The 1,131,399-nt window shown below is 43.4% G+C and overlaps 17 protein-coding genes and 1 long non-coding RNA gene across 66 annotated transcripts; 10 read left to right on the forward strand and 8 right to left on the reverse strand.

Annotated features, from left to right (window-relative positions):
• Positions 1–556: 556 nt before the first annotated feature.
• On the reverse strand, positions 557–17,806 carry LOC140909506 (putative deoxyribonuclease TATDN3). 3 transcript variants are annotated; one of them, XM_073338943.1, is made up of 10 exons: positions 17,667–17,806; positions 12,182–12,214; positions 8,332–8,405; positions 7,361–7,445; positions 6,639–6,701; positions 4,425–4,534; positions 3,970–4,025; positions 2,764–2,876; positions 1,169–1,246; positions 557–780 (listed from the first exon to the last, which is right to left on the reverse strand). In XM_073338943.1, exons 1-10 carry the CDS (start codon positions 17,724–17,726, stop codon positions 637–639), a joined length of 816 nt encoding a protein of 271 aa, XP_073195044.1. In that variant the 5' UTR covers positions 17,727–17,806; the 3' UTR covers positions 557–636. The 3 variants fall into 3 exon arrangements, with proteins under 3 accessions (XP_073195044.1, XP_073195042.1, XP_073195043.1); XM_073338941.1 differs by having other exon boundaries at positions 1,169–1,249; positions 17,667–17,800; XM_073338942.1 differs by lacking the exon at positions 1,169–1,246 and having other exon boundaries at positions 17,667–17,800.
• Positions 17,796–34,594, forward strand: NSL1 (NSL1 component of MIS12 kinetochore complex). The gene is made up of 6 exons (XM_073338939.1): positions 17,796–18,071; positions 20,436–20,520; positions 26,055–26,185; positions 27,748–27,802; positions 31,745–31,812; positions 32,506–34,594. Exons 1-6 carry the CDS (start codon positions 17,847–17,849, stop codon positions 32,779–32,781), a joined length of 840 nt encoding a protein of 279 aa, XP_073195040.1. The 5' UTR covers positions 17,796–17,846; the 3' UTR covers positions 32,782–34,594.
• Positions 34,595–53,991: 19,397 nt separating this feature from the next.
• Positions 53,992–60,037, forward strand: BATF3 (basic leucine zipper ATF-like transcription factor 3). Its single transcript, XM_073335287.1, has 3 exons — positions 53,992–54,392; positions 56,787–56,891; positions 59,383–60,037. The coding sequence occupies exons 1-3, from the start codon at positions 54,321–54,323 to the stop codon at positions 59,566–59,568; spliced, it is 363 nt and encodes a 120-aa protein (XP_073191388.1). The 5' UTR covers positions 53,992–54,320; the 3' UTR covers positions 59,569–60,037.
• Positions 60,038–91,861: 31,824 nt separating this feature from the next.
• ATF3 (activating transcription factor 3) lies at positions 91,862–103,441 on the reverse strand. The gene is made up of 4 exons (XM_073338944.1): positions 103,133–103,441; positions 98,085–98,328; positions 96,631–96,738; positions 91,862–95,118 (listed from the first exon to the last, which is right to left on the reverse strand). The coding sequence occupies exons 2-4, from the start codon at positions 98,322–98,324 to the stop codon at positions 94,921–94,923; spliced, it is 546 nt and encodes a 181-aa protein (XP_073195045.1). The 5' UTR covers positions 98,325–98,328; positions 103,133–103,441; the 3' UTR covers positions 91,862–94,920.
• A 29,488-nt stretch (positions 103,442–132,929) lies between these two features.
• LOC140909522 (uncharacterized) lies at positions 132,930–280,082 on the forward strand. Of its 5 annotated transcripts, none has more exons than XR_012158253.1 (10): positions 132,930–134,123; positions 166,998–167,133; positions 191,960–192,214; positions 192,825–193,006; positions 202,558–202,611; positions 208,042–208,217; positions 267,830–267,942; positions 273,544–273,807; positions 274,046–274,328; positions 279,843–280,082. It is a non-coding gene; the product is annotated as an uncharacterized lncRNA (long non-coding RNA). The 5 variants fall into 5 exon arrangements; XR_012158252.1 differs by lacking the exon at positions 279,843–280,082 and adding an exon at positions 275,723–278,927 and having other exon boundaries at positions 273,544–273,915; XR_012158249.1 differs by lacking the exon at positions 279,843–280,082 and adding an exon at positions 275,723–278,927.
• On the reverse strand, positions 257,560–264,280 carry NENF (neudesin neurotrophic factor). Its single transcript, XM_073338945.1, has 4 exons — positions 264,053–264,280; positions 259,473–259,533; positions 258,680–258,783; positions 257,560–257,968 (listed from the first exon to the last, which is right to left on the reverse strand). The coding sequence occupies exons 1-4, from the start codon at positions 264,215–264,217 to the stop codon at positions 257,792–257,794; spliced, it is 507 nt and encodes a 168-aa protein (XP_073195046.1). The 5' UTR covers positions 264,218–264,280; the 3' UTR covers positions 257,560–257,791.
• Positions 280,083–290,349: 10,267 nt separating the features above from the next.
• On the forward strand, positions 290,350–340,078 carry PACC1 (proton activated chloride channel 1). Of its 8 annotated transcripts, none has more exons than XR_012158246.1 (9): positions 290,350–290,580; positions 297,319–297,418; positions 301,041–301,256; positions 303,574–303,728; positions 306,295–306,437; positions 320,757–320,898; positions 325,664–325,768; positions 326,869–327,220; positions 340,006–340,078. XR_012158246.1 is itself a non-coding variant. In XM_073338985.1 (9 exons), exons 1-9 carry the CDS (start codon positions 290,545–290,547, stop codon positions 326,894–326,896), a joined length of 1,017 nt encoding a protein of 338 aa, XP_073195086.1. In that variant the 5' UTR covers positions 290,350–290,544; the 3' UTR covers positions 326,897–326,979. The 8 variants fall into 8 exon arrangements, 7 of the variants coding, with proteins under 7 accessions (XP_073195086.1, XP_073195083.1, XP_073195089.1 ...); XM_073338985.1 differs by lacking the exon at positions 340,006–340,078 and adding an exon at positions 323,313–323,404 and having other exon boundaries at positions 326,869–326,979; XM_073338982.1 differs by lacking the exon at positions 340,006–340,078 and having other exon boundaries at positions 326,869–335,039.
• PPP2R5A (protein phosphatase 2 regulatory subunit B'alpha) lies at positions 330,805–427,280 on the reverse strand. Of its 2 annotated transcripts, XM_073338974.1 has the most exons (13): positions 426,400–427,280; positions 387,009–387,205; positions 373,106–373,207; positions 362,929–363,021; positions 360,448–360,578; positions 359,585–359,644; positions 358,105–358,213; positions 345,862–345,915; positions 337,548–337,598; positions 336,260–336,379; positions 336,035–336,162; positions 332,505–332,606; positions 330,805–332,110 (listed from the first exon to the last, which is right to left on the reverse strand). In XM_073338974.1, exons 1-13 carry the CDS (start codon positions 426,548–426,550, stop codon positions 331,975–331,977), a joined length of 1,434 nt encoding a protein of 477 aa, XP_073195075.1. In that variant the 5' UTR covers positions 426,551–427,280; the 3' UTR covers positions 330,805–331,974. The 2 variants fall into 2 exon arrangements, with proteins under 2 accessions (XP_073195075.1, XP_073195076.1); XM_073338975.1 differs by lacking the exon at positions 362,929–363,021.
• Positions 426,826–493,746, forward strand: LOC140909520 (uncharacterized). Of its 5 annotated transcripts, none has more exons than XR_012158248.1 (4): positions 426,826–427,276; positions 485,997–486,074; positions 489,579–489,744; positions 491,850–493,746. XR_012158248.1 is itself a non-coding variant. In XM_073338989.1 (4 exons), the coding sequence occupies exons 3-4, from the start codon at positions 453,262–453,264 to the stop codon at positions 454,957–454,959; spliced, it is 813 nt and encodes a 270-aa protein (XP_073195090.1). In that variant the 5' UTR covers positions 426,826–427,276; positions 443,373–443,742; positions 452,401–453,261; the 3' UTR covers positions 454,960–455,278. The 5 variants fall into 5 exon arrangements, 3 of the variants coding, with proteins under 3 accessions (XP_073195090.1, XP_073195091.1, XP_073195092.1); XM_073338989.1 differs by lacking the exons at positions 485,997–486,074; positions 489,579–489,744; positions 491,850–493,746 and adding exons at positions 443,373–443,742; positions 452,401–453,817; positions 454,703–455,278; XR_012158247.1 differs by lacking the exon at positions 426,826–427,276 and adding an exon at positions 427,624–427,798.
• DTL (denticleless E3 ubiquitin protein ligase homolog) lies at positions 489,578–522,648 on the reverse strand. 3 transcript variants are annotated; one of them, XM_073338963.1, is made up of 15 exons: positions 522,614–522,648; positions 521,512–521,637; positions 518,090–518,188; positions 517,647–517,708; positions 517,436–517,556; positions 516,314–516,379; positions 513,999–514,114; positions 513,116–513,189; positions 511,197–511,300; positions 510,019–510,123; positions 505,027–505,139; positions 499,579–499,668; positions 496,959–497,097; positions 491,848–492,710; positions 489,578–490,308 (listed from the first exon to the last, which is right to left on the reverse strand). In XM_073338963.1, exons 1-15 carry the CDS (start codon positions 522,630–522,632, stop codon positions 490,240–490,242), a joined length of 2,166 nt encoding a protein of 721 aa, XP_073195064.1. In that variant the 5' UTR covers positions 522,633–522,648; the 3' UTR covers positions 489,578–490,239. The 3 variants fall into 3 exon arrangements, with proteins under 3 accessions (XP_073195064.1, XP_073195062.1, XP_073195063.1); XM_073338961.1 differs by lacking the exon at positions 522,614–522,648 and adding an exon at positions 522,372–522,471; XM_073338962.1 differs by lacking the exons at positions 489,578–490,308; positions 522,614–522,648 and adding exons at positions 491,277–491,353; positions 522,372–522,471.
• Positions 522,649–522,794: 146 nt separating this feature from the next.
• INTS7 (integrator complex subunit 7) lies at positions 522,795–591,818 on the forward strand. 6 transcript variants are annotated; one of them, XR_012158241.1, is made up of 23 exons: positions 522,799–523,053; positions 525,947–526,076; positions 527,571–527,717; positions 528,908–529,045; positions 530,935–530,981; positions 531,771–531,970; positions 533,025–533,147; positions 535,030–535,147; positions 536,678–536,809; positions 537,460–537,557; positions 538,397–538,636; positions 539,667–539,804; positions 540,543–540,749; positions 545,238–545,432; positions 546,410–546,513; positions 546,921–546,989; positions 551,052–551,184; positions 553,849–553,947; positions 555,742–555,927; positions 556,926–557,958; positions 578,303–578,445; positions 582,463–582,588; positions 591,715–591,818. XR_012158241.1 is itself a non-coding variant. In XM_073338956.1 (20 exons), the coding sequence occupies exons 1-20, from the start codon at positions 522,963–522,965 to the stop codon at positions 557,217–557,219; spliced, it is 2,889 nt and encodes a 962-aa protein (XP_073195057.1). In that variant the 5' UTR covers positions 522,799–522,962; the 3' UTR covers positions 557,220–558,398. The 6 variants fall into 6 exon arrangements, 4 of the variants coding, with proteins under 4 accessions (XP_073195058.1, XP_073195059.1, XP_073195057.1 ...); XR_012158240.1 differs by lacking the exons at positions 578,303–578,445; positions 582,463–582,588; positions 591,715–591,818 and adding an exon at positions 559,819–561,017; XM_073338956.1 differs by lacking the exons at positions 578,303–578,445; positions 582,463–582,588; positions 591,715–591,818 and having other exon boundaries at positions 556,926–558,398.
• Positions 591,819–596,152: 4,334 nt separating this feature from the next.
• Positions 596,153–730,131, forward strand: LPGAT1 (lysophosphatidylglycerol acyltransferase 1). Of its 9 annotated transcripts, none has more exons than XM_073338978.1 (10): positions 596,153–596,391; positions 597,072–597,248; positions 598,673–598,940; positions 647,794–647,912; positions 660,845–660,940; positions 666,282–666,326; positions 668,295–668,568; positions 690,550–690,676; positions 713,965–714,071; positions 718,535–726,156. In XM_073338978.1, exons 3-10 carry the CDS (start codon positions 598,703–598,705, stop codon positions 718,684–718,686), a joined length of 1,158 nt encoding a protein of 385 aa, XP_073195079.1. In that variant the 5' UTR covers positions 596,153–596,391; positions 597,072–597,248; positions 598,673–598,702; the 3' UTR covers positions 718,687–726,156. The 9 variants fall into 9 exon arrangements, 5 of the variants coding, with proteins under 5 accessions (XP_073195079.1, XP_073195078.1, XP_073195077.1 ...); XR_012158243.1 differs by lacking the exons at positions 596,153–596,391; positions 597,072–597,248 and adding an exon at positions 726,440–730,131 and having other exon boundaries at positions 718,535–718,999; positions 722,740–722,775; XM_073338977.1 differs by lacking the exon at positions 597,072–597,248.
• On the reverse strand, positions 626,783–628,563 carry LOC140908217 (uncharacterized). The gene is made up of 2 exons (XM_073335171.1): positions 627,984–628,563; positions 626,783–627,394 (listed from the first exon to the last, which is right to left on the reverse strand). Exons 1-2 carry the CDS (start codon positions 628,561–628,563, stop codon positions 627,231–627,233), a joined length of 744 nt encoding a protein of 247 aa, XP_073191272.1. The 3' UTR covers positions 626,783–627,230.
• A 50,530-nt stretch (positions 730,132–780,661) lies between the features above and the next one.
• NEK2 (NIMA related kinase 2) lies at positions 780,662–793,886 on the forward strand. 2 transcript variants are annotated; one of them, XM_073338946.1, is made up of 9 exons: positions 780,662–780,838; positions 781,367–781,584; positions 784,022–784,262; positions 785,857–785,939; positions 786,222–786,348; positions 786,530–786,749; positions 787,837–787,891; positions 787,972–788,042; positions 792,932–793,886. In XM_073338946.1, exons 1-9 carry the CDS (start codon positions 780,743–780,745, stop codon positions 793,147–793,149), a joined length of 1,329 nt encoding a protein of 442 aa, XP_073195047.1. In that variant the 5' UTR covers positions 780,662–780,742; the 3' UTR covers positions 793,150–793,886. The 2 variants fall into 2 exon arrangements, with proteins under 2 accessions (XP_073195047.1, XP_073195048.1); XM_073338947.1 differs by having other exon boundaries at positions 781,367–781,476.
• A 62,512-nt stretch (positions 793,887–856,398) lies between these two features.
• SLC30A1 (solute carrier family 30 member 1) lies at positions 856,399–864,850 on the forward strand. Its single transcript, XM_073338949.1, has 2 exons — positions 856,399–857,097; positions 859,217–864,850. Exons 1-2 carry the CDS (start codon positions 856,488–856,490, stop codon positions 860,119–860,121), a joined length of 1,515 nt encoding a protein of 504 aa, XP_073195050.1. The 5' UTR covers positions 856,399–856,487; the 3' UTR covers positions 860,122–864,850.
• A 106,182-nt stretch (positions 864,851–971,032) lies between these two features.
• Positions 971,033–1,001,419, forward strand: RD3 (RD3 regulator of GUCY2D). 2 transcript variants are annotated; one of them, XM_073335288.1, is made up of 3 exons: positions 971,033–971,096; positions 987,245–987,565; positions 1,000,827–1,001,419. In XM_073335288.1, exons 2-3 carry the CDS (start codon positions 987,264–987,266, stop codon positions 1,001,122–1,001,124), a joined length of 600 nt encoding a protein of 199 aa, XP_073191389.1. In that variant the 5' UTR covers positions 971,033–971,096; positions 987,245–987,263; the 3' UTR covers positions 1,001,125–1,001,419. The 2 variants fall into 2 exon arrangements, with proteins under 2 accessions (XP_073191389.1, XP_073191390.1); XM_073335289.1 differs by lacking the exon at positions 971,033–971,096 and adding an exon at positions 971,559–971,725.
• Positions 1,001,420–1,045,121: 43,702 nt separating this feature from the next.
• On the reverse strand, positions 1,045,122–1,084,100 carry TRAF5 (TNF receptor associated factor 5). 6 transcript variants are annotated; one of them, XM_073338954.1, is made up of 13 exons: positions 1,083,898–1,084,100; positions 1,072,209–1,072,330; positions 1,070,821–1,071,154; positions 1,056,816–1,057,035; positions 1,054,775–1,054,832; positions 1,053,321–1,053,422; positions 1,052,322–1,052,486; positions 1,051,492–1,051,569; positions 1,051,029–1,051,103; positions 1,050,675–1,050,767; positions 1,049,148–1,049,288; positions 1,048,406–1,048,574; positions 1,045,122–1,047,092 (listed from the first exon to the last, which is right to left on the reverse strand). In XM_073338954.1, the coding sequence occupies exons 4-13, from the start codon at positions 1,057,028–1,057,030 to the stop codon at positions 1,046,515–1,046,517; spliced, it is 1,674 nt and encodes a 557-aa protein (XP_073195055.1). In that variant the 5' UTR covers positions 1,057,031–1,057,035; positions 1,070,821–1,071,154; positions 1,072,209–1,072,330; positions 1,083,898–1,084,100; the 3' UTR covers positions 1,045,122–1,046,514. The 6 variants fall into 6 exon arrangements, with proteins under 6 accessions (XP_073195055.1, XP_073195052.1, XP_073195051.1 ...); XM_073338951.1 differs by having other exon boundaries at positions 1,071,012–1,071,157; XM_073338950.1 differs by having other exon boundaries at positions 1,070,821–1,071,157.
• A 3,444-nt stretch (positions 1,084,101–1,087,544) lies between these two features.
• Positions 1,087,545–1,122,739, reverse strand: RCOR3 (REST corepressor 3). 9 transcript variants are annotated; one of them, XM_073338973.1, is made up of 13 exons: positions 1,122,460–1,122,639; positions 1,121,840–1,121,896; positions 1,114,814–1,114,891; positions 1,113,449–1,113,490; positions 1,112,982–1,113,040; positions 1,110,919–1,111,080; positions 1,110,393–1,110,517; positions 1,109,300–1,109,378; positions 1,101,081–1,101,299; positions 1,099,540–1,099,617; positions 1,098,785–1,098,842; positions 1,091,008–1,091,249; positions 1,087,545–1,090,576 (listed from the first exon to the last, which is right to left on the reverse strand). In XM_073338973.1, exons 1-13 carry the CDS (start codon positions 1,122,599–1,122,601, stop codon positions 1,090,238–1,090,240), a joined length of 1,680 nt encoding a protein of 559 aa, XP_073195074.1. In that variant the 5' UTR covers positions 1,122,602–1,122,639; the 3' UTR covers positions 1,087,545–1,090,237. The 9 variants fall into 9 exon arrangements, with proteins under 9 accessions (XP_073195074.1, XP_073195065.1, XP_073195067.1 ...); XM_073338964.1 differs by lacking the exon at positions 1,113,449–1,113,490 and having other exon boundaries at positions 1,112,982–1,113,034; positions 1,122,460–1,122,738; XM_073338966.1 differs by lacking the exons at positions 1,113,449–1,113,490; positions 1,122,460–1,122,639 and adding an exon at positions 1,122,181–1,122,329 and having other exon boundaries at positions 1,112,982–1,113,034.
• Between the last annotated feature and the right edge of the window lie 8,660 nt (positions 1,122,740–1,131,399).

Below are 1,131,399 nucleotides of genomic sequence, written 5' to 3' on the forward strand. Positions count from 1 at the left end.
ATACATGGAAGACATGGGCCCAGACCACAACGCTGGGATGCAGATTTGAACTTGCCAGAGTTTGGAGCGTTCGGACACAGGGTTTTGGTTCAGGTCAGGTCCAGCTCTGGTGTAGAAGTGTAGAGTGGCCATCGTCTGGGAAAGGAGAACAGATTTTCTCTCGCTGTCCTGTTTTAACACAGTAACTCCACAGAGACCCCACATTCTGCCCCCTTACTCAGCTGGGCCCTAGGAGTAACAATTAGGGTACTATGAAGATAATATCTCTGACTATTGGGATGATATCCTGAGCCTGTTGAAGTTGATGGGAGTTTGGCCATTGACTTCAATAGGGCCAGGATTTTACTTAGTGTTTAGTTAAGTCAGGCAGCCATAGTATTAATTCACCGATATAAGAGAGACCCTTCTTCCATATTTATTTAGTCAACTAATATGAATCTATATCTGGACCAGATATCAGAAGGATGAGTGTGTAACAAGATATAAGAGAGATCCATCATACTCATAACTTTCATTTAAATAACATGTATATTTTCTGAATTATTTGACAGCAAAATTATGCAGGACAGACAGATTTTTTTATTGCACGTTAGCTGTTGGGGCATAATGTAATTGAAAATTTTAAATATTTTTGGTCTATTTCAAGAGACATTTCTGAAGTTTGGGAAACACTTTCAGTGCATTCTGCGTCGTCACTTCTATAACTTCTTCCACTGGGATTCCTTTCATTTTGGCAATATACTCTGCAGCAATGAAAATATTCTTTGGTTCATTTCTCACCTGCAATATACAAAAACAGAGAATAAATTAAAGAATCTGCAATGACAGTGTCAGATTCAATTTATCTTCAGAACCAGTTGTTACAAACAGTTTCAAATATACCATTGATAGGGCTTTAAATGTAATTTCTCTGTTATATTTGTTCATCCTCCACCAGTCCCCTCTCAATCTATTCCTGCAATTGGCAAGAGCCTTCTCCTGTGTAGTCCCTGCCTTTTGGAACTGGCTCCTTGTATCACTCTGCCTTATCAACCTGCTTTCTCTTTTCCAATTTCATTTGACAATGTCTTTCCTTCCTTGACTCTGCCTATTTAATTTTTGCTCTCTGTTACTGTTCTCAGTAAGCTACATTTTTAGAAATGCAGATCTGGAAAAACCAACAATTTACCTGTTTTTCAGGACCTAGTGCAGGAGAGTCGGTTTCTAAGCACATACATTCTAAGGGCAACTGTTTCACAAGCTTCTGCTTCTTAAAGGAAACAAGAAATCTATTAAATGGCTCATTCACTCAACTAGGAAAAAAAGCAGAGAGAGAGAGAGAGAGGGAGGGAGGGAGGGAGAGAGGGAGGGAGGTATGTTTCATGTTAATGGCATGGCAGTAATACACGTGGGGATCTTGTAAATATATTTTTGCTAATTGCACAATTAGGAAGTAATAAAAATGGTCAAGAATATATGAACTACTTTATAATGAAGTCTCCATAAAATACATGATGCCACCCTTACTGAAGCACTCAGCCCATTATTATCTATTAAATCAAGTAATATTATTGCACATTTAAAAAAAAAACTACATTAGGGTTACAAAGTAAAGCACTCAAAAGCTCAGATATACCAGAATCAAAGTTGCCTTTGCAACCCTAATTCATCCTCTTGTGCAAATGTCTTACAATACAATATTTAATTACATGCTTGCAAACTATTTTTTTCTCCTCCAGTCTTGTCCCACCTCCCATCCCCAGGGTTCTTGTCCCAATCTATTCCCGCATCCTAGTCTGGCTCTTGTCCTTTCTGCATTCAAATCAGGCAGCTGCTTCCTCCTCCAACTGCCTGGGCCCAGTGGGGGGTTACTAGAGCACAGGAGAGACAGGCTCCCTGCTCTCATTTCAGGTGACCAAACCCAGCACAACCTCCAGCGATCCAGGGAAAGTCCTGCTTGGCCTGGGGCTGGAGTGTGCCTAGTGTGGATAGGATCTCTGAAGAATAAAATCTAAAGTCTCTGCTGAGCATGTGCAAACTGCAGTTCTTCATGGACACATAAGTTGGCCAAATTAGGGTGGATTTTCACAGGAACAGCATAAGGCTCATTCCTGGCACACAAGTCTCCCCTTGCCAAATTCTGAGTCCCTACTCCACAGCAAGGGAGCACTAGAGCTTTCCAAAGAAAAGGTCACCAGAAGTTAACATGGGTGAAACTACATATTATAGGGCAGTAGTCGGCAAACTTTGAGAAGTGGCGTGCCAAGTCTTCATTAATTTAAGGTTTCGCATGCCAGTAATAAATTTTACATTTACAGGGCCCCCCCCGACGGAATCCTGTTCCGGCAGCAGGCTGAGCAGTGCCGGTGGCTGGGACCCCAGCTGGCAGGGGCCGGCAGACAGAACCCCAGACAGGCAGCGCAGGTGGCAGATGGAACCCAAGACCAGCAGCACACGGAGCCTCTCAGCCCACTGCCAGTCTGAGGTTCTGGCCGCCAGCCCTGCTTAGCCCACTGCTGGCCCGGGGTTCTGTCCATCCAGGCCGGCAGCGGGTTGAGCAGGGCCGGTGGCCGGGACCCTGGCTGGCAGCAGAGTGCCACTAAAATCAGCTCGGGTGTTGCCCTTGGCACACGTGCCACAGGTTGTCGACTCCTGTTATAGCGGTTTTATTAAACAAAACAAAAAATCAGCATAACAGAAAGTAATAGTTTCTTTGTGATAAACTGAGGGTTACAGGCTGCAATCCCCAAATACTGAGATAGGACTAGCCCCTTTGAACTTTACCTGTTCACTTCTTATAATGGAAGGAGGAATGGAGAAGAAATATCCAGCCTTCACTCCTTCCATCGCCACAGATGGCCTCCCGTCAAATGCATGGAGCAACACCTTTTCAGCGCCTACAGAGAGCCAAACCAATGAGGAAGTAACTATATTCATGGTAGGACTAGGATGTCACCTCCTAGTACTAGAACCCATGGTCTCACTGTACTCTAGGATTACAGTGCTTTGAAGAGGAGCAGAGTCAGAACTGCTGCTGGGATGCCAGCATAGCTGGTGCTTACGGTGTCAGACAGTTTATAGAATAGGTCAGGTGGAGGGGCGGATGTGGAGAAGAAGAGCCAGTTACAAGAGGAGCCATGTGGGGAGATATGATTGGGATTGCAAGCAGAGACAGCCGAGGGAGGGAGGGAGATAGCACCATGGGAACAATTCTAATCTCTTTCTCTTGAAAGCATTGTAGTTTGAGGAAAGCACAGTTGGACCAAGGAGTTTCTGTCAGGAGCGGACATCATCATTCTAACATAATAGAGGCAAACAGAAATTACATTCACTTTCCCTCCTTTCTTATTTTTACAGGTTTCCCCCCATTAAGTAAGGCAAATAGAGCAATAATGAAGAGATGAAAAAGAAGACCTATTAAATCACCGTAGTCCATTCCCCTACCAGTGCAGGATACCATCCCCCAGGAGTGTGAATATTTGATATTAAACTGATACAACACTTGATCTTAGTTCAAAACACAAGAGATACCAGAGCCTTAATTTTTTTATCAATCTGTTTTAATAATGCCATGATTCCACTTCATGAGCTCCAAGACTTAAGCTGTAGAAGTATCATATCAGTTAATTGCCTGTAACACTATTTGAGATGTATTTAAAATTTCCACCTTTTAAAAATAAAGTAAAATGTTAATGCCAACCTGGAGAGTTTGATGTTCTGAGCAGATGCTGAGCATGGATATGGATCTGTCAGAAGGTGTATCTGAACTGACAAACTGCTAGTCGCTAAGGCAATCTGAACTGTTCTTCAAACAAACAGTAAATCCCATAAATCAAAATTACAGTACTTTGAGAAGGACCTCCATAACTGTACCCATCCAACTTTGTGTACGCAAACTGACATGCATGATAAGGAGATATGGTAAAACCAAAGAAAGGCTGCTGAAAAAAACCTGAATTTTTAATAGCATGAAGTGACCCAAAAAAGTACCTTGTTCTTTTAGGAGGTTAATGGTTGGTCTTCCAGCTGAACGAGAATGGACGTTTCTAGTGAAGAAAAGAAAAGCTAGTATGAGGAAATTAAGCAGAGTATTTTTTTAAAATAAGATTAACTGATTTGACAGCAATTTTTATAGCACCATTCACCAAGAAAGATTCCCTAAGAACTTTACAAACTTATATAAAGAAATTACTTCAGCCATCATGAAAATACAGTAGCAACAGTCTAGGACAAGAAGAGAAGAAGACTACTATATACAATTGAAACTACAGGGGGTATCCCAAGTAGGCAGAATGTAATTACCATGTTGTAATTTGGCCAAGACAATAAAGTCAATACCTTACTTTTCTAAGTGCTGTGGGCTCTTTAATAACTACAGATATGGAGGAATTTGATTTTAGGTCTCCTCTGAAACACAATAACCTGTCAATATAAACAAGACCTACAAAGGCAAATCCAGTCTTTTCGCTAATTGAATCTGTTTGGTCAAGACTTGTCTTTGTTCTTGCTTCTGTTCATCCGTGCTGGCAAATCTGGGAGTGAAATCTAGTCCAACCTACAGCACAAGAGGAGACATAAGAAAATTTCACCAACCTGGTTCCTTTACATACTAGTCTGCAGTTCAGTAAAGAAACTGTTTTTCAGTCCTGCCAGTCAATTTTAAATGTATACATTTGGGAGAGATTGCCATTAAAATGAGCTCTATAGGAAACGGTCTTATCAACTTAGCTTCAACATTCAATTTATTTTCAACTCTGAAGGTGTTTGAGAGACCCAAGAACTTTATTCAACATTTTAACCTATATATGATTTTTGTGCAGCTATAACCATTGTTTAACAATGATTTCCAAACTAAAGCCCCATATCCAGAGTCCTCTGAATTCCAAGGGAAGTTTGGATTCAGATCTGAACCTGTAGCTCAAGCGCATTTCTAGTGAAGTCAGCCAGCTGTATAGTATTGGAATTAAATATTTGAAGTTGATTTTTAAGTTTGTGAAAGGTTCACAGCTGTACCAGCCGAAGTCCTTGACTTATCTACAGAACAGGTGCATCATGACAAATTTACCTATACTGACATGTCAGTGTGACTCAACTCTGTACAGGGTCAGAGGGTAAACCAAAGGGCATCCAGGTATAAGAGGATCCTTCATACTTATTTAATTCTCTCTGCTAAGACTGCAGGCAAGATTGTCATTTGTTGTGGTGGTTTTGAGATATGACCATGTGTCTGAGCCCACTTCCTGCAGGCTCAGATATGACCAATCACCTGTCACACAAGCCACTGTACAGCTATTCTCCTTCATGTCCTGTAATAAACTGTCATGTAGCATTACCTGTGCTCTCATGTTGCTCTGCTGCATTCCACCCTGAATTTCAGTGGCGATTCAAGTGAACACTATGAATTCCCTATCTATTACACTGTGTTTTGAGGGTCAGTAAATTGACATTTTTAGTTTTATTTCAATACATTCCTACATACATGATTTCTGAAGCACTGTGGAATCCACTGAGAGGAAGTAATAACAGCTTTACTTACATTAATTAAGCAAGCCTCAAACCACAACAGCATATAAAACCACACTACAGTTTAGGACAGGAAGTAAAGGAGAATCCCAGCCAAACAAAACTGCTGAGGCAAATTAGGAAAGCAGAATGCAAGTACCTCAGTGGGAATTTGGCCAGGACACTGAGGTGGACACCTGTAATCTGATGAAACGTGCAATGGGATCTTTAATGAACCAAGTTCGTCAGGACCTTGGTTTTATATCTCATCCTAAAAACAGCAGCTTCAGCAGCAGTGTCCCTGCACCATACCTCAGTTCAGTACTGAGTCACAGGTAAGATATCAGCAACTGAACCATGGACACTGCTTTCCATAGTCCCTAAATGGTCAGTGGAGATCTCCCATCCAAGAACTGACCCAGCTTGATCACACTTTGCTCTCAAAATCACCACACAAGTTGGCAGGGCTGCAAGTGAAAGGTAGTATGTATATTTAAGATATTTCATACCAAGTCCACACTATTAACTAAATATAAAATAAGAAGTAGCTAATAGCTTTTAAAATGTCCTCCTTTTCAGTCAACCTTTACTATCAAGTTCCATTGGCGCTTTCCTATTGGGCTGAAATCAAAATCTTGAGTTATTCTTAGCAGGAAAAGGCAGCTGCAAGGAGCAGGATGGGTCAGGAAACTCTAAAAATGAGAAGTACAATTGAAAAATCTTGAGAGAAAAAGTGGGGGAACGGGAAAGACTGGGGGCAGAAGAGAAGGATGATAAAAATGCTATTACTGTATTTTTCTTCTATTTTTTTCAGGCTATTCCCTTACTGCTGTGTGAATGGTAATTCCCTTCGCCAATTTATTTATTTGAAGGGCATTAATGGCAGATTCAGAGGTAGACAAAAAAATTTCCCGTTCAGATGAAAAATTAGCACTGCAGAGTAAATGGAAGCTGGGGGAGCAGGGAGCTGCATCAGTGAAGTATATAAAGGAAAACATTTTCAGTGCTGGAATGACAGGTCAGGTTCTCCAGCTGCTCAGATTATTAGTATCACTTTTTGTTTCTACAGAATTGATGATGTGCTAAGTGCTTGTAACTCAGAGGACCTATGCTGGCAAAAAAAGAGGATTTAAACAAACCACAGAACTTCTACTTACCTCTCCAACTGCCAACAATCTATCTTTATAGAGTTCTATAAGTGGCAATGCAGCATCCAGGTCCTGCAAGAAGAAAAACAAAGAAATTAAAGAAACAACCCTCTATCCTTGCAAAGCAAGATCAGGATGAATTCAGTTCCACTGTGATATAGAACCACGTAATCTGTTGCCTGTGTACCTTGAAACATGCTCCTACAGTAGGCTGGGGGGGGAGGGAAGGAACAGGCTGTCAGGTTTTAAGATCCTGCAAGGCCATTGTGCCTTAAAGTTTATTTTTTAGATGAGTGGAACATGTAATTATCTCTTCAAGACAAGATCTATTAATATCCTGAACATGCCAGCTGTTAGTCTGAGTGCAAACAGTCACCAAATATGGTCAGGGCATGGACACAGATGTATACATCTCTCTTTAGTCTTCCACTCCCCATGGAAGTGGAGGGACAGCTAAATGTGCATGTTCATTATGTTGATTGTAAGCAGATCATCCACTCCACTGGAACCCTCTGCAAAACAGAGAGCCAAATGATTTCAGTAGCATTTTGCTTGAGTATTAACAGAATCAAAGACGAGTAAGGACCTTGGGATTTGATCCACAGTGTTTTCTGTATTATGGCAACTTGTACAGTTTAGGTTGGATTTATTTTAAATGTTAAATGAGTCAATTCTGAATGCCTGCTGCTTGGCCCAATCTGGACATGTGGCAATTAAGAGTTTATTTATACCTTTAAAGTAACACTGCATTGTTCCTCTGGGGGAATACCTTGAACTGGATGAACTCCCAGACATGGCAAGACGAACGCTGGGTACCTAGAAATGAGAAATACATTAACAGTGGGAAAGATCACAAAGCATGCTACATCATGACTATTGTAAAGAACTAGAGAAAAAAATATTAACTAATCAATTAAGGCTACAGTACATTCCTTGTCATTCCAATAACCAGCAATCCACTTGAGCAGCAGCACATCTTATGCCTCGTGCCAGAGAATGAAAGTCAGAGCACCTGGGTTCTATTCTTGCCTCTGACTGGACTTGCTCTCTGACATTGAGCAAGTCACAGCCAGGCTTTCAAAAGTCTTCTCTGATTTTTGGATGTCCAATTTGACACATGTAGTGCCTGATTTTCTAAGGTTTGGGTGCTGAGCACCTCTGAAAATCAGACCACGAGTGTTGGATCCGAAGAAATTGAAGAAACTGAAATCAGTAGTCTCTCTGAAAATTTTAGCCTCAACATCTCTGGGTGTCAATTTCCCTCCCTCTGTAAAATGTGGGAAAATAGCTCCTTCACAAGGATGTTGTGAAGTTTAATTAAAGTTTATAAAGAACTTTGAGATCCTCAGTTGAAAGGAACTACAGAAAAGCACATAGGAGCTTCAGTCACAGACCTGGACCCCATTGTGTTAGGCATTGTTCGAACACAGAACCAGAAGACAGTCCCTGCCCCAAGGAACTTACAGTCTAAATAAGGCTTTGCTGCATCCCATGAACAGCCCTTAATCCTGCTCTGTCCTTTGGGTACTGCTCATGTACAGTCGCAACCTGTGTTTTCTTTTTCTCCCTTTCCATAGGACGTGCTTTCCTTGATGTTTTGAATCCCACAGACCGACCTTATCTAACTGCTCTGCAGTCATTTAAAAATAACTATTGTTTTAATCACATGCAAAGACGACAAAGTCGTTGGAATAAACAATACCTTTCTGAAAGATGGATAATTTTTTCAAATTCTCCTGAGTGTTCAGCAACTGCCACAAGGGCCAAAACTTTAGCCTGAAACAATAGGAAATAAAATCTCTGTAGCATAGAGGAGCAAATGGAAATCCTAGATTAACTTCCTCACTTGACAGAACTTCCAGGCTCTCTCATAGTCTGCATTTAATTGATAAAAATTAGGTGGGGATATTTCATGTAAAATGAACCCTTCTCAGGAAAGCTTAGTGCTGGGGTGGGATTTGGGAGAGAAGGTTTAAATTCCATGTGTTCCTAGCAACCAGCCCTGTGCCACCTACTGGTACAAGTACTGAAAACAAAAATCAGAATAGTTTTGAAAAATGTCCATGAATTCAGAATTTTTTAAAGACAACAGGGTATTTTTAAAGAATAGGGTAGGTTAGGTATTTAAGAGTCCAAAACAAATTAATGAGCCCTGTGCTTTTTGGCACATCTAATGTAGGTTAAACAGGGGGAACATGACATCTCAGGGTTTTGGTAATGAGCTATGGAACATTTCAACTCGAGACCACTATCTCAAATACAACTAGATGGAAGCAAAAGCATGCCCGTAAAATCAATGAAAAGACTCCAGTTAATGTCAATAAGAGCTAGGTCAGTAATAAGTGAAAGTTTATTCTATCTGATGGCTGTCATGGTGGTCTAGGTAATAGCCAAATGGTAAACCAACACATTTATTACTTATTGATAGCCTTGTGGCAATCTCAGCACCAAGGACTGAATAGCCATGGAAACTGAAGTACCCAATTGCTCCTAGAATTGGCAGCTCTAAAGTCAGGATGAGAAATGCCAGCATCATACCACAGGGAAGTTTGCATGAGTGCTGCTCCTATTGTAACTCTTCTGTGATAAAGGATTTCAGTTTACTACACTGGCACTAAAGCAACCTGTACCAACATTTATATGAATGATATTAGAAAACCATTACTACATGAAACACACTCAATTTTGACTAATAAGTAAGACAACGAAATAAGAAAAAATAGGTGAATTAGAAAGAAACCCTGCCCTCCTAATAAGGATTTTTCCATAGGATCTATGAAGAAACAGAAATGACAGTTGATTTTCCTGTCCATATAATGCTAGCAAAAGCATCTTAACCATAAATAGTTCCTTTAAGAATGACATGCTACATACAAAGTCATGGCTTCAGAAAAATATAATGCATTCAACAAGATTTGTCTTTCTCAAAATATAACCCCAACTATTTGCCTGCAAAAGACTAGACCTTGATCCTGCAAGTTACTCCATGTAGAGAAACCACTGCACCTGCCCAGAGTCGGTTAACTTCACTGGGGCCGGGTACAAACTGGGTGGTCCTTTAAGGCAAGCTGGGCTCAGCTTTGCCTCTAACCAGACAACTATCCTCAAGCTGAGTGTGATGGAGACTTAATTATGACTAACCCCAGCTGCAAGGAAGGAGGGGAATCAGAGAGAGGACTCCTTAAACAGATCTGGGAACTCAGTCTGGAGAGGAGGAAAAGGGGTTTCCGTTCTATGGAAATCAAGCTGGAAAAGATCTACAGGAAGTAGGTCAGGCTCCTGTGAGGGTGAGCGGAGGCCCTTGGATAGGGCCTGTAAAGAGCAGGGAGATTCCTGAGATGTGCTGGTGCTGCCAGAGTATCTAGCAAGGCAAGGCAGTGGCGGGGAAGCCTGCTGAGGAGATGTAACATAGGAGAAACTCTGTAGGGCCCAGAAATAGGGGCAAAAAGGCAGAGAACTTCAGTGTAGCCTAAGAGGTGCAAAGTATTATTAGTGTAAATATTTATTTGGACTTAGTTGGACCTCTTGTTACCCCAAAAGGGGACTGAATTTTTCAGTGTTCTGGAGGACCCAACCAGACAGGCCCTGGTGGGGCTAAGGAAGTGATCACTAGAGGGGCTAGAAATGAAGACCCCTGCCACCCATCATCCAGGCATGAGGGGGAAACCTTGAGGTGAAGACATGCAATTACAGGGTTCCATTCAGGCATGAGTTGGCCCACAAAGAATGGTAGAGAAGTCAGTGGGGCTCTATGGGAAGTCAGTTGGCCTGGCTGTGCAGAGCAGTTTGCAGGATCAGTCCCCAAGTCACTAAAGTTCCTGGACAAAGCACAGCCAGTGGAGGCTTTTACTTTATTACTAATAGACCCTAAGCCGGGCTGTTGTCTAGCTTGTCCTTCTTCTCAGATGAAATAAACACAGTTGTAACACTCCAGGCCCCCCCCAGGGGGTCCCCATGGGGGAGGCAGATTAGCATTGTATATGCACTGTCTATTGCTAATGCTGTTGCAAGCATTGCAGGGCAATTTGGGAAGGGTTAAAGGTGGGAGTGGAAAATTCTTTTGCAGGCTGCAAAAGGTTAAAGAGGAAAAAAAGAGAGGGCAAAAAACGGGTTAACTTAACACTGCAGCTAGCAAGCTTAGTCCAACAATAAGACTCTGGCCCCAGTCCAAGGTCACAGCGCTAGACAAAAAATTATTTTACCCAGCTACAGCCAGCCATAAAAAAAGAAAAAATACACCGAACCAGGGCTGCAGAAATGGAAAACACTGGCGAGACGATGAAGGGGGAGCAGAGCTTTGCGTCCCTGGAGCCATTGTGTTTTGGGAAAGCGGAGAAGACCACAAAAAGCTGGTTTGAACTGGCACAAAAAGCACCAGAAACAGAAGTCCCTGACCAAGATGCCCCCAAAGAACCCTAAGGTTTAAAACCCTCCCGAGAGCTAAAGCAAACTGGAGATCACAGCGGACTCTGGACAACCTGTGCGCACAGGACAAAACTCCCGTCCACTCCTCCCTCTCTTCTTCTTCTGTTACACCCAGGCCTGGCCAGCCTCGGGTAGTGCGGGTGTGAGTATTAAAGTAGGTTAGGACTTGGGGCACTAACGCTTTCTTCCTTCCTCTGAGTGATGTGAGGAACGCCCCTCCCGCTCCCCAGCACTCTCCGCTGTTATTTTATCAATAAAGCTTTAAAACTCAGTTACGTGGTATGCTCCGTCATCTCCTCCCTAAAAATCATGCGGCCTCAGCCTGATCACCTGACACCCCAGGCAGATTGGTAACTTAAATCTGTCACAGTTTTGGTGGAGAATATGGTCACTGTCACAGATGACTTGAGATCTGTAAATCAAAATCTCCCAAATTCTAATCTCAGCTCTGACATGGACTCCTATTGTGAAGCTGAATTCCTCACTTCACTTCTCTACCTCAGTTTCCTCCATCTATACAATGGGAATAATAATGAATACTGTGAAGATTACTTCATGTTTGTATAGAGCAGTGGTTCTCAAACTTTTGCACTGGTGATCCCTTTCAAATAGCAAGTCTCTGGGTGTGACCCCCCCTTATAAATTAAAAACACTTTTTTTATATATTTAACATCATTATAAATGCTGGATGCAAAGCAGGGTTTGGGGTGGAGGCTGACAGCTCGTGACCCCCCCATGTAATAACCTTGTGACCCCCTGAGGGGTCCCGACCCCCCAGTTTGAGAACCCCTGGTATAGTCTGGAAGTGCTGAATATTCAGACTTCATTAGGCTTCCTATAAATTCCACCTTTAACCAAATGTTGTGTTGCTAGCCATCCTGTATTTTAAAATATAAAACTTTGTGCTCAGCTAACAGGAAACGTGCAATGTTGGTATAAGGCCCAGATCCTGCAAACACACAAGCTCATGCATAACTCTAGAAATGTGGGTAGCATTATTGACCTCAATGAGGCCACTCATATGCCTAAACTTAAGCATGTGTGTAAGTGTTGACAGGAGCAAGACCCATGTTTAGTAAATAGCAAATACTTTGCAACTATGGAAAAATGCCAGTATAGTTACCCACCTTCTTTGCTTCTTCCAATATGTCCTCAATATCCTGAAAGAGATTATAATGTTTTATTGGAAACCTGAATCAGAGGGGGCAACAAAATTTTTAAAATGACAAGTGTCTACTCTTTTAAGGGCTCTGCAAATAGAGCGAGAGCTGAAGGGCTACAGTGGAAAAGTCATGGATGATGCCACAGGGCTGGAAAACACCCATCTGTGAGATGCAAACCTTCCACTTGGGGGAAAAGCAGCCCCAGCAATCCCTGAGCAGCCCCTCACACACCAAAGCAAGGGCCCCTGATGCAAAGCATTGGGGGTGGGGAGCAAGGTGGAAGGGGTGAGCAAGGGGCAGGAGGGGGTGAAATCCAAATGGGAGGGTTAAGAGTGTAGATAGGCTGGGGGGGGAGAACCTGATAGGGTAGGGAGGGGTAATCAGGGGCAGAAGGGGGTCCCAGTGGGGCAGACCAAGGGGCAGGACAGGGGGACTGGTTGGGCAAGGTCCCAATAGGGTACAAAGGGAAGTTGCCAAGAGGCAAGAGGGGGGTGCTGGTGGAGTGGGGAAGGGGGTGACCAAGGGGCAGGGTCCCGAGGGGGGGTGACGGAGGGGCGGGAGGGGGGTGCTGGTGGAGTGGGGCGGGGGTGACCAAGGGGCAGGGTCCCGAGGGGGGGTAACGGAGGGGCGGGAGAGGGGTGCTGGTGGAGTGGGGCGGGGGTGACCAAGGGGCAGGGTCCCGAGGGGGTGTGACGTAGGGGCGGGAGAGGGGTGCTGGTGGAGTGGGGAGGAGGGTGACCAAGGGGCAAGGTCCAATGGGGCACGGAGGGGGGTGACCAAGGGGCAGGGTCCCGAGGAGGGGTGACATAGGGGCGGGAGGGGGGTGCTGGTGGAGTGGGGCAGGAGTGACCAAAGGGCAGGGTCCCGAGGGGGTGTGACGTAGGGGCGGGAGAGGGGTGCTGGTGGAGTGGGGCGGGGGTGACCAAGGGGCAGGGTCCCGAGGGGGGGTGACGTAGGGGCAGGAGAGGGGTGCTGGTGGAGTGGGGCAGGAGTGACCAAAGGGCAGGGTCCCGAGGAGGGGTGACATAGGGGCGGGAGGGGGGTGCTGGTGGAGTGGGGCGGGAGTGACCAAAGGGCAGGGTCCCGAGGGGGTGTGACGTAGGGGCGGGAGAGGGGTGCTGGTGGAGTGGGGAGGGGGGTGACCAAGGGGCAAGGTCCAATGGGGCACGGAGGGGGGTGACCAAGGGGCAGGGTCCCGAGGAGGGGTGACATAGGGGCGGGAGGGGGGTGCTGGTGGAGTGGGGCGGGGGTGACCAAGGGGCAGGGTCCCGAGGGGGTGTGACGTAGGGGCGGGAGGGGGGTGCTGGTGGAGTGGGGAGGGGGGTGACCAAGGGGCAAGGTCCAATGGGGCACGGAGGGGGGTGACCAAGGGGCAGGGTCCCGAGGAGGGGTGACATAGGGGCGGGAGGGGGGTGCTGGTGGAGTGGGGTGGGGGTGACCAAGGGGCAGGGTCCCGAGGGGGGGTGACATAGGGGCGGGAGGGGGGTGCTGGTGGAGTGGGGCGGGGGTGACCAAGGGGCAGGGTCCCGAGGAGGTGTGACGTAGGAGGGGGTTGGTGGAGTGGGGCGGGGGTGACCAAGGGGCAGGGTCCAATGGGGCACGGAGGGGGGTGACCAAGGGGCAGAGTCCCGAGGGGGGGTGATGGAGGGGCGGGAGGGGGGGGCTGGTGGAGTGGGGAGGGGGGTGACCAAGGGGCAGAGTCCCGAGGGGGGGTGACATAGGGGCGGGAGGGGGGTGCTGGTGGAGTGGGGCGGGGGTGACCAAGGGGCAGGGTCCCGAGGGGGGGTGACGGAGGGGCGGGAGGGGGGTGCTGGTGGAGTGGGGCGAGGGTGACCAAGGGGCAGGGTCCCGAGGGGGGGTGACGGAGGGGCGGGAGGGGGGGGCTGGTGGAGTGGGGCGGGGGTGACCAAGGGGCAGGGTCCAATGGGGCACGGAGGGGGGTGACCAAGGGGCAGGGTCCCGAGGGGGGGTGACGTAGGGGCGGGAGGGGGATGCTGGTGGAGTGGGGAGGGGGGTGACCAAGGGGCAGGGTCCCGAGGGGGGGTGACGTAGGGGCGGGAGGGGGGTGCTGGTGGAGTGGGGCGGAGGTGACCAAGGGGCAGGGTCCCGAGGGGGGGTGACGTAGGGGTGGGAGGGGGGTGCTGGTGGAGTGGGGCGGGGGTGACCAAGGGGCAGGGTCCCGAGGGGGGGTGACGGAGGGGCGGGAGGGGGGGGCTGGTGGAGTGGGGCGGGGGTGACCAAGGGGCAGGGTCCAATGGGGCACGGAGGGGGGTGACCAAGGGGCAGGGTCCCGAGGGGGGGTGACGTAGGGGCGGGAGGGGGGTGCTGGTGGAGTGGGGCGGGGGTGACCAAGGGGCAGGGTCCCGAGGGGGGGTGACGGAGGGGCGGGAGGGGGGGCTGGTGGAGTGGGGCGGGGGTGACCAAGGGGCAGGGTCCAATGGGGCACGGAGGGGGGTGACCAAGGGGCAGGGTCCCGAGGGGGGGTGACGTAGGGGTGGGAGGGGGGGGCTGGTGGAGTGGGGCGGAGGTGACCAAGGGGCAGGGTCCCCAGGGGGGGTGACGTAGGGGTGGGAGGGGGGGGCTGGTGGAGTGGGGAGGGGGTGACCAAGGGGCAGGGTCCCGAGGAGGGGTGACATAGGGGCGGGAGGGGGGTGCTGGTGGAGTGGGGCAGGAGTGACCAAAGGGCAGGGTCCCGAGGGGGGGTGACGTAGGGGCGGGAGAGGGGTGCTGGTGGAGTGGGGCGGGGGTGACCAAGGGGCAGGGTCCCGAGGGGGGGTGACGTAGGGGCAGGAGAGGGGTGCTGGTGGAGTGGGGCAGGAGTGACCAAAGGGCAGGGTCCCGAGGAGGGGTGACATAGGGGCGGGAGGGGGGTGCTGGTGGAGTGGGGCGGGAGTGACCAAAGGGCAGGGTCCCGAGGGGGTGTGACGTAGGGGCGGGAGAGGGGTGCTGGTGGAGTGGGGAGGGGGGTGACCAAGGGGCAAGGTCCAATGGGGCACGGAGGGGGGTGACCAAGGGGCAGGGTCCCGAGGAGGGGTGACATAGGGGCGGGAGGGGGGTGCTGGTGGAGTGGGGCGGGGGTGACCAAGGGGCAGGGTCCCGAGGGGGGGTGACGGAGGGGCGGGAGGGGGGGGCTGGTGGAGTGGGGCGGGGGTGACCAAGGGGCAGGGTCCAATGGGGCACGGAGGGGGTGACCAAGGGGCAGGGTCCCGAGGGGGGGTGACGTAGGGGCGGGAGGGGGATGCTGGTGGAGTGGGGAGGGGGGTGACCAAGGGGCAGGGTCCCGAGGGGGGGTGACGTAGGGGCGGGAGGGGGGTGCTGGTGGAGTGGGGCGGAGGTGACCAAGGGGCAGGGTCCCGAGGGGGGGTGACGTAGGGGTGGGAGGGGGGTGCTGGTGGAGTGGGGCGGGGGTGACCAAGGGGCAGGGTCCCGAGGGGGGGTGACGGAGGGGCGGGAGGGGGGGGCTGGTGGAGTGGGGCGGGGGTGACCAAGGGGCAGGGTCCAATGGGGCACGGAGGGGGGTGACCAAGGGGCAGGGTCCCGAGGGGGGGTGACGTAGGGGCGGGAGGGGGGTGCTGGTGGAGTGGGGCGGGGGTGACCAAGGGGCAGGGTCCCGAGGGGGGGTGACGGAGGGGCGGGAGGGGGGGCTGGTGGAGTGGGGCGGGGGTGACCAAGGGGCAGGGTCCAATGGGGCACGGAGGGGGGTGACCAAGGGGCAGGGTCCCGAGGGGGGGTGACGTAGGGGTGGGAGGGGGGGGCTGGTGGAGTGGGGCGGAGGTGACCAAGGGGCAGGGTCCCCAGGGGGGGTGACGTAGGGGTGGGAGGGGGGGGCTGGTGGAGTGGGGAGGGGGTGACCAAGGGGCAGGGTCCCCAGGGGGGGTGACGGAGGGGCGGGAGGGGGGTGCTGGTGGAGTGGGGCGGGGCGGGGGTGACCAAGGGGCAGGGTCCCCAGGGGGGGTGACGTAGGGGCGGGAGGGGGGTGCTGGTGGAGTGGGGCGGAGGTGACCAAGGGGCAGGGTCCCCAGGGGGGGTGACGTAGGGGTGGGAGGGGGGTGCTGGTGGAGTGGGGCGGGGGTGACCAAGGGGCAGGGTCCCCAGGGGGGGTGACGTAGGGGTGGGAGGGGGGGGCTGGTGGAGTGGGGCGGGGGTGACCAAGGGGCAGGGTCCCCAGGGGGGGTGACGTAGGGGCGGGAGGGGGGTGCTGGTGGAGTGGGGCGGGGGTGACCAAGGGGCAGGGTCTCGAGGGGGGGTGACGGAGGGGTGGGAGGGGGGGGCTGGTGGAGTGGGGCGGGGGTGACCAAGGGGCAGGGTCTCGAGGGGGGGTGACGGAGGGGTGGGAGGGGGGGGCTGGTGGAGTGGGGCGGGGGTGACCAAGGGGCAGGGTCTCGAGGGGGGGTGACGGAGGGGTGGGAGGGGGGGGCTGGTGGAGTGGGGCGGGGGTGACCAAGGGGCAGGGTCTCGAGGGGGGGTGACGGAGGGGTGGGAGGGGGGGGCTGGTGGAGTGGGGCGGGGGTGACCAAGGGGCAGGGTCCCGAGGGGGGGTGACGTAGGGGCGGGAGGGGGGGCTGGTGGAGTGGGGCGGGGGTGACCAAGGGGCAGGGTCCCCAGGGGGGGTGACGTAGGGGCGGGAGGGGGGGCTGGTGGAGTGGGGCGGGGGTGACCAAGGGGCAGGGTCCCCAGGGGGGGTGACGTAGGGGCGGGAGGGGGGTGCTGGTGGAGTGGGGAGGGGGTGACCAAGGGGCAGGGTCCCGAGGGGGGGTGACGGAGGGGCGGGAGGGGGGTGCTGGTGGAGTGGGGCGGAGGTGACCAAGGGGCAGGGTCCCCAGGGGGGGTGACGTAGGGGCGGGAGGGGGGTGCTGGTGGAGTGGGGCGGAGGTGACCAAGGGGCAGGGTCTCGAGGGGGGGTGACGGAGGGGCGGGAGGGGGGGGCTGGTGGAGTGGGGCGGAGGTGACCAAGGGGCAGGGTCCCCAGGGGGGGTGACGTAGGGGCGGGAGGGGGGTGCTGGTGGAGTGGGGCGGAGGTGACCAAGGGGCAGGGTCCCCAGGGGGGGTGACGGAGGGGCGGGAGGGGGGTGCTGGTGGAGTGGGGCGGAGGTGACCAAGGGGCAGGGTCCCCAGGGGGGGTGACGGAGGGGCGGGAGGGGGGTGCTGGTGGAGTGGGGCGGAGGTGACCAAGGGGCAGGGTCCCCAGGGGGGGTGACGGAGGGGCGGGAGGGGGGTGCTGGTGGAGTGGGGAGGGGGTGACCAAGGGGCAGGGTCCCGAGGGGGGGTGACGTAGGGGCGGGAGGGGGGTGCTGGTGGAGTGGGGCGGGGGTGACCAAGGGGCAGGGTCCCCAGGGGGGGTGACGTAGGGGCGGGAGGGGGGTGCTGGTGGAGTGGGGCGGGGGTGACCAAGGGGCAGGGTCCCGATGGGCAGGGGGTGAGCAAAGGCCGCCCCCGGGCTGCTCCGCACCCGCTCGAAGTCCGGCGCCGCGAGGTGGCAGTGACAATCCACCGGTCCCGCGGCCCCCATCCCGAGCGCCCCAGGCCGGAACGGCTGAGGGGTGCCAGGTTTCCACCCGGACAGGTGACCTGAGGCGCCGGTGCACGAAGGGCGGGCGGGTTCCGCTTCCGGCGGTTTGGAAAGCGGGAAATGGCGGCAAGCCCAGCCCGGCCGGGAGTGATGGAGGCGGCGGCGAAGGGGCCGGAGCCGCCGCCTTCCCCGGCCCTCCGGGAAATGCGCGTCCGCTGCTGCTCGAAGCGCTGGGTGGGCGAGGTGCTGGGGCTCTGCGCCCCCTACGTGCGGGCGCTGGCCGACGGGCAGCCCGGCGAGCTCGGGGCCCAGAGCCGGGAGCGGGCGCTGCGGGACGCGCTGTGGGTAAGAGCCACCGCCGCGGGGGTGAACGGGAGCCGCATGCTGCTCCCGCTCGCCTGGGGGAGGCTGGGCCCCGTCCCCGTGGCGGAGAGACTAGAGCACCGCCCCGCCCCCTAGGGCAAAGCGCCGAGGCGGGCAGGTGCCCCTGGTGAGGCCGAGGCACCCCAAAATATTAGCCTTTATTTGCAACTACATGACATTGTTGACTCTCGTTCAGTTAGTGATCTGCTATGACCCCCAGGTCCTTTATAGCAGAGCCACCACCTATTCCAAATTTATAGTTGTGCATTTGATTTTTTCTTTCTTTCTAAGTGTAGTACTTCGTACTTGTCTTTACTATTTCATCTTGTTGATTTTGGACCAAATCTTAAATTTGTGAACTCCATTTTGAATTCTAATCTAAGAACGGTGATAATATTAGACACTGCTGCCCTGCTTTACATCCCTTGATCTCAGCTGCTTCTAAAGTCTGGAGGGGGAAATGTCTCTGTGTTTCAGCCTTTGTCTTGTACATTTTAGTGTGTTTTGTGTATAGTCAGTGTCATTGTTATTCCTGTGCAGTCAATTAGGCCCTGATCCGGCCATCCAACCAGTTGTGTGCACACAGAGCACCATTGACTTCTTTGGGGCTCCAAACTTGCTCAGGAATCTGCCTGTGTGGCTCACATTTCAGGATTGGGGATTGGTCTTGTTTCCCCTATTGCTTGTATGGGTCTTTCATGCAGGGACAGGAAAAGAACAAATACAATCACATTCTCCTTTTTTGTAAGTCCATAAAAACTTGTCAGAAGAACTCAAGGAAACATCTAGTACCTGAAACTAATTTAACTCACTTTTTTTTTTAAACTCTAGTCCACGTTGTTGGTATCCCCTTAAATAGGTTAATGAAACAGGAAAACCATCCTTTTTTTATTTTTGTGGTTTTCATGTTCTGAGAAGTGTCATAGACCAGGGGTTCTCAGATGTTTTCTTTCTGAGATCCCCCACCCCAACATGCTATTAAAAACTCCAGGGCCCAGGGGGAGCAAGGGTGGACGCAGGGCTCTGGGCCGGGGTCGGACCCTTGGGCATGATGTTGTTTGACTTCTATTTTGAGGAGGCAAGGGCCGGCAGGGCTTCGGCCAGCTCCGCACAGCAAGGTCCAGGGAGGGAGCGCCACCTCCACACCCGGACTCTCCTCAGCAGGCCACTCACCTGTCTGGAGCTGTGTGTTGGTGTCTGCTCCCTGAGGGCTCTGCCGGCCCCGGAGCCAGCTCCCTGCCTGGGCAGCTCTGACCAGCTGCATGAGCAGTCAAAGGGGGCTGGGAGCTGAGGAGCAGCCGCAACCCTGGGCACCAGCAGCAGATGGGGGAATGCCATGGCTGCCCACTCCATTGGCACCACCAGCCAGAGGAGCAGCTGCCCCGCACTGCCTGGCTCCGGCTTCCCACCCAGGATCTGGCCAGAGAGTGGGGGTGAGTTGCCGTGGGGACTGCCCCACTATGGGTAAGGAACTACAGTTTTGGGGAGAGGGGAGCAACACCCTTGTGCCCCCTCAACTCTGCCCATGGGCTCAGGGCTTCAGCCCCTGCTGCTCCCAACCTCAGCAGGGGAGAGGGTGGAGCTCGGAGTTTCAGCCCACCCATCCCCCCGCCGCTCCCGGCTTCGGGATGGAGCTCGGAGTTTCAGCCCAGGCCCCCCGCCACTCCCGGCTTTGGGAGAGAGCTCGGAGTTTCAGCCCCCCGCCGCTCCCAGCTTCAACCCTGGGGGGGGGGTGCCCCTGGCTTCAGTGGGGCGGGCCCCTCTGCCCTTCTGAAAGGGCTCATGGACCACCAGGAGGTCATAGACCCTGGTTGAGAACCACTGTCATAGACCATAAAGAAGTGGCCAGTACCCAACCTCCACAAGAGAAGTAATCTTCTTTAGAGGTGAGAATTTGTAAACTATAGACAAAGGTAGCTGCATGGCTTCCCTCCTTATCCTCACTAACTCCTCCTGGTGCCAAGTCCGGGAGAGGAGGCCAGCGCTTCTCCTTACTCTGCAGCAGTTTCTATTTCTGCCAGACAGGGGGATGGGCTACAGCATGCTCTCATAATTCTACTTTCTTTCAGTTTTTTCTTGCCAGTCCCGTCTTCCTGGATGTGTAGAACAAATGATGCTCCTAAATAAAGAGACCACATTCATGTGTTTTAAACTTGAGTCGAGGTACCACATGGGTCACAGAAGGAAAAGGGGAAAAAAAAAAACCTCAAGGGAACGTGGACGGAATCCTTGCCTGAATGAAAATGCTGAACAAGTTCTTTAAATTCAGTTGTTAGCTGTGTTATATTACATTGTTAGGGTTAGTAAGCATAATATTTCAAACATTTTGATCTGAATTTCTTACAGAACTTTGAAACAGCAGTTCAGGAGAATATTACCATTAATGGACACCAATGGCAGGAAACTTCAGATGATGCTGAGCTTCAGAATGGTGTGTGTTTGGTTTTTAATAATGTCTTCACTTTAGTCTAAGCACTTAGCATATTAATCAAGCAATTGTTCCTCCTGTTGTTGCTAATATATGTGATGCTGTGGGAAAAGATCAGACTGAACCCAAGCTTATGTGTGTTCAGATTAATGAGTTACACACACCTTTTCAATAAAACCTTTCCCCTAAAACAACCTCCCTATATAAAAAGAGAAAAAATAATCCATGAACATGTAAATTCCTGTATCCCTGTGACCTGGAAACAAATGGGGGTGGGGGAGAGAACTCAGTTTGTTCTGAACATTTCAGTTTTGTTTAATACTCAGTTATCAAGATGATGGGTGATTTATAAATAATAGGTAAATCGCATTTCAAAATAAAGAAGTTTAAGTTTATATAACCAATGTCCAGGGTAATTATCCTGCAAAAGGGTTCATAACAAAAGGACTAATGCAATATTTACAAAATAAGATTTAGTTTGAAAAAATAATCCTCATTTTACATGATCGCTTGTTTTACAGTCCCATTCACTTAGTCTTGTTTCTTCTTATTTTTTACTATCTAAATTGAATAGGACAAATGGAAGGGATGTTATTTTTTAAGCTTTAATGCAAAATAAATCAGATTTAACAAAAAAATGAAACTAATGTTCTTCCTAGTAAACTCTCAACCTTTTTTTACTTTGCAATTTTTTAAATCATGGCACCCCCAGCCTATGATGTAACTCCCTCACATTGATCGTAAGAGAAATACAGTAACAGTTAACATATAATAGAGCAGGGGTTCTGAAACTGGGGGTCGGGACCCCTCAGGGGGTCACGAGGTTATTACATGGGGGGTCGCAAGCTGTCAGCCTCCACCCCAAACCCCACTTTGCCTCCAGCATTTATAATGGTGATAAATATACAAAAAAGTATTTTTAATTTATAAGGGGGTCACACTTAGAGGCTTGCTGTGTGAAAGGGGTCACTAGTATCAAAGTTTGAGAGTTTCCAATGGATGCAAAGTAATGAAAGTCCCACCCCTGCAAAACCACCAGCCAAAGATTAATGACAAGCTAAATTCCTTGTGCATCCTAAGGGAGCAAAATTGATGTTAGGTAATACTACTGTAATTTCCTATACTATCTTGATGGTTGTTTGGTGGTATCTCAAGCCAGTTCTTGTGAGAAAAGTCTGTTTACATCACAGAGATTGGCATCCTTGATTATATCCAGAGACACAAAAGTGGGTGTAATGAATAGATGAATGGGAAAAATGTTTATTTTGCAGTGTAACGGTGCTGCACTCACCTCTTGCGAGCACCCCCTGGCTGAGTGCATATGCCTATGCTCTCTCGGTTTGTGGTGGGTCTTTGCTGACTCAGCCCTCCGGCCAAGTCATCTGTGAGATAAAAGCAACTTGAACCCATTTTGGGGTACAAGTCCAACAGGGGCTTCTCTCAGTGCCCTCTGATGTCTCTGTTTGTCCCTGCTCCGGAATAGAGCAGTGGCTCAGGGCTCCTTCCCTGGAGGCAGTGTCTTCACCCTCTTGGGGCTTCCTGGCTACAGGTCTCCAGCTGGGCCACTATAGTTCAGTTCCCTCCTTCGGGATGTCTCACTGTCCACGCCGCTTCCCCCAGTGGCTGTTGGTAGGGTTGGGGGAGGACCGGGCCTGTCCACTACTCCAGGTCCCAGCCCAGGGATCATGTAGATAGCTATCAGCCTTAGATAAAGGGACACAGCAATGTCTACACTACCGCAGTAAGTCAGCCTATGCTACGCAACTCCAGCTACATGAATAACGTAGCTGGAGTCGATGTACCTTAAGTCAAGTTACCATGGGGGGTCTGCAGGAGAAACTCTCCCGTCGACTTACCTTACTCTTCTCGTCACGGGTAGAGTACAGGGGTCAACTGGAGGGCGATCTGCTGTCAATTTGGCAGGTCTTCACTAGACCTGCTAAATTGACCACCGGTGGATCAATCTCAGAGCGTCGATCCTGGCTGTAGTGTAGTCCTGCCCTACCTAAGTCATGTTGCTGCTCTAATTCCTTGAGCCACTTCACCACAGCCCTGTGCTGTCTTCACCCTTACGTCAGGACCTTGTCCTGATGGAGTCCCCGCAATCAACTCAGGGCTCCTTCTCACTCTGCCTGGCTTCTGGCAGCACGACCTCATCCGAGGTCCTATAGCTCTGTCAGCCACCCACACACCATGCACATTCCTACAACTCCAGCAAGGAACTGAACTTGTTCTGGCTCTGCAGGTCTTCTTATACTGACCTGTTGGGCCCTGAGTGTCTGCTTCCCACACAGCCACTCTAGGCAGCGTGGAGGACCCCTCTGCTGCCCTTTTCTGGAGTGGGGTGTGGCAGGATCACAAGGCCTCCAGCAGGGGGCCTCAGGGCCTAGTCCACCCAGTCACATGCAGTTACTGCTTTTAATATCTTTTAATTTGTAATAATGGGGATTCTTAGCATCCTCTAGTGTTCACAGAAAACAGTCAGTATGGTTCAGTTGCATATACCTGTTAGTGAGTGTCAGGTATTCTTCCTCACATGCAACTTAATGGTTGAGTGAAATTGGAAACACAGGTATGGACTTGAATGTGGAGGAAGAGTTCCCTGAGCTGCTACTTGGTCAGCAAGCTCTAAAAACGCTGCAACTGATGACCTAGGCTGAGGAGACAGCAAGCTATGTTCTGGAATCACTTCCTCTTGGCTGAAAGTTTGGATTTGAAGAAATGGATTCTGTTTTAGAGAGTCTTGACTTAAACCATTGTAAAAATAGTGTTTTTCAAGTTTGCATCATCTTGGAAACTTTCTTTATGGAAGGATATTTTTGTTTCTATTTTAATGTGGATCAGTTTTTATTGGAATACATTTTTCTTTATGGAAGACTTTTTTCCCCTGTTTTTAAAAAAAAATCAAACAAAAAAGGTTTGAATTTAAAAAAAAAAAAATCTGAAAATTCTTACAAGTAGGTAGAGAAGATTCACCCTAACCCACTTTGGATCATTTTGAATTAATGTCAGTGCTAGTTTCTTATTGGAATATCAGTGGAAACATGCCAGAAATGCTCAAGTCAGCATTTAAGTTTGCAGTTAATACAGTTGTAGGAGAAATATTTATTTTAACATGTAAACTATTGATTTTCATTACAGTAGTGCAAAATCTGTTACAAAAATTCTTATTTTATAAGTCTTGTGAATTTTGTGTGTGTGTGTATAAATAACCCACTTATTTTGATGGGAAACAAGGTTGGAGCACAACATTGGTTGTTTGCTCTCAACAAATCAAAACTTCAGGGTCGGATTTAGAGCTATTCCACTTTGTATAAATAAGTACATATTTATTGGACCAGAGACAAACTGATTTATGTAGCCAAAGTAGAACAGTTCCAACAGGAAAGATTGAAAGAGGAATTCCCTCCTCTACCCCAAATAGTCGTCAGCCTGGTGGTCAGAGCACTCGCCTGAGAGGGAGGTGTCTGTTATTTTGTGAAAATGTTTGGAAGGACTTGGTTTTGTCCCAGTGCAGAACAGGAAATGTTTTGAAATCTCATAAATTTTCATGGGATGGGAAAACAGTTTCCCACCCTCTCTATTGTTTTGCTTATTGACATTTCTTCCACATCCACTGATGCTGCACAGATTGATCAGTAGAGGGTGCTGAATATCCATCTTTCCCTAATACACTAACATCTAAAATGTGCTCAGCCTTTGGATCACATGCATTCTAGGATACAGGAATGGAACTGTTACAAAACAGAAGGAAATGGGGTTAGGGTAACTCTAGTTTTCATAGTCTGTAATGATAGAGGATATGACTTTAAATAACATAGGCAGCTGGTTAAAGTTTGTCTGAAGCCTCAGACAAATCTAATAGTATTTAGCTTTAAAAATTGTCAATTGCAATATTTGAGAAGCTAAGAACTTATTTTGGACACTAATACTGCAAACACTACTCACATAATACTTCTCTCCGTACTTTACAGCCAAAGGAAAAATGCCTTGCATATTTTGTCTGATACTTTTAAGAAATTGCTCTTAGAAAAAAAATTTTGTATTACAGAAAGATCAACTCGTAAGTGTGTGGTGTCTGTATAAGTACAGAGATAAAATATAATTTTTCTATATTTCATTGCATAGCTCAGTGTCAAGATTACCACCCTTCATCTCCTCAGAAAATTTAATTATTTTTTTTAAATGTAGTGAAGAATAGCCGCCATTACTGCTGGAAGAAGAGCATTGTCTTAAAAATAGCCAGCCTTTGTTCTGAGTCACAGTATAGTTACAGCACACCTTGTAATAATTCTCAAGGAGTACAAAATTTGTCTGAAGTCTAGCATGTGTCTTCAGGCTGAATACATGTCTGAAAGGGCTGCCACAAATATCAAAGTAATGGGGTTTAATAGATCTGACAAAATACTTGTCAAGCTTGAGGTCCTGATTCAATGCCCATCGAAGTCCATGGGAGTTTTTCCATTGAGTTTAATGGGCTTTGGATCAGTAATCACTTCTAATAGCTAGTTGCTCCAATGTATACTATCTTTGCTGAAGGGAGCTGTTTCTTTCATGAGAACTAGCCTCTTAGAACTTGTCTACTCACAGAAGTTGAATTGCGTTAACTATACTAGTATAGTTATAGCAGAACAATCCCCCTAGTGTGGATGCAATTATAGTGGTATAAAGGAGCTTATACTGGTATATCTTACTCGCAAAAGGGAATAACTAAGGGCTGCCTTGCTATAATTACTTCGGAATAAAATCCCACCCCTGACCGAAATAGTTATACCGGTATAAAACTACAAGATGTGTAGCCCATCTCTTAGCAACAACCAATGCTCTCATAAATCTGAAGCTTCTCAGAAGGATTCAAGGCATCCAGGAAATTAGTATCGTGTAAGATCTTGTCTATACGCAGTTATAATATTAAGCTGACTTTCAGTGTTAGAGTTCTAGAAAGCAGTTACTTTTGGGCAGTCCCACGTCATGTTTGCCTGTGAATCAGTCTCTATTTATATTATATTCAGTGTGGAATCTGAGCATTTAGCACATGTACCTTTAGCAGCTTTACACTGCCAGCATGGCTTCGCTGTATTGTATACATTTATGAGGGGATGGGGCATCTCTCTTATAGGCTCACTTTACGTGATTTAGACTAATGGATGCTAACTTCTCCAAAAAACATGAAACACAAACCTGACCCCACCCTCTGTAGCTAACTAAATTTACTTAGATTGTAAGCAGTTCAGGATAGAGATCATCTTTTCATTTTACATTTGTACAGTGCCTAGCGCAGTGGGGCCTGATCCCTGATTGGGCTCTCTAAGCATTGTTCCAGTACAAATAACACTTGTTGAGCCAGCTACCCTGAAACGGGATAACAGTAAGGAGACTAAATGCCATGAGAAATTTCAATGCCTGCTGTTAGGGGGAAGGACTGAGCAACATTTTGCTTTATTTTTCTTTAGTTTCCTGTAATAATTTTAGTATTTTTTTTAAAGACACTTAAAATAACTGTGTACTGTGTCACCTTGTTTTTCTTGTGAATTTAGGTTCTGACATCAAAATCCTCGAAGATCAGTTTGATGAACTTATAGTAGAGACAGCTACGAAGCGTAAGCAGTGTCCCAGAAAGATATTAGTACATGTAATCAAAACCATGAAAGCAGAGCAAGAAATGTTGGTAAGTATCTTTATTTTGCACTTTGTAAAGATGAAGTCTTAGTAATAAGACTTTATCGCACTCTACTATTAAATCTTTGCTGAGATGCAGCAAGACTGTTAAGTTTTTTTGGGTTTTTTTGCAATAGTTAATGTTTTCAGGTTACAAAGTTAATGTTAATTATGATTTACGGTAGTCCTCAAGTAATTTCCCCAAAGAGACCTCTCCTCTTACTTTTGTAACTGGTGGTCCTTTCAGATTTTGCAGTAATACTAATTAAATTATTCTGTTCTACCTAAATTTTTCAGCAAAAATTACGAAGTTGTTAAAATGTGGCATCACTATACATCACTTTCAACCACTTTTGAGCAATAGTTTTTTATATTTTCCTCATCTTTGGCTGTAAGGCATCCTCATGGGCAGCACAACTCCCGCTACCGCCACTGTCTCAAGATATGTGTCTCGAGGCAGTGGCTTCATATAATAGCCCATAGCAATGGAGATTCAGGGCTTCCTTACACTTTTCTCCAAAAACACTCCTCCTGAAGAACAGCTAAACCTGCTCTGCACAAGTTTCAATCTCCTACATCTGCTAAAGGGAGGCTGCCTTCTTTAAGGCTCTTCAAGTCAATCCATTAAAAATGCTTGAGCAGTGCAAGTTTTATACTTCCCTCAGTTGGGACTGTTGCCTTCTGTATTTCCAGACTTGCTAACAAAGTGTGTGAGCCACAAGAATTTTGTTCCAATAGTGACTAATGACACAAAGAAGTGACTCTCTTATCCTGATCTGCTCACAATTTTGAGAGGTGACTTGTAGTGGGGAAAATATTGTATGGGTCAGACTTGAATATAAATGTTATTCACCTTTCCCTTGTATTATAAAAACGAAAAACATTTTCTAACTGTTGAAGATGTTAGTATTGAAATAAGTTTGTTTCCTCCCTCATAGCCTCATCACTCAACCTGAAGTAAAATCCTAATGCTGAATCTACTGTTACATTCATTTCTGCTACAACTGTTTGATGTCAGATCACAAGATTCATGGCAGGGTCAAATAGCAGGAGAACCTGAGTTTTGAGGGAGAATGTTCTTATTCATACACAAATACCTGCAAAGATGGAACAGTGGAAACTGACACTGATTGGCCATATTAATAGCTTTCTGTATAAATGTTCCCTTTGTTCCAAGTTTATCCAGGCTCCATGAAGGGTTACCTAAGAGTTGCTCTGCAGTTCTATTTCCTAAATCATGTAGAAGATGGCAATGCTTCTCCCAAAATACCTAGATTTCAGCTAAAAATCTTGCTTTCCTCTGCACTAACAACTGAGTTTAGAGTTTGGCAAAATAAAGCTTAATATGGTGACTGTGTACATTTAAATAAGAAATGGACTGACAAAGCTAATTAGATCACTGTTTCTAGCAGTTCTCTGTATTGGATGTAGAGCACTAATCCCACTAACCATTTTTATTACAGTAGTAACTTGTTGTGCTAGGTACTGTGAAAGACATAGATTAAGACACTACTTAAACCAAGGAAATATTTCAGAGTGAAAAATATTTTGAATATATTTTTGTGTATGCAGAAGCTCTACCAGCCTGTTGTAAAGCAACAAGAGATAAAACCTGAGCCTTCTCAAGGTAAGTGTTTGTCATGACAATGCAAATGTATAGAGATAACACTACCTAGCACAGGGGTTCTCAAACTGGGGGTTGGGACCCCTCAAGGGGTCATGAGGTATTACATGGGGGTTTGCAAGCTGTCAACCTCCACCCCAAACCCTGCTTGCCTCCAGCATTTATAGTGGTGTTAAATGTATTAAAAAGTGTGTTTAATTTATTAGGGGGGGTCGCACTGAGAGTCTTGCTGTGTGAAAGGGGTCACCAGTAAAAAAGTTGGAGACCCACTGACCTAGCAGAATCACCAAATGCAATTTTTTAAATAAACACCAATAAAATTACTCTCTTTCAAGTGTGACTTTCAGACAAAGTTCATTCTGTTGGCATAGTTATACAAGTGAGAACTTGGTTATTTGAATACACTTCTATTCTGGATGTAACTGTGCAGACAAAGAAGCTTGTAGTAGCTGAGCATACTACTACATTGCTTTATTAGCACACATCTAGTTCTCTTGTCCTGAACCTTCATGCTATTACGGGCAGGACTTTAGGGCAAAAATCAGCCACTAAGAAATTATGGGGGTTTGGCAAATATTTTCTGTGGGTCAGATTATCCAATAACTGTGGCAGAGTTCCTTGCATCTTCCTCTGTCCACTGTTGTAGACAAGATACCAAACTCAATGAATCACTGGCTTCATCCATATACGGCAATTGCTGTGTTCCTATTCATGTCTTGTGAGACTACCACTTGGTTCTCAACATCAGTCAGTAGGCAAGCAATTGCTAAGAACTGGCTGACCTGGTAAAGAAGCATAAAGTACACATGTTTGGACATGCTTTTATTATTCAGTACTGAGTGGCATAGAGTGGATTTTCTTCTTAAAAATTATAACACTCAAGTCACCTTTTAAAAGTATAACATCAGTGGGACACATATGATATATAAATTGTAACTGTTAAAGCAGAAATTAATTGTTTAATCAGTGTCCTAAGTTTACTAGGTACAGTACTTTTGTAAACAGGACACTGTCCCTGCCCTAAGGAACTTACAGTTAAGAACAAATAAAACATTAAGGGCCATGAGTAGGATGAGTCTTTCAAGGCTTGTCTTTATAAGCTGGATTATCTTCACTACCCTATTTTAAAAGGGTATTGGTTTATTTCTAGCATTTTGAATGCAGTAAATCATACTCTGTGGTTACAAGGTCTTCAGTGTGTTTTGGCGGCACAATGTCATTCACACAATATAAAAATATTTAAACAAATTGAAACATTAACTAGAACTGAGGTAAAGTTTTGATAGAAGCTTTCAATTCTCAAATTGCTGATCTGACTTTACTTTAGGCAATGTTTCCTTTTTGTAACTGAGAGGAGATTGCTCTCAGAAATGCCAGCTTTTGTAGCTAAGGTGACAGCAGAAGCTGTAAAGAACTTCACTCCATAGTTGAGGGTTTTTTTCAGTGGTGGGGTTAGTGTCCACATCTACAGGTTTAAGCATGGATTAACTTTTTGAACAATAGGCAGTTTTTATTTTGTTGCCCTTTTTAAACAAAGCAACAGCAAGTTATTAACAAAAAGCATGTAGTTTGTGCTGAATCTTAGTATTTGCATAGTTGCTGGGAAGTTAATGCATCCCAGTTTACTAAGTGCAGTGGCCAGAAACCAAAAATGTTTAGATTACTCAATACCTTTCATATCCTTTTTTCATTTCCCTGTGTTTTGGAAAGCCTAGAACAATGAGGAATATAATACTCTCCTTGTAAACCTAACCTTTAACCAATAGTGACATGTTAAATGTACTCAATGTGCCATTGTTCCTGATTACCTAGAGGGGTCTCAAGTAACTGCTTTTGTCTTCTCCCTCACAATTTGGGGGAGTCCTTACTTTGTTCAGCCTTCCATCACTCTGTATCCTGTCATCAAAACTTCCTATCATAGATATACCAGCCTTTTGGATGAGTGTCCATTCATAGTCCACTGCTCTTTCTTTAGTTAGAGGGGTTGCTGTGCAATTACTTTCCCTCCCAAGGTCTGAATAATCCTGCCTTTTGAACATCCTTTGCCATTCCTGAATTATGCAGCCTGACACCTGGATAGGGAATCAGATTAGGTCTCCACTAGTAATACTCTTCCCAGGACAGAGTGCTCATTTTCCTGCTATAGCAGACAAGAGTCCAGAATTGCTTTTGGTAGACTGATGAGGAGCTTGATAGGTCTATTATTCTAGCTTGCAAATTATTCCAAATTTTTTATTTTCCTACTTGTCAGAGTGATCACAAGAACTAATTTTGCATAGAGACTTTCATCCTGTTTTTGCCACAGTACGGTAAAATGAAAACGTTTCCTGCATTCTTCATCTACTGTGCAACTTCATTTCTTCCAAACTTCTCTCATCTTTCCAAATTTATCTAATAGAACACCTTCCCATTTTGTTTATAGTGAGTTCTTAATTTTTCTGGAGTAACACTTATCACTCCAGTTTTGCTGAGTGGAAAAGGATAACTGTAACTCTGAATTCTGAGGGCAGCAATTCCAGTTGTATAGCAACAACGAAACCTTTCCTCAAACCTGCTACTTTTGTCTAACTTTCCATTACTGATCTCTTCACATTTGTTGTCTTCTGCCCTACCTTATTGTCTAATATAATGCAATCTTTTAAGCTTCATAAACATGTCACAACAAATAAAACCTAGAAACTGTCTTCCTTCCTTCACAACCTTGTGTTGTCATTGTTTCCTGTGTTTGTCTAATTTAGGTTGCAGACCTCTGGGGCAGGGGCCTTGTATCTTGCTTTTCCTGTCTGCTCCTTGGTGAGGCCTTCAGGCAACATAAATGAGTAGGAGTAATAATGGCAACATATAAAACTTAGCACAGAGAGTTATAATTTTAGAGGTGGAAGTTGGTAAATGACCATCCACATCCAGGTTTTTAGTATTTGCATAGTCGCTGGGAAGTTAATGCATCCCAGTTTACTGAGATGTAAGACCTATGCTATAGGTGAGTTTAAAGACATTTATGCAAGGCCATACTATATTTTCAGTTAGTAGCTCTAACTTTATACAAGTTGCTTACAAGTATTGTGGTGCATGTATGGTAAACAGCAGCCTATCTATACTGGTGGATAAGAAACAATAGAGAGTGCCTCTGGACTTCCTTTGTGGTTTCATGGAGCACATTTACTTACACATGTTTATCAAGAAATCCTAAGATACATACCATTACTTAGCCTTCTCTGGTCTCTCAAAAAATGTTTAAGAGGCTTCAGTCAAGGAGACTTTGAGAACATGGGGTGTGTTGGTTATTTCTCATAAGGTAGCATAAAAGGTGAACAGATAAAAGTAATAAGTGTGAAAGTAAATAGCAAAATATTTCTCATTTTGTAGGCTCATATTCGAAGACCCTAGAACCATAGCCCTTAAAAATCTTTAGTTCAGTTCAAAATTAGTTCAGTTACAACATCTGCAAATGTATATAACTAACAGCTCCTGGGTTTGATGTCAGTGAGGGAAGATTACTTGTAAACATTTCTTGTATATTTTTCCTAAGTGAATAACGCTGTGACTGGCTTGTGGCAACCCTCTGAATGTGGAAACAATATTCTTCTCTAAACACTAAATGAGAAAAATGGGTTGTACAATATGACATGAAGCAGTACTGGCTTTAAGTGACGGGAAATCTGAGGGCTGCATATTTTTTTTTCCTGCTACTGGATAACCTATCAAACTATTATTAATGGGATCACTAAATTTACAAAGCAGTTTATTCTTTCAGTTCCCTGTTATATAAAATACTGAATCACAAAATGCCTTAGAAAGCAACAAAGCAGATGTTTAATAATTTTTAGAAGTATTTTTACAGTTCCCCTTGGAGATATTCTCCTGCTCTTTTTTTTTTTTTTTTTTTTGGGTCACTTCATGATTCTGGGGGAATATAAAATTTTTGATGTTTGTGTTTCTTTGCAGCTTCTCACATGGCAAATCTTAGGCAGGTAACAGGGGTCACATCCAAGCAGATTAGTGAAGCAATGAAGGTAAGATTTCTGTGTGCCTGTTGGGAAGAAATCTTTCATTTAGATTTTTGTCATTTAACATTTTCCATCAATGCTGTAAAACGGCCTGATGAAGCAGAAATTCTAACTAGCCAATATATCCTTTTTTTTTGCCATCTCTATTTGCAAAATTACTGACTCTACATCTTTATCAGTCGTAAGTGCAGTAGAACCCTTGCTTTGGACTAGGTTTCCTTTAAGACTCTCTCAGTGAAAGACCTGTAGAAGTATTCTTGTAATTTGGAATATCCACAGTGTTGGAAAGATTTAAAGATTTCTGTGACTGCAGTGTTTGGAACATTTAAACCATCATTTTAGAATAATGGTATTGCCTCTATCTACTAAATAGCATTTTATCACTTTGGTAAGAAATTTGAAATGAGCGATAGTATTTCCACCTTATTTATTCTTGATAAACTGTTCATATGTTCTTCTCTTTAGTCTTTAAACTTGCACTGAAATTTCCTTACATGAGCTGCTAATGCAGACTCTTGCTATTATTGCTGTATGAATTAGTGTTGGTAACTCACAACTATAATTCCAAAAGATTGTGTTAGGTGGGGATTTTATGGATGTCAAATTCTAGTTAACATGTTTTTTCTACCCATAATTAATAATGTTAGTTTAATTATGTAACTTGGGATTGGAGATGCTTTGTTGTTTTTTTCTTTGTAGTCCCTACCAGCATTGATAGAAAGAGCAGAGGGATTTTCCCAAGCGTTAACTTTGCAGCCCATCTTAGAACTATGCAAGCTTCGCCAAGAAGTCTTTGCTGGCTGTGAGGCTAAGGAAGAAAATAAAATCCAAAGCTTTATAACACAAGTGGAAGTCACACCAGCAGAGGCTGCTGCCAGTAAAAATTCTAATCTTATCCTGAAAAGAAAGAGAACCGCAGATTCGCCACAGTTGAAATACTACCCATTGAGACGAAGAATTACGTTGAATACGTGAAAGTTTTTCTTACACTTACTTTCAAGCTTGAAAATCTACTCTCCCCATTTCCACAGTATAGTTTAACTCTGTTCTTTTCTGACAGTGAATTACAGGTTTTTCAACAAGAGAATTCTTAGTGGCTGTGTAGCATTTAATGTTTTTCTATATTTTCTCTCTTTACTGTTACATCCTAGTCATGTGAAAATGTGTACATTAGCAGTGATGTTCATCAGAGTGCACTCATATTCCTACAAATTTTTCTCTGTCCTTCAAAATAGTAAACTCTATAGATTAGCCTATAATTCTTTCTATATTCTTTTATTGTAGGGATAAACTCTGGTCTTGATCCTTCAGTTGCTTGCACAAGTGCATAACTTTATGCATGTGAGTAGACCTATTGTGTTCAATTGGATTATTCATGCATAAAGCATGTGTATAAAAGGATTGGAGGATGAACCTATTGTATTGCTCCTTAAATATAGCTAGCTAGATAGCTGTTGATTTCTTTAATTGTTGAGGAAAAGTAATTTTAAAACACGTCCGTCTCTGTATAGCAGAAATAGTTTTCATTTATGAAATTCGTGTGCAATTGCAAAACTGGTCCTTTTTTTAGTACAATTATTTTTATTCTAAATTTGGGTGGGTTTGGCTTATTTTTTTTATAATCCATGTTATACTAACATGGAATTTTAGTAAAATTTGTATGCATTTATGTGGTATAGTTTTTGAACAAAAACCAGGCCTTTTCGGTCTTGTAATCTGTAACATATCGGTATTTTCATGTCCTCCTAACTACAAGTGTTTAAGTGCAACTACTTTGGGATCCCTAGAGGACACTTCTTCATGTTAGAGGATCTCCAAGCAGAGTGAGTGTGTGTGTGTGTATCTGTAACTACAGTATTTTTTACTAGACTTTTAAATCAAAGTAGAGTAAAATTAAATTAATATCAAGCTGAACTGTCCCACATCTGAGTTTCTTCATATTATAACAATAACTAGAAGATCGCAGAGTATTAAATTGAGCAACTTGCCTTAATAATTTATATTTCAGATGTTTCAGAAGTCAAAGCTATTAATATAACTTTTTCCTGGCTTACGCTTGCAATATAACCTTATCTCTATTGCATGCAAAGTGCTTTCTCATACTGAATTACTTTAATTACTCTTTATTGGAGAATTTCACTGATCAAGTAGACTCAGTAAGAGGGAAAGGATAGGCCCCACATAACCCTTCAGAGACTGAAAATCTTTAAGAAAAAATGTGTGGCAAATTTTAGTTTAAAATATTGTAACTAATGCATATAAACTTAGTACAGAGTGAGAATTTGTATGTTGAACATTTGTACATAAATATTGTTTTTATGACTTGTATATTTATAAATAAACATTTGTGGTATTGTACAAATCAAATAAAACTGTAGTTAAAAAATACTATATGAAATCTCAATTTAGTTTATTTACCAGTTCAAGAGTAATTATCTAATCTGGGAATATGTAGTGACTCTAGTGGGCTAATGTATTAGTACCTTTGGAAACTAGGTTCAGATTTTGTCTTGGGTACCAGTAGGTGACCAGATAGCAAGTCTGAAAAATTGGGACCAGGGCACAGGGTGTAAAATAGGATCCTAAGACAAAGCCCCTAACATCAGGACAGTCCTGATAACACGCTAGGTACTGGTCCCATTCTGGTTCTTATTTATCCTCTCCAAACCACGCATAACTCAGTATGGACAGAAGTATCTACTTGAGAGGCCCAGGACTGGGATTGCAAGAGTGTTGGGATTATTTTAGCATGTAGAATATAGATAGGAAAGAAGAATACAATCCACCTGCATTATGCAGGCTTGTGTGCTTTTTTTTTTTTTTTTTTTTTTTTTTGGTGGGGATGAGAAGACACCAACCGCCCCATTCCTTCACCCAATCATTGATCCACACGTATTCTTTTCAGTTCCTTCTGCCCCTTTTCCCGCAACCCCTCAGATAAAAATCTTCCTTTTCTACTTGTAAGACCGATATGTGAGCACTATTTATTTTAGGATTTTGTATTGGCATATATCCCTAGTATCTATGCATCTCCTAAGTTAATAGAATGGCATAAGAAAGTCTCTAGTTGGTTTCAGGAAGCCTTTGGCTCTTCTTCCTTAACAGTTGTAGGTAAGCACCAACAGTGTGTTTGATTTGTACAAATCAACAGACTTGACCCCTGACCCAAGGAACAAGAATTCTAAAAGTCAAAAATCAGGTAAACCCCTTAATAGAACCTGAGCGAGGCATCTTGGAGCTACTTTTATAAACGGATCTGAAGATGGCATCATATTGACAATGTTTGAAGGTTCCATGAAAAGTGGGATTTCAAGAGGGATATGAATTAAGTGAGTATGGATGCTTGGTGTTCTGCAGCAGGGAGAACATTCCAAGCACAGGATGTGGTGTGGAAGAAGACCCAAACCTGAGTGGTAGGGGAAAAAGAGGTTAAAGGGAAACTTGGTAAGAAACAAAAATATCACTTTAAGTCTTGTGGATAGGCTCCGTGTCTGAACAGGGATGCTCTATGAAGTTCAGGATATCCGATGACAACCATGGGCCAGACTTACAGGCAGAGGACATGACAGAGGCAGAATGTTCCGAAAGGCTTCTCTTTGGAGTGGATGTTGTGGTAAGATGAACTACATGGTAAATATGTTGCTGTTTATAAATATGGAAAGCTTCTTAATGCGAACCAAAAAGTGACCCATCATATTCTTTTGCAGCGTTCCTTGTGCATGGCCTCAATATGCAAAGTGCTTCATTTTTCTGTCTAAGATACTTTTTCCCTTCAGTGAACTTTCCATACTTCCAACTTTCCAGTGTTGCAAGGCAAGTGTCTGAAGCGTGCATTTACTGAAATGTCACAACAGTCAAACTTTTATTTTTAACTTAGGGTAAAGTGGTATTGCATCAGGAGACGTCTGGCAGTTCTTAATATAGCCTCTGAATTCTGCAAGAGATACCTACTCCATAAAGGAAAGACTGTTCTTGATAGTTATAAGTTCCAACCACATTTCCATTATAAACTGGATTTTTGACCCATTACATTTTTCATTTTAGATGTAATATACCTTACATCTCTCAAGCAGCAGTAGATGTGGGGAGGGGCTGCAGATCCACTCCCCATTGGAGGAGAAATCAGTGATGCAGAGTCTGGGTTTATTTTTGTGGTAACTCGTTTTATTTACGCTTTACATACTGGTTCTTGAACAGAGGTGATCACAAAGAGCATGTAAGTAAATTCCCTTTTCAGAAGTCTCTACCCAGTTCCTAAGAAGCAACACTTCCACAAGAATTTACTCTAGTTGGAGAGGTTAAGAAAGAGAGCAAACTCTTGCTGGTTGCCACAGCTCCCCCAAAGAAAATTAACAATACAACATTTCTGCAAGGACTACGTACTGCTTGCACACTAACCGCTGGTCTGCATGGTGAGGTAGAGTGTGGCGAGGTAGTGTGTGGCAAGCCAGAGCGTGAACCTACAGCATATTGCTAATTCATTGTGTGGGTCCTGCTAGAGCACAGTAAAAGTTCTTTTTTAAATAGATGCAGCTTAGGTGTGCTTACCGAAGCTGGAGAAATTTGTGTAGCGGTACTGATAGAGGGATGGTGCTTATGACTTGCGGCCATATCCCCTCCCCAGGCTATATGAGGCAGTACTGTCCTGACCCCCTCTCAGTTCCTTCTTACCACTCCTAGTTGGAGATGGAGCTCTGTGTAGTAGAAAAATTGTGAGGTTAAGAACTATTGTTTAGTGTATTTCCTAGTTGTATGTAGTTAGTAGGGAATCTGTTAAGTCCAGTACTGATGAGAGTGATGCTGGCACTGGCTTTTTTCACACCAGCAGACAGCCTTTGCCTTTCCATCCCAGCCTCTCCCTTGGTCCAGGACTTTGCCAAGGCTACATAGTTTATAGCGTCATTGGTTTATGGGCTGCTGAACTTTTGGGTCTGTCGGCACCACACCCCAATGTTCACCTTCCGCAGTCTGTGCAAGCAGAGCTGGTGCTGGGCTTGGTGCAAGGGACTGCCTCGGCACCATTGCATTAGGCATCACTGATGTTTCTGTGGTGGCTCTCACCACACTCCACTTCAGCATTGTCACGTACTTTGCTGCTGCTGCTGACTTTGGGGTCAGCAATGGGAACAACGGAGGGAACAACTGGGAACAACAGAGGTGTACTCAGTGCTGACAGTACCATTTCCACTGTCAGCTCCAATGGACTCCTTTTTGGGGGACAGATGAGTCAGACCAGTTACTTGCCCCTTCAGGGCTGGCTCCACCATTATCCGCAGAAACTCAAAGCTCCTTGGTGTCGAGGCTGGGCTCTTCCTCCTCCCATTCTCCACTGCCTGGCCCTTATCAGGGGCTGTTTATGGAGCACCATGGGTACCAGAATTGGCGCTCGTCTCACTGTTGGGACGGGGGGGCCCTGGCCCAGCACCTACTGGCCACGAATGTCTTATCCTTATGCTTAGTGACCTCCAAGACTGCGCTGGGCTTTTAGGCAGAGTTTCTGCAGAACACCCCTAAGTTGTTGGATATCCTGCAGCCGTCTGCTCCTGGGAAAGTGGCCCTCCCTATAAATGATGTGCTCCTAGAGCCTGCAAAGGTTCTTTGGAGCATGCCGGCTTCAGTACCACCTATTGTGAAGCACATGAAGAAATGCTACTTAATTTTGGTGCAGAAATTGGAGGGCTTTTACTCCCAACAGATCCCAAATTCCCTGGTATTAACCACAGTGAATGATCGAGCCCAGCAGGGTGGATTAAAGTCCGCTCCCAAGGACAATGACTGTAAAAGATGGACTTAATGGGAAGGAAAATTTACACCTCCTCCTCCCTGCAAATACAGATTGCGAACCAGCAGGCATGTCCAAATACAACTCTGTAAAATGGACTGCTATGTCTAAGTTTGCAGACAGGCTGCCTGAAACCTCAACAGAGGAATTTTGGGTGTTGATCACTGAAGGCTGCTTGGTGGAAAAGATGTCGTTGCTGTCCACAGTGGATGTCGCAGTCACTTCATCCGGAGTTATGGCCTCCATGGTGACCATTAAAAGGAAGTCCTAGCTGCAGAATTCGGGCATTGCTCCCAAAGTGCAGCAGACTGTAGAAGATCTGCCCTTCAATGGCTGGGTGCTTTTTTTTGGACAAGACTGATGAGACTGTACTCCTTCAGGGATTTCAGGGCTATCCTATGTTCCATGGGGGTGTATGCACTGTTACTTCAAAGGTGCCACTATGATGGTTAACAATACATGTAATGACATCCGCAATGCATCTGTGGGCAGCTTTTTCCTCTCCCAAGACAGTGGGACTACCCCAGAAAGGGGCGTAGGGCCCAGAGGAGAAGGAAGATGAGTCCAGGGTTCAGACAGTCCACATGCTCTCCCCGAATGTCCCCCAAGTGCCCATTTTGATTCCTTGGTCCAGAACAGTGGTCCCAGCCATCCCTCCCTGTACCCCTCTTCTGTTCAAGGACAGGATGTCTTGCTTTTACAATGTTTGGGACTCCATTACAACCAACATCTGAGTCCTAAGCACAGTCAGTTCAGGCTATGCTATCCAATTCCTCTCCACTCCTCCTCCTCCCCACCTTTCCTCCCCATTCCTCATCAGAAACCTCTCTCACAAGATACTACTCAAGGATACTACTCCTTGAGCATGTCCATTCTCTACTGGCTTTGGGAATGGTGGAGGAAGTTCCTCTGGAACACCGGGGCCAGGGCTTCTATTCCCAGTACCTACTAGTCCCCAAATCCAAAGGCGGGATAAGACCCATTCTCTACCTTCACAGACTCAATAAATATATCCGGTACATGAAGTTTGGAATGGTCACCCTATCAACTATACTCCCCATGTTGTCTCAGAACGACTGGTATGCTGCTCTGCACTTTCAGAATGCCTATTTTCATGCAGCAATTTTGCTGAACCACAGAAAACTCCTCCAGTTTGTCATGGCAGAGTGCTATTTTCAGTACGCGTTGCTTCCTTTTGGCCTGTCTTCTGCCCTCTTCTCCCCCCCCCCAGTTTTTTAACAAGTGTATGGTTGTTGTGATGACATACCTCAGAAAGAAGGGTATTCATATCTTCCCATATCTGGATGACTTGCTGCTAAGGGACAGGTCCAGAAAGGAAGTTCTTTCTTTCTCACGTATGCACTACACTGTGCATACTTGATTGTCTGGTCTCATCCTAAACACCGGGAAATCAATGTTGGTTCCCACTCAGAAAATCAAGTTCATTGGGGCCCTAATAGACTCTACAGGTTTGAGAGCATTTTTGCCAACCTACCATTTTCAGACGATTGACCACCTTTGCTTTGATCTGCAGTCCAGCATTCCATAACAGTTCATATATGTCTGGGGCAGAGGCAGATTAGGGGTTTGTGGGGCCCTGGACCAGAGCAAGTGGGGTCCCCTCCCCACCCCTTCTGCCTGCAGTCCCTCCCACGCTGCACACCTACCGGGGGGTCTGGGCAGGGGTGCTTGCCGCCCCCCCCACTTCCCTTGCCCAACCAGCACTCCTGCCTGGGAGCGGGGTCTGGTTGTGGGGGCTTCCTCTGTTCCCCAGCGGGAGTGCTGGGTGGAGCAGGGCAAGCCCCCATGCCCCGACCCCGCTCCCTGGCAGGAGTGCCGGTGGGGAGGGGCAAGCCCCTGTGCCCCAATCCCGCTCCCCAGCAGGAGCGCCAGGCTGGGCAGGATGCAGGGCACCCATTTTTCCAGGGGCCCCCAATTGGCCAGAGCTCCAAGGCACGGGCCCCATTGGCCCAGTGGCTAATCTGAAACTGCTCTTGGGCCATGTGTGTAGTTGCGCGTAGGTGGTCCATTTGCAAGGTTACATCTTCGACCCTTTCAAATGTGGCTTAGGACAATTTACTCTCCAGTTCTTCACTCTGTGGACAGATTGGTCCATATCCCTCAGTTGGTCCTAGACTTCTTGCAGTGGTAGATGCTTCTGGAAACTGTATGTCAGTTGTTCCCTTTGTCTTGCCCCTACCAACTAGGTCTCTTGTCACTGATGCTTCCCTGATAGGCTGAAGAGCACATCTGGGGTCACTGAAAGTTTAGTGTCTGTGGTCAGAGCAGGCAATCTCACTGCATATCAAAATGCTAGTGCTTCAGGCCATCTACAATGCTTTTGTCATGCTTTTCTGAACCACATTAGGGGCTGATTTCAGAGGAGCAGCCATGTTAGTCTGTATTCGCAAAAAGAAAAGGAATATTTGTAGCACCTGCATCTGATGAAGTGAGCTGTAGCTCACGAAAGCTTATGCTCTAATAAATTTGTTAGTCTCTAAGGTGCCACAAGTCCTCCTTTTTATTAGGGGCTGAGTGGTTCACATACTTACTGACAATAGCACTGTGATGTATTATGTGAACAGGCAAGGGGGAGCACACCAGGGTGCTCCGCCAAGAGGCGATCAGGTTGTGGCAGTTCTGCATTGACAAAAGTATCACTCCAGTAGCTGAGCCCTTGCCTGGAGCCCAGAATCATCTCATGGACTATCTCAGTAGGAATTTTTCCCTAAGGCATGAGTGGTTCCTGAAGACAAGCATCCTGTGGGTCATCTTTGCAGCTTGGTCCATTCTGACGATCAGCCTGTTTGCTGCAAGAGACAACACAAATGCCATCTGTTCTGCTCTCAAGGGGCCCTCGGTCTGGGCTCCCTCACTGACACCTTCCATCTCAGTTGGCAATCGGCTCTTCTGTATGCATTTCCTCCAATCCCGATCATTCGACGCATCATCCTCAAGTTGAAAGTGGATCGGGCCACACTTATCCTCATTGCCCCCAGCATGGCCAACAGAGTGCTGGTTCTCTGATCTTCTTGCACTGTTGATTCAGCCTCCCATGTTCCTTCCTCTCCCTCCTGACCTACTCAAGCAGAATCCTAATCACACCTTGCATCTTGCTGCGTGGCTGCTTCATAGTTGAATGAGGAGGAAAAGTGTTGATTGGTGGCCATTCAACAGGTTCTATTCAACAGTAGAAAATTCTCTACCAGAGTTGCCTATTTGGCAAAATGGAAGCAGTTTTCGGTGTGGTCAGCGGCCTGCGGAATTCAGCCAACACTGGCCGCTATTGAGGACACATCCTGGAGTACTAGCTGCATCTTCAGTCTTTGGGCCTTGCACTTAGCTCATTGAGGGTGCACCTGGCAGAAATGTCAGCATTTCATCTCTCCATTGATGGAAGATCAGTCTTTTCCAATGCCATGGTAGCAAGAGTCTTAAAAGGGCTTCTTCGTCTCCATCCTTCAGTCTGAGACCCAGTTCCTCTGTGAGACCTTAATACAGTGTTGGCATAATGGGACCTTCATTCAAGCCTCTATCATCTTGTCCCTTTCTGCTTTTGTGTCAGAAAACTGCCTTCCTGGTTGCAATAACATCAACTGGGAGAGTCTGTGAATTGCAGGCTGTGATGGCAGAGCCTCCTGATACGCAATTCTCCCAGGACAAAGTGACTTTATGGCCACACCCAAAATTTTTATATAAAGTAGTCTGAGTTTCATTAGAACCAGATGGTATATTTACTCGTGGTCTTCCCAAAGCCACATTCATCTCCAGAGGAGCAGCTTCTCTATGCATTAGATATCAGGCACTGTCTTTTATCTGGACAGGACTAAACCATTTTGTGGTTTACCTCCTCTGTGTCATATGCAGCTTTTATGAAGGGGCAAGTGGTCTCTTCCCAAAAAATGGCTAAATGGATGACATCCTGTATCAAGTCTGCATATAAAATAGCCTCGATCACATCTCCTCAGCAGGCACGAGCTAATTCTACAAGAGCTCAAGCTATGTCAATAGCGTTCCTCAGTGACGTCTCAGTATTGGACATTTGCAGGGCTGCCACGTACTTTATGTACTTTTACAAACCACTATGCCATTACTGCATCTTCCAGAGCCGATGCAAAATTTGGGAGGGCAGTCCTGCTATCCCTGTGTAGATAGATGCTGAGCCCCACCTCCTGTGGGCATTCCTTGTGAGTCACCTAAGTGGAATACATAGCTGCATCTACTCAAAGAAGAAGAAATGGTTATTTACTGCAACAGTGGTGAGATGCAGAGATGTGATGCAGACATGTATTCCATGACCTTCCATCCCCTCTGTATCGGAATCTAGTGTGTGAAGGAACTGAGGGGAGTTGGGGCACCACCGCCTCATATAGCCAGGGGAGGGGATATGGCCATGAGGCACAAGCACTGCACCTTTATGCCTAAGCAAAATTCTCCAGCTCCATTGTGCTGAGTGCACATACCCCTAAGTGGAATACACGTCGGCATCACATCTCAAAGACCCACAGTTACGATAAGTAACCGTTTCTCCCGTAACATGCTTTCTGTACTTTTAGGTCAAATACATTATGGATCTTTTATAGACAAGTAATTAGAAAAAGAATTTGTAAGACCATTAACAATGCCATCTGGTGTTCTCCTGCCCTAACAATACTTTCATATGGCAGGAATACCAGTATTTTTCATTGAAAACATTCTTTAAAAAATAGCAAAACAAATATGTCATTAAGGTGAAGTTAAGGTTATTAAGACATAGAAATTGTGTGTGTATGTAAGTGTAAAAATCTTACTGGAATGTTGAAGTTTGAAATAAGGTGAAAAATTTAAATTATTTTAAAATTACTATATACTATAAACTTTACTATTACTATATTACTATTACTATATATTATATATAATTACTATATTAACTTTAAAAAAAATTTAAAGTCTGAAAATATGGAATTATGTCAAACTTAATTCTGCCTCCCTCCAGATCAGCCATTGCATGTGCATTGCCTATAATACTTCAGCGTTTCTCTCTGCATACTATAGTGTGAATAGTTTGCAAGTTAACTCTTTGTAAACAAATTGCTGCTAAACTTTCACAATAAAAGTTTGTATGTTGTGTTGTAAACCCAAATGACTAGTCTTTGCTTTCTGGATTCCCTTTCTCTTTGACAAGTTTTCTCATGCACATGGGCTTCTGCTAAAACAGTACTTCCAATCCACAGCAGCAGTTCCTTACGTATTTTTGTAGATGTAGTAAAGATGTTTTTAACAAGTCCTAAAGCACTAAACAGAAGCTTGCTCTGCAAAGGAAGTTTTGACCCCCTTCATTTCCTGTGTTGTTGTGAATGAAGGAGACCTTACGCAGCCAGATTTCTCAAGGGGATTGTCTCTTGCAGTATTGTCTGACCTTCTGGAACCTCTTGAAAACTCTCCATTGTCAGAGCTCCAAAGGATTGTTAGTCTGCCAGATTTGGTATGGGTTGGCTGTAGCAGGGGACTAACTTCTCTCCCTATTATGTTCACAGCCAGAGCCATCCCTTGGGTGGGGAAAATCAGGGCAACCACTCCAGGCCCTGCGCTTTGGGGGCCCTCACAAGCCAGTGCAATTGGCCAAATCTGTCACTTCCGCCCCAGGCTCCAGCAGCCCCCTAGGGATGGCCTTGTTCACAGCATACATACACAGAAGTTAGATAAACATACAAAATGCTCTTGCTGAATGTTTGTACTATAACACTACTTTTTCTCATAACTCAGAACCCTAACTCATAAGAACCCAAAAACAGAGAGGCACAGCTCACCCCACCGTACTCTAGGCTGGCTTATCTGCAGACTGGCTGCACAAGAGCGATGCAGATTGCGCACACTTACAGAGCCCCCGAGGCTGCTGGCAGGATCAGGAAACCACTTACACTTAAAGTGATAGCTTGCAATTTTGACTCCATTTTAAATACACCACACTCCTCAGCACTATTGTCTCCAATAACAGATTGGGTATTAATTAATTAGTGCAGTGCTAACTTTTGCTGGATCCCCGCTGCAACTACATCTCTACCCCCCAGGGAGGACCAAAATCAACAACAGCATAACTCCTGGAAAAGATGTGCTGGTGGAGAAGCAGGAAAGCACCGTAGAGGGAGGAGTCCAGTGTGTCTCTGCATCCTCAATAAATGGGGCTTTCCCCTACAGACCCACATATATTAGTCCAATTACTTACTTACACACACACACACCAGGACAATCCCTTGGAAACTCCTCAGGGTTCTCTGTCCAAATAACCTATGTGGATTTCTTCACAGGAGGGGATAAGTTTGTCCTCTGTTTTAAGACAATACTGTACTAAAAAGAGTGCACCTATAATAATGCTTCAGTGTGTTTGATCTCATTCTTGTACCTGTAGCTCAGAAAACCATCATGCAATCTGGCATAGCTGGTATTCTCTGCTCAAAGTTGGAGTCCGGGACTACCCTGGCATAGTATAACCAATGTCTGCGAAGGTACATTGATGCAGTTACATATGTAAAGCATAAACACTGCTTGCTTGAAACAAGCATGTTTCATGTCTACTACAAGCCCCTTGCTTTCTTGAGCAGCAGTTGTCCTTGCAAATTTTAAGGAAAAAAACGTTGCAGTGCAGAGCAGGTGGTGAGAATAGAATTGTTTTAAAGTCAACCCTCTCATCTCTTTATGCAGTAAAGTAGCCTTCCTAGTGGGTTTGGTAATTCTCAAGTAAAGCTAGTAAAATATTGACAGATGAGCACAATTCTCAGGAGGACAGTTGGCATCAATATTTGATTATCTTAGATTCATGGATTTTAAGTCCAGAACAGAGCAGTATGATCATCTAAACTGAATTCCTGCATCATACAAGCCAAAGAACCTCACCCAATAATTTTTGCAGAAAACCCAAAACTTCTGTTTAAGCCATTTTACCACCCCCCGTAACTTAACTGCTAAGAGGCTTCATAACAGGTCACTGGAGGTCAAACCAGGAACCACCATCTGTGTGGTGTTTAGCTGCCCACCAAACAAATGTTCTCTGGCTCATCCTTTTTGGAGGCCAATTGTAAAGATCTTTGGCAAACAGCAGCAGATTGGCAGTGCTGAGAAATCAATCCTGCTGCCAATTGCCTTTATGAGAGTCTGCATATAGCATTACACACCACTTTCCCACAACATTTCAGATTTTTCCTACATTTGCTAATCTAGCTGTGTGTTTATACTGATGTTAGTTTACAAAGGGCTGAATGCGTTTTTAACAAGTAAACATCTGCTACAAAGTTTGTCTCCATCAGTAGAACGTGGTTCATTGCTTCAGTCTATCAGCCAAATTTAAAAGCTCCATCCTGCCCATTAAATATGCTATTGGCCTACAGTCTCTGTACAATGTGTACATAAGCAAGATCTGAACAGCTCTGCCCATTTGAGTAGAGCTAGGGGAGAATGAATGTGTTCCATATCCTTGGCATTCAGAATATCCCACCCCATTGTGGAACAATCTTTTAAAATGTCATTCTGAAGAACTACAATGATTTTCACAATTATTAAAATATATTTTCTATTTTCCTTCTTAGAGCCACAATTTATTTGTTCCCCTGTTGCATGATTTTATGTGAAATCTGAAGGTCTTGTCTGATCTTTATTTCTCAGTTTTTGCTTTTGAAATATTACAAAATAAAATCAGCTTTACAGTTTCAAAATCCCCATTTAAAATACTTGAACTGGATTATAATAATTCAGGGGCTTTTCTGTTATTATTTGGGCCTCAATCCTACTCTCAGGTAAGTCAATGGAAGTTTTGAACTGACTTATAAAGCAGCAGGATTCTTGTGTGCTTAGCCAGAACTCCTAAAGAAAGAGGATTGACGATGTCTACATTAACAAAAAAAAGTCCCCTCTTAGAATTTACAGTGTACTAGGTGTGTAATATAAAAGTTTTCCCCCAGTTTTAACCAAACCAAATTCTTCAGTGCAATTAAGGGTATGTCTGCACTGCAGCTGGGATGTGTAATTCCCAGCTCAGGTAGACATATGTGCTCTAGTTCACCTTGCATTTGGATAGTGCAGCTCAATACTTTTAGCATCAGTCATCTGAGGTTCAAATGTTGTGACACCACTTAGGTTCTTTGATACAGCTATGTGTTGGTGCAATACCCATTTTGCAGTTGGGTAAAATGAGATAAGGGATGTTTAAGCTGCTTGCCTGAGCAATACAGTAAGAGCTGGGAATAGAACACAGGACTTCTCTCTCCTAAAGTCTACTTAACTCCCTTAAAATCAATTTAGTTAGGTGTCTAAATACTCTTGAGGAGCTGGGTCAAAGTGACTTGCCCAGAGCAAGGAGTTGAGTCTGGGTCTCTAGGGTCCCAAGCTAATGCACTAACCAGCCTTCCTTCTGACTTCCATGAGTCCTGGATCAAGCCCCTAGCCTTCTACCTTTAGCCATTAGAATATAATGCTTTATATTCCATATAATTGAATTAATATTTTACATTAATTTGTGAGCTGTATAATTTAATATTAATTTAAATTGTATGAATCATGTGAAAAGATCTGGGAATACCAGAAAATGTAGATGTACACAATTAAAAATGTAGACATACCCAATCAGATCATTATGATAGATTAGCTGAGGCTTTACAACTACAGCATCTATTGGGTTTTTTCTTGGGCTTGAATCTATGAATTTCATAGCTGAACAAAATAATGTGTACTACTAGTAAGATATTTAGATATTCCTTCTAAATATGCACTGGATGTGCATAGACATTTTAACCTATACAAATATCCATTGCCTAGTTTAAAGAGGTGTGGGAAGAATCAATATGTTAGTGTCTGAAAAATAATTTGAAGATGAAAAGAAAAATTTAAGTGTTAAGGACTAGTGCTCCATAATGTTGTTAAAATATTATTTGGATAATAAACATGGAGTAGCCTTTTAATCTTGAAACAAAAGGAGTGCATGTTTTCAGCAATCAGACTAGATTTGTCTCTAAATGAAAAATGTGCTAAGTACTTCTTATAAAGGAATATGACTAGTGCATGTGGAAAAATGGCTTTTCAAACGTCTCACTTCATGATCCCTAGACAATACATGCATAGTATTTGGCCCACATTTATCTCTGGTATAACTGCACTGAAGTCCACTCCACTTCTGATATCAGTGTTGTTACACCAGGGATTAATTTATTCCACTATGCATAAGGAGTCTGATCCAAAGTCCACTGATGTCAGTGGAATCCTATCCATCCCCATAGTGAATATGAGATAATGTGGGAGGTTTAGCTGGGATGAGGTTGAAATGGCTGTATTACCCATGAGGGGTGAAGCCACAAGTGAATTATTCAGATTATCCCAAATAGCAGTCCATACAAAGGTAATATCACATTACGTCACCATATCTTCAGTATCCACCCCTCATGTTTAGAAAAACTACTTTAGAAATGTTTGAGTTGTTTCATATTCCTCCACTCATAAAGCCAGTCTGCCTTAGGTACCATGAGACCAACTGCACTGTTCTCTGATAAATGAGAAAATTAATCATACATTTTGGAAACCTATAAAAGTGCCCTAAAATAGCTTTTCTATATATATTTCTGAACCTACTGAAAATAGAAACAAATGTAGGTTTCTCTTTGCAAAGCTGGGGATCTTCCCTTTCAGTAATACCAAGCTTCCATGTAACCTTGAGGGATCGCAGAATATCAGACCTCAAACCTGTCAGAAGTGCAAGAATTAATATTGCTTATCTTGAGCCTTGGATCAGTGTATTTAGTGGGGAAAAGAATTTGGGGGAAACAGAGAAACATTTTTCTTCTGGTTATTTTTAAAAGAGAAGCAAAACTATTGACTCAGATGCTCAGGAAGGAGTTTGGAATGTAAAACCAATATATCTTCCTTTTAAGTAGCATGAAACATCTTGCATCTGTAGTAGTATATCATCACCAAGTTTCATATAGGTCATGATAAAGGTATATTAAATTTAACCTCTTGAACTTTTGACTTGTACTAATAATTTTTCAAGAAAAACATTCAGGGAGCTACAGCAATGCATGTGTTGATGAAAGGAGATCCTCATGAATGATGAGGCCAGAGGTAGCTTCCAGGCATAGCAAGATATCGATTGTCCCTACATAATCTTTGTCTTTCTAGTTAGATAAGGTGCAAGAGGTAATATATTTTATTGGACCAGCTTCTGTTGGTGCAATAAACAAGCTTTCAATCTCTTCTTGTCTGGGAAACTGAGGCCTTGTCTACACTACCAAGTTTTGTTGAAAAAGGTGATGTTGACACTCAGAAGTTGGCATAATAAAAATCAGAATGTCCTGTTCACACTCGCTCCCTCTGTCAGCACAGCACATCCACAGTTGAGGCACTATCATTGACAGTGTGAGCAATGCATTATGGGTACCTATCCCACAGTCCAGCTTCACACCTTCTGTCACTAGGTGGCATGGGAAGGTGGAGTGGATAGCGGCGCATCTTGGAACTGAGCTCCATGTCCCAGTTGCTTTCTGTCCCAGCACTCCATGGACTTTTGGCTTTCTTTTGTGGTATTTTTCAATGGCCCTTCTTTGCTGTGCACCCCAGCATCTTTGTGAGAAGGGATGGATCTTGCATAAGCCCTGTTAACTGTCATGAAGACATTGCAGATGGCAGTGCAGTTAATCACGAAGTTCCTAACTGAAGCAGACTCCCAGTTGCCTGACATGCTGTGTGATATGGATAGGAGCAACTTTAGATTGCTTTTGGCATTCACAGAACAGCTGCATAGGGTACACCATTGCTTTTTGGCTCAGGAAGCAAGCACTGAATGGTGGTATCATATAGTCGTGCAGGGGTGGGATGACGAGCAGTGGCAAGCCACCTTCCTGGAACTGTGTGTAGAGCTCACCCCAGCACTGTGTTACAAGGACACAAGAATGAGAGCTAACCTCTCAGTAGAGAAGCGTGTGGCAATCGGTGTGTGGAAGCTGATGATTCCAGACTGCTACTGGTTGGTCACGAATCAATCTGGAGTTGTGAAGTCCACTGTTGGTGCTGCGTTAATGCAAGTGTGCAGGGCAATTAATCGCATCCTGCTACAAAGGACCACGACTCTGGGAAATGTGTGTGAAACAGTGGATGGCTTTGCAGAAATGGGTTTCCCTAACTGTGGAGGGGCAATAGATGGCACACACATTCCAATCTTGGCATCAGACCACCTTGTGACGGAGTACATTAATAGGAAGAGGTGCTTCTCCATGGTGTTGCAGGACACGGGGTGGTCTGGAAAGGTGCATGGTGCATGCATCTTCAGAACACCGGCCTGTATAGAAAGCTATAGAAAGCAGTTTCTTTCCAGAAGATTACATTGGGAGATGTTGAAAAGTCATAGAGATCCTGGGAGACCCAGCTGTGACTTGTGAAAGCTTACACAGGAAACCTGGACAGCAGTAAGGAGTGGTTCAACAACAGGCTGAGTAGGTGCCAGGTGACAGGGGAATGTGCTTTTTCCAGATTAAAGCTGCACTGGTGGTGCCTTTATGGCAGGTTAGGCCTTAATGAGGATAATGTTCCCATAGTCATAGCTACGTGCTGTACATTGCATAATATTTGTGAAGATAAAGGTGAAAGGTTTGCTCAGGGGTGGAGTGTTGAGACAGACTGCTTGGCTGCTGATTTTGAGCAGCCAGATACCAGGGCTGTCAGAGAACCCCAAAGGGGGTGGGGGGGGGGAGGAATTTGAAGCAGGGAGGCTTTGAGGTAACACTTTGAAAATGAGAACCAGTAATGTATATTTCTGATTGGTGCTGCAATGTTACATTACATGTTGTTTTCCTTGGAAGCAATGGTGACATTTGGGGCCTTACAGTCAAGCAAGCACATGAATTAACTGCCCATGTATGTATTGGTAGTGCCTGCTATCTCAGTGTGTAGAAAACAAATAAAGATGAGTTACCTTTCAAAAACTTTGCTTTTATTGCACAAGCAACAACACACACAAAGATGCTTTGTGGGAAAGGAGGTCCCAGGGAAGGGCAGACTTTCATCATTAAAGTTGGACCTACACAGAGCTCTGAAAATTGTCTGAGGGGGTGGAGCAAAGGCGAAACCAAGAAGTCCCAGCGAGTGGAAAGGACTGTGTGGGCGGAGTTGTGGGTGGGGGGCATGGAAAAGCATTCTGAATGTGCGGCAGGGGAGAGCGGGCCCGGATCTGCTCAGTCTGCAGCATTATTAAGGACTTCAGCATCTGCGTTTGCTCCTCCATGACTTTAATCATCTGCTCACTAGCGTCCTTAACAAACTCCTGATTTTCTTTTCTGTCCTGCCTTTTGGCTTCCCACCACTCCAAAGCAGAGAAAAGGGAACGCAAGGAGAAGTGCAGGACCTCCCGGAACATGTCATCTTCGCTCTGTCATGGGGACTTCCTTATGTGGCAGAGACGCTCGGCTGGTGTGTGTGTGTGTGTGTGTGGAGCGGTGTTCCTGAAGGCCATATCTGCCAAAGCACAAGGAACAATGCACAGAAGCATGATTTTTAAATTCACGCACAGCATTGAAACATTACAGTAAAATACACCTTTTGCAACATACGCTCACTTTCTCACTGATCCTTGGCAAGCACATATCTCTGCGAACACCCAAAACATGGTGAGTGGGGGTGGGGGTGCTGCACATGGGGAAAAGACCACTCATTCTGCAAGGGTTGTGATGCAGCTGACTAGGAGAAAAAATATAAAATTCTCCCACGCTTTTCCACAGGCAGGGGTCATTCTAGCAGATATCTCACTGCTATGGGTAAGCAGGGAAACGCTTGTGCCTTCCACCCTGGTCCCTATGCTGCTTGTTTGTGTGCCGCTTTGGTTCCTATACAAGTGATTGCCGAATGGTGTGGGAAAGTTTCCTACAATGGGGGAAGGAACAAAGCAGCTCTGCCACGGAACCGTCAGCAGAGGATTATTGAGTACTTTCAGGAAACTTTCCTGGAGAGCTCTCTGGAGGATTCCCGTGAGATCTCAGCATTCATCAACATCCTGTTCCGCCACAGTGATTAGCTACACAGGGAAATGTCCAGCTCACAGAAACACAGCTAACCTCCCACATTTCTATACCCTGAACCTACCTTCGCACTACACAAACCAAGCCATTTACCAGGCATCTCTTCTCCTGCTTCTTGCTTGCCGGAGAGCAACTGCTGAGACTGGCTAGATGCCTCTGGAGTGGTGAACAGTTCCTGGCTGCCTGCCTCACCGGCAGACCCCCCCTGGGAGTTCCACATCATCATCTAACTCCACCAGGAGCGGCGAGTTGTATGGGCCTGTGGCACCTGTGCTCCATCAATATGAGAGCACCGGGCCCTGGCTCCACCAAAGTTCACAGCTGGGTCTCTCCCCCGGCCCCGCCTGCCGCCCCCGTGCGCCTCCCCTGGAGCATCCCCCCTGGCCCCGCCTGCCACCCCCGGGAAATTTAAAAGGGCCCGGGGCCCCCACTGCCACCATTGGCAGTGGAACAGGGCTAAGGCAGCTTCCTGCCCACCCACTTGCTCACCTGCTCGCCCGCCTGCTCTGCTTCCAGAAGCAGCCGGCACATCCCTGCAGCTCCTGGGGGTGGGGGGCTTGTCTCCGAGCATGCCTCCGCCCTGAGCTGCAGCCAATGGGAGCTGTGGGGATGGTGCCTGTGGGTAGCAGTACATGGAGACTCCTCCAGCCCCCAGCCTAGGAGCTGCTGCCAGAGGGGGTGCAGGTCACTTTTGGGAGCTGCCCGAGGTAAGCACTGCACCCCTCACCCTCTCCTGCACCCCTGCCCCAGCCCAGATCCTGCCCCTAAACTCCCTCCCAGAGCCCGCACCCCACACCCCCTCCTGCACCGAAACCCCCTGCCCCAGCCCAGACCCCACACCCAAACTCCCTCCCAGAGCCCATCCCCCGCACCCCATCCTTAGGGTGACCAGAGGTCCTGATTTTATAGGGACCGTCCTGATATTTGGGGCATTGTCTTATATAGGTGCCAATTACCCCCCACCTCCTGTCCCAATTTTTCACCCTTGGTATCTGGTCACATACCCATCCCGCACCCCAACCGCCTGCCCCAGCCCAGACCCTGCACTCAAACTCACTCCCAGAGCCTGCCCCCTGCAGCCCAACCCCTTGCCCCAGCCCAGAGCCCGCACCCTGCGCCCAAACTCCCTCCCAGAGCCTTAGGCAGGTGGGAGGGGTGATGGGACTTGGACCTGTTCTGGGCACCACCAAAAATTATACAAACCTGCTGCCCCTGAACTCCACTTCTTCATCAATGACTTCGTTCTCCAGGGTAGGTTGTCTTTCCAGTGTCTAGGCCCACCGAAGTATCCATGGGGCTCTTGGTGATGGAGGTGGGGTCACCACCAAGGATACCATCCAGCTCCTTATAGAACGGGCAGGTCTTAGGTGTAGCACTGGAGTGATGGTTTGGCTCCCTCACCTTATGGTCCACCTGCCTCGGCTCCTTTATCTTTGCTCTGCACTGCTGTGTGTCCCGATCATAGCCCTTTTCACACAAGCCTCGAGATATCTGCCCGTAGGTATCAAAATTCATACGGCTCAAGCACAACTGGGACTGCACAGCCTCCTCTCCCCATATACTGAGCAGATCCAACAGCTCTGCAGTGGTCCAAGCGAGGGAGCGTTTGCTGCGATAACCTGCCATGGGCACATGGGAAGATGCAATGAGACCTCTCCAGGCTGTGCAAACAGGAAACGGAATTTCAAAAATTCCCAGGGCTTCTAAGGGGGAGGGGGGTGGATGGTTGTTTTCCTGGTTGCAGGGCAGTGGAGTCCAAACTGCTGACCAGAGCGGTCACCATGGGCATTGTGGGACACCTCCTGGAGGCCAGTTAAAGCGGTAAAATCAAACGTGGTGTCTACACTGCCACTTTCAGCACTATGACAGGTTTCAGAGTAACAGCCGTGTTAGTCTGTATTCGCAAAAAGAAAAGGAGTACTTGTGGCACCTTAGAGACTAACCAATTTATTTGAGCATGAGCTTTCATGAGCTACAGCTCACTTCATCGGATGCATACCGTGGAAACTGTTTCCACGGTATGCATCCGATGAAGTGAGCTGTAGCTCACAAAAGCTCATGCTCAAATAAATTGGTTAGTCTCTAAGGTGCCACAAGTACTCCTTTACTTTCAGCACTAAAACTTTAGTCGTTCAGGGGTGTGAAAAAGCACCCCCTGAGCGACAAAAGTGTTAGTGCTGAAAAGTGCCAATATAGACAGCGCTTTCTCACCAGAAGTCGTGCTCACGGCGATAAAGCTACTACCCCTCATTTGGGGTGGTTACTTTTTATTGCCAGGAGAGCTCTTCCCACAGCAATAAAGCATGTCTATGCTGCCCATGTCACAGCGCTGCCATGGCCGCACTGTAACGCGGGCAGTGTAGACATACCTTAACCTCTCCTTGGGGTGGTTATATTTTATTGCCAAAACAGCATTTTTGCCACCAAATGTCGCATTGCAGTATGTACGCACTCACTGTTTTGTCAACAAAAGCTGCCTTTTGTCAACAAAACTTTGTAGTACAGATAAGGCCTAACTCAAAGTGTCACAGCTAAATACCAGAGTTGGACAGATTGTTTAGCATAGGTAGTTAACACATTGCAAGGGCCCATTCAAAGTGAATTGGCCTGTTAACACCCCCCCCCCCGTGGGAGGGAAGGAAAAGTGGGGTTCAGGCAGCTGGGAGGGTTGTTAGTGCCTTATACATTCTTATAATAAGCCACATATCCAGTGTGTCTATTCAGGCCATGATTTTTAGTAGTTAGCAAAGTTACGAATTTAAAACTCATCCTTCTTGCTAAGCATTTATACTGGTCTCATCACTGTCCTGGTGGCGGGATAGACCCTTTTTATATACAGGAAATGGTTGTTTTCGCTGTCCCACTAAAGAATCCATCTAATCCAACGTATGGCGGTGCAGGAAGGAGTGTGTTAAGGATTGTGATCCTGTTTCCTCTTCCTCTTTTCACTCCGCCTCCTAGACCTTAAAAAATGTAATTGTAGAAATGGGCCTCAGTCCAAACTCCGGATCTGAGCACCCCCTAAATCCCTGTCCCCCTGCAGAGCGGGAGCTGAGTTTTCTCTCTAAGGAGCTGAACTAAACCCTCCCGTCCAGCCCCCTCTGACATGTTCTCTCTTTACTAGGTAGTTAGTGGGTGGGGAAGTTTGGCTCCCATCGCCAAGGAATCGCTTTCCGGTGCGGGTGTAGCCTTCAGTTCTTTCCCAAATTGCCCTCCCCCGCGGTGCTGGGGTATCTATCGCTCGGAGTATCGCTCTCACACGCCCGCCGAGGCGTGCGGAGGAAGGGAGCTCTGGCCTCCCCCCGCCTGGCTGTGCTCCGTAGCCCCTCTCGCTTCCCCACGCAGCCACCCTTGCGGTTTCGCAGCTAGTTCCCTCCTAAGTTTCAAAGGGCGCCACGTGACTTCCATGAAATTGACAAGCGAGAGCTGCCGCCGCCGTGAGTGCGGGACTCCCAGGCTCTGCCTCCCGGAGGCTGCGGCGGCGGCCGGATCCGGGCAGAGGGGGCGGCTCCTCCCCGGGGGCTGGGGAAGCACAGAGAGCGTGCGAGCCGCTGCAGCCAGGTGCTGGCTGCCGGGATGCCCCGGGCCGGAGTTTCCCCCTAGCGAGGCTGGGGACAGGAGTGCGCTGGCAGGGGCCGGGGTGCGGGGAGCGTGGCTGCTCTTTGGGCTCCCGCCGCGGCCCTGGCCGCTCAGCAGCTCCCGGGATGTCGCACGGTGTCCCGGCTTCGGGCAGCGTTCTGCAGAGAAGCGCCTCTTCCGATGGGAATCAGCCGCAGGTACCGGGCAGGGGAAGGGGAGGATGAAGGGTGCAGGGCAGCGGCAGCGGTAGTCAGGGTCCGAGTGGCACAGCAGCCGGGGCTTGGGGCGGGACACCAGCCGGGCAGGAGCAGGCTGTGGAGAAGCACTGGAGGGCGTGGGCCGGGATGTCAGAGCAGCCTTTCCCTGCTCTCATCCCATTGCCCCTGTACAAAGGTGGCTGAAGCCCCTTGTGTGCGCCGAGTGCTTTTCTTCAATTTGGCACCGACTTGCCTCTGGTCCTCTCTCTCTCTCTTAATTTGAGCAATTGTTGCTTATTCTTTATGGACTCCCTGCAAATCACATCACAGGAGGAAATGTTTTCCTCACTACCATAGGTGGCATCCTTCACCCCCACGTTTCTGAGGCTGTAGATCCGGGGTCCAGCATGGGGATCACTTTTGACAGGACCATGTCCTGATCTATGGCACAGCTGGAACTGGGTCCCAAATACATAACGCTGAGTCCCCTATAACATAGTGACCACAGTCAGGTGGGAGGTGCAGGCAAAGAAGGCTTTTCTCCTCTTCTTGGCAGGGCAGATTCACAGGATGGCAGCCAGGATCAGGATGTACAGGTAGGAGACAGGATGATCAGAACTGTAGGGCTGCCAGTTTTAGCTGGACATATTCCTGGAGGTTTCATCACATGACATAACCTTTAATTCCTGGAGATTCCAGGACAATCCTGGCGAGTTGGCAACCCTAAGAGAAATGGCTGCTTCCCTGCTTCCCAAGATGAAGAGCAGCATCTCATTGATGTTGGTATTGGTTGTCCTGAGCTTGTCTTGGGACACTAACTCCTGCCTGGAGATGCCTGTGCTGTAATCTCTAAGCCCCTAGGGAAGATGCAGAACAGAGCAAGATGCCCTCTTTCCATGGATCTGTAATTACCATGGGCGCTCCTCTTGCCCACTGTAGCCCTTTCTTTCATGAAACCACACACAGACATATGTCTCTCCTGAGCATGTCTGACACATGGGGTGGAATTCATCACTGGTGCGACTCCACAGTGTTACCTCAGAGATTAGTTCAGTTCACGGACTTTATCATAAATCTTCCTTGTAAGAGAGGAAACAGTGGTTAACTTGACGTACTTTGGAGTAAACATTGCTAGGAGCAACAGCAGCCACCGCTGCCAGCAGCCTTAACACTGTCATTGACATGCTGGGATGAACTCTGTGTCTTCTTTCTAAACCAACATGAAAGGCAATTGATCATGTCCTGTTACAGAGCTGTAGGGAAATACTTGCAGCATGCATGGGGAACTCCTCCCCCTGCTCTCCAATCCCTGCTCACTCTTCTGCAGAATTTGCTGCAGCTTGGTGATGAATGTTCTTTCTCTGGACAATAAAAATCTTATTGTCTTCTAAGTCGAATGTGACTTAGATCTGCAGACAACTGTTGCTGGGCATTGTTAGCTACCAGGAAGGCTTGTTTACTCGATTCCTTTAATGTATATAAAATTCTGCTCTAGCCTGAGAGGAAGCAAATGAAATTTCAGACCACATGGAGAATTTTTCAGGTATGCAAGGGAGGGTTAATCATTGGATTTATAATGAAAAGCCTCCTGAAGCCTCCACAAACCATGATCAAGACTCCATAATGAAAACAGAAAGTTATTTTCTAGGTTGTGAGTGGATTTTGTGTGTGAACAATACACGAAAACATTAATCCAAAACAGGATCTCTTAGTAAGATATTTTGTATAGGAGATTTTCCTTTCTAAAAAGCTAAAACATCTGTGATGGTGTAAATTTCAAAGATACTGTGGCATGTGTATTATATGCTATTTATGTAATCAACAAGGTTGTTTCTGGAAGACCACATGGTCTACTGGATTAAATGGACATAAACGCTATTATTCTGATTGGTAGAGTTAGGGCAAGATACAGGCAGGGGTACTGGAATAATTTTTATAGTGGGGGTGCTGAAAGTGGAAAGAATGAATTTGGTTGTTATTACTACTTCAAGCCAGGGGGTGCTGCTACACCTTCAGCACCCCTAGTTCTAGCCCCTTGGATGCAGGGTACCGCAGAATCAGGCCTCTCTATTTTTTAGTCCTGGTTGTGCCATTGACTTGCTCAACAACCCCAGCTCCCACGGATGTCAATAGGAGCTACAAATACTCAGCACTTTTGAAAATCTCCATGCCTCATTTTCCCTGTCTGTGTAATGGAGATAATGCTACTTACTGACCTTTGCAAAGTGCTTTAAGATGTGTGGATGGAGAGGATTATGTAAGAATGAAATATTATTATTATGAAGCACACCAGATTGTTTGCTTATTTTCACTAAAAGTTATTTCCTTGCTTTTTGAATCTCAGTGCACTTTTTAAAAAAACAGCAACAAGATGTGTTTGGTTTGGTTTTTCAGAGTCCTGAAGAGGATGATAGGAAGATAAGACGGAGAGAAAAAAACAGAGTCGCTGCCCAAAGAAGCCGGAAGAAACAAACGCAGAAAGCAGACAAACTCCATGAGGTGAATGGGTACTTCATATGTTGCTGTTGTCTTTTGAGCGTTGTGTGCGGAATTTAACCATACTATGCATTTCTTAAACAGGGATATGAAATGATTTTTGTACTAATCCAGCATGAGGAAGTATGGGTTTGGTGTAAAAACATATGAATTACCATACTGGACCATGCTGGTGAGCTGTCTAGTCCAATATTTTGCCTACATTGAAACATCTGGAACTTGCCAACAGTGTTAGATCTTTATACTGAACAATTAAGGAATAAGCTTCCCATAGGGGAAGCTTCTCCTAACTCCAATAAGTCACTGAAGTATGAGGGTTTAGACAGTTTATATATATTTTATCCTATCTTAAACTGTGGATGTTTCCATTGTGCATATAAATGTCTGATCCTTTTTGAAATCCTATTAACAAGCCCTCAGCATCAATAATATAATATGGTAGTCCTATTGTCTGTTCAGTTGTAACTCTAACAGGGCAGGCATGTCTCTTTTCAGTGTTTGTACAGCAGCCAGTACAATGGGGCTTCCGGCTCGACTGGGGCTTTGGGCACCACCATACTATAAATATTTACTACTATGCTACTAATGCCTTTATGTAAGTGATGCAGCTTCAGGGCCCAGTTCAGCACAGAATTATCTCTATCTTCTACATTGTGAAAATAAAATTTATCCACAGAAGACAATTTTTCATGTCTTTTGTTCTTGCAAAACACTGTGAAGTGCAGGAAATACTTGTACTAGGGTCACCATACCTGGGTTCCACGATACCAACTTCTAGAGATGAAATGCCAAATTTCTGAGCTTTTCTTCCCCTGGTGTCTACTACAGAATGCCTCCAAACTCTTCAATAATTCAGTTCAGTTAATTCATTCCCAGAGGCAGTCTCTGCTCAGGTAAGAAGCAGGACTGGAATAACAGGAGTGTGGGTCAGGATTGATGTGGGTGCAATGGCAGAGCTGTGTTTAGAAACCAACATCGAACCTACCTGCATATTTGATTCTTCATAGTGCTCTTGTGAGCATTAAATTCAAACACATTTTAAAGGGGGAACAATAAAGATAACTTCAGAGGGAAACAGTTTGTTACACTTGCTGGATTGTGGGATATTTGCATTTTCAGATAGGAAAATATGATGAATGATTATTTTCTTGCAATATAAGCACACTGGTCATGGTGGTTGGACAGCCTGTGTTGATCTAGATATGAACTTCTGTGGAAGTTAACCCTGCTAACACACATTCAGTTGAAAGTGAAAACCAGAGAATAACTGCAGTTGCACTGAAACAGTGATCCCACAGCCTTTTCATGCTGATCAATATCATCTCACTGTATTCCCTCATCCGTCTGTTGTCTCTTGTCTTATATTTAGATTGTAAGCTCTTTGGGGTAGGGACTGTGTTATTGTTCTGTGTCTGTACAGCACCTAGCATAGAGGGGGTACTGGTCCACGAGTGGAACTCCTAGGTGCTACACTAATACAAATAATAATAATAATAAATTAATAATAATACCCCTCTCCCCCAGCATATATACCAGTTCAGTTTATATTACAAGGTCTCTAGCAAGTTAGTCAAGTCCCAGAAGAGCGGCAGGTGACAGCAGAAAATGAGGGGCTCACAGATGTTTTCCAATTTTGTAATCATTATTTTATGTAGTAGATAATGTAGAAAGAAAGTAGTGCTTAGTTTCGTTCTGAAACATAAATGCAGAATGTAGAGCTGAGTTAGCTGCTCTCAGGGCCAGACTTTGGGGTCAGTAGCTTTCATGGCATTACATGGCCAATCTGGGCTTCGCAGCCACACAAGTCATTGTACACCTGAAAGGGAAGAAACTCCAGGCACAGATTTAGCACTTTGGCAGTTGCCCAACTACTCACGTTTCCCAAAGCAGACCAAGACTCTGCCCAGTCTAACTTAGGTACTTTTCATTTTTTTAGGCAATACAAAACTGCCTTTTGCAGCCTGCAGAGGATGGTGTGGAACTCCTAAACCACCCCATCCCTTCAACCAGTGCAGAGGATATGGTTGGGGAAAGAAGCTGGGTATCCTGGTCACAGCCCACACTCCTGAAATCCCTGGTTCCCAGAATGGTCCCTTTGGGCCATTGCCAGCAAGCACAACCTAGAGCACCCTTAGGCTACAACAGTTTGTGATGGGAGAACTAGAACAAAATAGATTAGCCCAGGATCAGGAGAATGCAAAAGTGGCTAAATGCTAGCTTTGCAGTCCCCTCCTGAGTGGGACTACATGCTTCGTGGCCACAGCTCAGGATCTGGGCCCACAACAGTAGCTCAGTAAGAACATGGATAGTAACAGTTGTATTGTAACGAACATCTGTATTTATTAGGCTAGTTCAGTATTTTGATTCTTACATTAGATTTCAAAACATTAAATAAGCAGAAATAACAATTTATTCTGCTATCGTTTGATTAAAAAAGGTGAAGGCACCGAAAGGAATGTTTTTATTAGCAGTGGGCTTCCTTTTTTCATTCCAGGAATATGAGTGCCTTGAACAAGAAAATACCTCCCTGAAAAGAGAGATTGGGAAGCTAACAGATGAGATGAAACACCTGAGCGAGGTGTTGAAGGACCATGAAAAGATCTGCCCTTTATTGCACTGCTCCATGAATTTTGTGACCATACCCAGGCCTGATGCCCTCACCAGTTGCCTGCCAAGATGAGAGCTCCTCCTTATTGCCTTTAAATGCTGGTTATTGTTGCACGTAAATAGGAGAGATTTAAAGATCCAGCTTCTTTTTTTTTCACCACAATGCAGGTATATCCTCCCTTTTGCAGAGGGATGGACTTGATCTAATAGGCCTTTACGTCTCTAAATCCTCTGAATATCAAAAAGGTCAGTGTGGGAAGAACAAGACTGAGCTACAATTTATTTCCTAGAACCTGTAATACACTGTTTCATGTTCATAAATGGCAAAATATGATACAATCTGCTTTTACAGGATGGAAACTCTGGAGAAAAATAGCAGTCTAGGCTAGGATATGATTTACCCCACACTATGCCAGCTATTATTTCTGAGTTGTTAGGTTGTCATCCATAGTTCTTATATATATAATATCCTGGCTGCTCATTTTTTGTTTACACTCGGGTTTGGCTAATAAAATCAATGTGCTCTTTTTCTCTTTATGGTGTCTCCCACCTTCTTCGATATCCAATGCCTTTTGAACACCTTTACATTTGCTCATTTGTCAAATCCAAAGTCTAATGCTAATCTCCCTGCTTTCAGTGTGCCTTATTATTTGCTTATCACCAGCTTCAGGATGTTTGAAAAGCTTTATTGGCTTCCCTTCTGAAGGTTGTGTAACAACTGAGTGTAGATCATCTTCACTTCCCTAATCACCAATCCTCAAACCATCAATCCTCAAAGAGTTTTATTCCCATTCTTGCATGACGTGTGTGCCCACTTTCCAGGGAGTAAATGTAGAACAGGCAGTTTGGGGTCCAGTTTCATCCCAAGAGCAAAGCCACTGTAGCCAGTGGAATTCTACCAGGGGGAATTCCCTTTGGGTTTTTTTTGTTTTGTGGTTTGTTTGTATGTTTTGTAATTTACTAGTTGCCCTTTTCCACATTATCCATTACACATCTAGGGCTAGATTCACCAGGGTGACTTTTAGGTGCCTAACTGCCACGTTAGATGCCTAAGCCCAACATTTAGGTGTCACTAGCATTCACCATATCCCCAAGGTGCCTACATTTTGGCAACAGGTGTGCACAGCTGCCTCAATCCTGCCCCCATCCAGTGTTTAACTTTCACCTAAGCCCCAGCATGATGGATCAACTAGGCATTCCCCTGTCTATGTTGCCTTTGGGGCCTGATCCCATAGGTGTACTGATAGCATGCCTAAACCTGCACAAAAGATGCCAGCGGAGATGGTGGTGGTTTCCCCCTTTTGCCCAATAGCCCAGTGGTTAGAGCACTCACCCAGGATGTTGGAGACCTAGGTTCAAATCACTGCTGTACTGCCTCCTGTCTCCACAGGGAAGTTGGTGGTATGGTCGGTAGATAAAAGCATGGCTGCAGGATGGAGACCTGCCTGACTTTTCAGCCGCTGAACAACCAGCTGGCTGCAATGTGAGCCTCCTTCCAGCAGGGGATCCCTTGTACTGTCTGACCAGAATTACAGGTATCTAGGACAGGGCACTGCTTGGAAGGGAGTTGGCTGCTGAGGAGTAAGAGGCCTAGAGCTGAAGCTGCCTGATGCCCAGGTTTTCCCAGACGTGACCTTTTTTTTGGTAGCCCACCCTCCATCCGGGCACATTTTTCAAATAAGAGGCAATGTCCAGGATTTTTCATTGCGGAGCAGACATCGCTGCTCAGAGAGAGCCATCTCCACTCCCCGATTGGTCCCTCCCCTGCATCCACAGATGCCAGATCCTGCCTTCCCTAGCCCAGCCTGCCAGGTAAGTGGAGCCGCCAAGCGGCTCTCGGCCAGGCCACCTGCCCCACCGCGGGGCTTCAGAGCCTGTCTGGGAGGGGTGACAGGGCCAGGCTTTGGTTCCCTGCCCTACAGAGGGGGGAGGCGCTGATTGACAGGCTGGTGCTGCTCTCAGGCCTGGGCAGCCTCCCTGCCACTGTGATAGGGAGCATGACACTGCTCCCCACCTCGACAGTGAGACCTCAGGTACCCCCTCTAACACTTCCCAGGTACTCCTCCCAGTACACACACACCCCTCCAGCACCCCCAAATACCCACTCCCAGTACACATGCACTCCCCATATACCCCTTCCATCACCCCACAAATACCTCCTCCTAGAACACACACCCCTCCAGCAGCCACAAATACCCCCTCCCTGTACACACACCTCTCCAGCACCCTCCCACACGCCCTCCCAGTACACATACATGTCTCCAGCACCCCCAAATACCCCCTTCTAGTATACACACCCCTCCAACACTCCAAAATACCCCCTTCAGCACCCCCAAATACCCCCTCCCAGTACACATAAACCCCTCCAACATTCCCAAATCCCCTTCCCAGTACACGCACCCCTCCAGCACTCCCAAATACCCTCTCCAGCATCCCCAAATCCCCCTCCCAGTAAACATACCCCTCCAGCACCTCCAAATACCCCCTCCCAGTACACACACACTCCATCCAGCACCCCAAATCCCCCTCCAGCTCCTCCTTTCCCTCCCTACCCCCCAACAGTGTCCTCTAGTTGGGAACTTGAAATATGGTAACCCTATGCCCAGGTAAAGCCCCCATCCCCACTCTTGCTCCCCAGCAACACTAGCTTGTGTTCAGCAATCATCCAGAATCAAATTAGCAGGAACTCTGATTTTAAAAGCCAAATTAAAGAGTCAGGCCAGGGATCTTGCTCAGCCACACACACCAAAATAGATCAAGGCATCATTTATTGAATTGTTTCTGCTAATTTGAATAACAATTAAGTAGTAATGGCTGCTTCATTGTTTCTCTTTGATACACTGTCAAAAAAGCAGAGATGTTTATAAAAGGACATTATAATTGAACATTGTAGGCTTCCCTTTGGCATTTATTTACTATGGAATCCAGAAATAGAATAATAGACTCATATAAATGAAGGGCTGGAAGGGACCTCAACAGGTCATCCACAGCACCCCATGTGCTGAAGCACGGCCAAGTATACTTAGACTGTCCCTGACAGGTGTTTGTCCAAACTGTTCTTAAAAACCTCCAGTGATGGGGATTCCACAATCTCCTTGGAACTATTATGTTCATTATGTAAAGACCAAAAGGCACAATAAGTGGCAGACAAAATGGATTATTTTTCCAGCTCTGTCACCAAAAGTGTGTATGATATTGTTGACATTGATGTTGATGCATCATCCTCATATTTAATAATAGAATGGCAACTTACCAAACTTTTTGGTGCCCAATATTCAAAGGCCTTTGGGCATCTTAAAAATAATTAGTTAAAATGAACAACATTCCACAAATAAATTCAACATTGCTGTCTGTTTATAGTTAGTTTGACGTTTGAGTCCACACCTGGCAAGAACGGAGCTGAGCTAATAAAGCAAAGTCTCACATGGGATAAATAAAAAGATCGACATTGGGGCTACACTGATTACAAAAACCGAATGAATTGTTCAGGAGGTATAGGTTTGTAATGTATTTAAAAATAGAAATTTATTCTAGAGGCTGGGATAATTGTATTGTTACAATAGAACAAGAAAGAAGAACACAAAGGAAAAGGTTCCTTTGTAAACTAAGCAACAAAAATATCTTGATCAAATCCAAACCTCCCCCTTTGGAGCAGACTAACTCACCATTGCAATATATATTCTAGATCTGTGTATGTGCTAAAATGTCCTGTCCTAGCTAGTCACGTCCTAGCTTTAGAAAACTTCCAAAATACTTTATTTGTTCCCTGTGAATCTGAGTTATTTTGTTTTCTGATGTACAGTATATGTGAGGGATGTGTAGTAAGTGGGAGCTGTGTTATCTTCAGTTGTATGGCATATATGAGGGTTACCATGTAGTCATAGCCTTGTTGTATATGGATGTACAATACATGTGAGGGTTGCCATGTGAGTTTGATTGTGGTTTTCAAATGCACAGTGAAGTTTGCCATCTGTCCAGATTTGGCTATTATGGTCGTGAGTCTTATGTTCTGTTTATCACAATGAAGAAGCAAAATGCATGATGATCAAGTCTACCAAAGTTAAAAAACATGCTATCAATTAACCAATTGGGCCCAATCCAGCGCAGTCTTTCTATTAATTTTGGTGATGTCCAGAATGACTGAAGTTTCTCTCAAAACCAATTTTAGCCTTAAAAGGTGAAAAATCAACAGAAAATAGTAGTCAAGCCCTCTGAAACCTTTAATTTGATAATAATAGATGCTGACTCTGTACCTTGAGCTAGACATTTAAAGAGAAAAAAGGAAACGACTTCTTCCACTGATCTTCTATATGTATATTTATGAATATTTACAACCTTCTAGATGCGATTTCAGTGCAGCTTCTTGTTGACTGCTCCAGAAGGTGATGGGGGCATATAATGGATCAGTTTTTATTGTGCAGAATTCAGCAAGGAAAAGTGCTGTGATAGTCACTCTGTATTCCATAATGAACTAGGGTCAGGAGAAATATACTATCAGGGTAGTTTTGCACAGCCATTAAACACCCGCTGCTGGCCTGTGTCAGCTGACTCGGGCTCCCGGGTCTCAGGCTGCAGGGCGGCTGAAGAAGAGCTCTGTGAGGCTTGAAAGCTTGTGTCTCTCACCAACAGAAGTTGGTCCAATAACAAATATTACCTCACTCACCTTGCCTCTCTGAACTGCAGTGTAGACATTCGGGCTCAGGCTGGACCCTGAGCTTTCGTAGCCCATGTGTGGGGAGTGTCCCAGAGCCTGGGCTCAAGGCTGAGCCCATACATCTACACCACAGTTTTACAAACCTGCAGCCTGAGTCAGCTCACTTGGTCAGCCACAAGTGTGTAATTGCTGTGTAGACATACCCTCAGTGGCCTGTGATCTAATTAGCTACATTCTTGAACTCACCCATCCCTGTGATATCGGAGCACTGCCTTCCCCTGCAAAAAGCCCTGTCCTTCAGTCATCTCTGTAGCTTTGTAAAATTGCACCTAGACAGCACTTCCGACTGTGCACAGTTGAAAAGGGGGAGGTGGGGGATGGGGAACACGCATCACTGCTTGTAATGTTTGATGTCCTCGTGAGTACATTTTTTGTAAATCAGAAGGCAGCTATAACATATTCCCCTCAGTGACATTTCTCTGACCTGAACTGCTCCTCTGGGTGAAAATAAAGGAAAACCTTTGAGTCTAGTATAGTATAAACTGTCATGAACAGTAAGAAAAAGAAGGTGGCCCTTCCAGGCTCAGGAGGACATGGCTATATCAATTTACACTCTCTTCATGTTTTCAAAGGTACCGTCATAACCAGGAGCCCTAAGAATATATTTTTGAAAATTAAAACCCGGACTCTGAAGCACAGTGCTGTTGCAGTGGACGGGAGGGGTGGATTCTGTAGCTGTGGAATCTTGGAATCAGGGAGTCTTGCTGTTGATACTCTGCTGTACATAACAATATCCTAGTGTTGCTCCTTTTAATGACTCCTCCCTGTCCTGCCTTGATTGGCTGACCTGGAGCTCCATTTCGACTTCTTTCAGGTAAATGTTTCAAAGACGGCAGGGCTTCTTTTGGGAAAAAGAGCATCCTTAAATCCATCTCTAGCTCTTCTATCTCCCTCCTTCACTCAGACCTTCTATTTGGGTTCAGAGTTTATAATCTTTGTGTTATTCTTGATTCCAAACTTTGCTTCCCCTCTCACCTCTCCTCTTTCAGCAAATTTGCCTCTTCTATCTCTGTAGCTTTGCCTGTGCACACTCTCTTGACTCCCCCTGTGCTGAAATCCTCATGCATGCCATCATCTTCTCGAACCTTGGCTATTGCAATTCCCTTCTTAATGGCTTCCAAAACCCCACCCTGTTCACCCTTCTGCATGTGCAGAATACTGTCTTCACCCTGTCACATATACAAAAAGTCGTAACCACATCACACTCATTCTCCACTGGCTGCATAATCATTTCAGTATCCAGTTCAGAACTGCCCTCTTTATATAAACCCTCCATGGAGCAGCCTGTCCCACCGACTGTCTCTCTCTCTCTCTCTCCTCCCTTCCTTGCTATCTCTCATAGATTAGCACTGGTCTACTCTCTGCTCCTCCTCTAGCCCCTGCTGGTGTGAGAATGTTCTCCTCTGCAGCTGCTATCATCTGGAAAGCCTACCTGTATCTCTCCATTGAATTTCAGATGTAATCTTTTTGCCTCTGCTTGTATCTCTTAATTGCTTTTTGGTCCTATACCTCTGTAACTCTATTACTTTGTCAGTAATTTTGGAACACAGTTATTCTGAAGGACATTATACAAAGTAGAGTTTTATCATCCAGGTTGTACACTGTGATGGCAGGTAAACGTGTGCAGTTGGTGCTTGTCACTTGGGTGTTGAAGGAAGAAGTCTGAGAACTTGCACTTCCACTCAGTGTAGAAATATTTAGAAGTGGCATAACCTTTAGCCTATAAAACCACAATGCTTCCTGTCCAAAGGCAACAACTCTAGTGCACCACGCTTGGGGTTTCCGTTTGTGAATCAGTCTAGAATTTCTTCCTAAGCGCCTCAGTGAAAGTGATGAATAAAGCAAACATAAAAAAATCCCTTCTCTCCTCTTCCCATCAGTGTAGTGGTATCATTCCTGTCACAGGAAGGAAGCATGTCTGATAAGCAGGAGAACTGGTGGGTTTGATTTACTGTTACACAGACTGTTATTCTCTTGAAGGAAGGTTAGCAGATTACTGTATGTATACCCTGTGTTACTGTCATACAGCCGTAGGAGAAACATTTTACAAAACTCTGGAGAATTTACACACACACACAAATTAAGCAGTGTGTACGTGTGTGTGTGTGAGAGAGAGAATTTAGAGTTTAATCCTGTGCAAAGATGTGGGGTTTACATTTACTTCAGTGGAAGAGGGATCAGACCTGTGAATGCTTCAGAAGGGTCCCAGGGCTCCTGCTAACAAACTTCAGGCTAGGTAATATTTAAAGCAAGAATAGTTACAAACTAACTTGGAGTGAGTGCTGCTTAATAGAAAAACCATAGTAAAAGTTAGCCCTTTGATTACCCAGGAATGAGCCGGATACTCATTTGCTCTTTCCCAGATGGTTCCTTATGGAAAAACTTATAGAATTTAATAGGAAAAGTTTTTTCTCGGTAGAATTTTTAAACTATCCTGTAGAATGTAATAGAGAATGGCAGCCCTGCTATAGAGATCTATACATGTAGGTTGCTTTAAACATTGTATAGAAGTGATCTCATTATCTATTGAATTATATAAATTTATTACATTTCTGTAGAACTTCTTGATCTCGTTCCTCTTATATTATACAGGATATTTCCATCAGGATTAGATCTGCCCTATACTGACCTCTCAGCTATCTCTCACTGTGAGGGAACTCTCTCATTTACCTCCATGCCACCCTGACCTGATGTTGTCTAGGTTTTGTCACTGTAAATTTTTATATTCAAAACAGTAGATTCATGAAATGGGCATCAGAGTCCAGAAGTTCTAAAGCTGGAGTCTTAGGAGACTTTCTTGGGAGCAGAAAAGTGCCTGGATTTTTTAATAATAAAAAAATAACATTTTGCAAGGTCTTCATAAATGTATTTGACATAGACTTGCAATGTTTTTTAAACAGCAAGACCACATTAAAAAGACCTGCAAACTACAGTTCTCCCCTCATTGTCCACAGGCTCATTTTGATGGGGGAACTAGGATTGGGGCTGAGGAGTGGGGAGAGGTAGTACCTCTTGTTAAATTAAATCAGTTAGTTTAATCTGTCTAAGGAGAAGACAGAAGAGAGTGGGGATTCTTTTTGTTAACATGGTTATTATTTGAACCATGGTGGAATAAATTACATTCCTTGGTCAGTAAACCTTTCACAGGCAAAACAAAAGCAAACAAACAAACCAAAAAAAGTCACAAGAATTTTGTGAATTTCTCAAACTGTGTTTAGTTGCCTACAGTCAAAATGAACAGTTGTTCTCATTCCACTTGTGGGACATACAGTCTTATAGAGGACTGCAGGCAATTTCCTCAATTTCTCTTATGTCCAGTTCATTGATTAGATGTGTAAACAGGATGCTGTATCTTTAAGAGTAGAAAGCTCTAAAACAGGATTTGATACTAAACAAGAGTCAGTAGTTCCCTTTTAGCTGTTAAAGTTTCATCTTCACTTATAAGAACTGTTTTAGGGGACAGTAATTTCCAAGTGCAATACTGGGTTTGTGGGGTAAAGAATCTCTAGAGATGAATATTCTTTTTCTTTCTTTTTTACAGTAAATGACCATGCTATGTAGTGCTAAAAAATTCCCCATGTGAATTCTGGTCATCCCATGTATTCACTGGGTTCCAGTATGGACTCAGGACTTGCTCTGTCAATGTGTAGAGGAGTTATGCTTCATCACTATGGCCCTACCAAATTCACAGTCCACTTTGGTCAATTTCATGGTCATAGGGTTTAAAAAATCATAAATTTCATGATTTCAGCTATTTCAATCTAAAATTTCACAGTGTTGTAATTGTAGGGATCCTGACCCAAAAAGGAGTCATCGGGGAGGGGAGGCGAGGGAGGTCACAAGATTATTGTAGGGGGGTTTGCAGTATTGCTACTCTTACTTCTGCGCTCTTGCTGATGACGGTGCTGCCTTCAGAGATGTGCAGCTAGAGAGTGGCGGATACTGGCCGGGATCCCAGCTCTGAAGGCAGAGCCGCCACTAGCAGCAGTGCAGGAGTAAGGATGGCATGGTCTGGTATTGCCACCCTTACTTCTGCACTGTGCTGGTGGGGCACTGCCTTCAGAACTGGGCGCCCAGCCAACAGCTGCCACTCTGCGGCTGCCCAGCTCTGAAGGCAGTGCAGAAGTAAGGGTGGCAATACCGTGACCCCCCCTCAAATAACCTTCCAACCCCCTTGCAACTCCTTTTTGGGTCAGGACCCCCAATTTGAGAAACACTGGTCTCACCTGTAAAATCTGTATAGTATAGGATAAAAACACACGAAAGATGAGGTTTCATGAGAGGAGACCAGATTTCATGGTCTGTGACACACTTTTAATGGCTGTGAATTTGGTAGGGCCCTATCCATGCCTATCTAGAGGAGAATTGACCATTAACTGTGTTTGAGAACTTGGCTAACGGCTAAAGTGCAAAAAGTTTGGAGAAGACTTCTTATAGTAATGATAGTGATAGTAGTGATTTTAGGGTATTCATTATTACTCTTTATTATTTTTACAGTACACAAAATGTGGAAAGGTTCTGCTTTACAGACAAATAAAGTATATATAGCACCTGCCTCAAAGAGCATGTAAACTAAGGCCTTGATATTGCAGACTGCTCCATGTAGGCAGACCCCTGCTCCTGCCTGGAGCTCTGTTGACATCAATGGGGCTCAGAACAGGTGTAGGGGTCAGCCCAAATAGAGCAGCTTGAAGGATCAGGACCTAATTATAGACATGATTCAAACAGTAGGATATAAATAAGGGTAATGGAGGATGAGAATCATAATAATAGTTACAAAATGGTTACTTAAGTTTGTTATGGATTTTTGTAGATGACATTTACAGGCACACACACACACACATCATATACATATTTACCATTATGTTAATAAACTAAATAATCAATAATTTTTTCTTTTCTGTAGCTCATATTCTTTCCCTAGTTGTTGAATTTTGCCTGATAATTCTTTTCAATATTTCACTAAATTTACAGCTAAACTAATTTCCATATTCTTCACTGATTGATTTTATCCCACTATTTGTTTCCATTTTTTTTCCATTTTCCAACTTTAAATGGAAAATAACTATAAAATTCCAGGGGACCTGTGTATAGTTCTAGATGAGTTTCCATGTAAGTGATTATTATTTTTTAAATTTCATGTTTGTAGTTTTTATTAGGGTTAGTGAAAATGAGATTTTTATGAAGAAATCTTGTTACTTTAAACAGTTTAATTTTTTCTATTTAAGGTTAGACATAAATGATCTGTGGTGTGTTTGTCATTTTGTTTTGTTAACAAAGTATATCATGCTAGGATGGCACCTCACGTACCCATTCACTAAATTCAGGCTTTTAGTGGCTTTGTTGTATTGTACAGTGTGCTACCAGAAACAGGGACACTGTGCTATTATTAAACACTAAACTGTTTCTTTGATCTCTTAATAAAAATTTCATTAGACAGCCTACTTACCTGTTCCATTAAATAAAGAGTTTCAAACTCTAGGGCTGTAATTCAACTACTGAATTAATATTTTAAAAAATTATCAATTCTGAATCAATATACAACATCTACATTTCTCCTATATCAGTGGTTTTCAACCTTTTTCATTTGCGGACCCTTTAAAATTTTCAAATAGAAGTACAGACCCCTTTGGAAATCTTAGACATAGTCTGTGGACCCCCAGTGGTCCACAGACCACAGGTTGAAAACCACTGCCCTATATCTGTAAATTTTGGTATCATGACAAATAATAATACTTAGCATTTTTAGTATAGAGGTTTATAAAGTTCTGTTTAATTATGTACTGGGGGGCATGGATTCATGTTCAGGTTGCATGCCCCATCAGTACCTGGGCTGGGCCTGGCAGGGAAGCAAATGCTCCAACCAACGGACCGAATTCAGTATGAATCCTGGTCACATGCCATCTGAGGCATGTTGCACATACGCTAAGAAGAATTATGTACTAACTCATCCTTCCAACACCTTTGTGAGGAACATTATTTTGTGTTATTAATCATAAATAAATGCTTACCAAATGGACAATTAAAATTCTTACCCCATTAATTTTTTTTTAGTGTCTATGCCTGAAGTATAAGCTTTATCTATAACTCTTTCCCTTACCCTACATCTGTCTTGTCTGTTTGCATGGTGAGTTTTTTGGAGCAGGTACTGTCTACTATTCTGTGTTAAAAAAGTGCCTAACACAACAGGGCCCCAATTTTGGTTGGTCTCTAGGTACTACCATAATACAAATAATAAATAAATACTTTGATTGTAGTATTAGTAAGGAAAGCATCCTCAAATAACTACTGTACTGGAGCAATTTCAGGGTGATTTCCTAACTTGCAGTGCTTTCCTGGTTTGTCCATGCATTGATCCATTCTTGGAAAATTTCCCTTTCATTATTCATGCTTGTTATGCTATTGTGAAGAAAACCGCAACACCTGAGCTGTAGTCCCTTGTTCTGAAATGGTTAGCCATATGTTTTACTGGTAGATTCTAATAATTCAGTTATGATTTTTAAATCTATCTATCTATCTGATCATTAACATGCCCATCAAATATGTTCCTGTTAGTTTTTCTACTGTGCCATACAATACACAGTCCCTGTTTTTACAGTGGTTAGGTTATCTGAGGTGCGTTATAACAATTCACTATTATTTCATTTTCTTCTTGTTGAAATATTTTCTTAAATACAATGTAATAATATCAGTGCCATATATTTCTAGAACCAAATTCTGTTCTCACAAACCCTGTGCAACATCACTGAAATCCAAGAGGCACTAGTCATCCACACTGATGTCAAAAGACAGACTTTGCACCAGAATGTCTTACGCACAAATATTTCCATATGTATCAAAAATAAGGCTTTGATCCTGTAATATGCAGCATTCAAACTGACTGCTGTGCCCGTGCAAAGCTCCACTGAAGTCAATGTGGCTCTGTGCAGGCACAGCAATCTGTCTGCAGGCTGCTCATTAAAGGATAAGGTCCTACACTGATATCCTCTTGATCCGAGAAATGAGGAGATTTCATTTAGGGGATTCCTTTTTGTTCAGATGGCATCCTACATGATATTTGCTCTTTTTCAAACACTTCTATAGTATGACATATTTTCCTATATATTTTTAAATGGTCCCCATATGATATATAATTTGTCTGTCTTATTTTTTATACTATGCATCACTGTCTCATTATTCAGGTTTCAGAGTAACAGCCGTGTTAGTCTGTATTCGCAAAAAGAAAAGGAGTACTTGTGGCACCTTAGAGACTAACCAATTTATTTGAGCATGAGCTTTCGTGAGCTACAGCTCATTATTGCTTACTAGTGCCAGTAATTCATTCCCTCCAGAAGGCCCAGTTTAAGCCCAAGTAATAAAATACAGATAGAAGAGTATTAGGATTGATGACAATTCATTTAATGAAACTCTTACCAATACTCTCCAGAGTATAGAAAATTGGCAGAATGCTATTAATGGTAAGTTTGGGGCTGCTTTCTGATGTCATTCAATTAACAACTAATGGGCTATTCTCTTGGGTTATCATTTCACAATTTAGTGCAATGCAGGCAGATTTCTTTTTAGTCTTCAGTTTTCATGAGGAATAATAACAGTTGATTTAATTTGTGTGTATGTGATTTGAAAGTGGATCTTCTTAGATTACAAATCAAGGACCATATTATCCTCTAATCATAAAAAAATAACATTTTGAGATGTTTACATAAACATTTGACATGAGACCTGTAGTGTATTTTAAATAGCAAGACGTATGTATGTATGTTTTTTAAACTACAAGATGTATGTATGATTTCTGCATACATATCTCAATTTGATTGTTACCACAATTAGTAATAGCTGAACTGCTGGTCATAAACATTTGGATATTGGTGGCAAAATTGCAACCACTGATTTCCTGAAATTACCACTTTCACAGATTAAGATGATAGCATGATTTCTCAGCACTACATTACTAATATTTGTCATTTCTCTGGAACTTTATTGACTTACATGTGGTATCCTGGAATAAACCTTTCTACCTTTCTGATCAAGGCTTAGGAACAACCAAAGTAGAGACAGCCCTGAAAAAAATCCATCTCGGGTTTTACACAAGACCAAGTGTATTTAAGGACAGGATTTTGTGAGTTATCAATCATTCAGTGTAGAGTTTCAACAAAATTGGATTTTTATCCATATGAAATTGCTAGTTCTTTATCCTAAAAGTGAGTCTTAATATATCAGTTCTAATTTCCCAGTAGCTTTGCACATACCAACAATATGAGCAACAAAAAGCAAATTGTAAATTGTCAGGATCATGTGTGAATTTATAATTTCTATGTTGTGTTTGTGGATTTCTCTTTAAGCCTTTAAATATTACTACTATTTTGCATTTCTGCCTCCTAGCCCTAATCTTTAGCCTCAGAGTTTGAAGTTTTAATGGTGATTTCTTGGTGTAATATATAGTAATAGGGCAGTATCTCTTTAATAAATAAATAAAAACTGCTAGAAACCAGTCAGAGCAGCAATCTGTATGTAATTAGGCTTTGCAGGTTTGTGCATATACACTGGCCAAACCAGACGGTCTCTACGCAAAAGAATAAATGGACACAAATCAGACATCAAAAATTGTAACATTCAAAAACCAGTAGGAGACCACTTCAATCTCCCTGGACACTTAATAACCGTCTTAAAAGTGGCAATTCTTCAACCATAAAACTTCAAAAACAGACTTCAATGAGAAGCTGCAGAACTGGAATTAATTTGCAAACTGGACACCATCAAATTAGGCCTGAATAAAGACTGAGAGTGGATGGGTCACTGCAAAAAGTAATTTTCCCTCTGCTGATACTCACACCTTCTTGTCAACGGTTGGAAATGGGCGACATCCACCTTGATTGCACTGGCCTCGTTAGCACTACAAAAGCAATCAACTGTTGAGAATAGGCCACTTCCATCTTAATTGAATTGGCCTCGTTAGCACTGACCCCCCCCCCACTTGGTAAGGAAACTCCCATCTTTTCATGTGCTGTAATATATATACTGTTTACTGTATTTTTCACTCCATGCATCTGATGAAGTGGGTTTTAGCCCACGAAAGCTTATGCCTAAATAAATTTGTTAGTCTCAAAGGTGCCACAAGGACTCCTCGTTTTTTCTGATACAGACTAACATGGCTACCACTCTGAAATTAGTAAACTTGATTATTTTGGAGCCAAATGTACACTTGTGATTTCTTCAAACTGTTGTTGTAAAAAGGGCAGAATAATGCACAATAGCAGGAAAAGAACCTCTTTCAGAGCATCAGAGTGCTTCATGTGCTAGAGGAAGGCCACCATAAAGAACCCTTAACACTTGGCCCTGAACCTTGCTTACTTTTCATTTCCCCTATATTCTGCATCTTTCTTTCTTCTGGCACTTAAGAAACCTGCTGTACATCTAAGCAAATGCTAATGTCCTGGGGATCTGTCCTTCAGATTATTGACCAGGATTTTGCAACACTGGAAGGAGAAACCATGCCCAGGAATCATTCCAGAATTTTCCCTGAACCCACTGTCTGCTGGGACAGGACTTTGGGAATTTGTTCAGTGAATACTCATTACTCATGCAGAGCAGACACAATAAATACAACTCATAGTTTATAGGCCTCACTATGAAGGCCCAGGTCCTCAAAAGTATTTAGATGCCTAAACTCTTATGGGAGTTAGGCATCTAAATATCTTTGAGGATCTAGGCCTCAGTACCTTGATTTAAGGAGCTCCCCAGTAAATGAGAACTAACCAGTGTTAGCTACAGATGTGGCAATACCTGTACAAGTGACATACTCAAAGTTGTCGGATGAGATTGCTTGAACTTAACCACTTTTTTGAAAAAGAGATGGCATCTTGTGTAGTATAATAGCCATTTCCAATGATGAGAGGAAGATTTTTAGGTAAAATTATTAAAAGTGCTAAAGTTACTTAGGAATGTAAGGACCAGATTTTTAAAGGGATTTAGGTGATGCTCTTCTCAGCGTTGCCAGGCCTACATGACTTAGGCTGCTAAGTCCCATTTTCAAAAGTGACTTAGGCACTCAGGAGCGTAAGTCTCATTGGAAGTCAGTAGGACTAAGCCCTGTTCTACACTAGGAGTTGAGGTCGAATTTAGCAGCGTTAAATTGATTTAACCCTGCACCCATCCACAAGCCCTGTTCTACACTAGGAGTTGAGGTCGAATTTAGCAGCGTTAAATTGATTTAACCCTGCACCCGTCCACACGACAAAGCCCTTTTTTTTGACTTAAAGGGCTCTTAAAATTGATTTCCTTACTCCACCCCCAACAAGGGGATTAGCGCTGAAATCGGCCTTGTTGGGTCGAATTTGGGGTACTGTGGACACAATTAGACGGTATTGGCCTCCGTGAGCTATCCCAGAGTGCTCCATTTTGACCACTCTGGACAGCACTCTCAACTCAGATGCACTGGCCACGTAGACAGGAAAAGGCCCCTTGAACTTTTGAATTTCAATTTTCTGTCTGGCCAGCGTGGCAAGCTGCAGGTGACCATGCAGAGCTCATCAGCAGAGGTGACCATGATGGAGTCCCAAAACTGCAAAAGAGCTCCAGCATGGACTGAACGGGAGGTACGGGATCTGATCACTGTATGGGGAGAGGAATCCGTGCTATCAGAACTATGTTCCAGTTTTCAAAATGCCAAAACATTTGTCAAAATCTCCCAGGGCATGAAGGACAGAGGTCATAACAGGGACCCGAAGCAGTGCCACATGAAACTTAAGGAGCTGAGGCAAGCCTACCAGAAAACCAGAGAGGCGAACAGAAGCTCCGGGTCAGAGCCCCAAACATGTTGCTTCTATGATGAGCTGCATGCCATTTTAGGGGGTTCAGCCACCACTACTCCAGCCGTGTTGTTTGACTCCTTCAATGGAGATGGAAGCAACACGGAAGCAGGTTTTGGGGACGAGGAAGATGATGATGATGAGGTTGTAGATAGCTCACAGCAAGCAAGCAGAGAAACCGGTTTTCCTGACAGCCAGGAACTGTTTCTCACCCTGGACCTGGAGCCAGTACCCCCCGAACCCACCCAAGGCTGCCTCCCGGACCCGCCAGGCAGAGAAGGGACCTCTGATGAGTGTACCTTTTAAAATACTATACATGGTTTAAAAGCAAGCATGTTTAATGATTAAAGGGGGGCCTGACGATATGTACCCAGAACCACCCGCGGCAATGTTTTAGCCCCCTCAGGCACTGGGATTTCTACCCAGAATTCAAATGGGCAGGGGAGACTGCGGAAACTGTGGGATAGCTACCCACAGTGCAATGCTCCGGAAGTCGACGGTTGCCTCGGTACTGTGGACACACTCCGCCGACTACATGCACTGAGAGCATTTGTGTGGGGACACACACAATCAACTGTATAAAAAAGCTTTCTACAAAACCGACTTCTATAAATTCAACCTAATTTTGTAGTGTAGACATACCTACTCCTAAGTGCGTATGTCACTTTTTAAAATGGAACTTAAGTTCTTAAATTGCATATGCAGTTTTTGAAAATTGTCTCCTTATCCTTTTTCTTTTTTATTTAAAATATATGTTTTTTAAATTGACCAATGCTGTAAGAGCTCCCTTGTCTGTATCTTTCTGACATTGTTAAGCTTTTTCACTCACTGTTTAGGTCCACCAAGACTGCTCATTTATGGTTCAGAGTCCTTGGTATCACTCAAATAGCTCATGAGACTATTTCCTACCCTTGCAGTAGAGCAGACTCAGTGATCATACAGGTTTTGTCCCACTGCAACCAGTATAATCCTGTGATCTTATTGTCATAATTCATTGACAACATCTTTGGTTATAGCTGAAAGTCATGAGAAAAGACCAATGAACATATTCTATTAGTCATGAAATGTGATCACTGAAGTATCATTAGGGGCTATCCATCTAGTTAACACTGGTAAGAGCTTTCATTTACAAGCTCTGGACTTGCTGAAATAAGGGGAAATCCCTGTAATCAAGTCTTGGAAATCTACAAATCATTCATTGTGACTGGAAGTTACTGTAAGTGCCAAATTCTGCCCTGATTTACACCCCTTGCATCCATATTGATGTGGAGAGGGCTTCATGGGTTGTAAGTCAGGGCATAAGTTGACTCTTATTCTGTAGCTCCTATTCTTATTCTGTGGTCAGAAGAAAACATGGTATCAAGTTCTGCCCTTAATTACGCATGTAAAACCCCACTTAAGTCAATGTGATTGCATTGGTGTAACTGAGAATTGGACCATAAGTCTAAATCACAATGAAGCTGCAGAGAGTGAATTATAAATAACGTTTAAAACATGACTGGCGGGGTTTGGTCATAGGTACCCAACATTATACCAGTGGAAGTGTGGCATACGTATAAAACTATATGCATTTCAATGAGCATTGCTGCCAGTTATGCCATAACAGAGCATTAGGTTTACTCACCCCTGAGTAGTCATCCCTGGAGGATGAGAACTGAGATCAGCCCAGTTTCTCCTATGGGGATTTCTGACTGGCAAGTGGGGCCCCAGTTGACTGGATGAGGAAAGCAGAACTCTAGGTGTCTCTCCTCACTCCAGGTGAACTGCACAGCTGTCACTTCAACTGCCATGGAACATTCAGGCCCCAGCATTCCAGCCAGAAAATCTTCAAATCCCCATCCAACTGCCACAGAACCTTCAGGCCCCAATGTTCCATCTGACATGACACCTCCCCATTTCACCCCTGTCTTTAGAACTCTTTGAGTGGTTTTTAAGCAGCAGGGCAGAGGGAAATAATGTTATCCACGTTATCCCCTTTTTTCTTTTTGGCCTTTTATCTCTTTCCCTTGCTCTCCCTAGCTCCTGCTTCCTCATTATGGCCATAAATAAGGGAGAAAGGGAATATGACTAGTTCCACAGCGATCTCTTCTATTCTGACAGACGTACATGAGTAATAAAAATATATGTAGTTTATACACTTATGTTATAGGGGTGGTATACATTTTTCAGATTGGTTTCATGTGAGCTCATATATTGATTCATATATGAACTATTATGAAAGTGTCCCTTTACAGTTATTACTGTCTAGAGTCATATGTATCATATATGAAACATATGACATATCTATGTAGATTAAAGACAACTCTGTTAACTTCATTAAGCAAAAATTCACATGACTTTCATTGCAACCTTTAGAACCTTATACTGTTAGCTCTGTAAAGGTCAACGTTACAGAACTATTACGTAGTTGATGAAAAATGCCTTCTCTGTGTTTTGGAAAATACTTCTGTGTCATTCCATTAGTTCTCATTATATCATGATTAAAAACGTGACTTCAAGGAGCACAGCCCAAAGCAAGGTATCCTGAGTTATAGTGTCATCTAGTGGCAACTGCTATGTAAGTGCTTGAGCTTGACAAAAAAGTGAAAGTGTTTCAATTCAAGTCTAGGGTTTTGAAATTACAATAAAAGAATCTGATTTTTACCTAAGTACCTATTCCTGATGAATCAGAGCAAAACACACACACAAAGGCCCCAGTCCCACAATCTGATCAGTCTGAACCTTGTATCAGCACAGAGTCTCATTGAAAGTCCATGGCAGTCAAAGTGCAGGAGCGATGACAAAGTTATTAAATTGTTGTCAGACAAAAATAGAAAACTCTTAAATGCTTTTCCAATTTACTTGATTTGGCTTATAACTTTTGGAAACACTTTTGAGTTACAAAAAGTTAATTTTTACAAGATTGTCAAGCCTGTTAAAAGCAGCCAAGACCAATACTAGCTGAGCAGTTAGTCTGGGTGACTGTTTAGTGTTGTTTTACAGTTAAAGGGCCAAATTCTGCTCTGATTTACCTCTCATGAAACAATATCCCATACTGACAAAAGTTCTAGGATCCCCCGTGAATGGTGGAAGGCTTGCAAGGATAAATTATTCAAGGTTTAATGCAAGAAATATGCAAGGATCATGACTCGCATATTACATTCATGATCCTTGCCTCTTCGCTTCCTGTACATTAAGTACTTGGACTTTGCTGTATGAAGTTGATGTCAGTGGAAATGTACAGGATGTAAAATCAGTGGAGAATTTGTTCCAAAGAATTGTGCTATTGTTTGGGGGAGGGTAGTACTTAGTTATTAAGGGAGAAGGCTGCTGTGAGCAAAGTGCATTAGGGAGTTTCTGTTTCAGTTCCGCTCTGTGCTGCCTGCCATCCACCAAGCAAGTGTCTGGTTGCAGCTTTTGAACAGTTCACAAGAGCTCATCTAAGGACTGTTTGGTAAAAAGTGTGTGGTTGAAATACCACATTTCATAGAAGGAGATGCTGAACGGAAACTCCGCATTTGGACTGTTGTCTGCTGTGTTTCTTATTCACCACAGAAGGAATGGTAAAATACCTCCACAGCTTTACATGATTCATGAAATGCTACTCTCAGATAAATGCCTACAGCTCTTGTTGAAGTCAGTGGGAGACCCATGCACATACGTGTATTAAAGACTCTCAGAGTCACAGTTATTAGTATATATTTTCGAGTAATCAAATTATATATCAGAAATAGATTAGCCACTAAATATGAGTAAAAGACATGGGTTCATGAACTGAATTCTGCCCTCAATTATATGCCTGTTAAAAATCTGCTATCAATTTCACTCCTATCGAAGTCAGCCATTGTAAGTGAGGGCTGAATTTGGCCCCTTATCATTAATACCAGCTATGAGAAGAACTAATTCAAGAATGTGTTTTCCCCAACATATTCTCCAATACTCCAGCAGAATCCCAAGGATTTCTTGTGTTCCCTTCTTTATTCCAACTACCCTCATCCATATGCAGGATAGCTATCCTTCTGATAGAAGAAGATGGCATGTAGTTTCTCAGGTCTATCAATGTCACTCCTGAATCAGCCAGAAAGGTCACTAGATGCAAGAAGCTCGCTCTCTCTCCTCCCACAGGATGAGTGTGTTGTTGCCCAGTGATTTATTTGAAGTGAGGGTAAACCAGGGAAATCCCCTCTTCTGAATGATCTGCTTCCTGGCTGTAAATGTTCATTTGTTTCCCAGCCCCAAAGGATATATTTTCCCCCAGGTCATTTTTATATTTTTCTGTGGTTTGTATTGTCATTTGCTGATTATGACATGTCATTGATTTCTGACAATTGACTTAAAATGTTGTATGGCATTTCTTCCTTTGTCCCTGAAGAATTTCACACAGGAATAATTTATACTACCACTACAATGCTTCCCATCTCTGCCAGCCCAGGATATTAGGACCTGACCCAGTCCCAAACTCAGATCCTGGTCCCAAATCTTTTAATAAATGTTACTGGGTCTCTCTGACAGAGATGCTTGTAACAATTTGTCCTTGTCTTTCCCAGGTACAATAAAGCATCTTCTTTCATTTTATTACTCAAACAGAGATTCATGACAATGGTGGTGAAAAGAAACTGGCTAGCTCAAGTTTATGAAAAGCTAGTTACGGTTTTCTGACTCAGTATTTAGTTTGAAGCTGCATTTCTAGCTCACTAATTGTTGTTCATGTACCAATCTAAAATATTACCTGTAGGAGACTGTGTCTAGAACATTTTAATGAGAAGATGGCAGAAGCCCCTGGAAGATCAGTTAAGCCTTGAACTCTCCACGTTAAAAAACCTCACCCGGAACCTGTTTAAGTCTGAGGGTCATTACTTTGTCTTGACTTGTTTTCTTAGCAGGGAGGTGAAGAAAGGGTGGTAGGAAGAGTATTGAATGTGTTTCCAAGACCCCAGAATCTTATTCATTCTCCTATATACAGTCCCAACTCCCTCAAGGACCTTGATCATAGTGATTTGTTTGTTTCTGTCTGGTGAGAAAACAATTATGTAGCAATCAGAGCTAGTCAAAAAAAATTGAAAACTAGTTTAGTAAATATACTTAAAGTTATTTTCAGTTCAGAGGATATGGAAAAGACGCATTTTCATGACTTTTTATTAATTGTTTTTCAAAACATTTGTGAAAACCAAAAAATGTTATCAAACTTATTTTCAAAATGACACCCATTGAATACTTTAATTGTCCCCCAAGCAGATTTCATCTATCTAAAATAAGAAAACCACTTCTTGTACAGTAAGCCCACCCAGTGGGTCACTAGAGAGTAATACAAGGCCCTCTCTGGTCCCCACGTGTAAAATGGGGATAGTAACACTCCTTTCTTCCACCGTTTGTCTCTCTATTCTACTTAGATTATTAGCTCTTCAGAGTAGTGGCCTCTCAGGATGTGTTTGTATAATGCCTAGTACAATAGGGCCTTGATTTCAGTTGGGGTTTCTAGATGCTATTGTGATAATAAATGAAAATTATAATAATATTTATTACTATATTATTACTGTATTATTAAGCATGTTGGGCCACATTTAATGGTGACTTAAATAGTGTATGAGTTACTCATGGGGGGAAATTGGTCCTAAAATGAGTGTATGTGATAAAATGCAGTAACGTGAGTTGATTTGGTATGCAGTGGGTATGCAAAACAAGCCTAACAGATACTAAAGTGGAAGAAAGGTGGTAAAGAGGGACATCAGCTAATGGGGGACTGTAATATACAGAGTGTGTGTTTAGTGAGGACTTTTCTACTGCCAATCTCCTTTTAGTGGAGGTGGCTGGTTACTAGCCACTAATGGGGCTAATCTGCAACAATAATGCTGCTAGCCACACTATAGGCACCGTGTAGCAAGGCAGCATGCAGTAGCACCTGCTGCCACAGGGGGACTCCTGTTGGGGCTCTAGCAGCCTGGCTACCATTCAGAGGCAGCAGGCCCTCCTCATAGTGACTGACTGCACCTGAAAGGGAGGCACACAAGAGGGAATGCAGCCTCTCTGCAGGGGCTCCCTGCCATTAGAAGACCTGGTGTCCATGGGCTGAAGGTAGAGGCAGGGGGAGAAAAGGGCTGAGGGTGGGAATGAGCTTCTTGAGCCTGCAGAGTGGTGGGTGTGCTCTAAGTTGTGGTGGAGCATGTGGACAAGGGTGCAGTGCTGGTGGGGTGGAATGGTTAGAGGTTCTTTCTCCCAGTGTGGGGAGGATAGGATGGTGTGCGTGGGGTTTGAGATGGAGGACAATGGGGAGGTTCTGGGTTGAGTGCAGGGGGGAATGGTGTATGTATCAGAGAGAGATGGTAGACCACTACACTGCAAGGGGAGAGTGGGGACCAGTATAAAACAGTAAAGGGTCACAGAGGGATAAATACTGTTTTCTCCTACACTGCTTTACTGAAAAGTGTCCCAGTTTTTCCTTTGGAAAGGCAGAGCGGTGGGTGCCCCATTCTCCTCCCACTTGCCCTCTTCTCTTCACCCTCATCTGCCACCAAAACGGTTCCTTATAATGTCCCTGGTACAGTGTCACTGGATTTGACTTTGAAAGTATGATCATCCTGCAGGGGAGGGCAGAACAGTGTATTTGGAAGAAGATAAGGACAATGTGCTACCTGCAGCCACATCACTTATTGACACCTGCCATTACTGCCAGGGCCGCCTCTAGGTTTTTTGCCTCCCCGAGCAAAAATTATTTTTTGTTTTTGTCCCGGCGTTTTAGCCCTATAACCGCTGGCACCGACGTGACACGGAAATTGGCGTGAATGGCGCCGATAGGGTGGCACAGTACACACAAGTAATCGTGATTCCTGATTTAATTAATCAATAACTGTTAACATTTACACATTTACTCATGTTCACATTATGAGTGACCATGTCACGATGTGACATGATATTTTTCACGTCACGATCCTGTCACACTACTGGGGATTTTTATGATCTTCATGTATTTTTTTTTGTTGTACATTGGTGGATTTTTCTGAATGCCGCACCTGGAAATGTGCCGCCCCAAGCATGTGCTTGCGTTGCTGGTGCCTAGAGCCGGTCCTGATTACTGCCTGTTATATCTCCACTTTCTGCCCCTTGGCATATAAATTACATTCATGTTGTACCCCAACAAACGGCAGATTTGTGCAGGTTACTCTGCCCTTTCCATGTGTTTATGAGCAATGTATAACCAGCAGGCTGATTCCAATCTTTCATACTCAAGTAAGACCACTTAAGTCAATGGAATTACTAGGCTTGCCAGTTTTGGTTGGACGTATTCCTGGAGGTCTCATCACACAACATAATCTTTAATTAAAGATTAATCTTTCATTCCTGGAGACTCCAGGCCAATCCTCGAGGGTTGGCAACCACCCTAGGAATTAGCCCTGATTTACTACAGTCTGACATCAGGATCAAGCCCAACATATAACTTACCCCACCATTTAGTCACCATTTAACTTGGCCCAGAGACTTCCAGACCTGTATGCTTACCCCATTTCAGAATTTGGCCCACTGTCTCCACTGTTGTCATGGGGGCTGGGTGAACAAGAGACAACTTTCAGAGATTGAATCTAGCTCACTAACACAGTGTAGTGCAGCACAAACAACACAGACTCACTCGCCAAACTCGGAATTTTATTTTAATATTTTAATTTGAAATCTGATTGCACCAATCCCTGGAGTTATTTTTAAATGATTAACATTATTCATGATAGCTCATGCACATTTAACAGTTGTATCTCTGAAAAGGTTTATTATTCTAATATTTCACATCTCTGGCAATAATTCTGTGTTAATTGCCCAGAACAGTTAGTCACTTGGGGATTATAAATCAAAATATGACACTTAATGTTTTTTCAATTTACATATATTGAACGTTCAATTAACCTGACATTACAGAGCACACAAGATAGTCGGTGAGTGTCCATTTTACTCGATGAATGTGGATTTATTACCATGATTTAGAGAAACAGAATTACCTTTTCATAAAGTTTGGGTAATCTGTCTTTCCATGCAAGATGCTGCTATGGTCACCTAAGTGATGTTACGAGAGTGACCCAATAAAATTAATTGGGTCCTTTTATACAGAAATAATTTTTAAAGGAGTCTGGGCATAATACTCACCTTCCATTCTTTTAATAATACATGTACTCATCTATCTAAAATTAGAAATACTTTCTAATTTCCCAATTCTTGTTACTTAGCATTCAGATGCCGTTTTAATACTGTTTCTTAACAATATTTAACACTTATTTAGAGATTTTTATCTCCAGAAAACTTCACAAACTTTAACTAGCCAAACCTCCTGTAGTCTGATTTTATAGATGGACAAACTGAGGCACAGAAGTGACTTGACCAAGGCTGCCATGTTAGAACTGGATTAGAATGAAGAAGTATCTGGTGTCGGGTCCTGTACTCAGACAACTAGATTATGAATGTCTCTTAATTCTGAACTCATGTACACAATGGCTTGTGCTTTTGATGCTGATGGTCCTGGTTCTGAGCCTGGTTCCAATGCTTTTGGAATCTGTAGATATTCATGGCACACACAGGGTGTGGAATCACCAATGTGGCCTTTTAGTGATCGGTCCTTCAATTCGTGCAGACGAACTGAGAAAGTTCCACTGGATTACAGCTTTCCATGACCTTGGAGGAAGTGAGGACAGCATTTATTTCTTCATTATTATAATTATTTTACTGTCATTAAAGTAGAATAAGCAATGGCACAGTTACATTATTAGCAATAGCAGGTACAACTCAGAATTTTAAAAAAGATAGGACAGATTCTTACCAGAATAATAACTAGTAATGGCAACAACTGGCTGTTTTTAGTGGCATTATGTATATTTTTTCTTTTAATTTAATTTAATTAAGTGTGTCGATGTCACGTGTAATGATGCAGACAGAAGGTTTTAAGAGCTCATCAGGCATGTAGTGTACGGGCAGTCATGTCACCTGGCTGTATCTCAGTTACCCCATCTGTAAAATGGGATACTGGTACTTGCCCACTTTTATAAAACATTTTGAGATCTGTGGCACTTAAATAAAAGCAGACTGGTTTTTCAACGGTTTAGAGTCCCAGCAGTTCCCATTGTCTTCATTAGGATTCATGGGTACTCAGGACTTTTGAAAATCAACTGACCCATCCAACCCACCCTGCTCCTTGTCCCCTGACCACCCCCTCCTGGGACCCCCCGCCTCTAACCACCTCCCTGCGACCCCACCCCCTATCCAACCCCCCCCCGCTCCCTGTCCCCTGACTGCCCCGACCCCTATCCACACCCCTGCCCCCTGACAGGCCCTCCAGGACCCCCGACCTACTTCTTGCCCCTGACACCCTCTCCCGGGATCCCCGTCCCTAAGTGCCCCCCCAGGACCCCACCCCCTATCCAACCCCCTCTGCTCCCTGTCCCCCCCCACGGGACCCCCCAACCCCTATCAAACCCCCCCGCTCCCTGTCTCCTGACTGCCCCCCTCCCTGAACCTCCGCCCCATCCGACTGCCCCCTGTCTGCCCCTGGGGACCTCCTGCCCCCTTGCCATGCTGCTCAGAGCGGCAGGACAGGCTTATTGGAAAGCCTGGGAGGTGGGCGGGTGCAAGCCATGCTGCCCATGTGGCAGCGTAGCTGCAGGGACTGGGGGACAGCACGGGAGGGGCTGGGGGCTAGCCTCCCCAGCCAAGAGCTCAGGGGCAGGGCAGGACAGTCCCGCGGGCTGTAGTTTGTCCACCTCCGGTCTAGAACCTTTGAAGTTCATCTCTAAGAACACAGGCTTTTCCCACTCCTTTAGTAGTAGTAGAGAGCTCCTTTAGTAACAGGTTCTATTTTCTATCTGTAGGACAGCCACATCACTCTCATTGACACACACAAAGTTGCCTAGCTACTCCTGGGAGCAGGAATCTGAGGCAATGTCAGGAATGGCAGACTTAACTGAATGTCTTCCCAGCAGCCAGCTCACTGTTCACGTGCTTGTGCTTGTGGAAGAAAAGAATTCGAGGCTTCCAGCTGATATACTAGAGTAGAATCTTATCTCCCATTCAGTATCAGTGAGCTTTCATAGTGAAGGGGCCAGCTATAGTAGTGGCCAAACTGTCCTCTTTTTGCTTAAGACAAACTCTGGTTTATCATGTTGATGCTTCTGCAACTCAGGGATGGTTGCAGGTGCCTTGAGTCCCTAGGCAAAGATGGAATTTGAACCTCCTCATAATCCCAGTCATTCCCTGTTCTACCCACCCAGTCACCTGTGACATTTTTTCACCAAGTCATTTGTCTCTGTTTCCTGCCCAGTTATCTGCGACAGGAACCTTTCGTTCCCAACTGCATCCCAGAATCTTTCCATTGACTGCCGTGGTACCACTGCAACCAGTGCAGCCGGATTCTGGGGCTCACCTGAGACCCAGAGGAGCCTGCTGCTCATGAGTAAACAGGATGCAAGGATCATAGGCGGCGACGTCTATGGGCCCATGGTGCCTGGGCACCAGGAATATTCCTGGCCCGGGGCCCAGCTCCAGCACTGTTTGAGGTCAGGTCTCTCCCTCGGCCCTGCTTTCCACCCCCGGGCGCTCCCCCCCGGCCCCGCGTGTCCCCCAGATGATTTAAAATGGCCCCAGTCCCCCACCCACCATGGGTAGTGCAGTGGAGCTGAGTGGCTTCCTGCCTGCTTACTCCATGTGGCTGCTGGCCCCTCCTTGTGGCCCCTGGGCGGGGTGGGTTGGGTCTGTGTCCACGTGCGCTGCTCCCACCCCGAGTGCCCCTGCGGCCAATAGGAAGCTGCGGGGGCAGTGCCTGGGGGTAGCAATGCGCGGAGGCCCCCTGGCCAGCCCTGCCGAGGAGCCCCAGGTAAGCACTGCACCTCCCCCATCTCCTCCCAGAGCCTGCATCCCTACCCCTTTCCCACACACCCCCTCCTGCCCCCAAACTCCCTCCTAGAGCCTGCACCCTGACCCTTCGCACTCCCTCCTGTCCCCAAACTCCCTCCCAGAACCTGCACCCCCAGCCCAGCCCAGAGCCTGCACCCAAACTCCATCCCAGAGCCTGCACCTCTCAACCCCTCCTCCTGCACCCCCACCCCTTGCCCCAGCCTGGAGCCTGCAGCCCTCACCCTCTCCTGCACCCCCACTCCCTGTCCCAGCCCGGAGCCTGCACCCAGCACCCAAACTCCATCCCAGAGCCTGCACCCCTCCTGCACCTCAATCCCCTGCCCCAGCTCTGGGCCTGCACCCTAGACCTCCTTCCCCCACCCAAACTCTGTCCCAGAGCCTTAGGCAGGTGGGAGACAGAGTTGGGGGGGGTGGAATTTAGGGGGGGGCCTCTGGGTGTTCTGGGCACCACCAAAATTTCTACAAACCTGCCACCCCTGGCAAGGATAACACATTTCTGGGAACAGGGAGGATACTGGGTACACAGAAGCTCCACAGACAGATATGTTCAGAACTGTCCTGATGGTCTGGCTGTGGCTATTCCAGTGGTGATCCAGTGCCCCTTTAGACCTGGTGCTATAGACATCCATTTACGTAGCCTATGCTTAAAGCTGCTCCTTCTGATACTGTGGAAGTGGTAGGGAGAACTTGAGGGTTTGGCTGCAGTGCGGAGAGGGGAGAAGAGGAAGAGTGAAGGAGGAACTGAAGAGAAGGAACTGCTTTTTTTGCAAGGGAATTGAACGTTCATTTGCTGGAGAGATGTATGTTTAGTTTAGTTCATTGTTAGGAAGGACTTTTTTCACATCCTCATCTTCTATCTCCAATCCCCATTCAACAACCTCTATCACAGCGAGGTATCCTGGCCAAGGAGGGCTGGATATGTCTCCTCTGGAGTACATCGATATAGCTTTTGGCTCAGCTGGAGGGGAATCAGTTAAGAGCCACACAAGGAGCTTGCAGGAACTGAATGCACTAACCTCTGCAGTCCTTCCTTTCCTCCATCGCCCTGGGGTTGTATGCATGACCTCCACAGTACGTACAATGATATGTTAACTTGCAGTATATTATTCAACCATGAGATGTCTCTATGCTATACAGTTTCCAACGAGGTGTGGTCATAGAATCATAGAATCATAGAATATCAGGGTTGGAAGGGACCCCAGAAGGTCATCTAGTCCAACCCCCTGCTCGAAGCAGGACCAATTCCGAGTTAAATCATCCCAGCCAGGGCTTTGTCAAGCCTGACTTTAAAAACCTCTAAGGAAGGAGATTCTACCACCTCCCTAGGTAACGCATTCCAGTGTTTCACCACCCTCTTAGTGAAAAAGTTTTTCCTAATATCCAATCTAAACCTCCCCCACTGCAACTTGAGACCATTACTCCTCGTTCTGTCATCTGCTACCATTGAGAACAGTCTCGAGCCATCCTCTTTGGAACCCCCTTTCAGGTAGTTGAAAGCAGCTATCAAATCCCCCCTCATTCTTCTCTTCTGCAGGCTAAACAATCCCAGCTCCCTCAGCCTCTCCTCATAAGTCATGTGTTCCAGACCCCTAATCATTTTTGTTGCCCTTCGCTGGACTCTCTCCAATTTATCCACATCCTTCTTGTAGTGTGGGGCCCAAAACTGGACACAGTACTCCAGATGAGGCCTCACCAATGTCGAATAGAGGGGAACGATCACGTCCCTCGATCTGCTCGCTATGCCCCTACTTATACATCCCAAAATGCCATTGGCCTTTTTGGCAACAAGGGCACACTGCTGACTCATCCAGCTTCTCGTCCACTGTCACCCCTAGGTCCTTTTCCGCAGAACTGCTGCCTAGCCATTCAATCCCTAGTCTGTAGCGGTGCATGGGGTTCTTCCGTCCTAAGTGCAGGACCCTGCACTTATCCTTATTGAACCTCATCAGATTTCTTTAGGCCCAATCCTCCAATTTGTCTAGGTCCTTCTGTATCCTATCCCTCCCCTCCAGCGTATCTACCACTCCTCCCAGTTTAGTATCATCCGCAAATTTGCTGAGAGTGCAATCCACACCATCCTCCAGATCATTTATGCAGATATTGAACAAAACCGGCCCCAGGACCGACCCCTGGGGCACTCCACTTGATACCGGCTGCCAACCAGACATGGAGCCATTGATCACTACCCGTTGAGCCCGACAATCTAGCCAGCTTTCTACCCACCTTATAGTGCATTCATCCAGCCCATACTTCCTTAACTTGCTGACAAGAATACTGTGGGAGACCGTGTCAAAAGCTTTGCTAAAGTCAAGAAACAATACATCCACTGCTTTCCCTTCATCCACAGAACCAGTAATCTCATCATAAAAGGCGATTAGATTAGTCAGGCATGACCTTCCCTTGGTGAATCCATGCTGGCTGTTCCTGATCACTTTCCTCTCATGCAAGTGCTTCAGGATTGAGTCTTTGAGGACCTGCTCCATGATTTTTCCAGGGACAAGGTCCCTGGTAAACAAGGGAGACAAAGCTGGAACACAGGTTATGTGGAAGCCTGTTTGTGTCTGTAGTTGTAGTTTTCTTTTCGAAATGTCTCCCGTGTAAGAATGTCTTTGATTCCTTATATCATGACAATGAGTTGCTTCTTGTAAGAAGCCCTTGCCTTATTTGCTTCACATCTTGTGTGAATATATATATGTTCATGGGCTTCGTTAGTGTGGCATATAGAGAAGTACAAAAGTCTACAAGACACTGCATATGTGTATAGGTGGTGTAATTATTGTATTATTTGAGAAATAATAAGTGATCATGTAACTAAAAACTATTGTTTGGGATATACAGAGGGGGGCAAGGTTAAGCTTCTGCTTGCAACTTAATCATTGACATTTCCTGACTTTTGAATGCTTGATTATGCAACCTTAATGTTGTTTAAACTTCCTGTGGAATGGCTTCTAAACATGATGGGATGGGATGGGATGGTCATAAGCAAACACTGAAACATTCTGTTCATTCAAGTAACAATCTCTAAAGTGAAGTGAAGCGGAGGGTCAGTGCACAAAGAGACAGGAGGCTCAAGAATGCAACTGAATGCTGCTATGGGAAATAAGATAAAAATAACTACTAAGATAAATGTACAATGAAATAACTTTTCTCACTGCTGTTGGTGCAGAGAGCAGCATGATGTTTGCATGTTACTTTAAAAACAAGTATAAATCTTTGACAACACCCAACTTTCCCCCCCTCACTTTTAGCTGTGAAGTCTAGTCTTTAGACACTTTCAGAATCTCCACTGATAACTGATTTTTCTAACAGCAGCATCCTTAGGATGTGTCATGCAAGAAAGAGCATAGAGTGCCTGCTTGTTAGAGCAGGAAATGTAGCATGGACAGCCCCAAGCACTCTAAAATCATGAGTAAGGCCCAAAAAATCGTGAGATTTACTTACAAATAATGAAATTTTAAAAATATATATATATTGGGTTCATTTTATTTGTCTTGTCATTTCTAAGCCTTTATGATAACTCTGGTCACATTGTCAAGCTTTTCTCTGCAACCATGAGCACTGAGATGCTCACCTAATTGCATGCTTGTAGGATCTGGAGCTTTAAGAAGAACACTCGTGATAAAATCACAAGAGTTGGCAATACTGGGACTGGGAGTTAAGACTTCAGGGTTCTGCTATTAAATCCACCACTGGCTTTCTGGATTTCTTTGTGACATGGAGCAAGTCACTTACTCTCTCTGTGCCTCAGTTCTGATTAGGTTAAAGTAGATTTAAATAGGATAAAGATCTCTCACTACACCAGCCAAGGAGGAGTGGGTGCAATGGGAGAGCACTGTTTACACAAGCCAGGGAGAGCACGGTCCCAGTGGATTGCACTCCAATCCACATGTGAGTTCCATTGAAGTCAGGCATTTGCAGAATTTAGGCCAATGCTAGTAATATGGTCCTTTCTACTGAACTGTGTTTGACAGTATTAGTGAATGTCAGTTGCAAGCTCTTGCCACCTGCTGCGTAAAATAAGAGAAATGTAGCAGCAAGTCCACAGTCCACATTGTCAACTGCAATCTCAGGGCCCAGTCCTGCAAACACTTGTACGTTAGCTTAACTTTACTTTCACAAGTAATTCCTTTGATTTGGGGATTACTCCCAGTAATAAAGTTAAACACATACATAAATATTCACAGGATTCAGGGAGGGGAGGAGGAGAGAAAAGGACAGAGAGGTGCCTAATTGTGCGCCTTTTAACAATTTCACAAGATTTGAAGATGGCATGTGAAGTTACTGCTAACCACCACTAGGTGATCTCCATCAGTAACATTTAAAAAGCATAGTATAACCATAACTAGTTATTCTGTTTTTTGCTTTTGTTCATTTTAACATAATTTAGATTGTGTTTCCCTCCTCTAATTACATTTGTGCGTGATTTCTTTCTATGAGTTTTGTAACCATCTATAAGATCTTTCTTCTACAAAAACATCAAGACCAGAACATCTGCTATCTGTGATCTTTTAAGATTTTAATTGGTAAAGCTACAAACTTATAAAATGCCAACCTATACTCTTAAAGTCTAAAATAGCCCCTTAATTTGTTCTAAAACATGGAATTAATGGTTATTTTTATTCAGTTTATGGGAGCTTCTCCCCTTTAATTAATTTAATTGACGTTCTGATTATTTATCCCAGTGTTGTTGAACTTGCTTTCTTGGGCAAAGTGTGTAAAAATAGGTTATGAGGATAGAAAAGACACAGAACAAAATACACTCATTAGTGGGTCTTAGTCATAGTGAGCCCCATCAAACTTTTGGAAAGCCCCCATTCTGCAATGCACAATTAGATTTTTTCAGATCATATGTTTGAAAATAAATATATAATATAAATACAATTAACATCAGCAATGTCTAGTCTGTTGATGAGTCTTTTTAAAACAAACCTGTGATTAATAGTTTGTGTTGAAGGTAAGTCAGAAGACAAGAAGGTGGCTTACAAATTTACCAAAGATAAAATGAGACAGGAAGTCAAAACCATACTAGCTAAAGCATGATTGCAATCCAAATAACAGCAGATAGAAGAAAATGGGTGAGACTGAATATATACATGTTGGCTGGTGCAAGTCTTTTAAAGGGATATATTGATAAGGAAGTTCCATTTATAAAGAAAAGAGATGCTGTTGAAATTGGTAGCCACAAATTCCACCTATCTATCCAATGTCTTTCCTAGTAGAAAGTCCAGTTGAAATTTTAAGCTGGTTTCAGTTGGCCAACTAGGTTTTGGAATGTTGCAATGGATCTCTTAGTCTACTGGATTCTGGGGCTACTGATATTTAAATAACTCCAATCTACTGGAATTTCCACTGTGTTGAGGGTTTTGCTTATTTGCAAAGTAATCAAGCTAAAATTTTTGGTCAGCACGAGTAAGTGCCAGTACACTTTCATTTAGAAACTGTAGTATGGATGTAGGTGCTCAGTTCTGAATATACAAGCTTGCATATTTTAGCCATGATTCTTAATGTTTTCCCAAATAAACAACCAACAACAAAATCCCCAAATCCTCAACCTGCAGTTTAACAGTTTGCACTTATATAACACATTCCATTTTATCATCCTAAAGCAATCTATAAATATGAAGATCTATAGCAGCCCTCTAACATATGTATGATCCCAATTTGGCAGATGAGTAAACTGAGCCATGGAGAGCTAAAGTGACTTGCCCAACACCTCACAGCATATAAGTTCTGGCTACGAATCCCATGATGCAACTACTATGCTATGTATAAAACCAGCAGCCTAGCATTCCTGGGTAATCCTACAATAACAAAACAGTGTGTATACCTGGAGGAATACAGAGTTCAGTAAACCATGCCAGTTTCAACTTCCAAAAACTTGTTGTAAACCTAGAAAACATTTTTTAAAATAGCTTATTGTTCTTCTAAGAAAAGAAATTGTTTCCAGACTTTGAATGAATCTTAGAATGAAGTCACACATGAGCAAATGTATATTAATTATTTTTTATTAAAGTATCAAAACATAACCTTGAGAATAGAAAACAAATTGCTTTTAATGCTGTTTTAAAGATTCTCCTGAATAAAGTAGACATTTACTAAACCCATGCAATGCATTCCTCATGTCTAGACATTTTTGTAGACATTGCTTTCTTGGGTATATTCAAATTAACTTCAGTACCATAACTTATGAATTATACTTGCACATACACACGGGTGCACGCACGCACACACACACACACACACACACACAGTGCAAAGCAGCTATGACCAAAGAGTTAGACATAAAAGCAGAATATCTTCTGACAAAAGTAGTGATACCACATTAACATTTGGCATGCTAGTAAATAACATTTATGTTTAACTCAAGCAGCAAATGCAGGACGCCTGCGTCACCATAATACAGTTAAGAGCAACTGTACAAAATTCCTAAAGAAGAGACAAATTTTGTGATTATATTGAACAGTAAATGAAGCCAGTCCCTATACTAATACCTCATAACAGCATAAGTGACAAACTTTTTTTTATTTAGCCTTTGCTGATATTTGATGCACAAAGGACAAAGCCAAGGAGTTTGTATCTGGATTATGCCTAGATCTACTGCTTCTATATTACAGAAGTCAAATGCTAACGAAAATTCATTTGACAAGGTTATTGAAATACATTCTATGTATTTCCTGTGTCAGACAAACAATGGGCCAAATTTATCCATTGTGTAACTCCAGTTAAGCCAGTGGAGTTGCATGAGGGGGCTCTGTTCTCCAGCCACAGGATCTGAGAAACTCTCATTGAAGTCATTGGAAGTTCCAAATAATATGCAATGAGAGACTTGGTCCCCAGGACTGAACGTGGCCCAATATGTTGTATTTTATACATTCACCTTTCAGGTACTTGAAGTACATATTTGAAACATAATATAGGACATTACAATATAGGACATTACAATATCCAGATCTTAGGAAAGTGTATTAAGAAGTTCTGTTGCAGAATATAAAAATAAAAAAAGGATCTGGTATGATATCTGTTTTACCCATCTGGGGCTTGCAAAGTAAGAAGCTGATGGTTGAGGTATCTATTGGTTTAGCCTTTAATTTGAAATTGTATTTAACACTGCAGAACTGGTGTAAAATATTATGTACTGTAAGCTCCATTCTTATGGTTTACTTCATTTAAAATGCATTATTAAGCAATTAGACACCACTGATTGAGATATGAACTCTCTGAACCCAATCCTGCAAGATGATCAACACCTCATGAGAGGCAAGGATCAGGCACTTATACTTTTTAAAAGTGGTGTCCCAAATAGAAGCGTTGAAGTTTAGAAATATATAATATTAGACACCAAAAAGTAAAAATAAAAAAACAGTACAACACTTGTGTTTTCAGTTTTGTCTTGTTTGCAATATTTATTATTTCAACTTCTTAGGAATATTAGTGATAAATAAGGATAATATTTTCTTTTACAGAAAACTGTAATGATAATATTGAATAGGATTAAACAATCTGAGGATTTCACAGAAACATCAGAATTTAAACAAACACTCATAACTCTAGCTCTTTAGTCCAGCAGCTCAACTAATAGTTCAAAACATCTCAGGTTAGATTTTTAAAAAAGTAAAAAATAGTTACTCACTACATCACCAAGTTCTAGGCTATTCTTGGATTCTAAATAGCATTTTGGTTGGCTACAGTTACCACTCAAATGTGAAAGAAAATTACTACAATCAGAATTCTTTCCCCTGTATAAATCTGGCAATAAGAAATAATCCTGACAGGGTGAGAGACTTCAAACTGTTGCTCACATGAGTAAGAGCTACCTGTGGGACTACTTGTGTGAACAGGATTGCTAATTTGAGTAAAGGTGTGCATAATCAGCCCCTATGTGATCTAATGCAGTAAGTCTTTTCCATTTCTATTTTCTGAGATTCACAAACTTGGGGTTCAATCCTGCAGTCCTTATTCAAGCAAAAGTCTTATTGAAGTCCCTTCCTGGTTAGTTCCCTCTTCCCAAAAAGTGCAATTCACCCATGTGCAGAGGGCCAGCACAAGGTGGATGCATTATTTAAATTACAGTTATAGCGTCAAAATAGGGCTTACATGATGTATAGCCCTTGCACCTGCCCTCTGCACAGGGGTGAATTTCACCCAGAATGAATGATAAATGGGAGTTTTGCCTGAATAAAGATTGCATGCTCAGAACCTAAGACATCAGGGAATCATTATATTTTTCAAGTCTATTTTTACTGTAATTTTGTTTCCATAAAGTTCTTTGAAATACCACACATATGAGATATTATACTTTGGGTGCGCAAAGGCCAAGGTGCTTTCCTATTTTTCATGGCAAAATTGCAATTCCTGAAGAACAGTGAGGGACGTTCCAGTTCAGTAATTGCAAACTTAGTTACATGGACATCTGGCAAGAAACTGACACTTGTCACAACTATCAGATTTCTCAGAATCTGCTGCTGAGTCATAAAAAAATCCACACAAGTGTTGTGAAGAAAAAAAAAAAAGTACAATGTTTAGTTTGAAACTAAAGTCTTTGCAGCATTACGTTAGACTACAGTCCCATCACATAGCAACACATTCTGCCAGAAAGCATCATTCTGGAAACTGCAACACTTTAAAAACAGTCTGAGTGTGCTTTCCCTACCAGCAACAAGGAAAGATAGTGTCCATCCAGCACAGCTGTCGGTACAATGTGCATCACTGGAAGTCATAGTGTTCTAACACAAACATCATGAGTGCAGGCACTGTACACTAGCAGAGACCTAAAACTTCCGGAGCTGTTGTCTGTAGCTTCTAGGAACACCAAGTATGACAAGTACTAAAACCTAGAGTTGAGGCAGAGGACTCTGACTTGATGGAGACCAAATCTTTGGAGAGGAAGAATCACAGCTAAGCCAACATGATCCTTCCTGCTTAACAAAGCAATCTCCCCTGCCTAATGGTTCTAGGCTAAAAGGATCCTACAGATACACAGAGTCAAATCCTCCATGGTTTCTGTTTTTTTGGTGTAAAGATGCACTATGAGAACTCTTGGTTTGCCTTAACCCTGCAATGTTCCTTCTTTGATCTGTTGAATAAAGAGGTTTCTTTCATCCTCAGGTGTCCTCCCGTTCTGTGCTCGAACTATGCAAGTGGGCCTGTGGAGATTGAGCATGTATATCAAATGTTGCTTCTCGTTCTTTAGCTCTTCAATCTGGGCCTTTAGTTCTGCGTTGATAGTTTCCAACTTTTCTGATTCCTAGCCACAGAGCACAGACATAAGTATTGCAGTGAGTATTTTACATAGTTAACCATAATGTTATTGTGATGGTTGCCACCCTTTATTGGCAGCAAAGCATGATGGCTGGGTTGGAAAGAAACTACCTGCTTCTCAATTAGTCATAATTATGCAGCTGTACCTCACCAGTATATAATGGTCTAGAGAACAGATTCAGACAATGGCCCTCTTTGCCCTTTAAAGAAATATGACAGTGGTCACAAAGCCAAATTCAATAGAGCTACCTGCCAAACATTGCTTTGGCCAAAAGGAAGCTTACTTGCCACCACACACACACAGACACAGAGCCATTATGAACTCACTCGGCCAGTCCAACGGCCAAGTGGAAGTTCCAGTGAGCTGCACCCCAGGATCTGAATCCTTGCTTCTAGCCTGGTTCCTTGTTCCCAGGCCAGGAGGGACTTAGAGCATGGGGAGGCAGAGCGTTCATTTTGGGGTAGGATGATAAGAAGCGGCACCCTGCTTTTCTCTGATAAGCCGCTCTGACCAACACAAGGAGTGATGTTAATGGGCTCCCCACGCTTTTCTGAAGAGACAGTCACAGATATGGGGCCTTTGAGAGACTGTTTAGTACTCTTAATGCACTAAATACTAAACGCTTCTAATCACAAACTTGCTAATGGAGACAGACATTAGAACCGTAAGGGATACTTTGTGCCTATTCTTGTGTCCTCTGTGCTACCATGTGTAAATGCTCTTGTCTATAGGACTTTTATGACATCATTACTGTTTTGCAGTGGCATAAGCTTATGGTATCAATAAGTAATAGTAATAGTACATAAGCTTGTGATTTGTAAAAGTTACTTCTCTGAAAAGTTCAATCAGAAGTGTTAATTATAAACCAAATGAGATGCAGCTTTAATTTGTTAAGCTGCTACATCAGTGATCATTTCTAACTGGAGAGCCATTTCATAGAGAAATCAAGTTTTGGTGCATGGAGTAAGCATAACTTATTAGAATCTATAATGTACATTATGTGAAATGTAATTTTAATTCCTCATGTGTTCCATTTACATTTTCAGATTAGTATTATCCACATATATAACATTATCACTCACTAAAATTGCAACAATTTTTTCTTCTCCTTCCACAGTTATTTTTCATCTATCTTTCATTGTTAATAAAATGTGATCTAAAGGCATTTGGGTGAAATTTACCCCAGTGCCCTAAGATTTTGCACAGGCCTTGTGCCAGTCTGCTTCACAAAGATGAATTTAACCCATTGGTGAATTCAGCTTTCCAACACTCAAGTGAGGTGGCTAAATATCTCCACTTTACAGTTGGGGAAAAGAGGGCAAATGACTTGTCCAAGATCACACAGGAAGCCTGTAGCAGAGACAGGAACAGAGTCCACATCTCCTGAGTCCCAGTCCTGACCTTTAGCCCGAAGACATTGTCCAAATAATGGAACATTATTGTTCCAAATAATGGAAAGAGGAAATAGGGTGAGAACAGTCAAAGTCAGTAACTTACTTTCTGCAAACATTCTGTTTTCTCCTTCTTTTTGTTGCGGCATTTTGCAGCTGCAATTTTGTTCCTTTCCCTTCTTCTCTTTTTCCTTTCATCTTCTTGGGGTGAAAACTAGCAAGATTCAAGATGCACATACTCAGCATGATGCAGTAAATGCAGAATAATCATGTTGATAATTGCCGACTTTTAAAATAATGGTAGCACTAATATGTTTGTGACCAAGACAGAGCATCAGACACCCTAGAGGTATGCTTCTGATCTCACAACAGTGTAAATCAGGAGTAACTCCTCTGAGGTCATCATTGTAAACCTGGTGTAACAGATCAGAATGAGGTCCTCTATGTGTCACATTCTGAAGATATATTTAAGCCAACATTTTTAAATTAAAAATATATTCAGATTTTATTCTACTGACTAATGTTTAATTCCCTGAAGTCAGGAGGAGTTTTGTCTGAGTAATAATGATGTGTAGAATCAGGCCCCTAGTCTGGTGGTTGGATAGCAGAGTACTATGCCAGTGTCTAAGATCTACTAGCTGTACTCAACCCAGCCATCTTTACACATTGAACGCCCTCTGACGCCAACAGGAGTGTGGAGTGGGGATCAATGGTTGTGTATGGAATTCACAAAAAGTTCCACTCTTTGCACTCAATTCTGCTCTCAGTTACTCCAGTGTAAACCCAAAGTAACTTTGGCCCTACGGACCAGAGTCTCATCTCACTTGGATTTTACACTGGTATAACTCCATAGATTTCAGTGGAGTTACTCAAACTTATACCAATGTGCATGAGTTCACAATCTGGCCCCCCACGAGGCTAGGAATGGCACAACTAGTTTCTTCAGAAGAGGAAGAATTATACAGCTTATTATACAGCTTAGTGCTTTCCTTTTGGCCACCTGGTAGGTTCACAACCAGAAAACTGGTTTACAACCAATTCACGGCTACTGACCAAACTTAAGCTATGTCTTCACCACAATAAAAGGTGTCTTTTTATATTGAGATAGTGACCTTGATATAAAATCCTAGTGGTTGATTTTACTTCGCTGTAGCGAGCTGAGGAAAGTCAACCCTTTACCTCCCACCTGCAGATGACCTCAACTAACTAAATCAAGGTTAAATTGCAGTGACTTGCTCCAGGCCCTACAGCAAGTCAGTAGTGAAGCCAGATCCAGAGTAGCCTCTAGAGATACTCCCTTCCATTAATAAGGGAAGTTATTACTTGTGTCAGGCTAAAAATAAACTGGCCCTAACTGAAATGAAAAGTGAAATTGTGTTTCACAGTAGCACGTAAAGAAAACAGAAATAAAGAAACACTAGAGCACTGAACACAGTGACAGATTTAGTCCCCTGAGGACTGCCTGTGTTTGAGTTTATATCATTCTTGGTCGTTGGTATATTTAGTGGTCCATTAAATCAGAACACTAATCAAACGGAATTATCATCGAAGGAAAAATACCTCTGCTTTCAGAACAGACATTTCAACAGGTCTTTCCAACACTGTCACTGTATCCAATGTGGAAGACATCCTGTGGGATAGGCACTTATTTTGGATGGCAAATCTCAATTCTTCCTTCACCAGTGGGGTTAGATTTGTGAAATCCTCAAACCCCAGTGATGCTGTAGGAGACAAACAGGGAACAATTGCGGAGGCGCTGACTTCTGATGCAGATACCTGGCTTGGGTTTTGGAGCATCATTTTGCTGAAAAGGAACAAAATAAAAACATTGAATAGTCTTTCAATAATCTTAAAAAGCCAAACAGATTTGACAGAAGAGAACTGCATTTTCCATAACTATGAACCAATCCCTGCATATTTTTTGCATAGGTTGAGGTGACATTCTTACACTATTTATACACATAAATAGTGTATATGTATACACACACATTTATAGATTTTAGAGTCTCATGGAAAGGTGTGTGAGTTGACACTGTAGTTCACGATGGTTGCAAGAGAACAGTTACTGTCTACTTTATAAGGAGTGATCATGCATTCCTTGAGCAATTCAAACTTCCATTGAAATCAAGCAGTGTAGGCTCAGGTCCTAAGTGAATGCATCTATATTTAATCAATTTTTAAATGGATGTATGTTTTTTAGATTCTATCTCATTATGCAAGTCCATTTTCAGGATCTTTCTGCAAAGTAAAATGGCATTGTGAATCCTTCAAGCATGGCAGGCTGTGTGACAATAATATTGGGGTGTGAGGGAGGAAAGGAGAAGGACCCGTAGAAGGAAAATGGCAATTGAAGAGGTTTTAAATTTTAAAACTGTAAAAAGACAAAATTAATGGTTCTCTCATACTAAGAGCTGTACCTCTATATTCGAGCTTGGAAGGAATGGGATAGATCCTGGCTTCAGTTACACCTGTGTAAATCCAAAGTAACTACACTGGATGCCTAGATTTACATGGATGTGACTGAGCGAGATTAGAACCTGGTCCACAGTTGTTCAGATCAAAAGATAAATTCCTGAAAAGCAGTTTGTAATAAAAGTTGGCACAAGCATAAAGAGCTATATATGCTCAGAGGTATCAAGCCAGAGGTAGAGTTGGAGGGAAGGAATAATGCAAAATGTGAAGTATATTTTATTCTTTTACTCTTGTGAAATCTGAAAGTACCCTTGCAGACCCTTAAAATTAAGGTATTTTAAATGATTAAACATTTATGGCCAGATCCTCCATCACTGTAAATTGATGTACAGTAGCTGTACTAAGTTCAATGGAACTATGCCAGTTGACACCAGTGGAGGATCTGACCCTTATTTTTTAAAAATTGGATAAAATTCAGATTATTTTACCATCTTGCTTTTTCTACTTCCTCACAGCATGCAGTCAACTGTATATCTTGTAGTCATGGGGTTACTATAGTATTACCTGTTCTTGATTCCTTTGGTAATTATAGTAAAATCAGTTGCAATTAACTCCCTAGCAAGTAAGTAGACAACTGCCTCAGGGCATCTCTGTACGTAAGTGAAGGCTCTATGTAGTCAGCCTAGATTTGTGCACTCACCTTTATGTCAGTGCTATAACTTTGCAGTTTTGGGTGTGGTTGAAGATTATGTACTCTAGCAAAAGGCCAGATTCCTCTCTCAGTTATCCAGAAATTTACTCTAGATTTACACTGGATAATTGAGAGCAGAATCTGGGCCAGAGCTAAATATTTGAAAAGGGTAAATACAAAATCCTAAGGTTAGTGAACTACCAATATGTAGAATTCCCTTGCCCTGGCCACCAAATCCCAGGTTTGGAGGCTTTCCAAAAATTTTCTCATTTTCAATAAAACTAGAAGAACTGAGGAGTTCCCAAATTCTCCACATGAAATCCTGGCCCTACTGAGGTCAATGGAAAATTCCCACTGATTTCAGCGAGTCCAGGATTTCACCGTCATTTATTAAAGAAGGGAAAATTCCCTGGAACTATTTGTTATTCCAACAGACCTTGGGAAATTTATGTAAATTTATTCACTTCAGGAAGCCCCTGCTCATGAGTCACATCTTAAGTATTGATACCCATTAATCCTATAATCTCAGAGAGCTAGAGGATACTCATCTCCAGCAAGTTGGAAACATCCCTCTGATTTCCAGCTGACAAACCAACAACAGCATTTACCATTTAGCATTTCACCAACACATTCAAATAGGTTCTATTTTCCAATGGGATTGAACCCATCATTGTCTGTGGATAGAGGAAGCCTTAGCCATGTGCATTAGCTGTCACTATTGTTTTTGCTCATGGTGATAGCTTAATTCTATATGGGTAATTCTGTTTAATTCACTCCAATCAGAGATCTAAACAAAGCCATTTCTCCAGCCCACCCCAAATAATTAATTGTGCTAATAAATTTTCAGTGCTGGTGGTAGGTCTGTTTTTCTTAAAAAATAAGTGGATAAACTTTTAATTAAAATCAGCATTACCACCAAAAGAAACCAAGAATATTCAGAGCTTTCACGGAAAATATCTTGAGAAATATTGTCCATGCTGGATTTCCATTAGTAATTTAAGGAGTTATTTTCAAATATCCACTAGCACTAATGAAATTCTGCTAAAATCCCTTTGATAACCCTATTTGCTTTTACTGGTGTCTCCTTGATTTAAGAGTGCTGGGGAAGTGTTCTCTATGGGCACCCTTGACTTTAGAACTTGCAGCTCCCCTTGGTCTGAAATAACCCAAGTCTGTTGACCTTCAAAACGGGCTGGAAAGCATCTCTACTTACTCAGGCTTTAGGAAAGAGAAGTGTTCGAAGGGGCTGAGGTCTGTGGGTGGGTAGGTTTGTGGGAGTACCGTTTTGGGTCAGTTTTGCTTTAGTGGGGTTTGCTGCTAGTTTCCGCTTGTTTTTTGTAACCAATTTTGTAAACTCTTTGGGTCAGGGACTGTCTTTTTGTTCTGGTTTGTACAGTGCCTAGCACAGTGGAGTCCTGCTCCATGCCTGGGGCTCCAGACGCTATGATAATACAAATAATTATAAATCAGAACTACAACAGAGGTACAGAGAGTGCTAGATAGATACCTTTTGTATACTTGATAAAGCAACATAAAATTGAAATGTTGCTATTTTCTTCTGTTCAAAAACATTTTTTCTTCAAGATGAAACATACAACTTCCTATATTACACTAGTGTAATAAGAGTTAAAAACTTGTTTTGCCTCCCTTTTTTCCAGTCATCTGTCTGTACATTATCTTAGGCTGTAAGTTATTTGGGGCAAGGGCCTGGTTTACTCTGTAAAGCAACTAACACACTTTGGCTTGTTCTATAATTAGCCCAAGAAAACAATCACATCTAGACCTTTTTGTTTAACTACAGTTCCATACAACTGCATGGATCCCAATCTGGTGAGGTGCTGAACACCTTCATCTCCCATTGAAGTCATTGGGAATTGGAGGTGCTGAACACCTCACAGAATAGCACCACAGAGGCTCAATTCATCTCTGACACAAGAGCAAGCTACTCCATCAGAAGCTTATGATCAAGAAAAAACAGTATGTTTCCTGATGAAGATCCCATTCCACAGTTTGTGTAATGGTATTTTTCTCACCACTTTTAGTTTTCACCTCTCACATTCTGACATTTTATGTGTCAGGGCACATTCTCCATTCCAAAGTCCAAACTCAGCCTTTATGTTATTTAAAGTGTCCTTCAGTTTAATGCGAATATTAAAAATGAACACTTCAGGTCACCCTCACTCCTAACTTTCCTTTAATTTAACTGCAGATGAATGATTTAATTGTATTTCCTTAGATGAATTCATTTCCCTCTGCTGCTGACGCAATAAACCCTGTGAGCCATACCGGTTAATCTGAAACGGCATTAAGAGCAATTATAGTTCACAACCTCTGCGCACTCAAATTGACCTTTAGGATTCTGATATCCCTTATCATTTCTGCCTCCGCATCTGCTGGCTTCGAACTTCTCTGCTGTTGTTGCTACCAAGTAAATCGATTTCACACAGGAAACTCGTTCTGTGTAACAGTTTTTCTGTTGCGTCGTCACTCAACCCTGCTCAGTTAGGCAACAGGTCAGCAACTGATCTTGTTCATGTCAGTCATCGGAGGGGGGGGGGGAAGAGACTATTGTTATCTAATTATTCCCCACCTTGCAGGATGATATTACTTCTCGTCTGTGTGTCCCCTAATCAAATCATCCAAAGAGGTCAATATTTCCCCCAAAATAACATCAAGGAGAATAGCTCCACCTGGGACCTTACAACACTTCTGTGTAGCCCAGCCCAGGCTCAACAGACACAGCCATTGCTGGGTGACCCCCCTTAACAGAAGGTGCTTTGAGCTCTTGGTTCCTAACTTTTCTCTCTAGTCTGAACGACTGTATCGCAGCACAACCTGGGCCGTAGCTTGCGGGCGCCGGGCGCGCCGAGGCACGGGAGAGCCGCGCTCCCTGCTGCCGAGCAATGCGCCGCCCTGTGGGCTCGACCGCTACCCCCAGCCCCAGAGAAAGGAATGAATCGGGCACTAAAGCGACCCGGGCCGCCCAAAGGGGAGAAACCCGGTCTCGCGAGTGAAGGGGTGGGGGGCAGATGCGCAGCCCCCCCCCCAGCGAAGCGGCGCCCCTGGCCCCAGCGAGAAAGCGCCCGGCGGGTCAGACGCGCGGCTGAGCGCCCCGGGTGAAGCCGAAGCGGCGGCGGCTCGGGCGAGCCGCGATCGCCCCGTCCCAGCGGGCTGCGGAGCGTGTCAACCGGGGGCATGTCTCGGGCGCGTGTCAGAGACGCCGAAGCGGGAGAAATGGGGGTGGCGGGGCGTGGAGGGGGGCTTTTTTTCTTGCGCGGGGCCCCAGCCGGAGTCAAAAACTTCGCTCTCCCGAGCGCACTTTTGCTTTCAGTTGCGTGCTCCGCGAACTGCCCAGCCCAGCGAGCGAGGCGAAGAGGAGGGTGTCCCCCCTCCCCCCGCCCCGGCTTTCCTCGCCACTGTCAAGTTCCTTAGCAAAGTCCTGCCTCCCCCGCGGCGAGCCGAGTCCCCGGCTCCCCCCGCCGCTCCCCTTTCCAAACTCACTCACCTTTCCCCCGCCGCTTCTCACGCTGCCTGGCCGCGGCTGGGAGAGGCGGAGTGGGACCGAGCAGGAGCGAGGCAGCGCCGGGGAGCAGCGGGGCGGCTCGCTCGGTCTGCGCGGCTCCCTGCCGGGCGCTCTGGCTGGAGCGGCTCCCTGCCGGGCAGTTCCGAGTTTGCCGCTTGGAGAGCTGCGGCGGCTGCTTCCCGGTGTGTGTCTGAATCTCTGGCTCGGCGAGAGGTTGCATCACCCTCCTTATATAGGCGAGTGGGCAGCGCTGGTATTTACTCTGGCGGCGAGTCCTGGGCTGATGTCATGCTATTAATAGCTTCGCCGAGAGAGCGAAGGAAGGGGGGGCGCAGCGAGCAGGGGGCGGTGATGCAAGGCTCCCCCCCGTCCCCACCAGGAGGAGGAGCAAGGGAGCTGGCTCGCCTGCACACACGCTCCATAACAGGACTGCAGCCGCCTGGGCTAGCCGCCAGATGTGAACTCCTGCAGCTGCGTGTCAGCCTCATGAGCCAATGGTGCCCAAGCCAGCTGCATGACTCCAGATCGCTGGCATCCTGCTGCAACGGGGATGGGCAGTAACGGATCGGGGGGGGCGGCGGTGGACTGAGGGGGCAGAACTGGTTCGCTGAAGGGACCTTTTAGGAAAGGCTTTGTCGTTTTTCTGTAGCTATTTAAACGGCTTGAAAATCATCCCCCCTCCCCCGCTTAGATCAGCCTGTGTGTGTTTGTGTAGGGGGGAGAATGTGTAACTGTGCATCAGGCATCTGTGCCGGCCCTTTTGGGAGGCAACAGTGTGAGACTCCCTAGCCCCGTGTGTGTGGTATTGTGTGTGTGTGTGTGTGTGTGTGTACGCGCGTCAGCCTTACCGGGCTGCCCCTGTGCAAGGGGAACAGCGTGAGCCTCGCGCGTTGCCACAAAACTACTACAGCCCGCCCCGGTGTGGCTCTCCGAAGAGTTCGTCTCCGCTGGAGATCCAGCGGACGGGATGAGAGGCGGGGACGGGTCTGTCCGTAGCATGTGGGGATGGGGAAGGGGCATTTCTAACAGAGAACCGAATTCACTTTGGAACGTAAGCCTCCCCTCAGAAAACTGTCCGATCCGCGGGTGAAAATTGAGAAGATTTCTAGAGAAAAATCACTTCCCCATTCTCTTTCCCCCGTACGGCGCAGATGTGCTTCCTGAGATATTTTCGGCATGATCTGCTGTTTGGAATTCCGTACATTTACAGGCTTTTACTAGGAATCGGGTGCGTAGGTGAGTGGGGCTTTTTAGTAATAAAGGCAAAGCCCGTTTTACGGTAATGTTTGAAGGATTATGAAGTTTTCAAAAGAACTGAAAATGTGACCCCGTGTCACTGAGATGTAGTTCCCCCAATTTCAGGTGCCACCTAAACGTTCAGTGTACAAATTGCGTGGGCTGACTTTAATTTTTACCCATAAAGATTAAAGATCTCTTTGCTGACACATCAGGGAGCTTAAAAATACCTTTCCTTAAACAAAGCAACTAACAATATCAGACGAAGCCAGAGGAGGAGGACTTAAGGGGAGGAGAACGTTTTCCTTTTTTTCATTTCACATCATGCTAATTTCTTAAACAACAAGAATTAAATTCTAACAGCCACAACACAAAGCTGGGAGACAGAGTGTTTAATGTGCTTCAGTATTCACAAACACACACACACACACACATATACACAACATAATATAATACTTACATAATACATATAATAATAGCATGAACACAACTTTCACTTGCAAACTCAGGCACTCAAGCCATGTTGACTCAGCTACTTTGTGTACTGAGTGTGTACATGCATATCATGATATACATCAATAAATATATACAATGCATTAACAAGCAAGAGTACTACTTTAAGGTCTGAATTTAATAAGGGGCTATATATGTGCATTTGGGACAATCTAACCCTGATAATAGCCTTAAATCTTGAAATGTCATGACTTTTGCATGCTTGATCTCAGAAACTTAACACTTCATTAACAACGGCATTTTGTTAATTTCCTACTTTTTTTAAGGAGAAAGGGTTGGGAACAGAGAAAGAAAATCCGGCTTGCACAGTTTAGAAGATCATATTTGCGGTGTGTAGGGACAGTTTGTTCCTCGCTCAGCACTTATGTGGTGTGTTCAGTTTATAGATTCTAACGGCAAGTTCTTTATTCCACACCTGATCAGTCTTTAGACTCCTAGCAAGTTCTAAAACACTGATTGCTGCACACTACCTAACTATGCACTCACACAGTGGTCACCTCTCTTTAAGTGCACACCTACAGACACTGGGAAAAAAATCTCAGCCAGCTCACACCCTTCAAAGGATTTTATCTTTGTAAATCCAAAGCAATTATCCTGACACCAAGCAAAAAGACATTACTCTTTAATGGGGACTGTGGGGACTTGTCTATGACAAACTTCAGCTCCGTTTTCTGGGGTAGCCCTGTCGTTAAATTGTTTACACAGCAAAGGGGTATTTTCTTCACTCATGCCATATCCGAAAACAGCTGGAAGGACTTTGCTCAGACTTACAAAAAAAGGCAGAGGCAAACATGGAGAATTTCATCCCAAAATGTAAATGTTATGGAAAGTTTTGAGCAGGTGGAAACAGGGAGTTATTAATGGAAGCTGTTTTGCAACATTAACTTGAGTGGTCATGACCAGGTGCTTTCTGTAATACAGACAGAGAGTTTTAGCAACTATCCAGGGTTATTTAACTACTTGTATTATCCATGGAAATTTATTTGGAGCATTTTTAATTAAATAGAGCAAAGTCACACAAATAAATAGGGGCAATTAGAAAGATTAAATACATTACTTCATCTTTCAGATTGGTTAGAAACACCTCACAAAGATAAATATTGTTAATCTGTTTTAAGTGTCACTAAAAATTACTTCATGATCACAGTGTTTCACAGATATAATATAGTACTAATCAGACAGATGCTTATGCTTCATGTATCTTCATTACTTCTAGTATTATCATTGACAAGGAACTATGTTTAATATGAAAAATGCTGTTGACAGTAAAATAGGTGTGTTATTTACCAAATCCTTGATATGAGAGAGCTCCTCCCCTGAGAATAAACATAGAAATAGCAAACGTGCATGTTTTAAAATGAGCCCACTGTAAAATGTCATGACATGACATTCCTCAGTAAGAAAGAAAATGAAACTATAATAAAAATGAAACCAGAGTTTTACCTTTAGTTTTGTTAACATACAGGGCCCCATTCTGCTCCCATTTCAATCGATGTCAAACCCTCATTGACCTCAGCAAGGGACGTAGGATTGGGACCAGATTCAACTTAATACAAACGAATATAGCTATCAAGAATATCAGGAAGTAAAAGCAAACAATAGATACACAAGATGCTTAAAGGCTTTTGGTAGTTTTACTTTTCAACTTTTCAAAAAAAAAATTTCCACCTTCTCTATGTATCTCCACCTGATCCTTTTAGATTTCCTCTCTCTAGTGTTACCAGAAACTGCAGGAAGGAATCTGACTGAAACAGTAATAGTTTCAGTGAGATGAAGTCAATTTTAATTATTACGGCTGTGTCTTGATCTAGGTGCAATATATGATCACCAGAGCACCTACAGTATTACTCATTGGGTATTTCTACAAAGAACAATAACCTGCTGCTCTGTTATTGTGAACTCTCAGAAAATCTCTAACCTGAATTGGCACAGAGAAAAGGATTCTTTCATTCACCATCTTCTGGGCCAAACCCTGCCTCCTCCATCCCCACATCTCTTCATTTCCAGTGGGTATGTCCGTAAAGTAAAAATATGGCCTCCAGTAATATAACTAAGCAATAAGGCTTAAATTCCTGCAGCAAAAGCTTTCTGTATTCCCCCTTCTACTAAATTTATGGAGCTGTGGGATATCTGCCAGGGAAAAGCTATATAATCTAGGGGACCAATTCTCATCTCTCACTTGTTTTCTAGTGGTGTAACTCCATTATGCAGTGAGGTTACCTATGATTTCCTCTGGTAAATATCACAGGCCTCATGAAATATAAATATATAACATTTACTTTCCTAAGTATCTGTCCTGCTTAGTGACTTCTTAGGTGAAATTTGGTTTCCTGAGTCCTTTGTGGTTTTACTGCTGTTAATATTTGATATTACTATAAACATAACAGGCCTAAATTTCCTCTCAGTTGCACATGCAACTGAGGAATAACTTTGTTGAACTCAGCAGGGTTACTTACAGCAATGTAAAACCATTACAGAACTGGGCTCTTTGACTGTGCCAGCAGAGCTATTCTAGAGTTCCATGCCAAGCAATCACTTTGCTATGATTTTTCCTATACAATATATTTCTGTTCCAAAGCTGTATTATGAGATTCCTATATTTGCTCTTGCATTTGTATTGGCATAAAATTCCCACCTCAGATGCTTATGCATGTGTTGTCAGCAGCATAAACCTGGATCCATTTTTCTCTGTATCACAGATCTCTACTGCTTGGCCGAAAGTAGTAACTCCTAATAGTAGCAGTAACAACCATTAAGAAGGCTATGTCTACACTGCACATTAAGCCCTGGCTCTGATTCAGGTTTGAGCCTAAACCCCCCTTCCGTCCCTGCACATCAGTCTGACTTGGGTCAGCAAGCACTCAGGACCCAAGCACTAGGACCCCTGCTAAGGGGATGGGTTAAAGCCTGAGTCCTTTGATGCTGGTCCAAATCATTTCTCAAGCTGCAGACCTGAATCAGAAGATGTATTTGGTGCAGTATGAACATATTAGCATTGCTGTGAGACCCGGGTCCAGTAACTGTAAGCCCAGGTTTATATGCAGTGTGGATGCTCAATTGCAGTCTTGGAAAAACCAAGTCCATAAACCTGGGTCCCACAGACCTGGGTTTACAATGCAGGATAGACATCTCTTAAAGGATCATGCAACACAAACACTGCCAATGTGCTACATACAGTCCTACTGAAGTCAATGGGATTTGTGTATGTACACCTCAGGGGGAACGTTAGCATGTAATAAGTAAGGGATTATTGCCACTTGTATTATTAGCAGTAAAATATTTAAAAACAAGATTAGTTCACATCAGTTTTGTGGGCATCTTCTCTTGCTTTCCTCCTGCTCCCTCTGTTTATGTTTCTTTATTCACTGTCTCTACTTCCATCTCTATTTTTTATTCTCTCCAACTTCATTTTCCTCCGTCCTGTCTTATTTTATCTCCTTTTCATATATTCTCTCCTTTCCTGGTCTCTGTTTTGCCTTATGTTTGAGCAATAGCACTCCTCCCTATTTCCTGACTACAGAAACTTCTCCTTTTCTCTTCACCTCTTATCTCTTCTCTATTTTCCCTCCTTTCACTTCTCTCTTTTCTCCCACTTGTGCCCCAACCTCTCTGTCATTCCTCTTTCGTCTTCTTTCTGTTCCCTTTTTCCTGTTATTTTCTCCCTTGGTCCTTTTAGTCCTGCCTCTCGAGCTTCCGAGCTCCCTGAGTGTTGACAAATAATTTTACCCTGTGTTCCTCAGTTTGCCCATCTGTGAGATGGAGATAATAATACTGTACTTACCTACCTCACAGGGATGCAAGGAGACTTAATTACTAGTAGACCAAACGAAAATTGTGGCCCAAAATTCGTATTGACTTCAGTGGGAGTTTTACTCAATTTAAAGACACCAGATTTTGGCCCATTATTATTATATGAATGAGTGCTTTTGGGTATTTGGGAAAAAACAGTGCTGATGGTCATGCTCTTTGGCTGAATGAGCCAATTCACTGTTTCCTTCCTTTGAAACCTTCCTGAGGTTTTTATCACATGGACTTAGCATGCTTGCATAGCAGCTGGATTATCACAATGGACTATGAATACTCCTTTGGAGCTGATATGGTCTATCTAGTCAGTAATCAGCAAAGAAAATTTAATGTGATGGTCTCCTCAGGAGTTACTAGGGTCCAGCATAGAAAAGATCCACTTCTCATAAAGTGACCAAATAAACTATATTAGCTCCAAAAGAGCCATTGTGTCCACTGAATAGGCAAAATAGGAAGCCAGATGCACCAATGCTTATGCAGGCCAGTATAGATTACACCTCCTACATCTGCTGCCATTGGATCAAGTCCTCAGTTACAACCCTGCAGCATTGTTCCCCCCAAGGGAGAGAAAGCTATCCTCACTCGCTACGGTCACAACTCCTCATCCCCAGCAGATTTTACATTATGGGGTCCCACATTATAGTTTAAATTGGTGGAAGCAGTAATAAACCCAGATTGAGTTTGGCCCAGGGATTATATGTGTACAAAAGTATCAGTAGTGAAACCTGATTTAATCAACTACCTAAATGTCTGATTCAACTGTCATTGAAGTAAATGGAAAGATTCCCATTGACTTCAGTGGGAGCTGGATCCAGTAGAGATGGTTCTTAGCTACATACCAAAGTCTCCTAGGGCCTTTACTGTAAAGGAGTATTTTAAGATAGGAGTTGCTTGTTGGAGATCCAGGTTTCACTGTAGTGATCTGATATAATAAGGGATCCAACACATTTGTAATCTACCAGATAAAATACACCCACCACACATGCACTCTCTCCCACATACAAAGAATTTTTGTATTTTTACACAATGTAGATTACAAATGCTTTGGACTCATTATGGTATCAGTCACACCCATGATGAGGTATATTCCTACCTGTCTGTAAATGTATACTTTATAATCTTCTCTGGTCATTACAAATATATATTTTAAGCATTAAAACAAGTTCATTTCTCGACAGATACTCATCTTAAATAACAGTAATCTCCAACACAGATTTACAATCTCCAGCAATTTCAAAGTCAAGGCTGACATTTTATCTTTCAGTCAGATGATCATAGTGCCCCTTCCCCCACAGTAGGTGAGAGTTTCTGCAACAGGGACAAGTGGGTGAGTCTTAACTTTCAGTTTCTTGACAGTGCTGACTTGTTTTGTGGCTTTAATTGTACCGTAACGTGTCCAGACATGAAAGGACAAGGCATAGGAAAATGAAACAAAAATGACTGGATGAGTTTTTAAATTGGAAGACCTTAATTACAAATGCAAAAGCATTCTGCTATCATCTGCACAACATGGCTAACCCTGACCCCTCTCCATGGGCATGAGGAGCTCTGGACACAGTGGTAAAATGAGGGCAAGTCTACTGAATAGGCAGGAGGAAGCAGGGTTTATGGAGCCCACACTGGCAATGCAGATCCTCAACATGCCATGCTGTAGGGTCTCCCTGGGCGTCACAATAGACAGATTGGCAGGGATCAGGCAGGAGTTTACCAGGGACGGGAGGAGAAAAGAGTGCACATAAGTTGTGAGGGCTTCTGTGGGGACTTCTGAGGTTGCATTAGTGGTTATGGAATGACTCTGCAAATGCTCCTCAGTGTGGGAGGATGATTCCAACCACCCTGCACCCTAACTGCCCACTGCAGAGCCCCCATGTCATAGCCAGTTGCTTTGTCTATGCAATAGGTCAAGGAATGGGCCCTAAATATTTTAATGTTGACTAGTAGAAGCAGTCAGACAGCATTGAACACCGTATAGGGCACTGCAGTGAGAGTCAGAATTTCTGGGGTCTGTTCTTACCCCTGCCACTGATCTGCTGTGTGGCCTTGGGCAAGTCACTTCCCATCTCTGTGTCTCCATTTTGCTATGGTGAGACAGGGATAATGAGACTCAGGGTATGTCTACCCTACACAGCAAAGAAAAACCCATGGTTGGCCCATGGTAGCTGATGCTGGCTCGCAGGGCTCAGGTTGCGAGGCCGTTTCATTGCTGTGTAGACTTCTGGGCTGGGGCTGAGTCCTGAGCTCAGGGGCCCTGCCACCTGCAGGGTCCTACTGTCTGGGCTGCAGCCCAAGCCTGGAAATCTACACAGCAGTGAAACAGCCCCACAGCCTGAGCCTATGAGACTGAGTCAGCTGGCACAGGCCCGCTGTGGGTTTTCTTTGCTGCATAAACATACCCTTACTTTCCACTGTGAAACATCTGGAGTGCCACATATGAAAAGTTATGTAGTTAAATATTTTATTGTTAGATATCATTTTAATTATGTTAGTAACTTAGTACCCAGAGGCCCAATCAGATGGGGGCCTCTCATTGTGCTGGGTGCTGCACAAACATATTGTTATTCAATATTTGTATTGCCGTAATATCTAGAGCTCCCACGCAGGAATCAGGGTCCCATGGTGCTACACACCGTACTCATATCTAACAAAAAGACAATCCTTCCTCCAAAGAGTTTACCTGGAAGAGACAGTCCCTGAAGTTCTTATACTCTGTTTTAGATTTAGTTTTCTTATGTGTAAACATTTGATATGGAATTTGGAAAAGGATCGGTAACACCCCAAAACTTTAACTAACTAATATAGGACCAGATTCAGCAAAGCATTTAATTGCATGCTTGACTTTCAGCTCATGAGTTGTCCCAGTCCACTTAAATGCTTTGCTGAATTGGGGGTCTTACTGTTTAGTAAATAGCTCAAAAAGTCCTCTATAAATATTACTTCTTATCACTGTGATTTAGGTTATATATTTTTTTCTCAGGCATTTGGGAATGGGGTGGTTCATGGGGTGGGATATATTGATTTTGTGTCAGGATCATTATTTTTGGAGCGTCTATCTTTATTGTACATATGGGCTGATCAGTTAGTTACAGATGTTTGTAATATTGTAATAAATATTTTTTTAAATTGTGAAATGCCTGGAATTTGAGGCAGATGCTGATCAATTAAAATAAATAAATAAATAACAAGGCTAAAAGTTGTTTTCTTTGACATAAAGAAAAAAATCATGTTTCCATCTATATAAACACTGGAAACTTTTTGTAATAATAGTGGACACAAGAGATGTACCTAGTTATTCAAAAGTAAGTTAAATTGTATCCTATGTACATAAATATACATAAGTATATATTCTGTACCCGGAAGAATAATGGAGCAAATAATTAAGCAATCAATTTGCAAACATCTAGAAGATAATAAGGTGATAAGTAACAGTCAGCATGGATTTGTCAAGAACACATCTGTGTCAAACCAACCTGATAGCATTTGACAGTCTTTGACAGGGTAACAAGACTTGTGGATGGGGGGAAGCGGTATATCTTAACTTTAGTAAAGCTTTTGGTACTGTCTCGCATGACCTTCTCATAAACGAACTAGGGAAATGCAACATAGATGGAGCTATTATAAGGTGGGTGCAAAACTGGTTGGAAAACCATTCACAGAGAGTAGTTATCAGTGGTTCACAGTCATGTTGGAAGGGCATAACGAGTGGGGTCCCTCAGGGATGAGTTCTGGGTCTGGTTCTGTTCAATATCTTCATCAATGATTTAGATAATAGCATAGAGAGTACATTTTTAAAGTTTGCGGAGGATACCAAGCTGGGAGGGGTTGCAAGTGATTATAATTCAAAATGATCTGGACAAACTGGAGAAATGGTCTGAAGTAAATAGGATGAAATTCAATAAGGACAAATGCAAAGTATTCCATTTAGGAAGGAACAAGCAGTTGCACACATACAAAATGGGAAATGACTACCTAGGAAGGAGTACTGTGGAAAGGAATCTGGGGGTCACAGTGGACCACAAGCTAAATATGAGTCAACAGTGTTAACCCTGTTGTAAAAAAAAGCGAACATCATTCTGGGATGTATTAGCAGGAGTGTTGTAAGCAAGACACGAGAAGTCTTCTGCTCTACTCTGTGCTGATTAGGCCTCAGCTGGAGTATTGTGTCCAGTTCTGGGCGCTACATTTCTGGAAAGATGTGGAAAAATTGGAGAAGAGAAGAGCAACAAAAATGATTAAAGGTCTAGAAAACATGATCTGTGAGGGAAGATTGAAAAAATTGTGTTTGTTTCATCTGGAAAAGAGATGACCGAGAGGGGACATGATAACCATTTTTAAGTACATAAAAGGTTGTTACAAGGAGGAGGGAGAAGAATTGTTCTTAACTTCTGAGCATAGGACAAGAAGCAATGGGCTTAAATTGCAGCAAGGGCGGTTTAAATTGGACGTTAGGAAAAACTTCCTAACTGTCTGGGTGGTTAAGCACTGGAATAAATAGCCTAGGGAGGTTGTGGAATATCCATCATTGGAGATTTTTAAGAGCAGGTTAGACAAACACCTGGCAGGAATGGTCTAGATAATACTTAGTCCTGCCATGAGTGCAGGAGACTGGACTAGAAAACCCCTCGAGGTCCCTTACAGTCCTATGATTCTAAGATAAGTTGTCTGTAGGACCTGATCTTGCAGTTCTCATGCATCCAAAATTTCTAATGACTTGTTTAGAATTGTGTGTACATGCAATTAAATGTGTATACACAGGTCTAGTTAGACCTGTACCTGGCTATTTGCACACACAATCTCAGTAACTGCATGCACAAATGAATGCACATATTTCTGAAAATGGAGGGTTTGCTGATTGAAGTACTGTTGGAAGCTTTGCATTCTGTAGTGACTCCCACTCTAGCAGCAGGGATACCTAACATATATTATGTACAAGCAATAAAGACCGATGAGAAAAGCATTTCCTGGTGTAATCATCAGCTGACAAGAAATCCCCTCCCTCCCTGTCAGTCATTATAACTATGATAAATTATGGGACTATACAAATATATAAATATATAAAAATATAAAAAATAAATGGCCCAGTTCTGTGCTACTTATGTGGGTGGAACTCCCCTTGCAGCAAACAAGGATTGCCCCCATGTAAGTAGAAATAGACCTAAGCCAAAAGTAATGACAGAGGAACTTCTTTAATTTCCTCTGTTGACTGGGAGAGCTACTGCTTATGACTGGATTTTGCACATTAATAAGTAAATGAAGAAAACGAAGAAATTAATTAATGCAATTGCCACACAAGATAGGCTTTGCTTGTTTTGTCAAGCTTAGTTTTAATTATATTATTAATTATTTTTAATTCCACTGTCTTCATTGGGAGCAGACTCAGGCTCTTACAGTAGATCAACAAATGTATGGTAGTACGTTTTGTAAAAATAAGGCATTCTCAGTTACCTGAAACTTTGCTGTAGCAGTAAGCTATTAAATCTTTGCTGAGAAGTGAAGCGAGCTGGCTGGTTTTCTAACCTATTTGTCTGTTTATATAAACTGTCTATGATCCTTACTCATAAGTTCATAATACTGTTTTATCAGTGCTCCAGTTGACCATTAGGAACTTATAATGTATGCAGATCACAGACAGTAAAATTCTGTCTTAAGCTACTGCTCAAGTGATCAGCAAAATTTAAAAAATATTGCTTAACAGAGGTAATCTTCTAATAAAGGCGGACCAGAATTTTAGTCACTGTATTTGAGAGTACTCTGGAGGTAGTTTCTCAAGACAGAAGGCTGCCTAGTAAAGGTGACCTCTTGTATATGTTTAGACAGATAGGCAGAGTAGATACTTTTCTCCCCTCCATGAAGCAAAAAGAAAGAAAGAAAAGGTTTAAGAACCAGTTCTGGAGTTCTTACTCAGACACAACTCCTATGAAGTTCAATGTGACATTTGCCTTGGATAATTTTGCAGGGTTGAGCCCATATAGCCTGAAGGATAATTAATCAGAATAACATATTGTGACTTCCATAATTTATCTGCTTTTGCATGTAAACACTGAAGGTTTTTTGGTGACACTTTTTGTATCAATGACACTATACTCAGGGCTAAAACTGCTCTCTTCTAAGTGTGCGAGCACTCCCTCATGGAGAGAGGGCATTATGTGATCCATAAATTTAGAAATTGTATTGTAATTTACAGTTGAACACCAAATGTGAGAAAGAAAATGTGTAAAACATAAACTACTAATTTGAAGGGCCTCTTGGAACTGTTTTGCAGATCTCACACTGACTTTACTGTGAGGTTTTAAATCTATGTTCTGTTCCAGAATTCAGTTCTCTGCAGCTGCATGTTTAATCACATTCCCACTTTTTCTCTTTAACTTCTGTTTCTAATAAAAAAAAGTTTAGATCCAACATACTTATATTTAGCAATTTTCCCATGCGTGAAAGCTGATCAAAGTAAAACATGGAACAGTATCCCATTTTAAGTATGGCAGATGTTTGCCATGCTAAACAACTTTCAAGGAGAAGAAAATCTTTTCATTACAAACACAAGAGCATTTAGACAGAGGGTTGCCTAAGTGTAGGCCAAGATGTATGATCCTTGCATCAGAGAAATTGTAAAACGTTTAGTTAAATATACATTGAAATTACATCAGGGTTATAGCACAGTTAAATGCCAGGAAATTCACGGCATTCCATTCTTAATTTATAGTGTTATGGTCAGTGTTTTAATGGGAGTTTTGCTTGAGAAAGGACTCTTTGCTTGTTTGAGAATGGAGGGGCTCAACTTGACACTTCCTGTCTTTGGTGGTCCTGTCTTCTAACATTACTCTTACAATTACGTGACTTTTCCAACCATATAAAAATCAACTTTTTGGTATTTATAGCAGACACTAGAGATGTGCCAAATTACCAGAGACTAAAGACCAGCTAGTGTAAATTGGCACAGCTCCACCGATTTCAATGAAACTACACTGATACCCACCAGCCGAGGATCTGGCCCCTGATTTTTTAGCTGCTAATTTTTTTTTTAACGCTGAGTTTGAAGCAAAGGACATTTAAGGACATTTACAAATTAACAGTCAAATATGTATTTGATGGGTCATATTTATAGCTGATTTGACCCCTGTTCAAAAAGGGGTGTTTAGAGTTTAACTTCTCTAAACAGTTTCCCTTATGTTCTGTGCAATCCTCTCAAAATCAGGTTGTATGTCAGCAATGAGTTGGGCATTCATAGTAAGCATTCATAGTAAGAATGGGCATTGGGCATTGGGCATTCATAGTAAGAACATTCATAGTAAGCATAAAATGCATCCTATTTTGTTTTGTTTTGCCTGGGTGAAATATGTATTGAGATTGTTTGTGGTTTTACAGTATTGTAGGTCACTGTCATTTCTTTGTTAATGTTTATTTCATTTATGCCCTGATCCTTAAAATAGCCATGCAGGTGCCCTAGTGTTTGCAGATTGAGGGCTTTAATCACCAACCTGAATATATGGTATTAATCTTTTTTAAAAATATGCATCATATATACCTGTATGAAAGGAATTGTAAAAGCAGCGTCACAGGGCCCAATCCTGCTCCTACTGAGGTCAACAACAGATCTCCCATTGATTTCAATGACAAATGGATCGGGCCTTCTATTTTTCTTAAATACAGCTTTAGGGCTGAGCCTGCAGTCCTCACGCACAGTGGAACTTTTGAATTGGAACCATAGATAGAATATTGACATCTCCAGGAACTTTTACACCATCTTTCCCTTACTTTATAGGTTTCCCATTGACCCACTGGAACACTGCTATAGTGAGGCCTGAAAATGGCTGCCACAGGCATGGAAGTTAAGCAGTATGCACTGACAGAATTCATCTATAAAAAGGTGTAGCTAGTAAAAGGCTTCATGAGCTGATGCAAACAGCCTAGCCATGATTTGGGAGATCTGTGTCAGCAACAAAATATGGGAACTCTGAAAGAGCTGAATGTGTCCTTAGAGAAGATCTATAAAGGAATAAGTCCTGATGGCCTGGATGCTGCTCTAGACTGTGCTTCTGTGTTAGCCCATTGGATCATAAAGCTGCTCCAGGTCCACATTAATTTTGAGCAGCCTTATCCCATATGAGGACTAAGGGTAAGTTTATAAGAACTTTGCCTATCTGCAGGCAGGACATGAAGCAGCCAAACAGCCCTACCATAGCCACTATTCCAGCTTCTAAACTGGAGCTGGGTCTGTATGCCTGGTACCTCATCCTAGGCAGGTGTTTATAGCCACTGTATGCATATAGTCATGGACAGACAGGAGACCTGAGTCAGCATAAAAAATATGAGTGCTCCTACTCCAGTGTATCCCTAACCCTAACCCTCTCCCCTCAGGTCTGGGCTGTTGTAGAGAGGGCACGGAGACCAGTTCTGCTGTGCACAGACAATGTGGAGTCCCTCTGGGCACCTGCTCAGCCGTCACCTTCCCCCAGTGTGGCCGAACCACATCAGCCCTCCACAGTCCCCTATGATGCTATCTTCCCCCCACTCCAGGAAAAATAAGCTAGGAGATACCCCAATGATCACAAAATAAATATGAATTCTTCTGTTGTACTCAGGGTTTTAGTGAATACCTATAGAATGCACAAGAAAAACGTGCATGAGTTTTGATCTTTTCTCCATTATTCATTTATTAATTCAGATTTATTTTGACAAGTGCCCACCCCAATAGACTGCTTACAAAAATTGGGGAAGTGTTAATGAGTGACTCCCCTGGTACTACTCCAGTTCAAGTCCTTATTTGCCCTTCACCACTTCATCTGCTCACCTAACTGAGCTAGATACAGAGGGGACTGGGTGACATGCAATGTCTGTGACATGCAGGAGGTCAGACTAGGTGATCTAATAATCCCGTCTGACCTTAAAATCTATGGGTGAAGGAACTGCAACTCAGCTTTTAATTCAGGTTATGAACCCCAGGGTGCTAACCCAAGTTAAAAGCCAACTAAACTTTAAAAGGTAAAAGCCAGCTGCTACATCTAGTTAACTAACTCAAGTTAGCTGACCCAAAGTAAGAACGCACCTTCTTTTACAGGGAAGACATACCTTATGAATCTAACATTGGCCACCTATTTTAGGCCATGTCTACACTACAGGCACTACAGAGGCATAGCTATGGTTCTGTGGCTATGCCACTGTAACCCCATAATGTAGATGCAGACTACAGCAAATGAAGGGGTTTTACCATTTCTGTAGGAACTCTGCCCCCCCAAGCACTGGTAACAAAATTGACAGAAGCATTCTTCCATCAATCTAGCTGTGTCTATACTGAGGGATAGGTTGGCGTAGTTACGGCACTCGGGTGTGAATTTTTCACAGCCTTGAGTACTGTGGCTATACCAACCTAAGTTTTAAGTATAAGACCAGGACTTACACAATTGTTGGTGCAAAAGGCTTTGTCCTTGACTTTCCATCTCACCTCATATCCCAATTAAAACTGTGGGCCTCATTCTCCTTTCACAAACAACAGTGTAATTTCAAAAAGAAAAGGAGTACTTGTGGTTAGTCTCTAAGGTGCCACAAGTACTCCTTTTCTTTTTGCGAATACAGACTAACACGGCTGTTACTCTGAAAAGTGTAATTTCATTGACTGTAAAGGGGTCACTGCTGATTTATGCTGGTCAGAGGAGAATCAGGACCAAGGACTTTTTCTCCCTTGCTGTAATTCCCAATTTTCTCACTCTCCTGCTATTAATTAACTTTGTAATTGTATTAATTAACTTTGAAGAGCAGTTTGCTTTAGAGTTTGTATGAATTAAAGTTATAATGTATTCTAATTGAAGTACAAGGAACCACTAGTAATAGTACTCTAAAGGGTATGTCTACACTACGAAATTAGGTCGAATTTATAGAAGTTGTTTTTGTAGAAAGCGTTTTAATACATGCTGTAAGTGCATGTAGTCGGCGGAGTGTGTCCACAGTACCGAGGCAGCCATCGACTTCCGGAGCGTTGCACTGTGGGTGGCTATCCCACAGTTCCCGCAGTCTCCGCTGCCCATTTGAATTCTGGGTAGAAATCCCAGGGCCTGATGGGGCTAAAACATTGTCGCGGGTGGTTCTGGGTACATATCGTCAGGCCCCCGTTCCCTCCCTCCCTCCATGAAAGCAAGGACAGACAATCGTTTTGCACCTTTTTTCTTGAGTTACCTGTGCAGATGCCATACCACGGCAAGCATGGAGCCCGCTCAGCTAACCGTCAGCGTATGTCTCCGGGTGCTGGCAGACATGGTACTGCATTGCTACACAGCAGCAGTTTATTGCCTTTCGGCAGCAGACAGTGCAGTATGACTGGTAGCCGTCGTCGACGTAGTCCTGGGTGCTCTTTTAACCGGGCGCCTGGGCAAACATGGGAGTGACTCAGCCAGGTCATTTCCCTTGTTTCGTCTCGTGGTGATTCAGTCCCACACTGTCTTTTAATCTGCAGCTAGCAGAAGATGATGGCCAGTAGTCATACTGAACCGTCTTCTGCCAAGCACCCAGGTGTTCACGATGGCTAGCAGTTGTACTGCACAGTCTGCTGCCAGCAAGATGTATAAAGATAGATGAAGTGGCTCAAAACAAGAAATAGACCAGATTTGTTTTGTATTCATTTTCTCCTCCCTCCTTCCCTCTGTGAAATCAACGGCCTGCTAAACCCAGTTTTGAGTTCTATCCTTGAGGTTTTGAGTTCTATCCTTGAGGGGGCCATTCAGTTTCTCGCAAAGCCACCCCCTTTGTTGATTTTAATTCCCTGTAAGCCAACCCTGTAAGCCATGTTGTCAGTCGCCCCTCCCTCCATCAGGGCAACAGCAGGCAATCATTCCGCTCCTTTTTTCTGTGCAGAGGCCATACCACGGCAAGCATGGAGCCTGCTCAGATCATTTTGGCAATTAGGAGCACATTAAACACCACACACATTATCCAGCAGTATATGCAGCACCAGAACCTGGCAAAGCGATACCGGGCGAGTAGGCGATGTCAGCGCGGTGACGAGAGTGATGAGGACATGGACACAGACTTCTCTCAAAGCACAGGCCCTGGCAATGTGGGCATCATGGTACTATTGGGGCAGGTTCATGCGGTGGAACGCCGATTCTGGGCTCGGGAAACAAGCACAGACTGGTGGGACCGCGTAGTGTTGCAGGTCTGGGACGATTCCCAGTGGCTGCGAAATTTTCGCATGCGTAAGGGCACTTTCATGGAACTTTGTGACTTGCTTTCCCTTGCCCTGAGGCGCAAGAATACCAAGATGAGAGCAGCCCTCACAGTTGAGAAGTGAGTAGCAATAGACCTGTGGAAGCTTGCAACGCCAGACAGCTACCAGTCAGTCGGGAATCAATTTGGAGTGGGCAAATCTACTGTGGGGGCTGCTGTGATGCAAGTAGCCAACGCAATCAAAGATCTGCTGATATCAAGGGTAGTGACCCTGGGAAATGTGCAGGTCGTAATGGATGGCTTTGCTGCAACGGGATTCCCTAACTGTGGTGGGGCCATAGACGGAACCCATATCCCTATCTTGGCACCGGAGCACCAAGCCGGCGAGTACATAAACTATAAGGAGTACTTTTCAATAGTGCTGCAAGCACGGGTGGATCACAAGAGACAGTTTCACCAACATCAACGTGGGATGGCCGGGAAAGGTACATGACGCTCGTATCTTCAGGAACTCTGGTCTGTTTCAAAAGCTGCAGGAAGGGACTTTATTCCAGACCAGAAAATAACCACTGGGGATGTTGAAATGCCTATAGTTATCCTTGGGGACCCAGCCTTCCCCTTAATGTCATGGCTCATGAAGCCATACACAGGCAGCCTGGACAGTAGTCAGGAGCTGTTCAACTACAGGCTGAGCAAGTGCAGAATGGTGGTAGAATGTGCTTTTGGACGTTTAAAAGCGCACTGGTGCAGTTTACTGACTCGGTTAGACCTCAGCGAAACCAATATTCCCACTGTTATTACTGCTTGCTATGCGCTCCACAATATCTGTGAGAGTAAGGGGGAGACGTTCATGGCGGGGTGGGAGGTTGAGGCAAATCACCTGGCTGCTGGTTACGCACAGCCAGACACCAGGGCGGTTAGAACAGCACAGGAGGGCGCGGTGCACATCAGAGAAGCTTTGAAAAGCAGTTTCATGACTGGCCAGGCTACAGTGTGAAAGTTCTGTTTGTTTCTCCTTGATGAAATCCCCCGCCCCTTGGTTCACTCTACTTCCCTGTAAGCTAACCACCCTCCCGTCCTCCCTTCGATCACTGCTTGCAGAAGCAATAAAGTCATTGTTGATTCACATTCATGCATTCTTTATTCATTCATCACACAAAATAGGGGGATAACTACCAAGGTAGCCCAGGAGGGGTGGTGGAGGAGGGAAGGACAAGGCCATACAGCACTTTAAAAGTTTAAAACTTTAAAACTTATTGAATGCCAGCCTTCTGTTGCTTGGGCAATCCTCTGGGGTGGAGGATTCTTAGGCGTCTGGGTGTGGAGGCTATGGAACTTCGGGAGGAGGGCGGTTGGTTACACAGGGGCTGTAATGGTGGTCTGTGCTCCTGCTGCCTTTCCTTCAGCTCAACCATATGCTGGAGCATATTGGTTTGATCCTCCAGCAGCCTCAGCATTGAATCCTGCCTCCTCTCATCACATTGCCACCACCTTTCAGCTTCAGCCCTCTCTTCAGCCTGCCACTTACTCTCTTCAGCCCGCCACCTCTCCTCCCGGTCATTTTGTGCTTTCCTGCACTCTGACATTGTCTGCCACCATGCATTCGTCTGTGCTCTGTCAGTGTGGGAGGACAGCATGAGCTCAGAGAACATTTCATCATGTGTGCGTTTTTTTTGCCTTCTAATCTTCGCTAGCCTCTGGGAAGGAGAAGATCCTGTGATCCTTGAAACACATGCAGCTGGTGGAGAAAAAAAAAGGGACAGTGGTATTTAAAAAGACACATTTTATAGAACAATGGGTACACTCTTTCACGGTAAACCTTGCTGTTAACATTACATACATAGCACATGTGCTTTCGTTACAAGGTCGCATTTTGCCTCCCCCCAGCGTGTGGCTAGCCCCTCCCCCCTCCCTGTGGCTAACAGTGGGGAACATTTCTGTTCAGCCACAGGCAAACAGCCCAGCAGGAACGGGCACCTCTGAGTGTCCCCTTAAGAAAAGCACCCCATTTCAACCAGGTGACCATGAATGATATCACTCTCCTGAGGATAACACAGAGAGATAAAGAATGGATGTTGTTTGAACGCCAGCAAACATACACTGCAATGCTTTGTTCTACAATGATTCCCGAGTACGTGCTACTGGCCTGGAGTGGTAAAGTGTCCTACCATGGTGGATGGAATAAGGCTGCCCTCCCAAGAAACCTTTAGCAAAGGCTTTGGGAGTATATCCAGGAGAGCCATGAATGCCAGGGCAAATTAATCATTAAACATGCTTGCTTTTGAACCATGTATAGTATTTTAAAAGGTACACTCACCGGAGGTCCCTTCTCCGCCTGGCGGGTCCGGGAGACAGCCTTGGTTGGGTTCAGGGGGTACTAGCTCCAGGTCCAGGATGAGTAACAGTTCCTGGCTGTCGGGAAAAATGGTTTCTCCGCTTGCTTGCTGTGAGCTATCTACAACCTCATCATCATCATCTTCCTCGTCCCCAAAACCTGCTTCCGTGTTGCCTCCATCTCCATTGAAGGAGTCAAACAACACAGCTGGGGTAGTGGTGACTGAACCCCGTAAAATGGCATGCAGCTCATCATAGAAGCAACACGTTTGGGGCTCTGACCCGGAGCTTCCGTTCGCCTCTCTGGTTTTCTGGTAGGCTTGCCTCAGCTCCTTAAGTTTCATGCGGCACTGCTTCGGGTTCCTGTTATGGCCTCTGTCCTTCATGCCCTGGGAGAGTTTGACAAATGTTTTGGCATTTCGAAAACTGGAACGGAGTTCTGATAGCACGGATTCCTCTCCCCATACAGCGATCAGATCCCGTACCTCCTGTTCGGTCCATGCTGGAGCTCTTTTGCAATTCTGGGACTCCATCATGGTCACCTCTGCTGATGAGCTCTGCCTGGTCACCTGCAGCTTGCCACGCTGGCCAAACAGGAAATTGAAATTCAAAAGTTCGCGGGCCTTTTCCTGTCTACCTGGCCAGTGCATGTAAGTTGAGAGTCCTGTCCAGAGTGGTCACAATGGAGCACTCTGGGATAGCTCCCGGAGGCCAATACTGTCTAATTGCATCCACAGTACCCCAAATTCGACCCAGCAAGGCCTATTTCAGCGCTAATCCCCTTCTCGGGGGTGGAGTAAGGAAATCGATTTTAAGAGCCCTTTAAGTAAAAAAAAAGGACTTTGTTGTGTGGAAGGGTGCAGGGCTAAATCGATTTAACGCTGCTAAATTCGACCTCAACTCCTAATGTAGACCAGGGCTAAGTACCATACCAGGTAGTAAATATTTGCAGGATTGGGCCCTAATTTGTATTGCAGTTTGATAAGAAAATAGACATCTCCTGTGTAGGGGGTTAATACATAGTACTAAAAGCACCTCAAAGTTTAACCTTTATACATTTTTTTCTTTTATGAAAATGTTGACAGATTTTTTTTTTTACAAACTGGAAATGTTTGCAAAGACCCTTCCTCTCAGTTCTGGATAGGGACCTTCCTAGAGACCTATTTGGAGTAGAGAGAACATGTAGAATCCTGGGAAGAGGCTGGCAAACAGAAAAGGAGAGTAGAGAAACTGTTCTTTTCAAAATCTCTTGGCTCATAGCTCAGGAGGATGATTTGGTAACTGCCCATTAAACAAAGGATTTAAGTCTTTTGAAGTATAACATTCAATTTAATTTTGAATCTTTCTGGAAACATCAGATTTAATATTAGCATAACAATTTGATTAATATGTAAAAAAAAAAAAAAAGGCCAGAATCTCTATGAAACATAGACTACAGCCTATCAAAGCAACTATATGATCTTATTCCTGTAGGATCTCCATTTTACATTTCCTCTTCCTTACCCTGCTCGAATGTGTGAGCATCTCTCAAAAAGTTATATTTCAACCACCTGCCATGTGATCCACTAGGACAGACACCCACACTCATGAGGAGTCTCATTTGTGGGTTGTGTCACAGAATTAGGATCTAGATTGTAAGTTTTCAGGATAACTGTCTTTTATGTATCTGTCAAGCAACATGAACATTTATAGCATTACATACATAAAGCAATAAGAATACAAATAATGTTAATCTTCTCTTGGACTTTACTAGTTGATAACAGCTCATTGTGGAGAAACATCTTCCCATCCTTCTGGCATTGGGATGGATGAAAATTCTCCATCTGAGTTGAACTTTGTTGTGTTTGTATATTATAACACTTTTGCACTTCTTTAGCACCTACCATCCAAAGCTCTCAAAGGACTTTATAATTATTGATGAATTAAGACTCACAACACCTTTGTAAGAAAGGTATTACCCCTTTGTAGATAGAGAAGCTGAGGCACAGAGAGATTATGTGACATGCCCAAGGTCCTGCAGCAAGTTTGTGACATGACTCCCAGGTCAGTGCTTCCTCTCCCTTGTCTGCAAATGAAATTACTAGGGCGATACTTTTGGTGATGTACCATGCATAGGCAACTGGTACTCTTTTCAAGTCAGTTCCAACGCCCATTGAAGTCAATGGAAAGACTCCCTCTGTGTTCAGTGGGCTTTGGATCAGGCCAAATCAAGCCTTCTTCCAAATAATGACAAGCAGTTTTCCCCTGTTGCATAGAGATATCTCTCTTTTACTAGAAGGTTCAGCCACTTGAGCAATCTCATTATCTGAATATTGCACTATATTTAATTTGATAAGACACATACTTTATGTGACACTTTATCCGTCAAACTACAATGGGTCCTTTAAAATAAATAGTGATTCACATAAAACTTGTGAATTTCTTTAATATTTTTACTGTTCATAGAAGGTGATAGCATTCTAAACTTTAACATACTGACTCTGCAAACACTTAGACATGTGCTTAACTTTAATCATGTGAGTAATCTCAGTGGTTCCAAAGTTACTATTCATGAGCTCAGAATGAAGCACATGCCTAAGTGTTTGCAGAATTAGGCCTGAATATATCACTCGATTTAACATCTGATTTTTCAAAATTCAAAGCGATTTGACCAAACAGCTTGAAAAATGTTTATACAAAAATTGTTCTGTATAAAACCAATGACAAAAATGCATTAGAATCTAATAAAGCCTTTGTCCCAAGAATATTTTTGAAACTTTATTTTTTATAGTTTTAAACATTTATATACAAATGGATATAGTGTATTCCTGGAGGACCAATTTTCCAGCAAACATACAATAAGGCATAAATCAAGGACATAATTATTCTTATTGTTTGGGTTTTTTTTATTTTTTTGTAGTATGGTAGTGCCTCCAGCCTGTAACTGAGATTCGGGCCTCATTGTGCTAAGCACCATGCACACACTTAGTGAGAGACAGTTCATGCCCCAAAGAACTTAGAGTATAACCAACTCGAGTATGGTAATACAGAACTCACTGTAGACCACATAACATAAAATATGTTCAGATCCATCAGCTAGGCCAGATCATCTGAAAAATCCATGGGGGTGATTAAGGAAGGAAAACTCTGAGGTTCCTTTGCAGAGTTCTATTAAGTCATTCTGTTGTAGAGTTTTCCATCCTCCCACAGAACAGGTCGGGGGTTCAGCTCCAGAATCTGTAGGTCTCCATGAACTTGCTAGAGACCAGATCTCTCCACACAGATGCCTCTGCACTACGCCTAGCTCTCAGAATCCAGGAGGCCAGATCCCACCATACAGAAATCCTTCCTGTGTCTGCTGTGACTATCACATACCCCTCTGTCAGTACAAATTTTGTAGATAGGCTTTTTCTGAGGGCAACTATCTTTGGTCTCCCTGAGGATTCCCTGTATGTTACCTGGGACGAATTATGTTCATAACACATTTGTCCTTCCTCCCTGGTTGTGGTCTGACCCTAATGATCATACTTGCAACTTCCTGTGCAGCTTCTTTTGCATGGAGCTATAGTGAAGGAGCTTCCATGTGGTTCCAAGGTACTAGCATGGTGACACTAAGACAGTACTCCCCTCCCGCCCAGATTCCATTCAGTCAAGGACAGGTCCATGGATGCAGGGATCCCAGGGAAACTTTTTGAGTCACTTTTTGCAAGTTGGAGGCCTAATTATGTCTTATGTTTACTTTAGCATATTAAAAAGAGACATCTTATATATGATCTATACACTCTGTAGACAATTCTCCAACTGTAAATTCACACTGTTACAATCAGAAAATTAAATTAAATCAGGTGAATCTGTTCACTCATTCTCCCATGGTCTCGAGCACCCTCACAACATTTAACACCAAAAAACTGTCTCTGACTATTTTGCTCACTAAGTCAGTTCACACAGAAAGAAGAACAAAGTTGGCAAAGTTCACAAGATTTAAAAGCGGTGGGACTTTATTTGAAATGGTTTAGTTTTGTTAATCACAATTGGTCACACATGTCCTGCTTTACTCCAAATTATTTTGAAGGCTGACTTGGGGACAGCTTTACAATTTTAAGAGCCCCAAGTAAGAACACAAATTAGATATGTGGAATTTTCACAGGATGTGTCATGGCAGAATTTGGATTTAAGTATTATTATTTTATGGGAAAGAGAAAGGCCATCAAGATGGATGCTGCACAGAGCCACCTCTAGAGAAATAAAACAAAGTACTGGTGCAACCTCCCTGAGAGCTAGAGCAGGAAGGAAATTCCACTGGAATCAAGTACAGTATGAGGAACCAGGGGTTAGAAGTGAAGGATCTTGCAAGGAACTCTTCAGAATTAATCGCAGGAGTACTTGACAGCTGGGCCTCAAAAAGCCACTGTTCTTAAGGTTGGATCTGGGAAGAGCTATTATAATAATAATATAGAATTAAACAAGTTTTTATTATAATGAAAGCGTTGACATCATCTTAACGATAGAAGAGTAACCTGCCATTCTAAGGGTGGGACATATTTCCTAACAATTTGATAGGTGAGCTTCTGTAATTCCATTGGGGTTTTTTGCCCTAATCAACTGAAATAAAATGTAAAGACAGTTTCATCTGATATTTCAGTGCAGTGGTGTAGCGTAATGAAATGAGAGTACAGAAATTGTGAAAATCACTTGATGCATCAATAATTATAAATCTGCTGGATATATTTACTGCAAAGCAGGGTTGGTTTCTGACTGCAGGGTTGTGCTTTGGAAAAAAATGTTTTAATTTTCTTTGACCAAATGACACTGTACATACATGATAATAATGCTTTTCACTTCTGTCATTCAAGGATCTCTATGCGCTGTGTATACAATAAACCTTACAATACACTTGGGATGGGGAATTGAGGCAGATGGAAGTGAAGTGATTTGCCCAATGCCACACAACATATCAGTGGCAAAGCAGGACGAGTCCAGACTCTCAGTCCCCTGAAACATGTTAATATTATCAGCAGCAGATGACACCATTGCAATATTTTTTTCTGCAACTTTTCCTTCCCATATGCTTCTTTTTTTGCCAGTTCTGGTACTGCTCCATCTTTGCAAGAGGCCAGTGGAGATTAATGTCAGCCTATTAAGTGTCTGGTTGGGTCCTGAGCAGCTTTTTCATAGCGAAGTGAGTGGCTTAGGTGAAGATTGGAGTTCCTGATTTTTTAAAATTGTTTAGAGACCCTCTGGTGCCTCACGGTAAACTTCTATTCTATACATATTTCCTGTATTGCTCTCCCTTCCCTCTTTTTATTACTACGGACACTTTTACAAGAAAGCTGTTTGCTGATTACTGTAAGTTACAGTCCTCTGTAACTTACTTCTCCACAGGAGCAACTGTGTTTGATAAGCCAATCCTGGGAGGTGCTGAGTGCCCTCAACTCTTGTTGAAGTCTGAGGAAGTTCACGGTGCTCAGCACTTCTCAAGGGATGCTCAGCACCTCACAGAATCAGGCCCTGTGTGAGAAACAGTAAGGCAACATAGATAAACTTCTAAGCAGCAAGTGTCCCACTTTCATTCAAATGTCTATTGTAATAAAAACCAAGTTACAAAAAATCAACAGAAGAAATATCGTCAAGATTGTTTTTCAATAATTTTTTCTCACATTTCTACGAGGTGTCTATAGTTTTTTAAACAGAGCAGAATTACATTTGAATGAAGTAGGCACCACTATTTTTTAATTTTTCCTTACATTTAATCTATTTAGCAGACACCATTTTAGTATTTATTCATAATATGCTCAGCATCATAAACCTTTCAGTTAAATATTTTTATTACAAAGCAAAGATTCTCTTTTATACTAGAACTAAGCTTGTACTTATTTAAAAATAAGTATCTTATTGTTGTCTGTTTTCATCCTTTGAGTCAATTCACATTCATTATAGACTCAAAGTATTTGTGGGATGACCTCATTTTTTTTTTTGGTTTTTGATCCTTTCTAGTCTTTGCTGACAGGATGCTTGTCACTTGCATTTTGAAATGAACTCTGTGTACACAGTCACTTCTTGAAAAGATCAGTGCTATCATTTGAACACGACTTTTCCATAAATATGCAAGTGGGAAGAAATGTAGGGAAGAATTCTTGTGTGAACTACCCACAGTCTCAGTCTGATCCTGATTACAGTATAATGTCGGTTCTGGATCCTTCTTCAAAATACACTACCTATCTCATTTCTGTACATGACTCTGAATTCCAAAGAAGGATAATATGACTGTAAGACTTTTTAATTCCCTAACTTACTTCAGCAGTTATCAGCAGCTGGTTACTTCAGCTAGTTGATATGTCTTGCTGTCTTGTAAACACTCTCTCTAGTATTGTGCATTACTCATAGTTTGAAAACCACTTTGACTTCTGTAACATAATTATGTTAATGTCAAATGAGTCACAGAGAAACAGCAAACTCCTTGTATCAGAGCCTCACCTTGGTGCCAGTTTCTGAATACTGTCTACTCCTGCCGGCATGGGAGGGGTAAGACAGGAGGTTTAGGGGAAAAAATCCTTTCATTTAACTGAAGTCATGTGAAGTTATGATAATGACACACAAAGGAGAATGAGTGACCATCAAATTCAGATTCACTGGAACATAAATTTACTATTAAGAGAAAAATATCTCCTGATCTTTCTTTATTAGAAAAATTAAAAAGTAATGAGGGCAGCTTGGCAGATATCTGTTGAACATAAACAACTTTTGCCATTGCTTATTTAGCTAACCTGCAATGATTGACTTACACAATTTGACATTTTAATCATTAAATTTCAAAATTGATCATCTTTGATGTCTTATGAATTTTACTTCTTTGGGTATTTCTTATCTTTTAAATATCATTTGCAGTTGTTAAACTATTTTAGCTCATTTTTTGGGCCATCAATTGCCAGGACCTAGAAAGTCCTTGAAAAGTTAAGTTACTGCACCAACTTCTGTTCTGACTTACTTACAACACCGTTAATAGGTGTCAGAACAGGACTTGGTCCAGTATTAAAAAAGAAAGGATTCTAAATTTGTGAAACACTGGACATCTCAACTCTAAACTGTGGAATTTCTTCTGTAGCATACAATAGGCAGTTACTAATTATTTTGTATTTGTCTAACCAGGATTTTATAAATTCAAACATAAATTATTATACAAATTTACCAGACCTTAACAGTCTGATAATGAACAAAATTTATCATCTGAGTATAAATGAATGCACTTTTTTCAGATAATACATGTTTTACTCTTAGTACATAGGTGCTTTTCATTGTTTCAATAGAACCCACTGTGCTAAAATAAATCAAAATAAAACTAGTGAGCTAAAAAACTAGACAACAGATAACAGCTGAAATGACAGCACTAGTAAAATACTTTAAGCATTAGTAAAAGCAATTCACACAAACATTATGTATAAGATTGATTGTAAATATATATGTATATTAATGTATACAGCCCTAGTTGAGAAAATTATGAGACAAGACTTACATTTCTCTGTGTTAAAATCCTTAAGAAACTCTATGTCCCTTTCAGAATATTTTCCCTTCACATCCCGACTTCTCAGATCAACCCTTTAAAATCTTTCTGCTCACTTACCCTAGAAACTCTGTTAATAAACTAAATCTCACTTGCCCCCTCTAGAACCAACTGTCATTACTAAATTAAATGGAAATATGAAGTCATGTCATAGGTGACTAATTGTATCCTAGATTTATCTACTAGCCACGATCTAAATATGAAGCCACAGCATCATCTCGACCTTAAAGTGAGTGAGGGGCTTTATTTCACAGCACATCTCCCAATCAAAGATAGCCTACTATGGACAATACCTGTAGTTTGAAATCAGCAGAGCTCTGAGTTATAATTATTCTTGTTTGATTTATTACAGCCTTTAACACAGTAGAACCAATTTATTATTTCCTCAATGGAAACTTTTTTGGAATATTCGGTATTTCTGTTTTTCAACTAAAGAACATTTATGAAATACATTTTAATAGACTAATTTACAAAAGAAAAAGAGTCTATATTTTGTTAATTATTTATTTATAATTTTAAATTAATCCGTACACAGATGCCCATACACAAATATACATAAAGGGATGCTACCTAGATTGAGAGCTTTTAGGGCTGGGACTGTCTCTACATGTACAGCATATAGCAGAATAGGGCTGTGATTCCTGACTGAGGCTTCTAGGAGCTACTCTAAATAAATAAATGGTTATTAATAATAATAATGATAATTAATAATAAACTATTTAAACCCATCTTGTTTTTGTCCATTACACACAGTTAGGTGGAAGAGGGGAAGAGAGTCTCATATAAAATTCAGTCTGTTAGCTAGTTTAGACTCCCAAATAGAGTGATTACAAATAAAACTGGACAAATACATCCCTGATATCATCCCAGTACATCCATGGAATGAAATTTGGGATGAAGATGGCCCATGTTTATTCATGTAAAACTTAATTTACTGGACTCCTCTATTTTAATGATTTTTTCATGTGTCCATGGTCATAGCACCCAGATGCATGACCTACATTAAAAAGCAAGATGTAAAATCAAACTGCCCACAAAAGGCAGCTGTAATCCAAAACTCCCTCTTGACCAATTCTCATTTACATCCCCCAGCACAAAGCACATACAGCAGAAGGTGGAGTTACTGGGTCTTTCCCCTCACAGTTATCCAAACCCCTGTTTATCTGAATGTTTACTGTGTTCCCAGAATTGTTTTTTATAAACAGGATTGTATTGAAACCACCAGAACAGTTTTCATGCAGTCACAGTTCCTACATATTATTAAGCCATATCAGCCCTCAGCCTCTGATCCCATCTCATGTACTATCTAATTGGTCACAACAAATTCCTGATGCCCCCGTCAGTTAAACATATAATCGTATCATGTGACAGGGGAATTATGTATTTGAACAAAAAATAGTGTTATCTGTTTGTCTGTCTATCATTGGTCCGTCATTCTCTATCAATCATCTGTCTGTCCCTTTCTTTCCATCTAGCTAGGCCTCATACACTATATGTATACACTATACTCTGTCTGCATGTCTATTTCTCAGTCTGTTGTCTCTAGCTGTTTCACTATCTCTCATTACCCTAATCTCAGCGAGGGACTTTGGAAACAGGAGGGGTCGGAGGTGAGGAAGCTGTGGAGAAATACGGTTGAAGAGACCTTGAGGTCAGGTACAAATAAGGACCTTGGGGAGGAGGGACCTTGGGATAGTTACAGGGGAGGACTGTGAAGAGGGAGAGCTGAGGAGTATGGGGGAATCTTGGGCAGATGAGGGAACAGGTACTAAGTAGAGGGGCCTTGGGGAGAAAGAACAGAGCCCAGGAGAGGGAGCCAAATACTTAGGGGACACTTGGAGAGAAAACTGAGGGGAGGAGGCAGAGGCTTGGGAAGACACTTGGGGAGAGGGGATCTGGGAGTAGCAGAAAGAAGACGGGAGCTGGAGTGATGGAATAGAGATGTAGGAAAGGCACAGAAAGGGAGATGGGTGACGTTGAATGGCGGAGAGTGGGACTGAGGGGGCATAGAGATCTGGGAGACAGAAGGATATTGGAAAAGATGGAGAACAGGGAGACGCTGGAGAAGCAAACAGAAGAGGGATGTTTCCAGAGAAGGAAGACTTGGGTCTGTTAGGGAATGAAGGGGGACAGAATGGGAAAATGTGAGGTTGTTTGGGAGGGAAACAAGAGAGTGTAGAGTTTGGAAAGGTGGGATGGTTAGGGCACTAGCCCAGGACTTGGGATGCCTTGGCTAATTTCCTGCTTCTGCCACAGACTTTCTGTGTGACCTTAGTCAAGTCACTTAGCCTGCTTGTTCCTCAGTCCCTCATCTGTAAAATGAGATAATAGCACTTCCCTACCTAACAGGGTGTTGTGAGGATAAATACATTAAGAGAGTGAGGCCCTCACATACTATGGTGTTAGTGGCTGAATAAATACCTTACCTAGAGCAGGGAGGCAGTGGGATTAGAGGAGATGTGTTACTGGGAGCCTTGGGAAGCAAGACCCCACTATGAGGGAGGGGGTTTGTCTCTCCCCCACTCTGTAGGCAAATCGAGGACTGAGACGCAGCACTGTGTAACTACATCAGTGTTTCACCCCTGACTCTAGCTGCCTCCCTCCCCATCTTCTGGCACAAGTTCTAGTGTGGGGCTATGGCTGAGGGGTTATAACACGCCAACCTGCCCACCACAGGGCCAGTAAATGTGATTCTTATTGTACAGGGGAAACTGAGGCACGGAGGGGCAAAGCGAGCTGCCCCTGTGGCGCTGACATTAGAAGCTGCGTCCCCGTGCCTCCCAGTCACCCCTGCTCTAACCACCGCACCACGCTGCCTTCAGGCTTGACCAAGGGGAGAGGGAAGAAAACGGGTCAATGCCCCTTTAAGGAATCGAAACCCCAGTGAACATTCCAGTTGACATGTCATCGTTCCTGGAAACGGATGGCGTCATCGCGTCCCTTCCGCCCTTGACGGGTGGCGGCTGACTGAGCAGCACGGACCTGAAACGAAGGACTAAAAATAGCACGGGAAGGGTGGGGGAACAAGGCCAGGCCACGGCCAGTCGGCTACGAGCCACGCCGGAGTACGGTGGCCGGCGAGGGATGTTCCCTTCCAGTCTTCGCGGGGGGGAGGCACTGGGCTGGCAGGGGGAGATGACTCAAAAGGGTAACCGCCCTCCTTAACTCACCGTCCGCCACGAACACCCGTGCACATGCGCAGTAGACCGAACTATTTGTAGCCGTCTCTTGGGGGATGATGTAACGCGGGGAGCAGCTGAGTGGGGCTGTGCGCGAGGCGTCACCGGCTCGCTGCCTCGAGCTGTTTACAGCAGGGACTGTCGGTTACCTAGCAACGCAGGGAGACACACTGAGGAGTAGGGCGGGAAGAAGAGCATCGTTCCGGGCCCTCCCCACCGCAGGAGCATCGACACGGGCCCCAGCCCGAGGGGGGAGGGGCAGCGCGCCCGCCGCCCCGCCCCAGGACAGCAAGGCCCCCAACTCCGAGCGCATCCACGCGGCCATGCAGGCAGGGGCCCATCCCCCCATCCCGAGAGCACCGATAGGCCCCCGCCCCCGAGCACAGGCATCATCCCCTCACCCCAAAAGCTCTGACACGCCGCCCCCCGCCCCGAGCACCGACATCCTCCTGAGATAGAGATGCCAACCTCCCAGGGTTGTCCTGGAGTCTCCAGGAATTAAAGATACAATTTTAATGAAAGATTATGCCATGTGATGAAATCTCCAGGAAGAAGTCCAGCCAGAATTGGCAAGCCTACAAGAGCGCCGACTGACTTGGGGCCCCACTGCAGATGCTGGTACAGGACCTCCTGCCCCACTCCAGATCTCTGACAAAGATGGTGTCCAACTTCAAGGGCATCAACACAGTAGCCCCTTGGCCTCCTGCCAGGCCCAGACGAGCATTCACATGGGCTCCCCAGTGTTCACGTACAGCTAGTGTAAATTGGGTGCTAGGATTTTAGTCCCTGTGACACCGCAGGCTTGGATGGCAGATGTGCAAAACGCCAGTAGCCTGCATACCACCGACCACACTAGAGTGCCTGCCACTGCTACTAAGAGGGTGCTAGACCAGCAGTGGTACATTGGGAAATCTGAGAGGAAAACATCTCATGTAGATAAGGCCTGTTTTTGTTTACTTGGATCCACAGCTTTGTCTAGATTTCCCTCAGCCTCAAATCATCACCCACAAATCACTATGATCCACAGTCCTCTTGAGTGTTTGACAAAGACCCTCCCAAATGGCAGAAACAACACAAAACTTCTGAGGAGGTCTGAAATGCTGTGGGGTTATCTTTTTAATCTCTACAGACTTCTTAATCAGTTCAGGCTCAAGATTTCACATTCCTGATGTCAGCATGAATAGACACCGAGACAGCCCCAGGTTTCTGTTGGATGGAGGTAAATGAGTGACGTAGCTTTTAACAGTGAGAAGTTCTGTATGTTCAAACCTGTTTTGCTACTTAAAAACTATAGCGGGGATAATAATCTGGGGCTAGACAGATCTTACTGAAGTATTACGAATCTGTCAAATAGTATTTTCCAAGCATTTTGAAAGGACAGAGATTCGCCTTTCAACCTTAGAAAATAGTATTGTTGAAATCTTTTTTTTTTCTTTCAGTTTGATTGGTTTTCAGTCTTTTTTTAAAAAGGAAGTCTCTTTCTGGTGGGAATCTGAGAAGGTGTTAAATTCTGTTTGTGGTCATGTCTATGAGTTATCCGGGTTAACTTTACTTGATTAAATTTAGAATTTTACCGCAAGAGGGGGAGGCTTCTTCTTTAAATGCCATCACTTTTTATTTGCCTTCCAGCATCTTCAAGGGAGTCTACAAAATTGCTTATCCTAATTTCTGTGGGATTTTATTTGAAAGAATGAAATTCAGTTATGATAAAAGGAAAAGAAACCCTACAACCAAGTTCCATTTATTTCAGCAACAGTTTCTGGGTTCTTTGTGGACAAAGCAGCAATGAACACTTGGGTATTTGCCATTCAAGGTAGAATGAAAAAGTCATGCCATTTTTGGTTGGGGGATCATTTACCAAGAGTGACTCTCATTTCATCATGCTTAGTTTGTTTCTGTCTCATATAGATAGCACTTTTAATTAAAGGATCTCAAGGAGTTATTTCTCTCAACACCTCTGTCAAGTAGATAAGCATTAGCCTACCCAATGTATGGATTTGAAAACTGAGGCACGTAAGAGGTTCAGTCACTTGCCTATGGTTCCCCGGGGAGCAAAGCTGGTAACTGAATCCAGGAATTCTGGCCTCACAATTTTCTATTCTAACCCTTAGACCTATTGCCTCCTTGTTTATATTACTCTACCTTATTTGGTTGGTTTAGTGACAGTATAATGCAGCGTCATGCTTAGAAATCACAGGCTAGAAGGAGTCTCTGGAGTAGATTGGGAGAGAGTAATCTTTCTGTCAGCCCACAGAGAGGTGTTTTCAGGCTCCACGGGATCTCTTGTTTTCAAGCGTAAGAAGTAAAGGCAACTGTGTTTCTCATCTCCTACGTTTCCTTTAATTATAGGGTTGAAGGTAGGGACAGGAGTGGTTATTGTTTCCAAGTGTAATATTTCTGAATTAGTTCAGTCTGGAGGAGTTGCTATTTTGTTGGCACATTATAATTGCCGCTTTCCTGCCCTCAGCTACTTGGCCAGGAGAGAGATTTCTGTATGTGGCACTTCTAATTTCTGTTTGATCTGCCCTTATATAGGAGCTTTTCTTAAAGGTAAATTAAAGCTTTGTCTCTAGTAAGAGAAATTTTTTTCTTTCTGGCTCCTATTTCTCCCTTTCACGATCAGAACTAGGAGTTCCACTTGCTCAAATATCAGGAGCTAGAGTTGAACATTAAGCTGGTTCTGACAATTCAGCTTTTTCATTCCAGACAAAATGTGACCACCTGGAATACCATTATCCCATTAGATCATTAGGTTATGCAAGGTGAGGGACAACATTCATTGCTGAACCTTAGAACAAATACCAGTTAGTTTTCATCCCACTATACTTGAATCAAATGAGCAGAGACAAGACTCAAGAAAAGGCATGATAGCCTTTTTGTAAATATAGGGACTATCTGGATGTTAAAGATATATGAGAAAGTTACTATAATGTAGGGTTTACATGTCCTTTAGTGCATACAGTTTACCATAACACCTGAGCACTTCTTATTCAAATATAGACTCAATAGCCAATGGCTTATTCTTCATGGAAAGATTCAGTGGTCTCCTTCCATCTTCTATGCATGACCAAAGGCCCTTAGACATCATGACTTCATGGACAAAGATAAAGCAATTATTTAATTCAATAGGTTGTGGCAAGGTGATGATACTTCTGCCTTAAGCAATTATAAGCAAAATTGGCACTGCCCTTGGGCTTTATTTCTTCTAAGAGAAGAAAGGATGGTCTAGTCATGGTTAGGGTGCAAGCCTGGGACTTAGGAGACTTGGGTTTAATTTCTATTCTGCCACAGACTTACTTGGATAAGTCATTTATTCTTTCTGTGCCTCAGTTCCCTATTTATAAAGAGGGAGATGATAGTGCTTTCCTACCACACAGAAGTGTTGTGAGGGTAAACACATGAAAGCTTCTGAGGTAGTCAGTTACTATTGGTATGGGAGCTATATAAATAGCTAAAATAGATAAAGGGGTGTCAGATTAGAAGGGGTTTGGGTATTTCATTTTACTTTTACTCCTAGTGGTATGGTTTTTTTCTGTTTCCTGCAGAACTAAAATCTCCATATTGTAGGGCCACAAGGAATTAACCAAAACATGACTTTTCATAGAATCAGCTTCTAGTGCATTAGCTTCACAAATCAATTTGCATGTTCTTACAGTCTTGTTTCTCTAACTGGCAATGGAGAATTGTATTTTGAAGGTACGTAATTGGTCAAAAGAAAACCCTTTAAAGCTTTTATTTTTAAATGTCAACCACATTTCAGAATGCTTCACTTTTACAGACTTTGTCATAGGTGCCTGTAAATTAAATGTTTCAGAGTAGCAGCTGTGCTAGTCTGTATTTGCAAAAAGAAAAGGAGTACTTGTGGCACTTTAGAGACTAAGAAATTTATTTGAGCATAAGCTTTCGTGAGCTACAACTCACTTCAATCCGATGAAGTGAGCTGTAGCTCACGAAAGCTTATGCTCAAATAAATTTCTTAGTCTCTAAGGTGCCACAAGTACTCCTTTTCTTTTTGTAAATTAAAGGTTATTGTTAATAGTCATAGTTTTGGGATTAGCTTTAAACGAGTATATTATAGAAATTAGAGATGGAAAGACCTATTACATCATCCTGTCCATCCCCTGGGGTCAGTCCAGGATTGATACCTATACAGTATGGTATACTTTTTAGTGCTTTGTCTAGTCTTGTCTTAAATGTTTTAAGTGAGGGATGTCCCTCACTTCTCTTCCAAGATGATTCTACATTCTGAGATCTCACTGGCACAACATTTTTCCTGGTATGCAGTCTAATGAGTTCTTTTTTATTATTATCTCATTACTTCTAGTTATATCCTCCTCCTCCAATGTTCTAGAAAGGGAAAGGAACCATGGTCTAAGTGTTGAGGAACAGGACTGAGGAGTATGGGGTTCTTTTCCTGGCTCTTTCAGTGACTTGCCTAAATCATTAATATCTGTAAAGCACCTGGAGATCCTGAGATCGAATGAATTATACAAGTGCAAAGTTATTGTTATTATTATTTTTGTTGTCACTGCTATTTTCCAGGTGTATGACTTGAAGGGTTACATTAAATGTGATCTTCAAAGCTCAGAAAAAGATTAAGCCCCATAGTTTCATTCTCCCTTTTGAACCTTCTGTCACCCCCCCCAATCCAGGTTTCCAACACTTTCAAACCAAAAAGTACCACAAAAGCCCTTCTGATGCAGCTCCAGCTCTTTGATACTCTTGTTTTTTCTGTCAGTTCTGGAACTTCCTGTGTCATTTCCTCCACATCCGCAGGTCTTATTTTGTTTGCACTGAAATGGTGTGTTTATGTTTACTTGGGCCCAGGGCCAGATTAACTTTTTGTGGGCCCGGCACCAAACATATTTGTGGGCCACCATTGCGGAATTAGGGCATGTGATGGGGGGCGGGTCCGCAGAGCAAGGGGCCAGTTGGGGGCAATGAGACGCAGCACATCGGGAGTGGCCCCACTCAGCTCAGCACAAGGGCACTGTTTACAAACCCATAACTGCTAGATGCACACTTGCCCGCCCAGCCCTGTGCTGCCAATGTGGCCCTTCCACACTGCCCCCCTGCCCAGTGCCCTGCCTTTATGCCCAGCACCCCCTCGCCCAGAGACCTCCCCAGCAGATCCCAATGCTCCTGGACCTACTATGCCCAGCACCCCATGCCCAGAGTCCCCTCCCGATGACCTCCCACCACAACTGCACAGCACCCTGCACACCATACCCCCTGCCCAGCTCCCCCACCCACAGATCCCCTGCTGTCCAGTATCCCCTTCACAGTCCCCCTGCATAGCTGTAGAGCACCCCATATTGCTGATGGAATTCTGCATCAAATTCTGTGCATAATATTTTAAAATTCTGCAATTTTTTTTTACAATAAATAAATGTGGAAGCTCCACCATGGCAGTGGGGAGCACAGGCCACTGGGGAGGTGGGAGAATACCCTGCAGCCTCCCCCGCCCCACTGGGACAGGGACTTGGCAGTGAGGCTGAACCTGACCCTAACCCAGCACAAGGGCCATGCCTGCCACAGAAACACCCTGGGGCTCTGCCCCTTTTGTGCCAGGCACACCAGATGTGGGCAGGGAGGATCCAAGTGCAGAGGGACTTAGTGTAGGGGGATCCAGATGGGGGTAAGAGGGTTCTGTGGCAGGGGGTAAGAGAGTTCTGGGGGGGAGGGGTAAGAGGGGTCTGTGTGGGGCAGTCTGGATGCAGGCAGCTCAGTGGGGGATCTGGATGCACAGGGAGGTTCCAGGTGCAGGGGCAATGAGAGTCTGCAGTGGGGACCAAGTGAAAGTGGTTGGAGCTCAGCAGGTGGGGGGAGGTGTGGGTGCAGGGGAGGTGGGATTCATTTGGATGGGGTCTAGGTGTAGGTGGTTGGGGCTCAGTGGGGAGGGTGTCTCGTGGGGCTCATCGGAGTGGTACAGATGCAGGGGAGGTAGGACTTGTCAGGGTTAGGGTTTGATGGGCCTGCTTAACAAGGGAGGCCCAGCTGCTGCCAAGGGGATCCACATGCTGGGGCCCCGCTTTTCCTATCCCCTTCTCTTCCCCATCCCATGCCGCTTCCCACTGCTCCATCTCCTCCCCATCCCACCCCACTGCCTCTTCCTCCTCACCCCCCGCTTCCCCATTCCCTTCTCTTCCCCATCCCATGTCCCTTCCCCACCACTCCATCTCCTCCCCATCCCACCCCACTGCCTCTTCCTCCTCACCCCCCGCTTCCCCATTCCCTTCTCTTCCCCATCCCATGCCCCTTCCCCACTGCTCCATCTCCTTCCCATCCCACCCCCTTCTTTCCCCACTGCCTCTTTCCCCCTGCCTTGCCCTGCCCTACCGCGTGGGCACTCACTGTTGTACAAAATGAAGGATGGTTCCCAGCACACAGAAGGGAGCTCAGCCATCACTAGGACCCAGAAGGTGGTGTCCAGCTGCAAAGTCCAGGGAGCTGAGCAGCACCTTCTTTTTTCAGCTGAGCTGCGCAGCAGCTCTGCGTTCACAGACAGTGGGGGGGGGGAGCAGTGGCACGTGACCTTGCATGCCATGTGGCCCCCACCCCTCGCTTCTATTTGGGTGGGAAATGCCCCCAAACTATGCCAGGAACATTCCAATCACACACCCTTGTTCCTCCTTCACTTTCTGCGGGGAGCAAAGAATGCTGCAGGAGGGGGACCTGGGCTGTTTTAATTCCCCCTGGGGCCCAGGAGTACCTCACACAGACCTCCACTGCCCCCAGAGACCCACTCCCCCCACCCTGCCTGTCCCCCAGCCACACTCACCAGCTCACTGGGTGGGGCCTATTTGTCTTGCCTGGGCTGAGCCAGCATCACAGCTGGGGCTGGTGGGGGATCAGAGTGGGAGGGGCCTGTCTGGGCCAGGCTCCCTCAGAACCCCCTTGCCTGGGGCCCACACGAGCGCCCGCCATGCTGGCCAAGAATGACCTGGCCCCTGCACTGGTCCCAGGTGGCTCAGCCCCGGGAGGTGGCAGGCAGAGCAAGACCGCTCGGAGCCGGAGCCGCACTGGGGAGCGGGGCAGGCAGATCCTTGTGGGACATGACCCCCAAGAGCCCCCCAGCCCAGCCAGCGGCGGAGCGAGTGGGTGGAGGGGACGGGATGGGGCAGGGATACCTGAGCTGGCCAGACAGCCAAGAGGAGCATGGAGGAGGGGCTGGAGAGGTGAGGAGCCAGCCTGCGGTGGCCCCTTGGCTGGCAGCGCAAGTGAAATGCAGTGCCCAGCCAGCTGACAGGCCCCTGTTGAGCATGGGCCCAGTGCTAGGGCACCTGTGACACCATTGTAAACCTGGTACTGCTTGGGCCTAATGTTGCTAGTGGACTGATCGAATGTGGGCTTATTATTTTCTTCAGGTATTAAATGTTTCAGATGATTTTATGCATTAAAGTCAAACAGTTGTGATTAGAAACTTCAAATTTAGCATGGATTATGTGTCGTCCGGAATATGCTTTGTTGTATATGCCATATGTTTGTAGATTGGGGGAAATGTGTAAAAAGTTATCAGCAAGTTATTTTCCTTAACTGCTCATTGTGTATAGTTATTTAGATTCAGACCCTTCTGCAATTGGGCAGCCTATCCCTCCTCTGAAACCTTATCCCAGCATTAAATGTGGTAGCAGAAGAAGCTCAACAGGTCTGTCTACCTTCCAGCTGGGCCATGATGGCTCTAGTTTCACACCATCTATAGGGCACAGCACATTCAGGAACACAGCTGCAAGGTGCACACAGTTTGAAGTAAATCTGTGATCTGGTGATCACACATTTAATTAAATGTCCAGCAAGCACAACACAGGTACTTTGAAAATATACACTAATAGATGCATAGATTCCAAGGCTAGAAGGGATCATTGTGCTCCTCTAGTATGACCATCTGTAAAACACAGACCATAGAACTTCCCCAGAATAATACCTAGAGCATATCTTTCAGAAAAACATCCACTCTGGATTTTAAAATTGCCAGTGATGGAGAATCCACCACAGCCCTTGGTAAATTGTTCTAATGGTTAATTACCCTTGCTGTTAAAAATGTATGTCTTATTTCCAGTCTGAATTTGTCTAGCATAAATTCCCAGCCATTGGATAGTGTTATACCTTTCTTGGCTTCATTGCAGTCCATAATCCAGTATCTGTTCTCCATGTAGGTACTTATAGGCGATAAATCAAGTCACCCCTTAACCTTCTCTTTGTCAAACTAAATGGATTGAACTTCTTGTGTCTGTCACTATAAAGCATTTAAACTAATCCTATAATCATTCTTGGGCCTCTTCTCTGAATCCTCTCCAATTTATTAACATCCTTCTTGAATTGTGGACACCAGAACTGGACACAGTATTTCAGCAGTGATCGCACAAGTGCCAAATACAGAAGTAAAATATGTTAGAGTTGCCAACTTTCTAATCGCACAAAACCGAACATCTCTGCCCTGCTCCCTGCCCAGCCCTGAGGCCCTGCCTCTGCCTCACCCCTTGTCCAAGGCCCCACCCCCACTTGCTCCATCTCCCCTCCCTCTGTTGCTCACTCGCCCCCACCCTTATTCACTGTCACTGGACTGGGGCATGGGGTTGGGGTGTGGGAGGGGGCAAGGGCTGGAGGTGCAGGCTCTTGGATGGGGCTGGGGATGAGGAGTTTGGGGTGCGGAAGAGGGCTCCAGGCTGGGGCTGAGGGTTTTGGAGTGTGGTGGGATATGGGCTCTGGGACGGGGCTGTGGACTTTGAGTGGGGCCAGAAATGAGAGGTTCAGGGTACAGGGGAGGGCTCTGGGCTGGGGCGGGGGGTTGGGGTGTGGGGCCATGAGGACTCCGGCTGTGGGTGCAGGCTCTGGGGTGGGGCTGGGGATGAGAGGTTTGAAGTGCAACAGAGGGCTCCGGGCTGGGGCTGATGGGTTTGGAGTGCGGGCTCCAGCTGGGGGTGTAGGCTCTGTGGTGGGTTTGGGGTGCAGAAGGGGGCTCCGGGTTAGGGAGGGGTTTGGGGCACATGGGGTGAGGGCTCCAGCTAGGGCTGTGGGCTCTGGGTTGGGGCCAGGAATGAGGGGTTTGGGGTGCAGGAGGGGGCTGGGACAGGAGAGGGGATTGGGGTGTTGGGGGTGGCTCCGGGAGGGAGTTTGCCTGCGGGAGGGGACTCCAGGATGGGGCAGAGGGTTGAAGTGCGGGAGGATGTGTGATCCTGTAAAGGTGTCCTGTTTCTCCCCGCACCCAAAAGTAACGTAAATAATGATAAAAGCTGATTTGCTAATAAAGGGTTTGAACCTGTGCCCACTGAAGTTAATAGCAAAGCTTACATTGACTTCACTCGTTCAGGATCAGGTTCAAAGCTAGCTTTCTCTTGTGATGTTTTTTTTTTCATATTTATGGATTTGTGATCAAAAGCCAGAGCTTTGGCGTCTAAAATACATGTTTAATACACGCCTCTAAATCATGTTTAAAAGTGAATATCAGTGTTTAAAGCTTATATATTTCTTTGCCTGCCTCCTTTGAGATTTTCAAAAGTACTTAAGTGATGTAGGGGCTTTTGAAAATCTCACTCTTAGTGGAGGCTATCCTGCTCCCATTAAAGTAAAAGTTCCCACTGATTTCAGTAGGAACTAAAGTAGCTGTTGGCTACAAAGATCTGTTTTTACTCAGAAAATGGGATTATCTATTCACAGCACATTTAACATAAAATGAGGTAAATATGAAACGGGTGTTAACAGTATATTTTTGTAATACATTTGGTGAACTATGAAAACTAACTGACCAGTTTTAAAATAATCATTTCTAATATCTATGTTGAGGAACTGTATATTATGATAGATACAGTACTCGGTATCATTGCCATATTTTTATTTAGCAAATTGCTATTCAGTTACAGAACATAACAGAATCTTGCACAGCGCTAAGTGCTGTATATAAAACTCTAGATTAAAAACTAGAATGAGCCTGTATGTAAAAGAAGCTTTAAACCATCCTAACCTAAAAAACAACAGGGTCTCCACATTCTTAATAAAACAAATTCCAGTGTTTAGGTATATAGCACCCAGAAACCTTAATTTCAACACTCATCAAACATCAGAGAGGGTACAAACAAACAGTCCTTTAGCGGATGACCTGAGATAAGAAACAACTAAGGCCGGGTCTACACCTAAGGGCGTGTGCAGGGCACCTTAAAACTTAAGTTGAATTAGCTATGTCATGCATGAGTATGAAAAATTCACACCCCTGTGAGAGGTAGTTAAGCCAACCTAAACTCCGGTATAGACATTGCCACATCAATGGAAGAATTATTCTCTCAACATGGCTATTGCCTCTAATTACTGGGATGGAAAACTCCCTTCTGTTGCTGTAGCAGGTGTGTACACTACAATACTACAGCAGCACAACCCCTCTGGAAACTGATTTTATGCTTTGGAGAAAAGGTATCTACGGAGCTCTAGAGAGGATGTAATTTTTATTAAAAGAAAATATTCCATACATACTGTACCTTGCAATGAGAACAAAATGATAGTGTGGAAATGGGTGGAATATCAGTTTTCTCAGTGTGTGACTGCTGTTCTTTCATTCAGTTTGCTTAGCTATAAACTAGGGGCACAGTTCTGCAAGGTGCTGAGTGCCCTCAACTTCATGATTTTGGCACCTTGCAGAATTGGACCCAAAGTGGGGGTAATCCTGCTCCCAGTCAAATCAATAGCAAAACTCCCAGTGGCTTCAGCCTTTGCAGCATTGTGTTACTATATGAGAACCACACAGTGAAACTGTCTTTCAACAAAATTGAAACTACTCGCTCATTTTAATTGTCTAAACTGAAGATAGTGCAAAAGGTAAACAATTTAACTGTTGAAAAGTAAAATAAATCTAAGAATTCTTAAATTAATAGTCTAAGGCCAAGATTTTGAAGAGTGACAAGTGGTTACAGGTACAGTGATTTGTGGTTGCTCCACACTGAAGACCCATAAAGGAGCCTGATTTTCAAAAGATGTTGAGCAGTCTTTTCTGAAAATCAGGCTCCATTAAGGTGTCTGTTAAGGTCAAGTTGGACACCCAAAATCACTACTCCCTTTTGAAAATCTTGGTCTAATTTATTGCTAAAATGGGTAAGAGACTTTTAGGGGGAGGAACAGGGAGCAAAATATAATTTTTAACTTGATGGTGTCCCTTTAAGATAAATCCAATAATGAGTCTAGTCTGACCATAAAAGCCTAATAATTACATGAGCCTGTGTTTTCAGACCTTGATACTTAAAATGAAATATCAAAATCCATATTTAGACAACTAAATACTATAAAGCTTTGTCTATACAGTTCAGCTGCACAAATGTTAGTAACTTCGGGAGCTCTAGTGTAGATGACTTTCCAACACTGACAAGGGTTTTCATCACTGTCAATTAAACCTCTTTACATAAAGTCAAGATTGGGGCTTCTAGATTCTACAGTAATACAAACAAATGATAATAATAATAATAATGAAGCTGATGATGGCTGCGAAGGCTACTAACAAATGAACTCATTTTCAATGTTGCTACACTTTCCATTGAAGTCCATGAGAGTTGTGAGTGCTCAGAACCTTGAAAAATCAGACCACTCACAACCTAAATATGGATTTAGGTGACTAACTTTAGTCATCCCATTTGAAGATGTTGGTCTTGAGTCTCTTTTTGGGGGTACGCTTTCTGCACCGTGGGCCTGCTTTAAACCTCACTGAGTTCAATGAGAGTCTTTCCAATGACTTTGGATGAAGCCCCATGATAGTGTGTTAAGCATTGTTTAATCTAAATTGTAATTGAAGTGTATTGATAATTCTCTGTAGTTCATAAGTACCTACGCAAGATAAAGGAGCACTATTGCTCATTATTCTCACTATTAGTCAGCTTCCAACAATATCGCAGTCAATTTATTTTCAGGATGAAACTCCAAATCCTCCACAATATTACAAAGAAAATATATACCAAAGAAGCTCTTACAACACAAAGTGAGCAGGAAAAATAATATTTTCTACACTTGGAACTTTCCCCAAATCATGTTTTCAAATCCGTTACCTGTGTTACTAGAGTTGCTTAACTCATCATTTGTTTGTTTTTTGAACGTGACTGTCAACCTGTTGGCAGCCGAAGGTTGCAGCAAACCATAGATGGAAGGACACAAAGGAAAGTATGTTGCATAGTGAAATGGAACTGTGACTCAGCTTTTTCCAAAAGTATCATTCAGTTGTTTGTTTGTGCTACTTCCTCTTGGCTAGCAAGAAATGCCCTAACGCACTGGAATAATAAAATGTTCTGAACTTTTCAATAGGACTAGCTCTTGAAATCTGCTAAGAAGCATGAACAGCAAAAAATAGTAAATAGCAATGTAGTTCCTCAGATGTAAATCTGGTGTAGATTTCACATGGTTGTGTAGTAATTTTAAATGTAGGCACAAATTTTGTTTTTCTGGTCCATTTAGATAGTGTGTGACAATGTGAGGTGAGGCAGAAGCTTTCTTCCAAGATTTTCTGTCTCCCAAAACCTGTATCAGTGCTGCTTTGCAGGTCTTCCATAATAAGCTCCACAGAGGGGTGTTGGAAAGGTTTGGAGATTTTCTCTACATTAATGTGCACCCCGCTGCCCTGACAATGCTCCCCCATGTGCACTCCATCTCACCCTGGATGAAGATTATTAGTGCTCCTATTGAGAATGATCTACATGAGGATGTCTGTGCAGCGAGCCATTTCTGATAGGATTAATAGTATTGCTTTTGCAGCATATATGTGCATCCATTTGGGGGTATTTTTGTGGGTAGCCAGAATTCGATTCAGTCAGTGGTAGTTATGTTATTTTCTGTTATCAGCAATTAGTACTGATGCTGCCTTGTGCTAGAAGAAGAAATATATAGATATAGATTGTAGAGGGCCTTTCTGTTTAGTGTCTGTTGTCCACGGTTTCATATTACTTATTCCTAAGAATCTATTAATACGGGTATGTTTATATGGGATGTTTTAATCACTGAAATCTAAACACATTAATGGCAACTGTTTAAAGTTCCAGGAAGGACAGAGTTCCTTGTAAATGCGTCACATATCTGTACTGTTCTTCTGGTTCTCTTTCAGCCAATGAGAATAAAGAAAATTGTGGTATCCATAATGGAGAAAATTTTTAGTAATTTTAGATTTAGGGCCAGTTTTTGTCTGCCTGGTCCTATTTGGCAGATGCCAGACAACTGATGGACTGATGGAGGCATGTAAGGTTGTTAGGAATAGAATTTAATTTATCTTCTGAATTAGAAGCAAATACTTGGAATACTTTATTTTTCTGTACAAAGATAAGCCAGCACAGTTGGAGGAATTCACTAGTAATGTTGGTGCAAGAGAGCTTCAGAGGGGCCATAAGATTTCTTCCCTCACCTCTTTTCCAGAAATAAACCTGGAGCAAGAGGTCCTTTGCCTGAGCTGCAGGACAGCCATAGCTAGCTCTGAATACTTCCTTCCCACTCCCAGGCTCCACAAGAGGCCTCAGCACAGGAGACATTCTGGAGGAGAGAGGAAGAGTAACCAGAATGCTTTATGCTCCAGCTGTTCTGTACCCCTGCAGTGATCCATAGAGACCATTGCAGCTAGGGTACAAGTTAGGGCAGTCCTCATAGCTTCTGTAACCTGTGCTGGGAACCACGTTGGACCCTGACAGGTCCTGAATGTGCAAACCACATCTCCTAGGTCCTTGTACCAACCCTATCACCAGGAGAGGCATGAATCTGGCTTGGTGTTGACAGCCATGCAATTATCATGAGCAACTGTACAATAACAAATTGTGATCTATGTGGTTGTTGTGAATTTGTTTTCTGTGGACTATGGAGACATCTTCATTACTGTGTAAACTTGAGTTATCTACACCTGAGTTACTTCTCTTGAGCTGGCCTAGTTCAAGTGAGAGGAGCCACACTGTGAAATAACACTTGGGCTGCTATGTTCACACTGGTGCTGCACTCAGCACTTCTGGGGGCACATCTTATGGTGTGTTGTGATGAAGTAAGTTGAGCTGCTGTATGAATTCTTTCCTGATGAATTGGGGAAGAATTTGTCAAACCTTGCTGGGCATATGGGCCAAGTGTGGAAAGGCACTGCACTCGAGTGGAGCAAGCCTGCATCCATATTGCAGAGTGGTTACATTCAGGGATTTGGAGCTGTGCTCCGGTTCCGCTCCAGCTCTAGGCAAAAACCTGCAGCTCCACTGCTCCGGAGCTGCTCCATGTTTCAGCTCCGGGCTCCACTCCAAAGCCCTGGTTACATTAGCAGCTGACAGGTTGTGTGAACTCCGGTATTAGTCTATACCCGGTGATGGCCAGCCAACTCAAGTTAAAAGCATCACCACACTTGAGTGAGGGATTAAAAGATATAAGGCTTGTTTTCCATGAAAAGTTAATGTCTAAGGGCAGGTCTACAGTATGGGGTTAAGTCAACCTAAGTTATGCAACTCTAGCTACGTGAATAACGTAGCTGAAGTCGACGTAGCTTAGATCGACTTACTGCGGTGCCTATACCGCGCTGGGTCGACAGGAGAAATTCTCCAGTCGACTTACCTTACGCTTCTCGTTCCGGTGGAGTACCAGAGTCGACGGGAGAGCCATCTGCTGTCAATTTAGTGGGTCTTCACTGTGTCGATCCTCGGTAAGTGTAGACATACCCTGAGATATCTTCCTGTGAGCAGGAAGAGCAGCCATTTTTTGAGGCAAGACTTGATCTAACATGTTATAGAGTACACGCACTGGTTTCCCTCATGGGCCTTGTCTTCACTAGGAAGTAAAGTTGTGTTCTTAAGTTAGCTGACTCCCATTAATTAACTCAAGGTAAAATCTTGAAGTGAAGACAAGGTAGTTTATAGTTTTGACATAAATAGGTAGGTCAAATTAAAGATTAAGCTTCCTCATAATCTTTAACTTGACCTACTAACTTGTGTGAAAACTACAAACTTGTCTTGTCTTCCCTAGGATTTTAACTCAAATTAGTTAAGAACACACCTTTCTTCCTAGTGAAGATATAGCCCATGGAAACTTTATTTCTTTTCATTCTTGTTTTGTTGTTTCCCTTGATCTATAAAATAAAAGCCATTCAGCCATACTGACTAAAAATATATAGTTGCTCTTTATGTATGGAAAAATGTAGTTCACAGTAGTGTGAACATGTCTTACAGGTAAAAAACCTAAATAAGTCAATTTCAGTTCAAGCTTTTAAAGAGTTCTAAACAACAGTGTACAAAAATGGTTTTAAAATAATTTTAAATATATCTTAATGGTGTCTAATGTGGCAGTTTTCAATTACTAGTTAATGGTGACAAATATCACTGCATATATTGGATTGCAGGATTTTTTCTGTGCAGATGGATTTAGTCAGATAGCTATAAATATTAGCTTTGACATTACAAAATATACAACTGAAATGGGCTATGCTGAAACAATCTTCAGGGCCTGACTTAAATCTAAAAAGCCAGGAAATTTAGTGTTGAGACTGAAACGTGTTCACTCTTCTCAACATGTAGGATAGGCAAGAACATTACAGCTTCCTTTTTTTTTAATCATAGCAAAGAAATATATATTGCTCAAATGCTATGCGGTCTGAGCCTCCTTGGAATGGATATTATCAGTGGATTAAAAAAAGTTGACTGAGGTTTATAAAAAGTACAAACCACTTACTCAGGAAATCCCTTAACTAGTGGACAGAATGGCTAATGGGGAACCAATTTAAAGTAACATATTCTATTCTGTTTGAGTGTCATTAATTTAGGATGTAACCCAATTTCTTAAAACAATTCTATAAACATATTGTTCATTCATACTGTAATAAAATGTTAGAACAATTCTAGATAACTTGACGGAACCACAGTTATTCATGTAGTGTAGATAGGGCCCTGCTGATGTAAGACCTCACACTCTGGTCTTAAATCTTTGCCAGGAAGTTGAGTGAAGCCCACCAAATTTTATGTGAGAATTAATTGGTTTGTGGATTAGCAAAGTGAGATTAGCATAGTTTTACTCTTTATATATTTTCATTATGGGCCTCTCCATGTGGCAGTGGAAGATCAATGGGAGTTCTGCATGCAGGGTGACTACAGGATCAGGCCCTTTGTATTGCAATAGCAGTGGCAGCAATGTCTGTAGTTAAATTCACATACAGTTTCCATTCTAATCCCATATTTTCAGTGTGCATATGTATTAATTATTATGATACAATCTTTAATTACATGATCACATATAATTTCTGATATAATAAAATATAATATCATGCAATTATGTAAGCACTTAGCACGCTGTTTTGAGGTTAAAAATTTATATATGTATATGCAAAAAACCCCACCAAAATATCAACTTTAAAAGATAAATACTTTGAATACCAGTGACTGATGGTATTTGGTTATTTTATATTATTTGTGGTTATAATTAAATATTGACAAAACAAATTATTTTTTGTTACAAACTGTCTTCAGTTTGACCTCTATGACATTTTCATCAAAAGACAAGCATACATGAAAACATTTGAGTCTAAAATCGAGGACAATTAATAAAATTGGAATGAGTTATTTCTTAACAGTGAGGTAACATTTTTAATTGGAAATTTTCCTTTAGTGCCATTTGCCCCTAATTGGCATATGTAACTGACATCTTGTTACAGCTGATTATGAATGCTGAATAGCATGTTACAAAAACAACAAGGGCATTTATTATGAATCTTTAATTTTCAACCTTGTGTGCTAGTAAGACTATTTGGAAAAAAACCAAGTATTGGGATTTTGTGTGACTCACTGTGGTAAGTAATTATTAATCCCCAGATAATGTATATTCAACAAACCTCGGAAAGTACATAGTTGATTACATAGGAGGTATGTGTGAATTGCTTACATATTGCCATGATATTGGTTAGTAATCTCTTGCGTAAATTCTCTTGTAGAGAAATTCCATGAAGTACAGTACACCGCAGATTTAATCAGTTATTGAGAATATATTTGCATTCCAGAAAAAACTGCATAGTAGGGAGATGAGCTATGTCAGAAGTTCTTGGCAAAACCCAAAACTACACAAAACAAACTTGGTTTTAAGTTTTGTTACAGACATTAAACTCAGATGAGGCTCATGAGTCAATTTATTTTTTACAAATTTATTACGATTATTTTTCTTTATTTGTGATTCCTAGAGGCCTCAGTCAGGAAGGGGACTAGTGCTAGGGACTGTACATACATGTACAAGAGACAGTCCCTGTGATGTTCTGAGTATTACCCAGACCATAATGGTTCTGTCACTGCCTGCCTTCTAACTTTGGGTGTGTTAATGCTATTCTGTTATGGCTCAGAACTCTGACACCAGTAGCCAGCCTACAAGCATAGAGATCTCAGATCTGGCTTCCACTAGCCTAGTTACTCCTTGCAGGATGATCTCAACAACCCGTTCTGCTCCCAAATTCCCCCAAATCCATCTCCCCAAGTACTTAACTACCAGACACTTGGACTTTTCCCCTCTGGTTTGTCACCTCTGAAGGGGTGAAACCTGGCCCCAGTTATCAGTTTACTTTGGCCCACACGCTCCACACAGTTTGCACAATAGAGACCTGCTTGGGATTAAAATAAACAAAAAGTTTATTTAATAGAAAAATCATAGTTTCAGAGATGAAACAGTAAGGAAAACCAAACACATACAAGTTATGCAGAAAATAAACATAAAGGTGCAAACTTGGGCTTTACGCATCTATATTAGCTAAATTTCATTTTCTAATACAAATTTCCTGTTGTCTCTGAACGGTTTCCTAGTATGCCCTCTATCATAGAGGGGATCGATCCAGTGTTTCTGAGCACCCCGCTTAGATGCTGGTGCTCAGTTTCTGGATAAGCCTTCATTCCCTCTTCCCTTTCAACAGGTTTTGCAGGGGTCTTTCTTTCTTTCTTTCTTTCTTTCTTTCTTTCTTTCTTTCTTTCTTTCTTTCTTTCTTTCTTTCTTTCAGACTATGGTAATCAATGGTTACACTATAGAGCAGGGGAAACTTCCTCCTTCCTTAAGTTTTCCAAGACTGGGTTTTGTTGTTTGTTTGTTTCAGTCTTTCCATTATCTTTAATTATCTGCCATTGTGTCTACCTGGGTTGTACAGAGCTAAGTACTTGGAGTTAGTTTTGTGTAAACAACTAGCCTGGGAGGTGCCCCTCCCTGTCTGATTGTTTCCCCTCACTGCTGTGAAGTGAGGCTGGAGTTGCACCATAGTTACAATTACAATATTCTACACATGCATATATTCATAACTATAAACCTGTATATTCATAACTATAAAACTGGGGTTCCCAGACTTGGCTTGTGGCTTGTTCATGGTAAGCCCCTGGTGGGCCACGAGACGCTTTGTTTACCTGAACGTCCGCAGGTACAGCAGCTCGCAGCTCTCAGTGTCCGCAGTTCGCTGTTCCCAGCCAATGGGAGCTGTGTGAAGCTGTGGCCCGGCTCACGCTGCTTTCCGCAGCTCCCATTGGCCGGGAAGAGCGAACCGTGGCCACTGGGAGCTGCGAGCGGGCGTACCTGCGGACACTCAGGTAAACAAAAAGTGTCTCGTGGCCCACCAGGGCCTTACCCTGAACAATCCGCGAACCAAGTTTGGGAACCCCTGCTGTATACATATCTCCTAAGTTCAGAACATTACAAGCTTTCATGAAAGATCTTGCTTGAAATATATTTACACACAATAACATTTGTATACAACTAGTTGATTCAGTTGCTTATTCTTTGGTGTTCAGAAACTCTGTTCTCCCCTTGGGGTGTCTGGAAACCTTAGTGTCATAGTCCCTTATTGAAATTATACAAAATTCGTGAAATGGAATGGAGTTTGCTTGAGCCCTAAATTGTGGGCTTGTGGGTTATGAACCCTTTTTGATCATTCAAAAAAACATGTCCACAAACCTTTGTGAAGTGAATCTGCTGTTTTCACATAGCAGAGATGTGCATTTCTGCAATAGAATGTAGAGCCGATATTATAAATTTATTCAGAATATTTCCTATCACTATAAATTATACTGTATGCTTTAAAATAAACAATCCTAATATATATCTTCATGTGTACGGTATGTATATATATTTTATCATCTATTATTACTGTAGTTTTTCCCTCTTTATAAATATGCGGTATAAACATTTACTAGAATTCTCATGCAGTGTCTTTTTTCTTCACTAAATGCTGTATCACATTTATTCACTGATTTCAGTGGGACTGCTCATGCTTAAATGCTTTGCTGGCTCAGAATCTAAGGGCTTGATCCCACACTACACCTATACAGAATGTTGCTTGTGTACATGCAAGATAAAAAGTGATAAATAGGACAGGGAGTACAGATCCTGCATTACTGAGGGTGCTGCTGCTAGAAGCAGAGTGCTTGTAGCTAGGTGCCTCAATAGGTTGATGAGAAGTGCACTTAAACTCATCTCCACAGTCAGGTACATTCTCTACCCCTTCCCTGCACCTTTTTATCTTGAACTTTTGAGAATAATTAAATTAAATGTGGAAGGAGGTTGAGAACAAGATTGTGCTCCCTGCTGCATAAGGATTTGCCGGATCAGGGTCTACGGGGGTAGAATTCCAGAAACCTACATAAAGCCAAGTAATTAAGCTTTATTTGGGTGCCAAATGTAAAGGCTGGGGGAGACTAAATCCACTCCTCAACCTGAAGACAGTTCCATAATGCCGTTCATGCAAGGGTTCCTGGTCACTGTCTGAGCATAGATTCATGAGGCTTTCCCCTCATCCACATCCAGCATTCCCTCATGCCTTTGCCTATTTACCTTGATAGGCATGTGGGAATTCTTTTAAAAAGGCCATATTTTTGGAGTTTAATGTACCCACCCTGTACACACCTATATTATATATCATTTGAAAGCTTATTTTGTGTATAATTAGTTAAGGTATAATGTGGATCTGTCAAGTGGTGCTGTAAGCCTGTAGGCGAGGTGAAATAATGGTTCCCAAAATGAGAACGTGTCATTTTTTACACAGTTCCAGAAACTTGACTATGACTACAGTTTTTACTGTTTAAGTTAATTTTAACAGCTTGATGTGGTGTTTATTGGTCAAAGCCACCAAATGACAGTGTATTACAAGATTTTGATTGGGTTTGCATGAGCAAGTAGTTTTTTTCCAGAAATTATGAAACTTTAGAACGGGGCAAAAATGGTGAATATCAACATTTTGCAGTATACTAACATGAAATGTTTTCAAATTGCATGTTCTTCATTGTCAAAGTATCACACAAGCAATTATAATAATTGTCTATATTTTCAATTGAAATTTGGTGACCAGATCAATCTCACACTGAAGGTTGTGCACCAGTAGCAGTAGATTGCATGCCCATCATTGTGTACTGCATCACAGATAGATAACCATGATTTGAGGACTTCAATAGCTCAGACATAGGTGAGAGGTTTATTGCAGGAGTGGGTGGTTGAGATTCTGTGGCCTGCATTGTGAAGGAGGTCAGACTAGATGATCATAATGGTCCCTTCTCACCTTAATATCTATGAGTCTATGAGATATAAATGTATGTGAATTCCTTATGTAATACTTCTCCATTTGTAAGCTTTTGAACATACAACATAGCATCTAGTCTTCCTAATAAAAGGGTTTAATTTGTAAATGCATGTAGTACTAGATATGAAATATTCTAGAAACTAGCTTTTTAATGTAGTGACACTTATGCGCAAGTCAGTATGAGTGTTAGCGATGACAATACACAGCTTAAATTGGGCTTCAATCAAAGTGCTCACTGAACAAAAATGGCAGTTTTGATACTAACGTATAGATCTAGTTTAGCACTAGTTTGGATACTTGTACAAAATGAAAAATGACGGTAGTGGTGGTGGCTATGCTAATGATATACTTTCAGAATTTTACCTCTATGGGGAAGTTATGGTATATGAAGACATGGAGGATACAAGCCCTTTAAAGTTTACATCAAAAAGAAAAAGACTCTACAAACTTCGAGAAATGTGTTATTTGTCAAGAAAATAAAAAAGAACGCAAAACTGTCAAAAGCCACTGGTGCTGGATGGAATTCTGTAGTTGCTGACTGTAGAAGCCAGCAGAGATGAATTGTATTGGCAGCTACTAGATGAGTTTTCTAGTTTAGATGTTGTGACACCACTTCTGTAGCACAGGGGTTGCTGTCAGAAATACACAAGCAAGTCAAATTGGGCACATCAGAGTTGTATTGAATCCAGGAAAGACAGACTTGGATCAGAGAGCATCATGTTCACCTGCTTCTATAGCCATCGGAGGAAGCACATACTCCAGTAAATGGTCCTGTTGCATTGTTTGCGTGAGACAAAAACACAAGAAAGTCAAGAAACTTCATAAAATAGAAACATTTGAGAGAGCAACCAGTCTAAGGGAGGCAGCACTTCAAAGAGGAGGTGATGACATGTTGTACAGAATATCTGTGGAAGACTTGATTGCTAAGGATGCAGTTTATCATTCCATGTAACTTTCTTCATACTTGAGTAAAACAAATTTTAAAGCAAAACCATCTAGTTACACTGCAACAGTATAGTCACCTTAGGACATTGCATTTTATTAACTGGTTGAAGAGATAGCCAATGCTCTTATGTACAAGATGAATTCTTTTATTCTGTCCATGCTGCTACAAAGACATAAAGTCCTACTTCCCTCAGATGTAGAAACTGGAAGCTGTTCCAAGAGCAAATTACAGGCAAGGTTAGAAAAACACAATGGTTCTGCAATTTCATTTCATGCACAGCATGGACAAGGCAAGTCTACCAATGTTCTATGCAGCGCAATAACATTAGCCGATGCTATCCAAGATGCTAGTAACCTGAAGCAATAGCTTAAGTCATCCAAATACTTTATGGCTGTTCTTCTGGCAAGTACGCCTGATGAATAGCTTTCAAATGAACAAGTGGTTTTTGTTCATTTCCTTTGTTCTGAAATAGTCAAAATGAAAACCTCAGAATATTATCCAGAGCCAGGTGATTGTCGTTTGCAGAGGTCAGCTACTTTTGTGCCCTGGTTGGTGCGGGAGTTCATCCTTTGGCTGATAGATAAAGAGGCATATAATTTAGCCAGCAGTGAGCATTATCCTTCAGAAGATATTAAAAGAAGGACACCTCTCAATTGCCAAGTGCATAGTATTTAACAGTTCCAAAATTATCACACCTCTACATGTAAACATTGCTGCACAGCTACGCCATGAGTTTAGGTCTCACAATTTAATTGACATATTACATCTTCATGGATTCTGCATCACCTGTGAGGAGCTGAGGCGGTTCATAGAATCATAGAATATCAGGGTTGGAAGGGACCTCAGAAGGTCATCTAGTCCAACCCCCTGCTCAAAGCAGGACCAATCCCCAATTAAATCATCCCAGCCAGGGCCTTAAAAACTTCTAAGGAAGGAGATTCTACCACCTCCCTAGGTAACGCATTCCAGTGTTTCACCATCCTTCTAGTGAAAATTTTTTTCCTAATATCCAACCTAAACCTCCCCCACTGCAACTTGAGACCATTATTCCTTGTCCTGTCCTCTTCTACCACTGAGAATAGTCTAGAACCATCCTCTCTGGAACCACCTCTCAGGTAGTTGAAAGCAATCAAATCCCCCCTCATTCTTCTCTTCTGCAGACTAAACAATCCCAGTTCCCTCAGCCTCTCCTCATAAGTCATGTGTTCCAGACCCCGAATAATTTTTGTTGCCCTTCGCTGGACTCTCTCCAATTTATCCACATCCTTCTTGTAGTGTGGGGCCCAAAACTGGACACAGTACTCCAGATGAGGCCTCACCAGTGTCGGATAGAGGGGGACGATCCCATCCCTCGATCTGCTCGCTATGCCCCTACTTATACATCCCAAAATGCCATTGGCCTTCTTGGCAACAAGGGCACACTGCTGACTCATATCCAGCTTCTCGTCCACTGTCACCCCTAGGTCCTTTTCCGCAGAACTGCTGCCTAGCCATTCGGTCCCTAGTCTGTAGCGGTGCATTGGGTTCTTCTGTCCTAAGTGCAGGACCCTGCACTTACCCTTATTGAACCTCATCAGATTTCTTTTGGCCCAATCCTCCAATTTGTCTAGGTCCCTCTATATCCTATCCCTGCCCTCCAGCATATCTACCACTCCTCCTAGTTTAGTATCATCCGCAAATGTGCTGAGAGTGCAATCCACACCATCCTCCAGATCATTTATGAAGATATTGAACAAAACCAGTTCACCATGAGTACTGCAAAAACTGATGTAGAAAGATTCCAAAGGAACTGTATCACTTTATGCTGGCAGAAATCTTTTCCATAAAGGAGATGATCATATAGACATCAACGAAGAGACCACTGATGGAAAGAATACCTTCCATTCAATGGCTAGACAGCTGTAGTGGCACAGGAGCTAGCAAACAGAGCTGTAAACAGGGGAGTTTGAGTGGGAGTTAGTTTGTATTATGGTGCTTGTTTGGGGTTTGTTTTTGCTGTGGGTGGTGGTGTTTTGGTGTGGTTTGTGTTTCCCAGATTAACAGGATTTAGGTGGGAAGGCAATGACAGATACAGAGGCAGCAGTGGGAGTGACTCATGTAGCGGAAGACACAATGAAGATGACTGGATGTGGAAGCTGCGGTATGTACATGATCCTGGAGGGGGCACCTGGTAAGAGTTTTGTCTGCATGAAATGCCATCTGATAGAGCTGATGGAGGAAAAGATCCGAGGTTTGGAGATGCAGGTGGAAAGTCTGGTTGAGTTTAGAAAGGGGTTTGAGCAGATTATGGATCAAAGACATGAGGTATCTGAAGGGAAAAGCTCAGACTTGCAGATGGAAGCAGGACTGAGGAATTCTGAGGGGAGACTGGGTGAGGAAAGTGGTCAATGGAAGCATGTGACTAAAAGAACCAGGCAGAGGAAAAGACGGGCTAGTGAAGGAGAAATAGAGCTCAAGAACAGGTTTGCAGAGTTGGAAAATGAAGAAGGGGCTCACCTGGTAGTCACTGAAGGTGGAAGGGCAAGGAAGAAGAGAAGAGCGGCTAGTCCTATAGGAAAAGGGGAAGAGTCAATGGAGACTACACCAAATATGAGCCCCAGGAGGATACAGGATGGGTTGAAGAGGCTTACAAGGGAGAATAGGAATGGAAGGAACTTGCAGCCAGAGGGAACAGGGGATAGACTGGAGAATAGCACCGTCACCAGGAAAAGGCAGGTCCATGTGATCGGGGACTCTTTACTGAGAAGAATAGACTGGCCTGTAACCAGAGCTGATCCAGAGAATAGAAGGGTATGCTGTCTTCCAGGTGCTAAGATACAGGATGTAGACCTGAGGTTGAAAAGGATCTTAAAGGGAGCAGGAAAGAATCCCCTAATTATCTTTCATGTGGGAACAAATGATATGGCTGGATTCTCGCTGGAAAGTATTAAGAGAGACTGTGCTAGGCTGGGGAAGACGCTTAAGGAAATCGAGGCTCAGGTGATCTTTAGTAGGATTCTACCTGTTCCTAGAGAAGGGCAACAAAGGTGTGACAAGATTATGACTATCAACAGATGTCTTAGGCAGTGGAGCTATAAGGAGGTCTTTGGGATGTATGGCCACTGAGAGGCATTCATGGACAGAGGACAGTTCTCTCGGGATGGACTTCATCTGAATAGGGAAGGAAATAGACTTCTAGGATGGAGGCTGGCACAACTGATTAAGAGAGCTTTAAACTAGGAATTTGGGGGAGATGATTGGGAGATGTCGATGTAATCTCCACACCGGATTTTAGCATTGAGAGTGAAGAAAACAAAGTAAGAAAGGATACAGCCGTGGGTAGGAGCATGTATATAAGGAGGAAGGGCAGTGTGGAATCCAGTCTAATAGGTTATACTGGCTGTAGAATGACCATGCCTAATAAGGTACAGAATGTGAGTGAGGCCAAACAGCAAAAATTAAGATGTTTGTACACCAATGCGAGGAGCCAAGGTAACAAAATGGAGGAACTAGAGCTACTGGTACAGGAAGTGAAACCAGATATTCTAGGGATAACAGAGACCTGGTGGAATAGTCGTCATGACTGGACTACGGGTATTGAAGGGTATGTGCTGTTTAGAAAAGACCGAAATAAAGGTAAAGGTGGTGGAGTAGCGTTGTATATCAATGATGAGGTAGAATGTAAAGAAATAAGAAGTGATGGAATGGATAAGACAGAGTCCGTCTGGGCAAAAATTACATTGGGGAAGAAAACTATTAGAGCCTCCCCTGGGATAGTGCTTGGGGTGTGCTAGAGACCGCTGGGATCTCATTTGGATATGGATAGAGCCCTTTTTAATGTTTTTAATGAAGTAAATACTAATGGAAATTGCATGATCATGGGAGACTTTAACTTCCCAGATATAGACTGGAGGACGAGTGCTAGTAATAATAATAGGGCTCAGATTTTCCTGGATGTGATAGCTGATGGATTCCTTCATCAAGTAGTCGCTGAACCGACTAGAGGGGATGCCATTTTAGATTTGGTTTTGGTGAGTAGTGAGGTCCTCATAGAAGAAATGGTTGTAGGGGATAATCTTGGTTCAAGATAATTCAGTTGAAACTGAACAGAAGGATTAACAAAAATAAATCTGCAACTAGGGTTTTTTACTTCAAAAGGACTGACTTTCAAAAATTAAGGAAATTAGTTAGGGAAGTGGATTGGACTGAAGAATGTATGGATCTAAAGACAGAGGAGGCCTGGGATTATTTTAAATCAAAGCTGCAGAAGCTATCGGAAGCCTGCATCCCAAGAAAGGGGAAAAAATTCATAGGCAGGAGTTGTAGACCAAGCTGGATGAGCTATTACCAGCAGGAGAGTGGGGTGGGAGGAGGTATTGTTTCATGGTCTCTGTGTATATAATGTCTTCTGCAGTTTCCACAGTATGCATCCGATGAAGTGAGCTGTAGCTCACGAAAGCTTATGCTCAAATAAATTGGTTAGTCTCTAAGGTGCCACAAGTACTCCTTTTCTTTTTGTGAATACAGACTAACACGGCTGTTACTCTGAAACATCTCGGAGAGGTGATTAAGAAAAAACAGAAAGCATACAGGGAGTGGAAGATGGGAGAGATCAGCAAGGAAAGCTACCTTATTGCGGTCAGAACATGTAGGGATAAAGTGAGAAAGGCTAAAAGTCAAGTAGAGTTGGACCTTGCAAGGGGAATTAAAACCAATAGTAAAAGGTTCTATAGCCATATAAATAAGAAGAAAACAAAGAAAGAAGAAGTGGGATCGCTAAACACTGAGGATGGAGTGGAGGTCAAGGATAATCTAGGCATGGCCCAATATCTAAACAAATACTTTGCCTCCATCTTTAATAAGCCTGAAGAGGATCTTAGGGATAATGGTAGCATGACAAATGGGAATGAGGATATGGAGGTAGATATTACCATATCTGAGGTAGAAGCGAAACTCGAACGGCTTAATGGGACTAAATTGGGGGGCCCAGATAATCTTCATCCAATAATATTAAAGGAATTGGCACATGAAATTGCAAGCCCATTAGCAAGAATTTTTAATGAATCTGTAAACTCAGGGGTTGTACTGTATGATTGGAGAATTGCTAACATAGTTCCTATTTTTAAGAAAGGAAAGAAAAGTGATCCGGGCGGGTAACTACAGGCCTGTTAGTTTGACATCGGTAGTATGCAAGGTCTTGGAAAAAATTTTGAAGGAGAAAGTAGTTAAGGACATTGAAGTCAATGGTAAATGGGACAAAATACAACATGGTTTTACAAAAGGTAGATTGTGCCAAACCAACCTGATCTCCTTCTTTGAGAAAGTAACAGATTTTTTAGACAAAGGAAACGCAGTGGATCTAATTTACCTAGATTTCAGTAAGGCGTTTGATACTGTGCCACATGGGGAATTATTAGTTAAACTGGAAAAGATGGGGATCAATATGAAAATCGAAAGGTGGATAAGGAATTGGTTAACAGGGAGACTACAGCGGGTCCTACTGAAAGGTGAACTCTCAGGCTGGAGGGAGGTTACCAGTGGAGTTCCTCAGGGATCAGTTTTGGGACCAGTCTTATTTAATCTTTTTATTACTGACCTCGGCACAAAAAGTGGGAGTGTGCTAATAAAGTCTGCGGATGATACAAAGGTGGGAGGTATTGCCAAGTTAGAGAAGGACCGGGATATCATACAGGAGGATCTGGATGACCTTGTAAACTGGAGTAATAGTAATTAGGGATTAATAACAAGAATTTTAGTTATAAGCTGGGGACTCATCAATTAGAAGTAACGGAGGAGGAGAAGGACCTCAGAGTATTGGTTTATCATAGGATGACTATGAGCCGCCAATGAGATATGGCCGTGAAAAAAGCTAATGCCATCTTGGGATGCATCAGGCGAGATATTTCCAGTAGAGATAAGGAGGTTTTAGTACCGTTATACAAGGCACTGGTGAGACCTCATCTGGAATACTATGTGCAGTTCTGGTCTCCCATGTTTAAGAAGGATGAATTCAAACTGGAACAGGTACAGAGAAGGGCTACTAGGATGATCCGAGGAATGGAAAACTTTTCTTATGAAAGGAGACTCAAAGAGCTTGGCTTGTTTAGCCTAACTAAAAGAAGGTTGAGGGGAGATATAATTGCTCTCTATAAATATATCAGAGGGATAAATACCGGAGAGGGAGAGGAATTATTTAAGCTCAGTACTAATGTGGACACAAGAACAAATGGATATAAACTGGTCATTGGGAAGTTTAGACTTGAAATTAGACGAAGGTTTCTAACCATCAGAGGAGTGAAGTTTTGGAATAGTCTTCCAAGGGAAGCAGTGGGGGCAAAAGACCTATCTGGCTTTAAGATTAAACTCAGTAAGTTTATGGAGGAGATGGTATGATGGGATAACATGATTTTGGTAATTAATTGATCTTTAACTATTCATGGTAAATAGGCCCAATGGCCTGTGATGGGATGTTAGATGAGGTGGGATCTGAGTTACTACAGAAAATTCTTTCCTGGGTATCTGGCTGGTGAATCTTGCCCATATGCGCAGGGTTTAGCTGATCGCCATATTTGGGGTCGGGAAGGAATTTTCCTCCAGGGCAGATTGGAAGAGGTCCTGGAGGTTTTTCACCTTCCTCTGTAGCATGGGGCACGGGTCACTTGCTGGAGGATTCTCTGCTCCTTGAAGTCTTTAAACCACGATTTGAGGACTTCAGTAGCTCATACATAGGTGAGAGGTTTTTCACAGAAGTGGGTGGGTGAGTTTCTGTGGCCTGCGTTGTGCAGGAGGTCGGACTAGATGATCATAATGGTCCCTTCTGACCTTAGTATCTATGAATCTATGAATTTCAAGAACGGTCTTTAGACAGTCCAGCATCACAAGAAATATCACTGAAGCATGGGAAAGTAAACTTACTTACTCTGCCTGGGCAATCAGAATCTCTTATGCATTGTGCAGCATTTGAAAAACATATAAGATATCCAGAATTGAGTTGCCCTGAAAAACTACTTGAGAAAATATATTCTTGTCACCTACAAATAAATATTGTCTGAGATCTCTCCTGTTATCTTTTAAGACGACTACCTTGAGATGTCTTACCAATACCAAATGACACTGATATCGTTGTTTGCAGTGTTGTTGTAGCCATGTTGGGTACCAGGATGTTGGAGAGATGAGGTGTGTGACATAATATCTTTTCTAGGACCAACTTCTTTTGGTGAGAGACCAGCTTTCAAGCTACACAGAGCTCTTCTTCAGGTCTGGGAAAGATACTCAACGTGTTGCAGCTAAGGGCTTGTCTACACTTACATTTTATAGTGCTCTAACTTGCTCAGGTGTGTGAAGAATCACTCCCCAGAGTGCAGCAAGTCTGAGCACTTTAAAGCACTAGTGTAGACAGGTTCCAAGCGCTGGGAGCTAATCCCCTCGTGGAGGTGGATTACCAGGAGCGCTGGGAGACCTCTCTCCCAGCCCTCCCGCGCAACCACCCTTGCACTTCAAAGCGCTGCCGCGGAAGTGCTCCCGCAGCAGCGCTTTTAAGTTGCCAGTGTAGCCATGCCCTAAATTCACGATGGAACAGATTGTATAGCATAAGCAGTTAACACATATTCTAAGAGGCCATTCAAGGTGAAGTGGCCCTTTAACACCTCTGCAGTGATAGGACAAAAAAGGGAAGTTAGGGGTTTATAGATTGTTGTAATCAGCCATTAATCCAGTGTCTTTATTAAGACCATGATTTTTAGTGTCTAGCAAAATTATTAATTTAAATTCCTAGGCTCATCTATTGTAACCTAGTGGCAGATAATGTTGAACTCAGCCAGGAGGGACTTAAAGCCGGCATTCCACGCGATCCGTAGTCTCAGCGGTCAAGAGGTAGTCACTGTGAACAGCATCTTGAATGACAGCCAAGGCCTTCCGTGTAAATCGGATGATGATATCCTCTCACGCCGGGTGGAACGTTATCACAGCACCCTGAACCACCCTCCAGTTGCCGCTTGCTCCGAGCTGGATGATTTGTCAGCCACTGTGGTTTTGGACCCAGATGCTTGTACTAACGCACTAACATTAGATGAAATGAAGCATGCCATCAATCAGGCTTTACAAGGAACAGATCTACATTAGATATACCATTTTGGCCCTCTGCTTGTTGTCGGAGATACATTGTGAGTTCAAGAAGCCCCTGCTTGTGGCATATGTCAATCTTAAGGCTGCATTTGATTCACTTGACAGTTGCGCGAAGGAAGGCCTGAAAGAACGTAGGTGTTCCAACCACTCTGCTGGACTCGATTAACAAGCTGCATAGTGGAACCACTGCCTGTGTACATCTTGGGAATCGGATGTTGGCACCTTTTAAAACAGTATCTAGTGTCAGGCAGGGCTGTGTCTTGACCCCTGCACTGTTTTGTTGGGCAATGGATTTCATAATGCATAGGGCTCTACCAAATTCACGGTCCATTTTGGTCAATTTCATGATCGTGGCCAGAAGAGGGCTTTTGGGAAAGATGTATTTAAGGATGTGGCCCCCATCAAGAATAGGTTATAATAGTTTAATGATACCTCTGTAATTGAAGGCTTTGACAGATGTAACAACAATAACTGTGCAAATTGCAGAAGAACAGTGCTGGACAGCACCTAAAAGTTGGATGCAAGAAATAGTAAGTGATTGGTGGACACCTTGTGCCACCATGGAAAAAGTTTCTACATGTGGCATCCAACATGGCAGTCACTTGTAAAATTCTTCTGTGAGTATATGTTCTGTGAGTATATGGTTCAAAATGCACCTGAGACCATAGGAGCACACCCAACATAAACACTTCTTCTAGCTGGAGGCTTTTCCGAAGGATGAAGTAGCAAAGTCTGTCATCAGTAGAGGTGTTGAAGAAGCCCAAGACATGTACAATATTCAAGAGGAGACAGACACAAAGATGTGTTTGCATGCTGTATGTGCTAGTATGACTTTTGGGTCTCTTGGTGTCAAAGGAACCATAATAATTAGATCATCTGATACATATGTTTGGTCCTTGCTGTTCAATACTTTCCAAAAATAGAACACGTAGATAACATGTGGATTGAAACAGGCACCATTACCAGCACAACTGACAACCATCACTTCATACCTGTGCATGCAATTTTTGATGGAATCATTCCTGACTTCTGCAACATACTTGCTGCTGTGCACTCATTAACAGATGTGACTGTGTGTCATCCCTAGTTGGTATTGGGGAAAAAATTGTGCTTAATGTTGTCAAAACAAAGGGAGCTTACTGTTTCAGAGATCTTGCCAAATTGAGAGAGTGTGACAGATAATCCACAATTTCTGCAACAAGGAAGTTGGTTGCAGTGTTGTAATGACCAGCGCGAGAAAGAAAAGGAGACCCAAGAGACCTGCATTGCTTGTGCCTCAATCTAGCCATCCAAAAGGAGAAGTCCCCGGCCAAACTCCCACTATGGGAGGACAGTTTTGAAGAGCGTGTCAAAATAGCGTCTTGGCAACAAAGATTTGGATGTCTTTGCACATAGATAAACCAGATATTGGATCACCATTGCAATATGGATTGAAAAATATGGATGATGAACTACTTCCTGTATTTTTCAAGGGCTCTATGGCATCTGAACGTCTACAAGACCTTATTTGTGCCTGTACCAGGAAGGGTCACTGAACAATCAACTGTATGTGTAGCTAGGACAGTCTTCCCCCCACAGAACTGTGTACATGTCAAGGCAGTAAAGACTATGGAAACCCACACACTCTCGACAGGATCATAATGATGAACAAAATGATATAATGATGCTGACCAGAAATGTCACCAGTGCTATTACATTTCAATACCTGTACAAACTTATTAGATTTTGTTTTACCCTTTAGATTCTTATTGTGATTCTTTGAGTTCACAAAGAAATCAAATTTTATGTCTTGAAATAAAACATAGAGTCATTAAACTTAGAGAAACGAAATGAAATGAAATGAGAAATGAAAATATTTCAAAGTGGTTATTTTAATGTGTTGATGGTGTCATTGTTTATCCTCATTTCTATGGTAATGGCACCACTTGACAGCTCCAACTCATACCTCATCTTAAAGCAGACATCATAATCTTTCAAATTATGTATGGGGGGGAGGTAGAGAGGGTACACTAAATCGACCAAATTGGTGGTATCTGACACTTGGCTGTGTCATCTTCACAAAGGAAAGGGGTGAGGAGTTTGCCCCAGCACAACTACTCTGGCTGCCCTTACACACAAATACCACAAGATTTCTATGGTTTGCAAGGCCTGCTGCACGGCTGCTGGATGCATTTCATCCTCAGGGCATTTAATCAGCCATATTTATTAATTCTAGAGAATCTCAAAACTCTGAATTGGTCTTGTGCCTTTATGTTTCTGTGTTATTCAGGAGGTCAAACTAAATTATCACAATGGTTTCTTCTGGCTTTGGAATCTATGAATATAAATGTTAATTGGCTGTGAAATGAACACTTAACAGCATTTCCTGTTTCTGACACAATAACTGTTGAAAACTCCATCCAGTCAATTCCAAAATTTCAGGGAATGTTCTGAGTATGATAGGAAGAACCTTGCTGATTTTGGTACAGTTGAAAAATTGGAAAAGCCTGATTTCCACTAAAATCAGGTGATTGGCAGATTTGCCTCTTATATCTCAATCCCACTAGGGAGCTTCTGGGTGCTGGGGAGGGGGGGGGGGAGGGGAAGGGGCAGGAAAGAGGGACACACAGAGCCCTAGCCAGGGAAGGATGAGGTAGGGGAACACAGCCCAAATTGGTGTGGAGGAGGGCAGAAAGAGGGGGACACAGGATTAGGAGTACAGCTCATTGGAAATTTTCCAACAATATTTTTCTATCAGAAAATGCTGATTTGTCTGAATTGAAACATTGTGTGGGAACAGGTTGCTTTTGAAATTTTTTTTGCTGGAAACAAGGCAGGCTTCCAGCCAGCCAGGAACCCCGGTGTGTGCGGTGAGCTTGGCCTATAGAAGCAATGAAGTGTACAACCCTCTAGTTTATTACTATTGTTTGTCTGATTCCTAAAGACCTTGCTGTGCAAGCTGTTTCCAGCTTTGAGGAGCAATGTGGGCTGCTTCACATGAACCGAAACCAAGGAAATATTCCAGAAATGCAGTTTTGTAACATGATGCAGCTTGGTTCTAATTTACAGTCTTCCCATAAACAGGGTTTAACTCCACCAAAGTATTTGCTGTGAAGAGAAGAGCCATTAGGCCTGTAAGAGAGCAGGCTTGGTTTGATCATGATGATGACTGTGACTGTTATAAATGAACATAACCTCTAACACTCTGGTTAGGGAATTATGGAGCTGTGTAAATTGGAAAGTAACACCATACTAGTCCTGTCTTCCAAAAGGAAAATAGTTCCCCCTTCCCATAACACCCACATCTCAAGCATTGGTTTACTGATAAAATGATGGTAAATATCACTGGTTTCAGTCAAGGCATCATATAATTCCTTTCTGTTTCCGTATGCCACAAGTTGTATACTGTTGTATATGATCAGTTTCTAACAGAAAGTATTGATGGAAAATGTGAGTAAATTGACAGCACAATCATTCCTTGTGAGACAGGTCTGCAGGAATTAAAAGAATATGTGACAACACAGACATGCAGATATTGTTTGGCACCCAAACATCACAGTCAATATTATTAAATGCTCTGATTTCAATCACTATGTTTATAATGAACTAGCTCACTACTTCCATGCCACCTTGTGCTTTGATCCTATCAAATATCACGAGGTAAGGGGCATTAGGTTGGGTTAGTATGTGGATCAAACATTCACTGAACATCTCTTTGCTCTAGGAACTGGTATTAATAGTTAAGTAGGTAGCACTCTTCCCTCTAGCATGGTGTAATGTAACACTGCTGTAGGAGGTGCTGTCTTATGGATGAAACGTAAAAGTGAAGCACTACTCTGTGTATTAATTAAAGGTCCTTTTCACAAGAGCACAGCTATTAACCCTCAGTGTCCAGTTTTTAGTTTAGGTAGCTAACTAAATTCCTTTCATTTGGATAGTGTACTTCCTGTCCTGAACTGTTGTGTAATGTTGGTGTGCTCTATTATACAACTGCTACCTTTTGCCACATGGTGGTTGCATTTCAATGATGGACGAAGTAATCCCTGAGGATAGTTTGTTAGTAAATTGCTTTTGGGTGAAAGTAACTATACGCGTGTGAGTTTCATTATGTTATGTATTGAATAAACATTACTACAAGTATTATTATCACCAAATTCTGCCAAGACACAGGAGGGTTGCTGAGGAAATCCATCTGTTGGCTCGGGCTTCTTCCTGAGGCAGATTAGCTGTGATGGGTGTTTTGTTTATAATCGCTTAGGTAACAGGCTGGGATGTTACTGTTTTGCCTACATTTTTACAATGTGTGTGGGGGTGTTTATTGCAACTGCTGTTGGCACCAGGGTGTTAAATTCTGTGTAATTTTGTAATATAAATGGACCAGGAGGCTATGCCAAAGGCATGTTTTTAAAAATAATGATAAAATAAACTTTTGGATTCCAGTGCATCTATTAACATATGAACACTTATGTTGTTAGGGTGCCTGCATATGACTGTAACTTGTTTTGTTTCATATTGTGTTGCAGGTGATAAAACATTCCCTCCCTTTCTCACTCATTTCTAATCTTCTACAGATGAATGACACATTAATGCTGCCAAGTTTGTCATGTAAGACATAGCTGTTTCTTCAAAGGTCTCTTATCAAAAGGGAACCAATTTGATGGTGCCAGAGAGCAGCAGAGTGTGGAGATGAAGCAGTGGGAGTTTGTGGTAATTATAACATCTTCTCTGTCTCTACAGTCCTTGTTTGGGTCTCAACCTACTGCATTCTCCAGTCAAATGTTTTCCCTCACACTATTGTGTATATAGGGATATTAACTCTTGTTCACTTCAGCTGGTCAAGTGATAGTATAGTAAATATACATCCCTGCTAATGCTGGATTCCAATCTGCATCCATCTCTGGGCAACTTGAAGAATCCATTTCTCAAGATATGCACATATGTCAGATTAGAACCAAGTCCCAAGAGACTTCTTCATCCTAAGAGAATGACATTAGGGTTGGCTTGATTTTACAAATGCAAAGTCTAGAACTGTATAGAAGTCAACCCATGTCTTCCTTTGACTTCATCTTATATGTGTTAGATTTTAGGAACATAATGATTCTTCTTCACTCCCCTGTGAGTGCTCGACTATAGGTGTCGCTGCGTCCCTGCAGATCAGAGATTTTAGGTCGCGGTGCTCGGTTGGGGCGCGCGTGCACCGTAGATGTCTCACGGCGCTGTGGGCACCTCTTGTAGCGCGCGCACGACCCAACCCTGTTAGTTCCTTCTCAGTCGTCCTCGGCTACAGGCGGAGCTCAGTGGCAGTGCTGCCTCTAGAAAAGATAACAGTTTACATATTACTCTTAGATAGTTTAATTAGACTCTACTTAGCCAGTTATTGAAAAAAAACCTCCCCTTCAAAAAACCCCTCTTTTTTCATTTTGGTTTTAGTTTCTTAGCTTAGTGGTAGAAATAGAGTTTCCTTTAACCAATTTCTGTATATTTTCTTTTCATCTCCCTTCCCAGTTGGGAAAATATTAATGGACACAATGCCAGGTTCACCTTGTTTTAAGAGGGGCGACTCTTGCCGTGAGGCAATGCTGGTCTCTGACGGCCACACATCTTGTGTCCATTGCTTGTAGGAAACTCATATCCCCTAGAAATGGTCTCACTGTATCAGTATAAAGGTAAGGGCACAGCGAGACAGAGATCTCCACCTTAAAATGATGGTGGAAAAGTCCCTCCAGCCATCTCAGGAAAAAACATCAGCTGAGTCACAGAGAAGTAAAACTTCTGACAAGGGCAATGCTCAGCCTTCCAAAACTTCAAGGAAGTGAGCTGCGACTTCCCTGAAACAGGGCACTTAGAGAAAGAGAAGTTCCCCAGTGAGGTCTTTGCCCTCGGTGCCAAGCTCATCCAGAGAGAGCACCTACAAGACCTCAGGCACCTCTGGCACTATCTCCTTGTGTACCTCTGCCAAGTCCCACCGACAGACTGACTTAAAACGGCACCAACTACCTCCACGAAAGCTGACCACAGTACAAACACGGCTCTGGCCACAGCAGCTCCAACACAATTTTTGCACCAGAGGGACATAGCAGTCTCCTCGATACCACAATCTCCCCTACTCAGCACCGAAAAATCTCTGGGCCAAAGAACGGAGCAGCTTCCTGCATCTCCCACCCTTCAGTCCATATATAGTGATGAGGAAGGGGATGCTCAGGGCAGCCGTTTCTCCTCTCAACACTCCACACTGACAGAGAGGAGACCACCATGGGGGGCTGCCAGAACCAAGCCTCACCACTGTGGACAGATACAGCAATGACATGGGCAACCCTGGCCCTGCCCACAACCACCCTTCCCAATGCAGTGGGATTGGGCTGTATATACAGCCCACGGGATTCATGGGCTGTATATAGAGCCCAATACTCCAGATCTTCCACCCCAGCCAGACGGGAAATCAGATCACCTCCACTTTCACCAGGCAGGGAAACATCTGAAGTTCCCAACGGGGAAATAGAGGAGGAAGAAACGATTTCAGAGATTGAGCAGGAAGACACTTCACCTGCCCATAACTCATCCTCCTCACCAGGTGAGGCTGTTATACCACCAACTCCAACGACATCTGATGACCGAAAGCTCTCTTTAAGAGAGTGGTGGCCAGCCAACTGATCACACCAGAGGATGTGCAAGAGAAACAGCACAAGCTGCTTCAAATCCTCCAACCATCTACCTCAGCCAAGATTGCTATCCCCATCAACTAAGCAATAATGGAGCTGGCAGAGACCATATGGCAGATACTTGCATCAGCCCCCCTACCAGTAAAAGGGCTGACAGAAAATACTTCATCCCAGCTAAAGGGATAGACTGTCTTTTCTCCCACCCACAGCCCAACTCCCTAGTGGTGGAAGCTGCCAATCACCACAGCAAACAACCCCAGTTATGCTCGACACTACAAGACAAGGAACATAAAAGGCTAGACCTCTTTGGTCGTAAAATATACTCCTCAGCCACACTGCAATTCAGGGTTGCCAACTATTCCGCCCTCTTGGCAAATTATGACTTCTCTAACTATGGCAAACTGCAGGAACTCTTAGAGGATCTTCCTGAAGAGAAACGTCCCCAGCTCAAGGCCATCATGGCCGAGGGACAAATAATAGCCCACGCGGCTTTACAGGCCTCCATGGATGTGGCAGACACAACCGCACGAACAACAACCTCAGCAGTGGTGATGTGACGACCATCCTGGCTGCAGGTGTTGGGAATTCCGAAGGAACTACAGATGGAGGTGGAGGACCTTCCTTTTGACCGCGAAAGACTCTTTTCCTCTAAAACAGATGAGGTCTTACATACAATGAAAGACTCTCAGGCCACACTACGTACCTTAAGCATATACACCCCGGGTCCCCCCGTAATAAATGACGCCACCATATCAAAGAACAAGAGACACATCTTTCCACTGCCAACAACAGCGGCATTTTGACCAAAACCGGAATAAACAATGCCCCCAAAGACATAGAGCCCCGCAACATCAGGCCTCGTCTTCTCAACCATCAACAACCAAGCCTCAATTTTGAAGTCTAGGTTGAGGGTCTGAACAACCTCCCCCAGACTATAGCACTATTGGACACTCCTACCCAAACTTTTGGCCACCACTTATTACCATTTTTTACCATGCTTGGACAGCTATAATAACAGACCAATGGGTACTGGAGATCATAAGATCTGGTTATGCCATCCCGTTCCTCTCCATCCCGCCCACCCTCCCTCTTTCCCCATCCCTCTTCAGGGACCCTTCTCACAATCACTTCCTACAACAGGAAATGGACTACCTCCTACAGCTGGGTGCCATGGAACGAGTTCAAAATCAATACAAAGGGAAGAGTTTCTACTTAAACTATTTCCTCACCAAAAAGAAAAGTGATGGATTGAGACCCATCTGAGATCTTCAGAAGTTCAACAAATTCGTACACAATCACAGGTTTAAAATGGTCACATTGGCCACAATCATACCAGCACTAGACAGCGGGGACTGGTTTTCAGCCCTCGACTTTCAAGACACATATTTTCATCCGTCCCACAGATGATTCTTGAGATTCATGGTAGGATCCAACCACTACCACTACTGAGTACTATCTTTTGGCCTTTCCACAGCCCCTTGAGTTTTTTCAAAACACTTGCAGTAGTAGTGGCACACTTATGACACAGAGGAGTAATGATCTTCCCGTACTTAGACGACTGCCTACTGAAAGGTGCAACCTGGGAAGAGGCAACACACATACTTCAAACAACCATTGCACTATTCCACAAGTTAGGGTTGCAGATAAATACAAAGCAATCAACTCTAACCCCGACACAACACCTGGAGTTCACTGGGGCCTACCTCGACTCCATACAGGCCAAGGCAATACTATCAAACCACAGGTTTGTGACAATGAACACACTCATTTCCACGATCATCACCAATCCACAAACCTCAGTGAGGACTTGCCTTCAGCTCCTGTGGCATATGGCAGCCATGATGTTTGTCATAAGGCACGCAAGACTCCATATGCGCTGTCTTCAGGGCTGGCTGAGCACCGTGTATATGCCCAGCAAACACAGCCTAGCCAAAAGAGTCACATTGCCCCCAAAGGCCATCACGTCACTACACTGGTGGACAAAACCAGAAAATGTCTGCACAGGGATCCCCTTTCAACAGGACCCTCCATCACTCATTATCACGACAGATGCATCTCTGATAGGTTGGGGCACTCATTTAGACCACCACACCATACAGGGCAAGTGGTCAGTGCCGGAAACTCAACTTCACGTCAGCCTCCTAGAGCTCCGAGCAGTACACAAGGTGCTATGTCAGACACCACAGTTGGCCTTACTGTGCTCTCGACCACTGCATATATAACTCAGAAGCACCTACCATCCACAGTGGAGCACTGCTCTACAGACACCTAAAGTGGAGCACCCACAGGGACACTACTCGAAGAAGAAGTTACTCACCTTGTGCAGTAATGATGGTTCTTTGAGATGTGTGTCCCTGTGGATGTTCCACTACCTTCCCTCCTCCCCTCTCCTTTGGAGTTTTTACTATCAGGCTTTGCGGTAGAGAAGGAACTGAAAGGGGCAGGGCGTGCACACACTACAAGAGGTGCCAACGGCACTGCAAGACATCTACTGTGCATGCACACGTTGACTGAGCACTGCTACCTAAAATCTCCAATCTCCAGTGCAGGGACACACCGACACCTAAAGTGGAGCACCCACAGGGACACACATCTCAAAGAGCCATCGTTACTGCACAAGGTGAGTAACTCCTTCTTATCTCGGTATAAAGGGCCGTAATAAATCGTAACATACAATTTAGGATAGTACAGTTTGACCTCCCCAAAGTTGTTAATAAAACTTAGCTGCGAAATGCTGTTTCCAGCAAATCAGAGTAATTTGTTGGGGACTCCACCTCCTTTTGCTGGTTGCAAGGTCCAAGATTCAGTATGCTGCTTTCGTTGGCCCGGCCCAAACTGCTCTGCTATGCCACCTAGGAAGAGTGAGGAAGAAGTAATGTGTCCACATCTGGTGCATGTTTTGGTGGAGGGAGTTGAGGGAATAGTGGCTAGAGCAGAGGTGGGCAAACTATGATCCATGGGCCACATCTGGCCCTCGAGACCACCCTGCCCGGCCCTTGAGCTCCCGGCTGGGGAGGCTAGCCCCCAGCCCCTCCCCTGCTGTCGCCTCTCCCTGGCAGCCTCAGCTCGCTGTGCCACCAGTGCTCTGGGCAGCGGGGCTGCGAGCTCCTGCCAGGCAGTATGGCGGCGTGGCTGGCTCTGGCCAGGCTGCATGACTGCCAGTCCTGCTGCTCTGAGCGGCATGGTAAGGGGCGGGAAGCGGGGGCTGGTTTGGATAAGGGGCAGGGGATCCTGGGGGGAAGGCAGGGGACAGGGAGCAGGGGGCAGTTGGATGGGGCGGTGGTTCGGGGGTGGTGGTCAGTGGATGGGGAACGGAGGGGTTGGATAGGCGTGGGAGTCCCGGGGGGGGCGCTGTTGGGGCGGGGCTGTGGATAAGGGTCGGGGCAGTCAGGGGACAAGGAGCAGGAGGGGTTGGATGGGTTAGGGGTTCTGAGGGGGGCAGATAGGGGGCAGGGCCAGGCTGTTTGGGGAGGCACAGCCTTCCCTACCTGGCCCTCCGTACAGTTTCGGAACCCCGATGTGGCCCTCAGGCCAAAAAGTTTTCCCACCCCTGGGCTAGAGGCTTCCCCATTAAACAGGAGGAGACTGGAACTTATGATTTATCCCAGCCAAAACTGTGATAAATGAGGAGACCCCCAATTCCTCAGGAAGGCTCAAGTTATGTCAAAGCTCTGTTATTCATAGAGCAGCTCAGATTCCACACCAAGTGCTGCTGGAGTATGAGCAGTGAACATCATGCTGGCATTTAATCTTGTCCATGAAGGGGAGACTTGTAATCTGAGGACCCTCTGCAGCTGCAGGTTTGACAGCGTTTTCTGAGGCCTTGTATACACTACGAAATTACTCTGATTTTACAGAATTTGATTTTTGGGAACAGATTGTATAAAGTTGAGTGCATGTGTCCACACTAAGCACATTAATTTGACGGTGTGCGTCCACAGTACCGTGGCAATCATCAACATTCCGAGCTATGCACTGTGGGTAGCTATCCCACAGTTTCTGCAGTCCCCGCTGCCCATTGGAATTCTGGGCTGAGCTCCCAATGCCTGATGGGGCCAAAAATTTGTCACGGGTGGTTATGGGTAAATGTCATCAGTCAACCCTCCTTCTGTGAAAGCAACAGCAGACAATCATTTCGTGCCCTTTTCCCTGGATTGCCCAAGCAGATGCCACAGCACGGCAAGTATGGAGCCCGTTCAGCTCACTGCAGCAGTTATGACCATTGTAAACACCTCGCGCATTATCGTGCAGTTTATGCAGAACCAGAACCTGAAAAACCAGGCGAGGAGGCAATGGCAGCGCAGTGACGAGCGGGATGAGGACATGGACACAGATTTCTCTAAAACCATGGTCCCCGGCAATTTGGAGATCATGGTGTTAATGGGGCAGGCTCATGCTGTGGAACGCTGATTCTGAGCCCGGGAAACAAGCACAGAGTGGTGGGACCTCATAATGTTGCAGGTTTGGGATGATTCCCAGTGTCTCCAAAACTTTCTCATGCGTAAGGGCACTTTCATGGAACTTTGTGACTTGCTTTCCCCTGCCCTCAAGCGCCAGAATACCAAGATGAGAGCAACCCTCACAGTTGAGAAGCGAGTGGCAATAGCCCTGTGGAAGCTTGCAACGCCAGACAGCTACCGGTCAGTCAGTAATCAATTTGGAGTGGGCAAATCTACTGTGTGGGTTGCTGTGATGCAAGTAGCCAGTGCAATCTTTGAGCTGCTGCTATCAAAGGTAGTGTCTCTGGGAAATGTGCAGGTCATAGTAGATGGCTTTGCTGCAATGGGATTCCCTAACTGTGGTGGGGCTATAGACAGACCGCATATCCCTGTCTTGGTACCGGACCACCAGGGAAGCCAGTACATAAACCACAGGGAGTACTTTTCAGTGGTGCTGCAAGCACCGGTGGATCACAAGGGACATTTCACCAACATCAGTGTGGGATGGCCGGGAAAGGTTCATGATGCTTGCATCTTCAGGAACTCTGGTCTGTTTCAAAAGCTGCAGGAAGGGATTTACTTCCCAGACCAGAAAATAACAGTTGGGGATGTTGAAATGCCTATAGTTATCCTTGGGGACCCAGCCTACCCCTTAATGCCCTGGCTCATGAAGCCATACACAGGCACCCTGGACAGTAGTAAGGAGCTGTTCAACTATAGGCTGAGTAAGTGCAGAATGGTGGCAGAGTGTGCATTTGGACGTATAAAGGGTCGCTGGCGCAGTTTACTGGCTCGCCTCAGTGAAACCAGTATTCCCATTGTTATTGCTGCTTGCTGTGCGCTCCACAATGTCTGTGAGAGTAAGGGGGAAACATTTATGGCGGGGTGGGAGGTTGAGGTAAATCACCTGGCCGCTGAATATGGACAGCCAGACACCAGGGCAATTAGAAGAGCACAGCAGGAAGCGCTGCGCATCAGAGAAGCTTTGAAAACCAGTTTCATGACTGGCCAGGGTACCGGGTGTCACTTCTGTTTGTTTCTCCTTGATGAAAACCCGCCCCCTTAGTTGACTCTAATTCCCTGTAAGCCACCCGCCCTCCCCTCTTCAATCACAGCTTGCTTGCAAAGGAAATAAAGTCACTATCGTTTAAAAAGCATGTATTCTTTATTAATTGATTATAAAAATAGGGAGATAACTCACAAGGTAGCCCTGGTGGGGTGTGGGAGGAGGGTAGGAGGGAAGGAAAAGGCCACTTCAAAACTTGTTGAATGACAGCCTTCTGTTGCTTGGGTTGTCCACTGGGGTGGAGTGGTTGAGTGCCCGGAGCCTCCCCCCCGCGTTCCTGGGCATCTGGGTGAGGAGGCTATGGAACTTGGGGAGGAGGGAGGGTGGTTAAACAGGGGCAGCAGCGGCAGTCTGTGATCCTGCTGCCGTTCCTGAACCTCTACCAGACGCCGGAGCATGTCTGTTTGATCCCATAGTAGCCCCAGAATTGCATCTTGCCTCCTCTGATCTTCCTGCCGCCACCTCTCATCTCGATCATCCCTCCTGTCCTCACGTTCATTGGCCACTTTCCTGTACTGTGCTACTGTGTCCCTGCACACATTCTGCTGAGCTCTGTCAGTGCCGGACAACTGCATGCGCTCAGAGAACATTTCATTGCGTGTGCGTTTTTTTCACCGCCTTATCTGAGATAGCCTTTGGGACGGAGGAGGAAGGCTTGAAACATTTGCAGCTGTGGGAGGAAAAAAAGGGAGTGAAGTATTTAAAAAGATACATTTTACAGAACAATGGCTATACTGTTTCACGGTGAACAACACTATTCACATTACATAGCATATGTGATTTCAGTACAAGGTCACATTTTGCATCTTATATTGAGTGCCTGCAGCTTTGGTGTTAGAGATCACACACGCAGTGCCGAGCAACAGAATTTGGCTTGCAGGCGGCCATGGTAAACCATAGTCTTTCAGCTTCTGCAACCTTCATAACAGCAGCATCCTCTTTTCCCATACCAAGCAAAGCCCGTTGAGTTGGCCATTTAGTGCTGCGGTTTTCGTGTTAATGTGCAGCAGCAGAAACTAAACTAACGCCACCCCATCCAATTCTCTGGGATGATTGCTTTACCATGGAGGACGGAATAAGGCTGCTCTCCCCAGAAACCTTCTGCAAAGGCTTTTAGAGTACCTCCAGGAGAGCTTCATGGAGATGTCCCTGGAGGATTTCCGCTCCATCCCCAGACACGTTAACAGGCTTTTCCAGTAGTTGTACTTACCACGATTGCATCCCAAGTCCTCAGGGCAAATTAATCATTAAAAAACGCTTGCTTTTAAAACATGTATTATATTTAAAAAGGTACACTTACCAAAGGTCCCTTCTCTGGCTTGGTTGGGTTGGGAGGGTATTTCAGTCAGGATGATAAAAAGATCCTGGCTGTCGGGGAGAACAGTGTGCTGTGGGCTCTCCTCAAGCTTGTCCTCCTCATCCTCATCTTCCTTGTCCGCAAAATCCTCAGGCATGGCGGAGAGTACGCCATCATCGGAGTCCATGGACAGGGTGGGGTAGTGGTGGCGGCCCCCCCTAGAATTGCATGCAGCTCAGGGTTGAAGCGGCATGTCTGGGGCTCTGTCCCGGAGCGTCCGTTTGATTCTTTGGTTTTCTGGTACGCTTGTCTGAGCTCCTTAAGTTTCACGTGGCACTGTGTTGCATCCCTGCTGTAGCCTTTGTCCATCATGGCCTTGGAGATTTTGGCATTTCGTCTTTTGGAACGTAGTTCTGATAGCATGGATTTGTCTCCCCATACAGCGATCATATCTCGTACCTCCTGTTTGGTCCATGCTGGAGCTCTTTTTCGATTCTGGGACTGCATGGTTACCTGTGCTGAGCATGGTCACCTGTGCTGATGAGCTCACCTGGCCAAAGAGGAAATGAGATTCAGAAGTTCCAGGGGCTTTTCCTGTACACCTGGCCAGTGCATCTGAGTTCAGAGTACTGATTACAGCGGTCACAATGGAGCACTGTGGGATAGCTTCTGGAGGCCAATACTGTCGAACTGCATCCATACTAACCCTAATTCAAAATGGCGATGTCGATTTCAGTGCTAATCCCCTCATCGGGGAGGAGTATAGAAATCGATTTTAAGAGCCCTTTAGGTTGACAAAAATGGCTTCCTTGTATGGATGGGTGCAGGGTTAATTTGATTTAATGCTGCTAAATTTGATATAAACTTGTAGTGTAGACCAGGCCTGAGCTAGCCTTCTCTATGGCATGTGCTAAAAGACAGTGTCCTATGTGACTCCTTTTCCATGTGGGAAAGGTTCATGCTGCTGAATTGAACTTGGGTCACCCCTCCAGTCACAGTCATGGTGGTAACTAGTTATTCTGACTGACTGCTTTTGCACCAATGGCAAAATATTGCCATGGGTCATGCTACTGGGAGCAGTCATTTCCAGGGCAATGAAAGGCATTCATCACCTCACAGTATGAGATAATAGAGCAATTACCTCGTGTCAGCACCATGTTTCACTTCCCCTATGTCCCTATGACAATGTTTAATTTTCAACAGAATTTAGGTTCCTGATCCAGACTGGGTTGTTCAGTAGGAACCTCTTGAAAGCCAGATGAGTGTAGGAATATACTTTGTGGTGAGCAATTTTTAATTCCCTTATGGTTGAAAGTGAATTCTGTGCTGTGCCAGGCCTTTTATTTAAATGGCAGCTAAAGTTTATGGCAGTCTCTCTTTTAGTGATCATATTGTGGTATTGTATTTAATGATAGGTGTGTGTGGCCAGAGGAGGGTGGCTTAGTAGTCTACACCTCAGTTATGTAATTCATAGGATCCCTGAAGTCACCGATTCAAGTTCTGGTCAATTCTGTCTTTTATTCTCTGAGGAAGATAAACTGAGAGCCATATGGTTATCCTTTCGAAGAGAAAAGTAAAGAGTCTGCTAGAAACTATGAAGAGCCTAGGTCTTGTAACTAGAAGAGTCTATGAAAGATTGCAGAATTAGCAAGATTATGACATCAAAGATACCAAGCAAGTAAAATATGATTAATTGAGAAAGCAAGTGATTTTAATTCTGACTTTTTAAAGCATTTTTTTTCTTTTGTTGGCAGCTATTTGATTCAAACATCCTATAAACAGTAGGAAGAAAAGCTCTTGTTAAAAGTTCAACACAGTCTTCATTTAAGGGTTGAGAGTGCTCCAGATCCACATGTCTGGGTCTTCCAAGGACTTGTCTTGAGTAAGATTTAAAAGTATGCCCTTAGAATGTGCTAGCTAGCACATTCTAAATCCTAGTGTAGACAAGGCAATTTGTATTTCAGTATGTGTTAAGTTCATTGAGTTGAAGCCTTGGTGGGAAATCAGGCTTCAACATCAGCAGCTTAGCTTGTATGAAAATGAGGTCTGTCTGGACCATGATTTTATGTGCTCACAAATTCCTGGCCTTATCTTAAACTACTGTGTTTCACAAGCTCTGCATTCAAGCAAAATGGCAGTCTTCTTTTTAGTTCAGAGGTGGGCAAACTATGGCCTGCGGGCCACATCCGGACTGTGGGACCATTCTGCCCGGCGGCGCTGTGAGTTCCTGCTGCTCTGAGCTGCATGGTGAGGGGGCGGGGGGTGGGGGTTTGGATAAGGGGCAGGGGGTCCCGGAGGGGCAGTTAGGGGATAGGGAGCAGGGGGCAGTTGGATGGGGTGGAGGTTCTGGAGTGGGGGGGCGGTCAGGGGACAGGGAGCAGCAGGGGGCGGTTCAATAGGTGTGGGAGTCCTGGGGAGGCTGTCAGGCGGTAGGGGTGTGGAAAGGGGTCGGGGGGGCAGTCAGGGGATAGGGAGTGGGGGGGGGGGGTTGGATGGGGGGTGGGGTTTGAGGAGTTTGGGGCATGGGGTCCCAGGAGGGGGTGGTCAGGGGACAAGGAGCAGGGGTAGTTGGATGGGTCAGGGGTTCTGAGGGGGGCAGTCAGGGGGCGGGAAGTGGGAGGGGGCGGATGGGGGCAGGGGCCAGGCTGTTTGGGAAGGCACAGCCTTCCCTACCTGGCCCTCCATACAGTTTCACACCCCGATGTGGCCCTCGGGCCAAAAAGTTTGCCCATCCCTGCTTTAGCTGTTACTTCAACCTGTACTGCCATTTAGGTCTAGGAGATGCACTAGCAAGTGCACCTGCCCCTTTCCATTGACCCGTGGAGTTACCACCACAAAGCATCCCAACCCATTGCAATCCCAAGTTTAGCCTCAAACCCAGGTTTCCTCAAAGACAAGGTGGTGCTTTATACCAGGCCATCAGACCAGCCTGAAAGAGGGAGAAAGCTTTCTGTGATATAAAAATGAATCAGGAAAGGGTTAGGCATATACTGGACTCAGATCCACCAAAACTTTGGCCTTTCCTCCCCATGCACCCAAAGAATGTGGGAACAGCTGGCAATATGTGCAGTGTATGCTGGCCAAGTCAGAGTCTCACAGCTTCCAGCTGCTGCCTCTCACTTTTCTCCAGGTCATTTCATGTTGTGATGTAGAAGAGATGAGGGAGGCCCACCCAAAGTTTGTGGTGCACCTCCTAAGTCCTGTCCTGGCAGCAATCAGTTGGCTAGCAGCCATCGATCAGTTCTTTGTTGCATTGCCTGCTGTTTACAGAGGCACTTGTTCATGTGGGCCCCTCCAACTATGATACCAAGATACCTGCAATCCACATACCAAGTATTCTGCCTTAATCCTCCCCTGAATAAATCTTACTTGGCATTTATTTGTGATTTAACTGGAACTTGGAATTCTTAGAACACAATCATTTACGTGTAGCTATGCTTTCTGTAAGACATTTACAGTGTGCTGTAAATGAAAATGAAAATGCATCATCTTGGAATCAGGAGTCATGTGTTTAATTGCAAATGACCTCAGTTTACTGCATTTTATAGTAATCCTGTGATGTCCTCACCAAAGAAACAACACATGACTCTTTGTAAGCGTGGGTACCTAAGAGGAAATTTGATAAAGCTCTCAGGATCTGTATTGTAAGGGTAGTAATAATTGCTCTGATCCAATAAGTGAGCCCTCTGGAGTGGCATCACCAGAGAGAAGGAGCATGGTGTGACTGTTGCTGACTTCTCGGATCACGGTGTCCAATGAAAGATTAATGAGAAGGTGAGGTTTTATAGCCAACATCTAATACTGCCACCAGGTCATAAGTTTGATTTGAATCAATCAGTATAACTCATCCTCCTGAAAGTAGCTAATGATAGCATGTTTATGAGAAATAAAATGGTCTGCAATCCAGGACAAACCTCCAAGATCTCATTATGTGTCAGCTTTAAAGAAACAGTATCCATTTTAAAACATTACTCAAACCTCAAAATGTAATATCAGTTTAAATTCAGGAGGACAATAGTAACGAGTTTGTTGTTTTTTAATTTAAAACTCAAAATATTAACCCTCTGAAAAGCAGGAAAAGGAGGCAAAAAAATTTGTCATCTCAGAGTCAGTAGTTTCTGAAAGAGAGCAAATTAAGGTAGCCTGTGTATTGGATTTGACCTCCTGTGCATGCAGCACTGGATTAACCTATTGTGAGCCCAGTGCCAAACATATTTGTGGGCCCTCATGGGGGCAATGGAGCATGGCACTGGGGGTGGGGTGGGGGTTGGTCCCTGGAGCGAGGGGCTGGCCAGGGCCAATGGGGCATGACGTGGTGAAGGTGGCCCTGCTCTGCCCAGCGCAAGGCCACTGTTTACAAACTGGCAGCCACCAGATGCATATGGCCCACCCAGCCCTGATAGCATGCCCCTTCCCCACAGGAGTGGGCCTGCACCGTGTGATGTGCCACACCATTCCCCCACCCAGAGCCCCCCCAACTCCCTAATCCCAGCACCCTTCTTCTCAGAGCCCCCCCAAAGACCCCTATGCCCAGCATCGTCCCTCTGAGATCCCCCATAACCCTCCCACCACAATTTCACACCACCTTCACACCACCACCCCTGCCCAGTGCCCCCCCTGACCACTGCCCCCCCTGCCCAGTGCTCCACTACACCCCCCCACCACAACTGCACAACACCCTCCACAGACCTGCCCAGTGCCCCCCCACCGATCCCCCTATGCCTAGCACCCCAAAACACACAAACCTCCCCCACCCGTTACTGCCCAGTGACCCTCCACAGACCCACTCCCCCGAGCCCTGGCCACACTCACTGGTCCCACTGGGAGGTTACCGTGTCTGCCAGGCTGAGCCAGCAGCATGGCCGGCTCCAGTCCTGGGGCAGGGATCATTGCAGCCCCTCAGGAGCAACATGATCAGCTAAGCTGGAGCAGGAGTGGGGCCTACCTGGGCTGGGCTCCTCATAGGGTGACCAGACAGCAAATGTGAAAAATGGGGACGGGGGTGGGGGTAATAGGAGCCTGTACAAGAAAAAGACCCAAAAATTGGGACTGTCCGTATAAAATCGGGACATCTGGTCACTCTAGCTCCTCAGGACCCACTTGCTTGGCAGGGCCGGGCCGAGGCCCCTGCGCTGCCCCCCATACACACTGGCCAAGACTGGTCTGGCCTCTGCACCGGTACCAGGCAGCTTGGCCCCGGGGAGGTGGGAATGGCCTCACAGGTGGTGGGCAGCGGAGACCATTCAGAGATGGAGCCACGCTGTGGAGCGGGGCAGATTCCTAGGACACGACTCCCAAGAGTCTTCCCAGCCTGGCCATGCCCACTGGCCCTGCAGCCAGCAGCCCTGCCCAGCCCGCATGGTGGAGCCCAGCTGCTGGGTGGTGAGCCTCCTACAGTTGAGCGGGACCTGCTGGCTGGGTGAGGGGCCAGATGTGTCCATAATGGGCCCCTACCCAGTTTGGGCCAGGAACTACGGTGCCATTGTAAACCCGGTACTGTTGCACGAGGATCAGGTTGCCTAACTGTAGGGAGTATATAAAGTCTGTTTTTTATGCATGTGACCTAATGTCTGGTAGTGACTGATTAGCCTGCAGAGGACAAGGGCCAGATCCTCAGCTGTGTCCAATTCAAACTTGGTATAGCTTGTCGTTTAGCCATCTAATCTGTGCTGTGCTGATCCTGGGACAACCGGGGCCAAAATGGCCCTGACCTAACTCAGAGCAGTCTACAAATTACATTAAATTACACTTGTAGTGTTCCCATAAAGCAAACATAGGGCAGCAGGATACATGATTTGGGAGCTTCCTGGAGGAGGAGTCAATCCTCCTATAATCTCTTATGATAGGCAGGTTAGTCCAGGGGTGAGCAAGAGGGGACTAGGAGCCACAGAATCTTGGTTCTCTTCCTTACTCTGTCACTGAATCCCTGTTGACCAATTTTTGCCACTCACTTCAGTGGGGCAGCCTGTGGAGTAAGGTACAGCTAAACATGAGTAAAGGTGGCAGAATCTGGAGCTATGTGACTTTGGGCTGGTGTGCCTCAGTTTTCCCAGCTGCAAAATGGGGATAAAATTTCTCCAGCTTTGGTAAAGCATCTTGAAACACTCTGATAAAAGGTTCTGTATTGTATAAGTGCACAGTACTGCTGTTCTCTAGGGACAGTGCAAAGCTATTGTGACAGGATCGGGCCAGATGGCTATAGGAGAGTAATAGAAGGCAGATAGATTAGCCCCAGGCTAAGTAGGTCCCTTTTCCCTGGGTAAGGTAACAGACAAGGTTCCAGAACAATCAGGAACCTTCTGGAGACAATTAAGACAGGCTGATTAGAACACCTGCAGCCAATCAAGAAGCTGCTAGAATCAATTAAGGCAGGCTAATCAGGGCACCTGGGTTTTAAAAAGGAGCTCACTTCAGTTTGTGGTGTGCGTGTGAGGAGCTGGGAGGAAGAGGCACTAGGAGCTGAGAGTGAGAACGCGGACTGTTGGAGGACTGAGGTGTACAAGCATTATCAAACACCAGGAGGAAGGTCCTACGGTGAGGATAAAGAAGGTGTTGGGAGGAGGCCATGGGGAAGTAGCCCAGGGAGTTGTAGCTGGCGCACAGCTGTTCCAGGAGGCACTCTAGACAGCTGCATTCCACAGGGCTCTGGGCTGGATCCCAGAGTAGAGGGCGGGCCTGGGTTCCCCCCAAATCCTCCCAACTCCTGCTCAGACATAGGAGGAGTTGACGTGGACTGTGGGTTCAGAAAAACGGCCAAGCTGAGGGCTGCCGTGAAGCTCCAAGGCGAGCAAATCCGCCAATAAGCGCAAGACCCACCAAGGTAGAGCAGGAACTTTGTCACACTACCTTAAGTCTAGTAGCACCTCAGGAATAAAAATATTTCAGAAAAATCATATCTAAACATTTAAAAAAGAGATTTTATTAAAAACAAGATGGTTGCACCCTATATTTCCCAGAAATGGGAAAAGTAATTTTTAACATGTGCTAAAGGAATACTAGTTCATATTTAATACTTTGGGGGCCTCGGTTACCTGCCCGTTGTGTGGTTTCTTTTCACCTGGATCAGCATATCATTAAAAATTGAATATTTTTCCAAATAGATGAAAACAAAAGAGTAGAGCTAGTTGAAAAATGGTGTCAATTTTTCACAAAAAAGTTAAAATTCTGAATTTTTGAAAAATTTTAACCTGTTCTAGAAAGGAATGAAAATGACCAAATACACGATAAGATTGGGAGACCCTTAGTGCTAACAAATCCTCAAGGTTTTGTATGCCTTCAAACTCTCTCATATATTAAGGGCACAAATTTACCATGGCAACCCTTTGTCCTCCTAGGCGTATCAGCTACTTCTAGGGTATGGAGTAGTTTCTTAAGCAGTCACACTATCTCCAATAGATTGTGAACTTTTGCCACTTTTACAGTCTTGTAAATGTAACCCTTCTGCCCGTCAGAGTTGGCAGCAACAAGGGCCGGGTTCAATATCTAGGGGATCCATTCCAATAACACAATGCAAACCGGCTCGAGCCCCCACCCAGTGACCTGGGACAAATATATACCACCCCCGCTGGGCGCCTCCAAGAGGCAATACGTCCCCTCTCGCAAGCACATAGTCTGAGTGTAGCAAAAGTCTTTTAATAACAGAGAGAAACAATGTGGCATTATGTTGGGGAAACACCACCAACCGGATTCATAACACAACCCATGAGCAAAAGCAACCCCACCCCAGGCAAATTGGGGCATGCCCTTTTCCCTTTGGTTCTTGAGTCCAGCAACCCCAAAAGTCCAATGCCCCAAAAGTCTCTGTCCCTGGTCAGGGCAGCCCCAGAGTTCGAAAGTTTATCGGCGGAGCTTTACCTCCCAACCTGGGTGGAAGTGGGACGGGGGTAAGAGGCACCTTACGTGATCTGAAGCTGACCGCCCCATAGCTCCATAGCGGCGCTCCGCTCCGCTCCGCCAGCCGCCCCACAAAACTCCTTCGCGCAGCTGCACTCCGCTCCGCCAGCCGCCCCACGAACTCCTTCGCTCAGCTGCGCTCCGCTCCGCCAGCCGCCCCACGAACTCCTTCACTCAGCTCCACGGCCCACAAGCAGCTCCTGCCATCCACACACTGCTCTGTGTCGAACTGCTTCACCAGCCGTCCCGCAAACTGCTCCACAATATATCTTCAGGCTCCCCCACTGCTTAACACAACACTCAGTGATTTCAGCTCTTAGGTGAATTCAGCTTGTAGTAGGGGAGCCCCAGTGCTAGTGCACTGTCAGCCCAAAGTGAGCTCAGCAGCCTATAACTAGACTTCTAATGAAATCAAAATTAGCTCTGATATTCCACAGTGGAGAGAGGAGGAAGTGCAATTAGCATGTAAGGCCCTCACCAAGGGGCCCATGCCACCAAGTATTAATACTTGTCCCCAGCCTCTCTCTATTCACACAGTTTTGGAACCCATGACCCTTGCCTAGCGAGTGCTACTTAGATGATGGTGAATCCCTCCATCGTAACAAAAGGCCAAGTACAGTTCCAAGCACAGTTCCCATAATCAGGGTAATAACAATTTATTCTTCCTGCCCCAATAACAGAGACACTGGGGATCCCACAGCAGCCAAAGTGACCATTTGGGCAGCTATGGTCTCATTCTAGGCGTGGTGGGTGTGCCTATGCAAATGAGATCGGCCCCTGAAGTTCTTTTCCACAACTTGCCACACCTCACCACCAGATGTCAGGGTGGAGCTCATCCTGACACTGCTTACATCCTCCCCCCAGCCGAGACTTTGTCGTCCCGACAAATCACACTCCCTTTATACCAACTCATTGGTTTCCTCCAAAGGGCCTCAGGAAGCCCACTTTAGCTTCCACAAGCCTGTGTGCTAAATGTATTGGCTCCTCACTAGTCACCCCAGGTGCATCATAAGTTAACCGTTTCACTGGTCTTATCACCCTGTCTCGTCTATTGAGAATCTCTGTTGCCGAAGTAAGGGGAACATCCTCTTGAGTGATGGATGGAGAGGCTTCCCTGGAGGGTCCCTCGGCTACTGGCGTAGGCCCCTGCACTCCTAGTTCTAACGCTGGAGGGTCCAAGGTGCCCAGGACATCCTCTACCTGTCTGTCCCCATTGTCCAATAACCTGTGTGTGTCATCACAGGGGGGTCTCATCAGCAGCACCGGGGTATCAGAAAGGGGCCTAAATAGTTCCGCCATTGGGTTTAGGGCGGAAGAGGGAAAACTCTCGTTTGGTTCAGCTGATCGAGACTGAAATCTTGTCTCCATCCCAGGATACACCAGGGTTGTGTCTTCCTCCTCAGACTCACTCTCAGATGTGCAGAATAGGGGTAAGTTAGCTGCAGGGGGCCCACTGTCTGTGTTGGATGGCGGCTTTGGTCTAGCACCTCTGTTCTGCCCGGCGGCCCTGCCGTGGCCCATCTCACAAGGGGTGCTTACCAATTCCCCCACAGGGAGCAAAAGGTTTCTATGCACCGTCTTTATTTGCCCTGGACCGTCTTCAGGTTTGATCTTGTAGACCGGCAGATCTCCCAGCTTTTCCATCACCAGGTAAGGTATTGCCTTCCATCTGTCAGCTATCTTGTGTTTGCCAGCAATACCCAAATTTCGCAGCAGGACTCTGTCCCCCGGCTGGAGCTCCTGCGAACGCACTCTAGCATCATATCGATGTTTGTTGCGGTCTGCGTTCTTCCGAGCCGCAGCGGTAGCTAAGCGATAAGCATCCCGCAGCTTTTCTCTTAGTCGGGATACATATTGCTGATGAGTTTCATAGCTATCTCCATCCTCTGATACACCAAAGCACAAGTCTATGGGTAATCTTGGTTCTCGCCCAAACATCAAGAGATATGGGGTGACTCCCGTAGCATCGTTCTTTGTGGCATTGTAGGCATGCACCAGAAATGCGACATGCTGGCTCCAGGTTGCCTTCTGCTCTGGTCGCAAAGTTCCCAACATATCTAATAGGGTTCGATTGAACCTCTCTGGCTGAGGATCACCTTGGGGGTGATAAGGCGTTGTCCTAGACTTTTTAATTCCTGCTATCTTCAGCACCTCCTTCAGAAGGTGACTCTCAAAATCCCGCCCCTGATCAGAGTGTATCCGAGCCGGGAATCCATAGACTGAGAAATATTTGTCCCACAATACTCGAGCAACGGTGGTGGCCCTCTGATCACGTGTGGGATATGCTTGTGCATACCGTGTAAAATGGTCAGTCACTACTAGAATGTTTCCAACATTCCTCTTGTCTACCTCTACAGACAAGAAATCAATGCATACCAACTCCAAAGGTTTGTTGCTGGTGATGTTCTTGAGATATGCAGCCCTCGTGGGCAGAGTTTTCCTTTGAACACATCGAGCGCAAGTCTCACATTTCCTGTGAACATCTTCAGCCATTCGGGGCCAATAGAACCTACTACGAATAAGTTCCAGGGTCCTCTCCATCCCTAAATGCCCAAAGTCATCATGCAGGGCCCTCATGGCCAGGGCTCTGTACTTTTTTGGCAGTACTAGTTGTGCTCGTTGTTTTTGTAAAGGGTCAGTGGTCATTCGGTGTAGCACTCCCTGAATAAGTTTTAGTTTGGTCCATTCTCTCAATAGTAGTTTACCCTCCGGGTTAGGTGGGACAACCGCAGTTGGGCTTCGCCCCTCCCTTTTGGCAAGTAGTGTATCACGAATGTCAATATCTTGCCGCTGGGCTTCTTGCCAGTCAGCCGCATTGAGCATGGGCAAAGGAGATTGGTCTAATGCAATATAGTTCACCGAAGCAGAAGGCATGCATTCAGGGGGCAGGCCCAAAGCTTCTGCAACACATCCCTGAAAGTCTTCACGGGCCTCTGGCTCTCGGCGACTCACACTGCAAATAGCTCTCACTCCATCTGTGGGTATCACAGCAACTTCTGGAGCCTGCGGGCGCCTGGACAATGCATCTGCATCTACATTGCTTCTCCCTGATCGGTACTGAATGCTGAACTCATAGCTAGCCAAGGCGGCCACCCATCTCTGCCCTGTAGCATCCAGCTTAGCACTTGTTAACACATAAGTCAGTGGATTGTTGTCTGTCCACACCTGGAACTGAGCACCATACAAGTAGTCTCGAAATTTCTCAGTGATGGCCCATTTCAAGGCCAAAAACTCCAGCTTGTGGGTGGGATAGCGAGTTTCACTATCAGACAATCCTCGGCTGGCAAAGGCTACAGGTTTACATTTGCCTTCCACTTCCTGGTACAGGACTGCTCCCAGACCCTCCAAACTGGCATCAGTATGCAGGATAAATGGTTTGCTTGGGTCAGCAAAAACTAGGACTGGAGCATGAGTTAGGCAAGTAATGATTTCTTGAAAAGCCCTTTCACATCTCTCATCCCACCGTGGCCCAAATGGTGCAAAGGGGCCATTGTGTCTCTGCACAGGAGGCTTTGGGGACCTCCCCTTATTCTTGGACTTAGATTTGTTCTTGCTGGACTGATGTCCCCTGGTAAGATCATTCAGAGGCTTTACAATCGTAGCATAGTTTTTCACAAATCTGCGGTAGTAGCCACTAAATCCAAGGAAGGTCTTGAGTTCTCTGTAGTTACTTGGACGTGGCCATGTAGTGAGTGCTTCTATTTTATCAGGATCAGTACTCACACCTTCTTGGGACACAATGTGACCCACATACTTCACTGAGGTTCTGCAGAACTGGCATTTGTCAATTGAAAGCTTCAGACCATAATCCTCCAACCTATCAAGCACTTTAAGAAGTCTTTCTTCATGCTCCTCTAAGGTTCTTCCAAACACAATCAGGTCATCCAAATAAACTAACACTTGCAGTAAATTCATGTCTCCCACAACTTTCTCCATGAGACGTTGAAAGGTGGCAGGTGCTCCAGAAATCCCTTGGGGCATGCGTTCGAACTGATAAAACCCTAATGGGCAGATGAAGGCTGTCTTCTCCTTATCTTCTTCTCCCAGAGGGATCTGGTAGTATCCACTTCGAAGATCCAACACAGAGAACCACTGGCTTCCCAGCAAACAGTCTAAGGCGTCTTGCACTCGAGGCATAGTGTACTGGTCGACCACCGTACGGCTGTTTAGGGTGCGGTAGTCAATACACATCCGGATTTTCCCATTCTTTTTGCGGACTACCACAATGGGTGAGGCGTATGGGCTGCGGGACTCTGTAATGATGCCATTCGCAGCCAGCTCCTGAAGATGATGTCGCACATCTTCCATCTCAGAGAGAGCAATCTTCCTAGATCTCTCCCTGAAAGGTCGAGAGTCATGTAGTCTGATATTGTGCTCTACTCCTTTTGCACATCCCACATCCCACTCATGCAGTGAGAACACCTTGGATCTTTCACAAAGTTTCTTCCTCAGGCGATCTTTCCAGTCCTCGGACACTGGTGAATCTCCAAAGTCAAACTTTGCTGGGTCTATTGCCGGAACTGGAGTTTCATACTGGGGTTTTACAATCGACTCAGGCTCAAAGAGGTCTGCTATCTTTTGTCCTTGCTTCACAAAAATATCACGACTTGTTTCATTAGCAATCAGTATAGTCACCCTTTCCTGGGCTTCAGCAGGTAGGGTTATGACTCCACTGGGGACCAGCACTCCTTCAGGGAGCTCTCCTCCCATCGGCTGCTCTATCATTGCTAACGTCCCTTTACTGCCTTTCAGACAGGTACTCATGACAAGCACTTCTTGCTCCGTCCTTGCAGGCACTACTAAGGGGGTTGTGCCCGCGTACTTCAGTGCCCCAAGCGGTAGCTCAGATGTGTCCCTTTTAGCGCTCTCAATTTTCCTATAGGCTTCAGCACAAAGCGTATGGATCATCAGGGTATTCAGGTACTGGTCCCCAGCCCGCCTTCTGCAGTAATCCGCGAGTACCTTGAAGAGACTGGAGTTGGTCCCTATCAGCACAGACACATCAGAAGTCCCTTTAGGGTCAGGGCATATTAAGGCAGCTGTGTCTACCTCTTCTCTTACCCCAGCAACCTCCTCTGGGAATTCCAGGTGCACTATGACATACCCTTGATAGGGGTATTCATCCATGCTGAGGCCACATAGGCCAAGGCCAGTCAGTGGCTGTATAGGCAGGTGCATAAGCATCTGTTGGTAGAATGACTGAAATATAATAGTCACTTGAGATCCAGTGTCAAGCACTGCTTTACACTCCACCCCTTCGATCCTCACCATGACCTCTGCTCGAGGCCCTATCAGTCCTGCAGGGATCCCAGCTGGACAGTCTTTTCTGGGGGAATCTTCAAATCCTGCAGACCTGGGGGGTCCCCGTCCCCAGACCCTCTGGCAGCTACCGGATCTCTCCCTACTGATCCTCAGCTTTCCATACACTAAGGAGGGGTTTTCTTCATTACGGCACTTGGCAGCACTGTGTCCGTCCTGACCACATCGGTAGCAGAAGAATTGACCTTTCCCCCTTCGCCTGGGGGGGATGGTGGCTCTAAGTGCGGGCTTCTCAATCGCCACAGTTTGAGGCTTCTTATTCCTAGAAGTCTTAACTCGGTCAACGGTACTTTGCAGCTCAGCTATCCGTTCCGTCAGGACCTGCATTTGTTGGGCAAGTTCCTCTCTGGTGCTCACCATCAGTACACTGGCCATTTGCAGTGGTGTTGTGCTGGCTGGCTCCGATGTTTGGGCTTCCCAAAACTCACTGGCAGCCTGCCTTTCTTCCTCCTCTCGGACCTCTTTTATCAGCTGGGAGTGACTTGGGGGATGTTCCCGTCGTTCTCTTAGCCGGAGATGAAGTAGAATCGGGTTCTGATACTGAGTTCCTCTTACAATTTGAGCCAGTCTGGTCTGATCCATCTGCTCAGCAGTCACTGCTCCCCTCATGACAGCTCTCTGAAGCAGTCTCTCCAGTCTCTGTATGTAGGCTGAAACCTTCTCACCCTTTTGTTGTCGGGAATTAAGGAACTTACAGTAGCTGTCTTCAGGGCCCTCTACGCTCCCAAAGTTGTATTCAAGGGCCTCTAGGCAGTCCTTCACACTGACCCCAGGGTCAATGAGCTTCAGGGTGCGAATCACATCTAATGCTGGGCCGCCAAGGCTCTCTATAAGGCATCTTCGCTTTTCTGCATCTGGTACGGCCCACTCTTGCAGCATTTCAGTGGTATGCTCTAACCAGGGTTCAAACTCCTCCTCCCCAGCAAATAATCTTAACTTACGACAAGAGTCTGACTCAGCATGGGGCAGCACAACCTTTTCCAATATTTGCCCCAGAGCTTTTGTCCAATCATCAGCCGAGGCTGCAGCCTCCGAGCTAGAAGCTGCTGAGCCAGGGCCCAACAAACCTGACATATTAGCCATTATACAAACAGTAATTTCCTCAAAATATAAGCACAAACAAACAAAAAATATAAATTGTTTCCCAATGTAGTGGATCACTCAACAGGTGCTTGCGAGGGGTACTGACCCAGGCGATCCCGGACGAGCCCCCAAAAATGTAACCCTTCTGCCCGTCAGAGTTGGCAGCAACAAGGGCCGGGTTCAATATCTAGGGGATCCATTCCAATAACACAATGCAAACCGGCTCGAGCCCCCACCCAGTGACCTGGGACAAATATATACCACCCCCGCTGGGCGCCTCCAAGAGGCAATACTTCCCCTCTCGCAAGCACATAGTCTGAGTGTAGCAAAAGTCTTTTAATAACAGAGAGAAACAATGTGGCATTATGTTGGGGAAACACCACCAACCGGATTCATAACACAACCCATGAGCAAAAGCAACCCCACCCCAGGCAAATTGGGGCATGCCCTTTTCCCTTTGGTTCTTGAGTCCAGCAACCCCAAAAGTCCAATGCCCCAAAAGTCTCTGTCCCTGGTCAGGGCAGCCCCAGAGTTCGAAAGTTTATCGGCGGAGCTTTACCTCCCAACCTGGGTGGAAGTGGGACGGGGGTAAGAGGCACCTTACGTGATCTGAAGCTGACCGCCCCATAGCTCCATAGCGGCGCTCCGCTCCGCTCCGCCAGCCGCCCCACAAAACTCCTTCGCGCAGCTGCACTCCGCTCCGCCAGCCGCCCCACGAACTCCTTCGCTCAGCTGCGCTCCGCTCCGCCAGCCGCCCCACGAACTCCTTCACTCAGCTCCACGGCCCACAAGCAGCTCCTGCCATCCACACACTGCTCTGTGTCAAACTGCTTCACCAGCCGTCCCGCAAACTGCTCCACAATATATCTTCAGGCTCCCCCACTGCTTAACACAACACTCAGTGATTTCAGCTCTTAGGTGAATTCAGCTTGTAGTAGGGGAGCCCCAGTGCTAGTGCACTGTCAGCCCAAAGTGAGCTCAGCAGCCTATAACTAGACTTCTAATGAAATCAAAATTAGCTCTGATATTCCACAGTGGAGAGAGGAGGAAGTGCAATTAGCATGTAAGGCCCTCACCAAGGGGCCCATGCCACCAAGTATTAATACTTGTCCCCAGCCTCTCTCTATTCACACAGTTTTGGAACCCATGACCCTTGCCTAGCGAGTGCTACTTAGATGATGGTGAATCCCTCCATCGTAACAAAAGGCCAAGTACAGTTCCAAGCACAGTTCCCATAATCAGGGTAATAACAATTTATTCTTCCTGCCCCAATAACAGAGACACTGGGGATCCCACAGCAGCCAAAGTGACCATTTGGGCAGCTATGGTCTCATTCTAGGCGTGGTGGGTGTGCCTATGCAAATGAGATCGGCCCCTGAAGTTCTTTTCCACAACTTGCCACACCTCACCACCAGATGTCAGGGTGGAGCTCATCCTGACACTGCTTACATAAAGAAACAATATGTTGCCATAGACTGATTTATTTCTCAGGGTCCAGGCTTTTGCTGTCCCGAGTATAGTGGAAAAGAGACAGAAATTCATTAGTGCAGTGTTGGCACAGCTGCAGCCTGTAGTTGCAGCCAAATCCTAGTTTAAATCATATAATGTCCTGGTGCTTCTCTGATTAGAGTTTAATGTGATCTCTTCCTCTTCCTACACAGCTGTATTCTGCCTCCAAATTGCATCTTGACCTGCCCACCTGAGTTTCTAAAGTAGTGTCAGCCTGGGTTCCCCACTTTCATGTCTGAATTTTTCTGTTTCCTTTTCCCCACCGCAGGGAGAACTTTCTATTCTGTGAATTGTGACATATCTGTCAGTAGCATCTCTTTGCATACAACTCTGAACTTGCTAGGAAACCTTCCTAGAGAGGCAGCAAAGCTTAATGGACCACACACAAACCAGAGAAACAGGCACTGCTGTGCTCTAATCCCAGTTGACTCGCTCTGTGGCTGCAGGTCTCCTAACTACCTATCTATCAGAGGTGTTCTGAGGATTAATCGGTTAACGTTGCACAGCACTTTGAGGATGCCAAGTAAGTACTAAACATTACTATTTGTAGTGTGTGACTTCAGAAATACTGTACATTTACAGTCAGTCTGGAATATAAACAATCTGTGATGTTAGTGAAGAAGATTATGTTTCTGCCAGTGAAACATTTGATCTTGCCTGAAGAATGACAGTAGAATTTCTGGTTCTGGTAATATGAGCTCATAATTGCACAGAGCTGCTTTCCAGGATGAAGCAGAGCTTTGTCATTCCTCCTTCTGCTAGCTTGCCTACATTTCTGATACAATTTCTTGTAAAGTTTAAGGGCAATAAACATTTTTATCTGTATTGTGAGAACCCCCACTGAAATAAGTTATAGAGTTGCCACTGTCTTCAGAAAATGGAGAAGAAGGACATGTCTAGAAGACAATTATGCGAAGTTTGACACCTGGAAAAACAGAGGCTAGAATATAATGCTGGCAATGGAACATTTTAATTATTTACATATGATAGATACCATAGGAAATATCCAAAGTAGGGAATGCTGTCAGCTTTTCTGAACTATGATCAGATGGTTCTCTCTTCTTGCGTAATGGACACATTTTCTCATCATTTCAAATTTCTATTATTAATTAATTTATTTATTTATATTGCAGTTGCACCTGAGAGCCCCAGCTAGGGATCCGGCCTACATTGTGCTAGATGCTGTACAAACCCAGAACAAAACTATAGCACCTGCTGCCCCTGAGATTACATCCCAACCTCACATACGGCAGGACTGGGAGGAAGTTGTGTACTGTGGGTTGAACACTGGAAGTGTAGGGTTCAGAGCAAACGTGTAAGTGAAACTATTTCAGAGTCACAATGTACCATTAGTGTCGGCTTGATGCTCCTGATAATGGTGATAGTGGGTGATGACCAAGTAATTAGAAACAGCAGGACGGAACAGCCACTCTTTGCAAGGCAGTTGTGTTACATTTGTGATGTTTGTTCAGTTCACTTTTCATAGGAAGTAGACCAATTATGCTGCATAGTATTACACAGGCTGTGTCTGTGTTAGTCTTTTTCTAAGTTTCCAACTGGTGCAACTCCCCCTGTGCTAGTGTTCATATAGACAGCTGCCGGAAGTGCTGGCACTTGAGCTCCCGCGTTATCTAACCCTGCTCAGAGCAGAACTAGGCAACACAATTGTTAAAACACCAACAGTCTGTCTACATAAACACTTTCATTAGTGGTAGCACTCATGGACAATTTTAAGAATCAAGTCTGTTATAGAGAAGGCCTCAATGTGATGTGTATGCCTGCCATTAGCTGCATACATCAGGAAATGATTAACTATTATAAATAGAGCAGTTTTCACCACAGGACTCAAACTCAAATATGCTCCATTCACTCTGATGCTCATGGCAAAAGGTGGCCATGGTAACCCTATGCTCACTTGCATGACATTAGGAATTCAGGGAGGAAAGAGGTAGGAAATGGCATCTTTTTACTTTGGCTTTTGTGGATCGAATTCTCCCTCTTCTACAGATTTAAATGAAAAAACATCACAAGCAGTGCTCAAGCTCAACTAATCTATTACATATTATAAGAAGTCCTCTAACCTTCTCTGTGCTCATCTCTAAAATGGGGATAATAATACTTTAACCTTTGCTGTGTATTTTGTGATTCATGAATCAAATGCTTTATATAAATGCAAAATATTATTTTGATTTATACTAGAGCTTCTGGGCCAGATTCTGCTCTCATCAGCACTGGTGCAAATTATAACTAATCCCACTGAAGTCAGTAGAGTTACATCAGTGAAAATGGGTGTAAGGGAGAGCAGAATCAGGCACTCTCTCTAGTGTTCCAGCAATATTCAAGAGCTCTATAGTACCAGCAGCCCAGCCTTAGAAAGAATGGGTGAAATCCTGGCTCCATTGAAGTCAATGGAAGTTTTGCCATTGCCATACAATGGAGTCGGTACTTTATCCCATTTGTTCAGGTTTTGAAACCCTTCTTTCTTACCTTTAGAACAAAGCTAACATATTGAGAATTAATGGAATCTTCTTTTCCTATCCTTCCATCCCTCTCTACATTAGATAAGGCTAAGATGAATGGTTCTAAGCTGCATGTTAATTACCAGTCTGGGCATATATTTCCAAATGTAAGCAATTTTAGGAATAAACTGATAATGGAATCTACTAGGCCATGATCCACAAAGGTACTTAGGCACCTAAGTTATAAGGTTGACACCTCCATCTCCTTCAGACATTTTGTGTGGAGTGAGCCAAGCCCTTACTCATTCTCACAAGAAACGTCTTAGGCACCTAAACTACCTGACCTGACTCCAGGAGAGGGGTTCCTAGTTATGGATCACTAGCAAAGACACGCACCTCCTTGCAGTCCTGGCCTTAGGTGCCTACCTCTGTGAGAGGGGTGGGGCTTAGAATGCACACCTGTTCCCAGAATCTCCCTTGGCTAGCTTTGGTGGCTCCCCACCTAGTGTACTGACTTTTGTGGATAGAACTCTAAAATGCGTGTCTCTCCCCATGAATTGCATAGGGAGCCTAGGCACCTAACTCGGGTTTTGTGGATCACAGTGTTGTTCCTGTGATTTTCTAGACTTAAATGTTAAGTGCTGTGACACTGAGCATTGCAACACCTAATTCCCTTTGTAGATCTGGGCCCTCGTAACTAGCTTGCTCAAAATCTGAGCCTCTTTTAGGGCCACATTCTCCAATCCAGCCTTATCTCTACACCTGTGATTTTGCACATATAAATTATGTCATTTAGAAACCTCACTATCTGATGGTATCCACAAATCAGCCAGATGTTTAAATGACCTAATTTATACCCATAGTAATTTGCAGATGCAAAATGTAAGCAAGACTAAAGCCCCTTTATAAATCAGGCCCTTATTGTTATCTGATCATATTGGGCTTGATTTTTCTCCCACTGAAATCTATGGAAATTGACTTCCAAAGGGAGAAAGATGAGGCCTGCTCTCTAGAATGAGAGCATGTACCTCTGTCAAGATTCCTTCCCCACTCTGAACTCTAGAGTACAGATGTGGGGACCTGCATGAAAGATCCCCTAAGCTTATTCTTACCAGCTTAGGTTAAAAACTTCCCCAAGATACAAACTTTGCCTTGTCCTTGAACAGTATGCTGCTACCACCAAGTGTTTTAAACAAAGAACAAGAAAAGAGACCACTTGGAGACGTCTTCCCCCAAAATATCCCCCCAAGCCCTATACCCCCTTTCCTGGGGAAGGCTTGATAATAATCCTCACCAATTGGTACAGGTTAACACAGACCCAAACCCTTGGATCTTAAGAACAATGAAAAATCAATCAGGTTCGTAAAAGAAGAATTTTAATTAAAGAAAAGTTAAAAGAATCACCTCTGTAAAAGCAGGATGGTAAATACCTTACAGGGTAATCAGATTCAAAACATAGATAATCCCTCTCGGCAAAACCTTAAGTTACAAAAAGACACAAAAACAGGAATACACATTCCCTCCAGCACAGCTTATTTTACCAGCCATTAAACAAAAGAAAATCTAATGCATTTTCTAGCTAGTTTACGTACTAACTTAACAGGAGTTGGAAGGCTTGTATTTCTGATCTGTTCCCGGCAAAAGCATAACACAGACAGACAGAACCCTTTGTTCCCCCCCCCCCCTCCAGATCTGAAAGTATCTTGTCCCCTCATTGGTCATTTTGGGTCAGGTGCAAGCGAGGTTATCTTAGCTTCTTAACTCTTTACAGGTGAAAGGGTTTTGCCTCTGGCCAGGAGGGATTTTATAGCACTGTATACAGAAAGGTGGTTACCCTTCCCTTTATATTTATGACAACCACATAGACTGATAATTCTGCAGTGGATCTTAGCACAGCTGCCTTATTCTCATTGGAATCTCTAAATGGTAAAAGGCTTGCCTGAAATCGCTTCCAGTATTAGTTCTTGTTCTATATACAGTACAGCATATAATTAGAGAAGCATGTTATACACCAAACTCACTTTGATAAATGGATTTTTAAAGCATAATAAAGGCAGTGACAGAAGTCCTGCCAAGCTGCATAGGGTACTCACATGTATTATATTGTAAATATAATATGGTTATACTGTATGTTGTCATAATAATTGGCAATGGTCTAGGAGTCAGTCATTGAGAGCTTTGTTCATGTGATAATAAATGACAAGGACTACAATGTTGGCAGCAAACTTGTTTTTCTTAGTAAATTAGTTTCAAAGAAGTTTTGTGTTTTTAAACCCACTGTTCCTGTCCCCAGATTGCTTTATGTCTTTGTAACAAGATTTGGGAAGCTCTCTTTGTAAGTGGTTTTCACTCAGTGCTGTCACAAAGGCGATCTTGTTCATTTTTCACAAGGTATGACACTCTCACATTAGAGATCTATCATACATACTATACAGCACAGAGGGGTGGATTAAGGCAGAGTCTTTGGGATCCAAGGACCCAAATTCAGCAGTGAGTCCCATGCAGAATGGAACATAGAAATTGTGGAGAAATTGTGACTCTGGGGTTCAGCAAATACTTTTCTCAGATAAACTAGCAGGGATAGTTTAACTGGTAGTGATATTTTCTTTGTAGGCCTAATTCTTAAACCTTTACTCATGCTAAATATATCATGTAACTCCTCACTTAACATGTAGTTATGTTCCTGAAATATGCTACTTTAAGTGAAATGATGTTAAGTGAATCCAATTTCCCCATAAGAATTAATGTAAATAGGGGGAGTTAGGTTCCAGGGAATTTTTTTCGCCAGACAAAAGATTATATTTTATTTATATATATATATACACACACACATATACATAGTATAAGTTTTAAACAAACAATTTAATACTGTACACAACAATGATGATTGTGAACCTTGGTTGAGGTGGTGGAGTCAGAGGATGGAAGAGGGTGAGAGATTTCCCAGGGAATACCTTACTGCTAAATGATGAACTAGCACTCGACTGAGCCCTCAAGGGTTAACACATTGTTATTAATGTAGCCTCACGCTCTACAAGGCAGTACAAATGGAGGGAGGGGAGACAGCATGGCAGAGAGAGACAGAGACACACACCGTGTGTGTGTGTGTGTGTGTGTGTGAGAGAGAGAGAGACAGGTGTTGCCCCTTTAAGTACGCTGACCCCACTCTAAGTACATTGCCTTTTGAAGTAGATCAGCAAGTTAAGACAGTAGCTGATGCCAGCAAGCTCCCTCCTGAGCCCTATCGTGTCCCCCACTACTCTTGGAGATAGGGTACAGGAGTGGGGGGCAGGAACTGGGGGAAGGGGACACCCGGACATTATCACCCCTCTTCCCTCCAAACAAAGGGGACACCCAAACATTATCACCCACTCCCCCTTGCACAGCAAGCACGAGGCTCCCGGGAGTAGCTCCAAGGGCAGGAGCAGCCATAGGCGCTGACTTCTGCTCCCATGGGTGGGTGCTTGACCTCTCTCTGCCCGCAGCCCCGCCCCAACTCCACCACTGCCCCACCTCTATTCCAACCCCTTCCCCAAATTCCCACCCTGGCCCCGCCTCTTCCCCACCTCCTCCCCTGAGCGTGCCATGTTCCCGCTTCTCCCCCTGCCTCCGAGCATGCTGCCAAATAGCTGTTTGGCGGTGGCAAGGCGGGAACCACTGGGAGGTAGGTGGAGGAGCGGGGACACAGCACGCTCGGGGAAGAGGAGGAGGTGGGGCGGGGAGCTTGGCTGCTGTTGGATGCAGAGCACCCACTAATTTTTCCCCGTGGGTGCTCTAGCCCTGGAGCACCACGGAGTCAGCGCCTATGGGAGCAGCACATGGCAGTGGGGGGAGGGACAGCTGAACTGTCCAGCAATTGATAGCCTGCTGGGCTGCTAGGCACAGGGAACTTAGGGGAGCTGATGGGGAGGCTGCCGGTCCACCCTGGTTCCAAGCCCCCACCAGCTAGTTCCAATGGGCTTCTCTCTCTCTGCAAGCTGTGAGACAGCTCCCAAACAACATTTTAAGGGAGCATTGCGCAACTTTAAACAAGCATGTTCTCTAACTGATCAGCAACAAAACAATGTTAACCTGGACGACTTTAAGTGAGGAGCTATTGTACTAATGCAAGCGGTCCCAATGGCTTCCAGATGACTACTTATTAATACAGGCTAATCAATGTGAGTAAGCATAGCAGAATCAGGCCTTATATTTGTAATGGCTCTAGAGGGGCAGATCTTCCAACTGATACATCAGACTCAACAAGATAAATAAGAACTAGGAAAAAGCTATTTATTGCATTGAGGGGATTTCAGTTATCCCAATTAGAAATGTCTTGCTGGTGCTTTACAGCATAAGCCTTTCTCCTATGAAGCCTCAGGATGTCTATGGTACTAAGGAAAATATCATGACAGATTTACGTGGCATGGATCACAAAACCCTTATTGTGAGGGTATTTGTAAGGCGCACAGAGTGATTTCCAGCTTAGTCAAGATTAACATAAATCTGGATTGGCCCAAGGGAGGAGGCTTCCTGCGTTGGCTTCTTATCTTCCATCACATTCAAACTTAGACTCAACTTCAGGGTCCTGCACAGCTCCACCCCAACCCACATCCTATTTATCACCAGACTCTACCCCTCTTTACATCCTACACCTTTTGCTAGCTCAAGGCCTGATCGTGCTCTCATTGAAGTTAATGACAAAAATCCTATTGATTACGCCCTTGTCTCCATGCCTTTTCTCATGCTGCCCATATAGTTGGAAAATCATTCCTGATCCTGTGCATCAGGCAACCTCAGTCTTTTCTTTCAATTCAAATCCCTCCTCAAAATTCACCTCTTTCAATTAGATTTCCAGCTCTGATCTCTTCCCCAACTTTGTTCCCTTGTATTGTACTGTTAGTAATTCATAAAAAAGGAACTAAGGAGATGTATGCATAAAAAAGCAGATCTCAACTTCTTCCTTTTGTAACCCTTGTCCTTCCCTTAACCCACACTTACAAATGTCCTTTGTTATCTTCCTTTCCTGTATTATGTCTAATTTAGATAGCAAGCATCTTGGGGGCAGGGATTTTTCTTTTTTACTTCTGTGTAAAGAACCATGCACAACTATAGTGTTATGTTAATAATAATAGGTTCACCTGGCAAAGCTGATGCCTGTTGGTCATTAGGGCCTCATTTGAGTGCCAACTGCAGGCTGCACACACAGGCAGTCCAGCCAGCAGCTGTGGGATTCTGCAGTAGTAGGAGTAAGCGTTGCAGAATCAGGCCATTGGGATGATTCTGTAGTAATGTCTGGCTACCAGCAGAAAAATATAACATTATTCTGTACTGCACTCATGTTCCTATAGCATCTTTTGTCCGGAATCCCAGTGTGCTCAACAATCTTTTCCAAAGTGTTTATACGGGGTGGGGGTCGGGGTCGGGGGGATTTTCTTCACCCACCACTAAATACCTACACTTCTATTCCAGCCTTTAAACAGCATTTAGGATTAGGAATACTGCATAGAAGTGTAGGGCTGGAAGGGATCTCAAGAGGCCATCCAGTCCAGCCCCTCCTACACTGAGGCAGGTGTCCGTCCAACCTATTCTTAGAACCCTCCGAAAACCTCTTCAAAATATTGTCTCCAGCTGCTTGGATTCTCTGGGATGTTTGCTATCAGGCAGGAGTTTCTTAACATTCTCCAGACATCCAGTGACCTGTAACGTACCCACCACCAGCAAGTGAAGAATAGTGTGGTGAGTTGGAGCTTCAAGGAGAATTTTAGGTTGGCAGAATGTTAGTACCCAAAGTGGACTTTAGCCAGGTCTCTACCATCCTTACCTCTGCTGAAAATGCCACTGGATCTATAACCTCCAGCAATACAGCACTCTTCTAACAGCATACTAGGGGATTTAATCTAGTACAGTACTGACTCACATAGAAGAGTGCCATCTATTGAAGCACCAGTACTATTCCCAGCAGTGCCTGCGAAGTACCTTGGAGGTCTCCCATCCACGTACTGACCAGGCCTGACCCAGATTAGTTTATGAGATCTTTTAAAATTGCAGCCAAAGGTGGTATAGCTGCCTAGGAGGCTGCTTAATAAACTAAAACAAATTAAATAGTTGTTTAAAACACATTGATGTAAAATGGCTCTGACAAGAAAATAGTGAAGTTATTTTCAAACATTGTAAAGCTCTTATTTAGTGCTACGATTTCATCTGACATGATGACACTGCTGCTGTGTTTCCCCCACTCAGAGCTGGTGAGACATGCCTGTACATATTCTTTGACACAATGGGTCCTCAGTGCAGATATTGTGATGATTATAAGCTGCAGATGTTTCAAGTGTTTTTCTCTTCAATATCCTGATTGCTAGTTATGTGGTTAGTCAGCTTTTGAAAACAAGGTTTGGACATAAAGACCCCCTTCAGCCAAATGGGACATGTTGACATGTTTTCATTTTTACACAAGTACTTTGAACAGCAAGATGTGCATTGACTACACGGTGAGCAAAACAAAATCCCGTCAGAGGGGTTTTAATGGCATCGGGGATAGTTAAAAATTGCCGCTAAAACCTCTATGAACTTGCTCCAACCTACCTAACAAACTTTGTGGGGGGATTCACACTGAAGGAGGTGGCTTTTACTTCCCCTATTTAGGGGCTGCTGGGGGCCAGTCTGGTCTGTGGTACAGGTTAGGACAGCCCTAAAGGCTCCCATGATTTGTGTCCCCCGCTGCCATAGCCCTCATGAACCTTATGTCAGTGGAAAACCATGGAGTGTAGGGATGCACAGCCACATCTCCTCCTGCTACTTGTTCTAGAAGACCTCTGACGCGACCCTTTCAGGGGGAAGGGGGCAGATACAAAGAGGAAAAATCCCCTGTACCAGTGTTATTCATCTGGGGATGGGGGAAAGGCACGGCCTCTCCCTGTACTTGCTCTGGCAAATCCACCAAAGGCCAGACTTTATACCTCTGATATTTCTTGAAGTTAAAAAAAAAAAAAAGAGGGGGAAAAACAAAATAACCTTTAGTCCAGGGGAAAAACATCTGTCACTAAACTTTTTTTTTGCTTCTTTATGATGTATAGAGAAAGCTTGGAAGGGGCGTGCACATATCCCTTTTTCCTTTGTAAATCATCTTAAATTCTCACAAACCCTATGTGAAATGGTTATCCTCATGTTAATGGGGAGATGGATAAACTGAGGTACAGAATTTAAATGACTTATTCCAAAGTGACACTGTACAGTAGGTCAATGGCCGAGCCAGGCACTCAGGCCCCAAAGCCCCCATTTTAACCACAAGGATACACTGTCATATATGTGCATGTCTTGTTTCAGAGGTAATACAAAGGGAGACAATGTTTATGTGGGTGCATGCACCAATGTTAGGGAAGTATTAAGCCATTTCTTTTTAGGGGAATAATAATGTATTCGATGGACAAGCGTTGTGTTGGCTGTAATATTGTTAACAATGCTGTTTTTGCACTTCTCTTTCTATCTATCCAGGAAAAGATCAGTGGGTTTGGACAGTATTGTTTTTAGTGCAGCTGATCTATAAATATGTCACAAGGAAACCACTGTATATGAGCAACTTAGTATGAGGCTTTATTTGGTCTTGATGTCTATAAATATATAAAACAAGGAAGAAGCAGCGTATGACACGGCTATTTATGGAGAGGCTGGATGTCATTGTTACACCACACTGAGAGTCAAGCAGCTGCTGCTGAAGAAATCATCAATGGTGTTAAGTAATCATAAATTAAAAAATAAAAAAAACCCTCCATGCTGGTGTGCACACTTTGGCCCAGATCTTGCCTAGATGGAAGTCAATGACAAAGCACCTGTTGACATCAATGGGAGCAGGCTCAAGCCCTTTGTCCCCTTTTAAACCCTCCTCTCCTTCTTTTATAGCACTTCTGAATGGACATTTTTTTCCACATTAAAATCCACACTGTGATCCTAAGCCTGAGGAAGTGCAAATTTTGAATTTCAGTGACTGTTGGCATAACATGATATAGAGTATTGCCAGAATGATTAGTGACGTCATTTCACTTCAGTGCATGGGGGGAGTAAAATACACTCCCTGCATGAGCAGGGGCACCGCACCCCACAAGAGAAGGCAGGCAATACCATCTGGGGTTCTTCTGGGGAGGGAAGACTTAAGTTGCAGGTGGTGCATCATAAGAGTCCTGCTGATGGAGGCTTCCCAGTGTTTTGCACTGATTCAACACATCTGCTACCTGACCTGGCAGCACTCCCTCCTTGGCCACTGTGGTGTCAACCCTTCTGGGCCATAAAGCGGTCCAACAACAACCCCAGTAAAAGTGAGGCCTCTAGCACTTTATATCACTGCACATGCCCTCTGGGTGGACATCAGTGTTGCCAACTCGTGATTTTGTTATGAGCCTCATGATAATTATTGTTTTCCTTAAAACCCCAGCTCCTGGAGTCAAGTGGATATGTGACGATTTCAGCCTTCGTTCTTAAAGAAAAAGTAAGTTTTTAGCCCTCATGGCTGTGGAGAAATGTGACACCAGTGGACCCTAAAGGCTCAAAACTCAGAGCGCAAATAAAAAGAACAGCAAATCTATTATTTTTTACATAATCTTTTGATTTTAAAGCCAAACTCATGATTTTTGGTGAGCCTGAATCATGATTTTTGAACATTTGGGTTGGCAGTACTGTGGACTTTTCACCACCATGCCCTGCACCCCAACGTACAAAGCCAAAACCAGAAGCAAATCTAGCCTGTTGTCTGTGCCTAGGCTGGTTTCACACTGATAATGGGGGTAAGTCCCACGTGTCCTTTTTTATTCTTGTGCATTCTGTTTTAGTGCTCTGCTGTCTCTTTTTCTCAAGATTATGCTCCATTTTGTTCCAGGATGGGGAATAATAAAATCCCATAGGGTGACATGAGGGACATTGAAGGAACTCTTGGCACCAAACTGAGTTGTTAGAGGACAGTGATTGCACTCAGGGCAGTCCCTAGCCGTTTTGGTGCCCTACGCAGCCCCCTGATGGGGGGACTGTGTGGGGCCCCAGGCCTCCGCGGGGCTGGGGGGCTGTCCCCAAGCCTCCTTGGGGTGGGGCGGAGCAGGGGCAGGGGCTTTGGGGAAGGGGTGGAGTGGGGGCAGAGCAGGGGTGGGAAGAGGTGGGGCTGGGGCGGAGCAGGGGTGGGGGCCATGGGGAAGGGGCGGAGCAGGGGCTGGAGAAGCACACAGCTGTGTAGGGCACCAGGAAATTTGGTGCCCTACGCAGCTGCATACTTTGCGTATGGGTAGGGACGGCCCTGATTGCACTCGTGGGGCAGAGCACACTGCATGTGTTTGGAGCGAGCATTCAGTTTTGCTCTGCATCTATATGCTTGGGGGTAAATAAACTGAGAAGATGCAGTTTTAGAAATAACCACATTGCTTTAATGCTTTAAATCAAATACTTGCAGAAGCTAGGGCCACTGGAGCAGTTCTTCCCTTTGTTCCCTCCCAAATATATCCTTTGTCACCTGATCTGTCACCTCAAACACTCCATTCTGCAACCGAGTACTCCTTGGTTCTCCTAACACAGGTATTTTGTAAGGGTAACTCTGGAATGTGTTTTGTTTCTGTCACTTAGATTCATAGGTTCATAGATATTAAAGTCAGAAGGGACCATTATGATCGTCTAGTCTGACCTCCTGCACAATGAAGGCCACCGAATCTCACCCACCCACTCCTGCAATAAACCTCTCGTCTATGTCTGAGCTACTGAAGTCCTCAAATCATGGTTTAAAGACTTCAAGGTGCAGAGAATCCTCCAGCAAGTGACCCGTGCCCCATGCTGCAGAGGAAGGTGAAAAACCCCTAGGGCCTCTTCCAATCTGCCCTAGAAGAAAATTCCTTCCCGTCCCCAAATATGGCGATCAGCTGAACCCTGAGCATATGGGCAAGATTCACCAGCCAGATTCCCAGGAAAGAATTCTCTGTAGTAACTCAGATCCCACCCCATCTAACATTCCATCACAGGCCATTGGGCCTATTTACCATGAATAGTTAAAGATCAATTAATTGCCAAAATCATGTTATCCCATCATACCTTCTCCTCCATAAACTTATCGAGTTTAATCTTGAAGCCAGATAAGTCTTCTGCCCCCACTGCTTCCCTTGGAACGCTGTTCCAGAACGTCACTCCTCTGATGGTTAGAAACCTTCGTCTAATTTCAAGTCTAAACTTCCTGATGGACAGTTTATATCCATTTGTTCTTGTGTCCATATTGGTACTAAGCTTAAATAATTCCTCTCCCTCTCTGGTATTTATTCCTCTGATATATTTATAGAGAGCAATCATATCTCCCCTCAGCCTTCTTTTGGTTAGGCTAAACAAGCCAAGCTCCTTGAGTCTCCTTTCATAAGACAGGATTTCCATTCCTCGGATCATCCTAGTAACCCTTCCCTGTACCTGTTCCAGTTTGAATTCATCCTTCTTAAACATGGGAGACCAGAACTGCACACAATATTCCAGATGAGGTCTCACCAGTGCCTTGTATAACGGTACTAACACCTCCTTATCTCTACTGGAAATACCTCATCTGATGCATCCCAAAACCGCATTAACTTTTTTCACAGTCATATCACATTGGCGGCTCATAGTCATCCTGTGGTCAACCAATACTCCGAGGTCCTTCTCCTCTTCCGTTAATTCTAATTGATGAGTCCCCAGCTTATAACTAAAATTCTTGTTATTAATCCCTAAATGCATGACCTTACGCTTCTCACTATTAAATTTCATCCTATTACTATTACTCCAGTTTACAAGGTCATCCAGATCCTCCTGTATGATATCCTGGTCCTTCTCTAACTTGGCAATACCTCCCACCTTTGTATCATCCGCAAACTTTATTAGCACACTCCCACTTTTTGTGCCGAGGTCAGTAATAAAAAGATTAAATGTGATTGGTCCCAAAACTGATCCCTGAGGAACTCCACTGGTAACCTCCCTTCAGCCTGACAGTTCGCCTTTCAGTATGACCTGCTGTAGTCTCCCCTTTAACCAATTCCTTATCCACCTCTCAATTTTCATATTGATCCCCATCTTTTTGAATTTAACTAATAATTCCCCATGTGGCACGGTATCAAACGCCTTACTGAAATGTAGGTAAATTAGATCCACTGCATTTCCTTTGTCTAAAAAATCTGTTACTTTCTCAAAGAAGGACATCAGGTTGGTTTGGCACGATCTACCTTTTGTAAGACTGTGTTGTATTTTTTCCCATTTACCATTGACCTCAATGTCCTTAATTACTTTCTCCTTCAAAATTTTTCGAAGGACTTGCATACTACCGATGTCAAACTAACAGGCCTGTAATTACCCGGATCACTTCTTTTTCCTTTCTTAAAAATAGGAACTGTGTTAGCAATTCTCCAATCATATGATACAACCCCTGAGTTTACAGATTCATTAAAAATTCTTGCTAATGGGCTTGCAATTTCATGTGCCAATTCCTTTAATATTATTGGATGAAGATTATCTGGGCCCCCCGATCTAGTCCCATTAAGGTGTTCGAGTTTCGCTTCTACCTCAGATATGGTAATATCTACCTCCATATCCTCGTTCCCATTTGTCATGCTACCATTATCCCTAAGATCCTCATTAGCCTCATTAAAGACTGAGGCAAAGTATTTGTTTAGATATTGGGCCATGCCTAGATTATCCTTAACCTCCTCTCCATCCTCAGTGTTTAGTGGTCTCACTTCTTCTTTCTTTGTTTTCTTCTTATTTATATGGCTATAGAACCCTTTACTATTGTTTTAATTCCCTTTGCAAGGTCCAACTCTACTTGACTTTTAGCCTTTCTCACTTTATCCCTTCATGTTCTGACCTCAGTAAGGTAGCTTTCCTTGCTGATCCCTCCCAGCTTCCACTCCCTGTAAGCTTTCTGCTTTTTCTTAATCACCTCTCTGAGATGCTTGCTCATCCAGCTTGGTCTACAACTTAGGCCTGCTAATTAGACAGAATGTCTAAAGAGTGATCACAGTAAACAGACCGTAGAGGGAATTGGAAATGCATAGCGCCCACTGTTATCCAGGGCACAGAAATGATGATAGGATTAAAAGAAATAGTCTGCTAACAGAGAAACAAAGCTGCAGTCACCCCTGTGATATTATAGGCTGCTTTGCAAATGAGGAAGGAGAGGAGCATTTAACAACAAAAACAAACCAAAAACCGGAACAGCCAAAGAATTAAAACACAACAATCCTTCCTTTAATTAACACACATATTTTGTGCTACCTAAAATGCTTGTTTTGATCATTTTTCTAAAGAAATATTTTGCCCTAATGAGAAGGTAGGAAGAACTATTTCTTCTAATTTAAAGGCCCTGGGACTACTTATAGGTTGTACTATGTTAATGTGATAAATATCAGAGGAGGAGCCAGCAGGAACTGCAGTTTGCTGAGCCACAATCCTTTTGAATCCAGACTCTGTTGTTTCAGTCTTTTGGGAGAAAAAAAATGTTGTCACATGACTGCTGATTACGTAGTGACTGGATTGTTTTTAACTATGGTGTGTTTTGGGAGAGAGACTCTACAGCTGGGAAATCCCCAGCACATGACTCAGCGCAGATGTATTGGATCATGTGATCAAGGTTTACTGTAGACCAAAGCATTTCACAGTGTTACATCTGTAGGTATAGATTTCCCACATGTTGCAGCATTCAAGTGATTGCCAGTCATTCCTTGTCTTTCAGAATTTGCATCAGAATTGGTACATCAGTGCAGTTTTTAACCTATTTCTGTTGTGCTGTTAACAGCAATAAAAACAGATGAAGTGTTATGAAGGGAGAGATATAAAAGGACTCCTAAGACTGACAAGAAATTTTGGCATTAAGGACCTGCATCTTCAGGTCATCCACTTTTGTGCCGTGATGTCAAAGTGCAGTGAAGGTTATGAAGAAATGGTTAGGGAAACAAGAAGCCATGATTTCAGCTCTTCTGCTAAACTCTGCTTTATTGCTACCTCATACTCCCAACCCCTGTGGCCACCACCCTGTTTGTTTATTTCACCTAGTTGTTGTGTCCTGTTTGAAGTTAAGATTGTGAACACTCTGGGGCAGGAACTGTTATTTGTCTGTACAGTGACTAGAACAATAGGAGCTGATTCTTGATGGGTTTCCAGATGCTACTATAATGTAAATAATCATAAACCAGTCCACCAACATTTTGACACCCTGTCCCCTAAAAGTCAGCATTCCTGCTAATACTGTACCCTGAAGAGACCCTCCCTCATAATATTCCTTTCAGTGGACTTCCGTCTCCCTATCAAGTGAGGTATCAAGACCATAGGCACCAACTCTGTGGGTGCTCCGGGGCTGGAGCACCCATGGAGAAAAATTGGTGGGTGCTCTGCACCCACCGGCAGCCAAACACCCTGCCCCCCTGCCCCAGCTCACCTCCGCTTCCTCCCCTGAGTGCGTCATGCCTGCTTCTCCTCCCAGCACTTGCTGCTGCAAAACAGCTGTTTTGTGGCGTAACAAGGTGTGGGTGGGAGAAGTGGGAACACGGCGTGCTCAGGGGAGGAGCTGGGGCCAGGGTGGGGATTTGGGGAAGGGGTTGGAATGGGGGCAGAGCGGGGGGATACGAGCACCCACCAGCACTAGGAGAAGTTGGCACCCATGATCAAGACCACCTTAGTAGGCATCTGTCATCTATGTCACCTAAAGTGACCACCTGTCCTGTATTTTAAGGGATGTTGTTTTTTCGGTGCCTAGCATCCTGTGACCCATATCCAGTAAGAAGCTACCAAGAAACATTTGACCTGATAAAAAGGCTGCATTCAGGCAGCTCTCATGCAAAAGATCACACATTATAGGACAAATGCATTTATTTTGTACCATAGTAAAATATTGTGGGCATGGCGTCCCTTGAAAATAAACTTGTCCCTTATTTTTCAGAGTTGTCCTTCCTTGTGTAGGTGGTCGATCTATTACCCATTGCAAGTCTGACTCACTGCTCCATCTGGACCTAGCTGACCAGAGGCTTGGATTGCAAGGATCCTGCTTTAACCGTCCCCTTCCTAGGCTTTGCGAAATGTTTAGGTGTCTAGCTAGTCTCTCCTTATTGTGCATGGGTAAGTCTCAGTCATTGCTTTTTAAACAGTGCCCTCTATGACCAAGTCATCACTTCTTCCTGATGTTGTGATACTGGATTAATTATTTTAAAGCATCTCAGAGGTGAAAAATATTATTAATGTTGGGTCAGATATTTGAACGGACGTCAGTCTGGTGTCTACACTTATGCCTGTAATTTTGCACCTTCAATCTGAGGCAGTCAGCTGTAGGCAAACACTGGAGCATTTAGACCTCTACTAACCTGACTGCACGTGCAAATCAAATTATTAGACAGGTGTTATACTTTGTGCTCAGAGTTGATTGTACCCACTGTTTTACACCTGCAATTGACAAAGTGCACAATTGTGGGTACAAAAACAGATGTCGTTTTAAAAATGTGTCCCTTCTTTCTCTAAGAAGCATATCTCCAGATTGGTTTGTATTATTCTTAGAGCACTAGTGGTATACCTGACCCCTTTAAAAAGACAAATCCCTGCTGTGAGGAGTCTAAGGGCTTGACAGAGTGAAAATCTAAGCATTCTCTACTCTCACTGGTTTTATTAGCTAAAGGCAAATAGATTCATTGATTTTATTAGTTGGTCAAAGGACAATGAGAGATGGCAAAAAAAAAAAGGTGGGTGTGAGATATGGAAAGGATAAAGGTTACAGCAATAGATCATGAGATGTGATTTTATTATGCACCCAACTTGTTGGTTCCCAATTTTAAAAATTATTCTTTTTTATGGACATTTTGAGGAAGCAAAGTCAGGCAAGAGGTCAGGATTGATTTATCAAAGTAAGAAAGCCCATGCCCATGCCAGGCAGTGTGAGCCTGGTAGGTACTTACATTGGTTCTGAAAGGTTTGGTATTGTGCATTTCCTTATGTCCTTTCCAACTCATTTCACAGTGAAATCTGACTTAAGCATCTATTTGGGATGAAGATCAGTTATTTAATGTAAGTGGTGTTCTAATACAGTCTTAGGGAAAGTACCTATTGAATTTAGCAGAAAATTATATCCCTATGGTAGAATTTTAATAGGGTGGTTCAAAAACACCCTAGAAAGGTTAGCATTTTCGGTTAAATTCCATAGAGGAATTACTATAGAACCTTCTTAGTTTAATACTTATTAAGTTGTATATGATAAGGAAAAGGAACAGATTTATCTTCAGTGGGCCAAATTCACCATGGTATTATTTCACTGAAAGCAAAGGAGTAACACCAGGGATGAATTTGGCCCATTATGTGTGGGGGTACTTTGGGAGGGTCTCTCTAAAAAGGAGGTTGCCGAATAAGAGTGGTCTCTTGTGTAGATTCCACTGTATCATCTTTAATTCTAAAATTTAATTCTAATTTCTCCTAACATATCAAGGCCCTATCCTCATTGAGGGCTAAACTCATGGCAAGTCTGAGTTTTAAAAAATTAAACCATTTCTTGAGTTATCAGATTACAAAAATAACATCTGGTCAGTTTCTTAAATGGAGAACACCCACTCCAAACACAAAACTCCAAAATGGCCAAAAAGAACCACAGTGTCATATTTCTGCAAATTATGTTCTAATTAAAGTGCCTCTATAGCCTTAACTTCAGCAGAGAATTTGGTCAGTTTCTAATTCTCTGGTTAAATTCTGACCTGATCTATAATCTGTGCAACCCCCCTGGATTTATGAGATTGTTTGTGGCGTGAGGATCCAATCCTGCAGGTTGTGGAGTATCACTGGTAGAAGTCAGTGGAGGTGAGGGTGCTCATAACTTCCTGTCTGGCTCTCAGCACCTCATAGGATTAGGTCCTAAATCAGGGTGGAATTTGGGGACTGTCCATCCTGCTTCTGTTTTGCCATTGCCTTCAATGGGAGATGCTTGGCCCTTGATACTGGAGAATGGAGACACGTATGTACAGTACATTAGCTACAAATACATGCCTTCAGGAGTCCCTTGTATTTTGCTGTCTACTTACATTTATTGGCCATGGAATGTTCTGGGAGCAGTCAGTTAGGAGGAATGTTTTATGGGTTCTGCACTTTTCAGAATCCCAACACATTTTAAAAATGCCTCCCTCTGCACCATCCACTTGGCTAATATGACAGATGTGCAGTGCCTCATAGCAGTATCCGCTAGATTATATAATGTGATGGGACTTAGGCAACCTCACATGACTCAGCACAGTGTGATGGGTCAGTTGACAGTTTCAGGAACAAAATGCAGTAATTAGGGAAACTTTTCTTTCCTCTTTAAAAAAAAATTTTTTTTTTAGAAAATTGCATGGTGAGTAAAAGGTGCCAGATTTTCAGCACTGGAAACTGAAGTATTTTCTTTATCCCTAGGATAGGTACAGCATAGACAGCGACAGCACACAATAGCTTGCCTTTTGGTGCCCTGACAACATGTCTCAATTCAGATATAGAGGGACAACCCACAGGAGTGGCAAAGCACTTCAGGGCCACCATGACCTAATCCTTAGTCTCCAAGCCTTTTCAAGACCAGACCTCTTTGCAGAGACTAGCAGCAAGGGCCTGATTCCACTCCCATTAAAGCCAGTGGCAGAACTCCCATCAACTTTCAGTCGGAGCAGGAGCAGGTCCAAGATGTCCATAATGATGCTAGTAGTTGTTATGCAAACCCCTGTTTTGCTACAGAGCCTACACCTTAGTTGAAACAACCAGTTTTATTTCACCTAGATCACTAAAGCCAAAATGTTCAAACCTTGGAGTCTATAGTTCAAAAGCCAAATCCATAATTAGGCCCCCATCCAGCAAAGTACTACTTGCTTTATTAACGGCAATGGGACTACTCACATGCTGAAAGATATGCACTTACTTAAGTGCTCCACTGGACTGGGACTGTTGGGCACTGTAGCGAGGCGGTGTGGCTCCCCGCTGCCCCGGAGAGGGTCGAGCCCCTCCAGACACCAGAGTGGGCAGAGCCAGGAAGCTCTGAACCTGCCCCTCAGAGGGACAGGCGGGCAACCCGGAAGTAGAACGGTGCAACCCGGAAGTATAAAGTTGGGCCCTCAGAGCTCACTAGAGGACCAGCTGCCGGGGAGGACAGATGTAGCCAGCCTAGCCTGCAACTGGGAAAACCCCGTGGCCCCAGGTCCCCGCCAAGACTGGCCTGACCTGCCCTGCGCCCGCTATCCAGGGGAATTACCGGGCTTGCCGCTTGTCCACTGCCCCGAGGAACCCCTGGTGCTGGACCCCCCGGAGAAGACCGCCGTGACCCAGGTACCAGAAGGAGGGGAGTTAGAAAGTAGCCTGGGGACAGCCTACCTCAGTCTGGCTGTAACTCTGTCAGAACCCATGTCAGTGTGTTGCGGTCAGGATCCCCACTGACCCAGTTGGCCGCTGCTAGGGCCCCGGGCTGGGATGCAGTGGAGTGGGTGGGCCTGCGTCCCCTCTGCCACCCAACTCGTGGGTGGCAGTCCCCCCCTCTTCCAGGTCCTTGGAGGCCTGGGCTAATTCACACATGCTGTGTTGCTTAGCCCCTGCCTCAGGGCCTGAGCTATTGACTGTTTCGGGCTCCGCCCTGACCCAGGACCTGGCCTGCTAACATTGGGCTAGTTGCTCAGCCCCTGCCTGAGGGCCTGAGCTACTGAGTATTAGTGCCCCGCTCTGACTCAGGGTCTTGGCCTACGGTGTTCATTCCAGTTACCGCAAGGGCTGCCGAGGGAGACTCCGGTAGCCAGACAAATTCCCCCAAAGTCAACTATGTGTAGTGAGCCGGTGCCCCGGAGAGGGCCGAGCCCCGGCCTAGCCCCTTTACAGGCAACTTAAATAAAGGGTGTGGTTTTCAGAGATGCTGAGCATTCACAGTCACTATTGAGGTCAGTGGATTTAGGTGTCTACATTTAGGCCCCCAAGTGTGAAAATCATGCCCTAAGTCACCATCACACATTGTGCATGTGGTATTTTAAGCTTGTTTTTCTCAGACTGCACCTACTATTGGAATTCTAAGCGAATATATTCAGTAATAAAAATAAATACTGCACAGAACAAACAGGAACATGATTAAATAGAAGGGTTCAGTGTAACTCTGACACTAGGTAACTCTATTCTCTTATTACCATCAGCAGGGTCTTTTGGCAGCAGTGTCGCTAAAATCTTTTTATATATATTTGTTTTTCTTCTTGTGGCAATCTAGGAATAAATGTTGATGGGATTGAACAAACTTTCAGATATTTTGCTGTGAATGTCTTTGGAATTACCTTACTTTGTATCTGTGCTTTGCAGTGTTGCTGCTCTCTAGCAGACTCTGGGTTTCCTGTGGCTATATCTAGATTTTCAAAATTGATTTGCAGTATGAGCTGACCAAAAGGGAAAGAAACATGACATTGTAAGGTTCGACCCTGAGGTTTGTAACTTCTTATTAAGGAATGCAACATAGGATCCTTCAAGTTGTTGATTACTTCCTAAGAGGTGCTAAATACCCTCAACTCCATTGAGATCAGCATCTACTTTGTTCAGGGGAAAAAATAAGGGACATTTGTTCTCCTGTGCACGTGTTTCTGTCTTTCTCTGTGTATGCTCCCTTCCCTCTGTGCTTAGGAAAGTCACTTTAGCTATATATAATACATCCAAGGGCAGGATGCAACTGGGTTAAAGGAATGTGCTTGTAGGTACAATTTGAATATTCAGCCAACACACTATGATGATGCCAAAATGCAAGGTGCATAAACAGTGGCTATCAGCCAGATTCTGGCCCCCACTAAGACTGTCTAGTGCTGTTTTGGAGGTGCAAAGCAGCCCTAAAGGCATTTTAGCCAGCTTCTAGGGATTCCGACAGACTGGGGGATTGCCAGGTGGGTGCGGCCAGTGTAACTTGCTCTGTGCCAACCCTCTTGCAGTCCCTGAGGTAGATTGTGATTGGGGAGCCACAACCTCTGGCCAGTCCTCAACTGTTGGTACAGCCCCTGGGTGCAGAAGCAGCAGGATGCAAGATAAAGCATCTTTGGGGTTGTGCCAGGTATTGGACTTCAATGAAGTTACTCCTGGTTTACACAAAAGTAACTAAGAGAAGAATCAGGGCTTTACAGTTTGATACAAGCTAAGTTTTTAATGATATTACACCAGCGGAAGTATTAGAGATGAGCCCAAAGTAGAAACCCAGATCCAAACACCCATGAACTTTGGGAAGCTTGCTCCTGCATCCAGTTCCCAACTTTGCAGCTGGTCCCTTTTTCAACTGTAGGCTGAATCTGAACCCAAACATGAAAGGAAAAGTTTGTATTAGCATCTGGTTCTGGATTGGAACCATCTCTGTTAACTATGGATGTAATTTTATCCTTTGACCTTGACATTTTAATTTAATAATATGACTGTGCTGGTGAGCAAGACTTGCCTACATACAGAATTTGCTAGTGAAAAGCATAAACCATTCAACAGAACAAGATTTATGGAAAATATGAGTTTAAACCCACATGGCATTTCAAAATTCATTTCCATTTCACATGATCCATGACTGGGCCTTGTTATATTGAATGGATACATTTAGAATTGTTTCCTGCCATCTCACACACAGGAAAGAAATTCCAAACCAATATAGTTAATATGTCTCTCCAGGAATAACTATTGCTTAAAATATTGGGCAGTCCTGGAATCTGTTCTTTTTCTACCATTTGTTTTAGAATTAAATCCTCATTGCTGCCTGAGTGAACAAGGAAGGGGCAAGGAGAGGAATTCTCTTCCCAGGCAGTGGTGCTATAAGGAGGGCTTTGGGATCTATGGCCATTGGGAAGCATTCATGGACAGAGGACTGTTCTCTCGGGATGGACTTCACCTGAGTAGGGAGGGAAATAGACTTCTAGGATGGAGTCTTAATAAACTGATTAAGAGAGCTTTAAACTAGTAATTTGGGGGAGATGGTTGGGAGAAGTAAGAAAGGATACAGCCGTGGGTAGGAGAATAGATAAAAGGAGGAAGGGTAGTGTAGATACCAGTCTAATAGGTGATACTGGTGGTAGAATGTCTGTGCCTAATCAGGTAAAGAATGTGAGAGAAGCCAGACAGCAAAAATTAAGATGTTTGTACACTAATGCGAGGAGCCTAGGTAACAAAATGGAGGAAGTAGGAAAATGGAGGAAGTATTGGTGCAGGAAGTGAAACTAGATATTATAGGGATAACAGAGACATGGTGGAATAGTAGTCATGACTGGACTACAGGTATTGAAGGGTATGTGCTGTTTAGGAAAGACCGAAATAAAGGCAAAGGTGGTAGAGTAGCATTGTATATCTATGATGAGGTAGACTGTAAAGAAATAAGAAGTGATGGAATGGATAAGACAGTCTGTCTGGGCAAAAATCACATTGGGGAAGAAAGCTACTAGAGCCTCCCCTGGGATAGTGCTTAGGGTGTGCTATCGACTGCCGGGATCCGATTTGGATAAGGATAGAGACCTCTTTAATGTTTTCAATGAAGTAATTACTAATGGGAATTGTGTGATCATGGGAGACTTTAACTTCCCAGATATAGACTGGAGGACAAGTGCTAGTAATAATAATAGGGCTCAGATTTTCCTGGATGCGATAGCTGATGGATTCCTTCCTTGCTGAACCAACAAGAGGGGATGCCATTTTAGATTTGGTTTTGGTGAGTAGTGAGGACCGCATAGAAGAAATAGTTGTAGGGGATAATCTTGGTTTGAGCAATCATGACCTAATTCAGTTCAAACTAAATGGAAGGATAAACAAAAATAGATCTGTGACTAGGGTTTTTTTACTTCAAAAGGGCTAACTTCAAAAAATTAAGGAAATTGGTTAGGGAAGTGGATGGGACTAAAGAACTTGTGGATCTAAAGGCAGAGGAGACCTGGAATTACTTCAAATCAAGGTTGCAGAAACTATCCGAAGCCTGCATCCTAACAAAGGGGAAAAAACTCATAGGCATGAGTTGCAGACCAAGTTGGATGAGCAAGCATCTCAGAGAGGTGATTAAGAAAAAGCAGAAAGCTTACAGGGAGTGGAAGCTGGGAGGGATCAGCAAAGAAAGCTACCTTATTGAGGTCAGAACATGTAGGGATAAAATGAGAAAAGCCAAAAGCCTGTAGAGTTGGACCTTGCAAAGGGAATTAAAACCAATAGTAAAAGGTTCTATAGCCATATAAATAGGGAGAAAACAAAGAAAGAAGTGGGACCGCTAAACACTGAGGCTGGAGTGGAGGCTAAGGATAATCTAGGCATGGCCCAATATCTAAACAAATACTTTGCCTCAGCCTTTATTGAGGAACTTAGGGATAAAAGTAGGATGACAAATGGGAATGAGGATATGGAGGTAGATATTACCACATCCAAGGTAGAAGCCAAACTCGAACGGCTTAATGGGACTAAATCGGGGGGCCCAAATCTTCATCTAAGAACATTAAAGGAACTGGCACATGAAATTGCAAGCCCATTAGCAAGAATTTTTAATGAATCTGTGAACTCTGGGGTTGTACCATATGACTGGAGAATTGCTAACATAGTTCCTATTTTTAAGAAAGGGAAAAAAGGTGATCCGGATAACTACAGGCCTGTTAGTTTGACATCGGTAGTATGGAAGGTCTTCGAAAAATTTTTGAAGGAGAAAGTAGTTATGGACATTGAGGTCAATGGTAAATGGGACAAAATACAACATGGTTTTATAAAAGGTAGATCTTGCCAGACCAATCTGATCACTTTCTTTGAGAAGATAGCTGATTCTTTTAGACAAAGGAAATGCAATAGATCTAATCTACCTGGATTTCAGTAAGGCATTTGATACAGTTCCACATGGGGAATTATTAGCTAAATTGGAAAAGATGGGGATCAATATGAAAATTGAAAGATGGATAAGGAATTGGTTAAAGGGAAGGCTACAACGGGTCATACTGAAAGGTGAACTGTCAGGCTGGAAGGAGGTTACTAGTGGAGTTCCTCAGGGATCAGTTTTGGGACCAATCATATTTAATCTTTTTATTACTGACCTTGGCACAAAAAGTGGGAATGTGCTAATAAAGTTTGCAGATGACACGAAGCTGGGAGGTATTGCCAATACAGAGAGGGAGGGACCAGGATATCACACAGGGAGATCTGGATGACCTTGTAAACTGGAGTAATAGTAATAGGATGAAATTTAATAATGAGAAGTGCAAGGTCATGCATTTAGGGATTCATAACAAGAATTTTTGTTATAAACTGGGGACACATCACTTGGAAGTAACAGAGAAGGAGAAGGACCTTGGAGTATTGGTTGATCTCAGGATGACTGTGAGCTGCCAATGTGATATGGCTGTGAAAAAAGCTAATGTGGTCTTGGGATGCATTACGTGAGGTATTTCCAGCAGGGATAAGGAGGTGTTAGAACCATTATACAAGGCACTGATGAGACCTCATCTGGAATATTGTGTGCAGTTCTGGTGTCCCATGTTTAAGAAGGATGAATTCAAACTGGAACAGGTACAGAGAAGGGCTACTAGGATGATCCGAGGAATGGAAAACCTGTCTTATGAAGGGAGACTCAAAGAGTTTGGCTAACCAAAAGAAAGCTATGGGGAGAGACGTTTGCTCTCTATAAATATATCGGAGGGATAAATACCAGGGAGGGAGAGGAATTGTTTAAGTTCAGTACCAATGTGGACACAAGAACAAATGGATGTAAACTGTCCATCAGGAAGTTTAGACTTGAAATTAGACGAAGGTTTCTAACCATCAGAGGAGTGACGTTCTGGAATAGCCTTCCAAGGGGAGCAGTGGAGGTCAAAGACATGTCTGGCTTCAAGACTAAACTTGATAAGTTTATGGAGGGGATGGTATGATGGGATTAATTGGTCTTTGACTATTAGTGGTAAATATGCCCAGTGGCCTGTGATGGGACAATAGATAGGGTGGGATCTGAGTTACTGCAGAGAATTCTTTCCTGGGTATCTGGTGAATCTTGCCCACATGCTCAGGGTTTAGCTGATTGCCATATTTGGGGTCGGGAAGGAATTTTCCTCCAGGGCAGATTGACAGATGCCCTGGGGGTTTTTTGCCTTCCTCTGCAGCGTGGGGCACGGGTCACTTGCTGGAAGATTCTCTGCACCTTGAAGTCTTCAAACCACGAGTTGAGGACTTCAGTAGTTCAGACATAGGTCAGAGGTTTGTTACAGGAGTGGGTGGGTGAGATTCTGTGGCCTGCGTTATGCAGGAGGTCAGACTAGACAATCATAATGGTCCCTTCTGACCTTAAAGTCTATGAGTCTATGAGCCATGAGCATCGGCAGAGCTGCTCTGTGAAGGTTGTTTCCCTATATTCCCCTTATTCACCTCTGCTGCGGGATCTGTTCCACAGCAGATCCTCTGATCTCATCAACTACCTGCTCTCCCGCTTTCTTCTCTCCCTGAATGCGGCCTTGCCAGGAGCTTCTGCAGAATGGCATGTGTTGTCAGTAGCTACAGGTGATGTGCTCTGCTCTGGTTCAATGATGATAACAGTCGGCTGCATGCGTGTTCCCTCTGTGTGCTGCCCCAACTCTGCGCAGATAGCTGACACAGCAGACCCCAAGGGAACCCCCAAAGACTACAGACTCTAATAAGGTACGAAGGCACCCGGCCAGGTTTATTGTCAAACGAAGCACAGTAATAGATTCCTATAGACTCTACAGGACATACTACGAATATGTGCCCCCTGGCAATGGACACAGCTCAGTCAGTGGCGGGACACTTAACTGCCCCCTACGCTGGACAAAGTTATGCACTCTGGGACCTATTTTTATACAATTGCAGGACAGATTACTCATCCCTACTGACGTATTGAGGTATAGCCCCTTGACTCATTAAGGTGCTGTCTCCCCCTTCGATCATGTTGGTTCAAACAAACAGATCTGTCCATCATGCTGTCCTTTTGACCCTGTCTTCGTGATGCACCTGACTGTTCCTTGTTATCTCTGTGAAGTGTCCTCGTATTGGGATGTCCAGGTGCCATCTTGGCACACGTTCCTCTTATTACTACTAATATCATTAGTGCGTGCTTTCTCGGAGCCCTTTTCTTGCCAAGTTCTGCAGTTAGGGCCTGCCTCTGGCTCACAGCCCTACTTTGCTTAGCAATGCCTGGAAGTACTTTGGTTCAGGCTTTAGGCCTCAGACCAGGCTTTAGGCCTCTCTGATACAAGCGTTTATGTTTCAGGACCTCTTACTACAGCATGCTATCCCATGGAGAAGATGTGTGTCTCCTATGTGAATCCTTCAAATTCTGCTACTTCCTTGGGCAGCAAAATAGCATCAGGGAACCCTCATGTGGCCACAGAGGTGGAGGCAGTACTTGACCCTTTAATGCACATCTTGTAATTTCCTTCTGTGGATGCAAATGTAAAGAGAGAAAATTCTCTCAAATAAAGAGTGTCATTTTCCCCTTTTATCCTTTCTTTGCAAGCTTAGTAATAAGACTTTACTCTCTAGGGCTTTCCACCGATGTCTCTCAGAGCACTTCACAAAGATGAGTAAATATCTCCCTATTTTATAGATGGGGACACAGGCCCAGGGAGGTCAAACGACATACCTAAGGTCACACAGCAGGTCAATGGCAGTCAGGAGGAGAACCTAGCTCTCCTGGTTCCTTCCCACTGCCTGATCCATCTCATTCGGAGAATGTTTTTCTGCATGATCCCATTAGCTGCATTAATGGCCTCTCAGTGGGTCAAACCCTTAAGTCCTTCCTCAGTTCACTCAATCTTTACTTGGACTTGCAGTTTTTCTTCTGAAGCTAATGAGAGTTTGCCTGAGTCAGGGCAGAAAAAATGAGAGAGCATTTTAGGATTTGTACCAGACAGCAACGTTAGAGCCATGTGAACTGTTTCTCTCCTCTATTACAAGATGAGGAGAGTCGTGTAAGATCCCTGTCTGGCACTATTGAGCCTTCTCACTAAGTGCATTATCCCACTAGTGGTTATGCAATGACACCCCTATACAGTGTCCCAGTAAATCAATAATTCTACATAAAGAATTGCTCCATTCCTTCCCACCTGCCCACTTCCCTTCACTCCACTGAGACCTGCAATTAGATGGAACCATCTTATTTGTATTAGATTTTCAAACAATAGTCAGTGCCATGTGTGTGTATTTGTCAACTTACCATATATACCACAATATAAGCCACAAGAGTCTCTTCCATTGTTTGAATTACACTGTCCTCTAGTGGCACCAACCTTCTTTTCTGTGCAGCCTTGCCGTCACATACAAATAAACCTTTTCAGATGTATTCTTCCTCATGTATGTTATGTACTAATGCAGAAGACTCTTCCTACAGAAATGGTCTGCATAGTAACAATAACATTTAGCAAGAAGCTCTCCATAGAGGAAATGTGTTTGTAACAAAGCTTTCAGGCAGAAGTTGTAAGCATGAGTGGTCATGTTACAGAGCTAACCAATTCAGTTCCAGATTTGGGCTATAGGTTTCGTTTGGCTGTCCTTTCACTCTGCCCCTTGAAGATGTGAAAAGAATAGTCCAGTCTTGGGAGACCATTCTCCACTAGGAGTCATGAGATCTGGGTCATCTTTCTGTCTATACCACAGAGTTCCTGTGAAACCATGGTTAAGTCACTTACGTCGTCTTCTCCTTCAGATCTCCTATCTGAAAAATGGGGGTGATAATAGTACCTTACCTGACCAGGGTGTTGTGAGGGTCAATTCATTAACGGTTGTAAAGTGCTTTGAGTAGCTCAGGTGGCAGGCACTACAGAAGAGAAAAATAATACTGTTTATTGTGCTAGCACCCAAAATGTGCTAGGCACTTTCCACTGGAGACAAAGTCCTTCCCCAAAGAATGTACAATCTTTAAAGACAATCCTTATACAGTGCCTAGTCCAACAGGGCCCAATCTGGTTGGAAGAATCCCATTTCTGATATGGGTTCTCTGTGCAAACAGGAGCATTCTCCTCTCTGTTTGTATCACTCAGATCCCCAAAAAGAATAGCTCTTACCAGAACTAGATTCTCCGTTCCTAGGCTCCTTTTTTCAGCCTGAAATATTTACCACTGATGCCCCAATGTGGCACTGGGATCTGTGTTGGTGGACTGCTGTATCCATGCCAATCACAATGCAGGATCAAGGACTTAGAATAACCTCTGTTTGCAAATGTTCTCTATCCTTTATGTGGATACAGTAAAAATGTTTTGCTGAAGTGTTTGGGATGAGTTTATTAAGTTGTCATAACTTGTGTAAATCATTAATAATGACTCATTTTATTAAAGAGACTAGGTGGGTGAGATAATATCTTTTATTGGACCAGCTGGGACTGACTAATGTTTTGGGACTGACATGGCTACAGCTACACCTCATTTTATTAAAGATACTTGAAAGAAAAAATAATTTAAAAGATGCTTTGTTTGGTGGCCTAACAGTTATGTTCAGGAAATGACTCACAACCAGCTATTACTATTTGACTGCCTATAGGAATAGGGCAAAGTAAACAATACATATTTTTCTCTCCTGTTGTGTAACTTATATGTAAATAAGCTGCACAGAACAATTCAAACTCCCAATCTTTATGGGAAGCGCTCTCACTGTTCATGTTGCGGACTATTTGCTAATGTTCACACAGAGAAAGGGAGAGAAAAAGAAGATGAAAAGGCATTCACAAAAAGAAAAGGAGTATTGTGGCACCTTAGAGACTAACCAATTTATTTGTTAAATAACAGTTTATTTGGATTTGTGCTGGAAATGGCCCACCTTGATTATCATACACATTGTAAAGAGAGTGGTCACTTTAGATAAGCTATTACCAGCAGGAGAGTGGGGTGGGAGGAGGTATTGTTTCATGGTCTCTGTGTATATAATGTCTTCTGCAGTTTCCACAGTATGCATCCGATGAAGTGAGCTGTAGCTCACGAAAGCTTATGCTCAGATAAATTGGTTAGTCTCTAAGGTGCCACAAGTACTCCTTTTCTTTTTGCGAATACAGACTAACACGGCTGTTACTCTGAAAAGGAATTCAGTTCACTATACAGTTTCAGTTTGCACTGGTGAGAAATCCAGTTGAAATGTATCTGAGAATATATCCCACAGCCAGCCTTTTCAAAAGGTTTCAGATTATAAAATAGGTTTGTGGCATGTCTAATAATTTTCCATATTCCTTGCCTTGCTCATCCATTCAAAACACAGGAAGAAAAGCATTTAGTGGTTTTTAGCCTGTTTAAATTGACTTATTTTGTTAATGAAGTTTCCAAAAAAGTTACATATCTATTAACATACTTCCTCTTCTTTTTAAGTGGCAAATGCAGTAGCCCAGATCCTCCCGTGGACATGACACAAACCTGTTTTGCTGTAAGATTGCTGTAAAATCATTTAACTGACCACAGCAGGATTCCCCCAGCATAGGGAGATCCTCAGGTGGCATAGAGTGACCACAATAGTTTCTGTATCAACCCCCTGCCCTGTCACTGGTGCAGGGCTTGTGAGTGGAGAAAAGGGAGATTGGGGAAAAGGGAGTATGGTCAAGTCATCCATACACTTTTGATTCCCAGCTGATGTAATGGCTCCTTTGGGCCATTGGCAGCTGGTTTAAGCTAAAGGAGACTGGCCCTGTGTAGAGCAGGGGATTATAAATATATTCAAAGCCACTTTTGTACATGCCCTCCTGACTCGTACGGAGCTCTCCATGGCCAGAGTCTGGCCCAATATCCTTTTAATGCTTCTTGGACGTGTGAGAGACTCCTTTTCACTGCAGCTCATTCTGCTTGTTTTAAGTGATGTATTAATTCTTGATATTTCAGTAGCTGCCTTTTAGCCAAAAAGCCCTAATTGCTTTACCCAGTATTAACTAACTAAGCTTTATCATGTTCCTTCCTCTGAGATAAATAAATATTATTAAATCCATATTATAGATGGGGAAACTAATACTCAGAGATTATGGTGAACATTTTAACAAAGGTATCTAAAGTTAGGTGTTTTAGACACTTAACCTCATATTTAGGTACCTAAATAAATGACTTGATTTTCGGTGTGGTAAGCACTCATTGCTTGTGTTGGCTTCACTGGGAACTGCAAATTATTATTGCATTACAGTAGTACCTAGAGGCCCCAACTGAGATTGGTGTCTTATTGTGCTAGGCACTGTTCACACACACAGTAAGAAACAATCCCTGCCCTGAAATACTATAATTACAATCTAAATAAACAGGACAGACAATGGAAGTATTATTATCCTCAGGTGGGGAACTGAGACAGAGATACATTAAGTGATTTACCTGAGATTACACAGGAAATGTGTGGCATACCTAGAAATAGAATACTGCTCTCATGAGCCCAATTTCAGTACCTGAGCCCCAAAACCATCTTTCTGCTCTAGTACTCAGGACCTCCAAAAATCAGACCTCATATTTAGCTTCAGGCACCGAAGTTTGAAGATGTTGGTCTAAGTGACTTGTTCACGATCACATACAAAAATCCACTGCAGAATGAAGAACAGAACCATTTGCTATCGCCCTCAGCTACAGTTTTTATTCCTGTGAATAGTGGTCCTCTATCAGTCAGTACAGAACTGTTGGCATGACATGACAAAGGATGCACCACACTAAAGGCTGAGTCCTCAGCAGATGTAAATCAGCCTAGTGCCACTGATTTCAATAGAGCTGTGCCGATAGACATTAGCTGAGGATCTGCCCCTACAGGCCTAGTCTGGCATTCCTTAGTTACCCCCAAAACTGTGCAAGGAGTACAGGATTGGGTGTTAATTCTCTACCTATTATTTTAGTCAGGGGTGAAAGTAACTTAAGGGGCTTACCGCTATGCAGCGCGGCCAGGGTCCTGAGCAAGGTGGGGGTGGGGTTTGACCGGAACGGGCGGGGCTGGGGCCAGACTCCCCCAGCCAGCCCTTCAGTGCGGCCAGCAGCAATTTAAAGGGCCTGGGGCTGCTGGCCGCCGCAGCTGCTAGAATTACCCTGGGGCTCCAGCAGCAATTTAAAGGGCTGGAGCCCTGGAGCTCTCGGCCACCGCCACTTCCTGGGGCTCTGGCAGTGATTTAAAGGGCCGAAGCCCTGGGCCCTTTAAATTGCCACCAGAGCCCCGGGGCTCCTGGCCACCTCCACTACCCTGCGGCCCGAGAAGCAATTTAAAGGGATGAAGCCCCGGGCCCTCTAAATCACCGCTGGAGCTCTGAGGTTCCCGGCTGCCACTGGTTCCCCAGGACTTTGGCAGCAATTTAAAGGAGGGGCTCCGGCTGCTGGCGCGGTAGTGGCAGATGGGAATCCCGGCCCTTTAAATCACCACCGAAGCCCCGGGGCTCTTTGCCACCACCAGTACGGTTGGCTGTGTACTGGCTCTTACCGGTACGCTGTACGGGACCAAACCGGCTTACTTTCATCTCTGACTTTAGTACTCAATGTTGTGTGCATAATCTTTATATCGGTCATACTATGCTAAAATATATATATATATTTTATTTACAAAGCCACCAAAACTGTTTTTAACAGTACCAGGTGCCACATTTCATAGGAAAATCCTTCACACACTGGTCCAGATTTTGAATATTAGCCCTTTTCAGGTCACTTGTGCTCTCCTTTCTACCAACATACTTTTTTCAGATACATGTTTTAATTAGAAAGATATGTATTATTATTTATTATCGTCACTACACAAAGATATGCCAGGCACTTCTCTGTAGATTTAGAAAGCTGCAGTCTCTGCCCCAACAAGCTTACATTATCTGTAATTTAGATATGGCACAACAAATAGGGATGTGGAATGATCTTCTAAGAAAAGCTCTACATGGTATTGATTTACATTGATAGATTTAAAAGCCCTTTTTTTTTTTTTTTTTTTTTTTTTTACTTTGACACAAACATTAGATCATTGGGCCCATCTCAGTATTTACTACATTTATTCTGTGGTATTTTATGTCGTTAAAGATTGTACAGTAAATATAATTCCCAGACAGAAATACATTGTTAAAATGGAGATAACTGTGCTTTTTACATCTAAAGTTCTAGTCGAGTAGCTTCAAATATCTGAAAGGCAGGAGATTTAGGAGGAGATCCTCAGCTGATATCAACTGGTGTAGCTCCATTTAAGTTAATAGAACGATACCCTTTTACACCAGGTGAGAAACTGGGTCATGAAGTTAAACCTGGGGGTGGGGGGGTGAACAGATATAGGAACTGAGACATGGAGAGGTAAAGTCACTTGTTGTAGATCACAGAGAAAATCTATGGGAAATAGAATTCAGATCCCCTGACTCCCCATCCTGTGCCTCAACCAGTGGATGATCTTTCCCCAGGTGCTTTAATGTCATAAAGCAGGGGTTCTCAACCTTTTTCTTTCCAAGATGCCCCTCCCTCCCCGCCCCAACATGCTATAAAAACTCCATGGCCCACATGTGCCACAACAATTATGTTTCTGCATATAAAAGCCAGGGCCGGTGCTAGGGGGTAGCAAGCAGGGCAATTGTCCAGGGCCCCATGCTGCAGGGGGCCTCACGAAGCTCAATTGTTCAGACTTTGGCTTCAGCCCCAGTGGCAGGGCTCAGGGCTTCAGCCCCAGGCAACGTAGCAGCGGGGCTCCAGGGCTTTAGAGTCTAACGCTGGCCCTGCTTGATGGACCTCCTGAAACCTGTTCATGGTCTCCTGGGGGCTGTGGACCCCTGGGATTGAGAACCGATGTCTTAAAGTATACATATGTACATAAGAATGTGGGGTATACACACAAATCTGGTAGCATATCTCGTTATACATAAGAAACCTGCAGTTTAACCAGTCAGACACTGGATGTCTCTGTTGTTTCAAAAAAGCAAAGTGAAGATCCTGTTGTCTTTCGGTCTGAACAAGTGAATCTCAGAAAGATAAATGGGTCACCACTATGAAAAGACCAGCTGTCAGACCACTTGACCTGCTGTGATATCATTCCTGGAACTACCAACTCCCAAAGGGACCCATAGTGACTGACCTACAGTGGGGACAAATGTATTTATCTATGTTTCAGCTCACCAGAGAGCATTTCCTATCAGCCCTATTCTCCTCTAGATTCAAGCAGTCAGCAAAACTGAAACTAGAGAGTTTAATACTGAATAATCTGCTGCCAGCAACTGAATATAATTTAGGAACTTAAACTGAAATCACTGGTGCCTGTTTCCACAAATGGCAGCTTTAAATAAATGTTCACTGTCCAGCTGGGCATGAATGGTAACTGCTGGTAATGCGTCAGTTACATTTTTGTTTTAAAAAAAAAAACCCCATAGAAGTCAGGTTCTGGTTTGGGAATTGGATAAAGAGCCTTCTACCTTGAGGTTGCTGGTTGAAGTCAGCTCAGGTTGGTAGTGACTTAAACTTGTTGCCATTTCATCACTGTGTGGCAATCTATAGATAGGAAATTAATTGTGTGGTGTTAGTCCATTTCCCACTGGAAACGTTCCTACTTCACAAAAATTACCCCACCATTGGCATTAATTGGCCTGCTGGCTGGCAGCTTTGGTAGAGAGGCCAAGGACTGAATTGGCAAGATGTCTTGCTCCAATTTCTTTAGGCCTGATTCTTCTCTCACTTGCATCAGTGTAGATCAGAAGTATGTCTGTTGAATTCAGTAGAGTCACACTGGTGTAAAAGTGGTGTAAATGAGATCTAAATAAAATTCAGATCTGAATTGGACCTTTTTTTTTTTTTTTCTTTTGCAGCCCTCCAGGTGAGAATTGTGGTGTAGTGTGGAAGAAACAGGTGCTACCTGTTCTGTGGATAAATAAAAGACTTTGTTCTCCAGAGCTGTTAATTTGGCACCTTTAACCAGCAGCAAATTCACATGAAAAAAATCAAACCAGCTCCTCACAGATATATCTTAAGAGATAGAATTGGTCAAAATTGTATGTTTTATATAGGAAAAATTAATTTTAATTTTCCTCAAAATGTTAACAAATATCCAAAACTTTCTATGAAAAAAATTGAAACCATTTTCCTCCCTCCTTTCCATCCTTTTCTTTCATCTCTCCTCCCCCTATTTTGCTAGCAAAATTGAAGAAAATGGGGGAAAGAGAAGAAAAGGGGAAAAAGGGAGGGGAAAGGTAAAGAGAGGAAGGGGGGGAATGAAAACTGATTTTTTTTCAGGTTTGGGGGGATTTTTTCCTAAAAAGATAAAAAAAATAAAAAAACAGATTTTCAAAAAAGTTAAATTTCCTCTACAGTTTTCATATTTGAAAAAGACCATTTATCGTGGAAAAAAAAATTTTGAATGAAAAATGTTGACAAGACCTATTAAGAGACTTATGGAAAGGAAAATAGACTGACAGTTTGTTCCATAGAAATACATTTTATTTAATGTCAGAGTGATTTTATGTTTGAATTTGTTTATTAGATTTTGGACTCCGAACTTGTGTCTGGATAAGATGGTTTAAAACCCTTCTGTGAAACTGATAATTTTCACCAGTACTCATAAAATTCTATGTAACACTGTAACTATATCTATTCAGTCTGCCTGATAGAGGGATATCAGTAAAATAAAAAAATTTAGGATTCTAGCAGTTTTCTCTAAAAATATTGTCTTTTTAGTTAAAAAAAAAATAGCAAAACTGATTTTTCTATTAGTAATATAGATATTGTCATACCCAATTATACTAGTGGTCTGTTTAGTCCAGTATAATGTCTCTGACAGTGGCCAGTACTAGCTGCTTCAGAGGAAGGAGTCAATTATAGAATACCAGCTGACAGGGAAGTTTCTTTCTAACCTCTGTCAGTTAGTGGTTGTTAAACCTTCATCCTTTAGGGTATATATAGGTCTGATCCAAATCTACTGATCAGTGGAAAGATTCCCATTGACTCCAGTGGGCTTTGGAGCAGGCTTTATAGTCTCTTTCCACTTGTATTCCAATTTATGTAACTGTGGATATTTTTGTTATCCATATAAATATCTAATCCTTTTTAGACTTCTAAGTTTTTGAACTCACTGATACATTATGGCAGTGAGTTCTGTGCTGTATGTAGAAAAGTGTTTACTCTCCCTTTAAATAAAATCATGGGTTTAAATTACAGAAATGCTTATAAACTTGAACTAGATTTTGCTAACTCCAAACTATCTTGGAGCCGATGGGAGTGAGCCTTCCAGCCTGGGTCAATAGACTCAGGCTGGTAGGGCTCGCGCTCTAAAAACATCTGTTGCCAGCACTTTGAAGTTGTGGCTTGGCTGGAGCTCAGGCTCTGAAGCCTACCCCACTCCCTAGACTTCAGAGCCCAAGCTCCAGCCCGAGCCACAACTTCAAAGTGCTACCTACACAACTATTTTTGGAGTAGTAGTGCAAGCCCCACTAGCCAGTCTGTCTCACAGGGTTCGTCTACATGGCAATAAAAGACCCATGGTATGGCCAAGGGTGCTCTGCATCAGCTGACTTGGGCTTGTGGGGCTTGAGCTGTGGGATCAAAAATTGCAGTGTAGATGTTCAGGCTCAGGCTGGAGCCCAGTCTCTAAGACCCTGTGAGTGGGGAGAGTTTCAGAGTGTGGGCTCCAGCCTGATCCTGAATGTCCACACTGCAATTTTGAGTCCAGTAGCCCAAGCCCCACAAGCCCAAATCAACTGACCCAGAGTCTGAGACTCGATGCTGCAGGTTTTTTATTGTAGTGTACCCACAGACTCATAGGCTTTAAAGCCAGAAGGAACCATCATGATCATCTAGTCTGACCTCCTGCACATCACAGGCCACAGAACCTCACCTACCCACTCCTGCAGTAGGCCTATAACCTCTGGCTGAGTTGCTGAAGTCCTGAAATCATGATTTAAAGACTGGATGTTACGGAATATCCCCCATTTACTTTAGTTAAAACCAGCAAGTGATCTGTGCCTCATGCTGCAGAGGAAGGTGAAACCTTCAGGGTCTCTGCCAGTCTGACCTAGGGGAATTCCTTTATGACACTAGCAGACCAGGTGCCAGCTCATGCCAAGGCCCCAGGACTCACTGAACACTGACAAATGCATAGCTGCAAACCAGTCTGTCTTACCTGTGGGTGCGCATAGTTAAAATAGATATTAGTGTTATAAGGATGTGTTCAGACTTTATGGAATGCTTGTAGGATGCTACATGAATTAATCCAACCTATAATATCTGTATCCCATGCTTTAAGGTAATACTTAAGTGTTTGCTCCATAATTGTAAAATGTTTGTTCTGAAACTATGGGCACATCTTCACTGGCAACGTAGTAACGGCAGAGCGCTGGGAGAGAGCTCTCCCAGCGCTCTAAAAAAATCACCTCCCTGAGAGGCATAGCTACCAGTGCTGGTGCACTGTCTATACTGGCATGTTACAGCGCTGAAACTTGCAGCACTCAGGGGGCTGTTTTTTCACACCCCTGAGCGAGAAAGTTGCAGCGCTGTAAAGTGCTAGTGTAGACAAGCCCTATATAAAACTCACAAAACAAGGGAAAAAACTTCACCTAATGTAATATGCTGGATTCCTACAGTTAATTAATAGGAATCAGCTAACTTAAGAACAAAACCTTACTTTCTAGTGAAGACAAGGCCCATGAGGGAAAACAGTGTGTCCTCTATAACATGTTACATCAAGTCTTGCCTCAAAAATGGCTGCTGTTCCTGCTCACAGGCAGATATCTCAGGGTATGTCTACACTTACTGGGGATCAACGTAGTGGAAATCCACCAAATCGACCGCAGATGGCTCTCCCATCGTCTCCGGTACTCCACCAGCATGAGAAGCACAAGGTAAGTCGACAGAAGAATTTCTCCTGTCAACCCAGCGCAGTGTAGGCACTGCAGTAAGTCAACCTAAGCTACGTCGACTCCAGCTACGTTATTCACGTAGCTGGAGTTGTGTAACTTAGGTTGACTTAACCCCGTAGTGTAGACCTGCCCTTAGACATTCCAAGATATAAGGCTTGTTTTCCATGAAAAGTTAACCTGAGTTATAACTCAAGTCCTGTCCATGCACAAAAATCCTTCACTCAAGTGTGGTGGTGCTTTTAACTTGAGTTGGCTGGCCATCACCGGGTATAGATTAACGCCAGAGTTCACACAACCTGCTAATGTAACCACTCTGCAGTGTGTATGCAGGCTTGCTCCACTCGAGTGCAGTGCCTTCCCACACTTGGCCCATCTGCCCAGAAAGGTCAGACAAATTCTTCCCCAATTCATTGGGAAAGAATTCATAGAGCAGCTCAATTTACTTCATCACAACGCACCATAAGATGTGCCCCCAGAAGTGCTGAGTGCAGCACCAGTGTGAACATAGCAGCCCAAGTGTTATTTCACAGTGTGGCTTCTCTCACTTGAACTAGGCCAGCTCAAGAGAAGTAACTCAGGTGTAGATAACTCAAGTTTACACAGTAATGAAGACATCTCCATAGTCCACAGAAAACAAATTCACAACAAACACATAGATCACAATTTGTTATTGTACAGTTGCTCATGATAATTGCAGGGCTGTTGACACCAAGCCAGATTCTCTGTCCCGGTGATAGGGCTGGTACAAGGACCTAGGAGATGTGGTTTGAACCTCCTCTATTCAGGACCTGTCAGGGTCCAACGTGGTTCCCAGCACAGGTTACAGAAGCTATGAGGACTGGCCTAAATTGTACCCTAGCTGCAATGGTCTCTATGGATCGCTGCAGGGTTACAGAACAGCTGGAGCATAAAGCATTCTGGTTACTCTTCCTCTCTCCTCCAGAATGTCTCCTGTGCTGAGGCCTCTTGTGGAGCCTGGGAGTGGGAAGGAAGTATTCAGAGCTAGCTATGGCTGTCCTTCAGCTCAGGCAAAGGACCTCTTGCTCCAGGTTTATTTCTGGATGGAGAGGTGAGAGAAGAAATCTTATGGCCCCTCTGAAGCTCTCTTGCACCAACATAGCTAGTGAATTCCTTCCACTGTGCTGGCTTATCTTTGTATAGAAAAACAGGCCAACAAAAATTGGCCCTAAATCTAAAATTACTACATTTTTTTCTCCATTATGGATATCAGTTTTCTTTGTTCTCATTGGCTGAAAGAGAGAACCAGAAGAACAGTACAGATATATGAAGCATTTACAAGGAACTCTCTTCTTCCTGGAAATTTAAACAGTTGCCATTAATGTGTTTAGATTTCAGTGATTAAAACATCCCAAGTCTTACTATACCCATATTAATAGATTCTTAGGAATAAGTATTATGAAACCATGGACAACAGACACTGAAGGGAAAGACCCTCTACAATCTATGTCAGGGGCAGCAGGTTTGTAGAAATTTTGGTGGTGCCCAGAACTCCCAGAGCCCGCCCCCCCCCCAAATTCCATCCCCCCAAACTCCACTCCCCACCTGCCTAAGGCTCTGGGATGGAGTTTGGGTGGGGGGAGAAGGTCTGGGGTGCAGGCCCTGGGCTGGGGCAGGGGATTAGGGTGCAGGGTTCAGGCTCTGGGAGGGAGTTTGGGTGCAGAAGGGGTGAGAGGTTGGACTCTGCAAGAGAGTTTGGGTGGGGGAGGTGGTCTAGGGTGCAGGCTCTGGGATGACATTTGGGTAATGGGTGCAGGCTCTGGGCTGGGGCAGGGTGAGGATGCAGGAGGAGGGGTTCAAGGGTGCAGGCTCTCGGAGGAAGTTTGGGAGCAGGAGGGGATGTGTGTGGGAAGGGGGAGGGGGTGCAGGCGCTGGGAGTGAGTTTGCGGGAAGGAGGGGGTGTGGAGGGATGGGATGCAGGATCTGGGAGGGAGTTTGGGGGTGGGAAGGGGTGGGGATGCAGGCTCTGGGATGGGGTGGGGGTGCTGCGCTTACCTGGGGCTCCTAGGCAGGACAGGCTGGGGGGCCTCTGTGCACTGCCCCCCTAGCTTCCTATTGGCCGCAGGGATGCTTAGGGCAGGAGCAGTGCATGTGGACACAGACCCAACCCACCCCGCCCAGGGGCCACAGGGAGGGGCCAGCAGCCACGTGGAGTGAGCAGGCAGAAGCCGCTCAGCTCCACTGCGCTGCCGGTGGTGGGTGGGAGCCCTGGGGCCGTTTTAAATCACCTGGGGATGTGCGGAGGGAGTGTGCAGGGGCGGCAGGTGGGGCCAAGGGAGAGACCTGGCCTCAAACAGTGCTGGAGTCGGGCACTGGGTTATATACCTGGTGCCAGGCACCACAGGCCCATAGAACTCGCTGCCTATGCGACCCACCCATGAAAAAGTTACTGCAGAAGCGCTTGTCCCATCAGCTTGGACTCTAGGGAGCTGGGTATAAAACCCTAATTCCTTCTGGTCAGGGATTTTTATGCTGTTTGCATTCTAAAGGACAAAGATTCCAAAACATAAGAAAGAGATCTCCAAGGTGCTTGGCTTAGGTTAGCCCCAAAGAACTTAAAAGCTTGCTTATTATAGAAGCTTATATTACTTTTTGAACCTATAATTATATTTTATTTGTGTGTGTATGCTTACCTGCTTTAACCTTATGAATAAGTCTTTTGTTTCTTTTTCCTAGTTAATAAACCTCTAGTTAGTTTGTTGCAGTATTGGCTACAAGCATTGTCTTTAGTATGAGACCTAAGGTGCAAATTGACCTGGAGTAAATGACTGATCTCTTGGGACTGGAAGTAACCTGAATATTTTTTGATCTTTGGTGTAAAGTGACCATCTATCACAGAGGAAGTGTGCTTAGGTAGCAAGATAGATCGAAATGCCCAACGGGACTGTCTGTGACTCCATGTTAAGACTGTATAGAGACAGAGGAGTTTATACTTGTTACTTGGTTGGTGAAATCTAAGTATAGCACTCACAACCAGTTTGGGGTTTGTGCCCTGCTTCTTAACAGGCTGCCCTAAGGTTGGTATTCTTACTCCTGAGCCACTCCAGACAGCATGACATCCTTCTTGGCCCCAATTATGGTGATCAGATAGACCTTGAGCATGTGGGCGAGACCCACCAGCCAGACACCTGGGAAAGAATTCTCTGTAGTAACTCAGAGCCTTTGCCACCTCATGTCCCATCTCTGGCTGTTGGCGATAGTTGTTAATAGTTGTTAATGCAGATAGGCCATATGCCACTGTAGGCAACCTGGTCACACCATTCCCTCCATAAATTTTTATCAAGATCAGTCTTGAAACAAGATAGCGTTTTTGCCTCCACTACACCTCTTGGAAGGCTGTTTCAGAATTTCTCTCCTCAGATGATTAGAAACCTTTTGTCTAATTTCAAGCCTAAACTTAACGGCCAGTTTTTATCCATTTGTTCTTGTGCCAATATTGGCCCTTAACTTAAATAACTCCTCTTGCTCCCTGATGTTTATTCCTCTGATGTGTTTATAGAGAGAAATCATCTCTCCTCAGCCTTCGTTTGGTTAGGCTAAACAAGCCAAGTGCCTTAAGTCTCTTCTCATAAGGTAGGTTTTCCATTCCTTGGATCATTCTAGTAACCCTTCTCTGCACCTGTTCCAGTTTGAGTTCATCTTTCTTAAACATGGGAGACCAGAACTGCACACAATATTCCAGATGAGGAATACTGTCGACCCTGACTGGTCCCACTCCAAAATACTGTGTGGACATACCCTAAAGTCCCAATTCTGGAATTGATAATGCACAGGCAGCGTGCTATGCCTGTGGGGAACTCCCTGATTTCAGCAAGGCTGCCCTGGAGGACAGTGTCAGTTACAGGATCTGGGCCTAAACCTATTCACCGCATATAAAACCACAATCATCAGAATCTGATATGCACTTTAAGAAAGAAGTAGATGTTTATTCATTCTGATCGCCTGGGAGACTCATTGTGGCTTACTGAATTTTGCATATTAGCATGCAAGTGAACAAAACCCCATTTTGTTTGTTTGTTTTTGAAAATCAAGAATAGATAACATCACAAAACATGCTTTGTTCATGTAGCATTATGGCTACATTTAATAACTTTTTAAGTATTGGTGATTATTCTATATTGTATTTTGCAAAAATAACTGTTTTAGTATTATGAAAACTCACTGCAATGCTGAGCTATTAAATCTTTGCTTGCAAAGCGAGGTGCTACCACCATTTTGTGAGTGGATTATAAATGTGCAGATTAGCAAAATTCAGAGTTTTATTCTATTTTCACTCATCAAGAAATGTCTTTATGACTAAAGAATTGTGGCAAGAGGTGGGTCTGTGGTCTAGCTCAGAATGGCCATAATAAGTGAGATCCTCTTTTGGGGGTTAAGCCACAGGATGTGGAATTTATAGACTGCTGAGCTATTCTAGTATGTCAATTTCTATGCTCCTATGATAGCAAACCTGCTGTGCAAAATATTACAATGGCATATGGAAAGGACTGTAGATCAGATTCTAAAATTGTCAAAATCAGTGTAGTTCCGTAGAAGCACTGTAGCTATGTTGACTTACACCAGTCGAGGAGCTGGCCCCATGACTTCCGCTTGGATAAGAGCAGATGACCTTTTACAAAACAAAACAAAAGTTTTCATGCAGTTGCCTTAATGGTAAAGAATGAGGGAAGAAAAATACTGTGGGAACAAAAATATTTCTAAATTGAAATTCTACTAAAGTTTCCTTGGAGGCATTGCGAGTTTTGGAAAGTGCACATTGATATGTGAGGCAGCCCTTTGATTGCTGTTTGTCTGTATTGTGATGTTATATTTACTGTAAGAAGCAATATTTATTTTTCATATTGCTATACTGCCTTTTTTGAACATGCCCTGTGGTTCATAAACACCGTATGTGCCATTTGCTATGGTTGTTGCTAAGGGAGCAGTTTAATATTTTCATGACTGTCAAAGTTAATAGGCTCATAAAACCAAGTGAAATTCTCCATAGGTGATTAATTGCTGCTCTAGTACTGAAATAATGTAAAGTCTGAACTCTCTGAGTTTCAAACTTTGACTTATAGTTTTTGTGGGACTAAGGTATTGTAATAATATGTATTGTACTCCTTCCTTCCTACTCCATTCAGTACTTTTGAGTCAGTTATGTTTAATTGCAGCACATAAGTGAAGAGCACTAAAGCACTGAAGATAAAAAGTGGCTTGGCAAATTATTGGAAATAGTAAACAACCTGGGGACAGGGCTGGCCTTACCATGAGGCGAACTGAGGCAGCTGCCTCAAGTGCCAGACTGTGGAGGGGCGCCACTAGGACTCAGAGTGTAGAAAATTGTGTCTGCTGCTGGTGTATATGTATTCTCTCTGCTCTAGATGCACAGATACGGTGGAGTGCCGTGCTGGAGGAAGGAGGGCACAAGAGACATAACAGGCAGGCAGGAAAAAAGATGAGAGGGAATAACAGGGAGGAGGAGGAGCCTCTTATGTACCGCTCTAGCACCCCCAGGAACCTGGACTGATTAACACCAGCCTCTCAGGGAGCTTCCTGTTTCCTGCTGCTTCCCTGAACCCACTTGAGGAGAACAGGCAGTCAACTGAAGTAGTAGGAGCCAGTTAGGCCCTTAAGACAGTGATATCTTCCCTCACTCAGGCCCTGCTACCAGTCTGCGTATTTGTCCCCTTCAACTGAGTGTTGAGAGCCACTATAGCTGGCACAGAACAGCAGTCATGAGTGAAAGAAGAAAACGCCCCTCTGGGGCAGCATTCAGAAAAAGAAAGAAAGCAAAGGAAGCTTTTCAATCTAAGCAGGAAGGAGCTCTTCTGAGATACAGACACAAATGTTCACGCTGAGCCTTCCGGCTCCAGTGAGGATGTGAGTGGTGAGGAAATGCCTGATCTTCCAGTTAGTCAGAGTGCAGGTGACCTGGCAGCTACTGCAGCATCCATATCTCCATCTCAAATGGATGTAACCATGCACATTCCTGAAGAAAAGTTTAGATCAGAGAAGAGTGTGGTGGAGGCTCAAGAAACAGCTGCTGCTGAGTTTAGTTCCTTAAGTCTAGATGATCCAGGACTATGGACCCACTTGAACAGTAGCCTGAGGGACTTCCTTGTACTGCATGGGCCACAGCAAGTGAAAAACTTCATGTTCCCCAAAGACAATGAAAATAGAAGTTTCCATCCAGCACATTACTGGCGTGAAATCCCCAATGGTGACAAAGTGGAGAGGCCATGGCTTATGTACTCAAAAACCCAGAATGCTGCTTACTGTTTTTGTTGCAAACTTTTCCAGTCTAATGTTCCAGCCACATTGGGTTCTACAGGAACAAAGGATTGGAAAAATCTGCCTAGAAATCTGGCATGCCACGAAAAGGCAGCAAATCACCAGAGAGCATTCCATAGGTGGAAAGAGCTTGAGATGAGACTAAGGTTAAAGACCACCATAGATGATCAGCATCAAGAGAAGATTGCATCAGAGTCTCTTTACTAGCAAAATGGTCTGAAAAGGCTCATTGCCATTGTGAGAATGCTCGCTACCCAAAACCTAGCACTGTGTGGCACTTCAGATCAGCTGTATGTGGCAAACAATGGAAACTTCCTTAAAATTGTGGAGCTGATGGCTGAGTTTGATGCTATACTCCAGAAGAATCACCACCCACAAAATGTACACACACCACTACCTTGGAAAAACAATTCAAAATGAGATCAGACAGTTACTGGCACAAAAGTCAAACAGAAGATTGTGGCAGATCTGAAGTCAGCAAGATACTACTCTGTTATTCTTGACTGTACACTTGACAACAGCCATATGGAACAAATTACTTTAATGGTGCATTTTGTAACAACAACAGAACCTAGTGAAAATGTCCCTGCAATGGTGACTGTCAGAGTATTTTCTAGAATTTATTGACATTGATGATACTACAGGAGCTGGTATGAGAAATGAGCTTCTTAAAAAGCTGGAAGATACGGGAATTGCCATAGCTGACATGAGAGGTCAGGGCTACAATAATGGTGCCAACATGAGAGGAAAGAATAGAGGAGTGCAGTCCCGGATCCAAGAGTTAAACCCTCAAGCTTTTTTTTGTCTCTTGCAGTTCTCATTCATTGAACTTGGTGGTCAGTGATGCAGCAGGAGCGTCTAGTGAGGCTGCTGAATTTTTTAATGTAATTCAAAGCATCTATTTTTCTCTGCATCAACTCATCAGTGGCAAATATTAAAGTAACATCTGGGAACATCCTCTCTGACACTGAAACCACTGAGTGCCACACGATGGGAAAGTCGAGTGGAGGCGATAAAGCCTATCAAACACCAAATTGGGAAGATGATGCCATAGTTGCCATTATGGAGGATAATGAAATGACAGGAACTGTTTGTGGGAGAACAGTGGCAGAGGGAAATGGAATCACCTGAAACATACATAACTTCAAATTTCTGTGTGGCTTAGTGTTGTGGCATGATGTAATGTTTGAAATGTTGTAAGCAAGAGACTCAAGGTGTTGACCTTGATATATCTGGAGCAATGGAACAACTGGACAAAGCAAAGTCATACCTACAGTCTTACCGGTCAGACGAGGGATTTCAAAACGTTCTGAAAGAGTGGACAGAAGTTGTCAGAGGAACTTCACACTGAAGCTATTTTCCCACCCATTCAAGAATACAAGGGTCTCTGAAGAAGACGACATTTTGATTACGAGGCATGGGATAATCCCACAAGAGACCCCAAACAACAATTCAAAGTTGAATTCTTTAACCAGGTGCTAGATTGTGAAATACAGTCAGCTGAACGTTTCATGCAGCTCAAGGAACACAGCAATATATTTGAGATGTTGTATGATATTCCAAAACTCCTCACTGTACCTGAAGAAGACCTACATCAGCAATGCAGGGCACTAGAGACAATGTTGAAACATGATGACATGCGTGATATTGATGCAAGTGATTTAGGTGATGAACTAAAAGCCCTTTCAAGATACATTTCAGCAGGATCAACTCCAAAGGGTGTTCTGGAATATATGTGCACAAATAAAATGACCACCCTCTTTCCAAATGCTTTTGTTGCTCTGCGCATACTTCTAACATTTCCTGTAACAGTTGCCAGTGGAGAATGCAGCTTCTCCAAGCTTAAGTTAATAAAAACACATCTATGCTCCACAATGACACAGGAGAGGCTGGTCAGCCTTGCAACCATCTCAATAGAGCATGAGCTGGCCCAGACTGTGGACCTTCAGGAAGCAGTTCAAATCTTAGCAACCAAGAAGGCACAGAAAGCACCACTTTGATTATTCAAACATAAAGATGCCAGTGTTTACTATGCAGACAAGAAAAGTTAACTTTCAAATGCCTGAACAGCAAATGTAAGTGTCACTTAAATCTTTTGAACAAGGCATTTTAAGTTGTTAGCTCTCCTTTATTGAGGTAGGTAGCAGAGCAGTACCATGAGAGGAGTAGAACAGGAAGAAGGTAGAATTGAGGCCTTTCAAAGTTTTGGCCCAAGCGAGGGGGCATGGGGGCGTCATTTGAGCTCCCCGCCTCAGGTGCCAAAATGTTGTGGGCCGGCCCTGCCTGGGGGAAGTAGCTCCTGTCCACAATGAAATCAGAACCAGCCTAGCAGGGAGCTAATAGGGCTTTACAGTCTAGTGGGAATTATTTTTTCTGAGGATGCTGATAGCCAAGTCATACAGCCTTTCTCAGACAAACTATCGCTGACTATGGTGGTCTGGGAAATCATGCTAGAACCTGTTAGTAACTATTGTGTTTGAACATTGCTTTGACTAGAACAATCATTGTGGCCCAACAGTTTTTGTTGTCCTTCACTAAGACCATAAGAGGTTGGGTGAATGGTTGATCTGGGGAGAAAAATCCAAACTCATCCAAACAGTTTGCCAGATGGAACCCCAACATTGTGGGTTAGGGTGATGCAGCACTGCTGTAGCCTATAAAAACCCATGCTGTAAGAACCCATCCAAGCGTCATAGAGACCACTATATCACGTAGAACGGGGATGGCAACCCTTCCTGTTTCTTGACCAGATTCCTCAGATAGGTAAAGGCATTTAAAATATTAATTTCTGGACATTTAAAATAACATTGGGGTTGCAATCTCTCCTGATAAAAAGCCAGTACACATGCACAGGCACACACAGTATCATCAGTGTCGATCAAGGACAGAATGTATTCCTTGACTTTAAACACTCCCACCAATGCCACTTTGTCTTATGGTCCTGATGGTATACACTTTTTTTGAGAGGAAGGCTAATTTTTCTATTTAAAAATAAAATAAGTCTGAAATACCTCATGTTGGTTGACCTTCAGGACCCACAGCAAAGCCTGTCTTTTCCAGAGGGCATTTGAGGAGGGTTGAAGGACTTTTGGGCATGAGGCTTCCTTAAGGAATCTGAAGGTAGAGATCAGGACTGATGAGAGAGGAGAAAAGGAGGGATAGTTATACCATGGCTCTCAGCTCAGGGTCCCTCCCAAAACTTCTGTAACTGGGTTGAAATGGGAGGGGATAGGAACCCAGCAAACATGATGTTCCATGGCCCCAAATTTCTCTCCGCGGACCTGGTAGAGACACTTCGTACTGTTTCGTTGAGGGACTGTTTTGTATGGGGTAGGATCTGCTGGTGTTTTGTTTCGTGTAATGGTGTGGAGGTCACCCTAATATTCCCCCCTGTGGTCAGACATGATGCTGCAGGTGAGCCCCTGCCCTAGTTTTCTCTCACCCCAGGTATAAACAAGTCCAAGCAGGCTTTTCCAGTATGAAAGAGTGCCCGCCTTGGAACGTCTACTTTATTTAACAAAACAGAGCAGCGAAGTACAAAACATAAACAAAAGCTTTACATCTTGCCCCTCTAGCCCTTCAGCATTCTCAGGCTGAATTCTCTGCCGGGAGCTTGGGTCTTCGCTGACTGTTTAGCTAGATGCCTATTCTCCCCCCACCCCCAGTAGTGTATTGCTCTTTGCTGAGCCAGTCTCAAGAGGTCCCACACCTAGATTGTTCTCCTGGGCTGCTCCAGTCCCTTGCCTGGGAGTAGTTTCCCTCTGGGCCTGTTTCATGAACCTCTACTTTCTAAGGAAACACCACTGAGAATAGCACTGTAACCAATTCTCCTGAGGAATTATTCTCCTGAGAACAGGGGTGGGGAACCTATGGCCTGCGGACAGGATCCGGACCACTGGTTAATTTTATCCAGCCTAGCTTGTGGGGCTGGAGCCGCAAGCGCTAGCTCATCTCTCCACAGGACCTTCCTGGCTGATGCCTCGTAAGCCTTTATTAGGCTTAGGTGCTTCTATCCCAGTTGAGACTGCCACCCAGCTACTTAGACAATTAACTATTGGGATCTGGATTGACTCATTCTCCTTAGCAGAGCCTGTCACTGTAGGCTGGGTCCTGACCCCCTCAGGGGCCAACTCCTGTGACATTCTGTCATTACTTTTATTGCTCTGGATTGTAATTTTGGGTGTCAGGGCTCCAAGAGCCTGGGATAGGCAGCTTTTAAAGTGCTGAATTGAAATATATAAATCAATTCTTTCTCCCACAGACTCAAAGGCCAATAATGTGTGTATAAGCCTCAGACCTGGAAGGTTTAAAGGGAACAAGAGTTCTTTGCTCCCCATATAGATGAAAGGAGAAAATCTAGCTGCTGGCAGGCTTAATTTACATGCAGTATCATTTTGCTTCCTTGCAGTTCTGCATAGTGTTTTGTGTTGTATTATTTGGAGTTTATAATCTGCTTTTAGGAATGATATTAAACTGTTCATATAACTGTATTTATGTAAATTATGGAAGGCATACTTGGGAGAAAATGTGTTACCCTAAACTGATGAATAGTGAGTTTGGATTGGATAATGAGCCCAAAATGAAGAAGAGGAGGGCTTGCCTTAGAACTCATACCCAGAGCCCTAGATCCTGAACCCAGCAGTAGACTAGCTGAGCTGACTCTGCTCAACCAGGACCTGCTAGTAGCAGACCTGGTGAAGATAACTACTGAACAGACTTTAAAGCAGCAGATTAGGTAGATTGGATTTTGCTGAATCAAAACTGGCTGCAGAAGATCAGAGCAAGCTCTGGTCATGCTGACTTTAGCAGATGAAAGCAGTCTCAGAGGATCTACCCCCTACCTTACTACCAGCACCCACTTGACTGCCATGGCATCTAATTGGATCTGTGAGTGGCAGGTGAGTGTGGATTCTGCTGAGCAGGAGTTCTGGCCTCCACACTTAAATCTTTTAATAACAACTAGGATGGTGAGGACTCTTCTACCCCTTGCACTGTTCCTGGGTTTGCTAATTTCATGTGTGAGACAGCTGATTATCTTGTTTCTTCAATAAAAAGTGTTTGTGTTTCACATTCCACAGTGCTTTGCCTATGGGGAAGAATGTTTATTTTTAAAACAGGTGGAGGTTTGTCAAATATTTTACTTATTTTATACAAGGACCCCTAGATATCTTGTTGAACCAGGCCCTTGTTACTGCTAATGAGCCCTGGCAGAAGGGTTACCTATGTAAAATGCATACTGACTCAGAATGAGAGGGGCACGTTTTAAGGTGTTAGTCCAGAATGTATAGAGCGCTCATAATCTGCCTTAGATGCCATTTCTCTTCAAATCCACCTTGATGTGTAATGTCTACAGTATGTAATAATAACAACTTTCTTTTTCTCCTTCTACCAACAAGGAGTCTCAGCATTTTAACTTCCTTTTCCTCCTTCTAAATGAGGTTAAACAAAAACCCTTGTCAAGACTGAAAGGGAAAATATGATGTGATTTAACTTTTTTCCAGTCACTTGGTCCAATACAAATTATGACTAAATCACTAGTACATATTTATTTAAAATGTTCATGCTGTCTCCCTATTATAGAAATCTGAAATAACGAGGCAGGAAGCAACCACATTATCAGTTTGGCTTTGGCCTTCTCTATTTTGCTGCAACTTGTCACGAAGATTTCCAACCACCTTTCCCTAGCTAAGTCACAGGGCTTCCTCTTTGTCCTCAGCCTCCTTTCTCTTTCTGTTGCTTTCAGTAATATTGATCACTCCCTCTCCTCCTCCTCCTTTTCACCCTTGGCTTCCTTGGTTCTGTCTTATCTTAGTTCTCCTCCTACCTTTTTAGTTTGTTCTGGTTTGCAGGGTTGGATCCATTGTGTGTTCTTTTCTTTCTGATAAGGGATGCTAATACATAGCATCCCTCAAATTTCTCAGGCTGCTGTGTAATTGGATTCTGTGTATAACACTAATCATTGCTTGATTATTCTGACATTCTCAGTAAAGAAATATGGACATTAAAATCCTAATGTAATTACACTCTGGCCTCTGGCATGAATATATTTCACTCTGACTTCTCACTGACATTGAAAGCATTTAGAGGCCCCAGTGTTTATCTTATTTTGATATACATGTAATGGGCTTGAAGTAACTTTTTAAGGTGAAATTGTGTGCCTAGTGCTACTTACAGCCAAGGATTCTGCTTCCTGCTTGATGACATATCACAATTGTCAGCTTTTTATTAGAGCTTCTTGCGTAGGATTAGACATTTGACTTTCTCTGTGAAATAAGCTGCTAACACTGCTGAGCTGGCAGGTTAATGGTGAGATTTCATTAATATTAAAGGCTAATTCCAAAACAAAACTCCCAGAGAGATGCCTGTGCACAGATTTAAAGAACCTGGGGTCACCAGCTGAGACAGTTGGCTCTCTATACACTTCACTTAGGAAAAAAAGAAAATAAAATTATGATGAATAATAAGATGATGTTATAAACCAGAAGATCAATTTGTTTTGCAGCATCTGAAAGCTAAAGATAGTGATTTAAAGCCTAAACAGTAAGCGCTCTGGTTTCTGAAGTAGATAAAGACATGTACAGTAAATGGTCGTTGCTTTTCCCTCTCCTTTACTTTGTGTTTTGAAAGAATTTCCAAGCAATGTGAACAGTAAAGATGTGTACCAGCAGTGGGGCTTAGCTTTAGTGGTCATCCTGACTTCCTCCTCATGACTGCAACCGTCTTCCCTCACTCTCTGTGATGCCTTTCCTAGTCCATCAGTTTCTCTTATCTTTAAAAAGGCTATGTTGCAAGTTTATTACACTTGCAATGTTGCAGGTGTAATAAACTGGCTTAGTGCATGTGCTTATTTCTTCCTCTCATGACAGAGCACTAGACAGAACAAGAGCCCTCTGCTTAGAGTGTTCCTTCTCTTAGTTCAAAAGGTAGAAATTTGTGCTTTGGGTGGTGAAGGTCGGAAGTTCAATCGCTGAGGATAACAGTGGTGGCCTTATGTGTAAAGAGATTCAGTTCATTACCATAGTCTATTTGTCTCTTTGCGAGAGCCAGTCAGCTAATCAACCCCAATATGCTTAGGAATCTTCTTCATTAGATGCACAATGTATTCTAGAGCATGTCCTTAAGAAAATCCTTTGGTTTAATATGCTATAACTGCCTATTCTAAATCACACATGGAAAAACTCTTCAAGGCAAATTAATAGTCAAGGGTCTTAAATCTGATCACAGTAAGAGAAATGTAAATCTGAGGTAATTCCATTGACTACGGTGGAGTTACTCTGAATTTACATCAGGGTATTTAAAAACAAAATGTTATCAATGATCTAAAGAGTAATTTCTGTTGTTCAGTAATAGACATATTTCAGAACTGTGGGCCAGATCCTCAGTGGGTGTAAACCGCCATAGTTTCCTTGACATCTGTGGAGTTATGCCAGTTTATACCAGCTAAATATCTGATCCAATGTCCTACATCCGCCTAGAGGACTGAAATTAAATAACTAAGAAACTTGTCTCTTCTGAGATATTCTGTCTAAATACAGTTCCATTTTTATGCCAACTTCTGTTCTGAGGGGATAAAAATGTAAGGTACAAGCTATTTGTGGGTGCAATGAAAGTCATTTAAGCAAATTGATGGAAAAAGATCTAACTGAAGGAACAATAAAGTTAAAGGAAGTTATGGATGTAGTGTTTTTATATAAACATTTCGCAGTTTGTTTAGATCAATGTTTCCTTAACTCTGATAGGCAGATACTGATGATCTAAGGCAGTGGTTCTCAACCAGGGGTTTGGGGACCCCTGGGGGGCCACGGGCAAGTTTCAGGGGGTCCGCCAAGCATGGCTGGCATTGGATTCGCTAGGGCCCAGGGCAGAAAGCCAAAGCCCCACTGCACAGGACTGCAGCCCAGGGCACCAAACCCCACCACCCAGGGCTGAAGCCGAAGCCTGATCAACTTAGCTTTATGGTGTCCTCTGGGGTGTGGGGCTCCAGGCAATTGCCCTGCTTGCTACCCCCAACACTTGCCCTGGCTTTTATATGCAGAAAAATAAGTGGTGTGGCACAGGTGGGCCATAGAGGTTTTATAGCATGTGTGTGGGGGGGGTGTCTCAGTAAGAAAAAGGTTGAGAACCCCTGCGCTAGGGAGCATTTGATGATGGCTTAGGGAAAGCTGGCTGGCGATATGGTGCTGGCTGTTCTCCTTATTCCCAGCGAAGTTGCATTAAAAACAGACAACACATATATTGTTTCTTAATATGACTTTCCTATTTAAATAAGTGCTGTAATTGCTATAGGGATGTTATGTAATTGGGAATGGTCTGTGCTACCACAAATAGAAAGGGGAGTGTGGTCTGCGTGATCATAACTGTGAAGGTAAGCGATCCATGAGCAAATCTCTGTATTAAGATGTGGTCTGCATTATGGAAAAAAAAAAAGGAGAGAGAATACCTGGTTGAGATGCTTTGCAGTGAAATACACCAAGTGCAGTGGGATGGGAGTGATTCTTAAGGGTAACAAGTACTGGATGCATCAAGAAAACAGCTATATCTCGTTGTGTTTGCACTTTTACAGCACACACAAATGTATGTCAGTATGGTAACACTAGGCTTGCAATGAGGAGAGCCACATACTGAGTAAGATTTCAGAATAGCAGCCGTGTTAGTCTGTGTCTGCAAAAAGAAAGGGTCTACTTGTGGCACCTTAGAGACTTACAAATTTATTTGAGCATAAGCTTTCGTGAGCCACAGCTCACTTCATCAGATGCATCCGATGAAGTGAGCTGTAGCTCATGAAAGCTTATGCTCAAATAATACTGAGTAAGCATTGTGAATATTGGCCTGTGCATTAAATGCACATATAATCATGTTGGCCTTCAACTTGGGTGACATTCTAATTGGGTAATTTTGTAATTATTTTGATTAAAATCTTGCTTATTTTTAACAGTGCTTCCTCAGTCATTGGAAAGATTATCAGACCTCTTTCAGACATTGCCGCCAATGAAAATTGATTAGTCCACTCAGGGTACAGGAATTACAGACAGTTTTTATAGAATTTAGAGACCTTTTCTTGTTTATCTGAGATCGTTCAAACTTACCTTTTAAAATATTTTGATTATGGCTAGTAGATGAAACTTTTAGCATCAACCTCTGTCTTATCCTTCTCTCCATACTCTCTACCTTCATTTCTTTCATTGTTTGGACTTACTGTATCATTTTGTGTCTCTGTCTTGTACATGGTGAAAAGTATTACCATATAAAACATGCTTGCAGGTAGCTGAGCCAGGAATGCAGGACGGGGCTCATAATTATTTTAAAGCAATATTTCAGTAAATAAGTGAGTATGGATCCAGCCCACACATGGACATTGACTTCATTAGCTAAGTAAGGATGGCAGGATCAGAATTCATAATGAATTTCTAAAATACCCATCCCATTTGCGTGCCTAAATAACCAACCCTCCTAATTTCAATCTGTAGCTTGTTCAGCAGATAAACACATAGCAGCTGCTTCCGCCCAACCAGTATGGGCAGTCTGGATTTAGTCATCAGTAGAAAAAGTATCTTGATTTCACCTCTCCAAAATCCATTATTGATCTCAGGGAAGTTACACCACTACTATTTGCACTTGCAAATCACATATCTGTGGAGACCAAACTTCATGCCAGCTATAGGAGGCATCCGGTGGATGGATGTAATAACATCTTCCAACTCTAACTAAAAGAAATAACACAGATTCTGTGGACCTGTTGAAGAAATAACATGGGAAGCTCTTAATATTATTTGTATTACAACTGCACTCAGGTCCCTGTCATGGTAAGTGCTGTACGTACACAAGAGATACTGCTGCCCCAAAAAGTTTACAGTCTCAATGGGCAAGACGGACAAGGTATTATCTTCATTGTGCATCAGTTCCCTATCTGAAAAGAGATTGTGACATGCTCAGAGTTATGCAAGGCGTCTGTGGTAGAGCTGGGGATGATGCCAGATCTTGAGTCCCAGACAAATCCATCAACCACAAGACCCCAACCTTCCTTCCTAAATTATAACATTTTTTTTAAATGATGTAATGTGAAAAATCCCAAAATAATGACTGGACAGCAGTGGCCTGCTTTTCAGAGGGGCTGAGTACCTGCAGCTCTCATCCAAGGCAAATGGATTCAATATTTTTGGAAAATTAGGCTAGGATATCAAGAAAAGAGCAGGCAGAGATCTGTTTAATTCATGCTGTTTTTCACAGAACTGTATCTGCAGAGGGGGTCACACTTTTCCATTCTCAAGTTTAGCCTGTTCCTCTGTTTCACCACTTCTGAAACCATACTCTCCTCTGGGTTATTTATAACCTATTGCTTTTCAGCAAGTAGCATTTCACTTCTTTTACTCCTCTCTACCCCAAACTCTTACATTCCACTGGCATACTGCTGATTTGTATCCTTAATCCTTTCACCAGCCAGCCTGTCTTTCTCCAGCACCAGGACCTACTAAATTCAAAGGGGTCTCTTCATGCAATAAGAAGTGAAGCATTTATTGTAGGCTGCAGCACTTCAGGAGTTTGTGTAATATTAAGTGTGCAGAGTGTCAAACTCAATACATGTTTCTAAAATGTCCCTACATGTCTGGAGATCATATCACATATTTTTAAAGCCTTAACAAACCCACTAAATTGACATGTTGGTCTTTCACACACTACAATAATGAGAGCTTTTCTGCAGTCCTGAAAGTCTAGCCACCCCTTCTTTTTTGTCCACCATTAGTGCTGTGGATCATATTTCTGACCTGTACAGATTCAATTTAATTATAAGAATTTTTCTTAGTCATAAAGGTTAGATTTTCCCCTCAACGTAAACTGCTAAGTGTGTGCGTGCGCGTTTATACCTGTGTCTGGTCAATTATGTGCATGTATCTTTGTGTAATGTACATACATGCACAAATGCATTAAAATTCCAATTTTCCCATCCCTAAAAAATAATCTGTAGCTATTCTAAAACCCTGGTGCATGGCTAAACAATGATTAAGGAAAAATAAGAGGTGTGGTTGTAGTGAGGCAATCTAGAACATAATGTAAGGTACTGCTAAGTATGTCTCTTTTGCCCTAAGGTTATCCTCAAATTTTTAAGCATACATTCCCTGGAATCAACACTTCTGCCACAAAGAAACCTATTTCCATATGGGAGAAATGTTGGCAATGAAAGATGACTCTTGAAATTAAAATGAACGCTCTCCCTCTGGCAGAGTAATATTTATTTCTTTAAATGATGCATGGCCCCCATTAGCTGGGTGCCAGCCTCACGCTAATTAAAAATAAATACAAATGTAGTAAACCTACTGTATGTTTGATCTACTCCATTTTTGTCTCTTATCCGTATCCTAGCATTAAAATGTAAAACAAATTATCCCTTTAATGGACTAGCCTCCACTCAAAAATATAGCTATACTGGGATACTCTTGAACACTTGTAAGTGCTTTAGGGACAGGAGTCTATCTAACTCTCTCTTAAGTACTCCACAGCATGGTATCTTGGCTGCGTACATCTAACACAGCTGTGCTCAGATAGCCTTGAAAAGGGGCATGAGTTGACCAAACATGGAGGTATTAGCCCTACACATCAGCGAACCCCTTGTGACTAGTATCTGTGGGGGAACATTTCATGAATCTGAAATAATTCACTTATTGGCTGGAACAAATGCCACACATGAGCTTCCTCCTCGGATATGTAGACAAGAGAGAGCTTTCTAACTACCAAATATGGGCTCACGCCATGAAATTCAGGTCCAGATTCAAACTTTTCCCCAAGCTCAAGCTTGTTTGGATTTAGAGCTCTAGTTCCACCTGTTATGTAGTGTCTGTATAACTGTAAAAAGAACAGGAGGACTTGTGGCACCTTAGACTGACCAATTTATTTGAGCTCAAATAAATTGGTTAGTCGCTAAGGTGCCACAAGTCCTCCTTTTCTTTTTGCGAATACAGACTAACATGGCTGTTACTCTGAAACCTGTATAACTGTAATATCTATAATAGCCGAATCAGATATGCCAGGAAGTGGATCAGAACTTCTGTAAAGTTGGGGTGGGGGTAGATCAATGTTTCTGCTTCAGTTTCATTCTCTGCTGTTTCTGCAAATGATTTTACCGGGTTTTCAGCAAAGTCTGATCTAAATACAGAATCCAGCACATGGGGATGGGGAGTTGTGATGCTCTCCAGCGGAGTTGGATGTTTTTTCAACTATGATCTATACAGTGTTGATATTTGAATGTAATCCAATTTGTAATTTGGTATAATTTACTAATATAAATTAAAAAGTTTTCTGAAACAGCTATTGAAAATGAACACCTTGTATGGGACAACTGAGCAGCACTATGTACAGTGTGAGATGTCACAACTTAGAGGAAATACTTTATGAAACTGTGAGAAGAGACAGTAGCCCTTGGAGAACATGTGGCCTTCTTCTCGGAGGAGAGAAAGGCATTTCACACTCTGGTTTGTCCTGAGAAGCAGGTCACATAGGCTGTGAGGTGTCTCTGCTGAAGAACCAACCTTATGCTATGTCTTTCACTTCTTTGAGAGACACAGAATTATAGAATCAGAGGACTGGAAGCGAGCTCGAGAGGTCAAATAATCTAGACCCCGGCACTCATGGCAGGACTAAGTATTAAGTGAAAAGTGCCTGAACAACCACATGTTCTAAAGGATGGCAGCATTATGACAGGGTCCCCAGCGTGCAACCTGGAGTGTGGGGCCACTTAGCCCTTCAAACCCATCCACCAGACCTGGCCCTCATACTGTGATGCTGATGTCAAGCTACAAACCTTTGGCAGCTACTGCACTTACATAGACATCCACAGGCAGGGATACACCCAACTGTGCCACATTAATGATTTCCCAGCCACTCATGAACCATCAAGAGGGAGGCTCCAGACAATTCCCCCCAACTCCCCAGTCTTGCACCCCAGAACTGTACGGTCTTACACTGCTCAAAGCCCCTTGGGGCAGTGCAAGATCATTAAGTAGTTCACCACTCCCTCAATGTGGGATGGACTGAACTGAGATTTCCCAAGCACTTTGACCAAAACACAGTTTTAGGTAAAACAGGCTTATTAACTACAGAAAGATAGATTTTAAGTGATTATAAGTAGCAGGCGTAGAGATCAAAGTTGGTTACTTAAGAAATAAAAATAATTTCATAGTTTAAGTTCTACAGACTAAACAGGATTTGAATCAAGCAGTGTCTCACCCTGACAGATGGTACAAGCAGGTTACAGATCCTCAGTACACAGGCTGGCACTACCTTCCAGCCTGGGACCACCCTTCCCCCAGTTCAAAGTCTTTGTCCTCCAGGTGTTGAGTTGGGGGGAAGGGGAAGAGAGACCAAGTGATGATGTCACTCTCCCGCTTTTATAATTTCTTCCATCTTGCTTGAAAGATCCTTGCTGTGACGTGAGGATTAGGCAGCCCCCATTGGTCAGGTAGTCTCCATTGCCTATTTGCTCTCTCTGAGAAGTCTCTGGGATGGCTGTTGAGAGACTAGATTCCCTTTAATGGGCCATCAACACATGTCTGGCTGTCTTTTGTTGAAAGCACATACAATAAAACAGGATATTAATATTCAACAGATCAAGACTTAAAACGATACCTCAGTAGGCATACTTTGTACAAAACATATCCTAATTTTATGACAGTGGTGAATATGGGCGTTCCAGGGTGCTACTTTGAGGTAGAGTGCCACAAGCCCATATTAATCTGGTAGTATTTCTTGGGACTGGAGAGTTTGTGATGGCAACAGACACAAATAGCCAAAGAGAAATAGTGGCAAATATTACATATTGCATAGTATTTCCTATGGCTCTGCTTTTTGAACTCAGCTGTTCCAGATGCATATCATCTTGGTTTCTATCTATTTTATTTGTCGTAGGTTTTCATAAAGCCCTTGCCCTCTGGTAAACAAGATATGAGGGCTTAAGTTTAGGTCCAGTAAACACACCAAAAGGACTGACATCCTGCACTGAACAGCAAGAATGAGGCACACAGAAAGGAAAATATTTTAATAGAGACCCATTTTTGAGGATAGATCTGCCAAAACAAGCCAAGCAGTATAAGGTGTCTTCATAGCACATGGATACACCTGCTCTTCCCACTTAATCCCCCCCTCTTTTTTTTAAACACCAAGTTAAGAATCACACTCCTTAGTATCCCTGTTCCCAGTCCCATCATCTGAGCAGCTTTCAATATCTCCCATGCACTTTTGTCCTTTCAGACACCGATTTAGTGGAATGAAAACATTCTTATCTGTTTGACATGGACCTGCTCACTGACATGAGTGACAGATACTTTAAAAAGATTCAAAGGTATGCTATAAATAGCAAATTCTGACTCAGCTATGGTGCTAGCTGGGTGAACTACTAATTACAAATATAGCCACTCAGTAATGAAATATTCAATATTTGTTACAAATTCAGCCTTTTTTTAAAATCAACCCACTCTCACAGACCCAATCTGATTTTCTTTGAATGTATTGATTATTTGTAAGTATTTGCTGAATAGTTTGGCTGAATAACTTACAGACAACTGGTTGTTAAGGCACTTTTCACTTGGAGTACATGTATGTTTATTACTGATGTTGTGGTGCTCATTCACCTGCATCACAGGTTATGTCTTATTTCCTGATTGGATGACAAACATTCTAGAAAGACTAAAAAATAGCAGATAATACCCTTCCTGTATGAATTTTCATAATTCATACAGCTTTTGGGAGTTGCAGACATCTTTGTGAATATCCACTAGCCATTTCATTCACAATGAATCAGTTCTTTTACAGTTTGACCAGATCTGCTCAAAAATCACTATTGGATTTCTGCATGCAACTCTTCAGAGCACTCCCATTCCCTTTACAACAAATGCAAATTGGTTTGAACAGGTTTCAGGCAAGTTTATTTATAAATAAGTGCCAGATTAATTTTTTAAAAGTCAGCTAAACAGTTTTCTTCCTCTTTCCCTCCTGCCACATCAAGTGATTCCCCCCCACACACCCAGTAGTTTTGCAAAAAAACAAGCTGTAGCAGCAGAACGCCTTTTCAAAACCAAACACAAGACAGAGGAGTTGATTACTGCTCCTGGTGAAATTTGTACCTCACCTCCAATGTACTGTAGCTAAATAGAGAAGCATCCTCTGTTCTCACTATTCTTAGTAAGATAGCCTTTCCTACTTAGCATTGTTCCCAAACATCTAGAGCTATTCCTGGCCTGAAATGTGATCTAAGATTGGTTCCTATAGCACTACAGATATACAGTTGATATCCTTGGATCACAAAGACTCTTGGGTAGCATGGCTGCAATTTTCAAAGAAACCCAAGGCCTTATCTACATGATAAAACTGTACCAATTTAATGAAATTTGTGTAGAAACTGATGTTAAATGGATGGAATTCTCATATTAGTTTTGAGTCATGGAAATGAGTACATTCACCCAAAGAGGCACTGAAATGCGTCCACACAAAGGTGTTGTAATGACTTAATGACATCCGTTTCTAAACTGAAAAAATGAGGAGTCCTTGTGGCACCTTAGAGACTAACAAATTTATTTGGGTATAAGCTTTCGTGGGCTAAAACCCACTTCATCAGATGCATGGAGTTGAAAATACAGTAGGCAGGTATAAATATACAACACATGAAAAGATGGGAGTTGCCTTACCAAGTAGGGGGGTGGGAGCTGTCAGTTCTAACGAGCCAATTCAATTAAGGTGGAAGTGGACTAGTCTCAACAGTTGACAAGAAGGGGTGAATGAATACCAAGGGAGGAAAAAAAAATCACTAAACTGATATAAATCTAAACGGATTTAGTTTAAAATGTATAATTTTCTCATGTAGACAACACATAAAGGAGTTAGGTTCCCAACTCCCATTGAATTTCAATGTGATTTGGGCACCTCATTCCATCAAGCTTCCTTTGAAAATCCCAACCCTAGTGATTAGAACTAGGATTCAGGTCTCCTGGGTTGTATTCACAGCTCTCTTCAAATTTAGGTATTGCCTAGATTAGAAATTAAAAGATGTGCTGTTAGCTTATGTGCTAGTAACACATTTTATATTCTAGTCTAGACAAGGCTTTAACATGAATTCACTTTAATCTGTTTCCAGTCTGCAAATGGAGATAATACTCATCTACCTCCCAGGGGCGGCGTGAGGTTTAGGCCAGATTCTGGAGCCCTTCTACTGAATAGCAGTTACCTCAGCAACTAGTACCATTGACTTCAAACAAGTGGCACTCAAAGTGAGGACTGCAGAATCTGATTAACATACATCCAGGTCTTCAAGCACTTTGTGTGTAATATAATCAGCATTTCTAAAGTGCCTGTTGCCATAGTATTTAGTTAAATGTACTAGGATAAAAGATAGATTATTTGGAGGGGAGGGGAAGGTCATAAGAGGGAAACATAGCAGTGTTGTGTAAATTATTCCTCTGTAAAGAGATCCTTAGGTGAGTTCTAGGGTTTTGACATTAGTTCAGCTCCCTTTGGTAAACTCTTTTGCATCTTCTCAACAATGAGAGGCTCCTTGAGATCCTCACCAATAGTTCACTCCACAATGTAGAGTAAAACATTATGAAAGAATAGAAAAGGAGTACTTGTGGCACCTTAGAGACTAACCAATTTATTTGAGCATGAGCTTTCGTGAGCTACAGCTCACTTCATCGGATGCATACTGTGGAAATTGCAGAAGACATTATATACACAGAGACCATGAAACAATACCTCCTCCCACCCCACTCTCCTGCTGGTAATAGCTTATCTAAAGTGATCATCAAGTTGGGCCATTTCCAGCACAAATCCAGGTTTTCTCCACCCCCCCCCCCCCCCACAAACTCACTCTCCTGCTGGTAATAGCCCATCCAAACTGACCACTCCCCTCACAATGTGTATGAAAATCAAGGTGGGCCTTCTCACCCCCCCGACCCCCTTTTTTTAAAAAAAAAAAAAAACCACACACACAAAAACTCACTCTCCTGCTGGTAATAGCTTATCCAAAGTGACCACTCTCCCTACAACATGCATGATAATCAAGGTGGGCCATTTCCAGCACAAATCCAGGTTCTCTCACCCCCCCACAAACTCACTCTCCTGCTGGCAATAGCTCATCCAAACTGACCACTCTCCTTACAATGTGCATGATAATCAAGGTGGGCCATTTCCAGCATAAATCCAAGTTTGACCAGAACGTCCGGGGGGGGGGGGGGGGGGGGGGGGTAGAAAAAAACAAGGGGAAATAGTATCCAATTTGCAAATGAATTCCAATTCAGCAGTTTCTCGCTGGAGTCTGGATTTGAAGTTTTTTTGTTGTAAGATAGCGACCTTCATGTCTCTGATTGCGTGACCAGAGAGATTGAAGTGTTCTCCAACTGGTTTATGAACGTTATAATTCTTGACATCTGATTTGTGTCCATTTATTCTTGAAGGATCCTGAAGGATGACCCAACACTCTCACAAATCTTGGGAGACAGGCCAGTCCTTGCCTACAGACAGCCCCCCAACCTGAAGCAAATACTCACCAACAACCACATACCACACAACAGAACCACTAACCCAGGAACCTATCCTTGCAACAAAGCCCGGTGCCAACTGTGCCCACATATCTATTCAGGGGACACCATCAAAGGGCCTAATAACATCAGCCACGCTATCAGAGGCTCGTTCACCTGCACATCCACCAATGTGATATATGCCATCATGTGCCAGCAATGCCCCTCTGCCATGTACATTGGTCAAACTGGACAGTCTCTATGTAAAAGAATAAATGGACACAAATCAGATGTCAAGAATTATAACATTCATAAACCAGTCGGAGAACACTTCAATCTCTCTGGTCATGCAATCAGAGACATGAAGGTTGCTATCTTACAACAAAAAAACTTCAAATCCAGACTCCAGCGAGAAACTGCTGAATTGGAATTCATTTGCAAATTGGATACTATTAATTTAGGCTTAAATAGAGACTGGGAGTGGCTAAGTCATTATGCAAGGTAGCCTATTTCCCCTTGTTTTTTTCTACCCCCCCCCCCCCCCAACGTTCTGGTCAAACTTGGATTTATGCTGGAAATGGCCCACCTTGATTATCATGCACATTGTAAGGAGAGTGGTCAGTTTGGATGGGCTATTACCAGCAGGAGAGTGAGTTTGTGTGTGGGGGCGGGGGGCGCGGAGGGTGAGAAAACCTGGATTTGTGCTGGAAATGGCCCAACTTGATGATCACTTTAGATAAGCTATTACCAGCAGGAGAATGGGGTAGGAGGAGGTATTGTTTCATGGTCTCTGTGTATATAATGTCTTCTGCAATTTCCACAGTATGCATCCGATGAAGTGAGCTATAGCTCACGAAAGCTCATGCTCAAATAAATTGGTTAGTCTCTAAGGTGCCACAAGTACTCCTTTTCTTTTTGCGAATACAGACTAACACGGCTGTTACTCTGAAACCTAGGAAAGAATAGAGTAGGTTCTCTCCTGTTATGGCAAAGTCATTAAAACCTTCTTGAATCATGCAGACACCCACGATAAATTAACAAGAGGTAGATTAGAGGCTGTAGAGTAAATACAGTGAGTCATTTTCTGGAGGATACAAGTGGATTACAAAGAAATACATCACCCTTCAGGGTGTTAGAGGGCTTATTCCTTCACCTACTTACTTCCCTGGTCCTTCTCCCATGAACAGAGAGCAACAATACCCGAAGTCCAAAAGTGCAAACAATTCGATGTTGATTGGGGTGAACTTCCAGCAAGCATGATTCCAGTTTCTTTCCTTAGTATCCTCCTTCCCAGCTCTGACACCATAGAGCCTTACACCTGTGTCCCTATTCCCATTCCTGCCCTTAGCAAAACATTATTCCAATTTCCTTATCCCCATTCCCTGTTCCCATTTCCCCCTTTAGCAAAGCATGATTCCAATTTCCCCACCCCTATTCCCATCTCCCCCCACCCACACACCCACCCCCTCAGTTCCTGATTGATTGCAGACTATATAGTAAAACTTGAGTTCGGTTTAGCTATACCTTAACCAATCATTTTCCTGAAATTTAACTAACCAATCCTAACATATTGTAACATGATTATGTAACCAATTATATCCCACCACCTTAATTAGTTTACACCCAGCAAAATTAATTATACAGCAGACAGGAACAATCACAGAACCAGACAGAGATTATACAAACAATAGCAAAGTGGGAACTATAATGACAAAACAATACAGAAGTGAGGATTTCACATCCCAGTATTGATAAGTGAGTTCTTGCCAGACAGGATGCTATCAAACTAAGTTTCCTTTTACATCTTCTAGGCACTTCCCTTTCTCTGGAGGTGATAGGCACTATCAGGACAGGATTGTATTCCTAACAGCCCAATAGCACCTTATTTCAATGTGACTAGTTTGGAACGTGAGGATGTGACCGTTCACTTCCCAGCTTATGGCTGCCTCTGTTGCTTAGCCAAAGGCCTTAATCTAAGAACAGGGCCGCAGACTGTCACAGTAAGAGAAGGACCTTACACTGGCAGACAGTGATTTTGATTCTCTCTTTTATACCTCTAACTCGCCAAGTGATAAGAATACACCTAAATTCTTAAAGTACAGGCCTTTGCAGACAGGCCTGAATATCTATATCCTAACACAGGGTAAGTCAGGAGCCTGTAATGGGACCTCTCACTGTCTGCTTGTTTAAGTGCAAATTTCAGATAGATCAATGGTCTGGCGAAATGATGCAAAACTCAGGGTAACAAAACCAGCTCTAAAGAAGGGGTGACAATAAATGTGATATTTTTAGGAAATTTTTTTTAAAAATGTACAGTTGACATCATACACATTTGTCTCCAAGGCAAATGTTACCTTTCAGCAGTGTAAAATTCAGCCCCCAATCAACTCCCTCACCACACCAAAAAAAGATATCTTACAACATATGACTTGGCTGTTTTTTAAAAGGTTACACTCTCGTGCTTAGCATACTAGAGTGGGACTCAATGGTTATGACATTGGGGGGTGTTAGTCAGGGGGTGGATCAGGGGTGGGGGCAGGCTGTTTGGGGAGGCACAGCCTTTCCCACTGGGCCCTCAATACAGTTTCACAATCCCAATGTGGCCCTTGGGCCAAAAAGTTTGCCCAATGCGTCTTACACTATACTGCTGAATGGCTATAAGGGAAAAAAGGGACTTAAGGCACAAAGCAAATTTAGAGTAAGTATTGATGTTATGAAAGGGATAATTTAAAAAAAGTTTTTCTTTGATTATCAGACAATTGTCCTTTTCCCACAATATGCTATATAGTGTACAGATCCCAGGAGAGGGAGAATAAATGATTTAATCATTTACTCTTTGAAAGAAAGCAGCCAGGAGCTTAACCTAATGAAGCAAATTATCTTTAAGAAATTGGAAGCAGCTGCTCAATTTCTCAGTGCTAATTCAAACTGTCATGGTGGCAGGTAAATCCACATACATGACAGTTAGCATTTGACTTCAGTTAGTGGAAGTCAGTAGTTAGCAGCACTTGGTATAGCACAAGCATTTAATGTTCTCTGGTTGCTATGTAAATTAAAAGCAGCCTGAAAGACTGCCAAGAGAAATCTGACAGAGGAGAGGACTCGTTTTCCCCCCAGCAGGACCTGGAGTTGTAAATTAGGTTAAACAGAAAAAAAAACAACCACACACACTCACCTCTTTCAAGTGAGCTGGAGTGGCAATGATCAAGCTAGCAAAAGTAATAATGCAGAGAACCTGATAGTGCTTTTTCCATTTTTAAACTCTGGTAGACAAGGGTGCTGGAACAATTTGTGTAGGGTGGGGTGCTGAGAGCCCTTGAACCAAACTGTAAAGTCTGCATATGATGATAACCACTTCAAGCCAGGGGCTGTGGCAGCACCCCTAGTTCCTGTACCTATATGTAGAGTCAACCAGAGAGTTTAATTGACAGCATAAAGAAGCTGGGAATATTCGGGTCAGACAAATAATCACAGTAAACTTATACTTTACAGTATGTGAACAAAGACTTTATGATAACCATAGGTCCTAGGTTATAATTTCTCTTGGTTTGTGGGAATTAGGCGTTGATACTAAGGAACCATCATGACCTAATTTTAAAGTGACAAACCCATGTAAATGTATAACAAAAAAGTGCTATTTTGCTGAAACTACTGCAATAATAAGAGTGAGTTAGGCCATGTCTACACTACCACTTATGTCAGTATAACTTAGGTCACCCAGGGATGTGAATAAGTCACCCCCCCCCAAGCAACATAAATTACACAGACCTATGTGCTGGTGTGGACAGCGTTATGGTGGCAGGAGACCTTCTCCTGCTGTCACTTGTTGGGGGTGGATTATTTAAGGCGATGGCAGACATCTCTCTCGTCAGTGTACAGCTCCACTAGAGATCTTGCAGCAGCGCTGCTGTGAGCTATTGAGTGTAGCCATAGCCTATACCAAATCAAAAAGGTAATTAAATATTACATTTCCCAGAAAAAAAAATAGTCTTTGTTTTGTAACACTGGGCTTTGCATAAACATACAGCATTTAAGGACTGTGGCAAATTGCCGGCTCTACTGTGATGGGTCTCGCGCTCTCTTCTTGGGGGTGGTTCAGGTTACCGTTTCTTGCCCGTGAACTGGGATATTAACTGCCCCACTAGTGTCCTAGAGGAGAGAAGTTGAGAGGGAAGGACCTGGGCCCGTCCTCTACTCTGGGTCCCAGCACAGGGGCCCTAGGGATAGCAGTAAACCACTTGAACTAGCAGTTCCTTCCCCTGGGCTACTTCCCTCTCCTGCCCTTCAGCTTGTGGAGCTTTCTGCCCTCCCTCTGCACAAACCAGGGGTCCCTTTACCTAGAGTCTTGGTCTTCTTAGCCCACCGCAACACTTCTCCAAACTCTCCTCTGCTTCCCTCCCAACTGCTCTCTGCTTCAATGCCAATCCACTCTGCTTCAACTCCTCCTCTTATCTGATTGAAGCTGGGGTTTTTTATCATGTGACTGGCTTCATGAGCTTTAATTAATCTATAGCAAACTTTCTTCCCTCTACAGGGACTAAGGCTCCCTTCTAACACTCTCCTGCTGCCCTATAGCCATGCTGTATCACAGTACATTTCAGGGAAGTCAGTATTTATATATCCACTGTAATCAAAGAGGATGAATATTAAGCTCCACACCACTCCTCTGAGATAGGAAGCCTTATTACACCTATTTTACTGATGGAGAAACTGAGGCACGGAGAAGTGAAGCAAGACGACTCACGTAATAGAGCAAGTTTGCATCAGAACAAGGAACAGAACTCAGAAATGGCAAAACCCCTAGTCTGATGATTCAGTTATTAAAGGACACTTTCTCCCCTTTAGAAATGAGTCTTTAGTTATCCAATTTTTCTTTTTATATTAAAAAAGAAAAATCAAGATATTGGCAGTGAGAATTTTATTGAATTAATTCTCCTCAGTCCACAAATATGTGCCACTGATTAAATTTTATTTGGTTCACTACTTGAAGGAATTCATTACATTAGTAATCAGTCATTATCCTCGTTTGTCAGGGGGTGGGGGCTGCTGATAACAAAAATACAAAAGATACATAATTCATAGAAACTGTTCTTTTGCCTTAGAAACAGTCAATGTTTCCCAGTCATACAGTGTTGTTCTACAATGTCCATCTGGGGATTTTCAGGATGCTAAATCCTTCATCAAAATTCATCTCTAATGCTGAAATGTGGCTGATCCTCAGGTTTAAAGTTCTGATTGGGGCTGCCATCCTCATTCAGAATTCTTTGAGAAGTGTAGCCCACAATAGGGTATTTGGCTTTGTACACATCATTGAAGATATCATCCAGGGATTTTAGCTCTTCATCCGTGAGTCCTGTCTATATGAAACATGGGCAAGAAAAAATGGCAGGTGTTTACATATGTCTTTATTTATGTTGATCATCCTACCCTCAGAACCAGCCTTCAGATTTAATTTGCAGGGCACACAAACAATAGAGGGCTTAGTAACTGGCAATGGGTTATTTATCATGGAACCTTTAACCCCTAGGTCATTTATTCAAATTCAGCCCAGTAGTGACAAAGCCTGACATCCTCAGGTAAAGTGAGTTGTTGGGTTCAATTCATTTCCAAAAAGCACCATCACAGTTGGCCCATTTGGTATTCTCAGCAGAGACACCAAGGACTGAATTGGTCAAGGAAACTGAACTACACATTTTTAGATGCTATCCCTTGAAGGTATGTTGATGGGGCAGCTGCTGTTCAGGCTGCGTCTGTTCTACTGATGGAGAACTTCTCTCTCTAGAGCTCTCAGTTTAGTAGCTTTCACCAGTCCTAAATGCACTTTTTTTTGTTTTAAATTTAAAGAGTAGCTAAAACCAATGTTAGAGGAAAACGTGTAAATCTATATAATGGAAGGTGTCTCAATCAGATCAAAAGGTATTACGGCATTTCTTAGAAAATAAATATTTTCCTTATTCATAGGATTGGGCTTTGCATAAATATACAGCAGGGGAATATATTTTAGGAAAGCCAAGAAAATGATTGAAATTTTGCAAAGAAGGAATTAAACAAACAATCTCATTTCTTACTGTGTCATGAGTGAGATCTTCTGGGTCAAGTGACATCTTTGCAACTCCTCGTGTTGAGTCCTTCCCAACAAGGGCGTTGTATGGGGCACCTTTCCCATAAAATTCTGTTCAAGGAGAAGAAATCTAGTAATGCTCAGTCTATTGATAGTGAAAACAATGGGCCAGATTAAGCATCTGCTTATACTAGCATGACATGAGCCCATTATGCTCCTAAATCAGTCAAAACCAAGGACTTGAATCTGAGCCCTTTTCCTCCCAAAACTTTAATGAAGTCTCAAGACAAACTAGCTTAACTGGACTAGTTAACGTGGCCTAAAATGGCAACTGGCTGTCTTCACTTAGATTGTAATACAGCTGCTGCCCAAGTTGTGTCTGATCTACTGATGGAGAATTTCTCTCTCTAGGGCTCTCAGTTTGGTAGCTTTCACCAGTCCTAAGTGCACTTTTAAAAAAAATTTAAAGAGTAGCTAAAACCAGTGTTGGAGGGAAATGTGTAAATCTATATAATGGGAAGGTACCTCAATCAGATCAAAAGGTATTACAGCATTTCTTAGAAAGTGATAGGATAAGAAGAGGATCTATTCCGTTCCAGACAGAGGTCAGCATGAAAGGGGGTGTGAAGCTGTGAGTGGGAGAAGGCACCTTCAGAGGAGGATGGTTAGGAATTAAGAGCAAATGAGTATGTTCTTTGTATTTAAATAGAGTTTGAAGTTTTCTAAAGGTTTAGGATGTTTAAGAAGAAAAATGGGATAATGTGAAAGGGGAAAAACCCCATGGGGAGAAGCCAACTCACCTTTTCCAGAAGTGACATCAAATACTACTCCCTTCACGGCCATGTAAATAGGCTGGCCCTCCTGGAAAGAAAGAGAGGCCAGCAGGTGCTCAAAATGAAGCCAGTATGTGTACAGCACATTGAGGAGAAAATGAACCCCTTACTGTGTGTTCTCTAGCAACTTAAATCATGATCAATGCACAGCCTGGATTCACAGGCTCACTCAAGATTCACAGCCTGGAGTTTTCATTCATCCCCCAATCCATCACATGCTGTAAAAAAAAAAAAAAAAAAAAAAAAAAGATTTCTCTGTGGGTCTCTGGGCAACAAGAAGCTGGTTTTCTATACTTTGCCATTATGACTGTTGTCAGTTGCCAAACAGTCATGCATCCCTGTGTCAGCTGCTGGCACTATACAGTAAAGAGGCCATATTCTGAGTCAATGGCAGGGATGGGGGAGGGAACAGAGGCTGCAAAGCCTCCAGGTCACTTGCAGGTTAGTGTACAAAAAAATCAGTATTCATCATGTGATAATTACATGAATAATTTCCACTGGTATCCAGTGATGTGTATTTCACTGGTATCTAGCTGCGATGCCAAGTTCTGAGTGTCTGCATTATGAATACCATGTTGTACATGGAGAAGATGTAGTCTCCTGTTCTCACTATTGGAGCTTGTTTTCACTATTAGGACACCAAATACTAGTGGAATCGGTATGTTAAAGCCCTGTTTATTTCTGTGCTGCATCAGTCTGTCTCTTGCTCCCATAGATGACTATTCTTGTAATTCCTAGAATAAACACTCAGACTATTTCAAGTGCCAATCTTTATGGATTTAACCCCAGAAAATGATGGAAGTTCAAGGAAGAAACAATTCTGTTTGGAATCTAGTAGTCAGACAATACACTTCCCCTTTCTATGCCTTTTTTGGAGTCAGTTCATAATACTTGTTTGTTCCAAGATGATTAAGTAAATCATTCTGGAGGTGGATGTTTTGTGAAGTGAAAGGGTGTATGGCAGATGGTATTCTGCTTTCATCAAGAGGATAAAGTGCAAACATGCACACACAAATCTGATCTTCTGCTGACATCTGTTTTGCTTAATAAACCACTGATTCCACTTTGTCCTCCCCTCAAAATCTATTCTCTCTGTCCATGAGATGCTGGTTAGTGTTTTCTTAGTTTCTGGAGACAACCCCAAGAAGGCCAACCAGCAATCGCTTCAGAGAAGAGATCTGTATAAATTTAGCAAAGGATTTTATCATTTTGAATTTGTTAGCTAAGATTTGTTTTCACCATAGAAAGCTAAAACTTCTGGAGATTGAATTCCTGTATTAATTCTATATTTTTAAAAACTGTCTATATACTTGACTTAATGAGCTAGAAGAATACATTAAAGGAAGATTTTGAATCCATTGGCCTACTCTAATCCTGGCAGGCAAGGATTAGAGTAGGATGGATACTTCATTTAATCCCTACACATCTCTGAAGGCTATGGAATTAGCTCAGGTGAGAACAATAACTTTGTAAATGGAAAGAATTTTCTTTGAGGATTACCTCATTGGAGGGATCACCACAGGTTTTGGAAGAATAAATAGGTAGCTATGATTCTGTAAAATTTTGAGACATCGGTAGTTATAGTGCTAGTGATGAGGGAGAGAGTGAGGGAGAGTTGTGTATTCCAGTAGCCTATTGAGTGGTTTGGTATTTATGGAGAAACACATTCTACAGATCTCTAAAACTGAGGAACTGTCTGTAAACACTCAGATGGGAGCAGATATCTGGTATCTGTTCGTTTTCTGTCAGGAAGGAAACAGGAAAAATATCCTGTTCTACCATTGTGGTGTTCATCCTGGGGAAAAGGGGAGATCTGACAAACAACTAGAGACTTTGGGCCCATTGCCTGATTATTTTGATGGTTCTCTTGAGCAGCCTGGGAGAAACTGACCTGCTTGGATAGATGTTTAAGAACCTTGCCCCTACAATACCCGAGATATCCTTGAAACTGACTGTACTATTTGTACACTATGATTTGAAAAGGCATTTCTATTATTATATGTGCCTGAGATGGGTAAAGGACTGTTTAGTGAACTTGGCCTGTCTCACTAGACAAAATCTCAAACAGGGCTATCTATAGAAGAGTTTCCACCAGTTGCACATTTTTGATCTATTGTATAAGAACTGATTAGAGAAAGAAATTAGAGTTAGGAAACCTGGATTCTCCTCCAAACTATTCACTGTGTGACTTTCAGCAGCACATCACTTAACCACATTTGTTTAGTGTTTTGAAAACTTTGGTTGACAGATACTTGCAAATTATTATTATAAGGCAATACAATTACCTTAAAGATAATACAGCTCTCTTTCCTCCTTCTCTAAAATTCTTTAGAATAGTGCTAGGAAGAAAAAAATTACTTCAGAAATGTTGGTGTTCTGAAGTTGTTAAAAAAAAAAAAAAAGGAAATTCACACACATGCTTAGTTGAGAGTTAAAGTTGTCAATAGATATCTATTTTATCTCATTTTTAGTTTAAAATAAAGTCAGGAATTTAAGATCCCAGTAGAAACCTTATCTCTAGTCCTTAGCGTCTCCATCATCCCCATTCTAACCTTCAGCTATGAGTCACAGATGCCCAGTATCTCAGGTTAAAATTCTGGCCTTCAAACTATTAATATGCCACTAAACAGCTGTGACCAGACTTTCTGAAGTGCCCAGCAGCCAGCAGATCCTATTGAAATCAATGGGAGTTTTGAGGAGCCGAGCTATTTTGAACCAGACTTTCCCCCTGCCTTCACTGTACAGGACAAGACCAAAACATGTAGTTACATCCATGGCTGACAGCTGACCATTTCTGCTATGCTTATTGAATCTTTGCCTTACTGATTCTCACCATCAATTGCCATATGATCTATCAGTTCCTTCCCATTAATATATTGATCACTAACCTTTAATGTGCCTTGCTGACTTTTCACTTACTGACCATATTAACTAATCTCACCAACCTCTGCCTCCTTTGCCATGCCTTCTTTTGTGCCCTCATTCCACTCTGCTACTCTTCTCTCTCTTCCTCCCACTACAGTCTGATCCCGTCTACCGTCCTCATGCACACAACACAACAATCTTCTTCCAGCCCCAGTTCTGCCCCCTGTCCACTATTAACCTCCTCTCCAACTCTCTTGACAATAAGTAGAGAGAGAAAAAAATTAATTTTGCACTAAACAATATTAATTTGTTAACCTCCTCCCGTGCCATTACTTATGCTATTTCTAAATGTAGATTGTAAGATGGTTAGGCAATATCCTGTAATTCTGCATCTGTATGTAAAGATCCGTGTACTCCTAAGGCCATGTATAAGTCTGATCACCTTGGACTTTATAGCTGTCACTATACAGCACACCCCAATTACTCAGAACTTCATTGCAAGAGTACAAATACAAGTTGGATCCTCCTGCTCCAAAATCATAGGCCCTTATTATATGGGCTAAAAGGGCATCACAATAAGTTGTTAAAAATATAGGACCTATGACAGATACTTGAACAGTTCTACTGTTACCTAGTAGAGAGCAATGGTACGTACATATACACACTAGCCAGCTCATTACAAAAACATGTCATATTAGCCTCTACATATGATCCATAAGAGCCTGCTGTGCCCATCATCCCACAATGTCCTTGTCTTCACTGCAAAATTTTAACTCAAGTATTGCCCCATCCACACATACAGACCCTTAGTATGAGGGCTGTAGTGCTTTTAACTCTTATGGGCCAGCCTGCCCAGTGACACAGACCAAATCTCAGGTTAGCACAACTCATCAGCTGCTAACACAACCGTTCTGTAATGTGGATGCAGGCTAGCACCTTTTTCATCTGCTTTAGTCACTTTTCTGATCATACCAGGTGTGGTCCCCTCATCCTCACTATAAATTTCACATCCTTGTAAGACAGGTCTCAGATCTTGTATAAGTATAAACTGGAAATGTGCGTGTTGAGTGAGGGGAACAGAATGCAGGTTATATCTCCATATAACAAAAGATCATACCACTGAGATTCATATATACAATGGGGAAGACTTGTGTTTCTTTCATGTGGCAACAAGTGGTGTTCTTAACTGAAAATGTCCAGACTGTCCGATGTTTGTCATTGTAACTACACTGTTCTAATATCCTGGCTCGCACAAGTTGGTTTCTTTTATCACTGTCTCCTCCTTTGTTTCCCAGCAATGTTTTTAGTCTGAGAGTGGTGACTATGCTCCCCAGTTGGAGAGAGCTGATTAGGTAGCTCCACTGTGTGATGACACTTGGTCTCCTTTGACATGAAAAGTTTTAAAGTCTCTAGGAGAGAGATGGTAAAGTTGGCATCAAAGTGCTCCAGACACAGCAGGGCTGTGGCTAGTTTCTGGTGGGGGTGTCACGCATCCGGTAGTAACAACTCCGCCCCATCTCCGCAGGGGCAGTGCCCTCCGCCCATGCAGCAGCGCCTTCCCCCACCTAGTCATGCCCCCGGGGCCAGCGCCCATGGCCCCCAGGTCCCCAGCGAGCGGCGCCCCCTCCCCACCCGCCTCGGCGACGCCGCTCTCCCCGACGGGCCCGGCGGTGCCCCGGTACCTCCTGCCCGCTGTATCTGGCCAGCTCGGACTCGGTGAAGAGCCGCACCGGGCTGGGGGCCGGGGCCGGGGCCGGGGCCGGCTTGAAGCGCAGCTGCTGCTCCGCCAGAGCGGCCCAGACGGCCAGGCAGCCCAGGGCCAGCAGCCGCTCAGGCCCACCGGCCATGGTGCAGCGGAGGCGGCCAGGCAGCTCCGGGGCGGGGCCAGGGGCCTGCGAGGCGGGATCCGGGGTGGCTGTGGGCTAACACCCTTTGTCCGTCCCACCCCTTCAGCTGCCCCGCCCCGGCCCCAGCTCTTCCCAATCACCTCTACTCCCATCAGCCCTGTAGCTCCCCAGCCCCAAACCACCCCTCACATCTCCTGCACTGCAGCCCCCCAGCTCCCTCCAAATCACCCGCCCCAAACCACGCCTCACATCCCCTGCATTGCAACCCCCCAGCTCCCTCCAAACCAACCACTCCTTACACCAGCCCCAGCTCCCCCAAATCACCCGCCCCACACCTCCCCTGCCTCACACCAGCCCTGCAGCTCCCCTCCTCCAAACCACCCCCCCCCACATAGAATCATAGAATCATAGAATATCAGGGTTGGAAGGGACCCCAGAAGGTCATCTAGTCCAACCCCCTGCTCAAAGCAGGACCAATTCCCAGTTAAATCATCCCAGCCAGGGCTTTGTCAAGCCTGACCTTAAAAACCTCTAAGGAAGGAGATTCTACCACCTCCCTAGGTAACGCATTCCAGTGTTTCACCACCCTCTTAGTGAAAAAGTTTTTCCTAATATCCAATCTAAACCTCCCCCACTGCAACTTGAGACCATTACTCCTCGTTCTGTCATCTGCTACCATTGAGAACAGTCTCGAGCCATCCTCTTTGGAACCCCCTTTCAGGTAGTTGAAAGCAGCTATCAAATGCCCCCTCATTCTTCTCTTCTGCAGGCTAAACAATCCCAGCTCCCTCAGCCTCTCCTCATAACTCATGTGTTCCAGTCCCCTAATCATTTTTGTTGCCCTTCGCTGGACTCTCTCCAATTTATCCACATCCTTCTTGAAGTGTGGGGCCCAAAACTGGACACAGTACTCCAGATGAGGCCTCACCAATGTCGAATAGAGGGGAACGATCACGTCCCTCGATCTGCTCGCTATGCCCCTACTTATACATCCCAAAATGCCATTGGCCTTCTTGGCAACAAGGGCACACTGCTGACTCATATCCAGCTTCTCGTCCACTGTCACCCCTAGGTCCTTTTCCGCAGAACTGCTGCCTAGCCATTCGGTCCCTAGTCTGTAGCTGTGCAGACATCCCCTGCATCGCAACCCCCTAACTCCCTCCAAACCAACCACCCCACCCCCTCAACTCCTCCTGCCCCACGCCACCCCTTACACCTGCCCCAGCTCCCCCAAATCACCCAGCCCCCTCACCATCCCCAGATCCCCGCAAATCACCCCGCTCCTCACCTCCCTAGCCCTACACCAGCCCGGCAGCTCCTTCCAGCTACCCCATCCCCTCACTTCCCATGCCCCACACGACCCCTTACACCTGCCCCAGGTCCGCCAAATCACCCAGCCCTGTCACCATCCCCAGATCCTCCCCCAAATCACCCTGCCCCTCACCTCCCATGCCCCACACCAGCCCTGAAGCTCCGCCACCCCAAACCACCCCATCCCCTCACCTCTCCAGCCCCACACCAGCCCTGCAGCTCCTCCGCTGCAAACCACCTCATCCTGTCACCTCCGCTGCCCCACAACACCTCCAGCTCCCTCCAAACCAACCACCCCACCCATTCAACTCCCCCTTACACCCACCCCACAGCTCCCCCATCCCCAAATCACCCCATTCCCTCACCTCCGCTGCCCTGCAGCTCTCCCCACCCCAAACCACCCCCATTCCCTCACCTCCCCTGCCGCACACCAGCCCTGCAGCTACCCCAACCATCTCACCCCCTCATATTCCTCTGTTCACACCATCCTCATACCACCACCCCCAACAGCATCTTATCCCCTCAGGTCCCCTGCCCTACACAACCCTATGTCCCCCTACTCCCACCCTGCATCTCCCCAACTTCAAATCCCTTACTTACACCTACCCCACAGTAGCCCTGCATCTCCCTTCAAACCACTCTCCTAACTCCAATTCTTCGCCTTCACTCCAATTCCTACCTCTCATCAGCCCTGCATCTTCCCCCAGACCACGCTCCTAACTCCTATTCACTCCCTACCCCTACCTCTGCCCTTCCTTGCATCTTCTCCTAATTCCAACCCTTCATATCCGCCCCCAACTGCTGTCCCTCATTGCCACCAACCACCATCCCCTCTCCAGTCCTGCATCTCTGCAACTCCAGCCCATCACCTTCTCAATTCCAACCATCCAGTCCTATACCTTTCCCACTACCCCCATCCCCCATACTGACACCTTCATCCCTGATTTAGACCTCAATCCATTGCCTGGACCCTAACCCAACCCTATATTCCTCCTAACTCACAATGTAATCTCAGATCCACTGTTTTCCTTAACCTAATTTCAGCCTCTGGCTTTTCTTTAACCTCCCCCTAACACAGCTAACCCTTCCTCTCATCTCAGGGCCTAATCTTAGCTGTTTGTCATTTCTTTTACACCACACCCTAGTTCCAACTCCCCCTTTTCCCCTATGAGGTATATGAATTAGATAAGGATGTGGACAAATTGGAAAGAGCTCAGAGAAGAGCAACAAAAATGATTAAAGGTTTAGGAAACCTGACCTATGAGGAAACGTTGGGAAAAAAACTGGGCATGTTTAGTCTTGGGGAAAGAAGACTGAGGGGCAACCTGGTAAGTCTCTGTTATGTTTTTATAAAGGGCTTTTATAAAGAGAAGGGTGATCAGTTGTCCTCCAGGTCCACTGAAGATAGTACAAGAAGTAATGAGCTTAATCTTCAGCAAGGGAGATTTAGGTTAGGTATGAGGAAAAACTTTCTGACTTTAAGGGTAGTTAAGCTCTGGAATTGGCTTCCAAGGGAGGTCATAGAATCATACAATCATAGAATATCAGGGTTGGAAGGGACCTCAAGAGGTCATCTAGTCCAACCCCCTGCTCAAAGCAGGTCATTGGAGTTCCCATCATTGGAAGTGTTTAAAAACAAGTTGGACAAACACCTGTCAAGGATGATTTAGGTTTATTTGGTTCTGCCACAGTGCAGGGGGCTGGAGTCCCCAGACCTACATTTCTATGATTCTGTGAGTAATGCAGGTATTTATATATAGCATTCTGACAGTGCGTTTGATATTCCTGTTTAAACGAGTTGATGTATTATTTTTGCAAAAATACAGGGGAAGAGTTTAAGCAAATACATATATGCATAAAAATTAAACAAGGATCTGTAAAGTGCCTGTTATTACTCTGAGGAAGAATAATTAGTGGTTCACATCTGTAATTGACAGAGTGGTATTCCTTGAGGTATAAGCAGCCAGAATTGTAACAGACAATAGCTAATAAAAGATTCTTTCATTCCATTCTCTGAAGTTTCTCTGCTTGCTGTCTCAGATGATTATGCAGAAAACTGGGGAAAATAAGGATGGTTCAATCTTTGTGACTTAAAAATGCTAAGATTTTCAAGTTAAGGAACAAGTGGAAAAATATGAATGGAGATGGATTCCAATTCTCACATGTTGTGATTTCTCCCTGCTAGAAAGTATATTGTAGGGAAACATCCTGCACTGAAAAGGGGATTGACAAAATAAATGATCTAATGTCTGTGATTCTGTGTAGAATGAAAATCAGGTTAAACTATTCTTTTCAATTCAGGTTCTGGTACCTCCCTCATCAACATAGAATCTGAGTGCCTTCTAGTAGTAGCAGTGTGACTAACATCAGTCGTGTGGACTGGTTTTGTGGAACACAATCTGATCTATCATAAGGTATTCTTGTAATTACTGATCCTACTACAGTCATACTGTGAAATGCAGAGTTTTCTATAAATATACATGTAAAAAACTAAAAGGCATTTTCATTACCATTTTATGTGTACTTGAAAGTTTTTTAGATATGGTCTAAAGCTTGCTAAAACCAAGTGTTTCATATTTGATTTTAGTACAGTTTTCCCTTATCCTGTGAAAACTGTATGTTTCTTGTTTAAACCATGTTCATTATTAAAATTTTTGAATAGTCTTGGGCTGAGAACTTTGGTACCATGTTAGAAAACCCCCAATAATTGATAATTCCCTGTTGACAGGAAATTTGATCATATTTGATACTGGGAAAATGAATGGAGAGAGAATTATTTTTCCTCTTGAGAATTTTTCAAGAATCTTGTAATATATTGGCATTTATTAGTAGAGCACTGAAAACAGAACATAAATTTTCTATTAAGTTAGCTCTCTGGAAAGGTTAATATAAAACTGATCCTGAATATCAACATCTGAGAAAAGTGGGCCTGACCCTGAGGTTATATCTTCACTGCAGAGTTTACCTAGGTCCAGACACTCAAGTAAGGGTATCTGAGCTAGCCAAGACTACCTGCAAGCATCCATACCTTGAAGCCACACTTAAGTCGTGACGCATACCTATCAAGCCACATTTACATTGGTCCCGCAATAGCCTGAATTATACACTAGGATTTCCGGGACCATAGCCGATGGTTCTTAGTGCTCCACTAAGCTGAGCCTCTCTATGAATTGCTTCACAGGGTATTGTGGGGAAACTTGTCTTTCTTTTCTGGGTCTCTGTTGAGAAAGGAATCTCTCAGCAAACTGTACAGTCTCAGAGGCTTTTAAAATGGTTTGGTTCTGTCCAGATAGAAGGCTAACATAAGAACAGGCATACTGGGTCAGACCAATGGTCCATCTAGCCCAGTATCCTGTCTTCTGACAGTGACTGGTGCTAGATGCTTCAGAGGGAATGAACAGAACAGGTTAATTATCAAGTGATGCATATGCAGGCATCCAGTACCAGCTTCTGGCTGTCAGAGGTTTAGGGACACCAAAGCATGAGAGTGCATCCCTCAGCATCTTGGCTAATAGCCATTGATGGCCCTATCCTCCATGAACTTACCTAATTCTTTTTTGAACCCATTTATACTTTTGGCCATCACTGTGTATACATAGTTGGAGTTATGTTTTCCAATATGCATTACTTTGCACTTATGAACACTGAATTTGTTGTTTTGCCATTTTATTGTCCAGTCAACCGGTTTTGTGAGATCCACTTCACGGTCAGCTTTGGACTTAAGTATCTTGAGTAATTTTTGTATTGTCTGCAAATTTAGCCACCTTATTGTTCACCCCCTTTTCCAGATCACTTATGAACATGTTGAACAGCACTGATCCCAATACAGATTCTTAGGGGACCCCACTATTTACCTTTCTCCACTGAAAATTGGCCATTTATTTCTATCCTTTGTTTCCTATCTTTTAACCAGTTACTAATCCATGAGAGGACTTTCTCTCTTATCCCATGACTTCTTATTTTGATTAAGATCCTTTGGTGAGGGACCTTGTCAATGATTTTCTGAAAGTCCAGCTACTTATCTGGATCACACTTGTTCACATGTCTGTTAACACCCCCAAAGAATTCTAATAGATTGATGAGGCATGATTTCACTTTACAAAAGCTTGTTGACTCTTTTCCCAACATAACGTGTTCTTCTATGTGTCTGTTAATTCTATTCTTGACTACAGTTTCAACCAATTTGTCCATACTGAAGTTAGGCTTACTGGCCTGTAATTGCCAGGATTGCCTCTGTAGCCTTCTTAAAAAATAGGCATTTCATTAGCTACTCTCCAGTCACTGGGTATGCAGGCTGATTTAAGTGATAGATTACATACTACAGTTAGTAGTTCTGCATTTTCATATTTGAGTTCCTTCAGAAACCTTGGGTGAATACATCTGGTCCTGGTGACTTATTACTGTTTAATTTATCCATTTAGACTCAGAGACTTTAAGGTCAGAAGGGGCCATCATGATCATCTAGTCTGATCTCTTGCACATTGCAGGACACAGAACCTCATCCACCCCGTCCTGTAATAGACCCCTAGCCCCTGGCTGAGTTACTGAAGTCCTCAAATCTTGATTTAAAGACTTCAAGTTACAGAAAATCCACCATTGACACTAGTTTAAACCTGCAAGAAACCCATGCCCCATGCTGCAGAGAAAAGCAAAAAAACCCCAGGGCTCTACCCATCTGACCTGGGGGGAAATTCCTTTCTGACCCCAAATCTGGTGATCAGTTAGACCCTGAGCATGTGGGCAAAACCACCGAGCCAGACACCTGGGAAAGAATTCTCGGTAGTAATTCAGAACCCTCCCCATCTAGTGTCCCATCACCAGCCATTGGAGATATTTGCTGCTAGCAATCACAGCTTGGCTACATGCTACTGCAGGCAGTCTCATCATACCATCCACTCTATAAACTTATCAAGCTCAGTCTTGAAGCCAGTTAAGTTTTTTGCCCCCACTGCACCCTTTGGAAGGCTGTTCCAGAACTTCACTCCTCTGATGGTTAGAAACCTTGGTTTAAGTTCAAGCCTAAGCTTGTTGATGGCCAGTTTTATCTATTTGTTCTTGTGTCCACATTGGCGCTTAACTTAAATAACGCCTCTCCTTCCCTGGTATTTATCCCTCTGATGTATCTATAGAGAGCAATCACGTCTCCCCTCAGCCTTCTTTTAGTTAGGCTAAACTAGTCAAGCTCTTTGAATGTCCTCTCATAAGGTAGGTATTCCATTCTTCGGATCATCCTATGCCGGTTACTGCATCCTTCTCTGCACCTGTTCCAGTTAGAATTAATCTTTCTTAAACAAGGGCGACCAGAACTGCACATAGTATTCCAGATGAGATCTCAGCAGTGCTTTATATAATGGTATTAACACTTCCCTGTCTCTACTGGAAATATCTCACCTGATGCATCCTAGACTGCATTAGCTTTTTTCACAGCCACATCACATTGGTGGCTCCTAGTCATTCTCGGAACAACAAAAACACTCAGGTCTTTCTCTTCCTCTGTCACTTCCAACTGATAAGTCCTCAGTCTATAGCAAAAATTATTGTTATTAGTCCTTATGTCAGTGGTGGACAACCTGCAGCCCGTCAGGGTAATCTGCTGGTGGGCTGCCAGACAGTTTGTTTACATTTGCATGGTTGCCTGCAGCTCCCAGTGGCCGTAATTCGCTGTTCCCGGCCAATGGGAGCTGCGGGAAGTGGCGTGGGCCGCAGGGAGGAACGTGCTGGCTGGTGCTTCCCGCAGCTCCCATTGACCGGGAATGGCAAACTGTGGCCACTGGGAGCTGCAGGCGGCCATGCAAATGTAAACAAACTGTCTGGCGGCCTGCCAGCGTATTACCCTCATGGGCCGTGTGTGGCCTGCAAGTTGCCCAGCACTGCCTTATGTGCATGACTTTGCATTATTACATTTTATCCCATTTCTATTACTCCAGTTTACAAGGTCTTCCAGGTAATCTTGTATGATATTCTAATCCTCCTTTTTATTGGCAATACTTCCCAACTTTGTGTCATCCGCAAATTTTCTTAACACACACTCACTTTTTATGCCAAGGTCAGTACTAAAAATGTTAAATAAGATTGGTCCCAAGAATGATCCCTGCGGAACTCCATTAGTAACCTCCCTCCAGCCCGACAGTTCACCTTTCAATATGACCTGTTGTAGTCTTCCCTTTAACCAGTTCCGTATCCACCTTTCAATTTTCATATTAATCCCTATCTTCAATTTAACTAATAATTTCCCATGTGGAACTGTATCAGATGTCTTACTGAAATCTAGGTAGATTAAATCTACTGCATTTTCTTTGTTTAAAAAAATCATTTATCTTTTCAAAGAAGGTTTCAGAGTAACAGCCGTGTTAGTGTGTATCCGCAAAGTGAGCTGTAGCTCACGAACACTTATGCTCAAATAAATTTGTTAGTCTCTCTAAGGTGCCACAAGTACTCCTTTTCTTCTCAAAGAAGGAGATCAGGTTGGTCTGGCATGATCTAGTTTTTGTAAACCCATGTTGCATTTTATCCCAATTACTGTTCACCTCTACGTCCTTAACTATTTTCTCTTTCAAAATTTGTTCCAAGACTTTGCATACAATTGAGGTCAAACTAAAAAGCCTGTGGTTTCCCAGATCACATTTTTCCCCTTTTTTAAAAATAGGAATTATATCAGCAATTCTCCAGTCATTGGATATGACCCCCAAATCTACAGATTAATTAAAAATCCTTACTATTGGGCTTGCAGTTTCACATGCCAGTTCCTTTAATATTCTTGGATGGAGATTATTCAGGCCCCCCAGTTTAGTCCCATTAAGATGTTTGAGTTTGACTTAGACTTACAACTTGGATGTGGTAATTTCTATCTCCATATCCTCATTCCCATTAGCCATCCTGCCTCTACCTCTAAGCTCTTCATTAGTCTTATTAAAAACTGAGGCAAAGTATTTGTTTAGGTGTTGGGCCATGCCTAGTTTTTCTTTAATCTCCACCCCATCCTTAGTGGTTAGGGGTCCCACTTCTTCTTCCCTAGTTTTCTTTTTATTTATGTGGCGGTAGAACCTTTTATTATTAGTTTTAATTCCCTTTGCAGTATCTAACTCTGCTTGGCTTTTGGCAGTTCTCACTTTATCCCTATACTTTCTGACCTCCATGAGGAAGCTTTCCTTGCTGATCCATTCCATCTTCCATTCCTTGTAGGCTTTCTGCTTTCTTTTAATCACCTTTTTGAGATGCTTGCTCATCTAAGTTGGTCTGCAACCCTTCCTTGTGAATTTTTGCCCTTGCTTGGATACAGGGGAAACCACCTCTATTGAAACCTCAATCTGAGACAGTTCCTCAGATTGGTCACCTAAAAAAATGATTTGGATGTGGGATCTCTCCGATATCCTCTGCAGTGAAGACCGCTGCAGAGAATTCATGGAACTTCTCTGGAATGGCCTTGTCTTCCTTGAGTGCTTCTTTAGCATCTTGATTATCAAGTGGCCCCACTGGTTGTCTGGCAGGCTTTATAGTGTCTGCTTGAAGGTAAACCCTAGCTGTTACGGTGTTCAGAGAAGCCCCTATAAAGAATATCTATTGTACTGTGCTCAAAGTGGACTTAGTGTTGACTTGGAGACCTAGCCTGTGGAACAGGGATATGGTTGTCTGTACTGCAGAGAATGTAATTGTATGACTGGCCCTTGAGCAGCTAGTCATCAAAGTAGGGGAAGACTATTATTCCCAGCCACCGGAGGTAAGCAGCTATCACTGCTCTGATCTTTGGGAATACCCTTGGGACAGAGGAGAGGTCAAAGGGAAACACTCAGTACTGGAAGTGACTCTGACTGCTTGTAAAACAAAGAACCTTTTGTGAGAGGGGTGAATTGTGACATGAAAATATGTGTCCTGAAGGTTGAGGGCCATGAACCAGTTCCTGGAATCTAACTATGGAATAATATCTGTGGAGTTACCATCCTGAATTTCTGTGATTCCACAAAGGTGTTTATCAGTCCGAGATCTAATATTGATTTCTCCATCCTCTGTTCTTTTAGGGTACCAGAAAATACTTGGAGTAGAATCTCTTCCCTCTCCGCTGGAATGCAACTGTTTCTGTGGCTCCTATGCATAGAAGAGAGATGACTTCTTGTCTCAGTAACTGTTCATGAGATAAACAGGGTCGGTAAAGAGGGCAGGGTGAGCGATGGAGGTGAAATGGATTGAGTAACCTGATGTTAAGGCCTCCAACACCCATCTGTTAGACGTAATCTGTTCCCAAGCAGGTTGAAAATGGGAGAATCCTCTCCAAAGGGAGGGAGGTGAGTGCAGCTGAACATTCATGAGGTGTGGATGTTCCAAGCTCTCAACCAAACCATCAGAATTGACGGTTGGATGAAGAGGACAGCTGTGTGGTGGTAGTAGTAACAGTAGGTAGTCTCTTCTTTTGACACCTAGGCCTGCCTTTCGATGGTTCAGTAGGCCTAGGGTAGGTAAAGAACTGAACTGGACGAGATCTCTGTGCCATTTGTGATCTGCTAAATTTTCTTTTGTTTGCAGGCATGTATATGCTAAGGGCTCTAAGTGTGGCTCTGGAATCTTTCAAAGTCTGGAGAATTGACTCATAGGAGAATTTAAGTCCATCAAAAGGGAAGTTTTCTACAGTATGTTGGACCTCCCTAAGAAAACCAGATAGCTCTAGCCAAAGTTCTCTGCTCATAACAACATCAGTGGAGGTACAGTGGCCTACTGTCACCTGAATCTAGGGAGGCTATCAAAGAGGCTCTTGCTAAGAACTGACCTTTGACTATGATGGTCTTGAACTGCTCACAGTGTTCTACAGGTAAGTGTTCACTAAAACTGTTGAATTTGTCATAATTGGAATAGTTGTACTTCACCATTAGACCTTGTTAATTTGCAATCCAAAATTTTGGAGTGGCTGAAAAGTAGCTCTTACAACCAAATAGGTCAAGGCACTTCTGGTCTTTATCACAGGGTGTAGACTTGGAAAGATGTTGGCTGCCATGCTTGTTGACAGCCTCCACCACTAAAGAATTTGGTGGAGAGTGGGAGAACAAAAATTCCACATATTTTAGTTGGGATATAGTACCAAGAGCCTGCTTGCAAGTGGGTGGTGTGCTGGCTTATGGTTTTGGCAGGATCCAGTAGAGCTTTATTCACTTGTAAAGTCACTCAACCAGAGGATGTTCTATGCAAAATGCCAAAAGTTTGTTGCAACTCTTGGGCCTTCTTTAAGGGAATCTCTAGCAAGTCAGTATGCTTCATCAGTTCCTGACACTATTTAAAATCACTAGCCAAAGAAGGTGGAGGAGGCATTACAGCCTCATATGGTGATGATGATATTTGTTTGAGGTGTCCCCTCCTTGTCCACTCTGACCTCTTGCTCCTCAAAAGTTTCCTCTCGAGGTTGAGGTTGTTGAGGAGAAAGTGATGGAACAGACAGGTGTCGTCTTCTGTATTCCCCACGAGTGACACTAGGAGCCGTTGAGAACTGATGGTAATAGAGAGTCCATGGGTCTTAAGAAGGGCATTGAGGGGGCCCATAAGGTAGAGGATGGAGCATCCACTGCTGGTCATACCAGTGAGGCAGGGCTTATGATAGTTTCTCCCTTGGAATTTCCCTTTGAGGGTAGGTATCAGGGAAGAAGTCTCTCCTATGGAAGGTAGGAGATCCCTGGACAGAGATCTGGGAATCAGAGGACTCCTCCTCAGAATAGTTCAAAGGTGGGGTGAACACTGAAGATAAAGATAGTTGTCCACCTGGTGTGATATGTACCGGAGAGCTGGTCACTGGGGCTGGGTCCAAGAGATACAGGGAAGTAAAGGATGCTTTGTACACCCACACATCCTTGCTTTCTGTGAGGAAATGCATGGATAAATTCAGATGTACACTACAACATCACATTGATCTATTTGCTATTATTATGAGAATTTGGTTTAAACCTCCTGCCTCCTCTTTGTTTCCCAAGTACTAACACCCCAATGAATTGTACAACCAAGTACTTTATTAAAAACGAATACAGGTGTTCCAGCTGCCAATACTAGAGAGTACAATTGTTAATAAAAGTGAAAGTGCAACGAAAACCAACAGTGATGCCAATCTGTGTAATGTCACTGGAAATGGAAATGCCACCACCAGTGTAGCTGTTCTCTACCTGTGGCTGAAAGGGGACAGAGTGAACAGGGTACATCTAATCATACACACTTCAATTCCAGGAGTTCATCAACTGAATCTTTGCCTACCCTGCCCCCTACAATTGTCCAGTGGCTACATTGGTTGCAGGATGTGCAGCATGGAGGAGGGTCCTCTGGGGATGGTGTTGATGCAGGTATTAGGGTCTGCTGCTTGCTGACCATCACACTGAGCAGTCACTCAAACATTTGCTCCTCCCAGTCTTGCTCAAGTTCCCTGTGTTGCTGTCAGCTCCTGCTCCATTCTCACCCTGTCATGCTCAAAGTACTCTGCCACCAGTCGCTCCTCCCTCTCCCTGTCTGAAACCTCCTTTTTCCTCTTCTGCTTCATCATTTGCTGCTGGAATTTCAGCTGTTGGTTCAACCTGTGGTCAGAATCCCTCTGCATGTCCTGCAGCAGGTAGTCTCTAACCCTTGGTCTTTTCTCCTGTTGGTTCAGGGTCCTTGCCCAAAGGGGCTAGGTGGCTGTCTTGGTCCAGCAAAGACAGAAGGCCCTGCCAAGGCAATGAAAGAGGATATTACTTTTTTGTCCAGGAAAAGAAAAAAATAAGTTCCTTCCCTTTTCATGTTCCGCATCAAAGTAAGGCCACAAGTTAATACTTTTATCTACCTGGTAGCATGCCTTGATTCCATCTGCCCTGTCAGGGTTCCTTCCCCACTCTGAACTCTAGGGTACAGATGTGGGGAATCGCATGAAAGACCCCCTAAGCTTATTCTTACCAGTTTAGTTAAAAACTTCCCCAAGGTACAAACTTTGCTTTGTCCTTGAACAGTATGCTGCCGCCACCAAGCGTTTTAAACAAAGAACAGGGAAAGAGACCACTTGGAGACGTCTTCCCCAAAAATATCCCCCCAAGCCCTACACACCCCCTTTCCTGGGGAGGCTTGAGAATAATATCCTAACCAATTTGTTACAAAATCATCAAAGGCCCAAACCCCTGGATCTTGGAACAACGGAAAAATCAGTCAGGTTCTTAAAAGAAGGATTTTATTTTTTAAAAAAAAAAAAAGAAAGGTAAAAATCATGAAATGTTCAAGTTAAAGAAATCTACGTTCTGTCAACTAGTGACAAATTGTCGAAGTGTCAAAGGAGGATAACCACCCCACAGCCATAAAATCTGTGTTTACTCTGAAATGCAGCTTTTATAAGTTCTATCGTGCCTTAACTTTCTGTGTTATTTTCTTTTGTTATGTTTTGAAAGATGTATGTAAACCTTGGTTGTTAGGATTTTATGTTTTCTATAGAATGCTTTACTGAAGTTTTTAACTGCAAGTTGTAAATGTACTACAAATGGCAGATTTTAAATCTAAGGGTCATTTTGGACAAAGGACCAAAGCACATCTGGTATGAGATGCAAGTCTACTATAGAGATGAGTTTTATCTCAAGCAAAGGACTTTGTAGGCATGTTTACTATTGTGTCATCAAGAGCCATAAAAGTAGGCCTTTTACAACCCCCACTCTCTTTGCAAGAAAAAAATGTTGGTTTCAAACACACAGCAAATATGCTAGAAAAAAATCCTATTAAAATTAACCCCTTTTATAAACTCTTTAAAGACTTAATTATTCAAATATTAAGGAAAACATTTATGGCTGGGGAATGTTTTGTAGCAGATCTTTGTAACTTCTAAGTTCATGTTCCACTTGATGGTGAAAAATCTATGCCTGTCTCTTAAATGCTTAAGAGTTCGTCAGCTTCTTTTGAGATGTATATTTGCAAGTGCTTTGTCTCTAACTGCAAACCTTCTAATGTAATTTCCTTATATCATTGTATATGAACAGTGGCATGGTTTACATGCAATATAGTAAGGTCATTTGATGCTACAACTGGTTACTCATTTAAAAGCCATTTGAGTATAGAATATTTGTATTAAATAGGGAATTTATTTGATTATGTGGCTTAAACTACTTTCTTACCAAACTCGGAGAAACAAGTCACCTATCCAAAGATTGTTAAGAAGGGACAATAACTTCTTTAATGACTATTCAGGTTTAAAAACTTTCTTTAAGGAGTAATAAAGTTTAAAAAATACTTTTGAAAACTGAAAACCATTGTATACGACATACAGGTATTTGCACCCTTTTGAAGCAGAATTTCAGCTCCAGTAAGCTAGAAAGGAACTAATGGGATATATCAGAAAATGGACCGAATAAAAGAAAACTCAAACTTCGAAGATGTTCTGATAATCTCCAACAACAAAGGCAGTATAACTATCAAGTTGAGGAAAAATTACAACCCTGCTGCATGTGTTGTAGCAGATCATCTATGCATGAGCTGAAACTGCTGATAACCTCAGAAAGGTGCTGAGCCAATGAAAGAATGACAGCTGCTAATTTTTTAATTCAACCAAGCTCTGAAATAGGCTTGCCTTCCTCTTCCAGTAAAACTATGAAAGGAAAGGAATATAAAACTTGCTGAATTAAGTAAACCAGCAGCACAGCCTGCTCCCATTCCTCAACTTTACAGTACTCCTCACAGCTCCTCCTGTTCATCTCTGCAAGCAAACAAGTAACAGCAATTAGCCAAAGAGCAAAACGGAGCATAGAAGAGCATCAAGAAGAAGCAGCAACCTTCCAGTTCAGCACTATTCCTTCAGCATCAAGGGCTAGACTAAGTTAGCAAAGCACCCCAAGGAATCAGATATAAATTTTCTTGTAGTGATTTTAATAGCATATTGAAATGCTATTGTAATTTAAGGTATTAACAGCATCTGTTGTTAAATACCAGATTGTTTTACATCATGTATTTCTGGAGAGGAGACATAAGATCACTTGGTAAACAGGCAGAAATTGTGGGATTTAATTTGGATTTAAGATGCTTGATATTAATTTACTTGTCTCAAGACAGCTCCCTGAATAACTTTTTTTTAACGGAGTTAAATATTTTATTTGGTTTCATAGGACTTAGTTAAGATTGCTCACTATTAACTTAAATAGCTTATTAATCCTTATCAATAATATTGATATTATGGCTCTGGGAGCACTCATGTAAACTAGCTGGATGTGGGGCTCCACATGTGGTTGTGCTGAGTGATAACAGTGTCTGGAGGGGTTTGCTCTTGTTACTATCAAAGCATTGTGAGAGACAGCTCAGGCTGGAGAGTTAAGGGGGCACAGTTGTTCCACAGTCCCAGGCTGAACCCTGAGGATCCTGTCACAATATATCAAAAAGGATTCACCAATCCTTAAATTAAATTATTTTGCCCATCTATAAACTGCTGTAGTTATCTATGACAGAACCATTATTGCTTGTTTGTGTGTTTTCTTTTTTGCTTTAATCATAATTATTACCTGTGACTGTATTATTATTATTATATTGCTTGGTTTTAATCATGGTATCCCTAAAGTATGGTGTAACCCATACACCTCCTGGGTGTAGTGTTCTGTCCCATCTAGTGGCACCGAGACCACTTAGGCCTGGTCTACACTGGGGCGGGGAAATCGATCTAAGTTACGCAACTTCAGCTAGATTAGACGCGATAAATCGACCCCTGATGGATCTATCACTGCCCGTCGATCCTGCAGGTAATGTAGACAAGCCCTTAGAAAGAGAGAGAGAGAGAGAGAGAGAGAAAATAAGTCTGCTCTACCACTTTAACTAACAGCCTGTTGTCTTTTAGCTCTTGCAGTAGAGGCTCATGCACTAAGCTCCAGAGGTCCCCGGCTCAATCCTGCCCGCCGACAACCAGGGTCTGTTGGCGTTACAAGTGGGGGTTCGTCCTGGATTTCAACTGGGAAGTCTCTGAACCTCAGGACACGCTTCCTCAGCTATGGGAAGTATGTAACCCACACACTTCCTGGGCTTCTGTCCCATCTAGTGGTTCTGAAACCACTTAGAGAGAGCTAAAATTAGTCTGCTTTACAGCCTTAGCTAACAGCCAGTTGGCTTTTAGTTCATGTGGTAGAGGCTCATGCACTAATCTCCAGAGGTCCCCACTTCGATCCTGCCCGCCGATGACCAGGGTTTGTTGGCATTACAATGGCAAAGAATCCCATGTGACTAAAGTAGTGGGAGTCCCACTGAGAGACGATTACTAAGATTTGGCCAACAGTTTCTTGTTTCTCTAAACTATAAATTTTAGTTGATTTTTGAGATAAAATCACTTGGTGCTCTACAACTTGGAACATTCCTTTCTACCCTACAGGCAGCATTAGAAGGTGTTAATCTGCTGAAGACTCCAGATTAGAAGGAGGAACAATTTTTCCAGGCCTTTGGTAGAAGACAACCATCTGTCTATGCCAAGGAGATATTTTATTGCCTGGTGACCGATCAGCATATCAGTGACTGGAGAGGACTATGCAGTGTTGTTGTAGCCGTGTTGGTCCCTGGATATTATAGAGACAAGTTGAGTGAGGTAATATCTTTTATTGGACCAACTTCTGTTGGTGAGAGAGACAAACTTTTGAGCTTACACTACTATGCTACTGGGGTGGAAGGAAGGGCATGGGGAAAGCTTTGCCCTACCCAGGAATATCATAGATTGTCTTCAGTTTCTTGAAAGAGAACTTGAAATGATTGTATGTCAGCAATTCCTCCCAACATATTTTTGTGAGCTTCTAAAGTGATTTGGGATGGCTCTGAATGAAAACTATTATGTAAAGGCTAGATGTTATATTCACTGCCCAAAATCTTTAACACTAAAATAAGTTCAGCTGGCAATGCCTCATGCCCTTGCAGAATGGGAAGTGCCCCTATACTTAAACCTCTGAAAATATGGAAGTGCACACACCTCAGCCTTGCAACTTAAATTTTGGCTTCCTGGAACTAAGGATATACTGTATATTTCAGCCTGGACTGTCCTATAATCAGGCATAAGGAATGACTAAGTAAATGTGCTATTTCATATGATGTGTTGTGCCCCACAGAATTGTATTCTCATTTGTCTGCATGCACTCCCAACTGCTCTTCACTGTGGAGGGGACAACTGTACTGACTGCCACAAGCTTATTTGCAGCAGGTTGCCACAGCTCACATGGCAATATGAGAGGTTCATCCATGCTCAAAGGAATCACAACACAGACCCCTTGTTTCTGTGCTGTTACATTGGTTGTGCAAGCAGAGGAGCACAATAATCTATCATGATTACAGGGCAGAGGTTAGTGCAAAGGGGCTGTTCCAGAAGGAATCCTTAGCACAAAGGTTGGGGGTAATAACATCTGGTAACTGTGGGGTGGTTTGGGCAGAGCAGGTGAAGTGGTCTAGTACAGGTCAGGTGTAGCCAGCTGGTGTTCACTAAGCCTGCCCTCTACAAGAGACGTTTGCCTTACTGAGGATATGGCTGACAGTTTCTCCTGTATCGATACGGTGCACGCCCATGGTGCACTTTATGCTCTGAAAGGATGGAGTACTACTTTGTCAGTGAGGAGCGGTGTTGATAAGTTGCGTAGTCAATTGCTTGACCACACTGGTTCATTATGAAATATATTCCAGATGCCACATAACCAACATCAGTCAGATTTATTGGTCTAAGCCAATAATAATATAGAAAAGGGAAAAGGTTCTATATCAGCAGTTCTCAAACTGGGGTCCACGGAGCCCCGGGGGGTCTGCGAGAGAACTCCAGGAGGTTCACAGGCCCCGCTGCTCAACTCCTCTCCCTCCCTCCCAGGCAGGCTCCCTACCTGCCCTGGTTCCACGTGGCTCCCAGAAATGGCCACCAGGTCCCTGCGGCCCCTAGGTAGAGGGGTGGCCAGGGAGGCTTCACGCACTGCCCCCACCCGAGTGCTGGCTCTGCAGCTTCCATTGGCTGGGAACTGCAACCAGTGGGAGCTGTGGGGGTGGTGCCTGCAGGCACAAGGGCAGCTCTCAGAGCCTCACTGGCCGCGCCTCTGCCCAGGGGCCGCAGAGACCTGGTGGCCGCTTTCTGGGAGCCGCAGTAAGTGCCACCGGGACCCTTCACGCCCCCGCACCTCAACACCCTGCTCCAGCCCAGAGTCCCCTCCTGCACCCACACTCCCTCCTGGAGCCCATATTCCCCCATCCCGGAGCCCCTTCCTGCAGACCACAACCCTCATCCCTGGACCCAGCCCAGACCCCAGATCCCCAGCTGGAGCCCTCAACCCCCGCCGGATCCCAACCCCCTGGCCCAGCCCAGAGTCCCCTTCCACACCCAAACTCCCTCCCAGAGCCCACAACCCACATCCCGGAGCCCCCTCCTGCACCCCAAACCCCTCATCCCTGGCCCCAGCCCATAGCCTATACCCCCAATGGAGCCTTCACCTCCCCCTGCATCCAAACCCCCTATCCCAGCCTGGTAAAAGTGAATGAGGGTGCGGGAGAGCGAGCAACAGAGGGAGGGGGGATGTAGCAAGCGGGAGCTCGGAGAAGGGGTAGGATGGGGTGGGACCTCGGTGAAAGAGCAAGGGGTCTGCGAAAAATTTTAAATCAAAATGGGGGTCCTCGGCTTGCTGAAGTTTGAGAACCACTGTTCTATATGATACCAGTCTCAGGGAAGCTATCTCATGTAGTGATGTTACATTCACCTTATGTGGAAGGTGGGCTCCCAAAGGTATATACCACTTAAAACCCTCTCTTTATATCCTACTTGTTTACCAGTAAAATGTACTATATACATCCATCTGAAACTAGATTTAACCAACTAGCTTTTTACCTTGCTTTTCTAGTACCATGGTGTACCCTTTATCTTTGTTCTGAACATATGCAATTCCAGGTACTAATGGGCATGAAAACACCTCCTACGTCTGTCCCAGAGTAGATAGGCTTGTGAGGGTAACTCCCTTTCTGTTGCTATGATAAAGTAAACTTATGTCCTGATCCTGACAGCTTTCCTATCTCCTTAAGCCAAAGCTTACTTTAACTAATGCAAGGTGTTATGGGATACTTAGCATAAGTGAACAGATTATAAAGGTAGAGGCCAATTTAGACTATGTAACTGCTATATTTATGCTTAATATGTAGGGTGCAGATAAAACATACTATCAGTATAACATATATATACTATCCAGCATATATTGGTCAACAGTAGGTTGAGGCATGACTCAAAGAGGGCAGAACTAAGGTTGCGAGGGGGGGGGGGGAGGAATGTACTGGTTTTCAGAGGTTCAAGTTTGTTTTACCATAACTGTTTATTCCCTGGTTTTTAGAGATTTAAATATAGGTGCCTTTGTTCTAGAAGGGTATTAGTAGGCTTGGAAGAATTAGATTTTTAGCAATGAATGTTGATAAACATCAGCTTCATTGTACACACACACAACCCAACAAAAATATTTCCATCAGTAATAATCAAAATTTACAGATTGCCAAATTAAGAAAATGCTACTTGAGAATTTGATTTAAGGATATTTACTTTGTATATTTTAATGTGATGTTGACAACTTGTGTTTTAATGGTTATAAACCTTTAACTTTTTGAATCTTAACTGACGCTCCAAACACCAATAATTTCCCACAACTCTGAAAACTTAAATATAAAAAAATAAACACCAGTCTTATTTGGTGAAATTACACAATTGAATTCTGCCAAGCCTAGTTATGAGGCACTGGCAGGCAGCCTGAACTCTGCATTAATAAGTTTTGGGGCCAATTCCATATTTTTTGAGGAAGAGTGTGTGTGTGTGTGTGTGTCACACAAAGAGGCTTCTTGGGAACACCTCACTGCCTCTTAACTACCTGCTGTGCCCTGGTCCTGGCCTCTCCATGCACCCAGCAGGGCTGGAGGCCCATGGGTGGGGGGAGGAAGAGGGAACCAACAAGCTGTGAAGAGCCTATCTACCCGTTGGAGGCAGCAAGAGAGAATGAAGGGCTGTTCCAGACTTTTGTACTCCACTTTGGGGCTAATGTAGGGGGAAAGGCTCAACAGAATCCTCTACAGTGCGGAACGATTGCAGAAGTCTGAGGTGGCTCATTCATCTCAAGGATGAATATCATTTTGAAAATGTTTGTTGCAGTTTATGCACTGATTGTTTTTTTTTTTTTTTAAGGTGGCTATTCGGGGGTTATCACTTGAGGATTAGTATGGCTATTTTAAAAGAGCCACTAGGGAAATGCAGCCTAGATAGAGCTACTATAAGGTGGGTGCATAACTGGTTGGAAAACCGTTCCCAGAGCATAGTTATCAGTTGTTCACAGTCATGCTGGAAGGGCAGGGATCAATTCTGGGTCCGGTTCTGTTCAATATCTTCATCAATGATTTAGATAATAGCATAGAGAGTACATTTTTAAAGTTTGTGGAGGATACCAAGCTGGGAGGGGTTGCAAGTGCTTTGGAGGATAGGATTATAATTCAAAATGATCTGGACAAACTGGAGAAATGGTCTGAAATAAATAGGATGAAATTTAACAAGGACAAATGCAAAGTACTCCACTCAGGAAGGAACAATCAGTTGCACACATACAAAATGGGAAATGACTGCCTCGGAAGGAGTACTGCAGAAAGGGATCTGGGGGTCATAGTGGACCACAAGCTAAATATGAGTCAAGAGTGTAACACTGTTGCAAAAAAAGCAAACCTTGTTCTGTGATGTATTAGCAGGAGTGTTGTAAGCAAGACACAAGAAGTAATTATTCTGCTCTACTCCATGCTGATTGGCCTCAACTGGAGTATTGTGTCCAGTTCTGGGCATCACATTTCAGGAAAGATGTGGACAAACTGGAGAAAGTCCAGAGAAGAGCAACAAAAATGATTAATTTCAGAGTAGCAGCTGTTAGTCTGTATCCGCAAAAAGAAAAGGAATACTTGTGGATTAAAATGATTAAAAATCTAGAAAACATGACCTATGAGGAAAGATTGAAAAGCTTGGGTTTGTTTAGTCTGGAAAAAAGAAGACTGAGAGGGGATATGATAACAGTTTTCAAGTACATAAAAGGTTATTATAAGAAGGAGGGAGAAAAATTGTTCTTCTTAACCTCTCAGGATAGGACAAGAAGCAATGGACTTAAATTGCAGGAAGGGAGGCTTAGGTTGGATATTAGGAAAAACTTTGTGTCAGGGTGGTTAAGCACTGGAGTAAATTGTCTAGGGAGGTTGTGGAATCTCCATAATTGGAGATTTTTAAGAGCAGGTTAGAAAAACACCTTTCAGGGATGGTCTAGAATAGATAATACTTAGTCCTACGATGCGTGCAGGATACTGGACTAGATGACCTCTCAAGGTCCCTTCCAGTCCTATGATTCTATGTGACTAATTTTTATCATATCTGACATTTCATTTGGACCCTTCTTTCACAGAAACTATACCACTTGAACAGTAAAATTGATATATATGAACTTTGGTTTGTGTAGATGGTTGAAATCTGTTTATTTTTCACAGGAAGTATAGGATACTGTTATCAGTCAAAATAGTACCTCAGCATCACATTAGTCATTGTTAACTTTATGCATGTCCTTGGAATATGGCTCTTTTTTGGGGGGAGGGGGTGTTTCCTAATGGTCTGAAACCCCTTTATCAGGCTGACATTGATGAGAGTGACAGCTGTTTTCTTTTATCACACTCAATCATATGATTGTGGAAATGGGTAAGGATTATGAGGCATTATTACATTACCCTAATATATTGCTTACTAGTGTCTTTCATTTTCCCTCTGTTTATTTAATGCTATTTTTTCACAATACTTCTAAAGTAAAATCTGAGTATGGCTATGGATTTCAGAGCAATTTGAAATATTGGCTCATACCAAAAATTTTGCTCTGAGAGCAAAAATTCCAGAAGAAGCCCCTGCACAATGAAACTAGTATGCATGGCAAAAAAAGCTGCCACAGATAGGACTCAAATTCTAAGTTCATGGGTGCTGCTTAGGTACAATGGCCACAGCATGTCACCTGGAGCCACACCCTTACTCTGTTTACCTGTCTGCAAACAATCTGGCTTTCACCAGAGTCCCAGTCCTGCTGTGAAATCCTCAAATAACTTTCTCTGGCTCATCAGCTTGGCTTGAGCTACATTATAGATCCAACTTTAACCCTAAATAACTTTTAAAATAGTGATTCCCGTGGGAGCAGTGGGTTTTGGACACTAGGTGAGATCAATTCCTAGCAGGTGATATCAGTATGAGGAGGATCAGAGCCCTAGTTTGAGCACTAGGTGTGCACAGAAAAACATAAGAACTGTAAAATGTTGGTTTCAGAGTAGCAGCCGTGTTAGTCTGTATTCGCAAAAAGAAAAGGAGGACTTGTGGCACCTTAGAGACTAACCAATTTATTAGAGCATAAGCTTTCGTGAGCTACAGCTCACTTCCTCAGATGCATATCGTGGAAACTGCAGCAGGCTTTATATATACACAGAGAATATGAAACAATACCTATTCCCACCCCACTGTCCTGCTGGTAATAGCTTATCTAAAGTGATTTCCAGCACAAATCCAGGTTTTCTCACCCTCCACCCCCCCACACAAATTCACTCTCCTGCTGGTGATAGCCCATCCAAAGTGACAACTCTTTACACAATGTGCATGACAATCAAGCTGGGCTATTTCCTGCATAAATCCAGGTTCTCACATCCCCCCACCCCCATACACACAGAAACTCACTCTCCTGCTGGTAATAGCTCATCCAAACTGACCACTCTTCAAGTTAAAATCCAAGTGAAACCAGAACATCTGGGGGGGGGGGGGGTAGGAAAAAACAAGAGGAAACAGGCTACCTTGCATAATGACTTAGCCACTCCAAGTCTCTATTTAAGCCTAAATTAATAGTATCCAATTTGCAAATGAATTCCAATTCAGCAGTTTCTCGCTGGAGTCTGGATTTGAAGTTTTTTTGTTTTAAGATAGCGACCTTCATGTCTGTGATCGCGTGACCAGAGAGATTGAAGTGTTCTCCGACTGGTTTATGAATGTTACAATTCTTGACATCTGATTTGTGTCCATTTATTCTTTTACGTAGAGACTGTCCAGTTTGACCAATGTACATGGCAGAGGGGCATTGCTGGCACATGATGGCATATATCACATTGGTGGATGTGCAGGTGAACGAGCCTCTGATAGTGTGGCTGATGTTATTAGGCCCTGTGATGGTGTCCCCTGAATAGATATGTGGGCACAGTTGGCAACGGGCTTTGTTGCAAGGATAAGTTCCTGGGTTAGTGGTTCTGTTGTGTGGTATGTGGTTGTTGGTGAGTATTTGCTTCAGGTTGCGGGGCTGTCTGTAGGCAAGGACTGGCCTGTCTCCCAAGATTTGTGAGAGTGTTGGGTCATCCTTTAGGATAGGTTGTAGATCCTTAATAATGAACTTTGTGACTTTGTCCTTACCCATAACTACTTCACATTTGGGGACAATGTATACCTTCAGATCAGCGGCACTGCTATGGGTACCCGCATGGCCCCACAGTATGCCAACATTTTTATGGCTGATTTAGAACAACGCTTCCTCAGCTCTTGTCCCCTAAAGCCCCTACTCTACTTGCGCTATATTGATGACATCTTCATCATCTGGACCCATGGAAAAGAAGCCCTTGAGGAATTCCACCATGATTTCAACAATTTCCATCCCACCACCAACCTCAGCCTGGTCCAGTCCACACAAGAGATCCACTTCCTGGACACTACAGTGCTAATAAACAATGGTCACATAAACACCACCCTATACCGGAAACCTACTGACCGCTATTCCTACCTGCATGCCTCCAGCTTTCACCCTGACCACACCACACGATCCATCGTCTACAGCCAAGCTCTGCGATACAACCGCATTTGCTCCAACCCCTCAGACAGAGACAAACACCTACAAGATCTCTGTCAAGCTTTCTTACAACTACAATACCCACCTGCAGAAGTAAAGAAACAGATTGATAGAGCCAGAAGAGTTCCCAGAAGTTACCTACTACAGGACAGGCCTAACAAAGAAAATAACAGAACGCCACTAGCCGTCACCTTCAGCCCCCAACTAAAACCCCTCCAACGCATTATTAAGGATCTACAACCTATCCTAAAGGATGACCCAACACTCTCACAAATCTTGGGAGACAGGCCAGTCCTTGCCTACAGACAGCCCCGCAACCTGAAGCAAATACTCACCAACAACCACATACCACACAACAGAACCACTAACCCAGGAACTTATCCTTGCAACAAAGCCCGTTGCCAACTGTGCCCACATATCTATTCAGGGGACACCATCACAGGGCCTAATAACATCAGCCACACTATCAGAGGCTCGTTCACCTGCACATCCACCAATGTGATATATGCCATCATGTGCCAGCAATGCCCCTCTGCCATGTACATTGGTCAAACTGGACAGTCTCTACGTAAAAGAATAAATGGACACAAATCAGATGTCAAGAATTGTAACATTCATAAACCAGTCGGAGAACACTTCAATCTCTCTGGTCACGCGATCACAGACATGAAGGTCGCTATCTTAAAACAAAAAAACTTCAAATCCAGACTCCAGCGAGAAACTGCTGAATTGGAATTCATTTGCAAATTGGATACTATTAATTTAGGCTTAAATAGAGACTTGGAGTGGCTAAGTCATTATGCAAGGTAGCCTGTTTCCTCTTGTTTTTTCCTACCCCTCCCCCCCCCCCCCAGATGTTCTGGTTTCACTTGGATTTTAACTTGAAGAGTGGTCAGTTTGGATGAGCTATTACCAGCAGGAGAGTGAGTTTCTGTGTGTATGGGGGTGGGGGGATGTGAGAACCTGGATTTATGCAGGAAATAGCCCAGCTTGATTGTCATGCACATTGTGTAAAGAGTTGTCACTTTGGATGGGCTATCACCAGCAGGAGAGTGAATTTGTGTGGGGGGGTGGAGGGTGAGAAAACCTGGATTTGTGCTGAAAATCACTTTAGATAAGCTATTACCAGCAGGACAGTGGGGTGGGAATAGGTATTGTTTCATATTCTCTGTGTATATATAAAGCCTGCTGCAGTTTCCACGATATGCATCTGAGGAAGTGAGCTGTAGCTCACGAAAGCTTATGCTCTAATAAATTGGTTAGTCTCTAAGGTGCCACAAGTCCTCCTTTTCTTTTTGTAAAATGTTGATCTCACTCTTTTTTTAGAGCAAAGCTGTATCTCAAGTACCCCTTGCTCAAACCATCTCATATTTGGACCACACTCTCTACCCCAGATCCTCATTAGGCACAGGAGTTTTTAAGACAATGCACTTAAGCATTTGGATTTTAGAAAAAGCTGTTAAGCAGTAAGCTATTCTATAGTGGTACTGCTGTAATGTTAAGTTAGTTCATTAGTTAGTACCTCTTACAGTTCTGGCATTTAGGGCAGTGACGAAGCTCCTCCACTCCTGTCTGTTTCTGGCACGTCTTTCAATGGTTACCCAGCTGTGCCCCAGGTTTTTTCAGCTCAGCTTCCACAGGTCTTTGCCATGTTGTTTTTGGGCAACCTCATATTTGCTTACCTTCAGGTGTTCATCTTATTGCTATTCTCATGATGGAATCAGTTTGGATGTAATGTTAGGAGTGGTTTGTGTATATATATGTTTTTGAATTTCAAACGTAACAGTCAGTTGCATGATAGGAGAAGCAGCACTAATGCTATTTAGAATGTATTTATATATTATTTGCATATGAATAGCTTGTCAGTCTGCATTTATGTAGCACCCTTCATCTCCAAAGCATGTCACATATATTGGCTCTGATCTTCCAGTCAGATCTATGTGGGTGGATCTTTGCAGAGCCCCACTGAGGTCTGCGGACTCCATCTGGGTCTGACTGCAGAATCAGGGTCCATTAACTGGATATTCTATAACACCCTACAAGTAAGTAAGGAATTAGAAATGGTGTGCACCTTAGACAGAGACTGTAAAATTGTTTTTCCAGGCCATTTTCTGAAAAGCAGCACATCCGGCATTTAAAAATATTTAATTAAAACACACGCTTCCTATCTAACCTGTGTATCTTTACCAGACTGAGGCACTTATTAAACCTTCAATATTAAAAATATTTTAAAATAAGTCTGACAACCTCTAAAATGTAGCATTTAAAAAGGTGTGTAACTCTCTTTAGTCTGTTGCAATTGTATTGCTGTGTGATGACTGTTTGTTCCCATCTTCAGCCCCAAAGCAGGATTCACCAGCAATTAATAAAGAGGTTTAGAAAGTAAAATCGCTGTTGCCAGTTCTTGTGATGGTTATTGAAAGTCTTGCAGTATGTGGTGTATTTATTAAAGCCCCAGCTCCCAGAATTCTGTGATTATGTGATAACCTCACCTTTCATTTTTAAAAAAGCAAGTTGCTAGCCCTCTTAGAAGAAGAGAAAAACCTGAAACTCTGAACTCTAAATGTTCAAAAACCAGAAGGCAAATAAAAAAGAAACCATAATTATTATTTTAAGCCTCTCTCTTGATTTTGCGGGGGGGCCTGACATTTTTGAATTCCTGGGGCTGGCAGTTCTAGTCTTCCCACATATCACTCCTCTGCTCTGCCTCTCCTGGTGCTCCCGCACACGGAGACCCGTGGGTTGCTGTCTCTCGTGGAGAAATCCTGTTAAACATCGTGGTGCTCACCGCTGACATGCACAGAAAATGCTGTTTCCCTGCTGGACAGTCCCCAGGCGGCTTTAAATCGTTCGCGGCTTCCGTGAAAAGGCTTCTTGGGTAGCCGTAGGTCAGGATAGAGCCGGGGCCCTGCGTGGTCGGTTTTAAACTACATTCCCCAGAATCCTGCGCTTCTCACGCCTGCGCTGCAACTGCTCCGCCTGAGGGAAGGGGGTGGGGGCAGCCGCGGCAACGGCCGCAGGCGGAGAAGACAGAGGGTGAGGCGCGCGCGCCTGCGCCGACAGCCTGCCGCGGGGGCGGGGAGACAGGGTCCATGAGGGCTCGCGCTGGGGTGGCAGAGCCTCGGGCTCCTTGCTGTCGTGCGCCTGCTGTTCCCCCCTCTCAGCCCTCGGGGGCTGCCGCCGAGGCTGGTTCCCGCGCTCTTCGCTGGTGCCATGCTCAGACAAGAGAGCGCCGCGTCTTACCAGGAGGTACTGAGGGGCGGCGGGGAGGGGAGAAGGTTAATTCGGTCGGGCGAGTGCCTCGGCGTCAGGAAGGCAGGCGGCGCCGCAAGCCGGGGGGGGTCTTTTGTTTGCCCAGCCGACTCCGTAACGGGGGCTCAGCAGCTGTGCACCGGCAAATGGGTTGCGGCCGTGGCTTGAAAGCTGCAAGACAGCGACGGCGATAAGAGCAGCACGGTGCCGGACGGCTTCGCAGCAGCCTCTGAGGGCGCAGCCGTTTCCAGCTAGGTGCAGCAATCCGGTGACGTGCACATTAATGGTAAACCTCAGATCTACGGTGAAATAGCGCTGCGGCTGATTGCCCTGGACCTGCGCTCAAGCTGAACACCGCTATCACTTGGGCGTATGTGTGTTGTTCCCCTTCAGTCTGTTTAAAAGCAATTGCAGTATCTTCGTCTTGGCGCCAGTCCCCGCGCTTATTAAACAGTCATCTTCTGGTTATCCAGATCTTCAGTGACTTTGATAGGTCACCTAGGGCATAGAAAGTCAGAGCCATAGCAAAACCGGCTGGCTGTTGGCTTTATGTTGCCCTAGGCAAACTGTAAAGTGTCCATTCCTTCCAACCTGCAGTCACTCAGAGAGATCGCCTCATGAATGGTTTTGCTGCCTAAGGCATCCACCTGCTTTCTCTGTATGGTAGAGCCCTGATCCCTAGGGTCCTTGTATTTAAATACATAGGCACGAAAAAGGATGATCTCTGATACAGGCAAATACATGTTTGTATTTAAAAACAAGGAAATGTCAGTGAAAATACAGTCCATTGTAAATTGTAGAAAGTATAGGTACATACAGTGGGCAGGTGACTTTATCACTTTTATAGCAAAGGAGGGGTCTGTCAGACATGAAAAGTGATACTGAAGGCCCAGTTGTAATCGTGCCAGAAGCCTGCATCTAGTTTGCATATCAAACTCTTATATAAGCATAATATTATACTTGCTTGTACTTGTATCTTTCTTGGTAGGTGCATAGAAATTGTCTTGTTCAAGTTAATCGTCACCTTTGCCTTCACCACACAGCTGTTTACCTCATTTTAGGAAGTTGCAAGCTACATTTGGCCTTGGGCTTGCGCCGTAGGAAGCTCTAGTTTAGCCTATCGGCATTTATCAGTTCTTCTCCCATTTATCATGTTAGACTAGAAGACATTAAAAGATTTAAATAACCTCATGTACAAACAAGTGAAACAGAACATTTCTCCCTTTATTCATACCCCCCAGCAGGGTTTTCTCTGACTGGATGAAATTCACTTCACTCACATAAAGGTAGGAAGTGGGTGAAGAGCAGGTGGTGCTGCTATTTCTGTAACCAGCCCTGAACTGAAGTATGGGTTTTGTATCTCCCCTGATCTGCCCCTATCTCCCAAGTCAGTGTTGACATCCATTAGGGCCTCATCCTCCCTGATTGAACTAACCTCGTTATCCCTAGCCTGATTCTTACTTGCATATTTATACCTGCCTCTGGAAATCTCCACTACATGAATCTGATGAAGTGGGTAGTCACCCACAAAAGCTTATGCTCCAGTATGTCTGTTAGTCTGTAAGGTGCCACAGGACTCTTTGCCGCTTTTACATCTGTGAATAGTTTCATTCATATGGGCATATACTGGTACATTTGAAGAAACTGGAATAAACTTGCATGGTAATACTGCTCCTGCTATCCTGTTATTGGTGGACTGTAGCTTTTAGTGTGTATGCAGATGGGACTGGCTGTGAAATAGGTTTTGTAAGGTTGCATACACTCATTCTGGATTGAATGCTGTGCTCCCAAGATGTAATGGCTTACCCCATGGTTGAGTTAAGCTTTTAAAGTCCAGTGCTATATGTGATTCTTAGTGGTTTGGAGTGAATTTTGTATGCACGTTTGTGGTCAGATGAGTTTTCTGGACTTCCAGTGAAGTCAGTTGTCCTTACAAGCATCAGACCACCAGCACAGCTCACCTAGTTACTAAGGGTGCGATCCATGAAGGGACTTAGGTGCCTACGTCCCTTTGTGGATCTGGGCCCAAGGGTTAGTGCTTCTTACGCTTTGGGCTGACAGCCCTGTGATGGTTTTAAGTGTAAGAGGCTTGTAAAAATAGAACTGTCTCACCAGTGCAGAACTCCAAATGTTATATTTTGCTTCTGAAGTGCATTGAAATGCTCTATATTTTGATTTTTCCTCTTTCTTCCATTCCAGCATATTAAAGAAGGGTCATTGTAGATTTACCCTGAGAGTGTAATAAATGTTGTATCATAATATGTTTTCTACTTTTGATATTACACTGAAATTTATTGCAGTTATTTTTTCCATTCCATTTTTATTTTAATTTAATTTGACATGGAAGTTCTCTCTCACTGCAATTTACATATTGCTGTGAATTGGAAACAATTGCGGCTTATTCAGCTTCTCAAGTTCCACTCTGCTCAAAACCTCTCATTGCACTTGGTTTTCTTTGTTTAGACCTGATGTGACCAAGTTGCAGGTTTAAAGAAAGAATGAACCATCTGTTGTTAATTATATTCTGTGCTTCTGTAGGACCTTTCATCTGAGGATTTCAATGCATTTTATGTTGATTAAACCTTCAAACACCTGTGAAGAGTAGATAGTAGTATTCTCATTTTACAGAGAGCTAAACTGGGGCATTGAGAGGTTAAGTAATTAGTCCATAGTGTCACAGTCTGGCAGTGGTAGAGCCCAGAATACCGAATGCCTTTAACCCCCTAACTAGACAATATAGGCAGATGAAGTGTCTGTGTGTTAGGAGGAAGAGTGTCTAATGGTGAGAGAAGATGAGAAGTCAGGAGCTGAGGAAACTATTTCTGGTTCTGCCACTGACTAGGTCTGTGACTTTTGATAAGTCCCTTAGGTCTTTTCTGCATGAGGAAGTTGCACAAGTATAACTTGAATCAACTTTTAAACTGTAAAAGGCCTTGTCTACAGCAATGATCAGTTCATGGCAAGCAGCGGTGTGACTCTACCCTGCAGTAGTCTGTGAGGATCCATCCATGTGAACCCAGCTGAAATGTATTAACAGTTAGTTAGTGCCATTTGATTAGCCACATTTCAAAGGAGACTAAATCAAAGGTCACTAATGAATTATTAATAGGAATCAGCAGAGTCTGCACACACAGTTAGTCCCACAGCAGTCTTGTGTGGGGTAGAGTCACAACTCGCCTTGCGCCAAACTAAATGTTCCTACAGTCTAATCTTTAAGTAAACTGGTGCTAAAGGCTTTGCAGACACTTTTATTTCAGCATAAGAGTGTCTTATTTTGGTTTAACTAAACCTGTTCCTAATCCAGGAGTGGTCAACCTGCGGCTCCGGAGCCACATGCGGCTCTTCAGAGGTTAATATGCAGCTCCTTGCATAGGCGCTGACTCCACGGCTGGAGCTACAGATGTTAATTTTCCAGTGTGCTGGGGGGTGCTCACTGCTCAACCCTCTGCTCTGCCCCAGGCCCTGCCCCCACTCCATCCCTTCCCCCAAGGCCCCTTCCCCTGAGCCTGCCACCCCGATAGCCTCCTGCACTTGTAAAACAGCTGACTGTGGGGGAGGGGGAAGTAGGCGCAGATTGGTGGGGGCTGTCGGCAGGCGGGAGGCACTGGGAGTGGATTGGGGGCTGCTGACGTATTATTGTGGTTCTTTGGCAATGTACGCTGGTAAATTCTGGCTCCTTCTCAGGCTCAGGTTGGCCACGCCTGTCCTAATCTATTCAAGTTAACCTGCAATAATCCACTCTTAAACTGACATAAGAATCCACACTGCTTTGCGTATCTGTTTAACTATGGCCATGTCTACACTACCACTTTTGTCAGTATAATTTATGTTGCTCAGGAATATGAAAAAACACCCCCTCCCCTGAGCGACATAAGTTACACTGACAGAAGAGCCGGAGTGTACAGCGCTATGTTGGCGGGAGAGTTGCTACCGCTGACCGTGGAGGTGGTTTTGTTATGTCAACGGGAGAGCTCTCTCCCGTCAGTATAGTGCGGCTACATGGGCGATCTTACAGCAGTGCAGTTGTGCCCCTGTAAGCTTACTAGTATAGACATGGCCTTAATATGTTGAAATTCACACCTTAAGTTATACTGGGGCAACAAAACCTCTGTCGACAAAACCTTTCTCTCTCTGCTGGTCTGAGTCTCTGCTGCCTCACACCCTGAGAAGTCAGTCACACCTGTGCAAAGTGTGTGTGAAACAGCGGTAACATTTTGCGCTCGCTTTGTGCAGGTGTGAATGACTACACAAAGTTGCAAGAAGAAAGGGGAGCATCAGGCTCTTTGCCTAAGAAGATTTTGCATCTGTAAAATGAATAATATTTGAGAGCTGGAATATAAGTCGCTAAAAAGTGAAAATGATCAATCAGTATATTTTATTACAATGTTTAAAATAAAAAAATGTATATTTTAAAATGAGATAGACAAAAGTTGGTGCAAAGGAAGGATCCTTAGCCCTTCAACTTCTGTGAGGGACACCTGGGGAAAAGATGATAGGACTTTTTTCTTAAACAAAAGGAAAACCAAGTTTTCATTGTTTGGATTCCATGTGTTCCCCAGTTCTTTGTCTAGATGCTTTGTGGTATATATTGATGCCTATCTCATGTGACAAGCTTACGACATTGACCAAAATGTCCTGGCAGTTTGGGCTCTGAGTTGGAACAAGAAAACGCGTGATCGCTATTACTTCTTTGCAAAGCCCTGATTTGTTTGTTAGCAGCTGCACTGAGCTGAAAAATAAAGAGCAGCGATTTGTCGACTTTTTGACTGTTCATTTGTAATGACACATCCGCTGAGGTGGTTTGGGCTGCGCTCTGGAGTAACTTGCACTAATATCTATGTTAAAAACAATAACATTTCTTGCATGCCCTTCTGATGCCCATCCGATGAAGTAAGCTGTAGCTCACGAAAGCTTATGCTCAAATAAATTTGTTAGTCTCTAAGGTGCCACAAGCACTCCTTTTCTTTCTTCTGATTGTAAGCAGTGTCATGATGAGCTCCACCCTGACATCTGGTGGTGAGGTGTGGCAAGTTGTGGGAAAGAACTTCAGGGGCCGATCTCATTTGCATAGGCACACCCACCACGCCTAGAATGAGACCATAGCTGCCCAAATGGTCACTTTGGCTGCTGTGGGATCCCCAGTGTCTCTGTTATTGGGGCAGGAAGAATAAATTGTTATTACCCTGATTATGGGAACTGTGCTTGGAACTGTACATGGCCTTTTGTTATGATGGAGGGATTCACCGTCAACTAAGTAGCACTCGCTAGGCAAGGGTCATGGGTTCCAAAACTGTGTGAATGGAGAGAGGCTGGGGACAAGTATTAATACTTGGTGGCATGGGCCCCTTGGTGAGGGCCTTACATGCTAATTGCACTTCCTCCTCTCTCCACTGTGGAATATCAGAGCTAATTTTGATTTCATTAGAAGTCTAGTTATAGGCTGCTGAGCCCGCTTTGGGCTGACAGTGCACCAGCACTGGGGCTCCCCTACTACAAGCTGAATTCACCTAAGAACTGAAATCACTGAGCGTTGTGTTAAGTAGTGGGGGAGCCTGAAGATATATTGTGGAGCAGTTTGTGGGACGGCTGGAGTGCCTTGTGGACCGGCTGGTGAAGCAGTTCGACGCAGAGCAGTTTGTGGATGGCAGGAGCTGCTTGTGGGCCGTGGAGCTGAGCGAAGGAGTTCGTGGGGCGGCTAGCGGAGCGCAGCTGAGCGAAGGAGTTCGTGGGGCGGCTGGCGGAGCGGAGCGCCACTATGGGGCGGTCAGCTTCAGATCATGTAAGGTGTCTCTTACCCCCGTCCCATCTCCACCCAGGTTGGGAGGTAAAGCTCTGCAGATAAACTTTCGAACTCTGGGGCTGCCCTGACCAGGGACAGAGACTTTTGGGGCATTGGACTTTTGGGACTTTGGGTGATTTGCGGTTGCCGGACTCAAGAACCAAAGGGAAAGGGGCATGCCCCAATTTGCTTGGGGTGGGTTTTTTTTTTTGCTCATGGGTTGTGTTATGAATCCTGTTGGTGGTGTTTCCCCAACATAATGCCACATTGTTTCTCTCTGTTATTAAAAGGCTTTTGCTACACTCAGACTATGTGCTTGCGAGAGGGGAAGTATTGCCTCTTGGAGGCGCCCAGCGGGGGTGGTATATATTTGTCCCAGGTCACTGGGTGGGGGCTCGAGCTGGTTTGCATTGTGTTATTGGAATGGATCTCCTAGATATTGAACCCGGCCCTTGTTGCTGCCAACTCTGACGGGCAGAAGGGTTACATGATTGCAGTGTGCTAATGCTTTGTCCTGTGGCATGGGTTGTGATTTGTAATAATATATATGCTGAAACATGGACCTACTTCACTCAAGAACATGTTGAGATCATGAGACACTACCTTAATTTTGAAGGTTCAAGTGGGCTGAAGATGCTGTTGAAAAGTGCTGGTTTTTAAAGGGTGTTGGTGTGCTGGACTGTGTTGGTGTGTGAAAAATCTGGGTTCAATTTCAGGCTCCCACACTTCCGTTGTTGCCTTGGCAAGTCATTTAATCTCTCAGAAATGGGGATAATACTTCCTTTCTCCCATCCTTAGTCTTGTCTCTTTATGTCGTAAGCTCTTTTCCTGTGTATTTGTGTAGCACCTAGCACAATGGGGCTCAGCTAGATCCCACTGCACTACTATAATACAAAAAAATAATCATTATTGTGGTGATATAAAAGTACATTTGAAAATGGGATGTATTTCCTCAGCTGAGTGAGGAAGTGGAGCATGGAGCTGAGCATCCAGAGCCAGTGGAGGAGGGGGAAGTGGACGACGATCAGGAGGATACCAGTTCAGCTATTTTACCAGGTGAGAGCTGCTGTTCCAGAAGTCCTCTATCAAGTGCCTAATAAAAGCTGCTTGTTTTGAATGGCCTTTTGGGGAGCAATTGAAACAATAAATGGCTCACTGTCAGTAATGAAATACTGTACCAAAGAAGAGCTGAAGAGTTCCTTACCCATGAGACCACATCACGGTATCTCCTCTGCTACAGATATTAACCTGGTGTTAGAACCAAACCAAAGAAAATCCAGCAAAATCCATTTAAAAGGAGATTGTTTCTCTGCCTTAGAAAGGTGAAGTGCTGAGCTGACCCTGCTGGGATTTGAATGTGCAATTCCAGGGAGCCGGTGTATTGCAACTTAGCGGTATAGGCATTGTCTACCTAAGCAGGTTGCACCAGTTAAACAGAAGGTGTGGTTTTAAACCAATTTAGGCCTTGTCTACACTACAGAGTTTTGTCAAGAAAAGTTATGCTGCTTTAATTAAACTGCTGTTGCATGTACACAGTATGCTTCTTGTGTCAGTAGAGCACATCCACACTAGCAGCTCTTGCGTTGACACAGAGAGCAGTGCACTGTGGGTAGCTATTCCACTGGGCAACTGGCTGCAGGGTGCTTTGGGAAGGGTTTGCAATGCCTCATGGGCAGGGACAGTGTCACATGATGATGATTTCTCAACCCCATGGTTCCAGGGGCATCCTGTACATTGCCAGCTGCTTTTCAACTGAAATGTATGGGGGCAGAAGAGTGGGGAAAGGAGAGAGTGTGTGTGTGTGTTGGGGGGAGACAGAAACTGTGTGGGTTGGTGGAGAGTGTGTCGGCATGCTGTCTCTTTAAGGTCACACAGCAGCCTGAGCAACCAATCCTGAGGCAGGAGGAGGGGGACACATCAGCCCGGCTCTGCACAGCAATCTCTCTCCCCCAGTACCCCCCGACTTCCCAGAGCTTTGAAAGGGGAGCGGTGCCTGCCTTCGAAGTTAGATGCAGAGCAGCCAAATTCAAAACAGTGAATAGAACAGTCTCGGTGGGAATTGTGGGATACTGGGAGAGGCCAGTTATGGTGACATAATGAATGGCAGCATCTACACTGACACTTTGTTGCTTTAACTTTGCCCTGAAAAGCTCTATGCCTCTTGTCGAGGTGATCTTATTTTGTTGGCAAAACAGAAAGAGTTTTGCTGCCAAAAGTAGCTTTGTAATGTGTACCCCTCCCCTGTTTTGTCAAAACTGTGTAGTGTAGACAAGGCCTAACTTCCGATACAGTAAATACTGTGTGGATGTGCATTTTGGTTTAAATCCGGTTTATTGCAGTGTTGAGTAAGAATAGGTGTAAACTAAGTGTCCATACTCACTTTTGCACTTGTTTAAAAAAACAATATAAGTTTAATTGGTGCAATTTTCTTGTGTAGATAAGGCCCTGGTTTTTTAGGCTGTCCTCTCCTGGCAGTAACTGTGTGGGAATGGCCTGTGTGACCGTGGAATCCCATTATTTGACTAGGCACATGTTCACTGGGAGCTTTTAAAGGGTCAGTATTTACTGTGGTAGGGAACAAACATCTCAGCATACTCCTACATTTGAAGGATAGGACATATGGTGGCATGATAAAGGCTGATTTTTTTTTTTATATGGCCCCCGGTGTAAAAGACCAAATTGGCAAAATATAGCCACCACTTCTGGCACTTCTGCATGTGCCATTTATAACCCCCATTTGTGTGTGCAACTATATAGTGCACATAGTTAAACCTCCTTGTGTGTAAGTCAAGTGTTGGTTCTTAAAAGTTGTGCAGGCAAGTCATGGGTGGGGGTGTCTACACATATGAAGGGAAGCTGATTAAAGGACTTTGACAGTATTACCCATCCTGTTGATAAAGATAGTGAAAGTGTTTGAGAGAGGATAACTTCAGATTTTTTCTAGAGTTAACTGGAATCCTTCTCATGTGCAACTTTATATAATATGCATACGGAGTTAGATGTTAGACTTTAGTCTTTAAAAATGTAGGGATAACATATAACTGACTGACTTCTAAGCTGGGGCATGCATAGGGTTGCCAACTTTCTGCTCGCACAAAACCAAACACCCTTGCCCCACCGCATCTCTGAGGTCCCTCCCCAACTCAGTCCACACACACACACCCATTACTCACTCTCCCCACACTCACTCACTTGGTCATTTTCACTGGGCTGGCTCAGAGGGTTGCGGTGCAGGATGGGGCGCGGGCTCTGGGGCGGAGCCAGAAATGAGGAGTTAAGGGTGCGGGAGGGGGCTCTGGGCTGGGGCAGGCAGTTGGGTGCAGGAGGGGGATGAGGGCTCCAGCTGGGGGTGTGAGCTCTGGGTTGGAGCCAGGGATGGGGGGTGCAGGAGGGAGCTCCGGGCTGGGGCTGAGGGGTTTGGAGTGTGGGAAGGTGTTCTGGGTTGAGGTGCGGGGGGTGGTGTGAGGGCTCAAGCTGGGGATGGGTATGCAGACACTGGGGTGTAGGAGGGTGCTGGGGGGTGGAGCTGAGGGGTTCGGCATATGGGAGGGGGCGCTGGGCTGAGGCAGGGGGTTAAGGAATGGGAGGGGGGTGAGGGCCCTGGGCTGGGGGGGTGAGTTCTGGGGGAGGGCAGAAATGAGGGGTTCAGGGTGTGGGAGGAGGCTTCGGGCTGGGACCAAGGGGTTCAGAGGGTGGGAGGGGATTGCGGCAAGGGTTTGGGGCGTGGGAGGGGGTCAGGGGTGCAGGCTCCGGGTGGTGCTTACCTCACCCCCCCTCTTACCTCCTGGCGGCGCTTACCCAGAAGAAGCAGCATATCCCCTGTCCAGCTCCTATATGGAGGTGCGGCCAGGCGGTTCTGTGCACTGCCCTGTCCATGGGTGCTGCCCCCCTAGCTCCCATTGGCCATAGTTCCCAGCCAATGGGAGCTGTGGAACCGGCACTTGGAGCAGAGACAACGTGTGGAGCCCCCTGGCTGCCCTACGTGTGGGAGCTGGAGTGGGGACATGCCGCTGCTTCAGGGAGCTGCGCGGAGCCAGAGCAGGCAGGGCGCCTGCCTTAGCCCTGCTGCGCCTCCGACCGGACTTTTAACTGCCCGGTTAGCCGTGCTGACTGGAGCCACCAGGGTCCCTTTTCGACCAGGTGTTCCCATAGAAAACCAGACACATGGTAACCCTGTGCATGCACGCTGCTGTTAGCTAGCTACATAAGAGCACTACAGTGCCGAAAGCCTCTGTGTTGATGCACAGATTAAATCTGGTCAGGATCAGTTGGTTCAGACTTGGGAGAGATGAGTCTTTTATGCTGTGGGGGGGGAAAAAGGCTCCGTCAGGGAACTTTTCGCTGTGAACTCTGAATTTTTCAGCTGACCTGGCCTCTTTTTTTAATGTATTTTTCTTCTGCCTGTTGTGTCCCTAGGCACTATCCGTAATGTGGGAGGTAAAACAAAGACAGAACCCTCCCTCTCCTTACTGATTACACCTCGTCATGTTCATGGGAAGTAACAGACGACTGTTCGCTAGTCAAAAAACATTAATTTGTTTTTGTATTTTAAATCAAACTAAGCCTGTTGTTCCCTCTCATTGCAAATGGTTCATCTTGAAATAAACACTCTGCATGATTCAGTGTGGAAGACTGTAAGTAAATATACTTACAAATTTTAATCCCATATTTTGTTCAGTCCTAGATAGTGAATCAGGTACCAGTAGCCCTTCTGTGCGTTTCAGCAAGACCTGCCTAAAGAATGTCTTTTCAGTAATTCTCCTCTTCATTTATCTGCTGCTCATGGCTGTAGCTGTGTTCCTTGTCTACCAAACTATCACTGACTTCAGGGAAAAGCTCAAACACCCGGTGATGTCTGTCTCTTACAAGGAGGTGCCCTTGTATGATGCTCCTGGTAAGTCTCTGGAAATAAATCATCATAGTGGTGAAGTCCAACTGTATCTCAAGACGTCATTCAAATCTTTGCATGTGTTACTGACAGCATTTTGCATGTAACAAGTGCTGGTGCCGTTTACTCTCCAAGTCGGTCCAAGTGATGCAAAAAATGCTTTGGGCTTTGCTTCTCTTTTTGTTTAACACATGGTGGTGGTGACTTCAATGCATGGAACCTTTTCTCCGTTATTATGAGACAGACTTGATGAATCTGAACGTGTATAATGTTAATACGAGCTTTAGAGGCTCATGCAGCTCTTCAGTAGCTCATATGAGGCTTTTTTTGCAGAGTCCATAGACTTGAATAGGGTCATCTTGATCTCTTGGGAGTGAGAAGAGAATTGATCACCGGAGTGCTCCTTAAGCTATTTAACCTAGCCAAGGCAGCACATCTGACTGCTGCCAGGATCCCTGCCCCTTGAAATATCAAGAAATAATGGTCAAAAGAAGGCAGAGCTTTCGTATTAAAAGGATTTTATAGGCAGCCACAAAATCATCATACTGTCATAGTTTGCTGTTGCACTGCAATATTTACATTATAGCATTGCATCAGTAGGCAGTGACAATGAAACAGCTCCACCCTATCAATATCACAACACAACATCAGAGCATCATATGGCAGTCCTTTGGTGACTTCATTGTTCTTTTTAAAATGCTTTGGAGTAGTGTGTGTGTGTGTGTGTATGTGTGTGTATATATATATGTGTGTATATATATATATATATATATAAAATGTGTGTGTATGTGTATATAAAAAAAAATTAACCAGTTAATGTTCACAGTGTGGTAGAGCATGCAGTTCAAATCAGCACTTGCAGCAGCTTACTCAAAGGGACACAGTCAACTTAAAAATCACACTTTTTTGTCTGAAAATTTTACCCACCTACTCTTGTTAGGAGTAATCCCTCCCATGACTATTGTTGAAAGATTAGAGAGAAAATATTTGGGGTTTTTTCAGCTATACTGTGTGCATTTGACAGCATTCTGTGTAAAGTTAATTTTAATTATTTCCTCTGTAGTCAGTTAGGCCCCAATTCTCCAATCAGATCTTTGTGGGGAGCTGCATTCACAAGCTCAGGTGTCTACTGACAGGGATCTGATGTAAGGTCCCTTGATGTAAGCCTTTGTCTGTTTCCCCTATGATTTGTGTGAGTCTTTCACACCGTGACAGGGGAGAAAAAGACATTTTAAAAAATAAAAATCTAATTGTAAAACCACAAAAATTGGCAGTGGGCCCACAGGAAGTTGTAGGATCTGAAATTACTTTTTAACTTTTTTTAAAACTGACCAGATTTTTCTTCCAAGCATGGAACACTGGAGATTAGCAAAATGTATTTTAGACGCTCTCCACTTTCCTTTTTGACTTATGAGAGGGCATACAGGGTACTTCAGTAACTGGTGTAGGTTTATAAATCACATGTAGCATATTTTTACTTTTCAAGTAGTTGATCTATATTGTCTTCAAGCAAATCTGTGTTGCCCAGACTAAATGTGGCAAAAGAGCTTTGCTGGTTTTCATGAGGGGGAAGCCAGAAAGAAACACATGAAGTTTTTATACCCACCATTGGACTTAAGCATTGTTGTACTTTATGCTAAATATATTAATTGCAGCATAGGTGGGGAAAAAATAGCTTGCCTCCCTGATGACAAAAGTGATGAGAGAGGATAATTTGTTGACACGTGTTTTATATCTTTGATTTATCTTGATATAGTATTTAGTAATTTTAATGTCTATTTGTTGCCATAGGAAGGAACATCTTTTCGCTTTTATTTTGTCAGCCAGTGACTTTAGAGATTCCGTAGACAGTACATTACTTCTGTTGGATATTCCCAATATGGGTTTATACACTATGGTTTAAGGGCTTGATCCAGTAAAACAGTTAAGCACTTTAAGTATTTGAGGAGTCCCATTGACTTCAGTAGGCCTATCCACCTATGCTTAGGTGCTTCTCTGGATTGGGGTTTTAGGGCCTGATCCAGCAGCTTCTGATGTTAGTGGAAAGATTCCCGTTGACTTCCGTGGGCTTTGGATCAGGCCCTGAAAGAGAAATAGGCAGAGTTTTTGTTTTATTTTTTAACCTGCTGCTCAGAGCTCAATCCTGCAAGGTGCTGAGCAGTCTAGCCCTGGTCCAGCGGAGCATTTAAGCACGTTAACTTGGAATGCTTTGCTGGATCTGGGAGCTCAGCACCTTGCAGGATTAAATCTTAGAATGATAATCCACTTGGGCAAGAAATCAACTCTCATTTATGTTTCTTCCAACTTTTTTCCCCTGAAACAGGTATTGCACTTTACCCAGGCAAGGCTCAGCTGCTTAGCTGCAAGCATCATTACTATGATCACATTCCGCCTCTGATAAACCCAGGTCAGCCAGGAGAAATTGAGTGCACCACTCAGAGAATCAACTACACAGATCCTTTTACTAATCAAACCATGGTAATGATTAAAAAGACAAAGGAACAGAATTCAGCGGATGGGGTGGTTTTGTGCACTGCAGCATTCCGGAGTAGCAGTATATGTTATCCAGGAACTGCTGTGAAAGACTTGCTTTCTTCTTTCTTAACTTTTTTCGAACAATCAGTCCTTATTTTTAGAAATGTAAAAGACATCAGTTGGTTTATTTTGTTGATAGCTGAGCGATATGTGTGTCATAAGAATCTGAATAGAATGGAACGGAATAGATATTTTTGACAGTGCAACTTTTGGTTCATTTCTTATAAAAATCAAAACTGGCATGCAACTTTAGATTGTGAGATATGTTCAATTTGTTGAATCCTGCTTCAGTTGAAGGCAGAAGTTTTTCCATGGACTTTCAGTTGGAGCAGGATAGGTCCTTAGATTCCCTTTTTACATATTCCATGTGTGGATGTACATACATATATTGTAATGTCACTTTTACCAAACTTGCTGGAATCTTCATGTGAATTTGGCACCCAGCTAAACTGATTAGATTAGGAAGGCACTCTGAATATCGAGTGAACCAATAGTGGTGATGCTCATGTAAGAAAGGAATTGAGTTGTAGTCCACCTTTATTTGCTGCATTTGCAAGAGCAATTTTTGATCATATTTAGATAATTTTTATTTAAAAAACAGGCTGAAATGTGTCAGTTTGTTGAGTTTAAAATTGTTGTTCATGTTTAATTTACTCTTTTTAAAGCAGTCTGTGTAAACACCCCTTCATGCCAACCATTTTTCCTCTTCTTTGCTCTTCACTTCTTTCTGGGGAGCTGCCCCCCACCCCTCTTCTTTGTGTTGATATTTATTTAAGAGCAAAGGCAATGTTAGGTTCATTTGTAATGTGTTCTCTCTCTCTGCTCTTGTTATGATTGCCTGTTTCAGTGTGCTAAAGTCCTGCATTTTGTGCTGCATGTATTAGATACATTTTAAGAATCTTTGTGCTCTTGTAGCTCTGATTTTGCACTTGACTCCACACTGTCAGACCTCTGCCCATGCAGAGTCCCACTGGAGTCAATGGGATTTCTCCTGCGGGCAACAAATTGCAGGATCAGGGATCTATACTGAGCATGCTGTCTGGTATGCAACTTCATGTACAATATTATGTTTTCTCTGCTTAAAGTGGGGTTCTGTTCCCCGACATCACTTTTCAAAGCCTGTCAGTCAAGGTTTGTCTATCGTCAGTGTTGGATCTTAGAATTATATTTATGTGAGATGTTTGGGCTAGATGAGTGACCGTCTGTTTTGCAGGGAATCCCCGCCTTTTCCTTAGGTAGACTCTCAAGTCATCCGGGGCTGCTGGAAGAGGCTTGTAGGATCCAATCCTCCATTCCTTGTGCACACAGAACTCCCAGTGACTTCAAGGCAGGTTGGAGTCAATTGGAGGTGTGATTCCATAAAGAATGTATGATTGGGCCCTGAAAAGGTACTGGCCTTTATAACATACTCCCCCCAGCCCTCTCTCGCCGCAGCAGCTGGGGCCAGGGCAGAGGTGCCTCTCCCTGGCAGCGGCAGCTCCAGTGGGCCTGGTCTGGGCCGAGGGAGGGTCTTCTTTCCCCGGCAGCACTGGTGGGCCTGGAGAGGGGCTTCTTTCCCCAGCAGCTCTGGCGGGGCTGGGCCAGGCCAGGCCGGGCCGAGGGAGGGGGCTCCTCTTCCCTGGCCGTGGCAAGTCCGGGACAGAGCAGGTCCATGTTGGGGTTGGTGGGGAGGGGCTCCTCTCCCCGCCGCGGCAGGTCCGTGCAGGGGGAGAGGCATCCCTGCATGGGGCTTATGAGGCAGCTGCATGGCTGCACATCTTAGAGGGAGCTTACACTCACACCCCCAGCTTGAAGTGTAGACGTGCTTCTAGACTAGCCAGGATCACTCTCCAGGTTCTAAGAGCTGAAAAATCATAGATTCACAGATTTTAAAGTCAGAAGGGATTATAATAATCTAATCTGACCTCATACATAATAGAACAGAACCTCGCCCAGTAACTTCTGTATCAAGCCCAATGATAGTAGTGAAACTAGAACTTTTAAAAAGACATCCAATCTTGATTTAAAGACTTCACTTTGCAGTGCAGACACTGCCTGAGATTTGAAGGTGTGATCATAGTATGGGTAGGCATCCCTGAGTTAGTTTTAATCGAGTTAATTCGGGTAACACAGCATACACATGGTGGCCCAGGCTCCAGAGTACAAGCCCTCCAGGGACCCAGGGTACTTATTTGGGTTGCTAGCCCATGCTACTATGTCTACACTGCTGCTTTACCCATGTTAGCTAAATGTAAAGCTAACATGACTATGCCTACCTGTGCTATGATCACACTTTCTCTTTGCAGAGTACATATACCCTTAATCAGCAAGTAGGAATTTAGGTATGCCCAACCATTCTCACTGGATATCTTAATTGATGTGTACTTACCAAAGGTATGAAAATGCCCATGTATACTAGATTTCTGTCATGCATTAGTGACAGGTGACAAGTTCAGTGACAGGAAATGAAGATTCCTTTACTTTTTTCATAGTTCTATCAATAACTCTCTTTCTTTCTCTGTGCTTATAGAAACATGCTTTGATTGTCCAAGGACCTCGAGATGTGAAGAAAAGGGAACTGGTGTTTTTGCAGTTCCATTTAAATGAAACAGACCAGGATTTCAGTGCAATAAACTATCTTCTGTTCTCTTCTTTCCAGGAGTTCCTCAACAGGTATGCACAGGAATAAAGGGTGTGGCCTAGTAAATATACTGTAAGATACATATTGTTACTAGTAGAATGAATTTAGGGCTTCTTGTTTTCCACTTCTGTTTTTACCGATTTTTAGGTGTGTGTTTGGGCTAGCTTGGGGCACTTTCATGCCTTGGAAAAATTGGTTTCTAGTCATTAATATTGGTGACTGAAGAATTTTGAGCTGAGGAAATGGTTTTCAGTGGCAAAAATCACCTCTGATCAATGTTGCCACCACTCATCACTTAACTTTGCACCAAAGATACTGAATGACCAGTCTGTGTTGTTGGTATGGATGACTTGGAAGTGAATGTCAGCAGGCAGCACAAACCGGAAATACATTTTAAAGAATTATAATTTTTCTGTTTTTATTTCTGTTAAGGGTTTTTTAAATCAATGATTAAAAAGAATCAGTGATGTTTTATCTGAAAGCTTAAACATAGTTACTCTGGACCCTTGTGTAAGGCTCTACAAAACGATTCACCTGTTTTGGGTGGGATTTTCAAAAGCACTCAGCAACAGACAAACTCCGCTTCCACTGAAGTGAATGGTAAAACTCCCACGGTATGTCTGCACTGCAGCTGGGAACAAGCCTGGCTTGTGCTCCTGGCGCTCATGCTGGTGTGCTAAAAATAGCAGTGTAGACGTTGCTTTGATGTTGTGGCTTGGTCTCAGGAGACCCCCCTTCTCTGCTTGAGAGCCTAAGCTCCAGCCTGAGCTGCAACATTGGCTGAGCTATTTTTAGTGCACTAGGAAAAGCCTGCAGACCCAGGCTTGCTCCCAGTTGCAATGTAGTCATATCCTCACTGACTGTAGTGGGAGCAGAATTAATCCAACACTGAGCATTTTGAAAATCTCACCCTTCTATTAACCCTCCCTTACCTGCAGGGGGCAGATTTTATTTTTATTCAGTCTTTGCACTGAATTACAATTAGTTGGTTCTGCTGTTCTCTGTGGCCCTGATCCAAAGCCCACTGAAGTTAATAGGAGTCTGCCTTTCTATTGATTTCAATAGGCTTTAAATCGGGTCCTAAATTGGGAAAACCAGTAATATTCACATATGTGGTAAGAGAAGAGAGCAGAGCCAGAAAAATCACACACCACGGCATAGTTCATATGGATTATGGGGACAGCCAGTCCTTTGAGGTAGGGAGGGGAAAATAATATTTTTAGTATTATCATCCTCAACATTTGTATTTCAGTAGCGTCTAGAGGCCTCAGCCAGGTTGGGGACTGATTGGACAGCAGCCAGCACAAAGAGAACAGATACCTCAAAGGGCTTAAATTGCAGGTGCTTTTTGGTAACAAATGATTGATTTTTCTCAAATTTTCCACAAAGCATTTGTCCTTCAGTGAGAAAGGGAAAACTTTCATACTTCATACTTTCAGTACTTTCATAATAAGTACTGATCTTCTGTAATCTTACTTAGTGCTAGAACATCCCAGAAAGTATCGTTGTCCAGGTATTTAAAATGTACCATTACTATTTCAGTACAAGAAAACACTGTTTTGTAGCTTTCAATAGAAATTAAGCTTAACATGAATCATCTGTTTTACAATCCGCTTTCTTTTTCTAGTTTTTATGTAATATATGTTGCTATCTTGGTAACTTACAATTAGCTACCGCATAGAGTTGGTCAGCCAGTCATTCAATACCTGTCTCTTGCTGACAGTGTACAAAGTCTGAATACTGGCCCCTCCAGATGCCTGCCTCTTTTGTGCCATATTCAAGCTCTGCAAGGGTGGGTATGTGTCCAAGTGAGTAGGTAGGAACTGCTTAAAAATGAACATTAGAAAGAATTCCCAGTGCATTGCAGGATTTAAGCAGAGTTTACATAATGGCACTGTGTGTGTGACAGCTTATAGGCACAGTAGCTGGGAATTGTTTGAGGGAACCGGATTCTACACCCTGGCCCCCAGGCTTGCCATAATTAGGCAGATCAGAGATGACATAATTGCTTAACCAATGGGAAGTTGCTCCACTCTTAAAGAAGCTGCCTGCTGACCAACCTGGCCCTCAGCACTGGAAGGCACCAGAGCTGCAAAGGTCAAGAAATCAAATGGTTTAAATTGGATCCACACATAATCGGGTTGATGCAGTGACAGAGCTAATAGGGGGTGAATGCCCCCTCGGCAGACTTTGGGTGCGTGTGGTGCCTTTTCACATGGGGCTGGTGAGCAAGTGTGCACTGTGTTCCCCTGGAAGGGGTGGTTCCTGGGGGGCTGGTTCCAGCTCCCTGCTCCAACTGTTGCAACATGGTGCACAGGATTGTGTGACAACGGTTGCAATGCCACTCACTCAAATTTGGTCCGGCCACCCCTGGATGGCAGTGTGATCCCATGCACCGTTGTGCCATGGCTGCAGTGGAGAGCCAGGCCCAGCCCCACAGGACAGGAGCTGTAACTGCCAGGTGACTGTGGAGTGGGCTCACTTCACTCTCCATCTCACCACCAACGACCCATTGCACCTCCCTTGCCCCCGGTTGCAAAATGTGACTCTGAAGAGCCTTGTGTGTCCATTTGCAGCAGTAAGACAAGCGGGATTTGGCATAAACTTTGAACAAACTAAGACATACAGTCCTTTAGTAAACTTGGCAGTATATGATGGGGTCACTTAGGGTGAACAGAGCCTTAATACAGTAAGTGTTCTAGCTGAGAGGCTGGGTTTAAATGAATTTTGGGTAAGGATCTGATTTGTAACTTTCAATATAAATTAAGCTTATCATGAATCATTTACTTTATAATTAGCTTTTCTTTTTATTCCGGTTTTTCATGTACTATATATTGCTGCCTTGGTAACCTACAATTAGCTACAATATTGAGAGCTTTATAAATGAAGTGGATTGAATAATTGAAGAGTCCAAGCTTGACCATGAAATAAATTTAAAAACCTTATAGATTCACATGTGGAATGCACTTGCTCTGACTTGGTCAGATTTCCAGTAGATGTCTATTTAAGCCAGGGGTGGGCAAACTTTTTTTGGCCTGAGGGCCGCATCAGGTTTCTGAAATTGTATGGAGGGCCGGTTAGGGGTGGCTGTGCATCCCCAAAAAGCCAGACATGGCCCGGCCCCTACCCCTTATCCAAGCCCCCGCACTTCTCACCCCCTGACGGCCCCCCCAGGGACCCCGGACCCCTGCCCCATCCTACCACCTCTTCTCCCTGACCACCCCCGGACCTCTCGCCCCTAACTGCGCCCTGCCCCTAACTTCCCCCCACCACCCCATTCAATCCCCCCCTTCCCGGCTTCCCCTCCCGGGACCCCTGCCCCCATTCCCTGCCCTCTGACCGCCCCCCGAATTCCCCTGCCCTCTATCAAACCCCCCCTGCTCCCTGCCACCTTACCATGCTGCCTGGCACACGGGTGGCAGGCAGCCGCGCCATGCAGCACAGAGCACTGGGCTCTGCCGCCCAGAGTATTGCGCTGTGTGGCTGCGGGGGAGGGGAGACAGCCTCCTGGGCCAGGAGCTCGGGCTGGGCAGGACGGTCCCACGGGCCGTAGGTTGCCCACCTCTGCCCTACTGCATATCTGACTTCTTCTAACTGCATCAATGACCATGTGGCTGCTTCATACATTTCCTCATATACTGCATGCAGTTCTGGAACCAAGGTTACTGCTATTGTTCTCAAGGAATGCACTTTTCAAAGTGGAAAAACTATTTCAGCATTCCGAAATCAGACTTCTGATATACACCAGAGGAGAATCCTGAACACTTGAAGAGAATTTAGGTAGCTCTGCTGCCTCTAAGCCAGGGTGGGCAAACTTTTTGGCCCAAGGGCCACAATGGCATTCAAAACTATATGGAGGGCTGGGTAGGGAAGGCTGTACCTCCCCAAACAGCCTGGCCCGCACCCCCTATCTTCCCCCTCCCACTTCTTGCCCCCTGACTGCCCCCCTCAGAATCCCTGATCCATCCAACACCCCCAGCTCGTTGTCCCGACTGCCCCCTCCTGGGACCCCTGCCCCCCCAGGACCTCCGCCCCCCCCGTTCCACATTCCCTGACCGCCCTGCCCCCCAAACCTCCACCCCATCCAACCGCTCCCTGTCCCCTGACTGCCCCCCACCAGAACGCCCGACCCATCCAACCCTCCCTGCTCCTTGTCCCCTGACTGCCCCGACCCCTATCCGCACCTCTGCCCCCTGACAGGCCCTCCGGGACTCCCATGCCTTAACCAGTGCGGGACCCTCCACCCACTCCCTGTCCCCGACTGCCCTCCAGGACTTCCCGCTTCCCCATGCTGGAGCCAGCCACACCGGCGGCACTGCGAGGTGAGGCTGTGGGGGAGGAGGAATAGTGGGGGAGGGGCTGGGGGCTCAGGGGCTGGGCAGGGCGGTCCTGCGGGCTGAACGTGGCCCACAGGCCATAGTTTGCCTACCTCTGATTTAAGCACGTATCTTGTTTAAATAATTTCCATAAAATTCACTCCCCTCCCTCCAATTACCAAGCTTGCACTCTGATGCAGGAATGAGCACTGAGATGTTTATAAAACATCTTTTGTTTTATTAGTGTCACATTATACTGTCTCTTAAAACTCTAGTTATTGGCTCTTGCTCAGTGTTGTTAATATTCACTCACTGTAATGATAGGAGGTGATACTAATTCTGATGAGAGAGGATGCATTATCAGTGACATGCACAACAGTTCACATAAAGTAACTCCTGTTAAAGACACTGTGCAATATGATTGCTGATGGTTGTATCATATAGAATTCCTGTGCTGTGGCTGCAGTTAGCTTTTGAGTTGCTTTGGAGAATAACTGATTGGCTGTTGTGAAATGTTCTCCGTTCTTAGGGGCTTTTGTCATCTATGGACATGATCCAAAGCCCATTCAAGACAGTGGAAAGACTCCTATTGACTTTGGTGGGCTTGGATCAGGCCCTACATTATTGTCTTTGGACAGAAATTCCATGGGACAGCATCTGTCTTTATTCTATATCGTATGTCTATGCTTAATGTTCTACAGCAAACGACATCAGTGAAGACTGTCGTGGGCCTCTGTTGTGTCTGGAGAATTGTACAGACGCTCCCCAGGTTACGGAAGACCTGACTTACGCAAATTTGCATTTAGGAAAAAAGTTCCGTAAGCTAGAAATAGGTTGTTGTTTTTTTTTTTGGCATAATGTTCAGGTATATGTTTCCGACTTAAACAAAATTTGAGTTATGCATGGCTTTCCAGAACGGAACGATTGTGCAAGTTGGGGAGTGTCTGTATCTCAAGTCTTGTGATTAACCAAGCGTAGAAACCTGTGCTGGGCCTGACTGTCTCTAGATGAGTTTAACCAGATGTCAGAATCACAGATTTACTCACTGCTTGCTGTGCTCTTTTGGCTTTTGTAGACTGTATGCTGTTTCTGGAACCTGAGTGTGTGCGTGATTTTTACGGTTGCTGCTGTACATGCCACTGTTAATTGTAGTGAGGAAAATTAATGAAACATTTATTTATAAAAAGTGAAACTAGAGAATAGAGTTTTTCTTTCCTTTATTATTAGTTTAACATCTGGGTTAGAAGGAAGGAAAACAAAACTTCACCGAAAATCTAGAAGTTAGGTAACATCTTAGCAAATCTAAAATAAAATTATTTCCTTATCTCTGTAGTGTTGCAAGATGAACAGCAGTATTAAATCCTAACTGCCCACTTGGGAATGGAGGCTGTGCTATTCAATGACCTAATTAGAGTTCACCACTGGTCCCTAGTGCCTGGATTGCCATGCACAGAATTGTGCAGATTAGTGAATTACAACACACAAGTAACAGAACTTCTAAAAATATGGCATTCCCATGTAATTGACTCTGTGTGTTGTACCTTATGACTTGCTGACTTTAAAAGAGACTCTTACACTAGAGCAATAATGAAAGGAATCCATAGAAATTTGGTTCGGTATATTGGCATTTTTGGGCCAGGATCTTGCATCAGGATTTGCTAGTCCAGACCCTTGTGCTCTGCTGGATGCCTTTGACTTCAATGGGACTCAATAGGGCTCCAAGTTAGAAGATTCTAATGCAAGATGATTCCCTTAGTCATGAAATATTTTAGGCAGTATCCCATGTGTCTAGTATTTGTGGTCAAAGGTTAGTCAGTGTCCATCTAAATAAACCCATAGTAAGCAGGTGTATTATCACTGGAAGTATTGTCCGGTAGCCCAGCCATAACACCAGCAGTTGGGAGAGCAAGTATCTGTGGCTCTGGCACTGGGCAAGCCACAACCTTTTTGTGCTGCAGTTTCCTCAACATGTACAATTGTAATGATGATTTACTTTACACGGGAGAGGTTCAGTTAATATTTTTTAAGTGCTTTGATAGCCTCAGCTGAAGGGTGCTCTAGGAATTGTAGGATAGAGCACTGGCAGCAAGTTCCAGGTTTCAAAGTTGTAATGTGTAGAAAACTTTAATTGGCAAAAACTGAAGCCGGTGCTTAAAGTGTGGGAAATAATACTTCTCAACAGCGGGCTGGGGGTGCCGAGGGGCACACCATTTTACTATTGTCTTATTGACTGCTTTCCCCATTGGCCTGTCTCATGGGGAAGAGCATCCAGTCAGGATTGCTGCAAGATGCAGACGGAGCTCTCTTCTCCCTTCTCTCCAGAACAGACACCATTCGCATAGGAGCTGGGACCAGAAAGAGCTCAGCTCAGAGCAGCTCTGCTCCTCCTTTCCCCGTCCTAGGAGCAGCAGGGATGTGATGGTTCCTCTGCCCTTTCCCCTGCAGCACTCAGCCTTGAAAGGGATGAGGGCAGAGTTAAGAGCCCCAGAACTGCTTCTCCATCCTGGAAGGGGGAAAAAGAACTGCAGAGCTTCTGCCCCTCCCCCGCAGCCAGGGAGAGTGTGATAAAGAAATCCAGGAGCTGCAGGAAAAGCAGAGGTGGTGGCAGAATTAATTTGGGGGGTGGGATGGGCAGACGTGGGGATGTCAGACTCCCCCCATACTTTTCTGTCCACTTAACCACTGACTGAAGCAATGACAGTGCGGCCTTTGCAGCAAATGTACCATAGGAGAGTCAAAAGGGAAATAGTTTAAATTATGTATTTAAAATACCACAAAATTTTACCTACCTCACTAAATACAGTTAAAAGTGAATTAATACCCCCCCCCATTTTCTCTTCATTTTTCTGTAATTTGAAGCAACCTCTCCCCCCTCTCCGCCGCCCCCCCCCCCCCCGCCTGCGTGAGCTTGGTCTGGTATTTTTTTTAGTCAGTTTCATTTTCTGATTCTAATGCTCGTACAGTGCTACAGGGGTCTGGATTGGAAACACGTGCAGGAGCATAGATAAATGCTTTCTCATTGCTACTCCCAAATTCTTTGAACTGAACATTTTAAAAGCCCACAAGTGCTACTTTTGGGCCTAACCAATCTATCAATGTCCCTTAATTATTAAAAGTTAGGGCTGTAGGATTCAGATTGGTTTCATAACTTACCGCCTAGATTTTCCATTTCCTTGTATGATTTGTCTTGGAAAGTTCTTCCAGGACAGTGTAGGTTACTCATTCCTCAGGCTTGTGGTGAGCCTGTTTGGTTGGTAAACTTCTAATTATACATTTTCCCCTGCAGAGTGGTAAGGCACTGGACTGTTCTGGATTTGTCCCCATGAGATATGGCTGTGCTGCTCATTACCATCTCTTATAGCTATCAGAGAATGAGCCATTGCAAGACCCAGTCTCACTTGAATTCTGGTTTTTCATTTGCTTTTTCTTTTTGTTTGATGTTTTGCCCATTTCCTTTTTGTGTGGGTTTCTTGCATCCAAAGCTTGGTCCTTTTGTCTGAGTGCCTTAACAAACAGCTAGCTGCTCTAAATGTTCCCAGAGCCACTAAAGACCCTGGGATTTGATCTGCCAAGGTCGGGGTGGAGATAATCTAAAGCTTTTCCTTTGAGCAATATTTTCTTTCCCCCTAGTTCTGCTTCTTTCATGTATATAATGAGGTTTGAACTTGGGTTTCTCTTGAACATTTGAGCGTATAACCTCACCTCCCTGGCAGGGATGTCACTTTTGGATAGGGCACCCCCTTCCATGCACACTTGAATATTCATGTTAAGCCAAAGAAGGGCTGATCAGACACCACAGTGTAAGGCAGCCATTACCAAGCCTGGTCAGCTGCTGCTCTCCCCAGGCTTAGCTCCCAGCACACTGCAATCTGAGCTTATGGGTCAGTGAGAAGAGAAACAGGAGCCCAGCTGCTGAGTGTGCAGGGAAAAGAGCTAGGCTTTGGAGTGGAGTGCAGAGCATCTCTGGAGCAGTGGAGCTGCAGGTTTTTGCCTGGAGCTGGAGCAGAGCCGGAGCACAGCTCCAAATCCCTGGAAAAGAGGCTTGGACTCAGCAGAGGACACTCAGCAACAGTCCTCGGTGGAGAAATGCAAGTTGGATTGGCTAGGCTCCTGCGCTTTAATGGAGTGCTCAGAGCCTTTAAGGCCAGAAGGAACCATCATAATAATCTAGTCTGTCCTCCTGCACATTGCAGGCCACAAAACCTCACCCACCCCTCCTCTAATAGACCCCTAACCTCTGGCTGAGATACTGAAGTCCTCAAATCATGCTTTAAAGACTTCAAGTTATAGAGGATCCACCATTTACACTAGTTTAAACCTGCAAGGAACCTGTGCCCCACACTCCAGAGGAAGGCGAAACCCCCAGGGTCTCCGCCAGTCTGACCCAGGAGAAAATTCCTTCCTGATCCCAAATATGGCGATCAGTTAGACCCTGAGCATGTGGGCAAGACCCACCAGCCAGACAGCTGAGAGAGAATTTTCTGTAGTAACTCAGAGCCCTCCCCATCTAGTGTCCCATCACCAGCCAGTGGAGATATTTGCTGCTAGCAATCACAGATCAGCTATATGCCACTGTAGGCAGTCTTGTTGTACCATCCCCTTCATAAACTTATCAAGTTCAGTCTTGAAGCCAGTTGGGTTTTTTGCCCCCACTGCTCCCCTTGGAAGGCTGTTCCAGAACTTCATTCCTCTGATAGTTAGAAACCTTTGTCTAATTTCAAGCCTAAACTTGTTGATTGCCAGTATACATTCATTTGTTCTTGTGTCCACATTGGTGCTTAACTTAAATAATGCCTCTCTCTCCCTGGTATTTCTCTCTCTGATGTATTTATAGAGAGCAACCATAGCCGCCTTTGGGTTAAGCTAAACTAGCCAAACTCTTTGAATCTCCTCTCATAAGATCATCCTAGTAGTCCTTCTTGCACCTGTTCCTGTTGGAATTCATCTTTCTTAAATATGGAACACCAGAATTGCATGCAGTATTCCAGATGAGGTCTCACCATTGCCTTGTATAATGGTACTAACACATCCCTGTCTCTGCTGGAAATACCTCGCCGGAAGCATGCTAGGGCTGCATTAGCCTTTTTCATCACTGCATCACATTGGTGGCTGATAGTCATCCTGAGATCAACCAATGTACTCAGGTCTTTCTCCTCCTGTCACTTCCAACTGCTAATTCCCCAAATTATAGCAAAAGGTCTTGTTGTTAGTCCATAAGTGCATGATCTTTCACTTTGCACTATTAAATTTCATTCCATTCCTATTACTCCAGTTTACAAGGTCATCCAGATCTTGTATGATATTCTGGTCCTCCTTTGTATTGGCAATACCTCCCAACTTTTTGTCATCCACAAATTTTAGTAGCACATACCCACTTTGTGCCAAGATCATTAATAAAAATGTTAAATAAGTCTGGTCCCAAGACCGATTCCTGCATAACTCCACTACTAACCTCCCTCCAGCCCAACAGTCCACCTTTCTGTATGATCCGTTTTAGTCTCCCACTTAACCAGTTCCTTATCCACGTTTCAATTCTCATATATCCCCATCTTCTCCAACATAACTAATAATTTATAATAATATAATATTTAACATTCCTGTGGTGGGAAAAACACCTCAACAGCCCAACACTGGCATTTAGTTTCAGAAAGGGGAACTATGCCAAAATGAGGAGGTTAGTGAAACAGAAATTAAAAGGTACAGTGACTAGAGTGAAATCCCTGCAAGCTGCATGGACACTTTTCAAAGACACCATAACAGAGGCTCAACTTAAATGTGTACCCAAATTAAAAAACACAGTAAAAGAACTAAAAAAGAGCCACCGTGGCTTAACAACCATGTAAAAGAAGCAGTGAGAGATAAAAAGGCATCTTTTAAAAAGTGGAAGTCAAATACTAGTGAGGTAAATAGAAAGGAACATAAACACTGCCAAATTAAATGTAAAAATGTAATAAGAAAAGCCAAAAAGGAGTTTGAAGAACAGCTAGCCAAAAACTCAAAAGGTAATAACAAAATGTTTTTTAAGTACATCAGAAGTAGGAAGCCTGCTAAACAACCAGTTGGGCCCCCCTGGACGATCGAGGTACAAAAGGAGCACTTAAAGACGATAAAGTCATCACAGAGAAACTAAATTAATTCTTTGCTTCAGTCTTCATGGCTGAGGATGTTAGGGAGATTTCCAAACCTGAGCCGTCTTTTGTAGGTGACAAATCTGAGGAATTGTCACAGATTGAAGTGTCACTAGAGGAGGTTTTGGAATTAATTGAGAAACTTAACAGTAACAAGTCACCGGGACCAGATGGCTTTCACCCAAGAGTTCTGATAGAACTCAAATGTGAAATTGTGGAACTATTAACTATGGTTTGTAACTTGTCCTTTAAATCAGCTATTGTACCCAATGACCGGAAGATAGCTAATACAATGCCAATATTTAAGAAGGGCTCTAGAGGTGATCCTGGCAGTTACAGATGGGAAGTCTAACGTCAGTACCGGGCAAATTAGTTGAAACAATAGTAAAGAATAAAATTGTCAGACGCATAGAAGAACATAAATTGTTGCACAAAAGGCAACATGGTTTCTGTAAAGGGAAATCGTGTTTTACTAATCTATTAGAGGTTTCAGAGTAGCAGCCGTGTTAGTCTGTATCCGCAAAAAGAAAAGGAGGACTTGTGGCACCTTAGAGACTAACATTTATTTGAGCACAAGCTTTCATGAGCTACAGCTCACTTGGGGGGGGGGGGGTCAACAAACGTGGACAAGGGGGATCCAGTGGACATAGTGTACTTAAATTTCCAGAAAGCCTTTGACAAGCTTCCTCACCAAAGGCTCTTACATAAATTAAGTTGCCTTGGGATAAGAGGGAAGATCCTTTCATGGATTGAGAACTAGTTAAAAGACAGGGAATAAAGAGTAGGAATAAATGGTAAATTTTCAGAATGGAGAGGGGTAACTAGTGGTGTTCCCCAAGAGTCAGTCCTAGGACCAGTCCTAGTAAAATTATTCATAAATGATCTGGAGAAACGGGTAAACAGTGAGGTGGCAAAGTTTGCAGATGATACTAAACTGCTCAAGATAGTTAAGACCAAAGCAGACTGTGAAGAACTTCAAAAAGATCTCACAAAACTAAGTGATTGGGCAACAAAATGGTAAATGAAATTTAATGTGGATAAATGTAAGGTAATGCACATTGGGAAAAAATAACCCCAACTATACATACAATATGATGGGGGGCTAATTTAGCTACAGCTAATCGGGAGAAAGATCTTGTAATCATCATTGATAGTTCTTTGAAGACATCCATGCAGTGTGCAGCGGCAGTCAAAAAAGCAAATGGGATGTTAGGAATCATTAAAAAAGGGATAGAGAATAAGACGGAGAATATCTTATTGCCCTTATATAAATCCATGGTATGCCCACATCTTGAATACCGCATACAGATGTGGTCCCTGCATCTCAAAAAAGATATACTGGCATTAGAAAAGGGCAACTAAAATGATTAGGGGTTTAGAACAGGTCCCATATGAGGAGAGATTAAAGAGGCTAGGACTTTTCAGCTTGGAAAAGAGGAGACTGAGGGGAGATGTGATAGAGGTATATAAAATCATGAGTGGTGTGGAGAAAGTGAATAAGGAAAAGTTATTTACTTGTTCCCATAATATAAGAACTAGGGGCCACCAAATGAAATTAATGGGTAGCAGGTTTAAAACAAATAAAAGGAAGTTCTTCTTCAGTCAGCGCACAGTCAACCTGTGGAACTCCTTGCCTAAGGAGGTTGTGAAGGCTAGGACTATAACAGGGTTTAAAAGAGAACTGGATAAATTCATGGAGGTTAAGTCCATTAATGGCTATTAGCCAGGATGGGTAAGGAATGGTGTCCCTAGCCTGTGTTTGTCAGAGGGTGGAGATGGATGGCAGGAGAGAGATCACTAGATCATTTCCTGTTAGGTTCACTCTCTCTGGGGCACCTGGTATTAGCCACTGTCGGTAGACCGGATACTGGGCTTGATGGCGCTTTGATCTGACCCAGTATGGCCATTCTTCTGTTCTAATTTCCCATGTGGAACTGTATCGAATACCTTACTGAAATCCAGGTAGATTAGCTCTATTGCATTTTCTTTGTCTAAAAGAACCAGTTATCTTCTCAAAGAAAGAGATCAGATTGGTCTGGCACAATCTACTTTTTGTAACACCATGTTGTATTTTTCCCCAATTACCATTTACCCCTATGTCCCTGACCACTTTCTCTTTCAGAATTTGTTCCACTCTCTCTGCGGGGAGTAGTTCAATCACAGAGGTCCTGCTCTTTTGTCTCTCCCCTGAATGATTGTAGACTTCCCTAATATCTCCCAGCAGAGCTGGTTGTTAGTCGCATGGTTTCCTTTCATGTGACCCAGCTGCGCATTCTTTTCACCCCAAGAGGTGAGCTAAATCTGGCACTGGTGTGTCGGAGCCCCAGCCCTCTTGAATGGTTGGGTTACCTTATATCACGCTCTTCAAAAATTAGCTGTCCCTGGTTAGTAAAAATGCTCAGTCTGTGTCTTAACAAATCATTAGTGGGGTTCAGCTGCTCATTACTCATGAAAATGTATTAAAATTCAGGGATTGGCACAAAACAGAAAGGGGCTAGACGCACAGAGGTGTTCAGCCCCACAAAAAGATATTTATTGTTGGACCAACTGACAAGAGGTTAATTTCTTGATCTCTTTATCTTTTTGACCAGAGGTTGGGTGGAAAACAGATGCTATACGCAGAAGAATTAGGCCTTCTTTCCATTCACTGTCAAAGAGGTATCAGCAGTTTAAGAAAAGTCAAGCCCATAGTATTAAAAAGTACCCTATGTTGCTGTGAGGAGTCACTGCAGTCAGGTGGTAATGCCTTCAGTTGGGAACAGTCAGGTTATGAAAACAATTGCTAGTATTGCAGAATGCAAGTTTCATTTTAAAATCAGGTCTTTGGTATATATTCCAGGAACAAACAAAATGTGAGTTTCACAAATTACAGTAACTAAGTGACAACACCATACTTATCCTATCACATCGCCAACAAAAGCCAAGAACTTAAAAGCAAGGAAATGAGAAGTTATAGACAACAATGTAAAGACATAAAACACATTCTTATCAAGTACACAGAGTGCACTGCAAGCATATGAGAGGAACCTCCACTTTGCACATACAGAACCTAGCCTGAGGGCATGTCTACACTTACCTCTGGAGCGATCGATCCATCAGGGTTTGATTTATTGCGTCTAGTGAAGATGCGATAAATCGACCGCCGCGTGCTCTCCCGTCGACTCCGGTACTCCACTGGAGCGAGAAGCGTAGGCAGAGTTGACGGGGGAGCGTCAGCAGTCGACCTACCACAGTGAAGACTCAGTGGTAAGTAGCTCTAAGTACGTCGACTTCAGCTGCGCTATTTTCATAGCTGATATTGCGTAACTTAGACCAACTTAGCTCGCTCCCCCCACACCCCCTAGTGTAGACCAGGCCTGAGTAGGGGGACTCGGATTCTGACTGAGGTCTCTGGGGGCTGCAGTAATATAGATTAATAATTGAGTGGAGACTTGATTGCTGAGCATCCTGGAGGTATTTTACCAAGAAGGATTGACAAGCAATGTTAATCAGAGAGGAAGGCTGGTCTAGTGGTTAGGGCCATAGCTGGGACTTGGCTTCGAGTCCTAGCTTCATCCAGAATTTCTTCTGTGACTTTGGGACATCATGTAATCTGTGCTTCAGTTCCCAGTCTGTAAATTTGGGATAACAGCACTTCCCTACCTCACAGGGCTGTTTGTGAGGGGAAAATACATTGCAGACTGGATCAAAACAGGTGTATAATAAGACAAAAATTAAAATCTTAGCACAAGTTATGTTTTAGGAGTTCTGTATCTGGAGCCCAAACAAGCAAATCCTAGTTAAAAGTAACTCTGCGGCATTTTAAAAGGCCTTCAGTTTTGCAATTTGAGCATCCTGAAGTAGTAAAATATTTTGGTCCAAATTATTTCAGAGAAGTAACACTATCTCTTTTCCCCCCACCCTCTAGTCCAGATAAAGGAGAATTCATGAAAGATTGCGAAAGCTCATACTCCAGCTGGAAGTTCTCTGGTGGTTTTCGAACCTGGATCAAAATGTCCTTGGTAAAAACAAAAGAAGATGGGAGTGAGACTGTGGAGTTCAAACAGGAGGTAAATAGTGCTCTGTAAGGGTTTTCTGAATGTGGCAGACCTTAGCTGATTGTCATTCTGTAGTTGCTGCGAGAAACATTCAATACATACAGTGCTGCAATAGTAACCTTGTCTAATAGAGCTTCTCCTCAGAGCAAAAGGCAGCATGGCTTTGAAGAAGCTTGCTGTGATGCATAGTGGCAAATACGACTGACTTTCATGTTTTCATTGTTCCCTTATTCCAGCTCACCAGCAAGCAGTTTCAAAGTCGCTTTCCCACATTTCATAAAAACATAACACAGCAAAGAGTTTATATTGCCCTTATGGCTTTACTGATGTGGCCTGGAAAAACCTGACTGGACAGAGAAGCCAGAAAGCTGATTGTCCTTGTTTGTTACACTGGTGAGACTAGACCTAGAATATCAGAGTAAGGAGCTGGAGCAATTGACTTATTTGAAAATATTAACAAACTTTAGTTTAAGGCTGGGACTTTCAAAAGGAGCCTATGATACGACGAGCACCTACAAATATTTTCAATATTGAGAGGCATTGTCTAGGTTTGTCCTAGGGATGGAAGTCAGAGTAACAGGAAAGGAAAATTGAGGCTGAATTTTAAGAAACAGTTCTTAAAAAGATCATCAAATAAACTGTAGAGTAGACAAAGGAAATTAAGGAAGCTTGGGTCATTTAGAAGTAGAATAGACAGTGCAGTTCAGAAAACTTGGAAGAGAACACCTGTTCAATGGTGGAAGATGACTACTGATGTAGTTATTTTCATCTCTGCCTATGGAATGGTTTTACCCTGAATTTCTCCCAGCAGAAAGACACTGAAGGGGCTGAGTTATAATAAAGAGATAAGATAATTAGATAGTTATAGATAGATAACACTAGATAATTAGGTTGATTTAACTATATCCCTCAGGGGTGTGAAAAACTCACACCCTGGAGCAGCATTGTTAAGCTGATCTAAGTCCCCTGGAGACAGTGCTAGGTCCATGGAGGATTGTTCTGCTGATGTAGTTACCGCCTCTCAGGGAGGTGGATTATCTAAACCATGAGAGAACCCCTCCCATCTGTGTAGATAGTTCCAAGGCTGAAGTGCTACAGCAGCGCTGGCTGTGCTGCTGGAGTGTTTTAAATGTAGGCAAGCCCTAACTTGTCTCACTCCGTGTTGTTTGGAAGGAGGCATCTGCAAAATCAATAGAACTGCAACTGCCTTGTAGGAAACTATTGATTTGGAGAAGGACAGCTGTGACTAGCAGGCGAAATGTTTCTTTGCTAAGAGCAGGAGAAGATTATCCATCTGTTTTTAGAAAAGCATGTGTTTGTTAACCTGTTGCACACTTGGAAAGAGAAATGTTCATTGTAACATGCTGTTTTGCTCTTTTAAGGGCGTCTTCCAGTTCTCACACTTAGCTCCCTTAGCAGAAGCAGCATGGGGGCAACTGCAAATCAGTGATGTCAGGAGGGGCTCCCCAGGAATACCCTACAGGAGAGGAATTCTGAAGTGATACAGTCAGAATATAGTAACAGTTTAAAAAAAAAATTGAGCAATATCCCCATAAATGGGATAAAACTCAGTTAACCAGAAAAGCCATTTTAGAAAGGAATGAACTATGTAGAAGCAAATCATGGGTTCATAAGGATAGATGGTGTGGGTGTTAATGACTAAACTGAGCTTCCGAGAGAGAGATCCTTACACTGGAGGATGAGTGAAGTTTATTTTTCTTAAGAATCTGGCTATGAGATAATGAGAAACAAGACTCTTCCTCTCCTTATTGAGATGTAAAACACTAGATGGGTGCAAATTAGACCTTGCTACAATTTATACTGAGATTCTAGAGAAATAGTGTGATCTATTCATCCAGTAATGGTATTTGCCCTTGCTTTGAGGGTCCTTCTGGCTGTTTGTTCTCTTACTAACAATAGTACCTGAACGCAGGGGTGGTTTGATTTAAATCAAGGAGATCTGCCATGAAGCTTTTTGCCTAGTAAACCTCCAGAATCTGGTCTTGCAGCATCTTGAATTTCTGCAAGAGAACAAGAAAGCCTTTTGGAGGTGGAGTCAACTTGTGACCTTTCGTGACCATGCTCTGAGCTGGGATCAAGGAATTCTTTTCCATTTTGAACCCATGTTCCTCAGAGGGATAGAAAACTCTTGAGGTGGTTTCCACTGACTCCTGGAATGAGCTTTTTATTAAACTGTCGTCTAAATAAGGAGATTTATGCCCACTATTTCGAGGGCTGCTATTACAATTATATATTCTTCTGTATAGCTGCTTATACTGCCCTCATTACTGTAGTATGAGTGTCTAATAATGCATTGAGATGTGACTACTTCTGTCCCGTGTGCCTTGTACTGCCCATGCAGTGGAGAATGCAGCAATTCAGTTTGGTAATGTTATTTTTATATACATGCTGCTATGGTGTCAAAGAAGGCAAGGAGTGCTTGGAAGGTGAGGTTTGTGATGGAGGAGTTAATTCCAGTTTCAGACTGGCCTCTGAGAAAGTTCTGTCTCTTGCACAGGTAAGATTTACCTTGGTGTTCAAAAATGTCATTGTGCCTGAGCAGCAGAGTTGCTGACCACAATTGGCATGGTGGAGCTTTAAGGCAAAGTTTTAGAGATCCTTGGGCCAGGCCACAGGCTGAGACCTTGATTCAGTATTATATGGGAAGGTAGCATAAGGAACGAAGGACAGGTCTGATGTGCTCATGGTAGTCATGTTGTGAGATGGGCTGCTTTCTGTTCTAGTTGGAGTTTCTTAAGGGCTGATGTCTTCACGCCCAGGTATATCGCATTGCTGTAGTCTAGATAAGAGGTAGTCCATGAAGGAGTGTATAACTAAGGCTAGGTCAGCTGCCAGAATGGGGTGGAGTCTCTTAACCAACTGCAGAGGGTATAAAACATTACTTGTGGATGCTGCACTGAGAGACTTTAGTCTGAGTGCTCTTTACTGATGCTACAGCCTAAATTGACTAATTGTGGGCATGTACCTTCAATCAAAGGAAGCTGCAAACTCCTCCAAGAACTTTCCTCTGCCCAGTAGCTCAGCTTCTGTCTTGCTCAGGTTCAACCAGATGTTCTCAATCCATCAATGAATCTGATCCAAGCATGGGGTGGCAGCAGTATAGTCAGATATGGTGAGGGATATAGAGAGATGTCTCATCTGCATAGTGTTAGCACTTAACAAGTTTTATTTTTTGAAGTCCTTCTTTGAGACACTTGAGCCTATGAAATGCACCAATTAGCAATGAAATCTCCAACAGAAAAACCTGTGTGTCTGTGAGAGTAAGAATCCCTCTGTCCAAAGATGTCATATAGTCTCTGACCACCTGTGTTAGCGGAACTCTAGCCCCTGTACTAATTGTAATTTGTACTTATTTTGTGAGCTGAGCTTAGCATATGGAAAAACAAACTTGAGAGCTAACAGAGTTAAATATCAGAGTTGTACATTGTGTCTGAAGTAACAAATAGAAAGCACTTGTCCCATCTCCAAGCCTCCAGTTTAGGCTAAAGTCTTGACATGTGCATAAAATACTAATGCATGACAGACAAGTTTGTACATAATATACATTATTAGGGTTAATTTTTTTGCGGTCAGTACAGTAGCTTGTATTAGAAATTTGAAAAATATACTAGAGCCAAATTCAAAGAATTTTCCATTATTAAAATTCAAAGTTACTAGCAGCCAAGGTATTTAATAAAATAGCTTATGTATTTTAATTTTTTCTTCAGAAATACATCAAGGCTGTGACAAATAAGCATAGTCTGTGCCTTACTAAAAACTACCGAGTGTATAGTCTGGGTTTACAGGTTATAAAAAATAGATGTTTAAACTGTATGGGGGTTGACCACACATTTTTGCTACAGGCTAATGAGAACTACTCATTCCAGTCCACTACAATCTCCTGTCCAATTACAGAAGTGTACTTCCAACTCCACTACTGTCAGTCAAGAAATTTGTACGACAGGAAAGGAGTAGTACAGTAGAAATCTAAGTCAAGGAAAAGGAAAAAGAGAGACAACCTAAAGAAGATGAGACTAGTTCCTCACTTTCAGCAGGCCAGAGCAGCTATTCTGTTCAGTATTGCATATTCTACATGTTATGTCAACAGAAGCTTGCAGGTTGTAACAGACCGGTTGCCATGTTCCCATCAGTCACTATTTGGTTGAGGCAAAATAGGTCACCTTGTCCACATTGGGAAGTGACAAAATTCTAATAGAGCTTTTTTTGGCCTGGCATTGGGCACTTGAATAAGCATGGTTCTTCCCCCTACAATGGTGTAGTCAATTCTACCTCAATATTCATTCCTAGTAACTTTACATCCCACTTTTTCAAACTACCCAATATAGATCTATTCCTTCAGGTAGACCAAAATTGCACACAGTTTGGGGGAATCAGGACATGCAGATAAGTGAGGTTTGCCTTTAGGTTTGAAAATGACTACTGGTAAAGTATGGTTGCATTTAATGATAGTGTTTCTTGACCCTTTTGGAACAAACTTAGCCTTTCTTATTGTGGTACTTGGACACTCAAAGATTAAGTAGCCACTTTTTTTAAAGTAGAAAAGAGGAGGTATATTAGGTTAAGCTTGAAACAGGGATTGTATGAGTAGAAAGGTAAGGTTCCTACAGCTAACAGTTAAACCAGACCAATATCGGTTCAAGTCATTTAAAAGCCCCATTTAAAAATCAACTCTTCCCTCACTCCTCATTTAGTGTAATCGCAGGTTGGACTTTTGATGGAAGAGAAAGTTAACTGCCTTTTTTTTCCCCCCCCCCAGACTAGTGTGGTTAACTACATTGACCAGAGGCATAAGCCGGCAAGTGACCAGTTGTTTTTTGTGGTATTTGAATGGAAAGATCCTTTTATACAGAAAGTTCAAGATGTAAGTAAATTCTAGTCACTCCTCAGCCTCTTGCATGACTTAATTTAAAACTAAGTTGGAGGAAGGCTGATGTCACTTTGAGAATTTCAACCCAATCATTCCAGAGTTCTCAAACTAATCTAAATGTTGCTGAGGTCAAGACCATCTTCTGCCTCTCTTTGACCTTGTAATTTGCATAATAATTACAGTACTTCCTACTATGGCTGTGCACCTGCACACAGCTTAAGACAAAACTTAGTTAAAATTATCTAGAGCATATGGGAAGCAAGTCTAAAGTTTTGTTTGAGAATAGATCTCTCCTGAGATCCGTGTTTTCTTCCTGGCTAAAGGATAAAACACCAAATCAGGAAAATGCTTTTAGGAGACTAGGAGCTAATACTGTATAAGGCAAAACACAATTACAATTTGAAATGGAATTTAATAGCTGTAATGTAAGTTGAGTACAAGTGATAAAAGAACAAATGGATATAAACTGGTCATTGGGAAGTTTAGATGTGAAATTAAACAAAGGTTTCTAACCATCAGACGAGTGAACTTTTTTGGAATAGCCTTCCAAGGGAAGCAGTGGCAGCAAAAGACCTGTCTGGCTTTAAGATTATGGAGGAGATGGTAGGATGGGATAACATGATTTTGGTAATTAATTGATCTTTAAATATTCATGGTAAATAGGCCCAATTGCCTGTGATGGGATGTTAGATGGGGTGGGATCTGAGTTACTACAGAAAATTCTTTCCTGGATATCTGGCTGGTGAATCTTTCCCATATGCTCAGGGTTTAGCTGATCACCATATTTGGGGTCAGGAAAGAATTTTCCTCCAGGGCAGATTGGAAGAGGCCCTGGAAGTTTTTCACCTTCCTCTGTAGCATAGGGAACGGGTCACTTGCTGGAGAATTCTCTGCTCCTTGAAGTCTTTAAACCACGATTTGAGGATTTCAATAGCTCAGACATAGGTGAGGGGTTTTTCGCAGGAGTGGGTGGGTGAGATTCTGTGGCCTGTGTTGTGCAGGAGGTCGGACTAGATGATCATAATGGTCCCTTCTGACCTTAGTATTTATGAATCTATAAGAGAAACTATGACTTTGTCTCAACTCTTTTGCAGATTGTCACTGCCAATCCTTGGAACATGATTGCTCTACTGTGTGGTATTTTCTTGGCTCTGTTTAAAGCAGCAGACTTTGCCAAATTAAGTGTTAAGTGGATGATCAAAATCCGCAAGAGACACCTGAAAAGGAGAAGTCAAGCAATGAACCACATAAGCTGAGGACTAAACCACCTTTAAAACATTTTTAGTACACTGGATAAAATTTCAACCAACAATGCAGCAGTTACATAAACTAAAAAGAGTTGTGCATTTAAGGAGAACTACTTACCTCTGCTGAAGTGACAGCATAAATGAACTTTAGTAGGCTTGTTCTACAGAGTTAACCTCTTAAACGCATCTTTTTAAAAATGTAAGTTATGAACTTCTTTACCAAGCTTGTTTCAATGTATTGGGGGTGGAATGGAATTCATAAAGTAAGGTTCAAAAATGTCAGCATTTTAGAGCAGAATACAGACATGTTTGTATTTAGTTTACGTCTAGACCGTTTTTAAGCTTTTCTCCATGAGCTAAATGGACTGCCCCAGTTCCCATAAGAGTGCCCTGAATCAGTAAAATGTCATCCTCAGTCTGATCTTCACAGGCATAGTTACTATCTATGAACAGTAAAGAGCAAAGCACTTGTGAGATCAATGTAAAAATAGGTCAAAAGGTTTAATATCTTAAACCTCCAACTTATTACATAGAATACCTGGGATTTTTATCAAACATTTCACATTTGGTTAAAATGCACTGACTGTGTATTAAAGCTACTAATGTGGAATGTGTCATGGATCACTGCCAGTTACTACTTCTTAAACAAAGCTTCTTGCCTTAATACTTCACCTATAGAATGATTCTTCCATAAACCAGATTCTCAAAACTTATGTACAACTTTTGTTGAAGTCAATGAGAGCAGAATTTGATGATAAAATTAAGTTTTGACCATTCTAGTACCTAACACAAGCAAGACTGTGGAGTTCTCTCCAGAAGAAGGTTGGGCACAGCCCAAAAGGTTTGTAGAACTCAAGCTGATGAGTTACTGAACCTAATTGCTGGGGATAATAATTTAGGAAGGAGAAAAGGAAAGTGAGCCTATAATAGTGTAGGACAGTAAAATCCTTAGTCCATGTTTTGAGAGGTATAGTTTTTCTGTTGTGCTTAGAGCTTAAAAAAAAATCACAGCTTATTATACTGCTTAAGTCTAACCTGACCTTATGTATACACATTTTATTTTTCTTGATAAAACCCAATTCCTCTTTCTCCTAGTACACATTTTTGAGGGGGGGGTATAAAAGAATTTTCATAAAACCAAAACATGTAGCTGACTCCAAGTCAGAAAGAATATCAAATGCTGGTTCTTCACTCTAAAAAGGTACAAAGCTTTTCTTGCTAGGACTGAATTCAGCTCCCACTTGTGCCTTGTGCAATTCCAGTTTGTTCTGCCTTCTAGGAGTCTTGGGCAAAACCAAGCCAATTCCCTGTGACTAACAGTTCTGAGGTACCTTCTAAGCAGCAGGAACAGATTTGCAATTGTAACACTACTTTTTCTTTAACTATAAGGGAGGAAGGAGATCATCAATAGAGCCCTGCAAAGGTATAGATACCAGTAGACCATGTTTGTGAATTGCAGATGGATGGGGATCCAAATTTTATACCTAGAGCCCTGCATAGCCACAGACCATGTTTGTGGGTGGGATACAGATACAAATTTTATTTCCATCCAGGGCTCTGATTATCAGTACCAAGTGATCCAGCTGGTTAGTATAAGCATTTAAGCTGGAAATCGTGAAGTCAGTTTTGTCAAGATTTCATCTCATTTCTTTTGGAACAATTGCATAGGGATAGAAACCAGCTTTTTTTCTACTCTGGAGCTGTACTACAGCAAAATCTGAAATTTAAATATTCAGGCAGTTCGATTGTTGTGAAATGGAAGTGAACCAACAAAAGAATCTCTGGGGATGACATCTAGACAAACACTTGAGTAGCCTTTTCTTAAAAAGGAAGCAGTTTTGGAGAAAAACTCCCTCATTACTTCTGTATTTAATAATAAGCCCTTTCTAATGCATGGGAGATGCACAGGTAAGTAGAGCTCCTCCTTGCTCTGATGCTGATTTCAAGACCTCCCTCCAAATTCCACTAACACAGTGTATAGCTGTTAGCATTAATTTGTTGAAACATTGGGGATGCATGTCTTCTACCTTAGCCTAGTTTGCCAAATGAGCTATCTTTTGTTAACATTCTTATGGTTTTAACTACCTTGGTTGATTGTGGTTTCTGGAGTCTTGAAGTATCTCAACCAAGAATTTCTTCTATGAGGTCTCAAAAATGTAACATTTAGCTGCAAAACACTGAGTGGTACAAAATCAACTGCAATGAAAAAGGAACCAATGCTGGTATGAAATTGTCCCTGTTTAGGTAGTAGGAGCATAAAAAAAAGGTTAAAAATCTTATACTTGAAACCAATTCCATTCCCCCCTTCAGATGACTAAAAGACTCTCCAATACATCATGAAAGAAATTAGGCATGATATTTGCTCTAAATATAAACTTTCTATAAAAGAAAACATGTACTTAAGTTTCTTGAAGGTCAGTTTGTCTTCCATAGACACATCTGAGCAACTACAGCATATTTCTGTCTCCTGTTTTTGCAAGTCTACTGTTACTTTTCTTTGAATCAATACAGAGCATTTGCTTTGTAAACGTGTTGTCCATTTTAAGATTTGCTGTGGTGTATACTGCTAAAGAGACTAAGGCCTTGTCTGGGCTGCAACTGTCTCGCTCAGGGGTGTGAAAAAACATACCCCTAAGCGCTGCAAGTTTCAGCACTGTAAAGTGGCAGTGTGGACAGTGCACCAGAGCTGGTAGCTACTCCCCTCATGGAGGTGGGTTTTTTTTGTGTGGTGGTTTTTTTTTTGTTTGTTTGTTTGTTTTTTACAGTGCTGGGAGAGCTGCTATGCTTTGCCTCAGTGTAGTCATGGTTCTCAAGAAAAACACTACTCACACATTTTTGAACTTCAAGTCCACCAAATCAGCAGTCATTCTAAGGGAGCCCAGACAGTGCACAAGCACTTATCCAGGACCAGGCTGTTCAAGGAAAACATTCTTTGGTAGATCCTGCATCCCACTGAGTCCTTCCCCATGCAATTAGAGATCAGGGTCATGTCAGTCAGTTTTAGATCTCTTGAAGCTGCTGCACAGTCCCATTTCCTTTCTGAAATAGAACAATCCAAGACAAAGAAAGGAGTAAGTTTCTCTACAGAAAAGCAGCACACCTAATTCAAATATTGTACAGACTTGCCTACTGAAGCCTGTGTGCACCTTTCGCTTTTTTCTTCAAACTGGAACTTACAAGCAGCAAAAAAATCTCTTTAGAACTAATCAAGGAAAACAAGTAGTTACCTTCTCTAGATGTCGAGCAGTTCTCGCACCTAAGCAGATACACAAATGAGACCAATGCTTTTAGGAATATATCACCTACTGGTGAGGTAGTTCAACAGTTAAGAACAGGGCATTGAACATTCAATACTTGATCAACTGCAGGGCCTGGACACAAATGATCTGTAGAAATACACCATTGGTCAACAAGCTTTAATTCTACTCCGGATCTGGAGTTTAGCTAGCTTACGGCACATCTTCACTGGTAACGTTAAAGCACTGCAGCAGCACTGGGAGAGAGTTCTCCCAGCGCTGTAAAAAACCCACCTCCACGAGGGGCATAGCTCCCAGTGCTGGTGCACTGTCTACATTGGCACACTGCAGTGCTCGGGCGGGGGGGTGGAGGTGTTGGGTGTTTTCACATCCCTGAGCAAGAAAGTTGCAGCGCTGTACAGTGCTACTGTAGACAAGCCCTTATGGCTATTCATTCAGGCTGAATATTGCACACATTCCTGCATAACTCACTTAACATAAGCCTTCTGGTCATCATGGATAGACAAAAAGAAGGCGATATACAGCATTAAATACAAACATAAAGACTTTATTGTATGCTGCTCAATCCCCTAGTGAAGATTTTATTACAAAACAACAGTTTTCACATAACTGCAATTTAAGAGATTGGAATGGTACGTCCGATAAAAGATGTAAGCAAGACTTGATTAAGTAAAACAAAACAAGACTTCTATAGTCAGCTTTCTCCATATTTAAGAAGCATACTGCATTTTCACTAAATAAAACAAGGCATTTGTGGTTAGTGCTCTGCACTTCCATAGAGAAACCCTGTTTGGAATGCCAGATTTCATCTCACTCCCCAGGCCAGCAGAAGCTGAAAGTGCTGCAGAAACAGCTCCATCAGCCCCTGAAGGAGAGAACTGCATTGTTCCACAGAGATTCCTTGGGCTGACATAAGAGCTTCATTGATGGGCTCTAAGGGAAGCTCCATCCTCAGCTATAGGATGAGAAAAACTTAAACAGACCCAGCAGAGAGAAGCATGGAGGGGGCACGTGAACAGCAAGGCATTCATCAAAGTGGAAGGTCAAACACAAGATATACAGTAATCTGTTCAAACTAGAGTTTTATTTTATGTTTTCATACTTCATCTTATTTCTAACTTGTGCTTTTCATAATTAAAAATTTAAACCCACTGCATAGGCATCTTCACTCAGTGGAATTCTATACAATATCTTTGAGATCTGTAATAATAAGGGACACAGAGTATCCCATCAAGTTACAAGTAAAAAGTAATGTACCTTAGTTTTATTTGAGAAAATACAGCAGAACTAGGAGCCTTTTCTAGAATCTCAACCAAGGTTTGCAGCAATGTAAAAAGCATGTATAAAACAAGGGGAAAATTTACATAGACTACACCACCTATGTGCAACACAATCAAAAAGAAAATTCAAGTCATAATTCTCACCACTCCCATAATTCTCACTCATATTATGGATAAAATTAATCTTTGTGAAACTTCAGAAGTGACATATCAATGATTAGACAAATTTACAAGATGTGGTAATGATATATCATTCAACTATTGTATTTAAATTCATAGATTTTTTTCTTCCATTTACATTTTGCCAGAAAAAAAGTTGGCCATTTCTACTATACTGATGAAGTTTGCTTTGCAATTTTTACATATTTCAAAAATGTGTACAAAAGTATGTCTATGAAGCAGAGGTCATCATTTCTTTATTTGGCACTTGTATTGTTGTGTGCGTTTAGCACGTTCTGAGCACTGTTTTGCTTTTCAACCAGAGTCTTCTTTAGCTTTAGCTCATCTAACTTTCTCCACAACTCTTCACGTTCCAATTCCTTCTTTTTTTCTCTACAGAAAAAGTAAAAGGATTAGACATGGCTAAGTTCCACATGCAATGTGCATTATAATTACTTTGAGGAAACAGTATATGTTATTCTTGATTATTATAAATTCCTCTTGTAATTTTTTTTTTACAATTCTTTTACTCCTATAAAGGAGTCAGGATTTTCCCCATGCCAAATATCAAAGTTCAACTTATTGATTCTCAGTGGCAGAATGTGACATCTGTCTTTGAGAGATTATATCATCCTTTTGCTAGTTGACTGATACAGTTTGTCAGTCTTCTCTGAGCAATTAATTTCACTATTAATACTGCAATTTTATTCACATTAATAAATTCAGTGCATACTTTTTTTTTTTTCAGGTGATGCATTTCAGAAACACAAACTAATAAAATGATTACCTTTGTCTTTCTGCTTTGTATGAGCTTGTAAGTTCATCAAATAGCTTGCCATTCATTTCCATCAATGTTTTCAGCACATTATACACCAGTGCTACAATGGTTCTAAAGCAAAAGGAAGGCACTGTAAATTATTGGATATAAGATTTGTTTACTAGTATCTGTTTTAAGTGTCTGACTTCCTCTTTCTGTTCCAGCCCTACTGCATTTAGACAGTATTGTAACTAAATTTTAAATGCAGATGTTTACTCTAGTCTCCTGTATGCATGAACGTGAGGATTTATTAAACATGCATATAGTACATTTGGCTCATTGCCTTGGTTTATAAAAAATTAAAACTGGAAGGCTTCACATAAACCAGCCATAGTAAATGATTTTTTAAATGTTATCCTCCAAAGCTGCAAAAGGCTGGAATCTGATTAAGGTAACTGTCACAGTGTTTTAATAGAATAAATTACATTAAAAAGTAAAATGGGTGATATAATACTAATGTCCATAAAGAGAAAGGTGGCAAAGATAAAATCCTCAAACTATAGACTAATGAGCCTCAAGTAAGGGAAAGAGTTTGACACAGCTGCTGATTACACTACAGAAAATGCTTCATGGAGAGGGGAAGTTATTTTGGGGTGATCTGTGCCACTCTCCCTGTTAGAAAATTGTTCTAATGTATAATCATGGCACCAAGACACCGGCTTCATGTCTGATTTTGTAGGTAAAAATGTAAAAGCAGAACTCAGAGAGATGTCTAGGCTGCTCATTTATTTTCTTGTATGTCTATCAATAATCCAGTTTACGATTATGCTCTTCTACCAATACCAGGGAGAAAGATGCTATTCAGCTATATTAAGACCCATCTCCGTTAATTCCCCTCCGGAAAGTTTAAATTAGGTACTACACTTGAAAGTTAACTAATAATCCTTCAAAGGAAATACTGGAACATTTTCAGGGTAGAACTGGATATACTTTAATTTATGAAACGTCCAAGATGCATATATTACTAACTCAAGCAGCAGGGTGATCTAGTTGTTATAACCCTTACCCTCCCCTTCTCACTTTCTCCACTAAAGTTCATCTTCCTTTGTCAAGTTACATCTCAATTTAAACTACAGCCAAATAATAGTCCCAGCCCTGAAGAGCTTAGAGTGCCATATATACACTTATGACACTGTATATACTGTTAAATAATTTCAAATATTTACACATAAGTTTCAAAGGAAATAAAAAGGTATGACAGGTTTTCTGTCTTCACCACACTATGTCCAGTTATAATTCACTGTTAAGAAGTGCAAACAGCAAGTCTATCATACTAAACAAACAGGAAGCCAAAATTCACCATACTTTGCTTGCTTACCCCTGACCCTCCCAAAGTACTAGGATGGAAACATGTCCCAAACCACAGCACCAGCAGATACTTTAAAGTCCAATTCAAATACTTAGTAGGTTTACTGACTGCATCCCCACACAAGTTTCCTCGGAGCATAAACTCTCTCCTTCAAGATCACATTAAAGCTGAGTAAGCTTTTATTTTCGGTTAGGGGAAAAAATCATTTTGAAGTATGTAATTCTGAAACATCTGTATCAGGGAAAGTTTTTCCTTTATATCTATTATCTGGATGGAAACAGAATAAATGAAACCTTTCTGAATTTACTAGTCCTGTAAGTATACTTCAGTTATTTGACTCATCTAGTTTATGGAATAACTTATCTCATGAGAAGAATTGGGGCAAAAGAGTGACTTCTCCTGTGACTGATGAAAAGGGGGATTCACTTCAGGTCTGAATTTTGATGAGGTCCCAAGAAACACAAAGGACACAGAAATAGTCTTTTGTTTAACATTGATAGTTCAGTCTCACAGATTATGCGTTTGCAGCTAGATATACCGTCTTAATAAATGTGGAAAGATCCATTTCATAAACTCAAATATTGGACTTAACAGCCCATATAATCTGGTTCAAAGTTTATACTGGTCATTTGTGATGATTTAACAGGTCTGTCCGCACAGACTTTGTACTATGTGCGTGAACTAATCTTACACGTTCATCAACTCCTATTACACTGCACCCTTCACATACCAATGCAGAGGCCCCAAAAGTAAATTAGTTTTTTCTATAAAAGTAATTTCACCTCCATGTTAGAAAAGGGATCTATCAGCTTTGAGTAAAATGGATCCTCCAACTCACACACTATTAGAACTAGATATACTTTTGTTTCTCTTTAATACCAGAGTATGTTGGGTAGCACCAGTTTTTACTATCTGCTTGAATATTTGTAGGTGAAGACACATTCTCCTTGAAGCATGACTGGTTCAATCCATTAGCTCAGATTTAGTAATTCTGCTTTTCATATTAAATCAAACTACAGCTATAACTTTTCAAGTGAGTTCTTTGTAACTCTTGCATCTCTAGGAATAAAGTTTCAGCATTTAGAACTTATTTAACAGTTCTGTTGATTAAGCAGGAGCCAGAACAGAATTCAGCTCATTCTCCCACAATTGTACAATTCTATAGTGGCCAACAGAATAAAGATATATACAACCAACCCTCTGAGCAGCTTCCTGTGTTTATTTGGTGTCAGTTGCTTATGCTATGATTAAAATAAGGTTTTACTAGTCAACACTGAGGGTAAGGGTATCATTTAAAGATGGCAGAATACTGAATAGCTCCAAATCTGTTATTTCTAAGTCATCTAACATGTAATCTTCTCATTCTTCCACTCCAAAACCTTTCACTAACTGAAAAAGAAACACTTTGGTATCTTAATACTTAGGTGCAATAGTGATTTTACTTTTTAAGTGAAACTTCACACTAGGCGTCATTGTTTAACATTTAGGAATTATAAATGACAGCATTCAACAGTCACTTCTCTTCTCATATTTTTGTATAACCAGATGGTGGGCACCATTTTACATGCCAAAAAATAACGCCCCCCCCTTAGAGTTTAAAATTTTCCTTCATTACCCTGGACAACAATAAACTTACTGATGTAGATGTTGCAAGAATACTGTGGCTCATGGTCCGTTCCTTGGATTTTGATGCATCAGGGTGTATCAGAAGTTTCCTAATGTCAGTTACTATTTGTCATTTACAAATGATACACAAAGTCAAACCTGTGTAACAAGCACACCACCATCTAATTTCCTTGGACATTTTTTCATTAAATTCCAACTTTTCACCATAAGGGTACAAACCAATGAAAGATGTAGACGTGAATGAAATCCAATACCTTAATTCAAGTAATTAGAAAACATCTTACTCACTTCGGCTAAAGTAATTATTTGTATCTGTGGTAAGTGGTGCCTGGGAGAACATAAATTCCTCTAGACATTCTACCTCAAAGTATGCTTATTAATATAAAGACCATTCTCTTAGCACTTCATCTCATTTTGAAATCAATGGGATTATTCACCTGTATCAAGTTAAGCATCTGCATAAGTGTCTGCATGATCACAGTCTAAGACAGGAACGTAGGTTAATACAATTTATTACTGATAATACTTTAAAAAAAACACCACCACCAGAATAAGCAATACATACGGATTCCAGTGTTCTTTGGAGATCTTGTATAAACTACCAAACATAATTGGTAGAATTTTGTCAATGTTCTCCTCAATCAGACTAAGAATGTACTCATTATTCCAGAAATACAAAGCCCTTTCCGCAACCTGAAATACACATTTCAGAATCAGAACCACAAAACATGATAGTACTAATTAATGTAGAAGTCAAATGTGCAACACTATTGAAAATGCTATTTAATACCTGAAAATGGGAACTTGACACACACTTGGATATCTGCTTAAATAGAGGTTCTTCTATTTTTTTGAACTGGGTTGGTTCTATTACATCTAAGATTTCTTCAATTTCACCTAAAAACATCACCTGTTTTAAAAAGAAAAGTTTTTATTATACACATACACACACACACGCGCGCGCCATTGAGAAGGTATATAGAAAGTTTATATCTATCACATAGCTAGACTGATGATACCAACTGAATAATCAGTAAAATAGGGTACACACCGACAAGTATGCTCCAAGAAACATGTGCAAGTTTCCTTATTGTAATTTACTATTTTTCTTCTTAATTTTGTAAGAGGACTTACTTATTGGTTTCAGTTACCAGAATATAACCATCATCTTTTACTGCCTCTTCTTCATGGTTGCTTTTAAAGTTTTTAAAAAGTCATTTGATTTTAAATGATGCTTTGAAGAAAACCAGAAAAAAATTATTTCTTCAGCTTTGGCTGCAGAGACTCATTCTTCTCCACTCTGGATTCTTTTTACAAATGCTTCATTTCAGTTTTAAAATGCGAGGAGTATAACAGTATGTAGGTAACACAGAAAATTCAGGAAAACTGACGCATACAAGAATCTTAAAGGACACTGCTTTCATATAGAATTAGAAGGTTTCTTTGACAACTGAAGCCACCAAGCTCCCAACTATCTTAATTTTAATGACACGGGACAAAGCCAATCAGAAAAACAGATTTCACAAGACAATTTTAAAAGTACATTTTAAGAATGAGATATATTGTACCTACACATGAAATTACAGTGTATAATATTTTTTGTAATAAAGTAATGAACGTTTTATTTAATGCTTTAGCCAGTGACAAAGACCTGGTCAAACTTTCATAGTGTTCAAAGTCAGCACTCACTGGCGATGGACTGCACTCACTGTAACTACTAAAATGCTTTTTAAAAAAAGCTTTAAATGTTTCTTTCGAAAAATTATACTAATGCCTACCAAAGAACAGGACTTAACTAGAACATTCCTCTCAACGATAATACATTATCCTAGGAATCTTTAGTGACGAACATATACGAGCATTTACTATTAGCAGTGCTGTCAGATTTAAAATAAAGTCGTAAGTTTGCACAATTTGTACAGAGGACTTCAGTGCCCTAAGAAATCATCAAGAACCACAAAAAACCCTGCGAGATCCTACAGACAGCACCACAGCTGCAAAACACCTCTGAGCCTGCAGCATTTTTTTTTTTAAATCAGTTACAAGAGAATAATTCATTAAAACATAACAAGACCAACCTCTTTCTGACTGCAAGTTTTTGGCCAAAATTTGAGCAATCCTCTGATAACCTGTTATAAGAATAAAATTAAAAAATTAAAATCAGAACAAGTTTCCAGTATGTATTCAACTAGATTTTTAATATTAAGATATTAGAATCATATTAATATTATACTACTTATCCAAAACTGTAGTTCAAAGGAAATTGAACCATTTTGGGTCATCTGACATGGGTTTTGCCTTGTGTTCAGAATACTTCAACAACTTTACTCTCAAATTTACACTGCTTCAAAAAGTTTCCTGAGCATCCAAACAGCCCCACAATCGCATGTAGCTAGATCTCCCTCTAAAGATGGATTCTTTGGGGAGAACTTGCCCCAGCAACTCAAGACCTGGAACCATCTAAAAAGTTGCAGCTGTTGGACCATGCACTCACTCTCTCAGATCCAAACAACTCTTACAAGGCTAGATAGAGGAATCTGAGCCCCAAACACCTTTGATTCCTTTCTATTATCTGAAATGTCAAAAGACACAAACTGGAAAAGGACGACTATCTATAGAGAAAATGTATTCAGATAGCTCTGTTGGGAGTTACTGTTTTGAGATTGGTAGAGACCCTAGTAAGAATTAATTAGAAGTTATAGCCTGCTCCAGATGGTTGAACAATAAATTTCAAAGAGTAGTCCTTCAATTTTTAAACAAACATCTGACTTTGCCTCTTAATTGAGAGAGTAGTTCTGACTAAAAGCGTAAACAGGAGTTCCATGTGGCAATTTTACATATTTCAGAGATGGAGACATTTTAGGCATGACAGACTCTGGCCTCAAGAAAAGGGCCCCCAATCTTCTGCTGCAGTCAGACCAGGTTGATCAAAACAGGACAAACAAGAGCCTGATCTACTTGGACAATCTTTGAACAGAGACTGATTCCCCCACTGGATTTGTTCCCAGTGGCAGCCAACTTGGAGGCTTTGTGATTTTTTTGTTTTGTTTTACTTAGATGATAACGCAATCTTTTGTAATTCACTATGTTGTCTGCAGCTTGGATTCTCCAAGTAAATTGTGAGTTTTAGAAAAGACTGATGAACTGTTTGAAATAGAAATTCAGAGAATCTCTTCTTTGGAGGTGTAATTCTTCCTGAGGTCGACTGTGGGCACATTATTATTTTGTTGTATTTTTAACAGAACACTGAGGATTTTTCATTAGCAGCTGGATGTCACTTTCCTTCTCAATGCAACACTCATGCAGAGGTAGTACAGAGAAAACTGTCCTATGACCTCAATGGGAAAGTTAGTAATTTTAAGTCCCTAAAATAGACAGTACCACAGAAAACAGATGTGGACCAGATCACTAAGAAATATGTATTTTGGGTAAATACAGACAGAGATTTTTGCATGGAAGGATAGTTGCAGCAGCAGCAAGAACTAGTTCAGATTGTAACATATAAAGCAAAAGCAAGCATTCCAAGATGTGTGAAAAAGGGACTAATGGAGACAGATGTAAGAGGCCTTAAACCCAGTCCTCTGGTCTGGCCAAACTCAGGAGCTTTGTGGCAGGGGGATTGTCAGAGCACAGGATGTTCCCTCTTCTCTTCTCATAAGGGAAGAGGACGGTGTATGACAAAAAAGGCTAACTTCCAAGTTATCTTGGAAAAATGCCAAATTCAGCAACCACTAAGTCTATATGACCTTGTTTGAGATGAAACAGGGCAGGTCACATCTCTTAGAACTATTCAGATAGTCTGGCATGTATCGCTGCACTGGTTCATATTTTCAACATTACCATAGCCTCTGACTTTGAAGGTCTATTAAAGCCCTCATTGTAGGAGGGAAGCACATGCTGCTGTTGCAGAACTGAGTATCACTTCAATGAAAAGTGATTGAGAGTGAACATGATCACAGTATCAACCAGGAAAGTCCCAAGTTCAGATTCATGAAAAGGAAGCAAGTTATATACAGAGAACAATAGTTCCCTTGTGAAGACCAGCCTTAATGGGAAGCTTAGGGAATGGGGGTGGGCTTCAGAGCCTGAGCTCCACCCCAACCTGCAACTTCAAAGCACTGTCTACATAAAAGCTATTTTTAGAGCACTAGTGCAAGCCGTGCCAGCCCAAGTCTATCAACCCAGCCTGGGAGGCTCACTTCTGTGGGCTGTGTAAACTTACCCAATAATCAGCCACCTAGAAAGGGCAGACATGGACAACATGACTCCTGAAACAAGCAGCCATCACTGTCAGACACTTGGTAAAGAAATGAGGGGTCTTAGCCAAACCAAATGGGTTTACAATCCTGCAACCTGAAGTGCTGAAATGAACTTTAAGGGCGATCTTGCAAGGTACTAGTCCAAATGGCATTACTTTTTAGAGGATTCTGAGCTCATCTGCTACTTTTCCAGAGTGGGAACAGTAAAGACAACAACAACAACAAAATTAAACTCCTAAATTTTACTGAGACTAACCTCTGATTTTCCTTCACACAGATCTTCATTGGTTTCCATTTATCTGCTTTCCCACCACACTCAAGAGGCATGGAAAGGGAGTCACGCTTATTAAAACTAGCTGTCCCAGTTTTGCTGGATTTACAGTGTTAAGCAGTTTATTTACATAAATACATTTTCTTAAAATGAAGTCTTGGTAATTTTTCTGTTGCTTAATTAGCTTACAGCTTAGTTTCTTAATTATATAATTATGCTGAGACTTTGGTTTCTTGGTTACATAACTGAAAATTTACAAGCATAATAGCTTATTCTCCTGACTGCCTCCCCAGGCACAAAACCACCTGAGCAATGCAAGAGAAAAACAGATAATATTTTCAGACAGTTAACATTTGCAAAACAAAACAGAATAGTGAGAAATTACTATTTGCACCTCTACTTGGAGTATGAATTCATTAAGCTCAAGTCCTCAGGTGCATGAAACTAAGAGTTAACTAAAGAGTCTAAAGTTTCCATCATTTCCTGGAATCAAAGTGTTAAGGACACTTAATTGTGTCATTTAGTATCTTTAAATATCTTCTTTCTCAGCTGGAATGAGTAAATGTGTCATATCCAGGCCTAAGAAGTAAGGAAGTTAGGTGTGTCCCTATGGGGATATGACCTTCAAAGAACTCCAGCTGCATAAAGAAACAGCTTTTTTTATTTTTCAAGTATGCATCAACTAGATACCCATGCCTAGAAATTACAATGCTAAGGAAGCCTACAAAGAACAGGAACCAGTTACTTAACATGGACTGCATATTTTAAAAGTGCTGCTTAAGCATTACTGTTTAAATATTTTCTTCAAACAATACTAAAACCCCACAAGTCTATTTACTAAGGCTAGCATACAAACATTTGACTTAGTGCTCACACTAGACAAAGCGTTTACGAAATTTGGATAGTCCAATCTTGACAGCTGCTTTAGACTTCACAGGAGTTCAACTACAGCCATATGTACCTGTTGGACAATCCCCATTATTTATAGGAATTGTGTATCGAGCTTGCTGCTCACAGAACCAAGCATTCCTGAAGTGTCAAGACTACAGCGCAGTGACACTCAAACTGTCTCCTATGGCTCTTTGAAGCACATGATTTTAAAACACTGTGATTTACTATATTAACAACCAATTAAGTTATCAACTTGCATTATGTTGTTAATCTGGATACAAGACAACCTAAATTCCCTCAGACCTGCCGCAGCAGGGAGTGGTGCCCCTCCCCGCCAGCCCCAACAGGGACCTGCCCCGGACTTGCTGTGGCCAGAGGAGAGGAGCCCCTCCCACAGCCTGGAGCTGCTGCGGCAAGAAAGGGCTGGGGGGAGTCCTCTCCCCCCACTGCAGCCCCAGGGCAGCCTGCACCTCAAACCCCTCATCCCTGGCCCCACCCCAGAGCCTGCACCCCCACCCAGAGCCCTCACCACACCCCAACCCACAGCCCCAAGCCCCCTCCCACACTCCAAACCCCTCGGCCCCACCCCCACCACATGAATTTTGTTATGTGCACCAATATGAAGGCAATGTGTCACACTATTGAGAGTTTTAACCACACTGGAGGAGTTGATTTGGGAGCAAGCTGGAACAAAAGGTTTAATTTATAAGATAACTACAGTTTTGATTGAAAAAGATATTGCTAGGAAAACAACCGAGATGAAAAGATGGGAGAGGGATTTGGACAAAGAAATTGATCTAGATCGAGTGGGTCTCTGCATGGGAAAGGGGATATACATCTTCAATTTGTGTAGCTCACAAAGAAAATGTTTATAAATTATTGTATAGATGGCATTGACTCCAGACTCCCATCATATTTTTGCTATTCAGAACATACTCTGTTGGAGGGGATGCACAGAAAAGGGAGCATACTTGCACGTGGTAGTTGTATTGAGGTATAAGATGGTTTTGGGAGGAAATGATTAGAGATTCATTTTATAAGAAAATGCCAGCTTCCTAGAGATCCCCTGAACTGCTTACAAAATGGTCCAGTAAAGGATCTTAACTTTAAACAAACTGACAAATTAATTTTTTTTTATTGTTAGCAGCAAGATTTTGTATTGCATAATACTGGAAAAATGTGACTTCACCTATGGATTTGTGGTATAGTAAAATATAGACTGTCTTTGTAATGGAAAAGCTTTCACACCAAGTACGTAAACATGAGAAGCACCAAACAGAGGATAGGTATTCAGAAATTTAGTCACCTTTTTAGTGTACTCAGGAGAGGAAGGGTCCCCAGCCAGCAAGCCAGAATCTTCTGCTAGGTGCTTTGAATATTAACCTGATCCTAAGTAATAACTAATTTATGATGTAGTATGTTAATGTTTTATTATAACTTTGCCGTAACAATTTAAAAAAAAAATAAAAGAAAATGACAGTACTTTGTTTAGGAAAGTGGATCACTGCATATGCACAATTTTCAATTTAAAATACAGTTTTATGCAAAAATAGGGTCTTCTCACTTAATGCATCTGTTCCACATGTTCAGTCAAAATCATATTTGCTTATTTAAAGCAGTAAGAGTAAGTTTTTAACTACGTTTTATTCTTGCTAGCAGATTGAGCTGGATTCTGTTCAGACTCATGCATCTTTAAAATCTAGTTAAAATTATTTTGATCACTGGGCTAAATTCTGCCCTGTGTTACATGTGTGCACATTCTTTGACAACGGCAGGACATGAACTGAAAGCAACAGTATAACATGATGGAAGTTACTGGGTTTTTGTGCTGCTTCATCTACTGTGGAGATTTGTAACCTTTCAAAGTTGCTTTATATTTCTGATCTCTTTCTCCTTTAAGCTGTTGCACAATTCTGTCATCTAGATCCAGGACCTTGTGATCCCACTTCTGAAAAACTGTACTCCAGAATCTCAGCTTTTTAATGTATTTCTAGCCCTAACGGCTGCAAAAGTGTAAGCCAATGTTGTCTTGCTGAATATACAAAGAACCTGAAATAAATCTTCAAAAGGAGTAAACTGCTCCATTCAGCTCAGGGTACATCTACACTGAAATTCAACACTTGCAGCTGGCCTGTGTTAGCCGACTCAGGCTCACGGGGCTGTTTGATTGTGGAGCAGACGTTCAGGCCTGGGATGCTCCAAGCCCAAACGTCACCAGGTGTTGAATTCCAGTGTAGACACACACAGAGTCCTGTGGATTGTCTGGCCATGGAATTGAACATTTTTGCCACCGAAATTTGACATTATGTTGAAGCCAGGTGCCTGATACTTTGTTTTCAATCTCTTTGCCTTGCTGGGACCTGCCTACAGCTGCTTCTTGCTTTAAAACTTTTCCCACAATGAGGAATGAATTGGATTGTAGTGCATGCTCTCTGCACTGTTCTGTGGAAACAGACAGCAGGGAGTTGGGGAACCAGAACTGGAATGTGGCTTGCACCTGTGGAGCAAAGAGAATGACAGTGTAGTCTGGCTAGCAGGGCTACCTGGAGCCTAGGGCTGCAGTCAGGGCCTGCTGCAAGCCCTGTCTTCCGTGACATATCAAATCATACAATATGATGGTTGGAAGGGACCTCAGGAGATCATGTAATCCAACCCACTGCTTAAAGCAGGACCAATTAAATCATCCAACAGATTTTTGCCCCATATCCCTAAATGGCTCCCTCAAGAACTGAACTCACATCCCAGGGTTTAGCAGGCCAATGCCCAAACCACTGAGCTATCCCCCCAAAACAGACATCATCCATTGATCTGAATAAGGCAGTTCACACCTCTTCTTGAGTTATTGTTTCAGTCTGACTGTAGACCCAGGAAGACAACACTGCATTGATTTGCAATCTGTTTTGCATGTTTTCAAGGTTTTCTTCAATCATAAGGCCAGAGACAACTTTTTTTTAAAGTTTGGATTCTGGATTACAGTTTGTATCCATAGATTCTTATATGCCAAGAAGTTCTAACTTTTGTCATTTGCTCCAACTTTTTGGGGCACCTACACAACCATATCTAAAGAATATTTGCTGTGTACATGTCAATATTATTGTCTAAACACGATTCATTTTTCTTTTACTGAGAAAAACCAAGCCTAACTGACCAAGTAAACAATCCTGCACTGGTCAGTAGATAGAGCTGGTCAGTAATTTTCTGTTTTAAAAATAAAGCGGTTTCAACAACATTGAATTTTTTTGGTGGGAAAATTTCAGTTTTATACAAAAAAATCAATTTTCCACTGGGGAAAAACAAGAAAATTTTGTTTTGGATCAGATCATCCAAAATCGAAACATTTCAGTTTGTTGGCTGACCTGCTGCTCCCTATCATGGGAGAGGGAGTCTGGCCAGGCCCATAGAGGAGAATGGGGGAGAAAGGCACCTGAACTGCAACTCCCAGGAGGCACTCTGGCTGCTCAGACAGTTAAATGTTGCACTGACCTCAAACAAAACATTTTGATTTTGGAATCAGAGCAGGTACTAGGCTCTTGGGGACTGATCTTAAGATGGAATATTTTTGTGGGGGCCCCCACACAGTAAACAGGCAAGTTCTTATAATAAAGAGTGAATAAGGGACCCTCTTGAGGTGCTCGAGGCCCTACGCAATTTCTTAGTCTGTTTATGCCTAGTGCCTGCTCTATTTAGAATGTCACCAGATAGGGTTGCCAACTTTCTACTCGCACAAAACTGAGCACCCTTGTCCCACCCCCTGCCCCGCCCCTCCTCCTAACATGTCCCCCTCCCTCTGTCACTCGCTCTCCCCACCCTCCCTTGCTCATTTTCACCAGGCTGGCTCAGGGGTCTGCGGTGGGGGAGGGCTGCAGCTGGGGGTGTGGGTTCCAGGGTGGAGCCAGAAATGAGGGGTTCAGGGTGTGGGAAGGGGCTCTGGGCTGGGGTGTAAGGGCTCCAGCTCGGGGTGCAGACTCTGGGGTGGGGCTTGGGATGAGGGGTTTGGGGTATAGGAGGGTACTCCAGGCGGAGACTGAGGGGTTCAGAAGGCAGGAGGGGGATCAAGGCGGGGAGGGGAAAGGGGGGTGGAGAGGAGTGAGCGCTCCGGGCAACGCTTACCTCAAGCAGCTCCAGGAAGAAATCAGCATGTCCCCCCTCTGGCTCCTACACAGAGGCACAGCCAGGCAGCGCTGCCCCATCCGCAGGCGGCACCCCCGCAGTTCCCGGCCAATGGGACCTGCGGGGGCAGCACTTGGGGCAGGGGCCTCGTGCAGAGCCCTTTGGCTGCCCCGATGCATAGGAGCCGGAGTGGGGGACATGCCAGATGCTTCCTGGGAGCCGCACGGTGCAGAGGCTAGCAGGGAGCCTGTGCGGCACTGCCAAGTGGACTCAGGCAGCGGTGCTGACTGGACCACCAGAATCCCTTTACAACCGGGTGTTCCAGTTGAAAACTGGACACCTGGTAACCAGATTTCATTTTCTTGAAATGAAGATTTCAAGATTTTGTGTTTCAAAGTTTTTCAGGATCTTTCATTCCATGAAACATTTCAATATTTTTACTTTTTGTCCCAGTTAGGGATGAAAACAAAATGTTAAAATATCAGAATTTCCAGTTGGACAGAAAAATCTAATTTCTGATCAACTAACTGGGAAGGCATGGCCAAGAACACTGAGGATCTTTTCCCTATACTGAGGTCAGTCACATGATCTCAGCAATGTAACTATTTTCTATTCTATATTCCCATTTTTGTCACAAGTTATTACCAATAGATATAGCTGTGCTTTCAAAATCAAACATTATTTCTCTTTTTTGGCAAGTGTCCTGGATATACAAACCCTAATTTTTCCTGAAGTGTCTACAGTTAATTACTTAAAATTAGCATTGGCAAATAATGCTATCACTGATGTGCGAGTTGCACTGACACATTTTAGTTCAGACGGGAAATTCAAAAATAAAATACTCAGTTGAAAAATACTTACTGGTTCTGTTAATGTCGTATCTTTTTCCAGGAACTGTACAACACAATAGGCCAGCTAAAATGTAAGTAATACAGTTTAACTATTTTTAATTGACACTATTAAGACAACACAACATAACTAAATATCACAAATGATAATGGAAGCACTTTAATCAGCAAAGTATCTTAGCCTTATCAGATGTAGGCCTTTTTAATTTTTCTTCCTAAGTGAAGGATATAGCTAAATTTAACTAAAAAAGCTAAATATATTTCAAACTATTGTATCTTTTAAAAGCCTTCAGTATGTCTGGAGGCTTAGTTTCTTATCCTAGAAAAGGCTTCATTTTTTATTAACCAGGAGATTTGATTGCTGTAATGCAGATTCAGCATTTAGACAAACCGTCTTTTCTTGACTTCAGCTCCTCAATTACCAATAAGCTGTGTTTCAACGTCATGCACATTCAAAACTATTGCTAGCCCAAAAGTTAGGTTAACACTGAGTTAAGGTTGAGAATACAGATCACCAATTTAATGGTAAAATCTAGGAAACTGGAAATCTAGGAAATGAGGTGGGTGAGGTAATATCTTTTAATTGACAAACTTCTGTTGGTGAGAGAAACAAGCTTTTGAGCTTAATACACAGAGCTCTTCTTCAGTTCTGGGAAGAGAACTCAACGTCACAGCTAAATACAAGGTGGAAAAGATTGTTTAGCATAAGTAATTAACACATATTTCAAGGGACCATTCAAGGTGAAGTGGCCCGTTAACACCAGTTGGAAGCTGGGTGGGGAGGTGGAGGTTGTTAGTTATAGATTGTTGTAATAAACCCTCAAAATCCAGTGTCTCTATTCAGTCCATAATTTTTAGTGTTTACTAAAGTTATGAGTTTAAGCTCCCAGGCTCATTTTTTGAAAGTGTCATGCAAGTTTCCTTTGAGGATGAGGACTGACAGGTCAGATACAGCGTGATCGCTTTGTGAAGAGCGGTCGCCCACAGGAGATACAGCGTTTCTGTCTTATTTTTTGTGGAGTGTCCTTTTTCTGGTCCTCTGGACAGACAACTTAAACTGCCTCACAGATATCCACCGTAACTTCAACAACCAAAACCCATCCAATAAACTCTCTCTGGAACACACCCACACTAGCATCAACTTCCTTGACAATAAAATCAGAGTCAACAATGGAACCCTACAGACAACTACATATAAGAAACCAAAGGATCATCCCACACCTACCTTCATAGATCCAGTGCCCACCCCAAACACACCAAGAAATCTGTTATCTACAGTCAAGAACTCAGATACCGCAGAATATGTTCCTACAAGAAGGTCCAGGATATATATCTTAGCACACTCAAAACTGCCTTCAACACAAACCTCCTCTGACCACACACCCCTAGTTGTCACCTACAGCCACCCAACACTGGAATCAATATGGGGTATAAGAACAAAAGAACAGCCATAGTGGGTCAGACCAAAGATCCATGTAGCCCAGTATCCTGTCTTCCAGCAGTGGCCAATGCCAGGTGCCCCAGAGGGAATGAACAGAACAGGTAGTCATCAGGTGATCCATCCCGTTGCCCATTCCCAGCTTCTGGAAAACAGAGATTAGGGGACACCATCCCTGCCCATCTTGGCTAATAGCCATTCATGGACCTATCCTCCATGAATTTATCTAGTTCTTTTTTGAAGAACGATCTTGGCCTTCACAACATCCTCTGGCAAGGAGTTCCACAGGTTGACTGTGCGTTGTGTGAAAAAATGCTTCCTTTTGTTTGTTTTAAACCTGATGCCTATTCATTTCATTTGGTGTCTCCTAGTTCTTGTGTTGTGAGAAGTAAACAACACTTATTTATTTTCTCCACACCAGTCATGATTTTATAGACCTCTGTCATATTCCCCTTAGTCATCTCTTTTCCAGACTGAAAAGTCCCAGTCTAATTAAGCTCTCCTCATATGGAAGCCGTTCCATACCCCAATCATTTTTGTTGCCCTTTTCTGAACCTTTACCAATTCCAATATTGGAATTCCATCTTTTTTGAGATGGGGCAATCACATTTACAAGCAGTACTCAAGAGGTGGGTGTACCATGGATTTATACAGAAGCAATATGATATTTTCTGTCTTATTATCGATCCCTTTCTTAATTATTCCTTACATTCTGTTTGCTTTTTTGACTGCCGATGCACACTGAGTGGATGTTTTCAGAGAACTATCCACAACGACTCCAAGATCTCTTTCTTGAGTGGTAACAGCTAATTTAGACCCCATCATTTTAGATGTAGAGTTGGGATTATGTTTTCCAGTGTACATTACTTTGCATTTATCAACATTGAATTTCATCTGCCATTTTGATGCCCAGTCACCCAGTTTGGTGAGGTCCTTTTGTAGCTCTTCACAATCTGCTTGGGACTTAACTATCTTGAGTAGATTTGTATTATCTGCAAATTTTGCCACCTAACTGTTTACCCCTTTTTCCAGATCATTTATGAATATGTTGAATAGGACTGGTCCCAGTACAGACCCATGGGGGACACCACTATTTACCTCTCTCCATTCTGAATACTGACCATTTATTCCTACCCTTTGTTTCTTATCTTTTAACCAGTTTCAATCCATGAGAGGACTTCCCTTTTATTCCATGACAGCTTACTTTGCTTAAGAGCTTTGGTGAGGGACCTTGTCAAAGTCTTTCTGAAAACCTAAGTACACTGTATCCACTGGATCCCCCTTGTCACATGCTTGTTGACCCCCTCAAAGAATTATAATACACTGGTGAGGCATGATTTCCCTTTACAAAAACCATGTTGACTCTTCCCCAACAAATTATGTTCATCTATGCGTCTGACAATTTTGTTCTTTACTATAGTTTCAACCAGTTTGCCCAGTACTGAAGTCAGGCTTTCTGGCCTGTAATCGCTGGGATTACCTCTGGATCCCTTTTTAAAAATTGGCATCACGTTAGCCATCCTCCAGTCATTTGGTACAGAAGCTGATTTAAATGATAGGTTACAAACTAGAGTTAGTAGTCCTGCAATTTCATATTTGAGTTCCTTCAGAACTTCTGGGTGAATACCATCTGGTCCTGGTGACTTACTACTGTTTAGTTTATCAATTTGTTCCAAAACCTCCTCTAATGACACCTCAATCTGGGACAGTTCCTCAGATTTGTCACCTAAAAAGAAAGGGAATCCCAAACCTGAGCCAATCACATCCTCAGCTGTGAAGACCAATGCAAAGAATTCATTTAGTTTCTCCACAATGGCCTTATCGTCCTTGAGTGCTCTTTTCACATTTGCATCTTTCAGTGGCCCCAGTGGTTGTTTAGCAGGCTTCCTGCTTCTGATGTACTTAAAAAAAAGAATCAAATAACTACAACCCATACTCGATAGAGACCCCATCCTGAAACCAATCTTACCTGAACCCTCTTTTCTGGCCTTCAAACAACCCCCCAACCTCTCCAAGCTCATCATCAGAAGCAAGCTCCCTACAGACCAGAACACAACAACTCAAAGCAACACCAGACCCTGCCAGAACAGATGCAAAATCTGAAGACATATCTCCACTGCTGCAATGATCAAACCCTCCACAACACACCTTTCAAGATTGATGGGAACTACACGTCTATCATAATGTGGTGTACCTCATCCAGTGCACTAAATTCCACAATAACGACTACGTGGGTGAAACCAGACAATCACTATGCACTTGAACGAACTCACACAAGAAAAATCACAAAAGACAGACAAAAACACCACATCACCTGTGGGTGAACACTTTTCACAAAGCGAACACGCTATATCTGACCTATCAGTCCTCATCAGGAAACCTGCACAATACTTTCAAAAGACGAGCCTGGGAACTTAACTTCATAACTTTGCTAGAAACTAAAAAATCATGGACTGAATAGAGAGACTGGATTTTTGCCTTATTACAACCATCTGTAACCCTCCAACTCCGCCCCACCCCAGCTACCTGCTCCTCCTCCCCACCTTTCCTTCAACCCCCCACCCCAGCCTGTGACTTAAGAGGTGTTAACAGACCACTCCAGCTTAACACATATTTCAAGGTACTGTTCAACTACTTATGCTAAACAATCTGTTCCACCTTGTGTTTAGCTGTGACACTGAGTACATTTCCCAGATCTGGAGAAGAGCTCTGTGTAAACTTGAAAGCTCACCCACCTTTTCTCTCTGCAACACTGATTTCAAGGTATAGAAGCATCCAGTTAACACATTCAAACAACTAATTCTGTTGTATATTGATACCATGCAATAACCACGTAACTATGACAAAGGCATTTTAGTGTTTGAAATCCCAGATTTGATTAAAACGATTAGACACAGTTCCCGCTGAGTATCTTAATTGTGCATTTCCATAGTTAATATGTTTGGATTTCTTTTAAGTGTAACCTTAATTCTGAATTTCCTGGCTTTGTAATGCTCGATTTTGGGATAATTATAACATCTCTAATGTTGTTTTTTACCCTTAAATTGTTGATACATACTCTCAACATTACCTCCATTTTAACAAAGTTTTTGGCTGGAAATTTCTTTAGTTTTTTTTAATTAAATGTCATATATGAACACTATACAAGAAGCCCAATTAGAATATTGCCATGTGAGATTTCCAATTATTTGAAGAAACACAGCTTCAACCTTAAACTATGTTTTTAAATTCTAACTTGTAAGGACATATTCACCAGTGCAACATAAGTAGGGCCCTACCAAATTCACAGTCCATTTTGGTCAATTTAATGGTCATAGGATTTTCAAAATCTTAAATTTCATGATTTCAGCTATTTAAATCTGAAATGTCACTGTGTTGTATTGTAGAGGTCCTGACCCAAAAAGGAGTTGTGGGGGGGAAGGCGGGGTCACAAGGTTATTGTGGGTGGGGGGGCCTGCGGTGTGGCTACCCTTACTTCTGCGCTGCTTCTGGCACTGCCTTCGGAGCTGGGTAGCTGGAGAGCGGTGGCTGCTGGTTGGGAGCACAGCTCTTAAGGCAGAGCTGCCGCCAGCAGCAGCACAGAAATAAGGATGGCCTGGCATGGTATTGCCACCCTTACCTCTGCACTGCTGCCTGCAGAGCTGGGCCCTCAGTCAGTAGCTGCCACTCTCTGGCCACTCAGCTCTGAAGGCAACGCAGAAGCAAGGGTGGCAATACCACGAAGCCCCTAAAATAACCTTGTGACTCCTCCCCCAACTCCGTTTTGGGTAGGACCCCCACTTTGGGAAACGCTGGTCTCCCCAGTGAAATCCGTATGGTACGGGGTTGGCAACTGGCGGCACGCGTGCCAAAGGCAGCACGCGAACTGATTTTTACTGGCACGCTGCTGCCAGCCGGGGTCCCAGCTGCTGGCCCAACTCAGCCCGCTGCCTGCCTGGGTGAACGGAACCCTACACCGGCAGCGGGCTGAGCGGGGTCGGGACCCCAGCTGGCAGGAGCCTGCAGACGGAACCCTAGACTGGCAGCAGGCTGAGCCTGCTTAGCCCCTCATGGTCTGGAGTTCTGGTCGCCAGCCCCTTGCCAGCCGGGGTCTCGGCTGCAGGCCTGAGTGAACGGAACCCCCGGCTGGAAGCGGGCTGAGTGGGTCCAGCGGCCGGGACCCCGGCTGGCAGGAGCCAGTGGAACCCCAGACTGGCAGCAGGTGAATCGCTGCCAGTCTGGAGTTCTGTCCACCACCCCGCTCAGCCCGCTGACAGACTGGGGTTCCGGCCGCCGGCCCCTTGTCAGCCGGGGTCCCGGCCATCGGCCCCACTCAGCCTGCCGCTGGCCCGGGATACCAGCTGCCGGCCCCGCTCACCTCGCTGCTGGTCTGGGGTTCCAGCTGCCCGGCCCCATGCCAGCTGGGGTTCTGGCCGCTGGCCCCACTCAGCCCACTGCCAGTCTGGGGTTCTGTCGGGGAATGTAAATGTGAAACCTTAAATTAATGAAGACTCGGCATGCCACTTCTCAGAGGTTGCTGACCCCGGTATAGCATAAGGTAAAAGCACACAAAAGACCAGATTTCATGGTCTGTGATGCGTTTTTCATGTCTGTGAATTTGGTAGGCCCCTAAACATAAGGCAGTCAGAGTGCACTAGGTAGCGAACCCAGATTTACAGCTACTTTGCCAGAACAGTACAAAGCAGCCAAAGTGTACTGGTGAATCTATCCCTTAATTTGCAAGTGACTTATTGCTTTAGAGGGCTATATTACAAAGACTGGCACTATTTGAAAGGATGGGCAGGAGAGCCCAGTCTGAGTGTCCCAATGTCCCTGTACTTTTAAAAGCTTTGCCTATGCTCCTGCCTCACTTCCCCGGCAGTGCTACTTCAGTGTGCATCACAGCTGAGGCACTAGTACCACAGAGTGTCTTTCAGGCATTGATGTCAAAATAGCTGGCAGTCATGGAACCTTTAAAAAGTAGGGACATTTTGGCACAGTAGTCTACTAACTTGACGTGTCCAGTCCCCGTGCTTACAACCAACGGAACTGTTGCGTGCCAATCAGCTATTGAGGAATGGTGATTGGTTAAATTACCTCTGATGCCCAATGACCCAATTAAAGAGTTACCTCAGCTGTTGAGCTGACCCTACCTGTAGCCTGTATAAACAATTTGATTCAAATTGTAAACAAATTGTTAACCATTTAGCTTAATTACAACCTAAGGTCTTCAGATATAGTCTAAGCCCAAGATTTCAGAAAATTAAATACACAGAAAATCTGAAGTTCCTATTATTTTCATATCATTCAGGACAAAGGAAAGACTAACAGATACTAGCTTAAAGGAGCCTGTTTTTAAATTGCCATAAAACTAAATTATCAGATTTATTTGTAAATTCACAAAGTTTGGGGAAGATACGCTGTATTTTTCAAAATATAAGAAAGAGGTTGAATCCTTGCAAAAACAGAACTCAATCTTAACTATGGAATTGAAACTGGCACTCCATAATTAACATTAGAGCTACATAATTTGTAACAGATCCAAAAAGCTATTATATATCACTGCTTTAATATATTTTTTAAATGTACAATATTTATTAGGCAGAGTAGAGCAGTTTTATCTGAACTGCTTAAGCCCATACAAAAAACGGTTACTCTCCTTCTTGTAACTGTTGTTCTTCGAGATGTATTGTCCATGTCCATTCCAAACAGGTGTGTGCACACGCACATGCACAGTAGCTGGAAGATTATTCCCCAGCAGCATCCGTGCGGTTGGTCTGGGAGCCCCCTGGTGTCATGCCTTCACGGCGCCCAATAAAGGGCCCTACAGACCCTCCACCCCCTCAGTTCCTTCTTGACGGCTACTACAACAGAGGGGTAGGAGGGTGGGTATTGGAATGGACATGAACACCACATCTCAAAGAACAGTTACGAGAAGGTGAGTAACCGTTTTTTCTTTTTCGCGTGCTTGTTCACATCAATTCCAATCAGGTGACTCATAAGTCCAAGTTCAGGAGGTGGGGTTGGAGTTGTCCACTGACTGGAGCACTGCTTGTCCAAAGGCCGCATCCTCTCTGGACTGCTGCATAATTGCATAGTGCATGGTGAAATTATGAACAGAGGACCACGTTGTCACTCTGCAGATTTCCTTAGTGGGAATCTGGGCCAGGAACACTGTTGATGAAGCCTGCGCCCTGGTGGAGTGAGCAGTGATTGGAGGTGCAGGAACCCCCGCCACGATGTAGCACTCACGAATGCAGGACATGATCCATGACGAAATGCGTTGCGACGACACAAGCAGACCTTTCATTTTGTCCATCGCGGCCACGAATAACTGGACCAACTTTCTGAATGGCTTCGTTCTCTCAGTATAAAAGGCTAGCGCCCTGAGGACATCCAGGGAGTGAAGTCTCTGCTCCCTGCTGCTGGAATGCGGCTTAGGGTAGAATACCGGGAGAAAGATGTCCTGGTTAATGTGAAACTGTGATACAACCTTCGGTAGGAAAGCAGGATGAGGTCTGAGCTGAACCGTTCGGGGCTCAGACTGCGGTGTAAGGGGGCTCTGATGTTAGGGCCTTAAGTTCAGACACCCTCCTGGCCGAGATTATCGCTCTCAGGAACGCAACCTTGTAAGAGAGGTAGAGCAGGAAGCACAACGCCAAGGGTTCAAAGGGCGGTCCTATGAGTCTAGAAAGGACCAAACTGAGGTCCTGAGCCAAGACAGGTTTCCGGGCTTGAGGGTATAACCTGTTGAGACCTTTTAGAAACCGGCTGACCTTTAGGTTAGCAAAGACAGAGTGGCCCTCCGTGTCTGAGTGGAAGGCCAAGATAGCAACCAAGTGAACCCTTACTGACAACATTGAGAGCCCTTGCTGCTTCAGATGGAGGAGGTAGTCCAGAATAAGTGGCAATGAGGCGAGCATTGGGAACGAATGGTGCTGTGCCGACCAGACTGAAAATCTCTTCCACTTGGCAAGGTAGGTAGCTCTTGTAGAGGGTTTCCTGCTGCCAAGGAGGACTTGTCTAACCTGGTCTGAACAGGAAACCTCCACCAGATTCAACCATGGAGCTTCTGTGCCGTGAGGTGCAGCGACCCGAGGTTTGTATGTTGGAGACTACCATGATCTTCTGTCAGAAGGTCCAGGAAGAGCAGCAGGGTCACTGGAGCTTCCACGGACACATCTAGGAGAGATGTATACCAGTGCTAGCGGGCCAGGTTGGAGCTATCAATATGACCTGAACTCGTTCCCTCCGGATCTTGAGGAGTACCTTGTGAACGAGCAGTATGGGTGGAAAGGCATATATGAGACAATCTCCCTATGGGAGGAGGAACGCATCCGTGCTTGATCCCGGGCTGTGATTTTGGAAGGAGCAGAACTGCTGGCACTTCCTGTTGCGTCGCATGGCGAAGAGGTCTATCTGGAGAAATCCCCACCTCTGGAAGATCGAATTTGCGACATCTGGGCGAAGGGACCACTTGTGGCCGTGAAAGGACCTGCTGAGGTGGTCTGCCAGCTCATTCTGTACCCCGGGGAGTTACAACGCTTGTAGGCGTATTGAATGTTCTACACAAGTTCTACAGCATGAGGGCTTCCTGGCACAGGGGAGAAGAAGAGCATGAACCCCCTTCGTCGATATAGAACATTGCCATGGTGTTGTCCATCATAACTGATATACATTGTCCTGTTAAGTATGCCCGGAAGGTCTGGCATGCCAGGCGCTCCACTCTCAGTTCTCTGACGTTGATGTGGAGAGCCAGATCTGCCTGAGACCCTGAGTCCTGCAGTCTCCTTGACGTGCTCCCCAGCCCAAGTCTGACGCGTCCATCATTAGCAAAAGAGATGGCTGTGGACTGGTGAAGGGGACCCCTGAGCACACCTCCTGAGGGTCGAGCCACCACAGAAGGGAATCGAGGACTGGGCGAGGCAGGGTCACATTGATGCTAACCGCTGAGGAGGCTGCGGATGGAAGTGTCTCCACTGAGTTGATGGCATATAGAGGCCCAGGGACCTGAGGGCAGCTCTGAAGTCCTTCAGGCTGGTTAGCCTCTTGTCCATTTTCTTCGAAAAAAGTCTCATCCTCAAAAGGCAGGTCTTGTATGATCTGCTGGACCTCATAGGGGAGACCAGAAACCTGGAGCCATGAGCCCCTTCTCATGGCTTCTCCTGTGGCCATAATCCTAGTGGCAGCATCTGCCCCATCAAGTGCGGCCTGCAGGGACGCCCTGGAGATCAGTCCCCTCCTCAACCAAAGCCGAAAATTCGGCACAGGAGTCAGAAGGGGGCAACTCTGTGAATTTAGCCATCACCGAGCAGATATTGTAGGAGTACCTGCTCTCGATGGCCTGCTGGTTAGATAGTCGGAGTTGTAGTCCCCCCGTTGAGTACACCTTTCTCCCGAATAGGTTTAGTTTTTTTGGAGTCACTATTCTTGGGGGAAGGGCCCTGAAAGCCTTGCCTCTACCACTGGTTAGCAGCGTCCACCACCAGAGAGTCAGGCTGGGGGTAGGAATATAAGTGTTAATAACCCTTGGAGGGCACAAAGTACCAGCGTTCGTTATGCTTTGCGGTGGGTTGCAACGAGGCTGGGGTCTGCCACAGGGTATTAGTCATGTCCATAATTGTCTTTCTAAACGGTAAGGTGATACTGGAAGGGCCAGAGGATCTGCATCATCTACCACTTCCTCCACCTTAATGGCCAGATCCTGGGCGACCCGGCGCAGCAACTGCTGCAACACCCTGGAATCGTCCAGAGCTGGGGCTACGTAAGTGCCCGCCAGTGCCTCCTCTGGTGAAGACGAGGAGGCCGCCATCAGAGGAGGTGGTTGCTCTCTTCCATCCCTACCCGAGGGATCTCGTGACCCTGGGGGGACTGTGGTTGGTGGGCACGGGTATTGGTGCCGACGTTGGGTCCCATGCCGGTACGGACGTCTGGTGTAGCGTCTGTGCCGGGGTCTTCATCAATGCTGTCACAGCCAGTGTCGATGTCTGTGCTGGTGCTGTCGTTGGTGCCGAAAGCACAGCCAGCACCGTAGCAGCAGTCTGAGGTGCTGATGCCTCTGGGGCCGATGTTGGTGACAGTACCACGGTCAACGGCATTGACACTGGAGGGAATGGCTCAGTTGCTGGTCGTGGCGGAACAAATGTTGCAGATGCCACTGATGCAGCTCCTGAGCAGGATCCTTGGCTCCGACCCTGGCCTTGATGGAAAGCCCACGGAGTCCAAAAGGGCCACTGAGCTGGCTTCTGCCATTGTGAGGGCCACTGCATCGGGTGAGACCCTCTATGGCGCCTTGAGCTGGACCTTCTGCTCCTGCTATAGTCAGAGTGGTACGTGTCCGACACTGATGATTCAGAATAGGAGGACCAGGGCGGCGCTGCACCTCTCAACATAGAGCATCGGGAGCCTGGGGACCAACTGTGCTCCCTGGATGGAGGCACTGGCGTCGGGGGGTGCCAAGGTGACGGGGATCAGCGTGACATCATTGCCAGCTTTCCCTTTGACTGAATGGGGTGCGGGGATGGAGCCTGCGGTGCCGGCGCATCCTCCTGCTTCGGGGGTGAGAACAGCGCCGCGAGTCTCAGCGGGTCCTGCACTGCCGCAAAAGCCCCTGGGGTGGACGGGAGCAACAGGTGCTCTGAGGGGTTCAGTGAGCACGATGGGCCTGTACTCCTCACATGGGCAGGAGTCAATGTAGCCCCACTCTGAGCCTCAGAGCCGTGGCCCAACTAAGGTGCCACTGATGGGTGGTCCCTGGATCTTGCCGAGGAGGATCAGCCTCTTTGTCGTCTTCTGCGCTGGCGATTGGGACTGGTGCCGAAGGCTGGAGTGCCCCTGGGAGGCTCCTGATGGTGCCAAGCCTCCTTGGCAGGGTCTTTCTTAGATGCTGGATCTCTCAAAGACAGCACTGGACTGCTCCACGCCAAAGACAACGTACTGGGAGCGGGATCCTTGGCACCTGGGTCCGACTGAGGTTAGAGATCTGCCTCCATGAGGAGGCTTTTAAGCCTCTGCTCTCTCTCTAATAGTTCTTCGTTGGAATCACAACAGATCTTGCAGCAGTCTTTTTGGTGACCTTTGCCCAGACACTAAACAGGAGGTGTGGAGTCACTTTTAGGTATGCGTTTTGTGCAGTCTTGGCTAGTCTTGAAGCCCGGGGATCACGGCAGGCCCCGGTGCCAAATAAGGGGAGGAGAAAAAAGAGGGGGGAACCCCCCATAACTAAAACTTGTAAGTGAACTAACTATGCTATACTAACCAACTAGAACTAACTATCTACAGCAAAAACTTGAAGAACTGCTCAGCTGCTTGCCGAAGCAAGAGCAAGGGGAAGTTCCAGCTACTGTCACTAGCAGTAAGAAGGAGCTGTGTCTGTGTGGGAGGGGGGTGGGGGGGAGGAGGGGGCGTATCGGCAGGGCCCTTTATTGGGCGCCATGAAGGCATGACTCCAGGGGGAGCCCAGGCCGATGCCATGGATGCTGCTAGGGGAAAAAAATCTTCCAGCTACTGTGCATGTGCACGCACACACACCTGCTTGGAATCGACATGAACAAGCACTCGAAGAAGAACAAGAAAGAAGTATGCTTCTCAAAGAAAAACATTCAAGATTCCTCTATTCTTTTGTAAACAGTATTTGTTACTTGAAGATGACAATACAAAAAGGTACCAAGCTTAAATAATGTCTGAGTTGTGATAAACCAGTAAAAACCAAAAAGTTTTCAAATGCAGGCTATGACTTCTCAATTTCTTTTTCCCAAGTATAGAAAACATTTTAAGGTTTATTTATACTTATATATTAATAAAATATATTCTGTTCCAATAATTTTTCAAAAAACCTACCTGTGCATGAAACAAAGCTAAACCCTTAGCAGTATGCATAGGAATCAACACCTTCATAAGAAACTGTTTGTGTTCTGCTTTCAATGGCAGTGCAAAACCATTAATAATGCTGAAAAACATGAATAAGCACAGTTATTTCATCTTAAAAAAATGGGGGAACTGTCTCTTTTTCTTGGTAGATTGAGAACTACTGTACTCAAATCTATTTTTATATGTATTTTACAAAATGTGCCTATTACTTTAGGGACTGGGAAGTGGGCAGGAAGCCCATCCTCAGCTATTATCAATAAGTATAATGCCATACCTCAGTTATCAATGTCTGCAGTAGACAAGTTCAGTTCTTTTGTGATCTCTGGTGATAATCTAGACTCAAATTTCTAAGATTTTTCCATTTTTAAATCACTGTGGAGCTTAGCAAGGCACATTAACCATAGAGCTTAGTGAGGTTGACACACTGTCCACCCACAATAATTAAAAGGTGACCTTGAAAGAGAAGAGATAGACTTGTGTCCTATTTTACTACTTTGACACATAAATAAGACCTGAAAGTTTATTTGTTTGGGTGGCTTTTTTTAAAATGGGGGCTAGGGAGGAGGTAGTAGTTTGCTTTTTACCTTACAAATTCAGGTCTTGCTTCTTAAGGGTAGACACCATTGCCATATGTACACCAGTGAAGTTTACCAAAAAATCCTCAATGACTCAGCTAATCCTGTATATGGGAGCCCTGCTGTAGACATGCTCTTGCAGGAAGAATCAGTGTTTTAGTTAAGCCTGCTAAAAGGCAAGTCTAATTGAAGCAGTAATAAAAATGATCATTGAAGCTCTGTCTCCCTCCAGCTCTCATTAACTTTAACAAGTATTCAGCTGAACCTGTGGGAATTTTTTTTGGTAAATTTCACCAGTGCAGAATAGATCTATGTCAGCTGTGGAGTACCATCACAAAAATCTCAGAGTGGGAAAGATAAGCAACTGTGAGGGGAGAGGATATTCAGTCAGACTATTTTAACACCTACAAAGCTTTAATGACTAACATGGTAGAGAAGGAAAAACCTGTTAAAGATTTAATATCTTCAATTTAGATGTAAGAGCTAACAATATTCTCCTCTGAGATACACAATTAGTCTCTTGGCAAAGCCATGATTGAGAAATGTCAATATTTTTAAGATAAAGCAAGGGAAAACAAAGCCCTTTTTAAGGAAAAAGCTACCTTTCATGCTTTTCATGCATCATGCCAAAGCCAAAAAGAGAAGCCCAATTTAAAAAGAAATCTTTTGCAGATCATCTCTAAGATTTACACAGAGAAAGTGCACTTTTCTAATTCTACATTTGCACAGCAACATGGAAATATAAAAATACCAATGACCTCAGTTCATCACTATAAGCATCAGAACAATTCTTTCACCCCACCCCCAAAATAATTGGATAGGAACACAAAAAATAATGTTCAACTGTTCATTTTATATTATCGAACCAAACTTACCTTCCCAATATCTCAAGTAGTTCAGCAACACCATTAAAGTGTTCTGTTTCATATATAAACCTGTTAAAAAATAAGATGTAATAGCAATAAATACACGAATAAAATGAAACTAAGAAGGGAAAAATAATTTCTAAATGTGAAACTCCTTCTCAAATGTATTTTATTTTATTTCTAACATTTGTTTTTCTTCAAAGTTAAAAGTCAGTTGGCTCTTTTGGGGTTTATGGTACATCTTTACAGCAAAAGCCAGACTAGCCTACCCAAGCTAGCTTGAATCCAGCTAGTGTGGGTAAGAACAGTAGCGAAGTCAGAATGAACTAGCGAGCCAAACACCTTCCCAGGGTCTGTGCCAGGCTTGTAATATCCACACTCAATCCCACAACAGCACTGATTTCACTGCTTTTGTTACCCATGATAGCTAGATTCAAGCTAGCTCAGGTAGGCTAGCCAATGCATAGCTTTTTCTGTGCAGACATATGCTTAAGAGTTCATTCTTCCTTCACATTAAGCTAAATCAGTTAGTGTGATTTAAACTTGTTTAAGTAAGTATATTAGGGATTTGAACCAGTGTAACAACATTAAGTTTTACATTTTACAACTAGTGAAAGTTTTCAAGCATAATCAAGTCCTAAAATAAAGACCTGATCCTGCAAGGTGCTGAGCTCCCTCAATTCTCATTCATTCAACATCTTACAGACCAAGTCTATATAACGGACAACTATATGACTTCCCTGTTAGCTAGATAGCACCTGCTATGACAATTTTGCTGGCTGTTTCAGGTACAACCTTTAAAAACGAGAATCTTTGACTTAAGGAAAATATTTATCATCTAGGCTATATAAAGAACTAAATCTATAATGCACCTGAGGAAAATGTTGTTGATTTGTTTTCTGATGAATGCCCTTAATCCAAGGAATTTTCCATAAATTCGATGAAGGACTGTCTTTAGGAAATCACGCTCTCGTGGGTCTTCACTATCAAAAAGCTCCAACAGCTTTAAAAAAAAATCTGAGATATTACTTTTTAAAAAGAATTAAACTGTCATTTTGTTAATTCTAATTCACAAATCATTAAAGTATTATTAGATGCAAACAACATTGTTACTTACAATTCTGTTCAAATATTCAATATTAAATAAATTAATATAACTTGTTAACTCAGATGCTTTATTTTTACTGTCCCATAGCATTTAATCTTCTAAAAATTACATTCAAACCCAACAGGAAACTTCTTATACAATGCCCTTAAGTTAAGTCATTTAAACTGGGATGAAATGTCCTTACATTAATCATTTTGATTATAGTTTTATCTAATAACTCAACATTTAGAAAGCGCTGCACTTTATAGCTTCAAAAAATTGTAAACAATTCTCACAAATGACAGTGAGGTATTTATTTAAGGCCCCTATCCTCAAAGATATACACATGCTTAAATAGGCACAGGTAGCCTACTGATTTCAACAAAACTCATGTGTTTAAAGTTAAGCGCATATATAAGTCTTTGCAGGATCAGGGCCTACATTCTGTAAAATGAAAAGATAACAAGCATTATGTACATTTTCTCAGGAGAAAGAAAAGAGTGAGGTTCTGACAGAATTATGGTGCTTTTATAAAGAAAGCTGTAGAACAAAAAAAAAAAATCTCACAGCCATCACAATTATGAGTACTTTCTGTCTGAATCTGATATCAGTAGGTAACAGAAAATATATCTGCTCTAAATGACTTCTCATTTCAAAATAAATATGATGCATTACACATTTTATATACTTTTTTGCTTATACTAACTGGTTTCTTGTTCATAACTTGTCAAGATTCATAATCCCTGTGAGATGTAAGTACAGGTAATATTTAGAGAATAATGTATTTATATCGAAAGTATGCTTTAGGGACTCGGAGTAAACATTAGTCACACGGGGATACATATATCTCAGTGATGGCCCACTCAAGAAAGAGTTGTCACCCTGCCTTGGTTAGCCAGTGATGGAATGAAAGGCTCAACTGTCTAGCCTTGCTCCATTCCAAGACTTTCAATGGAAAACCATCAGAGACAACTGCAAGTAATCAAAACCACTTGGAGGTAAAAAAGAAACATTACAGCAAACAGAGAATCACCCTGCCTATGAATAAAGACAAAAGACTGTTTCAGCATAACACAGTGAGGAAAAAGGAGTACTTGTGGCACCTTAGAGACTAACAAATTTATTTGAGCATAAGCTTTCGTGAGCTACAGCTCACTTCATCGGATGCATGCAGTGGAAAATAGCACTGAGGATAGCAGTGAGGAAAGGCACTTTGGATCCTTTTATTGAGGAGACATCCTGAGGAGCGGGGGTGTTCTCATGAAAAACTGGATCCTAGTTCCTGTGAAGGTAGCCAGCTCCGCAACAGACTGAACTTTGGGAGGAAAACCTATTTTTAGATATGAAAGATAAATATGAAGTGTTGACCCAGGTTTGAGTTTTATTATTTTGTTATGTACTGTAACTATTTGTTTCCATCTCTGCTTCTTGTTCATAGCATAATCTCTCTCCTTTCTTAAATAAATTTTCTGTTTTATTACAAGTGCTGTGTGTTATACAGGAGCGGTGCTTTAAGGTAAAACTGGTAAACTTGGGGTACTTTTGAGGCAGAGGACCTGGGATTTCTGTGAATAACTGGTGTCAGGGGCTGGATATCACAACAGAATATTTCAAAAGGGACTTGGGGACTGGGATGCATCTATTGTTAATATGCAAGGCAAATACAAGGCTGGCAGAGCCCAGAAGAGAGTGCTTGAGTGGCTGAAAGGCTGCTAGTGTTACGGAGTCAACAACCAGCTAGGCACAGGCAAGTCTCCCTCATGTTGGATGCTGGGGTAACAAGACGACTCACAGTCCTGGGTGCCCTGAGAACCATCACAAAAATATTAGCTTATGTAGTGAGAGTCACAAAGCCATTACAATAGAACAGCACTGAGGATTATCTATTTCATGGGAAAACATTAAAATACAGTATAGATCACTAAGAAACTTGAATTTGTTCCACAAATTGAAACTACTGTATGTTAAGAAAAAATAATTGCAACAGAACTCAGTATTATCCCTATATTTTATATGTTTCTGAATTCCCAGATTACATGTAGTCTATGTAGATGTTCCTCTGCTAATATAAACAGTTGGCAAACAAAGGATTCTCATGTTACAATACAAAGAATTACATTTTAATAAAGCTGGTTATTTTATGACCTGCACAAGTAAAATTATGCTGTATTATTTAGATATTCAGCTGTGCAATACAAACCAACACCACAACATCCCTTTTAGTTAAGAGTTAATTGACTATTAAATATAAAAATGTTACACTCACCTGCTGTACAAATTTCTGATCAATGTATCGCTTTGCAATACTAGGCTGGAAATCTGGGCTCTCCAAAAATCTCAGGAAAAATTCATACACCAACTACAACAAACATTAAAATGAAAACTTTGAAGAAGTTACCACTACTCTTTACTAAACTAGTAAAAGGTTTAAAGTACCAAATATACTCTTATTTCTAGTTATTTTAAATGGGGAAATAGGATACTGAACATATTTTAGCATCAGAAGGTACAATTAAAAACCTGTATAACTTACAGAGGCAAGGACTCAAATATGAATACAAACAGACCTGTGTGCATGATTAGAAAATTCGCTTTTAAAAAAAATACACATATTAAAGAAAGTTTGCCTCCCAGAGATAGATATAAACTATAATTTTTAAAAATTAATCTGTATTTTAAAAAACTGGACAAATGCACTAAAGTTTAATCTTTACTATAAATTAGGGTTCTGTATACTTGATACCCCAACCCAAACAGCAAAGTCTTGTTGCAGACTTTAGACCAACATGATACAGCATATATAGAATTTTACCCCTAAAGTGTTCAGAAGTGCTGGTCCCCATCCCATGGGCCTTGGCAGATCCACAGGAGGGAAGGGACTGAGGGGAGCAAAAGACTTGTAACAGATCAGAGAGGTATTGAGGGGCCAGAGTTCATGCCTCACCCTTGAGATCCTGAGAAGCTCAATACAGAAAATGGCATACTTCAAGTCATAGTAGAAGGGGAGCGAAATGCAGGGTGGCAACTACAATCTGACTCACCTCTCCCAAACCACTAGATGTACAAGAGTGGGGCCTCTTTATGCAGTGAGACCTGGGGGTGGAAATGTGTTTCATAGACGTAAGGTATGGCACATAAATTTAGGCATACAGTGTCATTGGAGATATGAGGCCTTGGTTGTAACCAACTACCATTTTAGCACTGCTGTGTGTATTAAAACCCTGTTGAAATGCTATTGTATGGCCACTATTGAGTGGGCCTTAGAAACCTATGAGGAGTAATACTTTTATTCACATATTCAAACTACATATGTGCATATGTACATATATACAGCCTTAAGAACATCTGGTGATACATGGATGGAATCCTACTGAAGGCTAGTCAAATCCTTTTAAAGGACCAATACCTAAAAAATTGACTAAACTTCCTAAATAAAGAACAAATAAGGCAGTAGAAAAATGCCTGTGATGCACCATCATGAAATACATGATAAATGCATAAGTGCCTGTATCTGTGTTTGTGATTATCATAACAAATTATAAATTAAGGGGTTTTGAATCAGTGCACCTGATAGGCCCAAGAAAGGAAATTTCCAGTATTTCTCCCAATATTTCTCCTCTTTTTCCCCTCTGACAAATTCCTAGATTCTGACAGAAGGAATTTAGCAGTAGCCATTTAAGAGGCATTTGAAACTATACATATTACATAAAACAAAATTATATTAAGAGAGAAAACATTGCAAAGTCAAGCATACAAAAAGTTAGGAAATGCCAGAATAAAGTTTGCCCATGCAATTCTAATTCTACTCCCCTGTGTATATGCATTTTAATTACATGGTCACATAATATTTTTGTGATGGAGACACTAGAGCTTCTCAAAGAACCTTACAACAAATTTGTCAACATGGTTAGAAGAATATATTTTTCTTAACATTCTTGTAAACAGCTGAATAATTTTTGCTGAAATTCCCACCCACGCTTCACCTTAAAAAAAAAAAAGCTTCAGGCAGATACCTGGCATGAAAAATTCCAGCCACAACTGTTCAAGTGTGAAAGTTATATGGTTTTACAATGGGTAGAAGTAGGCAACCTGAACTATAGGTGTCATTACATGTGCTGCCTATAAAACAAGACTGATGCTAATGGAAGATGCATGGCACACCCGACTGCATGTCTGACTTCTACTAACTGCATCAATGACCATGTGGCTGCTTTATATATTTCCTCATATACTGCATGCAGTTCTGGAACCAAGGTTACTGCTATTGTTCTCAAGGAATGCACTTTTCAAACTGGAAAAACTATTTCAGCATTCCAAAATCAGACTTCTGATATACACCAGAGGAGAATCCTGAACACTTGAAAAGAATTTAGGTAGCTCGGCTGTCTCTAAGCAATCTTCAGGTATCTAGGCAGTCTTACCATTTGCTGTTTCTAGGACACAAAGCTGAAACTTGGGCTTTCTAGAATGCTTTCTTTGGAAACTCTCGGAAGAGGATTATACTGCAGAAATTCTAGAGATCTATTGCTTTTGTGCCTTGATGTTTTTTCCTTGGAGACCACTAGTATATTGCAATTGGGCTTTGATGCGAATAACTCCACTGTCAGCAAGTCCCACAATTTCTTATGCCGAGAAATAGTTATTGGTGTCATCATCAACCTTCTTGATCTAGACCATAACAGTTCAACCAAACTATCTCAGAACTGCTTTTGACTTGTTGCCTATTTTTACAGCTATGCCACATCTGGGGCAATTGTGTCTTTAATACTGATTTTATTATTTAAAGATTACAGCCTTTTGGATTGTGTGCTAGCAGGCTGGTGGTATAAATTACTACACCATTACCTCTGTGGATAACTGCAAACAGGCACAATAAAATGACAATTTGGGACAGGTTGCTGCGACTCACACAGACGAATCTGTGAGGAGACAAGAGAAATTCAGGCTTCCTTTTTTTCTGCAGAGCCAAGCTATTTGAAAGGTCTGTGGTAGAGAAACTGCAACTGTGGGCTAGAACTCTGCTATATTGTTGAAGGAAGCCAGTCATGGGTGGGACAGGATGCACTGAGACACAAAGCACAAGAAACCAGATCCTCAGACTATTCTAAAAGCACCAGCAGGTTCCAGTTACTGAAAATCCAATTCATTTGATTCTCCGAGCAGTCAGAGCTTCTTCGACTCGAAAGCACTCAGTTTTAAAGAACAGCAATCCTAAAGCTGCGTTCTCGTTGAAAGGCTGTTTAGGCTGGTGTTAGGGCTCAGTGCTGCTGCAGTCCAGCAGTGGACATCTGAACTTAGAAGAAGGGAAAGAAAAAGCCAAATTGCTTCCATTATGGTGGAATGAACAATTCTAACCAAAGAGCAGCATCCAAATCTAATGAATGACCATCTACAGGAAAAATAATGAATCAATAATTAAGTTGCCTGGCCAAAACCTGTTCATCAGGATGAGTGGACAACAATTTCAAATAGTATCTGTGGAATTCAGACTTCAACTGATTCCTCCTAGACAAATATACAGCACAGAAGGAGAAGTTACTCACCTAGTAGCACAGAAGGAGAAGTTACTCACCTAGTAACTTGAGATTTTTGAGATGTTTTGTCCCTGTGGGTGCATCACCATAGCATGTCTGTGCACTCTCCACTGGAGAATGCAAAGCAGTATTTGCAGGCCTATGCAGACCAGCACCTCATGCTTCCAACCTAGGGAATATAAGCAGGCGTGGACCCAACTGTTCGACCACAGCCAAGCGGAAAGGAGGGTGGGAAGTGGAGCCCTCACAGAGATAAAGCATCTCAAAGAACTCAAGTAACCTCTCCATCTTTTTCGAGTATGTGTCCCTACGGATGCTACTCTGTAGGAGACTCCCAAGCAGTAAACTCAGTGAGAAGGTGGGTGCTGAGAAGGCAAGTCCAAGACGGTTAGGAGGACTGTGTCACCAAAGGTAATATCTCTGGAAACAGGTAAGCTGGTGTAATGCTTGGCAAAAGTGTGACTGAAAGACCAAGTTGCACTCCTACAGATTTCTGCTACAGGAACATATTTCAGTAGAGCTACAGATGTAGACTGAGCCTTAGGTGAAGTGTGCTATCAACTCCAAGGGGGCTACATCCCAGCAGATTCACAACACGTTAAAATTAGGGCTGTCAATTAATCACGATTAACTCAAAAAAATTAATCACACTGTTAAACAATAGAATACCAATTGAAATTTATTAAATATTTTTGGATATTTTTCTACATTTTCAAATATATTGATTTCTATTACAACCGAATACAAAGTGTACAGCACTCACATGTTTATTACAAATATCTGCACTGTAAAAATGATAAAAAACAGTATTTTTCGTTCACCTCATACCAGTACTGTAGTGCAAGCTCTTTATCGTGAAAGTGTAACTTACAAATGTAAGATTTATTTTTTTTACATAACTGCACTCAAAACAACGTAAAACTTTAGAGCCTACAAGTCCACTCACTCGTACTTCTTGTTCAGCCAATTGCTCAAACAAGTTTGTTTACATTTACAGGAGATACTGCTGCCTGCTTCTTATTTACATCACCTGAAAGTGAGAACAGGCGTTCGCATGGACCTTTTGTAGCAGGCACTGCTACAAGGTATTTACGTGCCAAATAGGCTAAACATTCGTAGGCCCCTTCAGGCTTTGGCCACCATTCCAGAGGACATGCTTCCATGCTGATGACGCTTATTAAAAAAAATGTGTTAATTAAATTTGTGACTGAACTCCTTGGGGGAGACTTGTCTGTCCCCTGCTCTGTTTTACCTGCATTCTGCCATATATTTGATGTTACAGCAGTCTTGGATGATGACCCAGCACATGCTGTTCATTTTCAGAACACTTTCACTGACGATTTGACAAAACGTAAAAGAAGGTACCAATGTGAGATTTCTAAAAATGGCTACAGCATTTGACCCAGGTTTAAGAATCTGAAGTGCCGTCCAAAATCTGAGAGGGACGAGGTGTGGAGCATGCTTTCAGAAGTCTTAAAAGAGCAACACTCAGATGCAAAAACTATAGAATCTGAACCACCAAAAAAGAAACAGACCTTCTGCTGGTGGCATCTGGCTCAGATGATGAAAATGAACACGCGTTAGTCCACTCTGCTTTGGATTGTTATCGAACAGAACCCATCATCAACATGGACGCATGTTCTCTGGAATGGTGGTTGAAATATGAAGGGACATATGAATCTTCAGCAGATCTGGCACGTAAATATCTTGCGACGCCGGCTACAACAGTGCCATGCGAACTCCTGTTCTCACTTTCAGGTGACATTGTAAACAAGAAGCGAGCAGCATTATCTCCTGCAAATTGTAACGAAACATGTTTGTCTGAGTGATTGACTGAAGTAGGACTGGGTGGATTTGTAGGTTCTAAAGTTTCACATTGTTTTATTTTTGAATGCAGGTTTTTGGTTTTTTGTTTTTTTACATAATTCTACTTTTATAAGTTCAACTTTCATGATAAAGAGATTGCATTACAGTAATTGTATTAGGTGAATTGAAAAAATACTATTTCTTTTGTTTTTTACAGTGCAAATATTTGTAATCAAAAATAAATATAAAGTGAGCATTGTACACTTTGTATTCTGTGTTGTAATTGAAATCAATATATTTGAAAATGCAGAAAACATCAAAAATATTTAAATAAATGGGATTCTATTAACAGCATGATTAATAGCATGATTAATTTTTTTAATCATGCGATTAATCATGATTATTTTTTTAATTGCTTGACAGCCCTAGTTAAAATGCATCCTGAAACCCGCTTTGACAGTCTGCATGGAAATAGGCTGTTCCTTCACCATCTCTGCAAAGGATACAAATAATCTGGAGGCCCTGAACATCACAGTCCTGTCAAGGTAGAAGGCAAGAGCCCTTCTGACATCTAGAGCATGTAGGCTAGTTTCCTCTCTGGAGGCATGAGACTCTGGGTAGAATGCTGGTAGATGGATTTCTTGATTAATATGGTATTTCGAAGAGACCTCAGGGAGGAAGTGAGGATGGAGACATAGTATAACTTTATCTCTATTGAAGGTAGTAAATGGTGGGTCTGCCATGTGAGCACTGAGTTTTTCCCTTTGTCTAGTCAAAATGATAGCTATAAGGAATAAGATCTTGAAGTGAAGGAGGGAACAGGTAGCCACTGGTAAAAGGGTGGTTTCCTCAGAGCACTGAGAACCAAATTAAGGTCCCACTGGTGGGCCGGGTTCCATACAGGGAAAAACAAGTTATACATGCCCTTGAGAAAACTGGCTGTAGTACTGTGGACAAAAATTGAGATGCCCTCAGTGAGTGAGTGGAAGGCTGTGATAGCAGCCAAATGTACTCTGAGCTCACTGATAAACTTGAGTCTTTAAATCGAACAGGTAATCTAGGGTTTTGGACAGTGGAACTGATGCTTAAGAAAAGTGAAGAGAACACCGGGAATAGAAGTGTAAGGTAAGTTTTGCAAAACTAAGGTTTCCTGCTAGATAGGAGAACTGACTGGACTTATCTAAACAGGTTAGCTCCAGGCTCAAGAACCATTCTCTCAGGTTCAGGGAGGAGCGGTTTAGATGGATAAGGGTCCCAGAGTTCTGTGACAGGAGATCCTTTCTGAGAGAGGAAGACAGAGAGGCCACAGATAGATGAAGGAGGTTAGAGTACCACACTTGTCTTGGATAGGGCAGCACTATGAGAATAACCCTTACCCAAACTGCAACAGGAAAGAGCAATGTCTTGAGAATGAGGGGTAGCGACGGGTAAGCATACAGCCGGATACGGGACCATGGTATTAACAGGGGATCTCTCAATCAATTGCAGCCCTGTCCTCCCTTAGAACAGAAAAGGTGACATTTCCTGTTCTTTGGGTTGACAAAGGTCTGCTTCTGGGAGATCCCAGGTCTGGCAGATGCTGTGAAAGACAGAATCATTGAGCTCCTATTCATGGTCCTGAAGGAATTTTCTGCTCAGGGAATCAGAAATTGTATTCTGTAGGCCTGGAAGAAAAAATGCAGAGATTTCCATCTGATAGAAAATGCACTTAAGGACTTGGCTCTTGGCTTCACCCTGTTGGTCGCTATATTATATTGCTTCCCTGTTGTCCAGCATTATTTTGATGAACTGGCCCTGTATGGTGAATAGGACGTGCTGATAAGCATAATGAACAGGATTACTGAGGTGGAGTGAGACCTCTGGTGTGGACCACTTGCCCTGGGCTGTGGCTTCTTGGAGGTGAGCTCCCCCCGCATCTCATAAGAGAAGAGAGATTTATCTATTGAGAGGATTTTTGAGGGTTGGGGGTGGGGTCTGATGAAGGGGTTCTTATGGAGACCTTCAGTGGGTCCTTCCACTACCTGAGAGAGACCAAAACTTTGAGATACTGTGATGAGTTTGGAGTCGCTGTTTGGGATGTACAGCGTTAAGCCACGTGTGAAGGCACCTGAGGTGCAATCTCATTTGAGGTGTGACAAACGTGAAGGCCAACACGTGGCCCAAGTTGTAGGCAGATACTTGCAGTTTGCAGGCTGTGCTGTATTGCTGAGATTAGACTAGACAGAGTGGAAAATCCCTTTGGGGAGATAGGCGGTTAGGGAGTCTACAGTGGCTCCAAAAGAATCTACTCTTTGGACTGGGGTCAATGTAGACTTCTCCTGATTGATACAAAGGCCCAGAGACTGAAATAGGGTTAGAACCTTAGAAGTTGCCAACTGGACCACTAGAGCTGATTGACCCCTCAGGACCTAATTGTCCAGGGGGTATGGGAATACTGCTAAAGCCCACTGAGCCACCATTGCTGAGTGCAGCTTTGTAAAGACCCCCAAGGCCATTGAGAGCTCAAAGGGAAGGACTCAGTACTGGTAGAGTTCTGAGCCTATTATGAAACATTTGTGGGATGGGTGGATGGCTAAATGAAAGTAGGCATCCTGGAAGTTGAGGGTGATGAACCAGTCTCTCAAATCTATGGATGGAATTACGGTGGCTAGCATCACCCTCTTAAAGTGCTACGATAGGATGTGTGTGTTCAGGTTTCTGAGGTCAAGGATCAGTCTCCATCCTCAGCCCCTCTTGAGGACTAGGAAATAGTTGAAATCGAACCCCCTTCCAACAAATTCTGGGAGAACTTGCTCAATCTCCCTCAGGAGTAAGAGGGACAGGACCTCTTGTTTTAAGAGCTCTTTGTGAGAAGGGTCCCTGCAAAGAGATGGGGAAAGGAGGAGGGAGAGAAATAGAGTGGAAGCAAATAAATAGCCCATGCTGATCACCTCCAATATCCATCTGTTTGAAATAATGTGTTCCCATGCAGCAAGTGGCTAGTATGCCTCTAAAGTGGGGATGGAGTCATGCAGAAAAGCATCTGGGAAAGTAGGTTGCTCGAGGCCCTTGACCCCTTGAGAGATGCAAGATCTCACTAGTGTGGGATTTATGGTGTGACCTTCCTCTCTGCCTTGTTTCCCTTGCAAGAGAAAGAGGCTTCTTCTTAGATGTCCTAACATGCGAAGGTGCTGCTGGAACTGCAACAGCTACCGGAGCAGCCTGGGACATTGAGGCCAATGTACCGGAGGGCAGGGAGAGGAGTGGATCCCGCTGGGACTAGTAAGCTTTCCATTAGAAGGTTCTTAAGTCTAGCCTGTCTGTCTTTTCTAGACCTGCCTTTAAACCCTGTGCAGACCATACATTTTGGGTAGGTGTCTCCAAGGCAGTGGAGGCATCTCCAATGCCCATCACTATGGGGCAAAGACGTGTGGCAAGTCTGGCAGGGCTTAAACCTCAGGGTCTTCTGCATAACCTGTAGTGCTAAAGGACTAAAAACATGGGTTTTAACAAGAAAAAAAAAAGGGGGGGGGGCAAAGCCCCCTCTAAACAGAACAGGAGTGAAGAAATAAAATAACTGAACTAGAGAAAAAAAAGAAAATATCTATGTTAAGAAAAGTGGGAAGCTGAGAACAGTGGAGATGCAACTGCTTTGTCTCAAGCCAGAGGTGGTTGAGAAGGAGGTGAGTGGAGCAGCTTCGTGACTGCTTATACGCCCTTATTTGGAAGCACAAGGTGCTGCTCTGCACAGATATTGCTTTGCATTCTCTGGCAGAGAGCACAAAGGCGCGCGCACACACACACCCCCCATAGGGTGGAGCACCCATAGGAACATATACTCTAAGAAGAACTGAGCATGTCAAGAGAAACATCACTTCTATAGGGAGAGGTAGATCTCTGTCTTATGCCTGCAAGTGAACTTCACAGGCCTTTCTAAGTTCTAACTCCTGATGGACCAAAGTCCTTTGATATGGCTGATCTATGTGCTTACTGTATGTAGGAGTCATCTGCTCTAATCTCCTTCCTTTCATCAAGCCTCTGACTCATTGCAATTATAGCTATTTCTCATGCAGGTAAAATTCAGTCAAAGACATTTTCCTTTCCCCCAGGGGGTTAATAGTTATTAGGAACCTTAGGCTGAATGGTCAGTGCTCAGGGAAATTTGTATCTTTAACATGACTAAGCATCCAAATACTGCCTTGAACAGGTACTTTTTGTAGAGAATATTCATGGCACTATTCTCTGTAATTTAACTAAAGTAGCACAATTATGGATTATAGTGTCAAAAAGTGGCATATGAAATCACCAAATGATTTGTAGTGGTGCGCACCAGGTAGTATAATTATCTGCTCCCTATTGATTTAATGCAAGAGGACTCCCCCCCGCCCCCCCAAACCAAGCCAATGTACGGTCACTACATGCGATCAGAACCCTGCTGACTACAACCTATGTTTGCTTGTTCAAATAAACAGTTATGTGAAAAAAAACAGTATCACAAATCAATCGTGATTAATAGAGCACTGCTACAAAGTCACGAGGTTGGTACAGGAGTGAAACAATGAAATAACTCGCCAACTGTTATCCAACTACAATGCCTGTATTGTAGGCTTTTGGGGGCAGGGGGAGGGGAAGAAGAGGGAGATATTTGTCTTGCTCAAAAGAAAAATTAAGTCTATTGCTTTTTTTTTTTTAAACTATCAAAAAGGAAAACACTCATTTGTGGATATACATCTGTACTTTAGTTAAACCATACAGAAAACCCACTATTAAGTGTACAAAATATGCAATGCTTAAAAATGATTGTGATAAAAGTGAAGCCAAAATACTGCTATATTGTACATGAAACACATATGCCAGGTTTTCAGCTATGATAGGATAATAAAAATATAGGGGCTTGGTTTCAAGAATCAAAACACACCTAACTCCTTTCTGAGGGGCTCATGTGTGTGAGTGTGGCAGAAAGATGCATTTAAACTTTTTCAAAAAATAATCCAACTGTTTCTAAATTTAGAAGGGGGAATGATAAGCAGATGCAATAAATTGTTCTTTTTGAGAAATATCCATAGGAATACATCACCATTTAGTTTCTACATTTCAAGATTGGTTGAAAAAGTAATCCCATACCTGTATGTGAGGCCAGGAGGCTTCAAGAGTAGGTTCATCTTCTTCTGGATCAAAATCTGGATTATCACTTGGTGGAAGTGTTCTGAAAATATTAGAACTAATCTGCAAAGAAAAAAAATTGATTACTTGTAGTGTGGCTCATCAAATTTCAAAAGCCCATGCTAAACAATTGCCTCTATCTAATATCAAGATGAACTGAAACAAGAATGTTTTTAAACAATTGTTTTGCCCTTTTCTTTTCACCTTTGCATTATCATCAGTCCCAAATATTCAAAAGTCATGAGTCAGGCCACAGAAAAATCACAAGACTTTTTAAAAATTAGGTTAATTTTGTCTTTAGGTTTTCAGTTTTCTGGGCATTTGGGCTGCATTTTCAAGCTGTTATTTGCAAACATGAGAACTAGAAACGTCTTTCTTTTTAATTAAAAGCTGAAATTTTCACATAATTACTTGATTGCAAGAACTGGGCTTTAAGTAAAACATCAAACTTACATAACTTGCAATAAAAATTGTGAGTTAGCAGCACTACATTTGAATGTAAGGGAGACCCTTCCACAAATATTTCTACTTGTTATTACATTAGAAATATCAAATCCTTACTGTCTCTTTGCTTGAAGATCTTACAAAGTTTGAAGAATGCCAAAAATTATGTTACACACAGCTGTAAGTCTTAGTTTTAGGACAGACCTCAATTTAGAAAAATTAAAAGATGCAGTTTTACAAGCATTTTCAGATCTAAGCCAGTCATCTTACAGAAGGGACAGTGCAAGGACCTTTTCAGAAACACAAGGAATCTTCTTCAGGAATTTTCCCAAGCCCACTGAAGTTTAGACAAGAGAACAAAAATGTTTCGGCAGTCAAAAAGAAAACATATCTTTGTTTGCCTGAGGGAATCTGCTTCACACTGTTCATGATAAATAGTATTTTTGAAAATCTGCTAGAGAATCCCAAGTTGATTTTGTATTTTGCCCTTTCCATTATTCCTTCAAGGACCATTTGGCTCAATTTTTCCAGGTACAACTTTCAATTTTCTTTACCCTATTGGGTCCAAGGAAATAGAGATTTTCAAAAGGGACAAATAGCAGTCAGGCACCAAAAGCCGCCACTTATGCCTTTGAAAAAGTGCCCAAAGAGATCAGACAGATTAATCTCTCCAGTTCAACACCATGCCAACATCAAATTCCCCCTCTTTTCAGTGATCCTTCTTCCAAGGCATGACTGTGGAACGAGCAAATCCCCTTTTAGAAACTGGAGTTATACAACTTGTTCGAGTCTTACGCAGGAAAAAGGTTTATAATACACTGGAAATAAGAAAATTGAAGAAAGTTGTAGGAAAAGGATGTCCAAATTTGATTTCACAACTTTAAAAAAAAATCTCAGAAAGATTAGTTAGTACATGAGAAGTACTCTTAGGTATATTATCCCAACCCTAAACTCTCATTCTTGGTTCAGGGTTCACAAGAGCATTTAACTTCAAAAAGGGGAACTACATAAAAATGAGGAAACTAATTAAACAGAAATTACAAGGAACAGTCACAAGAGTGAAATGACTGCAAGCTGCATGGAAACGATTTAAAAACACCATAAGAAAGGCTCAAACGAAATGTATACCCCACTTTTAAAAAACAAAACAAAAAACAAGAGAGCCAAAAACGTGCCACCATAGCTAAAGAGAATAAAAGAGGCAGTTAGAGACAAAAAAACACCCTTTAAAAATTGAGAAAAATACTATAAAAAGAATAGTCCCCAGTCTAAAAGAAAGTCATTCAAGATGGACTCGTTATCCACTCCTACCCTGGAGCAAGACCGCCAAAGTTTGGAGCTAAGTCTTGCTGCAAATATATCTATTTCCAGATAAACTCACCGGGAGAAAATGTCATTTACTACAGAGTTCTTGAGTGCTACTTCTGCTGATCAAGTAAAATCTCTGCTCAGCTAATCTGCCAGTAGTATATATTTTCCTTATCTGCAAAGTGGAGAGCTATAGGATAAGTTTGCTGTACTATGCACCTTTCCCACAGTCCTCACCCAAGTACGTTCATGTAAAATACTGCTGTGACGTTATTGATAGCTACCTGAAACACTCTCCATGTCGAGGGCGAAAGGACTTGAGATACCAATATATTGGTCGTAATTCTAAAACACTGATATGGATTTTTCCTCCCAGAAATTCCACTAACCATGAATAATCAAATTCTTGTAATGAGTTCCCTAGCCAAAATTGGAAGCATCTGAGATGACTGTGGCCAATGGAGCCAGGGAGTTAATGCTGAAATGTCTTAAAAGAAGTTACATTCAAATCCATCATGAGATATAGGAACACAACTCTAGAGATAGTGGCAATTTCATAAACATGCTGTCTATATTTGGAATGGTCTTGCTAGCCAGTGTTGTAGAGGCCTCGTTTTTAGACGTGCATATGGAGATATGTACATCAAGGTCATAAGGCCCATCAGCTTGAGGAACATCGCTGTTTGACGTGAGTTATTATGTTGGATCATATTAAAGAAGTTCTGTATTAAAATCACAAATGAGTTTGATTCCCCATAGTTTCAATTCCAGGGTATTACTAATTAAGAGGTCTCTTGGTTTTTGGTACTGTTTCTCTCCCTCTATGTGTGAAACTTGCAAGCTGCTAATTGTGTTAGTACATTCTAAGACAGAGTCTGTTCTCAAAGCAGTTCACAGAGAGAGAGACTCAAAACAATACTCTAACAACAGAAACAATACCCAGAGGCTCCCCGCCCTTTTGTTGTATTAATAATTGTGATTAAAATAGAGATAGAGGATGTATGTGGATGGATGCTTGGTGTGGATAATAACTGAATGATCAGGGAGGTGCCAGCCTAAGAATCCAGTGTCCATCGGCTGAAGAAGGCGTCAAGTGGAAATAACCAGAGGACCCCCCCACCCCCGGAGGGCAGACTGGAATCCACCCAACAGCCTCAAGAATGGGAGAACCAAAGAACAAGATAACATCTTGGAGCCGTCAGGAATGTGCTATCTGCTGATTGATTCAGCAACAGCATGATGAAGCAATTCCCATAGACTGGCATAGGAAGAAATTCCTATAAAAATAGACTCTAAAAAGTGAGAACTTTGGGGTCTGATTCTGCAAACCAACTTCCAGGAGCATCAGATGAGCATCTGACAAGGCCCTGCTCCCTCCTCATGTCCAGGCCACCTGGCCAGTGGCTTGGCATGAGCAACTCTAAGGCTGGTAACTATGATAACAACCTTGCAGAACCTGTGTGTGTGTGTGTGTGTGTGTTTGTATGAATGAATGTGTGACTAAATATGAGATTGAATGGCATGTTATAGCTATAACTAACTGCTTACTGTGATTCTTTCTGTATTCACAATAAATGTGGTATTTTGCCTTTTTCCCTTTAATAAGATCCTGCTGGTTTTTATTTTATTGGTACAACACTCCTGAGTATTACTATTACTCTAAACATCTTTCTTCTGGCAGAAAAAAAGCTGCCCCAACAAAATTGTCATCTGGGTTGTAGCGGTGTACGACATCTTCCAATATATCTTGAATCCTAGTGTTTGGAAATGTGTTGTCTGTATCATAACTTTTGCTTGATTCTCCTAGAACACCTCAATGAATCAATCATCCAAATAAGTGTAGACATGGATACTCTGACATCTCCTATGTGCTGCTGCAAGGTACTTTATGAATACTCAAGATGCTTTAGATAGGCACAATGGAAGCCACTTATTAATGATCTCCTCTAACACTAAGCAATCTTAGTCACAACAGTAATTAACCTTTTCAATTAGAAAGTGTGATTGAGATGTGAAAATATGTATCCTATAAATCAAATGCCTCAAACCAGTGCTCTGTAGGTAAGACAGACATGACAGAGACTAGGGTAAGCATGTGGAATTTGAGCTGATGAGTAAATTTAACTTCTCTGAAGGTCTAGAATGGGTTGGAAGCCTCCATCTCAGGGGTCAGCAATTACCTGAAAAAAATTCCTTCCTCTGAAATTTGCTCTATGGCACCTGACTCAAGTAGAGAAACTTTTGATCTTAGTAAATTCCCGTGAAGAGGATCCCTGAAGAGAGATAAGGAATGAACAAGGGGTGATGGAGAAAAAGATGGCGTTTAATTGAACGAAGCAGCACTACTGGATGATCTCCAAGATCACTGGATGTGGTGATAGTCATCTAAGAAAGTTCCCAAATTTAAGGGGAGACAGACAGGTTTATATCTGGTCTGGGATTCTTGTACATCTTGTCAAACCTGAAGCTGGTGCAAAGGAAGATTATGCAGCAGATCTCCCTTTAGCTCGTTGTTTGTAGGGGGTGCATGTCTGCTGATGCTGAACATGGGCCTCTTACAATTGTTTCTTTTGAAATGAACAGGGAATAGAGACACAGTTACCCCAAATCTTTTCCGAGTCATCTAAGAAATCCTATAGATTTTGCAATAGACCTGATGTCTTTCAGTTTCTCTAGAACTTCATCTGATATACAGCTGAACAGCTAGACACCATTAAATGGTGTCAAGTATCACAGGGGTACCTGTGTTAGTCTGTGTCCACAAAAACATCTGAGGAAGTAGCTTTTTACCCATGATAGCTTATGCCCAAATAAATCTGTTAATCTTTAAGATGCCATGTTGTTTTTACCATTAAATGGAGATCTATTTGGGATTTTTGTTTTTGGAGTAACTGCAGGAGTATTCACAAACATGGTAAGGAGAAGCCCCTTAAAGTAATTGTGAATGGTGCATCAAAAGTACAGAAAGATGCTCTTAATATGTGCTAAGCAGGTAATCGATCTTTGATGAGAAGGGCTTTGGCTAGTTTTCTCTGGTCTTCCAGCAGTGACTGGGCAAAACAGTATTATTTCCTCCCATTGGTAATATTGGTAACTGGACACTAGTGCTTCATAGTTTCCAATTCTAATAGTGCCTGGTGTAGCAGAGCACAAAACTTTTCTACCCAGAGTATCTACCACCTTCTTACTCTGTCTGAAAGGGTAGAGTGGACTCAACCCCCTTTTGCTCTTAGAATGGCAGTTTCCACTACCAATTAATTTGAAGCTGAGTAGGTCCGGAAGAACAAGAAGCCCTGAAGATGTAGATTGTATAACTTGTCTGATTTCTTAGCAACTGCTGGTTTAGATGATGGATTTAACCAGGTTTATTTAGGTATACTTAGTGTCAAGAAAGCAAGGTATCTTACTTCTGGAAGGCGAACCCAGAATATCCAGAACTGGGTGTGTCATTGTCTCTGATGTTACTGAAAGGATCTTTAAGATAGTAGTTATTTCTAAGCTTTCCAGGAAAAGGAGATGATGCATACCCACACATTTGAAGATGTTTTATCATCAAGATCTGGATCTGTGTACAGATGTTTGATAGACACCTCTAGTTCTTCAGATAGAGTATCTGGGACAAGTAAAAAGAGAGACTGTTTTCTTGGTACCAGCAAGAGTGATTTATCTGGGCAGGATGATTCTGGGGAGGGTCATTTCCCTTGAACCACTTTGGGAGAAGGCTCCCTTTCTTCAGGCCTTTTAAATTCAGGGGAACACACAGGGAAAGGCCAATATGGCCTCAATAGCCATGACAATATCTCCTCAGACTTGCCAGTATTCAGTAGGGAATTCCTTAATATACTCCGTATGGGAGGGAGGGTAATCTCGCAGTCGGAAACAGAGCGCCTCAATAACACTCATAACACCATCTAGTTTCCCTGATCTACTTCCTGGAAAGGGAACAACACTGCCTACTACCCTGCTTTAACTGCTAGTTCATTCTCCTTCCTACAATGCCGTGCATTATTAACATAAGAATGGCCATACTGGGTCAGGCCAATGGTCCACCTAGCCTAATATCCTGTCTTCTGTCAGTGACCAATGCCAGATGCTTCAGAGGGAATGAACAGACAGGCAATCATCGAGTAATTCATCCCCTGTCATCCACTCCTACCTTCTGGCAAACAGAGGCAAGGAAAAAGCAGAGCATAGGGTAGCATCTCTGACCATCTTGACTAAAAGCCACTGATGGACATATCCTCCGTGAACTTATCAAGTTTTTTTGAACCCTGTGATAGTTTTGGCATTCACAACATCTCCCGGCAACAAGTTCCATAGGTTGACTGTGCGTTGTGTGGTTTTTTGTTTTGTTTTCTTTAAACCTGCTGCCTATTAACTTCATTGGGTGACCCCCAGTGTTCCCTCTAATTTTTTATGTCCATGTGCATAATGAATTTTGTTGTGTGTACCAATATGGAGGTGATGTGTGGTGGGGGTAGGGTTGAGGGCTTTGGAGTATGGGAGGGGGCTCAGGGCTGGGACTGAGGGGTGAGGGCTCTGGGGTGGTGCCAGGGATGAGGGGTTTGGGGTGCAGAAGAGGGCTCAGGGCCAGGGCAGAGGATTGAAGTGCCGGGGGTGAGGGCTCTGGGGTGGGGCCAGGAATGAGGGGTTTGGGGTACAGGCTGCCCCAGGGCTGCAGCAGGGAGAGTGGACTCCCCCAAACCCCCTCTCACTGCAGCAGCTCAGGGCTGGGGGAGGGGCACCTCTCCACAGCCTGGAAGCTCCAGCAGGGCTTGGCCAGGGGTGCGGCACCCTCCCAGTGTGTGCCGCCCTTGATAGCCTGCTGCATGGCCGCGCAGCTTAGAGGGAAACTTAGGTGACCCCTGTTTTTTGGGTTATGTGAAAGAGTAAACACCACTTCCTCCACACCAGTCAAGATATCATACGCCTCTATCATATCCCCTCTTAGTCGTTTCTTTTCCAATCTGACATGTCCGTATGAGGAGATATTAAAAAGACCTTAATAATAATATTAAATTAAACATTGGTATTAATTCATTATTAATATTAATTGATTAAATAATAATATTAAACATATCCGTATTAAACATTAAATATTAAATGGGAGATATTAAAAAGACCCTAATCATTTTTGCTGCCCTTCTCTGTACCTTTTCCAATTCTAATACATATATATTTTTGAGATTGGGTGACCAGAATTGCACATAGTTTTCAAGGCTTGTGTGTATTATCAATTTATATAGAGGTTTTATGATATTTTCTGCCTTATCTATCCCTTTCCTAATGGTTCTTAACACTAGGAGCTGCCTTTTTTTTTTTTTTTTTTTTTTTTTTTTTTTTGAGACTGCTGCTGCATATTGAGAGGATGTTTTCAGAGAACTATCCACAATGACTCCAAGATCTCTTTTTTGAGTGCTAACAGCTAATTTAGACCCCATAAATTTGTAAGTATAGTTGGCCATGTCATTACTTTGCATTTATCAGCACTGACTTTCATCTGCCATTTTGTTGCCCAGTCACCCAATATTGTGAGATCCTTTTGTTACTCTTCACAGTCTGCTTTGGAATTATCTTGAGAAAAAGACTGAGCACCTGCCACCAAAAGTACTGACTGTGGACATTACCACCATCCTGCTGGTCATTCAGGCCTATAACATGTGCATTATCTTCAATTCAGGCTTCTTGCTAGATCCTCACATCCAGGCTATGTCTAAATCTTGCTGATTCTTTCTGAACTGCTCAAAAAAAGGTCTCTCATATCCACCCATCCATCCAGTTAAAACTCATCCAAGCTCTCATCATCTTGTGTCTTGATTACTGTAACTTTCTTTTTTCTGACCTTGACAAATGCAATCTTGCCCCACTCATATCCATTCAGAATGCTGCTGCAAAGATCATTTTCCTAGTTTGTTTTAATCATTTCACCTTTGTGATTTCTTACACTGGCTCCTGCATTTCTATCATATCAAACATAAGCTGCTTGTATTCACTTTCAAGGCCTTTCATAGTCAATCCCCATCCTACCCATCATCTCTCATTCACTACTGAGCTGTGGATGCTTACCTCTGATCGGCTCACAATACCGGCCTCTATCGTTCACTTGTTACATTTTCCAACAAGCAAGCACCTTTGTGCTTTTTCCCCATGATTTCCCACATGCATGGAGCTGCTCCCTGTAAACCGTTGCAATGCTACCTCATTACCCAAATTCAGAACCTTCCTCAAAAACTCTCCTTTGCCTACAAAAATACTTGATAAAGGTTAGACTGTGGGTATGTAGAGCCCACTGCCTACATTACTGACCAATACTGCCTCACTGTTCACTTGTACTCCCCCATGTGTATCTATCGATTGTCTCTTGCTTTATATTTAGATTAGGCTTGGCAAATCGGTCAACTGACCAGTCAAATGTCAACTGACAACCTATTATTTGACCGCAGTCAAATATTTCAGCAACAATGCTGATGCAAGCCATGGCCTACCATTTTGACTGCATCATGGTGCTATCTGTTGCTAGCTTACCTAAACATCTTGATCACTCATGTTATTACATGCTAATGCTATCTGTATTGAAAAAACTGAACATCTTGATTGACTGGAATCTTCTAGAATAAGCATTGTATGTATGTATGTATGTATATCTTTATTTGTATACCAGGCCATTAACGTACATGGTGGTTTACAAAGCACATTAAACAAGTTAAAAGACGCGGTTCCTATCCTGAAGAGCGTACAGTCTAAAATGACTAGATAAACATATTGTAATTAACTCAAAAAGGAATGGGGAAGGGATAGGAGGGTTCACAGTTATTAAACCTCCTTCCTCCAACACACAACAAAAAGATGCAAAGCTATTAAGCTGCCTACCTCAGATAAGCACATTTTAAATGACTTTTCTTTAAATGACTTTTCTTTAATAGTTCCTCTGTGTTTGGTTTATTTCTGTTTAATTTTATTTTTCTTTTTTTGTAACTGTTCAGTCTTGAATAATGTTAACATTTAAATGATAACCTAAAAAAAAAAGTAGTAATTAAATCTTCATTTTTTAGATCATTTCATTATGTTTTGCATTTTTCTGAGTTTACAAAAACTAAATTACTTAACTTATTTTATTAGGCATAAGTATCTAAGGCTAAGCCTACTGGAGACCATAAAGTCTTACTCTTTGTTACTGTTCTAATAAATTAGTGCTTTAAAAAAGTTGACTATTTTTGACATTCGACAGTATCTGACCAATGTCTGACTGGCCAATTGACTGATTATTTTTGGACCGGTCAAATGCCCAACCAATGCCGAGTACACTTAGATGGTTAAATTACTAGCAGCCACCTGAAATCCCATCTACACTAACACTGCTATTGTTTACTGCAACCAGCAAGGCTGAAATGGCAGTGGTAACAGTAGAACATTATTGGCACAAAAGCCTAATGCATAAACACCCCTGGTATCACTAATGTTAAGGTCACTAGAATACAATACACTCCCAGTTCTTTCTGCTAACAAAAAACAAAACAAAACAAAACAAAAAAAAACCACAGTACAGGTAATGCCAGCCAACGACATATACTATGAATTCAGTCTTCTGTCTGAATCTTCATCTGGACTATTTACACCAGGTTTTATCAAACTATGTGGCAATTCTCACTGGTGGGGCATGATGGATAATAAGATCTAATACGGTTAGAAGTTCATTTAGACAACCTTTAGGAAGAAATGGCTTGACCCTTAATCCTGTCTGCAAAGGCTACAGACAGTATTAGGGGAGCTTCCGAATGATTTGGTCTTGTCCAGGTAGCATGAAAGAGCCCTGACTACAACGAGAGAGTGCAATTGTGTTTGCCCCTTGTTTCAGTGGGGTTTGGGGAAGAAAACTGAGAAATCAATCAACTGATTTAAATGAAAATCTGACACAATCTTCAGCAGGAACTTGAGGTGAGACTTAAGAGTCACCTTATCTTTAAGGAACACTGTAAAATGGACCTGCCATAAGGGTCTGAATTTCCCTACCCTGTAACAGATGTTAGTTATGGATACTAAAAAGTCAATATTCACAGACCAATGAGGCGGAAGAGGGAATAAAGGCAGTTTGCTAGGGGTTCAAAACAGATCTCCATTAAGCCCGATAACAGTCTGTTGGGGTTTTAGGAAAGAATAGGCTCTCAGATTGAAGGAAAAACAAAATCATAGAAATGTAGGGCTAGAAGGTCATCTAGTCTAGACTCCTGAGCTGAGGCAGGGCCACGTATACTTAGACCATTCCCTACAGCTGTTTGTCTAACCTGTTCTTAAAAAGCTCCAGTGACAGGGATTCCACAACATCTTTAGGAAGCCTATTCCAGTGCTTAGCTATCCTTAAAATTAGAAAGCTTTTCCCAATATCTAACCTACACTCCCTTACTGCAGATTAAGCCCATTACTTCTTGTCCTACCTCAAGTGGCCATGGAGAATGAATGATCAAAGTCCTCTTTAGAACAGCCCTTAACATATTTGAAGATTTATCAGGTTCTCCTCTCAGTTTTCTTTTCTCAAGATTAAATTGGCCTCGTGTTTTTAACCCTTCCTCACAAATCAGATATTCCAAATCTTTTGTCATATTTGTTGCTCTCCCCTGGACTCTACAATTTTCCCACATCTTAAAGTATGGCACCCAGAACTGGACACAATACTCCAACTGAGGCCTCACCAGTGCCAAGAAGAGTGGGAAAGCTACCTCCCATACCTTATATATGACACTCCTGTTAATATACTCCAAAATACTAGCCATTTTTGCCACCGACACACAATGTTGGCTCATATTCAATTTGGGATCCACTTTAACTCCCAGATCCTTTTCTGCAGTACTAGTGCCTATCCAGTTATTCTCTATTTTGCACAAGTGCATTTGATTTTTCTTTCTTAAGTTCACAACTTTGCACTTATCTTCATTGAATTTCATCTTGTTAATTTCAGACCAATTCTCCAAAATGCTTCCAACCCCTCCCAGTCAGTGTCATTCACAAATTTTCATCAGACTCTCCACTCCACTCTCCAAGTCATTAATGAAAATGTCTGGCCTGGGTCTGGCCATTGACCCTGGATCGATTAGATATGTCCTCCCAGTTAGACTGTGAATCACTGATAACTCCTCTGAGTATGGTCTTTCAACCAGTTATGTACCCACCTTCGAATAATTTCATCTAGACCACATTTCTGTAGTTTATGAGACTGTCATGTGCGACTGTGTCAAAAGCCTTACTAAAACCAAAATCTATCAAATTTACTGCTCTCCCCCGTCAACTAGGCCAATACCCCTATTAAAGAAGGATATTAGGTCAGTTGGAATGATTTGTTCTGACAAAGTCATGTTGGCTATTATGTTATCTTATGTCATCTCTAGGTGCTTACAAATTGATTGTTAAATGATGCGTTTCAGTCTCTTTCCAGGTATCAAAGATAGGGTGACTGACCTATCATTCCCCCGTTCCTCTTCCCACTCCCCACCCCTGTCTTTCTAGATATATGTACTATGTTTGCCCTTCTCCAGTCCTCTGGCACCTCACCAGTCCCCCATGAGTTCTCAAAGATAATTGCTAACAGTTCCAAGAGTTCTTCAGCTAGTTCCTAAGTACCCTAGGTTGATTCCATTTTGCCCTGTGGCAACTTGAATATATCTAACTTATCTCAATATTTAACCTGTTCTTTCCTTGTTTTGGCTTGTGTTCCTTCCCCCTTCTTAATATTAATTGTGTTAAGCATCTAGTCACAGTTAATCTTTTTAGTGAAGACTGAAGCAAAATAGGCATTAAACACCTCAGCCTTCCTGATATCGTTATTAGCTCTCCTTCCCACTAAGTAGTGGACTACGCTTTTCATCTTTCTCTTGCTTCTAGCATATTTAAAAACTTCTTACTGCTTATGTCCCTTGCTACATGTAACTCATTTTGTGCCTTAGCCTTTCTGATTTTGTCCCTATATGCTTGTGCTATTCTTTTGTATTCATCTTTAGCAATTTGTCTACATTTTCCCTTTTTGTACAATTCCCTTTTTGATTTTCAGGTCATTATAAATAAATGAGACCTTTGAGGACTCTAGCAACTGGAGGTGGGGAAAATATAGTAAGACTTTGCATGGGCGAATGTGCAGACATTGCTGATAAATATATACTTAGAGCTGATAAAGTCCAAAATGTTTTTAAAATAGTTAATATTCCAAAATAGCAGAAACAGGGGCTTCCACACGAGACAAGTGACACTGCACTGCACAAATAGAAAACCTCTTCCATTCTCCTATGTGAATCAGTCAAGCAGACGTTTCTTCTGCTCTTTACCAAAGTGAAGAAAGGGATTTTTCTTGCACTACTTCCACTGGAATCTCCAAGTAGCCTGTCATGTGTTGCAGGAGGTCTGGAAAGTTCCTAAAATCAACCACCTGTCTAGGAGAAGAAGGGATGACTGCCTCTTTGGTCAAGGAAGAATATATTGTTGTCGGATTCCATTTCCTTCAGGTACTCTTCCTTACTGCCATGTTCGTGCAAGTGCAGTCTGAGGCTGTAGACGCTGATCCTCTTGAGTAGATCTACAATGTCTCATGAAAGAGGAAGATTTAATTGTACAGGTGGGCAGTTGAGGAAGGTTTCCTACCTGGTTGTCCCCAAGGAGCCCAATAAGGCCAAGACAGTATGTTTTAAGGATAAGTGGCTAGGGGCTATATTGCTGGAAACCAGGGTGGATGTTTCTTATGAGATCAAAAAAGGGTGGAGGAGATACTCTACTGAAGATGCTTCTTCTTGTATTTCTGGGTGACTCTCCCAGATCATATCTTCAGTAGATCTCCAGGAGTTTCTGATTCATCATGCTGTCTTCTGTCTCAACTTTATGAGCTCAATGCCTTTTTCCCTCTGACTACTTTTCAATCAACTTTTCATTCTACTCCCCTATATACCTGTCCTCCACCCAACAGTCTTCCTAATGGCCACTTCACTATACTTGACCCTCTTCTACTGCCTAATGCCAGTTTTCTTCACCTTAAACACCCAGCTAGAATCTCTCAATTGTTGAGGAGAGAAAGGAAAATTTAGCTAGTTTTACAGCAGGAAAGTGGAAAAAAATTAGGTTCAACAAAGTATGGGGAAGAATTATTCTATAACTGGATGGTAGACCATACTTATGAAGTTGTTGTCAATCTGTCAGTATTACTACTACATTTCAAAGTCAGAATGACAGACTGATGTTTTACAGATCCCTGTATGCGAGACAGAGCTAAGAACATTTTTTTCTCCTATATTAAAGTCTTCAAACTGTTGCTCAGAAGACTATAGATGGGTAAATTAAAAGAGCTATCAGTCAATCAAGATTTAAATACATGCAATATGTACCTCAAAAACAAAAAGTGAATGAGAAGCACAGAGATTGCTTTGAAACACAAACATCTCTTCCTTACATAAGAGCAGAAAAAACAGAAGTTACTGTAGTTAACAACTGTAAATAATTTCTTGTTTGTTTTATAATCACAGTAATTTACAGAAAGGGCTCTGCAGTACACATCAGTTTATGTTGACTCTAGACTATACAGTTACACCTAAATGATTTAAGGTAGTTGTAAGTGCATTTACTCTGAGTAGGACCAGTTCCTTCCTCCTTGTAGAGAAGCTTCCTTTCTATTGATTCTAACTTCAGTAAGAATCTCTCCCTGAGTTTTAGCTCCGATACTCACCCTTAAGAGTCCATACATCTATTGCAATTCTCAAGTAAGGAAGCACAGGCAGAACAACTCAAAATGTTCTCATTTTCTGAACCTTGTGGGATTTTTTTTCAGCTTGTCCAGAGCTAACTTTCTTCATACATCACATCTAAAAATTTAGCTATATTGCATTTACCATGCTATATCAAATAAAGCGACTTTTCAGATTTGACAAATTCAGCAAAGCTTTCTAAATAATTCTTTAGGCTGTTTGAGTTGATTACTTATGAACTATACTAAATTTACAGGTAGTGTCAGCCATGGCAATGCTCTACAACTATTATGTAACAATATAAATTCAGACAGAAGCTAATGATCAGTAAGAAATGTTTTATTTAGTTTTAAATATATCAAATAAATAAATACCGTTCAACTCCAGTTTTTACTTACCATTTTCACTATGTCAGCATATGCTGACTCAATAATCACACCACGAGTTGTTGAAACGTATTCAACCAGTTCATTCAATGTGGCTCTCTTAATTTCTTTGCTCCTCAGGTCTGAAACAGAGTCCATGAAGTCAAACAGTATACAACACTGCTGTAACTTCTGACAAAAGAGATTTTGCTGTTCATTTGAGGTGGCATCTATAAGCAGAAAAAAGAAAAAAAGCCACTTACGTTTTTAGAAATTGAAGCATTGATTTCTAAATATCTTATCAGCCATAACTCAGTATTAATAAGGAAGACTAGTTTTGGGTGGCAAGCAAGAGAGATTAATGTTCAATACTGTCACATCTAAAATCAAAGTTGTTTGTGCCACTACCATGAAATTTAACTGAGGGTTTGATAATATATCCACAATGAGTAAGAGATTTTAAATGGGGAATATATAAAATGTAATTAATATAGAGAGAAATTACACTTTTAAAAACTAATGTATTCTACACAAAAAAAACTTAACACAAGTACCAACCCTCCCACCATCACCATGGAACTAACCACTCAATCATATGATTTGTTGCATTCCATCCACTAATTCTTTATTACATTGTCTATTTAAAAATTAAAAAATTTGCAGGGCCGATACCTTGTTTTTTTTACCAATATATAAAGCTCTTGCCATCATAGGATGAATGTCTCAGTGGAGAATTGACCCCGGTATTTCACAGAAAATATTTTATCCTGGATTTTCACATCTTAGACTAGAGAAATTTAATTAGTAAAATTAATTAACTTATTAAATTCTCCAGTTTGAACAATTTGTGATCACTTAAGACCATATGTCTGTCATGACTATGACAGCATTTTCATAAAGCATCAGTCTTTGTATGCCTTCCCAGCCCACTAACTGGGCGAAATTCTTCCATTAATGCTACAATTTGGATCTGTGGCAGAGTGATTTTAATAGCTTTAGAGTATTAGTTAATTACTAAACCATATTAAACTTACTGGAAAATAAATATTTTTTGCTCAAAATATTGTGACCCTCTGACTTTTGCATACAAAGTCACAACAAAATCAGGCAGAGTTGTTATGGTTATCAATAAATCAATTCAATTTCACATCACTTAACTAAATTCAACAAAGGGAAGAAATTTCCCTTTTCTCACTAATTGTTGTTTGTATTCTGGCAACACCAGTATGAAAGAGTCCCCTCATCTCTCAGACATTTAAAATACTATGCCAAGCTGCAGAATTTTCACTCCCATTTCTCTCTCTGAATACATAGGCAGGCTTACCCAATTGAGAGTTTTCAGAAATGGAAAGCAGCTGTAGTTAGCCTACACTACTTTGACTATCTGATCAATATTAGTAAGTCCTGTGGAGTGTCCAGACTGGTATTGCCACATCATAAAATAAAAACGAGTCAGGAGAAGGAAATACCTTGCTAGAATACCTTGTCAGAATACCTTGCTAACTGCTTCGCTGAAGATATACAGAATTTTTACTCGTGACATGCTAGCAGAGTGAGCCATGAAGGAAACTCCCCTTGCTCTTAAGGTTTTTGGCCCTCTGCAATTAGGCCAGCTGAAGGGCTTTAAGGACAGTCTTAGATATCTCAAAAGCCCCAAAATATTTCCATAATTCTTTTTAAAAGTGAGAATTAAGAGTTCTCCTAAACTCCAATTACATACAAATAAGTTGTACAGACACCATCATTGCAAAATTCACTCTTGAAAAGTAAGTAGTGATATCCCAATAAATGTGAAATAATAAAAACTGTAGAGAGTGAAAATAGTTAAATCCAGTGAGGGATAAGAGTGCAAACAACTTGTTTCTGCCCCCCACCGTGGCTCAGTGCAGTAGGAGTCATTCTGAAAGACAACCCCTGAAGGTGGAAGAAGAATGCAAGCTCCACATTCTTCAGAAATAGATTCTATGGGAAGAAAATGAAGTGGGATTCCTTCCCACAGGTCATGTCTGAATAATAATGCTTGAAAATGTATTTAGCACAGATAACATGGCTGACTGAAATCTTCCTGTGACAAGCAACCGGAGCTCTCCTGTTTAGGATTACCATTGACCTCCAGACCAAGACGCAACTATATCAGATCCAAGGACAGCTATATCACAACACAGACACCCTCTCAGGCGTGTCCTCTTCTAGTGACAGAATTTCCATAAAATAGATGTTTAAAAAAAAAAAAAGAAAAAAAGAAGAGAGCACCCGCCCGTTTGTGCTTTTGAAGTCTGTATTTTGCTTCAAGTAGAATCCACAGGTTCTCTTACTGGTTAAGACCCTATTCTTGTGATGGAAGACTCAAAGATTAAATGAATCACCTTGGCCATGAAATTTTGGACAAGTCCATGGCATCATCTTTTACAGTAAAAACTGGTCCGTAGAGCCTGAAGTCACTTCCACCTTGAAAATTATCTTGTATGTAAAGCACTTAATATTAAGACAAAGCTCACCTCAACCATTTTGTCAGGCACTATTTGTCATCCAGGACTCAGAGGCCTTTTTAATGCTGGACTCAAATCCCTGTCTGAGCTTGGTAACAGGGATTAAAAAACTGCCAAATTAAACTAGAACTATCTCCATAAATTGTAATCTGACAAGTAAAGACTGATAGTCTGTGCATGCAAAAGAAGGGTCCCCAAGACCTGTTCAAACACCATTGCAGATGGTTCACATTCAAAACCATGCGACTCTTGTAGACTCCTTCCAAGATGTCAGGAGTTGGGAGACCCGACTGGGGATACCATATCTACTGTCCTGTACCCTATTTGGACTTAATTACATTCATGCACCGAGATGGAGTGAAGCACTCTAATTGTCCAAAGCAACATTCTCAGCCTATTAGGATGGGACTCCGCCATGCAAAGGAGAATAGGAATCATCCATCTGGAAACTCTAGAATAATAAAATCACGCCCCACAACCTTGACCAAGACTTTGATACCAGAAGTACAGGTGAATTGCTACACACTCCTCCTTTCCCAGTGAATGGAAAAAGCATCCCTCACTAGCAGAGTTTTCCCTCAAAGAGAAACAAAGATCACTAGTGGTGCATCTTTAGGTGAGTGGCATGCCTCCGGTCACTATTCTAAGACCAAGAAGCCATCAGCACAAGTCTACCACAGATCTACTCATTCTGAGAGATATTTCTTGTCCACCTTGCTAAGTAAGTAGTCACAAGAAGAGTTTTGAGAGTGTCCATTCTCACTCCTGAGGGGTCATCTACATAGGTAGCACAGACCAGTATCTGTGAAAGATATAGAATACAGAAGTCTAATGACCCAATGATTCTCTTGTTTTGTGATCAAACATACCCCCTTTGTGCATCTATGGCTGCCCCATTTTCAGAGTCTTGATGTACAGTTACAGTTTCTGGAAACCCTAGGTGATCTCCAGAAAAAAGAAAATCCCTTCTGTCTGAGCCTCCCTCCTAAATTGAATGCATATGAGATACAATAGTCTGAATGAATGGGCATGTGAGTGTACAAGATATACTGTGGTAAAAGCACTGGTGGCCATCTGAACCTATCTAAACTAGTATTTCCACCACTGCCACCACATGTTAAATCACGGGGAGAATTGTTTCAGAAAAGACAACGCCTTAAATAAAAAAGGGAAAAAACAGATATGCATTTATTTTAAGGTAGAGACGGTCAACGGAAAAAAAATTTCAATTTAATGTGTGGGTTAAAAATTTGAAATATAATAATTGGGGCAGATGCTTCTAAAAAGTGAAAGTAAAGCAAAAAGTAAAAGACACCACATTGCTGCATTCTATTTTTACTGTCAACTTATTTTGGTAGTAGGCTACAAATATCTATTTACCTTGATGTATAATGCATTTTGTACTGTTGGATCATATTAAAGAAGTTCTGTATTAAAATCACAAATGAGTTTGATTCCCCAGAGTTTAAATTCCAGGGCATTACTAATTAAGAGGTCTCTTGGTTTTTGGTATTGTTTCTCTCCCTCTATGTGTGAAACTTGCAAGCTGCTAACTGTGTTAGTACATTCTAAGACAGAGTCTGTTCTCAAAGCAATTCACAAGAGAGAGAGACTCAAAGCAATACTCTAACAACAGAAACAACACCCAGAGACTCCCTGCCCTTTTGTTGTATTAACAATTGTGATTAAAATAGAGATAGAGGATGTATGTGGATGGATGCTTGGTGTGGATAATAACTGAATGATCAGGGAGGTGCCAGCCTAAGAATCCAGTGTCCATCGGCTGAAGAAGGTGTCAAGTGGAAATAACCAGAGGACCCCACCCGGAGGGCAGACTGGAATCCACCCAACAGCCTCAAGAATGGGAGAACCAAAGAACAAGATAACATCTTGGAGCCGTCAGGAATGTGCTATCTGCTGATTGATTCAGCAACAGCATGATGAAGCAATTCCCATAGACTGGCATAGGAAGAAATTCCTATAAAAATAGACTCTAAAAAGTGAGAACTTTGGGGTCTGATTCTGCAAACCAACTTCCAGGAGCATCAGATGAGCATCTGACAAGGCCCTGCTCCCTCCTCATGTCCAGGCCACCTGGCCAGTGGCTTGGCATGAGCAACTCTAAGGCTGGTAACTATGATAACAACCTTGCAGAACCTGTGTGTGTGGGTGTGTGTATGTTTGTATGAATGAATGTGAGAATAAATTTGAGATTGAATGGAATGTTATAACTATAACTAACTGCTTACTATGATTCTTTCTGTATTCACAATAAATGTGGTATTTTGCCTTTTTCCCTTTAATAAGATCCTGCTGGTTTTTATTTTATTGGTACAACAGTACGCTACCAAGTTACTAAAGTGTTGAGCTTCCTAAATATTTTGAATACACAGATGAACTAAATTACTTAACTCACTATTAAAATAATTTGTATTGACAGTGGTTTAACGGTTTTTAAAGTAAAAATTCACGATACAAACTTTTCACCTGACTTATTTCCTGATATGAGGCTAAAGTAACTAGCTAGTTTAAAATAACAAAAAACAAAAAACACAAACTTATATTAGTTATTGAAGCCTTTCCTTTCTAGAAGAGTATTTACCAAATCAGGCTTACAATTTTTATTATTTGCTCAGAGCTTCTGTTTAAATATGTCCTCAGGCAGGTAATTAAAAGTTTGCTCTCCTGCAGAGGTAATGGAGTAACCATCCATCAGCTTCAGTTAACAGTTGATCCATAAAACTATACTGACTGGAAGTATTACACTAGGCAAGTACAGTGTAAGCCACCCTGCATGTTTGAAAGAAAAGGTTGCCAAGCCTCCCCATTTTGCTGGGAGTCTCCCAGAATCAGGCTCTATCTTCCATAGGCTACTGAAGCCAAACCAGGAGATTTTAAGTGCTAAAAGTCCGGCAGCACAGCGAGGCTAAGGCAGGCTCCCTGCTGCTCCCGGAAGTGCCTGGCACGTCCTTGGGGGTCTCCCCGCGTTGCACCTGCCCCAAGCCACCAACTCCACAGCACCCATTGGCTGGGAACTGTGACCAATGGGAGCTGTGGGGGTGGTACCTGCGGGCAGGGGAAGAGTGCGGAGAGCCCCTGACCCCCCTTGCCTAGGAGCCACTGCCAGAGGGATATGCGGGCTGCTTTCAGAAGCTGCCTAAGATAAGTGCTGCCTGGCTAGAACCTGCACACCCCTTCCCGCACCCCTGCCCCAGCCCAGAGCCCACATCCCCTCCTGCACCCAAACTCGCTCCCAGAGCCTGCACCTCAACCCCTGCCCCAGCCCAGAGCGGGCACCCCCTCCCGCATGCAAACTCCCTCTCAGAGCCCACATCCCGCACTCCCTCCCACGCCCCACCCCCCCTCCAAGGGCCTTCACCCAAACCCACTGCCACAGGCTGGTGAAAGTGAGTGACGGTGGGGGGGAGTGAGCAATAAAGGGAGGGGGTATGGAGGGAGCGGGGGCAGGGCCTCGGAGAAGGGGTGGGGCAGGGATGTTTGGGTTTGTGCCGTTAGACAGTTGCCATATTGAGAGAGGATGACTTAACATCTTGAACACCATTGTGTATCACAGGGAAAAAAAAAATTCTTAGATTGTTACTGAAGATGACAGTTCAAACAAAACTATCAATCTGAAAGCCTCAACAGTTCTCAGAATAAGAGGCAATTATGAGAGAGTAATTAGAATGAGTTTTTAATAGCATATGTATTAAAATGAGTCAAAGCTACAGTTTCTATTACAGAGTTGCAAAATATTATAAACCCATTTTCAATAATGCCCAAGTCACTGTTAAATTTATCTGCAAGCAAAAGGCAAATCTGATCTTAATTAAGTCACACATCTTAATATAAGTAGAACATTTATTTTTAGTTCTAGAATAGCACAAAGTCTGCCTACCCTTGTGGTTTTCGTTATCTCCCACATCTCCCAATAGAATATTTCTATTGATAGAAAACTTCTATACATAATGTTTGAACAGTTTACCAGACACATATTAGCTAGATGCAGATACAAAAAGATCTAGGGGCATGGGGAGACACAACCAAGATCCAGGAACAGTTCTTGGAGAAGGCCAGTTTAGTCCTCGTCCAAGTGCTGAAAAGGGAAAGGGGCTGGCATTTTACCAAGAATCCTGGAACCCCTGCTTGGGAGTTAAATCTATCACTCTGGCAAGATTACATATAATAAAGCTGAATTACAAATATAATCGGCTTCTTAAAAACAGTTAAAGGAACAAACCCACTCACGGTTTGTCAGACGCATGGAAGTGGAAAAGTGTATAATAGATTTAGAAAATTTCTGAAGCAGATTGTAATCTAAACAGAATTTGTACAGAGAAAAGATGACTATAGGGAAATAATTGCATTTTGTCTCCCAAGGATAGAGGGCCAACCTACTCCTCAGTTTCAAGTAAAGAAATGGAAGGTGAATTTTAGAAAAGGAGAGTTATGATTAGTTTATCATGTACTTGGATTCTATAGTGATAATGCTGTACAAATGCCTGTAAGTAAAGAACAGCCATGTGCCTTTTTGACTCTCCTTGCTACCATGTCTCACACACCATTTTTTATTTTATGTATTTGCCATATTCGCAGAATCTCTTATTTCTGTGTATATGCTATTACAAAATCCTCATTTCAATTTCTACCCTTTTAATTTCTCACTCCCTCATTTTTACTTATTCATATTTCCTTTCCCATCCCACACCACATGATGCTGCCACCTCCACCACACTTGTGAATGCTCCAGAAAGAACCAGTAAGTAAATGGAATTTGTGCTCCTAAAGTAAAAGACTTCTGAAAATCCTCCCCTAAAACCTTCAAGTTTTTTGTTGCTTCAGCAACCCTGCAAAACTCTGAAAAAGACAAGGTTCAGAGAGATGGTGAATCAAATGCACGATTCCTAACTTTTCAAGAAACAGCTATTCACCTCTGTTTGTTTATAGACTTACCGTATATACTCGATCATAAGCCGATTTGTTTATAAGCTGACCCCCCCCCAGATGGATAAGTAAAAATGGAAAATGTTTATGACCCCTTCATAAGATGACCCTATAATTCAGCGTCAGCAAACGCTGGCTCCCGGGCCATCAGGATAAGCTGCTGGCAGGCCGAGATGGTTTGTTTACCTCGAGCCAGAGAGGTAAACCTAAGTAAACAAAGTGTCCCGGTGTGCCAGCTGCTTACCCTGACAGGTCAGGACAGCAACTGGTGGGGAATTTTTTTTTTGGGGGGGGGGGGATGGAGGGGGGGAAGCTGGGGGTCAGGGTAGTAACCCCTGTAACCACCCCCCACATGACCCCACCCCTAGCCCAGGACCTCCATACTCTCCCCATCCCATCCCTTCCCACCTTATCGGGGGAGGGCCGGGGAGGATGTCTCTGGCCTGGCTGAAGCTGCTCCAGCAGGCCAGACTGGGTGGCGCAGCCGCAGCATGTTCCAGTGGGCTGGGCTGGGCGGCATGGCTGCCGCGTGCTCTGGTGGATCGGGCAGCATGGCCACAGACAACTCTGTGGGGCGGGGCTGAGCAGCATGGCTGCAGCCTGCCAGCCGTGGAGCTACAGCTCCTTTGGAGGCTGGAGGGAGAGCAGCATGGCCAGAAGTGGAGAAACTCTGCCACCCGCCCCCCCCCCCCGCCCTCCCTTCTGGCTCTGCTGCCTCTCCTTGCTCCCTCCGTTGGGGGGAGGGGCTGTGTCCCATCTCTCCCTCTCTATACCCATTCATAAGCCAACCCCTTCTCTGGTGCTTCCCTTTTTTACTAAAAAAATTCAGCTTATGAACGAGTATATATGGTAAGTACTCTTGGTAGAAAAAAATGTAAATGTTGATTTAATGTTGCTGGACTGTATCAGTCAAGCATAACTTGTATCTTGTATATAAATTTTTGCTAAGCACAGCATGAGGTAAAACCCCATAGTTTAATAAGAGTATTCAGTTGAGTAATCTGATATACTTGAAAAAATGGTAAACAATACAATTCCCTTCATTGTTTTGCTTTGTTCTAAAGTAAGTTTCCAACTTCAATCATTTTAAAAACAGCAACATCACACCAACCATTTGATATTAATTAAAAAAAGGAAGGAGTTGCCTCTGTTAGAATGCTCTCTGTTACCATTTAAGCAATATGCATACTAAGTTTGTGGACTGAAATGTCTCTGGGTTTATCCCAGCTTCTCATTTCACCCTGAAAGTTCAAAAATCAAGGTATTAGTATACGGTGTTCTCTTTTTGCCATCTACCAATCTTAAGACCTATTAATTCATCATAAGCAGAACATTCAGTAATTTTTTTAGAAGGCTCACTATCATCTTTTAGAAGAATTTATCCTACACTTTAGCAATGTTAATTCTACAATTTATTTACAGAACAAAATTTACAGGATTTGTATACAAAAAGGCTGAGTTTAGAATAAAAGTACAGAGTAACTCCTATTAGTGTTACACATAGTTAAGTAGGGCTGTCAAGCACTTAAAAAAATTAATTACAATTAATCGCACTGTTAAACAATACCATTTATTTAAATACTTTTGGATGTTTTCTACATTTTCAAATATATTTATTTCAATTACAACACAGAATACAAAGTGTACAGTGCTCACTTTACATTTATTTTTGATTATAAGTATTTGCACTGTAAAAAACAATAGTATTTTTCAATTCACCTCATACAAGTACTGTAGTACAAGCTCTTTATCATGAAAGTTGAACTTACAAAAGTAGAATTATGTACAAAAAACTGCATTCAAAAATAAAAAGTAAAATTTTAGAGCCTATAAGTCCACTCAGTCCTACTTCTTGTTCAGCCAATCGCTCAGACAAACAAGTTTGTTTACATTTGCAGGAGGTAATGCTGCCCGCTTCTTGTTTACAATGTCACCTGAAAGGGAGAACAAATGTTTTCAGGGCACTGTTGTAGCTGGCCTCGCAAGATTTTTACGTGCCAGATGCGCTAAAGATTCATATCTCACTTCATGCTTCAACCACCATTCCAGAGGACATGCATCCATGCCGATGATGGGTTCTGCTCAATAACAATCCAAAGCAGTGCAGACCAGTGCATGTTCATTTTCATAATCTGAGTCAGATGCCACCAGCAGAAGGTTGATTTTCTTTTTTGGTGGTTTGGTTTCCGTAGTTTCCGCACTAGAGTGTTGCTCTTTTAAGACTTCTGAAAGCATGTGCCACACCTCGTCTCTCTCAAATTTTGGACGGCGCTTCATATTCTTAAACCTGGGATCAAGTGCTGTAGCTATCTTTAGAAATCTCACATTGGTGCTTTCTTTGCGTTTTGTCAAATCTGCAGTGAAAGTGTTCTGAAAAGGAACAGCATGTGCTGGGTCATCATCTGAGACTGCTATAATATGAAATATATGGCAGAATGCGGGTAAAACAGAGCAGGGGACAGACAAGTCTCCCCCAAGGAGTTCAGTCACAAATTTAATTAATGCATTATTTTTTTAACAAGCATCATCAGCATGGAAGCATGTCCTCTGGAATGGTGGCCGAAGCCTGAAGGGGCATACAAATGCTTAGCATATCTGGCATGTAAATACCTTGCAATGCTGGCTTCAAAAGTGCCATGCAAATGCCTGTTCTAAGACTTGTTCGTCTTAGCCATCGGCTGAACAAGAAGTAGGACTGAGTGGAATTATATGCACTAAAGTTTTACATTGTTTTGTTTTTGAGTGTAGATATGTAAGAAAAAAATTTACATTTGTAAATTGCACTTTCACAACAAAGATTGTACTATAGTACTTGTGTGAGGTGAATTAAAAATACTATTTCTTTTATCATTTTTACAGTGAAAATATTTGTAATATACAGTTTGTATTCTGTGTTGTAATTGTAATATATATGAAAAAGATAGAAAAACATCCAAAATAGTTAATACATTTCAATTGGTATTTTATTGTTTAACAGTGCAATTAAAACTGCAATTAATCTAGATTAATTTTTTTAATCGCGATTAAATTTTTTGAGTTAATCGCGTGAGTTAACTGCAATTGACAGCCCTAATAATAAAGAGATCCAGGCTTTCGGTTGGTATGCCACCCCAGGCACATCTTCAAAAGGCCTGCCGAGGGCCCAGCGGTTGTCTCGACGACCCCAACCCCTGGTTGTTAGGGGGTTGAGACTGGCGACACTGATTCTGGTTTCTGCTCATTCTCCTATTGTAGTCCTGCCTAGAATGCCCTTGATACAGCCAAGATATAGGCTGGGGCTTAAAGCGTTTATGCTCAGGGGCTGGTGTATGCCCCAGAGATTTCAGAGTGGCTCGGGAGTCGTTTAAGCTATGCAGCTTCGAGTCCATTTTCTCTGAAAACAAAAGTGGAGCTCTCGAAAGGGAAGTCCTGAATAGTTTGTTGACTCTCCCTCGGGAGGCCAGAGCCTGCAGCCAGGAGCAACGGCGCATTGCAATCCCTGAGGACATGATGCTGGTTGCTGAGCCCGCCATATCCATCGCGGCCTGCAATGAGGTCCTCGCCACCACCTTGCCCTAATCCACCAAAGCGGAGAATTCAGACTTGGAGTCTACTGGGACAAGCTCCATAAATTTAGACATTGCATCCCAGGATTTAAAATTGTAGTAACTGAGAATTACCTGCTGGTTTGCAATACGAAGGTGGAGCCCTCTGGTGGAGTATAACTTCCTCCCAAAGAGATCCAGCTTCTTTGTGTCCTTTGCCCAGGGAGTGGGACCCTCCTGCCTTTGCATCTCCCGCTCGTTGACCACCACCACCGAGTCCAGTGGGGAATGCGTTAAAAGATATTTGCACGCTTTGGAAGGCACAAAAATATTTCCTTTCAACCCCTTTCGCTGTGGGGGTCAGAGAGGCCAGTGTTTGCCACAGGGTATTAGTAGTTTCCTGAATGGTCTTAATCAGGGGAGCGCCACCCTGGTGGGGCCCACGGGGGATAAGATGTCCACCATAGGGTCCAACACCTCGGTGACCTCTTCCATCTGGACACCTAGATTCTGCGCCACCCTTCTCAGAAGTTCCAGGTGGGCTCTACTGTCTGGTGGGGGAGGCCCCAAAGAGGTTCCCGCCACTGCCTCATTGGGCAAAGATGATGAGGAGTCCTGGGCTAGAGGGGGCTTTTCTGCCCATCCAGCTCATCAAAACGGTCCCAGTCATCTGCAGCTGTGCCTGACTTGATTCTGTATGCGGCGCTGGCTGTGGTGATGGTGGCACACGCAGTGGCGGCACTGGTAGTGGTAGCCATAGCGGTGCCACGAGAGAGCTCCCTGGTCCTGGATGCAGCTCGTCCATCAGATGCGGCCAAGAAGGATCATCTGGAAACGGAGCCCTGGGATTGACAGTATGCCTATGGGGTCCAGAAGGGCCACTGCACTGGCCATGGCACAGGTGGAAAGGTCTGTGGCATTTCCGGTCTCTGGGATTGTCACTGTTCCTGGTGCCAGCTCCTCCTTGACACATAGGAGTCCGCCTCAGAGTCAGACACCAAGAAGTTCGAGTGCAGCGACCAAGGTGACATGGTGCCAGGCGGTGCCGGGGAGAGGGCAAGCGACGTCGTGTCATCGCCGGTTTACCCCTGGCCGGCACTGGTGGTCTCTGCAGTGCCAGAGGCTTCAGGGCCAATGATCTCTCACACTGGTCGGGAGAGTGCGGACCTGTCAGGGCTATGAGGTCCCTGGCTGCCTTGAAGGTCTCTGGTGTGGACGGAAGGTCTAAGTCTTCCACTTGACCCTTTTCCATTGGCAGTGGACCCCTCTGTGGGCCTTAAGTCACCAGTGCCAGCTGCTGTACAGGCAAGGAGGAATGGCCCGGCACAGGTCACACTTTTAGCAAACTCATGCTCAGGCACTCGAGCAGGGGAGAGCCCCCTGTCAGTCTTCCTGTGTTTCTTGCATGGCACCAGTGCCTGAGAGCAGTGCTAAGATTCCGACCGCAAGGCAGTTTTCGGTGCCTGGGAGTGTCAGTGCTCAGGGTCTCTAACCCCAGAGTCCCTCTTCGGCACTGCATCCATGATTGAGGCTGGTGTGCTGCACACGGATGATGAGGAGCCCGGTGCCGGGTCCATGGGGTTTGACTCCAACTGTGGCTATATCAGCCTCCATCAGCAACAGCTTCAGCCTGTGGTCCCTTTACTTCCTAGTGTGAAGGCAGAATCCTCTACAGATTTTACACCTGTCTGTTTGATGGGATTTCCCCAGGCACTTCAGGCAGGATGTGTGGGGGTCATCCCTTGGCATCAGTTTCTGGCAGACCCCACACAGTTTAAATCCCTGGGAAAGAGGCATGCTCCAGCCCTGGGAAAGGGAAGGGAGTGGGGGAGAAACCCTCGCTCACCAAGATTCAAACACTTATAACTAATGGATTAAAGAAAAACTACTAGGGGATCACTCGAAATGAGAGAGAAACAGAACACTCCAAGGACCATCACTGGCGGTAAGAAGGAACTGGAGAGGGGGCAGGTCGGCGGGGCCCTATATGCAGAGCCACGAAGGCACGACTCCAAAGAGTGCCTGGACTGACCCGATGGGTACTGGTAGGAGAAAAACCTTCCAGCGACTGTGCATGCAGAGCGTGCACACCTACTTGGAATCGACATGAGCACACACTCGAAGGAGTATTTTTACAGCTATTTGTAAATTAAAATTTATGTAATTAGGATCTCCTCTGTTATTCTACAATGGGTTGTTTGAGTAAGTATCCTATCATAACAGCACAGCACTACCACATCACAGTGACATGCTGAGGATGCAATCCAAAGAGGCTAAATTAGGAAACTGGCAGAGGAGTACAGGACATGTAGCTTTTCTTGGCATTGCCCCTAAAATGATAGCATTCCTCAAATGGGAATCTGTTTTCACTTGCAGTACCTAAAACATAACAAGGCTCTTATAAAATAGTTTAGAAAGCACTTAAGAGCTGTAACTGTAATCCAGCTTACTCATTTGAACTTTTCAATGAAGAAACTGAGTTTTAATTCTCAAATTGTAATTTAATTAGTAACAAAAAAGCAGATAAAGACATCTGAGCAGTCCCAGTGGTTTAACTGTCAAGACTAATTGTTACAGTGCACAAAAAGCCAACTTCAGAAGCAACTTTCAGAAAGTCAGAAAAACAAAAATATTTGGTCATCTTCCCTAAAATATTAAAGAAGCCTTGAAAAAACATTGTGCTAACATCCCTAACTCAGACAATAATAAAAAACAGTTAATCACCTTGGTAACTGTTGTTCTTTGAGATGTGTTGCTCATATCCATTCCAATTAGGGGTGCGTACGCCATGCGCATGGCCGTCACAAAGTATTTCCCCTAGCAGCATTCGATGGGTCAGCTGTGGAGCCCCCTGGAGTGGCACCTGCATGGCCCTCAATATATGACCCTGCCGACCCAGCGCCCCCTCAGTTCCTTCTTGCTAGCTACTTCGACAGAGGGGAAGGGCGGGACTGGTTTGGAATGGATATGAGCAACACATCTCAAAGAACAGTTGCAAAGATGAGTAACCGTTTTTTCTTCTTCGAGTGCTTCCTCATATTGATTCCAATTAGGTGACTCCCAAGCCTTACCTAGGCAGTGGGGTCGGAGTGAAGGAATGTTGACTATAGTACTGCTCTACCAAAAGTCACGTTGTCTCTGGCATGCCGGACGATGGCGTAGTGCGAGGAAAAAGCATGCACGAGGACCAAGTCACTGCCCTGCAGATTTCTTGGATCTGTACCTTGGCCAGGAACGCTGCTGACAAGGCCTGGCCCCTAGTGGGGTGTGCAATGAGAGCTGGGGTCGGCACACTGGCCAGCTCATAGCAAGCGTGGATGCAGAACGTGATCCAGGAAGAAATTCTTCGAGAGGAGACTAGACTAGGAGGCCCTTCATCTGGTCCGCCACCACAACAAAAAGCCGGGTTGATTTCCTGAATGGCTTTGTGCGCTCCATGTAGAAAGCTAGGGCTCTGAGGACATCAAGACAATGCAGTCACTGTTCCCGTGGACCAGCATGAGGTTTCAAGTAAAAGATGGGCAGGAAAATATCCTGGCTTGTGTGAAAGGCTGACACCACCTTAGGGAGAAAGGCTGGGTGCGGTCTGAGTTGTACCTTATCCTGGTGGAAGACCATGTAAGGCGGTTCCAAGGTGAGGGCCTTCAGCTCAGAGACGTGTCTCACAGACGTAATGGTGACCAGAAAAGTTGGCCACTTTCTCCCTCCTGTATCTTTCCTGGAAGACAACGGTTCGAATGGGGCCCCCCCAGGAGTCACAAAAGACCAGGTTAAGGTCCCATGCAGGGATAGGCTGCCAGATCTGAGGATAGAGATGGTCCATGCCTTTGAGAAAGCGACCAAACCGTCGGGTTGGTGAAGACAGAGTGGCCAGACGCACCCGTGTTGAAGGCCAAGATGGCCGTGAGGTGAACCCTTACGGAGGACACTGCCAGGCCTTGCTGTTTCAGGTGCAAGAGGTACTCCAAAACGAAAGGCACCGGTGCCTGGAGAAGGGGAAGTGTGGCGCTGGTCACACCAACACGAAAATCATTTCCACTGCGTCAGATACGTGGCTCGAGTAGAGGGCTTCCTGCTGCCCAGCAGGACTTGCCTTACTGGGTCCAAACACAGAAGCTCCGTGGGTTTCAGCCATGCAGCTTCCAAGCTGTGAGGTGGAGGGACTGCAGGTTGGGATGACAGAGGCGACAGTGGTCCTGAGTGAGGTCGAGAAGAGGCGGCAACGGGACTGGAACGTCCACTGACAGCTCTAACAGCGTGGTGTACCAGTGTTGGCCTATCAGAATCACCTTTGCCCCTCCCTGCAGATCTTGAGCAGGATGTTGTGCATAAGGGGGAACGGAGGAAAGGTGTATAGCAGGTGACCTATCGAGGGAAGCAGGAATGCATCCGTGAGGGAGCTCAGGCTGCGACCGGGGAAGGAGCAGAATGCTGGGCACTTCCTATTGCTGTAAGTGGAAAACAGGTTGACCTGGGGAAACCCCCATCTTTGGGAGATGGGGTGGATGTCATCCACTCCAAGAGACCACTTATGCAAGTGGAAGGACTTGCTGAGGGGGTCCGCCAGCATGTTCTGGATCCTGGGAAGAAAGGATACAACCAAGTGAATGGAGTGGGCTATGCAGAATTCCCACAGCCGAACGGCTTCCTGGCAGAGGGGAGGAACGGGCCCCCCTCACTTGCTTGATGATGTAGAACATGGCCGTGGTGTTGTCCGTGAGAACTGCCACACAACTGCACAGGTGCGCCTGAAAGGCTTGACATGTAAGGCACACCGCCATCAGCTCCCTGATGTTGATATGGAGGGATAGCTTGGACTGAGACCACGGGCCCCAAGTCCGAAGGTTCTCCAGATGAGCGCCCCACCCCACAGCTGACGCATCCATGACCAGGGACGAGGAAGGCTGGGGGCTGTGAAAGGGGACTCCCTTGCACACCACTCAGGGGTCAAGCCACCAGTGGAGGGAGGCAAGGACCCGCTCTGGGACAGTGACCACCGAATTCAGGCTGTTGCGCCCCGGGCAGCAGACCAAGGTGAGCCATGCTTGTAACAGCCGGAGCCTGGTGAGCTGGGTCACGTATATACACGAAGACACATGGCCAAGGAGACTCAAGCATCCCCTTGCTGTTGAGGTTGGGAAGCGCTGAAGGCCTCGAATGATGCCCACGATAGCTTGGAAACGGGAGTCTGGTAGGAGGTCCCAGGCCTGAACTGAGTCCAGGACCGCCCCGATGAACTCTATCCTCTGGGTCGGTTCTAGGGTCGACTTCGCTACGGTGAGGAGGAGACCCAGCCATTGGAACGTATACCTGACCAAGAGAAGGTGGGACTGCACCTGTTTTCTAATGCAGCCCCAAAGCAACCAGTCATCGAGGTAGGGATACACTTGCACCCACTGTCGACGGAGGAAGGCAGCCATGACCAACATACAGTTGGTGAACACCCGGGGGGCTGTGGAAAGGCCGAATGGAAGGGCCATAAACCAGTAATGTTCACAGTTGACCACAAAGCACAGGAAGTGCCTGTGCGCTGGATGAATCACTACGTGGAAGTACATGTCCTTCATGTTGAGGGCAGTATACCAGTCTCCAGCATCCAGGGAAGGGATATTGGTACCCAGGGAGACCATGCAGAACTTCAACTTGGCCACGAATTTGTTGAGCCCACGCAGGTCCAGAATGGGCCGGAAGCCCCCTTTGGCCTTGGAGATGAGGAAATATTGGGAGTAAAACCCCTTGCCCCTTAGCTCCTGTGGAACCTCCTCTACTGCCCCCATGGCGAGGAGCACCTGAACCTCCTGAATAAGTTGCTCATGAGAGGGGTCCCTGAAGAAAGACGGGGAAAAGGGGTGGGAGGGCGGGAAGGAACAAAATTGGAGAGAGTATCCTGCTTCCACCGTGCGAAGGACCCAGTGGTCTGAGGTTATTTGGGACCACACACGGTGGAAGTGAGATAAACGATTCAAAAAGGGTGGGGAAGGATCCGGAGGTAAGTCTGGTACACCATCTTCGGGCGTCCCTTCAAAAGGCCTGCTTGGAACCCAACGATGGTTTGGTCGGGCCCTGGCCTTGCCAAGATGGGGGAGTTGGAGGGCTTCCTATTGCCATTCTGCCCCCGCTGCCTGTAAAAGTCCTGCCTCGGCTGAGGAGGGTAGGAGCACTGCTGCGGCTGTTGGGGCTTGAAGTGCTTCCGCTCGGTTGTTGGAGTGTGCATACCCAGAGACTTCATGGTCGCCCTCAAGTCCTTAAGGCTATGCAGCCTAGAGTCAGTCTGCTCCGTGAACAGGCCCTCCCCGCCAAAGGGCAGGTCCTGCAGCATCTGCTGAACCTTAGGGGGCAGGCCAGAGGCTTGCAGCCAGGAGGTGCGCCTCATGGCAACCCCCGAGGACAAAGTACGCGCAGCCGAGTCTGCAGTGAGGCTTGCAAGGAGGTCTGCGCCACCATCTTGCCCTCGTCAACAACGGCCACAAAGTCCTCCCTGGACTCAGGAGGCACAAGCTCCTTGAACTTCTGCATGGAGTTCCAGGAGTTAAAAGTTGTAGCAGCTCAGAAGTGCCTGTTGATTGGCAATCCAGAGCTGGAACCCACCCATGGAGTACACCTTGCCAAACAAGTCCAGCTGTGTGGCGTCCTTCAACTTGGGCGCTGGGGCCAGATGCCCGTGCCTCTCCTTCTCATTCACAGCCGCAACCACCAGCAAGCAGGGCTGTGGGTACGTGAACAAATAGTCGTACCCCTTTGAGGAGACCAAGTATTTAAGTTCAACCCCCTTGGCCATAGCAGGAATGGAGACCTGGATCTACCAGATGGTTTTGGCATTGGTCCGGATGGTCTTGATGAGGGGCAGGGCCACCATTGACGGACCTTCCGGGGCCAAAATGTCCATCACTGGGTCCTCCGATTTCACCACCTCCTCGGCCTGCAGGTTCATGTTGCGTGCCACCCTGCACAGGAGGTCCTGATGAGCACAGATATGTAAGAGGGGTGGCCCGGAGACGAAGGCGCCCGCCACAGCCTCATCGGGGGAGGACGACAAAGAAGCCATGGGGCAGGGGAAGAGGGTCATCCTGACCCCCATGTGCTATGGGGGCCTGATGCCCTGCATCAATGACCGCAGGCCCAGGCTCCAGAACCAGAGTCGGAGGAGGTCCCAAGCTGGGAAGGGGGCACGATATCTCCTCCATACCCCCAGAAGCAGGCTGACTGGCAGAGGCTTCCGGCACCTGTGGTTCAGGGGGGCCCGACCGGGTAGCACCATACTGTGCACCAAACAACTATCTACCAAAGCTAGGGAAAAGTGGAGAACTTGCAGAACAAGACACTACAGTTCCAACGACCATTACAGGTGGTCAGAAGGAACTGAGGGGGCGCCGGGTCGGCAGGGTCATATATTGAGCACCATGCAGGTGCCACTCCCAGAAGCTCCACAGCTGACCCGATGAATGCTGCTGGGGAAAGACTTTCCAACGGCTGTGCACGTGGCGTGCGCACACCTAATTGGAATCGATATGAGCAAGCACTTGAAGAAGAACCAAGCACTTGACAGCTTGAAATGACCATTATCTGTCCTCACCACCTCTCTAGAGATCTAATATCCCTCACACGTTCTCAACAGAAATTCTTCCCCATATCACACTGAATTCTTCAGTGTTGCCATCAATTAAACAGCAATGCCACTAAAACCAGTGGGAATATTTTCCTTTATGTATTTCCTATGCACACAGTGAAAAATATCATTAAAAACTTTCCCAACTGTTAGAATTTTTTTTAAACTGCAATCACTATAAGTAATATGCTCTTGCGAAGCTAATTCTGCCAAGTCAGCATGCTACCCGCTCCATGACAAGGCCTTTGTGCACAATATATTCCCATTTGACAGAGGGGCTCATTTATCCTGGGTTTGCTATAAGAGGACACCATGGTAGTCACCAAATGGAATTTCAGGAGTCACTGGTTAGACAGTGGGCTTAACTGTATCTAAGGCCTTGTCTATACTTTTTGCAGCTTTAAGTATGCAATTCTAGTTAAAGCAGCAACCCCGCAATGCAGGTACAGTTATACCACTATTCTGAACTTCAAACACTTGGTATACCTGTTAAATTCTTGACGTACAGCTTCATTCAAAAATTCTCAGATTTCTTGAGGGCCATAAAAGAGAGAGAGATTCAGTGTGGAACACAAGTCCTATAGCAATGTAGCGCAGTTGATAGGCCACGTGACTGGGATTAACGAGATCTGGTTCTAGCTCCAGCCCTGTCACTGACTTGCTGTGTGGCACTAGGCAAGTCTCTTAAGTACAACAGGGCAGGTTTTACGGAAATAACTTTAGTAAAGATAATAGAGAATCTGATCAATGTACAGACTGTTTCTAAACAGAAGGTTTTCAAAGTTTGCCATATGGTACCAGGAGATCTTCAATGCAGCTCTGTGCAAGAGTATCTGCTTAAGCAGATGATGCTTTCAGCTACTGTTCATAGGTGGAAAATTTGTAGTTTTCCTTACCTCTTATATTAGGTCTTGGACAAACTAATGTATGAGTCCAGTAAATGAAGTACAATCCTCCCTTGCAGACGTGGAGATTGGAATCAAAATCTTGAAAGACAACACTCCCTGTATAATAGGGCAATGCAATTTTAACTTTGTTCCCTGGAACTCGCATTAGCCACTAGAAATGGTTCAGTGATGGCTCATGACATAATAGACAGGAACAAAGAACGTGCCATCATGTGTATTATGTTTGTCACATTTGAATTACAGCAGCAATCTGTACGCACTCCAGCTGTATTCACTGTGTTTGGTGTATCAGAACGGTGGAGGGATCAGTTAGAGCAGGTTGCCAGAACAGTGATATGAGACAACCATGTACCTTGAGGGATCAAGTATGCCTAATTTTAGCACTGAGCTTTGCAAGATGTGTCAACATGCTGCACAGGGGGTCTTCCTGTCATGGAATTAGCATCAGTCTGATGATGGAGTTGTAACATTTAGCAAGTCTACAGTGGTTTATGTGAAGGTGGCTTAGAGTTTGACCAAGTATAGATAGTTCCTGTTTGCTATGCCTGACCTAAACTTAAGTTTTGCCTTAGCATAGAGAAGGTGTTATACTTTGTCCTGTGGTACTAACGTGTGCTGTAGAGTGCCAGTGCGTGTGTTATGGGTATTTTGGAGCATCGCTAAAAGAGATTAGAGTTATAGTTGCAAGGGGGTGGGAGGGAGTACCCTGCTTACTTTCCTGGGTTTTAGAGGTTTGTGTACAACTGAACCCCACACATTCTGGAAAGGCATGAGGCACCACAAGGAAACCTTAACTCCGCATTAAAGTTTTGTCAGCAAGTTTCCTAGCTTTTTAACAGAAAGGTTTTTTTGGTAGGAGTTAGTGTTAAGTTAGGGAGGTATACTTATGTGGGTTTGCAGGGAATGGAGGACAAGTAAAGGATGCTATGTGGTTTATAGATGGCCCTCCTTCCCAGTCCAACTCTCTCCCCAATACACTTTGTTACAGTCAAATGGTGACAGCATTCATGCTACAGAATGTGTGTGTGTGGAGAAGTTGATAGGGTAAGAAGAGAGAATAGGTTGTTTCACAACATTCTGAAAGTTTTATTCTATGTGGTTAGAGAAACTCTAAACACAAGGAAGACAACTACAGCACTACAGCTACAGCACCACCCTGAACAACATTAGCTATCCTGACAAAAGCACTATTCAGTCAGTTTACTTGGGTCTACACCAAGGTGTTGCTGGCAGAGCTCTGTCAACTAGGACAGGTGATTTCCCCACCCATACTTCTAGCCAACATAGCTAGGCTGGTAAAATGTTTCCGGTTAGACCAATCCTAAATTACCATAATTTAAAAGATGCACTTTTAGCAGTGAAGACAAAGCCTAAAAGTCCTAGGAAAACAAAAATGACACTAGAGCGTCAGACACTCAGTCTCTGAAGGGTTGTATTCAGAAATCACTTAATCCTGTGATTAAGTCCATCCCTATTTAGCGAAGTACTTAAGTACAGGCTTACTTTCAAGCACATGCATAAATCAATGTACTTCAAGCAAAGGTACGTGCATTAATGTTTTGCTGAATCATGGCCTAAGTGAATTGCTCCTTCCTTCGCACCATTTAAGCTTGAAAGAGGGAACTCTTTATATCATCTGAATGTATTCTCTCCATTAAGTCAACTTTAAAACTCCAGTTTGACTGAAATCATAGCACATTTCATAAGGATACTTGTGTTGCCAATGAAACATGCCATAAACAGACCTTTCCAAGTTAAAAGTTGCTTCTGAAAGCCAATATAAACAACAACTGCCCCCACAGTCTAAGAATATAATTAACCTTAAGTAAAATGCAGGAGCAAAATGAAACACTGGAAAATACAAGTCAAGGTCACAATTGCTTAGGTTTTTTTTATTTTCAAATACTATAGAAAACAAAGGGAAGAAATGCTCCTATACTCTTTTCACAAGGCAAAAGGAACCTTTTCTTTTGCAAAGAAGGAGTAGCAGCAACAGAGAACTCACAGAAGTACAGGAAGCTAGGGAAAAATACCACACAGATCTTTAACTCACAGGTACTCTACAAGGATAACTCTGCAATGGGATGAAGACAGCATGTTATTAACATCACTGCTAGCTCTTCTTCTGCCTGCACCTGTTAGCTCTCCCGCTGCCAGACAGGCAGGCTGACCCTGGAGGCTTCACCCATGCCCTGGTCTTGACCAGCGGGGACATGCAGGCCACATTCACAGGAAGTCAAGAAAGCCAGGCACGGGGAAACCACCCCATGTGAGAGAGGTTTCCCGAGGGACTCCACCAACAGAAGCAGGTAAGAGATGCAGGAGAAGGTAGTTTGTCTGCATAGCCTCCAGGAGTATGAGGACTTCATCAACAGGATATACATGGAAACATCCGGCACAGAGAATATTAGCTAAATACTGATAATTATAGCAGTACTAGTGGAGGAAGGGGAATCAGCTGCTCTATAGGGAGGAGATTGGCTGCTGGCCACCTCGAGCAGTAGACAGTGCTCCACCCCCCACCCAGGTTCCCCCATCCATCAAGGTGAAGAACTGGTATGCTGTACTGGCAACAGGAGGTAAAGAGCAGACCTCAATGGCTGAGGAGGAGCCATCTACCCCCAAAGCTGGGAGCTCACAGCCACCACACCCAAGAGGAGGCAGTATAGTGTGCTGGTGGTTGGAGACCCCCTCTGAGGGGTGACAGAGGCATCCACCTGCCAATCTGATAGGATGTCCTGGGAGGTGTGCTGTCTACCTGGAGCCCATGTTCAAGATATTTCAGAAAGGCTGCAAAATGTTCATCCATCCCCCTGACTGCTACTCCATGCTGCTCATCCATGTAGGCACTAGTCATACTGCCAGGTATGACCCTTGGCAGATCAGCAGTGATTATAGGGCTCTGGGAGCAAGAGTGAAGGAATCAGAGGTCCAGGTTGTATTTTTGTCCATCCTCCTGGGTGGGGGGTAAGGGCTAAGGCAAGGGATATGCACATCCTGCAGATGAATGCATGGCTGTGCAGACACAATGTCAATGGAAAAGCTTTGGCTTCCTCAACCACAGGATGATGTTCCAAGAAGATGATCTACTGGGAAGAGACTGGGTCCACCTGACCAAGAAAGGGAAGAGCATCTTCCTACACCAACTCGCCAACCTAGTGAGGAAGGCTTTAAACTAGGTTCAAAGGGGGCAGGTGACAAAACCCCACAGGTAAGTGTAAAATAGATTATCTTAAAGAGGGCTAGATGTTGGGAGGGGAGGCATGTGGAAAATTACAAGAGAGTCATGGGAGCAACAAGAGGGAAATCCATGGAGAACTCTGCTCAACATCTTAGACGTAGTCCTGCCCCAGTGCAGGGGACTGGACTAGGTGACCTATCAAGGTCACTTTGTGTGCTAAATTTCTATGATTCTAGTCTATACATAAATGCAAGTACAAACTAAATTATGACTTAATTGGCATCACAGAGAATTGGTGAGAGAAGTCTCATGACTGGAATATAGGTATAGAGTGGTATACCTTGTTCAGGAAGGACAGGCAGGATAAAAAAAGAGATGCTGTTGCATTATACATCAACAATATATACACTTGTTCTGAGATTCAGAAGGAGGTGAAGAGGCAGACCAGTTGAAAGTCTCTAGGTAAAGATAAAAGGGGTAAAAACTAGGGGTGATGTTATGGTAGGGGGTCTACTACAGACCACCAAATCATGATAAGGAGGTGGATGATGCATTTCTAGAACAAATATCTAAACCTCAAGACCTGGTAGTAATGGGGGAGTTTAACTACCCAGATATCTGCTGGAAAAGTAATATGGCAAAACACAAAATTTCCCATAAGTTCTTGGAACGTATTGGGGACAACTTTTTGTTTCAGAAATTGGAGGAAGTAACATGGGAGACTGCCATTTCAGACTTCATTCCAACCAACAGTGAGAAAGTGGTAGTGAATCTGAAGGTGGAAGGCAATTTGGGTGAAAGTAATCATGAAAGGACAGATTTCATGATTAAGGAAAGGAAGGAGTGAGAGCAGCAGTATAAGGACAATAGACTTCAGATGGTAAATTCAGACAACTGGTAGGTAAGGTCTGCTGGGAAGAAAATACAAGGGGAAAGGGGAGTTCAGGAGAGCTGGCAGTTGGTCAAGGAGACAGTAGGAAAGGCACAGCTGCAAACTATCCTGATGCAAAGGAAAGGTAGGAAGAACAGCAACAGGTCAATATGGGGCCAGCCTGTTTGGGGGGGCACAGCCTTCCCTACCTGTCCCTCCATACAATTTCGCATCCCGATGTGGCCCTCGGGCCAAAAAGTTTGTCCACCCCTGCTTTAGTGGATATATATATGCAAGATTTTTAAATCAGTGCAGGACCTCATTACCAATGGAGCTGAAATTAAACATCCAGTCCTACAACATATTACGTTTGAACTAGTTTTCATCAACACTGAAGTACGCCCTTCCCCTCCCATACTCACAACGGTTCTTCAAAGTAAAGTAGTGATGGATACTGCACTTAAATAAGATTCCAATTTGTAAGGGTAGCTTGCAAAGGGTTTTTTTTTAAATTGGGCCTGTGTCCATTATGCTGTGCAGAGATGACAACTTAGAATTTTTCTTCAAGTAAATTTTCCCTTATTTTTTACCTTAAGGTATTAGCAACATCAAATCTGATCCTCCTACCTTTTTGTTGAGGGACCAGCTAGATGTCTCTGTGCATCTTTATTTTAGACCCTCATATATTAACTGAGAATCTTTGACAAAGCCATCCTTTAATCAGCATTTATAAAGTTGAAATTGACTAAAAATTCCTTCTCTATTTCAATTGCTCAGCTTTTACTCTTGACTTTTGTGATATCTAGTTCTTCTGTCATCAAGATGTTTTAGAGCAGTCAAACCCAAAAGTACAAAACAGGCAGAAAAAAGCATCTTTGAACAACAGTCTTCAAGGCAGCTTGTACACATTGTAGAAAGCAAAAAAGGCACTGTCTCCTCAGCAGTAATGCCATATTCCATTATTTTAAGGTGCCTTATTATTGGTTCATTCCTTTATGCTATAGAAACCTGGAACCTCTTTAGTTTTTCCAATTACATAAGTGATCCAAAGCAAAAAGTTTAGCTATTGACAACCGTAACTCCATCTCAACTATCCAGTTATTAAAGGGAAAACCCCTTGAGAATAATTCAGTCTCAAAAAACACACTAGAAAGGCTGGTTTCAGAGGAACAGCCGTGTTAGTCTGTATTCGCAAAAAGAAAAGGAGTACTTGTGGCACCTTAGAGACTAACCAATTTATTTGAGCATGAGCTTTCGTGAGCTACAGCTCACTTCATCAGATGTTGATGCTGGAAGTTCAAAGCTACAGGAACAAAAACAAAAAAAGTGATGAGTACAGAAATACCCAGTTTAAGTTACAAGAACAACCTGAACTTTGCCCTCTCTTCATTCTCTCCAGTGACTTTTCTCTTCAGTCCGCATGAAAATGCAGACATGGAGACATTCTGGTAAGGATGTTCTGACAATGACATCTTAGTCCATTTTATTTGTGGTTTGCCTGTGGAATCAAGCAACTCTGAAGTACATTACAGCTTTGGTTTTGTACATTCACAAAAGCAATTCCTCAGCACTGCGTTCCTCACACATAAGCAACTTAATTTTTGATCCAACCTTTCTCAGTTTTCTAGCTCCAGGTACAGTAGAGATGTGCCTATGCCAAATCTCACATAAGCAGAAGGCTTTTAGATTTGAAACCCCATATACTTTTGGGGAACTAACAGTTAGCCTGAACGTAATAAATTCTAGCAAAGAGATTTAAAAACCTCCCTCCTTCCCCAATAAAGCTTTCAAGAAGGTAGGAGTAGTTGTCATGAAAGATGCACTTCAGTTTAAATGTAGCAATGTGGTACATTAACAGCAAGAATAAAGTAGCCCAGTTAGATCACATCTCAATTTTCAGTCACTTATGTAATAATGTACAACAGTTTGAAGATAGGTGTATCCCCTGGTTTTCAGCTGTTCTGTGAGCTGTTAGAGGAAAAAGCAAAACTGATCTCTCTTCCTTCTCAGACTAACTGCTGTGTTGTTACTTTCCTCTTCAGACCAGCTTTCCCATCCGATGCAACACCTGTTCCCCTCTGGACCAACCCAACTGCCGCCTCCGTCCCTCCCCCTTCCTCTCACATGTGTATACACACATACATACTTCTCCCAAGCATACCCATAATTTTCTGACTACTACTTTTCCCATCAGGATCATGGTAAGTTTATAAATGCCTCATCAGGACCCACTACTCATGAGGAAATTTTTTTTTAAGTCAACATTCAAACACTCACCCATGACAAATAGAAAACTTCCACCAGTAACTGAAGGAATAGCTCAAATGTAATTTTAAATTCTTCAGAAAAAAGTTACTTTAATTAAAATTAAGTTCTAATCCTTTCGTTTGCAAAGAAAACCTTCCAAATATGAACTGATGCAGTGCAGTCTTCTGAAATCTGCAGTCAACTCTAGTACTTATGCTTGGTACAGATTTCCCTTTCAGCAACAAAGCAAAATGTACATTTTTATTCAATGTGAGGTGAGGGGACTCACCAGAGAAAGACAGAGGCTCAAGAGTGAAAACCCTTTCTTGCTAGAAGCCAGGAGACATAGAATAATTCAACCCTTAACCCTCTGTTCCCCCCCACTTCCAGCATTCATAACAGCATTATGCCCCACTTTTTAGCAGATAGAAGGGTCCCTACAATTCTCATCACCCTGTTGCCCTGGTCATCACTGATATTGGCCCCCATGTCCCTTGCTTTGATAGTGGCCTCTGGCTAGTAGTGACTTAATTTTTAGCTGACTAGGATCTAGCATTTTGGATCTAACTTTCCACCAGCATTCCTCCCATCTCACACACACCACCAGTTATCACTAAAACAAACAGATGAAACCAAATCTGGTGCTCTGAAACCATGATGTTTCTAAGTTATGATGAAACAAAGTTAGAACAATGCCAAGTAAAATCAGCTCATTTCATGAAGGCTTGCATCTCCAAGCACCTTGTTTGATTTGTTTTTAAAGATTTACAGAATTGTACAATGGCATAAGAAAAATGCCTGTGAAATTTTAGACAGATTGGTTTAGCTTTATTAAAAGTCATGGGAAGTTCAAAATCAGACTTATAATGAAAAACGATGCAGAGTCTAACAAAGAGGGAGATGAGAAACACTTTGCCAGAAGGTTTAACGGCTATCTTCTGACAGCAGAGGAATGCTGAAACTCTCAATCCTGGGTCCTATTTCAGGTTCTAGAGGGGAGTATGGGCTAGTAGCAGTGAAACCCTTCTGTCCTTCTCTTCCCCTTCCCTGTCTCCCTCTGCTGCTATCATCCCAACCTGCCTGATTCCCAAACACACTCTACTCTAGCATTTAAGTCAAGCCATTTCCTCCTATTCCTGAGGTCCAGCAGCAGTTAGCAATAAGAGCTCTCTGTTCCAGTGCCCGACCTGTCAGCAGTCCAGAGAAGCAACTGCAGCACCCCTGAGGGGAGGATGACACATGCTCAGTACAGATGGAATCTTTGGATAATTTTGCTGCTAATCTCCAAGAAACCTCTACAAAGCATGTGCAAATGACAATTTTCAGAGTTGTATAATTTGGCCAAATGTGGATTGATTTTCATAGAGCACCTCAAATCCCCTGCCCCCAAATTACAGTGGTGTAGAGCTTCACAACAAAAACAGTTGTAAGCTTTCCAATATTTTTTTTTTTTTAATGTATTGGGAGTCATCAATACAGTGAAGGATCAAAATACCATATAGGAAGAAGAAGACGACCTTGAGGATCAGAATAATAGAAATGGGACTAATAAGAATTTCTGCTATAAGCAGAGGGTTCATCAATGGAAAGCAACAGAGGAGGAAAGAGACCTGTGTTTATGGGCCAATCATTGCCATCCCATGAGCCACCTACGTGATGCAACTGTGATCTGAGGATATATCAGCAGTGGTATTTTCAGCAGCGATAGATTAGGATTAATACCATTGCACAGGGAACTAGTAAGACGTCATTTGGAATAATGTGTACAATTCTGGCCATCCATGTTCAAAAATGATTAATTCTAACTGGAACAGGTGCAGAGAAGGGCTCAAAGGACGATCAGGGGAATGGAGAGCCTGTCTTAAGAGAGGAGACTAAAAGAGGTTGGTTTGTTTAGCCTAGCAAAATGGAGTGAGAGGAGACCTGATTGTACTCTATAAATCTATCGGGGGTAAATACCAAGGAGGGAGAAGAGCTTTTTTGCTGGCACAAAAACAAATAGATATGAACTGGCCACGACTAAATTTAGGCTGGAAATCAGAAGTTTTCTAACAATAGAGTAAGGCTCTCGAACAGCCTCCCAATAGGACCTGTGGGATAAACCTTAAATTTGTCATGCTCTAACTTAAAGGTAATTATAGTGAGATTGTATGACAGGGTTGCCTAAGGTGGCAGGCGCATGGCTCAGCAGCCCGGGAGGGAGCAGGGGTTTCCTCTGGTTCATGTCTTATGTCCTAACATCTCATGATTGAGGGTTTCAGCCAGCCACCTGTAGGGATCAGGAAGGGAATTTTTCCCCATAATGTATTTTGAGTCAGGGTGTTTTGTTGTTTTTTTTTAATCTCCTGCCTTTGAAGGATTGGAGATGGCCATGGCCAGAGATGAGACACTGGACGGGGTGGAACGGTGCTCTGAGGTGATACTGAGAATTCTCTCAGGTGCTTGGCTGGCTAGCTCTTGCTCACATGCTCAAGGTCTAACTAATTGCCATATATGGGGCTTGGACGGAATCTTCTCCCAGGCCAGAGTAGCAGGGACCTTGGGGAAGGGTGGAGAAGGGATTGCCTTCCTCTACAGTGCAAGAAGCAGGTCACTTGTTAGGATCTGGGTATATCTTAAATAATCAACTCCCTGTTATTGCAGAGGCCTTGGCACACCATAGTCCCTTCTATTCTCTACCTGTGGCACACAACAGTTTAGTTTCCTCCAAGATAGTTCCAAGTGGCTTGGTGGCTGGACGGTGTTAGTAGCCTAATATACAAGAGGTCAGACTAGATTGTCTGGTAGACTCCTCTAGCCTTAAACTTTATGACTCTAACTATACCTCATTCTTAGAAACAGCTGAACTGTTACTGTTGAAACGTAGGCTATGTCTACACTACAAAGATAAGTTGACCTATGTTAGGTTGACTTACAGCCACCGCATTAATTACTGCAGTAGCTGATGTCCACGCTACCGTCCTTCTGTCGGTGATGTGTGTCCTCACCAGGAGTACTTCCACTGACTGAAGAAGGGAAGTGGGGGGAGGATTGAGAGCCAAGTCGGGCAACCAACGCTTCTTGACTCTGGTAGGGAGATCTGTGCTGCGAGTCTGGCTGGCATTCATGCTCCCGGTGGGAGCAGGGAGTTCGGATCTGGGGTGGGGGAGCGGGGCAGCAGTGCTCCCAGCAAGGAGCCAAGGGAGCAGCCTGGCCTGGAGCAGAGACCAGGCAGCAGCCAGCCTTCTTGTCAATTTCACAGCTCCAGCAGAGACTTGAAATTGATAAGAACAGTCAATGTAAGGAACACTGTCTACACTGCATCTCCCTAACTACACTGACCTAAGCCCTACACCTCTCGTTAAGGTGGTTTTATGTCGTCGGCATAGAAAGGGAGTTAGATCGGCACTGGTGGAGGAGCATGTCAGTGTACACCTCCACTATTTTGTTGGCAAAAGCTGACATCAACAAAATTGTGTAGTGTTGAAAAGGCCTAAGAAATTTAATCGGAGGCATGGGTCAAAAAGTTTTCCATACTTGGCATGGAAAACTTCAGTCCAAACAGTTCTAGCAAAGTTATAAGCAACTGAAAACTAGAACCTTGTAAAGGAAAGTGTTACACAAACTTTACCATAGGCAGTCCTGCTTGATCTGCATATAGTAAGTCTAGAGGTATTCCACTAGCAATATCCTTAAGACAAACTTCCTTGAACATGAAAAGCAGCAAAACTGAAGGGAAAGGAATAGCCCAAACACACAATCAGTGACAAATATCATTAATTTGCCTATGAAAAACAAGCTGCTGGGTTCAGTCCAGTTCCTAGCAGTTTTTCCCACAATACCACAGAGAAAACTGGCATTATTTAATACTTATTGTCCCAGTGAAGCGATGGCTCCACCCTCTCCTCCACGTCCCTTTTCAAAATTCACTTCCTTCCATTAGGCCTGTAACCTTAGTATTACCTCCCAGTCAAAACAACAGGGTCAAGATTACATGGGCATGAAAGAGGAGCTACATCATCCCCCAATGGCCATTAGGCTCTTTCAAGTCCAGGTTACAAGAATATTAGTGAGGAATCTTGAAAGTTGCTGTGCATCCTATACCTGTTCTGGATAAATAAAAATGGTCTCCCAAGAGCCATTGATATGGCACTGTTCAAAAGCACAGAATTCACTTAAATTTTATTAGAGAGTTCCACATATCCTTCCCAGATTGATGTAATGTTCTTTTGATCAGATAAAGGCAGCATGTCTTGAGCAATAAATAATTTACATTTAGCTTTCTTGACTGGACAGCTAAATTACTTTAAACTCAGCACCTGTACACCCAATATCTGACTAAACTATAAAGCAATGAATATGGAAAGAAATCTGATACTAAGTTGGCACAAAAGATGTGAAAGATTTAAATAGAAAAGTTCTTCACGTGAAGACTGTCAATAGCTCTGTATTTAGGAATTACACTTTATGGAAGGTTTCAGAGTAACAGCCGTGTTAGTCTGTATTTGCAAAAAGAAAAGGAGTACTTGTGGCACCTTATCTAAAAACTAAAAAAATCCAAGTCTAAGGATAACAAAGATCACTTCTTGTAAGAATTAGAGCCCAGACGTTCCACTTGATAAACTAGTAATTCCTTAATTTGGAAGAAATTCAGTTGCTTGGTTTTTTGTACAGCACTCCATATCAATCCAAAAAAAAGAATTCTGTATCAAGTGCTAAAGAACTGTTCTTGCTTCTCTTTCAAAATTATGAACTTCTTGCTAGACTGAAGAGCAATTTTTGCTATATCTGTGTGTATTGTAAATATATTTGTAACTTTTATATAAAAAATCTCACAGATCCTCCACCCAATTAAGAGTTTACTCCCCTCAAAGGAAATCTTATCCACCATACTAGTAGATGTAGGAGATCTTGATAAAAGATATAAAAGAGAGAAGTAATAGGGGTGACCAAGGGTGAATCCCCAGGAATGTAAGTAAACAATTCACCAACCTATGAAAGATACTGCACACTGACATTTCCCTAATGTATAATGGACAGACATTTTTATTAGGTTGACATTACAGTGGATCAGGACAGTATTTTTGATGGATGCTTTCTTTGGGGAAGCACAAGACAACAACATTACAAAGAAACTCAAAACCCTGTGACAGGCTCACTGGTCCTGTAAGGAGAGTTGGGCTCAGCCTTACCTGTGATGGATCAGCCACCCCTCACACATACCCAAATGATCCTAATTAGATGTGGATCAGATGGCTTGGTTAAGTTATCAGACCCAGCTAGAAAGCATCAATTGATGCCCATAAAAGGCTGGGAGACCTCAACCGGTAAAGTTGTCTCCTGTGATTGGTCCTGAAGGGAGAGGATGACACAAGAGAAGGAGGTTCCTACAGCAAGCACTGGAGAGGGCCAAAGCCCAGGCCAATAGCCCGAGGTAGACTGTGAATAAGAATCCAGTCTGTGGAGAACCAGATTGGGGAAGAACTCCAGGAACAAAGCCCTGAGGGTCAATGGCTCAGGTAGGAGCTGGACCTCCAAGGATAGTCTGGAGGGTCAGAACTTTTTGTTTTGTTTTGTTTTTGTTTTTTTAAAATAAAGTAGGATGGAAGACCCTGCTATGTTATGTATGTTTTCCTGGCCTTGCCTGATGATACTGAGACAGATGGTGAGCCACAATGGGGTGCTGTGGAGGCTGACCCTACTACACAACTTTTATAGCTATTTGTTATTCTGAAACAGCCATGGATTACAGATATCCAAAACAAATTTAAGACTCAGTCTGATCTTGATGGATTTAAGTTGTGTACAAATGTAAAACTTTACATTTTTGTAATGTAGCCATTAAAGCTTAGCTGAGGTGCAGCATCTGGAAGCCCAAACTACCTCCCTGGAGGGTTGAGGAGTAAATACTATTGTTGATAGTTTTTACATTCCATATTTGGATGTTTAGTAAGATTTTTCCAGTATAAAAACTTGAAGTCTCTAATTACAGGATTCTCCTCCCACACTGTCATCATCCCTAGCACAGAGACCCTATAGCCTTTCCCAAGCCTTGCAGCTGATGGATTCTTGGACCGGCTTCCAATTCTTCCACTGTAACAGCCAATCTGTTTTGCACCAGGAGCCAGCCTCATTTGGAAACAAATTTAAGTAAACAAAACATATTTGATTTTTAATATTGTTTCCATCCTGCAGGGTTTGAAAATGATTTTTCTAGATTTACAGTTTAAGATTCCAGAAAGCCATCAGGAATTTCTTATTCCTTATAAATACAGTACAAGGTGCGTGTTATATAGGAAATACATACATCTACTTTACTGCCTGTACTTAATCTTAAATAATTTTGCTCTGCAGAAGCAGAGTTGCTTGCTTTGCAAAAAAGCTTGTCTCACTGCTTCTGATGTCTCACCATTTTTTAAAGTCAGTAAAGTTTCCTTGCTTCAATTCATAAACACAAGCTAACATACTATTTTCAAAACTACTCGCATCAGATTTTGAATTACAATAATGCTTTCTAAAGTGAAGTTTAAGAATTCCATGATTGTATATGTTGCTAAACTGCAATGTGTGTGTTAAATATATTCTCAAATACATGCATTGGTTAAACATGTAGTATGTAAATACATACAAGTGTTTCACCCTAACACTATGAGAGATCATACTTAGTTTTTGAATTTTGGTGTTACCCAACATTGTATTTTAGAATTCAAGTACATAATTGACAAATTCCTTGTTTGTCTAAAGTTTCACAAAATCAAAGTGAAAAGCAACAGGAAGACACTTTTAATGTAAAATTTTTTTAAGCCTGCCCCAGCTTTAATCATTTTTAAAGCCTTATCCTGGAACAGTTAGTTTCTTGAGATTTTTAGGTAATATCACAAAGTGGACTCTGCCTGCATCATGTATGTACAAGGAAAACAAAGACAATTTGACCGAAGGAGAGCATAATTTTATTATTTTTATATACCCTGTCACTAGTAAGGCCTTGCTGACCATTTGTTCAAAATGAAAAAAATTGGTTTATTCCAACACGCACACACAATCACAACCTGAAAGAACATCCAAAATGAACCATATTCATAAAAAAAAATAAAGTTAACAGCTGTTTCACAAAGGATGTTCCTGTTATACTTGTAACTAGCACATTACTTAGTACCTGAGTAGATTTCTCCAACTCATGACACACAAATTAATAGATTCTGATACTGCCCAGCCATAGTAGTGTGTTTAACTTCAATATATATTACTCTGGAGGACATTCTGCACCTAAAAGTTACGCATACAATATTTTAAAAATCTGCAAGTTGCATTGGTCAAATAAATGCAGAGACTCCAGCATGGCAGTGGGGAGTAGAGGTCGCTGGTTACACAAAGGTGGAGATCACCCTGCAGCCCCCGCCACCCCAGAGACATGGACTCAGTGGTGAGGCTGCACCCAACCCTGATCCAGCACAAGGCCTGGGCCTGCCCCAGAAACAACCTGGGGCCCTGCCCTTCTGCTTCAGGAGCACCAGGTATGGGGCAGGCAGACTCAACCAGGCAGGATCCAAGGGTGGCGGGATCCAGGTGTGGGGTGAGAGGATTCTGTGTGGAACAATCTGAGGATGGAGTGGAGGTCAAGGATAATCTAGGCATGGCCCAATATCTAAACAAATACTTTGCCTCAGTCTTTAATAAGACTAAAGAGGATCTTAGGGATAATGGTAGCATGATAAATGGGAATGAGGATATGGAGGTAGACATCACCATATCTGAGGTAGAAGCGAAACTCAAACAGCTTAATGGGACTAAATCGGGGGGCCCAGATAATCTTCATCCAAGAATATTAAAAGAATTGGCACAAGAAATTGCAAGTCCATTAGCAAGAATTTTTAATGAATCTGTAAACTCAGGGGTTGTACCGTATGATTGGAGAATTGCTAACTTAGTTCCTATTTTTAAGAAAGGGAAAAAAAGTGATCCAAGTAATTATAGGCCTGTTAGTTTGACATCTGTGGTATGCAAGGTCTTGGAAAAAATTTTGAAGGAGAAGGTAGTTAAGGACATTGAAGTCAATGGTAAATGGGACAAAATACAACATGGTTTTATAAAAGGTAGATCGTGTCAAACCAACCTGATCTCCTTCTTTGAGAGAGTAACAGATTTTTTAGATAAAGGAAACGCAGTGGATCTAATTTACTTAGATTTTAGTAAGGCGTTTGATACTGTGCCACATGGGGAATTATTAGTTAAATTGGATAAGATGGGCATCAATAGGAAAATTGAAAGGTGGATAGGGAATTGGTTAAAGGGGAGACTACAACGGGTCCTACTGAAAGGTGAACTGTCAAGTTGGAGGGAGGTTACCAGTGGAGTTCCTCAAGGATCAGTTTTGGGACCAATCTTATTTAATCTTTTTATTACTGACCTGGGCACAAAAAGTGGGAGTGTGCTAATAAAGTTTGCAGATGATACAAAGCTGGGAGGTATTGCTAATTTAGAGAAGGACAGGGATACCCTACAGGAGGATCTGGATGACCTTGTAAACTGGAGTAATAGGAATAGGATGAAATTTAATAGTGAGAAGTGTAAGGTCATGCATTTAGGGATTAATAACAAGAATTTTAGTTATAAGCTAGGGACGCATCAACTAGAAGTAACGGAGGAGGAAAAGGACCTTGGAGTATTGGTTGATCATAGGATGACTATGAGCTGCCAATGTGATATGGCTGTGAAAAAAGCTAATGTCGTCTTGGGATGCATCAGGAGAGGTATTTCCAGTAGGGATAAGGAGGTTTTAGTACCGTTATATAAGGCACTGGTGAGACCTCACCTGGAATACTGTGTGCAGTTCTGGTCTCCCATGTTTAAGAAGGATGAATTCAAACTGGAACAGGTACAGAGAAGGGCTACTAGGATGATCCGAGGAATGGAAAACTTGTCTTATGAAAGGAGACTCAGGGAGCTTGGCTTGTTTAGCCTAACTAAAAGAAGGTTGAGGGGAGATATGATTGCTCTCTATAAATATATCAGAGGGATAAATACCAGAGAGGGAGAGGAATTATTTAAACTCAGTACCAATGTGGACACAAGAACAAATGGATATAAACTGGCCACTAGGAAATTTAGATTAGAAATTAGACGAAGGTTTCTAACCGTCAGAGGAGTGAAGTTTTGGAATAGCCTTCCGAGGGAAGTAGTGGGGGCAAAAGATCTATCTTGCTTTAAGATTAAACTCGATAAGTTTATGGAGGAGATGGTATGATGGGATAACATGGTTTTGGTAATTAAATATTCATGGTAAATAGGCCCAATGGCCTGTGATGGGTTTTTAGATGGGGTAAGATCCAAGTTACCCGGGAAAGAATTTTCTGTAGTATCTGGCTGATGAATCTTGCCCATATGCTCAGGGTTTAGCTGATCGCCATATTTGGGGTCGGGAAGGAATTTTCCTCCAGGGCAGATTGGAAGGCCCTGGAGGTTTTTCGCCTTCCTCTGTAGCATGGGGCACGGGTCACTTGCTGGAGGATTCTCTGCTCCTTGAGGTCTTCAAACTACAATTTGAGGACTTCAATAGCACAGATATAGGTGTGAGGTCTTTTTTAGGAGTGGTGGGTGAAATTCTGTGGCCTGCATTGTGCAGGAGGTCAGACTAGATGATCATAATGGTCCCTTCTGACCTAAATATCTATGAATCTATGAATCTGGGTGCATGCAGCTCAGTGGGGGTTCTAGGTGTGGGGGGGGATCTGGATGCTCATTGTGGGGGTTCCAGGTGAAAGTGGTTGGGGCTCAGCCAATGGGTCTAGAGAGCTCAGCAGGGGGGTCTGGGTGCTGGGGGAGTGGGGCTTGATGGGGTGGGGTTCTGGGTGCAGCTAACTGGGTGTCAGTAGCATGGGGGTCTAGCTGTGGGGGCTCAGGGTGGTGGGGCTAGTTAGGGTGGAGGTTTGAGTGCAGGGAGCTCAGTGGGGTTGATTTGGGTGCAGAGGTGGGGGCCCGGAGGCAAGGGGATTCAGATGCAGGGGTTGAGGTTCATTGGAGTGGAGTTCGGGTATGGAAGGATGGGGGGGCGGGTCTGGGTGTACAGGGTGAGGCTTGGCAGGAGTGACTGGGTATGGGAGGTACAGATGCACAATGGTCAGGTGAGCAGCTCCCCATACAGTGACCCCTCCCACCACAGCTGAGGAGCAATGGGGACAGAAAGCTGAACTTCCTGCAGCTGGGGGAGGTTTCTGGGGATGGGTCTGACACAGCTCTAGCCACTCCTTGCAGGAGAAGAGGAAGTCCTGTCCTCTCCTGCCTCCAACCCAGCTGGGACTAGCATCTGATCCCGGATCAGGGTAGGAGCCACTGGCTGGAGCATCCCTAGCCCTGTGGTGATTTACCTCTCCACCAGCTGCTCCAGCAATGTATCTGCACTGCTAGGGAGTGGTGTGTGACTGCTCTTGCAGCTTCCCTTTGCTTCCCTGTCAAAGACTTTTTTTTTTTTCTTTTTTGGCTGGGAAGTAAATAAATCTGCTGGGGACATGAATTCTGCACCTGCGCAGTGGCACAGAATTCCTGCAGGAGTAAATAAAATAAATGTTTACAGGTTTTCATACAGTACTACTTATATCCTTGTATGAGAATTTTTGATTAGGAGGTTCAAATTCCAGTCACCCACCAACATTTCCTAGATTAGTTCCTTTTTAAAATCTTTTACCCAAAACAGACATTTATAATAATGACAGGAGCCTGATTATTTTTGATGCATCTCTCCTGCCAGGAAAGGAGTATGAGCATTCTAGACCAGTCAGACAGAAACTTACAGGTTGTTTTGGAATTTTTATGATGTTTGCATTTTCTGTAAAATGATGGAGTAGTTGTGACTAAACTAGGTTACCTATATTTTAGGTATAATAAGTATAATAGTCAATTCTTCCTAACACAGCAGGTTTTAACTTTTCTTTAAAAGCAAAAGCTGTCTGGGAAAACAAAAAAATTAACCTAATGCCCCTAGGCAACCAACATAATGCCATTTTTCTGCTTTATGCAATGACCCAGGATGTACTACAGTCGTAGGATCACACCTACCACAGAACTCTGTTTGGAACTGGTCTTAGAGTGAGGTCAAACTGTATTTTCTCAGGGGGGAAAATGCATGATTGGGAATAAAAGTTCTATGAAACCATACATTTTTGGAGGCCAAGCGTGATGCTACTACTACAGTGTACGCTTCAGGGGAACCACATGGAGCAGGAGCCAGCAATCTGCAGTTTAGACAGATTTCCCAAGAAACATGCAAGTTTTAAGTTACTAGTGTGCCACCTGACTCTCAGATTGGTTATTTGGGACACTCAGCATAGATCAATAGTTTGCAGTTTTGAAAAATAGTTTGACAGGTTTTTTAAAAAGAAACTACATTTGTCAATTATTTTGAAGCAGTTGAGATTATACGTGCTTCTGTAGATCAAAATTAAACTCTGACCACAAATAAATACAGACAATTTCAAACCCTTAATTTAGGTCCCTTCAACCCCAAACAGAGCTCTGTGCGGGTGGTTTGCCCATACAGATTCAGTTTGCAGGTTTAAGGCTTTATAGACCTCTAAACCCCCAAATCTGGCACTTTACGGGGACTGAGATAGTTAAGTGACCTAAACTGCAAGTATAAGTAATTGTGGAGACAAAACTGCACACACAAAATTGAAAGCCTCACTAGTCTGATTGGACAGTTGGCATTAAAGCCCCAATTCAGCAGAGATTTTAAGCATGTACGTAGTTCCACAGACTTCAATGGGACCACACATGCAAGAAGTAAAGCATGTGTTTGAGTCTTTGCAAGATGAGGGCCTAAGATTCCTATAAACAGTAACCATATTGCTGAAAAAGTCACCCATACGTGATCTCTAATGCAAGGGCTCTGGTATCAGCTATTGAGAGCTTTTAATACAGTTTACTAGAGGTATAAAAATCAGAACACATTTGAGCAAAATGTATCAAGTATTGACTATTAAAGCACAATGGAGTTTACACTTATGAAGTGTAGGAACTTAGTTCATGTTTCAAACAATTTTTCCAGTGGTTTTTTTTAAACACTGTCTTACCTGAAAATTATACTAGTTTGCAGAAATATTGCACAGGGGGGAAAGTCACTGATCTGTCAAAGGAATACCAAACTGTTTGAATATATTTTCCCCCTCTTGTTGTTTTATGAGCTGTGATGACTATAACAGATGTGGAGAAAAAAAAATCCCCCACTTTGTTTATTTGCATTTAGCAGCAGTTGGATAGTTTGTTTCACTGTTTCCCCTATACAGTCATTTTCCTCTGAGTGGGTCTGTTAAAAACATTTTTCTCATTGTGTTTTCTTAAAATATATAATCTGACTGAAAAAAATTAACAAATAGGGAGATTCAGGGTGAAACTACTTTGAAACTTTAAGTTAACCATGTTATACTGAACCTTGCAGCAAGTCTAATCATGACAAAGGTGGGATTTTCACAAGAGCTTTTTACTAGTCTGTTTAGAAGACAAGCATGATGCGCTTTTGAAGCTACCATTAAGCTGTATAACTTTTAAAGTAATAAAACTTATCTTTACCTTTAAGGTTCTTTTGAATTTTGTCAAACACTGTCTTAATCACAAATTTGTATTCACCATCTAACCGCCATTTTTGTATTATGGGGGATTTAAAGACCACGCACAACTTTAATTTTATATTTAGATTATGTGCAAGACTGTGGAAATTTAGGTTTATTTTGGTAAGAAACTAGAGCCTGTCCTGCAATATCCTCATCAGTCTAATTTCCCTGTAACATTTAAATGTGATCTAGGACAAAATATAACCTACAAAAATACAAATACTTTGTAATTTGGCCAATTTAGTGTTAGTGCTGCCAGCATCTAAAAATCTTAGTTTGCCACGTGAGACCGTACCAGTGGGAGGAGAACTTTTAATGGTTATTTGTGAACAATTAAACTGAAGCAAGAGAAAGGGTTTACTCGAAATCCTCCAACACAGGTGGGAAGGAGCAATTAGGCCAGAACAAGTGCCCCAGGTCTAGCACACATTTTCTGTGGATAAATTAGATTATATATACTACAAGTACAGCGTTTGCCAGTGTAAAATACACCTCACAGGAAAAGGAAACTCCATTCACTCCAATATTTTAAAAACAGTTTCCTTCCCCCCAGCACAACGAGCAATCACGAAAGAAGGATTTTGAATTTCACTAACTTGCTGGGTCAAAACCACGCATTTAATCCCTAATTACTCAGAAAAAGGGTTGTAATCTTGAGGCACTAGCTGGGTTAATCCTTCAACAGGCAACAAATTGTAACAGAGCTGTTGCACATTTGTTTATATAAGACGAATATGGACCCCCGACGAGACAAGCTCTGGGTCTGAAAGTATTTGTGGTAGGGTTACATCTCCTGACAGTCAGTACTTGAAAAATACAGGGAGAAAAGCGAAAGGAGAATGGTCAAGGAGGACTAAAGGGGCCACCAGAAGACGAGCTCAGGGCTTGGAGATCCAGGAAAGGAAAAAGAGGGAAGACAAGCCTGAGCTAGGGATTGGAGCGGGGAAAAGCCCACAGATGGAGAAACGGGGCAGGCTAGAACGAGCTCAGAATTGGAAAGGTGGTTAGTAGCTCAGCAGTGGGCGACTCAGTGCAGCACCTGTAGCCCAGGGCTGGGGAGTGTCGGGCCGTACCTTTGAGCTGGGGCAGAGGCGAGAGCTCTACCTGGCTGCTCTGACTCCGGAACTGCGAGGAGCCCTGCGAGCGCTTCTGCCTCTGAGCCTTGCGCACCGATTTCCGCGTGAAGCCATCCACCTTCTCCGCTGCAGAGATGGCCGCCGACATGGCTGGGTGGTGAAGAGGGGGGCGCCGCTCCCCAGAAGCATATATCAAAGCGGTGGGGAAGAGGGGCGGGAAAAGGAGCCAAGACCCCCCCCCGCCCAAAAAACGGAGGGGATCCCGACGGCGAGCGGGCAACTTCCCCCGCGCCGCCTCCGAGCGGCCCAATCCCGGCCGGGCTCGCTGACGGAGCCTACTTTATCCAAGCGCTGGGAGACTCCTCAGTCCGAGCCGCGATGTTCCCAAGTTCCTGCTTCGCTCGTAACTTCCTCTCTGCGGAGCCGGCTCCCGAAACTTTCCCTGGCGGAGCCGCGGGGCGGGCACGGCCGCCACACGCTAAACTTTCCGGCGGACGGGACGGGAGCGATCCGCGCGGCTCACGCTCTCCCCGCAGCGAGCGCCGCCCGAGCCGCCAGAGATAGCGCGAGAGCTGGGTTCGCCTATGCCCTCCTCTCCTCAGCCAGGCTCGCCTGTGCCAGTGCGCGCGGAGCTCGCTGTCATGGGCCGAGCTCGCCTGAGAGGCACGTTCCCCCCACCCGCCCCTCAGCCACCGCCGGGAGCCCCCCGCGCCTCTGCTGTCATCATGCTCCCACGCGGCCCGGCCAGCTCAGACCGCGGGTTCCCGAGTGTCTCCGTGTCCCTCCGGGGCCGCAACAGCACCGGCCCGCTCGCGCCGCAAAGCCCCCAGAGCCGGCAAGCGAGAGCGTCCGCGGAACTTGCCAGCGGTAGGAGGTGAGCCCTGAGGGGGAGGGGAAAGAGGCGGGGCATAGGTTGGCGGGGGGTGGTTGGGGTGGCCGTTGCTGCATGCGCGTGAATGATTGACGGGAGAAGAGCAACCAATTAAAAGACCGAGATGGCGGCGGGGGCGCCGATGCCGCGCGACCTCCGGCACGAGTGATTGATAACGGGGTTGGCCAACAGAGCGGGGGAATGTGGGCGGGATGTCTTGTGGCGAGCCGGAGAGTGATCGGAACTGAGTAATGAGGCGGGGTGCGCGAGAGCCAATCCAGAGTGGGGAGCTCTCCGGAGGCGGGACTTTGCATGGCTCGGTCCCTCTGGGCGGGCGGGGCAGGCCTCTTGTCAGGGAGGGAGGCGGCGGAGGCCGCTCTCCGTAGGGAGCGGAGAGGCGCAGGGGGCTGCCGCGTCGCTCCCCTCCGAGGCAGCGCCGTGGGGCCGGGTGTCAGGCACCCGCCCGGCTAACGCACTCCCTCGTGCCAGCTGGAGGGATCGTGCCCCGCGTATCGGCTGCCTCAGGTTGGATCCATGCCAAGTACCTCTCAGGGGTGCTGAGCGAGGGCGAGCGAAGGGCTGCGGCGTGTTGGGAGGTGTCACCAACAGCCGTGCGCGCGGGGATTTCTGTCAGTGAGGTTGCTGGGGTTGACATAAACACGTCGCTTAATAGTCGTTCCAAAAGGGATCCGGGGCCTCCAGCATCAGCCGCACGTGCTGCCTGAGCTACTGAAACGGGTTTTGACCCTGAAGCGTGCACGCTGTTCGTTATGGTAGAAGGGACGAACTGACTTGTGTGTATGTTACTGTTGTCCTCCACTGGCCCCATATCCGATGTTTTCAGGTGTTTCTCAGTTCTCGCTACTGCCAGGAACTGATCTAGAGTAGCTACTCCTGGAGCTCGTGATTCCTGTGCTGTACCTTTTTTTTTTTAAAAAGTGTGACTTTAGTTGATGACCACGGTGACTTAGGCAGTGTGAGTTATTAATTCGTATTAGAGTAGTCCTTAAAGACCCTAACTGAGATGGAGCCCCATGATGTTAGTTGCTGTACACGCATGCTTGACGCTGCGGAGTGCTCAGCACTTTAGCCTGAGTCCAACAAAGCACCTAAGCACATGCTTAACTTTAAGGACATGAAGTACTGGTATCAGTGGTACTACTGACACGCTTAATGCATGCGTTGCTGGGCCAAACTTCTCAGCATCTTGCAGGCTTGACCCCACATGTAGTAAGAGACAGTGTATGGCCTGAAGAGCTTACAGTCTTTAGGTAAAACAGACAAAGGGTGGGAGAAAGGAAGCATTATTCTCCCTTTACAGGTGAACTGAGGATAAGGGATTAAGTAACTTGCCCAATGTCACACAGGAAGTCAGTGACAAACAAGAAACTGAATCCCTGTCATGTCTTAACAACAAAATCTACACTTCTCTCAAAAAGTAGAAATCCTGTGTAATTCACTTTCTAGGAGTTGAACTTGGGCTTCCTAGGTGAAAAACAGCGATCCTAGACTAGACTAAGACTACTAGGAAAGTGTGTGTGCGTACAGTGTACACTCACATTAAAATTTGATTCCACTCCTCACACACACATTGCCCCACATTTGAAACATAAACATTTGGATATCTTAGCTCATGGTCATGTAAATACAGATGATGGACTGGCTATATAGGCATGTGTTTTTCTTATTTTTTTACAGTGTTTTGGCTCTGATTCAGCAAAGAACTTAAGCATCTGCTTAACTTTAAGCATGTACTGAAGTGCCAGTGATTTCAATGGGACTTACATACTTAATGTCTGATGTGTTTAAGTTCTTTGCTGAGTTGTTTCATAGTTTTCATAGATACACAATCCATAACAGCAAAACACAGATTAGGTGATAGGCTTACACAGTTTTGGCGTGCATCTAAATTTACTGTTTTCCAGGTGTCCTGTTGTTGCCATTTGTACATTACCAGATTTTATTATATCACTTCTATTTCCTTATAAACTCCAAGAAAGGACTCAAAGGAAAAAAGAAGCCTGTAACTTCAAAAATCCTACCCACATTTCTCCCCACTGACATGTATTGTGTCAGTGTCATTCCTTCTTTCTTGTTCCTTAAAATGCATTCAGGAATTCATTTCCATATCCCCATCATGTGTTTTTGTTTTGTTCTGCTTTCTTTTAGTGATCTTTATGCAATGTGTATTATGTTCAGAAAAAAAATTATATTGCACCGAACCTGTCCAGCCTCGCTGGTGCTATAAATCAATCTTTCCTAAAGAATGGGGAGCATAAGCTCTTTCTGTTCATTAAGTAAATTCCATGCAGTGTTTTTTTCAGTATTTTAACAAAATTCATTTCCCAAACAAAGTGGCAATGTTTAGCTGCTCATTCCCCTAAATGGCTAACAGGAGATCCTGTTCATGTCTATTAAAGCAAATTCTGGCACCTTTTATCTAGTAGGCCCAAATTTCAATGTATAGAACACAGCACCTTATTCCAGGAGATCATAGGCCAGAATATGTGCCCTCCACTGGTATCGGAGGGAGTATTCCTCTATTCCCACATACTCTCCAATAGCTGTCATTTCCTCCCACACTCATTTTTAGAAAGTGACACTAATCAATGCATTCTATGCACTGTTTTATAGCAACTCAGTCCTTCCCTGATGTTTAGCTGCCTGTTCCCAGTGCAAAACAGTTGATCTTCATCTTAAAATCGAAATCTATGGGTGAAAAGTATTCTATAAATGCTAAGCTCTAAGTTAAATATAATAAACTTTTCTGAGCATTCAACTTCCTTCCCAAGATTTTCTTTAAAGTTAGTAATCTTATTTGGACTGCCAAATTCAAAATAAATAAAATAAAAGTCCACCGCTTGAAGTAACTGAGAAAATGCAAGAAAATGGTTGAGGCTGCTAACTTTCAGAGACCTATCATTAGGTGGAAGTTGTGTTCTGCAGTAATGAAATTAAATCTCTTCAGAAGTCTTGAGTGGGGAACCCACACTGCTACTGAAAATATTTCAGCTAAGAATTTTAGCTTACCTTCATACCTCACCTCTGAAAGAAATATCATTAACAGCTGAGCCAACCCAAGAAAAAAGGAACAATTTACAACTGTTCATTCTGTCAAAAAGTGAGACCTATTTTTTAGTTGGTTTTATTTAACATAATTTTCCTATTTTGGAAAAAATGACAAGACAGCTTCATTGACAAGTTCCTAGAAGACTAAAGTGAAAAGAAAATGTTTGGATCTACGTTCTGCTTTAAGACAGATTCTACTTATGGCTTTTAGGAATGGTGTGCCATTGAGGGGGAGGGGGAAATTACTTTCTATTCAAGATTTTAATATTTAAAGGGACTGTATGAACAAGATTTTTAATTAATTTAAAAAATCCAATTTTTGCTAGCGCTTCCTTTGAATAGTATGTCCTGAATTTTAAAAAAAAATTAATTAAAAAAAAATCTGAAAGGGTTTTTTTGTTCCCCTGTTGATGTTTTTAAAAACAAAATTACTAAGGGTTTGATCCTACAAACAGTTACACAAATAACTTTACAGATGTGAATGGTTCCATTGAAGTCAGTGGGACTACTTGTATGAACCAGGCTAATTGTGCATGCACGTTTAGCGAATTGGGCTACATGAGGGAAACAATGAAACTGACAATACACAAAAATACTGATCCTGCGAAGGCTTATGCATGTGCTTAATTTTACTTACATGAGTAGCCCTATTCTAATGAAGGGATTGTACCCTTAATTCCCAAAGTCAGTCCCAGAGTCAATCACTCTGGAAAGAAGCAGTTCTGTCATGCTCAGTAATAGTCCATCTGGCTCCTTAAGAGATGTAAAGCGTCCCCTTGGGGGCATAAGTTTGCAGCTAACCTTTCCAAGTCACTTAAATGTCTTTGCCAGAAAGACATTCGCTTAGCAAAATTCTGAAGAGCAGGAGTATGTATATAATGAGACAAATCATCAACAGGTTTATTTTATTCAGATTTAACAAATGGTATTTCTGTTAATTGAAATTCAAAACTAAATAAATAGTACATATTTCTATTGCCGTTTCCTAAATGTTTATGTTTGTAGCAAACCAACACTTCATAAATACCAACGAGTGCTATCCTTTACATATTTGTAGTTTTCGGTGATAGAGTTGAACACAGAGACTAGAAAATAAAAAGGAACTATTTCTGTTGGGAAATCTTTGCCTTTTAACTGAAGATTTAGAAACTAGTCCTTTAAGAAATATTTTCTAATGCACAGTGAAGGGAGTAAATCTGTCAATGAGCTGCTAGTCCTGGAACCCACATGAGGAGAGGAAATTCTTGATTTAGTTCTAAGTGGAGCACAGGATCTGGTCCAAGAGGTGAATATAGTTGGACCGCTTGGTAATAGTGACCATAATATAATTAAATTTAACATCCCTGTGGCGGAGAAAACACCACAGCAGCCCAACACTGTAGCATTTAATTTCAGAAAAGGGAACTTCACAAAAATGAGGAGGTTAGTGAAACAGAAATGAAAAGATACAGCGCCAAAAGTGAAATCCCAGCAAGCTGCATGGAAGCTTTTTAAAGACACCATAATAGAGGCTCCACTTAAATGTATACCCCAAATTAAAAAACATAGAAAACCAAAAAAGTGCCACTGTGGCTAAATAGCTAAGTAAAAGAAGCAGTGAGAGACAAAAAGGCATCCTTTAAAAAGTGGAAGTTAAATCCTAGTGAGGAAAATAGAAAGGCGCATAAACTCTGGCAAATGAAGTGCAAAAATATAATTAGGAAGGCTAAAAAAGAATTTGAAGAACAGCTAGCCAAAGACTCAAAAAGTAATAGCAAAAAAAAGTATAAGTACATCCCAGGCAGGAAGCCTGCTAAACAACCAGTGGGGCCACTGGATAATCGAGATGCTAAAGGAGCACTCAAGGATGATAAGGCCATTGAGGATAAACTAAATGAATTTGCTCAATCAGTCTTCACAGCTGAGGATGTGACGGAGCTTCTCAAACCTCAGCCATTCTTTTTAGGTGACAAATCTGAGGAACTGTCCCAGATTGAGGTGTCATTAGAAGAGGTTTTGGAACAAATTGATAAACTAACAGTAATAAGTCACCAGGACCAGATGGTATTCAGCCAAGAGTTCTGAAGGAACTCAAATGTGAAATTGCAGAACTACTAACTTTTGTTTGTAACCTATCATTTAAATCAGCTTCTGTACCAAGTGACTGAAGGATAGCTAATGTGACACCAATTTTTTAAAAGGGTTCCAGAGGTGATCCTGGCAATTACAGGCCAGTAAGCCTGATTTCAGTACCAGACAAACTGATTGAAACTGTAGTAAAGAACAAAATTGTCAGATACATAGATGAACATAATTTATTGGGGAAGAGTCAACATGGTTTTTGTAAAGGGAAATAATGCCTCACCAATCTACTAGAATTCTCTGAGGGGCTCAACAAGCATGTGGACAAGGGGGATCCAGTGGATATAGTGTATTTAGATTTTCAGAAAGCCTTTGACAAGGTCCCTTTGGTGAGCTGTCATGGGATAAGAGGGAAGGTCCTCTCATGGATTGGTAACTAGCTAAAGGGTAGGAATAAATGGTCAGTTTTCAGAATGTAGAGAGGTAAATAGTGGTGTCCCGCAGGGGTCTGTACTGGAGCCAATCCTATTCAACATATTCATAAATGGTCTGGAAAAAGGGGTAAACAGTGAGGTGGCAAAATTTGCAGATGATACAAAACTACTCAAGATAGTTCAGTCCCAGACAGACTACGAAGAGCTACAAAAGGATCTCTCAGAACTGGGTGACTGGGCAACAAAAGGGCAGATGAAATTCAATGTTGATAAATGCAAAGCAATGCACACTGGAAAACATAATCCCAACTATATATATAAAATGATGGGGTCTAATTTAGACCCCACTCAAGAAGAGATCTTGGAGTCGTTGTGGATAGTTCTCTGAAAACATCCACTCAGTGTGCATCGGCCAACAAAAAAGCAAACGGAATGTAGGGAATCATTAAGAAAGGGATAGATAATAAGACAGAAAATATCATATTGCCTTTATATAAATCCATGGTACGCCCCCATCTTGAATACTGCATGAAGATGTGGCCGCCCCATCTCAAAAAAGATATATTGGAATTGGAAAAGGTTCAGAAATGGGCAACAACAATTATTAGGAGTATGGAACGGCTTCCGTATGAGGAGAGATTAATAAGACTGGGACTTTTCAGCCTGGAAAAGAGACAACTAAGGGGGGGGGTACGATTGAGGTCTATAAAATAATGACTGGTGTGGAGAAAGTAAATAAGGAAGTGTTATTTACTCCTCATAACTCAAGAACTAGGGGTCACCAAATGAAATTAATGGGCAGCAGATTTAAAACAAACAAAAGGAAGTATTTTTTCACACAGTGCACAATCAGTCTGTGGAACTCTTTGCCAGAGGATGTTGTGAAGGCCAAGGCTATAACAGGGTTCAAAAAAAGAACTAGATAAGTTAATGGAGGATAGGTCCATCAATGGCTATTAGCCAGGATCGGCAGGTATAGCGTTTCTAGTCTCTGTTTGCCAGAAGCTGGGAATGGGCGAAAGGGGATGGATCACTTGATGATTACCTGTTCTGTTCATTTCCTCTGGGGCACATGGCAGTGGCCACTGTCGGAACAGGATATTGGGCTAGATGGACCTTTGGTCTGACTCAGTATGGTCACTCTTATGTTCTTATCAAAAAGCTTACCAATTGGAATTCTGTCTGCCTCTCAGCAGGTTCCTGACATGAGTTAATGCTTGTTAGAAATAAGTTCTGATTGGAAAACTTAGTGATTGTGGCAGCCGATATAAAGCAAAAAATGGCCAAGGCAAATAAAATAGATATCTAGGCCATAACAAAGAGAAACAAACTAGAAGAATGGATATGCTTAGTAAATCCCATGATGGGATGCTAGAAGTCTAGTATACAGGGGTTGCAAATACTTTCATAATGTAGATCATGTATTAATATAGAATTTTTTTGTGGACCACCTCCGATTCCACTGACTGTTCAAGGATGTTTTTGAAACTTTTCTTCAGAAGTAGAATCATAAAAACAAGAAGCAGTGTTGCTAGTCCTGGGTGTTAAAAAATCATGAGTCTGCGCCAAAAAAATCATGAAGTTTTAAAAAACAGTAAGTTTGGATTCCTTTGATGTGCCCTCTAGTGTCTGAGCCTTTAGCATGCGCTTGCTTCACGTTTTCAAGTTTTCCTCCACAACAATGAGAGCTAGAAACATTTATTTTTTAAAGACAGTTGCGATTCTCATGTAACAACATGAGTCAAGGAGCTGAGTCCTAAACTCAAAATATTGTGACACTCATGATAAAATCATGAGAGTTGGGAACTCTTAACCATTGCCATCAAGGTTCTGAGGGATGTCTTTTTGCCTGTTGGTAAGGCTAGGCCTAGTGGATAGAACAGTGGACTGGGATTCATGAAACCTGGGTTCTGTTTGTGGCTTGGCCCTAGGCCTACTGAGTGATTTTGGGCAAGTTACTTCCCGCTCTGTTACTCAGTTTCCCCATCTGTAAAATAGGGATAATGATACTGATCTCCTTTGTAAAGTGCTTTCAGATCAATGGATGAAAAGCGCTTATTAAGAGGCGGGTGATATTATTATTTATTCCAATCAGTCTGTTTGGTTTCTCCTGCATACCATCCATAACACATTCCTTGCAGCAGGTTAAGTAAACATTATTATTGAAGTTACTGGAGAATGTACATTCATGTTAGGGCTGGTCTACACAAGGAAATATGCCAGTATAAGTATAGTAGTATAATTATGCTGGTATAGTAACTCCGTTAAATTTCCCTGTGTAGACAAGCCCTTAGTCATGGTGGTAAAAGCAGCAACGCTTGTTTCTGCCACAGTGAAATGTGACATTATAGCAAAGACTGCGTCCCATATGGTGCTTAATCTGCAGAAGAACCCCAGCATTTCCATCTTGCTGCATGGGGATGGAGCACCTAAAGAGACCCGATCCACCCTCTTTCCAACAGACCCGACACCCCAGTCACTAAGCACAGAGCATGCAGCAAGTTCACTAAATCCTTCCCAGTGAACACATGAGCCACAGTTTGTGTTTCAGTCTGTAAATTGTTTTTTTGTTTTGCAGGCTTTACTGAACACAATTCATGTGACTGTGCTATTTATGGAGGAGTAAATATTGCCCGGGGTCTGCTTAAAAAGGCCAATGACCTGGATTTTTTTCCGTTTGAATTATCTCCACGAGTCAGACATATTTAACCACTGATTTTTTCCCCCCTTGTTGCTGCAGACTGCAGTCATTTTTAACATCTTGGAACAATACTAACTAAAAAGATCAACATCCAAGGAGAAAGAAAGCCTCATATTGTAAATGGCTAATTAGACAGTATGCTACCCTTTCATTTCTGGAAGCAATTAAATCTAATCCAGAATCACCAATGAATGCATCTATGTAGTATGAATTTTACCTCTAAATATAACCCACTCACACCTTTCACAATGTCCCTGTAATTTAGGTTCATAATTCTGGTTTTGTTAGTTATTATTATTTATTATTATTTTACAGACCCTAATATAGAAATGTAATGAATTAAAAAGTAATTACATTTAAATGGATGCTTTGAGGGGAAGGAGACTTAAACATTCTCTTTGCTGTGCTTGCAGTTTGAACAACAGTATTGTATTAATGCATAAGAACCTGAGCGTGTAACTGCCTAGAAAATATACCAGTCTAGTTTCACTGTCCAGAATGAGTGATGTGAAAGTAAATAGGTAGCATAAGTGGTGGGAATACTTAGCACATCTTTATGTATTCTTTAAAAATGTGCCCATCACATTTGTGGAGTAAATAACATTCTTAAGACTATAAAATTAGTTGATCAATGTCAAACTAAATATAATAGATTCAAACCTGACAGTTATGCTGTAAATATACTCCTCTATCGCCACTTACGCAAAAGCTTGAGAGAAGGTGATGTTAGTGTCCTGAAAGACAACAGATCTGTGGTCTGTCAGACCAACGAGGAAATTAATTCCAGAGTCAAGGGCCTTCTTTCACTGAAAACAGCATAACTCTAAGTGTTCAAATCTAAAGCCTGTCTATGCACAAGTTATAGTGATAGAGCTTATACATAGGTAAGTAAACCAGTGTAACCACACCAATTGAAAGCTCTCACTGCTGCATGTACACTCTTTTAAGCTACTTCACTTTGGAAGCCTTGTATCTACACTGCACAGCATTGTGTTAAAGATTGTTTAGATATCTGTTCATAAATTAAGAGCTGCAGAGTTGGTTGAAACAAAGGGATATATTCTGCCTTTTGCTTGAATTGGTTAATTTTTTTTTCAAAAATTAAATTTCAGCATGAATCAGGAACAAAAATGTTTGCAACATTTATCTTCCCCAGCTTTCTACGGCAGCTCTACTTTTGATCTGTGAGCAACTTCTATTTATATCAATAGCAATATATGACCCAAAGGTTATAAATTATGGCCCAGTCTTAGCTTTAAGCATGCATGTAAGTTTTTGCAAAATTGAGGCCTATATTTATATGCTCTAAAGCCCCAAATGCGCAAGCTAATCTGTATATGAGACTTGATGCAGGCATAATGCTCCATCCATAAGGATCAATTTGAAAGGTCTCAAGGGGTCTGTCTAAAGATCTGAGAGTCAAATGCAGGATGAGAATGTAGGGTAGTAAGTAAGTAGTCTAGCTTCTGTACCAAAATATGTCCTCTCTTTGGCATTCAAGTGACAGGATATAATTAAACAAATTACAAATACACTTTCAATGGATTCTTCATTGTTGCTGTGCTGCTGATAAATCAGAAGAAGATTTTGTTAGACCTGTATAGGACTTATTGTCTAATCATCCATTTTTAGTGGTAGAAGGCTTATCTTTAACCAATGTTTCTTTTTTCTTAATTACTAAATTCACACATTGTATTCATGAGGGATGGACAACACGGACTTGAGTTAGACTTAGCAGACACGGGGGAATGAGCATGCTATGCAAGTTTCCCCATGCGCAACTCTGCCACTACTCCTCAGTCCTCCAAGCCAAAACAAGGAACAGTGGCAGAATTATGCCTGGAGAAGCTTTCTTTTCCATTCCTGGGTATCTCCTTAGCAGAGGCAGCAAGTTAGAGTTGTTGGGAGAAATATTCTGCACCACTAATGAAAGTGATGAAATGCATATTTTTACTGTATCGGACAAAACAAATTTGTTTTCCCTCCTAAATCAGAGGGATTTGCACATGTCCCCCCTGATTAGAATTTCTCCATATTTGTCACCTTTTTTGAGGCTTCATAGCTCATCAGTGGGCTGTTCCACACTTATGATGATAGTTTGCCCTGAGTCAAAATTGTTACTGCAATATCTTCAACTGCCAGCAGCCATCAGTGCCACCTGCAGCCTCCATTAATGTTATTTAAAGAAGTGTTGTTTTATCTCATTTGTGAACTAACACATGTTTTTTCATTCAAATTTATATTCCTAATCAAGGGTTTGCACATTCTCACTGAGAGCATTTTTCAAAATTAAATTAAGTGAAGCCTTAATTGGCGTTCAGTTGATCATAACAAATTGCAGTGACCCTATACATACTGCTCCTTTCTCCCTCTTAATAATGGAGCTGCCAACTTTCAATAAAAGGCCACAGGGAAGATTTCATGGACTTTTTCTTTCTGTAATATACTTGAGATTTGTTCTTTTATTTTAATTTTACACTGTATGTTGCCCTCATTATCCTACTATGATTCAGTTGAGTTTTAGGCAGTTCCTCAATTATATGGCATAGAATGTTTTCTTTATGCTATGCTATTTCAACTTTTATAGTATAGAGCATGTGCTGATTCCTTGCAAAGTTCGGTGCTAGGTATTCCAGATGCATAGGACCCTTGAAATAATATCATAAGACTCAATATAAGACAAAAACCTGACAGATTTATTCAATACATCCATTCTGGGTGAATGCATACTTGAAGTTAATTAAATGGTAACTGAGTGTACTATCCCATCGTGGACTGGGTGGCTTGTAAAGTGTGATATGGATTTTACATTGGCTGTGTCAACTTGGTTGTCCTAAAATACTCAAAAGACTAGTCCCATTACATCTCCATGATACACCATTGCACTCTTGGCAAGGTGGAAAATCATTTTCCTCTGAAGCACCAAGTACTAACCAGGAGGCAGATTATCTGGCCAGAAGGGCCAACGGTATTCTCAGATATAGCATTTCCAATGTTCCTTGATTCAGGGTTCAGTTGTGTCATTAAAGGCACAGCCCCAAATGGATGGTAGCATAGTCCCATCATGTGAACAGCCTACTCTGCTGGCCAAGAATGACCCCATCTCCTTCTCATAACTTTTGGGATGCCATGTTCCAGGAAACATCTGGAGGGCCTCTTGGAGCACAGGGCCTCCAACTGCACCTCAGTGCTGCACAATAATGCAAGAGGAGGGTCTCTTTATGCCCTCCCTTATGCATCTATGAAGTAGCAGAGCACAACCTGGCCCGTAAAGGGTTGGCAAGTATGTTGGGTATTTTTCATTCTGGTATCAAGGAAAAAATGTGATGATTTTGTAATTGGATACACTGTTAATGATGTAAATTAAATACATTTTTGCATACAGGTTCCAAACCACATCACAATAGAAGCATCAGTGCATCTGAGCTAGCATTTGGTATATGGTAGGTGAAAAATAATGCAGAAAGAGGTCATACATTCTTTAAAAATATACCCTAACATAGCAGGACCTCCATCAATTCTTGAGATAGTCAGATCTATCAGTGACTTCAACAGGGTAGCCTCCCAGAATAGACTTTATCTTTATTTGACTGAGTAGTGGGGATTTCAAATACCATGAGACTTATTTCTGCAATTTTATTGACATTGCTGACTATCCCTTTCCCAGCAGTAGAAAAAGGTCATGTTTCAAACTTAAGTTTCTGATAACATCGATCCCCCAACCTGTTTTAAACACCAGTTCTAGTTAATTTGGTTTAAACATAGCTTGACCAGCCATTGTACACAAGGCTAAACCAGGTTTAAAACAGTGTTTTGTATTCTGTCTAGATAGGGGACTAAAACACTGTTTCTGAACTTGGTTTAAACACTATTTGATCCCGTGCCCACAAGCTGGACAAAACTTATATAATACAAATGAACTTGAACTGATTTTTAAATGGTTTATATGACATGGTTCCCAGTGGTCCTAGTGTAGCTGAAGCCTTCCTCAAATAAGGTTCTGTTCAACTGATTAGTAGGATAAAACAGTACAGTCCTTAAAATACTGTCATACCAATAGATGATTCAAACTGAAGCTAGTTGCTCATCCTATTGCCATATTTTTGTCAAATCTTCTTTCAGTCCCAATTTAATTTCTAATAAATATTTGGGGCCAGTTCCTCAGCAGATTTAAATTTACATAGCTCCACTGACTTACGTTGGCTGTGGATCTTCACTCTCTCCTTTCGCAGTAAGGGTCTCAAAAAAGGTATTTTCTCCTCAAATCACATTTATTATAATAATTGTATAGTTTTCATTAACCACTGATCTCTTCTCAATGCTAATAGTCTGTAACTTTGGAAATTGAAGTGTTATTTGCTTAAATGTTGCTGTTGACTCTGTAGACCATAAAATGTGGGTATTGTTTTGCCTTAGTATTTCACTGGGCCATATATACTGAATCACTGATCAGCATTTCACATTGTGTAATGTAATAAGAATACTTAGCCTAAGTGTCTGCAAAGGGCTATGTCTACACTCGAAACCTTACAGTGGCACAGCTGTACCGATGCAGCTACGTTGCTGTAAGAGGTCCTATGTAGCCACTGTATGCTGAGGGGAGAGAGCTCTCCTGTCGACATAATTAAACCACCCACAACAAGCAGCTGTGCACACTATCACTTATGTTGGCGAAACCTACGTTGCATAGAGTTATGTGTTTTTTCACACCCCTGAGTAACATAAGTTTTGCTGACATAAGTGGTAGTGTAGACATGGCCTAAGTAAGCCTCCCAGCATCCCTCCCAACAAGTAAGTATTTTTATTTCCATTTTACAGGTGGGGAAACTGAGGAAGAAACCGATTAAGTGACTTGGCCAAGATCACCCAGAAAATTGTTCAGTGCTGAGATTAGAAATCAGGAGTTTATGCGCTGCTGCTCTAAAAAGGAGCAGCAGGGATTCCTGGCTGACCTGGATGCTGTTTGCTGCATCATACATGCTAACCAGCTAGAAACTGTATGTGCACATTAGCCAACAGATCATGCTCTCTTGAGGTTGGCATGCCTGGGCTCGTGTGTCACCCTCTTTTTCTCATACTGCTCTCTTAAGCACTAAAGAGGTTGGCTTCTCTGCTTCTTGTGCTAAGGGGAGGGAAGAACAGAATCTGACTCTCAGTACAAGCTGAATTCCACATTACTATATTAGGGTCAAGTGACTGATTTGAGAATACTATGAGTTAGGATATACTTTAATCCATAGGCCTGATTCTCCTCTGCCGTCCTCCTTGTTTAGTCGTTTACATCTATGTAAAGTGGGTGCAAAATGCTATCAAGAAAGAATGGTAGAGTTTTAGCCTCCATTTACACAGGTGTAAATGACTACATCAGGAACAAGATAGGACAGAACCAGGCCTCATGCTATCATCTTATTTGCTTTGAGCTCACTGTAGGTCCCAGTATTGAACTAACAACTCAGTTTCTACTCAGGCAAACTGCCAGTAAGAAAGCAGTGGGAATTTTGCTTAAGTAAGGACTTCAGGATTGGGCCTGACAGTTTGTGTGAATGCCAAAAATTATTTTAAAATAGTTCGTAGAATATCATCATAAGATAATGTAACATCACAGTGGGCGATCTATTTAAACTGTTGCACATTAAAACATGAGTGGGTTCATGACATCACTTTTTTGCAGTCTTGCTCTCTGTTGAGATTATTACAAAAGGCCCTACTGCAGATTGGAAATTTAAGTACAGGAAAAAATAAGTGCCCTCCAATTTCTCTGGAAGGTAATAATACAGTAGTGATTTTAAAGTAAAAGTATGTGTGTCAATGAGAATCTTTCTGAGGTTGAAGTTAAGGTGCATTTGGCTGATGGAGGAATTAGTGGGTACTGTGGATGATTGTATCTGATAACAAAAGGGAGGTGGTGATGAGGAGTATGATTCCATTTGGGTCTTGTGATGTTTATTTGGTAAGGTGTACTGATGCTGGAAAGGAGGTTAATTATGCTAATGATGACTAATCAGAGGATTTCCTTGCCTTTAGTTATTGTGTGGATAAAAAAAAATTTGCTCTACCACTGACTTGCATGAACTTGGTCAAATCATTTAACCTCCCTCTACCTCCATTTTCTCCATGGGGATAATCATATGTGCCTAATTTACTGGGGTATTATAAGGCTTACTGTTTGTGAAATAGGTTGTGATTCTCAAATAAAGGTACTTCAAAGTATAAAGTGTCATTTTTTGATTGAAATATAGTACATGTCAGATTTTATATACTGAAAAACCTTGAAAGCATATTTAACTGGCTTTAATGAATTATAGTTACATTATAAGAACATAAGAATGGCCATACTGGGTCAGACCAAAGGTCCATCTAGCCCAGTATCCTGTCTTCTGACAGTGGCCAATGCCAGGTGCCCCAGAGGGAATGAACAGGTAACATCAGGTGATCCATTCCTTGTCGCCTATTCCTAACTTCTGGCAAACAGAGACTAGGGATCTATTTGTCAGAAGCTGGGAATGGGCAACAAGGAATGGATCACTTGGTGATTACCTGTTCTGTTCAGCCTAAATGAAAACCAAAGAATTCAACTTGTAAATTAATCCTATCTCAGATTACTTAACGCTACCTTAAAGGCACATATTTTGGCTAAGTTGCTGTCATGTCAACTCTTGTCCGTGGACATGAGAAAAATCTACATAACAACTGAAAACAATCCACATAGTAAGAAAACAATTTCATATCTGTGTTTATGGAACATTATACAACCCGCTGATTGTTCAACTACAGTTTAATTTATCAGAGCAGATATGTTTTTTCCAAATTTGCAAACAAGGCTCTTTTGCTCCTTATAAATTCCCATAATTCTTATGCACTAGGCAAAAGTGTGTTTGATTTGTAATATAAATAATCTTCTTACAAGTAAGTTTATCACTGTATAAAACTTATCCAGCATCTAACATTGGATTAGGAAAAGAATGTTTTTATGAGCTAGTAGAGCTCTTATTTCTTACAAGCCAAGAGTTGTAAAAATATAATTGCAATTCCTTCTGGCTGAGATAAGAACGGTCAGTACCAGACAGGGTTTTACTTCACATGCAAGGTAGAGGCACAACACTGTTTTGAAAACAGGACCAAAGTCAAGGATTTGTGCTCTTAAACATGACCTGCTAGTAATTTTGAATAAATCTAGCTATTTTAGGATGATATACTGGATACTCCAAATTACCAAGGCATATAGGGTTAAATTTTAATCTTTGAAAATCTTGATAAGCTTCAGTACACTTTTAGCACATTTGCCTAGTAGGAGATTTTTCAAGTCTAATTAGTGGTACCACAGCCACCTATCCAAAATTGAATCAATTTGTTATTCTTCTAGCTTTAATTAAGTGATATATTCATTTAAGCAGTGTCAGGGTGAGCTCCACCCTGACATCTGGTGGTGAGGTGTGGCAAGTTGTGGAAAAGAACTTTGGGGGCCAATCTCATTTGCATAGGTACACCCACCCCACCTAGAATGAGGTCATAGCTGCCCAAATGGTCACTTTGGCTGCTGTGGGATCCCCAGTGTCTCTGTTATTGGGGCAGGAAGAATAAATTGTTATTACCCTGATTATGGGAACTGTGCTTGGAACTGTACTTGGCCTTTTGTTATGATGGAGGGACTCACCATCAACTAAATAGCACTCGCTAGGCAAGGGTCATGGGTTCCAAAACTCTGTGAATTGAGAGAGGTTGGGGACAAGTATTAATACTTGGTGGTATGGGTCCCTTGGTGAGGGTCTTACATGCTAATTGCACTTCCTCCTCTCTCCACTGTGGAATATCAGAGCTAATTTAATTTCATTAGGAGTCTAGTTACATGCTGCTGAGCTCACTTTGGGCTAATGGTGCACCAGCACTGAGGCTCCTTTACAAGCTGAATTCACTAAAGAGCTGAACTGACTAAGAGCTGAAATCACTGAGCATTGTGTTAAGTAGTGTGGGAGCCTGAAGATATATTGTAGAGAAGTTTGCCGGCTGGAGTGCCTTGTGGACAGGCTGGTGGAGCAGTTCATAGGACGGCGGGAGCTGCTGGTAGGACGCAGAGCAGTTCGTGGGACGGTGGGAGCTGCTTATGGGCCGCGGAGCGGAGCTGAGCGAAGCAGTTCGTGGGGCGGCTGGTGGAGCGGAGCGGAACGAAGGCCTGTGGAGCTGTGGAGCGGTCAGCTTCAGATCATGTAAGGTACCTTTTACCCCCGCCCCCATCTCCACCAAAGCTCTGCAGATAAGCTTTTGAACTCTGGGGCTGCCCTGACCAGGGACAGAGACTTTTGGGTCATTGGACTTTTGGGACTTTGGGTGATTTGGGGTTGCTGGACTCAAGAACCAAAGGGAAAGGGCATGCCCCAATTTGCTTGCGAGAGGGGAAGTATTGCCTCTGGGAGGCGCACAGCGGGGGTGGTATATATTTGTCCCAGGTCACTGGGTGGGGGCTCAAGCCGGTTTGCATTGTGTTACTGGAATGGATCCCCTAGATATTGAACCCGGCCCTTGTTGCTGTCAACTCTGACGGGCAGAAGGGTTACATTCAGTAAACTAGAATTTGATCTCAGATGCTTATCTTTAAAATCTGACATCTGGAACATTAGGGGATGTTTTATGATAAGCAGTAATATGTTGACGTTAGAACCTAGCCTATTATTCTTTTTCCTGTAAGATTTTTCTGGGGCCTGTTGGAGATATGGCTTGTGCTTTGTTCTGCTACCACTGCCCTCAAAAGTAAAAAAACAAAACAAAAAACAAACTTAAGAGCCAGGCTCTTCCTGGTGTCTTGTTAGCTAAAGAGCTAAGACCCAGGAGTAAGAATCCTTCAAGATAACTTCAAAAGGCAAGTAATTTTCTCTCATCTGCCCTTATCTCTGGAGGGCACAAAAGATAAGAGCTTTTGAGATATCAGATAAGTTGCTTATTTGCATGCTGATCCCTGTAAACTAGCAAGAGATAGATCAAATCTGCTTTGAAAGGAGTAGACACTGGTGTCTCTAAAAAGACATCCCACCTGCTATGAACAGCCAGAGTCTTTACACTGAATTGGTTTTAGATTATTAGGATCATTTGTTCCAGGTCCAGAATACTTAAACACAGATAAAAACTGGCTGTACATGTCACTTTAGATCTACATTCATAACGGAGAAACAATGTGCATTTTTGAATTTGTGACCAGACAATGTTACTGTTATGAGGTGCATGAAACCTTGTTAGGGTCGAGTTAAAACCTCGCTGAGACTGATGGGTTTGAACTCACCCTTCAATTAACATAACTGTAAGGATAAATTAATCACAAGCCCCTACCTAAAGATAAAAGGGTTGTGAACCTGCACAGGACTGAGTGAGTGGAGGTTTTTTGGTTATTTTGCTGAGTACTATTTATGTTTTCTGTGGGGGGTGGTTTCAGAGTAACAGCCGTGTTAGTCTGTATTCGCAAAAAGAAAAGGAGTACTTGTGGCACCTTAGAGACTAACCAATTTATTTGAGCATGAGCTTTCGTGAGCTACAGCTCACTTCATCGGATGCATGCCGTGGAAACTGTAGCAGACTTTACATATACACAGAGAATATGAAAAAATACCTCCTCCCACCCCACTGTCCAGCTGGTAATAGCTTATCTAAAGTGATCATCAGGTGGGCCATTTCCAGCACAAATCCAGGTTTTCTCACCCTCCACCCCCCCACACAAATTCACTCTCCTGCTGGTGATAGCCCATCCAGAGTGACAACTCTTTACACAATGTGCATGATAATAAAGTTGGGCCATTTCCTGCACAAATCCAGGTTCTCTCACCCCCCTCCCAAAAACCACACACACAAACTCACTATCCTGCTGGTAATAGCTCATCCAAAGTGACCATTCTCCCTACAATGTGCATAATTAAGGTGGGGAGAACACACAGAAACTGAGAACAGACAGAGGCAAAAAGCAAGAAAGACAAGCAGTAACCTGTGAGCACAATGTGACCCTGGAAAAAGCTAGAGAAAGAAATTTTGGGTCTGGTGTTTGCTAAAGCTTGGCTCTGAGTAAACTTTTGGCGATGATTGGAACTTGGCAAATGCTAGTTAGAAATCTTATGAAAAGAAAGATCCAATTTGCAGGGCACATTTTAAGAGGTTTAATGGGTAGTGCATGTTCACGGGCACTGGAAGGGGAAAAGTTGATAGCAGAAAAACATGAGGTAGAAAAAGATCTTGGATGGATGTTGTGGTATCCCGAGTGGATCAAAAGGACTATTAATCCACAAAGAAATTAGGAGAGGATCATACAGAATGGGCTACCATGGTTGCAGATCTCCAGTCATGAAGATGCCATATAAGAAGAAGTAGTTGGCTGAAGAGGCTTAGGGCTGTAAGCTAAGAAATTGCTCATTTATTTCTTGGTTTCCCCCGTGTTCAGAGAACCAAGACTTTTTACATGCCTTTATAAAGGCAAGGGTAAAAACCTTTAAATCCCTCCTGGCCAGAGGAAAAACCCTTTCACCTGTAAAGGGTTAAGAAGCTAAGATAACCTCGCTGGCACCTGACCAGAATGACCAATGAGGAGACAAGATACTTTCAAAGCTGGAGGGCGGGGGCGGGGAACAAAGGGCTCTCTCTGTCTGTGTGTTGTTTTTGCTGGGACCAGAGCAGGAATGCAGATCAGATCTCCTGTAAAGAGTTAATAAGCAATCTAGTTAGATATGCATTAGATTCTGTTTTTGTTTAAATGGCTGATAAAATAAGTTGTGCTGAATGGAATGTATATTTCTGTTTTTGTGTCTTTTTTGTAACTTAAGGTTTTGCCTAGAGGGATTCTCTATGTTTTGAATCTGATTACCCTGTAAGGTATTTACCATCCTGATTTTACGGAGGTGATTCTTTTACTTTAATTAAAATTCTTCTTTTAAGAACCTGCTTGCTTTTTCATTGTTCTTAAGATCCAAGGGTTTGGGTCTGTGTTCACCTATGCAAATTGGTGAGGATTTTTACCAAGCCTTCCCCAGGAAAGGGGGTGTAGGGCTTGGGGGGATTTTGGGGAGAAAGACGTTTCCAAGTGGGCTCTTTCCCTGTTACTTTTGTTAGACGCTTGGTGGTGGCAGCAATAAGGTCCAGGGACAAAAGGTAACATAGTTTGTACCTTAGGGAAGTTTTAACCTAAGCTGGTAAAAATAAGCTTAGGGGTTTTTTTCATGCAGGTCCCCACATCTGTACCCTAGAGTTCAGAGTGGGCAAGGAACCTTAACACCTTGTAAATAAGCAAGATTGCATCAAAGAAAATATCAGACTCCATCAATTTCTGTTTCCAGCTGGAACATCCCAGAGTCTGAACTTTAACTAGTTGCTTAGATGAAAAAGGAGCAACAGCATTTGTTGAAATCCCATTTCCTTTCCCTTCTTATTTCCATATAGATCTTACTAAAGGATTGGAGTTAATCCTCTGCTACACTTCTTCTCATTCCTTTCTTGATTATGTTGTTGCCTTACTGTAGGCTGTGTGGCCATCCCTTCTTCTCAGTCTCTGAGGGAGGCCATGCCTCCTTGCTGTCACATACCTGCAAAGGTGAGCTCAAAGGGGGGGGGGAATTAGCTACATCTAGTGTTCCAGCCAGGCAGAGCAGGATGGCAGCCAACAGTAGGCTCTGACCTGCAAGCAGGACAGAGTGATTAGGTAGTCCCTGAGCCCCAGGCCGTCAGCCAGAATGGGACAGTCAAGCAATGGGTTGGCTCTGGCCTTCAAGCAGGGCAGAGCAGCCAAGCAGTCTATGAGCCCTAGGCCCAGTCAGGGCAGGGCACCAATAAAGTCTAGGGGCTTAGGTAATGGTTGCCTGAGGAGCGCAGGCCTAAAGATGGGGGAGTACTGCCACCCCACAGGGTAGGGTGGCAGCAGGGATGCAGGCCCGCCCAACTCCACAACATCCCAGCCCAGAGCCCTAACGGTGGCAGAGTGGCCTGCCACTGGGTCAGCAGGGATCCACCCACAACTGTACATACTGACCTTGTATCAGGCTACTTCCCAACCAGACGGTTGCCTGCTTTCTCTGGGATGCTTCCTACTCTCCCCATCAGGTGTATTTGTGTCCATCATCTCGGGGAACGCCAGCCAGGTGGCAGCTCCTCAGCGTCTTGGTCGGCCGGCAGCCCGGGGAAATCTGGCCAGTTCTCAGGCAGCAGCTCCTTGGCGCCTTGGTCGGCCAGTGGTCCTGAGAGCTCTGGCCAGTCCTCAGAAGGCAGCTCGTCTGCTGGCTCTAGCAAAAGGCAGGATGCTTCCATCTCCCATGGCAGCTCTACCACAACTGAGCTGCACGCCCACCTTTTGTACTTCCCCTTCCTGACCCGCCCATCCACTTCCATCGGGACAGACACGGCTCTCCTGGTTCAGCCCACGAAGGGGCTTGTTGTGGTCCCTCCTTCTCACTTTCTGAGGGAGGCCACACCTCCTCACTACACTTGCATACTTTACTTTTACTTTTCACTCTGGCCCACTTTTTGTGTTGTGTAGGCTCTGATATTTGCTGTTTTATGGTTTCTTTCCTGCTAGAATGGACTCGGCCTAAACTTTGTGATATTTATCTAACAGCTGAAAACCAGAGTGTACTTCAAAATCTCAGTGTTGTTGGCAGATCGTAAGCAAATAAGATGTTTGGGGCTGGCTCAATAATGTAGCATGTAATCACTGTAAGGCTACATGAGAGAACCAGGTTTGATTGTCAGGGCTGGGCGTGGAATGGAAGCAGGGCTCTCGACTGTGGTGGGGAAAGTGCCAGAAGATGGTTAATACTAACCTCCCTCCCTTTCCTCAGCTGATAGCACTGACAGTCTACGAAGGGAGTTCCTTCCAACTGAAATGTTCCTTCATTTCATTAGCTCACATTGGAGAATTTAGGCTCTGAGGAGATCCCTGCTGACAACCCAGTAGAGAACTGTTCTTCATGCAGTCTCCAGCCGTACTATGTGGTTTTGAGACGAGATAAGTGTGTAGAAGACACTTGAAAAAAAAAAAACATCTCTCCTACAGAAGCCTGAGAGATTGCACTTCTGTAGGTTATGTACATTTTCTGTGCACCATAATCTTTTTTATTTATATTCCAGTAGCACCTAAATGCCTTGATTGGATCCCCATTATACTGGGACCGCTACAAATGTATAGAAATACAGTAACTGCTCCAGATTACACCCCAATCCTCCAGAGACTTACATATGTCCTTAACTTTAAGCTTGTGAGTTGGCCCCTTGAATTCTCACCGAAGCAGACAAGACAGACAAAGGGTGGGGGAAAGGGATACAACATACAAGAGGTCAGAGTGTCTAGCAAATGTCTTCTTAGGTCTAGAGACGTTTTCTGTTTTCTGTTGTTGTTTTTAATGGGGATAAGCTGGATAACAGGGAAAATGTAGGGAGTGAAAAAGAGAGGGGAGAAGAGAAGGGAGGAAGTGCCAGCAGAAGACTGAAGAGCAGCAGATTGGAACAGAGTTAAAAGTTCAAAAACAGACCTTCTTCTATTTAAACATGATACTATGCTGGAATAGTCACCAGGTCCATAAAATATAAACATAAGAATGGACCTACTAATTCATAAATTCAGTAGTAATCTCTCTTTGCTTAGGTTTGTCATTTTCATTACTCTATCTATACAAACATTTCCTCATTTTGAGTGGGCTTCTTAATAGATGGTGCTGAAGTCCACTGTCACTTGCTGAAAAATGAGATCACATGATTAGAGATTGGTCAAACCCACAAGTTGAATTTCCCCAAGAATCTGGGTTGGATCCATCTCTTTAAATAATTTAGAAAATCTCAATCTTTTTGTCTTCTCTAATTTAAGATCTTGAGTAATGTTCCCTTGGTATCGGTTCTATTAAAGTAAGTTACCCATTTTTCTGGTAAGACAGGAGTACCACGGATGCTACAACTGTTGCTCCACAGACTACAGTGAAGTATTTACGTTAACATGTCTGCTTTTATTTCCCTAAAATCAGTACACTAGATAGTTTATATCATCCTGACAATTTCTTTATCATGTATTTTCTCTCACCTTGAATAACTCTATGGGTGTATCTGTGCTAGTGATTACCACCAGAATGCCATATTATGTTAAAAAATTAACATGAAATTCACCTTGTGCAGAGAGCCAACACAGGACCTATGGAGCACTTAAGTCCCACTTAAGCCCCCAAATTAAGGTTTGTGTGAGAGTGATGCATAGGTCTTGCACACGTCCTCTGCACAGCAGTGAATTTCATCCTTAATAAATAGGGAGTTTTGTTCTTTAAATTCCTTTTACACATTAAAATGCTTACAAAGAAAGCAGCCTGATAGTACTGCTGGCTGGTCAGTACCAGCAAGTTCTGTCTGAGTGGGGGTAAGGAAAAAAGTTTGCTTCTAAAAACTTGGCTCTGATATCTTACTGTGTGTTCTGCTGTAAGTGAAGACTTTTTCACCCCAAATAGTCTTGTATCTCAGATGGTATTCCGGCACTCTGTGAATCTCAACCCTTCTGTCTACTGCATCACTGGTGCACCCATAAATTGGTCTCCAATATCAGTCTCCTCCTTTCTTTGCTGATGTTTGGCCCATGAAGAATCTCTCAAGAGATCCACTGTTAACCACATTTTCAGTTTTCTTTCCAGCTCCCCAACATGATATTTTGATTATAAAAATCTTCTTTCATTGGCGTCACTTGCTGCGACTTGGATTACCATTGATGGGAACTGCCCAGCATCCTTTAGAATAACCGATATCTTTATTGTGAAGGTATTTGTCCTGCCAACTGGGAGGCAACATATCATCCTGTTTTCTGTAGGCCATAGATGTTTTGGACTACATTTCTCACTATGTAGTCACCAATTGGGATTATTAATTTCTGGATCCCTTTAGGTGGTTGCTTTTGGTCAAAAAGTCACAGTACTGATTTTGAGACAATACCTTCATCAGGTGTTGGTGGTGACTGGTACGGAAGGCTCCATATCAAAAAGTGTCCTCTTCCTTCCCTTTCTAGAAGTCAGTTCTGCTTTATGTCCACTCATGCCCATATACAAAAGAGCAGATCTAAGAAATTAATCTGTTTTTCTACCAGTAAAAGCAGTTTTTTCCTAAATGAAATTGTTGCAGAGAAGCCTTCCATTTCAGCCACTACAGCTAGGTTGCTATGAAGAAGCATAAACCTAAACCCACACCACCAAATCCACCTATCCATCATTTACCATATTCTACCTCAGTTGGCAACACTTGGGGCTGGCTGGAATGAGGGCTAGTCTCTGACACCCCCTGGATGTTTGACTTTATTGTCTTAGTCTCTGCAAAAGAGTAATAATAGACCTTATCTCCTACCCCTCTTTCTGGGGTGTATTGTTTTGCTGACAGCCAGGATGGCTCCAGGAGTGGCGTGGCGTGGCATGGCATGGCATGGCATGGCATGTCCTGCTGCTGCTTCTTCCTCCTCCGCTAGACTACCTTTGTTACCCTCATTCTTTGGAAGAAGTAGCCTTCATCCAGTTCACCACCCCTTCCTCTGGGAAATTTCCCCTTTTAAGCACCTCTTCCTCCAAGCTGAACATGCCTTGCAGGTGTGCCTTGTTAGCACACTACAGGCCCAGAAGAGCTCATTAGCCTCCTCTAGCCCTGTGTGAGGGTGTAGCTCTTCACAAACACAAACAGAGTTCTTTAAAGGGTGTGGATTATGTCAGACCCCAAATTTACTTAGCCTTTAAAGCTGAACCTTCTTGCAGCAAATTAATTTTGTTTTGAAACTGATCTCTTTGGTCCTGAGTCATTTAAAAAAAAAACCACAATAACATGCTGCTCTTAATGTAGTTAGTGTACAAAAATAGTGGTACCAAGCTGTGCTATCAACACACAGAGGTGAATTACAAATCACCTGGTTGGATGGAACTGTTTTAGAAGATATATTATGCTTATCAGTCTCTCAAAGCACAGTTTCCTCCTTGACTGACCTTTGAGAAACATATTCCTGAGATTGTTGAATTGTTCACAGCGGATTTAGTTCTCTGTATGTAGAATAAAAAGAGAGAAGCTTAATTGCTAAAGAAGAAAGACTTTTGTTCTGTATATGTTGTTAATTTATGTTTCAGGATATTTCTGAATTGGAAATGTGTCAGCTGGTTACTACTTTATCTTGGTTTGCAATTGCTGCTCTCGGGCTTAATTGTCATGTTCATAGCTAGGAGTGTTCTCTTCTTAAAAGTAAAGCCCCAATGGATGGGCAGCTAACCACAGTCTTCAGCATTTTAACCCATAGACTGCCAGTGTTTTCAGGAGTGCCAGCCATATTAATGTCTATGATGTCCAAAGGGGATTTCCCCCAATATTCAGTTTATAATTTGACTTGCTGACTAATTCAAATACATTACACTCCACTTTTTGTCTATTCCTTTGCTTCCAAAGAGTCTAAGCCAAGAAAGAAAACAAACTTTTTTTTTTTTTGCCACACATTAATCTTCTTGAACAGTCTCCCCTGCTGATTGAGGTCCTTTATAGCTTACAAGGGTTGAAAGAAAAATGGAAAGAGGATATAGTAGCTATGACTATGTATCTAATCTCATCTGTCTTTCGTCTAAGCATGTATACCACAGCCATCAACAGAGTATCTGAGTGCTTAACAACTATCGCCTTAAACAGTTTATGCTGGTACTTGCTAGGTGTAGAATTAGAATATTTGATGTGTGGTATACGTTCTTGTCTGCATATATAATACAGAGTACTTGTATGTGGCTTCTTTGTTACCTATATTGCTGTTGGTCACCTATCTGTTCTAGGATGTAGCTGAAAATAGGACCACTGCAGTTCTTAGCCAGTTTTTCCCTGATAATTAACTAATAACCCTTTCTTTATTATTATGTATTTTGCAGTTGCACCTACTGGCCCCATGCAGGACTGGAGCTAGGCATTATACAAACATAAAGGAAGGTGGAGGTCCCTACCCTAAAATGCTTACTACCCTTTGGAAAAATCTGTCTGTCCCTAACTTTGATCACCCCACATGCCATATACTAGCTGAGGTCTAAAACACTGCGTTTACAGAAAAAATACTTTCTTATGTTTGATTTGCCAGATTCAGCTTTTGATCTTTCTTCAATCTGCTGCAACCTAATAACTCAACATTGTGTTTGCTTTCTTTATTGAAGCAGCATGGGGTTGGCACAGGCTCTTCTACAGGGATTTCAAATCTCTTTTCAAATCAATATACTGTTGATGCTGCTGTGGCTTCTCCATTTCACAGCTGTTTCACCTATTTTGCACCTATATTTATTCTACATTTACCACCATCCAAATATAATTGCCCTAATCTAGCTCACTACTTAAGCTGTCTGGGTTTGGGGTTTTTTTTGTGCTGTTCCTCAGCATTTATATTTTTGATCATTTGCATCATCTGTACACTTAGCCCTGGTCTACACTAAGGGGTTAGGTCGAATTTTGCCACATTAGGTCAATTTTAAAATGAATGCATCTACACAACCAACCCCATTCCGTCGACCTAAAGGGCTCTTAAAATTGGCTTCTGTACTCCTCCCCAGTGAGGGGAGTAGCACTAAAATCAACCTTGCTGGGTTGAATTTGGGGTAGTGCAGATGCAATTCAACAGTATTGGCCTCTGGGAGCTATCCCAGAGTGCTCCAGTGCTCTGGACAGTACTTTGAACTCCGATGCACTAGCCAGGTACACAGGAAAAGCCCTGGGAAATTTTGAATTTCATTTCCTCTTTGGTCAGCATGGCGAGCTCAGCAGCACAGGTGACCATGCAGTCCCCCCAGAACTGCAAACGAGCTCCAGCATGGACCAAAAGTGAGACACTGGATCTGATTGCTGTATGGGGAGAAGAATCTGTGCAGGCCAAACTCCGATCAAAAAGAAGAAATGTCAATATATATGCCAAAATCGCACAGGGAATGGTGGAGAGAGGCTACAACAGGGACACACAGCAGTGCCATGTGAAAGTTAAGGAGCTCAGGCAAGCCTACGAAAAGACAAAGGAGGCAGAAGGTCGCTCCGGGTCAGAGCCGTATACATGCTGCTTCTATGATCAGCTGCATGGCATTCTAGGGGGGGGACCCTACCACTACCTCACCACTGTCTGTGGGCACCTGCAAGGGGGAGTCTCACGCAACAGGGAGGAGGATTTTGTGGATAAGGAAGAGGAGGAGGAGACTGTGCAGCAGGCAAGCGGTGAATCTGTTCTCCCCAGCAGCCAGGACCTTTTCATAACCCTGGAGCCAATACCCTCCCAAGGCGGGATCCCCGACCCTGAAGCTGGAGAAGACAGCTCTAGTGAGTACACATTTGTAACTACAGTATAGGGTTTAAAATCAATAGTGTTTAATGTTTGATTTGCCCTGAAGAATTGGGATACATTTGCGGCCAGTACAGCCACTGGAAAAGTCTGTTAACGTGTCTGGGGATGGAGCGGGAATCCTCGAGGGACATCTCAGTAGAGCTCTCCTGGAGGTACTCTGAAAGCCTTTGCAGAAGGTTTCTGGGGAGGGCTGCCTTATTTCGTCCTCCACGGTAGGACACTACCACGCCAAGCCAGTAGCAAGTAGTCTGGAATCATTGCAGCACAAAGCATGGCAGCGAATGGTCCTGGGTTTTGGTCGCATTCAAGCAACATTCGGTCTTTATCTTTCTGTGTTAGCCTCAGGAGAGTGATATCATTCATGGTCACCTGGTTGAAATAGGAGAATTTTTGTAAGGGAACAGTAAAAGGACCCCGTTCATGCTGGGTTGTTTGCGCTTGGCTAAAAGGGATCATCCCGGAGAATAGCCACGCGGTGGGGTGGGGGGAGGTGTGTGCTGCAGATCCACCTGAAAACCGCAGCCCCTCCTTTTAAATGTGAAACTCAACCGGCATTGCTTGCTTGCTATGGGAAAGGATGGTGCTGCAGTTTGAAACCATTCCCACATGTTATGAAGGCGTAAGAAGCCAACCCCAAAAGGCTTACCATGGCTGCCTGGAAACCGAATTCTGTTGCCCAGCTGTTTGTGATGTGTCACCATACCAGCAGGTGCTCAATATAAAAGGCAAAATGTGACCTTGTACCTAAAGCACATGTGCTGTCTGCTGTGAATTGCTTGATTCACTGTAAAAGAGTCTCCCTTTTGTTCTCAGAAATGTATCATCTTAAATTTTACTCTCCCTTTTTATCTTCCCCCTAGGTGCAGATGTTTCTATGCGCTCGCTATCCTCTCCGTCCCTGAGGTTATCGCAGATTAGAGGGCGAAAAAAACGCACTCGCGATGACATGTTTTCTGAGCTCATGCAGTCCTCCCGCACTGATAGGGCACAGCTTAATGCATGGAGGCATTCAGTGGCAGAGGCCAGGAAAGCATTAAGTGAGCACCAAGAGCAGAGGCAGGAGGCGATGCTGAGACTAATGGGGGAGGAAATGGACATGATGAAGCTTCTGTTGTAGCTGCAGGAAAGCCTACAAGATTCCAGACCCCCGCTGCATCCATTGTATAACTGCCTGCCCTCCTCCCCTAGTTCCATATCCTCCTCACCCAGATGGCCAAGAATGCGGCAGGGGGAGGCTCCGGGCACCCAGCCACTCCACTCCAGAGGATGGCCCAAGCAACAGAAGGCTGTCATTCAAACAGTTTTGATTTGTAGTGTGGCTACAATAAGCAATGTGGCCTTGTCCTTCCCTCCTCCCGCACCGCACCCCACCCCACCCCATTTGGGCTACCTTGTCAGTTGTCTCACTTTTTTAAAATTAATAAAGAAAGAATGTATGGTTTCAAAACAATAGTTACTTTATTTCCTTTGCCAGCTGTGATCGAAGGGGGGAGGGTGGTTGGCTTACAGGGAATTAAAATCAACAAAGGGGGTGGGTTTGCAGCAAGGAGAAATACACACAACTGTCACACCGTAGCCTGGCCAGTCATGAAACTGGTTTTCAAAGCCTCTCTGATGCGCAGCGTACCTAGCTGTGCTCTTCTAATCACCCTGGTGTCTGGCTGCTCAAAATCAGCTGCCAGGCGATTTGCCTCAGCCTCCCATTCCGCCATAACCTCTCCCCCTTACTCTCACAGATAGTATGGAGCACACAGCAAGCAGCAATAACCATGGGAATGTTGGTTGCGCTGAGGTCTAACCTAGTCAGCAAACAGCACCACCGAGCGCTTAAAAGTCCAAAGGCACATTCTACCACCATTCTGCACTTGCTCAGCCTATAGTTGAACTGCTCCTTACTACTGTCCAGGCTGCCTGTGTACGGCTTCGTGAGCCATGGGAGTAAGGGGTAGGCTGGGTCCCTAAGGATAACTATTGGCATTTCAACATCCCCAACGGTAATTTTCTGGTCTGGGAAGTAAGTCCCTTCTTGGAACTGCTCGAACAGCCCAGAGTTCCTAAAGATGCAAGTATCATGCACCTTTCCTGGCCATCCCATGTTGATGTCGGTGAAATGTCCCTTGTGATCCACCAGTGTTTGCAGCACCATTGAGAAGTACCCCTTGCGGTTTATGTACTGGTTGGCAAGGTGGTCCAGTCCCAAGATAGGGATATGTGTTCTATCACCCCGCCACAGTTAGGAAAGCCATCCAGTATGACCTGCACATTTCCCAGAGTCACTACTCTTGATAGCAGAATGTCAGTGATTGCATTGGCTACTTGGATCACAGCAGTCCCCACAGTAAACTTGCCCACTCCAAATTGATTCCCAACTGACCGGGAGCAGTCAGGCGTTGCAAGCTTCCACAGGGCTATCGCCACTTGCTTCTCAACTGTCAGGGCAGCTTTCATCTTGGTATTCCTGCGCTTCAGGGCGGGGGAAAGCAACTCACAAAGTTCAAGGAAAGCGGCCTTACAGATGCGAAAGTTTCGCAGCCACTGTGAATCATTCCATACCTGCAACACTATGTGGTCCCATCAGTCTTTGCTTGTTTGCCGGGCCCAGAATCGGCGTTCCACTGTATCAACCAGCCCCACTGCCACCATGATGTCCCAATTGCCACAGCCCGTACTTTCAGGAACGTCTGTGTCCATGTCCTCATCACAATCGTCTTTGTGCTGGCGTCTCTTAGCCTGGTTCTGCACAGACTCCAGGATAATGTGTGAGGTGTTTACAATGCTCACAACAGCAGCGGTGAGCTGAGCAGGCTCCATGCTTGCCATGGTATGGCATCTGCATGGGTAACCCAGGAAAAAATGCGTGAAACAATTGTCTGCCGTTGCTTTCACGGAGGGAGGGAGGGGCGGCTGACGACATGTACCCAAAACCACCCTCGACAATGTTTTTGCCCCATCAGGCATTGGGAGCTTAACCCAGAATTCCAATGGGCAACTGAGACTGCCGGGAACTGTGGGATAGCTACCCACAGTGCACGCTCCGTAAGTCGACGCTAGCCATGGTATTGAGGACACACTCCGCCAACTTAATGTGCTTAGTGGGGACATACACAATCGACTGTATAAAATCGATTTCTAAACATTGACTTCTATTAAATTGACCTAATTTTGTAGTGTAGACATACCCTTAGAAAATATTTTGCATCACTACCATCTGAATCACCTAGAGAATCTGTATCACCAGTATGTTACATGACAGCTTTTGCTTGTAGAAAAGACTACAACACATTTAGGTTGCAAAATGATTTCCATTGTTCCTTATTTGGAGGCACATAATCTTCTGAGAAACCTGTCTGTTGGGCTGATAGTATCTGTTCTTGATCTGAGCTCAAAGGTGAGTTTTTATTTTATTTCAAAAACTTGAGGAAACAGGTACAGTGAAAATGGCTGAAGTGAAGCTTTGTGTATCAGTGGTCCTTAACAAGGAGAAGAGACTTCGCTAGGCCTCTGGGGAGGGGGAAAACTACAAATTGAAAAGTCACTTCAGAACATACTCCATAGATATCTGCTAAGATTATTTTAGCAGTTTAATGAAGCTCCAGTACAAGTTAGTCTCTAGTCCTGCAAAGTTTTATGCATGTGCTGAACTTTACACACTGTGCATAGCCCTGCAGATCACTCACAGTGTATAGAGTTAAGCGTATGCGCAAGTCTGTGCAGAATCAGAGCCTTGGGGTGGTAATGGCTGGTCCCTTCAGGTGAGGTGATCAAGAGGGAAAAGAAGTTAAATAATTAGCCCAATATGCCAGAGGGCTTGTCTTCTTTGCAGAATGTACTCAAGTTATAACTCAAGCATTGTGCCTCACTCGAGTCCTGTCCACACACAAAAACTCTTGACTAAAGTATAGTGGTGCTTTTAACTCGAGTTGGCCGGCAGTTGTGGGGTATAGACTAAAATTTGAGTTAGCACAACATATCAGCTAACTCAACCACTCTGTGTAGCGTGAGTGTTCTCTCACAGTGTGATCATTCTCACTTGAGCTAGGCTACCTCAAGAAGACTTAACTTGAACTTGAGCTGATACTTCAAGTAAAGACATATCTAGGGGTGGCAAGTTTCTTAGTAGTAGCTTGAGAGCACCAGGAAAGTTCACACATCAGTGTCTGGGCTCCCTAACTTTGTGTTCCTCTTCCCGCAAAAAATTACTATTATTGATATTTGGGATTGATTCTTCAAGAATATGTAGGGAAATTGTATTTGCAGTTATTTGGAATGTTTAGAAATAATGGTACCAAATAATAAGAAAACAATAGAAAAGGTAGACATAAGTATGGAGGAAAACTTAGCTGGTTGTGTAGGGTAGGATGGAGGAACAGATCTATATTTGGAGAAACCTCTTTGTATTGAAAAGTAGGCCAGTCAGGTGGCATGATGCTTTTATGACTTTGAAATGCTGAACCCATATAACAGAAGTTACACTCACATTTGAACTAGAGCAATTCTATATACTCTGATAAGGGAAAAGATTGGTACGAACAAGCTGGCAGTGTTGCCTAACAAACATTCACCTTATTAGTAGTGGCTCTGAAGCTGGATAAGCAAGGGTTAACTGAATTTGTGCTGACCCTCTTCTGCAGCTGGCTTGTTAACTCACTTGACTGGAAGAAAGAGAAGGTAGTTCTCAGGAAGAAAACTGGGGTTTGAACAGACTTGTTCGATCTGAGAGGGTTGAGCTGCAATTGTAGTATACTAGTATGGTTGGGACAGGAGCCCTGAGTGGGACCAACCTTGGGGAGAAGGTGTAACAGTGACAGTATAGTGCTCTGGGTAACCAAGAGCTCTAAGGAAGGGCGACTCTGAGAAGAACTTTTGGGAGGACTTTAGTTATAGAAAGTAATTTGGATTAACAGACCATAACCCAGGAGCTGTGATTCTGAGATTGTGGTGTCTTTTGTGAACAAGGACCCAGTTAAGACTTGGGCTTAGTCTACGGTTACAAAGTTTTACTGGCATAACTGTGTCGGTTAGGAGTGTGATGGATATATTTAACCAACATAGTCAAAAGTCCTCTTGTAGAGGCAGTTATACGAATACAATGGTGTTTTGTACGGCTATCCGTTTTTGCTTTGTGAAACTGGAATACGCTATGCTAGCACAACTGCATCCATGCTGGGAGTGGCTGGGTGGAGTTTGCTGCTTTAACTATATCGACACAGTTAGAGCAGCAAAACGGGTAAGTGTAGACACAGTCTTGAAGAACCTGGAGTCTTGTATGGTGTCAGGTGGGAAATAAGACCCTGCTTACACAGTGCTTCTGTCATGATTTTTTTTCATTATTATTATCACACTAAAATGTTTCCTAAGCAAAATACACTCTTCTCTGCAGTATGTGCTTAACTGCAAATGCTGGTTTGTTATTGTAGGGTTGTTGGTGTGCTGGGCTGCTGACGCTTCTTTTAAGAAAGTGCTGACTCAGCTTTTAAAGAGGTGGGGAAAAGATAGGGTAAATTAGGTAAACAACTGACACAACAAGGGGAATAATTAAATCAAAGATTAGCCAGATCCTAACTTTCCTGGGAGTTTTGGATGTGGAGGAATCCAGTAATGGAATCTAAAGAATGGCTTGGAAGCCTGAAGTTCCTGAAGGAAATGCTATCAACAAATACATGGTAAACACTGGCAGTTCCCAAGATCCCAAGCATTATGCTATATCCCTGGCTTCAAAGGAAACATTTAGATGATTCATAATGAAGTTGATAGATATTATAAGACAGTAAAAATCTATCCTAAGGCAAGATATCGTCAAAAATTTTTGTCATAAATAACTTATATAAAATACTATAACTTCAACAAAAAAATGGGGTAAGACTTCCCACTTCCTTTGTGGTCAGTGGGGAAACCTGTTGAAAGAATGACCAGGAGCCATCATGCCTCAACACTTCACTAGATAAGCTAGCTCAAGAAAGTATGACTGGTATTTATTTGTACATCCCTAATGAAGAGGAGACATATTTTTCTCTGAGTCACTTAAGAAATATGTAACCTGTTAAGGAGGAGTTCTAGCAACAGCCACTAATGGGATTTTAGCTAAGGAACCAGTAAGCAGTTGGGAGGATTTTAGAGCAAGAAATGTACTGACTACAGGTAGATATACAGCTCCTAGTGGATAGAATTAGAGCTGCCCAACTCTGTTATAGGCCAGATACTGCTAACAGCTAATGGAGATTTGCCTTTAGGTCAAGTGGTATGGCTTTTGGAGCAAGAAGGGATATGGCTTTTGGAGCAAGAAGATCTTAGTTCTGGCCCCCTGGTGCTGTAAAAGTTTTGCATTCCTATATTATGCTGAGTATGCAAAGGGACATTCGTGGAATGCTAGGTGGCCACAGACTCATTTCAGCGTATGGTACAGCATTCCTTTGGGAGGAAAGGCTCTAGAGAAGTCAGTATTATAATTTAAAGGTAAACTTGCAGGCTTTTTACCTGTCAAGACATGAATTCAGATCCCCAGGTTTCTGTGACTTTTTTTTCCTGCTACAGTTGCATCACTAACACTGGTTTCAGAGTAACAGCCGTGTTAGTCTGTATTCACAAAAAGAAAAGGAGTACTTGTGGTACCTTAGAGACTAACCAATTTATTTGAGCATAAGCTTTCGTGAGCTACAGCTCACTTAATCGGATGCATACTGAGCTGTAGCTCACGAAAGCTTATGCTCAAATAAATTGGTTAGCCTCTAAGGTGCCACAAGTACTCCCTTTCTTTTATCACTAACACTGTAAACTCTCTAGAGTAGGGACCATTTTCTCATTATGTATTCACAGTGCCTGACATATTGGGACCCCAATACCTTATTTGGGCCTCTGACTAATATATAAAGCAAATCAGGAGCAGACTGCCTTCTCTAAATTGCCCTTAAGTATTGTTATAGCCACTGTAGATGTGAAATGCAGAATAGTAAGGGCCTGAACTCTGGTCTTGTGTATGAAGTATAGGAGGAACTAGTTTTAAAATGTACCTGTGATTTATAAGTCTGTGCATTAATTTAGGATTCTGACATTTTTATTTTTAAAGCGTTTTAGTTCACCCTCTGTAGTAATGCTAAGAATGGTTGGATTTTAAGGTAAACATGGGTTGTATCCCTCTGCTCTACTAAGTTCACAGATCAGCACTTTCAACCATGAGCCATACGTTTAGTTTTGCAGTTTAGGAGTCCTGCAAAAAAGTCTGACTACAGAAATTCTTTCACAAGCTCTAGAGCCAGAAAAATATGATAAAAGAAAATTGAGGGATTAAGTAGAAAAAGAAAGAGCAAAAAATAAACCAAACCAAAGCTGCAGGAAACTGAGCTTGAATGTAAGAGCAGCATCTGGACAGAGTGGGAAGTTGGATTTGGCAGGGACTAAAGTGTTGCAAGCACTTCAGGAAGAAATTTAGGTCCTGATCCTATAAAATTCACTCTCATATGAGGAGTTCTTACTCGTGCAAATAACCCCACTTCAGAGGGATTACCAAGGGCTGCAGGATCAAGCTCTTAGAACAAATCAGCTGTTGTTATTGGCAACACCCAGGATGGAAGACAAAGATAGAAGTACTGTAATGTAAAAGGTGAAAGGATTGTTCAGCTGTTCTTTAGAGGGTCTTTGGCTAGGTCAACTGAGTCAAGCACACTGGAAATCTAGTAAATATTCTTTTATAAGAGCAATGTGGCTGTTAAGGCAATGATGACTGTAGGAGGGGTGTATTTCAAGTATACATACTTGCCAGATCTCTCTTTCAGCTGGGACACTCCTTGCTTTTTTTGGACTCTTTCCCAGCCTCCTGTAGATTTTGGAAAGCCTCCCAGTCAGCTGCCATGTAACGGGCTTTGAACTTCAAATAGGAACACCCAGCGCTGGAGGGAACACCACCACCCTTCCTCAACTCCTCTGTTGTATTTGGTGTGTGGACATAATGGAATTCTTCCAGACTGCAATTGCCAAAAAACTGGCAAGAATAGTACCAGGGAATCTGAGAGCAGAGTTGGGTTTAAGTCATGGAGAACATACAAGCCTTTGAAAATGGACATTTATATGTTGTAATACAGTGCCTAGTATTACTGTGCAGAGAGAGAGAGAGTGTATGCGTGCCCCTGCTGTAGCTGGGACAGAAATGCCACTTAAGAAATAGGAAAGAAAATACAGAATCTGAATTCTGATGCAACTCTAATTATACCAATTGAATTATACCAATTTTTTAAATCATTTCTGGTTTGTGTGAAGCCAGTTCTGAAAAATGCTGACTGCAGTGGCACAGTTAACAAATAGGAGCAGTTAGTTTATTAACCATCATTCAGGCAAGATTACCTGCTATTAGCTGAAACTCCGGGGGGCAAGGATCAGCGTTCATGTCACATTCCCCATCAGTACCCGGCCCAAGCTGGGGACGCTAGTGATCCAACCAATTTGGTGATGAATCCTGGTCATGTGCCATCTGAGGCATGTTGCGCATATGCTAAAGGAAAAAAGCTGAAATCCCCAGTAGCACTCATGCTTTCATCCCACTACATTAGCGGGTAGTAATATGGGACTTGCATATGGTTCAGATCAACAGACCCTCTAGGTAGGTATGCTGGCTCTAGCCCAGAGGCGGGCAAACTGTGGCCCATGGGACTGTCCTGCCCAGCCCTTGAGCTCTCCGCCGGGGAGGCTTGCCCCCGGCCCCACCCCCGCTGTCCCCCATTCTTCACAGCTGCGCCGCCGCGTGGGCAGCACTCTGGGCGGCAGGGCTGCACGCTCCTGCAGGGCAGTGCGGCAGCATGTCTGGCTCAGCCGGGTGCCACGGCTGCCAGACATGCTGCTCTGAGTGGCATGGTAAGGGGGCTGGGGCCAGTGGGTCCCGGGGGGCAGTTAGGGGACAGGGAGCAGAGGGTGGTTGGATAGGTGTGGGAGTCCCGGGGGCCTGTCAGGGACTGGTTGGATGGGGCAGAGGTTCTGGGTGGGGCAGTCAGGGGATGGGGCACAGAGGGGGGTTGGAAAGGCATGGGAGTCCCAGGAGGCCTGTCAGGGGGCGGGGGTGTGCATAGGGGACAGGGAGTGGGGGGAGCTCCCAGGAGGGGGCGGTCAAGGGACAAGGAACAGGGGGGGTTGAATGGGTGGGGAATTCTGAGGGGAGCAGTCAGGGGGTGGGAAGTGGGAGGGGTCAGATGGGGGCGGGGCCAGGCTGTTTGGGGAGGCAAAGCCTTTCCTACCTGGCCCTCCATACAGTTTTGCAACACCAATGTGGCCCTTGGGGAAAAAGTTTTCCCACCCCTGCTCTAGCTAGTACCATCTGCTTCAGAGGGTGCAAAAATCTCCATAATGGACAAGCATGGAATAATCTGACTTTAGGGGAAGTTTCTTCTTAATCCCAGGCAGTAAGGTCTTGACATATACCCTGAAACATCAGAGTTCATATCCCTTATAACTTTTTTGCCCTATAACTGTGGATGGTGTCATCCTTATAAATGACTGTCCTGTTTTAGAATTCTGCTGACTTATTGGGGACAATGATATGTTGGGGCAGTGAGTTCCACAAATAAGTGGGTTTCTTTTTTTAACAAAACCCAACTTTCTGTCATAAATTGTAATATATTGCCTCAAACTTGTATCATGATAAAGTGTGTAGGAACACCTGGTTTACCTTCTCCGTACCATTTATTATATATACCTAATCAAATCCTCTTTTATTCTTTTCCTCTAAATATTTCTATATGTGGAAGTCATTCTATGCCTCTAGTCATTTTTGTTGTGTACTGTTGACCTCCTGAATTTCTGTTTTCTGGTGGTTTGTTTTTTTGTTTTGTTTTTTAGAGATCTGATTAAAACACAATATTCAAGGTGAGGATGTATATTGACATATAATGGCATTTTAATATTTTCACTTTGTCCTATGATTTATATATTTTTGTTTGCTTCGTGAATGTGGCTGACACTGAGCTGAGATCTTCAGTGAATGATCTACAATGACATCTAAATCTTTTCCCTGAATGATGACAGTTTATTTAGGACCGAGCAGGAATTCCCAGAAGGAATAACTTGAACTACTCATGCACTGTGCATTACCTTGCTGTGAGTGTCATTTCCTCAGCACTGAACTTCATCTACTGCTATGCTGCTCATTCATTAAGCTTTACTAGGCCCTTCTGATGTTTCTCAGTCTTCTCTAGTGTTGACTAAACTAAATTACTTTGTCATCTGAAAATTTTGCCACCTCAGTGTTCATACACCCCCCTGTTTCCTAATCATGAATTAATATGTAATCTCATAAAAGCCAATTAACAGGTTTCTATATTTCATGGCAAAATCAAGAGTGTTGTCTTGCATGTTCTTAAGGTGAGAGAAGTGCGAAGTGAAGCTGAGAGTTTCTGCCACCTGAGGATCACAGTAGATGATGCTCTTGACTTGCCAAGAATAGCAGATTTTGTCTGATGAATATTTCAGCAATCAGTTTAATATATTGAATGTTACATCTCCTCCAAAACCAAGAATAGCTCATCTGCACTCAAGAATGTGTGATTATTCTGCCTCAGCAGAGTGATTTTCAATGATCTGGTTCATTGAGTGCTCAATCAGTACTGTCATTTAAGAGATCTAGGTCTAATTCCTAGTTCTGTGGTCTCAGTCCTTTGGCCTACATCCCAAATTACATGCCAGGGAATTACATGCCAACTCAAAACTGAACCCCTGTTGGCCCCAGAGTCTCACTGTGCCATTCTGGAGTGGCACTGATGGGTTCCAAAAGGTATCCATATCCAGGTTGGGAGTGCTTTTGATACAGATTCATGAGCTATTCTGGGAGTGGGATCCTCAGAGTTTCATAGTGGGTGTAGAAGGCAAGTTATATTCTTGCTTTCCTAGATCACAACATATATATTAGTACTCATACCGAAAATCTCTTCATATAGTTTCATCATAGCAGTGGAGGTTAAATAAAAAGGACTGTGAATCAAAGCTGAGAGGCCAAATTCTGTTTTCAGGTACATCAATGTAAATCTGGAATAACTCCACTGTCTTCAGCAGTTACTCCTCCAGAGCAACACCACTGAAAGGGCAGAATTCAGCCTGAGCTTTACAGTCTTGCCTCAAATGGAGAAAAATTCTAATATGAAGTGGTATCAGGTATATGTGTGGATTTATCATAATGCAACCACAAATAATTTAAAATAATCCTAAATTTAGAAAACTGTTTAAACCCATCCACCAGTAGTTACAACAGCAAGACTGGATTTTATTTTTATGAGACATATCTTTTAAATTATTTTAAAAAGAGGTATTAGTATATTCAGCTGAGCAGATCTATGTGGATGAAAAGGCACAGGAGCTTTACATTGAGGGCTGGAAACAAAAGTGATGACTACACAGAGAAGAATGAGACCTTAAGATGACTTATGCAGAGGCTATTTTACCTTGATAAGAAACTGTTAAGGGTGAGAAATGACTGAATTTTTAGTTTGTTTTGGTGATAGTCATGACAGGAAAGATAATACTAATATTAATGTTTTAGCTGAATCTGGTTTCACTTAAAATGAGTTAAGGACACATCCCAGAAAGCTGTGTTGTTCTGAGCCAGTCCTTTAACCTCTCTCTCTCTCAGGCCCCATGTATACCCAATTTCTGCCATATTATTAAATATACATATATTTTTTTAAAACCATGGATGGGAAATGACTTTGTGTCATGGGGCTGGTACACCCGTCACCCTTTGTGGGGTGGGTGGAGTATTCCGGCCCCATGGTTGTGTCTGTAGGGCTGCCCCCAGTCTCGGGGCTGCGTGGCCTTGTGGCCTTAGTCCGACAACCCTTGTGATCAGGGCAGCACGACCTGACAGCTGGAGTCAATGATACAGTCCCTGTTATCAGGGCAGTCTGGCCTAGTGACCAAAGTCAGTACTATGGCCCCTACTCTCAGGGCAGTGCGGTCCAATGGCCAGAGTCAATGCTAAGTCCTCTATTGTCAGGGCAGGGCAGTGCAGCCTAGCGGCCAGAGTCTGGGTGGCGGCCGGGATAGGGGAACCTAGGCCGTCCCTCTCCACCGGGTCCCAACCCAGGGCCCTATCGGTGGCAGCGTTGCCCCCACCAGCTCTGTGGGGCTCCAACCAAAACACACCGAGCCTTGCTCCAATTCTGTGACCGTTTCCCCACAAAACCTCCCTGGGTTACTTCCTACACGAGTCTCTGGGGTTGTCCGTCTCTGGGATTCTCCGGTCTCTCCACGCCATTCCAAGCCAGTGTGTCGGAATCCATCTCTGACTAGCTGGCCTCCGTACCTGGTTAAAAGTAACGGTGGTAGCCCTGGTTGTTAAATAAAGGCAACCTGGAGGCTTTATTTTTTTGCATGCCACCCCTGGACCACTTTCATTATAACCCTGTAGAGCACAGCCCATGGTTTGGTAAAACTGCCTATTTCTCATCTATAGAAAGGATGTGCAGAAACTTCCTGGAAGCATTTCCCGTTGCTACTTCAGGAAAGGGTGGATATTCTGATCTTTCATTTTTTCCATTTATTTCCAAAAGAGGGAGGGGGTATTTGTTAACAGACTTTCCCATGGCTAATCAGACAACAGAGCTCCTAAAGGTGGGGTTGGCTTTTTTGATGCACACATTCTTGTTTTGTTTTTTTCTCAGGTTGTATATTGCATCCAGTTGGCTTGAGGAGTTTTGTTAACAATCTGTTGGTAATAAAGCATGAAGGTCATTCCTTGATGCTGGCTTTTCAGACTTGTTAACTATAGAGATGATGAGTGTTTAATCCTAATGTTATTCAAAGAAACTGTTAGACAGTAGTTCCTTCTTGATTTAAGACATCTTTAATGACTGCAATGCTGACAAGCCCAGGGGAAAGTAGCATTTCTCGCATTTCATGAACAGTAAAATACTTTGTAGTTTCACCATGAACTTTTGGCTATTTTTTCATAACAACCAAAAGCCATTTAAATACAAAATATTTTTTTTGCAGGCAACAGCCTTTTTTATGCTATGACACTGAGAACATTTTTGTGTGAAAATGGTTCATTGTAACTTGTAGCAGGCAACTAAGTGAGGCACGAATCTTGACATTTTTGTGCAGGTAAAACCGTATCCGTTAGTGAAACTGTTAAACTATCAATTTAACAAAATCTCACTAAATAATATTTTACTACTTGTCTAAAATACTTAACAGACTAAGTACCTACATATAATACTGAATTGCAGCCACCTTTGGGAAGGAGATTGACAAATTAATTGCACAGTATTGAGGAGAGGAAAAATTTTGCTTCAGAGTCTACATTACTTACAAAAAGTGCCTTGAGATCTTAAGGGCCAAACTTTTAAATACAAATGTCCCAAGGCCAATGTGCAAAAACTGTATGCATTTGTGTTGCAGCTGTACACTTGGATTTGTAGCATCCCATTTGTGTGCACAAATGGGTATTGTTATATTTGCCTGTTTACATATGCAGTTGCAATAGTTGTATATTTAAATGTGTATACATCTTTGAACATAGACCTTGGGCTGCATCATTACAAAAAGTTGGTTATAAACACCTACACAGAGCAGACAGCACTACTGAAAGACTTGCACATGTCAAACTGCATGGAATCCATTTCGTATACCAGTGAAGGGACCTGTGCATTCTTGTAGTTTAGGTATTTTAAACGTGATGCTTGGACCTCAAGACACCCATTCCTCCAGTGAAATTCTGAGTTCTATGGAAAAATATGTCTAGAGGAAATAACTAGTTGTGCACTGATCAGCTTCTGATGGAATGACGTCTGCAATGCTTTGTAAAGAGACTTTGGGGAAAGCTCTGAAGATGTGTGTTCCCTCTTGGTCTGAAAACCAGCTTGTAAGTGCAGTTTACCATAGTCTCTCTCTTTAAAAAATGGCACCAAATGCTTCTCCTCAGGAAGCAGATGTGCTAATTATGACTAAATGGCTCCTTCTTAACCTCTTTTCTGAGCAAAAATGCACTTTAAATCAGAAGAAAACCACTACAGTATTTGTCAGGCGCTGCCTCTGATAATCAGGCCTAAGGTTGGAGTGTGGGTCACAGCTAGGCGTAGGTTGGGCCTGGGCCAAGATCCGGGGCAGGCCAGGGTCAAAACCAAGATCAGAGTCTGTAGACAAACCAGGATCAGAATCGTAGCCAGAGTCCAAGAGCTGGCCAGAGGTTGAAGCTGGGTGGTTAGATTGCAAAAACAAGCCAAGTTGGTACCAAAGCCAGGGTCCAGATACGCGAAGAAGGTCCAAACCAGATAGTCGGAGCTTGAGGGTTTGAGGTGGGGTGGGAATCAGGAGGTGGAGGCAAGGCTGGAGTGGGTTGGTGACAAAGCTGGAGTGAGGTAAGGGCAGGAGCAGGCTGTGAGTTGCTGGAGTCTGGGGCACTGTGAAGCAGCAGGAGGATTCCTGGCCAGGTAACACTGTTGCTTAGACTGATCTGCAGCTCTGCTGAGGTTGCAGAAATACCTGACCCTGGGGTCATTTGACCCATGCTCTGCTCAGGGATAGGTGCTGCTGCATGCTGGAGAGCTGACTCACTGCAGCACCTGAGTGAGCAGCCCTGGTTTGGCTGCAAGTTTGCCTCGTGATTTAGCTGATACATATGGCACAGCTGAATTTAGTCCGAGAGGGTGGGTACATCTCCCTTTTACTTCAGTGGGAGTTGTGATTGCTTATGTCATGGATGAATTTGGTCTATGATATAAACACAAGTTCAGGCAGCAGTCTTGCTAGGTACTATCCTGCTGCTTCCCATTCAGCGGCTCAATAAAGGAACTACAAATGATATGCTTTTCTGTCCATGTCTCTGATGTTTGCATACACATCAGCTATACTGAAACCAAATTTAAAGTGTGGCTTAAATCAATAAAGAGAGGAAATTCCTAATTATGGCTGAGAGGCTCCTTAATGTTTTTGATTCATGCTATTCAGTTTAACATAGTATTTTAGCACACATGGTAGAAGACAATTCCTCTTCAAAATGGAGGTCCCCTGGTAAGAGCACCATTACCAGTGCCACACCTAGGTCTGGCAAGAGTACAGTACAGAGTTGCAGCCTGTATTCATTTCCTAGCTTCAGTCAGTTGAAGCCAGACTCTTACCGTTGTTTGTTAATATTTTGTGTTTGAGTTTCCTTTGGATGTTTTTCAATGTTTGTTTAAAAATAAGAGCGCTGAGATGAGTTGCATATTTCAGACCAGTTTTGAAATGCGTTTCAAAGCCAAGCATTAACAACCTGAGATGTTACAGTGGCTTCCTTGAAGTGTTGTGGTCAGCTGTGGAGATCCATTAAAAACACATAATATTTACCTATAATATATAATAATAACAAGATGTTCTAATACTACAGAGTCGTTACTCACTTTCTGTCATGTAAATTTGCAGTGCTTTATACTCAGGCAGATCTGTCATGGCTGTGTTGATAATAATCTTTCTTTGAAAATCTCCCAACTGTACAGATCCACTGGTGGTAACAACAGTGGAAATGCTAGTGTAGACAGGGCAGTGATGTTTTTACCACTTTGTCTTTTAGATCTGCTCAGAGAAGATCTAGAGGATGCAGTGGTAAAAAAACATCATTGGCTCCCTGTGCCTAACTGCTCTTGCACTCCCATATTTACCACCAGAGGAGCTGTAATAGTTGGAGACATACCAGAAAAGGCTAGTATAGATAAAACTATTTAGTTCCTACTGGAAGCAGAACAATGCTAACTACAGGCATGTTCAACGGTGATGATCTTTTTCATATATGGTTGTGGCTAGTGCCATTTTGAGTACAGTTTGACTCTAGAACCTGGATAAGATGGCATTAGAGATTACTGTGCTAGTGGAAATCATGCTCTAATTATCCCAGCATAGTTCTAAACACAGTGTTATTGTGCTGTATATATGGACACACATCCTATTAGAGCAGATCTGTGTTTAAAGTTGTTTCAAACATTGTTACAAGCCATGAGGACAGGGGCTTACTAGCTAAGAGAGTTGTTGGTATGATTTATCTGAGTAAGACAATCCACTTTCTTCACTTCCTTCCTTCAACAGTTGTGTAAAGTTGCTGTGCAGAAAAGATGACTTGCACGGGGGAATGAGATGGTTGAACCATTTTTCCCGCTTTATGATGTCTAAAGCAGTTCTCAAGCATATTCCTTCATAATGCAGCAGGACTGTAGCTGACATCAGTTTCTGAAAACTTGCAGCTTGCATGATCCAGTGTTCCAGGGCAGACAGGGCTTTTGACCTCTGAAGAGCTTTCCAAAATGAAATTGGGGAACATCGCCGTTACACTCAGGAAATTGAAGAGGAATGGAGCTTGTCAGCATACATACTTGTCGTCATCCTCTTTGGAAGGATGGTTAGAATGATGTGCTCCTCCAGAGCTACAACAAACAACATGGGCTTACAGGCACTGCTAGCAGCTTTAAAGAAAATTCAGTGGAATAGAAGAGATTCCGGCAACTACGTGTCTTAACTATTCTTTTATTTAACAATCTACTAGAAAGTTCACATCTTGACAATATAATGATGCAAACTACTGTTAGAAAGCATGGAAAATTGCCAGATTTCAAAGTAGATAATCCTTAGTTTTTTTTTTAAAAAGGATCATTTAAGAACTGTTTAATTGATAATAGAAAATTATGGAACTGCATGTCACCTTTGAAGCTTTCTGAATTTCCCCCTGTGTTGTTTAACCATAAAGCCACTCCTATTGTGGTTTAAACTTGGCTCTGCTGGGAAGCAAAGTGCTGTATCCTTAAAAAGGCAGCACCCACAGAGAGAAAACAGGGACACTGACTTCATGGAGGCACTGAAACAATGATGGGGTCTTTTAAAAACTGCTAAACAAAATCTAAAAAAATAACTTAGAGAAAATCTTACTTTGCTAACTGAAAGCTAGCTCAAGAAAATATCTACCAGATAATGACCAGAGCTTTCCTTCAACAACATGAAAGGGGAGAGTATGTTTCAGTCTGGTCCAATGTCTGTTGATTTACATTTCTTCAGTAATACCCAGAGGATTCTGTGTGAATACCGCTATGACGCAAACAGTCTAACTTGGCAAATGTTGCCATTACTTCAATTGCATTTGTATCTTCCGCTGAGTCACACATGTTCCTGAGTACATGGGCACACTCGTGGCCAAATGCTGCACAACTGAGCTGCCAAAGCACAAGGCTGTCTGGCATCCATTTGGACCGATCCATCATCACAGAGCAAAGGTCTGGGATGCTATCTCTGCCTATTCCTCTGCAGACGCCTGGAAGCATGCAGGATCTTGTTTCACATCAGCCACCTAAAGGAAGTAGTTCTCAAGTATTACAAGGAAGTTAACTTAAAAGAGCTGGGGAACAAAATACCTAATGCTGCAAAGCAAAGAGATTCATCAAGCATTTTTCTGGGGTGGTATCCCCAGGATCTCCTATGTTTGTCACTAGTATTTGTGCTGATAGACAGCATTCTGAAGGAGGAAAAGCTCTCCCCTAAAGGGTAAGTGTACACAGCATAGTTTGGGTCTGTGAGACCCACACCTGCAGACTCAGTGTTTCCAAGCCCATATTTGAGCGTCCACACTGCATGGGAAACCCACACATCCCAACTGTGCCGGGACATCCATGTTGCGCTGTGCAAACCTGAGACAGAACTTCAGCTTCTGTGGGCTTATGCCATTTGCATCCTAGCATTCCTAGCACCCTAGGCAGCTGTAGCTGCTTTAGGGCTTCGTTCATAGTGGGTTGTGGGAACACAAGTCTGTCCATCCTGCATGAGTTGTCTGGAAGTGTTTTGGGTGGTTTTAGCCCATCAACACATGGAAGGGCTGGGAAGCACAGCCCTAGGGGATTGTGAAATAGCGTTGGGAGACTCCACACCTAAATCTGGTGACTCCCACTTGAGCTGCATCCACATGCCTGGGCTTTGACTTGTGTCACAACGGGACTTGGGCTCTTCCCACCCCCTTAGCAGGATCCAGGTCCTGCCCCAAGTCAGACCAATACCTGTGTGGATGGAAGGGAGGCTTGAGCATAAACCTGAGTCAAAGTCCAGGCTTAGAGTGCTGCATAGACATACCCGCAGGGAATGACCACATTGCAATAAAAAACCCACAGCACCAATTCTCAGTCCTGGAGTAAGGTGACTCAGGCTCACAAGGCTCAGGTTGCAGGCTATAAAATTGCAACATAGACATTTGGGCTTGGGCTCCAGCCTGGGCTCTGAGACCCCATGATGGTAAGAGGGTCTCAGAGCCCAAGTGTCTACACTGCAATTTTATAGCCCTGCAAACCCTACTCTGCTGACCTGGGCTAGCTGTGGCCATGCCGCAGGTCTTTTACTGCAGTGTAGACATACATAAAACTACCTCTGAAGCTGACTAGCAGACAGAGTATGTTACTCTGAGTAGTTAATGAGAGCTGTGGCAATGCTGTACACTGATATCTTGGTATTTACATTCCAGTGATTTGTGTGCAGACATAACTGGCTCCTGATAATAGCAATATTAGTTACACAAATATGGGAATTGTTCCAAGAAACTCCATTGGGTGTGTTTTAATATAAACACAATAATGTAACCTAAGAATGCCACAAAGGGGGAAGGAAGGGTGTGATAGATTTAGTAAAGCAAACAATGCAACATTGATATTTGCATTCGATTATCTAATGAGATGAGCCAAATTGTAGCAGGTGTATTAGAGGTTGGAGGAAGCCCCTTTGCCCCATCAGCACATCTGCACAAGAGATAGCCACAACCGTGCAGATGGTGCTGCAGTTGACCCCTTTGATAAAAAATTGACCATCATCAATGTCCACTGCATTTTTGGAGTGGAGCAGTGTCAGTGGACATCTTCCCCAATTAGGGCTCCACTTTTCCCCATCCCTGCAGGGGACATACTTAGTCTGGAGGGTGGTGATGCTGTCTTAGGTGGGGAAAGACATCCCTGCTACACCAATATTCCCAACTCCCCTCTCCTGCCCTTTACTGTTCACAGTCAGCAAGCCAACTATGAGTCACTGTTTGCAAGTATCAGTTTTGTTATTTCTCAAACTTGTTTCAAATCACTACTGTGTGTCTTGATATCAGGCTTTGTTTTAAAACATGTTATTAGTCACATGAGAGATGTCAGTGATGCTTTGGAAAAAAACTACATAGGTACTTTATAAAGCATGTATTATGTCCATTTCAAATATAAAGCTTTCTTTGGAGCTGACAGAATCTGAGAGTTCGGTGGTTAGGGACTTCTGAAAAAAACGTTTTTTACTCTCCTCAATTAACAATCTGTTGTGTCAGTGATTACTTATACTTTACATCAATGTTATTTTTCTACTACAGGAAGAAATATTACAGGGCCAAATCCCGAAGTCCTTACTCAGTTTTCATTCAGGCAAAAGGCTCTTTAAGGCCATTGGGATTTGGCTCAATACTACTCAATAACTACTCATTGCCTCAAAAGAGAACATACTTAGGACAAATAATGGAGGAAGAAATCTCCTTGCTAGTCTTTGAATATGTCGCCATACAATAGGGTGACCAGATGTCCCCATTTTATAGGGATAGTCCTGATTTTGGGGTATTTTTCTCATATAGGCTCCTATTACCCCCCACCCCGTCCCGATTTTTCACACTTGCTGTCTGGTCATCCTACCATGCAATCTTTGTACAGGCACACTAAGCTCACAGAAATCCAAATGGAAAACAAACAGACTGAACTGTAATTCACTCCACTCTCCTGTGCCAAGAGGAGGATCTGCTTAGCCTCTGGTATCCCTTTTGGATCTGAGCGGATAGCCAAAATTTAGGATCTTGCAGTTGCTTTGGTTAGGAGGAGAAATTGATATTGAAATCAGGTATCTCTTTGAGCATTCCCTATTTACAAAGAATGTACAAAGTCCTGTTTCTCTGAATACAGCAGGATCAAATGACAGGAGATATTTTCTTTGCATACAGTCCCACGCCTGTTTCAGCCAGCGCTGAGACCAAAAATGCATTCTCTCCTTTTCTTTTCTTAGGCCCATGCTCCCAATGCTTATTCAGGCCATGTCCTTGGCTTTCTGTTCTTTCTTTGAGTTTCTCTATTCTTTTTGTTTCCTGCCTGCTTCTCTCTCTCACACACACACCCCTCCACTAAATAATAGCCAGTGAAATCCTCTCTGCTTACATGACTCCATTTCTGTGTTGTTGCATGTGCGTGTGTTTTGGCTGGAAGCGCCTATTGTTTTAGCTACCTGATTCTATAAATGAGCTTAATGACTTCTTACAGCTATCTTATTTGAAGGGCAATAGTTATACCCTCCCACTTCTGTGAGGTTTTGCCCAACTCATTAAAGGCCCGTTTATGTTGATGGAATAGTGCTGTGTAAAGGACATGCCTGGGCAACTTGCCTTATTTTTGCATCAATTTCTCCAGATATAAGAAGTGGGAGTACACTCCTTGCCTACCTCACAAGGGCTGATATGAGGCTTAGGGCTCGTCTACACTTACAGTGCTACAGTGGCACAGCTTCGCTGCTGTAGTGCTTCAGTGTAGACAGTACCTAAGCTGACAGGACAGAGTCTCCTGTCCATGTAGGTAATGCACCTCCCCAGGAGGTGGTAGGTTGGTTGACGGAGGAATTCTTTTGTTGACCTAGCGCTGTCTACATGGGGACTTAGTTTGGCTTCTCTACATTGCATAGGGATTTCAGACTTTTCACACACTGACCGACCTAGTTAAACTGAACTACTTTTCTAGTATAGACCATGCTTTAGTACATTAACATTTGAAAAGATCTCTGGGTGCTGTATAGTTAAAACGTACTGTATGCAGAGAGCAATCAGACTGCATTGTCACTGAACATATGCTATTGTTACTTGGGGAGCATGGGATAAAAACAAACAGCATGTAGATTTCAAAATAGCCAATGGGTTACAGAAACAAATTGAGGGAACATAGAAGCCTGACAGTATGTTTCACGTATACTATACATGCATATCCCTGCTTAAGCCAAATAAATGTACTATATCAATATGAAATCAAAGGAACTGGGTAATTTCACAGGTAGGTCTAGAAGTTTATTGACTGGTGTTAAAATAAGTGGTTTATTATAAACGAGTGATGTGATCTCTTGATGTATTGAGGCAATATATAATATTCAGTGATTTTTAGCAAACCTTGAATGTAATTTCTTAGGGGGAGGGAGTATGTCTGCCACTGTGATGAAGTCAGCACCCACATGCTGATGGCGATTAATAATTTAATAGGGCACATAGGAAGAGCTTAAAACAGCTGTGATTCAGTAAACTAGCCTTCAAATGTATATTATTTGATTTTCTGAAGGGTCTTTAATCTGCTTCTATAGATTGAACCAACAGTAGCTCTCTGTGTACTGAATGGCTCCAAGTTTTCAAACTGATCAGCCTCCAACATTGTGCTTTCACTATTTAAGTGTCCCCACCCTGTAGTCTTAAGAAAAGATCTTTCCTACTATGAGTAAAGAGTGCACATAAAGCTGAACAATGAGATGATTCTCTGTACAAAATATGAGCTAGTGTGCTTGAGAAATTTTGTTTATATCTGGGGGAAAAAAACCAGTACATTACTCTTAAAAAAAATTCACCTACGCACAGTCTGACAAATCTGAGTTCTCAAGCAGCACATGGGCTGGCTTATGCAATCTCTAAATTATTTTCAGCATGTGTACACTTAGTGCTGATAAAAGTAAAGCAATAAAGTGCTGAATGAGGAATAGTTTAGGAAGGAACTGTGTAAGCTTCCCTCACTTACCTCTGTCAATGCACCTCGCTATTGATTAGCCACAACATTACTGGCCAGTCCCAGGCTTCACTTTAGCAAAGACTGCTAATTACAGCACGGATTTTTCTGAGGTGCACAAATCAGGACTAGAATGAGGCTATCCAACTTATTTTCACATGTAAACACATTCAGGATTTTGAACCCAGACAATTATCTCCAACAGTAGAAATCGAATAGAAAAAACTAGTGCATTGTTCCACAGTGCACACTTCCTAATGAGACAACTGGTACCTTTACTGACAGTCTCAACAGGTACATCGGGAATAAATGGGTCTAGAGACTAAACTTTCCCCACACTTAGAGCTAATCCTAGCACATCAGAGTTGAGGTGCATTGGTGAGGTGGTAAACTTACAAGTAACCTCATTAATTTGCATAAAACGTGACAGCTGCACGAAGCTCAGCAGCTATGCTTGGGAGAGGATTACTCTTCTCCCATCTTCCCACCTCCACCCCTAGTAAAGCCGCTAAGTTACCTAGGTTGGACAATGGATTTACTCCTAAATCATATAGTCCAGCACCCCTTTTATAGTTCAGAACCAAAATAAAGAAATGTTCCATTAACAACAGGGTCAAAAATGGAATAAACATTCTAGAATAGAGGTTGAGTAGTAGTTACATTTTAATGTTCCTTTAACATTTTTATATGTAATATATACTATAGTTAAAATAATATTAAAGTTACAATGTTAAGCGCTCAGAAGTGAGGAAATGCCAGGATTATGGTTGCCTGTGAATCCATAATTCTGCCTCTTTCTGTGTATTATCTCACAGCCTCTAGTGACATGATCACATACTACTTTTTCCCCACAGGGATCATCTGTAGTGTTTGAACCCAGGCATGACCTTTAGACGCATGCAACAGACCTGTTCCACTTGAGCTAATGAAACAGCTTGCAGCAGAAGTAGACTGTTCTTCTCTGAGTGGACCACGTCTAAAGGGGAATAAGGCATTTTGCCACAGGGCTGCACCATAATTTCTGAGACAGGAGTGGAATGTTGGGCACCAGGATTCCTGGGTTCTGTTCCTGGCTGTGAGTGTAGAGTGTAGTCTAGTCATTATATCACTGGTTAGAGACAAGATAGCCAAGTCCATAGATTTGAGTCTGAAGGTCAGTGACTGAGTGAATGAGACTTGGCTTTGTCATATTGGAGAGCTCGATTTTATTCCCAGCTGTGCCTGAAGTGACCTTGTGCAAGCTCACTTGCCTTATTTGTAAAATGGGAAAAATGATATTTGTTTGCCCACCTCTTGGAGTATGGGTATGAGTCGGTTAGCAGTAATGATTGTCGGCTGGTTCCCAGCCCAGTGTACCTTCCTGTAGGCCAAAAGATGCTCTGAGCTGGAAGATCTCTCTGTCTTATGCCCTCTGATCTGAGTGCAGGCAGGTGTGACAGGACTGCCAAATATATGAGTGTCACGCAGGTCTACACAAGGCATTTAGCTTTGCTCCCAAGCATCCCGCATGTGACTCCCTTACTCCCCTACCTCTACCTATCTGCAGTGCAAAACTCTACTGGTTTCACTTTCAAGGGCCTCTGCACTCATACATGGAGAGGTAAGATTTAGCCCTAAACTCTCATTTCTTCAGTGCAATTTCAGTTGACGTTTCCAGCCTATCAGTGTTGTAGTTTTTCTTTCTCTCTAAACACCTATAACATCCAGTCCAATCCATTAGAATAAGTTTGAAGTTTTTGTAATGTTATATCTTGCTTGATCTAAACTAATGCAAGTCTAGCAACAAAGAAAGACTTATGAGACCCACTTTCAGGACCCACTTCTACTGTGCTACTTACAGGGAGACTTGAATAGACTTGTCTATAAGTTGCCTGGTGGTGTGTCCATTCCCGAATTTCTGTCTGTTTGTCTGTCTAGTCTGAGAAAGTAAGTTCCTGGGAGCAGCAACCATCCTCCTTGTTTGGAAAGCATGTAATGGGCACCATTGTAAATAAATCATGTTGTCCACATGTTGCAGTTTCTATTCCTGTGTTGCTTTTTAAGCAAATACATTGTTTGCAAATGCATAATGTGAACAACATCCAGGCAGTGCAAGAGGAGACAGGAAATGTTATTGTGAGAATCTCTTACTGTGAGCTCTGACAACATGAACCTGGAGTACCATTTAGGTGCAGCGTTCTGCAAAGTAATTCCAGGAAGAGGCTTATTTATGTTTGAGGGTTTGTTTAAAACCTGATGCATTTAATAAAATGCAATTGCTCACGGTGTTGGTTTTTTAAAAACACATCTCCATGTTTTTCCGGGATGTGGGGGGGAGGAGGGAAACATCCTATTTTGGCAATGTGTAGATTCTCATTATAAAAAAAGCAGAACAGCAAAGGTTGCATAACATCCAAGCACAACAGTGCTAATACTGTTGCCTGGCAACCAGCAGGAAGTGTGTTGGAGAGCAAGCCTGCTCAGATGAATGAACTCTGTTTTCAGCTGGCAAAAGTAGCTCTGCTATTAAACATGCTTGGCCTGCTTGTATGAAACTTTGTGCTGAAGAGAGGCAAAGGAAGCACAGTTAGGGAAGGACAAGATTTACTGGTAATAGTGGCAGGGCTGGGGATTCCCTATCCATACAGCAGAATCACCTAGCCGCTTCCTGCAGTCAAACAATGCCGGAGTAGGCAGCTAGCAGGGCTGGTACACAGTTCAGATTAACCTGTTTTCAACACATTACTAACCATGTGGACACAAATTGTGGTGTTAGCTGGTTATGTCTCTAAGCAGTTAGAGCCACAGCACACAGCTGAATGGTGAAGACCTAAGAGGAGCAGCTTGGGGAAACTGACCCTGCTATCACAGATGAGAGGATCAAATCAGCAAGTGTTCTTCTATCTAAGCAGGCCAAAGAGCAGGGAATTCCATTGTTGCTCCAGAAGTTAACTTTCCTATGGAATATAGTAAAACATGGCACCTATCCACTGACTAGGCAGAGTTGGCATTTTGACTGTAAGATTTTGCTGGATAATTTAACAGCAAAAAAATGTATATCTTCACTATAAAGAAATTGTACAATAAATTAATCTCCTTTTTACTATCTTAAAATATCACATATCAACTGAAATCAATCTACGTATGAAGGGATCCATTGTAATGACCTATCCCGTCTCTATTAGCTGGGGTGCAGGCTGGGGAAATGGGAATTGAAACAGTGTTCTTTTGGCATCCCCAGCTCTAAGGGAGGCAGGCGCTGACAGTTTGTTAGATTTTTAGATAATGTGATTTTGCCTCAGTCCTTTGGATGTCACACTATCTACCCATATAGAATAACTGTACATTTATAGCTCTTCCTGTACAAAGATCTTAACGCACTTTACAAATATTGGGTTCAAGGACAGCGTGATCTTCATTTTACAAATAGGGAAGCAGGTACAGGGAAATTAACTACTTTGCTGAAGGTCACAGAGTTAAGCATTTGCTAGAGCCAGGAATAGCACCTAGAGCTCCTAGCTTTCATACCTGTACCTTATCTACACAACCATCCTTCCTCTCCATGGTTCCTGAAGATGAGAGACCAGCAGGATTTAAAGAAGTGCAATACATATTCCCTTGAACTAGTTAATTTAATTACTCACCAGCAGGCAGGCTAACAAGGAAGAATATCTACCATAAATGCAAATATGGGCCGTGGCCTCCTGCTTTGTGAGTGAGTGGGAGAGAAATTTAATAGACAAATAGAGCCTGGAGGAAAATCACGAGAGGAGAAATTGTGTTATATCAGACCTAATTTAACACACACTTTTTGGTAGGTGTTGAAGTCTCTGTTTCAAGGTGGGGTTTGAAATACCACAGAACTGCACTTCCTTTTTAGCTGCCTGCAGTGTGATTATCTCAAGGCTGCACAGATAAAACAGAACTGCAGCTGACATGAGATAGAGTTTGAAATGTTAAACTGTGCCTTTTGTTCACGTGGGTTTTTTCCCTTTCCATTGAGTTTCCCAACATGTCTTTGATACACTTTGGAACAAGTAAACCTTTTGAAATTATTCTCTTTAACACAAAGAGAAATATCCTCTTCTTCCCCCCCCCCCCCCCAGTTGTCTTTTAAAAGCTGGGCTCAATTTAAGCAGAGGCATACTGACAAGAAAGAACAAAGGTGAAGCTTTTTGCCATGAAAAACGGGAACTCTGTTGATAGAATCTTATAGCTTGTACAGCAAAGGTGGTATAAATAAAGTCACATACAGTACCATAAAAGGCATTCAAACTATGTTGGCAGCAGCTCTCTTTCGTGCTAATGATGTGCTACAAAAGATTTGAGCTTTAAATCAAACAAAGAAAAGACAGGGAAATTCATCTTCAACTCTGGACTAATCTATTGTGTTTACACAGCACTGCCGTCATCACTGCTCTGTGCCTCACTTCCTCTCTCTGTAACATGTAGCTAATCCTTCCCACCTTAGTAAAGCACTTTGAGATTCTCAGATGAAAAGTGAAGTGATTGCAAATTACCAGTCTATTTGTTCTTTGTTTTGTATGTATGAATCTAGTAAATAGTCATTGTGGAAGCATCCAAATTATACGGCAGTACTTCACATATGTTTGAAAGAGACACCGCTAAGGTATCATTTCTCTATGGGAAAAATGTCACACTCTCACAGACAAATGTTTGATTTGCAAACCAACAACTGCAGTGATGAAAAATTAGCAAAATGCAGGGCATAGATAAATCAAAATCAGAGGGGAGCAAATGCTTTCATGCATGTAATCTGTGTGCTGTTCCACTATTGCATCAGAGTTCAATAGCTTTCACCTTTAAAATAACCCAGAAAAATTGCAGATGTTTTTATGTGAAGACACTAGCCTTTTGCTTCCTGCAGATCTGCTGAGGTAAGATTTGTATTTTTATTGAGAAAACAAGATAAATAAAAACATAATTTATTATTGTGAAAAAAGTTTCCATGGTTCAGTTATGGCGAGGCTGCATAGGCCAGAGGCTTAGCAAATAAGACAGGTGACTGCAATGGAGCATGAAAGCATAGCTTAATTTAAACTAAGAACTGCCATCTGGTGGTGTTTGGTCTTACTAAAAATCTGAAATGACAATTCATTGCACTGAACTCTGAACCTATTTGAAAACAAAAATATGCAAAACAAACAAACATGGTCATGGTATGATTGGATGGAAAAGCTTCATCTCTTGACAACTCTTAGATTGCCAGCCTATAGTAGCATTGTAAGTATTTTTACGGAGGATTAAGCTTTATTATGTATTTTGAATAAATGCCATAGTTTGAAAGGACTAAGTAAATATGGCTTTTACTTCTTTAAAGGAGATAGGAGGTAATCTTGAAGAGCTCTATTCAAATAGATTGGAATTAAATAGATTGTGGCTCATGGGACTGCAGCCAGTGATGGAATTTAGAATCCAAACTTTGTATGCAGCATGCCACATCCTCAACTGGTGTAAATTGGTGTAACTCCTATGACCAGAGGAGATATGCTGATTTACACCAGCTGAGAATCTGGCCCTTTGCTTGTGGAATTCACACACCAGGCTTGGGCAACAACTCATAGCAGAGCAGAATGCTAAGTCTCATCTTCTATCCCTGGAAAGAAAATTGCCCCCTCCTCCCCAATTATGTACAAGGTGCCAGACAAGCGCTAATGTACAAGGGGAACACTCTCCAGTCGTGTCTGACAGCAGGAAGTTGCCTGGACATGAAAACATGCATGTTTTTTGTGCCTGCAGGAGATCTGCACAGAGGCACTTGCAGGTTGTCCCCAACCTTATGACTTTAGTGTTGATTGGGGACAAAATTTTCAAAAGTGAGTTAAGAGCCTAAGTTTCATTTTAAAAAAATCAATAAGATTTAAGCTTCTAAATAACTTGGGAGTTTTAAAAAAGTGACTCTGTGTAGCTAAGAGCAAAATGATCTGTTTTCTGATCTTGCATACACTAAAAGCCCATACAATCATGGACATGCCTCAGACAGAATCAACATCTGTACCTTTTTTTCCCTCGTTGCTTCTGCCCCAGTGCACAATCTGTGTCATGAGCTTTCAGCTGGTTGCTTACTATTTAGAAAGCAGAGGCTTGTGTCAATTAGTTTACAAACCATAGTGGCATGATGATTCATGGACCTGGTCACTGTAACACTGAATGAACCTCTCTGCTATAGGAATGATTTGTTGCCCCTCAGTGTCATTGAATAATGAAACAGCTTGGGGGTGATCTGGTAGCAGGATTTTCTACAAATGAAAGATTGCTAGCAGCATTATAAAGCGATTATTTAGCAAACAGGCCAAAAGTTCAAAGCCTGGAGATACCACTATAACTCTTGGACATGAGTGGAGGTTGCTACAGAAATGAATGTGTAATGTTACCTTATGCTATTAAACAGTAGCTACATTTCAGTCCCGAGGTAGTCGCCCTTCAGTAGTGAGTGAACCATTTCATATATATAGTATATACACACACAGCTTGTAAGGGATCTCAAAGAACATATTGTCAATGAGAGCAACATCTGATTACTAAGAGTTGGGGTCCTGGCCTGGTACAGCAAGCCTTCAAGTCTGTGCCCTACTTATCACAGGATAATCTACTGCTAATCCAGTTTTTAGATAGAGTAACTGGAAAAATGAAGTTTTGTGGGCAGCAGAGGCTGCACTTTGTTCTACAGAAGGCTGCATTTTGCCATATGTAGATGTGAAAGGATGCACTCTCACAGTCTCCATCACTTTAATTATTCAATAGAATACACACAAGTGGCCAGACTTTCTGATGAAAGGGTTGAAAGGGTGTGGGAACATGTTCTCGTACTTCCCACGCACCTACATTATACTGATACGCAGCAATGGGGCAGGGTATGTATCATTTCTGCTGAATAGGACCTTAGAGAATACAGTCAAGTCTTCACCTAAATCTTGTTTGCATTGTGTCTTCTAGCTAGCATAATTTTGCCTCCAGGACCTGCAATAATTTCATTGCTAATTCTGAGCTGCTCTTGTCTATAGTATATACTGGGGAATTTCTGTGTTGTAAAACCTTTCTCCTATGTATATACAGGAAAGGAGCTCTAGTATATTATGAAATGTAAATGTGGTATTTGTAAACTTGATTGAATTTGAACTTATCATAAAGTTGGCCCAGTTAGAAAGTGTAGTAAAGAAGCATTTCAGCATGGCAGCAACGCCGTGGGGGCTGAAACTGGATAGTGCTCTGTTGAAAGCCTTGTTTAAAATTTGAAGATGTTAGGAAACTAGGTGCCCCAAGGGAACTGGGACAAGTGACCATCTGCTGGCCACATGAGCTACGTGAAGTGAGATTGGTCTTAGGCTAGGCTAGGCGCCATGCGTCCACCTCACAAAAAACAAACCAATCACAGTGCCACAATTGATCAAGGAGCAGCTTTGTTGGCAGAGATGCCAAGGAATGAGTAAGCTTGAATACTAGACCTCTTTGCTCTAGAAATGGTCTCTTCACATAACGGTAGTTTGAGGAAGCTTTTGCCCCTGGTGTATCTGTACTATGGCTAAGCAGAGCTCCAGGATCCAGGGCTGTCAAGCACGCTCTTCTGACAAGCACTAACTTCAAAAGAGTGCTTTTCAAATGAACACCTCTTCTCCCCACCCCTAAGAAAATTAAAGTAGAAAGATATCAGGAATGGAAATGTGGTAGCAAGACAGCGAGTGCTTAGCTGCTGCAGGAATGCACATGATAGGACAGAGTGTAATGTTATTTACATAAATCCAAAAGTGAGATAGGCCCTTCTCAGCCAATGAGGAAGAAAAGGTCACTGCCACAAGGTGCACATATTTAGTCACTATAACCTGAAGAAGAGCTCTGTGGAGCTTGAAAGCTTGTCTCTCCCACCAACAGAAGTTGGTCCAATAAAAGACATTACTTCACGCACCTTGTCTCTCTAATATCTTGGGGCCAAAACAGCTACAACATTGCAAACAACTAAGACCTAGACATGAGACTTAACATTTAACTGCCCAAGTCCATGCTATACAACATCAAGCCATTTTTATTGCTACTATTTCCTTTCTGATATACAACAGTGTTTCCATGATGGTTCCTGGGTACTGCTCCAGAGTCTGTCAGGGACTAATTGTCATGTCTTAGCAAATTCCTTTTAGGTTAGGAGGAAGTTTTCCTAATGCCTTGTTTCTCCGAATTGTACTTCGATACTTTACACTTACATAGTACCTTTCACCTAACAGTCTCAAGCCATGTTACTTAGGTGAATAACCATTATTGCCATTTCACAGGTGGGGAAGCCAAATTACAGAAATCAGTACGTAGACCTCTTGGCTCCCACTCCCTTGCTCTTACTGTTAACTAATGCAGCCTCCCTGGAGTAAGTATCTGAAAGGGAATTTTATTGTCTACTTTCTTACCTGTGTCTTGCATAGAGTTTGTTGTTGACTTTAGTTTGATTCTTGCATGGCCAGGCATCTTTCTTGTCTACTTCACATGAATGTCAGTTACCCCCTAACTGCTTCATTACTCCTGTCTTAAAATGATTGCACTTTAAGCTTCTCATGATGCAACTTTTCTAACTTTGTTACCTACCCACCCGTGACTACACACAAGTGCACCTACAGCAAAATGCAGAGCCTGCTCAAGCATATCAGGGCTTGTTTTATTTTGTATCTGTCACATGGTGTTTTTGGAATCCATTGGATTTCATAATCACACTTGATAAACGCTCTCCCCCTCTTCCCTCAGTATATCCAAGTAAGTTGGTGACATAGAAAATAATGGTGACACTGAATAATTCAAGAATGTGGTGTGACAATATTTGCTAAACTCATGTCAACACAGAAAGGCCTCCTGGCCTACTTTGTCATTGCTGTAACATACAGAATGAGCCTGGTTTAGAGTACTACAGGGAGGTGGGGGGTTATTTGATTACTATTAAATGATTTTATAGATGCAAGTTAAAATACTTCTGCAAGAACAATAATAGAAAAATAAACTGAAGTGAGGCTTTTTCGCAAGGATGAAACAATTGGGAGGGTGAGAGCAATGAATAACAGGAATGTCTTGTTGTGTAGGCATAGGTATTGCAACAGAAGAATTCTATATTCTGCTAGGTCAATTTGGCCTTTACTTATTTAGATATATACAAACTAAAGGGCATACTTATCCCTGTGCTCAGAGCACCCTCAGCATTAAATACATGGGCAATAGACCTCCCATGCAACTAGGCAGCAGCTATGCGCTCTGTGATCCAAACCAAAAATCCTGGATAACTAAAGCTTCACGACCTAACTATTCACCTCCTGCACTTTTTCAGACCAACATTGGGGAAGCAATTCCCAAGCTGTAGGACCCCCCAGGTGACCTGCCAGCAGCTCCTTCTCATTTATACCAGTGGCACCCAGCCGTGGTATTATGGCAGGGGGAAAGGGGTGGCCCTCAGGTACTTCATTTAGGCCTTTAAACTGCTAAATACTGAAATATCCTCAAACTATTTAGTTCAAAGAGAAGGTTAAGAGGTGATTTGATCACAGTCTACAAGTACCTACATAAGGAAGAGATTTTCTGACAGACAGTTCTTCAACCTAGTAGGAAAAGGCAGAATGATACTGAGTGGCTGGAAGCTGAAGTCAGACAATTTCAGACTAGAAATAAGGTACAGCTGTTTTAACAGCAAAGGTAATTACCCATGGGAACAACTTACCTAGGGATGTGGTGAGTTCTGCACCACTTGCAGTCTTTACATCAAGACTGTATATCTTTCTAGAAGAGGTACTACAGCTCAAGCAGAAGTTACCGGTTTGATGCAGAAATTATTGGGTTCTGTGTTATGCAGGTGGTCAGATTCGATGGTCATAATGGTCCCTCCTGGCCTTCAGAATCTATGAATATCTGCAGAAGCTTGGGCTAGCAGGATCTTTCAATAGTAATCTATTCATGGCATCAGACTGAGAATTGTTTCCTTAACTTGAAAAAGCAAAAAAAAAGTTTGCATAATTTTAATAGATTTTTGTTCTCTTTAAAAACAACCAGGTGGAAGTTTAGAAATGAAATGTAGTTCCCAAGCAGAATTTTGGTTTCATCTCCCTAGGTTCGTGCTGCTTTAGTATTGTAGCACTCATTGCTACAAAGCTACTGGCATTACTCCTCACCCCACCTCCCCTTTTCAAAGAAAAAAAATCCCCTAAGTGAGTTTTGGGTCTATTCCCTTTAAGCATCCCTTTAGACAAACTACTTTAAAATAAACTATGGAGGTGTGCCCCCTCCCATCCTTGGGACTGGCTTTATTCGGTCACTTTTTTCTACAATCTCTGGCTTTTTCCACTGTCTAAACAGAGCACTGGTTATGGTCAAAACTACTCTATGGCTATTCCAACCCCATGAAAGAGATTACTGAGTAGCAAAACACCTTCTATGCCCAAAATCTGATATTTGATCTATCTTGCAGGCTGGGAAGTCAAAGAAATCCAAAGGAGGTCAATGAGCAATAGTTTTCTGCATGATGGCACAAAAATGCTACACTGGGGTAAGAAGTCATTCATTTATTTTACTGAGTGATTGAAAAGAATTAGAGGCTGACAATTTACCTCTCATATAGACAAGTGCTCAAGTCAGCATTAAAGTGTCTTGAGCACAATAGACCTGGGGACAGAAAGACTCCCAAGCACTGCTTCCCACCTAGTGCCAATGGAATCTACAAGTCTTTCTAAGGCTTTATCTTGAGAAATATTGAAAGATCAGAAACTTTTGGAAGAGACCTCAGAATGCATGTGACTGCAACAAAGGGACCTCTCAACATGGTGGCATATGTGGGTGTCTAATGGATTCTCATGGCAAATTCCTGGTTGGAGAATGCTTGTTTCCAAAGTAAAACTGTATCATACAATTAAATTCCCAAATACAGAACAGGATAGATAAAATATGAAATCCTAGGTTCAACAATTCAAAACATTCATATGGGAACAAATTAATATAACCAGCCAGAAGAATCTGACACAAACATTAACAGGAAAATGGACACTAGTTCCAACAGTTGCAATAAGTAGGGAGTCTTAAGAGGGGATGCGCATCTGAAACACAAAATCATTGCCAGCACAATTATGGGTCACGTGTTAAAAAAAAAAAGCCAAAATGATTTAGGCTTTTAAGTCCCATTTTAAAAAGTGATTTAGGTGGCACTTGAAAATTTTACCTATCGTCTCACTTAGGCATTTCTGAAAAAGTTCTAGTTTCCCAATGATGCAGGAAGCACATCACAACCTAAATTCTTGCAAATATCTTTGCCGCATTCAATAAAATAGGGGTGCAAATATTCACCAATACTACAACAGTATAGTTCTGAGAGGTGACTTACAGAAATCAATCTCTAGGGAAAAGGAAGATACAAGGAGGACTGACCAAGGTATAATTAAGAGGCCAGACAGCTCTGACTGGACGTATGACATCTGCAGCAGAATTCCCAGCATGAAAAAAATGGCAAAGACTGTAAGCACACCCCATAAGACTGTTGGGAAGAGAATCAGCACTCCTGTAGGGAATGGAGGAGAGCTAGAATACTAGGATTTTGGAATTATTTATTATGGAGAATTTTTAATTTTTTTTTTTTTGTGAAGTCTGAGGCTAGAGAGTATTTGGGGATCATGTAGGAGAAAACCTGTTTTCGAAATACATTTGGTTCTGTCAAGACAAGCAGGTGGGTTCAGTTGCTTGGGGACATACATATTAAATGCTTGAGCAGATGCCCCAGGTAAAGACATTACTAGTTGTCTTAAACCACATTATGCAATTCTCCGCAGTCTGAAAACAAGAGACTGTCACATCACAAACCAAGTGATTCATATGAACGATTCCTTTCTTATTCCCCTGGAGCCAAGCTTTTTGTCAGGATCAGACTGTGTCACTTTGACTACATAAGAATAAGGGATTGAGTTATGTTTTGTGTCTTCATAGTGTTAGCCAAATTGATTTTATGTGCTTGAGGTAAGAAGCTGTGCAGAGCTGCTATGAAAGGAGAAGGGTTCTCACATTCCCACTGAAGATTATCTGACCAGGTATTTTGCCCATTTACACTTCTAAACCCCTGAATAATCAGCTGAGGAGTAGAGATGAGTAAGGATTCAGGTGTGGGAGTTAGTCCCAGAAGTAGAAGATATTATGAAAAGTATGAGAGGGATTCACTTCAAGAGGACCAAAATTTCACCCTCACCATCCTATCCCCTCACAACTGTAACCTCACAAAGCTGGGGTTGGGGGGGGACACCCATGGAATTTCTGTGAGGGTTTATACTTGTTATGCAGCCTCCCTGAAACCACTGGTAATACAGAGTACAAATCAGCAGAGTTTGGTTACAAGTGTGTAAGATACTTAGCAGAACATTAAACTGTCCTATTGCCTTTAGTTTGCCCTCTATGTTAAGTTTCAATTCCTCCCACCCTTTAAGGTCAAGTTTAATGGTGACCTACTTTTGAACATCAAAGTGTCAGGTTTTTTTAGTCTTAGTTAGCTCAAGATATTGGATTGACTCAGTTACCACTTAAAGATCTCAATTTTTGAAGCAAGGTTTCATATATGGCTGAAATACATTTTACTTGTCCCGTTTAATGTTAGTTTGATATTTCTCCAAAGCTAGATGGCTGCTGTCAACTTGAAACTGAGTCAATGTTACAAAAATTAGAAAGTAATTTCAGGTTCTATACCTGCCTTTGAGTCCTCCTGCCAACAGCGCAGTTTTACCATCACAATTTTTTTTAAAAAACATAGTGTATTTCTCTCCCTCTTTGCTGTGTAAAGAGAAACTGGCGATACAGGGCTCAATGAAACAGAGTACTCAAAAAGAAAAGGGGTACTTGTGGCACCTTAGAGCCTGACACATTTATTTGAGCATAAGCTTTCGTGAGCTACCACATCGGATGAAGTGAGCAGTAGCTCTCAAAAGCTTATGCTCAAATAAATTTGTTAGGCTCTGAGGTGCCACAAGTACTCCTTTTCTTTTTGCGGATACAGACTAACACGGCTGCTACTCTGAAACCTGTCATTACGTCAGACTACATAAAGTGCTTTCCAATGCACACAGTAAAATATAATTTTTTTTCCTCTAATCCATTTCAGTTATAGAAATATATCACTTAACATTAGTAGATGCAAAAGTTTCAGACAGAAGTGTGACTTAATTCTATTGTGTTCCTTTAAATAACATTCAGTAGGTCTGCAATCCTGAGGCTTGAAACAGACAGACTTTCATAGATTTTTAAGGCCAGAAGGGACCACTGGATCATTTAGTCTGACCTCCTGTGAAATACAGACCTTAGAATTTCAGCCAGTTACTCCTGTATTGAACCAGTAACTTGTGAGTTAGTCATCATTAGCGTAACATATCTATTTGAATTCTATCTGGCTCATTACACCTCAGTGTCCCTTCATTACGTTTTAGCACCAGCAAGAGGTTTCAGTCTGAACAACCAGCAGTAATGACAAAGAGCTTTAGCTGCAGAATCCTGACCTCTTTTGGGACAGCCTACCATAATCACACTACCCAATTATATACATTATTCTCCAATCCAAGCCTTTTAAGCATTAATATTAATATTACAACCTTAACTCTGTAAAGTGGATTTTTTTTTTCCTGCCTCCAACATCAAGACAGTTATGCTACAATTTACATCCATAAAAGGTCAATAAGCTAGTATGGACTGCTTTCTTCTAAAGCCAATTTTGTTTGGGATAGACTATAATCTGATAACTTCTAACCGACCTTGACGATATTTGATTTAAAAGGGGCGATCAGGCTTCCAGCCTCGACAGCCATGATCTCCATGGTTACAAGACTACCATGGGTGTCCTTGGGCTAGCAGAGGCAGGAGTATGGAAAGCAGTAAACTTGGGAGGTGGCAGGAGAGGGGAATTTTTTTAAAAAGGAGGCAAAAATGCCCTTAGCTATGCTGTATTTTTTCCTCACACAGCAAGCACCACATGCAACACTGGAACAGTAAGACAGACACTCTGGAACATTAAAATGTTTTGTATTTACAGGCAGTTAAGTCGAATTTACAAGCTTCTTTGCCGAAATGGGAGAGTCATTGTTATACAAGAGGAACAAGCTGTAGAAATATCCTTTAGCAGAAATGGTGGCTCCCGTCTATCTGCAACAACAGTTTCTCCACAGCCATCTCTATTCAGCTGCTATCAAAAAGAGATGGTATGTGTTTTGCCAAGATGTGATTTTGAAACAAAAGTTTCAAGATCAGACATAATGAAACAAATATCAACTGACAAGTTGTATTTGACAATGTTAATAACACACATCAAAGGTCTCTTTCCAGAGATAACTAGAGCATTTCACAGATGCCATGTGCAAAAGAACTCATGGGAGAACATTTAACTGAGTGACGTATTAAAAGCAAACATATATTTTAAAATCCATCACCTACTTCATGTTAATGGCATGTGAGTCTCCATTAATTAGCATCCTACATGTTTCATGTTCAAATAACTTGAGGCTACAGAGTGTAATAGATTTTATAAAAGAATTTAAAGAACAAGAGAATAAAAAAATCCAGCTTTATTAAGAGCCAACAATGCATTGGCTAATCCTAGTGTCTTCCTCCTTTTGTGTTGCTAAATCCACTCTTGGTAGCATCAGTGGTGTGTCAACATCCAGGGCTACGGTTTCTTTCAAATGCAGCATACTGCACTAGTCATCTTGTGACTTTCGATGGAAGTACGTGCAGATCTTCCTCATGGAAACTGAAGTGACTGCAACCTGGAAGAGATTCAAGTCAAGTATAAACATATGTATTTGACAGTAGATGCCCCATCTAGTTCTTCCAGGTTAAACTCTGCACACACCGTAGAAGTCTTTTAAGCTTCTCCCCTCCATAACTGCGACAGCTTGCATATGTTGAGGAGCTGCCAAGTTACATACTGTTAAAAGGACAACCATTATGTTCTTTGGAATAATTTGTATGGCTTCTGGGACATTCAGATCCTATTTGGAGACAGGAAACATTTGCTAAAATCCTGGCGTTACCCTACTGCTCTATGAGAAGAGCTAGGGGCTCTAGTTCTTACCCTGTCTCCACCAGATACAAAATTTCATAGATTTTAAGACCAGAAGGCATCATTATGATCATCTAGTCTGACCTGCGTAACACAGGCCACAGATTTTTCATTTGCATCAAGACCAATCTGTGGTAGAGCTGGAGAATGTTGTTTAGAAAGACATTCAATCATGAAAGGACTAAGCCTCTGAAGTGCATTACTGAATAGCCTGTATTGTTAGCACTCTATGAACCCAAGTGCTGGTGTGAGACAAAATTTAGGTCAATAGGAAGCAATTTTACCAAGATAAGCCCCAGTCATGATGACAGTTTCAAAGATTATTTGTAGCCCAAATTATATTCTCCCATCAAATTTCAAATTCTGGTGTAACTAAAGATTGTAATAATCATACCTCAGTTATCAGTTTTATAAACAAAGCTCAGTGGTCCTCTGAAAACTAACTTTGGAAGTTACGGGCATCATGGGATTCCATGTGTATTGATTCAATGACAACATGCAAATTGAGAATTTGCTCTAAAGCACAAAAAACTCCTCATCTGCCAACCATTTTAACCGCTCTGCAAACTCACCCTAGGATCTGAAAGTCAGGCTGGGTTCCTGCTTTCTTGCACAACACAAGTAGTAAGGAGTCTGCAGGCCAAGTTCTGCCCTCTGACAGTTGTGCAATCCCTTTGTTTTCAATGGTTTTTCCACAGATGTAACCGAGGGTAGAATTTAGTCCCACAATTGTTACAGACGTACAAATTCTGTTGATACAAGAGCTAGAATAAAATTCAGCTCATTTTCTCCAAAAGCTGGGTTGGGTCTGCAGTGCTAGTGGGGGCCAATCTATGTCACCTAAGTGGGCAGATATGGCTGTGAATACATGTAAGCAGCAGATCTGTCAAGTAAGTGCTGCTGTTATTTTCAGAGTAGAACTGCGTTGTAAGTGCCAGTGTCATAGACAATGAACGTTTTCCAGTACTCTGTTCTAAATCATTTTCAGATGAGCAACATCAGTTCTGCTTCTCTCTCCCAAGACTATAACATCATTACCCTGTATGGCAGAGATACTGGGGCTTGTTATATCAGATTTCCCTTCCTTCCCCACCCCCTCCTCCCCCAAGCAATGAGGTCTGATGATCCTTTTGATACACAAGTTAACTGCTTGCAAATGGGAGTTGTGCAACACAGCAAGAAGAGAACAGAACCCAGAGTTCAACCCTTTCTCTGCTGTTGTAACCATGCCTAATCTACTTACAGGTCCCGATGGACTGGCTGCAGTTGCTGCCTCTTGTCTTGTGCTGGGACTCCGAGAGGACTGGGGGCTGTTACCTGACGCCTTTTGGCTACTGGCCTTGCTAGTCTTCAGCTTCTCTCCCATTGCAGACAGCCAGTTTTTTCCCCCAGGTGAACTGTTCTCTTTGTCCAGCACATCAGCCCCTTTCCTGCAGGAGTTCTTTAAAGGAAAAGGGGGAGTCTGGAAGCCTGCCTGATTAAGAGGGCTTTCAGGAAGGGATGGCTCCTTTGGACTTTGGCCACCTCCTTCAGTTCCATTATTCAACTCAGCAAGGCTCAGACAGTCTTCATTACCGGCCTTTTGGTCTGCTGCCAAAAAGCACAAATCCAGCCTGGATTTTTTAGCCACTGGGTCCAGCTCAGTCACACAACTGCAGCTTTTCAGACACTTCTGCCCCATGTGATTTCCCTTGCTGGACTCCAGCCTCCTTTTGGCTCGCTTCTCAAACCGTGAATGTGGTTCTACGGGAGTGCCAACTGCCACTGGAAGACCCTGTGTGACCTCTGCCAGAGCTTTTCTTGGAGAAGGCGTCTTTGTTCCCATTCCAGGTGGAGAGGCGTACGGAGTCCTGGTAACCCAGTGTTTAATGGACATCTTGGTGGAAGATGTTGGTTTGGGAGAAGGGCCTAATATGGCTTCACTTTGCTTCGCTGGAGTGTGGGCCTTGACTGTTGGGGTTTTGAGAGAGAATGTTGGAGTGTTGGTAGAAAGAGGAAGGTCCCCGGTATAGTTGGGAGCACAAGCTGCTGGCCGTGGTGAGGAAATGCATGGGCTGCCCACCATGGAGACTTTTGCAGGAGTACTCTGAGTGCTGACTGGTAGTACTGATGGAAGAGAAACAAAACCGTCACGTGAATTACACAGTACAGCAACAGCAAGTGAAGAGAGACAGATTAAAGATAGGCCTTAAAGAAGCTCCCAAAACTCTGGGACATTCAGAATCTGAATTTAGCAGCTTACCTATTTGTCTAATGCTCCCCATCCCAGATCTAAACACCTCTAAGATCCCAGTGATTTCAACAGCAGCAGAGTTAGGCCAATACTGAGCATTTTTGAAAACTCTACAGAACACAGGATGCTTATTTGATGGCACTCGTCTACCTCAGTTGTAACTGGCACCTCTTAAAAGAACTGCAATCAGAGGACTAAAATGGACAGAAGGATCAAGACGTATTTTAGTCATTGACCTTGTCCAGTGTAATCTGGCCTCCTAGGATAGCCGCAATGGGAAGAGAGGGAAGCATATTTTAGAAAGTGCCTCAGCCCAGTTATTTTTTTTCCTGAGGACCAATCTGTACAATAGCTATAACTGCGTCAGGATTTAGTGCACTTAGAAGTTTTGTAGATGTGACCTGTATCCCTGTCGCTCACTTAAAACCCAGAACTGTCCAAAGCTTTAGTTCAGTTATGGGGACATCATCAGATCCCATCTACACTACCATTTATAAGTGGTTTTTAACCAGGTCAGGAAACATTGTAACCCAGTCCCACAACTAGTTGTCAGGTAGATGAAGCCTTAGATTAGAATGCTCTCCATTATGGATAATTGTCCCAACTAGGCTTTGACATTCGTACACCAATAAGATAGTTAAGGTGGGAGCTAAGAAAGGTTTCACTTTACTCCTACTATCCTTTTGCTGGAAAATATTCTGCAAGGAATAGATTACTGGGTAGAGGTCAGTTATTTACAGTGCAAAGGGACAGGCTAGAAATTCCCCGCATCTTGTACGAGGTCTTAGATTCCAAGGAAGTAACTGATGGATTGGTTGCCATGACAAATAAGTGATTTTTTTTTAATAAGCAATTTCCATGTACATATAGCACAGTGGCTATTGAAATCATCAGCATGTTATGAAATAAACTGCATATAAATCCATCTACTCAATTGCGTGCCCACTTCTTACATTGTAAAGCAAAGCATAGTCATCAGTGTTTATAAGCTGTACACTAGAAATCCCACAATAAATCTGAGGGCAGCACGCATTTAAGCTACATCTCAGGCCAAAACAAATCATTAATTAAGTTGTTTTTTAAAGAGATATTTTACTTTGAAGAGAGAGGATGTACTAATGTGTGTCCAATGCCTGCTTTTCAGATGCTGGAATGTCATGTATCTGAAGGAACCTTTTTAGCCTTAAACTTGAGGTGGTACAATTAAATAAGGCAGCACGTTAGCCACCTTAAGCACACTGTTTCACCAAGGAGCAAAAGGGCTCTAAACATTTGCTGCATACCAGGGATTTAGTCTGAAACTCTTAATTCTCAGCATTAGCTGTTATGTGGTAAAGTACTTAATTAGGATGCTGAAGTCTTGTGTGAATGAAATGCCATTTTTTTTAGAATCTTGTACTTACTTGTGAGATGTGCATAGTGTAAACACCTACATAACTTCTCAATAACACACTATACATAAGCTTTTTTTGATCCTTATCCTTCCTGAAGACTCTCATATTATATTGCCCAATACTGTCTCTGCACCTTTAAATTCATGTGCTGAGCAAACAGAGTAGAATACAAATGTCAACCACTTTAAAGCACAAGGTGGAGTTAATTATTCCTTCCCCAATGATATTTATTAGTCTAGACTGAAGCAAGTTATTATGAACTCATAGCAGGGTCACTGCTAAGATTTGGTCTTTTAATCTTGGCCTTAATGAGCACTTACTTACAGGACTATATTATCTCAGCTGGAGAATTAATTGTACTTAAAATGTAAGCTCTTAGATGTGGAAGAAGGGTAGTAGTGATCTCAGCAACCCTCTCTCACTAGTGATTAGCTACAAATTTCATACATGAGAAATGTGGGGTGATGAGCTGGAAAGAGGATGTGGCTGCCCACAACCGTGGCAGACTTAAAAATATATTCTGGAGTCACTACCTCTAGAAAAGTGGAAGCTATCTTGATTTAGATGCTGTATTGATGGGGATGATGAAAGGTAGCCTGTAATTCAAATGCCTGTGTTCCAGTGCTGGGAAACAGAACAGAAGCAGCAAGCTTTTTTGTAGCAGTTTGTGCATCAGTCAAACATTCAGACCTCAAATTCTGTTAACAAGTCAAGTCTATTGCCATTGATACCACTTACTGACATTCTGCAAGGCTGTTATTTTTAACACTGAGTGCAAGCCTCTACCAAGCTACCAGTCAAATGATGTATGTATCTGTAGGACTCAGAGAGATAAATGCACAATGTATACGAACAGTGGGGATTTCTCTCTCTCTTGCCCTCACCCTATCAAATTTTTACAGCAACATTATGGACTTCAAGAATCAAAAAAATCACAAATTCAAGGTACAGCCCAGGTCTAGCGATTCTGGTTACATGAAGTGCAGAGAAATTAATATCACTTAGCAAATTGACATACATAATTTCTCAAGGGAAGGAAGCTGTGCTTGCTGCATGCCACAGTGCAGGTCAACAGTCAACGCACAGCCACAACTTCACAATTTGTTCCATTTAAATGGGTAGGATGCAATCTAGATTTCATCTAAGCAGTCCTGAAATGCTGTTTGGTTAGCCAACTATGAATCAGTTTGCAGATAGCTCCCGTATTCTAACAGCATGTGTTTTGTGTTCAAAGAGCCAAGGTCAGCAGGAAGCCTGCTGTTGCATACACAAGGTCTGTGTGCTTCCTCTTCCCTCCTGGGTTGTTTTAATGCATAGAAAACAAGGAGAAATGATATTTTATCTAGTGTAATTGCCAAATTCGATTTGTAAAGATCCAGGGTACAGGCAGCTTTGGGTTTTCAAGCTTCTTGACAAGACTAATGTCCATATTTATTTCTCAGGGAATAGAATGTGAAATAGTTTCTCAGCAGCTCACTGAAACGAAGTGCATGAATGTGTGTCGTGAGCAACTACGGAAGAGAGCTGGCACTTACCCACCTATTGTCCCGCAAGTTTCCTGCAAGACAGTTACGCACTGGCAAAAAGTTAATTTTTATGTTATCCTAGTATGGGGGATTACAAAACCTTCCACTTGTATTTACAACAATGAAGGTGAAGCACATTTCGAAAGTCAATGGAGGGAGATGGACCAACACAGGAAATGACACCAAACAGCCACTACCAACTCAGTTTTGGTCCAAATTTTAAATATTTCTGTATTTCTGATACAGTTATCTTCATATTCCACTTTGCTGAGGGGTTTATTCCCCTTCCCTTTTCATTTCAACCATACACTAATGTGACACTTGATGCATGTTCAACACAAACTAAGTTAGCTCTCTGATCCAAGACTTCTCACACATGGTTTGGGACGTGCCAAGAGACTGCCTATCCTTCTATGGTCCTGCAGCAGTTTGGATCAGCACTGCAGCTAATGGACCCTTCGTTTCCTTGGTGAGGACTCTGGCAGGGTGTTTACAATTAAGTTCTAGACCAAAACATGACATGCTTGGTCTCACAGAACCCAAGTCTGTTGACATTCAGGGGATACTGCAAAGCCTATCTGATCTCCCAGGCTTTCCAGAAGGGGACGGCATTTATTAACTAATCCTAACAAGTTGATGGGCGAGGAGTCTCCATGATTTATTATTGGTTTATTTTATAATATTTGTGAATAGATTTCCATGTACACACATCAGTGGTGAAAGAATTGGTGCATTTTAGAAAGCCATCACTGAACTGCACATGTCTGGGTCTTACAGTAAGTACTACTGTATTGTGCTGGAACAATAATTTACAGCAAGACAGAGTCAAATGAAGATTACATTTCTAATGGAATGTAAGAGTTTAGAAGCAGGTGTGTATAGTTCTGGAATGTTGAAAAGGCACCTTGTCCTGTAGAAAGTGAGTGCTTTGTTTTGTTTAAAAGCAAAAAGAGAGGAAGTCAGTGTTATTTAATTGAATTCATCTGCTGGGCAAGAGGAAAATTTCAAAGCTCCAGGGCTGCATATGCAGTACCAGCCCTTTACTGGATGGTGCGTCAGGCCTGGGAAAATGCATGAATTCACATTTCTAAAGAAATGAAGAGCAATAGCCAAGGGGAAAGCTTTTCCTGAACCAGTAAATACACAGAATTCTGAAGTCCTCTTCCTATGTTGTGGGACAAAATACCCCTAAGGGCCTTACCTATTCCATTTTGCTCTTCTGGTTTCTTCTGACAGACCCAGCCTACCAAGTTGACTTTGCCTGATGTCAGTCTCTCCTTATCATAGTCACGCCGTAAGCGCCAAATCCTCACAGTGTTGTCATCAGAACATGTGGCGATCTACAGCATAAGTCAGTAGGTTAGGCCACTGTGAAGCCAGGTCCCACTGTCCCTGGCAAATCAATCCAAGAGAGTTGGTACTCTCAGCACTCCGTGCCAATAAGTGTTCTGCCTGGAGTCCTCCTTGCCCACTAACAAATAGGTAAAGGAACTGCCAGCGAAAAACAAATGCTGTCTAATTACTGTACCAGAGGAAAAAGCTATCTATTTCCCTTGAATGTGATCTGACAGGAGAAAGCCTCCATCTATCCCTTTTATGGCAAAGAAATCGCAGCCTCCCCATTTGCTTTGTGAAGATTCTGTGGCAGGCAGCCATTTGCTCCACAAGTGCCAATATATACAGTATTTGTTTATTGACATTTCAGTAACTCAGTAAATAATAGCAGAAACCCAAACACAATCCAAAGCTCATGTTCCAAGAGGAAACAGACAGCAGAAGATAAGAATTCAACGTTTTGCATCAATGTCCAATGCTCTTTCTCTCACTCCTCACCTTTCCTTGTTTGGGGACAAACATTTGCCGTGTTCTAAATAGGTAATGTTGGAACAAGGACAAATGCTGGAATTGCGTCACTAAGCAGTCTTTGCAGACTTTGCCATCATCCAATGTCAGCAGCACTTGGTACAGAAAAGCAAGAGACAGGACTAAAGTTTAGGTACAGCAGATCCCTATATAATGGCAAGTTGCTCTTCCAAATAATCAATGGAACCTGCCCAGCAAGCATCAGAACTTTTATTAATCTCCCTTTGTGCTGTGTACACAGTGATGCACCTGGGAATTAGTGAAAACAAAAAAGAAAGAAAGAAAGTAAGAAAGAAAGAAGAGCTAAGGCCTATGTGCACAGTAATCAAGACGTCTTTCCTCTGGCCTCCCCAACACCAACATCAGCTCTACAAAACACTGCTGGTAGGCTTGTCTTCCTTGCCTGGGGTTCAGACCACATCACTCGCCTCTTCCAGTCTTTCCATTGGCTCCTCATCTCCTCTGCATCAACTTTAAGCTTCTTGTCCTTGCATTTGAGGACCTGCCTAACCACCACTCCTTTCTGAACTGCCTTTGACTCCTTTTACATTGGCCCAGATTTTAATGCCCTGTTTGTTTTCTTCTCCCATGCTACCATGGCCAGGATACTGGACCTGATGGATCAGAGGTCTCATCCAGCACAGCAATTCCTATGCCACCCCTACAACTGGAAAGTACTTCTTGAGCTTGTCTGCAAAGCCACTACCCGATCCTAATTCAAATCCCTCCTGAGGGCCTACTGTGATGCCTAGAGAAAGTAGCTGATTAACAATGGTGGGCAGAGGGGCAACTGAAACTGCCAGCAAGAAACTCTATGGGACTCCTCGGATATCATAGCTGTGGGAGGGCTTATTCCTGATTTGGAGATAGACTGGTCCCTTAACCCTACTCTCCATGCCAACAATTCCCTCCCCTCCAGTGATGGCCATATGGGGGAACCACTAATGCTGACCCTTGCATTTTCATTAAGATATGGTTCAGGACAGTGAGGCTCTTGGATTTAGCATTGAATTAGAAGTCATGTTGACAGACTCCATATGGCTTATTGAAAGAACAGACATTAATGTTCTTTCCATCCTCCCACTAAAGCTCTCAGCGCACTAGATTTGCAAACATACCAGTGGACAGACAGCAGACGACATCAACAAAACTCATAAGCATATGAAGACCTTGAAGAAATGGCTTCAAATTTTGCCAGTATAACATTTAGATTAATCAATAATCAACAAATTTGTTAGCATAACAATTTCCATCAGGAAAGGCCTTCATACATTTCCAGGAACAGACTTTTCCAAGTTACTAATAGTTATCAAAGGACTCAAATTACTTGAAAAAATTCAGTACAGCATCATATTGAATTCACTTGAGGATTTGGTTGAAAATGTAGTGCGGGCAATGTGGGTTGATGCCACAAAAAATGGCCTCCCTCCCAAAAATTAAACATTTTCGCAAAAAACATTTTTATTTTCTTGAAATTTTCCATTTCTTACTCAAAACTTTTGTTTACCGTTTATTGCTTTTTTGTAGCAGAATTTTTTTTTAAAGTAATCACCAGTTTTGACTGGTTGGCTTAGTCATTTGGTAGCTTTTATCAAAATAGAAAACTTTTTTAAAATGAAAAAATAATTGAAAATTCTGATTTTTTTTAAAAAAAAATTTATGGAATATTTCAAAAAATGAAAAAATAATCTAGACTTTAAACTCACAGCACTAAACCGTCTTAGGAATTTTCATGAAAACATTTTGGATTAGCTCTAACTCTATGTGAAGGGAAGAGTGTAGCAAGCCAGCTCATCTATGCCATTTTCTTTTCAACAAGGCTTTCTGTACAGAGAAGATTCCACCCCCGGTCAAAATACCCCCTCAAGTTTTGTAAAACAAACACTACCGTGGTCACATCTGGTCCTTCATTCATTGGTTTCACAGGACATTCCAAAACAGTTTTTCTAGAAACTAACCTTAGTGAAGTCTGAAGGACACCAGGCAATGGAGGTAACCTCTTGAGAATGGCCAAGGAGCATCATGGGAGGAAGATGGGGCTCAGAAATCTAAAAAAACAATCCACAATTTAAAATCAGTTGGATTTCTGCATCAAAAGCATCACCAAGGAAGGCTCCACTCTGCTGAAGTAGAATACTATGGTGTGTTTCATCAAGGATCTCAAAGCACTCTACAGTGAAATAAGCTTCCCAACACCCCTCCGAGGTATGCAAATATTTTCCCCGTTTTGTATAGCTCTCAGGCACAAAGAGATTAGAATTGCCTGCTTAAGGTCATGCTTGAACGTCTGTGGCAGAGTTGAGAAGAGAACACCGATCTCCTTAATGCCTGTACTTTAGTCACAAGCTTATCCTTCATGCCTAGGTACAGTAGAACTTCAGAGTTACGAACACCAGAGTTATGAACTGACTGGTCAACCATACACCTCATTTGGAACCAGAAGTACACAATCAGGCAGCAGCAGAGACCAAAAAAAAAAAAAAAAAAAAGAAAAAAAAAGGAAATACAGTACAGAACTCTGTTAAAAATAAACTACAAAATATAAAGGGAAAATTTAACAAAAGATTTGACAAGGTAAGGAAACTGTTTCTGTGCTTGTTTCATTTAAATTCAGAGGATTAAACGCAGCATAGTAAAGTTTCAAAGCTGTATTAAGTAATGTTCAGTTGTAAACTTTTGAAAGAACAACCATAATGTTTTGTTCAGAGTTATGAATGTTTCAGAGTTACGAACACCCTCCATTCCCAAGGTGTTTGTAACTCTGAGGTTCTACTGTATCTTGGAAAGTATCACTTATTCCCAAGAATTCAGCACAGTCTCTCTGGATTTATTGAAAACAATGCTCCACATAGAACTGAATGGCTCAAAGCAGGGGAGAAATCAATTTCACACCAATGACATGAGTAAAAGTAGTTACTGGCAGTTACTTAGTAGCCTATGTGAAATAAGTTGGTGGCCTCAGTCCAGTTCCTCATGGACTTGACAGCCACATCTAAAAAACACACCCTCACAATTAGTACCCTATTGGCAGTCTTGGCAGAAAGGCAAGGGACTGAATAAGCTCTAAGAACAAATTAGCATTTTGCTCCTAGAGGTGAAGCAGCTGGGTCAGGGTGGAGTGTATTGACAGTGCCTGGGAAAACTTGCTTAGGACTTTCTGCTATACATAGGACTTGTCTCCAGGGATGCACAAGCACATTGCTACATTGAATAGCACGGTCCATTTAAGGTTCCAGAAGCTCCTATTGGGAGCAAGTTTGCCTACTCAGATTCTATGCTGAGTAGAAGGTGACATTTATAAAGCAACAGGAAGACTTAAACCCAAGACCTATTTCAAAAAGGAGCTGAATTTGGTAGTTTTCTACTTGCTTCAGAGCTAGTAGTTCATGTAGTTGGCAAGTTCCAGTGTGTCTTCCAGCCAGCTAACCTATAATTAACTTTACAATAAGATAGCAACACAGTCAAGGTTCCTTGGAAAAAAAAAAAGGTTATGAGTCCATACAGTACACACACTGATTAAACTGAACCCCAATCTGATACACCTTTCTCCTGACCTACAACAGCACCAATCTTTATCACAGCTCATGAGACCAGCGATTAAACAGAGACTGACTTAGCTGAGGCTAATATTAGCCCTGCCACAACCAAGCAAGAGCAAGAAATCAGATTTAAGGTTCTTTTTATTTTGCAGACTTTCAGCAGGTTTCCTGAAGTTATGAGTCACCAGTAGCAATGTGACATTAGATGTGGGATTTGCTCTGATGACTAAGTAAATTTAATAGATTCTTTAGCAAGTGGGAAAAGGCGGTTTTATTCACAGATTTACAAGGATACATGCAAAATATCAGGGAGGGCTTCTTGTTTCTTGATCCATTTCCTTTTCTTGTCAAACTTTGATTTCTTGCCATGGCAGCCTGAAAAGCTGTAGTTAAGATTCTTAAGCAGAGTATTTAAAGTTTGTCTGAACTAAAGTAGTTCATAACAGGCTTTTTTTTTTTTTAGTATGTGTATGGCATGCTGGAGGCAACCACTTGACTAAATATCTATTAAATGCCCTGTTGAGAATATAACCTTCTCTGCCAAAACATGCAATACCATGGAAACTAAAATCCCATTTAAGGAATAAACTGAAGGAGTTCTTAGTACAGAGAACACCTTAGTTTACATTTAATAGATTTTTACTGCGTGTAGCAAGACATTTAATAATCCTTGATTACTGACAAGAGGGTAGAAGGAGAGAGTTATTCTCCCTGGCCAGATTCTGCTTCTGTACTGTTTTCACACTGATATAATTTAACTGACATTGATGAAGCTATACATAAATTCCACCAGTGTGAGTGAGATGAGGATCAAGGCATTTGTATCTGAATGGTTCTGAGGGGGGAGGGAGGAACAGTGCACAAACTAGGTTGCTGATGCTTTATCCTCTGGGTTCTGGTAAAATCAGCGTCACAGGTGCTTTGTTCCCCATATGTTATTATGTCATTAGGATGCCAAAATGTACATATAGGTATAAAAACAGATAGGCAAGTAGCTATCTATTGGGATTCAGGATATGTCTTATATTATGTACACATCAAACTGCACAGGAACATATGAAGCGTGACACTAAGTCAGACCAAGGGTCCTCCTAATCTGGTATCCTGTCTGCTCTGACAGTGGCCAGTACCATATGGTTCAAAGAAAAGTACAGTTATGGAACCACCTGGCTGTAAAGGAAGTTTCTTCCTGTTCCTGGTCAGTTAGTGGTTCAAAGTAAGATGTCCATTTTAAAATAAATACTTTCCACCCCTACCCTTAATGCTAAGCTGAATGCAAGGATTCTTACAGATGCAACTTATTACTGGGCCAGCAGTTACTTTTCTTGAAGTGCTTACTACATGCAAGTGATGTCACATGCTGAAACGTGGAACCACAAGATGCTCCTTGTCTGGTCAGCAATAACCTCTGTCCATGGCATTTCCTGACCTAGGTACAACATCCCACTCCTGATCAAGAGTCTCCTGGAAATGTCTTGGGTGGACAATGTCCTCATTAAATTACCTTTTACCTACCTCTGAATTTGCACAGACAGTGCCTCTTCTCAGAACACCCTCCCAGTTTGAAAATATGAGGCTAGCCTTTGTCTCTTTTGGCAGCTCACCTGTATGCTTCTCAGAGCAGCTGGTCATATATTTTCTACAGCACTGATCATCTCAGTAGTATGTTTACATCAAAATCAATAAAGTCTGGCAGCCTTCAGGGCACAGGAAGGAATCTGAGTAGGTAGAATTTGTGATAAGTTTTCGATTGTCGGAGTAGAGAATGCTACCACTACATAAAGTAGCCACAGGGTTAACATAATAATGGTCATCTGACCATCCTTCATATATTTGTTTTAATTAATGTTTGGCATCCACATGCTACAGCACTGGGAATTTTATAAAAATAAACAGATGGATTTTAAATCCATTTTTTCTGAATTTTATGAAGCCCTTAAATATTCCTGTGCTGTTCCCAGCATAGTTTCCAGGGAACCTTTATAAAAACATGGACTTGAAAATGTGCAATGCAAGATGACACAGCCTGTTCGCTGGATAAGCCTGGTACGTTATGAACCACTGAAGGGCCTGGTGTGGATAAGCCTAAGTGGATACCTATTAGTTTTGCTATGAAAGCAAACACATCACTGTGGCGCTGCTACTCCCAAATAAGCAGCCACGAACCTTACAAGAACGCTTCTCTCAGACCCAAAATGGCTACGAGCCTGAGCCAAGACTGCAGTTGTACATACTCTGAACTCCTAACTTTGCTTTTATTTCCAAACCCATCATGAAAAGAGACCAGGCCGGGAAAGCAGGTCAGATTCGATTTTAGAACAACTGACTTTGCCAGCGCCTGATATTAGAAGGTACATACTGAGTTAGGCGTGGGCAGGAGTGAAAGCATCACATCAAATACATCATTTGGTAGTGAATATGAGTAAACCAAGGAATTCAGAAGTGCTCGTGCAAGTGTGTTTGAAGCCAATTGGCTGACTGGATATAGGTCAGGCGGGTCACATTTAAATAGCTCTCTCTTATCCCCTGTAAGGAGATGAATTTTGCCTCTGAGGAACAGAAGACAGTGTAGAGGTTGCACAGTGCCATGAAAGGGTTACTTGGGGGAGGGGAGCTGGCAAAGGGTTTGGACACGGACCACAATATTAGAGATGAAAGTGACGATTCATCCTAATGTGGATTAAGTTGTGGTTGGTACTTACATAGGTTCCTATCTATTGAAATCCACCACCACAGGGCAGCTGCCAGGATAAGAAAATCCAAGTAAGAGAACTATAACTATACAGAGAGGGAGGGAGGTAGGTAGGGGTGTGTGTGTGTGTGCGCAATATTGATCAGGGACGGCAGGAGCTTCCTGCATGAGAGTGGCTGCGTTTAGGCCAATGGTGCTAATGTAAAATGGAGACAGCAATAACAATTCTAAGATTGAGAAAAAAAGAGTCTCATGGCCAGTTAAGACGCAGGATTCCAAATTCACTGATTTCCTGCTCTTACAATCAATATGCTTCTAACTTTACCCCAGGAACACTAGTATGGTATTGAAAGACATCCCAGCCAGAATTCATTGCAGCATTAAACAGCATAATCTGAAGAGTTACACAAAAAACTTACACAAACAGTCACCTAAAGATTCTACCCATTTGTCTCTTTGTCTGAGAATGCCTCTCTTATCCACGTTCCTGTGTGGATGAAACCCCACAATCCCTCCCCACACGACACAGCGAGGAACAGAACTTCTCTCATTTTGAAGGCCCTGCTATTAACATGACATTTGCATTTCCTACACATCAGCTAGAGATGCCAAGTGACTAAGCTCCTCAGCTGTCAGCCAACATTTCAGAATTTTGCTGAAGGCTCTGGCTGAGCCCTTGCCATAATACAAAGGTTTTAACTATTGCAAATTAAGCATGAGAAAAAGCTATGTCTGAAGCAAGAGCTTATGAACTGGAAAACAAAAGTGCCCCTTAAAACAATTAAGCAGTTAGACTCCACTAATGTGTACCACTGCTAAATATGAACCAAGAACCTTCTACCTGTCATAGCTGCTGAATAAACAGAAAGAAGATTTTAATGCCCATTAAAGCCAGATTAAGATCAGCAACTTGCAATAATCAGCAGTGATGAGAGACATAGTGGTGGCGGGCGGTTAGCTCTGTTTTACATTAATAGTTACATTCAAGTTTGACAGCTGTATACTCTGGGCACAACATGCAAGAAACTAAGCCTGTGCTGCTTTAAATGGGACCCCTCCTCCCCACTCATCTCCATTCGCTATGTGAATGTGGAGAGCAAACAAAAGGAGAAAAGGGAACAGTTCTGGGCCATCAGGTTGGGGCTTTGTGTCTGGGTTTCTTTCAAGTGTCTCACCTTCCAGATGTAGGCACTCTGGTCGCTTGAGCCACTAACCAGGAACTGGTCATCTGGGCTAGTGCTGGACTTGACATAAAAGGTGGAATTCTGGTGTCCACTGAAGACTGCCACTGAGACAAAAAAAAAGTAATAAAAATAAATAAACTCAGAACAGAATTCTGGAGTTCACCTGGTTACACAACTAGGGCTGACATTACAGGCTTTTCCTGCCTGTTCACATAGCTCAAAAGGCAGTGGTTATACAGACTCCCTTGCTTTAGGGCCTGAAGTTTCATCTACTAGCTAGCAGAGGGCACCATTCCCTTTTGTTATAAACTGACCCCTCCACAGCACAGTGGTGCAGTCATCTAATAGCTTTGTTAAATCCTCTCCTTCCCGTGTGACAGCTCCAGGCAAAGACCTCCTCTGGGCCAAGCCCAGGCCCCTCAGTCAGCCTCTTTGTCTCCTATTCTCAGGGCCACGAGTGCAGCTCTCTGCACCACCCCCAAAAGAATGGGGAACCCAGTAATTGTTGTTAGCTAAAGACCTGGCTTCTACTGAAACAGTGGAGGAGGCATTTGCTCCTCCCCCTTCTTCCTGCCAGTGCTTTATTTCTTAAGGAGAATATGTGCTGGCTCAGAGACAACGGTCACTTGCCTATTTTTAAAGTCTCAGTAACACCTCGCCTGAACTATTAAGCCTTGAAACTACTGCTCTGAATAGCTGCAATCCTTGGTATGCCAAGAACCGGAAGTTCCAGCAGCCAACACGGGAGCAGCACACAGATCTAGAGCACTCGGCCACTCTGCACACGGGCTTCTTATCAAGGTAGAAAGGGCAAGTTACCCAATTTAGCATGATGTGTGACTGAGGCCCTCTGCCAACACTGGCATACGGAGCTAGGAAGCGAACTGTGAACGTCGTGGTGTCCGATTTACAGCAATACAGTAAGAACTTAGAGTAGCAGTTTAGCAGGTGTTTAGTTACCATGAAACTAACAAGCTTTTCAATTAATTGACCAAAGCACTTACAAATACAAACAAATAGAAAGGTATTTGTTTGTATTTGGAGTATTTCATGAACTTGCATTTACAAAGGTCACCACACCTCGCTGGATCCTGTGGCTCTTGCTAGCTTTTGGTTCAATGCAGTATACAGAGTGACAGGCTGCGGCATGAGCTTGCATGCTGGCCACAGGGACAGATCCCACTGAAGAGCCATTTCCCTACTTCCTCCTCCAAATTAAAAGGGAACAGAATTGATTCAGACAGAGCTACAAAAAGAAAAGCAACAGCAGATCCTGCTGGTTTTCTAATTATTGAAGTGAATCTGCAAGAGTCTGCTGCCCTCTGCAGGGCTCAGAATAGGATCGACATATTCTGTTGGGCTGAGAATTCTTTGAAACAAAAGTGAAATGTTTTGCAACCAATAATATGAAATCAAGATTTGCCTCCTAATGAATACAAGTTAATAGAAGCTACTGACTAAATTCAAAAGCCAGACTGGAGACTGTCCTGTCCCTCTAGGACTAGCACTGAGTGCATAATTGATTTTGTGGCTGAACTGAAAAATGCCCCAAAAATGTGTTTAATTTCACACCAAAACTGATTTTTTTCAGATTGTTACCAAAACATACAAACCAAACAAATTTTGTTCAGCTTGACTGGAACCATTATTTCAAAACAAAATGTCAGTTTGAACCAGTTCATTCTGAAATGAAATCTTTAAAGGAAGAGCTGACTTTTCCCATTTCCCACCCCTCATTTTTTACGTGGCCGAAACTATTTGCTGAATTCTACACCAATTCAGGAATAGTCTCCCTGAAACTGCATTTGTCTGGGAATTTACTATTCAACTGAAGAAATCTGCCCAGCTCTATTTATAAACCTTATACAGGAATTATAAATTATTTAGTTTTTGTATAGAATAGGTAAGTTCAAGGCTCTATATAGACATTATCTAATTAATCTTCCTTGGGGATAGTCATCAGTGTCAACATCTCCATTTTAAATACAGGGAAATGGAGACAGAAAAATGGAATGACTTGCCTAGGGCTGCACAGCAAGTATTACTAGAACTCAGACTTTCTGTTCATAGTGCAGGGGTCGAAAATGATCCAGTGTAGGAAAAAAAATATAAAAGATCCTTCTAGACACCTCCTCACCCAGCCTCCCAATCTTATGCCCTCTCTACAGAAATGACTACTATTTAAACAAAACTATACCTAAGGATGGTTGTATGGAGACAAGCTGAAGATAAATTAACATGATGGTGCTGTTGCTGGTTAGTTAACACTCTCCCCCTCCCCCCGCAGTCTGTACGTTCATTAGCACAGAAATCTGATGCGTGATTTTTCTTCTCCGAGTGGCCAGGTTTGCCATTCTTATGTTTCCCCTGTGTTGTGCTGTTGAAGAGGCAGGATTTAGGTATTCCCTAAATAGCTAGGGAAGGGAATTTCCTTCAGGAGGGCAGCCTGGTGAAAATGCTTCCAGAACTGAGAAATAGCATATCTGACATCAACAGCTAATCTGGTAATATTGAGAACTGCCACTACTGCTCAGTTCTGGAAGCATTCTCACTGGGCTGTCTTCCTGAAGAGGGTACAGAGTGGGGCCTTGTTCTTTTGAGTTCTGTTGGCAGAGTGACTAAGAAAAGTCTCTGGAAAGTCTCTAAAACAATGCCATTGACTGGGCTACATCTAGTAAGAAGTGTCACTGCTTATTGCGGTGAAGCATTTGTCAGTCTCTTACAGAAGCAGCTCTGTGCATCACAATTCATTAATCACTGTGTTAGCATAAAGGTCACAGAGGCACAGCCAAAGCCATCTGAAAAGATAGTCTGGATCCCTGCTGAAGACCTCATATAGTGTAGGAGTGTTCTGGGGACTGTTATAAAAACTCAGAATGGTGATGTCTTAAGATCTTTTGAGACAATTTATCATCAGACCACATGCATTTCTGTAGAACTGATCAATGAAATTGTTTTTAATTGTTCACTTTATTAATATAACTTCATAAGTAAAGTTTTATGAATGAAACTACATTCATTCATAAACCCAGGTACCCCAATAACTGGCTAATTGAGTTTCACTTTCAATCCAATTGCTGCTTAAATCGCTGAAACTTACACTGTTTCAACATTGTAACTTCTGCTCACTGTTTGCCATTCGTTATACTTGTCTCTATTGTAACTCAAACTCCATTTTAAAATGCTCACTCCATTTTGCAAAAGCTTGCTGCAACCTTTATTTTTGCAAAACCCTGCTGTAATCTTATTAGTTTAGATATGTGAATGAGGTATGTATAGATGATGGAATCAACCTCCAGGCCCAGCCTTTCCTGATGAAATGAAGTGTAAACACCCAACAGCTGAAGATGCAGACAACAGCCCTGACAAAGTAAGAGGAATCCACCCTCAAAAGAAAAGAACAAAAGTACATTGAAGAAACATCAAAGCCAGGTCCTAGGCTGAAAGTCATGTCTGCAATTGACGGGTGATCAATCACATGGAACCCAGAAGCAGGGTGACACAGCAAGACCTATTGACTCTGGATTCAAACTAAAGCCTACAAAGAGGATGGGTGAGATGGAAGACTTAGAGGTTAACATTCTGCTGCCAACATGAAAGGGCATCGGTGCATGTCCAACAGAGACCCAGCTCTTCCTTGTGCCCGGCTTTCCTGGCCAGTTAGCCGCCACAAGCTACGAATCCAAGCCACGAACTCAAGCTACATTCAGGACTGGGAACTATACAGCAGCTGCAGAACCTGTGTGTGTGTGTGTATGAACGAACGTGTGAATGAATGTGAAACTTAATGAAATGTTATAGCTATAACTGACTGCCTATGATTCTTTTTGTATTCACAATAAATGTGACATTTTGTCTTATCCCCTTTAATAAGACCCTTCTGGTTTTTATTTTATTGGTATAACATTTCTTGTCCTCATACATTAAGTCTTAATGAAACTTTAGAGTTCAGAGATGGCACTAGAGCGTGGGACATTTCAACCCTGAGTTCACTGGTTAAAGTGTGCTTTACAGGGGTAATGACCAGAAGCTAAACATTCCTAATCTGGTAGCTGTGGTCTCTGAGGCCTTGTCTACACTACCGCTGTAAATTGACCTAAGTTACACTACTCCAGCTACATGAATAATGTAACTGGAGCCGAGGTAGCTTCAGTCAACTTATTCTGGTGTCTACACTACGCTGCATTGACGGGAGACACTCTCGCGTCCCATCGACTTACCTTACTCTTCTCATTCTGGTGGAGTACCAGAGTCGACCAGAGAGCACTCTACCGTCAATTTAGCGGGACTTCACCAGACCTGCTAAATCAACCCCCACTGCATCGATTACAGCAGCGTTGATCTCCAGTAAGTGTAGACATGGCCTGAGTGAGCTAGTGGCCCTAGTTCAGTTCCTAATTTTTATCCCAACTCCATCACAACGGATCTGAGCACATCACAAGAACAGATATTGTAACAGATGCTCTTTGTGGGCAGTCTCAGAAGATACAAAGGAATAAGTAGGCTTCTCGTTCCTTCAGGCAGTCCCTCCAAAACAGGGCACAAGTGATGGGGAAAGCTTGCATTGCTACTATCCACATTGTGCCTGGTAGATAGACAAATGGCACTTCAGTCTTCAAGGGTTAAAAGACAGAATAAACTTTGCACATCCTTGCACTCTCTACCAAAACTGCTAACAAAGGGTTCCAGTTAGTGCCAGTTGTAATGGTGGTTTGTGTGGTGTGGATATCCAGGCTGAGACCAAACTAATTTCATACAGGCCACCAAATCATCATCCGTTTGCATCAACTTTACTTTCATTACTGACCTGGACCCAACTTGAACTAGATTTGCAAGAAGAGGTCTGTACTCCTTTAACAATGCCCTGAGCCATCCTGACCCCAGATTTTAGGAGGTGCCTAACTTGTGGCTGAAGCTTAGAAGCTGCATTTTACAGTGTCAGTCTATCCATTTGGCAGCTGTTTCCATGGGTATCATTCTTACCTGGAGTGGTCTTTAAACTTGTCATACTGAACATGTAAATATTGTCATCTGTGCAGTTAGCAAACAGACTGGTACCAGTGGAGTCCAAAACCAGACTAGAATATCCTGGAGACAGAAAACGAAGGTCTGCATAACCAGTAATTCCAAGAAAACAAACAGAAGGCTTCTGGGCACAATTCTGGGCATCTCTATTACATGTGACGTTACTGGGATGTTCTCACCCCTGAACTCTCCCAAGACTTTAAGGAGAAGTTTAGAAACCATCCATCTCACTTATATAAACTGGACTTTCAAAAGCAGCAATCTCACTGGCATTTGTAAAATTGGATTTACATGGGTAACAAGAACATCCAGATATATAAACAGTAAAAGATTAAATAAATAACCACCAAGAGTTTTGGAAGGAACATAAAACTTCATGCTGCAGGGCATAAGCCAACCTCTAACTGATTAGTTAGGGTTCCAGGGGAGGGAAAGCGTTCCCTGTGTGCACACCTGCTGCAGGATTTCTTTCATCTTTTCTGGAAGCAGCTGGTACTGGACCCATACTGTCAGAGACAAGATACTGAACTAGATGGAGCACTGATCCGATCCAGTATGCTATTCTTGTGGAGTTAGGATACAAGGATTTTAATCAGCGTAAGTGCAGAGCAACAGAAACAAAATAAAGATTGTTTATAATAAGCTGGGCCTTAAAGTGCGGTTCTAGTGAAGAAAGCTACCATGTAAAAATAGCAACTTCTTACTCAGTAGATCTGCTCCCTATGTGTATTCAGAATTAGAGCTGCTTACTTTTCTGACCAATAGAAGTTTTACTGTGTTTACAGAGCTCACACAGCAAAGAAAGAAGGAGCTGAATTTGGTTTTAGCTCATTCATCATCACCAAGTTAGCTAAGTTCAGATTGCAGGGCCATGTTCTCCACCCAGTTGCTTTTGTGCAACCCCATTGGAAAGGCCCACAGGAGTTATTATTACTGGTTTGGTGATACAGAAGCAGGAGAAAAAGCTTGACTTTCTGGTGCTGGCTGTTTGAAAAAAAAAAAAGCCCTACTAAAACAGGCCAGTCAGATCTGGAAATCACTGACACAAGACATGAGCCCCCTCCAAGTCATCTTCTTTCACATCATTTTTCAGATCAACCTGCAACTTTGAGGAGTAACATCATTCAGTTGCTTACCCAGTTTGCGAGTGCTGATCCCAGGGTAGCAGAATGACTTGAACGGCACCGGATCCTGCCGATACATGGTGTAGTTCTTGCGCAGGTCCCATACTTTGATTACACTGAAATTCAAGATACAAGCATCTTCAGCTTCTACACCTGCTACACAGAGCTGATAAAAGCATTCTACAGCAATCAGAGGATGGCTCCCCACCGCTTGTACCCAGTGAATCTAGAAATGCAGCATGACTGAAGCAAACCAGAGCAAAAGCCTGCTGAGAGAATGACAACTGAGATTGCTGGGCTAGGCAGTGGAGTCACTGACTGCTTTTCACCTTCCAGAATGTTCTATTTTTGCAACCAACAGAATATATTTAAGGCTAAAGCATGGAAGTTTTTCAGTCCAAGAATTAGGTTTCAGAGAGAACTGAGATGTAATTTGACCCAATGAAATAACAAACTAAGTTAATTTTCTCAGATGAAAACTAAAATAAAGAGGATGCACTGATATTTTGACAGTCATACTGAAAAAGCTCTTCAAGCTTCTTCCTTGCTCTCCAGGAGCAAGCCTCTGTCATGAAGGCCCTCACCCAGCAATGAGCTCCATGCAGGTGGGCCCCAGCCCTGTTGACTTCAGTAGCACTCGGCTTGTGTTCAGGGATCTGGCCACATGGAGGTGGTTGCAGGATCAGAGCCTGAGAAGGTGATCTCCACATTAACCAGAAGGACAGTTTATTGGCACTCCAAGATATACCAACAGACCTGGCGCCCCAAAAATGCACCCTCTGTAACTCAACAATTTTTTTATCCCGCGCAGCTCATTAGCTGAAGAATAAGATTTCCACTCAGTAGTCTGACAGCTTTCCCTAAACAAAAATGGAGGTGCTAGAACAATTAAAACAGCATCCATCTAGTACTTGGTTATGAAGCTTAAAAGAAAACTCAATCACTTGTCATGAAAGGCAGCGATACCTTGGGTTCACCATCACAACCCGTTTTAGGACACCAGGCTTTTAAGGAGATTAGTCACATAAGGACCATAATTTTAACATACCTTTACAGGAGTGCTCTTTCCAAGCCAAGTTTTTTTAAAAAATTCATGGCTTGCCCTACTAATTAAAACCCCAGTAAGGAGGCGTAAGAAACACATTCAGAAGTCATAATGCAATCCAGCAGATTCAGCACTGGTCTGGATCGGAAGGCCTCCTAGGGTTTGTCTACACTGCAATTAGACACCTGTGGCTGGCCCACATCAGCTGGCTCAGGCTCACGGGGCTATAAAATTGTTGTGTAAATGTTCAGGCTCAGACAGGAGCCTGCGCTTTGGGACCCTCCAGCCTGAGCCATCTACACCACAATTTTACACTCTCACAGCCTGCGCCCAAGTTAGCTGGCATGGGCCAGCCACAGGTGTTTAATTGCAGTGTAGACATACCCTAAGTGATTTTGGGAAAGCCACCAAGCTGCTCTTTGCCTCGGTTTCCCTACCTGTAACATGGGGGAAATGCCTGCCCACCTTTGTGAAGAATTTTAAACTCTACAGATGAAAAATTGCTATTATAGTGCATTGCTTCCTTAAAAGTGATGCTATCAAGTTGCATTTAGACGTAAAATTAATATGGTTAGAGACCTTTCTAATTGGCAAGTAGAGTGAATTTCCCTAGGCAGTTAAACAAGGCATCTCATCTGCCCATGTGCCAGAATACCAGAGCGTGAGCTTGCCTCCTGTTAGAACCATTCATGGCTCTTATTGTCTACTCTAGATTTTGTTAGATGGACAGTCAGTAACACTTGAGATGTTCACCAGCAATTTACTGCGATTCAAGCAATATGTAAAATCTACTGGGACCCCTACAATTTCTGTTCAGTTTCTGCCTGTGACACTGAGAGGAAAATTCAGATTAGCTCAGAAAAACATCCATTCTCTCTCTCCTTACCCATCGACAGCTCCTGCAGAGATAAGTGTGTGTTCATCTTGAAGCAGCACCACTGTCACACTCTGCTGGAAATCCTAAAAGGAAAAGAAAGCTATTTGTTTTCTGTCACAGTCAGTAGAGATTCTCTGCAAAGTTCAAGGCCAGCATGAATGTTTGGGAAATCAGTTCACTCTTCCTCCCAGACAGATTCATTCTGAGTTCTGCCAAACTGTTAACCAGCCAGAGTCCTGCTTTAGTAGTGGCTCAGTCCTTGGATTCCACCACGGTCACAAAGTTTTTGTTGCCCAGCAAGTTAGTCACCATAGGCAGGAGGCCCAGGAGTGCTAGTTGCAATTTAGGACACTGGGTTCAAGCCCCTCTGCAAATAGAATTCCCACAGAGGTCAATGGGATTGGGCTCAGATTTGAAAACACTCCTCGCAGATTAGACGTAGTAGAGCTCTCGCACCATTGCATTTAGTGGATGAAACAGGCACAACTCTTACTCCCATGAGTTATAAATATAAAAGCACGACTGTCAATAGCTTCCTGAAAAATCTTAGAAGCCTAGGAATGGAGTAATGCTGGGCACTGATCCCTCCAAAGTAAAAACACAAGCACATACCCGGGGAAGAAAGGACATATGATTTGCTCAAGGATAACTGGATCTCATATTTAATTTCCAACACAGGTGAGCCAAATTGATCACAGTGTCTGGTTATAAAACAACAATAGAGATCAGGCTTTGAAGAAGATAAGCTTATCAGCATTTCTATCCCATTCAAACTAGATAGCTCTCCCCAGTCGAGATGCTCTCTTGTTCATTAGTTTGCAAAGCTACCACAACACAAAATGCTATCTTGGGAAGTAGAGTCCTAGATTTCTTTCACCTTCCAAATTCTTACCACTGAAGGGGCAAGTCCTCTGAGATTCTGCTTTTTCTTCTTGGGTTTGGAGAGTATCTGCTTGTCTACTATGTTGTGGGCTCCTCCAATTTGATTCACCTGCCTGTAAAATCCATCTGAAAGACAGTTCCAGGAAGCTTCACTTATTACTGCTAGATTAGCTCCCATTTACAGCCACAGTTTTAATAAAAATAGACACAGAGTGGAAATACATTCTAGGAATTGACTGAGAGTGACCTTTAGTTTCATTCATATACTCTGCAAACAAGCATTTTCAGTTATTTTAAACACTGAATAGAAGCAGGAAATAAAGAACATGAGCATATATTGCAATAGCTGCCATTCAGTCAGGACTCTTCAATAGGTTAAATTCTTCCTGATTAAGTGAAGTGCAAACCATGGTTAGCCCTTTAGGACAGTGAGTTCTACAATTAATTTCACTGAAGTATCAGTTTAATACATTTAAATCCTGTTGATTTAACAACATGCAGTCATGAGGTTTATTAAATACAGTGTGTGTCAAGTTTCTAAAAGTTAGCACTTACATAGCACTTCATTAATGTTAGCTACATTGTGAAGGGAAATACATATGATCATCTAGTCCAGTGCAGGATTTCTCCCACAGTACGTTTGTAGTGCTTTCTCCAGTCTGGTTCCAAGTACAATGAAGCTGATAAATTTCATTGAGGAGACTCAGTTTTTTGTTCATTCATCACTCCTGCACCTATCATCGTGGTGTCTGAGCACCTTACAAAGCCATCTGACTGGTCTACAACTAACCTGAGTTCTGTCACATATGGTGCAGCTTAGTGAGGGTGCCTTGCCCATGTGTCAATGCTGAACAGGTTTAAAACCAATGTTATGGCATCATTTCTTGCATGAGAGTCAGACAACTGTAAAGTAAAATCTCGGGCAGCTAGTTCTTGGATCAGATCTTTCCTCTTTTGATAGTATTCACTGAAATCACAGCAGTTAGGCCATCTATGAGCTCACAGCCCTAACCCTCACACACTCTCCTTTCTGGTTGGTCTTGGACATTTCTCTAATAATTTTTTTTTCCCCTGCCTGATCCGGTGAGTTGAAGTCCCCAACTGATTGGCAAGAGCAAAGGCACAGTGGAAGAGTGGAGAACAGCATGCACCAAGAGCTGTTTCCTCCAGATGGGCCTCTTGAGAGTCTGGACAGCAAAAGCACTGATCAGCAGCTGAGAACAATTTGTAGCAACTCTAACTGTGAACAACAGACCAATTATTAAACCATCTATTTGTAATCACCTAGAGGATAACAGGGTTCATAGAATCATAGAAGGTTAGGGTTGGAAGGAACCTCAGGAGGTCATCTAGTCCAACCCCCTGCTTGAAGCAGGACCAATCCCCAATTTTTGCCCCAGAGTTATCGAGAATAACTAGCACAGATTTGTGTAAGAACAAATCAGGCCAAATCAATCTTATTTTCCTCTCTGATATGGTTTCATGGTTTCTGACATGGATGGGGGGAAGCAAGACAAGCGATTTCATATTAGTAAGGTTTTTGACACAGTCCCACATGACATTCTCATAAGCAAAGTAGGGAAACGTGACCTAGATGTAATTACCATAAAGGTGGGTGTACAACTGGTTGAAAGACACTAAGCAGGGAGAGGTTGCAAACACTTTGGAGGACAGGATTAGAATTCAAAATAACCTTGAAAAATTGGAGAATTGGTCTGAAATCATCAAGATGAAATTCAATAAAGAGAAGTACAAAGTACTGCACTTAGGAAAGAAAAAAAAAATCAAATACACAACTACAAAATGGGGGGTCAAGTGAAGGCAGGACAAGAAGTAATGGGCTTAATCTGAAACAAGGGGGCTTTAGGTTAGATAGTAGGAAAAACTTTCTAACAATAAGGGTAGTTACACTATCAAACAGGCTTCCAAGAGAGGTTGTGGAATCCCACTCACTGGAGGTTTTTAAGAATTGCTGGATAAACACCTGTCAGGGATAAGGCTTATTTGGTCCAACCTCATCTTAGGGGTGGGACTTGATGACCTCTCAAGGTCCCTTTCAAGCCCTACATTTCTGTAATTATGGCCCACAAAACATATCAATACAGAGACTTAGGTAAATCTGAGAGTGCCATGAAAGTGGTAATACCCATTAAATACAGAAAAATCAGATCCTTGGCTTTCTCCCACTAAAGCAGCTTTTCCCCCAAATAATTCATGTCCTGTTTAAGGGGCTTTGCCTGTATTGCAATAAACTGCATCAACCCCAAAGAATAAGCTCCAATACACACCACCAGCCCCATTACACACTTCTGAAAGCTCACCTACCTTTTTTGTTGCACCTGGTGTCCCAGAGCATGACGTTTCCATCTCTGCCTCCAGTACAGAAGACAGCTGAGGGAAACATATTTATTAGCTTCAAAAAGTTACAAGTGTTCATTTTAGAAGATTAACTGAAGCCAGGGTGGCACCATCTCTGTGACAATGCCCTGCGTCATCTGCCTGTCCTAGCCCTAAACCTGGCAACCACATCTCAAGGCTGCAGGCTCACTGCTAAGGTGGTAGATTTAGAATCTGAGGAAAGGCAGCCTGCTGCTTGGTACTGTTTGGCAAAGGAGATTGGTGGGTTTTTCCTTATTACAACTGACCCACAGGCAACAACTGAAGATAGTAGCATATGAATGTTCAAGGAGAATTGAATGACTCAGGGAACCTCCAACTTTAATAGCTTAAATTTGGCTCAGGTTAGTGATCACAAGAAGTTACCAGCATTAAATAGCTTTCTGGTGTCCCATGCAGGAGTAGCTAATATTATTATAGTTCAGGGGTGGCCAAACTTACTGATCCTCTGAGCTGCATAGGACAATCTTCAGAAGTTCAAGAGCCAAGCTCGCCTGCCGGTTTCAGGGCTTCAGCCCTGCAGGAGGCACCGCCTGAAGCCCCAAGCCCTGGCAGGTGCTCCCTGGAGGGCTGAAACCCCGAGACCCCCCTCCCCTCAGAGCAGAAGCCCCTAGCCCCACCACCTTGCCAAAGGGCAGAAGCCCCTAGCTCCACCCCACCCCCCAGTCTGGTGGACAGAGAAGCAGGGGGAAGCGCGATGGAGGCACCACGAGCCGCACTTTAACTGTAAAAAAGCCACGTGCTGCTCATAAACTGTGGTTTGGCCACCCTTGCTACAGTTCCTTACGTATAACTACATAGCACAGACACCCTTGTTGACAACTTCAGCCCAGAGACCACTAAAACTGAGTGGTCCTGGAAACTTAACCAGCCTTTCACCCCAGAGAAGGTCTCTACTGGACACAGTTGAGCCACATTGGAAGGGCAGTGTGAGGAAGCCTACTCGGGCACTGCCTGTGCTACAAACAGTGGGCTTTGGCCTCCAGAGATCTCATCAGTACTAAGATTTACTTTAAAAAAAAAAATGGGGAGAGAAACATGAACATTTACCTTTCTCAAATTTAGAGAAAGCAACTGACTTGAGGCTGCACTGATGACCTTTACATATGCCAAGCAGCTCACCAGCCCTCACATCCCAGACTTTGGCTGTCTGGTCTCCTGAAGCTGTAACCTTGAGGGGAAGAAATGAAAAGATTTAGACATTCTTTGCATCGTTCACCAGAGCACTAAAAATAAAGTCAGAGAGCACAAGTCATCTTACAATCCTGTGTTCCCCAGGCACCCAGGCAAGGTCGAAGACCGCATTTGAGTGAGCCAGCCACTCTGAAGGAAAAACAAAGGCTAAGATTAGTTCAGACCATGCAAAAAGTAGGCATCTTGGAAACGCATTGAAGCGTGACATTCACTTGTAGAGAACTATGAACATTTTTTTAATCCAACATTCAAATGACTACATTTTGTGGCTTGTCAACAACAGCTTTTCACGGGTGCTAAAAGCAACATAGGACAATTTGTTTAGAAGACCAATACTGGGGACATGTTCACACTACTGCTTTAAAAACAGAAGCCATGAAATTACAAAGAAGGAATGCAAGTACTGCCCATATTTAAGTATTAGTCAACACAGCAAAAGCGCTTTTTGCTTCTAACAAATCATGCCCATTTTTTACATCAAGTTCAGATCTTGCTCTGAGTTACATTTACCTCTAAAGATCTGCTTGCCACTGTTTTGGGTTTCAGTATCATAAAGTCTAACAAAGCCTTCTTCATTTGCAACTGCAAGTACATGCTGCAGATCTGAAGCTGAAAGACAAATGATTGGAAGTTATGTTTTTTGTATATTAAATAGCTACCTCAATGTTTCCCTCCCAAAAGAGAACTGCAAACAAATTACTTAAATAGAATATACAGCAATTGCACAACTTTGGAAAAAGTAATTAGCACTTACATAGCAATTTACATCTTCAAAGCACTATATAAACATTAATGCTCTATAACAGAATATGAATAGCCCACTTTACCAAAGGGAAAACAGAAAGCTTACATGACTTGCCAAATGTTACAGTGAGATGGTGGCAGAGCTACAATTAGAACTCAGATATCCCTAATTACTAGTCCCCTGCTGCCTCAGTAGTTTATAAAGAATATCAGAATGGACAAATTAGAGAACTGGTCTGATATCAGTAAGATGAAATTCAATAAAGACAAGTGCAAAGTACTACACTTAGGAAGGAAAAAATCAAATGCAAAAAAAGTCAACAAAATGAGGAATAACTGGCTAGATGGTAGTACTGCTGCGAAGGATCTGGGGGTTGTAGTGGACCACAAATTGAGTATCAGTAAACAATGTGATGTAGTTGCAAAAAAGGCTAATATTCTGGGGGGTATTAAGAGGAGTGTTGTATGTAAGACATGGGATATAATTGTTCTGCTCTACTTGGTAATGGAGAAGCCTCAGCAGGAGTGCTGTGTCCAGTTCTGGGCGACACACTTTAGGAAAGATGTAGATAAACTGAAAAGAATCCAGAGGACAGCAACAAAAATAATAAAAGATTAAACAAACTTGACTTATGAAGAAAGGTTAAAAAAACTGGGCATGTTTTGACTTGAGAAAAGAAGACTGAAGGGGGACTTGATAAAAGTCTTCAAATATGTTAAGGAGTGTTATAAAGAGGATGATGACCAATTGTTTTCCATATCCAGTGAAGCTAGGACAAGAAGTAATGGGCTTAATCTGCAGCAAGGGGGATTTAGGTTACATCAGCAGTTCTCAATCGAGGGTCTGTAGCCCCTGGGTGGCCTTGAGCCCTTTCTGGGGGGCTGTGGGACCCCATGGCTGGAACCCAGAACTCCCCTGCCGTGGGGCTGAAGCCAGAAGCCCTGGCGCCCTCCACCGTGGGGCTGGAGCCAGGAGTCATGGGGCTGAAGCCCCAAGCACTGGTTGCTTCCCCTCCCCACAGTGCCAGAGCGGAGCAGTCCCAAGGACAGCTCCACACACCCCCACTTCCTCCTCTCCCTGCCCCTTGGTCAGGTCAGAGGCGGGAAGCCGGAGCCTGGCTGCTGCTGCTCTGGCTGGTGCCATGGAGTGGGCAGCCGCGGCATTCCGTCTCCCGTTGCTGGTGCCTGGGGTTGCAGCTGCTCCTCAGCTCATGCAGCCAGTAAGAGCCACCTAGGCAGGGGGACCCGGATCTGTGGCTGGCAGAGCCCTTGGCGAGCAGTGACCACAGGGGAGCCCTCCTGGTGCACAGCCCCTAGCTACCCCCTTCCTGCACCCTAAGCTACTCCCCTGACCACACACAGCCCCTAGCTACCCCCATACCTGCACACAGTCCCTAACTACCTCTGTATCCTGAGAGGTTTTCAAACTTTTTGAGCTGAACTCCCATCACACACAACTCAGACAGGCTGGGTGGTCTACTGAGGTGAGTCAGGGGGTGGAGGTGACGCTGCCACCATGTACCCTTATGCGGAGCTGGCCCAAGCCGCCGCAGCGCCTGCCCCCACAAATAGAAGTCAAACTATGCCTATGTCCAAGGGCTCACCCCCTGCCACGCTGGGCCTTGGAGTTTTTATAGCATGTTGAAGGGGGCCTTAGAAAGGAAAATGGTGAGAACCCCTGGGTTAAATTGTAGGAAAAACTTTCTAATGATAAGGTAGTTAAATTCTCAAATAGGCTTTCAAGGCACGTTTTGGGATCCCAGTCATTGCCCAGAACAGGTTGGGCAAACACTTATTAGGGTGATCTAGGTTTATTTGGTCCTACATCAGTGCAGGGGGCTGGAGTTGACCTCTAACGGTCCCTTTCTGCCCTACATTTCTAGGATTCTATTGACTTATTTTATCCCATAATTTTACAGATTCTAAATGCAAAGTGAGCCTTTAATTTCTCCTTAACTTTTATGAGTCAAATGTTTTAGAAAGAGTTTCTTCCCTAGATTCACAGTAAGGTCTTGGATTTGATCAGTTAACTCAATGTCACAGTAATTTGGGTTCTTTAATATATTTGTTCCTTGAATAAATCTGTTAGTGGAAATATTACTTTTACGCAAAATGGTTTGATAGTGCAGACAGAATAACAAATTCCGAAGCGCAGAGGAAACAGATATCCTATCATTATTTGATGCTGTGAGGTTTTTAGCATGACCTCTGGATTTGGAAAGTAGCATATAAGGGGGACTGGATTGCTCAGGGAACTAGTAATGAGCTGCCAAAGTCTCCTCTCAAGGATGATGGTACAAATCCAACCCAAATGTGTAGTGGTCAAGAGCCAGGGCCATCTGATAGCTGCCCAATGGTCCATGGAAAATTAGTTGACTTAGTTCATTTCTCATGGACAGGTATGCTCATCACCAAAGCCAGCACCCAACCACTCTTACTACTGACTGTCACCTTATTCACAGTGTTGAATAAATATAAAAAATGAACTATCCTCTACACCCTTTGGTGGTCCCTCCAGGCCAGGATTGAGACTGGGGCAGAAGGAGCAGTGTGGAAAAACTTGCACACCTAATGTCAGTGCTATACCAGCAGATAGGGATTTCAGTATCCAGAGCTGTCAAATAAGCCAGCAACTTTCACCTATGCTACACTCACAGAAAGACTTAAAAGGTTTTTTATTTAGTAAGAAGGGATACATATGGGATTTTAGTAGCACATCTTCCTCCTCACCAGTTTCTATTTACTACTACTCACTCTGTTCCAGGTTCTAGTTACTTATGAACCAAGACCAACTGGCCTAATTTTAAACCTGCAAACATCTTAGCTCCACATTAATGAGACATACTTTGCCTTAGACAAGGCTGAAATCAAAAGCTGTTGAAGTGTGTAAATGCATTTAAATTCTTTAACTGAGCACACTTTATTAAAATGCATAGAAATCCCATGATTCTTCCCACAGTCCATTGTGCTGCATAGCTCTAGTATACCAAAGTAAATCATAGTGTTACTCAGTTCACCTTATTGGTTGCTCTAATAGATGTGTCATTAACTGTCATCTACTTTGTCCTTGATATAAAATAAGGAACTCTTTATGAAACTTAATATTCAAAATAAATGGTTACAATATCTGTCCATATGCACAGCTTTGGCTCTAGCATAGTATTTTGATTGCAGAAAAGAACACTTACCTGTAGAAAAGGTGCAACCAAAAGGTGGAACTGGCATTCCCATCTCTCCATAAGAAAGGTGGTCATCTTGCTGACTACACTGATAGCAATCCAAGAGGTGTTGTAGGGGATATTGCAAGGACAGACCTAAAAATAAGAAAAAGATTGATATGAATCAGGATTTTGAGTGGCTGAAATGAAACCCACCCACTTCCTTGGGTCAGAGGTCTTGTCCACATTTTGTGGACTCATCCACGTTGATGGGGTTCTGCACTTGGTCATGGAGCCGAAGTACTCGTCATAATTTGAACACTAAACAGAAGAATCCACGACCTGTGCGGGGCGGCATTTGCTATACCATTCGCTACACCCCCCGCGTTAGAAACGTCTTATCGAGATGCGCCAGAGCTGTAGCTCACGAAAGCTCATGCTCAAATAAATTGGTTAGTCTCTAAGGTGCCACAAGTCCTCCTTTTCTTTTTGCGAATACAGACTAACACGGCTGTTACTCTGAAACCCATCATCACAGGTAGCTGCGAGCCCCTCCCCGGGCTGGACAGAGCCACCCATGGGGTGATCTCTCCAGAGAGGGGGCGCCCCAGCAGTGGGGCTGTCCAAGCAAGGACAGAGCACCAGGGGCGGCACTGCAAGGGACACACACCCCGTGCATCGGTCCCGCTCGCCGCGGAGAGAACAGGCACCTGCCTTCCCTCCCCGCGGCCCTGGCACCCACCCCCCGGCGTCGGGGCCGAAGCCGGGCAGGCGGTGTCCGGCGGAGCGGGTGGGGAATCCCAGGAGCTGCGGGCTCACGCAGCGGGAGACAGGGATCCGGATCCCGGGGAGCGGAGGGTCGGGCCCGTGGATCGCGGTCCGTTACTCACGCTGCGGCCCGGCCTGGGCCCGGTGGAGGAGCGAGCGGCAGAGCATGACCCGTTACACAAGCAGCGGCGGGGACACGAACGAACACAGCACCGACCATCCACTCCCGCCACCCGAACTACCCGCCAATTCGCCAAACTCCATTCCCGCTCCCCATTGGACAGAACGACGGGGACGGGGCTACAGGCCACACCCGCTACCTCCCATTGGGCGGTGGCTCCGGGGCGGGGCCACGAGACCACACCTATTTCCACTCTGCCCATGGTAGATGCTGCCGGCGCTACGGTGAAGGCGGTGGGTAGTGGCACGTCACTGCACAGGGGCACCTATCGGAGCGCGCTGCGCATGTGCGAGAGACCCAGTGGCGGGAGTATGAGGCTCGCTGGGTCCGCACGTGCGGTGTGCAGCTGGTGACAGCGCATGCGTCCCCAAACGCGGTGGCGGGAACGTGACAGTGCGTGCGCACGCTGTAAACCCGTCGGTGGTGTGGCGAATCGCGCATGCGCAGCCGCAGGAGACGGTTAGGGGCGCTGGTAGCTGCGCACTGAGTTTACGAATCGTGCTGTGAGCTAGTACCGGGAGCGGGGAGCGCTATGGCCTCCGGCGCTAAGTCCTTCCTGGCGGACGCGGGCTACGGCGAGCAAGAGCTGGACGCCAACTCCGCCCTCATGGAGCTGGACAAAGGTAGGGAGAAGCCGCCCACCGCCCTGCTGTGGCAGCGCAGCGCGCATGCGCCGGCACGTAGTGGCCGCCCCGCCTCATCGAGGGGCTGGGCCGCGCGGGGTGTCTCTCCCGGGCCCCGCTCTGGGCCAGCCCAGGGGAGGACGAGGCCGGCCGCAGAGACACGCCGCCCTGTGCCCCCTCCCTCGGTCCGGCTGCGGCCCCTCCTTCGCGGAGCCGGTGCCCTGCAGCCAGCGGCCGGGCTGAGCGGCTCCTTCCCCTGGTACTGTTCGTGTTGCGATCGGGTCCTTTGTGCCGCCCCAGCATAGAGCGCCCAGACGGCGCCCGGCCGGGGCGTTTACAACCCCCACCGCCTCTTGCCGCTCCCCGGGTGTGACCGAGCCCTCTGGGCAGCGGCGGGAAGTCTGGCCCGGGTGGGTTCTCCTGCTCTTCCCGCCCCTGCCCCCCGCAACATCCGAGCGCCTTCCAGCCGTGCGTCCCACTGGCCGGCTAGCCTCTGCCCCCTGCGCGTTCTCTCGTCCCCGGCCCGTGTGCCAGAGAGGCTCCTGGGTGGGACTTCATTTTAATCAGATGTGTGTAGCTGTATGGTCATGTTAGTGACGGCAGGGTCAGAGAAACGTGCCTTGGACTGACAACAGAAGGTGGCTTGTGGTGGACCTTAGCTCCTGTGAAAGTTCATTGCACAGTCTTGTTGGGCCGGCCCTTGAGCAAACTGCGGAAAAGGATTGCTCAGTGGTTTGAGCATTGGCCTGGTAAACCCAGGGTTGGGAGTTCAATCCTTGACGGGGCCATTTAGGGATCTGGGGCAAAAATTGGGGATTGGTCTTGCTTTTTGAGCAGGGGGTTGGACTAGATGACCTCCTGAGGTCCCTTCCAACCCTGATATTCTATGATTCTGTGATTCCTGTACAGATTAGCTTTACCCTTATTGTGCCAGGGAAGAGAAGTTGTTAATCACAGTCTTCATCCTAGAGCTTTGGCAGATCTCACAGGGCAGGTCTACACTAAAAACACTGCATCAGATGCTCGAAAGTGAGGGGAGAGCCCTCACCTTCTCATCGTTAATCCACCACTGCAAGAGGCAGTAGCTATATTGGTGGGAAAACCCTCCCACCAGCATACCCCTGTATACATTGGCACTGAGGTTGGCATAACTAAGTGGTTCCAGAGTGTGAATTGTTTACTGAGTGACATAGATATATCAAAGTAATTCTGGAGTGGAGACCTACCCTTAGATATTTAGGTCTAGATCAGGGGTAATCAATATATTTTTCATAAAGGTATAACTTTCTTGGTCAAGGTCCAGACTCCAGAGAAAATAATATAAAAAAACCAACAATAATAAGTAAATAAAAGATTTTGCAGTCTCTTCAAAAGTGTCTCGCGGTGTCGATTTGGCACATGATCCACCTATTGACTATCTCTGGTCTAGGCCATTGAGTACCTGTGTAGGGAGTGGAAGACAGGTCTGATTTGTTTGTGGTAGCCACTGTTGCTGACAAAACGTTCTGCAGCATTCTGTACCAATTGGAGTTTCCTAAGCACTGAATGTATCACGTCTATCTATGTTGCATTGCTGTAGTCCAACTAAGAGTTGATGAAGGCATTAATAACTGAGGCCAGGTTATCTTTGCCAGGATGTGACAGATCTTCTAACCAACTGGAAATGATAGAAAGTGGTGAACTTGGATGCTGATATGAGAGCTTAGTGTTGGTGAGGAATCCAAGAGCACTTCTAAGCTATGGACTGGATAGAATTATTTGTTTTTGGGAAAAAATAATTAATGTGAAGAGCTTGTCAAGTACTACATGACCCAAACTAGTTGTAGCCTTCTCATGCTACTGCAATATACATGCATCCGATTAAGTGAGCTGTAGCTCACGAAAGCTTATGCTCAAATAAATTGGTTAGTCTCTAAGGTGCCACAAGTACTCCTTTTCTTTTTATGTTTAATAATAACTGTTAACTAAAGTGAATGTGGATTGAAGTCTGTAGGAGAGCTGACAGAATGCCAGGGTCTGGAATTCGCAAGATTGTGCTCTGTGCTTGCTTTGTTGCCCTTATTCTGTGTATCTAATACCTCAGTAATATTTGTCAAGTGCATTCCTTAAGTGACTTCTGTAGTACCAAAAAGGAAACAAAAAGTAGTTCAGTTAATGACTCAGTAGTGCTAATCATGAGTATATTTGTATTTTGTTTGAAAGTTATCCTGCTCACTAGTTAATGATGGAAGACTGATGATGACTCAGTTTTCAATTGATAGGGACCAAAAGAGACATTAGACACTGCATAAAAGTATCAAAAACGTCAGTTTTAAATATTCTCTGCAGAAAGAATGTTTAACTTCCTTTACACTTTCAGAAAAATCAAAATTACCCTGACTTTACATATTTTAATGTATGTAAATTTTATCCTATCCAAGACCCTAATCTTACACACTTAAGCATGTGTGTCACTTTGCTCCTGTGAGTAGTCCTATAGTCTTCAATGGGACTACTCATGTGAGTAAAGTTAAATGTGTGTTTGGGTGTTTTCAGGGTCAGGGCCAACTGTATAGATGTTCTCATTATTCATATAAATGTCTAATCCTTTCTAAAATATCCAGCTAAGCTTTCTGCCTCAATGGTATCTTGTGGCAATGAGTTCTGTGGGTTAATTACATTGTGCCTGTGTGTGGAGTGTGTCTTTTTTATTAGTTGCAGATTTGTTACCTTTCAGTTACATTAACTTTGCCCTTAAGTTTTACTTGAGAGGGTAAATAGCCCATTTTACCTCCTATATTAGATTTGTCATGCTCCATCTTATTTCCACTCTAGATAATCTTGAGTTTTTCGGTCTTCCGTCAGGGAAAACCATAGCTATACTGCTAGAAAATAATTGTTGTTTTTCACATAGGCCTCAGGTCTGGAAAACTTGGGGAGCAATGTGAAGCTGTTGTCCGTTTTCCCAGACTCTTTCAGAAATATCCATTCCCGATTCTCATTAATTCTGCATTCCTAAAGCTGGCTGATGTTTTCAGAGTTGGGTAAGTATTGTGCTGCTTCACATCCCTGATCCTCAAGTAATTTTCTCTGATCCATGGTCCTTTGAAGCCTAGATAATCTTCCTGCTTTCCCTACTTCACAGCTACTATCCTGTCTAAGGGCATGGCTACACTTGCAAGTGTAGAGCGCTTTGAGTTAAACCAGCCTTCATAGAGCACAGTAGGGAAAGCACTGCAGTTTGTCCACACTAACAGCTTCAAGTGCACTGGCATGGCCACGTTAGCTGTTCTTGCAACGGCCACAGAGAGCAGTGCATTGTGGTAGCTATCCCAGCATGCAAGTGGCTGCAATGTGCTTTTCAAATAGGGGTGGGGGGTGGAGTGTGACAGGGAGTGTGTTTTGTGTATGTGGGGGGGGGAGAGTGGGTTTTTGGGGGGCTGAGAGCATGTTGGCATGCTGTATTGTAAGTTCAGACAACAGCAGACCCCCTCCTCCCCCCTACCCGTTTCTCTCTCTCTCACACACACAGCATTCCACAGTAATCGTTTGCTTTGTCTCAGAGCAGATAAGCTGTCAGAACAGATAAGGCTGTCAGAAACGGAGCTTTCAAAGGGCATTCCTGTAGCGATTCCAAAACAATGATGAGTGGCCACTTGACTTAAGGGGATTATGGGATGTTTCCGGTGGCTGATCAGAGCGCAGTAATGCGACACCTTGTTCACACTGATGCCTGGGCGTTTCAGCCAAGACGCACCAAGTGTTAATCTTCTCACTGAGGTGGAGTACCAGGAGCGCTCTAGCCACAGAGTCAGAGCGCTCTACGTGACTTGTCAGTGTGGACAGGTAGTGAGCTAGGGCACCCGGGGCTGCTTTAATGCACGCTAACTTGCAAATGTAGCCAAGCCCTAAGGAGGGTTGGATGGACTCTGTTTGGAGCCAGCTGACATCCTGCGTGGTTTGGAGTGATAACGAACAATTGAAGGCATTGTTATTCTGTCCTTCTAAAGTAATGGTTCTCAAACTGTTGTACTGGTGACCCCTTTCACATAGCAAGCCTCTGAGTGTGACCTGACCCCCCACTCCCTAAATTGAAAACACTTGTTTATATATTTATCACCATTATAAATGCTGGAGGCAAAGCGGGGTTTAGGGTGGAGGCTGACAGCTTGCGACCCCTGATGGGTCCTGACCCCCATTTTGAGAACCCCTGTTCTAAAGTTTTGTCTGCAGTGGGAATTTGCCCCAGTTACAGCCATTGTTGATCAGCCAGCAATGTAGATGCAAACATAGGTCCCACTGACACCTGCATCCACTCGGACCTCTTTGCAGTACTACCACTCCCAAAAAAGGATTGAGCCCAAAACATATACTAATCCTAGTACAAAACAAATGTAAAATAGGGTGTTTTGTAGTGGTCTGTAAATTTAATTTATTAATTTAAATCAGTTATAATCATTATTCTGATTCCCAGCCTGTTTGTGAATTTCCATTACACAGAAGTGTGTGTGTAATGTACTGTGTACATCTTCCAATAGAAACAACTTCTTGAGGCTATGTGTCCTGAAAGTCACTCAGCAGAGTGAAAAGCACTTAGAGAAGATCCTGAATGTGGATGAGTTTGTGAAAAGAGTTTTCTCTGTGATTCATAGCAATGATCCGGTTGCTCGAGCAATCACACTCAGGTATGTCTTCCTAATTTAAAACTACTTAGCCTAAGGCTTTATGTGACGGCTGTTTAGTTAGAAAAGTAATGTTCATTAATTATTTAGAGTCTTTAAAAACTGGAATTAATTCTGCAACATTAAGAATGAATATCGGGCTGTTTCCTCTTATCCAAAGGAAAGTACAAGACAGCTGTTTTTAAAGGGAATAAGGTAACATATTTGTGACCTGAATAAGGAGGATACTAGATATCTGTTTGATGTGGTCAGAGTTGCCCAGAGTTGCCTAGATGTATCAGAGAGCAAAACTGCATCTTACATATGCAGTATTGGTGGGTTGCATGCACAAGTACCTTAACTTGTGTTTTGTGCCTCCTGGAATGTATAAAACGTGTATGTTATGTTACCACTCTTGCATTTGATATATTGAGATCACAAACTGTACATAAATTTCCATTATGGTTCCACTACTGCTTGTACAGAACCGGAATAATTTGACTTTTTACAACATTTTTTTTTTTTGTATCTGACTTATTTTCACCATTTCTACTGATCATTATAGATTTTTTTTTCCTCTACCTCTGCCCTTGAAACTTTCGGCTCATTGCATGATATGTGAACTTGGAGGAGGTTTCCCTGCATTGTCCAAGTAGTGCACAAGGTGTAAACTCCTAGGAAAGCCAATGAGAAATGCACAGTCAAAACTTTTGTGTAACTTTAATAATGTTAGCGGTAACAGACTGGATTCACTCAAACATCATGGGATAAATTGCACCTCCCTGGCCAGCGTGGGTGCTCTGCCAAGGGTGAGAGACCTCACCCTGAAAGAGGACTTGTGGTGGTAACGCTGCTTTCCTCCCTTACATTTTCTGGAACTTTAACTGAGCCCTGTTGGTACAGGCTTCTCAGGTGATGTCTTGGGTCAGCACAAGTCATGATCACATCTTGATAGATTATAATTGCTTGCTGGTTCAGCAGTTAAAAAATCTACAGTTGGTTAGTTTTGACCTCAGTAAGCAGTTGTGAGGAGAAGGAAGGCACAGAGTTTTGTGGTTAGGTAGGAAGCTTTTGACCATATATTATGTATGTCTGAGCTTTCTTAAAGGAATTACTGCAGATCTAATTCTTCAAAGTTTATGTTCATTTTGGTTCACATTTCCCTACACACTGAATTAGTTGCTTTCTGATGCCCCTGTGATTTATTTCTGTAGGATGTTGGGGAGTATGGCATCCATAATCCCAGAAAGGAAGAATGCACATCACAGTATTCGCCAGAGCCTGGATTCCCATGATAATGTTGAGGTCGAAGCTGCTATATTTGCTGCTGCTAACTTTTCTGCACAGTCAAAGTAAGCTGTAAATTCTTCTGTGCTCTTATTGTTTGTATTTTAAGGAGTGGAAGCACTATTAATACAGTAGGACTCTTCACTGTCCTTCAGTAAATTTGGGATCACCTTCTGCAGTACTTGCCATGCCATATGTGGGGAGATACAAAAGAGATCTGTACCATTTATAATGTACAGCATGAATGTTGCAGGAAACTTGAAATCCTATTTAAAACCACACCCAGCAGGGGCATTTGAAACTCATTGAAATTTGCTTTCATTTTTTAAAAGCTGTGAGGAAAAGTTAAGAAATATAAGGGGGAAAAAACTTTAATTAAATAAACATGGTAACTTAAAAATCACACTCTTATCTAAATTTTTTCTTTACTTTTTAAATGTAATCCCTAAAATTTCTTTAATTTAAAGGGATTCAAGGGGAATTTTTTCCATGTTTTTCCTTTATAGTCAGTTTTTGTGAATTCTTTCACCGAGGTGAAGACCATTTAAAAAATACGAAAACCCAAAAAATGGAAGTGAGATTATAAAGTGGTAAACATGGGCAAGGGGAATCCATGGCAGAAATAGTGTCTGAAATTACTTTCAACTTTTTTTTTTAAAATTTGTCTATTTCACGTTGGTGGTGTTGCTCTAAATTTCCTACAACCTACTCTTAAAATGTTAAGAATGTCTGGAAAGTGAGTGAATCTGGCAACTACAATTGTATTTTTAAAGTGAGAAAAATTCAGTGGACTCCATTTAAGATGGGTGTCAACATTTTTCCAAACCAAACTGCCATTTTATATAGTTCCTGTGGTCACTAATGGTGAACTGTATAGGTTGTGGGGTTTTATTAAAAGAATCCCCAAAACCTTCTTGTGCAATTTTAAGAGGAAAATATTCTGTAACATTACATTACCTGTTTCAGAGTAACAGCTGTGTTAGTCTGTATTCACAAAAAGAAAAGGAGGACTTGTGGCACCTTAAACTAATAAATTTATTTGAGCATAAGCTTTTGTGAGCTACAGCTCACTTCATCGGATGCATTCAGTGCCACAAGTACTCCTTTTCTTTTTGCAATTACATTACCTGTGTTTTAACCAAATCTGAGTCAATTTCTATCTCCTTGGAATCTGCACTGCAGATTCCCTGATTTCTCTGAGGGGGACTAAGTGACAATAAACTGTCCTAAACAAAGGTTTGAACGAACCATCACTTCTGTTTATGGAGAGTTTCATAAAAATCACAATAATCTTAGTAACTCATTTTAATAGAACATGTGCCTAAAACTCCTTTATCCTGCAGGTTCAGTAATCAACCCCATTAACATATTTTTTTAAAATCAATTGTCTACACCTGGAGCACCCTATATTTTGTTCTACAAATAAAGACTGAGTCAAATAAAACTTCTTGCTGTTGTTCAAATAGCATTACACAAGGTTAGGGAAAGCTTTTGGTTGTAGCAGTCTTTCCCTAGAATCTTAAGTCTCTACAAAAGAGCACTTGTAGCAAATTACATTGTTTAACACATAATGTAGTGATCTTACAAGAGTGTTAGCATTGGAGCAAATGTTCCTGCTTGTGTTGGTGCGGATAAAGATGGGCAAGAGACTCAATTCTTTAGTTAGGCTAAGTGATAGACTTGGTAGATCTGTAATCTCAGGTTGAAAGTCTAGATTAATGGAAACTAATTATGTAACAAGTGTCTAAATGTGGCATTATTCTGTGATGTTGACTAGTAGCAGCAAATTTCAGTCAAGCAAACAAAAATGTCTTTCTGGATTTGCAAAATTACTCTTAAATCTTGAAGTTCACAAGCACAATCCTGCTTTTTATAGTCCCTCTTAATTTCTTGGATCATTATTAAACCATAACAGTCACAATTTGAAGTTCAGTTGTGTCTTTTCTCTTCGCAGGGATTTTGCTGGAGGAATATGTAACAAAATCAGTGAAATGATTCAGGGTATGTAGGTGTATTGAATAACGGGAAGAAAATGAAAAGGTTTTAGTATTGTCCCTCCTAATGTTTAAATGTTACCAGAATCCATTGCTCCCTCATCCCTATACTTCCCTGAAACATTCCAGTTGCCTGAAGTTAAGTGAGCTAACGAATGATGCCGGGCAGGGCTCTGGACTACAGCTTGAATGTCTTCAAAAATGTAAATATCCAAAGCATGTTCTAATGTATCTGGTAAACTGAATCCATGTGTGTCATAGCATGTCCAAATACTATGTAATGTGGGTTTTTATGTTGACTTAGAATCTCTAGGTTTCTCTCTTTGCCTCTAGTCTCTGACAAGGCTGCCCTTCTGTCTTGAGCCTTTTGCAGTGACTTAATGTTATAACATGGGTCTCTTTTCCTTTATTATAATTGGAATAATGTAATGTAATTTGAAGGATGACTATTAATATAATTGAGGCACACCCAAAGGAGGAGTAATTGTTTCCCAGCCACTTTACCCATCCATTCTTAAGGCCATTCTAATTGAGAAAGGCTGGGTCCCAGTCTCCTTGGAAACTGACAATACTGCTCTTTAATGGGCTGGTGGAGTCTGTTTAGCACTGAGACCTGCTGTTTCAGGAATTGCGTCCTGCCTCCAGCACTTCTAGCTGCTGCTGCCCACAACTGGCGTTTACTTTGTCTTTCTGTGTTTTTTTGTCTGTCACCAATGTCATTTAAATGTAGTATTTGAAAAGTTCAGGGTTCATTGAGATCTGCTCTGGCACCTAAATACCTCTTTCCATGCACTAGGCTTAGCCACGCCAGTGGACTTGAAGCTGAAGTTGATCCCCATACTACAGCACATGCACCATGATGCCAGCCTGGCATCTAGCTCCCGTCAACTTCTCCAACAGCTGGTAACATCCTATCCTTCCACCAAGATGGTCATTGTTACTCTCCACACCTTTACTTTGCTTGCTGCTTCCTCTTTGGTGGACATACCCAAACAGGTAACACGTAATTGCTCTAAAGGTAATCCCTTATTTGAAAGTGCAAAACCGCTTAAACATCTCAGTTCCTTTCTGATAGTGAAAATAGTTAGATCATAGTCTGTGTTCCTATCCCTATTGCAGATGAGAAGTATCCTAGAAACTGCATTTATTTATTTATTCTTTATTTATATACTATTTGTCTCTTCAACCCCGTCCCCCGTCCAAACAATCTCCTCCTTAAAAGGGGCAATAACATTTGATACCCTGCTTCTCTTGGAGCTCTTACATCTTGCTTCTTGTATGCAGGCCCCTGCACTTGCTTCTCACTCTGTTGCCTTCTCTGATTAGTTGGGATCCTTTCCTTCCACCAAACCCAATCTCTTATCTGCAAACTAGAAAAATGAACATACATTTAAGGTCTTTGTATGTAAAGAGGCACTTGAACCCACTGATGTAAATTACAAATATCAGTCAAGACATGGAACTATAGTGACATTCTCAGCTTAAAGGGGGAATGTTTTCCTCTTATGTAATTGTAACTCTGTGGGCCCAGACAAGTGATGAGCACACAGTAAATCCATATATAAATGAAGTGTGGTATTGGGTTAACTCATTCTTATTTAAAAAAAAAAAAAAATCATGAAAATCTGTTGGTCCACTCTTAGCCTCTTGTAGCCACACTAGACTACAAGATCTATCACTGGCAGCCTTTAGCCTAACAGAACAACTATGTCTGAGATGGCTTGGGTAAGTGCTACTCCAGTTCAGAAGCCACTGTTGATGGTATTAGATATAGGCAACCTGAAACATGATAGGATACCTGGTGTGCTCCATTTTTATGGAAATATGTAGACTGCTCTCCCAGCCCTTGGGTGTTTAGCAGCAATGCTGTCTGAGCTCTGAACAGTCCTGAATGCTTTGAATATACATGTGAATCGTATACAGTTACCTTGTGAGCTTTTTTTTTTTTAAAGGATTTCTCTGTTGCAACCTCTGCTTACGTGTGTGGTTTTTTTAACTAATTTAACTACAGAATCCTACTTAATATTTTAAGCACTGTTTATTGTTGCAGATTCAGCTTTTGCTGCAATACTTGAAAAATGACCCCAGGAAAGCTGTGAAAAGACTTGCTATCCAAGATCTAAAGTTATTGGCAAACAAAACTCCACATACATGGAGCAGAGAAAACATTCAGGTTTGCAATCTTTAAGAAACATTTTTATTGTAAAATTTTTCAACTAAATGCAGTCTTTTTTTTACAAATGAGTATAGAAGTATAGATGTCCCTGTTAAACATGGAAGACTAAGCTTGTCCATTTTAGGAAGAAATGTTAGTTAAAAGTAGCAGCAGTGCTCTTTTTAAGCAATTCTTGCCTTATGACAGGCTTTGCAAGACAAACTCACATCAAGCTTCTCTCAGCAACACTAAGCACTTTCATATTGGGCTCATATTAATGAGTTAGATGACAGAGTGGGATGTTCTTCTACCTCAGATTAATGAGTTTGGTTTTCTTGCCAAACTGACATGTCATTTCTCATTGTAAATGTGCCTACAGGGTATCAGATGCATTTCAGGTTTTTCTTAATTTTAATCGCCCTCAACTGTCCACTAACAGCTGCTTGACAGAGTAGCTTAATTTAAAAAAGTCTTTGGTTTGTGCATTGGCTGTGTTAATACATAGTTTGAGTTGCCCTCCCATACCCCAGTTAAAATGCTTGGACCACTATATTTAAATTTTTTTTTTTAAAAGGATAAAATCTAATACTTTACAAGCCAGCACAGAAAAGGCCGTACTACTAATGCAGGTGGGAGTTGATGGGGAAACTTCATGAGAAGGACATTGCATAGTTTTTCTTGGCCCACCTGGCAGGGGTGAGTACTTAGACATGTGAAGAGATCGCTTGAAGAGGAGGTCTCGAATAAAGCTAGATTTATCTTCATGTACAGTTTTAAATACCAGAAGTGGCAGCCTGTAAAATTAATGAGGGCTGTCAAACTATTACTATTAAAAAAAATAATTGTGATTAATTGCAGTTTTAAGCACACTGTTAAACACTAATAGAATACCACTTTAAATTTATTAGTTTTTGATGTTTTCTACATGTTTCAAATGTTTTGATTTCAGTTACAATACAGAATACAAAGTGTACAGTGCTCACTTTATATTTTTTATTACAAATATTTGCACTGTAAAAAATAAAAGAAATAGTATATTTCAATTCATTTCATACAACTACTATATTAATACTCATCCAAAAATATAATTTCAATTGGTATTCTATTAGTGTTTAACGGTACGATTAAAACTGAGATTCATTTTTTAATTGAGTTAATTTATTTTAATTGCTTGAGTTAATTGCGATTAATTGACAGCCCTAAAATTAATATGTTCTCTCCTTAGCTGAGAGATCAGACAGGCCTGTGGTAGGACTGCAAACTTATCAAGGCAAGCAGTGCTAAGACCAATGGGATTCGGACTTCCAGAAGCTACCATAACACAAATAGATGATGATGATCAAGAAAATTCAGTGTTTATTATCAGCAAGCTTAGAATCTTTATTCTTTTCCATTGGATAATTTTTTTTTATTTAAAAACACTTTTTTGTAAGTGGTGTTGCAGGAAGTGACACTTGAAACTGTTTACAGACAGTTCTCCTTGAAACAAGGACCTTCACGGATTGTAATAAGTTGAATATTGTATGCACTATCTGTGGAATGGTGGATAACTCTGTCTCCAAATTCTACAGAGGTTTTATTATTGAGAAATGTCAGGTGAAAAGTTAGTGATCATTTAACAAACATAATATATTTTATTGATAACTTGTGAAAGCCATGTCACTTTGAGGACAAGACTTGTACACAGTCTATTAAAATTGCTTTAGGACAGTGGCAAGTGAGGAAATATATTTGCAAGATCTGAATTTGATGTCGATAGTGATTTTTTTTTCCTATACAGTTTTACCTGTATTAAAATTAACTACAAAGTTTAAAAAAAAAAAAAGAGCAAACATTTTTGAAGACGGTGAGTTTGTAAGATTTTTTTCCCCCCCCATATTCTTTTCTCTTTGGTTTTTAGGCACTCTGTGAATGTGCTCTTCAAACTCCTTATGACAGCTTGAAACTAGGCATGCTATCTGTCCTTGCCACGCTGTCAGGAACTATTGCCATCAAACAGTACTTCAGCATAGCTCCAGGTAAGAAGAGCAGATTAAATCAGCCAAATTTTAGCCCTTTTATTGTAGGGGTTTGATAAGTGTTGATCTTCAGCCACTTTATTATTGTTAATAATACCTTACATAACACTTCCCTGAAGGCTCCTAAAGCACTTCCTAAACCATGAACTTTAATCTGCCCCCATTAAAGTCCATGCAAGCAAGCTTTTATAAAGAATATAAAAATTATAATTGGGATGGAGTGTAGTATATTAGAGCAGATCTCAGACATACTATGCCATGCTCTGGCTTCAATTTGTTGTGGGACTTTGGGTAAGCCATTTACTCCTATGCCTCAGTGTCTCTGTTAGTAAAGTGGGGCTATTAATATTTACCTAGCCTATCGGTATTGTGAGGCTTAAATCATGTTTATAGGGTGCTTTGAGATCATAGGATGAAAAAATCCATAGATGTGCAAAATGCTTCAGAGAGAGTGAATACATGGAGTGATGTAGTTTAGGCTTTATTGGCATGAGGCTGGAACAGTTGTATTCTCCAGGAAAGGCAAAGCCACTGAACAGTTATGTGAGGATGATGCACATGAGTGTCAATAAAACCTTTTTTTGACACAACTGTGTATTCTGGATGTGTTGTATATTATACTGAATAACTTGGGAAATATTTCAGGGATCTCTTAAAATGCTCCTGAGTGGTATTGGTTTTTTTACTCCTTATTTCTGAGGCCATACTGCCTTAGTTGCTGGGAATCCAACTGCATAGGCCATGGAGGCAGAGAAAAATAACCAATAAATTTTAAAAAACCTGTAAATGACTTGTAGCCTAATGCATAATGAAGGTTTGAATTTGGTGCAAAGGTCACAGTGTTCTCGAAATCGTGAGTGTGACCCTGCAGCAACAGCCTCTGTTCTACAGGGCTGGGCCTGGCTCCCTGCTCTGGGTGTTGTGATCTGTCCCACGCGGTTGCAGCACCACTCAGTTTTGGCACATCCACCCCTCTGTAGATGGAGACAGAGGTATGAATGTACTAAACCTGAGCAGTGTTGTGACCAGGGAGCCAGGCTCAGCCCCGTGGGACAGGAGCCACTGCTGCAGGGTGAATGTAGAGTTGGCTCACTCTCCGCTCCCAGGCTTCCCACTTCCCCTGTTTGTGATTTTACTGGGGTTATTTGCACCTCTGCTGTGAAATTTATTAAAAATTTGAGACACAATCATAGCTTGCTTATGTGTAATAATGATCCTATGTTAAATATTCATTACCTTCTTGCAAATGCCGTGTCCCATTGGAAAGTTTCATTCACAAATATTAGGTAGTCTTCAGGTTTAAGGGCTATCAGAGACATCCAGCCTTTGTAGCATATGTGCATGCATGCGGACAGCGAGAGGGAATTCCACATGTGGGGGAGGAAACATTTGAGACTGGGATGGGGAATGGGAAATTGAACTAGAGAAACAGTCAGCCAAGCGGAATTGAACTTAAAACTGTGGAAAAGATCTTGTGACATAATTATGGATTATGTTGCTGTACTATCCTTCTTTTGTCTCCTTATTTAGGAACAGCAACAACAGCAAGATCATTTGACTTAGTAAAGCTGGCACAGGAATGCTGTTACCATAATAACCGTGGCATTGCTGCTCATGGTGTGAGAGTTCTGACTAATATATCTGCTTCTTGCCAAGAAAAAGGTAACTCACAAAGTGGGTGGTGGAACAATTCAGCTCATGATCAGGTTTTTGTGCACTTTCTCTTGTTGCCGGGAGGCTTGCCCTGTCCCCGAGTTTCTTGGCTTTCTTTGGAATTGTTCCTCCTCAGATTTGTGGACAGTGGAGAATGCAGACTTATAACCAATTATAAATATTTTAGAGTTTCATGAAGATTCTCCCCACTGTTTAATCCCAGGATCCCTCTGAAGAGGGTTTCTATTTGAATGGGTGCTGATCTCCTCTGTAGCAGCCTCTGTACCATTACCAGAAGTTCATTGGTAATTCATTCATTGGTAATTCATTCAGTGTTCATTACCAGAAGCTAGAACACTGCCCTTCCCCTCTGGAGAGCTGTTGGTACAAACCCAGTGTAAACGATTGTCATAATGTTCAGTAGTTTTGCCCTACTCCAGGCTTGTGCACATCATAAAACCGTAGCCTGTACTAAATAGTTTCCTGAGACTTGTAAAAGCGGACTTGTTGCTGATCAGAATTGAGGTGGTGTGGCAGAAGCGTGGGGAAAGTTTGCATTATCCTGCTGTTGCACCCTCAGTCATGAGCACTAGGTTCACAATCGTGTTCAAAAATAAGTAGAACAGAACTGAATGCTTTACTCTGTTCCTTTCTCCTAGATCTCCTGGTTTTGGAGCAAGATGCGGTCTTTGGCCTTGAGTCTCTTTTAGTTCTTTGTAGCCAAGATAGCAGTCCTGGTGCTCAAGCAACCTTAAAGGTGAAGAGAGTCATAATATCTGTTTCTTTGTTTTGTTTTTGTTTATCATGGAAATGTAGGGCTGGATGGGACCTTGAAGTTATCAAGTCCAGCTCCCTGTGTTGAGGCAGGACCAAGTAAACCTTATAATTCAACTGTCATTCATATTACATCTTCTACACTAGAAAGATCTTAGTCTGGCTGGTGTTCTAGTAGGAGTACAGTGTACTGCCAGGGAGGAGCTTCAAGTTCCCCAGTGCTTTGATCCCAAGATGATAAAGGGTAAGGAGCACAATGAAGCCAGAGGAGTGGAGAAGCCATGCCTCCTATAGCAGCAACTCCTGTCAATTCAGAAGTAGAACTGATGGCCTCAGAGAGTTAAGTCCTGCTCTTTTCAACTAGAGCGACAATTGTTGTAAAGCAGGGATTTGTAGATGAGGGGAGGAAAAGGGATTCTTGCTACTCCAGGGGGATCTCGGAGAGCACTTGGTTTCGCTGGTGGAAGAACGAAACTAACATAAGTGACCACCACACTTTTGTGAACAGTTACCCTTTGGTCCCAAGCTATTACCGAGCAAATAATTTTATAATAATACGTTGACTAAACCAGTAAGAAAAGAAAATATTACACTGCTGTGTCTTGTACTTGTGTGTGGTTTTAAACTGTACTCTTCTGGACAGAGATGTGGTGGTTTGGCAGAGTACACCTCTAGTACAGGTTTATAAATACGTCTTGTTTTCCATTAGCTCTGTAATTTAATTTATAGTCTGAATATTGTGATAATTTCTTTATATTTTTAAGTGAATTTAATGTTGGACAGTGCTTGATGGTGGAACATTGTGATGTTTGCACATTGCAGATTGCACTAACTTGTATGGTGAAGCTGGCCAAGTGTCGTCCCCATCTGAGCCAATCAGTGGTTGAGTCCTTGCTGACACAGTTGCACAGTGCTCAGGATGCTGCTAGAATTCTCATGTGCCACTGTTTAGCGGCAATTGCAATGCAGCTGCCTGTTTTAGGAGATGGCATGCTGGGAGACCTAATGGACCTCTATAAAGTGATTGGACGATCTGCTACAGATAAACAACAGGAACTTTTGGTAAGAAACTGCTGTTCTGGAGAACTGTCCTTGATGGAACAAAGTCCGTCCACATAGAATTACAATGGAAACTAATTGATATTTCATGAACTGGTTTAGCTAATTGTTACACTGGTGACAGAAAATGCTAATCTGTTGCCTCAACAGGAATATATCAGTTCTCTATGAACTATATACTTGCAGAATGGGAAATAATAGTACTCTCAATACGCAGCATCAAAGCCACAGACTGATGTTTGCTTAGCTAGAAGAGAACCGAAATGCTTGATCCAGTCTGATCTGTATTCTGTCCAGTAGATGGCACCAGTTACACATAGGCAAACCAGATCATAACAATGCACTGCTAGAACTCTTGGGGACACACTGGGTCTTTTGCAGAAGTGCTTCTAGGCAAGAAAGATGGCAGTTCAGAAGTAGATACCCCAATTATACATGGACCTTCAAATGTGTATGGTTTAGAGGGTTCTAAAAGAGACAAACCTGTTGAGAGGATTTTAATTGGAAATGAGAGCTTAAGCCCGGATTTGAAAGGCTGCACTCAGTGTAGCTTCAGCTAAGACCCATTAACAATCATGGGTTTTAGGTTCCTAAGTGCCTAAATCTCTTTTGAAATTGAGACTTAGGCTGCTAAATCAGTTAGACACAACACTGAGTACAGCAATGCCTAAATACATTTAAAAATCTGGGCCTTAGTCTTCAAGAAAGTCTGTTACTCTTCATTTCATGTAATTGTGTATTTTTACAGTGCTTTACTATGACTGTTAGCTTGGATGTATTTCTGCTTTAACAATCTAATTGAAAGTGTAAGCTTTTGACAAACTTCAGTGATGAAAAAGCCCTTTCATTGCCTTTTTGTTTGAAATCCTGAACGAAGAAGTTCTCCAGTTCAGAATCAAATTTTGTCTTGTGTTTTTTTTCAGGAAGTCCAATATTGTATAAAATCTTACTTGACACAATCACTGCTTCTGATGCTTTCTAAAAACATACAAATGGAAATGTTTCTTCAATATTAACGGTTGTTTTCCATTAGGTATCCCTCGCTACGGTGATATTTGTTGCCAGTCAAAAAGCTTTATCTTCTGAAGTTAAAAATGTTATCAAACAACAGCTTGAGAATGTCTCCAACGGATGGACAGCATACAGGATAGCCAGGCAGGCATCCAGAATGGTATGTGCAAGTTTCTAGAAAGACGTCCTCAGTAGAAAGTATAGTCAGCCACACTCTGACTTCAGAGTGGAGAGTTAAGTAGGCACTCAGAGGGAGGAAGAAGGTGGGGGAAGGAAAATAGAATTTTCTCCTTTTTATTTCACTGTAACACTGGTTCAGGTTGGTGAAACAGGAGTTGTATCATAAATCAGCATTGGAGGCTGTCATCCCATCTCTCACTGGCAGAGGTGTCTGTAAGCATGTGATGACCAGTGAGTACTGCAGCTTGAAGAAAGGCATGGTCTGATGATTAGGAATCAAGGATGTCCCACCAAACTCTACTGACTAGTTTCCTTTTTGGCCTGGTAAAGTCATGTAGCCTCTGCTGTGTGTATTTCTCTATCTGTATAACTGGTATAATGACTCTTTACTACCCTGAAGTGAAGAATGATTAATGTTAAACACTGAGAAGATGGGAGATGGAAAAAGTAATGCAAAATTCTGTATTGTCTTTAGAGCTGAATCTCTGAGCTGTCTTGTTTAAACAGTAGTACTTCCTACAAGATTATGTATGCCAGACATAAGTAACTGTTACATCTCAGCAGGGTTGACTTGATCAAATGTTGAAGATGTCTCTCACTATTTATTTTTAAAGAGTAGTTTTTGAGGGCTTGGGGTGTTTGGTTTTGTTTTATTTGTTACTATGTCAGTTAAGTGCAAGATCTTTATTTATTTAGTTTACTTGTTGCCCTTTCTTAGGGTAATCATGACATGGCCAGAGAGCTGTATCAAAGCCTGCTGACTCAAGTTGCTTCAGAACACTTCTACTTTTGGCTGAACAGTTTGAAGGAATTTTCCCATGCAGAGCAGTGTCTGACAGGGCTTCAAGAGGAAGATTATAGTTCAGCACTCTCTTGCATTGCTGAGTCTTTAAAATCTTATCACAAAGGGATAGCATCACTCACGGTTAGTATACATCCTCTACTCTAGCAATGGTGAGTCTGTAGGTTGTAGCAGTTGTGCTTGGTTTGATTTTTGTTAACAAGACTTTTTTCAAAGGCTTAGAGAAATTGTTCTTATTTAGGCCTGCAGGAACTATAATTTTTGGAACAGCATATAGGGAAAAGTCAGTTGTAACTAACTGCTGGTTGAGAGAGGAAGCAAAGTCTGTTAAGGCACTGTACTGGGACTCAAGAAAACGGAGTTCAATTCTCAGCTCTGTCACTGACTTCCTGTGCATGACTTTGAACAAGTCACTTAACCTCTGCTGGAATTGCCCATCTATAAAATCAAGATATTTCCTTTCTTCCATTCTCTCTTTATTTAGATAGCCCCTGCCGAAAAAGTTTACAGTCTATCACTATTAGTTTGTAGAAGGCCTCGGTAACAGGGCCTTGATTTTTGTTTGGACCTTTAGATGTTACCATAATATTAAAAATGATTGTGGGGTATGGCATATCTTCCAAGATGGCCATTGGTTTGAAATAGCTGTGGGAAGGGATTAAATAAGCCTGTCCAGTTGACTATTCAAGGCAAGCAGGATTAAGATGGTGTCCAATTTATATGGAGCAGAAAATTACTTCATTGTGTAACATGATGAAAATAGTGAGAAGTTATAAATAGCCAAGCATTGTTGCAGCTGAAAAAATGTTTGTTTATAAATCCTAACTGCCCACTGTCCATTCACTTTAGTTTTATCATAGCCTTTGGTGAAGTTTGAACATTCCTCTTTACATATTTTGTCCTTCCCATTAGTCAGACATAGATGTGGATTTTCCTGTGCCTTTTTAATGGAGCTGAAACTAACAGGACTCCTATTTACTTGTTTGTGCATTAGCATTCTCAGTGTCAGCACAGCTCTGGCAGTAGTGTTTATATTAACTGCTGTAGTTTAATCAGCAGAAAGGACCGAAACCATGTCTGTGTGTCCTTCATGCACTCTCCCTTCCCTTTAAATTTGTGTGTGCTTAATTTATTGGCCAAATGAGTGAGGGGTTTTTTTTTAGTTTTAAATTCAAGGAGGGTTGCTTACCTTTTTTTTTCTTTTAATTACATTTTTTTAATGCGCCATGTTAAGTCACTACAAGCAAAAGTGTAACATTTAAAACAGGCCAATATAAGAAATACAATAACTTTTTCATAGCCATTTTCAAGATTCTGAGGTTCTGTTAAATTGGTGGGGTTGCTGTCCTATGCTGTTTCCACTCTTTGCACTCTGTGTAGGCTGCAGTCAGGAAGGAAGCCTTTGCTTTTTCAGCTTGTGGGCTGCTGTGGTCCAGAAGATTAAGATAAGAGCTGGGAGTCAGAGCTGCTTTTATTGCTGACACCGTCACTAACGTAGTGTGATTTGGACAAATTGCTTAACCCATTTGTGCCGCACTTACCTGCTCATCATTATGGAGCACTTTCAGATGGATGCAAAGTACTATAAGAACCAAATATTATTTTTAATACTCCCAACTTAATCCTCCTTATACTCTCCTTGTGTGACTGTCAGCCTGCCAGTCTTTGCTGCTTAAGGGTAGCTTGTGACCCGTCACTGCGTATCCCTGTTCTAGCAGTCATGTAAGCAGCTCCTTCAGGTGCACATGTCCCTGCCCACATTATGGATCAGCAGCACATCCCAGATGTGTGAGGAGAGGGAGGAGCTTCTCTAGCTTGCCAGGGAAAGTATAAAAATTCCACATTTGACATCACAACCTCCCAACCGTTGCCTCCACTGAGGCCCTGTGCAAACAGCATGGCATCAGTTGAGCCAACGGAGCACTGTTTATTTATAGCTCTTGGCTGTCTTGGTAGCAAGGGAACAACTGGGGCAAGCTAGCTGACATCCTCTTTCTAATCACCTCATTCCAGCTGGAACACAGCATGCATGATAACTTGCTGCAGCTGTTCAGCCCACACAGTACATTGAGTCAGTGCACCACCTACTACCCCCATATTGCTGCAGCTGCATGATTCCTTCTGACCATGTACACAACCCTCCTTCCGAGATCTGAGCTTGAAGCTTACTCTCCTATCTACACTAATACTTCAGCATAAACAACTTCACTCTTCTAAAAATCAAATATTTCTGTGAAGTTTTTCAGTTCCAGTCTCCATCTGTGATGGACTGTCCTCCTTGTTCACATAGTAAGATAGACCCATTGGGACAGGGCCTGTTCTCTGGCACAGAGCATCTATTGTACATGAAGCTGTACGCTTACTGCCCAATAAAAATATTACCAATGGGGAGAGAGAAAATACAAAACTCTGATGAAACAATTTAAGCTATCATTACTTGGAGCTCACATCATACATGCTGCTTTGTCAGGATCACTGCAGTATAGTCTTGAGGCTCTAATACCTTTACAGTGTATGAGCTTCCTTCCACAGAATCAGATTTTCAGAAACAACTGTTAAAAGAGAATTTGGAACAACTTCCCCCACCCCCTCAAACTGTCCCTTACAGATCTGGAGAAAGGAAGGCAAAGGACCATGAGTGGGGCTGAATAGCTCATGTTTTACATAGGTAATGTGCCAGAACCTCTTGTCTCAGGGTCACTGGTTCAAATGTATCCCAGTAGTTACTGAAAATCCACTATAATCTGGGAAATGTTCAGTGGCCCATCTTGGATAAATTTGGTAGATGACAGTCTTATTTTCTAGACATGTCACAATGTCATCACATTTGGTGCTCTTGCTGGTAGAGAGGCCAACACTTTTTGGAGATTGAACTTACCCACTCGCTCCCTGCCACAGGCAGTTTCTACTAGTTGATGTCAGGTGAGAAACACTGGTGAGCAAGTGTGTGCAAATTGTGCTATAGCTGTTCTGTGGATAAATGAAGAGGCTAAAGAGGCACCTTTCACCAGCACGAACTCTCCTGTTTAAAATTGGGGGTGGGGGGTGCGGGGAGAATGAGATGGGCATACCTTCAAGAACAGAAGATACAGAAACTTTAGATCCTCATTAGGGCTCCGTGAAACAGGGTCTTGTCTCATCCAGCATCAGACCCTGCTACTGCAATTACCCACTCTTGAGTTCTCAGAACTGTCCCAAATTTTTGTACAAGTCAGATACCCTTTCCAGGGTTTAGTTTATTAAGATAGCATAGATCAACAAACATATGTCAACACTGAGTCTTCCCATTTTTGATCATGATTCTCACAGGGCTCAGCAGTTCCTCGCATACTCCCACCCTCAATGGAAGTTCCACCCTGGAGCCCCAAACAAGTGCCCTTATCAACTCCTTTCAACACCTATCTGCACTATCTGTTCCCAGCCACTTGCTTTTAGACATGTCCTTCCTCAAGGGCCTCCTAATTCCCTCTTCAGGATTTTTGCTCCCTCCTCTCATTGCAGGTAGCGGCAGCTGCTAGACCTTTTCTTCTTGCTGGTGTGGAGAACTCCTTCCCTAGTCCTCGCTGACCCTGGGTCTCCTGCAGCCAGGGGTGAAAGTGGGCTGGTACGGCGTATCGGTAAGAAGCCGGTACTGGCCCGTACTCAGCCGACGTTAAAGCGCTGGCACAGCAATGGACCCTCCTTAAAGTGCTGCTGCAGCAAAGGACCCTCCAGCGCTTTAACGTTGTTGCCCCTTCCCTCTCCCCCGTCAGCGGCCCTGCTGTTAGGGCCACCAACGGTTGTGGGGGAGGGGCAACAACATTAAAGCGCTGCCATGGCGGTTTAACATGGTTGCCCCTCCCCTCCGGCCGCTGACCCTGGGGCCAGCAATTTAAAAGGGCCTGGGGCTCCAGGCTGTCACCGCAGCAGCCCCTTTTAAATCGCCACCAGAGCCCCAGGCAGCACAGGCCAGACAGCGCTGAAGGGCTGGCTGGGGGAGGCTGACCCCCCCCCCCCCAGGCCCGCCCCTTCTGCCTGAGGCCCCACCCCTTCTGGGGGCCTGGAGCCGGCCCCCATACCAGTAAGAATTTAATATTCCTTTCACCCCTGCCTGCAGCTCTCTGTCCCTTTATAAGAAACACTGCCTCTGGCTATCATGTGCTGCCTGGTCATCTGACCCAATCACCAGCCTATTCCCAAACTTATCACCCTGAAAGTGGATAAGTAGGCATAGGTGCAGCTGAACCTTAAAGGGCTAGCCCACCCACTGCAAAGACTCGAGTTATTCAGGTCAGTTTTGGGGCGGGGGAGTGAAACCTATAAGGTTATATCTTAGCAACTTCAGTGGCAGCTTCTTTCAGAAGTTAAAATAGTCTTGTGGAGTCTGAACTTAAATTCTTAAGTACTTTGAGTATTAAAACTTTTATCAGGTCTTTTTAGCTATTATGCCTTTTTAACCACAAATCAGTTAATTTGTGTAATTTTGTGCTGAGTTTTAAAAAATAATCTTGGGATCAAAGCAAATACTTTCCTTCATCTGATGAAAAATTTTAGTGATATTGCAAGGTTCTTATAAATGTCACACATGTTTTTGACCCAGACTATCAACCTCCTGCTTTTTTTGTTTTTCAGGCTGCCAGCACACCACTTAACCCTCTGAGCTTTCAATGTGGGTTTGTCAAGCTCAGGATTGACCTTCTGCAGGCTTTCTCCCAACTCATCTGCACCTGTAACAGCCTAAAAACTAGTCCACCACCTGCCATTGCCACAACAATTGCAATGACATCAGGAAATGACCTCCAGAGATGTGGGCGCATCTCTACCCAGGCATGTTCATTGTTTCTGCCTTGTGCAGAAAGAACTTGGTCTACCTGTTGAAATGAGAGAATTTAGCTCTCTGATTGAAGGAATGAAAGGGAAAGTATTACTGAGCTTGTCATTGCATACTGGGCCTTGTTTTTCAACTGCAGTGGCCAGAAATATCCATGTGCCTGTCCAAGCCCTCATTTTGATGTATTATCATATATAATCATGGGGTGGTTATGTATGCAATTACCCATTTAATGCACTCATATTTTATAAGGGTACAGAATATTTTGGAGGTATTATACTGTCCTGAGGAGCTTACAGTCTACGTAGAGGAGCTGTAGAGTAGACAATAACTGAGACATACAAAAAGACAGGTGAGTATCAGTTAGACTCATCAGAGAGGTGCAGTAGTACTTTATATAAGGTGTGTGTGTGACAACATTTATTGAATGGTCTATTAGTATTTTGTTAATAGGTTTAGAAATAAATCACGCATTGACTAAGCGGTTATTTTGTCATATCTAACATATAGATTACTCTCTCTTTGGCAAGTTTCAGCAATGTAAGTTAGAGGCCACGAGAGGTACATTGCCAAAATATTTATAGCCTTGCTCAGTTCAATGTTGTAAAACAGCGGTTCTCATCCAGGGCCCCCTGGGGGGCTGTGAGCAGGTTTCAGGGGGCCTGCCAGTGTTAGACTCGCTGGGGCCCAAGGCTCAAAGCCAAAGCCCTGGCAACTTAGCTTCTTGGGGCCACCTGTGGTGTGGGACCCCGGGCAGTTGCCCTCCTTGCTACCCCCTAATGCCAGCCCTGGCTTTTAATTTACTGAATATGCAGGAAAAAACCAGTTGTTATAAAAATTCCACAGCCCACTTGTGCCATAACATGTTAGGGGGAGGGGGACCTCAGAAAGAAAAAGGTTGAGAACCCCTGTTGAATAATTTAGCTGTGGTATTTTATTTCTATTGATCAACAACATTGTTTTTTTGCTGTAGATGAAACTCTCTATGGAAGAATTTCGTAACCTGGCTACACGATATGGGGATCTGTATCAGTCATCTTTCGATGCAGACTCGGCAACGTTAAGGAATGTAGAATTGTATCCTACTGTTCAGAACTCAGAATTTGCTTATTTTTATTTGAGGTTACTTGTAAGGGTGATGCTTGTAAGGGTGAAACAGTCCTAGTTTATGAAGTGTAATTCTGAAGCCGCTAATAATTGCTTTAAAAATCTTAATATTGGTATTTTAAAACCTATTCAGAAAAGAAATCTGTCACCCTCCCTTCATGTTCTTTTGTTATTTGGAATTGCTTCACTTATTATACAAGTTTTGATGGGTATGATCTTGGAAAACTAGGAGTCTTTGGTTCTTGCTCTGTAACAGGTGCAGATACTTATGGGAGTTACCTCATTATATTCCTTTAGTTGTCATGATGAAAAATGCCAGTAGGGAATACTACTTTGTATTGAGATAGCACGTCTATAAATCTTTACTATAATGTCAGACAACAGCAGAGCTGCCTATTGATTTCACATGCAGTTGAAGCCCTGATTTTGGATCCAGAATCTGCAAGGTAAGTCTGATGGTTACCCTTCTACTCTCTCCACTCCCATCTCCCTAACTTAGTTTTTTGTCTAAGAGACTATATTAACAAGGGAAAAATGCAGAAGATACATAAATGTACCCTTGATTCTACACTGGGCATACTTACATACACAAATCTGCTGCAAAGCTCTGATCTTGCTAAGCTTAAATTGAAGATATCCTGGTAGCCTCCATTCAAGTAGTCCTTTATTTGTGTTGGTTTTATTTTTATGTAAAAGATACTGTAATTAAGTAGTTGAGCTGTTTTTAGGTATAGATATTTGTGGGTCAAAATCATAGAAGTAAATTCCCAGATACTTGCTCTGCTGCTTGTTCTATTGCTTTTAGCTCATTGTTTCATTCATACCTGTGATTTCTTTCGGGATTTTGTCATCTGCTGTTGCTCCCTCCCTCCTTTATGTGCACTTTCTCTCTCGTTGCTTGGAGACCTTTGGGATACATACTTAATAGGTTACATTTTCTGTGGTGTAAATCCAATGACTGCAGTGGAATGACACAAGGGATAATTTTTTCACCCCAAAAAGACAGATTAGCACTACTAAAATACCTTCATTTGGGCACAAACCAACTTCCTTTGAAGTTAATGAGTGCTAAATCAGATCTTTTGAAACTCTTCACTTGAGAAATGCAGATTGTGTAAATGTTCTGTTTAATCGTATAAAAAAATTTTAGCTCTGTAATAATGACTACTCTCAATTTAGGAGTTTTGAAGTAGGCTTCATAGAGGAATCAGTCCTAACCATTATTTACATTAATGACTTGGAGGATGGATGGGAAGCTCTGCTAATCAAACTTAAAAATATTTAGCAGCGAGGGTTCACAAATAATTGGATGTGGGAGGAAGGATTGTTGTTTGTTTAAAACGCAGGATGGTGCCAGGAGATCTGGATTGTATTCCTAGCTCTGCCAGTGACTTCTTGTGTTTGTTACTTAGCATCTGTGTCTCAGTTTCCCTGTCTGTGAGGGTGCTAATGCTTGCTTATGTGCTGAGACTAAATTTCGTAAGTTTTATAAAGTGTTCTGAGCCATGTAGAAGAGTAAAGTATTAAAGTACAATACTTCTTGCTATCTTAAAGATATGGTCTAAAATCAATACAATGAAATTAAATAGAGACTGATTGGGATGACTGGGCAGGTTTACAGCTCGGAGAACTGATTATGTAAAACATGTTTTACTATTTGTAATGTTTTGTCATGCCCCTTTTATGCGTCTGTTCCATTCACCCATTGTGTCTTGTTACAAACCTAGACTGTGGTCTCTCTGGGGTCAGGGCCGTGTTTTCACTGTGATTGTACATTGCCTAGCGTAATAGCCCTGATCTCTTGGTTAGGGTAGTTGACATAGGAAGAAATGGATTACAGGAAGAATACTGGAGCAGCAATAATACAGTAACTCCTCACTTAACGTTGTAGTTATGTTTCTGAAAAATGCGACTTTAAGAGAAACGATGTTAAGCACATCCAATTTCCCCATAAGAATGAATGTAAATGGGGGGGGCAGGTTAGGTTCCAGGGAAATGGTTTTTTTGCCGTACAGTACTATAGTTGGGAGGGTCCCCCGCCTTACCCCACGCAGGCACTGCCCACTGGCACTGGAGACAATGAGGCAGGCAAGGAGGGTGAAGGTGCTGTAGGCTAGGAGAAACACGTTGCGCAGCGGCAGCTTCCCCTACTCTGCAAGTACTAGGGGCGGAAGGGTCAACCCTTGGCCCCCCAACTCCACCCCTTCCCCCAATCCCCCACCCTTAACCCACCTCTTCTTTCTCCCCCTGCTCCCCCTTTACTCCTCATGCTGCATCCTTGCTCTTCTTCGTCGCCGCCTCCCCCCGCCTCCTGCCCACGGCAATCAGATGGCTTGTGGTGTTCAGGAGGGAGGGGGGAGGAGCAAGGACATGGCGCGGAGTCTCCCCCTGCTTCCCAAGGACTGTGCTGTGTCCTTGCTCCTCCCTCCTGCCTGTGGCAGTTAGCTGGCTTGTGAGGTTCAGGGGGCCGGGGGGGGAGCAAGGACATGATGTGCAGCCTCCGTCCCCTGCCTCCTGCCCTTGGCAATCAGCTGGTTTGTGGCGTTCGGGAGGGAGGGGGAGCCTGCGCACCAAGTCCTCTTGCTTCCCTTCTCCCTCCTGAACACCACAAGCCAGCTGTTGCCATGGGCAGGATGCAGGGGAAGAGGGAGAGGGCGCTGATCCGCGGGGTCTGCTGGAGGGTGGGAGGCACTGGGGTGGGGGGCATAGGGGAGCTGGTAACGGGGCTGCCAGCTGTGGACAAAGCAGGCAGCCAAATGACGTTATAGCAAAGCATTGCACAACTTTAAATGGAGCATGTTCTGTAATTGATCAGGGACATAAGTTTGAAACAACATTAAGGAAGAGGATGTTAAGTGGGGAGTTACTGTATCACAAACATTCTGGAGGTTTCCCACTCATGGCCCTGCCAGTCAATACCTTGCACTCAGTGCCCTCTTGGGTTCTTTCAGTCAATTACCAAACTTAGGTTGGCTCAGAATCCCACACACCCCTTCAAGGGGTTTGATTTATTACATTTGTCTACCATGGGTGACTGACTTTGTTAGTTGCCCAAGGTCACCCACATCTGGGTCCCTAGAAGAGGACTGGTCAGTTCTTTATCTTAGTTCGGGAGACACTATCCCAACCCTTCCTAAAGTTGAGGTTGTCCTTCAAATGGTTACTCCTTCAAAACAGGAATCCCCCAGTTCTCTTCCTTTGATCTGGGTCATGAGTTAATTAGCCCCCCGTCTCTCCTTAAACAGGAGTCCCCAGTTCTCCTCCTGGAATGGGGTATACATCAATGGAGCAGTCACTGTATCCCTCATTATGGCAGGACCCCCCTAGCTCTCCTCCTGGAGCTGGGTAATTCCAGCAGTTATTACCCCTCTCCTTAAACAGAAGTCCTCAGCTTTCCTCACTGGGGCTGGGATATAATTTAGGCAGCTGTAGGGCCTAGCCAGCTTCTCCCTCAACTGGCTCCTTTTTCCTCAGTTAATCCTCAGGCTAGGAGAATCCAGCTGGCAGACTTCTCTTGCTGGTGTCAGCCCTGCTATGAGGGAAAAGGCAGCATTTATGCTGGTCCCTGACTGCCAGCTCATCCCCAGTTGGCTTGGACAAGAGGGGAGCCGTGCCCAGCCCTCTCTACAAGGATCCTGGCCCTTAAAGAAACAGTGATGGAATTTTTTTTCCGAAGCACCATTTAGTGCCAGGACTGCTTCCTCTCTATCAATAACATCTAGGTCCTTTTTACACACTCATGCTCTCACTGTGAACCTTTCAAACCTTGACGGGCCAAGCCATGTGACAGGTTGGGCTGACCTCAAGAGGGCAGACCACCCTGGTACAGGTTATAGTGAATGAGATTTAGTGATATGACAATGTTGCAAAAAGGAAAATATGGACCTAATTCTGCATGTACACCTATGTAACTCCCGTTGCTGTCAGTGAAGTTGTGTATGTGCATTTGAGCACAGGATTGTGCCAAGTCCTGAGTGGCTTTTAACAGGACTGTTGCTTGGGGGTCAGGAATCAAAAGCAAGGTAATTATCCTGTACTAGCCTGCAGTGGTAGGGCCTCAGCTGGAGAACCTCCTCTGATTCCGGTCACTGCAAGACCTTGACAAAATGGAGAGTATTTGGGAAAAGCAATAAAAAATAATGCACAGTTTAAGAAATAAAACTTGTGAAGAAAAGCTAATAGAATTAGGGATGTTGGCTCTAGGAAAGGATAGAAAAAAGACCTATCTGTCTGTGCAAAATGATGGTATAAAGAGGGCGGGGTAAGACAAAGTCATGGACAAACTATGAGAAGGAAAACTTGGATTTAAATAGGAGGGATAGATTATAATTTAGTGTCAGAATAGCCAAGGAACAGAACAAGCTGTTTGAAAGAAATGAAATCTTCCTTGCTGAAGATACTTAAAGCTGGAATAAACAACAATCTTATTGGGACTTGTTTGAGGATGGGACTAGATGACCAGGATGGATGGAGTATATCGGGCACAACTAAAATAGCTTATTTTCTAGTTTCCAGGAGTACACCTTGAGTGGAGCTGCACATGTTGAGAGTGAATATGAAAGAAGAATGATGTCTGTATTTAATCATGTTTTGGAGGAAGTGGAATCACTGAACAGGAAATATGCTCCTGTCTCTTACTTGGCAAGTAGCAGCTACAGTATAAAGAGGTTTCTAAAACATTCTGCAACTCGTTTCCTTGGTGTTGAAGGATAGATGCTAAAGAATATGTTGATTCAGCCCTTCATTAGCATCATCTACAATTAGCATATGTGTTCTTCAATGAATAGGGAGTATCAGTGAGGATGATGATGCACTTGGAGCTATGAAATTAAATAAAATTAGCCTGAAGAACGAAGCAAAGTTGGAGGTAGCTCACATACTGACTAATAACGTTTTTCATGCTCCACGGTCATGTCTTCCACAGCACTAGTTACAGCATCTGTAACATTAATGGTCTGATAAGAATGGACAGAAGTCAGAAAATACAGAGACTGATATGATGCTACTGACGGGGGCGGGGAAGGGGAAGGGCACTCCAGTAAAAGTTAAAAAAGGAACGTCGTCATTAACACTACATATTCTGGCTTTTGTCAGTTTGTCATATCCTTTGTTACTAGTGCTGTAGTTGCTGTCATGCAGCAATCTTGTCTGTGGAATATGTGAAATGCTGCAGAGTCCTTGTGTCACAGCCCTCCAGCTTTGCTTCATTCCTCAGGCCAGTAGCATTTCTGCAGAGCACTTTCCAAGTGTAGTGTTTCTCTTATCAGTGTAGGTCATCGGAGAACACAATGTAAATTGTACTATATGTAAATACAAAACTGATAACATACTACTGTTTTCTTCACTATTGTACAGTACTAGTATTTCTTGTGTCTGGTAACATTACTGACCATGATAAAGCAGAAATGCCAATTATAGGAAACCATGTTTCATGCACAGTATTTTGCATCTACTTCTAGTTACTATTTAAACTGACATCGCTCACTTACTCTAAAGTGAACTACAAAACACAGCCAATGTAAACTTTGAAAGATTATTAGAATCTCTTGAGTATTCTACTAAGTCTGTCATCATGGAATCCCTTTTCTCTTGCTTTCCATCTCTTCAGTCTGTGTATAATCTATTAAAACAAACTGAACTCTTTCCTTGATTCTCCCATCATGCCAGATTTAGACCAGCGTAATTAATTTACTCCATTGGCATTACTCCTGACTTACGTGAGTGAGATGGGGGAATCATTTTTAAGCCAGGTATAAACATCAGTGTGCTAAATTCAGCCTTGTAAATGGGTGCAACTCCACTGACCTCCACGCTCTTACATTACAGCTGAAATAATGCTACATGTATTCCTTGTAGGTTCTTCTTGGCTATCTTGTTGCTCTGTTAGGTCAGGACATTCTGTGTTCTGCCCTTCCAGAAGAGAGCCCTGGTGATCTAGTGATCTCCTTCCATCTCTACTAGTAAATGGTTTCAGAGTAGCAGCCGTGTTAGACTGTATCCGTAAAAAGAAAAGGATTACTTGTGGCACCTTAGAGGCTAACAAATTTATTAGAGCATAAGCATTCATGAGCTACAGCTCACTTAATCAGATGCATACATCTGGAAAATACAGTGGGGAGATTTTATATACACAGAGAACATGAAACAATGGGTGTTACCGTACAGACTGTAACAAGAGTGACCAGGAAAGGTGAGCTATTCCCAGCAGGAGAGCGGGGGCGGGGGGAGAACCTTTTGTAGTGATAATCAAGATGGGTCATTTCTAGCACTTTACAAGAACAGTAGGAGGGGAAATAGTTTTACTTTGTGTAATGACACATCCACTCCCAGTCTTTATTCAAGCCTAAATTAATTGTATCCAGTTTGCAAATTAATTCCAGTTCAGCAGTCTCTCGTTGGAGTCTGTTTTTGAAGTTTTATTTGTTGAAGAATTGCCACTTTTAGATCTGTAATCAAGTGACCAAAGAGATTGAAGTGTTCTCAGACTAGTTTTTGAATGTTATAATTCTTGACATCTGATTTGTGTCCATTTGCTCTTTTACTTAGAGACTGTCCAGTTTGGCCAACGTACATGGCAGAGGGGCATTGCTGGCACATGATGGCATATATCACATTGGTAGATGCGCAGGTGAACAAGCCTCTGATAGGTTTCAGAGTAACAGCTGTGTTAGTCTGTATTCGCAGAAAGAAAAGGAGTACTTGTGGCACCTTAGAGACTAACCAATTTATTTGAGCATAAGCTTTCGTGAGCTACAGCTCACTTCATCGGATGCATACTGTGGAAAGTGTAGAAGATCTTTTTATATACACACACAGCATGAAAAAATACCTCTTCCCACCCCACTCTCCTGCTGGTAATAGCTTATCTAAAGTGACCACTCTCCTTACAATGTGTATGATAATCAAGGTGGGCCATTTCCAGCACAAATCCAGGGTTTAACAAGAACGTCTGGGGGGAGGGTGGGGGGAGGAAAAAACAAGGGAAATAGGCTTGAATAGAGACTGGGAGTGGCTAAGTCATTATGCAAGGTAACCTGTTTCCCCTTGTTTTTTCCTACCCCCGCCCCAGACGTTCTTGTTAAACCCTGGATTTGTGCTGGAAATGGCCCACCTTGATTATCATAAACATTGTAAGGAGAGCAAAAACACCTACAAGATCTCTATCAAGTGTTCTTACAACTACAATACCGAGTGGCAGCTTAGACAAGGCCTGTGAAATGACTGCAGTATTAGTGCTTGAAGTACATGCTTTTTCATATTGCTATAAAAATAATTTCATCTCATTTGCCTTGTCTCTGTTTACAGCACACAGCTTGCCTGTGCAATGCAGTCATCGCCTTGCTGAAAGTTCCCCTTTCGTTTCAAAGGTATTTTTTTCAGAAATTGCAGTCTACAAGTATTAAGGTAAGCAGTGCACAGATTGGATTTAGATTACAGTTCATGCATAAGAATCTTATGGGGAAATATAACAATCGTCCTAAAAAAGAAAAAGATATAGCTCTAGTGTTCATCATTCTAGAGTAAGGAAGCTGCCTGTCTATAGTAGCTCCTCCTAATCAAAATGTAGTGTCTCAACCTGGAAGCAAATTTGGGGGATTTGACGGCGTTTTCTAAAAGCAGATTTAAAAAAAAAAAATTCTTCCAGACTATTTAAGTCACATAATTAAAACACTAGAAATTACTGAATTCTAATGGTTTTCCATTGTGACTCAACCAGCTTCAGTTTAAAAGAATGAAATGTGTGGTATTGTGGGAGGAGGAATATAACCAGCTGAGTTATGGTTTAATTATTTAGCTATCAAACAGGATCAGTAAGTGTTTTTCCATAGTTATTTTTAAAATGATTTTATAACACATTCCTTTGATTTGGTTATGTACAGTAGTTAATAATTGCAAGTTAATAAGACTTGAGACAAAATTTTCAAAAGAATGTAAGTGTCTTAGGAGCAAGTCCAAATCCTACTTTTCAAGAATGATTTAGACCTTTAGGCACCAAGTCTCAGTGAGACTTAGTGTGGAAGGGGCAGATATTTAAAGGTATTTCTTTGCCTAAATACCTTTAAAAATGTGGCATTTGCAGCCTAAATCACTTCCCTTATTTTCTTTTGAAAATGTTACCCACCATCCATGTGTAACACATTCAAATGAAACACTGGTAGCCAGCCTCTTGCAACTTTCTTTGCTTTGTGGACTGTTGTGAGGAGGGTTTATATTGTAATTTCCCATCTCACTAATTGTTCTGAATTTCTATAACATGGTGTGTGTGTTTGAGATAAGTGGGCTTTTGTCAAGTTAGTACTGTGATATTTTGTAGCTCTTGGCCACTTCCGTCTGTTGCCTGAAGGAGGCAGGATTTTGCAATGCTATTGCAAAGTGCATTAAAACCAACATGTGAGTTATCAATCTGCTTCAGGCACAAAATTTCAGGCCTCTTTGTTGTGCAAATAGCACTTGAGCCTAGGTCTATTTGGAATAATTTAAATGTATGTGTGTATATGAGATTATCTGAGTCCTAACCTTAAAGGCTCTTAACAAGCAATAGAATTAAACTTTGTAATTGTAGAGCCTTGAAGATAAAAACTCTCACCAACTTTCCTCAGTCTTGGACAAGGAAGGCCTGGCAATGCTCAACTCCTGAGGGAACACCTACTGTCACTCTGTAGCAACCTTCCTTGCTGATTCATAAGTGATGTTTACAGCCTTAGACTGGACAGCGTTGCCTCCTTCCTCAGCTGGCAGGACTAGAACAGCCAGGCATGATGTGGAGCCACTGAGGAGGGAAATGGAGGGGCGACTTGGAGCTTGGAGGATGCGCTTTTCCACTAGGGGAGGGAAATGCCCAATCTTGACAGTTGGACCTTTTAGGAACTATGAAGCAAAATAGACTCAGACTTTTAATCTGTTCTTTAGTTGTGGGTATTTAGAAGGCTGTTTAAGGAGTTCCTTTCACAGATGTGTACCTGATGCTACAGGTGCAAAGAACATGTCTGGTGTTCCCAAGGCCCTTTATTAATTCTCATGCTTTAGGAGACTCTTCTCTCTCCCTTTCTAGTTCTATATTTTCATCTGCTGCTTCCCCCTTCCAGTTTACAGGGAGCTGTTCCCTTCTACCTATGAATTGCACGTTTCTCCTGAGAAGAACTCATTTTTGAATCTCTCAAAGTCCGTAATCTCCACTCCTGACTTCCTATGTTTCAGCTCGCTCTGTCACCATCTCCACGGAACCCTGCGGAGCCCATTGCAGTACAAAACAATCAACAGTTAGCCTTAAAGGTGGAGGGAGTGGTTCAGCATGGCTCCAAACCAGGTCTCTTCCGCAAAATTCAGTCAGTCTGTCTAAACGTATCCTCAACACTGCAGAGCAAGTCTGGACAGGACTACAAGGTATGGGTAGTATAGAGCCATAATGTGCCCTATGGCTTTACTGACGAATAGCTGTCAAGAGCAGAACATAGTCTTGTATCACTTCTGTTGGTAGCAAGCATCCTTTCATCATGTTTCCCCTTCATTCTCAGCATTTCTTGTACTAAATGTGAATGCACATTTCTCGTTTGTATTTCTATACTAGTTTTAGTGCTCTTGAAAGGAAGACTTATAGCATTGGTTAGAGCGAGGCATAGTGCAGATAAGGAATGTGCTAGCTTCCTCATGCATTGCTGTCTGAGTTCCTCAGTCCATACCTGCTGCAAACTGACACTGGCCTTATGTGGGGCTCTCTGGAGCAGAAACTCCTCATTCTAACTGTTGGGGGAATTTGCTTCATATCGTGGAACTTCATTCCCTTCTGAATGTAGCCAGGTCACCTGAGGAGAAAGGCAAGAGTAGCTAATTCTCTAACAACTAGCCACACAAACATTTGAAATGCCTTTGTGTTAGGCATTGAGATTTCCTGTTGCCTACAGTAACTGACAATAGGAATACAGTCTGCCCTAAATGAATAGTTAAATACAGTTATGTTAAATTCAGGTGAATAGTTCATCAAAGATCCACACTTCTGACGTGTACAAGCTTCGACGTGTGCAAGCTAGGCAATTTGTAATATTCAGTGAAAAGCCAACTGAAAAGTAGACCATTCTTCCTAGTGGTTTTAGAACTGTAATGTTTATCCTACTTAGATACTAATTTAAGATTTAGAGCTGCTTGAAAATAACTGATGTCAGCTACGTTGCCTCTATTGGTGGATGCAGTTTGCACCCATCAGCAGAGGATGGGTGAGGCCTGGCTCAAAATCAGGCCTCAGTTGATTTGGGAAAAGTGAGAACAGAGTTCTCGCTTGTCTTTCTGTATCGTACTATACAGAATGAGCAGTAGCTTGTCAGGATCTGAACATTCCCTTTAACAGGTTGTCTAGAATGACACTCTGACCCTTCGTGTATTCCCAGATCCCCATTGACAACATGACCAATGAGATGGAGCAGAGGGTGGAACCACACAACGATTATTTCAGCACTCAGTTTTTGTTGAACTTGGTGATTCTTGGCACCCATAACATCACAGTAGAGTCCTCTGTAAAAGACTTAAATGGTATTGTTTGGAAGACGGGGCCCAAAACCACCATTTTTGTTAAATCTCTTGAGGATCCCTACTCCCAACAGGTTCGCCTTCAACAACAGCAAGGACAGCCACCTTCGCAGCAACAACAGCAGCAGCAAAGAACAGCATACTCGCGTTTTTAGTCACCAAAAGTGCTGTTAATTTTTAGGGGGCTAGACTACAGGCATCTCACTTTGCTTGGATACAATGTCTTTTGGAGATATTTAAACTCTTTGGTGGTCCCACCAATTTCCTCCTCTGTTCTTAATGCCATTATTGTTGAACTTAAACTAGTCATGTGAACCACACTGTGGCTATGTCCACGGTACAAGCTCTATAAGGTTGTGATTCCCATCTTGTATACATACATTCACGCTAACTTGATAAGAGCTAGCATGAGAGTAAATAGTAGTGTAGCCATGGTAGCATGGTTTAACCATACCGAGTACAAACCCTCCTGAACACCATGGGTGTGTACTCAGGATGGCTTAGCATTACTGTGGCTACACTGCTATTTCTACTCGCGCTGCACCTATCCCTGCAAATATGTCTACACAAGCTGGGAATCGCACCCATTGGTCGTGTAGACAGCTTCAGTCCTGGTGTAAATAGGTACAACTTGGGTTAAGTCTGGAGTTCCATTTTTTTATACTAAGTCTACAATTTGTTCCCCCAGCTGTATGTTCTCCAGAACCAATGGCAGCAGCGCTTTATGAAATTACTCAGTAGGGGAGACTGAGTTGTGTGGATAGAACCTTTCTTGGTAACCTACCATATCAACTCTGCCATTTCCTGAGGAGCATACGTTCTCGTGTTTGGGCTCTCAGGCCACCTGCTAACAGCCTGGACAGTTCAATACCAAACAAAACAGTGTTACATAAGGTGGGTGTCTTGTAATGTGAAGCTGTTGGCAAGACTGTCCGGACATCATACTGTGTGATTATAGTAGTAATTTTGGTATTTGTGAAGCTGAAGAATATTGTGGTACCATTTCAGCCAACAGCATTGTAATTAATGTGCACACAGACCTGTCTTTGCTCATTCTTTTGCCTCTGTATTCACTTGTCCTGAAGAGATGCCACCTGGAGAACAGAGAAATTACTTTTGAAGGGGAAGTGAAGTTTCAGTGATGGGAACAAATGATTGGTTCTTCCTCCTCAAACAGGAGGATAGAAATGGCTTTTTTGTTTCATCTTTATCTGCCTTTGCCAGGCTTTATTTACTTTTAATTTTTTTAAAAGAGGAAAGGTTAATTTGTAAATCTGTTTAATGTTTAACGTTTATAAGTAGGGGACTATTAAAAGCCAAAGCTCTGGTGCCTAGTCGGTATGATCTTTGACCATGTTAGTCATTTTAACAGGGATTTCTTGAAGGATTTCGCCATAAATAGCACTACTAGAAGTCTAATTTTACCACCTGCTCACAAATAGTTTTCATTCCTCCTTTGAAATGTGAAACCTTGAAGACTCTGGAAGGACTAAAATCCACTAATGCTTGCACCCTCAGAAAATAGATCATGTGGCATACACCTAATCTATCCCTATTGGGAAATCCCTGCTTAGTGCTCCAAAGGAAAGTTGGACCCTGCCAGGGTGCTGGGGAGAAGCTTCTTTTGGACTTCGCAGCCACTTTAATTCCTATGCATGGGAGCAGGAATTGATTTGTGAATTTCTAATAGGGCTGTCACTCTGGTGTTTAGGTGCCATCAGCTAGATGCTGTATGTGAACCTCACTCATTTAAATTTGTTTTTTTTTAATCTGGTAGCTGTAACATGGCATCTCTAATAGGAGCTTGAATGCAGTTGTTTTTTTATTTCAATATCTGTCCAGATGGGCTTCACTCTAGAAGCTGGCTGGAGCCTCTCACCTTGCTTTTTGTATGTACAGAATGTCCTGTTTTTCAGCATTCACCTGCTCAGCATAGCTGGATGATGATGTGTAGGGGTCTTACCTCTTTTCCTCCTTAGGCAATAGCCTACTTTGCCGCCTCTTGACTTGTGACTCTCAAAGAAAGAAATTGGAAGCAAGCATGGGTGGGCTTCATCACCTTTGCGTATTGCTGTTCAGAATTAATTCCTGAGTGTTTTGAAAGAAGTTAAGGGGGATACAAGACACAAATGGGAGGAGTGTCACAAAATAAAATACCACCTTCCCAACAACAACAAAATAGAAATTAGGAAATCTGCCCTTTTGCTTATGGATTCTACTAGTAGTTCATTTGTAGGGGAGGGGGGAGTGGCTGACAGGCTGAGAACGGGTCTAGGCTTAACATTTTAAGTCAATGTCTATATCACTTCAGGTGTGAAAAAGCCCCCCCCCCACTTGCTGTTGCTATGCTGTCCTTCCCCCAGTATAGATGCTGGTAGGTCTTAACTACTGCCATTCTGGGAGTAGTGGTCCTACGCTGACAGCAAAAACCCCTTCTGTTGGTGTAGGCTGTGTCTACACTGTGGGGTTATGCCAGCACCATTGCTATGGTACCATTGCTGTTCCTGTAGTGTAGACATATCCTAGGTGAAAAGGAAATGGATTTTCTTGACGTGCAGAGTGGTACATCACATAGCAGGACATTATAAATATCAGCCTGGTTATTGAAAGAACATATCTAATGAGTGGAGAAATGAGGCAGAGGGCAGATGGCCTGGAAAGATGGTACTGTGTCTTTAAAGGTGATATCTAGGTATGTACATGGTCTCCTCACTGTAATATCCAAGTTCCTCACAAACATTAACTTATTCTCAGGACATGCCTGTGAGGTGAAGTATTCCACCCATTTTACAGATGGAGAACTGATCTCTGGAAAGAAATGACTCAGCTGTGGTCACATGAGAAGTCTGGCAGAGTTGGGAACTGAACTCTGATGTCCGAGTCGAGTGCCTTAACCTCAAGACCATCCTTTTTAATAGCTAGAGACTCCATATTAAATTCATTTATGGAACAGAGAGATGAACTAGGGGCTTGCTGCATCCACTCCATGCATGGAGCTGGTATTTCCAGTGCTTCCAGGAATAGGAAGGGTTTGGGGGGGGGTGACCATCCTGATAGTGAAAATAACAAAAGAAAAGGTAAAAGGTTAAACTATTCAGCTCCTACTCTAGGGAATGAATATTGGTTCTTACCCTGTTATAAATTGACATAATATATGGATGAAAATGCATTGACTGCAACTTTACAAGACATGAAAGGAAATTGTGACAGTGGGGCTGTGATCTTTCTTAATTTGGAATTAATAAATGACAGGAAAGTTGGTTTGTCAAAATGTTTTTCACGCAATAAAACTAAACTTGAGGGTAGGCTAGGGAAACTCGCCCAATGCTAACATTGACCCAATTATGTTCATAGCAAAAAAAGCTGATGTCCCTCAAAGACAAGCTTGTTGATCTGATCGGACAATCCCTTACCTCCAAGCACTCTGATTTTGTCTCCAAGCAATGAGGCTGAAAGTGAAATTGTGTGTCTAACCTCAGTTTTGTTGTAAATGCCCCAGAATGGCAGTTTCACTCCATGCTGTATTTCAGGAAGAGTGTGTACGTGATTAGCCTCATGCATTCTTCCCAATGTGCCATGTGGCACATAAGTGGCTTCGGGGAGCCAGAACAGGGGAATGTAACAAATCAGTAGTCAAGGCAGGTGACAAGTCCTCTCATTTGTCTATCCGTGTCTGATGCCATGCTGATGAGAGCAGTATGGTTACAAGAAAACAGGATGCCAATTGCCATTTTCAGCCTGGGTAGATGTATGCTGCATTGTCAGTGCAGCGAGGACAGCAAAATACAGGCCAGCAGCTCATCCAGCAGTGAGTAAGTTACTCGGTTTTGCTTGCTCAGATCAACCAATTCTAGGGATTTTCAACATCTGCTTACATTGTAAGTTACAAGAAGAGCAGGCGGAAGTTACTGTACTCCTTAAACCTTAAAACCTGCTCAGTGTTAAACAATTTTGGGGGTGGGGGGTGGGAGCAGGTTGCTAGTTTTAGACTTCGTACTCAAGGGGGGCTTTTGTTTTTGTCCTTGTGTGGGGGAGATAGGGGAAAGAACCAGCTAAAACTAGAAATGGATTTGTGTAGAATGGCTGTTTGCTGTGCGAGTACCTGCATTTCTTTCTGACATGCTGAAGGAGTTTTTCACACTGATTAGTCAACAGGTGCACATGTGAAGAATAAGGATTTTTAGATGTAGACTGTCATAAGGCATATAAATTAGTCAATTTAATAGTCCCTTGTATTTCTGTAAGTCTTAATATACCATTATATTTGATACTTCATTATAATTAGATATGATACTTATGATATGATATGATACTTCATTATAATTAGAACCCTCACCCAAGGAGGTATGTACCCAAATGAACTAATATGATTTGAGTGAATAGTATTGTGTGTTAAGAAAATAAGCACAAGTTAGATTTTATGTATATATAGTTATAGCTTAAAGGAGACCTACGAATAGATTACTAAAAATTGCAACAGTTCTAGAATTATATGCTGAATGCCCAAAAGATGAGCACTAAAGTGAGCGTTCAGCAAATTGACTTGAAATGTAACCTTTGTATTCTTCAATGGTTAAATCCCATTACACATTATGCTTCATATCCCTCCTTACTAGTACTGTTTGGGATATCCAGCATATAATTATGCTGGATTTTTCAGTACCCTTACTTGTAGGTCACCTTTAAACCAACCAAAACCATTGTTAAGGCTGAAATAGCACCCTCAAATTGCATTCCCATGCCTGGGTATTGCAGCTGCAATTGGCCTTCAACAGGGTAGCAAGCCTCCTAGCACAAGTCAACAGACTCAAGCTAAGGGAGCCCACCCTGCTCCCTAGCTTCAGAGTCCAAGCTCTAGCCCAAGCTGCAACTTCAGAGTGCTGTCTGTACAGCTAGAGCACTAGCATGAGACCCATTAGCCCAAGTCTGTTAGTCAAATCAGCGAGTGGGGAAAAACACGTGACTTAAGTGACCTGTCAGAACTAACCAGCCCAGCTCCAGTGACTAACATGAAAGTCTTTCAGACCTGTTCAAGAGGTAAAATAAATAAAAAATGTTCATTGGTTTCAAACAATAAATCTGAGTAAATTGCCATCTTATCACAGATGTTCCGTAACAGGCTACTTTAATTCAACTGTTGGTTGTTACTTATTCGTTCAGACTCTCCATGGAGTTACTGCAATGTGTTCTCGTTCCTACGCTGTCCCTTTTCTTCTACTGCACACTTCTAGAACGACCCCCCTCTGCCTGCATTTGCTGTCATGGACACAGGAAAGGTTGACATGATCATGCTCTGTTTCCAGTAACCGAAGTACATAACATTCCCTGACTAGTATATTCCTATTAATGTAAGTTGTCAAAGTTTGCGCTTATATGTTCTTAAGATTTGGACTAGTCTAATGGGAAGGTGAGAGACAGCAAAAGAGAGAGCATTCCAAGACCAGCAATTGGACACCTCAACCTGACAAACAGAGCCTCAGAGAGAGACGTATCTGTGTTTCTATTGTCAGCACACCATCATGTAAGAATCCATTTTTCATTCATCAGAGGGGCAGGATGTCATAGTGGTTAAAACATAGGACCGGGAGTCAGAGGATCTGTGTTTTGTTCTCAGCTCTCTGTCATGCTTTCCGACATTAAGCAAGACATTTAACTAATGTGAACCTCAGTTTTGCAATTTGTAAAATGAGAATACTACTTCTCCTCGCAGTGGTTTTGTGAGGCTGAATTCATTGTAAAGCACTTGGAGTGTCTCAGGTGCTATTAAGTGCAAAGTATTGTAAGCTCTTTGGGGCTGGCAGTGTTTGTACAGCACCTAGCACAGTGGGATCTTGGTCCGTGACTGGGCTCCTAAGTGCAGTAGTAATACAAATAATTATTAGAAGGGTGTTTCTGACACTGTTTTTATTACCTTTCTGCTGCTTTGAGTTAAATGCTGATAGAATGACTCAAATTTTAAAATAGCATTTTATTTAAACAAGTTGTCTTCTGTAGTTTTTGGTTAAATCCTTAAATTTAAGATTTGGAGGCTACATTATCCTGCCCTGAGCTAGGCCTTGTCATTGCTCTTGTGAAAGTAGTGTGTTAAATGGTGACTGTGTGCGCACAAAGTTTATTAAATTACTGACTCACCAATGAACAACTGACTGAGTCGGAGGGAGGGGGTAACTCATTTGGAAGTGTTAAATGGGAACCAGCCCTGTAATATAAATAGACTGAGCCTCTCTCTGTGATGACAAGACTAAGAGGGTGAGAGCTCCCAGTGACATCTCCCTCCCTTTTCCATACCTTGCTGCTTCTCCTGGATCCTAGTGCCCTCCCCTCACATTTTTCCTTATTTACAGCTGACACCCACTGATGGTAATGCTGAGCAGCTGATTAGGATTTTTAGTCCTTAAGTTACTTCATAGCTACAGTAGAATATCCCTTCCCCAATTCATGTGAGCTCTCACCTAACCCCTCTTCTCTTCCCACCAACAAGGCTGAGCACAGATTCTTTAAATAGCTACTGCTGTGATCTGAAGCTTGTGAGATTCAAGGCCAATTCCTGCTGTTTCCATCACTGCTTCCTGTGGTTTTTAGGGGCTTATTGAAATCAGGCCTAGGAGGAAATCCCAATATTGCCAACCCCCTATCCATTCAGATAGCATTAGATGGTCTTAAACGTGAGATTTTTAAATAACTTCTTACAAATATATTTTCTTTCTGGCCTTCGTCTTCACATTTCCAACCTACCTTTCCAAACGTGGGGGCGAGAAACTTTTTTAAATGAAAATCATTTGAATCCAGGAGCTGTAGCTTTAAGTAAAAGACCAAATATTGTAAGATTTGTGACAAAATCACAGCAGTTGGCAATGCGGTGAATACTGTCTTGGCATGACAGACTTTCTGGGTTTCAACTGTGATTATGATTGGCTGCAGTAGTGCCTCCTGATAGCCATCCTGGGGATTAGCTCTGCCAGTTGGGGTGTCATCTTCAGGTGGTGCCTCTCCCATCTTCCTCTCACCCTGCAGACCTGCCTCTCTCCAGGAACCGCAACCTCCTCTTCGTGACTTGGCCCTCTGGCTGGGTCATCATCCATCTTTTCCCCTTTCAGGGTTACTCAAATTCCTTCTGTACAAACAGTCCCAGGCAGCCTTCTCCTGTGCTGCCCTGATGGTGCCACTTCATCAGTGGCCAATAGAGGAACCTGGGCCTGCCCTCTACTCTGGGTTTCAGTCCAGGGGCCCTCTGCTCAACAGTTCTGGGCTCTACCCTCTCAGCCCGCATTGCTCCTTCCCTGGACTGCTTCCTACTCTTCCTAGTCTCCCCCTTCTCTAGAAATATCAGCTGCCAACCCACTCCCTCTTCAAAGGGAGTGACTGCCCTGTCCCAGCAGCAACCCCTATCTGCAGCTTGTTACCTGGGTTTATAAAGGCTCTGCCAGATCCAGCCTTGGTGAGCCTGTTCCTAATCAATCAGTTCCTAGCTCCCTGGCTCTCCCAGGTGCGGCCTAGGGAATTAATTGGCCAGCCTGGCCACCTTAACCCCTTCCAGTCCTGTCAGGTGGACACCCCATCACACATGGATACAACCAGACAGCCACTTAGCCATGGCCTTTTGAGAAGAGCAGAAACTGTTACTGGAGTCAAATTAAAAAAGCTGGGTGGAGATATTAGTCTTCTGTCCACTCCAGTTAAGAGCTGTTGGACCTTTTGCCCAAGAAGCCTTTAGTGAAGAGCATTGTGTGAGATATGCATTAGGGGGAATATGTTAGCTGGGCTGAGGAGAACAGACACTACAGTGGGAGCATTAGAAATATGTTGTGATGATTGGCTCATTAAGGAGGAACTCAGTCTCCACCTTTTGGAAAGAATTCCGGTTGACTCCATAGCAGAAGTAATTATGGCTAGGAAAATGATCTGTCTAATAAATGTGATCTAACAGGTATTGAGACTAGAGGGAACAAAGGGTGACCTAGATTTCTTTGGCCTTTAAGAGGCTTGCTTCCACTTTACCCTCAAAGCGTTCATCATATTTTTCTGAAACCATGCAGAACATAGTTTGTCTTGGCCGTTTAACCAAGTTGAGCACTGGTTCAATTGCACCAATTACATATCCCTGTTTTGGGCAATAGGAAATTATCCTAGTGTATAGTAGGCCTTAAAGGTGGAGAGAAGGAGCTAGTTGTAGTGGAGAGCAGGAGCTGAAAGATACATTAGCCAGGGCTAGCAGACTGTCCAATAGCTTAGACTGAGGCAGAGGAACTTGACAGGAATCAAATGTCCAAGTAAAAGTTAAATTTTCCCTGTGTGGAGAATAAATGATATAAATTGTGTGCCTGCCTTGTGTCAGCACCTTGATGGCAAACTCTGTGATAGATTTCTAAGCTTGACTTCTGTTTCACTGTAACATTATTCGAAAACATGTACATAATTTATGCTAAATGTAGGTGTTAGGGGACTTATTCCTTCACCCACTTACTTCCCTGGTCCTTCTCGCATGAACAGAGAGCAACAATACCCGAAGTCCAAAGGTGCAAACAATTCGATGTTTATTGGGGTGAACTTCCAGCAAGCATGATTCCAGTTTCCTTCCTTAGTTTCCCCCTTCCCAGCTCTGACACTACAGAGCCTTACACCTGTGCCCTTGTTCCCATTCCTGCCCTTAGCCAAACATGATTCCAATTTCCCCACCCCCATTCCCTGTTCCCATTTCCCCCACCGACACACCCACCCACTTCCTGATTGACTGCAGACTATATAGCAAAACTTGAGTTCTGCTTTGCTATACCTTAACTAATCATTTTCCTGAAATTTAACTAACCAATCCTAACATATTGTAACATGATTATGTAACCAATTATGTCCCACTACCTTAATTAGTTTACACCCAGCAAAATTAATTGTACAGCAGACAGGAACAATCGCAGAACCAGACAGAGATTATACAGACAAACAATAGCAAAGTGACAGGTTTCAGAGTAACAGCCGTGTTAGTCTGTATTCGCAAAAAGAAAAGGAGGACTTGTGGCACCTTAGAGACTAACCAATTTATTAGAGCATGAGCTTTCGTGAGCTACAGCTCACTTCCTCAGATGCATATCGTGGAAACTGCAGCAGGCTTTATATATACACAGAGAATATGAAACAATACCTATTCCCACCCCACTGTCCTGCTGGTAATAGCTTATCTAAAGTGATTTCCAGCACAAATCCAGGTTTTCTCACCCTCCACCCCCCCACACAAATTCACTCTCCTGCTGGTGATAGCCCATCCAAAGTGACAACTCTTTACACAATGTGCATGACAATCAAGCTGGGCTATTTCCTGCATAAATCCAGGTTCTCACATCCCCCCCACCCCCATACACACACAAACTCACTCTCCTGCTGGTAATAGCTCATCCAAACTGACCACTCTTCAAGTTAAAATCCAAGTTAAACCAGAACATCTGGGGGGGGGGGGTAGGAAAAAACAAGAGGAAACAGGCTACCTTGCATAATGACTTAGCCACTCCAAGTCTCTATTTAAGCCTAAATTAATAGTATCCAATTTGCAAATGAATTCCAATTCAGCAGTTTCTCGCTGGAGTCTGGATTTGAAGTTTTTTTGTTTTAAGATAGCGACCTTCATGTCTGTGATCGCGTGACCAGAGAGATTGAAGTGTTCTCCGACTGGTTTATGAATGTTATAATTCTTGACATCTGATTTGTGTCCATTTATTCTTTTACGTAGAGACTGTCCAGTTTGACCAATGTACATGGCAGAGGGGCATTGCTGGCACATGATGGCATATATCACATTGGTGGATGTGCAGGTGAACGAGCCTCTGATAGTGTGGCTGATGTTATCAGGCCCTGTGATGGTGTCCCCTGAATAGATATGTGGGCACAGTTGGCAACGGGCTTTGTTGCAAGGATAAGTTCCTGGGTTAGTGGTTCTGTTGTGTGGTATGTGGTTGTTGGTGAGTATTTGCTTCAGGTTGCGGGGCTGTCTGTAGGCAAGGACTGGCCTGTCTCCCAAGATTTGTGAGAGTGTTGGGTCATCCTTTAGGATAGGTTGTAGATCCTTAATAATGCGTTGGAGGGGTTTTAGTTGGGGGCTGAAGGTGACGGCTAGTGGCGTTCACCTTCAGCCCCCAACTAAAACCCCTCCAACGCATTATTAAGGATCTACAACCTATCCTAAAGGATGACCCAACACTCTCACAAATCTTGGGAGACAGGCCAGTCCTTGCCTACAGACAGCCCCGCAACCTGAAGCAAATACTCACCAACAACCACATACCACACAACAGAACCACTAACCCAGGAACTTATCCTTGCAACAAAGCCCGTTGCCAACTGTGCCCACATATCTATTCAGGGGACACCATCACAGGGCCTAATAACATCAGCCACACTATCAGAGGCTCGTTCACCTGCACATCCACCAATGTGATATATGCCATCATGTGCCAGCAATGCCCCTCTGCCATGTACATTGGTCAAACTGGACAGTCTCTACGTAAAAGAATAAATGGACACAAATCAGATGTCAAGAATTATAACATTTATAAACCAGTCGGAGAACACTTCAATCTCTCTGGTCACGCGATCACAGACATGAAGGTCGCTATCTTAAAACAAAAAAACTTCAAATCCAGACTCCAGCGAGAAACTGCTGAATTGGAATTCATTTGCAAATTGGATACTATTAATTTAGGCTTAAATAGAGACTTGGAGTGGCTAAGTCATTATGCAAGGTAGCCTGTTTCCTCTTGTTTTTTCCTACCCCCCCCCCCCCCCCCCCCCAGATGTTCTGGTTTAACTTGGATTTTAACTTGAAGAGTGGTCAGTTTGGATGAGCTATTACCAGCAGGAGAGTGAGTTTGTGTGTGTATGGGGGTGGGGGGGATGTGAGAACCTGGATTTATGCAGGAAATAGCCCAGCTTGATTGTCATGCACATTGTGTAAAGAGTTGTCACTTTGGATGGGCTATCACCAGCAGGAGAGTGAATTTGTGTGGGGGGGTGGAGGGTGAGAAAACCTGGATTTGTGCTGGAAATCACTTTAGATAAGCTATTACCAGCAGGACAGTGGGGTGGGAATAGGTATTGTTTCATATTCTCTGTGTATATATAAAGCCTGCTGCAGTTTCCACGATATGCATCTGAGGAAGTGAGCTGTAGCTCACGAAAGCTCATGCTCTAATAAATTGGTTAGTCTCTAAGGTGCCACAAGTCCTCCTTTTCTAATAGCAAAGTGGGAGCTATAATGACAAAACAATACAGAAGTGAGGATTTCACATCCCAGCTATTGATAAGTGAGTTCTTGCCAGACAGGATGCTATCAAACTAAGTTTCCTTTTACATCTTCTAGGCACTTCCCTTTCTCTGGAGGTGATAGGCACTATCAGGACAGGATTGTATTCCTAACAGCCCAATAGCACCTTATTTCAATGTGACTAGTTTGGAATGTGAGGATGTGACCCGTCGCTTCCCAGCTTATGGCTGCCTCTGCTGCTTATCCAAAGGCCTTAGCCTAAGAATAGGGCCTCAGACTGTGACAGTAAGAGAAGGACCTTACACCGGCAGACAGTGATTTTGATTCTTTCTTTTATACCTCTATAACTAGCCAAGTGGTAAGAATACACCTAAATTCTTCGAGTACAGGCCTTTACCGACAGGCCTGAATATCTATATCCTAACAGTAGGGGACCAGGAATGCCTCATTTATACCACTATGAAATATTAAAGCTTCCAAGCCACTTCAGTTCCAAACCAGGCATGCAGGACACAAGAATCAGATATGTTGAACTATGATACTGTGTTCGCAATCCTTACTGCATTGCAAAGAATGTAGAATCTTACCCAATTGAGAATAATAGTGTGATTATTTTAATATATGGGGTACAGAAGGCTATTATAGGGTGGCTGCCTCATTAGTTAAAGAAAATTGGATCAATACAAATTTTGCACTTCTATTGCATCTTTCACCCAATGACCTGAGAAACTTTTAAGGACTCACCTTATCCAGCAGGCAAGTACTGATCTGATGTAGGGGTGTCTGGGGAAACTGAGGAACCAACCAGACAGGTTAAGATACTTGCCTGATGTCAATGCTTAAAGTGGATTGGGTTGCAGCCGTGACTTGGAAGGGTTGTGGGGAAGGGGAAGAGGACTCAAAGTAGGTTGCTGGTGACTCGGCATGAAAATTCCATTTGAGTATGTTATCCCAGTGTTAATATTAGTTATCAACTAATGAAATCCCAACGCTAGGCAGTGACTTGACTCAGGACAATTTGATGGCCAACGTCCCAGTACCTGCAGTAAATACTTGCTGGCCAAGTTGATCTCTGGGTCAGTGATAGCCAGGAATAGAAACCAGAGTTAGTGATTCAGATTTCCTTGTTCCAGCGAATGGAAAACATATTCTCAACAAGTAGAAAACAAACATCAGGCCTAGGACTGAGCCTGCATCCTCTGGTTTACCAAGAGCATTTTGCTGAAAACCAAACTATGGAGAGAGACCTTGTAAGAAGACAGAGTATGAGAGGCAGAATGCCCTTCATCAGTATCATCTTGATTTGAAGAATGAACAAATGTATACATACTTTTATTGGTTTCAGAGTAACAGCCGTGTTAGTCTGTATAAGCAAAAAGAAAAGGAGTACTTGTGGCACCTTAGAGACTAACCAATTTATTTGAGCAGAAGCTTTCATGAGCTACAGCTCACTTCATCGGATGCATACCGTGGAAACTGCAGAAGACATTATATACACAGAGACCATGAAACAATACCTCCTCCCACCCCACTCTCCTGCTGGTAATAGCTTATCTAAAGCGATCATCAAGTTGGGCCATTTCCAGCACAAATCCAGGTTTTCTCACCCTCCACTCCCCTACACACAAACTCACTCTCCTGCTGGTAAAAGCCCATCCAAAGTGACAACTCTCTTCACAATGTGCATGATAATCAAGGTGGGCCATTTCCTGCACAAATCCAGGTTCTCTCACCCCCTCACCCCCCTCCAAAAACCACACACACAAACTCACTCTCCTGCTGGTAATAGCTCATCCAAACTGACCACTCTCCTTACAATGTGCATGATAATCAAGGTGGGCCATTTCCAGCACAAATCCAGGTTTTCTCACCCCACCCCCACCCCCACAAACTCACTCTCCTGCTGGTAATAGCTCATCCAAACTGACCACTCTCCTTACAATGTGTATGATCACATTGTAAGGAGAGTGGTCACTTTGGATGGGCTATTACCAGCAGGAGAGTGAGTTTGTGTGTAGGAGGCCGCAGGGTGAGAGAACCTGGATTTGTGCTGGAAATGGCCCAACTTGATTATCATACACATTGTAAGGAGAGTGATCACTTTAGATAAGCTATTACCAGCAGGAGAGTGGGGTGGGAAGAGGTATTTTTTCATGCTTTGTGTGTATATAAAAAGATCTTCTACACTTTCCACAGTATGCATCTGATGAAGTGAGCTGTAGCTCACGAAAGCTTATGCTCAAATAAATTGGTTAGTCTTTAAGGTGCCACAAGTACTCCTTTTCTTTTTGCGTATACTTTTATTGCAGAAGTGTCTGGGTTTTTAATCTATATTGTTAGAATTCCTAAGATGGTAAATGTTTTTGAACATGGTTTTAAGTGAATAATGTCCACAGCGTCATATTTACACCTTAGGTATCAGCAGTCAGACTTCTCCAGCACCAGGCCAGCCCCAAAAAACACAGGGGGAGGGGGGCAGATGTTCAAATGTGATCTCCAATTTTGTGTTAAAGTTCTGTTGGCCTGTCCTTGCACTTGCATAGGAATATGACTGTGCACAGAACTGAATGCATGCAGACGATTGTATACATGAAACTAAGCCAGATTGAGGTATTCATTGAAAATTTGACCCCATGCGTTTCGGCTCCTGTTTCCGACATAATGAAGTCGCTGGCAGATTGAGCTCAACTTACATATCCGTTAATACTAGATCTTTGTGCAGAAAGTTTTCAGTCTGAGAACTCTTTTCAGTTAATAGTTCATACTGTTCACCCTTATAATGCATGATGACAACATAAAACATGACTTTATTAATTTGCATGACCTTTGACGTGGGAAGCCTGCAGGATTTTCACAAACATTCAATTAACATTAAGCATGGATAGGAAGGATCACAATACACTTCTCCAGCCAACTTTTGAGTAGGAGGAAGAGGTCTAAGGATGGGGACAAACAGGTTTAATAGAATGAAAAGGTCAGATTTAATTTGAAGTTTTTCTGAACAGTAATATTGCAGAGAGAACAATGTCTAAACCTTTCAATAAAATAGAAACTGATGTTTGTGTTTTCTGTCTCTGTCTGAGCATTATTCGATTATGCACATCCCCCTGTGAAATAGCACAGGTGCATAGAGACCTGAGGCACAGCAAAATTAAGTCACTTGCCCAAGGTCACTCAGGCATTTTGTGGCAGAGCTGGGAGCAAACCTAGATCTCTTGAATCCTAATCCAATGCCTTATCACACAAAATCATGGGACAAGGAAACAAAGATTTTGGTGCCATAAAATGTGAAAACTAGAACAATGGGTGCTATAGGATTTTACTGGCACCCCCAGTTGACACTTTTTGTCTGTCTTTGTATTGCACTAATGCTAGCTTTTAGTAACTCTGTGCATTCATTTGAAGATACCTTCAAAGATTGGCAGTAGGGTTCCACCTCTATATGCAAGCTCAGCAGTTCCGCAACTGTGGTCTGTAGCCCATGGAGCACTTATTGGTTGGTCTGCTCAAAGAAGGCTGGACACATGGTGCTCCAGTTTCTTCAATTCAAAGAAGAGCCTGGTGGCTTGTAAAGCAGCTGGAAATGAGGAGAAGCCAATTTATCTGCTTCTGCCAGGGGTTACTGCTTTACAAGAGGAGAGGCATGACCTTGAGGGAAGAGAATGAGGCTGCTGTCCAGGGGCAGTATCCCCAGGGGAAGAGGGAATCAAGTAGTATGTCCAAGGGTAGAGGAGGAAAAAGGGACCAGACAGCAAAAGAATAAGGGGAGGAGAGGGAGAGAGAGCAAGAGAACTGATGAGAAGAGGAGTTGAAATGAAGAACAAAAGTGTGATTCCTTTCTTTGTAAAAGGACAAATATTTATTGCATTAAAGACAGCTAAATGACTATTAATTTCCTAGTATTACTATTGTTCAGTATAAACAATTGCTGAAGTCGCCACAGGGCTCTTTTGTGAATGGGAGGTGACATGGTCTCTGAGACAGGCTCTCTATTAAGTTGTCCACACAATATGAAAATGTTTGAGAACCCCTGGTAGACCGACCATTGTGCTAGCATCAACTGTGTTCTGATCCCTGCTGTGCTACTAACTCATCTGTGTTGCCTTGGGGTACTTAATCTTTGTGGGCTTGTTTTCAGTAGAACACTGTATATTGTTTGAATGTGATTGCGAAGAGTTGAGTTAGCTGACATGACACTGACCATAACCAACCACTCAGTGTAGACTGGGTCAAATTGTATTCAGTATTGTCAACTAATTGCATTTTAAACCTGGCTGGTATCAGGGACTGCTCTCATTTACACCCTGGCTGCTGCAGTGCCCAAGAGAGTTGCCTGCACTCTAGCCATTCACCGATGTTGTTGTTCTGCCCCTGGTCACAGCCCTACACTGGCAATGGTGTTTTGCTATCTCTTTGTCTCTCGGGAATCCCCCTTTCGTTGGGGGGATTGCCTAATGAGGGGAGAGTTTCTGGCTCTGGGATGCAGCCCAGAATTGGGACCTCTGCTTTTAAGATTTCATCCAAAATATCTACACCTAAAAATCAGTGTGTATGCCAATTATCTGTCCTTGAAGGAAGAAAAGCTGAGTCAGCTGTGAATTCAGGGAGCCTAGTTATTTCCAAATCTGATTCTTAGGCCACTCAGGTATTTTAATCATCACTAAATTCCAGTGGTGCCAAACCCTTCTAAAAATATCAAGGATATTGGGTTTCAGTGATCTCTGCCTTGTACTGATCATTTGCCTACACAGAGCAGAAAATATTTTCCAAGAGACGTTGCTATTGGTATGCATGTGTTTGCCCGAATATTAGAAGCCAAGGTCTTAGCAGGATTCAAAAGTGTAAATTTTTAACTGTGTGGGCAATTAACTATTGGAACAATTTCCCAGTGTATGTGTGATAAACTCAGAACCATGGTATAAAATATTAACTTGGGCAACATTTCTATTTTGACAGCTCCTGCAATTCAAAAACATCACATGGGGTAGAATATTAGCCCCACTGAAGACAATGGCAAAACTCCCATTGATTTTTTTTTAATAAGATCAGGATCATGCCCATAGTTTTAGTGTGCTAGGCAAGTGTAGTACAGTGATATTGTTAATTTTACTCCGTACCTTTCCTGAAAAGATTCTTGGACAGTCCAGAGCATGTTTTATCACCAGCAACTGGATTAAAGCATTAATATGCACCACTATCCCTTAAGTCTAGGCAATTCATTTTGTATGGTGTTTTCTGTAGTCATCATTAGCCTGAATTTTGTGTCACTCTGATTTAACATCTTTTACTACTATTAGCCAAAATCTTGTGTAAGCAGAGTCAGAATGAGCTCTCCCCTGACATCTGATGGTGAGCTGTGGAAGAGGACTTCAGGGGTTGATCTCATTTGCATGGGCACACCCACCCTGCCTAGCACAATGGAACTGCTTGCCCAAATGGTCACTTTGGCTGCTGTGGGATCCCCAGTCTCTTTGTTATTGGGGCAGGAGTAATAAAGTGGTGTTATCCTGGTTATGTGAATCAAGGACAGTAGAACTGTTCTTGGCATTTTATGACTGAGGGACTCACCCTCAAGTACACGGCACTCGCTAGGCAAGGGACATGGGTTCCAAACTCCAATGAATTGAGAGAGGTTGGGGACAGGTATTTGTACTTGGTTGTGTAGGTATTGACCCTGCTTTGACTCTTCTCGCCACTGTAGAATGACAGAGCTAATTTTGACTCCATTCGGAGTCTTGTTATATGCTGTAGAGCTGAAATCACTGAGAGCTGTGTTGGGGTGATGAAAACATATTGGTGAGCGGCTAGCCAGAATGGCTAGTGGAGAGGGGTGGCTGATGGTGAAGACTGTAGCAGAACCCCAGGGAGAAGCATGGCAATTGGCTGTTGACCTGAGCAGCAGAGCCTGTGAGGTGCCACCCAAACCTCCCCCACTTCCACCCAGGCTGGGAGGTAAACTCTGCAGATGGACTTCTGAACTCTGGGGCTGCACTGACCAAGGGCAGAAACTGTGGGTGGGGTGACTTTTTTGGGTTGCTGGACTCAAGAACCAAAGGGAAAAGGACATGGCCCAATCTACTTGGGGGTGGGTCTTCTGTTGCTCATTGTTGGTTTTATGAATCCTGTTTGTGGTGTTTCCCCAACATAATGCCGCATTGTTTCCCTCCTTTATTAAAAGGCTTTTGCTACACTCAGACTCTGTGCTTGTGAGAAAGGAAGTATCGCCTCTTAGAGGCGCCCAGAGGTGGTGGTATGTAATTGTCCAAGGTCACTGGGTGGGGGCTTGAGTCGGTTTTGCATTGTGTTATTGAAAAGGAACCCCTAGATACTGAACCCAGCCCTTGTTGCTGCCAACTCTGACTGGCAGAAGGGTTACACTTGAGAATTCGGAGTATGAATAGATGGAAAGATTTGGTTTAAAAACCTTTCCTATTCTCTTTCGCTTCCATGAACAGAAAGTCTTGTTTGCCAAGCTTTCTATTTAAAAAAAAAAAAAAAAAGACAAGAATATGCCTATTTTATCGGTGAGGAGAAAGTCAAGGTGGCACTACTGCTGTGTATTGTCAAGTAAGTCTGTTTATTTTGCAATCATTTATTTTGTTTTTGTTTCCTCATTTCATTTCAAAATGGCCTGATTTTTGTTCGTGCTCTTGCTAAGACTTTCTGTGTTATGAGATTTACTCTGATCAGATTGAGCCATCGTGTCCCTTGTGGTCTTGCTAGATTCATCCAGGCCATCAGGATTCTTTTTTTAGCCACTGTTAACAATAGTAACAGAGCTTTGATAAGTCTCTTATGAAGTTTTAATACATCAGTCATGTCAATGACACATAACTGTGATATTTGAGGTATGACCATTTCTAGCACGTCTTTAATGCACATACCCTGTCCAAAAGTTTTGTGTCTGTTCATATGACTGTCAAGCATGAAAATAGGAGGCGTCCTGTAATTTACATTTATTGCAAATGTTGTGTTTTTTGGCATATTCTGTGACATAACCCTGAAGAAATAAAACTCCTAGGAATTATAAAGTTCTGTTTGTAAATGCTTTACTATAAGAAATAGTATAAACATAATTTCAGATTTTTCCTTTTAAATTGCTGGACTATCACATACATGTTCATTCATAAATAGACATGGCAGTGTCGCTCATGACCAGTTTGCATTTTCCTTATCCTACAGCATACTGTGTGCAGTGAGTTCAGACATTCCAGAATTAAAAGAAGCAAGGACAGTTTGAACCATCTTAAAAACCCTTTTGGTGTTTTGATATATAATCTCTATGCTCTATCCACATGACAATGTGCAATTGCAACTACAAGTTTTGCTAAGACTCCGAAAAGCTGTCACTTAAGGATATGTGCTCTCATGGCTTGCATTTTACAAAGTGAGGCAGATTGCAACACAACCTTCCTCAAAATCCTGTGTGTGCCCATCCCCCTGGGGAGCCTGCCATTCCAACTTTCAACACAGATAGGTCTGCAAACTCAGAAGAGGTAAGTGTGAACTGAGATGTGGGAGGAGTCAAGGCAAGCCAAAGTGCGATGTATGCTGTACTGGCAAAACAACTTACGTTGCCCTGGTTTCTGTAGTCAGATAAGGCTGCTCATAGGAGGAAGAGTGGATACTCTGAACCTTTCACAACTCTCTCTCTCTCTCTCTCTCTCTCTCTCAAATCTCTTCAGCTGACTTTTCTAGCCTCATCTGTTGCTGGTTGCATACTGTAAGCATGTTTTGGTCATGGCAAGTTGGCATGATATGTATGTAAAGATGCAGCTCATATTTGTAGTCAGATTTTTATGGATCCCATCCCATTTCTAGACCTTTTACTCCAAAAGGAAGCAAACTTCCTCTACTATCAAGGTCTGTCTAGTCCTGTGTAACTGAAAGAGATTACAGATTAACCAATGCCAGTGGCAAAGATCTAACCCAACTCTTTCCAGAAATACCTGTTAGCAATGGCTGCTTTAATACAAACCTTACCAGTGTCAAAATTAGCAGAGAAACAAAAACTAGTCTTTCACCCATAAAGTGATGACAGAGGGATTGCACAGGGCATAGATGAGGCTGAAACATGCAAATTACTACTGCTGCTTTTCAGGCTACATTCTTTATTTAATGCATGAGCAAGCTGCAACTTGTTCTACAGAACTTTATAACTAACTCAGGGTATAGGCATGTGTTGATTATTAACTACCTTTGTTTTGGTAACCATTTAAAAATGTATTGTGTGCTAAACATCTGATGTGGGCCTACCAAACCCCACTGAAGTCAATGGGAGTCCTTCTGTTGACTTCCGTGGACTTTGGATCAGGCCTCTGGTCCCAATCCTTCAATCAGATCAGCATTAGTAGACCTTTGCACCTTGCACAGAGTTCTGCTGATGTTATTTAAGTTCCGCACAGGTGCAAATATCCTCCTCTTTCAAATGTGGATCTGGTTGCTGGCAGAGTGACAGCTTAATTTCTCTCGATTCCTTTAAAGTTGTTTTTCCAGCAATTATCTAAATATAGGATTTTTATTATTTATGTATATTATTCTAAGAAGGGGAAAGAGACTAGAGTATTGGTGAGAGCTGCTCACTTTTTAACTAACCATTATTTAGGGGGTGAAGTGTGGAGAGCACATTTCTTAATAACAGAAATAAATATTTAGTGTTATGTTTGCAAATTGCTATAAAACTATGATTTGATGTTGATACGAGCTTGTCAAAAATAAGTTAGACTAACTGGCTAAATATTGACTTTAAATGAACCTGGAATGGGTGAACTGGTTGGGAGAAAATTAATGCTTGGCAGTATCCTAGTATCTTCCATTGGAGGAGCTCAAACCATGTGATTTTTTTTAATGAAGACCGCAGCCCACCTGTGAAGTGGGTAATTTTACCATTGGGAAGACTGAGGCACAGAGAGATTAATTCATACACTCAGTAGCAAACAAATTTGCAGTATGAGGGACAGGCCCACCAAAATCAGGCAAACCCAATGTAAACTGTTTAGCAACATCCCCCACCCCAAAGAGAATCTCCCAGAGCTACTGCCTCCACTCTGCTTGTTCTATGGATAAATAGGGGACTCCAGTCTCCTCTACAGTCAGTCCCTTACCTCTCACTAGCCACAATGAATTTGTTTTACAAATGACTAATTGCAAAAGAGCACAATAATCAATAAGTAGTAAATTTAGAGGAATTCCATAGGTGTAGGGAAACCTCACAACAACACCTCACTCATACCGTACTTTATGCAAATGAGTATTATAGGCTTCATGAAAGCCTTGCAAAATGAAGCATCTTGTATATAGCGAGACTGTCATATTGTAACTTGCAGTTGCCTGTGAAGAGATGACTAAACTAAACAAGCTAGCAATTATTTGGTTATGCAATTTGATATAAAAATAGCATGTAAAGGTTCAGTAAATTAGAAATGGCAAGTTATACTGATGCACTTTGTAAAAAGTAACAGTTCAGATTCTGATCTCAGGGACAGGCTAATACTGATGTAACTGAGATGAGAAGCTGGCCTTTTGTTATAATCTCATTATTCTACCTATTGTTTTGGGAAATGCTGTACAGCATAAACACACACTGCAATGTCATAACCATTTTAATGCATCCATAACTGACTATCTGGTTGCATTGTGGTGCATTCTTTATCCACCTCTAATAATAGTCTATAGTAAAGCTTGTGATTGGTAGTTTCAATGAGAAATTAAAACCTGTAAAACATCAAAATAATTCAGTGCTTACTAGTAAGAGTTTTACCGTGAACATTTCTCTGTAAATGGTAGCCTAGAACAAAGAAACATCATTTAACTTGCATGTGTTTAACAAGGCTGAAATGTCTACTGAGTTGGCCAAGGCAAAATGTTTTAAATTTTACTCCTCTAAATGGAGGGCCATCATTTTTTAGCCTTTCTCCTCTTCTTGGTTACATTAACTTGTACTAGCAAAGTTGTTCCTGTAACAGGTAACTTATCAAATCTTTATATCAGTTACAGAATATGTAGTGAAAACAGGAGACCATATGACTGATAGATCAGCTCAATTGCCAGAGGAGCTTTTGGAGAATTGGATATCTTTCTATATGAGACATCTGTGTATCTTGGTGCCACAGACGGGATTGTTACAAAGGCCTGTAAGTTAAAATTCTCAAATCTTCATGAAGCAGATGAAGAGGAGAGGGGTGAGTGATGCTATTAGCCATGCATTCCATTAGTCCTGGCCAACTGGCAAGTGATGTTCAAATATGGCGTGTGTTCTGCTTTCCCAACAATCTTGCAAAAGGTAAATCAAGTTAACAAACTGCTTAAGTTCTAACTAGAAATGCATGTGAGTTGCAAAGTTCTCACCTGGAGACAAATTTTCTTGGCATCCAATGGGGTATTCAAACCTGAGGGTATGATTTGTCCCACTGCTAGACACAGCTAGCCACAAAGTTCAGATCTGAATCCATACAAATTCCTGGAGGATTCAGGGGAGTTTTGATCTACACAGGAATTTTGCTTTGGGTCCACCTCTAGTCTATATAGACTTCTTAAGACTGTCACTCTGTCTCTCACTGTGAAGCCTAGAATGTCTTGAGTCAGTGTGAAGCAATAGAAGCAGTCACAAGCATGGCTGAGAGCTCTTTTTGTTCAGAATATCACCAGGTTCAATCAACACCGCTCAGCTATTTTTGGCTTTGTTACATACATGACTTTACGAATTACATCCCTGTGACAGCACAAGCTTTCAGCTACTAATTATAACTAAGGTTGCCAGGTGTCCGGTTTTTGACTGGAACACCCGATGGAAAAGGGACCCTGGCAGCTCTTGTCAGCACCACCGACTGGGCAGATAAAAGTCCAGTTGGCGGCGCTGTGGCGCTAAGGCAGGTTCCCTGTCTGTGCTGGCTCTGCAAGCGGCCAGCAGCTCTGGCTGCTAGGCGGCTTGGGCCCGGTGGCCCCTGTGCAGAAACTCACCCTCCAGTTCAACTGCTGCCTCTGGCTTCTACCCCCAGCCAGGCCGCTACTTCCGGCACTGGAGAATGAAGGGCGGGCGCTGCAGCCAAGAGGAACTCAGAGGGAGGTGGCCAGCACTGCAGAGCACCCCCTGCAGCCGGTCCACCCCAGTAGCAAGGATCCTGGGGAGACCCAGCACCGCAGGCCGCAGTAACACTGCCCAGGCGCAGCACCGGGCATGCGGGGGGAAGTGTTTGTGCCCCCCCAGCTGGGGATTTACCAGCCTGAGCCTTCCTGCACTGGAGGCTGGTACTAGATTCCCCTCAGGCCATGCACAGGGATCCCCACTCTGACTGAGTGTCTCCTTGCAGCCAGCTGGAGTACATCACAGCACTGGGGAAGGGCTCCAGCATTTGTGTCAGCAGACTGCAAGTCAGGACTTGGAGCCAGTGCTAGCCCATTGGGGGCCCTAAGCAGAACATTTTGGCCCCCCTCCCATAATACAGAAACAGGCAAATAAAAAGTAAATGGGGGTTGCACGGGCTACCTAAACAGCTGATCTGGCTTAGGTGTCTCACACAAGGATAGTGTTTGCAGTTGGACACTCTGAGCAGAAGCAGCCTCCCTGGCTCTGTATGCCTAGGAGCCGGACACGTCGGCTGCTTCTGGGGCGCCACATGGAGCCAGTGCAGGCAGGGAACCTGCCTTAGCCCTGCAGTGCCTCCAACCAGAGCTGCCTGAGGGGTAAGCACCATGTGGCCGGAGTCTGAGCCCTCCCCTCCCCCCCGCACTCCACACCACTTAACTCCAGCCTGGAGCCCCCTCCTATACCCCAAACTCCTCATCCTGACCCCACTCCAGAGCCTGCACCCCCAGCTGGAGCCCTCACCCCTTCCCCCACCCCAACCCCCTGCTGCAGCCTAGAGCCCCGTCCCGCACTCTGAGCCCCTCATTCACAACCCCAGAGCTTGCACTCCCAGCTGGAGCCCTCACCCCCTCCTGCACCCCTGCCCCAGCCTAGAAACCCTTCCTGAACCCTTCACCCCCCACCCCACCCCAGAGCCTGCACTCCCAGCTGGAGCCCTCACCCCCTACTGCACCTCAAGACCCTGCGAAGTGAGTGAGGGTGGGGTAGAATGAGCCATAGAGGGAGGGGGAATGGAGTGAGCAGGGGGTGCGGCCTCGGAGAAGGGATGGTGCAGGGGTTGGGGCCTCAGAGAAGGGGCAGGGCAGGGGATGGAGCTAGGGTGTTCGGTTTTGTGCTGTTAGAAAGTTGGCAACCCTACTGGTTGGCATTGCCAACCAGGCCATTAAAAGTCTGGTCAGTGGCACGTGGGGGCCCAGGGCTAAGGCAAGCTCCCTGCCTGCTCTGGCTCCACGTGGCTCCTGGAAGCGGCTGCTGGGTCCCATCGGCCCCTAGGTGCATGGGCAGCCCTGGCCGCCCATGTGTCTAGGACTGCAGAGACCTGAGTGCCCCTTCCCGGGAGCTGTGGTAAGCACTGTTGGGACCCTGCACCCCCAATCTCCTGCCACAGTCTAGAGTCTCCTCCTGCACCCAAATTCCCTCCTGGAACCCGCATTCTGCAACCACCCCAACTCCCTGCCACAGCCCTAAGCCCCCTCCTGCACCCCAGGCCCACCCCAGAGCCCACACCCACAGCTGGAGCCCACACCCCCTCCTGCACTCTGAACCCCTCATATCTGTCCCCACCTGGAACCTGCACCCCCAGCCCAGAGCCCATATCCCCCCAGCACGAGTGAGTCTGCTCTTTGGTAGAATTTTCCAAGTAAAATAAATCTGAAGAGAAAGGAATCTCTTTATTGAACAGTAGTATGTGAGCCGGTTATGCAGGCTAATTTGCTTCTACAGCTTTTACTCTACCTTAGCCAGCCGGAATTGTAATTATTATGCTTTAAGGTAACATAAAAGAATTCACATTTGATTTGTTTCTGGAACCAGAGGCTGGATTTCTTCCATGTTATGCATGAATTCTCTAAAGCAAAACTACAGACTCCATACAGTGTGTTACAAACCAGTTATATAAATCCATTTAGACTGATTAAAATTTAGGAATGAAATACTACAAACCGTTCAAACTAAACTGGATTCTTCCATAGATTTGAATAATTCCAATGAGACCTGTTTTAGGTAAAACCTAAAATTGGGTGCAAATTTAAGCTGACAGCGTCTCTTTAATAGTGTGGTTATGATTTCTTCAGAGGAGATTTCCACTGTTGATAACTGCCTACTGAGTCTGTCAGAGTTCTCTCCCCACTTTGAACTCTGGGGTACAGATGTGGGGACCTGCATGAAAGACCCCCTAAGCTTATATTTCACCAGTTTAGGTTAAAAACTTCCCCAAGGCACAAATTCCTTTCCTTGTCCTTGGACGGTGTTGCTGCTGCCACCACCAAGTGATTTAAACAAACATTCAGGGAGGGGCCACTTGGAGCCCTATTCCCCCCAAAATATCCCCCCAAGCGCTTTCACCCCCTTTCCTGGGGGGGGGGGGCTTGAGAATAATATACCAACCGATAGGTTAACAAAGTGAGCACAGATCAAATCCCTGGTTTTTAGAACTGAAAATCAATCAGGTTCTTAGAAGAAGAATTTTATTTAAAAAAAAAAAAAAAAAAAAAGAATCATGCCTCCAAAATCAGGATGGAAGATAACTTTACAGGATAAATAAAAAGATTTAAAACCCAGAGGATTCCCCTCTGACTATGCTTCCCAGTTACAAAACAGGAATAAAATTACCTCTTAGCATAGGGAAAATTCACATGCTAAAACAAAAGATAATCTAATGCATTTTCTTGCTATTACTTGCAATTTCTGTAATTTTATATGTATCATTTCAGGATCTTTTTAGATGTTTTTTCCTGCCCTGGTCCCTCTCTCTGTCTGAGAGGGCACACATAAAGAGAGCACAAAAAAACTCCTCCCCCCCCACCCAGATTTGAAAGTATCTTCTTTCCCCATTGGTCCTTCTGGTCAGGTACCAACTAGGCTAATTGAACTGATTAACCCTTTACAGGTAAGTGATTCTGTATATTTGGCCAAGAGGGATTTTATATTACTGCATACATAAAGGTTGTTACCCTTCCCTTTATATTTATGACAGAGTCTGTTGTGGAGATCTGAGGTTATTTTAAAAAAGGGAAAAACCCAATATCCTGCAGCCTTAACTTGTCTCACTACTTCCCCTCTTCAGAATTAGTATGAATTTTTAAGGGATGGAACTCAAAACCATCAGAAAATCATGTCTCTATTGTATGAAGACTGAACAGATCAACATGAAATGACTTCCGGCAGCAATTGTTGGACATTAAACAGCAAGGTACAGTAATTTGTTTTTCTTACTGCTTCAAAAGCAACTGTCTCCTAAATTCTGGATCCTAGCAGAGCACAAGTAGCCAAGACAACAAGAAGTAAAAACTTAACTTGTGTTGCTACGTATGTGCAAACAGATTCGTAGCTTTACAATGATAAGCAGAACTATTAGCCGACTAGTGTTATTTAGACATTTATAGAAGTAGAAGACCTTGGAGATGAAAGGATCTCCAAGCACCTTAAAAACTGTGGGCCTGATCCTCCTTATTGCACTTGGGTTACATTTTAAAGCTTTTTCTCTGCAACTATGACAGAGAGGAACATCTGTTTCAGTGAAAGCTCAGATTCTCACAATCACGTTTCAAGGAGCTGGAGAGTTTAGAAAAACTGCAGCTATCACGTGACTTACGATAAAACAGAGAATTGGCAACCTGAGCCCAAGACACTAGACTCCAGTGACAGAGGTATCGTACATGGACTTAACAGGGAGAGGTTACTTGTATGGAGGTCTTTAGGTAACGAATGGGGTATGCAGATTTAGAGTTGCAGATTTGGCAACAAGAATCCCAAGTAATCCAGAGGAGAGCGTGGCGGGGGAGAGGTCATCTGTTCCTGCTTCTTGAATGGACCTGCTAAAATCTGCACATAGTGAAAAGGATCAGGCTCACTTTTCTGCTCCTGCATGACAACTACTCTGTCTGTTTAGACACATGAGAGTACTGAAATGCAAGTATGCGTTAACGCTTTCAGAATGAAGGATGGAGTGGTAGCTTTCACTCTCATTTTCAATTTACTTTTTAAAAACCCGTTAAATCAAGACCTTACTACTTAAACATAACTTTTGATTTCTGATTTCTTGGCTTTTTAAATCATGACACATCCTTTTATGGGATATTTCCACAGACATCACAACAATATGAGAATCTGACAACTTGATGTTGTAGCAGGCCTGGACGATCAAGTGCAGTGAGGGCATTGCATGTCTATGTATCTCTCTGACTCTCTTTATTTTAAGAATACATGCCTGAAGTTCCTGGGACCACTGCCTAGAACCAGCATTTCTATCTCTGGTTCCATGCAATGATTTTTAAACACTGGTTTAGACACTGCAGCACTGCAGTCTTGTGCCTGACACTTAACTGTTAGGAAACATATTGACTACTGGATGTGCAATGTGTGTTATATTTCAACATTTAGAAGTGAAATATTATATTTGACTCCATTTAAACTCATTTTCCCCCAAACTCACTAGTTGTTACCTGACAATTTAAATTTTCTATGTATTGACTTTAAAAATTTTGAACACAGGAAATGACGGTTTATACCAGTCAATATGGTAGATCCTTGAACAGATTCTCCGTGTAACAGGAGCAAATCCCTTGTGCTGGGCTGCAGGAACTCCCAGGTAGAGCATGCAACATTGTTCTTACAATACTGTTCAAGCCTGAACTTGTACAGATCTAGCACTGGGAAACATATTCTCAACTGTCCATGCAAAATGATGGCATCTAAATTAGATGTTACCACTCCAGAAAGAGATAATGGAGTCATTGCGGATAGTTCTCTGAAAACATCTGCTCCGTGTGCAGCGGCAGCCAAAAAAGTGAACAGAACATAAGGAACTAGTAGGAAGGGAAAGGGAATAGATAACAAGACAGAAAATATAATCATGCTTCTCTATAAATCCATGGTATGCCCACCTTTTGCATACCGTGTGCAGATCTGGTAGCCCCATCTCAAAAAAGATATATTGGAATTGGAAAAGGTACAGCGAAGGGCAACAAAAATGATTAGGGGTATCGAACAGCTTCCATCTGAAGAGAAATTTAAAGGACTGATTTTTCAGCTTGGAAAAGAGGTGACTAACGGGGGATATGGTAGAGGCCTATAAAATCTAGACTGGTGTGGAAAAAGTGAATAAGGAAGTGTTATTTACGCCTTCTCAACACAAGAATTAGGGGTCACCCAATGAAATTAATAGGCAGCAGGTTTAAAACAAACAAAAGGAAGTATTTCTGCGCACAATGCACAGTCAACCTGTGGAACTCTTTGCCAGAGGATGTTGTGAAGGCCAAGACTCTAACAGGGTTCAAAAAAGAACTAGATATGTTAATGGAGGATAGGTCCATCAATGGGTATTATCCACGCTGGACAGGGATGCAACACTGTGTTCTTAGTGTCCCTAGCCACTGTCTGCCAGAAAATGGGAGTGGAGGACATGGGATGATTCACTTGATAATTACCTGTTCTGCTCATTCCCACTGAAGCACCTGGCATTGGCCACTATCGGAAGACCGGATACTGGGCTAGATGGACCATTGGTCTGACCCAGTGTGGTTGTTCTTATGTTCTTATCTTACTGTGCAACTATGATATTACATGGGCATAATGCAATGAACTATATTTCTTAGAGTTTTTGTTTTGTTTAAGGTAGGTGGGGAAAGCTAAACAAAACCTGAAGCTATTGGTCTTGTGAAGCTTGTAGACTCCTTGCAATGGTGCTACTTAGCTTGCTAGAGCTTGTAAACATTACAGTTTTTATCAGGGGAGCTTGTAAGTTCCTTGAACCAAGCATCACACACTTAACTAGCTGTACAAGCATATTCAGACAATCCGATTTAATAATACTAATACTTAGCTCTTATCTAGAGGTTTCCATACATGGATCTCAAAGTGCTTTGTAAAAGAAGGATCCTAATTGACAACTGAAGTGCTTTGCAGTTGGTGCTGACACTTATGCAGCTGTTCTTGGATTGTGAATGGAGTTTGACATGATTATACCATTTCCTACCTGCTCAGCTCAGGTATGGAAAAGGAAGTGAAAAGTGGGAAACTGAGCATACAGCTATGCTTGGGCAATGAGGCCGAGAAAAGCAAATATGAAAGTGGCAAAGATGCCCAGCAAAACAATAGATTTTGTAACTGCCACCATGGCAGGAATTTTGGGCATTCAACCAGAAAAAATGGAAAGCAAAAGTAAATGTATGAATCAAAAACTGTCAGGTTAAATGAAGGATTAGGATGAGCCACAGGGCTGGAGTGGCTGTCATCCTTGCAACCCTGTTTCAAGGGGTGCAATGGCAGATGGATCAGTGTAGCAGTGACGCTGTCTTTTACTCTGAAGAGCCACTGCCCAGAGATGTGCATCTCATCCCATGGAATTGGACTTCATTGTATACAAAGGCTGTACACCCTCAGTGCAGGTTCCTGAAATCCTATCCCCAAACCTGTATGGTGTTATGATGATTGGGCCAAATTCTCATTTATGCTACATCCTCTTTACACTGATATGGCATTGTAAAAAGGCCTTACAGTGGGTATAACTATACTTTACTCCTGCTTTATGGTGACTTTACACTACCAGAGTTTTGTTAAGTGAGCTTGATTTGACTGAGAATCAGGTCCTCTGTGTCCAAGACCCTGTCTATTTGGACAGAAGTTGAAGTATTTTCCTTCTCGAGAAAAAGAGGGAGAGAGAAAATAATAATATGCAAAGAACAGGCCTCCATGGTACATTAGAAAATACTTTGAAGGGATTCTTCACGTGAGCGCGTGCCCCTATTTAAGGGATGGAGAGGAGACAAAACATAAGCATGTCAAGAGCTGCAGTAAGACTTTGCCAGTCTCAAGATCAATGGAGTTTAACACGCACCCATATGCTTTCATGGGCCAGCCCATTCCCTTTATTCTTTCTTAGGCAAAACTGATTTCCATTTCGAGATTGGCAACAAAACTATCACTGGAGGTTCAGAAAGCAATCAGGGGACACAGAGTTAGCCCTTCTGGTTACTTTAAGCAGTATGAGGCCAATATGTAAATATTAGAAAAGGCTTAGTTCTTCAAGAAGTATTATTGTAGCAAATTAAAGGAATGAGAACTGCACTTAGTGCTCTCTACATACAAAGAGGATAAAACAAGGAACCTGTTTTATAACATACAGGGTATGTTTACACAACAATTAAACACCTGTGGCTGGCCGGGGTCAGTCGGGGAGCCTGAGCTCTGGGACTCTATAAGTGCGGGAGGGCCCCAGAGCCCTGGCTCTAGCATGAGGGTATGTCTACACTGGCACAGTTACAGCACCAGGAGTTACAGCGCTGCTCAGAGAGCGCTGAAGGGAAACCACTGTTGTGTTCACACTGTCAGCTACCTGAGCAATAGCTTGTTCACACTTGTGGCATTTGCAGCGGTATTCGGAGTGGTGCACTCTAGGCAGCTATTCCACAGAGCATCTCATCCTCTTCTGCCGCTAAGAGTTGTGGGAAGGCAGAGAGGGTCACGGGCATCCTGGGTCCTGTCCCAATGCCCCATGATGCATTGCTTCGCATCCCAGCAATCCCTGTGCTTCCGTCCTCATTTGGCGCCATCTTTCAACGGTTTGTGTACTGCGCACTCTGCCTCTTTGGTCTGCAGGAATGGATCCCGAACTGTTGACCAGTGTGCTGCTCACTCTGAGTAACATGTCAGTAGTGACGGTGGAGTTATTTCTTAAACTACAAAGGAAAGAGGAGTGCGACATTGATCTCACCATGCGTACTAGGTACGACACGAGATTGCTTGTGACATGCACAGAGATGCTGACCACAGTGGAATGCTGCTTTTGGGCTCAGGAAACAAGCAGTGAGTGGTGGGATCACATCGTCATGCACGTCTGGGATGATGAGCAGTGGCTACAGAACTTTCGCATGAGGAAAGCCACATTCATGGGATTCTGTAATGAGCTTGCCCCAGCCCTGTGGCACAAGGACACGAGAATGAGAGCTGCCCTGCAGTTGGAGACGTGTTTGGTGATTGTACTATGGAAGCTGGCTACTCCAGACGACTACCAATCGGTCACTAACCAGTTTGGAGTGGGAAAATTGACTGTTGGACCGTTGACGGAAGTGTGCAGGGCCATTAATCGCATTCTGCTCCAAAAGACCGTGACTCTGGGCAACGTGCATGACGTTGTGGATGGCTTTGCACAAATGGGCTTCCCTAACTGTGGAGGGGTGATAGATGGCATGCATATTCCAATTCTGGCACCAGACAACCTAGCCACTGTGTACATTAATCGGAAGGGGTATTTCTCTATGGTTCTCCAGGTGCTTGTGGATCACTGTGGGCGTTTCAGAGGCATTAACGCAGGCTGGTTTGGAAAGGTGCATGACACACGCATCTTTTGGAACACTGGCCTGTTCAGGAAGCTGCAAGCAGGGACTTTCTTTCTGAACCAGAAGGTCACAGTTAGGGAAGTTGAAATGCCCATTGTGATCCTGGGAGACCTCGCCTGCCCTTTAATGCCGTGGCTTATGAAGCCATATGTGGGGCAACTTGACAGCAGCAAGGAGCAGTTCAACAACAGGCTGAGCAAGTGCAGAATGACTGTTGAGTGTGCTTTTGGATACTTAAAGGCCCGCTGGTGCTGCCTATATGGGAAACTGGACCTGGCTGATGACAATATTCCTCTACTTGTAGCTGCATGTTGTACACTCCATAATATTTGTGAAGGGAAGGGTGAAAGCTTCACTCGGGATGGACCGCTGAGGCTCAGTGCCTGGAGGCTGAATTTGAACAGCCAGAGACCAGGGCTATTAGAGGTGTGCAGCATGGGGCCATAAGGATCAGGTATGCCTTGAGGCAGCAATTTGAAACAGAAAGCCACTAATATTTGTTGCTGTGCTCGGGAGTGCAGTGCTCGTAATGATAGGAGGTGATTGTGATTGGTGCAGATGAGGCAATATGAGGGTTTAAGATAATTGTCTGTTGCTTTGCAGGGCTCTGTTTGCTTTCAATTAATAGAATAAAGATTGCTTTCAAACCAACACAATTCTTGTATTAAAAAACAACAACTGGAGGAGAGAGACAAACAAAAAAACACATCACCACTGAGGGGATGGGGGAAGGGAACGTACCAGGAGGAGGTGGGGTCCTTGGACAGTTAAAGATTTGTGTATGTCCAGCGATCCTATCCAACCTTCTCCTTTAGAGTACAATGCAGCTGGTACTGTACTTCAACAGGGCTAAACTGCAGAGGGATGGGTGTTGAGTGCAGTGAGTACTGGGAGTCCGCAGTGCTGGACTGTGAGGGGGAGGAGTGGAATAATGTGGGTACAGACTGGAGCCAGGAGTTTGATAAAAGTGTGGTGGTGGTGTCTGAGGGGCGCATGGGAAAGAGTTTTTTGTGATAGCGACTGCAGGGGTGGGTGAGTGCGGAGCTGCTTGGTTTGCAGCATTAGTATCACCTGGAGTGTGTCCAGTTGGCGCGCCATAATGTTTAAGAGCTGCTCCGTGGCTTCATTCTGGAGTGCCGCATTCTCCTTTCGGTCCCTCTTCTCGCTGTCCCGCCACTCCTTAAATTCCTGTTTTAGGCCGCGGAGTGCATCATAACCTCACGCAGAAAGTCCTCCTTAGTTCTTCGTGGCCACTTTCTAATTCTGCGCAGCTGTTCAGCTGGCAATAACAAAGAGGGAAGCTGGACTCCCAAGGTCATCTCTGTGAAGCCAAAACACAACATTTTACAGAAGCAGTATTGTTTGCAACACACAGAACATTGATTCAGTGATTTAAAACACAGCTGCTATTCCCATACCTGTCACTAAGTGACTGACCCCAGGCAAGCACACATGAGTCACAAAACGATGAGTAGCTGCAGGGGCAGGGTAAATCCGTGTTTCTGGACCCTACTGTACACTGGGCATGTGGCTCTTGGGGACAGCCAGCAGGGGGGGCCTGATAATCACTCCTGTCCCCACTTTTTCCACAGGCTATGTTCATTATGGAAGATATCTCTTTGCTGAGGGTGAGCAGGGAATCAAGGGAGGGTCTTCTCCAAGACTGCAGCTTCTTCCTTGGCCCTTATGAGGCTCGCCTGTGTGCAACAACGGTTATTCCCCCTCTCCCCTCCAGTAATGGCAGAGTGACGCGGGAAAGTTACCGTTAATGGGGCAAGAAACAAAGCAGCTCTGCCAAAGAACCTGCAGCAGTGGATTGCCCAGTATCTCCACGAGAGTTTCGTGGAGATCTGAGGCAGAGGGAGTCTATCAACAGCCTGTTCTGCCGCTCAAACTAGGCATGTGGTGGTATGTGCATCATACAGACACAAGCCTGCTTTCTGCAACTCTCCTGCCCCCAGTAACTCTCTTCAGCAATTCCCAGAATCAAATCAACTTACCAGGGGCCTCCTCTCCTGTTTGTGCTTCGCCAAGATCCAACAGCTGTGACTGGCTAGCCTCCTCCGGAGTAGAAAAGATCCTGGCTGCATGCATCTCTGACCTCCGAGTCATCCTCTGCCTCTGGGTCCCCCTCCCCCTCCACATCCTCGTCCAAGATTTCCTCCTCCTGGCTCTGTCCACTCTCGACTGGCACATGAACCACTGAAGTATCCACAGTGGCCTTTGCAGTGGAGCTGGGGTCACCACCAAGTATAGTGTCCAGCTCTTTGTAGAACTGGCAGCTTGTGGGCGCAGCACTGGAGTGGTGGTTTGCCTCCCGTGCCTTGTGTTCTGCAGCTCCATCACTTTGACCCTGCACTGCAATGTGTCCTGGTCATGGCCCCTTTCTGTCATGCACCATGAAATCTGACCATAGGTATCATAATTCCTATGGCTGGAGCACAGCTGGGACTGGTCAGCCTCCTCTCCCCAAATGCTGATGAGGTCCAGCAGCTCGGCATTGCTCCAAGTGGGGGATCGCCTGGTGTATGAAGCAGGCATGGCCACCTGGAAAGATGTGCTAAGATAACTGCACACATCACCGAGCAAACAGGAAGGGGACTTTCAAAATTCCAAAGGAGTTTCAGGGGGGGAGATGATGGTTGGTCACTTGAGGGCAGGGCAGTAAAGTTCAAACGGATGACCAGAAAGGCAAGAACAGGCATTGTGGGACACCGCCCGGAAGCCAATTGCAGCGCTGAAATGGACCAGGGTGTCTACACTGGCACCATGGTGCTGTAGCCCCAGTGCAGAAAGCTGTATGCCTCTTGGGGTGGTTTCTTTACAGTGCTGCAACTGTGCAGTTTCTGCGCAGTACGTGGCTTGGCAGTGTGTACACCTCAGGAGTTACAGTGCAGAAAGCTGCTTTACTGCGCAGAAACTTGCCAGTGTAGACAAGGCCTGAGTCCAAATGTCTACACCACAATTTTTAGCCCTGCAGCCTGAGCCCTGCAAACTTGAGTCAACTGGCTTGGCCCAGCCATGGCCATGCCTCAGGTCTTTAAAAATGTTATTAAAGGTAATATTAAAAAAATTATATAGTACATAGGTTGGGGCAAGAGTGTCTGTACATCTGGGTATGGTTCTTGGATTATCCACAAATATAAAGATACAATGTAGACATACCCTGTTGCTAAGAATAAGGGACTAAGTCTGAGAATAGCTGATTAACTGGTAAAGAAGAATGGGATCTACAACTTCTTCCTCCTTTGCCCCTTCCTTTCACATCTGTCCTTGCTGCAGTCCCTACAAAATGTAGTAGTTCAGATCCTCTTCCTTTCCTGTCCTTCTGCCCATGCTTCCCTCTTTGTTTCTTTAGACTGGCTTCCTTTCCTCTTCCACATTGTTTTAGCTATTCTCTTAATTTACAGAGCTCTCTCCAGCTCCACTGCCCCTGCCTATGTGTCTGACCCTTCTCCTCCTACACGCCCTACAGCAGGGGTAAACAATTATTTTTGTCAAGGTCCAAATTTCTTAGTCAAGGTGTAGTCAAGGTCCAGACTCCAGAGAAAATACAAATAATAAATAAAAAGATTTTTGCAGTCCGTTCAAAAGTGTCTGGCGGTTCAGATTTGGCCCCAGGTCTGCCTATTGAGTTACCCTGCCCTACAGCTTTGTACACTCCACTCACACCTCTGTCCTGATTGTTCCCTGTGACAGTCTTGTACACTCCCAACTCTGCAATCTTTCATGCTGTCCCCTTTAGTGCCTCCCTCAAAGCCTCCCAATTAGTCAACACCAAGCTCTTTAGAGCTCTAGCTCTTTCCTTTCTGAGAGGTGCCAGGGGTGGTTTTGTGCAATCACTTGTCTGCCCTGAGTAATCTCTGTGAGATTTCCTAGTCTGTTTTCTTGCCCTCCTGGTTCACTGTATGCAAGGCAATTTGGGCTGCAGTGCCATCAGTACATGGATAATATGTACCTTTGTGTCTCATTTTCATCAGGCCCAGTATTTGTGCTTTCTTTGTGTCTAACTGAAATGGAATTGGAAGACTTGACTGAAGCTCAGTCTCGACAAGATGACATCATTAGTACAGGTGGATAATCTTTAAGGTATTGTGTAGTTTCTGTAGCCCTTTGTGAGAGGGTTTTGTCCAGCCTTTGCCCTAGACAGACACAATTTGGGAGTGCTTTTAAACCTCCTAACCACTTCTGGAATTCCAAAAACACCCCTCCTCCTCTTTATATCTGGGTAGGCATTTGTAGCCTTTACTCTTGCAGCAGGACTCCACCATAGCAATTGTGATTTGTAGATTACTTGCATGTTTGGAATCCCCTCTACTTCGGTCTATGCTTGCAGGCTACTCAGAAGCTACTCCGAGTACATAACGCAGCGATCTACTGTTGGATGGTAATTTATGGGGTTATCAGTTCTTCAATGGCTATACTAGCTGCCTATGTGCTTCTGGGTACAATTCAAGGAATTTTGTGTTCTATAAAATCCTTTACAGTTTTGTTGAAAACTGAGAGACCAACTGTCATCCTGTGGTCAGCTGGAGTAATCAGATCCAGCCTCTGGTGAAGTATTTGGAATCTGTCATAGTTACTGCCTGGGGATTTTACAAGTGCACTAAAAGAACAGAAGTACTTGTGGCACCTTAGAGACTAACAAATTTATTTGAGCATAAGCATCCGATGAAGTGAGCTGTAGCCCATGAAAGCTTATGCTCAAATAAATTTGTTAGTCTCTAAGGTGCCATGAATACTCCTTTTCTTTTTGGGAATACAGACTAACACGGCTGCTACAAGTGCACTGTGGCTCAGGACCGAATTTGATAAATTGTTTACTGCTTATCTCTGCAATAGATTGGTAGATTGAATAATATCCAAGAGTAACCACATAGGTCCAGGATGTGGCTCCCATTGAAGTCTTTCCCTTTTCTTTCAGTGGGTGAAGGAATGGGCTTATATGGTTTACTTCTTAGTGTCAATTATTTTAAATAGTCAAGGTCTTTTGTACTCTGCAGCAAGATGGACATAAATTCTGTATGTTCTTCTTCTACACTTTTGGACAGCAGCTTCAAGTAAATTCAAACATGTAAGTTTTTAATGAGTTAAATATGAACACGACAATCCTTGTATTCCCTATTTTTATATTAAATTTATACTTTCTCCATATTTTCTACATGCTATATTTTTGTTGTGAGAATATCATACTTTTATGTAGAAGATGTCACAGAAGTTTTTGACACCTGATACCCCCAAAGCCATTGGAGATTGGGAAGGAGATGTCTTTTCCCCTCTCTTTGTAAGCAGGAGTAGGGGTGACTTAATTTTTTTTCTTTGGGGAGAAGGGTGGGAGAGCTGTGAATTCCAACATATAATTCTCCACCCCAGCAATCTTTTACACCAACCAACTACCCTAGAACTCCTTGACCAATAGTGTCTGCATCTAATAATGGATAAGGACAGTAGCAGATGATTTTTGGTAAAATAGTAGTGACGGTCTCCTCATCAGTATAGCTAGCCCCAAACATTAACAAATCATGAGATTAAGAAAAAAAAACAAAACGTGGAAGTTCTTTTTTGCCATCTAGTTTCTGAGCCTTCAGGGAGTACTCTGCTCATGTTCTCAGGCTTTTCACCTTAACCATGAGAGCTAGAAACTTTTTAAAAAAAGAAAGCAGAGATTATTTTGTGATCACTTGCCTCCAGGAGCTGGAGTTTAAGAAAAACATCTAATATTGCAAGTCTCAATACAATCATGAGGATTGCCAACATGCTCCATGAATGTTTATTGATATGAATGGGAGAGGTTTAATATTTTTATTTTAGGCTCTTTGTTTATTGTCACAGAAAGACAACTGTGTATGAGTTTACATTTGGTTCACATTTGGAACATTTCCTTTACAATTTTAAGGGCTCTGTCTAGGCACACTATTTTTAAATAAAAGTTTCAGGCCAAATTATACACTCAGATCCATGTAGTTCACTCTGAAGTATACAGAAGTTACAGGCACATTTCATTTATGTGCCGGATTTAACCCTTTGTTCTGGAGTAAAATTATGTGGATATGCGTGGATTCTGGAGGTGCTGATTGGTCTCAGAGCTACAGGAAGTCTAGGAAATGAGCAGTAAGAGTGGGTCCTTGAGATTAGCTCATTCAGTAAAATGCTCAACCACATCACTTCCTAAAGTGTTGGACAATCAGTCTGATAAAGAACCCAGAAACTTTTCTAGCAAAACATCACAACCATTCTTCTGGACAGTCCTCGCAGGTGCCTTATCTGTACAAATACTGTCTAATTTGGACCAATCAAGCTTAATATTTTCACTAACTCTTATTATGAAGAAGAGCCCTGTGTAAGATCAAAAGCTTGTCTCCCTCTCCAACAGAAGTTGGTCCCGTAAGAGAGATGACTTCACTTACCTTGTCTCTCTAATATACTGGAACCAGCACTGCTACGACAACACTGCATGCTCTTGTAATACATGTTCTTGGTTCTTCAAACAAGTCTGAGATGCTGGTTGTAGAGCAAAGTGGGCAGAGACCAACAGTTCCTCAATTATATCAAAATTTTCATTCACACACAACAAAAACACTTAACTATGCAGTATTAGTAGCATTACCACTGTCATAAGCTGCAAGTGAAAAAAATTTCTGTGCAACCGTTAAAAAGTTTAATCTGTGCTAACACGTCATAGGATGTCTTCTCATTACTGTGTTATGTGAAAGTGCAATCCCATCAACTACTTTCTGGGTTTTTAGGTCACCACAATGCGCAGCAGAAATTTACACTCTCCTTCACTAATTTCTTGCCCTCTGAAAAACACTTTTTCTGACAAAGTATTTCTTATAAGAAGTATTTCTTATGACACCATCACCACTGATTTCAATTCCTGTTTATTTTTTACAAAAAAAAAAGGCTGCTGGGCCAAGAGGGCATTCTTTCTTTTTGATATAAATCAGATTGCGAAGCTGATCTGTTGGGATATAGTGTTTTAATTTCGGCATTGATTTGTGTAAAATGTTGCTCTACATTGAAGTTTTTCCATACAATAGGGATTTTTACTTTAGAAAGGAGATGAATAAGAGGGGACATAAAAGTACACAAAATTATGAATGGTATAGAGAAGATAGATTAGGAATTACTATTCTCCCTTTGTTACTTAAACAAAGAGCTATTTACTAAAAGATAGGAAATTAAAAACTGATAAAAAGAACATGGAATTTGAACTGTGACACTAATGGTGCCTAAGAGTCACTGATGCCAAGAACTTAGCATGATTATAAAAAAAAAAAAATCAAAAATCAGACATTTACATGGATCTCAAGATTATCCAAAATTATTATTGATAATTCTTGTAAGGGATAGTAAACCTAATGCCTCTGACTTTAAGCCAATCTCTAACAATTAAAGTTCAGGATGAAGCCTATCATGGGTGGCAGTTTATCCCACATCTGCCTATGACAAGCTTCTTACACCTTCTACTGAAGCATCTAGTATGGGCTGCTCTGAGACAAGATACTGGATTAGATTAGATGGATTTTCCCCCTTCTGACCCAGATAACAGTTCCTGTGTTTGCAAAGCAGAGGCCTGAGACTGTGGAATGTCTACTTGAATACATATTTCTAAAATAATAATTGTCAATTAAAATACTCCTATCACTGCACCACAGATAGATATGGTCATGATTTATTAATAAAACCTAACCCTAAACTTTAAAGGAATGTACAGCTTTGATTTTGTTACATTCTAGAAGTGAATCAACATTTATTTCTTAAACCTGCCATTTCTTTGGTAGTGAGATCTGGGGCAAAAAAGAATATGCTCCAACCAAACACAAAAGTCTCAGAATGGGGCCATTTAAAAATGTTTATAATGTGAACTACTTAAAGATCTGTAGTTTTTCAGATCATTCCTATGTCCTCAGAGCAAGTGCTGGATAGAAGTGGAGATGTGTTTGTTATGTACAGTTTCAGAGTAGCAGCCGTGTTAGTCTGTATCCGCAAAAAGAAAAGGACTTGTGGCACCTTAGAGACTAACAAATTTATTTGAGCATAAGCTTTCCTGAGCTACAGCTCACTCCATCCAGTGAGCTATAGCTCACAAAAGCTGATGCTCAAATAAATTGTTAATTTCTTATGTAAACAGCGTGTAATGCCATTGTCATATGCAAATCTCCACTCGACCTGAGCTCTGCCTCCGGTTGCTCTACGGCATAGCCTGGGGCTGGCTCTCCTGGGCCAAGGGGAGAGTATTTGGGGAAACTGGAGCGCCTCCTGCTGGGTGCTGCGCCAGGGCTGCTCTTGCCCTTAGCAATGGGCGTGCGAGCGCCAGGTGACCCGAGCACCGGTGGCAATGGGGAAAAGGATGCCAAAGGGCTGGGCGTGGGGAAGGGGAGGAGCCGCCTGGTGCTGGCCTGCCCGCCGGGGGCACAACCAGCCTGTGCTCATTAGAGGGAGCTGTCGGCCGGAGGGAGCCGCGCTTGGTGCAGTGTGAGCCCCGCTCCTGCCTCTTGCAGCCGCCGCTTCCTCGGGAGCGAGCGCGAGGGGCGAGCCGTCACGGCGGAGACCCAGCCCGGCTGCGGGGGTGGTTAGGCAGCGCGAGCCGCCGGCGGCATGAATCCCTCGGGCCCCCGAGCGCCTACCCCGGGGACAGAGCCAGCGAGGCGGAGGTAGGGAGCCCCGGCACGGCCTCTGCCTGGGAAGGGAGACCCAGCCCGATGGGTGTGCGGGAAGGGGCCCGGACCCCTGCTGCTCCCCGAGAGAAGCACCTAGAGCTGGGGGGGGGGCACGGTCCCCCCCCGTCGCTCCTCCCCCGGGATCCCCTTCTCGGGGATAGGGGGCACGGTCCTCCTCCTTGGTCCCCCGGGATCCCCTTCTCGGGGATGGGGCCGGGGGCAGGGATACCTCCAGGGACCCCCCATCGCTCCCCCAAAATCTCCTTCTCGGGAATGGGGGGCAGGGTCCCCCCAGCCTCCCCCATCGCTCCCCGGAGCTCCCCTTCTCGGGGGATGGGGATGCGGTGGGGGGGGGGCCGAGCAAGGACACCCGATTGCTGCTCTTAAGAGAGCCCCCTGCATGGGGGGGGCGGGGGGTGCCCGGCTGACCCTGGGGACGGTGCAGGATGCCGCCCCGGCCAGACGCGCTCCGCCGCCCGCGGCTGTCAGGCCGGCTCTCCCGGGCACGGAGGGCTGCTGCCGGGCGCGGGGAGGAGGGGCGCCGGGCGGGGGCGGCGCCGGGAGGGCGCGATAGGCCCGAGCCCCGCGGCAGCTGTAGCCGAAAAGCGGGACGGGGCCCGGCTGGTCCCTGCTGCCTGCAGGCGCGGACCGTGACCCCGCCCCTCTCTCCGTAGGCCGCTGCAAGGGGAGTAGAGCGGCGGGAGCGAAGCGCTCCCGGCCCGTTACTCAGGGCCCGGCCAGCCACCTCCGGGTCCCTGAGCCCGCCGAGTCGCCTCCCGCCGCCGCCAACCGCGACACGCGCCGCCGCCGCCTCCCGCCGCGGCCTCCTCAGTTCCCCTGCGCCGCAGGAGGTGAGTCCCGCCGGCCGGGGTCAGTCACCCGGCGAACGGCCCTAGCCCCCGCTTCCCCCTCCTCACGTCCCCCCTTGGCTGCCCTGTTGTCCTCCCCTACTCCTCGCTCGCCGCCTGGCTCCCGCTCGGCGGGTCTAGCTGCGGGAGCTCGCCCCGCTCCTCCTCAGCCAGGCTTCGCCGCGTGAAGGGTGAGGGAGACCTTGCCTCCTTGGTGCTAGCTCTTGACTTTGGAGAGACCGATGAAGTGAGCTGTAGCTCACGAAAGCTTATGCTCAAATAAATTGGTTAGTCTCTAAGGTGCCACAAGTCCTCCTTTTCTTTTTGCGAATACAGACTAACACGGCTGCTCTTCTGAAACGAGGAGTGTGTGTCATTATTTCCCCTTCCCGTTGTCCCGGTAAAACCCTGTTGCAAACAATGTATTTTCTCCCCCTTTTTCCGAGCGGGAGGAGGAAAATTTCTGAGCGTTCCTACCCCTTTTGGTGTGAGCCATGGCAAGTCACTGAGTTTGAAAGGGAAGGGACTACTACCCCATCCCTCCCTAGTTCTGTTGTTTGGTTTTCAGTGATCACTTGCTGCCCAGGGAATGTGTTCTCCAGGGTATGCTTATGTAATTTATATGATGACTTGCCTAATGTCCAGTTTGATATGTAGGCTTGGCAGAATTATTATTTTTATATATATATTTTTGTCATATAGCTGTTTGTTTTTAAGTATCTTTTCTATTTTTTATCCATTTAAATTTTTACAGGTGTGGAAAATTTATGGTAACTGTGGTCAGACAGTAATTATTTACTGATGATAGATATTGAGATTCAGAAAGTTAAAGCTTTATAACCATTAAAATACAAATTACCGACATAACATATTAAAGCAGAAAGTAAATATGTTTAAATCAATCTCTAATAAAAGTTCTTGCAGCATTTTTCTTACTTTGCCTATCTGTAAACTTCAGTTATCAATGGAAATATTTGTTCCTTGGTTTGTGTGTGTACAGTGAAACCAATGTCTACTGATAAAACGTAATCCTTCCAAGTCTATTGATATGCCACTTACCTTAGTTCATAGCTGCAGATTTTTTGTGTGACTCCCAGAAACTTCTCAAATCACAGCTTTTTAGTGCAGGCGAGTATCACCTTGATGGTGTATGGTATTTTTGACTTCTTTCTTTGTTTCTGTGGGACGTGGAAATGTTCAGTGTACTTTATTTTCATCCTCCAGTCTGACTAATTTTGAGGTATCGTAGAGGTAAATAAGGGCTGCAGATGCTTATGAAAATGGATTGGGGCTGAAGTAGGCAGCTTTGTTAAGGGGACAATATCTATCTCACTAGCATTTTGGCTCTGTAGAGAGGTGTTTTTGTTTTTTTCTTTTCTTTTTTATTCTGTAAGTAATGGCTGTACCTTGTTCTCCTTTTACTGTAGGAAGAGCCCACATACTCTGGTGTGAAGAGAATGGCTGTGACTTTAGAACAGGCCCAGAGGGTGGGCTATACACTTCTGAAAGGACTCCTGAGGTTCAGCTTCATGGTTGCCAATAACCTGGTTGCTATTCCATCCTACATCTTGTATTTAATTATACTGCAGCCTCTTCGACTGTTGGATAGTAAGCGGTTTTGGTATATCGAAGGAGTGTTATTTAAATGGCTTTTAGCTATGGTGGCTTCCTGGGGCTGGTGGGCAGGATATACAGGTAAGACTGTTTTAATACTTAAAAAAAAAAAAAGTATAAGTATAATAATTAAAATAAACTTTGAAACACAGGCATTAATAGTGATGTATATTAATACAGTGGGATGATTTTTATACAAACCTGCACTATATTTCTGGATGGTAACATAATTGAATCTAATATTTATTATATGAAAACTGATCTTTCAAAAATATCTTAACATAATGCATAACATGTTTGGATTCAAAAGAACATATTAAGCAATAGAGGTTCTTAGCTCTCAATCAGTATTCTACTTTGTTAGTAAGATCCATGGCTTTAGGAGTGCTATTTTTTCAAGGCCCTAGATTATCTTGTTCTGATGTTCTGTGGAGTAGTAGCACCTCTGAAAAGAGTTATTTCTGTTGTGTATGAGGGTGAAATACACACACTTTGTATAAACCTCCTTTAAATATGCATGCAGTACATATCTCCAGATCATTTCTACTTAGAGCGATCAACTCACAAGAGTAAGCGGTTTGAATCAAGTTCATCTCTGAAGAATAGCTCTTATAATCCATATGAGTTGCAACTGGAATTTTCTTTTTTGCTGCTTCGGTCATGGATGTAGATGAAAAATAGAGACAACACTCTAGAGCGTGTAGGTCTTCGTTTACTTTTAGTAGAGCTAAAGTTTTGACTATATGGTTTTATATCTTGCGTGCATTACTTTGTAATCATTATTGAACTTCTTTTTGCCTCTTAGTCTTTGTAGGGTCATCAGGGTAGTAGACTGAGCAGAAATATTAAGGAAGGTTCTAGACTTGTCCTTGGAGACACTGACTTTCATCTTGCCAGCTGCACGCTGTGCAAGGAAACAACCATCAACACTTTGGAAAGGGGGAGGTGGGTACAGTAAACGTTTCTAGAGAGAGCAGTATGTGAACACCTCTCCTAAAATTGTCTATCTCCCTCTTTCCTGCCCAGGATGCATCTACAGGCCTTTTCCATGCATTAAAGGAATGACAGCCTACAGCTCTGATGGAGTCTGGTCAGACTCCTAATTAGTCAGGATTCTAAGTGTTGACCCAGATGGATCTTTCTCACTTCCCAGAAAAAGCATTGATTAGGCTACAAGAGCTGAAGTCCCTGTGCTAATGGGCCTTTTGGTACCTTGTCATGCGTCTTTTCAAGATGCACATGTTCTGTGGATATTCTAGGTGAGCTTCTGGTTCTTCTTGAGCAGGTGGTGGCGGCAACAAAATTAGTTTCCAGGCTGTGGAGCTGGAACTGTCACAAACATTGCACTGCTTCAGAATTGTCTTGCCTGGTACAGCCTGAGCTTTTCCAGATGTGCTAGTCTTTTAATCTTTTATGTTTACATTTGCTCATTAAAAGAAGTCCACATGGTATTTGCAGTGGCAGGTGCTTTTTAGATGTCCACTTCAGTCTCTAACCACAATAAAGGAAAGCTCTTCCAACATGAAAAGAGGGACCTTTATGCTGTTGAGTGTGTGTGTGTGTTAATTGGATATGTGAAAGTTATCAGCATAATGGTAAGGTAAAATTAATTCAGCATATGACTCTGGTATGTGCAGATTGAAAATGCTAGTTAAAATTCAAGCCATTGTCCCATGAATATATGACATTCAGTGAATGCTGAAGTTAATTTCTTTGGGATCTATTCCCTGCTGACTGCAGAACTGTGTGGTTTCTTTTGCCTCTTGCATGGAAAGTGGTTTCGACATGATCTGCATACATCTGCTAATTGGCGTGCTGTTGCATTTTGACAATTTGAACAGCTTTGTTTTATTATTGAAGAACTCCTTAGTATATTTGTTTGTTTTAAAGTTAATTTGAATAGGAGAATTGACACCAGGGTGGAAGTATTCTCTTGGATGATTTTAGGGCAAGGGAACCCTATTCCTTGCTTTCTACTATGAATTAAGGCATTTGTCACTTGTGGAAGGAAGTCTTAAATCTGATACTGAGCCCTCCTTATCAAATAAGAGAATACACTTAAGTAGGTGCTGATAGAACAATAATATTCTGTAGGCTCACCTACAAAAGAGACAAAGGGTGCATTTCCTCTCTTTTTTTAGCTCTTCTTTCCTTCTCTCTAGTGAGGGTGCAGCATATTGTATATGTAACACCGACAGACTCTGGTTGTCAGAGAGCGGGATCAAACCTGGGATTTCTGGAGCTTAGTGTCGGAGCCTCTACTGCATGAGCTAAAAACTAACTGGCTGTTGGCTAAGGCTGTAGAGCAGACTCATTAATCTCTCTTTCTGCCTCTCTCTATGCCACTAGATGGGACAGAACACCACATCCAGGAGGTGTGTGGGTTACATATAGTTTTGGAAAATGTGTATAAAATGATTTAATTGTATGTATAAAATCTCCTCATCTGGAGTACATGTAATGTAGTTATATGGGGTCCGTCTGTTTTTTAAGATAGAGAGATGTACCACTTTCATTCAGAATTCAAGTGCTACTCTTACTATTGCACATGTGAAGCGATTGACATTGGGTATTAGCTGATAATGTGGAAGGATAGAATGTGGTATAGAATACATCTATTTTTTTGAGTGTCCAAAACTAGGACTAAGGTTAGTTACTCAGTGCATACTAGTTCCAATATATCTTTTGTTCGCATGCATTAAAATTAGAGATAAGTAGTGATGGCAGCTGAATGTACACCTGTAAATTAAGTTGCATGTACTGACTATATGAAGGATTTTTCACTTTTCTGACCAGGAGAAAAGCTAGCTATTGGATATCTTTGAGTAATACTTTTCTTCTGAATTAAAGGGTATGCAAGATGCCACCTATATTTGATGTGGAGGATAACACTAATATGTCCTCTTTTGGCTAATTTTATGTAAACTAGATTAATTAAGAATGATGGCAGTGGGGTAGAAAGAAATAAGGTGGGTGGTTTTTTGACCTGAGAATGTTCTGCTTCAGGTGAAAGGTGATTTCTTTCTGCCCGCCGTGGCAACCACAACTTGGATATTGATTTCATAGTCATAAAGATAACTAAATTTGGTTTTAAGAGCTATGAGTTTGAAGATCAAACAAATTATATATATTTAAAATATACTAATATACCTAGTAGTTAGAACAAGGAACTGGAAGTCAGGATTAATAGGTTCTGGCTTTCAGCTCTGCCACTTAATTGCTATGTAACTATGGGTAAAAGCATTTCCCCTTTGTCCATCAGTTACCCTATCTGTAACATGAGTAGTACTCTACTTCTCTAGTGTTTGAAGCTTTGCTAATGTTTGTAAACTCAGGCTATCAGATAGCCAGTGACACACATGCAAATAAGTATATATTAATAATTAATGGCCTAGAGTCTGGCTGCTTTTTTTATTTTAGGGAAATGAGTATAATAGGGTCCAGGAACAAATGAGGGAAAGACCTCAAGTGTCTCTCTTTGCCTCCTTCCTTTGGCTTCTGTATTTTCTAGTCCCCCCATTTGCCCCATTCCTGATATTGTTTGGATATGGGTTATGTAAAGTGGAAGAGTATAACTGGGCAAGCTGAAAAGGGGAAGGAGGTTTAAAGAAGAATTAAAAAAAAAAGGATTAAGTAATAGTTCTTGGTCATAACCACTTGCTCTTACTTGGTATTACAAAGGTTTCTTTATGCTCTGCTTTTTAACACTATTCATAAAAACAGAAAATGGAATAATCCATTTTTCATGCAGTATGTCCTGTGCTTTATTAAAGCAGTACTGATCTAGTACTGTCAAAGGAGTTTAGTGTAGCTTTGTAGATCCCATTTTCAAGTTTTCATAAACTAGCTTGAAGCCATTTTATTGTTCTCAGTCTAGGCACCTTTCTCTAAAGATACTTACAGTTGAAAGTGGGGGCTTTCAAAAGTAACACTTCTAACCGTTCTACTGTACTAGTTGTAAGCTGACCAGAGGGGTAATATTGATTTTGTTACTCCAAAAAAACCCCAAATAAATCTGAGATTCTGAGCTAGTCCAGGGGCCAAAGTTTCTTTACCTTACTATGCCTGTGATGGGGTTCTGAATCTGTTGTTCACTTTGTATATTGGTCATTATAACATTCTGGAGCGCAGTCCAGACCAGTGAGGGGTTGTCACTGCCTGCTCTGTATCCATGAGTGCCTCAAAATGCTCTGCTGCTGTAGCTCCCTAGTCTGGATGCTTACAGCCAGCGTACATGGAGTGTCTTGTGTATTAAGCAATTGACTCGGCAACTCTGATTCCAGTAGCCTGCTTGTTATACCACTGTCATGCTCTCTCCTCCACCGGCCTTACTTACATTTGTCAAGATGACCCCAACATCCTCCAGTCCCGAATTTTCCCCAAACCATGTGCTCTGCAACATCCAGCCTTCTCCTGGGCCATTCAGAGAGAGATTAAGGTTTGTTTGTTCTTTAAATACCCAGTAGCTTGCCACATTAACTGGAGTTAACCTTCACTTTAAATCAAACACAGCACTGGGTTGGTTTAGATTAAAAGTAGAACTGCACAGGGAGGAGTTTCTGAGCCCAGGGGCTCCCCCTGACCATATGCTCCCTGACCACCAGGCCCGTGGGCCTGGTGTGCTGGCTCCACAGGGATGAGTCCTGCTTTCTGTGTGTCCCCGCCAGGCTGGCAGCTCTGGGCGGCATTGCTTGCCCCCCCTGCCCGGCGGCTTCAGCCCTGGGCTTGTCTGCACTCACTTCGTTCTGGCAGCCCAGGCCTGTCAGCTTGCTGCACTTGGGCGGCGCCCCTCTCAACCACGGCTCCGTGGCCATGATTGTGGATCAGACTAGGAGCCCAAGTACATACCCAGGTGGTTGAGTGAGTTTGTACTTGGTCAGCTAGCCTGAGCCGCCACCATGACCACAGCTATTTTTAGTGTGATGGCTTGAGCAGAGCTAGCATGTATCTGTCTATCCGTGATGGGAGGCACACTCCTAGCTACAGGTAGACATGTCTTGAGTGACTGCAGGCTGCAACTGCATCTAGGAGTTATTTAAGGCAATAGAGGGGAAAAAGCCTTCTGGATAGGTGAAAGTGAATGAATGCTTCCACTGTAGGGGCAAAAGTGAAAGAACCGTATTTAGATTTTTAAGCTCTGTGAGGCTGGGATTGTCTTGTTTGAACAGCACCCAGAACAGTGGGACCTGGATTCTTATTTGGGGACTCTTGGAACTACTATAATTAAGTTTAGCCAGTAAAGGTATGATGATGTTCACCTTGGTAGAAAGGAGCTAGCTTCTGGTAGCAGTGTCAGTCTGTGTCTGGCCATCTGCATGGTCTCAGTGGCCACCCTAGTTCCTCCAAATCACCCATGTACTCAGCCAGCAGACTTTGTTGACTTTTTTCTCCACCAACACTAAAATCAGTTGTTGCAAGTTTTCTTTTAGATGCATAGGACTGGAGAAGCAGGTGGAATCTTTCTCTTATGGTGTTACATGACTGTCAGCCAGGAAGTAGAACAGGGGTTGGAAAAGAGCTGATAAGATCTAAAAGTAAATGTTTTGCTGACCAATTTACATGACCTAACCTCTTCCCTCCTTGCCACCATTTCCTGTTCCCCTACTTCTCCCTGACCATTTATTTTTAATTAGGAATATTTCACGGTGTCTTAAGCAACAGTCACTGCCATAAACTAAAAAGAAATTGTCAGACATCCGATTTTTGCCACACAATATTAGTTTGATATTTTCTTTTAAAAACAAATCTTTGAGGATTAGCATTCATTTTGTATTTAGTGTTCATAAATGGACAAGCACTTTGTCAGTTTTCTAGTAAAAACACTTAATATTTTAAATAGCATGAAATACTGAATTTTGAAAAATACATATGCCTTCCTCTTTCCAAATAAAACAGTGAGGAATGTATTTGGTCTGTGGTCAGTTGCTTGGACATGTGGAAAGAGGTCTTATGTCACTTGAATGCATGAGAATTTGAAACAAGAATGACTTTATTGCCTCTGCAAGTGGTCATTGAAGGGCGGGAGGGGAAGGTGGTTCGCTTACAGGGAAGTAGAGTGAACCAGGGGGTGGGGGTTTTCATCAAGGAGAAACAAACAACTTTCATACCATAGCCTGGCCAGTCATGAAACTGGTTTTCAAAGCTTCTCTGATGCGCACCGCGCCCTTCTGTACTCTTCTAACTGCCCTGGTGTCGCTGCGCATAATCAGTGGCCAGGCGGTTTGCCTCAACCTCTCACCGTGCCATAAATGTCTCCCCTTTACTCTCTCACAGTTATTGTAGAGCGCACAGCAAGCAGTAATAACAGTGGGGATATTGGTTTTGCTGAGGTGTAACAGTGTCAGTAAACTGCGCCAGCGCGCTTTTAAACATCCAAATGCACATTCTACCACCGTTCTGCACTTGCTCAGCCTATAGTTGAACAGCAGCTGACTACTGTCCAGGCTGCCTGTGTATGGCTTCATGAGCCATGGCATTAAGCGGTAGGCTGTGTCCCCAAGGATAACTATAGGCTTTTCAACATCCCCAACGGTTATTTTCTGGTCTGGGAATAAAGTCCCTTCCTGCAGCTTTTGAAACAGACCAGAGTTCCTGAAGATGCGAGTGTCATGTACCTTTCCTGGCCATCCCACGTTGATATTGGTGAAAAGTCCCTTGTAATCCACCAGTGCTTGCAGCACCATTGAAAAGTACCCCTTTTGGTTTATGTACTGGCTGCCAAGGTGGTCCGGTCCCAAGATAGGGATATGCATTCTGTCTATCGCCCCACCACAGTTAGGGAATCCCATTGCAAAGCCATCCACTATGACCTGCACGTTTCCCAGAGTCACTACCCTTGATAGCAGCAGCTCAGTGATTGCGTTGGCTGCTGTGATGCAAGGAGCCCCCACAATAGATTTGCTCACTCCAAATTGATTCCCAACTGACCGGTAGCTGTCTGACATTGCAAGCTTCCAGAGGGCTATCGCCACTCGCTTGTGGCGAGTGAACTGTGAGGGCTGTTCTCATCTTGGTATTCCTGCGCTTCAGGGCAGGGGAAAGCAAGTCACAAAGTTCCATGAAAGTGCCCTTATGCATGTGAAAGTTTCGCAGCCACTGGGAATCATCCCAGACCCGCAACGCTATGTGGTCCCACCAGTCTGTGCTTGTTTCCTGGGCCCAGAATTGGCATTCAACAGCATGAGCCTGTCCCATTGCCACCAGGATGTCCAAATTGCCGGGGCCCATACTTTGAGAGAAGTTTGTGTCCATGTCCTCATCACTCTTGTCACCACGCTGCTGTCACCTCACTACCTGCTTTTGCAGGTTCTGGTTCTGAACATACTGCAGGATAATGGGTGAGGTGTTTACAATGCACATAGCTGCCGCGCTGATCTGAGCGGGCTCCATGCTTACCATGGTATGGCGTCTGCAGGAGAGCAGAGTTGCAGCAGTGGCTGACAATGAATGCCACGAGAATAGATATTTTTAGAGAATGACTAGAGGACCTGCAAGGTGGATTCTTGAGAGCAGAGTTGAAGCGGGAGCCCATGACAGCCAACATGGAGAAATTTGTTATCAAGACAAAAGCAGGAAAGCAGAGTTGCAGCGGAAGCGGTGGTTTGATGATGACAGTTAGCAGTCCTACTGCACTGTCTGCTGAAAGCAGTATGGCGTCTGCATGGAAAAAAGGCACAAAATGATTGTCTGCCGTTGCTTTCACGGAGGAAGGGGCAACTGACAGCATGCACCCAAAACCACCTGCGACAATGTTTTTACCCCATCAGGCATTGGGAGTTTAATTCAGAATTCCAATGGGTGGCGGAGACTGCGGGAACTGTGGGATAGCTACCCACAGTGCAACGCTCCAAAAGTTGATGCTAGCCACGGTACTGTGGACGCACTCGGCCGATTTAATGCGCTTAGTGGTGGGACATAATCGACTGTATAAAATCGCTTCCTAAAAAATCGACTTCTATAAATTCGACCTAATTTCGTAGTGTAGGCATACCCTTAGACCAACTACAGACCTGTGTCATTTGAGGTAACAGCAGCTGATAGCAGTAATAGGTTGTCATCTTCTGTGGATCAGTCACTAAATGGAGATGATACATTTTGCCAGTGGGTTTTGCTGGCTGCAGAGGAATATTGAGATTTGTGAGATTCTAGGTTCTATTCCAGATTCTGAGAGGGAGTATACTCAAGTGGTTACAGACCCTTATTCCCCTGTCCCTTTCAGCCTGGTCCGTTATTAGTCTTTTCTTCTCAACCTTCACTACCACACCCAGGCCTGGTTCATCACCTCTCTTCATTGTTGCTTCTTTGTTGTTGCTTTGGTGCATGAGCAGGAGGAAGCATTGGGAGCATAGGAGGGAAGTCTCTCAACAAGAACTCTCTCTGCTTTCAGACAGAACTTCAGAGAATTTAGTTGCTGAACTCTAACAACTCTCTACTCAGCATGTATAAAGGAAGATTTTCAGAGACATAACTTGATCAAGACAACTTTAAGTCTCTGCTCCAAAGCATTTAGGAGATAGGGGTTCTCAAGAAGACAATTATAAGAATTTTTAACATGGGCAAGAATCAGTGTTTCCCTATGCTCATTTTGAGAAACATCTGAACAACTTGTGCTGAAATTTGCCAAAAAACGTTAAGCCTGAGGCAAAACACCAGGCATGAAAAAATTTGTGAAATGTTAGTGTGGCAGAATTATAAACAACTGAAAACAGAGTCTTATAATGGAAAGTGTGGGACAACCTTAACCAAATATGCTTCGCTAGCTGTGATACCTATAATATAAACCTTGTGTAACCTTCCAAATGTGAAGTGTAGCACGGCTTTCATAGCCTAAAACAGTTCAAAGATGTGTGGATTGTTCCTGTTTGTCACAATGGAGTGAAAGTTCTGAGTCTAATGTGGACCTTTCAAGTTTCAGGTAACTTAAGGCTTGTTTCTGCTACAGAGCCTTACTGGGATAGCTATGCTGGCAGAGCCTCGTAGGGTAAGGTGCAGCCTGCATAAGGAGTTCTTCGGTCAGCACAGCTACACCACCTCCCTGAACCGTACTAGCTATCCTGACAGAAGCACTCTTCTGTTGGCATAGTTGCGTCTACACCTAGGTTTGACAGCAGAGCTGTGTCAGCTAGGAGATGGGTTTTTTAATCTTATTTTTATACCCCTAGCTGCCAAAGCTATGCCTACAATCTTTGTACTCTAGACCAGGCCTTAGGCATGTAATTGTGTCTCTAACCTGTAATTGCAGTTACCATACTGTGATTGCAAATTGGGTAATTTGCCTGAATTTAGAGTGCTAATTAATCTTCACTGGGACGCTGCTAACATTTCAAGCCTCCAGTCCCTTTCCTAAAGCTCCCATGTCTCTCATTCCTGTATGTATGAGTCATGGTTACAGGACCAACTGAGCCTTGTTCCTCTTTCTGGTCTCTGTTAGGGTACGTCCATACATACAGAGCTACAGCGGCACAGCTGCACTGATACAAGCGGTACTGCTGCAGTGCATCTGGTGCAGATGTTCTTTGTTGATAGGAGAGAGCTCTCCCATTGGCATAAACCCCACCCCTCCCACCTCTGCGAGCGGCATAAGCTATGTCAGTGAGAGAAGCTCTTCCACCAACATAGCGCTGTGCACACAACTGCTTATGTTGGTGTAACTAATGTCGCTCCAGGGTGGAATATTTACACCCCTGAGCAACGTAAGTTTTGCCGACATAGGCTGCAGTGTAGTGCACCCACCCCAGAAGTTTGACCTCTTTCCCTTATCTGTCTTGGGGTGGAATCTGATTTTTCTTCCACTCTTAGAGCTTGTCTACAGAGGGACACTCAGGAAATCAACCAAAGATGTGAAGTTAAAGTTCATTAAATTCTTGTGTAGATTCTGTCTTTTAGGAGTTGTGGCCTTAGTTTGCTGTAACTTCCTCTTTCAGGGAGCAGGATTAAAGGTTCATAAAAACCTCCAATGAAGGAGATTCCACAACCTCTCTTGGAAGCCTATTACTCCAGAATGTAACTTTCTAACTAGGAGGGCTGTCTTTACTATTATCTAACCTAAGGCTATGTCTACACTAGCACTTTTGTCAGTACAAATTATGTCGCTCAGGTGTGAAAAAACACAACTCTGGTGTTTCTGTAAGTGTAACTTACGTCACTCAATGTGGACATGCTATGTTGCTGACATAGCTACTGCCACTTATTGGAGGTGGTTTAATTATGTGGACGGGAGAGTTCTCCCCCATTGGCATAGAGTGGCTACACGAGCAGTCTTAGTGGTGCAGCTGCATCGGTACAGTTGTGCCGCTCTGTGCTCACTAGTGTAGACATGGCGTAAATTTCCCTTGCTACAGATTAAGCCCATTACTTGTTGTCATACCTTCAGTGGACAAAGGAGAACAATTGACCACTGTCCTATGTATAACTGTCCTTAACACATTTTCAGACCTATCAGATCTGCCCTCAGTCTTCTCTTCTCAAGACCCACTTTCTCAAGTTTTCTTTACCCTTTCTGGATAGGTCAGGTTTTCTAAACGTTTAACCATTTTTGTTGCTCTTCTTTGGACTCTCTCCAATTTATCCACATCTTTCCTTAACTGTGGCACCCAGAATTGAACACAGTACTCCAGCTGAAGCCTCATCTGTAGCTGCTTAGCATGGAACAATTATCTCCCATGTCTTGCGGGTGACACTTCTATTAATGTACCCCAGAATTATGTTAGCCTTTTTTGCAACTGCATCACATTGTTGATTCATTTAATTTGTGACCCACTATAAGCCCCCCAGATCCTTCTCAGCAGCACTGCCATTTAGTCAGTTATTCCCATTTTTTGTAGTTGCATTTGATTTTTTTCCCCCTTCCTAAGTGTAGAACTTTGCACTTGTCTCTATTGAATTTCAGACCAATTCTCTAAATTGTTAAGGTTGTTTAGAATTCTAGACCCATCTATATATAGTAGTGAAAATATTCTGTAGATTTAACCACTGCTAGGAGTTCTTTTGGGGAATGACTTTTTTCTGAATTTTTTTCTGCGAAGAACTTAGAGTTTTGCTGTGATAAGCAATGACCCTCTCAAGTCCTTTGTGTTCTTGTGTCAATACTGCTTCCAAACTGTAAGTGCTAGCATGTGTACCCAATATGAATGTTTTTTTGAAAATCAGGTAGGCTAAGGCAGGTGCAGTCCTTTATTGGGTGTGTAAGGAAGGCCTTTTTCAACTTAAAAAATGCTAAATCACACTCTGCTGACCACTGAAATAGCTTCCCTTTTTGAACCAACCTGTGCAGTGGTTTTGCAATATTGGCAAACCCACAAATACACCTTCTGTAATAGGATCAGAGTCCTACAAAACTCTGTATCTGTGTCTGGCGAGTTGGCCAGTTCCATACAGCGTCTATTTTGTTTTTTTGAGTGGAAACGTCCCCGTCACTTGTACCCAAAACAAATTTACCGTTTTTATTTTAATAATGCCTCATGTTTCTTTGGGTTCAGTTTCCAGTTGACAGACTTCTGCTTATCACATCTAAATGTAACATTTCCTGGTCAAAGGTTTTTAGCATACACCAAGACATCATAACAGGCAGGCTGAGTGTGCATGGAGTAAGTACCCTCTCCAACATGGCAGGTGCATTGCACAAGCCAAAAGTCGTCATTCTAAATTGCCACATGCCTTGTTTTGCTGTGCAAGCAATCTTTTTACTGTCCTTTGGATCTGCTTCTACTTGCCAGTACCCACTTCTAACATCCAGTGGGGAAAATCACATTGAACTTGCATTTAGGATATCGTCCATTTGTGGTAACGGATAGGATCCTTTAAAGGGACGAAATTTAGTTTTCTATAGTTCACACAATCTGGTATTGCCACCTTTTTATCTTAACCGGAACTATGGATAAGGTTCAAGGACTGTTGTCAGGAGGGTAAAATTGAGCTTTCAACATTTCCTCAATGGCCTATAATGCCCCTTCCCTCTTTGCTACTAGTAAACAGTGACAGGGCTGTTTAATTGGCAGTTTCCTCCCCATCTCCAGATCAGTCTTGTGCTGGACCACTGCAGCATGATGTATTTCTTGGTTGGATCAGAAGAACATTCCCAGATTTCTAACCAGAAAGTCTCTTAGACTGTTCTGCTGTACCTCATTTAAGGGTACAACACAGTGCTGGAATAAGTCCAATACAAACTCTGGCCGGTCACCTTTAACTTCTTTTCCCCTATAGTTTTCTTTTATACGAGCATCTTCTAGATCCTCTGGTTCACGTTTTGTACACCATTTGCTGTTTTGTGACAGATGTGAGGCAAGCAAACAGGAATCCATTTCTGCTTCAAATCCACAAGAACTTTAAACAGCCAAGATTCCCTCTGGGACTCAAGGTCTTGGAGCAAGTTTTAACTACTCCCCTTCTTTCCTTTTGCTGGAAAATTACCACAGCATACAGCTGTTATGGGGTCTGCCCCTGGTGTCAGGACAGTTTGTTTGCAGCAAACCAGTTGCTTACCAAATCATTTGTCTCACCTGCGGATCATCTTTAAAGGGAATTTCCACAGACTGAATTTATAAGACAGCTTTCCTGGCATTTATTACAGTTATGAGCCATCATGAAATCAACTCTGATGATTACCTCATTCACTATCTTGGTATCCAGATTTTTTGCTTGTATTCCAGAGGTCCAATTTTTGAAACCCAATTTTCCACATTTTTGGACAGGCACATGTTCTCCAGTCACTATCTTAATTTGAGACTAATCAGGTGGTTCAGTTTTGGATACCCTATTTCTTACCTTATTAGTGTATTGGGTCTAATAACTTATGCTTGAGCCATTGTCCGTTGGCCGTTCTGTGGCATTGCTTCAAAGGGAAGAGGGTCGCATCCTCTAGGAATCACTAACACTGCTTTTTGCAGCAGTTGGCGTTCTTTGAAGGTGTCCCATTTATATTTATATTTATATACTGATCAGGTGCAACCCTATTACAGTATGAAGGTGGTGTGGCTGCAGAGAAAACACTTGCAGATCACCTTTCATTTTAATGTATTTAAAAAAAACACAACCTTTTTGTCTCATTGGGTTGTGGTACTGGATATTTGAATCTTTGAGTCCAGAAAAGTACAGATTAGATTTGATATAAAGTTACTAGTTTAGTAGGTTACGTTTTTAATGGAGCTAGTGATGACATGAATTAAATACTTGGGGAGGGATATAGTCCCCTTCTCTGTATCACTCCCATTAACTTCAGTGGAAATTACACGTTTAGAAAGACTGCAGAATCAGTCATGAGACTGGTGACTCAAATGGAAACTGCAGTAAGCATATGGTAATTCCTGTAACTGCCCCACCTGTGTTCTGCTAATTGAATAATTGACTCTACAAAGACAGTGCTGGTTCTTGCTGATTCTGGATCCTGTAGGCATGACAGAAGGTGCTCCGTTAGAGTGCTCTATTGTAGTAGGAGAGAAGCTTGCTCTTTCTTATTTAAAAATACCCAAACAATTCCGACTCCACCAAAAAAAGGGAAAAGAAGAAAAAGCTGTTGCTTACAGGTCATACACTGCTTCGTGGACTTATGTTTAAGGAGGTTGTCATAATTTTTTTACAATATTTTTGAATAGCCTTCCTTCCCCCAAGGAAATGCAAGAAATTGAAAAGCTATGGAAAACCATATCTCAAAAGTTGACTTGCTGTTATAAACTTGTGCCCCACAGTCTGCCTGTCCACCCAGTTTCTCTGCCAGAACCCCCCCACAATGATCCTTACATTTCAGATGGCACCTTAGAGACTAACCAATTTATTTGAGCATAAGCTTTCGTGAGCTACAGCTCACTTCATCGGAATGCATCCGATGAAGTGAGCTGTAGCTCACAAAAGCTTATGCTCAAATAAATTGGTTAGTCTCTAAGGTGCCACAAGCCGTCCTTTTCTTTTTGCGAATACAGACTAATACGGCTGTTACTTTGAAACCTGACATTTCAGATGGTGTGTGTGGCCAGATAATGCATCTTTGTTGTAGTTTGGTGCTCTGTTTTATCTCAGAAAGGGCATGTCCTAGAAACTTCAAATGAGGCTTTCTTCAGAAGAGAGCTAGGGGAGGTCTTGTGCATAGGACCACTTTTGAGATGGGGAAAGGCATATTTATGAAACAATCTGTGGCAAACGAGTGTTGGTGGTCTATTGTGCTTTGGTGCACTTTTAAAAGAACAACTAAACTGTTTGAGGACCTAAGCTTTCATTTAAAAAATGCAAAAAGAAAAGGAGTACTTGTGGCACCTTAGAGACTAACCAATTTATCTGAGCATTTTATTTGAGCATAAGCTTATGCTCAAATAAATTGGTTAGTCTCTAAGGTGCCACAAGTACTCCTTTTCTTTTTGCGAATACAGACTAACACGGCTGTTACTCTGAAACCATTTAAAAAATGTAAACTGACTATTGGTGTTGAAATTACTAGTGTAGAAATGCAGTCAAGCAACTTCCTTTTCAGATGACGCACCTAAAGATACATCTACACTGCACACTAAGTCTAGGCTCTGACTTAGGTTTGAGTCCATGTCCCCCTTCTGTTCACACACACATCAGTTTGACTTGGGTCCTAGGATTCTGCTGGAATGGAGGGTCAGAGCCTGAGTCCTACTGTGACTTGAGTCCAAGCAGTGTAGTTTCGGACATAGTTCAAGCTTCAGACCCGAGTTAGAAGGTTTGTATAGTGCAGTGTGGACACGTTAGCACGTGAGACCCAGGTCCAGCAATTTTAAACCTTGGTTTACAGTGCTGTGTGGACACTCAAATGTGGGCTTGGAAACTCTGGGTCCACAAGCCCGACTGGAAATTTGTCAACTGCATGAAAAAACTTGTACAGATGCTGACAGACATCATCTTCCTTTCCAAATGAAACAGATGGACATCGTACCAAAAGGTCTGAAGGTAAAAAATCCATTACAATCTACATACCACACAGACTATGCTGACAGCTTGTGCCACACGCTCTCAAAGAAACTGCGGAACCACCTGATCAGCATCCTCTACAGCAAACAGGGAAAGATTAAGAATGAGCTCTCAAAAATGGATACTCTCATAAAAAACCAACCTTCCACACAAACTTCCTCGTGGCTGGACTTTACTAAAACTAGACAAGCCATTTACAACACACACTTGCTTCTCTACAAAAGAAAAAGGACACTAAACTTTCTAAACTACTACATGCCACAAGGGGCCACAGCAATGGTTCCCTCAACCCACCCAGCAATATTGTTAACCTATCCAACTATACTTTCAGCCCAGCAGAAGCAGCTGTCCTATCTCGGGGCCTCTCCTTCTGCCCCTCCACCCCCACGAACATGATACAGTTCTGTGGTGACCTAGAATCCTATTTTCGACGTCTCCGACTCAAGGAATATTTCCAACATACCTCTGAACAACATACTAATCCACAGAGACCTCCCTACCAACACTACAAAAAGAAGGATTCTAGGTGGACTCCTCCTGAAGGTCAAAACAGCAGACTGGACTTCTACATGGAGTGCTTCCGCCGACGTACATGAGCTGAAATTATGGAAAGGCAGCATCACTTGCCCCATAACCTCAGCCGTGCGGAACACAATGTCATCCACAGCCTCAGAAACAACTCTGACATCATAATCAAAAAAGGCTGACAAAGGAGGTGCTGTTGTCATCATGAATAGCTCGGAATATGAACAAGAGGCTGCTCGGCAGCTCTCCATCACCACTTTCTACAAGCAATTACCCTTTGATCCCACTGAGAATTACCAAAAGAAACTACAGCATTTGCTCAAGAAACTCCCTGAAAAAGCACAAGATCAAATACGCACAGACACACCCCTGGAACCCCGACCTGGGATATTCTATCTACTACCCAAGATCCATAAACCTGGAAATTCTGGGCGCCCCATCATCTCGGGCATTGGCACCCTGACAGCAGGATTGTCTGGGTATGTAGACTCCCTCCTCAGGCCCTACGCTACCAGCACTCCCAGCTACCTTCGAGACACCACTGACTTCCTGAGGAAACTACAATCCATCGGTGATCTTCCTGATAACACCATCCTGGCCACTATGGATGTAGAAGCCCTCTATACCAACATTCCACCACAAAGATGGACTACAAGCCGTCAAGAACACGATCCCCGATAATGTCACGGCTAACCTGGTGGCTGAACTTTGTGACTTTGTCCTTACCCATAACTATTTTACATTTGGGGACAATGTATACCTTCAGATCAGCGGCACTGCTATGGGTACCTGCATGGCCCCACAGTATGCCAACATTTTTATGGCTGACTTAGAACAACGCTTCCTCAGCTCTCGTCCCCTAACGCCCCCACTCTACTTGCGCTATATTGATGACGTCTTCATCTGGACCCATGGAAAAGAAGCCCTGGAGGAATTCCACCATGATTTCAACAATTTCCATCCCACCATCAACCTCAGCCTGGACCAGTCCACACAAGAGATCCACTTCCTGGACACTACAGTGCTAATAAACGATGGTCACATATACACCACCCTATACCGGAAACCTACTGACCGCTATTCCTACCTACATGCCTCCAGCTTTCACCCTGACCACACCACACGATCCATCGTCTACAGCCAAGCTCTGAGATACAACTGCATTTGCTCCAACCCCTCAGACAGAGACAAACACCTACAAGATCTCTCTCAAGCATTCTTACAACTACAATACCCACCTGCGGAAGTGAAGAAACAGATTGATAGAGCCAGAAGAGTTCCCAGAAGTCACCTACTACAGGACAGGCCTAACAAAGAAAATAACAGAACGCCACTAGCCATCACCTTCAGCCTCCAACGCATTATTAAGGATCTACAACCTATCCTGAAGGATGACCCAACACTCTCACAAATCTTGGGAGACAGGCCAGTCCTCGCTTACAGACAGCCCCCCAACCTGAAGCAAATACTCTCTCACCAGCAACCACATACCACACAACAGAACCACTAACCCAGGAACCTATCCTTGCAACAAAGCCCGTTGCCAACTGTGCCCACATCTCTATTCAGGGGACACCATCACAGGGCCTAATAACATCAGCCACACCATCAGAGGCTCGTTCACCTGCACATCCACCAATGTAATATATGCCATCATGTGCCAGCAATGCCCCTCTGCCATGTACATTGGTCAAACTGGACAGTCTCTACGTAAAAGAATAAATGGACACATCAGATGTCAAGAATTATAACTGTAAGCGGTGTCAGGATGAGCTCCACCCTGACATCTGGTGGTGAGGTGTGGCAAGTTGCGGAAAAGAACTTTAGGGGCCGATCTCATTTGCATAGGCACACCCACCCTGCCTAGAATGAGGCCATAGCTGCCCAAGCGGTCACTTTGGCTGCTGTGGGATCCCCAGTGTCTCTGTTATTGGGGCAGGAAGAATAAATTATTACCCTGATTATGGGAACTGTGCTTGGAACTGTACTTGGCCTTTGTTATGATGGAGGGACTCACCATCAACTAAGTAGCAGTCGCTAGGCAAGGGTCATGGGTTCCAAAACTCTGTGAACTGAGAGAGGCTGGGGACAAGTATTAATACTTGGTGGCATGGGCCCCTAGGTGATGGCCTTACATGCTAATTGCACTTCCTCCTCTTTCCACTGTGGCATATCAGAGCTAATTTTGATTCCATTAGGAGTCTAGTTACATGCTGCTGAGCTCACTTTGGGCTAATGGTGCACCAGCATTGAGGCTACCCTACTACAAGCTGAATTCACCGAAGAGCTGAACTGACTAAGAGCTGAAATCACTGAGCATTGTGTTAAGTAGTGGGGGAGCCTGAAGATATATTGTGGAGCAATTCGTGGGACAGCTGGAGTGCCTTGTGGACAGGCTGGTGGAGCAGTTCATTGAATGGCGGGGTCTGCTTGTGGGACGTGGAGTGAAGCAGTTCGTGGGGCGGCTGGCAGAGTGAAGGCCTATGGAGCTGTGGGGCGGTCAGCTTCAGATCATGTAAGGTGCCCCTTACCCCTCCCTCCCCCCCATCTCCACCCAGGTTGGGAGGTAAAGCTCTGCAGATAAACTTTTGAACTCTGGGGCTGCCCTGACCAGGGACAGAGACTTTTGGGGCATTGGGTGATTTGGGGTTGCTGGACTCAAGAACCAAAGGGAAAGGACACGCCCCAGTTTGCTTGGGGTGGTTTTTTTTTTTTTTGCTCATGGGTTGTGCTACGAATCCTGTTGGTGGTATTTCTCCAACATAATGCCACATTGTTTCTCTCTGTTACTAAAAGGCTTTTTTGCTACACTCAGACTATGTGCTTGCGAGAGGGGAAGTATTGCCTCTTCGAGGCACCCAGCGAGGGTGGTGATATATTTGTCCCAGGTCACTGGGTGGGGGCTCGAGCCGGTTTGCATTGTGTTATTGGAATGAATCCCCTAGATATTGAACCCGGCCCTTGTTGCCGCCAACTCTGACGGGCAGAAGGGTTACATAACATTCATAAAGCAGTCGGAGAACACTTCAATCTCTCTGGTCACGCGATTACAGACATGAAAGTTGCGATATTACAACAAAAAAACTTCAAATCCAGACTCCAGCGAGAAACTGTTGAATTGGAATTCATTTGCAAATTGGATGCAATTAACTTAAGCTTGAATAGAGACTGGGAGTGGCTAAGTCATTATGCAAGGTAACCTATTTCCCCTTGTTTTTTCCTATCTCCCCCCCCCCCCCCCACGTTCTTGTTAAACCCTGGATTTGTACTGGAAATGGCCCACCTTGATTATCATACGCAGTGTAAGGAGAGTGATCACTTTAGATAAGCTATTACCAGCAGGAGAGTGGGGTGGGGGGAGGTATTTTTCATGCTTTGTGTGTATAAAAAGATCTTCTACACTTTCCACAGTATGCATCCGATGAAGTGAGCTGTAGCTCACGAAGGCTTATGCTCAAATAAATTGGTTAGTCTTTAAGGTGCCACAAATACTCCTTTTCTTTTTGTGAATACAGACTAACACGGCTGTTACTCTGAAACCTCCCACAGAGCTGTGCTTAGTGTGCAGTGTAGACCTACTCTGCGGGTCCACAGATAAGCATCTTTGTTATGCTTATAAAAACCACATGGGATCTTTTCCCCTGAAAAAGATAACACTCAGTGTTTATTGAAAACACGAGAGTAAGCATATGCATTCAGTCTCACACACACACACACACACACACAGGTCATGCAGATGGTCTTATAGTTATCAGTCTGTTGTAGCTTGAGTCAATCTAATGGCCAGTTAGTCTGAGCAGGAGTGAGAAGCTGGGCTCTGTCGGTCGCGATCTGATGCTCCGAGGCTTTGCAGGACTGAACCCAGAGTCTTATGGCAAAAGACCCCAGCTTTATACTTGTAAATTCCCACTTTAGTCTATGGATTTTGCAATGTCATTTTGTCCTTAAGTGGTGTTAATCTTGGGGTTTTTCACTGTTCTCTCTTATTTGTTGTCTCACCTTCGGGGGTGTTTGCCTCACCTCTGAGGTTGTCAATGCTGTTAACTCATTTAGCATCCGATACAATGGATGTTTTCTGATTTTCCTGCTGTCTCTCACTTTTTCTTGACCATCTGGACATTTGTGGTGGCTTTCACACTCATCCTTAATCATGCACACATCCTTTACTCACACCAAACATTTTTACAGTGAATCTTAGACAGGATTACATTTTAGAAAGGGTTGTATGGTGACTAAAGGGGTTACAAAAGAATCTTACACAACTTGGTTTGCAATGTAGATAAAAAACATGACCTTATAGCAAATACTGTAATGAAAACTTATCCTAAAACAAAGGACTGTTCCTGCCTTAATATCAGTTCAGACACAGGCAGCCTGCCTGATGCGTTTCTACCAATGGCCCCTTAGGCCATTCCTTTCTGCTTTTCAAAAAGGGTGGGTGGCAGGATATGGTTAAATCATTCATCAGTACATTTAATACATGCTAATTATTATATCCTTCATTCTAAATTATCCAAAATACAAACATAAAATCCAACTACTAAATCTTTGATGTATAATCTTCATTCAGTGTTAAGACATAGTCCTGAATACGTCCCGTGAGACTATGGGTAAATCTACACTGCAGTTAAAAACCCATGGTAAGATCGTGGGGGCTCTGGCTAAGGGTCTGTTTTAATTGTGCTTTAGATTTTCAGGTTCAGGCTGCGGCCCGAGCATGGGGAACCTCCTGCCTCGAAGGTCCTAGAGCCCTGGCTCTAGCCTCACCCAAAGTCTACATTGCAATTAAACTGCCCCGTAGCCCAGGCCCAAGCCAGCTGGCTTTGGCCAGTGTTGGGTTTTTAATTGCAATGTAGACATTATACCCTATGTGTCAAGTCACTTTCCAATCAGACAAGTAAGTCTAATTTAAAAAGAAAAATCTGCCTTAGGTTTTGACATAAATTATCTTAGTATTGTGGAGGCCCATAGGAGCCCCAGTCATGAGCAATGAGGAGTCTGGTGGCACTTTAAAGACTAACAGATTTATTTGGTCATGGGCTTTTGTGGGTAAAAAACCCACTTCTTCAGATGCAAACTTCCTGACTGAATTGGCCTTCAACATTGATTCTCCACTTGTAAGGTAACTCCCTTCTCTTCGTGTGCCAATATATATATTTATGCCTGTATCTGTAATTTTCACTCCATGCATCTGAAGAAGTGGGTTTTTTACCCACGAAAGCTTATGCCCAAATAAATCTGTTAGTCTTTAAGGTGAAACTGGACTCCTTGTTGTTTTTAAAAAACATAGTTCTTGTCTGCTCTCTGTATATAGTAAGGATCCAGTGGCAGTTTTTTGTAAGATTGAGTGTGCTTTTTAAAAAGTCCTATCTGCCTCTCCTATGAAATATGGTGGGCACGGATCATTGGCTGCTTTTCATCCCTGATGTGACTGCATATCCGTGATGCTGTATAGTTTTGTAAAGTATGTTAGGAATCTTAAGGATGAAAGTTGCTGTGAATTCAAGGTGCTATCTATTTATTTTTCACTTAAAACCACCTGTACTTGTAACCAATCCTTGCATTCATGACATTCTGAATTTTCTAGCAGCCATTGGTATGCTTTTATAGACTGAGAAGGAAACTATTTCCCTCTCCTCCCCATAGATTCGTTCTGCCTTATTGAATGAGAGATTCTTATTTAACTGTTTTTAGGTCAGAAAGATGTTCCAGAATTGTTGCAATTTAATTATATTTTTGACTCCTAAGTGTCCAAGTCTTCAGGATGAGTTATTTCATATTTACTGTAAGACAACCTTCAGGCAATTCTTGGTAAAATGGTAATACAGACTTTTAAATGTGCTCAGTGTATAGTCTTACTGTATTGTATACTGTATTAAACTGTTATTTTTATATAATCTCTCAAAACTGTACATGTGACTGGAGCTTATAATATCAACATATGCAAATTGTGGGCTGTAGGGGTTTTTTTTGCTAGAAGCTAACTAGCCAGTGTCAACCGTGAATGATTGAACACTTACCCACTGCATCAAAAAAACCCATCAGAAATACCAGCCCCCCAAATTTTATCTGAGATCCTCTGTCTGAGGGTCAAGAAGGCATCTTTCCTACTCAGAAGGGCTTTTCATCGCAGCCACTGGCCTTCTAGCCAAAGGACAAGATGGGACTCTTTTTGTGCAAATAAGGATTAGCTATAAGGTTGATGTTGAATGGGAGATGGCCTGTTCATACCTAAGTGCCAGTTCATATGATAAGGGTTGATTATGTTGCCTCTTCATCATTCTAGCCCATAGCAGCCCAGGTAGCAACAACAGGATTTGAACCAGAATTCCTCATGTGGCACTGCAGAGAACTGTCATTGGGCCAGTGGACTGATTCTTCTGGATATTTCTACACTGGAAAAACAAATTACAACCTCCCCACAGCAGTGAGTCTCAGAGCCTGGGTCAATTGACTTGGGCTTGAGCTACAGCACTAAAAATAGCAGCGTAGATGTTCCCGTTCAGGCTGGAGCCTGGGGTCTGAGACCCACCCTGCTCACTAGGTCTCAGTGCCTGGGCTCCAGCCTGAATGGGAATGTCTACACTGCTATTTTTAGTGCTGTAACTCAAGCCTGAGTCAGTCAAGTGTGATCCAGGCTCTGAGGCTTGCTGCTGTGGGTTTAGGTTTTTTGCAGTGTAGAACAGGGGTGGGCAAACTACGGCCCGTGGGCCAGAACTGGCCTGCAGGCCATTTTAATCTGGCCCTTGAGCTTCCACTGGGGAGTGGGGTGTGGGGCTTGCCCTACTCCAGCTCTCCAGGGTCGGGGGCCGCTCTACGTGACTCCCAGAAACAGCGGCATGGCCCCTCTCTGGTTCCTACGTATAGGGGCAGCCAGGGGGCTCCACTCTGCATCCTGCCCCAAGTGTCTCCCCCGCAGCTTCCATAGGCTGGGAACCATGGCCAATGGGAGCTGCAGGGGTGGTGTCTGTGGATGGGGCAGTGTGCAGAGCTGCCCGGCCACGCCTCCACATAGGAACTGGAGAAGGAACATGCCTCTGCTTCTGGGAGCCGCTTGAGGTAAGCACTGCGCAGAGCTGCACCCCTGAGCCTTTTCCCACACCCCAACCTCCTGTCCCAGCCCTGATCTCCCCTCCCATCCTCCGAACCCCTTGATCCCAGCCCGGAGCACCTTCCTGCACTCCAGAGCCCGCAGCCCCAGACCCACCCCAGAGTCTGCACTCCCAGCCAGAACCTGTTACCCCCTCCCTCACACCAACACCAATTTTGTGAGCATTCATGGCCTGCCATACAATTTCTATTCCCAGATGTGGCCCTCAGGCCAAGAAGTTTGCCCACCCCTGATGTAGAAAGACATACCTTTTGGGATTTTTGTTTTGATATCTGTCACTTCCACATTGTGGAATACAACCATTAGCAAGCTAGTAATCTTGTCATCACTCTATTTAAAGAACTTGGCTGCCATCCTCCTCTGTGGAAACTCTATATGCTTGTATTACATGACAGCACCCGGAAGGGCAGTATAAAAAAAAGCAGTGTTCTTTTGGGCATGTCTAATAAGGATTAACAACTTGCAGCATCAACCAGCAAAAGGCACTGTTCTAGCCTTGCACATCTGCCTCCTTTGGCGTGCAGGAATCAAAGGCAAGCCCTTGTACTGTATATCTCCATTCAACGATGCTGGAAATTGTCTTGCTTCTCTCTGACATTTTTGTTTGTGGATTGACACTGTTCTGTTCTTTTGAGTTCACTAGGGGTGACCCAGCAGCAGTTGTCAGTTATCTGCCTTTTTAAATATGAACTGACCTGATCACAGTGACTCTTATGTTTCTCTAATCGCTTCCCAACCCCTTCTCTTTCAGGCATCTGAGTGATGCACTTCCTTTTTTACTAAACCAGCTATCTTATTTTTGCAGATACTGAAAAACTGCTCCTGGACTTTTTCTCCTAAATTTAGCCTTTATTTTGCTTAGTCTAGTTAATTTCACTTAATTAAACTGACCCTTTTGTTCTGATATTTCATTTCACAAAAAAAGCTGCAGATTTAAAATTGGACTCTACTGTAGTTTCTTTTAATCTCTTCTTCAGTGGAAGAAGTTTGGTAGACCGTTCCATCAATGCTTTTGTACTAGTAACATGATTATTCTCTCCTCGCCCATTTAAGTCATAAATAAACTATAGCATTCTGACTATTAGAACATCTATTGGCATTTTAGGGCACTAGGAATGTTATCATGTTACTTGATGGCTGTGGTAATGCTTCTCTGGGTAGTTTTTGCATCTTGCAGACTTGTTAATGGGGAGAACAGTGTGTGCTCTGGCAAGCTTGCTGCTTCACTGAGCAAATATTATAATTTTGATGTCTGTGTAAGTCAAGAATGCTTTGAGAGCTGCTCTTGGCATCTATTGTAGGCCTTTAACTGGATCTTTCGCATTACTGAAATGCGTGACCTGATACTGGATTCTGGTAGGACTTAATCGGAGCAGTGTGTGTGTCCATCTGTCTACCTATAATGAGTACTAAACTGTGTTCAGATTATTGTTTAAGTGGTTTGGGCTGGGATGGCTTGCCTCATCAGTGGTTTTGGTTTTATGCAGTGTTCAAGTTTAAATACAAACTGCCCACGCAAAACATGTTAGCCTGAACAGTTTTCGGACAGTATATGCTGGTTGTGTACCATATGTTGGAAAGGGGGAATACTTCATCCTTGGTGTTTTGCGGTCATGTGTGGACACATGGGTGCACTTGCAGACTTAGAAAGAGAGAGAAATTGATTGTGATTGCTCATGTACTGCCCTTTTCAGCTGACTAAATTCTACCTCTCCACCATGTAGAGCAATTTTTCAGGAATTTCTGTTGCCCTTGTGTGTCTTTTGACTAGAAATTGAGCTAAGACTATTTTGTCTACTCTGACATTCAGGCTATTTTACTCTGGCATTCAGGCTACTGAAAAATACCCCAGCTGATTAAAAAGTTGATTTTTATCTTGCTATTTGATATTTTCCAAAAGTCACTTTCATACTTTTTGTGGCCAAGACTACTAGCATCTAAAGTGAAATGTCTAGTATAGTTTAAACTATATCTCCAGGATACAGAAAAAATGAGGGCCTAAGTCTCTCAAAATGTATTGGATCATTTTCAAATGACCCAGTGGGTAACAAGTACGTTCATAATATTTGAAAAAACTTTCTAAACTCTTGTGGTTGTAATATTAGTTAACTTTAGCCAGTTCAACTGTTTTTAGGCTAAATAACTGCCAAAATCAACATGAAATAGCACAGAAAATACTGTAGTTATATGTTCTGCACGCTTTTTGTTTTAATCACTTAATATATTATTTTTTGTTGTTTTGTTCGTGAAGTAACCTTTCTGTTCTGGATTTCTCGTTCAGTTTCTGCCAGTATCAATCTTCACTTACCCAGACAAAAGGACATAATCTATTCTCAGGGATGCTGATGGCTAAAATGAGGTTTGGAACAGGGCTGCCAATGATGAAATTCTCTGAAATAAATTGATGGGTGTAACCAAAGCTGGACATATGTTAAGTTGACCTGATTTTGGTAATGCTAGCTGTTAAAAAGCTGAACCTCGAGGATTAAGATATTCTATCTTTCTCGGACTGATGCTTTCCGTAATGTCTACGAGTACAGCAAAGAAAGCTTTCAGAGCAGAAATGATAGGGTTTTGACTTAACGGTAGTAGATGCCTAAATTTTATATCTAGTTTAGTTAATTCCAAACTAGTCATAAAAGTAGGTTTGTAATAAAGTTAAGTGCATAAGAGTAGAAACTTTATATACTCTGTGTATTCCAAAAATAAACTTCACTTCAAACCCCATCTAAGGTTGCTAAGGGTATGTCTACACTACAAAATTAGGTCGAATTTATAGAAGTTGTTTTTTAGAAATCGTTTTTATATATTCGAGTGTGTGTCCCCACAGAAAATGCTTTAAGTGCATTAACTCGGTGGAGTGCTTCCACAGTACTGAGGCAAGCGTCGACTTCCGGAGTGTTGCACTGTTGGTAGCTATCCCACAGTTCCCGCAGTCTCTGCTGCCCATTGGAATTCTGGGTTGAGATCCCAATGCCTGATGGGGCTGACACATTGTCGTGGGTGGTTCTGGGTACATATCATCAGGCCCCCGTTCCCTCCCTCCCTCCCTCCCTCCGTGAAAGCAGCAGCAGACAATCATTTTGCGCCTTTTTTCTTGAGTTACCTGTGCAGACGCCGTACCCTGGCAAGCATGGAGCCCACTCAGGTAACCATCACTGTATGTCTTCTGAGTGCTGGCAGACGTGGTACTGCATTGCTACACAGCAGCATCAACCCATTGCCTTGTGGCAGCAGAAGGTACAGTAGGACTGGTAGCCATCATAGTCATGTCCGAGGTGCTCCTGGTCGCCTCTGTGAGGTCGATCAGGAGCGCCTGGGCAGACATGGGCGCAGGGACTAAATTTGGAGTGACTTGACCAGATCATTCTCTTTAGTCCTGCAGTCAGTCCTATTGAACCATCTTATGGTGAGCAGGCAGGTGACACGGATTGCTAGCAGTCCTACTGCACCATCTTCTGCCGAGCAGCCATGAGATGTGGATGGCTTGCAGTCCTTCTGCACTGTCTGCTGCCAGCCAAAGATGTAAAAGACAGATGGAGTGTATCAAAACAAGAAATAGACCAGATTTGTTTTGTACTCATTTGCTTCCCCCCCCCCCCCAGTCTAGGGGACTCATTCCTCTAGGTCACACTGCAGTCACTCACAGAGAAGGTGCAGCGAGGTAAATCTAGCCACGTATCAATCGGAGGCCAGACCAACCTGCTTGTTTCAATAAGAACAATAACTTAGGTGCACCATTTCTTATTGAAACCCTCCATGAAGTCCTGCCTGAAATACTCATTGATGTGAAGCCACCCCCTTTGTTGATTTTAATTCCCTGTAAGCCATGTCGTCAGTCACCCCTCCCTCTGTCAAAGCAACGGCAGACAATCGTTCCGCGCCTTTTTTCTGTGCGGACACCATACCAAGGCAAGCATGGAGGCCGCTCAGCTCACTTTGGCAATTAGGAGCACATTAAACACCACATGCATTATCCAGCAGTATATGCAGCACCAGAACCTGGCAGAGCGATACCGGGCGAGGAGGCAACGTCAGCACGGTCATGTGAGTGATCAGGACATGGACACAGATTTCTCTGAAACCATGGGCCCTGCCAATGCATGCATCATGGTGCTAATGGGGCAGGTTCGTGCTGTGGAACGCCGATTCTGGGCTCGGGAAACAAGCACAGACTGGTGGGACCGCATAGTGTTGCAGGTCTGGGACGATTCCCAGTGGCTGCGAAACTTTTGCATGCGTAAGGGCACTTTCATGGAACTTTGTGACTTGCTTTCCCCTGCCCTGAAGAGCATGAATACCAAGATGAGAGCAGCCCTCACTGTTGAGAAGCGAGTGGCGATAGCCTTGTGGAAGCTTGCAACGCCAGACAGCTACCGGTCAGTCGGGAATCAATTTGGAGTGGGCAAATCTACTGTGGGGGCTGCTGTGATGCAAGTAGCCCACGCAATCAAAGATCTGCTGATATCAAGGGTAGTGACCCTGGGAAATGTGCAGGTCATAGTGGATGGCTTTGCTGCAATGGGATTCCCTAACTGTGGTGGGGCCATAGACGGAACCCATATCCCTATCTTGGCACCGGAGCACCAAGCCCGCGAGTACAGAAACCGCAAGGGGTACTTTTCAGTAGTGCTGCAAGCTCTGGTGGATCACAAGGGACGTTTCACCAACATCAACATGGGATGGCCGGGAAAGGTACATGACTCTCGCATCTTCAGGAACTCTGGTCTGTTTCAAAAGCTGCAGGAAGGGACTTTATTCCCAGACCAGAAAATAACTGTTGGGGATGTTGAAAAGCCTATAGTTATCCTTGGGGACCCAGCCTACCGCTTAATGCCATGGCTCATGAAGCCGTACACAGGCAGCCTGGACAGTAGTCAGGAGCTGTTCAACTACAGGCTGAGCAAGTGCAGAATAGTGGTAGAATGTGCATTTGGACGTTTAAAGGCGCGCTGGCGCATTTTACTGACTTGCTTAGACCTCAGCAAAACCAATATTCCCACTGTTATTACTGCTTGCTGTGCGCTCCACAATATCTGTGAGAGTAAGGGGGAAGATATTTTTGGCGGGGTGGGAGGTTGAGGCAAATCGCCTGGCTGCTGGTTATGCGCAGCCAGACACCAGGGTGGTTAGAGCACAGGAGGGCACGGTACACATCAGAGAAGCTTTGAAAACCAGTTTCATGACTGGCCAGGCTACGGTGTGAAAGTTCTGTTTGTTTCTCTTTGATGAAACCCCCGCCCCTTGGTTCACTCTACTTCCCTGAAAGCTAACCACCCTCCCCTCCTCCCTTCGATCATTGCTTGCAGAGGCAATAAAGTCATTGTTGCTTCACATTCATGCATTCTTTATTCATTCATCACACAAATAGGGGGATGACTACCAAGGTAGCCCAGGAGGGGTGGTGGAGGAGGGAAGGAAATTGCCACACAGCACTTTAAAAGTTTACAACTTTAAAATTTATTGAATGCCAGCCTTCTGTTTTTTGGGCAATCCTCTGTGGCGGAGTGGCTGGTTGGCCACTGGCCCCCCCACCGCGTTCTTGGGCGTCTGGGTGTGGAGGCTATGGAACTTGGGGAGGAGGGCGGTTGGTTACACAGGGGCTGTAGTGGCAGTCTGTGCTCCAGCTGCCTTTGCTGCAGCTCAACCATACACTGGAGCATACTGGTTTGGTCCTCCAGCAGCCTCAGCATTGAATCCTGCCTCCTCTCATCATGCTGCCGCCACATTTGAGCTTCAGCCCTGTCTTCAGCCTGCCACTTACTCTCTTCAGCCCGCCACCTCTCCTCCTGGTCATTTTGTGCTTTCCTGCACTCTTACATTATTTGCCTCCACGCGTTCGTCTGTGCTCTGTCAGTGTGGGAGGACAGCATGAGCTCAGAGAACATTTCATCACGAGTGTGTTTTTTTTTTTTTTTCTTTCTAGTTTTCACTAGCCTCTGGGAAGGAGAAGATCCTGTGATCATTGAAACACATACAGCTGGTGGAGGAAAAAAAAGGGACAGTGGTATTTAAAAAGACACATTTTATAAAACAGTGGCTACACTCTTTCAGGGTAAACCTTGCTGTTAACATTACATACATAGCACATGTGCTTTCGTTACACGGTCACATTTTGCCTCCCCGCACTGCGTGGCTACCCCCTCATCTCTCCCCCCTCCCCGTGGCTAACAGCGGGGAACATTTCTGTTCAGCCGCAGGCAATCAGCTCAGCAGGAATGGGCACCTCTGAGTGTCCCCTGAAGAAAAGCACCCTATTTCAACCAGGTGACCATGAATGATATCTCACTCTCCTGAGGATAACACAGAGCGATAAAGAACGGATGTTGTTTGAATGCCAGCAAACATACACTGCAATGCTTTGTTGTACAATGATTCCCGAGTACGTGTTACTGGCCTGGAGTGGTAAAGTGTCCTACCATGGTGGATGGAATAAGGCTGCCCTCCCCAGAAACCTTTTGCAAAGGCTTTGGGAGTACATCCAGGAGAGCCGCAAATGCCAGGGCAAATTAATCCTTTCACATGCTTGCTTTTTAAACCATGTATAGTATTTTAAAAGGTACACTCACCGGAGGTCTCTCCTCTGCCTGCCGGGTCCAGGAGGCAGCCTTGGGTGGGTTCGGGGGGTACTGGCTCCAGGTCCAGGGTGAGAAACAGTTCCTGGCTGTCGGGAAAACCGGTTTCTCCGCTTGCTTGCTGTGAGCTATCTACAACCTCATCATCTTCATCTTCTTCATCCCCAAAACCTGCTTCCGTGTTGCCTTCATCTCCATTGAAGGAGTCAAACAACACGGCTGGGGTAGTGGTGGCTGAACCCCCTAAAATGGCATGCAGCTCATCATAGAAGCGGCATGTTTGGGGCTCTGACCCGGAGCGGCCGTTCGCCTCTCTGGTTTTCTGGTAGGCTTGCCTCAGCTCCTTCAGTTTCACGCGGCACTGCTTCGGGTCCCTGTTATGGCCTCCGTCCTTCATGCCCTGGGAGATTTTGACAAAGGTTTTGGCATTTCGAAAACTGGAACGGAGTTCTGATAGCACGGATTCCTCTCCCCATACAGCGATCAGATCCCGTACCTCCTGTTCAGTCCATGCTGGAGCTCTTTTGCGATTCTGGAACTCCATCATGGTCACCTGTGCTGATGAGCTCTGCATGGTCACCTGCAGCTTGCCACGCTGGCCAAACAGGAAATGATTCAAAAGTTCACGGTTCTTTTCCTGTCTATCTGGCCAGTGCATCTGAGTTGAAAGCGCTATCCAGAGAGGTCACAATGGAGCACTCTGGGATAGCTCCTGGAGGCCAATACCTTCAAATTGTGTCCATAGTACCCCAAATTCGACCCGGCAAGGCCGATTTTAAGCGCTAATCCACTTGTCAAGGGTGGAGTAAGGAAATCGATTTTAAGAGCCCTTTAAGTCGAAAAAAAGGGCTTCATCGTGTGGATGGGTGCAGGTTTACATCGATTTAACGCTGCTAAATTCGACCTAAAATCCTAGTGTAGACCAGGGCTAAGTGAGAATGTGTAGCTGCCTATCACATCATTTTATAAAACTTAAGGCTTGTCTACACTGGCACTTTACAGCGCTGCAACTTTCTCGCTCAGGGGTGTGAAAAAACACCCCCCCCTGAGCGCAGCAAGTTTCAGCACTGTAAAGCGCCAGTGTAAACCGTGCACCAGTGCTGGGAGCTGCGCCTCTTGTGGAGAGTTTTTTTGTTTTGTTTTTGTTTTTTTAGAGCGCTGGGAGCCAGCACTAACAAGCCACGTTAAAGTGCTGCCGTGCCAGCACTTTAGCATTGCCAGTGTAGAGTAGCCCTCAAACACTTTTTAAAAAGGAGATGACTGGTGAAGGATAACACAAATCTCTCATTGTCTACATAAGTGCTGTATTCTTTTCGAGTTTAAAGAAATACATATTTTTTCACAAAGCAACCTTAGTTCTGATCTATTGATCGTCATGTGGCTTTTTAATGCATTGTTTTCCTTAAGGGATAATATTTAGTGGGAAATAATCAGTTACTTTATTTATCAATTGAAAATAAGAATTTTGAAGTCAAGTATTCCATTACTACTGTTTCTTGAAAGTAATGCTATACACTTTTTCCTATTAAAATACTTATAATATTAGGGTTACTAATTTATATTGCTCTAGTCGGGTACAGGGTGCCATTTTGATAGCTGTACAAATATATAGGAAGATAAGGTCTTGACCCTCAGAGTTTACTAATCTCCACATACAGCACACAATGCTTCTGAAAAGGACATTTTTATTTTTACAATAATATTTATGTAGAGTCAGATTCAAGGCATTTGTTGTAAACATGCATTTCTTTATAGTTGGTGACAGTGTATGTTATGTGGGTAGTGCTTGCTTATATGCTTAGCTCTGGTAAGTGATGTGTTAAGTACCTTTTTGTCACTTAGTAATTTTAATTGATATTTAAAGCAAAGTTTTTGTTTCTTGAATTTCCCAGTATTTTTTTCTGTACATCTTTTGCTATATCTTTTTAAGTAGGTAAGTGACAACAGTTTTAAAAATATGAAATGCTATACAGTGGTTATCAGTTACATTTTAGGCATGAATGTAGGTTAAAAATGGCTTCTGCAGAGTCCTGTTTCATGCGAGATGCACCTGACGTTTAGAGGCACGTTCCCTGTCTACCTGCATTGTCATGCATGTGTGCTCAGTGAGCTCACTGTAACTAAATATTGGTAAAAAGTGTAAAGAATATTTGGCAAAGTAGCAGAATCAAGACTAGACCTCCAACTTTTGTGTTTATCAATTAATGCCCAGTTCTCTAGGCCACAGGTCAAGTCACTGAACCTCTGTGCCATATTTGTCACACATGAAAGGTGTGGTTAAAAATACTTACTACTTTTTCATCTGTAGATTTCAAAGATTTTTTTTCCAGAGGTGTCCTCAACATTATTAACCAAATTTGACAGTTGGCCTATTGAAGTAGAGGGTTCGAAGCATTTTGTATAAGAATTGCCTTACTGGGCTGGACCACTGGTCCATCTAGCCCAGTATCTTGTCTTCTCTCAGTGGCCAGTGCCAGATACTTCAGAGGCAGTGAACAGAACAGGGCAAGTTGAATGATTCATCCCTGTCATCCAGTCCTAGATTCTGGCAATCAGAGGCTTAGGAACACCCAGAGTGTGGGGGTTGCATCCCTGATCATCTTGGCTAATAACCATTGATGGACCTATCCTCTGGTAACTTATTTAACTCTTTGTTTTTTTTGTTGTTGTTGTTTTTTTTTTGAACCCTGTTACACTTTTTTGGCCTTCACAACATCCCCTGGCAATGAGTTCCACAGGTTGACTGTGCATTGTGTGAAAAAGTACTTCCTTATGTTTGTTTTAAACCTGCTGCCTATTAATTTCATTGGGTGATACTTAATTCTTGTGTTTATGTAAAGGGGTAAATAACACTTCTGTTCGCTTATTCCACATCATTTGTGATTTGTATATCGCCACTCCTCCCCCCCCGTCATGTCTTTTTCTAAGATGAACAATCCCAGTCCTTTTAATCTCTCCTCCTATGGAAGCTGTTCCATACCCAGCTATTCCATAGTCATTTTTATTGCCCTTCTCTGCACCTTTTCCAAGTCTAATATATCTTTTTTTAGATGAATGCAGTATTCCAGGTGTGGGTGTACTATGGATTTGTGTAGTGTCATTATATTTTCTATCTTATTGTCTGTTTCCTAATGCTTTCCAACATTTTGTTAGCTTTTTTGACTGCTGCTGCACACTGAGTGGATATTTTCAGAGAACTGTCCATGTTGGCTCCAAGATCTCTTTTGAGTGGAACAGTTAATTTAGACCCCATCATTTTGTATGTATAGTGATTACATTTTCTAATGCATTGAATTTCACCTGCTGTTTTGCTGTTCATTCCCCTGTTTGGTGGAATCTTTTTGTAACTCTTTGCAGTCAGCTTTGAACTTATGTATCTTGAGTAATTTAGTATTGTCTGCCAATTTTGCCATTTCACTCTTCACTTCCTCTCTCAAATAACTTATGAATATGTTGAACAGCACTAGTCTTAATATAGATCCTTGGGGGACATCACTATTTACCACTCTCCACTGTGAAAATTGACCATTTTTTCCTGTCCTTTGCTTCTTCTTTTAACCAGTTACTGATCCATGAGAGCACCTTCCCGCTTATCCCATGGCTACATACTTTGCTTAAGAGCCTTTGGTGAGGGACCTTGTCAAAGGCTTTCTGAAACTCTTAGTACACTATTGTGACGGGATTCCCCCGGGGTGCAGCTTGGGACCGTGGGACCACTGTGCCCCCTGAACTCTCTCCAGCCTGGGCTCTCTCTCAAAATGCCTTAATTGTGACCAGCAATAAACCCCTCCGGGCGCTGTGATCACTCAGCACAACCACATGTGGAGCCCCACACCCAGCTATATTGCATGAATGCTCCCAGAGCCACTCATGAATCACACAGCAAAATGCACCAGAGCTAAAGCCTCCTAGCACTCAGGAATATACCACCTAGCACTGCTCAAGACGAGCAATGCAGATTTATTAATTCAGCAATGAAAAGTGGACATACACCCATAGGCGCTGATTTCTGCTCCTGCTGCTGGGTGCTCGACCCTTCTCTGTCCCCGGCCCCACCCTGACTCGACTCCACCCCTTCCCTGCTCCCTCCCGCCCATGTTCCGCCCCTATTCCAACCTCTTCCCCAAAGTTTCCGCCGCTCCCTGCCCCATTCCAACTCCTTCCCCATCTCCTCCCCTAAGCGTGCTGGATTCCCCCTCCCTCCCAGCATGTCGCCAAACAGCAGCGCGGGAAGTGCTGGGAGGTAGGCAGAGGAGCGGGGATGCACACACTCAGAGGAGGAGGTGGGGCGCAGGGGGAGCGGGGGAGCTGGCTGCTGTTGTGTGAAGAGCACACACTTTTTCCCCGTGGGTGCTCCAGCTCCGGAGCACCCATGGAGTTGGCGCCTACACAAGTCCAGACATGTCTGAGGGGGCATTGCTGAGTCTCCAGGCAAGGTTGAGCAATTCCCCTGGTGTAGCCTCATGGAGGTGAGTCATTGCATTGCAGCTCCCTTGCTGGACAATGGTCATTGATGGGTTCATTGATACCCCGCCTGGGTGTTGGTTACTTTCCTGGCTGTTGCCTCTGGGGAGCTAATATCTGGCTGAGTCCCCAACTTAACAGCAGGTTTTAGTGACAACCATACAGCACAATTCTCATAACTTCATATGCATTGATGATATACATATATGGATAGAGAAATTACCTTCAGCAGATCATAGCCTTTCCCCCGATACCTTACATAGCATGCTTTATATGTAAGGTCACGATTATATAAAAATGAAGAATTTTGGGATACCAGGACACTCCTCCAGGGTATACAATGTCACAACCATATTCACTGCATCCCCCTTGTCCACATGCTTGTTGATCCCCTCAAAGAATTCTAGTAGATTGGTGAGGTATGATTTCACTTTACAAAAACCATGTTGTTCTTTACTATAGTTTCAACCAGTTTGCCCAGTACTGAAGTCAGTTGCCAGGATCACCTCTAGAGCCCTTTTTAAAATTGATGCAATGTAATCAAAGTAATGTAAAGCTAACTTTTTAAAAAGGCTCCAGAGACAATCCTGGCAATTGGAGGCCAGAAAGCCTAACTTCAGTACCAGGCATATTGGATGAAACTATGGTAAAGAACAGAATTATCAGACACAGATGAACATGATATGTTGGGGAAGAATCAACAAGGCTTTTGTGAAGAGAAATCATGCCTCACCAATTTATTAGAATTCTTTGAGAGAGTCAACAAGATTTGAACAAGGGTGAGTCATTTGGCATAATTTACTTGGACTTTTCTGAAAGCCTTTCACAAGGTCCCTCATCAAAGACTCTTAAAGCAAAGTAAGCTGTTCTGGGATAAGAGGGAAGGTCCTCTCATGGATTAGTAACTGGTTAAAAGATAGGAAACAAAGGGTAGGAATAAATGGTCAGTACTCAGAATGGGGAGAGGTAATTAGTGGTGTCTCCCAGGCGTCTGTACTGGGACCAGTCCTATTCAACATATTCATAAATGATATGGAAAAAGTGGCAAATGGTGAGGAGGCAAAATTTGCAGATGATATAAAACTACTCAAGATAGTTAAGTCCCAGGCAGACTGCAAAGAGCTACAACGGGATCTCTCAAAACTGGATGACTGGGCAACAAAATGGCAGATGAAATTCAGTATTGATGAATGCAAAGTAATGCACGCTGGAAAACATAATCCCAACTCTACATCTAAAATGATAGTCTAAATTAGCTGTTACCACTCAAGAAAGAGGTCTTGGAGTCATTGTGGATAGTTACTTCCCCCCTCCCAAACTGGTCTTCAAATTCTTTTTTAGCCTGCCTAATTATACTTGACTTGCTGGGGTTTATACTCCTTTCTATTTTCCTCAGTAGGATTTGACCTTCAGTTTTCAAAGGATGCCTTTTTCCCTGTAACCTCCTCTCTTACTTTGCTGTTTAGCTGTGGTGGCATTTTGTTGGTCCTCTTACTTTTATTTGGGGTATATATTTAGTTTGAGCCTCTATTTATGATGATTTTAAATAGTTTTCATGCAGCGTGCAATCATTTCATCCTTTTGACTGTTCCTTTTAATTTCTGTTTAACTAGCTTCCTCGTTTGTGTAGTTTCCTTTTTCTTAAGTTAAATGCTACTGTAGTGGGCTTCTTTTGGCATTTTTCCCCCTACATGGAGGTTACATTTAATTACATTATGGTCACTATTTCCAAGCGGTTCAGCTATTTTCACCTATTGGACCAAATCCTGTGCTTTGCTTAGGACTAAATCAAGAATTGCATCTCCCCTTGTGGATTCCTGGACTGGCTGCTCCAAGAAGCAATCATAAGTGGTGTCTAGAAATTTTATCTCTGCATCCCATCCTGAGGTGACAGGTACCCAGTCAGAATGGGGATAGTTGAAATCCCCCATTATTATTGGGTTTTCTGGTTTTGTAGCTTTTTTAATCTCCCAGGGCATTTCAGTTACCGATGCCATCCTGGTCAGATGGTTGGTAGTATATTCCAACCGCTATGCTGATAATTTTCGAGCATAGAATCCCTGTCCATAGAGGTTCTGTGTACAGTTCGATTCATTTAAGATTTTTACTTTATTTGACTGTATGGTTTCTTTCACATATAGTGCCAATCGCCAACCAGGGCAACCTATACTGTCATTCGTATATATTTGGCATCTTGGTAATACCGTGTCACATTGATAGTTTATCATCGTTCCACCAAGTTTCTGTGATGCCTGTTTTATCAATATCCTCTTTAATACCAGGAACTGGAGTTTGCTCATTTTAATACGTAAACTTCCAGCATTTGTATACAAGCACTTCTAAAATGTCACTATTTAGTTGTCTGCCTTCATGTGATGTAATTGAATGGGAATTTTTTGTTTGTTTTTGTTTGACTATTTTTCTTTATTTCCTACTTGTACTTTATCAACTTCTATCCTGTCTTCCTTACTAGGATATAGAGTATCCCCTTTAAGGTACAGAGGAGCACATGGTTTGGACAGAGACCTGTCGGCTTTCCCCCAGCCCTTAGTTTAAAAACTCTGCTATGACCTTTTTAATTGTACATGCCAGCAGTCTAGTTCTGTTTTGGTTTAGATGGAGCCTATCCATTGTATCTAGACTCCTCCTTTCCCAAAAGGTTTCCCGGTTCCTGATAAATCTAAATCCCTTCTCCGAACACCATTGTCTCATCCGCACATTGCAGTTCTGCCTGTCTAACTGACCCTGTGTGTGGAACTGGAATCATTTCAGAGAATGCTAGTATGGAGGTCTTGGACTTCAATTTCTTGCAGCATAAATTTGGCTGTTATGTATTATGATGGTGTAGAGATGAAGGCATGGATCTGCCACATCTGAGATCAGGATTCCTTTGCTAGCTTTGTCACAGACAGTGGCAAGTCATTTAACCTCTGTTTCTCCATTTGGAAAATGAGCCTGTGCGCACTTTTATACCCAAGGACCAATTTTTATGGGGAATGGAGGAGGAGTTTTCCCAGATTCTTTTTTGTTTTGTTTCTGTTCTCCTATTTTGGATAATTTTCTTCAAACATCATATTATTCCTGCCTTCAGCCCATGCAGATGCAGGTCTCAGTGTCAAAATCTGCCAGTACTTAGATTTTGTGATGTAATATGATTACATTGAGCAGAAAGAAGGGCCCAAAAATACATTGCAAATTTTTGTTTAAAGTAGTTGTTATCCATTTATGTAAAGACTTTTAACTCAAATGCTTAATCAAATTTTAAGTTACAAAATGGACTGGGGCAAAATCAGTCTTGTGATGAGATCCTGATTGGCATCTTAGCTATGGAGAGGCTTCTACCTTTCTAATTCTGAGACAAAAAACTACTATAAGGTAGATTTACAGTTGAGATTTACTTTATTATTTTCTCTGGAGTTTGGACCTTGACTATAATACATTGACCAAGAAATCTGGACTTTGACAAAAAATAATTGACTACACCTGACCTATTGTATATGAACAAGCAAGATAGTGCTGGAAGCAGCTTTTGGCAGACCAGTTTTCTGCTGTTCCGCTGGCTTGGGCAGAGTAGCATTTACTGGCCATCAGGATGGTAAATCTTGTAAAATCTTGCCACATTTAGTTGGTTTGGCTGAGCCGCTAGAAACTTCACCTGGGAAATGGTCTTTTAAACTTGGAACTATCTCAGTAAGTTTGCACTCACTGGAGTACCTCATTAATGGATCTGTTCACGATGGTAAACAGTAGCAAGCTTCCATGATTCTGCACTTCATAGAGACCTTCTCTGCTATATGCTTTTTCCCTCCTCCATTCATTGGTCACATTCTCTGAAAAATCAGACTGACAAAGCACATCGTCAGCTGCATTGCTTTAATCTATCCTAGGCCTGCCCTTACTAGTCATGGTATTTGGAGCTGTTAAGGCTAGTGTCAAAAGAACGTCTAGCCCGCTGTTAGGTCACATTCTGTTATTTTGGGGAACTAGTGGGCACAGTACACAAGAAAAGCTGCACATATAGATCCTTGGGTGCATCCACATATGAAGGAGTCTGTGTTCAGAAGTAATCAGCACTCTTAATGTTTGAAATAGTGTCTTTCCAAAATAAACTACTATACTTAGTTTCATCATTGGCTTGATGAGAGAGGTGGGAGAGTCAAATACAGATCTAATTTAATTGCCATCTATTTTAATTCTCTTATAAGAAGAGACTTAAAAAAAAATCTAAAGAGGAAGTTTGAGTGATTAAGGGGCTGAGTATTGTGATAGTTTGCAAGTGACCACTGTGACACACCGTACCTCCAAGTAGCACCCTATAATCCCCATATTCATTGTTCAGATTTGGCTGTGATATTTCATACAAAGCATGCCACGTAAGATATCATATGAAAGACCACGATCTGCTGAAACCCATTGTTCTGTCAAAATATGTATGGTTGTTATTGAAATATGTTGTCAATTTTCGAGTTGTTCTCTGCTAGTTCTCAGTGACAACAAAGGAGGTAATCCACCCCCAGGTGGATGTTAGATGACCATTAATCAGCAGGGGAGCTGTAAACAAGGGATGTACAATTTTGTAAGAGAAGCACCACACAATAGGGATTGCTCAACCCTGTGACTCAGCAAGGCCCATCAGGCATGGCAAGACTAGTTTTTGTCCAGGGACATGGACTAAGAGTATAAAGTAAGGGACAGTGGCATCGTACCTTTACCTTTCTCCTCCCCCTCCTATGCTGGAAGCAATAAGAATGCTGGGAAGAAAAAGACTTGAACTGAGGAGACTGGTCCCAGGCTTGAAGGGAAAGCCCATGTATTAAGGATAGTAACCTACCTGCAACTTCCCATGGGGTGAGAGAAACTGCTTCATCCAAATACTGATTAATCTAATAAGGTTCAGGATTTACACTGCATACTTACCTTTTATTTTCTTCGGGAACTATCTCTGACCTTTTGTGCCTACCACTACAATCACTTAAAATCTATCTTTCTGTAATCAGTAAACTTATTTTAATGTTTTATTGTTACTGGTGAGATTGTCTGAAGTGTTTGGGAAATCTGCTCAAGTTACAAAGGCTGGTGCATGTCCACTTTCCTTTGACAAAGTGGTGAACCAATTAATAAACTTGCATTGCTGAAGAAAGGGTCTGGAGCAGTGCAAGATGGCATATTCCAGGGTCTGAGGCTGGGGACATGGGAGATTTGCTGGTGCCTTTCTCTGTGAGATTCGTGAGTGGCTCATGCAATTTAGCTTGGTGTGGGGCTCCATTTGCTGTTGTACTAAGTGATAACAGTGCCCAGAGAGGTTTGCTACTTGTCCCTAGCAAAGCATTGTGAGAGACAGCCCAAGCTGGAGAGTTAAGGGGACACAGCGGTACCCCAGTTCCAGATTGTACCCTGGGGATCCCATCACAACCACCGAAGGCAGTGGCGGAGTAATTTTAAGACTGACTTTATAACTCCAACAATGGAGGTGAAGGGAAGCTATAACTAGGAGTAATGGGATGAAAATAGAAAGAAAATGTAAGTTGAATATCAGGAAAATTAGATGTTTAATCGTATGGAGTAGTCTTCCTGGGGAAGTGATGGAAGTTCAGTGGGACATCTGAAAACCAAACTTGATTTAAGTCGCTAAGAAAATGTATAGTGGTAAACAGGCCTTCATTGCTGAGGAGACCGTCTCTCTCTTCTGTGATTCTATGAAGACAGAGACTTAATAGGGTATTGAGGGAGGGAAAATTAACCACTAGTGTAATTTAGAGTTGTTGCAATAATACTGAATTGAGTTAGTTATAAACATGTTCTTTAGTAGTTGAAATCTTTGCTTTGTATGTCATGTCCTTAGAATTTTATGCAGTGTTTGTAGTCGTGTTGATCCCAGGATATTAGAGAGGCAAGGTTGGTGAGGCAATATTTTTTTATTGGACCAACTTCTGGTGGCGAGAGAGACAAGCTTTTGAGCTTACACAGAGTTCTTCTTCAGGTCTGTGTAAGCTCAAAAGCTTGTCTCTCTTGCCACCAGAAGTTGGTCCAATAAAGATATTTTGTCATCCACCTTGTCTCTCCAATGTCTCCAGAATGATCTTTAGATTGCAGATGCTGGAATGAATGGCAGAGGTACTCAGTGTCTTAAGTTCTTATTAAAAATTTATATTTAGGGCCCTACCAAATTCACAGTCCATTATGGTCAATTTCACAGCCATAGGATTTGAAATTTGATATATTTCACATTTTCAGATATTTTAAATGTGAAATTTCGGTGATGTAACCATGGGGGTCCTGACTCAAAAGGGGTTTGTGGGAGAGTGTGTCGCAAACCTGTTGTAGGGGGTCGTGGAATTGCCACCCTCATGTCTATGCTGCCTTCAGAACTGAACAGAGTGGGAAGGAGGGTGTTGCAGAGCTATCTGAGGCCAGGAGAGATACCCAAGAGCAGCGTTTCAGGGAAAGAGCAAGTCCTGTCCCTCCCCAGCACAGCCAGAGCTAGGAGCCCCCTTTGCTGGAGTGCTCCTAGGATCACGGGGACATTGGATTTCACAGGGAAGGGCTTATTTCACATTCTGTGACACATTTTTCATGCCTGGGAAATTTGGTGGGGCCCGAGGTATGTTCTTAGAAGCATAAGTAAAATAGTAAACTTTATTTAAATAAATAAAATGTGAAGCTACATTTTATAAACCTCACTTCTTGCTCCTCTCTTTTCTCTCAGGATTATGTTCATTTTCCTTTCAGTCAATGTATGTATGTATGTATGACTCTGTGATGCTTTCTGTGCTATTAGCTAGGAATTCCTGTAACCTCAAAGACAACTGGAGGGTAGGGGTGTGACAGAAAAGGCTATTGCTTTTCTTTCAGTTAGTATTTTTAATGCTTTTAATGTGGAAATGTTTTCTTAATTACTGTGAAACACTGTTATCTAAAACAGGATATAATCAGTTTTTTTCTGTTTTCACAACACCGAACTAGTCTATTAATTTGCACAAACAAATGTATTTTTTAAAATTAACAACTCTCTCTCATACGTTTACACATGTTTTTACAAGGTCTAGGCATATTGTGTAGCCCAGACTACAGCCAATTGCCTTTCAGAGTTCCTGAAAATATAGATATGTATGTAGAGGTGAGGATGGGGGAGGATTAGTGAGGGTCCAAACTGACCAGGTCTTACACAGTGATTATGGAAACCTTGAAATCAATGAGCTGCTGTGACCCCTGTATTCACAGTCTACACACTGTTGTAATAATCTTTGTACAAGGCATGCCTTGTAGGATATCATTCGAAAACTCATAATTTGCTGGTCAGTATTGTCCTGATTAAAACTGTGTGGCAATGTACAAGATTTGCCTGAATGAGAATGATAATACATCTTCCAAACACCACGGCCTTGCTCAAACTGAGGTTAGCAAACAGATCTGTCCTAAACAAAGGAATGTGGGCTTGCCTTAATTTGCATTTAAGCAGTGAACAGAGTAATCAAGCAGTGAACAGAGTAATCAAGCAGGAAGGAAAACAAAGGAAGCTCAAACAGTTGAGAAAAAAGCAGCTGGGAACATCTTTCCACATAGACTTTTTGTCTACTGGTGCCCAGCTAGAAATGTTTTTCAAGAAGCGGACTGAAACTGTAATAAGGGAATGACAAATACCCTAAGGGACATCCCACCTCCCCAGCCAATTGCTTTCGCTGCACCTGTAGTGGTAAGGAAGCATTTGTTTGACTCTGGGAGAAGAGTTCCTGACCCACAGGATTTGGTTAGTAAGACTGCTCAAAGCATGTAGTGAGAAATTTTGCTTGAATTCTGATACAGTTTAAGTCAGGTTTTCGGAAAGTTGTCTTTATTTTTCTTGTAACCATTTCTGACTTTTATGCCTCTTAGATTGTAAACGAGTACAAGTAATCTCTTTGTAGTTTATCAACTTGTTTTATTGTTTTATCTAATCCAGTGTGTTAAAATTGAAGTGTCTGGGGAACTCCATTTAGTGTGACAAGTTGTGTGCATGTTAATCTTTTAAAGAAATAAAGGATATAATAAAAATGTATTGTCCAGGAAAGGGCTGGGCAGTACAAGACATACATTTCTAGGGGAAAATCTAAGACTGTGGGTCACTCTACAGTATACCCAAGGCAGGTGAGAGCCAGAGTGTAACCTGTGTGTGGCTGGCAGGTTGCAGTTACACAGACGCTCAGGCTGTGGCTTGCAGGCTGGAAGGCTGTTTGTGAGCATCCCAGGTGGGAGCTACTACAGCAAGTCATTGTAAGACACCTAAGGTTGCGGGGCAGGGATGACGCAGCTGCTCAACAGGCTGGATTGTACCCTGGCATGTCACAGTTGCTTATCGAGCGTCTCATTAGTTTTATTTCTAACTAATCTCTGCCACCATTCCCAGAATTTCCTAATGCTGTCTCTCAGAGGCCTCAACAACAAAGGGTAAATAACTTTTTAACATCTGTATCTCGCTGGCATAGCTGAAACAAGGTTTGATCAGCCACTCTGAACGTCACTAGACTGTATGTAATACTTCATTATAAGAAAACATATTGTTAGAATTCAGAGAAGAATGTATTAAATTTAGTAATTCACTTCAACTTTGGTGTTTTGAGGCTTAGAACAATTTGCTGAGGTCAGAAGGGAAGCAGAGTATACTTTGTGTTTTATGCTGTTGATTTTTATGGCTGAAAATTTGCATAGGTTATTGAGTGTATTTACAGGACCTTGATCATAAAAAATGCACAATATTGCTTTGTTTTCAGTGTTGCCAACTCACAACTTTTTGTTGTTACAAGTCTTGAAATACTTTTTTTTTGTCTTAAAGCACCAACTACTGGATTTGTGACTACATGAGATATTCACTTAAAGCGAAGTGTCTTAGCCCTCATGTTTGCGAGCTTGACAGCATGACCTGAATGTGCCCTAGAGGTTCAAAATCCAGGAGGCAGATAAACTGAACCCCAAATTTATTATTTAAGTATCTCATAACTCAAGCCAATCACATGATTTTGTGGCCTAATTCATGCTTTTTGAATTCTTGGGGGTGGCAACATGTCGCCCTTCCAAAACAGAGAGCCCTCCTCTGAAGGAAGCAGGAGCTTCGAAGGTCCTTCTACCCTAGAACTATTTATGTTGGGCTCTGTAACTTTGTTTGTGGACTGAGTAAGGCAATGTTTGTGATCTGAGTGCAGCTGCAGTCAAGAGGGAGAAATGCACTGTATCTGGGTTCCTCTCTGTGTGTGTCGTAGTGGCTTCTGGTTAGGAGACTTCCCTCATCTGCAAATCTGTGTGTGTCGGTTTAAAAATAATAATCTTAGATGTTTCCTCAGGGCTGAAATTTTACCAATGAAAAGTGCTGGTGTGGACAGTGCTTTATCGGTGGCAGGCATGCTCCTGCTGACAAAGCTACTGCCCCTCATCGAGGGTGGTTTTATTTTTGTCTGCAGGAGAGCTCCCTCCTGCTGACAAAGAGCGGCTACGTTGTGTGCCTTACAGCTGTGCCACTAAAGCCTTGCCACTGCTGCTGTAAGCTGTGCAGTGTAGACATAGCCTAATACTGTAGTGAGAAAGCAGGTGTAGAAAATTAAACAAATGTTCAGTTACAAATAAAAGCCAATATGTAAATGAGTTCATACATATTGGTTAATGGTGCAGTGTCTTAATTCGCATAGTTGATCCCTTGCAAACAATCTCTAGATTTCTGAATCTCCTGTCTGAAGAGGTATGCCAGAGTGTATAAAATAAATAAACCATCTTTATGTTGATATGAAATTCACTACATGTGAATATATTGGGTACTTCTCAAAGCTTTTTAATTCTCTCTCTCCCCCTGCCGCCCCCCAAATGTGTTTAATCATGATTTATAAAATTGCAAAGTGTTCTCAGAAATGTCAGCTGCTACTCTGGTCGCAGAAATGGAGAGCAAAGCACAATATTTCAGCCACAAATTTGGAAAAAAAGTATTTATTTTTATTGCCCTCATGCTAGTGGCTCTAAACAGAGTTGTTCATAGAAAGCTCAGTAATCTGCAGGATTTTGAGAAAATGTGGTCTAATTTTGGACTGTGATTATGAAAGTGCTATTACTGATGCTAAGGATATGGATGAATATTGACCCTTTTTGCCTTATGAATCTTAGATAGATTTGCTTCTTCCTTTCTTATTCTTAATTCTTTTCTTACTGGCATGCTGTCTCTGAGGCTTCATTCTTTCTCTTGAGGATCACTTCCCTACAGTTGTACCTACTAGTTGTTCTTGCAAACTCTGGTCCAAAACTGAGATATCCAAAATCTGAATTTGGAGCTCTGGGTCCTGTTCATGGAGGCTCAACAACCCTTCCGTTCCCTGATGTGGCCCTTCCAGGTCAGAATTGAGGTAGCTGTAGGTAAAGCTTTTTCTGCTTGTAAGCATGTTGCTTGTGTGTATTTTTTGTGTGTAGAAGATTTCAGTATCCAAAAGTCTTAATCTGGCAAGTTTCATCAGCACTAAATTCACCATGAGTTTAGAATTGCTATCTGTAAATTAGTATAATGAAATCTCATTTAACTGAAACAGGGCCAGGTCCCCACTTACTGCTGACATAATTCGGTTTCAGATAATAAAGACATAATGCTTGGGAGAAGGAGCAGCAGAGAGGCTTCAAAAGCTGCCTGAAGCTGTGCTTGTGAGTAAGGCTAGAATTTTGTCACAAAGGTTTTGGAAATCATGGAATTCATGACTTCCAAAGATCTCTGGAGCTCCCAGCCAGGCCCCTGCAACTGCCTAGTGGCTCCCATTTTTTGATGGGTATTTTTAGTAAAAGTCAGGGACCGGTCACTAGCTTCCAGGAATTTTTCTTTATTGCCCTTCACCTGTCAGTGACTTTTACTAAAAAAAATATCAGTGAAAAAAATCTTAGCCTTACTTATGGATTACGGGGCTTGATCCGGTTCCATTCAAATAAGTAGGAAAATTTCCCATAGACTTGAATGGTGCAGGATTAAGCCCCGGGACACCTCCCATCTCCTTTGTCCCAGGTATGTACGCTTTCAGGAATCTCTGTCCTGAGCTGGCTGTTCATAGGCAGGGGAGCCAGCCAGATGGCTTTGGAGTCCTATGCTCGTGGCTGGTGAAACCCTATGCACAGATTTCAAAACCTGTTAAAACTTTACCCAAGTTTATTCCCTCTTGTGTGCTGAACTGGTATTTGCAGAAACATGATTTATTTTGGAGCTGCTAAATTCAGAATCACTGTGACATGCAATGTGTCTTGGCAATGGGAGGAAATTAGGAGAGGAGCATTTGCTGTTGTTCAAGAGCCCCAAGTGACAAATGTTTGTCACTGAACTGTTGCCTTTCCATAGTGAAGAACAGCAGTGTCCCCTTGTTTTGCTGCCACGCACCTGATGTTTGAGCTGTGTTTTTCCACTTGCAGAAGTGAATGCAATACCACAAATATCCCTTAAAGAAAAAATGCACTCATTTTCCTTGTTCTAACAGTCTGAAAGTTTACAAGGGCGGGAGTGCCTGCCATGATAGAACTATGTATGTATTACACTGAAGTTTAAAGGGACACCACAAACTTGAAATTAAAATTTTAAAAAAAAGTTATAAGTATTGTCTGTACCACACCTCCATCATTGATTGGTGTCCCTACCAATTTTGGGAGGGTTTACCATTATATTTTCCTTTTTAAAAAAAAATTGCAAAAACAAACTCACCTGATGCTGCATGCAAGACTCATGTGAACAACTCTGGAATCTGTCTAAAGTGTAGCCAATTGGTTGACTGTCCTTGTAATTCAATAATGAAAATGTTTTTGAGACCAGGTTACCAAGCTTAGGCAATTTACTGTGTAAAGATCAAGTAGTACAGTATGAAAAGGAGGCATACATACCACTCCTCCCAGGAAGTACTTCTCATGTAGTGTGTAGTTCAGCTTGCGCAGAAGGAGTGTTCCCCTATAGGCATTCAGAACCAGTCATATTTATACATTTCCTGAAAATAAATAAATTAAATAAATCTTGCAACTTTTTGGACAGTGGAAATGACATTTGGCAAGGAAAAGGCCCTCTTTGAGCAGTCCCCTTTTTGAGCAATCTGGTGAAAAAGTGGTTTGACACAGTAAGAGTTAGGTGCTGTGAAATTGCACTTTATATATGCATAATGTATTTTTTCGGGGAGGGAGAGAGGCCAGGCTTCAGAAGCACAGCATTGAGGCAGTGTTATGCATTGGTGAGTTGTCAATTTAGCTGCATAGTGAAAGCATACTGAAATTATGCTTTCATAAAGGATCATATACTATGGTATTTCTCATGTGAAACTTAAAACCATAATATTTTCCCTATAACCTCAGATATATGGATAGTATCTCTCAGTACTGTGTGTTAGTTTGTCTATATAGGTACATGACAGATGCTCTGTAAACTGATTCTGTGTTCAGGTAATCTGCTCCAAGTAGGATTCAGTTTATAATTTAAACGATTAATTCAGGGAGGGACCAAACTTTCTTGAGAAAGAGGATTTGCAAATGGTCAAGGAGCCGGTTAGGGACAGAGAGAATCTTCCAGGTGTGTGTTAAGCAAATTGAGGAGGGTCTGTTGCTTCTCTCACTGTGGAGAGAGAGGGCAGGTTGTATGGTACCAGAAATATATCTCCCAATATCAGTCATCTGATTTGTTGAGTTGCGGTCCAGATGTAGAATTTAACTTTTTGTATTAAGGCTCAATTCACACTATATTGTAGCTGTCAGATATGGCCAAAAGCTCTGCATGTCTTCTGAAATCTGAGAGTGCAGTGCTGTCTGGATTTCTGAGGATTCATAGATTCCAAGACCAGAAGGGACCATTGTGGTGGTTTTATTCTGACCTCCTGAATAACATAGGCCATAGAACTTCCCCAAAAAAATTCCTAGAGGGTATCTTTTAGAAAAACATCTTATCTTGATTTAAAAATGGCCAGTGATGGAGAGTCCACCATGACCCCCCCCCCCCCCCCCCCGGTAAATTGTTCCAATAGTTAATATCCCTCACTGTTACACACACACACACACACACACACACACACACACACACACACACACACACACACACACACACACACACACACACACACACACACACCTTATTGCCACTCTGAATTTGTCTAGCTTTGACTTACAGCCACTGAAGAGCCCATTAAAATATTTGTTCCCCATATAGGTTTTTGACTGTGATCAATTAAGATTGAGCTCCTTGAGTCTATCCCTGTAAGACATGTTTTCTAATCCTTTAATCATTTTCAGGACTGTTCTCTGAACCCTCTCCAATTTATAAACATCATTCTTGAATTGTTGGCACCAGAACTAGATACAGTATTCCAGCAGCAGTCACACCAGTGCCCAATACAGCGGTAATATAACCTCTCTACTCCGGCTGTACATTCCCCTGTTTGTACATCCAAGGATCCCGTTAGCCCTTTTGGTGACAGCATTGCACTCGAAAGCTCATGTCCAGCTGATTCTCCACCACGACTCCCAAATCTTTTTCAGGGTCACTGCTTCCCGGGATTGAGTTCCCCATTCCATAAATATGGCCTGCATTCTTTGTTCCTAGATGTGTATGTTTACATTTAACCGTATTAAAATGCATATTGTTTGCATATTAAGTGCTTATCAAGCAGTCCAGATGACTCTATATTAGTGACCTTTCCTCTTAATTATTTACCACTCCCCCAATTTGTGTCCTCTGCAAACTATCAGTGATTTTTGCTTTCTTCTAAGTCATTGATAAAGTGTTAAATAGCATAGGGCCAAGAGCCAATCTCTGCTGACCCCCACTAGAATCACACCTGTTTGATTCTTTATTTAAAATTACTTTTTGAGATCTGTCACTTAGCCAGCTTTTTATCTATTTCATGTGAGCCATGTTAATTTTACACCTGTTCCAGTTTTATAGAAGTCAAGTATATTGCATCAACGTTATGATCTTTACCAACCAAAGGAGGAGAAAATAAACGTCAAAAGGTGTCCTTTTGGTAGGGCTTGGAAATCCATGTTATGCACTGAGTACTGCTTCCTGTCTTCTGCGGGTATCCTGTTGCTGTGCTTAGTTCAGTTACTGTACAGATGATGGATGGGGGAGAGTAATTAAGAGTGCAATTTACTGAGACTCCTGTGTGGTGAGCCCTTCTCTGGCTGGCTGAGAGAGCTGTTGCTGATGGCAGTCAAGGATTACTGTATTAAAGATATGGTGTTAACTTCTGTAGGACAGAGTGATAGAATATGTCTGTCTCTCTTGTGATGTAAAAAACTGGTATGTTGGTCAGCCAAGTAAGAACTTCATGAGGTAGTGGATAAAAGTGCAGGAAAAAAAACCCCAAACAAACCAAAAAAACCCCCAAACAAACACGTTATCCAGTATTTTCCTTCTGAATATAATAGAACTACTTTACTGCCTTTCCTCTCCTTGTAGTCCTTGCATCTAAGTGACCATCCGTTCAGCTGAGGAGGGATTCTCTTCACTCGAGTCTTTCATTGCTCAGGCAACAGGCTTGTGTGTGTTTGTGTTTAAAGGTCTCTCATTTGAACTAAGTTTTTACCAAAATTTCATAGTCTGTTCTCCTGTAGGAGGTTGTCTCTTTTTCATTTCTGAGTTTAGTCACATTGTGACCATCAAGTCAAGAATGTTAATGTCTGCCTTCTGACCTCTTCTGGTAGTTTTGCTTGTTTTTGTAAAGTTTGGATACCACAGCTGCTGACTAACATCCTCTCACCACTCTTGCCACGCACATTTTTGGTCTCAGCTATACTAAATAATGACTAATTGTTCCTGTTCTTTGAGCAAGTCATTCTCTGAACCAACACTTTTTCTCCTACAAATAATTTTCTTAAGTTTGGAGAAATTGTAGGTAAGCTTATGTATCTTAGGATATTAAGCATATTAAATTTACAGGGCTTATTTTGTTTAACCAGAACAGTTTCTTACGAATAAACATGGAGGTGAAACAAATGTGGAGACTAAAATTTGACGTTTTGGGCCACTTCTGCATCTAATGAGGGGAGACGGCTCAACTTGAAAGATGGGTCAAAAGTTTTATAGTGGGTTTTGAAGGCCCAAATATAGTGTGGTGACTGATATAAGAAAAGAGATTTATTTTGTGTGTATATATGTTCCGGTAGATTATTTCAGTTGTTTTTACAGTGCTTGCTGATTAAAAGTTACAAACTGGGTTCCTGTTTTGCTCGGGGAAATGGCATTGCTAATCTAATGATTGTCCAGTGTTATGTGCTAGTTTAAATTGGCCTGCAGCTTGTAGGTTTCTATTTGTAAGACTTCTCGTAGCTTTAAAAATTTGATCAGATTTAAAGCTTTACTCTTTCCTTTTTTTTCTTTTAACAGTAGTCGAATGGGGAGATGATGTTAAAGTGGTTTCAGAAGATGAAGCCATGATGTTGGTGAACCATCAAGCAACAGGAGATGTCTGCACGCTAATGATGTGCCTTCAGGATAAAGGCACGGTAGGCTATCATCAGGGAAATGGGCTATTCTTTGTGTATGCAGTTGTTGGTGAGGTGTATGTAACAATGAAACTGATAGGCAGCAGGTTTAAAACAAAAGGAAGTACTTCACACAATGCATAGTCAACCTGTGGAACTCCATGCCAGGAGAAGTTATAAAGGCCAAAAATATAACGGGGTTCAAAAAATAATTAGATAAGTTCATGGAGGACAGGTCCATCATTTGCTGTTAGCCAAGATGGTCAGGGATGCAACACCATGCTCAGGGTGTCCCCTAAGCCTCTGATTGCTAGTTTCTGAGACTGGACAGCAAGGGGATGGATCACTTGATAATTGCCTATTCTGTTCATTCACCTGAAGCATCTACTGTTGGCCACTGTTGGAAGACAGGATACTGGGCCATATGGACCACTGGTCTGACCCAATATGGGCATTCTTATGTTTTATGTATAAATCTGCCATTAATAACTTTTTCCTTTAGTATGTTACTCTCCTTTCCCCAGATGATTTTCCCCTCTCCTCTTCCCCGTGCCCCCCTCAAAAAAAACACCCCAACAACCCCACAACAAAACCCCACCCAACCCTGTATTAGGTTTTGGTTTTTTATGTGACAGCCAGTAGTTTAGAGCAAATTTCTGAGATTTTAAATATGGACTTCTTTAGAAGTGAGTTACAAGACAAAGGTATGAGGCCTAATGTATATGAATTGTGAAGAGGCAAGTCTTCATATAGTTAATATTGAAGCAAACAGTCAGTCATAAATGACTTTTTTTTTCTTTTTCTCTTTCATGCCACCACACTAAACTCATTCCAACTTTTCCCAAAATAAACCAATACATGTGAAATTTCACAGATATGTTTTTATGCCAGGAGAGAATTTTTTCCCAAAAAAGTGAGAAATAAATTGGATGAGGCATTTCGGAGAGATGAGAGTTCAGAAATTGAAAGTGATCTCTTGTGACCACTTTATTGATCCTGTTTAAGTTGTCAAAATTACTTGGCCTCATTCTAAATTAGGCTTAATATGTTGGACTTGGCAAGGGCTGGTACCTTTTTGGCAGTTTTGTTAGTAATAGTTGTCATTGCAAAGTTTTCACGTGCATTATGGGTAAGGCTACGTTTTAGCCACTGGTATTTTTAGTAAAAGTCACGCAGGAAATATAAATTCACAGCCCATGGCCTGTCCATGATTTGTACTATTTACCCATAACTAAAACTTGGGTCAGGGCCCCTGGGTGCTCGGGGGTGGTGGTGGTGGTGGTCTGGGGGGTGCCGTGGGTGTTGGGGAGGGTGGCCTGGGACCCCTGCTGATGCTGGGGAGGAGGTGGGGGACGGCGGTGTGAGACCATGGCTGGCTCTTGGGGGTGGAGGGGGTGCCCACCAGTGACACACAGATAGGGACCCCAGCTGGTGCTGGGGGGCACGGTTGGTGGGGCTGGTAGGCTCACTACCCAGCTCTGCGTGTCCCTGCAACTCCTAGGGGGAAGGAAGGCCAGGTGGGCTCCGCACACTGCCCCTGCCAAGCTCTGGTTCTGCAGCTCCCATTGGCCAGGAACCGCAGACTATGGGAGCTGCGGGGGCGGTGCCTGCAAGCAGGGACAGCGTGCAAAGCCCCCTGGCTGCTCTGCGTATGTCAGGAGTTGCTGGGTCATGCCGGCTGTTTCCAGGGAGCCTTCCCCTGCCTGCCCAGGTAAGTGCTGCCCTGCACCCCAACCCCCTGCCCTGAGCCCCCTCCCACACCCAAACTGCTGCTGGCCCAGGAGCTGCCAGAGTGTTCGGGTAGCCCCTCAGCCAGACACACCAGCTGCTGCAAAGGTCACGGAAAGTCACGGAATCCGTGACTTCCATGACAGACATGCAGCCTTAATTATGGGCTATGTAGAGTTCATAGAAGTCTACATGGCTCAGATGTTGGAGATCACAATGTGGGGAGTCCTATGAGGAAGGAGTATTCTGAGGGGTAAGCAGGAGAGAGTGCCATACATGGGTAGGCTAGGAAGAAAACGAGATGTACATAGCAGTTTAAGAGACGAGTAGTCCAAATATATTGAATCCACTCTACATTCTCTTCTGTCCCCGCCATCCTAATGAAGCTTTCACAATGGAGGGAAGGAGGAGGCATGAGAAACACCTTGCAGTCTTTCCCCAAAGTCTCTGCACACCTTGTACCTTCACAGGAAACCCTGACACTGAGCCATTCTTATATAATTTTTTTTCCCCCAAATAATGTAGGGAAATTCACAAGCATTTAAATTTGATTAAGATGGAGTTAAGATGTTACGTATACACACACACACACGTATCTATAAAAATAGGGGTGTCAAGCAATTAAAAAAATTAATTGTGCTCATAAACAATAATAGAATACCATTTATTTAAATATTTTTGGATGTTTTCTACATTTTCAAATATATTGATTTCAATTACAACACAGAATACAAAGTGTATAGTGCTCACTTTATATTTTTGATTACAAATATTTGCACTGTAAAAACAAAAGAAATAGTATTTTTCAATTCTCATATTACAAGTACATTAGTGCAATCTCTTTATCATGAAAGGTGAACTTACAAATGTAGAATTATGTACAAAAATAACTGCATTAAAAAAATTGTAAAACTATAGAGCCTTCAAGTCCATTCAGTCCTACTACTTGTTCAGTCAATCACTCAGACAAACAAGCGTGTTCACATTTGCGGGAGATAATGCTGCCTGCCTCTAATTTACGTCACCTGAAAGTGAGAACAGGCCTTTGCATGGCACTGTTGTAGCTGACGTAGCAAGATATTTATGTGCCAGATTCATATGTCCCTTCATGCTTCAACCACCATTCCAGAGGACATGTGTCCATGCTGATGACAGGTTCTGTTCAATAATGATCCAAAGCAGTACGGACTGATGCATGTTCGTTTTCATCATTTGAGTCACATGCCACCAGGATACGATTGATGTTCTTTTTTGGTGGTTCAGATTCTGTAGCTTCCCCGTCAGAGTGTTACTCTTTTAATACTTCTGAAAGCATGCTCCACACCTTGTCCCTCTCAGATTTTGGAAGGCACTTCAGATTCTTAAACCTTCAGTTGAGTGATGTCTCTATCTTTAAAAATTTCACATTAGTACCTTCTTTGCGTTTTGTCAAATCTGCTGTGAAAGTGTTCTGAAAATGAACATGTGCTGGGTCGTCATCACAGACTGCTATAACATGAAATATATGGCAGAATGCTGGTAAAACAGAGCAGGGGTTGTACAATTCTCCCCCAAGGAGTTTGTCACAAATTTAATTAACACATTTTTTAACGAGTGTCATCAGCACGGAAGCATGTCCTCTGGAGTAGTGGCCGAAGCATACAAATGCTTAGCATATCTGGCTCATAAATACCTTGCAATGTCTGCTACAAAAGTACCCTGTGGACCCCTATTCTCACTTTCAGGTGACATTGTAAATAACAAGCGGACAGCATTATCTCCTGCAAATGTGAACACACTTGTTTGTGTTAGCGATTAGCTGAACAAGAAGTAGGACTGAGTGGACTTGTAGACTCTAAAGTTTTATTTTGTTTTTGGGTGCAGTTATGTAACACACAAAAATCTGCATTTGTAAGTTGCAATTTCACAATAAAAAGAATGCACTACAGTACTTATATGAGGTGAATTGAAAAATACTATTTTTTAACATTTTTAGTGTGCAAACATTTGTAATAAAAATTAATATAAAGTGAGCACTGTACACTTTGTATTCTATGTTGTAACTGAAATCCATATATTTGAAAATGTAGAAAAATATCCAAAAATATTTAATAAATTTCAATTGGTATTCTATTGTTTAACAAGGCTATTAAAGCCATGATTAATTGCAGTTAATCGCGTGAGTTAACTGTGATTAATCGACAGCCCTAATCTATAACCAGAGAGAGAAAGAGAAAATAAAAAAATCAGTGACTTAATGGGAAAAGCTTTTCAGAGACTTTCGTCATCCTCTGACGACAACAACATTGCCCTGGATATTCAAAGTTACGATTACATGGTATGCCTTCCCTCTCTCCCACAGCATTATAAAATATGGAAATGACCAATCAAGATTTACAGAATAACTTTAACCCCACCTCTGTGTCACAGGCCAGAAAACAAGTGAAAAACCATAGACTACATCATTCACAAACAAAGCACATTTAATGCACCAATTACTCTGAAAATTGAGGAAGTGATATATTTGGATTATTTTAATTTTGTTTGTACTCTGCTGTAACATTTAAACTGCATTGTACCTGTCTTTACAATGATAGAGTGAACGCTTCCTGCTTTCTTTAAGACCTTTGGGAATTTTCTAGAAATTTTACATTGCTTCACCAACTGTGACCACATTTAGGGCTGTTCATTTGGGACAGTTCCCCAGAGGCACTCTGTACAAGTGTAAATGTTGTGTCAATATGAGACTAAGTGTAGACATGTAACTACAGTGTCTTGTTTCAAACCTCTTAAAGATCAGACCAAGACTTAGATAGTTTACATTTTTGAGAAATCTCTTTAGTATCCTTGATAACATATAAAGAAAACCAAAGTTTCATACGTCCACGTTCTTTGACTCCATAGACATCCTTTATAAATAAAGTAGATTTAATGTATTAAAGATATCCACAGGCTTCAAACTTCTTTAGGTTCCTATAAAATCTTCCATCAGAATATCTCCATCTTACCCACAAGGTGTGATGAGTGCACAGAATGCTACAGAACAGAGGCAGAATTAAAGATTTTTTTAGAAGTCCTTCAGTATTTGTTTCCATTCTTTCTGATATTGGTTATTGTTTTCTTTTTAACCTTAAGTCTGAATTTCTAAGCTTTCTCAAGTCTGTGGGTTTTGAGAAAACTACAGCAAGCTACAATCCTTCACTCTTAGATATGCATAGGTCCAGAGCTTAAGTATTGAATTGCCTTTTTTAGTTTGCATTTTTTAAAAATGTAAAATCTTAGTATGTGTTGAAATATTGCATGATTCATATAAGTAATTATAATAATTATTTGGAAAATCAGTCTAGCTTATTCATAATAGAGTTGCTAAATCAAATGCTTTGAATTGCTTAAATCAGATCTCTAATCACTGTGAGAGTACAGTGTGACATTGGTCATTTCTTTTGAGCAGAAATCTGGAACACTGGAAAGGTAAAACAAATTGATATGGCCAAAAGAAATCATTGCATAACTACTACTGTTAAAGTGAGCTTAGGTTTTAAATATACCATTGAAATAGTCTTTTTTTTTTTTTTTTTTTTCCCCCTCTTTCTCTGGGCTTTGAGAACTTTCATACCATTGGTATTTGTCTGTTCTTAACAAATTGGTGGTGTCCCAGAAAGGTTTTTAGGTATTATTGTTTGTTGTTGTTGTTATTTATTATTAATCTAACTCTTATAGTGCTTTTCATCAGTAGATCTCAAAGCACTTCTCAAAGGAGGTAAATATCAGTATCCACATTTCACAGATGAGGAAACTGAGGCACAAAGGTGAAGTGACTTTTCCAAGGTCACCCAGCAGGCTAGTGGCTGAGCTAGGAATAGAACCCAGGTCTTCCGAGTCCCAATCATTTTTTAAATCAAATAGATTTGGTGGTCACTATCCATTCACAACACTTTTTAAAAAAGAGGAGGTAAATTCAGAATTCTGAACTGTCTGACTTACTGCTGAAGGTCAGGTTCTGCACATAGCAAGGGAGTGTGCTGCAGTGCTCTGAAAATTCACCAGCAGATTCTTGAGGGGCACATATTAGCAAAATGACAGTGTTTTAGAATCTATGACATACTGGAATGTTTGTTTATAAACAAAATATTCAAAAAACCCCCATCGATGTTAGCCTTCTCAAATTTAAATAGAAATGCTAATTAACTATAACACTTTGTGAAAACATTGTTCCAGATTTGCTTGCTTGAATTGGGGAAACATGGGTCTCCTGTGAAGGAAATATTCCTGTCAGTTGAAATTAAACTTTTATTCCATATAATATAAGGTCTGCAAGTTTTTCTCTTTAAAGACAAGTTTTACAGAGCAGGGTTTCTGCTTGTTGGAAATTGGATCTGAGGTGATCTGTTCAAGTTCACTGTCCTTTTTATATAGTTTTGAGAAGTTGAATTGGTGTCAACTATGAAGTATATTATCTCTTCAGCCAAGAAGGATAAGTTAAAATGCCTCAGTGGTAGTGTTGCCAGAGTAGTATCCATATGTTTGGTTATACTTCCTTGTGTAAAACAAGGATTCCAAAGAGCACTGTTTGAGAGAATGCAGTTGGGAAGAGAGACTGCTTTTTATCTTGCACCAGTGGTGGATTAATGATTTCGCTGCCCCTAGGCCCAGAAATAATTGCCCTCCCCCCCCCCCCCCCGCTCACCTCCACTCCCCCTCCGCCTCCTCCCTTGAGTGCGCTGCCGGGTCCTGCTTCTCCCTGCCAGTGCTTGTGCGCGAAACAGCTTTGCAAAGGAGGGGGGGAAAGGAGGGGAATGTGGCTTGCTCAGGAGAGGAGGAGGGGCTGGGGCAGGGATTTGGGGAAGGGGACCAATAGAGGTAGGGAGGAGGGGTGGAGAAGGGGTGGAGTTGGGGCGGGGCCAGGGGGGAGGGCATGAATCAGCACCGGGGGGAAGCAGCCTCTGGCTGCTATTATAAATTTGCTGCCCCTGCAAATTTTCTGCCCTCGGCCTAGGTGTTAATACGCCGCTGCCTTGCACTGCAAGTTTCAAGACTTGCTTTTCCCAGTTTCACTGTGCAATTACAGCAGCTGCTACAAGATCAAAGTCCATCTAACCAGATTGCACGATTCAAGAGCTGCTCAGAGTGAGATGAAGTCAGCACTGTGGAATAGGAAGCATCTGGGCTTGTAGTTTATCCTGGGAAATACTTTTCTTCACACTTCATCCTCATTCACTTTTAAAAAGAAAAGGAGTACTTGTGGCACCTCAGAGACTAACAAATTTATTTGAGCATAAGCTTTCGTGAGCTACAGCTCACTTCATCGGATGCATTTAGCGGAAAATCCACTGAATGCATCCGATGAAGTGAGCTGTAGCTCACGAAAGCTTATGTTCAAATAAATTTGTTAGTCTCTAAGGTACCACAAGTCCTCCTTTTCTTCTTGTGGATACAGACTAACACAGCTGCTACTCTGAAACCCTTCACTTTTAAGTGGGTAGGATAGAAAGCAAAAAGCAGTGCACCTCCTGAAACTGAATCAGAAAAAATAAATTCCTTGTGTATGTGTCAGTGTGGATCCCCGAGTGTGCATGTGTCTTATGCATGAGATATTGCAGGGGTGGCCAACCTGTGGCTCCAGAGCCGCATGTGGCTCTTCAGAGGTTAATATGCAGCTCCTTGCATAGGCGCTGACTCCGGGGCTGGAGCTACAGATGTTAACTTTCCAGTGTGCCGTGGGGGTGCTCACTGCTCAACCCCCTGCTCTGCCCCACGCCCTGCCCCCCTCCATCCCTTCCCCTGAGCCTGCCATGCCCTCACTCCTCCTCCCTTCCCCCCCAGAGCCTCCCGCACATGCGAAACAGCTGATTGTGGCAGGTGGGAGGTGCTGACTGGTGGGGCTGCTGGAGGGCGGGAGCTGATGGGGGGGGGGGGGGGCTGCTGATGTATTACTGTGGCTCTTTAGCAATGTACATTGGTAAATTCTGGCTCCTTCTCAGGCTCAGGTTGGCCACCCCTGTGATATTGGAATCTTTTGAATATTAGTATCTGCTGTACCATGAGTACTCATGTGTGTTCCCACCAAAGGGCATAAAGCCCAGAGCAGCCGTAGCTGTCCCTTGGTTCCTTCTTACAGCCTGTGATCATGAGACACAATGAGCGATGTCTACCACAGTCACAATGCACAGAGCTTCGTGGCTGCAGGCCTCTGGCATTCTGGGAGAAGTGCAGTGTCGAAATGATGATTTGCCCTTCTAGGGCAGACTGACTTAGTGCACACACGGTTGACCCACCATACTCTGTGAAGAACTCCCGGTCCACATTCTATTCATTTGGCATCCAAGCCACAGCCCCAAATGGGTGAACCCTCTAAATATCAGAGGTACTCCAGACAAAAGATACCTACTTTCAACCATGGTCTTCTAAGTACCCAAGAAAAAGACACGGTTCTCTTGGAGGTGGCCATCGTCTGCCTCAGTTGCTCATCACCCGTCATCTGCTTCCAGACAACAGGCTTGATGGATGGGTCAAGATCCATGTTTAACCACTCAAGTGCCAGCCCATACCCTCCCTTTGGAGACCAGCTTGAATCCCACCCTCCACCCCCAATTAGGCTTGGACTTCTATAACTGACAGATGAGTGCTGGACATTGTCTGCCATGGCTAGGTCTTGCAATTTCAGTTCTTTTCCCCACTCCCATTCCCTGTCCCTCTTCAGGGTCCCTTCAGCTAAGGAAGAAGTAGCTTCTGTGCTTTGCCTAGGAGCTATAGAGTGGATACCTCTTGGAGTAACAGGGAAGATGCTTCTACTGATAGTTCCTAGATCTGAGATAGGATGAAGATCCCCTTTTTCTCCAGGATAAGGAAGACTTAACAAATGTATATGCCGTCTCCCATTCAGGATGGTAATACTTGCTTCCATCATCTCTTTTTTTCAAGCTCAAGACAAGTTTCTTGTGTATGCATTTCTACCAATTCCTTTTTTTCTCAGATCAATTTGCAAAAATTGGACAGGATGCAGCCATTACTCATTCTGACAACTCCATATTAGCAGACACAATTCTGGCTAACACATCTCCTCAAGATGTCTATTGATCCTTCCATACCACTTCCAGATTTTACAGGGATACTATCACAGAATGAGGGTCAGATGTTTCATCCAGACCCAAGGTCATGTTGGCTGATTGAGCGTTACTGATGGACTGCTGCTTAAAAATACAAGAGAACTTCCTGCAAAGGCAAAAACTCTCCATTGTACCTCTAAATAGAAATGATTTTCAACTTGGTCAGCCTAACACAACCATGACACACTGAAGGCCCATTATACCAAAAGATCCCCTACCACATTCTAGATTTAAAACACTCTGGACTTCTTAGTTCTGCCTAAGTCCACCTTGCAGCAATCTCAGCAATAATAAATGCTCACCGATCAGAGAAGCCCTTCTTATGTGCAATCTTAATATTGCCCTTACAAGCCACCTGGAACCCCCTTTGGACCTCTCTGAATGCTCTCTATACCACTTTATTCTCAAAGTGGCTGCCTTAGTTGCCATTACATCATCCAGAAGGGTCAGTGAACTCCAACCTCTTTACCATAACATTCCATAGAGATAAGGGGGTGTTAAAACTTTACCCAAGTTTATTCCCTATATTGATTCAAACGAAAATCTGGCACAGTCTATTAGTTTATCCCCTTCCACCCTCCCCAACCCCAGTTCTCTTTGGGAGCGAAGAAATTCCCCACCGTGGACCCTTGCTTCAAGGGTCTTGGTATGTTATCTCAATAGGACATAGGTAAGGTTGCGAGTCTGTCACAGAAGTCATGGATTCTGTGACTTTCCAGGACCTCCGTGCCAGACTTGCAACCAGCAGGTGCGACTGACCCCAGGGCCACCCGAGCAGTTTGCGGGGGACTGCACCGGCCCCTCCCTGTAGCAGCAGTGGCCGCGGTTGGGGCCATCCCCTGCCAGCAGCGTCGGTAGCGGTCCCATGCCGCCCCTCCAGCATCAGCAGGCACCCCAGAGGGCCTGCCCCCTGGAGGCCCCTCTTCAGAGCAGCATCTGTGGCCCTGGGGGCTCCTCTCGAGAGCAGCAGCTGTGCACCTGGAGCCCCCTAGAACACCAGAAATTTAGTTGGGTATATAGTACAAGTCATGGACAGGTCATGGGGCCGTGAATTTTTGTTTATTGTCCAGGACTTTTACTAAAAATGCCCATGACTAAATCTTAGCCTTAGACATAGCCTGTGTCTATGCAGCAAAAGCTGTGCGTTGGCTAGCCTATCCAAAGTAGCTTGACTCAAGCTAGCACAAGTAATGCTAGCAGTGAAGACAGCGCAGGCTTCAGCATGGATAGTATAAGTCTAGCATGAACCTTGAGTACATTCTCGGCTCACTAGTCTGTACTGTGCTGACTTTGCTGCTGCTGTTACCCATGTTAGCTGGATTCACGCTAGCTCAGGTTGGCTAGCCTGTGCACAGTTTTTGCTGTATAGATATAACTAAAGCCTTTCAGACACACTCCATCTTTTGGTTGCCACCTCTGGTGCTTCAAAGGGTCAAGCCGTTTCCTCCCACAGAAGAGTAAAATTGATTTCATAGTGTATTTCAATCTGCTGTCATCTGTCAGCTACATCTTTTCCTCCAAATATTAAAGCTCACTCCACTAGAGCACAGGCTGCCCTTTCTGTATACTTCAGGAACATCGCTCTGTCTGAAATTTGCAAGGCAGCTCTGTGAAGTTAATTCCCTTACTTTGTCAAACACTATGCTCTTGGCATGGCTGCAAGATCAGATGTCAGATTTCATCAAGCAGTGTTTACAGTCGCTATCCAGTCAATGTCAATCAGGTCTTCTCAGTCTGACTTTCCAGACTGGACACTGCTTGTTAGTTACCTAGAGTGGGATCCACATGTGCACGTACTTGAAGAAAGAACAGTTATTTAATCTTTATAGTAAGTGTGATTGATTTTTTTTGGGATGTTGTCGTCCATATGGATCCCATGACCTTCCCTTTACCCTGCTTTTTCAGAGTCCTCTGGGATTCTGAATTAGTCAGGGAACGAAGGTATGGTTATGCCTGCTCTGCCTGTTATGTCCTCGGCGGGAGGGCACAGGGCATATGTGGCACAGGTATGGCTCAACTGACACTGTTGTTCAAAAGCTTTGATCTCATGGACATGGATGTATCCACATCTAAAGTGGGATCCGCATGGATTACAACGTCTCGAAGAACCATATTTACAGGTAGGTAATTGTTCTTCACCTGGAGATACACTATTTTATGTCAAATAACTTTTAAAGTCTGTTACCCACCACTTGCATTTTATTTTTGATGTTATTTTTTTATGGGAGACACAAAGTTGCTGAAGATTTAAAATCAAATAGATAGTTTCTCTAAAATTTAAACTGAGTACAGTTTGTGGATGAAGCTGTCTGATTTAAAATGGGGGTGGCATGTCAGAAGGGGGCTCTGATGGGATCCTTGGGGTGCAACCTTGGACTGTGGGACTACTGTGTCCCCTTAACTCACTATTCTGGGTTGTCTCTCACAATGCTTTGCTAGTGACAAGCAGCAAACTCCTCCAGGCTCTATCACGCAGCACACCTGCATGTGGAGCCCCACACCCAGCTAGATTGCATTAATGCTCCCAGAGCCACTCATGAATCACGCAGAGTAAGGCAAATTCTCTTCCTCCCTTCCCCCCCCACCCCCGGGCTGCCGCTCCCAGCCTTGTACTTCAGGAATATACCCGTCTTGCACTGCTCAAGACCCTTTCTTGAGCAAAGCAAGTTTATTAATTGGTTCACCACTTCATCAATGGAAAGTGGATATACACCAGCCTTTGCAAACTTGAGCAGATTTACCAAGCTCTTCAGGCAAACTCACTGGTGAAGAAAAACAGTAAAACAAATTTATTGATTACAAAATATGTATTTTTAAGTGATTATAAGTGATAGGCAAAAAATAAAATAAAATATATGCATGCAGGCTAGACTCTCAACCCTATTAGACTGGGCAACATCTAGGTTAAGCAGTTTTTCTCACCCTACTGGATATTGCAGTTTCACCCTTGAAACCTGGGCCAGACTCCTCTGTTAGTCTTCAGTCTTCTCAGTGCCTTTGTTGCTTGCAGCATAAGTGGGGGAAGGAGAAAGGCCAAACATGTGGCCACCCTGTTCTGTTTTATACCCTTAGTCCATGTGCTTGGAGAATACAAGTCCAGGCATGTCTGGTGGGCATTGCTGAGTCACAAGGTGAAGCAGTACCCCCTGTGTGTCTCCTGTGAGGGAGTCATTGTATTGTAAGGTTTCAGAGGAGCAGCCGTGTTAGTCTGTATTTGCAAAAAGAAAAGGAGTACTTGTGGCACTTTAGAGATTAACCAATGTATTTGAGCATCAGCTTTCGTGAGCTACAGCTCACTTCATCGGATGCATTCAGTGGAAAATACAGTGAGGAGATTTATATACACACCGAACATGAAAAAATGGGTGTTTATCATGCACACTGTAAGGAAAGTGATCACTTAAGTGATTTTTTTTCATGTTCTGTGTGTATATAAATCTCCTCACTGTATTTTCCACTGAATGCATCCGATGAAGTGAGCTGTAGCTCACGAAAGCTTATGCTCAAATAAATTGGTTCGTCTCTAAGGTGCCACAAGTCCTCCTTTTCTTTTTATTGTATTGTAACTCCTCTGCTGGACAATGACTGGTGATATATGTTCAACACCCACCTGGGCATTGGTTACCTCCCTTGTCGTTGTCTCTGGAGAGCTAGTATCTGTGCACTTCCCAAAACCACAGCATATTTTAGTGAAAACCATACAAGACCATTCTTATAATTTTATATGCATTAATGATGCACATATTTAGATAGAACAATGGCTTTCAGCAGATCATAACGTTTGCAAGGGTTGATACCTGACATGGCATGCTTCATATGAAATATCACAATTATATATGTGGTGAATATGGGGGTTACAGGGCGCTTCCCCAATGTATAGAGTGTCACAGGGGCATACAGTGTGCCTGTGTAAAGTTACACCATTTGAGTAGCAAGGTAAAATTGTTCGCTGACTTTAACGAGAGGGGTCATATTTGTTCCTAGAAAACAAAATGGCACCTGATCCACTTTTCACTTTTGAAGAGCTAATACTGTTTATGCGTTAGCTTGTGGGTTTGTTGTTGGTTTTTGAAAAGATGATCTCTCTGTCTGATTCTTTGCATACAGTATATACTTACAAGTCCTTTCCTAAACTTTCAGGTTGTCCGTCAGATGATGTGGCTGATGGATCATATTTTTAAGTATACAAACTTTGGGATTGTATCGCTGATCCACGGAGACTTCTTTATAAAACAGGTAAACAATAGACGTATGGTAGTGCCTTGATTTATCCTTGTAGTCAGTGCTCTGTTTTCTGTTAAGTTTTCTAGATCCAGAATTTCAGTGTGACCTTCTAGGGTTTATTTGTGTAATTTCTGTAGTGGGGATTACAAGGTGAAATCCTTGTGCTGAAATGTACTTGCTAGAGATAGATTTAATATAAAATAAATTAAAATATTTTAATTCGTTTTTAGTAATTGTATTACTTAACATTTATATGATGATAGAGGCCTCAACCAGGAGGAGTCCCATTGTGCTAGGCCACGGTACAATTAGACAGTCAATTACAGTCTTTGCTTCAGAGTTTACAATCTAACAGAGGTACATTGCCATAAATGTAGAATAATATAGTGCTGAATCAGGCCTGGAATACTGATAATGTGTAAACATCAGTGACTCTTGTTTGTTGGCTATATTATCCTAAAAGCTGACAGATAAATGCTTACTGAGATTTTCTGTATTACTTTTTTGTTTGTTACATGCAGAGCAAACCATCCTCCAAGAATAAGAAAATGTAAAAAAGGTTTGGTAGCTAACATTGATCTGATTCCAGTTATGCAAAGTATGACATTCAATATACACACTTCTTCCCCTCCACCCGCCTTATTTATTTGTCTGGGTTAGGAAGGGGGCAGGCAGGTGTAGGGTAACTGGGATATTGTAACTTTGAGGAAAGAGGCTAATCTGTATTTAAAATGGAGTGACTGAGGATCTGTTTGAAAAAATATAAATTTCAGATCAGATTTTCAGTTAGGAGATTACAGGGGTGCCTATCAAATTACAGGCACGATTACATAATAAAATAACCTCCAGTGGTGGGCCTACAGTGCTTTGTGGATGACCTTTGGTTACATGATAGTACTCTTTGTGCATCTGAGAGAAGAACTGAACCTGACACGTTTTAAAATATCGATCTTTCTATCGTATTTACTTACATTTAGCACACATACAAGACAAATACTGAGTTATGTATGCTAGAGGGCAGAGGCAGATTTGCTAATAGGTTATACATTTTAGGATATTTTTGGATGTTTTTGTTGCTCTTCCATCTACCTAATGTAACCAATGTATATCTGAAAGTAAATTGAAAAATTATTAAGCTGCAAAAACAATGTTTACCCTTGTAAAAGGGTATGGTACTGCAGACCTCAAATTTTCATTAATCAGAGAAGTATGCTATCTGGAATCTGAGTACAAACAGTGAAAGAGAAATGTATCTTTTTCTTCTGTAATTGTTTTTCTGATGGGCATATACATCACTGGCATACAATATTTTTCATTGCAAAAGTAGCTTCAAAAACCCCCTATAATCTTCTTTGAGCATTGATCATGGTATCATAATAAAAATGAACTCCCCTCCCTCCCTCTCATGAACAGGTTTACTTGCAGTAACTAGAGTATTTGTTTTTTTCAAAGGGGGTGACTAGTGCTCTTTTTTCACCTAATAACTGGCCTGCTATTAGTGTAAATTTCATTTTCTAACTTGTCTGCTCCTGGGATAGGAAGATGCATGGTGCCCTCAAGGAACTGTGACCCAATGGGTTTCTGTTACTCCCATGCTCTCCCTCCACAAAAGATCAAGACTATTGCTTGTGCTACAGAACTACTAGTCACCAGCTAGAAGAATGCAGATTCTAAAGCAACTGTCTAATCTTCGGTTTCAGAGTGGTAGCTGTGTTAGAATGAGGAATACTTGTGGCACCTTAGAGACTAACAAATTTATTTGAGCATAAGCTTTCGTGGGCTAAAACCCACTTTATGGGATGCATGCAGTGGAAAATACAGTAGGAAGATATATATACACACACACAGAGAACATGAAAAAATGACTGTTGCCATACACTAATGAGAGTGATCAATTAAGGTGAGCTATTATCAGCAGGAGAAAAAAACCTTTTGTAGTGATGATCAGGATGGCCAATTTCCAACAGTAGACAAGAAGGTGAGAGTTACGGGGCGGGAGGGAGAAATAAGCAAGGGGAAATAGTTTTACTTTGTGTAATGAGACATCCACTCCTAGTCTTTATTGAAGCCTAATTTAATGGTGTCCAGTTTGCAAATTAATTCCAATTCAGCAGTCTCTCGTTGGAGTCTGTTTTTTGACTTTTTTGTTGTAGTATTGTGACTTTTAGGTCTGTAATTGAGCAACCAGGGAGATTGAAGTGTTCTCAGACTGGTTTTTGAATGTTCTAATTCTTGACATCTGATTTGTGTCCATTTATTCTTTTACGTAGAGACTGTCCGGTTTGGCCAGTGTACATGGCAGAGGGGCATTGCTGGCACATGATGGCATATATCACATTGGTAGATGTGCAGGTGAACGAGCCTCTGATAGTGTGGGTGATGTTATTAGGCCCTGTGATGTTGTCCCCTGAATAGATATGTGGACAGAGTTGGCAATGGGCTTTGTTGCACGGATAGTTTCCTGGGTTAGTGTTTTTGTTGTGTATTGTGTGGTTGCTGGAGAGTATTTGCTTCAGGTTGGGGGCTGTCTGTAAGCAAGGAGTGGCCTGTCTCCCAAGGTCTGTGAGAGTGAGGGATCGTCCTTCAGAATAAGTTGTAGATCCTTGATGATGCGCTGGAGAGGTTTTAGTTGGGGGCTGAAGGTGACGGCTAGTAGCGTTCTGTTATTTTCTTTGTTGGGCCTGTCCTGTAGTAGGTGACTTCTGGGTACTCCTCTGCTCTGTCAATCTGTTTCTTCGCTTCAGCAGGTGGGTATTGTAGTTGTAAGAATGCTTGATAGAGATTTTATAGGTGTTTGTCTGAGGGGTTGGAGCAAATGCGGTTGTGTCATAGAACTTGGCTGTAGACAATGGATCGTGTGGTGTGGTCTGGATGAAAGCTGGAGGCATGTAGGTAAGCATAGTGGTCAGTAGGTTTCCGGTATAGGGTGGTGTATATGTGACCATCGCTTATTAGTACTGTAGTGTCCAGGAAGTGGATCTCTTGTGTGGACTGCTCCAGGCTGAGGTTGATGGTGGGATGGAAATTGTTGAAATCATGGTGGAATTCCTCCAGGGCTTCTTTTCCATGGGTCCAGATGATGAAGATGTCATCAATATAGAGCAAGTAGAGTAGGGCGTTAAGGGACGAGAGCTAAGGAAGCGTTGTTCTAAGTCAGCCATAAAAATGTTGGCATACCGTGGGGCCATGCAGGTACCCATAGCAATGCTGCTGACTTGAAGGTATACATTGTCCCCAAATGTGAAATACATGTGGGTGAGGACAAAGTCACAAAGTTCAGCCACCAGGTTTGCCGTGACATTATTGGGGATACTGTTCCTGATGGCTTGTAGTCCATCTTTGTGTGGAATGTTGGTATAGAGGGCTTCTACATCCATTGTGGCCAGGATGGTGTTTTCTGGGAGATCACCAATGGATTGTAGTAACTGTAATCAAGCATCAAGAATTATAACATTCAAAAACCGTTCGGAGAACACTTCAGTCTTCCTGGTCACTGAATTACAGACCTAAAAGTCGCAATATTACAACAAAAAAAGTCAAACAGACTCCAACGAGAGACTGCTGAATTGGAATTAATTTGCAAACTGGACACCTTTAAATTAGGCTTCAGTAAAGAGTGGAAGTGGATGGGTCATTACACAAAGTAAAACTATTTCCTCATGCTTATTCCCTCCCTTACTGTTACTTTCACCTTCTTGTCAACTGTTGGAAATGGGCCATCTTGATTATCACTACAAAAAGTTTTTTTTCTCCTGCTGATAATAGCTCACCTTAAAGGATCACTCTCTTTATAGTGTGTATGGCAACACCCATTTTTTTCATGGGGTGTGTGTGTGTGTGTATGTGTATCTTCCTACTGTATTTTCCACTGCATGCATCCCATGAAGTGGGTTTTAGCCCACAAAAGCTTATGCTCAAATAAATTTGTTAGTCTCTAAGGTGCCACAAGTACTCCTTTTCTTTTTGTCTAATCATGGTTCAGCTGTCATTTTAATGGCCTATCGGAAAAAGAAGGGTGTGTTTCAAGGTCTTTTGCTGCTTTGGTGGCCCTACCATCTGTTTACCTTCCTCTTCTTCTTATCCACTCCTTAACTCTTTCAAATGGTCCTCCCCAAATCACAACTTTTTCAGGCTGTCTAGTATGATGGTATCTGAGAGCATCCAGTGCTTGCTGGGTGTTGTTTCATCCATATCCTTGAGGGGTTGGAAAGATCTGACCTCTAAAATATGAAGTTCCTTGAATGCAATTCACTTTTGTTACCAGACTCATATGGGCCCATGTAAACTTTATGGAGTGTGTGTAGGGGCTTGGCAAATTAGGAGATAATCAACTGCTGCATACTTCCTGACCAATGCAGTATTTAAGAAGCAATCTGGTGAGTGTATCTTTAAAGTACAGACAAGTTTGGAAGCTTGTGATTTCAAAATCTGTGCAGAAATGTCTTTATAATAAGTCACCTTTCTCCATCCCGCCCCGTCACCATGCCTCAGTGGGTCACAGCTGAGGACATCAGATTCAAGACAAACTGCTGAGAAATAGGGCAGATTCACCCCAAAACTGGTGGTTATTCTATCATACGATGTACTAAGACAGTAACAAAAGTAAATTTCTGTCTTACCACACTGGTTAACAACAAGTTAAAAATGCTGTCGCCTAAGGCATTCCAGCCCTTATTTCATAGGTGCCGACTCCGTGGGTGCTCCGGGGCTGGAGCACCCCTGGGGAAAAATTAGCAGGTGCTCTGCACCCACCGGCAGCCAAGCTCCCCCCTCCTTTCCTCCCCCCCCCCCATAGCACCGAGTCCCCTCTCCTCCCCCTCCCTCCCAGCGCTTCCCGCCCCCCCCCCCCGCATGCCTAACAGCTGTTTGGCAGCACTTAGGACTTTCCCGGAGGGAAGGGGAGGAGTGGGGACGTGGCACGCTTAGGGGAAGAGGTGGGGCAGGGGTTGGGACTTGGAGGTAGATGGTGGAATAGGGGTGGGGACTTTTGGGGAACAAGTGGAATGGGGGTGGGGTGAGGGCGGTGTAGGGGCGGGAAGAGGCGTAGCTGGGGGGGGGGGGAGTTGAGCACCCACTGGGCAGAGGGGAAGTCTGCGCCTATGCCTTATTTCATCACCCAAACACTAGACTTTGTTATTGAAAACCAATGTTATCAAACAAAGGATTCTTCTGATCTCAAGAGGACAGTCACATAGCCAGGTCAATATATAACTCGGCTCTTACCCAATAAATACGCAGTTGCCAGTCCTTTAGTAACTAAAACATAAAGGTTTATTTATAAGGGAAAAGAGGAAGAGAATTAAAATGGTTAATAGATCATGAACATACAATCATTGCAAATTTCTTATCTTAGGTTTGTAGCAGTGATGGAACAAACTGCTGGCTTGTAAAGTCTCAGGTAACTTCCAAAAGATTGGAAGGTCCTCAGTCCATAGTCAATATGTTCCTTTCAGTTGTAAATCCACAGTCCAGAGAATCAAAGCAGGAAAGAGGCAGCATGGAGATGATTCAAGGTTTTTTTTTATACCCTCTGCCATTTGGATGGAATTTTACTGTCCCAAACAAAATACACAGCACAGGAAAAGTACAGGCAACAAGATGAAGTCCAGGGTCACATGAGCACATCACATGCCCTTCCATGGCTTGCTGACTCACAGGGACCAGCCATTGGCCACTTGGAGGCTAAGATGTCTGCAGGAAGAGCCGTCTGGATGGAATGAGTTTCTTTTATGGCCTCATTGTGAGAGTTAATTGCCTTTAATGGGCCACGAACACACAGCTGTCTGGCTTGAGTGTACCTGGTGGGTGTTACCCCAGGAACAAACATATTTGGGGGGTGTGTGTGTGTGTGTATAGTATTGAGACTGTATTAATATATCAAAAAGTAGTAGTAAAGGGAAGAAGCACAGTCATTTTTTATTTACCACTTAAGGTTTAATAACTACCAGAGTCCCCAGACTAGCTACCTTAGTGCCAACTTTTTACCCTTCTAATATCTTGTTGTCCTGAGTAATGCTTTGTGTTAATGGTGTAGTCTTTTTTTGGCACAAAAGGAATGACTCTTCTTAGATAGCTGCAAAGGTTAGCAAGGAATTTATTTAGAGCTGTTTACAAATCAGACTCTTGTCCTCTAAATAGAAGAGATAACAAAACATAATTTCAGAATCACACACCAAAAAATTAATCTGTGCCAGTAGCTGCCTACCTCTATAGAATGCCAGAATGTAGCCTGTGGTGCTTCTCTCTCATCTAACAGCAGTTTTGTTTAGAAACAATAATATGAATGTTTATGCTTGCTGGCCTGAATGTTTTTAGGGAATTCCTCCTAATTGAAATTTCTCATATAATCGCCATATTTTATATTATATAAATTAATTTCAGATTACTTATGATGATTCTTTTTAAGAAACGAACTCTCTTTTTCTTGGCAAACTTTTACTTTACTTAAGACAAAAACTAGATGTATTCATTTTATTTCTTCTTTCAGTTATCAAAAACCTACTTTATAAATGCTGAATGCTGGTACATATTGCAAACCTACTCTTTAAAACCATGACCAAGGGGGAAATGCCCTCATTTCTAACCCTATTTAAAAATAGTGTCGTCTTACAGAGAAGATCTTTCCCTGGTGTATTCATTGTCATAACTGCTAGCTTTGGCAAACAAATAAGTAATACATTCAGGTAGCCCCACTATGGGAGAATGGGAAGAGTTCTGTGTTTGGCTTGTATGCTATCAACAGAATTAAATTCTAGTCTCAGTTAAACCTTTGCAACCCCTACTGAAGGAAAGAGACCAGTACTGAAGAACTTGTCCCATTCCTTTGTATTGAAGATAATGGGATTGCACAAGGGTGAATGCAGTGAGAGCAGAGTTTTGTCTTGCAACCACTTTATTATGAGTGGTGTTGTGTAAACCATCTTGACTTTGGATTCTCGTTGGGTTTGCAGTTGCAATAAAAACTTTTTTTTTTAACATGTAAACTTGGGCAAATTTGATCAGAGGACCGTTAACAGATAGTGGTCTGGGGTTCCATATTTATTATGTCATACGGAATCCTTTTTAACGGTATAACTGCACTTTAAAGATTACACTTAAAAAAGAGAACTGGTCAGAATGGCAGTTTTACTCTCACTTTTGAAAACCTCTCTTCGTCCATTATGAGGGTGGCATTGAGTTGACCATCCGTGGTTGCTTTTGGGAAAATAGTATTTATGTTGGCATTGAAGGTTTATTATGTAGCATTCTGAGAAAAAACAGAGTTTAAACATTATTTTAATTGATCAGTTTTTAGGATTTTTAAAAACCTGCTTAGATTTTAAGACTACTTAAAATATTGCTAACCTTTCTCTCCTCCCCCTCCCAGGGAAAAGCTCACCGTGACCAGCAGCTTGTGCTCCTAAAGGAGCATCTAGACAAACATTACAGGAGCCGTGACCGGAAGTGGATTGTACTGTTTCCAGAGGGCGGCTTTCTTAGGAAAAGGAGGGAAACAAGCCAGGCATTTGCCAAGAAAAACAATTTGCCATTTCTTACACATGTCACCCTGCCGAGACTGGGAGCAACACAAGTTATTCTGAAATCACTCGTAGCTCAGCAAGAAAATGGAACCCCAGCAGGTGGAGATGCGATGGTAGCAGGTAGGAATTGTTGTTATGAAATTTCAAAATAGCTATTGTTCAACGTGAATACATAGTTACTAAATAAAACTTCATGATGCTTTGAGTTAGAGGTCTTTTTCCAGCCAGATCACTACCTGAATGTGTGAAATCTTGTTCAAAATATGCTGAAAATTCTAATTATAAGTATTGGTTGACTATAATATTTTTCAAAATTTCTTAGCATTTGCACTTTGGTTTCAGTCCTTTATTTTTGGAACTTGAAAGATATTTTTGGTTGTATTCTCTGACTTTCTGTTCTATTTAGATTTTTATACTCTGCACCCATCATAGTGGTATTGAATGACCAACCGGATGTATGGAGATTCACTCCACTAATTCCTTACTCAGAGATGAAACTATAGAGTCTGGTTTGGAATACGCAGACTAGTGGGTTCATGTGTGTCATAGATAATAGTACATAACATCTTTGGTATGTTGTATGCAAGTGGCTAATTTAAAATATTGTTAAGTAGGGAGTTTACAAGGGGCTTTAACAGATTGAAGAACCAAGATGCAGCAGCTCTGACACTCAGTATTCATGATAGAAGCCCGCTCAATATAGCGATCAGGAGGTGACTGGGAATCAGGACTTCTCTGTATAGTCATGGTTCTCTCTTCATATATAACTTTAAGTAGGATAATAGTAGCACTTCTGCAGCAAAATTGCTTCAAATCCTTCCATAGTGAATCATGCATGTTTAACTCTCATACCAAGTATCACACGATTCTAGAATCACCTAGCGGCTTTTAATTTTCATAGCGAACATCATGCATACCTAGAGGTGATTATAGAGGAAGCCTATACTCTGCAAACACTGAGATATAGGATCCATAAACATCACACTTTTACTGTTTACATTTATCAAAAACATGGCATCTTCCTTATCCCTAGAAAAAGAAAACTAGATAAGAGAGACAGGCCTGTAAATGGCTATGTTTTGAATAGCCATTAACAACCATCTTCTAATAAAAGAGACTTTCTAGGTTGAAATAATCTTTCTGCCTTAAGATTCCTCTTCTGATACCATCTGTCTATTTCCTCTCTGTGCTGTATTCAGAAACTTGAATGCAGAGCTTTTGTTCCAGAATACATGGATCTGACCCTTATAAATGAGACTGCTTCATTGGTTCCCTCCGTTAATAACTGATTTATTGGAGTAGTTTCCTTCCTTCGACTTTGTGTCGGGGAACTGAGTAATAGAAAAAATACTCTCTCTTCTCTCCACCCCTCTTATATAAAAGATCTCAAACACCTCTCCCCCAATCCCTTTCTCCTTCCCTCCACTGGCTGCCTTTTAAGAGTCTGGCTTTTTTTCCTCCTATTTCTGATAATACCACAGATGTCATACTTGCAATTTCCCCCATTCCGATAGGGAGATGCATTATGGGAATTTTATTGCAACATGCAATGTAGGCAGTCTATTTTTCCTTCGTCAGTGTGTGTTCATGAGTTAAGAATTTTCCTTTTCCCACTGAAACTGTGCTTTCTCCTCCTCCAAGTATTCCCAGGAAATTAATATTATTGTACTTTCCAATTTTCTCTCCTGGCTTTTATAACTTTTTATTGCAAAATTTATTATCTTATCATGTCATGTTTGTTTCATTTTGATCTTTGTCCAATGTTTTCTGCTTTAGCTCTACAGCTTTTACTGTATCCCGTACACTTTTGTGATTAAACTTTTCATTTTGAGTCTTGAGATGTGAAGGGTTGTTTCATATCTCTTTTATGATGGAGCAGTTCTAAGAAATCAATAATACTACTTTTTGTCCTGAAGTGTTTGCGTTGGAGAGGGAATAATGTGACCGTGTAACCCAGGGCCCTAGTGGTGGGGGTTGATAGTTGTGGCTTTAAATCTGTCTAGTCACTTAAGTTTTTTTTGCTTTTTGGCATTTTCAAACAGTCAGTGGGTTTAGATCTATCTTGACTATAATTATGGGATTTCCATCACTCATAGTAGAGGCAGTGGTCTTCTCCATATTGAAACTAGTGTTATGTGTAACTGTACCTAAAGAATTATACATCATAACTAAATTTGAGAGTAGGGATTCATCCTTTGCTTTATGAAAACCCGGCACATCAGTTATTGTTTTTTGTTCGTTTGTTTTTGTTTTGTTTTGTTTTCAAAACAGTGTGGGGATTGGTCTCCAAGTATATATGCAAAAGGATATATTGAAATAGATAGAGAAGACTGGGAGCAAACCCTATTGATGAAAGTAACCTTGCCTACCTAGGAAATGGGAAGAGATGGCCTACTGATAGGGGTTGATTTTTATTTTGGAGATAGTAGAAGTGTTCTGATTAAAATGAATTGCAAGTTGAGCTGTGTGAATTGCATCCCTTAATACTTGGCGTTCTTCTCTCCAACTACGTACAGAATGGAGACAGAATCAATTCTCTGAGATGATCTAAAGGAAAACCAATTTTTATTTAACAAACAATGTTATGGGGGGAAAGAGCATTCGCCTATGCTAAACTTTCCTAAAAGAAATTACAAACTCTCTTCTTTGGAAAGTGTAAAACTACAACTGACCAAATGCTAATAAATAAGCAACAGAGAATAATCCACCAGTGGCAGGAGCGTGGACTAAATGACCTGTTAGGTGCACTCTCTTTCTAGATTCTGTGAATAAAAGCTAGTAAGTGCTGCTTTATAACTTTGCTTACCAATGAGATATGCTTTTTTAGAACCGTGTTTTGTGGTATATGTAATTAGTATGATTTCCCCCTCCACCCCCCCCCCCCCCCCGGTGGTGGCTGATTTCACCCTCACTCCTTGGCCACAAACACAGTTATGAAAAGCAAAAATCCTTGTATTGGTACATTTCCCCACCTGCTGCTATGCATCAAAATAAACAAGAAGATAAGACACCTTCAAGGCTCCCTTGTGTGATGCTTAAAAATAATCATGAATGCAGAAAAACATTCTAATGTTGTCTTTAGAATGTAAGCTTTCTTTTAAGAAAAATGAGTTTATATCCATTTCCTTTGTTGAGAGCCATTTGAGAAGGACAATGTGCTGTTGTCCTTTCTACCCAGCTTTTTAGAAAAGACTTCATAGTTTTGCTTCTGCTGTTATACATTTGAACTCACTTGTCTCCCTAGAGACTTGGCAGATAATTCACTGCTCGTTCTGGCCTCTTATAAGTTGTGATACAAGGTTAAAGATCTTACTAGGATTTTTTAATACGTTCATGTTTCTTACAGCTTTACAATCACATACATTACAACTAAAATAATGTATAACAGTGGACCGGAAAATCACTTGTGCAGTAAGGGCAATACCACAAAAATGGATAAACTTTCAGTCACCATCTTACTAACATATAAGGGCTAAGATCCCTAAAATTGAGACTAAACAAAATAGTAGAGGAATTTATCAGAAGGCTGTTTCACTACATTGAAACAGTCTTTTCACTCATGCTCTTTAAATTAAAAGTTTTGACTTTTTAAGTAAACATATCTATTTTATTACAGCTAGCTAAACCAAAAAAGACCACACATAACTCATCATCCCATGGCTAAAAAACAGCTCAGTACTTGCTTTCTAAAATAACCATCCACATCACTTTTGATTGTTTCTACTGCTTCTTATGAAATCTTTCAGACAACTCTGAGCATAACAAAAATGATCAGCTGTTAATTTTGAATACGGTTATTAAAGGAAACAATTATATATCAGCAAATGTTTGCCTTAATTTAAGTTCATCACTTGCAATTTCTATGAAGTGCTTTTAATACACACTTCGATTTGCAGGCAAGTTACTCTTAACAGTAGAATCACATAACTGGAGCTTCAATGCTAATATCATGGGTCTCAGCTGAATTAAACATCAGCAAGGCATGCATCTAGCGTTTTGGGGGGTTTTTTGTTTTTTTTTTTAAGACATTTATAGATAAGTATTTATGTGTGTGTGTCAGGTGAAAGCCTATTTCTAGTCTGATTTTGCAGCTCTTTGTTACTAAATGGGATTCGTTGGGGATAGTGACAGGTACTCCAGCTGAACTGTGAGGGTCTTCTTCTACCTCTGTTCTTGGTGATGATGGTTAGTCTTCCTGTTCCATCAGGCATGATGTCTTTGCTTGCTTCCTTCTTGGATCTGGTCAGGGGTTTTGTCTCGGGAAGCTTCACTGTTGGGAATGTCTTTATTTTATGACCTTTCAGACTTGGAGATGGCTCGCTGATGCTGTAAATCTATTCATTAGCTTACTCCCTAAATAGTGAGTTCTTGGATTAAATTGCCAGTTGTTAGGGGAAGCTTTGCAGATTCTCACTTCATGAGTTACCTGGTACTCTTTCCTCTGTTACTATAAGGTGGGTGCACAACTGGTTGGAAAACTACTCAGAGAGTAGTTATTAATGGTTGAGTCCAGCTGGAAAGGCATATTGAATGGGGTCCCAGAGGAATCTGTACTGGGTCCTGTTCTATTTGATATCTTAATAAACGATTAAGAAAATGGCATAGAGTGTACAAGTATAAAGTTTGTGGATGTTATCAAGCTGGTGTGGGGTGGAGGGCAGGATTAGAATTAAAAGGGATCTTGATAAATTGGAGAAATGGTCTGAAATAACTAGCTGAAGTTCAATAAGGACAAATGTAAAATGCTGTATTTAGGAAGGGCAAATCCATTTCACAAATACAAAATTGGAAATTACTTTCTAGGAAGGAGTACTGCATAAAAAGGATCTGGGGATTATAGTGGATCACAAACTAAATTAGTCAACTATGTAATACTGTTTCAAAAAAAAAAAAAGGTGTGTGTGTGGGGGGGGGGGCGGAAACATCATTCTGGGATGTATTAGCAGGAGTGTTTTAAGCAAGATGTGAGAAGTAATTCTTCCGCTCTACTCCACAGTCATGAGGCATCAGCTAGAGTATTGTGTCCAGTTCTGGGCACAACAGTTTGGCAAAAATGTGGACAAATTGGGGAAAGTTCAGTGGAGAGCAGTAAAAATGATTAAAGGTCTAGAAATCATGACCTACAAGAAAAGACTGAAAAAATTCTGTTTGTTTAGTCTAGAGAAGACTGAGGCGGGGGTATAACTGTTGTCAAGTATATAAATGGTTGTAAAAAAAAGGAGGGTGATAAATTGTTCTCTTTATCCATTGAGGACAGGACAAGAAGTAATGGGCTTAAAGTGCAGCCAGGGAGATTTTAGGTCAGACCTTAGGGAAAACTTCCTAATTGTAAGGGTAGCTAAGCACTGGAACAAATTACGTAGGGAGGGTTTGACCATTGGAAGTTAAGAACAGGTTAGACAAACAACTGTCAGGGATGGTCTAGATTAGCGGTTCTCAAGCTGTGGGTTGGGACCCCAAAGTGGGTCACAACCCCGTTTTTGTGGGGTTGCCGGGGCTGGCCTAGACTTGCTGGGGCCCTGGGCCAAAGTCAGAACCCCACCACCCGGGACTGATGCCCAAGGACTTAAGCCCTGGGCGGCAGGGCTCAGGTTACAGGCCCTCTGCCTGGGGCTGAAGCCCTTGAGCTTTGGCTTTGCCTCCCCTCCGCCCAGGGTGGTGGGGCTTTGGCTTTGGCCCCGTCTCGCGGGGCTTGGGCAGGCTCAGGCTTCGGTCCCTGCTCCTGGGGTCATGTAGTAATTTTTGTTGTCAGAAAGGGGTTGTGGTGCAATGAAGTTTGAGAACCCCATGTCTAGATAATACTTAGTCCTGCCTCAGTGCGGAGGACTGGACAAAATGAGGTATTGCGTCCGGTCCAGTCCCACATTGCTATGATTCTGTAGATTACTTTATTGAATGTAACATTGCCAGCTAACTTATTTCAGTCTTTACTTTTCTGACTTTATATTTGAAGAGTGCTATTATCCATTGCTTACTCTGTTCTTAGGTTATTTTCGTAGACTGCTTAGTGCTAGTAGTTGTTAAGCAGATAAGTTATTAATAAGGAGGAGGAAGACTTTTGTTCTCAAACTTCTTTTCTAGTTCTGCAGCAGCGTACTTATGTTTGTATTATACTTTTAATTAACATAAAACAAAGAATATAGAAAACCCTGTAAACAGGAACACTGATTTACTTCTCACTCTGAAGTATGATTGCTAATATTTAGGTCTGTTATCTGTCTCAGAGAGGAGGTCTCTGAAAACGTTAAATGAACAGTTTTTTATTCGTAAATTTAACCCTTTCTGTTATTCCTACAAACATTCTTAATAGTTCAGCTAAACTGTACTTTACTTTTTATTTGGAACACTGTAGGATTTGATATAACTACTCAAACTGCTGATCTGTCAAGTAAACATCTTACCACTAGCCAGTACTAGATGTTTAGGGGAACATGGATTGAAATATAATGTATATAGGGTCTGACATTCAGTGTGGTTGAGCACCTGCAGCTCCCATTGACTAGTGGTTACTCCTCACACGTCTGAGAATAAGGCCACTTGCCAATTATGTAATGTTCTGTTTATAGAGTAGGATGGTTGGGGGCGGGGAGGGTGTTAATCAGCCATCCAGGTATTCCCAGATTCCCTTCTGCTGACCTGAGTTACTGGTGAAATGACATGTGCAGTGAATCACAGCCATAGTTTCCCACTGCTGGGGAACTGGGTGGAGGTTAGGATGTGAAGTGGAGATTAAGATTTTCCTTCATCCTTCCCACTTTGCATCCCCATCCAAGTGTGGTAGCCACAGTGTGCTATGTCTCTGTTATTCCTGCATGTGAACTGGAGAGATGTATGAGATGAAACTTGAACAAACGGGCTGGTCTGGTCCAGTGGCAACATACCTCAGTTCAGAACCAGACTTGTCGCTCATGCCTGCAGGGGCTTCTTGTATGACATAGTTAGTGTTCTCCCTTTTTCTGGGGGAAGATGTACATAGAGTAGCCAACTCAGGACACTCGAGGGCTTAAATTTTCTCCTCTTGATGTTAATAAAAGTTTTGCAATTAACTTAATTGGAAAACTAAATCTGTCCCTTTAAGAAAAAAGAAAAGGAGTACTAGTGGCACCCTTGAGACTAACCCATTTAATCTCACTGTATTTTCCACTGAATGCATCCGATGAAGTGAGCTGTAGCTTACAAAAGCTTATGCTCAAATAAATTGGTTAGTCTCTAAGGTGCCACAAGTCTTCCTGTTCTTTTTGCGAATACAGACTAACACGGCTGCTACTCTGAAACCTGTCCCTTTAAGAGCAGCATCAATAGAGCTCCAGAGAGATGAATGTCAGAGGAAGGGGTGTGTGTGTGTCCTTTTTGGGGAGAAGAGCAGAGTAATAGGGACAAACTAGTTGGAGGAATCCTTGAACAACATCCCTGTACCCCCCTCAACTGCCTCTGGAAACTTTTTAAGTGAAGGACAGTGGGAGGTGAAGAATATTTTTTACATTGATTTCCCTATTTGTTTCAGAGTGAAGGAGAATGAGTGGCAGAGGAAAAGGATATGTGGAGAGAGGAAAAGACAGAAATAAAGGAGGGGAGAACAGAAGCAATATCTGAATTTCATATTTTAGAAGATTATACATTAGGTATTTGTTTAAAAATTAAAAAAAAGAGAAAAGGGCTCATTTTATCTTTATGAAAGAAGTATGTGGGTTGGGGTGAAATTTCCCCTAAACTATATCCAGTATGAGAGGCTATTGTCTGGTTCACATTATTGTCGTCTAAATATCTGCCCATTTGAGTTATCCTATTAACTGGCAGGAGCCATCCTTCTGAAGAATGGAGAATATTTAGTTAAAAAGTGAACATTTAACATTACATTCTTAATGTGTTCTTGTAAATAAATATTACTCTTACAAGTAAACAAAAATCTTCTTTGCTTTCTTGCCTAGAGATCAATGGTCTTGTGTAATATTGAGGTTGCAGATCAAATCTAGAGGGAAAACTGACTTTCCAGTGACCCTAATGGAATTTCACCCATGTTAGGCTAGCTATTCATGCAGGGTCATCTGGTAATGTGACAACGTAATAATGGCATAACTCAAAATTAGATAAAATATAAATAATTTACAATCCAGTTGTTTAATAAGGAATTAGTCTAAACACTGTCTAGATTTTTTTTTGGTAGATTTTAGAGGAAATATAAAAAAATAGATATATTAAGTGGTGGTATAATCTGCTTGTGTGTACAGAGTAAATGTTCTCAGAAATTTTAATATGAGTGGAGCACCAAGGAAGCTATCCAGTCCTTAATGTATGTTGTACACAGCTTACAAGAAATTGATTAATTGTGGAGTTATTGAGCAGCTGCCCCTGTATGCCTGGCCAATAACTATCATGCAATTAGTCATGTGTTAGTGTACAGGAATATAGTGTAAACCTAATATATGTTAAATTATAAACAGTGCATGAGGTACGCAGTGAGCCTTACCAGTTGTCTGGTGATAAAACAAATAGGATTTTTGTGACACTTTGGGACAGGCAGACTGGCTACAGGAACACTAGGTTGAAAGAAAGATGGACAAACAGCACCAGCTGGTGCATTATAGGATGATTTTAGTTCAGGTACGGCCACAGGGTTGGGCAGTTGAACCTGGCCCTGGTCCATCGAAAAGGGGGGTTGTTTCCACTCAGAAAATGCAACCTCTCTCTCTTCTTTTTTTTTTTTTTAATGGTGCAAATTCAGATTGAAGACAATGGATCCTATGGGACAATCTAAACATGTTTCTAACATTAGAGAACCAGACCTGCCACAGGCATATGGTGGACCTTGTGTCAAATTCAGCACAGGCATATATTTGTAGGCGATAGTCCAGCATATCTTCAGGTATTGTGGACACCTATCATCTTTTGGAATTTGAGGGAGTGAATGTGGAAGCTACTAAGGGCTTGTCTACACTGGCAGCGCTTTACACCCTCCTGAGCGCAGCAAACTTTCAGCACTGTAAAGCGCCAGTGGTGCTGGGAGCTACGCCCCTCATGGAGGTGGGTTTTTTAGAGCGCTGGGAGAGCTCTCTCCCAGTGCTGCGCTGTGACCACACAAGTCACGTGGCACCACTTTAACATTGCCAGTGTAGACTAGCCCTAAAATATACACATTACTTACAATGAAAGTAGTTACTTCTTGCAGTGTTTTCTTCCTACTATATCTTTATTCCTTTCTTTCTATGAAGATTCTGGACTTTGTAGTCACATTAATATTATAGACACTTGTTAAGAAATATTATGCACTGTCTAATAAGTCTGTATGTTGAGTTCCTTTTTATACAGTTAATCAGGTAAGAAACCAAATACTTTTTAAGGAAGTCTTTTGTACTGGCATACTTATATTTAAAGAACACAGCTGTTCGTTCTTTCTGGAAATATTTCTTTGGGATGAAATGTGACCTGATAAGTTTTAGGTTCAAGATCAGAACACTCCTAAGCTTTCTCTAGTGAATGTATTTTTTTATAAACTAACAAGGATGGGGGAGACTAGTACACCCAAATATCTTAAAATGCTATTAAGAGATGAATTTTAAATGGGAACAAGCCAGAAACTTCAAAACTGCATCAGTATCCTGGTTTCTACTGGGACAACAAGTGTTCCCTGTGCCTCTCGCATTGTCTGATCATGTGCAGGCAACAAGTTGCTACTAACAGGCCACAGTTACCTAGTTTTTAAACTTTTTCCTTTGCAATTAAGATTTGGTAGCTCAGACAAGCTGGCCTTGGTTAACAAAGAAAATATGCACAACATTCAGTATAATACTTTAACAACCAACACTGAAGTAACACTTCGTTTTTAATTAAAATTAAAGCTTGACATGGCTTTGCCAAATCCAAAGGGCTGCCTTAGGGCAGCATACTTTCTCTGTTTTTAAGGAAGACATGCTTAATTACCTGGGCAGTAATCCAAGTGTCAGATTTGTTGTTTTAAACTGCATGTGACTTTTCAAATGTTGCTATGTCATCATGTACAGGTATCAGCCTAAAGTAAAGGGAAGTAGGTGTTCTTTCCATTGTTACAGTATGAAATGAAGTTAGAGAGGTTACTGATTTGGCAAAGATCGTGTAAAAGGAAGAGTCCAGGGAATTCTGTTCTAATTAGTATCTACATGCTGTCTCCTGAATTTGTCACAGCTTGTCATATTTTGTAATTAACAGTCTCTCTAATAGATGTGGCCTAGTAAATGTAGTCCAGATCTGGAATAAAGGCAGCTAGCTCTACCCAAGTTTTTGCAGTAAAATTTCACAGACTGCTAAGCCTGGACATTAATTGGATAAATGTACCTACCTACATCGAAGAAAACATTACCTACTGCTGCGTAGGCATTTGACAGTCACAGCTAGACTTGGAAGGACCCCATTAAGAGGAATAAAGGAATCTTACCCACCTGACAGTAATATTGCTCAGGTTTGTCTGACTCAAGATTCACTGAGGGTCTGATCGTAAACCCACTGAAGTCCATAGGAGCCATTACACTGATTGACTGCAATTAATTTTGGATGAGGCTCTAAGACAGAAGTGGCTTTGTTAACATAGGAGAGACTACCTCATTAACAAGTACAGTTTCCCTCTTTCTTGAATGTCTTCATTCCATTTCAGACTCAATATGGCTAAAACAGAGTTGATCTTTCCTCAGTCCCCTGCTCTGTCACTGTCTTTCCCATCATTCAAGGTCACAATTATAGTTTCATCTTGCACTTTAATGATGGGCACTGTAGAAATACTTAGATTACGTAAATAGACCTGACTCCTTTTTGCCCCCACCCCCTTTTTTATCCTTACACCCAAGCAGTTACCGAAGCCTTCACTGCTTTCTCTACAGCATCTCTAAAATCTGTCCCTTCCTTTCAATCCTTATTGCTCATACTCTAGTCCACACCTGATAATTTCCTGTCTTGCAACCTGCCCCTTTGTTGGCCTTCCCATGTTAAGGGATAAAGGTCACCTAAATTAAACAAAAGCTTACAGGAATTTTTAATGTAGTACGGCAGCCTTTTGAAAAGTGTTTTTTTTTTTTTATTCACATTGCTTTAATATAAAAGACTTGACCCTGTCAGTAAGAGGAAGCTCCCATATGCCTTCCCACCAGTATCTCTGGTAGAAAGCTTTCTGACCAGTCTTGGGCAGGCAAATCTCTGGACAGGCAAATGTCAGTGATACTAAAAGCCCTGTATTGGCTGAGACAGGTATGTTTGGCTTTTTTTTGACCATGAAATGATCATTCCAAACCAGGTACCGCTCTACATCTGGAATCCTTCCTGACTCCAGGGTGGGTAGAGATTGAGACATGGATTTCCACTCTTGAGAACATCATGGGAGCCCTAGCAGGATTTGTATCTTTGAGAAAAGAAAATATCTTGTGCATCTTACCAGAAAACAAACCAAGATTACCACTCACTCACTGACCTCTCAGATTTTGGGAGGATTTTTCTTGATTTTTATAGTTCAAGTGGTTGTCATTGGGAGTTTGCCTCCCATTTGAAAAATAACCCCTGTGGAGTCTGAGGACAGTATAGGTACTGGTATCTGGTGAGGTACACCCCAATTACTTGACATGCTCAAAAACCTTAGAGCTATTGAAGTCCCTGGCTAGTCTTGGTCTAGCAGCATGGATCCAAGAGTGTTAATCTGATGAAATATATATCAGGGAAAAAGAACTACAGGAAAGCAATTTTCATAATGGAAAAAACAGTGGCAAACACTGAGTATGTTCACATTCAGTAAAATTATATCTCAATTCACATTAAATAGACTAATGATAGATGTAAATAATTGTGTGAATTATACATTGAATCAGATATGCTTGCTAGAAATCTCTAGATTTATTATAATTTTGTGTTCTGAGATTTTTTTTTTTTTTGTGATGGAATAGGGTACAATGTTATAGTAATTCAGATACTGAATCCATAGGATAGTCTCAATTTGTTAAGGAATTAATGGATTTATTAGGGGAAATGAAGCATTAATTACCCTGAAAACTTTGGATGTTTATGTAGTGTGTCAAAATTTTGATAAGTTAGTTATCTCTCTTCAATAAGTTTAGGTCACCTGCTTATTTACGAGTATAGGAATTGCTATACAGGATCAGACCAGCAGTCTGTCTAGTCATAGATTATACATTCAGAAGGAATGATTGTGATCAAGTCTGATCTCCTCAAGTCTGCTAGATGGAAAGCCCTTATGAAATTTTTCTTCTCCTTATAGACTGTGATCAGGACAACCCTTAGGGATTGTGTACACTGGCACTTACAGCGCTGCAGCTTTCTCGCTCAGGGGTATGAAAAAGCACACCCCTGAATGCTACAAGTTTCAGCGCTGTAAAGTGCCAGTGTAGCACGCTGATAGCTATTCCCCTTGTGGAGGTGCGTGGGTTTTTTTGTTTTTATAGTGCTGGGAGAGAGCTCTCCCAGCACTATGCCGCGACTACACAACCATGTTAAAGCACTGCCGAGGCCAGCTCTTTAACGGTGCTAGTGAGGACATGCCTTTAGCTTTCTCTTTGTTAAGATGAGTAGATTGAACTCCTTGTGCCTTTCAATATAAGGCATGTCTTTTCTAATCCTTTAATTATCCTCAAGGCTCTCCTTTGAACTCTCTCCAATTAATCAACATCCTTCTTGAATTGTGGACACCAGAACTGGACATGATATTTCAGTAGTGGCCACACCAGTCCCAAATGCAGAGGTAATATAACCTCTCTACTCTTATTTGATATTCCCCCGTTTATTCATCCAAGGGGATCACGTTAACCCTTCTGGCCACACTAGAAGTAGCACTGGGAACACATGTTTGGCTGATTATCCACTATGACCTTCCAAGTCCTTGTCAGAGACTCTGCTTCCCAGGATAGACTCCCTCCCATTCTGTAAGTATGGGCTACATTCTTTGTTCCTAGATGTATGACTTTATATTTCGGCATATTAAAATGCATATTGTTTGCTTGTGCTCAGTTTACTAAGCAATCCATATTGCTCTTTATCAGTATCATTTACCACACCCTCAATGTTTGTCATCTGCAAACTTGATTACTAATGATTTTGTTTTTCTTTCAGGTCACTTATAAAAATGATAAATAGTGTAGGGTTAAGAACCTATCCCTGCAGGACCCCAGTAGAGAAACATCCTGTTTGATGATGATTCCCTGTTCACAATTACATTTTAAGACCTAATAATCATCCAGTTTTAATCAATTCATTGTGGGCAGTGTTGATTGCATCATTCTAATTTTTCAATTCAAATGTTTTATGGTACTAAGTCAGATGTGTCTCAGACATCTATTTACATCAACACTATTATCTTTATCAACCAAACTTGTAATACCATAAAGTTATCAAGTTAGTTTGCCATCTATTTTTCCATAAGCCCATGTTGATTGGCATTAATTTTGCTCTTCTTTAAAACTCCATTATTTTGCCTGTAGTCAAGTATCCTGTCTATGACAGCAGTTGGAACCAGATGCTTCAGAGAAAGGTGTAAGAACCCACAGTGGGCAGATGTGGCATAATCTGCCCCACATGTAGGTCTCATCTGGTCTCTAATAGTTCGAGATTGGCTTAAACCCTGAAACTCAAGGTTTCAATACTTCTTCCAAAATGTTTATTGTCGTTAATTATAACAATTCTGGATATTCTTAGTATCTATGTAAATATCCAATCCCTTTTTTTGAGCCTTGTTAAGTTCTTGGCTTCAATGACATCCTATGGCAATGAGTTCCACAGTGTTGTTATACTTTATATTTCCTTTTTGTAAGGTTTGAATTTCCTACTTTTTAATTTGAGTGCCCTCGTTTTGTTGTGTTATGAGACAGGGAGAATAGAAGTTCCTGATCTATCCTCTCTCTACCATTCATTGTTTTATATACTTTTATCATATCCCCTTTTATTTATTTATCTTGCCAAGGTAAGGAATTTCACTTTTTTTATTTTCAATTTCTCTTCACGTGAACAGAATTTTTCTAGGTCTCTGATCATACTTCTTCTTCAGCCTGATCCAAGAACCTTAATCCTATAGCTGACATCTATGTAGAAATGTATCTTAGTTCCTTTAAGTACTAAATTATGTAAGTACAAGTGAGTTGTTCCTCTTGTACCTGTACTGCACTCTTTGGAGAAACTTTTTTTTTTTTTTAAATGAACCACATTGAAAGTACAGGACTTCTCTCCCAGGAGTGAAAAGGAAAAATGTTCAGTGAAATTGCTGCCAAGGCTTGATGGCTTGTTGTCCTTAAGAGTGAGAGCCCTTGATGCCAGAAAGGAAGTGCCATCTATCTGTCTGCATACAGAAAGATTTAAATGTTCATTTTGGCACCTGATAAAAGTAACCCTGCTGAGGAATCCAGAGTGTCCCACATCAGGATGCTGTACTTGGAGCTCTCTGCCCAGAGAGAGGAATCTGTAGAGAATAATAGGTAAAATACATGCTGCACATACACCAGTAATCTAATGCTCCATGGACTGATTTTCTTTCAGAGGAAACAAGTGCTTAAATGTATGCTCAAAGGGCCTATAAAAGTCCCTTTCAGATTGTGTCTCTGAACCGTTTGCAAAGCTATATTTCTCCAAGTAACTGGACTTGATTCTCTGACGGGTTTTAAAAACAGAAAAATGTTCTGGTAGAATTCAGGTTTGTTACTTTGTTTGGTTTAGAAGTCTCTGCATTTGAATATTACTAAGCAAAAGCTAGCAAGTCGTGGTGACTTGGATCCCATTGGTCACTGAAGATATACATTCCAGAGTTTAATTCAACCAACTTTACTTTGGTAAAATAAGACCGTGTTAGAATCCACTGTATAGCAGACTCTGATAACAGGCTTTTTTTATGCATTTGATTTTATCTTTGTTGAAGTCAGATCTTAGGGCCTTCAAATGTAGTCCAGTTCATCTTTATTACTTAACTTTCAGAAATGGCTTTATTAGAGAACTGCATGAATTCACTTTTCTCTTTTGAGGAGATAGACACTGTTGCACTGTTCTTTAATTCACTAATTTTTTAAAATATAATTTTCTGATACATATCTTTTAAATAATCTATTTTTTTTAAAAATCATTGGAAAGAAAAGCATTTTTATGGGCTTTTCTCTTCCTTGATGATTAAAAGGGGGTCTTTTCAGCAAGCCAGAGAGCAAAAACACCAAACCTTGGGCCCATCCCTCCATCCCCCTATCTTCCTCTATGTTCACACATCTGTTTTTCATTTGTGCTGCTGTCACAACCACAATTGCTGGTAAACAACCTCTTATCAGGCCTGGGGATGAGTGTGCACATTAGCTTTCTCAGAACTGGACATGTTGTCGACATACTAGTGCATAAGACGGGAAGTACAATTAACCATCAACAACACACTGAAACTTGTCTCTGTACATGGATGGTGGACTCTTTGCTTTTCAGATCAGAGCCCAGTGGTAGCATGTCACCGAACTCTGTCAGAGGCAGTCCCTCCCCTTCACATTCTGCTTTGTTGCTTTACCCTGTTCCCATGGCTGATGCTGATCATCTACTGGTGCACACGCATTCCAAGGGGTTCAAAATTCCCACTCCTGGTTAAGGCCAAATGACTCAAAGGAAAAAGGAGGGCCCAAAATTTGGTGGATCCAGATGGTCAGCCTGAGTCTAATAAGCTTTAAAACTCAACTAATAAGCATTTGGACTTGGCCAGCAGGGAGAATTTTGAACCCCACTGAATCTGTCTCATAGTAGCCAGTCAGTGTCCTCTATGGGAGGAAGATAGAGCAATAAAGGAGGGTCTTAAGGGGAGCCACTGTCGCAGGCCAAGTTTTGGGTACTACTCAGCACTGATATGAAGATCAAAGGACCCGCCCACCCTGATAGAATGAGAACAGGGAAGAAATAATTATGAAAATTCACCACTACCATTATTTCAGAAGAAAAAGTACACTAAGAGACTACTTAGTTTCTCCTTTGATTTGCTTTCCTGGCCAAACAAATATTCCCTTGATAGTTGATTATTCTTATTTTTGTGTGTGTGTCCAAGTACTCTGAAGAAACAATAGTGCATGGTATGTACCTCTCACAAGGTAGCCTACTTCTACATGGTTTGTGTAGAACTGTATGTGAATGGGATCCCTGCAGGCTATTTTGAACATTCATCCTCTATTAAAAGAGAAGGATCAGGGGGGTGAATGTTTCTGAATTATTCAAAGAGAAACTAAAAGATTAAAATAATATGGCTTACAGTAAAGTGTTTGTTTGGAAAGTAGCAGCCCAGGTGAAATCTCATAAGGAGAAAACACAAGACCCCAGTGAAGTCAGTTTCAAAGTTGTTGTAGCTAGCTGCTGCTTCAGAGAGCTCTCTGGTAGTCAGGCTGTTTGATATTTCCGCTTCTACCAAAAAGGCAGATTGAGAGAGTCTTTTAATAGAAATTGAAAGTTCAAACTAGCTTGGCTGCCAGGGATGGTTGTGGTTGCCCTGGTCACACCAGAGCTGGAGGGAGGGCTTCTTGAACAGACGCATGTAAAGCATGTTTACACTACAAATTGTCAGGACTCCAATTACAACAGTGCCCCATGTTTTTTACGTCCAAATGGGTGTGTAACTTTGAACTAGGTTAAAACGGAATTAAAATTATAGCCTGGTTATGCCCATCATAAAAGTGGGGCTGTGCATTTATTGTGTAGATATGTTGGATCATATTAAAGAAGTTCTGTATTAAAATCACAAATGAGTTTGATTCCCCAGAGTTTAAATTCCAGGGTATTACTAATTAAGAGGTCTCTTGGTTTTTGGTACTGTTTCTCTCCCTCTATGTGTGAAACTTGCAAGCTGCTAATTGTGTTAGTACATTCTAAGACAGAGTCTGTTCTCAAAGCAATTCACAGAGAGAGAGACTCAAAGCAATACTCTAACAACAGAAACAGCACCCAGAGACTCCCCGCCCTTTTGTTGTATTAAAAATTGTGATTAAAATAGAGATAGAGGATGTATGTGGATGGATGCTTGGTGTGGATAATAACTGAATGATCAGGGAGGTGCCAGCCTAAGAATCCAGTGTCCATCGGCTGAAGAAGGCGTCAAGTGGAAATAACCAGAGGACCCCACCCGGAGGGCAGACTGGAATCCACCCAACAGCCTCAAGAATGGGAGAACCAAAGAACAAGATAACATCTTGGAGCTGTCAGGAATGTGCTATCTGCTGATTGATTCAGCAACAGCATGATGAAGCAATTCCCATAGACTGGCATAGGAAGAAATTCCTATAAAAATAGACTCTAAAAAGTGAGAACTTTGGGGTCTGATTCTGCAAACCAACTTCCAGGAGCATCAGATGAGCATCTGACAAGGCCCTGCTCCCTCCTCATGTCCAGGCCACCTGGCCAGTGGCTTGGCATGGGCAACTCTAAGGCTGGTAACTATGATAACAACCTTGCAGAACCTGTGTGTGTGTGTGTGTGTGTGTGTTTGTATGAATGAATGTGAGAATAAATTTGAGATTGAATGGAATGTTATAACTATAACTAACTGCTTACTATGATTCTTTCTGTATTCACAATAAATGTGGTATTTTGCCTTTTTCCCTTTAATAAGATCCTGCTGGTTTTTATTTTATTGGTACAACAGATATGCCTTATCTATGTGTTAGGAAGTCCAATTGTCCTTCAACGATCAGGATTTTAAATTGTAGTGAAAATTGCCAAGACCTTTTTAAGCAAAACAGAACCATACTCTCCCTTATGTATGATGAACATTCAGTGCTATCTAAGAATGATTTTTCAATTCAAATTCATAACAAAACCAAGAGGGGCATGGTAAGCTTGAATTTTTATTTTTATTTTTTTATTTCAAAAAGATCAGTTTGCTGCTGTAGCAAATAGCATGCCCTGATTTTTTTTTTTTTTTTAAAATCATTTCTTGGGTTCAGAAGTCTTTTTGGATGGACCTGAGAGCAGCGCCATCAAACATGCTCAGGCGGGCACAGCCTGCTCTGTCTTCGTGCAACAGCCTGCTTCCTCTTGAGTTTCAGTATTAGCCCTAGCTTTCCTGTTATTGGAAACACTTTCTCAGGGAGAACATAAATAATGCAATTCAACAAAACCAGTGAAACTGACTATACATCCAGAAATGTACCAAAAGATAAATCTTTTTTCCATTCTAGCAATTGTAGGGGTTAATTGTAACATTGTAAACATTAGTAGGAATAAAATGTTGAGACAAAAATATGATTACTTGGTGAAAATGCTGACCTTTGTGTTGGTTTACATTTGTTGTGAACTCCTGTCTTATGCGACAATAAATTTTAATGACCAGAATATTGCGTCAAGTATTTGACTTTGCCAGCAACCGTACAAAGTGTCTACTGCCCTTGCTATTCTCCTTAAATTTCTGGCTTTTTTGATAGTAGATAGTTTTAGTTAATCACATTTATTAACATCGTACTTGTGGTTTTTTTTGTTTACTAAGGCATTTAAAAAATTTTTTTCTTATATAATTTTAGATATGCCAGTAAATAACATTTCATCAAGAAGCAATGTTTAACTCCTCTTTAACTAATAAATTAATGCTTTATTAGAAAACTGTTTCTGTTAGAAAACTATTAGAAAATTCAAGTTGACAGCGTCTGTAAGTTTTCAAATGAAAGAACAAGGTTGAAGTCATGGATTCCTTCACATTCCTGATTTAAAGAGTATCTATGACTTTGACAAGTTGGTATCTTTGTGGTAGGATGCGATAGTAACTAATTTAGTTAAGAGCTGCCATGTTAAAAGCTGAGGTCTGTGAAAGGCTGAAAGAGTGCAAGACCTTTTATAGTTAGGGCTAGTGGTTTGTCGCAGGACTCAGATCTGTGGTTTCTCTTTGTGTTGAGGTGGAGCTGATTGGAGGCATCCACACAGCACTGCACTGCAATTGCTACTAAGTTAGGGCAAGCAAGTAGGAAAGCAACACATAAGAGGGAGGGAGGCAGCAGTGGCCTTCCTGCAGTGATGGAGTCCGAACCATCAGGTGTTGAGACAGCAGTTTTAAACCACTACTCTTTTTTTTAAGTAACTTAGAACAATTTTTATTGTAAAATACAAAGATTTTGGTTAAAATATTATTTTGTATTCTTCTGGCACATCTTACTAGTGATTTGTGCTTCCCACCCCATAATAAGACTAATGTTAATAGTTCATTTTTATTTCACACTATGGAAAATAAAAAATTAATTATCTTTGTGTATTTCAGGTAAATGTGTGTATATATATGTAAAAAGAGAGAGAACTGCTTTGTCTTTGCTATGAATTACTTTAGCATTAGATTGAATTTAACACTGCTAACATTAAAAATATGACTTGAGTCATTCTTCTCATCTTTCTAAATTATGTCTTCATGTTATTCAGCTAATTACAGTGGCCACTGATATTTTGGTCAGAATTAAAATCAATATTTACTGATGCTGGTTGAAACTCTGAAATTCCTTTTTAAAAAACTGAATTGTTTTGCAGTAGATGTTTGCTGGGCTTTTTTACTAGTTTTATAGTGTGGATGAAATGTTTTGAAAATTCAAAAATATAAAAATTGTTTCATGAAAATGTTTTTAGGTTTTGAACCAAGTTTCCTATTATCTCATTAGTATGATAACACCTGCTTTTTTATTGTGCTTTTTTTTATTGTGTTTTTGAGTTTTAATTTAAAAATTTTGTTCACTCCAAGACACTTGGAGAAGGGAATGATCTTTCTCTTGGTCTCTTTTGCTTAAAATGCTGGATTGGGAATGTGCTATTCTGAGGCCTGCCACAAATTTCCATGTGATTTTAGGCAGGTCTCTTAATCTCTGTTGTTCCGTTTCTCTCTCTGTACAAAGAGGACAGTAATACTTCCCTACCTAAAAAGGGTGTCTTGAGGGTAAATTATTTATTTATGTATGTTCAGATAATACAGTGGTGAATGCGGTAGGAAAGCCAATAAATATATTAATCTAAAAAATAATTTAGGTTTCGGTGTTTTTTCCCCATCTTTTGGAGTAGTGTAGGGGAAGGAGCGCTTTTACAAAACCCTAATGCTAACAGAAATATTTCCCCTGACATGTTTTAAAAGAGATTAATTTTTAAAAACTTTTTGTATGTTTTTGTCTGCATTGTTTACAAACCAAATGTTGCAACTTTGTGCTCATGCATGAGAGAGCAGCAAATTAAACTGCCCAAACTGAATGAAATACAGAATGAACTGAAGGAAAAAGTAAACTGCAGAAATGGTTAAATGTGACTTGAGGTTTCTAAAAATCTATCAGTTTTTATAATCTATGGTGGCGTTCTTTAATAATGTAGGAAAGGGGACTTTTAACATTTTTTTAAAAATATTGTGGCTTTCTGTATAAATACATATAAAAAGCAGTGTATCAAAACAAAGAGAAACAGTGAGCATGCTGGGACACAAGTCATAGATCAGGGGTTGGCAACCTATGGCATGCGTGCCAAACACGGCAAGCGAGCCGATTTTTAATGGCATGCTGCTGCCTGCCGGGTCCCAGCCGCCGGCCCCACTCAGCCCTCTGCCAAACCCAGGCCAGGACCCCGGCAGGCAGTAGCATGCCATTAAAAATCCTGCCCACCCTGGCCTGCTCTTTGCCGCCGCCCCCACCGCGGGGGCAGGGTGAAGAAACTTGGTCCTGCTGGCTGCTGCTGCAGGGCAGACAAGGTTCCCCCCCCCCCCACCTCTTCCCCCAGCGTGCTGGGTTCCTGCGTTGCCTCTCCTCCTCTCCCTCACTGCCACCAATCAGCTGATGGCCCTTGAGTGGGAGGGGGAGAAGCCGAGCAGCTCACTGCTCCGGGGAGGAGGCGGAGAAGAGGTGGGGACGGGGCCTTGGGGAAGGGGGGTGGAATCAGGGCATATTCCCTCCAGCTCCCTGCCGTGAGCGGCTCTGGGCAGGGGGCTGGGAGCACCCCCATGACCCTAGCTCACACCCCCAGCCCCCCTGCCCTGACCCCTGCACCCCCTCACACACACCCAGTCCTCTGCCATGACTCCAACCCCCCCATGTCCTGACTCCTGCACCCCCTTCACATGCCCCCAGCCCTCTGCCCTAACTCCTGCACCCCCCACACCCTATGCCCGGACTCTTGCACCCCCCACATTCCCACCCCCACCCTGAGCACCAAACGGGAGCTCCTGCACACACACACCCACCTTCCCCCTTGCACCAAATGGGAGCTGCTCAGGTAAGCACTCCACACCCAAACCTCCTGCCCCAACCCTGAGTCCTCTCCCTCATTCTAGCTCTTGGCCAGGCCCTACACCCCAACCCCCAGCCTACTCCTTCACCCCCAGCCCTGTGCTCAGTGCACTCCCACCTTCAGCTCAGTGCAGAGAGAGAGAGAGGAAGAGAACGGGCTAGAACCAGGGAGAAGGTAGGTACCCACTCTATGTGGGCAGGGCCGAGATCCCAGACTGGCAGTAGGCTGAGCCACTCGGCCCACTGCCGGTCTGGGGTCCCGGCCGCTGGCCCTGCTCAGCCTGCTTCCGGTCTAGGGTTCTGGCTGCCAACCCCTTGCCAGCTGGGGTTCCAGCCGCAGGCCCCGCTCAGCCTGCTGCCGGCCTAGGTGAACGGAACCCCAGGCTGGCAGCGTGCTGAGCGGGCCGGCTGTGTAAGATCAGCATTTTAATTTAATTTTAAATGAAGCTTCTTAAACATTTTGAAAACCTTGTTTACTTTACATATGACAATAGTTTAGTTATATAATATATAGACTTATAGAGAGAGACCTTCTAAAAAATGTTAAAATGCATTACTGGCATGCGAAACCTTAAATTAAAGAGAATAAATGAAGACTCGGCACATCACTTCTGAAAAGTTGCTGACCCCTGCCATAGATCATGTCAATAAAAATTACACTAATTGTTAGACAGTTTAGTTATTACATTGAGATTTTGACCATATTTCTGAGGTTTTACGTAGAATGATATTCACCATGTCCTTAGTCTTTCTCTTGATCTACCTGATTTTTTGGGGGATTTTAAGTAATGTTTGTACAAATTAAGTGATATAATATTAAGGAAATGTAACACTAGAATGGATGTCAAGCCAATGGAATATAATTTGATCTAATTTTTAACACCCCATCTTCTTTCTTCCACTTTATTCGTAGAGAGCAAATCAAAAGGTCTTCAGTGGGTGATAGATACAACCATTGCTTACCCTAATGAAGAACCTATAGACATCCAGACCTGGATTCTTGGCTACAGACGACCGACTGTCACACATGTACATTACAGGTAGGAAATAAAGTTTTAGTACACAGCTGAAGTAAGGCCTAAAAATCAGTTTGAGTTCTGCACAGCACATTTCAGAATATTGGAGAGATGTAGTAAAATCTTTACTTTCTGTATTTAGAAGTGGTTTGTCTAGTTGGTTAGACACAGGACTTGGGAAGCTGTTATAGGTTTCCTAATAGTGTGATGTATTGTGCTCATTGACTGATTACACTCAACAACTATTAAAACAGTGTTCTACAGGATATGGGTTTTACCTCACTGTGTAGGTTTGTTTGCAGTTGCATTATAACTGGCTTCCCTTCTATGTTGCTCATTAAGTGTCACCTAAACTGAATTGTCATCTTAAAGGAGGTTATAACCAGTCAATTTGTTTTTTAAGTATACGATTCTTCCATTAAGTAAACTTGAATCTGGGTTTATTTTGCTTGAAAATTAATAGTTTATGGTCATACTCTGAATTTTTCCGCCCCCCTCCTCCACACTGTGAAACCCACGATGCTACTCAATGCTCACAGCAGGTGCTTTCGGCCAGGGAGCATTTGTCTTTGTTAGAAAAGTATGTAGTTGAAACAGTCTTGAGGAGTAGTGTTAACTAACTAGATGTGGACCATGACCTTGCAGTGAGGGTAGACAGGGAAAAATCATATTCAATATTCTGCTAGCTGGACCATCGATAAATCTCAGGGTTTACCCAGAACCAGCTGACATGGTGTTGAACACAGCTTGTGTCTGTGTATGCGAACTGCTCACACAGTCAACATTGTGATTGTTAACCTCGCTGCTGAAAGCTGAGTTCAGTTTCCATTTAATCTTTTAACCAAGACAACCCTTTTTTGGATAAAAAAGTGCTAAGGGAGCTAGCAGAGTAGCATTAGGGAAATGACAGCATCCCAGACGAACCTAGGTAGGGACATTGGTAAAAGAGAATTCCTCCTATGCTAGCCCCTTCTTGAAGGGACCAGCTCAGTGAATGAGGGAGGAAGTCTATCTGCTGGTGACTTGTCTGGATTTTTTTTTTCCCCAAGAGAGAGAAGTGATATAGTTCAATTTTAAGGGGGTGCACATGAAAGAGGAAAATTGAATAGTTTTATTTTAAGGTTGTTCACTTGGTCTGTTTGTCATGTGAGGCTCTTGGTTGGATAGCTCAGAAAAGAAACCTTCCCCCTAAAAGTTTTGCAGTGCACTTCCATCCCCTGATCGGGCGCATGCATGTACACTCACGCACAAAATGAAACCATTGACTTTGGAAGCACATAATGATAATGATTCTCCGACTTCTAAATCAATGAAGCAAAGCAGGGAATTTCACTAATGCTTGGTGTGGGGGAAAGAGGGGGCACAATTTTTCTGTGAATGGGTTCATTGGAAGGAAACTGTCAATAGTGTTGTGACTTAATGTTGGCTGTGAAAAAGCTATTAATCCCTGTTTCCCAGAAAACAGGTTGCATACGTATCATTGGGTAAACAGTTGACTACAGACCAGGTTGGCACCAGCCTTGAAATGATCCTTCAAATTAAAAAACGGAAAGGGGATGCCTTTTGTTTACTGTTTGTTCTAATCAGTGGAATAGGTTTCCTGAAAAATTAAATTGGCATTTATTAACTGTGTTATGTATTCAGTTAAATGCTGTCACTGGGCATGCCCTCTGTACTGAAAATACACATGTAGCTATTGTGGCAGTGTGGAGCAACTCACAGGCCCAAGGAAAGGAGAGGTGGGGCAGATATTTTTATAACAAGAAAAGTATCATTGTTGCTTGTGGTGGTCTTTCATGCACTATTCTAACAATATGTTCAATGTTAATGCATATTCAGGACATTTTAAATAAATATAGACTTGAAAAACAAAGCACTTAATATAAACTGTTAAATAAAAGCTACATTAGCAGAATGAGGCAAACTAGTTGCTTTTGAAGACCCCATAAGCAATAGAATTGAAATTTAGAAATGAGCTACATTAGTCTCATTGTAGTTAAATTTAGTTAATCTTGAACATTCATTTTATGTTCTTAATTTTCATACCATGAAACTAGATTGTAAGGAGACATAAAATTATGGTTGGCACGAACACTGATTGCACTATAATAATAATTTCTCTGTGCTCTATATTTTGGGTTGAAAAACAGTCAAGCAGTTATTCTTCTGATCTTGACTGTATTCCTTTGGTCTCATTATACTCTGAGGTTATGAAGTTTATTACCGGGAGGTGCTCAAAGGTTATGAGGAAGGGTCCATACAAAGTACCTACAGAGAGAGAGAGAGTGAGTTTAAATATCAACATTGTTGATTATTTTGCTTGTAATTATATCATCAGAAACATTCAATTTAACCATCTTACTTGGATGCGGTTGCAGAGGGAAATCAGTTAATTAAGTGTTGCTGGGGCAGGAAACCATTGTTTCCAGTTCCTGGGTTCTGGACATTTGCATAACTCTGAGCTATATTTGGCACAAAAAGTGGCGTGTTATCACCTTTGCTCTCCCTTGTTCTTGGGAATGTCAGGCCTGACTCTGCCTCTCGCCCCCCCCTCCCCCCCCCCGGCCGCAGATAATGTACAGTCATGTTAGGCTATTGTTAGCAGCTAGTAATTGTCCAGGGTTTGGGGGTGCCCTAACTAGGTCCCATTTTCTCGTGGCTCATTCCTCCTATACCAGGGCCCAGGAGATATTGGCATAGGAACTTTACAGCTGCACTATGCAACCAGAGGATTTCTCTACCTCGGGGAACTCCTCTCATGCTTTTGTTTTGTTAAAAGATGGGTTTAAGCCTGCTTTGAGCAGCAAACCTGAAGCTGCTATAGCAGGGCAGAGGATCTGGCCGTAGGAATACAGGTCCCTTCTCCCAAAAATATCTAGTCACCTGTGTCCCTGTCCACAACAGGAGAGAGAGGGAATGAATCCCATCCTCGGTGCCAAAAGCCTCTACATCCCACTCCTCCACAAATGCCAAAGGCTCCAGGTGTCTCCTATCCAGCTATCTAACCCTCTTTATTCCCACTTGATAACTTCCATAATGTACTTGCATGTTTAAATATAAAATTCCACAGCATACTGAAAATTTGGGGATGTGTAGAATTGTATTTAACATCAAAATAATAATCCAAAGTCTCCTATATAGATTATATTTATCAGTAAAAACTTCCATTTCCTAGTTAACCTGAAGTTGCTTGAGATTTTCCAGTTTGCCATACTGGAAAGAGAAAGTGTTATTTACTCCTTCATATAGCACAAGAACTAGGGGTCACCCAATGAAATTAATAGGCAGCAGGCTTAAAACAAACAAAAGGAAGTACTTCTTCACACAGCTCAGTCAGCCTGTGGAACTCGTTGCCAGGAGATGTTTCGAAGACCAAAACTATAACAAGGTTCCAAAAAGAATTAGCCATTTATGGACCTATCCTCCATAAACTTATTAGCCAAGATGGTCAGGGATGCAGCCCCATGCTCTGGTTGTGCCTACCCTCTGACTGCCAGAAGCTAGGAAGAGAACAGGGATTACTTGATGAGTGCCTGTTCTGTTCATTCCCTCTGAAGCACGTAACATACTTGGAAGACAGGGTAATGGGCTAGATGGACTGTTGATCTGATCCAGTAGGGTCGTTCTTAACTAGGGGGCCTTGCCACAGAATTTAGATCCAGCCTGCCACACAATAAACAAGGCCTTGACTATGTTTATGCTGTCAGCATCTCACTTTCAAGAACACAATATTTAAAGTAACATTTGATTTTGAAAGATACCTCATACAATTTCATGCAGTAGTTAGTTATCTAACCTGGAACACTGGTTAACTAACCCACTAGAAATACCAATAATACTATAGTTAAGGCTACAGTTTAGTCATGGGTATTTTTAGTAAAAGTCATATATAGGTCACGGGCAATAAAGAAAAATTCATGGCCTGTGATCTGTCCATGACTTACACCATAAATACCCCCTGACTAAATCTTGGGGGGGGGGAGCCCCCTGCTGGAGGGGAGCGGAGCCTGGGGTGAGGGAGCTGCCAGCGGCTGCTCCGGCCACCCCAGGACCACTACTTAGGCGGTCCCCAGGGCCTGCCGCATCGGCTGCTGCTTGGGTGGGCCCTGGGGCCAGCTACCTAGGGCCGCCTAAGCAGCAGCCTGTGTGGCTGGCCCAGGAGCCACTGTCCCATATGTCTTCTTGTAATGTGTGTAATTGCATTATAGGGAGCTGTAGCACTTCAGAAATGCCCCCAACTTTCCTTCTCACTTTCAGCACTGATTTAAAATGCATTTGTTCTGCACAATGATATCAGGTTAATAATATTAACTATTAACTTTTCTGAATCATAAATACACACATAAGAACAAATTAGTTATAGATTCAGAGATTCCAGGGCCAGAAGGACAACTGTGATCATCTAGTTTGATCTCCTTTATCACACAGCCCATAGGACTCTCTCTGCCCTCATAGATCTTAAAGCAGGTCTTTTAAAAAAACATCCCATCTTGATTTAAAAATTGCCAGTGATGGAGAACCCACCATGACCCCTAGTAAATTGTTCCAGTGGTTAATTACCCTCACTGTCAAAAATGTACACCTTATTTCCAGTCTGAGGGAACACCAATTTCATCCATTTTAGTCCGTGTCTTTTTCCCCTGGGGCATCCTCTGATCAGAGAACTGTCTCTCCACTTCTTATTTACCTCACTCTACCATAGTGGTTCCATGGAGTCAGACAATGTTGTTACATAATTGACTGCACGGTCAAAATGAGGGACTGGTACCTGCTTCTTTCTCCTCAGAATTAGAGTATGCAACCTCTCAGCCCCTATCAGCCTAGCATGGTTTTTGGCTGGATGTTGCACAGCTGCATTTCAATGACAACTCTTTTTTTTTTTTGACCGCTTGAAATCTTTTCTGGAACTGCAATTGTCAGAATTGTTGAGAACCTGTGGAGACAGAGAGAGAGAGAGGTGTGTGTAATAGAACAATAGATCACAGTTTAGAAAAACGGTTGTCATTGAGGCAGTTTGCAGTGTTAATGAAAATCTTAGTTCTACTGTCACAATGTTGGAACTGTTCCAGAAATGAGAATTCAGGTTAATTGAAGCCCAGTGAATTTGCATCGGTTTCTTTTGATTTTGTGTACTTGTTTTGAGATAGGCAGCTGGACCATTTAGACTGTTGCCAGATTGTATGCCTGTGGAGTGTTTCATACATATATTCTTCTAGCAGCCTTACTTGTCCAAAAATACAAAGGTTACAGCTGTCTTGTGTTCACTGTGTCAGTTCTTAACCAGAAACTGTTCTGAAACAGATTTAGACCCACTCACACTACTTTATTTTGCCCATTTCTGCCCACCCTTTAACAGCCAGCCTGAATGCTGTCACATTATTCCATCCCTGGTTGGAAAGGGGAAATATTACTTTCTATTGTACTAGATGAATCTCCCCACTGTATTTTCCACTGAATGCATCCGATGAAGTGAGCTGTAGCTCACGAAAGCTTATGCTCAAATAAATTGGTTAGTCTCTAAGGTGCCACAAGTACTCCTTTTCTTTTTGCGAATACAGACTAGCACAGCTACTCTGAAACAACCACCATGGTGGATAAAGAGAAGCAGTGGATAGAATTTGCTTAATCTTCAATAGAGCTGGTAAAAAAAAAAAAAAGTTTCAATAAAAGTTACCATTTTGAAGGGTTGGAAATGGAACAACTTACCTACGTTTTTCACAAATTTTTTTTTAATTTGAATTTTCCTGCCCTTTTTCCTTTATGCCACAAGGTGCAATAAAATATGAAGTCCAGCATTATTTATTTTCTTTTTTCCAATTTGTAAGATTTAAAAAATATCTCCATTTTATGAAAACTTAGAGTAGTGTGGTAAGTATTTTAATGCTGTAGAAGAGGGGGTGAATAGTGAGATGTAAAAAAGTTAATTTTCATATTTTCTTGGGTGGTAGGAGGAAAAGTGTGGTGGTGGTGCAGTTTGTTTCAGATGCATCTATTTCACAACTGTTCCCTCCATTTCCTTCCACTTCTCTCCCAAACAATCTTTATGGGCTTCATTATTCAAGAGACCATGATAAGAGCCTTTTTGCCAGTCCTGCTAGCTAGGAATGGGATCATTATTAAAGGCCAGCTGCTACATAGTTTGGTGTGATGGAGTTGCCTTAGCAGATTATTTGTATTGCTCAAAACTAAGGACAGTTCTAATCAGATTTTAATTCACTGTGCATCCAACAGGAATTTAACTAGTAACATAGTAAGGATTAATCTAGGAATCCTAATTAAGATAGCAAAAAGACTCCCAGTTTTGTTAAGGTATCTAGTCTTCATTATGGCATTCGTTCCTTAAGCTTTATATTACTAACAAGGTCTGCTATGCAAAACTCAGAATCAGCTTTATAAATTCTGCTCTTCTGATGCTGTTTGCAGAATGAATGTTTGTTTTTTAATTATTTTGAGAGGTTATTTGTTTGTGTAAATGAATGTAAACTAAGGCCTTATCTAAACTTACAGGGGGTTTGATGTCCGGCGATCAATGAGTCAGCAGGTGATTTAGTGGGTCTAGTGAAGACCCGCTAAATCAACCGCAGATCGCTCTCCCGTCGACTCCTGTACTCCACCTGAACAAGAAATGCAAGGGGAGTCGATGGGAGAGAGTCTCCAGTCGACGTCGCATAGTGTGGACCCCGTGGTAAGTAGATCTAAGTACGTCGACTTCAGCTACATTATTCACATAGCTGAAGTTGCGTAACTTAAATCGATCTCCCCCTGTAGTATGTAAAGAACCCAAGAGAGCCATTGTTAGCAAAGGAATATGATGTCACAAATTATAGTAAGCTGAAAACAGGTTGAAGTGTGGGGAGGGAGGGCAGTGAAATAAAAATGTGTAGTTCAATACATTTGTGTAATTGTATTCTTATAGCATAGTTTTAGGTGGTTTGTATTCCTTTTTTTGGGGTAATACTTTTGTATTACCATAGTGTTGTGGACTATGACCCCACTGTAGTAGGAGCTGTACAAACACAGAACAAAAAGATAGTCCTTGCCCCAAAGAGCTTATAGTCAATTATTTTATTATTTATTGGGATGCTTTTTAGACTTTGTGGTTTCAACTACCAGGAATATGGCAGAGAAGGAAAATGTCCCAGAATAACTCAAATCCCCCAGCCAGCAAGGATTTGCCTATCTCTTCACGGAGGACACTATGAGACAGAAAACATAGGTTGTGTTGAATCCACTACCATGTCAGGCCTTGTCTGACATCTTCACTGCCAACTGTATGTTCCACTCCATGCATCTGATGAAGTGGGTTTTAGCCCACGAAAGCTTATGCCCAAATAAATTCGTTAGTCTCTAAATTGCCACAAGGACTCCTCGTTGTTTTTACTGCCAACAATGAAGCTATCAACAAAAGGTTAGGTAACAGTATACAATAATCTCACACATTGGCTCCGGCAACAACAGGGTGAAGGTTCAGTGCCTTAAGTGTTATCTTAAGGATTGTATTTATTGTTCAGAGTTCCCCGGGCAAATTAATCCTTTAAAAACAGGACACAGTTAATACATCAGAAATGTTGTGTTGATTTAATGACCTTAGTTTGTATTTGGGCAAAAATCCTGAACTACACTTTTTTTAAATGGGTACCTGAAGTATTAGGATTATTGAATTTCCCTAAACTTTTGCACTTGCAATGGGTGACACTTTACCATTTATCCCAGTATAAGGACAAAAATGCATCAAAACCATTCTTATTTCCCGGCAACCCTTAATCTGAGAAATAATTCCAAGAGCATCAAACTCTAGAAGAAATTTTATACCAAAAATTAGTGAAGGTCTATCCAGATTAAGAACTGGTTAAAAAGAGAAACTGTTCTGGAAGTGAAAAAGACAAGACTGAGATGGAACTAAAAGCTGCTGTTTCCAGTTAAACTTAGTATATCATGGCAAGGTTCTATCACAGTCCCAAGTGTATACATATCCTTTGAATCAATATATAGTAGAATCAGTGAGCAGATCAAGGAAGCCAGTTCTCCCTAAGAATTTCTCATGCTTCCATTACTGTAGTATGTATTTGTCGTGTTCATTTATTAAAGATGTCAGGTACTCTCTATATCTAGGTTCAGTGGGTCATCTTGGAGGAAGAAAAACTTGTTACTGACACTTCTCAGAATTAAAACTTTGTTTAGAAACTTGAGGTTGTTCAAATCCAAGCTTTACAGAACATAATTGTAGGGATGGCATAGCCTCTCTACATCAAAAGCAGAAGTACTTTGGTGAGTAAGGATTCTATGTCATGGGCGGAATGTCTACTTACCATTTCTTATGGGATGTGACTAGATAACCTGTTCCGCCCCAGCTTTCATGTATCCAAGGAAATTATATGTTGATAAGAAGTAAATCTTCAGCAACATAAAATATCCTCAAATTATGTATCTTGGTTTGATTACTGAGCTTGAATTATTAGAATCCTGCTTAATTCTGGTCATCTCTCATATTGTTCCTAGTGTCAAAGTCAGATTCAAAAGCTCAAGCTAACTTATTTATACTGATAAGCCAAAGCCAATTTAACATAAGAGACAAAAGGAAGCAGAAACTGACAAATATACATACATATCTTATTTGCATACTAACATTTACCAATCTCCTAGCTCAGTAGAAGCTCTAAGTTAATTAGTTTGAGAACCCATTGTCCTTAATGTTTCTCTTCCTGACAACTATATTTCAACAAACCCACCAGATGCATTTCTTTAATGAATTATAATTTCAGTATAATTCATTCTACTTTAACATTAGGAAAGCTTATTTCATGTGAATATACAATTGCATGTTCTTCAATAATATGAACAATTGTTTAGGCCCAGGGAGAATGTATCATTAGTTTAGGCAACTATGTGGAGAAGGGGGATGTCAAAATTTGGTGAAAGCCTATAAAGATTTTCATATGCAATTTTTTTTACTATGCTTGTGAAAGTGATTGTTTTCATGGTTTGACAACTTCAAACTTTTATAAAAACTACTTTGAAACCAAGTTTTTCATTTATCCTTTCCATGCTTCTTTTGTAACAGATGATAGTTTTAAATGTTATTACTACTACTAATGCATAGCTCTTATATAGTGCTTTTCATCAGTAGATCTCAAAGTGCTTTACAAAGAGAATTTTGATTATCATTTTACTTGCAACCCATTTAATACATTTGGCCTATTCTTGCCATCTTAAAACTTGAATCAATGACCACTAAACTTAATGGAAGTGACTTCACTGTTAATGCAGACAAAACTCTCACTGAGTAACACAGAAGAGGCCTTCACTGGGAACACAGCCTGCATAAGGACTAAACCCACTGATGGCCAATAAATCTGTGACAATAAGAGAATTGGTATGTTTCCACTTAATGATTTTGACTTGAGAAAGAGGAACCCCTGGGAGGTTTTTGGGTAAAGCCACAAATTCTGACACTGATGTGATTCTGGATAGTTTTAATTCCTGTTACCATGGTTGTCTTCCGCTCCCCACTTGCCCCCCCACCCTCCCGCAATCCTAATCTTTAGACTAAAAATGACCAATTCTTTCAATCTTTCTTCATAGGTCATATCTTCTAACCCTCTTATTTTTGTTGCTCTCCTCTGAACTGCCTCCAGTTTGTCCACAACTTTTAGTGTGGTGCCAAAATCTGGACTCAGTATTCCAGCGGAGGCCTCACCAGTGCTCAGTAGAGCGGAACTATCTCCCATGTCTTACATAAGATATTCGTGCTAATACATCCCAGAATATTTCCCTTTTTTGGAACAGCATCACGCTGAGTCATAATCAGTTTGTGAACCACTATAACCCCCAGATCCTTGTCTGCAGTACTTCTGCCTTGCTGTCCCCCATTTTGTATTTGTATTTAATTTTTCCTTCCTAAGTGTAGTACCTTGCACTTGACTTTATTGAATTTATATTGATTTATCATTTTACATCATCTCACATCCTCCTATTGATTACTTTTCCCTGTTAAAATGTTTTGCTTCCTTCCCCTTAGCATGTAACTTATATCAATTTATGCTAATTTGCATGCATGTAACTTACACATGTAACCTTTGTGAATTTGGCCCACTATCTCCTGGTCTTACCATTTTTGTTGTTTTCCCCTGAACTTCCTTACGTGCAATACATCACCATCCTGTGGATAAAGTGCTGTCTAGAAATTACTGCTGTATTCCAGGTGCAGTCACACCAGAGCCATTTAACCAACTATGAGTTCCCTGCTACACAGCAAATGTTCTAAGTGTTGGAGGCCTGGCCAGTAGGTTCTCTGAACTGTGTAGATACACAGGCCAAAACTTGTGTAGGGAGTGGGTAGCAAGATGCATCCACTGTTTCAGCCTCCACAGAATGGCTGAGCATTGGCGTTTGCTGTACATCTTGTCTGAAATGGAGGTTGTGGGGAGGAGAGGAAGAAAACTTTACTTATGGGTGTGGAAGAGCATTTGGCACTTAATATGTGCATATGCATGCTTAAACTGTGGTTTTTGGGGGTGGGGGAAGTCTATCCAAATCTGTGAAAAGTATAAGTGCTTTCCACTTGACATAGCTGACTTTCTTGAATCCACAGTTGTTGACAGAGCATGCTGCCATTAAGACTATAACATTCTAAAATAGGACTGTTCATAAGAATCTCTAGCTTTCTCCCTCTTCCCCCAGCTTTTCCTATTTGGGCGTAAGAACACTATTCGGCATTGGGCAATTAGCTGCATTTCATTCATGTTCTGTATGTGTAATGGATAAGTGTGTGTTTAACGTTTTATTCTTCTGGCAGCCAAAGTGAAAATAATTATTTGATCTGGCATAAGTGACCATCTGTGTGATAAAATGAGATTGATTATATAATTACATAAAGACAACTTCACTGGACTCTTATTTCATGATTGCAGCCAAACTCCCAGGAAGGCAAAATTGTGTGACAAGGTTCTTGCTGCAATTAGTGAGATGGACTTTGATATTTCTTTACGAAAATGAAGGAAGTTGAACCTTAGTTAATTGTAAAAAGAAGAGGAGTACTTGTGGCACCTTAGAGACTAACCAATTTATGTGAGCATAAGTTTTCATGAGCTACAGCTCACTTCATCGGAGTGAAGTTCAAGTGAGCTGTAGCTCACGAAAGCTTATGCTCACATAAATTGGTTAGTCTCTAAGGTGCCACAAGTACTCCTTTTCTTTTTGTGAATACAGACTAACACGGCTGTTACTCTGAAACCTTTAGTTAATTGTGAGTCTCTAGTTTCTCTCAGCTGATTACTGATAAATAATGATGTAAAAAGAGGGGTAGGGTTTTATAGCAGAGCAGTTTTTCCCCCTGATAAAAAAGAAATCAAGAAAGAATTAAATTCCATTCTGCTTGAGCTTTTTAGTCTTGTTTGTTTCCTTCTATCGAAACCTATTAATCAGGAAATTGCAGTCCTGGGAAGAGAGATGCCAATCAGGTAAAACAAGATAAGGACAGTTTAAAAACAAAACAAAACTAGAAGGATGCCATTGCTAGGTAAGACTCAAAAAATGTGAGATGTTAAATCTCCCTTTGTTTCCAGTCATGACAGCTCACTACATTTGACTTCATGAGGAATTCAACAGAAGTTCAATTTTTAGTTCGCAGTCTCAATGCTGGTTATAGAAATATGAGTAAGAGCCAACCTGATCAATGGGGATAACGGCAGGTTTTGCAAATAGACAGGAGAGTAGCACAAGAAAGTAAATCCAGTTTAACATCAGTGCTGCACTAACTAGAGATGCCACAAAAAATGAGCAGTGTTTAGATAAGACCTACTGGAGTGCAGGGAAAAGACCATCTTTGGGTTCCTGTAACAATAGATTCTGAAGACTTTTACAGTTGAAGGACCACCCTACTGAAACAGAATGAGCCCATAGAATCCAAAAAAGGTAACAGTTTTAGAAGTATAAATTCTAGGGGAGCCACCTTGTGGACAAAAAAGATATTTGTGGCAGCATGTGATTTTTTTAAAAAAATAAATAAATAACCAATTTGAGCTGCAGCTCACAAGACACATTGCGGAGTTTGTTCCAGCTTTAAAAAAAAAAAAACTTAATAACTAATATTGTGTCTGTCAGATCACACCCATTAATCTGAAATAGTAAGAATAACTTTTATCTAGAAGATATTTGAAAATGTCAAAGTATACTAGAATGGATGGTTGCTACGATACCAAACAATGACATCCTATGTTGTTGGAGCCTGTGACGTTTCCCGGGGATGTGAGGCATGTTGCTAACCCCGAGGAAGCCTTGTCTGTGCCTGCTGAGGATCAGCTCTCCAACTTCACTGGCCAGGGGCATAAAGTTGCCGGGTGCCCAGTTTTCGACCAGCAAGTCCGATCAAAAAGGGTACCAGGCAGTATCTGGTCAGATTCACTCACCAGACACCAAAAGTCCGGTTACCATGGGTGGGGAGCTGTGGGAGGCGCTGGGTAATCAACGTTCAGCAGCCCCTGCTCAGCCAGAGCTGCCTCCTACCCGCATCTCCTGGGCGGGCAGGCTTTGCATCAGGCTGCAGCTCCGGAGCAGAGAGAGCTCAGTGAGGAGGGAGGTGGAGAGGATCCAGCTGTGAGGAAGGGGGACAGGAGCGAGTCGGGGATGGGGCCTTTGGGGAAGAGGTGGAGTGTGGGGCAGGAGCATCTGATTGTCAGCAGTTAAGAAGTTGGTAAATCTACATGGGCACCACAAGCACCGCACCCCCACCCTTAGAGGCCTACGCTGGTCCCACTGTCTTTACAGTTTAGCAATAGGCATGGTCCAACCCCTGTGTCCTCTGAGCATCTCCCTGGAGTATAAACGGAACACCCAGCTTACCAGTTCCTCCTCAGAATTCTGCTCTGTTTCACATACAGCACTTAGATGTGTTTTAGAGTGAAATCAAGAATAGGTTTATTTTAACAAAGAATAGAGATTCAAGTAATAGCAAGTAGAAGTATGGAAACAATTGTTACAAATAAAAATCATAACATGCATTCTAGAGCCTAGACTTAATTAACAAGGTACTATCCTATCTAATAAAGTATTGCTCACCAGTGCTTTACAGCTAGTTTGGCTGTGACCCCTCTTCCATGACACACAACATGCTGTCAGTTTGTGTCCCTCATGAAGGATCCAGTGTGTTTCCTTGCATTTGATCTTAGTTGTAAACAGGACATCCTGATGCTGATTGTTCGGGTTTTTTCTCTGTAGATTTTTTCTCTTGTAGATTTCACAAATCTTTCAACTGGTATCTGGCCCAGAATGCAAATAGGCATCCACTGTGAGGCATACAATACTCTCATGGCCAGAGATAAGCATCTTGTTACCGCCTGACTGAAAGGAACACATCTGAGATATGTTACCTCCTGGTGACCTGCCTTAACTCCCAGAATTTAAGTACATAATTTTTATTATAGCAATTAACTCAGAACAAATTAACTCAATTAAAAAAATTATTTGCAATTACTTGCAGTTTTAATCGCACTGTTAAACAATACTAGAATACCAATTTAAATTTATTATAAATATTTTGGATTTTTTCTTCATTTTCAAATATATTGATTTCAATTACAACACAGAATACAAAGTATACAGGGCTCACTTTATAGTTTTGGTTACAAATATTTGCCCTGTAAAAAAGATAAACAAAAGAAATAGTATTTTTTCAGGTTTCAGAGTCGCAGCCGTGTTAGTGTGTATCCGCAAAAAGAAAAGGAGGACTTGTGGCACCTTAGAGACTAACAAATTTATTTGAGCATAAGCTTTCGTGAGCTACAGCTCACTTCAGTTCACCTCATACAAATATTGTAGTGCAATCTCTATCACATAAGTGCAGTTTACAAATGACTTGTAGTCTCTAAAATTTTACGTTTTTATTTTTCAGTCCAGTTATGTAAAACAAATAATTCTACATTTGTAAATTGCACTTTCATGATTCAGAGATTACACTACAATACTTGTATGAGGTGAACTGAAAAATACTATTTTTTTGTTTCTTTTTTACAGTGCAAATATTTGTAATCAAAACTATAAAGTAAGCACTGTACACTTTGTATTCTGTGTTGTAATTGAAATCAATATATTTGAAAACGTCCAAATATATTTAAATAAATGGTATTCTATTGTTTAACAGTGCGATTAAAACGATAATTAATCGTGATTATTTTTAATCTCTCAGGATTAATTTTTTTAATCGTTTGACAGCCCTAATAGTTATATTACTCATTAAATATTATATGTATACACATTTCATGAAGATTATGACAACCTTGGTAGAAACCGCACGTCACTCTTTGGTGAACTATATGCATATATCAGACCCAGGCGGCCCCTGTAAATCGCTGTGCACCCCTGTGCCATTTTTCAGTTGGCACCGAGTCCCTGGTTTACAGAGCCTTAGTTCTTCTCTTGCCTGATTTAATATTGATTCAAAATTACTTTGATTGTTTAACTGATAAATTATTAAACTGTAACATTTATTGGATTGTGTCCAGTGATTAAGAAAGTCGGATACTGTGGTGATAGGGCCCACATAATCTAGATAGATTAAAGCAGGAAATTGATAATACAGCCTTCCTTAGGCCTCCCATAATACTAGTGTGATAGATGATACATTCTTTGGACATCACCAACAAAATGTAGGCTCAAAAACACTGTGATCTGTATGTCGGGGGAACACCCTACTCCCCCATGTTCATCTTTATAAAATTATTGTGTGGTATCCAATGCAAAGTTTGTCATATTGGGTGTCTTCAGAAAGCTCATGATGCACTGAGCATGGTTGTTATAGTAATGTTTTAGTAATTGTTACAGTAATGTTACAGGTTATAACTGAAAGTGTTAAAATCGGCTTAGAATGCATTTTGCTTTTATTTCATTTGACTATATCTGGCTTGTTATGCTTAGATTTTAAGTGATTTTAAATCCATCTTTATCATTAATAAATCTGTTTTGTTTATTCTACCTGAAGCAGTGTATTTGGTTTGAAGTGTGTCAGAGGCTCCCCTTGGGATAACAAGCCTGGTACATATCAATTTCTTGGTTAAATTGACAATCTCATATAAGTTTGCAGCATCCAGTAACTGGATACTGCAAGACGGAGGTTCCTAGGGTTGTGTCTGGGACCGGAGATACTGGCTAGTGTAATTCGGTTGCAAGTAGCTGGGAGCAGCTTACATGCCAGAGGCTGTGTGTGAACAGCCCAGGAGTGGGGGTTCTCACAGCAGAGCAGGGTAAGGCTGGCTCCCAGAGTCAAGGATTGGTGTGACCTAGCTGATCACCAGTCCAGATAACACCAGAGGGGAACACGAGATAAAACGCCCACTCTATTCACAAGCTATTTTCTTGTTGTTCTGAAAACCTTTTAACAAGAGGAACTAGGTACATGCTCTGAATATACCATGCTTAGCTGGGTTATTGAGCTAGAACCCTCAGGTAACCATGAGGAGTGAGGGTGGTGATAAAGCATGTCTTGAAGTAGAAATTAATAGTGAGGTATGCCTGGGTCTCTGTAGTTGATCCCCTCAATAACCAGGCTGTGCAGGACATTCAGCAAAGGAATGTGTTATCGAACACATGAAAGTTGATTTTTCTCTTTGAAAACTGAGCCCCTTTCAAATTTGAGCCAGCAAAGCATGTTGTCTTTTAAAAAATTTATTGCTCAAGAAACATAAGAATCATCACTCTCTTTGTTCGTGGCTTAAGTGTTGAGTGCTCATATCCTGAGACCAACTTAAAAAAAGAGAATGAAAATAGGGTCTTAGAGCCCCAATCATGGTTGGGGCCCTATTGTGCTAGACATCTCACACAAGACAATCACTGCCCCCATACAGCTTATACCTAGAGCTGATTTCTTTCTATACAGTTCTACTTTGATCTGTGTACTACATCTGAATTTAACTGAAGTCTGACCTAACCCCCTGCCATGCTGCCTACAGTTCTGTTTTGCTTTGTTTTTTATGGCTTGATCGGACAATCACTGCCTAGTGTACACATTTTATTTGACTAACAAATAATCTATAATCATTGCTTCGGGCCAAAGATCCTTTTTCTTCAGAAATGGCAGCTATAAGAAAATCATAGCTTAAATAAAGTGAGGGACATTAGTTACCTTTTTATTGTGACTGGCACTGATACAATGCAGATAAATGTACACTCGGCATTGTGGATGCAGGAAGATTATAGCAAAGGCTCCTGAAAAGTGCTGAGTGGAATAAATAGAATTGTAAATCCTATGTAGGTAGGAGGGGTAGGTCTAGTAATTCGTGTGTAGAGAGAACTAATATTAACCATCACGCAAGGTTGGGTATGTGTGGAATGATTATTAACTATATCAATATAATGTGATGGTGCTCAACATGCAATAAATTTTGCATCCTTGATAAATGCATCATAGGTTTTGCAAATTATCAAGCATCTTTGACCACTTCACCTTACCCTTGCTCACTAATTCATTTTACCCATCCTAGATTACAAATCTCAAAACAGCTTCATAAAGTTGCCATTATTTTTAAGTCAGCCTGTTACAGAGATGGTTTTTCCTTCTTTTCTTCCCCTTCAAGTATAGAATTGTCCCGCTCTGCTCCCCAAACTACGTTCACTCCAAGCCAAGAATTGGCAGTATTTAGTTCTGTGCCAGTGATAGGTTTGAGATCTGGTGTCTCTCAACCCTGCATAGGTAGAAATGGAACGTTTTATACCATTGGAAAAGGGAGATTTAAAGTTTTGACCTTTTAGTATAGAAAAATTGGTTTAACGTTATTTTAGAGATGTTTATGGCTCCTTCTGAGTCCTCTACAATTGGACTCATGGTAATAAGTAGAGCCCCATGTTTTTCATAAGTATGAAACACAAAATAAAGCTAAAAACAATAAAATTCACCCTGCAGCAGTGGCTCCTGTCCTGCCGGCCTGGGCCTGACTCCCTGCTCTGGGTGTTGCATCCTAGCATATGTGGTCGCAGAACTGCTCAGGTTTGGGCTAGCCACTTCGCTGTCATGGTGATGGGATGAGTGGGGAAATTTAAGTGAATGGCATTGCAACCTAGCACATGGCCCCTCACTCAAATTTGGCTCAGCCACCTCTGCATCATCACGGTGGAGGGGTGGCCAAGCCAAACCTAGTGGTGCTGCCACCCTGTGCACCAGATTGTAATGCCCAGAGCAGGGAGCCAGACCCATCCTGCAGGACAGGATCTGCCACTGCAGGGTGGGCTTGCTCTGCAACCCCCCACACCCCCTGAGGGATAAAATAGTTATTCCGTGTGGATAAAACTGGAAAACAAAACAATTCAAAATTCCCCAAAAATAGCACATGAAAATTATTTAAAAAATTTTCACAGGGTTCTAGTAATAAAGCAGAGGTTTTATAGGCAGAGGCATAAAAAAACCTCAAATGTTTTTAAAACGGACTAAAACACATTGACAGTATGCGGCATATACAGAATATGTGGTTCTGTGGTGTAAATTTTTTTTATCAGCATTCATTGGAATGACCTGCATAATTTACGAATGGTGCGGCCACAACCCCAAACTCATGCTGATAAAACTTTCATTACACACCTTGCAGGCATTCATGTATATCATATCGGTACTGATTCCTATCACTCTTACAGCTGTTTTTCTTGAGCTGGGAGTGTATTACTTTGAAACTTTCCTGGAGGTATGGTTTAGAAAGTTTTCTCTGAAGAAAAAGGTGCCCTGTCTGCTATTGTCCTGAAAGTTTGTTAGCCAGAATCATAGTTAAAGCTAGACTGCTTTATAGAACAGTGCTAATGGACTAGGAAGGTACCTACATTTGAGAAATAGCTGAATTTGGTATTGGGTTAGACACGAGCTGCCACAACCCTTCTCGTCCCTAAGATGGTATTAAATAGTCCTGTTAGTGTGGATGTGGTGAACAGATTTCAAAATTCATTGTGGCAAAGTGTGCCAATCAACTAATTTTGCCATGTCTGTTGTACTTTGCTATGATGAGTATTGAACTCTGACTCCCCTACACCCTAATGGAACAATCATTTAATATTCACTTTGGGGGAGAGCCAGGTGATGCTGTCATATTTGTCATTAGGTGTCAAATAGAGCAGGTTAATAGGGCCATAGCCAAGAAAGGGGCATGTAAAATTGTTTAAGATAGAGGGGAAACCATGCCAGTGAGAACAATACTTAAACATAAGGCTTCTTACTAATGGCCTTCTCTTTTTAATGTAGGTTAGACCTGCAGTCTGTATTCAGACTTTTCAGCTAGGCTCATTAACAATACCTTAAGTAACTTCTTTTCCATAAAATGCTCTTGTAAGCCTAGGTTATTAGTGCCTACATATTTTCCAGATCTCTGTTTTATCTGCAAAATATAGTCTTATGCAAATATAGCAGAGAACCTACCAGCTTGAAGAGAGCTCTGTGTAAGCTTGAAAGCTTGTCTCTTTCACCAACAGAAGTTGGTCTAATAAAAATATTACCTCACTCACCTTGTCCCGCCAGCTTTACTGGAAACTGTTTGAATAACTAATTTCATGCTTATTGATCCATTTTAGCTTTCTTAATATTTCTGCAAATACGGGGGTCAGTTGTATTTTCTTTTTCCGGGTAGCTTTTATTATACTTTTAATAGTGATACCATGTTTTTTCAAAGAGAAAACACTTTCCTTAGAAATATTGTCTGGAGTGAGTGGTCTTAAAATGTAGAGGCACAGGTAGAGCACAGCAGACAGACAAACTCCAAATAAATTTAACCATGTTGTAAGCAGGGGTAAAATTCTGGCCCTACTGAAGTCAATGGGTATTTTGGTGTTGACTTCAGTAGGACAAGGATTTCATCCCAGGTCTCTCTAAAGGACTTCCCTACACTAAAAGTAGAATTATGTAATGGGATGTAGTTACACCGGGGCTGCATTTGCATTGTCCAAGTCCTTAACATTATTCAAGGACCCAGATAATGTTCCATTTAACTGTAAAATGGAACTGTTGTAATCAGAACAGCAGACAACCATACTGCAACTTACTTTCTTATATTTTTATTTGTTCTGTAGACTGGCTTAAATTACTCTCCCCTGTACAGAAGGATAATCTAGTAAGAGAGTTAGGTCTAGTCTACGTGGACAAGTTACATGGCTGTGAAAAAAAACACCCGCACAATCAACGTAGCTATGCTGACAAAACTCCCAGTGTAGATGCAGCTGTGTGAACAGAAAAGAGCTTCCATCAACACACGTAATTTAGTTCAGGGAGATGGCATTCTGACACAGACAGAAACATTCATTCTATCAGTGTAAGTTGCATCTATGCTAAGGAGCTGTCCCAGTATAGTCTCTGTAGTGTAGGCATAACCTTAATAATGCTTCCTGTTGCTCCCTCACAGAAAAGCTTTATTACACCCAAAATCTAGGACTTTAGCACTTGAAGCTAAAGGGAGTCTTCTCATACTGTTCTTCTACCTTGGTGATTTTGTTATATTACAGCAGAATTGCTCACACTTGCTGCTGACTGACAATGGAAGCCATGTCAGGTTAAAAATCCTATTTTAAAAACTCTTGTGTTACAAAAAACATTCTTTTATTATCATGGGAACAATTTAATATATAACTTCCACTGTTAATGCTTTTTACTTTTTCTGTCTGTGATCTTAATGATTAGTTTCATGTCTCACTTTTTGATTCTCATATAATATCATAATACCATTTTAAATCATCTAAGAGCAGTCTTTAATATTACAGTTGTATAGCATAGTTCATCTGAGGATCTCTGGGTACATTGCAAACATTAATCCTGCAATTACCTGTTAGCCAGGGTAAATATTATCCCAGTTTTACAGGATGAGAAACAGATACACAGAGAGGTTAAAGACCTTATTTTCAGAAGTACTGAACACCGACTCCTCTGGTTGAAGTAGAGAAATAGCAGGCCCTAAGGTGACTTGCCCAAGGTCAAATATAGTCTGTGGAAGAACTGAGACTAGAACTTAGATCTCCTGACTCCCAGCCCTGTGCTTTAATTAGAAGACTGTGCTGCTGTACTGTGTAAGCATAAGGTACTACTGAAATGTAGCCACCTCTGGGTGTTTCTGATTATTTTTTTAACACTTTATCTGAGTCTGCTCTCAATAGAACAGCATCAATAGTTTTATCAGAGCAAACTATTTCTTTTGAGCCTTCTATACCTGATGGTTAACAAACTAGATGATTTTTGCATTAATAGCAGTTGTGAAGAGAAAACCCATGAAGAATTATGAAGCAATTTAAATATATGCTGGCTGATTGACATGCAGTGCTTTTTCTAAATATATTGACTTTTGTTTGTGCTATAATTACTTGGTAAAATTCATTTAACTAAGTACTAAAGAGAATTAAATGTTGCAGCTGGTAGATTCTAAAACAAGTTGCTGAGAATGTACTATACTTCATTTCCTATCAGGTTGGATAGTGTAGATTTCAGTTCACTGGAGTTCTGGCACTGTGGGAAAGAGGGAAACCAAAGAAAGCCTTATCAACCTGATACCACTGAGACAGCAGAGAGGAGTGTCTGTTTGGCAGTGTTTTGTTAGAGATACTCACTAGTGTTTTGATATTATGAGGAGACGTTGCAAGAGAGACTGTTATGGCTATTAGGAAAGGGGACAGGAGGGATACACTGCTACTAATAGCTTCAGTTTAGAATGTCTCAGATATGGAAATGTAGCATCCAAAAAAAGTGGTGTTTGGAATAATGAGAGGAACAAAATGCAGCAGCAGTGCATTCAGGGTCTGGGAAACTTCATGTTGGTTTTGTGACAATGAGGAGCTATTAAGCAGGGAGAATTGAGGAGGGAGAGAGGCATGAGTGACATAGCAAAGGAACAAGAGAAAATACAAGAATGAAAAAAGATCATTTTTAAAGAGTCGTTGCCTACCATTTCATAATGCTATTAGGACACCTTCCAACCTTCCCCAGAGGCCTATGTTGTTTAAAACATTACACAATTAGCCTTAGGTTGTTCTGTTACCTCAAATCCTTTTCAGCCTAATGAATTCCATGTTTAAATAGCAGTGAAAAGTCCACTGAAGAAAATAAATGCATAGCAAAGCGTGAGAACGACAAATGGAAGGTGCAGCAGAAAACACAATCTATTATAAAAATAATTTCACTTCAGACTGCCTTTTTCAGGCCACATAGATTCAGTTGTCTCTTGCATTTATTTGGGAGACCAAGGCACACGAAGCAGTCTTATATAAGAGAAGCCGAAAGGCACTTATATTAGAGAGTCCAGTAATGAGAGTGGAGAGCATTTGTTCCCTGACCTTTCTTTTCTTTTTTTCCCCAGGCTTGCTGAGGCTAAAACATGCTCTCTGAGAAAAGGAAAGTGATATAATGGGGATGGTAATTGGTATAGTGAAAAGGGTGGCTTTTTTTTATTCGCAAGATGTTTAATGAGCAAATTAGTTAGATAAGAGGCCAGATTTATGGGGAAATATGCATTCACTATGGAGCTTCACTGCCCTTTAGGCCATAGTTTAAAAGTTAGTGATCCTCTTCATACATTGGGGGAAATCTTTCTAAGAAGCGCTTCATAATAAGCCACCTCATTTTGACACTTTGACATGAGATTGGTTCTGTGGACCCACTTCTGTAGTTAAATGTTAAAAAATTACTGGAACATCTAGAATCCAACCTCGATATTCTGACAAAAGTACCAAAATCGGGAGGCCAAGCTTGAAACCCTGTAACAAGGTTACAAAGACATTGTAATTGTCACTCCCTTAGAAAATATAAAGAAAACTACCAATCCACTTACCTTGGCATCCTGAAAGTTCAGAAGGCAAGAAGTGTGCCTCCCCAGGAGTAAACAATGTAGGCTATATGGAAATAGTTTTAAATTTTAATTGATGTTTCTGAATATACTGCCGGCATTCTGGCTTAAAATAGTTAGATCGTTTGTGGCAGTTTGGGAAATCAGATTATATTGCTTTCAATACTGGTATAACAGTCTGGTAAAAAATCCAACTTTATTGCTTTATGTAGAATTGTTGTATGTGGTGTCCCATAATTATCATAAGAATCACTGGTTAACTTTCGCAAAAAGAAAAGGAGTACTTGTGGCACCTTAGAGACTAACCAATTTATTTGAGCATAAGCTTTCGTGAGCTACAGCTCACTTCATCGGATGCATACCGTGGAAACTGCAGAAGACATTATATACACAGAGACCATGAAACAATACCTCCTCCCACCCCACTCTCCTGCTGGTAATAGCTTATCTAAAGTGATCACTCTCCTTACAATGTGTATGATAATCAAGTTGGGCCATTTCCAGCACAACTTTAACTTTGTAAACAGTTGTGCCATAAAGTTCTCTGATTTTGCCCCTCTCCCCCACAAAAAAAAAAATTGTAAAAAGCAGTGCTTTTTAAATGGCTAGCCTACTATAATCTTAAAATTGTCCTTCATTTCTGGGTGCAGGTATGGATATTCTAAAGCACACCCACATATGCAACTATCTAACCCTGCTCAGGTGGGCAGGATTTGGCTTATATCATAAAACAAAACAAATGGTTTTAATGGTATCACTGGGTAATATCTTCTTGCCCTCCCCTCTATCTATCCCTGTTGTCATGTGATAGGCTCATCTTTAGATCTCTTTATACAGTGAGCTATTTTGTTTATATATAAATATTAATCAGATTTAGCTTATATTGTTGCTTGTTAAAATCTTGTAGCAATATTTCAGTATGCTTATACACTGAAGATAAAGCATTTGTGTAACCTGCTTTATAAATTCCAGACAGATAGAGCAGCTTCATTGTTGGGCATAAAGGGTGATTTGTTCTGAGACACAGAAGAGCTATTAATGCTAACTACATCCTTCACAAATCCTAAAATACCAAAGAATTTCCTTCCCAAAGAGGGTAGAAGAATCTTCTCAGAGTGTATGGTGTTGGGGTGGGTGAGTTTGTTTGTTTTTTTTATCCACCAATTCTATTGTCCATGGATCATTTTTATAGGAAAAATAGGCATGCATATCACATTACACTTTTTTTTTTATTTAAGCCTTTGTACACTGCAGAGGTGTGTGGGCTCTGTGCAGCCTTGATGATGGTCTGCAGTTGCTAGGTACTGATGATTCCTATGTCCTTAGCATTCATTTGACTGGTGATCTGAAATATTCCACTGTTTTGAAGGTTAAGTATTATTTGAGCTGTAAATGAGAGGGAACACAGACCAATTTAATAGTTTTATTCTGTTCTCGTGTATTTTTGAGGGAAAAGTGGGGGGCTTTCTTACATGTAGAATGACTTTAATAGATCCAGTCACATTGTTCTGTTCTTTCTTTTGGTAGGATTTTTCCAATTAAAGATGTACCTGCACAACCTGACGCCCTCACTGATTGGCTATATCAACGATTCATTGAAAAAGAGGATCTCTTGTCACATTTTTACAAAACAGGTAGCATGTTGTCTCCCCTAAGAGAACACTTAATAATGGTTTGCATTTCCATACTGGCTTTCATGCAAGGATCTCAGAATAATTTTAAGAACATTTAATTACTAGTCATAACACCATCATGAAATAGACATTTGTTATCCATGTTTTGTGTCTGGGGAAAGTATATAAAATAATGAATCATATACAGAGGAGAGATCAGGAGCTTCTGTTCTTCCTGCCTCAGAGCAGAGGTGAAATCAAAAGGTGACAAATGCAAAGCTGTTAAAAGAAAATCCCATTTTCACTCACCATATACTTAGACTGTGGAACTCATTGCCATAAGATGTCACTAAGAGCAAGAATTTAGCTCAAGATTCAAAGAGCGACTGGATCTTTATATGTATACCAAAAATACTAAGAGTTAATGCTTACAAGTTTTGGAAGTGATATAAAACTTCATGCTTCAGAGCTTAAAATTTTTAATGAATAGGGGTTAAGATGAGGCTTCTCTGGGGGACAAATTAAACCACATCTGTCCACTGTTCGTTCGTACACCTTCCTCTGATGTATCCGGTAACTGTCTACTGTTAGGGACAGGATAATGAACTAGATGGACAGTGAGTCAGAAAATGCCATATTGGATCACTGTGCCCATTAAACTGAAGCACAAAGAGGTTGTGACTTTCCCAAGGATTCACAGCAAATCAGTGTCATAGAACTCAGGAGTCCTAGTCCAAGCACCAGACCCCACACACTCCCTCAAAACGTGAAGGAATATTGTAAATACAACACAGCATACAATAAAGTATCCTAAACGAAGACAGATCACAGAGTTCTAAACAAATTATGGGACGCTGGTATATTGCTGAAGGGACACTGGCAAGTATCACACATTTTGTAACTTCATTTTTATATGCACTCTTCTTTGAAAATAAAGCTGGGGATACATTTTCTCAAGGTTTTTATCCTTTTCCATTTGACCAACATTGAAGTTTACCAGCTGTCCTCTAATAGCCCTGTGTTTTTGTACCATATAGAGAAAAGATAAATTAACCATGATAAGAAAAAAACAACAGTTTTGTTAGTTTTTATTTTGGGGGGCTTTTTGGTTTTTCCTTTACAAAACTGGATGAGTGAAAAACATTGAGTTTTTCATTTAGACGTTTATATGTAGGAAAGGAAATTTATTAGACGGTGATGTTACCTGATTAGAGTGACTGGGTTTGAAATACCGCAAATTATTTGCCTTTTTATAGGAAAACAAAGCTTCTTTGTTAAATTTCTTATGCTGTTGCCTAAAACAGTCATCCAGTCAGCCCACTCGGTTAAGTTCAACATTCCAAAGTGTGTCTATGTAAAAAGAGATTGGATTATTCATTGTTAATACTAATGGTTGATCATTTCATAAAACTTTAGAGATATTATTATAATTTGTAAATATGGTGGGTGCTTGAAATATTAATAAAATCTCAACATCCAACTACAATACGTCATGTGCACCTCACTTTGAGAAGAATAACTAGCCTTTTGCCATATCAGACTCATCTCACTCATCAAAATACTCAAATACAATGGGTCTTTATATCCAAAAACATCTTTATTGGGTCAGATCCTGTAATGTGTTGCATGTGGGCAGACCTTGCACAATTACAAAGTCTCTGACTTCATTGGAGCCCCATGTGGGTGAAGTACATTGCAAGATTGGGGCCTTAGGGATGTCTGCACAGCATTTTGTAGTGAATGGGAGCGAGTCTCCCAGCCCAGGTTAACAGACTCAGGGTAGCAGGGCTCATGCTGGTGTTCTAAAACCAGCTGTATAGACAGTGCTTTAAAATTGTGGCAGTGAAAAACCTAAATGATTTGATTAGCTAAGAATTCCAAGCAGCAAAATGAAAACCTCCTAATTCCTTGCTCAAAAACTACTAGTTCTAGGTACATTCATGTATGTAAACATCTGTTTTTCTAAGAGCTAGATTATAGTTTAATTGATGCTTAGTATATTGTCAATGGAAGTAGTCATAAATTAATACACCCTGGAGCAGACCCTTAGCTCGTCTAAATTAGCTTAGTTTAGTTATGACAGTTAACACAAGTGGAGGATTTGCTCCTATAATTTTACCCTGTGATATCTTATTGCAGAAGAGCTGCTCTCAATTCAGTGACAATACTGCCAGTAGGTCCTCAGGCTAAATGTGAAGGGAATGTCAGCGCTTTGGTGAAGCACTTGCTTTTTTTTTTGCTTTGCTGCCACATTATATATCACTGTGTCTGCTGCAACCACTACAGTTGTTTCATCACTTTCACTTACTTCGTAAATACTATTTTAGTGATTCATGTCTCAGCTTGTAAAGCTTTCCCCAGACTGAATTGTGGCATGCAGTAACTTTACTCAGAAGCAAGTTACTGTGCAGTATTAAAAACATAGTAGCCCAGTGAATGATCAGTGTTTGTTTAAAAAAAAAAACTTAGTTTGGGGTTTGTATGTAGTTTTGTTTTTAACTGCAGTAATATAATTCAAAAAGTTTAAAAATAAAGAGACAAACAATCTACAATATCTGCTCTCTGTTAGAATGTTTTTATTTGGAGAGAGCAGGTGAAATTAATCTTAAAAATAATTGAAAGCGCACACTTTTTTGCAAAACTTTCCTTTTTGCTGACTAGATATCAAGAACTCCCAAATTAGACTGGAGAAACTCTCTATCATATAACCCTGGAGCACTTTTAAAGAGACTTTGCTGAGAACTGGGGCAGGAGAGAGAATTGATTATTTGGGTGGGGATGAATAAGAATGAGCGAATGCAGTAGTGACGGGATAGATGTGCAAAGGGTGAATTGTGTGTGCGTAACCAAGTCTGAGTTGTTGGTGAATAAATGGGGTGGAGAGGCTGTCTTCTGAGAGAGAGAGAGAGAGAGAGAGATTCTCTCCTGGCTGGTGGGAGGTAATTTGTCAAAGTTTATATATGACGTAGTGTGTTCGTAGGGAGAGAGAGAAAAGCCTTGTCTACACTAAGTTTTTTTTCTTAAACATTTCTATGGGTGCAGTTCACCAGAGATAACAAATGTGGAAGCAATAATACGTATGTATAAACTCACTGCTATGTCTAAATCTATGCTGTTCGTAAATTCTAATGTGCAAAGGTAAAGTTGTACTGGTATGACTTTCGTCTAAAAGAAGTGGATGGATGGTAGAGGAAACTTAGTGGTGCTCCCATAATGCCCCTGCAAGCACTTCTAATTTGTTGTATCATGAGGAGGGTTTTTAATACCAGCTTTGCACATGAAAAATGGAAAAAACTGCTTCACAACTGCCAAGTTTTGTGCAGCTTTGACATTTTATGCAAATTTTTTAATGTAGTAAGTTGCATATTTGCAAATACTTTGCATATGACCATAAAGTTCAGTTTATGGTCAACTTTATCCTGCCCCAAGTTGTGGAAGGGGTAGGACACACAGCTGTGCAAAACTTGGCAGTTATAAGGCTTTAGGCATGCATAGGGTGGGCAAGTGGGACTGGAGTCTAGGGGTTCTGGGATAGGCTGCAGTCTGGAGTCTAGGATTGCTGAGTTATAGTTTGGTGTGGCGGTACCTGGGGTAGGTGGACAGATGCTGTCTGGGAGAGCAAGAGATCTGGCTAGGGTCTCACTGGGAGGCCCGGGGTCTGAGGTGTCTGAGTGTCTGGCTGGAAGAACCTGAGGGTAGTACTGAGTCCTCTCATCTTCTGTCCCTACTGGTCAGCCAACACCTGCTGATGTTCTGTCCCTACTCAGATCCAGCACTGGGAGTAGCCAGAGGAAAGACCAGCAGACCACTTGCTGGCCTGAATTCAGGCTCCATAGCAGCCTCTAGTAGGGTGATCAGATAGAAAGTGTGAAATATCAGGAGTAATAGGTGCCTATATAAGAAAAATTCCCAAATATCGGGACTGTCCCTAAAATCAGGACATCTGGTCATCGTAGCCTCTAGTGGCCATAGGCATATTTGCAACTCTTGTTTGCAGCACAAGCCCAACTCAGTGAGTGAGATTCTGGCTGAGATGTGGGCAGACACAGGATGCCAAATGCATGATTGTCACGTGAGATGACACTTTGCAGCCACTCTGGCTGGAGAACGTTCACACCGAGTGAAACTAAAGCAAAGTCTTAAATTCAAAGACTTAAAGAGATGTGTTTGAGATAATGATCAGGTTGGGGGAAAGCATTTTGACAAATAACAGCTAGGAAAATCCATGTTGGGCCCACCTAATTGTATTTGTTTTTACCACTATGGAAGGAACACTAATTTAACATTTTTTCCCACTTTGTAAAGACAGAAATTGTACTGTAGGAAATTATATTCTGAAAAATTACCACCCTAAGGCAGACAACCAACGGATTCCTTGTAACCACCGTCACTGTCAGCACAGGCAATGCTGCTAAAGAATAGTGCACTCGTAAACTATAGCTCCTATTGCAGAAGGATTAACAATGCTATTTCTTGTCTTCTAGGAGCTTTTCCTCCTCTTCAGGGTCAAGCAAAGGCTATTTCCCGAGAGATGACCCTCAACAACTTGTGGCTAATTGTCATACAGTCCCTTGCATTTTTGTCGGGCGTTATGTGGTACTACATCCTTCAGTATTTTTATCATTGCCTATTTTAGAAGTTGAAAGGGACCTGAGGACACTTTGAGAAGCCAGGCTCTTGCAAATCTGCATCATGTTTGTGTGCAAATGTGAATATACAAGAATAAAGGAAAATGCTGGATGGATTTTAACCCCTCTTAGGGGAGATTTTAAACTCCACTAAAAGTGAGGATCAGTAATATCGTGACCTGATGTATTTTAAGAACTGTCCATATTTTTAAAAGGTGGATACCCCCCACACTCTTAAGCAAATTCAGCATTTGGACAAGAGGTGCAATTGTACAACCACTGTAGAAGAAAGGCTGCAACAAAAAAGTTCTAACACCGCAGGTATTTCTCGGCATTGTAGTTAAAGCTCAGAAAATTCATCAATTTTGTTTCTCCAGTAGTCTGCACTACAAGTTGTGTGGTTAGAGATCCTTCATTTGCAAAAACTCAAGTTTTACTGCTGGGATCAGTTAAACATTCTGCAGAGCTGGTTACTGTATCTTAACTGCTCCTTGATCAGCCATTGTTGTATTAGACACACCATTCCTAAGGACAACACCCAAGTGACAGCCAGTGTCGGCAATGTTTTTTGGGAGAAAACAGTGCTCAGAAAGGTGTTTCAGTATCATAATGTGTTTAAAAATGATGTGCACCTGATAAATCAGCCCATTACCATTGAGTTCCATGTTCCAGTGTATTCCTTCTTGTGAGGGAACTTTAAAAAGTCACATCACTTGATTAGTTCCCTTTTGTGTTTAAAATGTGTTCCATAAATTGATTGTCTTTTTGCAAAATGCACTTTTAAAGATGAAAATACAGTGAAGGAAAGGTATATAGCTTACAGGAAAAAGCAAGCTTTATCTATAGCAACTTGGAATTTTAAGAGGCATTAACTCTTCCTGCTGCCCTTCTGTGTTGGATACCAAACTTTAGCCAATATGACGGTGTTATAGCTTAGAGACCTTTTTTCCATTTGTTGCAACAGCACTAAATACATTTGTGGCAGGGTTTAAGCAAATCAATGCCAAATCATCAATATTTTGCTTAGGAAGAATATTAGGAAGCTGGTGTCTTTTAAAAAAAAAAGTGGGTATAAGTGCTGGCCTAAAGCTATAGGAAAATGTTCAACCTATTTGTTGGGGGGGTGGGGGGGAAGGAATAACTATACAGAGAGCAGTATTAACCTGCCACCATGCTGAAAGTGTCAGTCTGACTAAAAGAAGAATTAAAAGGCAGCCTGGCACAAAACAGATTTTCCTATGTCTGGCTTACAAATCTTTTGATGGGAAGTCAGCGCTGTGGGTTCTCACTTCTGACAGGTTTAGTTGGCATCATGTTCATGTGATTACAGAGATAAAAAAGAACTATTCCTAGAATACCATTACTCTTTATAAGTACAGAACATGTAGTCAGAAGTTAGAGTTACTATGGTGTATTATCTTTCATGGATTGTAACTTTACTGAGAGCAAAGTAAGCCAACAGTAGTTGTATATGTTGAGTTTGTGGTATAGATTCCCTGTTTTTCCTTAAGCTCATGAGAACCAGTTTTGATAAGTAATGTACAGAATAAAAATACAAAACATAGCTTCATATTTTTCCTTTTGCTTTTTGGGGGAAAACCAAAAAAAGGGAAAGATGTGAATTTTCGTGGCTGATAACAAAATGATGCATTATAGAAGATCAACTGAAATACCTCATGGACTATTACGATACCACTACAGGTGAAATGCAGAAGACAGTGTTAACGTTTAGCTTAGTGTTCAGTATAAGCTGCAGTTTTCAAACTCAAACTTCCTGATAACTAACACCCACACACCCCCTACACACTGAGCTGAATTGTAGTGTAAGAACAAAATCAAACAAAATACTGCACAGGGAGGCCAGTTTGGAACATGAGAATTTTCCTTTACGCTTCAATCCATTCTTGTTAAACTATAACTGAAGTAAGCAATGCATTTCATCTGCCATATTTCAGGAGGGAAGTTCAATACCAACCATCATAAATGTGGCCGTAAATAGCAGGCCAGGTCTGAACAAGAGTGTACTGGAAATGATCTGCAGAGTGCAAGTGGCAGACTGTTTTTATTTGTCTTACTAACATATGATTTGGTTGGAACTATGTGGTTGTTACCCACATTCCAACGTTCCCAATTCAAAACAAAATAAGTTGAAGGGGTTGATATAGAAAGGGAAGATTGTGACTAAGCAAGTTGCACAACAGTAGCATGCATCAAACTACTGTTCATTATGAACCTGATACTGCATGCAAAGAGTATATTGCTTTTCTAATGCAGTATGTTGTTTCCAGTGACCTAGCGTGACACACTACGTACTCACATGCTGCCGAATGAAATAGTAGGAGTGAGCAGTAGTGTGCTGAGATGGGCATATGATTTACCCAGTTCGTTTGTTTGTTATTCAACCTGTTCCCTTTTTTTTAATATTGCAAAATATTTTTGTTTTAAGGCACTGATTGTAGTTTCAATGGGGAGATTAAGTCACATTAGATTGGTTCTCTCCTATCTGCACTGGAAGATGTGAAGAGAGTGTGTCGTGCATGGTTGAATTAGGTGACATTGGAAAGACACTGCTGTTAGGAATTCTGAGTAGAAGTACCATCCCATCGTGGACTTAGATGCTAGTTTATGAAGGAGAATAAAACAGGAGTGTTAAAAGGATTTTTTTTATTAAGGGAAAAAAACATATAAAATATAGGTAATATATAGGAAATATGGTAATTAAATACCCTGCTGGTCTAGACTGTTTGGAGATTAGCAGGCTATCTTGTAAAATATGCAACTCCTTTGAGTGATAGTTCAGTTACCTGCACCTGGTTCGTGATCATAGCAGTAGCGGACACTTTGCTGCAAGCTACCCAGGGGGTTTCTGTTTAGAACAGTTTTCTCTGGAGAGAAAGATGCATCTAGTAGAAAATTTAATTTAATGGTAAAAGTACCTGCCAAGTTGCAGTATAATTAATACAACTTTGAATTGATGGTGTAAGGAGCAGTATTGTGGGGGAATATCTAAAACAATGCAGGGTGAAAATATCTGCAGGACATTTAATTATACAGATTGTGGAACTGTTAATTTCTCTACTACTTTAGAACATGAGGAAGAACTAAAGAGAATTTTTTTAAAATTGCAAATGTTGGTTCCATGTTTTAGATCGTACATCTTTTTAAATTGGTTAATAACCACTTTGTGAACAAACAATATAGCTTAGTAGTTCAGAGTTGCTGCTTTTTGGATCCCATAAAAGATTAACATTGTACCATTCACAAATTATGGAACCGCTGTTTTTTTCCCTTTTGTGACTATCCTTTCCGTATAGGTCCTCTTGTAACTTACAAACCGTTCGACCAACTCTTTCAGTCATGATTTGTCTTGAAAGAGGGTTTTTTTAAGCTGCTTTAGTCATATTTAAAAAGCCAGGCTTTTATTTGTGTTTCTCAGTTAAAATAAATAAATAAATCTTTCTCTTCTAGAAGTCATCAGAAATAAGGTGCAACTTACTGCATCTAAAATATAACTACTGTTGGGGTGGTATTCATTATTCACAAAAAGATGGAGCGAACTGTCTTTTTTTGGTTTTTTCCCTCCCCTCATTGCCACAAGTGCTGTGAACCTTTACATCTGTTTGTAGAAAACAATAAAAATACCGAATACTGTGTGTGGCAGGTATTAGACTGGTCCACTTTACCTTGGCATAAAATTTACCTTGGGACCAAAGCTACTTAAATCTGGGATTTCCAAATTGCAAAACTGTTTGGGGGTTAAGGTTTGGGGTTTGGTTTTTTGGTAGTTGGCCTGAACTATTTTGTGCTGATATAACAAAATCAGATGGAATAAAGTAACTGTACGAATGAAGGTACTGTACTGTTTGGAAATAATGCAGCCATATGAAAGAAAATGTGGTATTTTGCAAAATTGCATGTGTGTTAATTTTTACATTTAATTGTTTTTAAAACAGTTGGAAAAGCAAAATTAAAAAAGAAAAACAACCTGTACTTGAGTTGCAAGGTCTGCACACATTATTAACATTGCTGAATTGTCTTATTTTTATTGTGTACAACTGTAGGCTACATGGCTGTGATACAGAGAAAAATCTTTAAAAGTAAGGAGTCTATGCATTTTACAGTTAAACTTTTTATTTTACCATTGGGTAATAAAACAATTATACATTGAACATCTGTTGTGTTAAAGTGAGTTGATTTCCTTTAAACTTATATCAAAAAGGTGTTTATTTTGTACAACGAAATTTAGTTTTCTTGATGCCATATTGTTAACGTTAGTCTCTCTGAATTTTCCCTCTCCCTGATGTGTATCTGCGTTTTGTTGTGTATGGTCAGAGTGAATGGAAACACTTGTAGTTAGTTACTAAAAGGGATTTTGCAAAGGGCTGGTCACACTTGGATTTATTTTACTTATTTCTTCCTTGGATATTTTTATCAAATCTTTGCAACAACCAAGACATTTTTCAGTAATTTAGATACAGATACCAAAAGAGATGTTTCTTTACAGAGACTAACAGGTGACTCTTTTTGTTTAAGTGTGACAAAATAAAGTTGATTTTTCACGATTCCATGGTTTTAACCCTTCATCGTTGATATTTTTGTTTGATGTGGAAGGGTAAGGTAGTACTAAATGTCCACTGTGGTTACCATGGAAACATCAAGTAGCAAAATTGTGTTTCTGCTCCCAGTGCAGTTTGGGTTTTAGTTAGTGCATATATGTTATTACTGTATTTCAGTATTTATTTAAAATTATAGATCGTTGCTGTTTCTGGAGACATGTCTTTCTGGGTCAGAACTGATTTTTGAACTAACAAAATAAAAAGGTGGGAAGAGGAAGAGCAACTTCTGCAACTCCTTTCTCCAGCAGAACTTTCTTTACATTCATTGGAAGCTTTGCTGGACTAAGGACTGCAGAATTTGGCCCAAAGATTGTAGAGCCAAGCCATGCATTCTTTCTACATCTAAAATCCTCCTTGAAGGTGATGGAAGTTCAGAGCATGTAAAGAATACAGAATCTGGGCCCTAAGTAAGCCATGGACTGCCTTCAAGCTAGAAAGATGGGAATTCAGTTTTTTCCTAGAAAGTGTTGCCATTTTGTATGTTTCTGATGTGTGAAGCGCTCTAATTTTAAACAACTTCAGCTAGGCAAAGCAGTATAAGCTGCACCATACATTCCGTGGCCCTGGACTATATCTCTTAACAGTAGCACTTACCAAGTGTCATTTTTAGTGCTGTTAAGTTAACGTTTTAACAAATAATATTGTACACAGTAATAGGTAACAGAAAAATGGAACTCTTTGGAGTACACTGAGGCATCTTGCATAATCGGTAGAACAGTGCAATGGTTGTAGTTATGGCTACCTCTTCATTTCCCTTCTGGGTTTTGTTTGTGTTTTTCTGTGAAAAAAGTGTATAGAAAAAAGGGGGTGAGCGGAAACGTGAAAGCTGAATTTAAAGCACTATGAGATCCAGTGCTGACCAGCCCTGTTCTAATGTGTTGAAAAAAGCCATTGTTTTTAATTCCTGCTTAATATGAAAATGTTTGGGGTTTAAAACAAAAAAACAAAGTTCCTTCCTGCTGGAAAAAAATGTATTTTAAAAAGGACAAAAAAAATCCCTCTTTGGCTATGAGAACGTCAGCTGTATGAGCAGGTGTGACCATATCATAACATGCTGATCAGATATAAATAAATTTTTACCTCTCAGGACTCTGATAATCTTGTACTTCGCTTTTCTGGTGATCTATTAATTTGTCTGGTGGATTCCTGGCTTAGCAAACACCAAGAATTTCAGCTGAGGCAGAAAACAACAAAGGTGACTTGAGTGACACGTGTGCACACACACACACGTTAAGCTTATAAAGGAATATGGCAACAAATCATGTACAGTGTGAAACTGACTCAAAAACATAGTCCTTTCTGTGGCTGGTTCAGTGGTGATACTGGGATGCAAGAGACACGGGATTCAATTTCCAGTCCCAAGTTTGTTTCTCTCTCACTCCCTGGTTCTTTTCATCTGCCACCCCAAGCTGATGAGGGCTCAGAATGCTGTAAATATAGTGCATTTAACCCATTTATAGGAGAGACAAAGTCAGTGCCCAGCAATGCATTTCTCAACTGCTACCTCTCCATCTCATTGAGTGTAGGCTTCTTTTAAAGGGAGCCATGGCTTCATGTCCATCTTAAGCCTGGTGGCCACAATGCTGGGACCATGAGTTGGAGGTAAAAACGAATACCTGTAAGAGCCTGACAAACACTGAGAGCTTGTAACGGGATCCACTCACCACTCCAGCGCCTCCTCACGGCCAATATGGGAATAAGCTCTGGTAACCAGTGTGCTTTGCCCTGGTGATGCTCTGCCCGTCACCTCCTCCATTCCTGGAACCACATCCCTCCAAGGACCGTGACATACTCTTCATGACACAGCCCTCCAGCTTTGTCGCACTCTGTGCTCCCCCCGTTCTGGAGGAATGTACTGCAGTCCAACGGTCCAGCCACTGCCCTCAGTGGCAACTGCAACCCAATGTCTGGCCACTTCCTCAGTGGTGAGGGAGGAGAGAGATCCAGGCCTGCCCAGGGACCCTGTGCGTGGCCAGCACTTGCTGCTTCCCCTCCGACTCCTCAGTATATCTCCCTGGGCCACTTCCCTGAGGCCCCAGCACCCTCTTTGCCCTTGCCTCAGGGCCTCAGCCTGCAGCCCTCCAGGAGCTGTCTTTAGCCCTCTGGGTCTCTGCCTGCAGCACTGCTCTGTCCATGGTGTTTGCTGCCTTCAGCCTGCAAGGCAGCTGGTCTTCCCTCCTCAAGCTCCAGGGAGTGACTGAAGCTGCTCTGCTCTGCAGCCCTTTTTTATATGGGCCGGGCCAGCCCAGCCCTGATTGGCTGCTCCTTGCAGCCCCTCTCGGGAGAAGCCACCCAAGGGCTCTCTTAACCCCTTTGAGTCCAGTGTGGGGCAGGTGCTCCTTCACAGAGCCCAATTGTAGGGAAAATGTGTGACCCTGAAAAGGTCAGCATGGCTTCAACCATTGCAGGTTCAAAGGAGAGAACACGCTACTCGCTGTTCCTGGGAAGGGGCCCTGTTACTAATATCCCTGTGTAGATGCACCCCTTTAGGGGTCTTCAGCCCCAACCCTGCATAAATTGACAACTGAATCCATTCTGGTTCTTCATGCATTTCTGTTTCATCTCTATTTTCATACCTAGCTAGCTGGCTGATGTGATTAAGACCTGCTCATGAGAGTGGGGCTGTGATGTTCCATGGAACCTCAAAGATAACTGGCTCTAAAATCTTAAGAGATCACTAGAAAATGCTTATTTAATAACATTCTTAAACATTATTAACTGAATTTTTGAAACACTCCTTGGAAATACCTGTCAGTTTGAATATTAGACAGACAAGGTGGATGAGGTAATATCTTTAGTGGACCAATTTTTGTTAGTGAGAGAGACAAGCTTTTGAGCTTACACAGAGCTCTTCTTTAGGACCGGGATGGGAAATGTACTCGGAATGTCACGTCTAAATACAAATGGAACAGATTGTTTCACGTAAGTAAACAACATATTTCAAGGGACCATTCAAGTTGAAGTGCCTTGTTAACACCTTCTGGGGGGGAAAAAGGGGAGAAGGCAGCTGTTGGGGGGTTGTTAGTGGGTTATAGATTGTTGTAATAAGCCATAAATCCAGTCCATGATTTTTAGTGTCTAGCAAAATTATGAATTTCAGCTCCCAGGCTCATCTTTTGAAGGTGTTTTGCTGTTTTCCTTTTAGGATGAGGACCGAGAGGTCAGAAATGGAGAGATCACTTTGTGAAAAATGTTCACCCACAGGTGATGTGGTGTTTTTGTCTTTTATCATTTTCCTGTGTGAATTAATTCAATAATATAGTGATTGTCTCATTTCACCCACATAGTTATTGGGGCATTTAGTGCACTGGATGAAGTACACCACATGTTGTGATAGGCATTTGTAGGACCCGTGGATATTATTTGAATATTAAACATTTTTAAATTGGCAGGAACAGCCAACTTGCACCCAAGAGTATTGAAAGAATTGGCAGAGGTGCTCACTGAACCATTAATATTGATTTTTGATAAATTTTGGAATACTAGGGAAATTTGAAAGGACTGGAAAAAAGTTAATATTGTGCCAATATTTAAAAAGAGTAAATGGGACAACTCAGATAATTATACACCAGTTAGTCTAAGCCATCACTAAATAATTAGAAGATGGTAGCATAATTAAGGCCAACCAACATAGTGCTATGTGGGGGAGGAAAAAAGTCTTGTCAAACCACCTTGATACTGTGTTTTGATGGGATTACAAGTTTGGCTGACAAAGGTAACTATGTTGATGATGATATACCTAGGCTTCTGTACGTATTTGCCTTATTTCTGTATGGTCTGATTTTTTTAAAAAAAAAAGCACTATACAAAAATCGATGTAGCACATATGAAATGGATTAAAAACTGGTTAACTGATAAATCTCAAAAACTAATTTTAAATAAAGAATCATCATCTTGTGAGGTACCTCCATGGATCTCTTCTAAGCCCAATGCTATTCCAGATAATTATCAATTATCTGGAAGAAAATATGAAATCCCTGCTGGTAAAATTTGCAGATGACACACACAACTGGTACAGGGTAAATGACGGGGACAGGTCAGTTATGTAGACCAACCTGGATCACTTGTTAAGATAGGCTCATTTGAACAACATAATTCAGCCAAATGCAAGGTCCTCCATCTAGGAACACAGAATTGAGGTCACAATTAAAAAATGAGGGACTACATTTACAAGCAGTTACTCTGAAAAGGATTTAGGGGTCATGGTAGGTAATCTGTTGAACAGGAGCTCCCAGGGCCGTACTGTGGCTAAGAGTGAGAACATGATCCTTGAATGCATACAAGGGTATATAACAAGTTGGGGTAGGGTGGTGGTATTAGAGAAACTTTTACTGCACTACTGTCTCCAGTTCTGTGGTCCTTGCTTCAAAAAGGATGTTGACAAATTGGAAAGGGATCAGTAAAAATACCCACAAGAATAATTCCAGATCTCCAAAACCTGCCTTACAGTGAGACTAAAATCTCAATCTAGTTTCTCCAAGAGAAGGTTAAGAGGTGACATGACCACAGGCTACAGGGAGAAGAGATTGCTGATACTAGACAGCTCTGTAATCTAGCAGGAAATGGCATAACTAGATTCAATGGTTGGAAGCTGACCCTAAACAAATTGAATAGAAATAAGGCACACTTTTAACAGTGAGGGCAATTAACCCTTGGGCTCCCATTTCATTGTTATATCCCAGCAGCAAGTTCAGTCAATAGACATGTTATTGTCCGTTCCATGCACATGTGCTCCTTTGTATTGAGGGGGTGACAGATACACAAAGGAGGAGCCCAAATGGCATCATCCTTCCCCAGATTCTGCAAATGCTGCTTTTTGAGGATACGGGCTGTAGTGTGACTGCTCTACATACCACCATCTCCTCCAAATTTGCTGACACAGGTGTGGCTAGTCAACAAGCACTCAGTGGTAAGAGCCCAAATTATAGCAAAGCTGCCCTGCTGCACAGACTTCCTGAGATGCATGCGATCTTGGGGCTGTGCCCCTGGCTTTTGCATGAGACAGAGAACCCTTCCCCCTGGATGGGGTGATGGCTCACATGCAGCCACCCTGGCCAGTTTAGAACCTCTCTTTCACCACTGATGCACCTTCACTGGGGGTAGCAGGGCTTGGATATTCAGACCACCTCATAACTCTACTCGGAGGCTGGTTAAAGCACTTGAGCCTTGAATATGCTGAGTCTGCACTGCTGCCACCACTGGTGAAGCTGCAGTGATCGTAAATCACGGATCTTAAATTTTGCCAGGGTAGGCCCGACCCTCCAGAGCTCAGAGCTGAACCTCATGGAACTTCCTAAGGGAATGTTTACAATGCAGTCCAAGGCATGATTGCAGCAAGGATAGCCCTAGCATGGCTAAAATAGCAGTGTAGACATGGCAGCACAAACTTCAATGTGGACTAGACAGTCAGTCTAGGGACCCTGGGTACACATGTGCATTGATAGCCCACCCTGAATCCCATAGCCCTGCAGCTACACTGCTCTTTTTAGCTGTTAGTGCAGATAAAGGTAGCTTGGGTCTCATACCGCGGCCACACCTCAGACTGTAGTGCAGACATACCCTTAGGGCTAAGTCTACACTGCAGCTGGGAGTGAGCTTCCCAGCCCTGGTAGACACACTTGTTGCATTAGCATGCTAAAAACAGCAGTGTGGACATTGTGTCTTGGGTGGCAGTTTAGACCTGGGGGTGGGGTGGGCTTGACAGCCTGAAGTGGGATGGCTAGCCCAAGTCCCCACTCGACCTCCAACGTCCACCCTGCTATTTTTATCACACTCGCTCAAGCTCTGCTAGCACCATTCTGTCTACCCAGGCGATGACCTTTGTTTTTGCTGGTGAGTGCTCCTTTGTTGGATCATATGAAAGAAGTTCTGTATTAAAATCACAAATGAGTTTGATTCCCCATAGTTTCAATTCCAGGGTATTACTAATTAAGAGGTCTCTTGGTTTTTGGTACTGTTTCTCTCCCTCTGTGTGTGAAACTTGCAAGCTGCTAATTGCGTTAGTACATTCTAAGACAGAGTCTGTTCTCAAAGCAATTCACAGAGAGAGAGACTCAAAGCAATACTCTAACAGAAACAGCACCCAGAGACTGCCCGCCCTTTTGTTGTATTAACAATTGTGATTAAAATAGAGATAGAGGATGGATGTGGATGGATGCTTGGTGTGGATAATAACTGAATGATCAGGGAGGTGCCAGCCTAAGAACCCAGTGTCCATCGGCTGAAGGACGTCAAGAAGGCGTCAAGTGGAAATAACCAGAGGAGCCCCCCACCCCACCCCCCGGAGGGCAGACTGGAATCCACTCAACAGCCTCAAGAATGGGAGAACCAAAGAACAAGATAACATCTAGCAGCATGGAGCCGTCAGGAATGTGCTATCTGCTGATTGATTCAGCAACAGCATGATGAAGCAATTCCCATAGACTAGCATAGGAAGAAATTCCTATAAAAATAGACTCTAAAAAGTGAGAACTTCAAGGTCTGATTCTGCAAACCAACTCCCAGGAGCATCAGATGAGCATCTGACAAGGCCCTGCTCCCTCCTCATGTCCAGGCCACCTGGCCAGTGGCTTGGCATGAACAACTCTAAGGCTGGTAACTATGATGACAACCTTGCAGAACCTGTGTGTGTGTGTGTATGAATGAATGTGTGAATAAATAAGAGATTGAATGGAATGTTACAGCTGTAACTAACTGCTTACTATGATTCTTTCTGTATTCACAATAAATGTGGTATTTTGCCTTTTTCCCTTTAAGATCCTGCTGGTTTTTATTTTATTGGTACAACACTCTCCACCCCCTGACCCCAATGCAAGCGGCAGGCGGAGCCTCCAGGGGAAGAGCTTGAGTGGGGGCAGGTCCTCGGGGCAGAGCAGGGGGCGGGGCCATGGTCTGGGCACGCAGGACCCACAAAAGATTAATCCAGCCCTGTGGGCGTGGAGCACTTCCTTTTTTTTTTTTTTTTTCCAGTGGGTGCTTGAGCCCCAGAGGATCCGTGGAATCGGCACCTATGCTCCCAGCTGCAGTGTAGACGTACCATAATTGGCACATCCCCTCCCATGAGGAAGCAGACAGTCTGGGCCACCACTGGTGATAAAGAAAAAACTAATTAGCAACTGAGTGGGAGAGCAAATGGGGCACAGCTGGAGGCTGTCACAACTGTTTAAAGGAAAGTTCTAATAGTACTTGACAAAACATGCAGTAAATGATCTACCATATTCATAGCTAAACCAATGTTGGATTAAGAAGCAGCATTTTCCAATAGAACTTGACCCAGCTTCTCTCACTGATTCAAATGTGGAGCACTGCTTCCTTGTACAGACTCCTGGGTTTCCTGTCTCTAGCCATTCTTGTTATATTAATTTAAAAGGCATTGGTATGTTCTCGCCATTATTGTAAAGGAAGAGATCGTAAAAATATAAGTTGCAGTTTTCATTTTTCACTCACCTTTTTTTCAGACTGCCAGCCAAAACAATGCTTAGGAAGGGGTGTCCCTAGGCTACAAATGGTTGTTATGGTATCTGGAGCCAAGACGGGAAAGCCCTCCAGTAAGTGTGATCATGGTGAAAAAGGGAGCTACCTAAAATGCAATTTAACACCGAGTCCCTATATCTTTGAGTCAAATCTGCATGCTTCAGTGAATAAAACAAGTTATTTAATTTTGTTAGCACTGCCAATTCAATATAACTGTGGGATTGTGACCACAATTCTATTTTGCCTTGTGCATTGCAGACAGCAGTCAGCTAGGTCCTGATGGCAGAATCAGCTTCGGAGGCAGACAGAGCTCACCTTGGTTTTCTAACACCAGCTGCAGTTGGAAGAATCTCTTTGACTTGTACACTGAGAATAGTTAATATGAAAGTCTTCAACAGGATGTACTGGCCCTGTAAGCGTAGAGGGGCCAGAAGACACTGTTCCAGGGAGTTGGACAGAACAAAGGCCAAGGAAATGGCTTGGTAGCAGAAGAGAGGAAGCCACCCTATAGAATTAGGAGCTGGATGGGGGGGGGGGGGAAAACGTCAGGACTGTTCTTTTAAGGGCCCAGGATTAGGAATGCTGTGGTGGATCAGGGCTCCCCTCTCTTCCAGCCAATTGGCAGGAGCTCTCTGGAGGAGAGCAGCGGATAGACTGCCTTCTCCCTCAGCACAAGAGAGACCCTGAAAGTGAAGGAAGCCAGGGCTAGAGGGCTGAGCTCCTGTCAGAAAGGTCTGGGACTGGAGGCTTCGGGTGGAGCACACTGACAGAGAAGGAGCTCTGGGTGTGGCAGAAGAACTGGAGTAAAGTATGAGCTGTTGGAGTAGAATTATGGACTTTGTCACCTGAGGATTTTTTGGATTGTTTAGTGATTAAGGCCTCTGAGGGTTGTATGAACTTATTTGATATTAAACCAGCCATAGGTAGTGGTGCTGTGATCTACAACAGAGACTGTGGAGTGCTAAGGAGCCCACACAAGGAGGCTAATGGCCAGGGTGCCTGCAAAGCAAGCCATGGCCACAAGGGGGACTTGGATAGCGACCACCCTATTACAAAACCATCTGGGGAGAATGAGGGGCCTGCTCAATAAGAGGCTAGGTTAGAGGTCCCCAAACAGTGGGGTGCGCTCCCCTAGGGGAATGCAGAGGACCATTCGGGGGGAACCTGGGCTTGCCCCCACGGGGGTTGGGGAGAGATCGTCACCCAGCTCCCCTCCTGGTCCCAGCTACAGGGCCCTGGGCCCCGGCTGCTGGCCTCGGCCCCCAGCTTCTGGTCCGCTCCTAGTTCTTCCCCTGCCCCTTACCCCAGCCTTGGCCCCTTTAGCCCGTCCGCATCCCCCGGAACTAGAGGCCCAGTCCCAGCTCGGGGCCTGAGGGGGGGTGGCACGAGATAAAAAGTTGGGGACCCCTGGGCTAGGGTGTGTATCCTGTGGCAGAATAAGGCCCAAATTATGGAATTCATAGAGCCCCTTTCTTGTTTACAGCCATACTCTGATTCTTTGGTTTTCTGGAGGTGCTTATGGTAATGAATTTTTTTAATAAACACACATATAACATAAATGATACATTACGTTATTTTTATCTGTTACTCGTCCAACTTCAAAATCAGCCTTTTCTTTTGAAGGTTGAATGTATCATACTCTTGATATAAGTGACCTTCAAAATATTTCCCCTTTTGTTTTGAATCTCAATACCTTCCAAACAGCAGCTTAGAAACACATTAGAAATCTGAGAGCAGATCAGAAAGGGCAGGACAGCTCAGACGGCTGGGAGAAGCCAGGACATGTAAATTGTATAAATGGGACAGTGCTTGGCATTACAGAGAGCTATTTTAAACTCCTTAGTCATGGCCATGATGTCATGGGGCAAGAAGGGCTGTGGAGAACTTACACAAAAATAAACCTGGTATTTTGGAGCTGTTACTAGCCACTATACTGCGTAAATCATTTGGATGTTCTGAGCAGATGAATGGTCGGATGCATACTCCTGCAGCAGGAGGAGTTGAGAGGTTGCCCCTTCTGTCATTGGCAAGGTGACTTAGCTACATTTCCAACAAGGTTTTAAATTTGACCTAGGCCCCACTCCATTCTGCAAGGCAGGTATTAGTGAACACCTTAAAGGTAAAATATGGGCAAACTGAACTCTGCTTTGTTAAGGTTGCTAGCTATTCTTTTTTTAGTTTTGTATTAATTTAAAGGGATAAATTCCATTAGCAGAACTCTAATTTCTAGGATTTAATTTATACTCTAATTCTCACAAGAGGAAGAATGTTGACCAAACTGGAAAGAGCACAGAAAAGAGTTACAAGAATAACAGGGGTCTGGAAAACATCCCTTCCAGTTAGACTAAAGAAGCTCAATCTGTTTAATCAAAGAGCAAGTTAAGAGGTAACTTGATCATGGTCTACAAGTTCCTGCTTGGGGACGAGAGTTCCTGGAGTAGACAGCTCTTGAACCTATTAGAAAAAGACCTAACGAGATCCAATGGTTGGAAGTTGAAGCTAGACACGTTCAGACTAGAAATAAGGGCACAGCTTATCTAGGGATGTGACGGTTTCTCCCTGGTTAGGGGAGGATTTTTAGGAGCTGTACAATCCAGTCACGGCAAGCTGCTGCAGCAGTACTTGAACACTCCTGAGCAGACTGGATGGAGAAACGAGATGCAAAGTGGGGGCGGGGGCAGAAGGATTTGAAGGAGAGTAAGGTTCTTATGTGCACTGGAACAGGCAGCAGCAGATAAAATATTAAATAGTTATAAAAATTATTCATTTGATATTGGATGCATTAGACTTTGGGAATAACTCTTAACAATAGATCGGCTCCATTATGTAGACATAGGAACTGCCAGACTGAATCACACCTGTTTGGTTCTTGTTGTCAGGCATCCTGTCACTAACAATGGCCTGAACCAGATGCTTCAGAGAAAAGTGCAAGGAGTCCTGAAGTGAGAAACTACACAATAACATGCTTACAGAGGAAGTTCCTAATCCCTTCTATTAGAGGTTGGCCTATGTCCTGACGTCTGAGGGTTTATAGTCCTTGTGTTTTTTATTCTATTTGATGTAACTAGGAATATTCTCATTATCAATATAAATTTACAGTCTTTTTATGAATCCTACCAAGCTTTTGGCCTCAAGGATACTTTGTGAGTTCATGTGCTAGTCATGCCCTATGTTTTTTGTTTTTTTTTTTTTTAAATTTGCTCAGTTTTAAATGCACTGCCTTTCAGTTTCATTGGCTGTTTCTTTGTTCTTGTATTATGAGACTGGCACAGAGAAGGAGCTCCTGTTTAACCTTTCATTGCTTTACATACCTCTATCGTTTCCAGCCTTTCTAGGCTTCCCCTGAATTCACCAATCCTAATTGTTTCACTCTCTCTTCATGCCTCTAATCACTTTCATCACCCATAGCTTAACCCCTCTACTTCTGCTGTATCGGCATTACATTCAAATCCCAAAGAAAATGAGTAACTTGCTAAGGAAATAAACTGTACAGCTAGAATACAGCCTGTGGCAAGCCTCCAATTTAATGTTAAAGGTTATCCTTGGCCTCCGTCATGAGTGATGTCTTGGCTCTGACTAAACAGGTATGAATAAAATGGTAAATATATATTTAATGGATAAAGCAAAAATCCCATTGACAGTTAAAAAACAGAAAAGCACATCTCTTGAGTCCTGCTGAAACAACATAAATGTCAAGTGTGAGAGTAACACTAGACAACTTTTACAGCACTTTAAGCAAATGCCTGATGGTGTAGAAATAGATTAACAACTATTAACCATCATTATTTAATCACGTATAGTGCTTCCCAGTATCTGACAATGAGTGGTGTATACTGTGGGAGGGACAGGAGAACTCCTGTAATGCACTTTGTTCAAAAGCATTTTTCTTCTGCCAAATCTTTAATAAATCAAATTATAAAAATAACCCTACAGGAGGGCAGAGGGTTTTCCGTGATCTGAGATCTCATTTAAGCACTAATCCATTTGTCTTTCATGCATCATTCATACAGTTTCTTTCCATTATTGCCAGCTATCAAAAATATTTTACTTCATTAGTGGTTTCCTTCTGCAATATGCAATAACTATGTTCTTCTCTTTCTTCCCTCCCTCCCCCACTCCTCTATGCATCTCCCCCCACAAGTGAAGTCCTATTACTGAGTTATTGATATCATAGTCTTCTTTATGGCAGTAGTTCAATAATGCTCTCACACACACACGGTTATGACTTCACTGCATGATCAAAGAAAAGGAGAAGATAGTCAAAGGGAGAAATGTCTGAGTAAGCAGAAAATTGCTTCCTTTCTCCTTACCCTTTCTTATCTATTGAGGAGCTGATATAGCAGAGCACTTAAATACGTTTAACTTTAAGCTTGTGCTTGTAGCCCATTGAAGTCAAAGGGCCATAACCACATGTTTAGAATTAAATACATGTTTGAGTGCTAACAGTGAAGCAAGGCCATTGACTGAAAGCTCTTTGGGGCAGGCTCTGTTTCTTACTGTGTTTGTACAACAACCAGCACAGTGAGGCACCTCTGGGCATTGCTGTAATTCAAACAACATGTCTGAAATCTTTATCTGTTAAGCAACAGTAGAAGAATGCGGAAAATTGCAGGTAAGTATTGCAAAAGGCTACTGCCCTATTTTCCAGCCCACATGCCACTCTCTCAAGGACACTTTGCTGTGTAAGAAGATACTGTACACACTTCATCAGGCAATGCAGGGAAACCCAAACCTAGCAAGGTAGATGTCAGAGGGGCCAATCACACTAATTAGTGCAATCCTAGCTAAGACTACAGTTCTACCTCTTTACCTTTAATGAGCACAAGGCTTACAGGGATTTAAATAGAACAATTGTCCATTTTTCTCTTCTGTGTTTTGTCAGCTCAGAAGAGGAGCAAATAGGAAGCTGTGAAGTTAGCACGGCAAAAGTCCTAGTTAGATGGACAACAAAATTACTGGCACAAAACAACTGCTCATTTGTCTTCCGCTGTCACCAGCAGCATGTGCTAAACTGGTTTGAATGAGATGGGCTGAGGGGAAGACTTTGTTATCATGAGGACTGAGCTTTTACCCACCAGTTTTAAAAGTGATCTGCCAGGGAAAGAAAACAGGGTTTGTGCCTTGTTTGGTCCATTGGGGTGCAGGAGGTAGGCCTTGAAAGATGAGCTTTTTCTCTTTTAAAAAGTAAGCAGATTCTTTTAAAGAAATCTAGATCTTGTCTGCATTCGTTTTTTTCTCTAGCGGACTCTGTGGGTCCCTGGAAAACCCCAAGTTATGACAGTGGTTCTCACATCCTTTTCTATACCAGAAACTCCCTCCCATTTAGTAATGTTGGAAGGGCAATGCAGTCACAATCCCCTGGCGTCTTTTGGGATGCAACCCCCAGATTGAAATGCCTTGGTTTATGGGGGAGTGAAGTTTAAGAGAGAGGGAGGGGATTTTTAATCTGGGTACTGGCAATCAGTGGGAGAAAGAAGAACTCTTGCTAAATCTTTAAACAGTCCTGTCCCTTCAATTAAGGGCCGAGAGTGCTCCCAGTTCTCAGTGCTGCATTCTCAGTAAAAAATGCTCTGGCAAAACAGGAAAGACCAGACTTGATATTTCTAAGGTTAATGGGGAGGGAGCGTGGAATCTGCCTGTTTTTTAACCAACCCGGCCTTCGCTGTATACTGTAAAGCAGCAAAAATAGCAGAAACCCATTGTTTTCACCTCTTCAGGGCAGGCCTTCTTTAAAGGTGGTTCACTGTAGTTCTACCAGTTATTGCCTAGTGCACATCAGATTGGAGGGTTTTCTAAAGCATTGGTTAATATGTGTCTAGATCATGCATATAGTGAAATCCTGCTCAATTACTTCATTGACCTCTTTTATATAGATGAGGCCCAAACAAAAATTGCAACCCCTTCCATCTGAACTCTGGCATTGGTGGCATGAGGATCTAAGATGGATCTGGATCTGAGCTGAATTGTGCTGCTCACCCCTATCCATATAGTGGTTTGAACTAAAACCCCAAATCCAAACACTGTCGGATTTAATATCCGGATCCCAGCTTCATAGCTCAGGCTCATCTGTACCCTTTGATGTAAGCAGCCCGGTAGCTTAGTCAGAAACTGAATGTTAAAGAAAAACCTGCTTTGTTTTGGCTGCACTTGAGATTCTGGCGCACCCACTGCCTCTTGTTTGTTCTTCATATTCCAAACACAGTTGACAGAAACATAATTGTACAGGCCAGACCGTGGGAGGGCCTCTGACTTCTGGCAAACTCTTTTTAGAATTCCTTTAAGATGCTAATGGTCTCAGCTAAGCACTTTCCAAAGGTCAAGTCCTTCTGAAAATCACCTGCCATATCTCCCCATTCTTCACTAAGGGTCAGGGACTGGCTCGGAAATGAAAACTCTGTTGCCGTGTGTCTAGATCACTTAACACCTTGTCCTTCAGCTACTGCAGAATCATGTAGTGCTGTGCATAAAACCAGCGTTTGGGCTGCTCTAATGCGACTGGGCATCTATTGCCTCAGCCCTGCAAGGGGCTGAGCACCTTTCACTTCCATTGAAGTTGAGAATGTTTAGGAGCTTGCAGCAGTGGGCCACGCTGTGTGGCGGGGATAGGAGGGGGGTTATAATACCCATGCTGGGATTTCAGATGGACTAGTTTTGATGTTTGAAAATCTGGAGGGTTTTAGAGTTATACCAAATTGCTTCCATTGATTTTCCTCTGGTAATCAGTGGACTCTGCATCACAGCTAATTTACCTACTCCTAAGCTATCAACTGGATGTGATATAAGAAAAGGAGGACTTGTGGCACCTTAGAGACTAACCAATTTATTTGAGCATAAGCTTTCGTGAGCTACAGCTCACTTCATCGGATGCATACTGTGGAAAGTAAAAGGGGAGAAAACCTGGATTTGTGCTGGAAATGGCCCAACTTGATTATCATACACATTGTAAGGAGAGTGATCACTTTAGATAAGCTATTACCAGCAGGAGAGTGGGGTGGGGGGAGAGAAAACCTTTTGTAGTGGTAAACACCCATTTTTTCATGCTTTGTGTGTATAAAAAGATCTTCTATACTTTCCACAGTATGCATCCGATGAAGTGAGCTGTAGCTCACGAAAGCTCATGCTCAGATAAATTGGTTAGTCTCTAAGGTGCCACAAGTACTCCTTTTCTTTTTGCGAATACAGACTAACACGGCTGCTCCTCTGAAAGCTGGCTGTGATATGGAGTCCTTATCTTCTGTATTATTGTCTTAGCACCACTAGTGCTTGCTGTCATCTGTGTTTCTAACAGCCCAGATGGAAACCTCTAAGACAAGGGTTGGTACAAGTGTATGGGATATAGACAAGGCCTTTGTATTTGCTGATGATGACTGAATAAACAGCTAACCTTTCCTGCTAAGTGGCCAAGGGAAAACTGCTTTTTCACTGTCCCAGCTCCCCACCTGTGTCTGTACTTTCCCAGTGCTGTGGGAGGACGCTGTTTCTAAAATCTTATTCACCAGGATTTTAGTCAGTAGTGGCTGTAACAGGACAGTTGCCCCTTAAATGAAATTGGACCCAAGGTGCCTGTTCCAGACCAGGTGTGCCCTAGTTTGGTGCAATGAGAAGAGTAGGGTGGCCCCAGGAGCTATAAATGAGAGAGAGCCCAAAGGTGTGCAGATGTCCAGGGCAACAGAGAAGGGGAAGAGCTGGTGGTTTCTAGGGAAGTAAAGAGGAAGAGGAGAGCTGGGCTGAGAGCTTCAGGGAGGAGATGTCCCAGAGGAAGAGCAGTGAGAGTTCCCTAATGAGCCATGGAGCGAGACCAGGCTGCTGAAAGCAGAAGGTATTTGGGGGTCACATGCAAACTTCTCCAGGCCAGAGAGGGCTGAAGGCTGAGAACAGCAGGGAGACACCGGCTGGCTCTCTGAGCCAGAGAGCTGAAGCTGGGAAGTGATGAAGGGGTGAGCTCACTAATGTCTCTGGGCAAGAGCGAGAACCATACCTGAGAATGAAACAGGGCAGAGAAGCCCTCCAGCTAGAGGGGAGGTGTGAATGAGAGATGCTGGAGCCCTTCCTGAGCATCTAAAGAGAGACCCTGGAGTTGGACTTGGTGTGTTGACAGAATATTGGGACTGGAAAGGTAGTGAATGTACTGTTTGGAAATTGAAGCAGGGGACACTTGCAGGAACACCCTGAGGCCATGTGGGAGTTCGGGAGTGCAGTTGTCCTAGACCAGCAGTCATTGGCTACAGCTAGTTTTTATCATTGGTTGTTGCCCAGATCACAGGGGAACCATACAGTGAAGAGGGAGGGTGAGAGGGGAAGATTTTCCTCACCAGCGATGTGCGGCGTGGCTAGAAACACAACAAAAACACCTGAGGTTATAAAATATTAAAACAAATGTAAGGGGTTAGCGACAATAAAAGAGAGCAAGAAAAAAAGAGGAGGGGGACTATCATCAGTGCAGGGGTGGCCATACTTAAAACCAAACGCTCTCTGAAAATAGAAGTTGTAACATGATGGTTAAAAGTGGGGTAGGAGTGACTGAGAAGGGTGGCCAGGGAATGAATTGCAGAGTACAAGCTGGTGGGATAACTGGCTGCCTCCCTCCGGTGGAACCCCTCATGGAGAGATGCTGCATGAACTCAGCTGGCCTTCGAGCAGCATATCTACGGGCAGCCAGGGTTTCTACAACTAAGGCATTAAAAACCAGCTTGAAATCAGCACGTGCACACACACCCCTTCCCAATTGGGCACAGCTGATGTAAAGAACAGTCCCTGAAGTGACAATGCTCCTTTAGACTGTATTGTGCTAGCTTTCCCCACCCAAGTTACCCACTAGTGGGCACATTGTACATCTGTGTTTCTGACACCTTGCCATCCAACCCAGCTCAGAGCAGATCTAGACAAATAGGTGAGTAAAGCGCCCACTGCCTTGTCTGCACCCGTGCTCTTCTCATTGCTACCACAAATGGAGTTGCGGCAGCATTAGCATCAGTGGGAAATGTTAGGGATGCAAGGCCATGATAAGCTCTCTAATGGCTTCTCTTCACTAGTAAATTCACCTGCGTTATGGCACAAGAGTTCTCATTGAACGGTGCATTTGGACTCTGATTTGGCCGGAGGGCCAAACTGGATGTGATACGGAGTCCTTATCTTCTGTGTTATTGGTGTAACTGCTAGCGCTTGCTGTAATCTGCGTTTCCAACAGCCCAGATGGAAACCTATAAGACAAGAGTTTGTACAAGTGTGTGGGATGCAGACAAGGCCTTTGTATTTGCTGCTGATGATTGAAAGCTCTTACAATAAACATCTAACTGGAGAAGATCCACCAAGGTCAGTTGGCAGCTTGCAGGGGGCACCAGAGGTGAGAAAAGAACTGTGATCTCATACCCTATTATACCTTCCCACAATCCTCTAGCACCCCACCCCATTGTGTGTCACATGACTGAGCATGTTACAGCAACCGCCATGCAACTCAAGTGTTTTCGTGCAGCACGGGTGCATTCTCTCGTGCGAGGAAGTGACTGAAGGTTGATGTGCTTGAGCGAATGCTATAGTGTGGACACACCATGTATCTTTGAGGAGGACCTAGAATTCCAGGCATAGGCAAGTGCCCATGGATAACTGAGGTGAATGATTTAAACAGCGATCCAAACTTGGCAGTGCTGGTATCAAGCATTCAGCCAATTCCTCTGCCCTACCCTCTTGCATGCTCTTCTTTATCATGGGACATGCAGTACTGGTAGCGAGTGTTACCTCAGCATTATTATTGCTGTTGCGTTCAATGCTCACTCTTCACTTCTGGGTTCTCTTTGCCAGGGATTCCAAGAAAACCCGTCTGTCTTCACTGGTGTAATTTACTCAGGCTTAGTTTAGGCAAAAAAGTTAGGTCAACTCAGCTATGTTGCTCAAGGGTGTGAAAAATTCATACCCATGAGCAATGTAGTTAAGCCAACCTAACCCCCTCTGTAAACAGCGTTAGCTACCAACTCTCAGGAAGGTGGGTTACCTGCCCCGATGGGAGAACCCCCTCCTGTCAGCACAGGTAGTGTCTACATTGAATCACTATAGCCCCGCACAGCAGTGCTGCTGTAGCATTTCAAAGGTTGACAAGCCTGTAGATGTTAGAGTTTGGGAAGCTGCTGCTTAGGGGTTGTCTACACACAAGTTGAACTAAACTGCTGCAAAGCCCTGGTGTAGACACTGGGAATTTGCTTTAAGAGGCCCATTTGAGTTTAACAAACTGTTTCTTACTGACTGAAGCAAAACTGAAATAAGTCTGGTTTAAAATGTAGCCCTTTGCACCAGTTTAACTACAGTGGTTTAAAATCACACCTTTCAGTTCAACTGGTGCAACTCTGCATGTAGACCAGCATCCACTTCCCCTCCCCGGCCCTCCTTAGTAGTGCAGCAGCAACACAAAGAGGAATGCTTCCTCTGACAAGTTGTATTGTGCTTTGAAATTTGCTTAGCACAAGGAGATAGGGAGGATCCCTTTTTACCTGAAGTCAATCTGAATTGTTTCTCAAGAAAGGGAGGTCAGCTGATTCTAAATAAAACCAGCCACCTTGCACCCATTGTCTCAGAGAGACCTTTTTCACGCCATCAGCATATTGCATTTTTCTGTGTATAAATAGGAACGCCCATCCCTGAAATGTCTCTTGCTCCTTCCCTGACCACTGCACACTAATGGTTATTGTTGATGAAGCATTGTAATTTAATTGTGCTTATGTTACAGCCAGTGAAACCTTAGACCCTCATGATATAACATCCTGTATTAAAGAAGGAAGCAGCTTTGTCCTAAGTATCATAGTCAATGTGAGCACAGCTGAGGCATTGTTGCTCCAGGAAATTTTATGCCACAGCGGGTTATTTTTTATTATTTTAAGTCCTGTAACTTGTGTGTGTGTGGTTTTTTTTTTTTAAAAAAGGACATCTGAAACTACCAAAGCTTCAAGCCCAATGATCTGTAACTTAAGGTCAGTATTGGACAGCTACAGCCATATTTATATAATATACTGCAACTTTGAATATTCAGACCTCAATTACCCAAACCTCCCTGTTGTGTTTTTTAAAAGGGTCATGTCCCCTGATGTCTACTAATTAAAAATTAAAGTGCTTTCATTTTTCTGAAGCCTCAAACTTATTAAATATCCCTGCTGAGAGAGACTGAAAATGTGACACATAATGAGAATTCATCCGGGTCATCAGGCTACTATTGATCTTGACTTTGAAATCACAGAGACTACTCACATGCTTACAGTTACATGTGAGGCCTAGTGGATAGAGCACTACACTGGGACTCAGGAGACGTGGGTTCTGTTGCTGCTTCTAGGTGACGGGGCAAGTCATTTTGCTGTTCTGTGCCGGTTTCCCTTTCCTATAAAAATGATACTGAGCTCCCTTGTAAAGTGCTTTGAGATCTATGGATGAAAAACCGCCACGAAAGCTTATACTCAAATAAATTTGTTAGTCTCTAAGGTGCCACAAGTCCTCCTGTTCTTTTTGCTGATACAGACTAACACGGCTGCTACTCTGAAACATGCAAGAACTAGGTATTAATTAATGTGCTTAAATACCTTGCTGAATCTGGGACTTAGGTTTAAACTCTCAGGAGAAGCAAAGAACTTTCTCTTCTCCCCATAGATAAACCTGTTTCCTTTTGTTCTCTCCGCCCTACACTGTGGTCTTATACCCTCCTGCTGCCTTACTCCTTTTTGAAATTAGGGTCCCGAGCTTTAAAAAAAAAAATTTAATGATTGTCCCTGTGCCACACCCATCTCACCTAAATCACGAGCTGTTTCCTTCCAACACACACTCTCCCTTTGCTGCAAATTCACCTCTCGCTTGTCAAACACAGATGAACTGTCCTTCCTTTTAAACCCACCTTTAAACACCTTTACTTACATCCAAAATGTCACCGCATCACCTGAAGTTGTTCACTAGGAAATGTTAGTTATATTTCAGGCCTTGTCTACGCACACCAGCTTCATGGGTTTAAGTTAACTGGGATTTAATGAGACTGGTGTGTGTGTCTGCATGGACCCTCCTAGTTCAGTTTGAGTGGTTTATTTTAGGTTAGTTTAAACCAATTCCTAATCAATTTAAAATTAACTGAAATAAACTCAGTTTAAAATGATTTTAAATTCATGCAACTTTCAAGCACAGACAAGCCCTCAGACACTGTCTGATTGCTGCACTATTTCTCCCGTGTCCTTCATTTAGGGTTTGTCCCATCACATATCATCTGTTTGGAGATCTGTTTCTATCTCCTTGGTATTGACCTAATCCTGCCAGATGCTGAGGAGCCCTTGACTCCCTCTGACTTTAGTGGGAGTTGAGGGTGCTAAAGGAGTGGGGTCAGGGCCTTGTGCTCACTTTCCACAGAGCTGCCATGCTTTGATTAGCACTGGGTCATCATGGGGTGATGCTGTTGCAATGCAGAGCTGTGTTCTGTGGATCTCCACGAAGGGACCTCCATCACTAAGAGTGAGGGGGTTTTAATATTTTCAATGTGAGATTTTTTACTTGGGTAAGGTTTTTTGTTGGTTTTTCCCATCCTTCTCAGGTTCCATAGAACATTCCCTAAGCAGAGTGGATTTCTCCCACGGGGTAAGCAGAAATTTTACAATGCACTTTCATTTGGTTTGTTTCTTTTAAAAAAAGTCTCCTCAAGTAGCTTGGCAAGTACGTGAGGACAAAGGGCTCTCTGCCACTGGTGGTTTCATCAGACAGCTGACACAGAAACTGCTTCAGCTAAGTTTGTTTTTACTTAAGGGATCAAAGCCTTTAGGGAGCTGTTCCATATGCAAACACTGAGCTGGCAATGTGAGTCCTAGATGTCAGGTTTGTTTGCCAGGAGCCCTGTGGTATTGAGTTATCCAGAACACTGAGTGGCACATCGGCAGATGTAAATAGTGCCTGTAGATTAAAGAGGGCTACTCTTCTTAGTGCAGTGTTTTGCATGCAAAGCACTTCATTCACGGTAACTTGTTATCTCTATAGAAGGCTAAAGCAGAACCAAATTGTATTGCTTTAATATGTGAGGGGATTTCTAAATCATAGATGCACATAGCTCTTTGCTGATCAGCTGGAACATACAAGTAGTATAAAACTTATGACCAGAAACATGAACACTGCTTCTTTCATAGTGTAAAGACACAACTTTGGCAGATTTAACAATATTCTAAAGATTAATATTGTTTCGTATTAATAATTACCTTCATATAATGTTGAGAATCTGTTTTTTATTTTGTCCCAACCTTTCCCACTCTGTCTCTAGGTTCTCACACTTTAAAGTCCATCAGAAACACTGGTAAAAGCAGCAGATCCTGCTGGGTAAGCAGGGCAGCTAGAGCTGGCCTGCTCTCGAAGGTGAATGAACCCTGCAGAAGTCGGGGAGGGCAAGATTGTCAAGTATGTTGGAGAATGGTGGTCCCGCACCAAATCCCTGAGAAAGCACTTTGACTTGCTAATGGGCATGTTTGCTCTGGGGACTGAGATGAAGTTTTATGACATCTTACTGCTTAAATTCTTAATTAAAAAAAACTCTTCCCTACTTCTGAATGGTTCCATCCTCTCTACCCAACTTGGGCAGCTGAAACAGCAGACTGAAGTAGAGAGCAGCCCCAGGAGAAGGAGAAGAAAGCAAAGAGCTTGTGCAGATCTAGGGCTCCCCTTCCCTTGAGAAAACAGTCCTATTTCTTTAGCAGCATCTGTCCTGTTTTCTCCTAAGCTCCTCTGTTTTCTCCCTGTTTCTGTGCCTGGGTCTGCAGATTTAGTGTGGGAGCCCCAGAACAGGCCATCTGGCTCCAGGGAACTCCTTACTCACACCTGTTCTTTTACTCTCACCCACCCTTCTGGCAGCAAGAGAGAGCATTCCAGCATGCATTTCCATTCCATTCCATTGGCAGTGCTCTGCACAGGCAACGCAACCCTGCTCAAAAGTTTTGAATTCATATATTTTCTGTGGGAAAGGATCAATTCCGTATTTTCTGCAAAAGCCCCAAAATGGCCCAGCTTAGATTAGCGCTTGTAGCCTCAACATGTGGGAGAGGGGTAGGATAAGTAGATGGCCTAGGGCTAGGCTTCAAGATACCAGAGGCCAAGAAGGCTCTGCAAAGAAAGTGAAGTGAGAAGAGGCTTTGAGAGATTGGGGAAGGCTTGGTGGGCAGTTGGAGGGAGAAGAGATGAAGACCTCAGAGGTAGCAAGAAGAGGGAAGAAAGAAAAGGTATGGAGATCAGAAAGAGAACAGACCTGAAGTCAATGAGACTATTCCTGTGCTTAAAGATATGCATGTGCTTAAGTGCCTTGCTAAATTGGGGCCTAAAATAGATATAAAAGCAATGCCCCATGAGGAAGGGGAAGAATGGGATAGTCAATAAAAACTGCTAGTCTCCTGCTTGTGCTGCCCTGGTGGCACACAATGCGGGGGTGTCTGTGTACACCTCCGCTGGCAAGATGTAGTTTTTGAAGAACTATTTATTCATTGAATTCTCACCTTTCTTGGGACCTTCCTGGGACACACTGTATCTCAGGGGAACTCCCTGCACCCCCATGTTCATCCTTACAATATGATTGTGTGATATCCAATGCAAAGTTTGTCATGTTGGGTGTCTTCAGAAGGCTCATGATGCACTGAGCATGGTTGTTGTTAGTAATGTTATAAGTTGTAATTTCATGTATATAGTTATGAGGCTGAAAATGTGTCCTTGTCACTTAGAACAAGTCCAGGCAAAACTCTGGGAACAAAGGGGCAATTCACACCTCATCAGGGCATGTATGGGACAATCCCAGCCCAGCCTCACAGGAATAAAGGATACTGGCCTAGGCAACAAAAAAGGATCTGTTGGACTCTCGAATGAGTCACCCCCCTTCCCTGGGTCAGTCAGGGACTATGATGAGGTAATGTTCACCAGACCCTGAAAGAGGAGGGCAAAGCTAAGAGGAAAGAAAGAACATGATAAACGGGAAAGACGTTTGCCATGATTTCTCTCTTCCACCTCCATCTACAGACATCACCACCAAGTGACTGAAGCACTGGTCAAAGGGAGAGCCTGGCTGAAGGGCAGCCAGCCAGCCTGTGGTGAGAAGCATCTAAGTTTGTAAGGGCATGGAAAGTGTTAAGAGCAGCTTAGAATGTTTCGGTTTTATTTCATTTGACCAAATCTGTCTTATCACTTAAAATCTATCTTTTGTAGCTAATAAATGTGTGTGTTTATTTTACTTAAGTAGTGCATTTTGTTTGAAGCATGTCAGATAACAGGGCTTGGAATAACAAGCTTGGTACATATCAATTTCTTTGTTAAATTGACAAACTCATATAAGTTTGCAGTGTCCAGTGGGTATAAGTAGACACTGAAAGACAGAGGTTCCTAGGGTTGTGTCTGGGACTGGAGATATCAGCTAGTGTCATTTAGTTGCACAATCCAAGCAGCAGCTGGCCAAGAGCAGTTTACATACTAGAGGCTGTGTGTGAACAGCTCAGGAATGGGGGTTCTCACAGCAGAGCAGGGTAAGGCTGGCTCCCAGAGTCAAGGATTGGAGTGACCTAGCAACTCACCACTCCAGATAACACCAGGGGAATGTCACACTTCCTGCAGGAAGAGTCCTCCCCAGCACCCACGTGTACACTGTGGCCTCCTCACATAGCAGCTCATAGGCCCCTGGAAGGGCTGTGTTTTCAAAGAACAACTCCCATTTTCAGAGATTTCCAGGCCAGAAAGGACCATTGTGGTCATCTAATCCTGTTTAGCACAGGCCCTGGCTCTTCCCCCCCCCACCACAACCAAACAATTCCAAGAATGGAGCTTTCAGAACAGCCATTCTCTCCTTACATGATATGTATAGCTAATAAGTTACTAATTAAATCCATTTCCAAAAACTCCATGCCTAACATGTTAGGGCAGAGCTGCTGGGGTGTATGAAATCATCTTGCTCTTGACTGGCTGCAATCTGGATTTGTATAAACCCCACTAATGCACTGAAAGCGCAAACGTTTCATGGATTATTACTACTAGTTTACAATGAACTATCTCCCAGAACTTGCTGTAAGTGAGTAATCGCCCCAGAAAGCAGAGATACCAGCTCAATAAAGAAGATAGTTTCTTCACTGGAAAGAAGCAATTTGATGCACTTCACGTTTCTATTAGCCTTGAAAATGGAGAATGTGCAGCACACACAGTAAGTGCAGGTATTTTTAAAGTTGAGAGGAGAATTCAGTGTACCAACCTAGAATCATAGGACTGGAAGGGACCTTGAGAGGTCATCTAGTCCAGTCCCCTGCACTCATGGCAGGACTAGGTATTATCTTGACCATTCCTGAGAGTCTGAGAATATGCCAAGTAATATGGTAGTGTCAAAGTTTGAGTCAGACTCACAATTTATCAGACCACTCTGTTTTATTAGCAAAGCTGCTCTGCTAATACATTTAGAAGTGAGCCCCCCTGAGTGGGGCTTGTGTCTTTTAATTTATACAGTTTTTTGGAGAACAAGTTACAGACAAAAGAAGAAAAAGATTTTAGTCACCACCCTTCGAGATCCCTGAGACCAGTCACGTATCAATTACCTGTCACCCTTAACAATCTCCTTTAACAGCTTCCAGTTAACTTAACTAATTGCCCTTCACACCTTCCATTCTGATGCCTGCTTCTTAGACGTGCTGGCTCTATCTTAATTGCTTCTCCGTTCAAAAGTTAACTGTCCCTATGTGTGCTCCCTCAGATACTCTGTAACATGTTTTGGCATGCCCTCTCATATATAATGTATCCAGCATGTCCCCTTATACAATGTTATACTTCCACAGTAGCTTAATGCTTTGAACCTGAAGTTACCAAGTATTTGCTCACATTTTAACAGAGAGCATTTCTTATGAACCACCATCTGTTAGGGTGACCAAGTGTGTGGTTTTCAACTGGAACACCTGGTTGAAAAGGGACCCTAGTGGCTCCAGTCAGCACTGCTGACTAGGCCATTAAAAGTCTGGTTGGTTTAGTACTGTGGGGCTAAGTCAGGCTAGTCCCTACCTATCCTGGCACTGTGCTGCACCCTGGAAGCAGGTCTGGCTCCTAGGTGGGGGGCCACAGGGCTCTGTGCACTGCCCCTGCCCTCAGCACTAGCTCTGCACTCCCATTGGCTGAGAACCACTGGTGGGGGGCGGTGCCTGCTGGTGAGAGCAGCATGCAGAGCCTCATCCTGTCCCACCTAGGGCCCAGATCTGCTGACTGCTTCTGGAGCACACCATGATGCTAGGACAGGCAGGAAGCCTGCCTTATCCCCACTGGACTGCTGACTGGGAGCCACCTGAGGTAAGCCTGTGCCCCAACCCTGATCTCCAAACCTGGAGCTCCCTCCTGTACCCCAAACCCTCATCCCTGGCCCCACCCTAGAGCCCACACCCCCAGCCCAGAGCACTCACCCCACTGCAGCCCAGCCTAGAGGGCCCTCCCACACCCTGAACCCCTCATCCCTGGCCCCACCCCAGAGCTCACCCCCTCCTGCACCCCAGTCCCCTGCCTCAACCCAGTCCTCACCTGCACTCTGAATCCCTTGGTCCAGCTCCCCAGACTGGAGCCCCCTCCTGTACCCCAAATCCCTCATCCCTGGCCCCAGCCCAGAGCCTCCTCCCATGCCCTGAACTCCTCCTTTCTGGCCCCACCCCACAGCCCTCACACACCACAACCGTCTGCCCCAGCCCAGTGAAAGTGACCGAAGGTAGGGGTGAGCGAGCCACTAAGGCAGTGGGAATGTAGTGAGCAGGAGAGGGGCTTTAGGGAAGGGGCGGGGCTAGGGTGTTCAGGTTTGTGCGATTAGAAAGTTGGCAACCCTAATCTCAGTAGAGTGAATAATAGTCCAATGACAACTTCAGCATCTGTTTACTTGGAAAAGAAAATTAATGCATTTGTAGGTTCCTTTCATACAGTTTGGGAAGGGGGGAAATCCACCATCATCAGACCACCTGGCAGTACTCTCAGGAGCCCAGGTTAGGCCTCAACGTAAAGAAATTTGACTCTTAGCAGAGATTCTAGAGAATGATATGAATGCAGAAAAGATACAAGGGTGACCTGTATCCACAAAGGCCTGGAGAGAGACCTCTAAACCCATTTTCACTTGTGCCCTCAGACTTGTTTTCCTGAGGTGAAAGTCTGGTGAATTAAACTCTCTCCATGCTTTCACTCTTATCTAGACGATTAAATGCTGACACTGAGTGGCAGCCAAGAGAGGATAACCTTTATAATTATTACCCTTTCACAGTGCCATTGCTTTCTGATACCACCTGTAGCTTTAGGTGCTGCTTGTTCTCTTCACTATCTTCGGCAGGAAAATATCTTTGCTATTAAACTTGTTTGAATGGAGCTAGGAACTGGTGATGGATAGTTCAGACCCTTAGAGAGACCTATGCTCACCTCCCAACCCAGCACCAATGCTAGCATGCTCCATATAAATGCACTGTAGCACCATAATCATAAAATGCTAAGGTTATATATTTAATGAGGTACCTGTAGGAATGTGGCCACAACTGCCATGCACTTGGTAAACACACGAGGCACTGCTGACAAGCTGAACGGGAGGACTGAACTGGTAGTGTTTGTTGCTCACCACAAACCTGAGGTACCTTCTGTGGGACGGTGTAATTGCTATATGAAAGTATGCGTCCTTCAAGTCGAGGGCGACATACCAGTCCTCTGGATCCAAGGAAGGGATGATGGAGACCATGCGAAACTTCAGTTTCTTCATGAATCTGTTGAGCTCTCGCAGGTCTAGGATGGGTCAGAGGCCACCTTTGGCTTTCGGTATTAGGAAATACTGGGAATAGAAGTCCTTGCCCTTCAGCTCCTGAGGAACCTTTTCCACTGCTCTCAGCGAGAGGCGTGATTGCACCTCATATATGAGGAGTTGTTCATGAGAAGGGTCCCTGAAGAGGGATGGGGAAGGGGGGTGGAAGGAGTATCCCCTTTCAACGGTGCAGATCATGCAGAGGTCTGATGTGATATGGGTCCATGCAGGGTAGAAAGGGAATATTTGGGATGAGAAGGTAAGGTGGGTTGGATTCAGTCCAAGTGCTGGTGCACTGTCCTTGTTCACACCTTTAGAATGCCTGCTTCTGGCCATATGAAGGTTTGGATGGGCCAGAGCCCTGGCTTGAGGACAGATGCAGCCTCTTCCTGCCACTCCTTTTTTTCCTCCGTGAGCTGTCCTGTGGTTGGTAGAACCATGGAGGAGGTTGTGGCCTAAAATGCCTCTGCTGTGTGGTGGGGGTGTGGAGGCCCAGTGATTTGAGGGTGGCTTGAGTCTTTTAGACTATGTAGTCTTATCAGTCTTTTTGGAAAATTTAGGGGGTGACTAAGGGGAGATCCTGAATGGTCTGCCGGACCTTGTATGGCAGACCTGATACCTGGAGTCCCTTTTCATGGCAATCCCAGTAGACATCACCCAAGTGGCCGTAACAGCCCCATCCAGAGTGGCCTGTAGTGAAGCTCAGGAAATGAGCTTGCTCTCTTCCACCAGGGCCAAGAATTCAGCACAGAAGTCCTGCGGCAGCAGCTCTGCAAACTTTGCCATTGTCCCGCATGTATTGTAGCGGTATCTGCTGACAATGGCCTGCTGATGAGAAATGTGGTGCTGCAAGCAGCCAGTGGAGTAAACCTTTCTCCCAAAAAAGGTTGAGTTGTTTCGCCTCCCAATTCTTTGGGAAAGGGCCTTGGTAGCTCTGGCACTCACTTTGGTTCGCAGCATCCACAACCAAGGAATCTGGTGGAAGATGGGTATACAAGTGCTCTTAGCCCTGGGACTGCACAAAATAGAGTCTTTCATTGCACTTAGCTGTAGGGGGCAACAAAGCTGGGTCTGCCACAAGATTTCTGTGGTGTCGGCAATGGCCTGTATGAGAGGCAGAGTGATGTGTAGGTCAAGAGGGGGTGAGGATATCCACCATTGGATCTGTGTCCTCCACTACTTCCTCCACCTGAATGCCCTGGGCAACCCTCTTCAGCAATTGCTGTAGGACCCTGTTGTCCTCCAGGGCCGGGGCTACCGTAGTGCTTCATCTGGAGGAGAAGGAGGAAGAGAGCCTCGCAAAGAGTGGCTGCTCTCTTCCCTCCACGCCCAAGGGGTTCCGCAGCGCTTGGGGATCCTGGGCTGGAGCTGATGTGAACGGTGCCGTGGCCCTCGGTGCCAGAGCTGTATATGTTGATGCCGAGGCCGCTGGTGCTGAAGTCGTTGAAGCTGGAACGGATGGTGTTGGGGCTGTCGGTACCAAGGACATTGGCGCTGATCCGCTGGGGCTGGCATAGATGGTGCCAGTACCACAGGGGTTGGGATGGTGGTGTCAGGGAGTAAGTGGAGGGTGCAGGTACCGAGGGCAGAGAGGACTAATTTACCATGGTTCAAGGGCATCTTGTGGGGTGGAATGGAATAATATTGGGAAAGGAAAAAATCTTTGGCTGAATATCTGAAACTATTTCTAAACACTGAGCTCTATTAAACTGGGATGATCTCCCACAGGAAGCAATGGATACTGCATTGTTTGGGCAATTTCAAACTAGAGTGCATAGTGCATTTAAGAAAATATAACCATAAGCTCTTCAGACAGGAAATGTTAACATTCCTGCACAGGTTGCCTGCTGTAAATTGTTGTGTACACTTAGAGTTACCTAGATCATAATGCGTTAGTGTGTAGTGTCTTGCAGCAGAGAGACTGGACTTAATAATGAATAAAAGGGGAGTTGTTACTGAGGCTGCTGGAAACAGACAGACCCTACTGTATATTTCTTCCTGGCTACCCAGCTGTCACAGTCTCCTTAAGCCTGGGTCTGCAATAGGAAGTCACTGAATAAACTACTCACTATACTACACTTGGATGATATTTGGAAAATGTCTTAAAATAGAGGGCTCTGGAAGTTTTAATTATGGTTATAATTATTGGAATGATTCTGCATCAGCAGGGTACAGACAAGATTACCTAATGGGGCTTTCCCCATCTCTAGGTTGTGTTAATACCTCAGGAACAGAAGATACACACAAGCTGAATTTAAGAGCTAGGGAACAGACCTACCTCTCACCCTCCCATTGACTGTGCAGTCCATGTTCTAGTTGTACAAGGAATGCAGGATCAGGCTCAAAAGTTATGCCCCCAAAATGTTCATGTTTTGAACAAAATCTGAAGGCCGAGGCGGAACTCCACACCTGTAATGGCTGTTTCAATCTTGCAATGGCTGCCACCAACAGTCATTGGCATATTCTACTAATTAACCTGACTGCATTGTGCCCAACATTTCCCTTAATGATTTCTGCTGAAATGTTATGATTAAACTCCATGCTCCTTAGACTGGAGGTCATGTTAATCTAATTATGTCTCTTCCTGGAAGCCTCCTACATTAATGAGACTTAAGGAGAGAGAGAGGAAAGTAGGGTGGCCAGCTGGCACTTTTGGGGTTTGTGTCTATGTACTAACTCCGCTGGTGATTTCGAAGTGAAAAGTCAATTGTAAAAAATTATATTAGGAGGAGTTTGATTCTTTCTATGATGCCTGTGCTAGCTACCTGTAAAGCAGCATGCATAACAAGGACAAGTTCCTGCCCCAAGAATGGGGCAAGCTAAGGCCTTGATTCTGCAAAAAGAGGACATCTGAGCACTCACTCTGCACAGGGGGTCTACATTCTTTCAGGCCAGATCCTGTAAAGGGTTAACTACCATTCACCTCAATGGGAGCTGAGGGTACTACGCATCTTACAGATAAGACACCCCCCTTGCCCCCGAGAGATTGTAATTGTTTTGTGAGCACAACAATGATGCCTTCCTCACAGGTATCAATGGATTTAGCCTTCCAACATACCTGTGAGGCAGGGAAGTAGAATGATCCTCATTTACAGATGGTGAAACTGAGCCACAGAGTGGCTTTGCATTTGGGGGAGTGTGTGGGGGGGTGCTTAGCTTTTGGGTGCCACACTTGAAACACCTGACGTATGATGTGGTAATCGGCATGTGCAACTCCAGCTGAATCAGTGGGAGCTGCAGATGCTCAGAACTTCTGAAATTAAGGCCCTGTTTTTGGGCATCCACTGTCAGGGATCACTGTTCTATTTCAGCCTAAGACACAGGAATTCTGGTCAAGATCACACAGGAAGTGTGGGGCAGAATCTGGTCTAGATGCCGGGTGTTCTGAGCCTGTGCCTTATCCATATGACCATCCTTCCTTCCTGATCAGCTACATCAGACAACTATTATTCTCAGCCTCTTTACTCATTTCAAGTTTCTGGAAGTGGCCATGGTTTTCCCCTCTTAATTCAAAGAGAGGGGAAAGGACTCAGTTATTGCAAATGTACCATATATGCAAAAATGTAATTAGTGGCATGGTTCATTTGCAACTGACACCACCATCTGCTCTGCCTCAGTGATGAATGTGAAGTGCAGGCCAAATCCTGGCACCCTTTAGATTTAAAGGCTGCTTTACCTGTATATTCTGCCCAGTCCAGAAGGGATCACAAATCACATGTGTGCAGATTACCGCAGCTCCTGTCAGGAGTAATACGTGTCAGGGGGAGTGATGACTATAGGGACTACAAGCACAGTGGGGATGTGTTAAAATGCACAAATCACATACTGTTGCCTGTGCCAGGAATGCCACAGATGCTCTTAAACAGCTCAACCCACAGAGTGCCCACCCTGAACTTTGACCAGCCCTTTCCAGTTTTGCCTTCCAATTTCACTCAGTAATGGCTTTTTGGATGTACATATACAAGAGAGATTTGGGCCAAAGAACTTATTCCACCATTACTGCAATAATTTGCCCTCGGGGCTGAACTCCTTCAAAAAAGGGCAACAAATAAGATTTCTATTTTGATCACATTTCAGATGCAAGAAACTTCACTCTAGAGAGTAGGCCCCATGCTGCTCCAATTGGGTGTTTTGCTATGAATGTCAGTGCAAGCCAACAATAATGCTCCCAACAGCAGTCTTCACTCTAAAGGTGTCATGTCAATATGTGGGGACAGTCCTTGGATTTGCTGATAGGCTTAGTGTTTTGGTGAGGAAAGGCACATTTGAAAACAGCCCTGGCCTGGGAAGCTGGAGCTTAAAAACAAAACCAAACCGCACACCCAGGGGAAAAATGCAAGCAGCTGAAAGTGAATACACATAGTACAAAATGTCAGTATTTGGAGTCCTAGCTTCTATTGCAAAAGGATTTAAGATCTAAATGCAACTATGTTTGCTCAAATGAGTTCAATGACTGAATCTGTGGATGTTCAAAGTAAACTGCAAAGTTTTAATTTTAAATCCCCCAGGAACTCTTGTAATAAGAATTTTGCACTTGTTGTGCATTCATAGACCTCAAAGCACTTTCCAAAGCTAGATACTGGTATGTGACATTAGCCTCATTATACAGGTAGGTAACTGATGCACAGAAGGAAGTGGCTTTTTCTTCGCTATACAGCCAATGAGTTGTAGAGTCAAGACTAGAACCCAAAATGTCTCACCCCCCACGCTCTTCCAGAAGTCATTAATCTACCTTTGGACTTTGTGCACACTAGCAGCTTTTATCTAAGGAGCTCGTGAGTGTTTTCCAGATGTCCATTGATCACACATCCTTGTGAGGAGCTATTTTTGCAATTTTCAGGTGTGTAAAATGAGATCTGGAAAGGTAAGTGACTTGACCAATGTCACCCAGCAAGTCTGGTAGAGCTGAGAACAAAACCTGGATCCCATTCATGTGCTCTAACCACTAGTCCTCATCTATGGGATCCCAAAACAAGAAAATGGTTGATTATGGTTTAAAAAGGGATTAGTGTTGTGTGTTGAGACAATCTCCATCTCCAAGATCATGGGTCACTTGAGCTACAGCCTCCCTTGTTTCTCTGCCAGCATGAGTGAAACCCCAACTGCCATAAATAAATGAAAAAACCTGCCCATTCCCTGCTCAACCCATGTTTTCATTCCCTCTGCTTATGGTATTGTAGCTGTGATGTCACTTGTTATGGTAGGAAAAAAAAGGCAGGAAATAGTTAGCTAAGATTTCTCAGGATCATACTTTTGTTATGAAAACATCAGCTATAGACTATGATATCCCAGAATAATGCATTCTGAGGCAGTTTAGCATATACAGCAGAGCAGGGGAATTTCAGAGGGGAAAGCAAATGCCAGAAAGGGTTAGCTAGATTTTTGTTGTAAAGGCTCCTCACAGCCTGACCATGGGAATGTGAAGCACAGAAACCAATCGAAACTGAGTGAAGCCTAAGGCAAAACAAAGCCTAGATTCTCCCCAGATGGTGTTTCTCCCAGGACTAACTCTTGTTTTCCTCCTAACCACCCCACTCATGCAAAGACAACCCCTCACACCTGTCCAGCCCCCAGGACTGTTTTCGTCCTCTCACTCCTAAATTCTTGATCTTCCTGATGAGCGAGGATGACCACTCCAGCAGCTAGTCTGCATCTTTCCTCTCCAGGCTGTACTGCTCTCCGCAGGTTGGCCTGTTGGTCCCTGCTCGGACCAGGCCTCCTCAGATTGTAAGGCTTGGAGCCCAACAACCCTGTCTTAATCTGCTCTTGAATTCACCTTTAAGACTCCAAGGGCATGTAAGGCCTCTGCTGGAAAATAGGATGTACTGCTATAAGAGCTGATTGGAGACTGAGGGTTTGTCTACATGGTACAGCAATATGCACTAGACACAGGATTTCTCAAGCACACCAATGTGCTGTGCACTAACTGGTCTGTGTAGACCCTCCCGGCATACACTAAAAGTTCAGTGGGTGTTAACATAGTGCCATTGAAATAGCTCTATGTTGATGCACAGTATGGAACTTTAGTGTGTGCCAGAAGGGTATACTTGGGCCAATTAATGTGAAACATATTGATGCACTTTAGAAATCACACCCCTCTAGTATGCATTGCTGTGCTATGTAGACAAGCCCTGAGATTCAGAGCAGTGCCTGGTGCAGTAATTGTCTTTCCAACTGGTGGTGACTATCCATAGAGGACCCAGTTTATCAGGAAATCCTCTAATTTAAAGGGAATCAATAGATTTCCTAAATTAGGGTTATCATAGTATCTGAGGGCCTATCAGGGCATTGCCCTGGGGCCTCTGGAACTTAGTACGTGAGCCAGAAGCCAACTGTCTCTTAAATGAGTCTGCTTTACAGCCTTAGTAACTCTCTAAGTGGTCTTTAGAGTAGCAGCCGTGTTAGTCTGTATTCGCAAAAAGAAAAGGAGGACTTGTGGCACCTTAGACTAACCAAGTCTAAGGTGCCACAAGTACTCCTTTTCTTTTTAAGTGGTCTTTGTGTCACTAGTGGGACTGAACACTGCACCCAGAAGGTGTGGGGGTTACACAAACTAACATTCCATGCAAAAGTCTTGGGAATAGGTACTCTACGTATAGGGAAATAGTTAAATGCAGGAAAACTTATCAAAACAGACTGGACTTCTACATAGATTGGTTCTGTTGACATGCATGGGCTGAAATTGTGGAAAAGCAGCATCACTTGCCCCATAACCTCAGCTGTGTTGAGCACAATGCCATCAACAGCCTCAGGAACAACTTTGACATTATAATCAAAAAGGCTGACAAAGGAGGTGCTGTTGTCATCATGAATAAGTTAGAATATGAACAAGAGGCTGCTAGGCAGGTCTCTAACTCCACATTCTACAGACCATTATCCTCTGATCCCATTAAGGATTACCAAAAGAAACTACACCATCCGCTCAAAAAACTCCCTGAAAAAGCACAGGAACAGATCTGTGCAGATACATGCCTAGAACCCTGTCCAGGGGTATTCTATTTGCTACCCAAGACCCATAAACCTGGAAATCCTGGATGACCCATCATCTCACACATTGGCACCCTAACAGCAGGATTGTCTGGCTATGTAGACTCTCTCCTCAGGCCCTATGCTACCAGCACTCTCAGCTATCTTTGAGACACCACTGACTTCCTGAGGAAGCTGCAATCCATTGCTCATTTTCCAGAAAACACCATCCTGGCCACTATGAATGTAGAAGCCCTCTACACCAACATTCCACACAAAGATGGACTACAAGCCGTCAGGAACAGTATCCCCAATAATGTCATGGCAAACCTGATGGCTGACCCTTGTGACTGTCCTCACCCACAACTATTTCACATTTGGGGACAATATATACACCTTCAAGTCAGTGGCACTGCTATGGGTACCCACATGGCCCCACAGTATGCAAACATTTTTATGGCTGACTTAGAATGCTTCCTTCGCTCTTGTCCCCTAATGCCCCTACTCTACTTGCGCTATATTGACATCATCATCATCTGGACCCATGGAAAAGAAGCCCTTGAGGAATTCCACCATGATTGCAACAATTTCCATCCCACCAACCTCAGCCTAGACCAATACACACAAGTGGTCCATTTCCTGGACACTACTGTGCTAATAAGCAATGATCACAAACACCATCCTATACTGGAAACCTACTGACCGCTATACTTACCTACATGCCTCCAGCTTCCATCCAGGACACCACACGATCCATTGTCTACAGCCAAGCTTTAAGATACAACTGCATTTGCTCCAACCCCTGAGACAGAGACAAACACCTACAAGATCTCTATCAAGCATTCTTAAAACTACAATACCCACCTGCTGAAGTGAAAAAAAAAAAACCAAAAACTGACAGAGCCAGAAGAATACGCAGAAGTCACCTACTACAGAACAGGCCCAACAAAGAAAATAACAGAATGCCACTAGCCGTCACCTTCAGCCCCCCAACTAAAACCTCTCCAGCGCATCAAAGATTTACAACCTATCCTGAAAATGACAGGTTTCAGAGTAACAGCCATGTTAGTCTGTATTTGCAAAACGAAAAGGAGTACTTGTGGCACCTTAGAGACTAACCAATTTATTTGCGCATAAGCTTTTGTGAGCTACAGCTCACTTCATCAGATGATAAATTGGTTAGTTTCTAAGGTGCCACAAGTACTCCTTTTCTTTATCCTGAAAAAGAATCTCACTCAGATCTTGGGAGACAGACAGCCCCCCAACCTGAAGTAAGTACTCTCCAGCAACCACACAACAAAAACCATTAACCCAGGAACCTATCCTTGCAACAAAGCCTGATGCAAACTCTGTCCACATATTTATTCAAGTGACACCATCATAGGACCTAATCACATTAGCCACACCATCAGGGGCTCATTCACCTGCACATCTACCAATGTGATATATGCCATCATGTGCCAGCAATGCCCCTCTGCCATGTTCATTGGCCAAACCAGACAGTCTCTACGCAAAAGAGTAAATGGACACAAATCTGACATCAGGAATCAATACATTCAAAAACTGGTAGGAGAACACTTCAACCTCTCTGGCCACTCGGTAAAAGATTTAAAGGTGGCAATTTTGCAACAGAAAAGCTTCAAAAACAGACTCCAGTGAGAAACTGCTGAGCTTGGATTAATATGCAAGTTAGATACCATTAACTTGGGTTTGAATAGAGACTGGGAGAGGCTGGGTCATTACACATGTTGAATCTATTTCCCTATGTTAAGTATCCTCACACCTTCTTGTGAACTGTCTAAATGGGCCATCTTGATTATCACTACTAAAGTTTTTCTTCTGCTGATAATAGCTCATCTTTATTAGCCTCTTCCAGTTTGTATGGCAACTCCCACCTTCTCTCGATATATCTTCTTACTATATGTTCCATTCTATGCATCCAATGAAGTGAGCTTATGCGCCAATAAATTTATTAGTTTAAGGTGCCACAAGTACTCCTGTTCTTTTTATCCTTCTCTGTTTGTCACTGAAGAAGCAAAGCACAGGGAGCTAAATCTTGCCTCTACATTTGTAGAGCCAGAAGGGTGTTGGCAGGCTCAAAATCCTGCACAAGCAGCACTGCATGCAATTTCCAAAGAGCGCCAGGATTTGAATATGGTCAGCCACCTAAGGTATGGCCTGTGGGGAGGGTAGAGGGCATGGCTGTCCTCCAGACCTATGAATGCTCATGTAGCTATCAGAGGCACATGAGGCTGGCATGTTATTGCTGATCTGCAAGCAGCAGAGACTACCCCAAAATGTATAAAACAGGCCTGCCATTTGAAATCCTGTTCTGCCTTTTCAGACGGGATTGCTTGTAAACCAGGAGACATTTGGCAGATTTCGGCTTCCTCCCTTTGTACACAGATACGAACGGACTCATTGTAAGACTGAGCTGCCAGACAGTTCTTAGGTGCATAGATCGTGGAGTGATTGGGAAAAGACTTTGTATAAATATTATAGATATTATTTGTGATTACTACATTAATCATTTTCCAATATGGTTTTCTTGCATTCAGAAAGCAAGAGAGGGAAACTCTCCACTGGTTTTCAGGAAGTGAGTGAATGAGCATCCACATGTTAGCAAATGAATGAATGGCCTGATGAAGAAAGTGTCTGCAACAGCAGTGCATTTTGATCCTGTGACATTGTCCTTTGGTAACATTTCTATTAACTTGTTTGAAGTGACTGCAAGTACAGATTAATGAATGAAAAATAAAATTAAACTTTCACATTATGAAAAAGAATTTTTGTTAAAGAAGTGGCACATATAGGTCAGTCATATAAACAATAAGATGTACTGAATTAAAGCACCTTTCTGCCAAGGATCTTGAGATGCTTTCAGACAAGTTAGTTGCGTCTCATGACACCCCTGATGCAAGTTCATTATTATGCCCATCTTACCAGTGGTGAAACTGAGGCAAAGAGTGACTTGCCTACTGGAGTGAGTCAGAGGCAGAGCCAAGAAAGAACCCATGAGTTCTTATGTAGTGTCTCTTGTTTAAAGCCCTGATCCTACAAGGTGTTAATTCCCTCAGCTCCTATTGACTTTGGGAGTTGAGGGTATCTGGCATCTGAGCTCTCAGCAATTCAGGCTCTCCGCCACTACAGTTGGGACCAAAACCCCACATTTTAAAGAGTACCCTCAATGGTTAATTCAAGGTGCCCTCAGTCTGTATGGTAAATATTCATTTTCAGAATTAGCATGTGTACCATGGACATGTAGAGACAGGGTCACTGGGATTCACTGGGTAAATAATCATGCACACTCCAGAGTGGATAGCTGGACATTTAAAACACTTTATATTATATTTAGCTAGCTAAATATAATATAAAGTATAGAAAGATCAAATTTGGCTTCAGAGTTGCATGCTGCCATACCTGTAGAGAGAAATTGGTCTTGTATTTTTTACATCTTTCTCAGTAGTTCCTGTATTCTTAGTTGTGTTTCCTTCTTCCAGAAACTCATATGGAAACTTAGCCTGCCACTAGCTTTGCTTTCATACATGTGATCCTGTATTTCCTCACTCCTAATGGTTGGTATTTTGAAGCTAAAGGTGTGGCTGCCACAACTAGTTCCCCTTTCAAGGCTCATGTTTGCTGCACATGTTTGTCGGTTTCCAAATTGGCTTGGCATATTACAGTTAAAAACTGACTGTGTTGAAGAAAATGAAATGTAGGTGTTTTAATCCCCATAATTAATACTTCTAAATTTAGTTCTTCTCTGTCCTGCCTTATGCAAAAATCCCTTCAATGAAACTGACCTTGATTTTTTTCAATAAAGCGTTTCAGAAAACTAGGAAGTTTGAATCTCTGGTACTTGAGCATTCAGTCGTATTTAACAGCATGTCAGTGTATCCTGCATGCCAAATGTGGCCCACAGAATTCTAAACTGCTGTCCACATCTTTAAAATGAATGTGCAGCCCATGTAGACGGTAGATTTTCTAAAGCAACTAATGATTGATTATCTTGATTTTTGTGGGCCCAAATTGAAATACCTTCAAGTGTCTGATTTTTGGAGAGCCAATAGTCAGCACTTCCTGAAAATCACAGCCCATTAAAGTATCTCAAGTTGGGCACCAAAAAAACATAGGCACTCCAAATCAAATCATTTTAGAAATCCTTGGCCTACAAGAGTCCCAGCATGCAATGCTCCATCTGGAGTTAAACTGGGAGATTTACACATAAAGGTGGAACCGCAGCCCAACACGGTAGCATTTAATTTCAGAAAGGGGGACTACAGAAAAAAATGAGGAAGTTAAACAGTTATTAAAAGGTACACTGCCAAAAGTGAAATCCCTGAAAGCTGCATGGAAATTTTTTAAAGACACTACAATAGACTCAACTTAAATGTACACCCCAAATTAAAAAAATATAGTAAGAGAACCAAAAAGGTGCCACTGTGGTGAAACAAAGAAAAGCAGCAGTAAGGCAAAAAGGCATCCTTTAAAAACAGTTTACCATGCTAGTGGGTAGTATGGGGTAATGTGAGCCCTGAAACAGAATGTAATAAAATCTTTAGATGTGGATTTTGAATGAGAGAGCCAGCCACCAGAAAATTAGGTACAGAAATCATGACATCTGTTTATGGTACTTTTAGGGAAACGTGAGATACTGTACACAAACAATACAGAGGAAAAACAGTGAGGACCTAAATACACAGCATAAAATCTATATACACCTTAGTACAGACACAAGTCATTTATCTGTTGAAATGGAAGCAAAATAAAATGCCTGGGCCCTTTACCAATCCTTCTGGACATAGAAAGATTACTTTAAATGTGCTTTTAAAAGAAGTCTGCTTCACTTCTTTTACCTTATAAATACAAGGTCCTGAATGTCTCCTTCTGACCCAGACTCTCCACACCATTCTCTCTGAATTGCTGGCAAACACTGAACCTTCGGAGGGCACACTGCTCATCTGGGGACTCCACCTGGTCACTGTGGGGATTAGCTCTTGAGGGCAACACCCACTTCCACAGCTGTGGCCAGCTGTCTCACAAACAGGTCTACAGCCCCTCACTGGTCCCAGGAACTGCAGCTTCCTCTTCATGGCTCAGCCCCCTGGCTAGATCACTCAGTGTTCCCCCCTTCTGGGATAGCAAAGTCCCTTCTCCCTAACAGTTCTAGGCAGTCTTCCCTCTGGCTGCCCTATGGTGCTACTCTCTGTGGCTTGTATGGGAACCCAGACCCACCCTCTGCTCCAGGTTCTAGTCCAAGGACCTTCAGCCCAGCAGTTCTGGGCCTTCCTCTCTCAGCCCTTACTGCTCTTTCCCTGGCCTGCTTCCTACCACACCTTGTTCCCCTTCTCTCAGGGTGTACCAGCTCCAAAGCCCTCTTCCCAGGGAGTGACTACTTCCTACAGCCTTTTCCAGTAGCCCTGCTTGTTACTGCACAGCTGAACCTGCTTCTAATTAGTCCCCTGATCACTTGCTCTTCCTCTAGGTGCAGCATGTGAAGTGAATTGGCCTGCCCAGCCACTTTTACCTCTTTCAGTTCTGTATTGGGTGGTCACCCCACAACACATTAATTTCTTAAATAGTATTTTTAAACTATATATTAACTAAGTAAGTGTGCTGGGCTGGACTCTCTCAGCAAAGTCTAATCCAATTGGTTGTTTGAGCTGTATGTTATTGGGTCTGTCATGTTATCTGTTTCCAGGTTCAAAAGAACCTGATTAACTGGTGAATATAGTGGACTCCTCTCTTTATTTTTTTTTCCCCCTGAGTCTGAAATTTTGTCACTAGGCCCTTGACTATAGAAACAGGAATACCTTAGGACATCAGTGGCACGTGAGAGTCAAATCACCTTACAGATTTGGTGGGCGAGAAATGCACAGAGCAGGGGAAGTGCAAATATTAACTTCTCTTTAAATTTTGCAAAACTATTGGGAAATGTGACGAACACTGACGCACAATAATATCAGAAAACTGTTAATAAAACAGGCTCTTAATACTGCTTAGCAGTTTTCCAGGACTTGAAACACTAAGGCAGGTCAGTACAAGTCTTCTCACAACTAGGAAACTTTTTCTAAGGATTGGCTGTGGATTAGTGATCAGAAAGGAAAAAACCTATACCTAGAGTGAGCCATTTCAAACTTCTGATCAGTGGAAGATTTGGGTGCTCAGACACTATATTGATAAGGGTCAGATAGAGAAAAATGGAGTAGATATTCAATTCTTTAATGATCATTGTTAGAATTTTTCCCCTCAAATTGCAGAGCTACTAAAAATCTCTAAATGTTATCAGAGCTAAAGCTAGCTTTTGGAGGATGACATTTTATATGTACTTTGGCTCAACCTGCACCACTTAAGAAAGCTGCAAAAAATCAGTCCCCAGATCCTACACGATACTAAAAGGCTGATCTAATTGCTATTGAATTATAAATAGAAAGGATTGTGACCTACTGCTAGTTTGAGATGAGAAGTGTGGAACAGATATTTTTGAACCTAAAAGTTAAGTTTAGAGCCCTCCTAGTTCATATTGTAGCTTTGGTATTTTTATTGCCTCATGACATTACCTATTTATGATGCTAATTTACTGTACAGCAAGAGGATCTTAATTGTATTAAAGTCATTAAAATCAGAATCACCAATGATTCATCAGTAACAGCAAAACCACAATGTTTTTACATGGTATTAGTGGTGTTGTAGCCAGGTTTGTCTTGTGATATTAGGACCTGAAGAGCTCTGTGTAAGCTTGTCTCCCTCACCAACAGAAGTTGGTCCAATAAAAGATTACCTCATGCAGCTTGCCTCTTTACATGGTATTATTCATTTGCTCATTTTTTTCTTATGGGTGCAGAGATAAGTGGTTTGTGCCTTGCTTTCTCCTCACTGTGAAAATGAAGTTAAAGGCTGAGCTTTTCAAAGGAGAGTAAGGGCGTTAAGCACCCAACTGCTGTTGAAAGTCAGTAACATTTGGGCACCCAAGCCTGTTTGAAGATCCCTGACAAAATGATTAATGGGACAATGCTGAGTGGAGAAATTATAATGACATTTGAGAAACTACTCTTGTCTCTAGAGACAATCTCTAGGCCAGAATAGGTGGCTATATCTACACTGCAATCACATGTGTGACTGCGTCACAGGTAGCTATAACCTGACATAGCCACAGCTTCACTGCTATCATTTGATCTAGCAAGCTCCAATAAGCTAGCTCTGGTATGTCTACATGTGCTGCAGTCACATCTCTGATTGCAGCATAAAAATCCCCATAGTGCTGATGCAATCCAGTCAGTCTGAGATACGTGTCGCCTTTTGTGTCCAATCCACAGAGGATATGGGTCTGTTATAGCTCTCATCTAAATATTAAAATTATTTCTGCCTTACATCAATTCTAACATGTACATGATTTAATTTTAATCTGAAACTCACAGGTATCGCATGTCTTAAAAACCCACTATTAGGCTTATGCAGATAGACAGTGTTGGTAGCACTGGAGAAAGACACTAATGTGATATCTAAGATGAGCATCTAGACTTTCTGCTTGACAACACCCAGAGTAGAACTACGGTTGATGTCCTGCTATTTGACTACTATGGTATATCGCAGTGTTTGTCAACATTTTGAATGAAAGAAGGTGAATACTTTCTATCTGACTCACCTTGAGGAGTGATAGTCAAGTGCCATCCAGTGGAAATTTGGTATAGCTGCAACACAACGTCGTACTGCCTGGGTAAGCTTTGAGAATCTGCTTCAAGCCATTGTGTTTAGCACCTGTGGCTAAGATGTTCTGAAATAAATGTCTTAAGTTAGGCTCTTAAATGGTCTGATTTTCAAAAGAATGGAGCACCCTTGAAGTCATGGCAACTGCTGGGTGCTCAATGCTTTTAAAAGCATGGCCACTTAAGGTGACTAAACATGGTTTAGGCACCTGATTTTAGGCACTCATTTTTTAAAATCTTGGTATTTAACTTTAATGACCAATGGCCTAGTATAATACCAACCGAAGTTAATTGGAGTCATTCCATTGCCTTCAGCTGACATTGGATAAGTCTCCAAATTCTGCCCCCAGTTGCATTTGTACAATTTAAAGAGACACTGTCAGGCCAAATTTGTCCTCCTATTTATGAAGCCTAAGATCAATATGAATGTTTCCATTAATTTTTAAAAAATACAATGAAGCCAGTTTTTAACAATTATAATACCTGGCTCTCATAGTCTTTTCATCAATAGATCTCAGAGAGCTTTACAAAGGAGGTCAATATCATTATCCCCATGTTAAACAAATCAGACTGAAAGAAATCTTTCACTTTTAATAATCAAAGGCATTATTTTTAACATACATATACTTCTATGAAAAATATTTGGCCAAGTTCTGCTCTCAGTAATAGTTGATCTAGCAGTGTCCCTTTAAAGCCACTTGCAATCGCCTATAACTTTGGGCATTCTTTATTTTTGGTGCCCAATGTAGAAAAGAGGAAGGTGGAACTGCAATGATGGGGCAGTGCAGAGCGCATTAGGAGATGATCAACCGGAGCAGAACAGATCCACTGAAGCCATCAAATAATTGTTCTATTTGTCCTCCTTTCTTTCAAATGTGGTTTTGCTTTTTCCTTTGTTTAATTTCTGCTTCAAGTGAAAAAGGAACTTTTCTTCCTGAATATAAATTCAGAAGATCTGAGACAGCTCCTGTGGAGGCAAAGTGTGGGAGTTCTGCTCCATGGAGCATTTTGAGCACTGAGCAGTGCTTTGTCATGTGCTATACATCTATATGGTAGATATAGATGTATATATGGGATCTATGTTATAGATATTGTTTCAGTAATTAGATTTTATGAAACTTTATATTCTAAATTTAAATAATATTTATAGTGGGGACTAAAGTAAGATAGAAGCTTAGATACTAAGCAGCTGACAACTTAGAAATATTTAAAGAATATTCTGACTTTTAAAGACCTATCTGGGTATAAAATAAAAGTGCTTGTTGTGGCTTATCATTCTGCACTAAGTCTAGGTATTTTGTTACAGCTTAAGGCCTAATTGTTGGCTATACTGAGTACCTGAAATTCCTCTTTGAGTCTGTAGGAGTTGCAGGTGGTCAGAAGTTTGCAGTATCAGACCCTTTGTGTAATAGGCTTGCAGGGCTGAATGACTTTTGTGACAAAGCTCTAACCTTGTCTCAGTAGGTCCCACACTTCCAGGCAGATTACCCTAGCCTCAGAGGCTCACTAGGACCATCCACATAGCCCTTCTCTCTAGAGAGAAGGGCCACAGCCGACATAGCCATTTTCATCATAAACCAGCAAGGGAGGTAGGAAGAAGCAACCCTCTCTCACACAGTCTCTGTTGTCTCACAGTCTGATTAATCATGGAGAGTGGAGGAACCCAAGCCCACCCTCTACTCCAGGCTCCAGCCCAGAGACCCTTAACAGCTATTGGTAGCTGACCTTTTGAAACAGGACAAGTACAATTCCCTGGGCCACTTCTCCCCAGTAGCCCCCACTTACTTAATTACTTCACCCTTACCTCAAGGCCTCCTTCCTTGTGCCTAATAGGGTTGGTACTGTCCAGTTTCTCCAGCAACAGAGCTTCCTTCTACATGTATCTCACTGACTACCTGGGAGGCTTTTAACCAGTTCCAGCCAGCCCTTGATTGGCTTCAGTTGTCCCAATCAACCTAGCTATCTCCACTGCTTTCTGTTTCAAAAAAAAAAAAAAAAAAAAAAAAAGGATCTTAATTGGCCCCAGGTGACTTGATTAACCTGGAGCAAATGCCATTTGGTTACCAGGGTAACAGGGATTTGTTTAGTCTGTTCCTTACTACTTTCCTATAGCCATCTGGCCTTGTAATGAAAATAGCACATACATATTAACATGTATCACCTAACTGCTCCAAACTCATCAAGAATAAGGTAAACAAATTGTAATTAGCCAACAACTGAACTTTCTGTTGTTATTTCTATAGTGCCATAGGTGTGCAGGAGAGTGCCATCAATTCCTGGAGACAGTGTGACAGCAGAGTTGGCAGAATAAGGGGGCAAGAGGTGATTGGTCAAGCTCTTGGGTTGTTCTGTTTACTGTATATTGGATCTGAATCTCCTCTCATTGACATGGGTGTAAGTCAGGAAGTACTCCACTGCAATCACTGGAGTTATACTGGTGTAAGAAAGGTGGTAGGGGGGAAAGGTCAGTGGTGGGCTGTGACCATTGGGACAGAGATGGGTGTGACCCTGGGGACAAAGCTGTGTGTGTATGTACGTGTGTGTGTGGGTGTTAGTGGTTGGTCTGGTCCTGGGGCAGCTTTAGCATGGATGCCTGGGTTCATCTGCACCCACAAAAATCATAAAACCAAGGGTGCACAAACAAGTAAACATACACCTCATTCAGCCTACATGGGAGACCCTGAGGTGGGGGTCAATGTTCCCTCTAATTTTTAACAGTCCGTGTGTGCAAAAAATTTCTTCTGTGCCACCATCGAAGCAAACAAACAAACAAAAAAGCCAGAGTGCCGCTGCCGACGCGGAAAAAAAAGCCATTGCCGAAGCCGGAGTGCTCGCGGGGTTTCGCCGTGTGTGTGGGGTTTAAGATCTGTGTGCACACGCACAGCTTAGAGGGAACAGTGGTAGGGGTCATGGTGTGTTGGAGAGCTAGGCCTGCCCCACAGTCACCCGGCTGTAGTGGTTCCTATCCTGTGCAGCTGGGCCCAACTCCCAGCTCCAGGTGTTGCACCAGGTTGCAACACCACTCAGTCAAATTTGGCCTGACCAGGCCAAACCTGAGCAGTGTTTTCACCCCGTGTGACAGGTCGCAATGCTTGGAGCAGGGAGTTGGGCCCTGCCCCTGTGGAGAGCCACCGCTGCCATGGGCTATCAGAAGACCTGCTGTTTTCTATTCCTGGCTTTGGGACCATGAACAAGTCTCTTCACTGCTGCGTGCCTCAGTTTCCCCAACTATCAAATAGAGCTAATCAAGGGTTTGTTTGTTCTCCCCATTTAACAGGGTGGGAAACTGAGACACAGTTGGGACTTGTCTACACTACAGGTCTGTAGTGCATTTGTAAGCTTCTGACCCCCACATGTTGTTCAGAGCCTATGGACAACACAGCTCCTCAAGGTGTGTTTGTTCTGTGCTTACCCCTATGTACCAGCAGAGCTGGATGGCCTTTTCTCACTGTTCTGTGGGGGGCAGATCCTGGGTACTAAAGGTCTGAAGAAGCTCTCAAGGACTAATTTTTTTAAATAATTTTTTATCAATGAATTGGGAGCAAACATACAATCACTGCTGATAAGATTGGTGAGTGACAAAATAGTGGCAGCGTGGTAATTACTGATGAGGAGAGGGCAGTGATACAGAGTGAGCTGGCTTATTCGGCAAGCTGGACCCATTCAAAGAAAACAAGTTTGACCAGAGCCAAATGCAAGGTCCTATACCTAGCAACAAGCATGCCATCTACACCTCAGATTGGGGAAGTGTATCCAGGAAAATGTTATACCAATAAAATAAAAACCAGCAGGATCTTATTAAAGGGGAAAAGGCAAAATGCCACATTTATTGTGAATACAGAAAGAATCATAGTAAGCAGTTAGTTATAGCTATAACATTCCATTCAATTTCATATTTATTCACACATTCATTCATACACACACACACACAGGTTCTGCAAGGTTGTTATCATAGTTACCAGCCTTAGAGTTGCTCATACCAAGCCACTGGCCAGGTGGCCTGGACATGAGGAGGGAGCAGGGCCTTGTCAGATGCTCATCTGATGCTCCTGGAAGTTGGTTTGCAGAATCAGACCCCAAAGTTCTCACTTTCTAAACTCCATTTTTATAGGAATTTCTTCCTATGCCAGTCTATGGGAATTGCTTCATCATGCTGCTGCCGAATCAGTCAGCAAATAGCACATTCCTGATGGCTCCATGCTGCCAGATGTTATCTTGTTCTTTGGTTCTCCCATCCTTGAGGCTGTTGGGTGAATTCCAGTCCGCCCTCTGGGGGTCCTCTGGTTATTTCCACTTGATGCCTTCTTCAGCCGATGGACACGGGATTCTTAGGCTGGCACCTCCCTGATCATTCAGTTATTATCCACACCAAGCATCCATCCATATACATCCTCTATCTCTATTTTAATCACAATTGTTAACAAAGCGAGATGAATACAACAAAAGGGCGGGGAGTCTCTGGCTGCTGAGTCTGTTGTTACAGAGTATTGCTTTGAGTCTCTCTCTCTCTGAGTCGTTGTTGTTACAAAGAATTGCTTTGAGAACAGACTATGTCTTAGAATGTACTAACACAATTAGCAGCTTGCAAATTTCACACATAGAGGGAGAGAAACAGTACCAAAACCCAAGAGACCTCTTAATTAGTAATACCCTGGAATTTAAACTATTGGGAATCAAACTCATTTGTGATTTTAAAACAGAACTTCTTTAATATGATCCAACAAAAACAGTGACTATGAAAAGGATTTATAGGTCATAGTGGAGAAGCCACTCAACATGAGCTCCCTGTGTGATGCTGTGGTGAACAGAGCTAAAGCCATCCTTAGACGTAGGAGCAGAGCCATGAGTAGGATAGGGAGATGACACAGCATCAGCGAGACTGATATTGGAATATGGCCTCCAGTTTTGGTGTCCTCATTTGAAAAAGATGTTGAGAAATTGGAGGTGGGGCAGCAAAGACAAGATGTTCTGAGGGCTGGAGAAAAATGCCTTCTAGTGAGCTATTGAAAGAGGTCAACCTGTTTAGCTTATCAAAAGAAGATTGAAAGGCAACTTCATTGAAGTGTTGAAGTGGCTTAATGGAGAGAAAATCTTGGGTATTAATGGCTCTTTAATCTATCAGAAAGTCATAACAAGACCCAATGGCAGGAGGGTGAAAAGAGACAAATTCTTATTAGAAATAAGGCACAAATATTCAACAGCGAGGATGATTCATCACAGGAACAAGCTACCAAGGAAAATGGTGGATTCTCCATCTCTTGATGTCATTTAATGAAGACTAGATGCCTTTCTGGAATGTGTTTGCCCAAAAAGTAGCTATTGTGGTATACAGGAGGCCTGTGATATGCAGGAGGTCAGCTTAGATGCTCTAATGGTCTCTTCTGGCCATAAAGTCTACTAATTTCTGAAAAACTGAGTGTAGCATTGGGAGCAACCTCTGATGTTTTACTGTCTAGCCGGCTTGCTTCCTAGAATGAACACTCATTGAGTGGAGTGATCCACAGGGGTAGCTCAAACTTCCAATGGGTCTGGCCAGTGGAAGGACATTAGCACTGCAGGGGAGGGGTGGTGTGGCAGTGGCATCACAAAGGCCTTTTGCAGGACCTCAGCCTATTGGTCAAAGGTGGTGGGGAGGCGGTGACCTCACAGGGAGATGCGGACATCAGCCAGGCAGGACAGGGGCGCAGGGCCAGGAAAACCTCAGAGACCCCTGTGGCTTTGCTTCAGCAAGTCTCTTTCTCGAGGTTTCTCTTTGAGGACTGAGAGAGTATTAGGGTTCACGTACGTGAGCGCAAGGAGGAACCTCTTCCGAGTTTTCTCCTTTCCTTTTCCTGATTTTACTAGAAAACCGATGTCCCTGTTTACAAAGTAAGAGCCCCCAAGAGGTTTGGAACCTGTTCAGTCTGATCCATCTGGTGCCAGCTGAATTCTAGGCATGGAAAATAAAAGCTTAAGGTGACAGAATTTTATTCCCCACCTTTGATTTTGTCCCTTAGCATCACTGGGGACATTGGGGTTTGTTCTTTTTGTTTTACCTTTTCCTCCATCTCTCCCTCCTTTCGCTTCATCTCTTACTTCTTTTGTCCTTTCCCCTGTTCCCCTCCCACCACCAGGAGGCGTGTGTGTGCGTATGTGTGTGTCATGGGGGGTTCTCTGCAGCTCCCGTTGTGGGAGGTCCACCCAAAAATGTGGGGCTGAAATAGTGCTTGGACAGTGATCTCCACCCGTGACCTGGACCATCTTTTGGGCTCTCTGGTGAGAACCCACACCCTCCCGCCCCTCAGTCTCTACCCTGGCTGGCTGAGCAGGGGGGTTATTGACAGGGAGGAGACTCAGGTCCTTGTTGCTCTCTTTTAAGACCAAGTAAATAAGTCATAACCGGTCATATGTTTGACGAATTTTGCTGCTTCTCTGCATTAATTGTCTCTGAGCAGTTCATGATTCTCTCTAACATTCCAGTTCTCCTAAAACACTTGCTGAATAATTACTATGAACTGTTGTTGGTCTGGAGCTCATTTGAGAGCACTTTAATCACATCATTCAAAGTATGAAATTCAAGATCCGATGGTTAGTTTGAAAGTCAGGGCTCTTGGGTCCATTTCCCAGCTCTGCCACTGACTGGCTGAGAGACCTAAAACAAGTCAATTCTCCTTTCTCAGCCTTAGCGTCTCCCTTTTTCAAGTAGGGATAACAATCCGCTCCTACCTACCTCACGGTGGGTGGAGGATGGGGACCCATTGGAGAGTGCACTAGGAGGAGTGCAGAATATGAGGTCCTATCACGTTTCCTCAGATCCCTTCCAACCCTGATATTCTATGAAATCAGATTATGACATCATAGAATAGCTGAAGTATTCTATTTTATTTGTATGTTATTATTTTGAAATTGTTAAGAGCAGCAACTACTTAGCTCAGATTGAAGCGTTTTATCTAATTTTCGAGATCGAAGTGTCTCCTCTTTGTGTGCGATGAGACAATTTAACACAGTGTGACAAACAGGAGATGCTTTTGTTTTGCAACAAAATATTTTTGCAAAGCATTTTCATCCCACTTGTTATGATTTCAAGAAACAAACTGGTTTAGTCTGAATGGGATTTTCTGACAGAAACAGTTTCAATGTAATTTCCCGGCCATCTCGATTCCTGGGCTCTATGCCTGCCTCTGGGGGATTTCTTGTCTGTTAGAACAGGAGTCAGGACTGGTGGCTTCTCTTTCTGGCTCTGCCACCACCTTGCTGTGTAGGCCCTTGGGTAGGTCACTTCCCTTCTCTGAACCTCAGGCTCCCCATCTGTCCAATGGGAAGAGGGAAAATTCTCGAACTCTGGGCAGCCATCATCCTGGGTGAGATAAGGGCCGTTAAAGCCCTTTGTGAAGGAGAAAGGGGAGTTTTACGGTGTTGAGCACCAAGGAATTCTAAACTTTGCTAAAATGACTCATCTGTGGAAACAAGAAATGGTTGGGGCCAAATGTTAACCATTGTCTTTTTTAAAGCCCATTCAGGGATGTGAGTCCCACTCTTTTAGGTACCTGGGGTTCTTTGCCAGGAGGAGAGAAGAGGTTCCTGCCTCCATTTTTGTGGTCTTAACAAACCAGGTGCTGTGTCCCAGTTCTCTTCTGAGATCCCTGAAAAAGAACATCTTCCCATCCATTAACAAGACAGTACCTATCTTTAAAAGGGGAACAAAGAGAACCCTGGGACTTACAGACTAGCCAGCCTCACTTCCATCCCTGGAAAGATACTGGAACACATTATTAAATAATCAGTTTGTCAGCACCTACAGGATAATTTGGGTCTTAGGACTAGTGAACATGGATTTGTCAAGAACAAATCATTCTAAACCAATCCTATTTCCTTCTTTGACAGGGTTATGGGCCTAGTGGAGGTGGGTAAACAGGAGTTGTGATCTGTCTTGGTGTTAAGAAGGCTTTTGACACAGTCCCATCGGACAGTCTCACAAGCAAACTAGGGAAATGTGGTCTCGATGCAATTAGTATAATGTGGGTGCACAGCTGGTTGAAAGCCCATACTCCAAGAGTCCTTCTCCATGTTTGGCTGTCCAGCTGAGAGGGTGTACCTAGTGGGTCCAGCAGGGATCAGTTCGGGGTCCGGAACTATTCAATATTTTCATTAATGATTTGGAAAATGGAGTGGAGAGTATGCTTCTAAAATTTGCAGATGACACCAAGCACTTGGGAGCACAGGGTTGGAATTCCAAACGCCCTTAACAAATTGAAGAATTGGTCTACTTGAGCCAAACTCCATGGCTGGGCCCCTGGCTAGAGACTGGGCCGAAGTGAAACCCCAGAGCCAAACACTCCTCCTCCTGGGCAGTGCACACTGACCTTTATTTGTCAGATGCTGCTTAGCACTGTCAGAGCAGCTTTTTTCTCCCAGCACTTTCCCATAATGGGAAAGTAGGAAATCCCCATTTGACTGCTGGGGACAGAGTCATAGAGTGGGGAGCAACTTGCCCAAAGTCCCACAGGTCAATAGGAAAACCAGCAATGGAACCCAGGAGTCCTGACTCCCAACCCCCTGGTCCAGTCTCTACAACAGAGCACACTCCCCCTCAAAGGCAGGGGGACTGGACATGAGGGCCTGGTTGTAATTGCCAGCTGTGGGAGGGAGTGTGCAGCAGTGGTTAGTGAAGGGGCCTGGAAATAAGGACTGCTGGGTCCCATCCATGGCTCTGACACTTGGTGTGACCCTGAGCCAGTAGCTTCCCCTCGCCAGGCCTGTTTCTCATCAGTAGGGTTGGGGTCGCAGTCCCTACAGCCCAGGGGTGTTGGGAGGCTCCAGGAAGGTGTGTAAAGTGCTGGGATGTCAGGAGCTGGGAGGCGCCATCACCCCTGCACTAGGGCAGTGTTCTGCACCCCCTGCTGCTGGCTGAGTTTCTCCATCCCTTGGCAATAAGACAGACTCTTCTTTTCACAGCCAGTCGATTGCCCAGTGTTTTCACCCTGCCTGCTGGCTGGGCAGGGTAACTCCTCAGGTCACCACCCTCTCCAGCCTGCCTTGGGCTTGGAGAGCGAGGAGGAGGGCGAGCGACAGCAGGTGACCCTGAACATCCGCCATCCATCACTCCATCACCTAGAGCAAGTGAGTGGCATTAGGGTTCCTCTGTGGTGTCCCCTGTCTCTCTGGGGAGAGGCAGAAAGAGGAGGAGAGAATCTCTCCCAAAGGAGATTGGATTTGCAAACCGACCCCAGGAGCCCCTCACTCTCAGACCGGGGAGGGTCTTCTCCAGAGCTGTCTCCAGTGTGTTTGGAAAGGTCCCAGCAATGGGGCTCACAGCCCTTCCTTTGTGGGAGACTGTTCCCCAGGCTGAGAGTCAGGCTGGGCCAGACCCTGTGAGCGGCTGAGCATGGAAATCAATGGGAAACGAGGGGGCCCTGGGCTTACTATGCCTAGGGACTTTGACGTGGGGAATGGTTTCCCAGGAGAAGTCCACACTCCTGGGTTCTGTTCCTTCTCTAGCCTGGGGGGGAATGTGCCCTGGGATGGCAGGAGTGAGCTGCTTGTCCAAAGTGACTGATGGTCTTTGTGACTGACCCCAGTGCTCGAAAAGGAGGAGACTCCCCGGGTGTTGCAGCACCAGGGATGGCGAGGGGGAACGTTGGGAGCAGATCATGCAATGAGCTCCTGCCAGCGTGTGGAGATTACACTCCCTGCACCCCTGTCGGGGGAGGAGGAGCTGCTCTGGCTGGGGCAGGGATGGGCAGGGACCAAAAAGGCTGGTTAGTGAGAGGCTGCCTTGACCCCAGACTCACGCCTGCTCCCCGCTCGGTTCCAGGATGGCCAGGCTCCTGAGGATGTTCAGGAAGAAGGTGGCCCTAGAGCCTGAGGGAAGCAGCTGCCATCTTCCCCAGGAGCAGAGCGGCCCCTCCCTCCCAGCTGGTGTGGAAGGAGCCCCTGGCTGGGCCAGGAGGTGGAAGTGCCCAGCCTTCTGGCAGAGGAAACCCACTCCCAGCACAGGCGCCAAGGTGGGAGAGCCACCGGCCAGGCCGAAATGGAGCTGGCCCAGGATGCGACTGGGCAGGCAGGACCCAGCCCAGGAGGGGAACCGGGCAGGGTGGCTCTGGGACTTGTTGTGTGGGAAGCACCGGCCCCAGGAACCCAGCCCTGATTCCCAGCAGGAGACATCGCCCTGCCCGGTCACTGAGGACCTTCCAGCCTCCCCAGGGCAGGAGGTGGAGTATCCCTGTCCCAGCACCAGCAGCTCGGTCTGCTCCCCATGGGACAGCAGCAGGACCTATGACTCGGGCAGCAGCGAGGCCGATGGGCGCCGCTGCTTTGTTCCAGGTGAGGAGCCAGGCTGGGCTCAGGGAGGGGTGAGGAGGGGGCTGTGAACACCTTGGGTCCAGGCCCTCGACCAGTGCTATGGGGGTGGGTCCCCAGCCCAGGTGTCTGGCCTGAGCCACATGAACCCCACTGACACTAGATGCTGGCACTTTGGTCCTTGGTGCTCCAGTTGTGGGGTAGGGGGGCAGGCACCTCCCAGGGAGTCCAGGACAGTGTCGGGGGGTCGCCTTCCTATGGGCTCCTGAAGGAGTTGGGGGTTGAAGGCATCACTGAGAGAGAGGGGGGAGTGTGGGGCCTCATCTGCCTGGGTCCTAGAGTTGGGAAGGGGACACATTGCCCCACCATGCCTCCGTCCTTTCCCCGAGTGGCAGCAGGCGTAATCCTGTCCCCTTCTCTCCCTGGTGCAGGGACCCCCAGGGACTCAGAGGAGGAGGAGGAGGAGGAGGAGGAGGAGGAGGAGGAATGGGTGGATGTGGCCACAGAGGAGGCTGCTCTCTAGAACATCCAAGAGCAGCTCCAGGGCCGAGAAAAGGTACAAACGTTCCCCAGCTACATCAGATAGCAGTTTTTAGCAAATTAGGACAAGTCAGCAGATAAGAACAACCTTATGTTCTTGGTGGTGATGGGGGACTTAAGCTACTCAGCCATCTGTTGGGAAAATAACACAGCAGGGCACAGATTATCCAACAAGTTCTTGGAATGTATTGGAGACCATTTTTTATTGCAGAAGGTGGAGAAAGCTATTAAGGGAGAGGCTGTTCTAGATTTCATTTTGACAAATAGGGAGGAACTGGTTGAGAATTTGAAAGTGTAAAGCAGCTTTGCTGGAAGTGATCATAAAATGATAGAGTTTGTGATTCTGAGGAATGGTAGGAGGGAGAACAGCAAAATAAAGATAATGGATTTGAAGAAGGCAGACTTCAGCAAATTTAGGGAGTTGGTAGGTAAGGTCCCATGGGAAGCAAGTCTAAGGGGAAAAACAATTGAAGACAGTTGGCAGTTTTTCAAAGAGACATTGTTAAGGGTGCAAGAGCAAACTATCCCACTGCATATGAAAGATAGGAAGTATGGCAAGAGCCCACCCTGACTTAACCATGAGATCTTCAGTGATCTGAATATCAAAGAAGAGTCCTACAAAAAGTGGAAACTAGGTCAAGTTACAAAGGATGACTATAAACAAATAACACAGGTATGTACGGACAAAATTAGAAAGGCCAAGGCACAAAACGAGATCAAACTAGCTAGAGACATAAAGGGTAACAAGAAAACATTCTACAAATACATTAGAAGCAAGAGGAAGACCAAGGACAGGGTAGGCCTCTTACGCAATGAGGGGGTCGGGGGGAAAACAATAACAGAAAATGTGGAAATGGCAGGGGTGCTTAATGACTTCTTCATTTCAGTTGGTGGTGATTGGATGTCTAATGTAGTGCATGCCAGTAAAAATGAGGTAGGATTAGAAGCAAAAATAGGAAAAGAACAAGTTAAAAATTACTTTGACAAATTAGATGTCTTCACGTCACCAGGGTCTGACGAAATGCATCCTAGGATACTTAAGGAGCTGACTGAGGAGATATCTGGGCCATTAGCAATTATCTTTAAAAAGTCATGGAAGATGGGAGAGATTCCAGAAGACTGGAAAAGGGCAATTATAGTGCCAATCTACAAAAATGGAAATAAGGACAACCCGGGAAATTACAGACCAGTCAGCTTAACTTTTGTACCCAGAAAGATAATGGAGCAAATAATTAAGCAATCAGATTGTAAACATCTAGAAGAAAATAAGGTGATGAATAACAGTCAGCATGGATTTTTCAAGAACAAATAGTGTCAAACCAACCTGATAGCTTTCTTTGACAGGGTAACAAGCCTTGTGGATGTGGGGAAAGTGGTAGATGTGGTATATCTTGACTTTAGTAAAATTTTTGACACTGTCTCGCATGACCTTCTCATAAACAAACTAGGGAAATGCAACCTAGATGGAGCTACAATAAAGTGGGTGCAAAAGTGATTGGAAAACCATCCCCAGAGAGTAGTTATCACTCCACAGTCATGCTGGAAGGGCATAACAAGAGGGGTCCCACAGGGATCTGTTCTGGGTCCGGTTCTGTTCAATATCTTCATCAATGATTTAGATAATGGCATAGACAGTACACTTATAAAGTTTGCGGACGATACCAAGCTGGGAGGGGTTGCAAGTGGTTTGGAGGATAGGATTAAAATTCACAATGATCTGGACAAACTGGAGAAATTATCTGAAGTAAGTAGGATGAAATTCAATAAAGACAAATGCAAAGTATTCCACTTAGGAAGGAACAATCAGTTGCACACATACAAAATAGGAAATGACTTCCTAGAAAGGAGTACTGCAGAAAGGAATCTGGGGGTTATAGTGGATCACAAGCCAAGTATGAGTCAACAGTATAACTCTGCTGCAAAAAAAGCAAACATCATTCTGGAATGTATTAGCAGGAGTGTTGTAAGCAAGACACAAGAAGTAAGTCTTCTGCTCTACTCCATGCTGATTAGGCCTCAACTGGAGTATTGTGTCCAGTTCTGGGGGCCACATTTCAGGAAAGATGTGGACAAATTAAAGAAGGTCTGGAGACGAGCAACAAAAATGATTAAAGGTCTAGAAACCATGACCTGTGAGGGAAGGTTAAACACGGTAACAGTTTTCAAGTACATAAAAGGTTGTTAGAAGGAGTAGGAAGAAAAATTGTTCTTCTTAACGTCTGAGGATAGGACAAGAAGCAATGGGCTTAAATAGCAGCAAGGGAGCTTTAGGTTGGACATTAGGAGGGACGATCAGCGAGTTATCTCAAGTGGCTATACACAAATGCAAGAAGCCTGGGAAACAAGCAGGGAGAACTGGAAGTCCTGGCACAGTCAAGGAATTATGATGTGATTGGAATAACAGAGACTTGGTGGGATAACTCACATCACTGGAGTACTGTCATGGATGGATATAAACTGTTCAGGAAGGACAGGCAGGGCAGAAAAGGTGGGAGAGTTGCATTGTATGTAAGAGAGCAGTACGACTGCTCAGAGCTCAAGTATGAAACTGCAGGAAAACCTGAGTGTCTCTGGATTAAGTTTAGAAGTGTGAGCAACAAGGGTGATGTCGTGGTGGGAGTCTGCTATAGACCACCGGACCAGGGAGATGAAGTGGACGAGGCTTTCTTCCAGCAACTCACGGAAGTTACTAGATCGCAGACCCTGGTTCTCATGGGAGACTTCAATCACCCTGATATCTGCTGGGAGAGCAATACAGCGGTGCACAGACAATCCAAGACGTTTTTGGAAAGGGTACGAGACAATTTCCTGGTACAAGTGCTGGAGGAACCAACTAGGGGCAGAGCTCTTCTTGACCTGCTGCTCACAAACCGGGAAGAATTAGTAGGGGAAGCTAAAGTGGATGGGAACCTGGGAGGCAGTGACCATGAGATGGTTGAGTTCAGGATCCTGACACAGGGAAGAAAGAAGAGCAGCAGAATACAGACCCTGGACTTCAGAAAAGCAGACTTTGACTCCCTCAGGGAACTAATGGGCAGGATCCCCTGGGAGAATAACACGAGGGGGAAAGGAGTCCAGGAGAGCTGGCTGTATTTTAAAGAACCTTTATTGAGGTTACAGGGACAAACCATCCCGATGTGTAGAAAGAATAGTAATTATGGCAGGCGACCAGCTTGGCTTAACAGTGAAATCCTTGCTGATCTTGAACACAAAAAAGAAGCTTACAAGAAGTGGAAGATTGGACAAATGACCAGGGAAGAGTATAAAAATATTGCTCGGGGATGCAGGAGTGAAATCAGGAAGGCCAAATCACACCTGGAGTTGCAGCTAGCAAGAGATGTTAAGAGTAACAAGCAGGGTTTCTTCAGGTATGTTAGCAACAAGAAGAAAGTCAAGGAAAGTGTGGGCCCCTTACTGAATGATGGAGGCAACCTAGTGACAGAGGTTGTGGAAGAAGCTGATGTACTCAATGCTTTTTATGCCTCTGTCTTCACGAACAAGGTCAGCTACCAGACTACTGCACTGGGCAGCACAGCATGGGGAGGAGGTGACCAGCCCTCTGTGGAGAAAGAAGTGGTTCGGGACTATTTAGAAAAGCTGGACGAGCACAAGTCCATGGGGCTGGATGCGCTGCATCCGAGAGTGCTAAAGGAGTTGGCGGATGTGATTGCAGAGCCATTGGCCATTATCTTTGAAAACTCATGGCGATCCGGGGAAGTCCCGGACGACTGGAAAAAGGCTAATGTAGTGCCCATCTTTAAAAAAGGGAAGAAGGAGGATCCTGGGAACTACAGGCCAGTCAGCCTCACCTCAGTCCCTGGAAAAATCATGGAGCAGGTCCTCAAGGAATCAATACTGAAGCACTTGCATGAGAGGAAAGTGATCAGCAACAGTCAGCATGGATTCACCAAGGGCAAGTCATGCCTGACTAATCTAATTGCCTTCTATGACGAGATAACTGGCTCTGTGGATGAGGGGAAAGCGGTGGACGTGTTGTTCCTTGACTTTAGCAAAGCTTTTGACACAGTTTCCCACAGTATTCTTGCCAGCAAGTTAAAGAAGTATGGGCTCGATGAATGGACGATAACGTGGATAGAAAGTTGGACAGATTGTCGGGCTCAACGGGTAGTGATCAATGGCTCCATGTCTAGTTGGCAGCCGGTATCAAGTGGAGTGCCCCAAGGGTCGGTCCTTGGGCCGGTTTTGTTCAATATCTTCATAAATGATCTGGAGGATGGTGTGGATTGCACCCTCAGCAAGTTTGCAGATGACACTAAACTGGGAGGAGAGGTAGATACGCTGGAGGGTAGGGATAGGATACAGAGGGACCTAGACAAATTAGAGGATTGGGCCAAAAGAAATCTGATGAGGTTCAATAAGGACAAGTGCAGAGTCCTGCACTTAGGATGGAAGAACCCCATGCACCGCTACAGACTAGGGACAGAATGGCTCGGCAGCAGTTCTGCAGAAAAGGACCTAGGGACGAGAAGCTGGATATGAGTCAACAATGCGCTGTTGTTGCCAAGAAGGCCAATGGCATTTTGGGATGTATACGTAGGGGCATTGCCAGCAGATCGAGGGACATGATCGTTCCCCTCTATTTGACATTGGTGAGGCCACATCTGGAGTACTGTGTCCAGTTTTGAGCCCCAGACTACAAGAAGGATGTGGATAAATTGGAAAGAGTCCAGCGGAGGGCAACAAAAATGATTAGGGGACTGGAACACATGACTTATGAGGAGAGGCTGAGGGAGCTGGGATTGTTTAGTCTGCGGAAGAGAAGAATGAGGGGGGATTTGATAGCTGCTTTCAACTACCTGAAAAGGGGTTCCAAAGAGGATGGGTCTAGACTGTTCTCAGTGGTAGCAGATGACAGAACAAGGAGTAATGGTCTCAAGTTGCAGTGGGGGAGGTTTAGGTTGGATATTAGAAAAAAACTTTTTCACTGGGAGGGTGGTGAAACACTGGAATGCGTTACCTAGGGTGGTGGTGGAATCTCCTTCCTTAGAAGTTTTTAAAGTCAGGCTTGACAAAGCCCTGGCTGGGATGATTTAGTTGGGGATTGGTCCTGCTTTGAGCAGGGGGTTGGACTAGATGACCTTCAGGGGTCCCTTCCAACCCTGATATTCTATGATTCTATGCAATACCCCTGCGAATCACCAGAGTAAATTGCCTAGGGAGGTTGTGGAATCTCCATCATGGGCGATTTTTAAGAGCAGGTTAGACAAACACCTGTCAGGGATTGTTTAGATAATACTTAGTTCTGCCATGAGTGCCGGGGAGACTACAAGAGTGCAGGGGACAAACTGCTATCTGTAGGAATTTGCTTCATCAGGCAGCAGTTTTCTACAATGGGGGTAACACATCAGTAACTGCTACAGGCAGCACATTGCTCCAGGGAGCAGGTTCCTGCCCTACACTCCCTGGATGGGCCTTGTCCGCCTGCTCCGAAGAGGAGGGGGCGGTGCCCGCGGAGAGACGCAAAAAGGGGGTGGAGCTAAGTCTTCGGATCCCTCCTGGCGTCGCGCCACGCCTCGCGCCGCCCTGGTTGCCTAGCAGTGGTAACGGCCGTTACGCGGCGTGCATTGTTTACAGGAGAGTAGCCAATGGGAGGGCAGCTGGGGCTGCGGCGCCGGGCCAATGGGCGGCGGGGGCGGCGCGTTTAAACGACGGCGACAGGTAGCTGCGTAGTCGCTGTTCTGTTGGCTGCGCTTCAACGTGTCGCGGCGCCATGCCGAGCCGGCCCGAGGACTACGAGGTGCTGCTCACCATCGGCGCCGGCTCCTACGGCAAGTGCCAGAAGGTGCGGCGCCGGGCGGACGGCAAGGTGAGCGCTCTGGGGCCGCGCGCGGGCCCCGGCGCTGCGGGCTCCGATGGCCCCGCACCTCTCTGCTGCCCGGGGCGGTTATCTCGCCTCGGCGGCGGCTCCGGCTGGTCGCTGTCTGACGGCGGGCCAGCCCCCTGCTGCCTCTGGCGGCGCCCGGCAGCGGCGCTTCCCCCGCGGGCGGGCGGGCTCTGGAGGGCTGGCTGGGGCTGCGCTCCCCGGGCTCGGCCCCTGCGGGTCCGGGGGCTCGCTGCTGGCCCCCCGTGGGTTAGGGGTGAGGCGGATCCGCTGGAGCGGGGACACGCAGCACCCCAGGGGCCGGCTCGTGGGAGGTGGGTCGGGGCGGCTGCTCTGCAATGTGAAGCTGCCCGTCGCTCGGCCGGGCTGGGACAGGGGCCGCCCCGTGTTCGTCTCCGCCGGCTCGTCAAGCGCTGCTAGCTGGACAGTTAGCTTGTGTCTCGGCTTGACCAGCTGTCCCTAGTGGGAGCATCCGTGTTTTGTCCGCTAGTCGCGGTGTGCACTGTCTTTCAGGTCTTAGTTTGGAAAGAGCTTGACTATGGCTCTATGACCGAAGCCGAGAAACAAATGCTTGTTTCGGAAGTGAATTTACTCCGGGAGCTGAAACACCCAAACATTGTCCGGTATTATGATCGCATCATTGACAGAACTAACACAACCCTGTACATCGTGATGGAGTATTGTGAAGGAGGTGACCTGGCTAGTCTAATTGCAAGATGTACAAAGGAAAGGCATGTGAAATCTGTTTATGGGGATCTCATGCTCTCCCATCTAAATAACCGGAGCATTTACCAGGATTAAGCTAAATCAAAATGCATCTCTTTGTAATCCATTAGAAACTTGGGTTTGATACACTTAATCACCTCAGACTTCTAAATACTCTCAAGTCTCTCCTTAAAGTATAAGAAGGTATACTTTTTTAAAAGGTATAATTTAGTAGAAGTTGTGTTAAACTGACTTCTGTTGATAAAATACAGAAAAACTGAGGTACCACACGCACACTGGAATAGTCACTATTGCAGGGATTTAAAGTAAAACTAAGAAGAAATTTGGTAAACTGTCTTAAAAGCAAGTTCAAATATATTAAACCTGCCTCAAAGCCCCTTTCCTGTCTTGTGGGTTTTAGAATGTGCTTTAATTTTTTTCTCTTGAGTCCACTTGCCCCTAGATGTGAGAACTATCTATAAGAGAAGTGGTGAAACTATCCTAACAGAACTTACTGCTTCAGCTCAAACAGAATCCTAATATAATTTTGTCTGACTTGGCTCTAACCATACAAGTCCCAGAGCACTTTAGAGTGGGTGACCTTGACAGCTCCTCCATGCTGTCTGTTAAATGTCCCAGGATGCAAAACTAAAATCACAAATTGAGCCTTTGAGATAAATCACTTGAATTGTTCTACATAACAATGCTCTGGGCCAATTATCTTCTAGGTTTTGCTGTGTGATACTTACAAAGGGGGAAGAAAGGAATGGATTTTCTGATCCAAAAATGGGATGGCTGTGGGGCCCACTTCCATATGGGATTAGGTGACCCCAGAGTCTGACCCTCTATGGGAAATGCTGCCCAACTGTCATCTTTGAAAAGGCCTTTCCATCATAAGAATGGCTATCAACACTGATTCTCTTGTGTCCAGTATATACCACTAAAAAAAAAAAAGGAAATTAATGCCTTAAAACAAAATCCCTGTACACTGTGTGGCATTTTTAATTCCCAAAAGGTGCCAAAATGTCATGAAGTCCACTAGTTGCTCTGAGTTTAATCCCCAAGGCCAATATTTTGGTGCTACTGAGGTCTTCAAAACCCCTATTCAGCTGCTGCCTAAAGCCCCAAGACGTCTAAGTTTTTCTGCCAGTGAGCATGCTCACAGTTGTATTGTTCTAAGGTATAAGACCAGTGTTTAAGTGCCAAGCCCTGAAGCATTGCCCTGCATATCTTGTCGGCAGCACCTAATTCATAGGTGTGCTCTGAGGTTGCTTAAACTCCCACACCATAGTTGAGAGGTGGCCTCCATTAACCCAGGGATGAGATTTGGGTTCAATTCCCCCTCTGCCTGATGTGGAGAAGGGATTTGAACTTGGGTTTCCCACCTCTCAGGGGAGTGCCCTAACCACTGGACTAGTCATTCTCTCTGGCCCAATGAATATTTAATTGTTTATATACGGTGGACTGCTTCAATAGGAGAGAGAGCAACCCACACCAGCATAGCCCAGTGGTTTGGACACTCACCTGAGAGGTGGGAGTTCAAACTTCCTCTTCACATAATGGAAGGTCTCCCACATCCCAGGTGAATGCTCTAACGAGTGGGCTAAATACTATAAGGGAAGTTCACTCCCCTTTCCCTGGCATTTCTTGGGTGTGTGTTTTAAAAAAAAAAAAAAACTCCAGGAGACAGCTCACTGCTGAGAATCCCAAGCAGAGATGGACATTTCCCTCTTGGATAGAGTTAGACACCTAAATCCCTTTGAGGAGTGTGGATTAAGACTCACCCCTCTCCTCAGCTTAAGCAGTTCCAACAGGTAATGCTATTTCTGCCCAATGTGCTGGCTTTTTTTGTAAATCCTATTCTTGGGTATCTAACTCTCTCCATGCAGTGGGAGCATAGGTGCCTAACTTGAGGTTGTGGATTCCACTGGATGGGAATGTACATAAAAGTTAGCACTGTTGCAATACTCGCATTACTTTGTGGATCTAGCCCTCTGTGTTACTGCTATTTGCTTTGCATGGTAGATGTTAGGATACTATTGCCATGGGTGGTAGTACAAAACCCTAAGATGGGAACAAATAGTTAATTAGAGGGTGACTTGTATACTTTCTCTATTTACTGTATTTACAAGATCTATAAAAAGAAAAGGAGTACTTGTGGTACATTAGAGACTAACAAATTTATTTGAGCATAAGCTTTCACCGTCACTCTGGTTACAGTGTGTATGGTAATACCCATTGTTTCATGTTCTGTGTATATAAAATCTCCCCACTGTATTTTCCACTGCATGCATCTGATGAAGTGAGCTGTAGCTCATGAAAGCTTATGCTCAAATAAATTTGTTAGTCTCGAAGGTGCCACTAGTACTCCTTTTCTTTTTGTGGATACAGCCTAACGCAGCTGCTACTCTGAAACCTTACAAGATCTATATTACTCTAAATTAACTTCTTCTCCTTTCCTAGACACTACTTAGAGGAAGACTTTGTTCTCCGCATGTTGACTCAGTTGACCCTGGCCTTGAAAGAATGTCATAGACGGAGTGATGGTGGCCACACTGTGTTGCACCGTGACCTAAAACCAGCAAATATTTTTCTAGATAGCAAGCACAATGTGAAACTTGGAGACTTTGGATTGGCTAGGATATTGCACCATGATACCAGTTTTGCTAAAACATTTGTTGGCACTCCATATTACATGTCTCCAGTAAGTGTTCCAAGATCCTGGTTTCTTCTGCAACACCTGGCTTTTTAACAGAATTCCTCAACGTCTTTAAAAGTTTTTAGTTAATGAAACCTATAACTAAATCTTAATTCCTGTAGCCAACCCCTTTTTAACTAGGGACAGACCTTTAAAACTTGTGTTTGGGAGAGGGAGGGGGGAACTTGCCTGCAACAATTCTGTGTCATATATCAGAATGGTCTTGTATATGACTGACTTTCGGGTTTGATATGACTTAAGCATCAAGTTTTTTGGACTGTAAAATTTCATAAATTAAGTGTTGTACTGTTTCTGGTGTGTTAGCTATAGGATGGGTTCTCAACCTGGGGGTTGTGGACTTCCCCGCCATCTGAACTGGGTTGAAAATGTGCTCAGGATCTGTGTTCATTCTCTCTGTCTCTCCTCTGTGTAGGGAGGGTAGTGATGGAGAGTTCCAAAACTGTTTTTCTGTTACATGGAGTCATGGTATAATTAATTAGCCTCTTACAGTTTGTATGGCAACTTCCACCAGGTGTGTGTAATCTTACGATATGTTCCAGTCTGTGCATCTGATGAAGTGGACTATAGCCCACAAAAGCTTATGCTCTAATAAATTTGTTAGTCTAAGGTGCCACAAGTACTCCTGTTCTTTTTGTGGTATAGAACAAGTTGAGGACCACTGCCATCAGACTATTGTGCATACTTAATAAATCCACAACCTTTCTCTCAAATCCATGTGTTCAAAGAGAACATCTGTAGAATTCTTGTTCTCATTTCTTTCTCAGAATGAGGCTGGAATAGCTCCCTTGCCTCCTGATATTTTACTTTTGAAGGCTGCTGTTCCTGAGTCCAGCACAAATTAGAACTGTGCACTAGTCATCGCTCACCATCCTAAGTAGATCCTTTCAAAGACAGCATTCTTAGTTCTTGACTACAGTTGATGTGAAGCTCTTAAGAACCTCCATCATGGCTACTGCTCCAGCTCTTCTCCCTGGGAGAACAGACCTCTTACGAGGTATTGTTTGTTAGTACCATCCTTGTCTTGTTAGGTCTACCCCCTGCAAGTCACATTTCTGAAGTATCTGCCTTGGTATCTTGGCACTGACTTTTACTTGATTCTTGTCTTCTCACATCTGCATAGTAGTGCTGCAGTGATGGAGTAGGGTACTCTACCTTCTTCAAATGATTGATCTACAAGGGTTCTCGTCCTCTGTGGTGCATAGACTTGGGAGTGAAAATCCTGCAAGGTCATGTCAAAGCTCACTACTTCTCTTTTGCTTCTGTGCTCTATGTGCAGACTCTAATGGAAGTTTGTTTTCCCTGTATAATGTCTTGAATTTGTACTGATCAAAAAACTGATGCAGTTTGAATAAAGCTTTGCTCCAGCTCAGTTATTGCTGTAATATCTTCTATATTCTGAATTGTACTAGCTTGAAGTAGCTATTGTGAATTAAACTGCAAACTCACCAGTGATAATTTAGTAGGTTGCACAACTATTAGCTGATCCTTCATGGAGAACTTGGTTCTGCTGCATTATTGTAAATGAATTGCTGTACACCTTCCTGATAACACATTTTAAATAAAGGCTTCTCTTTCTTAGGAACAAATGAACCGCATGTCATATAACGAAAAATCAGACATCTGGTCTCTAGGATGCTTGCTATACGAGCTATGTGCACTCTCGTAAGTATAAAGATAAATGATGTGAGACTACTTACACTTCAGTTATAGTATGTGACTAAACTGTAAACAGGTGAAGACCAAAGTTTGTCTAAAATCTTAATCCGACAAACTGTTTTGTTTTCAAAATATTTTAAAAATCAAAAACCAGCTCTCTTCTAGACACTAGAAGAACCTTGATTGAAGTGGTAAATGGAGATTTTCCTCAAACACAATGAAAACCCTTTAACACCTTTCCAGTTAAACAGTGAAAAGAGCCTTTAAGAAAATACATCTCTTCTTCAGGCCTCCATTTACAGCTTATAACCAAAAGGAGTTGGCAGAGAAGATAAAAGAAGGGAAGTTCAGACGAATACCCTATCGTTATTCAGATCAGTTGAATGAACTTCTTAAAAAGATGCTGAATTTAAAGGTAGGAATTGACTGCTGTTTTCACTAATACTTCAATCTTAAAGTACTTAAAGCATTTCAGAGCTTTAATTTTGCTGTAGGATGGAACTTGTGCAGTTTTTCCTCCATTAAGAAGGGAATTGGTGTCCTAAACTTCTTAAACTGACACTGTCACACTCTTTCCTTGGCTTGTTTCTTTTAAGGACTACTGTCGACCCTCTGTTGAAGAAATTCTACAGAATCCCTTGATAGCTGACTTGGTGGTAGAAGAGCAGAGAAACCTCTCTGAGAGGAGAGGACGAAGGTCAACAGAGCCAGAAAGGCTGCAGCATTCAGGCACTGCAGTAAATGAGCTAAAACTGAAGGAACAACAGTTGCAGGAGAGAGAACGAGCCATAAAAGAGAGAGAGCAACAACTGGAACGTATGAAATTCCATTCTGGGAGTGGGGAGGTTAATCAGACTGGTCTGAAAGCCTATGAGGGGGTAGTCCAGATTGTAGGTGCAGCCTGTCAGATTTTTAAAACTACCATTTTCTCTTTTGAATTTAATTAAACCTTACCTGGTGGTCTAATCCAGGAGTAGAAACCTAGGTTGGGATTGTGGGGGATGGAGAAGGCTGTTCATAGCAAGCAAAGGTTACCAAAACCTACAGAACGTGGGGCCTGAATCTGCTGTCCTGAACAATGTGTAGCCATACAGGGTAAAATGCATGGAATGCTACCAAATCAAAATGGTAGCATTTTACTCTGTACTGGCTCTATACTGTGAATATGCAGTTGCCCAACAGATTTGGATCCTTACTCTGTATAAATGCACAATTAGTGTTGGCTACAATCTATGAAAATTATTGGAGGTTGTGATGTGGCACAACTTAAAAGGGTGTGTGTGTCTTTGGAGACTGTCCATTGGAGGAATATCCAAAACTGTTACAAAACAGCAATTGTCAATAGAGCTCATAGCAGTGGAGCTATATGGTCAGTTCTTTAACTAATTGGATTTATGTAATGGATAACACTTGAGTTGTACTTGCCATCTTTAGCTGCATGCAGTTAACTTATATTGTGCCACAATGGGAACATCTATTTTGAAAATCAAGCCCTGCATATGGCACAGCTAAAATAAAGTGTCTGTGCAAAATGGCAGGACTGAACACTAGTATAGCTTCAGCCAGCCATGCATGATTAGACTAGAAAACAAGACTCTCTCAGAGCATGATTGATATTTTAAAGCAGTATGAGGATTCCATGATGAAAGAACATTATGCATCACTTAAACTCCTTCGTGTCCAGTCACTGCCATATCTCATGAAGAGCATGGGCTGAGAGAACCTGTCTCTCTACACAGCAATGTACTACTTTGCTACCTAGAGCAACAAAGCAGAAATTTAGGGGCTTGACACTTCAGTGATTACCTGCTTTTCTACATGAAAATCTGTCTTGGGACCAGGCCTCTCCTGTTTGGAAAACACCAGAAATCTGTGTTAACTTTCTTCATATGCTTACTTCCAGAGAGGGAGCGGGAGCTATGTGTTCGTGAGAGACTGGCAGAAGATAAACTTGCTAGGTATTACAGTGTAACCTAGGTTAAACTTTAAGATTGTTTGCTGTAGAAATGGTTTATTAACTTATCTCATTTCAAAACAGGGCTGAAAACTTGATGAAAAACTACAACCTATTCAAGGAACAGAGGATATTGGCAGGTGCAAAAAGCCCAGGTATGAGAATAAACAGACAGCCACTTGAACTAGTAAACACAGATTGGCACAGCCATGAGGATGCCCTTGACATTCTGCATGCCATAAAAAGTCCCATCTTACCAAACAAACTACATAAACTTCTGTAATGGTTTTGAACAGAAACTTGACCACTTTTTTTAAAGTGTCACATGGAATGAAGAAAAACTGCTGTACAAGGAGATCACATCTGCTGCTGTCAATATTTATTGAACCTGAACATCAGAAATGATAAGGGAAGGGTGTTAGTATGAATTTACTTTCTCTAGCTAGTTCTAGGTTTCAAACATTAGTAATTTGTGAAATCAGATCCATGTAATTATGATCTAGCTTTAAAATTTTAGTCTTCAATAAAACGTAAGGCATGTCTTATGACCACTCAGCCTTCACTTCATGGATGGCTTTAAAAGAAAAGGCAGATTTACACTACCTTTTTTCCACTGATCTTAAGGGTGGCTCATAGTTCACATAGTCTAACATACACTGAACTTGCAACCAAATGAGTCAAATTATACTTGGTAGAAACCTCAGCTGATTTAGAACAAAAAGCAGTAATTTTCCAAATCCAATCTAAAAAACAGACATGGTACAATACCTTGCATAACAACTTAAAGCTAGATTGTGGAATTTAGGCACCTAAATCAATTTTCTGAATCAGGCACTGTTGTGGTTCAGAGACCTGTAAGCTCCCCCTTCATTCTGTAGGCACCTAAATTTTTTGCCATAAGTTCGCTAGGTGCCTATGTTCTGTCTCTGGGCATGTGCTTTGCAGCAGCATACCTGGATGCCGAAGCCCCAGTGTGTGGTGCACAAACCAGGAAAAGATAGGTATTCTTCCACCTAAGTCACTTATGCAGGGCCTGATCCTCTAACTATGGCCTAAAGAAAAGGAGTACTTGTGGCACCTTAGAGACTAACCAATTTATTTGAGCATAAGCTTTCGTGAGCTACAGATCGCTTAATCGGATGCATACTGTGGAAAGTGTAGAAGATCTTTTTATACACAGACACACCATGAAAAAATACCTCCTCCCACCCCACTCTCCTGCTGGTAATAGCTTATCTAAAGTGATCACTCTCCTTACAATGTGTATGATAATCAAGGTGAGCCATTTTCCAGCACAAATCCAGGGTTTAACAAGAACGTCGGGGGGGGAGGTAGGAAAAAACAAGGGGAAATAGATTACCTTGCATAATGACTTAGCCACTCCCAGTCTCTATTCAGTCTCTCTGTTCTAAATCAGCCATAAAAATGTTGGCATACTGTGGGGCCATGCGGGTACCCATAGCAGTGCCACTGATCTGAAGGTCTACATTGTCCCCAAATGTAAAATAGTTATGGGTAAGGACAAAGTCACAAAGTTCAGCCACCAGGTTAGCCGTGACATTATCGGGGATAGTGTTCTTGACGGCTTGTAGTCCATCTTTGTGTGGAATGTTGGTGTAGAGGGTTTCTACATCCATAGTGATCAGTGGCACTGCTATGGGTACCTGCATGGCACCACAGTATGCCAACATTTTTATGGCTGACTTAGAACAACGCTTCCTCAGCTCTTGTCCCTTAACGCTCCTACTCTACTTGTGCTATATTGATGTCTTCATCATCTGGACTCATGGAAAAGAAGCCCTTGAGGAATTCCACCATGATTTCAACAATTTCCATCCCACCATCAACCTCAGCCTGGTCCAGTCCACACAAGAGATCCACTTCCTGGACACTACAGTGCTAATAAACAATGGTCACATAAACACCACCCTATGCCGGAAACCTACTGACCGCTATTCCTACCTACATGCCTCCAGCTTTCACCCTGACCACACCACACGATCCATCGGCTACAGCCAAGCTCTGCGATACAACTGCATTTGCTCCAACCCCTCAGACAGAGACAAACACCTACAAGATCTCCTCTCTCAAGCATTCTTACAACTACAATACCCACCTGTGGAAGTGAAGAAACAGATTGATAGAGCCAGAAGAGTTCCCAGAAGTCACCTACTACAGGACAGGCCTAACAAAGAAAATAACAGAACGCCACTAGCCGTCACCTTCAGCCTCCAATGCATTATTAAGGATCTACAACCTATCCTGAAGGATGACCCAACACTCTCACAAATCTTGGGAGACAGGCCAGTCCTTGCCTACAGACAGCCCCCCAACCTGAAGCAAATACTCACCAGCAACCACATACCATACAACAGAACCACTAACCCAGGAACCTATCCTTGCAACAAAGCCCATTGCCAACTGTGCCCACATCTATTCAGGGGACACCATCACAGGGCCTAATAACATCAGCCACACCATCAGAGGCTCGTTCACCTGCACATCCACCAATGTGATATATGCCATCATGTGCCAGCAATGCCCCTCTGCCATGTACATTGGTCAAACTGGACAGTCTCTACATAAAAGAATAAATGGACACCAATCAGATGTCAAGAATTAGAACATTCATAAACCCGTCGGAGAACACTTCAATCTCTCTGGTCACGCGATTACAGACATGAAAGTTGCTATATTACAACAAAAAAACTTCAAATCCAGACTCCAGCAAGAAACTGTTGAATTGGAATTCATTTGCAACTTGGATACAATTAACTTAGGTTACCTTGCATAATGACTTAGCCACTCCCAGTCTCTATTCAAGCCTATTTCCCCCTGTTTTTTCCTACCACCCCCCCCCCCCCCCCCCCGACGTTCTTGTTAAACCCTGGATTTGTGCTGGAAATGGCCCACCTTGATTATCATACACATTGTAAGGAGAGTGATCACTTTAGATAAGCTATTACCAGCAGGAGAGTGGGGTGGGAGGAGGTATACTTTCATGCTTTGTGTGTATATAAAAAGATCTTCTACACTTTCCACAGTATGCATCCCATGAAGTGATCTGTAGCTCACAAAAGCTTATGCTCAAATTGGTTAGTCTCTAAGGTGCTACAAGTACTCCTTTTCTTTTTGCGAATACAGACTAACACGGCTGTTACTCTGAAACCTAACTGTGGTCTGTTTGCTCTCCAGATTGGGTCCCCATAAGCAAGCTTACAGAAAATAGCTGGGGGCGTGGAAGGGGCAGGAGGAGGATTACCTCCCTCAAACTCCTAGCCAAGTTCTTTAGAGTATTCACTTGGGATATAGGAGACATTGATCCAATGCCCACACCATCATTCCACATGAAGTAGTCTTCTACAAGCCTGGTTCTAGCTGTCATATGCTGCTTCAGCTTAATCACTAAAAATAGCATTGTTTTAATGTCTAATTGTCTGCCTATTAATCCCTTGCCTCTTGCAATATTACTACTTTCTGACGCTCTCCCTTTCCTGATATAACTGTGGAAGAAGTCTGCAAGAGGTGTCCTGCTTCTCTTTTGTCCCCCCCATCCTCCTCTTTGTAATCATTCAGGTTTACTTATGCTATAATGTGACAATTCCTAATTTAATATCCTCTGCATTTTTCATGGTTTTTAACTTTCTCTTATAAAGAGTTTGCTTGCTGTAGAACAGACCTAGTTAGAAGGCAGCACCCAGGTCTCTACCTTCCCTATCTCACTAAGCTCAGCTTTATTACTCTTACAAAGGGCCTAGTTTTACATCAATCACAGAAAAATCAGAGTAACATTGAAACTCTGTTCCAGTTACCTCACACTACCAGATAAATTAATCACTGTTCTCTTATAGCTCTACTAACTTGCATGGGTTTTAACTTTAAGAAAAATGCTAACTAGGAGGTTTTCCCCCTATTAAGTCCACTAGTATTTTCTTTCAGGACTAAATTCAATTGTTGCGATTACCACTAGGCTTCTGCACTGGCGGAGGCTCCCTGCAGAATCCATCATGTTTAGGCAGGTTGCTTACTAAGACCTTCTCGCTCCCTGTGGTTTGAGAATCAAACAAGTTTTCTGAAAAACTGTACAGAGCTGGGACTTTATTATGGAAGCATGGCTGAGCAAAATTGAGTTCTTGAAACACTGCATTAAAACTGAACTGCTGCTAGTGTAAAATGGTCAAATGTGAACTCTGCCCTCGTTCTCGGGAAGCCTGCAAGCTATGCTATCATTTAAAGACAAATGTGTACAGGTACACATGGCTTACCTGCACCAGGGAAAAACATCCCTTACATTTTCAGAAGATACTGAGTACTCCTCGGTGACTTTTTTTCTGAAATAGCATGTCATTTGTTGTGGCATAGAGGGGTAGGTAAAGTGTTCTCAGTACATTAATATTGACTAGGCCTGATTCAACTAGTGTCAGTACATAGGTCAGGCCTCTGGGTTATGTAGCTGTTTTATCCTATACTTCACTGCAACACTCAAGCCATCAAGAGTTTCTATAATTGAGTGCTGAACTTGGAAACTAAACATCTTTCACTATCCAGCACCCTCCACCTTTATTTTGACTCATTGTATCACTGCTATCTGTATCCTTGCTCTTCTGCAAAATAAAGGTACTCTCCTCTTGTGTGCTCGTTGTAAAGAGATGACTAAACGAAACAAAAGTAAGTCTCTACAGCCCTTTCTATCTTAGGTCTTAAGTAAAATTACAACCTCCAGTAACCTATAGCACTGTCATGTTAAACAGAGCTTTTGTATCCTATATAACTGTCCCCTAAATAAGCTGGGTGGGTGGGGAGGCAAAGGATGGCATTAGTTGGAAACTCAAAAGTGTGAATTACATATGAACAGCATTTGACTCTATTGATTCAAATAAAGCTGCTTGGCAGTTACTCTACTTAATACATGTGTTAACTTAGATCCAGATTAGGTTCCCCTCTGCAAAGTGACTGGCACTGATATGAATGAATAAACTAATATTGAGGAACACTCATTCAATGAAAGTCAAAAGCCCTTTTCTTCACTGTTTCTGTCTTTAAGATGAAGTGCTACTTCCCTCTTCAGCAAGAAAGAAGGTTCACTTTGGTGCAAGTAAAGAGAATGCTATATCCAATGATTTGGAGAATTATCCTCTCCCAAAAGAAAAATGCTCTGAGCTGAAGAAACGCCTTTATGCTGCTAACCTGCGGGCTCAAGCATTGTGCGAACTGGAAAAAAATTATCAACTAAAAAGCAGGCAAATTCTGGGCATGCGCTGAAACTGTGTACAGTATTTAACATTTTAATGTCACTTAAGAATGTATAGGTACAACTATTGTGCTCCTTTTGTCTTGATTTTATTTTTTTACCATCATCTCAATCCTGTTTTGTTTTAGCAGAGATGCTACCATTTTAACTTTCTTTTACATAAAAGAAGTTATGTATGTGTTTCCCTTTTCTATGAATTTTCCATCATAGACTGTCCATGCTTGAAAGGACACTTCAGAGGAACAGAAGGATAGCTTTGATAAATAGTCAAACATGAAAATACTTGTTTGACGTAGAGAGAGAAAGTGGCTAAGTTGAGAGAATGAAGGATGTCTATAAATTAAGAATTAATTCTGAAACTACATAAGTGATGCAGGTAGCTTTTTTAATTTAAAAAAGTGTCTTGATGTGATAGATGTATTTTTCTTTCAGTTGAAAAGTTCTATGAAAACCTTTAAAAAAATTAGTGTGTAAATTTACCTGTTGTACAATTATTTTACACCATTTCCTTTTTTAGATCAAAGAAATCTTGTATCCTTTTGTTGCCACCTTATACTTTTTAATTTTAAAAGTATTTTCTGTAATATTGTAAACATACAACTGCTTGTAGCTATTCTTGTTTCATATGACAGCAAGAGCAAAGATGTGAAAAGGTTGCTATTCTACCCCCTTTCACCAATTAACTGATCTACCCATAACTGAAGGTAGACATAATGTACTAAAATAAAAATCTATTTTCCAGCATCCATTTGCAGGTTCCTAATAATGGAGCTGTGTGTTTTCTCTTGTGTGGCTGATTCATCCCAAATCTGGGGGTAGGCGGGGGGCAAGAAGGGAGAGTAGGTAGATATCCATATATTTACCAAAGACTCACAATTCTAACCTAGATTTGAAGCTGTGCAGGTGTAACAGCTATTTATAGCTTGACAGTGGTGATGTGTAAGGAAAGGCCTAATAATTTTAGAGTGAAATATCATAATTAAATCCCCCCTAAGTGTTTTTTAATTAATACTATAGGTTTTTTTTGGGCGGGGGGGGGGGGTGTAGATTCTCAGCCTGAAGTAGGTTAGGCTCATAATCTGACCTCCCTTAGCGTTGTTTATAACTAAGGAAGTACGTCTTATCAGGGTGGATAAAAATCAATGAAATTGGATTTTTTTGATCAAATGCTTTTTCCTCACAAAAAAATCTATCTAAAGATACATTATAGCTTAAAGAGATCTCATCGTGGAATAGGGATTATTAATTCTGTAGTATGAGAATATATTCATGTAATGTTTAAGAAAAGTTTTGTAAATGAGTTCCAATAGTTCATGGATTAGGGACCCAATTTTATGCAGTTCCAGGGGCTTCTGTATAGATTTAGATTAATCTAAATCTATCTACCCAATGGGACTCGGTGCTCAGTCTAGAAGATACCATCAGAGATGCCTAGTTTTGAAGTTTTCAAACTGAATTTCTCTCTCCAGCGATAACATGCTTGTTAACAGCAAAAATGTTTTTAAATAAACAGAGGTGAGAAATAACAGACTTCAACCCTATTGTCCCTCTGCAAATCTGTGTATACAGAATCAATCCCTTACCTCTCTCTGAAAGTGCAAAGTTTCAGAAAGTTCAATGAATAGAAGAGTGTTAGGGGCAGCATAGACCTGGACAAGCAGAAGAAGCCTGGAGATAAATGTGAGAAGGGAGGGACAGGCAGTAGAAACAAAAGTGAAACTGTTTGAGCAGCATATTCCAGAAGTCTTGAGGCCTTTCTGAGTGTAGCCTTCATTGATTTGAAATCTACCATACCATTCTCTTACTAGAAGGGAAAACCTATAATGGCAGCAGGCTGTAAAAGAGACCCAGTTTGGGAATATTTTAATGAAGTTCCTCTACCTGTGGGTCAGAACACATGTGTGCAAAATGCAAACAGTGCAACAAAGAAATGCAAGGCCTGGTTGCCCAAATGAAACAACATCGTGAGAAGTGTTCCTTCTCGGGAGGAAGCTGCATTGAAGATGATGAAAGGAACATGTCTGAATATGCAGGATCTTCAGGTTGGTAAACTTTTTAATTTCATATTTCTTAAGGACTGCCTGTATTCCTTCTGGACTATTCTTGAATTGTCATGTTTGCAGAAAAAAATATAGTTATTCTGTGGTACTATCATTTTAGATGCAGTTGTGATAAAAAATAGCTAAAATAGGCAGATTTTCCTTTTTACAATTTCATCTTTAAAAGTGGTACTGAGTGTCAGTGAATGCAATGAGTAATATTAAATGAGCAATATGGTAATAATAATTAAATAACTGCATTGACTTATTTTGTTTAGGAGAATCCATCCTCAACAGACAAGATTCTGAAGACTATCCACCTTCAAGATCACCATCAGTTTCTATAGTTTCAGAGTTATCTGCCAATTAGTGTTTCAGTCACATGTGTGTCACATAGCCACAGTATATTACCTGTAGCAAAAAGGAAAAAAAAATCTCCATCCAGAAACAACCAGAGAGAGATTTGTGATAAGAACCAGCAGATTACAAAAAGAGGTAATTGATGAAAAAATTGCCTGGTTTGTTTATGCAACAAACTCTCCTTTCCGAATGATTGAGAGCCCACACTTTATTAACATGGTTCAGTCATTAAGACCAGGATACAGTCCACTCAACAGAGCAGATATCGCAGGCAAATTTCTGGATAAAGTGTATGAAAGAGAAATTGAGCAGTGTGCAAAAGGTCTAGAGGGTGAAATTGTTAACCTGAGTCTTGATGGGTGGAGCAATGTCCAAAATGATCCTGTTGTATGTGCTTGTGTGACAACAGAAGAAGGGAATGTCTTCCTTACAGAAACAATTGATACATCAGGAAATGCACACACAGCAGAATACTTACAAGAACTAGCAGTAAAAGCTATAACAACAGGGTGGGGGGGAATTCAAATGTCTTGTACGCTGCTTGGTCACAGACAATGCTGCAAATGTATCCCTGATGAGAAGAAATTTAGAAGGGAGTGAAGAGCATCCCAAGCTAATAACATATGGTTGCAGTGCTCATATGATGCACCTCCTAGCCAAAGACTTCAGTGTTCCAGAAATAAAGGCTAATGTTGTTGAAATTGCAAAATACTTCCGTAACAACCACTTTGCAGCAGCTGCTCTGAAAAAAGTGGGAGGAACCAAGCTAACTCTCCCACAAGACATGCGATGGAACTCAGTAGTGGACTGTTTTGAGCACTATATCGAGAACCGGCCTAATCTGATGACAGTTTGTGAACAAAATTGTGAAAAAATAGATGGCACTGTCCCAACCAAAGTTCTCAACATTGGGCTTAAGAGAAATGTTGAACACATGCTGAGTACCCTGAAGCCTATTTCTGTAGCCTTGAACAAAATGCAGGGAAATAGCCGTTTTATTGCTGACGCTGTTGAAATTTGGAAGGAACTGAGAGATCTTAAAAAGAGAAATGTGCAATGACAGAGATAAATTACAAGCATTAAAAAAGCAAATGGGATGAGTACCATCTCCGGCTCATTTTCTTGCAAATATTCTCAATACTCGGTACTAGGGTCAAACCTTAACTGCTGAAGAAGAAGAGTTGGCTATGACATGGACATCCAGCCATCATCCCTCCATAATGCCAACTATAAGAAACTTCAGAGCTAAGGGTGAACCATTCAAGAAATATATGTTTACTGATGATGATTTAAAGAAAGTCCCACCAGTTCACTGGTGGAAGTCACTTAAGCACTTGGATTCAGAGACTGTTGAAGTGATAATCTCACTTCTGATGGTGTAGAAAGAATATTTTCTTCCTTTGGACTAATTCATTCCAAATTGAGAAATCGTTTGGGACTTGAAAAAGCGGAAAAGCTTGTTTTTCTTTTCCAGATTATGAACAAACAGAAACTGAAGGTGAAGATGACTGAGTTAGCTGCAGAAGCCAATATTTTAAGTTTCTCATGTTGACCTGGCTGACATAGTCTATTTAATTTTTTTGTTTTTTAAATTTAATTTAACTATTTTAGTTAACACAATGTTAACAAAAACAAACTGATTTTAAAAAACTTGAATGTTTAAAATCAAAAGTTCATATGCTTGTTTTGTTAAAATATTATGTTTTCTGTTGAAGAAAAAAATTCAGAATACATAATGTTGTTGTTTTAGTTAAATAAAATAATTTAAATGTCTGTTTGGTGATGTTCTCCTCCTAATACAGCATGGCAAGAAAACCCTCCAAATATTAACGATTAACCTGTTGCATTGGAGATAGTTCACCTCCCAATGACTTCATACATATCTGCTTCAATTACCTTTGGTAAATGAAATAATCAAATCATCATTCATTTTCTGATATAGCTGTAAAACTAATCTGAAAAGTTTTCAAAATAAATCACTTTAAAAATGTATAGTGGGTACCTTCTAAAAATGAAACCTACATCTATCTCTGAGTTTTGAAGAATATGTATTAAGGTTATAACAACCAACAAGAATGCACTTTTATGTAGAAATCTATGATTAAATAGTCTTCCTGACTAGTGATTTAAATAATTATTTAAATCAATTTGATTTAAATCAAATCCACCCTGCCTCTTATAGATTTAAAACAGCTATATGTGATGGTAATTTGCTATTTGGCCAGAGGTGGTGATTTTAATAGTGTTGAGCTCTGCTGCTTTCTTCCCATGTGGGAATAAGAGAGAAGTTTCAAGAACCTTTTGTGTGGAGTTGGAAGTGTGCTTCCTCTCCTCTCAATTTTGAAATGACAAGCCTAGCATAAAGAATACAAATTCTCCGTGTTCTCAGTTCGTTCTGTCTCTATATGGGCCCAAGGCTGATCTCACACAGATGTAACTTCATTGACTTGAATGGAGCTACTGTTGTTGTAAGTGAAATCAGGCTTGGATCCATTGTCTTTAAGCTCACATCTGTTTATATGTAAGTGATTTTACTGTAGTTAATACTACTATTCATGTCAATCAGATGAGATTGAGGCTAGGATTCACATTTTCCCTGTCTCACTTGAGAGGATTTTAGCAGTCTGTAATCTTGAGAGCCATTAGGTCTGGAAATCTGGATTGAATAGTACATTTATCACTCCTTAGTGGTATATGAAATTCCAACCATTAAACTGAGCTTGGAATTGAAAGGAGAGTGGATGCAAGAGCGTAATAATGATATACTGCAAGTGTCAGAGTTTCAGGGCTAGCTGTTCCAGTATTCTCTGAGTGGTCCCTTGAGAGCATTCATTTAAGGTTTCTAGCTCCTAGCCATCGCCTCTCTTCACTGGATACCTATACCTCTTTCCCTCCAGACTGGGGTTTTAGGCTAATAGTCCTTCCACGCCTCACTGATTTCCCAAGCAGGTCTCACCAAGGTTCAGCACGCGTGGTTAACTTTCTCCAGGGACTACAACAGTATACACTAGTTGCCAACCAACCTTCACAAAGCAAAACATATTTATTCTTAGGGCAAATGCATTTCAGAGAAAGCGTAAAAAACAAAAAACATTCCTATATGCATGCAAAAACCTTACTAGAGGTCATCCATCAGTCTTATGGTGCTCAAGTAAACCGAAGTCTTTCCAATCCTTCCACAATGGTTCGGGATCCCCCTTGGACAGAAGATCCTGTAAGCTTGTTAAATCAAAAGGAAGACCACAAGAGTGTGTAAACTTAGCTGGTTATATCAAGAGTCTTTTCTTTGTTGGTCTCATGAAACCCATTTTGAACCAGCATATGCAATCATCTCTGAAGGTGTTTACAGTCTGAGTGATTTGCCTTGATCCGCCCCTTACCCCATTGTTTTTAGTTCCTGGAGGAGCTATAGTAACCCTTTCCCACCCCCTGGAGTTGCATACAATCCTTAGCCCAGAATGATACAGAGACAATAAAATATAGTCCCCAAAGATACTGTGCACAACTGGAATATCTGTCTCAATAAGGTCATATCTATGAACTGCTGAGGTAAGAAAAAGTGGTGAGCCAGTATAAATGATCTTCTTCGAGTGCTTGTTAATGTCCATTCCACATTAGGTGTGCACGCGCCACATGCATGAGCGTCGGAAACTTTTTCCCTTAGCGGCTCCCATTGGGCTGGTGGGCCCCCCAGGTGGCGCCACTGCGCCCCGCATATATACCCCCGCCGGCCCAACACCCTACAGTTCCTTCTTACCGTCCGTGGTGGTGTTGGAACAATCTCTCTCTCTTGTAGAAGAGCAGTCCCTTAGCCTTTATAGTAGCTGTTATGAGTTGTTTACATATAGATTGTGAACACTTAAGTGATTAGGTGCTTGGAGGCCTCCAGCACCGGCCCCGGGCTGCAGGGCATGCTGCAGGTCCACGGCTTCAAGGCTTGCGCCACATGCCGCAAACCTATGCCAGTTAGTGACCCCCACGACTCGTGATCTACGTTGCCTGGGGGACGGACATCAAACTGAAAGGTGTAGGATTTGCAAGGTGTTCAACCCAAGGACAAGGAAAGAAAGAGACTTTCGCCTAAAGCAACTGTTGATGGAGGCTGCATTGAATTGCAGCTGCCGGGACCAGAGCACCCGATGCCGGCTCAGGCTTCCTCTGTGCGTAGTGCCCCGGAGCCATCAGGAGACCCGGCACCGGCGAAGCACCGTAAACTGTCAGCCCCAGAGCGCCAGGCTAGGCCCCGGCACCGATCGTCCTCCCCAGTGCTGCCCCCGGCACAGCCTAAAGGAAGGCATGGTCGTTCCCCACAAAGGAGGCTGGCGCCTCCCAAGGCACCGAGCACCGACAAGAGCAAAAAGGCCACGGCGCTGACACAGGCGGGCCCAGCGGCACAAGCCCCACCGAGCCCAGACCTAAATGAGCTCAGTGCGGACGATGGGCTCGAGGGCATAACGGATCATCCCTCTACGCCTGGCACCTTTGAGGCTGCAAAGGACCTCATCGAGCTGTCAGCGGCGAGCCCCTCCTGTATGGGGAGAACCCTCCGGCACCCATGCCTCAGGCGCCATCGAGGGGTAAGCTGGCAATGGTGTGCCGCGCGAAGACACTGTCCCGGCACCTCTCCCGGAGTTGGTCCCGGTTGAGCTCCGACTCTGCAGACTCACACTTGCCAGCGGCCCAAGGAGTTTGCGGCACCAGCAGCGGGTCGACGCGAAGAAGCGCCAGAAAGGGCACACCGCTCTCCAGCACCGCCCAGAGACCGGCACCGGGAGGACTTGAGACAGCCCTCGCCAGAGGTCTCCCGCAGACGGTCCCAGTCCAGGGAATGCTGGCACAGCTCCTGGTCCCAGTCCCGGTCAAGATCCCGGTCCCGCTCAGCCAGGAGCTGCTTGTTCTCCAACCGGTGCAGATCATTGGCACTGCCATGGCCTTCGCAATCGGCGTCGCCGCAGTCCGCGCCGGCTATAGCTACCCGCACCAGGGCCCGGACAGCAGGGACCCTCAGGGGAACTGGCAACCTCCGTGGGGGCCACCAGGTCATTGGCCCTTCTGGAACCCTTAGGCCTATCAGGAGCGCGAAGGGGCCCCGTCTAGGGCAAGTTACTCGGTGCAGCGGTCCTGGTCCCTGCACCCACACCAGACGGTGCCGGAGGCAACAGTATCCAGGCTTCCAGCATCCCCCCAGCATAGACCGGAGAGTCCGGCACCGAGCCCGGTGCTGTCCCATGGACTCCCGCCCCGGCCTGAGCCGGGGGCCCCTACTAGGGGAGATGGGGAGCAGGAGGACCAACCAGAGGGGGTCAAGCAGCAGCTAACCTCCTAGTCTTCCCCCGATGAGGCGGTGGCGGGTACAGAGGTATCCAGCCCTCCACCAATAGACCATAGAGCCCACCAGGAACTGCTGCGTAGAGTTGCCCAAAATTTGGGGTTGCAGGCCGAAGAGACAGTTGAGTAGGAGGACCCCATGGTGAACATTTTGAGCCCCAAAGGTCCATCCAGAATAGTGCTCCCGCTCATTAAGACCATTCAGTCTAACTATAAGACTATATGGCAGACCCCAGCCTCCAGCGCTCCAATGGCTAAAGGAGTGGAGTGTAAATACTTTGCCCCATCTAAGGGCTATGAGTTCCTATTCTTCCACCCGAGTCCATGCTCCCTAGTGGTTTCGGCGCTGAACGAAAGGGAGTGCCATGGACAGCAGGCCCTGGCCCCTAAGGCCAAGGAGGCGAAACACCTGAACCTTTTTGGTAGAAAGGTGTACTCATCCAGGGGTCTTCAGCTGAGGATTGCAAACCAGCAGGTCATCTTCAACAGGAACAATTTCAACTCCTGGGCAGCGGTGGGGAAGTTTAAGGACAACCTCCCGCAAGGTTCCCAACAGGAGTTCACGGCCTTGGTGGACGAGGGCAAGGCAGTAGCCAAGACCTCTCTCCAGGCCTCCCTGGATTCGGCAGACGCTGCAGCTAGAACAATCATGTTGGGGTGGTCATGAGGCTCTCGGCCTGGCTCCAGGAGTCAGGCCTGCCCCCCGAGGTACAGAATACGCTCCAGACCCTTCGAAGGGTCTGGGCTCTTCTCGGACCATACAGAAGCGAGGCTGCATAGCCTCAAGGATTCACGGGCTATGCTCAAGTTGCTGGGTAAGCACATCCTGGTGACCCAGAAGAAGCCCTTTAAGCTGCAGCCTCCCCCTCAACGCCAGTACCAGCCTCGCCATAGGCATGAGCCTTACTGTAGGCGAGGCAGGGATAACAGGTGACGGTGCAACAACAATAATAACAATAATGCACTGGGCCAGAACCAAGGCCAGCACAAACCCCAGCCATGCACTAAGCCAGGCTTTTGAAGGTGCGCTCGAGGACAGCATACCAGACCAGCCACCAGATCTGTCCCTTTGTTTCCTGAACCTCCCGTCCCGTTTCTCCTGTGTGTGGTCGACCATTACGTCGGACCTTTGGGTTTTACGCACGGTGCGGAATGGGTACTCGCTGCAGTTGGTCTCCCCCCATCTTACCCCCTCTTCCCCGTCCCTCTTCAGGGACCCCTCTCACGAGCATCTCCTAGAGGAGGAAGTCGGCTTGCTGCTACAGGCGGGGGCAGTAAAGGCGCTGCCTCACGGCCTAAGGGGAAAAGGGTTCTACTCCTGGTACTTCCTCATCCCCAAGGCCAAAGGGGGCCTTCGCCCAATCCTAGACCTGTCCAGGCTCAACAAATTCCTGGTCAAGACCCAGTTCCGCATGGTCTCTCTGGGCACCATCATCCCTTCCCTGGATCTGGGGGACTGGTACGCTGCCCTTGACATGAAGGATGCATACTTTCATATCGCCATTTTCCCAGCACATCGGTGGTTCCTACACTTCACCCTGGGGTGAGAACATTATCAGTTTGCGGTTCTCCCGTTCGGTCTAGCCATGGCCCCAAGGAAGTTCATGAAGTGCATGGTGGTGCTGGTGGCCTTCTTATGGAGGCAGAGAATCCAGGTGTACCCGTACCTTGACGACTGGCTCCTGGCGGGCCAATCCGAGGCGGAGGTGCAGGTCCATTTGGAGGTGGCCCTGAGATTGTTCTGCGAGCTGGGGCTCCTGGTCAACGTCCCCAAGTCCACACTCATACCCACGCAGAGAGTGGAATTCATAGGGGCGGTCCTGGACGCGGTGCAGGCCAGGGCAAGCCTTCTGGTATCCCGATTCCGGGCTATCCAACAAGCAGTGGCCTCCCTGCGCCAGTTTTCAACAACAATGGCTAGGTGCTGCCTGCGGCTGCTGGGCCACATGGTAGCATGCATGCATGTGGTCAGGCATGCCAGACTGAGACTCAGGATTCTGCAGACGTGGCTCGCTCAGGTGTACTGCCCAGGCAGGGACCTCCTGGACTTGGTAGTGACAGCCCCAAGGACTGTGCTGGACTCCCTGCTGTGGTGGCAGTCCCAGCCTGTGGTTTGTGAAGGCATCCCTTTTGCTGCCCCACTTCCAGACCTGATGCTGGTGACGGACGTGTCAGACCACGGATGGGGGGCTCACCTGGGGGACCTCATGACACAGGGGTTGTGGTCCAGAGCAGAGCGGTCACTCCATATCAACGTGAAGGAGCTCAGGGCAGTTCATCTCGCCTGCCAGACCTTTCACGCCACTCTGAGTGGTCACAGCGTGACAGTTCTGACAGAGAACGCTACTGCCATGTTTTATATAAACAAGCAGGGCGGGGCTCATTCCTTGCCACTCTGTCGCGAGGCTCTCCTCCTCTGGGACCTTTACATAGCCCATGCGATTCACCTCGAGGTGTTCTATTTCCCAGGGGTGCGGAAAGAGCTGGCAGACTCCCTCAGCAGGTCGTACCACATGCATGAGTGGATGCTCAGGGTGGACGTCGTACTTTCGCTCTTCTGCAGGTGGGGGTTTCCCTGGGTAGATCTGTTTGCCACCAGGGCCAATGCCCAGTGCCCGCGGTTCTGCTCATTCCAGGGCTGCAGCCCGGGCTCATCGGGGATGCGTTTGCAATCCCATGGAGAGGGGGCTTGATGTATGCCTTCCCCCCGCTCCCCTTGCTGCACAAGGTCCTGCTCAAGGTGCACAGGGACAGGGCGGCAGTGATCCTCATCGTCCCAGCCTGGGCCGGCCAACACTGGTACACATCACTCCTAGAGCTGTCGGTGGAGGCCCCAGTAGTCCTGCCCCTACACAGGGACCTCATTACAGAGGATGGCAGGCGGCTTCTCCACCCCGTCCTGCAGTCACTGCACCTGATGGCTTGGAGGCTGTGTGGCTAAATGCCCTGGAGAGCCAGTGCTCCCTTCCTGTGCAGCAGATTCTGCTTGGCAGTGGAAAGCCCTCTACCAGGGTGGCCTATATGGCCAAGTGAAAAAGGTTCTCGTGTTGGTGTGAACCCCGACAGGTGCGGCTGGGCCAGGCCCTGGTGCAGGCCATTCTGGAGTACCTCCTGCACCTCAAGCAGCAAGGGCTAGCCCCGTCCGCACTCAGAGCGCACCTGGCGGCCATCTCCGCCTTCCATCCGGGGTTCTCAGGAGGCTCGGTGTTTTCCCACCCAATGGTGAGGCGGTTCCTTAAAGGGTTGGAGGGGGTGTTCCCAAACTCCTGCTCCCCAGTCCCTCCATGGAACCTTAACCTGGTCCTTTCTAAACTCATGGGACTCCCTTTCGAGCCCCTCACTACCCGTTGTCTCCTCCACCTTTCCTGGAAGGTGGCGTTTCTGGTTGTCATTACCTCGGCCAGAAGGATGTCTGAGCTGAGGGCTCTCACCTCTGAGCCACCAAATAGTGTTTCACAAGGACAAGGTGCAGCTCCGGCCGCACCCCAAGTTCCTCCCTAAGGTGGTGTCCCAATTCCATCTGGGACAGGACACTTGTCTTCCGGTGTTCTTCCCGAAACCCCATATGACCCGAGTCACCGCAGCTTGCGCACCCTGGATGTGCGTCGAGCGCTGGCGTTCTATTTGGAGCGCACCAAGCCCTTTCGCAAATCCGCACAGCTGTTTGTGGCTGTGGCTGAGAGGTTAAAAGGCCTCCCAGTGTCGGTGCAGCGGATTTTGTCTTGGATTACAAGCTGCATCTGGGTGTGCTATGAGCTCACAGGTTTTCCAGCCCCGGCGGTCATGGCCCACTAGACCAGGGCGCAGGCGACTTCCACGGTGTTCCTGGCACAGGTCCTGATCCAGGAGATCTGCAGAGCAGCCACCTGGTCCTCGGTGCACACCTTCACGACCCACTATGCGGTCAACCAGCAGGCCAGAGAGGATGCAGCAGTTGGCAGAGCGGTCCTCTGAGCAGTTGTTCCGTGACTCCTACCCTCCTCCAGAGGTAAGCTTGTAATTCACCTAATGTGGAATGGACGTGAACAAGCACTCAAAGAAAAAAACGGTTACTTACTTTCTCATAACTGTTGTTCTTTGAGATGTGTTGTTCACGTCCATTCCACCCCCCCCCCCAACCCTCTGTTGGAGTCGCTGGCAAGAAGGAACTGGAGGGGGTCAGGCTGGCGGGGGTATATATGTGGGGTGCAGTGGCGCCACTCGGGGGGCCCGCCGGCCCGCTGGGAGCCACTAAGGGAAAAAGTTTCCCACGCTCGTGCATACGGCACGCACGCACCTAATGTGGAATGGATGTGAACAACACATCTCAAAGAACAACTGTTATGAGAAAGTAAGTAACCATTTTTTTTCAAGAGCAGTAAAGCTACAAGCACTGGTTCTTCTTCTAGTGCTTGCTCATGTCCATTCCATATTAGGTGGGTGTGCTCACCACATACACCAGTGCCAGAAGTTTTTCCCTCAGCAGTATCCTCTGGAGTGGTGCCACATGGTGTGGTATAAGGGGCACTGCCAGCTCTCCCCACCCTCAGTTCCTTCTTGCCGCCAGTGATGGTGCTGGAACATGTGCTGCTTCGGCTAGCGTTGTCTTGTTCTTTGTTCGTACGAACTCTGTAGAACTTGTAGTATAGTTGTAGATAGTTGTTGTTACAAGTTAGTTACCCTCAGTAGTAGCTTTGAAGTTCTCATAGTCCCAAGTGGGACTCAGCTGGGGGATGGGGTATGCCCTAATCCCCACGCTTTAAACCCTGCGACCACTGCAAATGGCCTATGCCTGTCAGCGATCTACATACCAGCTGCCTAAGGTGCTTAGGCGAGGGGCAAATAAGCGACAAGTGTCCTATCTTCAAGTCCTTCAAACCTAGGATGAAGAAGGAGTGTGATATCCCTCTAAAAGTGCTCCTAATGGAATCGGCACTCCAGCACCGGAGCAGCGGTCCAACTCCGCACTGAGCACTGTGGCCTCCGTGCGCAGTGCTCTGGTGGCACCATCCATGAGCTGGCACCAGTCCCCCTCCACAGCTCCAGTCAAGAAGCCAAAAAAGACTGTGAGGGGAAGATCTGCCTCCCAGAAGGAGAGGGCTGGGAGAAAGCCAAGATCCGTACCAGAAAGTTCAACGCCCTCTTTGGGAAGTAGGGCCCCAGCTCAGGTCGAGCAATGCAGCCCATCCCATACTTTGCCTGCAACTCTAGATAGCGGTGCTGGCCCCAGCCAGCTTCAGGTGCCGTCAATGCGGGAAGCCTTTCAAGCAGCTCAGGAGATCCTGATATTCCCAGTGGCACCCGCACCGGGTCCAGCGGTACCCTGGTCTTGGGGAAAGCCTGCATTGGGACCTATGCATATGTCCCTGCCTCAGTGGCACCATTCCCCATTGAGGGGGACGTCCTCTCATCGCTCGCCAGTCCAAAGCTGTCAAGCCTCAGGACTGGACAGGCATGCTCAGTGGAGCCCACTTCAGTCTCTGCAGCAGGGGCACCAATCGAGGGACCTGAGGTATACCTCGCTGGTGGATTGGCGCAGACCCTCTGAGGCATGTGCCACCTGGCAAGAACACTGGGACTGGCCCTGACCATCTCTAAAGGCCCAGTGCTGTTCACGGGACTGATCAGGGATCAGAGACCACTGATCACCAGGCCGTTGTTGCCCATCTCCAAGAAGTAGGTTGCCCTACTCAGGAAGGTCTTTCTGGCAACTGGCCCATAGTAGCTTCCAGTTCGACGTCCCAGTAGTGGTCGAGTAGCTTGAGGCATGGCTCGCTGGGTGTCCGACGCAGATCCGCTGCATGCCATCAGTCCCCAAGACCCTGACTAAGACGCCAGCCTCACTTGGACAAGTTGGCTTCGGGACGCAGTGACTGGCACCAGTCAGACAAGAGCCGTCGCTCCACCCGAGACTGGTTGCCTGGTACTGACTGCTCCGCTTATAGCTCCTGCATGGAACGAGGCTCCCTGACTGCAGGACAAGCCCTGGTACCTATGGTGCCACCTACATCATCAGCACCGACGCCTGTCCCATGGCCCCAGGTGCAGTGGCCGGTGCCATGGCAACCTTTCCAGGCTGCTCAGTCGGTATTGGGAGCCTCAGAGAGGCCAGTGGTATCAGTGTCCCATCCTGCTCCGGTGCTTGAGGATCAAGGGAAGCAAGCTGCTGGGCCACCAATGGATGTGGGGGTTCCCGCGGCACCAGTATTATCCTTGTTGTCGCCAGATGAGGCTATCACGGGGCCCTCTCACCAAAAACACCAAATGGATGACACCAAAGCACACCAGGAACTTTTGAAGAGGGTTGCTTTCAACCTGGAGCTTCAGGCAGAGGAATTGGAAGAGCCCTCGGACTCTCTGTTTGACATCCTCTGTGCCTCGGCTCCTGCCAGGGTGGCCCTACTCGTTCATGAAGGGGTTTCCAAAATCACTAATGCCCTGTGGCAGACCCCTTCTTCCCTGGCCCCTATCTCTAAGAAGGCTGAATGCAAGTACTTCATGCCAACCAAGGGGCATGAGTACTTATACTCCCACCCAGCCCCCAATTCCCTTGTAGTCGAGGTGGTTAACCACAAGGAGAGGCAGGGACAACCCAGGGCCACCCCCAAAAATAAAGACTTGAGGAGGCTGGATCTCTTTGGACGTAAGATTTATTTGTCTTCCAGCCTTCAGCTGAGAGTGGCCAACCACCAAGCCCTTCTTGGCCAGTATGACTTCAATATGTGGCAAGCCATGGCCAAGTTCGAAGGGTCACTTCCCAAGGCTTCTAAGAAGGAATTCAGAGCAATCCTCAATGAGGGCACGAACGCAGCCAGGGCAGCCCTCCAGGTGGCATCAGATGTTGCTGCTGCTGCTGCCTGCACCATGGCTTCCGCTATCTCCATGCAGCAAGCCTCCTGGCTGCTCCTCTCTGGCTTGTCCAATGCAGGACTTGTGCTTCGATGGCTGGGCCACAGCAGCCTCAGGGCCTGGGGAGCCAGCCTTGGCATGACCAGCCCCACAAACAAGCCAAGGGCTACAAGCACTGCCCGAGCTACCTGCCTCCATCCTCTGCCCTGTGCTCAATCTGTACCAAACAAGGGGCCAAACAGTCCCTCAGAGGGTGTGCCAGATGGTGACCGACTAGACTATTCCCCCGATCCATCTTTCCCAGTGTTCTCCAACTGCCTTTCCCCTTTCCTCCCTGTATGGATGGCTAATACTTCCTCAGCACAGTGGAGCAGGGTTATACTCTCCAGTTCCTTTCCTGGTCAACTTCCCTTACCCTTTTCGGAGAGCTGGAGTACCGGGGTCAATTGGAGAGCTCTCTGCCATCGATTTAGCAGGTCTTCACTAGACCCGCTAAATTGATTTCTGCTGCATCAATCGCAGCAGAGTCAATCTCCCTATAGTGAAGACCAGCCCAGAGATGGAACGCTTGGTGTGATGTCAAGCTCCCAAATTAACTCAGTCACTTAAGTTAGTTAAAAAGACCTTTGGAACTGGTATTTCTAAGTGATGCTGTGATGTTACCTGTAAAGGTTCCCTAGCTAACGGCTGGAATTCAAAATACCATCACCGGTGATCACTTCACATACCAATGAAAAGCAGCTGGTCTTCAAAATAATTCCTTTGCAATTGCCTTTTGTTTAATATTATCTGCTAGAATGCTAAGTCTTGAAGGGAGAGCATCAGTCGAAACACAATTTGGTGTTAACTCAGTTCCCAGTGGTCAATAACTCCTGTCACAAATATTGACATTGAAATGGAGACTTATTTTCATCCAGAAGCTAGACCAGTGGTTCTCAGCCCACGGCTGCTTGCAGCCCAATCAGCACACTGCTGCAGCCCATGTGACATTCTCAGGGCCATGCAGGTAGTGTATATATTGTATGGATGTGGTCCACATAACGCACAGAGAGCTGCATATGCGGCCCACAGGGGTATATTCGGTTGAGAATCACTGAGTTGGACCCTGGCTTGAATGGACAATAGAAAATGAACAAGAGTTGTGTCAAGATTAGAGTGATCAGATAGAAAGTGTGAAAAATCAGGACACTTGTTTTTTGGGGGGGCAGGATGGGAAGAGGGGTATAGATGCATATATAAGACAAAACCCCGAATATCAGGATGGTCCTCATAATGTTGGGACATCTGGTCATCCTAGTCAAGGTCAGGGTTGAAACATTGGCAGGGGATGCAGACAGGCCTGCCGATGGGGGGGCAAAGGCGGCAATTGCCCAGGGGCCCAGTTTTGCATGCCTAGGAGCCCTGCAGCCCTTTAAAAATCACCCGGGCAGGCCGCAGGGCTCCTAGGCATGCACAACTGCTCTGGGCCCCACGCTTTGGGGGGCCTTGTGGGCCAGCACAATTGGTCAGCGCAGTCAGCCCCGGAAGTGATGGGCGGTCCCGAAAGTGACGGATTCATCACTTCTGCCTTGGGCTTCCCCCCTGCCCCTCCCCAGGGACGGCCCTGACCCTGTGGCCCAGAATTGCTGTCAGCAGGCCTGGATGCAGGGTAGAAAGGGGGAGTTTGCAATGTCAATATTTGTGCTGAGAATAAATACAATATATGGGGCTCCAGAGCTGTAAATCTAGGACCTTTTAAAATTATTATTTAAGGTTTCCATATTTACCCTGAACATGAAATCTTCCCTTTGCTCCCTATATTTTTGTGTTCACATTTTTCAGTTACACAGCCTCTGCTCCTAACTAGGGCAAAAATTCTCCTCTCTGATCTGCAGTGCAGATCTATTACCCTTTACCCAGATCTTCACTGCATATAGCAAAAATACAACACAAGCAGAGATAAGGATAAGATTTTGTCATGGATATTTTTAGTAAAAGTCACGGACAGGTCATGGGCAAAAAAGAAAAATTCATGGAAGCCGTGACCTGTCCGTGACTTTTACTAAAAATATCCGTGACAAAATATTGATCTGCAGGTCCCCACATGGCCTGAAATGGGGCATCCCCGCAGGGGGTAGGAGCTTCCTGCAGCAGCTGGGGGCTGCGGGATACCCCTGCTGCCTGCAGCTCTGGGGGTCCCCTGCTGTCCATGGGGGCTGGGAGCTGTGGGGTGCCCCCACCTCCTGTGTCAACCAGGAGCTGCGAGGTACTCCTGTCACCCACAGCTCCAGGGGACTGCAACTGTGGCAAGCTTGGGTGTTCCCCCATGGCCCCAGTGCCTGGGAGCTTTGTGGGGTGCCCCTACCACCCACAGCAGCGGGGAGCGGCAGGGTACCCTGCTACCTGTGGCAGCTTGGAGCTCCGGGGGCTGCCAGAAACAGCAGGGGTACCCCACAGCTCCCTGCCCTTGCAGGTGGCGAGGGACCCTGCAGTTCCCGACCACTGCAGACTGAAGTCATGAAGGTCACTGGAACTCATGGATTTCGTGACTTCCATGACCTCTGAGACATAAACGTAACCTAAGTATAGAATATGCAATAACATTCCACAGTTCTGAAAAGACTCACCAGATGTGAATGAACGGGGAGAATTTTGCTAGATGTCTCCAGATATCACCAATGCAGACTCTGAGCACTAATTAATCAAAGGAAGAAATCAGGAAATTACAAATAATAAAAAAAATGAAATTAGAAATCAGAAGAACCCACCAAGAACTGTACTGAAAAGTGATAGCTGTTTATAAATGTGTGTTTTAACCAAAGGCAAAATAAGAACACAAATGGACAATCAGTTTTCTCTTGAAATACAGGGATAAAACAAATCTCTCTTTGCTGTCAAAGATAAAACGTCATTGGTTTGTAGGCCAAACCAAATTTTTACCCATTTCTTTAATTCTCTGCTGGCCTCAAGATGGTGCTGCTGTTCTTTGAGTGTTGTTAATGCTCTCTGTCTTGATATTTGCTAATAAATACAGAGTTCAAGAGTTGGTTAAACTGTATCTTTTCTTTCTCATGTGTCCCTTTAGAAAAGTATAAACACATAGTGTTGCAACTTGCTAGTTTTATTTTTTCTAGGATACAGATCCCATAGAAATCAATGTGAGTTTCGCAATTGATTTCAATGGGCACAAACACTAGTTTCTGGTTTGGGGCCTGTGATTTGTGTTGCGAGGCGACCAGTTTTCGACTGGAATGCCTGGTCGAAAAGGGATCCTGCCAGGTTCGGTCAGGGCAAGGGTGTTCCATTTTCTGCATTCGGAAAGTTGGCAACCCTAGTTACAATGAAAGTCAACTTGAAACCCTAATTAACAATTGCATTCAGACGGGAAGATGTGGATTGACAGTACTGCTACCCTTGGTGGTACAGTAGCATAGCTTCAGTGACGTAGCTCTGCTGCTATAGTGTCTGTGGTGCAGACCAGTGGTTTTCAACCTTTTTTCGTGTGCAGATCCCTACGATTTTTCGAATGGAGTTGCAGACCCCTTTGGAAATCTCAGACATAGTCTGTGGACCCCCGGGATCCACGGACCACAGGTTGGAAGCTACTCTTCTATGGTAATGACAACCATCTGCAGACCCCTTAGACATAGTCTGCAGACCCCCAGAGGTCTCCAGACCCCTGATTGAAAACCACTGGCCTAGACAAAGGTTGAGTCCAGCTGTTTCAGCTGCATTACCCAAGGTGCCCACTTGAGGCACTGCTATTTTAATACACTAACCAGAATGGTCTTGAGGATATTTTTAGAATGCTAACTGCACAGCAATGAATAATCAAGGGTAGGGAGCTCAGCTACATTATCCTGCAGGTCTTTGGCTTTGGAATTCTGCTGAACTTTGCATTTTCCTACAAAGGCTAAACATAAGTGATTTTTTTAGATCTCACACACAGCACTGAGGATAACATTCAGGTCCTCGCTTTCAAATATTTTTGGCAAATGAGACTGAGTGTTCATAGACAATAGTAACTGCTTACAAGGTGCTTGTAGCATAACATCATCATACGTGGGTACTGATGTGTGTATGGGAGAGTGTATACATACACTCTCCTGCCCAAGGAAGTGGTAACGGAGTGCTTTCTCCACATACTGCATTTATAAAAGTTAGTGGTCAGCCCACAGAAGGGAAGGTTGTTTTTGAGGCTAAACTAATTAGCCTGTGAGTCAGTCGACAAGATTCTAGTTTTGTCATTTATTTGCTGTGTAACCCTGAGCTAAGTCACTTATTCTCCGATCGCTCCGTTTTCTGCATCTGTAAAATGGGGATAATAATAGTGATGTACCTTATAACTAGTAGTGAGGATAAATTCACTAATGTTTATAAAATGGCTTAAGAGTCCTGGGTACCACGCACTTTAATTATCTATATCTATATATCTGTCTATCTATATAATCTCCCACTGGACATCATGGAACTTGCACATACTTATAGCAGAATTTGGCTTGAAGACAGAAGATCTTAATGTTTTTTTGTTTTGTTGGCAGTAAGATCCCTCTGCTGCCCTTATTTATACAGGGGTGAAGGTCACCCTCTTTGCACAAAGCCTGATTAGCTGAGATGAAGGATGGTCCAGTGTTTAGGTTACTTTGCAAATGAATTGGTTCATGTCCCTGCGTCATCACAGACCTTGGACACTTATCTTCTTGATGTCTCTGTTGCTATTTGTAAAACAGGGACCATAGTACTTTCTTACCTCATGAGGTGTTGGGAAGATACATACATTAAAAACTGTGAGGTGCTCAGATACAGTAGTAATGGGGACCTTAGTGAGGCTACTTGGGCTTTGGGTGGAGGACTGTGCAGAGACCAGGTGGCTATGGAATTCACTCCCAGCCTATGGGTGGGCTGTAGGGCTATTTAAGGCCTACTTGTGAGCAGTATGGACAACCCCTCTGCAGCCATGTTGGAGAGGCCATTCCATCTGACCACAGGGTTTATATGGCATGGAAGACCTTGTCACAGTTCAGGAAAGCTGCACCTGTGTTTCCCCTCAGCAGGCCAGCAAAGGCACCCACTCTCAGGCTTCCTCCCTCCCTTCTGACAGGGGTATTTCCAGGCTGAACAGTTTCCTACCTTCCCTGTGTTATTCCCAGCACAGACAGACTGCCCAAGTGCAGCTGCTTATTTCCCCTTCAGAGATGGTTAACTGTGTGAATGCCCACATCTATAGATAGCACACAGCTCTTTTTCTGCTAGCTTATTTTATTGTTAAGGTTAAAGCACCACAGAGAAAACATTAAAACAATCAGAGAACCTACACACTTGCTAATAAGCTTATCAGACGTCACCCCAGCTCTAACATGGACTCTGGCAGAAGCAGCCCTTCAAAACTCCACAAAGGGGGTTCTCTTCTATGGTCACAAGTTCAAAACAGCCTCAGCTCAGAGCTTGCACCCAATCTCATGGACCTCAGTAGCCAAGTCCTTCCAATCTTTCCCTAAGGATTGGGGCCTGCTGTGGACCAGGGGGCCTGTTCATTTGCCAGATCAGGAAGAAAGCCCTGAGAGTTTTTAAGTAGGCTACTTACCCTAAAATCCTTTCTTTGTCTATTGGAACCTGGAGAATCGAGTTCTGAAGTCGTATATGGGGACTTCTCTAGTAGGGAGGCTTCAAAGGGCTGATAATGGAGGAATTACATTAGCATCGCCCTTCCACTATAGGAGGCACATACAATACAATAAGACACACACAACTGCATTTTTAATACAACATACCCCAAATGTATTAAACCTAATTGAATAAGGTTTAAATAATTCAGTAAAGTTTATTTTAATTCCATAAGATTTATCCAGGATATTACAGGATATTGTCAGTCTCTTCACAGGCCTTATGCAGGCATTTTGTATCTGGAGGAATTTGACCTGTAAAGGAATCTAAATTGTAGCCAATGGTTTTAGTTTATTATCCATTTGTTGTGTGATATTATGATTAATCAATATGTTATATTACATATATTAATTGTATGGTCATTAGAGTTAATTTGTAGGATTATAAAAGTATAAGACTGATCAGTATTTAGAGGAACCAAGTATTAGACATGAGTAAGACAAGCTGAAATGCAAGAATCTGTGGGTTGACGCCTGCAAGACTTTAGCTTAGGTATTTTAGGCCTTGGAGACAAAAAATGATGACATAAGTGATTGGAAAATAACCCGATGCACTAAGATTATGGGAAAAGAGGTAACAAGTGGTAATATTGTGCAAAATTACCCAGGAGATTAATATTAGATCATAAAAATACTGTAAAGGCACATTTGTCTCCGACGTGTCTTAACCACAGGATACAGGTTATGCATCAATGCTAATGAGAATAAAGGGAACTTATACAACCTAGGTAAAATTGGGGTCCCTTAAGTTTCCTGGGGACACAGATCAATAAGAGAAAAGAGGGTTGATACTTTTACAGACATGCGCAGAATGTAGGTACACACAGAATCACATTATGAAAAGGGGATGCCCAGAACAGGAAAATTGAACTCCCTATGGGAGACTCCAGCAGGAACCATCCCTCCACTGATGATCAAGCCATGGGAGACCCATCAGACCCTAACACTGTTGTTAAGGATGGGAGTATAACTATATTTGTAATTTGCGCATAGGTCTGTATAGAATTTCTATATGCTTGGGTAATCATAACTTTAATTGTAACTTTAATAAAACTTGTAAAATAGTCTAGACCTTGTACTTGTGAATATCTGTATGTGTTGGTCTTTATGTGTTGCAGCGACGCTAACTCTGAAGCAAGTAGCAGAGGTGACTTTCACTCTGTTAAGCTTGAAACTGTAGCTGCCAGAGCCAAACCCACGAATTACTAAATTACTAAATTCACTTTAAATAAAACAAAAGGCTACAAAATACTGAGCTAAAAATGCAGGGCCACTAATTCCCTTTCTAAACATAAAGACTGCCGGACTAGAAAAGACCTACGGGCCACTTCATCTGAATCCCATCCCTGATTGTAGCCAGTACTGGAGTAAAATCCTTATAGGGTAGCTAATCATCTAATTCTCTACCATGGTGAAATACACAGCCCTGCCTACATCTTGGCGAGTAAGCGAGGAAATAATTTTCAAGAGGTGCCAAATTCTGGCAGATGCTGTACATGGGAGCCCACCAGAAAAATACCCTGCAGGTACAAAAGGCAGGGCAAAGCAGAACAGATGCTTCCTGCCACCATTTTTGCTGCCCTAAACCATGAATGGAGGCTGTTCCTTCCATAAAGCCCATTGCAGAAAGAGCATTGGAATTCAGGGCCTAAGCACAGCCTGCATGATTGTCTGTTTCCTAATGCACCAGTGGGCAGCAACTATGATCCTACCCATGCAGGTTATTCTCCTAGAACTCATAAATTAGTGGGAGGCAGGGCCTGTTCAGCCAGAATAATAAGGGACTTAATGATGTTGTTTTTTACAGTGTGGGCCTGATTCTCCACTCTGGGTATGCTGCTATTACCCCATGTAAGTCCTCTGAAGCCAATGGAGGTCTAGCACCAGAAAACTGGTGTAATGGAATGAAAAATCAAACTCCATATGGGACCTAGTTGGCAGGCATTTCTGCAGGGAGGAATAATTTGGCCTTACATATGCGCTGGCTAAGTTTACATACACTATAACCCTCATTTGGGGTTGGAAATAGTTATTTATGTACTTTAAAAGGTCTTTTGGGCCACCTTAAAAACCTAGGCCAAGATTAATCTTTACAACTAATCAGCCTGCCAGGCTTTGGAATCTTACTAATATGTATTGTTACACTGCTTTTTCAATTAATCTTCTTTTTAGTCTGATCAGCAATGCTAAAAAGTTACTAAACCAGACATAAAGATGCCTTTATCTAAGATTATATCACACTGAAAGCAAAGTGCACACATGGGAATTAGTGCATCACAGGAAGGTAATATTTTTTCGAAGAAAACTCTGCAGTCTTTAGAAATGAGCTCATGCCACTAAATTTGGATCTAGATTTCAAACACCTCAAAGGTTCGATAATTCAGATCTAAAATTTTGGTTTGTCCTGTTGTGAAGATAAGGGGACACTGAGCAGATACATAATGAGCAATTTATATATTTTCAGAATGAAAGTGAGTGACTCGCTCTCCTCTCTGATATGGAATGTACAGGGTCATATAGTTCCATGATAGAACCATAAGAGAAACGCCACAGAAATTCCATGAGGAGTTAACAGAGCCATTGGGGGTGAATAGCACTAGTTCTGAATTCAATCTCTTTTTTGGTTAAAGAATCATTCGTAAATGGATCCTGATTTTCTTCAGAGGTGTTTGTCACTTGTAAATATTCACTGAATAGTTTGGATAATTAATTTTCAGCCTGTCGGCAGTTCTCCAACTGTTCACTGCAACTCTGGAGCACTTGTGAGGATTGTATAGGGAAGTTGAGTGATGCTGGTTTATTTGGTTTGAGCTTAGGTAATTGACAGATCTGTTTGTTTATTAGCATATTCTTTTATTTTAAAGTAATTAAAATCTAAATAAATGAATAAAATAAACTATTCACTATTAATATTGGCTGGTTATTTAAGTCACATGCTATTGTTTCTGTTCCTGAGTGGAAAACTTTGAAGGGGAGATGATGAATAGTGAATAATGCAGTTTCCAGCATGAATTGTCACACATGTATTTGTCCTAAAACACATGAAATTTTTGGTACTTTTGCGCATTTCATAAATATTCAACAGCTGTCTGAATAATTAGGAACAACTAATAATATGATTCCATGATTTGCAGTGACCTGAACTCAATATTTTTACTTGCAAAAATATCTGCTAATCAGTTTTTTTTTATTATTTCACCTGTTCTTCCAGCAGGTAACTACGGTCTGGGTACTGTAAAGGCAATGGAATTGCTCTCATGTGGAAACTGTTCCACTGTTCATAAATAAGGCTGCAAGTCTGTCACGGAGGTCACAGAAGTTATGGATTCCGGGACTTTCTGGGATCTCCTGGACTTCTGCAGCGGCCAATGTGGTTGACCCCAGGGCCTCCCAGGAGCAGCAGCAGGGCCACAGGCCACCCTCCCCCTCCAGAGCAGCAGTGGGGCTCCAGGTCTCCCTCTCCCCCCCAGACTGCCTACCTCCGGAGTCCTCACCCCCAGCAGCAGCAACAGTGCCCGGGGTCCCTGGAGAACCTAAGATTTAGTCAGGGGTATTTATAGTGAAAGTCATGGACAGGTCAAGGCCGTGAGTTTTTGTTTATTACTCGTGACCTGTCCACGACTTTTACTGAAACTACCCATGACTAAATTGTAGCCTTATGTATAAATAATTAATGAGTCACTGTTGTAGAGAGAAAGAGCAAGTGAACAGTCCAGTGTTTACAGCACCCATATCAGAGAAACAGGGTCCAGTCCTCCTTCTCCAATGACTCTTCATTGATCCTGAATAGATTAGCTTCAACAGGGGAGACTGAGGGACCCCCATGTCAGAATATCCCATAGCTGAGTGGATAGAGCAGCCTCCTGAGAGGTGGGAGATCCCCCTTCAAATCCTTTCTCCAACTCTGGCAGAGAGGGGGTAATGGAATGTGGGTCTTCCAAGTGAGTGCTCTAACCACTGGGATAAAAGTTAGAAGGTGGGCACCACCACTCCTGATTTTGAATGTGACCCATCTTCTGGTTGGCTGTCTCTAAGCATGCAAGATAGGCAGGCAAACGCCTATTTTCCCCTGGATTGTGGGTCACTCTGGGGCCTAGGCAGGGAATAAGTGAGGCAGCAATGCACATGCCCATAAGAACGGCCGTACTGGGTCAGACCAAAGGTCCATCTAGCCCAGTATCCTGTCTTCCGACAGTGGCCAATGCCTGGTGCCCCAGAGGGAATGAACAGAACACATAATCATCAGGTGATCCATCCACAGTCGCTCATTCCCAGCTTCTAAAAAACAGAGGCAAGGGACAGCACCATTACCCATCCTGGCTAACAGCCATTGATGGACCTATCCTCTGTGAACTTACCTAGTTCTTTGTTGAATAGTCTTGGTCTTCACAACATCCTCTGGCAAGGAGTTCCACAGGTTGACTGCATTGTGTGAAAAAATACTTCCTTTTGTTTGTTTTAAACCTGCTGCCTATTCATTTCATTTGATGACCCCTAGTTCTTGTGTTATGAGGAGGAGTAAATAACAGTTCCTTATTTATTTTCTCTACACCAGTCATGATTTTATAGACCTCAGTCATATCCCCACTTAGTCCTACAATTTCCAAGCTGAAAAGTCCCAGTCTTCTTAATCTCTCCTCATATGGAAACTGTTCCATACCCCTAATCATTTTTGTTTCCCTTTGCTGAATCTTTTCCAATTCCAATATCTCTTTTTTGAGATAGGGCAACCACATCTGCACGCAGTATTCAAGATGTGGGCTTATATAGAGGCAATATGATATTTTCTGTCTTATTATTTATCCCTTTCTTAATGATTCCCTACATTCTGTTTGCTTTTTTGACTGCCGCTGCACATTGAGTGGATATTTTCAGAGAACTATCCACAATGACTCCAAGATCTCTTTTTTGAGTGGTAACAGCTAATTTAGACCCCATCATTTTAGATGTATAGTTGGGATTATGTTTTCTAGTGTGCATTACTTTCCATTTATCAACATTGAATTTCATCTGCCATTTTGTTGCCCAGTCACCCAGTTTGATGAGATCCTTTTGTAGCTCTTCACAGTCTGCTTGGGACTGAACTATCTTGAGTATTTTTGTATCATCTGCAAATTTTGCCACCTCACTATTTACCCTTTTCCCAAATCATTTATGAATATGTTGAACAGCACTGGTCTTAGTGCAGACTCCTGCGGGGGACACACACCACTATTTACGTCTCGCCGTTTTGAAAACTGACCATTTATTCCCACCCTTTGTTTCCTATCTTTTAACCAGTTATCAGTCCACAAGAGGATCTTCCCTCTTATCCCATGACAACTTACTTTGCTTAAGAGCCTTTGGTGAGGGACCTTGTCAAAGACTTTCTGAAAATCTAAGTACACTGTATCCACTGGATCTCCCATATCCACATGCTTGTTGACCCTCTCAAAGAATTCTAGTAGATTGGTGAGGCATGATTTTCCCTTTACAAAAACCATGTTGACTCTTCCTCAAATTACGTTCATCTATGTGTCTGACAGTGTTGTTCTTTACTATAGTGTTAACCAGTTTGCCCAGTACTGAAGTCAGGCATATTGATCTGTAATTGCCGGGCTCAACTCTGAAGCCCTTTTTTAAAATTGTCATCACATTAGCTATCCTGCAGTCACTTGGTACAGAAGCTGATTTAAATGATAGGTTACAAACTACAGTTAGTAGTTCTGCAATTCCACATTTGAGTTCCTTCAGAACTCTTGGCTGAATACCATCTAGTCCTGGTGACTTATTACTGTTTAGTTTATCAATTTGTTCCAAAACCTCCTCTAATGACACATCAGTCTGGGACAGTTCCTCAGCTTTGTCACCTAAAAGGGATGGCTGAGGTTTGGGAAACATGAGGCAGACATAGATGACTAGGAATTTTTTTACCCTGAAAATGTAGGCACTGAGTTTAGGTGCATAACGGTATGGTGGGAGTTTTGTGGATTGCAGTGGAGCCTAAAACAGGGACTTAGGTGCCTAAACTAAATACCTAAATACTTTTGTGGTTTGGGATCTCAGTTCATCTGTGAAGTCTGGCAAATCCTGACACAGACACACGTGTCAGAGTCACTGGCCTACTTATGTGCTAATTACTATTAAAAATCTTGTCTGAACAGTCTTACTCAATATTTCGATACCATTAGGGAAAGAGGATATAGGCTTTCTGAGGCTCAAACAGTAATATAAACAAGTCCATAAAGATGGTAGATCATTACAGATAATGATTTCCTGAGGGGTGAAACGAAGACATCATATGGCAGTGACCTCGGTAATTAGCTAGACCTCAGACATAAGTACTTTGTTGTTAAAACTAGAAGTGGAAGGAGGACGTGTTGGGGTGTCTCTGAAGGAAAATGGCATTATCAAGGCAGGGTGCACTTTAATTAAACATCAATCTATATTTAGGAGGGTTATTACATAGCTTCCCCCAAAGAAGAGAAAAATGTTTTTCCTTATAGGAACTGAAAGGTTAAAAATATGTTGTCACTATCATTAGAGACAGGTGTGGTTAGAAAGGCAAAGCTAATGCTGTTTGAGGCTCTGAGCATATCAGCCATGCTCTGAGACAGGTAGCAGTGCCTGATTCTAATTGTGCTTGATAGTCTTACACCAATTTTAATTCAATTACCTTCAGTGGTGTTACTCCTTTAAGTGGATTAGAATCATGACCAGAATCCCTGTTCTGTAACCAAGAATGTGTACAGTGTTACCGAATTTCCCTTAGTAATGAGTCAAAGCTCTCATTCCCTATTGTATAACATTATATAATCTTACTTGGAAGCCATATCTAGGTATTTTGTGTAACCCATGTCTGTCTTAATTTGGTGTTTGGGGCCCATTTTTGCAACTGATATCTATAGGTGGACACTCACACCTGCACAACAGCCCAGTTGTATCTATCAATTACAGGAGTAAGGCCTTGGAGGGTAAACTGTATTGTAAGCCTGGGATTAGACCCAGGTTTGAGACCAAGCTGTCCACACACAAATCTTTCTGGCTCAGGTCAGCAAGATCTCAGGATCTGGGTCCTAGGAACACTCCAGGGGTATATGTGTTTGAGCCCAGGTCTAAATCCCATCATTCTGCAGTGTGGATACAGTTCAAGCCTGGGTCCCCATGTCTGGAGAGTTTGCCAACACTATCCAACAATCCCCTGGGTCTGTGTTTCTTGACCCTGGAATCCCCAGAGCTCCCATTCAATTCCCAGGAACTAGAAACAACCCCACTTGTCTGAGTACAGCTGCTCAGCATTTAACTCTTCCTTTCCATGCTGACTGCTCACCTGGAAAGACATTTGACAGTCTCCAATGACAGCTATGGCCACCAGTGGGAAGAAGCCCTACCCACAGAGTGCTGCTTAGCTGGCTAGAGGAACACAGCTCAATTCTGGTTAATCTCTGCTGTGAGGCAAGCAAGTAACTCAGCTTTGGTAAGAGTGCAAGGAATGATCATGTCTACAAAGAAATGGAGAAGAAACTTGCAGTGTTTGGGTGCCATCAGATCACCTATCAGTGCAATGATTGAGTCAAGTGCCTGAAGACCAACTACCCGAAGGTCAGGGAGAGTAATGACACCTCTCAGAACTCCCTGTCTACCTGCCACTTCTATGAACAATTTGACCAGGTGCTGGGGGCTTCAATGAGCACTGAGCCCACAGTGATGCATGAAAATCTGCTGAGCAGGGATGGCACCTTTATAACCCTGAGACACAGGCATCACCAGAGGAGACCCCGCATGGATGAAAGTGAGGAAGTGGCCCTGGCTCTCATACTGGTCACTGAGAAGGTGATGTCCCAGAGCTACTACAGCACGTCCTAGTTCACAGTTGGAGGAGCTGTCTGGGAGGGAGGAGCTGTCTGGGAGGGGGTAGCTGCGCTGGAACTGGCGGGAGAAACAGAGATAACAGTGGAATCTAGAGCTGGAGCTGGAGCCAGGTATTCTGCTACCTCCATATGTTTGGTTATTAGAATCATAGAATCATAGAATCTCAGGGTTGGAAGGGACCCCAGAAGGTCATCTAGTCCAACCCCCTGCTCAAAGCAGGACCAATTCCCAGTTAAATCATCCCAGCCAGGGCTTTGTCAAGCCTGACCTTAAAAACCTCTAAGGAAGGAGATTCTACCACCTCCCTAGGTAACGCATTCCAGTGTTTCACCACCCTCTTAATGAAAAAGTTTTTCCTAATATCCAATCTAAACCTCCCCCACTGCAACTTGAGACCATTACTCCTTGTTCTGTCATCTGCTACCACTGAGAACAGTCTAGAGCCATCCTCTTTGGAACCCCCTTTCAGGTAGTTGAAAGCAGCTATCAAATCCCCCCTTATTCTTCTCTTCTGCAGGCTAAACAATCCCAGCTCCCTCAGCCTCTCCTCATAAGTCATGTGTTCTAGACCCCTAATAATTTTTGTTGCCCTTCGCTGGACTCTCTCCAATTTATCCACATCCTTCTTGTAGTGTGGGGCCCAAAACTGGACACAGTACTCCAGATGAGGCCTCACCAATGTCGAATAGAGGGGAACGATCACGTCCCTCGATCTGCTCGCTATGCCCCTACTTATACATCCCAAAATGCCATTGGCCTTCTTGGCAACAAGGGCACACTGCTCCCCTTTTCAGGAGACTGACTCATATCCAGCTTCTCATCCACTGTCACCCCTAGGTCCTTTTCCGCAGAACTGCTGCCTAGCCATTCGGTCCCTAGTCTGTAGCGGTGCATTGGATTCTTCCATCCTAAGTGCAGGACCCTGCACTTATCCTTATTGAACCTCATCAGATTTCTTTTGGCCCAATCCTCCAATTTGTCTAGGTCCTTCTGTATCCTATCCCTCCCCTCCAGTGTATCTACCACTCCTCCCAGTTTAGTATCATCCGCAAATTTGCTGAGAGTGCAATCCACACCATCCTCCAGATCATTTATGAAGATATTGAACAAAACCGGCCCCAGGACCGACCCTTGGGGCACTCCACTTGATACCGGCTGCCAACTAGACATGGAGCCATTGATCACTACCCGTTGAGCCCGACAATCTAGCCAGCTTTCTACCCACCTTATAGTGCATTCATCCAGCCCATACTTCCGTAACTTGCTGACAAGAATACTGTGGGAGACTGTGTCAAAAGCTTTGCTAAAGTCAAGAAACAATACATCCACTGCTTTCCCTTCATCCACAGAACCAGTAATCTCATCATAGAAGGCGATTAGATTAGTCAGGCATGACCTTCCCTTGGTGAATCCATGCTGGCTGTTCCTGATCACTTTCCTCTCATGCAAGTGCTTCAGGATTGATTCTTTGAGGACCTGCTCCATGATTTTTCCAGGGACTGAGGTGAGGCTGACTGGCCTGTAGTTCCCTGGATCCTCCTTCTTCCCTTTTTTAAAGATTGGCACTACATTAGCCTTTTTCCAGTCATCCAGGACTTCCCCCGTTCGCCACGAGTTTTCAAAGATAATGGCCAATGGCTCTGCAATCACAGCCGCCAATTCCTTCAGCACTCTCGGATGCAACTCGTCCGGCCCCATGGACTTGTGCACGTCCAGCTTTTCTAAATAGTCCCTAACCACCTCTATCTCCACAGAGGGCTGGCCATCTCTTCCCCATTTTGTGATGCCCAGCGCAGCAGTCTGGGAGCTGACCTTGTTCGTGAAGACAGAGGCAAAAAAAGCATTGAGTACATTAGCTTTTTCCACATCCTCTGTCACTAGGTTGCCTCCCTCATTCAGTAAGGGGCCCACACTTTCCTTGGCTTTCTTCTTGTTGCCAACATACCTGAAGAAACCCTTCTTGTTACTCTTGACATCTCTTGCTAGCTGCAGCTCCAGGTGCGATTTGGCCCTCCTGATATAATTCCTACATGCCCGAGCAATATTTTTATACTCTTCCCTGGTCATATGTCCAACCTTCCACTTCTTGTAAGCTTCTTTTTTATGTTTAAGATCCGCTAGGATTTCACCATTAAGCCAAGCTGGTCGCCTGCCATATTTACTATTCTTTCGACTCATTGGGATGGTTTGTCCCTGTAACCTCAACAGGGATTCCTTGAAATACAGCCAGCTCTCCTGGACTCCTTTCCCCTTCAAGTTAGTCCCCCAGGGGATCCTGGCCATCCGTTCCCTGAGGGAGTCGAAGTCTGCTTTCCTGAAGTCCAGGGTCCGTATCCTGCTGCTTACCTTTCTTCCCTGCGTCAGGATCCTGAACTCAACCAACTCATGGTCACTGCCTCCCAGATTCCCATCCACTTTTGTTTCCCCCACTAATTCTACCCGGTTTGTGAGCAGCAGGTCAAGAAAAGCGCCCCCCCTAGTTGGCTCCTCTAGCACTTGCGCCAGGAAATTGTCCCCTACGCTTTCCAAAAACTTCCTGGATTGTCTATGCACCACTGTATTGCTCTCCCAGCAGATATCAGGAAAATTAAAGTCACCCATGAGAATCAGGGCATGTGATCTAGTAGCTTCCGTGAGCTGCCGGAAGAAAGCCTCATCTACCTCATCCCCCTGCTCCGGTGGTCTATAGCAGACTCCTACCACTACATCACTCTTGTTGCACACACTTCTAAACTTAATCCAGAGACACTCAGGTTTTTCTACAGTTTCGTACCGGAGCTCTGAGCAGTCATACTGCTCCCTTACATACAGTGCTACTCCCCCACCTTTTCTGCCCTGCCTGTCCTTCCTGAACAGTTTATAACCATCCATGACAGTACTCCAGTCATGTGAGTTATCCCACCAAGTCTCTGTTATTCCAATCACGTCATAGTTCTTTGACATCACCAGGACCTCCAGTTCTCCCTGCTTGTTACCAAGGCTTTGTGCATTTGTATATAAGCACTTGAGATAACCTGTTGATCGCCCCTCATTCCCAGTATGAGGCAGGAGCCCTCCCCTCACAGACATTCCTGCCTGTGCTTCCTCCCGGTATCCCGCTTTCCCACTTACCTCAGGGCTTTGGTCTCCTTCCCCCGGTGAACCTAGTTTAAAGCCCTCCTCACTAGGTTAGCCAGCCTGCTGGCAAAGATGCTCTTCCCTCTCTTCGTAAGATGGAGCCCGTCTCTGCCCAGCACTCCTCCTTCATGGAACACCATCCCATGGTCAAAGAATCCAAAGCCTTCTCTCTGCCTCTCAACCTGCGTAGCCATTCGTTGACTTCCACGATTCGACGGTCCCTACCCAGGCCTTTTCCTTCCACGGGGAGGATGGACGAGAACACCACTTGCGCCTCCAACTCCTTTATCCTTCTTCCCAGAGCCACGTAGTCCGCAGTGATCCGCTCAAAGTCATTCTTGGCAGTATCATTGGTGCCCACGTGGAGAAGCAGGAAGGGGTAGCGATCCGAGGGCTTGATGAGTCTCGCCATTAATATGCAAATGGGTGGGATTTCTGGCTTAACACCCAATAAAATTATTATTACTCGTGGGGGGTTGTAGCCATTAATAGTGGAGCTGTCACTGAATACGCCCAAGGGTCATGGAGAGGTTCACCTCTTCCACGCCACCAGCACTTTTCCCTTCGTAGTAGACATCTTCAGGCCACTCAGCATCATCTCCTCCCTGGGCTATAAACTGACAAACCTTTAATTCTCTGGAATAAAAGGGCTTTAGAGAATTAATATGGTACACCTTAGGCTTTTGGTTGGAGGTGGGGAATGCTATGAGATAATTAACAGCTCCCAGGCGCTCCTGGACTGTGAATGGCCCTTCCCACGACACTTCCATTTTATGGGCCTGGAGCGCCTTTAAGACCCTGACCTGGTCTCCTACATGCTCTCTGGCATGTTTATCATACCAGGCTTTTTGCTCTTTTTGTGCATCCTGTAGGTTTTCTTCAGCAAGGGCTGGAGAGGTTTGGAGGGTGTTTTGTAGGTTGGTTACAAAGTCCAGAATGTTAGTTCCTGGAGAAGGTGTAAATCCCTCCCATTGCTGCTTCACCAACTGTAATGGCCCCTTAACCTCGCGGCCATATACAAGTTCAAATGGTAAAAACCGTAAACTTGGATGTGGTACAGCTCTGTAGGCAAAGAGCAACTGCTGCAACACTAGGTCCCAATCACTGGAGTGCTCATTTACGAATTTACGTATCATGGCCCCCAAAGTTCCATTAAACTTCTCCACCATGCCATTTGTTTGATGGTGGTAAGGAGTGGAAACCAAGTGATTTACCCCATGAGCTTCCCAAAGGCTTTCCATAGTTCCTGCCAGGAAATTAGTTCCTGCATCTGTGAGGATGTTGGAGGGCCAACCTACCCTGGCAAAAATGTCTGCTAGTGACTGGCACACACTTTTAGCCCTGGTGTGGCTTAGAGCTACTGCTTCCGGCCATCGGGTGGCAAAATCCATGAAAGTCAGTATGTACTGCTTTCCTCTGGGTGTCTTTTTCGGAAAAGGACCCAGAATATCCACAGCTACTCGCTGAAATGGAACTTCAATGATGGGGAGTGGCTGGAGAGGGGCTTTGACCTGGTCTTGGGATTTTCCCACTTTTTGGCATACTTCTCAAGACCGGACATAGGTAGAAACATCCTTGCCCATTCCCTCCCAGTGGAATGACCTCCCCAAACAGTCTTTGGTCCTGTTCACCCCAGCATGGCCACTAGGATGATCGTGGGCTTAGCTCAAGAGCTTGACCCGGTACTTCGTTGGAACTACCAACTGTCTCTAAGGATGCCAGTCTTCCTGGTGTCCACCAGAGTTTCCTTGTGTAAAAGTCCTCTTTCTACAACAAACCTGGATCGATTAGAAGAGCTGAGAGGCGGTGGGTTGCTCCATGCCACCATCCAAGCTCTCTGGAGGCTTTCATCTACTTCCTGTTTGGTCTGGAACTGTTCCCTTGATGCTGGAGACATCAGTTCCTCATTGGATTGTGGACCTATGCTTGGTCCCTCTGGAAACGATATAGGGGATGGAGCTGTTTCTATTGACTGTGAACCGCTCTCTGCTGGTGCACTATGTTGGGGTTCAGGCTGCGGCTGAGCCTCTTGTGTAGAGTTATTGGCTGCTGCCGGTTCAGGTTCGGTGGGGCCCTCTGGTGTTGGGGTTGCAAGTACTGGGTTCAGTGCTGGCAATGGGTCTGGTGCTAGTTGTTCCTCCAGTTCCGGTTCATGGACTGGCTCTGTCTGGGTCTCTGGGACTGGATCCACTACTGCTGTTGCAGACATTGGCCTGGGGTCCTGGTCCATCACCTCTGACCAGGTCCTGGTAGAAGTTTCCAGAACAGAGCTAGGCGTGACAGCTGGTTTAGCCTGGCTGCGGGTGACCATTCCCACCCTCTTGGCTGACTTCACACGATTGGCCAAGTCTTTCCCCAGCAGTATGGGGATGGGATAATCATCATAGACTGCAAAAGTCCACGTTCCTGACCAGCCCTTGTACTGGACAGGCAACTTGGCTGTAGGCAAATTGAAAGAGTTGGACTTGAAGGGTTGAATCATCACTTGGATCTCTGGGTTGATTAAATTGGGGTCCACTAAGGAAGCATGGATAGCTGAGACTTGTGCTCCTGTGTCCCTCCACGCGGTGACCTTCTTCCTGCCCACACTCATAGTTTCCCTCTGCTCCAAGGGTATCTGGGAGGTATCTGGGCCTGAGGACCTCTGGTGTGATTCTGGTGCAATGAACTGTAATCTGTTGGGGTTCTTGGGGCAGTTGGCCTTTACATGCCCCGTCTCGTTTCATTTAAAACATCGTCCAGCTGACGGGTCACTGGGGTGAGGTGGGTTGCTGGAGAATGGTGTGGCGGGACGATAAGGTGTCTGGAGGGTTCCTTGGGTGGTAGTTGGGGCCTTGGGCGGCCCCTGGTAGTAGGGGGTGGTCTGAGGTTGTCCCTTCTGGTATCCGCTCCAACTGCTACCAGTTTTTTTCTTTTCTGCCACCTCCACCCATTTGGCTCCAATCTCCCCTGCCTCGATTACAGTTTTGGGCTTCCCATCTAGGATGTATCTTTCTATTTCCTCAGGAACACCCTCTAGGAACTGCTCCATTTGCATTGGGAAGGGCAAATCTTCTGGAGATTTAACACTTGCTCCTGATATCCAGGCATCCCAATGTTTCGCAATGTGGTAGGCATATCGGGTAAATGACACGTCTGGTTTCCACCTTAGGGCTCTGAACCGCTGATGGGAATGCTTGGGTGTTAGCCCCATTCTGACTTTCGCCTTGGTTTTAAACAGTTCATACTGGTTCATGTGTTCCTTAGGCATTTCAGCCGCCACCTCAGCTAAGGGTCCACTGAGCTGCGGCCTCAGCCTACCATGTATTGGTCTGTGGAGATGCTGTACCCAAGGCAGGCCCTTTCAAAGTTTTCTAAGAAGGCCTCGGTATCATCGCCTGCCTTGTAGGTGGGGAACTTTCTGGGATGGGAAGTTGTACCTGGAGAAGGATTGTTAGGGTTTGTTGGTATATTCTGCTGAGCCTTTGCCTTCTCCATCTCCAGTGCATGCTTCCTCTCTTTTTCTTTCTCCTCCATCTCCATCCGTCTGAGTTCTACCTGTCTTTCATGTTCCTTTTGTTTTTCCTCAGCCTCAAATCTGGCTAATTCCAGCTTTTGTTGAACCGTGGAGTCTGTCATCCTAACCTCTCTGTTTTTAACTAACTTTACACCCGGGAGTTAGAAAGAAAACAAAAAAAACCCTTGCCTTGTAAAATTTTGCTGTGCTGTAATATGATACCTATATTCTCTGATAATGATTGTCAGCCTACAGAGAAATCCTAAAAAAAAAAAAAAAAAAAAAGAAAAAAACCCCTAACACCTTTGTCTCCAGGCAAATAGGCAGAAAACCCCTCTAGTTGCTCTTAGGAAAAAAAAAACTTCAGGTCTGTGAAGACTTGTGAATTTCCCTGCAGGAGGTTAACTACCCTGCCTTTAGGTAGAGAAAACTCCAGCTCACAAAAGACAATTCCCTTTTGTCTCTGCTCTGGCCCCAAAGCAGAAAAAAAAAACACCTCTAACTGCTTTCAGTTTAACCTGCTTTCCAGCAGCCCAAAGGAAAAAAAAATTCCTTTTCAAATCTGTGCTTCTGGTTCAAAAAATCTCAAAGTTGAGATTTCAAGTTGATCCCACCGCTCCCACCATGTCAAGGTTCCTTCCCCACTCTGAACTCTAGGGTTCAGAAGTGGGGACCTGCATGAAAATCTCCTAAGCTTAATTTTACCAGTTTAGGTTAAAACTTCCCCAAGGTACAAACTATTTTACCTTTTGCTCTTGGACTTTCGCTGCCACCACCAAATGTCTAACCGGTTTTATTTTATTAGGAAAGAGCCCGTTTGGAAAAGTCTTTCCCCCCAAAATCCTCACCAAAACCTTGCACCCCCCTTCCTGGGGAAGGTTTGATAAAAATCCTCACCAATTTGCATAGGTGACCACAGACCCAAACCCTTGAATCTTAAGAACAATGAAAAAGCATTCAGTTTCTGAAAAGAAGAATTTTTATAGAAGAAAAAGTAAAAAGAATCACCTTTGTAAAATCAGGATGGTAAATACCTTACAGGGTAATTAGATTCAAAACATAGAGAATCCCTCTAGGCAAAACCTTAAGTTACAAAAAGACACAAAGACAGGAATATCCATTCCATTCAGCACAGCTTATTTTCTCAGCCATTTAAACAAACAGAATCTAACGCATATCTAGCTAGATTACTCACTAAATTCTAAGACTCCATTCCTGTTCTGTCCCTGGCAAAAGCATCACACAGACAGACTCAGACCCTTTGTTTCTCCCCCCCTCCACCTTTGAAAGTATCGTGTCTCCTCATTGGTCATTTGGTCAGCGAGGTTATCCTAGCTTTTTAACCCTTTACAGGTGAAAGGGCTTTTCCTCTGGCCAGGAGGGATTTTAAAGGGGTTTACCCTTCCCTTTATATTTATGACAGCACAGTTCAGATCAACTGCAGCTTTATCTCCCACTTGTGGTCCAGCAAGGTCATCCACTCTAGGCTCCCGGCTCCTCAGCAGTCACCTCTCTTGGGCAGAGACCCACAGCTCTCTCCCTCCTGATCGGGGTTTCTCCAGGCTGTGCAGTTCCTTGCCTACACTGTGAGTTCCCCAGGAAGCCGGCCGGCCTAGCCGGCCAGCGTCTCCATATTCTTTTCTCCTCAGAGTCTATAAATAGCAAAATAGCAGTTATCTCTCAGCCTTTTACAAGCAAGCATATTTATTCTTAAGGTGGAGTAATGCCAGAGAAAATATATTAAAAACAATAAAAGAACTGACACACGCTAATAGACTTAGCAGAAATCATCGCAACACCAGCAAGGGCTCTGGCAGGTGATCAGTCCTTCACACCCCACCAAGGGGTTTTTCTGTGGTTACAAGTTCGTAACAGCTTTAAGCTCAGAACAAGCACACTCATGAATCCATGAGTCACTCCTTTATGCAGTTTGAGCCTTTCATCTTGGGATTCTGGGAACAGGTAATCAGCAGACAATCACTCTCTCCTCTGGGTGTATCTTCAAAGGGCTGGGGTTTGGCATAATTGGAGGGAGGGGGGAATTACCATTCACCTTCCCCTAGATATTTCTCAGGAAATCCACTTCATACATTGTCCCAAAAGCTCATTCTTGTCTGCCACATTGCTCACTAGAGTCCTTTGATCAGCCAGGCCCACACTAATACATAATGGCATTATATCCACAGCTACTTAAACTTAATTCAGTAAGAGCTCCCAGAGATGTTGCAGGAAATTGCCATATCTGTCATTGCTTGCTCCTGTGTAGAATGGGGATGGTGATTCTTACCCACACTGGTAAAGTGCTTTGAGATCAATGGATGAAAAAGCAATTTATAAGTGCTGAATATTCTAACTGCTATGATTTATTATTATTATAACATTTTTAATACTGGGCCACTTTTAGCTTTGGAGTTATTGGTAGATTTGCTGAAGATATCTGTCCAACCAAGTAGATATTGGTACTTATGTGGGATAATATAATATAATTAATTAATTTAATTAATATCTCTCTTTAGCGCGCCTATTGTGAAACTTTTTTCTTCTGCAAAAGACAGAGCAGCAATGAAAAGTAATTGGGAAAAAATCAGTTCACTTTAAAGGAAGTGGTAATAGTCTGACCTCCTGTCTATTGCAGGGCACCACCTGCCCCCAACACTTGTGCACTAAACCCAACATCCACATGACACTGATGTATTACAGCCATAGGAGACTAGACTATTGTGTACCGCAGGCAGATAACAGGAGGGACCAAGATGCAGGGAAATAATTAAGTGAGAAATACCCAGATAATCCTGACAAATGACCCACACCCACACACTGAAGAAGAAGGTGAAAAAACCTCAAAGTCACTGCCAGTCTGACCTGTGGAAAAAATTCCTTTCCAACCCCACATATGGACTGTGGTGGGCTGGACCCCTTGGGAAGTCACCTGATGTGCTGAGATACCACTGAGTCTACCTGTTCTGCCAGCATGGGCCCCATTTTACCTGTCTTGTTGAGCCAGGCTCTTAAAACCTCATCTAACACACACACAGGAAGGGCCACACCCAGCTGCAGTTCAGCTCTGGGAAGATGCAGTTTAAGGGACTTGCTCCAGCACTCAGATGTCCACCTCCCTTGGACAGGGCCAGATTAACTCTCCTGTGGGCCCAGGGCTATTAGATTTTGTGGGGCCCCCTGTATATATGTCTTTTTCCTGAGAGGGAGTTTGGTGCAGGAGGGGGAGCGGGGTTTGGGAGGGAGACTGGTGCAGGAGGGGACTGGGGCACGGGGTTGGGGTCCAGGAGGGGGGGCAGGGTCTGGGAGGGAGTTTGGGTGCAGAAGGGGGCTCCAGGCTGGGGCAGAGTGTTGGGGTGCAGGAGAGGGTGAGGGGTGCAGGGTCTGGAAGGGAGTTTGGGTGCAGGAGGGGGCTCAGGGCTGGGGCAGGGGATTGGGGTGCAGGAGAGGGTGGGGGGTGCGGGGTCTGGGAGGGAGTTTGGATGCAGGAAGGGATTCTGACCTGGGGTAGGGGTTGGGGTGTGGGAGGGTGTGCGAGGTGCAGGCTCCAGCTAGGAGGCGCTTGCCACAGGCGGCTCCCAGCCGGCGATGCAGCAGGGCTCAGGTGCTGGGGTGGGGGCAGCATGCAGAGCCACCTCCAACGCTCTACCCCTGCCAGGGGCCGCAGAGATGTGCCAGCAGCTGGTCATTTCCGGGAGCAGCATGGGGCCAGGGCAGCCAGGCAGCCTGAGAGCACCTTTTAGCATCCCGGAGACTGCTGCCTGTGATTTATTTTTGCGGGGCCGCCCTGGAGCTGGGGCCTGAGGCTGCAGCCCCTAAAGCCCCTGCCTTAATCTGGCCCTGCCCTTGGAGTACAGACCCAAAGATATACCATATTCGCCTCTTCCTTCAATGTGGAAGAGGGAATACACAATTTCTCGCCCCCCCCACAGTTAGAAATCACAAAAACTGGGTTATATTATAAACCAGAAACGAATTTATTAACTATAACAGGTGTACTTTAAGTAGTTAAGGAGGTAGCAGACAGAACAAGGCAGATTTCTAAGAAAATAAAATGGAGCATGCAAACTAAGCTTAGTACACTAAAGAAACCAGTTACATGTAAGTTCTCACCCTAAATGTAGTTCTACTAATCTTCTTCACAGGCCAGATGCCCTTCCAGCATGGGCCCAGTTCTTTCGCCCTGTTCAGTCTTAGTTGTTTCCAGCAGTTTTAGTTGTTTCCAGCAGTCATCTTGGGTGGGGTAGCAGAGAGAACTGAAGACCTGGATTACCTCACTCCCCACCCTTAAACAGGATTTGCATGAGGCAGGAGTCCTTTGTTTCCTAGTTTGACCCCCCCCCCTTCCCTTACAGTGCCCATTAATTTCATTTGGTGGCCCCTAGTTCTTATATTATGGGAACAAGTAAATAACTTTTCCTTATTCACTTTCTCCACACGACTCATGATTTTATATACCTCTTTCATATCCCCCCCTTAGTCTCCTCTTTTCCAAGCTGAAAAGTCCTAGCCTCTTTAATCTTTCCTTGTATGGGACCCATTCCAAACCCCAAATCATTTTAGTTACCCTTTTCTGAACCTTTTCTAATGCCAGTATATATTTTTTGAGATGAGGCGACCACATCTGTTCGCAATATTCAAGATGTGGGCGTACCATGGATTTATATAAGGGCAACAAGATATTCCCCGTCTTATTCTCTATCTCTTTTTTAATGATTCCTAACATCCTGTTTGCTTTTTTGACTGCCCCTGCACACTGCGTGGACGTCTTCAGAGAACTATCCATGATGACTCCAAGATCTTTCTCCTGATTAGTTGTAGCTAAATTAGCCCCTATCATATTGTATGTATAGTTGGGGTTATTTTTTCCAATGTGCATTACTTTACATTTATCCTCATTAAATTTCATTTGCCATTTTATTGCCCAATCACTTAGTTTTGTGAGATCTTTTTGAAGTTCTTCAGTCTGCTTTGGTCTTAACTATCTTGAGCAGTTTAGTATTGTCTGCAAACTTTGCCACCTCACTGTTTACCCCTTTCTCCAGATCATTTATGAATAATTTTACTAGGATTGGTCACAGGACTGACTCTTGGGGAACACCACTAGTTACCCCTCTGCATTCTGAAAATTTATCATTTATTCCTACCCTTTGTTCCCTGTCTTTTAACCAGTTCTCAGTCCATGAAAGGATCTTCTCTCTTATCCCATGACAACTTAATTTACATAAGAGCCTTTGGTGAGGGACCTTGTCAAAGGCTTTCTGAAAATCTAAGTACACTATGTCCACTGGATCCCCCTTGTCCATGTGTTTGTTGGCCCCTTCAAAGAACTCTAATAGATTAGTAAGACATGATCTCCCTTTACAGAAACTATGTTGACCTTTGCGCAACAATTTATTTTCTTCTATGTGTCCGACAATTTTATTCTTTACTATTGTTTCAACTAATTTGCCCGGTATTGATGTTAGACTTACTGGTCTGTAATTGCCAGGATCACCTCTAGAGCCCTTTTTAAATATTGGCATTACATTAGCTATCTTCTAGTCATTGGGTATAGAAGCTGATTTAAAGGACAGGTTACAAACCACAGTTAATAGTTCTGCAATGAAAAGGCAGTGGGAGACACACCTAAACCCCTGGGACAAGGGTAACAGGATTAAGAAAATTCCCCTAGCCTCATTTGCTTCAAAGATGGGACAGGGAGGCATCTCCATTAGCATACAGAATGGAGAATAGAGATTCCAAGGCAAGAACCGCACGGAACTCTGGGACCAGAAAAACAAGAAAGCACTGCATGATGGGAGTCTCTGCTCCAGATGTTAATGAACCCACGCCTGCACACATCCAGCTCAGTAGCTTTCAGACCAATTCTAGTAATGAATCCTTTATTGGTATCCAAAATAGTTAAGCTCCCTAATTGCATTGTGAGCTCCCTCCAAGGAACACCGCCCATAGCTAGGAATTATCAGTTCTTATTGTCTAGCCTGAACAAAACAACTTTGATATACTTCCTTGAGCCATCTGTTTACCCATAAACAAATCTAGTGTTCTCCCTTGAACCATTGTTGTTTCCCTGCAAAAACTCCTACCCATGCTCAAGTATGTGTTCTGATGCCTGGATCCAAAATCTGCATCAGTACCATTGGGACTTCATCTTCTCCTGACTGATCGTGCTGGGGGCTCTGCCTGTCTCCTGCACTCTGGACCCTCAGCTACCACCACTACCTGGGACCTCTGATCGATTCAGGCTTCACGGAGTAGTGAGAACCCAGCTCTCTCTCTGTCTTGCTCTCTCTCTAGGTATAGCCTTCTGACCCTGACTTGTGTGATCAGTTATAGTTTTCTAAACTTTAAATTTAAAAGTAGCCATACTTCAACAAAAAAACTTCAAAAACAGACTTCAAGGAGAAACTGCAGAGCTACAATTCATTTGCAAATTTAACACCATTAATTTGGGCTTGAATAGGGACTGGGAGTGGCTGGCTCACTACAAAAGCAATTTTCCCTCTCTTGATATTGACACCTCCTCATCAATTATTGGGAGTGGACCACATCCACCCTGATTGAATTGGTCCTGTCAACACTGGTTCTCAACTTGTGAGGTAACTCCCTTCTCTTCATGTGTCAGTATAATAATGCCTGCATCTGTAATTTTCACTCCATGAAGTGAGGTTTTTTACCCACAAAAGCTTATGCCCAAATAAATCTGTTAGTCTTCAAGGTGCTACCGGACTCCTCGTAGTTTTCTAAACCTGCCTTTTAAAATCAAATTTAAGTTAGATTTAATATTATCACTGTTTTGTTTGTTTGGCTCCCCTACGGTTATTACCTGGCAATAAATAACTTTAATGGTTAAGCTGGTTGCTTCTCTCTCTCCCCCACCCATGGGTGTGTTTGGGCTTCCGCATTCGCTCTGCAGCAACGCTCCTCGTACCTAAGCTAAAAGATCCCTGCAGTGCCCAAAAATCCTGTGGGGTTTGCTCATCAAGTGGGTTACTACCAGAACAATTGTAACATGAAAGTGGGGATAGGGACATGCTGAACCTGGGACATATGAGGGTGGCAGCTTGGAAGTGCTGTTTGACCTAGCCCTCTGAGTCCAGGGACATATAAGGGGTCAGCTTGGGAGTGCTGATTAACCCGGTCCTCTCAGACATGCTCTGTTAATATGTGTGTGTGTGTGTTCATCTGATTCTGCGACTGGAAGAACCTAGCCCTGGGGAACCTAGATCCTGCAGGAGAGCTCCATTGGGAGGGAACTTGCAGAAGGGAGAAGTAGAACTTTGTATGAGAACCCAAATGATACAAGCAGTACATTGATTGAATTACAGAAGGCTCCCTCTTCCCCCCCTCCCCCCCCCGGAATAAAATATCCCTTTTCCATTCTGGAGCCACAAGAATTCTTATGTCCTCCAAAACATGGAATGCCCAAAATGATAGAAAGGGCTTATATAGGAAGATGCGGGCCACACCCCACCCCAAACCCTAAGGATTCCCAGCAAGTGGAAAGCACAGGCAGGCTGCAGAGCTTGAGGAGAGAATTGTGGTGCAGGAGGAGACACTAGCATTGCAGTGGAACAGGAATGTTGGTTGAGGGAGGAACATAGAGTGCAACAGAAAGGCCTGTTTGAACAGCTGCTTTCACTAAGGGCTGCTAGACTGCAAGCTCCTGCTGCACCCACTCCATAGCTTGAGTCCCCTCCACAGTACCATGTGATGCAGACAGGAACACTTTGGACAATTCCATGGTTGGGTGGCCCATGCAACTGGAACTTAATTAGGCTTTGTCGACACTACACAGCCTCTAGCGACATGGCTGTGTCGACACGGCCATGTCGCTAAAAGTCGGGCAGTGTAAACACTGTTTGTTGGCACTTCTGCCGTCAGAATACTTCCACCTCCTACGAGTGGGGTTCGCGCTGCCAACAGGAGAGCACTCTTGCTGAGAACGAGCTGTTTACACTACCACTTGCCACAGCAAAACTTTTGTCTTTCAGACAAGGGAAGGCACCTGTGAACGACAAACCTTTTGTTGTTCAATTGGCAGTGTAGACAAAGCCTTAACAGCATCTGGACATGAAAAATCTACCTCCCCCAGTCCAGGCTTCCTTCACCCTGCTGCTGAACCCCTTTCCCAGCAGGCATCCGCACCCATGCAGCCACACCAAGTGCAAGCACAAAAAAGGGAAAGGAGAACATGCCAAAAAACATACAAAATTAGAGGATTGCTTTGATGGCACTGTTTTCACCATTCACTGTCCGGTTTATGCACTTTGTTTTATTACTGGTTTTGGTGTTGGTTTATTAGTGTGTTTAGATGTTCTAATGGCAGCTGGCCTGCCTGGGAATGCTTGAATATTTTTTTTAGTAATACAGCCAAATAAGAGCTTTTATTAATTAAGAACATTTACTGCCATCACTACCTCACATCATACAATGTGTATTTTGAATAAATAAAGATAAACACATGGTACAGCACAACAGGGACAATGTATCCAAATACAATCTCTCAAAATATTTCCTTACCACAATCCACAATGTAAATGCACAGCTCCTCACCTTTCATAAACAGTCATCCCTCACAGTACCCCCCCACGTCCATTGGATGATGTGACTGTACCTCATGTACTGTAAGTACTGCTGTACAAAAACAATCATAAATGTACTATTCTCCCTCTTTCATTGGTTCATCCAAGTCCACAATGTGGGAGCACAGAATATTCCTGATTTCTGTTGCCCAGGTGCATCCTGCTCCAGCTCTGATTGGTGCACTTTCTGGCTCAGTATACCAGTTCAGCAATCCATTACTGGAATGGGTCCATTCAGGAGCAAATGACTTACCTTTGGCCTCACAAAAATTGTGAAGAGTACAGCAAGCCACAGTAACGCAGACAGCATTGATGACACTGAAATCAAAATGGGTCTGTAGACAGCACCAGCGGGATTTCAGTCTGCCAGATGTACATTGGACCACCATTCTGCACCTCCTGAGTATGTAGCGAAACATTTTTTACCAGGGCCTCTGAGATCAGGGTATGGTTTCATAAGCCAAGGCAAAAGATTGTATGTAGGGTCCCCAGAGTAACAATGGGGACAGTAATTCTGTTTATGACAATGTCATTTGGTGAGAATAGTGTCCCAGACTGTCTATGAATGTGGAGTCCTGACCAGTGGAAAACCCTGGCATCATGAATTTTTCTGGTGCAGCCCACAATGGCATCCATACGTTGGCCTCTCTGGTCCCCGAGGGCTTGCATAACAACAGAGTACCCTTTGTGGTATATGTATACTCGTGCTTCTCGAGGAAGGCAAACTATGGGCACATGAGAGCCATCAATGGCCCTGACACAGTTTGGAAACCTCATTCTCTCAAAATGAGAGAATTTTGAGAACCTCATTCTCTCAGTTACTTCAGGGATATTGTTTACACCCACCACCTTTGGGTAAATCACCTGCCTGGCGGCCTCACAAACATCCACAACCACTTTACCCACAGTTTTACTATTGACTTGGGTGGGGTCAGGATTTCACTCCAGGTGTTTTTTGTTTCTGTTTTTCCCCCAAGCGTTATTTATTGTAATAAACCCAAGTCTGGAGAGGCCGTGTGATTCAGTGGACAGAGCACTGGGCTGTGACTTAGAAGGCCGGGATTCAGCTCCACTACTGACCGGCTGTGTGGCTGTATGCCTTTTTTCTCTTCCTAGCCTTCTTCTGTCTAGTCCATTCTGTCCGTAAACTCTTCTCCTACTGTTCATACAGTGCCTAGCGCAATGGGGCTCCATTCTCTTTGGGGCTCTGGTCCTGATTTGGGAAAGCACTTAACTGTGAATATAAATCTCTCCCTTTTCAGCAAAGCACTTAAGCACATCCTTAGAATTAAGCATCTGCTTAAATCCTTTGCTGAAAAGAGATTTTCTTTCTGAAATGGGGCCTCTAAATGCTACTATAATAGAAATAAGAAATAATAATAATACCAATAAACCTTTCAATCTAAAGGGAAGTTTATGTTATTTAATGGGGACTCCTCCTACTCCCCCAAGACAAGCAAAGCTGGAAGAGGTAGGTAGAAATCTTGGCTACAGTAGGAATTGTCTTTGTTGTTTTCCTTTGAGTTTTGTCTGTGTCTCTGCTCCATTGTGTGTTTTATCCATTTCCTCTGTATTTATTTTTCACTCTGCTTATTTTTCAGCACTTTGTTTTTTTTCACAGGATTTTTTCTCTCTCTGCTGCATTCTGCTCCTTTTCACACAGTCCGGGAAGAAGACAATTGTGTGTGCAAATAGCTGCCTATGTAATCGCCCAATTTGTGCATGCAAATGTATGTTTATGATGTACAAATGGCTCTATGTGTACGTTTTGTGACACAGTTTTGAAATTTTGCTCCCAAAAAGGAATAGTTTCAACCCACCTTGGAAATACAGCCACCTCCAAGAGCAAAAGCAGCTTTTTGTCCCAGCAACAATAGATCAGAGTGTTTTTAGGACTGACTTACTTAATTGGAAGTATTAGGAATGTAGAATGTAGCACTGAAAATAGCATACTAAGTGAGACCTAGTATTTAACTTGGGTGTCTGAATAATCCTTTGATATAAAGGAGAGCTGTATTCTTCCTAATAGTTTGCTATGAAAGCATTTTTCTAGCAGCGAAACTAAAAAACTAGGTTTAATTATCAGCTCCATTGCCAGCACACCGAGTTCAGCAGGCTGCTCATGTCCTCCAGAGATAACGATGCTCTGCCACACCCAAAGGCTTGCACACAAAGATGCTCATTACAGTGGAAAGATTTGGGTGTACATTTCTCTTTATAGGGCTGTGTCTAACTGAGATAAACCCATGTTTGGGAGTCGGGGTGGGGGGACCTTTGCAAACCAAACTTTGGGAACTGCCGCAGCTTGTTGTATCCCTCTTGCTGGGAAGAGCAGTCTTAATGCTCTCAGTATCCAAGCAATCCCAGAGAGGAAGGATCTATGCCTTTTTTATTTATTGGGCTTTCTGGGTGGAGCACTGAATGTGAAACATGAAACTGTCCTGCATCCAAGCATAGGTTTAAATTAGGACATGTCAGTAAGTGGATTTCTGCTCTGAGTCGAAACACCACAACCGGCTGTGCTTTGTTCATTGTCAGGAATCTAAGGACGGAATAGGGCTATATCCTCCTGGTGGCGAATCTGTAGGGGGATTTCTCAAAGTTCAGCAGGTCACTGGGCAACATTTCTAATCCCCTTCTATCTGCCAGGCTGGTTTGGTGTTTGTGACTCTGGTTGGTGGAAGGCTGTGATAAGGCTGGTAAGCATTCAGACACATTTATTATCATTATTATTTGTATTATTGTAATCATGGACCGGGACCCTAATGTGTTTGGTAGTATACACACACAACAAAGTGTCAGTCTCTGCCCCAAAGAGCTTACAATCTAAGACAAGAGACAACAGCTGGGGAATGCAAGGAAACAAAGAGACATACTGGTCAGCATGATAGGTGGTGGTCTGTACAGTACACACCAGCAGCCTAACGTCTCTCCCTATATGTTGGTTAGATGGCATATGTGTTACTGGGACAAGATGCTGTGTTTTGGCTGGCAAATAAAGACCTGAAGAAAAACTCTGTGTACGCTTGAGAGCTTGTTTCTTTCACCAACAGAAGTTGGGCCAATAAAAGTTATTACCTCACCCACCTTGTCTCTCAAATAAAGACCTCACTCCCCAGTCTCCACCATCACCAGTGTGTACAAAGATGATCATCCTGACATAAACAGACTGAGTCGGTTACGATACACAGGAACTCTGCACTTAACGTTGTAGTTATGTTTCTGAAAAATGCGACTTTAAGGGAAACAATGTTAAGCGAATCCAATTTCCCCATAAAAATGAATGTAAATGAGGGGGTTAGGTTCCACGGAAATTTTTTTCACCAGACAAAAGACTATATATATGTAAGCAGTGTCAGGATGAGCTCCACCCTGACATCTGGTGGTGAGGTGTGGCAAGTTGTGGAAAAGAACTTCAGGGGCTGATCTCATTTGCATAGGCACACCCACCCCGCCTAGAATGAGGCCATAGATGCCCAAATGGTCACTTTGGCTGCTGTGGGATCCCCAGTGTCTCTGTTATTGGGGCAGGAAGAATAAATTGTTATTACCCTGATTATGGGAACTGTGCTTGGAACTGTACGTGGCCTTTTGTTATGATGGAGGGATTCACCATCAACTAAGTAGCACTCGCTAGGCAAGGGTCATGGGTTCCAAAACTGTGAATTGACAGAGAGGCTGGGGAGAAGTATTAATACTTGGTGGCATGGGCCCCCTGGTGAGGGTCTTACATGCTAATTGCACTTTCTGCTCTCTCTATTGTGTAATATCAGAGCTAATTTTGATTCTGTTAGGAGTCTAGTTAAAGGCTGCTGAGCTCGCTTTGGGCTAATGGTGCACCAGCACTGAGGCTACCCTACTACAAGCTGAATTCACCAAAGAGCTGAACTGACTAAGAGCTGAAATCACTGAGTGTTGTGTTAAGTAGTGGGGGAGCCTGAAGATATATTGTGGAGCGGGACGGCTGGAGTGCCTTGTAGATAGGCTGGTGGAGCAGTTTGTGGGACGGTGGGAGCTGCTTGTGGGCCGCAGAGCGGAACTGAGCAAAGCAGTTTGTGGGGCGGCTGGTGCAGCGGAGCGGAGCAAAGGCCTATGGAGCTGTGGGGCGGTCAGCTTCAGATCAAGTAAGGTGCCCCTTACCTCTCTCTCCCCCCTTCCTTCCCCCCCCATCTCCACCCAGGTTGGGAGGTAAAGCTCTGCAGATAAGCTTTCTAACTCTGGGGCTGCCCTGACCAGGGACAGAGACTTTTGGGTCATTGGACTTTTGGGACTTTGGGTGATTTGGGGTTGCTGGACTCAAGAACCAAAGGGAAAGGCATGCCCCAAATTTGCTTGGGGTGGGTTTTTGCTCATGGGTTGTGAATCCTGTTGGTGGTGTTTCCCCAACATAATGCCACATTGTTTCTCTCTGTTATTAAAAGGCTTTTTGCTACACTCAGACTATGTGCTTGCGAGAGGGGAAGTATCGCCTCTTGGAGGCGCCCAGCGGGGGTGGTATATATTTGTCCCAGGTCACGGGGTGGGGGCTCGAGTCGGTTTGCATTGTGTTATTGGAATGGATCCCCTAGATATTGAACCCGGCCCTTGTTGCTGCCAACTCTGATGGGCAGAAGGATTACATATATATACACACACACAGAATATAAGTTTTAAACAAACAGTTTAATACTGGTACACAGTGATGATGATTGTGACGCTTGGTTGAGGTGGAGGAGTCAGAGGGTGGGATATTTCCCAGGGAATGCCTTACTGCCAAATGAACTAGCAATTGACTGAGCCCCCAAGGGTTAACTCGCACACTCTACAAGGCAACAGGAAAGGAGGGAGGGCAGATAGAGACACAGACACATACCCTGGGTGTGAGAGAAAAAATGCACATTTCCCCTTTAAGTAGCTGACCCCAGGCTTAAGTACACTGCCTTGTTAATTAAATCAGCTTGCTCAGACTTGAGACCATAGCTACTGCCTAGAAGCTCCCTCAGTAGTGTGTCCCCCCTGCTCTATGGAAGATGGGGTAAGCGGGGTGCAGGAGCAGGGGGGAGGGGGAGGCACCCTGACATTAGCCCCCGTCTTCCCTCCTGCCCCATACAGCAAGCAGGAGTCTCTGGGAGCAGCTCCAAGGCAGAGGGCAGGAGCAGCACATGGCAGTGGGGGAAGGGACAGCTGCTGCACAGGGAACTTAGGGGAGTGGGGAGCTGATAGGGGGCTGCTGGTCCACCCTAGTTCCAACCACCCACCAGCTAGCTGCAATGGGCTGCTCTTCCTGCAAGCAGTGGACAAAACAGGTGGCTGCCAGATGTTAGAAGGGAGCATTTCACAACTTTAAACCAGCATGTTCCCTAACTGATCAGCAACTTAACATCGAAACAACGTTAACCAGGATGACTTTAAGTGAGGAGTTCCTGCATGTGTGTGTGATGAACTATAGTCACTCTTTTGACATTAGAGAGGGAAAAGAGAAAAGCAAGCAGGGGAGTAGAAACCCGGGGGCTCCAGGTTTTCCCAGAAGGCTGGTAGTGCAAAAGCCTGAGAGAGGCAGAGTAGGAAAAGGCTCAGGGAAATAGCAACAAAGTGGGATGATGCAGGCCTTGATTAGAAGAAGGTCCTTGAGCTGGAAGCTGGAGTAGAGAGTGGGCCTGGGTTCCCCTACCAACCGCTGGGGAAGTGGCACAGTCAGGGCAGTGGATTTGAAAACCTCCAAGGACAATTCTTTCTGTGGGAGTTTGATAACCCAAAAGGGGGGAAACCCATAGTAAGCTGGCTGGAGGACCAAGTCATGAAGACTGAGCACATCAAGAGCGAGAGAGGCTGTGGCAAGAGCAAATGATGGAAGGGGGCGTGAGACCTAGACAGAGCTAATCCCCGAGCAGACAGGAGGAAGTGGCCTGACAGTAAGTAATGGATCCCTTTACAGTGTGCTTAAATAAAAGGGTCAGAAGGGAAAGCATGGCTATGAGGCCATCATTAATCTTCTCAGTAAGCAGAACCTAATCATGTCCTATAGCAGACAACCTAGAGCATCACATAACAAGTTTGCAGGACTGTCCAACAAGTCCTGATCATTGATACTAACAGTTTAGACCCCATACCAGGATAATACTACACATAATTACAGTGTGACAAGTCTCTATTAAAACAGAATGGAGAACCACAGCAACAGCTATAACCCATCCCTTGTTATCCTGCATCTCTTAATAAAGTAGAATTGAGTAAGGGTTCAATAACATCCAACATTTCATGCCTTTGACTCCATTAATAACACATCCTAGAGGACAACTCAGTGGCAGTTGCCACATGTCCCCAAATATAGCACTAAGTTGTCACACAAATGACTATAACAAACGTTCTTGACCCATTTCATTGTAATGTGGATGCACAGTCACTTAGTGATGCAGTCATTTTCAACTGTGTTTCTGGGTGCCTACATGCTGGAATGTGAGACTCCAGAAGTTCTGAGTATCATGTGGGATGGATCACATATTTCACAAGCTGCCACCCTGATTACATGGAGACTCTGTGGACACGTCCTTCCAGGAGTGGCTACAATCAATTCCATATTCTTGATGGCTAATGTTGGTCTTGTAATCTTAACAGTGGCTGTGTTGTTGTACAGATGGCTTCACTCAGTTGCATCTTCAGAGGGTGTTGAGCAGTAATTAATCCTTGAGTAGGATGGAGGATCTTTTCTGCAACACGTAGTCTGTGTTTTCACAAATGGTGAGATAGGAGAGTCTATATGGGTGCTGCGATGTGCTAAAAATGCCCCTTTTGGGGGATCCTTTTGAGCTAAAGCAGATGTGTTGTGCCAGGTTCAGAAATCCCTTCTGGGTGTACAGATGCCTCTGGAAAAGCCATATTTTCACATTGCAACCCAGGAAAACAGATGTATCTGGTTCTTATCCCAGATCTACCATGCAGACCTCATGGATGTATATGGTTTACTATTTAACTAAGGTAGATATAAAGTAGGGAAACACAAGTTGTGCTCCCAGGTACATGCCACTCACAATCACCATTTTATCATATGAATGACTTAATGAACTGTATAGAATAACAGCATGAGAGGTTTGGACCAAGAGTTTTAAAACTGGGTGCCTAAAGTTAGGCTTCTAAATCCTCATTTAGGTGCCTAAATAAATGGCCTGATTTTCCAAAGGGTTGAGCACCCGGCAGTTCCCATTTACTGCTATTTATTTAGGCAACTAAATTTGGATTTAGGGGCCTAACTTTATGCACCTGTTTTTGACAATCTTGGTTCTGGTTTAGTGGTGTGAGGATGGGAATGGGAGGAAGGACCACTGAGTTTTACTTCTGGCTCTGACACACTCTCTGTGGCCTTGGGAAAGTCACTTAGGCTCAGATCCTCAAAGGTGTTTAGGTGCCTAACTACCCAGGCCTGTGGAGTGCCATTTAAAGTGGGCTGAGGATTTAGCTTTGCCTGCCCACCTGAACCTCTTCTTTCTCTCGCAGGTGCCCCCCCTCAGCACTCTGACCTTCCCTAGTCCATGAGCACCTATGCCATTCCCCTTCCAAATTTAAGTGAGTGGTGTTGCACTCTGACACATGGGGTCACTGTGCCACTCATGTTTGGCCCGGCCAAAAAATGGTTGGATCATGGGCTGGGTGGCCCCCGGGCAGCTCCAAAGCTTATGTTCCTATTGATTTCCATCAGAATTAGGTGCCTAAATACAAATACCTTTGAGAATCTGGGCCTTAACCCCTCTATCTCAGTTAACCCTGACTGGAAAATGATGATGATAACAACACTTACTTGTCTAACTCCAAGAGCTGTTGTGAAGATTAACTGGTCATCTGGTTGAGGGATTTAAAGGTAGAACACTTCAATTCTGCAAGATGTTAAAACCCCTCTTTCCCCACTGAAGGCCATAGGAATTGAGGGTACTCAGCACTTTGTAGGACTAGGTCTGAAAAGCATCAAATACCATTGTCCCTTCCAACAGAAAAGCAGTTTTTAAAATGTAATTAGATTTAACACACATACTGGCTGATCATTCATTTGAATCCCTGTCCTAATTTAGAAAGTATGTTTAGCATACAAGGAAAGCAATAGAATGCACAAGAGCTCAGAGTCAGGAATGCAGCGTGAGCCAAACCATGGAACAGGACAGCTGGCAGGTCCAGGTAAATGTTGGTATTAGATGACTTAAAAGGAGCAGTGTTGGCAGACAATAAAACGTACCTTTGCCTCCTGGTGAAACTGGTGTTTCAAGAGAACCAAAAGCAGGTATTGAAAGAAAATGTTTATTGTGACTGTGTAGATCCGATTGTGACTGTGTAGATTTGATTGCCCAATATTTCATGCCACAATAGGACATTTCTTTTGTGGCAGCATTTACATATTTAATAATGTCACACAATTAGGGTCTGTTTCCCCATTGCATGTGTTAACTAATTTTAACTAAAAGTGGTGTCTTTTCAAATGACAGATGTGCACACTCATCATTTCCCCAAAGCATTCATTTTTATAAGTGTCATAGTATTTCATGTGTATCAAGCATCTTGCCTTCTGATGGATTTCTTCACAAACCCTACAAAATGCATCACTGAAATTCAGTTGCATATTGAAATAATTGCCCCAGGTTCCTTAAGACATGAATTCTCAACCTGGGAATTTCAGAGTAACAGCCGTGTTAGTCTGTATTCGCAAAAAGAAAAGGAGTACTTGTGGCACCTTAGAGACTAACCAATTTATTTGAGCATAAGCTTTCGTGAGCTAGCTCACGAAAGCTTATGCTCAAATAAATTGGTTAGTCTCTAAGGTGCCACAAGTACTCCTTTTCTTTTTGAAAACCTGGGGATTGCAATTCTCAGGATGGTCATGAACAAGTGTCAGAGGATCATGGCCACCCTTATCCTTTCCTTATTGCTAACTGGGAGGGGGCTCACAGTGGAGTCTTGGTATGAAAAAGCAGGTCCTAGTGTAGGAAAAGTTGAAAACTACTGCAATGAGAGATTGGGGGAAGGGCAGGGGAGGCCCTTGCTCTAAACACACAACACAAGAATGAGAGGAAAGCCCTGCTCTTACAAAAGCACCATGGGATCTTTAATGTCAGCACAGAGCAGACGGGACCTATGTCCACAATTTTCAAACTTGAGTGCCTAAGTTTGGCACCTAAATATGTGGCTTGGTTTTTCAGTAGTGCTGGGCATTTGCAACTGCCTTTTGTTTCAATGAGTGTGCTCAGAATCTCTGAAATTCAGGCTATGGGCCTAAATATGGATTCAGATGCCTAGCTCTAAGGGCCAAAGTTTGAATATATTGGCCTTAGTTTTTAAGGTTTCTTCCGAAAGACACTTACAGTGCAAATGTCTCTGCACTTACTTTACCTACTGTGCATCAGAGACTGATGAACTGAACTTGCTGGGATCTGAACCTGTGGTTCTAGGGAACATAAGCATGCCTAATAAGCTGTTTAGATCAGTAAGCCACTCCTATTGGTGATAGAGCTATATCTCTTAGGTTCTTTTTAAAGATAAACAATATGTAGTCTCAGCAAGAATTATGATTTGACAATGTGATTTATTAAAAATATCACATAAAGGACTATTCACTTCAGCAATAAGATACAAGTATTCCCCACCAATCACTTGAAAGATAGTTTTTCCTTCCATGGGTTCAATATTTATAGACTTTCCCCCCTCTCTGTTGAATCATTATTACTTGTCTTTCCAGCAGAGAACAGATGATAGTCTGGAAATGTGCATGACATTCAAAGTAATTTTTTCTAGAAGGTGATTAATACAGTGGTGAATATTTTTCAGTTTAGAATCTAATTCAGAATGCATGAGAGCCCAAACTGCTACAGAAAAAAGTGTTAGCTCAAATAATTTTGGAAAGATTCTGAACTTCATAGCTGACCAAAGCAAGAGTTTTTGCCTGTTTACATGTGAATTTGGAGAAAATGTCTGTCTGAAACTTAAATTAGATCAAATGGTAATTAAAGCAGCCAGGAAATCCGTTGGAAGTTCAAAGGAAAGTACACATTCAATGGAAAGAGTCATAGATAGGGTCTGTATTTAATTATGGCAGATGGTCTGGAGGTGTTGCCGAATGTCATGCAACTTAATCAAATGAATAGATTGCTAGCAGGAACACAAACTGGTTAAATCTAATCAAGAAGGGAAGGCTCAAAAGTTGGTGGGAATGGGTCATTTCCCCCTACCTTGCAAGGGTTAGGTAAAAAAAAAGGGGGGGGGTGGTGAAATCCTGTTCCCATTCAAGTCAGCGAGAGTTTTGCCACTGATTTGAATGGGGGCAGAATTTCACCCAATGTCTCCTTGGAAGAAGAAGTATCTTTGCTTTCCCGAGTGATAAGATGCTCTTCATGTCTTATCTCTAGGCTGATAACAGCAATATGTTTTCGTCTTAAAACCACAGTTCAAGAAATCACTTAAGCACATGCTTTAGTCGATCCCTATTCAAGAAAGCACTTACACAGCTCTACGCACATGCTTAAGCACTTTCTTGAACAGGGATGCTTTTGTGAATTAGAGCCTCAGATTGAACTGAAATAGGGCTATATATGTAGCTGATTTACTTTTCATTTGTATTGTTTCTATCACAATACATAAACTTGTTTGTGTAGACAACTGTAGAGTAAATGCTGTTGTTATTGCTGACTGGATGTAATCTGAAGGTACATTTTAAGGAGAGCTAACTGACAGAGACATTGCCTACTAGAATCACAATCTAAAATGAACACAGTCTCTGTAGGCTTGAGAGCTACAGTCTCTGAATTGGAACAGACTGACAGAGTCACGCTCGCCAAACAGAGTCCAAAAAGCCTCTCTTAGAAGCAAAGACAGCTCTGGTGACTGTACAGAAGGGGAACAAGTTAAGGGTCCATAGAAGTCAGACTGCACTGTGAGGGCCAGTGTTGACAGAGCATAGAAGAATGGATGATCATGAGAACGATCTCTGGGATTACCGGTCTGTCATTATAGCATCTGAGCACATCCCAAAGTCCCCGGGTGAAATGCTGGCCTCACTGAAGTCAGTGGGAATTTTGCCATTGACTTCAGTGAGGCCAGGATTTTACCACAAATGTCTGATTACTGCATAAAACACAACGAAATGTAAGTAAGCTTTGTTTTTAAACAAAAAGAAAAAAAAGAGGGGCAGGGGGAACTTCAGCAATGTAATTGCAAACTACAACCCACAAGAGGAATTTTGTGTGTGACTGCTCTACAGGTTTATGGATAAAGTTTTACCTTTTCCTGTGGGAATGCCATGGAGTGATGCAATGTCCTAGATGGCTGGAGTCTTGGCACATATGACTTGTGATTTGGCACACACATTCAGAGGAAAAGAAGTGACTTTATTTACACAGCAAACATGCAATAGTTCTTTTCTTTCCACAGCTCTCAGCTGCTTTTAGATATTGACTGAAAGATCACTCTTTCAATGGAATTCAGCGCAAAGCACTTTGCAAAGTAACTGGCCATGGAAAGAAGCTCTTTGGCAAGATCATAGAATCATAGAATATCAGGGTTGGAAGGGACCCCAGAAGGTCATCTAGTCCAACCCCCTGCTCAAAGCAGGACCAATTCCCAGTTAAATCATCCCAGCCAGGGCTTTGTCAAGCCTGACCTTAAAAACCTCTAAGGAAGGAGATTCTACCACCTCCCTAGGTAACGCATTCCAGTGTTTCACCACCCTCTTAGTGAAAAAGTTTTTCCTAATATCCAATCTAAACCTCCCCCACTGCAACTTGAGACCATTACTCCTCGTTCTGTCATCTGCTACCATTGAGAACAGTCTAGAGCCATCCTCTTTGGAACCCCCTTTCAGGTAGTTGAAAGCAGCTATCAAATCCCCCCTCATTCTTCTCTTCTGCAGGCTAAACAAGCCCAGCTCCCTCAGCCTCTCCTCATAACTCATGTGTTCCAGTCCCCTAATCATTTTTGTTGCCCTTCGCTGGACTCTCTCCAATTTATCCACATCCTTCTTGAAGTGTGGGGCCCAAAACTGGACACAGTACTCCAGATGAGGCCTCACCAATGTCGAATAGAGGGGAACGATCACGTCCCTTGATCTGCTCGCTATGCCCCTTCTTATACATCCCAAAATGCCATTGGCCTTCTTGGCAACAAGGGCACACTGCTGACTCATATCCAGCTTCTTGTCCACTGTCACCCCTAGGTCCTTTTCCGCAGAACTGCTGCCTAGCCATTCGGTCCCTAGTCTGTAGCTGTGCATTGGGTTAAGATATAAAGAGACTAGACTATGTCCAGGCAGTAACAAACCCTAGATGGGAGATTCAGAATTATTCTCCTCTTGAAACACAGATAAAGTGACTGAATACATTTGAAAACTCTTCTTCACACATGTGGACAGGAAGCAAACTCTATAGAAGAATCAGAGGAGCCATTAACGATGCCTGGAAGCCTTTAAAAAACAGTCCTGACTGCTCTAGAGGTATGGTACTCAAGGAGTTAATTCAAGTTGGGACAAAATGATCCCTTATAAGCATACCTGCATATGGCTTAAATCTGTGCATTCCTACTTAGCCTGCATTTTATGAGGCAGTCCCATGGATTTGTCCAATGACCTACAAATCCCCAACTTTGGGTCTACTCCTGTTCTATTGAAATTAATGGGAATTTGGAGTCATATTACAATAGAAATGTGTGGGAATGGCAGTATATGGCAACCTAGTTTAGTGGGAATGACACTGGGGTATGGTCAAGGAGATGCAATAGTGTGAGGACAGGAGGACGTGGCAGCACACTGAGCATGGTAGATACATTTGCCTGGCATCTTTGAGTAGGGTAGGATCTTCCTTAGTTGAGACATTTGAGATCATGTAACTTGGGGGCGGGAGAGAACCAAACCAATCAGGCCTTCTTTACACTTCAGAAAGGAGCAAAGAAAGGGCTTAAGTCATAGGATCATAGAGTTTAAGACCATAAGGGACCACCAGATCATCTAGACTGACCTGCTGTTTATCACAAGCCAATAAATGCTACCCAGCCACCTCTCACACCAACCAGAATTAGACTAGCTCTCAGGAGACTAAACTTCTGTGTGCCACAGGCAGAGGAAAGCTAAGGTACACCCATGTCCAAGTCCCCTGCAATGGTAGGGAATTGATTAAGTGAGATACAATCAGAGAGCCGCTCCCACACTTTTCCCCTTCCTTCCAAATTACCTTTAAGAACTAATAATGAAATAAACCTGGGTCTTTTAGCATTTTTTTTCTAGTGGGGGCCCAAGTCTCCGAAGTGAAATAAAATAAGGGCTTAGTGATCATAAATTATTGTGGTTTAAGCTGTATTGATTAAACTGATATTACTATATTGATACTTTATATGACTGAGGAGAGAGCCCAGTACTTTCAATCATCAATGAAATCCTTCAGTGAGAGAGATGGGGAAAACAACTAACATCCCTGTCAATAATAGCAGCTGTAATGCAATAAATGACAGAGTTTAGAGTCCTGGGCCTCCAAAATGTCTCCTGTCCTACAAGTAAAATTCCACTGGATAACACAGAGTTCTTATAAAATTAAGACCCTCTCTTCCTGTAGGACAGGAGGGATTTTAAAGAGTGAAAGACATATTACCTATTTTGTCCCCAGTTTCCAGTTTATGAATAATGCTTCCTTATTAACTCATACTTTGATATAGAAGATGGTGGTGATAATGGGGAACATGGAAATGCTCCATGTCAGTATAATTGGTCACCAACTTCCTGCTTATGTATAATGATGTATAATGTATCATTAAATCATATTTTGATACAGAGGGAGTGGGATGTTTGGGAAAACATTTCAGCAGTCTAATTATCAACTCTATTATAATGCCTCTCTTTATGAAACTCATTAAAGCATTCCATGCAGTTTTCTCCAGCAGAACAATTAAAAAACAAACAAACAAACAAGACCTAGATTTTTACATATAAACAGATGCAGACAAAATGAGGTTCAAGAAACTGTATATAGGTTAGTATAACTGGAGTTACTTGTACTGCCTGGGCAGTCTGAGTAATATGAGGAAGATGATCTAGCAGGAGGGAGGAAGAGGACATACAAGATGGCATGTAGGATCAGGTTAATCTGGATGATGATAATAAGGGAGTCATTAGACTATGAAGTGCTTGGCTGAGGTTGGTGAAAGCCAGTGTTAAACTGCTGGGCCTGGTTATGCTGCTTGGATATTTCTCACAGGAGTAGGAACCTCTTCAGTAATCTTATAAATGCACTGGGCCTGGTTTTCAATCTCAATCTGTCTGAAACATATCGTATGCTCATGTAGCACGATGCCTTTGATATTTCTACCTGTAGACTCAGTCTCTTGTCCTCCTATTGTATTCTCTTCTCATGTTCTTTCTGCATTCTCTCAATTTCCCAACTGTCTCTGCTGCCTCTGCTTATATTCATCTGAATTAGTTACAGCTTCAGTTCCCTCCCTCTTCACCTCACACTATCGCTCCTCCAAGCATATTTCATTCCTTGATACTTTTTTTTTATTTGCTATCCAGTGTTTGTTCTCTTTTGGCCTCTGAGAACACCACAGGTGAGGCAGGAAAAATATCTCTGGAGCTCATCTAGACCTTTCTCATTCACTGTGAAATTCATCTCAGTACAGAGGGCCCAAGCAAGGTTTCATGTAAATCCAATCTAGAGCTGGCCAAAAAATAGGGAAAATGATTTAATGAAAAAAAATTGAAATTTCAAAGTTGTTTCTATTTCACATGATTTGAAAGAGAATAACTGGTCATGTTTTTCTACATTTTTCTGATTTTGTTAAAGATATTTCAAAATTTGGGTTTTCCCCTTTCTCTCTCTTCTCTTCTTCCCCCGACCCAACCCTTTCCCACACTGAATACAAAGGTGCTGGAACTGGTTGAAATGGTTTCCATTATATACAGGGTTTACAGTTTGGTTCACTGGCTCTTAGCACCCCCGCTATACAAATTGTTCCAGCACTCTTGACTGAATATATAAAATGAATGATGTCTAGTGTAGTAATGGTGATGATTGGGGTTCTTTTACTCTTTTAATTTATTATTTATTATGGTACATGGTAACTTTCCCAAACTTTCTCAAGTTTGGAAAAGTTATAGAATGGCAAAAGGAAAAGAGAAAAAAGGAGGATGAAAAAGTAAAAATACCCCGTTTCTCTCCCCCAGAACTAGACAATTCATTTTGTTGTATTCAGTAGCAAAAAGAAATAAAGAGAAAAATGGGGAGGAAGGGTGGGGAAACAAACAAAACATTGAAACTTCAAAATTCAGAATTCAAAAACTTCAAAATTTGAAATTCCAAAAATGTTGGTTTCAACAAAAAATAAAAAAATTGGAAAAACGTAACCCTTTTGTGAAAATTTTTGGTTAAAAGGTTATTTTTCATCAAATAAAAGTCTAAAATGAATTTTTTTTTACACAGTTCTAATCTAAACTGCCATGGAAGGAGCATGGCAGTATTAATGGCATGCAAGGAACAGATGCTTTGGCTCATAACTTGGTTGCAGAGCTGAAGAAGATGACCAAAATATTTGTCACGTTAGTGGGGGAATTAGAAAAAGATTACATCTAGAATCAACTTTTATCTGGATTAAGTATCTTTCCCAGTCACAGTTACCCTTCCCCACAAGTCTCATTACACTGGTTAGATTGTATTGGCTGGGCCACTGATGCTATGTAAGACTTGGTGCAATAAACAGATGCAGCTTCTTTTTCATGTTCATATTCATGTTTCCTATTCAATCTTCTTAAAATCCATAGAATTTGGTCACCACTTCAGGGCATTCCCCAATGTGGGGCCAGCTAATGGAAGTGGAGTTCTGCCCTGACAATGGGATATATATGCTATAAAAATAATTATTATTATGCCCGGGAACTGATTTTTCAAGGTGGTGAGATAACTGGACTACAGAGGCGGTAGGGTGGTGATGAGGAAGGACCGAAGATTCACAACATTAATGTAATTTTCTGGGGAAATTCTTGTTCACTCATGCTCCTCTCTGAGTAAAGGTCAGTCCTGTTAAACCTCCTCTAGACCAACAGTGCTCAACCAGGGGTCCGGGGCTTCCTGGGGTCCCATGAGCAGGTTACGGGGGGGAGGGGTCTGCCAAAATAAATTGGGTTTCAGTCCAGGTAGTGGGGGGCTTGGGCTTCAGCCCGGGTGGGACTTGGGGAGGGAGTGCCACTTCCACCCCCTGACTCACTTCAGTGGGCCACCCAGACTGTCCGGGTTGGGGAGGGGGCTCAACCAAAAACTGCAGAATCACTGGAGAAGAGAGATCTCCCCCTGCCATTAGAAGGGGTTGCCACACAGCCATTGACTCCATGAGCAGGCAGCAGCTAGCCAAGGAGATATACCACTGCTCTGCACTTCACGGAGCAGGGCCAAATGGAAGGCAGAAATCTTGAGGAGGGGGGCATGTGAGGACACATGACCCCCATATGTCACCTCTGATTGGGGGTCTACAGGCGTGTCTATTTAAGTTTAGGGGCCACGAGTAAAAAAAAAGGTAGATAACCACTGCTCTGGACAACAGGAAAATAGGAATAGCTATTATGTTTATCTGTCTAAACATAACAATAATGGTTATTCTGTAGCTATAGGAATGGTCACATAGCAACAGTGGCAATAAGTGATGTCTTCCATCTCCAGCTTGCCAGGAAACCACCTGTTTCATTTCATGTACCTAAGACTGAAAAGTTGGAGACAACATTGGCTCCTGCTTTGCTTCCAATGTCAATTCAAAGCATTGGTCTCAGTCATGAAGGCTGTGAATGGGTTAAAGTCTGGCTATATCAGAGACTACTTCTCCATTTATGATCCACCCAAAAAGGGTCAGTCCTTGGGGGTAATGCAGCAAAACATGACCACAGTGAATCTATAGAGTGCCAGAGATTTTCTGTTAATGACCCTTGTCTGTGGAGTGAATTACCAGAGGAGATAGGACTTAACTTAAAACTCAGTCATTCCTTAAATTTTACATATCACTAAATAACCACCATAATTGGTTCCCTTGTGTGCAGTCTTAGTAGATGCAAAGGGAAACTGTCTATTCATTTCAAGAAAGGTTCCTGCCAAAACATTTTACATCCCATATTTTCCAGGATCCTCCCTATTTCATTAGTGTGATTCTATTTCCTCTCATCATGGTGCTAGGATGTTTGCAGCAAGAGGATGGGAGACATGAAAGATTGTTATATAATGTTTTGATGCAATGCGATAACTCTTTCAGTCTATGAGTTTCAGCCTATGTGACTGAATGCTACTGGCCAGGCCAAGAATCCAATGGAGCTTGGCCAGTCCCAAGCCATGTCTAATTACTATTTTCATCATAACTGCAGCATCCAGAATAGGCAGTCCCTGAGGGTCCAGTCTTATGGTTGAGCTGAGGTCATGGGAGGAGGAGAAACTTTGCATGTGGAAAGAAAGTAGTCACAGGGTGATATTATTTTCCTCACTGCTGCTATTGAAGTGGTGAGCAGAATGGTTTGGAGGATACCCCTTTAACAAGAGAATGGATGAAATGCTGGAATCAGAAAATTTCATGGCAGTTGGGGGCTTGGCAATTGGGAATGACTGTTGAGTTGGCTATTGGGAGTAACACTGAAGGTTGGCTGTCAGATCTGGCAGGTGGAAGATTGGCTAGTGGATTTGGTAGTTGCAGGAATGGCCATTGGAACCAACAGTTTGAGGGTTGGTTGGTGGCACCATCTGGCTGAGGAGAGCTGCTCTCATTATGAGGTCCTTCTGGTGGAACAGAAGAGCTGCTGATGGTTAAAGTAATAAGTAGCATGTCTCAGTGTCTTATGACACTATATTCTATGACCGTGTCTCTCTATCTCCCAGCTGAATCCAGCACAGCTGACTACAACAACACTGCAAACCAGTGTCTTATAAGTGTGAGAGTTTTAAGAAAAGGAAATATTGCAAAATAGTTAATGGTCAAAGGAGAGGGAGAGAATAAGATTTTTATAGAACAGGGAAAGAATTATAGGAAAGATTTATGGTGACTAGGGACCAAGAGACACATTTCTGTGGCACTTCCAGTCTTCTGCCTTCTCCAGTGCAGCTCTAGTTAAGTCTCAAACATACATACCCTATCAACCTCTGTACCCAGACATCCAGTTGTTGTGTATGAGAACCTCAAATGAGGAAAGGATGCATAACGGTAACTGTGGGATGATGAGACTGAAAAGTCTTTAGCTACAATTAAGACAAAACACTTTGCAGTCTATGTACTAGGAAAGCATGGAGTGTTTTGTATTATTTTTAACTTGTTTATGATTCCCAGTTCTTTTTTACTCATTGTAGAAACATTTGATTTAACAAACATCTGGTTAAGAATCTGATATTGATTTAGGATACAGTGATCATTATGGATAACTTCTAGTCCAGGTCTGCCCAGCTGACGGTCAATAAAGCAAAAACTTAATGTTTCCCTCCTTTCCTCTCCCATTCCTAACTTTGATGCTTACTGTGGGCAGGTGCTATTGGTTTACATAAGCATTATCCTGGCATGACCTACTGGCAACTCCAGTGCTTTACACAGCAGCACTAAAATTAACTTTCAAAATGTTGCAGAGAAGAAAAAATGTTTCTCTGATGAGTAATGATTATCTTGAAACTAAACAAGCTGCTATGATTCTGGTGCTATTTCTGCAGGCTGGCCTGAGTAGCCTGACCAGATAGCAAGTGTGAAAAATCGGGATGGGGCGGGGAGTAAAAGGAGCCTATATTGAAAAAGCCCCAACTACCGGGACTGTCCCTATAAAATCGAAGTATCTGATCACCCTAGGTCTGAGCCACCTGTGGCAGTATCCCATTGAAGGGGGTGTTACTTGTGCAGTCTTGTGGGAGATGTAAGGGCCCCTCATTCTGCTGTTTGCGGTGCAGCCCTGCAGGGGTGCTGGCCCCAGTTAGGGGCTTAGGAGGCGGAGGGGACTCCGTGGGAGCAGGACTCACTTTAATGGGTTCAGAGGACCGAAGGTGGGTGTTCAGACAGCTGTGTATTTGCTGCTACGGGTGCAGGCCGCCTCTGCAGCGCCCCTAGGGCCCCCTTACAAGAGAGGTGGCTGGCGGGTGCCCGTGTCTCCTAGAGGGGCTCGGCCCCCCGCGGTGCGGTTTGTTTGGGGGTGCCCAAGTCCCGGCGCGGGCGGGGAGCTGCAGACAAGTGATGCCTGGGGGGGGGCGGGGGGGCTCACTTCGAAGCCCGAGATGTCTGGGGGGTGCCCTTTGCCCACCCCCTGGCGCTGCTCTCATGGCGCGGGGGGGGGGGTATTTCCGTGCTCAAAGGGACCCGGGCCCCCCCCGGCCGGCCGGCCCCAGTGCCGCGGGGCTGCCGCCGCTCGGGAGGGGCGGCTCCGTGCAGACGCTCCCTGGGTGGGGCGAGTTCCCAGCCCAGCAGTGGCGCCGGGCAGGCAGCGAGCAGCCGCCCTCGCCCTCAGGCCCGACCGGGCCGTGTGGAGAGCGGGCGCGGCAGGACGGTACTCGCCCCTCGTAACCCCCTTTTGCACCAGTCCCGCAAACGGCCTCTCGGAGGGGGCGGGGCTAAGGGGACACCGCAAGAGCGACAGGGAGAAGCGTCCAATCGGCTTCCTCGCCCCGCCTCATTGGCCTACTCCCCGCTTCTGGCCCGGGAGAGGTGGCGGCCGGAGCCTATGGGCGCCGCGTTGGGGGCGCGGCCAAGCGCTTGTCGTGAGGGTTGCGGGCCAATCGGGGAGAAGATGTGAGGCAGCCCCGCCCCGCCACCGCTGGGGCCGCAGCCAATAAGACGCGCGGGGGGAGGCGGTGAGCTGGGGTTCCGTGTGGAAAGAACAGGGGGCTCGGGTGCAAAGTTTCGTTTCAAACCGTCTGCAAAGAGCGGCCGAGGCGGGGGAGTTGGAGACCGACGCCCCGCGCCCCGCTCAGCCCGGCTCGTGCCGCCGCCGCCGCCGCCGCCGCCTCTCGCTTTTCCTTCGCGGCGCTCCTTGCCCGGCCAGGTGAGTGCGGAGCTCGCCGCCGCCGCCCCGTCCCCTCGCAGCGCCCCGCCCTCCCGCGGGCTCACCCCGCAGCCGGCAGCGCCGAGACCCGGGTCCTCTCAGCCTCCCTCCCCTCCCCGCCGGGGCGGAGCGCGAGGATGGCGGACAACGGGGCGGGCGAGCCCCGGCAGCCCCGCTACCGCCGGGTGCGGCTGATGTGCATGCTGGCGCTCACTTTCCTCTTCTTCGTGGTGGAGGTGGTGGTGAGCCGGGTCACCGCCTCGCTGGCCATGCTCTCGGACTCCTTCCACATGCTGTCCGACGTCATGGCCCTGGTGGTGGCCCTGGTGGCCGTGCGCTTCGCCCAGCGCACCCGCGCCACCCACAAGAACACCTTCGGCTGGGTGCGGGCCGAGGTGATGGGCGCCTTGGTCAACGCCGTCTTCCTCACCGCCCTCTGCTTCACCATCCTGCTGGAGGCCATCGAGCGCTTCACCGAGCCCCACGAGATCCAGCAGCCGCTCGTGGTGATTGGGGTGGGGGCCGCCGGGCTGCTCGTCAATCTGCTGGGGCTCTGCCTCTTCCACCAGCACGGAGGCGGCGGGCACGGGCACTCGCATGGGGGGAGCCAGCACCACCGCAGCGGCAGCCGCGCCAAATTGGAGCGATCTTCCGGGGAAGGGGATGCTGTGCTGCGCAAGGAGGAGACCAACACGCTGGTGGAGAATTGCAGCAGCAGCACCAATGGGGTCAACCAGGAGAAGCTAGGTAAGCAGTACTGCCTCCGGGAGGAGCCCTCCCTTAGCCTGCGGTCTGGAGGAGGCGGGGGGGAAATCTCTCCTAGCAAATTTAGGAAGGAGGGGGGCTGGTAGACACTCCAGTGTCAGACTGGAAGGTGGGTAGGGGAGAGGTTCGCTTCCTCATTCTCAGAGGAGATGAAGTAGGACAAAGTAAGGGAGATAAGACTTTGTCAAGTAACCTGGTAGAGGGCAGTGGATTTTGGAGGCCACCTGCATGCTGGTGGAAGAAAGGTAAGAGACTCCCCCATTAGATAGTTGTTTATGTAGTAATATATCGGCAACAGTTTCTGTTCCTATATTAGCCGGTCAGGCGATCCACAGGTACTCAGTACACTCATGCACGCTCTTTCTCTGACAACTTGCTTTCTGCATTGTGCCCTTATTTGGCAATCCAGCAGACTTCAGTGTGGGTTGGGGGGAAATGCTTCTCTGCCAGACACCTGTCAGGTAAACAATGAATTACTTTACAGATTCTTGTTCTCTAAGTGTCTAGCGTAACATAAAATCAATCCACTAATCATTGTGTACTTGGGCTGTATGTTGATTTTTAAAAGATGGGCTTTATGACAATATAGGAAGGTTGCTCTAGTACCTTAAGCATTAACTTGACCACTTAATAAGCCTTAGTGTTATTTCACTTCCTAGGTAAGTATCCTAGTTTCAACATAAGTAACTCACTGAGTTAGAGCAACAAGGTTGGTAAGGTAATATCTTTTTATTGGGCCAATTTCTGTTGGTTTGAGAGACAAGCTTACACAGAGGTATTCTGTTACACAGAGCTGTACTTCAGGTCTGGGAAAGCTCAGAAACTTGTCTCTCTGACCGTTGGAAATTGGTCCAATAAAGATATTACCTCCTTGTCTCTGTAAAAATCCTTAGGCCGTTAAAGTTAAGTATATCTGACAGAACCTCATTAGATCAGAAAATGCAGAGTTAAATTTCCCTGAAAAATACTAATTCTCTCTTGTCATACCTGAACACCATATACCTCTGAAATTTGTAGTATCCACTACATGCCTGCTATACTGTCATAGGTCTCTTCTACACTAGAAAACATTATATAAATATTGGGGTTAAGCATGACCACCTGATAAACTTAAAATGTGGTACTACTCTGCATAGACAAGGGCTAACATCTGTCTAACATTGTGTTAGTTAACATGTGTTTTAACACTGTCCTATCCTAGTGCAGACGAGCACTAACAATCTACATTCTAATTTCCTAACCAACTACCCTCTATGTATGAGCCATCTGTCTGTCTCTTCATCTAGTTCTTCTGTGGTCCCCATTTTCTGAGTACCTTCCAAAATTATAAAATGTACATATGAGTATATTTCTCTCTCTTCTGATCAGCAGTGGCCAGCAGACTTTCTTTCCTAGTTATTGTGGAAGTGGTAGACTGGCTGGCTTGCTTTTTGTGCATTTTGCTCTGAAAGTAGAGCAGTTTATAGTGTCCTCACTCAGTTGAACCTCTTTGGGTATGTCTACACTACCTGCCAGATTGGCGGGCAGCGATCAACTTCTGTACTCCAGCTCTGTGAGAGGCGCAGACAGAGTCAACGGGGGAGCGGCAGTAGTCGACTCACTGTGGTGAAGACACCACACACCACAGTAAGTCGATCTAAGTAAGTCAACTTCAGCTAAATTATCCATGAAGTTGCATAACTTAGATCGATTTCCCCCCACACACACACATACCTCCCTAATGTGTAGACCAGGCCTTTGAATAAACTACAACATCTTTTCTCTTACCTGTTTTATACAGACTTGTGCTTTCTATAGTAGAATAAGAAAGGGACAACAGTTTCACAACTTACTCTGTACAGATAATCAATAAATACACTTCTCCATCCACTGTTCTGCTCCAAGAACACAAATTGAATTGCTGGGGTATAACTGTAGCTGAATTGTGCCGTGGTAGAGGTTTTAAAAAACAAAAACCTAAATGAAGTCACTTTGCTACAATATTTCACTGTAGTAATGTGGTTTCTAAACTTACTGTGAGTTAATACCATGATATAGTAAAATGTTTCTAGTATCTAATATTGTGATGTAGCATGTAACTGTTTTACTGTTTTCTTTGCAGGTGATGGCAAGGCAGAACTACAAGCGAATGGGAGCGTTGGCCCTAACTCTCTGGACGTTGAGGTCGAAGAAGATTCCAGTGGACAGCTTAACATGCGTGGAGTTTTTCTGCATGTGCTTGGAGATGCCTTGGGTTCAGTGATTGTGGTGGTGAATGCCTCAGTCTTTTACTTTTCTTGGAATCCATGCCCCAAAGATGGGTCCTGTTTTAATCCATGTATTGATAGCCATTGCATAGAAAATGCTACTGTAGCCCCACTGCTTGACAGTGCTGATCTGCTCACACAAGAGGGTATTCATGTAGCTGGTCCCTGCTGGGTGCTGTATTTAGATCCCTCTCTTTGTCTGATAATGGTTTGTATACTCCTTTACACAACTTATCCATTACTTAAGGAATCTGCCCTTATCCTTTTGCAAACTGTTCCCAAACAAATTGATATTTATTCTCTGAACTTGAAACTACGTAAACTTGAAGGAGTTGAAGCAGTCCATGAACTACATGTTTGGCAGCTGGCAGGCAGCAGGATCATTGGTACTGCTCACATAAAATGTCATGACCCTGCATCATACATGAAAGTGGCAAAGCACATTAAGGAGATTTTTCATGATGAAGGGATCCATGCCACTACAATTCAGCCTGAGTTTGCCAGTGTAGGCTCTGAATCAGGTGTTGGCAAATGTGAGTTTCCCTGCAGAACTCAGTGTGCTCTGAAGCAGTGTTGTGGGACAGCAGAAGGCAGTACTGAAAAGAAGACCGCAAAGACCTCTTCAATTGCTATTTCATGCTCAGAAATAATCATTGACTCTCCACACCATAAAACTAGGAGGACTAAATCTGAAAGTATACCTGCTGTTAGGCTAGAGGCAGATGATGACCCAGACACGCAATTTGAATCATCTTTGTAATTCCCAAAGTTGTGCTGTTTGAGTTTTGATGGCTTCTACTACAGCTTTATTGCAAGAGGAAGAGTAATATTTGAGATGCAAGTTTGTCAAGCAGTGTAATTGCGGAAGTCCCTGTTCTTGTCACATTGCTAAATCTAGGATGCTTGTTTTAAAGAACATATTAGCATTGTCATGACACAATGTGTTTGTGTTGACTTTGTAATAAATGGCACTGAAAGTGTGCCAATGCTGTAAAAAAAATTTGGAAAACTAGTTTGCTTCAAATTAAAATATTTTCTCCCCTGAAAAGCTGCTTGAGGGATAAGTAAATTGGAACTCAGTTTGTGTTAGACTTCTCATTGGGGCTACTCTTTTCCCTTAATATTTGATTTGTAGATATTTTAATATATTGTTTGTAACCCATATGAAAACCAAAGTTCATAGAATGTTTTTATGGAAATAACATCAAACTAAAACCGCTTTGTCAGTTTCACACTTTTTTCCTTACACTTATACAGTGAACTATGTGAGTGCTTTTTTTGGTGGATTTATTGCATAGCATAAATAGTAGCATATTTTAAAGGAAACATATCACATGATTGATAGAAAACTGTCTAGTTTTTTTCCCCACTGGGGCTATGGGGTAATTAAAATTGGCTGTAAAAATTATCGGTTGTGAAAGTTATGTTCTGTTAAAATGTAAGTTCAACCTGCTGTATGCTCCTTTGATCAGACTGAGAGATGAAGTGACTGATAAAGTAACTAATTGTTGGCTAATTCATAAAATATGCATTCAGTGTTCTTCCTTCTTCACAAGTTCAGTTGCACTCTTGATTTCATTAGATCATTATGTAAATGTAAGAATTTGCTAGAACCTTTAAGTTCCAGTGCTGTAACATTGGAGTTGGAACCTTTATTTAAAGGAGTTAGTATTTATCATTGTAATGCCAACCAGCATTGTTAAAGTGGAGCATCTGTCAACATTGGCATTCTATTTCCTGGGTGTCAAGAGTTTAAATTATAACTGTAGTAAAAATTCACTTGGATGAAATTTTGCTGATAGTCTCAATGCAGCAGTAAGTACTTTTTACAGTAGGTGAGATCCTGGCTCCATTGAAGACAACTGAAGCTTTGCCACTGATATCAGTGGGGCCAGGATTTCATCTAATATATTTTACCCTTTTTAAAGTAATGTGTGTCAAAGAATTTTACCTATTGAATTTGTAAATATTCAGTTTAAAAATGTTTAACTCAACTAAATAGACTAGCTCTGAAGAAGCTGTTACAGTGTGCCATCAACTCATACTTTCTCAAGAATTGGGTTATTGACTCTGAGTCAGCAGGGTATTGGGGAGAACAGAAGGCAATATAAAAGAGGACACTAAGGGACTTTGGTCCCATGCTGAGAATTGTGTTCCAGGCCAAAATGTACCCTTAAATCCACCTTTGGAATTGCATATTTACAACGAGAAACAATGATTGGTAATTAAGCATGGGACTGAGAGTTGGAAGGACTGAGTTCTTTTCCCAGCTCTGCCACTTACATTGTGTGACCTTGGGCTAGTCGCTTAACCTTTCTTGGCCTCATTTTACCCATTTTTAAAATGCAGATAATACCTACCTCATGGGGTATTGAGGCTTAATACATTAGTTTCTAAAGACCTTTTGAGATCTTCTGATGAAGGCCCTATAGAGGTGCACAATTGTAAAATGGCTTGTTTTCCAACAGTGGCTCCTTTTACATATGTGCTGCAATAGCCAGGCACAACAGGATTATTTAAGGACCGTTTTGGCCTTATTTATGGATTTACTGCATACTGTGTTTTTAAGGCCTTAAACAGTATTTAAATTTAATATATTTTGTATTAAAATGTTTTGGTTAGTGAAGGAAATGTAGGTTTTTTCCCCCCTCTTCAATATAGAGCTCTTCACTAATTTGCACATCTCTAATTCATGTTCCCTATAATACCCACTCATAAGTGGTTCACAACTGACTGGTGCCCTTCCAGAGGGGGACCAGGCCTGTTTGTGACAGTGGGCTTCCTCAGCTTCTCAGCAAAGCATTATAATGAGGTTTTACATTAAGATTGTTTGCAAAATATACTACCATATATTCACTAATGTGCAATGAATGAAACATTGTCAAACTGCACCTCTGACATGAACAAAGTGCACTTGAAATAGATAACCTTGCTTTTTTTTTTACTGTAAGCTGTTTGACTAGTATGGTTAATAGTTTGTATTTGGTCTCCCAGTCACTAGTGGGAATTGGCAAGGTCCTGCTGTATAACTATCGCTAACAAAATATAAAACAGTTTATTGCCAAAAATATAGTAGTACTGAAAGTCACGACTACTCGTTTTCCTTTTGCTTTTTATAGAGAGGCTACTAGTCCTGACATGATTGTCCTTTTTAGGTAACAGTCACAGATAAATACATTTGAATAGGTCTAGAAATGTAGACACTCATTCCATTGTAAATTTTTAATCTGTTTGTGCCAGAAGTCATATTTTTCTAGTGCTATGTCCATTGCAGGCAATGGCTATCTTTAAATAAAAGGAAAAAAACTTTTCCCTCCTCGGACTTGAGTACAGTATATATTTCATTTTAGGCCCAAAGTGGGAGTTGTACAGCAGTGGCAGTATGATTTGTACATTCATGTTGCTGTAATTAGCCCAAACTGTAACCTGATAACTTGCAATACATCTCAATCTTTTAATCTGATTTATGCAGACTTGATTTAATTCTGAAGACCGTAATTCCAGAATACTGGTAGCTTTCTCGAATTATTGCATAAATCGTTTTTTAAAGCATGAAATTAGTGACTCTCATATGAGTAAGCACTTTACCAGGTGGAACAGGAAAGCAGCTAATTGTCTGCATTGTGCATTCCTGGGTGTGGGGTGTTTTTTATTTTTATTTTTTTTATTATAAATTAAAACATGGAACACTGATTTTTAGGAAAAAGGAAAGTATACTCCAGTGTCTGTTTTTGTTTGCTTCCCATTAAATGTTACTTGGTAGAGTATCTTATATCTGGTAAAATGTTTCATTCATAAATATACTTACTTTAGAGTCCATTTCCTAGAGGTGTGTAGTAAACAAGTAGAAGTAGATCAAAATTGAGACAGCCTGAGGAAAACTATGTAGGGGCTTGATACTGCAAACATTTATATTCCTGAGTAGTCCTATTGAACTCAGAGGGAATACTTGTGTGAGTGAAGTTACTTGCCTGTGAATAAGTGTTTGCAGGATTGGACCCTAAATATGCAATGGTGGGGGGGGGGGGGAGGGCTCTATGGCTTTTCAAAAGAAGCCTCAAAAGCTAGGTGCTGATTTTTAGTGATGATTATTTTAAAATCCAATATAAAATGAAATGGGTGGTAATAGAGAGTTTTTCCCATCAAAATTATGTTACATAAGTAGTACTGGCTTTTAACTGAACTTTTAACTCTTGGTCTGACTTTTTTCAAAGGTGTTGAGCACCAATGCTCTTATTGACTTCAGTTGGAATTGGTGTTGCTTAGCACCTTTGAAAAGTAGGCAATCAAGTAACTCAATGGGTAGTTAAGAGGGAAACAACATTTCTTTCTAGAATGCACATGCTAACCTATTCTGCCATAGGGAACTTTTTTCCTGAATTTTTATATCTAGACATGCTGATTTTTCATGTGATGAAATGCTCTATTTAAGGGTATTTAAAACAGCATATTAAAACATTGGGTTTATTTCATAACACAGCATCAGTTATTTAGCCTTCTTAGAATTCTGATTTTTATGTTGCTTACTCAATTCTGTGGTGACTGATTTAGCCTTCTACTTGAACCTTTTATTTCTCCTCATGGATGGAAAGGAGGGGTTCTTCGTGTGCCTGAATTGAGACAGTCCTGAAAGCTTTCCAGGCCTGATGCAGCCTTACTGATAAGGTCTGATTCTTCCTTATGACCTTTAGTTTGTGAAATTAATTGCCTATATGGGATACCTTTCGATATTGTATAAATGTGAGCCTGATACCTTTTCCATTCGTATATCTGAGTATTCATTTAAAAAAACGCAACACAACACCTTTAGGTTATATTAGGATTCTTTTCTCACACCATGAGTTTAATTTTGTAACCATCGTTGAGGGGACCTACTTGACATGTCTGTACCTATTGTCTAGACTTCATCAGTGGAAAAACTGGGTTTGGCTTCTATTAAACCAACATTAAAAGAAACAGCATATTAGTCCTGTGAGAAAACGTATCTATTTAATGAGAAGCACTTAAATAATCTTGCTGTTCTGCTTACAAGTTCAGCTGCCTGACCACTAGCAGTATACTCTTATGTGCATTCAGTCTTTTTAAAGATACGAATATTGTAAGTAGAAACAAAGTTGGGAAGTGAGTTGTAAAACCAAATTATTGTACCTCCTGTCATGGTTTCTGGTGCAAATATATGAATACTTACTGAGTTTGTCATCTTTCACCATTTTTTAAAGAGGTAGTCAGTATTTGAATAAATCTTTGAATATCAATCACCCCACATCACTGCATAACGGTAATTAAACTTTTAACATGTAGGTCTCTCAAATTTAAGGTAGGTTTGCTAAATCTATGACATACACTTTTCACTTTGCTTTCAGAGTTTGTAGACTTTAACTACTTAAAACATTGTTTTGTGTTCTATAGTTTAAATTTTCAATCCAAAAACATTGCAGTCCTAAGGAGTTGTTGCTAGAAAAGGGACTGCAGCAAAGTATATGTAAGGTTCTTTAATAAGTCATAGGACAAGAATGCTCTTAAGTTAACAGCACACTGACGTGCATCAGTGTGTTCTTCATGAAGCCCTTATTTTATGTAACTTTCGCGTTTGCCTGGGGGGAAAATGATGCAGTTTTATGCGGTTGTCATCTTCCTACCTGCAGATCTGTATGTTTGGGTTCTTTTACTTTAAAACATTGTAATGTCTATGAATATATGTAATGTACATCATTTTACAAAGCTGTTTCTACCTCAGTATGAGGCTTTGTGAACTGTTCATGTATTATAAATGTTCTATGAGACATGCTACTGTGTTTATTTTTTTGTTTAAAGTTCAGTGAGTGGTGGGAAGCTGTAACTAATTTTGTAGTTCTGTGGGTATGGTTCTTTCATCCCTACACAGATACTTTAATTACTTTATTACAGAAATACAAGGCCCCAGATGTCACCATTGTCCCCTAGGAAAACTACATGTAATGTATCTCTCTGTCTGAGTTGCTTCAATGTTACATTACTGGTGGTCGTTGTCAAAGTGCTGCCTCAAAGCCTCCCTCATTCAAATAGCTCCTCTCTGACCTCCTCTAACAGCCCTGGTATCAGTGGCCAAACAGTCTGCCTCATAACTCCACCCTGAGCAAACCTTTCATCTTTAGCTTCACAGAGATAATGCAATGTACAGCATGTAGCTATGACCATAGTAACGTTATCCTTAGTGAGATCTAACCTGCCATAAAGGCATTGCCAGTGCACCTTAAATCTGCCAAAGGCCCATTCAGCTGTCATCTGGCACCTACTGAGCCTGTTGTTGAACCGCTCCTTACTGCTGTCCAGGTGTCCCATGTAAGGTTTCATGAGCACATTTTCCCAGGGTCCTGGTCCTTCGTAGCAGGATGTGATTTATTGCCCTGCACACTTGCATTAGCGCAGTCCTAGCGGTCAACTTCCCCACTCCAAATTGATTCGCAACTGATCAGTAGCAGTCTGGATTTGCCAGCTTCCATTCAGCAATTGCCACACGCTTCTCTACTGAGAGGGCAGCTCTCATTCTAGTGTCCTTGTACTGCAGGTTTGGGGCGAGCTCCGCGCACAGTTCCAGGAAGGTGGCTTTCCACATCCAAAAGTTCTATAGCCACCGCTGTTCATCCCACACCTGCATGATGATACGATCCCACCATTCAGTGTTTGTTTCACGAGCTCAAAAGCGATGGTCTACCATATGCAACTCTGTGAATGCCAAAAGCAACCTAAAGTTGCTCCTATCCATAGCGTGTAGAATGTCGGGTGCCTGCGAGTCTTCAGTTAGGAACTTCATGATTAACTGCACTGCCATCTGTGATGTTTTCCTGACAGTTAACAGAGCATAGGAGAGCAGTGCAGGATCCATCCCTTCCCACAAAGATGCCAGGGTGCACAGTAAAGAAGGGCCATTGAAAAAACGCCAAAGAATGGAAAGAAAGCTGGAAGCCCATGGAGTGATGGGACAGAAAGCAATGATCATGGGCACTGTCCCCAGATGCGCTGTGATCTGCTCCGTCATCCCACAACACCTAGCGAGAGACGGACTGTGGGATAGGTACAATGATCTTCAGAAGTTCAAGAGCCGGGGCACACGTGCTGGGAGTCCAGGCTTCAGCACCTCAGGAAGTGCTTGCTGGGGCTTGGGTTTCAGCCTTGCTCCTGCTGAAGCCCCGAGGTCCCCCTCCCACTGGGCAGAAGCCCCTACTTCACCACCCCACCACAAGGCAGAGGTCCCGAGCTCTTGCGCCCTAGTCTGGTAGGTGGGGAATTGGGGGCGGGAGGCTCCAAAAGCAAGAGTCACATGTGGCTCACAAGTCACCGTTTGTCCACCCCTGATCTAGACCATCCCTGACACATGTTTGTCTGACCTGTTCTTAGAAACCTCTGATGAGGGAGACTCCACAACCTCCCTAGGCAATTTCTTCCAGTGCTTAATTACCCTGACAGGAAAAATTGCTAAATCTCCCTGCCTGCAATTTAAGCCCATTACTTCTTGTCCTATCCTCTGGTTAAGAACAACATTTTATTATTCTCTTCTCTTTAATAACCTTTTACATACATGAAGACTGTACTGTACCCTCCCTCCCCTTCTTCTCCAGACTAAACAAACTCTTCATAGGTCATGTTTTCTAGACCTTTAGTCATTTTTGTTGCTCTCCTCTGGACTTTTTTCCAATTTCTACACCTCTTTCCTGAAGTGTGGTACCTAGAACTGGACAGAATACTCCAGTTGAGGCCTTAGCCGTGCTGAGTAGAATGGAAGAATTATTTCTCGTGTCTTGCTTAGAACACTCATAGTACATCCCAGAATGTTCACTTTTTTTGCAATAGTATTACACTGTTGACCTATATTTAGTTTGTGATCCACTATAACCCTCAGATCCTTTTTGGAAGTACTCCTTCCTGGGAAGTCATTTCCCATTTTGTATTTGTGCAATTGATTATTCCTTCCTAAGTGTAGTACTTTGCATTTATCCTTACTGAATTTCATCCTATTTAATTTAGACTATTTTTCCAGTTTGTCAAGATCATTTTGAATTCTAATCCTGTCCTCCAAAATGCTTGCAACCTCTACTGGCTTGGTATCATCTGCAAATTTATAAGTGTAGTCTGTATGCTATTATACAAATTATTTATGAAGATATAGACCAGACCAGACCCAAGGCAGGACCCCACTCAATATACCCTTCCAGTTTGACTGTGAACCACTGTTAGCTATAGTTGAGTACGGTTTTCCAGCCAGTTGTGAATCCACCTTATAGTAGGTTCATTTAGGCTATATTTCACTAGTTTGAGAATTTGATGTGAAATGCCCTTCATATTCCAAATGATGTCTCTCTACATCAGTGACAATCTTTATCTGTGCTGCAATGAGACAACTGTGCTTTTCTGGGCAATAAACGTCCTGGATGAAGTGAGTGTGAGAACCTGGGATGAGTGAGGGAATACATTCCTGGTTGAGATAGATCAGGCTGGGGAATGAACTCCCAGGGGAGGTCAGACTAATTCAATGTCTTTAGCTCTTGTTGAGAGCTTTTCCATGATAAAGCCAAGCAGAATCTCTCCTAACCAGGGAAAAGGGAAGAGCAGATATCTCCATGAAGTTCACTAGGGCCCTTCCTTTGTAGAGCTAAGCCCTTCCCAAGTAAATTAGATACTATGGTAGCGGGTCCTATAGAAAGATTTCAATACATTTTTCCATTTCACATGGATCTAACACGGCATTTCTCAAATGCAGCCACCAGGGGCTTTTCTTGCAGCCACAGCCTGCTGGGAGGTGACTGGGAGAGAGAAAGCAGCGGCCCCTCCCCCAGGGCCACCAGCAGTAGTTGGGCCCTGCCACTTCCCCCACCCCCACCCCCCCCGGAGGCACAAAAAGCTGGAGGAGCAGGCAGCCAGTGAACTCCCCACCTTCCCGGGGGCAGTGAGGTCAGGCTTCAGCCCGGAGGTGGTGCGTGGCAGGCTCCAGCCATGGGGCTTCAGGCTCTGTTCCCCAGCCTTTTCGTGGCAGGCTCTGGCTCTGAGCTCACTGCTCCCCAATCACTCCTGGCACCCACTGCCTCCCCCCAGTGCCCCATCATGTCCTGACCCCTACTGCCTCCATACCCACCTCCTCATTCAGGACTTAATTTGTCCCCAGGCTTGCCAGGGCTGAGTAAGTCTGCTGTGAAGTGATATTTATTTGTATGTTAATAGTACTTTTCACAGCAGATTTAGTAGCTGGGAAGTCTTAAAAAAAAAAAAAAAAAGCAACCAAAAAAAGCAAAAGAAACAAGAAAAAAAGACAACAAGCACCTTATTTGTGTTTCTATTCTGTTTAGGTCCAGTAAAGCATGGCAACAGCTGTACATTATTTTTATTATTGAGTCTGCAAAAAAACCCAAAAAACCCAAACCACCCTACATAAATAAATTACAATGATTCGGACATGTATATATGTATATTTATTTGTTTTCCCCAAAGTTAATTAAGTATTTTAGGAAAAAGTGTCAGAGCGGCCGCACTCTGAGGCCACCAAAAAATTTGTTGTGAGGACCCCTGATCTAACATATCTTGCATGGATTAAGGGCTCAGGCGCCCGTTAGAGTTTAAAAAAAAGGGGCATTTTGTGTTCTCTTTGGTGTATAAGTTTACAATGGGATGCAAAGAAGTACTTCATTTAGGAAGGAACAGTCAATTGCAGACATACAAAATGGGAAATGACTGGCTCGGAAGGAGCCCTGCGGAAAGGGATCTGGGGGTCACAGTGGATCACAAACTATATATGAGCCAATAGTGTGACACTGTTACAAAAAAAGCAAACATCATACTGGGATGTGTCCAGGGGTGAAAGTAACATAAAAGACTTACTGGTATGGGGGCCCAGAGCTGGGCCCCTGGAAGGGGCAGGGCCTGAGGCAGAAGGGGCAGGACTGGGGGGAAAGCCTCCCCCAGCTAACCCTTCCACGCTGTCCAGCCCACGCTGCCTGGAGCTCTGACAGCCGGGAGCCCCGGGCCCTTTTAAATCCCGAAGCAGCTGCCCCTTTTGCCACCCCCCATCAGCGGCCCTCAGGGGAGGCAAAAGGGGCAGCGACGTTAAAGCACTGCCCCAGCAGTGTACAGGCCAGTACTGATTGCCACATCTTACCAGTACACCGTACTGGCCCACTTTCGCCTCTGGATGTATCAGCAGGAGCGTTGCAAGCAAGAGACAAGAAGGAATTCTTCTGCTCTACTCTGTGCTGGTAAGGCCTCTACAGGAGTATTGTGTCCCGTTCTGGGCACCACATTTCAGGAAAGATGTGGACAAATTGAAGAAAGTGCAGAGGACAGCAACAAAAATGATTAAAAGGTCTAGAAACTGTGACCTATGAAGAAAGATTGAAAAAAATGGGTTTGTTTAGAGAAGAGTGAAGGGGGGGACATAGCAGTTTTAAAGTACATAAAAAGGTTGTTACAGGGAGGAGGGTGGAAAATTGTTCTTGTTATCTCTGAGGATAGGACAAGAAGCATTGGGCCTAAATTGGAGCAAGGGAGGTTTAGGTTGGATATTTGGAAAAACTTCCTAACTGGCAGAGTAGTTAAGCACGTGAACAAATTGCCTAGGGAGGTTGTGAAATCTCTGTCATTGGAGGTTTTTTTAACAGGTTAGATGAACCCCTGTCAGAAATGGTCTAGTTATTACTTAGTCCTGCCTTGGGTGCCTGGGACTGGACCAAATGACCTTTTGAGGTCCCTTCCAGTCCTACCTTTCTATGATTCCCCACTATTGAAATATCAGTCTGAGGATGGAGCTCCCTGGGGACCATTTGTGAATGGTGACATATCTTCTGAGAAATCTAAATTGTTGGCCCCTGGAAGATGAAAAGCAATTGGAGTTATACCAATATAAGACTGATTGATTGCCTCTTGGCACAGAAGGGGTAAATGGGCACCTCCCTGCTTGTTTACCATAATACATCATAGATGTGTAAGTTTGTAAGTATGTGTATAATGAAATTCTTTAAAGTTGAGAGGAATTCTTTGTTTGTCCAGAGTTCTAGGATGTGTATGGAAAGACTCATTTCCTTCTGAGACCATATCCCATGTATCTGAAGATGGTCCAGGTGAGCATGGATTCCCAAACTGTTCCTGATCAGCATCTTTGTAGGCAGGTGTGTGGAGAAGGATATTCTTTTCCCAACGTTCTGAGCATCTACCATTTCAGTGACAATAGGATATGAGCTGGGACCGAGGAACATGTCCGTTCAGTGTTTCACAGATTGATACAGTGACTCAGACAGCCCTGTAAGAGATGTAGGTTAAGTCCGGCTAGAAGTGCCACATAAGTGAAAGCTGATGTGTGGCCTGACATATTTGAGACAGGTTCATACTGTGATAGATTTATCTTGATACTGTAGAAGATTGTCTGGATAGACAGAAGAGCATGTAGTTCCACCCACCAGACTCACATACTGGTAGACTGAAATCTGTCCTTGGGAAGGTATGCCTTTACTGATTCAGAGTCTATATGTGCTCCTCTTAATTCTGTTGTGTGCAGTGAATTACAGGGACTTCCTGTGGGACAGATGGATCACAGTCTGGAAGTATGCATCTTGGAGGTCAAGCCAAAAACCGGTCTTGAGCCTGTGAGGAAGGGATGATAGAGACTAACATTACTATCTTGAATCTGAGACTACACACATATTTTTTCAGTCTTTTTTTCCTTTAGAGTAAGAAAATATTAGGAGTAGAAACCTCTTCCCTTGAATTTCTTAGGTTCCAAGGTGAAGCAGGGGGGTAACTTCTTTCAGTTGGCTTTCATGAGAAGGGCCTCTGAACAGGGATGAAGAGGGGCTTGGTTACGAGGCAGGGACTGGAATTTAATGGTGTGTCCATGGTAGGGGATTTCTCATACACATTTGTTGGTGACTATTCCAACCCAAGCCTCATAGACTAGGGAAAGATGGCTTCTGAAGACAGGGTTTGGGGATAGCTCTAGTCTGACTAGGTTGTTACTCAGACATGATGGTTGAAACCCGCTTTCTTGATGATGTAGGTTGGCTACTGACTGTAGAAGATGGAGGCCACCTTCGAGAGATCCTGAATTCCTGTGAGCGTAAGTAGGAAGTTGTTGAGAGTAGGTGAGTGCTTTGTTTGGTCTGAGATTGGTGTCTGAAAAGCTTCCATCTTGAAGCTGGGATATAAATACTCAGAGATCTCAAAGTGGCTCTGGAGTTTTTCAAGGAGCTGTTAAATAGGTAACCAAGTCTGTGCTCTCAAAAGGCAAGTCATCTATGGTGCTCTGAATCTCCTTTTGGGATAGCTGATACTTGTCACCACTAAGCCTTCCCTCCCTGAAACTTCTGTGGGCATGGAACGAACTGTATCTCAGACATGTCTATGGCTGCTTGTAACAACGTTTTCCACCAGTTGCCCTTCAGAGATCAGGTTTTTAATTCCTCTCTGGCACCTGGAGGAAGCTTGTTCACAAAGGGAGATTTTTTTTATCATGCTTGGTACTTTGCTATGTGTAGATGGTGTGAAGCAAAGGAGTAAGATTTACTTCCAAAGGGATCCAGCTTTTTGTAGTCTTTATCTTTGGTTGTAGACTTTGGTATGTCAGACCGTCTAGCTTTCTCCTGAATCACAGAGACCACCAGAGATCCAGAGACCTTGTAGGTGGGCACTCGCTCTGGTCTGAGATTAGTGTCTGAAAGACTTCTGCCTTGAGGCTGGGGTTTAAATTGCAAAGTGGCTCTGGAGTCTTTCACGGAGCGTAAGGTCTCATCTGTTAAATGAATGTAGAATTGTTTGAAACCCTTCTGAGGCATTACACATCTTTTTTACTACTCTCTTTGCCGTTGGGGCTAAGGTAACAGGGGTCAGCCAGAGATCTTTGACTGGGTCCAAGATGCCTTCCTTTGTTTATAGGTTCTGTTCAATGGCTTCATCAATGATTTAGATAATGGCATAGAGTGTACACTTATAAAGTTTGCTGATGATACCAAGCTGGGAGGGGTTGCAAGTGTTTTGGAGGACAGGATTAAAATTCAAAATGATTTGGACAAACTGGAGAAATGGTCTGAAGAAAATAGGATGAAATTCAATTAAGGACAAATGCAAAGTACTTCACTTAGGACGGAACAATCAGCTGAACACATACAAAATGGAAAATGACTGCCTAGGAAGGAGTACTGCAGAAAGGGATCTGGGGGTTAAAGTGGATCACAAGCTAAATATGAATGAACAGTGTAACACTGTTGCAAAAAAAAGCAAACATAATTCTGGGATGCATTAACAGGAGTGTTATAAGCAAGACATGAGAAGTAATTCTTCCGCTCTACTCCTCACTGATTAGGCCTCAACTGGAGTATTGTGTCCAGTTCTAGGTTCCACATTTCAGGAAGGATGTGGAAAAATCGGAGAAAGTCCAGAGAAGCACAACCAAAATGATTAAAGATCTAGCAAACATGACCTATGAGGCATGGGTGGTGGGTGAAGCTTCCCCTTGGGGAAGCTAGCCCCCTCCCCGCTTCTTCCCACCGAGGCACTGTGCTTGTTCTAGTTTTCTGATCTACCTCTTGGTGTAGAGGAGAACTAATTTTTGGTGCTGGAGCAGCCATCAGTGCTGAGCTGGTCTGTGGTGTGTCATTGCTTCTGGCCTATTGGTGCTGGGTCAGACTTCTTACTGGCCTTGGGAGTCACGTTCTGATTGACGAGCACTGACAGACTAGGACTTAGATGTGGAAAGTCCTGTCTTGAACTTCTGTGCCCATTCTTCTGGGTCCAAAGTACCCCTCACAGACTGCTGCAGAAGATACACAGCTAAAAGTCTGTCTTTAGATTGTCTCTTTTAAGGAGAACAACTGGGAGACAGAGCAACAGTCAAGTATATAACCCTTGCTGAGACAAAACAACTGCTTATGACCATCTGTAAGGGAAACGAGGCCATCATAAGATGGACAGCATTTGAAGCCTGAAGGCTTTGAACCTGCTGTTGGAGTGCTTGTGGTGCAGAGCCTGAGAGAAATGCTTTTAAAAGGAGTAAATTTAAAGGAAAAAGGGTGGAAATGTCTATGTAATTAACCTTAACTATCTGGATCTAGAACAGGTTTTGAGAATGTGCTAAGAGGTACCAGGCAGATACAGCCTGGTTCCATCTCACTGCTGTGGATGGTAAGCATGAACTGAGGGAAAGTAGTGACTGCTCTGCCCTGGGCTGGGAGTGAGGGGGCAAGGACCTGCAGGGTGCAGGTGTGGCCCGGTGAACACTATGCAAAGAATCAAGTCTTGTGCTCATAGGATATGTGCACACTGGGTGGGATCCACATGGACACATACTCTAAGAAGAATCTAGTTTTCCTTCATGAAGCATTACCATGGATGGAAATGAGAATTGCCTGTGTAATAGAATTGATAAAAGATGTGTGCAAATTATATAAATTGTTTATAAATTGTTAAAGTCTGCATGTTCACTCTTCTGAAACCACTAAAATGCTGATCCTTAATGTATTTTATTATTGGCTTTTCTATGGTGCTCATCACTGTAGTGTCCAAATGCTTCACAAACATTAGTTAGTTTAGCCTCACAACATCTCAGATATAGAGCAGTACTATTATCCCTGTTTTCCAGATGTGGACTCTGACCCAGCAAAATAAAATGGATTACCTATGGCCACACTGTGTGGCAAAATCTGAACTACAACCCTGGTCTCCTGGGTGAAAGTCTTGTATCTTAAGCATAAGATCATCTTTCTGCTGTCAAAGACCATGAAAAATCTGTGTACGCTAGCAGTAAATGGGAAATCTGGCTGTTAATGAAAAAGTTCCACTTCCTCACTGGTGATGATGGCTGAATGCATATGCTCCTCCTCGGTGGTGTCCTATCCCTTTAAATCAGTCTAGTACTGCCTGCTCATTGCACTGTTTAATTACTCTTAAAGTCACCACCCGAAAGTGATGAAACCTTGGTTATGATCATCGTGCTCAGGTGTTTATTTCATTCCTGTAATATTATGCAGTGTAAATGGTTATGTCTGTTTGAGGTGAGGAATACAGCTTTAATTTAGCTGTGTGAAGATTTACACACATCTCATTAACATAAATGACAGGTGAAACTGGAGAGACAAGGTGAGGTAATATCTTTTGTTGGATTGACTTTTGTTGGTGAAAGAGACAAAGTCTGAAGCGTACACAGAGCTCTTCTTCAGGTCTGTGTAAGCGCGAAAGCTTGCCTCTTCCACCCACAGAAGATGGTCCAATAAAAGATAATACTTCACCCACCTTGTCTCTCTAATATCCTGGGATGGTGACGACGACATTGCAAACAGGTGAAATTGCAGATTCTGCAATGCGCTGAGACAGTACCTCTGAGTTGTGCAATAGGAGACTGTAACCAGTTTATCTGTTACCACAAATGCTAACACTCCGGAAGCATTTACACTGAACCCTATGTTTTGGTTTTGAGGGAGTGTATTAACTTAATTTTTAAAATCTGCTTTTCAGGAGTTTGTAACTCCAGTAACCAGTTCACTCTGAATTCTGCCCTCAAATTATTAGAATTACTAGAACCAGAGGTGCCGACTTCTCCAGTTCCTGGGGGGTGGTCGACTCCCACTCCGCCCCAGATCCCTCCACTAGTCCTCACCTTCCCCCAAGCCCATCCCTCCCCCCACCTCTTCGTGCCCTTCCCCCCCATCTCTTCCTGGTCCAGCTCCTCCCCCTTCCCTCAAGCATCTCCTGAAGGCCGCTGAATAGCTGATTGCGGCGGGTGGGAGATGCTGGGGGGGGGAGGGGAAGGAGCTGATCAGCAGGGCCCTCCAGTGAGTGCTGAGCACCCCCTATTTTTTTCCATGGGTGCTGCAGCCCTGAAGCACCCACGGAGTTGGCGCCTATGACTAGAACACCTTCGGGCTTCTTAAAATTAGAGCTAGAATTACAATGGAATTATGATCTGATGGAAAATAGTTTCCACAAAATTGAAAACTTTGATTTTTGCTGAAAATCATGTTTTCCATTGGGAAAAATCTAAATGAAATGTTTTGGTTTGGGTCAATTTGACCCAAATCAAAATATTTAATTTTTGCTGAACTGACCCAAAATGTTTAGTTTCAAATCAGTTCAACAAAATATTAAACTACATTTCCTCATCAGTGCATGCCTTGTGGGAATTGTAGTTCAAGCCCCCATTCTCTCTTATAGGCTGGGGTACCTGGAGGACTTCATCTCCCATAACGCAATATGGATTTCCCTCTTATTGAGTTGTGTGGAGCATCATGGAACACACATGACTTCTTTTCAGCTGAAAATGTTTAACAAAACATTTTGATGTTTCTAAATCTAAACTGTTCAGAATTTCTGTTCTGCTAAAAGTTTCAAACTTTCAGCTTTTTGTCCCAATCTGTGATGAAACAAACATTGAAATGTCAAACTATCCCAGGGGATGGAAATTCCCAGTTTCATTGAGCTCTGCTTAAAATGTATAGAAATGGGTCTCCAAAGTGTGGTGTCTGGAGCACTTGCTAGCTGCGCACATGGGGCAGGCTCTCCTTATTTCCAGCTGAGATCCTGATACTGTTTTGCCAAGTAGACGATAGCTGCAGAAGCCATAGCATGAGAGGCGGTGGCCTATATAAGAGACAACCACCTACTCTTGGGACAGTAGGACCCACGTCGTGTCTCCTTTCCCTCCACCCCTCTCAGCCACAGACTCCAGAAGATAGGAGAAGAAGCTACCAAAGCTGGGATTGCTGCACTGGAGGAAGAGGGTAAAATGGGTCCCAGCCAGGGCCACCCCTCCTCTGAGAACTTCTCAGCCCAGAACTGTGTAGGAAAGACCCTCCACATATTGGGGTACTAGGACCCAGGTATTGTCTCCCTCTTTCCCCCAAGTCCCCATGCGGAGGAGGTGACTGCACAGAGGAGCCATCCAGAGACTCCAGTTGGTAGGACCAAGAGAGAAATTCCTGTACTTTTGACTGGACTTTCTCTGTCCTGTGCCGATTGGCTGTTTGCTCCAACCTTCTCACTCCCTCACAGTCTCTTCACCTCCGCTTCATTCCATCCCACTGCCTCTCTTACCATTTTCTCCCCTTCCCTTGACCCCTCCTCACCCCCTCCTTCCCTTTTCTTTCCACTTGGCTTATCCCCTGCTAAATTCCCCCCACAAATATGGAACTAGCTTGTTTGCTGCCATCGCCTTGTTAATTTGCCTGTCTCCCCTACCCTGTGTCTGTCCTGGCTAGGACTCTGCAACAACTGAAGCAGAGAGAGCTGCCTATAGAACTGATGCTTGGGTTTAGCTGAGATCCAGGACATGCTGGGATTGGTGGGGTTTAATTAGTTGTATATAACTATGCACCCTGAGCAGCTGGGATGCATGAATAAAGCTTGAAATTAGTTGCTTAAATACTGAATCTATGGGCCTGATAAAAGCCCATTGAAATCAATGGGAGTCTTTTCACTGATTTCAGTGGGCTTTTGGATCCAACTCATAAGAGTTGTCTACCCTTTAAATGTTACAATGCCACCGTAGCTCTTCAGTGTAGACATTACCTACACCAGTGGGAGAGGGTCTCCTGTCGGTGTAATCAACCACCTCCCCAAGAGGCGGTAGTTAGGTCCATGGAAGAATTCCTCTTTTAACCTAGCGCTAAGTTGGGGGTTAGGTCAATTTAATTATGCTTCTGAGTGAATAGTTGAGCCAACTTAATTTCTGAGTGTAGACCAGGCCTTAGTGTATTAAATTAGGAGTTGAACTCCTAAGAAATCGGAGTCCCGCATGTATGTTAAAAAAAAAATTTAAAAAAAAGTTAGGCTAATATCTTGGGCTAGTTTTCTTTCCTTTTCCACCTATCTCAATCCTCCGAACATGCCTCTTTGCTCTACATTGAGGCTCTATATTGAGGCTTGTCTGAATTTGATTTTTATTTTTGTATAATTTTGATGGATAATATCGATGTTTATTTTTAAGCATGTCTATTTTTATCTATTTACATTTTCACAGTTGTGGGAAACTGGAGGGGTCAGACAGTTGGGGAAGTCAGATAATTATTTAATAACTGCAGACACGGAGATTCAAAAAGTTAAAGCTTTATAACCGCTAAAACACAAACTGTCAGCATCACATGTTACAATATACAAAGTAAATATCCTTAAATCAAACTCTAAGTTCTCACGCAGCTGCATTTTCTTTACTTTGCCTATTTGTAAATGTTTATCATCAATGGAATACATTTTCATTGGTTTGTGAATGTGAAATTCATAGAATCATAGAATATCAGGGTTGGAAGGGACCTCAGGAGGTCATCTAGTCCAACCCCCTGCTCAAAGCAGGACCAATCTCCAATTAAATCATCCCAGCCAGGGCTTTGTCAAGCCTGACCTTAAAAACTTCTAAGGAAGGAGATTCTACCACCTCCCTAGGTAACGCATTCCAGTGTTTCACCACCCTCCTAGTGAAAAAGTTTTTCCTAATATCCAACCTAAACCTCCCCCACTGCAACTTGAGACCATTACTCCTTGTCCTGTCCTCTTCTACCACTGAGAATAGTCTAGAACCATCCTCTCTGGAACCACCTCTCAGGTAGTTGAAAGCAGCTATCAAATCCCCCCTCATTCTTCTCTTCTGCAGACTAAACAATCCCAGTTCCCTCAGCCTCTCCTCATAAGTCATGTGTTCCAGACCCCTAATCATTTTTGTTGCCCTTCGCTGGACTCTCTCCAATTTATCCACATCCTTCTTGTAGTGTGGGGTCCAAAACTGGACACAGTACTCCAGATGAGGCCTCACCAATGTCGAATAGAGGGGGACGATCACGTCCCTCGATCTGCTCGCTATGCTCCTACTTATACATCCCAAAATGCCATTGGCCTTCTTGGCAACAAGGGCACACTGCTGACTCATATCCAGCTTCTTGTCCACTGTCACCCCTAGGTCCTTTTCCGCAGAACTGCTGCCTAGCCATTCGGTCCCTAGTCTGTAGCTGTGCATTGGGTTCTTCCATCCTAAGTGCAGGACCCTGCACTTATCCTTATTGAACCTCATCAGATTTCTTTAGGCCCAATCCTCCAATTTGTCTAGGTCCCTCTGTATCCTATCCCTGCCCTCCAGCGTATCTACCACTCCTCCTAGTTTAGTATCATCCGCAAATTTGCTGAGAGTGCAATCCACACCATCCTCCAGATCATTTATGAAGATATTGCATAAAACCGGCCCCAGGACCGACCCCTGGGGCACTCCAGTTGACACCGGCTGCCAACTAGACATGGAGCCATTGATCACTACCCGTTGAGCCTGACAATCTAGCCAACTTTCTACCCACCTTATAGTGCATTCATCCAGCCCATACTTCTTTAACTTGCTGACAAGAATACTGTGGGAGACCGTGTCAAAAGCTTTGCTAAAGTCAAGAAACAATACATCCACTGCTTTCCCTTCATCCACAGAACCAGTAATCTCATCATAGAAGGCGATTAGATTAGTCAGGCATGACCTTCCCTTGGTGAATCCATGCTGACTGTTCCTGATCACTTTCCTCTCCTCTAAATGCTTCAGGATTGATTCTTTGAGGACCTGCTCCATGATTTTTCCAGGGACTGAGGTGAGGCTGACTGGCCTGTAGTTCCCTGGATCCTCCTTCTTCCCTTTTTTAAAGATTGGCACTACATTAGCCTTTTTCCAGTCATCCGGGACTTCCCCCATTCGCCACGAGTTTTCAAAGATAATGGCCAATGGCTCTGCAATCACAGCCGCCAATTCCTTTAGCACTCTCGGATGCAACTTGTCCGGCCCCATGGACTTGTGCACGTCCAGCTTTTCTAAATAGTCCGTAACCACCTCTTTCTCCACAGAGGGCTGGCCATCTATTCCCCATGTTGTGATGCCCAGTGCAGCAGTCTGGGAGCTGACCTTGTTAGTGAAGACAGAGGCGAAAAAAGCATTGAGTACATTAGCTTTTTCCACATCTTCTGTCACTAGGTTGCCTCCCTCATTCATTAAGGGGCCCACACTTTCCTTGGCTTTCTTCTTGTTGCCAACATACCTGAAGAAACCCTTCTTGTTACTCTTGACATCTCTCGGTAGCTGCAGCTCCAGGTGCAGTTTGGCCCTCCTGATTTCATTCCTACATGCCCGAGCAATATTTTTATACTCTTCCCTGGTCATATGTCCAACCTTCCACTTCTTGTAAGCTTCTTTTTTATGTTTAAGATCCGCTAGGATTTCACCGTTAAGCCAAGCTGATCGCCTGCCATATTTACTATTCTTTCGACTCATTGGGATGGTTTGTCCCTGTAACCTCAACAGGGATTCCTTGAAATACAGCCAATAAATTCAGCCAGTAAATTGATGTTTACCAACATTTATTGATAAAAATCTAATCCTTCCAAGCCTAACTACATCCTATCTCTTACATGGAGGAGTGTCAGTCTGTTGTGCTTTCATTAAAATTACATAGGTGCACAATGAGTGTGTTTATTGATTTTATTTGATTTTGGCAAATTTGTGAATGTTAGAAATTGAAAGTTGCATGAACATGGCATAGCTTCCAGCAAAATTGTAGAAATGCTATATTCTGCCACTAAGGCCTTGTGTGTACTAGAAGTCTAATGAATTAGATTTTTTTAAACCTATCTAGTTAAACCAGCACAAAACCCGAACACACATACACTTAAAACGGTTTAACTGTTGGTTATATGGATCTAGCTTATGTAAATTACTGATTTTAAAAGAAATTGATATAAGCAAGAGTTAAACTGGTTTGTGTGTCTAAGTGAAGAGTTTGGAATGGTTGAATGAGATTGATTTGAAACTACTGCACTTTTTGAGAATAGATAAGGTCTAATTTTGACTTTCAAATCTATCTTTCATATATCGTAAATTCCAGGGAGTGAGAAACTTGAGGGAAATAACTGCCTTAGGAACTGAGCAGTGAAACAACCAATTTAGGTTATACAGTATAAAGAGTCCTGTGACTAAGGCTACTAATTGGTTTGGACATCTCTGAATTGTTCACACAGCTAGCGTGTATTAAAAAATTCTCTTACTGCCACTGCGTCTTCCCTCCCCACTCCAGCCTTTTTGTCTCACCCACCTGTTACATCTTGTCTTTCAGACTGTAAGTGCTTTGGGGCCAGGCTATATCTCTTATTTGTACAATGGAACTCCAACTTGGTGGAGGCCTCCAGGTGCTATCCTAATACAGATGAACACTAGTGAAAAGTCTAGTTCTACCAGACACTGGAGGCAGTTTACAAACTACTTACTAAATGAACAGTGCCAACTTGTAAGTCATGACAAAGCCATGGTATCCATGACTGTAAAATGACATCAGCACTGACCTTCTGTGCAACATTATAATGTGTCACTTAGATGCCAGAAAAAGATAAACCTATGCTGCTTTTTGTGTGTGTGTGTAGTAAGACTATACTGCAACATCCAGGCAGAAAAATAGGGCAGAACAAATGTAGCTTCCCTTGGTAATGGAAGTCAAGCTGGCATGGAGGGAAGAGAGTTTATAAACTATTTTTTTTTCTTTACATAACTTCTTATTAGAGTGACAGAAACAGACTTCTGTTCTTAACTGTTGGTTATTAAAAACAAAAAAGTCTTGGAAAGAAGTTGGTGTCTGAGGACACAGCAGGGTTGCAGGACGCTTAATAAATACCCTGTTGTTATAATAGCCCTCATTTTAGCATTTACAGCCTCATGACTTTAGTTGTCTCATGATCACAGCTATGTTCTGTAGATTAGGGGAGAGAGAGATTGCTAGACTTTTCAAGTAAAAGCTTTCTGCACAGCAGGGTGCTTTAACCTCTCACATCCTGAATGCTATTGTAAAGCAAGCGGGCTGAAAGGGATATTGAAGACGACTGCCATGCCAACAGAGCAGGAGGGAAGCTGAAGCAGTTGGGCTCTGCATGGTTTGGGTTTTCTTTGATGCCCAGAGAAGCTGGCAGAGTCAAAATAACAGGAGTTCTTTTATTCTCATTTTACTAAAATTGGATTCTCCCAGAAGCAGGGCCGACTCTACCTTTTTTGCCGCCCCAAGCAGCGAAGCAAAAAAAAAAAAAAAGCAGCCACCGAAGAAGAAAAAAATAAAAAAGCTGCCCATTCTGATTTGCCGACCCAGGCACCAGCTTCCTTAGCTGATGCCTAGATCTGGCCCTGCCCAGAGGTTCTCCCTAGGGAGAACATTCTACCTGGAGAGGAGATTTCCTAAAAAGGCTCAAGAAAATGGACATTCTGGACCATATTTCTGCTGCTGTTGATTGGTATAGTGCCATTCAATTCAATGGAGCAGCACCAATCTGCAGCAGCAGGAAATTTGCTCCAATACCTTTATTCACTATAAAACAATGCTACTAAAACTCTTCAGATGGACCAGAACCAACTGCATAAACATGAAGTCCTGAACAGCTACCCCACATCACCTCCTTTGGTGCTCTCATGCACCTCCCTTGCATAAAGATATTTTCCTTTCTAGAGGAGAGAGATTTTTCCATATCACTTGTAATTCTTCAGTTTTGTTTTTAATCTTAGAAGGTGCTCCTAGGAAGCAATTTCTGCCATGTACACATATTTTTAATTTAATTTTTAAATTTTCAATTTAATTTTTGTATTTTGGCCTCAGTGACCTGAAAGCTGTTTGCAAATCATATATATGATACCACTGCAATGCATGGACTGCTGATACACAGCCTGTTAGATAACAGAGGGAGGAAAGGATATAGTAGTCATTGCTAAGGCAAACCCCTTCTCTTAGGGAAAATCTCATGGGACCTTTACTGTGTATGCAGAACAGACAGGACCCATGTTTTGAAAGTCTCACCTGAGAGATCCACACCTAGTTAATTGCATAGTGCTCAGTTTAATTCCCTTAGGATGACGAACAGATAAGTCTTCAAATATGTTAAAGGCAGTTATAAAGAGGACAGTGATCAATTTTTCTCCATGTTCACTGAAGGTAGGACAAGCAGTAATGGGCTTAATCTTCAGCAAAGGAGATTTAGTTTAGTTAGAAAGTTTCCCCTCATATGTATAAGGGACATTAAACTCTGGAATAGGCTTCCAAGGAAGGTTGAGAGATCCCCGTCACTGGAGGTTTTTAAGAACAGGTTGGACAAACACCTGTCCAGGCGGGTCTAGGTTTACCTGGTCCTGCCTCAGCACTGGGGGCTGGATTTGATGACTTCTTGAGGTTCCTTCCAGCCCTACATTTTTATGAGTCTATGAAACTCTGTTCAATCGTGCTGAGAATCTAATGCAGGGATTGGCAACCTTTGGCATGCGGCTTGTCAGGGAAATCTGCTGGTGCGCCAGGACGGTTTCTTTACCTGCAGCATCCGTGGAAAGATGCAGATAGATGCCTAGCAGGATTTGCAGAAGGGTCTTAGATGGTTAGGTATCATGGGAGTTAAGCATCTGACCTGCTAAGGCTCTTTTGAAAACCCCATTAGATGCCTATCTGCTTCTTTAGGAGCCTAAATACCTTTGTAAATCTGGCCTATATAACCTGTAGGAGCTTAAGTCCAGTTGACTTTCAATGGGAATTAGACTCTTTTCTAAATTTTATTCCTCATGCTAAAAGGAAACAGACTTGAAAACTGCTTTAATGTGCTTGCAACTTCTATGACTGTTAATGAAATGAGGGCAGATGGAACACAGAGAATGGAACCCTAGCTATGTATTTCAGTAGTAGCACTAAGATCTTACAGTTAGGGCTGGGGTGTAATAACTCAAATTATTTTTTAGAATAAACATTGAACTAAATGATTATCTAATGCTTCAGACAAACACTATCCCGTAGTGCTCACAGCGGTTCTCAAACTTCATTGCACCATGACCCCCTTCTGACAACAAAAATGACTACATGACCCCTGGAGGGGAGACCAAAGCCTGAGCATCACTGCCCCGGGCGGGGCGGAGGGGGTTGGGGTGGGGCTGGGGCTGTAACCTGAGGCCTGTCACCTGAAACTGAAGCCTGAGGCCCACTGCCCAGGGCTGAAGCCCTCAGGGTTTGGCCCCAGCTCCAGGCCCCAGCAAGTCTAACACCAGCCCTGGCGACCCCATTAAAACAGAGTCGTGACCCACTTTGTGGTCCCAATCCACAGTTTGAGAACCGCTGTTAGGCTGACAAAACAAAGATTTTCTTTTTTAAACTAAAACAAAACAAAGCTGGCTAGGACCAACCAAAGCATCAATTTTCAATTGAGAAACCATGTTAATTTCTCTTTTTAAAATTTTCTCTTTAAGAAAAGAAAGTAAGCAAAATTCAACATAAAAACACCCTGCTGACGCCTGCCAATTTTTCAAACTTTAATTAGGAAAATCACAGTGGTGCCAATCAAAATGTCTTAGATACTATGGCAATGGGTGCTCTAGAAAGGTCAGAGAGTATGTTAGATGCATGGCCTTTTCTGGTTGGATACATACTTGTAGTGCACATCTAGTGGCATTCCTTTCAGTGTACTCAGCAAATAACTAGGTTCCAGTGGTATGGACTTGAGTGCCTTATAAGCTTGTGTTGTTCACTAGCATATCTGTATGTTGAGGTGTCCACGTGCAGCTTCTCTGTTGTGTAAGTGGTGTCGTAGGGCAGATCTCTCTCGAGTTGCTTTACAGATGATTAGACTGTACGTAGAGTAGGAGGGGTGGGTTGATTGCCAGGTGATTGGAGTTCAGGAGATTGCAGCAAGCAGCTGGAAAGAGGGCAACTAAGTAGAAGCACTGGCAGCTGAGGGCAGGGAGGAAAGCAGCATCATGAGAGTGAAACTGAGCTTGAAGTCTGCAAGTTGGTGGGTGTACCTGGCTAGACGTTGGTGGGCCAGGAGAGTTGAAACTCTGAAAGGGGTATGTGGAAGGTAGGTTTCCTGCAGCAGGAGGGACTCCATTTTGATGGGGCTGTTCTTTATAGAGGATCCCCAGAATATTTTGCATGACAAAGAAGTTTGCCTTGGAGGAAGAGATCATTCTGGAATGAAGATACATTTATATTAAGGTAGCGCCCAAAGGGTGCTAGGCACTCTGCATACAAATACAAGGAGACCCTAAAGAGCTTTAAATGCTGATGTTTCAAGTCCAGGACACTGAGAGCAGCTGGAGCAAAGGGAGGCAAGTGAGAGCCCTTTTGTTTGGGCATCAGGAAGGCAGTGGTACCTGAGAGAGAAGCTCGGAGAACAAGTGTCTGGATTTCAGCAGAGTGCTGGCACCTCAGTGGGCCTGGCCAGTAACAGAAGTTCAAAGGATGAACTGGAAAGGGGAACAGGCTGGAACGTTGATATTTGGGGGTTGGAAGGGTTGTGGAAGCTCAGTAGGGGAATTTGTGATTGGGAATAAATCAGCTGCTGAGGTGGGAGGGGAAATTGTCCTTGCGCTCTGTAGCTGGGTGGGACTCACCCCTGCGGCACCGCCTGCTGGTCATCCAGGGAATTAGTGTTTCCAGTCTCTGGAGCACCCTCTGCAGGCTGGTGTCCCACTTGCCTCTGGGCCCGAGTCCCTCCTGGACCCCGTTACCCCTTGCAGGCCAGGGTACTGCCCCTGGCAGTACCCCCACAGATCTGGGTCTCCCCTCCCCAGGGAACCTCCACCCTCTATCCCCACCTCGCCTCAGTCTTTGGCCACTGCCAGTCACCAACTAGCCCCCATTCCCTGGGGCAGACTGCAGCGTAAGTGCCACTCATCACCGGCAAGGGGGGTTTGGACCTGCTGCCTCTGCCTACCCTTGGGCTACCCTCTGCAACCCCAGTACCTTTCTTTGGCCTTTAACAAGGTCTGCAGCCTGGGGGGTTTCCAGGCCAAAGCTCCCCAGCTCCTGTCCCTGGAAAAATCATGGAGCAGGTCCTCAAAGAATCAATCCTGATGCACTTGCATGAGAGGAAAGTGATCAGGAACAGCCAGCATGGATTCACCAAGGGAAGGTCATGCCTGACTAATCTAATCGCCTTTTATGATGAGATTACTGGTTCTGTGGATGAAGGGAAAGCAGTGGATGTATTGTTTCTTGACTTTAGCAAAGCTTTTGACACGGTCTCCCACAGTATTCTTGTCAGCAAGTTAAGGAAGTATGGGCTGGATGAATGCACTATAAGGTGGGTAGAAAGCTGGCTAGATTGTCGGGCTCAACGGGTAGTGATCAATGGCTCCATGTCTAGTTGGCAGCCGGTATCAAGTGGAGTGCCCCAGGGGTCAGTCCTGGGGCCGGTTTTGTTCAATATCTTCATAAATGATCTGGAGGATGGTGTGGATTGCACTCTCAGCAAATTTGCGGATGATTCTAAACTGGGAGGAGTGGTAGATACGCTGGAGGGGAGGGATAGGATACAGAAGGACCTAGACAAATTGGAGGATTGGGCCTAAAGAAATCTGATGAGGTTCAATAAGGATAAGTGCAGGGTCCTGCACTTAGGACGGAAGAACCCAATGCACAGCTACAGACTAGGGACCGAATGGCTAGGCAGCAGTTCTGCGGAAAAGGACCTAGGGGTGACAGTGGACGAGAAGCTGGATATGAGTCAGCAGTGTGCCCTTGTTGCCAAGAAGGCCAATGGCATTTTGGGATGTATAAGTAGGGGCATAGCGAGCAGATCGAGGGACGTGATCGTTCCCCTCTATTCGACATTGGTGAGGCCTCATCTGGAGTACTGTGTCCAGTTTTGGGCCCCACACTACAAGAAAGATGTGGATAAATTGGAGAGAGTCCAGCGAAGGGCAACAAAAATGATTAGGGGTCTAGAACACATGACTTATGAGGAGAGGCTGAGGGAGCTGGGATTGTTTAGCCTTCAGAAGAGAAGAATGAGGGGGGATTTGATAGCTGCTTTCAACTACCTGAAAGGGGGTTCCAAAGAGGATGGCTCTAGACTGTTCTCAATGGTAGCAGATGACAGAACGAGGAGTAATGGTGTCAAGTTGCAGTGGGGGAGGTTTAGATTGGATATTAGGAAAAACTTTTTCACTAAGAGGGTGGTGAAACACTGGAATGCGTTACCTAGGGAGGTGGTAGAATCTCCTTCCTTAGAGGTTTTTAAGGTCAGGCTTGACAAAGCCCTGGCTGGGATGATTTAACTGGGAATTGGTCCTGCTTCGAGCAGGGGGTTGGACTAGATGACCTTCTGGGGTCCCTTCCAACCCTGAGATTCTATGATCCTCTGGCCTTCCCCCAGCCCTGCTCTAGTCTTCATACCCTGCTTAGCTCCTAGCAGCCAGGCCCATCCCTCTCCACATCTAAAGTGAGAGTGAGTGTTTGCACCTGTCCCACTGCCCTCTTGTAAGGGCCAGCTGGGCCCTGATTGGGGTATGGCCGCATCTGTGGCTGGTTCCTCAATCAGCCGAGGCTTGCTGCTTTTCCTAGCAGCAGCCCTTTCACCACCTCAGCCCTCTCCCATGGCTGATTTCAAGCCCTTCAGGGCAGGAGGGGGTGGCCACCCCGCTACACGCTCTGACATTGGAGAGGTGGAAGACAGTAGGAGGACTGGACTGGCTGCTGGTGTGTGCAGGGGTTGGATGGGGTAGAGGCAGCTCACTGGGAGAAATGGGCTAGAGCAGTGGTTCCCAAACCTGTTCCGCCACTTGTGCGGGGAAAGGCCCTGCTGGGCCGGGCCGGTTTGTTTACCTGCCGCGTCCGCAGGTTCGGCCGATCATGGCTCGCAGTGGCCGCGGTTTGCTGCTCCAGGCCAATGGGAGCTGCTGGAAGTGGCGCGGGCCGAGGGATGTGCTGGCCGCTGCTTCCATCAGCCCCCATTGGCCTGGAGCAGCGAACTGCTGGGAGCCGCGATTGGCCAAACCTGCAGACGCGGCTGGTAAACAAACCGGCCCGGCCCGCCAGGGGCTTTTCCTCCACAAGCGGCGGAACAAGTTTGGAAACCACTGGGCTGGAGAACTTATATACCGAGAGATTTGCAGCTCAGAGAAGGAGCTGGATCAGAGCACTGATGTGTAAGGGTTAGGAAGGTGTTGGCAGGGGAAATGGGCTCGTGTTACAAAGGTTTAGACGTAAGGATAGGTATCAACTTAGCTTATGGCAGTGACTATGCTAATGCCTGTGCTAAACCTCTGGGCATGCTGGGTGTGAGCTGGATGGTTCCTGGAACCTGGCCAGGCACTGACTTGCTAAGTGTTCACTTAGTTAGTAGAAAAATGCTGTACTCTCCCTCTGCCTCCAGCATGTTTTTAAATGTTACAGGGAGGGGAGTGGCAGCTTGGGGTGAGATGTGGCTGTTGTGTTGTTTAGGGACGGTAAGTCTAGGTTCAGCATGGGGGAGTTATCCTGCTTGGGCACTAGTATGGACATGCCAGTTGAGCAGTCCCACCCGGACATGACCTGTACTTGCAAATAATATCAACCTTTTACTCCAACAGTGGCTTGTCTCCTCCTGGAACGGCCCAGTGAGCACCCCAGAAAACACAAGTCACCCCAGTGGAACCCTCCCATACCAGAGTTCTTCAGATAGCCAATGTCTTTGAGAACAATTGCTATCATGGAGGTGGAGCTTACAAACAAACAGAGCTGTAGGGCTTGTCTACACGATGGGGTCATGTGGTCTATGGGGGTGTGATTTTTAAGGCACACTACTGTGGTGCACATTAATTGGTCTATGCAGACCCTGCTGGTGCACTTTAACATAGTGCTGTTTGAAACAGTACTCCATGAAAGCACACTAGGGAGCACCATGAAAGTACTGGAGATTGCAGCAAGCTCATAAGCTCATAAGTACATAAGCACACTCCATGAAAGCACACTTTAGTGCACACCAGCAGGGTTTACACAGACTGATACCACTTTGTGTAGCTAAGCCTGTTGTCAGGCTCATCAAGGTTTCATCTGTTCTTTTGAGAGGAAAATGGCCCAACAGCAAACCTGTTACTCTAGCAGTTGCCGAAATGCTATAAATTGCCCTTTGCAGAAATGAAACCACTATTGCCAAACACATCCCTCTAGAATATCTGAGCAGCACAATAGGCATTGTTAGCAGGAGAAAACTGACAGCACCAATTTCCAATGCAATTAATTTTTACCAAATCAGCAAATAGGTCCATAATCTTCTACCCAATTTTTAGGGCAGTGGTGGGAGGTAGCTTTCCTGTCAGGCAAGCCCTAGCAGTGAAATAAAGGGATCCAAACCCCCATGAATTGTGGGAAAGTTCAGAACAGATCTGCATCTGAACTCTTCATGTCAAGACCACCAGTACTAAGAATGACACTGGCTATTGAAGAGACTGGATCAGTTAGTGCCAGTGCTCCAGGGAGCTGTCCTCATTTATTTATGGCTACAATATTCGCTGAGACAAGGGCGATGTGTCATGGGTTTCTGCAGGAAGGTGATAAGGCATTTAGAAGTAGATGGAAAGGTGTTCACCAAATAAATTAAAAGGAAGAGGCAGTGGTGCAAAATTTCTCATGTTACCAAAGCATGCAACAGTGCATGGAAGAGAAACTGGATGAGAAATGACATGACATGGAAGTAAAGTGACAAGCCACATCTGAGCTGCTTTCTGTGTTCCCAATGCTTTTTGTTCTGCCTGTAGCAGGACAATCAATATCCCTTTGTCACCATTTAATGTTCCATCCCTGAAAATGATGATGTATTCACAGGATAGGGAAAATTAAGTAAGGGTGACTGTAGTCTTTTATCAGGGCTGGCTCGGAGGTTCTTACCTGCATTATACAAACAGGAAAGTTAGAGATGGGCCTGAACCAGAATGTCTGCTGGGAACACCTTTGAATCACAGGAAAGGCTGGATCTGGCTTCGTGCCCAAGCTTAAACTGGCCCCTGTTCTTTGCTGGGCCTAAGCAAAATCCTAGATTTGAACTCACAGAGACTTTGAGGAAGTAACACTTGGGCTGAGCTTTGCCTGTTGAGCTCATCTTGCCGGGAAACATTTGACTCACAGACAGATATGTACACACTAAACACCCTGCTGCCTCTCTTATTGCATCACCCTAGTTCCTCATGGAAAGAGTCCTCTTGAATAGTGATTCACCCAATAGGCTTATAGAAAAAATATTCTAAAATCCTGTATATTTTAGAGAATAGTTTTACTTAACTCACTTATAGAATTCCACAGCAGGGATATTATCTCTTAAATTATACTGAATGAACTTGCCCCAAAAATCTAGAGTTAGGTTCTGATTTTCTCTTCAGTTCTGTAGGACTTTTCCATAAGAGGTTATTTGCAAGTGTGCTGAACCTTCTGCTTCAGCAAAGATACCCAGGGACCCATTAGGATAATCTAGAAGGTGATTGAATCCACACATACCCTACCTTCCAACATAGGGGAGAGAGAGTGAGGTAGCATGCCCATAAGACTGTGTCTGAGTACTCAGTGTGGTCATGTGGTAATCAGTAAAGAGGATGTGGGGGTTGACAAGGGGAGGCAAGATAAGTGAGGAAACCTCTGGAAGACAGGGGAGGCAGACGGAAGACAGGAGGAAGTCTATACATTTACTAGTGCAGCTGGTAGCGGCTCTGAGAAACTTGTATTGGCTGGAATGGATATGATAGAAACAGCTGGAGAACGTGCAGCACTTCGCAGGTGAGGTTTTCAGAAGCACTCAGCACTGGCCGAGCTGCCCCCATAGAAATCAACGAGAGTTTTACTGTTGATTTTAGTGGGAGCGGAGGCAGGTCAGTGATGAATGCTTTTGGAAGCCCACCCTACAGGGAACTGCAGTTTGCTGTAGGGGCACATCTGCAGGTGCAGGTGACTCTCATCTGAAATTCCAGCTTCTTCAAAGATGTGGAGTGACAGAGTTCCACGTGGCAGGCAAAATAGTTTGCCTTGGAGGCCTGACAATAGCATGCTATGCAAGGTGTGAGATATGGGGTCAGAGAGAGGCTCCCCTATTACTCCCTGTATTAGTAGGCAAGAAGGGACTGTGGAATGAATTTCCTCAGCAAAACAGATAAGAACAGGTCCCTTTCTGACTAATGACCTGCTGGGTGGCTGCTCCCACCATGGCTAGAGAATGGGTGTTGATCTTCAAAGACAAAGCACTTTTGTGGGAAACAAAGAGCTTTTTATTCTATTGTGTAATCCTGATATGCATATAGGGAAGGACAGCAGCACGGCTCTGGCTTAACACTCTTCATATGGAGATGAAGTCATTAGCCAAATTTAGCCTTGTCCTAGGCAGTCACTACTCCCATTAAATTCAGCGGGAGCTGAGCCTGTCTACGCAAGGATGTATTTGGTCTTGTGTGCCTAATAGGAAAAGGAACTTGCTTGAAAGGAAGAGGAGAAGTAAGATAGGGTAAAATTAAAGGATTTATGCAATTGGCTACATGGAATGCTCTGATGCTGTGAAAAAGGAAGAGGTGCTTCCAGATTAAGGGCCTGATTCCCAGGTCTCTTACTGAGAGGGGTATATTGTCTTTTCCCTGTGAATACTCTACTTGGGCAACCTAATATCATAGAATATCAGGGTTGGAAGGGACCTCAAGAGGTCATCTAGTCCAACCCCCTACTCAAAGCAGGACCAATCCCCAATTTTTGTCCCCAATGCCTAAATGGTCCCTTCAGGGATTGAACTCACAACCATGGGTTTAACAGGCCAATGCTCAAACCACTGAGCTATCCCTCTCCCTCATGTTGAAAAATAATCAGGCATTGTCTATTTGGGGATTTTGCAATCGTCTGGTGTACACTGGGGCATAAATTTGGGGCTGCTGTGAACTTTCACGGCAGTAAGCGCTGTTTGCCCAGTGGAAGCATTGCAAGATGCATTACAAACATCACTGTGCTGGAGCAAGCCAGCAGGTTATAGGAGGCATTTCCAATGACTGAGAGCTTTTTAGCATGCATTGATGAAAGACTTAAGGATCTGATCTTCTTTGATCTTCTAACTCCTGGCTGTTAATAAAATGTTGTGTCTTTATCTTGGCATGTTTTAAAAAAACAAACAATTTTTCTTAAATGCCCTACTGAGAAAAACATCAGTTAGCGTCACAGATTCCTAGGAGTTAGAGCAATTTGCCAGAGTAAGAATTGCAGGATTATTATGTGCTATATTTGTAAAAATGTTTTTTTTTTTTTTTAAAGGAAAGAGCTAAGTTCACATTGTCCAGGAACCCCCATGCAGAAATATTCCCTCCATTATTTTTCTTAAAAACTCTCTCTGGTCGAGTTTTAAACGACTCAGACCAGAACTATCAGGTCAAATGAGTGAGTAATTAGATCCTGTAACTGAATGGAAGCTATGTCTCCATTGCCTTTGGTAACTATTATGAGCGTGACAGTCTCAAGGACATACTATTAAGATATAATACAACTGGGAAAAGGCAACTGGACAGTTCTGATTAATTGTGATTAATTTTTATTTGTAAGAGAATGTGGTGCTTTACGAAATCTAATAAGCCCAGATCCCCGCTGCAAATAATTTACACTCTAACACAGAGTAATATAATTTAATGGGAATGAAATGCTATTATTTAATATAGCATAACATTCCTTGTACCTTTTTATGTAAAACTGTTGGATTTGGAGTTATTGTTAAGAGTCTGGAGACAAATTAGAGTGCGTGCACACACGTGTTTGTTGGGGCTGACTTCCTTTTCTGAATGGTAAAATCAATTGCTTAATTAAAATGACATGGCCCCGCTGTCATTGAAGGCAATGGTAAAACTCCCATTGACTTTAATGAGGAAGGAGCAAACCCTTACCTTTTAAATTGCTTGGGACAAGGACCAACTTCTGTGTTTTGCCCTGTGCTCACAAATGATGATAACAGCAGCAGGAAGAGTTGCTATTTCTGGCCCAACTACCAGAAAGCCTGTTCTTACCAGACTTTCCATCCAGGGTTGCAGATGTAAAATTCTTCGGTGGAATATCAGGGTACACATCTGAGCTGAATCACTTAGGCTCGGTCAGCAGCTCATAGTTTCCTAATTCGAACACACAGGGCTGAGAAACACATAATCTCCTATATGTTTCCAACATGGGGGTGCTGAGAGAATGGAAAAGTCATTTGGAATGATGCCTGGTCACGAGCGCTCATATTTAGAAATACAAATAGTTCCCGTGTAATCCTCCAGGAGTTTTGCTGCTATATGTCAGTTGACTCTTCTTCCTATAGAATGTATGTGGCGCCTCATAATCCCATTCTGTGATACTGAAACCCTCCTGACTTAACTACACATTTCTAATGTGCTGATGGAGCAATGGCCAATTTCTCAGACAGCGAGTCTGTCAGGCTGGGGGTGGGGGTTGTTTTTTTTTCTTCTTCTTTCAATCCCATAGGTAAGGATCAAGTGGCTTCCATTTACTTTAATCCAGATTGCAGGCATCTCGGTGTCTTTCATTCCCTGAGTTTAGTGGTGGAGACTGGTTTAGATCAAATCTCCAGCCCAAAACGCTCTGGTCTTGTCTAAATTATAAAGCGGAACCGTTAATGTTAACATCATTCACAGTGCTGAGCATCATTCAGCGGTAAGTGTAGACAAAGATAACCGTGTCCAGCACCATATTAGCTAAATGTTGCTGCTGTTAACTCTTGGTCGAAAGTGAGATTAACAACATTTAGCTGACATAATGATGAGCATGTTCGCCTGCAGTCAGTATTAATAACTGTTGTCAGCAATAGTGATAGGTTGTGGTATAGACAAGGCCACTGGGAGAGGTCAGTGCTGACTCCAAACACAATTAGAACCAGATCCAATACCCATTGAATTCAATAGGGTTGTTTCTATTGGAATAAGCATTGGACTGGGCCATTGGAGAAGAAGGGTAAAAATTTAAAAACTGTCTGAGCCCTGGTGTACACCACAGAATTACTTCGGTACAACGTGGCTCAGGATGTGTATCATCCACCCCTCTGAGCGATGTAGCTATACTCACCTAAGCGCTTGTGTAGACAGTGCTATGTCAGCGGCAGAACCTCGCCCACCAACATAGCTACTGCTTCTCACAGAGGTGAATGAACTAAGCCAGTGGGAGAAACTGTCTCCTGTCAGCTTAGAGAGCCTTCGTCAAAGTGCTACTGCAGCACAGCTGCCTCGGTGCAGCTGCACCAATACGGCATCCGATGTATAGACCTGCCTGTAGCGGATTTATATCTTCCATGAAAATTAAATACGAAAGGAGATGCCTGAATGTCTTAGATCAGTGGTGGGCAGCCCACGGGCCGCACACGGCCTGTCAGGGTAATCCGCTGGCAGGCCGTGAGACAGTTTGTTTACATTTCAGAGTAGCAGCCGTGTTAGTCTGTATTCGCAAAAAGAAAAGGAGTACTTGTGGCACCTCAGAGACTAACCAATTTATTTGAGCGTAAGCTTTCGTGAGCTACAGCTCACTTCATCGGATGCAGTGATGCAGAGCTGTAGCTCACGAAAGCTTATGCTCAAATAAATTGGTTAGTCTCTAAGGTGCCACAAGTACTCCTTTTCTTTTTGTTTACATTGACAGCAGGCAATGGCCCCTGTTGGCACGGCCCCCTGCAGCTCCCAGTGGCTGCGGTTCACTGTTCCCAGCCAATGGGAGCTGCAGGAAGTGGCGGCCAGCACGTCTCTGCAGCCCAAACCTCAACCCAAATGGCTGCATAAGATCCCAGAATCTTCTCTTCTCCCTTCTTCTACTGTAAGGATCAAGAGTTTTGTAAGTGCTCAAGTCTGATAGATGACCTGTATGCAATCACAGCTGAAATATTTCCCTGGTGTGTTGATCCCTGGCTATTTCCATCAGAACATTTTAATTACTACATCCAGTCTGCAAGTTACATTAGTATCTGTCTTTAGCATTTCCTGTTCTTGGGGTGGAATTTTCACCTGTGCCTTTCCTGGTTTCATACATTGAGGAAAATAATTGTGTGTTTGAGATTGAAAAGTGGGACCTAAAACACTATCTAATGGGCTGTTAAACTCTGAGTTCTCTTGTATGGATAGGGGAAAATGGAATCCCTCCTCTCCCTTTATTCTTTCGTTCTGTGTTATTTTTGTTTCTGACTCAATGAAATTCTCCAAACCAGAGAAATGTATGCAGCAGGGCAAGGAAAGTATGTGGTTTGGATGCTGGGGGAGAAGTGTAAAATGCTGACAGTACAGTAGGAATAATCAGAGAAACATGCTGACCAATACAGACTCTTTTATGTATGATTGCTTATAGCCATGTGACCGCTAATGTACAAGAAAGGGCTTCCTTAAAAGGAATCGTCATAAGGTTTCATTTCCCGACAGCAAATTCACATGATATCAGAATGTTTCTGCTCTTCCCCATTGCATGTGTGCCTGCAGTGCTGATGGTTTTAAGCACACTGTCTGGATTGTGCAGCCAGTTAGCTGATGCTAAAGTTTTCCTAAGCCAAAAGCCTGTGGACTTAGCGTGAACAGTTATGTGGAATCATTCCAGAAAATGTATTAAATAAAGCTAAATACACAGAGCAGTGCTTGAGTCTGCGGAACCAGAACACTTCGCTCAGTTCTGAAATCTATGCAGTCAGTTGTGGGCGCTTAATTAATAACAACCCATGCATGGAGCATTTCCTGAGAAGTGATGATTTCTGGAAGGATATGGAGACTAGGTTCAGTGACTGATCTAATAGTGCTTGGCACTTAGGAGCCGAAATATCTTTGTGCATCTGGGCCTAAGCCTCAAAGCTACAACTGTCTGTCCCTCCTCTCTGGAGGGAAGGTGCTGAAATGGGATTGGGGAATCAGCTGTAACAAGGAATGAAAAAAGAGTTAAAGCAAACCACAATCAAGGCAGAGGAGAAAGCTCACATTGGTTTTCCATGGGGACCCTTGTTTTAATAAGTTATCTTTTTCATAAACACAAGGAAAAAACCCAATAGATGTATTTAACCTCCTATGTCGAGAAATTTGTTTGTTCAGCCTGAGCTAATCTTGCCCTTTGTTTCCTGGAGCCATTAGAACCCTCCCAGGCAACATACTATCCCAGGAGGTAAGATGTAAAGACAATCCCTAGCCACTCACCTCTCCTACAATCAGCAGAACTTTGAACTCTGTTCTCCTGTTAGTTATAGTGACTGAGGTGTTGAAGGTGATAGTTAAAGCTGGACTGCCCAGATTTCGTGTGATTTCACAAATGGAAAAAATAGATATAATTATCACCGATTAAACTTTTTACACAATTACATTTTCCTTAAGGGCCTGAGGTGTCTGAGCTGTAAACTTCCTGGTTTCTCTGCGAAGGTCAATGACTCCATGGTTACTGCCAGTATGGGGAGGTTGAAAGAAAATCTTCATTTCAGTTTCTTTTGCCTATGTTAGTTACTCATTCTGACAAAGAAACCAGGGAGGGTGCATCTCAGATTTTGGGGATCTTTGAACTGTAATATTGTTAAAGTGCAAAAGATACTTTTCATTGAACTCTTTGGGGGTGGGGACTGTCTTTTTGATCATGTGTTTGTACTGACCCAAGCACAACAGGGTCCTGGTTTTGACTTGGGCTCCTAGGCACTACAATAATACAAATAATAGTTACAGCCATATACTTTCCCCCTCTTCTTGAGTCTGACTGACAAGTTGTATAACTTTGTGCCAAGCCTGTGCAGTTTATCGCTACAGTTAGAACCTCACTTCCATTATAGCATGACACTTTGGGCTGGTCTTCACTATGGAGCAAAATTGGCGCTGCTGCAATCGATGAAGCGGCATTGATTTAGCAGGTCTAGTGAAGACATGCTCAATCAATGGGCAAGTGCTCTCCCATTGATTTCTGTACTCCACATCAACAAGATGCAGAAGCAATGTCGGCAGGAGAGCGTCTCCCGTCGACATAGCATAGCATGGACCCCGTGGTAAGTAGATCTAAACTACGTTGACTTGAGTTACGCTACTAACATAATACAAATTGCCAAGCTTAAATCAACCAGCAGCTGTAGTGTAAATAAGCCCTTTGTGACTTAAACACCAGGCTGGCTGTTGGGGTAGCTCAGATCTGTTCCTGGTTTTGCCATATCCTTCCTGTGTGCCCTCATCCACTTCGCTGTGCCTCAGTTTCCTACCTTATAAAATGAGAAGACCAAAACTAATTTTACCCAGTGGGGTGTTGTGAGGCTGAATTAATTTAATGTTACATTCTCTGAGGTGTTTGGACAAAAGTAACCACAGAACTACAAAATATGACTCTTCTTGAACCTCCTTATCAGCTGCTCATAAATTCATGAAAAAATATTAATTTCTGTTTGATGTAGGTTTTTATACTGCTCCCATCGGCTCCTGTAATTGTCAAAGGTTGTGTATTTGTAGGGCTCAAAATGTATGTCCTTTTATTAGCCCAACGGTTAATTTGTGTTTTTTGAAGCTTGAGAAAAATCTATTCAGTCATTTTTGAGTTAGGTGAGTGAGAAAACAAATATAGAAGTTGTGGTGGAAGAACAAGGCGTTTGAGCGGGAGATACTTCTGAAGCTAAAATGTCAAGTTCTGGGGCAGTTTGAAACATTTGTCAATCATCTGTTAACTGATAAATATTTTATTTTCCAGAATTGGTTCTATTTTTTTAATCTCTGTCCATTGCAGTTGACAAGGGCGTAACATCACTAGGAGAATGGGAGGAAGCAGAATTCCATGAGAGGCATAATTATTAGTTACATAATGCTGTAGGTGTGCAAGAAATAGTTTAGAAGGAATGAGAGGAGCTGGCAACTGTTGCAAACGTCTGAGCGCACCAGCTGATTCTGGCAGGCCTACAACAGCCCAAGGATTAGAATACAAAACTTCCCTTTGAGGGAAAGAGTTACACCCCCAGAAATGCAATTTACAAATGGGATTGAGGTTCAAAATTGAAGAAGTCTCTAGAGGTTACTGCTGTGACATCTTCAAAAGTTTCCGTCTGATCAACTGGTTTTGAGTCAGCATTCTTTGCTCTTCACTTGTTATATGCCAATGCCATCCTAAAGCAATTGGACTTAATGGATGTCAATGTTTTATCCTGCTGACCTAAATGTTGTTGATTTCATTGGCTGGGTCCCATATTACTATACAGCAAATGCCCTCGTATAAACACAGTACTGCTGACAAAAAAAGTTTTTTTGTCAGCTTACTCCATTTGGGGAACTGGAATAAACTACACTGGGAAAGACACTCTATAGTTGGTATAAACTGTGTCTTCCACTAGGTGGATTTGCCATGTTGCTAAGCTGGTATATCTATACTGGCAAACCCTTTCCAGTGTAGACAGGGCCTTCGATAAAGGGCTACTGAAAGCAGAATGAGGTGACCTATTAGGCTATCTAACCTACACACCCATAACACTGCAAGATTGTTCCTCAGATTGTGTGAGTGTGTGTGTGTGTCTCTGTTTGGGGAACTCGTTTAAGTTACACACTGACAGTCTGAGGAATAATCTTGTAGTGTTAAGGGTGTGTAGGTTAGATAGCCTAATAAGCCACTTCAGTCTGTTGTCAGGAGCGCTTTATCTAAGGCCTTGTCTACACTGGAAAGGGTTTGCCAGTATAGATATACCAGCATAGCTACATAGCAAATCCACCCAGTGGAGACACAGCTTATACCAACAATAGAGTACCTTTGCTGGTGTAGTTTATACCAGCTCCCCAAATGGAGTAAGCTGTACTGCCAAAAGAACTTTTTTTGTCAACATAACTGTGTGTATGAGGACTTTTGCCAGTATAGCTTAGTTAGTCAGGAAGAGGGGGAAATCACACCCCTAACCAATATAGCTATGCCAGCAAAACTTCAAGTGCAGATCAGGCTTAAGAATCACTTACCTTTGTAAACAAATTACAAACACCTTCAAAATCTGTTCATTAGAATCCTGGCCCTTCGAAATTCTAACTGTCCTGCAGAAAGGCAGTGTCAGGTTGCAGAAATTCAGTGTGATTCAATGGACTTCTTCACCCTGTAGTGCAGGAGGAATTTGAAAGGTTCGAGGATTGCACCTATATTCAAAGGCCAGATTCACAGTTGCTGGTGCAAAAGGTCCATGGGGCAGGTGTAAAAGACTCCCAGGAAATATTCCTAGCACAGAAGGCTAATGTGCTGTGCTCAGAGCTGTCTCTGTGCCGCAGCAGCAGCAGCTGCAGGTTCAGGGGCTGGGCCATTGTGCTGTGGGCATGACCAGAAGGGAGGCGGAGCATGCACTGACTCCAGGAGGGAAGGGGATGTGCTGATAGTGGAGGGTGGATCTTGGCTCTTGGAGATTCTGTGCTCCTGCTGTGGCCCATAGGGCGGTCCTAGTCTGTGCTGGGGGCTGATCCAGTCCCTTCAGCCTCTGAACAGGGAAGCTCCAGTCCCAACGCAGGGATGTGTATCTCCACTGAAGAGTCTTCCCAAGCCCCCTTGGCGCCATCTCCTATTTGCCAACTGTTCACATTTTTCTAAAGCTTTTTCCTAACAGTCATCCTCCATCTCCCCTCTTACCACTCAAATCCCACTATTACTACTTCTTCTGCTCTTGCTGGCTACTGAGAGTAATTGACCTCAGCCTTATTTAGACTCATGCTTTCTTCCAGATGGACAATGCTAATATCTCCCCTCTGCTCTAGCTCTAGTCTAGAGCATGAATTCTTCCTTAGCTTTTCCTTAAGGTTCCTGATTATCATTTGCTAACATTTCTAAGTGGAGTGGGGGGGGAGTTGGGTCTCTTGTTCCCTGCATTCATCTGCATGACTCTCATTGGTTTCAAATGAGGTTTTATGTGGGTGTCAAGGGCGAGAGTAAAACCCATGGGAAAGAAGAGCTAAAAGTTACCAACAGTGAGGACTCAGACAGACCAGGGTAAAGAGAAAACACAATTTGCCATTCAAACGTTCCTGTTACTTTAAATTACAAAATATATTGCTAAACAAACATGTGGAGGCTGCAGTGTATCCGAGCTGAAGGCTTCTAAGCTGTGAATAAAAGGGAGCTGAGTCATAGATTCCAAGGCCAGAAGGGACCACTGTGGTCATCTAGTCTGCCCTCCTGTGTAGCACAGGCTATAGAACTGCCCCCAGAATAATCCCTGGAGCATAACTTTTAGAAAAACATCCAATCTTGATTAAAGTTGCCAGTGATGGATAAAAAGTCTTTGGTGAGATCAGCTGGTCTTGCAAGATTTCTGATGGTGTCTGAAATGAAACTGGAAAATAGGCCCCTTCACTATTGGATTCTGCCCAGAATGAGGCTTTGGTTCAGGAAATACAGATTCAAACATCTTCCTTCCCCTTACTCTGAAGGGGGTTCAGATTTGAAGTTCTGTTCTGGTTTTGACCCACTCTGCCACAGAAACACTTTAAACCAACTTTTAGAGCAGAATTCTCAATCTCTTCCATGGTGGGCCCCCTCACTGAGGAATATGGAAGGTCAGGATGGTCATGACCCTCTAACAAGGGGTTGCTTACAAACCCTAGGTTGAAAACCTGTATCTTAGAGAGCCAGATGGCAAAGGAATAGAGAAGAGCAGATCACCTTTTTTAATTATAATCTGTTATGCACTGTTATTCTCTCAAATTGTCTGTATTACCTCCTTATTCTGCACTAACCTTGAGCACTAACCTTCCATAGGAGGCAGGGTGAACACCAAAGACTCTGTATTAACTTCCTCTGCTCTCTAAAATTAGAAACCCTTAGTTTTGGTACACCCATCGAATAGCTAAAGGACACTCCAAGCAGCATCACACCTGACCTATGAGGGTTGTCCTTCAAGGCACCTCACATCTTTCTACAACAGTAATTTTCAGTGATCAGCATCAGACATTGCTATATACAAGTATGTCTACAACAGTGGCCTATTTCCTAATATATCTGCAGTCATGTTGACAATGCTGGGATGGATACACGGAAGCTGATGTAAGGAGGTATAATCACACTTCCATGAACTACCCAGGTTTGGAACTAGGAGTGTGTGTGTGGAAGGGTGCTGCCATGCCCTCTGACTTGAAGTGGAATCCATTATATACAGGGTTTACAGTTTGGTTCAATGGCTCTCAGCACTTCCCACTATAAAAATTGTTCCAGCATCCCTGCTATGCTGAAGCAAGGATTCCCCCAGGCAGTGTTCCTACCACCATCCCTTTGGGTTCCCAGCATAGAGAGCAGCTTTAACTCCCAATGGGAGCACGACATTCTCTGAGCGGGCCCCATTCATGGTCAGGACTAGCTATTTTTTGTCTGCCTGCAAAAGAGACTCGGGAATTACTCTATCCTCTTAAACCTAAAACTTGTAAGGAGTGGTTGACAACTGCACCTTCCTCTTTCCTCTCCTGTCTGATCTGTCCAAAAATCCATCATGTCCACAAAGGGATTTGTTTAGCAATAGTCCTAGTGTCACGTTGTAAATTTCCTTGGGATTCCAAAGTTTGTCCGAGATGGGAATTCAAACAGGAGGGCAATTAAATAAGCTACAGGTTATCAAGGCATTAGGTTTCTATTTGTCCTAGCAAAATGAAAATTATTTTAATAAATTATTGTATGTAACTAATCTGTCGCACTTTGAGTTTTGTGACATTTTCATAAAAGATCAACTAATGATTGAATAACTAGCTATCAAACGTTTACGCCTCTGGCAAAAAAGTTAGAAAATAAATGGATTTCAGGATTGCCCTTTCTCCGAGAAAATATAAGATTAACTCTTTTCTTCCTCCTACAATACTGGATAATGACATCCTGAGATATCATGGTACAGGGTAATAACAATAGCTGTATCCTAGAAATTATGTCTTCTTGTTGTAGCAAGTATTGGAAAAGGGACAACGCTGTTCACTTGAATTGTTTTAAATTGATAATTTTTTTAAAAATTCCAGGTTCTCGCAGAGTGAGCTCTTTCAACAGGATGTGCTGACATTTTTAAAAAATTTCTTAACTTTTTATAACAAGCGGTTCTGCTTCCTTGCTGATGTTTACAAGGGTCTTTTTGGAAAGAAGAGGCTGATCAAAGTGTGAATCCTGCAACTACCTGTATGCGGGTACATCCTCCAGCTTCACAGAGCCACGTTAGAGTTGATGGGTCATATAGACACAAAGGTGCATATGTATGCAGTTAGTTGTAGGATTGGGGCCTGAAGAGCTGATCCTCCAAAGACTTGTGCACATGCTTAGCTTTCAGCACTGTGCTTCACTTTACACTTGTTGAGTTCAATGGAGCTATGTATGTGTGTGACATTGCACTCCATATGATTTTATGAAAATATGCTAATAAGTGTGAATATAATGTAACTGGAATATGCTTCATGCAAAAGGTATCATTACAAAGCTTAGAATCTACTGAGTGTGGTCATCCTATTTGTATAAATGTATCACTCTTGTATCTGAAACTAGAAATATGAACTATAACTCTGGGGTCCTATTGTAATTATGCTAAATGTGGGCCATTCATGGTGGTTTGGAATCATGATGGCTCCCATCAACTAGGACAATTGACTGTAGATGGCTCTGTTTACTTGTAAGTCTTCCTGTGTACATGTGTACTGGCAAGTGGGTAATGAAGTCTTACAGTGACATGTGATCATGTCACCTGAACTGGAATCCATCTTTAACCTGGTGCTTTTCCATTTAGAAGGAGGTGTGGGAACCCAGAGAGGGACAAAGGATTCCCACCTTGTGCAAAAGGGGGTGGAACAGAACAAAGGGGGGGGCAGTCATGAGAAATCCCCTAGCTACCACCTGAGCTGGAACAAGGACTGTACCAGGGGAAATGATTGTGCCCAGACTAGGAAGGCATCCAGTTTGTGAAAGAAGCTTATTGAAACATCTCTGAGGGTGAGATTTTATCTGTATTCAGTTTTCTTACTGTATTAGGCTTAGACTTGCGTGTTTTATTTTATTTTGCTTGGTAATTCACTTTGTTCTGTCTGTTATTACTTGGAACCACTTAAATCCTACTTTTTGTAGTTAATAAAATCACTGTTTACTGATTCATAGATTCATAGATATTTAGGTCAGAAGGGACCATTATGATCATCTAGTCTGACCTCCTGCACAACACAGACCACAGAATTTCACCCACCCACTCCTGCGAAAAAAACCTCTCACCTATATCTGTGCTATTGAAGTCCTCAAATCGTGGTTTAAAGACTTCAAGGAGCAGAGAATCCTCCAGCAAGTGACCCATGCCCCATGCTACAGAGGAAAGTGAAAAACCTCCAGGGCCTCTTCCAATCTGCCCTGGAGGAAAATTCCTTCCCAACCCCAAATATGGCGATCAGCTAAACCCTGAGCATATGGGCAAGATTCATCAGCCAGATACTACAGAAAATTCTTTCCTGGGTAACTCGGATCTCACCCCGTCTAATAGCCCATCACAGGCCATTGGGCCTATTTATGAATATTTAATTACCAAAACCATGTTATCCCATCATACCATCTGCTCCATAAACTTATCGAGTTTAATCTTAAAGCCAGACAGATCTTTTGCCCCCACTGCTTCCCTTGGAAGGCTATTCCAAAACTTCACTCCTCTGATGGTTAGAAACCTTCGTCTAATTTCAAGTCTAAACTTCCTGATGGACAGTTTATATCCATTTGTTCTTGTGTCCATATTGGTACTAAGCTTAAATAATTCCTCTCCCTCTCTGGTATTTATTCCTCTGATATATTTATAGAGAGCAATCATATCTCCCCTCAGCCTTCTTTTGGTTAGGCTAAACAAGCCAAGCTCCCTGAGTCTCCTTTCATAAGACAAGTTTTCCATTCCGTAGATCATCCTAGTAGCCCTTCTCTGTACCTGTCCCAATTTGAATTCATCCTTCTTAAACATGGGAGACCAGAACTGCACACAGTATTCCAGGTGAGGTCTCACCAGTGCCTTGTATAACGGTACTAAAGCCTCCTTATCCCTACTGGAAATACCTCTCCTGATGCATCCCAAGACCGCATTAACTTTTTTCACAGCCATATCACATTGATGGCTCATAGTCATCCTATGATCAACCAATACTCCAAGGTCCTTTTCCTCCTCCGTTACTTCTAATTGAAGCGTCCCTAGCTTATAACTAAAATTCTTGATATTAATCCCTAAATGCATGACCTTACACTTCTCACTATTAAATTTCATCCTATTACTATTACTCCAGTTTACAAGGTCATCCAGATCCTCCTGTAGGGTATCCCTGTCCTTCTCTAAATTGGCAATACCTCCCAGCTTTGTATCATCCGCAAACTTTATTAGCACACTCTCACTTTTTGTGCCAAGGTCAGTAATAAAAAGATTAAATAAGATTGGTCCCAAAACCGATCCTTGAGAAACTCCACCGGTAACCTCCCTCCAGCCTGACAGTAGGACCCGTTGTAGTCTCCCCTTTAACCAATTCCTTATCCACCTTTCAATTTTCCTATTGATCCCCATCTTATCCAATTTAACTAATAATTCCCCATGTGGCACGGTATCAAATGCCTTACTAAAATCTAGGTAAATTAGATCCACTGCGTTTCCTTTGTCTAAAAAATCTGTTACTTTCTCAAAGAAGGAGATCAGGTTGGTTTGGCACGATCTACCTTTTGTAAAACCGTGTTGTATTTTGTCCCATTTACCACTGACTTCAATGTCCTTAACTATCTTCTCCTTCAAAATTTTTTCGAAGACCTTGCATACTGCAGATGTCAAACTAACAGGCCTATAATTACCCGGATCACTTTTTTTCCCCTTTCTTAAAAATAGGAACTATGTTAGCAATTCTCCAATCATACGGTACAACCCCTGAGTTTACAGATTCATTAAAAATTCTTGCTAATGGGCTTGCAATTTCTTGTGCCAATTCCTTTAATATTCTTGGATGAAGATTATCTGGGCCCCCCAATTTAGTCCCATTAAGCTGTTTGAGTTTTGCTTCTACCTCAAATATGGTGATGTCTACCTCCATATCCTCATTCCCATTTGTCATGCTACCATTATCCCTAAGATCCTCTTTAGTCTTATTAAAGACTGAGGCCAAGTATTTGTTTAGATATTGGGCCATGCCTAGATTATCCTTGACCTCCACTCCATCCTCAGTGTTTAGCGGTCCCACTTCTTTTTTCTTTGTTTTCTTCTTATTTATATGACTATAGAACCTTTTACTATTGGTTTTAATTCCCTTTGCAAGGTCCAACTCTACTTGACTTTTAGCCTATCTCACTTTATCCCTACATGTTCTGACCTCAATAAGGTAGCTTTCCTTGCTGATCCCTCCCTTCTTCCACTCCCTATATGCTTTTTGCTTTTTCTTAATCATCTCTCTGAGATGCTTGCTCATCCAGCTTGGTCTACAACTCCTGCCTATGATTTTTTTCCCCTTACTTGGGATGCAGGCTTCCGATAGCTTCTGCAGCTTTGATTTAAAATAGTCCCAGGCCTCCTCTATCTTTAGATCCGTAAATTCTTTAGTCCAATCCACTTCCCTAACTAATTTCCTTAATTTTTGAAAGTCAGCCCTTTTGAAATCAAAAACCCTAGCTGCAGATTTATTTTTATTAATCCTTCCGTTCAGTTTGAACTGAATTAGATCATGATCACTTGAGCCAAGATTATCCCCGACAACCATTTCTTCTATGAGGTCCTCACTACTCACCAAAACCAAATCTAAAATGGCATCCCCTCTAGTCGGTTCAGCAACTACTTGATGAAGGAATCCATCAGCTATCGCATCTAGGAAAATCTGAGCCCTATTATTATTACTAGCACTCGTCCTCCAGTCTTTATCTGGGAAGTTAAAGTCTCCCATGATCACGCAGTTTCCATTAGTATTTACTTCATTAAAAACATTAAAAAGGGCTCTATCCATATCCAGATTAGATCCCAGCGGTCTCTAGCACACCCCAAGCACTATCCCAGGGGAGGCTCTAATAGTTTTCTTCCCCAATTTAATTTTTGCCCAGACGGACTCAGTCACATCCATTTCATCGCTTCTTATTTCTTTACATTCTACCTCATCATTGATATACAATGCTACTCCACCACCTTTATCTTTATTTCTGTCTTTCCTAAACAGCACATACCCTTCAATACCCGTACTCCAGTCATGACGACTATTCCACCATGTTTCTGTTTTCCCTCTAATATCTGGTTTCGCTTCCTGCACCAGTAGCTCTAGTTCCTCCATTTTGTTACCTTGGCTCCTCGCATTAGTGTACAAACATCTTAATTTTTGCTGTTTGGCCTCACTCACATTCTGTACCCTATTAGGCGCGGTCATTCTACAGCCAGTATAACCTATTAGACTTGTATCTACACTGCCCTTCCTCCTACCCACGGCTGTATCCACTCTTACTTCATTTTCTTTCCTCTCAGTGCTAAATTCTGGTGTGGAGATTACCTGGACATCTCCCAACCATCTCCCTCAAATTCCTAGTTTAAAGCTCTCTTAATCAGTTGTGCCAGCCTCCATCCTAGAAGTCTATTTCCTTCCCTACTCAGATGAAGTCCATCCCGAGAGAACTGTCATCTATCCATGAATGCCCCCCAGTGGCCATACATCCCAAAGCCCTCCTTATAGCACCACTGCCTAAGCCATCTGTTGATAGTCATAATCTTGTCACACCTTTGTTGCCCTTCTCTAGGAACAGGCAGAATCCCACTAAAGATCACCTGAGCCTCAATTTCCTTAAGTGTCTTCCCCAGCCTAGCATAGTCTCCCTTAATACTTTCCAGCGAGAATCTAGCCGTATCATTTGTTCCCACATGAAGGATAATTAGGGGATTCTTTCCCACTCCCTTTAGAATCCTTTTCAACCTCAGGTCTACATCCCGTATCTTAGCACCTGGAAGACAGGACACCCTCCTATTCTTCGGATCAGCTCTGATTACAGGCCTATCTATTCTTTTCAGTAAAGAGTCTCCAATCACATAGACCTGTCTTTTCCTAGTGACGGTGCTATTCTCCAGTCTATCCCGTTCCCTCTGGCTGCAAGTTCTTTCCATTTCTATTCTCCCTTGTAATCCTCTTTAACCCATCCTGTATCCTCCTGGGGCTCATATTTGGTGTAATCTCCATTAACTCTTCCCCTTTTCCTATAGGACTAGCTGCTCTTCTCTTCTTCCTTGCCCTTCCACCTTCAGTGACTACCTGCTGAGCCCCTTCTTCATTTTCCAGTTCTGCATACCTATTCCTAAGCTCTATTTCTCCTTCACTAGCCCGTCTTTTCCTCTGCCTGGTTCTTTTAGTCACATGCTTCCAATGACCACTTTCCTCACCCAGTCTCCCCTCAGAATTCCCCAGTCCTGCTTTCATCTGCAAGTCTGAGCTTTTCCCTTCAGATACCTCATGTCTTTGCTCCATAATCTGCTCAAACCCCTTTCTAAACTCTACCAGACTTTCCACCTGCATCTCCAAACCTCGGATCTTTTCCTCCATCAGCTCTATCAGACGGCACTTCATACAGACAAAACTCTTACCAGGTGCCCCCTCCAGGATCATGTACATACCACAGCTTCCACATCCAGTCATCTTCATTGTGTCTTCCGCTACATGGGTCACTCCCACTGCTGCCTCTGTATCTGTCATTGCCTTCCCACTTAAATCCTGTTAATCTGGGAAACACAAACCACACCAAAACACCAGCACCCACAGCAAAAAAACAAGCACCACGAGACAAACTCCCACTCAAACTCCCCTGTTTACAGCTCTGTTTGCTAGCTTCTGTGCCGCTGCCTGACTGGCTGCTACCTTTTAGGACCCCTAGTCAGAGAAGCCCTGCCCCCTAATCAGGGCTCAGCTTCTCTCCCAGCACAAAGCCCCTACAAGCCTCTCCACATACAAATTCTACCAATACAAAACCAAACACAAATACCTTCTCCTCCAACAGAACTCCCAGAGTGTGTATTAATACTGGGGGCGGGGGGAACAGCTGTGCATATCTCTCTATCAGTGTTATAGAGGGCGAACAATTTATGAGTTTATCCTGTATACGCTTTATACAGGGTAAAACGGATTTATTTGGGGTTTGGACCCCATTGAGAGCTGGGTATCTGAGTGCTGGAGACAGGAACACTTCTTAAGCTGTTTTCAGTTAAGCCTGCAGCTTGTGGGGGGATGTGATTGAGACTTGGGTCTGTGTTTGCAGTAGGCAAGAGTGTCTGGCTCAAACAAGGCAAGGCACTGAGATCCCAAGCTGGCAGGGAAAACAGGCTCAGAGGTAGTCTAGACACACCAGGTGGCAGTCCCAAAGGGGTTTCTGTGATCCAATCCGTCATAATGTGCATGTGTGTAAGGCTCTGCAGGGACAATGCCTCCCTGACTGGATGCAAAGAACTGTCAAGTGCACAACATAAACAAGCTGGAAAAAAACAGGGAAAATATTTGTCCTTACTAACTTCTTCAGTTAGAGTAATCTTAGGGGTCATGTCAATCAGTGTAACGTTTTCAGACAGAAATGTGATTTCCAGTCAAAGTTTTCCCTTTAATAAAGTTTTTAAAAAATCTATACTGCAATTCAACAGGAGAGAGGGATGTTAGGCCCCAATCCTGCAATTCACTGCCTGGATGCAAGGAAGATTTCAACAGTGCTCATGCAGTCACAGCAGTCCTTCAGCACATAAGTTGCAGGAGAGGGCCCCTAACTGGTAGTAAATGGCCTCAAATGTAGCACAATAGGGATTCAAACCTTTTCTTTCTCCCCCCCCCCCCCCCCCCCCCGATCTGTTAAGTGCTGATGCTGAAACATCATCTCAAACCAAATTTTATGTTTATTTTTTATTGAATAAATACTTGGACCCCTAACAAAAGGCACAAGAATGGGGCCTTTTGCTATATGGAGGTAGGTGTAGCCAGAGACTCAGGGCTCCTGCTCTCCAAGCTTTGAAAGGTGTCTGGCTGGAATTACAAAGTCCTATTCTACCATTAAACTTTTCTGAGGGCATAGTCCTCTTTCCCTGCACTAAGCTGAAATCAATCTTTTTAGTGCTCTGTACTGCTGACCTCAGTGATAACATGACTAATGGAAAAAGACTAACTCTGTGCTGGCTTGCATATGTAGGTGTTAGGGCAAATGTTTATCCAATTCCCGCTCATGTGGGGTCACACCCTAAGTGAGGAGCATGCGTGCTGCTGTTCTTGGACCTGAGTTTAGGTGAGGGCTGGGATCTGCTAGCTTCATTGTGAGTGGCGCTGAATGCAACACGCAGTCAGGCAGCAGCAGGCTGCTTCCCAAGCTCAGGAGGGGTAACAGGCCTGCCTTTGAATCTCCTGGTAACTGAGGAGGAGTTGGAGGTCGAGAGCATATGGAAAATGTAATGGAGCAAGCTTTAAAACGGCCAGGAGAGGAGGAAAGTGGGATCAAGGTACAGAGCAGGTAAAGGAGCTTAGAAATGGGTGAAGGAAAAATGGGGAAAGCAAAGTGAGAAGACGTGCTAAAAATGGAGGGAAAGGAGAGGCAATGGAAAAACAGGAGGGACAAAAGCATAGAAAAAGCCAAAACCCCAGAAGGATAAGCTGGGGAGATGATGGTGTGTGTTTGTGGGGGGGGAGGGGTGCGTTTGAATGTCTGGCTTCTACATTTACCCTTTGTCCTGTAAATCCTGGCCGTAGCCCTCTTTGTACTCCCTGAGTCTCACTTTGATTCTTTTTTTTAATCAGACCCCAAGATCTCCAAGTGAAACTTCATTCAGCCCTCCAATTTTGGGCCCAAACTATGTGAAACCCTTTGAGTTTTGGTGTTCTCACTCCAAAACCATAATTATGGCCACAGCCCCTCAGAAGTGGCCTGCACCTGCCTTTAGGCTCATGAAATTAGTCCATATTTGGGGTTTGCAATAAAACCAGGTGAGAGCTCAGTCTGGCCTGCGGTTTCAATAGCAAGGTTTTACAGAGTTATAATAAGCGCCCTTGACATGAAACTTGGACACTCAGCCAACACTGTTAATTTAAATGGGCCAGTCACATAACATCACTTTCTGGATGATGGTATCTTTTAAGTTGCTTTTAGGAAGTGGGTCAGAGATAAATAGGGGACTGTTTACTTAGCACCCCTCACCCCACCCCTCCGTCCAAGATTATTATTATTATTATCATAATTAATAATAATTAATAATAAGCAGTGCTCACCTATGTTTGCCAGGGGTATTTCTTACTGCTTTTTGTATCACTCAGCATCTCCCAATAGTGTTGTATGAGAAGAAAAAATAAGGGATTGTTGGCAACCCTAGTCAGAGAGGAGGATGACTGTGTCCTGTAGTGTTACACAAGCCTTGGAAAGGCTTAGGAAATCATTTGTTTTTAACCAGAGTAAGATAATCCTTTATGAATAATGAGTCTCAGTGTAGTGGGATCTCTTGGATTCTCTTGAGACTTGACATTGAGATACATGGATTGTGTCTGCACTTCATAAAGTAGCCACAGAGCACTGGTTAAACTACCTGGGCCAAATACATCCCTGGTGTAATTCCACTAAGGTCAATGGAAATACATCCAGGAAGAATTAGGCCCCAGCCTCCTGTCCCATCATGCACTGGACAATCTTCTCTATGGCAGTGTGCTGGTCTAACATATTTTTAGAGGACATTTAAGAATGCACACAATATCTGCAGTTCTCCAGGCCCCCACCCTGGGCTCCCACTGTTCATTCATCACTGCTATTCACTTTTCTTCTCAGATTTACAAGAGATTATATTGGCTCCACTCCCAGCCCCTGTGCTTTAGCCAAAGATGGAATGCCCTGGGCAAGGGATAGCCATTGCGACAGGAATGGCAATTTCCTGGAATGTCCTGGACAAACCCTGTTGAACTACGTTTAATGATCTGAGGACTTCATTGTACTAAAAACTCAAGTGTTTGTGTATTATTGTGGAGTCTGAACGACTGAGTCCTACCAGAGCTTTTGTTGGAGTTGGCATGACCTCTAGTAAGCTTATCAGCATGTGTGTAGGTTCTGTTATCATTTGAATATGTTTTCCACATAATGCTTTCACCTTACAAATAAATGTGCTTGCTTAGCAAGGGCTGTGTGTTAATTTTTAACTGTGGGCAATTACGCTGTTTGTAGCCTGTAAAGAGAAAGCAAAGCAGGCCTGCTTAGGTCATCTGACTTGCTGGGGAACTCTCAGTGTAGGCAGGGAGCTCTGCAGCCTGGAAATATCCCAGTCAGGAGGGAGAGAGAGATGCAGGTCTCTATCCAAGAGAGGTGATGGCTGAAGAGCCAGGAGCCTAAAGTGAGCACCCTTGCTGGACCACGAGGAGGACGTACAGGTACAGTGCCATGAACTGTGACAGCCATGTTCAGTACGGCTGTTGGCATGTCCCTAGGACTAGCTCTGCTCTTCGCTTATTCCAGGTTCTGGTCAGGACTATGGAGGGAGATCTCCCCAGGACAGGCAAATAACAGTCTCATCTGGTATGCTTGTCTTGGGAAATAATCCCTTCCATAAAGACAGGCATAGTAGCGCTAGCTTGAAAGGCCAGTTCGAGGGACAGGTGAGCAGTATGGTCGCCTTGGGTGCCAACTTCCAGGAGCACCGTACCACTGTTCCACTTGGCTTTAAAAAAATAGTTTTTTGGCTCAGTTTGATGGGGGGGGGGTGGCACAAAAATGTTTTCCACCTTGGCTAGCAAAACTGCTAAGGCTGCTCCTGCTGGCTTGGCAGAGTTTATGGAGCCATACTTCACTGTTGGGGTCACCTTCTTTCAGGGTTATTCCTGAGTCACAATAAAGCTGCCTGAATTGAGGCAATGTTTACACTCCGCAAAGTGATTAGCCACAATAGGTGGACAGCGCCCAGAAGTCCCTGTGCATATGGAACAATTCAAACCTCCCAGAGTCAGCAAAATTTAGCTGGAAATCAAGGCCCCAGTTAATCAAAACACTTAAACACAAGTTTAACTTTAAATTAAATTTAATGTTGTACTTCAGTGGGATTTAAGCACATGCTTAACATTGAGCATGTGCTTAAATGCTTTGCTGAATGGGAATGGGATTATTCAAATGCTTAAGGTTAAGCATGTGCTTACATGCTTTGCTGAATCAGATCCAAATGGAGTCAACTTTTCTAATGTGAATTCCTGTGCTTGTCATTTCCACATAGTCCAGGGGTATAGTTATTGTTTATCATTTGTATTGAGGTACCAGGATGGGGGGCTTGTTGTGCTAGGTGCTCTACCCATACCTCTGTCTTGTACCGTTCAATCACTTCTGTTTATTACCCCTATTGAAACTAAGAAGTGTGCATTAAAATAACAACAGTGTTTTAAAAAAAAAGGCAATTGAACACTTTTGAACCTCAGGAAAGCTTTTCAGTGTGGGTTTGATTTGAGTTTTAGGAGAAGATTCAAGTACGCATTGTCGCTAAACTAATTTACTATCCCCAGAAGACGTGGTGTCACTTCATAATGTAGGACCATCATTCCCTGATGCAATATTCTACCTGATTGTTTCACATTGCACATGCTGATCTTACAGGATCCTGTGAAACTGTGGAGCATCTGGAAATTTTTTTTGCATAGTGGCGACTCTGTGTTGTCCTGCGTGTGGCCTGGTTGTGGAAGTATACTACAGGCATCTCATGAGATGGGCTTAAATTGGCATAACACAAAGGAAACAGCACTCAGCCCTTGATGGAGTGGAGAAGGGCAGGGGCTATCTGTCCAGTGAGCATTTCTTATACTTCTAAATATTTTGGAGGTAGAATATGATTGTAATCGCACTGAATTCTCTCTGGGGCCTTTGGTGTTGTATAGTTAATCACGGATGTCGTCCTAAGAGAATTGCTGATGGGATCTGGTAACAAGAAAGAAGAGACTGATTTGCTTAACCAGTTTGCTTAGGGTGCCATGGTTTAATCACAATGCACCTGCTGGTGGAATATAGTCTGTCAAGAATGTATTTCCCAGTGCACTTGATTGTCCATGTGGATAATTTCGGGACTTTTTTTTACTTGAAAATTGGCAATTTTTTTGTAAAATAAAATAAAAATTAGATCTCAGAAACAAAATATTCCTCTCTCACCATTCATTAGATCTCTCAAAGCAGTTAGCTCTAACCAGAAGATCTTATGGACTTTGACCATGTTGGGACCATGTTCCTTTAGGAATTAGCATCCTTTCTATGCTTTGGATTCCTACTAAACATATGGCTCATCAGCATGCCCAAGCACCTCCTCTAAATTCTGCGTCCCAGTAGGTTCCTTCCTTTGACTATGGCAGTGGTTTAGTTTTCCTCTGAACACAGGATTGGGGAGCGAGAAACCCCTGACTTCTAAACTTTGCTTTGACATGGACCCCCTGCTGCAAGTCCCTGTACAGGATTCAGTAACACGGTGCTGAGCTGGAGAGCTTTCTCTGAGGGTATGTCTCCTAGCTTTACGAACACTGGTGCAAGAGCATTGCTATTAGCAATGGTTGGAATGTTTTGTAAATATTTCCTAGCGCAGACGAGGCCAAAAGGGCAAATCCAGCTTGCATTTAATCTGTGTAACTTCACTAATATCAGTGGGGTTGCAATTAAGAACAGAATTTGGCCATTAACCTCTCTGGCCATGCTCTTCAAATCTTGGGGCTTCTAATTAGTTGCTGCTAAATAAGTGACCAGATTTTCAAAAGTTCTGAGCACCCATTGACTTCAATGGGAGCTATCAGAGATCAGTTCCATGAAAGGACTCAGGAGCCTAATTTAGACACCCATGTTTGACAATCTAGGCTTCTGCCTCAGTTTCTCCTCATAAGGCTTGCCCACTAACAGGGAAGTTGTGAGGGTTCATTTGTTAACATTTGCAAGTCCTTTGCAGATTGGAAGTGCTAAGTCTCAATGTTCTTCCTTCCACTTGAGCCACCAAGATCCCATTTTTTGCCATGATTCCTCCTTTTCCCTAAGGCTGCAATCTCTCAGACCAAATCATTGATCTCCACAGGCATTGCAATAAGCCTACCAAAAAAAAATGCTTTGAGTAGTGCCACAAGGGATGATGATGCCTGGGAGATTCAATGATGGTGGTAACGTTTGTTAGGCAAGCAGAGTTAAGTGTCACACACTTTGATAACCTGCGTGTGTCAAATATTGTGAGGTTCTGGCCACATCCTTCAGCATGATGGTGAACACTAGCAGAGCTGAGGAGGCTCTAGTTCAGCTGTAGGCTGATGGCTGATAATGATGAAGCATGGCTAACAGCTTCTATCATATAAATACCCAGGTGTTTGTCATGTATGTCACAGCATAAAACTTTGAATTGCCTGGGACATTTCTTACAGTTACTGATAGGAGCTATACATCACCCGTCCATCCCTCCACCCATTCCTCACTGAGTACATTTCCCTGTGCTATGAATCCTTTACAAAAGTCTGCCTTACTCTCCTCTGCAGATTTTTTGTGGTACTATCAACTTCTCTGCATTTTGCTCCTTATTATGCTAAGAGGTCAGTGGCGAGGCAGATCGGCCCCACACTGGTACGGAGGGGGTTAATCCTTCCCTCCTAGCAGAGGAAGCCCCACCCCTGAGGCTCTGCTGGGCATGTGCCACCTGGAAGTCAGGTATAAAAGCCTGCAGAGCTGCTCAGTCAGAGTGGACTGCTGAGGAGGAAGGACAGTTGGCAGGGGCTTCAGCCCAGGAGCTGTTACAGCCCTTACCTATGGGGGCGGAAGAGCCAGAAACCTGGACAAGAGGCCTGTCGCTATCAGAACCCCAGGGAGTGTCTGGTGCTGAGGAGCCTGGGGACTGTAATACCATAAGGACCACTGCTGCAGGAAAGCTGGTAGGAAGTGACCCAGGGTGGCTAAGGGAGTGGTACCTCCCACCCTTATGAGGTCAGCGTGTTTCAGTAGGATTCCCCACTGACCCTGTGGCAGACCACGCCACTGCTGACAGGGCTCTGGGTTGGGGCCCAGTGGAGGCTGGTGGGCCCAAGCCCCCCCTAATGGGGACTCTGGCCACTAGGCTGTGCTACCCCATTAGGGAAAGGGGAATTAGGTGACCTCTGGCCATTGGACTGCCCTACCCTACGGGCACATTGAATGGACTCTGGCTACTAGGCTGCATTACCCTAATCAGGAAGAGGCAGTAGATTGACCCTGGCCATTGGGCCACACTGTGCTGACTACCAGGGATGGGTTTAGAAAACAGATGTAGGCATAGTGAGGTGGGGTTACCTCCTGCCCCCCTGACTTAAGGGATTGATGAGGTACAAAGCCCACCACAAGGTCTCTTTATGAATGTAGTGTGAATCGTGCTGCCTACTGACATGCAGTGTGGCTTCTGTGACCTTTATTACCCCACTCTTTGTATACAGTACAAATTAAGGTGTTGGAAAAAGTAACCATGACGCTTATTCTGTGAGGTGCTCAGCACCACCTGTGAGGTATGGAGACCCTCCTCTAACTAGCTGATAGGAGTTGAAGTTGAGGGGAGCTGAGCTTCACTCCCCAATTCATAGGAGGTTCAGCACTTGACAGTAGTGGGAACGCACCTTTGCAAATGGACTATATTTAACAAGGTGAAAATAACACATTTATTTCCTCTTGCCATCACACTAAATGGAATTGACTTGATTGATAAGCATTAGAGATGGGCCAGAAGTTGAAACCCATCAGACAGCTCCTTTGGGGACTTTTGGCAAGTTTGAATCTGTATTCAAAGCCACAGCTGGCTCCTTGTCAGTTTAATGGGCTGATGGAAAACCCAAGATGTGAACACTCTTGAACCTTCATAAAGCTGAGATCCAGTCTGAGATCTTAATATACACTTGACTGCTTGGAACCATCCCAAGTATCCATGGTTTTGCTTAGGCAGTGGTCCAGCAAGGAGCTGGCTGGCTCAGGCTTCTGGCTCTCCTCTTTCCAGCTGCTAAATGGCACTAAAAGAAGTTAAAACACATTGACTATTTCCCTAACATTCGGTTTCCATGTAAGCAATAGATGTAGTTTTCCCAGGATGCTGCAAGATCACAAATGCGAAGGGAGTTGGTCTGCATGCTGGCAAATGAGAGGAAGTGGTCCATAGCTTATTTTCCCCCCCCCACCTCCCCCTCCAGCAAAATATTTTTATGGACTTCCCCCTTAGCAAACACTTACAAGATGAACTACTCTACTTATTTTTATTTTGTTTCTTTATGAATTGTATATACCTTTATCCTTAATAATTTTAAAATTGATGCTATGAAAAGATTTGAGACTCCCTGTGCTAAGGGATGGGCAAACTGGCCTGGAAAACTTAAGAGCTAGCCTTGACCAAAAACCACAAGGTGAGATTATTTTTGAGTCTAAACATACTGGATTACTTTATTGCATGTGTTGTATTATTTTTTGGCAGCTCTGCAACTCCTGGCCCTTGTTGGGACTAGTGAAGGAATATCCTTTGCTGTTTCTGGTGCCACAGGAGGCAGGGCATGCCAGAAATCTCACAAGAGAATCTGCTCTTGTGAAATAACCACCCTCATTTTGCAGACTGACGCGGTCCTGATCATTTGGCTAAATGACATCAGAAACACAGGATTTACCATACCACAGCCTTGCCAAATTCTGCCCACACGCTTGTCCTAGGTGATTAGCTTTTTGATGAGTGAGTAAAATGTGTGTAGTTTTTTTCCCTTATCCCCCAGTTGTGGGTGAATAACTTTTTGTGCTTGGGCTGGTAAATGTTTGTGACAATTATGAGCAGCTGCCAGATTGGGTCAGAGCAATTAATTTGTCAAGTCTGGTATCCTGCCTCTAGGAGTGGCCAATAGCAGATGATTCAGAGGAAAGCAAAATCCCTTCAGAGGACCCTTGGCCTATAGTGTGTGTGTATAAGGAATAGAAAGGGGAAGTTCCTTTCTCATCCCTCTAAGTTTTTGCCCCAAAGCAGGAGGTTGATTACCCCTTTAAGGACAAATATTGTAATAGTTCATAAACGTATCCAGCCCCTTTATACAATACAATTCATCTGGTATTTGTGGTCAATCCTGACATAAGGCTACACGTCCATATATGGCTGCTCAAAAGGCCACAGCCAGGAAGGGCAGTGTAGGATGCATCTTATGCCCAGATCCTGACTCTGTCCAAGCCAGTGGAGTTCACATGACTAAGCTAATGTCTGTGCACTAGAACATTGCTAGAGGCTAATCATCACCTGTTGCTACATTAATGCATTGGCATTTATGGAGACTTGATGTGAAGCTGAGACATTCATTCTCCAAGCAGGAGATTCTCATCCTGAGACAGTACCCTAGGCTTTATTTCTCTTCTACCAAATGATAGATGTTGATGCAAACACAGCTGTACACTAGAAACTGACTGTCAGGATGCATGATGGCATTCCATGTTTATGCTGCAAGCTCTTCAGGACAGGCAATATCTCCTAGCATTTCCCTCTGCACTAGGCCCAGCATGGAGCAGCAACCTGTCCCCAACCTGCTTGGACCTGTAGGTGTTCTTGCAATATGAATAATAATTGGTATTCTCTCTTGGTGGTTCCAGATCAGATTTGCTCAGTTTACAAGGTTTGTAGCCACCCACTAGGCCATCCACAATGTGGTGGGTGGCACACTTCAACAGATTTGATATTCTATCCAGCAGAGGGCAGTGGTAGACATGTGCACTGACCAGTAAGGTGTAACACTTAACTCCCATTGATATGCATGGTAATTATATGCATATGTAGGGTGACCAGAAAGCAATTGTGAAAAAACAGGCCGGGGTGGGGGGGTAATCGGCGCCTATATAAGAAAATACCAAAAAATAGGTCTGTCCCTATAAAAATGGAACATCTGGTCACCCTATGCATATGGGAAACAGCCGAATAGACACCTGATCTAAAGGAGGATTAGGATGAACTGCTCTGGGACACCACAGGCCTAAATACTAGGGATTGGTATTCTCAGAAGAGAGAACATCCATGGCGAATGGAAGTGAATACTCCTGTGTTTACATCCTGGCATTCCTTGGAGGGCAGGGTAGGGAGAGAGCGTCCTGGTTAATTATTAAAGTCTTATACATAAAGGGGGAAAACAGCAATATGCTAAGGGCTATTTCATCATTTTCAGGAGAGTACAAAGGCTGTGATTTCATATTAACCATCCTATCTTCTAAAAACACCTCTGCCATGATGCCTTCAAATAGCTACCAGATGACATTGGCCAGGAAAGTGATGAACTGAGACTTCTGGGTTTATGCTAAACTCTGTTTAATTATTTGTTTAATTGTTACCTCATACTTCCAGCCCTCTCAGCCCAGGCCCATGAGTTTGTTTTATCTATCTGTTTTGTACCGTCTTAGGCCTCTGGGGCAGGGATTGTTGTCTTTGTTATCTGTAGAGCTGATTGCAATTTTTCCAGTCACAGAATCATAGAAATATAGGGCTGGAAGGGACCTCAAGAGGTTTCCAGTCCAGCCTCCTGCACTGACCTAGACCATCCCTGACAGGTATTTGTCTAACCTGTTTTTAAATCCTCCAATGAAGGGATTCTACAACCTCCTTGGGTAACCTGTTCCAGGACTTAACCTTATAGTTAGAAAGCTTTTTTCCTAATATCTAACCTAAATCATGCTTGTTTCAAACTAAGCTGATTACTACTTGTCCTACCCTCAGTGGACATGGAGAACAATTGAATGCCTTCCTCTTCATAACACTTTATGTATTTGAAGACGGTTATCATGTCCCCCCTCAGTCTTCTCTTTTCTAGATGAAATGTGCCCAGTTCTTTCAACTTTTCCTCACAGATCATGTTTTCCAACCCTCTGCAATTCACTGTGCTTATCCCAGCAAGGCTGATTTTAGTCCAGTGCCTGCAGTTCTGCTCTCTGCCAGGGGCAATGAGTGGTTACCAGTGACCAGCCAGCTTTCACAAAGCACAGTATGTTTATTTTTAGGATGAAAGCATTAAAGAGACAATATATAATAAAAGAAAAGTCTACATGAATGCTGGCTTACTAGGTGTCATCTATCTTGTGCATGAAGACCCTGGCAGGTTCCAGTCCTTCATGTACTTTCAACAGGGTTTTGCCCTCTTGGTTACAATCTCATGCCAGTTTTTGGATCACAATGAAGGAACTCGGTCAGTTTAGGCTGACCCATTATAGCACAAGTCCTTCCTTTGTCTGAGTTGCCTGAACCTGGTCTGAGCTGATATATGAAATTCACCACAGTTTGGGGCAACTGAACCTGGTATTCTCCCTCCATGGTCCTGCAAGGGTGCCTACTCAGTGCTCCAGGATCCTCAGCAGTCACTTCTCTTGAGTAGAGACCCATATCTCTTGTCCTCCTGACTGGGGTTTTTGCAGGCTGCACAGTTCACCACCTCCACTGCATTATTCTCAGCAAGCCAGATTGCCTAGACAGGCCAATGTCTGCACTTTGCTTTCTCCTGAGAGGCAATGAACTGGTTAATTTCCAGTAGTGTTAAGTTATCACCCAGCCCTTTACATTTGTTCTTAAGGTGAAAGTATTACAGCAAAAACATATTAAAATGATAAAAGAACCGACCCACATGCTAATAAGCTTACCAGACATCACCCACCATCTCCAGCAAGGGCTCTGGCAGGTGATCAGTCCTTCAGAAAACCCCCTTGGTGGAATTTGTGGTTTCAAATTCATCACAGCTGTTGGCTTAGAACAAGCACACTCATGAATCTTTTTTCAGAGTAACAACCATGTTAGTCTGTATTCGCAAAAAGAAAAGGAGTACTTGTGGCACCTTAGAGACTAACCAATTTATTTGAGCATAAGCCTTTGTGAGCTACAGCTCACTTCATCAGATGCATGAATCTGTAAGTCACTCCTTTATACAGTTGGGCCTTTAATCTTGGAACCCTGGGAATGGGTAATCAGGGGACCTTTGTCTGCTGCTCAGGGAAGCTGCAAAAGGCTGAGTTCTTGCATAACCACAGGTGGTATATTAGCATTCACCTTCCACTAGCAATTTCCTTGGAAAGTCACCTAATTCTGTGTGTCCCATACGTTTATTCTTCTCTCACATTGTTTCAAATAGTCCTCTGAAGTTCATAATGCTTCCTGGGGTTTACCTGGGTCACATCTTCCCCCTATAGAAGTTACATAAACTCTGCATTTATAGTACAATGGACTCCAAGGCTATTTAAACTTAATTCACAAGGTCTCCCAAAGATACTGCAGTATCTGTCACAGATGGTACATCTCTAGAGTAGTTTATTTATCTTGGGATCTGAAGTAATAACATAAAGTGGCTATTCCAAGTCACATCTAGCCTCATCCTGTCTTCCCACAGTGGGAATGAACAGAACATGGCAGCTTATCAAGTGATCCATCCCCTATTGCCCAGTCCCAGCTTCTGGCAGTCAGAGATCTAGGGACATCCAGAGCACAGAGTTACACATCCCTGACCGTCTTGGCTAATAGCCATTGATGGCCCTATTCTCCATGAATTTACCTAATTCTTTTTGGAACCCAGTTATACTTTTGGCCTTCACAACATCCCCTGGCAACAAGTTCCACAGGTTAACTGTGCATTGTGTGAAGTAGCACTTCTGTTAGTTTGTTTTTAAACCTGCTGCATATTAATTACATTGGGTGAAGGGATAAATAACACTTTTTCTCCACGCCAGTCATGATTTTCTAGACCTTGCTCATACCCCCCCTTAGTTGTCTCTTTTCTTAGTCCCAGTGTTTTTAACCTCTCTTCATATGGGAGCTGTTTCATACCACTAATCTTTTTTGTTGCCCTTCTCTGTACTTTTTCCAATTCTAATATGATTTTTTTTTTTTTTGAGATGAGGCGACAAGACCTGCATGCAGTTTTGAAGGTGCAGGCATACAATGGATTTATATTTTCTGTCTGTCTTTTTTGCTAATAAGTCCTAATATTCTGATATCTCTTTTTGACTGCCACTGCAGATACTGTCAGAGAACTAGCCATGATGACTCCCATATCTCTTGAGTTGTAATAGCTAATTTAGACTCATCCTTTTGTATGTGGAGTTGGGATTATGTTTTGCAAAGTGCATTACTTTGCATTTATCAACACTGAATTTCATCTGCCATTTTGTTGCACAGTCACCCAGTTTTGTTAAATCCTTTTGTAGCTCTTCCACTAGTTTTAGTTCCTGGAGGAAGCTACGTAACCCTTCCCCAAGGGGCTAGAATACAATCCCTAGCTCAGAGATACATGTAACATTTTATAGGTACACAAGTTTGACTAATCCTTCAACCCATAGTCTGGCATATCTCAGTATAATAGTCATTTGAAGTTTCAATGCTTCCAAGATCTCACATCTGTCACATTATAGGTTTGCAGAGATTAAGACAGACTTTTTCTTAGTCTCTGATTACTGCAAGAATGCATTTGAATTTATATCACTTCCCCCCCCCCCTCAGAGGGGTTCAGACTATATAGCATATTTTCTTTCTCTCCTTTATTTTTGTGCTCTTCAATTTCTCTCCCTCCCTCCCCACCCCCCCACTTTTTTTGGTACCTGTTCCTCTGGGGCAGTGCCATTGAAATACAGCACAGAGTTTTTAATGAGAATAGTGTTGATGCAAAGCATCGATGTGATGCTAATTATACAACCAATATGTTATTTAAGGGATTTCTTTTTCCAGGGATAGATTAATTGTGCATGGGGAAGGCGAATTGAACATTCCCCCGATTTGCCCTTCCCTTCAATATGAAGATGCCTGAAAGCCTTGGTCTAAATCAGATCTGGATTCTTCAGCTGTGGATGTTTCACCTCTAACCCATTGACACTGATGTGCCTTTGTAGGTTGAGAGTCTGATCTGTTCAACGAATAGCCGGAGGACTTGAAACCTAACTGCCTCTGAAGCCTCATATTCCAGCAGTCTCTGATCCCAGCTGGGCAGAAAGGGAGGATTTTAATGTATCACCAGTGGTTTTCTACTCATGCAATTTGTTTCTTTTCACTAGCCCTGGCTATATCCTCACGGATGGATAAGATAAACAGCATGCAGTAAAGAACCGAATGGAGTATGATCTTGGATAGAGTGTTGTGGTTAACTCCCATGAAGTTTCTCCTAACTTGGAGCAGGAGGGGATCTGCTCATTAGCACATTTGTAGCTGCTGGAAAAAAGTGGGAAACAAAATGTTAATAGTCAGACTGGTAAAAGTATCACCATGGGATACCAATAGTAATCTGCTATTGAGCCTTCAGATTCAAATAGTCTAGGTCATTTGTGATTAAATGTTGTCACCAAATCATGGCAGTTAGATCTTGTGAAATGCATCGGTCTAGCTCTTGTACCAAATGGGTGAATGTCACACCACAGTTGGCAGTCTCAGCAGCAATATCAAGGACTGAAGGGATATTTGAAGCTGAATGCCCTGCTCATTCCTAGAGGTGGTCCCTCCTAAACAGAGTTGAGGCATATTGGTGGACAAGCTATACTTGTCCTGTGGGTGAATAAGTGACTTGAAACTCCAGGGATGTCAACTGATGTCTTTCATGACTACTAAATTCACTAACTTTGGGATACTGTTCTGTACCTTTAAGGGATGAAAAGGTCAATAACTTGTCCCCTGTTATTTCAGGAAGTCATCAGTTGAGCCGCTGAACTTTTGTATGAACTTTTTATTTAGCAGGTGACTTAGTTGGTTCCATAAGGTTCTATTCTGCCCTTAATTATGGTCCTCAGATCTGACTTCTATTTCATTTGGACACAAGTGTTGCCAAGTGCCTTTGTGATTCAAATCCAATGAAGTTGGCATTCTCTCTGCTAGACTCTGGAAGTGTGCCCATTGTGCATGCCTGGAGGTGACAGAGTGGAAGGAGTGGATGGTATATTTCCCAAGACAGGTTGAAAAAGGTGGAGGGACTGGCCTGGCCCACACAAACAAGTAGAGTTACACTTCATTTCTTCCTTTAAATTCCTAGAATTCAGAGATTATGCATAACTGATGGGGGGCACAATTTAAAGGTTCTGGTGGTAATACAGCATGGTACAGGGCAGGGATGTAAACCTTGGCAGAAATCAGGGGGGCCATGCCCCCCAGCGCATTGCCTGTGCCAGAGTTCCAGACTAAACTGGGTGTGTAAATTTATTCCAGCAAGCCTCAGGCAGGTTTCATTTTATGCAGCCAGTTTTGCTCAGCAAATCAGTGGCCTAACACTCACTGGTCTTGGCAGTGTTTGGAAAATAAACTCTTTAGAAATCTCCACCACTCAAACAAGCTTTTCTGCAGCATCAGGCATTTACATGTACTACTTTCAAATACATATGTTGGGTGGCAATTGAATAGGTGAAACTTGATCAGCTGCGGATGGCTGAGTTCCTTCTAGGGGTTTAATAAGAGCAGATGAGCCTTAAAAGTTGGTGTGCTCAGGAGGAAAGAGCACAGGGGGAAGCACCAGATAATCCTGTGTTCTAATCCTGGCTCTCACTGTGTGTCTTTACACCTTGCCAAGATTCTCTTTCCTTTCTCCATGTATCCTAATAGGAGAATAGTGACACCCCAGCCCTTGTGAGAATTAATTAGATAATGACAGTATGGTGATTTAAACATGTAAATATGCTCTTATTATCCTTCCCTCACTAAGAGGGAAACTGATCTGAGTGAGGTTAAGTATCCTGCCTGTCTAGTCACTCCCATTCTGGTGCCCTGTCAGCTAGACCAGGGGTTTTCAAATTTTTTTTTCCTGGGGACCCAGTTGAAGAAAATTGATGCCCGCAACCCAACAGAGCTGGGGATGAGGGGTTTGGGGTGTGGGAGGGGCTCAGGACTGGGGCAGAGGGTTGGAGTGCAGGGGTGAAGCCTGCAGGGTGGGGCCAGGAATGAGGGGTTCAGGGTGTGGGAGGGGGCTCTGGGCTGGTGCAGGACGGGGGCAGGGCTCTGGGTTGGGGGTGCAGGCTCTTGGCTGGGGATGAGGAGTTTGGGGTGCAGGATGGGCTGCAAGTTTGGGGAGGCTCAGGGCTGGGGTTGGGGGGCGGGGTTGGGGGGCAGGGTTGGGGCACGGGGTTGGGACACAGACTTATCTCTAGTGGCTCCTGGTCAGCAGTGCAGCCAGGGCACAGAGGCAGGCTTCCCACCTGTCCTGGCACCACAGATCGTGCTGTACCCCAGAAGAAGCCAGCAGCATGTCTGGCTCCTAGGAGGAGGTGCACAAGCAGCTTCACGTGACTCTCGCCTGCAGGCACTGCCCCCCTCCTGTTCCCAGTGGCTGGTTCCTGGCCAATGGGACTGCAGAGCCGGTGCTTGGGGCAGGGGCAGTGTGCAGAGCCCTGTGATTCCCCCTGCCTAGAAGCCAGTCCTGCTGCTGGCCGCTTCCAGGGTGCAGCGCAGTGTCCAAACAGGTAGGCACTAGCCTGCCTTAGCTGGGCAGCACTGCTGACAAGACTTCTAACGTCCTAGTCGGCAGTGCTGACCAGAGCAACCTAGTGCCTGACAGGCTACGACCCAGTACTGGGTTGCAACCTGAAGTTTGAAAAATGCTGAGCTAGACCACACTGTCTTCTCGTTTCCTTCTCGCTCAGGATAGGCAAGAAATACAAAAGCTTGCTCTGTAGTCATGCTTTTTAGGTCCTGTGTTAGAGCCCTCATGGAAATGCCAGTGCCCACAGCAACTAGCAGATAGTGTGGTTTCTTTTTTTTTTGTAGTCTGAAGGAATGACTGGAGAGACCCAGCCTGGAGAGACTGTTGGTGTGTAGAGAGACCCAGAATGTGCCATCCCGTTCTCTCAATAGCCTAGCAACAGGAGACGTGTGGGCAGCAACTTTCTGGTCTTCATGAAGTAGCTAGAGATGGGCCTGAAGCAAAACCTGAGAAGCCCCTGCTAACTCTGGAGAAGAAGAGGCATCTGGATCTAGATCAGGTCCCACGCAAAGAGGAGCTCCATTTGCAGGTAGAGTTTGCTGAAGCAGGTTTCCCACTCATTTCCTAAGGATTCAGTATGCTTCCCATGTGACGTTGCAGTGAGGAGGCATGACATCCCTCAGTGTGACAGGAGGGACCACAACACACCCCCTGGTGGGCCGAACCAGGAAAGTCACATCCGCCCCGTGAAGCAGAAGGGCAGCACAGGAAGGGGAAGTACAAAGGGCAGGTCCGGCAGCTCAGTTGTGGTGGAGCCACCACAGGAGATGGACATGTCCCGCCTGCTGCTGGAGCCTGCGGAGGAGCTGCCTTCTGGGAACTAGCCAGAGCTCTCAGGACCATTGGCCGACCAAGATGCTGCAGAGCTGCCAGGGCTGCTGCCTGAGGACTGGCCAGATCTCCCCGGGCTGCCAGCTGACCAAGATGCTGAGAAGCTGCCACGTGGGCAGGGTCCCCCCGAGATGATGGACTCAAGTACGCCTGAGGGGGAGAGTAGGAAGCAGCCCAGGGAAACCAGGCAACTGTCTCGTAGGTAGCTGACCTGATAAAGGTCAGCGTGTTGCAGGCGGATCCCTGCTGACCCAGTGGTGGCCATTCTGCCACTGTTGGGGCCCTGAGCTGGGATGTGGTGGAGTTGGGCAGGCCTGCATCCCCCCCGCACCACCCTACCCTGGGGGTCACAGTACTCCCCCCTCCTTAGGCCAGGAGGCCTGCTCTCCTCAGGCAACCCTACCCGAGTCCCATAGACTGTTGTTGGTGCTCAACCCTGCCTGAGCCTTTAGACTTTACTGATGCTGACCCCTATCGGGGCTCATAGACTGCTTAGCTGCTCAGCCCTGATTGCAGGCCAGAGCCTACCCATTGCTTTGCTGCCCTGCCCTGACTGGGCCTAGCGCTCATAGACTGCTGTACTGTTCTGCCTGGCTGGAGGGCCGGAGCACTAGGTAAAGCTAATTCCTCCCCCCCCTTGAGATCACCTTTACAAGTATGCAACAGCAAGCAGGTGTGGCCTCCCTCAGACTGACGGAGGGATGGCCACGCAGCCTACAGATGTGAACTGGGAGCAAAGTTATAGTACACAGTGAACCAGCCTCCTGGGTCGACAATTCAAGATGTGCTGCTATTTTCTGTACAACTGAGGTGCATGTGCCTTGGGTGTGCAAGCCATGATTGGGATAACAGAGGCCGTTTGGGCTGCATTTACAGCCTCTTGTGGCTCCAGCACCCTCAGTCCCTTTTGGTCGCTGTGGCACTATCAGCATCCAGACTCTACCATTTCCTAGTCAGCACCTAGTCAGTTAGTTGGTTGTGTGTTTTTTTTTTTCTGAAAAAGGAATGTTATGCTGTAGCTAGGTCTCCACAAGCCACGCAAGAAGCAGCATGGTCTAGTGGAGAGGGCACTGGACTGGGCCACGGGAGAGATGCTGTTCTCTGTTCTGCCACTGATCTGCTGAGTGACGTTGGGCAAGTCGCATCCCCTCTCTATGCCTCTGTTTACCTTCCCACCCTTCATTTGCCTTCTCTATTTAGATTGTAAGTTCTTTGGGACAGGGACCACCTCTTACTATGTGTGTGCACAGTGCCTAGCCCAACCTTTGTTAGGGCCTTTCGACAGTATTGTAATGTAAACAATAGTGCCAAGAATGGTGCCAGCTGATCATTGTTTGAAATACCCTATCTTAAAGAGTAAGGGGAGAAGAGGTTTATTTTCTGGTGTTCCGTGACTGGACTCTTTATGGATGTTTGCGGCTCTAGAAGCAGAATGTAATGAGTGGTCATTGACCTCATTCCATCAGGAATCCATAGCTACTGCATGCCCATCAGAACTAAAAAAGAGATGCATTGCATTTGTTAACTGTCCTTAGCACCACCAAGCAGTTACTCTTGAGGAACAGCTGCAGTAACAGGCTCTGCATAAACTCATGTCGTCGTCATTCCTTCAGGGCAGAAAAAAGGGTTTTTATTAATACAAATAGACTTGTTTTGTTCTCCTGGTCTACCTATTGAACTGCCTGAACCACCCTCTGCACATGATGCCAAAGTTTCATGACTCGCACAGGTGTAATCATCTTAATTTATTTGTAGCAGATAGACGAAGCTGTATTGCTTCTGCATAAAAGGATTGTGGGGCAACATGGATAGAATGGTAGTGATGTATGAGGACTCTAAATCTACGTAAAAGGCCAGAGCAAAACTTAGAGCAGCATTGAGCCATGCCAAAGGTATACACCTTCTTTAAAAACAACGATCAGTGTGTGTGTGAGACCATACTTAAGCAATGAAGTCTGAGACTTTGTTATTTTATTAATAATAATTATTAGCATGTATTCTCTGTATTACAGTTGCCTAGAGGTCCCATGCAGGTTGGGGCCCATTGTGCTAAGAACTGTACAGGATATAGTAAAAGATGACAACATTAGTTTAAGACAGTACATTGCAGAAGGATGAAATAAATGACTAGGTTGGGAGGTAGTGATGTGGGAGGAAAGCTGGCGTAGCATTAAGACGTTTTTTCACCGACCAACTGTGTGCTCAGTTTATAGGTGTGGTGGTTTTGTTGGTGTTAGTGCTTGTCTTGTGTAGGCATTGTGGCAGAAGTGAAGCTTCAGGAGGGATTTAGAGGAAGATAAGGTCGTGGCTTTACAGATTTTTGACAGGGCAGGCATTCCACACAGAAGGGACAGCATGGAAGAAAGTGCAAAGGTGTTTGTGGGAGAACGTGCTGAAGGTGTTTGTGGGAGAATCCAGTGGGCAATGGAGGATCCGACTGCGATGGGGTTGAGGGTAGGTCATTTATGCAGGGAGGTTAAATGCTCTTTTGAATAGAGGAATTGAATTGTTCTTTTCCTGGTTTCAGAGTAGCAGCCGTGTTAGTCTGTATTCACAAAAAGAAAAGGAGTACCTGTGGCACCTTGGAGACAAACCAATTTGAGCATAAGCTTTCATGAGCTACTGTAGCTCACGAAAGCTTATGCTCAAATAAATTGGTTAGTCTCTAAGGTGCCACAGGTACTCCTTTTTCTGTCATTTTAGTTTGTGTTTGTGTGGAGCACTTTTAAAGCAAACATCCTCTACAGATCATAGATTCTGTCATGTTAGAACTATTCAGCCCCAGGTATAACTGATAACAGGATGTCAGCAAAGAGCTTCATGTGTGATCCACCATGCTTATTTCTTTTTAACAACAAGTGAACTCCAGCCCCTGAGGTTTCACTGAGTCCCACAGCCTGTATTGCAAACCTAGCACATTCCGTTCCACACCACTAGATGTCACTGCTGCTTAGAATTCAAAGCAGTGATTGCAGGTCAGATGAGAAGGCTTGATCCTGAAATTGTAGGGGGCTGCAGAGGTCAGTTGTGGAGCAGACGAGCCTCAGTAGATCTGGAAAGGGACGGTTCAGTCCCAAGAAACACCCTAAATTGGGAATCCTTTCCCAAACCTTAGGGATCTGTGGAATTATCCCAGAAATCTCATGGAGATCAGGCTTTCCCAGCAGATTTCCTTTGTTTCCTGGCTCTTGGCAGTGCCAGCCTTGGTTCTATGTGGCCAAATAGGGCCCTACCATTCCAAGGGTCTGCACGCTGTGCATGCATCCTGTCTTGATTGCCTAGGTGTGGACCTGTCTGACACACCACCGCCGTAGCGGAGACTGAACCCCCTAGTGCACACCCTTATTGGAGTAGAACAACTGTGAATAGCAAAAAAATCTGCAAATGTCTCCATCGGTCTACAGACCACTGGCCAACAGGGGATATCCTTCACATATCTGGTATATGAATAGCCCAAGCAGCTCTGCTCAGCAGTGAGTACTATGTGGGCCCAAAGGGAGCTGTCAGAGGTGTGGGCAGACTGTAGGAGGTGGATATGGGAGGAAATGACAGCAGGGCTGTGCTATAGGTCTGGATTTCTGTTTGACTTTGTTATATTATTGATTTTTCACTTATGCCCTATTGTGGGGTTTAGAACAACTTCCAAACTGAGCTCTAATTGCTATAAACACACACAAATTCCTTCCTCTCCCTTTCTGTTGTGCTTGCTGTGCCTCTCACATGAACTTACCTCATTTTAGTCCCAAGACGCCTTACATTTTGGACAAATTTGCTGTGCCCTCACATTGACTGACAGTTATTTACATCAGAAACAAAAAATCATGACATGGTTCTTGAAGGAGCTATTTATTTGCAAGGAAAGATCCCATCGCATTTTAAGTTTCCTGCCTGAGTATTTGTGTATGCAATATTGTTGTAGCCATGTTGGTACCAGGATAGTAGAGAGAACAGTTGGTCCAATAAAAGATATTAGCTCACTTACCTTGTCTCTTTTTTTTTTGCCCTTCTTTTTGGGTCTTGTCATGCCTTGCATCTTTCTTTTGGGCCTTGGCAGACTGAGATGTACATGCCTGAGTACTACTTTCTCAGAGTACTGTCTTTCTACAGGACTCAGACTTGGAGAGATCTGTTTTGGAATGAAGCCACTGTTGAAAGAAACACAATTTCATGATCCCTTCCCATTGCATGTGACAGTCACTCACATGCTGAATATGGTGAACTTTCATCTTCCTGCCAGAGCCAGTTCAGCATGGTGACTGTTTGTTTCCAGAGCTGAGCCCTTTGTCCTGTCAAGCACATCTCATGCAGTAACCCCTCTCTCGCATAGTTCAGAGGCTGAGCTCTGACCAGATCCTGTTAGTTTCAGTTTCTTGTTTTCTCTACTTCCCCTGAATTCAGAATTTCATCAGATCATTACAAAACCTGATGCTGGTTTCCTCTACAGGCTGTCTAAATCACCAGATGTAAAACAGGACGCCAGACCGGATTTCATGTAATGGGCATGCTCTGAACCAAAGCACTCGCAGCCACACAGATACGGACAAGAAAGATTTGGAAGAGGTGGCCCAATACCTTCCTAGCATATCAATATTCAGCACCTACATAACTGTGTGTGTTCAAATCACTTTGCACATACAGAGTCACACGACTTGGATGGTCTGCAAAACCTTAGTGATGGGGAAACCCCCCTGGATTGGAGGCACAGTGGTGCAATCAGCTTGCAATTCCAGCTCAGCTGGAGTCCTGGAGCTGGCCAGTGCTGCCTGGTGTCCCTGAACAGCCAGAGTGGGAGCAGTGCCAGGGCACCTGGGAAATGGGTTTGTGCCAGCAAGTTTCTTAAGTCCTATCTGGAGTTCAAGGCTGCCCTCCCTTGGTAAAGGAATCAAGAGCTGCCAATTATCATGCAGCTCACATGACACTCATGCATCTGGCAGCATTGCCATGCATTCCTGCAGCTTAGCTAGGTCCTTGCTCATCCAGCTGGCCTGCAAGCACCATTTGCAGCTCCTACTGCCAGCTGCTAATGTCTGCTATAGCTGCATGCTACTTCTCTGTGCTTTTGTGCCCAGCCAGCACAGAGCCCCAAAGAGGAGGAGATGGTGGCAGCAGGGGTAGGCCAAGAAGGGGCCTAAATAGAGGCTGTGAAGCAGGAGAGACTAGGACAGGGGCTGAAAAGAAATAGGAAAAGAATGGGGGGTGAATAGTGAGGAGACTGCCTGCCCCAGGCTTAGTATCATCCACTTCCCTAGGGAAGTGCAAAGTAGATTCCCCAATTGTCTATCAGACTTTAGGGCTGGTGACTGGTGTGCAAACATCTTCACCCAGTTAAGGCCAGATTCTGCCCCCTTTGCTCGCACTTAGTGGTACCTTGCCCTGTGAGGAGTGCCATTCGTTCTAATGGGGCTCTTCACAGGGAACAATATTACTTAAAGTCTCACATAATTGGGTGTTTACTTAAAGCCCCAGCTCCTGGAGTCATGGGGTTATGTGAGGGGGGGAAAAAAATTTCCTGCCCTCATGGTTGCAGAGAAGAGCTTGAAAATGTTACCTAAGTGCTCCCTGAAAGGCTCAAAATCCAAAAGGCAAATAAACTCCACATTTATTAAAAATTCTTGTGTTTTTTTTAAGCCAATTTCATGATTTGGGGGGGCCGGACTCTTGCTCTTCCAAGAGTGTCACAGCAGCTTAAATGAAATTGACTGTATTTGACTCAGAAAAACAGCATCTGAAGAAACAGAACCCCACTTCTCCTGTGTAAGACCCACTCATAGGATAGGTAGAAAAGAAATCTCATCCTAGAGAAATATAGAACAGTCCTTGCTCAGGTAGGACTGCTGCCGTCCTGAGTGGGAACTGCAGCCTTAGATTCCTAGGGTGAAATCTGGGACCCACTGAAGTCAATGAGAGTTTCCCCATTGACTTCAATGGGGCCAGGATTGCACCCATAGAGCATAACTGAGTCCTACATGAGACAGGTCCAAGACACAAAGATCAGAGGTGTTCACATCAGGGATTTTGGCTCATCTCATTACAGAGATATGGCTACAGTCTCCAAATTCAAATCTGGAGCAGAACTTCACCAGAGTCTGGGACTTTTCATCTCTGAGGGTTTGGTCTGGATCCAGCCCTTGTTCAAACCTTAATGCTGGAGTGTCTTCTATTTAGCTGTTGAACTCATTGCTTTTTTATGATAACGCATATGTTCTGTATTCTTCAGTTAGATATGTAGGGCCTGATTCTGATCTCATATACACTGGTGAGGCTCAGGAGAGAGGAAGGATGGTCCTTGGGTTAAAACACTGGTCTGAAACTTGGGAGCTCTAGCTTCAATTCCTGCCTCTGCCACAGACTTCCTGTGTGACCCTGGGCAAGTCCCCTAGGGGTGGGATTCACAAGAGGGATTTAGGCAGAGCATTATAGCGTCTAAGGCTATGTCTACACTAGCACTTTTGTCAGTAAAATGTATGTCACTCAGGGGGTTGGAAAAAAAAAAAAAAACCACACTCCCCTAAGTGACGTAAGTTACACTGACGGAAGTGCTGGTGTGGACAGCGCTATGTTGGTGAAAGAAACTCTCCTGCCAATGTAGCTACCACAGCTCATTTGTGGGTGAGCTTTATGTTGATGGGAGAGTTCTCTCCCATTGGCATAGAGCAGCTACATGCGAGATCTTACTATAAGATCTTGCTATACGGTCTCTAATGTAGACATAGCCTAACTTTTAGATGCTCTGCCATCTAGTGGAATTCATATAACCCCAAGTTACATACCCAAGCTCTCCATACGATGCGTGGGGAGAGGTAGGCACCTAAAAAGGGGATTTACGGAAGTCAGCACGCTGAGCAGAGAGCCACCTAAACCAATAAGAAATGCCCAGGAGAGGAGCCTGGTGCAGAGGAGGAGAAAATAACTGCAGTACACATTTGGGAACATTAGAGGGAGGTTAGGGAAGTGAAGGGGACACAAGAAGTGGAGAGGTGGACAATGATAAGACATTGGGGCTATAACATTTGCCAGTCTGCTTGAATAAGGTATCCACTTCAACCTTCTTAACTACATGATCGTGTTCAAGGCCCTTTGCTGGCACATTAGAGCTAAACTGATGGGCAAGAACCCCTGATTCGTATGGTAGGACTGCACTGAATTCTGGTTCATTGTGTGACAGTATTAGCTGATTACAAAAACCTTTTGATCACTGGGAGGCTCCTAACTGGCCAGGTACTGCCAGTAGTCAATTAAACCTTGTCTTGAGGCTAGCCAGGGGAAGCCTAGCAGGAAGGAAGCATCTGGCTGCTGGGACTCTAAGCCCGCCCACAACAGAGCTCCACATCAGGCGAAGGTCCCTTCGACATGGAACTCCTAAATTCTGCTATGGGGGCTCCTTAGATGGCTGCCTCCCCCTGCTTCCTTCAACACTGCGCTTCAGGTCAAGATCCTCACAGGTATTTGTGCACCTAACTCCTATTGATTTCCGAGGGAGTGAGACGCTTCAATATCTCGGAGGATCTGGGCCTCAGCTCCCGCTGCACCTCCTGCTGTGGCCTGATCCTTTCTCCCTCACCCCCAGCGCCACGCTATCCCCATCCTGCAAAGTTCCTGCAAATGGCAGGGGACAAGCTGAGGAGTTGGCAGGAAACAGACACATTTTGGATTGCTGCAGCATGAACTGAGGTTTGTGAGACTTCTGGATGACAAGTAAATTATGCAGCCATTTGTGAAGTCACATAACTGCCTTCCACAAGGCCCTGTTCACTTCAGTCGATGGCAGCAGGGCCGTTCCCCCATGGAGAAATCACTAGATATTTGTGGGATTTAATATAGGTTGGCTAGCCTCTGAAAGCCTGGCCCTCTAAGAACAAGGATGTGTGGACAGGGTATGGCCTTGTAAAATGTGGCCACTTCCTAAATTATTTATGCATATAAGGAAATTGGAAACCAGAGTGTTTATAATTGGCCAGAGTGACACATCTCAGGTCCTGGAAGTATCAGGTTTTGCCATGCAGCTTTGGCTCAAACCACACGCACACAGCTGTTCAGAGTGACTGTTCCTGTGCTGTCCGGTGGTGTCACCCTGTTCACTTCCTAAAGAGGATCCACATTAACGGGCAAGTAATTCACATAATGCTGCTCCCAGTGCAAATGAAGGGAGATCAGAGTTAATCCGGCAGAAGGCTGGGAGGGCATGCTCTGTGTGGGAAGGGGGGGAGGGGTGCAAGGGAAAGATTTGATGAAAGAGAACAGTTAACAGGATTAGAGCAGATCAAAGGACAGCAGGACAGAACAATGTGCCTGTTTCCCAGTCGTCATACACCATACTGTGGAATAGCAGGGAGGGGGATTATCAAGCAATCACTATAATGAAGCTTTCTGAAGGGTCATGCCTTAACAGCAAATCTCACCACGAAAGGATGGCATCTAGAAACCACATACAGGCTCATCTTTTGCTGTTGCAGTTGAATGCACTGCTTCTTTTCCCCTCTGCTGGGCTTCACCCCTCTTTGTGAGGTGAGTTCTTCCAGCAGGTTTGTCTCATGAAACTATAAGTAACTCCAGAACAGCTAGAGAGACACCAGCAGCTCGAGCATGCTAAGGGTGCTAAGACTGCTCTTTTCTTAATAGCAGAAATTATTGTTTAAATCAGTGGTTTTCAACCTGTGCGGTCCTCTGGGGTCCGCACCTCCATTTGAAAGCTTTTAGGGGTCCGCACATGAAAAAAGGTTGAAGACCACTGGTTTAAATACAATAGGAAAAAATACTGAAAAAGAAAAGACAGAGACGGAGAAAGGGGGAACAGATGATCTGAGCATGTTTTCCCTTCAGTACAGCAGCCCTTGCCATGTCTTCTCCACATGTGATTATAATTATTATTTGTATTCCGGGCACACCTACATGCTTGAGCTGAGATCACAGCACCATTGTGCTAGGTGCTGTACAAACATGGAGTAGGAGACAGTCCCTGTCTCCAGAACTTGAAAGTCTAAATAGGCAAGACAATTTCTTCTTATTGTGTCCTCATACTGCTTTCCACAACAGCTGTGCAGATGCGATTGCCCATCATTGCACTCTGCCAAGTCACTGGAAGTGCATTCATGTTCAAGCATGGCATCATAGGAGGCTGTCTACCACAGTCACAGGTATTGAGACCAGTGATGTAGCTCCATTTGATCATCATGTCTTTAGATGGGCCAACTCCAGTGTGGCATCAATTAAGGCAATGCCATGTAGGCCAGGGCTTTTCTGCACTGGGTGGTAGGTGCTTGACTGGTGGGAGCTGGAACTCCCAGGCTGCAGGGTTGTTCTCTACTCTTTTTTTGCCATAACTGAACCTTTGTCTGTTTGGGTGACAATGTTTGGGGTTTAACAGTGGCAAGAAAACTTTATTATGACTTCACTAACACTCAATGTCAGTGTTCTATCATATAGCGGGTGTCTTGGATCTGTGCACTGTCTTATGCACTCGACTCTGCTAGCAACTTCCTGGGGTATAAGCAATACCTGGAAGGACGTAGAGACTGTTGACATGGGTGGGCTTAAGGCATGCTGTCATTTACCAGCAGGAGGTGTTAAGTTCAAGGTCTAGCTTCTTCGCATGAGGGAGTCACGCCCACACTGCAGAGGCGTATTCAGCAGAGGAGTAGCACAGTGCCCGTGCTGTTGATCTCAGAGTGAATGGGTCTGCACCCCACTGTAATGTAACCAGCTTGCTGAGACTGTTGTTTCGTATGCTAAACATGGCTCTAGATTTCTCGATGTGGGTGGTAAAGGAGAGCGGGTGGTTGACAGTAACACTAAGGCATATGGGATTTATGGAATCAACAAATTTTGCCCCCAAGCCTGCTGCTGTTGAGTTTGGGTTTGGCCCCTCAGTTTTTGAGATAGGATGCACTGACTTGCGCCTTCGCTGGGTCTGCATGCGGTTGGTTGGCTGCATAGTACTTGTCCTCGGTGCTAAGTGCGTTCACCAGAGTACTCTCTTATGGCAAACCCCTTGTGCTGGGTGGTGACGCACAGACCATCTGCATAGGTAAAGCACCTTGTGCCAGGACACTTCGGCTGGTGGTTTGTGTAGATGTTGAGTAATGTGGGTGCTAAGACTCTGCCTTGCGGGAGGCCATTCTTCTGTTGTCGCCATCAGATCCGTTTGCCACAAAAGTTCACAAAGAATCTTCTGTTCCTCCAGTATGGTCTGAATTAAGTTTGTGGTGGTTCTTCATTCTCATTAGCACTTTGGCAAGGAGCCTGCGATGATTGACCATATCATAGGCAGCTGAGAGATCAACAAACACCGCTCTTGTAATCAATACTCTTTCATATCCATCTTTCAATTTGTTGTGTCAAGTTCAGAAGCTGTCAAGTGGATGACCAACCCGGGCAAACATGGCCTGTTTGTTGATAAGAAGTGGTTCAATAACTGGTGTAAGTCAGTGATCAAACAATTTTACGCTATCACACAAAAGTGAGCTAGGTTGAAAGTTTTTTTTTTTTTTGAGTTGGATAGTTCCTTACCAGGCTTTGACAGGGCCACTACCGTGGCTTGTCGCCAGATTTTCAATATCTTGAGCTGGATGAGACAGGTATTGAACATACTCAGGCCCCTCTACTGTGTGTGGGGGCTGACATTTTTGATATGCTCAGTTCGGATGTTAGCTAGGCCTGCTGCTTTCCCTATTTTCAGAGCATTGATTCTGGCAGCCAATTCCTCCATGGAGAAGGGTGCTGTAAGATCTAGCTTGATGGATGCAAATACCAAATAAATGGATGCAAATATTCTCTGCTAGGAGAAACATACCTTATAGTTATTGGACAGAATATCCCCCCTGGCCTAACACCCCAGTCAGCCATACTTCATGAGGCTTTCAGGTGAAAATTCCAAGAAGACCCCTTTGGAGATGACACAATAGCCACTGGTGAACATCTACTGTTGGAAATAGTTTGAGAATACTTAAAATCCTGGCAGAACTTGATAGAATCCTTGGATATGACCCATAACCGCAAAAAAGCAGGTCACCCATACATAAACTCTCTGACAATACAAAGATAAGTGGACATTTCAACATCTCAGCTGATCAGATTGCCCACCAAATGCTATTCAATGAGAAGGTTAAATACCAACTGGTCATCACTGCTTCAAATAAAGGGTAAAGAGAGGCATGGAATGAAGAATTGACTTGGCTCAGGTCACACAGCAAGGACTAGAACCCAAGTCTCCTGAGTCCTGCTTCAATGTTCCAGCCCCTGGCCCTTTACAGACATACATGAGCTGCTAATTTTGAAGGAGTTTGGTCTAATGTGTAGCTGTGTCCCAGTTCAGGCTAGATTCTAATCTCTTGTCAAATAGTAGTCTCATCTTCCTGCTCCCTGAGTCCCCCCCATACAGTGTTTGACAGGTACTGATTAGTGTGTGATCTATGGACCTTAATCTCCACAAATGCTGTTTCTGAAGAATTAAGATCAGGCTTGGATTAACACAGGGCCATGTGATCAGGAAGGGAGTGGGCAATGGGAAAGGAAAATAAATCCTATCAAAAACATACAAGATTGCTATTAATCATTAACAATTGATTTATTAATAAGCATGCCAGCCACCCCCTTGCAAATTGCTTGTGATGTTGTGCAACACCCTAAAACTTACTTCCTCTAAAAGCTTTAACAAATTAAACCCGTACAGGGATAGTCTGAATCAAAGAAGGGAAAGTGGAATTGGTTGGATTGATAAGTTAATTGAATAGCAGTTTTAAGAGTGGGGGAGATCATTCGAGATTAATGAAGTGGGGGAGCAGGTTGTGCATCCTATGATCAAGTACAGCAATGACCCAATCAGCTGCTGATTTAAGACCCGTGGTAGGAATCCAAAAGCAGTGGATGGCGTCTGAGTGCAGATACTCATCTGGACACGGCTCTCCAAAGATGTCCTGAATATTGGCAAGGGCTACAACATTAAAGGCTTTCCAAGTCAACGCTGTCAGCTCAAAGTCAAATCCCTCTCTATATAAGGCAGTTAGTGTGAAGAATGCAGGTGCTCATAATATGCACGATAGCTCAAGCCAGGGAGCAAATGTGCCGCTTCATTCTGCGCAAGCTGGAAGTGTCGTTGAAGCTAGGCGGTAAGCCCTGCTCAGAGGGAATTACAGTAAGCAGGCCTTGTGGTCATGAAGGCATGTATTTCTGCTGTGAGATCTTGATACGATAAATAAGGGCACAGCCTACGCAAATTGAACAGCTGACCATAAATCCACCTTTGAACCATATCTGGATACATGGGGCTTTCCAAGGAAAGAATGTGGTTGAAAAAGAACACCATGATTTGCAAACTGACACTGTCCCTTGAACTAGCCCTCTCCAATGGGGGCCTGAAGGATGGGAAGGATTCTTCATTATGATGGCTTCTACCAAGCATCAAGACTTCTGTGTACTCGGTCTTGAAGACAAGCAAACTCTGCTTCCTCCTCAAGGTCAAAAACTGAGCCATCCATAATTATTAGTCACTGTTGCAAATCTTGGCTTTAATTTAGCATGAGAGGAATGAAAGTCTGTTTGTTTGCATTGAAGCAACTCTACAGCTTCACTGCAGTATAAGCAGAGTTGCACTTTGTCAGATTCTGTTATAAGCAGGTCCCACTCGATAGAGATTACATTGCACAAGCCAATTTTTGCCCATAATAACATACCCAACAAACAAAACCGAAAACAAAACACAGCAATACTGAATCGTGCTATTATCACCACATGCACTGGTTTTCTGTATACATTTTTGGTCATTTTAATTTTTCATAGTCATACATTTTAATGCCAAAAGGGACCATTAGATCACCTTGTCTGACCTCCTGTATATCACAGGCCACAGAATTTCATCCACTTACTCCGGTATTGAGCCCAATAACTTCTGTTTGGCTAAAGGCATCCTGTCTTGATTTGAAGATATCAAGAGATGGAGAACCCAACAACTTCCCTTGGTAGTTTGTTCCAATGGTCAGTCACCCTCATTTTTGCCTTATTTCTAATGTGAATTTGTCTGCCTTTAACTGAAATTAAGCTTAATTAAAAGGTATTCATTAATATGCAAACCCAGCTAAATGCACGCTCATTGTACCATGTATTGTTAGAAGTACTTCCTTTTATTATCATGTTCACCAACAATCAATAAAAGTTTACAGTTTAAAATCTAAATTAAAATATAAATGTTCTCCATTGGTTATGATTAAAACATGTTCGCAGGCATGTGTGCACACACACACAGAGTGATTTTCTCTTTGTTCTACCTTTCCTGAGTGCATCCCACTATCTGAAATGAGAACAGGGCTAGTCAGTTAACTAAGTATTATCCTACAATTCAGAATAATGATGCTAAAAATGAAACATAAAATTAGGCTGTCATTTTTCTGTCGCTCACTCAAGGTATTAAATGTCCTCCTGTAACGCTCTTAATTTCCATTAGAATACCTTGCTGACAAACGCGTATCATTTCAGAAATTCCCAGAACCCCACTGCAGTTTGGGTGCTGACTGCAACATTCTCTTTGTTGCACCCCACAGATATATGGTCACTCTACTCACTGTTCATTTGAAGGAAAACTCCACTTCTCCCACCACAGGTGCAGAGCTCTTCTTGGAGCAGAACAAGTGTAGTTGCCCTGCTGAGAGGACACAGGATTTCAGGAGGCTGTGTTATGGGTTGCCTACACCCAGTACGACAAGTGTCCAGCTATAGAGAAGTTCCCTGTGTGGCCACAGGCAAGGGGTTTGGGGTCAGGCAGGGTTAGGGCTGATGGATTCACTGCTATATGGATCATCCAGTCCATCTCACCCGTGGGAGAGTGTTAGGGCTCCAGAGGTTACCCCAGCTATTCCATTATGCGGGAGTAGCCTCCAATGTGGCACTGGGAATGAACATGTCCTGCCGGTCACACCGCTCCGAAATCCACAGTACCTGGGCTGTGGGTGGATTTCCCCTGGAGGAAGATGCTTTAGCAATTTGCTTATTATGCTGCTGCTCTAAGCCACTGAAGTTTGTTAGCCAGCAGTGATTCAGTAACAACTGAGGTGCAATTTGAAAACCTTGGGGGCAGGATCTGTTTGGCTCAGCAAAGGAGGGGCTCAGCAGGGACCTGGTTATGGCCCTGCAGTTCTCTGCCCCAGTGGAAAGCAGTGCTGCTTCAGCTATGCTCCCCTCTCATTCTTGGCAGGCCCCTTATGCTGGGACTATGCTGGGGCTGGCATAAGTGACTGATTTTACACAAACTAAAAATTCCCACTTGCTGTGGGATGTCTCAGCTGGCTAAAGACAAGCAGTTCTGCATGGTGCTGAGCAGCATCAAAAAGTTGGAAGGAGGAAGAAAATCTGGCCTGTGATTTCAGTTTATGCAATCTGGATGCATCCATCCTGGCAACAATCCCATGTGCCATACAGCACCACCCCATGGTTCCATCTGTGGAAGCTGCTGTGTAGGCAGAATTCAGACATTTTGACCACAGTAGCATCTAGCATAGATAGAGCTTCAATCCCTGTGCCCTGCCTAGCACCAAAGGAGCAGTACAGTGACACAAGATACGGAGTCTTGCACGGTGTGGATGCAGTCCTTCATTTGTGTATGCAGATGATGGAATTTACCTGCCCACAGCTCACGCAAATTCATAGAATCTCAGGGTTGGAAGGGACCTCAGGAGGTCTTCTAGTCCAACCCCCTGCTCAAAGCAGGACCAATCCCCAATTTTTGCCCCAGATCCCTAAATGGCCCCCACAAGGATTGAACTCACAACCCTGGGTTTAGCAGGCCAACACTGAAACCACTGAGCTATCCCTCCTCTAAATTGAACACCAGTGAACACAAGTGAATTGAACACATGTAAATTCCATCTCGTCTGCGCACAAGGGAATGCAAAAACAACACAAGCTAGCAACTTTGCATGCAGATAAATCTCTGCTGATGCCACTTTGAAAGTCTGGCCCTAGGTATTTATACTTCAGGTGATCTGTCAAATTTGATCAGTGTTTTCATCTGAGTTAAGGTGGTTGGTGTTTTTCCCGTGTGGATAGAATTCAAATTTGGCTGCTCTTGGTGACTGAGACAAATGTGTCTGTCCTGATTCATTAGGAGCTTTCTTAGGCAGGTCAGCTAATACTTCAAGTCCAGATCTGTAAACAGCAGCAACATCTTGAGTTAAAGCCTGTGTTCTCACTTTGATTATCTATTCCAGTCTGTTTGGAAATCAGCCACATCAGATTAATTAAACAAAAATGCTTGCCTGTTTTTTCCCTCCTGGTGATTTGTTTGCATTGCACTTTAATATATCTTTTAACATTTACATTTGAACCATGATGGTTAAATGGAGCAAGGGAGGGAAATTTATATTTTTATGAATTTTTTGTTTCTAGTTTTATCTGGAGAACGCTTTTTGTATGTCTCACATTTCAATCCAAAGCCCTTTGAAGCCCTTCACTCAATATAGATTCATGGATTTTAAATCTTAAATGAAAGACCATTATGATAATCTACTCTGACCACTTGCAAAACCCAGGCCATAGAACTTCACCCAATAATTCCTGCACCAAGCCCATATCTTGTGGCTGAACTAGACCATATTTTTTAGAAAGACAGGCAGTGGATCTAATCTTCACCTCTAGAAAGGGTCAAACTGAAATCCTAGATCCAAATTTAACTGGCCCCCTCTTGGATTGTCAGCGAGGGACCTTCAGTGCTGAAAGCATAAGACTGCACCACTTGAACTGAAGGACTGAGACCCATAGCCAATATCTGTAGCATACTCATTAACCTCTCATGCAGCCCCAACACTATACAGAGACAAAGACTCGCACTTTCCTAGAAACACCATTGAACTTTGAATCTGAACTTTGCATCTCAGGCCAACTCTAAACTACCACCTTCACGAGCCCCAAATTCACTCACAAATTTTAAACATATACAAATTATATCATAGCAAAAAACAAAAACAAAGAACTCAAGAGTGAAATTAATCTTGCTGACCATTTTGACTCCAAACAGTTCCTATGCACATGGCTGCACTCATGATCCAGTGGGAATAATGGTGAAATTTCCTAATGATAGACCAGCTCCTAGTCCCATTGAAGTCAATTAGAATTTTACCACTAATTTCAATGGGAGCAGGATCAGACCCTTGCTGTAACTAAGAGGCATTCAGGGACATGTCCCTGGTGGTCTGTCGCCTATACAGACATGTTCAAGCATAGCTGCAGCCTAGTAATGAGTATTTGAGCGCTATGCTATTACTAGTTCAAGCTTCATGTTCAATGAACGTGTCTGTTCCTAATGATGCTTACAATAAGTGCAGAAGGAGTGGTGAACAATAGAGTGAAAAAGGACACGTGAGGAAGGATTTTCTTGAGAACCAGGCTGGTGTTTGTAAAAGTCCTAACAATGGCGAATGAATTGTGGAAACTTTCCAGTGGCTCACAGTCTGTTCATCTATTGTGTGAAGTTCTCAGCTATAAAGCTGAACCATCTTTTAGGAAATATACCTCTAGTTCTAACAGCATCATATATGTTTGTGTTTGCTTAAAAACTGTGTGATTTTGGTGCTTCTGATAGTGAACAGCTTCTGGTTTTACCAGTGCACCTTGTTTTTGATCTGTAATATTCTTGCTAGTCTCATCCTGGTTTTTTTTTTCCAGCAGAAATTGTCAATCAGGTTCAATTATTTGAAGATTTTATGCTATAATTAGATAACAACCACTACGGACTGAGGCTACTTACCTCATTGTCATCTCTAACATGGGTTTCCTCAAGGCAGAATGCTCTCTTGTGAATTCTCTCTGGTGCTTGGCCAATTCCCAAGTTCCTGGAAGAGATAGTCAAGAGGGGCTCGTAAATGGTGCTATAACTGGGATTTAGAGATGGGCCCAAGCTGAGAAATTTGAATCCAAACTTCCCCAAGCGTGGCGGAGTTCAGAATCCATTTGGTTTGGAGCCTCTCTCCTTTCAAATGGACTCTAGGTATTCCAAACCAAAGGCTTGTGCCATTAACTTGACAAAGCCCTTAAAATGTAATTTTCAGTTACTTTTATGTCTGGCCATAGAATAAAAATGATTTCTTTTACAATTCCACTCCAGGCCGCCCTGAAACCTTAGCTAGATTTTCATGGTACTGACACTCTGATGTTACGTATGACTGTGACGTGCCTAATCCACCAAGTAAGGGAGCCCAGAATCAGAGCCAGGCATATGAGACTCTTCAGCCAGCCTATCTCAAGCTTCCAAAGAAGAAAAATGACTCATTCCCCCTTCATTCTGCTTCTGACACCTCCACACACCTGCTTGTGTTTTTAGATTTGTGTGCCGGTGATGATAACAGTTTGTTTAAGTGAGGCAAAGCAGGGTTTGGGGCATTTCTGCCACTGATTAATAACATTAATGTGTTCCTAGGGCATATGAAATCATTTTGACATTGTCAGTAGTATTTTAAAGGGGAAACTGTCAGGTAATTTAGGCCCAATATTACGGGATACATTCAGTAGGCTAAATTCAGACCTCAGTTGCACCACACAGCAGACATTACTGAAGTCAATGGGTTGCACAGAGGCAGAATGGGTCTAGCTGATAGACACAACACAGACAGGTTCATCAGAACAAATTCAGAAAAGTGGGTGCACTGACTTCAGTGGAGATATACCATTTAAAACCAGAGATGAATTCTGCTCTCAATTATAGGAGAGTAAAGCTAGAGTCACTCATTTGAAGCTAGTGGGTTTAAGATCAATGTGAAAACAGGGGTTGGTCCCGCATGATAACTTCTCTGAACTGACACCGCACTCCCCAGGTGGGGAGGTGTATGAGTATGCACCTTATTCAAAGACCATTTAAGTCAATGGGCATCTTTCTATTGACTTCAGTGAGCAATGGATAAAGCCCTACCAAGCACCTTCACTTCAGAGTCAGTTACTTGCTAGTTTCAGGTTTCCTAATTAGACATTTTTTCAGATCAGGTATTTGTGGCCTTTAAATCTGTGAGGGTCTCCTCCCTTAAATGTAGATGCTAAACATCTGTTCAGAAAAAACAAGGATTTGTATTTTTAACATCTCAGTGTTTGTGAGGGGCAGCTATAGAATGCAGTAGAAAACCTTCAGTTTTCTGGTATTTCCTTTATTTTCAGGTAAGGTTATCCCAGGCCATACCCTACAGGGGTTCACAATCATTATAACAATGTTGTAATCTGTAATGTTTACAGCAACTCAATCTATGTAATTTCTTATTTGCTGGCCCAACAGACTCACAGCCTACATGAATTGGTGTCTTTATCTCCAGTTCATACATAATTCATGCAGTATAGTTCCTGACTCCCAGGCTACCTGAAACACAGTTTATCCCAGGGATAGCTCATTACAATAAAGTCTTATTTCTCAGCCCAAAGCCTTACTTAGATGAGAGCTACAACTATAGAGTCAGCTCCCAAAATGTATCATATAGGAACTGTTTATATGCCACCCTTCTTTCCTAGATATGATCATCATGAAACCATTCCAAACTGTTAAAAGGCACAGTACATATTTTCATTTACTATAGCGCAATCATTCATTACAAGTTCCAAAGCTAACATTCTGAGAAACCACTTACTAAGCAATAGACCGGGTGTAGAATGGGGAAAATGTCATCTCTATTGTTGCACATCTTTTGATATCTGCTGTTTGACCCGTGCCAAATATCTATATATACCAGCAGCGGCACCAAGTTTGGTTGTATAAAGGGACACAGTACACTCGGTCAAGTTGTACTGCTCCTATTAATTGCAGAACCAGAGAAGTGACATATGGGGCCAGATCCTCAGCTGGTGTAAATCATTGTAGTTCTGTTGACCTAAATGGAGCTACATTGATTTATACCAGTGAAGGATCTTTCCCATTAACTAGGCTGACAGTCTCAGTCTTGTTCCTCTTGGCTAGGTGTCTGCATGGCAACTGCCACTTATTTGCACCATTGTTGGCAGTCAGGCAGAGAGGTCAAGGACTTAGTGTCAATGGTAACTGAATGACGATGCTCTTTCCTCCACAGGTGGTCCCTCCTAGTCAGGGTTGAGGCACATGGTAAGAGTAGGAGTTGTCCATACTGGACCTGTTCTTTGAATAAAAAGAGGACTGGTCTTCAGAATGATTAAACCTTTCATGATCACTATAATAATAAAGCACGCACAAGGCACCTATTGGCTCAAACAGCAAGAAAGTTTCTTAAAAATGAAGTCCTCAGCTAGATCCTGTCACAGAATTCACTTGAATTATGGAACCTCCAAATCCCTGGGAAATTTAACCAGCAGTGTTTCTGCTGAAGGTGGCATTCCTATTTCTTATTAGGATTCCATTTAATTTGCTATTGTCACTCAGAAATCCACTTATCCCGCCTTTTGTCTGTCAGAGACCAGTATACCTTGACATGAAAATAAAATGCTATTCTGTGAGCACAGTGAACTCCTCCACTCAATGAAACCTCATGTTTTCTTCATGTTGCTGCTGTTTTGAGTGTTGAACCTTGTCTTTTAAAAGATACAATAGTGTCACAGCATCAACCTGTTGGCTTCTTTTCTACATTTTTAGTACTTTACAACAAAGGACTCAGTCAAAGCTGGTAGGTTTAGGAAGACCAATAACTCTCCCACACTAAATGATGTCCACTGCCTTCAAACTGACTCCCTATGACACTGCTGGAATAGGAAACAGTGCACACAACTGCACGTATGTAACCAGCCCAGCTTGAGCTGACTGCGGAATTGAACCCAGCACTTGCAGTGCTAAAAGCTTGTACCACAACCACTTGTGTTAAAGGTCTGAGAATATGAGTCAGTGCTCATTGAACTCCATGGAGAGCCTTCCACTGACTTCAATGGGACTCATATCCAGACCTTAAATAGAAAAGTCTATACTTTATTCCTGCTGTTCTCAGCCCTGGTACTTCAGCTGCCAAAAAGGCACCATAGATTTTAAGGAGCATTGCATGTGATCACATATTTAGTGCATTTCTAGAAAGGGTGCTTCTAGTTGCTCTTTGTCTATTTTACACGTGTGGGCAGCGGCCAGTTCTCTCCCTGAGGGATACAAGTAACTCCCATTTGACTCCAAGAATTGAGCCCCATGATTCAGTGTGACATTCAGTGTGCCTCTTCCAAATCCACAACAAAGCATTTCAGTAGAGTTAATGAAATGTTGTTCTGCAAAGCATTGTGCAGTTTCTGGAACACTGGACTCAGACATTACAGAGCTAATCCTCCTATAGCTCTCTACTCTATCACTAAGAATACATGAGCAGTTGTCTCTGTCAGCGTCTTAGTATCTGATCTACTGTGCGGGATTCTTTCATTCGCTGACTCGTGTTTCATGACTCATGACAAACCCCTCCGTAGAGATGATCATTCTAATCTTCTATTATTGTCTCCTGAAGCATTAGGTTTGCACTGGATAAATGTTTACAACAGAGAATGGGCCGACCTCCAGATCCCAATCTCCCCAAAGTTCAAAGGAGTTAAATCTTGGTGTTCCAGTTTGGGCTCATCTCTAGTCTACAGTTTACCTGGGATTATGACGGACACAAATGACTAGGTGAGGGGGAGGCAGGGGTGAAATGGAGGCAAGGAAGAGAAGGCATAGAGCAAAGATAACCCTGAAGTATGCATTGTGACCCAGATTCTTAGGTGATGTGAATCCGCTTAAGTCAATGGAGCTGCACTGGTTTATACCAACTGAGGATTTGGCCCATGACATAGAAAGTTATCAGATAAAATCCACACCAATCAGAAATGTACTGCATCAAAAGAACTAGATAATTCAGTTATATATACCAAAGTCACCCCGTTTAGAACTGCCTTGACTTTCAGGGATGAATCTCACACACACACACACGTTTTGTCTCATACCAAATCACTAACTACAGATGACTCCTGCCTTGTGTATTCTGGAGTGTCAGCTCATATTTAATTACTAGCTTGCCAGAAAATATTAACAAGGACTCACAGCTCATCCTTGTGTATATTTGAGGGCAGTCCTCAGATTTCACTTTTGTTTTGAAGTTCATTTTATTCTCATTAGGATTTTGGACCAAAACAAGAAAAGGAACAGAAACCTCCATATCCAAGCACAGTGCCAATCATTTACAGAGAATCAGAAGAGCCTCAACTTCCAGACAGCCAAGCAGAAAGACCACAGAGTGTTTGAAGAGCAATATTGCTTAGGCAGAGTGTAAGTCTGGAAACTGGTATTTATAAGAAAAAGTGGCCAAATTGTGACTGCCTTTTGTACATAAGCACCTGGCAGAAAAACATGCCAAGAGGGGCAGTGAAGGAGTGTAGCCAGACAGTCAGCCCCCCCCCCCCCCCCTCAGACCAGCATTGCTGGAAACACAGGAGGAAGCAGGAACAGGGCACTTAACATATATTCCAGCACAGCCTTTGAAGCTGTGAAAGCACAGGTGTGCTGCTACAATGTGCCTCTGGGAACAGATACAAGGATTAAGCTCACAGCAGGCAGAGGCCCTGTGACAGACATGGCTCTTAGCCCCAACTAAATAGCATGATGCACACACACCAACATCCTAGGTGGGAAAATATTTACCCTGATAAAAGAAATGTCCAGTAGTCGAAACTTATTGTTTCTCTCCCTTGCAAGTGTAAACTACTCTTGCAAAAGCTGGCGTCACCCCGACAGACCAGCCTCAATTTGGCATAAGAAAGGAGAAAGAGAATAAAGGAGTACAGAGGTATAAGTAGGGGACCTACAGCACCATGATTTTTGAGTGCTTTTCACTATCTATCTGCTGGTCAGATAAGTGACAGCCTCCCAAGGCTTCTGCAGCTAAGAGGATCCCTACGCCTTGTCCCTTATTCGTCTTTCCGCGGAATTGAGTGACCGATCCTGGCTTGGCACCGCTGGAATCGAGAGATGCAAGGAGGGTAAGAAGCACCCACACCTGATCTCCTATCTTTAGTGTACACATATTTTGAAATAGAGCTCTATACTTTGTTTTCTTTCTTTGGGATTGTGGCTTCAGTTTTGTAACTTGTTTGTGTGTGTAACATCTCTACATTTAAATAAGTAGGCACTAGCAATTTTGTAACCACATGATTAGAATCTAGCTTAATAAATTTTGGTAACCATTTATGCATAAGCCTGACTTGTTTTCTCTGGTTTACTGTAAAGCAGCCAACACAATTAAAGAACCTCAGCCGTTTTGGCTCTAAAGCCTGGCCATTAGGTGAGAGTACTAAGAGCCTAGCGTTGAGTTGTGCCGCCTCCACGGGGCAAACTCTTGGGGCACCTGTCAGTCAATCCTGGCTGCCCGCTGCGAAGGAGCTCTGAGCTCTAGCAGTTAAAGTCACGGGTGTGGAGAGGCTCTTAGTGCTGCCATTGGGGCACCTGTCAGTCAGTATTGACTGCCCGCTGCGAAGGAGCTCTGAGCTCTAGCAGTTAAAGTCACGGGTGGTTAGGACCTTGGGGCATCCGTCAGCCTAGCCCGGGCTGCCCGCCGCGAAGGGACAGTGTGTCCTAGCGGTTAAAGTCACGGATGGTATAAACGGGCATAGCTGGCACCTCACCAAACATCCTTGGCCGTCGGCTAACAAGGAGCTAATTTTTGGCCTCCCCTCCCCCCAGTTCTGGCTCTCCCCAGTACATACAGAGAAGCCACTGGAAGGCTCTCTGTCAAAGGAATCACATAAGGACATTATGGGGCAGAGCTCAGTACTAGGAGCCAGGTGGTACAGTCTGTTTGTTACTGCTAGAAGTGTAGTAAGCCTGGCAGTAGCACCTGCTGCAGTTTTGACCAAGAGGGGCGATATTAGGGCCCGCTGCTGCATCGCAGCTAGGAAAGGAATCTGACGCCATGTTGGCAGCACATTGTACTGGAAGCACTGCACTAACGGACTCTTGAGACAGCTCACAAACTGTAGGACATGGACAATGTGATAATGTGCACATCTGCTCTTTGGTGACAGGTCATTTTGCCCTTAGCTGTCGGCAGCTGTAAGGGGAACTGGCCATTTTTTTGCCTCTGTTATTTCCACGGGGCACTCTCTCTGTTCTAGGTCAGGTGTTATTGGTGCTGGTAAAAGCTGTGCCCGCAGAGAGCTAGAGCCTGAGCTCAGCAACACCTAAATACCTTTCAAGATTTGGACCATTATTCTTATTATTTTCAAAAGGCTTGGTCATTCATGCTTTTGTCACATCACTATTAATGGGTTGTCTACAAGGGGAAATTGACCAGGATAGCTATTGCACTCAGGGAGCTCTCTTGGAATTCCACAATAGCTGTTCTGGTCATTTTTCCCATGTAGACTAGCCCTAAGGTGCTTTGCAAGGAGAGAGTTGCTGTTTTTTAAGAGCGCTTGTATTCGGGAGGGATGAAGGTGGGTTATTTTTTATAATCAGTCCCCCACCTCACGTATTTACTCAGAGAAATCCTGCTCAGTGACAGTGAGCTCCTGACGGTCTCTGTTCAATTCAGCTGTGATTTTAAAAAAATGGTGTGAATTTAGTGCTTGCACATGGTGCCAGACTGTCCGCCCTGGGAAGCCTCTCTCTATCCTCTGAGCAGACACCGCACAGGCAGTGGGCGGTATAAGCTTCTCTGTACGCTACTCCCTCATAGTGTTTCAAGCCTGACCTGGAGGAGCCACCTTAAAACTCTCCCCTTGGGTATTTTCAAAGCAGCACCAGCTGACACTGGTGAGGCAAGGGGTGAGCTGATTGTATTCACTCACTTTACTGTTGCCTCGACCCCTGTTATGTCTCATCCATCTGTTATGTTCTAAGAGATTGTGAACTTTTTGGGGCAGGGACTGTCTTTTTACAGTAAATTGTCCTCCAGGTAGCAGCAAACGTGCACTCAGTATTTTTTGCTAACCCCCACAGCGTAATTATTGGTTTGTTTTTTCTCTACGGGTATGGGAACCTGAAACAAAGGTCTTATGCAAGAAGGATGACAGCTTTTTACCTCTGAAAAGAACCTCTCTTACTAGACATTTGCTATCCAGACAGAATCTGCTTCAGCTCTCAGTACTATCTGATCATCCAACTCTTCCGGGTTTGAGCAATCCAAGTACCTTCACTTGAATAGGAACATTTGATCTGATCTACTGGGTTAATGTGATCCACAATGCGGCTGATGCTATGCAGTGCTCCTCAGATCTGTGATCTCTTGACAGGAAAGGTACACATGAAATTCAGTAGTAGTACCTTGCAGAATCAGGTCCTAAAAGCTCTGGGCTTTCTCCCTGAGATAATACCAGATAAAGGAAACAAAAGCCTCTTGTCTGGCCCAGCTGGCACCAACATATTTATAAAGTCAGTATTCTCTCAAGTTTTTTTCTCTCTAAGCTGGTACAGATAAGCCTGAAACAAATCTTTCTTGTCATGAAGAATTTTCAAACGCATCATATCTGCATCTGGGCAAGATTCCTGTCATGTAAGCTACCAGTGCAGGCTTGGTGTATAGAGATCTGACTGGCTGGCCTTGCAGTGACTATGGACTCTGACTGACAGCACCTGGCAAAAATGCTCCTCACCATACTGTTGATATATGCAGTTCCTACAAAGTAGGTGACCTAGAATGGATTTCCTCCAGCTTGACTGCTGTGGATATGTCTATTGAGATAATGTGGCTTGGGGATGGCAAATCTTAATCACATGGAAGCCAAATTCTGCTCTCAGTTAAGTGCAGGCACCCCATTAAACTCAGTGGTGTTCCATGGGTGTAACTGAGGGCAGAATTTGGCCTACACAGAGCTAAGTTTTACCACGGCTAATTAACAGACAAAGAGAGGTAATGTTGTTGTCTAGTGATTAGAACAGCGACTGGGTAGTTAGGCTATGTTACCTTGGACAAGTCATTTACGGTAGCCTCTCGGTGCCTCATATGAGCTACTTCTAAAATGGGGATGATGATAATAATGATGCTAATACCACCTTTGGTGGGGAATGGGAATTCATTTTGTTTGAAAAAGTCTTTTAAATCTTGAGCGAAAGGTGCTATATAAATACCAGCTAGAGAGAAGATGGTCTTGTGGTTAAGACACAGACACAGGCCTCAGAAAATCTGGGGTCAATTTCCATTTCTGTACAAACTTCCTGTGTTACCCTGGGCAAGTCACTTAATCTCTCTGTGCCTCAATTTTCCACCTGTAAAATGAGGATAACAATAGTTCCTTTATATTTAGATTGTACATTCTTTTCAACAGGGACAGTTTTTTACTATGCATCTGTCCAGTGCCCCCCTAGATATGACTGTCAGACAAATAACATTTTTATTATTATTTTTCCAATTTTGCCATGTGGCACAGTATCCGATCCATAGGGGAGTGTGTAAGGCCCAAGTGAGTTGTGCCATCATTTCAAATATAGCTTATATTAAAACTCCCATAGAGCGGTTGGCAAAATGCACATAGATTTTTTTCTGGCTATGCTTTCTTCATGCCTTAGTAGCAGCTAGGCCAGGGGTGGGCAAACTTTTTGGACCGAGGGCCACATCTGGGTATGGAAATTGTATGGCAGGCCATGAATGCTCATGAAATTGGGGGTTGGGATGTGGGAGGGGGTGAGGGCTGCAGCTGGGGGGGGTGTGCAGGCTCTGTGGGGGGTCCACAAATGAGGAATTCAGTGTACGGGAGGGGACTCCAGGCTGGGGTAGGGGGTTGGGGTGCGGGGGGGGGGTGAGAGCTCTGGCTGGGGGTGCAGGCTCTGTGGTGGGGCTGGGGATGAAGGTTTGCGGTGCAGGAGGGTGTTCCGGGCTGGGACCAAGGGGTTAGGAGGGCAGGAGGGGGATCAGGGCTGGGGCACAGGGTTGGGGCATGGGAGGGGGTCAGGGGTGCAGGCTTACCTCAAGCAGTTCCCAGAAACAGCTGCATGTCCCCTCTCCAGCTCCTACACAGAGGCACAGCCAGGAAGCTCTGCACACTGCTCCGTCCGCAGACGCCGCCTCTGCAGCTCTCGTTGGCCGTGGTTCCTGGCCCATGGGAGCTGTGGGGGCGGTGCTTGGGGCGGGGGCAGCGTGCCAAGCCCTTTGGCTGCCCCTACATATAGGACCAGAGGGGGGACGTGCCGCTGCTTCTGGGAGCCACGCAGAGCCATGGTTCACGCTGAGCGGGGCAAGCCCCTCACCCTGCTCACCAACTGGAGTGCCGAAGCGGGGCAAGCCCTGGACCCTGCTCCCTGGCGGGAGCTCAAAGGCTAGATTAAAGTGTCTGAAGGCCTGGATGCAGCCCCTAGGCCGTAGTTTGCCCACCCCTGAGCTAGGCTATGGTGACCTTCTGAAGAATGATCACACTAGCTACTAACACATGTTTAAAAGGGTTACACGACAGCCCGTTTTCTACATTGACTCAAGTCCATAATGGCAGCACAATGACTCTCTGTTCTTGACCTTTTCTCTCTCTCTTTTAATAACTGGAAAATAACATCAAAAGAACTACCCAGTTTGTTGAGAGGGGAAATGAAAAACTGCACTCTATATTCTATATCTTACCAAGAGAGCTGACAACCCCCCATAGCAGTTTCAGCAGGGTTAGGGGGAAAGCTCTGCAAGCTGGCTTCTGATATGTGCCATTCAATGTTCTCTACTCATTTACATCACCTTTATATCTGTGTGACTCCACTGACTCCCAAAAACTGGTGTAAAGGTGGGGGGGGAATCAGTACCTTTGGTATAACTTTTATGATGAAAGCAGGATTCTCATTCAGTGACAAAAAGAGACCTTCCAGTTTACTGCTTTAAACTCCGTTTCAGGAAAGATCTCCAGTACATACTTAAGTGCCCAAGTAGGAGTAAGGGTGCAGGAGTTGGTCCTTTACTCAGCACAGCTTGTTTCACAATTATATAAACTTGCTGAATCTTTCCCAAGGAAAGAGAGGTCTAAAAAGGCACTTCACCTACAATGGGCTCTGCAAAGTAAAGTGGGGACGTGCCTTTCTTTTTGACATATATCAATAAGAGAAACCAGAGCACTGAACAGAGTAGAAGAAAATAATTTAAGAGAATTGTATTTGGAAGCACTAATGTACATTTTGAACAGTTACATCTCTGCTCAAAACAAGAGCGTTTCAGAAAGTTGCCAAGCAACACAAAAGCCATATATTGTGAGCACTATACAACCCAGACACTTGTGTCTAAAAAAAAAATAAAACTCTGAAGGCCAAACTGGAAAAAATATCTCCTTTGTGAGCCTTTGTTGTAGTTTCCTCTCTCACACACTTTCCCCACCCCCAGGTTCATTTCCTGAGCTATGTACAAAGAAAAGCATTATCCAAGGAACAGCAGCAAAAAGAATGGTACGGACAATGTACACTCAATACTATGATACTGCAGCTCGCTAATAAGGAAATGCCAACTACGTTAGGCACTAGTAATCCAGTATGGACCAAACAGTGTTGCCAAATAAGTCTTGATATATACACAATGGGTGAAATTCTTCCCTTCGCAGAGGGACAGCACAGGCCCTTCGAGCCATTTATGTCCCTCTGAGCCCAGGAGGCGCAAAGGTAGGAGCTACACTCCTCGGGAGAATTGTAGCTATCAGAGCGGGGGCATTACTGGATTTGGTGAGGGGACCAGTGTATGTATGGGAGCATGGACAGAAGGATATCGTGGGAGGGGGAAGGGAGTATACTGTAGTCTCAGCTAGCATTTTACAACTGGATTGCCCGCTGAAGAAATACAGATTTCCCAGGGGGAATATGGGAACATGGTTGGAGGGGAATTTCTGGGCAGGGAGGAATCTAAGGGGGACATTGCTGAAAGTAGGAGTTTAATGCTACCTTTGCACCTCCTGCTGCTTCTGGTCGTACTTTGCTGGCTGATTGGGAGCACTATCAAAGATGACAGCTGCCAGAGTTGACTGCACTGTGTTGCATACCCATTCCCACACAATCAATTGAGGCTTTACTCCTACAAGCTCTCAGGGTAACTTCAATCAATTGTGTGGCCTGCCTATCAATCAACTGGGGTACATTTACGTGTGGACACAAGGTGAATTTCAATCTATCGAAGGCCATTACAATTGATTGATCTCTCTGAGGTGAACAAGGCCTAGTTCAGGTGAAGAAAAGCAGCATAAGTACAGCCTTACGGCGGGGGGGATTCAGATGCATCCAACTGAAATAGAGGGTTAGTTACCAGCTCCCCTCTGTAGTATAACCTGTCCAGTCGAGTTTGTAAAGGGCAGTGGTGTACAAAAATACGAGTCAGTTCATTACTGCACATGTGAGTGTGAGGAAAAGTGGCAGGTGGTTCCTTGAAATCCTTCCACTTTTCCACCATGTTCCCACAGCAGCACACACACTGAGTAATTACCTGGCTCGTATGTCTGTGTCACCTCTTCCCTACACTGGATGCAAATGGAACTGCTCAACTGTGTGTCATAGTCCCTGTATGCCTAATAGAATCATGTATGCAGTGTTGTAGCTGTGTTGGTCCCAGGATATTAGAAAGACAAGGTTGGTGAGGTCATCTCTTTTATTACAAGGGTTCTCAACCTTTTTGTTGCCCCCCTCAGCATGCTATAAGAATACCAGGCCTCTGGGCTGGGGCGGGGAGACATAGGTGTAGTTTTGGGTATAGGTGTAGTTTTACTTCTATTTGGGGGGGCCCAAGGGCTGGCGGGGCTCTAGCCAGTTCCGCACAGCAGGGTCCAAGGACAGCACGCCACCTCCACCTCCGACTCACTCAAGAGGCCACCCAACCTGTCTGGGCTGTGGGGGGATGCAACCAAAAAATATAACTCACGGGGGGCACTCAATTCAAAAAGTTTGAAAACTGCTCAGAGTGCAGGGAGGGGTTAGCTAGGGGCTGTGTGAGGTGAGGGGAGTAGCTCAGGGTGCAGGGAGGGGGTAGCTAGCGGCTGTGTGCAAACAGGGGGGTAGCTCAGGGTGCAGGGAGGGGATAGCTAGGGGTTGTGTGCAGGCAGGGGAGTAGCTCTGGGTGCAAGCAGGGGAGTAGCTAGGGGCTGTGTACGGGCAGGGGGGGCTCCCAGTGCAGCTCCCAGCTTCAGCAGAGGGGAGCACTGGGGCTCCCAGCTTCAGCCCTGCGCTGCTCCTGGCTTGTGGGGAGAGGTTTGCCGGCTTCAGCCCCATGCTGCTCCCAGTTGGGGCGGGGGGGCTGCCGGCTTCATCTCCTGGCTGGGGGGAGGGGGGCACCCGCTTCAGTCCTGCGCAGCTCCTGGCTTCAGCACTGGGGCTCGGGACACCAGGTTTCAGTTGCGGGGCTCCGCGGACCCCCTGAAAGGGCTCATGGACCCCCGGGGGGCCATGGACCCCCAGTTGAGAACTGCTGTTTTATTAGACCAACTTCTGTTGGTGAGAGAGACAAGCTTTCGAGCTACACAGAGCTCAAAAGCTCTGTGACCTGAAAAAGAGCTCTGTGTAGCTTGAAAGCTTGTCTCTCCTATGAACAGAAGCTGGGCCAGTAAAAGATATTCCCTTACCCCCTTGGTCTGTCTAATAGGCTAGTGAACAGCCATTCTCCTCTAGCTCAAGCAGCAGGGAGCCTTTGCTTCAGGAGCAGGAGGGTCAGTTCGATCCCTGCTGCTCCTGTGGGGTTCTGAGCAGTCATGGTGAGTAGCATGGCTAATGACAGCCAAAGAGTTCCTGTATGCCTGTGGATTTGTTACAGTATCAAGACTGACCCGCCTGGAGAGCACACTGTCTTATGGATTGAAATGGCAGCTTCAAGCATTATCTATCCCTCTTCCTGACCCAAAGGCAATAGTCTTCTCAATAAACAAAAAATTCCAGGAACCTGGGTATTACACTGCCCCTCTAAAAACGGAGTGCAAGAGAAGAGCAGTTTCTCCTCACCCCAGGAGCTCCCTTTCTCAAGGAATCCCTTCTGCTCTCACCTCCTCGCCTAACAGGCTTTTTTGAAAGTAAAGTTCCCTCCATTAAGGTGAACTGACAGCTAGGCACCTATGTCTCTCCAACCCCATGTTCCCTTTTGCCAGGCCTCAGTAGAGTTGCTACCATCTCTCTCTCTCCTCTTTTTAGCTTTCTTTTTCTCTGGATGGCTGCCCCCTCTATCTTGCCTTCGCAAGCCCTTGTGGCTCCATCCCACTCTCTCACATCATCAGTTGACAACATGTTGCTCAGGGGTGCGGCGGTCCCATGGCCAAGGACAAGAGAAGAGAAGTTTGGGCTGCCAGACTGCTGCCTAAGCCTGTAGTCCTGTAGATGTGAAATGCTCATGTGGCCAACTGCATTAAGGGTTGCTGTGCAAATGAAGGAAAGGCTTTAAAGGAGACACCTGGCACTTTTATATATAACTTTGGGAGTACATGTGTTGTGTGTGTGTAGGGGGGAGAGAGGGGTTGATCTAGGGTCATATAGCTTGCACCTTCCCCACTACTCCTCCCTAGACTGATCTCCAAGTGGAGAAACACCATCTGAAGTTCTCTTACATCACAACTGCTAGTAACTGTTAACTGAGACCTCTCCATTCTTCTGCTGGCAGTTACAAGTGGTCACATATCCTATATTTTTGCAAACTTTACTTGCTGTATATCAACTGAAGTGCCAGAAGAAGAAAGTTGAAAAATCATTAAGCTGCTAAATGTTGTTAATCTTCAGACAAATACCCTCTGAACAGCTCACAAGTTGTCTTGTGATTATACTGTAAACAGTCTGTCAGTTGGCTTCTGTGGGTAATCACTGATTTTTCCGAGATTAGAGCTTAAGCAACACTCTAATTTAACTGCATACCTTAGTCCTAACCATATTACAGAACAGCAGATTACTGTTACTGGTATATAGCTTGTTTAACCATTTAGAATGGCAACAGATTTCAGAAAGCTGCTACGATACAGTGACAATAGCAAATGGGCAGTTACCTCCCAAATAGTTTTTCTTGAGTTAGAATGTAAACATTTCCTCGTCAGATTGAAGGGTTACATCATATAGAATAGAGGGTAATATGGCAGATGAACTGCAAAATATTTAATGCAGAAGAGGATCTCTACTAGGCAGAGCCTGAATTATCCCAAATATAGCTTTGACAGTTGCCGATCAACAGCTGTTGTATATTCTGCTTCCATTTTCAGCCTTCACACTGCATGTGTGTAACTTTACATTACAATGGTGCAGCAAGTAATCACACAATGTGATGCCACCCATACCTGCATGTAAAGCTTCAGAACAAATGAATGATTGCACCCTGCTGTAGGGAATACAGTTTGCCACAGGCATTTGCTTCCATAAATCATTGTCTGCTTATGAAACTGGGAGGGGATGTCATTGCTGAATAATTGTTTTTAACTTCACCGGTGCAGCCTTTTTGGGGCATCCAATGATGTTTCACTGGACTGTTGGGTAATGGGTACATGGGACAGCACAGCAGATGTGACTTGGCCTAGAGAAAGAAGAAATTGTTTAACTCAATTTAGAACCCAGCCAAAAATCACAGGTTCTAACTTTAGAATAAAGCTCAGAATTTTGGGAACCAGAGTTTTAAATATGACTTCCCTTTTTGCGGTTGCATAAATTGGTCCATGAGTAACTGATTTATGCCTGCAAACCAAGTAGAAATTCCACTACACTCCATCAGCATGTGTTTCAATTGGAGGAAATGCAGCTCTGGAAACTAGTAGATCCATAGCTGTTGCTATGTTACCAAAACCTAGCTGAACAATTAGAACCAGTCACAAATCCTCACCTGGAATTTCTACTAGGATAGACATCTAAATGGAAAGAAGAGAAGCCAAGTTGAGGTCTAAACATAAGTTTTCAGGCCCAGATCCTCAAAGGTATTAAAGTGCCGAACTCCCATTGATTTTAATAGAAGTTTGACACCTAAATACTTTTAAGTATGTGGGCCTCAGTTCCTGCTGACTCTGGCAAGAGACAAAGTCAGGGCCACTCCTGCAGATTTTTAGGTTTATTCCCCTGGTGGTGCAGAAAGCAGGGTGAAAATGCCTTTCAGACAAGGATTTTTCATGTTTGTCAAGTACAGGCTTCTTTATAGGTAGAAATACCAGAATATGGGGTTCTAGCATTACATTCCCTTTGAAAAATAATGGCTTTAACAGCAGGGAAATTTGTTCCTTGAAATTCAAAGTGCAACAAAGGCCACACTTTTAAAAAGCAAGTTTGAGCGAGCTTGAAAAACCCAAAGCACCCTCATCCCTAGCTTTGCCTCAGGATGCTGACTCATTAGGGCTAGATTGTGACTTCATACAGCCGACCCTCTGCAGGCTACCCAGACCTTGGGTGCACAGTAAGAAGATGCTGAACGATCAGTTCATGCCTCATACAGCAGGTGAGCAGGGAATGGACAGAGCCTTGGCTGTTGGCTCCATCCCCTACTTTTGCCCACACAGCTAAGCCATTGTTCTAATTTGTTTCTGGTAGAGGCCAGCTGAAAATGTCTACCCCCATACCCACAGCAGGAGCAAGTGTGAATCAGCAAGGGAGTGGTTCTGAGGCACAATGCCTTCCACGGCTGGTCCATGGGTGGCACAGTTTACGTTCACCCTTTCTTCAGAGCTGTGCCTGAAGGTGCAATCTAGGCCTTAGGCAACATTCAGAGGCCTGGGAGTGTGTGTGGGGGGGGACGCAATGCGGGATTGTACCTCAAGTGATTATGTTAAACTCCGTTTACAGTCCATTGCTTTCCAAGTGCTGACTCAGAGAATGTGTGCCATGGGAATAACACTGGTGGCATAAACAGTATCCCAAAGGTCTTGATCTGAAGGGCTGCTGAGCACCACTCAGGATCAGGCCCAAAGTAGGCTCCCTCTGTGCATCTGAACATTGGACTTTCAGGACCTTTTATTCTTCTGCAGTTATTGTCAATGGGAAAGTGTGACACTTCCTGGGGGTACCCAGGGTTGTGAGGCACCTTCCTACACTTGCCCTTAGCATCAGAAGCCTCGTCTGTGCCTGCTAGGGAATAGGGTTGCTAATTTTCTAATCCTACAAAACCAAAAACCATAGCCCTGCCCCTTCCCCGAGGCCCTGCCCCGCCGCTTCCCCGAGGTCCTGCTCACTACATTCCCCCTCCCGCTGTGGCTCTCTGTCCCCCACCCTCACTCACTTTCACTGGGCTGGGGCAGGCGGTGGGTGAGGGCTCTAACTGGGGGTGTGGGCTCCGGGGTGGGGCCAGAAATGAGGGGTTCAGGGTGTTGGAGGAGGCTCTGGTTTGGGGTGTGGGAGGGGGTGAGGGCTCGTCTGGTGGTGTGAGCTCTGGGGTGGAGCCGGGGATAAGGGGTTTGGCATGCAGGAGGGAGCTCCAGGCTGGTGAGTGGGGCAGAGGGGTTCAGGGTGTGGGAGGGGGCTCTGGGCTGGGGCAGGGGGTTGGGGTGCAGGGGGATGAGGGCTCCATCTGGGGTTGCAGGCTCTGGGGTGGGGCCAGGTATGAGGGGTTTGGAGTGCAGGAGGGAGCTCTGGTTTTGGGGGGGCTCAGGGCTGGGGCACAGGCTTACCTCCAGCAGCTCCCAGTCGGTGGCACAGCGGGTGGGCTAAGGCAGGCTTCCTGTCCTGGCACCCTAACCCTAACCCTAACCCTAACCCAGCAGGTCCGCCTCCTAGATGGAGGTGCATCAGGTAGCTCTGCATGCTGTTCTTGCATGCAGGCACCGCCCCCGCAGCTCCCATTGGCCATGGTTCCCAGCCAATGGGAGTGCGGAGCTGGTGTTTGGGGTGGGGGCAGCACACAGAGCCCTGTGGCCCCCCCACCTAGGAGCCAGACTTGCTGGTAGGTCTAGCCTGCCTTAGCTTCCACAGCACCACCAACCAGACTTTTAATGGCCCAGTCAGCAGTACTGACCGGAGCTGCCAGGGTCCCTTTTTGACCAGGTGTTTCGGTCGAAAACCAGACACCTGGTTACCTTACTGGGGAGTCAGCTCCCCAAATCCACCAGCTGCAGGCAACACAAGCACTGCCCCCCTAGACCTATATAGGCTCTGCTGTCTCTCTACAGGTTAGTGATGGGCACACTCCAACCCTCAAACCCTTGGAGCGTCTCCCTGGACTGTCCACTGGACACTCACAGTATTTCCAGATTCGCTGCTTACCATTTCCACCTCAGATCATTGCTCCGCTGAACACACAGCACTTAGATATGTTTATAGTGGAAACAAGTAAAATTTGATTTACCGTACCATAGAGATTCTATTGATAGCAAATAGAAGTATTGGAAACAAATGGTTACATATAAAATAAAATCATAACACTCAGTCTAGAACCTAGACTTACTTACCTAAATAATCTCCTGTCTTACAGAGCAAGGCTCACCCAAAGTCCTTCCAGCATTTTATGGCCAGGCTTGGCTGTGATCTTCCATTCATGAGACATGTCACGTTGTCAGCTTGCCTCCTCGGTGAAAGATTCAGGATGTCTCTTGGTACCCTTAGATATATCAGGAGAGTCCTTTATTCATTTCCATAAGCAGCACACTTCCTGCTGATTGTTCTTTCCTGCGGCTTCCCTCACTTGTTGATTTTGAAAACTTTTGCTTAGCATCAGGCTTAGTATGCAAATAGACCACCGCTGTGAATTGGACAATACACAATAACCAGACAGGGAGATAAGCATCTGTTTGTACCCTCTATCTGAAAGGATCCTGTTTGAGACATTTCACTCTCCTGGTTACCTGTTTTAAAACCATAATTTTCAGTTTAGACATATAACTCCTTAAATATTATCTGTACACACATTTTGCAATGATTGTGTTGACCAGTGGGCTACTGGCTCTCGGTAGAGACCTCGCCTATCACTCTCTGGTGCATTATGCTTATATCTGACTATGGGGATTCCTATAAAACTCTATGTACCCCCTGTGCCCTCTGCCAATTGGCACCAAGAGGTTCCTGGGGTACAGAAAGTCATGCGTCTACCCATTTGACTTCAGCCTCACTCCCTGTCATTTTGTCACTAGACTTGAAAATCCTACATTTGCTTACAGTACATCCTCTAAAAAAGACCCCCTATAACCTTTTGGAAATACAGGGCGTATTTGGGTTTGCAGTGGGAGAGGAGAACTTCAGTTATCCTGACATGTGCTATTTCTTAACTGCAATCCTCATGGGGACTCTTGAACGCTATGAAGGAGAACTTTATGACCCAGAAGCAAAAGCCACCAACTGGGAGAAGAGAAGCTATCCAGAGGGAAGCAATGCTGAGAATGTGAGAGTATGAGGGAAACTTGGCACCAAGAATTATGAACTAAATGAATTTTGAAGGAGGCTGTGTTCATGTACACAGTACTATGGTGGCAACCAGTTAAAGGAACAAGTTTTGGGGCGTTTGGAAAACTAATAGCCAGGGTCCAATGGGTAGAAGTATTAAAATCTTATGCTCCTGAATTGGATCTCTGAGACTTGTCCAGATACATTCCATCCTCACTTTTCCCTGGTCTACTGGTCAGTAGTACATGACCAGCATTGTTAGTTTTTCCTTTGTTTTGCTTTGTTCTTGATTCCTGAATCAGAGGATTTCTCCACTGGTGCCTCCTCCAGTCTCATATCCCATGTTACTGCTTTCATAAATACCTTTGCTTCTTTTCCCACCAGTCTCTCTTATAAGGACCATATTTGTTAATGTTGTTATTCCTGATGTAGTACATCCTATAAAGTTTCAGTGATATGATTAGCTTGCACTCTCCATGTGCAGCAGCAATTATATTCCCCATATGCCTTGCATTTGTATAAATAGAAACTACAGCATTATCACATTCTTTTCCTTGTAAAGTTCCTTTTCCTTTTGTTTTGTGGCCCATCCCCAACTTCATTAAGTACCGGATCCAAAGTCGACTGAAGTCAATAGGAGTCTTTCTGTTTGACTTCAGCAGGTTATGGATCAAGATCTAACAGGGCAAAATTCTGGTTCTATGGAAATCAACGGCAACACTCCTGCTGAATTTCATTGAGACAGAATTTGGCCCTATAGGAATGATCCAAAGCCCACTGAAGCCAATGGGAGTGTGTCCACTGATGTCATTAGCATTTGGATCACGGTCTATAAGTGCAGACTCAAATATGTAGACAAGTGCATATCTGGGCAAGAGGTAGAAAAAAGCTTGCAAGTTTTATGCTGAAGGAAAGAACGTGAGTGCCTAATATTCAAGGAATATTCTCATTATCCAAAGAGACGTCATACTAGTGAAATTATGACCCCCCATAAGGCCGACATTATGGGTTGTGATGTAGGTTCATTTTCAAAGTCAACAACCTTGAGGGTCCTTTTGAGATTTTTTTTTAAATAGCTTATATTAGAAAATCTGGAATCATGCAATCATAAAGAATGCAATTAAGCACATAATCTTGGTTATTTTTGACATCTGTGTACAGTTAGAGTCCATGGCAATTTTTTGCATCTCCCCACCCTGCAGCCTAGTGTCTTCAATTAATTTATCAAGCACCATCTGTGCTGTAATATTTGCTGCTCTGTTTGTGTTTCTGCATCTGTGTTGTTGCTGAATATTCCATGACACTTGGCCATTTTCATTGATGCTGAAAAAAAGCATGGAACGAATAGTTGCTTAAGATAATTATCAAGTACCAATAAGCAACTAAACAGAATTACATTTGCAGTCAACAGATACTAAAATCCCACTGAATGACTGTTTAGAAGGTGAATAGAAACATGGAAAAGAAATGCTGATAATTTTAAAATTGCACACCAGATTCTCTGGTAAAGATATAGCCCCTTTGTGGAGCTTTGGTCATTCACAGGGGCAGAAAGCCACAGGATGTTCCCAGCTGAAGATTTCACCCAGCTCCTACACCACCCACTCTGCAGCCCTCAGGACAGAGGGTAAGTTGGGGAAGGAGGGGCATTACCTGTGCTCTGGTTATTCTCCACAAGCATAAGGGTTCTTTGAGGCCATGGCTAACCAGCATACATTAGAGCAGTCCCAGGTTGCTATAAAGCAGGGATCTCAAAGTCCCGGTCTGTGGGCCATCTGCAGTCTGAGAACCTCCCCAGTGTGGCCCATGGAGGAGAGACCCCTGCAGCCATGCTGCTGGCTCTGTCTGCTGCAGGCCCCGCCCCACACAGTGGCTGGGAGAGAGGGACAGAGATATCATCACTAGTTGCCGGGCAGAGTCAGCCATGGAGGCAGGGTCACTTTTTTCCACAATAAATGTAAACAAGTCAAAATACCAAACACAACTTACCTTGCTGCAATCCTGAAGGTTTCAACTGCTCAGTCACTGAGGCCAAACATCAACAAATTGACAGAACTGAAGCATTGCCAGGTGTCTGGCCAACACTAAAAACTCCCTGGCAGGCAAAGAATTGTATAAAGTTGTATGACACTTTTATTATTTCTAAGAAATTCGAAATAAAAAATACAATATAAACGTTTTCTTTTCTGAACACCATCTTCAGTGACATTATTGGCCCGCTGGGAGGATTTGGCCCGCTGGCACTGGCCCTAAGGTAAACTGAGTTTGAGACCCCTGCTCTAAAGCACAGCAGGGTCAATGTATAGCCAACTCCTTCCCCCCACCAGTTGTGCTCAGGCTGCTCTAAAGTATGCCAGGGTCAACATACAGTTAGCACTAGCTGGGCTCAGCAGACAATGGATGCAGCTAAGAATGCCTTGTGTATTTTTAATTCCTGGCATCACAGACGTTAAAGAGAGAAACTCCAGTTAAGTCATCCAGCCCATCCCCCTGCAGGGAAGCTCTTTTCTCCACCAGACATTTTTTTAGTGTTTTGACAGGACCTGCATGAATGGGACTTCTTCGCTTGGAAAACTGTTCCCCAGTCATGTAAATCTCATTGTCTGAAACCTTATCCTGATATCTGCTACAGTCCTTAATTTCCTTAATTTAATTTGGTTACTCTGAGTTATACCCTTTGTATTATGCTACATAATCCCTCTCCATCCTTGACATTTCAGGCTCTTGTTTTTTGTGGGTCCATCCTAACAATCTCACTAATTCTAAATTGGAGCAGGAATAAGCCATACAGACATTGCTGGAGATGGGAGAAACAGTAGTTGGTTTTTCAAGACCTCCCTTGTTTAGTTAGCCAAAGACCCTATTGTTTTCTCCTAAGACAAGACAAAAAAAGGAAGAATAGAGAGGAAAGGCATAACTTGTGCATACCAGGACATAATAGCATGTCTATTCCTCTTCCTCTGTCAGCTGAAAGGGTAGTAGAAAGAGGGGAATTCACCCACTTTGGAGGGCTCCTCTTTCAAGGACAAAAGAATATGCTTATTTGAAGACAAAAATCCCATACGGGGCATATCTCTCTACCTTTAACACGTCCCCAGCTCTCTGTTTAACAGGTTTTTCTGAGGTGGTCCATTCTTCAGTCCTTCCTCCAACTCCGCCAGAATGTGAGGTCCCATTGAAAGTCTCTTTTGTCATACTCAGTTATATGAGACAGTGACTCCTTTCTGAGCTGATGTTTCTCTGCATCATCTAAAATGCATGGATTTTTTCTCTTTGCTGATAGTGTACTTTTGCATGGGCAGACTGACTGGATTTGAACCAATTAACAGGAAGAAACACTTCTCTGTGACTGAAAAGACAACTTTACTGAGAGAAAATAAATGCTACAAAAATACAGCTATGGATTTGGCATCTTTCGCAACCATAGGGCTTTGAACTTCGAAAACAGTAATGTTGTCCCAGTCCTACTTTTTCTTTCAGCAGGGTCTATTATATTTGCCTAGTAGAGCACACATAATTAATTTAGCCAAAAAAACCCAACCAACGGGCCAAATTTTGTTCTGACTTGTAAACCCAGTGTAATGTAATGTAATGTAATGTAATGTACTGGCTTTGTGTGAGTGAGCGAGTGAGTGAGGTTGCCCTTTTGTGGCTGGGCCCACAAAGAAGATAAAGAACCTACTATTGCTTCTAGTTGAGGGAATCATTCTTTACCTCCAGTGTCCAAGGCCTATGTTCTTAGAGCTGAAAGACCAAGGTTCTATTTTTAACTCCACAAGGATGTGGTTGTGATTTATGTAGTAACTGTGTCTGGATTTATTCCAGTGAGTGAGTGCAGACTTTGGTGTGCTTCTAAACAAACCAGCTAAAACAACTCTACATCTATATAACTGTGAACAGTACAGTGAAAGTACTTGCACAAGATGCCACCTCTTCTCTTAAGAGATTGCTTCAACATATCTTCAAAAATGTACTGAGTACAATTGTGCCCCATCTCTGTTAGAACGAAGAACATCTCCATTAAGCAACTGATTGCTGTTTCTCTTGAATGGTTGTTTAAGAAAGTTTCAATATAATCTGAAAATAGCATGCCTTAGATTTCACCTGCTGGGGTGATTTTAGGAGATTTGAATGGTTTTTCTATTATGAGGCCCCATATATTCCCCCCAAAAGTCATAAATTGTTCCTTAGTCATAAATCTTTGCGATTCATTGCAGGTCATTCCTGAGAATACAGCATGTTCAAAGTATAGTAACTAATTTACTAGGCACTTAGAGGTTCCCAGCTAGGGTTTGTTCTGCAGTAGAGATGCAGTTAGAGATAGTTATTTTTGAAAGAAATTTTTGTGGATGTGAACCTAAAGGACTTTAGCCATCTATAGTGATGTTTGCATTAAATTAAAACCCCACAATCCTGTGCTGGATAGAGCATATGCTGAATGTTGTTATAAATCGCTGTAAACCGGGGAATCTGCTGGACTAGAGTTGAGGTTGAGGACAGATACATAATCCTCCCTGATTAATTAGAGCAGAAGACTCTGCTAATCTCTGTGTTAGTCTGCTTGTGGTATTCGATCTAATAATAAACAGCATTTAATAAAAAAACCTCATCATGTTTTTAATTTCATCTGTAATATATATTGTTACAGGGCTCAACCAGGGGACTGCCTAGCTGGTCTGCTCTGAACCTTTGGCCATCCAGTCTCTTTCTTTTGCTTTATTCATATCCTCAGAACCACTTCCCTGTAGTGATATATACATTGGGCCAAATCTCCACTGGGCACTTTGCCTGAGTAAGTACTACGTAGATAATGAGTAAGGACTTCACAATTTGGGCCCTGATTCAGGAAAGCACTTAAGCACGTGCTTAAATCCATCCCTGTTCAAGACAGCACATAAGCATATGCTTAAAGTCAGGCACATGTTTAAGTCTCACATATGCTTAAATGATATCCTGAACAGGGATGCTCTCCTGAATCAGGGCCTTGGCTCAGTGATTATTTGGCCTGGTGTGGCTCCCTATGAAGTCAATGGGAGTTTGGCCACTGACTTCAGTGGTTTCAGAGTATTAGTTAGTCTGTATTCGCAAAAAGAAAAGGAGTACTAGTGGGACCTTAGAGACTAACCAATTTATTTGAGCATAAGCTTTCGTGAGCTACAACTCACTTCATTAGATGCATTCAGTGGAAAATACAGTGAGGAGATTTATATACACACAGAACATGAAAAAATGGGTGTTATCATACACACTGTAAGGAGAGTGATCACTTAAGATGAGCTATTACCAGCAGGAGAGCGGGCGGGGCGGGTACGGGGGGGGGACCCCGAAAAGGACTGGATCCTTAATTAATTTTCAGTCTGCTGTGTGATGCCATAAATCGTCTGTGGCATAGAGAAGGTGAGAGCTAATCTGCATGGGATGGTGACAAGCCATATTCTTCTCCCTTTGTTTCATATTTACCTATTGTGCCTTCCCTGCACACAGTACAAGGTGCTTGATGATGATTAATAGACTCTTGTTCTCATCTGACTCCACTGAGAACTCCACTCTTTTTCCACCTTGATTGAATTGGCCTCGTTAACACTGGATCCCCACTTGGTAAGGCAACTCCCATCTTTTCATATGCTGTAATATATATACTGCTTACTGTATTTTTCACTCCATGCATCTGATGAAGTGGGTTTTTACCCACAAAAGCTTATGCCCAAATAAATTAGTTAGTCTCTAAGTGACACAAAGACTCCTAGACCTGGTCTACAGTACGTGGTTATTTCGGAATTAGCCGAGTTACTTCGAAATAAAACTGATTCCGTCCACACGACCAAACCAGTTTTTTCGATTTAAAGGGTTCTTTAATCCGATTTATGTACTCCACCTTGGCAAGTGGAGTAGCGCTACAATTGAGATCGCAGCTCCAGGTTGCAACTACTGTGGACGCAATTCGACGTTATTGGCCTCTGGGAGCTATCCCAGACTGCTCCCTTGTGACCGCTCTGGACAACACTCTCAACTCCGATGCACTAGCCAGGTAGGCAGTAAAAGCCCCGGGAACTTCTGAATTTCATTCCCTGTTTGGTCACCATCAGCATAGGTGACCATCAGCACAGTCCACCATCACAAGACACCACGCAGTCCCGGATTTGCAGACGAGCTCCAGCATGGTCCGAACGGGAGGTACTGGATCTCATCACATGTTGGGGAGACGAATCTGTTATGGCAGAACTACATTCCAAAAAAAGAAACGCAAATACGTACGCTAAAGTCTCCAGGACGATGACGGAAAGAGGCTACTCCAGGGACACAGAGCAGTGTCGTACAAAAATCAAGGAGCTCAGGCAAGCATACCAAAAAGCCAGGGAGGCGAACGGGCGCTCTGGGTCACAGTCCCATACATGCTGCTTCTACTGTGACCTGCATGCAATTATGGGGGGTGGCACCACCACTATCCCACAACTGTCTGTGGACACATGCAAGGGGGGAGTTGCACAAAGTGAGGAGGATGAGCTTTTGGAGGACGAAGAGGAGGAGGAGGACAGTGCACAGGCGGCAAGTGCGGAATCTGTTTTCCCCCCTAGCCACGAACTATTCTTAACGGTGGAGTCAATAGCCTCCTCCCACTCCCAAGGCAGGCTCCCGGACCATGACCTTGGAGAAGGCACTTCTGGTGGGTGAGAGCTTGATCAGAGAAACGTGGTGGGGCGTGGGGGAAAACCCAGCCATGCTGGGCTGTTCGTGTTAAGTTTAAAGGGCTCATCCCTGCTCAGAGCCTCATCGGAGCCATGCGGTGGGTGTTGGGGGAAGGTGTTGTGTGAAGCGATCATCCCAGAAAGCCCGCAGGCCCTCCTTTTATATGGCAAACCCACCAGGCATTGCTTGCTATGGGAAAGGGGGCCCAGCAGTTTGAAAGCATTGAAAAGAATGTGGAAGAAGCAGAACCCTGCGTGCCCTTAGGGCTTACCATGCCTGCCTGCAAGCTAAATTCTGTTGCCCGGCCACATGTGATGGCTTACTCACACCAAAGTGGCAGGCACTTCAGTATAAGAGGCAAAATGCGACCTTGTACAGAAAGAACATGTGCTGTGTACTATGAATTGCCTGTTTCACTGAGAAAGAGTGTCCCCTTTGTTCTCTAAAATGTATCTTTTAAAATTACTCTCCCTTTTTCTCCTCCCACAGGTGCAAATGTTTCAATGCAGTGTTTCATGTCCCAGAGGCTGGTCCAGAATAGAAAGCGGAAAAAAAGAACTCAGGATGACATGTTCGCCAAGCTCATATAGTCCTCCCATACTGATAGGACCCAGCTGAATGCGTGGAGGCAAACAATTGCGGAGTACCGTAAAGCATTACATGAATACGAAGAGAGGAGGGATGTGCGCTATGAGAGCAGGCAGGATGCTATGGTCAAGCTCATGGGGGAGCAAACTGACATGCTCTGCTGTATGGTGGATCTAATGCGGGAAAGGCAGCAAGTCCACTGACTGCTGCTGCAGCCCCTGTATAACCGCCCTCCCTCCTCCCCAAGTTCCATAACCTCCTCACTCAGACGCCCAAGAACACAGGGGTGGGAGGGGAGGCTACGGGGACCCACACACTCAAATCCAGAGGATTGCACAAGCAGCAGAAAGCTGGCATATCCGAAATTTTGATTTGGTTTCTAGACTTGTCCTTCCCTCCTCCTTCACCCCCCTAACCCAATACCCGGCCCCCTCCCCCCCGGTCTACCTTCTAATTTCTCTCAATGTTTTGTGCAACAAATAATAAAGAACAGTTTTAAAACAATTGTGACTTTATTTCCTTTCATTTATAAAAAGGGCAGGTAACCTCAAGAGAAACAAACACAACTGTCACACCGTACTCTGGCCAGTCATGAAACTGGCTTTCAAAGCTTCTCTGATGCGCAGCGGACCCTGCTGCGCTCTTCTAATCGCCCTGTTGTCTGGCTGTGCGAAACTGGCCGCCAGGCGAGTTGCCTCAACTCCCACCCCACCATAAACGTCTCCCCCTTACTCTCACAGATATTGTGGAGCACACAACAAGCAGCAATTACAATTGGAATATTGGTTGTGCTGAAATCTAACCGAGTCAGTAAACTGCGCCAGCGCGCTTTCTAACGTCCAAAAGCACATTCTACCACCATTCTGCACTTGCTCAGCCTGTAGTTGAACTGCTCCTTACTACTGTCCAGAGTGCCTGTGTATGGCTTCATAAACCATGGCATTAAGGGGTAGGCTGGGTCCCCGAGGATAACTATAGGCATTTCAACATCCCCAACAGTAATTTTCTGGTCTGGGAAGTAAGTCCCTTCCTGCAGCTGTTCAAACAGACCAGACTTCCTGAAGACGTGAACGTCATGCACCTTTCCCAGCCATCCCACGCTGATGTCGGTGAAACGTCCCTTGTGATCCACCAGTGCTTGCAGCACCATGGAAAAGTACCCCTTGCGGTTTATGTACTGGCCGCCCCAGTGTTCTGGGGCCAAGATACGGATTTGCATTCCATCTATCGCCCTGCCGCAGTTAGGGAACCCCAGCGCATTAAAGCCATCCACAATGGTCTGCACATTTCCCAAAGTCACTACCCTTGATAGCAGCTGGTCAATGATTGCGTTGGCTACTTGCAGCACAGCAGTCCCCACAGTAGATTTGCCCACTCCAAACTGATTCCCGACTGACTGGTAGCTGTTGGGCGTTGCAAGCTTCCACAGGGGTATGGCCACTCGCTTCTCAACTGTGAGGGCTGCTCTCATTTTGGTGTCTTTGCGTTTCAGGGCAGGGGACAGCAAGTCACAAAGTTCCATGAAAGTAGCCCTATGCATACGAAAGTTTTGCAGCCACTGGGAATCATCCCATACCTGCAACACTATGCGGTCCCACCAGTCTGTGCTTGTTTCCCAGACCCAGAATCGGTGTTCCACAGCATGAACCTGGCCCAATGCCACCATGATCTCCCAATCGCTACATGCCATGCTTCTAGGAATGTCTGTGTCCATGTCCTCATCAGTATAGTGATCGTGCTGTTGTCGCTTCCTCGCCTGGTTTTGCAGGTACTGCACATACTGCTGGATAATGCTCGAGGTATTTACAATGGTCAAAACTGCAGTGGAGATCTGAGCAGGCTCCATGCTTGCCACGCTATGGCGTCTGCATGGATAATCCTGGAAAAGGGGCATGAAACATAGGGGAGAGCAGAGTGGCAGTGGAAGAGGTGCTGTTCGGTTCACAGTAGCTGAAAAAAGGCGGGAAATGCTTGTCTTCTGTAGCTTTCACAGAGGCGGGACCCCAGGACAGACAACATGGAGAAGCTCGGTAGTGCAGCAAGAGTAGGAGAGCAGAGTTGACGGCGGAAGCTGTGCTGCTCGGTTCACGATGGCCGAGCAGAGTTGACGGCGGAAGCGGTCGATGAGGAAGAGAAAGAGTAGATACTTATAGAGATTATATAGAAAGACGAGAGGAAATGCAAGGTGGATTCATAGTATTAGGAGAGAAGCGGTGCACCATCTGCTGAAAGCACTATGGCGTCTGCACGCCAAAAAGGCACGAAATGATTGTCTGCCGTAGCTTTCACGGCGGGAGGAGCAACTGATGACACATGCCCAGAAACACCCGTGAGAATGTTTTTGCCCCACCATGCACTGGGAGCTTAACCCAGAATTCCAATGGACGGCGGGGACTGCGGGAACTGTGGGATAGCTACTCACAGTGCACCGCTCTGACATTTGATGCTAGCCTCGGAACTGTGGACGCACTCCGCTGAATTCACGTGCTCTAGTGGGGACACAGAAGACCGAATGTATAAAATCGCTTCCGAAAATTCGAATAGAATAATTTCAAAATAATTTCATACTGTAGACATACTCCTACATACTTGTTTTTATTCTTTTTCCTGACTCCCAGGCAATCTCAGTTTCACCTTTGACTCCTCTCTCCTGCCCCCATAGTTGGTTTTCTGCTAAATCTGGTCACTTCTTTTTAGGATTTCCCTAATCTACACGTCCCTTACTTTCCCCACTGCTCTTCTACCTTTTCCACATTTTGGTCACCTCTCATCTTGATTACTGCCTGTCCCTCACTCTCCCACCACTACTGCCTAAGTCACCTTTCCTCTCTTTGCACTCTGACTATATCACCACCCTCCACTCCATGAAACCCTCCATTGGTTTCCCATCTCCAACCACATCAGATTCCAGCACCTTGTACTCAGCTACTAGGCCCTATGTTATCTTCCCCACACTCTCACCTCTGCTGTCATTCCTCCACTTCCCTTCTCTCTTCCAATCCTCTTGCCTTATTGCCTTCTTCCTCTCCATTTCCCACTCCCTCCTTCCGTATCATGCTGCCCTTTGCCAGGAACAGCCTCACTGCTTTCATCTGCCATGCACCTTTAATTTCACCTTCCATCTTCAAGAAACCACCTTCATCTCATCAGTTATCCTGAGATTCTCCCTATTTTGAACTGTTGCTCTGTCTCTTGCCTGTGTTTGTTTTAGCCAGTTCTTTGGGGCAGAGAAGTATTTGTTTCTATGAGCCAGATTCAACCTGGCTCCAGCATGGGGGAGTAAGCAAGAGGGACACAAAGATCCTGTTCCCACCCTGAGTAAATGTACAGTGATACAGAAATGTTTTATCTAATCATAATCATTTAGATGTCATTGTCCATTTCCCCCATCCCTTCCAGACACACCCGCCTTTCCAGGCCATCATCCCTCAACCTCTGTGCCTCTCAACCATCCCTACCAGCCCATCCCTTCTCTGTCCCCAGGACCCACCACCAATAAAAGATTTGTACTAACTGCTGTGACCTGACAGGGCTGCATTTCGCACAGCTGTAGCTGTGTGTTATTAAACACCCTGGATTCAAAATGGTATCAATTTACTCTGAAAAATTGCAGATTCCATGCCCCAGAGTTTATCACTGTATATTGAAGCTCCAGCTGCGGGGCCTGACTTATTAAGACTTATGCTGGCGATGCAGACTTCATGCCAAGGTAACCGGTGCCTTAGCAATTTGGCAACACAGATGGTAACAAAATAAATTAGCGTCTCTTCCTCCCAGACTGCTGGGGAATTTAGAGATGGTCTCAAACCAAACCCCCTGGCTCTGAGCATTTCCAGACTTCGGGAGTGCTTGGATGCAGACGCGAACTTTACACATGGTCCCATGGGCTGACCCGAGCCGCTGGACCCGGACCCCTAACCGTCGCGTCCAGGCCTAGGAGGGCGCTGCGCTGTGGGGACGAGACCACCGAGGAGTCTTGCGAGGCGGGTGGCCGCAGAGCGAGTAACGCCAAGCCGGGACGGCGATTGCAGCGGCTCCGGGGAAGCGGCGCGCGGGCCCCCGCTCTCAGGGCCACGTGGCACCGAGGCGAGCTGTCAGATCAGAAGCTGGCGGGACCCACGTGGGGCAGGACTGGGGGCCCGCACCCTGACAGCCAGTGGAGCAGGTGGCCCCGCGCTCCCGCGAGCTCGGCCTCACCCCCATGCCCCGCCCCGCCCCGCCCCGCGGCTCCTCCCGGCCCAGCCCCGCTCTCAGCCACCTCGGCTTAGCTCGGTCTCTATGGCAACCGCCGCTCAGGAGCTGGGGGCCGGGCGCTCAGCGGAGGCGGATCCCGCCGGCCGCGGCGACCCGGCAGCGCCTGCCGCCTGTCCCGCTGCCCCGCCTGTCACTTCGGAGTCTGCCGCCGGGCGCCGCGCCGCGCCCCTGGCCCCCGGGCTTCCCGCCGCGCGGCTCCGGGCGCCCCCGCTCCTCGCCCGAGTCCCGCCGCGGCCCGGCCCGGGTAAGGAGCGCGGCGGGGCGCGTGCCGGCGGGGCAGAGTCCCGGGACCGGGACGGTGCGTCCAGCCTGCCGACGCGCGCGGCGGGGGTGCCCACCGGCCTGCCCTGCCCAGCGCCCGGCTCTCGCTGGCGTGCCCGGGGCTAGCCCGCCTTGCCGGAGGTCGCGGCTGGGGGCAGCCCGGGCACTGTCCCCCGCGGGCCGTGTCCTCCGGGGAGCGCCCGGCGGAGCGGCCCTGCCCGGCTCCCGGCCATCGCTCCCCAACTTCTCGGCGGGTGCCAGCCCGGGCACATGCCTCGGGCGGGGCTGGGTCCCCTCCGCGGTGGCCGCCCGGGGACTGCAGCGGCAGGCAGCGCAGGGGCGGCGGTGGGACCCAGGGGGGCGGCGGCTGGGGTTGGGCAGGTGCCAGGGGCGGGGAAGCTGGAGCGCTTCTAAAAGGCGGCCCGTCCCCGGCAGGCAGCACAACCCAGTGGAGCGGTGGGAGCTGGCCCCAGAGGCCGGGCTGGTCTCCAGGTGTCCGGGCTGGGTGCTGCCGCGTGTTCCGCGCACGGGAGCTCGGTTCGGGCGCTGGACGGAGCCTGCGGGGCTTTTCCTTTGCCCGGAGCGCGGGGACCCGGTCTGCTCTGGTTGGAGGTATGTTCCTCTCTTGCTCCCCCTCAGCCGCCTTTAGGAGTTTCGAAATTGGCGGTCAGTATTTACCACTGACTTGGCATAGAAAGTGCCCGGAGTAGGTTCGTTTGTATTTGACTTTCCACCTTCCAAGGAATAAACGAGCACAAACAAGTGACTCGAGACTACTGCAGTCTTGAAATCAAGCAAAGTTACATTTAACTGAGGGAATTCTACCAGGAAAATGAGTTAGAATTCACTGGGCAGCCTCTGTCACAGACCATCCATTGACTGTTGTGACAGTCATTACAAGGGGTCATGCATCCACATGAAATCAAATCTTGGTATACCACTGTGCTTGTTTTGGTCGTTTCCCCGGATGCTGTGCTTATTTAAAACACAATTTAAAAACTAGGAGGCTGATTCCTTTCCCAGTAACTCCAGTTTTACGCATGGATAACTCAACCAGACTCTGTGGCAATGACTACACCTGTAAAACTGGAGTGACACGTGAAGAATTAGGTCCTAAAATATTTGTTGTGCTGTCACTTAGTGAGATGAGGGTAATAAAATATCATATGCTTTTATGCTTTTTTTTAAACTAACCCTCGGCTGTTTTTAAAATGAAAGTATATGTCTGTCTATCTAGGACTTATATGTGCTTCATCATAGTATCTTATATCATCCTCTAATTGAAAATTAAAAAAACAGAGTTCTCTGTCCATAAAAACTGTAGGTCTGATCCAAAGCCCTTAAAAGTAATGTGAATAATTCCACTGATTTTAATAAGGATTGGATCAGGCCCTGTGATCTTCTGGTATTTTCAGAAGAACATCGGTTACCAGCTCAGATGTTATAATTGAACTTAATTTAAATAGTGGTCACTAAGATGGTGGTTTAAGCATGAGGTAACAGGGTACATATAAAGAAAAGGAACACAAGAGAAAAGCAATGTTAGCTTCTAAGTATTGTTCAGATCAAGATATTTGTGCGGAATTGTAAGCAGCTGGTATTTTTTACACACTCCCAGAACAAATTCTGCTCTCAATTACATCTGGGTAAATCCAGAATAATTCCACTGAAATCTTATTCTGAATTGTTATTCTGCGTTTATTCCAGTGTAGTGGAGGCACACATTCTGCTCTCAGTGCTAATTAACGCAATTTAGTTTCAGCAAAGGTTGGTAATGACCAAGAGCAGTTACCTCCTGGAAGGCTGCTTGGAGTCTCAGTGGACAGGTACGGCTGTCCTAATGGGCATTATTGATAGGCTTCTCTGCAGAGAAGCTCGGGACTAAATGGGTTTTGCAGAGTAAGGGAAGCTTGCCTGCTTTTGTCTTTTCTGTACTTGTTCTATGGAGAGAGGAGTTCAGTTTTCAGTGCTGGAAAACTGGCATTGTTGTCATGAGCACTAATTTCATATCAATACGTATTTTTAAGCAGCTACTGTGCTACACCAAACTTTGAGACTGAGCCCAATATCCTGCAATATTTACACAGGCAAAATTCCCATGTAGTAATCTAGGAGTTTTGCCTGTGTGGGAGTGAGTGAGATCTTCAGGATTTAGCCCACAGTAAATATTTTCAGTAGGAATTTTATTAGTTTCATGATGGTGGCTCTGTTGTACACAGATACACATGCTCCTGTGAATATATATTCCCACCATATGCCACTATGGTATCTGTTGTGAATAAAATATCCCTTCAAAACTTTCCAGATGATGGATTGGTTATAGAGTTCATGCCATCCCATCTGCATATTCTGGTTTATGATGGGAATATAGAAATAATATAGGAAACTCTAAAGACTAACAGATTTATTTGGGCATAAGCTTTTGTGGGCTAGAACCCACTTCATTGGATGCATGGAGTGAAAATTACAGATGCAGGCTTTATTATACTGACACATGAAGAGAAGGGAGTTACCTCACAAATTGAACCAGTGTTGACAGGGCCAATTCAATCCGGGTGGATGTAGTCCACTCCCAATAATAGATGAGGAAGTGTCAATTCCAGGAGAGGCAAAGCTGCTCTTGCAATGAGCCAGCCATTCTCAGTCCGTATTCAGGCCCAAATTAATGGTGTTAAATTTGCAAATGAATTTTAGTTCTGCTGTTTCTCTTTGAAGTCTGTTTCTGAAGTTTTTTTGTTCAAGTATAGCTACTTTTAAATCTGTTATAGTGTCCAGGTAGATTGAAGTGTTCTCCTATTGGCTTTTGTATGTTACCATTCCTGATGTCCGATTTGTGTCCATTTATTCTTTTACATAGGGACTGTCCAGTTTGGTCAATGTATATGGCAGAGGGGCATTGCTGGCACATGATGGCATATGTAACATTAGTAGACGTGCAGATGAATGAGCCTCTGATGGTGTGGCTGATGTGGTTGGGTCCTCTCACCTCCACGTCTACTAATGTTAGCATCTGTAATTTTCACTCCATGCATCTAATGAAGTGGGTTCTAGCCCACGAAAGCTTATGCCCAAATAAATCTGTTAGTCTTTAAGGTGCCACCGGACTCCTTGTTGTTTTTGTGGATACAGACTAACACCGCTACCCCTGATAGGAAACTCTGTTAACCTTAACAGATCCATTGATATAAGAATTTGTAATTCGAGGCCACAGCGCATGAGCAATAACTCTGTTCATTTAATATGAAGATAATGTGTTGTGTTTAAATAAGCCTGTGGTATAAACCACAATGCAAGGGATTCCTGAGCTGAAGTTACATCCTTGACTCACCCTTTTGTGGCTAAGGAATACTGTTACAATAACTAAGGATTAACAATGGGTGAGTCAGGGATATATATTTAGTTTTAATTCTGAAATCCTTTTGTATTGTGGATTTACACCAGATCCTTAACATTATTTGAACATATCTTTAAAATTAGATAAGCTACAAAATGACAGGAAAGAGATGTTGCTAATGGTATGTGTTCCAGCGGGATTCCTTTCTACCTCTTTTCAGAGTAGCAGCCGTGTTAATCTGTATTCGCAAAAAGAAAAGGAGTATTTGTGGCATCTTAGAGACTAACAAATTTATTTGAGCATAAGCTTTCGTGAGCTACAGCTCTCTTCATCGGATGCATTCAGTGGAAAATACAGTGAGGAGATTTATATACATAGAGAACATGAAACAATCAATCACTTAAGGTGAGCTATTACCAGCAGGAGAGGGGGGAAGGGGGAACCTTTTGTAGTGATAATCAGCAGTTAACAAGAACGGCTGAGGAATGGTGGTGGGGGGGTAAACATGGGGAAATAGTTTTACTTTGTGTAATGACCCATCCACTCCCAGTCTCTATTCAAGCCTAAGTTAATTGTATCCAGTTTGCAAATTAATTCCAATTCAGCAGTCTCTCTTTGGAGTCTGTTTTTGAAGTTTTTTTGTTGAAGAATTGCTACTTTTAGGTCTGTAATCGAGTGACCAGAGAGATTGAAGTGTTCTTCAACTGGTTTTTGAATGTTATAATTCTTGACATCTGATTTGTGTCCATTTTTTCTTTTACGTAGAGACTGTCCAGTTTGACCAATGTACATGGCAGAGGGGCATTGCTGGCATATGATGGCATATATCACATTGGTAGATGTGCAGGTGAACAAGCCTCTGATATTGTGGCTGATGTGATTAGGCCCTGTGATGGTATCCCCTGAGTAGATATGTGGACACAGTTGGCAACGGGCTTTGTTTACCTCTTATTTACGGCATAACTGGGTGCAATTTGATAGTCTGTATTATGCAGGAAGACAGACTACATGATCTTTTCTGGACTTAAGATATATGAATCTAGTGATTACCTGCTCCATCCCAGACATGCAGCCACTTCTTGGGTAAAATATGGCAGCCCTGAAGCAGCAAACATCAACATTATACAATTGGCCCAGGAGGCTGAATTAAGGAAAGGGTGTTTGTCTTAATTCTGAACTTCCTGACTTATTAGGTTTAAACCACTCCACTGATATCATTTGTATTATTTATTTATTTGTTTATTGTGGTTTGCATTAGAAAATGTTTAGTGCTTGAAGTCTGTGTGGGAAATTGGCATGAAAATAGTTCTGGGTCTTGGCAGATGAACCTGATTTGCTCTGATAGGTAGGCAGACTGAAATGCTATTATGCATTTGAAGCAAATTGTGAAAAACAAAACAAAAACCCTTTTGCTTCTGCAGATAACATAAAGGTTAGCTTTTGTGGAGATTCCTAGCCATAGTTAGGGATCTACTCTGTTGGCTTTTTTTATTTGACATATAAAGGTCAGCTGCCGTAAATCAACATAACTCTTGGCTTCATTTGAATTATGTGGATTTACACAATGTAGTTCCATTAAAGTCAATGGAACTATGGCTCTTACATCAGCTGTAGATCTGGAGTAGATATTTTTTTTTCTGCTTAGTAGCACATGGTCCTTGTTATATTTTCTCATAATCAGCCAAAACACATGCTTTCTCTATAACTTCTGATCATGACCGTTGCAGTGTTCATGTCACAGTCCATGTCATGTTCCTTTACTCTCTTGTAATTAAAGTGTATGTTGAAAACACATTGAAAAAAGTTTTTCTTTTATAACAACAAATCTCTAGGAATCAAAATATTTCAGAAATTATACAATCATACGGAAGGTCATGTGCTTTTAATTTTATAAAAAGGTTTCTTACATAATCTTGTGGGTGCCATTAAATGTAGAAAATGCAACACTTTTGTAGTATGCATCTTGGAAGAAATTATGATGTTTTTATATCCCCTGATTTGTGTTTAGCCTTTTATCTCACAGCACCTTGTGTAAGATTTTCTTGTTCTCCCTTAAATTACCCTTTAAGCGGTACAATATACACTGGGCCAGGTCCTCTGCTCAGTGTATGTACATCTACTCCATAATATAAAATACAAAAATGATATGCTGTACTTGGAGCTAAAAATGTACTCATCACATGCCGCTGAAAGTTACTGTCAGTCATGTCACATCTCTATCAAAAGCAACCTAATATAATGGCAGGGCCCAATCCTGACGTTGACTTGTTCCATTGATGTTACTGACTACTTGAGTCAGTAAGCTCTACTCATGTAAGAAAGGGATGGGAGGATAGGGCCTTACCTGGAAGTCGACTGCTAGCATTCCAAACTGTCACCTTCGAATTAGCTCATCCCTAGAAATCATGTCAGACTATTTACAGCCCTGCAAAGCCTATAGCCAGGAAGACTGACAATAAATACGTTTCACTTAGACCTGGTCTACACTTAAGATTGACTTAGCTATATCAAATGTGAAAAATCCACACCCTTGAATGCCAAAGTTAACCTGACCTAAGCCGCAGTATAGATACGGTTAGGTCTACAGAAGAATTCTTTCATCAACCGAGCTACCGCCACTCTGGGAGGTGAATTAACTACAGTGATGGAAAACCCCTTTCCACCAATGTAGGAAGCCTCTACAATATGGACCTACAGCAACACAGCTGCAGCACTACAACTGTGTGACTGTAGCACCCTTAGTGTAGACATGGCCTTACAGTGTTACACTTACAGGTACCTCAGTTATCCAAACCTCCCTGGTATTTGAAACAGGGTCATGTCCTCTGACATCTGTTAATTACTTTGACAATTCCCTTTGTATCCCATATCTTGTTTCCTCCATAACACTTGGATAGTCCAGCTTGTAAAGCAAAACAAACAATATTTTGTCCACTGTGGTACAAAACAGAATAACTGAAATGTGCGCAAGAATTATGCCTTTTAATTCCACTTGTCGGGAAGAAGAAAGATGTTGCATAACTCATTATATTTGTCCTGCTTTGTAGGTGAGACGGTCAATGTGCTTGATGGCACTAACGAATTAAGCCTCACAACATCCCTGTGGGATAGATACATGTGATTATGCCCATTTTACCAATGAGGAAACAGAGAGGTTAAGCAACTAGTCCAAAATCACACAGGAAGTCTGTGGCACAGCGAGGAATATAACCCAGGTTTCCTGACTTCCAATCTTGCCTCTTAAGTACAAGACTTTCCTTCCATTTTTATGGTTTATTACATAGATTGGCTTCTCAAACTGCGGTCATGACCTCCAAGGTGGTTGCAAATAGGTATCAGGAGGTCATAATCACTTTGCCCTTCCCCTATTGCTAAGTATAAAGGTGGGAGGATCTTGGCTAGATGGGAAGGGGTGGTGGTGCTGGGGGCCCTGGTATGGAAAAAGAGGTCCCCGTATGGAAAAAGTGGAAAACTTTTGATGTAGTTCATTCTACTGAAAACTATGGGAGGAAGAAAGCAGATATTTTTATTACAATTGTATGGCATGTTATATAATTAATATTACAGAGGCGTCAGTAGCAACTTCATAATTAGGGCTGTGCTGAGCTTTTCACTTAAAGCAGGATTAAAACTCCCATTTGAGATGTCAGTGATTGAATTTAGTCTCCAGATTTAACACAGTTGCTGTTCAGAGGACAGTTGGATTGATGATCACAGAATCATAGAATATCAGGGTTGGAAGGGACCTTAGGAGGTCATCTAGCTCAAAGCAGGACCAATCCCCAACTAAATCATCCCAACCAGGGCTTTGTCAAGCCTGACCTTAAAACCCTCAAAGGAAGGAGATTCCACCACCTCCCTAAGTAATGCATTCCAGTGCTTCACCACCCTCCTAGTGAAAAAGTTTTTCCTAATATCCAACCTAAACCTCCCCCACTGCAACTTGAGATCATTGCTCCTTGTTCTGTCATCTGCTACCACTGAGAACAGTCTAGATCCATTCTCTTTAGAACCCCCTTTCAGGTAGTTGAAAGCAGCAATCAATAGAACTCTATAGTAAGTTTGACAGTGTGCCCCTCCAAGATCCAAACCCTGCTTTTCAACCCAATTTGACTGCCAGTCTCTCCTTCTGCCTCCTCCCTCCATTTTGTTTGTTGCTGTCTTCTTGTTAGTGTATGTACAACGTGCCTCAGGTGGCATGTGATCAGGATTCATCACCAAATTTGGTCTGCTGGTTAGATGATTAGCTTTCCTGTCCCAGGCCAGGTAGTGACCGGGAGTGTGACCTGAACACTGATTCATGCCCCCTTTTGTTGGTGTTGTAGGCAAGGACATGGTGTCAGGGAGAAAGGGAGAACTTTGCTTGCTGAACTCTTCTTTCTGCCATGGAAGCACATTCTCCAACTGATAAACCTCCTGTGATTCACAACACAGCAGACATCTTCTAACAAAACTTAGCAAGTTTGTCAGACTGGGTTGAGCATGACTGATCTCTAGGACCCTGAAGGGGATCAGGGTCTGTCTGTCTATATGTGCAGCCTGCAGTCAGAATAGCCTCCTAGCTAGTCAAAGAAATGTATACCACAGCTCAGTAGTGGGTCTGGGGGAAGGGTAGGTAGCTGACCTAGGAAGCCACAACTAGGGTTGCCAACTTTCTACTTGCACAAAACTGAACACCCTTGCCCTGCCCCGCCCCTCCTCTGAGGCCCTACCCATTCCCTGCCCCTTCTCCAAGGCCCTACACCCTGCTCACTACATCCCTCCTCCCTCTGTTGCTCACTCTCCCCAACCTCACTAACTCGCTCGTTTTCAATGGGCTGGCTTGGGGCTCGGATGCTGGAGGGGGTGAGGGCTCTGGCTGGGGGTGCGGGCTCTGGGGTAGGGCCAGAGATGCAGGGCTTGGGGTACTGGAGGAGGCGCTGCTCCCATTGGCTGCGGTTCCCAGCCAATGGGATCTGCGGGGATGGCACTGGGGGCGGGGGCAACGTGCAAAACCCCTGGCTGCCCCTACGTCTAGGAGCTGGAGGGAGGACATGCCTGCTGCTTCCTGGGAGCTGCGCGGCATGGCGGCTAGCAGGGAGCCTGTCAGACCTGCTGCATGGCACTGCCAACTGGACAGTCAACAGCCCGGTCAGCGGTGCTGACTGGAGCTAACAGGATCCCTTTCTAACCAGGTGTTCCAGTAGAAAACTGAACACCTGGTCACCCTAGCCACAACACACATAGGCTTGGTACTTTCCTGGCTCCTCAGTTCATTGTCTGCATTAGCTCCCCTATTGATTTCCTCCCTTCCTGGCTCTTCCTCTTCTATATCTTTATATTTATAAATGTTTAAGGGTGGAACAGGGAGCCAGAGACAAAGAGCACAAGGGGGAACATTGAGGGAGTCAAGGGAGGCAGACTTGGAAGAGGAATGGAGGCAATCACAGGGAGCTGGTGGAGATACAGGGGATGGAGTGGGGAAAGGATGGGGAGAGAGGCCTGGAACATATAGAAGCAGGACACAAGAGGGTGGGGGGGAAAGAAATCCAGGGGCAGTTGGTGAGTCAGAGCACATAAGTGGTGTTGAGAGGCAGGTTAGGAGACTTCATTTTATTTATCATTAACAATACAAGGAAATTCCTACACAGAAAGAGCTGTTAGTTTACAGCTAAGGTTACTCAATGGCATTTCCTCTGAATGCAATCACTGACAATTAAGGAAACACCCATTAGGCCAACATTAACATCCAGCAATGTATAGAAGTATTGTATAATCCAGTTACATGTACATCTAGATACAGTTATAGTTATACATGTACATTGAAAAAGCAACCATGTAAAATATACTATCTGATGTCAAACATGGTCAACTCTGAGGAGAAGGTGTTATTTCCAAAAGGAAATATAGAGTTGAATAGGCAAAATTCCTGAAACTCTACACTACTTCTGGAGTGGACCTTTTTATGAACAGTTTATATTTTTAATTTATTAGTATTTGACCAGTTTATAAACTGAGCATGGTCAAAGCCAGCTCTCTGAAACATGAATGGACTACTCTGAGTAGCAGCAAAACTGACTTATTGTCCAACAGAAGGATTTGTATCCAGATGCAGCACTGTTTTTATTTACCACAGATGCCCCCTTGGTCATCAGCATCCTGCAACCTGACTGTAAGCCCCAGTCCTTTGTGTCCTTCCTAATAGAAAAGACATTTAATGTTACTTAATGATTAGCCCCAGTGTGAACTTTAAATTGAAAACAGTTGCAATTAGTGGAGTCCCTGGTCCTTTCCCTGGGCTGAAAAGACCAATGGCAGGATGAGTGGGGGTGGCTTGTCAGTTCCACTGAGTGTGGCCAGTTTCCAGTACTAGAAAGGAGGAGGATGGAGAAACAGCTTCATGCAAACAAGAACCACCTCGGGACAACTAGCACTGACTGTAGCTTTGCATGAGATGTTTGGACTGGATTTTCCCTCTGTTCGAAAACAGGCAGTGTGAATTGCAGGTAATCTGCTCTGCCTGCCCTACACCCTTCTTGTTGGGGTGTGTGATTTTTCAAAAGCACCTAGGACACTGAGGACTACAAGCCCTATTGAAAGCCTGTGGGACTTGTACTCCCAAGTCACTTAGGTACTTAGTGGGGATTGGACAAATCAACTCGCAGTCCTTGCTCAGGCCAAACTCCCTTTGATGCCAGTGTGCCTGAACTCTTTTCCTAAGTGATTATCATCTTGCGGCACAGCTCTGATGCCCTGCTACAGCAACACCTTTCAAAGGTGTACTCCCTCACAGCACTAGTCTCTTTGATAAAGAGCCACTGAAACAGATCAAAAAGCTGAAGGCCATAAGAAGAGCTCACCACATTGCAAGATCATACCCATAGTGAGTCTGTGGGAATTAAAACCCAGGTTTCCTGACTCCCAGTTTCCTGCCCTATCCACTAGGGGCCCTGCTGCCTCTAATGAAACAGCCAGCAATGGAAATAGCTGGAAGATGTTGGAAGGTCATAATCTGTTCAGCTTCACAAGTTACCCGTTCAGGGCCTAGCTCTTTTCTCACTAGGCTGTGTGTACACTGGTGCGTATATACCAGTGTGAGGTCAGACTCAGACAGTAATAAGAACAGGCTAATTGACAGTGGTGTTTTCAGTTACTTAAAAAGTTTTCAGTTACTTAAAGCTGAAAATTTGTCTACCTTTTTATGAAAATCCAATTTTCTTGTCACACAGATGGACACTTTTCATAAAAAAATTTTGATTTGCCAAAAAAAAAAAATTTCCATCAAAGAAAGCATTTTGGCAGAACATTTTTGACTAGCTCTATTATGAGGCTTTCATTCTGCTAGTGCATGGCTGCTGCTGCCTTCTGTGTTTTAAAAAAAATAGACTAAACTGTTCAGAAGTGTCCATTAATTCTGCCAGGCTTCATTTTGGGGTGCCCAACTTGAGACTCCGAGGGACTGATTTTCAGAAGTGCTGAGGATCTGAAGTCAAGGCCTCCCATTGGACACTCAAAACCTGAACCATCCCAGATCCCTGCCTTCTTTTGTAAACATGCTGTTAGCAGGGTCGAAAAGAGACCCTGGGGGCTCCGGTCAGCATTGCCGACCAGACTTGCAGCGCTAAGGCAGGCTAGTCCCTACCTATCCTGGCTGGCACCACGCTGCCCCCTGGAAGCAGCTAGCAGGTCCAGCTCTTAGGTGGGGGGTCATGGGGCTCTGCGTGCATGAACCGGCCAATGGGAGCTGGGGGGGCAGTGCCTGCAGGCGAGAGCTGCGCATGGATCTTCCTGGACCATGGCCAAGGAGCCGGACCTGCTGGCCGCTTCCAGGGTGCACGCAGCACAGTGCCAGGACAGGCAGGCAGCGTGCCTTAGCCCCTCTGCTGCCCCGCTGACTGGGAGCCGCCCAAGGTGAGCCCACGCCCCAACCCTGAGCCCCTGCCCCAGACCTGACCCCCCCAAACCTGGAGAACCCTCCTGCACCCCAAACCCTCAGCCCCACGCCAGTGCCCGCACCCCCAGCCCAGAGCTCTCACCCCCCACACACACCTCAACCCTCTGCCCCAACCCAGAGCTCCCTCCCACACCCCATACCCCTCATCCGTGGCCCCAGCTGAGAGCCTTCACCCCCTCCTGTACCCCAACCCCATGCCTCAACCCGCAGCCCCCTCCTGCACTCCAAATACCTCGGCCCCACCCCCCAGCCTGGACCCCCCTCCTTCACTCCAAACCACTCATCCTCAGCCCCACCCCCAACTCCGCACCCCCAGTTAGAGCCCTCACCCCCTCCTGTACCCCCTGCCCAGTGAAATTGAGTGAGGGTGGGGGAGAGTGAGCCACCGAGGGAGGGGGAATGTAGTGAGTGGGGGGCGGGACCCCAGGGAAGGGGCAGGGCCTTGGGGAAGGGGAGGGGCTAGGGTGTTTGGTTTTGTGCGACTAGAAAGTTAGCAACCCTACTTGTTGCTCACACAGCAATGGATGAAGCTGATAAATGACACTGAGATATTTAACTGGTGCCATCACAACATTTGGATCATGATGCAATACTCTTCATTTTGGGGGCAAACCCTTTCAGAGTGTTAGGCCTGGATCCACAGATGTAGGAACACCCTGTTGGAATCTCGTCCTGCAAGCTGCTGAGCACTAAAGCTGTTTGGGGGCAGGGGGAAATCCCCCATGGAAAATTTTGACTTTTTTCATCAAAAAAACATAACCACAGAACCCCAAAATGTTCAGCTAAAAACTAAAAAAAATGTGGGTTTTGAATTTTCAGTTTTCTGTTTAAAAAAAAAAATGGTGACAAAAGCAGATATTTCCTGTGAAAATCTTCATTTTGTTGCAAACAATCTTCCATTGGAAAAAAATTTAAATGAAAATTTTTTGGCCAGCCTACTGAGCCTGCTCATTGTGTTGACTTAAATATTTCTTCATGTAAACATCTCTCCACCCTCTGATTATTCGGTTAGTCCCAAGTGCTTTGCAGGATCAAGGCCCTTAGCTCATCACCTGGTTCATATGCCCCTTTGAGTCATGGCATGTCACCTCCTGACCGAGCTAGAACTGGTTGACATTAGCCTCTCTGTAACCTCCACTGCTGATATCCTTTGTGCCCATCCCTGAGGACTAACGGACAGAAGCAGCAAGGCATGTAAGTGTGTTAGGAGAAGAAATAGTAGATGCTGTTTTTGTGCATGCTCTTCTTCATGCTCTGAGCATCTGCTTCGGACTCTATTGTGTCAACAATAATCGTCATTACAATGGTCGATACAGAGTGCTGTTAAAATGACTACACTAGGAGGAGCTGGTTGGTGTTGTATGTTCTGCCCAAATACAATATAAACACATCCAGCAACACAGTTGCATTTAATTTGAAAATAATAGTGCAAGCGTATGCATGCTTTCACTTCCCCCCCCCCCAGGACAGCCCTTGCTGTTCCATTAATAGTTGATATTAATAGCTGATATTGCCTGCTTGTACAGTTCCAGCACACCAGAACAGTCAGGCCACCTGTTTTTAGAAGTCAGTGGGGGTCCCAGGGCCTTCCCTCAGTGCATGTAACTCCTCCGTTTAAATCAAAAGCTCTGCATGACACTATGGTTACTACTACTGCGACTAGCAATAATATAATTAGGGATGAGCTGACCCCCAGCTCCAAACCCCTTCGTATATTAGACAGGAGAGGGTGTTCACATTTGAATGCCCTGTTCCAAACCTGCTTCTCTTGTTTTGGTTCTGGGTCAAATCCCAAACCTATCTTCAGATGTGGCTGAAATATGAGAGTGGCTGGTCTTAGCTTGTTCCATGACATGGTGGAACTCTCAACACTCACAACTGACTCAGGTTCAGCTGAAGCAGTTTCAGGCTTTATTCCAAGAATACAACACAGCACGTAGCAAGTAAGGAACCAGGCAGCCGTTGTGTTGAGCAGACTGTGACTGGCACTCACTGAATTCTTCTGTAGTTGGCATGGGCAGCTTCTGGTGGGCAAAAACCAGTAGGGGTAAGGTATACTGATTCAATTACAAGTCTTGCACAGGCTGCCTGAGTTCCTTAAACTCTAAGCAGGAAGATGGAACTTTTGTGGGATCAACTGATCTTGTGAGGCTTCTACTACTTGGTGCTGAAATCTTATGATGGCAGCTCATAAGACTTTAGCACTATTGAGCCCAAAGGCAGGATTCAGCCTCAAATCCAGGCTCCAGAGCTGAGCCTAGATCTAATCTCCACCTGCACTCTGCTTCTTCAGCCCATCGTTACTGTCACAAAATTGTCCCTCCAGTGCTTTTCAATTGAGGATCTCAAAGAACTTCACAGATGTTATTGGCCAAGCAAAGCGAGGCCCTAAACACAACTTGATGGCATTTCTCTGTTTGTCTGTATGCAACGCAATAACTTTTGAAGGCCATGTCCAGTGAATTCCAGAACTTCCCGGAATGTGCTAGGCATCAATGGGCAGAATCCGCTTGATTTTGGTGACAATCAGAAAACTTGGAAAACCATTTGTAGGAGTGTCAAAGAGACAGACACAGCCCAACCCAGTTCTCGCATGCGAGTGGCTTTTCTTCGCTGCACTGCTCTCAGGGCATTACATGGCACCCCACACACTTCTGCCCCTACACAGGCAGGATACTCGCCAGCCCCATGATGGGGGGGATACACTTTGTTGCTTATGTAGTTGAGCTGTAGTGTTTCCTCATCCCTCCCCACAATCCCTTCTGGGTAAGGTGGCCATTCACACATTCCTGGAACACTGGGTGTTCCAGTACTTCTGGGAATGGTGTGGGCCTGCCCATGCTGGTGTGTCATCAAATGTGCAGTGTGTGCAAGGTCACGCTACACAGGGGGTGCCATTTTTGAAGAGCATGATGCTCTGCCCCCACCAGCGTGATCTGTGCAGAGCAATACTCTCTTCAAAAGGGCATCCCCCATCCAATACTGGACAAAACCACATGTGGTTTTGGGGGACAAACCCTAGAAAAGCAAATGACTGTTCAGTTTAATACTGAGTGAGTGGCCTGCCTACTTCTCGGTCCCTGCTTCCACCACTAAAAATGCTTCCTCTAAGGCTTGGGAATGGGGGGGAAGCAGGGACCTGGAGGGGAGTGAGCATTGTCAGGGGAGAGGGAGTGGAGTGAAAGGAATACAGCTCTGCCTACCTAAGCAACATAAGCAATGAAGTGTGCAACCCTCTAGGAAAGGAGACACATGCAGAGCCCCTGGCATGGGATTGTGGGGGGAGAATGGGGCACCCTGGTATGGGGGAAGGGAGCAGTTGGGGAACAAAGAACCCCTGGCATAAGGGAGGGTGGTGGGGTGCAAGGAATAGCTGAAATAGGGAGTGGGGGAAGGGTAGCACATGGAGAGCTTGTGGGGGGAATGGAGAGATGCAAGGAGCCTCTGGTGCATGCAGTGAACTCAGCTGACAGAAGCAGTGGAGTGTGTGACCCCCATCCCCCATTTTATCAGGTCTCACAAAGCTCCTGTGGGGCAGGTCAGTATCATTGTCACCATTTTACAGATATACAAACCAAAGCACACAAAGGTTAAGTGACTTGCCCAAGGTCAGGCAGCAACTCAATGTCTAAGCCAAGAAAAATCTGTCCAAAGTCCTGGGTGCCAGCTGTCTGCTAACCACTGCCATTAACTAGGAGGAATTCCTTATGACAAGGGCACTAAGATATATCATCAGATACAATAATATGCTGGTCATTAACAGGATGTGGCTGCATCTGCACCTCCACTAGGGGGCCACAGAAGGCTGAAAAGGGAGTGTGGCCAGAGTGAGCGCAGGATGTGTTAATTCAGCACACTGCCTCAATCTGCTGGCAGGACTCGGGACCCCTGGCTGCAAACTGGAGCTACCTCTGCCAGTGGAAGCTCCAAGGGAGGGTAGGGGTGGTAACACAGCTTGTCCTTCTTTGGCGTGAATACCTCCTGGGGTGGAAGCTTTTGCTGGAACAGGAAGGTGTGAATGGTAAGAAGGAACCATAGTAATTGTTATGTGTTAAAAACATGAGAGAGAGTATGTGTGTACGTGTACATACAGGAGAGTCCCAGCTTTGCCACTGACTTACTCTATGACCTTGGACAAATCATTTTGCCTTTATGTGCCTCAGTTTCCCCATCTGTAAAATGGAGATGATCATACCCACTTTTGTAAAGCACTTTCCTATCATCAGATCCTCGGTTGGCCAGATGTGAGATATTACTGTAATTCACACCACTTTCGATCAGCACCAGTGAAGCTGCCCCCAATACTTGATCAGCTCCTGAGAGCTCCATTGCTACTGGAAGAAAACTGCAGGAACATTCAAGGCCTAGGTTGGGGGTGGCGTGGAGCCTCTCTGTCCCATAGGGAGTGTGGGGAGAATTGTCCTATAGGGCACAGTCCCTCTCTCTCAGCTCTCAAATATGCTGGGGTTTGGCAGTGGAAGTTGCTCAGGCTTTGGCCCTGCCCCTGTTCCCTTTAGTGCATTATTCTTCCCCATGGTTAAATGAATAAAGCAGCAGGCACTGGGCTCTTCTAAACTCAGACGCTGTGATTGTGACCGGTTGGCCCTTTAATGGGCATAGTAGGGGTCAGGGGGGGGCAGTGTCTCCTTGCACCTTCCTTCTCCCCCCTGCAAATCTGCACAAAGGCCAGGCACAATCAGGCCCCTATTGATGAGATTTTCAAAAGTTCTCAGCAACCAGCAGCACTTACTGGTCTGGGTGGGGAGGTGCTGGGTGCTGAGCTCTGGAAAGTCCAGTCCTGCAAATTGGAGAGATGCAGCAAATGCAGTGAAAGCATTAACAAAAATGTGGTTTTTCTTTACAGGTAAAAGAACTGGGGAAGCATGTCGCTGGCTTCCTGGTTCAGATGGAATGAGCCACCGAGCCGGATTCCCCAAAGGAACCCCACAGAGATGGTGGTGGAAACACTAATGATGGAACTAGGCTGGCAGATCAAGCAGGCAGAGAAACAGCAACTAGAGAGAGAGAATGAGTATCGCAAGATAAAGACGGGCGTAGACTACGGCTGGCTGGTTAGCTACCCAAAGCCTAAGCACAACTATGACATCAGCCCAGGGGAGCGGCTGCAGCTGGAGGACATGTGCACCAAAATACATCCCACCTACTGTGGGCCAGTCCTACTCAGGTATAATGGAGGCTTTGTAGACACAGGACTGCTGCACATCCCACACAGTGAGGCAGATTTTCTAGTGGTTAGAACACAGGACTGGGAGTTGGCATACCTGTGTTTCAATGCAGGCTGTGACAGTGACTCACTGTATGACCACTGGCCAAATAACCGTTATGCCTCATTTTCTCCATATGTAAAACAGGTATAATCATACTTGCCTTGCAATGTTAGTATGAGAGTCAATTAATGTTTGGTGCTTTCAGATACTCAGATGAAAGGTGCTACAGAAGTATTAAGTATTATGCATTATTATTAATTGTTATCATGAGAACCTTGTCTTTCAAATTCACAGTCAGAAAGCAACACTACATGTAGGATCACGGTGATATTTATTGCCATTTACTACAGCTGATTATTTCAAATAGAAGCAGAACGGTTCAAGTGGAAGTAGTCTTGGAGGTTGCGGGAACAAAGATCTAATAGCTTAGGGTCAAAGTTTGTTAATACAGGGGTGAGAGATGAAAGTATTTCCTGCTGCAAAGAAGAGATGCAAAAAGCAACTTATAGCTGAGACAGGCTGAGAAGGAGCTCCAGCAAAATGCTCCCTTTTGGCTTACCTGGTAGAGTTACTATGGAGGGACCACGAGGGTCTGTGTTTGAGGCCTGTAAGGTGCACACAGCCTGCCCAGCCACTGGTTGGGGGAAGCTCTGCTCACTGTTGAGTCAACCTATGTGGCAGTCACACCACTCTCCTATTGTGCGGATGGTTTCAGATTGGCTGAAATAGATCTGAATCTGTAATAGGGCATCAAGCTTGAGAAGAGAGAGAATTATTTAAATTTGATATTAAAGATAGGGTCTGCTTCTCTTCCCATTTATGGCAGTGGAGATCAGTAGTGACTCCACTGAAGTCAATGCAGCGAGCCTGGTGTAATCAGGAGTGACTCAAGTGAGAGTAGTATACTTATCCTGGAGTAAAACTGATTCAAATGAAAGGAGAATCAGGCCCTGAGCCTCTCTCCTCTCCCTTTGTTTTTGTTTTTTTAAGATACATTTCCCATTCTTTTGATTAGGAAACAAAAGATTTTGGGGGTGGGGGGAAAGAGAGCATATACCTTTTTACAGGCACTGAACATATATCCCAAAGTGGTTAACTGCTCTCCTGTTTCCCTCTCTCTGGCCACCAGTGCCAACAATGCAGGGAAGTGAGCCACAGCACACCCTGGGGCCCTTCTGCTGCTGCCCAATGGGATCAGCTGCCCATGCATCCTTCCTGCAAATGTAAGGAGACTGGGAAAGGTGCTCCTCTTCCCCCGTTTGGGAAGTTGCTTCTCTTCCTGTGGGATGAGACGGGGAGATAGTCAGAGGCTCCTCTGTTCCCTTGCAGGACTCCCAGGTGATGGCAGAGTCAAGAATTTATTGATGGTTGAAACCAAACTGGGCAAATTGGCCCCTGCAAGGTTTTACCAGTAATATTCATCTGAAAGCAGAACAGTTCAAAACAGCACTGGCCATACATTCATTTGCACCCAGAACACCAGAAACCATTATAAGCCACACAGGAAGGAACGGAACCTGAGCTCTTTTCCCCTTCTTCTGGAGGACTGAGCAAGGATCCCCTTGCAGATGGGCATATCTCATGAGACTGGCTTCCTGTGATGGCAGTGGGTGGTTACAGGTGAAACTTGAGGCCTCCCATCTTCTAAAGTATAAACCAAAAATCAATCTGACTTACAGCATGATTCATTTTCTCACTGGGTTGGATCACAAGAGGAGCTGAGCATTTGCATCTTCCATTGACTTCTGTGGCTCCTGCAGGTACTCAGCACTGTTCAGGCTTTGGCCCTACATTGCAGCAAATATATCTGCTCCCTAGTACGAGTTGGCTGTGTTTGTGAAGCAGTTGTGACTAAAGCCAATAGGACATAACCTTCCTTATTAAAAAGGATCCATCATCATCATTAATTGTATTACAGTATCACCTAGAGGTGCCGGCCACGGCCCACTGTGCTAGGCATTGTACGTGCACAGAGTCAGAGATTCTCCCTGTCCTAAAGAGCTTACAAACTATTAGACAAGACAGGCAAAGGATGTACAGTCAAACCTCGCAATAACACGCCCTGCGATAACGTGAATTTGGATATAACACGATCATAAGTTGGCTCCCCTTTAAGGCCGTAATACTGTTTGCGTTTTGCCAGAATACTTCTTTTACAACATTTATAAATAAACAGCGTTCTTCCAGTCTTATAGGATAAAGTGACCGTGGCCATTGCAGGCCCATTGCACTTGGTTCTCGGGTTGTACATGTGTATGGTGTTTGCCTATGAACTTGTTTTTAATTTCCTATATTTTTAAAAATATTTTACCGTTATGGATATGCTAGTTTGCAAACACAAGTCATTTTCTGCCCAAGAGAAATTGTATGCCCTGGATCAACTAAAGAAGAGCAAACAACAAACTCAGCTTCCTAGAGATCTAGGAATTAGCGAGTCCACTCTGCGAGGGTGGAAAAAAGAAGAAAAGCTCTGTATCCTATCCTGCATTCTTGAAGAGGAAACTGGTTTACAGTGTAAAACGATCAAGTTTGCTAATGACGAAAGCCTAGATTCAGCCTTGTACCAATGGTTTGTCCAGGCTCGCTCAGAAGGATTTCCCATTTCTGGCCCTATTCTGAAAGCTCAAGCCGAGAAATTTGATCACCTTATCAATAGAAATGAATCCAAATTTAAGGCGAGTAACGACTGGCTGGACAGATTCAAGAAAAGGCACGCTATAAGCCAAGTTCTTGTGTCTGGGGAAATCTGCTCAGCTGATAAAGAGGCTGCCAATTCCTACCCAATTGAGCTTAAAAAGCTGCTGGAGGAAGGTTGCTACACAGCCGATCAAGTTTACAACTGCGACGAGATTGGTTTATGTTTTAAAATGTTACCTGATCTCACCCTCGCAACCAGGACTAATAGTCACAAACGAGAAGGCTTTAAACAGAGGAAGGACCGAGTCACTCTCTTGTTTTGCGTCAACAAGTCTGGCAGCCACAAAGTCAGACCTCTGATGATCGGAAAAGTGAGGTCTCCCAGATGTTTTCATCGTGTTAATATGAAGCCCCTTCCCTTTGAATTCACCAACAGCAAGAATGCATGGATGAACAGCTCCATATTTGAAGACTGGTTCCATAAAACTTTCTTGCCAGCCGTTCGGGCTCATTTGTGAAAACTCAAGCAGGAGCAAAAAGCTCTTATCCTGTTGGATAATTGCCCTGCCCACCCCCCAATGGAAAATCTTGTCAGTCGTTGCGGCAAGATTAAAGTCTCTTATCTCCCGAAGAACACTACGTCAGAAATCCAGCCACTGGACCAAGGCATCATATCGGTATTTAAGCAAAACTATCGTCACAAAATGATCAAGCAGATGGTAGCGGATAACAACACCCCCATCGACACATCACTGGCGTGGCTCAACTTGAAAGAAGTCTGTCACCTCAGCGGGAAAGCCTGGGATGCTATCGCTGCACGTTGCATTGAACGATGCTGGTTAAAGGGTCTTGGTCCAGCTTTTCCATCATCTACACACGATGATGGGAACGATGACGAGCCTGAATTTACAAGATTCATTGAAGATGACGTACGTTTAGCCGAAGAAGCACTCAGAGAATATGAGCACAGTCATCATGATATCCTCAACTGGTTTCAGCAGGTGACATCTGCCCCATATATGAACACATCTCAGATGACGAAATTGTCGCAAATGTCAGCGGGAAGAATGAAGCTGCACCACCAGAGCCCAAAACCAGTGGCAGTAATGACGACAACGACAATGATGGCACCTCAACTCCCCCACCAAAAGTGTCCGAGGCAGTAAAGCACCTAGAAGCCAGTTTGCGGTGGCTGGAAACTCAAGACGTGGACACTGTCAAAATCCTCCAACTCAGAAGCATTCTTGACTTTGCTAGAAGCCAACAGTCTGCGGCAAATAAGCAGACCACACTAGATAGCTTTTTTAAGAAGTGATGAAATTTAAAATTATGGAGTCATGCAACCAGATTGACTTTGCGCAATGATTAGTATAGTCAATTTCACATGTTTCTTTCATGTACATATAATTAAATTACTACTTTTGTGTTTAAAACATGCTGGAATAACCGTTGTTTTTTTTACAAGACTTAAACTGACCAGCTTGAAATGGTAAATTTTCATAACCCCGCTATAAAGCGACCCCACATTTTTTGCGATCGAATTTTTTGGACCCCAATTATTGCGTTATGGCGGGGTTTCACTGTATTATCCCATTTTACAAATGAGGAACATAAACTCAGGGAGATTAAGTGACTTGCCCAAGACCACACAGGGTATCTTTGGCAGAGCTGGGAATTCAGCTCAGAACTCCTGAGTCCAGTGACTTAATCTCAAGACCATCTGACTCTCAATCCTTCCTCTCAAGAGCATCCCATAACATTCTGTCATGCCATAAGTATAAAGATCACTATTAGTTTAAACACAACTGCTTGTAAAAGAATCATCTTGCATTTAAAAAGACCCACAAACTTGTAATTGGAAATTCAGAGTCTGCACAAACAGTTGTAGCTTAGAAGAGGGAGCCTTTAAGAGAGACAGCATACAATTCTGCAATCTGCATAATGTGTTACAGTGAAGTGCAGATAAAAGGTTCATTAGGATTGCACAGTAGCTTTTCCTTCCAGCTCAGGCATTTGAAGGGCTACTGTCACATTTTGATACTCAGCAAGTTGATTATAATAGACTCCATTGTTAGGGACCATGTCATAAAATTGCAGGGTTCATTCTGTTCATTGTATTTGCTATTGTTGGGCAGGGTCTCTTCCTTTGATAATGTGAATTGCTAAATTAAGAGTCATACTAAGAAAAAAACTTCCTATATCTTTTGTCAGCAATGCCATGTGCTCCTCCAAAAGACCCAGGTGATTTTCATATGATCACCCAAGTCATCATTTGACTGATATCTAGCAAAAGCTCCAGGTTGCTTTTGCTAGATATCAGGTATATGCCTGCAAATTCAACTCGATTTGGATATTAAAGTTTTTAAATTGAGATTGTCAGGTCAAACTGGCCTAGAATGTAGGTATTGTACAAAATGAGCATTTGCACAACCTAACAAAAATAGATGTTTCTTTGGTGGATTTTTTCCTTTTCAAATTCAAGAGGGATCTAGAAATAGGCCCAAAATGAAACCTTAAATTCAACTACCTTTTCCATCAAATTCTAAGGGATTCTGATTCATCTCCTTCCAACATAAACCTACCTCATTCAGTTTTGCTCTGTGTTGAATTCAAAACCAAAAGAGACCTGTTTTATATATCTAGGGTGAAATCCTGGCCTCAGTGAAGTCAATGGGAGTTTTGCCATTGACTGCACTGAGTCTATGATTTCAATCCCGGTACTCAGATGCTAGAGTGATATGCACATTAGAAATGCTGACATTAGCCTAGACGGGCTGATTGATCCAGTTTAGATGCATCATACAATGGTGAAGTTTTCAGGAGCATAGTTGATCTCACAAGATTTCTACAGTTAGAGCTGAGATTGTGCAAGAACAGCTTGTTGGATTTCACTGCTCTTGAACTTCAAACCTACCCCTAATCCAGATCTAATCACTGCCTGTTTGGCTCATTTCTTGCCGAAAGTGAAACTGACTAGAAACAAAAGGGAAACCACCAACTCTGTTTACCCTGTCCAAGATGGAGAGGAATGTAAAAAATTGCATACTTAAGAGCAAATCAGATTTTACTAAACTAAGGTATCATTAATACCACAAGTTATTAAGGGTTATAACTTTAGTAAGGATTATAAATAAGGAAGCAGATTTTATAGTTTACCTGACATTGAATGAGAAACAAATTACTGAGATCAAAAATTTATTTGCTCACAATTTACTGGCTTAGCTGCAAAGCTGATTTGTTTGGAGGGTGGGGGCTGGTGTGAACAATGCAATCTTTTGACCGTTAAGTAATTTTCCTCAGTAAAGCTGTTTATTGCTGCAAAGTATAACCAAAATGTCGTTTAACAAAATAACTTTGGGAATCAACTAGCAGCTAATCATCAGCATTTAGCAGTTAGTAGGTTATTTAAGCAATTCAAACAATTTATAGTCCCAGTTCAGCAAAGCACTTAAGCACCTGCATAACTATAAGCAAGTTCTTAAACCCCCCTGAAACATTACTTAAAGTGAAGCCTCATACTTAAGTGCACTCCTGAATTGGGGTCATAGAAAGAACATAAGCAGACAAGGTTAGTGCATTGCTCACAAAATGGGCTGGCATACAGCACAACCTGAATTAACACCAACTTCCACTGGACAATTCCATGACCTAAGAAATTACTTTTAACATCAGATATTTTAAAGAATAGTTTTGTTCACAAATTATACTTTGTAAATAAAGAGGTAATCTTCTGATGAGTAAAAAAATGCTGTTGCCTACCCAGCACGATGGGTTTTGCTAAACATAAAGGATTGTCTGCTTTGAAATTATTCTCTGACAGAACACTAGGGTGTTAACCCAGCCTAGAAGAATGGTGACCCGGATTCCACTGAACAACTGCATGTAAGAACTCTGTGCCCTAGTGTAACAATAGACACTGGAACTGATGGATACTAACCTTTTGTGCCTTGTGAATAGTCTTACCACTGCGTTTGTGTCACACCTTTTACACCGAAGCCACCATACGTGCCAACTTTTCCCGGCGCCAGTGGGTGCTCAACCTACCCCCAGCCCGGCCCGGCCCTGCCTCTTCCCCGAGTGCCACCTTCCCCCTCCTCCCCGCTTCTTCCCAGCGCTTGCCGCCGCAAAACAGCTGTTTCACGCGGCAAGCGCTGGGAGCTAGGGGGAGAAGTGGAGCTGTGGCGCACTCAGGGGAGGAGGCGGAGCGGAGGTGAGCTGAGGTGAGGGGGCTGGTGTAGAGAGCTGCCAGTGGGTGCAGAGCACCCACCAATTTTTCCCCATGGGTGCTCGGGCCCTGGAGCACCCACGGAGTCGGTGCCTATGGAAGCTAGTACTGTTGGATCAGTAAATATTGCATTTGACTGATACTCCTGCTAATCTGACTAATACTGGCATGGAAATGCTTAGTAAATGATGGTCTCCATATCTGAGAAAAGATTCAGGAATGCACCTAGTGCAATTCTGAATGGCATTAGGGATGCTGACTGCGGAGATATCTGAGCCATTAGTGATTATCTTTGAAAAGTCATGGAAGACAGGAGAGATTCCAGAGGACTGGAAAAGGGCAAATATAGTGCCAGTCTATAAAAAGGGAAATAAGGACAACTTGGGGAATTACAGACCAGTCATGTTAACTTCCATACCCGGAAAGATAATGGAGCAAATAATTAAGCAATCAATTTGCGAACATCTAGAAGATAATAAGGTGATAAGTAACAGTCCACTTAGGAAGGAACAATCAGTTGCACACATACAAAATGGAAAATGACTGCCTAGGAAGGAGTCCTGCAGAATGGGATCTGAAGGTCGTAGTGGGTCCTAAGCTAAATATGAGTCAACTGTGTAACACTGATGTTTACTTTTTTTGCAACATTCTGGAATGTATTAACAGGTAAACAAGACAAGAAGTAATTCTTCCAGTCTACTCTGCACTGATTAGGCCTCAACTGGAGTATTGTGTCCAGTTCTGGGCACCACATTTCAGGAAAGATGTGGACAAATTGGAGAAAGTCCAGAGAAGAGCAACAAAAATGATTAAAGGTCTAGAAAACGTGACCTATGAGGGAAGATTGAAAAATTATGTTTGTTTAGTCTAGAGATGAGAAGATTGAGAGGGGACATGGTAACAGTTTTCAAGTACATAAAAGGTTGTTACAAGGAGGAGGGAAAAAAATTGTTCTCCTTAACCCATAAGGATAGGTCAAGAAGCAATGGGCTTAAATTGTAGCAAGGGCAATTTAGGTTGGACATTAGGAAAAACTTCCTAACTTTCAAGGTAGTTAAACACTGGAATAAATTGCCTAGGGAGGTTGTGGAATCGCCATCATTGGAGATTTTTAAGAGCACATTAGACAAACACCAGACTGGGATGGTCTACATAATACTTAGTCCTGCCATGAGTGCAGGGGACTGGACTAGATGACCTCTCAAGATCCCTTTCTGTCCTATGATTCTGTGTGCTTGTTTTGGTATGGAAGGGAACCCAAACAGTTTAGTGGGGAACCATAGTGACCCTGATTTTTTGATTAAACACTCTGCTCTGGGCAACCTCTGTAGCAAGTGTATCTGGTTCTTTCTTGGCATGAGATGGTACTTGCCTGACCATTCATCCCTCTGTGGTTGGTGATGGCTCATCCCCTGCAGCATCCCAGTTAATATGACTGGGGAGCCATGCAGATTTCTTACCAGGGAGGCAGTTTGTTAACCATATGCCAGCTAAGCATTAATTCCCTTGACAAAGTCCTAGATGATGGGCAGTGGGGTTTAGTGAGTGGAATGTTCTGAATCCCTCCTCATCCTTCCTTCTTGTGTTGGAAGCTGTCAGAATTTGATGTTTGCACAATTACTATGTGCACAGAAGAACATGTCTGTCATTGGTGCTGAAGAAGGGGGAAAGGTACACGAGAAAAAGATGCACAAACCCATTCTAGATGTTGAAATATGAGAAACAGGACCTGATGTGGGAAGCCACCACCCTGCACACAATGTATTGATTACACCCCAGTCGCTTGAAGGATCCCTCAACAAGTGACAAACTTCAGGCCCAATCCTGCAGTGCTTACTCAAGAAACGCTCCTATGGAGTTTTGCCTGAGTCAAGACTAAGGACTCTTATCTTACTGTAAGAAAGCACAGAAGTAAGATGATTATAGCTCATATCCATCTTGACTCATCCTAAGGAGCCAAAAAGCAACAAAATTAAATTGGAGATGAGGAGGAAAGGGTCTGAAACTGATAGTCAATCCTTTTTTTTTTAAATTGGAAAAATTACAGAAAAATAAATGTTTTGCAATAACTAGCTGTTTACAAAAGTGGCTTATGGATGAAAAAAAGTTTGCTGTCATATATTTACTCTGTTAAAAATAACAATAAGGTGATTTGTCTCAGGAAAGGCAGTCTCTCCTGTGATGCACAAGTTGCCATGGTTAATACATATTTTTGTCCAGCAGCAACATAAATAGACATGTAAACCTCAGCTGGAGAGTGAGCTGGCTCCTGCCTTGAGCCTGTGATAACCTGCCCACTCTTCCTACTGAGAAATAGTTACCTCTTTGTTCCACATACATATTTTGCACATTATATCTAGGAACACCCCTTCCTTGGTGTGACCAGAGTCCCAGTGGGGGCCAGCTATAGTCCCTCAATTAGGGTGAACTGCACAGAATGGGGCAGACAATCCCCATAAAGGTGGTGGATATTCCAATACCTAAATTTACCAAGTCAGCATAAAACAGCTTCTTTATTACCTTACTGGTTACTCAGAAGTCCAAACAACACAGTTCCCTTAAAGTGATCCAGCCTCAGGCCTCCGTCCGGGTACCCATGTCAAATAAGATTACTTATTTCATCATATAAAAGAAAAGGTTCTACCAATCCCAAAGGATTGGACACATTGCCTCCCAGGTTATTAATATTACAGATCTTACCCAAATACACGCTACAGCTAATTCTTATTAACTAAACTAAAATGTGTTAAAAACAACAGAGAGAGAATATAGTTAAAAGATCAATATACTTAGAGACATGAGTTCGGTCCACTGAGGTTCAGATTCATAGCATAGGTGGTGAGCTTTGTAGTTGCAAAGAGTTCTTTCTGAAGTAGTTCATAGGTTATAGTCCAATGTCCAAATATCATATTCAGAGCATACCAGCATAACTGGGACCTCAGTCTTGTCACTCAAACTTCCCTGATGAAGCCTAAGCAGATCTGAGATGACAGAATCAGGACCCAAGGATCTTTTATACAATTTCATGTCTTTTGACAAGTTGGAGTTCAAAAGGTAATTAGCATGACTGTTAAGGAGGTCCATCTCCGGTACTAAGCTATAGAATTAATGTAGGCAATTTGCTTGTTCCTCCACCATTCACGGTACATTTCAAAGAGAGATGAATACCGAGATATCCCATGTTTACAATTCATTTAAATGCTAGGATGTTCTTTTGATCTCTGAACTATCAGAATACACCATAGACAGGGACTGTTGGTTACATTGTCCACACTACTTATACGTATGTAAATACACAAAAATACAAACATTATCTCCCCACATGTCTTTTGAGGGTTATTTATTTTGCAGGAGGTTTAACCCGTTCTAGCTATGTGTCACCCTTGGCAATTCCTTTTGCTGCACTTATGTGCCCCTAATGTGCTGACATTTTAATGGACAGAGTCAAGGAGCTAAATCTACATTCCCATTTTGTTTAAAAAGCACAAAACCTCAGATAAATTATTTCAATCTTTTTTTAAATGTCAGTGAAAATAGGCTTTGGGGTTGTTTATGTTCATTGAAACATGCTCCTATTCCAATGCTGTAGACTTTTGTTCAATATCTTCATAAATGATCTGGAGGATGGTGTGGATTGCACTCTCAGCAAATTTGCGGATGATACTAAACTGGGAGGAGTGGTAGATACGCTGGAGGGGAGGGATAGGATACAGAAGGACCTAGACAAATTGGAGGATTGGGCCAAAAGAAATCTGATGAGGTTCAATAAGGATAAGTGCAGGGTCCTGCACTTAGGACGGAAGAACCCAATGCACAGCTACAGACTAGGGACCGAATGGCTAGGCAGCAGTTCTGCGGAAAAGGACCTAGGGGTGACAGTGGACGAGAAGCTGGATATGAGTCAGCAGTGTGCCCTTGTTGCCAAGAAGGCCAATGGCATTTTGGGATGTATAAGTAGGGGCATAGCGAGCCGATCGAGGGACGTGATCGTTCCCCTCTATTCGACATTGGTGAGGCCTCATCTGGAGTACTGTGTCCAGTTTTGGGCCCCACACTGCAAGAAGGATGTGGATAAATTGGAGAGAGTCCAGCGAAGGGCAACAAAAATGATTAGGGGACTGGAACACATGAGTTATGAAGAGAGGCTGAGGGAGCTGGGATTGTTTAGCCTGCAGAAGAGAAGAATGAGGGGGGATTTGATAGCTGCTTTCAACTACCTGAAAGGGGGTTCCAAAGAGGATGGCTCTAGACTGTTCTCAATGGTAGCAGATGACAGAACGAGGAGTAATGGTCTCAAGTTGCAGTGGGGGAGGTTTAGATTGGATATTAGGAAAAACTTTTTCACTAAGAGGGTGGTGAAACACTGGAATGCGTTACCTAGGGAGGTGGTAGAATCTCCTTCCTTAGAGGTTTTTAAGGTCAGGCTTGACAAAGCCCTGGCTGGGATGATTTAACTGGGAATTGGTCCTGCTTTGAGCAGGGGGTTGGACTAGATGACCTTCTGGGGTCCCTTCCAACCCTGATATTCTATGATTCTGTTGTTCATGAAAACACAGAAGTGAAACTGACCATCCCAGTCTTGTTGGCCACACTGTCTAACAGATAGTCAGGATTGTGAGAAGTTAATTTGATTTAGAAAATTATTTCAGTTGTACTAATCTGAGTTCTGAGTACTAACACAAAAATGTATCATCAAATTCATTCCTGTGGGGTGAAAGATCCCTTGAGGGCACTTTTCCTACATGCTGAGGCTACTTCATTGGTGTTGAAAGGACCTCATTTTTGGATAGTCCCGTCTCTGGAAGTTTAGTTGGACCAAGCAAAGAGACAAGAACACAGTTTAAGGGCACTACTTAAAAGCAACACTTTGCCAATGTGACAGCAACATTGTCTCTGTCAATTAACACCATTACACATTAACCCGTAAGCATTGCCCCTTCCCCCATTTGTTCAGTCCCTGCATCTGAGTCGGTTCGGCCTATTATTTTAAATGGTAAAAGCGTGTGCTGCTTATGTGCATCCTGAACACTCATGTCAGTATGGGTTGGTGGAATCAGACCCTCTCAGTCCAATCGGGAGAGTGCAGGGGTTCTCAGAGCCTCTGTTACTCAAAGTTCATAAGGGCTTTGTTTACTGCATTAAGGAACTGTTCCAAAGTCATTGAAGTCAATGGGAGATCTTCCATTGACTTCAGTGGGCTTTGGATCAGAGACTATAGGCTCAGTCTGGGAAGGTGCTCAGCACTTTCAACTCCCATTAACTTTTATTGGAGCTGAGTGCACTCAGCACCAGGCAGCAATGGGCAGTGTTCATATATGTTTACTGTGCTAGCATTGTAAGTGAAGCACATTGAGATGTTTGGCTGTGTAAAACTATTGTTAAAACACTCATTCAGTGCCATTCACCAGTATAGTCGTGCTTCACAATGATATTCTTGCACAGTAAAAGTCAAACAGTTTGAATTTTCACATAGATTTACTTCATCCCATATGGAAAAATCCTTTGGAATACAAGGGAATGATAATCTTTCTGTAGGATTTTAAATGAAACTATACAATTCTATTGCAGAGATGTAATTTCCCAGTACATTCCATAGGATGGTTCAAAAACTTATAGAAAGAACTTAATTCTTCAGGTTTTTAGGACAATTTCTGCAGCATCATATTTAATTTCTAGAGAAATCTATTGCTTTCATCACTATTAAATTCTATAGAAGAATCTACAAATGCTTTACAAGCATCATATAGTTTTGGTTTTATTAAATATATGCAGTCCTCAGCATTAAACAGTTATGTCTGTCTGTTTATGGGTGTAATTCACTAGCATTTAACTAGAACTAGAATATATATGCTACCAGTATGTGAGTCAGATGAGTGGAACTACATGCTCTCCAAGTGCAGGTGGGCCTAGTGGTTAGACCACAGGACTGGGAGTCAGAAGTCGTGGGCTCTGCACCTAGTTCTGCCACTGAGTCACAGTGCGACCTTAGGTAAGTCACTCTGCTTCTCAGTGCCTCAGCTTTCCTGCCTCTCAAATGAAATAATACTGTCTCTCTATCCCCCAGTATTGTAGTGAGGCTAAATTCATTAGTGTCTGTAAACTGCTTTGAGATCCTCCCTGAAAAGGTACCATAGAAGCATTATTATTTTAGATACACCGTGATTTGCAGCACAGACCAGTGCCATACCAAATTTGTACTGGACTAACTGTCTTATCATATATTATGAGCTGATGAAATATCCCCAAATTAAAGTGATCAAATCCATTCCCAATGGGAATTGAATTTCTATATCAAACTATGGACTAATGCTCAGCTTTTTAAAAATTAAAGTTGTGCATTGATTGTACTTTTTCAGATTCCGGCAACTTATTGCTGAATATGAGCCAGAGGTACAGGAAGTAGCCCGGCTCTTCCGCTCTGTCCTGCAGGAAGCCACTGAGAAAATCAAAGAGGAAGAAGAGGCCAAGAAGCTTGCGAGGCAGTGGAACACAAAGCACAAAACCAGCCTGTCCCTAATGACATTTAAATCCCGGGCCAGGATTTCCCCATTCAGCAGCAACATCAAGACCATTTCAGAAGACGTGGAGCGAGGCACTGAGCCAACCAGGAGAGTATGGAGTATGCCGGAGTTTAGGAGTGCCAAGGATTACTGACTTTATTAATAACCAGAATGAGATTTGAGAGAGAGCTGGTTTGGTTTTTAAAGAATAAGTTAACCATTATCTAGCCATGTGTTATTTCACCTTCATCCCAGTTCTCTCTCTTTCTGTCTGCCTCTGACTGTCTCTCTCTTGGGAGCTGTGGTTATAGTGACAGATGGTAATGCACATAGTCTCTCACCTATCATGCTAGCTTTAGCTTTAATTTAGTGGTTTACAGTAACTTGATGGTCAATGGTCATTTCTTATTTCAGTTTGATTGTTTCTGCTCTTTGGAGAACAGTTTGGTGCATGGGGCATTACCATCATCCTCCCAGCCTTCTACATGGCTGTCTGCAAATGCAGTGCACCCGACCACGTGAGACTTGTAGCCCCATTGAGTTAAATGGGATTACTCATGTGAGCATGCATCAGTAAGGCTTGCAGGATCTGACCCACCAAGTCAGGGTCCCTGATTTAGCTGTCTGAGACAGACATTAAACTCTATTCATCTCAGTGCTATAGAGAAGCCTCCTACATCAACACTGATTCCAGCCTATTTCTACTCAGCTTGATTGTAAAATAATCTGTTGCTTCATGCGAAATAGATGACAAACTTCCTAGACATAGAGGGTCACATTTTCCAGAGCAGCCGATTTTTGCATAGAATTGTGGATGCTCAGTTTTTTGCATGTGCAGGTCAGTCAGATGTCTACCTACCAGCTTTGCAGACACATGCTGTCTGCATGCAGTAACATGGACTCTGGCACACATACAAGGCTGTGCGTGCACATCTGAGGATCCATTAAAAGCCTCTGAGCCCCCCTTAATTTTCATTTTTGTTGCAAGAAGAGATTAGGTTATAAACCCAAGTATTAAAACCCAACTGGATTAAAACTGTCTCATATTGAGACTCCCAGGCAATTCCAGTAAGTGCTACAGCTCATATTCCAGTTAATAAGTAGATGCATTGAAATGATTGGCAAGGCTGATTCCGAAAGCAGATTACTGGAGTATATGACCAGGGGAAAAATCAGTATTCACGTCTAGGGATCTTTCTATGTCCCAGAGTGTTAGAGGTCATTCCAACAAATTGCTGATGTAATTTATTTCCACCGTAGGGAAAGAATGTAGGTTCATGTCATAATCTTTTTGTTCTGGATATCAAGAGGAGAGCTTTTCTGTGTATAACCGGTTTATGGCCAGTGAGGCAATCAATCTTTTCAAGGGGGAAAAAAATCTCACAGACTATAGCAAAACAGAGGTTCTGAAATTGGCCCTTTGAAGATGCAGGAAAATGCCATGGTAGATTTATGAGTGAGGCCCAACCTGCCATCCTTAGGGAGAACTCCAAGTGGGAGGACTGGCTCTGCTGTCTGAAAAGCCTCTGATTCTGCATCAGTGCTAAATCTTAACACCTAGGGGGCTCTTCAGCCAGTGGGAAAACTCACAGGGAAGGACATAAGGTAAAGAGTCTTCCTGCAAGCTTTGCTTAGGGCAGTTTGATCCCAGATCAGCATGCTGGAAGGAGGGTTTGCCCCACTCCCAGAACCTGCTCATCACCAGATATTGGCTGGAGGTGAAGCTTATTCACACAAGGGCCCTGTGTCACTGGACTCTCCATTCACCCGCCAGCCCACACCCTGGCAGTGGGGTTTCCTACACTGGCACATGGCTCCAGAACTCTTTCTCTGGGGTTGGCAGCACCCTATGGGTGCCCTGGAGAAGGTAATGCAGTCTCAGGCTATGTTAACTCAGGTAGCTTTACCATGACAACGCTCATGCCCCTTGCTCAACCTCTCCCTGTACAAATACACACAGAACACTCAGACATAGGTGAGAGGTTTTTCGCAGGAGTGGTGGGTGAAATTCTGTAGCCTGCGTTGTGCAGTAGGTCAGACTAGATGATCTTAATGGTCCCTTCTGACCTAAATATCTATGAAAAAAAAAAAAAAAGAACCTCAGACTGCCTCCTTAGGGCCCCACTGGAGCACAGGGCAGGGGGGATGGTGAGTGGAGTGGCCCTGTGTGTAGTGGCCCTTCCATGGATGAGTCCTGGGGAAACAATCCACCCATTAGCCTATTAGGGCTACGCCAAACTATTGAGCAATTTAGGGTTAAATTTACTATTGGCACAAACAGGCACAGCTTCAGCCAGGTCCCTAGGGTCATGCCTGCCGACAGCAAGGGCACATTCGGCCCTTTAGCTGGCTTTAGTCAATCTTTGAAAGGAACAATTGAAACAGAAACCTGAATTTTTCCCAGGGAATAATTTGTATTGTGATAATGTTAGTACCAGAATAGCTTGTTTTGTTCATGGGGGGGGAGGGGGGGATATGCTTGTTTTATTCATGGGGGGGAGAGGGGGGATATGCTTGTTTTGTTCATGGGGGGGAGCTTGTTTTGTTCACGGGGGGGAGGTAGCTTGTTTCGTTCATGGGGGGGAGGTTACTATATTGGTACAAAGTGCAGCTTTGCTGGGAAAGCTGCACCCCACGCTAGGAGAGCTTTGCTGGCGTAGCAGACTGGTCTTCCTATACCGGTAAAGTGCTCCTAGTGTGGATGTAGCCTCAGGTGGGAGGTGTGGGAGGGGGGCATGTGTGGATATTATAAAAAAGCAGCTTTTTCTAGCTGTAGCTTGAATTTCACGGGCTTGTTTTGGGCCACTTGTTCAAGGGGCTGGGATGGCCCAGGGGCTAAGTCTGACTTCTGCGGCATAGAATTAGAACATTAATGGTGTGGCTGACTAGAGACATTTTTGTGACCTCAAACCATCTTCTATCGCTTCAGGAAACTCTTGTGCTCTCCCATCGTTCTGGCTATAACTTTGCCATGTTGTCTGTTGAGAGAGGGGGCAGCTAATCTGAAACCCACCACACTGGGTGCAGGAAGAGAGCAGTTTGGAGTGCATGGGTCACAGACCTTCTTCTCTCACGGGCACAGGGCCAGCATCAGGTATGGCTGTGGTGTTCACTTGAGCACTAGGCAGATGAAGTAAGGGTCGGGGGGAACACCTCAGCCAACCAGCAACACTCCAAGGTGGAACGGGCAGCCCTCTTGGGACGATGGCCACCTTCCTGACTGCTCTGCACAAACGGTCTGGCCTTACTCACATGCTCAAAGCCACTGAAGTTGGTCCCGCAGTGCTGGGGGTAGTTGGCAGAGAAGGGAAAGCACATGGTGCAAGCTGCCTGGTGCATGTAGGGTTTCTCCAGGACCCTCCACTCAGTTACTCCTCCTACATCAGCATGCCGTATGCCCAAATCACAAGCTAAAAGCAGATGGCAACAGAAACTAAGGCCAGGACCAAATCTTCAGCAGCTGCCCAAGTATGTGCTGGAATAGCTCCTACATCCACTCTACGTGAACCACTCTGGGCTGAGTATTCTGACTAGACGCCCACTTTTGCACAGTGCTGGAAATTCTGGTCTCTGATTAGACGCATGGGCCCTCCTAGAGAGAGTGAGCACAGAGGCTCTGGCTGCATTAATGAAACTCAGGGCTTCCAAAACTGAGATCCAGTTTGAGCTGGGCTACTTCCACTCGGGGTCAGAGAGAGCTGAAAATCTGACAATCAGATCATTGGTTTGCGACTTGGTGTTGTGTGTGTAGTTACACGTGATAGTGCGTGTTTGTTTGGTTTAAGATATAGATTTTTGAGGACAGAATTAGTTGGTCTTAGCTCTCTGGTATGTGTGCACTAACTGGAGAGGGAACAAGAAAACCTAACAGAAAAGCACTAATCCAAACACTTAAAAAAACCTATGATCAACTTTTGTATGTATTAGTAAAACCACCGATTGTATTAAATGCTCTTGGAGTGCATCTTGTGGCACTGTAGTCATTTGTAGGCACTTGCCTATTCTGTATTGGCACCTTTAGTACTGGGTGTATCAATGCAATATGTGATGGATTTCTGAACAAAGAGGGGCGTTCTGATAAAATGATATACAGCTGTTATTACAACACAGAATGTGTCTGCCATGTGCTCACTCTCATGGTAGGAAACTATATTAGCACCGAAACCATTGGAGTACACTACAGACTTACATTAGCAGTAGCCCTCCCAGCACCCTTGAGAGACAGGACAGAAAGTTTCAGGGGCTTGCTCAAACCCACAGCTGGAGTCCACGTCAGACCTGCGGTTACAGCACAGTAAACCCTGGCTGCCAGGTCGATGTCAGACCACTGGACCATCTCTCCTTTCTAACCACAGTGTCTATTTCCTGGAGAAGAAAACAACTCTTCCTTTTCAGCAGGACAAACACTTCAGCTTACCTTTTGCAGAATTTCTCTTAGGCTTCCAGTTGAGCCTCTGATATCAATGGACTCTCAGATGCCAAAATGTGGGAGAAAGTCCAATCACTGGGCAAGATCAACCATTTAGAGAGGAATGAATAAACCAGTGATTCTCAAACTTTTGTACTGGTGACCCCTTTCACAGAGAAAGCCTTTGAGTGTGACCCCCCCCTTATAAATTAAAAACACTTTTTTATATATTTAACACCATTTCAATGCTGGAGGCAAAGCGGGGTTTGGGATGGAGGCTGACAGTTCGTGACCCTCCCACATAATAACCTCACGACCCCCCAACCCCTAGTTTGAGAACATCTGGAATACATGAAGTGCCAGATTCATCCCTGGCATGAACAGTAAGCCTAGAAGACCATGGGGTTAGAGCAGGGTTGGAGCTGACCCATCAGACCACTTGCCAATGCCTCCTCTGTGTGTCTGAAGAGAGGCAGCAAGGAGGGGACCTGGGTGCGTGGCTGTTGTGCCCGGCTCCTGGCTCCCATGAAGACCATAGAGATCGCCCTACTTGGCACCGTCGCAGTCACAGCTCTAAAGAGCTCAGTTAGGGCACAGTCATCTTGTTTTAGCTCAGCAACATCCAGTCGTGCCCCAGATTTTACAAATGTTGCTCCTCCTAGTCCCACCCTGGAGGAGATTATCTGTGCTGTGCTGGCCGGGGCTGGGGGAACAGCCAAGTCATCACATAGTCCCATAAATGTTGCTTTTGCAGAATCCATACACCTATTTCTTCCACAAAATCACAGAGGGCCTGATTTTGGGCTATTGAAAGGGACACACAATGTTTTCCACATCACCCACCGACACTAATGAGGGCTGTGGGTACTCGGCCCTGCTGAAATTCAGGGCAGCAATGCCCACAATACGTCTGCAAGATCATCTTGTTTGTGGAGCTGAGCGTTTTACCAGCAGTAGCTTGGAGCTGCTTGTCTCTCTTATGTTTGTCACAATATTGTACACAGGGGACTCTCGAATCAGCGTAGTGAGCGTATTTCACCTCTGTGTTTGGCACTGGCGTGACCGCTACTAGAATACTGTGCCCAGTTCTGTCAGCGTTGATTTACAAGAGGAGGCTGGGGAGGGGGAGAAACGAGCGTTCGGCAAAACATCAAACATTGCGGGAGTTGGGTAGTAGCAGCCATAAACAGTTTGGGGCTTTTCTCATCCTGGCCAATGGTGTCTGCTTCTGGCACCCCGCTCCCGCCTCCCAAGGCCCTCTGCACATTTCATTGGCCGCCTCGTCTGTCATGCCTCCGCTCTTGCGGCCGCCCTTTCCCTCCCTTCCTCTTCTCTGCCCCCAACCTCAAGAATTTGTAGCCCCTCCCCGCCCCACAACAACTTCCCCTTCCAGTTTCTCATCCAAATCCCCCTCGTGAGCCTAAACATCATGTGAGTCTCCAAACAAAACTAGCAATTAAAAATAGAGCCAGAATCACCACGAGCCACATAGGACAAACCCAGACAGCCACACCCTCGTATCCCTGAAAGCCAGGCCCTCCCATTGTCTAGCAGCACTTGTCCAGGCTTTGCCTCTTCGGGGCAGGGACCAGGTCTTCTTGCCTGCAAAGTGCCATGCACATTTATAGTGCCAACTAGGTGACAGAGAATGACTGAACAGTAACAGGCCCAAATCCAGCATGCCGGGCCTGTGCTCCACCCGGCCACACAAGCAGTGAACGGGGCAGCATACAGATGTTGAGATTTAAGGAGATAAAACAGCTGGGATTAAACAACTGCAAAGGAGCTGAAATTCTCTGAAGCTCAGTGGTTTACAGTTGTAACCCAGCATTTAAATCTTAAAGAATCTGTTTCCAATCAGGTCCGTTTGGGTTAACCAGTGCACCGCAAAATGGGCGAGCGGGGAGAGCAAGCAGCTGTTTTTACTCTAACATGGTGCTCTTAAAGTCGCTGCTGTGGTTGTATTTGCTCCTGGGTGCTAGCATGCGTTGTTATTAACATTGTAGTTGTGCTTAGAGCCCCAGCCAGAACCAGGGCGCCGATGTGCTGGGCATTGTACATACAGAGCTCCGTCAGGGCCCAGGCGTCCCAACCAGGGGCAATGAATGGTTGGGCTGCCCCAGGAGCAGCCTGGGAAGCAGATAATGACTCTGGGTGTCTCCTAGTTTTGCTCTGTTCCACGTGCAATGGAAGGACCTGCAAAGCCCTGCCCAGTCCCATCTACAGGTACAGTGGTAGCAGCCCTATAGAGCCTGCCATCCTCCTGGCGCTGCTACCCTGATTTGGGTCGCTTGCACAAAGGACCGCCGTACTTTCTTGTGTAGCCACCTTAACTGGGCCATAATCTGGCCCATGTGTAGTCCCAAAGGCTTGTGCACCTGGCTGATTTTACACAATGCGAGTGGTCCCACGGAAGTCGTGCTGAGCACATGTAAATATTTACAGGCTCAGGGGCCTTAATAAGGACAGCGATGGAGTGGGAGGGGGGCTATCATATAAGCAGTGAACCAGGTGATGATTTATGAAAGTTTTGCAACTCAGCTTTATAAATTAATGAACCTGTGGAGCTCTCTCCTTTCTCCCCACCTTATAATCCTCTAGTTAATACAAGGGGCACCTCCATAGTTTAGTCACAATTACATTTCAGTCTAACCTTGCGCAGTGACTGGCATAGCAGAGGCATGGGAGAAAATGTGTACATGCTTTTCTGCACCAAAGCAGCTAATCCTGGAGTAGTATTACTTCATCTTTCTAGCCCGGAAGTGCCGCGAGGCCAGGTCAGGGCCCCAGTGCGCTGGTCCCTGCCCCCAAAGAGCTCACCCTCTGAAGGTGCCAGCCTGTTGTTCCTCAACAAGGGAAGTCTGCCCAAAGAAATGGCAGAGCTCCCTGCTAAGATCCCTGGGCCTGCTGTAATCCTGAACCGTAGCATGCTGTTGTGACGGGATCCTTTCCAACGGCTGAAAGCGAGGCTGGCTTTCCCTCCTACGACACAATTCTAGCTACAACCCTTTGATCGCACTGAAGTGCCTGTTGCTGCTACATGTGCTCATTGGCCTAAGGCTGTGCTCGGAAAACCTGAGTGGGGTGATACTTGTGGTACCAGGGAGGGAAGCTGTAATGCAGGCCTGGGCCAGCTCTAGCACAGGTTAGATCACACATGTCTTGCTTTTCCACTACCAGATGAAGCATCCAGCAGAAGAAGGCTGCCATTTTAGTTTATGACTCATTCACTGGTCCAGCTCCGCATTAAATCGAGCTGTGGGACTGTTTCCATTGCGAGGTGCTATTTATCAAGTTCTCATACAGAAATGGCGGCAGAAGCCTGAAATGGTTTCTTAAACAGATGGTGAACAGCAAAGTCCAGATTTCCAAAAAAGCGCAGCCCCCCGTGGGAGTTCCTGGGTACTGAGCCCTATTTGAAAATCTAGCCACTCCATTCGGGTGCCTAATGGGAACTCTTTTGAAAATCTGGCCCTTCATATTCCCTTGCTAGCCAGGAGTCCCTAAAGATAGAGCTTACTATGCTGCAGCTGTGTTCTAGTTAATAACAGTGATTTTGAAACCAATAGTGGGTTCTACTCTGCCCTTCGCTAAGCGGAGGTAGCCCAGAGGGCTCTGGTCTCAATAATACAACCAAAAGTGGGGAAATAACAACAAATGGGGTTAAAGTCATAGGAAGTCATTAGAAAAGGTGCACAAATAAACAACCTGTGCTTAAGTCTTTGCAGGATCAGGGCCTTGTAGTCAAATTGCAGGGGCTGTTCAGTTTCATAACAAGAAAGAAAAACAAAACAAAACCCACTTGCAAGTCTTAAAATGTTCCCTAAGCTTCAAATGGACAATGATGCCCTCTGCTGGGGCACTTCAGAAATGTCACCAAACAGAAACAACGGTAACTCTGAAAATTAACTGTTGGCAGCAAATTTTCTTTTTTAAAAAAGTACAGATTCTTTTGCCCTCAAATCATGCATGGGAGATGAATTTAAGCATTGTGCATCAGTACTGTTGATGCTGCATCGAGATATATTTTACACACTGCAAAGTTATGTCTTCCCAAACAAAACAAAAGATGTTTAAAGTCTGAAAGTACGTTTCATTATAGTCATATTAACACCCACATCCCCTCCCCCCACAAAAAATTATTTAACAAAAAATCTACAACTTTTAAATATTTGGGTCATTTTTACAAGTGTAGAACTGAGCAAGAATAAACTCTAATCTTCACAGCTAAATAAACCTTCATTAATCCTGATCGTCCCACCCCAATGACTCCTACATCTCTGCTCCTTTGTTTCATTCTGTCATGGAAATATGCAGTTGGATATAGACAGAAATTTCCTTTTTTGGGATTTATCGAGGCCCAGATTTTCAAGAGCTCTGTGCTCAGCAGCTCCCATTTAGGCACCTAAAAAGAAATGGATGAATTTTCAATAGCGGTTAGCATCCAGCCGCTCCGAGGGGAATTATGCATTTTTTAAAATCTAGCCATTTCATTTAGTGCTTAAATGAGAGAGGAGCTTTTTTGAAATCAAGCCTTAGCTGTCAGGTAAGAACTTTTGAAAACCTGCCCCTAGGTGTAAGTAAGGATTTCCAGAGGAATACGTTCCCTGGGAACATTAAGTTGTGTCAGCATTCTATACGCATTGGTTACATGGTGTTGGTCCAGTATGAAGTTGTAGCACATACAGTGGAAGTGTGTGCTTTGAATGGGACACTCGCTGTTCCTAGTCGTTTCTTTTGACCTCTACTTATATTTTCGTGCAAGATGGGGCAAAGTTAAGGTTATATGTACAATGCAAACAGAATGGGATAAAAGTAAATGGTGGAGGATGGTATTCCCATTAGGACCTGGCTGAATCTCTTCACTCTTCCAATGTTCAAAAAGTTCCTAAAATGATGGGGGGGGAGGGAGGGTTAGGAAATTTGTAAAGAAAAAACAGAGAGGAGGGTGGTGGCAGCTGGATTCCACAGAAACATAATGCAAAAGAGGGTAAGATTGAAACTCAGATTTATGTTTGGAAATTTCTGGGTTTTTTATTAAGTGCCAAAAGTTTATATCTATGGGTTAACTTAGCTGTGATCCCCAGGAGGGATGGTGGTGCCAGGATGTAGGAAGCTTTTGTTCACATTGAAGAATGCTCCATACCACCATCTTATGTGCCCAGACTCTGTGTCTCTCCAGGTCTCCTAGCCCCCATCCACGCACACAATTGTTTTAGTTCCTTCCAGTTTCATCCAGATCTCTTACCCTATATTTCATGCCCCCCACCTCCAGTTCAACCCAGCTGCTGCAGCAACACTGACCTGCAGATGAATGTCGATATTTACAAACCTTCAAAAATACTTGAGATGGTTGTACCATATGGATGTGAAAACAGCTCTGTGTGGATGTGGCCCACATAGCGGTCTTTGGTAACAGGAAACGAAGATAAACCCATGTTGCCAGCTCTTGTGATGTATGCTTCACTTAAAGCCCCAACTCCAGGACTGGTAGGTAGTGGGCTGTGATATGCAGGTCAGACTGGATGATTTGGTGGTCCCTCCTGGCCTTACACTCTGACACGAAGAGCTCAGAATTCATTTAAAAAAATAATTTCCATTTCTAGCAGAGAAAAGTTTGGAACTGTGCCCAGGGTGAACCTTGAAGGCTCAAAAAAAACCCAAACCCAACAACAGGCAAATAAAAAGAACCCCCAAATAATTATTTTTAATCTCTTTTGGGGGGCCTGATTCATGATTTTGAGCATTTGCAGATGGCGATACAGCACCACAAAGTAAGAGAACGCTACAATACCATGCTATAAAGACAGAGCTTCCTCTGTGCAGTCTTTCTTTACACTTGCCCAATGCACAAAATCACAAACCCAGAGCAAAACCGCACAAAAGTGCTTATTTAAGATGGGATCTGAAACACCCAAATATTCTAATATTCTGTTTAAAGAGAAGTGCAGTTCTGAATAAGCAAGATGGTCAGTTTCCCCAATTCCTACTAGCTTCTTCTTGGTCTTTCTGAACTGGGTTGGACATTTTTTTACCAGGTGTCTGACCCCACCTTCCACTGCCTCTTCATACCCCTGCTCTCATAAGGCAGGGAAGGGGGGTTTAGGGTTGCATCTGCATACCCCATCTTTGCAGTTATCCCAATAATCTCCTAAATCTCCACTCTCCCCAAACCCCCACCCCCAAAAAAAAATCCAACCAAAAACCAGCTAAACTCTCCTCAGCAGGGCTGACAAGACAAAGGTGGAGTTTGTAGGCCAAGCCATTCTGGAGATATGTGAAGCCCAAAACTACATTTTTGCAAAAAGTCAACCCACTGGGGAGTTCTTAAAACAGCTCTTTAATTTAAAATTCTGATTTCCCCCCCCCCATACTTCCTAGAGAAATTCTAGCCTTCCATACAACGTGCCTGTGAAATTGCAGGGACATTGGTTTCTTTTGGGAATGGGATGGAAAACAGGATTAAAATGAAAAGTCAGTTTCAACTTTAATGACCAAGAGGTTAGTGCTACTCCATACAACTTTGCACTTCTCCAGTACTTTTCATCCCAGGGAGTCAAAACACTTTACACAGATAAATATTATCACTCCCATTTTACCAATGTGAAAATGGAAAGCGATTAAGTCACAGGTCAGTGGCAGACCAAGAAATAGAACCTAGATTTCCTAATCCCCAGTCTTCTTCCCCAGGCCCTAATACAGGACAGCACTTAAGCATATGCTTAAACTCCACTGAAGCCAATGGGACTAAGCACCCACTTAAGTATTGTTGGGAATGGGGTTGGACACAAGTGCTTTGCTAAATCATAATTCTCTAGTTATTAGAATCTCTATACAATTTTTTAACATCAAATACTTTATAAAACTGGCTTCCGGATTGTAAGAAGGTTTCACAACGTCTCCTTGGAACACTGCTGTGGTTCTTCAGATGTCACATACTTTGGTACTCTTGTTCAAACTCAGCCCCAAGTGTTTTTAGCTGTGTGTTTTAACTAAGGCCCATGTATCATATGATCATTCTCCATGTAAAATTCCCGCTGAAGTCAACTGCTCTTAGTTCTGTTGCAATGTACACTGGAGCCTCTCTCCCTGACGCATGGGAACCTGTAAGAGTGATTAGCAGTCAGAATGTGTAGCAATCTATACATAGCAAGAATATGCACTAGTGTTCAAAACATAACTGATCTGTGCCCAAGGAGGAGTCCTTTCTGCTTCTAGTTTTGAATAAAAATATTCAGCTAATGTTTTTATTACTCTAGAATATTTTAATTATAAATTTGTTACCAAGCTTTGACAAATGGTAATAAACACCTGTGAGAAGGCCCGAGTCTCAAACTTTTTGAGAAAGCAACATATTGAAGAATGACTGTTAAAAAAGATATTCATTTCTGTAGATGTACTATTCACAAAGAGTCATCGTCATCTTTAAAACAAATAAAATCACTACTAAGGAAGATATATACAGGAACACCTAATTTTTCAAGCAGACGACCTACAAGTACTCTACTTTGTTTCAGCTATTGCAAACATTACAGACATTTGAAATTAAGAGTGTACTCTGCATGCAGCTCTGGGATGTATTTGATACGCTGAAGTACAATAATATCATTTCACTTCAGATCATCATCAGCAACAGATTTTAAGCACTCATACAACATTGCAACTTGGATATTACTTTAGGATCTCAAAAGGAGGACATGGATATTAATAAACAAGTTAGCAGTAACTCTCCATTTTGCCAATTATAAAGGACACTGATTGTCTTCACAGCATAAGAGCCTGGTCTTGTCACAAATGGTGCCCTTTTCCCTGAGTTTCCTTTGTGTTTTGCTAGGCATGATGACCGGTTGGCTTGGGAGATTTACAAGTCCTTGCTCGGCACTCTTTCCATTACAAGGCAGAGTTTAGGAAATCAAGGAGTTCAGCACGGTTTCGGTCTCTCTGTGGATTAGAAAAGCAGTTCTTATAAATCACGCATTTGTTCAGTAAACAATTGAATTTGTTAAGAAGTCAGCTTGGAAGTGTACATTTCTATTACACGGAAACTTAAAGGACCCCTCAAGGGAGACAGAAAATCAGTGAAAAGAAGTAGTTTTCTCACAGGAACAGAATAGTACTCAATGGGCCTGATACTCCACTGCTTTGCATTCTGTGTAGTAATTTACACCTGCGTAAAGTGCATGTCAACTGCTACCAAATCCAGATGGCTGGATATCATGATCCCCTGTGTTGCACAGATATATATGGCTATGCTGTGTGCAAGGCAGTGGAGAATCAGGCCAGATATGCAGCCTCAGGATGCCTTCTAAGGGTGGTCCCTTATGCGGGTTTCACTCTGTTTTTCTGAAAGTAGCAACATCTATGTTATAAAGAGTCACAGTTTAGAATGTAATATTTATGAACACAACTTTTATTGCAAATACTAAATTGTTTGAACAAGTGGCACAAATGTACCAACCTCATCAACCATAGGTATTATAGTCACTATAAATAATCAGATAAGGAACTATGAAGCACCATCATCTAGACATCAGGCAGTTTGATTCTTCGGATAAATGTGGCAAAATAAAGCAAGATTCAGCATGGCTTGAGGGCAACAATAGCCAACCAACATATTTTTGACTAAATCTTACCTCAGAATGGTCAGTGTAATATATCAACTATAAAGTGAGCAGTTATTACTGAACAGTTAGTCAATCAAATTCAACAGCACTGGCTAGCCAAACTGAATGCCTGCTGATTGGTGTCTCACAGACTGCAGACAAACAAGGGGAACTGCTGAGAAGTGTGAAAATATAATTTGGGTCGTGACTCTCAAGCCTCCCTTTAACTGTCTAAATTTAACTATTTCACAGCTGACCATCTTAACAGAATCATCCAGAAGCTCTGGAGCTGTGGGGAAAGCATGTGTGGAGGACCACCCCCTTTTCTCCCATTTGACACCTGCGCGGCCATGGCTAGCTTCACACACTTCAAGAAAATGGGGGCAAGGAACATAGCCAAATGTAGAAACACAGGACACTGGGAAGGTGGGAGTACTCCCTCTTTCATAGAAGAGTAAAACCAACTATAAATCACACCAATGGAGAAAACCATGAACTGGTTACAAGAAAATGGTAGAGAACTCAGGGTTCCTTACTTAACCTAGACAGGCACCCTTTACATGGCTCGAATGTCAGAATAGTCCACGCAAACATCTTAAAACTATTTTATGCCCAAGGGACTAAAGTCTAGTCTCTCTCTGGTGGCCCTATAACTACATAAAAAACTGCACTCAATTAAAACTCTTAAAAGTATGATCAACTCATCTACACAATGCAAGTGATCTGGGAAAATATAAAAAGATACTGTACTCCCTCTTTTGGGACATACAGACCATTTTCAGCCATTACCTCTTTATCCTTTTTACTCTTCTTTATTTTCATCTTAATTTTTTTTCCTGTTATCATACTGTAGTTTTCAGTCTTCTTTTTGTCTTTAAGGTACTAAAACGAGATCATGCACTGTGATACATTTCAAGGAATAAAAATATGCTCACATTTTTCAAAACAACATTATATAAATAAGCACATTTTATCATCAAGCAGGGAACAGATGCTAACTTCCGTGTCCTGGAGAGCAGAAGCTAGGGATGCTGTGGCCAACTGTATTCCATTTCCTGGTTGGTCTTTTATTTCATAAACACTTGTGCATGGGGAGGAATGGGAGTGTAACAGAGCACTATGAAACCGACACCAGCATATGTACCTTGGAAAGCTGGACAGGTCCTGATTTCTCTCTCTTTTTTTTCTTTTCTTTCTTTTTCTTCAGCTTGTTCTCTTTCTTCCTCTTCTACAGGTACAAGACACATATGCAAAGCTCATACTTCTCACAGAAACACAAGAGAAAAAAACCCAACCCAAATATGCATGAACTCACAAATTTCCTTCTACTGTCCTGAAAGTCACTTTTGCCATAGCTCCCCACACCTGGACCAACTCTGGGAGATGTATTAATTGGGGGGCAGCAAAGAGGTTGATGTTTGTTAAGGCCTCGTGACCCCCAGGATCCCAGGAAACAGAAGTGGTGGTGGGTTCCCTGACCCCGTTTCTGGGGAGTCTGGTCCTCCCTGCCTCACTAAATATCTGAAATCCCTGAGCAGAAAGTGATAGAAATAAAAGGTATTAGACAGTAACAAAATGCAGATTACATTTTTATATCTAAACTGCTTATATTTTCTTGATGGATATCACAATCTTATTTAGCTTAAACAGAATTTAGGAAAATCTGTAGTCTGTTCCACATTACTTTCAAAAAGTTATAATTTGTTTCTGATGTCCACAAACATTCGGTGGAACTGAAGCTAATACATTTCTAAACACAATGGTGAATTCATTCCTTTTTGTGCGGCCAAATGATGGAGACCAGAAATGTAGACCAGAGGCAACTGTCTTCACTCATAAGCCCATTATGGCATTTTTATTGCCGCAAAGCTACCACAGGAGAATTGGCTGCTGTTTTATATAGCACCCATCACACAAAGTCCCTAAGGTGTTTAACAAGAAGTTTCATACCGGTAGTGCAGTGATTGTATAGACAGAGGCAGCAGCTCAGTAATATAACTCATACCAGGGTCCCCAATTCCTCTCAGAGTGCCTTAAATTCTACCTGCACCCATTCCAGACACTACTAGAAGCTCCACTTAATTTCTCCTCTGAAACAGTCAATTTGTACATTTTAATTTCAATTCATTTAATATCATGACAGAAATGTTTCCTTTCAAATGAACAATTATGTTCCTTATTTTGATTCCCAGGTGAGTTTTAATCACACCAGAATACAGTAGCATCTACATTTTTTTGCCCGGATTGCTATTTATTTCTGTCAGCAAATATTTACCTTTTTGTTGCGTTTTTCTTTTTTCCTTTTCTTTGATTTAGACTTGGGAGAATCTGGAAGAAAATAAAAGTCTGTAATTTACTATTTTAAAAATATGGGTTATTTTAGATAAAACAGTGAAATGAGTACTGCAGGAGAGGGACAGTGTTGCAAGTGTGAGTAAGAAAAGAATACTTAAGTCTAGCTAAAATATATGAACCTTGGCACAAAATGACACAAACACTAACTCAGTTTGCTGCCACCTCGTGGTAGAATATCGACATTATAAATCTGTAATTCACCCCCAGTGATTCCTTGCATCAATATATTTATATTATTTCAAACAAAGGCTATCTGTTTCTGCAGCTACTGTCACAAATTATGAACCTATCCAACATACTATCTAGATCAGTGTTTCTCAACTGATGGGTATGTGACTCCAAGTGGAGTTACAAAATGCAGTTACAGGGGTCATAAGCCCTGGAAAATTTTAGTACAATCTAAAGCAAAGACAATCTCACTTCCACACTCGCCCCTCCCTTCCCCTTCAAAGTCAAGTATTCTGTCAACCGCTCAAAACACACACAAATTATATGGTCTTATTGTTATCACTGATACATTTTTATTTTTATTTTTCTAGTATATGTAGAAGAGTTGTGACATTTTTTTGACTCTGAATAAGGGGTTGCCAAGCTCATAGTCCAGAGAACAGATTATAATGACTAAAATTAAGCAATTAGCTCTATAATTTCGTCAGACTATTACATAAAAAGGCTATATTAAAAGAATGTTAACATTGCAGCGTAAAGCACTCAAAAGTTAAGAAATGCCAGTATTTTGGACCCCCCTGTGCATCAATAAAGTCTTTAATTATATAATCACATTATTTTTCCACAGGACCCCGGACTCATTCAGTGCACAGGATGGACAGTGCTCAAGTAATGGGCAGTGATGCACTATTTTGTTTTATCCTTGTTCAATGTGTGGCCCTAGGCCTTATTTACCCCACGCTATTCAAATCCTGCTCTGAAGACAGAATTAATTTCCTCCTGGGCTTTTCTATGATACTAATCACTACAGTATCTTAGTGCTTTGCAAACATTAATAGCTTAGCATCTCTGTGAAGTGAGAGGGTGGTACTTTCCCCTTTTTACATATGACAGAACAACTCGCTATGAGCTTGAAGGGTGGTTTCCTCAACGCGTTGAGAACTAGATTAAGGTCCCAAGGTGGAGCAGGGTCTCTGTCGTGAGGAAAAAGGTTGGTTAAAGTTGAATGTTGAGGTCACAGGGTGCATGGATACTGAACACCCCTAAATAGGTAAGTGAAAAGCAGTAGTAGTAGCCAGGTGGACTTGGATGGAGCTCAGTAACTAACCCAGGGTTTTTAAACTCAGTGAGTGCGGTGTGACTCAGAGGGTGATAATACCTGCTGTGTGAACCAGGAATAGAACTGCTTCCACTTTTGCAAGTAAGTCTTTCTTGGGGCGGGTTTTCTACTATTCAAACAGCACATTCTGTACTCTACTATTACACTCTACTGTACCCAAGGGCCATTGAGGAGCCAGGCCTTGAAATGTAGTGTGGAGAGACGGGGGTGAGTATTGTGCCCAATCCTTCGGTCAGTAGGTCTGCGGTCAGAGGCAAACAAAGAGGTAGCCACAGAGACAGGCGAATCGGGTCCAGGAAACATACCTGCCTCATACCAGGTTGGTGCTCAGGGGATGATTACTGCTTTCTCTTGCTTTACTTTGTTCGGGAACTTAAGGCACAATGGTATTAGGGGACAGGCACAGAACAGAGTTCCAGGCCAATGGGTGAGATGAGGGAGGCATCTCCGAAAGAGTTGCACCTGCATCCTCCCCTGGAGCAGAACTGCTGGTATGCTGTGTTGAACAGTGTTGGAAAGAGGTCTATCCCTGGGAATCCCCAGGTGACAAAAATCTTTCATTGGATAGGATCACACAGTTCCCATTTGTGGTCCTAGCAAAAATGTCTGGTCAGTGTGTTTGCTATGGTGTTGTGCAGACCTGGCAGATATGCTAATGGTATGTCAGTTTGGTGGGTTATGCACCAGTTCCAAAGTTTGTATTGCCTCTGTGCACAAAGACTGGGATCTTGCTCTTCCTTAGAGGTTCGTATAGCACGTGGTCACTCTACTGTTCATGATGACTCTGACCAAGTGACCCTTGATCTTGGGTAGAAAGTGGGTGGATGCATGCCTACCAAACTTCTCTCGTTGATGGGAAGAGAAGACTCTTGTGGAGTCCATCTGTCTTGTTCCATGAGGTTCTGGAGATGAGCTCCCCAGCTTACTAGGGAGGAGTCTGTTGTGATGGTCTTTGTGGGTGGTGAACACAAAAATGGGACTCCCATTCCAAACTTGTGGGGATCCTTCCACCAACTGAGAGAGCTGAGAACTCTCAGAGGAATAGACATCTGTTTGGACTGGTTGTGCTTGTTGGAGTGTACATGGTTCTGGGCCAGGGTTGGTGGCATCAGGGGAGCAGCCTGGCGTGAAGTGTTATGAACCTACAAGCTGCCATATGGCCCAGAAGCAGCAGGCAGGCCTCTGCTTGGTTTATTGAGAATGGGTATGTGATGACATTTATTAAAGTTTGTGCCACCTTTAACACTACATATAATAAAACTTGCTACTGTAGTCTTGTGTGCAAATTCAACACTTTATTCTAAACATGTAAAAGTAAAAACCAGAAAGGCTGACTAGCAGCAATCAAAAAGTACAACACAATAATCAAACTCAGTGACAAACCAGTGGAAGATGCATGCTGCCAAATGACATGGACAGCTATTTCTGGGTATCTTCTGTCCCTCTGTTGTCCTTGGCCTTTCTGGTGCATTTTATATGTGCAGGTCACAACTGGGCAGGAGTGGATGAATACATAGGTTACATGTGTCTGTTCCACGATGCTAGTGTTCATTGCCTTGACTGAGATTTTGCTCTTATAACATGACAATGTCTTATTAGCTAAATTTGGGCTCTAGTATGCCCATTATAGCTTTATTTTATATGGAACACTTTGTTTCCAATATTTCTACTTCTGATCATTTGAATCGGTTCTTTGTTAAATAAACCAATACTACCTTTCTCTGTAAACAAATCTAAGTGCTGTGTGTTAAATGGAGCTGGGTTCTACAGTGTAACTGGTAAGCTGTGGTGCATTGTCCTTTGGGGGGGGTCTAATGGAACAGGAGCCTGACCCTGTATGTGGCTGTTCGGAGGGCTTGGGTTTGGAGTGTGCTTATCAGTAATCTGTCTACAGAGAGTCTACAGAGAAGGCAGTGCTTGTGTTGCCAGAGACTGGTGGTGTTAGGGAACTGATCCCCACCAGGCATAGACAAGGCTTCCTCGTGCTAAGGCCAGGTGGTAATGAGGTGCCTCACAACCTTGGGTACCCCCAGGAACTGTTACAGAGGGGGCTCGTGAGTTACAGAGGTAACCCTAATAAGCACGCCTCATCCTGGAACGTAACCATCTAGAGTTCCTACTCTGTGAGAAGTTCACATTTGTCACAAGCCAGTAACGAGTGAAAATTCCTGGTAAAGATCAACAAGATGCTGATTTAGCATGGAGATGTAATACAGCCTCCTTACAAGCACCGTGTCCATGAACAGACCTGGCTGATCGCCAGCGAAGGGGACTCCTAGCACAGAGAGACCGCCATACTCTGCTGTAATTTGGATTCATATTGAAGGCAGCTGTGAACTAAATACACACTCTGGTTTCGTTTGAACAGCCAGGGTTTTTTGGGACTTTACAGGCAGTCCAGGCCAGTACAGGTGTGGCCTATTTATAAGCTGTGTTGTATTACACAAGAAGGGTACATGAGACTGTTATTTGTGGAGCCCCAACCTATACTTGTAACAATCAGCAAGTAACTAGTCTATGTTTCATGCTAGCTGCTTAACTTTTCTTCCTCATTTTGTGGGGTTCATTTTGAATCCCACGTGGTACTGGAGGAAAGTAGGGTGGAGGGTGTTAGGGGAATGGGTGGGTTTCGCACTGAACAGAGGCATACTAAACCCCTGGCTTATATTAATAACTTCCTAGGGCCATAAGCTGGATATCTCTCCCATCCATACATTAACAGCAGCAAACATGGCAGCAGAAACCCAGTAGGCTCTGGAGCTTGCTCTGATGCAGGGTCTGTAGGGTGCTGCTTCCTAAGGTCATCTCCAAACAGCTGTTCCAAGTACAGACCCAGCTGTGCTCTAGTTGCTCCGGTGGCATAGCCTCTTTGGTTACTGGCCAGAGCACCAGGGTCACTTCAGGTGGCACCTGTGGCTGGGAAGTTATAAGGGTGCCATCCCTGCTCAGCAGATTGTCATGCACCACTGTGGGTTCAGTGCTCGTTACAGGTCTGTTGTGGGGTAGGTACAGCCCGTCACGGGTGCTGGGTCATGTATGGTGAGAAGAAGGGAAAAAAACTGTAGAGCAGCCAGTTAGGTCCCTCGTTTGTCACCCTATCAAATGTGATATTTATGGCCTAGTGGCCAGTGTCAATAAAGCGGCCCTTCCACCCACAGCAGCGTGGCCCAATGGCCAGAGTCAATAGAGAGGCCCACCTCACAATAGGGATTATGTGGCCTATTGGTCCGCTGGGGAAGTGGGGTACCATTCAGGGGGGTGTGGCACCCAGGGTAGGGGGACTCAGCCCCCCACTGGTCCTCTGAGTCCCAGCCTAGGACCGTTGTGGTGGTGGGGGTGCTCACCACCGAGTCAGTGGGAATCCTCCCGAAACACGCTGACTGGTTCCCTAGTTCACTCACTGGAGAAGAGTCTAAGTCCCCTAGACCGCTTCCTATCATTTCTCCCTCGGCAATGCTCCACGTTTCCCCTGGGTCTCTGGGGTCCTCAGGTGGAGTAGCTCTTGCTGACACAGTCTCTTCTCTGGGCTCGTCAGGCAGCCTGGAGTCCGTCTGGAACTCTGCGTGCCGTGGCTTATAGTCAGAACCTGTAGCAGCTCCCTGGAGAGAGTCTGCACACCCTCCCCTTTGAGCAGCCTGCCCAGACTGAGTTGGGCTGTTTCTTTTTATACTCTGCCTCCAGGCTGAGCATGCCCAGCAGAGTCAGAGGGGCAGGGCTTCCTCAGCCTGCAAAGCACAGTTAACCCTTGCAGGGCTGGTGCAGGGTAGGTACATCCTGTCACAAGGTCCCAGTAGCCAGTCGAATTCCTTGTAAAAGAGGCAGGAAGACAGGGAGTTCCCATAGGTGCCATTAAAATCTTTATCCACGTCTACATTACAGACTTTTGCTGCCCCAAGTTACATCAGCATAAAGCCACTGCAGTTAGTGTTCAGTTGGCAGTGTACAAACTCACTGGGAGTGCTTGTTTCGATGTAGAGGACAGTGCACCATGAGTAGGTATCCCAGTGTGCAACTCGACACCTTTCAGTGCACTGTCTTTTGAGACGTTTTGGCAATGCATGGGGAGGCAGAAACAAGTGACACAGCGGCATGACTGGGACTGCAGCATCAAGTTCCTATCATGCAGTTTTCTCCATCCCATAATGGCATCTCCGTCCCATAACTGTCACACCTATTTTGAGAATCCCACAAACCCGCATGGGACGTATCGCTATCCGCCATCTCTGACAGATGCATGGAGCCTGCACAGCTCTGCACTATTGTCATAAGCGTTACAAGCACAAGATGCACAATCCTCTGGTATCTGGAGAGCCACTTGGAATGTGACGATTTCCTGGAAGGTAGATTATCCGTGGGCACATAGTGAGAACCCATTCAAGATTGTTGGTAGCATTCATGGAGCTGCTGCAAACAGTGGACTGCTGCTTCTGAGCCTGAGAAACAAGCACAGACTGGTGGGACTGCATCATAATAAAGGCTTAGGATGATGAGCAGTGGTCGCAGAACATTCAGATACACAAGGCCACATTCCTGGATCTGCATGCTGAGTTTGCCCCAGCCTTCCGTGCAGGTACATCAAAATGAGAGCTGCACGATCAATGGAAAAGTGAGTGGGGATTGGACTGTGGAAATCTTCAACACCAGATTGCTACTGGTCAGTGGAAAGTCATTTTGGAGTTGGAAAATTCATTGTGGGGGCCACTGTCATGCAAGTGTGCAGAGCCATTAATCATCTCTTGATATGCAGATGTGACTCTTCACAACATGCAGGATACAGTGGATGGATTTGCAGCAACAGGGTTCCCAAACTATGGTGGAGAGATAGACAGCACACATATCCCTATTTTGGCACCCAGACCACATTGGCACAGACTACATCAACTGAAAGGGCTATTTTTCTATAGTTATGAAAGTGCTGGTGGATCACCAGGGATGCTTCACTGGTGGTGTTGGCTGGTCAGGGAAGACACACGACCCTTGCATCATTAAAAAAACAGGATTGTTCAGAAAACTACAAGCAGGGACCTTCTTTCCTGACCAGTGGATGATGATTGGTGATGTTGAAATGCCAGTGGTCACCCTGGATAACCTAGCCAATCCCTTACTTCCCTGGCTCATGAAGCTGTACACCAGCCACCCTGACACCACCAAAGAAAGATTCAACTACCGGCTCAGCAGGTGCAGAATGACAGTTACATATGGTTTTGGTAGATTAAATGATGCCAGCATCCCTTCGGTCATCAGACTGGATCTCAATGAGAAGCTGTAATTGTCCTTTCTGTTCCCACAGTATGGAGTGGTGGGGTAGAGATGCGGCTCCAATGCCACGTGGAATGCTGAGGGAGCGTGTAGGGAGGCGCTATGCTGCAGTTCTCGATGGACTGCAAAGGCAGACAAGCCTGGGATGCTTCAATGTGGAGGTCCACAAGAGCCTACAGCATCTGTGTTTGCTGCTGGAGAAGCCCCATTATGTCTTGGTGTGTCTCCCTCTTCATTTTCCGATGGGCCTCTTGGGACTTTCGCCTGTCAGCTCTTTCCCTCTCCATAAAATCTGTGATATTCATCCTCCAAGCCCTCTCTTCATGGTCCAATGCAGCACGGGCTTGCAGGGTCTTAGTGAATACGTCATCTTGAGTCCTCTTCTTTCTCATCATTTGGCTCAGGCATTTTGCGGGTGTGTAGGGAACCCTTCAAGGCCACAACAGCAGTAGCAGCAGACAAAATACAGGGTTTATATGTCAGTATAGTCATAACAGAAAGAACAAGTTAAAATTCAGAACTCCCTTCCCCTTGCTCCCCTAAAGTTTTAAACACTTATTGACACTTCTGCTTTGGAGCGCTTGTGCATGGCACCACTCAGAGCACCAGCCATGGGGAGTATGGCCCAGTAGGGGTAAGGGAAAAGAGGAGGGAATTGCTTGGTTGTATGAAGCTATATGGGAGTATAGGACAATGGCTCTGAAGACTGGCACCATTTTCCACGAGCAGTGGTGGTTTTAGCTGATCTCACTCCTGAGGGTGACAAAGCCACAGAGAGTACAGCTGCTGTTGGCATCCTGAAGCTGCCCTTGCCTGTATGCTGCTAGCCTGCGTACTGCAATGGTACCTGCCAAAGTTATCGTTGACTGGCATAGGAAAGTGCCCAACCATGGGGAAGAAATAAGGCTGCCATCCCTAGAAACCTTTGTCAGCAGATTGCAGAGTACGGCTACAAAAGTTTCATCAAGATCTCTCAGGAGGATTCAAGGGACACCCTTGTGTACATAAACAAAATGCTCTGCGTCCCCCATCCTCTGCCAAAAGAGGGGAATGAAAAGCAGATAATTCTACCTCTCACTGTTGTACCTCTACCTCTTCTAGTCTGAGTAAATTAATAAAAAGTCAATGGCTGTCTCCTGCTAAATTGGGAGTGCCACTGTAATGGGAAATAAATGTACACACCCGAGGTTCCTTCCCCTGCATCACGCTCACCTGTGCTTGACTGACTGGACTGCAGCAGATTCTCAAACAGGGCCTGGTTCGCAACATAGCTTGAACCCCTGGTCACATCCCCTACCCTCCTCCTCAGTGTTTATGGCAGGGGCCTGTGACTCGGGCTCCTCCGGGGAATCCATGGTGGTGTGCAGGGTGGGAATGAGGTCTCCACAAGCTATAGCCTGTTGCTCTTTGTAAAAGCTGCAGGTCTCTGACTTGGCACCAGATCGATTGTTGGCCTCCCTGGCCTTCTGATATGCCTGACGCAGTTCCTTTGCTTTCATGCAGCACCGCTGCTGACCCCTGTCATACCCCTTGTCCTGCATCTCCTGGGCAATCTGCTCATAGATGTCAACATTTCTACGGCTGGTCTGTAGCTGTATTTGCACAGCTTCTCCACAAGCCGAGAAGATCCAGTATCTCTGGGACGGATCGCATCTGGAGTGCGTAGATGGCACAATCAGCTGGGCAGTTACACACAACCCCTCCATGGACAGTTGCTAGAGGTGTGCTCATCAAGAGGCACAATCAGGAAAAGGTATTTCAAACATTCATGGGGTTTTAAAGATGGGCACCTTCTGGTCTATGTAACCCTTGGGCAGCGGAGTTAACTGTGACCAGAACGGTCAGTATGGGCATTGTGGGACAGCTGCTGGAGGACTATTAAGGCAGACATAGGTAACGCAATGTCTACACTCATGCTGTGACGATCTCAGTACATTGACCATGGCTCAAAGGGGCTCAGGGAGATGGTTATATTATGTCAGCGTAATGGACAGCTTACGATGGTGGCAAATTTTAGCACAACTAGGTCTATGCAAGGCAACTTACATCTACCTAACTTTGTAGAGTAGAGCAGGCTTTTGACTTTGAGGTACTGTCTTCAGCCACTTGATTTGTTCTCTGCATTGCTCATCTGTTCATTCAATCCTCAATGCTGCCAGCCACTCGGCTATACCTTTGCAGACATGATCATTTCTTGTGCTTTTGCTGAAGTCAAATGTCTTGCTCACATTGCTCTGGAGGTTAACCAGACTCTAGCTGTGTTCCTCTGGCCAGCTAGCAGCGCACTTGATGCTGGGCTTCTTAAGTGCTGGCCATAGCTAATGTATGTGAAGGTTTACTGTGTTTCTAGGTGAGCTGTCTGTGTGGAAATGAAGGGTTAAATGCTGAGCAGCTGCATTTCAATGAGGAGGTTGCTTACAGTTCCTGGCAACTGAGTGGGAAGTTTTTGGATGGAAGGGGCTGGACACAAAGCCCTAGGGGATTGTGGGTTAGTGTTGTGTGTTCATCTAAGGCTACATCTATACTACCAAATTAAACTGACTTAAGTTACATCAACGATCATAAACCACTGTAATTACATCGCTTGTGCATGTTCACACAATGCTCCTTGTCAGCGGAGCATGTCATAGAATCATAGAATCTCAGGGTTGGATGGGACCTCAGGAGGTCATCTAGTCCAACCCCCTGCTCAAAGCAGGGCCAATCCCCAACTAAATCATCCCAGCCAGGGTGCTGTCAAGCCGGGCCTTAAAAACCTCTAAGGAAGGAGATGCCACCACCTCCCTAAGTAACCCATTCCAGTGCTTCAGAACCCTCCTAGTGAAAAAGTTTTTCCTAATATCCAACCTAAACCTCCCCCACTGCAACTTAAAGACCATTACTCCTTGTTCTGTCATCTGCTACCACTGAGACCAGTCTAGATCCATCCTCTTTGGAACCCCCTTTCAGGTAGTTGAAAGCAGCTATCAAATCCCCCCTCATTCTTTTCTGAAGACTAAACAATCCCAGTTCCCTCAGCCTCTCCTCATAAGTCACGTGCTCCAGCCCCCTAGTCATTTTTGTTGCCCTCCGCTGGACTCTTTCCAATTTTTCCACATCCTTCTTGTAGTGTGGGGCCCAAAACTAGACACAGTACTCCAGATGAGGCCTTACCAATGCCAAATAGGGGGGAATGATCATGTCCCTCGATCTACTGGCAATGCTCCTACTTATACAGCCCAAAATGCCATTAGCCTTCTTGGCAACAAGGGCGCACTGTTGACTCATATCCAGCTTCTCGTCCATTGTAACCCCTAGGTCCTTTTCTGCGTCCACAGTTGGTGCTTTGGATCGACAGAGAGAGCAGTGCACCATGGGTAGCCATCCCACTGTGCAACTTGCCATCTTCTGCCACTAGTTCTGGGAATGGATCACAGTCCATCATGGGGGTCAGCTCACTGTCCCATGATGCAGTTTTCGCCATCCCATCATTCCATGGGCTTCTGACTACGTTATGCGCCATTGTTGAACATCGCCTGCAAACTTTGTGCCCACCATCTCTCTCTGAAAGCATGGATCTTACACTGCACTCCAGTCTTGCAATGAGCATTACGAACACAGCGCAGCAGATCCTGCAGTATTTCACAAGCTGCAAAACAGAAAGTGAATAGTGCCCTGCTGTGTGCCATGGAAAAAAACAATTCCGGATTGACGTTGACATTCAGGGAGCTGCTGTACACAGTGGACCATCACCACTGGGCTTGGGAAACAAGCACTGAGGGGTGGGATCACATGGTTATGCAGGTAGGGGATGATACGCAGTGGCTTCAGAATTCATGGGTATGCAAAGCCACTTTCCTGGACCTGTGTGAAGCACTCGCCCCTGCCCTGCAGTGCAAGGACACCAGAATGAGAGCTACCCTCACAGTGGAAAAGCAAGCGACAATCGCTGTTGGGAAGCTCGCAAATCCAGACTGCTACCAGTCATGTATCAGTTTGGAGTTGGGAAGTCCACTGTGGGGGTTATGGTTATGCAAGTGTGCAGGGCCATTAATTATGTTTACTACTAAGTACTGAGACTCTGGGCAACGTTTGGGAAATAGCGGATGGCTTTGCAGCAATGGGATTCCCTAACTGCAGCAGGGTGACAAATGGCACACATATCCCAATTTTGGCTCCATGCCATCTTGTAACAGTGCAACAACAGAAAGGGCTACTTCTCTATGGCACTGAACGCGCTGGTCGATCACAGGGGTAGTATCACTGATATCAACACGAGGTGGTCAGGGAAGGCGCATGACACATGCATCTTCAGGAACACTGGCCTGTACTGAAAGCTGCAAGCAGGGACTTTCTTTCCAGACCAGAAGATTCCAATAAGGGATGTGGATAGTGCCTATAGTGATCCTGGGAGACCCAGCCTACCCCTTACGCCTGTGGCTCATGAAGCCTTACATGGGAAACCTTGACAGCAGCAAGGAGCGTTTCAACAACAGGCTCAGCAGGTGCAGAATGACCACTGAATGTGCCTTTGGAAGACTAAAGAGTTGCTCGAGCTGCCTTTTTGGCAGGTTTGTTTTCTTCATTGAGATCTTTCTCATGGTCATAGCAGCCTGCTGTGCTCTGCATAACATTTGCAAAGCTAAGGGGGAAAGTTACCCCAGGGTGGAGCGTTTAGGTACATTGCCTGGTGGCTTATTTTGAGCAGCTAGATTCCAGAACTATTAGAGGGGCTCAACAGGGGGCTGCTTGAATGGGGGAGGCTTTGAAGCAGCATTTTGACAATGAGCCCCAGTAATGTGTCTTTCTTTAATGCATTCAGCCAGGCATTGTTTACTTTCTGCCTTGAATGACCCTTGTAATGACTGCAGACTACAATTAATGCTTTGGCAGCAAATATGACAATTGCCACCATATAAGAATTTCAGCAGCAACTACTGTGTGCAGGACACAAAAAGATTCCTTTTATTGCTAAGTCTACATTTTTATTAAACAGCAATACACAGATTTCCATTTCCTATAAGGGACATGACCCTAAGGATTACTGTCTCAAATGAGGCTCTCACAGCTGTGTGTAAGTCCAGTTGTCATTATGAAACATATCCCTGGGGTCAAGGGCAAGGGGTACTGCGACAGGCTGGGAACATGCGAGGAATGTGTGTGGGGAGTTTGGGGATGGCATGGAATGCAGTTCTGTACAGGCTACAGGGGAAGTTGAGCACGGATGTGCTCTGCCTGAAGTGCAATCAGGGACCTCAGCATCTCTGTTTGGTCCTCCATCAGTTTTATCATCCGCTCCTGCCCCCGTCTCCTCTCCTGGCTATCCATTCTGAGTTTTTCATTGATCGTCTCTCTCCATGCTCTGCTCTCACTGTCTGCAGCATCAGTTGATTGCAGCAGTTCTCTAAATATGTCCTCCTTACTCCTCCTGGTTCGCCTCCTTATCTGATGGAGGTGCTCCGCTGGTGCGTAGGAGGTGGCCCATAAGGGCACATCTGCAGAAACAACAGAAACAACAAACAGAGGTAGTATTATGAGTGCACTCACAGCCTTGAATCATAACAGTTACATACATCTCTTTCTCACTTTCCCTTAGCAAGCACACAGCACAGCGAGAGCCCAAAACATGGTGAGTTTGGCCTGGGAGGGAGGGAGAGGGAAGGGGCAAGATGGGACAAAGGGTCTCGGTGGTTTCCGAAGGGGATCACTAGAAGCGCCTAGGAACACTACTCTGAATACTGGCACTGTTTTTCACAGGTGGGGGGTGATCAAAGCTGATATCTCATTCCTGAGGGTAACCAAGGATGCAAGGGTGCATCTCCTGCATGCATGCAGCTTCTGACCGGGTCCGTATGCTGCTCGCCTGTGGCTTGCTTTGGTTCCTGGAGAAGTAACTGCTGATTGGCGTGGCAAAGTTTCCTACAGCGGGGGAAGAAACAAAGCAGTTCTGCCAAGGAATCTTCGGCAGAGGATTGCAGAGTACCTCCAGGAAAGTCTCCTAGAAATCACTATGGAGGATTCCCAGGACATCCTGGCGTGCATTAACAAACTTTTCCACAGGGCCCCCATTGCATAGCTGCACAGGGTAATGAGAAGCAGGTGCAAAGAGTACCTAGTATTGTTAATTTCTATCCCTTATCCCACTTTTATCATGTAACAAAATAAAGCGGAGCTCAACCTCCTGTCACCATGCAGTATCAAAGCAAAATTAGTACTTACCAGAGATCCCTTTTCCTGCATCAGGCATGCCACAGTCTGAGTGCTCGGACTGGCTAGACTCCTCCGGAGTCAAAAAGGAGGTCCTGGCTCGGCTCGCCAGGCCATCGGACGACCCTGTTGCATGTCCCACATCCTCCTCCAACTCCACTTCCTTGTCCACCACTTTGTCCCCAGGGTTGACTCCGCTGGTCGCTGCCTCCAGTCCCCCCCGAAGCATCCAAGCGACTCTTGGTGGTAGAGGTAGGGTTGCCACTGAGGATGGTGTGCAGCTCCTGGTAGAAGTGGCATGTCTTCAGCGCCGCACCAGAGCTACGGTTGGTCTCCCTTGCCTTCTGGTACACCTGCCTCGGCTCCTTGATCTTATCACAGCACTGCTGCATGTCCCTTTTGTGCCCCTTCTTCAGCATGCCATGAGCAATCTGCCCGTAGGTATCAAGTTCCTACAGCTGGAGCGGAGCTGGGACTGTGCAGCCTCCTCACCCCACAAACCCAACAACTCCAGTGTACTCCAGGCATGAGTGCATTTGCTGCAGAAAGTTGGCATGGTTAGCTGTGCATTTACTATAATGAGCTGTCCACGCCGAGTAAACAGGAACAGGAATTTCAAAAATTCCTGGGCTTTAAAGGGAGAGGGGCGCATGCCTGCATGCAGGCAGGTCGGCAAAGTTTAAACTGCTGACCAGAGCGGTCATGATGTGTATTGTGGGACACCCCCTGGAGACCAATTAGGGCAACATAAGCAAGCGCAGTGTCCACACTGGCACTGCATCGCTCTAACTTCATCACAAAAAGCTCTATGCCTCTTGTTGAGGTGGTTTTATGTCATCAGCGTATCAGGAGAGTTAAATCAGCGGGAGGAGCTTTGCTGTGTGTACACCATTGTTTTGCCGACGCAGGCTGCCTTTTGAGGACAAAACTGTGTAATGTAGACAAGAGATGTGGTGATACTCTGGGACAGGGGAACTATACATCAGTACTTTCAGAAGATCTCTCTTCATACATCTCAGTAGACGCGACTCAGGTTCTTCTGACACTCAAAGATCCTCTTGCAAAAGGAACCTAGTTGATACCAACAAAGTAGGGCTCCAAGTGGCTGGTTAGGATGAAGCTGATGTTATCAGGGATGGTACGGCTGGACGATCCATATGGCCCTTTCACCCATTACCTGTAGAAGTGGGTCACGGTCAAAGACAGTTTCTTCGAGGAGTCTCTGGAGGACTCTGAGAAGGGTACCCACGTCAGTGTCTAGTGAGGCTGTTTGCTGAGAAATTTCTCAGGAAGTACCATGCTGCAGATGATCTTTGAGGACGTAGGAACCACAGCAGTACTCATACCAGACGCAAGGTATACTTGCTACCTGCTTCGGGGATGACTTCTCCCTCTTCTTAGACCCTCTGAAGCTTTTCCCAGGTCTCCGCTTGTTGGAGTCAGGGCTGTGAAAGTTGCCAGGGCACTCAGGTTGTCTGAGGCCAATATACAAGGGGGCCTGAAATGGTAGCAGGTCTCAAGGAATGCTTCATGAGGAGAAGATTGAGCCTGTTGTCCCTCAGCTTCCTAGATCTTCTCCTAAAACCAGTGCAGACCCTGCACTTAGATGGAACATGAGACTCTGAGACAGCTGGAATGTCCATCACTAAGGCAAAAAGACCTATTACAGGTCTGACAGGGTTTGCTGCCTCAGATTTTGGGCATACCCCGCAACACAGAAGGTGAAAGACAAGGAGAGGTCAAGGTCAGGTGTGGAAGGGGTGAGGGGGGACCCCCAAAATCACACAGCATGTTTGGGAAATTAATAAAAAAAATAAAAGAGATAAGACTAAAATAAGTCAGCTAGCTAAAACTTTGAAGCTAATGGATACCGCAATGCTGCACCTCTAGTTGCAGGTTTCTGAGAAGGAACTGGAACAGTGGCAGGTCCACCCTCCTCTATATGGTCTTGGATTGGAGCATAGGGATGTACATGGTGCAGATGTGGACCCCACAGACACTACCACCAAAAGATCTCTGATTGAAAGCACACAGGCACACAGACACCTAAAGTGGAGCACCCGTAGGGACACCCAGTCAAATAACATTTACATATCTGCTTAATTTTAATCATAAAGACAAAGGGAGGGGGGTGAGGTAATATATTTTATTGGACAAACTTTTCTTGATGAGATAGACAAGCTTTTGAGCCACAACTTTAATCATGAGTGCAGTCCCATAGACTTCAGCGGGACTAGTCCTATGAGTAAACTTCACACCTTTAAGTATTCGCAGGATTGAGACCAAAATTCAGATAAAACCAAAAAACTAACTTTGGTCTGGACAGGCAGGCAAAATAGAAAAAAAATTTCAATTGTTTTGTTTTAAAACATTTTAAACGTACGCGATGTTATTTGAGATCTTACTTGTTGCTTTGAGTGAAAATAATTTTTATTTCTAATGTTGATTTGTTATTTTACATGACAGCACATGCAGTGTGTAGAGAGACGCTGGAGTACCTACAGGAAGTGGTTACATGGAAACAGTCTGAAGAAAAAGACAGCAAAGGTTGTGCACTAACTTGTACAGTTATTTCCTGGTAATTAAGCTACATTTAAAGCAAGTTTCAAATGTGTGTAGCAGCACCGTTCGAACGAGTAAATACACACTCAAGTGCAGTAATGGCAACTTACCTCTGCCACTTGAACTGCTTCTGCTGCTTGAAGAGGAGGAAGACCTTGATGAAGAGCATGAGGAGGATGTAGTAGTAGTGCTAGCAGATGATGTTGATGAAATGGATGATGATCTGCTTCTGCTGCGTTTTCGCTTTCTCTTGTCTTTCCCTGAGGAGAATACAAGGCCTGGTTCATTAGGTTTCAAATAGTGACAACACAAAAGCTAATAACTTAAGCTCAGAAGACATATTTTTATAGAAATTAAAATTTAAGACAAGATTTGGTGAATCCATTAAAAAAAGATAAAACCATTGTCCTTGCCTTCTGTCATTTCCAACATAATGTAGCTAATGACAATGCCAAGCAATGCCATCAAACATTTTTACTCATGCAAAGCATAGCATACAAACAAGAGTCTTTCTGCAGCAGCTATTGTCCTAGACTAGAGTTTGATTTCATGACTCCCACCTCTGACTTTCATCTCTTCTTGTGACGTAGCGCATGGTGTTCCACATTTCTCATCACGTCTGTTATCCATATCTAGTGAAAAGAAACATATATGAATATCCACAAAAAGGCTTTCTTTGAAACATACATGTAAATGGTAGTGGAGATCAGGGAACGTTTCCATGATCAATTCCTATTATTTAGATGGGGGAAGAAAGATAAATATCAAACTACACCAGGATGAACATGGGTGTAGGGTCTAATCTTGCTATGCCAGGAATTGCACAAAAAAATCCCAAGTATTTACATACGTATATATATATATATATACACATATATATACACACACACAGCCACACTCAAAAATTGCATTCATACTCACCACTTTTAAATTCATATATATAAATATTGTGTGTGTGTGTAAGTTAATTTAAGACTGTTGTACCTTGATTAAATGAAAAATTCTGTGCAACTACTTGCATATCATTGTTCAAAGCAGATTTTAAAACAAATTTTGCAGACATCTAAGTTTGTACATAATTAAAAAAACATGCTATATACTACCTTCTATTCAGAAGGCTCGCCACAAAGGGCTTCATAGGCTAAATACAACACAAAGCCACTGAAATGCATCCACCTTTGGTGTGGAGCACTCAGCAGACAGTACACATCATATTGCTCAACAGTGGCATGGAGAGGGGGAATTTTGGCTAGGATACCAGAGAAAACACACACACACACCCCCTCCCCTGCCTCCCTCTCTCTCTGTGCCATGTTACCTTTAACATCCATGCATAACATAAGAAAATGTTCCCTACAGTGCAATCTTACATTAGCAGGAAGATGACCTAGATGATCTAATAGGTCTTTTCCATTTTTAAATTCTATGATTCTAATAGACAGAATCTGTACTCTAAAATTCTCATCCGACATACAGAAAATTGCATAGAACTCATGGTTTTCCAGTTTCTAGTGTATTCTTATTTTAAAGCAGTTTACATTAAGAGAACTTTAAATTTGAAATTAATCCCTAAGAACATGAAGTGGTTCATTTTCATAAGTTTTACTCTTGCTTAATTCCCATAAACAAACTAAAGAAATATAGCCTAGATGGTGCTACTATAAGGTGGAAAACTGTTCCCATAGAGTAGTTATTAGTGGTTCACAGTCAAGCTGGAAGGGCATACTGAGAGGAGTCCCACAGGGATTGGTCCTGGGTCCAGTTCTATTCAATATCTTCACGAATGATCTAAATCAGTGATACTCAGCGTTCGGTAGTTAAGGAGCAAATGAATGATCAATATTACCCAGAAGAGCCACAGTAGTGTGAATTCATTGTTTCATTTACTGTACTCTCACAGCAAAATGACTGACCAAGTACACTTATTTTATCAACTAGAATTGGTTAACAACATAGTAAAAGCATCCTGATTGGTTAATAATTAAATCAAAGTGTTTTAATGTCATGTGCTGCAAAGAGCCACAGGAGACACACAGAGCTACTTGTGAACCACAGTTTACCGATTTAGATAATGGCATAGAGAGTACACTTATAAAGTTTGCAAACAACACCAAGCTGAAAGTGGTTACAAGTGCTTTGTAGAATTAAAATTCAAAATGATCTGAACAAACTGGAGAAATGATCTGAAGTAAATAGGATGAAATTCAATACGGACAAATGCAAAGTATTCCACTTAGGAAGGATCAATCAATTACACACAGAGCGGGAAATGCCTGCCTAGGAAGGAGTACTGCGGAAAGGGATCTGGGGATTATAGTGGATCACAATATAAATATGAGCCAACAATGTAACACTGTTGCAAAAAAAGTGATCATCATTATGGAATGTCTCAGCAGGAGTGTTGTAAGCAAGACATGAGAAATAGTTCTTCCACTCTATTCCAAGCTGATAAGGTTTCACCCGGAGTACTGCATCCAGTTCTGGGTGCCACATTTCAGGAAAGATGTGGACAAAAAGTCCAGAGGAGGAGAACAAAAATTATTAAAGGGCAAGAAAATATGACCGGTGAGGAAAGATTGAAAAAACTGTGTTCGTTTAGTCTGGAGAACAGAAAACTGAGGCGGGATATAACGGTTTCCAAGTACATAAAAGATTGCTACAAGAAGGAGGGAGAAAAATTGTTCTCCTTAACCTCTGAGGATAGGACAAGAAGCAATGAGCAGAAATTGGAGCAATGGAGGTTTAGGCTGGACATTAGGAAAAACTTTCTAACTCTCAGGGTAGTTAAGCACTGTAACAAATTGCCTAGGGAGGTTGCGGAATCTGTTATTGGAGGTTTTTAAAAACATTCCTGACAGGTGGTCTAGTTATTCCTTAGTCCTGCCTTGAGTGCAGGGTGTGACCCTATCCCCCATATTCTTCATAGAAATATTGTTAGATGATTATAGCACACCTAAGATGGGTCTTGTGAGATATCATTGGAAAGGTTATGATTTACTGAAGATTATCCTATTTGTATGCATGTATCATTTCTATATCTGAAGTTAGGAATATTGACTTTGTAAAACTACAAGTGGGCTTACACCTGGGGAACTCCCACCAGACAGAATGCAATCAGTCTGGATGGGCTATTAGGGAGAACAATAGGACTTTGAAGATACTAATCTCCCACCTTCCTGAGAAGCTTCCTGGGATGTTACAAATGGCCTTTGACTCATGGCTGCTTGACACTGCAGGGTCATGTGATCATGTCACCTGGTACTGGACTCCATCATAGAATACCAGTATTTTTCCACTGAGGGGGATGGGAACCTCACTGGCAAACAAAGGGTTTCTGCCATATGTAAAACCTATTTAAGACTGGGGATTGACTTAATCAGTGTTCATTCTTCACTGAATCCCTGCCCAGGATGACTTCTGAAAACATCCAAGAAACAAGGACAAAAAGGCAGGGGAGAAAAGATGAGCCCAGGCTGAAAAAGGTGTCTGGCTTGCAAAAGAAATGCCATAAAACATTTAATGTGAGAAATTACTAGTTGTAACCAGAAAGAAAAGGAGTACTTGTGGCACCTTAGAGACTAACCAATTTATTTGAGCATAAGCTTTCGTGAGCTACAGCTCACTTCTGTAGCTCACAAAAGCTTATGCTCAAATAAATTGGTTAGTCTAAGGTGCCACAAGTACTCCCTTTCTTTTTGCAAATACAGACTAACACGGCTGCTACTCTGAAACTAGTTGTAAACAGGTTTCAGAGTAACAGCCATAGTCTCTAAGGTGCCACAAGTACTCCTTTTCTAGTTGTAAACAGTTTCTTTAGTTTGCGTGTTTGTTTTATTTGCTCAGTAATCTGCTTTGAGCTGTTTTCTATCCCTTATAATCATGTAAAATCTATCTTTTGTAGTTAATAAACTTGTTTTGTTTTCTCTAAAACTAGTTTGTGGAATTCATAACTGGGGGAGGTAAGGGAGGGGGCTGTGCATATCTTCCTCCACACTGAGGGAGGGGGTGAATTTCATGAGCTTACGCTGTATAGTCCTCTGTGCAAGACAATATAATTTTGGGTTTACACTCCAGAAGGGGTGTGCACTTGAGCACTGGGCAATTCCTTAGCTGAAGCCTTCCCATGCAGTGCTGATTTCAGACTCTGTGTCTTTCTGCAGCTGGGTTTGTCCCTACCTGTGTGTACGCTGGAGGAGGCTTGAGGGCCTGGCTCAGCAGGACAGCGTAAGGGAGCCCAGGCTAGTGGAACAGGCGGGCTCAGTGGTACCCTAGTACATCAAGTAGCACCCCAGAGGGGCGGTAACCCGTCACACAGGGGACTGGACTAGATGACCTATTGAGGTCCCTTCCAGTCCAACACTTCTATGATTCCATTCATCGCTGTTTTAGGGCAAGTCATTAGCACTTAGTGTTCGGCCGTTAAGATGGTACGTGATTAGAGCAAAACATCCATGCTATCTGACATCCAGTCACCATGACCTCAGAGCAGTGGAGGGCACACAGGTAAAGAGACAAACCGGTCCTGGCAACATGCAAAGCAATGTGGGATAGCAGTTTGCAGACTGCCAAGCTAGTGGAAATGGGAAGAGCACACACACATATATTAGTCCGCACTAATTCAATACACAGTGAACTTAATATACTTTCAAAGTGAATTATAGAACATGTATTTCCTGGCCAGTTAGTATACTTTGAAGAATTATGTTGTATGGACACAAGTCACTTGAATGCACACTAAGTAAAGTTATTGTTGACTAAAACTCTGTGTAGACAAGCCCATAGTATCTGCAAATGTAAAATAAGGATAATACTTATCTACTTTTCAAAATGACATCAATATTAATACTATAGGTAAACTCTTGAGACGGTGCTAACAGGAGATAGACTCAGAAATTTATTTAATTCATTTAAATTCCCGGAGACCTCAAAGGGATGAGGAAACAGTCAGTGCAAGATGTTGATAGCATCACTGAAATGCAACTTTATAGGAATAGTTAAACTAAAAGTTCATGCAAATTAAAATTTTAAAAATTCTCAAAAGAAGAAAAATTGCTATGATCATGATATAAGCCTGTGACAACAAATGAATACTGGATTAATACTACTCTCTGCATCTGGTGATCTTACGCCAAAAGGATCTCACAGCCTGAGCAATCTTACGCACCTTAAAAATGTAGGCACAATTGGGCTAAATTAAACATTTCAGGGTTGACTGGCCCAAAAAATAACCTACTGTAATAATAAAAATCTTTCATTTTCCTAAGTTTTTAAATCATAAAATTTAGTGCCAGGGCACTAAGAAGATTATGATGCTCAGCATTTGTTACAACTTTTATTCAAAAGACTGAATATAGTGGCCTAATGTACAAGTGCAATCCTGAAAACATCAGAAAACTAAAATCAAGTCAAAACACTCTTCTTTGCTAGGCAACCTAACACACAGTGCAGGCTCATTTGCAACTGCAGATGCACATGTACATGGCTTTTGGAGATGACCTCTGAAAGTGAAAAATGTGCCTAACCCAACACATGCTGTTACACACAGCATCATACTGTGTGCTCCACAACTGTGAGCAGGTGGAAACAGCAAGTCTAGTTTTGGGGAGGGATAGACTTCTCTCTTTCAATCCCTTTTTTAGGGCAAAGATTGTCCCTCAGTGACCAGCGCTTGAGGAAGCTGTATCAACCATCTCTCAATTAGTGAGCAAGTCAGCGATATGCAGAACCACCATGTGGCCAACTCTAGCAATATCCCGTGTTTTACTTAAAACCCCAGTCTGGTTATTACAGGAGAATCTCAGCGTCCATAAGCAAGTTTCTGGTGCTCAGGGCAGTAGAGAAAAACATGGCCCCAAACGCCCTGTAAAGCTGCGGAGAGCAGAAGGCAGCAGAGAACCCCCTGCCCGACGTTATCCACAGGGGCTGGAAGTAGGGTTGCTGCAGCACCTCCTGACTGGGGTGGTTTCCATCACCGGCAGGGTTTACGGTTTGGGCCAATGGCTCGCCGCCAGCCCCACTGTACAGATTGCTCCCGCACCCCTGGGGGTCTCTCGACATCTCACAGGTTTTAAGCCAACCGTGTGACGCCGCGGGGTCGGAGTCAGACGTTGTGAGTACCTCGGGGCGACCACAGAGGATCCCGCCAGAGCGGGGCGGGCAAGTGAAACCGCCCCGCGCGACCGGCCGCGATGTACTGCGGGGGGCGGGCTCCTGCCAGGGCCGCGGCCCGGGCGCAGCTCAGCGCTCCGCTCCCTCCCCCTGCGGGCGGCCACCAGGGAGCTCCCGTAGGAAGCCACCGGCCGCAGCGGATGCCGAGAGGGCCCGGGGCGGGGCGGGGCGGGGCGGTGTAACGCCGCGCGGGAGGGGCCGGGAGAAGAGGGGGCAGACAGCGTGGGGGGGGGGGCGGGAGAAGAGGGGGCAGGGCGGGGAAGCTGCTTCCCGGGCACCAGCGCTCCGCCGCTCCCAGCACTTACCAGGGCCCACGTCCCGCCTCGGACTCCCCACCTTAGCGTCCAGCGTCCCCGTTACCCGGAAGCACAAGACTGACCCCCGACCGGAAGGGAATAGGGTCTACATCCGGGAGATCCGGGTAGGCGGGGCCTGAGTTCAGAGCCGCGGGGTGTCTCCCAATGGGACAGCCTATGTAAGGACCTTCTTCCTCCTCCTCCCCGTTTACCTCGCGCGAGGTGCGTGCGGCCAACGCAGGGGGCGGGGTCACGGCTGCCAGGGGGCGGGGTCACGGCTGCCACGTGCCGCGGGGACTCTCTGCGAGAAGCGAATGAGGGTAAATCAGTGGGCGCCGTATGCAAATGAGCTTGTAAAGGTTCGCGTCCTACTTGTGCCCAGCCCGCTGTGGCGGGTGTGCGCCCGCTGCCCTCGCAACGGCCCGGCCCGCGGGGAAACCGTCCTGGCGCGTGAGCCGCGGAGGGCCTGGGAGATTCAACCTTTGCAACCACTGACACGTCACCAGCAGCACCTGGCTGCCTGCACAGTCCCCAGCCTTCGAGCGCCCTGAATTCCCGCTTCTGCCCGGGGCTGCGCGCGTGGCTGATCCGGAGCGGCAATGGGTGTAGCCCTGGCGTGAAAGTGACGTTTACTGACACCAGTAAAAATCTCCGCTCTGGGAGCCTAGCTGTGCGGTAGAGCAGGCTCGCCCCTGGGTTGTATGCACACGGGAGTTGCTTTTCCGGCTGCACTCTCTCCTCTGCATATAAATTACATTGCTTGGCAAAAGCGCACTGCGTGCCAAATTGGACAGCGTACCTTGTTTCTTTTCACATATCCATTTTTAATCCACTTTCCCCTCAATTATCTTACACAACAGTTTGTCACTAGGGCTGCTCACAGCAGGTCTGCATTTTTCCTGATGAATTTACACACGGTAATCAAACAACATACCTGAGAGTATGCACTGATTGCCACTGTGACTAAAAAAATCCCAATAGGAGCACAAAGCTAGTTTTCAGTGCTAACATTGCCGTCTAGGTGCCTGCAGCTTACCTGGCTATGTATATGGCATTGAGACCTCTAAAGATAAAAGGCAAGATCCAAGGGCTATTTCAATCCCCACTTTAGAGGTTTGGTTGGTTTTTTTTTAAAGCAGCTGGCAGTTTCTTCCTGGTCTGTCCAGGCAGCTGGCATCACTGAATGCCCCATATTTAGAGCCATACTAAGGGGAGTGGGAGCTGTTTAGAATGGCGGATGTAGCCCCAATCTGAGTGGGTTGTACTTCCTCTGACATACAACACAATAACCTAGACAAACCTTAATTCAATAAGGTTTAATTTAATTCTGTACGTATTTTAAAAGTTGTCCATTGTATTAAAAATGCAATTGCTAATATATTATGGAATTATATGTAATTTCTCTAGGAAATCTGACTAATGCAGTATTTTGAAGTATTAGGAACTTAAAACAACTCCTTCGGATAATACACGTGAAGTGGATTTCCCTAGAAATATTTGGGATGAGGGGAATGCAAAGGACTCCCCACTCACCTTTTGAATTTTCACCTTGTGCAGAAAACCATTGTCTGGGTGATTACCCATTCACAATCTCTTCAAAGGCCCAAACTGGATAAATGACTCAAAGTTATGAGGGTTCTTGTTCTGCACAAAATCGTGTTACAAACTCAAAACCACAGGAAAACCCTCATGTGGGATTTTGAAGAACTGCTTACCTGCCAGAGCCCATGTTGGAGTTGGGGGGGGGGGGGGGTCAACTCGAGTTAGCTTATTAGCATCCGTGTAGGTGGTTCTGTATTTTTAGTGTTTTCTCTTATGCTTTTACCTTAAGAATGAAGTGTGCTTACTTAGCAAGAGCTGTGTGGTGACCTGTATCAGTGGTGATTACATGGTGTACAGTCTCTGAAGAGAAGGCAAAAGAAGCCTGGTTGGGCAGCCTGTCTTTTGCTGAGAATATCATCATTTAGTCAGGGGACTGTGCAGCCTGGAAATACCCTGGTCAGAAGTGAGAGAGATCCATGTCTCCATTCAAGAGAGGAGATGGTTGGGGAACTGGAAGCCTATACTAGGTGACCTTGCTGGACGACAGAGGGCGCATACCAGTGCAGTTGCCCTGAGCTGACACGCGTGCCTCTCAGATACCTTGAGGATCTGCTTTCTTACACTTGGGCAACACGTACATTCCTGGTCATAGAATTGAGCTTGATGGGGATTCTCTCCCACAGGAAAGAAAGGAGGACAGACTTTGGTTCTTGCACTGGAGAAGGGCCCAACACCTTCTATCTCCAGCCTGGCAATTCAAGTGTGAACTTTACTGTTGCCATGGCCAAGCCAGAAGCGGGCACAGTACACCAGAGAAGTTACTTTGATAATCCTGCCATGTTCATGGAGGATAGGCCCAGCAATAGTTATTAGCTCTGGATATCCCATAGCATCTGATTGCCAGGAGGTAGGACTTTACAACAGGGGATGGATAGCTCAATAATTGCCCTGTTCTTTGTTCATTCCCTCTGAAGCAGCTGACATTGGCTGCTGTCAGAAGACAGGATGCTGCGCTAGATGGACCATTGGTCTGATCCAGTATGGCCATTCTTATGTTCGTACCATCATAATTAAAGCTACGTTTTAGTTACGGGTATTTTAAATGAAAGTCATGGACAGGTCATGGGCAGTAAACAAAAATTAATGTCCCGGGACCTGTCCATGCCTTGTACTATATACCCTTGACTAAATGTTGGGTGTTGGCAGGGTGGAGGATGGCGGCACATAATCTGGGACCCCCGCTGCTGCTTTCTGCTAAAGCATCTGGTATAAACTGCTGCCAGAGACAGAATACAAAACCTGATGGATTGCTAGTCTAATCCAGTGCAGTGAATTATAAATTGGTACGTGCAGCTGCTTTATGATGTTAAAATATGAAATACCCTTACATAAATAAGGTAGTTTTCATTTTCTTTGTAATAAAGGAGTGTCCTTTCTTGGATACATAGCAAAAAACTCTGGGATGCAAATATCTATCCAGTATCCCATTCTCTTCTGTAAAAATGGTTTAAAAATTCTGCCTGAAGTTGTTAATGCCACAACCACTTTAGAAGGATGATGAAGTTCAGTTTATTCTTTACATATTTTACTGGTACAGGTATGACAATGGGATAAAAAATGACAATATATTAGTAAAGAGTTATCCAGAAAGGCTAAAAACTGGTCAATAAATACATTAAAAACATACCACATGTTGCTGTAGAAATGCTGTAGAAATGTTGTATACTCATTAAATATCATACATTCGCATTGAAAAGTTTTTGGTGTTTTCCATGCAAGTTACAACTTGTCTTTTCTCTAACATCTATGCTATGCAACATTCCTTCCTTACTAGGAACGGGATGATATCTAAATTCCACGTTATAAGTAAAAACACCTGAAAAAACAAAATCCCAACTCTCAACTGCTTTTATAAATAAGTTGATTAAAATGCTTAAAACCCTTAAAAATGTAATTTACTGAGCAAATTCTTTATAAAAGGCAGTCTTTTAAAAGAAAGCTGTTACCATAAACCCAAAATGGGTTGCTTGTGCTTCAGCATGTATTTCTTTAAATTATTTTAAACCTATATTCATGGCAAAAAAGTAAATATAGTCAACAATTACAGAACAAGAGGTTGCAATATGGATTGGATGCAAGTTTAACATGCTTCAAAATCTGTCCAAGAACACACTAAACATTTGTCAACATCACAAAACCATCACCTAATCTAACCATCTGAAATGGAGCTCTGATAATACTTAGTTCTTTGCATGCTCAAAGCACTTCCCAAACATTTTCTATTAGTTCTAACACCCCTGTGATGCAAGTATTATCCCCATTTTACAGTTGGGGAAATAGAGGCAGAGGGAGTTAAGTGACTTGCTCAAGTCCAGACCATGCCCTCCCATCTCTCTGAGTTCTATAATACTTTTCTGTATTTTACTACTAACATTCTAGTAGTTTTATGGAAACAGGTGGTAGGTATCACTTCCATCAGTCCTAGTAGTCATTCATATTACATCATTTTGAAAGTTACAGCACAGATGTTACTGTAAAAAAAATCAACATTAGATCCACTTTAATGCACCATATTGGGTCACAAAGTTCTAGCATGCTGCACCTTTTTAACACACACCCATTCTTTTCAAAACAAAGTACTAAAGATATAAGATCAAATTCTGCTCTCTAGTATAGGTGCAACAGCTATTAAACTCAGTGAGAGTTGCAGTTGTACAACAGATAACAGAATTTGGCCCATAGCATCTGTCCCTGGGAACATCTATAATCCCCACAGCGGCCCAATATATACTGGCACAGTACCATCAAAATTGAAATATACCACAAAGAGGTGGAAACGTAGCAGCATGGAGAACTTTCCAATTTTAACAATATGCCTATCTGAACCATGTCCCATAATCCATCTGAGAACACTAAGTTAAATTTCTACCAGTCTGGAAATTTCATCTAAGACAATGACGGCAAAAATGTCATGTTTTCTGCCAATTACCTAAAGCTATAGCATTCAGCCAATATTAAGATTTTCATATGAAATGTCAGGGCACATTAGTAATTTTACCCGTTCTTGTCCTTTTCCTGCATTTTCTACCTAGTTCCCTACAGTCCTTGCTCCACTTTGGTTTTTGTCCTCTTGTCACAAGCTTACTCCAGATCCTTCCTGATGTCTTGCTGCCTTTTCAGAAGAGTCTCTAAGTTTGCCCCCACTGTTGGGTTGCAGGAGCAACTAATTAACTTTACATATCTAGCTATCTGATTTGCAAGTGAAGACAGACATCTAAATTCTATTACTTGTACCCACAAAATGATTATGGATGCAAAATTAGAGCCCTCTTAAAAGTGTCCATAAAGCTTCTGCAAGGCACACATGCACTTGTCCCCACTCCTTCCTTGATAGTTGTTCCTGTAATCCCCCGTGCCTGAACTTGGCTTGTTTACGCAGCCAGTTTCGCCCCAAAACCCATACCCAGGCATAAATTCACCTGCAATGGAGAGGGAACTCAGAGCAAAATTCCTAGCTCTCCCACTTCATCTGAAATGCAAAACAGAGCCTGAAAGAAATGAGGGTCAAATTCCTAAAGTGCAGAGTACGCAGAGTTGGGGCTGGATTTTCATGAGAACTCAGCTCCCAGTTAGGCCCCCTAGATTGTGAGCTCTTTGGGGCAGACACAGGCTTTATGTTCTGTGTTTGAACAGCACCTAGCACAACAGGGGTCCTGCTCTATGACTATGGCCCAAAGCTCTATGGTAATATAAATACTAATAAATGAAGTGGTCAGATTTCCAGAAGTGCTCAGCAACTAGCATTTCCTTTTGAGGGCTCCTGGGCGTGAAGCACTTTTGAAAAGCTCATTATTTAAAGTAGGGCTATCATGTGATTAAAAAAATTAATAGTGATTAATTGTGTGATTAATCCAACAGTTAAACAATAATAGAATACAATTTAAATATTTTTGGATGTTTTCCACATTTTCCGATATATTGATTTCAATTACAACACAGAACACAAAGCCTACAGCGCTCACTTTATATTTATTTTTTATTACAAATATTTGCACTGTACAAAACGAAAATACAAGTACAGTAATGCAATCTCTATCATGAAAGTTGAACTTACAAATGCAGAATTAAGTACAAAAAAACCCCTGCATTCAAAAATTAAACAATGTAAAACTTTAGAGCCTGCAAGTCCACTCAGTCCTATTTCTTGTTCAGCCAATCACTCAGAGAAACAAGTTTGTTTACAATTACGGGAGATAATGCTGCCTGCTTCTTGTTCACAATGTCACCTGAAAGCAAGAACAGGTGTTTGCATGGCACTGTAGTAGCTGGTGTTGCAGGATATTTACATGCCAGATGCACTAGAGATTCATATGTCCTTTGTGCTTCAGCCACCATTCCAGAGGACATGTGTCCATGCTGATGACGGGTTCCGCTCGATAACAATCCAAAGCAGTGCAGACCGACGCATGTTCATTTTCATCATCTGAGTCAAAAGCCACCAGCAGAAGGTTGATTTTCTTTTTTGTTGGTTCGGGTTCTGTAGTTTCCACATCGGAGTGCTGCTCTTTTAAGACTTCTGAAAGCATGCGCCACACCTCATCCCTCTCAGATTTTGGAAGGCACTTCAGATTCTTAAACCTTGGGTCAAGTGCGGTTGCTATCTTTAGAAATCTCACGTTGGTACCTTCTTTGCAATTTGTCAAATCTGCAACTACAGAGAATTCTTTCCTGGGTATCTGGCTGGTGAGTCTTGCCAATGTGCTCAGGGTTTAGCTGATCACCATATTTGGGGTTAGGAAGGAATTTTCCTCCAGGGCAGATTGGAAGAGGCCCTGGGGGTTTTTTGCCTTCCTCTGTAGCATGGGGCATGGGTCACTTGCTGGAGGATTCTCTGCACCTTGAAGTCTTTAAACCATGATTTGAGAACTTCAATAGCTCAGACATAGGTGAGAGGTTTATCGCAGGAGTGGGTGGGTGAGATTCTGTGGCCTGTGTTGTGCAGGAGATCGCACAAAATGATCATGATGGTCCCTTCTGACCTTAATATCTATGAATCTATGAAAGTGTTCTTAAAATTAACATGTGCTGAGTCATCATCTGAGACTACTATAACATGAAATATATGGCAGAATGTGAGTAAAATAGAGCAGGAGACATACAATTCTCCCCCAAGAAGTTCAGTCACAAATTTAATTAACGCATTGTTTTTTTTAACGAGCGTCATCAGCATGGAAGCATGTCCTCTGGAATGGTGGCTGAAGCATGAAGGAGCATACACATATTTAGCATATCTGACACGTAAATACCTTGCAATGCCACCTACAAAAGTCCCATGCAAATGCCTGTTCTTACTTTTTGGTGACATTGTAAATAACAAGTGGATAGCATTATCTCCCATAAATGTAAACAAACTTGTTTGTCTTAGCGATTGGCTGAACGAGAAGTAGAACTGAGTGGACTTGTAGGCTCTAAAATTTTGCATTGTTTTGTTTTTGAGTGCAGTTATGTAACAAAAAAAAAAATCTACATTTGTAAGTTGCACTTTCACAATAAAGAGATTGCACTACAGTACTTGTATGAGGTGAACTGAAAAATACTGTTTCTTTTATAATTTTTACAGTTCAAATATTTGTAATCAGAAATAATAATATGAAGGGAGCACTGTACACTTTTTGTATTCTGTGTTGTAATTGAAATCAATATAGTTGAAAATAGTAGAAAAACATCCCAAAATATTTAATACATTTTAATTGGTATTCTATTAACAGTGCAATTAAAACTGCAATTAATTGTGATTAATTTTTTTAATCCAATTAATTTTTTTTAGTTAATCGCATGAGTTAACTGTGATTAATCAACAGCCCTAATTTAAAGCAATGCTTCTCCACACACATCCTCTTTTCTCCATCTTTGGGGAATGCTTCATGTTAGCAGAAACCCTTCAAGTGCAGTTTCCAAAGTTCTGAGCCACTGCAGGGCTGCTAAGTCACCAAAAAAATAAAATAAAATAAGTTTCCTCCACAGGCAGAAGAGGAGCAGAAGTTTCAAAGCTTTTGCCCCTGCCTTCCAGCAGTGGACTCAACTGGTCTGCTACTCTTGTAGGTTAGTAGATGGGCTGAGAACCCCAATAACGATCATATCTTGGGAGGCGATAAGCACCAGCAGCTTCCATTGACTTCTAATGGGGACTGGGGATGCTCATCACAAATCAGGATCTGGCCCAAAGCACTGAGCAGGAACACAGGGGACACTAATGACATCAATGTGAGTTGTGGTTGCTCAGCACAGCTGAGTAAGCAGGCCAGAACTATAAGACATCTTCATCCAGACTTTCCAATAACTAGGAGCTCTGAAATTCCTGGCTAGGTTTTTCCTACCTGGCTCAGCTTTTCTCCCTTGGTTTTTAAAAGTCAAGGTGCTGCTGGGAGCAGGATTCAACTCTTCATTTGCAGGCAGTGTTGAAATGATTCCCTCGCAAACCCACAAGAAATGCACCTAGACACCACTATGATGGGAGCCCTATCAACGTCTGTAAGTGACTGGAACCACAAGCTTGGGTTCCAAAGTGCCTACTGCAGTTTCATCTTAAAATGCCAATCTTGAGATGTGAGCCAAGCATTCATTCCCAAAATATATTGAACAGAGTCAAAATACTGGTTTGAATATATTGATTTGGTTCACACCATCCAACTGGACTTACAGATCCCAGACACAGAGAAAGTAAAAAAGAAAGGTTGGTGATTTGGCAACTCAGTAGCTATCATGCAGTCAAAAATATAGTTGGACTAGTGGCAATTCACTGTTGTATGAAATTGGCCAATAGTCACTGAGAGAAAGCATTTCTTTATCATTAAAATAGTCATGTCTTCCAGGTACTTCATAATTCCTCTAGGTCAGTTAAATCCACAACAACTTTCAAGAACAGAGTGTCATCTTTGACATAAGTGTTCTTTGCATTTTCCAGCACAGTGTGTGCCACAAACCTTGGGCACCCAGAGGCAATATTCATCTCTCCATCTGGCCTTTTGAAACTGCTGCTGTTAGGGTCGGCTCTGAAGACTTCCACAATGTGATTTTTTTTCCCACTTTGGTCCAGAAGCATAAGTGTAACTTTTTGCTTGAAAGGCCATGGTAGCAATGAGTCAAACTCCCCTCTCATCACTACGAAGTATAGGGAGACATGCGTCCCTTTTCCTGAGCCATCCCCATTCAGATATGCTCTTGCACATAATCTGTACCCACAGCGGCTGGTATAAAAAGGCTGGCTGAATATAGAGACAGTGCGGCCTTCCATGGCTTCCTTTTTCTTCATCTTGTAGTCCATGATTTTCCAGATTAGTTTTCCATTGTAACATGTGCCCTCCAAAAGCTTAAACCGCTCTTCGTTTTTATTGATCTGTGCTTTGTGAAGACCGATGTGGACATCATGTTTGTTGGACTGGCCTTCCAAAACAACTTGGGAAGAAAGACACACGAAACATCCAGTTAGGGAAAATTGTGATTGAGACAAAGTGAATTACAGACTAGGGGACCGTAACAACTATGTGGCTAGAGCCCAGAGTTTAGAAATAACTGAGGAATCACAGGAACTACACAAGACAATTAACTTTGTGGCAGTGGCCATTTCAGTGAGTCTGCTGCCATTAACATAATTTGAGTCAAGAGAAACCTCTTAATTCCAGCACAAAAGACCCCCATTTGAAGACTGCCGTCACACATGCATCTTAGAGATGTGACAGAGATGCAAAGTTTGCTTTTGGATCTCAACTTCCTTCAAGTTTGGGTGTGTTTAGCTATACGAGGTTTTGGTTCAGATCTGTTGGATAGACACATCCGTGTTCTAGTCATTTATTCAAAAAGCATTTCTTTGTAATTAAAACAGTCATGTGTTCCAGTTACTTTTCATAATTCCTCTAGGTCAGATAAATTCACAACTTTCAAGAATGGAATGTCATCTTTGACATAGGTGTTCTTTGCATTCTCCAGCACAGTGTGTGCCACTGATTATTCTAAGAATTTATGCTAGTCTTTTCAGGTTGTAGCAGGAAAATAACCTGACACTATGGGGCCTAATTCTGAGCTCACAGGTGAGAGTGAGGAGTAACACCATAGAAGTGAAAGGAGAACCAAGCCCCACGTGTCCTACAATAGCGGAGCATTACAGGCTGCACAACAAAAGCAGCTTACATAGAACCCCGTTGTGCATAAATTTCTTGAACATGACATAACAACAACGACAACAAAAGCAGCCCACTGGAATTTAAGGGAACAACAGGGTAACAAATAGCAGCATTAGTACAGTGGAAGTTACCAAAAAGTGTAATCTTCCTGTAGTAAATTTACCCTTACTCTCTCAGGCTAAAGTTTTTAACTTCAGAATCCTATAACAACTTCATTGTAGGATTATTACACTTTTTGATAACTGCCACTGCAATTACAAACGTTGTCAGCCAAAGGGCTGTGCACCAAGAACTATGACCAACTATGGTCAGTAGAAGAAGGCTGGAGAGAGGGCACAACTCAATGCAAGTTATTGCAAAGGTTTACCTGTCATCCACCATGAATATCAAGGACATTTATCACAGAAATGTCGTCATCATTTTGGTTAAACTTTTTGTTCGGGCTGATGTTCATTTTGAAGAGCCACATCAGGCTAATTGTGCAAACAAGTTGATGGGGAAGGTGATCCAAACTGATAAACAACATCACAGCCTCTAGTAACACCAGTTTTTACTCAAAAAATACAAAACAAAAAAATCCGAGCATACCTAAACGCTGATCATATGTCTCCATAAAGGAAATCTTCTGCTTTACATTTTCAATAGTCTCCAACAGTGGCCTCAGGTCAAATTTACTTTGCTGCTCGTTTGACATTTGTATTAGCTGCCGCACTTGTGTTTCCAGCCATGCAGATTTATCAATATGACTGGCAAGAGTCTTCAAGTTTAATGCAGGAGGAGGGGAATGAACACACATTAATAAAATTAATCATTTCATTTGAGATTCAAAAATGTCTTTGTACAATAGTAATATTGACTACACATTACATTCAAGAATATCCTCATTTGCCTTTGGAATCCTTCAAATGTTTCCTCATGATTAATTCAGCATTCATTCACTAAGAATCAATGTCTAATTCATTACCATTCACCATTTATTACTTTCATCTCAACTGGTTTGATTAATTTACACCAGCATAACTGAAATTGGAAACTGGCCTTATGAGTCCTATTCATCACACCTTACTCTGGTCAAACTCCCATGGAACTCCCAAGCTCCCATATTAATTATAATGGGAAGGCTGTATGTATTGTATTTTAAAAAACAATAGTGGTTTAAATCCATATATGGAGCACAGTGCACTCCAGAAATCAATCCAAATTCATGCAGTAAGTGGCTTTGAAAGCTGGTGTTTGTTATTGTCCTGGCATTAATTACAACTATTGCTGGATAATTGTATTCCAGGCCATAAAAAAGCAATTTGTCAGTAAGATAAAGTAAATGTCTCACCTGCGTGTTTACCATCAAATTGCTGTTTTTCCCAAGCAGCTGTGCAAACTGTCTGAATTCCTTTTCACACTTTTTAACTGTGTCTGCTAGCTGTTGGATTTTAATCTCTTTAAATTCCAAACTCTTATATAAGTCAGATATCTAAACAATGGAAAATGAAGAGTGAAAACTCAAGCCTATCCAAAGCATACAGGAAACAGATTAAAACGTATGGAAGCTATATAGGTACACATGGAAGGGTATATTGATGTGCTGCACCAACATACTTAGATATAACAACTATTTTCCTGTTTCAAAATGTTAACCCAAAATCCCTGGATGGGGCAGAGGTGAGGATGGAATCCCTGCCTGTGTGTGTAAAAACCATAAGCGTTTATTGGCTTTGCTAAAGAACCAGATTTTTTAGTTCGAATGCTGTAGGAGACTCAGACCACCAAATGTTGACTAGCCACTAGAGGGGGACAGAGAGCCATACTGTGTTAGGAGGGATTAAAAATGCATTGCACTAAAATTATTGGCACCTAGTCAGTGTAACAGATGAGTTAGGGGGAAGCACTGGCTCCTAGTACTGCAGTAATGTGCTACATTGTAGAATTCTGAATCATTTACTGTTTTTGCTCCTTTGTTTTTAAATAAACACACATATTGGTCTGAATTCATTCTGAGGTTTATATCTGCTTCTGCTGATAGAAGCCCCAGGTGCGGGGTCCCAAACAGCGGAACATCTCTTGGGGGTAGAGAGCAGCTGGTTGCTGGGCATTCCAGGGTGGCTGCAACTTCCTCTCCATTGGGAGGAAAGGGGCTGCAGATAGTGGATGGTGCTGCCTGTAAACAGGGCCTGGCCTGGGAATCCCCGAGGCACCTATCCCTTGAAACTGCATCTTTGCCACCGCCCCCCCAGCCAATTTACTATGGAACCCTAGACAAAACTTAGGATGCCATGTCCACAGCCCTTCCCCCCAAAGGGAGAGTTTGGGGTGAAAAACAGCAAGGAGAGCAGTGGCAGTGAATACACAAGGGTGCAGTGCAGGGGTGGGGTTCAATCTAGCTCAGTGGTTCTCAAACTGTGGGTCAGGACCCCAAAGTGGGTTGCCACCTCATTTTAATGGGATCGCCAAGGCTTGCTTTACACTTTCTGGGGCCCAGGGCTGAAGCCCTAGGGCTTCACGCCTGGGTGGCAGGGCTCAGGTTACAGGCTGCCCATCTGGAGCTGAAGCCCTTGGGTGACGGTGCAGCTTTGGCCCCCCTGCCCAGGATGGCAAGGTTTGGGCTCCCTCCCGGGGGGGAAGGGGGGTCATGTAGTGATTTTTGTTGTCAGAAGGGGGTCGCAGTGCAATGAAGTTTGAAAACCCCTGATAGCTTATTGGCTTCACTGGAAAGGGTTTTTGACTGGCTTGCAGAATGTGGGATAAAAAGTTTAATATTCTTTAAAGAGGAGGCTGGGCCAATCCCAACACATGTGCAACCTGGACTTTTCTTTTACCAGTTAAAAACTGTTGAAGAGTGTTCATTACATATGTTCATTACCTGTTCTTCCAATTTGGAATTCTTGTCTAAAATTTGTAGCATGTGTTCCCTCAGAGCAGCGTTCTCATGTTCTGCAAGCTTTCCTCTTTTAATCTGGGGGTGGGAGGGTAAAAAAAATAAAGGCAGATAAACAGAGCTGTTAATAGAAAGTTCTGTTGGGGCAAGTGGTTAAATGTTTCTTTGCCTGCTTCAAAAACAGACAAACAGCTCCAAACAACTGCTTACTTTGATATCTTAAATCACATTGAAAGGGACTCTGAGAGGACAGAAAAATAGTTACTTAGGCTACCATCCTTTAGTGCTTTTGGAGGAAAACCCCAGTCACAGTACAAATGGAGGTCTAGATTACAGTACCTTTACAGGACAGCCGTATTGTTTATAGGGACAATCTACTTCTGCCTCAGGACACACACAGAAGTGCTTATCCATCTGCAAGTATTAAAACAAATTGGTAGTGATAAATTTATTGAATTATACATTCATTGAACCTAAACTCCTGCATAAGGGGTGCAAAAAGGCCAAAGTGATGTTAAGATACCATTTGTCACATACAATGGAGACTGATTAATCAGTGTCAACGAACGAGACAGATGGTTTACAATAATGCAATGTGCAAAAGCTCTGCAAAGCATAGCACGTTCCTATGATATGCTTTGATAAGGTCATGTATCAATTTTAGGAACAAACAGAAGTAGCATCTAGAGGAATGAAGCAAATTCATCCCAAATGTGGAACGGTGAGGCCTACGATGTAAGTTCTAGTTTTCACAAAACGATACAATTTGCCAACTTACAGTAAGTGATCAAACAAATAATACCTCCTTTTTCAGAATGATCTGAGAACAGTTGTGGAGACAAGGCACAGGAAAATCAGGACATTCATTTTTCTCATGGTTCTGGGGGAGAAAAAAAAAAGATTGATTAGGAATGGCTTATACTTGTTATTCATGAATAACTCAATTTTTCTAAGATCGTACAGTGCATGCAAGAAGGAATAGGCAAGATATATATTCTGCACAGCAGCACATACTTACATCAATACACACATTGTTGGCACACACACACACACACCACGTTAAAAGAATGTTATGGTTGCAAAAATCAAGCACTCAATCGTTAGGAAATGCCAGAATTAAAAGTTGCTTGTGCAACCTTAATTCAACCCTCTAAAACGTGCATAGCATCCTAGGTCCTCTCAAAGGAAATGTTGCCAGAATTTTTTTAATATGAGCAAAACAACATACTTTTCCCTAGCCTTGATCTCAGAACCAGCTAAATCATTTTGGCTGAAATATTCAAAAACCAGATTTAGACATTTGAGGCCAGATTTGTCCTTTATGTAATTCCACAGACTGAGAGGATAAATTTGGCCCATTGGCTTCAGCACACGCACAAAAAAATTTACTAATTTGTCAGAAATAATATTTTTAAATATACAAATTTTATTTTTAAAAAGTATTTTTTAAAGGGAACAGATGTCAACTTTGTACCTACAGTTATCAATATTGTTATAAAATACATGTATTATATGTTCTTCAGATACTCAAATGAATTTTGTTTCAGAAGCATAAAACCTCATAGCAACTTTGGAACTTTTTTCACAGCAATTTAAACAGTTGAACTTTTAGGAAATCTTTCGCAATCTTACCTTTAAATGAACTGAAACCACATATTGATTACAGTACTGGCATATTTCTTCTCGAAATTTACAGTGCAGACTTAGGTGATCTTTTAAATCTTTCCGAAGAATCTGATCCTGACATTCATCATTAGTGCACTGAACACTTTCAAATAAGCATTGCTGAAGGTGATCCTGTGCCATGCAACAACAAAACATCATCATACTTTAAAAGTCACATGAGTGTAGAATGCACTGACTAGGTTAGAGTTATGGTTAATTGTGTCCTTACTTAAATACCAAAGCATCTGCTAGAGATATTAAGACACTACATAGGTTTAGTTAAAGAAAACTAAACAACGCTTTCCCAGTAATGGCTCTGATAATGAAAGTCAGAGAAAGGTCTGAAGACTCAGAGAGAATCTTTGCTTTGACTTCCACTCCTTGTCCAGTTAATGTCTCAAACAGGAACCAAACTGAAACAATGTATGCTGCACTACCTCTTTCTCTAGGTCCTCAGAGCTCGTCAATCACCGTGGCAGCTACCTGCCTGAGTCTCCTTTCTCTCCGTTTCTGCAGAATTTTAACTTCTATTTTAACAAAATTACTGGTTTGTGCTCTCATAGGAGCAGAGAAACCTTCTGAATGTGACCCAATGTAGTACTGTCTTACTGAGTCAGCTGAAAGACAGAGACATTGTCACAAAGAGAAAGGATGTGTGTTAACAGGAGTCCTTATTAAGCCAATTATTTAAAATATAACGGATGTGGACTTACAACTGCAACAGGTTCGGCTTAGTATTTAAGTTTCATGTTTACATATAGTAGTACACTGAATAGGTCAAATCAAGACGTATGTTCTTAGGCCAAACTCCAGTTACAGTAATCTCAATGCTGTAATAACCCTGAAACCTAATGACAATAGTTTAAAGGGGAAAGAGCAAATTAATTTATGACAGGTCAAAGTTTTGACTGACTAAAGTCTTCAGAATTTTGGCCAATATATATATAAAGATACTTTAACACTAACCTGGTATCGTCCCAGAATTATTTTTGAATTGCATTGAGGAACATTTTTGCAAAATACTTGCAAGTTGAGAACTTCTCTTTTACAGCAATTGTCTTTGAACACCTGCAAAGGAAGCAATCTACAATCACAAAATTTAAGAACTTGTGTCATTAAGAACACAAAGGACAGCAACCTACCACAAGAAATCTTTTAAATGAGAGGCGTCCACTCCAGCTGCTAGTGTGATTCCAAACAATGTCATACTGAAAACATATACTGAGAATAGCGGTAAAAGGAAATCACTGACAATACCAGGAGACTAAGAACAACAGTGGGATGTTTTGAAGCATGAAATAAAAACAGGCTGACTACATGGATTATGCATTGAGCTACCTATCGTATTGCAGCTTTGGAAACCTGGGATTGAGGCTAACCTTGATATTTCATTCTAGGACCTGCATTGGGCTGAAGCTGTTGTAGAGGTGATGCTTTTAGCTTCTGGGAGGAGGGGATACAATGCATTGCTCATAAGCATCTTCCACTTGTTGGATGAGAGCTAAATTAAGCTCTCAGAGCAGACTGTCAGCCTTCTTTTGTGATCTTCAAATGAGAAGCACTATAACAAGCACAAAGTATTACTATTATATTAATGGTCCCAAATCTTTTTTGTGTGTTACTGTTGCCACCACAACTCATGCACACAGTAAACGGGGGATGAATCCACTTAATAAGATGGTGAGTGAAATACCTACAACATCCCTAACACGTGGAATGACAGGCACAACCTGATACCCAAGTTCCTTGCTGGGTAGGGGATGTGAAATCCACTGGGACTGTGTCCTGGCAGAAACACATGGGTACAGGGAGGGCTCATGCTCACACTCTGGGCCAAATAAATATATTCCTAAAAGGATGTGGCTTAAAAAATAGCCATTGTGTGACCTTTCCCCAAAAAAAGAATACCAAAAAAAAAAAAAAAAGTGTGCAGGATTAATGAGTTACATTGAAAATAGGCAAGGTGACAGATTACGTTAAAACTAAGTACTGTTAAATAACCAGAATAGGAGGCCAGATTAAAAGAATAAGAAATCTATTCTCTGCTGTAAATACATTTCAAGACCAGAGACATCTTATGAGTCCACCAAGTCTGTGGGTATAGGCCGCATACCACTGGGTTTAAGGCAGGACTCCCAAAACAGAGTACTAAGATGGCTTTATTTTGAAACAATTCAGTGGAGTGTAAGGTAAAAGCTCCAGCTGTAAGGCATTAATGTCTTATTTCACTAACAAAACATCACCAAATACAGAGCTTCCTTGCTCATTGTTTCCAGAGATGAAGGTGGCAGTGCCCTGGTTCATTTAAAGGCTGAGAGCTGCATTTGTCCCTACTTTATCTTAGTCTTCTGTTGGAGCCCGCCCCCCTACAGGCTGGATGTCCAAGCAACCATAACTACCAGAATTATTCCTTTTCTTACCTCATGCGCTTTTATTGTTTCTTTGTCTACAGGACACGTGGGTACTGCATTAAATTCTCTACATTAAAAAAAAAAAAGGGCAGAAAAATGTTAATTCACAGAATGCTTAATTCCTTCTACATAGGCTTGGCCATACTGATTCAGACTATTGGTTCATCGACTTCATTATCCTAGTGGCCAATACCAGATGCTTCAGGGACAAGTGGGAAAAGCCCCATAATGCACCTTGCTAATTTTCAATACTGCATGTGGGGATTAAATGTTTGAATAGCACTTTGAAAATGTATTGTGCTAAGAATTATAAAGCCAAGTTCTACCCTTAGATTAAGTAGGAACTGCATTTAGTATGAGGAAAATTTACCCTGTTATTAATAAGTATTTTTTTAATTAACAGAATTTTATTACCCAATGACTATACATTGCTAGTAAATGATGTTATATTTGGGAAAAACCTCACAGTGTAGGTGAAAGGATCATTATCCTTTGCCTAACTCAAGCAATGCCTTCCCTTCCATGCTTGAGACCTTTTAAATGTGCCGAACTATCTCAACAAGTTATGAGAAATACTAAAAAGAAAGGGCAAGAAACAAAATACCTAATGATATATTATCCAAGGAGTGACAATCCAAAAGAAAGAGAACCAAATATGAAACATTAAAAAGTATATTTAAAGATACTGACATCTATATGTGTAACAAAGTTTCAGCGAAGTCTACATGGCCAACTCCAACCTTCAGTTATATAAGGACCATATATCAATGTATCCCCACTGTGCAATTAGATCTGTGTGGGTGAACGAACCCCTTTTACCTCTGATGAGCCCCCCATGAAGTCAACAGACCCTTTCACCACTGTGAGCTGACTGCAGGATTGGACTGATTCTGATCTCTCATCAGATTTATAATGGTATAACTCCATTAAAGTCAATGGAGTCACACCAGTACAAGTGAGAGCGGGATCAGTCTAACCACCAATATAAACTACTGTTTGTTTAACGCAAATAACAACAGGCACCTAGATATCATGGTGACAGACAGAGTTCTATGCCCATTCAATCACCCTGCTGGCTGGTCTCTCACCTGTCATACTCTATAGTATAAAAGCTCAAAATTTTTATCTGAAAACAATTGCATCAGACCCACAACTTGATTTACTTTGTTTGAATTGCCAGAAAGACCTCATGTTCCTTACCACCACCTATCCAAACTGTACTCAGGACCTTTTTAAAAAACAAAAAACCCAAACACATACACACATGTACACACTCCTTGATCCCCAAACGACAGATTGTATCTCAAGACATATGTACCTTTAGCCAATGGGAGTAGGTGCCATTCCCGGTCTGCTTTCAAACACAGTCCACACACTGAGTAGAGTCCAAACTTGTCCCCTTCCTGGGGTTTGGTTTTATTATAACAGAGAAATTAACCAGAATAAAGTATAAAGTTCAGCTCAATCCTATTGTGTGGGTTTGACCACACCTAGGGTTGCCTACCCCGACACTCACTCACCCCCCTAGATTCTTTCTAGTCTCCCATATAGCTGAGGTCTTGTCTACACACAAGAGTTAAATAGATTTAGTTAAATCGATACAGAATCTGAGGTAAACTGATGTACTTCCCCCTTCCGCGTACACACATCAGTTTCTAAACCGATTTAATTAGATCAATATAACTTTTACGTTTAGAGAACGCCTCAGAAGGGTAGCAAGTTGCCAGCCTCTGTGAGTCAGCAGAACTAACTTAAGCCTTCCCCCCAGTCTGATCAACAGCTGCTACCAGATTGGAGTGTTTCAGGCTAACATTGCCAACCTGCTACACCAACAGAGACTACGTACTTTACACACGCATCTCATAAGGTTTGTTATTGAGCCCAAGCCCACTGAAGTCAATGCATTTTTCTGTTGAATTCCATTGGCTTTGGATTAAGTCCTTTAACATTGTTATGGCATTTGGTGTTGATTTTTGAAAGATGTTGACTATTGTTAATTGTTGGGGGGAATTATTTGTAGAGGGAAGAGAGAGAACTGTATTGTTCTTACCTCAGAGAAATAATACAATGCTGGCAAAATCTGTGACCACATCCTGTCTGGTGAGGATTGTGAAGGACTAAGTGGCAATAGGCACATTTGTACCGTTCTTCTAAGGTTTCAACAAAGTGGTAGTCAGTGTCAGGTTCAAAGTCTAGAGAAATGCCGCTGGTGGAATTCTGGCGTGCGAAGATGTTTGAGAGACCAGTAAGTTCTTCAGAGGCCATGGAAGCTGTATTGGAAAGCCAAGGACAAAAAGTTTCAATTTAAGTACCTTTATGACCAGTAAAATCACCTCCACTACAGTTTGCAAGATGAACATTAATGTGTTTTTGGACTCATTCTCTCGCCGTAGACTTCAATACGGATTTCAGATTCGAATGCAGGATCAGTTACTAGACAGCAGTACAAAAAATATCATCAAGGCACTCCAGAATGATGAATGATTTATTTCAGAGCTAGCACCAACGTTTATGATTGTGAAGAGGTTCACAGTCTGAAAATTTCTCCCCAACAGAATGGAGGTTACCTTTCCCTAGTTCTCGTGCTAGATCCTGCAATCCTTACTCAAGCAAAACTGCCACAGACTTCAATTAGGCGTAACTTGGTCCTACAAGTCCCAGGCATCAAAACTTTACATACAGTAATAAAAATGCCTTGGATTTGAGCCCACACACCTTTACTAATTCATTTAAACTAGTTCAAAAAGAGTAATGTCTCACCAGGGTTCACAGCAACTGGAAGAAAGAATGATGACTTTACCATAAGTACAGATTTGACAGAGATCAAAGACTTGGGACCCAATACTTCTCTTTCTGATTGATCACCGATTTACACCAGAAGGCTAGAATTCTATTTTTCAGAATCTTACTTTAGTTAGTTATTTGTATGTTATTAACTGCATTAGTCATGTTTGAAAAGAAGTAGGGAGAAAAGCAAGATTGCAAATCAGAATCGTAACTTCATTTTTTTCTCTCTCAGTCTTATCAGGGTTTGAAATAGATACACCATTAATTTCGAGCCTAAATGGTTCACCAAAATAAATAAAATAAAAATCATCAGACCTTAAATCTGTGTCAGGTCCCTCAGTCTAGGGCAATGGGTCTCGGACTGATAATAGCAAATCCTTACCCTTGAACGAGTGTAATTTTCATCCCTTAAGATGCAACATACATAAGAATTTTTTTTTCTGCTCCTGTTGCTGTTTACTGACCAACAGAGAAGTTTACGTAGTGATGTTAACCTAATTAAATACATTTAGTTATGGGATGTGTGTAGCAGCAGAATACACCCATCATATTAACCTACATTTAAATGACAAGTTCACTCACAACACACTCTATTGATCATTTTTCCATCTTCTTCCTTACTCATAGCGTAGAGCACAACTAACTCGTGGAAACATGGTTTATGGTAAGGTAATTAAAGTGTTTACTTTTCTTTTACAGCACTGTCCTTAGGGCAACACCGATATACAAGTTACCTTACTGTATATCAGTGTGTAAGAAACTCAGTCAAGATCTTAGGTGCTGCCCAGGGCTGTCAAGCAATTAAAAAAATTAATCATGATTAATTGTGCTGTTAAACAATAAAAGAATATCATGTATTTAAATATTTTTGGATGTTTTCTATATTTTCAAATATACTTGATTTCAATTACAACACAAAATACAAAGTGTACAGTGCTCACTTTATATTTAATTTTCATTACAAATATTTGCACTGTAAAAAAACAAAAGAAATAGTATTTTTCAATTCACCTTATACAAGTACTGTAGTACAATCTCTTTGTCATGAAAGTTGGACCTAAAAATGTAGAATTATGTACAAAAAATAACTCCACTCAAAACAATGTAAAAGTTTAGAGCCTACAAGTTCACTCAGTCCTACTTCTTGTTCAGCTATTGCTCAGAAAAACAAGTTTGTTTACATTTAGGGAGATAATGCTGCCCGCTTCTTGTTTACAACGTCACCTGAAAGCGAGAACAGGCGTTCACATGGCATCGTTGTAGCTGGTTTCACAAGATATTTACGTGCCAAATGTGCTAAAAATTCCTATGTCCCTTCATACTTCAACCACCATTCCAGAGGACATGTGTCCACAACAATGATTGGTTCTGCTCAACAATGATCCAAAGCAGCGTGGACCAATACATGTTCATTTTCATCATTTAGTCAGATGCCACCAGCAGAAGGTTGATTTTCTTCTTTTGGTAGTTCGGGTTCTGTAGTTTCCACATCAGAATGTTGCTCTTTTAAGACTTCTGAAAGCATGCTCCAACCTGGTCCCTCTCAGATTTTGGACGGCACTTCAGATTCTTAAACCTTGGGTCGAGTGCTGTATCTATCCTTAGAAATCTCACACTGGTACCTTCTTTGTGTTTTGTCAAATCTGCAGTAAAACTGGTCTTGAAATGAACAACTTGTGCTGGGTCATCATCTGAGACTACTATAACATGAAATATATGGCAGAATGCAGGGTAACACAAAGCAGAAGACATACAATTCTGCACCGAGGAGTTAATTCACAAATTTCATTAATGCATGATTTTTTTTTAACGAGCATCATCAGTGTGGAAACACGTCCTCCGGAATGGTGGTTGAAGGATGAAGAGGCATACGAATGGTTAGCATGTCTGGCACGTAAATACCTTGCAATGCCTACTACAAAAGTGCCATGCGAACGCCTGGTCTCACTTTCAGGTGATATTGTAAATAAGAAGTGGGCAGCATTAGTTTGTGATAGCGATCGGCTGAACAAGAAGTAGGACTGAGTGGACTTGTAGGCTCTAAAGTATTACATAGTTTTAAATATTTGAAATAAAAAATAATAATATAAAGTGAGCACTGTACACTTGTATTCTGTGTTGTAACTGAAATCAATATATTTGAAAATGTAGAAAAACATCCAAAAATATGTAAGAAATTTCAATTGAATTCTATTGTTTAACAGTGCGATTAAAACTATGATTAATTTTTTTTTAGTTAATCGCGTGAGTTAACTGTGATTAACCAACAGCCCTACTTCTATCATATCTTGTTGGCAGGATTCCTTTTTATGTCTCTACTGTGGCACACTATCTCTCTTCCACAGTTATCTCCTACCCCTTAACCACTTTCTGTTCAGATACATTTTGTATATTTTTGCTGTTCTTTGAGTTTTCATGAAATTCTTAGTGGCACAAGCAGCTCTTAAAGGGCTGAATCCTGATCCTATGAAGCCATTGGGAGTCTTTTCATTCACTTCAGTGGGGGTCGGACTGTGTAGGCATATTCTTAATATTTGTGATTCTGTTCATAATAAATTGTAAACCTGCAATATTGATTTATAATATTTGTAAATCTGCATTTATAATTCTTCTATTTGACATAATTGTAAATCTGCAATATTGATTTACAATTCTGTATTAAAGCTTGCAAACTGTACCTTGCAAACCGCTCATATGGACTCTAAATTGATACTTTCTCTCACTTGTTATTAAGATTGACGCTTGTAAAACTAAACGGCTTAATTCATTCTGCTTTTTCTGTATTGACGCTTTCCATTGATTGTAATTGAGATTGACGCTTATAAATGTAAATCAATCAATTAACGTTACTTTCTTAAATGGTTATGTTCAATTGGCTTTACTTTGCCAACAGATACTTTGTGATAGAGATTGACATGCTTTTTTGTAACACCCGTGAAGAGCCGCGCTCATAGAAATGTCACATAGAGACTCCCACCCTCTATAGTTTGGATCAGGAATGTTAAAAAACGGGGAGTCTCAAATAAATAACACCTTTGTATGATAAAAGAAAGTCAATACCGAAGGAATGTTAAGAGACAGGGAGTCTCAAATAAAATAACAATACTCGGTGAAATGAGAAATGTGTTTTTATTAAAGTAAGGAATGTATGTGAATGAATGGTGGGTTTTGGAATAAATCAGGGAAGTGCCAGCCTAGGAATTTAACATCAATTGGCCGAAGAAGACACCAGGTGGAGACAACCAGAGAACCCCACCGGAGGGCAAACTGGGATCCACCCGACCAATTCAAAGGATGAAGAAAGCTGATGAGCACCTGACAGCCGTCCTGGAGCCGTCATGACTAACAATATGACAAAGCAAATTCCACGGACTGGCATAGGAAGAAATTCCTATAAAAATGGACACTAAGGACTGAGAACTTTGAGTCTCCAGTTCTGCCACTACCCTTCAGGAGCATCGGATGCGCATCTGACACGGACTCGGCTCCATTCTCGTGTACAGGTTACCTGGCCAGTACTCTGTCACGAGCAACTTCTAGACTGTTAACTAGAACCCCGATGCAGAACTGGTCTGAATGAATGAATGAATGAATATATATATATAGATAGATAAGTAAGGAATAAGTAACAATACGACAGTGTGAGTTTTATATTTCTTTTTATTATATTTACAATAAATGTGGCATTTTGCCTTGTCCCTTTAATAAGATCCTGCTGGTTTTTATTTTATTGGTATAATAACTGGGCCCAAAACGTAAACTCTGATAATCTGACTACTGCAATAAGTGATATACCACTACTATGTGTTTAATTCTGCAACATAATTCTGACCCGAGAAGCCCCTCTAGTGTGGATATATTATTACAGAAAACGGAGACAAAACCATACCACTTTCTAGCTCAGGTTCAGTAGGTAAAATTAACCAAAAGTTTAAAATAGAATATTAAAGGCAATTAAGAGTGTGAGATTAAAAAAAACAATGATTTCATGATAAACATTTTCATTCTCTTCACAGGTCAGTGTCCTAATTCTGATATTTACATTACATTTAAAGTGCCAAATTCATCTCAGCCCCTTTGCCTTCATTTAGATGGAACGTCAGATTTACACAAGTGTCTCCAACCAGGCATAACCTAATGGCTGCAACCCACAGGGGACATAAGCCCTAACAACACTACACAAGCATAAAGCTTTAGTGGGGTTCTCAAACTGTGCTGCACCGTGACCCCCATCTGACAACAAAAATTACTAGTTTCAGAGTAACAGCCGTGTTAGTCTGTATTCGCAAAAAGAAAAGGAGTACTTGTGGCACCTTAGAGACTAACCAATTTATTTGAGCATGAGCTTTCGTGAGCTACAGCTCACTTCATCGGATGCATACCGTGGAAACTGCAGCAGACTTTATATATACACAGAGAATATGAAACAATACCTCCTCCCACCCCACTGTCCTGCTGGTAATAGCTTATCTAAAGTGATCATCAGGTGGGCCATTTCCAGCACAAATCCAGGTTTCTCACCCTCCACCCCCCCACACAAATTCACTCTCCTGCTGGTGATAGCCCATCCAAAGTGACAACTCTTTACACAATGTGCATGATAATCAAGTTGGGCTATTTCCTGCACAAATCCAGGTTTTCTCACATCCCCCCCACCCCCATACACACACAAACTCACTCTCCTGCTGGTAATAGCTCATCCAAACTGACCACTCTCCAAGTTTAAATCCAAGTTAAACCAGAACATCGGGGGGGGGGGGGGTAGGAAAAAACAAGAGGAAACAGGCTACCTTGCATAATGACTTAGCCACTCCCAGTCTCTATTTAAGCCTAAATTAATAGTATCCAATTTGCAAATGAATTCCAATTCAGCAGTTTCTCGCTGGAGTCTGGATTTGAAGTTTTTTTGTTTTAAGATAGCGACCTTCATGTCTGTGATTGCGTGACCAGAGAGATTGAAGTGTTCTCCGACTGGTTTATGAATGTTATAATTCTTGACATCTGATTTGTGTCCATTTATTCTTTTACGTAGAGACTGTCCAGTTTGACCAATGTACATGGCAGAGGGGCATTGCTGGCACATGAGGGTGAGAAAACCTGGATTTGTGCTGGAAATGGCCCACCTGATGATCACTTTAGATAAGCTATTACCAGCAGGACAGTGGGGTGGGAGGAGGTATTGTTTCATATTCTCTGTGTATATATAAAGTCTGCTGCAGTTTCCACGGTATGCATCCGATGAAGTGAGCTGTAGCTCACGAAAGCTCATGCTCAAATAAATTGGTTAGTCTCTAAGGTGCCACAAGTACTCCTTTTCTTTTTGCAAAAATTACTACACGACCACAAGATGGGGAACTGAAGCCTGAGCCTGCCCGAGCCCTGCTGCCCTGGGCGGGAGGGAGGGGGAGGGGGAGGGGGGGAGGGGCAAAGCCAAAGGGCTTCAGCCCCATGCATGGGGCCTGTAACCTGAGCCCTCGGGCTTCATATTTGGCCCTGGGTGGTGGGGCTTTGGCCCCAGCAAGTCTAAGCCAGCCCTGGCGACCCTATTAAAATGGAGTCCCGACCCATTTTGGGGTCCCAACCCACAGTTTGAGAACCACTGGTATACAGTAAAATATATATAGTACATATGGAACTGCTTGTGTACAAAATCAACCTTGCAGATTGCTCTGTTTAGTCACCCCAAGTGAACAGTTTTCTGTTTCAACCTAGGGACAATTTTCCATTTCTCTCCATTTATTTTACAATTGCTGATCCTGTCCCCTCTGAAAATGGACTTCCTATTTCTCTGGCACTGAAACCTTGACCAGGAACAATTTTGCTTTTCTGCCACTAATCAGAGACATAAAAATGCAGAACAGAAGAATTGCCAGACCCGTGGTTTGTCTAGTCCAGTATCCTGTACAATCGACAGTACCAGCTGCTTCAGAGGAAAGTGCAAGAATCACCACAAGGGCCAAGCATGGAATAAATTTCTAGCAGGGCAGTTTTATTACTACCCTCTTCAGTTAGTGGCTAGAGTGCCCTGAAACTTTTCTCCTATGATTTTTTTAACCCCTCTCATTATCTATGTATGTGTCCAATGCTTTTTTGAATCCTACTATGCTCCTGGACTAAGCAATCTTTAATGGTGATGAATTCCACAGTTAACTGTATGTTGTGTTCAAAAAGCACCACCACCTCTTTGTAGGAGTTTAAATTTTTTTTTGGCCTTTACATTGACTGTACTCTTGTATTTATCTTCTCTTGTAATATTTTTGCCCAGCTTATCTATGCCATTCAGTATTTTATATACCTCTTTAAGGTCTCCTCTGAACCGGTGTTTCTCAACCACTGGGCAATGAAAGGAAAGCAAGGGCCTGAAAATTTTATCACATTTCCTATATGCCAGGAAAATAACATTTCAAAAACAAATTTGGGGTGGCCACAACCTTCTATATTTGTGGGGTCAAATATAGTAACTGATACATTTTTTCTTACTTTTATAGCAAATGTGATTATTATTATTTAACTTAAAATAAGTGGTGGCGAACCTGGAAAAGTTGAGAAACACTGCTCTAAACTAATCTTTTCAATTTTTCCTCATATGGAAGTCTCTACACATTTGAAACCCCCTGAAGTAGGAGATATTTAAAGCCAACACAGGAAATTATCCAACATGCAGGCATTACAGTCCACTCATCTCATGAAATTAAATAAGAAAAATGTTAACCAAACCAAAAATAGTCAACAAAAAAACACAACAAGAAGTCTCTAAGCAAAAATAGCCAGAGGTCTCCAGCATGGTATAGTTTAATATCAAATAAATCTTAGCACAGAACAGTGAATAGAAGAATAACTTCCAGACAATAAAGTTATTGATAAATACACTCAAGAGAGAAAGGTCAAGGCTTGAAACAGAAAGCCCACAGAATGAATATAGTCAGTGTCATGAAAACACCCTGGAGTTACAGCCACAGCTATTCCTAAACCTCCCTATGTAACATTGAATCGTAAGAATGGAAGGGACCTCGAGAGGTCATCTAGTCCAGTCCCCTGCACTCATAGCAGGACTAAGTATTTTCTAGACCATCCCTGACAGGTGTTTGTCCAACCTGCTCTTAAAAATCTCCAATGATGGAGATTCCATAACCTCCCTAGGCAATTTATTCCAGTGCTTAACCACCCTGACAAGAAGTTTTTCCTAATGTCCACCTTGCTGCAATTTAAACCCATTGCTTCTTGTCTTATCCTCAGAGGTTAAGAAGAATATTTTCCCCCCCCCCCCTTCTTCTTGTAACAACCTTTTATGTACTTGAGAAGACTGAGAGGAGACTTGATAACAGTTTTCTTCTCCAGACTAAACAAACCCAATTTTTTTTTCACTCTTCCGTCATAAGTCATATTTTCTAGACCTTTGATCATTTTTGTTGCTTCTCTCTGGACTTACTCTGATTTGTCCACATCTTTCCTGAAATGTGGTTCTCAAAGCTGGACACAATACTCCAGTTAAGGCCTAATCAGCATGGAGTACAGCAGAAGAATTAGTTCTCGTGTCTTGCTGACAACACTCCTGCTAATACATCACAGAATGATGTTCACTTTTTCTGCAACAGTGTTACACTGTTCAGTCATATTTAGCTTGTGATCCACTATGACCCCCAGGTCCCTTTCCGCAGTACTCCTTCCTAGGCAGTCATTTCCCATTTTGTATGTGTGCAACTGCTTGTTCCTTCCTAAGTGGAGTCCTTTGCATTTGTCCTTCTTGAATTTCAGCCTATTTTTTTTCCCCACACCATTTCTCCAGTTTGTCCAGATCATATTGAATTTTAATCCTATTCGCCGAAGTACTCGAAACCCCTCCCAGCTTGGTATCATCCGCAAACTTTATAAGTGTACTGTCTATGCCATTATTTAAATGATTGATGAAGATATTTAATAGAACCGGACCCAGAACTGATCCCTGTGGGACCCCACTCATTATGCCCTTCCAGCTCGACTGTGAACCACTGATAACTACTCTCTGGGAATGGTTTTCTAACCAGTTATGCACACACCTTATAGTAGCTCTGTCAAGATTGTATTTCCCAAGTTTGTTTATGAGAAGGTCATGTGAGACAGTATCAAAAGCTTTACTAAAGTCAAGATATACCATATCTACTGCTTCCTCCCTATCCACAAGGCTTGTTACCCTGTAAATGAAAGCTATTAGGTTGGTTTGACATGATTTGTTCTTGACAAATCCATGCTTTCTGTTACTTATCACCTTATTTTCTTCCAGATGTTTGCAAATTGATTGCTTAATTATTTGCTTCATTATCTTTCTGGATACTGAAGTTAAGCTGTCAGTGGAGATGAGGATGAGACTGTAGTACAAGGTTATTACAATGCCTAGCACCTACATCAGGGACGGGCAAACTTTTTGGCCCAAGGGCCACATCTAGGTATGGAAATCGTATGACGGGCCATGAATACTCACATAATTGGGGGTTGGGATGCGGGAGTGGGCGAGGGCTCCAGCTGGGGGTGCGGGCTCTGTGGTGGGTCCAGAAATGAGGAGTTCAGTGTGCGGGAGGGGGCTCCGGGCTGGGGCAGGGGCTCTGGCTGGGGGTGCGGGGTCTGGGGATGAAGGTTTGGGGTGCAAGAGGATGCTCTGGGCTGGGACCCAGGGGTTAGGAGGGCATGAGGGGGATCAGGGATGGGGCAGGGGAGGGGGTCAGGGGTGCAGGCTTCAGGCGGCACTTACCTCAAGCAGCTCCCAGAAGCAGCGGCATGTCCCTCCTCCAGCTCCTATGCGGAGGCGCAGCTAGGCAGCTCTGCATGCTGTTCCATCCATAGATGCCACCCCTGCAGCTCCCACTGGCTGTGGATCCTGGCCAATGGGAGCTGTGGGGGTGGTGCTTGGGGCAGGGACAGCATGCCAAGCCCCTTGGCTGCCCCTATATGTAGGAGCTGGAGTGGGGACGTGCCGCTGCTTCTGGGAGCTGCGCGGCACCCCGGTTTGTGCGGAGCGGGGCAAGCCCCAGACCCTGCTCCCTGGTGGGCGCTCTAGGGCTGGATTAAAATGTCTGAAGGGCCAGATGTGGCCCTCGGGCTGTAGTTTGCCCACCCCTGACCTACATAATGCTTTTCATATTCAACGTGCTCTACGCACACTAATGAAGTCAATTTAATAACACCCATGAGTCAGAGGTGTTAATAGCCTCAATTTACAGATGGAAAAATCAAGGCAGAGAGATTAAGGTCCAAATTATCAAGAGCGTCCACTAATTTGTGGGACCCAAGTTGCAACACCTAGGATCCAATTTTTAGAAATGCCATGTACTCACAATTTGACTGAAGTCAATGGGAGTTTGGGGCAAAAACCAGGCCCCAGGTGTCTCAAAATGAATAATTTAAAAACATTTAAAGCACTGAAAATTAATGGGCACTTTTGAAAATTTTGGCCTAAGCAATTTGCCTAATGGTCACAGGAGTCAATGTCAGAACTGAGATTAGGATTGTGGAGTTCCCAATCCCATGTTCAGATCCCACACCTCTTTTCTGAACACATCCAGAACCCAAATTTCACCATCTTCAACCCCTAAACCCCCGCACCTGAAACAAAGTTCCTTCACCTAGACTGACATAGAGACAATGTCAAACAACAAGATAAATTCTTCCCTTATGGGCTACCAATAGCTGTGTCCTATCCAGTAATGTCAATACATAAACACGCAAATCAGTGATAAAAGAATATCACAAGCCTGATTTTACCAATAAAAACCTTAAAGAATACATTTAACTAGAAATGCAATTGTGATCCAAAGTCAAATCCAAAAACTCATTCATAAATCTCTTTGCTAATTAATTCAACAGCACTAGTCTATCTCCTTCTGAAAAGCATTCTTTTATTTCACCAATAGCTTCCAACTACTTTGCTGGAATTAACATATTCCCTTCCTCAGGCATCTTTAAGATGCACACATAAGATCTGAAGAGCGTTACTTTTAGCAATGTAAAATACTAAAACTATATTCACCCCTCTCACACACCTCTTTTCTTCATGAAGGCTTCTGCTCCATTTCAGCAATGCTTACATGTTCAGAGAAAATTTAAAAAGTCCAAGTGTGCAGGGAGGAGTACTTTCAATGAAGTACTTTCTATATGCAAGTCTGCCATCAGAAATCTCAGCTAAGACGTCTTCTTGATCCAATTCAGTCAAAGCACCTATAGGATCATATAAAGGCCAAGTTCCCTATCTGCCTCCCTTCTAGGGGATGGAAAGGGGAGCTAGTTCAGCACATAGTGATGGGGACAAGGAGTTGTGGAGCACATGACTGCAATTCCTTGTCCAATAGGTTTGTATTTTCTGGTCCAGGCTTCTATTACAAACTAATCTTTCAACAGAGAAGTAAACCATCAATGGAGTCAGCACCTGTAGCCTTCCAGGGCTTGCACTGCTCAAAAAGATCATGGGTTCACACTGCTGAATTGAGCTATTAGGGCCAAATTCACTACTGGTATAAGTCACTGAGCTGCACCTGTTTGCATCAGTGTTGAATTTGGCCCAGCATGACTAGTTCAGCAGTGTAGCTATGCATTACTACTGTGTAAACAAGCCTGTTGCTACAAAACATCCAATATGATATGATCTGAACCATTACAAATAAACATGATGACTATATGAATGTGTATGTCTTGTGTAACTCACGCTAGACACAGGAAACTAGGATACAGATACTGTAATACCACTTCCGGCTTCAACTATTTGATGACTCTGTTCCTTCAACTCATACCAAAGCAAAACAGGCAAAGGAAAAAGTAATCTTTGCAATATAAAGAGCTCTATGGGTTAACTGAATCAACTTTCTGCTTAAACTGATGTCTGACCAACACAGGAGGTACTGTATGCTTTAACTTTTGTATGTCAAACAGCTAAGTATGCAAAGTGAACATATTGTACTATTATAATGCGTGCACACACACACAGCAGAATATTCTTTTAAAAACATTAGATGGGGTGGATAATATGAGACACACGTGTCAGAAGGGAAACAGACATAAAGGACAGATCTGTAAATAGACTTTCACTGTGTCACTACAAAAATGTAAAATAAATTAAACCTCTATTTCCACAGTAACCCTAAATACAAAAGAAGGATTTTATTTAGAGGAATTTCTACATGCTGTATTAAATAATTAATTTTGATCTTACATTGCAAAACTGGTTTAAATAGTTGTCACTAAGCCCATATCCCCACATGAGAACTAATCACACAGCTTCAGAACAACTAGATCTTGGTAGCAACACAATAAAGAGGTGCTCGCTGTCACCCCTCCTTTTTGCTTTAGCAACCTACACCCATGCCACCATAATAAAGGGCAACCTCATCAAAGGCAGGATAAACACATTGCATACAAAATATCTTTCTGTATGCAGATGCTGTTTTACAATAGGTTTCTCACTCTCATAAATCCTTAAGCCACACTGTTTTGAAAAAAAATCTACTATGGGAAGTTTTCAGTACAAAAAAAATAAATTGTCCTAAATCAGGTCAATTCCCCCTTAATTAGCACCAGATCAAATGAGGCTATGCACCTTCCATTTATATGGGCCACGTATAATCGAAATTATTTGTTCATAAATATATGCAGAACACATAGTAGGACCTGAGTGGAACACGGTATGAGTCAATCAGGGTGATACTACTCCCTAGAATGTTGCCCTCATGCCAACAAGTTAGTGAAACAGGTCAACCATTCATCTCAATCTTCAAACTTGCCAATGTGTGACACCAGCAACCACAGGTGCTGACTTCCCTGCCCCCTGCTCTGCCCCAGGTTCATCCTCACTCCACCCCTTCCTCCAAGCCGCCACCCCACCTCTTCCTGTCCTGCTCCGCCCCCAGTCCTGCCCCTTTCCCCAAGGCCCCACCATGCTTCTTCCCACCCCCTCCCCACTTCTCCCCTCTCCCAGCACCTCCTGCATGCTGCAGAACAGCTGTTCCATGGCATGCAGGAGGCGGTGGGAGGGAAGAGGAGGAGTTGATCAGTGGGGCAGTGGGCGGGAGGTGCTGGAGGAGCGGAGGGGAGGGGAGCTTGACTGATGGAGTCGGCGCCTATGCCAGCAACCAAAATGTGTGACAAATGGCCAAAGTGTGGAATTCCTATATTGTGTGCACTATCAATGACACATGTTTTTAACTATAAAACCAGTTTTCAATGATGTTCTCTCACTAAGTGAATTAAATACATTTTAAAAAGAAAACTGGGAAAAAAAACAAATTCAATCACATGCAACCATTAAGTCCACCTATATGGGTCATCAGCTGGATCTGAATCCTAGATCTTCAAATTCCCAGCACAGACTCTACCACTTGAGCTACAAAAGTAACTATAAACCTGTCTGGGAACCAGCCACTAGAGCGGGACTTGGAACACACCTTGCCAGTATTGCACAACTATTTACTAGACAGCAGTAGAATATTAGAGACCAGGAATCCTGGTTTCAAGTCTTAGCTCCAAGATAGGAGAATGATGTAATAATTAGAGATAAGATAACCAAAGCACATTATTCAGTACATTCACTACTGAAAGACAGTGTGGCTCAGTGTATACAAGTTGAGCTTCCCATTCTAGAGACCTGGGTTCTATGCTCACCTCTCTTATCTATAAAATGGGAGGCTAAATCTTGATTGCCTTTTAGGGTTGCGGTATAAGACATTGTTCAGCAGTAAGGGCTGTGAAGTACATGGAAGTAAACACAACAGTGATAAGCAATAAAATTTAAACTCATCGTTCCTGGCTCTCAACTTAGTATGCCTGTGACTCCAGAGTATTTGGCAGAGCAAATGGAATCTCTCTGTCCCTCCCTCAGAAAACTGTCTTCCTTTGTGGTGCACTAGGACAGGAAGTCTGATTCAGCCAAAATGTGAAATGTCTTGCAAAATTTGGTATACTTTAGAGGTCTAAGATCAACTCACTGCAGTGGAGGTGTGGGGAGAGAAACATGAAGGAAAAGAAGGGAATACCATTCATTAAATTATCCATTCAAACTGCCTGATGGACAAGGTGGTCCAACTGACTCTATTATTGGGCTATACAGTTACAGCATCCAGCAATGTGATTTACTGGTAACATGGAGCCCTGACATGCATTAATTGTATTGATGGGGACAAGAGAGTGCTCGAATTATATCACAATGTATGGAAATATAAAATTGGCTAAAGAACTACTGCATATAATTAAATACAGATTAAAGATATGGCAGATTATACGGAATCACCTGAAAATAACAGCTGGCCTACCACATATTAGGAGTATATACTTTAAGCACTGGCAATGCAGTCCACATCCATGGATCCCCACAACCCTGTGGAGTGCTTCCCGTAGGGGAGGAAAGGATTCTGGAGGTATGCTGGGTAGCTTCTCAATCCTGAGGATCCATGAGGAAGAAGACCCCTCATTGTATTGGAGGGCTGGCTCCCATTCCACCTACCTGCACAGTCCTCATGAGCTGTTCTGCCACTGGCCTAAGCCCTTAGTGGCCACACAACAGTAGCCACAGTGGTATGCAGGAGCTAATACTTCTAACAGCAATAATTCCTGATTGGATACTGGCTTGAAGATCCACAGGGGATGCTGCTGCAGAAAGCACAAAAACAAATTCAATTAGCTTTATAAATAACTGATTTTTATGCACCCTGAATTCAAATGTCACCTTGTTATAAGTTCACAGTAAAACCTTGCTAATTATCAGTTTGCTAATCCTCAAACCCAAATTCTCATTAACACCCTGCAATTTCACTCTACTTCTTTGTGAAGATTTAACAGTCAAGTATTGTAGTGAGATCCCATAAGACTAAAAGACTTCTTTATTTTTTACAAAGTACACTATGGTGTGTACATATATATAATAATTAAAACTATACATGTGAAAAAACCAAAAAAGGACTTTTTGTGCTACAGAAGTTTTGAGTTTGTGTTTTTTCTGCTGACTTGCTTATTTGCAATGTTGGCTGATTTACTATGGATCTCCCAATCATTAATGTTAATTAGCGAGTTTCTACTGTACAAAGAGTTCTCTATAGTATATCTACATTGGTATATTTGGCAATAATGTGGACAGCATTAGTCTTAAATATAGTGTTTTTTAACTGTGGAAAAATAATTTTGTCCTTAACATCTAGTAATAGTTGTAACTATAAAAAGGTAGCACTCAAGAGCTATAAGCCAAGTAAAATTGGTACTACACTTAGTACACAGTAATCCAGTCACTCATTAAAACACTTTAATTTTCCTACAATAGTATCTCAAGTGTGTAGAGTATCACATTAACTTTATCAAAAAGAACACTGAGATGGTAAGAGTCACCTTTCTTGCTCAAACTATAATATGGTGAAATTTAATAATTAAGTCTTTCCTTTTCTACAGTCACTTTTAAATTTCTGTGCCAATGCTTGGATGTCTTAATGTCTCTTCTGGCAACAATATAATCTGATGTGAACTCTTAAACTACAAAATCATTCTCAACCCCTTTTAAATTCTAAAGGTTTACATTAACAAATCCACATGTTATTTAAACATCAGGTTTAAAATTAGTTAATGTTTGAAGAGTGCTTTGAACCTGCTAAATATAAGTGCCGTTATTAGTCTATTGCCAACAGTTAGAAGATTTATTTTGATAGAACCGTACCTGAAAACTGTGGCTGTTCCTGAACAGAAAGTGAGATGGCTTGTGGTTAAAACAACACTATGGTAGATTTTAAACAGCAAGACAGTGGAAATCCCCCAAGACTAGCTTTGCAAAGATCACCTCTACAAACAAAACAACAAACACAGAAAATATTAGGACAGAAAGGCAAACCTTAAGAATATTCCTCCTTTAAACTTCTGCTGCAGTGACTGAAATTCTACCCACTGCAGAATTATTGTCTCTGGAGAAACATAAGCTTAGAAATACCCTTTTTCACATTTTTCCTTGCTGAGCATTTTATAGTTTTCATTAAAATGTTGCCAGTTTCAATGGAGCTGTATCTGATTTGACAATTCTTTGGTCACAAGGAAACATGGCATTTGTAAAGACGTAAAGAAAACAAAGGGCCCAATCTTGCAATTCCCTACACAAGCAGTCCTTACTCACACAGGTAGAGCCACTCACATCAGGTGAATAAGGGCGTGTCAACATGAGAAATTGCCACCGGTTTAATTTAAGATGCTATTTTAAATGGATTTCATTAGATCTGTGCAAAAGGCTGTGTGGATAGTCTTATTTTGGTTTAAGCCAGACTTGCCAATTTAACTGAAGTCAACTATACTGGAGTTTGCAACAGTTTAAGTAAATTGGTTTAGAAACAGATTTAAACTGGATCAGCATTTTTCAAAATTTGGGTCATGACCCAGTACTGGGTCACGGCATGTCAGGCACTGGGTCTCTCTGGTCAGCACCGCCGACCGGGATGTTATAAGTCCGTCGGCAGTGCTGCCCAGCTAAGGCAGGATAGTGCCTTCCTTTTCCAACACCGCGCTGTGCCCCGGAAGTTGCCAGCAGTGGGTCCGGCTTCTAGGCAGGGGGGCCACAGGGCTCCGTGCGCTGCCCCCGCCCCGAGCACTGGATCCACACTCCCATTAGCCACTTCCCGGCCAATGGAAGCTGGGAGGGGAGGCAAGAACCACGTGGAGCTGCTTGCACGCCTCCGCCTAGGAGCCAGACCTACTGCTGGCTGCTTCAGGCACAGTGCGGTCCGAGGTGCCAGGACATTGGGGAAGCCTGCCTCTGCACTCCGGCTGTGCCGCTGACGGGGAGCCACCGGAGGTAAATCCCCTGCCCCAACCCTGAGCCCCCCAACCCAGATCCCCTCCTGCACCCCAAATCCCTGACCCCACCCCAGAGCCTGCACCCCAAGCCCAGAGCCCTGACCCCCTCCTGCACCCCAACCCTCATCCCCAGCCCAGAGCCCCCTCCCACACCCCAAACCCCTCATCCCCAGCTCTGTTGGGTCACGAGCATCAACCATTTTCTTCAACTGGGTCCCCAGAAAAAAAGTTTCAAATCCACTGAACTAGATGGTCGCCCACTTTGTTGCTTCTGTCTGCCAAGCTAAATGGATATAGTGGGGGGCTCCTTTCATCCTTCCATCTCCCCCCGCCCGCCACCACTTCCTTTGTGCTACCCTCCCAACCCCCTCTATTTCAGTGACTTCCTGAAACCCTACCACTCTTCCCTCATACCAATGTGCAACAGTTTTCAGGGAACCCAGCACTGAGATACCTTTATACCCTCTGCCACTGCCAACCTTTCAGCCACTCAAGCCCCCTCCTCTGGGCTATGCCAGCCCTGTTTTTGCCTTAACAATAGATGCACCCCAGTCCCCAAGTCCCCTTGAAACATTCCCCTGTGATATCCAGCCCCTGACACTGGCTATTCCCAGAAATCCCAGATCCTCTGCCTCCAAAGGAGCAGGGTACCCCAGTTTACCAGTTTTACCTTAAACCACTGCTCCTGTAAACCACACAACACTTGTAATGAAACAAAAGGTTTATTTAAGCAAGCAGAGAGACTGCACTACAAACAAGAGAGTGTGATAGAAAGAAATGGTTACCATACAAAATAAGATTGTAAAAAACAAACTTGGGCCTACACTTATAGTTACTTTTTCCTATCTAAAAGTAAGTTTCCCTCGCCAACGTGCAGTCTGTTGCAGAGCTGGATCGCTTTACAGGAACCACGATCCAAATATTTTACGACAAAAACCCTCATTCAAGAAGACGTCTCTTCAGTAATTGGATCTAATATGCCTCGCTCCACTTGGTTATACTGTAACAGTCTTTTATTTTTAGTCATAGACCTGACAATTCCCCCAAATGATATAATGTTTCTTTTTTACCTCCAAGTGGTTTTGATTGTTTGCAGTTGTCTTTGATAGTTTTCCATTGACTGTTCTGGGATGGGCAATGGTAAACAACAGAGCCTTGCATTACATCACCGGCTAACCAGGGCCGGGTGGCAACTCCCTCCTGCATGAACGGGCCATCACTCCCATGTTACTCCCTTGTGACTCCTTTTAACTTTAGGACCATACAAATATAAACTTCAATATAGTTTCATTATTCCTTCAAAACTACCCGCACACAGATCATGCTACAATTATGAACATAAATGAATTGCAATCTTTCAATAGAGACCTTACGTGTTACCCTTTATGGACAAATACACTGTAAGCAATGCATTTGCGGTAGTGAATTTGCCAAGTTTGAGATGAGAGCTGTTTACAAAGAACAGGGGACCTTTGTGTCACACAGGGTCTCGGTGTGTCCTCCCCTCCACCCCCACATTTCTCTCTGCCACACTCCATTAGTCCCATTTTTCTTCCTCCCACCGAGGGAGGCTCTGGGTGCCCTCTCATTCCTCCATGCCCTTCTTCCTCCCTAACATTCTTATTATTCCTTTCTATCTGGGAGATAAGTCAGGGTGTCAATATTATAAACAGCATTGGGACAATGGGCAGAGCTGAGATGAGGTTGTTGTTATGCTGGAAGCTGTTAATAGCTGCCATCAACCAGTTCTTTGATCTACAGTTACAGGGATGGTTGAAACGGTCAGCTCTGTTAACCAGATGCAAGGGACTCCATTTTCTTGTCCTCTGTCTTTTTCCAGTATTCTGATTTTCACCCAAATCAACAAGTTTCTGCCCACTGATTCCTAGAACATTTCCTGAAATTTGGAATGGATCAGATTCAGTGGTCAAAAGTTATTGTGCTGCATACAGGCAAACAGACAGATGGAAATGCCATCAAGTTTTAGTGTAGGGCCTTGCTTCAGTTGGACAATTAAACTGGTGAAACTCGTGTACAGACAAGGCCTAAGACTACTAGCATGGTTAAGGGTTTGTAGGATTGGGACTTTGATTTCCTCCCCTCCCCCCCACATCTTTACAAATGACATCTGCCCTCAGGACTTATCATGACTGAGCTGTTGAGTATATGCAACCTTTGCACTTCTGGAGGTCAGAATATCTGCGTTATATGGATTTTCCACAAAAGTCTGGTAGATGTAGAAGGAAGTGATACTCCTACTTTGTTTCATTTGCGCAAGATAGCACTTGGAGGAAAACATAATTTTATGTGAGCACAGCACCAGAAAATGTCATCTGCTTCTAGGAAAGCTTTGGGGAAAGCCCTGAAAAGAGAAGTTGAGATGCACTAGGATCCCAGTTTTAGTCAGGTTTCAGAGAGGTAGCAGTGTTAGTCTGTATCAGCAAAAACAAGGAGGAGTCCTTGTAGCACCTTAGAGACTAACAAATGTATTTGATTTGTTAGTCTCTAAAGTGCCACAAGAACTCCTGACAGTTTTAGTCAATTTCACTCTGCAAGTGAGAAGAAAGCACTAGTTTCATGCTATTGTTCAGGTACCCCTTTCCAATTTCTTCTGCAGCTAGAAGTATTTTGCAGACCCTCCAAGAGAAAGGAGGAAGGAAACAGTAAAGGGTGGCAAAGGATTATTTAAGTATGTGGGGAGAGGATGAAGGTAAGTGAGAAAACAGACAGGAAAGGATAATGAGAGAGAGTGAAAAGAAATGTGGTCGTCCATCAACTTCATTAAAAAACTCTTACAGATACAGACAGACATCTTCCTTTCCAAATGCAAACAGATGGACATCATACCAAAAGGACAGAAGGTAAAAAATCCATTACAGTCTACATACCACACAGACTATGCTGACAGCTTGTGCCACACACTCTCAAAGAAACTGCGGAACCATCTGATCAACATCCTATACAGCAAACAGGGAAAGATTAAGAATGAGCTCTCAAAAATGGATACTCTCATAAAAAACCAACCTTCCACACAAACTCCCTCGTGGCTGGACTTTACAAAAACTAGACAAGCCATTTACAACACACACTTTGCTTCTCTACAAAAGAAAAAGGACACTAAACTATCTAAACTACTAAATGCTACAAGGGGCCACAACAGTGGTTCCCTTAACCCACCCAGCAATATTGTTAACCTATCCAACTATACTCTTAGCCCAGCAGAAGAATCTGTCCTATCTCGGGGCCTCTCCTTCTGCCCCGCCACCCCCATGAACATGATACAGTTCTGTGGTGACCTAGAATCCTATTTTCAACGTCTCTGACTCAAGGAATATTTCCAACACACCTCTGAACAACATACTAACGCACAGAGATCTTCCTACCAACACTACAAAAAGAAGGATTCTGGGTGGACTCCTCCTGAAGGACGAAACAACAGACTGGACTTCTACATAGAGTGCTTCCGCCAACGTGCACGGGCTGAAATTGCGGAAAAGCAGCATCACTTGCCCCATAACCTCAGCCGTGCAGAACACAATGCCATCCACAGCCTCAGAAACAACTCTGACATCATAATCAAAAAGGCTGACAAAGGAGGTGCTGTCGTCATCATGAATAGGTTGGAATATGAACAAGAGGCTGCTAGGCAGCTCTCCAACACGGCTTTCTACAAGCCATTACCCTCTGATCCCACTGAGGGTTACCAAAAGAAACTACACCATCTGCTCAAGAAACTCCCTGAAAAAGCACAAGAACAAATCCACACAGACACACCCCTAGAACCCCGACCAGGGGTATTCTATCTGCTACCCAAGACCCATAAACCTGGAAATCCTGGACGCCCCTTCATCTCAGGCATCGGCACCCTGACAGCAGGATTGTCTGGCTATGTAGACTCCCTTCTCAGGCCCTAAGCTACCAGCACTCCCAGCTACCTTTGAGACACCACTGACTTCCTGAGGAAACTACAATCCATCGGTGATCTTCCTGAAAACACCATCCTGGCCACTATGGATGTAGAAACCCTCAACACCAACATTCCACACACAGATGGACTACAAGCCATCAGGAACAGTATCCCTGATAATGTCACAGCAAACCTGCTTGCTGAACCTTGTCCTCACCCATAACTATTTCACATTTGGGGACAATGTATACCTTCAAGTCAGCGGCACTGCTACGGGTACCTGCATGGCCCCACGGTATGGAAACATTTTTATGGCTGACTTAGAACAACGCTTCCTCAGCTCTCGTCCCCTAATGCCCCTACTCTACTTGTGCTACATTGATGACATCTTCGTCATCTGGACCCATGGAAAAGAAGCCCTGGAGGAATTCCACCATGATTTCAACAATTTCCATCCCACCATCAACCTCAGCCTGGACCAGTCCACACAAGAGATCCACTTCCTGGACACTACGGTGCTAATAAGCGATGGTCACATAAACACCACCCTATACCGGAAACCTACTGACCGCTATGCTTACCTACATGCCTCCAGCTTTCATCCAGACCATACCACACGATCCATTGTCTCCAGCCAAGCTCTATGATACAACCGCATTTGCTCCAACCCCTCAGACAGAGACAAACACCTACAAGATCTCTATCAAGCATTCTTACAACTACATTACCCACCTGCTGAAGTGACAGATTGACAGAGCCAGAAAACTACCCAGAAGTTACATACTACAGGAGAGGCCCAACACAGAAAAAAAACAGAACACCACTAGCCATCACCTTCAGCCCCCAACTAAAACCTCTCCAACACATCATCAAGGATCTACAACCTATCCTGAAGGATGACTGACCCATCACTCTCACAGATCCTGGGAGACAGACAGCCCCCCAACCTGAAGCAAATACTCACCAGCAAGCACACACAACACAACAAAAACACTAACTCAGGAACCTATCCTTGCAACAAAGCCCGTTGCCAACTGTGTCCACATATCTGTTCAGGGGACACCATCATAGGGCCTAATCACATCAGCCACACCATCAGGGGCTCGTTCACCTGCACATCTACCAATGTGCCAGCAATGCCCCTCTGCCATGTACATTGGCCAAACTGGTAAGTCTCTATGTAAAAGAATAAATGGACACAAATCAGACGTCAAGAATTGTAACATTCAAAAACCAGTCGGAGAACACTTCAATCTCTTTGGTCACTCGATTACAGACCTAAAAGTGGCAATTCTTCAACAAAAAAACATCAAAAACAGACTCCAACGAGAGACTGCTGAATTGGAATTAATATGCAAACTGGATACAATTAACTTAGGCTTGAATAAAGACAGGAGTGGATGTGTCATTGCACAAAGTAAAACTATTTCCCCATGTTTATTTCCTCCCCACTGTTCCTCACACCTTCTTGTCAACTGCTGGAAATGGCTCACCTTGATTATCACTACAAAAGGTTTTTTTTCTCTCCTGCTGGTAATAGCTCACCTTACCTGATCACTCTCATTACAGTGTGTATGATAACACCCATTGTTTCATGTTCTCTGTGTATATAAAATTGCCCCACTGTATTTTCTACGGCATGCATCCGATGAAGTGAGCTGTAGCTCACGAAAGCTTATGCTCAAATAAATTGGTTAGTCTCTAAGGTGGCACAAGTACTCCTTTTCTTTTTGCAGATACAGACTAACACGGCTGCTCCTCTGAAACAGAGAAGGGGGAGTGTATTGGGACAGAGGCAACAGAGAGAAGGGGCAGGAAGAGAGAGAAGAAAAGGAAGATGAGAGATAAAGAAAGGTCATAATACTAGTTCTTTTTTAAAAACATTCTTAAATGGAAGTGCATCAGGGCCAAAATAAGGTCTCACTTTTGCAAACAGATGAGTCGACCATCGCATTTTTTGTAAAACTGGGGTCTTAGTGATAGGCTATAATCTGCCTATTAACTCACTGAGAGCTACTATACAGGGATTCAACTGATTTGCTCATCACCATCCAGTGCAAGGCCTAAAAGATTTTTGTTTTTAAATTTTCACCACTCTTGGCAATTTGATTTGTCCTGAAAGGACTCTTTTAATCAGCATGTGAATAGAAACCCCAGAATCAACTCCGCTTATTCATTTGACTTACTACAATAAAAGTTAAACTCTTATCTTAATTCACCCTCACAAAAGGTTGCCCCCCCTCCCATGCTCAATTACATTATTAATAAAAGGAGTACTCACGGCACCTTAGAGACTAACAAATTCATTTGAGAATAAGCTTTCGTGAGCTACAGCTCACTTCATCGGATGCATGGCTCTCAGATCACTCCTCCTTCATGAGCCCTCTTTCTTATTCAGTCACACCACTATGTCTGACGTGATTAAGAAATAAGACTGAACTTTTAGCAGTAAGAGACTATCAAATGTCTGAGAGCAGAAGTGATTTTCAGCGACCATCTGAAATCGCTACTGGCAGCAGTGGTGACACCGAAGATTGGCTGCTCTTAAAATAAAGGGGAAATATTAGCTTAAAAAAAAACAATCTTCAAAATACTGTGCATGGTAAACAGAGAAGGATGTTAAACAAATATGCTTTCTTATTAAACATACATCCTGTATGATTAGAGGGCTATAATTTTACTATCAATCATTTACAGAGCAAATGCAAGCCAGCTGTTTTGAACAAAGCCCTCTCCTTAGCAGCCAGCACAAGCCATTTGACTGGGCACCAGGGACCTCTGCTGGGAGAAGGGGAACGAATCCTTTCTGCAGACTGTGGAGCAGGGACAGAGACACTCTGTGGAGGCAGCTTTACTGTTTTGTACTTCAGGGGACTTAACATTTAGATCAACAGTTCTAAACCCACAGTCCAATTAGCACACAGCTGCAGCCCAGCTTTGTACTAAAAAAAATTCAAAATTTGTGGCTCTAATCTGAAAGGGGGCTGGCTGAGGGGGAGACAGCGTCTGGCAGCCTGCATGAGCGCTCCTGCCAGCAGAGGGCTGGTAAGTGCCCCAGGGAGGCAGGAGAGTGGGTCTCTGGGCAGGTTTGTGGTGCGGGCTCTGAGCAGTGAGGGGGTGGGGGATGCTGCAGCACTCCCAGATTTTAGGTGGGGCCCCGCTCCTGGCCCCGCGCCTCAGGTCCTGGCTGCCGGCTCACGCCGGGCGCTCCGCTCCTGGCCAGGTGCCAGGGGTCCGGGTCCCGAGACAGATCCGGCTGCTGCCCAGCCTTGCACCCAGGACTCTGCTCCTGGCCCCGCTCTCTGGAGGGGTCTCTGGGTGGGGGACACTGGGCATAGGGGACTGTGGGGGATTTTTGCAGGGAGGGGAGGTGGCACACTGTGGTTCTCAACCTGTGGCCCACGTAATGCACATGCGGCCCACAATGATAAATAGGTTGAAAACTACCGGTTTAGATACAGTGGCCTTACCAACCCCTCTCTCAGTGGTAGAGCCCTGCAAATCCACCTATATCGTTTTTGCAGATCGGATGCTGATACAAATGTTGTGTCCGTGCAGAGCTCTACTCATTGGGAAGGAAGATCCTACATCTGGCTTCTTTCTTGAGTGACCACCTCTGGCCGGCCCTGGGCACAGCACAGACATGGTCCACATGGAGTTACGACCACTGGGTACTTGAGGGAGGAAGAAAAGCCGTAATACAGAGTCGGAGGACAGTGGTCATGGATGAGATAAATAGAGGTGGATTTCACAGACAATAGCAAGCAGCCCACATTTGTATTGTCATCCATTACATTTCTGATTTAAGTAGTTGCGAGACATAGCTATTATACTTAAGGGAATAGTAAACAATAGCTTATAATTATTCTTTGATCTATTATTAGGAGCCATAACCTGGCTCTTTAGGCACAAGTCCAGTTATCCCAAACTTCTACAAGGGTAACTTTGTATCTTAAACCAGAATAGGTCCCAAAATAGCAAAGACTGAAAAATGCAATATGACTGGGTGTTTGTATTTTATAATGACTGAGTTGGATGAAATTTGTTTGTAGGTTGCTCTTCTCCTTGTGGTTTATGTAGTCACTAGGGGTTTTTGCATTTCTACACTACCTTCCACTAAATGATCTCAATGCAATTTACAATTAATGAACTTAATCTTACAGCACCCAAGTGAGGTAAGGAACACACACAAGGAAAAACTTAAGCATACATTTAACGTAACATACTATGAGTGTCCCCATGAAGTTAACTGGGCCCACATTGCACAGAATTCAGCATATGCTTAAGTCTTTGCAGGACTGGGGTCTATGTACCACAATGATTTGCCAAGGTCATCCAGTCAGTAGGTAGTAAAACTGAGTACAGACCCAGATCTGCCTCCTACTTCTCTACTCTCAAACTGGATAATTCTTTTCATCTTGTGTTTTTAAGTCCACTGGACAGAGGGGTCAGTTGCTCTAGGGATCATTTCAGAGTCAGCATACCATGTGCCCCACTAAGAGTGCTAATCAGCTCAAATCATAGAGGAACTGTGCAAAGAAGTCCCCAGGAAAAAAAAATACAAATGCAAACAAGATATTTATATAGGCCAGTGCCTCCAGTACCATAAAGTGACGGAACAGCTGAAGTTTTCTGCTTATTTGTTCATTTTTGTACAGTGCTGTGCTCTTAGGCCTTCAAATAGAATGGTTTAAAAATAGAAGTGTATATTACTGTTCCCAGCCTAGAGCCCCCCACTGACCTGAATTCCTTGACAGAACTATTTCTTAGTAAACAAAGCACTGCAACCTTTCGTTCACCGCACGTGTAAGAGGAAGTTATGAAAGGAAAAATGGTACTGGCTGATGCCAGGAAGCACCAGCCACATGAACAAAAAGCAAAGTAGTACAAGCTTCAATAAACGCAGTAATATTAGTGCTCCTTTCTGCCAGTTCTCAGATGGCTGACTGTACTTTACATGATCAAAGCCTCGTGCCTCACAAGTCAACACATCCCTTGCACATCTTTAATCAAGTACAATCACATCCCTCATTGCATAATACAATGCAGTAAGCTTCTCTACAATTTAAAAAGGTCAGAGCTGCTAAAAAGGCATTTGTCAAGAGAGTTCCTCCACTTTTGAATTTGCTCTCCACCTCTCATTGGCCAGAATCCAGATCTGTTAACCTTCAGGGCATGCTACAAAACACCCACATTTTCAGTTGAGCATTAGGAGGGAAGGAGGTGCACTAAGTGTTAAAGGGGAGGTATTATACCTGCCCTGGGGATCTTCTATTTTGTTGGCTGGTACTTATTCATTAGGGTGGTAAGAGAAATTTATGACGTTAGAGGTGCCCTGACGTAATTTAACACAGGAAACGGGTGCTTATTTATGCTTTTATAAATAAAAAGGAAATCATATACTGTGGTGATGAGGGTCTTATAAACACAAAGAGAGAGAAGATAAAGAACTCTATAGTGTATTATCTGTGTTCAGGTTCTTTAAATTGACCTTGTCACACTAAAAAGAAACTTGTAAAGTGTTATAAGTGCTACATCTAAATTCATAATAAAGGAGGAAAGCACTTAGAAAGGTGTTTTAGAGAGCATTTAGTGGCTTAGCTATATTAAAGAATGACTGACAATCCAATAGGAAGCTGCTGCTTTGGCAGCTGTTAGGACTTAGGGAGTGCACACACCACAAAACCGGAGCCAGTGAATATTGTTGCAAGGAAAATTTTGCCTACTTAAATAAGGGTGCACGTGTGTGTTAATTTAATCTAAGACGAAGGGCCCTGTACCCACACTGGGCTGTCTCAACCCAGCAACCCTGACCCTAATTCACTCCCTCAGAGGGGCTTGAGCCCTACCAGAAAGTAACTAGGCATTACTCCAAATGATTCTTTTAAAACAACAGAACGGTACCAGAGTTGAGGTCACAATAAGTTCAAAAGGTTTCCAGTTTTGTGTGGCTCAGACCTTCCGGAAACAGAGGCATTTCCTGCCCGCGTTTCCCGCCAGCAGACAGGGACACCTGCTGCCGGGCGTTAGGGGAGCTCGAACCGAGCCAATTCCCAGCCCTGGCTATAGGGAAGAAGAAATAACGGGTACTTCCAAGCACGCAAAAGGCCAGTTCCGCAAACCCGGTGCAGCCCACGCGCTCGGTGACTTGCAGTGGGACTCCGAGGCGTGGAAGGGCGGCGCCGGCGGCCCCCGAGGGGTTCGATGCTCCCAGGCGGCCAGCCGGGCTCGCCCCGGCCGGGCCTCCCCCGCAGGGCGCACACCCCGCAGCAGGCGGGCGCGGGAGCGTTGCTACGAGAAGCTGAACTTTTGCATTTCCCGGCGCCGGTGCGCTGCGCCGCGCCTGCCTCCCCCTGCGGGCTGCAAAGACCGGGCTGCGGAGCCAGACACAAAGACCCATAACGCCTCGGCCCAAGCCCCGCGCGAGAGCGAGCGGCACGGAGGCGGCCCCTGGCAGCCAGCCCAGCCCAGCCCAGCCCAGCCCGCCGCCTCTGCAGCTGGCGCCCCGGCCCCGCGGAGACAGGGCTCGCCTCGCACGCGGGGCGGAGCTGTCAGTGCGGCCGGGCTTTGTTCTCAGCGTGCCCCGGGTCGCAGGGGCCGAGCTGCGGGGCTGCTGCCCCTCCCACCCCCGCCCGCCTGGGCCAGCTGGCGCGCTACTCACCGGCAGCAGCCGGGTCCGGCTCGGCAAACTTTCCCGCCAGCCGGGCTGGCTCGGCAGCCCGAGCCCGAGCCCGAGCCCGGCCCCGTCCGCAGGGAGGCAGCACAGGGCGCGGCGAGGCTCGGGCGCGGCGATGGGAAGCGCTGGCTGCGACTCGCTGCTTTCGATTTCACGGCAACTGCGCGCCCTGCTGCCTCGGGGGTGGGGAGAGAGAGGGGCACAGCGGGGCTCGGCTCAGCTCTCCCAGAGAGGGGCGGGCCACCAGCGGGGTGGGGTTTGCAGGGTCCGGCCATCATTTACTAAGCAACCTCGTGGCTACGGCTCATTGTGGCTTTGTTCCCTACCCCTCCGCGAGCTGTGGCTCGTCTCTAGCCTCGTCCGCCGGAGGCGCTGGCAGCGTTGTCCCTGCACGGACGGGTGCAGCCCCACAGCCGCTGGAGGGTGCAGGGAAAAGCCAAGCCCCCGGCAGCTCTCTGCGCGCTGAGTCTCCGGCATCACCCCACGCCGCAGCTGCGGGCGCGGCTAAGAGCCGGGCTACGAGCAGCAACAGCTCATGCTGTACATCGCCGGGCAGAGCGAGAAACAACGGGCAAGTGTCTTCAATTATGCAAGTGCATGAGTGGGGCCTAGTTAAGGCCCCATTTCTGCAAAAGCTTAAATATGATTGTAACTTTATTCACGGTAGTCTCAGGGGACTAGGCCCGTGTAAAAATTACACACCTGTTAAGTCACTGAAGCCACCAGGCCAAAATTTCAAATAGTCTTATGAAATAAATAGAAAATATTACCCATTTCCAAAATGCAACTGGCTACATGGAACACAACAAACAGTAATGCTAAACACTGGTACCATGTAGCGCCTATGATTTTATAGACAGAGCCAGACACCCACCCACTTAAAAAAAAAATTGTACATTTCAGAAGTCAGTCAGTGGTATGTCTTCATAAATAGTACAATGCAGAAATGACACCACCACACATTTCCTAATTAAATTAAATCCACTACTAGTCTACTTTTGTTATGTGCTGTTTAGAGAACGTTCACTTCTCTTCCAGAAGTGGCTGCTTTTCAGTGCTGAAGTGCACCCAGCATACATATAGACATAGTTTTAAGATTTGTGAAACACTTTGGCAGATTTGAATGAAAGACAACAGGATAATAGTACATAGCAATGGAAAAGCGCCATCAGACCAAGCTGATTCCCCTGCAAAGGCTAAAGCAAGTTACCTGCTAAAGGAAGTAGCAAAATTAATTATTGTCCTGAATCTCATAGTAGTTCTCAGGCATGCAAAACATTGAAAGTGACTTTAGCAATCTGAAGTTAAGCATCCTTGCTGGTGGAGAATGGTACTGAGGAAGCAAGCTCTTCAAAGCGCTTCCATAGAATCATAGAATATCAGGGGTGGAAGGGACCTCAGGAGGTCATCTAGTCCAACCCCCTGCTCAAAGCAGGACTGATCCCCAATTAATCATCCCAGCCAGGGCTTTGTCAAGCCTGACCTTAAAAACTTCTAAGGAAGGGGATTCCACCACCACCCTAGGTAACGCATTCCAGTGTTTCACCACCCTCCTAGTGAAAGTTTTTCCTAATATCCAACCTAAACCTCCCCCACTGCAACTTGAGACCATCCTTGTCCTGTCCTCTTCTACCACTGAGAATAGTCTAGAACCATCCTCTCTGGAACCCCCTTTCAGGTAGTTGAAAGCAACTATCAAATCCCGCCTCATTCTTCTCTTCTGCAGACTAAATAATCCCAGTTCCCTCCGCCTCTCCTCATAACTCATGTGTTCCAGTCCCCTAATAATTTTTGTTGCCCTCCGCTGGACTCTCTTCAATTTTTCCACATCCTTCTTGTAGTGTGGGGCCCAAAACTGGATATAGTACTCCAGATGAGGCCTCACCAGTGTCGAATAGAGGGGAACGATCACGTCCCTCGATCTGCTGGCAATGCCCTTATGTATACATCCCAAAATGCCATTGGCCTTCTTGGCAACAAGGGCACACTGTTGACTCATATCCGGCTTCTCATCCACTGTAACCCCTAGATCCTTTTCTGCAGAACTGCTGCCAAGCCATTCGGTCCCTAGTCTGTAGCGGAGCATTGGATTCTTCTGTCCTAAGTGCAGGACTCTGCACTTGTCCTTGTTGAACCTCATCAGATTTCTTTTGGCCCAATCCTCTGATTTGTCTAGGTCCCTCTGTATCCTATCCCTACCCTCCAGCGTATCTACCTCTCCTCCCAGTTTAGTGTGATCTGCAAACTTGCTGAGGGTGCAATCCACACCATCCTCCAGATCATTTATGAAGATATTGCTTATTGCCATGAAAAGCTTAATTTAAGGAACATTTAGTAAAAAACACAACAGGAGAAAATATTTTTTTTAAAAGGCAGGTTCAATTTTAGAGTCATCATCAACTCTGATAGTGTCCTAAGAGCTGTGCAAGTAACTTCCATGCACTTCAATATCCCTTTAATAGTATTCCTTGTAAAGCACTTAAACCTAGCTTCCCATTCTTCTCTCCATTTAAAAAAATCAAAGATTCATATTAATTTATACCAGTCTATAAATAATTTTAGCAGGACCATAATTATATTGAACTTGTTTGTCCATTACCCTTCACTTACTGTCCTGCTCTCTGAAGACAAGTGTCTTTATCATAACATCCTGTAACTACTTTTACAAACCAGAGATTCAGCTCTTACTCTTACCAATTTTCAGTTTCAGAATAAGAATTTGTAGTTTAACTACACTTAAAGTTACCCAATTTTTACATTAAAATAATAAAATGCTCATTTTGCACACTAGTGATTTATTTTAAAGGGCTATTTGCTCTTTATTCATTTTTTTTTTTTTAAGATTTCAGAGCAATCCCTCAAATCCCTTCATTGGTTTTCCAGTTTAACACATTCTGAAGATCCCTGCCTTTCCCTTATCACAAGCACAACCTATTCCTCTTATTACTCCCTTCATTTCTTTCTCTGAGCTTCACACCTTCTTTCAAGCTGCTTCCTCTCCTTTGCAAGCAAGACACACAAGCCCATACTAGTCACCTTTATACGCAAGCCACACTTTTTTCCCCAGAGTCCCTCTTACAGTTGCAATGTCACTGTGTCCATCTAGCCTCCCCCATAATGTAACAGTTGTTCCATGTTTTACTTTATATGGACTGTAAATTCTTCCAAGTAGGAACTGTCTTAGAAGTGCTATGGACACTTTTTATAGTACCAAAAGGTAATGTTCCAATTCATAATCAATGTCATTTAAAGCTGAACAACTAAGACTGGAACTTTGTGTGCCTCCATATTCCATTTCTGTGCATCAGATTATTGAACCTAGAAACACTTTGTCCAGATCAGACCTTGCACTTTTAATTTTCCCATTCATTTTGAGTAGTCGCTGTTTAGATTTCTTTATTAACTGAAAATAAACAATACAAAAGAAGAGCTGTAAAGTTATATTGTTTCTGAACAATGTAGGATACACTTTCTCTGCCAAACTTAATAAAAGGTGTGCAATCATTTTATATTTCTTAAAAGTAACAAAATTAAGACAACCTGAAAATTAGTTGAGTTCATTTCCTGAACTAGTTATAAAAAGACAAAACCAGGAGATTAGTGGTATGGCAAAAACAAAATCTCCACTGAAATTAACACCATTGTATAATTTTATTTCTAATTATTAAAAAAATATAAGTGAATTTAGAAGATAATCACAGTATAAGGGCCCTAAAATTTCAGACCATTACAAGGTACATAAAAATAGAAGACACAGATTCCTTTAAAACTTTAATCCTTTGATTAAGCAGCAAGCATATCACTCTTCCAGGCAAAAACACTGTTTAAAAAACAAACTCCCACCCCCAAAACAAGACGTGCAAACTGTATGCACATATTCTGCAAAGCACACAATAAAAAGGACATCTTGCTATGTACATGTTTTTAGTACTACAACTGCTAAGGTTTCCCTCCTGTGTGCCACAGTGTACGTAAACTAAAGTACACTACACCCTTGCCCCCCAAATACAGCACCTTTGCCCAGTTACAGAATATTTAAACAGGATTAAATTGAATTACAATGTACTGAACAGTTGATAGCAGTCAGTGGTGTCCAACTGTACTGCAACACCCAACATTTTGCATACTGAAATTCTATTGACAATAGACAAGACAAAAATTAGCAAAGGTACAGTACACACACCAGGGAGACTTGATATCAATACTTAAAAAAATACTGAAAGATGCATTCTACTTAGGTAACAATTAAAATTAGATATTTATTTAAACAGTTATGTCAAAATGCACAAGACAGGGTTCTTGTCAGCCTGAAAGTCTGGAGGTCAGCCAGACTTCATGTAGTTGTCTGAGGGACCCTTTTGACCCCCAAAACAAAAGTTCCAATGATCACGAAGAACTCTTCATGGTTTTATAATGCTGCTTTTCTTTCTGGAACAGCCACTATCTAATGTCCATGTAGTGGCTGGGAATCTAATTTTGGTGTGAAAGAAAACCCCCAAAAGGGACTTCTGTACTTAGAGCTAAGAACATTAGCAGAGACAGATGTTTCAAAAAACAAAGTCTCCTAAATTTACCATTTCTGAAATGTGTTTTTATGTAGGGTTGACATTGTAACCATAATTAAGGCTACACGTCTGATTTTAATATTAAAGTTACAAATGTAGTAGGTAAAAGGCTTCTACAAGAACTTCCCTTTGCACAGATACAAGATTTCAGCAAAACTGTTAAACCGTAAAACATCAGAACCACTGAATCTGTAGGAGACTGAGGATTGTAAATTCCAAATTCAAACTGAAGATCCAGTTTATTTTTAAGGCCAGTCTATATTAGGCCTAGAACAGAGAGTTATGAAATTACACTTAAAATATTCAAACACTGTTCCAGCTAAAAGAGCTTCTAGAACAGTGTGGTGGTCAATATGGGTGCAGGACACAGTGTTTTAAAAGCAAACACTTTTCCATAGCTTGACCCAGTCCACACTGGTTCCCAAACAATTTGATAACAGTAACTTTAAAAACGCTTCCTTACCCAAGTTTCTGGCCTAAGTTTTTTTTAGGAGAACTGACAAACTTACAATTTCACATTTTACCTTTTTGTCACTGAAGACACAAATTATAATTTCAGATAATTTAGTTTCTCCAGTGAAGTCCCCCAACTCCTAACCAAAAAAAATTTAGAAGGATCAATAAACACCAAATGCAGACCTGCATTACTATTTAATTGTTTTGTATTTGATTTAATACAACTAAAACAAAACAAAACAAAACAAAAAAAACAACCCAGATGGGGGAAGGGAAATCTGAGATAACCATTTAGCCTTCTCTGAAATTAAGTTGTTTCACATAGTCCCACCGTCATAACATTTGAGGACACACTCCCTGCTAATTGGCATTACCAGTATTTTAGTTAAAGCTTTAGGTAAAGAGCAATAATACAGAGTATGTAACTCTAGATATGACCATTTACAAAGGGATTAAAAACCACTGTACTGCAACTGTAAGTGTAATAAGTGGAGTAGCCACATTAAAATAGTGGTCATTACTGGTGTTTTTCATCATCTCCTTGGACCTGGAAGTTGCTGGCACATCCACTTCCTACAATTTTGCACTAGGAAATCAGAAGCCTGGTATCAGAGGGTTTATAAGATTCGAACACATTGCTAGATTTAACACTTTTGGTACAACAGCTGAGCAGATCTTCAGATTACTCTTTCAAAAGGAGTATTTAATGAGAAAGTATTTTAAAGAAAGTAAAGTCTGTTTTGAGAAAGCTATAAAAAAAGTCTATAGTTTAAAAGTGCATGAAATACTTCTATTGTATATCTGAACTGCAGGCTAACTATTGATTCTTACACTCCTAACATAGGAAAACATAAAAATAATCCCTCACATTTATTTCTACTGTCAGTTAAGGAGTTGTCACAGTTCCTAAATCTGCCAGACTCTTTGCATCCCTGTACTAAGATGTTTCAATATAAAGAACTTTAATAAAATAAATAGAGTAAAAAAATCAGTTAAACAAAACCTTGGTGCACAGAACATTTATTTGCTAAAGAGATTAGCTTCCTTCAACAGTTATTTGTATGGATGAGGGCTGAACTGTAGGCATTGTTTTGCTGTACAAGTCTTCTGCACAGAAGATTCTTTTCTATAGATGGTCGTTCCTGTGGTTCCACTGCTAAGATTATTAGCTTGCTTCTCTGTGTAAAACTGCTTCACAATACCTTGGAAGGCTTGCTCTTTTCTCCCCTTCATTATTTGAGAAAAGTGGACACTGATAAAATTTTATCGAAGGAGTTATGATAGTTCTGACCTATTTCACTTCTTTAGTGCAGAGTGGACTGTGATTCTGTCTGAATTCCAATAAGTGAGGGTGGCTGTTGGCCACTGACTGTGGATAATACCGGCCTTGGATTTAGACGAGGAGGCATAGAATTAGCTGGGCGGATAAGTGGTGGTGGGGGCTGGTTTAGGGTTGGTCTTGGCTGAATAAATCGAGCCTGTTGCTGAAGTGGTGGAGGCTGACGATGGAGAGCAGGAGCAGCCGGAAGTGTTGGACGAAGTAACGGAGGAGGCTGGTTCAAAGTTGCTACCGGGGTTGCTGGAGCAGATGCCTGTGCAGGAGGCGAAGGGCCTAAACCCTGAGTGATCTGCGTGGCTTGTCCCTACACAAAGACAAAATGGAATGTAAAAAGAGCCATACTGTCCAGAACAAAATGCAGTTTGGGTTGCCAGTGTCCACTATCTAGAAAGCACAAGCTTTTTTTGACATTGAAAAAAACAAAAGTTACCAAGCATTTTAATCTCTAAATTGCTGAATAGTGCAACGAAAAAATAGAATATTGATGAAACAATACAGTTCTCTTTTCTAGAATCAGGTATCTTCCTTTTTTTAAAATTTTCATTAACAGTAAATACAGTCATAAGAAATTCACTATTAGAGGCCCAGTCCTGTTCCCAATGAAGCTTATCAGATCAAGATCAGGCCTTCAAGTACACTAGTGTATCACAATCAGATTAACCTTACATTATATTTCACTGAATTAAATGCTATTCCTCAACTCATGCTTACTAATACGTGATACACAAAACACACCTCATCTTCTTCATCAGTGCTCTTTCCTGATGGCACATTAGAAGTATTTTTTGTGTCCTCCCCTAAAGTAGAAGCATCACCATTAGAAGCCAGGGTTCCTTGTTCAGCTTCCCATTCCTGCAACACCTCCTCTAAGTTAAACCGACGCCTGTAGTTTACAAAGAAGTTCTTCACTTGGCCAACAGTCTTGTTGCCAATTACATCTGCAATAGCTTGAAAATCTTTACCATATTTGCGTACACCTGAAAGGCAAAGTAAATAATACACCTGTGAAGGACCGGTCAAGCACAGCTATTTGTGAAGTATGTATACAAATATGGCCTTTGGGGCCTACAGCTAAGGGCTCACTTTAATTTTAAGAACCTCTCCATTAGAAGGTAGACTATAGCTTCCGTTTAAAATAAATAAATAAATAAAAACCAAACAAATCAAAAAGATTCCCAAAAGCCACAATGACTCTTCCTTGCAAAGATAGCCTTGAAAGTATAAATTATTCACTAGGGTAAGGGTTTGTCACTGATTTTTCTAAAGATCCTGGTAATTGATAGGGCCCTCCCTACAGCCACACACGGCTGGTCTCTGATGTGTGAAATAGACCATTTGATATTTTTGGAGGGGGAGAGAACAGTACTCTGTGAGCTTCAACTGATGGTTACAGGTCTTCTTTGTAGGCTTCCCCCAGCTAGCTGCATGCTAAGCTAGCTCCTTTTCCAAAAACCCATGTGGCATCTGACTGAAAGGAGCAGCAGAATTTTCAATAGCATGAGTCTACTGACTCAGCCCAAGGCAGAGCCAGGACATTAGAATTCTAATCCTGGCTCTGACACTTCCTTTGTGCCCTAAGAGGAACAGGCTAACAGCCTGTCATTTAGCTATTTATGAAATGGGGGAACAGCCCTCTGAATATAGGACAAATTGGCAGATATTCACTGGGCTTATTTGGGACAACTGCCCTTAAAAAAAAAAAAAAAAAAAAAAAAAAAGTAGTGTTGGCAAAAGAGCTCTCAGCAAAAGCAGCTGAGACCCTAGGCTCCCAATGCAGGAGAATTGGAACAGTCCAATTCTTCTCCCTTCTATTCATTTTAATATCAGTCAGTTTGATTTGGGAGTGCCTCAACTTATTTCTGGTCCTCCCCAAAATCTTAAGACCGCTTTTGGCACTAGTAGGTCAAAAAAAAGTTAGTTATACCCGATTTTGTGGAAAAAATGTACTTGCCCACTCAAACACAATAAGGCTGGCTCTGTATGCTTCTCTCTCCCAACACAATGTACTAGCACTGAAAAATTCCATCTGAAATTTTGATATGTCAGTTATTTAAGGAATGGTAGATCAAATAAACCAAATACATGTATTTTAAATACCTGAATCAGGTTGTCTCAAAGTGAAATATTGAAGTTTACCAGTTCTCCCTCAATTCAGTTTTCATTTTCTTAAAAACAAAGATATTTGAGTCTCTCCCCTTTAAATACATTAATGAGAACCCTTGAAGTTTCTCCTCTTTCCTGTTCTCAAGGGAAAAATCCTCATGTTCTCCTGCACTCTGAAGCTTTGCTTTTAGCTACTATACTAAAAACGACGTTTTTGATCAAAGAGTCCAAGAGTTTTGTACCTTTCAGACTCCAGAGACAAGGCCTGCTTGCATTTTATAGCCTGGGATAAAAATTACTCTACAGTAATCCATAAACTGGAGACAGTTATATGATTTTTGCTTTCTGCTAGGGAACCTTTCATATGTCATGAGCAAAATAAGATTTGACTTATGTAATGTGGAAAATTGCTGATGACTTTACCCATTCAGAATCCATTATAATACTTAAAGGACATGCATTTTCTCCCCCAATAGCAGAAAGTTATATGCCAAATGTAATACCTCATTTAAGAAAGGTAAAGGATACAGAAGGAGAGTTATTTATTTCAAATTAGAAAATCTGAAATGTACGCTCCTAGTAACTTGATAAAAAATGACATGACTTTGCTCTTTCTACTTTTCTTTTTGAAAAAGGGCTTCTAATATGCAGTGTCTTGTTCATCTGCAGTGAATGTACAAGAGAAAATTCAGTGCCAATAAATAGTTCAACTACAGCTGAAACTAAGTTGAAGCTTCCATTTTAACCATTAAGGGCCAAATAAAATTATGGCTGGTTCTGCACGTATGTACTAGTAAGCTCCTGCTCCCCCCGTAGAGATCTGCAGGGGGGAAAAAAAACCAAACTGGCTGCAGGGAGACAGAGTGTGCAAGAGGGAGCAGTAGGGTCTCTAAAGAGGGTAAGTCTGGGCAAGACACTGTGCTCTGTGCACTGACAATGGCAGGGGATGAGAGAGAAAGACAAGCGATATAGCTACACCTTTTCAAAGTATGCTCCCTCCAGTACTCAGTCTTTTGCCTGTCATAATAGAAGGCCAGGTCCACACTACCACTTACTTCAGTAGAATTTCATCGCTCAGGGGGGTGAATACACCACCCTCCTGAGCAACGTAAATTATACCTACCTAAGTGCCAGTGTGGACAGCGCTAGATCAGTGGGAGAGATTCTCCTGCCAACATAGCTACCGCCTCTTGCAGAGGTGGATTTATTATGCCAATGGGAGAACTATCTCCTGTCGGCATAGAGCATGTTCGTCAGACATAGTGCTTCTAGTACAAATGAGCTCTTAACTCACACGGATGATTAGAAGACCCATTGTGACTTACTTAATGAATTCTGCAAATTGGTAAGTGAACAAAAGGATAACAAAATGAAATGCATTTCTCTCATTTGACCACTGAGGTTCGGGTTCCTTTTGGATTCCTTTTAGCATACTAGTAAGTATCCAATAGTGTTACTGAGATTGATTTATACAAGACTTCAGTACAGCACTCTTAAATCTTCATTGGGAGACACAGAAAACCTAACATACTGACAAAGTTCCTTTCAAGATAAATGTATACTATCAGCTTTCTAGGTCATATAACTGCAAACTGGTGCACAGACTACTCATCATTACAAAATCAAGTTTCAAACACTACCGTAAGTTATTTCCTAAAGCTTTCCTCCTCTCCGCCCAGGAGACTGATTAAGCTTGATAACTTGCCTAGTCTTAGCTCAATAAAGTAGAAATAAATAAATAAAGCTCAAAAAGTAGAAGCTCTAGTCCCAGACCGGAAGTCTACATGGCAATGAAACAGCCCTGCAGCCCAAGCCCAAGTTGGCTGGCATAGGCCAGCTGTGTGCTTTTCTTTGCTGTGTAGACATACCCTAAAAGGCAGCACATCCTTAGGAGTGAAGTTAAGCCATGATCTGGCACAGAACTTAAGAGTTCAGCACCTGAGTATCCTCATTAAAACTAATGCTTTGCCAGTTTGGGGCCTTAGTGCATGGCATGGCTAAGTAGTACTCAGCATATCACTGTACAGTCATTGGACTAGAACTGAAATTGTTGCAGACAATAGATTAGAAGGGCAATGGGAGTGGAGGCTCCAGCATGGCAGCGGGAAGCACAGGCCACTGGCTGCACAGAGGTGGGGGATCACTCTGCAGGCCCCCGCCCCCTCTGGGATATGGAGTCGGCAGTGAGGCTGCACCTGATCCTGACACAGTGCAAGGGCAATGCCTGACCCAGAAACACTCTGGAACCCTGCCCTTTCATGCCAGCAGCAAGTGAGAGGGACAGAGTCTCGCATGCAAGCCCAGCCCTGCCACCTGATCCAGGTGTGGGGCAAGCAGGCTCAGCCCAGCAGGATCCAAGCGTGGAGGGATCCAGGTGTGGGGTGAGTGGGCTCTGTGTGGGGCAATTTGGGTGTGGGCAGTTTGGTGGGAGGTCTGGGTGTGGGGGGAATCTGGATGCACAGGGGCTCGTTGGAAAGTCAAGGTGCAGGGGGAATGCGACTCAGCAGGGGAATCTGAGTTCAGGGGGTCTGGGAGTCCGTGTGCAGCTCAGTGGGATGGGGCTTGGCAGGGTGGGTGAAGGGTCTAGATCAGTGGTTCCCAAACTTCAACAACCCGCGAACCCCTTTCACTAAAATGTCAAGTCTTGTGAACCCCACCTTAAAAATGATTATTTCCAGGGATTTTCTCCCTTACCTCAGCATAAATTATAAAAGCAGTGATCTTGGAAATATAAAATGTGTTTTTAAGACATGATTATTACACACTATTTATTATTAGTTATCATTACAGTATTTTTATTACATTATGAAAACAGCAACACTCTTCCAAGATCTCACTTTTGTAGCTTGTATCAGTTTTGATTAAGCCTGTTACAAGACAAGGCTCCTATCAGAGGTGCCAGTAGAAAAAAGGGGTACAGGGGCACCTCCGGAAGGGGGGGGGCCCACAGGGGCAGCCGGGAAAAAAGGGAAGGGACCCGCGGAGGGTGGTCGTGCCGACACGGGGGCAGCATATGACCCTCATTGCCCCTCCGTACTGGCACCTCTGGCTCCTATGTTTCATCAAGGAGTATCAGATGTGAAACAGCATGAAGCCAACTCAGGTATTTAAGAAGCCAAAGAGTTCCTCCTACACAAGCATTCAGGTCTTGAGCAGTCCAGGCAAACAAACAAAGCTTAAACTTGTTCTTCATGATAATTTAAGAACACCACAAGCAGCCTATTTAATTTTAAAAACAGCAAAAAATATCCACCTCCCTTTCTATTTCGTATAAGGAGTCTTGAAGTTTAAATCGCCTCAGTGTGATAGATATGCTTGCTTTGATCTGCTTAGCTCTTGGAAGTCCCCAAGGGCTGATGGCCCCGCACTGCCCGGGGTCCCTATGGACAGCTCTGTCCACCATTGGGGGAAAAAATTCCCTAAGAAGCCCCTGTAACATTTCGTGAACTCCCAGGGGAACCACTGGTCTAGATGCATGGGGGTTGGGTGGATGGGGGAGCAGCTCGCTGTACAGTGACCTCTTCTCCCGCATCTGGGGAGCAATGGGGGCAGGGAGCAGGGCTGGGTTGGATCCAGCGCCAGGAGCAGCTGATGCAGGGGAAGAATAAGTCTTGTTCCCCCACAGGACTAGCAGCTGGAGTTTGGCGCATGGTAGAAGCTATTGGCCAGGTGTTGCCAGGCCTGCCCCTTTCTGGCTCCAGGCACATCGTGATAGCAAATGAGAGGGACAGAGTCTTGTACGCACACCCAGTCCCAACCCCTGAGGTGGTGATTTACATCTTCCCTGGCTGCTCCCGATGCCCAAACCAGACGGCCTGTTAATCAATTATTCTGCAGGGAAAGAGTAAAATCTGTAGGGGACATGAATTCTGCTCTTGCACAGAATTCCACCTTTAGTCCCAGAGCCAATATGCCAGTGATGCCTTATCTTTTCCCATCATGTCCCCCCGACCAGTAATGAAATCTGTCCACATTCCCCCTCCATTACTGTACAGTTGGCTCAGCAGCAGAGCTTGGGCTGACGGCGGAGCTGGGGGTAGAGGGCTGGGTGGTGCTCCCTCCCAGTCCCCCATGAGAGCTGGCCTGGGCCCTGCCACATGCCCCCCCGGCGAACGTTCCTTGGCGCCTAAGGGGGCGTGCCCCACAGTTTGAGGGCCATTGCAGTATACAGAGTGAAACATTCAGAAAGATAGTTTGCAGTGATCTTATTTGGGTCATATTTCCTAAGCATGGAATAGTTCTCGTACTTTATGTACTTGCAGCAACTTGATTTCAGAAAGTTAGTGTCACGACAATACAATTCTTCAAGTTAGTGTCATGCCCCCATCATGCTCCATCAAATGTAATGGGTTCTGTACTTGCAAACAGTAGTTTGATTTAAGTTTTTGCAGACCACATGGTATGAAAAATGACTGAGCATGAACAAAGCTATGTTTTTCCTTAGCCATTTCAAAACCATGTTCACCAAAAAATACGAGGACTTATTCAAAATAACCAATTCGGCAGTAGAAAGCAAGCACGAAAACAGTTTATTTCTTTTATACGCAACCAGTAAAGACCATTCAACTTTTGAAAGAACCCTAACTTTCGAAGCAGAGTCAGCATACTAAAAGTTGTCGAATACTGAATGGTCAGTAACTTATATATTATGATAGTCTAACAGAACATGGGGCAAGTTATACTAATTAGTCTAAGCATTATTTTAAAGCAGGTAAACAATGTACAGCAGAGGTTCTCAAACTGTGGTCCGCAGACCACTTCCATTCAGGTGGTCTGTGGATAGTTCCCTCTAAGGTGCGCGCCTGGGTGGCCGCACAGGAAAAAATGATGGGCCACCCACCTAATTAATGGAGCCGTGCAGGCGTGGCTCCACTAATTAGGTGCCTGGACCCTGGAGAAGATGCAAATGTAAGGTAAGGTGGTGGCCCTGGGGGGAATACGGGGTACGTGGGAAGGGGCAGTGGGGTAAGAAGAGGGGGTGGGGGGGAAATTGGGACATGCAGGGACAGAGAAAGAGGTGACTTTCCCCAGCTCCAGGGCTGCGGCTGCTGGGGAGACACCCCCCTTCCTTCCCAGCCCCAGTTCGGGGACTGCCGCGGTGGGGAAGAGAGGGAGAGACCGTCCTCCTTCCCAGCCCCAGCTCGGTGGCTGCCGCAGCCGGGGAGATCCCCATCCTTCCCAGCCCAGGAACTGCCACAGCAGGGGAGAGAGGGCACATCCATCGCATTAGAAAGGTAAAACTACTGATATTGAAATATGAATTGCATGCTTTTATTTGTAGAACAAAAAAACAATTAAGGGTTTTTTTAATATAGAACTTTTATCCAAAATGCTTTACAGTAGTTAGCCAATGGTACAAACAACATTTGGAAAGATCATTAAGTGGTCTGCTGAGACCCTCAGCAATTTTCAAGTGGTCCGTGAAAAAAAAAAAAAAGTTTGAGAACCACTGACGTAGAGAACTAGCTCGATTACTTCACTGAAGTAATATTGAGCTGATGTATAGTATCAGAAAATACAAGAGATGCAACTTATCACACTTTGAAGTTAATACACTGAGTTTCATTTTTATGTTTATATTTCCATCTGAATGCTTTTTCTGGACTGTGCAGTGCAATGGTTTAACAAGACAATAATCTGAGAGTTTTCATGCTTAGGTAAGAGATTACTGCATGTTAACTGTACCCAATATCCTGTTGGTAAAGTGCACTGCTAGCCACTAAGAAAATGTGTTAGTACAGCATCTGTCTCCAGCCTCAAACTTTCACAGCAGGATGTTGGATGGGAAGACTGTGTCTTGTCTCTTCATGCCTAGTTAAAGGTGACCTGCAAACGAAAGAAATTGGGCTTCTGCCTTTTTGCTTCTTTTTGGATGTATAAAGGCAGCCTGAAATATATTTTTTCCCTACTTGTTTCCTACTTTATTTCACGTCTGTTTAGGCTAGAAGACCAGGAAGAAGAATTAGTGTCTTGTGATGTGTAATTTATATATTAAGAGAAAGGATTTTTAGTCAGACTGCTTAGAACACCAGTAGGCTTAAAAAAAAAATTAACACCCATTTAATTTCAATGACTAAACTCTGAATCTACTCAATGTTTAGCATATACCACTCACACCCCTCCAATTAAAGGAAGAGTTTACAACAACAACATCATATGCGTTCCATTAGTCTTCCAACAAAGCCAGAGACTCTACATTCCCAACATTTCTAAGGGGGGGGGGGGGAATGAGCAACCTCACTCCCCAGCTACCTTTAAAAAATAAAAATAAAAAGGGAAAACAAAGCATCTTCTCAGGTGTTCTTTATACATAAAGCAGAAAAAGGGCACAGGCCCAATTTTTAAGAAATCTGCAGGTCACTTAAGATTTTTAATAGTTATCGGTCATTACTACTTTTCTGTGACATACCTTGTACTGCAAGAAGCTGCTCTTCTGTAGTCCAACGGGCATTGATTTTCTGATTCAACTATTAAAATTAGAGAAATTGCACACTAGGGTTATTAAAGCACATTCCAAACCCATTGTAAAATATCTGAAAGTCATAAAAGCACATATTTTAATGCCTGAATTTCTTTGATAGTTTTCCCTGTTTGCAGTAAGGTGCAATCAAAGACTCAGTTGTCACAGAGTAATAATCATTTTCATGAAGGTAAAAACATTTAGCTAGTTTACTGTTTAAAATTAAATTGCATTATTAGAACATAATTTCTAAATTATTTTGCATTTTTCAAGCAATACACTCACCATTAAAAGAGTAGCTTCAGTAATTGAAAAAAAACAAACAAAAAAAAACCCCACCCCAATGCTTGTGACATGTTGGTGAAAGTAGCAACTAATTAGCCGACAGTTTCACCAGAAAAGCTGGTTTGTAATGGCACATGATCCAGCTCCCTAGCTTTATGTATAATCATGCTAACCTTGCTGCCTCTGTTGTCCCTCTACCCTCTCACCTCCCATTTAAAAGATTGAGGAAAGGCATATTTTGCCAACTTCCTCCATGCAATGGTAACTATTTTGGTTCCCTCTGAATTTCAGTGTTCCAGTTAAACTGTTGCTGAAACACACACACTGTGCAGCAGCAAACGACTCAAACTATACAATAATGTATCTTCCCACCAATCCAAGTGCAATGCCACACATTCTAGCACATTATATTAATTTACCTCAGGAGGTTTGAATTCTTCAATCCCACCTTCCATTTTTTGTTTCAGTGCACTGTTTACTTGCTTAGCATTTTGAACCTTGGTTTAAAAAAAAAAAAAAAAAGTTTATCAGCTCCACAAACAAAGTTGATCACTTTGTACAAACATCTCCACTAGGATTCCCACAAGTATGCCTCTTAAATTACAGAAGTAAACATTATGGTTTAATGCTTCTCTACTTTTAACTGCTGCTTCACAGACAAATCATATTTTACCCTGGAGAGTGAATGAGAGAGACATGACTCAGACAGGGTTCTTTGAAAGGGCTGGTTAAAAATCAGTCCACCAGGATTATGACAAACCAGGAGGAAGATAAAAGCTAATTTTCAAAAAATTCCACACCTGTATAGAATAAGGAATATTTCAGGATACTATAAACATCTTTTCATTTGCCACTCTTACATTTTTACTGAGTGAGAGAAATTCTATACGTAAATTGTTTCTCAGAAGGCTAGGTTCTCTCCTTCCCCAACAGAACTCTAAAAAGTGATGAGATATTTCTTGTTACTTTCTTGTTGCAGACTTCTTTTTACTGGTTTTGCTGGCTTCAGGTTATGATTTCCTGATATAGTTCATTTTGGATTTATTTTGACACATTTAAATTAGAGATTAATTTTTGTTTACAAAGGTGTACTTTAACTCACACTTGCACATTACTATTAACAAATTAAAATGTGCTGACGCAATGCACAGATGAACGCATATATGAGAAAATGGATTTGCAAGGCTGGTTTGACAGCATGCAAAGGCTTGAATGCGTGGGAAGGCATTGAGTATAGAGAAAAACTCTGTTGCACTCAGTCTAGGCAAAGAAAGAGCTGCACACTTCCAGCATTTTAAACAGAAATACATCTGGATCCATGATTTTTCCAATGTTTCCCCCATCCTATACACACATTAAAAAAGTTATAATACATGATAAATAAACAGATCACTTCCACCCCTATTAGATTTTATTCAGTTTAAAATCAGATAAGATGTTAAAATACAAAAAATTCTATTTCCCTTCAACATAGAAATTAAGAAGCTGTTGGGAGGATTACCCCTTTACAAGAATTAAATGTACATGTGTTTTTAGAAAGAGGTAGTCCCACAAAATTATATCCTCAATAGTGGGCAAGGGTAGCATTAAAACAGGAGAGGCTATTTTCTAACTTCCAACCTGTTATCAGTGTAGAATTAACAAGTCTAGGAACAATCAATTTAACAAGACACTTGTGTTGAAGCAAAAGACCCATGATTTCAGAAACCCCATAAAGAGAGGGATTAGGACAATGGTTCTCAACCTGTGGCCCATTCAGCACATAGCTGTGGCCCATGTGACATCCTCAGGGCCAGACTGATAGTGTGTGTATAGATTAGTGTGGATGTGGCCCACATAACACAGAGAGCTGCGTATGCAGCCCACAATGGTAAATAGGTTGAGAACCACTTGATTAGAAAAATACACACAGTCTCAGGAATTCACAGCAAAACAAAACAAGACAGATGACCCAAAGTACCTGGCGCTTCAATGAGATTAACTCCATGTCCAGCTGTCTAAGAATTGTGTTGGCTGCATTGGGGCTACAGGAAACTGCTACCACATCTTCCTGGGTCAGATACATGCCCTTAGGTGGACGACATTTAGAACGCTGCGAGTGATGGCGATGCTGTAAGCTCTGATACTCTCTTCTACCCAGCCCTATTTTACTGGTCTGAACAGGTTGTTCATTATTGCCCTTAAAAGTTAGAAGAGGTAGGTGGATTAAAGTACACAGCTTTTGAATACCATGCAAGCATGTTTTACAAACAGCTTACACGAAAAAGAAAACTAGGCCATTTCTACAGCTACCCAAAAGGGGCATTAAAGCCTTAAATTAGAGTTATGCTCCCAAGTCAGTTGTTGGCTAGGTCAGTCGTCAACCTTTAACATATTCCTAACCTCTAACGCTTTAAATAAAAGTTACAGGTTATAAAATATGCTTTACATAAATCTAAGCTCCTTAGTGTCAATATATTCTACATTAAAAAAAATTAAGGTTGCAAAGTGAAGCACTAGAGCTGGTTAAAAAAAAAAAATCATCAAAAATATTGTCTTGTTAAAACTAAAATGTTTCACAGGAAGATCTCTCAGTCCAGAATGGACTCCACTCAAAATATGAGAGAAACAAAGAGAGAGACACTCTTCAGCCTGGTGGTTAGGGTCCAGGTTCAAGTCCTCTGCTCCGAATTGAGAAAAGGCTGTTCCATCCCAGATTACTCTGAATGCATTCTAATGCAGAAGGAACACATTTTGAAACATTTAATTATTTCATGAAATGGAACTGTTTTCTGGACAGCCCTACCAAATGCCAGAATTAAGGTTGCCTGTGCAACCCTAATTCCCCCACCTCCACCCTTTTTATGTATGCATTATTACACAGCCTTTAATAACATGATCACATACTGATTTTCCTGCAGGACCTCGGCTTCATTCAGTCCACAGGATTTTGTCCCCATTGTTCAGTGTGTGGCTCTAGACCTTATTTACAGCATACTATTCAACTCTTACACAAAATACAATTAAAGTATATTTCCTTAAAGTAATTAAAGTAATTTCCTTATAGCTTTTCTGAAGTACTCATATATACAGTTTAATTAAGTCTTGGATATATATAGTATTCAAGATCTTCACAAACATTAATTTATCTTCACAAAATTCCTGAGAGATGAGGTATTATCCCCATTTTACAGATGGGGCATAAAGTCCAAAAAAATCCATTAATTTCAGGTGCCAATATGAGATGCTTAGGACCTGATTTTTTGCCATATTTTGCATTTTATAGCACTTGAAATATTTTAATACAGCTCCCATTGACTTCATAATGCAGTCAGTGCACATCTGCAAATCAGGGTCTAGGGCCTCAAGTCAGAAAATGAGGAACACATAATTAGGGAGCATCTCTGAAAAGTTTGGTTTAATGGATTTGCTCATCATCACACAGGATCTGTGGGGCAGAGGCAGGGATAGAATCCAAATCTCCAGGGCAGCATTCAACTGTCCTAATAATGAAACTATCCTTTCTATTCCTGCAACCCCCTAACTCATGCACTATACACTTTTCAGTTTCCACAACAAATGAAGCAGGGGTCCTACAGACAACAGCCTTCTTTACTACACAATTCCGATTCATTTCCAAAGCAGGTGCATCTGGCACACTGATGGAATGAGGCAGAGTTCCTGGTGAAAAAACAGTATGTGATCATGTAACTGAAGTCTAACAATGCATATGAACAAGAGGGCTGAATTAGGGTTGCATGAGCAATCCTAATTCTGGCATTTCCTCACTTGTGAGTGCTTGGCTTTTGCAAGTTTAATAATGTTCTTTTGAAGAAACTGAAAATATAAAACAAACAACCAAAAAATCCCATTATCAAACTGATACCCCATGGTTCATCAGCGGGGTAGAACCTTCTGATCCATCACAGAGACCTCTGCCACCTAAGCTAACTGAGTAACTGACCGTAGTGATAGGCTGTCCTCCTGTATTCCTCCTGGGGGCATTCTGCACAAAGTAGAATTTTGCAGAAATTAACGTTGTGTGTGCACGTGTGCACAGAATTTCCTTTCCCCCACAGAAATGGGCTGCAGTACTGCTGGCTCCCACATAGAAGACACTGCTGGGGGCAGGGGGAGGGAGCTAGAGGGTTCCTGGCAGCTGCAGTTCCCAGCATGCCCTGAGGGAAGGAGAGGGTGGAGCACAGGAAATGCCATGCAAGCCTAGGACTAAGCATCACATGGTTTCTCCCTCTGGATCCCTGCGCTTGGAGGGAGGGAGGTGGGTGTCGGGGCTGGGGGTGCCGTGGCTGGGCTGAGGGAGGGAAATCTGGGCTGGGGGGCCCTGTGGCTGGGCTGTGGGTGTCTGGCCACCCCGGCTGGGCTTGGGGGTGGGGGGGAGCAGGGGAAGAGAGGGGAAGCGGGCAGAGAAACAGGAACTGGGTTGTCATAGGGGTTTCTTTAACTCTCTACTCCTGGGGGGAATTTATGTGTGTGTGTCTGTATTGTTACAGATATACTTGCTGACAGGTATTTTGAAATAAATTACCAAACTAATTAGGGCTGTTAAGCAATTAAAAACATTAATCGCGATTAATTGTGCAAGAAAATTAATCGCAATTTATCACACGATTAATCGCGCTGTTAAACAATAGGATACCATTTGTTTAAATAGTTTTGGATGTTTTCTACATTTTCTAATATATTGATTTCAATTGCAACACAGAATACAAAGTGTACAGTGCTTACTTTATATTTATTTTTGATTACAAATATTTGCACTGTAAAATACAAAAGAAATAGTATTTCAATTCACCTAATACAAGTACAGTAATGCAATCTCTATCATGAAAGCTGAACTTAAATATGTATAATTATGTACAAAAATAACTGCATTCAAAAATAAAACATTGTAAAACTTTAGAGTCTACAAGTCCACTCAGGCTTACTTCTTGCTCAGCCAATCACTCGGACAAAAGTTTGTTTACATTTTCAGGAGATAATGCTGCCCACTTCTTGTTTACTGTATCACCTGAAAGTGAGAACAGGCGTTCACATGACACTATTGTAGCCGGCATCGCAAGATATTTACGTGCCAGATGCACTGAAGATTCATATGTCCCTTCATGCTTCAAACACCATTCCAGAGGACGTGTCCAGGCTGATGACGGGTTCTGCTCGATAATAATCCAGAGCAGAGCAGACTGCTGTATGTTCATTTTCATCATTTGAGTCAAATTAACCAGCAGAAGGTTAATCTTCTCTTTTTTGTTGGTTCGGGTTCTGTAGTTCCCACGTCGGAGTGTTGCTCTTTTAAGACTTCTGAAAGCATGCTCAGCGCCTCGTCCCTCTCAGATTTTGGAAGGCACTTCAGATTCTTAAACTTTGACTCAAATGATGTAGCTATCTTTAGAAATCTCATATTGGTACCTTCTTTGTGTTTTGTCAAATCTGCAGTGAAAGTGTTCTTAAAATGAACAACATGTGCTATGTCATCATCTGAGACTACTGTAACATGAAATATATGGCAGAATGCAGGTAAAACAGAGCAGGGGACATTGAATTCCTTTGGGGAGACAAATTGTGTCACAAATTTAATTAATGCATGATTTTTTTAATGAGCATCATCAGCATGGAAGCATGTATTCTGGAATGGTGGCCGAAGCATGAAGGGGCCTACGAATGTTTAGCCTATCTGGCACGTAAAGGCCTTGCAATGACGGGTTCAAAAGTGCCATGTGAACGCCTGTTCTCACTTTCAGGTGACCTTGTAAACAAGAAGCGGGCAGCATTATCTCCCGTAAAATGTAAACAAACTTGTTTGTCTTAGCGAATGGCTGAACAAGAAGTAGGACTGAGTGGACTTGTAGGCTCTAAAGTATTACACTGTTTTGCTTTTAGTGCAGTTATGTAACAAAAAATAATCTATATTTGTAAGATGCACTTTCACAATAAAGAGATTGCACTACCATACTTGTATGAGGTGAACTGAAAAACACTTTCTTTTGTTTGCCATTGTTAGGGTGCAAATATTTGTAATAAAAAATATAAAGTGAGCAGTCTACTTTGTAAACTGTGTTGTAACAAAGATATATTTGAAAATGTAGAAAACATCCAAAAATATTTAATAAATTTCAATTGGTGTTCTACTGTTTAACAGTGCAATTAAAACTGCGATTAATCTTTTTAGTTGCAATCAATTTTTTGAGTTAATCGCGTGAATTAAGTGTGATTAATCGACAGCCCTAAAAATAATTGAAACTGGCATGATTATGTAGTGTTATTTGGACAAATAAAATTTGCAGAATTTTAAAATATTGTGTGCAGAATTTTTAATTTTTTGGCACAGAATGCCCCCAGGAGTACCTGTACGTGAGCAAACACTGGAAGGGAATGAGACCCACTGTCAGATATTTGCTGACATCAGAGAATTGGTAAAATTCAAGAAACTCAGGTTCCGTTTTGGGGGAGGAAATGTTCTAGAAGGCACAGACTTCTGCCCCTTTCCCCCAAAGCCTGACCTCTTCTGCCCAGTAACCTACCCCTGTTCTAGTCCATTCTCTTGACCCATCCCTGGCTCCTTGTCCCAGTCCCATTCTCCTCGTCTACCTGGCCCCAGTTTCCGTTTCTCATGCTTCTCGTCCGAGTCCCATTGCCAGCACCTTCTGGGATCCTTGACCAATCTGTCTCCTCCCACATTGGCTCCCAGTCCCAGTTTCCCTCTCCAGGATCCTAGCTAATTTTAGTTCCCTGCATCCCTGGCTCCTTGTCCAAGTCTCTTTGTCCAGGCAGTTCCAATTCTCCCTCCACACACCAGTTCCGTGTTAGATCTCAGTACCCGCCCTCCCACCAGCTCCCAGTTTTCATGCTTAGCTAAGCAGTCAGTCCCAGACTTCCCCCTCCAACTTCCAGTCATGTTTCCCATCCCACCCTCAAGTCTTAGTCTCATTGGACTCCTTGCCCCAATCTATTCCTCTGCCTCCCCTTGTGCTATTTTATTCCCCTTTGCATTGAAGTCAGATGGATTCCTTCTCCTTGCTGCCCGAGTGCCACCGCGTGCATGTGTGTCACTGAGCGCATAGAAAAGAGAATTTTTCCCTGTTCTCATTTCCAGTGCCCAGAAGCAGCCACTGCAGGGAAAGTGCCTCTGAGCGCCCACGACCCTGGGCTAAAGCGCGCTCAGTCACTCAGTGGGCATGGTGCAATCTGCTCAGCACTAGAAGCTAAGAGAGAGGGGCTCAGGCACGCTAAGGATACACTCTTTGGCTGTTAGTTCTAGCAAGTAAGTCTCTGAGCTTCTGTATAAGTACTCAGTTTAACTTTTCAGTTTTCAAAGGCTTATAACTTTGCCAAATGTGCATAGAATCTCACAGGGGCAACAAAAACCATCAGCTGCATAGGAGCATGTAGGTATTTTGGTGTTGCGGTGCTCAGCATTGCTAGTCTGATTTAAGAGCCTAAATCTCATTTGCAAAAGGGAGTTAGACACATAGGAGTCTAAATCTCATCACACTGAGCATAGCAACACCTAAATACCCTTAAAAATCTGGGCCTAAAGCTTTTTTTTTTTTTTTTAAGTTTGCTCTGCCCACGTTAAAAAACCCCCACAATGTATTACTCCCTCGCCTCATTTTCTAAAACAGCTGAACCATTTTGGCTGAAAATTTTCCAAAAGCCTAAAGCAAAGACCCTGGGTTTTTTTTGCCTTCATCTGCACCATGGGCCACTTGCACATTTAAACTGGTGTAAATGGTGGATTCTCTGTAACTTGACGTCCCTCAAATCATGATTTAAAGACTTCAGTAACTTAGCCAGTGGTTATGCGTCTATTACAGGAGTGGGCAGGTGAGGTTCTGTGACCTGCAATGTACAGGAGGTGACTAGACGATCATGATGGTCCCTTCTGGCCTGAAAGTCTATGAAAGCATCAGCCATGCCATCAGCCAACTATAATTATATGCAAAAAAGAAGTTAAAAGAACCCAGTGTTAAAGTTGCAGAGTCAGGCAGTCATTGAAGTGTAAAAATTAAGGTTTCTTCCTGGCAGTACCTCCTAACTTTTGAGTGCTTGACTCTGCAACATAATGACTATGCTTTTAACTTTGTGTTTAATATATACTTATACTTCTCTATGATCTTAGTTACAGATTATTAAATTAATTCCTGAATTGCTCCACAGGTTCTGGGGGGAAAAAGAAACAACTCAACCTTTCTCAAATCAACTTACCTACTTCATCATTTATAGGACTCTCACTGTTCACTTTCTGTTTTCTGCCATCCCATATTGCCATCTGCATACCGTATTTGTTCCTTCTCTTCCTCCGTTCCCCTATAACTCTAATATACATTTCCCCCTGAAGTTTCTATGGGCTTGTCTTCATTACCGGGGAGATCGACGCTTGATTTAGAGGGTCTAGTGAAGATCCACTAAATTAACGGCAGCGTGCTCTCCAGTTGACCCTGGTACTCCAGCTCTCCAAGAAGAGTAAGGTAAGTCGATGGGAGAGCATCTCCCGTCAACGCAGCGCAGCGAAGACACAGCGGTAAGCTGACGTAGGCTACGACAACTCTAGCTATGTTATTCATGTAGCTGGAGTAGCGTAATTTAGGTCGATTTACCCCGGTAGTGAAGACAAGCCCTATTTTGCGATGTTGTGTACCTTCCTCTCTCCACAACAGGATGTTTCATTCTGCCTTAGTGGGCTCATGGAAATTTTGTACTAGATATATGCTCTAGAATAGATCAAAGCCAGAGTTTTTTTAAAAAGGATCTATACATCGTTTGATGTCTCTACTTTTCATTTTTGAAGCATCAGCCATACCTTACCTGTAGACTACTAAAAATTATGATTTTTGTTTTAGAAAAATATAGGATTACACTACTTGGCTTAATTTTGCTTAGAAAGTCAAGATATGTAAGAACTAGAAACATCAGACCACAAAATAAATCTTGATTTAGGTCTAAAACTTATTAGTCTACCTGGCCAGTCCCTACAAACTTGTTAGTTATTTTTTAACTCTTTAATTTTATTCTGTACCATATTTAATGGTTCAAATACAGTAAATCATGAAAGCAAATTGGGCAATTCTTTAAAAGTAGCTTGTCCTCTTTTTGGGTTGCTGAATCCAAAAGAAAGGACCTTAGAGCTTTCCCCCATTAGGAAGGGAGGAACAAGAGGCAGAAAGACTCTCTCCACTGGATTTGTGCCATACCAATTCCAAGAAACGTTGAAGGACACACAAGACAGTGGCAAAACTGAGACTAAGATCAGTATCTTTGGACTCCCAGTCCAATACCCTATCCTCTTGACCATTCTATGTTCCAGCTTTCTTTTGTCAGAGATACAAAGTTTATTAGCAGTGCTATTCCTTTACAGTCTTTGAAAGGACCCTTGCTAATTTGTGTTTTTCTCCCCCACGCTCAAAATATCTTTTTTTTTTTTAAAACCAGCACATTTTCTAATATGTAGAAATGTTTTCTCTCTCCTGTGGTATGGAAGACCCAAAATGTGCTAAGGTAACTAAGGAAACTTACTACATACAAAGTTCTGTAAACATGAATAGTTTTTCCCATAGTTTTTCAGTTTTAATAACCTTTAGAGTCTTATTTGCAAGAACAGAAGGTAAAGGGACACCACACTTCTGACTTAAAGTTTTTAAAAGATTAAAGATACTTTTACAGATACCAAAGAATTTCCTTCCCTCTTAAAAAGGACAAAGTAAGGTCATATCCACCATAATTTCTACTAGAAAGAAGTATTCAGACAAATTAAAGATATCTATGGCCTCATTACTTTGAATGAAGAGGACATGCCATACTTTGAGAAACACCACTTTGTATTTTAATGCACAAAGAAAGTACTTGATATCCAATTACTCAGCATCAGTTAGAAACTGGAAAGAGTATTTGACAGAACAGCCAAACAAATGTCTCTTATTGATTAGTCTTGAGCTACTCTTTGAAATTTCTTCTCACTGACTGATCAGCAATTTCCTTACTTCTCTCTATCCCCAAAGAGAGGGGTGTTACATACAAGAATGAAATTGTCTCAGCAAATTAAATAGTAAAGGTTAGCTTCATTCAAAAAGCATCAAAATCTTCTATATTTTAAGCATATGAGGATTTCACCATGTTGCAAGTTATACTCTTTACAGAAGGCATCATGGAAAAATTACTAACATTCATTTGTAATTAGAGTGTTACCTCCTTTTTGGTTTCTTTTTTTGGATCATAATCACTATCGTTTCCATCCATTGGATGTGCTTCTTCCACATCATCATCACTGAGGATAGACAACAGATGAGTAAACTTGGTTCTATTAGCCTGTTATTCCACTATTTTTGCCGACGCTATCTACAATTATACAGTTAACATACATTCTAAATAATGTTAGTCATACTGTTACAAGACACACAAACAGACCCGAGTTATGGTTATTTTGGAATTTCTTTTTAAGATGTAGTACACCCTGGAAGCATTTTTCTTTTGTTAAGCTTGTGTATGTTGCCATAATTAAAGCAACAGTTGGAAAAAATTATGTTTCTCTTGGGAAAAAAAGAAGCAGGAAGACTTGGATTCAAATTTATGATGTTCAGGCAATAGCACTTCTGGTGACATGAAAAGTAAAACACACTCCTCAGGAAGTTCAGTGTGTCTGTAATAACTGGAAAGTCTAACTAGACTGAAAGCAAATGGATTTGATTTTGTAGTCCTTAAGTGAAAGTCACTAATTATTTTGAATTTATTTAAAAGGCTTGCCTCCTTATTATACGTAGTTAGGACCTTTGCCTCTATAAAAAACTAAATAGACCTAAAAACAGTATTTACCATAAAAATGGAGAATAGTAATTGCATGTTAAAATTTTTAACTTGAAGGCTATTTAAAGGTTTAAAAACACAGTAAAGTACAGTAAACTGCAGAATGCCAATAAAACAATATTACTGGACATTTCAGCAATTTGTAGTTGTTTAGTTACCTTTTCCTTCCCTCCTGATCCCACCCCCAACCAAGATTTCTAAGTCTTGTTTCATAGGATTTGTTTCACAGGACAACTTAGTAACCAGTCTGCTGTGCAGCTACGGCATTTGCCACAGAGCTGTTTACTTCCTAGAGCAGAAGTAAAATACAGTTTTTCTGTTGAAAGGGCATACGACTAAACTAGTAGTACTCTCACCATTAGAAACGGCCCCTCCAGGTTAGAGTTGAAGCATATTGTCAAAAAAATGCTGCCACATCTGTATCTAAACAAAGAACTTCACTCTCGGGCAATTAGCTTTTTAAAAGTATTCAACCCACCTGTCACCTTGATTATTTCTATTGGCTAGTTTTCGAGCCTGTCGATCCATCAAGCTTGTCCTAGAGCGAGTTTTTTTCCACGAATAGTAATATTTTACAAGGCTTGCAATAGTCTTGTCTGGAAGCTAGAAGAATTAGTTCAAATATTAAAAAAATGCAAACTATGTAAACTAGTAACTGAAGCATAATTATCTTACAATAACCCTTATATGAATGCTTTCTTAATTTTCCATGCATCTAGAGAAAGAAGAAAACACTTATGTTTTTCCACTTTAAAAAACTATTTCATGCTTTAACCAAAAAAATCTCATGCCACTCTTGTAAACAGAGAGTTTTACAGCTATAAAAGGCTGAATAATACAGAAGCAAAAACTGAATTTAAGTTTCTTAGACTAAGTTATTTAGAGTAGGAACCCTATCTTTGAATGTTTATATGGTACTTAGCATAATGGGGCTTTATTCTGATAGGAGCCTTCAGATTAAAAATATTTATATTAAATAATAGTTATCAGAAATATTACCTTACCATTTGTTGGATCCTGTGAAAGCTCTTCCCATGGAAACTAAAAGCTTGTTCAAATAGGACTTTATCTTCAACTGTCCATTCATCAGGGAAAGGAGTGAAATTAGGGAGATCCGCAAGGGATTTCTCAATGTTATGTTTATGCCAGAACAACATGCCAAGTGCCTTTGAAAAGAAATAATCCATTTTTGATTTTAGCTGACTTGTAACAAAGCACACTTTAGAACATTACATTAAAAAAACCTATGTTAAATGTGACTACTATCAAAAGAAATTCACACTTAAGCTTCTCTTCTATTATGAATATGTAATACAGCTTATAAGGTTCTCGCCACAGTTACTTTGATCAGTGGGCACTTTTGCATTCCATCCATGCTGCAATACCTGGACCAGTCAGTCAATTCGAGGTCAGTGTGGCAGTATCACCTCTGAATTAGTTAGCATAAAATAGTGGTAGGCTCAAAATCTGACCTACTTTCTCCCTCTACAAACAAATATAGACTACGTAGTTCTTTACAGATCTTCCCGGGCCCAACTCCCAGCCCATTCAAACAAAAAGATTGCTGCTGTTCAGTGACCAGAAACCCACCCAGCCCTCTACCCTCACCTGCTGCATGTGCACATGCAGTAAAAATATTCATTAGGGAGACAAGGAATTTGCAATTTTAAAAGGCTGCTTGTGAGTAAATAAAATACAATTCTGAAACTCTGAATACATCCTGAATGTCCTTTTAACGATCCCCCAGCTCTCAAATAAAAAAAGCTGTCTGGCTTGTGTCAGGCATTTCCATTGTCCATGGCTGTGTATGATATACCATAAAACAGACAATTTTAAATAAATCTCTATACTGGGTGTAAATAGTGAGTAATCTCTCTGTATTTCTGATAAAGACTCTAGAACAACTGGAGACTTCCCCTCCATCCCCCCCCCCCCCCCAAAAAAAAAAAAAAAAAAAAGAAACCTTCATAGATTTTGCACCAAGTCTTGTTCATGACTTGGGGAATACTCAAACAGAACTGACTATATTAGTTTCATACAGAACATATATGATAAATAACAGCTCATCATCAAGTCTCAGTGCCTTGATTTAATGGATCTACCAGCTTTTCCCCGACAACATTTTTCCACTCTAAGCACAAACTACCAGCAGTTTGTGTATGCAGACTTACTAATGAGCACTGTATCTTTTTCCTAAAGAGCACTGGGAAAAACAATACAAGCTAATTTTTTTTCTGTACACGTTGTAGACACCACAACATTGTCTGCCTCTCCTTCCAACAATACAGACTTAAACAGCCAAGTATTGCAATGAGTTCTCATTACTAAGATTTCATTATTATTTGCCCTACTCTTCTTCCCCAAAACAAGGTTATACAAGAGGATCTTTTACTGGTACAATAACTAAACTTTTGTTTTCGGTTACCCTTTTACTATATTCATTCACTTGGTAATCTTTAAAATACAAGCTTGCTACAGATCTTAGTCATTAGCGTGAACTAGCAATGTTTACCTATACTGTTTTTTATGGGATAGTGGTTAAATAGTAAAACCAAAACACAGCTTTAACTACAACCTCCAAACACTGCAAGTTTTGAAACTTTGATAGTGTTTTTCTTGCTTTGAAACATGCCAGTTGAATTATTTTTGTATCACCCCACTAGTTGAAATGCCTTTGCAACAGCAACATGGAGAGCATTAAATCAATGTTAGCATTTAAAAATATTTAAAATTCTTACTTCCAAAATGCACAAGTCCATACCCAAAATTGCTTGCCTAAGAAATAGGTTTTTTTTTTTAAAGTTACATAAACACACAATTACATGACATGCTCAGTGTACCAAAACATACCAAACCTTTCAAAACTGTGCATTATAAGCTGAGTATGTCATGAAAATAGAGCGCAATCTTTTGCGGAGAATCCAGACCACACGAGTATGCAGATCCATAAACCTGCAGTGTTTGCTGCCACGCCTGAAGAGATAGCACTAGTTAATGGAAGCCAGTTGAAAAAACTGAGTTGTGTTATACAGTAAACACCACCTTAAAAATCATTCATAGAACTTACCTGTTCCACATTGTATCCATGTTTTTCCTTTGCTATTGCAATATATTCATCCACTGTAAGAAAGCAATGCCAGAATTAATTTCTCTGAAAGTGTGGGTTCTGCTACAAAACCACAAAAAGTTAGTCACTTAAATGTAACAAAGCAGAGGTGTAGTTATGGATAACTGATATCAAAGTTTTGATTATGTGTTTCAATCCTTCTTCCCTACCTTTCGTACACTGCTTGTTTTCACAGGTCCTGATCTTGCAAAAGGTTATGCATGTGCTTAACTTTACACACTACAAGCAGTTCCATGGAAGTCAGTGAGGTTTCTTAAAGTGTGTAAAATTGAAGCAGTGCAGAATCTATTTTCCTATGTTTGTACAGTGCCTATATTGTAGGGACTACAGTAATAAACGTACATAATGGTATCCACTAAGATACTTATGTCAATTTTAACAGTATTTACTTATTTACCAGAGATTTGTTGATTGATTGATTGATCTTTCATAGATCTCACCGCTGGGGACTTTCAAGAGTGGAGAATTGGAAGATTTCAAAAGAGAATTGAGAACTTATTTTAACATAGTATATTAAAACATTCAGTTAATCTAAAAAAACTCCTCAACTGCATAATCTCACAGGTCCTTAGTTTTTAATCCCTTGATTTATCAGCATAACATTTAGCCACCCAATGGAGTCAATTGTCAATAGAAGTGTATATATGAAAGTCTGACTGTTATCTTACCAACAGTAAATTTGTGACTTAACTGCAATACTCTACTTATGCCTAACCAAAATGCTTGGACAAAGTATCTCTCACTGACCTTAAATACAGTACTCCTCACTTAACATCATCCCGGTTAATGTTGATACGTTGCTGATCAATTAGAGAACATGCTTGTTTAAAGTTGTGCAATGCTGCCTTATAACGCTGTTTGGCAGCTGCCTGCTTTGTCCACAGCATGCAGAAAAAGCAGCCCATTGGACCTAGCTGGTGGGGGCTTGGAATCAGGATGGACCGGCTGCCCTCCTAAGTTCCCTGTGCAGCAGCCGCCCAGCAGGCTAACAATTGCAGGGCAGTTCAGCTGTCCCTCCCCCCACTGCTGTGTACTGCTCCTGCGAGTCTCCTGGTTGCTGGGGGGGGGGAGGGGGAGAGAAAAGGGGTGCTAATGTCAGGGTGTACCCTCCCCCCACTCCTGTACCCCATCTCTACAGAGCGGGGGGACATGACAGGGCTCAGGACAGAGGGAGCTTGCTGGCAGCAGCTGCTGTCTCAACTTGCTGATCTACTTAAAAAGGCAGTGTACTTAGAGTGGGGTCAGCGTACTTAAAGGGGCAATGCGCATTACGGGCGCTCTCTCTCTCTCACACACAGTAGGTCTCGGTCTCTTCCCTCCAACCCCCCCCACACACATGTCTCTCTCTGCCATGCTGTGTCTCCTTCCTCCATTCGTGCTGCCTTGTAAAGCGCGAGGCTACGTTAACAACGTGTTAACACTTGAGGGCTCAGCTGAATGCTAGTTCATTATTTCGCAGTCAGGCATTCCCTGGGAAATATCTCACCTTTTGACTCCACCACCTCCCTTTTGTCTGGTGAAAAAAATTTCCCTGGAACCTAACCCACCCCATTTACATCAATTCTTATGGGGAAATTGGATTTGCTTAACATTGTTTTGCTTACAGTAGCATTTTTCAGCTTTGTTGTTTCATACACAACATAACTTATGCAACTTTCCCACACTGCAAGAGAAATTATGTGCTAAAAATTAGAAGTAGACAGTTCAACATCAAATGCAGTGAATCAGTTCTAGTTAATAGAGTATAATTTTCTTGGGAGAAGAGGACTTACACTTGGCATCTGGAATACTATGGTATGGAGACCACACAAGCATCCCTCCATTGTCTTTATCAGTATATTTTGTAGCACCTGTAAGAAAAGTTGTCTTAGTGTTTATTAAAATGACCAAAAGAACAGTGTATTCACAGTTATTTCCCTCCACGCGTATAAGAAGACTAGCACAACTGAAGTGACCTAACTGCCATTCACAACTGGATATTAGATATGACTCCAATTACCAGAATTTGACAGTTAAAGCTGCTTGCCCAGGTTGGATTGGATGCAGAGTTTAGGGATCATCTCGCTGGGGTAGTTCATAGTTGAGCTGGAGGCAGTAAGTGTATTAGTTTCCTTGAAATGGACAACATTACCACAGTCTGATTTGTCATATGTGCTTGGTTGGGTTTCTTTAAAAGAGACTAAATTACTTGTTGAACATAGCTGCTGGATGATGCTTGACCCTTAGAGCAAGAGAACAGCAATACTGACCGATATATTCTTACACAGAGTTAATAAAACCATACATGATATCAGCCTTTTTACCACCTTTCTTGCCAAGTCTCTAGCCAGCAGTTAGAGTAGACACTCCCTGGATTTATACAGAACCACGGTTTTCCTCGAGAAGCTGTCCTCCCCAGGGAATCCAGACCCACCTCTCCTTACTAGCTACTGAGTTATTTATTTAAAGTTACCTATTGGCTCCCCCCACACCCCAAAGATTCCTTCCTTTGTTTTTGCATTATCTCTAGCTAGTAGGCAAATGATCATTTTGGAGGCGAGGTGAGCGTAATGTTTTCTGGATGTGTACTATATTTAGTCAGTTTTCTTCCTTTAGATTTGTAGTGTTTTGTATTTGGTACTGTCTTTGCAGACTAATGCCAGTTAGTTATATCGAAATACAATAAGCAAAAGTTTCATTTTAAAGAATGAAGTTAGCACCACAATTAGTTATGCAAATATATTAAATGCATCTCCTTCACCTGCAGCACAAGTCAAATATCTGTCAATCTGAGCCAGCAATAGTACCTGATCTCTTGAACGCAGGATAATTAAAGACAATGAAATAAGAGGACTACCAGAATACATGCTTGTGGAATGTTCAAGTTTAACATGGACATCAAAATCAATCAATTCATGTCCTGGATACCAGCAGCTATTACATATTCAATTTTAGAAGAAGATTCAAAGCTTGAAGTTATCACAGAACTATAAAATGTAGGGCTGAAAGGGTCCTTGAAAGGTCATCAAATTCAGCCCCTCCACACTGAGGAAGGACTAAGTAAGCTTAGACCATCCCTGACAGGTGTTTGTCCAAAAACCTCCCAAAACCTGTTCTTAAAAGACCTCCAATGATGGGGATTCCACAACCTCCCTTATAGTAGTGTTACTTGCACTTTGACATAATCTTTCATACAAGGGCCTCAAAGCACTATGCAAAGAGTGAAAAGATACAAACTAATATTAAAACCAAAAAGTAGTAAATAAAGAGAAGATGGTTTTATAAGTCTGAGAAACAGGACTGTTTTTTTTTTTTTAAATATAAACAGTGAGCTCTGTGTTATTTTGAAGAGCGCTCAGCAGTGGATTAACTTTTCCAAGGGAGAAGTAAATTGAGTCCAAAGCTGAGCACTTCTTATCTTGTACTCAGTGATTTTTTTTTAACCTCACTCTGAAGAAGATAGTTGTAAAGTTTGAGACATGAAAGTTTTTAAAGTATTGTTATTTTAAAAAGCCAAGTTGTTTTAAAAGAAGTATCTGAAATTTAAGGCGCTTCATCTTTTTGAACTTAAACCACACTTTTAACCATTTAGGGGAAAAAAAATAAAGATATCAGAGTCTACCTGGGTTACTTATAAAACAATGCAATATATGGCCAAATATTTTTGCTTGCCGAGCATACATACATGAAAGTCAGCATTTATAGAGTTTATTCTGAACCAAGAAATAAGTCTTGAAAAAGACACCATTCAAGTAATACTGAAAAAGCATGCTAAATTTTAAAAACACTCAGTATTTTTATTATTATAAAAGTAATATCTATTATTTACAGCCAGAAGCTTTGTACTTGGAATGACCATGGAATGAACAATTCCATTATGCCCCACTCCCAAGAGTTGAGCCTAAACCAAACCAGCTTAACTTGCATGTTGCTATTCCCTCCCCATGTCCTAATAGGGTGTCACACTGTTCCCTCCTACAGGAAAGCCCACAGACAGAAGGATGAAACTAACAAGGACTCCTTCCTCTTTACCTTCTCCCACATATTCTACTGCAGGAAGGAGCAACCTAGACGCGACAGGCCACTGCAGGAGTAGGATGGCAGATACACTGGTTGGATCAAGGCTTTGTGAGGGGAAACTTGAATGATTAGACAATTCCATCATGCCTCATCCTCCAAGTTTCTCCTAAACTGCTGTGTCCTGTAAGGGACTGGTGAGGGGGGGAAGAAGAGGAGAGAAGTGGGGTTTTAAGGGTTGTATAGGTGGAAGGTTGGAATATTCTACTGAACAAGCCCTCAGACCCGTCACATCCTTTTAAAAATGGGTGATGTTTTTCCATTGCAGAATGGATTTCACACGAAAGGTAACCTTTTCTAGGTAATTTTCGTAGGGAGATGTGAATCCCATTCTCCCCACATATACGACTTCTCACTCCCTGAATTCAACCAAGCAGAATTCTCCACAGGACCCAGGGAGAGGATGCGGGGAAAGACCATGCTGAAGAGGCATCTGACCCAACTGCCTTCAGCACAGGAGGGAGAAGTCCATTTGGAGAGGACCCTTTACATGCAATGTAGGGGGAATGATGCGTTCCATGTGAATTGGAGTGAAAGTAAGCTAGCTGAGGAAAAAGGACTCCAGCTCAAAAGACCACATGGTCTTTGACATGCAGTTCCATTCTGCTTATTGATAAGCGGTAGAGGCAAATAGATGGAAATACTAGGGAAATTAGATACTAATAAACATGAAAAGAAACGAGCTATCAGCCTGGGAGGATTAGGCAGAGAACTATGCAGGTTGAAAAATACTAGAATTCTCAGCATAAAAGGTCGACCAGTAAAACCTCAATGTAAGCTTCTTTTGGTAAAGCACATATGTTGCACTGTGCATTGTACATCACAGGTACACCAGTGCTGGTCAACAGTTGATACTTCAAAAATGAGATTCCATCCAACTGAAGATGGCCTTTAATTCATCAGTTCTCCTATTCGTTGCTGTGCTAAAGTTATTCCACTACAGATTTGGAATGACACCTGTTAATTTTGAATTAATGTTAATAGCAATTACTTACGCACACAGGTGGACACACAGAGAAAAAGTGATGGGTACAAAACTCAAGACTTTGGGTTTGAAGTGAATACTACTCTTAAAAGGATGTGTCAACTTCAAAAATACACCAAAGACAACTAACTGAAAGAGCAGAGAAATGTGTTTCAATTTTACTTTGTACCTTCAACAGCGCTTCATATGTAGTCAATTTCTCAGCTTAGTCAGTTTATTTGGTTTGGGTGGGTCTTTCACACAGACAGGGAGAATGAACATTTTAAAAAATAAATAAATAAGCATCTCTGGAAAAACTGGCACAGGAACTTGGGGTGGGGGAGGTATAGTATGTGAGGCTAAGTACATTTTAAAAAAGCTGAGTAGAACCTGTTCTGAAGAGCTTGTACTGAATATAATGGAGAACATAAGAAGAGCAGTTCTGATACAGGAGACTCTCTGAAACGAGGGTGATTAGGGCCATGAATACTTCGATAAAACCCATAAAAGGGCCCTAAAAGAGGCAATATCTTAAAGTCCACAGGGGGCTCTTCTGGGCACACCTGTGAAAGCTCCAAAAATAAATGGATCGAGCTCAGGTTGTAAGCCTTGCTGTACTCCAAATAAATCAAAGTCTATCAGATTTAGCAGAAAAGCCAGACAGAGGACCATCCTTCTCCCTCCCTCCCTCTTCTAAATACAACCAAAACCTTCCTCTGCTATCCATCTCCTCGCCTTTCTCCCTTGAAGTACATTCAATTGACTCATGAACCACACAATGACCCATTTTCCAACACAGCAATTTCTTTATCCTCTCTTCCAAGGGCCCAGCTTTAGAAAAGAAAGCAGCTTCATGTTATTGACACTTCTATGGTGTCAGTGGGATATCTGTAAAAATAGGGGCTTGTTTGATATGGGATTGAGGGCATGTAGGACTAGGACAAAGAGACTTCAGTTTTAGCAGAGGTAGGAAACAGAAAGAGTAGTTCCAGTGACAAAGCAGGAGATGACAAATTCTGGTTCAGTTGGGCAGTAGAAAATCAAAAAGGTTTATTTTGTTAATTGGCTAATTTCAGAATTTAGGCCAGTTATTTTATCAGAACTGTTTCTTCCATCCAATAAATTTCTCTTCTTCCTATTAAAGAGGTATTCTTGTGTAACTTAGGTGTTAAAGTGACAACTACATTATGTCTCCCCAGCTGTTCTATTTAACGATAATATACATGTAGTTTCCTTTGGTCACATAATAGATTTCAACATTAAGGATGTGAACATAAAAAAAAAAAAAAGTTGTCTGACACATTAACTTCCCCTCATGCTGCTCTACTCTCAACGAGAATCCCCTTTTCATGTTCTACAGTGGCATGACAGCAACAGTACTAACTCTGAATTTTATGACAACTACTTAAGATCTAATAGAGTCCACCCAATTATAATACTTAACATCTAGTTTACCATTATCTGAGTGTCACGACTTTAACAATTAACATATTTTGTCATTTAATACAGCTATTTGCTCAACAGAAATAATTTGCAACGATGTAATATTCTTAAAAATTTGATCAAATGAAGCTGAGGATTCACTGCTCACACATGTACACACAAAATGAATGCAACTATCAGAGGGCAAAACTGGGTGTTAGACTTTATAGGCAGCTTTAATCAGCCACTGATTTTTCTCACTGTTTTAACAGAATGAAATTTAAATATCAATTTGATAACTACCTACTTAAAAATCTAATGGAGTGCACCTAATTAGAACATTTAACACCTCAGTATACTCTACATAAGAGATATTTTAATGCCAAGAGCAAAGACATCAGGAGAGACATTCAGCTTTAAAGCTGCAGTGTTACATTTAAAAATAGATATGCTTTTAACTTTAGCAGGCATACAAAATGTATGCCATCTTATTTGCTGTGAACAAAAATGTTGATTTTTCTCTTTTTTAAAAACAGTGATCACTCCACAGAATGCACAGCTTTGTTACAGCATGATGTCTGGCTTTCAAACTGATGATGCCTCATAAACCTGATCAGAAAGGAGAACAATTGTTCAGACAGATTTACATGGCAACATCTCTTTGGTTAAACACAGCACCTTACTAACGTGGTAGACATTTATTCTTACAATTCATGGGAGCAGTCATTCCAAGTTTAACTTTAATTTTGCAGTACTAGTATCAAGAAGGCAATGCAGGAGACATTTTAGAAAGTTTTCCAATACTAGTTCAGAAAAAATGAGAATTACAGTTCTTCTAGTTACAAAAATTTCCGTAAGTAGATATAAATTTTTAAGTTCCTTCCTCTAGAACTTCTGCATAAGAGGCAGGAGTATGCACAAACCTAAAGGCAATGCTATATTTTTGGATTCAAAATATGTAACATTTAGTTTTTTCACTAGTTACACAACAGAAACTGTTTTCAGAGATCACTTCTAAGATGACTCCCATCCACTTATAAGCTCTTGAATACATACAAATTAATTTTATGCTGATAGTTTCAATTCTACTGCATGTATACATTATATATATGGTGTTTAAGAGAAAAATTTTAATTGCAGGATTTAATGATTTTGCTGTCCTATAAAAGCTGGAGGATGTTCTCTCTTCACTGCCCAGTTATTTAAAGTATTAAAACAATTGCTAAATATTTTGCTTCTCTAGGTGGCCTCTAGGCAGAACAAGCCTAGACTGCGTGTCAGGAGTGATCATTTTTATCTGTTAAAACAAACATGTTTAGACTTACTAATGTAAACATAATAAGCTTTAACCATAACACTATTTATTAACAAACACAGAAACCTGAAGTATGAAATAAGGTACTAGTTTCCAGAGGAAACCTCCTTACATCCCCAAAATTCCTAAGGGATGTACCCACTCCTAAGACAAAATCATTTTCAAAAGTGCTTCCAGACCCAAGAAGCAGGCTAAGGGCAACTAGTCCCCATCGACAGAAGCTCCAACTTGGGAGGTACCATGGGAGGAGCTCTGGCCCAATCCTCTTCCCGGCACGAATCATCTGACACCAATGGAGCCTGTTTGGAGAACAGGAAAGTAGACAGGCTTCACTGTGACCACCACAGCAGGACTAACAGATGCGCTTAACACATTATTACTCTATTATAAATGTACACAAAATAAGTGTCTCATGTTTAGCTTATTAAGACCGAATGTCAGAGTGTATGTGGCTAGCCAATATCCCTTTCTTCCCCCACCCACTGTGTGGGCAAGAGAAGCTAGTCTGCAACAGTACAGATATTGAGACTACCCCACCTTACAAAACAAGGTGCTTGAAAACCCAGCCAAATGGGTCTACATTTTAGAGGTGCTAGAACAAGGTATCCACTGTTTCTGCAACTCCTCCCACCCCACCCCAATAGAGGTCATATTAAGAGCATTATAAAGCAAACATTTTTTCATTCCCTCTTGTAACCTGCACCTCTTATCTACAATGGGGGGGGGGGGGGAAGACACCGACGCTTTGTCTGTAGCCCTGCCATCCAATCTTGGTAAATTAAACACAGCTTTCCCCCTCAATGCTTTTCTCCCCCTCAGCTCACACGGAGCAGATGCTGCCCCTGCAATGCTCTCGTGACTGACAGCAAACACAAAACCTAAAAACAAAAATCCACGTTAACCTTTGCAATGCAATGCTCCCACACAGTATCCAAGTGAAAACAGAAACACAAACCCCTCTCCATTATAAATCATTATATTAACCCCCATTTTCAAAACAGCAGCGACAAGATGTCAGGTTATAGTACAAAAGCTATTTACCAGGATCAAAGTCAGGGATTCGAGCTTGATATTCTGCTCCGACCCGCATTCCTACATCTGCAATGCAAGAGAAAACAAACGCATTACTGGGATTTTATCTTTAAAGGGCGGGAGGATGAGAAGGGGGGGTGCTATTTAAATGAAAACTAGGAAATTCAACGATCTAGGCGGTCTGCACTCAATCCGAGGCTACCAACAATCTTGCAAATTCAAGGGCTGCTCCCTGCGACCCTTGCGCTTCAAAAAGCCTCCAACCCCATCTCCTACACCAGCGATGCAAAAGCAGAGGCCCCTCCCCATGGATTAAGGTCTATTACTTAGTGAAGGTGGGAGCTATTTACGGGGATTCCGGCGGTCCGTCGCAGCCACTCCGCGCAGCGCAGCGCACCTCCACCCCAGCCCCCCATGTGCAGTGCGGTGCGGCGCACGCACACGCGAGCCATGGCCAGGCACCGCGCGCGGCCGCCCGACCTGCACGCGCGCAAAGGTCCGAGATGCGCAGTCTCCCGCGTTGGCCGGCGCAGGCGGCAACGCTCGTGCCCTGAGCCGCGCTGCGCCCCGCCCCCTCCCCCGGATCAGCCTCGCCCAGCTAGGCCCGGCCGCGAGTCCGCGGCTCGTACCGTGCTCGTCGCCGCTGTCGCCGCCGCCGCTCTCCGGCTCCGAGTAGTGCCCGTTGGAGGGGCTACTGCTCTTGGTGCCGTTGGGGGCTGTCCGGCTCTTGCCCCCCAGGAACTCGGCTCCCTTCTCCATCATGCCCGGCATGGCGGGGCGGGGAGCGGCGGCGGCGCTGCCTGGCGAGGGGGAAAGTTAAGACGGAGCCGCCATGTTGACCCCTCCCCGCCCCAGGCCGCCGCTGCTCCAGCCGGCGCCTCCGCCCCCTCACACTCTCTTCCCCCCCCCCCCACCGCGCCTCGCCCGGCCCCTACGCAGCCCACGGCCCGGGGATCCCTCCGCCTCGGCCCGGCCGGATCTATCCCCGAGGAGGAGGGGTGGGGGAACCGCGGAAGGATTACGGTCAGCGGCTGGGGGGTTCACGATTATGGCCATTAGCTGCTTCCGACCTATCTCCCTCCGGTTGGGAGGTGGGAACTACTTAGCCTCTGGCCGCGCAGGATGGGGAGGAGGAGGAAGGAGCGCGCGCGCCACGCCAAAGCAGCCTCTGAGGCGGCAGGGGCGCGTCGGAGCGAATCCCCGCCACGCCGGAGCGAATCCCCGCCACGCCGCGGGGAGCCCTGCTAGGGCGGGAGAGCGTGGGGGAGGGGAGCTACAGGCTCCGAGCTGTGTCCTGGGGTCGGGGGGAGAGCTGCGGGCTGTGTCCTGTGGCGGGGCGGTGGGAAAGGTGCAGGCTGAGAGCTGTGTGGGGGAGCTACAGGCTGTGAGCCTGTCCCCAGGGAAGAGGAGGGGGTGGGAGAGCTGTGCGCGGGGGGGGAGAGCTGTGCGCGGGGGGGGGAGAGCTGCAGGCTGAGAGCTGTGCGCGGGGGGGGGCGGGAGAGCTGCAGGCTGAGAGCTGTGCGCGGGGGGGGGAGAGCTGCAGGCTGAGAGCTGTGCGCGGGGGGGCGGGAAGCTGCGGGCTGAGAGCTGTGCGCGGGGGGGGGAAGCTGCGGGCTGAGAGCTGTGCGCGGGGGGTGGGGAAGCTGCGGGCTGAGAGCTGTGCGCGGGGGGGGGAAGCTGCGGGCTGAGAGCTTTGCGCGGGGGGGGGGAAGCTGCGGGCTGAGAGCTTTGCGCGGGGGGAGGGAAGCTGCGGGCTGAGAGCTGCGCGTGCGGGGGGGGAAGCTGCGGGCTGAGAGCTGCGCGTGCGGGGGGGGAAGCTGCGGGCTGAGAGCTGCGCGTGCGGGGGGGGAAGCTGCGGGCTGAGAGCTGCGCGTGCGGGGGGGGAAGCTGCGGGCTGAGAGCTGTGCGCGGGGGGGGAAGCTGCGGGCTGAGAGCTGTGCGCGGGGGGGGGCGGGAAGCTGCGGGCTGAGAGCTGTGCGCGGGGGGGGGCGGGAAGCTGCGGGCTGAGAGCTGTGCGCGGGGGGGGCGGGAAAGCTGCGGGCTGAGAGCTGTGCGCGGGGGGGGCGGGAAAGCTGCGGGCTGAGAGCTGTGCGCGGGGGGGGCGGGAAAGCTGCGGGCTGAGAGCTGTGCGCGGGGGGGGGCGGGAAAGCTGCGGGCTGAGAGCTGTGCGCGGGGGGGGGCGGGAAGCTGCAGGCTGAGAGCTGTGCGCGGGGGGGGGGCGGGAAGCTGCAGGCTGAGAGCTGTGCGCGGGGGGGGGGAAGCTGCAGGCTGAGAGCTGTGCGCGGGCGGGGGGGGGGAAGCTGCAGGCTGAGAGCTGTGATGTGGCAGGGGAGTGCTACAGGTGCCAACTTTCTCATTTTCCCGGCCGTGATAGACTCCTGCTCTACCCTCACTCCACCTCTTCATTCCTGCCCCATTCCGCCCCCTCCCCTGAGAGGGCTCCACACACACCCCAGCGCCTCCTGCTTGCCATTGAACAGCTGATCCATGGTTGGCGGGTGGCGCTGGGAGGGAAGGGGAGCAGCTGATTGGCGGGGTCCACTGGTGGGTGCTGAGCACTCACTATTTTTTTTCCCCCATGGGTGCTCCAGCGCCTATGGGGAGTGCTGTATACTGTGTGCATGGGGAGGGTTGTGCTGGGGGTGGGAGAGGTTGAAAGGAGGAGAGTGGGTGAAGGAGGCCTCTGTACAAAGTAGGGTAGTGGGCCTGAGTTCCACACAGCAGTGGGGATATGAGCAATGCCACAGAGTAGATGAGAGCTGAGCAGGGTGGTGAGTTTACCAAGGCCAAGGTGTGGAAGCTGCATAGAACAGGAAGCTAATCAGGGCCTGAAGGGGCGCATCCAAGGTACGGTGCCCCTTGAGCTGGAAGTATAATTTTGAGCTCCAGGAGACATCCCCATGCTAGCTCTAATCCAGCCAGCATGCTAAAAATAGAAGTGTGTTAGCAGTGGTGGGAGGGGTTAGCTGGCCTGAGTACAATCCCATCCAAGGCACTATGTGTGAACTCAGGCAGCTAGCCTGTCCAGCCCTGTGCTACCACAGCTACACTTTTGTCTTTAGCCCACTCGTTCATCAGAGCTAGCACAGGTATGTTTCTTCGAGCTGGAAATTTACTCCTCTAGCTCAAAGTACAGGCTACCCTGGGAGCTCTGCAGAGTGGAGGCAGCTGAGTAGGGCTGAGGTAGAAGGCAAGATGTCTTCATAGGGTTGCAGAGAATGAGTTCTGCACAGCATGGGGCCAGGAGAGAACTCTAATAGATGGTGGGCACACAAAGAATGACACAGAAGGACTAGGATGAAGGAAGGGGAGGAGCAGTGAGGTGAGTAGTTGCACAAGTAAACATAGTCTAGATGCCACTTAAGAGTTGCATTAGACGAAACAGATCTTTGCATCTAGGGCAGTGGGTCTCAAACTGTGGGTCGGGACCCCATTTTAATGGGATCACCAGGGCTGGCTTAGACTTGCTGGAGCCCAAAGCCTGAACCCCACCACCTGGGGCCAAAGCCCAAGCCCCTCTGCCTGGGGTCGAAGCTGAAGCCAGAGGGCTTCCGCCCTGTGTGGTGGGGCTCAGGTTACAGGCCCCCTGCTTGGGGCTGAAGCCTCTGGGCTTCAGCTTTGACCCCCCCCCCCAGCTCAAGGTGGTATAGCTCAGGCTTTGGCCTCTCCCGCACTCGGGATGGTGGGGCTTGGGTGGGCTCAGACTTTGGTTCCTCCTCCTGGAGTCGTGAAGGAATTTTTGTTGTCAGAAGGGGGTTGCAGTGCAATGAAGTTTGAGAATCCCTGTGTATGGAGTTAAGCAGAGACTGATGGTAGAAGACTTGCACAAAGGTGAGAGGTGAGCTAGGGAGCCAAGAGTTAAGAATAGATCACAGCTAGAGAAGGGGAGTATTCTGCAATGGGGATGAGTGAGTTCAGGAGGGAATGCTAAATTGGGGTTTGGGCATGGGGGGAAAGCACCTCACTGGAGGGCAGCAGAGACTGAGATGAGGTGACTGAGTGACATGAAAAGTCTACAGAGTTGGGGTGCAGATCACCACATACTAAGAACTGTGCAGACCAGTGGGCCTGCTCCTACCAAAATTAAAACTCATTGACTTATATGAAAGCAGGATTGCACCATGTGCTGCACTACAGAGCAGAGGATAGTGGTATGGAGATTTTAAGGGTATGTCTACACTGGTAGAGTTACAGAGAGCACTGAAGGGAAACCCCTGTTGTGTTCACACTGTCAGCTGCCTGCTCAATAACATGTCACACTTGCAGCGGTATTCAGAGCAGTGAACTCTGGGCAGCTATCCCACAGAGCATCTCTTCCTCTTCTGTTGCTAAGAGTTGTGGGAAGGCGGAGAGGGTCACGGGGCATCCTGGGTCCTGTCCCAATGCCCTGTGATGCATTGTTTCGCATCCCAGCAATCCCTGTGCTTCCGTCCGCATTTGGCGCCATCTTTCAACGGTTTGTGTACTGCGCGCTCTGCCTCTTCGGTCTGCAGTAATGGATCCCGCACTGTTGACCAATATGCTGCTCGCTCTCACTCATGTGTCACAAGTGGCAGTGGAGTTATTCCTTAAACTACAAAGGAAAGAGGAGTGCGACACTCATCTCACCATGCCTACTAGCTACGACACGAGATTGCTTGTGGCATTCACAGAGGTGCTAACCACAGTGGAATGCTGCTTTTGGGCTCAGGAAACAAGCACTGAGTGGTGGGACCACATCATCGTGCATGTCTAGGATCCTGAGCAGTGGCTGCAGAACTTTCAGATGAGGAAAGCCACATTCATGGGACTGTGTGACGAGCTTGCCCCAGCCCTGCAGCACAAGGACATGAGAATGAGAGCTGCCCTAACATTGGAGAAGCGTGTGGCGATTACACTGTGGAAGCTGGCTACTCCAGACTGCTACCGATTAGTCACTAACCAGTTCGGAGTGGAAAAGTTGACCGTTGGACTCATGTTGACGGAAGTGTGCAGGGCCATTAATCGCATCCTGCTCCGAAAGACCGTGACTCTGGGCAACAAACGTGACATTGTGGATGGCTTCCCTAACTGTGGAAGGGTGATAGATGGCATGCATATTCCAATTCTGGCACCAGACCACCTAGCCACCAAGTACATTAATCAGAGGGGATATTTCTCAATGGTTCTCCAGGCGCTTGTGGATCACCGTGAGTGTTTCACAGATATTAGTGCAGGCTGGTCCAGAAAGGCATGTGACACACATCTTTTGGAACACTAGCCTATTCAGGAAGCTGCAATCTTTCTTCCCAGACCAGAAGATCACTGTAGGAGAGTCGAAATGCCCATTGTGATCCTGAGAGATCCTGCCTACCCCTTATTGCCGTGGCTTATGAAGCCATACACGGGGCACCTTGACAGCAGCAAAGAGCCATTCAACAACAGGTGGAGCAAGTGCAGAATGACTGTTGAGTGTGCTTTTGGCCATCTAAAGGCCCACTGGTGCTTCCTATATGGGAAGCTGGACCTGGCTGATGACAATATTCCTATGCTTTTAGCCGCGTACTGTACACTGCATAATATTTGTGATGGCAAGGGTGAAAGCTTCACTCCGGGCTGGACTGCTGAGGCTCAGCACCTGGAGGCTGAATTTGAACAGCCAGAGACCGGGACTATTAGAGGAGCGCAGCACGGAGCCATAAGGATCAGGGATACCTTGAGGCAGCGATTTGAAGCTGAAAACCACTAATATTTGTTGCTATGCATGGGAGTGCAGTGCTTGTAATGCAAGGAGGTGATTGTGATTGGTGCAGATGATGCAATATGAAGGTTTAAGATAATTGTTGCTTTGCAGGGCTCTGTTGGCTTTCAATTAATATAATAAAGATTGCTTTCAAACCAACACAATTTTTATTAAAAAACAACAACTGGAGGAGAGAGTCAAACAAAAAACCACACCAGCACTGAGGGGGATGGGGGAAGGGAAGGTCCCAGGAGAAGGTGGGGTCCCGGAATGGTTAGAGATTTGTGTATGTCCAGCGATTATATCCAACCTTCTCCTTTGGAGTACAGTGCAGTGGGTACTGTATTTCAGTAGGGCTAGACTGCAGAGGGATGGGTGTTGAGTGCAGTGGGTACGGGGAGTCCGCAGTGCTGGTCTGTGAGGGGGAGGAGTGGAATGCTGCGGGTACAGACTGGAGCCAGGAGGTTGGTAAGAGTGTGTTGGCGGTGTCTGGGGGGAGGATGGGAAAGAGTTTTGTGACAGGGGCTGCAGGGGAGGGCGAGCGTGGAGCTGCTTGGTTTGCAGTGCTAGTAGCACCTGGAGTGTGTCTGGTTGGCACTCCATAATGTTTAAGAGCCACTCTGTGGCTTCATTCTGGCGTGCCGCGTTCTCCTTTCAGTCCCTCTTCTCGCTGTCCCGTCACTCCTTCAAATCCTGTTTTTTGGCCATGGTGTGCATCATAACCTCACGCAGAAAGTCCTCCTTAGTTCTTCTTGGCCACTTTCTAATTCTGCACAGCCGTTCAGAGGCAAAGAGGGAAGCTGGGCTCCCAAGATCATCTCTGTGAAGCCAAAACACAAGTTTACAGAAGCAGTATTGTTTGCAACACACAGAACACTGATTCAGTGATTTAAAATACAGCTGCTATTCCCATACCTGTCACTAATTGGCTGACCCCAGGCAGGGACACATGAGCCACAAGACCCTCAAAACAGTGAGTAGCCGCAGGGGCAGGGTAAATCAGTGTTCCCGGACCCTACTGTACACTGGGCATGTGGCTCTTGGGAGAGCCAGCACTGTAGGGGGGGCCTGATAATCATTCCTGTCCCCCCTTTTTCCACAGGCTATGTTCGTTATGGAAGATATCTCGCTCCTGAGGGTGGAAAATACTTTACAGGGTATTCAGCTTCAAAACACAGAGGATCCCCCTCTGGGCAAAACCTTAAAGTGACAGAAAACAGGAATAAACCTCCCTCTTAACACAGGGAAAATTCACATAAAAGATAAACTAATCCGCCTTACCTGGCTTACCTATACTGGTTGCAATATTAGAGACTTGGATTAGGATGGGTTGGAGAAGATAGATTTCTGTATGGCCTCTCTCACGAACAAAGGAGACAAACAAAAGCCTTTCCCCCTCCAAGATTTGAAAGTATCTTGTTCCCTTATTGGTCCTTTGGGTCAGGTGCCAGCCAGGTTAGCTGAGCTTCTTAACCCTTTACAGGTAACAGGATGTTGCCTCTGGCCAGGAGGGATTTTATAGCACTGTATACAGAAAGGTGGTTACCCTTACCTTTATAGTTATGACAGCCTCTACTACTGCCTGCCCTCTAAAGCTGGCCAAAACTCTTTTCTCAAGATCCTAGAACTCAATGAAGTACAACCTGTGTGAAACCAGCTGGCAGCTTTATCCTGGGCATAGGAGAGTGTCAGTGTAATTTCTTTGAAGCCAGCTTTTTCGTAACTGACCATCCTGTGTTCACAGGCCCCTGTGTACAGTAACCCAGAGAGCACGTTTTTTTTTTTTCTTTTTTCTTTTTTAATGCCTGCTCCCAACTGATCAAAATCTGTTTTAGCTAAAAATTGCAGGTGAATTGCAGGTAAAAAGACCTTTGCTGAATGTAGTTGCATTGACAACCTATGTGGTGAACAAGCTAGTACATAGGTGAAGCAGGCATACAAGAATGCAAGAACTGTGTATTATATTAAAATATTATCCCTTTGGAGGATAAACTTGTCAAAATCAGTTCCTGCACTGTAACTTAGCAAATATAGGAACTATTATACTGTATCAGACCTAAGATCCATCCAGTCTAGTATCCTGTCTCTGACAGTGGGGAGAGCCAGGTGCTTCGGAGGAAGGTGTAAGAACCTGGCAGTAGTAATAATACTTTGCTCTCTTATAGCATGTTTCATCAGTGGATCTTAAAAATCTTGACAAAGGAGGTTAGCATTAGAATCATAGAATCATAGAATATCAGGGTTGGAAGGGACCCCAGAAGGTCATCTAGTCCAACCCCCTGCTCAAAGCAGGACCAATTCCCAGTTAAATCATCCCAGCCAGGGCTTTGTCAAGCCTGACCTTAAAAACCTCTAAGGAAGGAGATTCTACCACCTCCCTAGGTAACTCATTCCAGTGTTTCACCACCCTCTTAGTGAAAAAGTTTTTCCTAATATCCAATCTAAACCTCCCCCACTGCAACTTGAGACCATTACTCCTCGTTCTGTCATCTGCTACCATTGAGAACAGTCTAGAGCCATCCTCTTTGGAACCCCCTTTCAGGTAGTTGAAAGCAGCTATCAAATCCCCCCTCATTCTTCTCTTCTGCAGGCTAAACAATCCCAGCTCCCTCAGCCTCTCCTCATAACTCATGTGTTCCAGTCCCCTAATCATTTTTGTTGCCCTTCGCTGGACTCTCTCCAATTTATCCACATCCTTCTTGAAGTGTGGGGCCCAAAACTGGACACAGTACTCCAGATGAGGCCTCACCAATGTCGAATAGAGGGGAACGATCACGTCCCTCGATCTGCTCGCTATGCCCCTACTTATACATCCCAAAATGCCATTGGCCTTCTTGGCAACAAGGGCACACTGCTGACTCATATCCAGCTTCTCGTCCACTGTCACCCCTAGGTCCTTTTCTGCAGAACTGCTGCCTAGCCATTCGGTCCCTAGTCTGTAACTGTGCATTGGGTTCTTCCGTCCTAAGTGCAGGACCCTGCACTTATCCTTATTGAACCTCATCAGATTCCTTTTGGCCCAATCTTCCAATTGGTCTAGGTCCTTCTGTATCCTATCCCTCCCCTCCAGCGTATCTACCACTCCTCCCAGTTTAGTATCATCCGCAAATTTGCTGAGAGTGCAATCCACACCATCCTCCAGATCATTTATGAAGATATTGAATAAAACCGGCCCCAGGACCGACCCTTGGGGCACTCCACTTGATACCGGCTGCCAACTAGACATGGAGCCATTGATCACTACCCGTTGAGCCCAACGATCTAGCCAGCTTTCTACCCACCTTATAGTGCATTCATCCAGCCCATACTTCCTTAACTTGGTGACAAGAATACTATGGGAGACCGTGTCAAAAGCTTTGCTAAAGTCAAGAAACAATACATCCACTGCTTTCCCTTCATCCACAGAACCAGTAATCTCATCATAAAAGGCGATTAGATTAGTCAGGCATGACCTTCCCTTGGTGAATCCATGCTGGCTGTTCCTGATCACTTTCCTCTCATGCAAGTGCTTCAGGATTGATTCTTTGAGGACCTGCTCCATGATTTTTCCAGGGACTGAGGTGAGGCCGACTGGCCTGTAGTTCCCAGGATCTTCCTTCTTCCCTTTTTTAAAGATTGGCACTACATTAGCCTTTTCCCAGTCATCCGGGACTTCCCCGGTTCGCCACGAGTTTTCAAAGATAATGGCCAGTGGCTCTGCAATCACAGCCGCCAATTCCTTCAGCACTCTCAGATGCAACTCGTCCGGCCCCATGGACTTGTGCACGTCCAGCTTTTCTAAATAGTCCCTAACCACCTCATTGTTATCCTTATTTTACAAATGGAGCAACTGAGGTACAGAGGGTGGAAACAGCATCACCTAGCTGCT

This window comes from Lepidochelys kempii, chromosome 3 (assembly GCF_965140265.1).
Source record: "Lepidochelys kempii isolate rLepKem1 chromosome 3, rLepKem1.hap2, whole genome shotgun sequence".
NCBI lineage: Eukaryota > Metazoa > Chordata > Testudines > Cheloniidae > Lepidochelys > Lepidochelys kempii.

Excerpts from the sequence above, each read along its gene's own strand:
- LOC140909506 (XM_073338941.1), bottom strand. The coding sequence starts at position 17,726 with ATGGGGGCCGCGGGACCGGTGGATTGTCACTGCCACCTCGCGGCGCCG. Across the intron at positions 4,026-4,424 it reads AAAAGACTGGATTTGCCTTT|AAACGTCCATTCTCGTTCAG; the intron begins GTAGGTCTTGTT and ends TTTCTTCACTAG. Across the intron at positions 2,877-3,969 it reads TAACCTCCTAAAAGAACAAG|GCGCTGAAAAGGTGTTGCTC; the intron begins GTACTTTTTTGG and ends GGCTCTCTGTAG.
- NSL1 (XM_073338939.1), top strand. The coding sequence starts at position 17,847 with ATGGCGGCAAGCCCAGCCCGGCCGGGAGTGATGGAGGCGGCGGCGAAG. Across the intron at positions 26,186-27,747 it reads AAGCAGAGCAAGAAATGTTG|AAGCTCTACCAGCCTGTTGT; the intron begins GTAAGTATCTTT and ends TTGTGTATGCAG. Across the intron at positions 27,803-31,744 it reads AAAACCTGAGCCTTCTCAAG|CTTCTCACATGGCAAATCTT; the intron begins GTAAGTGTTTGT and ends GTTTCTTTGCAG.
- BATF3 (XM_073335287.1), top strand. The coding sequence starts at position 54,321 with ATGTCGCACGGTGTCCCGGCTTCGGGCAGCGTTCTGCAGAGAAGCGCC. Across the intron at positions 54,393-56,786 it reads CCGATGGGAATCAGCCGCAG|AGTCCTGAAGAGGATGATAG; the intron begins GTACCGGGCAGG and ends TTGGTTTTTCAG. Across the intron at positions 56,892-59,382 it reads AAGCAGACAAACTCCATGAG|GAATATGAGTGCCTTGAACA; the intron begins GTGAATGGGTAC and ends TTTTCATTCCAG.
- ATF3 (XM_073338944.1), bottom strand. The coding sequence starts at position 98,324 with ATGATGCTCCAAAACCCAAGCCAGGTATCTGCATCAGAAGTCAGCGCC. Across the intron at positions 96,739-98,084 it reads TGTCTGTTCTGAAAGCAGAG|TTTTCACCCCAAGAAGATGA; the intron begins GTATTTTTCCTT and ends GAATCTTGCTAG. Across the intron at positions 95,119-96,630 it reads AAACAGAATGTTTGCAGAAA|GAATCAGAAAAGTTGGAAAC; the intron begins GTAAGTTACTGA and ends CTCTGTGGCTAG.
- NENF (XM_073338945.1), bottom strand. The coding sequence starts at position 264,217 with ATGGCCGGTGGGCCTGAGCGGCTGCTGGCCCTGGGCTGCCTGGCCGTC. Across the intron at positions 259,534-264,052 it reads CCAGATACAGCGGGCAGGAG|GAGGGCCAGCCTATTTACAT; the intron begins GTACCGGGGCAC and ends CTTTCTTTCCAG. Across the intron at positions 257,969-258,679 it reads AAGATCTCACTCATGACACA|ACAGGACTCACGGATGAAGA; the intron begins GTAAGAAATGAG and ends TGTTTCATATAG.
- PACC1 (XM_073338982.1), top strand. The coding sequence starts at position 290,545 with ATGCTCAGACAAGAGAGCGCCGCGTCTTACCAGGAG. Across the intron at positions 301,257-303,573 it reads GCCCTTGTATGATGCTCCTG|GTATTGCACTTTACCCAGGC; the intron begins GTAAGTCTCTGG and ends CCCCTGAAACAG. Across the intron at positions 303,729-306,294 it reads CTTTTACTAATCAAACCATG|AAACATGCTTTGATTGTCCA; the intron begins GTAATGATTAAA and ends CTGTGCTTATAG.
- PPP2R5A (XM_073338974.1), bottom strand. The coding sequence starts at position 426,550 with ATGTCGGCGGCCATCTCTGCAGCGGAGAAGGTGGATGGCTTCACGCGG. Across the intron at positions 373,208-387,008 it reads ATGCTGACATAGTGAAAATG|ATTAGTTCTAATATTTTCAG; the intron begins GTAAGTAAAAAC and ends TTTTCTTTGCAG. Across the intron at positions 358,214-359,584 it reads CTACTTGAGATATTGGGAAG|CATTATTAATGGTTTTGCAC; the intron begins GTAAGTTTGGTT and ends CATGTTTTTCAG.
- LOC140909520 (XM_073338989.1), top strand. The coding sequence starts at position 453,262 with ATGGCGAGCTCAGCAGCACAGGTGACCATGCAGTCCCCCCAGAACTGC. Across the intron at positions 453,818-454,702 it reads AGCTGGAGAAGACAGCTCTA|GTGCAGATGTTTCTATGCGC; the intron begins GTGAGTACACAT and ends TCTTCCCCCTAG.
- DTL (XM_073338961.1), bottom strand. The coding sequence starts at position 522,417 with ATGCTCTGCCGCTCGCTCCTCCACCGGGCCCAGGCCGGGCCGCAGC. Across the intron at positions 499,669-505,026 it reads AGAGTGCCTACATCTGGAAG|ATTTCTGAGCCCCATCTTCC; the intron begins GTGAGACACTTG and ends TTGTTTTTTTAG. Across the intron at positions 492,711-496,958 it reads AGAAGAGCAAAATGGAATAG|TACTACCAGTCAGCACTCAG; the intron begins GTAAGGCCCTTA and ends CTCTTCCATCAG.
- INTS7 (XM_073338956.1), top strand. The coding sequence starts at position 522,963 with ATGGCCTCCGGCGCTAAGTCCTTCCTGGCGGACGCGGGCTACGGCGAG. Across the intron at positions 533,148-535,029 it reads GGAGCAGAGAAAACATTCAG|GCACTCTGTGAATGTGCTCT; the intron begins GTTTGCAATCTT and ends TTTGGTTTTTAG. Across the intron at positions 539,805-540,542 it reads CCAGGCAGGCATCCAGAATG|GGTAATCATGACATGGCCAG; the intron begins GTATGTGCAAGT and ends GCCCTTTCTTAG.
- LPGAT1 (XM_073338978.1), top strand. The coding sequence starts at position 598,703 with ATGGCTGTGACTTTAGAACAGGCCCAGAGGGTGGGCTATACACTTCTG. Across the intron at positions 660,941-666,281 it reads GAGACTTCTTTATAAAACAG|GTTTGTAGCAGTGATGGAAC; the intron begins GTAAACAATAGA and ends TTCTTATCTTAG. Across the intron at positions 690,677-713,964 it reads GTCACACATGTACATTACAG|GATTTTTCCAATTAAAGATG; the intron begins GTAGGAAATAAA and ends TTCTTTTGGTAG.
- LOC140908217 (XM_073335171.1), bottom strand. The coding sequence starts at position 628,563 with ATGCAGAGCTCATCAGCACAGGTGACCATGATGGAGTTCCAGAATCGC. Across the intron at positions 627,395-627,983 it reads AGGCAGAGGAGAGACCTCCG|CTGTATGTGTTTCAATGATC; the intron begins GTGAGTGTACCT and ends TTCCTCCACCAG.
- NEK2 (XM_073338946.1), top strand. The coding sequence starts at position 780,743 with ATGCCGAGCCGGCCCGAGGACTACGAGGTGCTGCTCACCATCGGCGCC. Across the intron at positions 781,585-784,021 it reads GCAAGATGTACAAAGGAAAG|ACACTACTTAGAGGAAGACT; the intron begins GCATGTGAAATC and ends CTCCTTTCCTAG. Across the intron at positions 784,263-785,856 it reads CTCCATATTACATGTCTCCA|GAACAAATGAACCGCATGTC; the intron begins GTAAGTGTTCCA and ends TCTCTTTCTTAG.
- SLC30A1 (XM_073338949.1), top strand. The coding sequence starts at position 856,488 with ATGGCGGACAACGGGGCGGGCGAGCCCCGGCAGCCCCGCTACCGCCGG. Across the intron at positions 857,098-859,216 it reads GGTCAACCAGGAGAAGCTAG|GTGATGGCAAGGCAGAACTA; the intron begins GTAAGCAGTACT and ends TTTTCTTTGCAG.
- RD3 (XM_073335288.1), top strand. The coding sequence starts at position 987,264 with ATGTCGCTGGCTTCCTGGTTCAGATGGAATGAGCCACCGAGCCGGATT. Across the intron at positions 987,566-1,000,826 it reads TGTGGGCCAGTCCTACTCAG|ATTCCGGCAACTTATTGCTG; the intron begins GTATAATGGAGG and ends GTACTTTTTCAG.
- TRAF5 (XM_073338954.1), bottom strand. The coding sequence starts at position 1,057,030 with ATGGCCTCTGAAGAACTTACTGGTCTCTCAAACATCTTCGCACGCCAG. Across the intron at positions 1,051,570-1,052,321 it reads TGGTTTCAGTTCATTTAAAG|AACCATGAGAAAAATGAATG; the intron begins GTAAGATTGCGA and ends TTTCTCCCCCAG. Across the intron at positions 1,047,093-1,048,405 it reads GACATATGATCAGCGTTTAG|TTGTTTTGGAAGGCCAGTCC; the intron begins GTATGCTCGGAT and ends TTTCTTCCCAAG.
- RCOR3 (XM_073338973.1), bottom strand. The coding sequence starts at position 1,122,601 with ATGCCGGGCATGATGGAGAAGGGAGCCGAGTTCCTGGGGGGCAAGAGC. Across the intron at positions 1,113,041-1,113,448 it reads AAGATCAATCAATCAATCAA|TTACAGTGGATGAATATATT; the intron begins CAAATCTCTGGT and ends GGCATTGCTTTC. Across the intron at positions 1,101,300-1,109,299 it reads AAAAAGAAACCAAAAAGGAG|GGCAATAATGAACAACCTGT; the intron begins GTAACACTCTAA and ends CTAACTTTTAAG.